General features: G+C 40.1%; 1 protein-coding gene, 2 long non-coding RNA genes and 1 pseudogene across 37 annotated transcripts; 2 read left to right on the top strand and 2 right to left on the bottom strand.

Annotated features, from left to right (window-relative positions):
- Nucleotides 1-426,411: 426,411 nt before the first annotated feature.
- Nucleotides 426,412-1,120,769, bottom strand: LOC147369714 (uncharacterized). 30 transcript variants are annotated; one of them, XR_015167777.1, is made up of 8 exons: nucleotides 850,122-850,459; nucleotides 790,434-790,583; nucleotides 686,489-686,628; nucleotides 671,573-671,651; nucleotides 578,062-578,297; nucleotides 574,287-574,350; nucleotides 484,460-484,592; nucleotides 426,412-426,804 (listed from the first exon to the last, which is right to left on the bottom strand). It is a non-coding gene; the product is annotated as an uncharacterized LOC147369714 (long non-coding RNA). The 30 variants fall into 30 exon arrangements; XR_015167778.1 differs by lacking the exons at nucleotides 426,412-426,804; nucleotides 484,460-484,592 and adding exons at nucleotides 564,507-565,571; nucleotides 571,459-571,546; XR_015167776.1 differs by lacking the exon at nucleotides 574,287-574,350 and having other exon boundaries at nucleotides 850,122-850,458.
- On the bottom strand, nucleotides 527,996-528,345 carry LOC147369716 (small ribosomal subunit protein uS3 pseudogene; annotated as a pseudogene).
- NMUR2 (neuromedin U receptor 2) lies at nucleotides 733,769-751,040 on the top strand. Of its 5 annotated transcripts, XM_086412543.1 has the most exons (4): nucleotides 733,776-734,640; nucleotides 743,277-743,361; nucleotides 745,817-745,942; nucleotides 749,632-751,040. In XM_086412543.1, exons 1-4 carry the CDS (start codon nucleotides 733,924-733,926, stop codon nucleotides 749,925-749,927), a joined length of 1,224 nt encoding a protein of 407 aa, XP_086268669.1. In that variant the 5' UTR covers nucleotides 733,776-733,923; the 3' UTR covers nucleotides 749,928-751,040. The 5 variants fall into 5 exon arrangements, with proteins under 5 accessions (XP_086268668.1, XP_086268669.1, XP_086268667.1 ...); XM_086412541.1 differs by lacking the exon at nucleotides 745,817-745,942 and having other exon boundaries at nucleotides 733,789-734,640; XM_086412542.1 differs by lacking the exons at nucleotides 743,277-743,361; nucleotides 745,817-745,942; nucleotides 749,632-751,040 and adding an exon at nucleotides 742,189-743,115 and having other exon boundaries at nucleotides 733,769-734,640.
- Nucleotides 1,120,770-1,133,961: 13,192 nt separating the features above from the next.
- LOC147369713 (uncharacterized) lies at nucleotides 1,133,962-1,142,712 on the top strand. 2 transcript variants are annotated; one of them, XR_015168564.1, is made up of 2 exons: nucleotides 1,133,962-1,134,164; nucleotides 1,142,392-1,142,712. It is a non-coding gene; the product is annotated as an uncharacterized LOC147369713 (long non-coding RNA). The 2 variants fall into 2 exon arrangements; XR_015168565.1 differs by having other exon boundaries at nucleotides 1,133,968-1,134,081.
- The last annotated feature ends 10,721 nt before the right edge of the window (nucleotides 1,142,713-1,153,433 follow it).

Here is a 1,153,433-nt window from a genome sequence, read left to right as displayed (position 1 = left end):
TCATTGTTCTCTTTGTCTCCTTAGGAAATTGCTTTTGAATACTTGGCTAACTTTTTTTATTTTCTCAATTCGTGCCTTCTTATGGCTGCCTGATAAAAATCTAATTTCCTTCATCTGTTATATTTTAGATCTAGCTTCCTTTACCTGCTGTATAATATATTCATAACTTGAGTCTTTAAAGCACAGTGCCAGATTTGAATATGGCAAGAAAATGGGAAGGTCTAGAGTGGCTGGCAATGTCTCCCACCCTCAAGTCTAAATTAAACATTCTTTAAGTCATGGGATGTCACAAATAGCCCAGAAAGGGAAAACCATAGCTGTTATTCTGTTAATTACAAGACATTGGTTATGATGATGATGGAAGGAAACTGAAGTTTGGAGGAAATTTTTAAAAAAGACATAATGTATTGGCTAGTGACTTGTGTATGATTCCTCATGAATGTCCTTTGATTTAAGGAAGCCTTGGTGACTAGATGTTTTCTTCTATTCATGTTAATAAAGTCTCCTGAGATCCTCCATCTTCATCGTATAACATTGATTCCATTACCTAGAAGAGAGGGTGTTGGTGCAGGCACTTGATATAGATTCATGAAATAATTGATTATTTAAATGTCATCTATAGATGTCAGCTATTAGAATCCTGGGTTGCAGAGGAAGAAAACTATCCTTTTAGGTTCTTGTGTCTGGTCAAAGAATTAAGTTGACATGAGACTGATTTATAGGAAAAAGTCAAATTTAATTTCGTATGCATGGGAACCCCACTTACATGAGATCAGATCAGTCACTCAGTTGTGTCCGACTCTTTGCGACCCCATGAATCGCAGCGCTCCAGGCTTCCCTGTCCATCACCAACTCCAGGAGTTCACTCAGACTCACGTCCATCGAGTCAGTGATGCCATCCAGCCATCTCATCCTCTGTCGTCCCCTTCTCCTCCTACCCACAATCCCTCCCAGCATCAGAGTCTTTTCCAATGAGTCAACTCTTCGCATGAGGTGGCCAAAGTACTGGAGTTTCAGCTTTAGCATCATTCCTTCCAAAGAAATCCTAGGGCTGATCTCCTTCAGAATGGACTGGTTGGATCTCCTTGCAGTCCAAGGGACTCTCAAGAGTCTTCTCCAACACCACAGTTCAAAAGCATCAATTCTTTGGTGCTCAGCCTTCTTCACAGTCCAACTCTCACATCCATACATGACCACAGGAAAAACCATAGCCTTGACTAGATGGACCTTTGTTGGCAAAGTAATGTCTCTGCTTTTGAATATGCTATCTAGGTTGGTCCTAACTTTCCTTCCAAGGAGTAAGCGTCTTTTAATTTCATGGCTGCAGTCACCATCTGCAGTGATTTTGGAGCCCAGAAAAATAAAGTCTGACACTGTTTCCACTGTTTCCCCATCTATTTCCCATGAAGTGATGGGACTGGATGCCATGATCTTTGTTTTCTGAATGTTGAGCTTTAAGCCAACTTTTTCACTCTCCACTTTCACCTTCGTCAAGAGGCTTTTTAGTTTCTCTTCACTTTCTGCCATAAAGGGTGGTGTCATCTACATGTCTGAGGTTATTGATATTTCTCCCGGCAATCTTGATTCCAGCTTGTGTTTCTTCCAGTCCAGCGTTTCTCATGATGTACTCTGCATATAAGTTAAAGAAGCAGGGCGACAATATACAGCCTTGATGTACTCCTTTTCCTATTTGGAACCAGTCTGTTGTTCCATGTCCAGTTCTAACTGTTGCTTCCTGACCTGCATACAAATTTCTCAAGAGGCAGATCAGGTGGTCTGGTATTCCCATCTCTTTCAGAATTTTCCACAGTTTAGTGTGATCCACACAAAGAGAGGGCCCCCCAAAATATGAGAGATTCAGGTACAGAAATGTAAAATGAAGTATATACAGTTGAACCTGCAAAATGTGGGAATTGGGGCACCAATCCCCAAACAGTTGAAAACTGGCATGTCATTTTACAGATTGGCCTCTACATTTGTGGTTCCACATTCCTGGAACACAATTTTTTGAACAACTGTAGATCATGCAGTACTGCGGTGTGTGTCTATTGAAAAAAAAAATGCCTGTATAAATGGACCCACAGAGTTCAAACCTGTGGGTTTTACACAATTTAGTAAGAGTCACCTGTACACCATCCTGAGCTAGGGAATGAGATAGGGCCCTGAGGCTTCCAAGAATAAGAGGGTTATTCACAGCAGAAGAAAAGACGTTTGTTGTGCCATACTGATGGGCCAACATCTAAATTTTACCTCTGGTCATAACTCTTTTTCTGGGGAAGATAACCCAATTTAAATTTTTCTCAGTAGTTAAGAGAAGCCATGGTTTGTCTCGAGCCCACATGGTCTCCCTTGCCATTAGCTCAAAAAAATCCGCATGCCAGAGTAGTATTGGGATGACCAAAAAGTTTACTGGGGCTTTTCTGTAACATCTTGTGGAAAAACCCAAATGAACTTTTTGGTCAACCCAGTACATCTTAGGGAGGCCTTTTTGAACAACTTCACTGGGTTTTATGTATGGAGAGTCTGTTCCCTGTCTTTCTCTGTTTCAGCACAAGTAGAAAAATGCCACATGCTAGTTTGAGGAGGAATAGCTGAAGTGTATGTGGAACAGAGGCTACAGCTAGTCAAGACGCAAGGCAAGCAATTAATATGAGCTGGCAGGCTTCCTATTTTACCCAGTGAGGATGTTTGCAGCCTGCTATGTTTAGCCCTTTTTCTAGTTAACACTTTGTGCTCCTGTGGGAAAGAAGACATTGCCTACACGGCACCCTTCTGCCTTCTGTCTTATATTCTGATTCTATGGGAATTATTTTAAAATTCTGTAAATTGCAGATATCTTGTAGGCATGTGGATTCTGTCTGGTCTGGAAGAGGTTCAGTTCAGTTGCGTCTAACTCTTTGAGACCCCGTGGACTGCAGCACGCCAGGCCTCCCTGTCCATCACCAACTCCCAGAGTTTACTCAAATTCAAGTCCATTGAGTCGGTGATGCCATCCATCCAGAATAAAATCTTTAACACATGTTAATTTTTATACCTTTAGGGGAACCATGATTTTTACCTTTCCCTGATTTTTTCTTTTAAACGATAGATTTACCCTTTAAACGATAGATTGACTCTGTAGAGTTGGGAGGTCATGTTCTAGAGTTCATCAAAATCAACCTGATACTTCAATCTGAATATCAGTCCTGTTGATAGAATAAGAAATTAGGTTTTATTAACCCAACCCCCCCCAACACACTATTTAGATATGGCCAGTTGCCTCTCTCTCACTGAAAATCTCCCTTTTTGCCTCAATCTACTTGGATATGCACAGTTTCTTTCTTGGAAATAATGAAGTGACAAGTTTTCTATAAATAGGAGAGAAATCATGAATATTGCCCCATTGTTTTGACAGTTCAAAGGACTTTAGTGCTTAAAATGATGGTTGGGAGATGTAGGTTTGATGATAGAACAGTTTGTTCCCTGGGATTACTCACTTGAATTGTTTTCTTTCTGCAGCATGGATGAAACCACCAGCTACAGATTAATAAATTCATCAGCCTAGGTGTTTGGCATAAAGGGAAGCCATAGGAAGTGATACAAAATAAATAATTTAAATCTAATGTTCTTCTGATTGACAGCTATTGTTCCCGAGAATATGACAGGATCAGTTACACCCATGAAAATCAAACATCTTTCTAGCCTCTTGCTTTGCAAGTGCAAAGCTCTCCTTCACTGCAGAAGCACACCTAAAGAAATAGATCTTTTTGGCAGGACCATTATCCTTCTTGATGAGATATGAACATATTAGAGTTGATTCTCATGTGAAATTACTGATGGTGTTAGACTGAAAGATAAAATAAAGAATTCAGTTCAGACTAACAAGATGTGAAATCAGATATGAGAGATGGATGGATATACACCTTAAACCTTATTTTTAAAACATAAAGATCACAAACACCTGGGAGATGTTTTGTGTTCAGGTAGAAAGTAAAAGTGCAATATGTTTAGAAGTATCTGGAGGCCTGATTGCATTTATTTTTGGAAGGATGAGGTGCTGGTAATACAAACACTGGTACATCCCCAGAGTTTCAAAGCAAGCTTAAGGTGGTTTCACTTAGGAAGCATGTCCCACTTCTTGAAATATTCTTGCCTTGATAATAAATAGTAACCTGGAGAGAATCTTGTACTGAAATGTGAATGCCTTTGTAAATACATTTTTTTTTAATATTTAGTTTGAATTTCATACCTGGGCTGAAAATAAAGTTTTTATCCTGTTGGGTCAGAATGCAAGTAGAGACTTCAATAGTGCTGTTATTTTAAGCACTGTCTTCCTTTTCCAGCTCTTAAATTCTAAAATTACTTTTTGAAAACTGTGTTATTATGAATATTGTTGGTTTGTGTAATGGATGGATCCTTGCATCAAGGTCTAGAGATGCACTTGCAAGGCTATGTATTCATCCCATGAGCTTAGGAAGGTTTGAATAAAGACAGATAGGAACATACTTGCCTGTTAATTTTATTCTCCTAACAAGGAGGGTTGACAGTGAACGGGTAAGAATAGTCCTGGCAAACTAAGCTCCCTTCTTATCCATTACTTTGATGGATTTATCAATCACCTTATGTGAGTTTATTTATTTATTTTTTTAAAGCCGCTAGGTCAAGTCCAGCTATTTTGTGACCCCACGGACTGTAGCCCGCCAGGCTCCTCAGTCCATGGAATTCTCCAGGCAAGAATACTTGAGTGGTAGCCATTTCCTACTCCAGGGGATCTTCCCAACCCAGGGATTCAACTCACATCTCCTGCATTGGTAGGCAAATGCTTTACCATTCAGCCACCTGGGAAACCCTATGTGATAAATACTGACGGAAAAAAAACTGGAGATTCATTGGTGAATATTGAGACTCAGATCTTATTTTCATAGCTTAAGCTTAACAAGTCAGATTTTAAAGGAATAACCTACAAATAAATCACTAAGTATTAAGTCACTAAATATTTACCTCTCTTCACATCAACACCAGTGCCGGCATTGAAAAAGTTCTTTCTCCTGATTGTTTCAAAGTCCTCTGTAGAAAGTTATTTTTCCCCATATTTTCAATTGAATGAGCCTGATATTAGCTGGAATGACTTTTATAATGTTCCCCTCCATTTCTCTTTGCCAACAGAACCACCAGCAATTAATGATGAGAATAAAGGGACAGTCATTAGGGAACGGGAGGTAGAACAGCAAACAGGACCTGGAGAGGAACTAATGTTGAGGGGAAAATTGTATAAAAAGGATGATAATCTGCAGTGTTGTTGTTCTTGACTTTGCTATTGTAAAGAAATAGGGAACTGACCTCTCGTAAGGCCGTCATGATGAATGATAGCAAAATCGATAATGATTATATCAGTATCTCAAAGTGTTAGTGTTACCAATGAAAGAAAGAGAAGCATTTCTAGTAAAAAGAATTACAGTCACCTTTGGTGGCTCAGAGGTTACAGCGTCTCCCTCCAATGCGGGAGACCTGGGTTCAATACCTGGGTCGGGAAGATCCCCTGGAGAAGGAAATGGTAACCCACTCCAGTATTCTTGCCTGAAGAATCCCATGGACAGAGGAGCCTGGTGGGCTACAGTCCACAGGGTCGCAAAGAGTTGGACATGACTGAGCGATTTCACTTCACTTCACTTCACTTTAGGATAGATACAGAAATTTGAGCAAATGAATATTAACTTTGCTCTCTGCCAATCTTGGAGTTCTGCAGCACTAACATGAGCTTGATTTCCAAAGAGAAACTCACAAGATGATTCTTTGTGGGCTGCTGCTCCTGGTTTTCGTTTGTTTGTTCATTTGTTTCTGACCAATCCTCTTGATGGCTAAGTGAAATGGAAATTCCCTAAATCAGGAACACTGGTCTTCATCCTTTTGGAAGGCCCATTGGCAAGCTAATGTTAAGTGTTCTTATACAGGTGTAATTCTGGAATGAGTTTTCACCTCAAATGCCACCATATAAATCAGTCTTAATGCCCCATTAAAACAAATGAACATGTGCTAATGATACCAACTCATGCCTTTTTCCTGAAAGACAATTGGGGCTGGGGATACAGAGCTCTTCTGTGTCCAGTAGAATGTGTCCATGGAGACGGAATTGCTTACTTTCATGGACAAGCTAATCAAACACAGCTCAAACAGAAATCCAAATAAATCTCTTAATCAGTGACTCATTCCAGCACATTTCAGCCCCTGCAATCAACCAGGTAATTGCTTCACCTGGCACTGCCTCGTGGGCACTGGAAAGTGGTCTGCTGTGCTCTACAGAGCTTGGATTTCAGAGAAAACTGTTTTGCCTCATTGCCAAGAAATTTAACCCGCACTATAGGTTTCTATGAATTTTTTTTTTTCTTTCAGGTTTGGGTTCAGCCTTAGGAGCTAGAGGTTACCCCAGTTTTTCAGAGGAGATATGAGAGAAGTAATTTTATCACACAGCCAGTATGTATCACAACCAGAATTCAAGCCAATTCTGGTTTACAGTGAAGTGTGCATTTTCTTTTTTTTTTTTTAATTTTATTTTATTTTTAAACTTTACATAATTGTATTAGTTTTGCCAAATATCAAAATGAATCCACCACAGGTATACATGTGTTCCCCATCCTGAACCCTCCTCCCTCCCCATACCATCCCTCTGGGTCGTCCCAGTGCACTAGCTCCAAGCATCCAGTATCGTGCATCAAAGCTGGACTGGCAACTCGTTTCTTACATGATATTTTACATGTTTCAATGTGATTCTCCCAAATCTTCCCACCCTCTCCCTCTCCCACAGAGTCCATAATACTGTTCTATACATCAGTGTCTCTTTTGCTGTCTCGTACACCGGGTTATTGTTACCATCTTTCTAAATTCCATATATATGCATTAGTATACTGTATTGATGTTTTTCCTTCTGGCTTACTTCACTCTGTATAATAGGCTCCAGTTTCATCCACCTCATTAGAACTGATTCAAATGTATTCTTTTTAATGGCTGAGTAATACTCCATTGTGTATATGTACCACAGCTTTCTTATCCATTCATCTGCTGATGGACATCTAGGTTGCTTCCATGTCCTGGCTATTATAAAGCGAAGTGTGCATTTTCAACCCATAATCCTATTGTCTGTGCTCATCGCTCAGAACAGAGCCTAGATGAACGGGCTTGTTGTGTGACTTCATAATCTTTGGTTAGGAGGAAACTCCAAAACCTGAAATCTATTCCTTGGCAAATATTTATAATTACTTGTTTCTATAACTTGTTTATAGAGATTGAGAATGTAAACTGCTTGTCATGAGACTGTCCTAGCATATTAAAATGAAAGTGAAGTTGCTCAGCCGTGTCTGACTCTTTGCAGCCCCATGGACTGTAGCCTACCAGGATCCTCAGTCCATGGAATTTTCCAGGCAAGAGTACTGGAGTGGGGTGCCATTTCCTTCTCCAGGGGATCTTCCCAACCTAGGGATCAAACCCAGGTCTGCTGCATTGCAGGCAGTCACTTTACCATCTGAGCCACCAGGGAAGCCCTACCCCATCAGGATTTCCACTTTGTTTTGGTCATTTCTCTATGCTTTTTTCTCTTTTCTGTATTTTTTCCCCACTCCCCCAGCATCTACTCTGTGGTCAGTGTTCCTTTTTTATGTTAAATTTTCCTTATTTTTTTCTCCTCTGATCTGGCAGGATAATGGACTTCTAAATAAAAGCAAGTTAAACGATGCTTGCATTTGTTTGCACATTTTACTCTTCCCTTGTTGTGAGGAAATTTAATCATCTATTGAACAATAAAGTTTATTAAGTTTGTGAAGTCTGAGGGGTATTTGGAGACCTGATGTTTGAAGGGAACAACCTTAAACAGAAGAGCAAACACTAGACATGTCTTACAAAGAAACTGAAAACACCTGATAAATACCTGCCATGTGGGGCCTTGTGGTGGGTGGTCTTAGAAATTGCAAAAGGCAGTGAACCTTTGCCCTTTTAGATAAAGTTTCATCCTTCTGTTGTATGTGTGTCCACATGGCTGCATCCTGTGCTTTCCCCTTCATGACATTTCTCATAGTTGCAAAGACTCATTGGATTATCTTCTTGTAATAGACTATGAATCTATGAAGATGAGCTCCAGTCTGTCAGCTGCTATGCTTTGAGCAGTGTCAGGTATAGAATTGAACTTCATAATGTTTTAATTAATTTCATCGCCATCTTAGTAGATTTCAGTGATTACTTGAACACTTACTTTGTCAAGGTTTGGGGCTCAGTGTTATGAGTTAGGAAGAAGCATAGCCAATCTTTTATTGAACTCACTAGTGGGAAAAGAATCAAGGGGACATATTTATGACATTTATTAAAGTGATAGTAGCTGACGTAGGGTGTTGAATGCTGTTGTTGATTAAGAGTCAGTTGTGTCTGATTCTTTGTGACTCCATGAATTTTAGCCCACCAGGCTCCTCTGTCCATGGGATTTTCCCGGCAAGAATACTGGTGTGGGTTGCCATTTCCTCCTCTAGGGGATCTTCCTGACCCAGATTCTTTACCACTGAGCCACCTTAGGTAATTATTAATGATGATGTAGTCACCCTTGATTGAAAATTTACCTTGTCAAGTATGTTACACATGTTATCTTATGACAATTACATAGACTGCGCCAGGCTGAAGTCATCTTAGGTTTCAAATTAATGATGACTGAAACTGCTTGATTAGCTTTTATGCAGAGTACATCTTGAGAAATGCTGGGCTGGATGAAGCACAAGCTGGAATCAAGATTGCCGGGAGAAATATCAATAACCTCAGATATGTAGATGACACCACCCTTATGGCAGAAAGTGAAGAAAAACTAAAGAGCCTATTGATGAAAGTGAAAGAGGAGAGTGAAAAAGTTGGCTTAAAACTCAACATTCAGAAAACTAAGATCATGGCATCCAGTCCCATCACTTCATGGCAAAAACACGGAGAAACAGTGGAAACAGTGACTTTATCTTTTTGGACTCCAAAATCACTACAAATGGTGACTGGAGCCATGAGATTAAAAGAAACTTGCTCCTTGGAAGAAACGTTATGACCAACGTGGACAGCATATTCAAAAGCAGAGACACTGCTTTGCTGAAAAGGGTCCATCTAGTCAAAGCAATGGTTTTTCCAGTAGTCATGTGTGGATGTCAGAGTTGGACTATAAAGAAAGCTGAGCACCAAAGAATTGATGCTTTTGGACTTTGGTGTTGGAGAAGACTCTTGAGAGTCCCTTGGACTGCAAGGAGATCCAACCAGTCCATACTAAAGGTAATCAGTCCTGAATATTGGTTGGAAGTACTGATGTTGAAGCTGAAACTCCAAGACTTTGGCTACCTGATGTGAACTGACTCCTTGGAAAAGACCCTGATGCTGGGAAAGATTGAAGGCAGGAGGAGAAGGGGATGACAGAGGATGAGATGGTTGGATGGCATCACCAACTTGATGGGCATGAGTTTGAGTAAACTCCAGGGGTTGGCAATGGACAGGGAAGCCTGGTGTGCTGCAGTCCATGGGGTCGCAAAGAGTCGGACGCAGCTGAACTGAACTGAAACTGCTCTCAGGCACATAATCATTTGGCATAATCAAGTGGCAGATCTGGGATCTAAACCTAAATTATCTGACTTTAAAGATGGAACACTCGCTCCCAAAGTATGATGCTTTATGTAACAATCTCCATACCTCTGTAAGAAGAGACAACAAACACAGATTTGAGAGTTGAACTCCAGGAAGTCTTCTGGAGAAGGTGATGCCTTGGAGAGATTTTCAAGGAATTAGGATCCAGCCAGGTGATTTTGAAATGCACATGCAAATCAGAATAAAATATACATTTCAAGAAGCATGGGTAGTAGAGGCTAGATAAAAGGCCATGTCCCAAAAGAACGTATTTACTAGGGGATGGAATTTATTTTATAAGTATAGGAGTTTAAGATGTGACCAAAGCAAGGGGGTTTGAGGTAAGCTTTTTAGACAGGAGAAGTGGAAACTTTATTCACTTAAAATTGTGATAAATCTATCAGGTGAATGTTATATGCTTCCATAAAAAGCAAGGCTTCTATTCTGTGGAAACAGACAACTAATAAGTGAGTAAATGAGATAATTAAGGACTGCGATACTCTCTCTGATGGGCGGGAGCAAGATAAAAGTGATGTTGAAAAGCTACTTTTTGTTGGGAAAGTTGAGAGTGCCCCTCAGAAGAACTGCTATTTGAGGCAATATCTGAAAAATGGGGACAGAATTAACCACACTGTCAAGGCATTGAGGCCAGTGAGTGTTAAGAGGAAAGCTTTAAAAAGTACAAAATAGTGTGAGGTACTGAAAGGCAGCCAGAGGGGTGGTGTGAAGGTAGTTTAGCTAGCGATTCATATGAAATCAGAGATGTGTAAGCCATAGCAAGAAGGTGAGAATCTGAACAATTTACTAAACTTCATAACTTGGTCTGATTTACTTTCTTAAGTGATCATTTTTTTTTTTTGCTTGAATAAAGAATATTATTGTCAATTCTAGTGACAATAAACATACTGGGGTTAGATACACAGGGGGAAAACTGTAGAGAACACATTCTGAGGCTGACATGGGAACTTGATGAAGTCATCAGGGACCTAGGCTCCTGCTTTTTTGCTCCACTGTCTTTAGACCTGGTGTGCATACTCACCCATACACAGTGGGCGCTAGAACTCCAGCATCCTTTCCATCATCCACATAGTGGGGAGACAGGGGAGGGGGTGATAGCTGTTGGACTGGTCCTGGTTCCATTTCCTGCAACTTTGGTTCATTGACTTCCAAATATTAATAATTAGCTCCTGCTAACCGCAGGAGAGATCAGGAAATAGAGCTTTTTAAGCTGATTGTAGTGCTATTCATAAGAAAACCGAATTTCTGTTACTACACAAGGGTGCTTACTGGGAAGGCAAGCGCAGCTTCCACCACAAATGTAGTGTGGGCAGTGGATTGGAGATGACAAAGTATAAATGAGAGGGACCATCGAAATCTAGAAGATTGAAGTTTTTGGCTCAAGCTACAAGGGAGAGTTGGGGTGATGATGGAGTAATAAGTTAGAGATGAAGAAAAGGGTGAGCTTGAGAGCTATTTTAAAGTTGGAACAGACAGGGTTTACTGAGATTTCCCTCTCCATTATTCATGGAGTCAAGGCTTTGAGAACAATTTTTTTTTTTTTTAACATGTTTCTTTCTGTTAAAAAGTAAGAAAGGAAAAAGACATGGAAAGTTACTGGACAGGGTAGGGATAAATGTAAAATTTATATTTTGGTTTGAAGATAACACACACTATAAATATAGGCCACTAGATAACCAAGTTACTTACAGACCTAAGAATTTCTTCTGTGAGAGGGTCCTCAGGAGAATAAAGGAAACTCTTTCAATATTTTCTTCAAAAACTGAGATTCACACCACGCTGGGTTTTATGCATTGGACAGCTTCCCAATGTACATAAATTCTGTAAATACTTTGATAGCAGACTCACCAGAGTCAAAAAAGAAAAGGGGGAAAAATGCAATGCTTTGCAAATTTGGGAAGAGTGAGCATTTTAGCTGCTTTCAATCTATTTGATTAAATGTAATATAAGATTTCCTTATGTCAGGTACAACCCAGCGCATACTAAACAATGTTGTCACGAAGCAGAGAAAATCAGGTTAAGCCAACTTATGAGTCTGGGTAGATTGACAGGCCTTCATATTGGAATTCAAATATTTAGAAGCAATAAAGCATATGCTTCCAGATCATGATGACTGTGAAGGGGCTTACAATGTAGTGAACTGAAATATTAGCCAAGAAATTAATGCGCACACAGTACAGCATAATTTGTTTTCAGCACAACACTTGTCAAATTTCCACCTGGGGACGTACAAGGATAAAATAGTCTTTTTCAAAAATGAAGATTGCACACAAATACTTACTAGATTTATGTTAACTTAAGGCAGATGATTTCCACAAGGTCCTAGACATAATTACGTAGTAGTCGAAGGGTGCTGGGTGTGTGTTTCAGGAGACGAGTTTCAGCCTTGGCTTCACTCCTTCTAGGCTTTGTGACCTGAGGTCATGTAAACTGTCTGATCCTCAGTTTTCTGTCGTGAAAGTGTAAGTGAGTTTTTATTACTGGTCTGAATAACTTTAAGCTTACCATGGATATTTTGACAATGTGGGACAACAATGAGTTATTGATGGTATTGAGAAGTCACAGGATAAAATAAGAGAAACATCCTCTGAAATAACTAATTTTTCCACCTCCCTTACTAGTAAGTTGTTTTGCCTTTCAGTTGGCTGATAAGAATAAAAATGATAATCTAGTCTCTTGATGGGTGAATGCAGCCTACAGGCAAACTCACATGTGTATATACACACATGTATACATGTGTGCATGTGGTCACTTCAGTTGTGTCCGACTCTGTGACCCCATGGACTGTAGCCTGCCAGGCTCCTCTGTCCATGGGATTCTCCAGGTAAGAATACGGGAGTGGGTTGCCATGCCCTCCTCCAGGGGATCTTCCTGACCCAAGGATCAAGCCTGCATCTCTTAAGTCTCCTGCATTGGCAGGCAGGTTCTTTACTAGTGCTACCTGAGAAGCCCTCATGTATACATACATACATACAAATATATACACACCATCTCTACCAACTGAGCCCTGCTTTTACTTACAGGCATGTACCTACACACACACATGCTTCTCCCTATGTGGTATTGTTTTGTAATGATTTTTCACAATTGAATTAATTGCCAACTAATTTCATATACATATATGGACTCCTGGCTTCATAAAATTAAAAAAAAAAAATCACATTTTCCTAAATGACATCTCTAAGCAGAGTTTGTATACCATTTTGGGGGGGGGAACAGACTTTCCAGTTTACTATAGTTGCTAAGAACCACTGTGCGTTTAACTTTTCCAATTGATCCCTGAAGATATTTGAGTTTTCTGCCCTTGAATTAGAGTATGATTTGACAAAAGGTAAGTTGTAACCACTTGAATCTTCTCTCTTGATAATGATATCTGGCACAGCTAGTCACTTTTGAAATAGGTGAAACTTCTACAGGGTGGGCCATTTAAGAGTACAAGATTGAGTCCAACCATTTTACTTAAGAAAAACATAATTTGCTTATAATAATGAAAGAGAATTTGAAATGGTCAAGAAAGACAATTCACTATTGAAAGAGTGTCATCTCTGTACTGTTTTGTACCAAGGGAACTAGTTGTCAAACTTCTTGAAACAGGCATAGATTTGCCTTGGGCCATCTGTGAGCTGCTGCCTCCTTCCCCTTGCTGAGATAAAAGACAGGATCTTCTAAAGCTAACACATCCATAGTTTTTACTAGTGACCTTGACCAACTGAGCCTTGCTATTAAGCTTTGACTTAAAGTCAACCAGACAGCGTCTCTTCCAATGTAGTGAATTAATATTAGTAACTAAGCACACACACACAAGGAATTAAATATATAAGCAGCATAACATATAATCTAATTTCAGCTAGACCTGAGTTTACATAGCACCTTTGTTTTGGAATATTTAGTATCATTCAAAGCAGTAGTTCTCAACTGGAGGCAATTTTAGATCCCTGGGAAATAGTTGGCATTGTCTGAAGATATTTTTGATTGTGAGAACTCCATTTAATTTGTAGATACCAAGGTGCTGCTGAACACTCTATAATGCATAGGAAAGCCCCCTGTTAAAAAGATTTACCAAACATAAAATGCCAGTAGTGCTGAGGTTGAGAAACCCTTTTTAAAGAATATACCCTTTGCAGCTTTCTAATATTTAAGAGAAATTTATACCAGGGTATTTAATACAAGTTTCCATTTCTTGTTGATGTTCAGTTACTCAGTCGTGTCCGGCTCTTTGAGACTCCATGGACTGTAACATGCCAGGCTTCCCAGTCCTTCACCAACTCCTGGAGCTTGCTCAAACTCTGTCCGTTGAGTCAGTGATACCATCCAACCATTTTGGTCTCTGTCGTCCCCTTCTCCTTCCACCTTCAATCTTTCCCAGCATCAGGGTCTTTCTAATGAGTCAGTTCTTTGCATCAGGTGGCCAAAGTCACCAGATGAATAGTCAGGATTGATTTCTTTCAGGATTAACTGGTTTGATTTCTTTGCAGTTCTAGGGACTCTCGAGAGTCTTCTCCAACACCACAGTTCAAAAGCATCAGTTCTTCAGTGTTCAGCTTTCTTTATGGTCCAACTTTCACATCCATACATGACTGCTGGAAAAACTGTATCTTTGACTATATGGACCTTTGTTGGCAAAAAAATAACTCTGCAGAAATACAATTTGTGTACTGAACACCATTTCCAAGTCACAAATTCTTTAATAATAATTGAAGTTAATTTTGTTATGCTAATCTAGCTAAACTGAAACAAAACTTCCAGGAGTTTCCTTTCGTACCTAGTTGTGGATTAGCATGGACCGCAGGACATTTTGAATGAGATTTGGAAGTCAGAACTGTAACTATCTTACCTTTTTAGACTGAGCTGTTGCAGGTTGGCACGGAATAGCAGGTGAGCCTGTAGCAACTAAAATTACTTTTTCTTTCAGCTTTTTTGACTTCTGAGCAAGATGGGTATTGCTCCATATGTTTTACTCTCTTGGGTCTGTTTGTGTGTGTGTGTGTATGGATGAAACAGCTAAGTCTCTATGTTTAACTTTTTGAGGAGCTGCCAAACTTTTCCAAAGTGCCTATTTTGAGCTTCTCTACATCCTTACCAGCACTTATCTGTCCAACTGATAATTGCCATTCTGGTGGGTATGAATTGGTATCTCACTGTTGTTTTCATTTCCATTTTCCTGGTAACTAATGGTGTTTAGCATCTTTTCAAGTGCTTACTGACCGTGTATCTTCTTTGGAGGATTGTCTATCCAGACCCTTGGTCACTTTTTTGTCTTTACTTCTGAGTTGTAATGGTTCTTTATATATTCTGGATATAAGGCCCTTATCAGGTTGTTTTACTTTCAGGTAGTATTGTTTTACTTTCTTAATGGTGCCTGTTAAAGCACAAAAGTTTACAGTTTTGGTAATGTCAGGTTTATCTCTTTTTTCTTTCACTGCTTTTTCTGTCATATCTAAGAAACCATGGCTTAATCCAAGATCTTGAAGATTTAGACCTATGTTTTCTTCTAAGCATTTTATAGTTGTAGCTATAAAATAGTAGGCCTTTGATCCATTCTGAGTTACTTTTCATAAATGGTGTGAAGTTGGCGCAACTTCAGTCTATTGTATGTGGATATCCAGTTGCCCCAGAACCATTCGTTAAAAAGACTGCCCTTTCCCTCATTGAGTTGTTTTGGCATCCTTATTAAGAATCAAATGACTGAGTTGGGAGATTTATGTCTAGACTATCAGTTCTATTCCATTGATTTATATGGCTATCCTTATGCCAGTTTCAGACTTTTCTTGATTACTCTAGCTTTGTAGTAAGTTTTGTGATTGGAAATTGTGAATCCTCCAACTTCTTTTTCAAGATCATTTTGGATATCTGTGTCCCTTGAATTTCCATATGAATTCTAAAATAAGTTTGTTACTTTCTGCCAAAAATGAATGTTGTTTTAAGACACTAAGCTTTGGGATAATTTGTTACACAGCAGTAGATAACGACCACACAGCCAATCTAGGGTTTTTAGGTACAGTCTGTTGTAAAGGAGACACTCAGCTAGATAGAAACTGTATCTGCAACATGTGAGGGCAGAAGATGTGGTGGGAATGAGAGGCTTCTGCTCTTCTGCCTCCTGTTTTACATCTGTCTCTCTTAAAAATTTCTGTAAAAACTTCTGTAGCTATTGAACACATAGCAAGATGTAAGTGAATTATGGACTTTTGTTTATTATACATTTAAATAGGGGGTCAGAGGGCTTGAACAGGGATGTTCTTGAGCATAGCTGGTGATATATTGAAATGTTTTACAGGTCAATGAGGGCTCAGAAAGTGATCACTCTATTTTACAGCCTTGTCGGTTTCCAGACATGTTCTAATGAAAAAATTTGCTTAATCTTTCTGAGAAGACAGAATATTCATGTTAAAAATTCAGGCTCTGGAGTCAGATCTAGAAATTGAATTGAATCCTGTTGACAATATTTATCACATATCTGATTTAGGCTATCTCTATCACCTCTCTAAATCTCAACTTCCTTTTCTATAAAAAAGAGAAACCTTAGAATACCAACTTCAGAGATACTTATGACGATTAAGCCAGATTGGATTCATAAGCACGTAGTAGATGCCTGGTCCATAAATAGTGATTAGGCCTATTAGTGGGATTCCCAGGTGGTGCAGTGGTAAAGAATCCACCTGCTGATACAGGAGACAAGGGTTCAATCCCTGGGTTGGGAGTATCCCCTGGAGAAGGAAATGGCAACCCACTCCAGTATTCTTGCCTGGGAAATTCCACAGACAGAGGAGTCTAGGGGGCTACAGTCCATGGGGTCACAAAGAATTAGACGTGATTGAGCACACACACTCATCATGTACCTATTAATAACAGCTTATGCACCCAAACAGAGTTAAGCCCACTTTATAAACAAACACTGAGATGCAGTTAAATGATCTTGTGAAAGAAGAAAATTGGGAAATGATTTACCCAAAGAGGCCTCTAACCAGGTGACTCCACTTAGAATACAGCTGCTATCTGATACCGTATTCTGGGAGCACAAAAGTCTTATCTAGGCTCTGTTTCCAACTGTATTGTACATTGAGAAAGTCACTTCCCATTCTCTAGAAATCCTTTTACACTGATAGTATAAAGTCATGGCATTAAGCAACCATGTCTTAAAGCCCTTTCTAGATCTCGAATGCTGCAATAAAACCTGTGTTAGGACCTGGGGCCGGGCAGGGGGTGGGGGTGGTGGTTGGTGCAGAGGAGAGAACTAGCAGTGTTGGAAGATGTTGCCTACTGAAGATCCATGAGAAGTGAAAATCAAGTGGCTTGTGAATCCTAATGGAAGTCAGTTTGTTTCTGCACACACATTGATTGTATAAAACAAGGCATGCTGTGATGTTATTTAATTACTTGCCACACTATAGAGCAAGTATCATTTTAATATGAAAAGATGAGCTGACTAAATGAAGCATTGACCATGTAGCTTTTCCATGACATGGGAGAAAGATTGACAGATAACACTGCTTAAGAGACGCAGAATCAGGATTCTACCATCCTTGACTTTTACCACTCAACATGTCTGTCATTCTGTGTGTATTTTTTGTTTTGCCTACGTTGCACGTAGTGTCTTAGTTTCCCTGCCAGGGATCAAACCTGTGCCCCCTATACAGGAAGCATGGAGTTTTAACCACTGGATTGCCAGGGAAGTTCCTATCCTTCCATATTGATATGCAGAACATCACTGCTTATTCATGAGGCCAGGTACATACACAACAAATCAAAAGTCTGGAAATGAGGTCGAGGATCTGGAAGCATTTTAGTTCCTGAAAAAAGTGCGACAGGTTTCTTGGTTGTAGACTCAAACTGATGTTAGGGGAAAAAAGAAATACATGAATTCAGTTTCTTTAAAAAAAAAAAAAAAAGGCCAGAAAGTACTTTACTTGAGGCACAGCTGTAAGCAGGGGTTGCAGTAATGTGAATTGCATCATCAGGTCCTTCCCTCCACCCCAAAGTCTTGGAGTTCTGCTTCCCTTGTTAGCATCCTCCTACAGCAGGCTATCTCCATGTAATGCACTTGCCTCAGCTGAGTACTGTGCTGGTCACTGAACCAATTTCTGTGCCTCTGATTCTCCAATCCTGGCCTCAGTCTTCCCTGAAGCTGAGGGACAGGGTGAACCTACTCTTCCTCCCTCCAACAACTGAAAAATGGCACAGTTTGAAAGTGGAGAAGATGGGTTCTATTAGCAGGAGACATGAATGCTCAGCTATTAAAAATAAAGGTTCACTGTTGAGGTTGTATGTGGAGCATTTTTTATTTATTTATTTTTTCTTTTTTCCTTCTAGTTTGGCTTCCCTGTTAAGTTCACTTTCATAAGCTTTTGCCCACAAGGTGAAATTACTTATAGAAGGTTGCACAGGGTGGGTGAGATGAGAAATAACTTATCTCTAACTTCTAATCTAAGGGTCATTTTACCATCATATATTGTTACCTCCAATGAGACAACTAGAAAAGTTGTGTTTTTTTTTTTTTTTTTTTTTGAAGGAATGCTGATAATTGAGAAAATGTGTAGAGAAAAGTGATGGGGATCATTAGAGACCCAGAAAACATACTGTGCAAGGAATAATAAACTAATTGGAGGTATTTGCTTAGAACAAGGGGAGATTAGATGACCTGGGGAAAATGGAAGTGGGGGGAGATAAAAGATAGTTGAGGGTTACTGTTGGAAGAACGCCATAGAGCAGGGGTCCCCAACCTCTGGGACCTAATGCCTGATGATCTGAGGTGAATCTGATGTAACAATGATCGAAGCAAACCGCACAAGAAATGTAATGAGCTTGAATCATCCTAAAATCATGCCTACCCGACACCCCCATGCCCTCCAGTCAGTGGAAAATTTGTTTTCCATGAAACCAGTGCCTGGTGCTAAAATGGCTCAGGACCACTGACATAGAGCATCATGATTTTCAATGTATAAAATATGCAGAAAGACATTTTATTGTTAAAAAAAAATTATTTCTAATATGCAGCCTGAAGCCACAGAATGGATTTTCTCAAGGACAGGAGGATGTTCAGTCTGGAGAGATTTCAAGAAAGCCTAGTTGAACATTTATCAGGAATTCTACAGAACAGCATTGTCTGAAAGACACACAGTGAAGCCACATATGGTAATTGACATATTCTCAGTTCAGTTCGGAGAAGGCAATGGCAACCCACTCCAGTACTCTTGCCTGGAGAATCCCATAGATGGAGAAGCCTGGTAAGCTACAGTCCATGGGGTTGCAAAGAGTCGGACACTGCTGAGCGACTTCACTTTCACTTTTCACTTTCATGCATTGGAGAAGGAAATGGCAACCCACTCCAGTATTCTTGCCTGGAGAATCCCAGGGACAGAGGAGCCTGTTGGGCTGCTGTCTATGGGGTCACACAGAGTCGGACATGACTGACGTGACTTAGCAGCAGCAGCAGTTCAGTTCAGTTGCTCGGTCGTGTCCGACTCTTTGCAGCCCCATGAACTGCAGCATGCTAGGCTTCCCTGTCCATCCTAACTCCCAGAGCTTGCTCAGACTCATGTCCATTGAGTTGATGATGCCAACCAACCATCTCATCCTCTATCATCCCCTTCTACTCCCGCCTCCAATCTTTCCCAGCATCAGGGTCTTTTCCAAGGAGTCAGTTCTTCACATCAGATAGCCAAAGTATTGGAGCCTCAGCATCAGTCCTTCCAATGAATATTCAGCACTGATTTCCTTTAGGATGGACTGGTTAGATCTCCTTGCAGTCCGATGAGTTCTCAAGAGTCTTCTCCAACACCACAGTTCAAAAGCATCAGTTCTTCGGTGCTCAGCTTTCTTTATGGTCCAACTCTTACATGACTACTGGAAAAACCATAGCTCAGAGTAGATAGACATTTGTTGACAAAGTAATGTCTCTGCTTTTTAATATGCTGTCTAGTTTGGTCATAGCTTTTCTTCTAAGGAGCAAGCATGTTTTAATTTCATGGCTGCAGTCACCATCTGCAGTGATTTTGGAGCTCATAAAAATAAAGTCAGTCACTATTTCCATTGTTTCTCCATTTATTTGCCATGAAGTGATGGGATGGGATGCCATGATCTTAGTTTTCTGAATGTTGAGTTTTAAGCCAACTTTTTCACCCTCCTCTTTCACTTTCATCAAGAGGCTCTTTAGTTTTTCTTCACTTTCTGCCATAAGGGTGGTGTCATCTGCATACCTGAGGTTATTGATATTTCTCCTGGCAGTCTTGATTCCAGCTCGTGCTTCATCCAGCCTGGCATTTTGGATGATGTACTCTGCATATAAGTTAAATAAGCAAGGTGACAGTATACAGCCTTGACGTACTCCTTTTCCTATTTGGAATTAGTCTGTTGTTCCATGTCCAGTTCTAACTGTTGCTTCTTGACCTGCATACAGATTTTTGTGGAGGCAGGAAAGGTGCTCTGGTATTCCCATCTCTCAAAGAATTTTCCAGTTTGTGATCCACACAGTCAAAGGCTTTGGCATAATTGAAGCAAAAGCAGAGGGTTTTCTGGAATTCTCTTGCTTTTTTGATGATCCAGCGGACATTGGCAATTTGATCTCTGGTTCCTCTGCCTTTTCTAAATCCAGCCTGAACATCTGAAAGTTCACAGTTCATATACTGTTGAAGTCTGACTTGGAGATTTTTGAGCCTTAGTTTGCTAATATGTCAGATGAGTACAATTGTGCAGTAGTTTGAACATTCTTTAGCATTGTCTTGCTTTGGAACTGGAATAAAAACTGACCTTTCCAGTCCTGTGGCCACTGCTGAGTTTTCCAAATTTGCTGGTATATGGAGTGCAACACTTTGACAACATCATCTTTTAGGATTTGAAATAGCTCTAACTAGAATCCCATCACCTCCACTAGCTTTGTTCATAGTGATCTCCTTAAGGCCCACTTGACTTTACATTCCAGGATGTCTGGCTCTAGGTGAGTGATCACACCATTGTGGTTATCTGGGTCATGATCTTTTTTGTATAGTTCTTCTATGTATTCTTGCTACCTCTTCCTAATATCTTCTGCTTCTGTTAGGTCCATACCATTTCTGTCCTTTACTGCGCCCATCTTTGCATGAAATGTTCCCTTTGTATCTCTTATATTCTTGAAGAGATCTCTAGTCTTTCCCATTCTATTGTTTTCTGCTATTTCTTTGCACTGATCACCGAGGAAGGCTTTCTTATCTGTCCTTGCTATTCTTTGAAACTGCATTCCAATGGTTATATCTTTCCTTTTCTAGTGGCCACATATTCTAGACATATTCTCATGGCCACATTAAAAAAAATCAAACAGATAAAATTAATTTTAGTGATGTACTTAACCCCATACAGTCAGTCCTCTGAAACTCTGTGTTCAACATCCACATATTGAGCTAACCTCAGATCTTGAGCTGTGTTGAGCCACAATTGGTTGAATCTATGGATTTGGAATCTGTCAATATGGACAGCCAACTGGAGATTTGAGCCTGAGCAGATTTTGGCTTTCTGTACTGTTTTTGGTATCCCTCCATAGATAATGAGGGAGCGCTGTGTACCAGAAATGCTACCATATCTATTGTTAATCATTATTTTCAAAAGTTTTAATGATATCTTACCTTTTTATTTATAACAAATCTTCAAAATCCAGTGTGCTTTTTACACTTAGAACACATCTCATCTGGGATTAGCTGCATATCAAGTGTTGAACAGCCATATGTGACTGCAGCTATGAACGCCAATGGGGAGGGTATTTATAACTTGTAAGTTTTTCAACTCAGAATTTCTGAGTCTGTGGGAGGAATAGCTGCCATCCAATCATTTCCTTCTTGGAAACCTTCAACAGCTTTCTAGCACCTGCAGAAAAAGAAGTGTAAACTGAGTTGTATATTCATGGTGTACTCAATGGTAAGGTTTTGGAGGTCAGGGACTATTTCTTTCATGTTCATCTTTGTTCCCAAGGACTAAACAGTTCTGGTCTTTTAGAAAGTAGTGATTTTTTTTTTTTTTTTTTGGATGGATGGATGATTTGGAGTTAATCTTGCTCTGCATTTTATCTCCTGATTCTCTCTTGGTGGTGTTGATGGTTTAGTGGTTTGGTCATGTCTGACTCATTGTGACCCTATGAACTGTAGCCCACCAGGCTCCTCTGTCCATGGGATTTTCCAGACAAGAATACTGGAGTGGGTTGCCAGTTCCTTCTCTAGGGATCTTTGGACCCAGGGATCGAACCCACATCTCCTGTTTGGCAAGAAGATTCTTTACCACTGAGCCACCTGGAAAGCTGATTCTCTCTTGAATTAACCCTACATTCTACCCAAATGTAGCTCCAGTTAATTACACTCTTACTAATGAGAGCTGTTCTATTAACATTTTTCTTTGAAAGGGCAGGAGCTGTCAACCTCTTTCGATTGGCAAACTTTGACACATTGGTGAGACTCAAATTTCATTTAGAATAGGGGCTCCAGTACCTCTGAGGTGTTGGGTGGACCAGAGCATTCTGACTATAAATGTTCTACTTTCAGCTCTTACTTTTACCCAGAGTGCTGACAGTCTAGGTCCAGTATGAGGGGACTTCTCAATTCACCATGAAATGAAGCAGCCGTGTAGACCTGATGGTCTCTCTCCTTCTCTTTCAGTTGTGCATGGGTGAGAACCTTTGGTCGCGTGGAAAAGCGAGTTGAATTCACATCTTGGGAATTGAGATGCTACTTTAACTTCAACACTTTGAAATGTATGACCTTGAATGTGGCTCTAAACCTCTGTGCACCTCAGTACTCTATTTTTAAATTGACTGTAATAATAGTTGCTCCAATTAAAATAAGGGATATGACCAACTTATGCTGTGATGTCAGTCAATTACTGGTTAAATGCCACATACAGTCACATTGCTTAGATTCAAATCTCTACTTCAATCCTTCTCTCTCTCTCTTTTTTTTTTTAACCTGAATGACTTAAAAAAGTTATTCAACCTCTAAGCCTGTTTCCTTTGTTTTTTAAATTGAGAATCATAAATTTGTTGCAAGAATTCACTATGATATTGTGTGAAAAAGCATTTATAAATGCTATTAAACATTTGCTTTTCTGTTGCTATTGGTGTAATGGAAAGAACATGACTGATGTGACTTATGGCCAGTTCTTCTAGGCTATGAGCCTTCCTTTCATTTTAGAAAAGAAGGAAGTCTTAACATTCATGCTGTTCTTACAAGGTTGTTGGATAAGGAAAAAAAAATGTGCTATATGTGAGAGGATTTTGTGAAGCACAAAGTGCCATACTGCATGTGTTACAACAGCAAGGCAAACGTGTTTGTGATGTCTAAGCTGGACTGTGTTCATACGAGGCTGCCAGCTCCAGGGAAACAAGGCCTTTCTGTTTCTTCTCCATACTTTATGCCCTAGGACCAAGCACTGTGCCTGATACACTATCGGTGCTGGTTGAATAAGCACAGGGCCTGATTGCCCATTTGGCAACAGAAGTAGAAATTTCTCTCCCTACAAGGAAAACATTCAGGGTCTCCTGTTATTCTTTTCTCTGAAAGCACAATGGCACCATTGCAAGAGCTACCAAAATAGAAAATGAAATCATTTGAGTCAAACACTTTCTCTGTGATTAGAGACTTCGTTTCCAGTGAGCTGACATCCTATTGAAACTTTGTAGAGGGAACTATTTTAGAAGCCAGGTGGCATTATGCAGTCTGTGTTTGCTTATCTTTTCATTTCCTCTCTTTTTCAGTGTTTAAAGCAATTTGCATAACAATAGATTCTTTGTTTTCCTAAAGTTCAGGTTTCTGAGTTGGGCCCCACCTGAACTCAAATTCTGGAATGGTGATATCATAGTCATCAGGGTGGAAATGCCTTGGTGACTGAGAAGATTGGGGCCAGTCTGGTTCAGAGACTGTCTTGTTGCCAATACTGTTGGTAATTCATTTTGGTTTTCATTTTTTCTAATGGTCTCTGAGGGCCTGGATCTCTGTGGCACTGGCTTTCCAATGGGTATTTGGAATAAAGAAGGAATGGATGTAAAACAAATGCATATGAGAACAAAGATATACATAACAAAACTCATAAAGTAGGGTAAAGTAGTTTTGAGGGTTGGGTAGGGGAGTACAGGCTAGTTTTCATTTTCCAAATGATGCCTGCTTTTTCTAAGTAGTGGAAAATGATATGGCAAGCTAGTAACACAGGTCATGGTTGTAACTGGCAGTTTCTTCAGGGGTCATCTCATTACCTCAATCCTTAGGGCATTTCCTTAAGCACATTCCTGAATGAAGTTAATTGTACTAGTCCGCAAAAATTATTCGAGTTCTACAATTCCACAATATCTGAGACCCTGTGCTGTGGTTTGGGGATACCACAGTGAACTAGAGACAGGGTTCCAGTATATCTAGAGCTCACTGTCCAGTGATAGTAACCATATCTTTGTATGGCTATGTATTCAGAGATTTTCACAATCATGTGATAGAAAGGAAAAGTGCAAGATGTGACAGCAAAGAGGAAAGTATGGATCTGAATTACATCATGAGACCCAGAAAGACTTTTCTGAAGGTCAGAGTTGCCTGAAGTCAAGTGAAGAATGGAGGGCAGAATCTTCTATGGAGGGGAGATGGGACTGTGTGCCATTCCTGGGATGATATGTGGCCTGAGTGGGAAGAGCTGGACCTACACGGCTCTGCAGGCCGGAGTCAGGGTGAAGCTGTAGAACAGATAGGGGCTGGATGGTGCCAAGTCTTACAGGCCGTGGTGAAAAGTGCGAGTTTCATCCCGAGTACAGTGGGAATCCACAGCAGAGTATTAGGGGAGGGTGAGTGGGTAACATTCAAAGAGCACATCAGGTTGGTCCACCCCTCATAGTGAGGTTCCTTCCTCACAGAGAAGCTCAGCCCCTTCTTAAGCAGCTTTTCCATTATTAGAAAGCTGAATTGAACACCATACACATTATATATTCACTTTATACTCTTCTCTCCCTTGTGTTGCAGAACGACAGACATCTTTTTTTGAAGCCTCTTCTATCAGTTGGGTCAGGGTAGCATGATAGACGGAGCCCACCTTTGAAGACAGACAGACAGACATAGGCTCTGTTGCATTTTACCTGGGTCTCTTGAAGCAAGAACCTTCACCTTTCTGAGTCTCAAGTTTCCTCATGGGTAATATAAGTTCTTGTCAAGATTGATACAACAGTGTGTCAAAGGCACCTGGCATACATATCAGAGACTCAGTAAATCTTGGCTGCTATGATTAGATTTGACCTGCAGGCTCACAGAAATCATCTCACACATCAGCCTCTTGGCAGGTATCCTGCCAAGTGTCTGTCCGGTTAAACAGAATTATAAACCCCCAGGAATTCTGGGATGCCTGAGGTGTGGGTTGGCCCCTTTCCCCAGGCCCCGCCCCTCCAGCTCATTTGCATTGCCGCCCCCTTCTCCCTCCCTAAGGTGAACTTGGAATCTCCAGGAGTCTCTTCTCTTTCCTCTTTGGATGTGGTCTCTCTTTATTTTTCCTTTTCTTAAATAGTCTGTCTGTCCCTCTTCCTCCCTCATTGCCTTCTTTCCCTCTGTTTTTCCTTCCTCTGCTTTTTCTCTCTCAGCTTCCTTATGCAGGGCAAATTCTGGCCCTCTAGCTGACATTCCTGCTTACCTGTTGCTCAGCTGTACACAGTGGGGGTGAAGAGGTACATGATTCCCACATCAAATCCTCTCTGCAATCCTTAAATGCATTTTTCCTTTGCTTTGATTCATACCATATCATACAATGGCTTCTCTAAAACCAAAACAGATTTATTTTTCCCACTTGTTTCACAACAGGTGACATAGATTTGTGTTTCCTTGGAGAAAATAAACTTTATTCCTATAAATGCACAAAGCAGAATTCATTTAGTTACTTGTTTCTGCTTCTCTTTTGGGCTGAAATATAAATATTCCCCTAATTTTTTTTATTCTTTCCAAAACACTGTGCTGGATGCTATCCATCCAGACATTGGTAAGATACAGTTTTTTAAGGAGTTTGCATTTTAATGGAGAGAGACATCAAATGTATAACCACCAAAATGATGTCATTAGAATTGTGGGAATTGTTAGGAAGAAAACATAGCAAATATAACCTCATTTTGGCAGGTAAAGTAGTTTCCACTGTGAAAATGATGCCTATGGTTTAACATAAATTAAGAATGAGTATGAGATAGGAAGCTTAAAGAAATGACACTTTTAATGGCCCAAAGTAGGCAAGACTTCAGCTTGTAGGAATAAGAAAAAAAAATGCAACTGTTTCTAGATTTGGAATATAGTCATTCAGGGAGAAGGTTTGGGAAAGAGAGGCTTGGACCATAGTTCAGTGAGACTTCTATAAAGCTGGTGATGCCAATAGTACATTGATGAAGAGCTAGCCACCAAGGGAATTCTGAGATGACAAGTGTATATTCACAGGAGAAATGGTTAGTTTGGCATCAAAGCTTCTACTATCCTTCCTGTCAGCCACAGAAACACAATTAGGAAAGACTGTTGAGCGTAGAATGTGACAACTTATGTTCCTCAAGCTCTGATACTATTTCTTTGGTACCCAAAGAATAAAGTGCCCAAAAGCCAATGAAAGAAAAATAATGTGTATTTTAAAATAAAGGGATACACTACATGAGCAGCTGGAGAGAAAGTTTGGGTTTCTATGGAAACCTCTCCTAAAATGTCTCCTTTAGGCAACAGAGCCAACTTCCCAAATGCCAGCGAGAAGCAGAATATGGGCTGAGGCAGTGCTTATTGGACTGTCACACTGAGTGAAGCTCTGGTGGTTGGAAGGAGAGGACTTTGAAATGAGCCAAAGGGCTCCTCATCCAAGTTTCTCCCCTGGAGATGACAGGAAGGTTGGGGATGACAGCTCTGGATGTGACATCAGGTATTTTCTTGCGAGGTGCTGAGGCAAGGATGACCTAGATGACATCACATTACAAACAAAAATAAAAGGAAACAGAAAACTGATGTGCAGTTTAGCCATGAGGAAATGATGGTGAAATAAGAGGCACAGGATCTGAGCCCTCCCCTGCTTACAGCCCTATGACATACAGAGCCCACCCACCCCTCCAACATCATTTGGGGTAATTCTCCCCCAAACTCAGCTTCTTCATCCTCCCTGTTGTTCTTCAAAGACCCAGGGCGCATTCCTTCTTCTCTGTTTTTGCTTGGTTCCCTTTGCCTGTGTTCCCATTCAGATCTGTGTGTAGCTGGCTTCTCATGTGCCAGACCTTGTGGCTTCAAAAGCTCTCCTTCCCCCTCTATCAAATGTAGGTCCAGGGAATTCCCTCGTGGTCCAGAGGTTAAGACATCACCTTCCAGGATGTGAGTTTCATCCCTGGTCAGGGAGCCAAGATCCCACATGCCTTGGGGCCAGAAAACCAAAGAATACAACAAAATCAATTTTGTAACATTCAATAAAGATTTGAAAAATGGACAGAGGAGGAGCTAAGATGGTGGAGGAATAGGACAGGGAGGACACTTTCTCCCCCACAAATTCATCAAAAGAACATTTAAACGCCAAGTAAATTCCACAAAACAACTTCTGATTGCTGGCAGAGGACATCAGGCACCCAGAAAAGCAACCCATTGTCTTCAAAAGGAGGTAGGAAAAAATATAAAAGACAAAAAAAAGAGACAAAAGAGGGAGGGATGGAGCTCCGTCCCGGGAAGGGAGTCTCAAAAAGAGAGAACTTTCCAAACACCAGGAAACCTTCTCACTGCTGAATCTGTGCCAAGCCTTGGAAGCACAGAGGGCAACATAACAGGGAGGAAAAATAAACAAACAATTAAAACCCGCAGATTACGAGCCCTACGGTAACTCCCCCAGTGGAGAAGCAACGCAGATGCCTGCACACGCCACTAGCAAGCAGGGGCTGGGCAGGGAGACGTAGCACAGGCTGCATCACTTAGAGTAAGGATCTGGCCTGAATACCCCGAGCGCTATCTGAGAGAAATAATTTGGGCTAGCAAACCAGACTGTGGGATATCTACCACGCAAAAAGCCAGCCCTAACTTAAGACACCTCCAGGCCCGTGCACAGAACAAAGGACTGAACAGAGATAGCCAGCTGCAGACCATCCCCCTCCGGTGACAGACAGCCAGAGCTGAAAGGGGGCAATCGCAGCCCCAGAGAGACATTATCTACAAAACTGTAAGCAGGCTTCTTTGCTAACTAAAACTTCTTGGAGATCTGGACTGTAAACATCCGTCTGAGAAGGTGCGCTGGTTGTACACCTAGATAACTGAGCAGCGGGGAGGCGATAAGTCGCAGCAACCGCGCTCACCAAACACCTCATCACCTGAGCTGCTCGGACCTGGGAAGGGCACAAAACGCAGGCCCAACCAAGTCTGTGCCTCTGAGGACTACCCAAGTGCCTGAACCTGAGCAGCTTAGACCTGGGAAGTGCAAGCAGCCCTGGCGGAGCAATCTAGAGCCTGAGCAGTGTGGGCAGGGAGGCTACACGAGGCATGAGCAGGGGCAGGCCCAGTGTGGCTGAGGCACTGCGAGCACATGCCAGTGTTATTTGTTTGCAGCGTCCCTCCCTCCCCACAGCTCGACTGAACAAGTGAGCCTTAAAAAAAAAAAAAAAAGTCCACCGTCGTTCTCTTTGTGTCAGGGTGGATCAGACACTGAAGAGACCAGCAAACGAAAGAAGCTATAACAGAGGGAACCACCTTGGAAGCTACAGGCAATAGATTAAAACCCTGTGGTTAGTACCAACTACATAGGAAGGGGCCTATAGTTCTTGAGAAATATAAATCGGATCAAGGAACTAGCCGAAAATGAACTGACCCCACAATACCCACAACAAAACCAGAGAAAGTCCTAGATATATTTTTACTATTTTTAGAATCATTCTTTCTTTTTTTTAATTCTTAGAAAATTTTTAGTCCTCTATTACTCCTTTAATTTTCACTTTTATAACCTACTCAGATCAGATCAGTCGCTCAGTCGTATCTGACTCTTTGCAATCCCATGAATCACAGCACACCAGGCCTCGTTGTCCATCACCAACTCCTGGAGATCACTCAGACTCACGTCCATCGAGTCAATGATGCCATCCAGCCATCTCATCCTCTGTCATCCCCTTCTCCTCCTGCCCCCAATCCCTCCCAGCATCAGACTCTTTTCCAATGAGTCAACTCGTCGCATGAGGTGGCCAAAGTACTGGAGTTTCAGCTTCAGCATCATTCCTTCCAAAGAAATCCCAGGGCTGATCTCCTTCAGAATGGACTGGTTGGATCTCCTTGCAGTCCAAGGGCCTCTCAAGAGTCTTCTCCAACACCACAGTTCAAAAGCATCAATTCTTCGGTGCTCAGCCTTCTTCACAGTCCAACTCTCACATCCATACATGACCACAGGAAAAACCATAGCCTTGACTAGATGGACCTTTGTTGGCAAAGTAATGTCTCTGCTTTTGAATATGCTATCTAGGTTGGTCCTAACTTTCCTTCCAAGGAGTAAGTGTCTTTTAATTTCATGGCTGCAGTCACCATCTGCAGTGATTTTGGAGCCCAGAAAAGTAAAGTCTGACACTGTTTCCCCATCTATTTCCCATGAAGGAGTGGGACCGGATGCCATGATCTTCCTTTTCTGAATGTTGAGCTTTTTTTTTTTTTTTTTTTTTTTAAATTTTATTTTATTTTTAAACTTTACATAATTGTATTTGTTTTGCCAATTATCAAAATGAATCCATCACAGGTATACATGTGCTCCCCATCCTGAACCCTCCTCCCTCCTCCCTCCCCACACCATCCCTCTGGGTCGTCCCAGTGCACTAGCCCCAAGCATCCAGTATTGTGCATTGAACCTGGACGGGCATCTCATTTCATACATGATATTTTACATGTTTCAATGCCATTCTCCCAAATCTTCCCACCCTCTCCCTCTCCCACAGAGTCCATAAGACTGTTCCATACATCAGTGTCTCTTTTGCTGTCTCGTACACAGGGTTATTGTTATCATCTTTCTAAATTCCATATATATGCGTTAGTATACTGTATTGGTGTTTTTCCTTCTGGCTTACTTCACTCTGTATAACAGGCTCCAGTTTCATCCACCTCATTAGAACTGATTCAAATGTATTCTTTTTAATGGCTGAGTAATACTCCATTGCATATATGTACCACAGCTTTCTTATCCATTCATCTGCTGACGGACATCTAGGTTGCTTCCATGTCCTGGCTATTATAAACAGTACTGCAATGAACACTGGGGTACACGTGTCTCTTTCCCTTCTGGTTTCCTCAGTGTGTATGCCCAGCAGTGGGATTGCTGGATCATAAGGCAGTTCTATTTCCAGTTTTTTAAGGAATCTCCACACTGTTCTCCATAGTGGCTGTACTAGTTTGCATTCCCACCAACAGTGTAAGAGGGTTCCCTTTTCTCCACACCCTCTCCAACATTTATTATTTGTAGACTTTTGGATCGCAGCCATTCTGACTGGTGTGAAATGGTACCTCATAGTGGTCTTGATTTGCATTTCTCTGATAATGAGTGATGTTGAGCATCTTTTCATGTGTTTGTTAGCCATCTGTATGTCTTCTTTGGAGAAATGTCTATTTAGTTCTTTGGCCCATTTTTTGATTGGGTCATTTATTTTTCTGGAGTTGAGCTGTAGGAGTTGAATGTTGAGCTTTAAGCCAACTTTTTCACTCTCCACTTCCACTTTCATCAAGAGGCTTTTTAGTTCCTCTTCACTTTCTGCCATAAGGGTGGTGTCATCTACAAATCTGAGGTTATTGATATTTCTCCCGGCAATCTTGATTCCAGCTTGTGTTTCTTCCAGTCCAGCGTTTCTCATGATGTACTCTGCATATAAGTTAAATAAACAGGTGACAATATACAGCCTTGATGTACTCCTTTTCCTATTTGGAACCAGTCTGTTGTTCCATGTCCAGTTCTAACTGTTGCTTCCTGACCTGCATAAAAATTTCTCAAGAGGCAGATCAGGTGGTCTGGTATTCCCATCTCTTTCAGAATTTTCCACAGTTTATTGTGATCCACACAGTCAAAGGCTTTAGCATAGTCAATAAAGCAGAAATAGATGTTTTTCTGGAACTCTCTTGCTTTTTCCATGATCCAGCGGATGTTGGCAATTTGATCTCTGGTTCCTCTGCCTTTTCTAAAACCAGCTTGAACATCAGGAAGTTCACGGTTCACATATTGCTGAAGCCTGGCTTGGAGAATTTTGAGCATTACTTTACTAGCATGTGAGATGAGTGCAATTGTGTGGTAGTTTGAACATTCTTTGGCATTGCCTTTCTTTGGGATTGGAATGAAAACTGACCTTTTCTAGTCCTGTGGCCACTGCTGAGTTTTCCAAATTTGCTGGCATGTTGAGCGCAGCACTTTCACAGCAGCATGTTTCAGGATTTGGAATAGCTCAACTGGAATTCCATCACCTCCCCTAGCTTTGTTCGTAATGATGCTTTCTAAGGCCCCCTTGACTTCACATTCCAGGATGTCTGACTGTAGGTCAGTGATCACACCATCATGAATATCTGGGTCGTGAAGCTCTTTTTTCTACAATTCTTCTGTGTATTCTTGCCATCTCTTGTTAATATCTTCTGCTTCTGTTAGGTCCATAACATTTCTGTCCTTTATCGAGCTCATCTTTTCATGAAATGTTCCTTTGGTATCTCTGATTTTCTTGAAGAGATCCCTAGTCTTTCCCATTCTGTTGTTTTCCTCTATTTCTTTGCATTGATTGCTGAAGAAGGCTTTCTTATCTCTTCTTGCTCTTCTTTGGAACTCTGAATTCAGGTGTTTATATCTTTCCTTTTCTCCTTTGCTTTTCACTTCTCTTACTTTGCAAAAAAAATAAAAGACCCTATTTTTTTTAAAAAAGCAAACTTCAAAAAAAAAAAATAAAAAGCAAACTTCATATATATATTTTTTATAATTTTTGTGACCTTTTTTTTTTTTTCTTCTTTTCTTTAACATTGTATTTTTGAAATTCCAAACTCTACCCTAGATTTTTAATTTTAGCTCTTTGGTATTTGTTGTCAATTTTTCACCTATATATTTTTTTAATAATTTTTGTGACTTTTTTTTTCTCTTTCTTTCTCTTCTTCTTTTATATAACATTGTATATCTGAAATTCCAAACTCTACTCTAAATTTTTAATTTATGCTTTTTGGTATTTGTTATCAATTTTGTACCTATATTTTCTTTATAATTTTTGCAACTTTGTTTTTGTTATTGTTTTTTATTTTTCTTCTTCTTTTCTTTAAAATTGTATTTTTGAAATTCCAAACTCTACTCTAGGTTTTTAACTTTTGCTTTTTGGTATGTGTTTTCAATTACGTACCTATATTTTCTTTATAATTTTTTTGACTTTTTTTTTCTTTTTCTCTCTTTCTTTTCCTTCTTCTCTTCTTTAACATTGTATTTTTGAAATTCCAAACTCTACTCTAGGTTTTTAACTTTTGCTTTTATGTATTTGTTACCAATTTTGTACCTTTTAGAACCCAATCTTCAGTACCCATTTTTAACTAGAGAGTGAGATTATTGGCTTGACTGCTCTCTCCCCCTTTGGACCCTCCTTTTTCTCCACCAGGTCGCCTGTGTCTCCTCCCTAACCCCTCTCTACTCTACCCAACTCTGTGAATTTCTGTGTGTTCCAGACGGTGGAGAACACTTAGGGAACTGATTACTGACTGGATCTGTCTCCCTCCTTTTCATTCCCCCTTTTATCCTCCTGGCCACCTCTGTCCCTTCCTCCTCCTTCTTTTCTCTGTATAACTCCGTGAACATCTCTGAGCAGTCCAGTTGTGGAGTGCACATAAGGAAGTGATTACTGGCTAGCCCGCTCTCTCCTCTATTTATTCCACCTCAACTCATTCGGGTCACCTCTAACTCCCTCCTCCCTCTTCTCTTCTCCATGTAATGCTGTGAACCTCTCTGGGTGAGCCTCACGGTGGAGAAACTTTTCATCTTTAACCTAGATGTTTTATCAGTGGTGCTGTATAGAAGGAGAAGTTTTGAAACTACTGTAAAAATAAGACCGATAACTGGAAGCAGGAGGCTTAAATCCAAACTCTGACTCCAGGGAACTCCTGACTCCAGGGAACATTAATTGACAGGAGCTCATCAAATGCCTCCATACCTACACTGAAACCAAGCACCACACAAGGGCCAACAAGCTCCAAGGCAAGACATACCAAGCAAATTCTCCAGCAATACAGGAACACAGCCCTGAGCTCCAAGATACAGGCTGCCCAAAGTTACCCCCAAACCATAGACATCTCATAACTCATTACTGGACATGTCATTGCACTCCAGAGAGAAGAAATCCAGCCCCACCCACCAGAACACCGACACAAGCTTCCCTAACCAAGAAACCTTGACAAGCCACCTGTACAAACCCCCACACAGCAAAGAAACGCCACAATAAAGAGAACTCCACAAACTGCCAGAATACAGAAAGGACACCCCAAACTCAGCAATTTAAACAAGATGAAGAGACAGAGGAATACCCATCAGGTAAAGGAACAGGATAAATGCCCACCAAACCAAACAAAAGAGGAAGAGATAGGGAATCTACCTGATAAAGAATTCCGAATAATGATAGTGAAATTGATCCAAAATCTTGAAATCAAAATGGAATCACAGATAAATAGCCTGGAGACAAGGATTGAGAACATGCAAGAAAGGTTTAACAAGGACCTAGAAGAAATAAAAAAGAGTCAATATGTAATAAATAATGCAATAAATGAGATCAAAAACACTCTGGAGGCAACAAATAGCAGAATAACAGAGGCAGAAAATAGGATTAGTGAATTAGAAGATAGAATGGTAGAAATAAATGAATCAGAGAGGAAAAAAGAAAAACGAATTAAAAGAAATGAGGACAATCTCAGAGACCTCCAGGACAATATTAAATGCTATAACATTCGAATCACAGGGGTCCCAGAAGAAGAAAACAAAAAGTAAGACCATGAATATAGTTGAAAACTTCCCTAAAATGGGGAAGGAAATAATCACTCAAGTCCAAGAAACCCAGAGAGTCCCAAACAGGATAAACCTAAGACGAAACACCCCAAGACACATATTAATCAAATTAACAAAGATCAAACACAAAGAACAAATATTAAAAGCAGCAAGGGAAAAACAACAAATAACACACAAGGGAATTCCCATAAGGATAACAGCTGATCTTTCAATAGAAACTCTTCAAGCCAGGAGGGAATGGCAAGACACACTTAAAGTGATGAAAGAAAATAACCTACAGCCCAGATTATTGTACCCATCAAGGAGCTCATTCAAATATGAAGGAGAAATCAAAAACTTTACAGACAAGCAAAAGCTAAGAGAACTCAGCAACACCAAACCAGCTCTCCAACAAATACTAAAAGATATTCTCTAGACAGGAAACACAAAAACGGTGTATAAATTTGAACCCAAAACAATAAAGTAAATGGCAACGGGATCATGCTTATCAATAATTACCTTAAACGTAAATGGGTTGAATGCCCCAACCAAAAGACAAAGACTGGCTGAATGGATACAAAAACAAGACCCCTACATATGCTGTCTACTCACCTCAAAATGGGACACATACAGACTGAAAGTGAAGGGCTGGAAAAAGATTTTCCATGCAAATAGGGCCAAAAGAAAGCAGGAGTAGCAATACTCATATCAGATAAAATAGACTTTAAAACAAAGGCTGTGAAAAGAGACAAAGACGGTCACTACATAATGATCAAAGGATCAATCCAAGAAGAAGATATAACAATTATAAATATATATGCACCCAACACGGGAGCACCGCAGTATGTAAGACAAATGCTAACAAGTATGAAAGAGAAATTAACAATAACACAATAATAGTGGGAGACTTTAATACCCCACTCACACCTATGGATAGATCAACTAAACAGAAATTTAACAAGGAAACACAAACTTTAAACTATACAATAGACCAGTTAGACCTAATTGATATCTATAGGACATTTCATCCCAAAACAAAGAATTTCACCTTTTTCTCAAGCGCACATGGAACCTTCTCCAGGATAGATCACATCCTAGGCCATAAATCTAGCTTTAGTAAATTCAAAAAAATTGAAATCATTCCAAGCATCTTTTCTGACCACAATGCAGTAAGATTAGATCTCAATTACAAGAGAAAAACTATTAAAAATTCCAACATATGGAGGCTGAACAACAGGCTGCTGAATAACCAACAAATCACAGAAGAAATCAAAAAAGAAATCAAAATTTGCATAGAAAGAAATGAAAATGAAAACACAACAACCCAAAGCCTGTGGGACACTGTAAAAGCAGTTCTAAGGGGAAAGTTCATAGCAATACAGGCATACCCCAAGAAACAAGAAAAAAGTGAAATAAATAACCTAACTCTATACTTGAAGCAACTAGAAAAGGAAGAAATGAAGAACCCCAGGGTTAGTAGAAGGAAAGAAATGTTAAAAATTAGGGCAGAAATAAATGCAAAAAAAAAAAAAAAAACCCACAAAAGAGACCATGGCAAAAATCAACAAAGCCAAAAGCTGGTTCTTTGAAAGGATAAATAAAATTGACAAACCATTAGCCAGACTCATCAAGAAACAAAGGGAGAAAAATCAAATCAATAAAATTAGAGATGAAAATGGAAAGATCACAACAGACAACACAGAAATACAAAGGATCATAAGAGACTACTATCAGCAATTACATGCCAATAAAATGGACAACGTGGAAGAAATGGACAAATTCTTAGAAAAGTACAACTTTCCAAAACTGGACCAGGAAGAAATAGAAAATCTTAACAGACCCATCACAAGCATGGAAATTGAAACTGTACTCAAAAATCTTCCAGCAAACAAAAGCCTAAGTCCAGACAGCTTTACAGGTGAATTCTACCAAAAATTTAGAGAAGAGCTAACACCTATCCTGCTCAAACTCTTCCAGAAAATTGCAGAGGAAGGTAAACTTCCAAACTCGTTCTATGAGGCCACCATCACCCTAATACCAAAACCTGACAAAGATGCCACAAAAAAAGAAAACTACAGGCCAATATCACTGATGAACATAGATGCAAAAATCCTTAACAAAATTCTAGAAATCAGAATCCAACAACACATTAAAAAGATCATACACCATAACCAAGTGGGCTTTATCCCAGGGATGCAAGGATTCTTCAATATCCACAAATCAACCAATGTAATATACCACATTAACAAATTGAAAAATAAAAACTGTATGATTATCTCAATAGATGCAGAGAAAGCCTTTGACAAAATTCAACATCCATTTATGATAAAAACTCTCCAGAAAGCAGGAATAGAAGGAACATACCTCAACATAATAAAAGCTATATATGACAAACCCACAGCAAACATTATCCTCAATGGTGAAAAATTGAAAGCATTTCCTCTAAAGTCAGGAACAAGACAAGGGTGCCCACTTTCACCATTACTATTCAACATAGTTTTGGAAGTTTTGGCCACAGCAATCAGAGCAGAAAAAGAAATAAAAGGAATCCAAATTGGAAAAGAAGTAAAACTCTCACTATTTGCAGATGATATGATCCTCTACATAGAAAACCCTAAAGACTCCACCAGAAAATTACTAGAACTAATCAATGATTATAGTAAAGTTGCAGGATATAAAATCAACACACAGAAATCCCTTGCATTCCTATATACTAATAATGAGAAAACAAAGAGAAATTAAGGAAACAATTCCATTCCCCATTGCAATGGAAAGAATAAAATACTTAGGAATATATCTACCTAAGGAAACTAAAGACCTATATATGGAAAACTATGAAACACTGGTGAAAGAAATCAAAGAGGACACTAATAGATGGAGAAATACACAATGTTCATGGATTGGAAGAATCAGTATAGTGAAAATGAGTATACTACCCAAAGCAATCTATAGATTCAATGCAATCCCTATCAAGCTACCAATGGTATTCTTCACAGAGCTAGAACAAATAATTTCACAATTTGTATGGAAATATAAAAAACCTTGAATAGCCAAAGCTATCTTGAGAAAGAAGAATGGAACTGGAAGAATCAACCTGCCTGACTTCAGGTTCTACTACAAAGCCACAGTCATCAAGACAGTATGGTACTGGCACAAAGACAGAAATATAGATCAATGGAACAAAATAGAAAGCCCAGAGATAAATCTACGCACATATGGACACCTTACCTTTGACAAAGGAGGCAAGAATATACAACGGATTAAAGACAATCTCTTTAACAAGTGGTGCTGGGAAAACTGGTCAACCACTTGTAAAAGAATGAAACTAGAGCACTTTCTAACACCATACACAAAAATAAACTCAAAATGGATTAAAGATCTAAACATAAGACCAGAAACTATAAAACTCCTAGAGGAGAACATAGGCAAAACACTCTCTGACATACATCACAGCAGAATCCTCTATGACCCACCTCCCAGAATATTGGAAATAAAAGCAAAAATAAACAAATGGGACCTAATTAAACTTAAAAGCTTCTGCACAACAAAGGAAACTATAAGCAAGGTGAAAAGACAGCCTTCAGAATGGGAGAAAATAATGAAGCAACTGACAAACAACTAATCTCAGAAATATATAAGCAACTCCTACAGCTCAATTCCAGAAAAATGACCCAATCAAAACAATGGGCCAAAGAACTAAAACATTTCTCCAAAGAAGACATACAGATGGCTAACAAACACATGAAAAGATGGTCAACATCACTCATTATCAGAGAAATGCAAATCAAAACCACTATGAGGTACCATATCACGCCAGTCAGAATGGCTGCAATCCAAAAGTCTACAAGCAATAAATGCTGGAGAGGGTGTGGAGAAAAGGGAACCCTCTTACACTGTTGGTGGGAATGCAAACTAGTACAGCCACTATGGAGAACAGTATGGAGATTCCTTAAAAAACTGGAAATAGAACTGCCTTATGATCCAGCAATCCCACTGCTGGGCATGCACACTGAGGAAACCAGAAGGGAAAGAGACACGTGTACCCCAATGTTCATCGCAGCACTGTTTATAATAGCCAGGACATGGAAGCAACCTAGATGTCCGTCAGCAGATGAATGGATAAGAAAGCTGTGGTACATATACACAATGGAGTATTACTCAGCCACTAAAAAGAATACATTTGAATTGGTTCTAATGAGGTGGATGAAACTGGAGCCTATTATACAGAGTGAAGTAAGCCAGAAAGAAAAACACCAATACAGTATACTAACACATATATATGGAATTTAGAAAGATGGTAACAATAACTCTGTATACGAGACAGCTAAAGAGACACTGATGTATAGAACAGTCTTTTGGACTCTGTGGGAGAGGGAGAGGGTGGGAAGATTTGGGAGAACGGCATTGAAATATGTATAATATCATATATGAAATGAGTCTCCAGTCCAGGTTCGATACACGATACTGGATGCTTGGGGCTGGTACACTGGGACGACCCAGAGGGATGGTATGGGGAGGCAGGAGGGAGGAGGGTTCAGGATGGGGAACACATGTAAACCTGTGGTGGATTCATTTCGATATATGGCAAAACCAATACAATATTGTAAAGTTAAAAAATAAAATTGAAAAATGGTCCATGTCAAAATAATTCTTAAAAAAGTAGGTACATATATTTGCTACCTCAGGGGATATTGGTCACATGATTTCTTGTTGTTATTCAGTCACTCACTGTGTCTGACTGTCTGCCTCCCCATGAACTTCAGCATGCCAGATTTCCCTGTCCTTCACTATTTCCCAGAGTTTGTTCAAACTCATGTCCATTGAGTCGATGATGCCATCCAACCATCTCATTCTCTGTCATCCCCTTCTCCTCCTGCCCTCACTCTTTCCCAGCATCAGGGTCTTTGCCAGTGAGTCAGTTCTTCACATCAGGTGGCCAAAGTATTGCAGTTTCCGCTTTAGCATCAGTTCTTCCAATGAATATCAGGACTGATTTCCTTTAGGATTGACTGGTTTGATCTCCTTGCAGTCCAAGGGACTCTCAAGAGTCTTCTCCAACACTACAAATCAAAAGAATCAATTCTATGGTGCTCAGCTTTCTTTATGATCCAACTCTCACATCCATACCTGACTACTGGAAAGGTCATAGCTTTGACTAGATGGACATTTGTGGGCAAAGTGATGTCTCTGCTTTATAATTTGCTATCTAGTTTGTCATAGCTTTTTGCAAGGAGCAAGCATCTTTTAATTTCATGGCTGTAGTCACCATCTGCAGTGATTTTGAGTCCAAGAAAATAAAGTCTGTCATTGTTCCCCCCCCACCCCATCTATTTGCCATGAAGGGGCTCCCCTTGTGCCTCAGCTGGTAAAGAATCTGCCTGCAGTGCAGGTGACTTGGGTTCAATCCCTGGGTTGGGAAGATCCCCTGGAGAAGGGAAAGGCTATCCCCTCCAGTATTCTGGCCTAGAGAATTCCATGGACTGCATAGTCCATGGGGTCAAAAAGAGTTGGACACAACTGCTCAAGTTTCACTTGCTTTAAAGTGATGGGATCAGATGCCATAATCTTTGTTTTTTGAATGCTGAGATTTAAGCCAACTGTTTCACTCTCTTTCACCTTCATCAAGAGGCTCTCTAGTTCTTTACTTTCTGCCATAAGGGTGGCGTCATCTGCATATCTGAGGTTATTGATACTTCTCCCGGCAATCTTGATTCCAGCTTGTGCTTCATCCAGCATGGCATTTTGCATGATGTACTCTGCATATAAGTTAAATAAGCAGGGTGACAATATACAGCCTTGATGTACTCCTTTCCCAATTCGAAACCAGTCCTTTGTTCCATGTCCAGTTCTAACTGTTGCTTCTTGACCTGCATACAGGTTTCTCAGGAGACAGGTAAGGTAGTCTGGCATTCTCATCTCTTGAAGAATTTTCTGCAGTTTGTTGTGATCCACACAAGTCAAAGGCTTTGGCATAATCAATAAAGCAGAAGTAGATGTTTTTATGAAATTCTTACCCCACCCTACTTTTTTTTAATCCAGTGGATGTTGGCAATTTGATCTCTGGTTCTTCTGCCTTTTGTCAATCCTGCTTGAACATCTGGAAGTTCTCAGTTCACATACCATTGAAGCCTAGCTAGAAGGATTTTGAACATTATCTTACAAGCATGTAAAACGAGTGAAACTGTGTGGTAGTTTGAACATTTTTTGGCATTGCCTTTCTTTGGGATTGGTATGAAAATTGATCTTTTCCAGTCCTGTGGCCACTGCTGAGTTTTCCAAATTTGCTGTCACAGTGAGTGCAGCACTTTAAAAACATCATCTTTTAGGATCTGAAATAACTCAGCTAGATTTCCATCACCTCCACTAGCTTTGTTGGTAGTAGTTCTTCCTAAGGCCCACTTGACTTCACACTGCATTGTGTCTGGCTCTAGGAGAATAACAATGCCATCGTGGTTATCTGGGTCATTAAGACCTTTTTTGTGCAGTTCTGTGTATTCTTGCCACCTCTGCTTAGTCTCTTCAGCTTCTTTCAGGTCCATACTGTTTCTGTCCTTTATTGTGTCCCTCTTTGTATGAAATAGTTCCTTGGTATCTCTGTCTTTCTTGAACACATCTCTAGTATTTCCCATTCTATTGTTTTCCTCTGTTTCTTTGCATTGTTCACTTAAAAAGTCTTTCTTATCTCACCTTGCTATTCTTTGAAACTCTGCATTCAGGTGGGTATATCTTTCCCTGTCTCCCATGTCTTTCTCTTCTCTTCCTTTCTCAGCTATTTGATTATTTCATTTATACCATTTGCTAGGAGCTTCTTTTTAATTTTTGTTTTATTATTTAATGTTTTATTTCAGTTCATTGTTGATCAGCAGCTTCTCCTCAGAATGTAAGATCCGCAAGGGCAAAGAAAGCCAGTCTCCTTGAGAGTGCCAGGTCTGAGAAAAACTTCCAGCAGGGAAAAGATACTTTAAAAAATACTGAATGAATGATTGGTATCCTCAGGAAGTGTGTGATGTGGTAACTGTGATGATGGTGAGGAGGCACACACATGATAGGAGATACTGTCACACAGCTCTGGGTGATCAAGGGTTAATGAATCTCGATGTCATGAGGGAAAAATGTCTGTGTAAAACCACCTCTTAAGTAAGCCTTAGGATTGCAATCTTCTAGTAAAGAAACAAGATCAGAGAAGCTAAGCTTGTCAAGTTGGAATTTGAGCTATATCTGGTTGGTCTAGATTTTATTTCCAGGGAAACAACTTTTTGTAGACTGAGAATTTTTGGGTTTAAGACTTGAGTTTTTTGAGACAGGAAGGATTTGGGTGGAGAACAGATAACATGCTAGAACTGAGTGGTGATGGAGGGGGAGAATAGTCCATGGGGGATTCCTGTAGGGGTTAGAGGCAAGAAGATATGTAGGGTTGGCTGAGAGAGACAACCAAGTGCTCAGCATGTGGGTTGAATCCCCAGGTATCCATGCATCTCCAGGCTCAGGAATTGGATGCTCCCATGGTTCCAGAGTGTAATTGGCATCAGACGTGGTGGAAGGAGATGAGGTTGAGTGGGCTGATTTGGACTGGATGATGCAGGATCCTTGAACTCCAACGTATGGAGTTTACATTTAATACAAAATATTTCTAATATGTTTACAGATTTTTCACTCATATTAGCCTACCCTACATTATATTTGTCTGAAATGCTTGTTTATTTGCAGAGAGTTCACCTACACCCAACTGTTTTCACATACTCAGGTATTATTATACCCATTTGAAAAAAGAGGCAACTGAAACTTGAAAGATTGATGCCTGACTAAAGTCACATGCAGTGCTGGTTCTAGAGCCCAATATTCTCACTCTTGGTGCTGTATTATTTTCCATAGGTGAATAGTTCTTGATGTTGGGAAGTTTTTTTTATAGTTTTCTGAAATATTAGCTTGTACAGTTTTCTTTCTTATAGGTAAAAGTTAAATATGAAAACCATGAATTCTTTACATGAAACAAATGTAGACATCAGCATTAATTCTTCAAAGCATGAGTAAAACAGAAAGTGTTAACCATTTTGTTCCCCCACAATCATTTATACTCTATTGACTTCAGTGCTTTTGTGAAAATATTATTAGAACAAAAATAATTTATTGTGTTTTCTATAAATGATGCTCAGCATCAGTTTTCCTTTTTTCATAAGTTAATGAGTCATGTCTTCCAGTGCATATTTTTATAATACTGGCAAGTCACTTAATCTCTGATCCACTATTCCTACTTAATTCTCTTTCCTTTGTTACTTCATTCCTATCAGTGGTATTAATAATGCCTTTCAGTCTGCCTTTGAAATTTGCTGTGGGTTCCAATGACAGAGTGGATGTGAAAATACCATGTAAACGAGAAAGCATTGTATAGCATTCTATATAATCTTTTATCACTGTGCTATACTGTGCTTAGGTGCTCAGTCATGTCTGACCCTTTGCACCCCCATGGACTGTAGCCTGCCAGGCACTATTTCATGTCATATTGTTTGTCTTTTCCTAGACGTGTTCCCCAGTGCATTTAGTTTCAGGTTCCTTTCTTGTCCTTTGATCATAATTGAATTTGTCACTGCCTCCCTTAAGTGCTAGTTTTATGAGTTATATTTTTTTACAGTGTATAGAAGGAAATCACAGATGTCCATCCCATTGGGTTCTGAGTGACTGTCAGCACAGCATGAAATCCAGAAAGACATGAGGCGATAGTCACAAATGGGCAGTTCATAGTACCTATGAGGGCGTAGAAATGTGTTTCATCGAATTTAAAAATAAACAAACATGTAAAATAGACAGCTAGTGGTAACATGCTAAATAGCACAGGGAGCTTAGCTCAGTGCTCTGTGATGACCTAGAGGGATGGGACAGGGACATGGTGGGAGGTCCAAGAGGGAGAGGATATATAGTTGATTCACATTGTTGTACAGCAGAAACGAACGTGGAATTGTAAAGCAATTATACTTCTATTTAAAAAAAAATCAATGCACAAGCCTTGAACTAACTTTAAAAGCCAGAAAAATGCATATAAGCATTTATGTTTCTGACTTCTCTGGGAAGCTTGTAATATCTGATAATGTTTATTTCTGATTGTTTTTATTCTTAATAGTTGGGACATAGCACTTTAGAATGGGATATGAGTTCCTCAGTCTGGTAGATTCACCACCACTTGCAATTGTCTGCCTGAAACCAAGACCTGTTGTCAATTTCCATGTATTATCCAAAGACCTGCTGTCTTTCCTACTGTGAAGAAATCTCTCTCAAAAGTATGAAAATGAAAAATAAATGAAGACTGCCCTGTTTCCAAAAAGTGAGGCAGAATACTTGTTTGTAGAAATGAAAACTATGCCTGTGTGTTTAAGATTCCAGCAAAGCATCTCATTTTCCTCACACCTGGCCTACTTCATTCATTTGCATTACTTGTCTGCCTCCTGGAGGTATTTGAGTTTACCTCCCCCTGCCTCCACCCCATACTGTTTCAGCTTTGCTCAGCCTTTCCTTGGGGGTAAGGGGTGTGTCTCATCTACTACTTTTATTCTTGCAGCCCAGGAAGGTTACCCTTTTACCTGAATCATGCCTCTGTATTTCCTTATTGGGGGGAGGGTGCCCGTGGGGAGAAGCGGGGGGATGTCTCTTTCCATTTCTAGCTCTGGGGCACTTATTCCACATCACTGCATCCTTACCTCTGACAGCTAAGCTTCAGGGCTCTGTCCTTTCTGAAGACTGACAGAAGAACTTTGTCCCTCCCCTTCCTTCATCTCTGACTGTCCCAGAATTCTTCTGTGCCCAGGGAACCTCATCTGTCTGGAATCCAGGTCTGTGGATGCCTGCTTTTGACTTTCAGTAGTTCAGATCATCTGTTTCTATGTTTTGTAGGAGTTGAGCAGTGGGCAAAGTATAGTAGGACAAAACAAAAAAATGTAACTTTCTAGAGAACTTTATAATTTAAAACACTTCAAGAGAGAATTCAAGATGATAGATATATCCTAACAATGAGAAATTGAGTGGTGTGTATGCAACTTCCTTTCTTGCCTTTTTACTTTCTAAGTTAACCACATAACACACATTACTTTGGCTATCGGAAAATGAAATTGATGGGGAAAAAAAATGAAAAGCATTCTGCATGATCTAATTTGAACTTTAGTTGAAAAGATTAGGCTAGTACCTAAGGAATAAAACATGAATCACAGGGACTTCCCTGCTGGTCCAGTGATTAAGAATCCACTCTCCAATGTAGAGGACATGGGTTCAATCTCTGGTCCAGAAAGATCCCACATTCCATGGGGCAACTAAGCCTGTGCACCACAACTGCTGAAGCCTGTGTGCTCTAGAGCCTATGTTCCACAACAAGAGAAGCCTGAGCTTCTACCTCAACTAGAAAGTAGCCCTCACTTGCTGCAACTGGAGAAAGCCTATGCATCGCAACAAAGACAAAGCATAACCAAAAATAAATAAATCTTAAAACAGCAACAACATGAAGCACAGTCGAGGCATTTCCTCCCCCTGATTCTTTATCAGACCATAACCCATTGGTCAGAATCCTGGTTCTGTAAATTGCAATATTTTGTTTTGAGCTTTTGCACTTTAGATCAAGAATATTGTCTTAAAATTGAAGCAGTAAGATGTGGATTCTTGTTTATTTATTTGTTTATTTTTCTGTAAGGTAGAAGCGTACAGTTCAGGAGCCAGGCAGATGAGGTGAGTGAAGAAGGTAGGGTGTGAAAGAAAAGGGTGCCGGGAACTGTGAGGAGCTGGGCAGTGAGTGCTCTGTCCTTGGAGAGGAGGGCCAGCCTGGCTCTGGTAGGTCATTACCAGTAGGAGTGCAGGGCTAGTCTAACCTTATTTCATGACTTTGAAGCTGAACATCCAGTCTAGAAATAAGAGATGTCCTAATTATTATTTGTTGCCTTTGCAAACAGCATTCTGTGTCCTCTGGTACAGCTGCAAAGGGATATTTCACTGCCAGCGATGCAACTTTGTAAGTCATCGAACTTTTCCAGGCCTCGTTTCCCACCTTTTGGGGAGGCAGAAGATAATACCTGCCTGGAAAAATTAACATGGGGGTTGTCAACAAGGATACTATGTTGAAGTAACTACTTAGTGGACAATTCTTCTGTTGGGGTTAGCTAGAAGACTAAAGCAAGAAGCAACCTCAGGGTTCATAAGTTGCAAACAGTGAAAGATAGCTGTCATTAAACAGAAAAGGAATTCAGTAAGTAGATAAGAATCTCCAGGAAGATAGGAGAAGTAGATTCAGAGACTGTGGACCCAGTAACATCTAAAATCATGCAACAGGATCGGCCAAGATACTACAATCTTTTGGCACCAGATACCTCACCATGTATTTTTTCTTTTCTTTTTAAAAATTAATTTATTTTAATTGGAGGATACTTACTTTACAATATCGTAATGGTTTTTGTCATACATCAACATGAATCAGCCACAGATATACATGTGCCCCCCACCCCATCATGAACCCGCCTCCCCACTGTGTATTGATGAAAGCAGCAATCTTGCATAACACACCCACAAACATGGAAACTGCTCATCATGTTTGGCTGCCATCACAGAAAAGCCCAGTGTTCCCATCACTCACATGTAGTTCAACACTCAGTGCTGATAGGTGTGGTTGGCAGAGCCCAGGAGCCATGCCCACACCCTAGACCCCAAAAGGCTCAATTTTATCCCCTATGGAAGCACGTAGATTGGGTTTTGTGAAACACTGGATTCCCTAATACAAGAAGGAGGTTTAGATACTCAAGGCCAACCAAGGAACCATATCCCCTAGAGTTCCTATTCTCCAGGAATTTATAGTCAAATTGGAAATACATAATCATGTTTAATCTATGACTGGTTTCTATTAGTAGACATTTAGCTGTCTCACTACTCTGAATTTACCTAGAAAGATTACCCAGTGGAGGGGCTGTTGCTGAATTTTCTTTTGGGACACCCAGCTGCTTCCCAGCACCTGTGTCTCCAGAAGCCTGTATCTTCCCATTATTGCTGGCCTTTCTTCAGCTGGAAGTACTGAGCAGATTGGGATGCTGTGATCATCTCTAAGAATAGAAAGCTAAAAATACCTTGGGGAGAGGGCCGGCTCCTTCCGGGTTGAACAGGGCCAGCCAATCTGCAATCCATCTTCTCTGTCTACCTTCATTTCCACACCTTTGTCTTTTCCCAGAGCTTTGGGAGTGATGACAGTGTTTTGCAAATTTGCCCTCGGACTCTTCTGGCCTATGGATCTTACTCTGAGATTCTGTGCCTCTGTGAAAAGATGGGACTGAACTCTAGGTGATCTCGAAGCTTCCCTCTTACCCATTGCAGAAATCCCATTAGAACATCTCAATAATCCATATGAGACTTTAAACTGTGGAAGACAGGGACATCATCTTTGATTATTACACTTTATCCCTAGTGATTAATACCATGCATGGCTTATGATTGGCACTCAAATATTTGTGGAATGAATGATCATGCATTACTCAGTTTTTTGTTTTTGTTTTTTTAAATCACTTGGAAATGAAGGAAACTCAAGACCCAAGTAAAGTGAAGTGAGAGGGGGGTGTCTTAAGTAGAACATGTAACTGTGAAATCCCAGGGTACCTTTAGGCATGGGTGGATCCAGAAACTCTCTGTTCTTTCCTCATACTGAGTCTGCTCTACAGGGATACATTCTTTCAAGGCAGACCTTTCCTCTAACTTTGCCAACAGCTCTGGGAGAAAATGGTTTTACCCCTATTAACTTCGTGAAAATAACCCAAGATGGAATCTATTAATAAATGGACAGCTAGATTGCAGGCTGATCCAGAGAGACTTTGGAGATGGGTTATTGATTGGTTTGGTCTGTGTCATGGATTCACCCTCGGAGTCCAGGAGAGTCTAATCAAATTCTGTGGGTTGAGCAGGAAGTAATTGGAGTATCCTAAAGGAAAACTGAGGTGGTATTACCAGTAGACAGGACAATAGCTACTAGATGGAGTGACTTGAGTAGTGTCCCCCAAGAGACCAAGAGATATGTCTACCTGGCACCTGTGGATTTGACTTTATTTGGAAAAAGCATCTTCATATATGTAGTTAAGGATCTCAAAATGAATCATCTGGGATTTGTGTGGGCCCCTAAACCCAGCAATTGGTATCCTTGGAAGAGAAAGAAGATGAATGGAATAAACAATGTAAACATGGAAGTACATACTGGAGTGATGCATGGGTAAGCCAAGAAATCCTACGGATGGCCAGCATTCACTGAAGCTAGGAGACAGGCATGGGGACAGTTTCTTACCCAGGACCTCCAGAAGGAACCAGCCCCAAGGACACCTGGATTTTTACATTTCTGGCCTCCAAATTTCCACTCTTTGAAGCTAGCAGTTGACGATAATTGGTAAAGCACATACATGGGGGAAACAAAAACAAGTGATGTTTAGTACAGTCAGCAAGTATAGGCTACTCTGGTCTGCAGTGTTCCCTGAAAGTCAGGTGACCACAAGAGATTCGGTGGCGATTTGTACTGACTTCAGCCAGTGTTTACTTCACTCTCACTCCAGTCCATTAGGAACCCAGCTGTGCTGTCAGCCTCTAGGATAGACCTCCTTTAACAGAAGATGTGAAATTTAAGCTATGCATTGCACCACTAGAAAAAAGATAACAGATCCACAGGACTGTGATGTGTGTGTGGCAGACGGCCCAGACCTAATGTCTGTGAGAGTGAGGAGGCTGCATGTGTCCTTGTTTGCCACATGGAGTTTCCCACTCATCCACTTCTGAGACTTAAAATGTAAAACCTTCTCCTCTGAATAACTTAGACAGCAGGTTCTACTGTGTTGCTCCAGAGATGCTGTGCTCCAACTCTTGTAACATAGCATCTTCTGGTGCTTATGTTCATGGGAGAGAGGGACAGATACTCAGAGACAAACACACTGACCCACATCATATACACAGTGAGACAGGGAGGAGAGAGACCAGACACCAGGGTATAACCTGGTGTGAGCGTTTGGTGGTGGGGAGATGTTTTTCTTTCTTTTTTTTTCTCGGACTCGATTTTCCATTTCCTGAGAATAGGGCACATCTAATCTCTATACTGATTCTTCCAAGTGCATTATTTTTCCAGTTCATTAGCTGCATTTGTTTCCCTTTTTTTTTGTTTTTGTTTTTGTTTTTTGTGGGCCACAAGCAACCCTAACGGAAGCAGCATCCTGGCATGATTTGTCAGAGGCTGACTGCCACTGTGCAGACCAGAGACCCCGTGAGAGCAGGGCCTCAGTGTGCCATGTGGGGCTGTCGGGTTAGGGAAAAGGCACTCAGGGGATGCTGGTCTTCGGTTTATGTGTTTTTAGAGGGTCAGGTGAGAGGATGTACTAAAAGACGGATTTAAAAAATCAAGTGAGTATCAGTCACACTCCTACCTTAAGGTCAACACAAGTGACTTTTCATTAGGCAGGTTAAAATGTTCAGTTTGTTTTAGATTCTCTAAAAGGAAGGGAAGGAAGGAGAGAGGCAAGGGGAAGGAGGGCAAAGGAAGAAGGAGAACAAAGAATATCTTTTTTTTTTTGGTTAAAATGGAAACAACTACAAGTTGACTAACCTGCTTTTTAGTGAAATTTAAATCTCAATGCCCTGACTGCATGTTATGTGAATTTGCACCAAAGACATCCATCAAGAACTTAATTACTTAAAGAATGTCCTTTATGGGTCTAGTTCCATCAGAGTTAAGAACTCAGAACAGATAGATACCTTAAATCTGTCAAGCAAAGGACAATTTAGTTGAAAAGTAAACAGTTATTTAAGTTTATATATATTTTAATTTTTTTTATTTTGGTAAAAATCACATAATATAGGTGATTCTATTTTAACCATATTTAACTGTATAGCTCAGTGGCACTAAGTACATTCACATTGTCAAACTCTCACCATCATCCATATCCCAGATTTTTCACTTTTCTAAACTGAAACTCGGTCTCGAAACACTAAGTCCCCATTCCCTATCCCCCCTTGGCTCCTGGCATTATATAAATATAATCAAACAGTATTTGTTTGCACCTAATGTATATTGGTAAACCTAATGAATATTAGCAAACACCCTCTTCCAACAACATAAGAGAAAACTCTACACATGGACATCACCAGATGGTCAACTCAAAAATCAGATTGATTATATTCTTTGCAGCCAAAGATGGAGAAGCTCTATACAGTCAGCCAAAAAAAGACCGGGAGCTGACTGTGGCTCAGATCATGAACTCCTTATTGCCAAATTCAGACTTAAATTGAAGAAAGTGGGGAACACCACGAGGCCATTCAGGTATGACCTAAGTCAAATCCCTTATGATTATACAGTGGAAGTGAAAAATAGATTTAAGGGACTCGATCTGATAGAGTGCCTGATGAACTATGGACGGAAGTTCATGACATTGTACAGGAGGCAGGGATCAAGACCATCTCCAAGAAAAAGAAATGCAAAAAAGCAAAATGGTTGTCTGAGGAGGCCTTACAAATAGCTTTGAAAAGAAGGGAAGTGAAAAGCAAAGGAGAAAAGGAAAGATATAAGCATCTGAATGCAGAGTTGCATAGAATAGCAAGGAGAGATAAGAAAACCTTCCTCAGTGATCAGTGCAAAGAAATAGAAGAAAACAAAAGAATGGGAAAGATGAGAGATCTCTTCAAGAAAATTAGAGATACCAAGGGAACATTTCATGCATAGATGGGCTCAATAAATGACAGAAATGGTATGGACCTAACAGAAGCAGAAGATATTAAGAGGTGGCAAGAATACACAGAAGAGCTATACAAAAAAGATCCTCATGACACAGATAATCACAACAGTGTGATTACTGACCTAGAGCCACACATCCTGGAATGTGAAGTCAAGTGGGCCTTAGGAAGCGTCACTATGAACAAAGCTAGTGGAGGTGATGGGATTCCAGTTGAGCTCTTTCAAATCCTAAAAGATGATGCTGTGAAAGTGCTGCACTCAATATGCCAGCAAATTTGGAAAACTCAGCAGTGGCCACAGGACTGGAAAATCAGTTTTCATTCCAATCCCAAAGAGAGGCAATGCCAAAGAATGCTCAAACTACTGCACAATTGCACTCATCTCACATGCTAGTAAAGTAATGCTCTAAATTCTCCAAGCCAGGCTTCAGCAATATGTCAACCGTGAACTTCCTGATGTTCAAGCTGGTATTAGAAAAGGCAGAGGTACCAGAGATCAAATTGCCAATATCTGCTGGATCATCAAAAAAGCAAGAGAGTTCCAGAGAAACACTATTTCTGCTTTATTGACTATGCCAAAGCCTTTGACTGTGTGGATCACAATAACCTGTGGAAAATTCTGAAAAAGATGGGAATACCACACCACCTGGCCTGCCTCTTGAGAAACCTATATGCAGGTCGGAAAGCAACAGGTAGAACTGGACATGGAACAACAGACTGGTTCCAAATAGGAAAAGGAGTACGTCAAGGCTGTATATTGTCACCCTGCTTATTTAACTTATATGCAGAGTACATCATGAGAAATACCGGGCTGGAGGAAGCACAAGCTGGAATCAAGATTGCCGGGAGAAATACCAATAACCTCAGATATGCAGATGACACCATTCTTATGGCAGAAAGTGAAGAACTAAAGAGCCTTTTGATGAAAGTGAAAGAGGAGAGTGAAAAAGTTTGCTTAAAGCTCAACATTCAGAAAATGAAGATCATGGCATCCGGTCCCATCACTTCATGGGAAATAGATGGGGAAACAGTGTCAGACTTTATTTTTGGGGGCTCCAAAATCACTGCAGATGGTGACTGCAGCCATGAAATTAAAAGACACTTACTCCTTGGAAGGAAAGTTATGACCAACCTAGATAGCATATTCAAAAGCAGAGACATTACTTTGCCAAGAAAGGTCCGTCTAGTCAAGGCTATGGTTTTTCCAGTGGCCATGTATGGATGTGAGAGTTGGATTATAAGGAAAGCTGAGCACTGAAGAATTGAGGCTTTTGAACTGTGGTGTTAAAGAAGATTCTTGAGAGTCCCTTGGACTGCAAAGAGATCCAACCAGTCCATCCTAAAGGTGATCAGTCCTGGGTGTTCATTGGAAGTACTGATGCTGAAGCTGAAACTCCAATACTTTGGCCACCTGATGCAAACAGTGACTCATTGGAAAAGACCCTGATGCTGGGAAAAATTGAGGGCAGTAGGAGAAGGGGATGACAGAGGATGAGATGTTTGGATGGCATCACTGACTCAATGGACATGAGTTTGCGTAAGCTCTGGGAGTTGGTGATGGACAGGGCAGCCTGGCTTGCTGCAGTTCTTGGGGTTCGAAAGAGTCAGACATGACTGAGCCACTGAACTGAACTGAGTGTATATTGGAATGCATTTTTAATGTTAATATATATCCTACAAACAGATTTTACTTTCTCCCCCCCAACCTGGTTCTATACAATAGGTTCTCATTAGTTATCTATTTTATACATGTGTGTGCGTGTGTCAATCTTGATCTCCCTTTTTTTCCCACCACCACTTTCCTGCTTGTCATCCATATGTTTTTTCTCTCCATCTCTGTGTCTATTTCTGCTTTGCAAATCGATTCATCTATAGCATTTTTTCTATACTCCGTATGTTTACATGCAATAGTTCTCTTTCTGCCTTATTTCGCATCATATGACAGTCTCTGGGTCTATCCACATCTCTGTAAATGGCACAATTTTATTCCTTTTTATGTCTGAGTAGTATTCCTTTGTATATATGTACCACATCTTCTTCATACGTTTTTGGACATTTAGGTTGCTTCCATTTCCTGACTACTGTAAATTGTGCTGCTATGAACGTTGGATGCATATCTTTTGAAGTTATGGTTTCCTCTGGATTAAGTTTATACTTTTAAATATAACTGCTTTGCCCTGATTTGGAATAGGGTGTTGAGTAGGAGCCTCAGGCACAGACCAAAGGAATAGTATACTCACCACAGGTCCTCAGTTTCCAGTGGTCATTCTAAGGTGGAATTCTTTACAAAGCCCTTTTGTTGATTTCTGTTTATCCTTGTCTCCATTCTTCATTTGCTTTTCTTCTACCTTCTCCTCTTACCTTCAACAAAAAGGGCTTCCTCTTATTTATTTATATATTTTAAATATTGGGTTACTTTTAATGGATAAAAGCTAAATACTTGGGTGGACTTTGAGAAGGAAAGATGTTTCTGGGTACCATCAAGTCTTAATTAGTGGGTTGCTTTGTTTGGGGCTTTTCTGTTCTATTTTAAAACAACTTTGATCTTTTAAGTACCATCCTACCTAGGATTAGCTGTTTATCAAGTACTTGTAAGTAGAGCTCTCTGTAGCTTCGATTTAATGAAGACATAAAGTTGTTTCTAAAGAGAGTTCCCTATTTGGCCATAGGTGCTAATGCCTGGTGACTCATGTGTGACAGAGGTTCCTGGATATGTTTTCCTAGAACACAGGAGGCATGGAGTGGCTGGGTGACCTCACACAAGTCTCTGAGCTGGGCTGGGCTCCTTTGATTTTCTGCCAGTTGATGGCTAAGATCACTTAGGGCTCAGAAATTCTTCATTCTGTGACTTGAGTTATACTGATAATTAAAAATAATAGGTCAAATTTTTTGAGCACTAGCCTTCCCAGGTGGTACTAGTGGTAAACAATCTTCTGCAAATGTCAGAGACATAAGAGATGTGGGTTTGATCCCTGGGTCAGGAAGATTCCTTGGAGAAGGAAATGGCAACCCATTCCAGTATCCTTGCCTGGAGAATCCCATGAACAGAAGGGCCTGGTGGGCTATAGTCCATGGAGTCCCAAGGAATCAGAAATGACTGAAGGGGGTTAGCATGCAGCTCCATTCTAATCCTTGTGCAAAGCTTCTGACAGCCCCTATTCCACGCGATCTTGGAATCACAGATCATGGAACCACACCAGCCTAGTAATAAATAAGGTACTGTTAATATGCCCATTTTACATGTGAGAAGACTGAGGCTTAGGTTAATGGACAGGCCCTCCTTACTTGGACCTACTTACATGTTCTTCACAGCTGCACTCTATTGTAGATTTCATTCTAGCTTCTGTTCAACTCATCAAATAGGGTTTAAATTAATGAGATTTTACTGAACTAGGGAACATTTCTTGCTTAATGTCTTCCCATCCATCCTGCTAATTGGTCTGATAATTTTAGGCTCAGAGGCTTTCATCCTGCTCGACTTGGAAGGATGAGGGATGGAATAAAGGGCACAGTACCTGCAATGCTTGCTTTGACCTTCCACATCAGGGCCTTTACTCAGTTAAATTCCTCTGTATTATACAGGAATGAACACCAACCCCGTAAGACTCTGTGACTCACAAGATCATACTCTTGTTCCAAATCCTGATGGGCCCAGATTTAGTCTTGCCAATGCATTTGTTAATGACCAAACAAACTGACATCCCATTTCTGTCTCCTGTTCAGGACTCCTGAGCAACCACACTTCTATCTACTTACTGTGCTTTTCTTTTTGTGCAAAATAAAGGGGAGAATACATTATCAGTGCAGGTGATCCATTACTGATTTTGTCAGGAAAAAAGAGATACCCTGCAAGTTACCCTATTTAGACAGCAATCTTGGTCTTCAGCCTTCCTTGCTCTCAGTTGCTACTTTATTTCTCTCACTCTAAGCATCTCTCTTTGGAGAAGGAAATGGCAACCCACTCCAGTGTTCTTGCCTGGAGAATCCCAGGGATGGGGGAGCCTGGTGGGCTGCTGTCTATGGGGTCACACAGAGTCAGACATGACTGAAGTGACTTAGCAGCAGCAGCAGCAGCAAGCGTCTCTCTCTCTGCTTCCTGGATTCCTCCCACTGGGTTTTAGGTACTGGCATCCTCTGCTAACATTCTGGAGAGAGCACCTTTTTATTTATTTATTATTTTTTTTAATACTTGTGGCCTCTAGAGAAATGCTTTGCATTGGAGGTGTGTGGGAGCTTGTTCTGGGTATGTGAAGGACAATCAGTAGCCTCCCAGGGCTTCAGGAAAATGAGTAGGGGTTCCTTATAGGGTTCTTTGCTGCATGGAGTTCTCTGGGGAGTTTTTTTTTTTTTTTTTTTAAAGAGTTCCTATGATGTGTTCTTAGATTTTTGTTTTTAAACAGAGAAAGGAAGAAAGAACCCTTATGGAGTCTTGCAGCATGAATGCAGGACCTATTTCTGTTACTTTGAGTGTCACCCAAGCTCTGATACCCCTGAGGTTTTCCTTGACCCTTTTGTGAAACCTCAGTACATGGGCAAACCTTGGCAATTGTCTCTTTTTCATTAGTTTCTCATGATCTGTTCAGTTTCACATTGCCTGTGCAACCCCCAAAGCACTTTGGGATCTATAGCATAGAAGTCAACAATTAAATAAAAAAAAGACACTCATTCACTCACTGAGTGACCCAAAGGTAGTCAGGCACTATCCAGATGCTGTAACCACAACGTTTCCTTTAATTCTGACAGTTGCTCTAATAGGTGGTAGTGGTCTTGTCTTCATTGCACATACGGGGGCAAGAAGCTTAGAGAAACTGGTCACACTAGGAGTAATGGAAGAAACAGCAGCAGAATGTGTATCTCTGGAATTTCCCATACCGTGTCTGCACCAATCTGAAGCTAAATGATCTCTTTGAGACTTCGTGTAGAAAATCCTTGGGTAAGGAGACAACATGGGTTGGAGCCTTATCTCCTCAGGGTAGGAGTGAATACTTGTTTGTGACTCAGAGAAATTGGTGTGTCATGCACTTTGTCAATATCTAATGAGGATGAATATTGGCATACCCTAATAGCCAGCTATTGTACATATATATTCAGGGTTATATTCTAGGAAAACTAGTATTCTGTGCCAAATAAGAAATATCTGAGAACATCTATTGCATCATTGTTGCCATGGTAAAAACTGGAAACAGATGTCCACTAATCAGTGAATGGGTTAATGAATTCTGGTAACTTTTTATGACAATAGGATAGGTTTACAGTGATAATAATATAGTACATTTACAATAAACTTATACTAGCCATTTACAATAAATGACTTTACATCAGTATGTCAGTAGAGACAAAACTAAAATCCACTGCATTTCAAAAGCCAATGGTGAAAATGTGACCCGTATGAAAATGTTAAAAATGTACAAAATGTTATGTTGATTATGTAAATAAATATTATGAACATATGTAATAAACATAAGAAGGTGAATGGGAGAGTTATGCACTTATTTCAAAGTAGTGGTTTCCTGCAAGGGTGGAAGAGAATGAGGTGGAGGCTAGTAGAGGGTGAAGAGGTTCCAGTGTATTCATGACACTTTTTTTTTTTTCCGGTAGAAATTCTGAAAAAAATGTGGGGGAATGTTTGATTATTAAATTCCAGGCAATATGAGCACACAGGTGCTGCTGACATTTTTCGTTACTTCACTGTCAGGGTGATGCAGACCAGTGACTCGGAGTTGAGGTGCTCACTGCCAAGTAGGGTTGAGGGTGTTTCATGGCAACATCTCCTGTTCTTTCACTTAAAATTATACTCTGAGGAAGTGTACTGCTAGAGAATTCCTAAGAGAGGAGCCTTTTAGTTATGTACATACATATTTATATATGTGGGTGTGTATTAATGTGTGTATGTACATGTGTATGTATACATGTGCATGCAATATTTCTTTCTTTTCTTTGACATAAATAAGGAAGAATTTGGTTTATTCAAGGTTTATGAAGATCTTAATGCAAGGAAACCGTGTCTCACTAACAAGTCTGTAAGTGATGATTTCCTGTTCATTTCCTATCCACTGAGACTTATTCAAGTAATAATCCCTACAACAGGGTGAAAAAATGAGGCAATAAATGCATAATGTGCTTGATTAAATGAAATCAGCCAGGCCATTCACGGAGCATGAAGCACAGAACTGGAGAGGGTAGGATGATGGCTTGAGGAGATGAGATATTTTTCTTGGCTGTGGTTCGGGTGTGCTGGGTCAATGTCTGCATTCCTCAGAGCCCAGCTCAGCAGAAGATGGGCTCTGATGAGTCTCTGCTGTGGAGACCTCATGGGCTTTGGGTTCATACAACCATGTGTCTCACTGGCTTTATTTGTTGCCATTTAGTCTTCCAGGAGGTCCTGTGGACTGCAAGCAAGGGATTAGGGTTCTTATTCACAGATCTGGAATGGTTTCAGGCTGTGATAATGGTCTTTGTCTTTTTAGGTCTCAGATGCTCAATTTTCAGAAAAGTCATTTTTTAAAGAAATCATTAAAGCTGAGAAAGATTGTGGCACTGTACTTTGTCTCATTGTCTGTTTTTTGTATGTACTTAAGATTGCCAGGAGAAATATCAATAACCTCAGATATGCAGATGACACCACCCTTATGGCAGAAAGTGAAGAGGAACTAAAAAGCCTCTTGATGAAAGTGAAAGAGAAGAGTGAAAAAGTTGGCTTAAAGCTCAACATTCAGAAAACAAAGATCATGGCATCTGGTCCCATCACTTCATGGGAAATAGATGGGGAAACAGTGGAAACAGTGTCAGACTTTATTTTTCTGGGCTCCAAAATCACTGCAGATGGTGATTGTGGCCATGGAATTAAAAGACACTTTCTCCTTGGAAGGAAAGTTATGACCAACCTAGATAGCATATTGAAAAGCAGAGACATTACTTTGCCAACAAAGGTTTGCCTAGTCAAGGCTATGGTTTTTCCAGTGGTCATGTATGCATATGAGAGTTGGACTACAAAGAAAGCTGAGCACCGAAGAATTGATGCTTTTGAACTGTGGTGTTGGAGAAGACTCTTGAGAGTCCCTTGGACTGCAAGGAGATCCAACCAGTCCATTCTGAAGGAGATCAGCCCTGGGTGTTCATTGGAAGGACTGACACTAAAGCTGAAACTCCAATACTTTGGCCACCTCATGGGAAGAGTTGACTCATTGGAAAAGACTCTGATGCTGGGAGGGATTGGGGGCAGGAGGAGAAGGTGATGATGGAGGATGAGATGGCTGGGTGGCATCACCGACTCGATGGACAAGAGTTTGAGTAACTCCGGGAGTTGGTGATGGACAGGGAGGCCTGGTGTGCTGCAATTCATGTGGTCACAAAGAGTTGGACACGAATGAGCTACTGAACTGAGGACCTTGGTTTAATAATGTACTGTGGTTAATATTTCCATCGGTCCCCATCCCCAAACTTTAAAGGGGATTTGGGTTAATTCATGGGAAGGGAATAATGGAGAAACCAGAAGATGGGGTGTATACCAGGCAAGAGGGAGATTGATTTAAGATACATACAGGCTGACAGAGAGGACCTCCAGCTGAAAGTAACATCAAGTGGTTTGGGACATCAGCTTATAAGTGTCGAAGTGAGGGATAGAGTAGAGTGTGGCACTCTTCAGAAGCTTTCTGTAAGTTACATTGCAGCATTGTTACATCACTCAGTTCTGTCCAACTCTTTGTGACTCCATGGACTTCATCACGCCAGGTTCCCTGTCCTAACTATTTCCCAGAGTTTGCACAAACTCATGTCCATGGAGTCAATGATGCCATCCAACTATCTTATCCTCTGTCACTCCCTTCTCCTGCTGTCACTCTTTCCCAGTATCAGAGTTTTTTTCCAATGGTTTGGCTCTTTGCACCAGGTGGCCAAAGTATTGGAGCTTCAGCTTCAGCATCAGTCCTTCCAATGAATATTCAGGGTTGATTTACTTTAGGATTGACTGGTTTGATCTCCTTGCAGTCCAAGGGACTCTCAAGAATATTCTCCAGCACCACAGTTTGAAAGCATTAATTCTTCACTGCTCAGCCTTGTTTATGGTCCAACTGTCACATCCATACTTGACTACTGCAAAATCATTTTACATTGTAGAACTCATTGAATAGTCCTTGTGAGGCTTGGGTTAATATTGGAAAGTTTATATCTTTGGCTGTACAAATATGCATGTTTAAAGGCAGTTCTGACCTTCTAAGGACTTACTGAATCCCTGGGATTTATGCAGGTTACATAGGCTAAATTTTCCCCAAGGGAAGCCTAATGTAGGTCCTTCTAGATCTAAATGGATTTAAATGTTAAATATCTTTTCCTTCCTTTACCTTTTTTTGTGATTAGGTGGTAAGAAATTCAACTTTGTCATCTAGAGGGAAAGAGCATTAGTGACAGAAATGTTGAAGATAAGGCTGATCTGTGACTTAAACATTGACAAAGAGAATTATGGGGTCAATGTATTCAGATAAGTCAGAGCCAAAAAAAAAAAAAAGCAAGATTTTTTGATAAAAGTTTTTAATGATTGGTTTTGAGAATCCCTGGGTTGGAAATATCCCCAGAGAAGGGATTGGCTACCCACTACAATATGCTTGGGTAGAGAATTCCACGAACAGAGGAGCCAGGAGGGGTCACAAAGAATGGACATGACTGAGCAACTAACACTTAACACTTCAGGGGATTTTTGTATAAAGACTGTGTTTTATGAACACATTGATTTCTCAGATATTTTTGGTTTGGTTTTTGGTTGTTTACGTAGAAAGATACGGAGACAGGAATCAAGATCATCCCCCCCAAAAAATAATGCAAAAAAGCAAAATGGCTGTCTGAGGAGGCCTTATAAATAGCTGTGAAAATAAGAGAAGTGAAAAGCAAAGGAGAAAAAGAGATATACTCATTTGAATACAGAGTTCCAAAGATTGGCAAGGAGAGATAAGAAAGCTTCCTCAGCGATCAATGAAAATAAATAGAGGAAAACATAGAATGGGAAAGACGAGAGATCTCTTCAAGAAAATCAGAGATACCACGGGAACATTTCATGCAAAGATAGGCTCGATAAAGGACAGAAATGGTAGGGACCTAACAGAAGCAGAAGATATTAAGAAGAGATGGCAAGAATACACAACAGAGCTATACAAAAAAGAGCTTCATGACACAGATAATCACCATGGTGTGATCACTCATCTAGAGCCAGACATCCTGGAATGTGAAGTCAAATGGGCCTTAGGAAGCATCATTATGAACAAAGCTAGTGGAGGTGATGGAATTCCAGTTGCGCTATTTTAAATCCTGAAAGATGATGCTGTGAAAGTGCTGCACTCAATATGCCAGCAAATTTGGAAAATGCAGCAGTGGCCACAGGACTGGAAAAGGTCAGTTTTCATTTCAATCCCAAAGAAAGGCAATGCCAAAGAATGCTCAAACTGCCACACAATTGCACTCATCTCACATGCTAGTAAAGTAATGCTCAAAATTCTCCAAGCCAGGCTTCAGCAATACATGAACAGTGAACTTCCAGATGTTCAAGCTGGTTTTAGAAAAGGCAGAGGAACCAGAGATCAAATTGCCGACATCTGCTGGATCATGGAAAAAGCAAGAGAGTTCCAGAAAAACATCTATTTCTGCTTTATTGACTATGCCAAAGCCTTTGACTGTGTGGATCACAATAAACTGTGGAAAATTCTGAAAGAGATGGGAATACCAGACCACTTGACCTGCCTCTTGAGACACCTGTATGCAGGTCAAGAAGCAACAGTTAGAACTGGACATAGAACAACAGACTGTTTCAATATAGGAAAGGAGTACGTCAAGGCTGTGTATTGTCACCCTGCTTATTTAACTTATATGCAGAGTACATCATGAGAAACGCTGGGCTGGAGGAAGCACAAGCTGGAATCAAAATTGCCAGGAGAAATATCAACCTCAGGATGACATCACCCTTATGGCAGAAAGAGAAGAACTAAAGAGCCTCTTGATGAAAGTGAAAGAGGAGAATCAAAAAGTTGGCTTAAAGCTCAACATTCAGAAAACTAAGATCATAGCATCCAGTCCCATCACTTCATGGGAAATAGATTAGGAAACAGGGGAAACAGTGTCAGACTTTATTTTTGGGGGCTCCAAAATCACTGCAGATGGTGACTGCAGCCATGAAATTAAAAGACGCTTATTCCTCGGAAGGAAAGTTATGACCAACCTAGACACCATATAAAAAGCAGAGACATTTTTTGCCAACAAAGATCTGTCTAGTCAAGGCTATGGTTTTTCCAGTAGTCATGTATGTATGTGAGAGTTGGACTGTGAAGAAACCTGAGTGCCGAAGAATTGATGCTTTTGAACTGTGGTGTTGGAGAAGACTCTTGAGAGTCCCTTGGACTGCAAGGAGATCCAACCAGTCCATTCTAAAGGAGATCAGTCCTGGATGTTCATTGGAAGGACTGATGTTGAAGCTGAAACTCCAGTACTTTGGCCATCTGATGTGAAGAGCTGACTCATTGGAAAAGACCCTGATGCTGGGAAAGATTGAGGGCAGGAAGAGAAGGGGATGGCACAGGATGAGATGGTTGGTTGGCATCACCGTCTCAGTGGACATTGTTTGGGTGGACTCCAGGACTTGGTGATGGCAGGGAGGCCTGGTGTGCTCTTGTTCATGGGGTTGCAGAGTCGGATATGACTGAATGACTGAAATGAACTAGAAAGATAAACATGATATGATATTTAAAAGCTTAGGCTTTTGATATGACAAACCTGTACTTGCTCCTTAACTTCACCATTTTACTTACTTGCTCTTGGTCTAGAGGACATTCCTTAAATTCTGAGCTTTATCTTCTCATCTCTAAAATGTGAGTCATAATTTAATGCGTATCTCATAGGATCATATGAGAACATATGTGATAAAAGCAATCTGCTTAAGACAGAATATATAAACATTCCTTACGGTTGCTAGTTTTTATTATTTTCTATTTAAAATGTATTGTGTGTGTGTAAGGGATAAAGAGAGTTGAGTTTTTTGAAAATCTGATTCCTTTCTCTACCCAACTAAGGAAAAGTGGTATTTTTCTACATGACTTGTGGCTCAAATGTGTATGGCTATGGAAATAAATGGATAATCGTTATTTGGTAAACATTAATTTTGAGCCTATGTTCTGAGCACTATGTTCAGGAGTTGAGAATCAGTGAAGAACAATATATAGTTCTTTTGTGAAAGACTAAGTTCCAGTGACAGAGACCAGATCTGTGATAGGAAATTCAAACACAATGTGGTGAGCTAGAAGCAAAGTAATTTGTAAGATTATTTTTAAGAACTAAATCAGATAATAAATGTGAGATGCTTTAGAGTACTGGAGAGATCACTTTTTTTTTTTTTTGCATCCGTGTACATCCAACACCTAGCACATGACCTGATACATAGTAGGTATATAATTAATATGTGCCAATTGAATAATGAGTACTGACATAGAGCATATACAAGTGCTGCCATCATATGTATTACTGCCTAGGGACTGTAAGTATGACATTAGTTAGGGGAATCAGCAAAGAAGGAGATAATATTTAATCTAAGACCCAAGGAGGGCAGGTTGGGATTAGTTAAGCAAAAGACAGGATTTTCTCAGCAGTGAGAGTGGCAGGTGTAAATATATCAGGATGAGAGAGAGCTGGGCATGTCGATGGAACTGCAAATGCTTTACTCCCCATGGCCAAAGCACAGTGGAAGGTGGGGATGGCTCAATGGTGGCACTGAGGAGGAGAGAGGGATTGTCAAGGCTGTTTGACCAGTCAAGAAATGTGGACTTGAATCTGGAGACCAGGGGACCACTGAGGGTTACAAGGCTGAAGTGACCTTTTAGGTGTCCAGATAATGCTGCCTTCAGTGCTCAGAAAACCCTAGTGATGGGCTACCTTGAAGAGAAAGAGTGGTTTAGGAATACAGGAGAGAGGCAGTGAGAGGCCTCATTAATTGCTAGGAGAGCAGAAAGGAGTTCAGATAAAGGATTGATAAAATCCGAAAGTTAGAAAAGAGTATCAGAAAAGGAAGACATGGTGCATATACACAGTGGAATATTAATCATTCCTGTTGAAAGTGAAAGAAGAGAGTGAAAAAGCTGGCTTAAAAGCCAACATTCAAAAAACAAATATCATGGCATCCAGTGCCATCACTTCATGGCAAATAGATGGGGAAACAATGGGAACAGTATAGAGTTTATTTTGGGGGGCTCCAAAATCACTGTAGATGGTGACTGCAGCCATGAATTTAATAAGACACTTGCTCCTTGGAAGAAAAGCTATGGCATACCCAAACTGCATATTAAAAAGCAGAGACATTACTTGGCCAATAAAGGACTGTCTAGTCAAAGCTATGGTTTTTCCAGTAGTCATGTATGGATGTGAGAATTGGACTATAAAGAAAGCAGAGCGCTGAAAAATTGATGCATTTTTTTTCTTTATTTTTTAAAAATTATTTTTTAATTGAAGGATAATTGCTTTATAGAATTTTGTTGTTTTCTATCAAACCTCAACATGAATCAACCATTGGTATACATATATATGCCCCCCGCTCTTTAAACCTCCCTCCCATCTCCCTCCCCATCTCACCCTTCTAGGTTGATTCAGAGCCCCTGTTTGAATTTTCTGAGCCATATAGCAAATTCCCATTTGCTATATGGCTATCTATTTTACATATGGTAATGTAAGTTTCCATGTTAGTCTTTCCATACATCTCACCCTCTCTTCCCCTCTCCCCATGTCCATCAGTCTATTCTCTATTTCTGTTTCTCCATTGCTGCCCTGTAAATAAATTCTTCAGTGCCATTTTTTCTAGATTCCATATATATGCATTAGAATACGATATTTATCTTTCTGACTTACTTCACTCTATATAATAGTCTCTAGGTTCATCCACCTCAGAACTGACTCAAATGCATTCTTTTTTATGGCTGATACATATCCATTGTGTATATGTACCACCACTTCTTTATCCATTCATCTGTCGATGCACATCTAGGTTGCTTCCATGTTCTAGCTATTGTAAATAGTGCTGCAGTGAACAATGAGATACATGTGTCTTTTTCAATTTTGGTTTCCTCAGGGTATATGCCTAGGAGTGTGACTGCTGGGTCATATGATGGTTTTATTCCTAGTTTTTAAAGAAATCTCCATACGGTCTCCCATAGTGGCTGTATCAATTTACATTCCCACCGACAGTTTAAGAGCATTTCTTTTTCTCCACACCCTCTCCAGCATTTGTTTGTAGACTTTTTGACGATGGCCATTCTGATCAGTGTGAGGTGATATCTCATTGTAGTTTTGATTTGCATTTCTCTTATAATGAGCAATATTGAGCACCTTTTGGTGTGTTTGTTAGCCATCTGTATTTCTTTGGAGAAATGTCTGTTTAGGTCTTTTCCCCACTTTTTGATTGGGTCGTTTGTTTTTCTGGTATTGAACTGTATGAGCTGCTTGTACATTTTGGAAATTAATCCTTTATCAGTTTTTTCATTTGCTATTATTTTCTCCCATTCTGAGGATTGTCTTTTCACCTTGCTTATAGTTTCCTTTGCTGTGCAAATGCTTTTAAGTTTAATCAGGTCCCACTTGTTTAGTTTTTATTTCCGATATTCTAGGAGGTGGGTCATGGAGGATCTTGCTTTGATTTATGTCATCAAGTGTTTTGCCTATGTTTTCCTCTTAAGAGTTTTATAGTTTCTGGTCTTACATGTAGGTCTTTAATCCATTTTGAGATTATCTTTGGATGTGGTATTAGGAAGTGTTCTGATTCCATTCTTTTACATATAGTTGCCCAGTTTTCCCAGCACCGTTATTGAAGAGGCTGTATTTGCCCATTGTAAATTCTTGCCTCCTTTGTCAAAATAAGGTACCCATAGGTGCATGCATGGGTTTATTTCTGGGCTTCCTATCTTGTTCCATTGGTCTGTATTTCTGTTTTTGTGCCAGTACCATATGGTCTTGATGACTGTAGCTTTGTAGTATAATCTGAAGTCAGGAAGGTTGATTCCTCCAGCTCCATTCTCCTTTTTCAAGACTGCTTTGGCTATTCAAAGTCTATAGTGTTTCCATATGACTTGTGAAATTTTTTGTTCTAGTTCTGTGAAAAATGCCATTGGTAATTTGATAGGGATCACATTGAATCTGTAGATTGCATTTTGTAGTGCAGTCATTTTCACAATATTGATTCTTCCTACCCAGGAACATGGAATATCTCTCTATCTGTTTATGTTGTCTTTCATTTCTTTCATTATTGTCTTATAATTTTCTATGTACATTTCTTTTGTCTCTGTACATTAGTTTATTCCTAGATATTTTATTCTTTTTGTTGCATTGGTGAATTGGATTGATTCCTTAATTTCTCTTTCTGGTTTTTCATTGTTAGTATATAGGAATGCAAGTGATTTTTTGTGTATGGATTTTATATCCTGCAACTTTGCTAAATTCACTGATTAGCTCTAGTAATTTTCTGATAGTATCTTTAGGGTTTTCTGTGTATAGTATCATGTCATCTACAAACAGTGAGAGCTTTACTTCTTCTTTTCCAATGTTTTCTTTTTATTTCTTTTTCTTCTTAGATTGCTATAGCTAGGACTTCCAAAACTATGTTGAATAATAGTGGTGAAAGGGGACATTCTTGTCTTGTTCCTGATTAGGTGAAATGTTTTCAATTTTTCACCATTGAGAATAATGTTTGCTATAGGCTTATCATATATAGCCTTTACTATGTTGAGGTACACTCCTTCTATGCCCATTCTTTGAAGAGTTTTAATCATAAATGGGTGCTGAATTTTGTCAAAGACTTTTTTCTGCATCTATTGAGATTAATGTATGGTTTTTATCTTTCAATTTGTTAATATGGTGTATCACATTGATTGATTTCTGTATATTGAAGAATCCTTGCATCCCTGGAATAAACCCAACTTGATCATGGTGTATGAGCTTTTTGATGTGTTGCTGAATTCTGTTTGCTAAAATTTTGTTGAGGATTTTTGCATCTATGTTCTTCAGTGATATTGATCTGTAGTTTTCTTTTTTGTGTGTTGTCTTTGTCTGGTTTTGATACCAGGGTGATGGTAGCCTCATAGAATGAGTTTGAAAGTGTTCCTTCCTCTGCAATTTTTTGAAAGAGTTTTTGAAGGATAGGCATTAGTTTTTCTTTAAATGTTTGATAGAATTCTCCTGTGAAGCCATCTGGTCCTTGGCTTTTGTTTTTTGGGAGATTTTTGACCACAGCTTCGATTTCAGTGCTTATAATTGTGTTGTTCGTAATTTCTATTCCTTTCGGTTTCAGTCTTAGGAGATTAAACTTTTCTAAGAATCTGTCCATTTCTTCCAGGTTATCCATTTTATTGCCATATAGTTGTTCATAATAGTCTCCTATAATCCTTTGTATTTCTGCATTGTCTGTTGTAACCTCTCCTTTTTCATTTCTAATTTTGTTGATTTGATTCTTCTCTCTCTTTTTTGTGGTGAGTCTGGCTAAGGGTTTTTCAATTTTGTTTATCTTCTCAAAGAACAAGCTTTTAGTTTTATTAATCATTACTATTGTTTATTTCATTTTATTTTCATTTATTTCTTTCCTTCTACTAATTTTGAGATTTTTTGATTCTTCTTTTTCCAGTTGTTTTAGGTATAAAGTTAGGTTGTCCATTCGATGTTTTTCTTGTCTCTTGAGGTAGGATTGTGTTGCTATAAACTTCCCTCTTAGAACTGCTTTTGATGCATCCCATAGGTTTTGAGTTGTCATGTTTTCATTGTCATTTGTTTCTAGAAAACTTTTGATTTCCTATTTGATTTCTTCAGTAATCAGTTCAGTCAATTCAGTCGCTCAGTCATGTCCAACTCCCTGCAACCCCATGAACCACAGCACGCCAGCCCCCCCGTCCATCACCAACTCCCAGAGTCCACCCAAACCCACATCCATCAAGTTGATGATGCCATCCAACCATCTCATCCTCCGTCGTCCCCTTCTCCTCCTGCCCTCAATCTTTCCCAGCATCAGGGTCTTTGCAAATGAGTCAACTCTTCACATCAGATGGCCAAAGTATTGGAGTTTCAACATCAGCCCTTCCAATGAACACCCCAGGACTGATCTCCTTTAGGATGTACCGGTTGGATCTCCTTGCAGCCCAAGGGACTCTCAAGAGTCTTCTCCAACGCCACAGTTCAAAAGCATCAATTCTTCGGTGCTCAGCTTTCTTTGTAGTCCAACTCTCATGTCCATACATGACTACTGGAAAAACCACAGCCTTGACTAGGCGGACCTTTGTTGGCAAAGTAATGTCTCTGCTTTTCAATATGCTATCTAGGTTGGTCATAACTTTCCTTCCAAGGAGTAAGAGTCTTTTAATTTCATGGCTGCAATCACCATCTGTGGTGATTTTGGAGCCCCCCAAAATAAAGTCAGCCACTGTTTCCCCATCTATTTGCCATGAAGTGATGGGACTTGATGCCATGATCTTAGTTTCCTGAATATTGACCTTTAAATTAACTTTTTCACTTTCCTCTTTTACTTTCATCAAGAGGCTCTTTAGTTCTTCACTTTCTTCCATAAGGGTGGTGTCATCTGCATATTTGACCTAGATATTTACAATTGTCATGTCTTCCTCTTGGATTGATCCCTGATCATTATGTAGTGTCCTTCCTTATCTCATGTAATATTCTTTATTTTAATGCTGCTAAAGATGAAACTCCAATACTTTGGCCACCTCATGCAAAGAGTTGACTCATTGGAAAAGACCCTGATGCTGGGAGGGATTGGGGGCAGGAGGAAAAGGGGACAACAGAGGATGAGATGGCTGGATGGCATCACCGACTCGACGGACGTCAGTTTGAGTGAACTCCGGGAGTTGGTGATGGACAGGGAGGCCTGGCGTGCTGCAATTCATGGGGTCACAAAGAGTCGGACACAACTGAGTGACTGAACTAAACTAAGGCCTATTTTGTCTGATATGAGAATTGCTACTCCAGCTTTCTTTTGCTTCCCATTTGCATGGAAAATATTTTTCCATCCTCTCACTTTCAGTCTATATGTGTTTTGAGGTCTGAAGTAGATTTCTTATATACAGCATATATATGTGTCTTGTTTTTGTATCCATTTAGCCAGTCTGTGTCTTTTGGTTGGAGCATTTAATCCATTTACATTTAAAGTAATTATTGATATATATGTTCCTATCACCATTTTCTTAATTGTTTTGGGTTGATTTTTTAGATCATTTTCTTCTCTTGTATTTTTTGATTATATATGTCCCTTTAACATTTGTTGTAAAGCTGATTTGGTGGCACTGAATTCTCTTAACTTTTGCTTGTCTGAAAAGCTTTTTATTTCTCCATCAATTTTGAATGATGGGTACAGTAATCTCGGTTGTAGATTTTTCCCTTTCAGTACTTTAAATATATCCTTCCATCCCCTCCTGGCCTGCTGAGTTTCTGCTGAAAGATCAGCTGTTAAACATATGGGGGTTTCCCTTGTATGTTACTTGCTGCTTTTCCATTGCTGCTTTTAATATTCTTTCTTTGTGTTCAGTCTTTGTTAGTTTGATTAGTATGTGTCTTGGTCTCTTTCTCCTTGGGTTTATCCTGTGTGGGACTCTCTGTGCCTCTTGAACTTTATTGACTCTTTCCATGTTGGGGAAATTTTCAACTGTAATCTCTTCAAAAATTTTCTCATACCCTTTCTTTTTCTCTTCTTCTGGGACCTGTATAATTCTAATGCTGATGCATTTGATATTGTCCCAGAGGTCTCTGAGACTATCCTCAGTTCTTATCATTCTTTTTACTTTATTCTGCTCTTCAGAAATTATTTCCACCATTTTATCTTCCAGCTCACTGATTCATTCTTCTGCTTCAGATATTCTGCTATTGATACCTTATAGAGTATTTTTAATTTCAGTAATTGTGTTGTTTGTCTCTTTATGTTTATTCTTTAATTCTTCTAGGTCTTTGTTAATTGATTCTTGCATTTTCCCCGTTCTGTTTTCAAGGTTTTTGATCATCTTTACTATCATTATTCTGAATTCTTTTTCAGGTAGTTTGCCTATTTCCTCTTCATTTATTTGGACTTCTGTGTTTCTAGTTTGTTCCTTCATTTGTGTAGTATTTCTCTGCCTTTTCATTATTTATTTTAAACTTACTATATTTGAGGTCTCCTTTTCCCAGGCTTCAGGGTTGAATTCTTTCTTCCTTTTGGTTTCTGCCATCCTAAGTTTGGCCTGGTGGTTTGTGTAATGGGGAGATTTGTGCTGAGGTTTGTTTGTTTTTCCTCTGATGGGCAAGGTTAAGTGAGGTGATAATCCTGTTTGCTGATGACTGGGTTTGTATTTTGTTTTGCTTGTTGTTTAGATGAGGTATCCTTCACAGGCTGCTACTGGTGGTTAGGTGGTTCCAGGCCTTGTATTCAAGTGGTTTTCCTCTGTGTGCATTCTCATTATTCAATATCCCTAGAGTTAGTTCTCTGGTAGTCAGTGCTCCCACTCCAAAGGCTCAGGGCTTGATCTCGAGCTTTGTGTGGTTCTATATATTCTTTTCCACTGATCAAGTACTCCTGTCTGCTCTCAGCTGGTGTTCTACATGCACTTCTGTGTCTGAAGACACATGTATTCCTGATGTATCTGTGCAGAGAGATGTACTCCATGTCCACCTACTCCTCCAACATCTTGTTCTCTGAATTGATGTTTTGAACTGTGGTGTTGGAGGAGACTCTTGAGAGTCCCTTGGACTGCAAGGAGATCAGACTAGTCAATCCTAAAGGAAATCAGTCTTGAATATTCACTAGAAGGACTGGTACTGAAGCTGAAACTCAAATACTTTGGCCACCTGATGTGAAGAACTGACTTATTTGAAAAGACCCTGATGCTGGGAAAGATTGAAGGCAGGAGGAAAAGGGGATGACAGAGGATGAGATGGTTGAATGGCATCACCAACTCAATGCACATGAGTTTCAGCAAGCTCTGGGAGCTGGTGAAGGACAGGGAAGCCTGGTGTGCACAGGTCATGGGATCACAAAGAGTTAGCCACGACCAAGCAACTAACTGTACTGAAAAGCAATGAAATTGGGTCATTTTCCAGAGATGTGGATGGGCCTATACACTGTTATACAGAGTGAAGTAAGGCAGAGGAAATAAAATATTGTATGTTAACACATACATGCAGAATATAGAAAAATGATACCAATGAACCTATTTTTAGGGGGCAGGATTTGAGATACAGACATAAATGTATGGACATGGTCGGAGGGAAGGGGATGGGACAAATTGGGATATTGGGATTGACATGTATACACTACCATGTGTGCAGTAGATAGCTAGTGGGAAGCTGCTGTATAGCACAGGGAGCTCAGATCTGGTGCTCTGTGGTGACCTGTTGGGATGTGAATGGGGGTGGGTGGGAGGGAGGTCCAAAAGGAAGTGGGTAGTTACACACACAGACACATACACGAGTATGCATGCATGCTTCCCTGATAGCTCAGTTGGTAAAGAATCCGCCTGCAATGCAGGAGACCCTGATTCAGTTCCTGGGTTGGGAAGATCTGCTGGAGAAGGGATAGACTACCCACTCCAGTATAGTTGGGCTTCCCTTGTGGCTCAGCTGGTAAAGAATCCACCTGCAGTGCGGGAGACCTGGGTTTGATCCCTGGATTGCAAAGATTCCCTGGAGAAGGGAAATGCTACCCACTCCAGTATTCTGGCCTGGAGAATTCCATGGGCTGTACAGTCCATGGGGTCACAAAGAGTCAGACATAATTGAATGACTTTGACTTTCACACACACACGCATTTCTGATTCACCTTGTACAGCAGAAACTAACACAATATTGGAAACCAACTATACTCCAGCTTAAAAAAAAATTTTTTTTAAAGAGTAAAGGCAAGATGTTTGAGGATCAGTAGAAGTTGTCTAGGTACAAATAATTTTCATGGAAGAAAGAAATCCGATATTTTTCTAATACCTACAAAATAACTTTTTGCTCTGGGTTTCTCGTGGCCACTATTCTTTTTGGCACTACAGACATCATTAACTGGAGGAATGCAGCACATGTGAGAGTTGTAACTTTATTAAGCTCTTTTATCAGGTTCAGTAACACTCTCTCTCATTTTTTTTTTTTTTAACCACTGGATTGAGTCACTCTATCAACATCAAAAACAAAACAGTCTTAGTCACTCTTGTATCTTTGAGTGATCCACTTGCAGCCTATAGACTGGCATCAAAATAGCAGTGGATTTAGACTGTCTTGTCTGTACTCTCCCCAGAATCCAAGGCAAGTAGCATCATCAGCTTCTTTATTTCTTTTTTCATTGATGTTTATGGCAATTTTGATAGTTATTATCAAAATATGTATTAAAGAAGTAAAATTTAACATGATGAAAACACAAGCTTAGCTTCATTTCCCCCCTAATATTAGTCATTTCTTGGAAATGAGAAGGAAATAGAGAAAACCGGCATTAACGCCTTAGGATGCTAATCACTTCAAATCCTAGCCTATGTAAGATTGTACCATGATTCCCACTTGCCTAGATCTTCTCCCCTGAAAGGAATAAGTCAAATATCACAGGAACACTAGGTTTGTCACACCCTCTGAGATCTTGGAAAAGTGAGGTGCTCTGTGAGAGCAAGGTATTATTAGAAGGAAAAGTTCTCACAAACAAAGTACATTCTCACTTGCTTTATAAGCCTGTCAAAGTGAAGAATGTCAGAAAATGTCTTTATAACCCAGTATAACCCAAAGCAGGACTTCTCCCAACCCTTTTTTCCCCCTATCTTGCCTCTTTTCCTTCTCTACCTCTACTCTAGTTAAGACTATCATATATGTTGGTTAATAGTCCTTAACATGTTGAATTTTCCAGATGCATCCTCTTGATGTTATTTTGCTCAAGTGATATAGAACCTAACAGCATAAGGAGACTCCAGCCAGCATGGCCTGAGGATGGCTTTCTTGAGAAGGAAAAAAGTTGGGCAGGCAATCTGTGCTGTGTGTTAAACTGGACATGGTAGTTTCTGCCTTCTCAGAATCTCTTTCCTTGATAAATAATACATTCCTCTCCCCACTTTTAAGACACCCTTGCTCATATGCAGACTGACTTCCATACCAAATTCCAAGAATTGAATGGATGGGAGTCCTGGCCAGTGGCCCTGTTAAATTCTGGTCTTGGCGATAGGTCTGGGCATTTGGCCTGAGTCAGACCAATCAGATAAGCTACTGGAACTTCAGTTTGAAATATTCAGAAAGAAAAGCCAGCTTTGTCCAATGGTTACTGATCTGTGATGATGTGAGCCTGGTTCTGCTGGTGACTATCTTTGTCTTCATTTGGTAGGAAGCCTACTTGAGAATAAAGCCTTCACAGTGGACAAAGTGGAATTGAGATGGAAAGTACTGACAGTATTTGATTTTCTTGGCCCAGGAAGGGCTGAAATCTATTTTAACTATTGAGCTTGTTTGTGGCCCATTAGGATTACCCTGGCTTCTCCCTGTATCTAGATCTGCCAAATCCAACTTCCATGGCCAAATGTCTTCTCATTACATGTTTAAATCAGATCAATTGAGGGAGGACTCCTATTGTTTTTGCTCATCTTTTTGAGCCATAGGTTGCTGTCCAGGCCTTTGGTTGGCTGCCATTGGGCTTGGTGTCAAACTCTGAACATGGAACTCAGCAATGTGTATTTTAACAAATACAGGTGATTGTGATGCATGTAACAATTTGAGAATACCTGCTGTAATATAAAATTTGATCACATAATCTTTTATTGAGCCTTTCCTGTCCCAAGTTACTTTTCAATTTTATTTCACTTTTCTACATAGTATACTCTTTATTCCAGGATTAACTGTTTTTATTTTTCATTGTCTTATTGGCGTGTATTTTTAAATAATAGTTTAAAGTAACAGAAAACCTAAGTAACATTGGCTGGAGCAGAAAGAATTTCTTGGCTCAAGCAAAGCAATCGGGAAGTTCAGGGAGTAACTCTGGTTGGTTTTAGACTTGGCTGGATCCAGGTGTTCAAATCACCAGAGATTGCTCTAATTTTTTCCATGTTGGTTTTCTCCTCAGGCCAGTTCTCATTGGGATTACAGTTCTTGGCATCTCCAGGCTTATTCCCTAAAAAAGCCTAGCAATCTCTGCAGAAAAGGGTGCTATTCTTTGCTAATAGTTCAGAATTGACCTCCTTTTTGAACTGAATCAAGTAGCTAATAGGGAGTATGTTGAGTTTTATTTTTATTTTTTAACTTTTATTTTATATTGAAGTATAGCTGATTAACATTGTTTCAGGTGAATAGCAAAGGGACTTAGCCATACATATATCTATTCTCCCCCAAACTCCCCTCCCATCCAGGTTACCATATAACATTGAGCAGAGTTCCCTGTGCTATACAGTAGGTTCTTATTGGTTATCCATCTTAAATACAACAGTGTGTACATGTTGATCCCAAACTCCCTAACTGTCCCTTCCCTCCAGGGAGGACGTCCAATTTTGATGAGCCACACCAAAACCAGATGCCATTCCTAACATCCTGAGCATAGTATCACCTGAGGGTGAGTGAGGGGGTAGCTCCCCAAAGGAAAATTGGGGCTCTGTACCAGAATAAAAACAATGACTATGTAGGCAAAAAATAGATCCCCACTGTCATCAATGATCATTTTAGATTTGAAACATTGTGCATTTCTTCCTACCTGAATTGAATGATCTCAGATTATCTACCTTTTAAAAGTACACTTTTCCTTTAAAAACCCTATTACTTTCTACCTCCTGCCATGAACATTCTCTGATGCTTGATGTCTATATAGTGTGCCAAATATACTTGTGTGCCATCCACGTGACCCTGCATGTATGTCTGTGTAGTCATCCCCTCCAATCTATGAGCAACCCAATGGTAGGATAACTTCTACAAATGATGTCATTAACTCTTGAATTTTCATCTGCATTGAGTGAAGGAATGTGTGTGTGACAGTGAATGCATGACATCAGGAACAAATGAATGAGCAGAGAAGTCAAATGAATAATAAGTAGGTACATAAGTCTAGTATGATATATGGATTTTGTGAGTAAAGTCTGTCCTGGCTTGAATTCCAGTTCTGAGATTTCTTCCAGTGCTGAATCATGCATTGTGAGCATTTACCACTGAAGTGAAAGTTTCTCAAGTCATGTCTGACTCTTTGTGACCCCATGGACTAGAGTCCAAGGAATTCTCTAGGCCAGAAAACTGGAGTGGATACCCTTTCCCTTCTCCAGGGGACTTTGCCAACCCAGGGATTGAACCCAGGTCTCCTGAATTGCAGGCAGATTCTTTACCAGCTGAGCCACAAGGGAAGCCCAAGAATACTGGAGTGGGTAGCCTGTCTCTTCTCGAGCGGGTCTTCCTGACCCAGGAATTGAACTGGGGTCTCTTGTATTTCAGGAAGATTCTTTACCAACTGAGCTATCAGAGAACTACTTCTCTTCTCACTTAGCTTCAGCAGTAATAGTTCTTAAGCCTATAGGTAAGGGAGTCTTGAATTATCTGGTAAAATATACAAGACAGACTTCTCAACACCAGGATAAAATTAGAGGGATAAAAATTAGAGATAGAAGGAATTTGAAGTTTATTACAATTGAAGTCTTATTTCCTAAACTTTACATAAGATACTTGGGTTCAAAAAAAAAAAAAAAAAAAAGATACTTGGGTTCAGATATTAACATATTCCCTTTTCAAAATCTTCTCAAACCAGTGAGTCAATAATTGAACCCAATACCCCTTGTACTTCCCACACAATCAAATGTACCATATACCATTTGTTTATTTCCACCAGGATATAAAGCCATGAAGGTCAGAATTTTTGTTCTGACTTGCCTCCTCTACTGTGGAAGAAACCAATTTTTCATTTATTTACAAACTGATTTAAATACTCATAATTATTAAATGTGCCTGTTCTTTGAACTTCCTGGTTTAATATCTCCCTGGTTCTTTATTAGTAATGAGTTAAATAAAACCCTTAATATATGGTCATGTCATATCTGTGTGAAAGTCCTGATTTTGCAGCTTTTTAAAAATTATCCTTTAAAAGTATATTGTTGTATCTAAAGACTCAGAATAGTACTTGTCACATCAGATCAGATCAGATCAGATCAGTCGCTCAGTCGTGTCTGACTCTTTGTGACCCCAGGAATCACAGCACACCAGGCCTCCCTGTCCATCACTAACTCCCGGAGTTCACTCAGACTCACGTCCATCGAGTCAGTGATGCCATCCAGCCATCTCATCCTCTGTCGTCCCCTTCTCCTCCTGCCCCCAATCCCTCCCAGCATCAGAGTCTTCTCCAATGAGTCAACTCTTTCCATGAGGTGGCCAAAGTATTGGAGTTTCAGCTTTAGTATCAGTCCTTCCAATGAACACCCAGGGCTGATCTCCTTCACAATGGACTGGTTGGATCTCCTTGCAGTCCAAGGGACTCTCAAGAGTCTTCTCCAACATCATAGTTCAAAAGCATCAATTCTTCAGCACTCAGCCTTCTTCGCAGTCCAACTCTCACATCCATACATGACCACTGGAAAAACCATAGCCTTGACTAGACGAACCTTTGTTGGCAAAGTAATGTCTCTGCTTTTGAATATGCTATCTAGGTTGGTCATAACTTTCCTTCCAAGGAGTAAGCGTCTTTTAATTTCATGGTGGCAGTCACCATCTGTAGTGATTTTGGAGCCCAGAAAAATAAAGTCTGACACTGTTTCCCCATCTATTTCCCATGAAGTGGTGGGACCAGATAACATGATCTTCGTTTTCTGAATGTTGAGCTTTAAGCCAACTTTTTCACTCTCCACTTTCACTTTCATCAAGAGGCTTTGTAGTTCCTCTTCACTTTCTGCCATAAGGGTGGTGTCATCTGCATATCTGAGGTTATTGATATTTCTCCCGATAATCTTGATTCCAGCTTGTGTTTCTTAGGCACTAAATAAGTATTTGTAAAAATATGAGAAGTTTTAGTGAGCACCATTGGCTAGAAGTGCACATCAGTCCCAGGTAGTTTTAGGGCTGAATTGAGTCACATTGTCAAGTTCAGCAGATATTCTTCTGATAGTACTCTTCAAAAGCTCTTTTCCTACTTTCCATTGTTACCTTGCATCAGTGTCAAGGAAGAAAACTACCTTCTTGATCAATGATTCAAACCCCCCATTTAATTGCATGTAAACTTTATACCAAGATGTCAATAACTGTTTAAGAAATAATGTGTTAGCCCTTTAGAATTTTTATATTATTCACAAAAATGAGATAAAATATATTAATTTTTAAATATTCAGTACCTATCACCTTCCCCCACTCCCCTCACCTCCCCATTTCGAGCTGCTGATAAAAGGCAGAATTATTTCTGGACTTGGCCAGCCACTGCTAGAGAATGTGTTAGTTTCAGGTGTATAGCAAAATGGTTCAGTTATACACTGAATATATTTCAGTGTACACACAATAGATACACAATGGATATCTATTCTTTTTCAAATTATTTTCCCACTTAGGTTTCTACAGAGTATTGGCCAGGTTCCTATTTTAGATAAATATCCATATATATATATATAATCTCAAGACACTTGAGTGGTAGGTGGTATCAGCCCCATTTTTAGATAAAGGAAATAATATTGAGAAGTAAATTATTTTTCCAAGGTGATGCCACTAGTACTTAAATCTTGAAATCACTTTCCAGTTGTTAAATGGATGTCCAAGGATGTTTTACAGTTGTCTAAGTCTAACTCAATGAGACTAAGCCATGCCCGTGGGGCAACCCAAGACGTGCGGGTCATGGTGGAGACATCTGACAGAATGTGGTCCACTGGAGAAGGGAATGGCAAACCACTTCAGTATTCTTGCCTTGAGAACCCCATGAACAGTATGAAAAGGCAAAATGATAGGATACTGAAAGAGAAACTCCCCAGGTCAGTAGGCGCCCAATATGCTACTGGAGATCAGTGGAGAAATAACTCCAGAAAGAATGAAGGGATGGAGCCAAAGCAAAAACAATACCCAGCTGTGGATGTGACTGGTGATAGAACCAAGGTCCGATGCTGTAAAGAGCAATATTGCATAGGAACCTGGAATGTCAGGTCCATGAATCAAGGCAAATTGGAAGTAGTGAAACAAGAGATGGCAAGAGTGAATGTCGACATTCTAGGAATCAGCGAACTGAAATGAACTAGAATGGGTGAATTTAACTCAGATGAGCATTATATCTACTACTGCGGGTAGGAATCCCTCAGAAGAAATGGAGTAGCCATCATGGTCAACAAAAGAGTCCAAAATGCAGTACTTGGATGCAATCTCAAAAACGACAGAATGATCTCTGTTCATTTCCAAGGTAAACCATTCCATATCACAGTAATCCAAGTCTATGCCCCAACCAGTAATGCTAAAGAAGCTGAAGTTGAACCGTTCTATGAAGACCTACAAGACCTGCTAGAACTAACACCCCCAAAAGATGTCCTTTTCATTATAGGGGACTGGAATGCAAAAGTAGGAAGTCAAGAAACACCTGGAGTAACAGGCAGATTTGGCCTTGGAGTACAGAATGAAGCAGGGCAAAGGCTAATAGAGTTTTGCCAAGAAAATGCACTGGTCATAACAAACACCTCTTCCAACATCACAAGAGAAGACTCTATACACGGACATCAACAGATGGTGAACAATGAAATCAGATTGATTATATTCTTTGCAGCCAAAGATGGAGAAGCTCTATACAGTCAGCAAAAACAAGACCAGGAGCTGACTGTGGCTCAGACCATGAACTCCTTATTGCCAAATTCAGACTTAAATTGAAGAAAGTAGGGAAAACCACTAGACCATTCAGGTATGACCTAAATCAAATCCCTTATGATTATACAGTGGAAGTGAGAAATAGATTTAAGGGCCTAGATCTGATAGATAGAGTGCCTGATGAACTATGGAATGAGGTTTGTGACATTGTACAGGAGACAGGGATCAAGACCATTCCCATAGAAAAGAAATGCAAAAAAGCAAAATGGCTGTCTGGGGAGGCCTTACAAATAGCTGTGAAAAGAAAAGAAGTGAAAAGCAAAGGAGAAAATGAAAGATATAAACATCTGAATCCAGAGTTCCAAAGAATAGCAAGAAGAGATAAGAAAGCCTTCTTCAGCGATCAATGCAAAGAAATAGAGGAAAACAACAGAATGGGAAAGACTAGGGATCTCTTCAAGAAAATCAGAGATACCAAAGGAACATTTCATGCAAAGATGAGCTCAATAAAGGACAGAAATGGTATGGCCCTAACAGAAGCAGAAGATATTAAGAAGAGATGGCAAGAATACACAGAACTGTACAAAAAAGAGCTTCACAACCCAGATAATCACGATGGTGTGATCACTGACCTAGAGCCAGACATCCTGGAATGTGAAGTCAAGTGGGCCTTAGAAAGCATCACTACGAACAAAGCTAGTGGAGGTGATGGAATTCCAGTTGAGCTATTCCAAGTCCTGAAAGATGATGTTGTGAAAGTGCTGCACTCAATACACCAGCAAATTTGGAAAACTCAGCAGTGGCCACAGGACTGGAAAAGGTCAGTTTTCATTCCAATTCCAAAGAAAGGCAATACCAAAGAATGCTCAAACTACCGCACAATTGCACTCATCTCACATGCTAGTAAAGTAATGCTCAAAATTCTCCAAACCAGGCTTCAGCAATATGTGAACCGTGAACTTCCTGATGTTCAAGCTGGTTTTAGAAAAGGCAGAGGAACCAGAGATCAAATTGCCAACATCCTCTGGATCATCGAAAAAGCAAGAGAGTTCCAGAAAAACATCTATTTCTGCTTTATTGACTATGCCAAAGCCTTTGACTGTGTGGATCACAATAAACTGTGGAAAATTCTGAAAGAGATGGGAATACCAGACCACCTGACCTGCCTCTTGAGAAATTTGTACGCAGGTCAGGAAGCAACAGTTAGAACTGAACATGGAACAACAGACTGGTTCCAAATAGGAAAAGGAGTTCGTCAAGGCTTTATAGTGTCACCCTGTTTGTTTAATTTATATGCAGGGTACATCATGAGAAAAGCTGGACTGGAAGAAACACAAGCTGGAATCAAGATTGGTAGGAGAAATATCAATAACCTCAGATATGCAGATGACACCACCCTTATGGCAGAAAGTGAAGAGGAACTACAAAGCCTCTTGATGAAAGTGAAAGTGGAGAGTGAAAAAGTTGGTTTAAAGCTCAACATTCAGAAAACGAAGATCATGGCATCTGGTCCCACCACTTCATGGGAGATAGATGGGGAAACAGTGGAAACAGTATCAGACTTTATTTTTCTGGGCTCCAATATCACTGCAGATGGTGACTGCAGCCATGAAATTAAAAGATGCTTACTCCTTGGAAGGAAAGTTATGACCAACCTAGATAGCATATTCAAAAGCAGAGACATCACTTTGCCAACAAAGGTCTGTCTAGTCAAGGCTATGGTTTTTCCAGTGGTCATGTATGGATGTGAGAGTTGGACTGTGAAGAAGGCTGAGCACCAAAGAATTGATCCTTTTGAACTGTGGTTTTGGAGAAGACTCTTGAGAGTCCCTTGGACTGCAAGGAGATCCAACCAGTCCATTCTGAAGGAGATCAGCCCTGGGTGTTCTTTGGAAGGAATGATGCTAAAGCTGAAACTGCAGTACTTTGGCCACCTCATGGAAAGAGTTGACTCATTGGAGAAGACTCTGATGCTGGGAGGGATTGGGGGCAGGAGGAGAAGGGGACGACAGAGGATGAGATGGCTGGATGGCATCACTGACTCGATGGATGTGAGTCTGAGTGAACTCCAGGAGTTAGTGATGGACAGGGAGGCCTGGCATGCTGCGATTCATGGGGTTGCAAAGGGTCAGACAAGACTGAGCGACTGATCTGATCTGATCTAATCTGAAAGTACTTTGGAAATCTTGACACTTCTTTTCAGTATGGTGCTTTTGAAAAATGAAATTGAAGAATGTAATTTTGATCAAAGGCACACTTTGATAGTATAAACTTGGCAGAAATTGAGAAAATTTGAGAGTTTAACTAAAGGACTAAAAAATTATATAGTTATTTAAACATGAATTTCAAAGAGCTGTCTTAAGGCAATGTAGTAACATTTTCCTTCATTTTTGAGCATGCTGATAAATCTATGTATTCTCAAACTTACCACCTTTGTATGACCCTAAAATTCCATCCTGATGGAGATGTCTCTTGCCTGTTTCATTGCATTTGAAAGAGTGTTCTACACATAGTCATCCCATTCTTAGTTCTGCCTAACTAAATGTTCATAAATACTTCTGCTTCCAGAAAAATAGAAGTTTCTCTCTTCCTCCCATATGTAAATTAAAAATCCCTGACATAAAATACATAAAACAAACATAAGACTCTAAGAAGTGGGGGGAAGAAAGCAGACCAGCTCCATAGTTTCATTAACAAATTATAATGGAGCAATGAGACATTCCATAGGCAAAGCAAACAACAACAAAACCCCAAAACACATTGCCCTAAGTGTCACACCTTACAGAAATATTAATTCAAGATGGGTCATGAACTCAATTGTAGTATATAAAACTATAACGCTTTACTTTAAAAAGAGAGAAAATCTTTGGGATCTAGGACTCCCTAAACAACTTCTCAGACTTAACATCAACAATGCAACCCATAAAAATGAAAAAGTGGCACATGGGACTTCATTGAAATGAAAACTTGCTCTTTGAGAGACTCTAGTAACAGGATAAAAAGGAACAACAAATGGGGATAAAATATTTGCAAATCATACATCCAACAAGCCACTAGTCTCTAGAATATATAAAGAGCTCTTGAAGTGTGAATATAAAAGCAAACAATTAGAAAACAGGAAAAATATATGAAAGACTTTTCATTGAAGAGAGTATGCAGATTGCAGATAAGTCCATGAAAAGATATTTAAAATTATTAGCCATTAGGAAAGTGCAGAATAAAACTAATATATTGTCACACACTTAGCATAATGGCTAAGATTAAAAAAAAGAGTAAGAACAACACCAAATGGTGACAAAAATGTGAAGTAACTGGATCACTCATACGTTGTTGATAGGAATATAAAATAGTACAGCTACTCTGGAGAAGAGATTGGCAGTGTTTGTCTTTTTTTTCAACTAATCAAGGTGCCATGTGATCCAGAAATTATACTCTGAAGCATTATCCCAGAGAAATAAATGTAAGTTCATATGAAAACCTGTACACAAATGTTTATAACAGCTTTATTTGTAATTACTCCAAACTGGAAACAATCCAAATTCAGTGGGGGGATAGTTAAACATACTCTGGTATATATGTACCAAGGACTACTGCTCAGCAAGAAAAATAAACCAGCAAAGCATACAACAACGTAGGTAAATCAACAGAGATTTATTCTGAGTGAAAAAAGTCAATCTCAAAAGGTCATCAACTAGGTGTTTCTGTTTATACATTAATAATCTTTAAAGGACAAAATTTTAGAAAGAGATTATTGGTTGATACTGGTTTAGGAGGAGTAAGTGTGGGAGAGACGTGGTGTGTCTATAAAAGTATAACAAGTGATCTTGTGATGATGGAAATATTTTGTGTCTTGATTATATCAACATAAGTATCTTGAGAGACTGTGCTACATTTTTGTAAGATGGTACCTTTGGGGAGAACTACGTAAAAAATACATAGGATCCCTTCATAGTATTTCTTAAAATGCTTGTGAATTAACAATTACCTTAAAGTTTCATTAAAAATCTTAAAAACAACCAAAATATTCTAATGAACAGTATAAACAAAGGTTTCAAAAATCGTCAAAATGAATCACATAAAGCTCTAAGCGTAGTACTTGGCATGTAGTAAACTCTGGGTAAGTACTTTTTCCAATAATTTTGTTTGTTTTTTACTATGCCGAGTCTTTGTTGCTATGCAGGCTTTTCTCTAGTTTTGGAGAACGGGGACTGTGGTCTAGTTGTGGTGCACAGGCTCCTCATTGCAGTGGCTTTTCTTGTCGCAGAGCGTTGACTCTCCGGCGGCCAGGCTTCAATAGTTGCAGCACATGGGCTCTAGAGCCAATCAGCCACAACTACTGAACCCTTGTGCCACAACTATTGAAACCCACACACCCTAGAGCCCATGCTCTGCAATAAGAGAAGTCACTGCAATGAGACGTTTCCATGTTTCCTGCACCGGCAGGTGGATTCTTTATCACTGAGCCTCCAGGGAAGCCGTGAATAAGTACTTTTTTTTTTTTTTTTTAATGGAAGTACAGTTGATTTACAATGTTATGTTAATTTCTGCTGCATAGCAAAGTGATTCAGTTATATACAAAATATACATTTATAAATATACATACATATATTTATACATTTATAAATATATATAAATCGATATATACAATTGAATCACTTTGCTATACAGCAGAAATTAACACAAGATTGTAAATGTTTACATACATATGTGTGTACATTTTTTTTTAAGATTTATTTTAGTTTTGGCTGTGCTGGGCCTTCGTGGCTTTGCCCAAGCGTTTCTCTCACTGTGGCAAGTGGAGGCTACTCCTCGTTACAGTGTGCAGGCTTCTCACTGCAGTGGCTTCCGGTTGCAGAGCGCGGACCCTAGGCGTGTGGGCTTCAGTAGTTGCGGTGTGGGCTCAGTAGTTGTGGCTTCCCGGCTCTAGAGTGGTGGCTCAGCACTTGTGGCACAAGGGTTTGGCACTCCACAGCATGTGGAATCATCCCAGGTCCCGGGATCAAACTCACGCCCCTTGCATTGTAAGGCAGATTCTTAACCACTGGACCACCAGGGAAACCCTACATATTCTTTCTTGATATTCTTTTCCATTGTGGTTTATCACAGAATATTGATAATTATTTTAATGGTGATAATGATTCTGTTGTAGGAAGATAACACTGGTAGTGATGAAATAGGTATGAGGAATGAAGCTTGAAGATAGGTGCAAAGACTGTGAGGACCCTCCTTATCTGTCTAGGCTCCCAAGAAAGTTAAATAATACCATCCATGAACCTCTGGTTCAAAGTTAGCAGAGAGAGTTTTGCATTCTTCTCATGCTTTATTTACCCTGTGTATCATCTGGGTTCCCAAGGGGCCATTTGATATGTTAGAGTGCAGATTTAACAGGAGTGAAGTCAATTGCATCTTTAAAAAAATCTATAGACTTACAACCTTTGCAATCCTGAAAGTATCATAATGACAGCTTATAGGTTAAGTGGATTTAGATGTAGAGGGAGGTTTTCCTTTGTCAGCGAATTAAGTTGAAACAGATTGATGCTTCTGGAATGCATTAGGACAACACTACCATGATTCCACAGTGAGACATTTTCTTGGGGCAAAATACCTGATCGTGTTTTTCAGCAGGGGTGCTGTTAACCTTCCTGAGGGACCCTTTGAACCTTGCAGGGCTGTATGAAGCATTGAGCTGTTTGGAGTCCTGGCTGTGTTCATTAAATGTCACAGTCCCCCCTTAGCCCTTGTGATGACCAAATATCACCCTCTCCACTACCACCATCACCCACAACATAAAGGGGTACATTTCCAAAGGTTCATACATAATGGCAGGTAGGTGCACACCTGATGAGACCCATTTGAAGAAGCTATATGTTAGAGGAAAGGCTGCTGCTGCTGCTAAGTCGCTTCAGTCGTGTCCGACTCTGTGTGACCCCATAGACGGCAGCCCACCAGACTACCCCGTCCCTGGGATTCTCCAGGCAAGAACACTGGAGTGGGTTGCCATTTCCTTCTCCAATGCATGAAAGTGAAAAGTGAAAGTGAAGTCGCACAGTCATGTCCGACTCTTCGTGACCCCATGGACTGCAGCCCATCAGGCTCCTCCATCCGTGGGATTTTCCAGGCAAGGGTACTGGAGTGGGGTGCCATCGCCTTCTCTTGGGAAAAGGCTAGTTAGATGCTAATCCAGCCTGTCTACAGCTAATTTAGCAATTAAGAGTTGGAACTTAGCAGTCTGATCTTGAATAAGAAAGTTACCCCTTCTGATGCCTCAGTCTCTTCTGTAAAATGGATAAAAAATTGGTGATATTTAGTACAAATTTATAAAGTTCTTGCCATGTGAGGAGTAATAGTTGTATATCTGAAGAGTTCTCTGAGAATTGGCTCTTTGGCATCTTGTCTGGTACAAGAAAAGTGCACAATAAAAAGCACTACTGCATTTAATCAAGCTTAAGTTGCTACAAAAACTTCTGCTTCATTGACTATGCTTAAAGCCTTTGGCCATGTGGATCACAACAAACTGCAGAAAATTCTTAGAGATGGCTTACCTGTCTCTTGAGAAACCTGTATGCTGATCAAGAAGCAACAGTTGGGGGATACTTTATGTGACCCCTCAAACTTAGATCGCCCCTGGACTTTCAAATGCTAACATCCCCAATGCTGTAATATGATTACTGTATAAAAATAAATCCCTTTAAAATAGAAGACAGAACAGTTGAAACTAGACATAGAACAACTGACTGGTTCAAAATTGGGAAAGAAGTATAGCAAAGATGTATGTTGTCACCCTGCTTATTTAACTTGTATGCAGGGTACACCATGCGAAATGCTGGGCTGAGTGAATCACAAGCTGGAATCAAGATTGCTGGGGAAAATATCAACAACCTCAGATATGTAGGTAATACCACTTTAATGGCAGAAAGTGAAACAGAACTAAAGAGCCTCTTGATGAGTGTTGAGAGAGTGAAAAAGTTGATTTAAAACTAAACATTAAAAAGACTTAAGATTGTGGTATCCAGTCCCATTACCTCATGGCAAATAGTTGGGGGAAAAATGAGACAGTGACAGATTTTATTTTCTTGGACTCCAAATGGTGGCTCCAACCTTGAAATTAAAAGACTCTTAAAAAAAAAAAAAAATACAAGACTCTTGCTCCTTGGAAGAGAAGTTATGACACATCTAGACAGCGTATCCAAAAGCAGAGACATCACTTTGCTGACAAAGGTCCATGTAGTCAAAGCTATGGTTTTTTCCAGTAGTCATGTGCAGATGTGAGAGTTGGACCATAAAGAAGGCTAAGCACTGAAGAATTGATGCTTTTGAACTGTGGTGCTAGAGAAGACTCTTGAGAGTTCCTGGGACTGCAGGGAGATTAAACCAGTCAATCCTAAGGGAAATTGGCCCTTCCAATGAATATTCAGGACTGATGCTGAAACTGAAGCTTCACCAGTCAATCCTAAGGGAAATTGGCCCTTCCAATGAATATTCAGGACTGATGCTGAAACTGAAGCTTCACCAGTCAATCCTAAGGGAAATTGGCCCTTCCAATGAATATTCAGGACTGATGCTGAAACTGAAGCTCCATACTTTGGCCATCTAATGCGAAGAGCTAACTCATTGGAAAAGACCCTGATGCTAGGAAAGACTAAAGGCAAAAGGAGAAGGAGATCACAGAGGATGCGATGGTTATATAAGCATCACTGACTCAGTAGACATGATTTGAGCAAACTCTGGGAGATAGCGAAGGACAGGGCAGCCTGGTGTGTTGTAGTCCACGGGGTTGCAAAGAGTCGGACACAACTTAGTGACTGAGCAACAACAACAATAAGATGTCATGGATTATAAAATTCACCATCACTTTTAAACTAAGGAGGAAGAAAAAGCTGCCAATTAAATGGTGACACACTGCTCTCTCATCATTTAGAATACCTGTGTATTTATACCATGATATAAATATATACTTTAGATTTATTTGGAGACTTTTTAATCCTTTATTACTGTTGTGCCTATTTAAAAAAAAAAAAATGAACAAATAAGCTGTTCCTAAAACTTTGTTCAGAATTGAACTCTGACATACTTTTAACTGGATCATCAGTAGTGTTTTACAATCTGTCAGCTAAGCCAGGCTGGAGTTGAACCAATTTTTTTGCAATACAAAATCCTCCTCTAGGTCATCCAGAGCACTTACAAAGGAGCATTTTTAGAGCCTGCACCTGAATAAAAGCCGGGCTCTGAAGGTGGTTTTGCAGCATAGTAGACCAAGCCTACTTGTAGTGGCTACTTAAGGAACATTTGGAAACAACTGACTTACCTCTACCATCTCCACACATCATTTGCCTCCTCTATTGCCTTCAGGATTTTCTCTAAGCTACTGACACTCATTCTGCAGGTGTTTTGTTTTGTTTTACATATTTCTTGTTGTTTTTTAATTATTTTTAAATTTTATATTGGAATATCTCTCTTCTTTTTAAGCATTTTATTTTTTATCGAGGTATAGCAGATTAGCAATGTTGTGATAGTTTCAGGTGGACAGTGAAGGGCCACACATATACATGTATCCATTCTCCCCAAACCTCCCGTATTTCATTTATAATGTTGTGTTAGTTTTAGGTGTGCAACACAGTGATATATCCGGAGCTTCCCTGATGGCTCAAATGGTAAAGATTCCGCCTGCCAATGCAGGAGATTTGATCTCTGGGTTAGGAAGATCCCCTGGAGAAGGGAATGGCTACCTGCTCTAGTATTCTTGCCTGGAGAATTCCATAGACAGAGAAGCCTGGCAGGCTATGGTCTGTGGTGTCGCAAAGAGTAAGACATGACTGAGCAACTAACACTTTCACTTTTCATACATAGAGCCTTTCTTTTTCAGATTTTTTTCCCCCATACAGGTTGTTAGAGTATTCAGTAGAGTTCCTTGTGATCTAGAATATGTCCTTCTTGATTATCCATTTTATATACTAGTGTATATTTGTTAATCCACACAATTTATCCTGATTTATTCCTAATTTACCCCTCCTAATTTATCCCTCTCTCCCCACTTTCCCCCTTGGCTAACCATAAGTTTGGTTTTTTCTGCATTTTTGATGCTTAAGCTTTTGATGTTTCCAGGTGCCCAGGCAGTGGTACCTTCAATATAACTCAAGTCCAGCACTTGGCTGACAGTTTATAGAATACTGTGAATTGCAGAGGGTATCCTCATTTCAGAGAAGTGAAAAGATTAAAAGGTAGAAAATTTTACTTCTGAGAAGATGAAAGCTGTTAATCAAAATATGCGTAGTTTTAGTGAAAGAAAAAGTGCGTGTGGACTACTTATGTATATGAAGTAAATCTTATCCTGAACCCTCTATCAAGTGACAATTTGTCATATGATTCCTTGTGACTCAAAGGATGCTCTATGGACTGGGATATGGGAACGTGTCAGAAATGCAGAATCTCAGTCTCTGGCACACACTTGTTAAAATGCAGATTCTCATTTAGTAAGATCTCCAAGTGACTGTTATGTCCGTTAAAGTTTCAGAAACACTTCTGCTTTTTTTTGGACTGTTGTTATAGAGCCAATGTATTTCTTGGCTGCTTTGCTTAAAATGGGACTTCCTTGCATATGCAGTAACACACCCCACCCCCCTCTCCCCTTGCACCCTCTCCTTTTCTGCTAATTCAGGTCACAGGTAAGAAACTTATTTGGAACATCCTCTTGTGTTGGTTTCAAAACTGAGATGTTATCACATTTATCCTCTTCACCTTTCTCATCACACTTATAGGAGCAAACAGGCGGTATTGCTTTAGTGAAAATTCACCCACAAGTTATAGCCTTTTCTAGAAGGCACCAGGCTAGCAGGGGAGACTAAAATCTTACTAATAAAAATCCACATGCGTTGAGACTGGCCCTTTTTCTTACTGGCATTTCTCAAATCTGTTTGACACATAAACCCTAATGATGCTGGGATTATAAACTATCTTTTCCTGGCGTGGCTTTTTGAAACTCACTGATCGAGTTGGCTTCAAACCAGAGGCTGGGAAAGAGCAGCTCAGAAGAGGATCAGAGGAAAGCCTAGCGGCACTGTTCTGGAAGCAGTGTATGTCTTGACCTTTCAAACACCTTCTGTTTGGAAACTCACTATCTGCCCTGAAAACAGGCCCTGGCCTCTACCTGTACTCCTCTTGCTGTCTCAAGGCCAGTTTGCAGCTATATTAACAGAATTGGAAGACTCAGAATTTATTTTTGCAAATATAAAGTGTCAGCTGGTGGTCCACTTAAAAAGTAAATAAATAAATAAATAAAAGAAGCTTCACTCTGTGGTGCTGCTACAGGCTAAGTGTAAGGACATTCTGGGTTAGAGACTGGTCCAGAAAGGGCCATTCTTAAGACTCCCTAAACCTGGGTTTCTTCCTCTGATGTGGGTCGTAGTAGGCGGCCTCGAGGAGGATAGACCACTTGGAGATGGAGGGGATGCTGAAACCACAGGGAAAAGAGGTACCACGTGACCACAGGCCCTGCCTTAGCGTCCCTTGAGGCCAAAGACAAACAGGAAGGAGGAGGTGTTGGGCGGAGACAGGGCTTATTTTGTAATACTCTTTCAGTTTCTCCTAGCTGATTCTAAGGATTACAGCTGCCAGATAGTACAGGGCAAAATCAGCAGAGGATTTGCCGCTTCCAAACATAGATCTATGCAGTGGGAAACCACCAGGTACTGTAGAAACTGAGTTCCAGAGAGAGAATTGACTTGGCCAAGGTTACCCCACATCTTAATAGTGGACTACATAAATATATATATATATATATATTTAAAAAAAAACAACTCTTATTCAGTGCTAAGTACTGTTTTAAACATTTGCTGTACATGTATTATTTGATGCAACTCTTTTAGTACCCTGGAGAAGGGAATGGCAATCCACTTCAGTATTCTTGCTTGGAGAATTCTGTGGACAGAGGAGCCTGGTGGGCTACAGTCTATGGGATGGCTAAGAGTCAGACACGACTGAGCAACTAACACACACACAAACACACACACACACACAAACACAAACAACATTATTATTAATATTCTCCTCTTATAAGGAAATTTGGCACAGAGAAGTTAAGTAAATTTCCTAAGTCACATAGCTGACATATTGCTGGTATTCAATCCCAGGTCTTGTGGGCTAACTATATCCTTTGTACTGTGCTAAATTTCTTATGTGAATTATTATTTTAAAAGCCCTATTATTATCATTCTGCAAACTGTGGCTTAGAGAGTTTCTATAACTCCACTTCATGGTAGAATCTGACCTTGAACACTGACAGCCTGACTTCTGTGCTCATTCTTTTAACCACACTGTTTTGGAATCCAAGTCCCTAGACTCTTCACCAGTGCTAACTGCTCTCTAGCTTGCCATGGAACTGGGTGATTGGATGGGATCAATGGAAACAGGAAAACTGATCCAAGAGATACTATTACTAGAGCTCAAATAGGGCTTAAAGTAGAGGTAATTTTTGTTTTGTTTTCCTCCCTTCTACATGCTTTAGTTATAAGTTTAAGGGTTCTATCAGCATCTCTGGTTATGTTTTATAATAACATTTTATGGAATAACTGCTATTGTACTAGATGCAGTACTAAATGTTCTATGATAGCTATTATCTCTATTTTATAAATACAAAAATATCTAATATTTATCTACTGAACTCTACTTTTTAACTCTTTATCTGATAAAATCATTTGCACCTGAATTTCAAGCTCCCAAACTTAGTTAAGATTTGAACATAGATTCTGCCACTTACTGGCAAGTATAGTCTTGAAAATGTATTTAACTTCTCTAATATTCAGTATCTTATTATATATGAAGTCATTTACAATAGTAGTCACCGATAGGATAATTGAGATAACTGAAAGAGATGCTGCAATGTAAGCATTTAAGTGATGCCTAGTATACAGTAAGTCCTTCATAAATGATAGCCCACTATGCTTGACCTTCAGAGGAAGGTGGAATCTTATGACTTGTCTATTTTGATCTTCTCATATTCTAGATCTCTGGGTAAGGAAGAGGCTCATTCAAGGTCACAAAGCAGCTAGCAGTGCTGGACTCAAGGCTGTACGTAGTTTATCTTATGCAAAGTAGAAATTGTGATATTAACACAATAAATAATATTCTCCTTTGTAATGTTATGTATATATGTATCAACATGTAAGTAGGAGGACTGATCTAGATAGAGTGTTGTTTAGCAGTTGCTTTAAATTGTAGCCAAGAAAAGTGAAGGATTTTCTTGCTTCTAGATAAGACTGATTCTCGTCTTTAATGATAAATGAAGATTAGCTATTAGGAAGGAATAAAACCAGAAAGAAGTCATGATCTTAGAAGGCCAAAAACATTTTAGATGCACTGTTTGACAAGCCATAATGTCCCTGAAGGGCTGTTGAGAATTTTGCTGTGATGTCATTAACACTTTCAGAAGCCAATGCTTATAATACTTAGGTTTGAATGAGACTTAGTACTAAATACTTTATCACAGTTTTTCTACTCATGATTCTAGTTGAGATACTGGATTAGATCATCAGTTACCGTATATTTGAATTTAAGAAGTAATATTTTAAAAACAAGTAAAGGAAATCTCTGACATGGATTCGCCAAACATTTTTCCCCCTCAACTAGAAGTTTAAATGACAAGAACAAAACATACCACAACCAATCACTATGATTTTTTATAATAAGAGGAATATTTTAACTTTCCAAGTGTAGGAAATACATGAACTCAGGATGAAGGGTACTGATTAAAAGGGAATATAATTTTTGTAAAAAAAAGAAGTCATTATTTTTCTAGTTTTATTCCAGGTGATGAAAACTTAGGGATGGACTAGCACTGTCCCTGAACTATTTTAGAAATTGTTAGACCAGAATCTCGGGAGTCTCAAAGCCCCTCCCCCTTCCCTAGGTACATAGAACCATAACCTGCTGAAGGCTTTCCTAAGGCACATACTCCTCCCTCTGTGGAGGCCCTACCATGTGTGCCTCCTGGTTTCTCTAATCTATCCATATGCTATGGATTCTTGGTCATTATGAACTCCGATTACTGCTGGTATATGTCACATCTCCTGAGCAGCGTGTTGTTGTAGGAAAACAAAACTCCCTAAATGAATCTGTTGATCATCTAATCCAGGGGTTATGAGTGAAAGTCTATTGCAGTGGAGCCCATGATTTTCACACCCATAGAATTTACCTGGTGCATTGGTTTGATGCTCTACACAAGAATAGAGTGGTGGTTCAGTTCAGTTCAGTCGCTCAGTCATGTCCGACTCTTTGCAACCCCAGGAATTGCAGCACGCCAGGCCTCCCTGTCCATCACAAACTCCTGGAGTTCACTCAGACTCACGTCCATCAAGTCAGTGATGCCATCCAGCCATCTCATCCTCTGTCGTCCCCTTCTCCTCCTGCTCCCAATCCCTCCCAGCATCAGAGTCTTCTCCAATGACTCAGGTCTTCGCATGAGGTGGCCAAAGTACTGGAGTTTCAGCTTCAACATCATTCTCTCCAAAGAAATCCCAGGGCTAATCTCCTTCAGAATAGACTGGTTGGATCTCCTTGCAGTCCAAGGGACTCTCAAGAGTCTTCTCCAACACCACAGTTCAAAAGCATCAATTCTTCGGCACTCAGCCTTCTTCACAGTCCAACTCTCACATCCCTACATGACCACGGAAAAAACCATAGCCTTGACTAGACGGACCTTTGTTGGTAAAGTAATGTCTCTGCTTTTGAATGCTATTTAGGTTGGTCATAACTTTCCTTCCAAGGAGTAAGCATCTTTTAATTTCATGGCTGCAGTCACCATCTGCAGTGATTTTGGAGCCCAAAATAATAAAGTCTGACACTGTTTCCACTGTTTCCCCATCTATTTCCCATGAAGTGATGGAACCGGATGCCATGATCTTCCTTTTCTGAATGTTGAGCTTTAAGCCAACTTTTTCACTCTCCACTTTCACTTTGATCAAGAGACTTTTTAGTTCCTCTTCACCTTCTGCCATAAGGGTGGTGTCATCTGCATATCTGAGGTTATTGATATTTCTCCTGGCAATCTTGATTCCAGCTTGTGCTTCTTCCAGTCCAGCATTTCTCATGATGTACTCTGCATATAAGTTAAATAAACAGGCTGACAATATACAGCCTTGCCGTACTCCTTTTCCTATTTGGAACCAGTCTGTTGTTCCATGTCCAGTTCTAACTGTTGCTTCCTGACCTGCATACAGATTTCTCAAGAGGCAGGCCAGGTGGTCTGGTATTCCCATCTCTTTCAGAATTGTCCATAGTTTATTGTGATCCACACAGTCAAAGGCTTTGGCATGGTCAATAAAGCAGAAATAGATGTTTTTCTGGAACTCTCTTGCTTTTTCCATGATCCAGCAGATGTTGGCAATTTGATCTCTGGTTCCTCTGTCTTTTCTAAAACCAGCTTGAACATCAGGAAGTTCACGGTTCATGTATTGCTGAAGCCTGGTTTGGAGAATTTTGAGCATTACTTTACTAGCATGTGAAATGAGTGCAATTGTGCGGTAGTTTGAACATTCTTTGGTATTGCCTTTCTTTGGAATTGGAATGAAAACTGACCTTTTCCGGTCCTGTGGCCACTGCTGAGTTTTCCAAATGTGCTGGCATATTGAGTGCAGCACTTTCACAACATCATCTTTCAGGATTTAAAATAGTTCAACTGGAATTCCATCACTTCCACTAGCTTTGTTCATAGTGATGCTTTCTAAGGCCCTCTTGACTTCACATTCCAGGATGTCTGGCTCTAGGTCAGTGATTACACCATCGTGATTATCTGGGTCGTGAAGATCTTTTTTGTGCAGTTCTTCTGTGTATTCTTGCCACCTCTTCTTAATGTCTTCTGCTTCTGTTAGGTCCATACCATTTCTGTCCTTTATCGAGCCCATCTTTGCATGAAATGTTCCCTTGGTATCTCTAATTTTCTTGAAGAGATCTCTAGTCTTTCCCATTCTGTTGTTTCCCTCTATTTCTTTGCATTGATCGCTGATGAAGGCTTTCTTATCTCTTCTTGCTATTCTTTGGAACTCTGCATTCAGATACTTATATCTTTCCTTTTCTCCTTTGCTTTTCGCTTCTCTCCTTTTCACAGCTATTTGTAAGGCCTCCCCAGACAGCCATTTTGCTTTTTTGCATTTCTTTTCCATAGGGATGGTCTTGATCCCTGTCTCCTGTACAATGTCTCGAACTTCATTCCATAGTTCATCAGGCACTCTATCTATCTGACAGAATGTGGTCCACTGGAGAAGGGAATTGCCAACCACATCAGTATTCTTGCCTTGAGAACCCCATGAACAGTATGAAAAGGCAAAATGATAGGATACTGAAAGAGAAACTCCCCAGGTCAGTAGGTGCCCAATATGCTACTGGAGATCAGTGGAGAAATAACTCCAGAAAGAATGAAGGGATGGAGCGAAAGCAAAAAGAATACCAGCTGTGGATGTGACTGGTGATAGAAGCAAGGTCCGATGCTGTAAAGAGCAATATGCATAGGAACCTGGAATTTCAGGTCAGTGAATCAAGGCAAATTGGAAGCAGTCAAACAAGAGATGGCAAGAGTGAATGTTGACATTCTAGGAATCAGCGAACTCAAATGGATTGGAAAAAGAGTCCGAAATGCAGTACTTGGATGCAATCTCAAAAATGACAGAATGATCTCTGTTCGTTTCCAAGGCAAACCATTCAATATCACATAATCCAAGTCTATGCCCCAACCAGTAATGCTGAAGAAGCTGAAGTTGAACGGATCTATGAAGACCTACAAGACCTTTTAGAACTAACACCCATAAAGGATGTCCTTTTCATTATAGGGGACTGGAATGCAAAAGTAGGAAGTCAAGAAACACCTGGAGTAACCGGCAAATTTGGCCTTGGAGTACAGAATGAAGCAGGGCAAAGACTAATAGAGTTTTGCCAAGAAAATGCACTCGTCATAGCAAACACCCTCTTTCAACAACACAAGAGAAGACTCTACACATGGACATCACCAGATGGTCAACACCAAAATCAGATTGATTATATTCTTTACAGCCAAAGATGGAGAAGCTCTATACAGTCAACAAAAACAAGACCAGGAGCTTACTGTGGCTCAGATCATGAACTCCTTATTACCAAATTCAGACTTAAATTGAAGAAAGTAGGGAAAACCACTAGACCATTCAGGTATGACCTAAATCAAATCCCTTATAATCATAAGGGATTATATCAAATCAAATCCCTTATGATTATACAGTGGAAGTGAGAAATAGATTTAAGGGCCTAGATCTGATAGAGTGGTGGTATGGAAGAAAAAAACAATGAAATTACCCAGTACTACCTTCCTTCCAGTGTACACGTTCCTTCTATCTTCAGGGACTAGACAGAATTTAAAAAAAAATCCACCCTTCAGATTTAGGCTAGATGGATTGACCAGTTACCTGTGTCAGGAGCTATGCTGGGCTTCCTCTGCACTCTCTCTCTCACACACTTGGATCTGCTCTGGCCATCTCCTCCTCCTAGGTGAGGCAAGTGAGGCTCTGACAGGCTCAGTGCCTGTGTCACACAGTCAGTATCCACAGACAGATGCTCTTAGCCTTCATTTTTCTTGTGGGGATGTTCATGGTTTGTAACCCAGGGGCCACCTTTAATATCTCACTCTTGTTTGTACTAAGCGTCTGTTTTTCCTATTAAAGTAACATTTCTTTCTGTCTCTGCCAGTCTTCCATCACCAGCACCGAGCACCTGGGTAGCAAACAGAGTATCATAATACAGTAGTCCCTGCTGTCGGCTCTGGAACAGCCTTGGGCAGTTTCCCTCTCTGCATTCTCGTTTGCTGTCTACAAAATGAACACCATGACAGTACCTACATCATGGAGTTCTTGTTAGGCCAAATGGGTATAAACACTGTCGACACATAAAGATGCATCCTATGAGATCCGTGAGTTTCAGTTTTATTTGGGGACGTCCTGACAGCTTCTCTGATAGTTCTGAGGAACTGCTCCAAAAAGGTAATGGAATAGGTCAGTACAGATGTGATTTTGATGAAGGGCACATGTGCAGCCAAGCACATATCTGGTTAGAAGCTTGCTGCCAGTCACTAGGAACAGATACCTCCGTTAATGATTTCAGTGCTTTTCTAAGTATGGGAAGAGGAAAGAATCCAAGAACAAAAAAAGATTTCTCCTGAAAATAACAACTATCTGAAGGCTTGTTCTGCCAGTTTTTCCAGAGCACAAAGTGCTTCATTCCTTGTTTCCTCCTTGACCTCCTTTTGGGATGTGTTGACGTTCCATGGCTGTAGTGACTAGTGACTGAATTCTTATACAACCACTTGTTGTTCAGTTGCTAAGATGTGTCTGACTCTTTGCAACCCTGTGAACTGCAGCACACCAGGCTTCCCTGTCCTTCACCATTTCCCGGAGTTTGCTCAAACTTATGTCCATTCATTTGGTGATACCATCCAACCATATCATCCTCTGTCTCTCCCTTCTTCATTGGGCAAGTGACATTTTTTAAGTTGGTATTACTTAGCCCAAATCTTGACATGTCTTATCCACCATTGCTATTAGCTCTTAGTGTTATATAAATAGAATTTTAAAATATCAATTGTAGATATTTAAATCAACACTGCATATTGCACAAAATTTCTTCAAAAAGTTTGGTAAATTGTGCTGTACTAGCCTGTCTGTCTTAAAACATCTGGTTGCTGTTGCTTTTCTCTCTCTATTTTCCTTATCACACAGTGATTTAGTAGCTGAAATCAGAAAGATGTCATAGTTTTCCTAAGGCATGGCTCTTTCAAAGTTGCTTGGGACAAGAGCAAAGAGGAAAAGTGAGTCTGGTGTGGTGAAGAAAACCTCAAAGCTGTGTACTTAGCCCCTGGCCAGTGCCTTGAGGGTAGAAAGCACTCAGTCTTTAATTGAATGAACGTTTCAAAACATTATGCACACATGAGGATGTTTTAGATCAGTGGATTGTAATTGGGCCTCAGTGTATGTGACGGCAGGCTTTCGTTAGAACATATTTAATCATTAAAACTCTGGGATGATGGGACTTCTCTGGCAGTCTGTGGTTTGGTTAGCATGCATCCAGTGCAGAGTGTGTGGGTTCAATCCCTGGTCGGGGAACTGAGATCCCACGTGCTGTGCAATGTGGCCAAAACAAACAAAGCGAAGCTCTTGAATGAGTGGCTAAAGGCAGACAGAGTGAGATACAGGGGTATTAGTCACAAAGAAAGAGTAGTAGATGCTCGTGCTATGCATTGCTTTGTATACATCTTTATTTTATTTTATTTTTTTATGGGAAACAGTACAAACTTGTAGAAATCAAATGTTACAGAACATATTTTGGGGGAAGAAATTTTTTCCTACCCTTCTAGGTCCTTCTGACTGGTTTAGAAATTACATTTGAATTAACATGAGATTGATTAACAGAGAAAACCAAAACTTAATAATATGTATACATCAGAGAATCCCAGAAAAACTGAGTAACTCACCAGAATGCCTGAAACTCTCACTTTAAGTACTATCTTTAGCTTAAGATAAAGGAAGCTGTTTGTTGAGAGTAAAGGTTTGGCACTTCAGAGGGAAGGCAAGCAATTTACCTGGAGATGGAAAAGCAAATTTTGGTGAATAAATGTTTGATGGACCATGCAGGGTCAATAGGACAAAAGTAGAATCTGATCCCTGGGCCTGATCCTCACCCCCACCCCTATTCCCCCTGCCACATCACACCTACCTGTATTCACTGCAGATATCTCTGGTGATAGAGAGACTATAGCAGAAATAGAATATCAAAATTCTTCAGGCAGTTAAAGGGAAGTAAACTTTTTCCCTGAGTCTTTATAAATGTATTTATTTGGCTGCATTGGGTCTTACTTGTGGCATGTGGTTTCTAGCTCCCTAATCAGGAATCAAACCCAGGCCTTCTGAATTGGAAGCACAGAGTCTTAGCCAGTGCTCCACCAGGCAAGTCCCTCTTCTGAGCCTTGACTGCTTTCAGCTCAAAATAATCAGCGTGCCAGAGAGACATTTTGAGGTGGCAAGTTTTGTTCCCCTGTAATATATGACGATCAGTGCATTTTCTTGGCAAAACTCGATTAGTCTTTGCCCTGCTTCATTCTGTACTCCAAGGCCAAATTTGCCTGTTACTCCAGGTGTTTCTTGACTTCCTACTTTTGCATTCCAGTCCCCTATAATGAAAGGACATCTTTTTTGGATGTTAGTTCTAAAAGGTCTTGTAGGTCTTCATAGAACCATTCAACTTCAGCTTCTTCAGCGTTACTGGTTGGGGCATAGACTTGGATTACTCCTTGGAAGGAAAGTTATGTCCAACCTAGATAATACTGAAGAGCAGAGACATTACTTTGCCAACAAAGGTCCGTCTAGTCAAGGCTATGGTTTTTCCTGTGGTCATGTATGGATGTGAGAGTTGGACTGTGAAGAAGGCTGAGCGCCAAAGAATTGATCCTTTTGAACTGTGGTGTTAGATAAGACTCTTGAGAGTCCCTTGGACTGCAAGGAGATCCAACCAGTCTATTCTGAAGGAGATCAGCCCTGGGATTTCTTTGGAAGGAATGATGCTAAAGCTGAAACTCCAGTACTTTGGCCACCTCATGCGAAGAGTTGACTCATTGGAAAAGACTCTGATGCTGGGAGGGATTGGGGGCAGGAGGAGAAGGGGACGACAGAGGATGAGATGGCTGGATGGCATCACTTACTCAATGGACGTGAGTCTGAGTGAACTCTGGGAGTTGGTGATGGACAGGGAGGCCTGGCATGCTGCGACTCATGGGGTCGCAAAAAGTCAGACACGACCGAGCGACTGAACTGAATGTATGATGAATATGTACTTGTCTAAGTCATTTTCATTGCTTGACCCTTTAATAACATGTAAGATCTTTTTTTTAAATTTTATTTTATTTTTAAACTTTATAATATTGTATTAGTTTTGCCAAATATCGAAATGAATCCGCCACAGGTATACATGTGTTCCCCATCCTGAACCCTCCTCCCTCCCCATACCATCCCTCTGGGCCGTCCCAGTGCACCAGCCCCAAGCATCCAGTATTGTGCATCGAACCTGGACTGGCAATTCATTTCATACATGATATTATACATGTTTCTTTAATACTATTTTTGCTTTTCCACAGCCTCCAAAATAGATCTGGGCCCAGAGTGGTAGCTTAGTATATGAATAGAGGGAAATTATCACTGAAAGATCATCTCTTCCTCCAAGTGGGAGACTTTGTATCAATTGTTAAATAGTTTGCTTAGGAGTGGAACAGAAACCCTGCTCTGAGGTACCCTGACTCATTTGTGATTGTGGCTCCAAATTCTTTGAGCCTCTTTTGTACCACTTGTAAAATGGGGATAATAATATCTACTCTATAGAGCTGATATGAAGACCAAATGGGATGTGAAGATTTTTTGAAGCCCCTAGCGCAATGCCAGACACATAAAATCAAAGTACTTCAGAGCAGCTGGTGAAAGACATGCTTACCCATCATCCGCCAGATTTATTCTTTTCCTGTCCTTCTGAACCTGTAACCATGACCAGTGAGATTTAATGAGGTCTTAGCTCATCTTTTGTACAGTAGAGATGTTAATACTTAATACATCACAAATCTTGTAGAAATTCTCTAGATAAAATGAAAGAACATTCAGCAGAGAAAAGTTAATTTGGAAATAATTTAGAATTTTAGGCCAACTCATAATCACTGGCAGGTGACGTTCATTCTGTATCAGCTTAAAAAAACACTCAGAATTCTTTACTCAGCTTTTAATACGTATCTTGACTACCTTCCAGCTGTCCATTAGGTAGAAATTAATGTAATTTAAATGAAAAAGTTAAGTAACGGATAAAGACAGCAAACAGGTCCCTGGAATTCAATTCTTTGGCAACAAATTTGGGTTCAGTTTGAATTTAGAAGATGTTTGGAAGAAGAGATTCATGGACTGTATGAAATTGACAATGACTCCATTGAATGAATGAAGGAGTAAAAGGAATGTCTTCGCCCTTGATCTCATTGACATGTGAAGTCTCTTCTAAATCTGAGAACCAAAGACTTCACAAGTCTTAGTTTCTTTGCTTTTAGTTTAATGAAAAAAATACAAAAATCAAGAGATGAAATAAAGAACATGTAATTGCCTTTTCCGCCTTGCACCTGACAAAGCCACAGGAAGCAGAAGAAGTAGATTCACTGCAGGGAAAATTGCCCTCACTTTTCTCTGCTAATGCACATTAGTCCCCCACAGAGGAACTCTGATTTTTCCAGTGGTATACATTTGCGCAGCTGGGTTCATATTTTGCTCTCAAGTGCAATAGTGCTTAAACCAAAGCTAATGCAATAAAGCTGGAACTGACATGAGGTTCCTGGGAACATCATTCCTGTGTTCTTGGCAGTTACCTCTAGGACCCTCAACCTGTTACCAGGGAGACACAGAGGAACACTGTGTCCACAGCTTATGAAAGGATGTTTTGCATCTGAAGATAGGGCTCTTGAATGTATCTCTCGTCTTAAGACATTCCTAAAGCCAGCCCAGCCTGTGAGTTTAAAATTGCTTTTTCTTGAGCAAGTTGGGATTGTGTTTTCAGTTACTTGCAACCAAAGTGTTTGATAAATGTGCCAACTCTGTGTTGGATCATGGCTGAGGCTTTGGAAATTCTATGGAAATCAACCACTGTTGCCTGTCCTTATATGGTATACATAATTTAGAGAAACAGACACATTAATTGGGGAAGCACCAATTTAGTAGATACTTCTAAAACATCTACTCAAAAAAATATAATAGTTCAATGAAAATTTATAATGGGCTGAAAAAGAACAGTAGAAAAGGCTTTCCTGAGAAAGTAATTCTTAAACCTGCAGAATCACTAGAAATGAAGTAGGTGAGCAGAAAAGGCAAAGGCATTTCAAAGAGAGGAAATGGCATAGATGAAAACATGGCATAAATGCCCTGTGATAGGAGGAACAAGGCGTGGTCAGGAATGGGAAAAGGTCTGTACAGCAAGCTTTGAGAACAAGAAGCAGATTGGTTTGGGTAATGGTGGCTGGAGAGTTGAGTAGGGAGATTGTACAAGGCCTCGAAGGCTATTTTAAGGAGTTTTGTCTTTTATTATAAGAATCATGAAAAGCTGTGTAGTCCATGGTCTTATATTGTAAATTCAAGGCTCCTAGAGGAAAACTAGGTTTTTCCAAGGTTGGATGTCCCTCATTCAGCAAAGTTCAGCCCCCAACACAAGCCTCTCACTCTCAGGTGACCTACAGAAAGAACTGTGGATAGTCGCTAGTATTTGCAACATGCCTTTGGGGCAAAGACCTTGAATGGACTTGAGAAATCACAAAGTTTGCTTTGGATATACAGTCAACATAAAACAGATTATACCTGTCAAAATTTGTATATGAACTTAAAATTATACATATGTATCTACCAACAGTTTTACTTCACACATGCTGCTGCTAAGTCGCTTCAGTCGTGTCCGACTCTGTGCGACCCCAGAGACGGCAGCCCACCAGGCTCCCCTGTCCCTGGGATTCTCCAGGCAAGAACACTGGAGTGGGTTGCCATTTCCTGATGGTTATTGTTAAAAAAATAAACAAACTAAAGTGCTGATAAAGATGCAGACAAATTAGAACTCCTGTGCATTGCTACTGGGAATGGAAAATATTGCAGCTATGGTGAAAAACAATATGGCGGCTCCTCAAAATTAAACATAGAAATACCATATGATCCAGTAATTCCACTTTTAGGCATATACCCCCAAAAACTGAAATCAGGGATTTGAACACATACACACTAATGTGTATGGAAGCACTAGTCACTATAGCCAAAAAGTGGGAACAACCCAAAGTTCACCAACAGATGAATGGATAAACAGAATGAAGTCTGTACATGCAGTAGAGTATTTAGCCTTATAAAGAAACAAAATTCTGACCAGTGCTACAACATGGATGAACCTTGAAAATATTATGTTTTGTGGAATGAGGCACCTTAAAAAGACAAATATTGTATGATTTCACTTATGAGATAACTAGACTAGTCAAATTCATAGGAAGTAGAGTAATGGTTCCCAGGGGCTGAATGAAGGGATAAAGTTACTGTTTTTGTTTTAATTGGAGCATAATTGCCATGTTGTATTAGTTTCTTCTGCACAACAAAGTGAATAAGCAATATCTATACATATATTCCCTCCCTCTTGGACCTCTCCTACCACCCCTCATCCCACTCCTCTAAGTCATCACAGAGCGCTGAACTGAGCTCTGTGTGCTATACAGCACGTTCCCACTAGCTACCTATTTTACACATAGCAGTGTACCTATCAGAGAAGGCAATGGCAACCCACTGCAGTACTCTTGCCTGGAAAATCCCATGGATGGAGGAGCCTGGTAGGCTGCAGTCCATGGGGTCGCAAAGAGTCGGACACGGCTGAAGTGACTTAGCAGCAGCAGCAGTGTATGTATGCCAATACTATTCAGATTGTCCACACTTCCCTACACACCACTGAGTCCACATGTCCTTTCTCTATGTCTGCGTCTATATTACTGCTGTGGAAATAGGTTCATCTGGATCATTTTTCTAAATTCCACATGTGTGTGTTAATTTGTGATATTTGTTTTTCTCTTTCTGACTTCATTCTGTATGACAGACTCTAGGTTCATCTACCTTTCTACAGATAAGCTAATTTTGTTCCTTTTAATGGCTGAGTACTATTCCGTTGCAAATTTATTGTTTAATGGATAGAGTTTCTCTGTGGGGCGATGACAAAATTCTAGATATGGATAGTGGTGATGGTTTCACAAAAATGGGAATGTATTTAAGGCCACTTAAAATAGTTAATATCTAAACTTTATATTTTACTGCAACAAAAAATCTTAAAAAGATATATAATGTTACTTATCTCTTTATATTCATACTGTAAGTACATTTATGTTGTAAGTAAAATAAGAATGCATTACTTGATAAAACTATAAAGAAAAATTACACACATTTCCTCCTGTTAGTTTACTCACATAAAGGATGTCCTTTCTCTAATACAGAAGGCAATACTACTAAAAGATTTTTTCTTAATAAAAAGAGATGGCTGGAAGGAATAAAAGCAGTCATGAACTTTTATTATTGTGTGTTTACTCCACCACAAGAAGATGCTCTGCCTAAGGAGTGCTTTTTATAGTTCTTTTATATATTTGTTTGTTAGAGTCCATAAATAAATAGAGCATGTAGTTTTAGATTTCTGTAACACTGAGATTATCACTTCAGAACTAACTTAAAACTCAGTGTTTTTTTTTTGTTTTTTTTTTTTTTATCACTTACCCTCTCCCGAGGTCAGAAGTCTGGTTCAGTTTAGCTTATTTAGATAGTTACATACAGTTTTAGAGTAAGTCTTTTCCTAGAGTGCTTTACACTGGAGTTCCCCAATCTTGTTTTCCTGTCCTTGATGTTCAGGTTCCTGGAAGGAAATAGACCAAAGAGAATAGCGAGGTGCACACTTGATATTTCTGGGAAGAGTATCTCCGTTGAGCTCATGTGCCCTGTAAGATGACCAGATATGCGAATAGTCCTTCAAATTCTATAAGTTAATGATTGTGTTTCCCATGTACTATCTTCCTTAGGAAGTATCTCTTGTCTGTTCAAGTGTTTCTGAGAGGACCTGTGTTCTAAGCCTCATCAGAGCGGTAGCCCTGGTGGAGGTTCCCTTGAGATCTTGGCTCTTGGGAGTAAACACCATACTCCAAACTACTTAGATAAATGAAGAAATAGAGGACTGTTGTTATCTCCTTAATTTTAGTCATTATATTTTACTTAACATTACCTTCAGCCTTTGTGAAAACCTCTGTTAATCCTGCTTATTTCTTACTTAAGCTCGATCTTCTCATTTTCCTGCTGAAATCCCTTCTGCGTCAGCCCATTGTTCTTAGGAAAACATTAAAAATTCCTAATATAGTCTCTCAGAGAAGGCAATGGCACCCCAATGCAGTACTCTTGCCTGGAAAATCCCATGGACGGAGGAGCCTGGTAGGCTGCAGTCCATGGGGTCGCTCGGAGTCGGACAGGACTGAGTGACTTCACTTTCACTTTTCGCTTTCATGCATTGGAGAAGGAAATGGCAACCCACTCCAGTGTTCTTGCCTGGAGAATCCCAGGGACAGGGGAGCCTGGTGGGCTGCCATCTATGGGGTCACCCAGAGTTGGACACGACTGAAGCGACTTAGCAGCAGCAGCAATATATTCTCTAGGGAAAAACTTTGGGGTAATGGAAAAGGGAATCCAAGGTTTTTTTTGTTTTGTTTTGTTTTTTAATCTTCCTCTTTACTCCTCCTACCCAACTTGATGTGCTTGGCTTTTTTCAGCCTTCATTAGTCTTCCTAAATGTAGCACGTTAAGAGGTTCAAAATATACATTTTGAATCATCATAAAAATACACTTAGCTGTGCACTTTTACAGTCTAATTTTTCCCTTTGTGGGGTATTCCACCTCTGTAACTTAATTCTCTGTCTGGAGATTTTTACACCTGGGAAAAATAGAATGTCTAAGCAAGTACATTGCATTCTTCCCCCCCTCCTCTTTCCCTAAATAATAGTTAAATCCATTACTGTCTCTGGGGATACCATCTGATAATAATCATCTATGGTAATGAAAAGGTTATGTAAACCTTCCAGTGGAAGCCATATCACTTAAAAATTTTGAATCAAGTACTCATTTGTTTTTAGGGAGCCTGTTGTTCAGCCCTTTGCTAGATTCAGCAGTGAGATGGAGCTTCCAAAACTGTTCTTGCTTTTAAGTAATAACCTTTGCTGTTACATAAAGACAGTGCTATCACAGCTTTGAATATAGTTTAACAAGGACTTTTATGTACATTATCCCTCTAATCCATTCAATAATTCTTTCAAGGCTGTTTAAGAATCAACACTTCAGTTTTACAGTTGACAAACTTGCATCTTAGAGAATTAAGTGGCTTACTCCCAGATTCACTACTGGTAAGAATAGAGGTGGGAACACAGACAGAGCTCTTCTGACTTCTAGTCTACTGTGACTTTGGGATGTAGTATTTCAAGCAGTGTTTCTACTGATTGTAAAAGTGACATCTTTTTTTGTAGAAAATAGTAAAATATGTAAAGGATAAAATTAGAAGTGCTTTCATTCCCACCATCCAGTGAGCCACTGTAAACATCTTAGTGTTTTTCCTTCCAAAGTCATCTACATGGATGTGTGTGAGCAGTTTTGTGTATGTATGCATGTGAATCCTCAGGAAATTTGACTCATGTTGTATTGTAACTGAATGAGAACAGGTGCACAGCAATGATGATGAGACTACCTCAGTGTGTGTCATATAAACTGGATCTGGTTTTCTTCTCTTTCTACCCGGTAAGAAGAACAGTACTGATTAGGGCCAGAGAAAGTGTTTGTCCCAGTTCAATCTGTTTTTGCTCTCTTCCAAGAGAGAAAATGTTCCTGGGAATCTAACACCACCAAGTTGTTAAGATGCTGTCATCTGGGTGAGATGTATGTCCAGCTCTGGCTATGCCTCTCTCCAAGAGTGTGTCTGAGTCCTTTTCTAATAGAAAATGACAACCTCAATGACAAAATAAGGAGGCCATAGGCAGGCTTGGATGTAAAATCTTTCGGGATGTAATTACCAGGGATTTCATTCTTAGACTAATGTAAGAACCTGACTTTGTACTGAAGCCATTGGAAACAAACTAGAAAATAGCAGATTGTATCATTGTTGCTTGGTGATGGTCCAGAGGGGACTGATTTTTCCTATTGGGTGGGGTTAATTCTAGATTCCAATGGAAAATTAGCCGGATTATTATATCTGTGAGAATGACTCTAGCATTTGATAAATTAGATCGTGGAATCAAAATGTCTGGGAATGGATACAAGTCCTACTGGAACCTAGTAGTGATGCTCTATGTAGGTTACTGAACCTTCATTAGCAGGCCTATACAACGTAAATAAATTATTCCCTACAGTATTACTTTATTGTGACGTTTAAGAAAGATGATGTGTCTAGAACAGGGCCTGTTATATACAAAGCCCCACATAAGAGGTAGTTGTAATGGAGGTAATTTTTCAGCTCCATTGGTTGAAAAGCTGTCTCTTAGGGGAGAAGTAGTCTCTTGGCACTAGATGTTAGGCCTTTGTGCCATGGAGTATTGAAGCATCTCAGCTCTCCAAGTAGAGGAGTTTAAGTTTCTCTTTTCTTATTTATCCCTCCGTGACCCCAAAGTGAAAACACCAATACAGTATACTAATGCATATATGTGGAATTTAGAAAGATGGTAATAATAACCCTGTATACGAGACAGCAAAAGAGACACTGATGTATGGAACAGTCTTTTGGACTCGGTGGGAGAGGAAGAGAGTGGGATGATTTGGGAGAATGGCATTGGAACATGTGTAATATCATGTATGAGACGAGTTGCCAGTCCAGGTTCGATGCACAATACTGGATGTTTGGGGCTGGCGCACTGGGACGACCCAGCGGGATGGTATGGGGAGGGAGGAGGGAGGAGGGTTCAGGATGGGGAACACATGTATACCTGTGGCAGATTCATTTTGATATATGGCAAAACCAATACAGTATTGTAAAGTTAAAAAAAAAATAAAAATAAAAAATAAATTAAAAAAAAAAAGAAAAGTGACTCTGAATGGTCATGCTAAGAGTGTGTATCTTGGTACTTGAAAATAGCTCCCCAAATCCCCTCCTCCATTCTCCGCCCCCATTCTTAAGGGCAGCATTATGCATCTGTATGACTGTGTAATCAGCTCTTCTTTTTTAAACTGAAAAATAGTTGCTTTACAAGGTTGTATTAGTTTCCGCTGTCCAATGTGGTAAATCAGCTATATGTATACCTCTATTCCCTCACTCTTGAACCTCCCTCCCTCACACCCACACCATGCCATCCATGTAGGCCATCACAGAGCACTGGGCTGAGCTCCCTGAGCTACACAGCAAGTTCCCACTAGCTATGTATTTACACATGGCAGTGTAATATGTCAGTCTAAATCTTTCAGTGATAAGCCTCTTATCCTTCTTTATCAGAGGGCAGACAGATTGAAAACCACAGTCACAGAAAACTAACCAATCTGATCACATGGACCACAGCCTTGTCTAAGTCAACGAAACTATGAGCCATGCCATGTAGGGCCACCCAAGATGGATGGATTATGGTGGAGAGTTCTGAAAAAACAAGGTCCACTGCAGAAGGAAATGGCAAACAACTTCAATATGCTTGCTTTGAGCACCCCATGAACAGTATGAAAAGGCAAAAATATAGGACACTGAAAGATGAACTCCTCAGGTAAGTAGGTGTCCACTATGCTACTGAGATCAGTGGAGAAATAACTCCAGAAAGAATGAAGAGAAAAGAGATGGAACCAAAGCAAAAACACCACCCAGTTGTAGAGGTGACTGGAGACAGAAGTAAAGTCCAATGCTGTAAAGAGCAATATGGCATAGAAATCTGAAGTGTGAGGTCCATGAATCAAGGCAAAATGGAAGTGTTCAAAGAGGAGATGGCAAGAGTGAACGTCAACATTTTAGGAGTCAGTGAGCTAAAATGGACTGGAATGGGTGAATTTAATTCAGATGACCATTATATCTACTACTATGGGCAGGAATACTAAGGAATCTTCCCTTAGAAGAAATGGAATAGCCATAATAGTCAACAAAAGAGTCCTAAATGGAGTACTTGGATGCGATCTCAAAAATGACAGCATGATCTCTGTCCATTTCCAAGGCAAACCATTCAGTATCACAGTAATCCAAGTCTATGCCCTGACCAGTAATGCTGAAGAAGCTGAAGTTGAACGGTTCTATGAAGACCTACAAGACCTGCTAGAATTAACACCCAAAAAAGATGTCCTTTTCATTATAGGGGACTGGAAGGCAAAAGTAGGAAGTCAAGAAACACCTGGAGTAACAGGCAAATTTGGCCTTGGAGTACAGAATGAAGCAGGGCAAAGGCTAATAGCATTTTGCCAAGAGAACACACTGGTCAGAGCAGACACCGTCTTCCAACATCACAAGAGAAGACTCTACACATGGACATCTCCAGATGGTCAAAACCAAAATCAGATTGATTATATTCTTTGCAGCCAAAGATGGAGAAGCTCTATACAGTCAGCAAAAACAAGACTGGGAGCTGACTGTGGCTCAGATCATGGACTTCTTATTGCCAAATTCAGACTGAAATTGAAGAAAGTAGGGAAAACCACTAGACCATTCAGGTATGACCTAAATCAAATCCTTTATGATTATACAGTGGAAGTGAGAAATAGATTCAAGGGATTAGATCTGATAGACAGAGTGCCTGAAGAACTATGAATGGAGGTTCATGACATTGTATAGGAGGCAGTGATCAAGACCATCCCCAGGAAAAAGAAATCCAAAAAGGCAAAATGGTTGTCTGAAGAGGTCTTACAAATAGCTGTGAAAAGAAGAGAAGCAAAAGGCAAAGGACAAAGGGAAAGATATACCCATCTGAATGCAGAGTTCCAAAGAATAGCAAGGAGAGATAAGAAAGCCTTCCTCAGTGATCAATGCAAAGAAATAGAGGAAAACAGTAGAATGGGAAAGACTAGAGATCTCTTGAAGAAAATTAGAGATACAGAGGGAACATTTCATGCAACGGTGGGCACAATAAAGGACAGAAGTGGTATGGACCTAACAGAAGAAGAAGATATTAAGAAGAGGTGGTAAGAATACACAGAAGAACTATATGAAAAAGATCTTCATGACCCAGATAACCACGATGCTGTGATCACTCACCTAGAGCCAGACACCCTGGAATGTGAAGTCAAGTGGGCGTTAGGAAGCAACATTGCAAGCAAAGCTAGTGGAGGTGATGGAATTCCAGTTGTGCTCTTTCAAATCCTAAGAGATGATGCTGTGAAAGTGCTACACTCAATATGCCAGCAACTTTGGAAAACTCAGCACTGGCTGCAGGACTAGAAAATGTCAGTTTTCATTCCAATCGCAAAGAAACACAATGCCAAAGAATGTTCAAACTACCGCACAATTGCACTCATCTCACACTCTAGTAGAGTAATGCTCAAAATTCTCCAAGCCAGGCTTCAGCAGTACATGAACCGTGAATTTCCAGATGTTCAAGCTGGATTTAGAAAAGGCAGAGGAACCAAAGATCAAATTGCCAACATCCACTGGATCATCAAAAAAGTGAGAGAGTTCCTGAAAAACATCTACTTCTGTTTTATTGACTATGCCAAAGTCTTTGACTGTGTGGATCACAACAAACTGTGGAAAATTCTGGAAGAGATGGGAATGCCAGACCACCTGACCTTCCTCTTGAGAAATTTGTATGCAGGTCAAGAAGCAACAGTTTGAACTGGACATGAAACAACAGACTGGTTCCAAATAGGAAAAGGAGTATGTCAAGGCTGTATATTGTCTCCTGCTTATTTAACTTATATGCAGAGTACATCATGAGAAACGCTGGGCTGGATGAAACACAAGCTGGAATTCAAGATTGCTGGGGGGAATATCAATAACCTCAGATATGCAGATGACACCACCCTTATGGCAGAAAGTGAAGAGGAACTCAAAAGCCTCTTGATGAAAGTGAAAGAGGAGAGTGAAAAAGTTGGCTTAAAGCTCAACATTCAGAAAACTAATATCATGGTATCTGGTCATATCACTTCATGGCAAATAGATGAGGAAACAGTGGAAACAGTGACAGACTTTATTTTTTGGAGCTCCCAAATCACTCCAGATGGTGATTCCAGTCATGAAGTTAAAAGATGCTTGCTCCTTGGAAGGAAAGTTATGACCAACCTGGACAGCATATTAAAAAGCAGGGCATTACTTTGCCAACTAAGTTCTCTCTAGTCAAAGCTATGGTTTTTCCAGTGGTCATGTATGGATGTGAGAGTTGGACTGTGAAGAAAGCTGAGTGCTGAAGAATGGATGCTTTTGAACTGTGGTGTTGGAGAAGACTCTTGAGAGTCGCTTGGACAGCAAGGAGATCCAACCAGTCCATCCTAAAGGAAATCAGTCATGAGTATTCACTGGACGGACTGATGCTGAAGCTGAAACTCTAGTTCTTTGGCCACCTCCAGTTCAGTAAGTCAGTGAAGAACTGACTTATTTGGAAAGTCCCTGATCCTGGGAAAGATTGAAGGCAGGAGGAGAAGGGGATGACAGAGGATGAGATGGTTGGATGGAATCACCGACTCAATGGACACGAGTTTGAGTAATCTCCAGGAGCTGGTGATGGACAGGGAGTCTTGGCATGGTGCAGTTCATGGGGTCTCAAAGAGTTGTACACAGCTGAGTGACTGAACTGAATCTCTCATTTTGTCCCACCCACCCCCCTACACCACTTCTGCATGTCCGTTTTCTATATCTGCATCTCTATTCCTTTCCTGCAAATAGATTCATCTTTACCATCTTTCTGTATTCCACATATGAATTCTTGAAGAGCCACTCATTCATAGTCACACCAGGACACTGTTTACTTTCTTCACTGCATTGATGTGTTACTGATTTTCAAAAGCAATGGTAGTAAAATTCTATGGTACCTTGGCACATTATTCAAGAATGGCTTCAAACCATCCTGTAAGTTGTCGTATTCCTCATTCGTGCACACTTGCAATGTATTTTCTTTAACATGCCAGTTTCACTTAGAGATGCCTTTCATAAAGCAGTAAAATTATTAGTTTTATTAAATCGAGACCTTTGAGTACACATCTTTTTAATATTCTATGTGATGGAATGGCAAGTATATGTAAAACACCGTGATGGTTGATGAGAGAAACTCATATTGCTGTTTGAACTACAAGCCAGACTAGCAAGTTTTTTCATGGAACTCCGTTTAAGTTTAAAATGAATGAAGCTATAGTCATGCAAACTTTGGTTTTTGATGGAAATTTTCTCCAAAGTGATCAAAGTGAGCTTGTCACTTCAAAGAAAACAACTCAATAGTATTTGTTGCCAGTAATATAAATTTTTGAAGCAAAATTTAGAATTTGAGGAAGCTCCTAACTCTACAGTGAGCCTAACGGTTTCTTTTAATTCAGATTGTTCTGAGATTGATGGTGATATAAACAAAGGTGTTCTTTTGATATTTTATAATCAAGTGTGTCAACATTGAGAAGATTTGCATTAGTCAGATAAATAATATTTTCTGGATATATGATGTTACAAAATCATGAGTGGGTAAAAGGTCCATTCAAAACACAAGATGACTGGTAGATTTTAATGTAATAAAGTATCAAATTTCATTAATATGATTAAATATTTCACATTATAATAAGCCTTAAAAATATACCACTTATTAAATTTTAGTATAGTATCAAAGAGTAACCATAATTACCTTGAAAAGTCTATTAAAATATTCTTCCTTTTTACAACTGCATATACTATATGTGAGATGAGATTTTATTCATGTATTTCAAAATAGCATATCAAAACAAATATAAAAATGCAGCTATTTTTATTATACCAACTATTAAAGAGATTTGCAAAATAAATGTAAAACAGTGCCACACTCACTTGTTTCTTATTTTGAAAATAATTTCTATATTAGTATATAATTGAGAATAATTTTAAATAAATTAATGCATAAATTTTTATGTTTATCTGTTTTAATTCCTTTTTCTTGTTCAGTCACTAAGTCGTGTCTGACTCTTTGAGTCCCCATGATCTGCAGCATGCCAGGCTTCCCTGTCTTTCACCATCTCCTGGAGTTTGCTCAAACTCATGTCCATCGAGTCAGTGATGCCATCCAACCATCTCATCCTCTGTCATCGCCTTCTCCTCCTGTCTTTAATCTTTCCCAGCATCGGGGTCTTTTCCAGTGAGTTTGCTCTTTGCATCAGGTGGCCAAAGTACTGGAGCTTCAGCATCAGTCTTTCCAATGAACACTCAGGGTTAATTTCCTTTAGGATTAACTGGTTTTAATTCCTAATGTGGACATATTGGTAGATAACAACCCATATATTAAAAAACTATTTGGAGTCCACAGTAATTTTTTAAGAGAATAAAGTGATTCTAAAAGTTCAAAAATTACTGGTGTAATCAAAGACACTTGCCTAGTTAAGAGAATTCATAAGAGGAGTTATTTTTCTTAAATGCATACTGGAAAGAGAATCAAAGAATAGAGGAGGAAGGAGAGAGGTGGGGGAGAGAAAGAGAAGTGTCAAATTTGTAGTTTTTTTGTTTGTTTGCTGCCTCTTATTCCAAATATGATATTCTAGAATTCTCAGGAATGTCTCATTTTTATGCATGATGCTATGAAGAAAAGAGACAGACTTCAGAGTAGGAAAGAGGATTTGTATGTGTTTGGAGGGGAGGGGTGGAGATTGGATGATGATGGGGAAAACCACATCATTTTCTCGATCATAAATTTTCATTTTTTAAAGAGGTTTAGTGTGAACGGTTTATAATTGTCTGCCACAGCTTCAGAAAATTCTTTAGACCAATGAGACTGTTAATCTAAGAAGAAAGCCCCCAAAGCAAGATGATCCTCTGAATACCTTTGGGCAGATTAGAAAAGAAAAGTTGAACATCTGGACTGAAGCTTAAAACAGTCTTGTAAATGTTTATAAGCTTGGACTTAATGAAGCTCTTAGTTCACCAAATAATTTAACAACTTGCTGAGTTTTCCCCTGGAAAAAGATACTTCTGAATATAACCCTTTCTGTTTAAAACAAAACAAAACAAAACTTTATATAGGAGTTTAGCCAATTAACAATGTCCTGATAGTTTTAGGTGGATAGCAAAGGGACTCAGTTATACATATGCATGTATCCATACCCCCGAAATTCCCCTCCCATCCAGGCTGCCACATAACATTGAGCAGAGTTCCCTGTGCTGTACATTAGGCCCATGTTAGTTATCTAGTTTAAATACAGCAGTGTGTCTATTTGTCGATCTCAAATTCCATTAACTATCCCTTCCTCTGGTAACCATGAGTTCTTCTATAAGTCTGGTGTCTGTTACTCTTTTGTGAATAAGTTCATTTGTGGCAGTTCTTTTTAGATAAATAAAATCCTTTCTGGTTGAATTGGTTGTTAGCATATAAAAGGACCCCGAACTGGAATGATGACTTTCTGTGTACCCATTCTTTATGTTTTGTATTCTGAACACATTTTTGCATTCAGCATCTTTTTTCTTAAATTGAATATAGTTGATGTACAATATTGTGTTAGTTTTAGATATACACAGCAAGGTGATTTGGTTACACATATGAAAGTGAAAGTGTTAGTTACTCAGTTGTGTCTGCCTTCTGTGACCCCATGAACTGTAGCTGCCAGGCTCCTCTATTCATGGAATTCTCCAGGCAAGAATACTGGAGTGAGTTACCATTTCTTTCTCCAGGGGATCTTCCCAATCCAGGGATCAAACCTGGGTCTCCTGCATTGCAGGCAGATTCTTGACCATCTGAGCCACCAGGGAAGCCCTGGTAAATATCTATATTATTTTTTTCAGTTCTTTTCCAAGTCATTGCAAAATATTTCACCTTCACATTTGTAAAACAACTCAAGAAATATGCCTCATGTACTGTTTTCTAGGGAGGTCAGAGGGTGCTGAAGTGGAGGATGTAGGGGAGGGGTCTGTCTGGGGAAGGCCTCATAGGGAACTACTTAGTTACATATCTATTTCCCTTTGTGTGTATCCAGGAGGATAGGATGTCTGTGTGTAAATGGCACAATGTGGATACTGGCACTCTTGCTTGGGAAACTTCTGTAGTTTTCTTTATTCTGTGTGTGTGTGTGTGTATTTAAAGGAAGTTTGATTCACTCATCTGCCCTTCCTAAGAGGTAATATTTTAAATCCTTACTGTCCAGTGGTTCCTTTACACATGTTCCCTCACTGAATCCCCACAGCCACCCTGTGACCTGGGTTCTATGACTCTCCTCATTTTCCATTTTATTCAAAGCCACACAGCTAGTTGAGTCACAGAATTAGGATTCAAACTTACATCTGTTTTACTCTAGAGCCTATTTTATTTTCAGATTTATTATACTCATGGAGCAAAATAATTCTACAATCAGCCCCCAGATTTATTACCTCTTTTAATGAATGTCTCTGTCTATACCACCTAAATAAATAATCATATTAGAAAATGCAGGGCAAAAGATGCAGCTTTCATAGGGAGGGGAAAAGGACCAGGCTCTTGCACATGCTCCTATTTTTTTTTTCTCCTTGGGCTGCCTGGTGCTAAATGGTTTTTAAATAGCAACTGAACCACCCACAGAGAGACCTTGATTTACAAATTTTTTTTCTGTACATCAGTGCTGTTACTCTTTGCCTGGTTTTGGAGGTTCGGTCGAGTTTGTGCTTAAAATAATGGATGGATACAACTTGTAAGCACAACGCAAGTGACTAAATTTGAAAAAGAAAAATGTGTTTATATACATATTTTCCTTTCAGTCTGTTTCTGTGGAGATTAAAAATATCTGGCACCTGAAGCTGCAGTTGTAGAAGAGAGAAATATTTTAAAATACTTAGAATCACAGAATGTTATAGCTGGAAGAGATCATGTCTGGTAGTTGGTGACAGAGAACACAGAGCCCATTCTATCTAAGATCACGTATCAAGGGAGTGGTTGTGGTGTGGGTTGTGAATCATAGTTTATTCACCAAGGGGAGAGGGGTGGCTTACCTTCTAAGCCTAATTTTCTTACATTTGTAAAAGGTAGGCAGTGAGAGTGCTTACCCCAGAGGGTGGTTCTTACACGCCTCATACACAGATTGCTTATCACTAGGCCTGACCTACATGGGCTCAAGAAATGCCAGCTGTCCTCCTTTTTCTGCTGCTTTCATTCTTCTATATTATCACTAAAACTTTAGTGACTTTTTTTTTTTAAGACTTCTGTGTTTCAAATACTCTTTTCCTTTGATGCTAGAGATTTGTCATTTTTATCTGGAAAGTAAATGGTCATTGTTCTTTCTTTGTAGATTTCAATAGATGTCATTGCCCCCTTCATTTTCAAACAAAACCTAGTTCTGGTATCTTCACAATTTAGACCATTCTTCACTCCTGACATTCCCCTCTGGAGTGTTTCCTAGAGGTCAGTCAGTGAACCCAATGTTTACATACACATAATTATTTCATTCACCTTATGCAAAACAGCTAAAGTCAACATTACCTTGACTTTTTGGTTGAATAAGTTAATTGAGAGAGGTTATGCAACTTATCCCAAGTTATAGCTTGTAAGAGACGGAGCCAAGATTTGAAACCTGGGCTATTTTAAGTCCAAGCGTAGTATCTTACCTGCTGTGCCATGAAGCCAACTGGAACCAAGAACACTTAACCTTCTGTTGTACAAAACTGTCATGGAACTAGTTACTTGATCACAGCATTGTTTCCAACCCTTCCATGATTCAGGGTTAAGCTTCAGAGCCAGTGGAGAAGACCAGACCCACCATGGCTACTGTCCATCACTTTCATCTGAATATGTATGTCTATTAGAACTCTAGAAAAGCCTGTATTCATGTGAGTTTTAATTCCTAAACAAACCCCTGGATCATTTCTTCTACATTCGGCCTCTTGTATGGAGATCTCGCTGGACAGCAGCTGCCCCCTTGATGGCAGAGTCGAATGTGAGATCCACCTTTCGAGTTGTATAAGTCTCAAGTTCTCATACTTCCAATGAATAGGAGTTCTCTTATCTATGGCGGGGTGGGGGTGGTGGTCATACTTTTCTGTGTGAATATATTAAGTACTCTTTCGTGAGGTAGTTCATCCCTTTGGGCAGTTCTAATTACTGTTCATTTTTACCAGAACACTATCGTATTCCTTAGCAATTCATTCCATTTATACTGATGATGAATTTCACGAGACTTAATATTTTACTTTTTTTTTTTACATCTTCCTTCTGAAGTATTATCTACCTACAACAAGGGCATCATGTTTGCCTCTTCAAATTTTACCCATCATTTAGATTTCATTTCAGAAGCTGTCTCAGGCACAAAATCTTCCTGATCTTTTTATCTGACTCTATCCTTCAAACCCTACCCCACCAGAGACAGACAAAAAACTAGACAAGACTACACCTGAACTTCCACAGAGTTTTAGGTTTTCCTCTCCTGTGACATTTAACACTGTATACCTTGTTTCTCCACACTTGTTCCATCCTCTAGTCTGTGCTTTAGCAATGTAGAGATTATTGTATAATTAGGATGTTTTGAATCTGTAAGAAACAGAATACCCAACTAAACTTGACTTACACAGTGACATATTTGTTATCTCATTTAACGGAAGTTCTAAATTAACAGAGTTCTAGAATTTCTTAATTCAACCTCTCCACAGTTCTGGGACTGCAGATTTTGTTCTATGAATTTCTTCATTTGTCCCTCATGGACTCAAGGTGGCTGCCACAGCAGCAAATACCACCTCCCTAGGGGTGAAGGGAGGAAAAGAGGAAGGAAGCAGGTCCATTGCCTCCGTAAACCTGGGAAACATTATTCCCAGTCATTCATCTGGGAAGAAGAGATTTCCCAAGAGTTCTCCATTGGGATTTCTCTATGTCTCATTAGCCAGAACTGCATCACAAGCCTGCCCTCAAACCAATGACCAGCAAAGGGGAATGAATGGATTATCACTATTGGCTAAGATCAGTCTAAATTTAGATCAGTCAAAATCTATCCCCTGGGGCTGAGGAAGGGGCCTGTCTTTGATGAACCCATTGCCATCTGTCTGCTGAATAAAACTGGAGTTCTATTAGCAATCACAGAGGAAATGGCTCTATTTAAATACACTGAATCTATGTTCTATAGATGAAATATTTGCCACAGCTTTGACTTAGCTATCTTTGCATTTCTCAAAATTGCTGCTCAGATCTCAATGAATGCTATTGGATGTAATTGTTTCATTAATTTATTTTATTCCACAAATATTCATTTAAAGATTTACTATATAATGAGACTGTCCTAGGGATTATATATACAATGGTATATAAAATCTGATGGGGTCCCTGCCATTAATATCAAAATTAAAGCTATACTTACAATGTACCAGGGACTTCCCAGGTGGAACTAGTGGTAAAGAACTCACCAACCAATGCAGGAGATGTAAGAGATGTGGGTTCAGTCCCTGGGTTGGAAGGATCCCCTGGAGTAGGGCATGGCAACCCACTCCAGTTTCTTGCCTGGAGAATCCCATGGACTGAGGAGCCTGCCTGGCTACAGTCCATGGAGTCACAAAGAGTCAAACACAACTGAAATGGCTTAGCACACATGGTGCTAAAACTTTATGCATTATTTCAATGAATCCTCAAACAACTCTACAGGATAAGTTCTATTAAAAATCACCATGTTTTTCTGACGAGAACTCTGTGACCCAATGCAGTTAAGAATCTTGACAAAGGTGACAAAGATGAGTCAAGACAAGTTTTGCATAAATCCTTTTTACATGTGTGTGTACATGTATGTCATAGATAGACCTATCTTGCTGGTTGGAGTAGTGAGCTCTTGGATTTTAGTTTGATTTACAAGGATATCTTTTTATGTTCTCATAAATTCTGTAAGAGCCCCTTGTATCTTACAGGGGTTTGAAGGAAGAACCTACAGAGTGTTTTTGATGATGCTCCTCACCTTATTTTGTGACTTCACTTTCTGAAGAGAAAGCTCTGGCTTTTGAGGAATCCACTTGTAGACTGGGCAAGTAATTTCAGTCATCATTTTACTCTTGGTTTGAACTACCTTCTGTTTTCATCAGTACCACGAAATAAACCTCATGGCTTAGTGCTAATTAAACACAATATAGACACCAGACCTATTTTATTCCCCCTGTATAATATCTTAGAAATTAAGCTACCCATGCTAAAAAGTGGGATTATTTCACATAGAAATGGGGATTTCCACTCAGTAATGAAAAGCAAACTGATAGCACTGAGTGTGCATGTTGGCAAGGGTGTGCAACAGGGCAACTGTTGGCAGGAAATGAGTAGCTGCTGCCTATCTTGGATGGGGCCAAGACACCAGTGTGCCACCATAGCAAACATTTTACAGCCCATTGCTTTACTCGTTTTAGGTGTCTGCTGTATTAGTCAGCATCTGCTATAGCCAGCAGCTCCAAAACTTTAGTAACAACATCAAAAATTGAGTGCAACAACAAGCATTGCTTGCCCAGGTTGTGTGAGACCTGGGGCTCAGCCGGAGCTCTGGCAAGCAGGGGGAGGATCTGTGGATGTGCCGCCTATAGGTAGGGTCACCAAAGGTCTTATGCTCAGAGGGTCCTGGATTTGATTGAAGCTTCTGTCGTCATGCTCTTTCAATTCATGAGGGGCCCTAGATTGCCATTTTTCACCAGGTCCTGAAAGCCATGGAGCCAGTTCTGGTGTCAGGACCATGTTGTCTTATGTAGGTCTCAGACTGGAGGAGCAGCCACTTCCAGGGCATGCTGTTCTTATGGCAGAGGCTTAAGGTCATGGGGTTAGACTCACCACAGCATGCCTCTTTTTAAAAGTATTTTATTGAAGTATAGTTGGTTTACAATGTGCTAATTTCTGCCATATAGCAAAGTAACTCAGTTAAACATGCCTATATTCTTTTCCATACAGTTGATCACAGAATACTGAGTATAGTTGGTTCTGTGTGCTGTACAGTAGGACCTTGCTGTTTATCCATCCCATGGATGGTAGTTTGCACCTTCGACTCCCAAACTCCCGATCCTTCCCTCCCCACCCTACCAAGCAACCACAAATTTGTTCTCTGTGCCTTTGAGTCTGTTTCTGTTTCACAGATACATTCACTTGTGTCATATTTCAGATTTCACATGTAAAAGTGAAGTCGCTCAGTCGTGTTCGACTCTTTGCGACCCCAAGGCAGTGGCAACCCACTCCAGTACTCTTGCCTGGAAAATCCCATGGACGGATGAGCCTGGTAGGCTGCAGTCCATGGGGTCCCTAAGAGTCGGACACAACTGAGCGACTTCACTTTCACTTTTCACTTTCATGCACTGGAGAAGGAAATGGCAACCCACTCCAGTGTTCTTGCCTGCAGAATCCCAGGGATGGGGGAGCCTGGTGGGCTGCCGTCTATGGGGTGGCACAGAGTCGGACACGACTAGAGCGACTTAGCAGCAGCAGCAGCAGCAGCAGCAGACTGTAGCCTACCAGGCTCCTCTGTCCATGGGATTTTCCAGGCAATAGTACTGGAGTGGATTGCCATTTCCTTCTCCAGGGGATCTTCCCAACACAGGGCTCGAACCCAGGGCTCCCACATTGTAGACGGACGCTTTACCATCTGAGCCACCAGGGAAGTCCTTTCACATGTAAGTGTTATCCTGTTTTCACTTTCTGACTTACTTTGCTTAGTGTGGTATTCTCTAGGTCCATCCATGGACTTCATGTTGCTGCAAATGGCAGCATTTTATTCTTTTTAATGGCTGAGTAATATTTCACTGTGTATATATACCACATTTTCTTTATCCATTCATCTGCTGATAGATATTTAGGTTGTTACCATGTCTTGGCTATTGTGAATAGTGCTGCTTTGAACGTAGGGGTGCATGTATTTCTTTTTGGACTATAGTTTTTTCTGGGTATATGCCTAGGAGCGGGATTGCTGGATCCTATGGTAGCTCTATTTTTAGGTTTTTGAGGAACCTCCATACTGTTCTCCATAGTGGCTGCACCAATTTACGTTCCCACCAACAATGTAAGTGGGCTATTTTTTCTCTGCACCTTCTCCAACATGTATTATTTGTAGATTTTTGAATGATGGTCCTTCTGACTGGTGCAAGAAGCCTCTATGAGGAACTGGTACATGGCAACTTTCCTTGAGTCAGGCACATTGTCTTGTAACCTAGCCCACAGATATAGTTGTGAGGAAGAATACTTCAGTCAAGAACGCATCTATCCTGCCATGGAATTTGTCACACTTGAAGCAGTGACAAATTCCATTCCTACACACCTGATATCCTGTCTTGAGCTGATGATCAAGGCTTAGTTGGATAGAGTGCCCAGTTGGTAATGTCATGGGATTTATAAGGTAATATCAAATGGCAGGTAATCAGTTTACCTCGAGCTGATAGTCAAGCCTTTAAAAGGTGTAAAACCAATTATGTTGGCTATAGTTTTTCTCACAAGTTATTCCTTGTTCAAATTAAAGACCAATTTGAGGCTTATTCAAAATGTGCCATGAGTCATTTTACTGTGTTTTAGTGCTAATTTGTCTTCATCATGGGTGTAGTTTTTTCCACTTGGTTTTTCAAGCAAAGATGATAAAATTAAATAAATTGACAGTCTATTTAGCTTTAATATCAAGATCTTTTGTGGAATATTAGTGCTCCCTAATTAATTGAGTTTTCAATTCTCTGATGACTTATAGAATCTTCAGTCATGATGTATAACCCATCTGCAATGTCAGGACCTAATTTTAGGCTTCATTATCATGATTGAGCTGAGAATCATGGCTTTATGAATCTTTATAAAAAGAACATATAGATGCTTTTAAAATTCTGTCCCTGTTACATAAAAATTCTTTTTGACAATCCCCAGAAATTCCTTTGTTAACAGAGAAATCTGTAGTTCACACAGAAGACAGATTTCTGAATCTGAACTGAGGTTGCAGGGCTGTCAGTCACTACGCTCAGACTTGGGGGCTGTGGTTCAGGCTGTGCATCTGAAGTGGGAGTCCTCTGATCACAGGATAGAGTGGTACTGAGGGAGCTGTGGTCTCGAGGAAGGCAGTGCAATAGGGCTAGGTCTGTTGGATTGAAACGTTGGTTGGGAATTTGTACTGAACTATATGACAGTTTCAATATTCAGTTCCTAAAATGTTGCAAGGAGGCAATCTTACCACAAAATCTTAAGTAATTATGAAAACCCTGACCACTTTGTTGGTGTCAGACCATCAGGTTTTTCAAAGATTCCATCCATCCATTCTCTCATGTGCTAATTACAACATTCAGGTGCCCAAGGTAGTCCCATATTGCTATATTTCTATTGTACATACAAGGAAATGATAATCCAGGGGTCAGTCTGCAACGGGAAGAAAGAAGGGAGATTTCCTAAATGCTGGCCATTGCTGTGGTTCTGCTAGGATCTAAGTTAATATATCCAGTAGAAATGAGTTCCCTCCCCAATTTATCCATGTACAGCTAGCCAGACATGCAGGTTTCAGATTTGGAAAGAACTGGGTTTGGCTCCCAACCTCCTTACTAGCTGAGAGACCTCAGGTAAGTTATACAGACTACCTCAGATTCCTCAAATGCATGTGTTATTATCTTGATTACTTGAAATATAGCATGAAAAATATTGAGCATGGTTACTGGGACACATTAGTCATGGAGGTCTTGGAATAAACTTCCTGTAAAACTTTGATCAGAAAAATAAAAGAGAAACTAGAGACCAAAACATCACCTTATGTGATGATAGAGGGCAGGTTGGAGAATATAGCTTTAAGTTTAATTGCCAAATAGACTTGCTAATAAGCAAGCTCAGAATTAGTCCCCAGTCATGGCAGTTCTTTCCCGAGATAGGCCCCCTTCACAAAAGAGCCTCTTGTAGCACAGGTGACATGGATGAGCAGAGGAGGAGCTGTGTTCTCCAAAAAGGCAAAGGTATAGATGATGAAACATTCTTAGTTTCTCTAAACAAACTTGTCAATCAGAAAATCCTCTCTATTACATGAGGGACAAAGTGAATAAAAGAGTGGAGACTGGCTATTTAAGCTGCTGTCATAAGAAATGAATATTAAGAGTGCAGAAATACTCAGCACTAACAATTTTTAAATAAATCTTACCTATTAGTGTTATTGGAGTTAAAGTAGGAGATTTAAAAGTATACTCAAGTGTCCATGACTAGAATGTTTCCAAAGTTACACGAAGCCCCCAGTCCTCATTTGGGTTAATCCCACAATAATATTGCTTTTAGATGGGGCTGAAAACAATTTGTTATCAGAAGAAGGTTACATGAACAAGCTAATCTGTGCCCATGACTTAGCTCTATCAAAATTCTATATTCCTTTAGAAGTAGAAGCTATGCCTTGCTGCTGCTGCTGCTAAGTCGCTTCAGTCATGTCCGACTCTGTGCGACCCCATAGACAGCAGCCCACCAGGCTCCCCCGTCCCTGGGATTCTACAGGCAAGAACACTGGAGTGGGTTGCCATTTCCTTCTCCAATGCATGAAAGTGAAAAGTGAAAGTGAAGTCACTCAGTCGTGTCTGACTCTTAGCAACCCCATGGGCTGCAGCCTACCAGGCTCCTCCATCCATGGGATTTTCCAGGCAAGAGTACTGGAGTGGGGTGCCATTGCATTCTCCAAAGCTATGCCTTATGTATGTTTATCTTTCCCACAGTGCCTTGCAGACCATTCACCACTAATAATTACATTGATTGCTCATCTAGCTTGCAAAGCACTTTTGTGTTGATGATCTCATTTGGTCTTTTCACCAGTCCTGAGAGGGAGGGCGGGAGGAATGGGAAAGGTTACTCACTTCATTTCACATTTGAGGATGTTGAGACCCAGAGCAGCCCCACAAGCTGTGTGACCTGTCCAGCTTATGAAGCAGAATGCCAACGTTTGATTCTCCAAATGGAACATGGGTCACTGACTCTTAACACAGTGTGCTTTCCATTAATATTTTATTACTTTATCTGAATGGTATTGATTTCTTTGGAAATAGTTGACCTAGCATGTATGGTCCTAGGAATTCCAGCAGCATTCAAAAGACAAGGTAAACTTCTCAGACTGGGAGGGTTTGGAGACTTGATTTACTTAGGGTTTTTGATGAAAACTCTGTGTTGTTCATCTGTTCAAATGAATAGCACCAAATTTGGAGGTGAAAATGATTGTCATAAAGGGAGAAGGCATTATAGAGTCAGTAACATCTCTTCTAGGTCTGCTACCTGAGTTATTGTCTCCCAGAGATCCAAAAGCCATTAAAAAGGCCATTTTAGCAGTAAGAACAAATTAAGTTATGTTTTGTCTTGAGCATCATTCATTAAAACCATATCACTGTGTCACTAGCCCCAGTCATACCCCACAGCACAATGGAAAAAGACTATGGTAGGCAGAATAATAACCATCTCCAATGTCCACATTCTAATGCTTGGAGCATAGGACTTCATTACCTTGCATAGCAAATGGACTTTGACGCTGTGATTAAGTTAAGAATCTTGAAATGGGGAAATTATCTTGGGTTATCTATGGGGCCCAATAAGATAACAGTTGTGTAAATGGAAGGAGACAGGAGAGTCAAAGAAGAGTATTATAAATAAAGTACAGGTTGGAATGATACAGTTCATGGTGGGGGCCCATGAGCCAAGGAATTAGGCTACCTTTAGAAGGCAGAGGAGAAGGCAATGGCACCCCACTCCAGTACTCTTGCCTGGAAAATCCCATGGACAGAGGAGCCTGGTAGGCTGCAGCCCATGGGGTTGCTAAGAGTCAGACACGACTGAAGCGACTTAGCAGCAGCAGTAGAAGGCAGAAGAAGCAAGAGATTTCTTCCCTCAAGTCAACAGAAGAAAGAAAAGAATTGCAGCACTTCATCACCTTTATTTTAGCCTTGAGAGACACGTTTTGAAGATCTGACCTCTAGAACTGTGAGGTAATACATTTGTTTTTATGCCACTAAATGTTCAGTAATTTTTTACAGCAGCAAGAAAAAATAATGTAAACCACATAAAGTTTAAATTTTGGTTCCTGAGTTTAGTTGCCTCATACTTCAGGCAAGTTATAACTAAGCAGCAATTAACAGTATTTGCATCACTGTAATGATGATAGTGCTTTCTTCATCAAATTGTTGTTACTAGTTGAGATAATACATGAAAGACACTTGCACCCTGTGTCTCACATATTAGGACACTGGTTAATAATTAATACAATGTCATTAAATATTCCTTTGTGTTTTTTACTTTAATATTTCATCAGCTGCAAAATCATAGAAATTAACTTCTAAATCTAAGAATGGCAACAGGTCTATGTATACCAGAGTTGAGCTCAGGAAAAAAAATTAGCCTGTTGTATTTCTTCTATGGGGTGTCCCTTGTGGCTCAGTGGTAAAGAATCCACCTGCAATGTGGGAGATCCAGGTTTGATCCCTGGGCTGGGAAGATCCCCTGGAGAAGGGAATGGCAACCCACTCCAGTATTATTACCTGGGACAGGTAATAATATTACATGGACAGAGGAGCCTGGTGAGCTACAGTCCATGGGGTTTCAAAGAGTTGGACACGACTTAGGACTAAACAACAATTTATCCTATACACAAGAAAATAAGAAATCAGATCTAATTCACCTTAGGAATGGGAAATGGATTATATAGAGGGTTATCTTAGAGGTTGCTTAAGAGAATGTTGAGAGGGGCTCAGAAATATAGTCAGTACTAACTACCGACTTGTAGCAAGTTGCTTCAAGTTTTCCAACAGAGTCTAGATTTTGAGGAAAATCTAAACTATGAATTTACATAAAGACAATATTAAAAAAAAAAAAAAAAGATGACCTTTAGTTGGAACACTGCCCCCTTCACTCTTGAAACTAGTGGCAGTTCCTGTTCATCCATCAGGCTCGGCTTCTTACCCTTCTTGGTGGAAAGTTTCCTATCCCCCACCCTCCCACCCTCCTGCCATTCTCAAGACACAGCCACAGCACGGCTGTGTAACTGTGCATTCTGCTTTTCTGTCTTTCTCTTTGACATTAAGTTCCTTGAAAGAAAGGACGGTGCCCTTCTTGTTCACTCATCTCTGGGCACATGCCTCACTAAGTACGTATTTGAGGAAAGGAAGGATGCTCCTTTGAGTCCTATCCTGGCTATTATGAGCCTTGTAAACTTGCCAATCTTCTAAGCCTCCATTTCTAAATGTGTCAACTACAGTGTTTTTCCCATCAGTCTTGTAGGGGCATAGCGGGGTCTAAGGAAAGTAACTCGAATCCAAGAGCGCATGGTGGGTTATGTAAGTGACACATCTCTGCTTCAGATCCACACAATGCTCCAGTTTCACCCAGTGTGCACACATGGGTGCCTTCCATCTGAGCATGGTATTAAGCCTTGAATGTAGTGTGCACAGAACAGACTGTCTTTGTTCTAACAAAGTATAAAGGTCTAGTGGCTAGTTCAACAAGAGCACAGGAAAGATTGCCTTCTTTATCTGAGTAAAAGGATCTTTTTTTCATTTTCCAAGAAAATTCAAAGAACTCGTGTTAGCCTATGTAAGGAATAAGGAAGTGAAAGAACGTTTTTACCCTGTGCTGTACTCAGTCACTTCAGTCGTATCTGACTCTTTGCAACCCTATGGACTGTAGCCCACAAGGCTCTGTCCATGGGATTCTCCAGGCAAGAATACTGGAGTGGGTTGCCATGCCCTCCTCCAGAGGATCTTTCTGATCCAGGGATCAAACCTGGGCCTCCTGCATTTCAGGTGGATTCTTTACCTCTGAGCCACCAGGGAAACCCATTTTTACTCTACAGAAGGCCAAGTCTAACAGGGAGTAAATATATATGTAGACAGCTCAGAGATAAGGCAGCCCATGGCTTCATCTCTAATATCAATCCCACCAGGGTCATGAAGGATGACAAAACAGTGGTGCCTCACTTTTTGGAAGAAAGTAGAATCTGAGTCGAGTTGAGTTGTTGTTCAGTCTCACAGTCATGTCTGACTCTTTGTGACCCCATGGACTTCCAGGCTTCCCTGTCCATCACCAACTCCCAGAGCTTGTTTAAACTCATGTCCATCGAGTCAGTGAATACCATCCAACCATCTCATCCTCTGTCATCCCCTTCTCCTCCTGCCCTCAATCTTTCCCAGCATCAGGGTCTGTTCTAATGAATTGATCTTAATCAATTGAATGTTTGTATATGCAGAGTAGATCATAATCTATGTAATTACTTGTATGGAGGGTGAAAAGGAGGGATTGATTACTAAGAAAACAGAAAAGCCTGATGTGACATGATGTAGAGTGTTTTAATTAGATAGCAGGGGAAGGACGATGGAAGATAAAACTGTAAAGTATATTGGGACCCATGATTTAGACCTTCTCCAAATAGCTGTTGAGATAAGGCTTGATTCTGATGATAGAGAATCATTACCAATTTGTGAACAGAGTATTGCCACAGAACAACAACAAAAAAAATAGGGAATAGAGGGGGAATCATAATTTGTTGCTTCCTACTTCTGCCTGTTAGTGCCTTGAATTATGGTCCTATCACCATCTTCCCATATGATTAGAGAGAGGAAAAAAAAACATTTTATGGATTCCACCCTTTACCCCCACATTGAGATTTGTATCCCTGGGTAAGCCATATACATATTTTTTTCTTTTGTTGATGGTAGACTGTTATGTTGACTGTATGACGTAACATAGTTGTGATATTTCTCCCTACTTTATTTCCCTTTCTTCCTTCATGAGCTGTAATTGACATACAGTAAGCCAAACATAATTTAAAGTATACCATTTTGATACATGTATATACCTGCAATGTGTGCCTGCTCAGTTGTATCTGATTCTTTTACGACCCCATGGACTGTAGCCCACCAGGCTTCTCTGTCCATGGGATTCTCCAGTCAAGAATATTGGAATGGGTTACCATTTTCTTCTCCAGGGGATCTTCCCAGCCCAGGGATCAAACTTACATCTCCTGTGTCTCCTGCATTGGCAGGCAGATTCTTTACCACTGAGCCACTTGGGAAGCCCATATACCCACAAAACCTTCATCAAAATCAAAATAGTTAATACAACCATTTTCTCAAAGTTTGCTCCTGATTCTTTGTAATCTCTCCCTCCGTTCCTTCATGATTTCCTAACACTGGGCAACTGGTGAACTGCCTGGTGTCACTATAGATAGGTTTGCATTTTCTAGAATCTTACATAAATGGAATAACACAGTATTTTTTTTTTTTTTTGCCTGATTTCTTTCACTCAACATTGTCTTGAGGATCATATGTTCTATTGCACATATTAGATTCTTCCTTTTTATTGCTCAGTGGTATTCCATGGCATGAATATGCTACAGTTTGTTTATGCATTCACCTTCTGATATGGGTGTTTGGGCTGTTTCCAGTTTTGTGACTTTTAAAAACAAGCTGTTATGAACATTGCTGTGTAAGTCTTTGTGTGGTCATAGGCTTTATTTTCCCTCGGTTTTTTCATTTCTTTGTCTTCATTCCTTTTCCCTGAAGACTGAGAGTCCCCGAAGGAGTAGCCCCAGGTAGTGGGTAAACAGCAAAAGGACACACAGAGTATTGGATTCTGTTTCTGTGAATTTTCTTTCATGAGCAACTGAGTGTGGTAGGAAGACACCGTCAGGAGCTTGCTTGGAGGTTTGGGGAATTCTAAATAATGAAACATAAAGTAATGATTCATAAAGGTTGAAAATGTGTGCACCTAAAAAATGAAAATGAGGAAGAACTTCCTACATGCTTGAACTATTTAAGAGTGGGATTGGGGTTTTACTAGAGCAGATGAACTTCAAGCTAGGAATGGCATGCAACAGGAACCTGGGCAAACACTCATGGGGGATATATTTATCTTTAGTTCATTTCAGTCCATAAGTGTATATTGAATGTGTATTGTTTGCCAGACACTGGGGCTATGATGACAGATAAATCATGACACGCTCACAACCTAGCAGGGGAGACTGGCAAGTGAGCTGGCGATTGCAATATAGTATAATAAGCATTTGTAATCAAGCATTTGCAGAGAGTGCCAGGGGAGCATCTTATCGGAAACATCTGGGCCATTGAGGGGGGTGGAGCAGTTAGCAGAGGACTCCAGGAAGAGGGCCTGCTGCTCTCAGTTAGGGAACGCTGGACAAGAGAGGGAGAGGGATGGCGAACCGAGGAGAGATAGATGTTGCAGACAAGGAGAGCAGTGTGTGCAAAGATGGGAGGCCGGAAAAAGATGACATTGTTGGGAAAAGTAGGTTCTGAGTGCTGGGCACATGACATGAGGTGAGAATTTCTGATGAATGCCAATCCCATGTTGTTTACTTTCCATTTTTCTCCCTTTACTGTATCATACATAGATTTTTATATGCCCTTTAAGCATGAAGAGCTGGTGTGGCAAGCTGTGGAGTTTGGCAGTCAGGATCCATAGTAAGGGCTTTCAGTGGATCCAGACACAGATTGGCTTTAGAAAAATAAAGTCAGCAGGATGTCAAACATACCTGCATGGGGAAAGACCTCACACAGCATGGTAATATGGGAACCTGAACTAAGATGAGGATAGAAGAATAGAGAAAAGTAACAGTTTTGAGAGGTTTCTAACTTTAGGAAGGTGTCTGATAACCTCACACCAAATCTTTTACCTAGATACAGGGGTCCCCAACCTCAGGGATTTAATTCCTGTTGATCTGAGGTGGAGCTGATGTAACAATAATAGAAATAAAGTGCACAATGAGTTGTAATGTTGAATCATTCCTAAACCATCACTCCAACCCCAGTCAATGGAAAAAAATATCCTCTACAAAACTGGTTCCTGATGCCAAAAAGATTGGGGACCACTGAGTCCTAGAGAGTCAATGAATCTATCAGAGTTTGCTGCAAGAAATACCCAAATGATAAATAGTCTCCCCCACCACACATACTAGCATAGAGGGACCATGACCAACCATGACCACCAGGGCATTTATAGATTGCAGTAGCCAGACCTGCGATTTCTAGTTGGAAGTGTTTCTTTCCTGAATCCCAAACTCGAGGAACATTGGTGGAGGTTGCCTCGCTGGGGACATTTTTGATGAATGCCAATCCCCTGTTTACTTTCCATTTTTCTCCCTTTAATGTTTCGTACATAGATTTTTATGTGCCCCTATTTCATCTGCGTAACTCTTTTGTTGCCATGGAAATCAGCTTCAATTTTCTCCCATTCTGGCAATTGTGTTTTTATAGTCTCCTGCTTTCAAAAAGATAAGCTGTCTTATATTTATTTCTTGTGGATGCCATAAGTTGACCTCGCTCGAGACACAGCCAACCTTTACTTCAAGAGTATACTGCAGTTATTTATTGTAGCTGATGTCATTTTGATTTCTGCCTGTGAGATTGGTTTCCAATAAAATTTCTTCTTGCTTTTGCATACCTCTTCTATCCAGGGGCTAGAGCTTGGCAAGTCTGTAAGATTAAATTCTAGGTGCACTCAGGCTCAGGACACTGAGATCGAGCTACAAACTCTCTATGAAAGATGAGGGAAACCAGTTTGGATCAAAAGAGGAAGTTGCAAGCAGTGAGTTCTATTCTCAGCTCATCTGCTAATTGGCTCTTTCAACTTAGTCTCACCACTTCTATCTGTATCTGCATTTCCCCATCTCTAAAACCAGGAGGATTGAGGAGATTAGATCTAGTCATGAAGTGAAGCAGTGTGTGAAAAAGATTAAAGTGCAACAACTTGGTTAAAGTAGGGAGAAAATAATTATCTTGATTTGATAGATTTCTGACCATTTTTATCTTTTGGATTCAAGAGGATTTTCTGTAACTATGAAAAGCCTGCGGTTATGAGAGTTGTTTCTATTGTCTGATGTCTGGTTGTCATAGTCACAGCTTGAAATTAATTGTAATTAGCTCATTTCTCCTGGGGTTTTCTGATTTGGTGTATCCTGAGTTAAAGTCTGTGTGCGGTCACAGAACCCACCAATCCTACATGTATCTTGAGTTCAAACTACAGAGCACGCAACTGTATCAGGTTGGCCTATTTTTCACTGTTCAGGTGTTTTATTAGATATTGTAATGAAATATGAAACTTCTATGGAAATCTAAGATTTTGTAGGGCATGGTTACAGTAAGAATAATTCATTCAGTAAACACAGATTGAATGTGAGAGGCACGAACCATGTTAAACACTGATGATAAAGCTGCAAATGAAGAGGATCCCATCCTCAAGGAAGCTACAGTTGAGTAGGTGTATCAAGCATGTGGAAGACCAATGTTTACAGTGTGTTGAGTGCCTATCTCATAGAGGGAGGCACACCCGCCTTGTCATCTAGGCACAGAGCTGGTGGTGGAGGTGGTGGCTGCAATGGCTGTATAAAGCTTCTCCTAAGAGATGAATGCTGAACTGAATCAATGTGAACCCAATAGGAAGGGGTGGAGTGGTAGTAGTAATATTAGTTGCTTAGTTGTGTCCAGCGCTTTGTGACCCCCATGGACCGCAGCCCACCAGGCTCCTCTGTCCATGGAAATTCTCCAGGAAAGAATACTGGAGTGGGCAACCATACCCTTCTCCAGGGTATCTTCCTGTTCCAGGGATCAAACCCAGGGTTTCTGCGTTGGAAGGCAGATTCTTTACCATCTGAGCCAGCAGACCCTAGGGCAGTGCAGGGAGGGAAAAAGTAAGGGAGTAAGAGGAGAATAGGATGCAGAGGCTGATGAGGGCCAAATATTGAAATGTCTTGTCTATGGCTTTGTATACAGACAGTGATGCTCGGTGTTTATCACTGAAACAGTGGGGAAATGTATGGGTCAGAATCCTAAAGTATCTATTTAACAGAAACCATCTCAAAGTGACTAAATAATGTTAATTTTGTTACAATATAGAAGTATCTTAAAGAATCTAAGAGGGGATACAACGGGTCATCAAAAAGAGACTGAAAATACACAGATGTCAAGAGCCTTTAGTATCCCCTCTCTGCCTCTCATGGCTTCTAGGCTTCTCTCTGCTTGTCTTCCCCATCCTTCTTTCTTAAACAATTGCCTTGCCTTGTTACTTAGAGCCCACGGTAGATATCGATAACTCCTACATATGAAACTTATGATTCTGGCTCCATGGATACCAGTGTATAAACTTTCAAGTGCATACAAGTTCACATTTACAAGAGACAATCAGGTTGGCTTAGATGGTGTCAAGCATCTACCTCTGGTCAGATAAGCTATAGCTGAAGTTTAGTCCCAACATGACTTTTAGAGAAACCACTCTGTCTCTATGGATTAGAGAGAGGAATGGGATGAGATGGAATTATTATCAAAGAATTAAAACTATGGTTTTGACATTGAAAGGGGCTTAACAGCCTTTGAAGGGTAAATGAGTGTAATCATAAGATTTTTTAAAAAAATTCTGAATGTGGTCTGTATTCATGTTAACAGGTGCTACCAACAGAGAATACAAAAATACAAAAAAAAAAAAAAAGAAAAATCCCCCTGACATTCCCCCCTTCTCATTTTTGTTCAATGACCTAGTCATTCAGTAAATACCGAAAAGCATATAATATACATAAGACAGCAGGCTGGGCACAGAACATAACTGAGAGAAGACAGATATATTCCCTGCCTTGACAAAGCTTATAGTCTAAAGTTATTTTTTAAAATATTATTTTTGTGCATCTTTCTAAAAATATTGCATGAGTTTATAGGAAATGTGTATATAGATATAATTTTAGTCTACAGATCATTTCATCTGCATTATGTATAATATACATTATATATGTGTATATATATGTGTGTGTGTATATATATATACACACACACATATATATATATATAAAATTTCTGGCCTATTTAAATTTAAAGTACAAATCTGGGAGATAATCTTCTATCAGCATGTGCAGAACTTCTTCCCTCCTTACAGCACAGGACCCAATCAGATAGATATTCTGGCTGTCTTGGACCATCTCCACCCTAAGGGTGCTATTAATATGAAATGTGGCCCTTATTCTCCATCTAGCAATGGCACCCCACTCCAGCAGTCTTGCCTGGAAAATCCCGTGGACGGAGGAGCCTGGTAGGCCGCAGTCCATGGGGTCACTGAGGGTTGGACACGACTGAGCGACTTCATTTTCACTTTTAACTTTCATGCACTGGAGAAGGAAATGGCAACCCACTCCAGTGTTATTGCCTGGAGAATCCCAGGGACGGGGGAGCCTGGTGGGCTGCCGTCTATGGGGTCGCACAGAGTCAGACACGACTGAAGCGACTTAGCAGCAGTAGCAGTAGCAGCAGCCCTTGAAAAGGGCTGCCTTTTTACCCTCCACCTACCAAGTCTCAGTGGTGGGGTCTGTTCATCTCTTACACAGACCCCACAAGAAATAACTCTCAGCTCAGTGATGCTCTGTATTCCTACAGGATACTTGGAAACTTGTTCTTTTTTCTGTGCTGTGGTAGTTAGGTTCTACATAGTTGCCAGGAACACTGACTTCATGATAAAACCATTACCCCTAAGGGGAATAAAGATTTAATTCCCTACAGGCTCTGGTCACAGCATTTTCATCAACTGATCAATATAGAAGCTTGTTTGATGTGTGCTTCTGTTCAGAGACCTCATGTTTAATGTATATCGTTAATTGATCAGCATTGAATTCACAATCCACAGTGATGTAACTCATGGCAGTACAGAGCTTACCTTACGCACTTGCTTCCTCCATGAGGCACACCACAGCTCTCTTGTGCTTAGGAACACTAGACATACTTTAGCACTCTGCTCAGGGAGACTCTTTTAAACAGTGATAGCAGCAAATAGAAGCACAAAAATGTGGAAAACATAGGATTCAATAGACTGTGAAAGGACTCTTGTTTCTAGGATGAGAACTGACACAGGAAGGCAGAGTGTCCTTTTGTTCGACGTCACCTGGGGACATGCTTGCTCTCTGGTTCAGATTTTCAGTGCTCTATGCCTGTCTGCAAATGACTGCAAAAGCACCACGAGCATGGAGAGCAGCATGTGGGAGCAGAAGCGGTTATACTCTGAGACCAGGAGTACTAAAGAGCCTGGAAGATGAAGAGTCTTCCATCTCCAGAATCATTCTGTTTATTCTTCTGAGGCCACTCTTTTTGGACCCCACCCAGCTTGGAAGTCTCCTTTGGATTCTAAATTAAAAGCTAATCACGAACTGATTTACAAAAAGCTGGTCACAACTTTTGTAAAATCATTTCTTTGGAATTTCTGTGCCAAGAAGGGGTTTAGTTGGGTATTTAGTATTAAATATTTAGTTTATGTATGAAAGAATTTATAGGTTATTTCCAGCTTTAAGCTATTGAGAATAATTTTTCATTACACATTCCTTTTTATATTTAGCATCTTTGTAAGAAGAGAGTCATAGGAAAATCACCAGCACTGTAATCTCTGGACAGAAGAATATGTGCATTTAAATTTTTGATAAATACTGTATAATTGTCCTGTGTGTGTTGTGCCAAAATTTCTTATATTGAGATAAAAATACATAAAATGCAAAAAATGGACCAGCATTACCTATGGGTATTGTACTCTAGTGGTAAAGAATCTGCTTACCAATGCAGGAGATGTAAGAGAAGTGGGTTCGATCCTTGGGTCAGGAAGATCCTCTGGAGGAGGGCATGACAAGCCACTCCAGTATTCTTACCTGGAGAATCCCATGGACAGAGGAGCCTGGCAGGCTACAGTCCATAGTATCGCAAAGAGTTGGACACAACTGAAGTGACTAGCACACACATACACACAATATGTAGCGCACACACACTCAGCAGTAGTATATACCAAGTATCTCATAAGTTTGTCAGTTGTGAGCATTACAATATTTTAAGGTATCTTATCAATTAGATAGGTAGAAAATGTTCAGTTCAGTTCAGTGGCTCAGTCAAGTCTGACTCTTTGTGACCCCATGAATTGCAGCACACCAGGCCTCCCTGTCCATCACCAACCCCTGGAGTTCACTCAGACTCACGTCCATTGAGTCAGTGATGCCATCCAGCCATCTCATCCTCTGTCGTCCCCTTCTCCTCCTGCCCCCAATTCCTCCCAGCATCAGAGTCTTTTCCAATGAGTCAACTCTTCGCACGAGGTGGCCAAAGTACTGGAGTTTCAGCTTTAGCATCATTCCTTCCAAAGAACACCCAGGGCTGATCTCCTTCAGAATGGACTGGTTGGATCTCCTTGCAGCCAGGGGCTCTCAAGAGTCTTCTCCAAAACCACAGTTCAAAAGCATCAATTCTTCGGCACTCAGCTTTCTTCACAGTCCAACTCTCACATCCATATATGACCACAGGAAAAACCATAGCCTTGAGTAGACAGACCTTTGTTGGCAAAGTAATGTCTCTGCTTTTGAATATGCGGTCTAGGTTGGTCATAAGTTTCCTACCAAGGAGTAAGTGTCTTTTAACTTCATGGCTGCAGTCGCCATCTGCAGTGATTTTGAAGCCCAGAAAAATAAAGTCAGCCACTGTTTCCACTGTTTCCCCATCTATTTCCCATGAAGTGATGGGACCGGATGCCATGATCTTCATTTTCTGAATGTTGAGCTTTAAGCCAACCTTTTCACTCTCCTCTTTCACTTTCATCAGGAGGCTTTTTAGTTCCTCTTCACTTTCTGCCATGAGGGTGGTGTCATCTGCATATCTGAGGTTATTGATATTTCTCCTGGCAATCTTGATTCCAGCTTGTTCTTCTTCCAGCCCAGCGTTTCTCATGATGTACTCTGCATATAAGGTAAATAAGCAGGGTGACAGTATACAGCCTTAACATACTCCTTTTCCTATTTGAAACCAGTCTGTTGTTCCATGTCCAGTTCTAACTGATGCTTCCTGACCTGTATACAGATTTCTCAAGAGGAAGGTCAGGTGGTGTGGTATTCCCATCTCTTTCAGAATTTTCCACAGTTTATTGTGGTCCACACAGTCAAAGGCTTTGGCATAATCAATAAAGCAGAAATAGATGTTTTTCTGGAACTCTCTTGCTTTTTCCATGATCCAGCAAATGTTGGCAATTTGATCTCTGGTTCCTCTGCCTTTTCTAAAACCAGCTTGAACATCTGGAAGACCATTCAGGTATGACCTAAATCAGATCCCTTATAATCATACAGTGGAAGTGAGAAATAGATTTAAGGGCCTAGTCTGACAGATATAGTGCCTGATAAACTATGGACTGAGGTTCGTGACATTGTACAGGAGACAGGGATCAAGACCATCCCCATGGAAAAGAAATGCAAAAAAGCAAAATGGCTGTCTGGGGAGGCCTTACAAATAGCTGTGAAGAGCAGAGAAGTGAAAAACAAAGGAGAAAAGGAAAGATATAAGCATGTGAATGCAGAATTCCAAAGAATAGCAAAAAGAGATAAGAAAGCCTTCCTCAGCGATCAGTGCAAAGAAATAGAGGAAAAGAACAGAATGGGAAAGACTAGAGATCTCTTCAAGAAAATCAGAGATACCAAAGGAACATTTCATGCAAAGATGGGCTCAATAAAGGACAGAAATAGTATGGACCTAACAGAAGCAGAAGATATTAAGAAGAGGTGGCAAGAATACACAGAAGAACTGTACAAAAAAGATCTTCATGACCAAGATAATCACGATGGTGTGATCACTGAACTAGAGCCAGACATCCTGGAATGTGAAGTCAAGTGGGCCTTAGAAAGCATCACTACGAACAAAGCTAGTGGAGGTGATGGAATTCCACTTCAGCTATTTCAAATCCTGAAAGATGATGCTGTGAAAGTGCTGCACTCAATATGCCAGCAAATTTGGGAAATTCAGCAGTGGCCACAGGACTGGAAAAGGTCAGATCCCAAGGAAAATGTTAAACGTTTTTAAAATTTTCTTTTCTTTAAATACACTTGAGGCTGAGCATCTTGTGCTATTTGGCTTTCTCTAAATTGCCTTCGCATGTTTTCCAATTTGCCCAATTGTTTCATTGATTTCAAAGAGCCTTTTTAAAATTTTTGCATTAAAGAAATTATTCCTTTATTTCCTCGTTTACGACATGAGCTATGATATGAACACCTGGGGGAATGACAGCAACACAAGATAATGAGTGTAGGTGCCAATTGAGAGGTAGTGATAAAAAGAAAAATCGGGGACATTCCAGAGAAATTGGAGCACAGGGTAAGAATCTGAAAATGATTTTGCTACATCTGTGGTCTGAATTTGTGTGGCCTGTCCTCTGGCAGATTAGCAGCCTTATCGCCATTCTGTTCCAACACTGTCTTGCTCACTCATGTGGCCCATGGAGGTCCTGCCAGCTGGTGAACTTAGAAGCAGTACAGAGGTTAAGAACAAGAGCATCACTAAACTCCACACCACCACTGCTGGCTTCCATGGATACAGGTCAGACCATTGGGAGTGTGTTCACATCTTCCCCATTTTGCTGCAGATCAGGGCGATGAGTTGTATTATTGGTGCTACAGTTCAAAACTCTCATTGGACTGAATAGAGTTAGATCATGCTGGAATCAGCTGAGATGGGAGAGGAGAAACTGTACCAGAGGTGGAGGAGGGGGAGAATCACCTAGAGGTGGAAAATGGCAAATGTACATGGAAATATCCCATGACTTGAAGAATAGCAGTGTAAAAGTTATAAGCATGAAATAAATCTGTAAAGTGGTAGATTGTGGGACCTTCTCTTACCAGCCTACATATTTGATAGCAAGAACGAGCTACTAAGGCTTGGGCAGGGCTGTGGAAGTCCCTGCTTTGAGAAAGAGTAGAAGGTGGTGGTTTCTGGATTCTAGAAGGTGGTGAATCTGTCTCCAGGATTCAGCTCCAGTGGCTGAATTTTGTAGACTGTGTCATTTTATGCAGTTTATTTAGTCTCTGAAAGTTGGTTTCATCCTGTATAAAATGGGGAAAAAACAATATGAACATCATAAGATTACTATGAGAATTATAGAAGTACTACATTAAAAAAGTGCCTAGTTCACATCCTAGAAAAGAGTAAGCTCTAAGTATTAGCAGTTATTGATGACTACTGCAAATAATTAACACTTTTTTTAGAAGGAAAATGTACTTCTATGTTGAGAATCTATATTTTAACATATTCTTTTACCACATGGCATTTAATTTTTTTTTTTTTTGCAGATTTCTAAAATTGTACTACTTGCTAACATAGCCTGCAGCCTCAAGTATAATAAATGAACACCACTTAAAATATTTTAAAAAATCTAAACAACAGCCCCCAAATATACAACAAGCAGAAGCATTTTATACATAACAATGAAGAATAAAAATAGCCTTTCTGGCCAAGCTGATATATAGGTAGGTTGACTTTTTGCTTTGTTGCTGAAGTTTAGAAAGGGAGTGTGTGCTAAGTCACTTCAATCATGTCTGATTCTTTGCAACACCATGGACTGTAGCCTGCCAGGCTCCCCTGTCCATGAAATTTTTCCAGGCAAGAATACTGGAGTGGGTTGCCATGTCCTCCTCCAGGGTATCTTCCCCACCCAGGGTTCAAACCTGAGTCGCCTACATTAAAGGCAGATTCTTTACCACTAGCACCACCCGAGAAGCCCAGAAAAGAAGTGAATGCAATCAACTGTGGCTACAGCACTATAGACAGCAAATAGTCTTTCTCCAAAATACTCTTCTACTTCCTTCACCAAGGGGAGAGCCAGCCCCTGTAAATATGACTCAAATATTGTGACAAAAAAAGTACGAACAAGGTAAATCTCTGCCTTTATGAATTTATAGTGCAGTTAGGTATAAGAGATGCTGTAGTTAGGTTAAAGACACAAAATTTGAAGTTTCAAAAAAATGAAATTGAATCCAGGATCCATCCCTTATTAAATGACACCTTGTACACCCTACTCCCTCTGAGCATTTTCTCATTTGTAAAATAGAGATGATAAAACTATTCATAGAACAGTTCAGTTCAGTTCAGTCACTCAGTTGTGTCCGACTCTTTGTGACCCCATGAATCACAGCACGCCAGGGCATCCTGTCCGTCACCAACTCCGGGAGTTCACTCAGACTCACGTCCATCGAGTCAGTGATGCCATCCAGCCATCTCATCCTCTGTCATCCCCTTCTCCTCCTGCCCCCAATCCCTCCCAGCATCAGAGTCTTTTCCAATGAGTCAACTCTTCGCATGAGGTGGCCAAAGTACTGGAGTTTCAGCTTCAGCATCATTCCTTCCAAAGAAATCCCAGGGCTGATCTCCTTCAGAAAATATACAAGCAACTCCTACAGCTCAATTCCAGAAAAATAAATGGCCCAATCAAAAAATGGGCCAAAGAACTAAATAGACATTTCTCCAAAGAAGACATACAGATGGCTAACAAACACATGAAAAGATGCTCAACATCACTCATTATCAGAGAAATGCAAACCAAAACCACTATGAGGTACCATTTTACACCAGTCAGAATGGCTGCGATCCAAAAGTCTACAAGCAATAAATGCTGGAGAGGGTGTGGAGAAAAGGGAACCCTCTTACACTGTTGGTGGGAATGCAAACTAGTACAGCCACTATGGAGAACAGTGTGGAGATTCCTTGAAAAACTGGAAATAGAACTGCCTTATGATCCAGCAATCCCACTGCTGGGCATACACACTGAGGAAACCAGAATTGAAAGAGACATGTGTACCCCAATGTTCATTGCAGCACTGTTTATAATAGCCAGGACATGGAAGCAACCTAGATGTCCATCAGCAGATGAATGGATAAGAAAGCTGTGGTACATATACACAATGGAGTATTACTCAGCCACTAAAAAGAATACATTTGAATTGGTTCTAATGAGGTGGATGAAACTGGAGCCTATTATACAGAGTGAAGTAAGCCAGAAAGAAAAACACCAATACAGTATACTAACACATACATATGGAATTTAGAAAGATGGTAACAATAACCCTGTATACGAGACAGCAAAAGAGACACTGATGTATAGAACAGTCTTTTGGACTCTGTGGGAGAGGGAGGGGGTGGGATGATTTGGGAGAATGGCATTGAAATATGTATAATATCATATATGAAATGAGTCGCCAGTCCAGGTTCGATACACAATACTGGATGCTTGGGGCTGGTGCACTGGGACAACCCAGAGGGATGGTATGGGGAGGGAGGAGGGAGGAGGGTTCAGGATGGGGAACATATGTATACCTGTGGCAGATTCAGTTTGATATATGGCAAAACCAATACAATATTGTAAATTAAAAAAAAAGAATGGACTGGTTGGATCTCCTTGCAGTCCAAGCGACTCTCAAGAGTCTTCTCCAACACCACAGTTCAAAAGCATCAATTCTTCAGCACTCAGCTTTCTTCACAGTCCAACTCTCACATCCATATATGACCACAGGAAAAACCATAGCCTTGACTAGACGGACCTTTGTTGGCAAAGTAATGTCTCTGCTTTTGAATATGCTATCTAGGTTGGTCATAACTTTCCTACCAAGGAGTAAGCGTCTTTTAATTTCATGGCTGCAGTCACCATCTGCAGTGATTTTGGAGCCCAAGAAAATAAAGTCTAACACCGTTTCCCCATCTATTTCCCATGAAGTGATGGGACCGGATGCCATGATCTTCGTTTTCTGAATGTTGAGCTTTAAGCTAACTTTTTCACTCTCCACTTTCACTTTCATCAAGAGGCTTTTGAGTTCCTCTTCACTTTCTGCCATAAGGGTGGTGTCATCTGCATATCTGAGGTTATTGATATTTCTCCCAGCAATCTTGATTCCAGCTTGTGTTTCTTTCAGCCCAGCATTTCTCATGATGTACTCTGCATATAAGTTAAATAAGCAGGGTGACAATATACAGCCTTGATGAACTCCTTTTCCTATTTGGAACCAGTCTGTTGTTCCATGTCCAGTTCTAACTGATGCTTCCTGACCTGCATACAGATTTCTCAAGAGGCAGGTCAGGTGGTGTGGTATTCCCATCTCTTTCAGAATTTTCCACAGTTTATTGTGATCCACACAGTCAAAGGCTTTGGCATAGTCAATAAAGCAGAAATAGATGTTTTTCTGGAACTCTCTTGATTTTTCCATGATCCAGCAGATGTTGGCAATTTGATCTCTGGTTCTTCTGCCTTTTCTAAAACCAGCTTGGACATCGGGAAGTTCACGGTTCACATATTGCTGAAGTCTGGCTTGGAGAATTCTGAGCATTACTTTACTAGCAAGTGAGATGAGTGCAGTTGTGTGGTAGTTTGAGCATTCTTTGACGTTGCCTTTCTAAATGCACAGCAGACTTCGTGTGCCCCGTATAAATGGAGTATTTTAGAGTGCTATATACAGGGTGGAAGGAATGCTCCGTGAAATTAGAACACACATTGCCTGTTCTTGCAATTCAATAATTCCATCACATTTTCTTTCCTTGGCCCTTGTTGCTTCAATAATACAAGATTGGATTGAATCAATGGCTATTACACTTTAGCATGTTTAGCAAGTTTGTTAAAACATGGATCTCTGGGCTCTACTATAGAGTTTCTGAATCGGTAACCTATGAATTTCCATTTCTAATAAGTTTTAATAAGTTCCCAGGGTATGCTGTTGCTGTTGGTCTGGGGGCTTTTCTGATAATCACTGGACTGCATTATTTGTTCTTTTTTTCCGGTAAGAAGAGACTTTTTTCATGTCAAGAAATCCAAGGTCCTAATCCTGTCTCTGTTGTCACAGTGACTGTACTTAGTGTCCTTTGATTGAATAACCCTACAATAACCAAAAAAAAAAAAAAGAACCACACTGAACTGAATGAGTTTTTATTAATTTCAGCCCAGTCCACATGCTTGTTAAAAAGAGTAGCTAATGTCTTTGAATTTGTATAATCAGCTTCTTGCGGATTGTTGCATTTTTGAAATGTCAGATACCACATGAGAATACTTTAACAATTAATTGCAAAGCAAATTTTCAAGTCTTACAAAAGATGCAGGATTTTTTAAAGTTTAGGGACGTGACAGTGGAATATGATGCAAATTCATTGCCGAATAAGATGCTAACAGTGAATCAATTGAGGAAGATCAAATCATTAAGGATGATAAAACAAGAAGGACATAAATGATGATTATTGAAGGTAAAGCAGAGTCCTCAAATAAACTGATAAGGCTCACAAATATGATGGCCAAAAACAACCTGCTTAACTATAATGTTGCAAACATAAAATGAAAGATGTTGTTCTTGTGCTGCCATATGCTTTTGCTGTAAAAAACAACAACAAAAAACCACTATTCTCATCCCCAAAACTTTGATTCATGCCTTTGTTATTCTAAACATCAGTGCTTGGCTATAAAAACCTAAATCCTGTTAAATATATGCAATGGTAATTCTCAAGAAAAGTCTCAAATGTATTGTTGTTTGTAATTTGCTATGAAACTTTAGTTTCCACTTTAATGGAGCCACTTTTAAGTATCCTTTACTCTGAGAGTGGACTTTTTTTTTTTTTTTACAGATAGCTAAGTTAGTCAATGAATGAATGATGGATAAGCCTTAAAAGAATATAGAAGAATGAGGAGAGAAATCAAACCAAGTTAGGTAGTAAAGGAAAAATATGTCAGTAGAAAGTTAACTAGTCCTTAATGAATACGTTTCAAGAGAAGGAGGTAAAACATAGCATGGATGCTTCATAAGGAATTTGACCTTGGAAAGTATCCCACCACAAAATTTTGATGCAGTGGCAACATCACTGGTTTTAGTGTGAATGCATTTCAGACAACTGAAAAGTTTTCATCTGTAGCAAATTGAATTAAGTGACTATGTTTCCTCAAATGTTGGACTGCCAAAGGATAGCCAAGTGACTGAATTGTCCAGTCCACTGAGACAAGGAGGTGACTCAGTCAAAACTCATTGTTCTTAGCTATGTGAATGTCCATGAGTTGGTCACAATCAGATGGCTCAATTAGCACCTTTATGATCTGATCAGAAAGTTGAGCGAAGAGACCCTTTGGATCTTCCTCAGAAACACCCTTGGTACCCTTTGCTATTACCTTGCTTACAGTCAATCAGGTGACAAGGTGACTTGGTGGCACTTGTCTTGGTGGCAAAGTGAATCTTTAACTGAGGCTCTCTGGGAGGAAGGCCACATGTTACTTCTTCTGCCATGGAGACAGGATTGGGACTACCTACCCTGACTCTGCTAATGCTTCTATTAATATACCCAAAGCTTGGCTTGGCAGTTTTCATGGTGAACGATGGGTAAGCTTCCACCAATTAGACAGAATCTTATTTCTTACTTTATCTGTTGGCATGACAGGTGACATGAAAAAAGGACTATTCTATACATCAGTGTCTCTTTTGCTGTCTCATACACAGGGTTATTGTTACCATCTTTCTAAATTCCATATGGACTCTGTGGGAGAGGGAGAGGGAGAGGGTGGGGAGATTTGGGAGAATGGCATTGAAACATGTATAATATCATGTATGAAGCGAGTCGCCAGTCCAGGTTCGATGCACGATACTGGATGCTTGGGGCTGGTGCACTGGGACAACCCAGAGGGAGGGTATGGGGAGGGAGGAGGGAGGAGGGTTCAGGATGGGGAGCACGGGTATACCTGTGGTGGATTCATTTTGATGTTTGGCAAAACTAATACAATATTGTAAAGTTTAAAAATAAAATAAAATTAAAAAAAGAAAAAAATAATAAAATATAAATACAGAGGTTAAAACTGAAAAAAAAAAATAAAAAAGGACTATTCTTAGACTTGAATGCATTTTAGAAACCTAAACAAGTGCTTGCATATATTTGGAGTACTTAATTAAGATCTGCAAATTCTATACAGTCAGCAAAAACAAGACCAGGAGCTGACTGTGGTTCAGATCCTGAACTCCTTATTGCCAAATTCAGACTTAAAGAAAATAGGGAAAACCACTAGACCATTCAGGTATGACCTAAATCAAATCCCTTACAATTATACAGTGGAAGTGACAAATAGATTCAAGGAATTAGATCTGATAGACACAGTGCCTGAAGAACTATGGATGGAGGTACATGACATTGTACCGGAGACATTGATCAAGACCATCCCCAAGAAAAAGAAATGCAAAAAGGCAGAATGGTTGTCTGAGGAGGGCTGACAAATAGCTGTGAAAAGAAGAGGAAGCTAAAGGCAAAGGAGAAAAGGAAAAATATACCCATTTGAATGCAGAGTTCCAAAGAATAGCAAGGAGAGATAAGAAAGCCTTCCTCAGTGATCAATGCTAAGAAATAGAGGAAAACAATAGAATGGAAAAGACTAGAGATCTCTTCAAGAAAATTAGAGATACCAAGGGAACATTTCATGCAAAGATGAGCACAATAAAGGACAGAAATGGTATGGACCTAACAGAAGCAGAAGATGGGGTGGTAAGAGTACACAGAAGAACTATACAAGAAAAAAAAAAGATCTTCATGACTCAATAACCATGATGGTGTGATCACTCACCTAGAGCCAAACATCCTGGAATGAGAAGTCAAGTGGGCCTTAGGAAGCATCACTACAAACAAAGCTGTGGAGCTGATAGAATTCCAGTTGAGCTCTTTCAAATCCTAAAAGATGATGCTGTGAAAGTGCTGCACTCAATATGCCAGCAAATTTGGAAAACTCAGCAGTGGCCACAGGACTGGAAAAGGTCAGTTTTCATTCTAATCCCAACAGAGAATATTCAAACTACCACACAGTTCCACTCATCTCACATGCTAGCAAAATAATGCTCAAAATTCTCCAAGCCAAGCTTCAACAGTATGTGAACTGTGAACTTCCAGATGTTCAAGCTGGTTTTAGAAAAGGCAGAGGAACCAGAAATCAAATTGCCAACATCCACTGGATCATTGAAAAAGCAAGAGAGTTCCAGAAAGAATCTACTTCTGCTTTATTGCTTACACCAAAGCCTTTGACTGTGTGGAGCATGATAAAGTGTGGAAAATTCTGAAAGAGATGGGAATACCAGACCACCTGACCTGCCTCTTGAGAAATCTGTATGCAGGTCAAGAAGCAACAGTTAGAACTGGACACGGAACAACAGACTGGTACCAAATAGGGAAAGCAATACGTCAAGGCTGTATATTGTCACCCTGCTTATTTAACTTATATATAGAGTACATGATGTGAATTGCTGGGCTGGATGAAGCACAAGCTGGAATCAAGATTGCTGGGAGAAATATCAATAACCTCAGATACACAGATGATGCCACCCTTATGGCAGAAAGCAAAGAAGAACTAAAGAGCCTCTTGATGAAAGTGAAAGAGGAGAGTGAAAAAGTTGGCTTAAAACCAAAAATTCAGAAAACTAAAATCCTGGCCTCTGGTCCCATCACTTCATGTCATATAGATAGGGAAACATTGGAAACAGTGACAGACTTTATTTTCTTGGGCTCCAAAATCACTGAAGATGGTAACTGTATCCATGAAATTAAAAGATGCTTGCCCCTTGGAAGGAAAGTTATGACCAACCTAGACAGCATATTAAAAAGCAGAGACATTACTTTGCCAACAAAGGTCCGTCTATTCAAACCTATGTTTTTTCCAGTAGTCATGTATGGATGTGAGAGTTGGACTATAATGAAAGCTGAGTGCCGAAGAATTGATGCTTTTGAACTATGGTGTTGGTGAAGACTCTTGAGAGTCCCTTGGACAGCAAAGAGATCAAGCCAGTCAATCCTAAAGGAAATCAGTCCTGAATATTCATTGGAAGGACTGATGCTGAAGCTGAAGCCCCAATACTTTGGCTACCTGATGTGATGAACCAACACATTGGAAAAGACCTTGATGCTGGAAAAATTAAAGGTGGGAGGAGAAGGGGACAACAGAAGATGAAATGGTTGGATGGCATCACTGATGGGATTGACATGAGTTTGAATAGGCTCTGGAAGTTGGTGATGGACAGGGAAGCCTGGTGTGTTGCAGTCCATGGGGTCACAAAGAGTCGGACATGACTGAGCAACTGAACTTAACTGAGAAGTTTCAAAGAATGCAGATTTACATGAACATTTGTAAGAACCCCTGATAAACCTGGAAAAGATGCTAAAGAAATGTCCAGTATGAATCACATAGATAAGAGATCAAAATAGAGGGTCATGATTATTACAGACAAAGGGTTTTGATGGGTGAGAGGCATTTAAAACATCCCAGGACTAATTGAATAAAAATACTAGGTGCAAATAGTCTAGCAGCCTTAATCAAAATATAAAAGCCTAGTATAGAAAATCGTGAGTTACCATGAGAGTGTTATTAATGTCACTGGAGATGTTAGGGAAAAATTCACACACCCAATACATAACAGTGTTTTATGAATGCATAAACTCTGCCTGAATAGGGGATGTTTTGCCTGGTGTACCTACTTACTGCTATTCCAGGATCACAAACTCCAAAACTTCCTGGGTTCAGACAGTTAACCAGGTTGATGCCTATAGACATTTGTGGACTGGAGTGAACCACAGCGCACACAACTCGTAACACTGGGAAGCCAGTGGAGAGCTCCCACGGGTTTCATATAGTATCAGTAATCCAGTTGGTTAGGTCTTCTTGTTTTTAGGGGAGTCAGGATATTTACATTAAAATTATTATTTAATAATTTTAGCATGAAATAAAAGCAAGAACCAACATTGTGTAGTAAGAAAATACTCTCTCTAGACAATAAAACTGAGGCTCAGAAAGAAGGGGTTCGCTCAAAATGACCTGGTCAACCAGGGTTGGCAGAGCCAGGCTTAGAATGCGGCATCCTAAAGCTCTAAGTTGCTTCTTATGACAGAATCTGTGTTCAGGTCTTTGTGCTTTCCCATCAAAAAAGAGGAGAGATGTTTAGGTACCAGATTGGGCCATTTAAAAGCCTACAGGTTCAAGAGTAGTTGATAGCAAACTGGTAGTAGTGAAAATATTAGTCTCTCAGTTGTTTCTGACTCTTGGCAATCCCATTGACTATAGTAAGCTGGTAGCTAGCATTATATACACACAACTTTCAGCCCAAGGAAAAGTTGACTCAGTCTCCTCTTAAAATGTCTTTAAAGAAGGGGTGCCACTCTTGTTGCCTGAACTTTTCAAGAATCAGAATGTCTCAGAGGTTGCTTGTCAAGGCAAAGGGCCTCATTTTCTGTACTGTAAAAGGGCACAGAGAGGTTCAGGGCAAAACATTTGAGAACTCTCCTAAAAGGGATGGGGGAGAATGATCCTCTGAGGCACTGACTGAGTTATGAAAGGCATCTCAGTGGAAGAAAGCAGCAGCCAGCAAGAAACACTTAAAGCCTTGATGATCCTGAATCCCAGACACTGTCTGAGAGATGAAACTGCTCTCACTGCTTGTTATCAGTGGGTTCTTCATGTCAGAGATTTCGAGAGGCATGGATAAACCTGCTGGGAAGTGACCAATTCCAGGGAAAGTTTCTAATTCTTCTGAGTGCTTTGTTCTTCTTATTCCATAAACCACCAACTCCTAAACTGTGTAATTTCCCTATTGTCCAATCGTGGAAAAATAACATGGGGAAATACAAAGATTTTCTGAATGTGGATTCACAGATGGAAGGTCCAGGAGAGGAAATTATACTTAAGAAATCTGGGTTCTGGTCTTACATCTGTCCCTGCCAGGTTGTGTGACCTTGAAGATTTCACTCCATGTCTTTGGATCTGAATGGTCTCAAAGAGAGGAGGAGTTCAGAATAGGTCAAACAAATGTCTGATTCATTTTAAATAAAGAACAATGCCTCTGCATATATGATTGTGGAGTGCTTCATGTCAGTTGCCAGGTATTTATGAGACAGCTCTCCTTGAACCAAAGAACCAGTTATCCATGGTGCCATTTGGGGCATCAGTTGGGGTGAACAGCCTGGCCAGAGAAGACTTTTCTACACATCACCCTCATCCTTTAGAAAGGACAATCTTTTGCTTGTTTCTGGATTTTGTGTATGTCTTCCCTACCACTGGCCCCAGCACTCAAAATCACTGACTTTCTGGGAACCTCAGAGACCGTGTTAACTGTTGCCAAGTGGAGGATGAACATCTTAGATGTAGCCCTGCTGGCAGTTCTTGAGCCCTTCCATTCATGGAACACCCAGGACCTTTTGAGGGGCTTCCCTGGTGGCTCAGACGGTAAAGCATCTGTCTGCAATGCAGGAGACCTGGGTTCGATCTCTGGATTGGGAAGATCCTCTGGAGAAGGAAATGCAGCCCACTCCAGTACTCTTGCCTGGAAAATCCCATGGACGGAGGAGCCTCGTAGGCTACAGTCCATGGGGTGGCAAAGAGTCGGACGCAGCTGAGCAACGTCACTTCCAGGTGGCTCAGTGGGTAAGGAATCCACTTACAATGCAGGAGACAGGAAACATAAATTTAATCCCTAGCTGGGGAAGATCCCCTGGAGGAGGGCATGGCAACCCACTCCAGTATTGTTGCCTGGAGAAACCCAAGGACAGGGGAGCCTGGTGGGCTATGGTTTATAGGGTCACAAAGAGTTGGACGTGTCTGAAGCACCTGAGTGTGCACACCTGCAGAAACTTTTGGAGGTAGGCCCCTCTGTCATTGTTCACTTGAAGAGATGAGAGACCAAGTTCACCACTTCACAGACCTGGTGCCAAATCCCTCCTTTACTAGGTGGTTGATTCTAAGGGAAGACTGAACCATAAACAGGTGCTTCAAATTCTAATATGAATCCCAAACACGTTCTTTTGCGAAAACAGACATTTTTAGGAAAACGTTTTTTTTAAGTGAGGAGGGGGCTGTTTTTTTTCTTCCAAGTAAGCCGCAAGAATGGTTACAGAGAATTGCCTTGAATAAGCAGAGTTTATTTTCCCCTGGGGACATGTATTGCTTCTCTTCTAGTTATTGTCATTGCTGCATGGATCTTAATTACTGTTTTCCATAGATGGAAAGTTGCATTTGTGCCGTGTGTTGTGCTCAATGGTTTAAATGTTTTTTCTTCCTTATTCTTTGCCGAATATGAGCAACACACAATCTGAAATGATCTGTCTTGTCACCTCTACATTGTCAGGGCCTGGAGGACAGGCTGTCCTCTTACTTGTTCAGCGGGGTGGTGGTACATGTTGCCCTGTCTGTCTGACATTCTCCATTCTATTCTTTGCTACGTCTGTTCATTGTTAAGATCTAAGCTTAAATGTCATTCATTTTGAAAGTTGTTCCCTGACTTCCTAATCCACATTAAACTCTCACTTAACAGACTTCGAGAATGAGTTTATAGCTACCTAGGGAGAAGGAGTAGTTAGGGAGTTTGGGATTGATGTGTATATACTACTGTACTTAAAATAGATAATCAATAAGGACCTACTGTATAGAACAGGGAGTCCTGCTCAATACTAGGTAACAATCTAAATGGAAAAAAAATTGAAAAAGAATAGATGCATGTATATGTATAACTGAATCACTTTGTTGTGCTCCTGAAACTAACATAACATTGTTAATCAACTATACTGTGATATAAAATAAAAAGTTAAATATAAATTATCCCTTTATAGTCTCTAGACCATCTCTTACTGTGTCACACCTAACTAGTTATCCTATATTTACTCTTACCAAAAGCTTCTCTTTCCTTGTACTTTAGTTCCATTAGGGAAAGGGCAGAGCTTTTACTATTTATCATTGTGTTCCTTTTAATTATCACTGTGCCTGCTACAGAGAAGATGCCCCATAAATATTGGCTAAAATTGGTGAAAAAAAAATCCACAAGATAGATTATATTAACCCTATGGTCTTAAGGGTGAAATTGTGCTTGTGTGTGCTTCTTTGCTCAGTAGTGTTCAACTCTTTGAGACCCCATGGACTGTAGCCCGCCAGTCTCCTCTGTCCATGGAGATTCTCCAGGCAAGAATACTGGAGTGGGTTGCCATGCCCTCCTCCAGGGGATCTTCCCAACCCTGGGATTGAACCCAGTCTCCTTCATTGCAGATGGATTCTTTACCGTCTGAGCCACCAGGGAAGCCCCAACTAAATTACTTAACGTCACATAAAAAATTACAGGACTCATTTAAAAATTTATAGTATTCAACTAGCTATAACCATATGTTGATTGTCAATTCTGGCTAGGTGTCTAAATATTCCATCTTTCAGTCATGCCACCATCCTCCCAGGTAGATTTAATTATTCTTACTTAAGTGAAACATTTGAGGCACATGAGGACCCAGTGACTTACCTAAATTCATAAAGCTGTTGAGTATTGGAATCTGGAGTTGAATTTGACATCAGAGCCCACATTCTCTCTACTATGCCATGCTGCCTAGCATGTTGCCCTGTGTGAGCTTATGCACACATATACATAGTACAACACGTGTGTTGGATGTAAACTCCAAAGGCTAAATTTCCAATCTGTAAACTGGCCAGCCTACAGCTCAGCAGCAAGTGTCTTCTCTCTCCATAAACCTAATCAGGGGAGTGAAATCACACAGAAGAGTCTCTCTGCCAATATGTTTCTGTCCCAAATGCTATTGCTCAGCCATATGGCTTTTTAAAAGTCACTTGCAAATATAAGGTGAGGCTTGAGAACAATAATTAAAAGTCATAGATCACAGGTTAATTAATCCCCAGCTTCACTTAGCACCTGGGCACCAAAATATCCAACACCATGAATGACCTGCAAATCACAGGCCAAATAAACAGACATTAACTGGCTTCTTCGACTGGGTAGTCATCCTGACAACCTGCAGTATATACAGTGAAGTCTAGTGCATCAGAGTCATTTTAATTAAAAAAATTTTTTTTTTAAATTTTCAAAGAGCTGTGTGAGCTTGGCCAGGCAGGTATTAGCATCTTTTCTGGATTTGTTTTCATCAGGTGACATTTAATGACCCATTAATAAATGCCCAGAATCTTTGCTAAGTACTTTATCTTCTCTTAGGTCATTTCGTCCTCACAGAAGCTCTGAAAGCTAGGGAATATTATTATTCCTGTTTACAGCTGAATGAGCTGAGGTTTCGAGGATTCAGTGCCTTGCACAGAGTCATCTGGCTGATTGTGGTTAGAACAGACTCATTGCCACATCACTTGTATTAGCATCATTTTCTTCTTTTATCAACAAGTGCTTTCTGTTACCAAGGACTCTTGTGAATGCTTGGCACAAATAGTTCTGGTCCCTGTGGACCATGTAATCCCATGAAATGCGTAATAGCATCATTCCTATTTCACTAAGTGAAATAATTGTAACTAAAAAGGATCTTATAACTTGTCCATGGCCATAAAGCTGGTGAGTGGCAGAGCAGGACTTGAACTCAGCAAGCAGTGTTTTTATTTCTGCAGTTCTGGACTAACTGCAGCCCTGGACTAACTCAGACTTCTGATCCTTAGTCTACTGTCCCTGGTGATGCATCATTTTGTCTTTAGTATATGCAGGATCTGAGAATCTTTTCTCCTTGCTAAAGTTTCCCAATATGCATGTAGGAGTCCATGTGATGGAGTAGGTAGAAGACTTACATTTAGTAAGTTTCCAGAGGTCATAATGTTGTGTCTATGGGACTTCCAGTGATTGCTGGCTGGGAATGACCATTAACAAACAAGCTTCCCCTGTATCTTCCCAGAACTGAACAGACCTGTGGATGTGCAAGAGCAGGTGGTCCAGCAAAAGTAGTGCCATATGGTGATTAATTAGGACCATGGGTCAGAGTCAGCAGAGACCTGAGGTTTGGCTGAAGCTCTGCTAAAGGTTAGGAAAGAAGTCACACTTCATACATTAGGTTTGGTGTGGGCTGTCGGAAAGTGGGGTACTCCAGATTTGAACTCACCTGTGGCATCTTGGTAAAAGAAAGAGAATGGAACTTGGAATTATGAGACACATGGTTTTCAGATTTAATCTATTTAAAGTTTTTCATTCCTTTGTCTATAAAGTGAAGAAGACCTTCTTAGGTATATTATGTGAAAACCCCTCTGAGACATACAATTCATTCATTCACATTCAAGCAGGATGGAATGGGTGCCAAGCACACGCCTTTAGATACACTCTAAGTTTTGGAGAAAGATCGAGGTGGTTGTCACTGGACTTCTGTGCTACTCATAGGCTTTCCAGTAGTACCCACCTCCACAAATGTGCTTGAGGGCCCAACAGTGTTACTTATTTAAATGTGCTTTGCATTCACTAAATCAGGACTTGGGAAGCTTCTTCTGTAAAGGGTCAGATGGTAAATATTTTGTGTGTTGTGGGCTAGATGATGAGTCTCTGTCTAAACCATTCATTCAGCTCTATCATTATTGAGTAAAAACAGTCATACACACGCAAATGGAAATGAATTTAAGTTCCTCTGATGCCTTGTTGGAAAAGACTCTGATGCTGGGAGGGATTGGGGGCAGGAGGAGAAGGGGAAGACAGAGGATGAGATGGCTGGATGGCATCACTTACTCGATGGACATGAGTCTCGGTGAACTCCGGGACTTGGTGACGGACAGGGAGGCCTGGCGTGCTGAGATTCATGGGGTCGCGAAGAGTCGGACACTACTAAGCGACTGATCTGATCTGATCTGATCTGATGCCTTGTTTAAAGGGTTGTGTGAGTGTCCAGTGCTAGGGTGAGTGTGTGTGTGTGTGTGTGTGTGTGTGTGTGTTCATTACAGATTTTTTAGCTGGGGTATAGTTGCTGTACCATGTTGTGTTAGTTTCTGCTGTACAACCAAGTGAATCAGCTATATGTATAACATATCTCCACCCTCTTGGACCTCCCTTCCACCCCCCATCCCACCCCCAAGAGCACCAGGCTGAGCTCTAGGGTAATCAGAGAGCACAGAGGTAATCAGAGAGCACCGAGCTGAGCTCCCTGTGCTACACAGCGGTTCCTACTAGCTGTCTGTTTTACACGTGGTAGTGTGTATATGTCAGTCCCAGTCTCCCAAGTCATCCTATTCCCCTCCCCCACCCCATGTCCACAGATCAATTCTCTATGTCTGCATGTCTATTCCTGTCCTGCAAATAGGTTCATCTGTACTATTTTTCTAGATTCCACATATGTGTGTTAAAATACAATACTTGTTTCTATCTTCTGACTTTATCTGCTTTTGTGTGAAAATCACTGAAGATGGTGATTGCAGCCATGAAATTAAAAGATGCTTGCTCCTTGGAAGAAAAGTTATGACCAACCATTGCAGTTCATTAAAAAGCACAGGCATTACTTTTCCAACAAAGGTCTGTCTAGTCAAAGCTATGGTTTCTCCAATAGTCATTATGGATGTGAGAGTTGGACTACAAAGAAAGCTGAGTAGTGAAGAATTGATGCTTTTGAACTGTGGTGTTGAAGACTCTTGAGACTCCCTTGGACTGTAAGGAAATCCAACCAGTCCATCCTAAAGGAAATCGGTCCTGAATGTTCATTGGAAGGGCTGGTGTTGAAGCTGAAACTCCAGTACTTTGACCACCTGATGCGAAGAACTGACTCATTGGAAAAGACCCTGATGCTGGAAAAGATTGAAGGCAGGAGGAGAAGGGGACAACAGACGATGAGATGGATGGATGGCATTACTGACTCAATGGACATGAGTTTGGGTAAACTTCAGGAGTTGGTGATGGACAGGGAGGCCTGGTATGTTGCAGTCCATGGGGTCGCAAAGAGTCGGACATGATTGAGTGGCTGAACTGATGCTAAGTATCACTCAGTCTCAACATTCAGCTGATACCCTTCTTTCCCCAGAACTTCCTGTTCTCTCCATCCCAAATACCACCGTTCCCCAAGATCAGATACTTAATAGAGCAGCTCTTCTCCTTTTCTTCATAAATCTCACTGATAGGAAAATAGTGAGAGCACCTGGTTACTTGCTTTATTGTTGTACTTGGCAAAGAGTAAGATCTTACGTGATGTTGAGTGTTAGCATCTTCTTCCAACTCATTTGCTCCTTCTAGAATATAAGCTGCATGAAAGCTGGAACTGTATCTGTCTTTTTCGCAGCATCTAACAATTCCTTACACCATGCACATATTAAATATTGGCCGAGGGAATGGACACACTGAGTGCCTTGTGTGTGCCAGCCATGACACTAGAGCATTTTACATGTCTTTTCTTATCAAGTACTTATAATACTGACCTGGAGTAGACCCTGCTGTTAGCAGATGGGGAAACTGAAAAACAGGTAGGGGAGGTATTGCCCAAAGTCATACTGCTGAGCCAGACTCAAAGGCCGTTCCATCTGGATCCTAGATTCCATGTTCTTTTACTATTTGCAGTGTTTCTTTCTTGGTTGAAAATACCCGCTGTCTCATTTGCTTCCAGATACGTTTTGTGTACCCTAATGGTGGGTAAGATTTTGTGTACCCTAATGGTGGCCCCTGAAGGAGGGGCCATGTCTCATTTCATTTTATGGTGTACATACACCCTAGCATTATTCTTAGAACAGAATGGAAGATTAATATCATTATTTTGCATGTGACTTGACTGGCACTGAAGGAATTCCCTGTGTGTTTTAGTGCTGTCTGGGATTTGATCTTTCTCCAGGTGGAGTTGCTTGCAGTTTTATTATAACACTATTTTCTGCATCCTCGGGGACCAAATGCACTCTGTATACCCTAAATGCAAAGACTTGACATCTCTAAATAGTAGAGTTATTACAGGTGGTGCCTCAAGGGCTTACAAGAAGCAGCGAGGCTTCCCATTTAATTAACAGAGCAGGAACGAACTGGGGCCCGGCTGGTAAAGAGAGGTAGAAGAGATTTTACAGCGCATTACTGGGGTAAGGCAAATGTGTTTTTATGCTTGTGGTGCTTCTGACAGAGAGACAGCATGGACATTTGGTGCTTTACCCTGAAGGTCACTGGATCTGCTCCCACTGTCCAAGGTGCTCTGTTGAATTTATGGTGAGGAGGAGAACAGTGTGAACCTAAGCTAAGGTACTGGATGTTTCCCCTCCACCTGCCATTAAGCATCTGTCCCAGACTTGGGAGGTGATATGTCACCTTCCTGGTTAGGGATTTTCTTAACCTGGGTTAGGCTATATTCAGACATGAGCTTAGGCCTCCAACAAATCTCTCAAAGTGCTGCTCCATCTTTTGCCAAGACCCTGTTAAACTAGGAGAAAGATGACTCATGTTTTTTAAGTGTGTCATTACAAACAATAAATGCTTATATATCATAGCAACTCACTGCTTTAGCCTTGGAAACAAAATTTATCTGCTTTTATTTAATAGCTATTTTTGTTACCTACTATGTCTAAGACTTAGCATTTAGTTCTAGGTGTTAAAACATTCTCCTCCTCCTTATCATCATCATCATCATCACCATGATTTTACAAAAGCAACTAATATTTTTTAGCATTTGCTGTGGCCTGGATGCTGTCTCAGAGAAGAGAATGTATTATCTCCTATCATTTTCATATTACAATTTGAAGATTTCATTTTTCTGTTTTGGGAAACTAAAACACAGATACATAATTCCTGGCTTTAAAAAGCCGCCCAACAGCTGGAGCCTGGGCACCTATTGTCAAAGTCAAAGCAAAGGCTGATGAATCATATAAAAGGTTAAACTGAATACCTATGTGAAGATGAAAGAGTCACAGCAGATAGGTCACCTCTCCTCCCCCGCACACGATAGACATTGCTAATTAATCATGACACTCTTTCCTACTGGTCTCAAATATGGCCTGAAAATTTCTTTCCACAAAGCTTTCCAGATATCCATGCCAGCTGATCAGTTTTTATCTAATGTGACTACTTGTCATCTATGACCAATGAGCTTAAGAAATGAGAGAACCTTTAATGGGGACATAAAAAAATCTCAGTGGTCATTTGAAACGCATTCATTCAAGAAGTAATAATTGAGGAATTATTCTAGGCTGCCTTAGGATGATGGTAATGCCTAAAATAAGGAGCTGCTGCTCTTGAGAAGGGGGAGTAGATCATAACTTTTAAAATATATATGGATGTTGTTATATCTGATAATATGTTCTATTAAGAAAAACAATGCAGAATAATTTTTTAATTTTTAAAATTTAATTTTTTAATTTAATTTTTATTTTATATTAAAAAGTATACTTTTGATTTACAATGTTGTATTAGTTTTAGGTATATTAGCAAAGTAATTCAAATTTATATAGTGATTCAAATATATATATACACATATGTATATATGGTTTGTGGAAACACATTCTCCGGCCATATTTAGGACTAGTAGGAAAGAGTGTTATTAATTAGCTATATATAAATATATAAAACCTATATATAGGTATTATATATATAGCCTATATATAGGTAATATATATATTACCTGTGGAATGTAAATATATATTTATATTTCCATTCTTTTTCAGATTCTTTTCTCATATAGATTACTTCAGGATATTGAGTAGAGTTCCTTCTGAAATCTGGTTAAAGTGAGGAGGGGAGTGTGAATACCTACGATAGCATTTCAGACAGAGAAATCTGGCTGACTATAGAAGAGCAAGAACAGACAGGGTGATCCTTTTAAAAGAAGCCATACTGTGTTTTTCTCCATGTGTGAACTCTCCACTGTCTTCCATTACACTGGAAAACATCCAGTGTCCTAACCTGTATTACAGGTCCAAGCAGGTCTGGCTCCTGGCTGCCTCTCTGAACTCTTCCTCCACCCGCTTCATTTGTCTGCAACTATCCTGTCTTCCTGTTTTCTAATTAGTGTTTTCTAATACTTTTGCCTCATGGGCTTTGTAGTTTTTGGATGCTATCAGGTCTTTCTTGGGCTTCCCTAGTGGCTCAGTGGTAAAGAATCCACCTGCCAATGTAGGAGACATAGGTTCAATCCTGAAGAAAGAAATGGTGACCCACTTCAGTATTTTCACCTGGGAAATCCCATAGACAGAGAAGCCTGGCAGGCCACAGTCCATGGGGTCTGCAATGGAGTCAGATACGACTTAGTGGCCAAACAGCAAGGTCTCTCTTATCTTTGAGTCATTTCAGGCAGAGGCAGATCTGTAACTCATCTTCTGGTTCTAAATCTCCAAGTTTTTGTAAAGAGATGCACATACAAAGTTCACTACCAGGTGTTCTGAGCTAAGAAACATCAAAGTCTCAAGTCTTGGTAAGTATGACCCCTCCTCCTTGGCTCTGCCCCCTACAGTTGTGGTGGCCAGTTAGAATCAATAGGATGAGTGAGTGACTTAGCCCTGTACAGTAGGCTAATTCCATGCATCAAATTCTGGTGACTCTTAAAGACAAAAAATAATTTAAGAGCTGTCTCAATCCCCACATGTCCCTGTGAAAAGATTTAAAGATTGTAACTTGCAGATGTCTCCTAAAGTTGTAGTTCCATCCATAGAAGTCAACTTGTGGAAAGCTATACTAATTGACTCATCTGTTTACCTCTGTGACCAGCAACTTTCTTTAGTGAGTTAGTAAACTGGAATTTGGAGGGACATCTGTGGTAGCCAGCCTCCGAGATGGTCCCCAATGATTGCCATTTCCTGGGGTTTGTGCCCTTGCATAGTCCTGTTACACACCAAATCAAGGCTGATATCTAAAGAATACCTTGGACAGTCTGGGGCAGCATGTGATTTCTGAATCCAGTGTTACAAGATAATGGAGCTTCTACTTTGAGCTCTTGGGTCACTCGCTCTGCAGGAAGCCAGCAACCATATTGTAAAAGGATATTCAAGTAGCCTTGTGGAGGGGCCTGCATAGACAGGCACTGAGGTTTTCCAAATGGCCAGCACCAATCTGGCAGCCATGTGAGTCAGCCACTTTGGAAGCAGATCCTCCAGCCCAGTGAAGCCTTCAGATGACTGCTGTCTTGGCTGACATCTGACTGTAGCCCATGAGATACCCAAGCCATAATTGTCTGGTCAAACCATTCTTGAATTCTTGACTTATAAACATTTTGAGTTAAATGATTCTTGTTTTGTACATACTATGTTTTGGGGGGAATTGTCATGTATAGCAGTAGGTAACTAAAACTGGTGGCTCAGACGGTAAAGCGTCTGCCTACAATGCGGGAGACCTGGGTTCGATCCCTGGGTCGGGAAGATCCCCTGCAGTAGGAAATGGCAACCCACTCCAGTATTCTTGCCTGGAAAATCCCATGGACGGAGGAGCTTGGTTGGCTACTGTCCATGGGGTCGCAAAGAGTCGGACACAACTGAGCAACTTCACTATCACTACTATCTAATGCTTTAGGGTTATACCCTTCTGTTCTTTGAATTAAGTCCAGACTTGTTGCCATGACTCACAAGGCCCTGATGATCTGACTCCTGACTGCCTCTTTAGACCCATCTTTTGAGAAACGTTGGTATGGACAATAGGATTATGTATAGAATCCTAGCCTTGGGGTGATCAGAGTAGCTTTCCTCAATAGGGTGGCCAATTGTCCTTGTTGGCCTGGGACTGAGAGGCATTCTGGGAAGTAAGAGTTTCAGTGTTGATACTGGGCAAGTCCTAGGAAATCCAAAATAAGTTGGTCATGCTGTTCCCAGAGGATATCAGAAAGGGTCAGGATCCTCAAGGATGAACAAAGAAATAAAGCAGGACTTTTTATGTTAGCATAAGTTTAGCATCCTTATTAAAGGGGGCAAAGTAGGAAGGAGTAAGTGAAGGAAAAATTTCTCTTATGTTCAGTATGGCTTCCCAGTGGCACTAGTGGTAAAGAACCCATCTGCCAATGCAGTAGGCATAAGAGATGTAGGTTTGATCCCTGCATTGGGAAGATCCCCTGGAGAAGGAAATGGCAACCCACTCCAGTATTCTTGCCTGGAGAATCCAATGGACAGAGAAGCCTGACAAGCTACAGTCCATAGGGCTGCAGAGTCAGACACAACTGAAGCAATTTAGCATACACACATGTTCAATTCTGTATTATCAGCACTTAAAAAGAGACATTGCTTAGAATGACTTCTCCAGTCCAAACCCATATTCCTATTCTTTCTTCATTACCTTGAAGCTACTGCTATATTCCTTCTGTTCCTTTAACACACCAGGTTCTTTGTATAATTCATGGCTTTTGCCCTTGCTATTCCATTTGCCTGGAATATTCTTTATCCAGATTTTCATGTAGTTGTCTTATCTCTAATATCTCTCTTTTCACTAAGAGAAAAACATCCCTACATGCCCTGCCTCAGTCTACATTGCATTGTTCCATTTTATTATCCTCAAAGTACGTATAATGATCAGAAATTATCTCATGAGTGCATGTGTTATTTTTCATGCTTGGTGAGAACATGGGCCTTTTATGTTTGTTTTTCACTAAATCTCTTGGCTGATAGCTGTGCTGTCAAATAGAAGATGCACTGTTAATCTTTGTTGAATGAATAATAAATGAATGCATTAAGGCAAAGTGTGGCCAAATAATGGGCCTCATCTTATTATTCTCAGATTTAAGATCCTTCAGGGTCTTCCTATTGCTATAGGGAGGAAAGGCCAGCTCCATAACATAGTCTGAAGTATTTATTATCCAGATTCTAAGTACCCTTTTTAGCTTTAACTCTTGCCTGTCCATCTTTGATTCTGGGCTTCAGGCATATTGACATTGTTAGGTATATTTGGTTTTTTTCAGACAAGGTTCCTACTTCGTACCAGCTAACTCACACCCATCCTTTGGGTCCTTAAAAGAAAAAAAAATTCTGAAAAATTCTTTCCTGACCTCACCTGACTCTGTTCCAAAAAGCAGTACTTCCTATGGGCCTACAAAGCACCTGTTATTATTCCTGTTGTAATACTTTTAACACTGTCAGTTACCGATTCACTTTTTCCCGTGCTGGACTGTATGCTTCATGAGAGCAGAGAACCCTGGGACTTAGTCACAACTATAGTTGTTGTCATTCAGTCACAGTCATGTCCAACCCTTTGCAACCCCATGGATTGAAGCATACCAGGCTCCCCTGTCCTTCACTGTCTCCCAGAGTTTGCTCAGATTCATGTCCATTGAGTCAGTTATGCCATCCAACCATTTCATCCTCTGTTGCCCCCTCTCCTCCTGCCCTCAGTCTTTCCCAGCATCAGGGTCTTTTCCAATGAGTCAGTTCTTTGCACCAGGTGGCCTAAGTATTGGAGCTACAGCATCAGTCTTTCCAATGAATATTCAGGGTTGATTTCCTTTAGGATTGACTGGTTTGATCTCCTTGCTGTCCAAGGGACTCTCAAGAGTCTTCTGAAGCATCAGAATTCAAAAGCGTCAATTCTTTAGCTCTCAGCCTTCTCTATGGTCCAACTCTCACATCCATTCATGACTACTGGAAAAACCATAGCTTTGACTTTACGGACCTTTGTCAGCGAAATGACTACAGAAGAGTTGACAAAAAAGTTAGTAAATTACTCTCAGCAAGTCTTAGGCCTAAAGTACAAAAGCTTGAAGAAAGTGTAAAGGATGAAAAAATATGTAAGAATGCTGAATTCTCACCATGATATGGTTCTCCAGAAGCATTGGTAGAGTACCTAGGAGTCACGTCTTTGACCCCAGCTAGCTAAGCAAGTCCTCTCTAGCTTAACAAATGCTTTTCAGTGTAATCACACCACCAGAATATTGGAGCCCCACCCTCAAGTCTACTGTGATGTGTTACCTCTTTTAGCTCGTTGCCTTGGGGAAATAGGCAATGTTTATCTATTGCCAGTGCAAAGCTGAGCAGATGGTAAATGTCTTGTGATCTGCCAACAAGAGTTAAGAAGAATAACTAGAATTCCTTTACTTGAGACAAACTCTAGCCAGGGATTTAACTGAGAGTTGGCAAAGATAAGGTGTTAGCTTATGATTGATTTCTCAGTTCCAAGAAGGGTGTCTGTTTGGTGGCCCTTGAAATTATCATGGATTATACAGAAATCCTTCATTAGAATTCCTATAGCATCTCCCCATCCCCCGAATACCAACCATCCTTTTCTGTGATCCATCATTTGATTTTCTTTCCTGTCTTTTTGCCTTGGCTTCTCCACTATGGAAATTTCAGTTGATCTTGCAAAGGCTCCTTTAACAAGGAGGAGTCATAGAGACACAGAATCACAGAATAAACTTTCCTTTTGTTCTGTGATTTCCAAAGGGCAACTGGTTCATGAAGTTGTATCAGGTTGGCTTTTTGAGAACCACCGGTGGAACTCTGAAAAATATGGATGTCCGGGTCTCATCCTTAGAAATCCTAATTCAGTAGTTCTGGAGCTCTGCTCTCACTTGTGCTTGTTTGTTTATTTTGGCCATCAGAAGAGATAATTTAGTTGCATGACTCCAAAACTAAAATAAATCTAAATATGAAATGCATTTCACAGGGAAAATTTCTTTACTCTCCCTTTTTATTTTTTTTTCCTTCTACCTGATTTCTACAAATCAAAGGTGAAGATATCTATAATTTTTAGTTTTAAATGATATCTGTTTATTGATATGCAGGTTACTTTAAACATTTTCTAGAATAAACACTGTAATCACTTTAGTTCTATGGTTGCTATTACTTTATTGTGATTATGACAGTCCTCAGGCCTATATTCTAATAAAAACCTGGAGCTATTACTCTGTATTGATGGAATCCAGATCCAAAAAAATAACATGGAGAATAAAACCAATAGGAGATAATTTTCAATGGACACTCCACAGTCACCTGTGTTTTTAAACCTTTTTGAGGAAACATTGAATTAGGGCCTATTTAACAATTTGATTTTGTATCTGACCCCAAAATATCCTGATGGTGCTTGAATAACCCCGGTTCAAAAAAACGAAGTATTTCAAAGAAGGTTCTTGCCAACTGACCTCTACTCTTGCAAACTGACCTGACCTAATGAGTCATTTGTAATTATATGATGATTCTGGTTAATATGGGTAGCCTCCATGATTTAGGAGTAGATGCACATTTTTAAATGTACTCCTTCATGAGTTTACAACCGATTTATATGCTATAAAAATGTAATTCACAAACTAATATCTACCACAAATATAAGCAAGTAGGCAGACAAGTCCTGGCCATATGAGAAGTTAAATATAAGTGGACAAGTTTACTTAAATTGTGGAAGCCTCTAACTGGAGCAAAGTGACACAATATTCTGCATTAATATCTAAACTAACAAACTTATGAATCCTAATCCTAGGCACCATTCTGAAGGATGTCTCTAGGCTTGCCACATTCTTATACCTTTTCATATAACAGTGTTTATAATATTTCTTAAGCTAATTAAGCAAACATTTGATTTTGGTTAGAGAGAAAGGTAGCTAAATCTTGTGTAAGCCTGTGTTTGTAGAATGAACATTTTCTATCAAAGTAGGGAAAATACTAAAAGAAAAAAAAATGGAAAAATGCTAGCTATCTATTCTCAAGTTGTATACTGAAACTAAATCATACATGCATATATAAAACCATACCAAAATATGTTAAATTATAGTCACAATAAGAGCTGGAGACTGTGGGGAAATAATATATTAAGTCTTTGATGACAAAAATGTTGGAGAACATAATAAGAAGAACATGCCAAACATTTACACTTGTACAGAGAAGGTGAGAAAATCAGAGCAATTGCTTCTACATAGCTTGGCCAAAATTTGCTATCCTTTGAAATAGATAAATTTCGCTTTTTGATACATTGTTTGTAAGTAATAAGCTCGAGAATGCCTTTACTTTTCTTGCCTTAACTTTTCTCATTTGGAATAAAAGAAATTGGACATTTCTCACATGGAAATAAAAGAGATTGAACATTTAAAATAGTTTTTCATTTGCACTTAATATTTTATAAATCATGAGCATTTTCTCATTTTTTTGCATTTTCTCATTCTTTATAAATGCATGTCCACACATGCAGAAATTAACTCATTAACATAGAGGATAAATTTCCAAATCAATTGATAAAATATGCCTAAAGTGACAGAGTAAGTAAATTGGATACATGTAATACAATCTGTTGAATAAGGTGAATTTGATCAAATTCAGAACAATGATACTTTTAAATTAATTTCACTTAGTTAAGATAATTTAAAAAAAGCCCAATAAGTTGAATGCAACATTAGTTTTATTATTTATATTCATTTTAAGAAGTCTGTTTTCTAACTCAAAAAATGAGGTATATGTATGTTTTTGTGTTTGTTGTATTTTTAGTAGTAGAATCCAAAGGTTTCTAGTCTCAAACTAAGTTGATACCCATCCTGGAATTTTGGAATGTCTACACTAATTGTAAATAGTTTTATTCATACATATGAATTGTTGACAAGGATGTGGGTCCTGCATGGGAGAGTAATATTGAATTGGTGATAAACAATATGGGATTGTGGTTATGTCAAAAACTTATTCTATGGTATTCTCACGACCACACTCAAACTTTGACACCAGATGGCTGGGTCTTTTTCTCATACCAAGCAATTCTCTGTGACACCATCCATGCCCTACAATTCAATTCAATTCTGACACTAACCAGCTAAGGACTCAGTCCCATGAGACTGCCCCTCACTTCAAATGCCAATCTCAAGTAGGTTACCATACAATTTCTGTCCAACTTGACTACAAACTGGAAATTCTCATGACCCCCATCATAGTTGTCTTTTTATTGTGTCCTCATGTGGCAGAAAGGCAAGGGAGGTCTCTGGGAGCCCTTTCCCATTTGTAGGAGAACAATTCATGAAGGCTCTAGTCATATTTGGAATTACTCCCGAGGGGTCCTACCCCCAAATAGAACATGAACTGAGAGGACACAAACATTCAGTATATACCATTCTGCCCCTGATGCCCCGATTCACATCCTTCTCTCATGAAAAGTACATTCATTTCATCCTTGTGCCCCTGTCAACTAAAAAATATATAATTAAGTAATACATGCAACCTAAAAGTTGAGAGTTACTTTTATTTGGTGGAAATTTTTAGGGCTTAAGCCTGGGAGGCAGCATCTCAAGGAAACCGGAGAGAACTGCTCTAAGAAGATGAGGGAAGGATCCAGGTTACACAAAAGTTTTGCAAAAATGAACAGGTAGTCTGAACATCAAAAGATTATTGTTATTTAAATCTAATATCCTAAGTTAAGGTATTTGGCAGTTTTCTATATATGTGCTCAGTTGCTTCAGTTGTGTCTGACTCATTGTGACCCTATGGACTGTATCCTGCCAGGCTGCTCTGTCCATGGGATTCTCCAGGCAAGAATACTGGAGTGGGTTGTCATGCCCTTCTCTAGAGGATCTTCCCAACCCAGGGATCGACCCTGCATCTCATATGCCTCCTACATTGGCAGGCAGGTTCTTTACCACTGGCACCATCTGGGAAGCCCTTTGTATAGGAAGAAGTAAGAGTCTGTGGTAACTGAAACCATTCCTTTGATTTGCACCTCAGATATCTGGAGCCAGTTTCCTGTGTTTTTGACATGCTAAACTTCCTCAGAGCTCACCATAGAGCATGGCTACAGTTGGATGGCTGCTAGATGGCAGATACTCTTTCTTTCCTGAGTTCCTTCAGGGCTCACCATGTGTGGTGGGGCTGCAACTGCTGGTGAATGTGACATGCTTGTTTACTGATATGGCAGGAAATATTTCCTTCCTCACTCCCAAAGTCTTACCTCAATCCAGTATCCACTTTAAAGTCTAAGTCCAGCATCACATGTAAGTATCATTTAAATCAGATATGAGTGAGACTTTGATTTATTCTGAGGAAAATTTCTTCTCTACCTGTGAACCTGTTAGAGCAAATAAATTACATATTTTCAAACTATAATGATGGGACAAGTACGGGATAGGCATTCTATTTCCCAAAGGGAAATAGACTAAAGAAGGAGGGAGTGACTGGTCCCAAGGACATTGAAAACCCAATGGTGCAAATTTCATGAGCCCTTAAGGCTTGAGAATAATCTTTGCCTTGGCGTTCTTCTTTCCAAGCCCAGTGGGGTATAACCATGACCCCCATGATTTTCTGGGACTGCCCCACAGCAGTGACTTTCTGCTTGGGTCCTGTCTTGTCTCCACTGTGGTTCTCTGCTAGGGCCCCACCCCTGCAGCTCTTCCAGGCTGGGTTCCACGATCCATGGCTCTTCTGTGTGGCCTCACCTCATAGCTCCAGTAGACACAGCGCATGCTGCAAACTTCTGTGAGGGCCTTACCCCTGATGCACTAGGCAGGGGAATCCTGAAACTTCTCTGCCCTAGTCCCTTGCACTCTGATCCTGTGGTGAGAGTGTGGGGTTCCCTGAATCACCTTCAGTGTCATTCTTCCATTGTCTTGAAGAATAGCATCTGACCTCTGTCAAGGTGGCTGATATACACTAATACACTAATATATATACATATAAGATATTATTTATATATAATTATATATATTTTATAATTTCATATTATTTATAAATTTATAAAATTATTTTTAATTTTATATTATTATATGATATCTATTATATATATATATATAAGGTATATATATAATTTTATTTATTTATTGGCCGTGCTAGGTCTTTGTTGCCGTCTGGGCTTTTCTCCAGTTGTGAGGAGGGTGTCTACTCTCTGGTTGTAGTACATGAGTTCTCATTGCACTTGCAGAACAACTCCCGTGGAGCACAGGCTCTAGGGCACATAGACTTCAGTAGTTGCTGAGCGAGGGTCCAGTAGTTGTGCTCCTGGGCTCTAGAGCACAGGCTCGGTGGTTGTGGTGCATGGGCTCAGTCTCTCCATGGCATGTGGGATCTTCCCAGACCAGGGATACAACCTGTGTCTCCTGCATTGGCAAATACTTGGGCTCCCCTGTGGCTCAACTGGTAAAGAATCTGCCTGCCATGAGACCTGGGTTCAGTCCCTGGACTGCGAAGATCCCCTGGAGAAGGGAAAGGCTACCCACTCCAGTATTCTGGCCTGGAGAATTCCATGGACTGTACAGTCCATGGGATCGCAAAGAGTCGGTACACGACTCAGTGACTTTCACTTTCCTTTCAACATTATTGCTTAAAAACTTCCTCAGCTAAATATCGAGTTTCATCACTTGCAGGGTCTACCTTCCATGAAGCACTAGAACACAAACACAGTTCAGCCGATTGATTTGACGTGTTTTAACAAGGACTGCCTGGCTTTCAGTTTCCAATAACATTTTCTTCATTTCAGCCTGAGATTTTACCAAAATGGCCTTTATTATCCATATTTCCATAAATATTCTGTCCAGGGTTACTTAGGTATTCTCTAAGAAGATAGAGGCTTTCTATGAGCTCTTCTCTTTTCCTTCTGAGCTCTTATCAGATCAGATCAGTTGCTAAGTCCTGTCCGACTCTTTGAGACCCCATGAGTTACAGCACGCCATCACCAACTCCCGCAGTTCACTGAGACTCAAGTCCATCGAGTCAGTGATGCCATCCAGCCATCTCATCCTCTGTCGTCCCCTTCTCCTCCTACCCACAATCCCTGCCAGCATCAGAGTCTTTTTCCAATGAGTCAACTCTTCGCATGAGGTGGCCAAAGTACTGGAGTTTCAGCTTCAGCATCATTCCTTCCAAAGAAATCCCAAGGCTGATCTCATTCAGAATGGACTGTTGGATCTCCTTGCAGTCCAAGGGACTCTCAACAGTCTTCTTCAACACCACAGTTCAAAAGCATCAATTCTTCAGTGCTCAGCCTTCTTCACAGTCCAACTCTCACATCCATACATGACTACAGGAAAAACCATAGCCTTGACTAGACAAACCTTTGTTGGCAAAGTAATGTCTCTGCTTTTGAATATGCTATCTAGGTTGGTCGTAACTTTCCTTCCAAGGAGTAAGCATCTTTTAATTTCATAGCTGCAGTCACCATCTGTAATGCTTTTGGAGCCCAGAAAAATAAAGTCTGACACTGTTTCCACTGTTTCCCCATCTATTTCCCATGAAGTGATGGGACTGGATGCCATGATCTTTGTTTTCTGAATGTTGAGCTTTAAGCCAACTTTTTCCACTCTCCACTTTCACTTTCATCAAGAGGCTTTTTAGTTCCTCTTCACCTTCTGCCATAAGGGTGGTGTCATCTGCATATCTGAGGTTATTGATATTTCTCCTGGCAATCTTGATTCCAGCTTGTGTTTCTTCCAGTCCAGCATCTCTCATGATGTACTCTGCATATAAGTTAAATAAGCAGGGTGACAATATACAGCCTTGATGTACTCCTTTTCCTATTTGGAACCAGTCTGTTGTTCCATGTCCAGTTCTAACTGTTGCTTCCTGACCTGCATACAGATTTCTCAAGAGGCAGATCAGGTGGTCTGGTATTCCCATCTCTTTCAGAATTTTCCACAGTTTATTGTGATCCACATGTTAAAGGCTTTGGCATAGTCAATAAAGCAGAAATAGATGTTTTTCTGGAACTCTCTTGCTTTTTGGATGATCCAGCAGATGTTGGCAATTTGATCTCTGGTTCCTCTGCCTTTTCTAAAACCAGCTTGAACATCAGGAAGTTCACAGTTCACATATTACTGAAGCCTGGCTTGGAGAATTTTGAGCATTACTTTACTAGCGTGTGAGATGAGTGCAATTGTGCGGTAGTTTGAGCATTCTTTGGCATTGCCTTTCTTTGGGATTGGAATGAAAACTGACCTTTTCCAGTCCTGTGGCCACTGCTGAGTTTTCCAAATTTGCTGGCATATTGAGTGCAGCACTTTCACAGCATCATCTTTCAGGATTGGAATTTCTCAACTGGAATTACCAGAATCACCTTTAAAGATTCTTTCATAGCCATGAAGGCTTTTTCTAGCATGCACCTCGAAACTCTATCAGCCTCTATTTCTTAACTAGTTCCAAAGCCACTTTTATTACCTTTTTAGGTATTTGTTACAGCAGCCGGCTCTTGATATCAGTTTAAGTATTAATCAAGATTCCCTAGAGACAGATCCAAAAGGATACACACACACACACACACACACACACACACACATGAAGAGATTTATTCTAAGAAATTGACTCACACAATTATGAAAGCTGAAAAAGTCCCATGAACTTCCATCTGTCAGCTGGAGACCCAAGAAGCCTGCTGGAGAAGTTCAGTCTAAGTCTGAAAGCCTAAGAACTGGGGATGTTGAAGATTAGGTTCCAGTTTGGATCTGAAGGTTTAAGAACCAGGACTGTAGAGGGGCAGATCAATATCCTAGCTCAAGCATTCAAGCAGGAATGGCTGAATCCTTTGTCTTCAGCCTCTTTGTTCCCTTCTGGATTGGATAATGATCACCCACTTTGAGGAGGGCAAACCACTTTATGGCAGTTCTCTGATTGAAATGTTCAGGTCATCTAGAAACACCCTCACTCACACAGAAATAATGTGTAACCAAATATCTGAGCACGTGTGGTCCAGTTAAATTGACACATAAAATTAATCGTCACATGGATGACTTTCTCTCTCCTATAACAGCAGTGATACTCATTCATATTTTTGACATGTGATCTCAGGATGGCCAAGGTTATTGGATAAAGCCATATAACTAACTAAATCACACAAGACAGAGAATGGGCAGATCTTTCTTAAGTATCTCAGAGAAAAGAACAAAATTTAAGGTAGAATGTAATGGATAAAACAACCGTATGAAATCTAGAGTTTTGTCGCAGTGGGGAGACAGATTTAAGCTCAATTTATTGATGATGATATTAGTAAAATCTACGCTAGAAAACATGCTAATTTTTTTACATAAGAAACCTCATGTAAACTTCACAAGGACCTGTGAGTTGTGACAACTGTTGATAATTTATAATTGAGGAACTTGAAATATAAAAACGTTAGTCATTTAAAAGTTTACAGCTAATAAGGGGCAGAGTCAGCATTTAAAATCCGATCAGTATGAATTCATGGCCTATGTCTCACATTCTCTTGTCTCTTTCCTGTAATCTTGAATTTCTTGGGCAAATCCCTTTTCCTTTTCTAAACCACTTTTACTTATCATGAAGAGATATGCTTTTTACAGCATTTAATCATTTACCTTTCAGGAAAATATAAGAAATGTGACTGTAAATATTTAGAGTATAATCCTATCGCCTTAAAAAATATTCTTTCAAGTGTTGGGCTTAATAAGATGTTGCTATATTATATAGGCCGAGGTCAATTTATGAATTAGTCATTTGTTCCAACCAGAATTTTTAGGATATCTGCAAGACTGTGGCACAGAATGAGTATGAGATAAATATCTTCTCAGTGAATGAACTCAGTTCAGTGATGCTGTTATTTCATGCTCATAAAGGCAGGAGTCCTGAGTTAGTCAGGAGTCCTGATTTAGTCTGAAAAAAGACTTGAAGGTGAAGGTGAAGGTGAAATCGCTTAGTGGTGTCCGACTCTTTGCAACCCCGTGGACTGTAGCCTACCAGGCTTCTCCGTCCATGGGATTCTCCAGGCAAGAACACTGGAGTGGGTTACCATTTCCTTCTTCAGGGATCTTCCGGACCCAGGGATCAAACCCAGGTCTCCTGCATTGGAGGCAGATGCTTTAACCTCTGAGCCACCAGGGAAGGTCCCAACTTAAACTATTTTACAAAAAGTAGAAATGTATTGGCTTAAATCAGTGAAAAATCACATAGTCAATAGCTTCAGGTACAAACAGATTTCAGTTCAGTTCAGTTCAGTCCCTCAGTCATGTCCGACTCTTTGTGACCCCATGAATCGCAGGACACCAGACCTCCATGTCCATCACCAACTCCCGGAGTTCACTCAGACTCATGTCCATTGAGTCAGTGATGCCATCCAGCCATTTCATCCTCTGTCGTCCCTTTCTCCTCCTGCCCCCAATCCCTCCCAGCATCAGAGTCTTTTCCAATGAGTCAACTCTTCGCATGAGGTGGCCAAAGTACTGGAGTTTCAGCTTTAGTATCATTCCTTCCAAAGAAATCCCAGGTCTGATCTTCGGAATGGACTGGTTGGATCTCCTTGCAGTCCAAGGGACTCTCAAGAGTCTTCTCCAACACCACAGTTCAAAAGGATCAATTCTTTGGTGCTCAGCCTTCTTCACAGTCCAATTCTCACATCCATACATGACCACAGGAAAAACCATAGCCTTGACTAGACAAACCTTTGTTGGCAAAGTAATGTCTCTGCTTTTGAATATGCTGTCTAGGTTGGTCATAACTTTCCTTCCAAGGAGTAAGCATCTTTTAATTTCATGGCTGCAGTCACCATATGCAGTGATTTTGGAGCCCAGAAAAATAAAGTCTGACACTATTTCCACTGTTTCCCCATCTATTTCCCATGAAGTGATGGAACTGGATGCCATGATCTTTGTTTTCTGAATGTTGAGCTTTAAGCCAACTTTTTCACTCTCCACTTTCACTTTCATCAAGAGGCTTTGTAGTTCCTCTTCACCTTCTGCCATAACGGTGGTGTCATCTGCATATCTGAGGTTATTGATATTTCTCCCGGCAATCTTGATTCCAGCTTGTGTTTCTTCCAGTCCAGCATTTCTCATGATGTACTCTGCATATAAGTTAAATAAGCAGGGTGACAATATACAGCCTTGACGTACTCCTTTTCCTATTTGAAACCAGTCTGTTGTTCCATGTCCAGTTCTAACTGTTGCTTCCTGACCTGCATACAGATTTCTCAAGAGGCAGATCTGGTGGTCTGGTATTCTCATCTCTTTCAGAATTTTCCACAGTTTATTGTGATCCACACAGTCAAAGGCTTTGGCATAGTCAATAAAGCAGAAATAGATGTTTTTCTGGAACTCTCTTGCTTTTTGGATGATCCAGCGGATGCTGGCAATTTGATCTCTGGTTCCTCTGCCTTTTCTAAAACCAGCTTGAACATCAGAATGTTCACTGTTCACGTATTGCTGAAGCCTGGCTTGGAGAATTTTGAGCATTACTTTACTAGCGTGTGAGATGAGTGCAATTGTGCGGTAGTTTGAGCATTCTTTGGCATTGCCTTTCTTCGAGATTGGAATGAAAACTGACCTTTTCCAGTCCTGTGGCCACTGCTGAGTTTTCCAAATTTGCTGGCATATTGAGTGAAGCACTTTCACAACATCATCTTTCAGGATTTGAAATAGCTCAACTGGAATTCCATCACCTCCAGTAGCTTTGTTTGTAGTGATGCTTTCTAAGGCCCACTTGACTTCACATTCCAGGATGTCTGACTCTAGATGAGTGATAACACCATCCTGATTATCTGGGTCGTGAAGATCTTTTTTGTACAGTTCTTCTGTGTATTCTTGCCACCTCTTCTTAATATCTTATGCTTCTGTTATGTCCATACCATTTCTGTCCTTTATCGAGCCCATCTTTGCATGAAATGTTCCCTTAGTATCTCTAATTTTCTTGAAGAGGTCTCTAGTCTTTCCCATTCTGTTGTTTTCCTCTATTTCTTTGCATTGGTCGCTGAGGAAGGCTTTCTTATTTCTTCTTGCTATTCTTTGGAACTATACAAACAGATTTAGGGTGGGTGTTTTTGGTAATCCATTTCTGTCCTTCTCTCTGCTTATCTTTCTTCTGTGTTGTCTTCTTAGTCATGCAAAATTTCATAGCATGACTTTTCCAATAGATCCCGGAGAATCTCAGAATTGATGTCAATTTTATTGAGCATTAGTCCAGTTATGAACCTTTCAATGAAACAAGGAAATCCAGTGCCCTGTGTGGACTGGTTGTGTGTATCCTCCACTCCTGGAGCTAAGAGAGTCAGTCCCTTTTGAACACCTTAGATTCAGAGTAAGGGAAGAATGGTTTTTCCAAGGAAAATTATAAAGTTACTGCCAATTAAAGGGAATTGGGGGATACACAGCCAAGGATAAAACATTGACCTCTGCACTAAGTCATATCTTCTCTGGTATAAGGAGCTCTAGTTTTTCAAATATTCTTCAAATGGCAGGATTCAGGGTCCTCCTAATAATGTGGCTATCCTCCCCTGATAACTTCTAGAGGATTTATCCTCTAGAAAATGGTAGGCAAGAACTGAGTAATGTGTAGATGAAGTAAGAAATCGCTGAAGGGCGTTTTCTCAGGGTGTGGATTGGGTGGTGAGATTCATTGTTTGGGAGACAAAAGGGAGAGTGCTTCTTTCTGGTTTTAAACTGAGTGTGTGAATATGAGAAGGTAGGGAGATGAAGTTTTTAGAAATCTGGGACTGGAGATGCCATAATTGTTTAACTATATATCATTTACAATGTGTCAGGTGGTGTTTCTTTGTTGTTGTTTTTGATTTTTATGTTTAACTTTGTATTTGTTTTCATGTATAGCCAATTAACAATGTTGTTGATAGTTTCCGGTAGATGGCAATGGGACTCAGCCACACATACACATGTATCCATTCTCCCCCACACTCCCCTCTCATCCAGGCTGCCACATAACATTGAGTAGAGTTCCCTGTGCTATACAGTAGGACCTTGTTATCCATTTAAAATATAGTAGAGTGTACATGTCAATCCCAAACTCCCTAGCTATCTCTTTCCCTCACTCGCCCCCTGAAAACCATATATTTGTTCTCTAAGACTGCTTGTTTTTCATAAATAAGTTTATTTGTATCATTTCTTTTTGGATTCTGCATGTAAGGATGTCATGATATTTCTCTTCTGTCTGATTTACTTAACTCAGTATAACAATCTCTGGGTCCATCCATCCAGTGCTTCAAATGTCATTATTTCATTATTTTTAATGGCTGAGTGACATTCCATTGTATATATGTACCACATCTTCTTTATCCATTCCTCTGCCAATGGACATTTAGGTTGCTTCCATGTCTTGGCTATTGCAAACAGTGCTGCAATGAACATTGGGGGTGCATGTATCCTTTCAGATCATGTTACTCTCTGGGTATATGCTCAGGAGTGGGATTGCAGGCTTACATAGCTCCATTCTTAGTTTTTAAAGGAACCTCCATACTGTTCTCCAGAGTGGCTGTCCCAGTTTACATCCCCACCAACTGTTAGGAGGGATTCCTTCTCTCCACACACTCTCCATCATTTATTGTTTGTAGATTTTTAAACGATAGCCATTTTTACTGACAGGCAGTGTTTTAAAATATAAACGTTGGGATTTCCCAGATGGTCCAGTGGTTAATATCACACTTCCTTTGCAGGGGGCACAGGTTTTATCCCTTCTTAGTGTTCTAGAATTCCACATGCTGTGCAGTGTGGCTGAAAAATAAAATAAAATATAAATGTTAACTCATATAATCTTGAGAATCACATAGTTTGATTACCCCCACTTTCCAAGAGTGGAAACTGAGGTTAGACAAGTTAAATAACTTGCTAAAACCCACTCAAATACTAAGTGGTAGAGTCAGAGCTAGAACCTGGAGAGTTTGTGCTTTTAATCATTTCTGTATATTTGGGGGTAAAAAGAACCAGTAGACAATTGAAAGTAGAATCAAGAAAATCTATAAAATAGAACAAAAATATAAAGAGTTAGAAAATTAGAGAACAAATAAAATGAAAGAATTATTACAAGATGACCACCACTGCACAAATGAAGAGGAAGAAATGTTAAAGGGTTAGTACAGAGAAAAAGATTCATTCACCTGAAGAAGGTGTTTCTACATTGAACAGACCAAACCATCACATCTTTACCATGAAATTTAAAACCAATAAGATAAAAATAGCTCATAAGTGTATGAAGATGTGAAAGGAATAGGGAAATAAGGAACAGATATCAGAATAACACTAGATATTAGATAAAACTAGAATAGAATTTAAAAAATTTTGAGGACAGATTAGTTTCAACCTAGATTTCCTTACCAAGCTAAATTACCAGTCAACTGTTAAGATATATATATACACTTTCTAATTTCCCTGGAAGAAACAATATGCTGTTGACATAAGAGCAATGCCAGGGTTAGGGATGCTGAACCTCCAAGCAGTAGAAAATCCTCATATAACTTTATAGAGGGCCCTCTCTAGCCATGATTCTGCATCCATGAATCATGTAGTACCATATTATGTTTTTGTGGAGACAATCCTCATATTGTGCACTTGTGTACCTCAAACCCCTGTTGAAGAGTCAACTGTACTTTTTATTTACATTAATCCTTATGAAGGTATTTTGTAGATGTGGTTCACATTATAATCAAGATGATTATCTATCCTTGATAATGTGTTGAGTCTCATTCATTAAGTTGAAAAGTTTCTAAGAGCAAAATAGAGGTTTACCTGAAGAAGAAATTCTGATTGTGGAGTGCAGATTCAGCTCCTTCCCTAGAGTTTAGAGATTATGGACTTGACAGCCCCTGCAACTGGGTAAACTAATTCCCTGAAATAAATCTCCATGTACAAGCCTGTGTTTATCTGCATAATATGCACATTGAAGGTGTTATGCTGCTGGCTAAGAAGACAGATTGATACTGAAGCTCCAATACTTTGGCCACTTGATGAGAGGAGCTGACTCATTAGAAAAGACCCTGATTCTGGGGAAGATTGAAGGCAGGAGGAGCAGGGGATGACAGAGGATGAGATGGTTGGATGGTATCACTGACTCAATGGACATGAGTTTGAGCAAGCTCCAGAAGATGGTGAAGGACAGGGAAGCCTGGCATGTTGCAGTCCATGTGGTCACAAAGAGTCAGGCACAACTGAGTGACTGAACAACAAAGAAAATGGAGGAAGGGGCAAGTAGCCAAGGAATGCATTTAGCCTCTTAAAGCTGGAAAACTCACAGAAATGGATTCTCCCCTTCCAGAAGAATTGCAACTCTTAGTTTTAGTCCAGTGAGAATCATTTTTGACTTCTGAATTCCAGAACTGTAAGATAAGAAGTCTGTTTTAAGCCACTAAGTTTATGCTTGTCAGTGCATCTATTGTGCATTATCTGCTGTGCACCTTAAAACCATCCCTGCCATCAAGTCAGGCTTTATACATGAGAGACCTGAAATTCAGAGGCATATTGTAACTTAGGCCAGACCAGAGAGTAACCATCACAGCTAGGACTTGGACCTAGTTCTTAAAATTTACAAGTTCAGTGTTCCCTCTTTGTCTAGCATATATTCTCATGGTATATCTGAAAGTTGACTCCATGGACTAGTTGGATCTCCTTGCAGTCCAAGACATTTCTACCTGTTATGAGTTAATAACAAAAAGAAAGAGAAAGAGAGAAAGAATTTAGGAAAACAAAAGTATTTGGTTTTCTAGTTGATGTTTGCTTTGTTGGTGAGTAAACCATCTGTCTGAATGCCTTGTTAGGTAGCACTGAGTGATTAATTGTATAGCTCATCTCTGTGAACCAAGATGATGACTTCTCCAAGATGTGCCAGGCTGTAAACACCAGTAACTGATCAATGCTGCTTTAATGAAGTACTGAGACTCATTTTTTATACAAAGCCTTTTAATGATCCTTTCTAACACTTCAGTTCAGTTCATTTCAGTTCAGTTGCTCAGTCGTGTCCGACTCTTTGCGACCCCATGAATCGCAGCACGCCAGGCCTCCCTGTCCATCACCAACTCCCACAGTTCACTGAGACTCACGTCCATCGAGTCAGTGATGCCATCCAGCCATCTCATCCTCTGTCATCCCCTTCTCCTTCTGCCCCCAATCCCTCCCAGCATCAGAGTCTTTTCCAATGAGTCAACTCTTCCCATGAGGTGGCCAAAGTACTGGAGTTTCAGCTTTAGCATCAGTCCTTCCAAAGAAATCCCAGGGCTGATCTCCTTCAGAATGGACTGGTTGGATCTCCTTGCAGTCCAAGGGACTCTCAAGAGTCTTCTCCAATACCACAGTTCAAAAGCATCAATTCTTCGGCGCTCAGCTTTCTTCACAGTCCAATTCTCACATCCATACAGGACCAATGGAAAAACCATAGCCTTGACTAGGTGGACCTTCATTGGCAAAGTAATGTCTCTGCTTTTGAATATGCTGTCTAGGTTGGTCATAACTTTCCTTCCAAAGAGTAAGAGTCTTTTAATTTCATGGCCGCAATCACCATCTGCAGTGATTTTTGACCCCAAAAAAATAAAGTCTGACACTGTTTCCCCATCTATTTCCCATGAAGTGATGGGACCAGATGCCATGATCTTTGTTCTCTGAATGTTGAGCTTTAAGCCAACTTTTTCACTCTCCTCTTTCACTTTCATCAAGAGGCTCTTTAGTTCCTCTTCACTTTCTGCCATAAGGGTGGTGTCATCTGCATATCTGAGGTTATTGATATTTCTCCTGGCAATCTTGATTCCAGTTTGTGCTTCTTCCAGTCCAGCGTTTCTCATAATGTACCCTGCATAGAAGTTAAATAAGCAAGGTGACAGTATACAGCCTTGACGTACTCCTTTTCCTATTTGGAACCAGTCTGTTGTTCCATGTCCAGTTCTAACTGTTGCTTCCTGACCTGCATATAGGTTTCTCAAGAGGCAGTTCAGGTCGTCTGGTATTCTCATCTCTTTCAGAATTTTCCAGTTTATTGTGATCCACATGTCAAAGGCTTTGGCATAGTCAATAAAGCAGAAATAGATGTTTTTCTGGAACTCTCTTGCTTTTTGGATGATCCAGCAGATGTTGGCAATTTGATCTCTGGTTCCTCTGCCTTTTCTAAAAGCAGCTTGAACATCAGGAAGTTCACAGTTCACATATTGCTGAAGCCTGACAAACCACTAATCATCGAAAAGCCATTTCAAATTCCTCAGCCACGGAGAGGATTGTATTTGCCTCTTCTCCCATTTTACCCCATGCAGACTTTCTTCTGAACGCTGTAGTTGTTTCTTTTCTTTTTTTTTTGGAATAGTGCTTTCTTTTCCCACTTTTCCATGACATTTACCCAAATTATATTTTTTCTTTTTTACAGTTTGCATAATTTTGATTAATCATAAATAGCACAATTTCGGAAATTATAATTAAGGCAAAGCAAGATGTGTAACTTTTAAATTGTAGTTTTAAGGTATACATTTTCAATTGATCCTGCATTTAAATGCCTAGTTTTTCAAACCCAAAGTAATTCTCCTTATAGAATGCTGTTTTAAATGGAGTGTATAGGAAAGCAGTGGGAGTGTAAACTGTTGCAGACTTTCACTTTGTTTTTCCTGTTGTAAATTCTTACCTTTTGTAAAACTTATCATCATGGAAAATTTCAAACATATAGAGAAGCATATCATATAATATTCAACTAAACTCCCATGTACCTATCATCCAGCTTGAACAATTATTAACTTGGAGCTAATCTTGTTTAATTTATTTCAATTCATTTATACAAATTGGATTATTTTGAAGCAGAGTTCTAGTTTCAAAATGTTGTTTGGACAAGGGTTTGGAGGTGAGGGGTGAGCTGTCATCTATTCATCAAGGGGAACCATTTGTATCAAAGCAATATTTTGATGACTTTTTTTCACAATTTAATTTCTGAGAATTAAATGCTTCTGGAGTTCTTCATTTCTAAAGTATACTGTCTTATTAATTAATTTGGCAAATTGAATTCTCAATGTGTGTCAGAAAGAATACTAGACTTTGGTGATACAGTGATGACTAAGAAGAAAACATTAGTGCTCAAAACATTATGATCTCATAGGGTGAGTAAGTAGATTAATGAGTGATGAGAATAATGATATGCTTATGTGAGATTGTAAAACAGAAACATCTAATGCAGTCTTGCAGGGTCTGGACATCTAAAGAGGGACCGGAAGTAAACAACATTGAGAGGTAAGGAGAGTAGGGGTGGGGCATAGTTGACATCTACTGAGAGGGAGAATCTATCTGCAGGTCTGTGAGTAGGGATATGTGTCTTTCTCCCATGGGTACAGGTTTGAATATGAAGGGAGAGTTGTAAGAGGTAAGACTGGAGAGGTAAGCAAGGAGTTTGGTTTTTATCTAAGAGGATTTTATTTGGGAAGCTGACAAGATGTATCAGAAAAAGTGTTACTTCAGTCTAGTAGTGAGAGGAATTGATCTGAGAGGTTAACCACTAATTTAAAGACATCAGAAAAATAGTCATCCCCATGCCTGGGTCTCTAGTCTTCTGACTTGAGTTCCAAGATGTTGCATATTATTCTGTTCTTTGATTTGTGATTTTTATTTAAAATTTTGGTCAGTGAAATCAGCCAGTAATTCCCCTTAGTTGCAATCATCTAGCCTTGATTATTAACCCATAGTATAAGACAGAAAGCTAAAGAGTAAGACTCCTGAGTACAGTTTCCTCAGTAGTAATCATTGTGCTGCTGCTGCTGCTAAGTCATGTCAGTCATGTCCGACTCTGTGCGACCTCATAGACGGCAGCCCACCAGGCTCCTCTGTCCCTGGGATTCTCTAGGCAAGAACACTGGAGTGGGTTGCCATTTCCTTCTCCAATGCATGAAAGTGAAAAGTGAAAGTGAAGTCCCTCAGTTGTGTCTGACTCTTAGTGATCCCATGGACTATAGCCTACCAGGCTCCTCCCTCCACGGGATTCTCCAGGCCTAAGTACTGGAGTGGGTTGCCATTGCCTTCTCCAAGTAATCATTGTAGAGATATTCAAACCATTGATTATCTGCTGGTTAGTCTAGTCTCTCTTGTCCCTTAGTCTTTATTCCTGCTGTCTGACTTCCTGACATTAAAAACATATGTGACTAAACCCACAGATCTGTGCCCAGTGAAGTTTTGCTGGGGGAAGAAGGTTAGGTGGAAATAAATGACTTATGGGCATAGGGAAGGCAACCAACTCTTTGAATCTGGGGACTTCGGGGACCTTGCCAACTGGAATACTAGGTTTGAGCAAATCAGAAGAAGGGGTAGTATTGGTTGCTGGAACAGCTGGAGAGCAGGGGTTAGTAAACTTCAATTGATGGATCAAATTCATATTATTGCTTACCTTTGTCAATAAAGTTTTATTGGAACACTGCCATGTTTATTTATATATCTCCTGTGGCTACCACTATACTACAATGGCAGAGTTGAGTAGTTGCAAGAGAGGGAATATGACCTGCAAAGCTTTAAGTATTTACTTTGTGACATTTTACAGAGCTAGATGGCCAGCTTGTCCTACAGAGGGAGAGTCAGTGAGGGTGGATCTTGGACTTGATTGTTCTCTGAAATCCAAAGAGTCATGAGGCTAGGGTCTTTAGGGGGCTCACAGAGGTGGATCTGGGGCCTTCATTTATTTCTATGAGGCTGAGAGGTCCCTTGGATCCTATAAGACTTTGCTTCTGGTAGGATGCTTGAGGAGGCTGCTTTTCAAGTCACTGAACCCCAGAGGGGCTTTCACTTGAGACTACCTAATATAAGCTCAGTGGTGGTACAAGGGCACTTGTACCATCTGGAGGCTGGTGAATTTCCACTCCTGTGTCGTGTTTGTTTTATGACATTAGAGCAATGAACAGCACTTTCACTTCCAGCTGTGAGGCATCTGGCTCGGATCCCTCCTCTCCTCTTAGCTACAGTGTTCTTGATGATCCCACTATGTGTTCTGAACCAGATTGGCATATATCTTCCCCTTTGCAGTGTCCTTTAGGCTTTGCCCAATCCATCTTCTGCTGACTCAGCAGGCCTGCCCACTGGAAGCCTTCCTACCCTTGGGGAAACAGCAGAGTTTCTGTTTTGACTACAAAGACTCACAGAGCTATACACAAACTGGATTTTGTTAATTCACTTATAATTATGCCTCTTTTCAGCATCAACCTTGTGTATAGATAGGGGCCTGTGTGAAACACCACTTGAATCACTGAAAAATCTTCCCTGATCCAAAATATTTTATCCACTGACCTTGCTGTGGCACTTGAGCTATTCCAGTTTGGATGAAGAAAGCTGAACACTTATTGCAATAATGGTTCCCTGTGCAGAGTAACTCACCCAGTCACCAGCTGCCCCTAAAGCTAAATAGGAAGGAGTTGAATGCAGTCACTAAAGGAGAAATCTAAATCTCCAAGTAAATGGAAAAAGTCAGATTTGGAAAGGGCGAGGAATCTAGGTGATACTGGGACAGACAGGCCCACTGGCACATTCAGAAGGAAATACCTAGATACTGCATATCAGGGAGATAAGACATCAAATTGGAGCAAAGGGCATGAAAGGTGCTATAACATAGAAATGATAGAGTAGTAGAGTTGGAAAAGACCAACTTGTTGACAGATGAGACCACTGAAGGACAGGGAGGGTCTAAGACTTCCCTGAGGCACTGCAGAAAGTCATTGGCAGAGAATCTAGTGTTGCTGACACCTGCCTCTGTGCTCTTTCTTAGCCTTTCCCAAAGTGTGCTCTGGAAAATTCTACATCTGCAAAAAATAACCATATTTTACCTGGAGAAAAAAATATAGTGATTAAATAAATTTAATAAGCATGGTTAGAAAGAGGCCTATCAGGGCAAAGTACTCCTCTACAGTCGTGGGACTTGAGCTCCAACCATTTAGACAATAGATATTTAATGAGAACCTATTATGAAAGGATATACTTAAAATAAATACTGTGCTGATGGCTAGAGGTTAATCATGAACAAGAAAGAGAGATGATTTTTGGTTTCATCATTTGCCAGCCTATTCCACTACTGAAAGGTATTAATAGATATTGATCAAATATTCATACAGGCACATAATGTTGTGTTTGCATGTTGAGTAGGGCCCTGCAGAGAGGCAGTTAAGTTCTCCAGGAGCATATGTCAAAGGGTTCTGATGATGCAGTGGTTCAGGGATAACTGCAAGTTTCTTCAGCTGGTCAATGAAGGATAAGTATGAGCTAACTAGGAGAGGGACAGCATGGACAGGGAAAGCCTGGGGCGTTAGAGTCAAGGCCCACCCATAGCCAGAGGAGGGGGCGGGTGGACTGGGACCCTAGTCTTCATTCTCTGAACACAACAGGTGTTGTATATTTCTCCCACTGGGTCTTACAAATATTGTTATTCTCTATGTTGTGAAACAATTGGGAAGTACAACATCAAGGTGACAAAAGGTGGAATTTGGTGAGTTAGGACAATAGTGAGAAATGAGCATGGAAGATCAAGGAGGAGCCCTAAAATTTGGACTTTAATCCTAAAGGCAGTTGTTCCACCACTAACTCCCAAGTCCCATACTCTTTACAGACTTCAGTATATTCTTCCAAAATTGGACAAGATCATTTTGCTTGCTTTATGAATTTATTTTTTTAACTCAAGCAAAGGTAGTTGGCTCTGGAGAAAACTGTACCAGACTGGTCCTAAAGGGGTTCTGAGTCACTTACTGTCTTTGCCTAAGATGATGTAGAGACTGAGTAGTCTGCATGATGATAGTGAGTTGTGATTTCTCATAATTCATTATTGCTGCTACCCACCCACCTGCTGCCCGGGGTCAGGAGCCTAAGATCCTCATGGCTTTCTATTTTAAACATGGCAGCCTCCCTCTTCACAGAGTTACATCTTCTGTGGGAGGAAGGGAGGTGGCAAAACCCAGCCCAACTGGTGGGCAGGGAGCTCGAGCTCCGTCTAGCACTAACACTTCCCTCAGGTACTTTTAAGCCATTATTGACAAACACACATTCCCACAAAAAATGAACAAACAAAGCAAAAGCCCTCTTTCCAGAGTTGGCATTTCTCCCCAGACTCCAAGCATGTGTGACGGTTGTCTCACTACCCCCATTAGCCCTCTGCGACTGTGCGGCATTCCTATTTCACACATCATATGTAGGCAACTGAAGTTGGGTACTTAGGGATGCGATGCTAGAGTTCTTAACAAAACATGTGCTGTAACCAGGAACTTTCTGGGCTGAAGCTATAAATGTAAATGGACTGAAAGAATCTGCCTTCTAGGAACTCCTGAGAACTGAGAGATGCCTGCTTAATGAACAGAGGGTTTATCCCTGAACTGGCCTAGACAGAGAACCTCAAATGAAGCGAATGGACAGGGGAGAAGTGGCAGCCCTTGAGCTCTGTGGTAGAGACACAGGCTTCAAGCCCCAATTCTGTTATTTCCTGGTTTTGTGCCTTGAGTGAGTTATGTTCTGTGTATCCCAGTTTTTTCATCCTTTAAATGCAGATTTTAATAAAGTTGCAATATAAATTAAATGGAGCAATGTATGAAAGCATTTAGCATAGTGTCAGGCATGTAGTAAACATTTCAAAAGTTTATATAAACACTTTATACAAAAGCATTTGTATAAATAATAAAATATACAATAACTACCTCATAGTCTTAAGTGTGTATTCTATTTATTCCTTTTAAAAAACAGTTTTAAAATTTTTATATAATTTTTCAAAAGTTACACTCAATTTACAATTGCCTGTACACCTTGTGATATAAAATGTATCCCTGTAGCCTGTCTTAGGCCCAGCAGTTTGTACCTCTCACTCCCCCACCCCTATATTTCCCCTCTCCTGCTCCTTACTGGTAACCACCAGTTTGTTCTCTACATCTATGAGTCTACTTCTGTCTTATTACATTTACTACTTTGTTTTATTTTTTTAGATTCCTCATAAAAGCAATAACACAATATTTGATAAGTCTGTCTGACTTATTTCACTTAGCATAATACTCTCTTAGGTCCATCCTTATTGCTGAAAATGGCAAAATTTCATTCTTTTTTATGGCTGAGTAGTATTCCATTGTGTGTGTGTGTGTGTGTGTGTGTGTGTGTGTGTGTGTGTATACCACACCGTCACTACCCATTCATATATTGATGGACACTTAGGTTGCTTTCTTGCCTTGGCAATTGTAAATAATGCAGCTATGAAAACTAGGGTGTATGTATACTTTCAAATTGGTGTTTTTGTGGGTTTTTTTTTTCAGATATATATCTAGGAATGGAATCAGTAGGTCATATTGGAAAAGGAAATGGCAACCCACTCCAGTATTCTTGCCTGGGAAATCCCATGGATAGAGGAACCTGGTGAGCTGCAGTCTCTGGAACTGCAAAGAGTCGGACATGACTGAGCATGCACGCATATGTGGTGGTTCTATTTTCAGATTTTTTGAGAAGCTGCCATACTGTTTTCCACAGTGGCTGCTATTTCTTTTTTTCTTTCCTTCTTTCTTCCTTCCTTTCTTTGTACTGTTACTTTTAGAGAACCAAATTTTTCTTCTTGCAAGTACTTCTTTAAAAGATCCATCTGTGTCTCCTTTTTAGGCTTGATTGACATCAGGGTCTCTGTTGCCAAGACTCCTGTTCAGTGTCATGGGAAACTGTTAACAGGAAGACACCTTCTAGGACTGAGTCGTCCACATGTTCCTTATGAATTCTTTCATCTGTGCAGCACATGAACATTTATCAAATGCCAGTGGTTCATGAGACCAACTTAACAAAGAGCAGAAAAAGCTGATGAGTAGTAGTTAGAACCAAATGGAGAGGATCAGGTTTAAATCTCTTAAAGGGCATTGGACACCCTCAGGCAGCAGATGCTTCCCACAGACTTCCTGGACCTGTTCTGGCCACAGTTTCTGTGAGTTTTGTATGAATTATTCTTTAGCCCCAGAGGACTGTTATTCCTGCCCTCAGGTTGTGTGGCCATTGGCCCAGCCAAACTGCCTATCTGTGTACCTGTCTTGTCATCACTGCCTTAGACCCTGAGACCTCATATGTAGCCTTGACCCTGAATGCTTCTGAGGCACAATTCTGGTTGCTTTCGGTCCACAGGTACCGGGTATTCCCTGATGGCCACACATCCTGTGTGCTGATTCTTTGCTGCCTCATTAGTCTGTCATTAATTCTTGATTCTTTCTCTCCATGTCATCCATGTGACCCAGCAATAGACAGGACATGCTAAGGAGGATCAGTGGCTCTTCCTTTGGTGGCCATATAAAAGGGAAAGTAGAGGGACTTCCCAGATGTTCCAGTGTTTATGAATCCACTTCAAATGGAGGAGATGTGGGTTAGATCCCCGGTTGGGGAACTAAGATCCCATGTCCAATGGGGCAACTAAGCCCAGGCGCCACAGCTACCGAGCCTGTGTGCTCTGGAGCCCATGCACCACAAGTGAATCTGCATCGCAATGAAAGACCCCACATGACTCAACAAAGATCTCATGTGCTGCATCTAAGACCCAACACAGCCAAGTAAATAAATAAATAAATATATATATATATATATATATATATATATTGCACTCTAGGAGAAATTGGTATTTATCACTCAAGGGGCTTTAGAAGTAACCTTCTATGGCAGGATGTTCTTCATGATTTAATCTTCCTGCATAATTTTTATCAATTGCCTTCTCTACCCCACCATCTCATTCATCCAAGAACTCTTGTTGCTTACTTACCCTCTAGGAAACTGTTCTATATGCTGGGAATACAGTGAAGGGTAAGCAGGTGGTCCTGCCTTTATGGACTTAAAATCGAGAGAGAGAGAGAGAGAGAGAAATCACAAGAGTTTATAAAACTACATGTCTGATGAGGGTAATTGAAGGTGTTAGGCGAGCACTTACACAGCACAGAAATGAGAGGTGAGTAAATGTTGTCTAGGCAAGAAGGGATTATGGGGATCTGTGTGTATGTGAGAAGAAAAAATACAGATGCCAAATCATACTTGTAAGTTTGATCTTTGTTGTTAGGGTAACAGCGATCTCTTGAAGATTATTGAGCAGGAGAATGCTATGATAAGAGAGACATTTTACAATTATCAGTCTGAATGCAATGAATAAAAGGGCACGAGCCTTGAGGAGGGAGCATCGTTGTGGAAGCTCCTAGAGCACTCATAGGATTTGCAGTGGAAGCCAGGGACTTGGTGGTTGATTGGATGTGAGGGTAAGGGTGGGTAGCAGGAGGAAGAGTGAAGAATCACAGTTGACTTCTGTGTTTCTGGGTTGATTAACTGGGTGAATGATAATGCTTTTCTAATAAGACAGGGATCCTGAAGAAGAAACAAGTTATTAAAATGTTAATAGGGGATAGTTTCCTTTTAGAATGAATGATCCAGCTGGGTATATTGTAACAATTCATGGGTCTAAATCTAGAAATACCTCCTGGTCTTTCAGCAGCAGATCTTGTTCTTTGGGTAGAGAAGGTAGCAACCTCAACCCAGAGCCACTCTAATCTTACAGCTGTGGTCAAGGGCAAATGTGAGTACCAAGGCCTTCAAGGTCAATTAACTGGATAGTTTGGGCTACATTTATATGGTTATATGCTGACATTAATTTCCATAACAGTTTAGTGTCTTTGTGGTCCAACCTTCCTCATTTCCTAATTGGTAAGTTGATGCTTATAACAAGCAACCTTCCACCCCAACTTTGAGTTTGGGAATATGTTTTCTTCATCATTTTATTAAGTATAGGGTCATATCAATCAAAAGACAGGTACAAACATTTGTTAAACATGTATCGAATGTGGAGAAGAGATGAGGCTCTGAAGTGTTAGGAAAAATGAAACTGAAATTCAGGAAAATAGTTTTGTATTCTGACTGCTATTTATTTGCTCTGTGATGGAAGGGTGACTCTCCTGGTCTCACTTTCGCTATCTGTAAATGAAGGAAGCTGGACCCAAATATGGCTTTTGTCATTAATATTTCATAACGTGCTTATGTTACACAGTGCAGATTGAGAAGGCAGTGTATTTAGATTTCCATGTCTGTCTCTATCTGAGGCTTACAGCTGTCATTCATAGGCATTGTTTATTAGCATATTCATTCATTATCCTATAAACTTCTGGCTCCTGGAGGTAATACATTTTTTAATTGCTTTTTAAAATAGTAAAGTCATTTTAGGTTATAGAAAGAGTATATTTCTCAAGTAAAAGGAAGAGATAAATCCCAGTTACTCCATGAAATATGTCTTTCTTTCCCCCTAATTTGTTTTCTTCAAATAAACAAACATATATACCTAATATGTATCATGAACTATTTTAGGCATAAAAATGTTATGATTAAAACATGGCTCTTCTCTTCAGAAATTGCAGTTTGCTGATGACAGAAAAAAATTAACCAATAATTATAATACAGCATAAATGTTCTGGCAGATATATAAATTACAGTGCTGTGGAAAACATGGGCTATTCATCCATCCATCTGTCTATCTAACAAGTATTTGAGTGACTGCCATATCTTATTATACAAAGCCTGATCCAATTGCTATCAAAATAGACAAAGTTCCTCCCTTAACAGAACTTAAAGTCTTGTAGAAGAAGAGAGAAAAAGAATCAATAACAAACATAAAGACTTTCAGATAGTTAGAAATACTGTATGGAGAAATTCAAAATAGGGAATGGGGAATGGTGGTGAGGACAGTAATTTTCTATAGAGTGGTCAGAAAGTTGTGTTGATAAGACATTTGATCAGCAAGCTAAGGTAAGTGGGGGAATGAGACAAAATCTAGAGGAACAGTGGTTCAGATAGAAGGAATGGCAGGTACACAGACCCTGTGACAAGTGTGTGCTTGACTTGTTTGAGGAATAGTGGGGAGGCCAGTCTGGGTAAAATGAGTCTGAACAACTCAAAGAGTGACTTATCCATTGACTGAGTGAAGGAAGACTGCAGGAGGAGCAGTTGTGTCCGGAAAGGGGCATCTGGGGTTTGATTTTGGACATATTAAATTTGCAATGTCTCTTAAGCATCTAAGAAGGATGACATGGGGACAGATAGACTCTTGGTTCTGGAGTTCACATGGTATGTCCAGGCTACAGATGTTGATGTGGATGTTATCATCATTTAAATGCACTTAAAATTTAAATATTTAATATGGTTGGAAGATATCTCTCTCAGGGAATAACTGTCAGTAGACATCTAGGTGAAGCAAAACAGCCAGCAAAGGAAAACTGAGAGAGTTTGGTCAGAAAATGTAGGAGGAAAATTGATACTGGTGACCTAAAAGTTAAGAAAGAGAAAGGGTTTCAAGAAGGTGGAAACAATCAGTTGTGCCAATGCTTCTGATAGTTCAACAACTGACGCACAGGGAAGAGAATTGCCGAGGACCAGTGGGAGATAGACTGGAGGGATTCAAGGCTAAAGGCTGGAAGGGTGAGAGAAAGGTGGCCTAAGACACGTAAGTAGTGTGGTGGAGCAAAAATGAGGAAGCCAATGAGATGGACTGACTGGACTGGATACTGAAGGAGTGGTTTATAGCACTCCTTCATAGGAAAATAGGAAAAGGGGGCTGATTTCTAGAATTCAGATCTGAATCACTGGAGGAATTAAATTGTGATGGTATGCACTAACAGTGGGAACACTGGAGGAGGGGGCATGTTTAGGGAGAGGAAGATGGTAAGTGTTTTGGGCAAATTGATTTTGAAATTCATAAGCTACCAAAGTGAATATTGGGAAATTGCCTGTGAAGTTGAAGCATGGGGGACAGCTCTAAGGTATTTCATCTGTGGTTTGTGTTTTCATATTTTTACTGATGTAAAGGCAAGTGAGTACATGTTCAGAGAAAAGCAGCAGGAGAATACATGATCTAGAAACCTTATTAAAAGGAGGAAAATGTGGAGAAGCTGGTTGTCAGCCATCCTGGATTCTAAGCTGAGCAGGTTATGGGCCAGTTGTATGAGTTTTGGCAACAATCTGGTCAGAGTTCTCTACTCTGTAAAATATATCCAATAACAACTACAAGGTAACTTGACAATCCAGGCTGCTAGTAAAGGGAGAGAGCATTCAAATTTATTCCACGTGTTTATATCATTATAGCTACTTCTGCCATTACTACTACTACTATTATACCTACAAGAATTAATTTATTACTAATGAAATCTCCTCGTCTCCATCATAATGAGGACAACCAGTTTTTTAAAGATTACATTTATAAAAGGGACCCCTTCTACTTTCTGCCATTAAAATAGACTTTTTTCTCTGTCAAACTCTCATTAGTTTCTGATTTAAACTCAAGGGAGGCTATTATTTCCATGTATCTGGGAAACTAAGTCCATGCCCATCAACTAGACTCAATCATTTGGGGAAAGAAACAAGACAGTTTTAAGATTGCTTTAATAAGAACCCACTAGGATAAATTTCCATTTGCCTGTATCTGTCTTTGTCGTATATAACACCTTTTCAACTTCTGCTTTTGACAAACACCTGATTTCAGGTTACTTAACTTGGCTAACAGCATTGCCTCCCTGATGTGTGCTGTCTTGCTGTGGCTGGGATAGAGGAGGCAGGTGGTTGTGCCTTTCAGCACTTAGCGACCTGTCCTTACATCACCGTCACTTGTCATCCTACCAGGGCCAGCCTGGCCTGTACATCCTTAGCAGCTACTAAGAGTACTAAGCATGACTGCCCTGCAGGGAAAATGAAGGCTGGGCCAGTCCTCTTGTAGTGATGGTGTGGGTCTCATTCATTGATTGGTTTCACTCATTTGTTCAATGGACAAAGGTAATCGGACACCAACAATGAGGATGAGGATAATGATCACTAGCATTTAGCACCCATGCCAGGCACTGTACTGAGGTTTAAATATGTTTTATCCACTAAAGTTCCTAAGAATAATAGATGTCGAGCACATATCTTTTCTTTTAGCTGAAAAAAATAAGAATTTAGAAAATCAAGTCATTTTCTCAGGTTCCTCCTGAGGTTGGTTAGAGCTGAATCATACATTAAGGTCTTTAATTTTTTTCTTTGTTTTTCTTTATTTTTATTTTTTACAAAAGCAGTAAATGTGGATGTAGAAAATATAGAGCTGGGGACACCCAATAACCTTTTAGGAGAATCTAAAAGATCAATACAATTTTCATTATAATACTAAGACATTATTTGCTTTTGACACTCTTGATATTTCACAAGTGTACAGTGGAGTTTCCCAGAGGTTACATGATATACAATACAAATTACATACAGAAACATATGTAAGAATCCAGCTGTGTTTTATTAAGCCAGATGTCAGAGATTTGTTTCCAGTATTCTTTCTTGCCTGGAGAATTCCATGGACAGAGGAGCCTGGTGAGCTCCTTTGTCCATGTGATTACAAAGAGTCGGACATGACTGAGCATTAACACAGAGTTTTGTTTTTTTTTAACATGAAACAATGCCACTCTTCTCACTAACTTTATTTTGGAATAAATAAAAATATTTTATGATAATAAATAAACATTTTCATAAAATATGTTATTTATGTTAACATGAAATGGATTTGTTGTTATTTGAAATGAAATAGACATCTTTTACAATTCCAGTTTTATGGAGAAATCAACAATCCTGGCTTCAGACTATATTACAAAGCTACAGTCATCAAAACAGTATAGTACTGGCACAAAGACAGAAATATAGATCAATGGAACAAAATAGAAAGTCCAGAGATAAATCCACACATCTATGGACACCTTATCTTTGACAAAGGAGGCAAAATATATAATAGAGAATAGACAGTCTCTTCAACAAGTGGTGCTGGGAAAACTGGTCAACTACATGTAAAGGAATGAAACTAGAACACTTCCTAACACCATATACAAAAATAAACTCAAAATGGATTAAAGACCTAAATGTGAAACCAGAAACTATAAAATTCTTAAAGAAAAACATAGGCAAAACACTTTCCAACATAAATAACAGCAAGATCCTCTATGACCCACCTCCCAAAGTAATGGAAATAAAAATAAAAAAGTGGGACCTAATTCAATTTAAAAACTTTTGCACAATAAAGGAACTATAAGCAAGGTGAAAAGACAGCCTTCAGAATGGGAGAAAATAACAGCAAATGAAACAACCGACAAAGAATTAATCTCAAAAATATACAAGCAACACACGCAGCTCAATACCAGAAAAATGAACAATCCAATCAAAAAGTGGGCAGAAGACCTAAACAGACATTTCTCCAAAGAAGACATATAGATGGCTAATAAACACATGAAAAGATGCTCAACATCACTTATTAGAGAAATACAAATCAATACCACAATGAGGTATCGTCTCACACCAGTCAGAATGGCCATCATCGAAAAGTCTATAAACAATAAATGCTGGAGAGGGTGTGGAGAAAAGGGAACCCTCTTACACTGTTGGTGGAAATGCAAACTGGTACAGCCACTATGGAGAACAGTGTGGAGATGTCTTGAAAAACTGGGAATAGAACTGCCACACCATCCAGCAATCCTACTGCTGAGCATATGGGCTGAGGAAACCAGAATTTAGAGAGACACATGTAACCCCAATGTTCATTGCAACACTATTTATAATAGCTAAGACATGAGAGCAACCAAATATCCATTGCCAGATGAATGGATAAAGAAGTTATGGTACATATACACAAAGGAATATTACTCAGTTATAACCAAAAAATGCATTTGAGTCAGTTCTAAAGATGTGGATGAACCTAGAGCCTGTTATACAGAGTGGTGTAAGTCAGAGAATGAAAAATATTATATATTAATGCACATATATGGAATTTAGAAAGATGGTACCAATGATCATACGTGCGGGGCAGCACAGAAGACACAGACTTATAGGACAGACTTTTGGACTCAGTGAAAGGTGAGGGTGGGATAGCATTGAAAGAATAGCATTAAAACATGTACATTACTGTATGTAAAATAGACGACCAATGCAAGTTTGATGCATGAAGCAGGGCACACAAAGCCAGTGCTCTGGGACAACCCAGAAGGATAGGGTAGGGAGGGAGGTGGGAGGGGGTTCAGGATGGGGTACACATGTATACCTGGGACTGATTCATGTTGATGTATGGCAAAACACATCACAATGTTGTGAAGTAATCATCCTGCAATTAAATTTTTTAAATCCCCCCCCCAAAAGAAAATATAGAGCTAAAATAAGTAAATAAAACACATCTTTGCTATGGAGAAATCACCATTATGTTTTCTTAGGCTAGGTATCCATCCATATCATTACATCTTACATGCACATATGTAGAGATTTCCAACTGCTTCTAAAAAACTGACCCCTGTGCTTTGACACCTCTGTATGAAAAAGTTCATCTTAGTCATTGAATTCCACCCACTTACTACCTTACAGACAGGAGAGTGCTGTCTGAGGCAAAATCCTACAAATGGAGAACTTACCAAATGAACTTGTTGTTTTCAACTTGTTGTCTTCAACTTCTTCCTGCTCGTGTTTGCACTCTTGTGCTTTTATTTTGGAGAAGGCAATGGCACCCCGCTCCAGTACTCTTGCCTGGAAAATCCCATGGATGGAGGAGCCTGGTGGGCTGCAGTCCATGGGGTCGCTAAGAGTCAGACACGACTGAGGGACTTCACTTTCACTTTTCACTTTCATGCATTGGAGAAGGAAATGGCAACCCACTCCAGTGTTCTTGCCTGGAGAATCCCAGGGACCGGGGAGCCTGGTGGGCTGCCATCTATGGGGTCACACAGAATCAGACATGACTGAAGCAACTTAGCAGCAGCAGCAGCTTTTATTTTACTTTTAAAGTGTTTATTTGAATTGGGGTATAGTCAATTAACAATGTTGTGTTAGTTTCAGGCAACACACTCTAGTGTTTTTAAATAGTCAAGGGGTACATATTGTCCTGTGTTTAAAGATTATTATTCACAGGAGGGCTAATCCAGTACACACTTTTCTGCCCTTGCTGGCACCAAAACTACCTCATGTTGCTTTAGTTTGTGTTTCTCTTGGGACTGAAGTTGAGTGTCTGTTTCATAGAGTCATGGTCTTTATTTTATGCGGATTCTCTGTTCATGTACTTTGCCTATTTTTTTTCTACTGTGTTTTTTGTCTTTCTCTTATTTTCTGATTGTTCTTTTTTATTTGGGGAGAGTAACTTTTTGTCTATGATATGAATTACAAATATTTTCCCACTTATTTTCAGATATTATTTCATATATTTGAAATTTTTTGTTGTGATAGTTATTTTAGTTACCTTTAAAAACTTATCTTTTATATTATTGATTCTGTGTTTTGAATCTTTGTTACAAAAATCTCATCCATTCTGATTTTAAAGGAGTATAGTCCATGTTTTCTTCATACAGATTCCCCTTTCCTCCCTTACACTGTGGTCTTTAATCCATTTGAACTTTTCCTTGGTATATGATGTGAAGTAAGGATCCAAGCTTGTCATTTTTCTAAAAGGTATGCATCTAAGAAGTATCATTTAAAAATACATCCTAGGCCCACTCATTAGAATGCCTCCTTTTTAGCCTATCCTAAACTTTCATGTATTTGAGGGGTAATTCTAGATTTCTTACTCTCTTCTATGGATATTTCTATCCATTTATGCACCAATATAATCCTAACTAAAGTAGCTTAATAGTGGGTTTTAATATAAGACTAATAAGACTGTCCCCACTTATTTCTTATTCTTGCTTGTCATACCAAGTCTTTCTGCCACAAAATTTCATACTTTTGTCTAGTGTGTTATACTGGCCAGTACTGTGTCTGTTCATATACCACATCATTAGAGAAAATTGCAAACCTGTTTGTGCTGGTCTTTGTGTTAGAGAGCCCTATCTTCAGTGAGCTTGAGTAGAATCCTAGTAGGTTTTTTTTTTTAATTTTATTTATTTGGAGGCTAATTACTTTATAATATTGTGGTGGTTTCTGCCATCACTGACATGAATCAATCATGAGTATATATGTGTCCACTAGCCTGAACCCCCCTCCCACATCGCTCTGCATCCCATCCCTCTAGGTTGTCCCAGTGCACCGGCTTTGAGTGCTATGTTTCATGCATCAAACTTGGACTGGTCATCTATTTTACATATGATGTATGTATCAATGCTATTGTCTCAAATGATCCTACCCTCTCCTTCTCCCACAGAGTCCAAAAGTCTGTTCTTTATATCTGCGTCTCTTTTGCTGTCTAGTATATAGAGACGTTACCATCTTTCCAAATTCTATATATATGCATTAACATACTGTATTGGTGTTTTTCTTTCTGATTTAATTAACTCTGTATAATAGGCTCCAGTTTCATCCACCTCATTAGAACTGAATCAAATGTGTTATTTTTCATAGCTGAGTAATGTTCTACTGTGTATATGTACCACAGCTGTCTTATACATTTGTCTGCCGATAGACATCTAGGTTGCTTCCATGTCCTAGCTATTGTAAACAGTGCTACAATGAACACTGGGTAAACATGTTTCTTTCAATTCTGATTTCCTCAGTGTGTATGCCCAGCAGTGGGATTGCTGGGTCCTATGGCAGTTGTATTTCCAGTTCTTAAAGGAATCTCCACACTGTTCTTCATAGTGACTGTACTAGTTTGCAGTCCCACCAACAGAGTGAGAGGGTTCACTTTTCTCCACACCCTTTCCAGCATTTATTGTTTGTAGACTTTTTGATAGTAGCATTCTGACCAATGTGAAATGGTACCTCATTGTGGTTTGATTTGCTTTTCTCTGATAATGAGTGATGTTCAGCATCTTTTCATGTGTTTGCTAGCCATCTGTATGTCTTCTTTGGAAAAATGTCTGTTTAGTTCTTTGGCCCATTTTTTGATTGGGTTGTTTATTTTTCTGATATTGAGCTGCAGGAGCTGCTTGTATATTTTTGAGATTAGTTGTTTGTCAGTTGCTTCATTTGCTATTATTTTCTCCCACTCTGAAGGCTGTCTTTTCATCTTGCTCATAGTTTCCTTTGTTGTGCAAAAGCTTTTAAGTTTAATTAGGTCCCATTTCTTGCTGTGATTTATGTCAGAGAGTGTTTTGCCTATGTTTTCCTCTAGCAGTTTTATAGTTTCTGGTCTTAAATTTAGATCTTTAATCCATTTTGAGTTTATTTTTCTGTATGGTGTTAGAAAGCATTCTAGTTTCATTCTTTTACAGGTGGTTAACCAGTTTTCCCAGCAGCACTTGTTAAAGAGATTGTCTTTTCTCCATTGTATATGCTTGCCTCCTTTGTCAAAGATAAGGTGTCCATGGGTGCATGGATTTATCTCTGGGCTTTCTATTTTGTTCCATTGATCTATATTTCTGTCTTTGTGCCAGTACCATACTGTCTTGATGACTGTAGCTTTGTAGTACAGTCTGAAATAAGGCAGATTGATTCCTCCAGTTCCATTCTTCTCTTCTCAAGATTGCTTTGGCTATTTGAAGTTTTTTGTATTTCCATACAAATTGTGAAATTATTTGTTCTAGTTCTGTGAAAAATACCATTGGTAGCTTGATAGGGATTGTATTGAATCTATAGATTGCTTTGGGTAGTATACTTATTTTCCCTATGTTGTTTCTTCTGATCCATGAACATGGTATATTTCTCCATCTATTTGTGTCATCTTTGATTTCTTTCATCAGTGTTTTATAGTTTTCTATATATAGGTCTTTTGTTTCTTTAGGTATATTTATTCCTAAGTATTTTATTCTTTGCATCACAATGGTGAATGGGATTGTTTCCGTAATTTCTCTTTCTGTTTTCTCATTGTTACTGTATAGGAATGCAAGGGATTTCTGTGTATTAATTTTGTATCCTGCAACTTTACTATATTCATTGATTAGCTCTAGTAATTTTCTGGTGGAGTGTTTAGGGTTTTCTGTGTAGAGGATCATGTCATCTGCAAACAGAGTTTTGTTTCTTCTTTTCCAATCTGGATTCTTTTTATTTCTTTTTCTTCTCTGATTGCTGTGGCTAAAACGTCCAAAACTATGTTGAATAGTAGTGGTGAGAGTGGGCGTCCTTGTCTTATTCCTGACTTTAGGGGCAATGCTTTCAATTTTTCACCATTTAGGGTAATGTTTGCTGTGGGTTTATCATATATGGCTTTTACTATATTGAGGTATGTTCCTTCTTTGCCTGATTTTTGGAGAGTTTTATCATAAATAGATGTTGAATTTTGTCAAAGGCTTTCTCTGCATCTATTGAGATAATCATATGGTTTTTATCTTTCAAATTGTTAATGTGGTGTATCTCATTGCTTGATCTGTGAATATTGAAGAATCCTTGCATCCCTTGGATAAAGCCCACTTGGTCATGATGTATGATCTTTTCAATATGTTGTTGGATTTAGTTTGCTAGAATTTTGTTAAGGATTTTTGCATCTATGTTCATCAGTGATATTGGCCTGTGGTTTTCTTTTTTGTGTGTCATCGTTGCCTGGTTTTGGTATTAGGGTGATGGTGGCCTCATAGAATGAGTTTGGGAGTTTACCTTCCTTGGCAACTTTCTGGAAGAGTTTGAGTAGGATAGGTATTAGCTCTTCTGTAAATTTTTGGTAGAATTTAGCTGTGAAGCCATCTGGTCCTGAGCTTTTTTTGTTGTTGGAAAATTTTTGATTACAGTTTCTATTTCTGTGCTTGTGATGGGTCTGTTAAGATTTTCTGTTTCTTCCTGGTTCAGTTTTGGAAGCTTATACTTTTATAAGAATTTATCCATTTCTTCCAAGTTGTCTACTTTATTGGCATATAGTTGCTGATAGTAATGTTTTATGATCCTTTGTATTTCTGTGTTGTCTGTTATGATTTCTCCATTTTCATTTCTAATTTTATTGATTTTATTCTTCTCCCTTTTTTTCTTGATAAGTCTGGCTAATAGTTTGTCTATTTTATTTATCTTCTCAAAGAAACAGCTTTTAGTTTTGTTGATCTTTGCCATAGTCTCATTTGTTTCTTTTTCATTTATTTCTGCCCTAATTTTTATGATTTCTTTCCTTCTACTAACCCTGGGGTTCTTCATTTCTTCTTTTTCTACATGTTTATTTATTTGATTTTTCTCTTGTGTCTTGAGGTAAGCTTGTAATGCTATGAACCTTTCCCTTAGCACTGCTTTTACTGAATCCCATAGGTTTTGGGTTGTCATGTTTTCCTTTTCATTTGTTTCTATGTATATTTTGATTTCCTTTTTTTATTTCTTTCATGATTTGTTGGTTATTCAGAAGCAACTGGAACACACATGGGATACAGTGTTGTGAGTACTAATCTATGCATCTGTTTTTGAAAATCCCATGGGTAATTTCTGAAGAGCCATCAGATTTTAGAATAAATAGATTCTTAGGAGAAACAACAACCCAAGGCCTCAATCTGGTCATTTCCTTATTTCCTGTCATATCATAAATATGATATGTAGTTCAAAACTGGAAGGGATCACAAAGACCCAAATTCAGTCTGCTTATTTAACTTATGTGGAAATAGGTCTAGCTATAATGTAATCTACTTAAAATTCAGTGTCTTTTTTTGGCCAGGAAATGAACATGTATTTCAGTTTTGTTTTTCTTCTTCATTACGCCATGCTGAGACCTCATTGAACAACACAGTATCTCATGCCTGAAAGGTGTGAAATTAATTTAATTCATATGTAAAAATTGCTAAAGCATTCATTAGGCCAGGGTTGCTTTCATTCAATATTTTGAACACGACTTCTAAATTTATTCATTATCTATTTGTTCATACATTTATTCATTTACTGATTAAACACATTTCCTGAGAGTTGTGCATCTTGGTTGATGAGATGAAATAGCAAACATTGAATATGTATTCATGTATTTTTAAATTAACTGTATATGTAAGATACATGTACAAGAGATATTAACAAACAACCTATAATTTGGATAGAATACAATACAAATGATTCAAGGAATGTTGCAAAGCATTTAGATGCCACCTGAGTAGAATAAAGAGATGTCAGTGTGGGCCGGGAGTTGTTAGAGAATGTGCTGAGGAGGAGGTGATTGTTTTGTTTGGTTAGATATTGGGGAAATGTGAAATGTATTTGATACCAGAAAATACAGATACATGTGCGTATAGCAATTGAGTCTCCCTGGTGGCTCAGCAGGAAATAATCCACCTGCCAATGCAGGAGACCTGGGTTTAATCTCTGGGTCAGGAAGATCCCCTGGAGAAGGAAATGGCAACCCACTCCAGTATTCTTGCCTAGAAAATCCCATGGACAGAGGAGCCTGGTGGGCTACAGTCCATGGGGTCTGAAAGAATTGGACACGACTTAGAGACTAAACAATAACAAGCCTAGCAATTATGAGAAGCAATGAGAGACTTTTTATCTTTGCCTGACCTTTAGCAGAGCATTTTTTCCCTCCTTCTAGCTATGTACCTCTGTTTTACAACATTTGTCTTTTCAAACAATAGGAATGATTTGAATGAAAGCAATCAATAAATATACTACACAAATAGAAAATCCTCCCCAAAGAGCTAACTTCATTGAGGCATGTAGTGTTTGATAAAAACTGAATTTTCCAGATTACTGAAGATTACCCTCTACAAGTCAAAATTGTTTATTTTTTAAATATATTTTACCCATTTTGTATATAAATACAGAATAGTTTTTCGACCATCTTAACTTTTTATAAAAATTTATGATACACTTTCTGAACTCCTCCTCAAGACTAGAGTTATCATAAGGAATGTGTTCTTTCTCTCTGCACAATTGAATAGCTCTGTTTGTCATTTAACTAAAATTTTTGTCAATGGCAATACATGTGAATTTATTTTGTCTTTTTAGTTTCCTTATTTCCTGTCTCATGGTGTCTTGTTATGTATTCCTGTATTTCGGGTATCTATTTTGCACAGTCTAGTTTCCCTTCTGAAAGTAACTTATGTTCATTACTTATAAAAGAATAAATGAGAAATGAATTTGGGGAGGGCTTGCAGTGTAAGGAAAGGAGCTGGACTGGGAGTTCAGGGAACTGGGTTTTATTAATGGCTTTGCCGACAGCCAGCCTGATAACCTTAGGAAAGTTGCTTTCTTTCATTCCTGGGTTTCTCAGTTGAAAAGGCAGCATGATGATGTGGATATGATGATGTATTGGACAGGAACCTAGGGGCTTAGTGAAAGCTCTTTGTCATTCCTTTCCTCCCCCCGATACTTTAACTCAACTATCCTAGCTTCTCCTCTGTATCTCAGATATTTTCATAGAAAATGTTCCATAACCTTTTTTTTTTTCATTGTGAATGACACTGAATTAGAGTTGTAATGGCTGTGTTTTATTCATATATTAAATATCTCTGTGCTCCCAAATTTATCCTAGGCTTTTTATACATATCACCTCTAATGTTCACACATTCTTAAAAGATGGTGGAACACTATTATCCTCACTTCACATTTAAAAAATGAGCCTTGGGTGTTTAAGAAACTTTCCAAAGAATAGATAGCCGATAAAAGTATAGGAATATGATTCTAGCTCTGTCTGACAAGACTCAAGAACTGGTGAAAGTTTCATATTGTCTCGTGGTATGATACCCTTCACTTCCACATGACAACCGTGGCCAGACATTGTATAGTTGCATCTAAACCAATTGCAAGAAAAACCTCAGAGTGAAGTGCTTTTCTGTTAGGAAACTGTGTTACAATGTGAATTAGTGACATTTATCCTTGCTTCTCTTGACCATTGTGCTCCCCTTTTTTTTCTGGCTCATGATCATGTTCTGAATATAGCTTCACCCTTAGAGCTTTTAAATGGCATCATATTTACCATTTAAAACACTTAAAGATGCATCAATTGACTGTACAGGAGAACATGGACAAAAGAGAAATACAGGTTTGAAGGAGGAGCAATCCCAAGGTATATTCCTAAAACAATATGAGTACTAAATTTGGAAAATATCATTTTTCAATTTGGAGAACAGATCTTCTATGTATTTGGTAAATTTCCACCCCAAAGTGAACTTCAGTGTCTTCTGTGCTTTAACTTCCCTTTGCCAAGGTCACAGGAGAAAGCTGTCTCTGTTGGCAGGAATAAAGAAATTAAATAATAAACTGAAACCAGAGAATGGCAAACACATAAGTCCACGCACACATGCGCACACACACACACACACGCCTTTGTCTCCGAATAGCAGTAATTACTAGTTCCCTGCACCTCTTATTCTTTCTACTCTAAGCTGTCAAACTTCTCACCTACCTTTAAAAAAATATTAACAAAGGTTAATGTTCTTGCTTTTTCAATGAAAAAGCTCCAATTTAAGAGAGCAACCAAGAAACGCCCAAAGATTTTTCCCCAGTTGCCCGGTTTTCATCCTAAAGCTACATTTTCCCCCCTCCTTGTCAGCAGATAGTGTGAGGGCAGAGCTTGACCTTCAGTATTTAATAGAGTACCTCACTGCTCTTTCCTAGGTTTTTGAACTCTGATTTCCGTAGCCAAGGCTGAGTGTGGTCTCTGTCCTGAGGTTTCTTGACTTCTCAGAGGGAAAATATACCCTTGAACAAGCCATATCCCCTTTCTTCTGGTTTGTGTTTCAGGGAGACATGACTTGGAATCCCTGAACATCTTTTACAATTCTCTGAAGCTCCTGTCCTCTATAAAACATTTTTTTTTTTCTTTAGGAGTGCATGAAAGCTGAAAGTAAAGTATAGTGTGACCAAACACTATGCACTTTATCTTACTCAAGTAGGTAGAGTTAACCTTAGGCAGAGTTAACCTAGCAAGTACTATGGAATAATTATCACAGGATTTAAGGGAGTACAGATTTATTTCAAATTCATCATTAATCTTTACTTCTATTTGTATGTTCTTGAGAAAATCTTCTTTTCTTTTTTAAATTTTTAAAATTTTGACCACACTGAGTCTTTGTTGTGGCACACAGGCTTTTCTCTAGTCGCAACGCACAGGTTTCTCTTGTTATTGCACACGGGCTCTAGAGCACACAAGCTCTCTAGCTGCAGTGTGCAGGCTCAGTTTCCCCAAAGCACGTGGGGTCTTAGTTCCCCAGCCAGGGATTGAACCTGCATCCTCTACATCAGAAGGTAGATTCTTAATCCCTAGAACACCAGGGAAATCTTTTAAGACTTTTCTTACAGAACAGTTTACCTGAGATATAATTTGTATGCCATAAATTTACCTTTTAAAAGTATGTCATTCATTGGCCTTTAAAAACCTCAGAGATATGCTTCTGTCACCACCACCTATTTCCAGACTGTTTGCATCATCTCAAAAAAAAAAAAAAAAAAAAACCAAAAAAAAAAACCGCTACTCATTTGTAGCCACTCCCTATTCTCTCTCCTTTACCTCCACCCCTGGTAACTCCTAATCTATGATTCGTCTATTCTGGACACTTCATATAAATGGAATCATAATCTATGGCTTTTTGGGTTTACATTTTTTCACTTAGCATAATATCTGCAAGGTTCCTCTACTTTGTAATGTATTAGTGCATCATTTCTTCATATAACAGAATATTTCCCTCAATACCATATTTTGTTTATCTCTTCATCCGCTGATGGAAATTGAGGTTGTTTCCACTTTTGGCCGTTATGTATGGCACCCCACTCCAGTATTTTGCCTGGAAAATCCCATGGACAGAGAGCCTGGCAGGCTGCAGTCCATGGGGTCACTAGAGTCGGACATGATTGAGCGACTTCACTTTCACTTTTCACTTTCCTGCATTGGAGAAGGAAACGGCAACCCACTCCAGTGTTCTTGCCTGGAGAGTCCCAGGGACGGGGGAGCCTGGTGGGCTGCTGTCTATGGGGTCGCACAGAGTCGGACACGACTGAAGCGACTTAGCAGCAGCAACAGCATAATGCTAGTATGAATGTACATGTACAACTTTTCATGTGGATATGTTTTCAATTCTCTTTATTATGAACCTAGAAATGGAATTGCTGAGTCATATGGAGAGATTTGACAGAATGTGGTCAACTGGAGAAGGGAATGGCAAACCATTTCAGTATTCTTGCCTTGAGAACCCCAAGAACAGTATGAAAAGGCAAAATGATAAGATACTGAAAGAGAAACTCCCCAGGTCAGTAGGTTCCCAATATGCTATTGGAGATCAGTGGAGAAATAACTCCAGAAAGAATGAAGGGATGGAGCCAAAGCAAAAAGAATACCAGCTGTGGATGTGACTGGTGATAGAAGCAAGGTCGAATGCTGTAAAGAGCAATATTGCATAGGAACCTGGAATGTCAGGTCCATGAATCAAGGCAAATTGGAAGTGGTCAAACAAGAGATGGCAAGAGTGAACGTCGACATTCTAGGAATCAGCGAACTGAAATGGACTGGGTGAATTTAACTCAGATGACCATTATATCTACTACTGCGGGCAGGAATCCCTCAGAAGAAATGGAGTGGCCATCATGGTCAACAAAAGAGTCTGAAATGCAGTACTTGGACGAATTTCAAAAACGACAGAATGATCTCTGTTTGTTTCCAAGGCAAACCATTCCATATCTCAGTAATCCAAGTCTATGCCGAAGAAGCTGAAGTTGAACGGTTCCATGAAGACCTACAAGACCTTTTAGAACTAAAACCCAAAAAAGATGTCCTTTTCATTATAGGGGACTGGAATGCAAAAGCAGGAAGTCAAGAAACACCTGGAGTAACAGGCAAATTTGGCCTTGGAATACGGAATGAAGCAGGGCAAAGACTAATGAGTTTTGCCAAGAAAATGCACTGGTCATAACAAACACCCTCTTGCAACAACACAAGAGAAGACTCTATACATGGACATCACCAGATGGTCAACACCGAAATCAGATGGATGATATTCTTTGCAGCCAAAGGTGGAGAAGCTCTATACAGTCAGCAAAAACAAGACCAGGAGCTGACTGTGGCTCAGACGATGAACTCCTTATTGCCAAATTCAGACTGAAATTGAAGAAAGTAGGGAAAACCACTAGACCATTCAGGTATGACCTAAATCAAATCCCTTATGATTATACAGTGGAAGTGAGAAATAGATTTAAGGGCCTAGATCTGATAGATAGAGTGCCTGATGAACTATGGAATGAGGTTCGTGACAAAAAAAGCAAAATGGCTGTCTGGGGAGGCCTTACAAATACCTGTGAAAAGAAGAGAAGTGAAAAGCAAAGAAGAAAAGGAAAGATATAAACATCTGAATGCAGAGTTCCAAAGAATAGCAAGAAGAGATAAGAAAGCCTTCCTCAGCGATCAATGCAAAGAAATAGAGGAAAACAACAGAATGGGAAAGACTAGGGATCTCTTCAAGAAAATCAGAGATACCAAAGGAATATTTCATGCAAAGATGAGCTCGATAAAGGACAGAAATGGTATGGACCTAACAGAAGCAGAAGATATTAAGAAGAGATGGCAAGAATACACAGAAGAACTGTACAAAAAAGATCTTCACGACCCAGATAATCACAATGGTGTGATCACTGGCCTAGAGCCAGACATCCTGGAATGTGAAGTCAAGGGGGCCTTAAAGCATCACTACGAACAAAGCTAGTGGAGGTGATGGAATTCCAGTTGAGCTATTCCAAATCCTGAAAGATGATGTTGTAAAAGTGTTGCACTCAATATGCCAGCAAATTTGGGAAACTCAGCAGTGGCCACAGGACTGGAAAAGGTCAGTTTTCATTCCAATCCCAAAGAAAGGCAATGCCAAAGAATGCTCAAACGACCCCACAATTGCACTCATCTCACACGCTAGTAAAGTAATGCTCAAAATTCTCCAAGCCAGGCTTCAGCAACATGTGAATCGTGAACTTCCAGATGTTCAAGCTGGTTTTAGAAAAGGCAGAGGAACCAGAGATCAAATTGCCGACATCTGCTGGATCATGGAAAAAGCAAGAGAGTTCCAGAAAAACATCTATTTCTGCTTTATTGACTATGCCAAAGCCTTTGACTGTGTGGATCACAATAAACTGGAAAATTCTGAAAGAGATGAGAATACCAGACCACCTGACCTGCGTCTTGAGAAATTTGTATGCAGGTCAGGAAACAACAGTTAGAACTGGACATGAAACAACAGACTGGTTCCAAATAGGAAAAGGAGTTCGTCAAGGCTGTATATTGTCACCCTGTTTATTTAACTTATATGCAGAGTACATCATGAGAAACGCTGGACTGGAAGAAACACAAACTGGAATCAGGATTGCTGGGAGAAATATCAATAACCTCAGATATGCAGATAACCCCACCCTTATGGCAGAAAGTGAAGAGGAACTCAAAAGCCTCTTGATGAAAGTGAAAGAGGAGAGTGAAAAAGTTGGCTTAAAGCTCAACATTCAGAAAAATGAAGATCATGGCATCCGGCCCCATCACTTCATGGGAAATAGATGGGGAAACAGTGGAAACAGTGTCAGACTTTATCTTTCTGGGCTGCAAAATCATTACAGATGGTGATTGCAGCCATGAAATTAAAAGACGCTTACTCCTTGGAAGGAAAGTTATGACCAACCTAGATAGCATATTCAAAAGCAGAGCCATTACTTTGCCAACAAAGGTTTGTCTAGTCAAGGCTATGGTTTTTCCTGTGGTCATGTATGGATGTGAGAGTTGGACTGTGAAGAAGGCTGAGCACCAAAGAATTGATGCTTTTGAACTGTGGTGTTGGAGAAGACTCTTGAGAGTCCCTTGGACTGCAAGGAGATCCAACCAGTCCATTGTGAAGGAGATCAGCCCTGGGATTTCTTTGGAAGGAATGATGCTGAAGCTGAAACTCCAGTACTTTGGCCACCTCATGCGAAGAGTTGACTCATTGGAAAAGACTCTGATGCTGGGAGGGACTGGGGGCAGGAGGAGAAGGGGATGACAGAGGATGAGATGCCTGGATGGCATCACCGACTCGATGGACGTGGGTTTGTGTAAACTCCTGGAGTTGGTGATGGGCAGGGAGGCCTGGCCTGCTGCGATTCATGGGGTCACAAAGAGTGGGACACGACTGAGCAAATGAACTGAACTGAACTGAACACAAAGTATGCACTGAGTGAGGTCAAACAAAGATAACCCTTGAAAATAGAACTTTTCATTTTAGTAGCTGACAGAAAAGTCAAGTAGTGACAATTCTTTTGAGGATACACTTTTTAGGAAACTCCACATCCATTCTAGTGCCTCTTGTGGTTTCTATGCTGCTTTTATTCCTAACCTCTATACTTCCAAGTTGGTTTTTCAGGCTACCATGGTACTGAGAAGACAGAAATGGGATAAGGGCAAGTTAAATTGCCACAAAGCTTGCTGTCTAACAAGATACTTGAATAAACACTCCAGATTGTTGCAAGCCTTTAGTTAATTTCCCAAGTTCTTAAATACTGATTTTTGACAGTTTTTACTCATGTCTTCCCTACTTTTATGGAGGAACAGGTTTTACAGAGGTCTTCATTCTACCATTATGAAAGTCACTTCTTTAGGAAAGTCTTCTGAATTCATTGAGACTTATGATCTCCTCCACCCATTTCTCAAGCCTGCTTATACATGGAAAACTTTTTAAAATCCTGTTGTTTCAACTTTATCTCTAGAATTCAAGTTTAATTGATCTGCTATAGGGCTATTCATTTTTTTAGTAATTTCAATGTGCATATAGAATGGAGAACAGCTAGTCCGTTTCTGATACAGATACAAAAGCTCAGAATAAACAAGAGAAAGAAAGTTTCCCTAAATCATATGGCCCAGTGGTGGCAGAGCCAGGACCTGAGCCTGAGTTTTCCTGTCTCCTTGCTGAAGATTTTTCATTAAAACTGTCTCACATCATGTCATTTCCCTGAAATGATCTTTCTCTCTGCCTTGTCCCCACATTCATGCAGACATGTGTGACGTGATTGATGCCCCCAGACCTTCAGTTCAGTCGCTCAGTCATGTCCGACTCTTTGGGACACCATGAATCGCAGCACGCCAGGCCTCCCTGTCCATCACGAACTCCTGGAGTTTACTCAAACTCATGTTCATCGAGTCAGTGATTCCATCCAGCCATCTCATCCTCTGTCATCCCCTTCTCCTCCTGCCTCCAATCCCTCCCAGCAATAGAGCCTTTTCCAATGAGTCAACTCTTCGCATAAGGTGGCCAAAGTATTGGAGTTTCAGCATTAGCATCAGTCCTTCCAATGAACACCCAGGGCTGATCTCCTTTAGAATGGACTGGTTGGATCTCCTTGCAGTCCAAAGGACTCTCAAGAGTCTTCTCCAACACCACAGTTCAAATGCATCAATTCTTTGGCGCTCAGCTTTCTTCACAGTCCAACTCACATCCATACATGACCACTGGAAAAACCATAGCCTTGACTAGATGGACCTTTGTTGGCAAAGTAATGTCTGATTTTGAATACGTTGTCTAGGTTGGTCATAACTTTCCTTGCAAGGCCTCAGCAGAGCTCAATTCTAGCAGAGGGGAGAGAGAAGCCTCTTAAAATATATCTGAGTCAGCTGAGGCTGTCAAAGTAGAGATTCTTGCTGGCTAAACCTCAACACTCAGTTTTAACTTTATCCCCTCAAGTCTTTGCCAAGTTCTTCTCTCCTCCCTAAGAAGTAGTTTGACAGGCACAGTCTCTTTAAATCCTGTTCTTTGTCTTAGCCACTATGCTAGCTTAGCTGATTATCTCTAGATATCCATGAATAATTTTAAAAACTCTTTGATTTTATTGTGTTTTCCATACATATTTTACTTTTATGAACTTGGACTCTCCTAAACCAGTCTGTGGCTCTGTCCAACTGCTGAAGTGTCTTGTACTCCGAACCGCTGTAGTCCATACTGTGTGCTTCTCAGTTATGGAAGAAAAAAAGAAGCCTCTTTTACTGCCATTTAAAATACTCTCTTCTTCATGGGTAAAACAAATGGTGGTCTTAGACAAGAGGAGGAGAACCCTGTGCTGTTTATTGGGTAGTCTGTAGAAGTTAGTTTTGCTTGCTTGTGGAGTGGAAAAGGGAACAGATGAGACTCAAGAAAGATCTTGTTATCTTCTTTCAGCTCCTAGACTTATGATGAATCTTTCCTTCTGAAAGCCTTGTTTCTGCCTTGAGATGGGAGTGGCTATGAAGCAACATGGGGATGGCAAGTTGGTAGTGAATGGCAAAGGAAGAAAGACATAACATTCATAGTCATGTCAAGCATTTATTAATTTTTTCAAGCAAAATATTTCAGAAAGACTGTTATGGATAACAGATCACAGAGATATGGATAACAGATCACAGAGATGTACAAATCAATAGGTAGTGTCAGATGAGGGGAAGATAGAATGTGAATCTAAGTCATGGGGTAAAAGTAGAGCAGAAGACTGCCAGTTGGAAGACCCAGATTCATCTACTGTGTGAACTTCCAGTCCCAGAGAAGTAACTGCATTCACTAGTTTCTTATCTTTAGAGTGAGGAACAACTTTAGACTAACTCTCAATTCCTCCCTGGCTAGATAACCAGTGATTTGGGATATAATATATACTCTCAAAACACTTCTGATAGATCTCATGTCCTCAGTTGCATCCAGTGATGGACAAGTGATGACCTTGGGTGGGTCATGATGAGAAGGCGACTGAGATTTGGCACTCTGTATACATTTTCTTATTAAATACTCATATCCTGAAAACAAAGTGGTATTATCCCATTTTCTAGGTGGAAAAACAAACAAACAAACAATCAGGCTCAGAAAGATTTAGGCAGGTACAAATTACCCTGAGGATACCAAAAATTAGTGAAAGAAAATGTAGTAATGCAAGTTTCTCTCAGGAGGTATCAGAATGAAACAAAATAAATGAAAAATCATTCTGGATATACCAGCAATACTTAATGATGTCTTCAGAGCAATTGTATGTATACTCAAAGCATGCATTAACAAAAAATAATGGGAATACAATAATGAGGAGAAGGAGAAAAAGTGGAACAACCAACTTACTGAATATGTATTTCTTGCCAGGCGTTATGTATAAGTCCTCCAGTGGACCAAGTCCTTTAATCTCTAATTCACAAGAATTCTATAAAGTTGGTTCTATTATGGACCCCATTTTCAGGTGAAAAACAAACAGGTTTAAAGTGCCAGGAAGTGAATGGTTCAGCTTATACAACAGATTGACAATAGAGCTGAATCAACACCAAAGAGTCTGACTCTGAAAAGTGTACACTTTGCCACTGTACTATATAAAAGCCAGAATGCTTTTATTAGCAGGAAGAATCAAGTAAGGGTTCATGAAGGAGATGGTATTTGAGATGTTGCTAAAGATGAATAGGATTTTGTTTGGAGAAAATGAGCCAGGACTGCCCATTAAAGGAGAGGCATGAGCTAAAATACAGAAGATAGTAATTTCAGATGAAGGTACAGTGGTCTTCATAGGAGGAACAAATGTGTGCGTGAGAAAGTAATAGGGATAAAAGGCTAAAAAATAATTTGAACCTTGATATTAACTATTTCTTGAATGACAGTTTAAAGCCTTTGATCATTTTCCTACAGGAATTGGAAAATGAGCAAATGATCATGATGAAATCCATATCCATATCTGTGTTTAGAGAAGACTCTGACTTCAAGGTGATAAATTCTGACCAGCCTCTACTTGTGTTCCCAACCTCAGTGGGGCTTCTGGATAGTCTGTAACCCATCTGTGAAAAATCTAAATACTGGCCATATTCTCCACTTTGAATGGACACCTGTGGTTCTGACCTCCACTTGCTATCAGAGCCTGCATAAAAGTGTGTTTCTCCAACATGATCATTAATTCATCCATAGGTTTACCCGGCTATTGACTCACTGACTTGTTCATTTCTACAGTGATTCAGTCACCAACATTTAATGGACAACCAGTCTATGTTAGGTACTGTGCTATGTATTGGAATTCAAAATTGAATGAAATACAACTTCTGCTCTAAGCTGTCTCATTGTACCAGAGTGGAGATAAACATTTCAGCAAACAATTGCAATATAAATGATAAGCACAATCAGAGAGATGTGTAAAGAGAACACACTAGGCAAGACCAGTAAACTTTGAGTCATATCAAAGGATATGCTATTGAGAAGGTTCTTTAAGAAAAATAATGGAAATGAAACAAGAAAAGAGCATGGTTAGAATACTTTAACTAAGATTTGAGTGGTATGAGGAAAGGGGCAAAAAGAAAGTCATCCCAAGCAACAGAATTAACATTTTTATACCTGGAGTATTAACATGTTTTAGACTGCCTTATAGTTTATTCTTCTACATAACAGAATTTTAAAGAGTTCTTAGGTAAGACTAAATAATGTATTAGACACTAGGTTCAAACAGATGTGATTCTGCACTCATGAGATTTAAGTGAAGTGTGACCTTAATTGTCATTGCTTAACAATATAATTTCACATGGTGGTTTAATGACAGGACAGGATTGTGGAGCTATGAGTGAGATTCCTGAGACTGGGTATAAATGTCTGTTCATGGATCAGAGTGAAGGGTGGAGGGTGAGTACCATTTGGGGTAGAATGAAAAACTAGGGGCAGATCACAGAGGGTTTTTTACCCCAGGAATAGAAATGTGCACTTTATCCTTAATGGGTGAGAAATTATAAATGAAATATAAAGCCAGGAAGAGACATGCTTAGTTATGTATATTTGAGGTACTTTATAACAGTTTAAAATACTCGTTTGAGGTAGGTAAGACTAAAGGCAACAAGAGTAATAAGCAGATTCTTCTTAAATTTCTAATGAGAGATGGAATAGCCTAATGCTGTGACTGTGAGGAGGGACAGAAGATTAAAGAAGAATTAGTGATGTTAGAGATGTAAAAGCAACAGGACTTGCTGATCAGTTGGTTATGGTTTTATTTCTCATGGAGTAGCTGGGAACCTACTTTCATTAAAAATCCCACCCTAGAGACAGAGTCCAACTCCCAGAAGCAGAGTTCGGCACGTTTAAGTCACTCTCCTCCCACTCCCACCTGCTGATGCTGATGTACGTAGTGTTCAGTACCCTCCAATGTCAGGGATGGGGCGGACACACCGAGGACGGCCTGTGGTTTCTGACAGATTTTGGAAGAAAGCAGGATGATTGGTTCGCAGACTCTAATGTGCTCACGAATCCGCCGAGATATTTGTTATAATGCAGATCCCCAGGCTGTCCTGTGAGAGACTGTTTTCCCCTGGACTAGATGTGGGTCTTGGGAATCTCATTCCCCAGGTTATCACAGGTAATACTACAGCAAGAGGAATCATTTAAAGAGAACTCATGGCTGGACCACTGACCTAGCTCACCTCACCATTTCGCCCCCTCTCCCTGCTTCCAGTCATCTCAAACTCCTTACTAATGTAAATACTAAGAAATGAAACCAAAGTAGAAGCATTGTCCCTCAAGGTTTTTTTGTTTGTTTGTTGTTTCCTCTCTCACTGGAGTCTAAGCCTGTTGAGTGCAGGTCTTTCTCTGTTTCATCCTAAATATAACACAATGCTCTGCACACAATAGGCTTGTAACATGTTTCCCAAAATTCCAACATGGAGAAAATTCCAATAGGAAAAGCAAAGCCCCATATGAGAGAAGTTTTAAATTCAGTACCCATGAATAAAGTAGCAATAGAACTTTAGAGAATGCCATTCATGAATGTAACATTTCCTCTATAAATGGCTGTGTTCTGGTCCCCACTCCCCAACCCCATACAAACTAAAATTAATGCTGCCTAAAACTGACATCAAGTACCACTGTGAAGGTAGCTTGAGCTGCTAGCATGTTTTTGGAGTCTTCAAAATTGTCCCTGTAATTATTCATATAAAATACCTGCTTGGCATGAGGTACTGCACCAACTTAAATTTACACATTATGGCAAGTCTTGCAAAGTAGACATTATGGCTGCCTGTCAGTTATAAAAGCCCTGACTTAATATTGTCCTCATGAGGTTGAATATCATTTTTTAAAACAGCTTTCATTGGAAGTTGCATCTATCTTTTCATTTTATCTCCTCTCCCTGCAAGAAAATATTATATAATCACATGTAACTTACTTGATGGCTGGATCAAAAAATATTTATGATGTGATACATCACTTCCATTTCCTTTTCCTGCTGCTTCTGGAAGCTGCAGAATCTGTTGTTCAATTAACTAAAGGTCAGAGAGCTGTCAGCCTTTTCTCACTGTTCCCTGTCAGTTCAGTGAGAGTGAGAAGAGCAAAAGCCCCCAGGATGGGTGAGGACTACTGGAAGTAGTCTCCCGTGAGCTGTGTGTGGCCATCTCTCTACACAGACGTCCAATCCCTGTGACACCAAGCCTCCGGGCATGTAGGAATCACACTTTTTCATTAAAGTTTGAAAAGAACCAAAGATGAGTAGATAAAATAGTCAGGATGTCAAAGCTGTCACATTTATTCACAAAAGTAGCAGCAACTAGAGTTGAGCTTCCCTGATGGCTCAGTGGTAAAGCATCCACTTACCAATGCAGGAGATGCAGTTTCAATCCCGGGGTCAGGGATATCCCCTGGAGTAGGAAATGGCAACCCACTCCAGTATTTTTGCCTTGAAGATCCCATGTACAGAGTAGCCTGGCAGCCTATACAGTCCATGGGGTCACAAAAGAGTTAGACACGACTTAGTAACTAAAACAAACTAAGGTTAGCTTAGAGACCAAATGCCCCCACTGAGAAAATCCAGATTCCAAGATTCAGTTTCCATCTCTGTGACCTTGATGAGACAGTCTCGCCTGCTTCAGATCAGGGTATTCTGAATTAATCTTCAAAACTTCATTTATTTGCTTGTTCATTTATTCATTCATCTTTCTGTTTTTCTATCAGTCAGGTGGGGCTTAATGTTCTTTAAAGGGGATCATCTGCCTTTGTTCATTCCAGTTAACTGAGAAAGTAGGCATCTACATTTTTTTGGTAAAGAGTCACATAGTAAATATTTAAGTCTATGTAACCATATGCTTCCCATTGTAGCTATTCCAATCTTTCCTATGCAAACCAGCTGTGGGCAATATATAAACAAATGAACATGACTTTTCTTTATAAAATCTTTATTTTCAGAAGCAGGTGGTGACCTACATGCTCTAGTTTTCTGTTTCCTGAACTAGGACCATCCTAGAGTTGATGCAAACATCCAGTATTTCAGAAAATCCTGGATAAAGTTGGCATGAGTGGCTTGATAGCCACAGGGTGTGAAATGAAGACAAAAGAAACTACTAAATATGGGTAGGGTTGCATTTTAGCACTGAAGCTGCCTTCAAGGATAATTCTTCACTTCTCTCTACTCCTATATCTTAACCTAGGTTTCTTCTCCTGGACTTAGAGACTAATGAGGGCCTCTTCAATGAATGGTCAAGATGAGAGATATTTAAACCCTAGTTGTAGGGTGAGCAGCAGAGTAATAATTCAGTGAAAGCCAACAAATAACGTGTGATCACTGAGATACAAATCACAACGACTAAAGGCTTTACTTACAGCCGACGTGCACAAGATAAAATTGATGTGTCTTTCTCAGGAAAAGAGCCTGTCTCTGTTGAAAGCACAGATCATGAGAAATGCTTTTCAGTAAGCATGGGAGCTAGAGAAAATGTAAGAATACAAATTGGCCCTGGAACTACGCTCTTGTTTTTCAGTTCAATAGAAAAGTGAAATAAGCAAAAGCTATTTCGTAATCATAGCACTCATTCATTTGAAAACGGTCTTGATAATGATCAAAGAAATCCTTCCTGCATTACTAAGAAGCTGTCCATGGGATGTGACTTGAGTGAGTTTCTGGCAACTGTCCAATGAATCTATCCATCACCAAGATCCTGCTTTCTAGATATGATTGTTCTCTGTTTCATGGATGATATGTGGCTAAAACTAGTCCAGATCAGAAAAGCAGACACAGATTGCCCAATTTGTATATGGATCAATACACAGAAATTGGTTGAACATTATCTTCTGTTTTATAAGGAACACAGCATTATTAGGCTAAGCATTACCAAGCATCAGAACACCCACAGCAGGTATTTCATAGTTGTCAGATGAAAGATCTGGATGCTAGCTTCCTACCAAAATGGAGGAAGAAGAGTTGACTTTTGCAGGTGGTCAGGAAAACTCAGAGGACAAAGTAAAAACTTGATGTATGAAAGGTAAGGGTTCTCTTCAAGACATAAAGACAGAATATGGGATGAAGAGTGAAGCGAAAGTGACGTTGCTCAGTCATGTCTGATTCTTTGCCACCCCATGGACTGTAGTTTTCTAGGTTCCTCCGTGTATGGGATTTTCCAGGCAAGAATACTGGAGTGGGCTGCCATTTCCTTCTCCAGGGGATCTTCCTGACCCAGGGACCGAACCCGGGTCTCCTGCATTGCAGACAGACGCTTTACCATCTGAGCCACCAGGGAAGACCAGCATATGGGGTATGGAAAAGAGAAAAGCATATTGAAAGTACACAAAATAGACAGGTAAATGAAGGAGCCAATGAGTGAGTCTGGAAAACAGGTTAGGTTACATTGGAAAGGACTTCAAGTTACACCATGGAAGGCTAGTAATTCTGTACCTGCAGTGACAAAATAGGGAATATAAATAAGTGGAATGAACAAAGAGCAGAGGGAGGGAGAGAAGGAGAGAGCAAGAGGAAGCAGGCAGGAAGGAAAGCAGGTCACCAAGGCCCCTGCTAACGGGCAGCTGGCTTTCAGTTCAAGGATATTTTGTGTCCCAGGGGTGTGAGTTCAATGTCGTCCATCACATAACTTTTCAGGTTGAGTGGAGGATCTAGGACTTTATGTGAAATATTCTGCATATTAGACTAACCAACTAAACACTTTTAAAGTGCGTGTGAAGCAAAATAACAGCAATAACAAACCCCCAAACATGTAAGGGCATAATCTGCTGGTGACGTTTGTAGCCTCTGGGCTGGCCAGAAAGCCCTGGGGAGCACCTGTTGCTGATAAGGAGTCTGGAAAGGATGGCATTTATGAGGGACTGAGAGGGAGAAGCTTGAGAGCTCCTATGAGACTGTCAGAGTCGTCCAGGTGGGGACAGTTAGATGGACTTGACTGTGGTTGTGGAAAGTGAGAGGGAATGAAGATGGTAAATGGGACATGGTGTGTGGCTGCAGAGGGAGGTCCAGTAAGATGGAATCTTTCTGGGAAAGCCAAGAGATAGGCTGTGCTCCGTTTCTCCACAAATAGCCCTGCCTGTGTTTTGTCCTGCGTGGGACACACCCTCAGTGGACCTTTCGCTGATCTGATAATGTTTGAATTGCTGTGCTATTATTAATTGACTTTCCCAATTCAACACTTCCATCCCCCTCCTCCCCAGGTAAACTTGAATGCAGGTCTAACTGAAGGCTATAATCTTTAAAATTGCTAAATAGGGACTTATCTTACAGGCATATTTTGATGTTTTTTTCCTCTTTCATTTCAAGTTGAAGAAGATCAAGGGCTTGCAACTAAATGATTTTAGAGATAAATGATCATAGGAAAATGTAGTACTTTTGAAGAAGAATATTCTGTTTTCTCTTCTTGTGGCAATGCTCTTCTCTTTGAAAAAACTTCTCCTAACCACTGCAGCACATCATAACCCTTTATTTATATATTTTGGACCTTTTAAAACTTTCCAGGGTATAGTTCATTTTCACAATGTAGAGGTTTACTTTCTTCTCTGGTTTAAGGATTGTATACTTACTAAAATAATGTTTTCCAAAAAATACAAAACAGAAATTTAAACATCGCCACTGCTATATGTTCGTTTTAAATGGTATTTTTTATATATTGTTCCAAAACCTGCAGTTTCTCATTTAATAATAAATGTGTATATGATAAGTGAAAGCTGCTCAGTCATGTTCAACTCTATGACCCTGCCAGGCTACTCTGTCCATGGAATTCTCCAGACCAGAATACTGGAGTGGGTAGCCATTTCCTTCTTCAGGGGATCTTCCCAACCTAGGGATGGAACCCTGTCTCCCACATGGCAGGTGGATTCTTTACTGTCTAAGCCACCAGGGAAGCCAAATACATATATACATTTCAATAAATATGAAATTGCATTGGCATTTTTAATAGCTGTATTCTACTAGATATATCTGTGTGTATATCTACATAAATGTGATAATATATCATTGCCTTTTCAGTGGCTATTTAGATTGTTTCCAAATTTTCAAAAGTCTTATCAGTGAAGTAGACATCCTTTATGCTCATTTTTATGTGATTATCCAGTAATTCCCTTAAGATACATAATTAAAATAGTTGTATCAAAAGTAAAAATTTTTAAGGATATTTGTCTGGTTTTCCTTATAAGTGTTGTCACATTTACTTCCAGTAACAAATGGAAGTGTGGCCCTTTCCCGTTTCTATAAAATGTATTGTTTGTTTCTCTCATTTTGGGATTTAGATGCTTAGTGAGTTTATTGACATTTAAAGACCTTGAAAATATTTGTGTTCCCTGTTAAAATATGAAGACTTAAGATGCTTTTTCAATTTATGACAGCCATTTCTAACATGGCTCTATCACTTTCATTTCTTCATTTGTTTTCAGTGGCCTTCTGGCCTTATTTCACCTTGCATCAGTTCAGTTCAGTTCAGTCACTCAGCCGTGTCCGACTGTTTGCAACCCCATGCATTGCAGCATGCCAGGCCTCCCTGTCCATCACCAACTCCTGGAGTTCACTGAGACTCATGTTCATGGAGTCAGTGATGCCATCCAGCCATCTCATCCTCTGTCATCCCCTTCTCCTCCTGCCCCCAATCCCTCCCAGCATCAGAGTCTTTTCCAATGAGTCAACTCTTTGCATGAGGTGGCCAAAGTATTGGAGTTTTAGCTTTAGCATCATTCCTTCTAAAGAACACCCAGGACTGGTCTCCTTTAGAATGGACTGGTTGGATCTCCTTGCAGCCCAAGGGACTCTCAAGAGTCTTCTCCAACACCACAGTTCAAAAGCATCAATTCTTTGGCGCTCAGCTTTCTTCACAGTCCAACTTTCACATCCATACATGACCACTGGAAAAACCATAGCCTTGACTAGACAGACCTTTGTTGGCAAAGTAATGTCTCTTCTTTTTAATGTGCTATCTAGATTGGTCATAACTTTTCTTCCAAGGAGCAAGCCTCATTTAATTTCATGGCTGCAATCACCATCTGCAGTGATTTTGCAGCCCAGAAAGATAAAGTCTGCCACTGTTTCCACTGTTTCCCCATCTATTTGCCATGAAGTGGTGGGACCAGATGCCCTGATCTTCATTTTCTGAATGTTGAGCTTTAAGCAAACTTTTTCACTCTCCTCTTTCACTTTCATCAAGAGGCTCTTTAGTTCCTCTTTACTTTCTGCCATAAGGTTGATGTCATCTGCATATCTGAGGTTATTGATATTTCTCCCGGCAATCTTGATTCCAGCTTGTGCTTCTTCCAGCCCAGAGTTTCTCATGATGTACTCTGCATATAAGTTAAATAAGCAGGGTGACAATATACAGCCTTGACATACTCCTTTTCCTATTTGGAACCAGTCTGTTGTTCCATGTCCAGTTTTAACTGTTGCTTTCTGACCTGCATATAGGTTTCTCAAGAGGCAGATCAGGTGGTCTGGTATTCCCATCTCTTTCAGAATTTTCCACAGTTTATTGTGATCCACACAGTCAAAGGCTTTGGCATAGTCAATAAAGCAGAAATAGATGTTTTTCTGGAACTCTTTTCCTTTTTTGATGATCCAGAGCATGTTCGTAATTTGATTTCTGGTTCCTCTGCCTCTTCTAAAACGAGCTTGAACATCTGGAAGTTCACGGTTCACAGATTGCTGGAGCCTGGCTTGGAGAATTTTGAGCATTACTTTACTAGTGTGTGAGATGAGTGCAATTGTGCAGTAGTTTGAGCATTCTTTGGTATTGCCTTTCTTCACCTTGCATACCCCTCCCCCAAATAAGGAATCATGAGATCAAAAAATAAATTATTAATATGCTTTTTCATCTCCAAAGCAGCAAACATTTATTAATAGCCTATTCTGTGTTAATTTTTCATTCCTGCTGGGGAAAAAAGCCCCTGTAAACCCTACTAGTGACATATATGTTAAATATACAAATGCAGCCAAGGTTTAGAGATACACTGTCCAATAAAACAGCCAATTGTTACATGGATCTAGTGAGTATTTGAATAATGGCTAGTCTGAATTGAGATATGCTGTAAGTATGAAATACACATTGATTTTGTAGGCTTAGGGAAAAAATCCTACAAATAATTCTATATTGATTGCATTTTGAACTGATAGTATTGTGGATATGTTGAACTCAATATAATAGGCTAATTCATTTCACCTGTCTCTAACACTGTTTTTTTTTTTTTTTTAGTGTAGCTACTAGAAAAATTGTAATAACGTGGCTTGCATGTGTGATTCACATTTCGTTATCTCTCTCTCTCTTTTTTTTTTTTTTGGCCATGCTGGGTCTTCATTGCTACCAGGCTTTTCTCTAGTTGTGGAGAGTGGTGGCTACTCTCTAGCTGCGGTGCAAGCTTGTTGCAGTGGCTTCTCTTGTTGCAAAGAACAGACTCAAGAGCACTTAGACTTCAGAAGCTGTGGCATGTGAGCTCATTAGTTGCAGATCCCAGGCTCTGGAGCACAAGCTCAGCTGTTGTGGCACACAGGCTTAGTTGTTCCGGGACATGTGGGATCTTCCTGGGCCAGGAATCAAACCTGTGTCTCATGCATTGGCAGGCAGATTCTTTACCACTGAGCCACCAGGGAAGCCCTCTCTAATTTTTTTTTTTTTAATTTCATTTTATTGGTTAACTTTTTTCATTTTTATTTTATTTTAGAGTACAGTTGATTAGCAATGTTATGTCAATTTCAGTTGTACAACAAAGTGACTCAGTTATACATACACATGTATCTAGTCTTTTTCAAATTCTTTTCCCATTTAGATTGTCACAGAATACTAAGCAGGGTTCCCTGTGCTATATTGTAGGTCCTTGTTGGTTATGTTTTAAATATAGCAGTGTGTACATGTCAGTCCCAAACTCCTGATCTATCCACCCACCCCTTGACCGTTGGTAACTGTAAGTTCATTCTTTAAGTTTGCGTTTCTGCTTCTGTTTTGTAAATAAGTTAATTTGTACCATTTTTTTAAAGATTCTGCATATAAGTGATATCATATGATATTTGTCTTTCTCTGACTTACTTTACTTAGTATGATAATATTTCTATCTAATGGTGCTGCTGTAGACATTTTTGCAGTATAAATAAATATTAAGACCAAAAAAGGCCAGGCCTGAATATACTACCAGATGGTCTTCAGGTCAGAATTTCATCATTCTTTTGCAATAAGAAAGAAAGCAAAGCCCTCCAATACCATTGTCATACTGGCTAATGTTTGCCTTGTCTTTCATCTGAGGGAGCTTTGATGAAAGGAAACAGCTTCAACCAGAATAGTTTATAGCTGCTTTGGAAAGAAGCTTATATTGAAAAGGAAGAGATAAATTGAAATAGTTCTGACTTTGAACAACTGCTCATGTCACCACAAAGCCAAGGCCACTGTGTGATCTGTCAGCTGGCTGCAGAAAGAGGGCAAATCACTTGTCTCCTCAAAATGTTGGGTATAGCAAAATCCTGAAGGCGGCACAGAACTGATGAAAGCTCAGCCTGCGCTGTGAGGAGGGATCTTTATCTGGCTCGCTGATCCTTCTGTCTGTGGGAGTGGAGGAAAGAGAATGGCTCCTCACACAGTGTCCCGATGATCTTCCCAATAATGATGTTTCTTTAGGGGCCATGTGGCCTCCCTCCCATTAAAATGGACGCTTGCAGCACTTTGCAGTTGGCTTTCTCATTTTGTACATGAGGTACATGACTAGTGAAGTAAATGACCCAGACCCTAGAATGGAAGTGTCTGTTGAAGTAGAAGTCAAATTCAAGTTTTCACATTTATGATGCAAAGCTCCTTTTGTAGCAGTTTCAACTGCCTATAATAGTTCTTTTAAGAGGGATATATCTTAGCTTTTTCTCCACAAAGGTTTCAATTCTCATTTCTCCTTGAATGAGCTTCATCAGTTGGCTCTGGACAAAGCCTGTTCTATACTGGATATTTTGAATACAAGTTCTCTTTATTATCTAACTTCTTTCCTCTATCCTCCTAACATTTGGCTTTATTGTTTGTTTTTCATTTTTTGTTGTTATATTTGCTGTTTTTTTCTGTTATTGTACAGACAGATTTGTGTGTAAAATATTGTTATTTTTATTGTGTTTTTCTGTTATTATTGTTATTTTATTTATTCATTTTTTTCCTGTGTTAATGTATGCCTTTGGATTGGCAGGAATATAGTTTGAACTCATCAAAATCAGATTGGGTCTCAAACCCCTAACCCTGCAAATGAACACAACTTCTTCATTCATCCATCTGTTGATAGACATCTAGATTGCTTCCATGTCCTAGCTATTGCAATAGTGCTTCAGTGAACATTGGGATACATGTGTCTTTTTCAGTTACAATTTTCTCAGGGTATAGTGGGATTGCTGGGTCATATGGTCATATAGATTTTATCCCTAGTTTTTTAAGGAATCTCCATACAGTTCTCCATAATGACTATACCAGATTACATTCCCATCAACAACACAAGAGGGTTTCCTTTTCTCCATAGCCTCTCCAGCATTTATCATTTGCAGATTTTTTTGATAATGGCCATTCTGACTGGTGATAGCTGATTGTATTTTTGATGTGCATTTTTCTAATAGTGAGCGATGTTGAGCATCTTTTCATGTGTTGTTAGCCATCTGTATGTCTTCTTTGGAGAAATGTCTGTTTAGGTCTTCTGAGATGCAGGCATAGGCTTGTGGACACAGTCTTGGTAGGAGAAGGGAGGGATGAATTGAAAGAGTAACACTGAAACATATACATCACCATATGTAAAATAGATAGCCAGTGGAAATTTGCTATATGATGCAGGGAGCTCAATCCTGGTGCTCTGTGACAACCTATAGGAGTGGGATGCGGTGGGAAGTGGGAGGAAGGACATATGTATGTATTGAGGACGTATGTATGTAAGGGGATATATGTATGCCTATGGCTGATTCATGTTGATATATTGCAGAAACTAACACAATATTGTAAAGCAATTATCCTCCAGTTAAAAATAAATAAAAAATAAAACAAAACAAAATCCTACCCTTAACTTTCATCTTTGCATATTAAAAGAAGATACTTAGATATCACATATCCAGATCGTACGAAATGTGTGTAGTATGTGGCTGTCCCTAGGTGTTGAAGGATATGAAAAAGGCATTTGTCTCGCATATCTTGTATAGAAATACTGCATTTGGAAAAAAAAAATTAATATCCTACTAAAATGAAAGGACCAGGGAGCAAGCTACTATATTATCTATAAGTTATTTTGTGTAGCTTCTTTCATTCTTGCATTTAATGAATTTCTTCATTTTTCTACCCATCCACAACCTACCAAATACAGATGTCTTTTGCCTGTGTATTGGGTTGACCAAAAAGTTCATTCAGGTTTTACTTCGTACAGAAAAACCTGAATGAAATTTTGGCCAACCCAATATGTTACATTTGCTATTCTAGGAGAGAGAGTCCTAAGACAAGACCCCACTGTCCAGGATCTTATGGTAAAGTTGTGATTCTCATATTAAGAGTATCAGGATGTTGAGAAAAGATGGTGAATGTTGAACTCTAGGAACCTGGGTTGGGTAGGGGATTGTCCTCTAGAAAAGGCCTTGGGCATCCATGGAGTGGTATGTGGCCTGTTGATAAATGATGAAAAAATGATGAAAAAATGATGAATAAAAGATGAGAGGACAGCAGAGATCGTTCATAGATAGGGGATGATAAACTTGATTGGCTTCCTAATTTTGTTAATGGTGGTCCATAAAAGAAGAGTTATACATTTAAACTGTACAACTCCAAGGGATTCATCAGACTCTGTGTCTTTGGACTTTAAAGAGAAGACATTTACCATGGTCTAGCAGTCTGGGGAAAATTTGTCTTTCTTGATAAGAGAAATTTTGAGAAAGAGAAATGATTTTATTCTCTCCAATGTTCATTTTCTTTGAAACTAGAAACATAGGCTTAGCAAGCCTGGGATTAGGGAAACAAAGTCCCTTCATCTCTCAGTAAATAGCCATTTCCTGTAACAAGTATGATTCCTTCCCCAGATGCTTGGAATTTGCAAGCCTTGTGATTCTATTTCTAGAATTGTTTATAATGGGCCTCTCTTTCCTCATTTCCTCACCCTTTCTTTTTCCTGCATTCTGAATATACTGTTACTACTCTCTAGCTCTATTCTCAATCTCAAAGATAGCCAAGGTCATGGCAGAGAAAAATAGGGCTGAATGTTAAGATTTGGCTGAATAAAATCTTTTGGAAACTGGAATTCATTATTTGGAAAACATATAATGTGTACTTGTTTAGGAGTAACGAAGAATATTACAGAAGAGTAAGTAAGTGTTTCTACCATGTAGTCACACATGCTTGTCAGCTAGAAATAGCTTCATAAACACCTGCACTTCCCAAGTGGTGCTAGTGGTGAAGAATCCACCTGCCAAAGCCAGAGATACAAGAGATGGGGGTTTGATCCCTGGGTTGGGAAGATCCCCTGGAGAAGGAAATGGCAACCCACTCGAGGATTCTTGCCTGAAAAGCTCCATGGACAGAGAAGCCTGGTAGGCTACAGTCCATGGGGTCAAAGAGTCAGACATGACTGAGCAAGTGAGTACACGCACATTAAACTATTGCTTGAGGTTTGGAAGTCATGCCATCTTAGATGTGATTCTTGAGTAGTGTGACTGAATCAGTAGCTTACCCATCTTGGCCCATTTCTCCATTTGTAAACTCAATGATTAGCCCAGTTTAGTATTGGTGACCTCTTATCTGTTGAGATAATAATATGACGTAATATATATCTCTTGAGCCCTTAATATGAAACAGCAGCTGTGCTAAAGACAGAAGTGAATTCTCTGTTTTAATTCTTACAGGCTGTTCTACAGCTTGTTAGGTTAGGTAATAATGCTGCCCTCATTTTACAGAAAAGGAAACTGTGATTTAAATATGAGCCCAAAATTAAAGGGGCTAGTACTTGCACTAAGGTTGTTGAACTCTGGAGCTGAACTCTAGGCAGCTGATAGCTTCCTATATCATCTGTTGCTTGATTGAATATTAAAGATGGAATAAGATTCATGACTAGATAGTAATCTCAAAGTTAAAAAAAAAGTTTGCTATATTTTTCAATTTGAGGTTCTACAATATGAACTTAAAGAAAACTAAAAGAAAAAAAATGTACTTGGAGTTTGGGGGGATATTTGTACAGAAAAGGAAGAAGAATGCCAAGCTTTCAGGTTGAGCCAAGAGAGACATGTGTCAGAAGTGAACTGAGTGAATGAGTCTGGGTTGGCTTTTAAGCAAGTCTCTGGATAGATGAGATTGAATAGATAATAACATTGGCTTATGGACAGCATCAAATATCATGCTTAGTAAACAGCAATAAATTCACTCATTCAAAAGATATTGACAGAAATGAAACATAGATACTTTCATGAGTGCCTAACCTAATACAGAATGAGTGTTCCTTTTGGGTTCAAATCTTGGCTCTGCCGTTTGCTCGTTCTTTGGCTTGAGTTAGTGATTTAACATCTCTGGACTTTAGTTTTTCATCTGTGGAATGGAAATAATGATGCACCTTACATAATTTGATGAGAATTCAAAGTTGTATCTGAGATACCTCCAAAATCGTGTACTCAATGGAGCAAAGGATATACTCAATCTATAGCACTGCTTTTATTTCCTGAATTAAAGAATAATACATGCAAAGTATCTGATACAAGGTCTAGCCCTTTGTAAGCCCAGAATAAATGTGCACTCTTTCTGCTGCTACTTCTAGTGTAAGACAGATAAGCAGCTTCAAATTGTAATCTAGTAGAGAGAAAAGCCAAATACAATTCATTAAAATGCAATGTAATCGTTATGGAGATGTTACAAGGTACACTGTAAATATGAGTGAAGAGACACCAAGGTTGGCCAAGAAAATGTGGATGATCCGTGAAAGCTTTACAGAGTAAACCACATTTAGGGAAAGCATCTTAAAAATAAAGAGGAATTAGAGTAGATGAAGAAGTAGGTGAAGGGTATTTTGACAGGAAACCCAAGCAGGAAGATGTTAGAGATCACGGAGCACTACCTGAAAGCAAGTAGAAAGTGAATTGCTGAGACATGATGTGAGAAGGGGGAATGGCAGGAAATGGGGATGAAGAAGTAGGCAACAACCAGATAAGGCTGGACTTTATACACTGTGTAAGTCATTTAAGATTCCACATGGAACACAATAGGAGAACAGCATCTGACTGACATGGTCATGATCGTGAAAAGGAGACTTTTCATGATCGTGTAAAGGAGTCTGCAAATGTCAGACTGTCCAAAGGGAGGGAGCTGCTTTTTGCATTTTTAAAAATGCTAACTGAAGCTGTGAGTCCTCTCCAAATCGAGGTGTTAGACTCCAGACTGTGGTGGGGAATTAATGGTATCAATCTTCACTTGGAATTCTGTCCTCTCACAATTGGAGGATGACCATCTTTAGCTTGCATCAAAGGAAGCAAAGTTACATGGGAACAGTATGTCAGATTGGTGGTGAAAATGACAGCTTGACACAAAAAGTATTGATTCTAACTGTAAGCAAGATACTTTTAAAAGGTCAGACCTGGGAGTCACAAAACATACTATTCACCTTGTCAAAAAAGAGGTTGATGTACATTAAAATTTTATGATGAAATGAAACAAGCATGGACTTTGGAGCTCTTTCTCCTGGGTGGATCTGTCCCTCTCTACCTGCCCACTTGCCTGTCTACTTGTCTTCCTTCCAAAATATTTATTGAACACTTGCTGTGTAACCTTAGACAAATTACTTTACCCCTCTGAGACTTATTCCTCACTTGCAAATTGGAAATTAGCTCCCCAAAGGCTGAGCTGTAAAGAACCTACCTGCAATGCAGGAGACGCAGGTTCAATCCCTGGGTCAGGAAGATCCCCTGGAGAAGGAAATGGCTACCCACTCCAGCTGCTTTCCTGGACAATACCAAGGACGGAGGTGCCTGGCAGGCTACAGTCCATGGGATCACAAAGAGTCAGACATAACTGAGTGACAGATCACACACAAAAAAACAAACAATGCCTCCTTCAAAACTGAGAATCAATAAGGCAATGCATTTGTTCTTTTAACAATTTTTGTTGGAGTATAGTTGCCTTACAGGGTTACATTAGTTTCTGCTGTACAGTGAAGTGAATCAGCTATATGTATACATATTGTTATTGTTGTTCAGTCACTAAGTTGTGTCGGATTCCCTGCAACCCCTGGGCTACAGCACGTCAGATTTCCCTGTCCTTCACTATCTCCCAGAGTTTGCTCAAACTTCTGTCCACTGAGTTGGTGATGCCATCCAACCATCTCATCCTCTGTCACCCCCTTCTCCACCTGCCTTCAATCATTCCCAGCATCAGGGTCTTTTCTAATGAGTTGGCTGTTGGCATCAGGTGGCCAGAGTATTGGAGCTTCAGCATCAGTTCTTCCAATGAATATTCAGGGTTGATTTCCTTTAGAATTGACTGGTGTGATCTCCTTGCTGTCCAAAGGACTCTCAAGAGTCTTTTCCAGCAACCACAGTTAGCAATAAATATATATATATATATATATCCACTCTCTTTTGGACTTCCTTCCCTTTTAGGTCACCACAGAGCATTGAGTAGAGCTCCCTATGCTATTAGAAAATATTCACTCCAGGTCTAATCACATGGTAGATGCTCAGCAAGCACTTCTCCTTTGTACTCACTGTTCCATAGATATTCACTCAGTACCGTTTGTGTTCCAGGCATGATTGTGAACACTGGCCAGGAACAGAACAGGCAGACTCTCCTGAAGCTTTCAGTGGAGAAACAGGAAATAAATGAGTTAAAAAAAAAAAAAAAGCAATTTCTGATAGTGTTAAATGTGACAGTTAAAACCGTGATGTAAAAGGCAGCATGCACTGGAGAGAATGCTAATTTTGTAGGGTCGTAAGTTGTATTCTCCTGGAGGAATGGTATTTTGAAGCTGAAACATGAATAAAAATTGGAGCCTAATGTGCCCAGTTCTGGGAACATGCTTTCCAGGCAGAGGGATGTCTAAATTGGTTGGTGCTGAAGTACAAACTTGGGGCATCAGTGAAGCAGAGCAGAGGCCAGAACCTGACCCATGAGGGGGAAAGTAACCTTAGCAAGTTTGGGGATAGTAGTCAGCAGCCACTGTAAACCAGCAATCCTCACTAGCAGAGTAAGGTGCTGCTGTCAGAGATGATACAGTTAGACCAGCATCCTCTAAAGCAGCCTTCTTCCTGTACTTGAATCCCTCCTACACGACCTTGCCAAGTGCATTTAAGAGGGGCTTGAACATCTGGACTAGACAGATAATTTTCCTATTTCCTTTAAGCCAGCAGTTTTCAAAAGCACAAACTCAGACCTTCAATCTTTCTTTAATCTCTCAGTTTGTGGCATATGTCACTTTTGAAGATACACATTTTATGATAAAATCATAGCACTTACAAGGTTATGGTAGAGATAAGTGCACACAGTAGAGGTAATACTATAGAAGAATTACAGAAGCTCTGTGAGAATGCAGAAGATAGGCAAATCTACATGTGTGGTCTGAGAAGGCTTCACAGAGGAAGTTTTAAGTCCAATGTTGCTGGTCTCCAAAGGTGGAAGGTGTAGTCTTCTTCCCTCGTTTTTTAATTTTGTTGTTGTTCTTTGTAAATATGTCCAGATTTTTACCAACCTAAATAATTCTAGATTTCTTCTAATTCATTTCTTTCTGCTTTTATTTAGAATTGCCTTTAACATAGAGAGGTTTTTTTTTATTTGTCCCAGTTCAGGATGAGGTGTTCCCACATCTTAGATGTGACCGTTCTGGTTTATATTTTCTTTTATAACCTCCAGTAAGCTGATATGATTTACTTTACAGTGAAAAATGTCAGTTCCCAAACACTTTCAATAATTAAACATTATCTAAAATTATAGCTTTGTCAGAACCCAGAAGGCTCTAGCATCTTTTCCAGTTGCCACTCCAAAATTACATGATCACCCTCATTACAAGCGAAGACACATAAGAGAAGATGTTTTCTCATTTTGCAAAGGACAAGCAACATTTTCCTCTTTTTCTCCTTCATATATTTATTATGCACTAATTAGATGTCAAGCTTGGCAGTAAGGATTCTGGCTTAGAACATACAGTTTGATGGGGAGAGGGAATGGAGCAAAGGTTATAGAATTGGGAAGAACAGTGTGGTCATTTCTGGGTTCTTGAAGAAACTTCTGAGAAGGCGATATACAAGGCTTTTTTTCTGAATAGAGAAGCCATTTCCTGGAAGGAGATATGTAAGTAGATCCTGGGTCCCAATATCCAAAGAAAGGATGTTTATTTATTTATTTATTTAAATTCAACTGTAGATTGAGTGGTCACAACTATTTGTGCTGGAGAAAGAGGCCGGGAATAATCACATACCCAGAGGTATATGCATTTTTTTTTCAGACAATCATTACCATAATTCTAAGTCTTTAGTTCAGTAGCTCAGTCATGTCCGACTCTTTGCAACCCCATGAACTGCAGCACCCCAAGCCTCCCTGTCCATCACCAACTCCTGGAGTTCACCCAAACTCACGTCCATAGAGTCAGTGATGCCATCCAGCCATCTCATCCTCTGTTGTCCCCTTCTCCTCCTGCCCCCAATCCCTCCCAACATCAGAGTCTTTTCCAATGAGTCAACTCTTCACATGAGGTGGCCAAAGTATTGGAGTGTCAGCTTCAGCATCAGTCCCTCCAAAGAACACCCAAGACTGATCTCCTCTAGAATGGACTGCTTGGATCTCCTTGCAGTCCAAGGGACTCTCAAGAGTCTTATCCAACACCACAGTTCAAAAGCATCAATTCTTCAGTGCTCAGCTTTCTTCACAGTCCAACTCTCACATCCATACATGACCACTAGAAAAACCATAGCCTTGACTAGATGGACCTTTGTTGGCAAAATAATGTCTCTGCTTTTGAATATGCTATCTAGGTTGGTCATAACTTTCCTTCCAAGGAGTAAGCGTCTTTTAATTTCATGGCTGCAGTCACCATCTGCAGTGATTTTGGAGCCCAAATACTGATACAGGTCATATTTATAGTTCGCCTTCCTCCAAACCATTTGATACCTGAAGAAAAATAGACTCATGAAATCTAGCCAACTTTTGTAGTGATCTGTGGGTAGGTGATTTGCTGGTTAGTCTCCAGCACACTCAGAATGGAGAGGCATAGGTGAATTATTCTTCTTATCTGTAGCTGCAATAATATTTTGTTGAATGTAGCTTATTTTCTCTGATAACAGTAAAAGCTCATTGAACAAAATTTGGGAAATTGAGCATAAATAATAGGAGACAGATGAGCTATAACTTTAGATCTCAAGGAAAATTCACTTTATCATTTGTATCTTGCTTCTATTGCATGCATGTTTGTGCTAAGGGCAGCTTGCTCTCCATAAACTTTTAATAATGTGAGGTACCTAAATGGCCTAGCATAAAAATGAGCCATACTGCTTTTTTTTTTTTTTTTTTAAGCTTTTAATTTTATACTGAAGTGTAGGTGATTAACAATGTTGTGATACTTTCAGGTGAACAGCAAGGGACTCGACCACACACACACACACACACACACACACACGTGTATATTGCTGTATCCATTAACCCCCAAGCCCCTCTCCCATCTAGGTTGCCATGTAACATTGAGCAGGGTTCCCCTGATCCTTGTTGGTTATCCATTTCATACTGATTTAAATGGCAGGGATATGTCCAGTGTTCACTGTGATTGTTTCTCTTTCCGTTCTCATTGGGTTGCTATGATAGAAGCAGTATATTGGAGAGGTTCTGACTCAATTCTGGAGCCAGAATATCTGGGTTTGAGCCCAAGGCCACAACAGCTGTGTGACCTTGATTAAGTTTCCTAATATCTTAGTGCCTTGGTTTCTTCATCTGCAAACTGGAGATAAAAGGAGTACTGAGTAGCGGCTAAGTACTTTGTTGAATGATTTAATATGTAGAGACCAGAAGAATTCCTGGCACATACAGAGTGTGGAATAATGTAAGCTGTTAACCACAGGGGGACACAAACTCTAATGCTTATAAAGGGATCAAGCGGATGATGTAATAAAGTCAGGTGTAAAAAAATGCAGCTCTTTTGGTCTTTCATTTTCTAGCAGTGTATTCAAAATAAAAGGATAGAGGACACATCTCAAACATGAAGGGGAAAAAAAGCCCCTTGAAAGCATAATAAATGCAGATAAGTCTTATTTATTGTTGGAAAACAGTAATAAATAATCAGGACCATAGACAGAGGACTTGGAAGCTAGGTGTACTAAGATCCACACAACTTCTGCCAAGAGAAGCTGGAACACTAGATTAATATGTGAAATTTCCCAGTGTTTAAATGCTAGCACCCAATGCACACTTGAAAGAAAAAAAGTGTGTGTGTGTAACCTAAACAACTTATGCCCTCAAGCTACATTTGACCCTGAAGTTGGCAGTTTAAGAACTCTGAACTTCGACTTAGTAGTATATTTTGAGTTCTAGCCAAAGAGATCTGTCTCTGATTCCTGGACTCCTTCTATGACAGCTGGCTGTAGTGTCACACATTTATTGACCACTTTAACTCTTGGATTGAAAGGACCAAAAGATGTGACCCACACTGGTACTCTGCCCATTGCTAGCACTGGTATATATGGATCCGGGGGCTGCAATAAGGAATGATCAGTCAGAGAAAATAGCACTGTCTCTAGTTCCTGTCCCTGTCCCTTGGCCACACAATAACTATTTTGTCTTAGCTGGGAATCCCAGCCTCTGCCTAAATCACTGTCTACTTACTGGCTGATGATGGAGGCTTTCCAAATCTTCCATCTGACTTTGGAAATGTCATTGTGCTACTCATTCTGTTTAATTGCTCCCTCCTGTGGAAACACTGTGATGTCCCTGCTGCTCCTTCGAGTGGAGAATAACAGGTCTTTAGGTTTTTCTTGGCCCTTTCTTGCTGAGGAAGGAGATGATAAATGCTCGGTGCTGAGGGGGCTGCTTTCTGAACCACCCTGAGGCGACAATTGCTTATTCAGACTTAAGAAAAGGAGGCAGGCATGCAGGGAGTAGCTTTTGAATAAAACAGTTTATGATCAGGGAAGGCAAAGGAGAAAGGCAGACTTGACTTGACCTCTGGGGACGTCCTCTCACCATGACAAAGAGCAGACTGAAAGGAGAAGGACTGCAGGGGACCAGAGCAGCAGCATTTAGAACCAGCCAAAGGGCTGCCTCGAAGCAGTCTGGTTGGCTTTACGATAACTGTCTCTAACAGCTGGTCAAATAGAATGAAATAGGGAAACTCTGACAACCCTGTTGCTCTCCAAATCTCAGACTCTCCTCCACCCCCAGCCCCAACAAACTTCCAATTATATTTGTAGAGAGAAATCTTACATTGTCATTTCTTTAACTAGTCTTATCTAGTGAGACTCCATTCTTTTTATTTCTGTCTTATCTAATCCCACGACCCTCTACCTACGCTCTAGTCTTCTCACTTGCTGTACACTGTCTTTGCCTTTGCACATTGACTTTTCTGTCTGGAATACCCATCTCTCATCTCAACCTACAGAAATCCTGGGCTCGCTTCAAACTTTGTCTCTACCAATAAATCTGTCTGGATTTCTCCCAGTGTGACAGAAATCATGAGCCTCTAGGAAGGAAAAGACATTCTTCGTTTTTCTTCCCACCCATTCTTCCATCCTGCATCCTAGTCCCAGGAAAATATATAATTATCTGATGGGCCAAATTCTAATACTTTTATGAAGTGACTTAGCAGCAGCAGCAGCAGCAGCAGCAGCAGAATCGTTTTACTTCTAAAGCTATGTGTCAAGATGTTTCTCTCTCTCTCTACACTGTGTTTTGTTCTTATAGTGAGAGGACTGATTGCAATTAGGGACTGGCCTCCTAGAAATGACACAACCAGCTTTCCAGGAAACCCTTCTCTTTTGTCTTGAATCTTTGCTTTCCTACACTGATATTGTGGAACTGAGGTAGTAATGAGATAGGAATCTGAGTTCTTGTCCATGGAGCTGAAGAATGGAATCCACAAACAAACACTCATGGTAGCAAGTGAAGAGGATTTATTAAAGAGAGGAAAGTACAAAGCTCTCAGCATAGACACTGAGAGGGAGTAGAGAGTCCCCCCCAAGGTGGGACTTAGAACAGTTTTTATACCCTTCCTTAAATCACATTATTTCTTACCAACCAATTTAAAGGTCAAGATACTTAACATCTTTATGGCTTCTCTAGATCCTTGGATTAAGTCACCACCCTTTCTCATGCCCTCTGGCCATTTTACCATGGACCAAATGTATGGGCTTAAGATTAATGATTACCAGTTTTTGTTTTTCCCTCAAGCACATGGATGGAGAAGGCAATGGCACCCTACTCCAGTACTCTTGCCTGGAAAATCCCATGGATGGAGGAGCCTGGTAGGCTGCAGTCCATGGGGTAACTAAGAGCCGGACATGACTGAGCGACTTCACTTTCACTTTTCACTTTCATGCATTGGAGAAGGAAATGGCAACCCACTCCGGTGTTCTTGCCTGCTGGAGAATCCCAGGGACGGGGAGCCTGGTGGGCTGCTGGCAGATGGGGTCGCACAGAATCGGACACAACTGAATCGACTTAGCAGCAGCAGCAGCAAGCACATGGAACAGAATTTAATTACTGCCCTTCCTTGGATCTGAGTGCTGATAATTTATCAGACCAAAGACACATTCCAGGAATTCAGGACAATGGAGTGGGATGTTTACTGAAAACACAACTGATGTCTCAGAGTTCTACACTGCCTGCCTAGTAATTTCTACCTCAGTAAGGAATCCAGGGTACAATTTGGGAGTAGTGGGAGATTCTTAAGCCTTCATATTAGTGTATATGTTCTAGCTCCTTTCATCAGAGCTTCCTTGCACTATGGTTAGGTTTACAAGTTCACTAAATGGGAAAAAGAATATTTGCTTTAAATTTACTGATATTCTTATCTCCTTTGGGGACTCTTTAGGCATGGTTTCAAACCCACTCCCTTTTCAAGAGGCAGGAAATTGGCCTGAAGAGAAAGTGTTTGAAGCTAGACTCCCTGGATTCAAATCCAAGTTCTGTCACTGAACAGATGTGTGATTTTAAGACAGTTATCTAACTTCTGTGCTTCAGTTTCCTCATCTGTATTATGAGGGTGGTTATAGTGTTAGCCTCTTAGGATAGTCTGGGAAATCAATTAAAATATTATCTTCAAAATGCTAAGAGCAGCTCCCTGGAGCATAGTAAATTATCAAATATTAGTCTTCATCCTCATCACCATTTGTACGCCTAAGTGTTGTTGTTTGGTCACCAAGTCATGTCCAACTCTTTGTGATCCCTTGGGCTGCAGCATGCAAGGTTCCTCTGTCCTCTACTATCTCTTGGAGTTTGCTCAAACTCATGTCCATTGAGTCAGTGAGGCTATCTAACCCTCTCATCTTCTGTTGTCCCCTTCTCCTGCCCTTAGCTTTCCTAGCATCAGGGTCTTTTCCAATGAATCAGCTCTTCACATCAGGTGGCCAAAGTATTGGAGCTTCAGCATCAGTCCTTCCAGTGAAAATTCAGGGTTGATTTCCTTTAGGATTAACTGGTTTGCTCTCCTTGCAGTCCAAGGGACTCTCAAGAGTCTTCTCCAACACTATAGTCAGAAGGTATAAATTCTTTGGTGCTCAGCCATCTTTATGGTTCAACTCTCACATCCATACATGACTACTGGAAAAACCATAGCTTTTACTATATGGACCTTGTGGGCAAAGTGATGCCTCTGCCTTTTAATATGCTGTCTATGTTTGTCATAGCTTTCCTTCCAAGGAGCAAGTGTCTTTTAATTTTTGGTTGCAGTCACCATCCACAATAATTTTGGAGCCCAAGAAAATAAAATATGTCACTCTTTCCACTTTTTCCCTTTGTATTTGCCATGAAGTGATGGGACCAAATGCCATGATCTTCATTTTTTGAATGTTGAGTTTTAAGCCAACTTTTTCACTCTCCTCTTTCACTTTCATCAAGAGGTTCTTTAGTTCCTCTTCACTTTCTGCCATTAGAGTGGTATCATCTGTAAATCTGAGGTTGTTTATATTTCTCCTGGCAATCTTGATTCCAGCTTGTGATTCATCCAGCCCAGCTTAATTCCATAACAGTCCTCAACAGTTTTCCCGGTCATATTATAGTTTGTATCTTATGCATTTGTCTCTCCACATTTTCAGCTGTGTATGAAAGCTGTTTACTTAGTCACAAAAGGGGTCTGAAGTTTACTTTATAAGAAGAGCAGCAACAGAACCACCTGCTGATGAAAATGTGCCATGTAAAATGTCATCACAAATTTTAGAACTGAATTGAACTTTAGAGATTATTGAGTCCAAATTCTTCTTTTTAAAGATAAGAAATCTAAGGCCCAGAATGTAGAAGAAACCCCTGAACCTCCCAATCTGCAGAAGGCTCATCCGTGCAGCCCAGTTGTCAGAGCATATCATTGGGCACCTTTGTCTCTGCAGTGCAACTGTGGGGAGCGTACAAACCCTTCAGTGCTCCAGAGTCTCACTGGGGGCTTTAAAAATTAAGGGTGGTGTTTATCTTTGCATCCAAGATAAGAAATAGTGTGTTTAAATGTCTCTCCAGATGGCTGTATTTCCAGTTTAATAGGCACATTGCTCTCATATGTTAATTAGACACGAAGTTATTGTTTGAAAGGATACCTCATAAGGTTTTATAAGTAAGTTTAGAGGCCAGTGCTCTGTGACTCCCTACTGAGTAATTAGTTTCACCTGTTTATGATGAGCATTACCAGCAGGATTAACATAATCATGTATATAGTGTAACAAGTATAGCAACACATACTGATCTTTCTACACTTCTCCTAGTCTATGCCTTTACCTGCATTCATTCCCAATTTACTTGTAAACTATGTGATTTCTTTCAGCATTTGGACAGTTGCCAAACACTTTTTAAAGACTTTAAATTGATAACTAATTGATATGTGAAAGGATGACCTTAAATTTTTTCCCCACTATTCATTAAACACCGGCAATTTTCTTGTAAGTTTCACGGGCTCTTTCCAAGTGCCCTGTAACCAGTAACAGTGTCTTTGTAATTTATAGATCATTGTTTGCTAATCAGGGCTTATCTCACAATCAGTAATTAAAAAACCAGTGAAGGTCCTTTCAGAAATCTGCAGACATCAATCTAATATGGAACATCTCACCAAGGGTAATAAAGTAGCTATGCACAGGAGATATTAAACATCGATGAAAACTCTAAACAACAACAACAAAAAACAATTTTAAGTCATTGGAGAAATAATCCTCCTTGTATTCAACAGTCTATCCAGCTACCAAAAGACAGATTGTGCTTGTACACTGTCTATGTATAAATATTATCCTAATCTTACTATAAGATAGAATCCTATGTCCCAAGGTGTTTATTGTACGGTGAGAAAGATAAGGCATCTCCTGAAAGAACGTTGCTTCAAGGTATAAAGTGGAAAGAAACCTCAGGAAGTTCATACAAAGGGCATTTATATTAGAATACAGGAGATACACACAGGATAAGGGTTAGAGACACAGGCTTTGGGAGGCAAAGAGATAAGGAATCAATCATGCCTGACAGTATGCCAGTTTTGGGATAACCAAGTTGTTTAAATCATCACAACGTCAATTCCTTCACTTTAAAAATAAAACTGGCAAAGTAATGAAACTGCCCATGTCTGGTGTTTTATGCACTGAGAGTCTTAGAGAGGTGGTGTTTATATTAGTACTTGAAGAATGAAAATATTTGGATAGGTGATGATGAGTGAGGTATAATGTGTCCAAGGAGAAGAAACTAAAGCGGATACCAGACAACCATGGCATTGAAAGGTGAAGAGTGTTGTTTGTCAAGGGAATATTTAAAGATAAAACTAAAAAGGTTAGGGCCAGGTAATAGAGTGATGTATCAAGAGATTCTGTGTAACAAAGTAATTTCCATATCATTGCATGGATGGAGCCAAAAATTACCATGCTTTTGTCATGGTTAAGAATGTGAGCTCAGTAGATAGTCTGTGTGGCTTTTTATCTTAACTTTACTCTTTGTTATCTGGGTGATTTCAGAAAGTTAGCTTAACTTCTCTGCTTAGTGCCTCATTCATAAAATAGAGCTTATACTAGTAAATATGCTTTCTATGGTCACTCTTATTATTGTGTTTGTCTCAAAAATGAGTCTTTTCGATAGGATGGAAAAAAAAAAATCTTCTCTGTACAGAAATAATTTGTAGCTCCCTTATCCTTCTATCATCTACTTCTAGGAATAATGAGCTAGATTCTCCAAACTGTTTTGCTCACATTGCCCAAAAATCTGCTAATAACACTGGACCAAATAAATATTTTAATTCACCCTAAAAAAAAAAAAAAAAAAACTATAGAGCTAAAAGATAATGGGGCATTACCATGCCAAGGGAAAGGCTGTAGAAAAGATAACCCTGGGCATACAATAAGGAAGTATGGCCCTTCCCCATGACATATGGTTCAAACTGGAACTCTCCCACCCTATCTGGATATGGGTAGTGAAAATGTGTACAACATGTGCTGGGGACTGTCAAAAAGTATTAGAAACATGAATGTAGGTGAATCTCCTTAGATGACAAACTTTACTCCCATTGGAATGCGTAAACCCTATCCCATATATACTACTTGGGTACTGTTCTTAAATATTCAGTTCAGCTTGTCGCTCAGTCATGTCTGATTCTTTGCAACACCTTGGACTGAAGCATGTCAGGGTTCCATGTCCATCGTCATATCCATCCCGGAGATTGCTCAGTGTCATGTCCATTGAGTCAGTGATGCAACCCAACTATCTCATCCTTTGTTGTCCCCTTCTCTTCTTGCCTTCAATCTTTCCCAGGATCAGGGTCTTTTTCAATGAGTCAGTTCTTCACATCAGGTGGCCAAAGTATTGGAACTTCAGTGTCAGTCCTCCCAATGAATATTAAGGATTGATTTCCTTTAGGTTTGACTAGTTTGATCTCTTTGCTGTCTAAGGGACTCTCAAGAGTCTTCTCCAACACCACAGTTCAAAAGCGTCAATTCTTCAGCACTCAGCTTTCTTTATGGTCCAAATCTCACATCCATACATGACTACTGGAAAAACCATAACTTTGACTAGACGGAAATTTGTCAGCAAAGTAATGTCTCTGGCTTTTAATATGCTGTCTAGGTTGGTCATAGCTTTTCTTCCAAGGAGCAAGTGTCTTTTAATTTCATGACTGCCGTCACCATCTGCAGTGATTTTGGAACCCAAGAAAGTAAAGTCTGATCCTGTTTCTGTTGTTTCCCCATGTATTTGCCATGAAGTGATGGGACCAGATGCCATGATCTTAGTTTTCTGAATGTTGAGCTTTGAGCCAACTTTTTCACTCTCCTGTTTCACTTTCATCAAGAAGCTCTTTAGTTTCTCTTCACTTTCTGCCATAAGGGTGGTGTCATCTGCATATCTGAGGTTATTGATATTTCTCCCAGCAATCTTGATTTCACCTTGTACTTCATCCAGTCTGGCATTTCACATGATGTACTCTGCAATTAAGCAGGGTGACAAGATACAGCCTTGACATACCCCTTTCCCCATTTGGAACCAGTCTGTTGTTCCTTGCTTGGCTTTAACTTCTTGACCTGCATACAGATTTTCTCAGGATGCAGGTCAAGTGGTCTGGTATTCCCATCTCTTTGAGAATTTTCCATAGTATATTGTGACCCACACAGTCAAAGGTTTGGTGTAGTTAATAAAGCAGAAGTAGAAGTTTTTATGGAACTCTCTTACTTTTTTTAATGATCCAATGGACATTGGCAATTTGATCTCTGGTTCCTCTGCCTTTTCTAAATCCAGCTTGGACATCTGGAATTTCATGGTTCACATACTGTTAAAGCCTGGCTTGGAGAATTTTGAGCATTCTTTGCTAGTGTGTGAGATGAGTCCAACTGTGCAATGGTTTGAACATTCTTTGGCATTGCCATTCTTTGGGATTGGAATGAAAACTGACTATTTCCAGTCCTGTGGCCACTGCTGAGTTTTCCAAATTTACTGTTATATTGAGTGCAGCACTTTCAAAGCATCGTATTTTAGGACTTGAAATAACTCAGCTGGAATTCCATCACCTCCACTAGCTTTGTTTGTAGTGATGCTTCCTAAGGCCCACTTGACTTCTTATTCTAGGATGTCTGGCTCTAGGTGAGTGATCACACCATCATGGTTATCTGAGTTATGCAGATCTTTTATTTTGCATAGTTCTTCTGTGTACTCTTGGCACCTCTTCTTAATATCTTCTGCTTCTGTTAGGTCCATACCATTTTTGTCCTTTATTGTGCCCACCTTTGCATGAAATGTTCACTTGGTTTCTCTAATTTTCTTGAAGAGATCTCTAGTCTTTCTCAATCTGTTGTTTTCCTCTATTTCTTTATATCGATCACTGAGGAAGGCTTTCTTATCTCTCCTTGCTATTTTTGGAACTCTGCATTCAAATGGGTATATCTTTCCTTTTGTCCTTTGCCTTTAGCTTCTCTTCTTTTCCCAGCCATTTGTAAGGCCTCCTCAGACAACCATTTTGCCTTTTTGCATTTCTTTTTCTTGGGGGTGGTCTTGATCACTGCCTCCTATACAGTGTCATGAACCTCTGTCCATAGTTCTTCAGGCACTCTATCAGATCTAATCCCTTGAATCTATTTCTCACTTCCACTGTATTATCATAAAGAATTTTATTTAGGTCATACTGAGTGATCTAGTGGTTTCCCATACTTTCTTAAATTTAAGTCTGTATTTTTCAATAAGAATATATATATTTTTTTGCGATTACTTGCGAAACTACCGAAAATGAGAAGGGCTCACTTTTTGTTTGTTAATGCTGTATGCTTCTTAACCGGCCTTAGAGTTAAGGGTTAGGGCTAGAATCTGTTTTACCTACTCAGAAAATATACATTCTATGACGACTGATACAAACACTGTGCAAGACATTTTTACATTTCTTAGCCTATTGTTGATCACTGTATTTTGTAGGTAGTATTGTCATCTTTATAAATGAGGAAACAAGGATGTAGAGAGGTTAAAGATCTTGTCCGTATTTGCTCTGCCAGTGGATGGCAGATGAGGAATATGAACTCAGAGCCTGTGGTTTTTCTAGGATACCCAATTGCTCTACTAGAAATTTCATTTTCAGTCTGTAGGAACTAGATGTATTAAAAGCCCTTTTTAAAAATTTCAAAGCTTTTGGATTCTTTCTTATATGTAGGATAGGTTTTTTTGTTTTTGACAAGTGTAGTTGATTAACAGTGTTTCAAGTGTACAGCATAGTCATTCATTATCTTTACAGATTATACTCCATTTAAATTTACTACAAAATAATGGGTGCATTTTCCTGTGCTGTACAATATACTCTTGTCGTTTATCTATTTTAGTAGATAGTATTTTTTATCTTTTAGTTCCCTACCTGGGGAAGGAGCATGTTTTCTTTTCCTATGTTCAGAGATATCTTATCTGCAGCCATGTCCTTGAATTTACTTACCTAGGAGTGCGCAAGCCTAGAATTGGACAAAAGTATAAGAGATGGGTTTAGAGATTCACTTGTATTTTACAAGGTGAAAATAAGTGGGAGAAAGAGTGGTGAGATGGTAAAAAGTGACTGTACAAATTCTTCAAAAATGTTAACAAATGGAAAACTCAAAGTAATGGAATTATTGGTCCATGCACAGTCAGGTCTGAAAGGACCCCAAGAAACAGAGGATTCAGCCCCCAGTGTAAAATCATGAGGAGTAGAAAGGGCCATTTCCCGAGTGAAGGAGCAAAGCATGCTTGCTGGAGACTCGGTTCTCTCCCAACTTGCAGGACTGGCCACACATGGGGAAGTTTAGGGTGAAGGCTGCTTTGGGGCAGACAGTGTTTAGTGCTTTTGCTCCCAGAGACACACAAATTTGCTTTGGTGATATTTCAGGTGACTTAGAGACACATTTTGTAGTTCCAAATTTGAAACTAAGAGTAAACTCTTTAAATAACTGAGGGGGCTCTCACGGGGAATACAGCATTCTCTAGGTAAGAATTTTTTAAAAATAAATCTTAATGACACTTCTTGCCACTCCAGAGCCAGTGGAAGGAAAAGGAGGACATTGAACTCAGGGGAGAATAAGGATCATGTTCTTACCTCCCCAGACAGGGTGATGTGTCCAATGAACCAATGATGGGAAGAAGTAGGCGTCATTCCACAAAAGTCAGGTCTCCTATGTTTCTGGGTCACCTGTCCACTTGTGGCAAAGACAGCAGTTCTGGCCACAAGTTCTATTCATTGTTTTGGCACAGACTTAAGTGTATGTACCCCCCTGCATCAGGGTGTCACATGTGTACTCAGTGACTCAGTCACGTCTTAACTCTTTACAGCCCCATGAACTGTACCCCAACAGGCTTCTCTGTCCATGGAACTTTTGAGGCAAGAATACTGGAGTGGGTTACCATTTCCTCCTCCAGGGAATCTTTCTGATCCAGGGATCAAACCTGCATCTGCTGCGTCTTCTGCATTGGTAGGCACCTGGGAAGTCTCATCAGGATGTTCAGTTCAGTTCAGTTGCTCAGTTGTGTCTGACTCTTTGTGACCCCATGAGCCGCAGCATGCCAGGCCTCCCTGTCCGTCACCAACTCCCAGAGCCCACCCAAACCCATGTCCATCAAGTCGATGATGCCATCGAACTGTCTCATCCTCTGTCGTCCCCTTCTCCTCCTGCCCTCAATCTTTCCCAGCATCAGGGTCTTTTCCAGTGAGTCAGCTCTCTGCATCAGGTGGCCAAAGTATTGGAGTTTCAGCTTCAACATCAGTCCTTCCAATGAACACCCAGGACTGATCTCCTTTAGGATGGACTGGTTGGATCTCCTTGCAGTCCAAGGGACTCTCAAGAGTCTTCTCCAACACCAGAGTTCAAAGACATCAATTCTTCGGCACTCAGCTTTCTTTATAGTCCAACCCTCACATTCATACATGACCACTGGAAAAACCATAGCCTTGACTAGATGGACCTTTGTTGGCAAAATAATGTCTCTGCTTTTGAATATGCTGTCTAGGTTGGTCATAATTTTCCTTCCAAGGAGTAAGTGTCTTTTAATTTCATGGCTGCAGTCACCATCTGCAGTGATTTTGGAACCCAGAAAAATAAAGTCAGCCATTGTTTTCACTGTTTCCCTATCTATCTGCCATGAAGTGATGGGACCAGACGCCATGATCTTAGTTTTCTGAATGTTGATCAGGATGTTAGAGAGCCAAAATGCTTTCTCTCATGAGGCTGAAAGGTACACCCACAGCTCTTAACAGAAGAAGTCAGGCACTATAGACCTCATATATACAAGTTCCCTGCACCTCTCCTCAAGCATTAAAAACCAAGCCTACTCTTAGAGTCACATGAAATTTGTACCTAAAGTCAAACTGTCCTATGAAATATCTTGCATAATTCAAGGACTAGAGGACTATTCTCTGGTCCAGGGCAGGAAGCCTCTTTACAAAACAGCACTTATTTGGAGGGGCTGGGTACCTTACATGAGAGAGATCCTCCCATTTTCCCACCACTGTAGCCAAAAGGGAGAATTTGAAAGATGACACTTGCTGAATGGTTACTGTGTGCCAAGTGCTATGTTGATTATTTTACATAAGCTACCTGTGAAGCTCAAAACATTTGAGGAAAAACTATTATTCTAAACTCCCAGAGGAGTTAAGGAAATCACCTAAGTGTATAAATAGTTAATATTTAGGTGCTAGAAATGAGGTTTAATAGAGGTCTATCTTTTAATTTTTTTTTCTGTTTTTTTCCACTGTACCTATTTCCAATAGGAAGTTATTCAGAGTAATGGTGTTGTTGATCCTGTCCTGTTAAGACAAGAAAAGATAACATTTATCTAGAGAGATACAGTCTTCCTTTGAGTAGAAAATGATACTAGTCGTTAAGTGGTGATTACTTAGAATATTAAATCACTGTTCATTTCTAAAATATATTAGGTATTAACATATTCTTCCTCCATTCATGAAGTATTTCAGCATAATACACTGAACTGCTTTGTGCACTTATGGCTTCAAACTGACTATATTGTTAAGTTCATATGAAGTTTCATTTTTTTCTTCATTCGTGTATTAAGACATCTCAGCAGACAGAATTCAAAGACTATAGCTATCTTTCCATGTATATTTGTTGCCTAATTTCTGCCTAATGAGCTTTTTGAGAATAAAGAAAGCTAGAAAAATGAAAGCAACTCTATTTGTCTTTTTTTTTTTTGATAGCTAATGCACTTAAGAATGTGTTTTTCTTGAGAAATTGTTTGGCTCTGTATGCTTATTTTTATTTTTACTTTTGTTGCCATTATTATTCAAAGCACCTCCTGCTTCTCTACAAGAAGATAAAAGTATTTCACATTCTTAAAGTGCCTCATAATATCCCCAGGGAATAACAAGGCATAATTACCCCCATTTTTCAGCTAAAGAGGCATGGAGCTGTGGACTAGTTTTCCTGGGTCAAATGATTGATTTCATTGAAAATCTAGGATCTGGGGGTCCTTCTGAGTTCCACTATTAAGTTTTGGGATTGAGGGAAATCTAACTTTTATCCTTGTGTGTGCTTTCGACTGTTCAAAACCCATGGACAGATATGGGGAGATCTATTAGCTATGTTATGGGCTTCTCTGGTGGCTCAGTGGTGAAGAACCTGCTTGCAATACAGGAGACAAAAGAGACACAGGTTTGATCTCTGGGTTGGGAAGATCCTCTGGAGGAGGGCAATGCAAATGACTCCATTATTCTTGCATGGAGATTCCCATGGACAGAGGAGCCTGGCGGGCTACAGTCCATAGGATCGCAGAGTCAAACATGACTAAAGTGACTGAGCATACATTATCTATGTTATACATCTCATTCTCTTTTCCCACACTTGTGTTAAATTATATCAGAGGAAGCGCAGAATAATAATCTTTCCCGAATATCAAGAAACTTTTCAAAATATGCATGTTTTCCACCCCTTCCTGGCCCCCAACCTAACTATAACATACTACCCAGTACTGAGTCTCTAGAATCTACATTTTTACAAAAGCATTTACAATGGCTCTGGGACTCAGCAAGGAAGGTTTGGGAAGTGTTAAGTTGTCCCTGGTTTATCTGATACATGAAGACTCTTCTGAATCTCTAGTTTCAGTGATCATTGTGAAGGTATGACTTGGATTTGAATGCTAATTCTGCCCCTTGCTAACTAGTTAATCTTAGATAAATTACTTTACATCTCTGAATTTCATGTGGGTTTACAAGTTTAAATGGTTAGATATATAAAGATAATGTACCTAGGAACAAAAACAACTAAACAGAATAAGGATGCAGTTAACTTCTGCTAGTTGAAATAGTGTGGGGGTAATAGAAGTAACATTGGCCCTCTGACAGACTATTCCATTTGTACCTATTTATTAGATGATCTTACTTATGAAATTAAAAGATACTTGCTCCTTGGAAGAAAACCTATGACCAACCTAGACAGCATATTAAAAAGCAGAGACATTACTTTGCCAACAAAGGTCCATCTAGTCAAGGCTATGATTTTTCCAGTAGTTGTGTATGGATGTGAGAATTGGACTGTGAAGACGGCCGAGTGCCGAAGAATTGATGCTTTTGAACTGTGGTGTTGGAGAAGACTCTTGAGAGTCCCTTGGACTGCAAGGAGATCCAACCAGTCCATCTTAAAGGAGATCAGTCCTGAGTGTTCATTGGAAGGATTGATGTTGAAGCTGAAACTCCAAGACTTTGGCCACCTGATGCGAAGAGCTGACTCATTGGAAAAGACCCTGATGTTGAAGATAGGAGGAGAAGGGGATGACAGAGGATGAGATGGCTGGATGGCATCACCAACTCAATGGAGATGAGTTTGAGTAAACTCTCAGAGTTGGTGATGGACAGGGAGGCCTGGCATGCTGCAGTCCATGGGGTCACAAAGAGTTGAACATGGCTGAGCAACTGAACTGAACTCAACTCAGATCGAGGGGATGTTTTATGTTACTTCAGTTTCTGGCAATCATTGTTAGGCATACTTTCTTAATGGCAAACAACTTGTATTTCTTATTCCCCATGAGAGGCCTACTCAACTATTTGCTAAAATCTCTTCTACCCTCATCCATTTCTTTTCTCTAGATCTGTTCCTTCAACAGCAGCACATAAGAAATGATCCTGGTCCTGGTGTGCAGTTTGAGAACTGTAGAATATCCCTGACTGATCTCTACTAAGGAACCCCTCTGACCCGTAGTGGACCAGTATTTCCATACCATTGTAAAACCAGAGCTGAAGACAGTGTGTCTACTACGTCAATGCTTCGCCAATTTGAATATGCTTATGAGTCACCTGGGGATCTGGTTAGGATAAGGACACTGATTCAAGAGGTCTGGAATGAGGCCCAATATTGTGCATGTCTTACCCCTCCCCAGGTGATGATCATGCTGCTGGTCCCTGGGCTTCACCTTGAGGAAAGATGCACTACACCACTAAGTGTTCTTTATGCATAGCTTTATGTGGTAAAATCTTTCTTTACTCATACAGAAAATAAAATAGTCTGTGCATATGAATTTATATAATGTCTACTGACAGAAAATGGCATCCCTACAACTCAGTCACTGTTTCCTTTTGGAAAAAAACTTGACAAAAATTGCTGTCCACCTGTTAGGTCCTCTGTGCTGGTTCCTACAACCATCTATCATGTCAGATATTTTTATTTAAATTTATTTATATTTAAATGAAGTATAATTGCTTTACAATATTGTGTTGGTTTCTGCCACACATCAACATGAATTGACCATAGGTATACATATGTCCCCTCCCTCTTGAACCTCCCTCCCACCTCTCACCCCATCCCACCCCTCTAGGTTGTCACCAGCTGAGCCATCAGGGAAGCACAAGAATACTGGAGTGGGTAGCCTATCCATTCCCTCACAGATCGTCCCGACCCAGGAATTGAACCAGGTCTCCTGCATTGCAGGCGGATTCTTTACCAGCTGAGCTACCAGAGAGGCACATTTAGGTTGTCACAGAGCACCAAATTTGAGCTCCCTGCATCATAAAGCAAGTTTCCACTGCATGCTAGGTAGTTTTAGATGAGCATTCTCTCCATTAATGCTCTCTCTTGAAAGTTTCTGTGTTAGGTCATGTTTAATTCTCCTTAGCAATAAGACTTTTACTCTTTCAGGATTAACAGTGGCAACCTGTGTGTTTGTGTGTGTGTGTGTGTGTGTGTGTGTGTGTGTGTGTTGAGGGAATCGGGTGGGACCTAATTTTGACATCCAAGATGTGCTGTTACCCTGGCTACTTGTGTTCTGTTACAGTGAAAGGACCAGCTAAACAACCTGGAGCTGATGCCACAGTTGACAAAAACAGCCCCCTTCGACTTCACATGGTGTTAGTTAGGCTGGGGATCAGTGTAAGAAGTGGACAATGTGGGAGTTTTGTTTCAATCCAAGAATTTGGGCAGGGAGGGTAATGGAGATATTTTTCTATTACCTGTCTTTCCTTGTTTACTTTAAAACTATTTTAAGATGAGATTAAAACGTATAGAAAAATTTAAGCTACATGGGGGGAAAAAAAAAGAAAGGGAGAAAAGTTCCATATGCCAACCAGAGCCATATACTGTTGAATTTTTTCATTCCAGAACTTTGTGTTCAGTGTATCTATGTGTAGTTTACCAAAAAACAAAACACAAAAATGAGTACAGTAAGGCATATAAAATTGACAGGTGTGTATCCCCGAAGAGTTGAACATGTTCCCAGTCCCATGTTCCATATTTCAGACTGTATATATTTTGGCTTATGGCAACCCACTCCAGTGTTCTTGCCTGGAGAATCCCAGGGACGGCAGACCCTGGTGGGCTGCCCTCTGTGGGGTTGCACAGAGTCGGACACGACTGAAGTGACTTAGCAATATGGTTTTAAAGCTTAAAAGTATCCTGTAAACATTCCCCTGTTCTATGTTCTACAGCATCATTAATAATGGTAATATTAATGCATCAGTGTATATTTTGCGTATTGTTCAGTAGTATCCAGCTCTTTGCAACCCCATGGACTCCTCTGTCCATGGGAATTCTCCAGGTAAGAATACTGCAGTGGGTAGCCGTTCCATTCTCCAGGAGATCTTCCCTACTCAGGGATCGAACCTAGGTCTCCCACATTGCAGGCAAATTCTTTACAGTCTGAGCCATCAGGGAAGCCCCAGTTCTCTATTATTGGAGGGTTTGTTTCCATTTTGTTTCTAGTTTTTTTCACTATTTTAAGTTTTGCTCAAAAAATAGTACTCCAAAACTTTGACCACCTGATGCGAAGAACTGACTTATTTGAAAAGACCTTGATGCTGGGAAAGATTGAAGGTGGGAGGACGAGGGGATGACAGAGGATGAGATGGTTGGATGGCATCACCAACTTAACGGATATGAGTTTGAGTAAACTCAGGAGTCAGAGAAGGCAATAGCACCCCACTCCAGTACTCTTGCCTGGAAAATCCCATGGATGGAGGAGCCTGGTGGGCTGCAGTCCATGGGGTCTGGAAGAGTCAGACACGACTGAGCGACTTCGCTTTCACTTTTCACTTTCGCGTATTGGAGAAGGAAATGGCAACCCACTCCAGTATTCTTGCCTGGAGAATCCCAGGGATGGGGGAGCCTGGTGGGCTGCCGTCAATGGGGTCGCACAGAGTCAGACATGACTGAAGCAACTTAGCAGCAGCAGCAGCAGCAGCAAACTCAGGAGTTGGTGATGGACAGGGAGGCCTGATGTGATGCGGTCCATGGGGTCACAAAGAGTTGGACACGACTGGGTAACCGAACTGAACTAAGCGTTGTTCAGTAAATGTCCTTACAAAAAACTGCTTGTGTATTGTATATACTCATAATGATTTTTTAAAATCCCCTCAATTGGATTAATGAGTTAAATATTTACACATATTTTAGATACTTTTGATGCATTTTTAAATGCCAACATCTGGATATGAGCATGCACCTTTCACTGTATCTCTGCCAGCTCACAATCTTAATGTATTTTAATCCTTTCTAGTTTGATAGATGAAAATGGTATTTTATTATTTGCTTTATGTTATTAAGGTGAATGATGTTTGTACTGTTAGCATGTTTTATCTTTTGTAAACTGTATACAATATAATCTTCTTTGGTATATTTTACTAGTTTGGCTGTCTTATTTCCAGGTTAGAAGAATCTCTAATTTATAATGTTGCCTTTTCCTGTCACTGATATTGCAAATATCCCACATTTTCAGTTACTTTTTAACACTCTTCAAGATAGATTTCTTTTATTCTGTTATTTTAAATGCCTGTGTAGCCTTTTTTTTTTTTTTTTTTTTACTCTTTTCATTTGTGGTTTGTGCATTCAATGTTTAAAAATGTCTCATGCTCTCTAATTATTTGGGGGGGAAAATCCCTAGCTTTTCTTTGCCTAGTTCTTTTTAGCAATTATTTATTCAGTTAATCCAAGATTATTTTAGGATGTTACATGAAACAAAAGTCCAGCTCTCCTTTCCTCTGAGCACAATTTATTGAACAATCCATCCTTTAATTGGAAATTTTAAACTCACATTTATCCTAAACTGAATTTTGTTATATGTGTGTGCATTTCATATTTCACTTCTTTTTTATTCATCAGAATGCCTATTCTGTAGCCATTACCAGTAATAACTAAATATATTATACATATTTTGAATGGTTGGAAATATGCTACTCAGTGTTGTTTATCTTCTAAAGTTTTCTTCACTCTTTCTCATTTACTTCTTTGCTACTCATTTTGTTCAGTTATGAATAAAGCATAATTTGCCAGCTCACAATCTTGATGTATTGATTGAGAATTGATTGAGAATCAATGAGAATTACACAGAATTTTAAAATAGGGGAAAATGAAGATACATAAAATTGTGAAATTTTCTCCGAAAATGGCACTTATTTTCAGTTCTACAAATCATCTTTTATGCCACTAACTGAAGATTTATTTTGAATGGATCCTACACATTTTTAGTTAAATTTAGTGAAATGAATATTCTGTCTTTGATTGCTGTATGAATAAGATTGTTAAAAATCACATTTCTGACTGGTTTTTGTAGGATTCTAGGCATTGTTCCTTTTTTTTTTTTTTTTTATAGTGATAGATTATCTTACCAAACTCTAGAGATTTAATAAATTATTCCGTTTCCCCTTAGGCTCATTATATGAATCATCTTATCCCCAGTACGTCAGCAGTTAATGAAATTTTGGCATTGACTTTTTTAATAAATTTCATATTTGTATTCATTTATCTTATGTGATTTTTACCCTATCTTAACGTCTAGAATTTCCAGAATCTAGTGAGGATAGCATTGTTTTCTTTTTTCAGGTTTTAGTTGGAAAGCCAGTGTAGGTTTACCTTGAGTACAGTGTTGACAAGTAATTTTACATACACTTTTCCCATGTTAATTTAGTGACATTCTTTTTTATAAATTGGTGGGAGGTTGTTTTTTTTTTTTTTTTCAGCTCTAATGTCTGTTGAATTCTGTCAGTTGAATCCTGGCCTCATTTGAGATAATGCTATTTCTCCTTTGTTCTGTTTATCAATAAATTACACTGATAGGTTTCCTTGTATTGCACCATTATTGTCTGCCTAAATAGTACCTTTTTGTTCATGATATGTTATGCTTTTTAAATGACTTTAACTCAGATCCATTTTTTATTAGAGGTATACACATATACACATCTTTGTTAGGTTTTATTTTCAGAATTATGTTAGCTTGGTGAGAATAGTCAGGAAGATTCCCTACTTGTTAAAGCCTTTGAGCAGGTTGTGGGAGGTAACATATCTTGGGCCCAGTTTCATCCCCTCCCCATAAAGAATACAAATATGTTATTAGCTGTCTGTATACTCCTTATTTTTAGAGCCATCTAAAAAGTTTGTACCTCTGAAACAGCCCTTATGAAATGGTGGGAATACTTAATGTTTTATCCCTAATTTGTTTTTCATTTGAACCATGGCTGCTTTCCAGTTGTTCAGAAATTTCTCTCTTCTCTTATCTTTCCAAATGAGTTTTTTTTTTTAATTTTATTTTATTTTTAAACTTTACAATATTGTATTAGTTTTGCTAAATATCGAAATGAATCCGCCACAGGTATACATGTGTTAGACGTAGCTACTTGATTTTAACTCTCTTACACTGTATGCTTCTGAAGTCCAACCTTTTAAACTCAGGTTTAAAAACTAAACCAACAAACACTGCAAAAAAAACTGGGTGGGCAGTGGTTGAGCAAGAGAATTTGGACATAGTCAAAAATTCCTTCTTTACATTCACTACAATAGCTGCAAATTAGCTGGGGTAACCTGTCTCTAACCTAGGAGTGGTCTTTGGGGGGAGATTCAACTACTGTGCTCATATTCTTTGGGTAAAATAAACACAAATATGCCAAATGGGTGCTTCCTAAATACATTACTAGAATGAAAATATGTTGTTTGTTAATTATTTTTTTCCTTTGATCCCTTTATAATTTAGAAAATATAGATAAGTGGATGTTCATTAGAGATTCATTTTATCAGCCAGCACGTCAATTGTCCGTTTTTGGGCCAGCTTGTCCATTTTTGAGTTTAGTGTTTTCTGTATCTTTTCTTTCAAAATATTTCCCTTTTTCTGTAGCAGAAGCAGCTCCTTTCCTCAGTACCATTCCTAGTTTGAATTTCTCCCCTCATTGTATTCTTTTGGTCATGTGAGTGGGAAAGCAGAATAAAAAGAAAGATGTGCATAAAGATAAAACTGTGTCCTCACTTCCCAAAATTTCCTCATAGGTACGTGTTGCCCTTTGACTTCACCCTGAGGACACTTGTCCGAGGAAATCAACAAGAAAAGTTTTCCCATGTAGATTTCATGTGAATCTAAGGGTAGGCTTCTCTTGTGGTAGAAACTTGGGGAAAAGTTGGTTGTAGGAGTTTAGGGAGCAAAGAGCTAGCTCAGACCTTTGTGTGAGAGGGTTTTCAGCATCAGTGACCCCATGGCATATGTAGATGGGGGGTAACTATCAACAATAGGACACATGGTCCCCCAGTTATGTATGTGAGAGTCAGACATTCTTCGCATGGGCACCTGAAGCACAAATATTTTACTACCTTTATATGCTTTATAAAGACTCATCTCTTGATTCCTTGTAAATTTAAGAATCAATTTATTCTTGACAGTGCCCACCTAGGGAGTGAGGCCTGAAAAACTAGGGTTATATTTCACATAGATAGCTAGGAAAATGCCTGCCATTTTGTAAACAAGGAAACTGAAGTCCACTAAGGTAGGCACTGTCACCAAGCTAGTCAATGATATGACACAGGACCAGAAACCCAGGTCCTTAGACAACTAGTGTGTGGTCTTTTCCATGCTACCTTTTTTTTTTTTTTTTTAAAGTCATTTCAGGATTTTGGTGCCACATCTTTACAGGGAAATTTCACAGAGGCCATTTCTATTTCTGACCCAGATTGTAAAACCCAAACCTGAAGCAATTCACTCTTTATAAACTGAAGTGTTTTCCCTTAGATTCTTCAGAGGAGTTAGCCAAAGGAAAATTCAATAATGCACCTAGAAAATTGAATACTACTGTACTATTCTATAGGCAGTTCATTCTCTGACCCCAGCTGGAGCTCACTGCATACCCTGACACCAGGGGATTAATTGGCCATGTAATTGTTATTCTTGCTAGTAACTGCACAAGCTGTTCTTATTCATATAAGCACCTAATCCTTTTCCAAATTCTTTTTGCTTCAATTTGCCTCAATAATATCCTGCAGTAGTGGATAATTGCACATTGTGTGAAGAAGGATTTCCTTTGATCGTCTCTAAATTTAGGCCCTGCTAATTTCATTTGCTGTCCCCTTCTGGGTAGGCAACAGGACCAGGTAGCAAGGAACACCCGATTAGATGCCCTGTGGCATATCATTTAGATTCCGCTGTCGTATCAAGTAGCACTTAGTTCTCTCCATCTCCCTGCTGAAGAGACTGACTCTTTTTGTCCCTGCCTGAAATATTTCCCTCTTACACTTCCCCAGCCATTCTAATTATTTCTTCTGCAATCTGATAGACCTGGCAGCATTGCTCAGGTTCAAAGGAAGAATAAATGGAGATAAAATCATTGATTTCAAGTGTCTGGAGGGATATCACAAGGATAAAGGATGAGACTTAGCCTGAAGAGTTTAAGATTCTGAAATAACAATTATATAAGTTGTTGAAAAATGGACTTTAGCTGAATGAGAAGTGGGGGTTATATATTTAATAGAGTTATCCAGCTAGGAAATGGTTACCTCAGAACAAGCTTTCCTATGGGAGACTTTGAAGCTGGTAAACGGTGAGCTAAGGATCTGTTGATTCTAGGGCACTTAACTTCTTTCTGTCCTTCTAACTTCCTCTATGTAAATGGATATGAGCACCTATTTGGAAACACTTGTATAACCATTGATTATCATCATAATTATTCATCTCAGTGAAGGTCAAGAGCCAAGAGAGCAGGATTTGAGATATGTGTCGAAGACAAAGTCAGAAGTACTTTGAATTGTTTTGAGGATGAAAGAGATTTCAGGCACAACTTTCTTGCTTTTAAGGATCTCACATTTGTGGAGAAAAAAACATATATGAAATATAAGATATTTTGCATGCATATTTTTATTTGTATATTTTTCCCTGCAAATACTTTTGTGGACAGAAAGATACATGCAAGAAATGTATGTTGATATTTGGCAAAACTAATACAATTATGTAAAGTTTAAAAATAAAATTAAAAAAAAAAAGAAATGTATGTATAAAGTATCACTTTGCATGTGTTGAATGTTACAATAACTTTAATAAAGGTGAAGGGAGGAAAGGGGCTTTCCAGGTGGCTCAGTGGTAAAGAACCCACCTGCCAATGCAGGAGATGTGGGTTTGATCCCTAGATCTAGGAATCAGGTTTGATTCCTAGATCCCTGGAAAAGGAAATGGCCACCCAATCCAATATTCTTGCCTGGGAAATCCCATGGACAGAGGAGCCTGGCTGGTTACAATCCATGAGGTTGCAAAATAGTCAGACATGACTTAGTGACTAAACAGCAAAGTAGGAAAGGTCAAGGAATGCTCCACAGAGGTAGAGATGGAGCTGTGTTGTAACCTGGAAGAAGCACTAGAAGCAGGGCAAAGGCATGCTGAGCCAAGGATGGTGATGATAATGATGGCATGAATGATGACATTTGTTGACTATTGTATCTGAGGATCTGTGCAAAGGAAGTTTATGTAGGATCTGATAGACCTTTCTTTTTCATATGAAGGAACTGAGTTTCAGAAAGATTAAGTAATGTCTCCACAGCTGCATATCCAGTAATTGATGGAGGAAGGGATTCCAACCCACAGCCACTGTCTTTAATAATTTTGGAAAACTACTTGAGATAGATAAATTAAGAGAGATTCTTAGAATCTCTTCCATGTGAGTACATGGAAGGCTAAGTTTGCATTGATAAATTTTGCAGAGAAAGGGTTCTAGGATAGAGCAGCAGAGATGGAAAAGAGGAAGGCATAAAGGAAGCTGATGATGCTGGGAAAACTGTAACCAAAGGGAGCCCCAAAATGGACATTGAGATGAGGGGTCACACAACATTCAATTATATGCTAAAATAAAAAGAGGAATGGCCAAGAAGGATGAGGCTATGGCAAAGAAAATTCCCAAAAGAAACTTGTGTGACATCAAGTTAGCTTCAGGGTCAAAATAGGATTCATGCTAATGAAAATAAACAAGTATAAATTCATGAACATGATTTCAGAGATCTCTTAGTTCAAGCTACTACATCCTGCTTTCCTCATTAAACAGAATGTGATGAGGCAGCCAGGAGCAGGCTAAAATAAAGGACACTGTGTGATATGGTTGCAGAGAATTGAGAATATCCAGGAATGGGTAATGAAACCCCTCAGAGCCTCAGTTAAGCTAGAAATGAAAGCTATACAGTTAGAACCTAGGCAAATAGTTCAATGTTTTAAGTGACCTCTGTTTTGTGCTTACCTGGACATTTATCTTTGCCTTGATTGTTGGGAGAATATCATAACCTCAGATATGCAGATGACACCACCCTTAGGGCAGAAGGGAAGAGGAACTAAAGAGCCTCTTGTTGAAGGTAAAAAAGAGGAGTGAAAAAACTGGCTTAAAACTCAACATTCAAAAAATGAAGATCATGGCATCCTGTCCCATCACTTCATGGCAAGTAGATGGGGGAACAATGGAAACAGTGACAGACTTTATTTTCTTGGGCTCCAAAATCACTGTAGATGGTGACTGCAGCCATGAAATTAAAAGACACCTGCTCCTTGGAAGAAAAGCTATGACAATCCTAGACAGTGTATTAAAAAACAGAGACATTACTTTACCAACAAAGGTCCATTTAGTCAAACCTATGGTTTTTCTAGTAGTCATATGTGGATGTGAGAGTTGGACCATAAAGAAGGCTGAGCACTAAAGAATTGATACTTTTGAACTGTGGTGTTAGAGAAGACTCTTGAGAGTCTCTTGGACTGCAAAGAGGTCAAACCAGTCAATCCTAAAGGAAATCAACTCAGTATTTATTAGAAGGACTGATGTTGAAGCCTCAATACTCTGGCCACCTGATGCAAAGAACTGACTCATTAGAAATGGATGCTGGGAAAGATTGAGGACAGGAGAAGGCGATGACAGGGAACAAAATGGTTGGATGACATCACCGGCTCAATGGACACAAGTCTGAGCTCCGGGAGTTGGTATTGACAGGGAAGCCCAGCATGCTGCAGTCCAGGGGGCCGCAAAGACTCCGACATGACTGAGCAACTGAACAACAACCTCATCTTGAACATGAAGCAACATCGCTGCCCAAATCCCATCTCTGTGTAACCTCTCACCAAAAAGACTTCCATGGATTGGCTTCCAGCTTCCATGAATCATACTTTAGATTTTCAAGTGAAAAATAATCTGGTTGTCATTGATTCCACAGTATACTCTAGTGTTCTTTTTAAGATCTGAGAGCACAGAACACAGGGATAGACATGTCTGTAATAGGTAGTATCCTAGAGGAGAAGCTATTTTAACAAAGTTACACAACCCAGGCTTCAAGATTTGCTCAGGATCCATTGCATCATTCTGAGGTGCCCCCAAGGAATTCTCTTAACAATGCTGCAATGGCTAGAGTTAAACAAGCTACAATAGGAAAGAAAGCAAGTGGTAATAATTTGAGATGACATTGTGGCACTTTTATTTGACGGTGAATTTAAAATTACTTTACAAAAGTAACAGGGAAACACTCCCTGCCACTCACATCCTTTCCATCAGTGGCTTAGCAAGCCAACTAATATATAAGATCCCTTCCAGGGCAGGGGGAAAACAAAAGTTCAGTGATTCTAGCATAGGCAATAAATATCAACAGTTGTGACCTCAGGGGGGCAGCTGATACCCAGAAAAGGGAAGAAATTAGTCCATAGTACAGAGTATATCAGTGGCTAAGCTAGATCTAGAACATTGGTATCTTAATTTCCAGTCTGAGACTAGAATCTAGCTTTCTGCAGATTGGTGTTATCTCATATGTCAAGTCCAGTTGGCCACTGTAGTAGTCTGGATTGTTTTTGCAGAAGGATTCCAACACCAATTCTTAACAGAAAAGAGCTCTGTGATTAATTTGTAATGTCTGTATCAATGTGGGAAAAGGGGATGATGGGCTGTGTGTTTACCATCATACATTTGTTTGGTCCTCTTTTCCTCCCTGCCTCATTGTGGCTGGGCTACTCCTCACAAAAGCAATAAACTACATTTCATATGCAGTGTTTTGTTTTGTTTTTTGTTTTTTCTATACATGATGGTATCTTTTACTAGCATTCTGATTTCTAATCTGTTCTGTCTGAACAGGAGGGGATGATTAGAGTTAAATTTATTTTAGCTAAAGTGATAATGTGGAAAACTTGTTCAGTTGTTTCCAATAAACATCCATCTTCTAATTTATTTGCCTTGAAAGGAAATCAGAATTTTTAAGATACACTGAAACCACTAATGGTAATAATCACTTATGTTTATAGTACTTTAAATTATAAATAATTCTTTTTATTTTTTTCCATTTTTATGTTTAAAGAAATGATATAAATCAGCAGGCCTAAGAGGAAAATATTTTTGTGTGTTCTGTACTATAATAGGTCCCTCTATAAAATACACTTAAACTCAAGCAAGTGACATTAAACAGAATCATATCATATAACATTATTGCCACTTGTTTTATTTCTTATAGCTATTCTACCCTGTTTTCACTATAGACCATTGGATCATTATTAGATAGAATTCCTAAAAGCATTGCACTGTAGTGCAAGGGACATTGAACCACAGAAATAGTAGCCTGGGTTTTGTGTCAGATTGTGTGAAATAGAAAGTGTTAGTTGCCCAGTCATGTTGGACTCTTTGAAACCCCATGGACTGTAGCCCACTGGGCTCCTCTGCCCATGGGATTCTACAGGCAGGAATACTAGAGTGGGTTGCCATTCCCTCCTCTAGGGGATCTTCCCAACCTAAGGATAAAATTCGGGTCTCCTGCATTGCAGGCAGATTCTTTACCATCTGAGGCACAAGGGAAGCCCTGGTGTGACTTTATTAAAATATCACCAACTTGGATACCTCTTATTGTACACATATTTGACCTTATGTTTTTACAGGAGGATATACTTGGAAAGTATTTGATTCCTGAACATTAGGCCATATTCAAAATCACTTCCTCTCCCTGAGGAGTCTGTGTGCAGTGACAGAAAATATTTCTGGTCTCTTAAAATAGCTCTAATCTATTGGCTATGGTTTGAGCATTCTTTGGCATTGCCTTTCTTTGGGATTGGAATGAAAACTGACCTTTTCCAGTCCTGTGGCCACTGCTGAGTTTTCCAAATTTGCTGGCATATTGAGTGCAGCACTTTCACAGCATCATCTTCCAGGATTTGAAATAGCTCAACTGGAATTCCATTACCTCCACTAGTTTTGTTCAGAGTGATGCTTTTTAAGGCCCACTTGACTTCACATTCCAGGACTCATTGGAAAAGACTCTGATGCTGGGAGGGATTGGGGGCAGGAGGAGAAGGGGATGACAGAGGATGAGATGGCTGGATGGCATCACTGACTCGATGGATGTGAGTCTGAGTGAACTCTGGGAGTTGGTGATGGACAGGGAGGCCTGGCATGCTGCAATTCATGGGGTCGCAAAGAGTCGGACATGACTGAGGGACTGAACTGAACTGAACTGATTGGCTATTGTTGTGCTTGGATTACAAAGATATGGAGAATACATATAACATTAGCCAAATGAATGTCAGGGAACTCTAAACAATACATGGCAGAGAGGTAAGCTGAGCTGTTTGCTTAATAAAATTTTAAATATAGCCCCCCTTACCATATTCTTAGTTCTTTTTCCCAGAATGTGATTCTTCCATGTTCAGATGGGTCCAAACCATAGCAATTAATAAGTCTACAAGTTAAGACTACCACTCTACCTACTCCTACTCATCATGAGAATGATCTTTCCCAGGAATTCTTTTTTTAGTCTCTAGAATTCTCATCTAATCATACTCAAAGATCTATTCTCAGTGAACAGTCTCACAGACATTCCAAAGGTAGATGTGCTCACACCCCTCATACCTGGCTGGCTGTGCTTCCCCTCTTTCAGAACCTGATACCTCTGCTGAGTGATGTATGAGATGTGCAGCTGGGTGCTTGGGGAAACACTATGACACTTGGATTACAAATCGGGAGACCCATGATCCTATGCTATTTCCATTTTCAGTTCTGTGTGCCCTGGGAAAACACACCTCATTTCCTAATGAAGAGCAGAGAGGAGTCACCATCCTCCTCCTCAACAGCAGAAGGTCAGAGTGGTGACTGCTCAAGGCTTCCCAGCTTCGGGGATAGCCCCCAGACCCAGTAATCTTTCTACCACATTTTTGCTGCTGCCATAGTCCCATCCTCTGAGTTCTGAAGTCAGTTCTGTAGAAAGAAACAGGAAAATGGTTTAGTTAGAAAATGGGAGCCTTCAGAAGCCATTTGTTTGCAGCTTCTTCCTATCTCCCATCTAGTTAACCCATCTGTCCATTGAGCCCTTCATCCCGATGTGCTTTGACTTTAAATACACAGACATAGTATCCTTGGGAATATAGAGATTCAAGAAAGTCAATCACTTGGAAAATTATCAAATCGCTTCCTCCTCCCTTTCATGCTGAGAACTCTAAGGAGCACACCCTTTTAAGCTCATTTTAATGCCCAGAGAATTCAGAGCCCCTAATTCTGGCTGTTTATCTTTTTCATTATTGTTGAAACCCTTAGTTTTCACTTATAGACTAAGAATTCAGTGGCAAGTACCTAAGAGTTAAACTAGTCAGATCACCTCAGTGTACATAGAAGGAACTTGAGACCTATAGGTGAGATTTCCTAAGGTTAGATAATATATTAGTAATGCAACTTGGACTAGAACCCGGGTCCCTGGAGGAGTGTTCCTACAAGGTAGCTGGTCAACCTCATTCAACAAATATTTTTCAAAATTTGGTGGGCTTTTCTCTAGATGCCTATTATTATCTTGGAAAACATCCTAATGTTAAAAGACATTCTGAGATGTTAATGGCATAAAACAGTCATTTTCTTATGTTTATTGATTACACACATCAGGAATCAGAACATGCACCACCAGAACAGCTCTGCTTTGCTCTGTGATTTTATAATTTCCAGGGCTTTTCCTGGGATGATTTAAATGAGAACTGAATCACCTGACGCTGAAGGATATACTTGCAAGATAGACTCTTTACTCACATACCTGAATCTTGGGTTGGGATAGCTAAAGAAAGGGATCGGCTTAGATAATTTACCAACACACCCATGAGTGGCCCCTCCAGCATGGTAGTTCATAAGTAATGGACTTCTTATGTGGCAGCACAAGGATCTGTGTGTATGAACATTCCCAGCAAACAAGGCAGAAGCTGCATGTCCTTTCATGACTTACTCTCGAAAGTCACAAAGCATCTGTTCCACTGTATCTTATTTATTAAAGCTTTCCCAGATTTAAGAGCCAGGAACATAGATCTTACCTCTCAGTGGAAAGAGTATCAGAGAATTTACAGCCAGGTTCTAAACCTGCCATAGCCAGTTGTCTTCTATAATAAGTCAGTGTCTTAGGTAGACATAACTACTAAGATTCCTCTCTTAATGGAGCTGATCTCTTTAAGAAATGGACAGACCAAAATAAGCAAATAAAATCATATAAATAAGAAAATAATTAGATTTGGACACATGCAGTAAAAGAAATACATGGGATGCTGTGATCAGTGTTTAATACAACAGGGTAGAATCATGGGCTGAAACATGAAGGGATCAAGAATTGTTTCTTGAAAGAGATAATATATAAACAAAAACTTGGAGGATGATAAAGAGCTAGCCATGTAAAGCCATGGAAAAAGCATTCCAGGGGGAGAAGAGAGTGTAAAGGCCCTAGGGAAGGAATGAATTTAAGCAAACCAGTGATGAGGCCGGACGCTGAAATAGAACAAATGTTGGGAAAAGAAAAGAGGTTGCAGCGGTGGGTTGCAGGTCATGAAAAGAATCTGTGTGTCCTGATTTATTTTAAAAAATACAACTTTTATCTCAAGTGTGATGGGAAGCCATGAAAAGGTTTTGAAATTATTTTAGTGATATGGATGAGAACAACTGGATTGGGTTATTGTTGGTGGTGGGAGACCATCTACGTGCATGTGGTAATGTCCCAGGAACAAACTGCAGGATACTTGTGATGAAATGGATTTTAAGAAAAGTAGATAGAATGCAGGATATGTTGGAGGCAAAGAGACACACGTTTCTAATAGATTTGAAGTGAGAAATTTTTTTTAAAAGCCAAAGGTAATTTCTAGATTTTGGGCTTGACCAATTGGGCTGATATTGCTGCCACTTGCTAAGACGGTTTCATCTTCCATGTTAGCTCCAATCAGTCATGTATGCCTCCTCAAACATTGTGTTCACGTGCGTGCTTTTGAATGCAAGTAACAAAATCTTTGCTTCAAATCTCTTTAAACTAGAGTGTGTTTATTATGTCTATAACTGAAAGTTCAGAAGTGGATAAGTCTTAATAATGTTACTGTGGACCCAGTTTTTTCCATGTCTCCATTCTGTATTCCTCAGTATTCATTTTATTATAATGCTAATACCTTTATGGGAGCAATGTGATGTCTTCTGATATTTGTAACCATGTGGTGGTTTGTTCACTTTCTGTAGAAAAGAGAGAGACAGCTACATAAACCGACTGACATTGAAGCCAGTCAACCAAGCATAGTCAGTGATGTTCCATTTGTACTAAATGAGGTCATCTCTGAACCCTGTAAGTCATCCAGAAAAGACCACAGGCTGCTAGCTTGGACCAATCAAAATCTGTATGTGGATTAGATGGTAAGGTCATCTTTCCTTGAATCATATTTGAAAAATTTAGCAACCTGAATGTATGCAGAGTTCTAAAAAGAATAAACAAAGGAGAAAGGAATGTTGAGTGCCTATTAAAAACTGTTGAAGACTCTGACCATGCCATAGCTGGACTTAGAGGAGAAAACTGACTTTGTCCAAAGAAATTACTTTGTTGTATAAATTTCAGATATTTAAATTGGACAGAAGCATGTCTCTCATGCTTCTGATGAGGGACATTTTGTTGATAGCTAAACAGTTTCTAAGCATCATCTCTCATGAATTATGGCCCATCCCATTCTCCTTCCAAGAAACCTGGTGCAGAGGAAAGTGATGGTTGTAATACATTTTTGTGGGCCAAACAAGCAGGCACTCTCAGAAAGAGGAACTCTGATAGAAAGAGGTAACCGTCACCTTATACTTACCTTTTAACTTCTGAAACTCCATGGTGCTACTTCTTTTTAAGTTAACTATGAAGCAATTTCTACTATTTCATACAAGTAAACTGCCTTATAGAAGAATATGAAGAGTAAAAAGATTTTATGGTTTATAATAGGCAAGTTTAGAGTAAAAAATCAAGGTTCTTGAGTATTATTAGTGTGACCATATAATTTACTGTCCAAATTGGGACAATTCTGAGGATGTTGACAATTGCTTGGAGACATCAGCATGAGCCAGGACCATCTTGGGCAAATGGAGACTCGTTTGCTCTAAAGTATGTATGGTTGAGATTATTTTATGGCTGCAGGAGATAAGTGACTTAGAGTTAGTTTAATATACCATAGGAATATTAGTCAATTATTGCTTCTTGAGTCTATGTTTAGAGAGTTTTTTTCCTGTGTCATAACAATTATATTATTTACTGTTTTTTACCCTAGCAAATTTTCATAGTTTGCATTTATATCCATGGATATAAATATGGATAAACATATATCCATAGTTTTTAAAAGATGAAACTGTCATATTTTGAATTGTGGTTCCAACAAAATAGTTTCCACTATAGACTATCAGTTCAGTGCAGTTCAGTCACTCAGTCACGTCCGACTCTTTAGGGCCCCATGAACTATAGCATACCAGGCTTCCCTGTCTGTAAGCAACTACTGGAGCTTACTCAAACTCATGTCTAATGAGTCGGTGATACCTTCCAACCATCTCATCCTCTGTCGTCCCTTTCTCCTCCTGCCTTCAATTTTTCCCACCATCAGAGTCTTTTCCAGTGAGTCAGTTCTTCACATCAGGTGGCCATAGTATTGGAGTTTCAGCTTCAGCATCAGTCCTTCCAATGAATATTCAGGACTGATTTCCTTTAGGACAGACTGATTTGATCTCCTTACTGTCCAAGGGATACTCAAGAGTCTTCTCCAACAACACAGTTCAAAAGCATCAATTCTTTGGTGCTCAGCTTTCTTTACAGTCCAACTCTCACATCCACACACGACTACTAGAAAAACCATAGCTTTGTCTAGATGGCCCTTTGTAGGCAAAGTAATGTCTCTGCTTTTTAATATGCTGTCTAGGTTGGTCATAGCTTTTCTTCCAAGGGGCAAGTGTCTTTTAATTTCATGACTGCAGTCACCATCTGCAGTGATTTTGGAGCCCAACAAAATAAAGTCTGTCATTGTGTCCCCTTCTATTTGCCATGAAGTGATGGGACCAGATGCCATGATCTTAGTTTTTTGAATGTTGAGTTTTAAGCCAGCGTTTTCACTCTCCTCTTTCAGTTTCATCAAGAGGCTCTTTAGTTCCTGTTTGCTTTCTGTCTTAAGGATGATGTCATCTGCATATCTGAGGTTATTGATATTTCTCCATGCAATCGTGATTCCAGCTTGTGCTTCATCCAGTTTAGCATTTCACATGGTGTACTCTGCATATAAGTTAAAAAAGCAAGGTGACAATATACAGCCTTGACATACTCCTATTGATTTTACTGAATTATTATTTTTAAAATGAAAAAATATAGGGAATAGGCATTAAGTATACTCAGTCTTGTTTTCCCTTGCACATTATTTTGCATTGTACTTAAAGTACATCTTCAAAATATATAGTGTGAACTGATGTAAAATTACACACGAAGACACACCATATGTAGTTCGATTTTGATAATTTTGTTTCCGCAGTGCTACTTGGATAGCCCTCTCCTCTGCTTTCCCCTAGGCCCTAAGTCTGAGGTTATTCTTATGGGAACTTGGATTATTACTTCGAGTGCTGAAATCATTTTCTTATAATCAAGGAATTCCAGTCATGGTTAAGAACCCCAGCTTGGGAGTCACACCTGAACTTGACCCATATCTCAGCTACTGTGAACTAGAGCCATGCTTACTTGTCTGCACCTCAGTTTTCTCTTCAAAGCCTCAATACCTTCATCTTTCATTTCACCTTAGGGCTGTGTGCAGTAAAATAAAATATTTATAAGGCATTTTGCAGTGTACTTGGAACATAGCAAGTAATCAGAAACAGTAGTTTGAAGAAGGGGATGGCAATAAAGAATCAATGTGGGAGACTCAAGGACATATAAAAAATTCAAAGACAAAGTTTGGTGACACTTGATAGTCAACTAGGTCTTTCAGACATCTGAGAGGATAGCTCTGGTTATTTATTAAAGGGGATGATTCATTTTTCATAATGCTATTTTACTTAATTATATAATTAAAACACTATTGATTATAAGACACTTATTTCAATACAATATTTTAAGAGAAAATAGCTATAGCTGCTGCTACTGCTAAGTTGCTTCAGTCGTGTCCAACTCTGTGCGACCCCAGAGATGGCAGCCCACCAGGCTCCTCTGTCCCTGGGATTCTCCAGGCAAGAATACTGGAGTGGGTTGCCATTTCCTTCTCCAATGCATGAAAGTGAAAGTGAAGTCACTCAGTCGTGTCCGACTCCTAGGGACCCCATGGAATGCAGCCTACCAGGCTCCTCCGTCCATGGGATTTTCTAGGCAAGAGTACTGGAGTGGGTTGCAAATAGCTATAAGTATCACATTAAATGTATGCATCAATTTTAAGACTCATCCTAATTTCAGAAATAGTTTTAAAAAATTACAAAAACTATTACCATAGAATTGAGAAAATAGGGGATTTATAGAGTGTAAGAGAAACGTTAAGCATTTACCTTTATTATATCCATAATATTTGAGAACCACTGTGATTCTCCTCATATGTCTAATGTCTGACACTCTTGGTTACCAAGAGAAACTTGTCTCTTTATTTGGAGTTGCATGTTGATAGAATTTGGAAAAAATTGATTACATAATTGCTTTGGGCCAAACAATGTTCTGATAAGCCTACTTTTATTATCTCATTTAATTTGGCACCAGTGCAGTGATAAGTAATTACCAATGCCCCTGCGTACAAGAAGAACCAGAATTGGCCAGCATCCTTGGACTAGATGGTGGCAGGAGTCAGTTTGGAATCCAGACTTGTATGACTAAAAAGCCTCTACTCCTGTTTTACTAAATCAGCTCTCTGCATAATTTGCCTGCCTTAGTATCTAACAAATACATCACCACTTTCAGCCTGGGTAGTAGGAAGAAGTGGCAGAGCTCAAAGAAGCCAATCACTAAGTCTCAGGGCTCTCCACCGCAATTCCTCTTCTAGATCCCTCTGACAGCCATAATTAAATGGACTCTGCGGAGTGGGGGAAACCAGCAGGGGTGATTTCTTCACTGCTGGCATGCTCTGGTTAAAGATATTGCCCACATTTAGGGTTTCAGGAGAAGAGCATCCCCGGAAAAAGAGTCAGAGGGAAGGATAATGGGAGTACGGGAAGGGGAAAAAAAACAGTTTGATTATAGTGGATGCTGCTAATTTTGGAGTTGTGACAATATGCTAATTTTTTTCTTCTTCTAACTAGGTTTGTAAAGTTTGTGTTCAGTTCAGTCGCTCAGTCGTGTCTGACTCTTTGCGACCCCATGAACCACAGCACGCCAGGCCTCCCTGTTTATCACCAGTTCCCAACTTGCCTCTTGATGAAAGTGAAAGAGGAGAGTGAAAAAGTTGGCTTAAAACTCAACTTTCAGAAAACTAAAACCATGTTATCTGGTCCCATCACTTCATGGCAAATAGGTGGAGAAGTAGTGGAAACAGTGACAGACTTTATTTTGGGGGGCTCCAAAATCACTGCAGATGATGACTGCAGTCATGAAATTAAAAGACACTTGCTCCTTGGAAGAGAAGCTATGACCAATCTATACAGCTTATTAAAAAGCAGAGACATTACTTTGCCTACAAAGGTCCATCTAATCCAAGCTATGGTTTTTCCAGTAGTCATGTCTGGAGGTGAGAGTTGGACTATAAAGAAAGCTGAGCACTAAAGAATTGATTCTTCTGAACTATGGCATTGGAGAAGACTCTTGAGAGTCCCTTGGACTGCAAGGAGATCCAACCAGTCCATCCTAAAGTAAATCAGTCCTGAATATTAATTGGAAGGACTGATGCTGAAGCTGAAACTCCAATACTTTGGCCACCTGATGTGAAGAACTGACTCATTGGAAGAGACCTTGATACTGGGAAAGATTGAAGGCGGGAAGGGAAGGGGATGACAGAGGATGAGATGGTTGGATGGCATCACCAACTCAATGGACATGAACTTGAGTAAACTCCGAGAGTTGGCGATGGACAGGGAGGCCTGGTGTACTGCAGTCCATGGGGTTGCAGAGAGTCGGACATGACTGAGTGACTGAACTGAACTGAAAGATACAAAACATGTCTGTGTTGCGATCCTGACTTCCTCAAATTATCTGAGTCATTCTACCAGCTTTGGGTACATTGATGGCAATTTGCTGAATTTTCTAATTAGTAGTTGATGAATGTATTAAGTTTGTTAATTGAATTCTGCTTGCATAAAATCCTTTTCAGCAATTAGTATTTTGGAAAAAAGCAATGGATTTTTCATCCTGGTACTGAAAATCAATTTTGAACAATTGGAGAAAGAAATATATAATATACATAGTGTAGCACAGACTTTAACCTAAAAAGATTTCTTCGGCTGCTTGCACAATTATTATCTTAAAAACAAAATGCATCTTTCATGAACACATTCACTACTCTTCACCTCTGACTTCTTCCCCCTAAAAACATGGTAGGGTCTCTTATGAGCTGGAAGATGATTTTAGGAAAACTAGTTCTGTTTTTAGTGATGGAACTTTTCAAACAAAAGAGAAACAAAATTCAAACATATAAAATAGAGAAAAGTGGGACTCCTTTCATTGGCAGGGTGAGTAGAGGACACAGAATCCAGCCCCCCAGACCCTTTTCAACCCCATAGGCCCTTTTGGCAGAGTATTTGAGCCTCCTGATCCTAACCAACCCCTCAATACACGAAAAAGGAATTGCTATTCATGTGGTGACTTACTCAAGATCACACACTGAGATAATGACAAAGTCAAAGCTTCTTCCTGGTTATCTGACCCCCAAATCAGTGCCACGAGATAGAACTCTTGCCATATTGCTGAATTTTAGTGTTCTTACATTATACACTATCTTTATACAGAAGATCAGTGAGGTTTCGCCTCTCTCTTTTCTCCTGTTGTTTATTTTGTAACCTATTTAAATAATTTAAGACTCAAAAGCATTTGCAATTGTATTAGTTCTAACAATATTTTTGTTAAATTATTTGTTTATATATATGTATTTTCTGTATTACAGTTTCCTTTAGGGTAAAGCCTCAGTGTCCAGGATATCTTTTTAATAAGCATGTCTTAACATAATGAATATGTAACAATAACCTGGAGCATATATTTATAGAAACTTTTTTATTAAAAAAAAAAAAAACAAGACACACAAAAATCAGGCATATAGAATGCTTCCACTTCAACATCCTGGTACCAATTTTTTGTGACATTTGAACATCACAAACACTTACATTTGAACACCAGAAGCACTTATTGACTGGAGTTCTAATTGGAAATATTTTTATGACTGTTCTTCCTAGGTAGCTTTTTCTGTTGATATATCTCATGTTCTAAATTAATCTGTGCACATTTCTTCTTGACTTATCATATTGTGCTATCATATGTGTTCTGTCATGTTATTACTAGAGACACAAAAATTATTTAGCAACTGGTAAACAACCCAGACCCTGACCAAGCAGAATGGATACTAGCTATTAACAACAAAAAGCCGTCACAGCCCTCTCTGCGCTGTCTGCAGAGTATTTATGTCATGCACTCCAAATGGAGCAAGGAGCAGGCTCCCGTGGGAATCTTCTTTCCTGTCCTCACCAGCCTCCCCCTTGCTCAGCAAGTCTGTCCATCTTCTACTCTCAATCTGCTCTACTAGACATTAATGAAGCTAGTTATCTTCCCGAAGGGTCTGTGCAAACATGAAAGGATGTGATAGTACATAAAATTTCACTTTCCAAATACACATCACACTTCTGTGCCTTTTTTCAGCAAATGTTAATTAAATGCCATAAACCATAAGGTATCTTCTTCTCCATTACCTTCTTTTCTGCTTCTGTGTCTCCAGATCTCTCAGTTTCCCTCCCGTCCTTCCCCATGGGCAGCCATCAGCCCAGTCCTCCTCCCAAATCTTCCTCCCAAGCTCTCTGTATCCTTGTTTTCTTTTCCAGAATGATTCTAGTCAGCCACCGGCCAGCCATATCCATCATTAATATATGGTTCAATATGAGGATGTTTGCAGAAAGATGATGTGAGCTCGCTGAACAAATGCTGCTCAGTTGTTAGGGCTTAGTCTCCTTAGAAACAGGAAGACGAAAAATAACTATTTGTGTCAGAAGATAACAGTTTTTAAGATAACAATTTCTATTATCATCTATATAGTGAAGTGCATATAATGGATGCTCTGATAATATATATTGAAAGAAAAATCATGGAAATAAGTTAATTCAGCAATCTTCTTTTCTCATTTTTAAAGTATCTACTAAAATATGTACGATGTTGGATGCTGATACTAAATGGAAGGCATTTATTCAACCATCAATGCACCAATTTTTGACAGCTTCCTTTTTTGATGTGAGAGAATGGGGATCTGAAGGACAATAACAAGAAACCCTTGCTTTTCAGTGGAGGAAACAGACAGTGGGGGTAGTGTGGCCAGAATTATGGCAGAGGAATGCACAGTCCATTCTATGGGAGAGGCATTCAAGGCAAGTGAGGTGAGCTGGAGACCACCAGAAAAGGATCCGCAGAACACAGGATACCTTCCAGGGCTTTGAAAGGAGGAGTAGGAATTACTCAGGTGAAAGGGGTCCACACATTCCAGATAGTTGAAGCAGGTCTTGTATAAACCACAAAGAGCATGGTGACTTCAGGGCACAGCGCAGGCTCAGTAGAGGATAACTGGAGGTGTGATTTAGGGGGTCTGGGAAAGCAGAGGGTACAGAGGTAGGCACCTTCTGTTTTCTTTTGTTTGCCTGATTTTAATCACTGTATTTTGATAAAATTTCAAACCTAGGGAAACATCGTCAGAAGAGTACAAAGTACTCTTTTTAAAATTGGAGTATAATTGTTACACAATGTTGTGTTAGTTTCTGCTATACAACACAGTGGATTAGCTGTAGATATTTGTGTATGTGTATATATATATATATATACACACATACACATACATACATATACACGTACATATATATATATATATACACACACACACACACACACACATATATCCCCTCTCTCTTGAGCCTCCCTCCCCACCCACCCTCTAAGTTACCACAGAGCAAAGTACTCTTATTTCCATTGTGTCCTATGACCTTCCACGTCTCCCTCTCCCCTCCCCATCTGTGTCTCTCTGTAATTGTGTTTTAGCTAAAAGTTGCTGATATGTTGCCTTTTGGGGCTTCCCAGTTGGCTCTAGTGGTAAAGAATTCACCTGCCAATGCAGGAGTCTTGGGAGACGCAGGTTCAGTCCCTGGGTTGGGAAGATCCCCGAAGGAGGAAATGGCAACCCACTCCAGCGTTCTTATTGGGAGAATCTCATGGACAGAGGAGCCTGGAGGGCTACAGTCCATGGGGTCACAAAGAGTCAGACATGACTGAATTGACTTAGCATAGCACACAGTATACAAAACGTGTTGTCCTTTTGATATTTCACACACTGAAGTGTGTATTCCTAAGAACACGAATATTCTCTTACATATGACCACAATACAGTTCTTAAACTTACATATTTTAGCATAGATGTAATGCTGATATTTCTTGATACTCATACTTTGCCACTGACCCAATACCGTTCTTTATAGGTGGGGGAACTCATAGGTGGGGGAGGGAGATGCCCCCTCCCCTCAATTCAATACCCAGTCCAGGAACAGTCATTGCATCTGCTGTCAGATATCTTTAGTCTCCTTTAATTTAGGACAGTTTCTCTGTTTTTCTTGACATTTTTGGAGAGTACATACTAGTTATTTTGCAGAATGTCTCACACTTTGGGTTCCTCTGACTTTTTCTTATGATTAGATTTAAATGTTACATTTTTTGGCAGGAATTTTGCAAAAGTGATACTGTGTCCTTCTCAGAACATCACATCCAGAGGCACAAGATGTCCTTTTATTGGTGACCTTAACTGTGATCACTTTGTTGTGATGATGTCAGTCAGGTCCAACCATTATAAAGTTACTATTTTTATCTATTGTACAAAATAGGTTAAAATTTGTAAATTTCTTAAAAAAATACAATAGGTAAAGATTCTATAAGTAGTGTATGGGAGATACTTTGAGGCTGTCAATATTAAGTTCTCACAAGACTTTCACCCACTGATCTTAGAATCTCTGGATTTTTTTTGTCTGAGTCACTTATTAGTGTGGTGGTTGAAAATACTGATCTAACTCCATTGTCCAGATTTATTGGCATTCTATTGTTGAGAGGTTTTCCCTCTTCTTCTTTTATTTGTTTATCATCAGTGTGTAATCCTGGGTTCTTAATTTAAGCAATGGGTTATTATTTAGTGCTGCCATTTATTTATTTATTTTGTTAAAAAAAAAATGTCATTTATTTTGAGGCTGAAATTGGCCAGGGGGAATCCCTTCAGGTTGTCTCCTGTGAACTTTTAGCACGCCTTCATCATTTTCCTATAGTATTTTTTCTTTCTGGCACTAGATATTCTGAGCTCAATTTATCTTTCCCCTGCCCCAGACCCTGAATCGGTTATTTTGATTCTTCTCTTTGAGCAGGGCTTTTTGCAGGTCTGAAGTTTAGACTATGGGACACTCTGTAGGTTGGCAACATCCAAGGCTTTCGGGTGGTCAAGTGACATGTTTGTGTTTGTTTTTGAAATCAATGATCTTAGCTCCAGAGTAAGAATGGATTGGAGACAGTACAATTCTCCAGACCAAACTCAGATAAACCAGTGACTCTAAGCTTTGCTGCCAGTTAGTTAAACCCTAACCCTAACCCTTTGACAAATCTTCATGCTTAACAGGACTCCATGACTTATTAATCAGAATCTCTAAGAATGAAACAGAGATATAGGTACTTTAAAAAAAATTCAGATAATTCTCATATGTAACCAAGACTGAGCATCAGTGTGTTAGGGGCCCTTGCAATATCCAGGGATAAGATGATAATGGTCTCTGAAGTAATAGCTGTGGATTACTGCGAACGACCTTTGTGTCAAATCTTTGGGTTTAGAACTTATTTCCATTTTCTTGCTTGTTTCTGTGCCATCTTGAGTTCCAGGTTCTTTCCTTAAAGGACATACTTTATTTTGCCTTTTTTACAAAATTTTTATAAAAATCAAATAAAACCGTAGATGAGAGGAGTGTCTGTTTACATGCAAATGCTTTAACTGTAAAGTTGTATTATTATAATTATTTCATTGATTGAATAAGTAAACTAGATTAATAAATAAAGCCTTTTTCATCCTTTACCAGATCCTTAATTTTGCTGTCAGATTCTTTTATTCTTTCAACCAGTATTAATTATGCATAGGTACCAAACACTGAGACTACTGTAATAACGAGGAGCAACAAGATTCTAAGGTTCGTGTTTCTTACAGTCTCACTGAGTGAGGTAGACATTAATTCAGTGGAAATAAATGCAAATATACAATGTGATAAGTCCTGAAAAAAAGAGGATTGCAGTGCTAAAAGCAAATGTAGATAAAGGAAATTTAATTGGGAATAATTCAGAATGAGTTATTTGAAGGAACGAGAGATGCAGATTAACCTAAATGTCAAAAGGATATTAAAAATTAACAATGCAGGCAGGTGTGTATGTCTGTAAAGGACACCATACCTCTTGGTTTGCTTAGGGAAATCTTGGTTTATACCATCTGACATAGCATTTAACTAGAGTTTTTTCTCTTTTGTTCTCCCTGCCTTCAGTAAGGTACAATCAAAGTGCAATAAACAGTACATGTTTACTGTATGAAATTTGATGCATGTGTACACTTGTGAAACTATCACCCCAAACAAGATAATGGGTATGTCCATCTTCCCAGAAGTTTTCTTGAGCACTTTTGCAACCTGGCCCTTCCTTACCCACCACCAAGTCTCACTCTGTCCCAGGGGAACCATTGATCTACCTTCTGTCACTATATGTCTGTCTGCATTTTCAGCAGATTTATATGATAGAATCATCAAGTATATACTCTTGTTGGTATGTGAGATGAGGGTCTGGCTTCTTTCACTGAGTGTAATTATTTGAGATTCATCCATGTTGCATGTGCCAGTCATCTCTTTTTTTTTTTTTTAATTGCTAAGTAGTGCTCTTTCGTATGGATATACTACAATGGTTTTACCCTTTCTACAGATGAACGTGTGAGTCATTTCCAGTTTGGGGCTATAACAAAAAAGCTGTTAATGAACATTGGTGTACAAGTAAATATTTGGGTAAATATTTGCATTTCTCTTGAATAAATACATAGGAGTGGAGGAGTTGTGTTATGGTAGAATATGTTCAAGAAAGTCCCAAACTTTACTCTTTTCCAAAGAATCTAATCTGTCATGTATGAGACTTCCCGTTCCTCCTTATCTCTGGGAGCATTTGATATGATCAGTTTTTTTAAATTGTAGCCATTCTAATGGGTGTGCAGTGCTATCTTACATTATTAATTTACATTTTCTTAATGACATGATGGTAAGCATCTTTTCATATGGTTATTTGCCATCTTTATCTCTTCTTTGAAGTGTTTGTTCAAATTTTGACCAATATTTCTAAGTCAAGTTATTTATATAAAACAAAGATATTAAAACAAAACAAAGGTTTTTTGTTGTTCTATTTTACTTTACTTTTAGAGATCATTCTTGCAAAATTATTTTCTCTCAGGCTGTGGATTGCCTTTACTTTTTCTTCACCATTTTATGAGGAGCATAGGTTTAAATTTTGATGAAATTTAATTGATTTCTTTTATCATTTATTCTGTTTGTGTCTTGTTTAAAAATATTTTCCACACTCTGTGTCACAGAGTTCTTCTCGTATTCTTTTCTATTCTAGAAGGCTTATAGTCTTAGCACTTACTTTTAGGTCAATTTTGAGTTGATTTTTTATGTATGGTATGATGTGGATTGAGGTGTTTTTTTTGTTTTGTTTTGCATATGACCATCCAGTTGTTGAGACAACATTTATTGATAGCTTGCCCTTTCTCTATTGGGTTGCCTTGGCACCTTTGTTGAAAAATCAATTAAAAATGTATGTGTGGGTCTATTTCTGAACTCAACAGTCAATAATTGTTTCATGAAGACTTTCTCCAAAACAAAGATTTAATGCTTCTGACTGCAGAGGTACATTTGCAGAGCACCCTGTGAAAAGTCACTTTTCATATGAGATAACAGTCTCATATTTACATGTGCATCTGTGTATCCTGGGAGCCTTGTTAAAACAAAGACAGCTGAGATCTACCTCCAGAGTTTTTGCTTCAAGAAGGTTTGGGTTGGGGGTCAAAGAATTTGAATTTTTTAACAAATGTCTAATCAAAAATCAAATTAATACTCTTCTACGTTTAATTTTGCTCATTTGTATTTCTCAGTTTTCTATGAATGCACAGGAAATGAAACAATAACTGATAATACATGGCTTCAGTTTAGCAGAAAAAGGACTTTGCAAGTTGCTAATGATGCCTATTTTCCATTGTTACCATCAAATGCTTCTATTATAAAATTAATTCATTCCAGTCATGAATCACTGTTAACCATTTCATGGAATCAATGTAAAACTTTGGAAACTTCATCTGTCAGTGGTGAAATATGACATTATTTTGATTGTTAATATAAATTCAATTTAAAATTTCATCATTGAAAATAATTTTTATGGTGGTAAAAAGAATGCACAATTTGCTGTGATGTAATATTATATTCATTCTAAATTAAGTGTTCTTACTAAATTAAATTTATGAAGCTGAAATGTACTTGGCACTATTTGTTAGACATCCATATTTATAACTGCCTCCAAGCAACACAAGAGGGTTTTTTTTGTTATTGTTTTTAACCAATCAAAGTAGACACAGCAGTTGTCAAAATTTACAACCATTTTTATGCAGGAAAAATTAGGATAATTAAAGCACGACATTTGTTTAACAAAGATAGGATTGAATGTATTTTTTTTTTAATCTTCATTGTGGTGATACTCACTTTTTCTCTTTGTTGCCCAAATTCAGTTGATTTTCAGAAATGTTTAAGTTTTTATTAAAGTCATCTAATGGAGTCTATTGTATTACTGATTTTTGTAAATGAACCCTCTACATTTTTTTTTGTTTGTTTTCATAAGAATTTGCAGACATTCTTTATTCAGATATTAGAACAGTGGAGTACAAAGTACATCCACCTTTTTTTTTTTCAACCTCTTAAGGTGTATTTGTTTGTTTTCTGGCCTGAGTTTTATATTAATTACCTGAGTATTAATTACTTTGGGAAAATATTTGTAATTTTGACATGAGTTTCCAATATTCATATTAATTAGAGCTACCACATAATTCCAACCTTGAATTAATTTTTTTTTTTGGGGGGGGGTCTGTTTGTTTTCAAGAGCTTTTTTTGGAAATAATTTCACTGTGGTATGATTTACTTACCTTAAAATTCACTCCCTCTGTTGTACATTTTTATTTATTTTGATAAGCTTCTTTAATCTTATAACTACCACCACAATCAAGGTATATGATGGTTCTATCAAAGTCTCCTTATGTCCTCTATACTCAGTCGCCTTCCTGCTGCTGCTAAGTCGCTTCAGTCATGTCCGACTCTGTGCGACCCCATAGATGGCAGCCCACCAGGCTCCCCCATCCCTGGGATTCTCCAGGCAAGAACACTGGAGTGGGTTGCCATTTCCTTCTCCAATGCATGAAAGTGAAAAGTGAAAGTGAAGTCGCTCAGTCGTGTCTGACTCTTAGTGACCCATGGACTGCAGCCTACTAGGCTCCTCTGTCCATGGGATTTTCCAGGCAAGAGTACTGGAGTGGGGTACCATTGCCTTCTCCAAGTCCCCTTCCTACTCTCACTCTATTCCTATATTTTTTCCCTTTTCCAGACTGGAATGTAAATTGAACCATACAGCAGTCATCCTATGAGTTTGGACTCTCTCACTCTGTAGTGCAGTACTTCATGGTTTGGATGCACCAGAGTTCTTTTACCCATTAACAATTTGGAGGACACTTGGACTATATTCTGCTTTTGGCAATTATGGGCATAGTTGCTATAAACATTCACATACACATTTTTGTGTGAACATAACTTCTTATTTCTCTTGGGTAAATACCTAGGAGAGGAATTACTGGATGATTTAGTGAGTGTATGTTTTTCTAACTGTATAAGAAACTACCATACCATTTTCTAAAATGGCTGCCACTGCTGTAACAAAGCTTGCAAACTAAACAATAGTAAAAATCTTTTCCTATAAAATGAGGAGGAGCCAGTCACATTAAATCATGAGAGTGCAAATGCGATGCTGAATTTTAAACTTGAAATTCTACAATTGGGGTATTATCTTGATGTATAAGGAAAACCTTTTGATGAAGCTCATATTCTGAATGGATAGATTTTTGCTCCCTACTGAAGTAGAATGAAATTGAAATGATATATGATTGTGCTTTATCAACTTAAAAATATCAAATCAATCATAGAGGTAAGTTACTTGGAAGAATTTTTTTCCCATAAAAATATTTAATGAAGAAATGAACTCTTAAGTCAAAGCTAAAAAAGTATGAAAACATTTGTATACAAGAGACTTTTCCATTTAGCAGAATGGACATCTAATAAGCATATGCCATATCTAGAGAAGTTTAATAATTTAAAAAATTTTTGTAGAAAAAAGTTACTTTTAAGTTGTCAAATTTTTCAAATTTATTAAACACAAAATGCAACTTTGAAGAAACTTCCAAGTAATTTTAAAGAAAAAGTGGTAATAATAACAAACCATACTATTGGGGAAAACATACATTCCTCAGAAAAAAAAAAAAACAATATATTTGATAAAAGACAAATATGGCTGGGAAACTGACTAAAGTACTCGGTTATCTTTTTCTGATCATTTTATTTTTAATATTTGAGCAATCAATATAAAGTTTTATAAAATTTACATGCAAATATATGTTGCTTTTATATTTTAAGAAATACTTCTTTTATTTTTGAGGATAGTTTAGGAATAGGACAGTAAATATAAAACAATAAAAAATATAAAATAGAAATAAAACCACTTTAAGAGTGCATAATCATTTCAGTGGGGCTTCCCTGGTGGCACAGATGATAAAGAATCTGCTTGCAATGTCAGATACCTGGATTCAGTCCCTGGGTTGGGAAGATACCCTGGCGAAGGAAATTGCTACCGACTCCAGTACTCTGGCCTGGAAAATCCCATGGATGGAGGAGCCTGGTAGGCTACAGTCCATGGAGTCACTAAGAGTCGGACATGACTGAGCAACTTCACATTCACTTTTCACTTTCATGCGTTGGAGAAGGAAATGGCAACCCACTCCAGTATTCTTGCCTGGAGAATCCCAGGGATGGGGGAGCCTGGTGGGCTGCCATCTATGGGGTCGCACAGAGTCAGACAGGACTGAAGTGACTTAGTAGCAGCAGCAGCCAGTACTCTTGCCTGGAGAATTTCATGAATAGAGGAGCCTGGCAGGCAGCAGTCCATGTGGTCACAAAGAGTTGGATATGACTGAGCAACTAACACTTTCACTTTTCTTTGTGCTATCAAAACTGTTCTGTCTTGAAGCATAATTTCTATTGTCATCCAGCTTGAAGAAATAGTAGTTTTGACTAAATGATCAGTATGTTAATATTAGTGCAATTTTGTGTGCCCAATGCACAGCGAGCTAAACAATCTGAAACATCAGAATTTGGAGCAAAGAAAGATTTATTGCAGGGCCATGCAAAGAGATGGGTGGCTCATGCTTTAAAAAACCCCTGAATTCCTGGAAAGGTTTCTGCAAAGCATTTTTAAAAACAAGTAAGGAAGGAGGATGGCAGCGTGTGTGTTCAGCTCATGGGCAATCCTCTGATTGGCTGATGGTGAGGTAACAGGGTGGTGTCACAGGGGTTAACATTATGAGTCCTTGGGTTCCAGGAGCCCTAGGGCTATGTATTTATGGTCATCAAATTGTTAAAGTCTTCCATTGATTGGGTGGGTGGGGGGTGGTTTAACATCTATAAAACAACTTGGGAAATGTGCCTCAGATGCAGAGGATATGGGGGAGGACCTGTCCCAGGAAGGCCCCCTGGAGTCCTGCTCAGTTACACTAAGAGACAAGAACTTAGGATATTTGTAAATTGAAAAGAAGGCTTCCCCGGTGGCAGGCACAGTGCTTAAAGAAGCCACCTGCCAATGCAGGAGACTTCATCCCTGGGTTGGGAAGATCTCCTGAAGTAGGAAGTGGCAAACCACTGCGGTATTCCTGCCTGGAGAATCCCATGGACAGAGAAGCCTGGCAGGCTACAGTCCATGGGGTCACAGAGAGACACGACTAGAACACAAATTGAAAAGAAGGCTGGTGAAGACTTTCTGTGCTACAAGATTTCAGATCAGCCGCATTATTGACTCTCTTTTTCCTGATAGATAGAAATGACAGTCTTATAGCCAAGGATGTGCTTTCTAGTAAGTGAGAATCTGCAAAGACCTGCCACTTGTACAAGATCCAGCCACTCATTTAGAATAAATACAGGCTGCTATTTAATAACTGAATTAGCATTCATCTGGCTGTGCTTCAGCTTCAAACTGGGTGTAATTGGACCCTATTGTATTATTCTTTCTTACTCTCTTTCAGTTAACAGATGCTAATTTTGTTGGAGACTAAAGAGAACAACAACAAAAACAAAGATAAAAATTCTTCCTTGAGGTGCTTCCTCTGAGGACAGTTTAGGAACATTGAACTGTCATCTTGCCTGATGACTTCTTTAAAAATTGCCTCTGCCTAAGAGAAGATTCTCAGGGTAGATGCCCACTTGCTGAGAAGGTATTAAAAGGGACCTCAGTGATCAAACATGGAAGCTCTTTCTTTTATTTTTATGGCAGCCATGCAATATTGCTGCAGGAAGGGGGACCCCTTTCAGGGCCTGAGAGTTGTCTCTTGTGTAATGTTCATAAATAGTCTGAGGAGACACACAAACTAACAAAGCAAGAGACTTTATTGGGAAGGGGTGCCTGGATGGAGAGCAGCACGGTAAGGGAACCCAGCAGAACTCAGCCAAGATGGATTCCAGAAAAGTTCTGGGAGGTTGGTAGGACATATGGGCTGGTGTCTTCTCTCTCCTTTGACCTTTCCCAAATTCTCTGTTTGGTAGTAGCTTGTTTCACGTTCCTTTACCAGAAGCGTCTGTTGTTAAGATAACTCAAGCAAGTGATTACTCTGGTGCCTGGTCATGGCAGATGGATTCAGTCAGTTTCCCCAACAATATCATGAAAAAAAAGTGTATGTATATATAGACATAAATATACATTTGACATATATGTATATGAGCAAAAGTATTAGTTACTCAGTCATGTCGAACTCTTTGCAACCCCATGGACTGTGTAGCCCACCAAGCTCCTCTGTCTATGGAATTCTCCAGGCAAGAATACTGTAGGTGGTTGCCATTTGCTTTTCCAGGGGATTTTCCCAACCCAGGAACTGAAGACAGATCTTTCACATTGCAGGCAGTTTCTTTACAGTCTGAGCCACCAGGGAAGTCCATATATATATATATATGAAGTCTTCCTGGTAGCCTAGCAAGGTTCCATTAAGAATCATTAAAGTTTAGTGCTCTTCTTCCTCCTCAGCTACTTAGACTATCACTTATATTGTTGACTGAGCTCTAAATATATATGTTTTTAACCAGGGACTCTACACATTCATTGACAACATTGAAAAATCTCTTTCATTCCCTCCACACATCAGCTTCTTGCTTTTTCCAGTAACATCCTCGATGAGCTGGCTGTAGTTTTCAATTGCTGCACTTCTATTAGGTTAGACTTCTTTGGGTTATTTTGTGCTTTCATGATAAACAATCTTATACCCTTATGACTATTTTGATTCTCATGATTTCTTATCACCAAATTCTATCCCTCTACACACATCCCAAAGGCTAGTAGTGGATTAAGTAGGTAAACCAAGGGATTTTCTTCATTTAGAGAAACTGTGGTACAATTAAAAATTAGTGCTGCACCTGAAGGTACATCTTCAAGTAATTTAAACCTGACTGGGTTTTGATGGCTAGTAGGTTGGAGTACTGGAGAAGGCAATGGCACCCCACTCCAGTACTTTTGCCTGGAAAATCCCATGGATGGAGGAGCCTGGTAGGCTGCAGTCCATGGGGTCGCTAGGAGTCGGATACGACTGAGCGACTTCACTTTCACTTTTCACTTTCATTCACTGGAGAAGGAAATGGCAACCCACTCCAGTGTTCTTGCCTGGAGAATCCCAGGGACGGGGGAGCCTGGTGGGCTGCCATCTCTGGGGTCACACAGAGTTGGACACGACTGAAGTGACTTAGCAGCAGCAGCAGCAGGTTGGAGTACTCTTGATTGGCCATGGAGGATCAAAGGGAATTGGCATTAGTTCATTTATTAATTTGAATTACATGAAACACTTTAATTGTGCTGTTCTAGGAACTAAGGAAAAGGTAAAATATATTGCTCAGGTGCTCAGTCCAGCTTGGGAAGTAAGCCATGACATAGAAAAGTGAAAGTGAAAGTTGCTCAGTCATGTCTGACTTTTTGCAACTCCATGGACTGTATAGTCCCTAGAATTCTCCAGGCCAGAATACTGGAGTCGGTAACCTTTCCCTTCTCCAGGGGATCTTCCCAACCCAGGGATCGAACCCAGGTCTCCCACATTGCAGGCAGATTCTTTACCAGCTGAGCCACAGGGGAAGCCCAGGAATATTGGAGTGGGTAGCCTATCCCTTCTCCAGTGGATCTTCCTGACCCAGGAATCAACATAGAAATCAGTTCAGTGACTATATTAGGCAGCATATGTTTAAGCATCTAAAAACTTTGCTAATAGTATGTTACAAGGACTCATAGAAAGGTTAATGTCAGTGCAGGAGACTTCAAAGAAAGCTTTGTAGATGAACACAGGATTAGGCAACATATTAAAAAGCAGACAGCATGTTAAAAAAAAAAAGAGACATTACTTTGCTGACAAAAGGTCTGTCTATTCAAAGCTATGGTTTTTCTAGTAGTCGTGTATGGATGTGAGAATTGGACTGTAATGAAAGCTGAGAGCCAAAGAATGGATGCTTCTGAACTGTGGTGTTGGAGAAGACTCTTGAGAGTCCCTTGGACTGCAAGGATATTCAGTCAGTCAATCCTAAAGGAAATCAGTCCTGAATATTCATTGCAAGTACTGATGCTGAGGCTGAAACTCCAATACTTTGGCTACCTGATGAGAATTGACTCATTGGAAAAGACCCCGATGCTGGGAAATATTGAAGGCAGGAGGAGAAAGGGATGACAGAGGATGAGATGGTTGGATGGCATCACCAACTTGATGGACATGAGTTTGAGTAAGTTCCGGGAGTTGGTGATGGACAGGGAAGCCTGGCATGGTGCAGTCCGTGGGGTCGCAAAGAGTTGAACACAACTGAGCAACTGAAATGAATAGAAGTAGGATGGATTTTGAAGATGAGTAGTGTTTGAAAAACTAAAGGGAGAAAGAGGTAAGACACTTAAGGTCATAATTCAAGATTTTCAAATGTTCATCCAAACATAGTATTTACCTCTTCAGGTCAGTGTGGTCTACTCTGTTCTAGAGACAAAGACTGTTCCCCATGATTGTAGTAGGGAGGATGAGGTCAATATAGTACTACATTTATTGTTAGTTAACAGTGAAAAATACATATCTTAGGGACTTCCTCAGAGTTTGTAAACTTCTTCAGAGCAGGCACCATCTATTTCCCACCCACCTCCACACCTTCTGCCTTCATGACATATGCAACATATTCAACACAGTGCTTTGTCTAAAATGTTTGGTAAATATGTATCTTCATGAATACTTGAGCACCTTGACTCTGATAGAATTTTCCTTGGTTCATAGAATTTCATTTGAATTAGATTACATTTAGATTAGAAATATAGGCAGAATGAAGGTGAAATTCCTGGCTAAATCTCAGCCATTGACAAACTCACAGATTGCTTATCAAATCCACCTCTTCTATTGGGGGTTGAGGGGGAAATCCCTGATTATGATTATCTCTTTCTTCCAAATTCAATGCGCCTGCAATCCAATGCACTTGCTATCTAATTTAATTGACAGTTGATCATACGCTGTTGAGTGAAATTTGATATAATCAAAACAGAAGGGATGTAAAGGTCTGAAGACCTGAGATTCATTCCTGTCTCTTTCTGACTTTGTGAAAGTCTCCTGTATTCTGTGGAACCCATGCATAAATTTTAACATCTTGCTGATTTTACCACTGTTTATGATTATTTTTTCAAGGGTTTGGAAGCATATACTTCCTGCTTTGAAAGGGTTTCCTTGCAACTTCTTTATGTCTTGCCCTAGATGTTTATGAGACATTTAGCAGCTGTTCCCATTCCATGAAAAATGAAGTGAGTAGGTTTGACAGCTGTTTCCATGTTGTTTGGGGATACATGAGCCTACACTATTCTGTGTAAATGGAATGTATTAATCATTCTCCATTCAAGTGTTTACATTTTATAGGCAGCTTCAGAACTGAAAAAGAAAAAAGTTCAACTTGTGCACAGACACCTAAAGATAATTTAATGTTAATTCCAACAATTGTTCATAATAGCAAATACAGTGATTTTTAGATGTCCTTTATTAAACTATTTTATGGATTAGACAAGCTTAAAGTTTAGGTTTGAAATCTCAGTGTGTAAGAAACTTTGGGCAGGGGATGGGCAGAGAGTGGGTGAAGAAGATGGAATGGGTGAGGAGGAGGGATAGTATTATACACAAATATCTATGTGCCTATGTGAAGAAACAGACATCTGACTCCAAATTAAAGGATAGGAGAAATGGGTGTAACATAGGAGACAAATTTTAACTAAACATAGGACCTTTCCAAAGTCAGCCCAGGGATGGAGCTCACACTAGGACCTTTCTAAAGTCAGCCCAAGGATGCAGCTCACGTATGGCTATAAATTCTCAGTCTCTTGGGGCATTTGGGTGTATGACAACATTGAGAACTACTTGATTTGGATATCTTTCAGTTTCAAGCGAAAAATAGCAACAACAACAAAAAATCAAAACTCCAGTCTATTTCAAGGAAAGAGAGAATTTATTATTTCAGGTGGCTAAATAGTATAATCCCAGCAGAATCCAGGGGTTCAATTAATGTCATGGGACCTAGTGTCTATCTCAGAGAAGGCAATGGCACCCCACTCCAGTATTCTTGCCTGGAAAATCCCATGGACGGAGGAGCCTGGTAGGCTGCAGTCCATGGGGTCACTAGGAGTCAGACAGGACTGAGCAGCTTCACTTTGACTTTTCACTTTCATGCATTGGAGAAGGAAATGGCAACCCATTCCAGTGTTCTTGCCTGGAGAATCCCAGGGACGGGGGAGCCTGGTGGGCTGCCGTCTCTGGGGTGGCACAGAGTCGGACATGACTGAAGCGACTTAGCAGCAGCAGTGTCTGTCTATGTCCTGACTCTGCTCTCTGCTATGATGGATCGATATGTCTTCATCGGTCAGGTCAGCTCCATTGCTCCAGGCAAGTCCTGGCCCCTCATATAGGCAAGATGGCTTCTAGAAGAGTCAGATTTACATGCTATGGATCAGTTCTGAGTTTGATGAAAATAAAAAATCCTCTCTGTCTAGTGCTCATGTTGGTCTCAGCACTGGCTCAGGGTTGGTGTGAGTTCCCAGACCTTCATCGTGGCTTCATCATAGCCCAGGTCTGGATAAGAATTGTTTCTCTTACCCAGAGTTATCTTTACTGCTATCTTGGCAGACAGTATCCAGTGTGTGAAGTGTATTCTATGAAGCAAAATCAAGTCTCTAGCGGCATGAGAGGAAATGAAAGGTCAGTAGCAAAAGTGACAAGTTTCCATCAGAGCACTGGAGCCTTGAGAAGTGATGAGATCAGATCAACCATTTTTAGTAAATTTATAGCAGTGACTTAATATTCAGTTCAGTTCAGTTGCTCAGTCACGTCCAACTCTTTGCCACCCCATGGACTGCAGCACGCCAGACTTCCCTCTCCATCACCTACTCCCAGAGCCTGTTCAAACTCATGTCCATCACGTCAGTGATCCATCCAACCATCTCATGCTCTCTTGTCCACTTCTCTTTTGCCTTCAGTCTTTCCCAGCATCAGGGTCTTTTCCAGTGAGTCAGTTCTTCACATCAGGTGGCCCAAGTATTGGAGTTTCAGTTTCAGCAATGCATTATTTCATGAAATATCTCTGTGTGTGTGTGTGTGTGTGTGTATGTAAAACATAAAGAATGCTCTTCTGGTTGAAGCAGGATGAATGCCTAATTAAACAAGATGAGTGACAAATTAAACAGTGACTTCAGCCCTATTTATATCCCCCTCTGAAATCTGCTGAGCGGGATAAATAGTAAGACCCCATAGAATCTTGAGTCTGTGATCATAGTATCAATTTGGTCCTTCTGTCTGATGGAATCTTACTGTGCTTAATCAATATTTGTTGGGTTGAATTTTAGTAAGATGAATTTAGCGAGGGGGGATACCAATGTGCCCTTCGTGTATCATTTGCATTTTCCAAGGCACTTTTGCTTATGTGGTCATTTGTTTTTAATGACATCCTTGTAAGCTAGGTTATTTTCATTTTTCAAATCTTTATTTTGATATACTTATATGAACACTAAGGAGGAATAATATAATGAACCACTTTGAACTCACTAGCTCACATTTTTCAAGTTTTAATATTACATCTACTCCAGTTCTCTTTCTCCATTTTTATGAATAAAATTTTACAGTTAAAATTTCCTATATTCTACCTACATTCATTTCCCTCCCTCTCTGTCCAGAAAAAAACATTATCATGAATTTGAGTGTTTACAATCTCCATGAATATTTTATTATTTTTCTGCTACCTATTTGATTATCCAAAAATATGAATACATATATTTTGCATTTAATGTAAATAATATTAACCATATGTATCTTTTTTTTTTTTTTTTTTAGCTAAATGATTTTGAAACGTGTACTGATACATATTGGAGTTGGAAATGGCAACCCAGTCTAGAACTCTTGCCTGGAAATTTTCATGCAAAAAAAGTCCATGGGTTCACAAAGAAGTGGACATGACTGAATGACTCAGCATGCGCACACCAATACATATAGATATAGCTTGTTTTTACTGTTGGAAGGAGTTAAAATGATCAGTTTAATCCAAATGATATAATTGTTAACTCAGTAGTATGGTTAGGTGGTTTTTTTCCCTATGTTTTTTGTTTGTTTGTTTTTCAATGAACATTGATCATGAATCAAGGGATTTGACAAGCATCAGAAACCATCACACTGCGCAAAGCTAGATTTAATCTACAGAACACAGACCCATGGCCGTATCTCCATAGTAATTGTTCCTGCTCTGGGATCTCTGTTTAAGATCCAGGAATTCCATGAACATCCTGAAGCAGATTGTGGAAACTTAATGTTTGTATTAGAATTTCTCAGAGAAGGATCTGCTTTTATCTTTGGAATCTCAGAGAGTACTATAACCTGCAAAATTTAAGAACACTGCCTTAGATGTTTTATAAAACATTTACAAGTGATCTCCAACTTATAGAATTAAAACCGACTTCTAGCAGGTAGAATAGGGGTACTTTGTAGTCCCTTTCTCAGCAGTCTACAGAAATGGCATTCATTATTTTTTATTCCCTCTATGTCTCAAAAAGCAGGGGGTGAAGTTTAGCAAATGAATAATCATGGCAAAACTGGATCAATCTATTCATTTCATATACTTCCATATCACAAGACTTGTGGAACCAAAAGCCAGCCTGACATTTTGTTGTTTTGTGGTCAGCATGTTATGATAACATATCATTGTTTCTAAACCCACTGAGCTCAACACAGTAAGAACCAACTCAGCACACTCATTGAGAACTTAGAGGAAACTGTGCTTCTCAGCACATGGAAACTAAGGTGAAGAAAGAACCTTCTTGCCCATTCTGCCCAAACTTCTGACCAGAGAAGCTTGAATTTTAGAGAATATCCTAAATATTAGATCCATGTCTGTGTCTCAGGCTAGAGACCCTTCAACCCATGGGTCCAGGTTGAACAAATGATACAGTTGGGTTTCTTTTCAGCTACCTTATAAATTTCTTATTCTCTGCTAAGCTTGGAGAACTGCTCTAAACCTTATCATCCTATATTTGATACCCTACGTTTAACACCCTATATTTTTCTTAACCTCCCTATCCCTTTCTTCTCAACCACTACAGAAGTCAATACCAAAAAACAGTAACAGCAAGTGTAACAGTATCCAGTGGTTACTGAGTGCTGGCTCTAAGTCAGATACCATGCTAAGCACTTGATTCATGATTCATTTGCCAGTTCATTTATCTATTCAAGTAATATTTGATGTATGCATACCATGCTATCTGCCAGGGATAATCAATGCTGAACATAGACACTTTTCCTTGATGTCATGAAGCTTACAGTCTAATGGGGAGGTAGATATGAACCAAAAATCAGCTAACGAATGTGAACTTGCAGTTGTGATCAGAACTACAAAGGAGAATTGTATAATTGTACAAGAACAGGTAATGAAGGAACTTGAACTGGCTAGGAAGGAAAAGGAATGGATTTCCTCAATAAATGATTATGGCTTTGACATAAGAAGGATCAGTAAGAGTTAACTAGGCAAAGGAGATGGAATGGAACTCTAAATAGAACAAACCTCATGTGTAAATGTTCTAGATGATGAGAAGGAATATGCTGGATTCTAGGCAAGATTTCATTTTACTGTTGAATTTAGGCTAAGTGAATTTAAGTTGGGAAGTAGCAGGACCAAATCAAATTTATGTCTAGCCTCAAAAGGTGTACACTTAAAACCATATCCCTCCTTTGCCTCACGAAAGGAGCCACAGACCCAGATGATTCACAGAGGAATTCTAACAAAGATAGAAAGATCACATAGTCTCAGTACTTATTTTAGATAATAAAAAAAGAACAATTCTCAAATTTTTTTCTTTTTTATGAGACATCTCATGGCCAATCTCATTTCTTTTGTATGTGTGATTTTTAATCAAATCCTGTCATGTCATTTCATTCATAAATATACCAGAGTATATCTCTAAAAATATTCTTTAAAGATATAACTCCTATAATATTATGTCTAAGTAGATACAAATATTAATAACAATGATTAAAGTATTCAAGTCTTCTCAATTGTCTCAGAAGCTCTGTGTCCCTGTGTCTCTCTTATTTTCTGCTTTTCACTAATGGTTCCAAAAATAAAACTTAGGTCTGTAAGTTTTTAATTGATTGACAAGTCTTTTAAGTTCCTTAATCTTTAGGTTCTCTTTCCATCTCTTACCATTTTCTTCTAATATATTTGTTGAAGAAACAATCTTAAAAAGAAAAAAGTTTTTTTTATATAGTTTCTCATATTCTTGATTCTCATTATTTCGTATTTTTCTCTCAAAATTTTCTGCAATTTGGGAATTACATCAGTAGCTTTTTTTTGCATGAGAATCTTCATAAGTGGAATATACACAATAGCTATTTTATTTGTTGAATGCATCAATGGTTGAACTGCAAATGGTTGGCTGGAAACTTCCATTCATGTTTCCCAAGTTACTTGTCACATAAAATAAGTAGGATAAATACTTGACTCAGTTCCTCTGTTACCAGCTTTCAAACTGATAAACTCTGTCTTCTGTCATATGCTAACATTGACCAATATGTTTTTCTCACATGCTGTTACTTGGTTTTATTATGAACTAATACATTTATTAAATGTTTATAAAATTATTAGATATATTTTAAGTCACTGCAATAATTTTTCTTGTTGAACAAAGCCCTGTAACATTCCTAGCTGAGCCTACTCAAACTGGCTTCTGAGTCTCTTTGACATGATATTGTTTTGGTGCAGTCACTAAGGCATGTCCTACTCTTTGCAACCCCGTGGACTGCAGCATGCCAGGTTTCCCTGTCTATCACCGTCTCTGGAATTTGCTCAAACTCATGTCAGTTGAGTCAGTGGTTCCATCCAACCATCTCATCCTCTGTCATGCCCTTCTCCTCCTGCCTTCCATCTTTCCCAGCATCAGAGTCTTTTTCAATGAATCAACTCTTCTCATCAAGTGGCCAAAGTATTGGAGCTTTAGCATCAGTCCTTCCAATGAATATTCAGGGTGATTTCCTTTAGGATTGACTTTTTTTTAAATTTATTTTAATTGGAGGCTAATTATTTTACAACAATGTGGTGGTTTTTGCCATACATTCACATGAATCAGCCATGGGTGTGACTGCTTTGATCTCCTTGCTATCCAAGAGACTCTAAATCTAGCTTGTACATCTGGAAGTTGTTGGTTCACATACTATTGAACCCTAGCTTAAAGGATTTTGAGCATTACCTTGCTAACATGTGAAATGAGTATACTGACATGATACTAGTAGTAATTGATAATCAATTGATAACTTCTTTGATGCCTGATATGACAGAATTCTAGGGTTCTCTTATTATCTATCTCAAACTTTAAATCATTTTAAAGGCAAGAACACTGGAGTGGGTTGCCATTTCCTTCTCCAATGCATGAAACTGAAAAGTGAAAGTGAAGTCGCTCAGTCGTGTCCAACTCTTCGCAACCCCGTGGACTACAGCCAACCAGGCTCCTCCGTTCATGGGATTTTCCAGGCAAGAGTACTGCAGTGGGGTTAAGGTATCATTTATAGTCCTTCTCAGTGGACAGGTAGGAAAGAAGCAGTGAAAAAAATAAATAAAAGAATGGATTTCCTCAATAAATGATTATGGCTTTGACATAAGAAGGATCAGTAAGAGTTAACTAGGCAAAGGAGATGGAATGGAACTCTAAATAGAACAAACCTCATGTGTAAATGTTCTAGATGATGAGAAGGAATATGCTGGATTCTAGGCAAGATTTCATTTTACTGTTGAATTTAGGCTAAGTGAATTTAAGTTGGGAAGTAGCAGGACCAAATCAAATTTATGTCTAGCCTCAAAAGGTGTACACTTAAAACCATATCCCTCCTTTGCCTCATGAAAGGAGCCACAGACCCAGATGATTCACAGAGGAATTCTAACAAAGATAGAAAGATCACATTTAGCTTGTACCTCTGGAAGTTGTTGGTTCACATACTATTGAACCCTAGCTTAAAGGATTTTGAGCATTACCTTGCTAACATGTGAAATGAGTATACTGACATGATACTGACATGATACTAGTAGTAATTGATAACTTCTTTGATGCCTGATATGACAGAATTCTAGGGTTCTCTTATTATCTATCTCAAACTTTAAATCATTCTTCCTTTAAAATCCCTGGTGCCTTTAAGTTAGGAAGTTACATTTGGAGGTAAAATGTGTATACTCAGAGTATTCACTGCTACCAGGTTGCTGCTGCTGCTGCTAAGTTGCTTCAGTCTTGTCCGACTCTGTGTGACCCCATAGATGGCAGCCCACCAGGCTCCCCCATCCTTGGGATTCTCTAGGCAAGAACACTGGAGTGGGTTGCCATTTCCTTCTCCAATGCATGAAACTGAAAAGTGAAAGTGAAGTCGCTCAGTCGTGTCCGACTCTTCGCAACCCCGTGGACTACAGCCAACCAGGCTCCTCCGTTTATGGGATTTTCCAGGCAAGAGTACTGCAGTGGGGTTAAGGTATCATTTATAGTCCTTCTCAGTGGACAGGTAGGAAAGAAGCAGTGAAAAACAGTACCACTTGTATTGGTCAGGATTCTTTTGATTACCGGAAACAAAACTTAGTTTCCATGTTTATGAAAAATACTTTAAAAAAAAAAGAAAAAAAAAATCTCTATTTCAGATCAATCAGATCAGTCGCTCAGTCATGTCCGACTCTGCCACCCCATGAACCGCAGCACACCAGGCCTCCCTGTCCATCACCAACTCCCAGAGTTCACTGGGACTCACGTCCATTGAGTCAGCGATGCCATTCAGCCATCTCATCCTCTGTCATCCCCTTCTCCTCCTGCCCCCAGTCCCTCCCAACATCAGAGTCTTTTCCAATGAGTCAACTCTTCGCATGAGGTGGCCAAAGTACTGGAGTTTCAGCTTTAGCATCATTCCTTCCAAAGAAATACCAGGGCTGATCTCCTTCAGAATAGACTGGTTGGATCTCCTTGGAGTCCAAGGGACTCTCAAGAGCCTTCTCCAACACCACAGTTCAAAAGCATCAATTCTTCGGTGCTCAGCCTTCTTCACAGTCCAGCTCTCACATCCATACACGACCACAGGAAAAACCATAGCCTTGACTAGACGAAACTTTGTTGGCAAAGTAATGGCTCTGCTTTTGAATATGCTATCTAGGTTGGTCATAACTTTCCTTCCAAGGAGTAAGCGTCTTTTAATTTCATGGCTGCAGTCACCATCTGTAGTAATTTTGGAGCCCAGAAAAATAAAATCTGACACTGTTTCCACTGTTTCTCCATCTATTCCCCATGAAGTGATGGGACCGGATGCCATGATCTTCATTTTCTGAATGTTGAGCTTTAAGCCAACTTTTTCACTCTCCACTTTCACCTTCATCAAGAGGGTTTTGAGTTCCTCTTCACTTTCTGCCATAAGGGTGGTGTCATCTGCGTATCTGAGGTTATTGATATTTCTCCCGGCAGTCTTGATTCCAGTTTGTGTTTCTTCCAGTCCAGTGTTTCTCATGATGTACTCTGCATATACGTTAAATAAACAGGGTGACAATATACAGCCTTGACGAACTCCTTTTCCTATTTGGAACCAGTCTGTTGTTCCATGTCCAGTTCTAACTGTTGCTTCCTGACCTGCATACAAATTTCTCAAGAGGCAGATCAGGTGGTCTGGTATTCCCATCTCTTTCAGAATTTTCCTCAGTTTATTGTGATATTGTTATATTAGAGGCACAAAACAAAACCTGAGCAAAACTGACTCAGTCATTTGATTTTTGGACTTCCTTCTGTTTTTGAATTCACTTTTAGATTGGGTTCTTTTCATGTCATAGCCAAGTGAGGATTTTCTGACTCATACAGACCATTGTTCAAATTCTGGCTTTATACCTGAAGACTTGTTTATCTCTAGAAAATTCATATAATCCCTTTGCCTCAGTTTCCTTATCCATAAAATGAGGATTCTACTTTAGGAATCTTGTGAAGATTAAATGAGATAGTGCATGTAAAGTACCTAGTGCTATGTCTGGCACATACTAAGATTCCAATTGCTGTTGGGTTTTGCTATGGATATTGTTTTTTTATGTGTCTCTGATTAAAATTGGTGCAAACCATATATTTTTTTTTGTTCTCCTTTCTTTGTCATGTTCTTCCTTGAAAATTGCAGAGACTTTGTGCCCTATAATTTTTCGTTCAGTTCTACTCGTCAACCAAAACTTAGCTAAAGATAGCTCTCTAAACTTAGACTTCTTAAAAGAGAAAAGGGGGAAAGATGTTTGAGCCTTTCTTTAATCTGAGCTAGCTTGGTTCTATATTTCAAATTCCCAGCACCAAGCCAGGAATCAGACCCGTGTGGTTCCTCTTTCCTCCTGGAGGTAGGCGCTATGTGGATTTCAAGGTAAATGATGCAGTAATATGGGAAACATGGTGGTTCTCTGAGCCCCTGATCCCTGCGTTAGCCAGTTCATGATTTAGGTGATCTTGGGAAATTTGCTTCCCTTCTCTGTGCCCAAGTGTCTCTGTGAAATTAGGTCACTCAAAGAGATCTGAATTTGCTTCCAGTTTTTGAAGTGTGTGGTTCTATTATATCAACTCTCTCCTTGATGTATTTCATGTAATCGGTTTTGTGACTTCTGTAATGCATGCTTCTCTTGCTCAATGTTTGGTATCCTTCCTTTTCTAAATGCTAAACCTTACAGAGTCTTTAGGTTTTCCTTTTTCCATCTTGGCTTCCAATAAGCCTGGAGTTAATTTTCATATAAAATTGTAGTAACTCTAGTTAGAGTTTTTTTCATACAATAATACCCTTCTCCATGTCTTAACTGTGTGGATTTTATTCTTTTGACATGCCTCTCAGTTCAAGTAATATCTGTCTTATTTTATACCATCTTAACCACATTGTTGCTATTATGAGACCCTTTATGGATTATAAATATTATTTCTGTGTCCAAATTGTTTCATGACTATTTAGGAGGAAATAATCCCACTCCAACCTATCCTATTATGAGATAAAAGAGAGTGATATAAAAATTAAGGGAATTGACAATTTTTATAAATATAAAATTAAGGAAATTATGTAGTTCATGCTGAAGGCCTGTTTCCTCAGCTATACACAGAGGACTAGTTCCTTATTGGATTTAAACCATGACTCAGATGGTAAAGAACCTGCCTGCCAATACAGGGTTATATCGCTGGGTTATATACGCGGGTTATATCGCTGGGTTGGGAAGGTTCCCTAGAGAAGGAAGTGGCAACACACTCAGTATTCTTGCCTGGAGAATTCCACAGACAGAGAAGCCTGGTGAGCTACAGTCCATGGGGACATAAAGAGTCGAAAACAACTGAGCGACGGACCCTTTCAAGGAGATTATAGTTTTTGGATATAGTTTTCAGTTACTACTATAAAGGAGTTAAACATAACTCCAAAGGGATAATGATTAATTGTTAAATTAGTATGTGTCTTTGAGTTAAAAACATTATCTAAAATCCAGTATTTTAGTCTTATACAAAGATTCTAGGAATGAAACTGCTGTCCCCTGAGTGGTGATCAAAATGTTCTTCTCCTCAGAGTAAGAAGCTGTTGTTTAGTCACTGAGTTGTGTCTGACTCTTGTGACCCCATGGACTGTAGTCCATCAGGCTCCTCTGTCCATGGAATTTCCCAGACAAGAATGCTGGAGTGGGTTGCCATTTCCTTCTCCAGGGAATCTTCCCAGACCAGGGACCAAACTCTCATCTCCTGCATTGGCAGGTGGGTTCTTTACCACTGAGTCACAGGGAAGCCCAGGAAGTTGTTTCACTATGTGAAGCAAATTATAGGACTCCGTTTCTATAGCTTTCTTGGAAACACTGACAAGTACTTTGCCAGGTGGTATGATAAGGTACTAATTGACTTTTCAAATGTTCTCATGGATTCTAGGATGGACAAAGAGCCCAATCCTTGGTAAAAAGAAAAAGCACATAAAAACTAACAATGTTATTTCCTCAGCCTAGTTCTATTGATCAATTCTGTTAGTAACTTAAGCTTAAACGACCTTTAGCTATATTGTTGGTTCTAGAACAAATAGGAAATGGTAAAGATCAAGAGTTTTTATTATGTATTTAAATTCTGAACTTGTAAACACTGAATTAGAGTATTGCTAATTTTTTTTTAATTCTTATTTTTTATTTGACTGCACAAAGTCATAGTGGGATCTTTGGTCTTCACTGCAGTATGTGGGATCTTTAGTTGTAGCATGCAGGATCCTTTGTTGTGGCTTGTGAGATCTAGTTCCCTCACCCAGGACCCCAGACGCCCTGCATTGGGAGTGCAGTCTTAGCAACTGGATCACCAGGAAGTCCTCTAAATTAGAGTATTAATTGCTGTTGTGATAATGGCAGTGGACAATGGTTGATGAATGGGACGGATGACATTGTTGGCCCTGTCGCACTTAGGATTTATAAGATCACACCTGTATTCCACTTCTAGGGATAAGAAGAACGTTGCTGAATTCTAATGAATAGGGAGCTACAAGACCAAGCAGAGATGACTATGAAGCCAGAATGAAGGAAATGGGGATATTTAATGAGATGTTTAGTTTTGGGAACATATCTTTAATGTCATGTACAGTGTACCTTTTATGACGGTTCAGACAGTAGAATAAGAGCTAGTGGTTGACGCTCCAGAGGAACTGACTTCAGTTCAATACAAAAAATTACAGAGAAATAATTTGGATATTAGATTGCCTTGGGTTTGAGTTCCAGCTTGGCCATTTACTGTGTTACACTTTAATATCACTTCACTGCCCTGAGCCTCAGTAATCTCACCGTGAAGTGGAGGTGGTATTAGACTTTAACCTCACAGGACATTTATACAGATTAAAATGAGATATTACACGCGGATAAATAAAACACTGTCCAACACACAGCGCATGCATCCTCGGTCGTGTCTGACTCTGTGACTCCATGGCTATAGCCCTCCAGGCTCCTCTGTCCATTACATCTCCCAGGCGAGAACACTGGAGCAGACTGCCATTTCCTACTCCAGAGATCTTCCCAACTGAGGGATCAAAACTGCATCTCTTGTGTCTCCTGCATTGGTAGGCAGATTCTTTACCATTGTGACACCTGGGGGGTACATACTTATAATTGTTACTATAATTGTGGCTGGTAATCTTGTTAATATTACTAGTGGTTAGGTCTAAAATATAATGAAGTTTGCATGCTTCAAGGGGAGGCAACAAGGTAGTTGTCATTGGGTATTATTTTTAAAATGTGGGGAACAAAATGTTTGGAGATGATTTGACATGAGATGGACATGTCCATGACCCATTCATTCTCGAAGTGCCTTTCTGGCATCATACTGTGGGTATCCATGGTACATTTTCACTGATGCCAGGTTTTCCTGGGTTCTTCTATCCTAGGTCCCCTATCCCTATGATCTACTTAGGCATCTGCTGGACCAGATTTAGCAGTCTCCCTACCATATAATTATCTGTAACTGCTTGAGCACTTACATGCCTTAATTTTTCATAAACCACTTTATGCTTTAATACCAATGGCTAATCATAGAGCCTTTGATTATAATCTCTCCAACATCAGTCTTTCTTTCTTGTTTACAACTGATTGGCCAGAGTTTATAATAGTAGCAGACACTGAATACATGATGGCTAAATGAATGGATGCATGCTTGAATGCATGAATAAATGAAGAAAGATGCAAGTAAACTGGTAGAATTTCATATGTATATGAGCAGTCATTATGTTTAATATTCCATTCAATGTCTAAATATTTATATTTGATACTTCTTCCAGGTGGCTATTTGGCCTCTACTTGAGAACCTTCTACAGTAGGGAATTCATCACCTCTTTAGGCGTCTCATTTTTCCTTTGGACAAGTTTATTAGCATAGGCTTGCAGTGTTTCACCATATATTGAACCAAATTGCATCACTCAGCTAATAAATGAATATATTGCCTCTCCTAGTAGTATTTGAATTTTAACAGGAGATTCCTAGAAGCACATTCTTTAAATAAAATAATTTAATTTTGAGGACAGAATTTTAGATACCAGGGCTTGCAAAAAGAAACTATGCTAATTTGCTTGTTCACAAATACGAGATCTATTGTTGTATAGTTGTGGGGGATATAGGATGACAGATGTTTGCAGTATTTCCATGTTACAATAAGAAATGGATTTTGCACATCAGTAGGTATGTGGGAGATGAAATGTAAACTATTATAGAACTAAATACATAGTAGTCATGCTTCATGAATATATAAACAGTTGTATAAACTTTCTTAAATCTAAAAGAAAAATATAACTCATAATTTTCATAAATGCTATAGAAGTGCTTTGTATTTTTTTTTTAACTCAACAGATCTTTTAACTTAGAGAACCATGAGAGTCACTGTATTTGAGTCAAACATTTAAAAAAATGGTTTATTCTGAGGAGCAATTAAGACTTAAATGTCATTATTTGATGTCTCCCGAGAAAGCATTTGTTTGCCATCCTCTGACTGAGCAGCAAAATTGGCCACATCTGGAGACAAAACAAAGACAATGCTATATCATATCTAATTTTCAGAGGGAACATCTGCTTCTTGAGGGGGAAAAAAAATAAGACAACCAAAGATAAACCGAAGAAGCATAGTAAATATGTGAGGGTGAGTAATAAACAAGTTATACCATGGAGAGATGTTGGATTAATTTGTGTCCCACTTAACAGTGTGTCTCTGTAGTATGATGATGCCTCTTGACGGGGCAGAGACTTCTAGAAAGAAAGATATCTCAGGACAAAGCTCTAGGTAGACTGATAGACATGTGATCAGACTATAATGATCCTGTTCCTCTGACAGCTGCCAGAAAGAGTTACTCAGAGGGGTAAGCTCCAGAAGCCAGGTTTATATGATGTGATCCTATCTCCCTCTCATGGCCATAACTGAAAGGACCTGTGTAGACACTTGGCTTGAAGTTGATCAGTCTTTGTCAGGTATTTGGCACTTGGTTTGAGATACCTCTCACTCTGACCTGTTTGCTTGAATAGAGGAAATGTTAATCTTAGAGCTTTGAGGAAGCTGTGTTTGTCCAAGTGCTGGAGAGGAGAGAGTAGATGAAAGATGGAAGTAAATCACTGCCATAGTTCTGAATGGATTTCCAGGCTCTGGTTCTGGACCTTTCATTATCCTTGGCTTCTAAGATATTACCCAATAACTCTAGCATATTTGTCTTAATTGGTTGAAATATTTGAAGTCAGTTTCTGTAAATCGGAAGATAAGGAGACCACCTTAAAAGGTGTACAAATTGATGCCATTATCTTGGTTTCTCAGTGGTCAGTGACTAAGTTTTTTAGAATATTCAAGCCAGGGAGACTTTCTTTAGTACTTCCTCTGTACTAGATGATGAAGAAACATAGAGAAATTATAAATTACTATATTATCCTCTTCTTTTTCTCTTTTTAAAAGAAATTTCACTGAAGCATATTTGATTTACAACATTGTGTCAATTTCTGCCATACAGCGAAGTGACTCAGTTATACGTATATAGATTATTTTTCATATTCCTTTCCATTGCAGTTTATCACAGGATGCTGAATACAGTTTCCTGTTTTGTACACTAAATCCTTGTTGTTTACCCATCCTATGCATACTAGTTTGCCTCTGCTAATCCCAAACTCCCAATGCTTCCCTCTGCCCTCCTACCTTGGCAACCACAAGTCTACTCTCCGTCTGTGAGTCTGTTTCTATTTCATAGATGTGTTTATTTGTGTTGTATTTTAGATTCCACATGCAAGTGATATCACGCGGTATTTGTCTTTCTTTTCTGATATACTTAGTATGATAATCTTTAGGTCCATCCGTGTTGCTGAAAATGACATTATTTCACTCTTCTTATTCTCCTTTCACTGCTTGATATGTCAATATCATATCCATACTAGGCTTTTCTAGGGAAAGTGAAACTCCGTGGAAATAGATGTTCATATTTCTTTAAGGTTAAAAACAAGCCTGAAAGGCCATTATACTTCCAGTGTTCTCATTTTAGCATTGACTAAAAGGTAATGTTCCTCTTAATAAATGACCACCTCCATCTCCTAAGATGGGAGCAGTGATTACTCTTTTAATTAGATGGCAACTTCTCCTCAGCTTAAGAGGAGTGAGTTGTATTAATTTTACATTATTAGTAAAATTAATAATTCATTGATTAATTTTCCATTTCTCTCTGGAATGGGAGGAGGGGGATATGAGATTTCCTCAGCTGGGAAAGCCTGAGAGACTTGAATTTATCAGGAAGTCTCCTTGTAGGACCACAGGGTTACAGACACTGAAATGAATCAGTGGGTTGGAGTAAAAGAATAGATTTCATGGAGACTATTCACCATTACTTCATAACGGGCTTTCCTTTTTTGTTTTTTCTTTTTAAATTAATTTTAATTGGAATACAGTTGCTTTACAATGTGTTGTTAGTTTTGACTGTAGCAAAATGGATCAGCCATACATACAGATATATCCCCTCTGATTTCCTTCTTATCCGGGTCACCACAGGACATTAAGTAGAGTTCTTGTGCTATACAGCATGTTCTCCTTAGTTATCTATTTTATATGTAGTATCAATAGTATATATGTGTCTCTCCCATACCCCCACACCCTCTTTCTTTCACATATGTGTGTATGGTTATTTACCTCCAGTACTTTCAAATCGAAATTCCATGTTTATTAAATATTCAGTTAGTAAATAAGACCTTGAAGTGTCTGTTAATTTTGGAAATTAAGATCCAGTCAGTAATTTAGAATACTGTACCCTCCAAAATTAACCTTCAAAAGTGAAGAAGAAATAGACTTTCTCAGACAAATAGAAACTGAGGAAATGTGTTGCCAGTAGAACTGCCTTATAAGAAATGTTTAAAAAATTGAGAAAGAAAATGATACACATCAGAAACACAAATCTATATAAGAAAGGACATCAAAATATGAATACGTAAAAATAAAATACAAGATTTTAATTTTTTATTCCTAATTGATATGGTATAATGATTTGTTAAAAATAATAATAGCAACAATGTATGCTTAGGCTTATGTATCAGTGAAATGAATGATGATAATGATACAGTGGACAAGAGGAGGGAATTAGAAATGCTGTGTTGTTGTAAGTTGCACTGCTCAGGAAGTGGATAGTGTTACTTGAAAATGGATTTGAATTAGTTGGAAATACATATTGTAAACTCTAGGTCAATGTCTTAAAAATGTTAGAGATAGATAGGAAAATAAATAAAACTAATTTTCTAAGAAGAGAAAATGGATCATCTAAAATGCTCAGAATGACACAAATCATTAAAAGTGTGGGAGGTAAAAAAAAATGTAACAAAGGATAGGTTAATACTTTTTTTTAAAAGTAATCAGTATGGTAGATATTAATATAACTAGCAAAGGAGAAGCCTCAACAAGATGGTAGGGTGGGTGCAATAGCATTTAAAATCAAATCTCAGACCTGCCAGAGATGCTCAGAGGGTGCTAACAAAATTGTGTGCACACCAAGACTCACAAGAGACTGAGCCAGACCTGCCTTTGAGTGTTTGAGTGTCTCCTGCGGAGGCAAGGGCCAGCAGTGACCTGCCTCAGGGACAGGGGCTCTGGCTGCAGCACGCCTGGGAGGCCCGGTATGCAACATAAGTGCCGTTGGAGGAGGTTGCCATTAGTTCCACAATAGAGCCACCAAGCAGATGAGCTACACACTGGAGAACAATTATACCAAAGAAGTTCTTGTACTACTACAGAGTTTCTAGGGCTAACAACAGATTTCCCAGTCTGGGTATCTGGCAAAGAGGCTGAGAACCCTCAGGGAATTTGTTTGAAGGCCAGTGGAATATGATTACAGAACTTCCAGAGGACTGGGAAAAAGACTCTTGGAGTGTGCACCTTGTGCTCACCAGGACCCGGCAGAAAGGAGCAGTGACCCCGCGAGAGACTGTGCCAGATTTGCCTCTGAGTGTCAGAGGGTCTCCAGCGGAGGCATGGGTCAACAGTGGCCTGCCGTGGGATAAGAGGCACTAACTACAACAGTCCTAGAAGCTGTGGCATGCTATAATTAGTCCTTTTGAAGGCAGTCACCATTACTGCCATTGCCCCTACCATACTTTGGCCTCAGACTAAACTTCAGGTAGGGAACACAGCCCAACCCATCAACAGAAAATTGGATTGAAGATTTACTCTGCATGGCCTTGCCCACCAGAACAAGACTCAGTCATACAGATGATAGATGAAATGAAAATCAGACAGAATGAAAATCACCATCACAGGAAACTAATCAGACTAATCATATGGATGACAGCCTAGTAAAACTCAATGAAACTATGAACAGTGCTGTGTAGGGCCACCCAAGACAACTGGGTCATGGTGGAGAGTTCTGACAAAATGCAGCCCATTGGAGAAGGGAATGGCAGACACTTCATCATTCTTGCTTTGAGAACCCCATGAACAGTATGAAAAGGCAAAAGATGTGACACTGAAAGAAGAACTCTCCAGGTTGGTAGGTGCCCAAGATGCTACTGAAGAACAGTGGAGAAATAGCTCCACAAGGAATGAAGAGGCTGAGCCAAAGCAGAAACAATGCCTAGTTGAGGATGTGACTGGTGATGGAAATAAAGTCACTGTTAGAACAAAATGTCATAGGAACCTGGAATGTTAGGTCCTTGAATTGAGGTAAATTGGAAGTGGTCAAATAGGAGATAGCAAGAGTGAACATCAACATTTTAGGAATCAGTGAACTAAAATAGACCAGAATGGGTGAATTTAATTCAGATGACCATTATATATATCCTACTATGGGCAAGAAACCTTAGAAGTGGAGTGGTCCTCAGAGTCCACAAGAGGGTCTGAAATGCAGTACTTGAATGCAATCTCAAAAATGACAGAGTGATCTCTGTTTGTTTCCAAGGGAAACCATTCAAACCACAGTAATTCAAGTCTATGCCTCAACCACTAATGCCAAAGAAGCTGAAGTTGACAGTTCTATGAAGACCTACAAGACCTTCTAGAACTAACACCAAAAATAGATGTCCTTTTCATCATAGGGACTGAAATGCAAAAGTAGGAAGTCAAGAGATACCTCGAGTAACAGGCAGTTTGGCCTTGGAGAACAAAATGAAGCAGGGAAAAGGCTAACAGGGTTTTTCCAAGAGAATGCACTGGTCATAGCACACACCCTTTCCAACAAACACAAGAGAAGACTCTACACCAGGACATCACCAGATGGTCAATACTGAAATCAGCTTGATTATATTCTTTGCAGCCAAAGATGGAGAAGCTCTAGACAGTCAGCAAAAACATGGACTCTGTGGGAGAGGGAGAGGGTGGGAAGATTTGGGAGAATGGCATTGAAACATGTAAAATATCATGTAAGAAACGAGTTGCCAGTCCAGGTTCGATGCACGATACTGGATGCTTGGGGCTAGTGCACTGGGACGACCCTGAGGGATGGTATGGGGAGGGAGGAGGGAAGAGGGTTCAGGATAGGGAACACATGTATACCTGTGGTGGATTCATTTTGATATTTGGCAAAACTAATACAATTATGTAAAGTTTAAAAATAAAATAAAATTTAAAAAAAAGAAAAAAAAAAGAAATGTACAAAGAAACTGAAATTAAAAAAAAAACAAAACAAAAGTCTGGTAGCTGACTGTGGCTCAGATCATGAACTCCTTATTGCAAAATTCAGAGTCAAATGGAAGAAAGTTGGGAAAACCATTAGGCCATTCAGATATGACCTAAATCAAATCTCTTATGATTATACAGTGGAAGTGAGAAATAGATTCAAGGGATTAGATCTGATACACAGAGTTCCTGAAGAACTATGAACAGAGGTTCATGACATTGTACAGGGGGCAGTGATCAAAACCATCCCAAGAAAAAGAAATGCAAAAAGACAAATGGTTGTCTGAGAAGGTCTTACAAATAGTTGAGAAAAGAAGAAAAGATAAAGGCAAAAAAGAAAAGGAAAGATATACCCATCTGAATGCAGAGTTCCAAAGAATAGCAAGGAGAGATAAGAAAGTGTTCCTAAGTGAACAATGCAAAGAAATAAAGGAAAACAATAGAATGGGAAATACTAGAGATCTCTTCAAGAAAATTAGAGATACCAAGGGAACATCTCATGCAAAGATGATTGCAATAAAGGCCAGAAACAGTATGGACCTAACAGAAGCAAAAGATATTAAGAAGAGGTGGCAGGAATACACAGAACTATATAAAAAAGATCTTGATGACTCAAATAACCACAGTGGTGTGATCACACACCTAGAACCAGACATCCTGGAATGCAAAGTCAAGTGGGCCTTAGGAAGCATCACTATGAACAAAGCTAGTGGAGGTGATGGAATTCCAGTTGGGTTATTTCAAATCCTAAAAGATGATGCTGTGAAAGTGCTGCACTCCCTATGCCAGCAAATTTGGAAAACTCAGCAGTGGCCACAGAACTGGAAAAGGTCAGTTTTCATTCTAGTCCCAAACAAGGGCAGTGCTAAACAATGCCCAAACTACCATACAATTGCACTCATTTGACATGCTAGCAAAGTAATGCTCGAAATTGTCCAAGCCAGGCTTCAACAGTATGTGAACCAAGAACTTCCAGGTGTTCAAGTTGGATTTAGTAAAGGCAGAGGAACCAGAGATGAAAATTTCAACATCCATTGCATCATAGAAAAAGTAAGAGCATTCCAGATAAACATCTACTTCTTCTTGATTGATTACACTAAAGCCTTTGACTATGTGGATTGCTACAAACTGTGGAAAATTCTTAAAGAGATGGGAATATCAGACCATCTTACCTGCCTCCTCAGAAATCTGTATGCAGGTCAAGAAGCAACAGTTAGAAGCAGAGATGGAACAATGGAGTGGTTCTAAATGGGGAAAGGAATACATCAAGGCTTATATTGTCACCCTGCTTATTTAACTTATATGCAGAGTACATCATGAGAAATTCAGGGCTGGATGAAGCACAAGCTGGAATCAAGATGGCAGGGAGAAATAACCTCAGATATGCAGATGATACCACTCTCACTGCAGAAAGCAAAGAGCAACTAAAGAGCCTCTTGATGAAAGTGAAAGAAGAGAGTGAAAAAGCTGGCTTAAAATTCAACATTCAAAAACAAAGATCATGGCTTCTGATTCCATCATTTCATGGCAAATAGATGGGGAAACAATGAAAACAGTGACAGATTTTGTTTTCTTGGGTTCTAAAATCACTGCAGATGGTGACTGCAGCCATGAAATTAAAAGACGCTTGCTCCTTGGAAGAAAAGCTATGACAACCCTAGACAGTGTATTAAAAAGCAGAGACATTATTTTATCAACAAAGGTCCATATATTCAAAGCTGTGATTTTTCCTTTAGTCATCTATGGATGTGTGAGAATTGGACTGTAAATAAGGCTGAGTGCCGAAGAATTGGTGCTTTTGAACTGTGGTGTTGGAGGAGACTCTTGAAAGTCCCTTGGACTGCAAGGAGATCAAACCAGTCCATCCTAAAAGTAATCAACCCTGACTGTTCTTTTGAAGGATTTTGCTGAAGCTCCAATACTTTGGCCACTTGATGCAAAGAGCTGACTCATTGGAAAGTCCCCAATCCTGGGAAAGATTGAAGGCAGGAGGAGAAGGGGACAAAGGAGGATGAGATGGTTGGATGCCATCACAGACTCACTGGACATGAGTTTGAGTAAGCCTCGGAAGACGGTGAAAGACAGGGAAGCCTGGCGTGCTGCAGTCCACAGGGTCACAAAGAGTTGGTCATGACTGAGTGACTGAACAACAATAATAATCACTTTAAACATCAGTAGTGTAAGAACAGCAGTTTAAATAATTGAAATTTTGAGAATTAATCAAAAACACAGCTATATGCTGTCTACAAGAAACCCACTTTGAATACATAGAAATGTATAGAATAAAAGTGTGTGGATGGAGAAAAAAATATATCAGGGTAACACTAATCAAAGAAAAGTAGGAGTGTATAATTTTCAGATGGAGCAGATTTCAGAGCAAGAAAAATTAACAGGCATAGAGAAAGGCTTTGCAAAATGAAGGAGTCTATACTTCAAAGAAGACATAACAATCTTTACTGTGTGAAAAAAGAATATAAAATATGCAAGGCAAAAACTGTTAGAACTGCAAGTAGTAATGGATGAATCCACTATTATAGTTGGAGACTTTACCATCTCTTTATCAGAAATGGACCAATATACCAGACAGAAAATCAGTAAGGACATATTTGAACTCAACAGCACCATCAACCAACTGGATATAATTAATATTTATTGACTACTTCACCCAGCCACAGCAGAATATATGCTCTTCTCACAGTCACAAGGACTATTTACCAAGAGAGACAACAATCTGACCCATAAAACACAGTCCAAAGAAACCGAAAAAAAGACAAATTATAAAATGTCTGTTCTTGAGGGAAAATTATATTTTAAACTACAAATCAATAACAAAAGAAAATTGGAAAATCTTCCAAATACTTGGTGATTAAAAACACACTTTTAATAACACATAAATCAAAGCAGAAATTTCATGAGGGATTTTAAAATATTTTGAACTTAATAAAAATGAAAATACAGCTTATCAAAATTTGTAGGAATCTGTGAAAGTAGTGCTTAGAGGAAATTTATAGCATTAAATACACATACTTGAAAAAGAGAAAGATCTGAAATCAGTCATATAAATTTCCACCTTCAAGAAATAAAAAGCAATCCAAAATTAGCAGGAGAAAGGAAATAATAAAAAGTAATACAAAAATCAATGAAATTCAAGACAGAAAATCAATAGGAAAAATCAATAAAACTTAAAGATGGTTTCCAGAAAAGACAAATAAAATGTATTAACCTTTAGCCAGGCTAAGTAAGGAAAAAGAGAAGACAGAATTACTAGTATCAGGAATGAAAGAGTGGCCATCACTACAGATCCCATAGAAAGTAAAAGGATAATATAGGAGTATTCTGAATGCCTTGTGCTCACATATTTGATATCCTAGATTAAATGGATGAATTCCCTGGAAAACACAATCTACCAAAACTCACATAAGAAGAAATATACAAAAAGTACTCTCTGTACTTTCCACTCAACTTTTCTATGAACTTAAAAACAATTCTGAAAATAGTTTCTTTAAAAAAAGAAAAAAAAATCCTGGACCCCAACAGGCAGGAAAAAAAATCAAAGTAGAAATTAACTTTTGTAGTTAGTATATTTTTAAAGGAATGCTTTTATAAATGTTAGGAATGAGCAAAATAAAACCATTTATATTGTTTTGATCATTATTATTTAACTCCATGTGAACAAGGGCAAAATATATCTTCCCCAATACTTCCTCCATCTCTCACACTGAAGTCTTCTCAGTTATTTCTGGAATTCACTGTCTTAAGGCAAGCTCTAAGTCATAGTAGGTAAGAGCACAACTTTAGAGTTCAGCTATTCACCATATGACCATGGACAAATAATAAAAACTCCGAGAACCCCTGTGTTTTCCTAAATACAATGAGGGGAATTATAGAACTTCGCTGCTAGGATTGCTATAAGCATTCAAGGAGACAATGCATGCCAAATTCTTATGCAGGGCTTGGTACATGTGAGTGTTCAACACTTGATCATTTCTATTCTAATCCTTTGTTCTTAGTCAGCCTATTACATTAACCCTTTCATCCTGCCCTGCTTGGAATACTTAACCCAAAGTCATACGGTCATGTCTTGTTGCTACAGGCAAGATTTTAACTGATGGTCCCTCAAATTCATGAAGTAGTTACTCACTACAGATATTGTTCTCAATCTCTCTTGAGCAAGATTCACTCTCATTAATCCACCAAAAAATATTCTTATTAAGTTCACCAATGACCACCTTCACATTGATAAATTTGTTGTTAATTCTCTGTCTTCATCTTACTTGACCTATTAGTTGTACTGAACATAGCAAATAATAATTTTTGATCGCCTTTTTCTTTAACCTTTTTTTTGTACTGGAGAATAGACAGTTAACAATGTTGTGATACTTTCAGGTTCATGGTGAAGGGGTTCAGCCATATGTGTACATGTATTCATTCTCTCCCAAACTCCCCTCCCATCCAGGCTGCCACATAACATTGAACAGAATTACCTGTGCTATACAGTAGGTCCTTGTTGGTTATCCATTTTAAATATAGCAGTGTGTACATGTTGATCCCAAACTCCCTAACTGTCTCTTCCTGATGTCCTTACCCACTGGCAACTAAAAGTTAATTTTCTTAAGTCTGTGAATCTATTACTATGTTGTAAATAAGATCATTTGTATCATTTCTTTTTAGATTCTGCACATAGGGGATGTCTTAGGATATTTATTATTCTCTGTCTGACTTACTTCACTTAGTATGACAATTTCTAGGTTCATCATCTTGCTGCAAATGGCTTTATTTCATTCTTTTTAATGGCTAAGTAATATTCCATTATATATATACATCATATCTTCTTTATCCATTCCTCTATTAATGGAAATTAGGTTCCTTCCATGTCTTGGCTATTGTAAACAGTGCTGAAATGTCCCCCTCTCTTTTTGTTGTAATGTGTATGTTTCCCATCAGGAAGTCTCCTGTCATCAAAATGTATCCAAAGTCACACCAGTTGTCATTATCTATACTGTTAGTGCCTCTTATCCTTCTCCATCAGAGGACAGACATACTGAAAACCACAATCACAGAAAACTAGCCAATCTGATCACATGGACCACAGCCTTGTCTAACTCAATGAAACTATTAGCCATGCCATACGGGGCCACCCAAGAAGGACGGGTCATGGTGGGAGTTCTGACAAAATGTGGTCCACTGGAGAAGGAAATGGCAAACCACTTCAGTATTCTTGCCTTGAGAACCCAGTGAAGATTATAAAAAGGCAAAAAGATAGGACACTGAAAGATGAACTCCCCAGGTTGGTAGGTGCCCAATATACTACTGGAGATCAGTGGAGAAATAACTGCAAAAAGAATAAAGAGACGGAGCCAAAGCAAAAACAGCACCCAGTTGTGGAGGTGACTGGTGATGGAAGTAAAGTCTGATGCTGTAAAGAGCAATATTGCATAGGAACCTGGAATGTCAGGTCCATGAATCAAGGCAAATTGAAAGTGGTCAAACAGGAGATGACAAGAGTAAACATCGACATTTTAGGAATCAGCGAACTAAAATGGATTGGAATGGGTGAATTTAACTCAGACGACCATTATATCTACTACTGTGGGCAGGAATCCCTCAGAAGAAATGGAATAGCCATCATGGTCAACAAAAGAGTCCTAAATGCAGTACTTGGATGCAATCTCAAAAATGACAGCATGATCTCTGTCTGTTTCCAAGGCGAATCATTCAATATCATGGTAATCCAAGTCTATGCCCCAACCAGTAACACTAAAGAAGCTGAAGCTGAATGGTTCTATGAAGACCTACAAGACCTTTTAGAACTAACACCCAAAAAAGATATCCTCTTCATTATAGGGGACTGGAATGCAAAAGTAGGGAGTCAAGAGACACCTGGAATAACAGGGATATTTGGCCCTGGAGTACAGAATGAAGCAGGGGAAAGGCTAATAGAGTTTTGCCAAGAGAACACACTGGTCATAGCAAACACCCTCTTCCAACAACATAAGAGAAGACTCTATATGGACATCACCAGATGGTCAATACTGAAATAAGATTGATTATATTCTTTGCAGCCAAAGATGGAGAAGCTCTATATAGTCAGCAAAAACAAGACTGGGAGCTAACTATGACTCAGATTATGAATTCCTTATTGCCAAATTTAGACTTGAAGAAAGTGGGGAAAACCACTAGACCATTCAGGTATGACCTAAATCAAATCTCTTATGATTATACAGTGGCAGTGAGAAACAGATTCAACAGATTAGATCTGGTAGACAGAGTGCCTGAAGAACTATGTACAGAGATTTGTGACATTGTACAGGAGGCAGGGATCAAGAACATCCCCAAGAAAAAGAAATGCAAAATGCCAAAAAGGTTGTCTGAGGAGGCCTTAAAAATAACTGTGAAAAGAAGAAAAGTGAAAGGCAAAGTAGAAAAGGAAAGATATACCCATTTGAATGCAGAGTTCCAAAGAATAGCAAGGAGAGATAAGAAAGCCTTTTTCAGTGATCAGTGCAAAGAAATAGTGGAAAACAATAGAATGGGAAAGACTAGAGATCTCTTCAAGAAAATTAGAGCTATCAAGGGAACATTTCATGGAAAGATGGGCACAATAAAGGATAGAAATGGTATGGACTTAACAGAAGCAGGAGATATTAAGAAGAGGTGGCAAGAATACACAGAAGAACTATACAAAAAAGATCTTCATGACTCAGATAATCACAATGGTGTGATTACTCACCTAGAACCAGACATCCTGGAATGCGAAGTCAAGTGGGCCTTAGGAAGCACCGCTAGGGACAAAGCTAGGTGGAGGTGATGGAGTTCCAGTTGTGCTCTTTCAAATCCTAAGAGATGATGCTGTGAAAGTGCTGCATTCACTATGTCAGCAAATTTGGAAAACTCAGCAGTGGCTGAGAAAAGGTCATAGGACTGGAAAAGGTCAGTTTTCATTCCAATCCCAAAGAAAGGCAATGCCAAAGAATGCTCAAACTACCACACAATTGTACTCATTTGACATGATAGCAAAGTAATGCTCAAAATTCTGCAAGTCAGGCTTCAACAGTACGTGAACCATGAACTTCCAGAAGTTCATGCTGGATTAAGCAAAATCAGTGATCCAATTGCCAATATCCATTGGATCATCAAAAAAGCAAGAGAGTTCCAGAAAAACATCTACTTCTGCTTTATTGGCTATGCCAATGCCTTTGACTGTGTGGATCACAAAAAGCTATGGAACATTCTTCAAGAGATGGGAATAACAGACCACCTTACCTGCCTCTTGAGAAATCTGTTTGCAGTTCAGGAAGCAACAGTTAGAACTGGACATGGAACAACAGACTGGTTCCAAATCGGGAAAGGAGTATGTCAAAGCTGTATATTGTCACCCTGCTTATTTAACTTATATGCAGAGTACATCAATTGAAACACTGGGCTGGATGAAGCACAAGCTGGATCAGGATTCTCAGAGAAATATCAATAACCTCGGATATGCAGATGACACCACCCTTGTGGCAGAAAGTGAAGAAGAACTAAAGAGCCTCTTGATGAAATGAAAGAGAAGAGTGAAAAAGTTGGCTTAAAGCTCAACATTCAGAAAGCTAAGATTATGGCATCTGGTCCCATCACTTCCTGGGAAATTGATGGGAAAACAATGGAAACAGTGTCAGAGTTTATTTTCTTGGGCTCCAAAATCACTGCAGATGGTGACTGCAGCCATGAAATTAAAAGAGGCTTGCTCCTTGGAACAAAAGTTATGGCCAACATAGACAGCATATTCAAAAGCAGAGACATTACTTTGCCCACAAAGTTCCATCTAGTCAAAGCTATGGTTTTTCCAGTAGTCATGTATGGATGTGAGAGTTGGACTATAAAAATGCTGAGTTCCAAAGAATTGATGCTTTTGAATAGTGGTGTTGGAGAAGACTCTTGAGAGTCCCTTGGACAGCAAGGAGATCCAACCAGTCCATCCTAAAGGACATCGGTCCTGAATATCCACTGGAAAGAGTGATACTAAAGCTGAAACTCCAATACTTTGGCCACCTGATGTGAAGAACTGACTCATTTGAAAAGATTCTGATGCTGGGAAAAATTGGAGGCAGGAGGAGAAGGGAATGACAGAGGATGAGATGGTTGGATGGCATACTGACTCAATGGGCATGAGTTAAAGTAAGTTCCGGGAGTTGGTAATTGACAGGGAAGCCTGACGTGCTGCAGTCCATGTGGTCACAGAGATTTGGACATGACCGAGCAACTGAACTGAACTGAAGTAGTGTCCTAGTGTGAGCCACTTACATCTCTGCAGTAGCCTCCTGATTAATCCTAGCTGCAATTACAGTTAATATACCATGAACTGTTTATATTCTGCTAAAATGTGATTGAGTGAGTTTCTTTCTCTTCCTATCCCCTAATTTGTTTCCATTTGCAGTCTGATACTAACATCTCTTACAGTGATCTCAAAAGAAGAGTTTCCTTTGCTCCCACATTTCAGGACAATTTTGTACGTGAGATACTTTTTCCTTTCCCAGACCCGCCAGTCATGAACCTGTAATGCACAGTGTCTGAGATGCTTATTGACACTCATTACTTGTCCACACTCTCCATCTTCCTTTACTACTCAATCCATCCTCTTATTCACCCCCTCCCCTCACCTTCTGATGATCTACACTCCCCTATTGTCTGTAAAGTAGTGCTCTTTATTTTTATTCAGGCTTTGCTATAAAAACTGAGAAGCTAGCAGTCTTCATTTACATATGTCATAGCCATGCCCATGGCATTCTGTGTAATAGACATGTATATAGCTGCCAAACTACAGAAGAGAAGAAGCACAGAAAGTGGGAAGGATAAATGATGCATTGTACAGTTGATCAAAATGTGTTAGCATCACATTTTTTAAATGGAGTTTTTCTGTATTGTGTCTTAGGAAGCTTTGCATAAATTTTCTTGTGAAATAGAAAAGAAGCTATAGTGATAAATGATGACATCCAAGGGGTACAAGTTAGTTAAGTAGCAGAGCACTTTGGAAGGTGGAGTGAGAAAACACTCTTTTATGAGCTAACGTGATTCTTGTGCTCAAGAGGAAATTACAAGAAGGCACGGGATCTACCTTCTTTGTTCAGAAGCCCAGGAACATATGCACAGTTTATACTTGATCCCTTCAGCCATGTGAAGATGTCTTGAAGAGAAATAAGTTGTTTCCAAGTTTCCAGAGAAACAGCACACTTCGCTTTCTGATTAGCTTTTCTAGGGAACTGCTCAATTTCAAATTCAGCAGACTTTTATTACGGGCAAAGCTGTGTACAAAGCACAGTAGAAAATATTTTAACAAAAATTTTTATAACAAGCCTGTGAAGCAGGTGTTCAGTCATCTAATCTTCTTACCTCTGTCCTCTCTTTCCATCATCTATAGTTCACCTCTTATGTACCACGTCCCTAACGCCAAGAATCATAAGGCATTGTCCTTGCCCTCAGGTTCACAGTGTGAGATTGGTTACATCAGCTGAGTATGTATTCTAGTCTATGGATGATTTGAAGAATGTTTAAGTGTCCCTTTGTTTATATGTGGCTTTCTCATTATCCCTAATTGAGATCTACATGTTCTGTTAAAAGTAATTCCATTGTATGTCCTATATATCACCACCCCACTACCTTGTCTCAGGTTACTCTAGATGGGATACACATTTTCTTCTACATTAATCAAGTGTTTCTGAGCCTTCAAGGCTAAGTTTCCATAAAACACTGTTAGTTCCCCTAGCCTCAAATATCACTCCTCTTCTGTTTATCCCCCAGCATCTGTGTTGGCATCTAATTATACGTCTCATTCTACTTTGCCTCAGCTGATAACAGTTGTGATGTCTTGCTTTTCCACTGGATCAGAAAGGTCCTTGAGGGCACTGGGAAACCGTGGTTCTCTTTACTTTCCTTAGGATGGTCAACACTGGACTATCCCTGAATATATGTTTATTGAGCTAAAACACACACACACACACACACACAGGAATGGGAGAATATCCTAGCTCTTCTAAGTTCAGGCTTATTGTTGTTGTTTAGTTGCTAAGTCATGCCTGATTCTTTGCAATCAGGCTATTCCCATGTAAATAATCTATGGGTGTTTATTATTATTATTATTATTAATAAAGTACTTTCTTCAATGGTTTAGCCTTGAGGTCCATTTTCTAATTAGCCACGGTGTAACTAATGTCTATAAAACTGACATTGGTCAGTTACAAGTGTTGCAAAGATAAATTTAGTTAGAAAAACACTGCATAAACATTAGGAGATCTGCATTCTACTTTAAGCTCTGACAATAATGTGCTTTGTCACCTGAGTGAGTTCCTTCCTATTTCTGAGCCATAGCTGCCTTAAGTATAAAAAGAAAATAATAATCTGTGCAGTACTTTTTCTATAGTTCTACTAAAGTACCTTCTAAATCAGTGCTTCCCAATTCTGGTTTCCCATCAGAGTGTCTAAGGAGTTTTATTTTAAAAAACAAAATGAATAACAACGAAAGTAAAACCCAGATGCCTAGGTTCTTTGTCCAGAGATTCTGATTTCAGCATGTTTGAAGTGGGGGCTGGGACTCATGTGCACCAGAGCACTATCATTTAAAAAGCACCCCAGGTTGTTGTAGTATACAAACAAATTTGGAAACACTTGTCACAAATGAAGAGGGAGCAAATATATACTGCAATAATTGTAGGGGGATGGGCTTCCCAGGTGGCTTAGTGGTTAAGAATCTGCCTTCCAATGCAGGAGATACGTGTTCAATTCCTGGGTGTGGAGGATCCCTGGGGAAGGAAATGGCAACCCACTCCAGTATTCTTGCCTGGGAAATCTCATGGACAGTGGAGCCTGGCAGGCTACAGTCCATGGGGTGACAAAAGAATCAGACACGACTGAGGGACTGATCACACACAGAAGTATAGGGAGATAGTCTGAAGCAGTACAAAATCTCAATTTCTTTGAAGTGTCACAATATGTCTTAAGAGTAGTTTGCAACTGTTTTATTGTTTAAAATATATGCTTGTTTTACTCTAAAATGTATGTTTTCATTTACTCACAATTGAATACAATTGCTTTTCTAAAATGGTGTGCAGTTGCTTTATGGCTTTGCAGATCCTCTGGTGCACCACTGAAATACATACACTCCAGGTTCAGAAGCACAGGGTTTAATCGTCTTCTGAGCTCATTTCCAGTTCATACAGCTATTGAGAAATATTTAGAGCTGGATACATATCGTCCAGCTTTAAATGTGCTGTTTCCACCCTCTGGATCTTGCATACAAAATGACATGAACATTGTCCTCGCCTACACAGTGAAATGAGGCTTTGAGAAATTCTTTTAATGAGATCTAATTAACTCAGAGATGCTGGCAGATGAAATAATGTTGATTTTTATTACATTAGGTATCATTCTTTAAAAAGCTAAGTCTATAAAAAGCATTGGCAGCTATGATGGAATCAAGAAGTGTCTTCACAGTTTCTCCCCAGTTCGTTCTGAACCTCTCTGGAAGAATGTCTTGCCTTTATAGATGTATTCTCAAAGTTTTTTAATATAGAAATTACTGCATAGACTAATAAAGATAAAACCAAAAAGGAGAAAGAGGAGAAAATAAGATTTAATAAAACATGTTAGGTTCACTGACATAATATTCAAGAAAAAGAAAAGTACATAGATTCTAAAAAGCATTGCATGCAACATTGCATACAAGAGGCTTGGAAAGGAGAAAAAAGTCATATGAGGACTGTCTCTTGAAAAACATAAAATATTGTAAGATTTAAAAATTAATTTTGACTCTTTGGATTGTATTTCCATTTAAGCTATTTAGGGGCATAGACTAATTTTTAAAGCATTTCACAACCTTACAAATTTCAGGGTATTAAAATGAAAATAATGTAATTCAAAGCTAGTGAGACACAATCTGAGTGTGCAAGGGAATTCACAATGTTAACTCTAGGGAGTTTACAACTATGAAGATAAATTCTAGTTCTCTGTGTAAAATATTGTTCTTTTTCCTGCTTGAGTCACAGGCCCTGATTCAGTGAGATGGGCAGTTTGTATGAAATCAGCACACTATTTCAGTCAAGCAAGCAGGTGTTCTTGAAAGTAGGTTATCACACCAGCTCTCCTGAGGTGGCAACTGCCTACTGTCATTGAAGGTTTAATGGCAGCTGTATATGATAGACTTGTCAAAACAAACAAACAGAAAGCAGAGCAAAGAAATGACATCTGGGCCACCTATGGTTGCCAATCATGAACTCTGCCGTGTGTTTCCTTAAAGAATACTTGCCTCTAGTAATTCCATATTCTTATCTGCCCTAGACATGTTTTATTTTTATACTCTTTTGAAGATTCACAATGAATGCCAAAATGCAATAAATTTATAATAGAAAAATGAGCAGGGACTAAGGAAATAATGTATTATGATTTAAAAAAAAATAGTATTATGAAGTAGAGTAAAACATCAATTCCCAGAGAGAAATCACTGAGTTTCATATCAAACAATAGACTACTGACTCATGTTGAGGAAACTAGCTTCTGCCCTATTATTATGATATGCTGATGATTTTTCTCTTATACCAGTCACCCCAAGTCTGTAGTCTTATGATACTCAAAATATCCACGTTTAAATTGAAAATAAGTTATTATGGCAAGAAATGGGAAGATCTAAAACTGAATGATGAAAGGTAACATTGAATGCCAGCACCAAGATAAAAGAAATGTTAGAATCATTTGACAAAGACTTGAAAGCAACCATCTTGAAAAATGAAAGACAAACAATTATGAACATCCTTAGAACAAGTAAAAAGAAAGTTTCAGCAAAAAAATAAAAAATAAAAAGTAGAACTAAATGGAAAGTTTTAACCATAAAAATACAGTAACCAAATCAAACTTAATGGGTGAATAAATAGCAAATACAGAAGACAGAGAAAAGAATCAGGAAGCTTGATACTAATGATACAGTGTGAAGCACAGAGAGAAAGTAGACTAGGAAAAAAAAAATGAAGAGAGCTTCAGGACATGTGAGAAGAAAAGATAGAACATTCTTATTACTGAAGTCTTAGGAGGAGAGGATGAAAAAAGCATGGCTAATAAAGTAATTAAAGCTTCTAAAATTGGGCAAAAGATTAAACACAGATTCAAGGATATTAGCAAATAGTATAAACTTCAAAAAATACACTTCAAGACTCACTATACACAAACTTGTGAAAACTAGAGACAAAGGAAAAATCACGGGAAGAAGGGAATTAAGAGGAAGGACAGCTTAACTATTGAGATACACTCCAAATGACAGCAGATTTCTCCCCAGAAACCATAGATGCCAGGAGGGATTAGCACCACATTTTCAAGTTACTGAAAGAAATGTCAACTCAAAATTCTAAAGCCAACAAAAATGTCCTTTCTCCAAAAAAAAAAAAAAAAGAGAGAGAGATTCTCAGATGAAATAAAACAAACAATTTATTCCAGCAAATTTACCTTAAAAGAATGGCAAAAAAAAAAAAAAAAAAAAAGAAAGTTGTCTGAACAGAAAGGACACAATAAAAGAAGGATTCTTGGAACATTAGAAAGGAAGAACAGGTAAGCCAAAAATAAGGATAAATATAGTAAGTGTCTTTCTCAAGTTTTCTTCATTGTTTAAAGGGGCTTCCCTTATGGCTCAGCACTAAGGAATCTGCTTGTAATGCAGGAAATGTGGGTTTGATTCCTGGATCAGGAAAATTCCCTGGAGGAGGAAATAGCAACCCACTCCAGTATTCTTGCCTGACAAATTCCATGGACAGAGAAGCCTGGCAGGCTACAGTCCATGGGACCACAAAGAATCAGACAGGACTGAGCAGCTGAGCACACACACACATGCCAAAATTAAGACCCAAAGGCAATGGCAACCCACTCCAGTACTCTTGCCTGGAAAATCCCATGGACGGAGGAGCCTGGAGGGCTGCAGTCCATGGGGTCGCTGAGGGTCGGACACGACTGAGCGACTTCACTTTGAATTTTCACTTTCATGCATTGGAGAAGGCAATGGCAACCCACTCCAGTGTTCTTGCCTGGAGAATCCCAGGGACGGGGGAGCCTGGTGGGCTGCCATCTATGGGGTCAGACAGAGTTGGACATGATTGAAGTGACTTAGCAGTAGCACAGCCAAATAAATAGACAAATATTAAAAAGAAGAAGAAGAAGAGGATTGCAATACAAGATTGAGGCACTCCAGGAGTGCAGAGGAGAAAATACATAGCTCTACTGGCCAAAGTCCATGAGCACCTACTTACTATGTGCTCGGCTCTGTGAGTGAGTCGTCTTCTGAGTCTTCATTGTTTGGCAATAGAAGCAAAAGTTTTAGTACTCTTTCATGTGATTCTAAATGTGTTTGAAAATATAAATAAGACAACTATACTTTTTTAAATGCTATGAGCTGAATTGTACTCCCCCAGATTCAGATGTTGAAACCTTCCCCTAATGTGATGATATTTGGAGATGGGACTTCTGGGAGATAGTTAAGCTTAGATGAGGTCGTGAGGGTAGTGCCCTCGTGATGAAATTAGTACCCTTATGTAATAAGAAGAGACTGCAAACTGCGTACTTTCTCTCTCTTCCTGTCTCCTTGTTCCCCTCTCTTACTCCTTCCCCACACCATGAGAGAAAATAGTGTGAAGATGGCCTTCTGCAAGTCAGAAACAGAATGCTGACCAGAACCAGATCATGCTGGCATCCTCATCTTGGACTTCCAGCCTCAAGAATTGTGAGGAATGAATTTCTGTTGTCTATGTCCTAAGTCTGTGGCATTTTTGCTACAGTGGCCTGAACTAAGCCACAAATGGAAGAAGAAAAAAAGGACATAAAAGTAGGAAAAATTTGTATCTTTCATTTAAACTATTAACAGATGACCTTGTAGCCTATTAAGTTGTATATATACAGAGAACCCACTATAAAAGTTATACAAAAGTATACTACAAAGCACTGGAGATTATCAATCAAACTGGAATTCTAAAACTATTCAATCCATCTACAGAAAAACAGAAGGAAAAAACAAAGAAATAAAAAAGGGAGAGCAAACAGAAGTCAAAAAATACAATGGCAGACTTAAGCCCTATTACATCAATAATTGCATTAAATTAAAATGGTCTAAACATACCTATTTGAAGACATAGATGGACAGAATGAAAAAATATCAACATGCTGTCTATAAGAAAATCACTTTGTAGAGTAATTAGCCTCCAATTAAAATAAATAAATTTAAATTAAAAATAAATTATTTAATTAAAAAAAATAAAATCACTTCAAGTATGATATAGGCAGAGACAGTAAAATGTCTCATTCAAGTAGTCATCAAAAGAAAGAAGGAGTGCCTATATTGATATCTGATGAGGCAGATTTCCCCACAGAGAACATTACCAAGAGTAGAATGGACTATTAAGAACCTATGGAACTCTAAATATCAAAACTGCAAATTACACAAAGCCAAACAGTTTATAACTGCAAGGACAGATAGACAAATCCACTCTTACAGAACAAACTTATGGCTACCAGGGGATGAAGTAGGGGAGGAATAAATTGGGAGATTGGGATTGATATATACACACTGCTATGTATAAAATAGATAACTAATAAAGACCTGCTACTACATAGAACAGGGAACTCTATTCAGTACTCTGTAATGGCCTATAAGGGAAAAGAATCTGAAAGAGTAGACATGTATGTATATAACTGATTTGTTTTGTGGTACACCTGAAACTAACACAACATTATGAATCAACTATACTCCAATAAAAATTACAACAACACACACACACACAATCGAATCTGCACTTACAGCTGAAAACTTTAACATACATGTGTCAACAACCAATGAAACAACTAGACAGAAAATCACGAAGGATACAGAAGAATCTACTAAGCCCATCCACTGACAAAATCTAGTCAATATCTAAAGAAGGCTCCACCCAACACAAGTAAAATATACATTCTTTTCAAGTGCCCAGAGAACATATTGCAAGACAGACCATATACTGAGCATGAAACAAACCTCAACAAATTTAAATGAACTGAAATAACTACAAAAGAATCAAATTAGAAATCATTAACTGAAAGGTAACTGCAGTGTCTTCAAAGACTTGGAAACTAAATCGAGTATGTCTAAACAACTCGAAAAAGAAGTTTCAAGAGAAAAAATTTTAGCTAAAGCACAGCTGAGAGGAGCAGCTAAAACACTACATACATACATAAGAAACTAGGAAAACTCTCACATCAATAATCCAAGGTCCAACCACAGAAACTCAGAAGAAGAATAGCAAGTTAAAGGCAAAGCAAGCAGACAGATGGAAATAATAAATAGAAGAACAATAACAAATGAAATGAAAAACAAAGCACTTACCTCATAATATTCATTCAAAAATAGTAATTATCATCATTATTCAATGGTTTTCAAACTCTTTTGACCATATTTTTCTTAGAACATTTTTGAGTGTACTCAAATATATGAATATTTACTGTTTATAGATTATGTATAGATATTAGTCTACACCTATCTGCACATGCTAAGCATACACAAAATTTTAAATAGGACGAGATAAAATTAATTATAGTATCCTCATTGTTTGCCAGTGAATTGTCTTGGATACCTTAATTGGGGATCACTAGTTGAATATCATCGTCAAGGATAAGGACTCTCCTTTCTTTAAATTTAGCTGAAGTAGCATCATTTCCAGGAGGCTTCTGCTAATCCTATGAGTCCTCATGAAAACTTCCTTTCTCCAAAATCATATGTTAATTTTGACTGTGCCTTTGATTTTATGCATATACTATCTTAACTGTCATAGTTCAATTCAGTTCAGTCGCTCAGTCATGTCTGACTCTTTGCAACCCCATGTACTGCAGCAGGCTAGGCCTCGCTGTCCATCGCCAACTCCCTGAGTTTACTCAAACTCACGTCCATTGAGTCAGTGATGCCATCCAACCATCTCATCCTCTGTTGTCCCCTTCTTCTCCCACCTTCAATCTTTCCCAGCATCAGGGTCTTTTCCATTGAGTCAGTTCTTCGCATCAGGTGGCCTAAGTATTGGAGTTTCAGCTTTAGTATCAGTCCTTCCAATGAATATTCAGGACTGATTTCCTTTAGGATAGACTGGCTGGATCTCCTTGCAGTCCAAGGGACTCTCAAGAATCTTCTCCAATACAACAGTTCAAAAGCATCAATTCTTCGGCGCTCAGCTTTCTTTATAGTCCAACTCTCTCATCCAAACATGACTACTGGAAAAACCATAGCTTTGACTAGATGGACCTTTGTTGGCAAAGTAATGTCTCTACTTTTTAATATACTATCTAGGTTTGTCATAACTTTTCTTTCAAGGAGCAAGTGTCTTTCAATTTCATGGCTGCAGTCACCATCTGCAGTGATTTTGGAGCCCCCCAAAAAAGTTTGTCACTGTTTCCACTGTTTCCCCATCTATTTGCCATGAAGTGATAAGACCAGATGCCATGATCTTAGTTTTCTAAATGTTGAGTTTTGAGTCAACTTTTTCACTCTCTTTCATTCTCATCAAGAGGCTCTTTAGTTCTTCTTTGCTTTCTGCCATCAGGGTGGTGTCATCTGCGTATATGAGGTTATTGATATTTCTCCCAGCAAGCTTTATTCCAGCTTGTGCTTCATCCAGCCTGGCATTTCACGTGATGTACTCTGCATATGAGTTAAATAAGCAGGGTGACAACATACAGCCTTGATATACTCCTTTCCCCATTTGGAACCAGTCTGTTCCATGTCCAGTTCTAACTGTTGCTTCCTGACCTGCATACAGATTTCTCAAGAGGCAGGTTAGGTGGTCTGGGATTCCCATCTCTTGAAGAATTTTCCAGTTTGTTATAATCATTTGCCTAATAAATTTCCTGATATAAATATGATACTTAAAAACACATATAAAAATCTGAGGGATTGAGCACTTGACAAAAAATATGGGAAGGAAAATGTCCAACATTCTCACAAAGATACATAAAATATTAAAAATCTAGAGGTTGATGGAACAAGAACTGTGTAATCATTTTTTCCATATATATATTGAAGGATCATAACCTGGCTGCCCAAAGACCAGGCTACGCAGACATGTGGTATGTTTGGCACAGTGCTTTGGATTATGTTTCTTTTTCTGCTTTTATACTGGGCATGCACTCTCCCTTTCAGCCATCATTCCATTATTCCCAACTTTTAATACCTGAGTGCTTCCAGTATTTTTACTCATAGGTCACCTGATGTTAACTTTGACAACTCTCTGAGAGTGTTTATACTTTATAGACCAGCACACTAAAGTACAAAAGAATCAAAAGATCTGAGTTTCTGGCTCATGTGCCACTTGCTAGCTATGTCATCTTGAGAAAATCATGTTACTTTCTAAAGCACAATTCCTTCAACTATGGAATAGAGATGGCAATTCCTGCCCAGTGTGTCTCATGGGGCAAATGAGAAGCCTGGTTAAAAACTATAAAACTGTTGAATAAATATTACAGTTATTGTCATATGACCTTGGTTCCCTTCCTACTGTGAAATATTTTGTTCCTATCATTTCTGGGAAATCGTGGGTAATTACAACTTCATTTCCTAACAAAGTCATCAATCCCATAGCTATAAATATGCTACTTAGAGTTATGAGGATAAAAATGTTAGAAATCCTTGGCTGGTTTTCTGATAGAATTATAATTATAATACATGAAAAGAATGCATTGGGTGTTAAATGTTGACATCTCAGGAAATTGTGTGATACAGTTTGATAAGAGCCTGCCTGTAAGATTAATTGTAAATTGGCTTGGATATGAACACTGTCATCAGAATTGAACATTGTCAAAAAAACGTAATGACAAGGATGACAATGGGTAGCATCACAGGCTTCAAGAAGGTCAGGGTGTCTACAAGAGGGGTTTCTGGGATCAGAGTTCAGTGAAATCTCATTACCATCTTCATTAACTACTCCAGAAAAGGGCTGCATGTTTTCCTAGAGAAATTTGCACAGGATTCTTAGTTGGCAGGGGCTGTAAACAGAGATGCAAAATTATCACAAGAAATCAGACAGATTACAGTGGAATTTTAGGCACGCATAAAAACCCAATTCTTCTGGGGACATAGACGTTTGAGATCATGATCTCTGAAGTGCTTTCCTCAACTCTGTCTACTGAATTAAAGCTGTACTCTTTTGAAAATCTAGAGACCCCTCTTTCCTGAGGTTTCCTCGATCCCTTCAAAGAGAACTACTCCTCTGTCTTGTGAAATTCTACAGCTTCTCCTATCTTATGCTACTTATTTGGGCTTATAAATATGAAACCAAGTTTTACCCCATCTAAGTCATAAATACTTTGAGAGAGAGGATCACTGTATTAATTCTTAATGAATATCATGGTAATCAGCATGATGGCACATTCACATAACTTTAGAATTTGAATCTGCTTTTCTTCCCTATCTCCACTGACCTGTTTCCAACCCTTTATGTCTTTCTCAGAATATGTGGCATCGCCTCCTAATTGTTCTCCCTCTGTTTAATCACTTCTACACTCTTTGACTCTGCCCTTTAATCCATCTTTTATAAGCAGCCATGAGAATCTTCCTGATGTTCTTTCTTAGTCATGCACTTCCTCTTTTCTGAAGCTTTTTTGGCTCCCACTTGCTACTGGATTATGCATAAACACCTTAGCCTGAATCCTGAGACTCATTGATCTGTTCCCAGCTTGTTTTCCCTACCTAGTTTCTTACTATTTATCTCAACAAGTGGCTTCTGCCAACTTTCTGCTTACCCAAACCACCCCTCCCTATTGGCCTGCCTCCTTCCTTTTGATTACTTTTGATTACACTTGCTTCACCTCCTATTTGCATTCCCCAATTCTCCTACTGAAACATTTACCCTACTTTTCTGCTTTCCTATTACCTTTTGTTTGTTTTGAGATAACTGCACAAACTTGCCTTTGATCCTAATACTTCCCTCTCTCATCCCAACCTCCTACATCCAATCCAAACCTCCTATCATGACTAAGTACCTCTGAATTTATCCCCTGGTAATCACTCTAATGGGCTTCCCTGGTGGCACAGACAGTACAAAATCTGCTTGGAATGCAGGAGACCTAGGTTTGATCCCTGGGTCAGGAAGATCCCCTGGAGAAGGAAATGGCAACCCAAACCAGTATTCTTGCCTGGAGAATTGTATGGACAGAGAAGACTGGTGGGATACAGTCCATAGGGTCAAAAGAGTCAGACACAACTGAAGGATTAACACTTTCAATCACTCTAAAAGTCAGTTTCTCAAACCTCTATTGCTAACAGCACAGCAGATTATCTCCTGGACTTTACTATGCATTCCTAGCTGGTCTCCCCCTAGCTTCTTGCTTGCTCTGCAGTACAGTCTAGTAAAGTTACTCCTATCCTATGCTCAAAATCCCACAAGTGTTTGCTGTTGTTTGTCCTTGTCATTTAGTTGCTTAGTTGTGTCTGACTATTTGAGGCCACATGGACTGTAGTCTGCCAGGCTCTTCTGTCCATGGGATTCTCCAGGCAAGAATACTTGAGTGGGTTGTCATTTTTTTTCTCCAGGGCATTTTTCTGACCCAGGGATTGAACCTACATCTCTTAGTATCTGCATTGCAGGTGGATTTTTTACCACTGAGCCATTGGTGAAATGCTCCTAGTGTTCTGGTTACTATAAAATCAGAATACATGCCATAGCCCATCAAAGCCCTATAAGTTTGGCCACTCTCTCCACAGTTTGATTCCATGCTAGCCTATCCAAAGGACAGACTAATTCTCAGTATCCTAACCACTCTGTCCTTCCAGATTCTCAAATAGACCATGCTTCTTTGTCCCTGAAAACACTTGACCACACCATGTCCTCTGTATGAAATATTCTTCCTTTTTCCATCTTCTTAACTTGAGATCTTTCCCCAGAGTCTTAAATGAAACATAATTCTTCCAGAAGAAGCTTTATTGATGCCTCAGTGATGCCCTGTTATGTGTTGTCATAGTACCCTGTGCTCCTTCACTGTAAGCCATTCTGTATGTAATGTGATCCTGATGCACATGATTATTTGAATAATGTCTTTCTCCCCTGCTAAGGCTGTATCTCTCTATGAGGGCAATGCATTTTGGCATTTTGTACATAATTATATTCTCATCTCTTGGCATGGTGGATTCATATTTTCATACATTCATATATTAAAATGGTGAAAGACCGAAAACGATTAGCTTAAAGCTAATAAGCTTTTTTCCTATCTGTACCTTATTATATTGTCATGCAATTTAAATGCAAAATGTTAGTAAAGTCTTCAGCAAAGTATCTGCAACATAATAAGTATTTTTTAATGATGTTTTAATTATAGTCATGTTTGACACTTACCACCCAGTTTCTTGGATATAGACCATATCTCCCTTTTTAAAGTCTAATTTTGTGTATTCCTTGTGATGCTTTCATCAGAGAAAGCCACAAACAATATGCATATATATGTATGCATATATACATACAAACACATATATATATAGCATATACATGCATATATGCTTAGTGACTCAGTCGTGTCCAACTCTGTGAGCCTTTACATTGTAGCCTGCCAGGCTTCTTTGTCCATGGACTTTTCCAGGTAAGAATACTGGAGTGGGGCTACCATTTCCTCCTCAAGGGGATCTTCCCAACCCAGGGATCAAGCCTGCATCTCCTGCATTGCATGTGGACTCTTGACTGCTGAGCCATCAGGGAAGCACATATGCATATATAGTGCATACATATATAATGTATATGTGTGTGCATGTGTGCTCACCTGTGTCCCATTCTTTGTGACCCCATGGATTATAGCCTGCCAGACTCTGCTGTCCATTGAATTTTCCAGGCAAGAATACTGTAGTGAGTTGCCATGCCCTCTTTTAAGGGATCTTCCCAACCCAGGGATTGGACCCACCTCTCCTGAGTCTCTTGCATTAGCAGGTGGTTTCTTTACTGCTGTGCCTCCTGAGAAGCCCATATATATACATGTGTGTATAAACATATACAACATTAACATATACACATATGTCTGTGTGTGTGTATACACACACACACACACACATACACATATTTATATAACATCTTTACAGGTAAGCCTCTTACAGATTCTCTCATCCTTATCACCATGTCTCTACCATTTCTCCATCTCACCTGCCACAGTGAATTTCTAAGCATATAGTAGATACAGGTTTGTAAGTTTCTCTTAGAGCTAAAGGAAAGCAGGATTGCATCTTGGAATAAAGTGGTTCTCAAGGTACACACAGTTCAACAAGACTATCATGTGATTAGGCATGATAACATGCCTGAAAACACTCATGTGTCAAGAATGGTCGAGATGCAATTCCAACCAATGAGAAACAATAGCACCTTTCTCTGAGATTTGTAGGAACACATTCTTGTTTTCCCTGTGGTGTGAAACCAATAGGCCATGTAGTTGTTATTCAGTTGCTCAGTCATGTCTGACCCTTTGTGACCCCATGCACTGTAGCTCACCAGGCCTCCTCGTCCCTCACCATCTTCCAGAGTTTGCCCAAGTTCATGTTCATTGCATTGGTAATGCCATCCGGCCATCTTATCCTTTGACACCTCTTCTCCTTCTGCCTTGATCTTTCCCAGCATCAGAGACTTTTCCAATGAGTTATCTGTTCTGATCAGATGACCAAAATCAGATCAGATGAGCTTCAGCTTCAGCATCAGTCCTTCCAGTGACTGATATTCAGGGTTGATCTCCCTTAAGATTAATTGGTTTGATCTCCTTGCTTTCCAAGGAACTTTCAGGAGTCTTATCCAGCACCACAGTTTGAAGGCATCACTTCTCTGGCATTCTACCTTCTTTACAGTCCAACTGTCACAACCATACATGACCATTGGGAAGACCATAGCCTTGACTATATGGACATTTGTCAACAGAGTAATGTCTCTACTTTTCAACACATTGTCTATATTTGCTATCGCTTTCCTGCCAAGAAGCAATTGTCTTCTGATTTCATGGCTTCAGTCAACATCCACAGTGATTTTGGAGCCCAGGAAAAGGAAATCTGTCATTACTTCCACCTTTTCCCCTTCTATTGGCCATGCAGTAGTAGGGCCAGATGCCATGATCTTAGTTTTTTTTTTTTTTTTAATATTTAGTCTCAAGCTAACTCTTTTCACTCTCCTCTTTCACCCTCATCAAGAGACTCTTTAGTTCCTCTTCACTTTCTGCCATTCAGGTAGTAGTATTGCATATTTGAGGTTGATGTTTTCCCCACCTATCTTGATTCCAATTTGTAACTCATCCAGCCTGGCATTTCTCATAATGTGCTCAGTGTATAGATTAAGCAAATATGATGACAGCAGACAGCCCTGTCATAGACCTTTCTTGATCTTGAACCAATCAATTGTTCCTTTCAGGGTTCTAACTGTTGCTTCTTGACCTGCATACAGGTTTCTCAGGAGACAGGTAAGATGGTCTGGTATTCCCATCTCTCTAAGAGTTTTCCAGTTTGCCATAATCCATGCAGTCAAAGACTTTAGCATAGTCCATGAAACAGAGATAGATATAAACAGAGATAGATAGATAGACCACAGGGTCTGTTTATAGGGTCTAGAGTTCATGGAGAAGAACAAAAGTTTGAAACAAATAGACCTGGAACTTGGTGATATTTTCTTGAAACAAGCTATTTTTAAAATTTTATTTATTTTTAATTGAAGGATAATTGATTTACAGAATTTTGTTGTTTTCTGTCAAGCATCAACATGAATCAGCCATAGGTATACCTATGTCCTCTTCTCTTGAACCTCCCTCCCATCTCCCTCCCCAAGCAAGCTATTCTTAAAGCTAGATTTCCCTTAGAAATGCTAAGGGAAATATACATAAGCTACAATAAATGTCCTTTTAAAATATAAGCCAGTTAGAATTGAGTTTTCTGTCAGTTTCAATCAAAATAATCAAGAGTGATTCATGGCTTGTGATTCATGGCTTCAAAGATGAAGATTAAGCCAAATCTTAAAGATAGCCAGGTCTATTACAAAAGACCCAGGCAAAGGGAATAACAGGTCCGAGACATGAAGACTGGAATAACATCATGGGCTTAGGGAACTGCAAATATGGGTCGATTCTTGTTTCAGGGTAAAAAAAAAGAGATTGCTTAGTTTGTGAGCATGCCTCGTTCCTGAGAGGCACTTCCCACCATAGTTTCTGCCATGGTCTCTGCTCATAGTCACCTAAACAAATGTTAAATTAATAAGAAAATTAATGGACATATGAAAAATGCACAGAAATCCCCAGAGGAAAGAGAAATGTTAGGGACAAGGAGGGGGGAAAAACTAATTTCTTCCCATGCTGCATTTAAAGATTGGAGAGAAAGACAGACTTTAAAAGCTATCTACTGGCTACTGTACAAATATTAGTGTCATAAAGCATGCAAATTAAAATCCTGCTGAAGACAGATAAAATTGCATTAGCCATTCAGTGTTTATTCTGAGACTAATAATAATTCTAGCTCAAAGAATGGTTATTAATTGGTACCCCGATGCTGTCAGGCCACTTGTCCTCATATATCCAGGAGCCCTACTTGAATGTCAGGGACATGTAAGCTGTCTGGAGACCACCCATCACCAATTGTATTGTTTTGTTTATCCTTAAAATCATTGCATTATGATGTAGATCAGACAGGAAGTCTAATCATAGTAAAGAAAAGGAAACTGAGACTTACTGCTGTCAAGTCACTCACCCATGATCACTCCTTAAGGAAGTATCAAGCTGAAATTAAACCCCAGATTGTCTGTTTCTAGTGGTTTTTTCCTACTACAAGAAATGATAAAAATGTTTATTTCTGATGTTTTTCTTAAGTTGACTGGATCAGTTAGATCCATTCATTGCAGTATCTTTTGATAAGGAAAGGAATATTGAGTGCCTAAGAGATAGAGGGAAGATAGGTGGTGATGGAAAACAGAGAGGAGCAACAAAGAGGATCAGGGGAATACAGTGAAAGAATCAAATGGTACAGCCTGATGTTGGTCTGAGGTACCAGATAACATACTGCTGCTGCTGCTAAGTCGCTTCAGTCATGTCCGACTCTGCGACCCCATAGACGGCAGCCCACCAGGCTCCCCCGTCCCTGGGATTCTCCAGGCAAGAACACTGGAGTGGGTTGCCATTTCCTTCTCCAATGCATGAAAGTGAAAAGTGAAAGTGAAGTCGCTCAGTCGTGTCCAACTCTTCGCGACCCCACGAACTGCAGCCTACCAGGCTCCTCCGTCCATGGGATTTTTCCAGGCAAGAGTACCAGAGTGGCTTGCCATTGCCTTCTCCGAGATAACATACTGCCACTAAGTCGTGTGCAACTCTGTGTGACCCCCTAGATGGCAGCCCACTAGGCTCTCCCAACCCTAGGATTCTCCAGGCAAGGACACTGGAGTGGGTTGCCATTTCCTTCTCCAATGCATGAAAGTGAAAAATGAAAGAGAAGTCTCTCAGTCGTGTCCAACTCTTAGCGACCCCATGGACTGTAGCCCACCAGGCTCCTCCGTCCATGGGATTTTCCAGGCAAGAGTACTGGAGTGGGGTGCCATTGCCTTCTCCAGAGATAACATTAGTAGGACAGGAGTTGCGTTGTAGATTGCTTCAAATATAGAAGCGATTGCTGTACAACTCATTTACTTTTATCTAAAAGTACACCCCTCTTTCTCCTCCATACCACTCAATATGTAATTTTTTTTTTAATTTTTAGAGAATCATAGCTTGATGCGCCATTTCAAGAAATAATGCAGAAGGCTTCTACTTATTATTTACTCAGATCAGAGATCAGATTAGTCGCTCAGTCATGTCCGACTCTTTGCCACCCCATGAATCGCAGCACACCAGGCCTCCCTGTCCATCACCAACTCCCGGAGTTCACTCAGACTCAAGTCCATCGAGTCAGTGATGCCATTCAGCCATCTCATCCTCTGTCGTCCCCTTCTCCTCCTGCCCCCAATCCCTCCCAGCATCAGAGTCTTTTCCAATGAGTCAACTCTTCCCATGAGGTGGCCAAAGTACTGGAGTTTCAGCTTCAGCATCATTCCTTCCAAAGAAATCCCAGGCCTGATCTCCTTCAGAATGGACTGGTTGGATCTCCTTGCAGTCCAAGGGACTCTCAAGAGTCTTCTCCAACACCACAGTTCAAAAGCATCAATTCTTCGGCGCTCAGCCTTCTTCACAGTCCAACTCTCACATCCATACATGACCACAGGAAAAACCATAGCCTTGACTAGACAAACCTTTGTTGGCAAAGTAATGGCTCTGCTTTTGAATATGCTATCTAGGTTGGTCATAACTTTCCTTCCAAGGAGAAAGTGTCTTTTAATTTCATGGCTGCAGTCACCATCTGTAGTGATTTTGGAGCCCAGAAAAATAAAGTCTGACACTGTTTCCACTGTTTGCCCATCTATTTCCCATGAAGTGGTGGGACTGGATGCCATGATCTTTGTTTTCTGAATGTTGAGCTTTAAGCCAACTTTTTCACTCTCCACTTTCACTTTCATCAAGAGGCTTTTTAGTTCCTCTTCACTTTCTGCCATAAGGGTGGTGTCATCTGCATATCTGAGGTGATTGATATTTCTCCCAGCAATCTTGATTCCAGCTTGTGTTTCTTCCAGTCCAGCATTTCTCATGATGTACTCTGCATATAAGTTAAATAAGCAGGGTGACAATATTCAGCCTTGACGTACTCCTTTTCCTATTTGGAACCAGTCTGTTGTTCCATGTCCAGTTCTAACTGTTGCTTCCTGACCTGCGTACAAATTTCTCAAGAGGCAGATCAGGTGGTCGGTATTCCCATCTCTTGAAGAATTTTCCACAGTTTCTTGTGATCCACACAGTCAGAGGCTTTGGCATAGTCAGTTTACCACAATATATCATTTTGGAAACTATAGGACAATGTTACCACCTGGGATGATGACAGTGATACAGTCAAGATACAGAAAAAGTCCACCACTTCAAAAGTGGTGCAGCTCTTTTTTTAATAGCAGTATAATTGCTTTACAATGTTGTGTTACTCTTGCGGTATAGCACAGCGAATCAGCTCTGCATATACATATATCCCCTCTCTTTGGGGCCTCCTTCCCACCCCCTAGAGTGGTGGAATATACCAGTTTTGTTTTTTTTTTAATAATTCACATGTTGAAGGGCATATAGATTGTTTTGGATGGAATAGTTTGGGGAAATTATGAATAAAGGTGCTATAAACATTCATGTACAGGTTAGGTGTGAACATAAATTTTCATTTCTCTGGGACAAAGCTCAGGATTATAATTTTGGGGTCCCATCATATTCATGTTTTATATTTTTTTAAGAAACCGCCAAATTGTTTTCCTGAGTGGCTGTATCATTTTACATTTCCCAGTAATATGATCAAGTGATCAAAAATTTCTGGCTCCTTTCAAACATTTGGAGGTTTTGTTTCATTTTTCTTTTCTTTTTTTTTTGTTGTAGCTATTCTTCTAGGTGTGTAATGATATCTCACTGTGGTTTTGACCTGCACTTCCCAAAGGCTAATGGTATGAACCATTTTTCATGTGCTTGTCATCTGTTTATCCTTTTTTGTGAAATACTTATTCATGTCTTTTGCCTATTTTCTAATTTGAACATTTGATTTTTCAGTATTACATTTTGATAATTTTTTTATATTTTGTAGATACTAGTCATTTGTCAGATACATGTTTTATAAATGTATTCTCCCACACTGTAACTTGTCTTTTCATCTCTCAACACAGTCTCTCATAGAGCAAGTTTTTTAGTGTAAATGGAGTTCAGTTTCTTTCTTTTATGGCTTATGCTTTTAATGTCAAGACTAAAGACTCTTTGCCTAGAACTAGATTCTAAAGATTTTATCTTACTTTTCTATAAAATATATATACATTTTCAAAGTCATATTTAAATCTATGATTTGTTTTGAGTTAATTTTTATAAGAAGTGATATTTAGAGTTTTTTACTTGTTTGTTTTGGCTACTGATGTCCAATGATTCCAGCATCTTTTGTTAAAAAGGGTCTCTTACCTCTGTCAAATTGCTTTTGTATGTTTATCCAAATATTTGTGTGCATCTATTTCTGAGTTCTCTCTTTTGTTCCATTGATCTATATGGCTATACCTTGGCCACTATATTAGTCTTGATTACTAAAAGGCTATATTTTAAAGCTAGAAATCAAGTAGAAATTTTTCCTGTATTATTTTTTTTAATGGTAGTACCTATTAAAGTTCCTTTGCATTCCATATATTATTAATATATAGTTCCTTTGCCTTGCCGGGAAAATCCCATGGACGGAGGAGCCTGGTAGGCTGCAGTCCACGGGGTCGCTAAGAGTCGGAAGCGACTGAGCGACTTCACTTTCACTTTTCACTTTCATGTATTGGAGAAGGAAATGGCAACTCACTTCAGTGTTCTTGCCTGGAGAATCCCAGGGATGGGGGAGCCTGGTGGGCTGCCGTCTATGGGGTCGCAGAGTTGGACATGACTGAAGTGACTTAGCAGCAGCAGCAGCAGTTCCTTTGCGGTACATTTATGTAAAAAAAAAAAATCTTTCTGCAATTTTTTTTTTCAGGGTATAAACCATGTTTTTATTTTTAAAAAACTTCAGCATTACGGATGAATTCAACTTCCTTTAAAACCAGTCACTTTCCTGTTAATGACAAAACAACAGGCAAAAGAGCAGACACGTCACTCTTCAGAGAAGCTGTGCAGTTTACAGAATTTAGACAGACCTGCTCTCTTGTCAGCCAGTGAACAAAATAAAGTTGCTTTGGTAAATTCCATCAAGAAAAAAATATCTTTCCCCCAAAGCACACCAATAAATATTTATATTAAAATCCACAGAGTTATTTTAATTAGATACAACAGAAGAAAAATTCATTTTTACATTAATGTTTGTAGATAAGAAAAGTATTATTCACTTGCGTAATCCAACCCCACTCTGGCTTCCATTCGGTTGTGAGGAATGAGGGGTATGAGGGGCCGTTCTGCCAGCTGTGCATCACGTGTGACCCCAAGGGGATCACAGGCACTTAGCATCATAGCACACCGGCACAGGCTCCCCGAGCTGGAGGCTGTCCCACCTGCCCCCCACCCCGAGCACTCTGTCCAGAACCTCAAACACACAAGTCCCTTCCCTGCACCTCATCACAGGATTAGTCCAAGATGAGCCCGAAGCTCCTGCTTCAGACAGCTCATCTCAGTCACAGCAAGTGTCTCTAGGGAGAAGGACTCCAGTCAATGAGCTGAACTGTTTACCTGAGGAAACACGGTTTTCAACTCTGCTATTAACCACTTCAAGGTTCTAACACAAACAGGATTTTGTGCAATTTTAATGGCAATTATGTTAAATCTATATATCAATGTGAGGAGAATTGATGTCCTTACTGTACTGAGTGTTCTAATCCATGAACACAGTATGTCTATTCAGGTATGCTGATTTTTTCCATGAGCAGATTTTAATTTTCAGCATACAACTCTTATAAATATTTTGTTAGATATACATTTAAGTATATATATCACTACTCAATGGACAAGAATTTGAGCAGACTCCAGGAGACAGTGTAGGGCAGAGGAGCCTGAAGTGCTACAGCGCATGGGGTTACAAAGAATTGGACATGACTTAGCTACTGAAAACAACAGAAATACATTTAAGTATTTGAGTCCTTATAAATCATTATCTTCTTAATTTTTATGTCCACATTCTCACTTGCTTTATATAGAAGTGGAGTGGATTTTAGTATGTTTATTTTATATCTTCTGAACTTGCTGAACCCCTGTATGTGATTTTTATTTTTGGGAGGGTGGATACTCTGGAATTTTATTTTTAGGCAATCATGTCATCTGCAAATATGTATAATTTTATTTCTTCCTTTCTGATCTGTATGCCCTTTATTTCCTTTCCTTGGTGGTGGTGGTAGGTAAAACTTTAGCACTATGTTGAATTAGGGGAAAACAACATTCTTGCCTGTTTTTGATCTTAGGGAAAAGCATTCAGTCTTTTACCACTAAGTGCTTTGTTATAAGTTTTTTTTAATAGATGTTCTTTATCAACTTGAGGAAATTCCTCTTTATCCCTATGTTTCTGAGATCATTTTTAAATATCTTGAATTGATACTGAATTTTGTCAAATGCTTTCTCTGTATTTATTGATAGGATCATGTATTTTTCACCCCTAATCCATTAACATGGTGAGATACATTGAGAGTTTTTTTTAATTATGTAAGTTTCTGATGTACAGCATTATAATTCAACATCTGCATATGTTACAAAGTGCTCACCAATGCAAGTCTAGTCGCCATTCATCACTATGCATTGATCTCCTTCACCCATTTTACGTACCCCCCCTTTTCCTCTGGTACCCACTAATTTATTCTCTGTATTTAACTTCCACACATGAGTGAAATTTGTCTTTTTCTGTCTTACTTATTTTACTTAGAATGATAGTTTCAATCTTCACATAGGGTATTGAAAATGCAGGACTTCTAGTATTTTTTTTAACTACAGAAAGTTTATTGGTACATATCTTTGCATACTTTTTCCTATGTATATATTTTTAATTTTTAAGAACAAACCTGTGATAATATTCTACATATTATTTTGGTTAAACAGATGATAGTTATCCACTCAATGGAATATCCTGGCCATTTGTGCACTTTGTTAAATATGCAACATTATTTTTCAGTTCAGTCGCTCAGTTGTGTCCAACTCTTTGTGACCTCATGGACTGCGATGATCAACCACAAATTGATATTTACCTGTTTTTGTGGAGGCTCTATTCATCCAATTTTCAGGTCCCTTTCTGAGAGAATTACTCTATATTTAGTTATAGATTTGTTATGTCTGTGGGAGGAAGTAAGTTCGGGGTCTTCCTACATGACCACCAAGAGACTTCTGAATGTCGAAGCGACCTTGCATCTCTGGAACAAATTCTACTTTATAATTCTTTTTATATATTATTTATTTTGCTAATATTTTGTTAAGGATTTTTGTGGTCATATTCATAAAAGATAGTGGTCTGTAGTTTCTTTCTTTATACTGTCTTTGATTTGGTATCACCTTGATGCTATCTTCATAAATGAATCAGAAAGTATTTCTTCCTCTTCTGCATTCCAGAAGAGATTATGTAGAATTGGTGTTACTGCTTTTTAATAATTTGATACAATTTTTCAGTGAAACCTCCTGGGCTTGGAGATTTTACTTTGATGGGAGTTTTTAAATTATAAGCCTCATTTCCTTAATAGTTAAAAGGCTAGCCTTAATATTTCATATTGAGTAGATTATGGTAGCTTCCAGGAATTGGTCCATTTCATCTGTTTTCCAAGTTATGTGTGTAAAATTGATCATAGTATTCCTTTATTATCTCTTTTATGTCTCAGGGTTTGTGATAATAACCCTTGTCATTACTGATAATAGTAATTTACATCTTTTCCCTTTTTGTGCTTGTCAGTCTTGCTAGAGGTTTGTGAATTTTATTGATCTTTTCAAAGAGCCACTTGTTTATCTCATTGATTTTTCTCTGTATTTTTGTTTACATTTTTATCTTTTTCAGCTCTTACATTTATTGATGTGATAATTTTATTCTTTTCTAATGTATGTATTTTGGGGATCCCCTTGTAGCTCAGCTGGTAAAGAATCAACTTGAAATGCAGGAGACCCCAGTTTGGTTCCTGGTTTGGGGAAGATCTGCTGGAGAAGGGTTAGGCCACCCACTCCAGTATTTTGGGGCTTCCCTGGTGGTTCAGGTGGTAAAGAATGCACCTGCAATGTGGGAGATCTGGTTCAATCCCTGGCTTGGGATGATCCTCTGGAGAAGGGAATGACTGCCCACTCCAGTATCCTGAGAATTCCATGGACAGAGGAACCTGAGCTATAGTCCATGGTTGCAAAGAGTCAGATACGACTGAGTGACTTTCACTCTCACTTTCAACGTATATTAGTACTCTAAGTTTTTCTCATAGCAATGTGTTAGCTGTGCCACATGATTTTTATATAGTGTGTGTTTCTTTGTTTATTTACAACTATTTTTAAGTAGTTTAAGATTCATAACAAAATTAAAGAGAAGGTAGAGATTTCCTAAATACCCCTTGCCTCTGTATAGATATAAGCCTTTGTCTTTATCAACATCCCCACCTAAGTGGTACATTTATTAAAATTGATTGAGCCTCCATTGACACATCATAATCACCCAAAATCCATAGTTTGTATTACAATTCATTCTAGGTGTTCTACATTCTATGTGTTTTGATAAACATATAATGACAATTGTCCATCATTTTACTATCATATTCAATAGTTTTGCTGTCCTAAATATCCTCTGTGCTCTGCTTATTCATCCTGCCCTCCCCCTTAACCCTTGGGAATCACTGGTTCTTTTATTGTGTCCATGGTTTGCCTTTTCTGGTATGTCATATTACTTAAAATTATTTTATAGTATGTAACCTTTTCAGGTTGGGTTCCTTCCCTCAGTAATAGCCATTTAAGATTCTTCCATGTCTTTTCCAGCTGTAATCCCTTATTTCTTTTTGGTGCTACATAGTATTCCATTGTCTGGATGTACCACTGCTTATCTGTTTATTCACCTACTGAAGGTACTTTGCTTTAAAGTTCTGGCAGTTATAAATATAAAGCTGCTGTAAACATGTGTGTGTACATTTTTGTGTGGACACAAGTTTTCAACACCTTTGTGTAAATACAAAGGAGCATGATTACTGGGTCAGGAGGTAAGAGAATGTTTAGTTGTTTTGTAGTTGTTGTCCAGTCACCAAGTCGTGTCTAGCTCTTTGCAACCCCGTGGACTGCCACACGTCAGGCCTCTCTGTCCCTCACCATCTCCCAGAGTTTGCCCAAGTTCATGTCCATTGATTTGGTGGTGCCATCCATTCATCTCAGTGTCTGTTGCCCTCTTCTCCTTCTGCTTTCAATCTTTCCCAGCATCAGGGTCTTTTCCAGTGAGTCGCCTGTTTGCATCAGGTGGCCAAATACTGGAGCTTAATCATATAAGAAACCACAAAACTGTCTTCCAAAGTGGCTGCACCATTTTGTATTCCTGCCATCAGTGAGCGAGAGTTCCTGCTGTTCCACATCCTAACCAGCATTTGATGGATTCAGTGTTTTGGATTTTGACCATTCTAATAATTGTTAATTTGCATTTTTCTCATGACACATGATGTGCAGCATTTTTTCATAGGTCTGTCATTTGTATGCCATCTTCTTTGATATGTCATATTTTTATTGTCACTTATTTCAGTACATTTTTTCCATTACTCTTGAGCCTTCCTCTTTGATCCATGGATTATTTGGAAGAATATTGTTTAGTTTGGGCATAATTAGAGATGTCTCTGTTATCTTTTTGTTATTGATTTATGATTTGATTCCATTGTAGTCAGACAAAGCACTATAATTTCAATTCTTACCAGGATTTGGATGACAAGAATGTTAAATCTTTTTTTTTTTCCATAAACATACAAATACCTGAGGCTCTTTATTTTTTGTTCATTTTCTCTTTGTTCATATTGGGTAATTTCTATTCTTTCTTTTCCCTACATTTTCTTTTGAGCTTATTCATTGACTTTTTTTGGAGGGGGGTAGCTACTATATTTGAAGATGTATACTTTCTATTTATTTCTTCTTTATACCCATTTCTTTTTTGAGACTTTTTCTATTTTGTTTCAAATATGTTCTTAATTACTTGGTGATGCATTTTTATGATAGTTGCTATAAAACCTTTTTCAGAAAAGCCTAGCCTCTCTTTCAACTCAATGCTGGCATCTATTAATTGTTTCTTTCATTCGGTTTGAGGTCTTTGTGGTGCTTCCTTCATATGTTGAGTGATTTTTAATTAAAACCTAGATATATGGGATACTGTTATTCTGGATCATATTTATACCTTGTGTTTTTACTGGCACTTTCTGACTTCATCTGGCAATGCAAGTGTAGGAGGGTTTTACCTTGTTATGGCCAGTTAGGAGCAGAAGTCCAGGGTTCCCACTTGGCCTCCATTTACACTTTAGGGTAAGGAGTTCCTCATGACTGAACATTGTTGGGACTTAATGTTTCCCATTAGGCTTCCTCTGGAATCTCCCCTGCTACAAGAAGAGCCTGCCGTACTTCTCTGTGGCCCCCACTGACACGAAGGAGGAGCAGTGGCCTTATTACCACTGGTGGTGTGAGGACCTGATTCTTCGTTAGGTCTCTTGTTATACCACTCAGAGGGGAGAAGAGTAATGCCCGTTTTGTTTCCCTTTGGTAGCTATTTTTGTGTCTTTTGTTGTTCTTATGCCCATTGGCCCTTCCCAGTTACTGGCTTCTGCAGCACCCAGGCTGGGGTATATGAGGCAAGAAGAAAAACAAGGGAATTCGTTGTTCAGGTCTTCTTTAGGCTGCCATCTCCACCTCACCTTTCAGAATTTCTTATATTTGTTTGATATAAGAAGTTTCATTTGTAGTTAGCAGGAAAAATAGGGAAATGTTTGTTCTTTTCTCCTACCATCAGAAGACTATTGTCCTTTTAATGGCAGGTATGTACTTAGAAGCAGGTCTAATGTTAAAATGGTTTACACATGTAGACCTTTTAATATGTCTGTAGAACCTGAGGATTCAGAGAAATCAACCAAGGATCAGAGAAGGAAAAGTTGATCAAGTTTTCAGTGACTGGCAAGTAATCATATGTAGCTGTGAAGTAGTAGGTATGTGGTAATGCCAAAGGAGAGTGGCTAGAGATAAGGACTTTGAAGAATTTGGAATTCTTTTCCATGGGCAGTCATAGAAGCCTATTTCTTAGAGAAGAACAAAGCTCAAGGGCACTTTCAAAGTTCCCTTCTTCCATCCCCAGTAACATCGTCATCTGAGCCAATGAGCTAGAGGCAGGTCCAAATTTCCTGGAGGTGGAGGTGGGGACAGAAATATAACACTGAATGAATTACACAGGTCATTGAAACACTTAGCATGGCAACTGGAATATAGTTGTACATGGTCAAAATGAAGACTGGCTTGTGTATTGAACAAAAAATGCCAACTGTGATTTACACAAAAGCTAGTAACACATCCTGCTGATTACCATGTTTACCTGAAATATCTACAGTTTATTTCAAAATAATAAATTACGCAATTAGGCTTCTGTCAGTATAGATACAAACACTACAGAAAAACTGATTATGGCTTTGTATTCCCTTGGTGCATTTGTCAAATCAATTATGCTGTATTTTCAATATAACAAACTGCTAGAGAGATTGCATGTGATTTTTTTCTTCCTCATTTTTGTATTGTAATTCAACAGGCAAAAAGCACTGTTACTGAGAGTAAGAAACATTTTTTTTTTTCAAGTTTGCTTTTACTCTCCTGTCTTTCAGGACTGTGTGTTGTCAGCCACTTTCTGCTAGCTTGGAGCAAATGTGTGGACATTCTGTTTTGGAGACAAGCTGTTGATGGAGTCAAAGAACTTAGGACGAAGGTATATCTTCTAAGTATTGTATTTTAATGACTATTTAATTTTTCCAGTGAATCATTTTTCAGTATCTGTTACATTATTTATCACTGGGTCTTTGTTGCTGCAAATGATCTTTCTCTAGTTGTGGTGAGCAGGGACTACTCTTTGTTGAGGTGCTCAGACTTCTCCTTGTGGCGGCTTCTCTCACTGCGGCGCACAGGCTCAGTGGACGTGGCATTGGGCTTAGTTGCCACGGCAGGTAGGATCTTCCCAGACCAGGGGTCGAATTCATGTCCCCTGCACTGACAGGTGGATTCTTAACCACTGGACCACCAGGGAAGGCCCCAGTGAATCATTTTTAGATGAAATTTTATCTTAACCTCAGTGCAGAAAAAAAAGAATGGCAAGGAAGTTCTTTGGTTGAAGCATTATGGGTGTGTCTAGATCTCTCTGCCTGCCTCTGACCCCTTCTTCTTCTAAGATAACCCCAGAGATACATCTTGAGATACTTAGACATCAGATCAGATCAGATCAGTCGCTCAGTCATGTCCGACCCTTTGCGACCCCATGAATTGCAGCACACCAGGCCTCCCTGTCCATCACCAACTCCCGGAGTTCACTCAGACTCAACGTCCATCGAGTCAGTGATGCCATCCAGCCATCTCATCCTCTGTCGTCCCCTTCTCCTCCTGCCCCCAATCCCTCCCAGCATCAGAGTCTTTTCCAATGAGTCAACTCTTCCCATGAGGTGACCAAAGCATGAGTTTCAGCTTTAGCATCATTCCTTCCAAAGAAATCCCAGGGCTGATCTCCTTCAGAATGGACTGGTTGGATCTCCTTGCAGTCCAAGGGACTCTCAAGAGTCTTCTCCAACACCACAGTTCAAAAGCATCAATTCTTCGGTGCTCAGCCTTCTTCACAGTCCAACTCTCACATCCATACATGACCACAGGAAAAACCATAGCCTTGACTAGACGAACCTTTGTTGGCAAAGTAATGGCTCTGCTTTTGAATATGCTATCTAGGTTGGTCATAACTTTCCTTCCAAGGAGAAAGTGTCTTTTAATTTCATGGCTGCAGTCACCATCTGTAGTGATTTTGGAGCCCAGAAAAATAAAGTCTGACACTGTTTCCACTGTTTGCCCATCTATTTCCCATGAAGTGGTGGGACCGGATGCCATGACATAGTTTGAAATATTAGAGTTTCTATATGACCTGTTTTCATCCTTTGATTTTAGCAATGGGAAAGTCCATTCATTCATTTATTCCACAAATATTTATTGAGTACCCGCAGCATCAAGCACAATGTTTAGAATTGAGAATACAATATTAAATGAAATATAGGATGAAATACACAGACTACTGACTCTCAGTCTGCATCCTTCCCTAGTATACTGTGCCCCCTTTTACCCATACATGTATCAGGCTGCTCTTATTCCTCAGTGTTTGCCCTTTTCTTCTCCCGTACAAGTGGGCAGTAACCTCATATTCTCTGCCTTCCTGTTAAGTCCCCCAAATAAAATATATATACCATACACCTTCTAAACATACTTAATTCCTCCAAAATATGATTGAAAGTAGGCAGGAGCTTCTGGCAGAGCACCACTAGAGTCATGTGTATAAAAGCCATGATCATGTTCCTTATGTAATTGTAGTGGTGAGCCTTTCTTTTCTGAGACCAATATTGATGAAATTTCTGCTATTCTAGCCTGTTCTTATTCTAGATGTTTTCTTCTTTGAAAGAAAAATTGTGTAGCCCACAAACTGTAGTTCTTGTCTCATTTATCTAGTTTGGAGAGGCAATAGAACTAGCTTGTCAGATTTAGGGAAAAATACAGAATATCCAGTTAAACTTTTATTTTAATTGACATGTAATTGATGTATAGCCTTATATTAGGTTTAGGTGGACAGCATAATTATTCAGTATTTGCATACATTGCAAAATGACCACCACAATAAGACTAATTAATATTTATCACTATATATAGTTACAAGTGTTTTTCTTGTGGTGAGAACTTGTAAGATCTATTCTCTTAGCCACTTTCAAATGTGCAATACAGTATTATTAGTTACCATGCTTTATGTTACATCTCTGTAATGCATTCTATGACTGGTTAAAATTTAAATTTGAATTACAGATAAACAACAAATACATTTTAATATATGCAGATGCCAAAAATTGCATGGCACATGCTTGTACTAAAAAGAAAAATTTAAATACTATTTTTAGTATAAACGTGACCCCAAGTACTGCATGGGTTATACTTATACTAAAATATTATTTGTTGTTAATCTGAAATTTATACTTAACTGAATGTCATGTATGTGTTTTCTCTCCATATATGTGTGGAAATATATACATATGTATATATACACACACATATACTTGTATATATATGCATATACTAGATATAGTATATACATACTAGACATGTCATGTGTGTGTTCTGCTTCATAGAGCAATCTTGCTATAAGTACAGAAGGGAAAAATTATTACTCTGCTAATAGCATTTCAGGATTATTGAGCAGGGGAAAGCAGAACTATAGAAATGGGAGCTGTTATGCAGTTAGTTTTCCTGACCCATTGGAGGGGAAAAAAAAAAATCTGTGCTTAATTTAAAAGTTATTTTCATTGCTTATAGAATACCACACATACAATTTCAGTCTGTCAAATCCCTTTTCAAGGATCTGTAAAGCTTAAATGAATTTTGTCAGCCATGTTCCCATATTGAGAAAATCAAGACATATGCTTCTGATTCATTTACACTGAATCAATCAAATTAATCTTTTTTTCTTTCCCAACTCATAAATGTGCGCAAGGTTTTCAGTAAATATTTTATTTTGATGTTCTAGAGTTGGCTGCTGTTAACTGAGATACTGGTGATAATTCCTCCACCTCCTTCTTTTCCGTAGTTTAATTACTGATCACACAGGAGGTGGAATTATAAAGCAGCAGTTCTCTGTGCTGGATTGTTTCCATCTGGAAAATTGAATGAATGCTAATGGCATCAGTCTTTTGGAAAATAAGAATTTCAAGAACACCAGCAATCAAGTTTGTGTCTGAGACTGCTAGAAGGAGGATATCTAACACGTTCAGTTCCCTAATAACTTATACTGATTTATAGCAAAGAGAGCTGAAGCTTTTGCTGTTTAGTTTTGTGCCTGTAGAAAAAAGCAGAGTCATCTGAGGTTTAAGTGTGGTAAGGAGCACTTCATCTGTCCGTTTGTCTATTTTAAATAACCCCAAACACCAAAAAGAAAAAGAACTTCATTTCATTGTGGTAGATTCAAACCAAGGTTATAAAAGCCCCAGAATAATGACTAGTAAACTCTGTGAAAAGATTCTGTTAACTGCTTGACAATGACCTGCAAGACAGGAACTATAATTACCTTTGTTTTCTTGAAAATATCAAAATGACAACTGAATAGAAAAATTTCCTATAATTCACATGGATGCATATTCTCAGAATATGATATAAAGTTGACCAAAAAGTGAAACCTTAGAGGTAGACCATCCCATTTACCCACTTAATCTTATACCAGAGGATAAGACTTTGTGGCTGAGTTCAAGGTTGCTGTTGATTCATGACTGAATGATTATTTTGTGGTTCAATTTAGTCTTAAAGGATACTGGAGGCTTATAGGATTAACACCATACCTAATTTACTTTAGTGATGTGGTATTGGGAATCTTAAGGGGTAAAGTTAAAAAAGGTAGGCTGTACTTAGGAATAGCCAGTCTTTCCTTTACTAAACCCTCAAAGGCTGTTTTTTGTTGATTTCCCCAAATAATTAAGCTACCCTGCATTTTAGTTATGTAGGCACAGGGATTCTACCTGCTAGACTATGAGCAGAATTAGGACATCTCTCTACAGAGTCTGATTCAACTTTGTTTCCCTTTAATCCTTTGTGCAGTATGTTTACTGTATTAAGTTCTCAGTAAATATTATCCTTAATCCATGTTTAAGGATTGGGGATCTTTCTACAGGCATGGATAAAAAGCAGGGTTGGCTGGCTTTGGATGTCCAGTTTATAGTTAGGCCTAGCAGGCCCATCTGTAGCCAGAGCTAATAAATCTATTATGGTTTTTAACATGAACAACACTGAAGGCTATAGAGCTTATCAGACCTACCCAGGGAGCTGGGGTTTGGTATCAGAAGACCTGAGTATTTGCCTTACCTCCACTATGTGCTCTAAGTCCTCTCTGTGAAATGTTAGGGAAATTCCTAAATTTCTGGAATTTAATCTCTTTTGTGGCACTCAGTTACCCTGTTTCCCCTTAGAGTTTCTGCAAAATACAGCCGAGAGGATCTTGCACTTCTCAGAATCTGTCCTGTAGAGAAACTCAGGAATGTGCCAAGATTGACTGACAAGGAAGTTAAACAAGTGTTAGCCCGCCCGTGTTCAAGACTTGTGATTATTAATGGTGCAGATCTATATATTGATAAGGAGAATCTCTATGATGTATTTTTTATTTAAAAAGAAAATTTAAAAAAATTGTTGTAGCTTATAGTCTTATTTAAATAAAATAGAGATAAAATGTTCATAAGTAGATGAATGTTTAGATTGAGAACTGTAGGGTACCCACCAGGTGTGGCTGGCTTTGGAGTGGAGGAGAAATGAAATGGATGAAAAGAATAGCTGATATTGATGAAGCTCTTATATGTACCAGGCACTGTTCTAAATTGTACAGTCATAAAGTGATCCCTATCATAACTCTTTTACAGAGGTCCTACTGTTATTGCCATTTAACAGAGATGAGGTAAAGAGAATTGAAATAACATGTCTGGAGTTAGAACAGAAAATTATCCTAAGAGGTGAAAACAGGGTACGAGTTCATTTAGTCGGACTACGTAGAGTCTTACCTAAGTCACTGCATCATACAGGGTAAACTGGGCATTCACTTCAGAAATACTTTTTTTCAATTTTGTATGCTTCTGTGCGGTTTGAATATCTTCATCAAACACATATTACTTAATAACTCTAATATAATGCATTTGCAAAATGAAATCCTATATGTGAAAGCACTGTTTTATAGCCTGTCACTTGCTGTACTTACAGAAATTCAAAGCTCTAAGAGAGGCTCATTATATTTAAAAAAAAAAAAGTTGGCTCTCACATCAATACCTCTTTACTCTGTCTTTGCTAGGATAAGGGAAGTCAGAAATAAGTCAGTTGCATCCCCAGTTCTACTTGCATTTTCTTCATAATGTGGCTCATGATTGCTTTGCAGATGCACTCTGATTATCAAATTGTGCCTCCTTCTAAACCCACTCGTGTCAATTGCACATCAGACAATAACTAGCAAGTGGTGTCAGCGCCCCATCGTCAGAGCTACTGTCTGCCACAAAGCATCTGGGCCAAGAATAAGAATGACAAGTGTATACATTTCCAGCTTTGCAATCAACATGGAAATTAGTCAGCTTATAGATGCTGAGTGGTCTTATAGAGAGGGCCCCAGCTGCAGACAAAATGCCAAACTGATGCTGATAAACAGAGCAGAGACATTCAGCAGCTTTTCTTTTCAGCTGCTTGAAGTTTGAAAGCGTTGGCAGTAGGGCGGGGCTGGCAGGAGTTACTGAATTATTTCAGAACTGGAGGGGATCTTCAAGGAGGATTGTTCTGTGAGGATCCTGAGGCTCAGGAAGGGACTAATGGGAGGTCACGTGGCCAAGTAGGAAAGGGGGGAGGTGAGGTGTGAGTCCAGCATAAGGGTGCAGCGCTTGGCATTTTCTTTTTTTTTTTGCATCATTGAATTCATAGATTTATTCATTCATTCATGCATGAATGTATTTGGGCACTTAATTATTAAATAAGTATCTTTTGAATGCTGGGGATTCATTCTCCTAATTGTAGTTAGAGCTAGAGTCATCTTTTAAAATTCTTACATCTCTACTCCCTAAAACATTCCAGTAGCCTCACATTGCTCTTCAAATATAATCCCAATGCTATTACTAAGACCTGTGAAGCCAAATAGGATGTGTTCCTTGCTTGCCTCTGTTAACTCATCTTGGACCACTTTCATCCCTCATCATCTCCATCACTACTCTTGGGGAAGAAAAATAACTTTCCCTCTCCCCTTCTAAGTTCTTGTTGCTGTTCATTCACTCAGTTGTATCTGACTCTTTGCAGCCCCATGGACTGCAGCACCCTAGGCTTCCCTGTCCTTCACCATCTCCTGGAGGTTGCTCAAACTCCTGTACATTGAGTCAGTGATGCCATCCAACCATCTCCTGCTCTGTCGTCCCCTTCTCCTCCTGCCTTCAGTATTTCCCATCAGGGTGTTTTGTAATGAATCATCTCTTTGCATCAGGTGGTCAAAGTATTTCAGCTTTAGCATCAGTCCTTTCAATGAATATTCAGGGTTGATTTCCTTTAGAATTGACTGGTGTGATTTTCTTGCAGTCCATGTTACTCTCCAGAGTCTTCTCCAACACCACAGTTCAAAAGCATCAGTTCTCCAGTACTCAGCCTTCTTTATGGCCCAACTCTCACATTCATACCTGACTACTGGAAAAACCACAGCTTTGACTATAGGGATCTTTGTTGGAAAAGTAATGTCTCTGCTTTTTAATACACTTTCTAGGTTTGTCATAGCTTTTCTTCCAAGGCAAAAGCTGCAGTCACCATCTGCAGTGATTTTAGAGCCCAAGAAAATAAAGTCTTGTCACTGTTTCTATTGTTTCCCCATGTATTTGCATGAAGTGATGGAACTGGATGCCATGACTTTGCTTTTTGAATGTTGAGTTTTAAGCCAGCTTTTTCATTCTCCTCTTTCACCTTCATCAAGAGGCTCTTTAGTTCCTCTTCACTTTCTGCCATAAGAGTGATGTCATCTGCATATCTGAGGTTATTGATACTTCCCCCTCAGCAATCTTGAATCCATCTTGTGCTTAATCCAGCCCGGCATTTCACATGATGTACTCTGCCTATAAGTTAAATAAGCAGGGTGACAATATACAGTCTTGCCGTACTCCTTTTCCTATTTGGAACCAGTCTGTTGTTCCATGTCCAGTTCTAACTGTTGCTTCCTGACCTGCATATAGATTTGTCAAGAGGCAGGTCAGGTGGTCTGGTATTCCCATCTCTTTCAGAATTTTCCACAGTTTACTGTGATCCACACAGTCAAAGGCTTTGGCATAGTCAATAAAGCAGAAATAGATGTTTTTCTGGAACTCTCTTGCTTTTTTGATGATCCAGCAGATGTTGGCAATTTGATCCCTGGTTCCTCTGCCTTTTCTAAAATCAGCTTGAACGTCTGGAAGTTCACGGTTCACATATTGCTGAAGCCTGGCTTGGAGAACTTTGAGCATTACTTTACTAGCAAGTGAGATGAGTGCACTTGTGTGGTAGTTTGAACATTCTTTGGCATTGCTCTTCTTTGTGTTGTGTCCTTGGGCTATGTCATTCTTCAAAAGTTGTGCCCTGCCCTTTTCTCTCCTGTTACAGAAGTTTTCGTTACAGAAGTTTTTGATTCATATACTGTTGAAGCATAGCTTGGAGAATTTTCAGCATTACTTTGCTAACATGAGAAATGAGTGCAATTGTATGGTAGTTTGAATATTCTTTGGCATTGCTCTTCTTTGAGATTGAAATGAAAACTGACCATTTCCAGTCCTGTGGCCACTGCTGCATTTTCCAAATTTGCTGACATATTGAGTGCAGCACTTTCAGAGAATCATCTTTTAGGATTTGAAATAGCTCAGCTGGAATAGCAATGATGAAAAGGATAACTTTCTAGGTTCTTGATTGAGAATTAAAAGACCCAGCCATAATCCATAAAGGCTCATGGTAGAAGATACTAGCAAGAGAAAAAAACAAGCTACTTGGGAAACTGAGTGACTCCCTGAAGTGGTCCATGTGTTACTGTTAGTTGCTCAGTCATGTGATTCTTTGTGACCACATGGGCTGTATTCCTTTCTCCAGGGGATCTTCCTGACTCAGGGATTGAACTGAAGTGTCCTGCATTGCAGGCATATTCTTTACCATCTGAGCCACAAGGGAAACCAGAAGTGGTCCAAGCCACCACATTAAATACCATCTCCAGTTAAAGACAACAGACGTTGGGGGATGGGAAGACACTTGTGGGGGTTTTCAGACAAAGCATAGTAAACAAGGGTGTGGTGTTATGCAGAATTTCAGTCTCTGTCTTCTCTGTTGATAAGAGATGAGTTTATAAAGTTTAGTCCTCTCCTTTCTGGTACAGAGAGGGAGACATCCTTACATATGGAGATTTCCTTACAAATGTAAATATCTCTTACAAATGGGTAACTAACTTCTGCTTGATTGTCAGAGCTTCACCTACATCTGCTATTCGTTATAAAATAATTAGCCTAAAATAATCTTATGCCAGTAAGGTATATTTGTTGTTGCTGTTGTTGTTTGTTCCCGGGTCTTGTCTGACTCTTTGCAACTCCATGGACTGCAGCATGCCAGGCCTCCCTGTCCCTCACCAACTCCCGAAGTATGCCCAAATTCATGTCCATTGCAAGATGATACCATCAAGCCATCTCATCCTTTGTCATCCACCCTCTTCTCCTTCTGCCCTCAATCTTTCCCAGCATCAGGGACTTTTCCAATGAGTCAACTGTTCACATCAGATGACTACAATACTGGAGTTTCAGCTTCAGCATCAGTCTTTCCAATGAGAAGTCAGGGTTGATTTCCTTTAAGATTAACTAGTTTGATCTCCTTGCTGTTCAAAGGGCTTTCATGAGTCTTCTTTAGCACTACGGTTTGAAGGCATCCATTCTTTGGTGCTCTGACTTCTTTACAGTCCAGCTCTCAAAATTGTACGTGACCACTTGCAAGACCATACCCTTGACTATAGGGACCTTTGTCAGCAGAGTAATGTCTCTACTTTCCAATACACTGTCTAGACTTGTCATAGCCTTCCTGCCAAGAAGCAATCATCTTTCTGATTTCATGGTTGCAGTTACCATCACAGTGATCTTAGAACCCAAGAGGAATCTGTCACTACTTTCACCTTTCCCCCCTCTATTTGCCATAAAGTAGGTCAGGAAGTAAGTTAGAACTGGACATGGAACAACAGACTGGTTCCAAGTAGGAAAAGGAGTATGTCAAGGCTGTATATTGTCACTGCAGAGTACATCATGAGAAATGCTGGGCTGAAAGAAGCATAGGCTGGAGTCAAGATTGCTGGAAGAAATATCAATAACCTCAGATAGGCAGATGATACCACCCTGATGGCAGAAAGAGAAGAGGAAATAAAAAGCCCCTTGATGAAAGTGAAAGAGGAGAGGGAAAAAGTTGGCTTAAAGCTCAACATTCAGAAAACAAAGATCATGGCATCTGGTCCCATCACTTCATGGGAAATAGATGGGGAAACAGTGGAAACAGTTGGTGACTTTATCTTTTGGGGCTCCAAAATCACTGCAGATGGTGATTGCAGCCATGAGATTAAAAGATGCTTACTCCTTGGAAGGAAAGTTATGACCAACCTAGATAGCATATTCAAAAGCAGAGACATTACTTTGCCAACAAAGTTCACTCTAGTCCAGGCTGTGGTTTTACCAGTGGTCATGTATGGATGTGAGATTCGGACTGTGAAGAAAGCTGAGCACTGAAGAATTGATGCTTTTGAACTGTGGTGTTGGAGAAGACTCTTGAGAGTCCTTTGGACTGCCAGGAGATCCAATCAGTCCATCTTAAAGGAGATCAGTCCTGGGTGTTCATTGGAAGGAATGATGTTGAAGCTGAAGCTCCAATACTTTGGCCACCTCATGCGAAGAGTTGACTCATTGGAAAAGACCCTGATGCTGGGAGGGATTGGGAGCAGAAGGAGAAGGGGGTGACAGAGGATGAGATGGCTGGATGGCATCACTGACTCGATGGACATGAATTTGAGTTAACTCCGGGAGTTGGTGATGGACAGGGAGGCCTGGCATGCTGCCATTCATGGGGTCGCAAAGCGTCGGATGTGACTGAGTGACTGAACTGAACTGAATGAGTCCAGATGCCATGATATTAGTTTGGTTTTTTTTTTTTTTTTTAGTATTTAGTTTTAAGCTGGCTTTTGCTCTCTCCTCCTCCACCCTCATCAAGAGGTTCTTTAGGTCCCCTTCACTTTCTGCCTTTAGATTGGTATCATCCACTTATTTGAGGTTGTTAAAGTTTCTCCTGCCTATCTTGATTCCAGCTTATAACTCATCCAGCCTGGCATTTCTCATGATGTGTTCAACATATAGGTTAAAGAAACAAGGTGACTTGGGTATACTTGGGGAGGGAGGTGACAAATTCTGCTCCCTGTCACCAACATACAGCCACATGTCAGGTGTTCTGCCCTTAGGTCATACTAAGCCCTACCTACCAAGCCTCAGGTCTTTGTATTTTCTGTTTCCTCTGCCTAAAATATTCTTTCTGGGTCTTACATGGCTGGCTTCTCATGTTTTAGCCTAAGTATAAAAGCTAACTTCCCAGAGAGGTCTGCCTTCAGCATCCTATCTAAATTACCCTACCATTGATTTTGGGTGGCCTCACCTGCAACAGCTGAAAATAAGATTTTGGTACCTGGCCAGAGATTGAGGTCAGGTCACTGCAGGGAGGGCACCAAATCCTAGCCACTAGACCACCAGTGGCCAGTGACAAGGCCCTAGTTTATCAGCTGTGTAGAAATGAATTTCCACATAGAGACAGAAAGTAGTGAAACAAAGTGTTTATTAAGAGGAAAAGGAGAACAGGATATGTGGATAGACACAGGAGGGGTGAGAGGCACAACTTTGTGGTAGTTTGAATCACTTTTATGGGGCATTCCTTTTGGGTTTCCTTTCACCAGTCATCTGCTTTGCCAGGTTCAGGCTCTGTCTTTGGTATATCTCAGGGTCTCCCATGTGTGTGTGCACATCCCTTAGCTAAGATGGATTCTAGCAAAGACGTCTATGGGCAGGTTGACTGCACTTACTATGAGGTGACACCCTCTCTCTTTTGACCTCCAAAGAGCCCTTCTGTTCATGTATAGTTGGGAAGGTCTACTTTGCTTGAAGAATGAGGAATATGTGGTCTTTTATCTATTATCTGGGCAAGGCTCAGCTCCTCTCTTACTCCTGCTATTCTAGAGTATCTGTCCACAGGGGAAGATCTCTGGCTACCTAGCCTGGGGCCCATCCATCTCTTGCCTCACCAGAATTCATATTCTGGCCCCTGCTTCTCTCTCGGTGCTTCCCTGCTGTATGTGTGTATCTTTATCTGTCGCTCTTCTTGTATATGGTCATAATCCTGGTTGTGCCTGACCGAGAGCAAGTGTTAGAAGTATTTATGAAGGGGGTAGGTTATCCACTAGAGCTGAGATGCTCTGTCCTAGGTGTCAGGGCTGCCATGGTGAACAAAAAAGATCCCTGGCTTGTGGCACTGATAATCTTAAGAAGGTTGAAAATAGAAAACAAACAAATATTAAAACATTACAATCTGTTGATCTGTATGGCAACCTTACTAAACCTAACCCCCCCACACACTTTAAAAAAAATATTTGTAATATTCTCCTTTCATATCCGCATACAGAGTTTATAGTTAATGTAACCAACTTGGATGGATACTTTTATAAAATCAAAGTAATGCTATAAATAAAATATGAAAGAGAAATGAGAGAAAACCAATTTATAGTAAACTGATATTATTCAGCACCCAGATACCATTATACTAGAACACACATCTACTTATAAGGACTGTGTTTGCATTTGAGAGAAGCAAGACAATATCTAAATGAGTATAATCAACACTTTTCTTACAGCTACTGTTTTGAAATTGGGGCTTATACACACAGACGCACACATTTAGAATCACAATGACTGTCACAGCTACAAATGCAAACTGACACAAGTGTGTTGTAGCAGCAAGCCAAATACTGGGGACAGCAATACTGTTGATCACATGGCTTACCAAAGTGGTGAATGATGCTTGGCAAAGTTGTGGACAAAATAAAATATACTCATCCCATGACTTACCTTGAAGTTATAGGCCTAGAAAATTCATTTTAAAAAGCCATGCCAAAGTACAATTTTTTGCATAGGTAAAATGGAATTAGGTTCTAGGCATAAGTGAATTATAAACTGGTTTTTTTTTTTTTTTTTTTTTTTTACTTCCATAGGAACGTGTCAACGTGTTAGAATATTCAAGAATTTGGGTGGAAAGGACAATTATTCTTATGGGATCTTATACAGTATAATTTGTAAAGTTTCTGATTTAGGGGAGGAAAAACCTTCCTATATTCTATTAATTAGATTGGTCTATTAATTACATTGACCTAAGACATTAGCAGGAGGAAAACAGATTTGATTGTATATGTATGGGGTCCCTATAAGAATATGAGACCCAAGGTCAAATCAGGCAGTTGGGATGTATAGACCATCCTGAGCTAAGGAAAGTGATAAAAACTTGAAGTTCAGAGGGTAGGAGGGTAATTCAAAGGATAGTAAGAGCAGACCCTTGGTAATTAGATATTTGCCCTGCTGTATAGAGAGGTCACTCAAGTAAAAGTTATCTCTAGGAATAGCTTTCTCTTTGAGCCAGGATCACCATCTAAATTCTTTTAGGTAGTTAAGGGAGAGGTAAAAACTTTTAGTTGGCTGTGTCTTGATTGTCTTAAGCTGAAAATGAGCTTCAGTTCAGTTCAGTCATTTAGTTGTATCTGACTCTTTGTGACCCTATGAACCACAGCACACCAGGCCCTCCCTGTCCATCACCAACTCCCAGAGTTTACCCAAACTCATGTCCGCTGAGTCAGTGATGCCATCCATCTCATGCCAACATCTCATGCCACCATCTCATCCTCTGTCATCCCCTTCTCCTCCTGCCCTCAATCTTTCCCAGCATCAGGGTCTTTTCCAATGAGTCAGCTCATTGCATCAGGTGGCCAAAGTATTGAAGTTTCAGGTTCAACATCAGTCCTTCCAATGAACACCCAGAACTGATCTCCTTTAGAATGGACTGGTTGGATCTCCTGGCAGTCCAAGGGACTCTCAAGAGTCTTCTCCAACACCACAGTTCAAAGACATCAATTCTTCTGCACTCAATTTTCTTTATAGTCCAACTCTCACATCCATACATGACTACTGGAAAAACCATAGCCTTGACTAGATGGACCTTTGTTGACAAAGTAATGTCTCTGCTTTTTAATATACTGTCTAGGTTGGTCATAACTTTCCTTCCAAGAAGTAAGTGTCTTTTAATTTCATGGCTGCAATCACCATCTGCAGTGATTTTGGAGCCCCCCAAAATAAAGTCAGCCACTGTTTCTACTGTTTCCCCATCTATTTGCCATGAAGTGATGGGACTGGATGCCATGATCTTCATTTTCTGAATGTTGAGTTTTAAACCAACTTTTTCCCTCTCCTCTTTCACTTTCATCAAGAGGCTCTTTAGTTCTTCTTCACTTTCTGCCGTAAGGGTGGTGTCATCTGCATATCTGAGGTGATTGATATTTCTCCCGGCAATCTTGATTCTAGCTTGTGCTTCTTCCAGCCCAGCGTTTCTCATGATGTACTCTGCATATAAGTTAAATAAACAGGATTGACATATTTGGGGTCACATCTTCTTCCTTTCACTGAACTTATCCAGTAAATACTAGTAGTACCAATCAGCTATTGTGACAATGAAAAGTGCTCTCTTGTGGGTGACCCTACCCTTGCTGAGAACCACTGATTAAATTAAGCAGACTTATGTATTGATATTCTACAAGATGCTAATTAGGTTGTTTAAAAAATCATATTTCTAAAATGATGACCTGACAATGTGAATAATAATGCCAAGGCATTTGGAGAACAGAATCAAAATCACACTGAGTACTTTAGATGGATCACAACATGTGACCTGTGGACACTCATTCCCATTTCAGCTTCCACCACTGTGTGATATTGGGAAACAGAACTTAGCTCCCAGATTTGAAGAAATATCCTTCTCTAATGGAAAATCTGAAAATCAAAATAAAACACAGGTACTTAAAGCATGTTTATGCCATCCAAACATTAGAAGTACATAGAAGACTGGGAAATACAGATATGATGTTATCTGAAGGTGAAATATTTTTGGTAAATATAAACTATTGCCCAAACTTTAATATGTATGCATAAGGGAACCAAAAATAATGTGGAAAATTCAAATCCACAAAATCAGCCTATGATTTGAATCTATTTTGAATTAATGAGTAAATATTTATTAAATACATAGCATGTACATTTCTGTACATTACTCATTTTTATAATTTTTATCTTTTCAAATCAAACTTTCCAGCAGAAGCCAAGCTTTTCCATTCTCTTAGAATCTACATTGTGCCAAGCATAATACTTGACACAGAATGAATATGTATCATTGTCTTAAGAGAAGGGGTTCTCAGAGTGCACTAAAATCACCTGGAAGGTGGAGTTTGTGATTCAATAGTGTGGGGTGGTGTCTGAGAATTTACAGTGCTAACAAGTTCCCAGGTAATGCTGATACTGATGATTTAGGAAACACATCTGGAGGATCATTGGCTTAAAGCATAATATTGTTGTGAAGAGTCAGGCTTTAGAACCAGATAGGCATAGTTTTGTGGAGAAGGCAATGGCACCCCACTCCAGTACTCTTGCCTGGAAAATCCCATGGACGGAGGAGTCTGGTAGGCTGCAGTCCATGGGGTCGCTAAGAGTCAGACATGACTGAGCGACTTCACTTTCACTTTTCACTTTTCACTTTCATGCATTGGAGGAGGACATGGCAACCCACTCCAGTGCTCTTGCCTGGAGAATCCCAGGGACAGGGGAGCCTGGTGGGCTGCTGTCTCTGGGGTTGCACAGAGTCAGACACGACTGAAGTGACTTAGCAGCAGCAGCAGCAGCACTACCTGTAGCTGTATCTTCTTGGATTACCTCCTGATCTTTTAGAGATCAGGTAATGAGATTATGTAATGAGATTATGAAGATAATAATCCCTATTTCATCAGTTGTGAGGATAAAATTAAATAGTAAATAGAAGGCATTGTGTAACTACCACACAGTACGTGCTCAGCAGACATTAGTTATTTTTATGAAAGTTTCTCCTTTTCTTAAAGGCATGGGGTCACTTGCATAAGATATTAATTTGAAATGTATATGATAAATATTATAATAGGGATTTTAGGAAATGTTTCAACTTTGTGTTTAATGATTTTCCTCTGGGTCTATCTGAAACAGGGAGGTCATTCAGAGGATTTTGATGTGGCAGGAAAAAAAAAAAAAAAACAAGCCAGTCAAGTACCCATTCAAGTTGGTAATTAAAACATTGTCGAAGCATCGGCTGTATTTATATGGAAACAGCTCAATTTGCCTACAGCAGAAAGTAGCTGTCTGGGAAGAAATGTAATATTCAAACAGCCTGTAATCAAAACAGCTACCCCACACCTGGGAAGAGCATCTTAGTAATTTTTTTGAGTAGGACAAGGGTGGAAATTAAATGCTTTTCTTTGCAGCAGCAGTATAACACTAATTGTAAAAAGACATTTTTTTTTTTTTTTTCCTGCAATGTGATGATTCCTTTGATTGTCACTGAGCACAGGAAGTAGCAAGGTTTGAGAGTTTAGCTTGTGTCCTCATGAAGGAAAAGGGATCGGGCACTTCAGAGAATAGCCTATACTGTTTGAATATGATGCTCTCAGTGAATTATCCATGCAGCCCTGGGTGAACCATCTGAATTATAATCTCCTGGGGCTGGAGAAGAACTTAATGATGATCTGGTCTCCCCCTGCTCCATTTGAAGTTTGAATTTCTTCTAACAATTCCTTTCCAAGCTGTGAGATGTATTCTTCAATACCTCTGGTAGCATGGGACACAACTCCAAAGGCAGTGTGCTCTGACCTTGATCAGCATTTACTGTAAGAACTGTCTTCTTTACATGGAGCTGAAAGCCCATCCTTTTTTCACTTATATGAAATCAGTGACCTGGGCTCACCTAAGTCTGCTTTTGTCTTGGCAAATATTTCCATGTCCAAGGGACCAATAAGAAATAATAATTCTAAGAATTCAGATATAGGAAAACTTATGGGTTTAATCCTATAATAAATTACTCAGCATTAATAATAATGAAAAAAAAATCCACAGTTGTTCAGAGCTCAGATGTGAGCCAGGCATGACTTAAGGCTTCTGTCCCACCTAGGTCTTCACTTTCATCTGACTTTTCCATTTAAGGTTCCACTGGGCTCTGAGATGTGGACTATGGCACTCACAGAGACATCCACATTAGATAGATACAGTCATCTGTTTGTTTACCAAAGAAATACTTATCCCTGAGCATAGTCTGTCTCTCAAGCTTCTTCATTGTTCAGTAGGATTGCAGCAACTTGACTATGGATGGCTGGCATGAGCAAAGAGAGCCTCCAGCCTCAGTTTGTTGCAGTATATTTGTGGATTCTATTCTGGCTCACTGGAGTGCATAAATATATACCAAATTAGTATTACAGGTAAGAAATGCTGCCAGGAGAAAGAAGAAATAGATTACCATGGACTGGAACCACCTAAAGAAATGTGCCTTGAACTTGTTTGGATAGAAAGGAGTAAAATATTCCAGGCAAGAGGAGGAACAGATGTAAAAATAGAGAGAAAGGAATAGACACGTTGTATTTGGGGACACAGATGAAATCAACAGACACTTGTCCCATAAAAAAAGAACAAGGAGAGGTTTAATAAATATAAGTGTTGCCAAAGTCGAATCAGGAAGTCCAGAAAGATTCATGTGTAGTTCTTGTATCTGAATACTAGTAACTGAGAACTAGAAATAAAACATAAGAGGTGCTTCTATTTTTGCCAATGACTTTCAGCCAAGAGACAAGCTTAGATCAGATGAGTTGATTTGGCCAAATCATGAGCCCACATATTCAAGTTCACATTTGTAAATGTAGAAAATAGTTTATTCTTCACAAAGGAAATGAATGTAGTTTCATAGCTGTTTTGACAGTGTCACTGTAATGCATGCATGTGTGCACGCTCAGTTGTGTCTGATTCTTTGTGACTCTGTGGACTGTAGCCTTTCAGGCTCCTCTCTCCATGGGATTTTCCATGCAAGAATACTGGAGTGGGTTGCCATTTCCTTCTCCAGGGGATCTTTCTGACCCAGGGATCAAACCCATATCTCCTGCGTTGGCAGACAGATTCTTTACCACTGAGTCACTTGGAGATCCCCATCACTCTGACAGTACCCTTTAAAATCATCGTGCAGATACATGAAACCAAACTGGAATTTTTGAAAAATCTCTTGTACACCACTGAAGTTGAATTGCAAGACAGAAAGCAAGTTTGCAATATTCCAAGAGCCTGTATTCTCAATTGGGACAGTATTGACATCAAGGAGGTAAAAGTTGATCCTTAAAAGGTAGGGCAAAATAATATACTCCTTATGCATGAAGTGCAGATATATACAGTATATAAACTGATATGCAACATATGTGTGACATTAAAATTTCATAGGGCAGCAGTTAGGTTAAAAAAAAAAATCCCAAATCAGTGTAAAAGGCTCCTTGAAGGAGTAATAATGGAAAAAAAGGTTGTCTAATAGTGCTTTAATGGAAGAACAATTGGTCAAGAAGAACAAGATCCAGGCTGGAAAGTTTAGAAACCTTATTTTTGTTAGTAAATACAGTGGAGACTCAGCTTTCAAGAGCATTGTCATCATTTATCACAATCATAGAAACTGATAAAGGCTCCAGAATACTTACAGTGTTTCTCATTGTAAATGGATAAAGGGTGACATGAGTTTAAATATCTATGTAGCTGGCTTAACATCACAACCTAAACACCTGGAGTAACAGGCAACTTTGGCCTTGGAATGCGGAATGAAGCCGGGCAAAGACTAATACAGTTTTGCCAAGAAAATGCACTGGTCATAACAAGCACCCTCTTCCAACAACACAAGAGAAGACTCTATATATGGACATCACCAGATGGTCAACACTGAAATCAGATTGATTATATTCTTTGCAGCCAAAGATGGAGAAGCTCTATAGAGTCAGCAAAAACAAGACCAGGAACTGACTGTGGCTCAGACCATGAACTCCTTATTGCCAAATTCAGACTGAAATTGAAGAAAGTAGGGAAAATCACTAAACCATTCAGGTATGACCTAAATCAAATCTCTTATGATTATACAGTGGAAGTGAGAAATAGATTTAAGGGCCTAGATCTGATAGATAGAGTGCCTGATGAACTATGGAATGAGGTTCATGACATTGTACAGGAGACAGGGATCAAGACCATCTCCATGGAAAAGAAATGCAAAAAAGCAAAATGGCGTCTGGGGAGGCCTTACAAATATCTGTGAAAAGAAAAGAAGCAAAAAGCAAAGGAGAAAAGGAAAGATATAAACATCTGAATGCAGAGTTCCAAAGAACAGCAAGAAGAGATAAGAAAGCCTTCTTCAGCGATCAATGCAAAGAAATAGAGGAAAACAACAGAATGGGAAAGACTAGAGATCTCTTCAAGAAAATCAGAGATACCAAAGGAACATTTCATGAAAAGATAGTCTCAATAAAGGACAGAAATGGTATGGACCTAAGAGAAGCAGAAGATATTAAGAAGAGATGGCAAGAACACACAGAAGAACTGTACAAAAAAGATCTTCATGACCCAGATAATCATGATGGTGTGATCACTGACCTAGAGCCAGACATCCTGGAATGTGAAGTCAAGGGGGCCTTAGAAAGCATCACTATGAACAAAGTTAGTGGAGGTGATAGAATTCCAGTTGAACTATTCCAAATCCTGAAAGATGATGCTGTGAAAGTGCTGCACTCAATATGCCAGCAAATTTGGGAAACTCAGCAGTGGCCACAGGATTGGAAAAGGTCAGTTTTCATTCCAATCCCAAAGAAAGGCAATGCCAAACAATGCTCAAACTACCGCACAATTGCACTCATCTCACACACTAGTAAAGTAATGCTCAAAATTCTCCAAGCCAGGCTTCAGCAATATGTGAACCGTGAACTTCCTGATGTTCAAGCTGGTTTTAGAAAAGGCAGAGGTACCAGAGATCAAATTGCCAACATCCGCTGGATCATAGAAAAAGCAAGAGAGTTCCAGAAAAACATCCATTTCTGCTTTAATGACTATGCCAAAGCCTTTGACTGTGTGGATCACAGTAAACTGTGGAAAATTCTGAAAGAGATGGGAATACCAGACCACCTGATCTGCCTCTTGAGAAATTTGTATGCAGGTCAAGAAGCAACAGTTAGAACTGGACATGGAACAACAGACTGGTTCCAAATAGGAAAAGGAGTTCGTCAAGGCTATATATTGTCACCCTGTTTATTTAACTTATATGCAGAGTACATCATGAGAAACACTGGACTGGAAGAAACACAAGCTGGAATCAAGATTGCCAGGAGAAATATCAATAACCTCAGACATGCAGATGACCCCACCCTTATGGCAGAAAGTGAAGAGGAACTAAAAAGCCTCTTGATGAATGTGAAAGTGGAGAGTGAAAAAGTTGGCTTAAAGCTCAACATTCAGAAAACGAAGATCATGGCATCTGGTCCCATCATTTCATGGGAAATAGATGGGGAAACAGTGGAAACAGTGTCAGACTTTATTTTTTTGGGCTCCAAAATCACTACAGATGGTGACTGCAGCCATGAAATTAAAAGACACTTACTTCTTGAAAGGAAAGTTATGACCAACCTAGATAGCATATTCAAAAGCAGAGACATCACTTTGCCAACAAAGGTTCGTCTAGTCAAGGCTATGGTTTTTCCTGTGGTCATGTATGGATGTGAGAGTTGGACTGTGAGGAAGGCTGAGCACCGAAGAATTGATGCTTTTGAACTGTGGTGTTGGAGAAGACTCTTGAGAGTCCCTTGGACTGCAAGGAGATCCAACCAGTCCATTGTGAAGGAGATCAGCCCTGGGATTTCTTTGGAAGGAATGATGCTAAAGCTGAAACTCTAGTACTTTGGCCACCTCATGTGAAGAATTGACTCTTTGGAAAAGACTCTGATTCTGAGAGGGATTGAGGGCAAGAAGAAAAGGGGACGACAGAGGATGAGATGGCTAAATGGCATCACTGACTCGATGGACGTGAGTCTCAGTGAACTCCGGGAGTTGGTGATGAACAGGGAGGCCTAGCGTGCTGCGATTCATAGGGTCGCAAAGAGTTGGACACGACTGAGTGACTGATCTGATCTGATCTGATGTGAGAAACCAAATACTCACACACATACACACACACGCAATCAAGACTTCAGTTCAACAGCATGAACCAGATAAGGAATTTACATATTTGATTTCAAATGTGTGATAGCAGAATTTAGCAGACCCTTCACAGCTAATTTCCTTTTTAGGAATAAACCTGCCATGGGAACTGGGAGCTCCCACGAGTGAGTCAGAGACCTGATTTCCTTGGATGGCTGTTGCTACTTTTTGCTACCGGCAGACCGTTTTCTTATGCTTTTATACCTGACTGCTCAGGTTAGTTATTTCTTATTTAAATTGTAGTATCATATCTGGTTGTCTGTATTGTTTAAGGTGACTTTACATACCTCTAATCTCATCAGTTTCTGTTGCTGAACTCTGAGCAGGCAGTAGTGTGCATATCTGGGTTGGAACAGCTTTTCACACTGCTCCTATACAAATCTTGCTATGCGGACATCACTTCAGAACCTGCCTGAATAGTATGGTTCAGGGAGCTTTTTGTTCTCAAGTATGACCTAGGCACTAAAAACAGATTACAGGGCTCCATCCACACCCACTGTGAAAGTATTTCTGAAGGTAGGCCTGAGGAATTTGCATTTTTATAAGTGCAAGGCGAGTGCAGAGAAAAAGAGAGTGAGCCTGGCAGTCAGGCAAGAAAAGGAAATTTATTAGAGGGAGAAGAGAGGGTGACTGGCTCTTAAGGAGAACCAGTGTTCTCCCTTATGACAGAGTCATTCTTATACCTCACCAATGAAAAAATTCTCTGCAGCAATGGTCACGTAGCCAGAGGTCTGGAATCTGGTGGTCTTGCAGGTCTGAAAAGATAAGCGCCAGTGAGATAACAGGATGCCATTTGGGCAATTTGGTCAGTCTCACAGATCACTGTGATTTTATTTTTCATTTACAAGGTCGACATAACAAACTGTCTTATCAATGAGACCCCACATGGGCCCTATCAATAAGTACTCTGTATGATTGATTCTGACGTCTCTGGAAGCTTGAGCAACACTGTTCTGGTTGCTCTGAGATATCTCTGTGGCAAGATTGTCCTGTTGTGGGAAGGGTGACAAGACCTTCTTTCCTAGGTCAATGTCAAACCGGTGACTCTGGTATGAGCTGCCTTTCTATATTTAGTATAAATACTTGGGTATGTCAGTCTTAACCCTCAAGCACCACTGGTAAGTTTATAGGATAAAATTTGCTGTCACAAATTTTATCATCACATTTTATCCCAAAGCATATAAATGTCCCTAAGTGAATTTATTCTTCACTTCGATGGAACAGTCCTCTTTCAACTCTCTAATTTCTTAGAAGAATTATTTGGAATTATGGAAAGATTTCTGGGACAGAATCTGAAATTTGGAGTTAAAGCCTAGCCCTGTAATAATCATGTCTTTTCTCGGTAAGTGACTAGCTTAGCATCTTTGGGCTGTAGTCATCTAATTGGCTAAAACAGGATCAAAGATTTCCTAGGTATTTAACAAGATATGTGGAAAATCAAAGAAGGGAATGATTGTTATGGCACCATGAAAAAAATGTAAAAGAATACATAAGAATTTAAGGTATCATTATTGAAAACTTATTCCAAAATGCAGACATGCTTGTGATGGCTATAATTATTTTTTTCCTATATTATGTTAAGATAATGGTGATGGGTTTGAGGAATGTTGAGTTGAAGACAATTTCAAGGAAACGAGATTAAATTTATAAATAATCACTGAAAATGAACATATGTTCATGAACGTGAAATTACACCTCCAGAATTTCCCAGGAACCAAGAGTGACATTTAAGCAATTGAAAACATCAGTGGAACAAATCAACTCACAGAGCACAAATTTATGTCAAGAATGAAATAGAGGTGCGGTGTTGCAGCTGAAAAAAAGAGAGACTTTCAAGAACATTAATAACATGTCTATCACATGGCCTTCTTTACCCAAGAGAAAAAATCCTTTCCCTATAAATCCACCCTAGAGACAATGTCCTTCTTACTCTTTCTAAAGCACAGCTCTGCTTGTGCCAAAAGTTTCTTTAAAGTCTGTGGTGTTTCCTATTTCTGCTCTAAGCTCAGCTCTTTGGTATAAGATTGAAGACTTTCCCAAATATAAGCCTATCCTGCATTTCCAAACTCATTCTCTCACTACGTCCCTTCACTCATTATAGTTGGAACCAACATCATGCTTTGTATTTCTCAGACTAATCTGTATTTTTCATATCTCTACCCTCTTTCTAGAGCTCCACCTTCTCTTTCTCATGCACACACATCTAATATCTGCCAGTCTATCAAGACCAAGTTAAAATATCCCTGCTCTCAGTTATAAATTAAAATCCCACATTAAACTGGTTTAATTTATACCATAAAAGTGAAAAGATCAGACATTGCATTCACTTAAAGTATAACTTCTAGCTGCTAAAAGGATATCGTCAGTAAATCGGTATGTTCCTACCTCTTAGCTCTGATTTCTTTTGTACTGAACAGATTTTTCATCAAGATCTCCTAATAACTCCAAGTTCTACTACTTTACCAGCTCTACTCAAGTGAGAAAATCTGTAAAATTTATTTATTGTTATCGTGTCCAAAAAATGTTCTGGGTAGGGTCCTCGTGGCTGCCATTGGATCATGTGTCCATCTCTAAGGTGACTGCCATGGCTGGGGAATGTGGTACTCTCATTGACAAAGTCATATGCTGAACCTGGTCCTGAGGGTGAGGTTATGTCCATCTATACAATAGGGACTAAGAGTAATGGAGGATGAATCCTGGGAGCAAAATATGAATTCTACTAACAGAATAAAGGGGAATGGATGCTGGGATGGCACAGACATGATATTTTACTTCAACTATGTCTTCTAGATGGAAGTAGCATCTTATTCTATTAAAATCCCCATAACACTTTACAGCTTTCTATCTTGCATTCCAGTTATTTGTGCATCCATATAATTTTCCCGTTAAACTTTTGAAGATCCTGGAGATGAAGTGGAAGCTCCGAATCATCATTTTCTTCCTGACACTGCTTTGCAGGATGCTTTGCTCTTCTTTGTTTTCTTGGAACACTGTGGAATTACAGACAAGGCACTTAACCTCCTTGGACCCCTTTCTTGAAAAAGAGTCATTGTAATCATTTCTAAGCTCCTTTCTAGCGTCACAATTCTTTGATTCTACTATATAATCAAATAGTGATTGAGTGAATGACTGAGTATAACACAGGGAAAATGCAAATACTGTCATACCTTAGATTTGTTTAGATATGCTTCAGGAATGTCAATTATGGACTGAATTAAAAACCCAAATCCAGGAACCCAGCATGTTCAGTATAAAAAATGATCTGACAGAGTTTTTTGCTCACCCCCTGCTCTGGTTTTTTACACATGTAATGTATAGGATTAAGAATTGTTTTCCTGTTTGTTACATTCCCAAAGGTAGATGTGAAGGCTCAGTGTTCCATGGAAGGGAAGTGAATGAGAGTTTGTTTTGTTAGCTGATGTGAGAATTACTGGGTTACTAAGCCCAAGAACCTGAGTAAAAATAAAGATGCAAGAGGTAAATAACTGAAAGTGAATAGATTCTATAATACTTAAGTTAGTATAATATAATAACCTTAAAGTCCTTGCTAAGTGTGAAGCAGTATACTGATTATATATTTTGTATTATCTGATTTTTACAACGATCCTATGAACTAGGTCTGGTATTTGCATTATAAAAAAGGAAAAATAAGAATTAAGTTTCAGACTAAACATCTTCTAAGAACTGACTCAGCAGCAGAGATGTTAACCCCAAGTGGCTCTCTTCTGAATCCAGAACCCAAACGTTCACATCAGCATATCCTACTGTGTTAAGGGTCATCCTGCATCAAGATGTAATTTTGTACTCAGTGTAATTTTGTTAAACGATGAACTAACCACAGCAGATAACTTAAGGTGTTTTCGTCATCAGCCTTCCTATGGCTTTCTTAAAAGAAGCAAATTTGTAGGCTTCTCTGTGATAACAGCAAAATGTATGGAATGTGGCATGAATGATTAGGGTCCAACTTGAAACCAGAGCTCACCTCTGTCCCCTGTTCTCATATCTGTCCCTCTGATGAGATTTCTCGAACCAGTAGTAGTGTCCCGGTATTTTCCACATCTGCTCTTAAGTGTGTGAAAGATATAGGGCAAGTCCATTGCTAAGCACTTTTTCTTATGACCCTTGTAGCCAAATGGGTAGCCAAGCTGTCTTGTGAATGTCCAGACACGTCAGATGCTATATCTGACTTCTTAGCTTTCCAATCATCTATTCCGCGTGGCCCCCAAAGCTGTGTTTCTTTAAAGCAGAGAACATAGAAAGAAGTCCTTGATCTTTTTCTAATTATAATTCCACAGAAAGTGGTAGACAAAATAAACATAATGGAACAAAGCATGTCATCATGTAGATTCCCCTTATGTTTGCCCCAAATTCATTGATGCTGAGTCTTATTAGAGATGACAGGAGAAAAACCTGAAGAGTCAGTTTCTGTTTGAAGATGCCAACCTCCTCAGCAGGCCTGGTCAACTCAGCTGTCACTTCATTAGCCAGGAATTGGACAGTCTTTATGAAGTGATTCTTAATTCATTAGTGCTAAGTGACACAATTGATTTACAAGTATTAATGATTTGACACTTTTATCACAAGGTCACTGGAGAGGGGCATTGCATGGAGAATGTCTAAGTTCTCCAGAGCTCAGTAGCCAGTTTTTTTTAATGAGCATTTAACTCCAGTTGGTTGCCTTATTTTCTTGATTGTAGGGTACCATCATTTTAATAATAGCTTTCCAAGGAAAACTCTATTGTTTGAAATGGGATTGATATATTCAGTGTACAGTAAAGGTAATGTAGATGATATACATATTTATTATTTTGCATAGTATATATTATTTTCTAGATACTGTATTACATATTATCTAGAGCTCTGTAGGTAAGTGGAAAGATGTTATCCTAGTTTAAATTTAAAAATAAACAAGGGGGAAGGCGCCAAGATGGCGGAGGAGTAGGATGGGGAAAACACTTTCTCCCCCACAAATTCATCAAAAGAGCATTTAAACGTCGAGTAAATTCCACAAAACAACTTCTGAATGCCGGCAAAGGACATCAGGCACCCAGAAAAGCAACCCAACTCCTCGAAAGGAGGTAGGAAAAAATATTAAAGACAATAAAAGAGACAAAAGAGGGAGGGACGGAGTTCCGTCCCGGGAAGGGAGTCTTAAAAAGAGAGAAGTTTCCAAACACCAGGAAACTTTCTCACTGCCGAATCCGTGCCGAGCTTTGGAAGCACAGAGGACAACATAACAGGGAGAAAAAATAAATAAACAATTAAAACTCGCAGATTGCGAGCCCTACGGTAACTCCTCCAGCGGAGAAGCAGCGCAGACGCCTGCATCCGCCATTAGCAAGCGGGGGTTGGGCAGGGAGGCGCAGCGCGGGCTGCATCGCTGAGAGTAAGAATCTGGCCTGAATACCTTGAGCACTATCTGAGCGAAATAATTTGGGCTAGCAAACCAGACTGTGGGATATCTACCATGCGAAAAGCCAGCCCTAAACTAAGACACCGCCAGCCCGCGCACGGAACAAAGGACTAAACAGAGGTAGCCGGCTGCAAACCTTCCCCCTCCGGTGACAGGCAGCCAGAGCCGGAAGTGGGCAATCGCAGCCCCAGAGAGACATTATCTATAAAACTGGCTTCTTTGCTAACTAAAACTTATTGGGGGTCTGGACGGTTAACATCTGCCTGAGAAGGTGCGCCGGTTTTACACCCAGATAACCAAGTGGCAGGGAGGCGATAAGTCGCAGCATTGGCGCTCGCCAAACACCTCATCACCTGAGCTGCTCGGACCTGGGAAGAGCACAAAACGCAGCCCCAACTGAGTCTGCGCCTCTGAGGACTACCTGAGTGCCTGAACCTGAGCGGCTTGGACCTGGGAGGTGCATGCAACCCAGGGCCAGCCTCGGATTGTTCCCGGCGGAACAACCTAGAGCCTGAGCAGTGTGGGCAGGGAGGCTACACGCGCCGTGAGCGGGGGCAGACCCAGTGTGGCTGAGGCACTGCGAGCGCACGCCAGTGTCATTTGTTTGCAGCATCCCTCCCTCCCTCCCCATAGCGCGACTGAACAAAGAGAAGAAATACAGCTCCACCCACCAGAACACCGACACAAGCTTCCCTAACCAGGAAACCTTGACAAGCCACCTCTACATACCCACACACAGCGAGGAAACGCCACAATAAAGAGAACTCCACAAACTGCCAGAATACAGAAAGGACTCCCAAACTCAGCAATTTAAACAAGATGAAGAGACAGAGGAATACCCAGCAGATAAAGGAACAGGATAAATGCCCACCAAACCAAACAAAAGAGGAAGAGATAGGGAATCTACCTGATAAAGAATTCCAAATAATGATAGTGAAATTGATCCAAAATCTTGAAATTAAAATGGAATCACAGATAAATAGCCTGGAGACAAGGATTGAGAAGATGCAAGAAAAGTTTAACAAGGACCTAGAAGAAATAAAAAAGAGTCAATATATAATGAATAATGCAATAAATGGAATTAAAAACACTCTGGAGGCAACAAATAGTAGAATAACAGAGGCAGAAGATAGGATTAGTGAATTAGAAGATAGAATGGTAGAAATAAATGAATCAGAGAGGATAAAAGAAAAACGAATTAAAAGAAATGAGGACAATCTCAGAGACCTCCAGGACAATATTAAACGCTACAACATTCGAATCATAGGGGTTCCAGAAGAAGAAGACAAAAAGAAAGACCATGAGAAAATACTTGAGGAGATAATAGTTGAAAACTTCCCTAAAATGGGGAAGGAAATAATCACCCAAGTCCAAGAAACCCAGAGAGTCCCAAACAGGATAAACCCAAGGAGAAACACCCCAAGACACATATTAATCAAATTAACAAAGATCAAACACAAAGAACAAATATTAAAAGCAGCAAGGGAAAAACAACAAATAACACACAAGGGAATTCCCATAAGGATAACAGCTGATCTTTCAATAGAAACTCTTCAAGCCAGGAGGGAATGGCAAGACATACTTAAAATGATGAAAGAAAATAACCTACAGCCCAGATTATTGTACCCAGCAAGGATTTCATTCAAGTATGAAGGAGAAATCAAAAGCTTTTCAGACAAGCAAAAGCTGAGAGAATTTTGCACCACCAAACCAGCTCTCCAACAAATACTAAAGGATATTCTCTAGACAGGAAACACAAAAACGGTGTATAAACTCAAATCCAGAACAATAAAGTAAATGGCAACGGGATCATACTTATTAGTAATTACCTTAAACGTAAATGGGTTGAATGCCCCAACCAAAAGACAAAGACTGGCTGAATGGATACAAAAACAAGACCCCTACATATGTTGTCTACAAGAGACCCACCTCAAAACAGGGGACACATACAGACTGAAAGTGAAGGGCTGGAAAAAGATTTTCCATGCAAATTGGGACCAAAAGAAAGCAGGAGTCACAATACTCGTATCAGATAAATTAGACTTTAAAACAAAGGCTGTGAAAAGAGACAAAGAAGGTCACTACATAATGATCAAAGGATCAATCCAAGTAGAAGATATAACAATTATAAATATATATCCACCCAACATGGGAGCACCGCAGTATGTAAGACAAATCCTAACAAGTATGAAAGGAGAAATTAACAATAACACAATAATAGTGGGAGACTTTAATACCCCACTCACACTTATGGATAGATCAACTAAACAGAAAATTAACAAGGAAAAAAAAAAAACAACATGTATCTATAAAGCTCACTAAAGCAAAGCACAGTAAAATGAGGTACGGCAATAAAAAAAAAAAAAAATCACCACTGAAATCCCATATTGAGCAGGTGATATGCAGGGCAATTTCACATACTTTGTCTTATTTAATCCTAATGGTAGCCCTGTGATAGACATAAAAAAAAAAAAATGAAAATAAGAGAGGAGAAACTCTATGGGTACCATTTCCCGAACTTGTACTTTCAGCTTGAGGACCCAGTGTGGGAGGAATAGGGCATGGAATTGTTGCAAAGAACCCTTAAATCCTTAGACATGTTGTGCATTTTCTGAGAATGGAAATAAGCATGGTTTTCCACTTCTAGACATACTATTGGATTTATTGTTGATGCAACCAATAAAGTGTGAGCTCATCTAAAAAAAAAAATCCCTTATTAGATATATGATTTATAATATTTGTGCCTAAAATATGTAGATACCATCCATGGTCAATCCTAAAATAGTCTGCTTTTCTTAGCTTCATAATGTCAACAATTTAGGATAAGCAGTACATTAGGTTCTAATATAAAGCTAGTCACAAAATGTTTCTGTGGTTACGGTCAAACAATAACCATAGTTGTGGTTTGAGCAAACTGAAGTAATCTTTTTTGGACAATAATGATTTGCTGAATGGATGAATGAAATGAATGAAGCAAGACAAAAAAAAAAAAAAAAAAGAGAACTGGAAGAACAAAAAAAAAAATAAATAAATAAACAAGAAGTAGATTTAGATCATTTTATGTGAGTTGTGTGAGTATTCTTGCCTGGAGAATCCCAGGGATGGGGAAGCCTGGTAGGCAACAGTCCATGGGGTCACAGAGGTGGACATAACTGAAGCGACTTAGTACGCATGCACGTGTGTGCGTACCTGTTCACATATATGATATTTATGTTTCCTTTCCACTGTTATCAGTAGGATGTTGGCAGTGTGTATGTGCATGCTCAGTCATGTCCACCTCTTTGGATGCCCTGGACCTTTATCCACGGAATTTTTCAGTCAAGAATACTGGAATGGGTTGCCATTTCCTTCTCCAGGGGATCTTTGGAACCCAGGGATCGAACCTGGGTCTCCTGCATAGCAGGCAGTTTATTTACCACTGTGCTGTCTGGGAAGCTATGGTGCTAACAGAAAGCCACCCACTAAAGATACTTCTGAGTTGACAGGAAATATTCTGAGTACCTCCAGATCAAGCCTAGGTGGCCTAGGTTTAATGTCAGCCTTTCAACAAGATATAATGGTATTTGTGATTGTAATGAAGAGAATACTATGTCCAAATAATGACACCATGCTGTCTTAAAAATAAATGAGCTATCCCAAGCAAGATTAATCTGCATTTCTATAAAAGTGGAGAGAAGAGGAGTAAAGTTTGATGACATCTCTGAAACATATCCAGAAAGAAGATTCTATACCCCACCCAGAAGTTTCTAGTATCTGTGTCACAGTATTTATAGATTTACTCATCATTCCTTTGGCAAATGACAGAGTAGTATATTTTGTGATATACACTGTGTTGAGCTTTAAAAATATGACTGTAAACAAACAAAAAAAATTTTTTATACCTTTCCCAAACAGACAAAAGGGAAGGTAATAAATAATGAATGTAAATTAAGTCATGGATTACAGACTATGAAAAGTACAAAGAAAGAAATGAACAGAGGTATGCCAGGTGCATCAAGTTCAGTTTAGTCCAGTCTCTCAGTAATGTCCAACTCTTTGTGACCCCATGGATTGCAGCACGCCAGCCTTCCCTGTCCATCACCAACTCCCAGAGCTTATTCAAACTCATGTCCATTGAGTCAGTGATGCCATCCAACCATCTCATCCTCTGCCATCCCTTCTCCTCCTGCCTTCAATCTTTTCCAGCATCAGGGTCTTTCCCAATGAGTCAGATTTTGCATCAGGTGGCCAAATTATTGGAGTTTCAGATTCAGCATCAGACCTTCCAATGAATATTCAGGACTGATATCTTTAAGATGGACTGGTTGGATCTCCTTGCAGTCCAAGGGACTCTCCAGAGTCTTCTCCAACACCACAGTTCAAAAGCATCAATTCTTCGGTCCTCAGCTTTCTTTATGGTCCAAATCTCACATCCATACATGACTACTGGAAAAACCATAGCTTTGACTATTTGGACCTTTGTTGACAAAGTAATGTCCCTGCTTTTTAATGTGCTGTCTAGGTTGGTCATAGCTTTTCTTCCAGGAGCAAGTGTCTTTTAATTTCATGGCTGTAGTCATGATCTGCAGTGATTTTGGAGCCCAAAAATTAGTCTCTCACTGTTTCCATTGTTTCTCCATTTATTGCCATGAAGTGATGGGACTGGATGCCATGATCTTAGTTTTCTGAATGTTGAGTTTGAAGCCGACTTTTTCACTCTCCTCTTTCACTTTCATCAAGAGGTTCTTTAGTTCTTCACTTTGTGCCATAAGGGTGGTGTCATCTGCATATCTGAGGTTATTGATATTTCTCCCAGAAATCTTGATTCTAGCTTATGCTTCATCCAGTAGAGCATTTTGCATAATGTACTCTGCATGTAAGTTAAATAGGCAAGGTGACAATATACAGCCTTGATGTACTCCTCTCTCAGTTTGGAACCAGTGTGTTCTTCCATGTCCAGTTCTAACTGTTGCTTCTTGACCTGCATACAGATTTCTCAGGAGGCAGATCAGGTGCTCTGGTATTCCCATCTCTTGAAGAATTTTCCACAGTTTGTTGTGATCCACACCATCAAATGCTTTGGCATAGTCAATAAAGCGGAAAAGGAAAAGTCGATGTTTTTCTGGAACTCTCTTGCTTTTTCAGTGATCCAGCGGATGTTGACAATTTGATCTCTGGTCCCTCTGCCTTTTTTAAATCCAGCTTGAACATCTGGAAGTTCACGATTCATGTATTGTTGAAACCTGGCTTTGATAATGTTGAGCATTACTTTGCTAGCATGTGAGATGAGTGCAATTGTGTGGCAGTTTGAACATTCTTTGGCATTGCCTTTCTTAGGGATTGAAATGAAAACTGATCTTTTCCAGTCCTGAGGCCACTGCTGAGTTTTCCAAATTGGCTGGCATATTGAGTGCAGCACTTTCACAGCATCATCTTTCAGGATTTGAAATAGCTCCACTGGAATTCCATCACCTCCACTAGCTTTGTTCGTAGTGATGCTTCCTAATGCCCAGTTTGACTTCACATTCAAGGATGTCTGGCTCTAGGTGACTGAACACATCATCATGGTTATCTGAGTCATGAAAATCTTTATGTATAGTCCTTCTGTGTATTCTTGCCACCTCTTCTTAATATCTTCTGCTTCTGTTAGGTCCATACCATTTCTATCATTTATTGAGCCCATCTTTGCATGAAATGTTGTCTTGGTATCTAATTTTCTTGAAGAAATCTCTAGTCTTTCCCATTCTATTGTTTTCTTCTATTTCTTGGCCTTGATCCCTGAGGAAGGCTTTCTTATCTCTCTTTGCTATTCTTTGGAATTCTACATTCAAATGGATATATTTTTCCTTTTCTCCTTTGCCTTTCACTTCTGTTCTTTTATCAGCCATTTGTAAGGCCTCCTCATGCAACCATTTTATCTTTTTACATTTCTTTATCTTGGGGATGGTCTTGATCACTGCCTCCTGTAAGATGTCATGAACCTCCATCCATAGTTCTCCATGTACTCTGTTTATCCAATCTAATCCCTTGAATCTATTTCTCACTTCCACTGTATAATTATAAGGGATTTGATTTAGGTCATACATGAATGGTCCAGTGGTTTTCCCTACTTTCTTCAATTTAAGTCTGAATTTGGCAATTAGGAGTTCATGATCTGAGCCATAGTCAGCTCCCAGTCTTGTTTTCACTGACTATATAGAGCTTCTTCATGTTTGGCTTCAAAGAATACGATCAGTCTGATTTAGGCATTGACCATCTGGTGGTGTTCGTGTGTAAATTCTTCTCTTTCAACAGGAAGAGGGTGTTTGCTATGTCCAGTGCATTCTCTTGGCAAAACTCTGTTAGCCTTTGACCTGCTTTGTTTTGTACTCCAAGGCCAAATTCGCCTGTTACTCCAGGTATTTCTTGACTTCCTACTTTTGCATTCCAGTCCCCTATAATGAAAAACTGGGACTAAATTCCAGGGAGCTGGTCATAAATAGAATGTGGGGAAAAACATTCTAGAAAAAGGGGAAAAAGAGTTAAAGACCCTAAATAAAAATCTCATAATAAGCAAATGTAGCCAGAGGACAGAGCAGGAAGGAGAGTGTAATGAAAGGAACTTGGGTACATAGGTTGGGTCACACAGTGCTGTGTAGAGTTCTGCATGAAGTTTTCTTATTAATCTAGTTCAAATATCCTGTTCAATGCCTGTATTGCTTCTCTCTCTCTCTCTCTCTCTCTCTTTCTCTCTCTCTTTTGTTTCATGTGGCTGGATCCTCTGGTACATGTTAAGGAGAAGAAATAGAGATTACTCTTATCTTTTTTTATTAATTTTCAGGATTGCATCTAAAATATAGTCACTAAATATATTTGCTCTAGTTTTCTCATGGATATCCTTTGTCAGGCTAAGAAAATCGTCTTCTGTTTTTAAATGAGAATGATTTTCTTCATAAAAAATGTTTGACTCTTGAATGCTTGATCTGACTCTGATAAGATGATCATGTTTTGATTTCTGTATCTATTAAAGTGGTATATTTTATAGACTTTATTATTTTAAATAATCTTACAATCTTGACAAAGCCTATTTATTCTACATATCTCTATCTATATATTTATTGTATTTATTATAATATGCTGCTAAATTCAGCCAGCATTTATTTTCTTTAGTCTTTTTGATCTGTGTGCTTAGGAGAGAGTGGTTTGTGATTATCCTTTTCTTATTTAGAATTAAGGTTGTATGCACCTCATACAATGAGTTGAGTAGTTCGCCTCCTTTTCTATGTTCTGACATGTTTTTAAAATTTGACATAATAACTGTATGGATTTGGGGTCTCCTGTGAAGGGACACTTTTACTTGCATTCAGTTTTTCAATATCCATTGGTTCATACTGGTTTGGGTTATTCATAGTTTTCTAGAAAACAATCCTGTTTTCTTTTCAAAATGATTGACATAAAATTATTCATTAATAATGATTAAAGATTCTTCTCTGAATTGCGGTATGCTGGTAAATTGTATCCCCCAAAGTAACTTTAGTCTGTAGCATTTGTCAATGTCCATGGTGTAAATACTTTGCCACAGTAGATTTCAAGCCATCAGCACGGCATCAGTGAACATGGGCCTGGCCCATTATCAGCTCTCTAGTGTCTTCTACCTTCTGCATACCAGTAACTTATACTTTTTTCTTTTCTCCTTTCTGATTTTATTTATTTGTGCTCTTTCTCTGCTCCCTCCCCCAGCCACACCAATTTGTAAATTAGTCTTGTTAGAGAATTTTGTATTTTATTAGACTATCTTAAAAGAATGCATTTCCAGTTTTGTAAAGTCCCTCTTTTGTTCCTTTGTTTTCTCTCTTATAAATTTTCACAATCTTTAATGTCACCTTCCTGTTCTTAGGGTTGGTCTTTACTTTAAAAAAAAAATTTAAAACTAGAAATTTAAAAGCACTTATTTTCTATTTGTTTAGTAACAAATGAACTTAAACATATAGATTTATAAATACTTTTTAGCTGCATGACACAAATTTTCATTTAGTATTCTCATATGTTAATCCTACAGATACAGTGATCTATAAAATGTCTTACTTCAGGTGTCTAAAATGTATTCCTTTGCTTTTTGATAAGGACGGCTTCCCTTTCATGAATAATTCCTAACTACCTGTAGGTCAAAGAAGATTAGATGATAGCACTTTGAAATCTGAAACCAAATGTGTGACTTTGCTCCAGTTTATGCATGCCTGAATGAGTGTATTGTCTTTAAAATCATTTCTACCTTATGAAATATTTAATTCCAGTGTTTGTAATACAGATATGTGTTTACTATTTGTTTTGGTAGAAAGCATTTTAAAACATCCCTGAGGCACACCTCCCCAACACAACCACTGTATTAATACATATCTCAACAAACACAACTCCTTAAAAAGTTAAATGTAATTATCAACAACTGTAGAACAGTGTCGTCAAATAAATTACTCCATAATGTCTCTCTTCCACAGTATTCCATGTAGCAGTCTTTTAGTTTTTAAACACTGATCTCTTAGAACTTTGCTAACAAAGCATACATATTGCTACTCATTGTTTATATAACTGAACTTAAAAAAAAATTTACTAAAGACAATGAAAGCAGTGCAAATGATGCATTACATTATCATTGCCACCAACTAAAAAACCAGGAATGCAAATGCAAAGATGATTGATAGCTCTCATTTCTTGCTGCTCAAAATTCAAATTCAACTCGGTAAGAAGCAATAGGGAGTTACATTCAATTCCTTTAAATCATTGTAATTCTTGTACTCTTAAGAGAATATCTTAGAGTATTACTTTAGCAGATGTAGAGATAAATGTATAGATTTACAGACATATATGCCTATTTTTCTGTGAGTATGGTTTCAGTGTGTCTGTCCTCTGATGCCCTCTTGCAACACCTACCGTCTTACTTGGGTTTCTCTTACCTTGGGCGTGGGGTATCTCTTCACGGCTGCTCCAGCAAAGCGCAGCCAATGCTCCTTACCTTGGACGAGGGGTATCTACCTCCTCACCACCACCCTTCCTGACCTTCAACTTGGTATAGCTTCTCTAGGCCCTCCTGTGCCCATGCAGAGTGGGGTTGCTCCTCCCTCCCACCGCCCCTGGCCTCGGGCTTAAGGGCGTGGGGTATCTCCTCTAGGTCACCCCCGCTGATCTCGGACATTTATTTAACTGTTTATTGACCCTGTTTAACTTATATGCAGAGTACATCATGAGAAACGCTGGACTAGAAGAAACACAAACTGGAATCAAGGTTGCCAGGAGAAATATCAATAACCTCAGATATGCAGATGACACCACCCTTATGGCAGAAAGTGAAGAGGAACTAAAAAGCCTCTTGATGAAAGTGAAAGAGGAGAGTGAAAAAGTTGGCTTAAAGCTCAACATTCAGAAAACGAAGACAATGGCATCCGGTCCCATCACTTCATGGGAAATAGATGGGGGAACAGTGGAAACAGTGTCAGACTTTGTTTTTCTGGGCTCCAAAATCACTGCAGATGGTGACTGCAGCCATGAAATTAAAAGACGCTTACTCCTTGGAAGGAAAGTTATGACCAACCTAGATAGCATATTCAAAACAGAGACATCACTTTGCCAACAAAGGTTCGTCTAGTCAAGGCTATGGTTTTTCCTGTGGTCATGTATGGATGTGAGAGTTGGACTGTGAAGAAGGCTGAGCGCCGAAGAATTAATGCTTTTGAACTGTGGTGTTGGAGAAGACTCTTGAGAGTCCCTTGGACTGCAAGGAGATCCAACCAGTCCATTGTGAAGGAGATCAGCCCTGGGATTTCTTTGGAAGGAATGATGCTAAAGCTGAAACTCCAGTACTTTGGCCACCTCATGCGAAGAGTTGACTCATTGGAAAAGACTCTGATGCTGGGAGGGATTGGGGGCAAGAGGAGAAGGGGACGACAGAGGATGAGATGGCTGGATGGCATCACTGACTCGATGGACATGAGTCTGAGTGAACTCCGGGAGTTGGTGATGGACAGGGAGGCCTGGCATGCCGCAGTTCATGGGGTGGCAAAGAGTTGGACATGACTGAGCGACTGATATGATCTGATGCCTATTTTTATTCATTTTAGATTCTTAGTCTTGCTAATTTTTTCTTCTCCTTCATCTGTCAATTTCTCATAAAGGTATTTTAAAATATCCCAGTACAATTGTGGGTTTGTCAATTCCCTTTTATGCTGTTGGATTTTACTTCACATACTTAAAGCCAGGATGATGTGAACATTCAGAGTTCACAGGTTTTATATCTGCTCAGTGAATTATTCTTTTTATTACCATGTAGTGTTCCTCTTTATTCCTGTTAATGACATCTGCCCTGTATTGTAAGTTATTCCCATTTTTAATATTGCTATCCAGCTCTTTTTTATTTCAACTTCATTTCAGGAGTGTTGCAGATGTTTTTCTTATAAATAGGTCATTGCTATATATTGCTATCTTTCTGTAATATGGTAATATTTGTCTTCTAATCAGTGAGTTCAATTTCATTATATTCACTACAATTATTGATGTATTTGGACTTATTTCTACTACATGGTTACCATCTTTTTTCTGTGTTTCTTATCCTCTCCTCTGCCTTTTGTTATATTGACAAAAAATTTAATCTTTAAATATATAAAAACTCTATAGCTATTCAGGATTTCTATTCTTTTCCAAGCCAAGAAAGAACCCATGGCATATTTTAACTAACCATTTTACCTTGTTACTTTTGTTTTACTAAACAAATAAAAATAGTTGTCATATTAATTTGATTATTAACACAACCTAACAATAAAGAAAACAAATCCTGAAATCTCAGTGGCATGACAAAACACACTTTAAAAAGTTTCTTTTCATGCAAAGTCCACATTAAGCAGACTTGGAAACCCTCTTAGCTTCTACTTTGCAAGAGGTCACAGTGACCTATTAGGCTTACAATTAGAAGTTTAGAATTAGTGCCTCTTCCATGATGTCAGGATGGTGTCAGATCCAAAGCTAGTGCACCGCTTGGCCTTGTTCCCAAGACTGAGTCCACATCTGTGTTCCTTGCCTCCTGGGCCCTTAGATCTGACAAAGCTTTCCCAGTTAAAGATTGACAACCTTTATCGGAATATTGTGGGAAAATGATCTTCCAGAATTAGACATTTTTTATTCCAGACTCTGGCTAGAAGCTGTGAACCTTCCTCTAGGTCACTAACTTTAAAGTGTTCCCACTGCCTGCTCTACTCCCTGACCCAGGGGACCTTTCCCTTCTGCCTTGGCCATGTGTATTCTGAATCTGGTCCACTGAGCCAAAAGAGGATTATAATCATAAACTTACCACTACACAGATATCCAATTGCTTCTTTTATACCTACCTCTCATTTCATTTCTTTCATTCTATGGTTGTGATTCATTTTAGTATGTTAATAAAAGTGACTTACCTACATTTTGAACGTCATAAATATACACTAGTATACATTTTGAAGTCTATTACAAATCATCCCCTAAGATTAATTCTATGTGTTCCTTCTTGCAGAGACATTTTAGCTACTATTACTTTCACTCAAAAGATGAACTACATCCACCATCATCTGTGATGGGCCCAGAGCAGTTCATGGCTTTGGTTCTTCTCTTGCTTTGTTCAAATCCATTTCTCTTTATCTTGTTTGGGGACCCTGCTGTGTATTTGTTCATTTGTGTTTTGCATATCATTGTGATAAATGTGAACCATGAACTTCCTGATGTTCAAGCTAGTTTTAGAAAAGGCAGAGGAACCAGAGATCAAATTGCCAACATCTGCTGGATCATAGAAAAAGCAAGAGAGTTCCAGAAAAACATCTGTTTCTGCTTTATTGACTATGCCAAAGCCTTTGACTGTATGGATCACAAGAAACTGTGGAAAAAACTGAAAGAGATGGGAATACCAGACCACCTGATCTGCCTCTTGAGAAATTTGTATGCAGGTCAGGAAGCAACAGTTAGAACTGGACATGGAACAACAGACTGGTTCCAAATAGGAAAAGGAGTTCGTCAAGGCTGTATATTGTCACCCTGTTTATTTAACTTATATGCAGAGTACATCATGAGAAATGCTGGACGGGAAGAAACACAAACTGGAATCAAGATTGCCGGGAGAAATATCAATAACCTCAGATATGCAGATGACACCACCCTTATGGCAGAAAATGAAGAGGAACTCAAAAGCCTCTTGATGAAAGTGAAAGTGGAGAGTGAAAAAGTTGGTTTAAAGCTCAACATTCAGAAAACGAAGATCATGGCATCCGGTCCCATCACTTCATGGGAAATAGATGGGGAAACAGTGGAAACAGTGTCAGATTTTATTTTTCTGGGCTCCAAAATCACTGCAGATGGTGACTGCAGCCATGAAATTAAAAGACACTTACTCCTTGGAAGGAAAGTTATGACCAACCTAGATAGCATATTCAAAAGCAGAGATATTACTTTGCCAACAAAGGTTCGTCTAGTCAAGGCTATGGTTTTTCCTGTGGTCACATCCATACTGTGGTCATGTATGGATGTGAGAGTTGGACTGTGAAGAAGGCTGAGTGCTGAAGAATTGATGCTTTTGAACTGTGGTGTTGGAGAAGACTCTTGAGAGTCCCTTGGACTGCAAGGAGATCCAACCAGTCCATTGTGAAGGAGATCAGCCCTGGGATTTCTTTGGAAGGAATGATGCTAAAGCTGAAACTCCAGTACTTTGGCCACCTCATGCGACGAGTTGACTCATTGGAAAAGACTCTGATGCTGGGAGGGATTGGGGGCAGGAGGAGAAGGGGACGACAGAGGATGAGATGGCTGGATGGCATCACTGACTCGATGGACGTGAGTCTCAGTGAATTCCGGGAGTTGGTGATGGACAGGGAGGCCTGGCGTGCTGCGGTTCATGGGGTTGCAAAGAGTTGGACACGACTGAGTGACTGATCTGATCTGATCTGTGATGTATTTAGAGTGGAGTGAGCAAATCAAAGCATGAAATTACTGTTACCTAGATCAGAATTATCATTTCAATGTATTTCATTATTCTAAGGAAATGGGAGATTGAATTTAAACAATGGAGTTTTCCCCAGTATGTTTGATTTACTTTTTATTATTTATTTTTGAATTTAAAATAGCATTTGTTTTTTTTTAAATGTTTAGCATATGGCCACATGGATTAAAATAAACTGTTGTGATGTATTTCTCTCAACCTTGTTACTCCTACGTGCTCTGTCATAGATCCATAAATGCACACTACAGCATGTTTTTAGACCCTGTGAACAACACATAATAACATGATCTGCTTCAGTTCAGGTGGGAGGACTGTTATGAACCCCTTTGACTTCAGTGAAGAATAGAGAAAACCTTAGTTTGAGAGCTCTTAAAAACTTTCCTATTACTTGAAGAGCTTTTCAAGGATGGGAGCTGTGGACGTAAGTCTCAAATATATTTGCCTCCTTTTCTGTTACTGCAGACAAGATAAAAAATGGTCTGCACTCTGCTCACAAGAGAGTCAATGCTGAAATGATTCATTTCTGCTTCATGTGAACTAAAAAATACAGGAAACAGCACTAAAAAAAACCACAAAGGCTTAAGCTGTCTATTGATCATGTTGTCAACAAACAGTTGTTGAGTCACCAGTATGTTCTGGGTATTGTCCTTTGTTGTTCAGTCACTCGGTCTTGTCTGACTCTTTGCAACCTCATAAACTGCATCACAACAGGATCCTCTGTCCTCCACTGTCTCCCAGAATTTGCTCAGATTCATGTCCATTGAGTTGGTAATGATATCTAACCATCTCATCCTCTGTTTTCTTTTGCCTTCAGTCTTTCCAAGCCTCATAGTCTTTCCCAGTGAGTCAACTCCTTCCATCAGATGGCCAATTTATTAGAATTTCAGCATCATCCTTCCAATGAATATTCAGGGTTGATTTCCTTTAGGAGGCATTTTTCAAGGTATTGGCAATATAAACGTACACAAAACATAGTTTAAAAAATCCCTGCCTATATAGATATAGAAACAAGTAATATATGTAAAATGTTGGACAGATGATATACACTATATTATAAAAAAAGCAGGGAAGTCATGTTTAAAATTGTCATTTTAAACTGAGTGGTAATTGAGGAGGTGATACTGCTACACAACGTAAGGGCATGTGAGCAAGTCACATGGACCGTGTGAGGGACAGCTTTGGGGCAGGGGCTACTGAAGCAGCTAAATAGGTGTGAGAGTACTCAGAGAAGTGATCAGAGAGCACTTAAAAGTAGGATTTCTGGATTATATGGGAGCTATTGTTAATCTTTTGAGGAACCTCTCTATACTATTTTATTTAGAGGCTGTATCAATTCACATTCCCACCAACAGTGCACAAGAGTTCCCTTTTCTCCATGTCCTCACAAACATTTTTAATCTCTTGTCTTTTTGAAAACAGCCATATTCTAACAGGAATGTGGTGGTATCTCATTGTGGTTTTGATTTGCATTTCCCTGATGATTAGTGCTGTTGAATATCTTTTAATGTACTTATTAGCTATTTGTGGGTCAACTTCAGAAAAACGTGACCAAGTCCTTTGCCCAGTTTTTCACACTGCTCCTTCATTAATTTATTTATTTAACACTTCTGAGTTGTATGAGTTGCTTATATATTTTGGATATTGATCCCTTTTCAGTTACATGATATGCAAATATTTTCTTCCATTCTCTATTGATTATTTCTTTTCCTGTGTATTTAGTTTGATGTAATTCCACTTATTTTTTCTTTTATTGCTAAATGCTTTTCATGTCATATCCAAAAAATTGTTGCCAAAATCTATGTCAAGAAGCTTTTATCCCTATGTTTTCTTCTAAGAGGTTTATGGTTTCAAGTCTTATATATATGTCTTTCATTCACTTTAAGTTAATTTATGTAAGTGATATAAGATAGGGATCCAATTTAATTTTTCTGCATGAATTTATCTAGGTTTCTCAACATCATTTTTTAAAGAGACTTTGCTTTCAACATTGAGTATTCTTGGCTCCATTTTCAAATATTAGTTGATCATATATGTGGGAGTTTATTTCAGGGATCTTGATTCTCTCTCATTGGTATATATGTCTTTTAATGCTAGCCTCACACAGCTTTAATTACTGTAGCTTTGAAATATAGTTTGAAATCAGGAAGTGTGATCCCTCTAGCCTTGTTCTTCTTCCTCAGAATTGCTTTAGCTATTTGGAATCTTCTATGGGTCCATACGGAGAAGGCAATGGCACCCCACTCCAGTATTCTTGCCTGGAAAATCCCATGGATGGAGAAGCCTGGTAGGCTGCAGTCCATGGGGTCGCTAAGAGTCGGACATGACTGAGCAACTTCACTTTCACTTTTCACTTTCATGAATTGGAGAAGGAAATGGCAACCCACTCCAGTGTTCTTGCCTGGATAATCCCAGGGATTGGGGAGCCTGGTGGGCTGCCATCTATGGGGTCGCACAGAGTTGGACATGACTGAAGTGACTTAGCAGTATGGGTCCATATAAATTTTAAGGTTGTTTTTTTGTGTGTGTGTGTGAAATATGTCATTGGAATTATGACAGGAATTGAATTAAATCTATAGGTGACTTTGGATGGTATAGACATTTTAACAATATTAACTTTTCTGAACCATGAACATGAGATTTTTTTTTATTTATTTGTGTCTTCTTTATTTTTATTCATCAGTGTATAGATCTTTCACTTCCTTGGTTTAATTTATTCTTATGTATTTTATTATTTTGATGCTATTATAAATAGGATTGTTTCCATACATCTTATTATCAGAATATAGAAGTACAACTGATTTTTATATATTTATATTGTATCCTGAAACTTTACTGAGTTTATTTGTTCTAACAATTTTTTGCTAATATTTTCTATATAAAAGATGTCATCAGCAAACAGCAGTTTTACCTCTTCCTTTCCAATTTGGATAACTTTTATGTCTTTTCCTTGCCTAATTACATTGCTAGGACTTTCTGAACTATATTAAATAGAATTGGTGGGGGTACACATACTTGTTTTGTTCCTGGCCTTGAAGCCAAAGCTTTTAAACTTTAATTATTGAGTATAATATTAACTGTGGATTTGCCATGTATGACCTTGATTATATGAGGTATGAGCCAGGCTTCAGCAATATGTGAACCGTGAACTTCCTGATGTTCAAGCTGGTTTTAGAAAAGGCAGAGGAACCAGAGATCAAATTGCCAACATCTGCTGGATCATGGAAAAAGCAACAGAGTTCCAGAAAAACATATATTTCTGCTTTATTGACTATGCCAAAGCCTTTGACTGTGTGCATCACAATAAACTGTGGAAAATTCTGAAAGAGATGAGAATACCAGACCACCTGATCTGCCTCTTGAGAAATTTGTATGCAGGTCAGGAAGCAACAGTTAGAACTGGACATGGAACAACAGACTGGTTCCAAATAGGAAAAGGAGTTAGTTCGTCAAGGCTGTATATTGTCATCCTGTTTATTTAACTTATATGCAGAGCTCATCATGAGAAATGCTGGACTGGAAGAAACACAAGCTGGAATCAAGATTGCCGGGAGAAATATCAATAACCTCAGATATGCAGATGACACCACCCTTATGGCAGAAAGTGAAGAGGAACTAAAAAGCCTCTTGATGAAAGTGAAAGTGGAGAGTGAAAAAGTTGGCTTAAAGCTCAACATTCAGAAAACGAAGATCATGACATCCGGTCCCATCACTTCATGGGAAATAGATGGGGAAACAGTGGAAACAGTGTCAGACTTTATTTTTCTGAGCTCCAAAATCACTACAGATGGTGACTGCAGCCATGAAATTAAAAGACACTTACTCCTTGGAAGGAAAGTTATGACCAACCTAGATAGCATATTCAAAAGCAGAGACATTACTTTGCCAACAAAGGTTCGTCTAGTCAAGGCTATGGTTTTTCCTGTGGTCATGTATGGATGTGAGAGTTGGACTGTGAAGAAGGCTGAGCGCTGAAGAATTGATGCTTTTGAACTGTGGTGTTGAAGAAGACTCTTGAGAGTCCCTTGGACTGCAAGGAGATCCAACCAGTCCATTGTGAAGGAGATCAGCCCTGGGATTTCTTTGGAAGGAATGATGCTAAAGCTGAAACTCCAGTACTTTGGCCACCTCATGCGAAGAGTTGACTCATTGGAAAAGACCCTGATGCTGGGAGGGATTGGTGGCAAGAGTAAAAGGGGACGACATAGAATGAGATGGGTGGATGGCATCACTGACTCGATGGACGTGAGTCTGAGTGAACTCCGGGAGTTGGTGATGGACAGGTAGGCCTGGCGTGCTGTGATTCATGGGGTCACAAAGAGCCAGACACGACTGAGCGACTGATCTGATCTGATCTGATAGTGTCTTCTTTTTCATTTATAATTTCATAATAATTTATAGTTTTTTAAAATATAAATTTATTTATTTTAATTGGAGGCTAATTAGTTTACAATATTGTATTGATTTTGCCATACATCAACATGAATCCACCACGGGTATACACATGTTCCCCATCCTGAACCCTCCTCCCACCTCCCTCCCCATACCATCTCTCTGGGTCATCCCAGTGCACCAGGCCTGAGCATCCCGTATCATGCATCAAACCTAGACAGGTGATTCATTTCACAAATGATATTATACATGTTTCAATGCCATTCTCTCAAATCATCCCACACTCTCCCTGTACCACAGAGTCCAAAAGACTGTTCTATATACTTGTGTCTCTTTTGCTGTCTCGCATACAGGGTTATCATTACCATCTTTCTAAATTCCATATATATGCGTTAGTATACTGTATTGGTGTTTTTCTTTGTGGCTTACTTCACTCTGTATAATAGGCTCCAGTTTCATCCACCTCATTAGAACTGATTCAAATGTATTATTTTTAATGGCTGAGTAATACTCCATTGTGTATATGTACCATAGCTTTCTTATCCATTCATCTGCTGATGGACATCTAGGTTGCTTCCATGTCCTGGCTATTATCATAATGCATAATGATTTATAGTTTTAACATTCTAAAAATTGTATCTTATTTTTGTTTGTTTGTTCTATTGTTTTCCTGTTTTCTATTTCATTTATTTCTGCTATGCTCTTTATTTCCTTCCTTCTGCTAACTTTAGGATTCACTTTGTTGTTCTTTTTATAGTACTTTAATGTGTAAAGTTAGGCTGTTTGAGATTTTCTTTTTTAACATAGGCATTATTAATATAAATTTCCCTCTTAGCAATAATTTTGCTCTATTCAATGTGTTTTGGTATGTTGTGTTTCCATTTTTATTTGTTTCAAAATATTTTATTTCCCTTTTTAGTTTTTCATGGACCAATTAGAGGTTTAGAAGTGTGTAGTTTAATTTCCACAGTTTGTGAATATTCCAGTTTTTCTTCTATGACTGATTTAAGTTTTATACCATTGTGGTCAGAAATATTTTGTAAAATATTGATTTCAATATTTTTAAAAAATTATTATAGTTCTGAAGAATGTTCTCTGTGCACTTGAGAAGACTGCATTCTACTGTTGTTGGACAGAATGTTCTGTGTATTTCTGTTATGTCCATTGGGATTAAAGTATATTTCAAAAGAAATGTTTTCTTATCCATTTTCGGTATGGATGATATAAATGGGGTATTGAAGTCTTTAACTCATAGTGAGTGTTGACTTATACTCCCTTCAGATCTGTTAGTATTTGCTTACAATATTTAGGTATTCCAATGTGTGTTCTGTTCAGTTCAGTCACTCACTCGTGTCAGACTCTTTGCAACCCCATGGACTGCAGCATGCCAGGCCTCCCTCTCCATCACCAAATCTCAGAGTTTACTCAAACACATGTCCATTGAGTCGGTGATGCCATCCAACCCTCTCATCCTCTTTCGTCCCCTTCTCCTCCTGCTGTTAAATTTTCCCAGCATCAGGGTCTTTTCAAATGAGTCAGTTCTTTGCATTAGGTGACCAAAGTATTGTAGTTACAGCTTCAACATCAGTCCTTCCAATGAATATTCAGGACTGCTTTCCCTTAGGATGGACTGGTTGGATCTCCTTGAAGTCCAAGGGACTCTCAAACGTCTTCTCCAACACCACAGTTCAGAAGTATCAATTCTTCTGCACTCAGCTTTCTTTATAGTCCAACTCTCACATCCATACATGACTACTGGAAAAACCATAGCTTTGACTAGACAGACATTTGTGGGCAAAGTAATGTCTCTGCTTTTTAATATGCCATCTAGTTGGTCATAACTTTTCTTCCAAGGAGTAAGTGTCTTTTAATTTCATGGCTAGAATTGTCATCTGCAGTGATTTTGGTGCCCAAGACAATAAAGTCTGTAACTGTTTCCACTGTTCCCCATTCTATTTCTTCTGTGTCATGAAGTGATGGGATCAGATGTCATGATCTTAGTTTTCTGAATGTTGAGTTTTAAGCCAACTTTTTCACTCTCCACTTTCACTTTAATCAGTAGGATCTTTAGTTCTTCTTTGCTTTCTGTCATAAGTGTGGTGTCATCTGAATATCTAAGGTTATTAATATTTCTCCCAGCAATCTTAATTCCAGCTTCTGCTTCTTCCAGCCCAGTGTTTCTAATGATGTACTCTGCATATAAGTTAAATAAACAGGGTGACAATATACAGCCCTGATGTACTCCTTTCCCTATTTGGAACCAGTCTGTTGTTCCATGTCAGTTCTAACTGTTGCTTCTTGACCTGCATACAGTTTTCTCAAGAGGTATGTGGCCTGGTATTCCCATCTGTTTCAGAATTTTCCACAGTTTGTGGTGATCCACACAGTCAAAGGCTTTGGCATAGTCAATAAAGCAGAAATAGATGTTTTTCTGGAACTCTCTTGCTTTATCAATAATCCAATGCATGTTGGCAATTTGATCTCTGGTTCCTCTGCCTTTCCTAAATTCAGCTTGAACATCTGGAAGTTCACAGTTCACTATTGCTGAAGACTGGCTGGAGAATTTTTGAGCATTACTTTACTAAGGTGTGAGATGAGTGCAACTGTGTGGTAGTTTGAACATTCTTTGGAATTGCCTTTCTTTGAGATTGGAATGAACTGACCATTTCCAGTCCTGTGGCCACTGCTGAGTTTTCCAAATTTGCTGGCATATTGAGTGTAGCACTTTCACAGCATCATCTTTTAGGATTTGAAAGAGCTCAACTGGAATTACATCACCTCCATTAGCTTTGTTCATAGTGATGGTTCCTAAGTACCTCTTGACTTCTCATTCCAGGATGTCTGGCTCTAGGTGAGTGATCACACCATTGTGATTATCTGGGTCATGAAGATCTTTTTTGTGTAGTTCTTCTGTGTATTCTTGCCATCTCTTCTTAATATCTTCTGCTTCTGTTAGATCCATACCATATCTGTCATTTATTGAGCCCATCATTGCTTGAAATGTTCCCTTTGTATGTCTAATTTTCTTGAAGAGATCTCTAGTCTTTCCTATTCTATTATTTTTCTTTATTTCTTTGCACTGATCACTGAGGAAGGCTTTCTTATCTCTCCTTGCTATTCTTTGGAACTCTGCATTCAAATGGGTATATCTTTCCTTTTCTTCTTTGCTTTTTGCTTCTCTTCTTTTCACAGCTATTTGTAAGGCCTCCCCAGACAGCCATTTTTATTTTTTGCATTTCTTTTTCTTGGGGATGGTCTTGATCTTTGTCTCCTGTACAATGTCATGAACCTCTATCCATAGTTCATCAGGCACTCTGTCTATCAGATCTAATCCCTTGAATCTATTTGTCACTTTCACTGTATAGTTGTAAGGGATTTGATTGAGGTCATACCTGAATGGTCTAGTGGTTTTCCCTACTTTCTTCAATTTAAGTCTGAATTTGGCAAAAAGGAGTTCATAATCTGAGCCACAGTCAGCTCCCAGCTTTGTTTTTGCTGACTGTATAGAGCTTCTCTATCTTTGGCTTCAAAGAATATAATCAATCTAATTTCAGTATTGACCATCTGGTGATGTCCATGAGTAGAGTCCTCTCTTGTATTGTTGGAAGAGGGTATTTGCTATGACCAGTGCATTCTCTTGGCAAATGTCTATTATCTTTGCCCTGCTTCATTCTGTACTCCAAGGCCAAATTTGCCCGTTACTCCAGGTGTTTCTTCACTTCCTACTTTTGCATTCCAGTCCCCTATAATGGAAAGGACATCTTTTAGTTCTAGAAGATCTTGTAGATCTTCATAAAACCGTTCAACTTCAGCTTCTTCAGCATTACTGGTTGGGGCATAGGCTTCGATGACCATGATATTGAATGTTTTGCCTTGGAAACGAACAGAGATTATTCTGTCATTTTTGAGATTGCATGCAAGTACTGCATTTCGGACTCTTGTTGACTATGATGGCTACTCCATTTTTCTAAGGGCTTCTTTTCTACAGTAGTAGATATAATGGTCATCTGAGTTAAATTCACCCATTCCAGTCCATTTTAGTTTGCTGATTCCTAAAATGTCTATGTTCACTCTTGCCATCTCCTGTTGACCACTTTCAATTTGCCTTGATTCGTGGTCCTAGCATTCCAGGTTCCTATGCAATATTGCTCTTTACAGCATCAGACTTTACTTCCATCACCAGTCACATCCACAACCGGGTGTTGTTTTTGCTTTGGCTCCATCTCTTCATCCTCTCTGGAGTTATTTCTCCACTGATCTCCAGTAGCATGTTGGGCACCTACTGACCTGGGGAGTTCATCTTTCAGTGTCCTACTTTTTGCATTTTCATACTATTCATGGAGTTCTCAAGAAAGGAATAGTGAAGTGGTTTGCCATTCCCTTCTCCAGCGGACCACATATTTGTCAGAACTCTCCACCATGACTCATCCTTCTTGGGTGGCTCTACATGGCATGGCTCATAGTTTCATTGAGTTAGACAAGGCTGTGGTCCATGTGATCAGATTGGCTAGTTTTCTGTGATTGTGGTTTTCAGTCTGTCTACCCTCTGACGGAGAAGGATAAGAGGCTTATGGAAGCTTCCTGATGGGAGAGACTGACTGGGGGTGGGGGTGGGGGTTGGGGGGGAACTGGGTCTTGTTTTAATGGGCGGGGCCATGCCCAGTAAATCTTTAATCCAATATTCTGTTGACGGGTGGAGCTGTGTTCCCTCCCTGCTATTTACCTGTAGCCATACTATAGTGCTAATGAAGATAATGGCAACCTCCTTCAAAAGATCCCATGCATGTACTTCTACCACTGCCCCCAACCCTGCAGCAGGCCACCACCCACCCATGCCTCTGCTGGAGACTCCTGGACACTCCCAGGCAAGTCTGGGTCAGTCTTTCGTGCAGTCACTGCTCCTTTCTCTTGGGTTCTGGTGCACATAAGGTTCTGTTTTTGCCCTGCAAGAGACTGTTTCCCCAGTCCTGTGAAGTTCTGGCAGTGCTATGGTGGGGTTAATGATGACTTCCTCCAAGAGGGTTTATGCCATACCCAAGTCTGCTTTACCCAGAGCCCCTGCCCCTGTGGCAGGCCACTGCTGACCCATACCTCCACAGAAGATGCTCAAACACAGTTCTGTCTCAGTCTCTGTAGGGTCCCTGGTTCCTGGTGCACACAAGGTTTGTTTGAGCCCTCTGAGTGTCTCCAGCAGGATTGGGGTTTGATTCTAAACATGAATTCGCCCCCCCCCCCCCCCCACCTTGCTGGGGCTTCTCCTTTGCTCTTGGGCATGGGGTATCTCCTCACAGCCGCTCCAGTGCCTACGATCTTGCTGGGCTTTCTCTGACCTTGATTGTGGTGTATCTCCTCATAGCTGCTCCAGCACCACATATGTAAGTTTAAAATTGTTATATCCTCCTGATGATTTGATCCTTTTATCAATATATAACAACCATCTTGTCCCTTATTATGGTTTTTGACTTAAAGTTTATTTTGTCTGATATAAACATAGCTATTTCTTCTTTCTTTCAGTTTCCATTTGTATGGAATATCTTTTTCTCTGCCTTCACTTTTGAGTTTGTGTGTTCCTGAAACTGCATAGTCTCTTATAGACTGCATATAGTTGGGTCTTTTGTTTCTTTGAATTCATTCATCCACTCTTGTGTCTTTCAATTAGAGGGTTGGATACATTTATATTTAAAGTAACTGTTGACTGATAAAGACTTACTATTGCCATCTTGGGCTTCCTTGGTGGCTCAGAGGTTAAAGTGTCTGCATGCAATGCGGGAGACCTGGGTTTAATCCCTGGGTAGGGAAGATCCCCTGGAGAAGGAAATGGCAACCCACTCCAGCATTCTTGCCTGGAGAATCCCATGGGCGGATGAGCCTGGTGGGCTACGGTCCATGGGGTCGCAAAGAGTTGGACATGACTGAGAGACTTCACTTTCACTTTATTGCCATCTTATTTAGGTCTTTTTGGCTCTTTTGTCATGCTTTTTTTTTTTCTTTCTTTCTTCCCTTCTTCCTGCCCACCTTTGTGAATAGATGATTTTCTATAATAGTATACTTTCTCTTCTTTTTATTTTGTATGTATCAACTACTGGTTTTTGTTTTGTAGTTACTTTGAGGCTTTCTGAAATATCGTATCAATGTAATGGTCTATTTTAAACTGCTAATGCTCCACTGTCCTTTACGTATTTTGAAAACTGGGAGGTGAATGCAAAGACTTGGTTAGACTCAGGTTTGACCTCTTATGAATGATGAATGATTTTTTTTGTGGTACTAAGTTCTTTCATCTGGAGATACCTAACATCTAGTTTTTGTTCTTTGTGATGTTAACACCTATTTCTGCTTAAAACCAGCATACATTATTTCATTGGAGGTTGTAAAATATAATATCTTAATACTGTTTTGTGATCTACTTGGAGAAAAATTTTATGACAGAATATTTCCCCTCATCCCCTGTTTGGTTGCAAATAATAGAATCCATATAGGAAAGACAAGATGCATGCATATTTCTTTTCTTTTATAAATCTATATTTCAAAACAAAATGTCACCTGTCAGTCTCAGAGTGAATATTACCATTACAGACAGTCCCTGACTTTTGCTGGTTTCACTTAGGATTTTTTGAGTTTACGATGGTGCAAAAGAGATGCAGTTTCAGTAGAAATCACATTTTGAGTTTTGAATTTGATCTCTTCCTGGGCTCTCAGTATGAGGTACTATTCTCTTTCATGGTGCTAGGCAGTAACAGTGAGCCACAGCTCTCAGCCAGCCATGCAGTTACAACCTGAATACTTAGACCCATTCTGTACTCAGACAGTTATTTTTTTTTTTCACTTTTAGTACAGAATTCAATAAATTGCATGAGATATTCAAGAACTGTATAATAAAATAGGCTTCTTATTATATGATTTTACCCAAGAGTAGGCTAATGTAAGTATTCTAAGAATACTTAAGGTTCAGTTCAGTTCAGTTCAATTGCTCAGTCATGTCTGACTCTGTGACCCCATGAATCGCAGCATGCCAGGCCTCCCTGTCCATCACCAATCCCCGGAGTTCACTCAGACTCACGTCCATTGAGTCAGTGATGCCATCCAGCCATCTCATCCTCTGTTGTCCCCTTCTCCTCCTGCCCCCAATCCCTCCCAGCATCAGAATCTTTTCCAATGAGTCAACTCTTCACATGAGGTGGCCAAAGTATTGGAGTTTCATCTTCAACATCAGTCCTTCCAATGAACACCCAGGACTGATCTCCTTTAGAATGGACTGGTTGGATCTCCTTGCAGTCCAAGGGTCTCTCAAGAGTCTTCTCCAACACCACAGTTCAAAAGCATCAATTCTTCGGCGCTCAGCTTTCTTCACAGTCCAACTCTCATCCATACAAAATTCTCAAAGCCAGGCTTTGGCAATACATGAACCGTGAACTTCCAGATGTTCAAGAATACTTAAGATAGGTGTGGTTAAATGTATTAACTGCATTTTTTATTTATATTTTCAGTTTGTGATGAATTTATTGGGATATAATGATAACATAAGTTAAGGAAGATTTGTATAAAATTGTGAACACAACATTTTTGAAAGTCTGCAAAAAAATGTCTAATTTTCTAGGAAATATAACTTGCCCAAACAGGTCTTGTGAAGATAGATGGTGTTAAGCAGATACTTTTCCACTGGGGATGATAGTGAGAAATAACAGTGAAATTCCCATAGAAAACAAAATAAAGTAAAACATTAGCACAAATGATTTTATATAATTTTAATAACCATTTGGATAACACTAAAACCTGAACTATTTCTGACCATAATAAATATAAATGCTTTTAATGAGCAAAGTTTATCATTGATAATAAAGCCTGATTTTTTTCAAGTTCACAAGATACTATAAACCCCTTGCTTAAAATATTGATGCAAAATCATAAATAAAAAGAATATCAAGCAAAATTTAATTAGAAATCATATATCATGACCTGGTGAGGTTTATTTTAGGAATGCAGGAATAATGTGATGTTAGGAAACCCTGACCTTTAATCCATCATTGTAAGAGAAATAAAAGTAAAATTATATGATCATCACCATAGATGCTAAAAACATATTTTTACAAAATTTAATATCAAGTTCTGATAGTTGAAGCTTATCAGAAGAAGATATTAGTTTCCTTATCATGATAAAAATGTATACATTACATTCTCAAAGTCACCATGTATACACAATTTATATCTCAAAAAAGTTTAAAGATAGCATCTGAATTTATGATTTTGTCATACACACACACAGAAAAAACAAGGAACATATTTAGCAAGACACATATAAGACTACTGTAGTGTAAACTATAAAATGCTGTTGAGTGAAATAAAAGAATATCTAAATAAATGGAGAGTTATTTGATGTTCATGAATTAAAAGTTTCAGTGTTTTTTAAAGTGTTAAGTCTCCCTAGAATGACCTACAGCAAGCTTTCTTAATCTCAGTACTCTTGACATTTTGAACTAAATAATTTTTTATTGCCAGGAGAGTGGCTTTGATGTTCTGTGAGTTGTTGGATATTTAGCAATATACATGACCTCTACTTACTGATACTTCCCCCAGTTATGACAATAAAAACTGTCCTTAGGCATTGTCAAATGTCCCCGGGGGAAGGAAATCACCCCAGCTGAAAAACACTATCTCTAAGTCAATGTAATTTCAAACATAATCCCAGCAGGACTTCTGTAGAAGTTAACATAATTTAGAAATTTGTGTGGATAAGCAAAGCACCTAAGCTACCAAAGCACTCCCCCATCCAGCCCCTCTCAATAATACTAGTTAACACCCGTCACCATACGTGGTGCACTTCCCTGGTGATTCAGAAAGTCCTGCAGTGCAGAGACCTGTGTTTGATCCCTGGGTCAAGAAGACCCCCTGGAAGAAGGGAATGGCTACTCCCTCCATGTGACAATATACAGCCTTGATGTACTCCTTTTCCTATTTGGAACCATATAGGTTATTGCAGAATATTGAGTAAAATTTCCTGTGCTATACAGTAGGTCCTTATTAATTATCAATTTTATATATAGTACTGTGGATATGTTAATCCAAATCTCCTAATTTATCACTTCCCCTCATGTTTCCCCTTTTGTAACCTTAAGTTTCATTTTGAGATCTGTGAGTCTGTTTCTGATTTGTTAATAAGTCCATTTGTATCATTTTTATTAGATTCCACATATAAATGATATCATATGATGTTTATCTTTCTCTGTCTGACTTACATCACTTAGCTGTAGTCTCTAGGTCAATCCTTGTTGCTCCAAATGGCATTATTTCATCATTTTTTTTTTACAGCTGAGTAATATTCCATTATGTGTGTGTATATATATATATATATATAAAACATCTTCTGTATCCATTTGTCTGTTGATAGACCTTTGTGCTGTGTGCTCAGTCATGTCCAACTCTTTGTGATCCCATGGACCATAGCCCACCAGGCTCCCCTGTCCGTGGAATTCTCCAGGCAAGAATACTGGGGTAGGTTTCCATTTCCTTCTCCAGTTGATAGACCTTTAGGTTGCTTCCATGTCTTGTCTACAGTAAATAGTCCTGCATTGAACATTGGGGTGCGTGTATCATTTCAAATTTTTTTTCCAGATATATACCCAGGAGTGGCATTGCTAGATCATATGGACATTTAGTTTTTAAGGAACTTCCATACTGTTGTCTACATTCCCACCAACAGTGTAACAGTGGTCCCTTTTCTCCACACCCTCTCCAGTATTTATTGTTTGTGGATTTTTTAATGATGGCCATTCTGACCAGTGTGAGGAAATATCTCATTGTACTTTTGATTTGCATTTCTCTAATAATTAGTGATGTTGCGGATCTTTCCGTGTGCTTTTTGGCCATCTGTATGTCTTCTGTGGAGAAATGTCTATTTAGATCTTCTGCCCTTTCTTTGATTGGGTTGTGTTTTTTGTTGTTGTTTGTTTTTGGTTTTTGATGTTGAGCTGCATGAGCTGTTTGTATATTTTGAGATTAATCCCTTGTTGTTCACTTCATTTGTGAATATTTTCTCCCATTCTTTGGGTTGTCTTTTCATTTTGTTCATGGTTTCCTTTGCTGTGCAAAAGTTTCTAAGTTTACTTAGGTCCCATTTGTTTTTGTTTTATTTTCATTACTCTAGGAGGAAGATCAAAAAAGACATGCTGCAATTTATGTCAGAGAGTGTTCTGCCTACTTTTTCCTCTGAGTTTTATACTGTCCAGTCTTATAGTTAGGTCTTTAATCCATTTTGAGTTTACTTTTATGTATAGTGTTAAGGAATCTTCTAATTTCATTCTTTTACATATAGCTGTCAAATTGTCCCAGGACCAATTATTGAAGAGTGTGTCCTTTCTCCAACATATTTTCTTGCCTCCTTTATCTTAGATAAGTTGACTATAGGTGCTGGAGGAACCAGACTCCTTGACTTCAGACTGTATACTCCAAGGCTATAATAATCAAAACAGTATTATATTGACACAAAAATAGAAATATAAATTATTGGAATAGGACAGAAAGTCCTGAAATATGTCTTTTTTATTGTATATAAAATTTTGACTTTATGTACTCTCTTAGTGGTGAAAATTTAAATCACTGGATGTCTGATATTACCTATTTTATTGAACTTTTTTAATTTCTGAGATTTGATTAAAATAATTTGTGAAGGTGAAGGTGAAGTCGCTCAGTCGTGTCTGACTCTTTGCGACCCTGTGGACTGTAGCCTACCAGGCTACTCCATCCATGGGATTCTCCAGGCAAGAATACTGGAGTGGGTTACCATTTCCTTCTCCAGGGGAACTTCCCAACCCAGGGATCGAACTCGGGTCTCCCACATTGGAGGCAGACACTTTAACCTCTGAGCCACCAGGGAAGCCCTTTTACATGCATTATAAATGGTGTCTGTCATCAAGTAGAATGTTAAGTACTTTAAATATTTTATCTCAAAGCAACTCCAAGTGACATAATAACCCTTAGTTAGCAGAGGATATAATAGAAGTTTAGAAAAATTAACTGAATTATTTCAACTCAAACTACTAGTAAGAAGTGAAACTAGAATTTATTCAAAGGAGTTTTATTGCCAAACTGAAACTGAAATTCTTGTTTGTTATGCTATGCTGCAGCAGTTTTTATTGACCTAATTGTGGGTTGTGAGCTCCATGAAGGCAGGAACCATATTGTACGTGCTCCATTTATAAACTATACTCACCTTCAAGGAGCCAGTACTAAATAAAGATATATTAAGTTCATAAATGAGCTAACAAGCCCACTCTTGGCAAAATGCATTTAATCAATAAGATATTAACTTTCAGAGGTGCTTTGGCATCATTTAGAGGAGGAGTAAGTCTGTATCCTTTGATGATGATTTATGTAGTAAAACTTGGCAGGTAGGAGTTATTTGGAGGAACAAGGATCAAGTATTTCAAGAGCTTCTAATGTCTTTCCACATACACAGTCACCACCTATGCTCAGGCAGTTACCTTTTCTTCCTCTAGGTAAGAGTTATGTATACATGAAGTTGTGTGTCCATTAACAGTTAACCATCTGATATAACTTGAAATTCACTGTGGACACCTAAAGTAAGACAACACTGAGATACGACTATCATGAAGCTTAAAATCCAGGAAATTTTTTGGAATTTTCATAAGAAAACCTATTCAGAGTTCTTCTGTACCTGATAGACATTCTGTACATTGTATTTAGACATAAAATGCATGATTAAAACAATAACCAGATTATATATTTATTTTTTAAAGTGTAGACAAAAGGGGCAAGCCTACCACTGTAGTTTAGTTAAACTTATTATTAATCAGTAGTTATCAGTGGCTCACACAATGTTGCATTTGATTTAATTAGTGGTGATACAAATAGAGTAGGTAATTTATATTTTTAAGAAATTTATAATGTATCTGAGTGAAGAAGTCATATTACCATTGCCTAAATTGTGACTATCTTATTGGGGAGCATCTTAGGATTCAATACTTCAATACCATCTGTTCCTGCTGATGTGACCCCTGAGTTGTGGTAGACCTAGGTTTCAATTACTGACTGCTTCAGGGACCTTGTGTTTCTCTACCATTTCTTTCTTCCTAGCATGTATCATATTCTCATTTTGCTCCAGAATCTCTCTGTATTTCACCTTATAATATTGCTTTCTAAATAGCACAATTTCAGGAATCAGAAAAATAAGCATAGCCTCACCATTCACTGGTGTGACCTTAAATGTTAGATAACTTTTTTAGAACCAATTTTCTAAAATTAGAGTAATAACAAACATGTTATAGAATAATATATGAGGTAATGAAAGAAAGAATTCTACTTTGGGTTATGATGGAACAGCTTAAAAGCTTAACCTTCCTGCTAAGAACAATTACATAAATTAAGGGAAATAAGAAGAAACAGCATATGAAGACACTGAAGAGCAACACAAGGCACCCAGGACTGAGAGGCCCAGTTTTCAGAGAAAGTATAGCTCTGCAAAGAAATGTGTTCAGTACTGTGTGTGACTTCCCCTCAATGAGTTTGCCTCTTCCTAAATCGCACAAAACAACAGTATGAAAATCAAGGGAAAAGGAGAAACTGGGAAGGCAAGTTGAGATGTCAGCCCAATAAGTGGAATTCAGATTTCCCAAGAAGAGGGGCTGTGTAGAGACTCCGGCTTTCAGTTGAAGACTCTGAAGAACTAAGCCATAGGTTACATCAAAATAGAGCAGGGCTTTACAAGAGTAAAGCTCAGCCATGAAAAATTGCCATTCCTGGTTGAATTCAGGTGCTTGCACCTCTAGTCTAACTTCCTGTCAAGAACAAAACTAATTCATGTCTGGAAATAGATTCCCCCATCCTGCATCTCTCTCATTTTCAATATGAAATGTCTGGCATTCAATAAAACGTTGCCAGGTTCACAATGAAACAAAGGAATATCTTCAGGGGAAACAAAAATAAACTCAGAAGTGTGAAAATACAGGAGGAGACGAAGAACACAAGAAAGAGCAAATATAGAAAAACACTAAATGAATACTGGAAACTTAAAACAACAATAATAATGTGTTTTGGAGTTTTAAATATGTAAATTTTAAATATGATAGGCATACCACAAAAGGTATGAAGGGCTAAATGGTATATGAGTTTTTAAGGTATTTTGTCTGGAAAGTGGAAAAACATGAATTTATGATAAATGCTAATAAGTTAATAATGCATAGTAGCATATTTAGAGTAATTTAAAATACTTTATAATGTGTAACAAGTGACAAAATGAAAATGGAAAAATCAGTGAGTAAAACAATAATAGATTAATTTTCAAATGGCAAGAAAAGTAACATGAGATAGTTGACTTAAATAGAAAATAGTGAGTAGAATGATTTATTTAAGCCCAAATATTTAAGTGGTCATATGCATCTCAATGGACTGAATATTCCATTTAAAATATTAAGTTTGTCAGGTCAGAGTTAAATCATGCAATGCTACTTACAAGAGACACAGTTTAAATAACAGGAACACAGATAAAAATGCAATACATTAGAAAGTATACTGTGTAAATCCTAAATAAATGAGAACTAATATCAAACAATGTAAAATTTAAAAAAAGAATTACCAGAGCTTAAGTGGAAAATGACAATCTATATACATACGCCCACAAAATTAACATAACTCCAAAGTACAGAATGAGCAAAAGAACCAGGCAAAAGGAAAGAGGAACTAGTCAGATCAATTATCATTATTAAAGATTTTTAATATATCTCAATAGTAGACCAAAAGCAGTAATAATAGCAAAGCTTTTTACAACACATCTCACAAAATCGATCACACGCACATAAACAGCACTGAAACATGTTTTAAGTCTACATGGAATATTTATCAGTATTTACCAACTGATGTCATTTAATCAATATAAAACAAATATCAAGTTTTAAATCATACAGAATAGTTTTCTTTTTTAAGCTAGGCAGAATTATACAAAAATTAGCAAAACCAAAAATTTTAAATTAACTTTAAAATCCTTAAATATTTAGAAATTAATCAGAACACATCTGAATAACTGAAACTTCCAAAAAGAAATAAAAATAGAAATTAGGAATTATTTTTAAATACTTTGTGATAACAGTACACATCAAATCTTATGGGATGTGGTTTAAAAAGCCCTTAACAGAAAATTAGAGTCTTAAATGCATAAATTAGAAAAGAACACCTCAGCATATGAAAAAAGATCTCACACAATAATCCAATGGGATTTATACCTGGAATGCAAGATTAGTTCAACATATGAAAATCAATCAAAGCGATATATCACATTAATAAAGGAAAAGATATTTTACGTGATCATTTCAAAAGATTTATACAAAATATTTGCTAAAATTCAATTCCCTTTCATGATTTAAAAAAAAAAAAAACTCAACGATTGTGGGGGAAAATGGAATTTCTTTGACTCAAAAATGGACTTCTATGAAAAATCCATGCTATCATCAGACTTAAGTGTGAATATCTGAAAGCTTTCCTTCTGGAATCAGAAACAGGACACAGATGTTTATTCTCACTGCTTCTATTCAGCTGGGAACTGGAGGTTCTAACCACATCAGTTAGCAAGGGGATAAAAGGTGATTCAGACTGAAAAAGAAGAAGTAAAAATCACTATTTGCAAATAACATCATTTCATTCATAGAGAACCCCAGAAGAATCCACAAAAAACTATTCGTGCTAATAAATGATTCAGAAAAGATTCAGATACAGATCAATAGACAAAAAGTAGTTATATTCTTATGGAAATAATGAATCTGGAACTTGCATTAAAATATATAAAGAACTCTTACAAGTCAATAATAAAAAGACAGTAGCCCAGAAATGATCAAAGTCATTTCTTTAGAGAAGATATATAAATGGCCAATCAACACACACAAAAAAACTGAAAGGCAAAAGTATCAAACTAGAAGAAATAAAACTATTTGTTCAGACAACATAATAGCGTACATACAAAATCAAAATGAACCTACAGATAAATTATAAGAATAAGTTCAGTTAGCAATATTCAAGATACAAGGTAAATAAAGCTTTCAAGTTTTTTTAAAGGGCTGCAATTTATAATTGCATTAAAAAATCAAGTGCTGTGCTCAGTCACATTCAACCCTTTGCGACCTATGGACTATAGCCAGCCATAATCCTCTGTCCATGGCATTCTCCAGGCAAGAATACTGGAGTGGGTTGCCATGCCCTCCTCCAGAGGATCTTCCCAACCCAGGAAACCAAGTACCTAAGAACAAATTTAACAAAAGTTGTGAATAGCCTTTGCACAGAGAATACAAAACATTACCGAGGTGAGAAAACGGCTTCCTTCCCCAAATATGGGAGGTATCGTGCACATGCAGTGGAAAAATTGATGTAACAACGTCAGCTTTTCCTTAATGAATTATCATTTCACTGCAATCTGAAGCAGTATCAGTTTGTCAAGATCAATAAGCTGATTTGAAAATGTATATGAAAAGACAAAGAGCTGAGACAGTCTTTAAGAAAAATTAAATTGGAGGCCCTAATTGCTGATACACTTTTTATAAAACACAGCAATTGACCCCAATGTATTAACAAAAATGTACAAAGAGACTATCAGAACAGAAAAATTAAAAACATTGGTGAACTTATAACAAAGAAAGCAGTTTACTGCAGTGGGAGAAAGACTAAACTGAATACTTTAATAGACAGGAAAATGCCTCCCCAAATATGTTCATATCCTAATATCCAGAATTTGTGACTAGGTTATTATGCATGGCAAAGAGGAATTAATGTTTTGGATGAGATCAGCTTGCTAGTCAGCTGATCTTAAAATAGGGAGATTATCCCAAATTTTACGGACGGACTCAAAGTAATTGTGGTGGTCATTTAGTCACTGAGTTGTGTCCAACTCTTGCGATCCCATGGACTGTAGCCAGCTAGGCTCCTCTGTCCATGGGATTTCCCAGACAAGAATACTGGAGTGGGTTGCCATTTCCTTTTCCAGGGGATCTTCCGGACTCAGAAATCAAAACCGGGTCTTCTGCATTGCAGGCAGATTCTTTACTGACTGAACTACGGGGGAAGCCCCCAGAGTAATTGAAACAGTTCTTAAAAGTAGGAGGAGGAGGAAGAGGAGGTCAGAGTCAGAGTATGATTCAGCTACAAAAGAATTTGTTTCATTATTGCTGGCTTTGAAAAGGGAAGAAGTGGGTGAACCAAGGAATGTGAATGACCTCTAGAGATGAAAAAGGCAAGAAAATGGATTTTCCCCTAGAGTGTCCAGAAGGAAATACCACCCTGCAATCACTTGATTTTAGCTGGGTGAGACTCATGTCAGTCTTCCGACCTAGGTAATTACAAGATAATAAGCTGCATTGTTCTAAGCCATCAAGCTTGTGGTAATGTATTAAAGTAGCAATATAAAAGTAACACAAGTTCTAGTATGGAAAAGTTCCAGAAATTTGCCTACCTAAATGAGAAAAGGTAGATGAATGGAGATAAAGAAATAGAAAAGGAAGGAAGAACGCTTCCAAAGGAAATACAGCAAAACATCTTCATAACGTTGGTGTATACAAAATTTCTTAAACAGGGAAGAACTACACAAAGCATAGATAGTAGCCAATGGTTCTACTTCTAACGTAATGAAGCATTACATAAAATAAACATGTAATAGGAATTCTACTTTCTTAATGATAATAGATACCAAGAGCAAAATGAAATGCAAGCTATGATGTAAAAAAAAAAAAAAATTCCCTGGGCTCTATAAATCATCATGTAACAGACAGACAACTCAATACAAAAATCAGAGACTTGGGCAGACACTTCATCAGAGAGGCCACATTTGTCCAGCAATAAAATGAACATATGGCAACTGCATACAAAGTCACAGATGACTGTCACACACAAGATGGAAAAGCAGCCAGGCACCAGAGAGTGCGTACTGTGTGCTTGCATTTATATCGTGTTCAGAAGCAAGTCTAATTACCCCATGGTTTTAGAAGTCAGGACAGTGCTTACCCAGGGCACAGGGCTGTGACTGGAAGGGTGACTGAGGAAGGCTTCTTGGAGTAAATGTCTGCTTGTTTCTCTAGACGCTTGTTCCACACCAGGTGTGTTCAAAGTATAAAAATGTGTCAAGGTGAACACTTACAATTTGTGCATTTAATAATACGTATATTATCCTTTGATAGAAAATTTGACCATAAACAAGAGCAAACAAACCAACAGAAATACTAGTCCTTAGTATAAGGAAAACACTTACCTGTCTCTTATTAATCCCTTGATAGGTGGTGGCTATTAAATTACTTTTTTTGACCTTTTTTTCCTCCTACTTTTTGCTAATATATTGGGGGGAGGGGAAACCCTCTCTCATTTTGCTACTCCACATTCATCCAGACATGAAAAAAACTAGTGTTATGCATAATTAGGAATGTATGCTGTAAGGTTCTAAAATGCGTTTAAGTGTTTAGATATCCCCTTCAGAATCTCTATAAAAGGTATCTCTTTCCTGCACTTCCTCTAATCAAATTCATTTTTCTTCAAGTATCAGTAATCAGTATTTAAAAAAAATATTCTGATTATATTTCATTGTATTTTCTTCCAACTTAGTGCCTACTTGTGTAACAGTGTTTTCTACAATTTTACTGTATAGATAAGTTACTATACTATACATATATACACAGTCACACATGCACACACATGCCTTTAATACATATATTATTATGTAAACATGTATATATACTGTGTGTGTATAGTATTCCTAATACAGTTCAGATTAGATATGTTTTTATCAGAACGTACCTTCTAAAATTGTAGTATTGAAAAATATATTCTGTTTTAAAGTATAGACTATAAAATGATCTTTATGAACTTATGAACATAACCATATATCTAAAAAAAAAAGCAAGTTCTAGAAGGCACATACAAATGTGGTTGATTGTTCTCAGTTATTTACTATGTATACTATTTTACTATATATCCATAATTTTTCTTTAAAAATTGTTCCATGAAGGACCAGGGCAAGTCTTATTCTTTATGTTTTACATATGTGGGAAGTGAGGCTCACTAAAGTTACCTGATTGTCTCAAGTTAAATTAGCTTCAGATTCAAGGAAAAAACAAAAACCAGAAAGCCCAGGTCTTCTTTTTCTAATTAAATCTATTCTTTTTGTCTCCTGGACTCCAGTCTCCTCCCTCTCCCACTCAACTTCAACCAGCTCCTCTCTACTCTTTTGGGCACATCTTGTACTCAGAATAAGGAAGGCTCATGTGGGTGCTAAGACTATATAGAGAAGTTGATAACAATACAGGGAATCTTAAGAATATAAGCTCTGGAGTACAGTTAGGGTCTGGATTGGTGTTGAGCAGAGAGAAGAGCCATGTTGACAGGGAAACGGTACCACCAAACAGGTGATTAGCAGCTGGTGACGAGCAAACTGAACTTAGAATGGACTGACAGTGTTGAGATGGGAAGAGAGAGGTGAAGTTAGAAACAATTACAAATAATTCAACCTGCACTGCAGTATTTCTACCCAGAGAATCAGAATTAATGAAACACTCAGCAGTCTGTTGGACTTTAAAGTCTTTACAGGTTTTTGTTTCCTGTTTAGCTCAATTAGGAATAAAGGAGAAGGAAGTCTCCCCAGATGGGAATTTGCCTCATAGAGCAAACTCTTGAGCATATTTCAAATGATAGATGTTTATCTTGACCCATTCAAATCTCTTTAGTGCAGTCTGCCTTAGTAAATATATTTTCATGTATTTTAAAAACAGTATTGGAATATAGTTGCTTTAATTTTTTAAATTCTTCTGTACAGCAAAGTGAATCAGACATATGTATACACATATCCCCTCTTTTTTGAATCTCCTTCTCATTTAGGTCACCCCAAAACACTGAGTTCCCTGTGCTATACAGTAGAGTCTCATTAATTACCTATTTTATAATAGTAGTGTGGATCCCAGTCTCCCGATTCATCCCACACCCCATTCCGCCCTTGAGGTACAGACATTTGTTCTCGATTTCTGTGTCTCTGTTTTTGCTTTGCAAATAGCTTTATCTGTACCGTTTTTCTAGATTCCACATATATGCATTAATATATAATATTTGTTTTTCTCTTTCTGATTTAAGTCACTCTGTATGACAGTTTCTAGGTCCATCCATGTCTCTTGCAAATATATTTTTAAAACTTTCATTCAAAAGAGTTTCATGATTAAAAGACTATTCTATGTAGAGAGAGGGAAGCATACAAAAATTGTTCTTTACAGGGCAGGATGGGAGAGGAAAATACAAGAAAAATACCCTTACTTTGTTACAGTTCTTTTTTTTTTTTTTTTTTAGTCATTCTGGTATTCCCTTTCTTCTACTTCTGAATTTGAACTTACACTCAATCCTGTCATTTTCCATCCTGAATATACTGTGACTCCAGTTTTGTTCCAGTTATCACTTTGACTATATTTCTATTGGTCCAGGGTTTGCTTTCTTACCACTCTCCAATCTGTTGAAATAGTTGATAGATTACTTCCCTTTTAGATTGGCAAAGATCCAAAAATCAGACATTTTTTTCTTCAAAAAAAAAAAAAGAAAAAGAAAATAAAACCAATTTATGTTATATATTGTTAGAATGCAAACTGTTACATTACCTATGGAGAACTTAGTGGCAATATCTAGGAACACCTCTTATACATGTTTTTAGCCTCTATTATTCTATCCTTGGAGAAGGCGATGGCACCCCACTCCAGTACTCTTGCCTGGAAAATCCCATGGATGGAGGAGCCTGGTAGGCTGCAGTCCATGGGGTTGCGAAGAGTCGGACACGACTGAGCGACTTCGCATTCTATCCTTAAGTTATTCAAGCCAAAAAGATGAAAAAATATATACATCAGGCTGTGAATTGTAGTACTATACAATTGCAAGACTGGAAACCACCCATGTGTCCATCTGTACAGGACTTATTAAATAAACAGTGATTCATTCACCTTGAGGATACTGTAAAAAGGATGACATATCTCTGTGTACTACCATACCATGATCATTACCACTTATCCAAGGGAAGAGGGAGATACAAATGCACACTTGCTGATAAATTTTCCAAACGTGTAGGTGAGGACTTGATAAAACGCCTCTGGTTGAGTTGTTGAAGCTAGGTGATAGATACATTAGAAGTTCACGATGGTGAACTTGGTATTTTCTCTTTTCACTATGGTATTTTCTCTTTTTTCATATGTATTAATTTCCTGTAATACTTAAAAAGACAGAAAAGGAAACCCTGACTGAATTGGCCTTACTATCTTGCAGCCTACTTCACTTTGGACCCTTGCATTCATGCTTGAGCCACCTTATCCACTCTTAACTTTTATATCCTTTCTAAGCACCTCTCCTAAGCAAGTCTTGTTTGTGCTATTTCCTGTGTATGGGATATTTTTCCTTAGGCCTTTGTATCTCCTTAACTCCTATTCCACCCTTAAGACTCCAGCACAGTTTTTCACTTCCTCAAGGATACCTCTGATTTCTCTGATTTCATCAGATCTCCATGCTGTAGGCTGTTGAGGTACCAGCTACCACTTCTTTCTAGCAATCATCACACTTGTGATTTTACACTCATTTACATGATAATTTTTTTTTTTTTCCGGTCAGCCCCCAAAGAGTCTTGGGCACCTAAGGATATAGGCCACATCTATTTTGTTTAACATAATACCCCAGTATTTGTCTCAGTATATAGTACTCTTGTTAAAGAAAAATAATTGCATGGGTCATTTTTTTTTTTTTTTAATTTCAAGACAGATTTTATTCAGTACTGCTGCAGTAGGAGGGGCTTCCCTGGTGGCTTAGTGGTAAAGTATCTGCCTGCAATGCAGGGGACTTGTGTTTGACCCCTGGGCCAGGAAGATCCCTTGGAAAAGGAAATGGCAACCCCACTCCAGTATTCTTGCCTGAGAAATCCCATGGGCAGAGGAACCTGGTGGGCTACAGTCAATGGGGTTGCAGTCAGACACGACTGAGGGACTTAAACACAGCACACTGCAGGAGGAGAGAGAGCCTTCAGGTGACAGCTTTGTAGAGGGACAAGTGAAGTTACATGGAGGAAGAATGAGCAAGGCTTAAGAAGAGAAAGGAAATTAGAAAAATTGCAAAAAGCAGGTGTAGGATCGTTCAGCTTGGGATGATTCTGTGTCAGCTAACCAGTGCTTACTGAGATTAGGCTGCTGTTCTCCTTCAGAGGTGGGAAGACAGGATTCCTGTCTGTACTGATGATTACATTTCAAGGGGATGGCTCTCAGGTTCTTGAGAAAGACATTCCTGGGTTAAAGAAGATGCAACACATCTCAGAGACAGAGAAAAGAATTTACAATTTCCAAAGTAAATGCTCCAGGGAAAGGGGCCTGTAGTCGGGGTTTCAGTTGGAACGAACAGCAAATTGTTTTTGAACCTTCTCAGGTAGACGTTGGAGAAAGCTGAGGTAATCATCATAAGAATGTGGCCTTGAGCTGATAGAGGTGTTGGTAGTACCTGTTGCCTTTTAATGTGAGGGTGGGAGAAATCATTTTTGCTGTGGGTTGCAGTTCTTACAGGTGTAGACTGAAGACTAGTTGAGCAGAGGGCTTAGAGGAGCTTGCCTAGACTTTGGTCAAGGAGAGAGTCTTGGTCACTCTATAAACACTTGCTGAATGTTTTACTATATTGGTAAGAAACAAATGTACAGGAAATAAGAAGCCAGAGTTGTTTACATTGGGGATAAAAAGAGCTCAACTTTTAATGAGTGTAGAAGAGAAAAAAAGTGCCTATTCTATAATAGGTGGAAAAAATTGGAGCAAGGTTTTCTGATTTTATCCATTGATATAAAAATTTTAAAAAAGTCCTATGTTACGAGATCTATTTCCAGTACTAACGATAGACATGATTGTAAGTAGAGAAGATAAAGTGAGATGTAGTTCTCTGTGTCCGTCTCTGCTTTAGGCTTTAAAACAAAAAGAATATATTTTTGTAATATGACTATAAACTTCTGTGAAGTTACCAAAACTGAATTCACAGATGGCTATAATTTTCTATAGGTTGAAGTGACCTCTAAGCGACCTCCAAGTTGAAAGTGCTGGCTGGATTCTGCTTTATAGTTCTCACAGGCAGAAGAAACTGATACGTGGTCAACAAGCCCTGAGTCATTTACCTCAGTGTTTTTTTTTTTTCTCTCTCTCTTTTCTGGAAGGCTCCGCAATTTGCCTTTATTATTGCAGCATAAGGAATGTGATGTGGCCTTCTGAAAAATTCATAATTCAGAGCACAGAATGTAGCTAATTACAGAAATAATGAATACATGCAGCTTCCTATCTCTTTAATTATTTTATGTTTCCTTCTTTTGCAAAACACAAGCCAGTTGCCTGCTGAGATGCAATTCCTCATTCACAGAGGAAACCAAATTGTAAGCTACAGCTAGTTGGGATCAGTAAATCTTCCTAGGCTAATTCTTGGAAAGGATAAGTCTTAGTCACTCAGCTGTGTCCGACTCTTTGTGACCTCATGGACTGTGGCCGTCCAGGCTACTCTCTCCATGGGATTCTCCAGGTAAGAATAGAGAAGTGGGTTGTGATTCCCTTCTCCAAGCAATCTTCCTGACCCAAGGATCAAACCCAGGTCTCTTGCCTTGCAGGCAGATCCTTTACCATCTGAGCCACCAGGGAAACCCCTTGGAAAGGAATCATGCTGTAAAAATTAAGGTATATGTGTTTTCTTTGGGGGAAGAGGGTTACTTTTATTCTTTTACTTTAAAAGGAGATCCAACCAGTCCATCCTAAGGGAAGTCTGTCCTGAATATTCATTGGAAGGACTGATATTGAAGCTGAAACTCCAATACTTTGGCCACCTGATACAAAGAACTGACTCACTTGAAAAGACCCTGATGCTGGGAAAGATTGAAGGCGGGAGGAGAAGGGGACAACAGAGTATGAGATGGTTGGGTGGCATCACTGGCTCAATGGACATGAGTTTGAATAAACTCTGGGAACTGGTGATGGACAGGGAGGCCTGGCGTGCTGCAGTCTAGGGGTCGCAAAGAATCAGACAGGACAAAGCAACTGAACTGAAAGATCAGCTTCACTATGGACTGGTCCCGTGGAGCAAGCTGTAGAAACTTGGAAATTCTTAAAGAAACATAAAAATATAAAAACTGAATATTCTGTTGTATATATAGGCTACATTTTCTTAATCTAATTATCCATCAATGGACACTTAGATTCTTTCCATATCTTATCTTGTGTAAAGAATACTGCAGGGATCATGCAGGTGCATATATAATTTTGAGGCAGTGTTTTTCCTTTCTTCAGATAAGTTCCCAGAAGTGGAATTGCTAGATCACATATTAGTTCTCATTTAACTTATTACAAGCCCCCATGAATTTATATTATTATCAACAATACACAAGAATTCCCTTTTATCTACATTCTCACCAACACTTACTATCACTTGTCTTTTTGATAACAGCTATTCTAACAGGTATGAGGTGATATCTTATTGTGGTTTTTATTTACATTTACCTGACGTGCTGCAACTTATGGAGTCACAAAGAGTCAGACACGACTGAGCGACTGAACTGAACTGACTGATGATCAGTGATGCTAAGTATCTCTTCCTATGTCTGTTGGCCACCTGTATGTCTTCTTCAGAAAAATCAATATTTAGATCCTCTTCTCATTTAAAAAATTTTTATTTATGTATTTTATTTTTTGGCTGTGTTGGGTCTTCATTGCTGTGCGGGCTTTTCTCTAGTTGCAATGAATGGGGCTCCTCTCTAGCTGAGGTACGCAGGCTTCTCATTGTGGTGGCTTCTCTGGCTACAGAGTATGGCCTCCAGGGTGCGAGGGCTTCAGTAGCTGCGGCGTGAGGACTCTGGAGTTGTGGCATGAGGACGCAGTAGTTTCTGTGCCCGGGCTCTAGAGCACAGGCTCAATACTTGTGGCACATGGGCTTAGTTGTTTCATGGCATGTGGGATCTTCCCAGACTACGGATTGAACCCCTTTCTCCTGCCCTGGCAGGCAGGTTCCTTACCACTAAGCTACAAGGGAAGCCCCTCTTCCCTTGATTTTAATTGGATTGTTTAGTTTTTATTTAATTGTAAGAGTTCTTTCTTTATTCAGGGTATAAACCTCTTATCTGATATATGGTTTGCAAATATCTTCTCCCATTCAGTAGGCTGGCTTTTTATTTTGTTGATGGTTTTTAGATTGATATAATCAAACTTCTGATTAGTTATATTATCCTGCAAACTGTGCAGAAGCTCTTTAGTTTGATATAATCCCATTTGTTTATTTTGGCTTTTGTTGCCATTGCCTTTGGATTCTGGTCAGAAAAAAAAAAAAAAAAAAACTCTATAAGACTAAGAATACACAGATGAATACAAGAATACACAGAAGAACTGTACAAAAAAGATTTTCACAACCCAGATAATCATGATGGTGTGATCACTCACCTAGAGCCAGACATCCTAGAATATGAAGTCAAATGGGCCTTAGGAAGCATCACTACAAACAAAGCTAAGGAGGTGATGGAATTCCAATTGAACTATTTCAACTCCTAACAGATAATGCTGTGAAAGTGCTGTACTCAATATGCCAGCAAATTTGGAAAACTCAGCAGTGGCCACAGGACTGGAAAAGGTCAGTTTTCATTCCAATTCCAAAGAAAGGCAATGCCAAAGAATGTTCAAACTACCGCACAATTGCACTCATCTCACACGCTAGTAAAGCAATGTTCAAAATTCTCCAAGCCAGGCTTCAATAATATGTAAACCATGAACTTCCAGATGTTCAAGCTGGTTTTAGAAAAGGCAGAGGAACCAGAGATCAAATTTCCAACATCCATTGCATCATCAAAAAAGCAAAAGAGTTCCAGAAAAACATCTATTTCTGCTTTATTGACTATGCCAAAGCCTTTGATTCTGTGGATAAAAGTACACTGTGGAAAATTCTGGAAGAGATGGGAATACCAGACCACCTGACCTGCCTCTTGAGAAACCTATATGCAGGTCAGGAAGCAACAGTTAGAACAGGACATGGAACAACAGACTGGTTCCAAATAGGAAAGGGAGTATGTCAAGGCTGTATATTGTCATCCTGCTTATTTAACTTATATGTGGAGTACATCATGAGAAAAGTTGGGCTGGAAAAAGCAGAAGCTGGAATCAAAATTGCCAGGAGAAATATCAACAATCTCAGATATGCAGATGACACCACCCTTATGACAGAAAGTGAAGAAGAACTAAAGAGCCTCTTGATGAAAGTGAAAGAGGAGAGTGACAAAGATGGCTTAAAACTGAACATTCAGAAAACTAAGATCATGGCCTCCGGTCCCATCACTTCATGGGAAATAGATGGAACCAGTGGAAACAGTGTCAGACATTATTTTTGGGGGCTCCAAAATCACTGCAGATGGTGACTACAGTCATGAAATTAAAAGATGCTTACTCCTTGGAAAAAAAGTTATGACCAACCTAGACAGCATATTCAAAAGCAGAGACATAACTTTGTCAACAAAGGTCTGTCTTGTCAAGGCTATGGTTTTTCCAGTAGTCATGTATGAATGTGAGAGTTGGACTGTAAAGAAAGCTAAGCGCCAAAGAATTGATGCTTTTGAACCGTGGTATTGGATAAGACTCTTGAGAGTCCCTTAGACTGCAAGAAGATCCAACCAGTCCATCCTAAAGGAGATCAGTCCTGGGTGTTCATTGGAAGGATTGATGCTAAAGCTGAAACTGTAATATTTTGGCCACCTGATATGAAGAACTGACACATTGGAGAAGACCCTGATGCCAGGAAAGATTGAAGGCGGAAGGAGAAGGGATGACAGAGGATGAGATGGTTGGATGGCATCACCGATCAATGTACATGAATTTGAGTAAACTCTGGGATTTGGTGATAGACAGGAAAGCCTGGCATGCTGCAGTCCATTGGGTCACAGAGTCAGACACGACTTAGCGACTGAACTGAACTGATAAGACTAATGTCAAGGAGGTTTCCACCAGTTTTTTATGTAAGAGTTGTATAGTTTCTGCTCTTACATTCAAAATTTTAATCCATTTTCAGTTAATTTTTGTGTATGATGTAAAATAGATTTCCAGTTTCATTATTCTGTGCATGACTGTCAAGATTTTCCAACATCATTTATTGAAGAGATTGTTATGTACCCTTGTATACACTTGCCTCTTCTGTTGCAGATTAATTGACCATAAATGCATGGGTTTGTTTCTGGATTCTTGGTTCAGTTCCACTAATCTATGTATCTCTTTTTATGCCAAAACCATGCTGTTTTAATTACTATAGCTTTGTAGTAATCGGAATCAGGGTTCATGATGCCTTCAACTTTGTTTTTATTTTTCATAGTTTTACTTCTTCTTTTTCTAGATTGCTTTGACTATTCAGGATTTTTTGTGTTTCCATATAGATTTTAGGACTCTTCTAGTTCTTTGAAAAATGCCATTGGAACTTTGATATGGATTGCACAGAATCTGTAGATTGCTTTTGGTATAGTGGACATTTTAACTGTATTCATTCTTGGAATCCATGAGCATTAGATATCTTTGTATTTACTTTCATCTTTTTGATTTCTTTTCATTAGTATCTTACAATTTTTAGTATATAGTTCTTTTACCTCCTTGGTTAAATTCATTTCTTGGTGTCTTTCAAATGTAAGTGGTATTGTTTTCTTAATCTCTCTGATATTTTGTTGTTAGTGTATAAAAATGGAAATGATTTTGTATATTTAATTTATACCCTGAAAATTTACTGAATTCATTTATTCTAACAGATTTTTATGTAGTCTTTAGGATTTTCTATATATAAAAGCATCACATCCACAGGTGATAGTTTTACTTCTTCCTTTCCAACTTGAACGCATTTTAGTTATTTTTCTTGATTAACTGCTGTGGCTAGGATTTCCAATACTTTGATGAATAAAAGTAGCAAGAATGAACATCCTTGTCTTCTTCCTGATCTTTAAAGTTTTTAGATTTTCACCGTTGAGAATGACACTAGCTCTGGGCTTGTCATATATGACCTTTATAATGTTAAGGTATACTTCCTCTATACCTATTTTGTTGAGAGGCTTTATTCTCAATGAATATTGAATTTGGTCAAAATGATATTTCTGTATTTATTGAAATGATAATATTTTTGTCAAGGTGAATCATCAGATTGACTTTTAGATGTTAAACCATCTTTGCATCCTGGAATAAATTCTACTTGATCAAGGTATATGATCCTTTTAATGTATTATTTAATTTGGTTTGCTAATAAGTTGTTGATAATTTTTGTGTCTGTGTTCATCAGGGATATTGGCCTGTAATTTTCTTCTCTTTGTAGGATCCTTGTCTGGTTTTGTGATCAGGTAATGCTGGCCTCATAAATGAGTTTAAAAGTGTTCCTCCCTGTTCTATTTTCTGAAGAGTTGAAAAGGACTGGTATTAATTCTTTTTGAATGTTTTGATATAATTCATTAGTGAAGCTGTTTGGCCTGGACTTTTGTTTGTTGGGAGGTTTTTGATTGCTGATTCAGTATCCTTACTAGCAATCAGTCTGTTCAGCTTTTCTGTTTCTTCATGATTCAGTATTGGTAGATATCATGTTTCTAGGAATTTATCTATTTCTGCTAGTTTGTCCAATTTGTTGGCATTTAATTGTTCTTAATAGTCTCTTATTATTGTTTGTATTTGTGTGGAATTAGTTGTAATGTCTCCTCTTTCATTTCTGATTATATTTGAGTTCTTTTTTTTTGTTGTTGTTGACACTAGGTAAAGTTTTGTTAATTTTGTTTACCTCTTTAAAGATCTAATTTTTAGATTCATTGATTTTCTGTTGTCTTTTTCTTCTCTATTTCATTTATTTATTATAATTTATTTTTTATTCACTCTGATTTATGTTATTTCCTTTCTTCTACTAACTTTGGGTTTCATTTGCTCTTGTTTTTCTAGTTATTTGAAGCGTGAAGTTAGGTTGTTTATCTGAGAATGTCCTTGTTTAGGAAGTCATACTCTTAGATGATGGCTTGTTAATAGCAAATATAAACAGTCTTGTGTGACTGTAAGTGTAAATCCTGCTAACCATCAAAGCCAGGTAATCTAGAAGTATCCCCTGGGCATCAGTTGTAAAAATCAGGGGGCCAGATGACTGTGCAAGATTGTTTCCAGGAAATACCAGCAATTGGAGTGAGGGAGAAGGAGAATGTAAACATGCAAGCAACCATCCTCCCTGCCCAGAGTTTATCTCAGTAGGCTCCTGAATGTGCCAGACCAGAAGCCTTCGCCTCAGGTTAGAGCTCCAGGACAAGCCAGCAGACACCCTTCACAAGAAACCTGGAGCTATATTTCAGTCTGTTCTCTGTGCAGTGTCTTGGGATCTCTAACTGGTGAAGAATTGTCTCTCTTATTATTACCATCCCCAGGGACCCAGGAATGAAAGCCCATTAGCCACCAGAGCCAGTACATTATGAAGTGTCCCCTGGGTGACAATCACAAAAACTGGGGCACTAGATATGATAATTGCAGCACCAAATGTGTAAAAGCTCCCCTCCAGAAGATACTGGCTCTCTGGAATACAGCAGATATATATAGAGCGATTATTTAGTCGCTCAGCCATGTCTGACTCTTGCGACCCCATGGACATAGCCCACCAGGCTCTTTTGTCCATAGTATTTTCCAGGCAAGAACACTGGAGTGGACTGCCATTTCTGTCTCCAGGGAATCTTCCTGACCCAGGGATCAAACCCATGTCTCCTGCATCCCCAGGTTCTTTACCACTAGTGCCACCTTGGAGGCCCAGGAGTACAGCAGGTGGAGTGTGCAAAGAGCATCCACACTCGGAGTTTCTGAAAAGGATTACAGTGAGCTCTTAGAAGCTATGAAGATAAGTTAATAGGACTCTTTTGAGGAAAGATTGTACCACTGGGACTGTTGCCTCTTGCTTTGCCCTGGGAGTAGTAGCTGCTCAAGAATTCTCTCTATTGGTTATGGTCCTGTGGAATACACAGGCATAACCCTCACTGGCTACCAGAGCCAGGCAATATACAAGTGTCCTATGGGTGGCAGGCAGCCACAAAACTCAGGGTGACAGAAAAGGGTACAAGCCTCTTTCTAGGAGATCCTGGGAAGCTGGAATGAAGTAGAAGGAGAACACAAAGATGGTACCCACTAGCCTTCATTCCCAGAGCATACTTCAGCCAGTACCCAGATGTATGTTAGGTTAGATGTCTGCCTCTCAGGCAACACTTTAAACAAATAACACTCTTTTGCATGAATGGTCCAAACAGGGTTTTATCAGAGAGGAGGTGGCCTCACCTTGAGGCCTGTAGCCCATGGGAGGCTTTGTTCAATCTCTTCCTCATCTTGTGCTTAGAACAAGAAGATTTATTTTTTGTCCATAAAGAACAATATGTGAGTCTCTGCCAATTTCCTTGTGTCTGCATTTTCAGTTCAGTCAGTTCAGTTCAGTCGCGTCTGATTCTTTGCGACCCCATGAATCGCAGCACACCAGGCCTCCCTGTCCATCACCAACTCCCGGAGTTCACCCAGACTCACATCCATCGAGTCAGTAATGCCATCCAGCCATCTCATCCTCTGTTGTCCCCTTCTCCTCTTGCCCCCAATCCCTCCCAGCATCAGAGTCTTTTCCAATGAGTCAACTCTTTGCATGAGGTGGCCAAAGTACTGGAGTTTCAGCTTTAGCATCAGTCCTTCCAAAGAAATCCCAGGGCTGATCTCCTTCAGAATGGACTGGTTGGATCTCCTTGCAGTCCAAGGGACTCTCAAGAGTCTTCTCCAACACCACAGTTCAAAAGCATCAATTCTTCAGTGCTCAGCCTTCTTCACAGTCCAACTCTCACATCCATACATGACCACAGGAAAAACCATTAGGGGCTTCTAAATTCTAATAATAGTCCAATCAGCCTTGGCAATTAGCCAGAAATATTGGCTAAACTATACTCATCCACTTGAATGGTGGGTCTGTCTTCTTCTATGCTCTTAGGAAAGCCAGTGCCTACATCTCCTTGTAGGTGCCTGTCTCTCCCTGTATTTCAAAATAGCTGGTTGCCCTGAGACCTCAGTTTCTGAAGGATTCAGGGAAATTTATTCTTTCAGAAATTATGCCATTTTTTTCCTTAATGTTCAAGTGAAAGCAACACCTTCTAGCTTTTGACATCTTGAGTAGAACCCAGAAATCCACTTTAACTTCTTAAGCATATGTTTAGAGTTTTTCCTCAGTAATATAATCCTAGTCTAAAATATTATTAATCCATTAATTATGATTGATTATATCTGATTTAAAACTACTAGAAGATTTTCTTACTTTACCTGTGTCTGATTTTGAGGTCTCTAAAAGCAATTGATCTCATTTTAATCTTCACTGAATATTGTATTTAAAAAGACCTTTGCTAAAATTGTATCTGTTGCTTATCACATGTTCAAATTTTGACAAATAACAGAGTTCTCAATCTCCTAGAGAAATTGTCTCATCAGCTGCTATTCCCTCCTCTGATCATAATGTCCCTCCAACATTTTAATATATTCTGGTTTAATTCCCATCTCAAAAATCCTTACTGATCTCTAGTTTCCTCAAGACCTTAAAAATATGAGAATTCTGAAATTTAATTAGTGGTGGCTAATCACTAAATTGCTAGGTGGCATTGAGCTCTGGTCCTTTGTATCTCAGCAGAGAAAAAATTCAGTGAGAGGCAAAGTGATAGATAAGAAGTGATTCATTAGAATTGGATGCTTGTGAGGCTTACAAGTTGGTGGGCAAGAGGGTGCCATGCCCCAAGACTTAGTGGGCTACAATTTTATAGTCAAAAGAAAAGTGGGGAGGGGGAAAGATCCGTTTTCTTTCTCATTCTTGAATAGACATCAAGCTTCTATCCTCTAGGTTGAGGGGGTGGGTAGTTTTCTTGTCCCTACATGATCAAGCTAGGACTGTCATGGCACTATGGAAAAATTATTTCAGGTGTCAGTACAGTGAGTGTCTTTCAGTTTGAAATGTTACATTTCCATAATTTTTTTTTAACTGTGTGCAGAGAGCATGTCCTAGGGGTCATTAACTTACTGAGCTCACTGGGCAGGGTGTGGGTCTCATGTCACCATATTTTTTTATTGTTTAGGGGCATGTCTCATGCTTCTGTTGCATGATTTTGCTGCTAAGCACATCTGCTTGGTTTTGTGGTTAAGCAAACCTGCTTTCTTGAGTAATTATTAACATACAGGATTGCCTATACTTTTTTCTTTACTTACACTCCCCTAGTGGGATTAACTATTTAATCACTTATTTTGCCTCTTTACTCTGTCCCTATCCGAACCAAAGCTGCTTCATGAAAACTAGAAATTCACAGGAAGTAAGTACATTGATAAGCCCTTCCATGATAAACATCTATCTCAAGAAATATCGATTGTACACAATGTGTTCTGCTTGGCCTGTTCTGTTTCCAATAGTTAGGAAGATGTTGGGAAGGGAAATTTCTAAAGATGTATATTGTTTACTGCATACATCCTTGGCATTTTATGGTAGCATTTGACAAGTGCCCCCTAACACAAAATTGATTTAGATCCTGAAGAAAAGTCGTTTTAACCAAAATCTTTATCCAAGATCTTAATCCACCTGTATTCAAATAAACCATTGCCAAGGTTTAAATAATTCTAAAGTGGTACATTTTTTAAGAATTAGCATGTATTAGTTAGCTACTGCCACCAGGCACTCTTCTAAGAATAGTATATGTATAATTTTATTTAATTTTTTTCAATATAATGAGATAATATTTATCTCCATTTTGCAAATGAACAAATTGAGGCTTTGAGAAGACAAGAAATATTCCTAGGTTCCCAAAGCTAGTGAGTAGAGAAGCCAAGTCTATTTGTCTCTACATGCTGCTCAACTATACGTTATGCTGTGCCTATAATGGCATTTCTACATTTTAATACCTGGAACAGCATGGTATTGAAAGGAAGAGCACTGTATTGAGGTTCCTCCTTTTTTGAGCTCCAAAGCTGTATAAAACTAGCTGTGGATTCCTGATCAAACCATCCCCGTCTCCCACCCTCAGTGACTTAGTCTGATTGTGAGAGATTGAATTAGGTGATCTTTCAGACTCTTCTAATTCAGGAATTTGCCCAGAAGGCAGGAAGGAAACTGAATAACCTAATTCCTACTAAGCTATGAATGACCATCTTGTGACCCTTCAGAGGCATTTGCATTTTCAAAGAGGAAGTAAAAGATGTCAGGCAACTAGGATTTTTGCCATCCCTTATTTCACCTATAGTGCCTTTCCAGTTTTCCTCAATCTTTACCACCCTTTCTTTTTCATTTCCTTCTGTTTATTGTTCAGCTAAAGATTCTATTAGCCATATGCTGAAATCCAGGAGAGATATAAGATCATTTTAAAATATAAGATTCCAAAACACCAAAATTGAAAACAAGCCCAGTGAAGGAGTAGGGGAAAAGACCCTTCTGTGAGTCCATAGAAAGAGACGTATTTGAGTAAACGTATGTATCACTATTAGTTGGGGTTACCCATTTCTTAGCACCTGTTTTCATCCCAATGTCCAAATGACACTAGAAATGGTCAGTGCTGTACTTCTCCATAGTACGCAGTCAATACAGTAGAACTTACTATTTTTCAGCATCATTACAAACAGGCTGAAAAACCTGGATGGGACAGTTGAAGAGTTGTGAATACCTCTTTTCTCTCTTAGACAACGAAAAAAGTACTCTTATTGTGGTGCATACCTAAGTCACTGATCTTTCACAAACAGTATTCTAGGGTAAATTTACCTGCTCCAATTGTCTCTTAACTAAATCTCAGGTTTAGCAGAGTCATTTCTATAATAAGTCAAAGAGAAATAATATAGAATATTTAAGTTCTTCGGCTTGAGCAAGAGACATACCTAGATTTGAAATTGCAATGTCCTTTACACCTCTGTAAAAGAATGGAAGCAGGATGGTGTTAAAAAAAAAAAAAAATTAACTGAATAAATTTTAAACACCTTACTGGCTGTATTCAGCAATTCATGAATTGGGCAGTATCCAATCTAGCAGATAATAAAATGGAGCTCTGAGGAGCTGTTCCAAATAGCAGACTTTTATAGGGAGAAGGGAGCAGGAATAAGGAAGTTATATACTAAGCAAAAAATGCAGATTGGTTGTTCCAAGGTCACTCTCCTTTCTGTGTTTGCAGGGGTCTACCAGGAAGATTACTAACTAATGCCGATCAGGTGATTCCCGATGGACTGGTTTAAGATTGCATTTTTGAAGGAGATGAAACTCTAAGTCTCAGTTTGGTGATGTGGGGTTTGGCATAAATGATTCCCTGTCGGGCGTGTTGCCTTGTTTCCTACCAACGCATAATAAATGACAATGCCACTTCGTACTGATTGTGAGGGTCAAGTAGAATATTGCATTTAAAGCAGTCTCTGTTGAACAACAAGAATTATTTGGTATTTTAAAGTTGGTTTTGGTAATATCTAAAGATGTTCAACCTTTTTTTACTCGCTATATAATAATTTCAGAATTTTTTTTTTTTTTTAATTATTGGAATGTAATTACTTTACAATGTCTTGTTAGTTTCTGCTGTACAGCAAAGTGAATCAGCTATATGTATACATATATTCCCTCTTTTCTGAATTTCCTTCCCATTTAGGTCACCATAGAGCACTGAGTAGAGTTCCCTAAGTTATACAGTAGGTTCTCACTAGTTATCTTAGAGCTTGGTGGACTAACTAATTTAAATGCTTCCCCTTAAAGATCAAAAGAGACACGTGATATTTCTTTGACGTCACAAATTGAATGGTGGTTCCTAGACTATATTTTACTTAACCTCTTCCTGGACCAATGCTCGCTCTTCCTTTGTCACCTTCTAGTAATGGAAAAGTTTGTATTCAAAAATACTGTTTTATGGCTATGGAACAGTTAAACTTATTAATCCTGGAAATAGAGCTGAGTTCAAATATCCCACCCCACTCCCCTAACCGTACGACCATATGGAGGTTATTTTATCTCTCTTTGCCTCAGTCTTTGCACATGTAAAATAATAAAGACCAATAAGGCAATATCTCTAGCCAACTTTCACAAGCTCTGAAGTGAGTAAGACAGTAAACACTTATTATGATGTGTGATCTGAGTGATAGAGGATAGTCTGGCTGCTAAGAGATCAGGTCCATGACAGGTTGAAGAACATCACCCTGAGAGCAAAGAAAGTAACTGCTGACAGTTGGGATTGAAAGGCTGTCTTCACCCCTTATGGCCTGTGTAACCTTGGGCAAGGTGCTCAAACTTTCTATCCCTCAGTATCCTCATCTTTGAAATGGAAATTACAAGGATATCTACCCCATAGAATTGACATGAGGATGGAATAAGTCAAAGCATTTAAAACTGAGGCTGCCACTTAGTTATAACAGCTGTCATTAATTGGATTTTATTAAATTCTGTGCCATTTTATTTATTAAATAAAAGAGCCTATGCTACTTTTCCAAAGTATATGCAAAATTTCTGACTTGAAACTCTTATCAAAGCCTCAAAATTCTATAGCCTACTGCCCACTGACATTTCTGTTTTTATATCTTGCATTACGGTTTGGATGCCTTAAATTGGTCTTGTTTTACTTTTAAACTCTGTGTTTCTTCTATAGATTTCTCTGCTTCAATCACTGGTAACTCCACCTACCCAGGTACCCAAGCCAGAAATATGGGGACCGTCCTAGACTTTTCCTTCTTTCTCACCATCACTCCCCACTTGTGAACAGTCACTGGATTCTGCCACTTTTCCCTCCTAATATCATATTCATCTATCCATACTCCAAGGAGTGAGTCCTACAAGGGCAGGAATTAAAGGTCAGTTCAGTCACTCAGTCGTGTCCAACTCTTTGTGACCCATGGATGACAGCACGCCAGGCTTCCCTGTCCATCACCAACTCCAGGAGACTACTCAAACTCATGTCCATTGAGGCAGTGATGCCATCCATGCATCTCATCCTCTGTCATTTCCTTCTCCTCCTGCATTCAATCTTTCCCAGCATCAGGGTCTTTTCCAATGAGTCAGTTCTTTACATCAGGTGGCCAAAGTATTGGAGTTTCAGCTTCAGTGCTTCCAATGAATATTCAGGATTGATCTCCTTTAGGATGGACTGGTTGGATCTCCTTGTAGTCCAAGGAACTCTCAAAAGTCTTCTCCAACACCACAGTTCAAACCATCAATTCTTCAGTGCTCAGCTTTCTTTATAGTCCAACTCTCACATCCATACATGACTACTGGAAAAACCATAGTCTTGATTAGATGGACCTTTGTTGGCAAAGTAATGTGTCTTCTTTTGAATATGCTATCTAGGTTGGTCATAACTTTCCTTCCAAGGAGTAAGTGTCTTTTAATTTCATGGCTGCAGTCAGCATCTGCAGTGATTTTGGAGCCCAGAAAAATAAAGTCAGCCACTGTTTCCCCATCTATTTGCCATGAAGTGATGGGACCGGATGCCATGATCTTCGTTTTCTGAATGTTGAGCTTTAAGACAACTTTCACTTTCCTCTTTCACTTTCAAGAGGCTCTTTAGTTCTTCTTCACTTTCTGTCATAAGGGTGGTGTCATCTGCATATCTGAGATTATTGATATTTCTCCAGCAATCTTAATTCCAGCTTGTGCTTCATCCAGCCGAGCGTTTCTCATCGTGTACTCTGCATATAAGTTAAATAAACAAGGGTGACAATATACAGCCTTGATGTACTCCTTTTCCTATTTGGAACCAGTCTGTTGTTTCATGTCCAGTTCTAACTGTTGCTTCCTGACCTGCATACAAATTTCTCAAGAGACAGGTCAGGTGGTCTGGCATTCCCATATCTTTCAGAATTATCCACAATTTATTGTTATCTACATAGTCAAGGGCTTTGGCATAGTCAATAAAGCAGAAATAGATGTTTTTCTGGAATTCTCTTGCTTTTTGGATGATGCAATGGACGTTGGCAATTTGACCTCTGGTTCCTCTGCCTTTTCTAAAACCAACTTAAACATCTGGAAGTTCATGGTTCACGTATTGCTGAAGCCTGGCTTGGAGAATTTTAAGCATTACTTTGATAGCATGTGAGATGAGTGCAATTGTGTGGTGGTTTGAGCATTCTTTGGCATTGCCTTTCTTTGGGATTGGAATGAAAACTGTCCTTTTCCAGTCCTGTGGCCCCGGCTGACTTTTCCAAATTTGCTTGCATATTGAGTGCAGCACTTTCATAGCATCATCTTTAGGATTTGAAATAACCCAACTGGAATTCCATCACCTCCACTAGCTTTGTTCATAGTGATGCTTCCTAAGGCTCCCTTAACTTCACATTCCAGGATGTCTGGCTCTAGGTGAGTGATCATACCATTGCGATTATCTGGACCATGAAGATCTTTTTTGTACAGTTCTTCTGTGTATTGTTGCTACCTCTTCTTAATATCTTCTGCTTCTGGTAGGTCCATACTATTTCTGTCCTTTATTGTGTCCATCTTTGCATGAAATGTTCTCTTGGTATCTAATTTTATTGAAGAGAGTTCTAGTCTTTCCCATTCTATTGTTTCTTCTGTTTCTCTGGATTGCTCACTGAGGAAGGCTTTCTTATCTCTCCTTTCTATTCTTTGGAACTCAGCATTCAAATGGGTGTATCTTTCCTTTTCTCCTTTGCTTTTTGCTTCCTTTCATTCACAGCTATTTGTAAGGCCTTCTCAGACAACCTGGAGAAGGAAATGGCAACCCACTCCAGTATTCTTGCCTGGAGAATCCCATGGATGGAGGAGCCTGAGCAGCTACAGTCCACGGGGTCGCAAAGAGTCGGACATGACTGAGAGACTTCACTCACTCACTCAGACAACCATTTTGCCTTTTTGCATTTCCTTTACTTCGGGATGATCTTGACCACTGCCTACTGTACAATGTCAGGAACCTCTGTCCACAGGCACTCTGTCTTTCAGATCTAATCCCTGAATCTACTTGTCACTTTCACAGTATAATCGTAAGGGATTTGATTTAGGTCATACCTGAATGGTCTAGTGGTTTTCTCTACTTTCTTCAATTTAAGTCTGAATTTGGCAATAAGGAGTTCATAATCTGAGCCACAGTCAGCTCCTGGTCTTGTTTTTGCTGACTGTATAGAGCTTCTCCATCTTTGGCTGCAAAGAATATAATCAATCTGATTTTGGTATTGACCATCTGATGATGTCCATGAGTTGAGTCTTCTCTTGTGTTTTGGAAGAGGGTGTTTGCTATGACCAGTGTGTTCTCTTGGCAAAAGTCTATTATCTTTGCCTTGCTTCATTCTGTACTCCAAGGCCAAATTTGCCTGTTACTCCAGGTGTTTCCTGACTTCCTACTTTTGCATTCCAGTCCCCTATAATGAAAAGGTCATCTTTTTTGGGTGTTAGTTCTAAAAGGTCTTGTAGATCTTCATAGAACCATTCAACTTCAGCTTCTTCAGCATTATTGGTCAGGGCATAGATTTGGATTACTGTGATATTGAATGGTTTGCCTTGGAAATGAGCAGAGATCATCCTGTCATTTTTGAGATTGCATCCAAGTACTCCTTTTCAGACTCTTTTGTTGACTATGATGGCTACTCCATTTCTTCTAAGGGATTCCTGCCCACAGTAGTAGATATAATGGTCATCTGAGTTAAATTCACCCATTCCAATACATTTTAGTTTGCTGATTCCTAAAATGTTGATCTTCACTCTTGCCATCTCCTGTTTGATCACTTCCAGTTTGCCTTGATTCATGAACCTAACATTCCAGGTTCCTATGCAATATTGCTCTTTACAGCATTGGACTTTACTTCCAACACCAGTTCCATCCACAACTGGGTGTTGTTTTTGCTTTGGCTCTATCTCTTGATTCTTTCTGGAGTTATTTCTCCACTGATCTCCAGTAGCATTTTGGGCATCTACTGACCTGAAGAGTTCATCTTTTTGTGTCCTATCTTTTTGTCTTTTCATGCTGTTCGTGGGGTTCTCGTGGAAAGAATATTGAAGTGGTTTGCCATTCCCTTCTCCAGTGATCCTTGTTTTTTCAGAATTCTCCACTATGACCAATCTGTACGTAGCCCTACATGGCATGGCTCATAGTTTCATTGAGTTAGACAAGGCTGTGGTCTATGTGATCAGATTGGCTAGTTTTCTGTGATTGTGGTTTTCAGTCTGTCTACCCTCTGATGGAGAAGGATAAGAGGCTTATGGAAGCTTCCCGTTGGGAGAGACTGACTGAGGGGGAAAGTGAGTCTTGTTCTGATGGGCAGGGCCATACTCAGTAAATCTTTAATCCAGTTCTCTTTATGGGCAGTCCTGTATTCCCTCCCTGTTTTTTGACCTGAGGCCACACTATTGTGGAGGTAATGAAGATAACTGCAGCATCCTTCAAAATATTCAGTGTTTGCACTGGTACGTGTGTAGTGCCCCCAACCCTGCAGTAGGCCACTCACGCCTCCACTGAAGACTCCTGGACACTCATGGGCTAGTGTGGGTCAGTCTCTTGTGGGGTCACTGCTCCTTTCTCCTGGGTCCTGCTGCACATAAAGTATTGTTTGTACCCTCCAAGAGTCTGTTTCCCCAGACCTGTGTAAGTTCTGGTGGCTCTATGATGGGATTAATGGCGACTTCCTCCAAGAGGGCTCATGCCATACCCAGGTCTACTGCACCCAGAGCCCCTGCCCCTGCATCAGTCCACTGCTGACCTGTACGTCTGCAGGAGACACTCAAACACAGTTCTCTCTCAGTCTCTGTGGGGTCTTTGAGTCCTGGTGCACACAAGGTTTGTTTGAGCCCTCTTTGAGCATCTCTGGCAGGTATGGTGTTTGATTCTAAATGCGATTTTGCCCCTCCTACCATCTTGCTGGGGCTTCTCCTTTTCCCTTGGATGTGGAGTATCTCCTCAGTTACAGTTTTATAGTTGTTTCATGTATACTCTTAGAGCTGGAGATAATGAGCCAGCCAGTAGAACTTATGATTAAATGGATGAGACGGTTATTTCACAAGTAACTGGAGGTATTTCTCACTTAATTTTAAGTCATTAGTGCTAAGGAGGAAAAGTATAGAAAGCAACGTGAGTGTATCAAAATGGCATGACATACGTGTGAGAAACCTGAGGCCCTGAATAGGTCCAAGGGATTTACTTTCAGAGTCTGGAGCCAACCGAATGTCTTCTGACCCTTTGAACTGGAGACTTTTACCCCAATCCCTTTTGTCTTATCCAAACAAAAGCACATCCCTGTCCACAGAGGAGCCTGGCAACAGGAGGTCTCCTCAAAGAATGTGTTCTCATCAAGGCAGCAAAGCCTCAGTTCAGTTCCTATCTTCAAAACCAGAGCAAGAGTTAACAGGGTAGTGATGGCATTTAGTGTCTGTAGGATTACTAAGCCCTGTTGATTGGACCTCCTTAATGCCTCTGGAATCCATCAATTTCTCTCCTTTCTCATTGCCTCTGATCTAATTCAAGGTAGCATTCCTAGGTGGAGCAGTGGTAAAGAACCTCATGTAGGAGACATGTGTTTGATCCCTGGTTCGGGAAGATTCCCTGGAGGATGCACTGACAAACCACCACAGTATTCTTGCCTGGACAAGCCCATGGACAGAGGGCCCTGGAGGGCTGTAGTCATGGGGTTGCACAAGTATAGGACACAGCTGAGCACACACATACACAGCATTTCTTATTACCAAATTATTGCCACAGTCACCTCCTCACTGCCCAATATCCTCTCTAGAGATCCCAATCCCTTCAATCTGTTTTAAATTTTTTAAAAATAAATATTTAACTATGCTCCTCCATAGGCTAAATTTCTTCAGTGGCTTATGAGCAAACCTGAAATCCTAAACAATACTGACATGCCCCTGCATCTGAAATCTTACCTTTCTCCATTGCTCTTCTTTTTCTCTACAAAGATTGTCTCCTTCCACTCACTTGGGATCTTCATGGCTCTTACTCCTACCTGGGAAACTCTCACCCAAGCCCCCTGACTTTAAGCCTCATCTTGCACAAAAGACCTTTGAATTCTTCCCTAACCATCACCACACATGCACACATATCAATGATTCCCAACGTCAGTGTGCAAAAGAAAGACCTAAGTAGTTTGTTAAAAATGTAGCTTCCCAGGGCCCATATCAGAGTACCTCAGGTGTTAATCCAAGCATTTCACATTTTTACTAACAAATATCCTGGGGATTTCTGACCAGATAGCTCTCAGACCACACTTAGAGAAGCCCTGAGTGATGCTAACTTCTTTTACTAAATGATGTTAGAGTACCTTTGTTATAGGCTCCATGAAAGTCCTTCATTATTCATTTCAGGTCTGTGGTCCTTGCTAATGTGTGTGCACTGCTACGGCAGAAACCTGTGTTGTTTAGCCACAATCCATAGCAGAGTGGATGCTTCATAAATGTTTGTTGAATTGATGATAATCCCTTACTTTTGTAAACCACAGTAATTTATGAAGAACAATACATGTAAACCAGGAAACAGGTGCTGTGAGAAGAGGCGGGGTATCCCACTGTATAAGCACCAGGCTTGAAATCTTGGGAAGGCCCTGACTTCTGAAAGGTGGCTAATCTGCTTGTTAAAGCTCATTGATTTTAGCTGCTTCCACTCGGGCCTCTTTCTTCTCCTCCTCCATGTACTCTGGTGACACTCAAGCCTTAATTGAACAGTGAAGTTCCTGTCACCTTCCAGTGACTCTGCTGATGAGTTGTCAAAATAGAAAACACCAGGGACAATATGCTGCTGCCAGAAAAAAGTCTCCTGGTGAATCAAACATTCCACTGCAGCTCTATGCTCTAAGAGGTCAGTCTTTGGGGATGAAGGGTAGTTGATGAGGAAATTGAATTATCATTCCCACGGGCTTCTTTCCATTTCCACAGAAGCATTTAGCTAGGAAAGGACTGACTGATCCATAAAATCTCAAACCTGCCTCATGTGACTAAGAGGCAGCAATGATCCCAGGTCACATTATCAACACGATGTGTAGAAAGTGTAACAGGCTCAACATACTCGAGTTAACAATCCTGAATGAACCAAAGCACCTGGGCACGTTGTTGTTTAGTGACTAAGTCACATCCAACTCTTTTAGAGACCCCATGGACTGTAGCCCACCAGGCTCCTCTGTCCGTGGAATTCTCCAGGCAAAAGTGCTGGAGTGGGTTGCCCTTTCTTTCTCCAGGGAATCTTCCTGACCCAGGGAACAAACCCGAGTCTCCTGAATTGGCATGTAGATTCTTTACCACTGAGCCACCAGGGAAGCCCAAGGTACTTGGTAGTAGTTTGTTAATGAAGAGTTAGGACTATCAAAAAATGAAAGTTCTAAGACGCACCCTTGTAGATTGTGAACCAGGATATCTTGGGTTGGCCTTCTTAGTTCCATTTACAAAAGTACCTCTCCTAATTATCCTAGTGCAAGTGGTCCTCAGACTACACCTTGAAAACTAGTCTTTAGACTTAGATGAGTTAGATGTATTTTCTGAACCTCAGTTTCTTCAAGTGCAAAACAGAGCTGGAAACTCTAGCTGACTTACTTCATAGGTCTGTTTGAGGGGATTGTGAATTTTGTGACAATTCTAAAGTGCTATAAACATATAGAGATTTTTGTTACTAGCTTTGTTGATGGCAGTGTTGTTATTATTTCTAGGAAATGTATGAATTGCAATAGAGGCTTTCTAAATGTAACTATGTAACCCAAAGGAATACCTAAAAACTGAAATTTAAAGGTTAAATGAATTAATGAGGTATAGGCCATATCTGTCTTGATTTAGGATCTATCTCCAGAGCTTGACACGGAATAAATGCTCAAAAAAAAAAAAAAAAAAAAGCTGTTGAAATTAGTAAAGGATGTGCTGGCTCTTTGATAGCTAGTATTTGTTGCTGTTCAGTTGCTAAGTCATGTCCAGCTCTTTGCAACCCAATATTTTTCACCATACCAGGCTTCCCTGTCCTTCACCATCTTCCAGAGTTTTCTCAAACTCATGTTCATTGAATCAATGATGCCATCCAACCATCTCATCCTCTGTTGTCCCCTTCTCCTCCTGCCCTCAATCTTTCCCAGCATCAGGATCTTTTCCAACTAACTCCCCCAACTGCCTCCTGAGGTTTGCTCACTTTAGCTTCCTTCACCAGCCCTGGATATGCAAAGCATCAGGGACCCACAGGAACACTGATTTTATTGACTTAAGATCCCTCCTTCCTGAGCACCAACTTCCTGCTTAGCACTGTCCTAGGCCTAGACTGACAATCCTGTCACTTGTGGATTTGTTTTCTGGATAGACATCACAGGAGAGATCCACATTTTGGGGATGGAAGAGAATTTACTTGAAAAGCACCTCCTTGTAAATGCCTTGCTCCTTCAAAGGAAGGGATGAGGGGATCCCTATCTATGTGGCAGGAATAACCTTCCCGGATCCTCTAAGAATATCAGCCTCCCTTTCCCCCACACCATCCTTTCATGCTTACCTATATTCTGGCATGTCTATTAGTCCTTAGCATAGACAGAATTTCTGAACCCCCCTTGTGTTCAATAAAAGGCAGTGTGCTAGGTAGAAAACAGAAAGAGCAGGTGGGTGGTTCCAGTCTGCAGGGGCAGTGCTGGGAGACCTGCCAACTGCAGCAAGGGTGGCTAAATCGCCATGGCAACAAGCGAGTTGATCACTTAGGCACCATAACCCACTCCATAGACACAGCCGTCACGGACAAAAGGAACACACATCCCTCCTGAGGGCTTTCATATTAATGCAGGGGCTGCCTTCTCTACAAGGTGCCTAAATTTCTGGTCTATTTTAGAGTTTTGTTATTCTCTTTCAGGCTTCTTTGAAATCTCAAGGAAGCAATTAAACTGCACATAATGCTTTTGTAAGAAAGAACAATCTTTTCCTTTTAAGCTCTATAGCACTATTTGTATTTGTTTATTTGATAACTATTTACTGAATATGAAATTAGAGAGATATTCTATCCTCAAGTCCTTTTAGTCTAGAAGGAAAATAAAGACATAAGCAGAAATTCCTATAATTAAAAAAAAAAAAGAGTAGGCCCTGGAAAAGGTTCTTCAGGTGCTTTGCATTCACGGGTTAAATATTCATGATTTTGATGATTCAAAAGTTATTGCAGTGACCCATGGCATGATAGAATTTTAGATGATTGAAATCTGTGTGGGGCAAGACTGGTATTTAAGAACAAATCACATCATTGGTAAATGAACTAAGCTGTCTTCCTCGTATCTCTGTAGTGTGGCTTGGTTGATTTCTCTTCATTGGCATCTGCACAGCAACTATTAGTAAGCATCTGGAGTGTTGATAAAGATTTTATTTTTAAATGTCTGACTTTTTCCGGAAAGTGATATGGTGGTATTCTTGAAGATATTATTTGGTTTTCTTGAAGATATAAACACAGACTGAAGTGTTAAGTCTCTTCAGTCATGTCTGACTCTTGGTGACCCTATGAACCGTAGCCCGCCAGGCTCCTCTGTCCATGGAATTTTCCAGGCAAGATTACTGGAGTGGGTTGCCATGCCCTCCTCCAGGAGACCTTCCCTACCCAGGGATTGAACCTTCCTCTCTTATGTCTCCTGCATTGGCAGGCAGTTTCTTTACCACAAACACTACCAGGGAAGTCTCTTTCAAATATTAAGGATTTATTTTAGTGATAAAGGATATTAGAAATTTAAAAAAGAAAGGTCATTTGGTAGAGAAGATGGATATTTTGAGAGGAACTTTAAGAAGTGGCAATGAAATCAGCTTTGAATGGAAAGAGTTTTCCTATTTTGAGGGAAGGTATAGAAATCTGCACAGATTAAATCAACAATGAAATACCACTAACACATCTGGGCTTCCCTGGTGGCTCATATGGTAAAGAATCTGCCTGCAATGCAGGAGACCTGGGTTCAATCCCTGGGTTGGAAAGATCCCCTGGAGAAGGGAAAGGCTATCCATTATAGTATTCTGGCCTGGAGAATTCCATGGACTGTATAGCCCATGGGGTCACAAAGAGCCAGACATGACTGAGGGACTTTCACACTTCAACACATCTATGAAAATGACTTTAAATTGTCAATAACAAATGCTCACAAGAATGTGGAACCATAGGAACTCTCATTGATTGATGGTATGAATCCAAAATGGTCCAGCTACTTGGAAAGACACTTTGTCAGTTTCTTCCAAAGATAAATATAGTCAAAATCTTAGGTATCTTGTTTAAAGCAGTTTATTAATCATTAGTAATAAATGGAAGCACCCAAGATGCCCTTTAATAGGTGAATGGATAAACCATGATACAGCCATACAATGGAATGTTATTTAGTGATAAAAAGAGATGAGCTGTTAAGCTAACAAAAAGACAAGGAAGAACCTTAAATGCATATTGCTAAGTAAAGAAACCATATGAAAAGGGTACATACTACATGATTCAAATGATATGACTTTCTGGAAAAGGTGAAACTATAGAGATAATGAAAGATCAGTGGTTGCCAGGATGTCAGGGGAATGGGACAGGGCAGAATAGATGAAACACATGGTTTTCTTTTAGGGTAGTAAAAATATTCTATATGATACCATAATAGATACCATGTAGATGCATGATATTATGCATTTGTCAAAATCCATTGAAGTTTATAGCATAAAAATTATGAAGTGTAATGTATTGATAGATAAATCATTTAGGAGGTGGAGTGATCCCAGAAGGTTGTAGACTTTGACAAGAGAATCTGACTGTACTATGGATCTATGAAAACAACTTTACTGAAGAGGGTGGTGCAAAAAGGTGCTGACCTAAGTAACCTAGCAGATGAGTCAGAAAGTCTAAAGACAAAAGGAACTACATGCAATGACGATTCTCTAGTTGGTAAAATTGTATCTCATAGAGATAGAGGTTAACAATTATGATATTATACGTGTAAACTGGAACCAAATGACTAACTGGATGGCGGATGGTGGGAGCCAGGTCCCTCACTGTAGGTGTAGGAGTATGGATAAGGAGAGAAAGCTAGAATGATTCATCTGGTGATGGATTAAAGTTGGAGACATAAATCTGAACTCATAATGACTGTTGTAAAGGCATATACGATTTCATACAGAACCAGTGGTCTGTGTGTTTACAGGTTAGTAAACACACACGTAGTTCCTTGTTCTATCACCTAAGAAGACCTAGAAACAATGACACCTCAGTAAGTGTGTACATTGACACCCAGATCTTGATTTCAAATACCATTTTCCAGTAAAATAGACCAGGGCAGAAAATATACGAGATAAGCTGGGAGCACTTTTCAGTGCCAAAAAGAAAGTGCTTAAAAACTACAGACCCATGTTGTTGTGGGTATGTCAGAGGGACACAGAAGCTAACTGAGAGAGTTTCCAATGGACAAAGCAGAATTAATTTGACAAAAAAAATAAGGTATTAGATTTTAATCCACAGTATAAAGTAAATATCAATGTATCTATGCTGATACACACACACACACACACACAGGTGAATAAATATACTGGGGAAAAGGGACACATCACCCATGCAGAAGAATTCCAAATAATTTATGTAGATAATCCACTTTCAAGGAGCAGAATAACTCTTTACTCAAGTGTCAGCTGTGCATAATGACTTCCTTCTAAAGAACACAGTATGTGAAGGGTGAAAAGATGTAATTTTATAATAGAGAAACTTGACAACACCTCATGTTGATAGTACAGTTTTGATATGATGCAAGTGGCACTTGATCCCTGGTCTTGTTCACCAAAACCCCTCGTAACTCCAATCTAACAATATAGAGAAAAAATAACAGTCAAATTACAGTAGAGAACATTCTATAAAGCATGACCAATACTCTTCAAAACTGTCAAAAGACATCACAAGCAAGGAAACTCTGAGAAACCGTCATGCCAAGAGAACTTAAAGAAACATAACACCTACATGTGTTTCCCAAAAGAAAAGGGACATTACATAAAAGCTTTCTTCAGAAGTCTGAATAAAGAATGGAATTTAATTGATAATAATTTATCAATACCAGTTTAATAGTTATAACAAATATACCAACTAAAGTTAGATGTTAACAATGGAGAAATTGTGTGTGGGATATATAATAACTTCCTGTCAGTTCAGTTCAGTCGCTCAGTCATGTCCGACTCTTTGCGACCCCACGAATTGCAGCACGCCAGGCCTCCCTGTCCATCACCAACTCCCGGAGTTCACTGAGACTCACGTCCAGTGAGTCAGTGATGCCATCCAGCCATCTCATCCTCTGTCATCCCCTTCTCCTCCTGCCCCCAATCCCTCCCAGCATCAGAGTCTTTTCCAAGGAGTCAACTCTTCGCGTGAGGTGGCCAAAGTACTGGAGTTTCAGCTTTAGCATCATTCCTTCCAAAGAAATCCCAGGGCTGATCTCCTTCAGAATGGACTGGTTGGATCTCCTTGCTACCTTCTTATTTTCTTTTTCTGTAAATCTGAAATGGTTCTTAAAAATGTCTGTGTTTTTTGAAACTTAGAGGGCAGAATTGTTGGGGGAATAGTAACTAGTTGGGTTGGAAGAGGGACTGAACAGTACTGCAGTGGGAAATCAGGCAGGGATCACACAATGGAAGGCATCGCTGTCTACTGTGATAGACAGTAGAGGTTGGCTACATCAAAACCCTTTCACAATCCACTTTATTGCTCACTTTCACCTTAAAGACTGGGGAGAAAAAAAAACTCTCCTGCATTAAGAAATGAATAAATGGCACGTTTTAATGAAGTCTCAAGATATCTGGAAAGCTCTTACTATCCAGAGAAATAGGGTAGATGTTTTTATTACTACCACTGCCATCTTCTCTGTCTTGAGTATATTCATGCTACCCAGTTCTACAGCCACCATCCCATGACCATGCAGCTCCAAACCATTATGGTAAAAAGAGTAAGGATGAAGATAGAGATTATGTCTTTGATACATCTTTTAGCACCTATTAGGTCAAGACTGCTTACCCCCAGGCTTCTTACTGTAAAACCTAATTGAGTGTCTTTATTACTTAAACCACTGCTGATCATGTATGTTGTTAGTTGAATATGAAAGTATTCCTAACAGAGTGACTTTGGAGTCCAGGATAGAGAGACGGGACTTCATTTGCCAGGCAGTGGGGAGCTCATCTTAGCATTTCATTCATTCATCTTCTAAAATAATTAAGCCATTTAGGTTTTCCAGTTCAGCCAAAGTATTAACATTTCCTATACGTCAGGCACAATTCTAGGTTTTATGGATACCCTTTTCTCATCAAGATTACATAGTTTGGTGGAGGGGGGCAGATAAATCAACCATTTTAGTGGTTCTTAAATGCTGAGAAAAGAAATAAATCAGGGGAAAAAGAGATGAGTGTATTCTAGATCGATGGGTCAGGGGCATTCTCATTGATAAGTCCACATTTAATAAGAAACCTAAATGAAGTGAAAGGGAACACCATGTGTGTGCCTAGGGAGAAAACAGTCCAGACACAGGGAAGAACAGGGTAAGTGCTTGAATCATTACCGCACTTGAGGAACAGCCAAGGGGCAGTGGAGTGGGGTGAGAATGAAAGGAGAGGCCAGGAGGTAGGATATAACGTCAGACCGAGAATGGGGCTGTCATAGATGGCCTTACAGGCCGTGGTGGACTTTGGCTCAGCATAAGGTGAGCATGGAGTCACTGGGGAATACGTAGGGAGAAAATGATGGCATGGAAATGATGTTTTAACAAAAAAGAGACAAAAGGATGTTGGTTAGGGTTACTGACAGTGAAATAATATGGAGAAAAGGTAATGGTCATTTCATCAAGAGTGATAAATGAAAAGCAGTCAGATTCTAAAAAATTGCTTCTGTGTATATTCCCTCTTGTAAACTAAACTGCAAGACCAGAGGGAACAGGGAACATATTTTAAACTTCTTTCCTGATATCTTCTCTTGTCCTAACACATTGTGTATAGCAGGATAAAGAAATACACTCTTGAAATGAACACAATTTCTTGAAGGGTAAAAACAGAGAGTGAGAAGGAAGTGCAGGTTGGCTTGAAGCACAGTCAGGGTACCAGATGTAGGCATTGCTAACCCTTTTCTTCCTTTGAGCCCATCTGGCCAACCACTGAGAAGTAGCCCCTTCTTCTCAGAGCCCAGCGCAGACACAGCTGAGCCTCAGCATGTTCCACAAATCTGTTCCTACAAGAGGTGGGTGTCATCTCTAAGGCTATGTGGAAGAATCCTGGAGAAATCTTGTTTGAGAAGTGTCAGCAGACATATTATCCCAGTGCTTAGGGATTCACAAATTGCTTGAAAATGCAGCTGAGAAAACCTATGATCAATTTCCTTATAAGTGCTATTCATGAGGGCTATTTGGGGACAATCAACATATTATTCTGCAAGGCTTCCTTCTCAGGCACGACTCCAATTTTGTTTGATGAGAGTTTTTCTGAAGGCTCTTGCAACATGATCTCATATTATATAGATAATCAGCAGAACCTGCTCACCCCTTAATGCAAGCAACCGAGACCAAGAGCCAGACCGGCAGAGATAAAATCACAGCTTTACTACATAGCCCATTAACTGGGTAGGGACTGCATCCTGAGGTCATAAATAGTTATTAGCCAGTTAATGATAGCTGTAGTCAAATCGTTACATTTACATCTGATGAACAGGGATGAGGCCTTTTATAGTTTTTCAGCACTAGACCATTTACTATAGGGTTTTAATATTCCAGGCAGTAGAATTTCTAAAATTAAAAAGCCCAGTCCTTCCACTGATCTTGAAGAAACACAGTAAATGAATATAAGAATTATGTAAATATTCTTAGACTATTCCACCTGATATTAATTCCTATCATCTTTGTGTTCCTAAAGTTCTTATATCTCATTGGAGGGGAATTGAGGCTGGAACCAAGTCTCCTGTCCACGTTGTGTGACTCTGCTTGGGTCATTTAACATTTAACTCTGCTTCAGATCATCTCACCTGTGATACGAGGTTAGACTAGCTCATCTCCAAGCTCTTTCTTACAGAAAATCCATGTTATGACACTGAGACTTTGTTCCAAATGGCAAGAACACACTGAGTCTTGGTATGTTCTCTTGTGCTATTTTTAAAAGCCAATATTTTATCTTGTCCTATTTCCCTAAGTGGTTCCTGAAATTGAGAAATTTAAAATATTGGTTAAATCTAGCAAGAACCCTTCTCCAGCAGTAGATGCAAATTAATCCACAATATATTGTTTGTGGTTGATTTTACACCCAAAGATATGTAGTTTGAGCTTGTTTTCTACTTTTTTTAACTAAGGTTTTATGCTTTAATTGGAGCTATTTGGATAAGGGAAGAATATTTGCTCTGGCAGGCTCTCTGATAAGTACAGAAAACAAAATGTGATCCATTGGTATCACTGAAAGGTGAGCAGATTCAGAAGTCTTCAGTTTAGAATTTCTGAAAACAGCTCTAAGAATTGAAGGTTAAACATTATGTTAACTGTGATTGTGCAACTTCTCTTCCCTCATCAATAGTTACCATTAGTCCAAATTTGAAGTTATGTGCATAGGCTGAATGCTTGGATATATGAGAGATGTGTAGTTAGGGGATGAAGTTTTACATGTATATCACAGCTAACAAGCATTTATTAAGGTTCATTATCACTTACTGTGCATCCAGGCCCCAGTAAGTTACAGATGGCTTAAGATACAATAGGAAGAGGATGACAATGTGATCATTGTCCTCAAGGATTTCCAGATTCATTTAAGACTATAAGACTAAATACAGAATAATGGAAGTGTGTATAACCAATATTTGTTTGTTGAGTTCTGACACAAACTGCTATTGATGTTTTTCTGAACAGATAGAAGAAGTAGGGAAGGCTTCCTTGATCTTAGGGGACCTTGAAGGAGGCTGGAGACTTGGAACGGTGATGACGAAGGGAAAGAAAGGGCATCCGCAGGTAGAGAAGCCTCCTCCCCAGACATCTCATTACAAAAAATGAGAAATGTCTCATTACAAAAAAAAAAGTTATAAATAATGTAATTTCCTCAACTTTCTTCTTGCTCTGCTTTCCAGAATGAAAAGAAATATAACTGGACTGATAGTGCCAGTTTGCATGGCCGACTCAAGTTTGCCACCACGACTGTCACGTGTTCCTTCTTCCAGCATCCCACCCTGCCCCCTCCCCCCAAAATACCAACCGAGACAGTTCCAGGAACTGTGAGCATTCATCTTTCCCTTTATCTCCATCCCAAACTGCTTCTCTTCTCTTCCTACTTAGCCTTCTCCCACCTTGCACTCCAGCTTGCCAGACCAAAAGGACCTCTCAACCAGTAGACACAATAGGATTCCACTGCACAGCACCCAAAGCAAAGGGACACACAAACACAATCATCCTGTGTTCTTTCCTCCTAAGATTCCAGCTGCCCTTTGAAGTTGGTAACATTATTACATAGACTAACTGTGGGGATGGGGGTGGGGGGTGGGTGTGGAGGAAGGGATAAGATAATAAAAACCGTATTCTTCTTGAATATAGAAAGAATCCTATATTCTTACTAACATTTATTGACAGTTAACTGAAGTGGAATTATAACCGTATTTCCATGGTTACCCCTTACCATATCTCTAATGTTTTAAGGAGCTACCTCTTTAGAGATTGCTGAGACTGTGTAGGTGAGACCCTACCATAGTTATGTAATATTTAGGGACAGAAACAAAACACCACGTGTGTGGATCAAACTAATTTTCCTGAGGGTAAGGCAGTTTTATTTGAATAGAGAAGGACAGGTTAGCATCATGTTTTAAAATTGCAATAGCCTGAAGACAGGGAAATAGAGGAGCTACACTCTTTCTAAGCCTCACTGTGCTGAAAGGGACAAGTGGGTACCCATCTCACAGAGTGTCTGTAATGATAATGTAGGAACAGGTTGCGCACAGCACCTGAGAGAGAGTATTTCACTGAGTGTTAGCTTCTGCCTTTGGTGAAGGTAGTAGGTGTGAGCATCGTGCAGGGAAATGCAAAGAACACAGGGTTTGGAGTCACAGAATCCCACTTTGAATCTCGGCCTTGTCCATTACTGCATGGGATTGGACGAATAACTATCTGTGTGAACACAATTTTGAAAAACTAGAAAGTGGGTATTAGAAGATCTCCTTTTGGTTTTACCTCATAGACTTTTTTTAGGACCTCAGATGAAATAAGACACACGAATGTGTGAAGTAAAGTGTGAAGTACTCTAAAATTGAACTTGTTTTGTTCTCAGCCATACATCCAACCAAGCTGGGGCCCACACAGCCTTGGCTGCTTCTCATGAACGTTTCCTATGCCTTCTTTCTGGAAGGATGCCACTGCCCAGGGCCCCAGAAACTTCTCCGTGAAATGAGTGATTAAAAGGGCCCCGTGATTTGCTTGGCCGGCTGCATGCAGGATTGTATTTGGAAGGCATGGAAATCTAATCAGATTTTCTGACTCGTGAGACTGAGCAGCTCCAAATGCAATTTTTCGGAGTACCTCTCTTGAGCAGTTTATGGGCCAGTGGTGAGATGGTGTCAGCCTGGAGTCAGGAGCAGGTGGGGGTGGTCACGTGAAGCAGAGGAGGGAGCAATCAATAAAAAACTCAGGGAAGCAGAGGCCTCGTGGTGGCCTGCTGACTGCTTTTATAGTTTCCTGGGCTCTGTGACACTAATCTCTGAAAAGGGACTCATTTTGGAAGAATGGTCAGCCACCTACCCAATTAGTAAGATAAAGAGAATGGAATTTAAATCCTCGCTACACAGTAAGGGGATTCAAAATGCAATATACATTTCAGCAGGTAATCGAATTCATTCCAAAGCCCGGCGCTTCTTGCCACTTTAGTGAGTGGAGAGCCCATTACCATCTCCAAAAAGAAGGAAAGGGGTTGACACGTGTAAATTGCTTTGTCGGTTGACTGATTTGCAGATCAACTGCTCCAGAGTGATAGCAGGTTTCCCTCCATATTAGTCTATGTGTCGAAATAAATTTCCTAAGCGTGGCCTGAGCCCCCTGGATATTTTCAAGTCAGTGACTGCTGTCAGGTTCAAATTTATAGCGCAGGAGAGACGACCTTCAAAGCCTACGTTTTCTGTTTCTACACTTTCTGGGTTTTAAGAATAAAAGTCTCCTTCAGAGGTGTTGTTTTATCTGGGCTGGAATGGCAAGACCGCTCATTTGACAACAAATCCATCTATATAACACTGGAAGTAGCTGTGCCCATTCTGTTCTGATACATCCCTCTTTTAAAATCATGTAATTTAGAGGTTGAGAGTTCTACTGAGGTATTGAGGAAACACTGTCGATTGGTCAGAAAAGAAGAAAGTCAAATAGTGTGGGAAGCCTTTGACTCCAACCAACCCCTGGCCCCTGTGGTAATCACAGTCACTGAGCATTCATTGGTTCAATGCACTGGGGCTGTGCACAAGGTTTTCTGTAAAAGAAAGGAAAATGTTTTGATATTGATGCGGATGGTGATCTTTGATAGTTCTTCTTTGTCAGTAGTAGCTGCTGTGTGTCCTGCTCAATCATAGCAGCACCATGGCAGAGTGAAAAGAACACTGCCTAGGGAGTCAGAAGACTAGGCACTGGTCCTGTTCCTGCCCATGGTTAACATGTGACTTCAGTAAAGTCATCTGCACCACAATCTCTACCCAAGATTTGGGCCTACCTTTTGGCTGTAGTACTAAAAACATCTTTGGGGCTTCCCTGGTGGTCCAGTGGTTAAGACATTGTGCTTCCAATGCAGGGAGCATGGGTTCGATCCCTGGGGGAAAACTAAGATCCTACATTGTGTGTGGCCAAAAAAATAAAGACCTTTCTTTCCCTAGACTCCCTGCCCAGTATCAGTACATCCCTTATTCCTTTATGGCAGCATCAGTTGCTGTGAACTGATTTATGCCCTTTCTTCCTCTCCTCTGACTCATATATCCATCCATTAACAAATTTCCTTATTATCTAGAATGTACAAAGTGACATACTAACCAACATGTGGACAGAGCTCTCATTTAGACATCAATCTTGTCCTCAAGGAACTTACAGACATCATTTTGTTGTTCAGTTGCTCAGTCATGTCTGACTCTTTGTGACCCCATGGAATGCAGCACGCCAGGCTTCCCTGTCCTTCACCATCTCGCAGAGTTTGCTCAAACTCATGTTATTGAGTCGGTGATGCCATCCAACTATCTCATGCTCTGTCGTCCCCTTCTCCTGCCTTCAATCTTTCCAGCATCAGGGTCTTTTCTAAGCTTTGGCTCTTCACATAGGGTGGCCAAAGTATTAGAGCTTCAGCTTCAGTATCAGTCCTTCCAATGAATATTCAGGATTGATTTCTTTAGGATTGACTGCTTTGATCTCCTGTCTGTACAAGGGACCCTCAAGAGTTTTCTCTAGGACCACAGTTTGAAGGCATCAATTCTTCGGTGCTCAGCTTTTCTCATTGTCCAGCTCCCACATCTGTAAACGACTACTGTAGAACCATCAGTTCAGTTCAGTCGCTCAGTCATGTCCGACTCTTTGCAACCCCGTGAATTGCAGCACGCCAGGCCTCCCTGTCCATCACCAACTCCCGGAGTTCACTCAGACTCACGTCCATCGAGTCAGTGATGCCATCCAGCCATCTCATCCTCTGTCGTCCCCTTCTCCTCCTGCCCCCAATCCCTCCCAGCATCAGAGTCTTTTCCAATGAGTCAACTCTTCGCATGAGGTGGCCAAAATACTGGAGTTTCAGCTTTAGCATCATTCCTTCCAAAGAAATCCCAGGGCTGATCTCCTTCAGGATGGACTGGTTGGATCTCCTTGCAGTCCAAGGGACTCTCAAAAGTCTTCTCCAACACCACAGTTCAAAAGCATCAATTCTTCAGCGCTCAGCCTTCTTCACAGTCCAACTCTCACATCCATACATGACCACAGGAAAAACCATAGCCTTGACTAGATGGACCTTTGTTGGCAAAGTAATGGCTCTGCTTTTGAACATGCTATCTAGGTTGGTCATAACTTTCCTTCCAAGGAGTAAGCGTCTTTTAATTTCATGGCTGCAGTCACCATCTGCAGTGATTTTGGAGCCCCCCAAAATAAAGTCTGACACCATTTCCACTGTTTTCCCATCTATTCCCCATGAAGTGATGGGACTGGATGCCATGATCTTCGTTTTCTGAATGTTGAGCTTTAAGCCATCTTTTCCACTTTCCACTTTCACTTTCATCAAGAACCATAGCTTTGATTATACGGACCTTTATTGGCAAAGTAATGTCTCTGCTTTTTAATATGCTGTCTAGATTTGTCATAGCTTTTCTTCGAAGGAGCAAGCCTACAAATTACATTCTGCTCTTTCTTGTAGCTATAAATGCCTGTATTTAAAAGACTAAGCCTGTATTGAAGAGAATATAACTCTTTTCTATAGTTTTAAATACCTGTATAAGAGAAGTTCAGATGTAGTATCATTAGCACACAGAGAAGCTAAAAAACAGAATTCCAAGAGGCAATATCAGGGGTAACTTCTGGGAGGACGTTGCAATTGCCATCAGGCTAAGGTATGAACAGTTATTATTAGAAACCTTATAAATGAGCTGATATACCATGAATTGCTGGATGAGTCCATTGTCTTTTCTTACTCGCTCTACCAGGGTGGCAGCTGAGGAAAGAAGCACAGATCACAGATGTGAAAAAAGGCTCATCAGAACCTTAATAGATGAAGCCAAAGAAGATGCAGATGCTGGGAAAGCATTCACTATCGTACACAGTTTTACTCGCACAGTTTCATCCTTTCTAGTTGCATAGGGTTATCCTCACAGACCATCAGTGGGGACAGCCTCCAGACCACTGAGTTATTATTATAAATCAGACATATGTTATTTTTTTCCATATGGTACTTTAAAAGGGACAGAATGAGGGTAGGAGCTGGAAAAATTGAATGAGTAAATATGGACAGTGAGGCATCCTAGAAGAGAAATTATCATAAACTTTCAAAAGTAGGAAAAAAGGAATTTTCAAAGCTGTACCCTTACTATAATGGTAAAAGTTTACTGAATGAATTTCAAGACACAGGGGGGGGAAAGCCTCTTACGACTTTAACAGAGGAATCACATTGAGCCTTTAAACCAATTTGTATAGAATAGCCATCTTGGAAATATCTAGTTTTCCAACCCATAAATTTGGTATGTCTCTCCATTTACCTAGATCTTTTTTAACTATGGAGAAGGAAATGGCAACCCACTCCAGCTGGAGAATCCCATGGACGGAGGAGCCTGGTGGGCTACAGTCTACGGGGTCGCAAAGAGTCAGACACAACTGAGCGACTTCACTCACTCACTCATTCTTTAACTATGGTTGACAACTTTTTGTAATTTTTTTAAAAATCACTTTATATTGTAGTTGATTAACAAAGCTGTGTTACAAAAAAATGATTCAGTTACTTTTTAAATCATTTTATATTGTAGTTGATTAACACAGATGTGTTACAACAAAGTGATTCAGTTACACATACACATGTATCTATTCTTTTCCCAATTCTTTTCCCATTTAGGTTATTAAACAGTATTGAGCACAGTTCTCTGTGCAATACACTAGGTCTTGTTGGTTATTTTAAATATACCAGTGTGTGTAAGTCAGTCCCAAACTCCCAATCTATCTCTCCCCTGAACACTTTCAACCTGGGAACTGTAAATTCATTTTCTAAGTCTGTGAGTCTGTTTCTCTTTTGTAAATAAGTTCAATTGTATCATTTTGTTTAGATTCCACATATAAATGATATTATGTGATATCTGCCTTTTTTCTGTCTGTCTTCACTGGGTGTGATAATCTCTACATCCATTCATGTAGCTGCAAATGGCATTACTTCATTCTTGTTTGTGGCTGAGTAATATTCCATTGTGTATGTATATGACTTTTTTATTAATTTATCTGTTGATGGACACTTAGTTCGCTTCTGTGTGCTAGCTATTATAAATACCACTGCAATGAACACTGTGATGCATGTGTTCTTTAGAACTATGTTTCTCTCTCTGATTATATGCCCAGGAGTGGGATTCCTGGATCATATTATAGTTCTATTTTTAGTTTTTAAAGGAATCTCCATACTGTTTTCCATAGTGGCTGCACCAATTTACATTTCCACCAATCGTAGGGGATACCCTTTTCTCCACACCCTCTCCAGCATTTACTGTCTGTAGACTTTTTGATTATGGCCATTCTGACTGCTGTGAGGTGATATCTCATTGTAGTTTTGATTGGCATTTCTCTAATAATTGCAGTGTTGAGCATCTTTTCTTGGTCACTTGTATGTCTTCTTTGGAGAAATGTCTACTTAACTCTTCTCATTTTTTAAATTTTGTTTGTTTTTTTGTGTGTTTGATATTCAGCCTGAAGAACTGTTTGTAAATTTTGGAGATTAATCAGTTGTCAGTCACATCATTTTCAAATATTTTCTCCCATTCTGGGGTTGTATTTTTGTTTTGTTTCTGGGTTTCTTTGCTTTGCAAAAAGTTTATGAGTTTAATTGGGTCTCATTTGTATTTTTTGTTTGTTTCCAGTACTCAAAAAGACAGAGCAAAAAAGATATTGCTGTGAATTATGTTGAAGAGAGTTGAGCTTGTTTTCCACAGAGTTTTACAGTATCCAGTTTTATATTCAGGTCTCTAATCCATTTTGAGTTCACTTTTGTGTATGCGGTTAAATAATATTTTAATTTCATTTTTTTACATGCAGATATCAAGTTTTCCCAGGACCATTTATTAAAGACTATCTTTTCTCCATTAAAAAAAATTGTTCTAGTGAAAAAAATTGTTCTATGAAAGAAAAATGCAATTAGTAATCTGATAGGGATTCCAATGAACCTGTAGATTGCCTTGGGTAGTATATTCATTTTGACTATATTGATTCTTCTGATCCAAGAACATGGTATATCTTTCCATCTGTTTCTTCCACCTTCATTTCTTTCATCAATATTTTTTAGTTTTTGGAATACAGGTCTTTTGGCTCTTTAGGTAGGTTTATTCCTAGGTGTTTTATTCTTTTTGATGTAATGGTAAATGAAATTGTTTATCTTTCTGATCTTTTGTTGTTAATGTATAGAAATGTTCATTTTCTGTGTATTGATTTTGTATCCTGCAACTTTATCAAACTCATTGATGAGCTCTAGTGTTTTTTTAATAGCATCTTTAGGATGTTCTATGTATAATATCATGTCATTTGCAAACAGGAACAATTTTACTTGTTTTCCGATCTGGATTCCTTTTCCTTATTTTTCTTTTCTAATTGCCATGGGTAGGCCTTCCAAAAACTATGTTGAATAAAAGTGGAGAGAGTGGACATCCTTGTCTTAGAGGATTTTTGATCTTAGAGGAAATGCTTTCAGCTTTACACTGTTGAGTATTATGTTAGCAGTAGGTTTGTCATATATGGCCCTTATTATGTTGACGTAGGGAGAAGGCAATGGCAACCCACTCCAGTACTCTTGTCTGGGAAAATCCCATGGACGGAGGAGCCTGGTAGGGTGCAGTCCATGGGGTCGCTAAGAATCGGACATGACTGAATGACTTCACTTTCACTTTTCACTTTCATGCATTGGAGAAGGAAATGGCAACCCACTCCAGTGTTCTTGCCTGGAGAATCCCAGGGATGGGGGAGCCTGGTGGGCTGCCATGTATGGGGTCTCACAGGATCAGACACGACTGAAGCGACTTAGCAGCAGCAGCATGTTGAGTTAGCTTCCGTGTATGCCAACTTTCTGGAGAGTTAATGGATGCTGATTTTTGTTAAAAATTTTTATGCATCTATTGAGATGTCATATGGTTTTTATTCTTCAATTTATTGATGTGGTGTATCACACTGATTGATTTGCAGATATTAAAAAAATTCCTTGTATCCCTGGGATAAATCCCACTTGATCATGGTGTATGATCATTTAAAAATATTGTTGGATTTGGATTGCTAGTATTTTGTTGAGAATTTTTGCGTCTATATTCATCAGTGATACTGGCTTGTAATTTTCTCTTTTTGTGCTGTCTAGTTTTGGAATCAGGATGGTGGAGGCCTCACAGAATAACTTTGGGGAGTGTTCCTTCCTTTGAAATTTTTTGGAAAATTTTCAGAAGGATAGGTATTCTCTAAATATTTAATAGAATTTGCCTGTGAAACCATCTGGTCTTGGAGTTTTGCTTTTGGGAGTTTTTAAATCACCATTTCAATTTCAGTACTTATAATTGGTTTATTCATATTTTTTATTTCTTGTGGGTCCAGTCTTAGAAGTTTATACATTTCTAAGAATTTGTCTGTTTCTTCTAGATTGTCTATATTTTGGGGCATAGAGTTACTTGTAGTAGTCTCTTATGATATTTTGCATTTCTGTGGTGTCTGTTGTAACTTCTTTTTCATTTCTAATTTTATTGATTTGAGCCCTCTCCCTCTTTTTCTTGATGAGTCTGATTTAAAGTTTATCAATTTTGTTTATTTTTTCCAAGAATGAGTTTTTAGTTTCATTGGTCTTTTCCAATGTTTTTTTCATCTCTATATTTCACTTATTTCTGCTCTTATCTTTATGATTTCTAACTTTGGGTTTTGTTTGTTTTTCTCTAGTTGTTTTGGTGTAAGATTACGTTGTTTGAGATTTTTCTTTTCCCTGAGATAACACTGTATCACTATAAACTTCCCTGTTAGAACTGCTTCTGTTGAGTCCCACAGGTTTTGGATCATTGTGCTTTGGTTTTCATTTGTCTCTAGGTATTTTTTTTTTCCTTTTGATTTTCTTCAGTGATCCATTGGTTGTTTGCTAGCGTATTGTTTAGCCTCCACATATTTGTGTTTTTCACAGTTTTTTTTTCCTTATTATTTATTTATTTAAGTTGAGAATTGTTTTATTCAGCAGACTTTTTGAGGGCTCAAGCCCAGGAGACAGCCTCTCAGATAGCTCTGAGGTACTGTTCTGAAGGATATACAAGAATTTTGCAACAAAAGCAGGTAGTCAGAACATCAAAAGCTTACTATTAGAGAAAACTAAGCATCTCACATGAATGAATTTAGCTTTTTTCTTGTAGCGGAAGAAACAAAACAAGAATCTGGGCTTAATGAAATCATTCCTTTGCTATGCACCTTAGCTATCCAATGCCAGTATCTTGTTCTTTTCCATCCTGAATCCCCTCAGGATGCACCACTGGGAGTGTCTGCAGTGGCTGAAGGCTTGGCAATAGTCCACCCATTGGTCTCCATACTGGAGTCCCTCAGGGCTCACCAGCCAGGCCACAGTACTGGCTGATGGCTAGACAGCTGCAGCATCCTTTCTTGACAGGGCAGCACATTTTTCATTCTCAGCTGTAAAGGACATTGAGCCTCAGTTTTCTCCAAGCCAGCTTCCTCCAGGTGGTTCCTCTGCCCATCAAGAGGGTCAGTGGGCCTGTGGCCCTGGGTCTGGAAAAGTAAAAAGCAATCAAGTTTTGAGAAAATAATATATAGGAGATTCTTCATGACCTTGAGGTGAGCAGGTAGCAAAGAATTCTTAAACAGGACTCAAACAGGACTAATCATAATAAAAAATACATTGAACTTAATTAATATTTGGCTACAGGCTTTTAAAAATTATCTTTCTGTTTATAAAAAAATGAAAATTGCTCTTTAAAAAGGACATTGAAAATCAGATGGTAATGGTGTATTTTCTATCACGGCACACCCCACTTATACTCCTCTACCCTCTCTAATTCCCCATTGATTGCCCAGAAAAAAATTTTTCTACAACAACCATACTTGTCATTGACAGGTTAACTGGTTTGGTGATATTTTATAAGCAAAAGAATATTCACATTTATAAAAATAATTAGATTACACTTTCCTTGATGCCATGGAGTAGCTCAGACTTATCCCGGTAATTAATCTGACTTGATCATCAGTAACAGTCATACAGACTTAATCTGCAAGACTCCAGAGAGAAATAAGGCTCAATGAGAAATCAGAGTGAGTAGCACTAGAGTCTTAGAAGGGCCTGGAATCTAACGTAAAAGAGCTCCCAAACCAATCAGTGTCATGTATGGTCATAGTTTAGAAGAGGTAAGGTAACTGGGAATAGAAGCAGCAGGATGAAACCTACTGGTAGAAAATCACATTTTCTCATAGTGTATAAAAAACAAGTGGGATCACACAGTCACAAGACCAAGAATTAGGGAAGGGCATTTAAGGGCAGAGGAAACAGCACATCATGTGGCATGAATATTCCATCATGGAATACTCAATGTCCTGCATTATGAGGCAGAAAACAGTGTGAGTGATGATTTGAAAGTAATCAATGGTAATAGGAGAGATTAAAGGAGCAAATTGAATTGCTGGCTTAGAAAGGGTTTTGTAAAAACGTACTACTGTATTCAGATGTCTTTCTGTAGGTAAAGCTTTTTGAGTAGGCAATTAACACTTCTAATTTTCAGAATTTGATAACTCCAAAAATGCAAATAAAATATAAAATAAGTGGATACTGAATTTGGAGACTTTCTTTAATTGGAAAAAAGTACATGCTCATTGTAAATAATCAAACAAGATGTTGATGTATTAAGAAAAGAGGAACACGTGTACACCCGTGGTGGAGCCATGTTGATGTATGGCAAAACCAATACAATTTTGTAATTAGCCTCCAATTAAAATAAATAAATTTATATTAAAAAAAAAGAAAGAAAAGGGGATATTACCCACCATTCTCCCCTAACCCCAAGCAGTTCTTCTTGGATGTGTTGCTAATCACTCAATCATGTCCTACTCTTTGTGACCCCATGGACTGTAGCCTACCAGGCTCCTCTGTCTTCTGGCATTCTCCAGGCAAGAATACTGGAGTGGGTTGACATGCCCTTCTCTAGGGGGTATTCCCAACCCAGGGACAGGACCCTGGTCTCCCACATTGTAGGCGACTTCTTTACCATCTGAGACACCTAACCTGTGTTAATAGTTTGGTATTTATCATGTTATACTTTTATCTACAATCAAAACATAGAAAAACATATGCATGTGTACACATACAATTTTATAAAAATAGGATAATGCTATAGGCATTGCCCCTGAATTTTTTTTCTAAATTCAAAAGTCATTACTTTATAGTAATTATAAAGAGTGATAATGTAAAAAAACAAAAAAATTACCATATGTGCCTGGTCCTCTTTTAACAATTTTATTGGCAGTATTTCATTTAACCCTCATTATAATGATGTGGTACTATTATTTTCTATATTTAAAAATAAGAAAGTTGAAACTCAGGTTAAAGAACTCTCCTAAGGTCAGATCACCCAGCTGTGTTAAGACCAATGTCAATGAGTGTATTGCATCTATTTTATTCTAAGAGTTTTATAATTTCCAGTCTTACATTTAGGTCTTTAATCCACTTTGAGTTTATTTTTGTATGAGGAGTGAGAAAAGGTTCTAGTTTCACTCTTTTACATGTAGCTGACCATATTTCCCAATAGCACTTATTGAAGACCCTGTCTTTTCCCTATTGTATATTCATGCTCCCTTTGTAGTAGAGTAATTGGCCAAATGTGGGATTCTTTCTGGGTTCTGTTCTGTTCCATTGATCTGTGTGTGTCTCTTTGTGCCATTTCATACTGTTATGATTACTGTAGTTCTGTAGTATAGTCTGAAGTCAGGGAGTGTAATACCTCTATCTCTGATCTTTTTTCTCAAGATTGCTTTGATTATTCCGGGTCTTTTGTGGTCCTACACAAATGTTAATATTATTTGTTCTAATTCTGTTAAAAATGTCATGAGTATTTTAATAGGGACTGCATTAAATCTATAGATAGTAAGGATAGTTTTTTAGCTTTTTTAATTTTTTAATCAGTGGAAAATTGCTTTACAATTTTGTGTTGGTTTCTGCAGTAAAACTATGTGAATTAGTTGTAATTACGTGTGTGTGTGTGTGTGTGTGTATCCCCTCTCTCCCTCATGTCCCGGGATATTTTAACAATATTAATTCTTCCAATCCATGAAAACAGAATATCTTTCTATTTATTTGTGTCATCTTCAATTTATTTTAGCAGTGTCTTACAGTTTTTGAGTATTCCTACATATACTCTTTTTTATTTGCTTATAATCAAATACTTTTAATTTGATTATAAATGAAATTGTTTTCTTTCTGATATTTCATTATTACTGTATAGAAAAGTAACAGATTTCTATATATTGTATCCTGAAACTTAGCTGAGTTTATTTATTCTAAAATTTTTTTGGTGGAGAACTTAGGGTTTTCTAAATATATTATAGCATCATGTCATCTGCAAAGAGTGACATTTTACTTCTTCCCTTCCAATTTGTGTTTTATTTCTTTTACTTCCCTAGTTGCTGTGACTAGGACTTATAATATTATGTTAAATAGAAGTGATGGTAATGGTCATCTTTGTTTTATTGCTGAATTTAGAGGAAAGGCTGGAAAGCCTTTCACCATTGAGTATGATGTTAGCTGTGGGTTTGTTTTAAAAGGATTTAATATATTGAGATATGTTCCCTCTATATGCACTTTGGTGAGAATTTTTAGCATGGATGGATGTTGAATTTTGTCAAATGCTTTTCCTCATACATTGAGGAAATTATGTGTTTTTATCTTTCCTTTTGTTAATGTAGTGTATTGCATTGATTGATTTTGCATATGTTTAAACATCCTTGTGGACCTGGAATAAATCCCACTTGATCGTGGTATAGGATCCTATTTATGCATTGTGGAATTCTGTTTGCTAATATTTTGCTGAGGATTTTTTTGTCTGTGTTCATCCAGGATTATTGTTGTTCAGTCCCCTCAGTTATCTCCAACTTTTGTGACCCCATGGCCTGAAGGACACCAAGCTTCTCTGTCCTTCACCAACTCCCAGAATTTGCTAAACTCATGTCCATTGAGTCAGTGATCCATGCAACCATCTCATCCTCTGTCGTCTCCTTCTCCTCCTGCCTTCAGTCTTTCCCAGCATTAGGGTCTTTTCCAATGAGTTGGATCTTTGCATCAGGTGGCCAAAGTAATGGAGCTCCAGCTTCACCATCAGTCTTCCAATGAATATTCAGGGTTGATTTCTTTTAGGATTGACTGGTTTGATCTCCCTGCTGTCCAAAGGACTCTTAAGTGTCTTCTCCAGCATTACCATTCGAAGGCATCAATTGGGGCTCAGCCTTTTTTATGGTCCAACTCTCACATCCATACATGACTAATGGAAAAATCATAGCTTTGACTATAGAGGCCTTTGTCAGCAAAATAATGTCTTGGTTTTTAATATGCTGTCTAGGTTGGTCATAGCTTTTCTTCCAAAGAGCAAGCGTCTTTTAATTTCATGGCTGCAGTCACCATCTTCAGATGGTGAAAATGAAGAACATAAAGTCTGTCACTGTTTCCATTGTTATCCCATCTGTTTCTCATGAAGTAATGGGACTGGATACCATGATCTTGACTTTTTGAATGTTGAGTTTCATGCTAGCTCTTTCACTCTTCTGTTTTACCTTCATCAAGAGACTCTAGTTCCTCTTCAATGTCTGCCATTAGGGTACTGTCATTTGCATATCTGAGGTTATTGATATTTCTCTCAGCATCTTGACTTCAGCTTGTGCTTCATGCAGCCTGGCATTTCACATGATGCACTCTGCATATAAGTCAAATAAGCAGGGTAACAATATACAGCCTTGACTTACTCCTTTCCCCATTTGGAACCAGTCTGTTGTTTCATGTCCAGTTCTAACTGTTGCTTCTTGACCTGCATACAAAATTTCTCAGGAGGTAGGTAAGGTGGTCTGGTATGCCCATTTCTTACAGAATTTTCCACATTCTCTTGTGATCCACACAGTCAAAGGCTTTAGCATAGTCAGTAAAGCAGATGTTTTTCTAGAATTCTCTTGCTTGTTCTATGATCCCATGGATGTTGGAAATTTGATCGCTGGTTCCTCTGCCTCTTCTAAATCCAGCTTGTACATCTGAAAGTTCTTGGTTGACATACTATTGAAACCTAGCTTGAAGGATTTTGAGCATGACCTTGCTAGTGTATGAAATGAGTGCAATGATGTGGCAGTTTGAACATTCTTTGGCATTGCCTTTCTTTGGGATTGGAATGAAAACACCTTTTCCAGTCCTGTGGCCACTGCTGAGTTTTCCAAGTTTGCTGGCATATTGAGTGTGGCACTTTCACAGCATCATCTTTTAGGAGTTGAAATAGCTCAACTGGAATTCCATCACCTCCACTAGTTCTGTTCATAGTGATGCTTCCTAAGGTTCACTTGACTTTGCACTCCAGGAAGTCTGAGTGATCACACCATCATGGTTATCTGGTCATGATGATCATTTGTGTACAGTTCTTCTGTGTATTCTTGCCACCTCTTCTTAATATCGTTTGCTTCTGTTAGGTCCATACCATTCTGTCCTTTATTGTGCCAATCTTTGCATGAAATATTCCCTTGGTATCTATAATTTTCTTGAAGAGATCTCTAGGCTTTCCTATTCTTTTGTTTTCCTCTATTTTTTTTGCATTGTTCTTTTAAAAGGTTTTCTTGTATCTCCTGGCTATTCTTTGGAACTCTGAATTCAAATGGGTATATTTTTCCTTTTCTTCTTTGCCTTTTGCTTGTCTTCTTTTCTCAACTATTTGTAAGGCCTCATCAGAGAACCATTTTGCCTTTTTGCATTTCTTTTTCTTGGGGATGTTCTTGATCACTGCCTCCTGTACAATTTTATGAACCTCTGTCCATAGTTCTTCAGGCACTCTGTCTATCATATCTAATCCCTTGAATCTATTTGTCACTTCCACTGTATAATCACAAGGGATTTAATTTAGGCCATACCTGAATGGCCTAGTGGTTTTCAATACTTTCTTCACGTACAAGTTAATTTTGAAATAAGTAGTTTATAATCAGAGAAGGCAATGGCAACCCACTCCAGTGTTCTTGCCTGGAGAATCCCAGGGATGGGGGAGCCTGGTGGGCTGCTGTCTATGGGGTAGCACAGAGTCGGACACAACTGAAGTGACTTAGCAGCAGCAGCAGCAGCAGCAATTTATAATCTGAGCCACAGTCAGCTCTCAGTCTTGTTTGCTGACTATATAGAGTTTCATCTTCGGCTACAAAGAATATAATCAATCTGATTGTGTTATTGACCAGCTGATAATGTCCATGTATAGAGTCATCTCTAGTGTTGTTGGAAGAGGGTGTTCTTTTGGCAAAACTGTTGGCATATTGACCTATTATTTTCTTTGTAGTGTGTTGGTCTGGTTTTGATATTAGGATAATAATGCTGGGTTTGTAGAATGAGTTTGGACTTATTTCCTCCTCTTCAATTTCTTGGAATGGTTCATGAAGAATAGGTATTGACTCTTTAAATGTTTGCTAGAATTCCATTGTGAAGCCATCTGATCCTGAACTTTCATTTGTTGTGATTTTTTTTATTACTGATTCAATTGAAATACTACTAATTAGTCTATTGACATTTTCTATTTCTTTATGATTCAGTCTTAGAAAACTATGTTTCTAGGATTTATCTATTTCTTCTGGGCTGTCCAACGTGTTGGTGTGTAACTGCTCATAGTTCTTTGTTATGATTGCTAATATATTTGTTATATTGGATATAACTTTAACTGTTTAATTTATATTTTTGTTTGAGACTTCTCTCTTTTTCGCTTAATGAGTCTAGCTAAAGGTCTGTCAATTTTGTTTATCTTTTCCAAGACCAGCTGTTATTTCTATTGACCTTTTACCTTTTTTTTTTCTTTTGGGAGGGGAAAAACGGCATCTTATATTTTATTTCCTCTATAATTTTTATTATTTCCTTCCTTCTGTTGACTTTGGGCTTTGTTTGATCTCCTTTTTCTCTTAATTCCTTTAAATGGAAAGGTGGGTTATTGAGATTTGTCTTGTTTCTTGAGGTAGCCCTTTGTCACTATAAACTTATGTCTTAGAACTACTTTGCTGAGTTCTATGGATTTGGGGAAATTTTGTTTCTATTTTCATTTGTCTCAGGGTATCTGATTTCCTCTTTATTTTTTCAGTGACCCATTTTTTTTTTAGTGGCATGTTGTTTTAGTCTCCACATGCTTTGGGTTCCTTCCCTATTTTTCTTCCTGTAATTGGTTTCTAGTTTCATATCATTATGGTCAACAAAGATGTTTAATATAATTTCAATCTTCTTAAATTTATTAAGACTTGATTTCTGGCCTAGCATGTGCTCTATCCTGGAGAAAATTCTATGTGCACTTGAAAAGAATGTATGTTCTACTGATTTGGGGTGTATTGTATATATATCTATTAAGTCTATCGGGTTGCATATGTTTTTGAAGGCCACTGTTTCCTTATTGATTTTCTGTCTGGATGATCTATCCATTGATGTAAAAGTCCTGTACTACTAATGTGTTACTGTCAATTTCTCCCATTATGTAAGTTCACATTTGCTTTACATTTAGGCTCTTATATCAGGCATATAGGTTCACGAAAGTAATACCTTCTTCGTGGACCAACTTCTTTCATTTCAGTTCAGTCGCTCAGTCATGTCTGACTCTTTGCGACCCCATGAATCACAGCACACCAGGCCTCCCTGTCCATCACCAATTCCCAGAGTTCACTGAGACTCATGTCCATTGAGTCAGGGATGCCATCCAGCCATCTCATCCTCTGTTGTCCCCTTCTCCTCCTGCCCCCAAGCCCTCCCAGCATCAGAGTCTTCTCCAAGGAGTCAACTCTTCGCATGAGGTGGCCAAAGTACTGGAGTTTCAACTTTAGCATCATTCCTTCCAAAGAACACCCAGGGCTGATCTCCTTCAGAATGGACTGGTTGGATCTCCTTGCAGTCCAAGGGACTCTCAAGAGTCTTCTCCAACACCACAGTTCAAAAGCATCAATTCTTCAGCACTCAGCCTTCTTCACAGTCCAACTCTCACATCCATACATGACCACTGGAAAAACCATAGCCTTGACTAGATGGATGTTTGTTGGCAAAGTAATGTCTCTGCTTTTCAATATGCTGTCTAGGTTGGTCATAACTTTCCTTCCAAGGAGTCAGCGTCTTTTAATTTCATGGCTGCAATCACTTTGGAGCCCAAAAAAATAAAGTCTGACACTGTTTCCACTGTTTCCCCATCTATTTCCCACGAAGTGATGGGACCAGATGCCATGATCTTTGTTTTCTGAATATTGAGCTTTAAGCCAACTTTTTCACTGTCCACTTTCACTTTCATCAAGAGTCTTTTTAGTTCCTCTTCACTTTCTGCCATAAGGGTGGTGTCATCTGCATATCTGAGGTTATTGATATTTCTCCCGGCAATCTTGATTGCAGCTTGTGCTTCCTCCAGCCCAGCGTTTCTCATGATGTACTCTGCATATAAATTAAATAAGCAGGGTGACAATATACAGCCTTGACATACTCCTTTTCCTATTTGGAACTAGTCTGTTGTTCCATGTCCAGTTCTCACTGTTGCTTCCTGACCTGCATATAGTTTTCTCAAGAGGCAGGACAGGTGGTCTGGTATTCCCATCTCTTGAAGAATTTTCCACAGTTTATTGTGATCCACACAGTCAAAGGCTTTGGCATAGTCAATAAAGCAGAAATAGATGCCTTTCTGGAACTCTCTTGCTTTTTCCATGATCCAGCAGATGTTGGCAATTTGATCTCTGGTTCCTCTTCCTTTTCTAAAACCAGCTTGAACATCTGGAAGTTCATGGTTCACATATTGCTGAAGCCTGGCTTGGAGAATTTTGAGCATTACTTTACTAGCGTGTGAGATGCGTGCAATCGTGCGGTAGTTTGAGCATTCTTTGGCATTGCCTTTCTGTGGGATTGGAATGAAAACTGACCTTTTCCAGTCCTGTGGCCACTGCTGAGTTTTCCAAATTTGCTGGCATATTGAGTGAAGCACTTTCACAACATCATCTTTCAGGATTTGAAATAGCTCAACTGGAATTCCATCACCTCCACTAGCTTTATTCATAGTGATGCTTTCTAAGGTCCACTTGACTTCACATTCCAGGATGTCTGGCTCTAGGTGAGTGATCACACCATCGTGATTATCTTGGTTGTGAAGATCTTTTTTGTACAGTTCTTCTGTGTATTCCTGCCACCTCTTCTTAATATCTTCTGCTTCTGTTAGGTCCATACCATTTGTATCCTTTATTGAGCCCATATTTGCATGAAATGTTCCCTTGGTATCTCTAATTTTCTTGAAGAGATCTCCTTTATCATTATATAAAATCTTCTTTGTCTTTTGTTATAGGCTTTGTTTTAAAGTCTGTTTTGTCTGACATAAATATTCGTACTTCAGGTTTCTTTTTATTTCCATTTACGTGGAATATCTTTTTACATCTCTTCATTTTCATTCTGTGTGTCTTTAGCTGTAAAGTGAGCCTTTACAGACAATATACAACTGGGTGTTACTTTTTATCCATTCATGCACCCTCTACTTTTTGATTGGAGCATTTATTCCACTGACATTTAAAGTGATTGTTCATAGGTATGTGATTTTGCTATTTTGTTACTTATTTTCCCACTTTTTTTTTTTTTTTTGTGGTTCTTCTCTGTTCTTTCAGCCTCTTCCCTATAGATTGATGATTTTCTTTAGATTTGTATTTGGGTTCCTCTCTGTGTTTGTTGTGTGTGTGTCTGTGTGCATCTAGTGTAGGTTTTTGAATGGTAGTGACAAAAAGGTTTATATATATATCAACCGGTTACTATCTGCTTGCTTTAAATAAGGTCAAACACATTCTAAAAGCACTACATCTTTACCGTGTTTTATGTTTTAGCATTATATTTTACATCTTTACAGCTATCCTTTAAGTGTTTACTGGAGTTATATTTGATTTTACAATTTTTTGTGTTTAACCCTTACAATAGCTTAACTTCCTTTACTGTATATTTACCTTTACCAGTGAGATAACTGTCTTTCATATATTTTCTTACAGCCTCTTATAGCCTTTTCCTTTTTGCTTCAAGAAGACCTTTTCCATTTCCTGTAAGGCCTAAAAGTGGTGATGAACTCTTTTTGCTTGTCTGGGAAACTCTTTATCTTTCAATTGTGATTGAAAACCATGCTGAGCAGAGTATCTCGGTTGCAGATTTTTTCCTTTCATCCCTTTAAATATATCATGCCACTCCCGTCTGGCCCACAAAGTTTCTGCTGAAAAATCAGCCAATAGTCTTATGTTGGTTCCCTTGTATGTGGCTCTTTGCTCTTTCTTGACACCTTTAAAATTCTCTCTTTAACTTTTGCCCTTTCAATTATGCTATGTCTTGGTGTGGGTCTCTTTAGTTAACCTTGTTTCAGACTCTCTATGCTTCCTGAACCAGGATATCTGTTTCCTCCTTCAGGCTAGGGAAGTTTTCAGCCGTAATTTCATCAAATACATTTCCTGCCCCTTTCTTCTTCTGTGAGCCCTATGATACAGATGTTAGTATGATTGATGTTGTCCCCAGAGTCCCCTACACTATCTTTTTTCTCCCTCTTCTATTTGGGTGATTTCTGCTATTTTGTTTTTCCAGTTGTTCACGCATTCTTCTGCGTCATGTAATCCGCTGTGAAGTCCTTCTAGTATACTTTTCATTTTAATTCTTTTAGTCTTCTGCTCTGATTGCTTATTGTTTCAAGGTAAGTTTCCTAGTTCTTTAAGCTCTCATTGTGTGGTTCTATTCATTTCCTGAGTTCACTGTATATTTTTATGCCTATTGAACTCTTTATTAGGTAAATTCAGTTTGGTTGCTCAGTTGTGTCTGACTCTTTGCGACCCCATGGACTGCAGCACACCAGGCCTCCCTGTCCATCACCAATTAAGTACATTATTTATCTCTAATTCATTAGGTTTTATCTCTCATTTTATGATGGTTTTCCTCTGGAAGCTATTCCTCTGCTTCTCATGTTGTTGGACTTTCTCTGTCTGTATGATACCTCTGTCTGTAAGGTAAAACTGTTACCTATCCTGATCCTGAAGACGTGTCCTCGTATGGGAGCGTGCCTATGCAATCTCGTGAACCTAGTGGTTTTTAGTGGGAAAGCTGTACCTGAAGTGAGCATGGGCTGTATTTCATTGCTGGGGGTGTGCTGATGACTGCCAACTTGGTAGGGGTGGTGCATGGCTGAGATCAGAGGAGCTAGCACAGGAGCCTGGTGTGAACCAGGGGTGTTTGATGGTGGTCACTGCCTGTTGGGGGCTGGGGTCAGGGCCCGAGGGGCTGGAATAGGGGCTGTGAGGGAGTCTAGCTTCTTCATAGGGTGGTGGAGGGGAGGGTCTCAGACTTGACTGAGGATGGGGCTGGAGATAAGCCATCCTTGTTTCTCCTCTATGTAGTGATGTCTCTGCCTTGATTAGGGGTGGGATTGGGACCTAAGGTATGAGAAGAGCAGTTCCCAGCAAGTTATGTTTCTCCTCAGTATGTGTGGTGCCCTTGGTTAGATCCTTGGGTTGGGAAGATCCCCTGGAAGAGGGCACAGCCACCCACTTGAGTATTCTTGCCTGGAGAATCCCATGGATAGAGGAGCCTGGCAGATTACAGTCCACGGGATCGCAAAGAGTTAGACATGACTAAGCAGCTAACACTTTCACTTTTCAGCGCCTGTGGTGGCAGCCTCTACCTTGGTCAGGAGCAGTGCCAGAGCAGGAGGGGCTGAAGCAGGACTGAGCCTGGTGCACACTGCAGGGTGTGCTGGGGGCTTCTGGAAGGACCACCAGGACAGTCAGGCAGTTTTCAGTCTGCTCCCTTTGTTCCAGGACTGGAAGCAACAAGTGTGTGTGTGCTCTCTTAGGAGCAAAGTCTTGGTTTCCTACATCCCTTTGGTAAGCCCCAGGGAGGCTCCTTCCCAGGGCTGGGATGCCCAATATGGGGCTTGAACCTCTTGCCTTTTAGGGAGGATATGAGAGTCTATGGTAACTCTCTCCTCTTCTAGGTCCCCCACCAGGGTTTTTTTTTCCTAGATCACTTCTCTCCTCCTGCCATACTCTATATGGTTCTTTCTTTACAATCTTGGTTGTGGGAGAGCTGTTCTGCTAGTCATCAGGTTGTTCTCAGAGAAAGCTGCTCTACAAGTAGTTGTAGTTTCGTTGTGTTCATGATGGGGAGGAGTTGTGTTGGTAAGCTCTGGATCCCCTATTCCACCACCTTGATCCTGCCTCAGTTTCAAGTCATCTCCTCTCCTATTGAGATAGGGGAAGAAATTTGGAAAGTGCTTGGCTGTCTTTCTTGATCTGTTGTCTTGAGATCTGCATGTGTGCATATATACGTACACATATGTACATTGCACATGTGCTACTCCTCCTGTGTAGGCTTTGGCTTTAACTCAAGCACGTTAGTGCTGTTGAAACAGCCTGCAGTGTTGGTGCTACTTGGCATGTGACTGGGTAGTAAAGAATCTGCCTGCAATGCAGGAGACCTGGGTTCCATCCCTGGGTCAGGAAGATCCCCTGCAGAAGGGAATGGCAACCCACTCCAGTATTCTTGCCTAGAGAATCCCCATGGACAGAGAAGCCTGGTGGGCTACAGTCCATGGGGTGTATGAAGGGGTTAGAAATTGCACTTTGTAGCCAGAACCTAGGGCTCCTTCTCCTATCCAACTTTATCAGGATTCTGCCAATATTCAGGGTCTAGTCTTGTATCTGTTTTTCCCCCCACTGGTCCTGAACTTGATGTGGCAGGGGACCATCAGTTATTGAACAAAACCAGAGTGGCATACTGAATTTGATGCTCATTCAGTGCAGGAGATGTCCAATTAACCTTCCAGCACAGGTGAAAGCTGTTGGCCCATGAGGAGTAAGAACTATTCAGAAGAAATGCATGAATAGAGAAAGCATGTAAAGAGACATAATAGAGGGTCTAAAATTCCTGATTAAAGTGTTTTGAATATACTTTCTGAGCTACTAGAAGACAGAAAAGCTCTAAACCAATGCATATTTTGAAATGCATATGCATTTATTGATGTATTATTATGCTAAACTGACAGCTACTGAAATTTGTAGGTAATATAGCAATGGTTGATTGTTGTCATCTCTCTCCTGTACCATGGGCCTTTTCTTGGGGCTCAAGGAAAGATATCTTGCTGTGGCATTTAGGGACGTGAAAGAGAGGGCATTGGTGCAGGAATCTGAAAATAAATTGCTGTGATCCTACAGCTGTATTAAACTATCTTAAGCAATATTCCCATTGGACCCATGGATAAAATACTGGCTTTAAACAGTGCCTCATGACTAGGTCCATGACTCTAAATTATGTCTGGGTTTAGCCACTTGTTACAGAGGTTAAGATGGATGCCTAGGAATACACCATGCCATCTGAAGCTCTCCAGAAAGTGGACAGAGATGAAACATGTTGATGGAGGGCTATACTTAAGACTGATACATTAAAAATGGATTAGCTGGAGAGGTAGCGATTCTTGGTAGAACTTGGCCTGTGTTGATTCCCTTGTTGCCCTTGGAAAAAGAGAGACTCCCCAAGCTGTGGTGCAGAAATGATGAAGTTGAGCTAAGCTAGAAATATTAATATCATTCCTAGGCCCATCTCTGTAAATGGTAAATCAAGAGCTTGTGATATAAAATATATATATATATAAAATACATCTTCTCACCAAGAATGAGGGTTTTAAAATTACATGATTTCTGTGAACACTTAGAGTCAGGACTCTGTGCTTGGGTTAAATGAAAGGGTTTCTTATCAAACCAATAGTGCTTAAAAAAAATCTTTGTTCTATTACAGGCTTACTTTTCTATGAGACTCACTGAGCCTTTTATTTAATCCCCCAAAATATTACATTTTTTCAAACACTTAAGTATTCTTAATTTGCTTAAATGTGTTAACAGTATTGTGCTTACTTAGAAGATATTTTAATTATGCTGGACAACTTAGGAGTAAAGAGTTATAATGAGTGCAGCTTTCAGTATTTTAGGGTAAAAAATGTTGATTTTATTTGTAATGTAAACATATATTTATCTCATTGAATTTTGGCTTCCTAAAGCCTTTAAGATTAAGATTCTTAAAATACCTTCAAGGCTTTGTAGAATCTGGACCGACCCTAATTTGTCATTTTTCTCTCGTGCCAATCTCTCCTTTGACTAGAAAACTTTAGCCATTTGCAATCCACAATATATTATACATATACCATACCTTTTACCGCCTCAGAGTCTTTGAAAATGCAGTTCCTTTTTAGCCTACATCAAACTTTTCTATTCTTCCTCACAGTTCTTCTGTTACTTGTAGAGTACTGCTAGTACTCTAACTTGTAGAGTACTACTCAGCTTTTGCTTAGCTGTGTGTGTGCTCAGTTGTGTCTGACTCTTTGTGACCCCATGGCCGGGCTCCTCTGTCTGTGGGATCTTCCTGACCCAGGGGTTGAACCCACATCTCCTGCACTGGCCATCAGATTCTTCTCCACTGAGCCACCTGGGAAGCCTTTGCTTGGTTATGCCTCAATAACAAACATCCCCCCACCTCACATCACAGTGGCTAACAACAAGGATGGTTATATTCTCAGTCTTTCTTTGACTCTCATATCAGCCTGTTAAGAACCCTAGGAAATGTATTTGCTTCACTGGGATTTCACCTTCATCCATAAAACAGGTTATGGTATCCATCCTTCCCCTGTCATAGACCTTTCCACTGTACTAGGTGATAATCCAAAGCCCTTAAGTGCAGCCTGTGTGTCCTGAACACAGCCTCAAACTCTGACCTTATTGTGAATCCCTTTCCTTCTTCCTCACTGTGCTCCCTGGACAAGTGTCTCCTTCTGGCTGTTGGGAAGCAGACTACCGCTCATTCAGTGTCAAGCAATGTTCCCTGTCTTAGAAGGGTTTGACCCCTCTTGCACAACTGTCTTCTACTCTCCAGTTCTCAGCTAAAATATCTGTACTCAGAGAAGTCTTCAGAGTATTGTAACTTAAAAGGAAGAGCTTCATTGCTGGTTTATTTTTTTAATTCTGCCATACAACATGAATTGGCCTAAGTATAGATATATCCCCTCCCTCTTGAGTCTCCCAGCTACCCACCCGCCATCTCACCCATCTAGGTTGTTCCAGAGCAACAGGCTGAGCTCTCTGTTATATGGCAGCTTCCCACTAGCTATTTTACACTCGGTAGTGAATATACGTCAGTGCTACAATCTCCTTCCTCTCTGTGCCCACAAGTCTCCTCTCTGTGTCTGCATCTTTATTCCTGCCCTGCAAACAGGCACATCATTTTACCATTTTTCTAGATTGCATATATATGCCTTAATACCGATATTTGTTTTTCTCTTTTTGACTTAACTCTGTATAACAGGCTCTTGTTACTCATTATTTTCTTTCATAGGCCAGGGGAATAAGTGGGGTGGTTAACAATGTAGGCTCTAGAGTCAGATGCTTGGGTTTGAATCTCAGCTCTGATACTTATCTTCCACATCTTTAAAAGGGGCATGAAAACAACTTCAGGAAATGGTGAAGAACAGGGAAGCCTGGCTTGTTGCAGTCCACAGGGTCACAAAGAGTGATACATGACATAGCACCTGAATAACAACAAATTAATTATACTTACTCTGATTTTAAATAATTTATCACAACATTTTAAATTATCATAGCTATGTATGTATACTTCTTCAGCAACTGGCCTATCAAGTTGAAAGAAATCTTAAAATCTTAAACGATCACTCCCACAATTCTAATTGTTTTTCTCTGTTATTGGTACCTAGACCTTGTTTGAACAATTCCTTGGCAGAATTCACTATATCATAAAGCAACCTTCAATGTCTGTAGATTTGTATTCTTGTAAATTCTACCACTTAACTCTTCCTTCTAGAACAGACCACCACAATCTATTCTCTTTTCTACCTCATAACTGCAGCTTTCCTGGCAGCTCAGGGAGCACCATTTCCAGTGCCAACAACCCAGGTCCCTACATCACCACTCTTTCAGTCAACTTTCCAATCTGGAGCCTCTTCTCCATGCCATATGAGTTTGTCAACATTTGTTTTATGGAGCTCAGTGTTGAATATTCCAAAGCATTAAATCTATGATTTAGAGCTAATGTGAAAGGGTGAGGAAGTCCTATGCAAAAATAAAGGTTTAGTAGAGACCGCTGATAACATGTTTGGAGTGTAAACACTAAATATATGCTCTCAGCTGATAAGACTCTCCCAGATTCCTCCTTCTCATCTCTATACTCTCCTCCCTTCAGAACATTTCAAGAAATCATTTGGTCAATCATAACTTCCTTAGTACCAGTGATATGCCAGGCTCAGAGTACAGGAGTGTGGATGCTCTGTGCACATGGGGAGATTAGAGTCATGGACATTTCCAGTCTAGACAGGAGAGGATTCATAAATGAACTGATAGTGAAGTTTTAGGCTTTTATAGGTATTGGACTTAATAAAATGACTGGTTGTGTCAACACCTTGAAGCATTTTGCAGTAATTATTGAGTACCTACTGTGTGTCTGCCACTGTAGATACCAAAGTGCAATAAACAAGAAGGCAAGGAGATAGAGCAATCACAAGTCAACAGAAAGGGTAAAGATGTGAAATCATGTGGACTATCCTTCAGGTGTTCCTGAGGCTACTAGAGTGGGGGCAAGTCATGGGCTTTGTAGAGGGGAAAGAACAGGACTATCAAAAGTGTAGACTTTAGAACCTTAAAATGAGAGGAACTGTTTATCAAGTTCCTTGTCCATCTCAGCATTCAGAAAGTTGAAAATCTGCTTATTTTGGAAGTGAAGAATGCATCCTGTCTTAGTCAAAATCTCTGGGGACAGACTTTAGACTTTTTGTGACTTAATTACAGCCATTTTTCCTCCTTTCTAATTGCAATATCTCTTGCCTCATTGAGGAGAAAATGGACTTATTTTGTCTGACAATCAGATAGACAATCTGATCAGCACCCTGCCCCGCCAAGTGATTTTCCCATTTCAATTGCAAAACTTCCTGGACCAGTTAGAAGCAGCAACATTATTTGGTCTGCAGCTCAGCTAGAAAGGCTGCTTCAGTAGAAATGCTTCTGACTTCATTCACTAAGATACTTGGTTCTGTTATTAACACTGGTCCAGAAAGGTTACTGGTAGTGAGAAAGATTCCTTTCTACCTTGGGCATAGAGATTCTACTGCCAGAGAAGAGACAGTGATGATGGAAAAGCTCAAAGCCATCAGTGCCCTGGAGAGATTTATGGAACAAGCAGAACAAGGATGCTTGTGCCATTGGGTTATATAAAATATGCAATTTTAATTCACTAAGCAGTTTATCTTTTTCACACAGCTTAGTTTGCTGGGATAATTACCTTCCTGAGCAGTGCGTGTCATGTACAAGGCAAAGCGTGTGCAAAATACACAAATCTGTGTGTGCCATTGGAAAATAACGGCAGAGAGAGGAGTATTAAATTTTAGAAAAACATGCTGTAGGACAGTTAATCCAGGAAATCTGCTGAAAATTGTGCTGTTGTTGTTGTGAAACTAAGCTTAACTTTATCTTATCACAACGATGGGTAATTAAGCCCTGTGCTCAGTATTTTTCAAGCCCCCCAAAGGTTAAATAATTTACCCCAAACAGGCATTCAGTGACGACCTGTGGAGGCTGAGTTTGACCCCAGGAAATGTGCCCCAGAGCCCGGGTCATCTTCCCTGAAAGAAGCTCTCTCTACTCCCTCCAGTGACCAGCACCTCCACTGGTGGACTAGGCCCCATGCCCTCTTGCCTTGTGGGACACAGCTCCTGCCTTCTCCTCCACTCCCTCCTGGGACATGTGTTTTCCCATCAGCATATCCAAATGTTGCAGTTTATTTCCTCCTAAGGAACTTCTGTTGATCTCATTTTTCCTTCCAGTTACCACCTCATAGCTATGCTCTCCTTGATAACAAAACTTCATAAAGACTTTATATTTAGTCTCCATTTCTGATTTTCTCCTGAACCCATTCTACTTAGGCTTTTGCTGCTGCTAAGTTGCCTCAGTTGTTTCTGACTTTTTGCAACCTGTAGACCATAGCCCTCCAGGCTTCTCTGTCCATGGACTTCCCCAGACAAAAATACTGAAGTGGTTTGCCATGCCCTCCTCCTCCAGGTGATCTTTCCAACCCAGGGATCGAACCTGCATCTCCTACTTTGGCAAGCAGGTTCTTTACCACTAGCGCCACCTGAGAAGCCCTACTTAGGCTTTTATCTCCATACTTCTGACACTGGGCAGCTTTAATGGCCACCTGTCCATTGTAGCATGTGATATTGATTACTCTCTCTTAAAGCATTTTCTATGTTTGGCTTCCAAAAATACACTCTCCTCATTTCCTTCTGTCTTTGCCCTCCACTCCTTCACATATCCCTTCTTGGTTTCATCTCCATAAAGTTTTCACAGTGAAGTAGAAGTAGTATAGAGCTGTAGGACTTCTCTTTTCTACGTTCACTCTCTTGTGCCATGACTCTAGGACTTTATTTCCATCATGACACCCTTCCAATACCCATATTCTTACTTAATGTCATTTGAATGTCTAATAGCCATCTCAAACTCAACATATCTTAAATGTACCTCGGGACTTTCCCCCAACACATGATTCATGGCCAAATAAGAGCCATCTAATTATCCATACCTCTGCTGATAAAAACTCCTCCTTTCGAATTGCTCAAGCCAAAATCATGAGGTCCTCTTTGACTCCTCTGTTTCTCTCCCACTCTACATCTAATCTTTCAAGAAATCCTATTTGCCCCATCTTCAATATCTATCCACTCTTAGCACTACTCACCACCTACATGGATACCACCCTAATCCTCCTCTAACAAATTTATTTAAAATGGAACACCCCCACACATACTTATATTCATGCATAATCTTTTTCTCTTCCCTGCATTATCATTCCCATACTATTTTTGTCCTTTCACATACTACATAATTTATTTACCCATTTTTTTTTACTGTGTGCACCCCTCAACTCAATACCAGTTCCTGGAAAGTAATGGTTTTGTCTGTTTTCTTCATGGCTGTATCCAAGAGCTTAGGGGAGTGCTAGAAACATTGCTCGGAGAAGGCAATGGCACCCCACTCCAGTAATCTTGCCTGGAAAATGCCACGGACGGAGGAGCCTGGTGGGCTGCAGTCCATGGGGTCGCTAAGAGTCGGGCATGACTGAGCGACTTCACTTTCACTTTTCACTTTCATGCATTGGAGAAAGAAATGGCAACCCACTCCAGTGTTCTTGCCTGGAGAATCCCAGGGATGCGGGAGCCTGGTGGGCTACCGTCTCCGGGGTTGCACAGAGTCAGACACGACTAAAGCAACTTAGCAGCAGCAGAAACATTGCTAAGTGACTGTTTGTTGAACTAATCTGTCCTAATACTGCAAACCTAGAGAATGGTGGAAATGACATCCATCACAGCCACAGGCCCATCTTCCAAAAGGGTTGGCGTGCTGCCTGGATTAGTACCGGGAACGCTACCTGTAACTCCATCAGTGTAACGTCTACATTTACTTGTGGGATGCAGTGGAGCATAGGTGTTATGTGTGCAGTCCTGAAGCCAGAACTCTTGGGTATGGATTCCACCTTGGGTACTTATTAGCATTTTGAGTAAGTTCCTAAAATTTATCGTGCCTCATTTTTTTTTTCACATCTGTAAAATTAAGGTAATAATATCATTTGCCCCAGAGGGTTGTTGTAAGGATCCATTAAAACACATAAAGTGCTTAGGCCAGCACCCTATAAAGTCATTTAATAATAACAGTAATAACAAGGATAAAGCTAACAGTCCCATTTCTGTTTATCAAGAGAGATCAAAGATGTTGATCAAAGAATACAAAACTTTTAATTACAAGATGAATAAATTCGGGGGATCTAATGCACAGCATGGTGACTACACTTAATGACTGTATTGTATCCTTCAAAGTTGATGGTGAGATGAGAGTTTTAATATTCTCACCATGAGAACAACAAAGTAGCAATTATTTGAGGTAAAGGACAAGGTAACTAACCTCACTGTGGTAAATATTTCACTATATATATAAACATGTATAAATATGTGTGTATATATAATCACATTGTAAACCTTAAATTTACACAATGTGACATGATATGCCAAGTATATCTCAATAAAGCCAGGGAAAATAGAGAGCAAAGAAACACTATGGAAGATTCTATATTTCCAAAGAAAGCAAAATGCAAATGGTAGCCCATAAGAAATACATCTTAACCTTTTTTGAGCACTTACTCAGTAGTAGGTACTGTTCTAAGTACTTTGTATGTTTTAACTCACTTAATCCTCACAAGAAACCTATGATGTATGTACTAATCTTAAAGATGTGGAAAATGAGGGCAGAGAAACAAATAAATCTACTGAAGATGGATTCTCATAGCTGCCATAATAGAAGAAAATGTTTCATTTGATGTTTCTAAGGTAAAAAAGGATACTTGCTGCCTAGGGAATTTATTACTGATTACAGCAGGACAGGTCACAAATGGAAAAACTTCAATGGTGGGCTCTCAGATGTATCTCCCCAATTTTTCAAGCACAGTAGTTCTCAATGTATGGTCATAACACTAATATCCAGAAGCAGTTGTAAGTTAGGTCCTGAATAGTCTTCCCTCTAGCAAAGTACCAAAATTGGAAAATGATTTAAACAATAGAGCAGATACAAGTTTATCACTGCAATTATGCCACTCTTACTATGATATCATTTCTAAACAGAGAGAGAAAGAGATGGAGTTAGAGCTAGGATGTTGAGAATCACCCTGAATGGACATTACCTATGCCACAGCAACATTTAGTGGGGAACGATCACTGGTATGTAATTAATAGGTCAATTACTGTAGCACTTACAAGGTTTCTGAGGCCATATCAAGGTGCGATTGTGCCCATGGGAAACCGTCACTCATTGGAACACCACGTGTTGTGTATGCTGTAGCAGAAAAGGGTTGATACCGTCTAGGCCAGATGGTGAGGGTTAGTACTTATAAGAAATTGTTTAGTTAAGATTCCTCTCTGTACTTTAGAAGACTGATAATTAGTTGAAGACCTCTGGTCTTACATGCAAAGACTATACAAAAAGAGGTACTGATTGCAAGGCCAGTACAGCTCATAAAGGGGCAGGGGTCAGTAAAGATTTCTTCATCAAACCTTATGCTGAAGCCAGACACAGGAATGGGAATTGATGGGCAAAGGGAGGCTAGGTGCCTCCATCAGGGAAAGATGTTATTCTCTCATTAAGAGGTACTTCAACTAGTTCCTGCCTTCAGGAAGAGTAAAGCCTAAACCCTAGCTCTCTTCATACTCCTAGAAAACCCCATCACTCTCCACCCCTCATGTGCATCATCCTGTGACTACTGTCACCACAAGAAACCCAGGACTCCTTGGGAACCCATTTTCCTCCAGGCGCTAACACCTACATGTCTCTGTATATAGATCACTGTTACCCCAGTTCCTCTCCTCCCCCCTATCCTGCAACCATCTTACTGTGACCAATGGGCTCCTTCCACAAACTCTCCATACTTTCTGTCTTCAATCTTGTCTTCAAGAACCTTCAGCCTTGGCAGGCAGATTCTTTACCACTGAGCCACCACGGAAGCCCCTTTGTGTCACTACTGCTGCTAAGTCACTTCAGTCGTGCCCAACTCTATGCGACCCCATAGACAGCAGCCCACCAGGCTCCCCTGTCCCTGGGATTCTCCAGGCAAGAACACTGGAGTGGGTTGCCATTTCCTTCTCCAATGCATGAAAGTGAAAAGTGAAAGTGAAGTCGCTCAGTCGTGTCCGACTCTTAGCGACCCCATAGACAGCAGCCTACCAGGCTCCCCTGTCCCTGGGATTCTCCAGGCAAGAGTACTGGAGTGGGTCGCCAGTGCCTTCTTTGTGTCACTAGAAACCATTAAAATAGCTGTTATCAAACTGGAGAGGGGCAGGATAAGAAAACCTTGCTACAATTCTACTCCCTTTCTCTTTCTTTAATTCAGTGTAAATATAAATCCCCAAAGCCTTCAGTATTTATTAAAATATCTAAAACAAACAAAAATGTTCATCTCCTTATTCTCATAGAAACCTGGCTCTTTCATGAGGTCAGTGCTACTCTGATGCCTTATAGATTCTTCCCCCACATCTTTACCAGAGGCCTGGGGTGTCACTTCCTTGCTTTTCACTGCTACTTCCAACTGTTTTTTTTTTTTTTTTTTTTTGAAAACTCCCACTAGAGTCTCACATTATTTGGCTCAAATATATATTACCTCCTCCTCAATGCAGTTGTCAGATGAATCTGTGTATCTATCCCTCATTTCTTAAAAACTTTGGTTCAATGTCTTTCCCTATTTGACCTTTCTCCTAAATTCAATTTTAGTGAATTTAAAAAAGTAACCATAGGGAATTTTTTAAATCCCTGGAGTTTCAATTCCCAGATGTTTCCTTTTTCAGTATTTTTCACTTTCCCTAGACCTCATGAGTAGCAATAACCACAAGTCCTCCATAATCTCATTTTCAAACTAATTTACAAGCTACCATCTTCTCTCTCTCCTGTTTATTCTGTTTTGTAATCTGACTTCTTCATTCTATGGTGCATGCAGTGAACTAAAGTCTCTGATCTTAGTAAAGGAGATTCTACTTATTATCTTTGAAAGCACACCTAACTTCACTAGTGCCAAAGAGGAGGAACATGAGAAGTAGAAGACTAAAGACAGCAAAGATGGCAGAGTAAGCATGTTCGACAATCTATCTTCTCTTCCATAAAAACAAGAAGAACACTGGTATAAATTGTCAGAATAGATGTTTTCATTATTTTGCAAATTAACTAAAAGCTTATAGAAACCCTAAGAATACTTAAGAACATAGGTAAGAACAGTGAGCATATGGCATTTACACTTGTCCCGTTTGTTTGCTCTCCCCAGCACTACAATAGCCTTGAAAATCAAAGGCCTGGCAACCACTCGAGCGAGCAGAATGAGACTGGAGCATGTTCAAAACCACATTATCAGAGAATCTGCCTGGTGATTTTCTGGACAAGCCTACTAGCAAGGCTATCTTTATTGACCTAACATGGAGCTCAACATCTGAGGCCCTAGAAAACAGGTGAGCTAAATAATAGGCTAATTAAAATGCTTTAAAGGAAATCAGAGGAATGAGATGTCCAAAGAGGGCTTTGAAAAATGATGACATATTCCACCATATCTAGGAAGCCATGCACACAAGTCTGTGCTCATGGTTAATATACATGCTTAGGATACACTTGAGAAGACCCTACGTGCTTTTCTTGGGCTTACTTTGAGTTTCTGCAGAAGTAGAAGGGTAAGTTGGGGTCGTTAACTGCCTGGCAGAATGCTGACTTCAATATCCCAATTTATGTAATGGATAAAACTAGAGTATCAAGTAGAAAATAGAAAATTTGAAAACAGTATAAACTAAATATAACAGACACCTATAGAATATTCTAGCCAACAACACTTTGAATAAGTATTCTTCTCAAGAACAGACCCTATATTAAACCGCAAAACAATTTTCAATAAATTTTAAATGACTGAAACCATAAAAAGTATGTTTTCCAAGCACAATAGAATGAAATTGGGAATCAATAACAGAAGCAAATTTGGTACATTTATAAATATGAATAAATAAAGCAACACACTAATAACCAATGAGCCAAGGAAGAAATCACAAGGGAAATTTGAAAACACTTCAAGATGAATGTAAACAAACTAACAACATACAAAACTTAAAGATGCAACTAAAGTAATACTTACAAAGAAATTTGTAGCTCTAAGTGACTCAATTAAAAAAGAAAGACGTTTCTCTGAGAAAAAAATAGATATACAAATGACCAATAAACTGCAAAAAATGTTCATAATCATCAAGGAAATTCAAAGCAAAATGACAATGAGATATAACTTCACAACCACTAGGATGGATACAATATTTGAAAAGTATTGGGAAGACTATGGAGAAATTAGAACATCATACATTGCTAGTGAGAAAGTAAAATGATAAAGCTACTTTGTAGAACATTTTGCAAGTTCCTCAGTGCAAATGAAAACAAAAGTCCATACAAAATCTATTACCTAAATGTTAATAGAAACAGTAATAAATGGTAAAAAGAATACGGTATATTGATATGATGGACTGTTATTCAGCCACATAAAATATTGAAGTGTTGCCCCATACTACCACATAGATGAATCTTGGAAAATTCTAAGTAAATGAAGCCAGAATTATAAGCCCATTCATTTTATTATTTCATTTTAAACAAATGTGTCAAATAAGCAAATCCACAGGGACAGAAAGTAGATTAGTGGCTTCTAGGAGCAGGTGGAATGGGGAATGAACACTGAGTTTGGAAGTTTCTTTTGGGGTGATAAAAACATTCTAGAATTAGATAATGGTGTTATATGTACAACTGTACTATAAAAGCCATTGGATTGTATATTTTCAAGGGGTAAACTTTATGTCAAAGTAAAACTTAGGGCAGAAATATACATATTAATCCTGACTGGGAAAATTATAAAAGACTTCATGAGTAGTGCGCAGCATCTGCATTGGAGCAAGATCATGAATGCTCTGCAAATAGGGAAACACTGTCCCGAGAAGAGAGGGAAGGCAGCATGACTGAGAAATTAATGCTATTCTCTTTGATTACAAGATAATATTCTGGAATGACATTAGAGTATTATATGTGGCTAGATTTGAGAGTAGCAACACTAGACCTCTATGTATATAGCAGATCGGCTCTTATGACCTCTGGCTAAAATCAAATCATGGAAGATGTAAAGTGTGCTCCTTAAGGATCTCTAATTCTGCTTTTATTACTCTTGATTCTGCACATCTCAGATTGTCCCACTGGGAGTTTTCCAGGCTAAACAATAAAGGAATCCAAATCAAGATTTCTCTCAAAATCATAGAATGCAGGTCATCTCCTGCTCTACATAATTGTGGGGTTAAGTCTATATTTCACATTTCAGAATAGCTTTTTGGGGCTGAGTGTAGGTGACTCTGGTCCAAGCCACATTCCCAAGAACTAGAAAGAAATCCAGAGTTAACAGAAGAGCACATTTCCCCAAAGAGAATTCAAGTTGTTTGGTTTATAGTTTAGAGAAACAAAATATTTTTCTCCCTATAACAAGTTTTTTAGCTCCACTGGCTGCTTAAAAGCAGAGGGTTTGCCTGTGACTATGGAAAGAGAGAGATTAGGGTAAGAGAAATAAGGAACCCAAGGTATATGGGGTTTTGCTTTTAGCTTTTACATATAATGGTAAATAATATACACATATGAATGTTATATTGGAGTAGGAAAATAGCAACCCACTCCAGTATTCTTGCCTGGAAAATTCCATGGACAGAGGAGCCCGGTGGGCTATAGTCCACAGGGCCTAAAGGGTCAGACACAACTGAGGCACAGAGCACATAAAGGTTATATATAAAGATTAATAAAAAAGAATACCCATATAAATCCAAAGAATAGAAATAAGTCAAGAAATAAAACCTGTATTTGTGGTCATACCACGGCAACTCAAAGAGGAAAAGGATAATCTTTTCAACAAATGGTGCTGGAACAACTGGATATATCCATACACAGACAATGAACAAAAACCCTTAATTCACACTACATGCAGAACTTAACTTGAGATGCATCATAAGCCTAAATGTGAGAGCTACAAATGCATAACTTCTAAAAGAAAGTAGAAATCCCTTGTGATGTTATATTAGGCAAAGGTTTCTTAGATGTGACACCAAAAGCATAGCCTTAAAAGGAAAAAAAAAAGGTCAATCTTATTCAAATTTACATCTTTGGCTCTTTAAAATAGACCATTAAGTAAAGGAAAAGAAAAACTACAGAGTAGAAGAATAACCACAGACTATTTACCAATTGTGTGTGTGTGTGCATGTGTGATGAGTCATGTTTGACTCTTTGTGACGCCATGAACAGCAGCACAGCAGACTCTTCTGTCCATGGAATTTTCTTAAAAGCTTTTGCACACTAAAGGAAACTACAAACAAGGTGAAGAAAACCCTTAGGATGGGAGAAAATAATAGCAAATGAAACAACTGATAACGGATTAACCTCCAAACTATACAAGCAACTCAATACCAGAAAAACAGACAACCCAATCAAAACGTAGGCAGAAGATCTAAACAGACATTTCTCTAAGAAGACATACAGACAGTAAATACATAAAAAGATGCTCAACGTTGCTTATTATTAGAGAAGTGCAAGTCAAAACTACATTGAGGTATCACCCTACACAAGTCAGAATGGCCATCATCAAAAATCTACAAACCAGAAATGCCAGAGAGGGTGTGGAGAAAAGGGAACCCTCCTACACTGTTGGGGGGAACGTAAATTGATAAAGCCACTACAGAGTACAGTATGGAGATTCCTTAAAAAAAAAAACTAGGCATAAAACTACCTTATGACCCAACAATCCCACCACTGGGCACATACTCTGAGGAAACCATAACTGAAAAAGACACATGCACCCCCGTGTTCATTGCAGCACTATTTACAATAGTGAGGACAGGGAGGGAACCTAGATGTCCATCAACAGACGAACGGATAAAGCAGCTGTGGTACATACATACAGTGGAATCTCACTCAGCTACAATGCATTTGAGTCGGTCCTAATGAGGTGGATGAACCTGGAGCCTGTTATACAGAATGAAGTAAGTCAGAAAGAGAAAAAAAAATCGTACACTAATGAAAATATATGGAATCTAGAAAGATGGTACCAATGAACCTATTGGCAGGGCAGCAATGGAGACGCAGACATAAATAACAAACTTGTGAACACAGTGGAGGAAGGAAAGGGTGGGGCAACTTGAGAGAGTAGCACAGAAACATATACATCACCATATGTATACTTAGATAGCCAGTGGGAATTTGCTGTATGACACAGGGTGCTCAGATCCAGTGCTTTATGACAGCCTGGAGGGGTGGGAGGGGATAGAAGGGAGCTTCAAGAGGGAGGGGACATATGTATACTTATGGCTGATTCATGCTGATGTATGGCATGTACATCATATTTGTATAATACTGTCAAGCAATTATCCTCCAATTAAAAATAAACAAACTAAAAGAAGACTGGGTTGTCATTCCCTATTCCCAGGGATCTTTCCAACCCAGGGATCAAACTGGTGTCTCTTGTGTTTCCTGCATTGGCAGGCAGATTCTTTACCACTGGTAGCACCTGGGAAACCCAATTACAAATCTAATAAATGACTACTGTCCAGAATATTTAAAGAATTCTTACAACTGAAAGATAATTTTTTAATAGCTATATTTTTATTTGAGAACCTTTAGTAATAAGAACTGTATAATTTCAACTGTGGTGCTGGAGAAGACTTGTAAGTGTCCCTTGGATAGCAAGGACATCAAACCAGTTAATTCTAAAGGAAATGAACCCTGAATATTCACTGGAAGGACTTATGCTGAAGCTGAAGCTCCAATACATTGGCCACCTGATGCGAAGAGCTGATTCATTTGAAAAGACCCTGATGCAGGGAAAGATTGAGGGCAGGAGGAGAAGGGGTCGACAGAGGATGAGATGGTTGGATGGCATCATTGACTCAATGGACATGAGTTTGAACAAAACTCCAGGAGATAGTGAAGAACAGGGAAGCCTGGTGTGCCACAGTTCATGAGGTCACAAAGAGTTGGACACAACTGAGCAAATAACAAAAATGTATTAAGACAAAATAAATCTTACCAGCTCATCCTCCAAACCTTAGGTTTTTTCATGTGCCAGAGAGAGAGAGAATCAATTTTGAGTAGATTTCATTTCTAAGAAAATCTAGGCTTTTCCTACATTATTAAGACATATATTTTGCATTTGTTAAGGGTACCTATTCAGAATTTTCCTCCTCTTGGAATACTGTTAATACGGGTATCTTTTCCACCATGACATTTTAGAAATCTCAGTCCTGTACAGCATGTTACAATGTTCTCATCCTCCATAACCTCAGTGAACATAGGGCCAGGGGTAGAGGCAGTCACTGGGGATGATAAAAAGAAATCCAGACTGTTTTGCCATGGTGAGTCCCAGCTAGGTGCTGTCTGTGGGTCTGGACATGTCACACAATTCCCATAGTGCTGGATTTACCCCCAAAACTGGAAGTCCCAGATCTAACTTTACCTAAGTCATCAGTGTTGTGAAGGTCAAATGAGATGAATAAAGCTTTTCAAGATGCTTTCCCATGTATTCAGTGTCATCCAAGGCCACGTCTTGGTGTTATTAACAGCAGCAAGTACATAAGTTAGAAAATTTAACTTGCTTTCAGTTGCGCAGCTTTTAAAATTGAGGTTATAATGAGTTCCTTGAAAAGTGCCTTATCTGCAAATATTACGTTTCTCCATTTAGTATAGAAATGGGTTCTCTAATGATCTGCATACCAAGCTTGAATTTGAGATGATCCCAATGGCAGTATAATTCTGTAGAAGGAGACTGGCTGTAAATGTGGGAGTCTTCAACATCATTTCCACCCCCACCACACCTAAGATGGACAACATGTAGCATGGCCATTGATGACACTCCCCAGGCTGAGGGGGCAGTTATGGACAGAGGATGGGAAGAGCATTTTCCTATAGAACTTGACTAGAAGCTTTGGGGGTTAAGAAGTTACTGGTTTGAGGCCCAGGTCCTGCTCATGGAAGATTATGACATGCCTTTATAGGGTATACAGTCCTCTCTGAGAATGAAAAAAGTAATAGATGGATGGAAACAGCTAACACTTCTCAACTACTATAAACAATACATTGCACTAAGCACTCTCCTTTTATTTACTCCTAATTAGTCTTCTACATAGAAAGTAAAGAGATTTTTGGAGTAAAGTAAATTAGATTATGTCATACCAGTGCTTATAAAATCCTTTCATGGATCGCCTTTCCATATAAAGCAAAATCTTCCTAAATCTTGCCCTGTCTGCAAGATCAGATCTTGTGTGGTCTGCCTCTGCCTGTCTTTCTGACCTAGCATGTGCCCCTCTTTCGATGGCTCATTCACTCCAGCCACAATGGCTCATGCATGCGTACATCCTAAGTCACTTCAGTTGTGTCTGATCCTTTTGGACCCCATGGACTGTAGACTGCCAGGCTCCTCTGTCCATGGGATTTTCCAAGCAAGAATACTGGAGTGGGTTGCTATTTCCTACTCCAGGGAATCTTCCTGATCCAGGAATTGAACAGGCGTCTCTTACGTCTCCTGCATTGACAGGCAGGCTCTCTACCACTAGCACCATCTGAGAAGTCCCTACCATGGCTCACAGCTTTTGCCTTTGCTCTTTCTTTTCCCAGGAGAGTCCTCACTCTTGATGATCATGGAGTGGGCTCCTTTAGCTTCCAGCTCAATAACATCTCTACAGAGAGGCCTTTCCTGACCTTCCCCTCTTGAAATAGACTCAAAGGGATTAATTCACCTGACACACAGAAGTGAAGCAATAATTTGCCTCTAAGACCTTCCAAAGCAGGGGTCAAAAAAAGCTATTGCTGAAAGAAGGAGAGTAGAGATTTATCTTTTTATCTTAAGAAAACAATTAAAACAAAATCTCTTATATTCCAAGTTGAAACAAAAATTCTTCTTGCCTGTGGGTTGGGTTTCTTTTTCTTTTTAGTCCAGAAAGAACTAAAATCAATAGAATTAAATAAGGCCACATTTCAGAATGACAGAGAAGGAGAAAGTTATAAAGGAGATGAAAGTGAAGGAAATTTCAGATCTTCTATCTCCCTTTAGGATAGCTTCATTATTTCTCCTCATCAAAGTAATTGTTGGTCTAATGCCAGATCTTTCCATCAGATAGGCCCAACAAGACACTGGAAACTGAATAAACACACTGCCTAATGACAAGTGATAGAGGCAAAAGGTGAAATTTCTATTTAGAAATAGCTATTCCTTGTTGAAATTTCCCAAGGGCAAAGGGTCACCCAGTTGAGATAATTGCTAATTAAGATTCGACAGTCCAGGCAAGAAGCCAGACCAGTACCCCAATGTCACAATGGGTCAGCCATTGATTAGATTTCTGGCTCTTGATTAAATGTCACCAAATGATTAACTGGTTAATCCTCAGGCCTTTCTGGAAGAGACCCTAGTTCAGCATACTAAGCTATAGCCCAGTAATTCTTGTTCAGTTCTTCTCTTGGGCTTAGAATTATTTTGAAAAAAATGTATGAATCACTCTATTCTTCCCAGTAGCCTTGTTCAGCTTCTCTTTCACTTTGTAATGACTAATAAGTGTGCTCCCTTCTTCTCTAAAGGTACGGCTTGGTTGATTTAATATTCTCCTCTGTATCCTTACCTATCTGTACAACCATCAAGTAAGAATGCCTAGGACCAAGAAAGCATAATGCAAATTGTAAGTGCTTATATATTGACTAATTTGGGAGGCAGTAAGCAAAATCCAGGAGATAGTGGAAGACAGATAAGCCTGGCATGCTAGAGTCCATGGGGTCACAAAAAGTCAGACATGACTTAGCGTCTAAACAACAACAAAGTCTAACTGCCTGGGTTCACACTCAGCTCCAATGTCACCATGGTGAAGGTACTTCTCTAAATTTCAGGCTTGTTTCTATAGCAGGAGGAAAATAATACTGTTTATCTCAAACAGTTATTGAAAATTAAATAATATTATGTAAAAAGCAGTTAAAAATATACTGAATTATTTATAAACATTTATAGAATGAGGCTAATAAAGAACTAGCAGAAATATCAGACTGCAAACATAGACCTCTTACCTATCGGGCTTTCCCAGGGGAGTGACTAGGAATATCCCTGTTCCCCTCTTAGAGTTCAAAGAAAGCGCAGGTAAATCCTGCTAGCTCATAATAGAGTAAATCTAATAATAAATCCCATTATTGTCTTGGAAAATGTGATTTTTTATCAAATGATGAGAGCATTATATCAACGGCTAATTATTATTATTATTATTTTTTTTAATGTTACAGGCACTATGCTGAGCACTTTATACCTGTGAGATCATGTAATCCTCCTAAGACCCAGTGAAGTCAGTATTAAGCATGGAAGAGTCAGCAGGCAAATTCAGAGACCACTGCCACGTGACTCCAGAGTGAGGCACTGTAAGCCCTCCCTTGCATGCTCTGAATTCCCATCTAGTCGGTTCCTGTTCTTGTTCACTGAATGTCATCTTGAATCTTTTCAAAAACATCACTCCAGCAATTTGATCCATTCTCTAACACATCATCAAGAAATGTATTCCCTCACTATTTGATTTTTTCCATCAAATCATATTGGATTGGCTAAAAAGTCATTTGGGTTTTCCATAAGATAACCCAAATGACTTTTTAGCCAACTCACTACATATGCCATTGTCTTTCCCATCGTATGAACCAAAATGACAACAAAACAACTTTATCCTACTTTCTTCTCTAGCTGCCTCCCCACTGCTCTGCTTCTCTTCCCAGCATAGCTCCTGAAAGGATTTCTGTAACACTCGTTCTTTCCAAAGTCCCTCTTCCAGTATTTTCTTGAACCAACTCCCATTTGACTTTCACCTACTCTCTATTAAGATTGGGCTTCCCAGGTGGCATAGTGGTAAAGAATCCTCTTGCTGATTCAGGAGATATGAGCTATTAAGATCACCATTGCTCTATACATGTTGCTAAATCCTTCCTTTCTCATGTTTATTGACCTATCAGTATTGTGTATAAGATCAGCTCCTCTTTGATACATTTACTCACTTTGTTTCCAGGATACAATTCTGTCCTGGTTTTGGTAGTCAAGGCTATGGTTTTTTCCAGTGGGCATGTATGGATGTGAGAGTTGGACTGTGAAGAAAGCTGAGCACTGAAGAATTGATGCTTTTGAACTGTGGTGTTGGAGAAGACTCTTGAGAGTCCCTTGGACTGCAAGGAGATCCAATCAGTCCATCCTGAAGGAGATCAGCCCTGGGATTTCTTTGGAAGGAATGATGCTGAAGCTGAAACTCCAGTACTTTGGCCACCTCATGTGAAGAGTTGACTCATTGGAAAAGACTCTGATGCTGGGAGGGATTGGGGGCAGGAGGAGAAGGGGACAACAGAGGATGAGATGGCTGGATGGCATCACTGACTCGATGGATGTGAGTCTGGGTGAACTCTGGGAGTTGGTGATGGACAGGGAGGCCTGGCGTGCTGCGATTCATGGGGTCACAAAGAGTCGGACACGACTGAGCGACTGAATTGAACTGAAATTTCCTTCTTAACCCCTGTGCCACTTCCTCCTTTTCTCTCCAACCTCAAGATGTTGGAGCAATACACGCCTCCATCCTTCGTCCTCTTTTCTTCTCTGTCTGTACACATTCCCCTGTTCAGTCAGTTCAGTCGCTCAGTCGTGTCCGACTCTTTGCGACCCCATGAATCGCAGCACGCCAGGCCTCCCTGTCCATCACCAACTCCCGGAGTTCACTCAGACTCATGTCCATCGAGTCGGTGATGCCATCCAGCCATCTCATCCTCTGTCGTCCCCTTCTCCTCCTGCTTCCAATCCCTCTCAGCATCAGAGTCTTTTCCAATGAGTCAACTCTTCGCATGAGGTGGCCAAAGTATTGGAGTTTCAGCTTCAACATCAGTCCTTCCAATGAACACCCAGGACTGATCTCCTTTAGAATGGACTGTTTGGATCTCCTTGCAGTCCAAGGGACTCTCAAGAGTCTTCTCCAACACCATAGTTCAAAAGCATCAATTCTTCAGTGCTCAGCTTTCTTCACAGTCCAACTCTCACATCCATACATGACCACTGGGAAAACCATAGCCTTGACTAGACGGATCTTTGTTAGCAAAGTAACGTCTCTGCTTTTTAATATGTTGCCCAGGTTGGTCATAACTTTCCTTCCAAGGAGTGTCTTTTAATTTCATGGCTGCAATCACCATCTGCAGTGATTTAATTTCATCTCTTTGTAGTATGTAAATACAACCTAAATGTTGATGACTACTAAAAGTGTAGTGTCTGCTGTCTAGAACTCTCTCCAAACTGTAAACTCGTTTAAATAACCGTAGGCTTCCCAGGTGACACAGTGGTAAAGAATCTGTCTGCCAGTGCAAGAGACCCCAGGGATGCAGGTTTGATCCCTGGATCAGGAAGATCCCCTGGAGTAGGACATGACAACCCAGTATTATTGCCTGGAAAATTCCATGAACAGAGGAGTCTGGTGGGTTGCAGTCCATGGGGAAGCAAAGAGTCTGACATGACTGAGCACGTGAACACACATACACACACAGCTCTTAAAATGTGCAAATCATCTTGCATTGTTTCTTCTTTTCTTTTAGAATACTTTACAGTCTTTACTTGTGCACCCCACATTGGTGGCATACAAGACAGGGCAGATTTCTTACACAACCGATACATTATGCTATAAATGTCTATATAGAAATTCTCTATAGTTTCCAAGCTTGTGTGGAGATCATTAATGAAGCAATAAGCTAAGGAAATCCTGGCCTAGTGAAGAGAGAACCTGTGATTTCAACAAGGACACAGGGGTTTGATTAAGGTACTATTAAAATTCAAGTATCTATTTGTACCATAAGTTTTATACCACCATGCTTTTTTTGTTGTTGTTGTTAGCCCTTTTATATCAATGGCTCCTTGATATCTATTGTGGATGTTGAAAGATTGGAAAGAACGCTTCACAGAAACAAATCTTTACTATTCACAGCAAATGTCCTATCTACTGGAATATTTCTGTCATCCTTGCATTATAATTGTGCCATACTGCTTTAATGAGTATTTCATTAATTTAATAGTTCTTAATGTTTCTCTTCTTTCCAAGAAGATAATGATAACCTCCATCCCAAAACTTCGGTTTATGAAATTAGAGTAGCCTCAATTTACTCATATATAAAGTGGTGATATAAACTCTGAATTTCAATGGGAAGAATAAAGACTGATTCAAAAAAATATGGTATTAGTTACTAAAGTGTTATAAACATATAAAAAGCAATTTGTTTAATTTTGATATGTATGAAATCCCATTTTTCACAGGGAACAATGTCCAACATGTAGCCTAAATTCAGAATGGTATTTGTAGGATTTTAACTATAAATGGGCAATTAGGCTGCCTAATTTCATAGCACAGCTAAAACCTAGGCTCTTAAATCTCAATTTACATCAAGAGTATTCATTTCCTGAAAACAATCTCTTTACTTAACGTAGTGTATAGTTCTTCCACAATTAAAGAGATGGTTCTATTTCCTTCTTATAGCTTCATTAAATCTCCCCTTAAAGTTTTAAGAAACAGAAAATGAGAATTGTCTTGTCTACAAAGATTGAAGATAAATTTCTCATGCTTCTTAGAACACATTCGCTTTCTCTTTCTCCTGTAAGTTCATGTGCCTTGAAAACCGAGGTCTAAGAATGACTGTCAAGACAACTGCTATAGTTATTTTAACCTCTTGATGATGAAGGTTTGCAGTATTATATTAAAGTTATTTTGTAGAAGTTGGTAACCAGTTTCTTTTTAGGCATGAGAGCAAAGAAAAAGCCAAATGGACAGACACAAACTACTAATGGAATGTGGAGATTATGAGAAAATGCAAAGTATTTACTTGAGAGGTTATAGATTTGGCTTCTCTGGGAATTACAACCTACCCTCATTAATATACAATTTGGACCTTTTCTTGAATACTTACTGGGGGCCTGGCCTTGCACTCAGAACTTCTTATATAACTTTTATAATCTTCTCAACAATCATTTTGGTAGTAGGGTAGGTTTTAGTGTTATGCCCAATTTACATAATAGCTAAGGGAGTTTAAGTATGTGGCCCAAGCTAACAAATTTCAAATGGTTTTCACAGTGCAAAAGTATTCTCCATTGAGATAATCAAGTACTGTTCTGGCTGGGATTCAAAACACATGAAAATTATCTCTGGACAAACTAACAGAAAGAAACATGTATCTTCAATATAAGGTGCAAACAAGTGTATGCCTAGAAGACAAGAAGTTGTGACCTGGCAGGACTGGAATGAAATTTGAAGAAAATGTGGCATGCAGTTGATACTGTGATAACTGTGAGATGTAGGATTCCGATTAAGCGAGTGTGCAGTTTTTTCAGTGCCATCCTCTAAGGAGGACACTATTGCCGAGTCAATGTTTTAAGAGAAAACTTGCCAAGAGAGAAAAAGATTCTTAAAGCTAGGTCTCATGGAGAATATTTCAACAACCTCAGGTATTTAACTGGGAAGAAAAGATTCTAATGCTTATGGTATCGAATGAAGAGACCGCCTTGCTGAGAAAAGATTCATCATGTACCTTGTGAGAGCAAGAATTGAATTTCTGGAAGTGGCAAGAAGTCAGAGATGTCTTTCTTACACTGAATTTAAATAGAACAGTTTGAGCTATCCAAGTCCAGATGAGAATAAACACTTTTGAATGGTAACAGGATTCCTACTCTGAGGTATGGAAGCAGAAACAGGAGGGCTAGTGTAGGGAAAAGTCAAGCAGTGGGTTTGAAATAGACGAGATTACGCTTAAAGCTCTCCTAAGAGAATATTCACAATCTTTGATACAGTTTCTTCTGATTCTGATTGTGATAACAGAGTCTTTAAGAATTATCTAGTTTTCTAGGATTCTTATGGCAAAGGTGGAAAGTCAGTCATTAGTTGAGCAGCCTGTGGGTATTATACATGTTGTTCTCAATTTAAGGTCAACAACTTCATTGCTTTTCTTATTCACTGTTTCTCTCAGAATGCCAAGGACACTGCATCAATTTCTAAGTTATTTCTCAAAATAAATTTACTAAGCTTTTCCTTTCCAAATAAAATTATATTTTGTTAGCTATAGATATAAGAAGGGTCACAACTAACTTCTATAGGATTTTTCATGACTAGGTTTTGATGTAACTTGACTACAGTTTCTGCAACAAGGTTAAACTCAACAATCCTAAGCCTTTCACAAATGATAACTTTTCCAACCTTTGAGACTTAAACCATTGTGTTCTTCATTATATAGTCATGGAAACTGTGGCTTCAAGAAGTTAAATATCTCATCCAATGTCTCACAGTCAGTCAGGTGGCACAATTGTGTGCCCATCTCAGATCTGAGTGACTTGACTTTCTAACCAGGCTAGAAGCAGGGGTCACCAAGCTTGGAACCCACATGTCTGCCAGTTGACAATGACTACACCACAGCAGAAGGCATGTAACTATTTGCATTAACTTGGCAAAAACTCAGGAACCAGGAAAATAAATAACAACAAAAGTACTGCCTGTTCCTTTGAAAAATAACTGTCTCAGAAAGTATCGGAGAAGGCAATGGCACCCCACTCCAGTACTCTTACATGGAAAATCCCATGGACGGAGGAGCCTGGTAGGCTGCAGTCCATGGGGTCGCTAAGAGTTGGACACGACTGAGTGACTTCACTTTCACTCCTCACTTTCATGAACTGGAGAAGGAAATGGCAACCCACTCCAGTGTTCTTGCCTGGAGAATCCCAGGGACGGGGGAGCCTGGTGGGCTGCCATCTATGGGGTCGCACAGTCGGACACAACTGAGGCGACTTAGCAGCAGCAGAAAGTATGGCCAGATGGCCTCAGTGCCTTAGAGTTTAGCTTCAAGGAAAGCATTGGTGTGATGGATATTCCCTTTGTAGAGGACTGTGAAGCACACATCTACCCATACAACTAATCTTAGAGGGGTTTGGGGGATGGTATGTGTGTTCAGTTGTCTGACTCTTTGCTACCCCATGGAATGTAGCCCACCAGGCTCCTCTACCCATGGAATTTTCCAGGCAAGAATACTGGCATGGGGTGCCATTCCCTTCTCCAGGGGATCCTCCCAACCCAGGAATCAAACTCACATCTCTTGGTCTCCCGCCAATGCAGGAGTGGTTCTTTACCACTAGCACCAGCTGGAGGTGCTATGAAACAGAAGCCTCCTCCAGAGCTCCCCTGGGTGGGTCAGCCTGCTCCCCCAGCCACAGGCTTTCAGCAAGGTTTGCACTGACCTCACTCACAGTGGGAATGACAACCTTGTCCACAGCGATCCAGGAAACCATCCTCCACTCTTGGGTCACAGCTTTGTACTTATGAGCATGTTAATATATTGATTTACCCTATTCCTTTACTATCAGAGTAGGTCACATATCTGGGTGATTTCTTACTCTCATCACACCATCTTATTTCTTTCCTGATTATTATTCTAATGAAAAATTGTTTCCACTTCAATAATGCCCCTCCCACACCTTCCCTTTTCAGCTGTCCCTCTCACAGGGCAGGCTTCCATTTTCTCTAACTTTCCTTATAACTTCACAGTTCAATCACACTTATTCCTTCCTATGGAATTTTGGAAGATCTGTATTTACAGAGTGCTTCCTCACCCCAGACCAGTGGAAACATTTTGTTTTTCAGAACAAGTCTGAACAAGCTAAAGGGTTAAAAAGGAAATTATGATTTAACTTAAAAAAAGAGTCACACCAATGAGAAAATAAACTGTATATGTTTTGTTTTCTTTTTGAAATCCCAGAGTTGAGACAGAAATATCAGACAACTGTAACCTACCTCTCTTGTGTATACAATTGTATATTCATACCGCCTGAGGTCATTTTCATACTATGGGGTCAGAAAGAAAATACTGAGTCGTATGGGGGTTAGGTGTGAACAGTGGTGGGCAGGCAAGTACTTCTGTCCCTAAGTCCCCTTGGTTGGAGAGATGGCAACAAAAACAAAGAAAGATGACAGTTTCTGCACTCTGACAGACCTGGGCTATATTATTAATATCCACTCAAGATTTATTTGCACCATTGCCTTACTCACATCATCTCATTTCATTCTCAGAACAGTAAGGTCACTACTATGGCTACTGATTTTGAGGACAAGGAAGCTGAGACACAACCAGCTGAATGGACTTACCCAAAGTGTTAGGGGAAGCCCAAACCACCTACCCTGACCAGGCACCAAAGTAACCATTGGCGTGAGTTAATTTAAAACAGGAGGTTCTAGTAAGGAACACGGAACTAAGAAGCCACCACCCACCGGAAAAGTTTGAGAAAAGTCAAAAGGAACCACCACATGTCCGACCACCACTGAGAATCCTTCTTGCTGGCATCCATCCTTGCTGAGCAATGTGTGTGCCACCAGGAAGGACCCTGAGTCAGAGTGATTGGCCAAAGACAATGCGGAAACTAATCCCATCACCATAAAACCCGAGACTGGGAGCCACCAGGCAGAACAGTTCTCCTGGATTCCCTTACCCTACTGTTCTCCACCTGGGGTAGGGGGGTCTTTCCCAATAGTCTCTTGCTTTGTCAGCATGTGTCATTTCCGAGTATTAGACAAGAGTCCACTCTCAGGCCCCAGAAGGAGTCTCTCTTCCTGCAGTAAAAGTCTATTAACCACAAAGTTTTTCCTGTACATATATTATTGCCAGTTTCTAAATGATGAAGTCTGAGGGAAATTTGACTTACTTTTTTGATTACTGTCAGATAACATATGTAAGGTTATGTATTGTTCATGAAAAAAGAAAGCCCAAACCAAAATACTAAGTCCTACTAATCCTCTCAAAAAAAAAAAAAGAGACTGACACAAGATCTCTAGCATTGTGATGGCTGAAATTCCTGATGTATACAATTATTCATCTAGAATCACTCACTAACAGGCAAACACAATAATAGCCATTAATAGCCATTTTAGAATGTCAGAGCAGGGATAAACGATGTTGAGTGGGAAGGGGAAACTGTTGAGACTTCAGACAAGTCTGCCCAGACTTGGGCTCTTTGTAGTATCCTGCAAGACTAGGGTCGAGGATGAGGCCTTGGTTACCTAGACAGCAAAGGCGAATTGGAAAGGAGTAAAGAGATGAAGACAAGGGATAGACCTAGTTCAAAGAAGAGAACTCGTAACAGGCCTGTTACAGGCCTGGATTTGGATCCCAAATCCTTCCCAGCCTCCTTTAAGTCACTGAGCTGAGTTCTCTTATTTGCATAAGAGAACTAAATAGTATTGTCTCTCTCTGAGTTGTCCTGGGGATCAGATGAACATAAATAGGACACTGATTTACAAACTTTAAAGTACTAAGAAGTTACAAATGGGGGGCCAAGGACCAGTCAGGTTGATGGATGTTTTAAGTTTGGCCTGAAAGATTGGTCCTTCACAAAAGAGAAAAAGATGATGATAGTGATAAAGGAGAATAACTTTAGGCCAGGGAATGGACTCCTTTGTTGACCACTGGCTCCACCAGTCCTGGACATCTTATATTTTTGCTACCTGACTCTCCTTTCCTTTTTGCTAAATACTAATCATACTTTATGATCAAGATGGCATACAATGAATTTTACTTGTGTCACCAGTTAATTCAACCTTCTGTAAGATATAATGGAGCAAGTGAAAGTGATAGTCACTAAATTGTGTCCAACTTTTTGTGACCCCATGGACTGTAGCCAACCAGGCTCCTCTGTCCATGGATTCTCCAGCAAGAATACTGGAGTGGGTTGACATTTCCTTCTCCAGAGGATCTTCCCAACCCAGGGATCAAACCCAGGTCTCCTGCATTGCAGGCAGATTCTTTACCTCTTGAGCCACCAGGGAAGCCCAAGTTGGAGCAAAGGTCTACACTATATGATTAAGAGGTGACAATTTGGGTAAGAGCATCTCCAAGAAATACTTTCAATGCAGAGGACAAAGAGCAGCAGAACAAAGAGCATGATTTTATGAGATCTCTCCTGACACTCTAGATCAGCTACCACTCTCCTAGTTCTTCAATTGATGTTGTTGAGGTTGGGAAGGAAGGTGGGGATATGATGATACCACTAACATACCCCTTTTTCACAGGTAGTCTTAGCGCCCAGGAATTTATAAATTTAACGGATGCTATATAGCGTATTAAAAAGCAGAGACATTACTTTGCCAACAGAGGTCTGTCTAGTCAAAGCTATGGTTTTTCCAGTAGTCATATATGGATGTGAAAGTTGGACCATAAAGAAAGCTGAACACCGAAGAATTGGTGCTTTTGAACTGTGGTGTTGGAGAAGACTCTTGAGAGTCCCTTGGACTGTAAGGAGATCCAACCAGTCCATCCTAAAGGAAATCAGTCCTGAATATTCGTTGGAAGGACTGATGCTGAAGCTGAAGCTCCAGTTGTTTGGCCACCAGATGCAAAGAACTGACTCATTGGAAAAGACCCTGATTCTGGGAAAGATCGAAGGCAGGAGGAAAAGGGGATGACAGAGGATGAGATGGTTGGATGACATCACCAACTCAATGGATATGAGTTTAAGCAAGCTCTGGGTGTTGGTGATGGACAGGGAAGCCTGGTGTGCTGCAGGCCATATGGTCACAAAGAGAGGACTGAGCGACTGAACTAAAATGAACTGACACCAGCCAGAGTAACAGGAAAATACAAAAGCACAAAAGATATGAGAGGAAAATGCATTTTGGCATCCAAAAGGGCCAATCGTTAAGCAGCAGTAAGAATTTAAAAGCCCATCTCTGAAAGGTCTCAAACAAGGGCCTCTGGAGTGTTCTGGCAGGCTGGTGAAGAGGACAACTTCAGGAATTGCAATTCACGTAGCAACTGCCCATTCACGCTGAAAATAAATCTACACTGGTCGCTATTTATCCAGCAGTTATCTTTGATTGCTAAATGAATCTGCAGTACCTTGTGTTTGTTCCCCAATTCTTTGATGTCTAGTGTCAACCAGGCATTTAATAACTGTCAACCAAGATACTGTATTTGAGAGAATATATTCAGTGAAAGATTAAATTAGTCACTGTAGCCAGACCACCAACTGTGCAGGAAAGTATTCCGTGCTAGAAAATAACATTGTGGCATGAGGATAAAAAGAATTTCAAATGAGACACTTAGGATTTTCCACCCCAAAATGCAAGGTGTGAGTGTTTATCCTCAAGCTAGGATGTGTGTGGCTTAGCCTGGTTTCAAATGCTCCCCTGGCCCAGCCATTGTCTATAAGGCCTTTGAGGCTCATTTCTGCCCAGAAGTTTTCCCTGATTATCCCTACCACATGCAACATTCTCTCATCTCAACTTCTCAAGTCAAAACATTCAGGCCAAAAGGAACAGAAACAACACTGAACTTACAGTCAGAACACTGGAGCTTGAAAAATAACTCCCTTCTTCTCAGCCACGTGACCTGGTCTTTCCTGGACCTCAGATCCCTCATCAATAGAATGTAATGTTATGTAAGCGTATGTACTATTAGAGCTTTAACATGTAAAACATGGCCTTGTAACAGTTGTCCTATTGTTTCAGTATGTGCCCTTTGTTAAACTTGATTAGCCCCTTAGCAACAGTTCCGAACCTTTTTGGCCACCAGGGACCGGTCTGGTGGGAAGCAATTTTTCCATGGACCTGGAAGGGGGGATGGTTTCAGGATGATTCCAGCACACTACATATATTATGTACTTTATTTGTATTATTTTTCTATGAGTTCCACCTCAGATCATCAGGCATTAGATTCCAGAGGCCTTAGAGGACTATTAGAAGGAGTAGACTTAATATAATGAAATACTATAGCCAACATGTTGTATATATATGTTAGCAGTTCATTCATCTCTGACTCTTTGTGACTCTGTGGACTGTTGGGCATTTCTGTTGATGGGGTTTACCAGGCAAGAATACAATTTACCAGGGAAGGTAGCCATTCCCTTCAGAGGAGCTTCCTGACCCATGGATCAAACCAGGGTCTTCTGCATTGCAGGTGGGTTCTTTACTGTCTGAGCCACCAGGGAAGCCCTCAAAACATGTTGGATGTGTTCAACTTCACAGAAGAAGAGGACAGATGCTAGTCATGCAGGGAAAAATGCAAATAGGAGAGTGGTGGTTGTTATGGGTTAAATAAGAACAACGGTAGTGACAGGTCTTAACTCTGCCCCATGGCAAAAACTGTCTTTAGTCATGCCATCTTCTCACTCCCAGACTGAGATCACCCAAAAATTAATCACGCAAACCTGAAAAGTCAGGGAGCTAAGGGTGAACCAACAGTGGGATAAGTCATCTTCCCTCTGTAGGTCCCATGACACTTTAAGACATATATCTGTCATCAAATGTGGCTTCAGTTCAGTTCAGTCACTCAGTCGTGTCCGACTCTTTGCAACCCCATGAACCGCAGCACGCCAGGCCTCCCTGTCCATCACCAACTCCCGGAGTTTACCCAAACTCATGTCCATCGAGTCACTGATGCCATCCAACCATCTCATCCTCTATTTTCCCTTTCTCCTCCTGCCTTCAATCTTTCCCAGCATCGGAGTCTTTTCTAATGAGTCAGCTCTTCACATGGGGTGGCCAAAGTATTGGAGTTTCAGCTTCAGCATCAGTCCTTCCAATGAATATTCAGGACTGATTTCCTTTAGGATGGACTGGTTGGATCTCCTTGCAGTCCAAGGGACTCTCAAGAGTCTTCTCCAACACCACAGTTCAAAAGCATCAATTCATTGGCACTCAGCTTTCTTTATAGTCCAACTCTCACACCCATACATGACTACTGGAAAAACCATAGCCTTGACTAGATGGACCTTTGTTGACAAAGTAATGTCTCTGCTTTTTAATATGCTGTCTAGGTTGGTTATAACTTTCCTTCCAAGGAGTAAGCGTCTTTTAATCTCATGGCTGCAATCACCACCTGCAGTGATTTTGGAGCCAAAAAAAATAAATAAATAAATAAATAAAGTCAGCCACTGTTTTCACTATTTCCCCATCTATTTGCCATGAAGTGATGGGACTGGATGCCATGATCTTCATCTTCTGAATGTTGAGTTTTAGGCCAACTTTTTCACTCTCCTCTCTCACTTTCTTCAAGAGGCTCTTTACTTCTTCTTCACTTTCTGCCACAAGGGTGGTGTAATCTGCATATTTGAGGTTATTGATATTTCTCCCGGCAATCTTGATTCCAGCTTGTGCTTCTTCCAGCTCAGCGTTTCTCATGATGTACTCTGCATATAAGTTAAATAAGTTGGGTGACAAAATATATCCTTGACGAATTCCTTTTCCTATTTGGAACCAGTCTGTTGTTCCATGTCCAGTTCTATCTGTTGCTTCGTGACCTGCATACAGGTTTCTCAAGAGGCAGGTCAGGCGGTCTGGTATTCCCATCTCTTTCAGAATTTTCCACAGTTTCTTGTGATCCACACAGTCAAAAGCTTTGGCGTAGTCAATAAAGCAGAAATAGATGTTTTTCTGGAACTCTCTTGCTTTTTCAATGATGTGGCTTAGTGCAAACATAAATATCAAGAGCTACTCCAAAAAGCCGCAGGCTATACACATTCAAAGAGTCACACCTTAGCTAATAGTAAGGGCCTTTCAATGTAATTTGATTCTCTACTTGAAGGAAATATAGCATTCTCAGAAACATGGTTGCTATACAATAGATAAAGCTAATATTTGCTTTCATTATTGTTTTTCTTTATTTTTTGATTCATTCACTGTCTTTTTTCATTGATTATATTAAAAATAGCCATTGGAGGTTCAAGAGGGAGAGGACATATGTATACCTATGGCTTATTTATGTTGATATATGGCAGAAACCAACACAATATTGTAAAGCAATTATCCTATTAAAAATTTAAAAATTTTTTAAAAACTAAAAATTCATATGGAGAGATATTCCATGTTCCTGGGTCTAAAGAATCAACATTGTGAAAATCCCTATACTATCAAATGCAACCTACAGATTCAGTGTGATCATTATCAAATTACCAATGGCATTTTTCACAGAACTAGAACAAAAAAAAAACATAAAAAACTCTGAATAGCCAAAGCAATCTTGAGAAAGAAAAATGAAGCTGAAGGAATCAAACTTCCTGACTTCAGACTATATTACAAAGCTACAGTCGGCAAGACAGTATGGTACTGGCACAAAAACAGACATATAGAGCAATGGAACAAGTTAGAGAATCTAGAGAATAAACCCACACACCTATGGGCACCTTATTTTTAACAAAGGAGGCAAGAATAGACAATGGGGCAAAGACAGTATCCAATAAGGCACAAAAACAGACATATAGAGCAATGGAACAAGTTAGAGAATCTAGAGAATAAACCCACACACCTATGGGCACCTTATTTTTAACAAAGGAGGCAAGAATAGACAATGGGGCAAAGACAGTATCCAACAAGTATCCCAAAGCTGCTGGGAAAATTGACAGCTATGTGTAAAAGAATGAAATTAGAACACCTTCTAAGAGTATGTGTGCTAAGTCACTTCAATCATGTCCAACTCTTTGCATCCCTATGGTCTGTAGCCTAGCAGGCTCCTCTATCTATGGAATTCTCCAGGCAAGAATACTGGAGTCAGTTGCCTTTTCCTTCTCCAGGGGATCTTTCCTATTCAGGGAATTGAACCCATATCTCTTACATCTCCTGCATTGGCAGACAGGTTCTGTACCACTGGCACCACCTGGGAAGCCTCAAAGATAAACACAGAATGGATTAAAGACCTAAATGTAAGACCAGACCAGAAACTATACAACTCTTAGAAGAAAACATAGGCAGAACACTCTATGACATAAATCACAGCAAGCTCCTCTATGACTCATCTCCTAGAGTAATGGAAATAAAAATAAACAAGTGGGACCTAATTAAACCTAAAAGCTTTTGCACACTGAAGGAAACTATAAACAACATAAAAAGAGAACCCTTAGAATGGGAGAAAACAATAGCAAATGAAACAACTGACAAAGGATTAACCTCAAAAATATATAAACAGCTAATGCAACTCAATACTAGAAAAACAAACAGCCCAACCAAAAAATGGGCAAAAGACCTAAACAGACATTTCTCCAAAGAAGACATACAGATGTCTTCTAACAAACACATGAAAAGATGCTCAATGTTGCTCATTATTAGAGAAATGCAAATCAAAACTACAATGACATATCACCTAACACTGGTCAGAATGGCCTCATCAAAAATCTACAAACAAATAATGTTGGAAACGGTGTGGAGATAAAGGAACCCTCTTGCACTTTTGGGGGGAATGTAAATTGATACAGCCAGTATGGAAGATGGTAGGAGGATTCCTTAAAATCTAGGAATAAGACCACCATATGACCCAGCAATCCCACAACTAGGAATATACCCTGAGGAAACCAAAACTGAAACAGACACACATACCCCAATGTTCACTGCAGCACTATTTGCAATAATTAGCACACTGAAGCAACCTAGATGCCCACTGACAGATGAATGGATAAAGAAGTTGTGGTACATATGTACAATGGAATATTACTCAGCCATTAAAAGGAATGCATTTGAGTCAGTTCTAATGAGGTGGATGAACCTAAAGCCTATTATACAGAATGAAGTAAGTCAGAAAGAGAAAAACAAATATCATATATTAATGCCTATATATGGAATCTAGAAAGGTGATACTGATGAACCTATTTGCAGGGTAGCAATAGAGATACAGATGTAAGAGAACAGACTTATGGACATGGTGGGGGAGAACAGAGAGGATAGGATGTAAGAAAGAATAACATGGAAACATATATAACCATATGTAAAACAGATAGCCAGTGGAAATTTGCTGTGTGACTCAGAGAACTCAAACTAGGCTTCTAACAACCTTGAGGGGTGGGATGGGGAGAAAGTGGAGGGAGGTTCAAGAGAGAGGGGACATGGGTATATCTATGGCTGATGCATGTTGATGTTTGGCAGAAACCAACACAATATTCTAGAGCTCAGTTCAGTTCAGTCGCTCAGTTGTGTCCGACTCTTTGCCACCCCATGAATCACAGCACGCCAGGCCTCCCTGTCCATCACCAACTCCCAGAGTTCACCCAGACTCACGTCCATCGAGTCAGTGATGCCATCCAGCCATCTCATCCTCTGTTGTCCCCTTCTCCTCCTGCCCCCAATCGCTCCCAGCATCAGAGTCTTTTCCAATGAGTCAACTCTTCACACGAGGTGGCCAAAGTATTGGAGTTTCAGCTTTAGCATCATTCCTTCCAAAGAAATCCCAGGGCTGATCTCCTTCAGAATGGACTGGTTGGATCTCCTTGCAGTCCAAGGGACTCTCAAGAGTCTTCTCCAACACCACAGTTCAAAAGCATCAATTCTTTGGCACTCAGCTTTCTTCACAGTCCAATGCTCACATCCATACATGACCACAGGAAAAACCATAGCCTTGACTAGATGGACCTTTGTTGGCAAAGTAATGTCTCTGCTTTTCAATATGCTATCTAGATTGGACATAACTTCCCTTCCAAGGAGTAAGCGTCTTTTAATTTCATGGCTGCAATCACCATCTGCAGTGATTTTGGAGCCAAAAAAAAATAAAGTCTGACACTGTTTCCACTGTTTCCCCATCTATTTCCCATGAAGTGATGGGACCGGATGCCATGATCTTAATTTTCTGAATGTTGATCTTTAAGCCAACTTTTTCACTCTCCTCTTTCACTTTCATCAAGAGGCTTTTGAGTTCCTCTTCACTTTCTGCCATAAGGGTGGTGGTGTCATCTGCATATCTGAGGTTATTGATATTTCTCCTGGCAATCTTGATTCCAGCTTGTGTTTCTTCCAGCCCAGCGTTTCTCATGATGTACTCTGCATATAAGTTAAATAGGTAGGGTGACAATATACAGCCTTGATGTACTCCTTTTCCTATTTGGAACCAGTCTGTTGTTCCATGTCCAGTTCTAACTGTTGCTTCCTGACCTGCATACAGGTTTCTCAAGAGGCAGGTAAGGTGGTCTGGTATTCCCATCTCTTTCAGAATTTTCCACAGTTTATTGTGATCCACACAGTCAAAAGCTTTGGCATAGTCAATAAAGCAGAAATAGATGTTTTTCTGGAACTCTCTTGCTTTTTCCATGATCCAGCGGATGTTGGCAATTTGATCTCTGGTTCCTCTGCCTTTTCTAAAAGGAGCTTGAACATCAGGAAATTCACAGTTCACATATTGCTAAAGCCTGGCTTGGAGAATTTTGAGCATTACTTTACTAGCATGTGAGATGAGTGCAATTGTGAAAAAAAGAGAAGCGAAAAGGAAAGATATAAGCATCTGAATGTAGAGTTCCAAAGAATAGCAAGAAGAGATAAGAAAGCCTTCCTCAGTGATCAATGCAAAGAAATAGAGGAAAACAACAGAATGGCAAAGACTAGAGATCTCTTCAAGAAAATTAGAGATACCAAGGGAACATTTCATGCAAAGATGGGCTCGATAAAGGACAGAAATGGTATGGACCTAACAGAAGCAGAAGATATCAAGAAGAGGTAGCAAGAATACACAGAAGAACTGTACAAAAAAGATCTTCACAACCCAGATAATCACTATGGTGTGATCACTGACCTAGAGCCAGACACCCTGGAATGTGAAGTCAAGTGGGCCTTAGAAAGCATCACTACGAACAAACCTAGTGGAAGTGATGGAATTCCAGTTGAGCTATTTCAAATCCTGAAGATGATGCTGTGAAAGTGCTGCACTCAATATGCCAGCAAATTTGGAAAACTCAGCAGTGGCCACAGGACGGAAAAGGTCAGTTTTCATTCCAATCCCAAAGAAAGGCAATGCCAAAGAATGCTCTAACTACCGCACAATTGTAGAGGTACTATTCTTTAATTAAAAATAAATAAATTTATTTCTAAAACATATGTAAAAATTGCAAAATACCCATTAACCTGCTTAGTTGTCAAATGTTGTACAAATATTTTATATAGCAGTATCTTAATCTTCTTCACCAACCCTGTTTTAGGTAAGAAAATGGAAACAGAGAATGAAGTGCCAGGTTTGAAGAATTAATACTGGCTAAAGTCAGAACTTGCATTCAATTCTGTGTGATTCCACTGGCAGAATTTTTATAACCTGAGATATCTTGTCTCTGACATTGCTCTTTCCTCTCCTAGGAACATGTTGCTGTTATTGCTATTTAGTCACTAAGTCCTGTCTGACTCTTGTGACCTCATGTAGCCTGCCAGGCTCCTCTGATATCTTCTCCCAAAAGGGGGAGACCAAGCTGAGTGGCTGTGGCCAATCTCTGGGCTTTTCTTTTCAGCATCTGAGGGCACCTCTGGATTATTTACAATCTCCAATTCATTCAGTCATACTCTTGGTTTTCCTTTCTCTGTGGAAACCAGATAGAAACATCTTAAGCCCCAGTGATTAACCTGACTTGTAGTCACTTCCTCAGCCTAGTGTCCATCTATTTTATTTGACTCATTTATTAGTAAGTTTAAACTCACTGGGAAATTTTTCAAAACCACTAAGATCTTATTATTAACAGGTCACATGAGCAGATTTGAACAGACAGGAAGGACATAATATCATGAATTCTAGTTACATAGCTGTCTCCAAGCCTGTATTTCATAATTATGGGATGAAATATGGTCCCTCTGAGTTGATAAGGTATTTTCTAAGTGAGATAGGAAAATAATCATAGGAAAACAATAATTTTCCAGGGGATCTTCTCAATTCAGGGATCAAACCGAGGTCTCCTGCATTGCATATAGACTCCACCAGCTGAGCTACCAGCGAAGCCCCTGGTAAAGTTTTAATTTATAAAGCTAAAAACAGTTAAAATTTAGCTTTAACAGTCTAGTCTGCTAAAGAAAGCGAATATTTTGACTATGCACCCAAATATTTTTTAGACTGTTAAGATGACAAAACATTTTATAAATTCTCTCCTTCCCACTGGTAAATTGCTTCTTAAATAAGAACACTGAACACAGTATTCTGAGAGATATTGCTGTTCAGTTCAATTCAGTTCAGTCGCTCAGTCGTATCCGACTCTTTGTGACTCCATGGACTGCAGTACACCAGGCTTCCCTGTCCATCACCAACTCCTGAAGCTTACTCAAACTCATGTCCATTGAGTGATGCCGTCCAATCATCTCATTCTCTGTTGTCCCCTTCTCCTCCCACCTTTAATCTTTCCCAGCATCAGCGTTTTTTCTAGTAAGTCAGTTCTTCACATCAGATAACAAAAGTATTGGAGTTTCAGCTTCAGCATCAGTCCTTCCAATGAATATTCACGACTGATCTCCTTTAGGATCAACTGATTGGATCTCCTTGCAGTCCAAGGGACTCTCAACAATCTTCTCAAACACCACAGTTCAAAAGCATCAATCCTTCAGTGCTCAGCTTTCCTTATAGTCCAACTCTCACACTCATACATGACTACTGGAAAAACCATAGCTTTGACTAGATGGACCTTTGTTGGTAAAGTAATATCTCTGATTTTTAATATATTCTCTAGGTTGATCATAGCTTTCCTTCCAAGGAGCAAGTGTCTTAATTTCATGGGTGCAGTCACCAACTGCAGTGATTTTGGAGCCTCCCAAAATAAAGTCATTCACTGTTTACATTGTTCCCCCGTCTATTTGCCATGAAGTGATTGGGCCGGATGCCATGATCTTAGTTTTCCTAGTGTTGAGTTTTAAGCCAACTTTTTCACTTTCCTCTTTTACTTTCTTCAAGAGGCTCTTTAGTTCTTCGCTTTCTGCCATAAGGGTGGTATCATCTGCATATCTGAGGTTATTGATATTTCTCCTGGCAATCTTGATTCCAGCTTGTGCTTAATCCAGTCCAGCATTTCTCATGATGTTCTCTGCATATAAGTTAAATAAGCAGGGTGACATATGCAGCCTTGATGTACTCTTTCCCCGATTTGGAACCAGCCTGTTGTTCCATGTCCAGTTCTAACTGTTGCTTCCTGACCTGCATACACATTTCTCGGGAGGCAGGTCAGGTGGTCTGGTATTCCCATCTCTTGAAGAATTTTCCACAGTTTGTTGTGATCCACACAGTCAAAGGCTTTGGCATAGTCAATAAAGCAGAAACAGATGTTTTTCTGGAACTCTCATGTTTTTATGATGATCCAATGGATGTTGGCAACTTCAATTCTGGTTCCTCTGCCTTTTCTAAGTCCATTTGCTGTTCAGACAATGTAAATTTTTTTTAAATGATAACAAATAATAAAAATTGGATAAACATTAATGAAAGAAATATGTTAAATACCTGACCTTGGTTGAAGACGGGGGAACTTTTTCCTTATTAAACTCTACTCCTCCCTACTGCTTGACATTTTGTCCCTACCCTTTTAATTCTTGTGGTCTCTGAGCTTCTGTAATTGGCATCTCAGATTTACTATTTGCTTAAGAGTCTGGGATCTCCAGCATACAAATTTGTGGCATGTCTGAAATGCTCAGTTTGGCTGCTTCAAAGAGCCATCTGGATTGAGTCAGCTGTGATGCATCTGGGTAGATTGGGTATAGGCCAGATTTAAACAAAAAAAAAAAAAAAAATAGACTGGATGGAGTTACCTTTCAAGAGTCTGGTTATTCTTGCTTTAAATACTTGGCCATAGAATCATAAATTAGAAAGTAGCTTCAATGAGTGGAAACTCTTTCAAAGAATCACCTAGTCTAATCTTGCCTTTCTATTTTGGAAACTTTTCCTCACATTTAAACAAACTTTTTCTTGCTACAGTTAACAAAGAAGCCACATTGTTTGGTTTAACTTAGCACTGACTGGGAAGTCTTCCATGCCATCCCACAAAGTTATGAAAACTATCACAATGAAACCATAAATCACATAGATGATATGAGTTTAGACTACCTGGGGGTTTCAGATAACTGACAGCTGTCTTGGCTAAAAAAATTTAAAACTTTCATCAGTGATTATTCACACTGAGGATGAGATGGTTAGATAACCTCACCAACTCAGTGGACATGAATTTGAGCAAACTCAAGGAGATAGTGAAGGACAAGGGAGCCTAGCATGCTGCAGTCCATGGGGTCACAAAGAATCAGACACAACTTAGTGATTGAATAACAACAACAATAACATCACTGACAATCTGCCTCCAAAATGTCTGGTTTTACTTTCTAGACATAGTAAGTTTTACTCCTTTTTCTGTTCTTTAATGGTGTCTTTTTTATGCATGGTAAGTTGTTAGGTTTCATTTCTATGGATCATCTCAAGTGTTGACACTGACTTTCTAAAATGGAGAGGCTTAAGAGGCAACCGTTATTCCACAGAACCTCCTGTGCTATATAATTTATATTCTACTTTATCACCCCAGGTGATTTTTCAAGACATGCTGCCATTCATTTGTCCTCTGCTTCACAAGCCTTGATCTGAATAGAACACTAGGGAATGAAGGTAGCTCATCCAAGAATATTGGGGTCGTAGAATGGCTCACCTCCTTAGGGATGACCTATCACAAGGTATCTAGTCACTTCTTAACCTCCCTCTGAGACAGGTGCCCAAGCCAGACTTTTTTTTTTTTTTTTTTTTGCATCTCAGAAAAAATCATTACTTTCCATCCATGTCTCAACTCAAACACCTAGGAGTCATTCTTGACTAATTTTTTTCCTCTTCTAGAATAGTCCATCTGTAAGTCTTAACTACCACTACCCCAAAATTATTTCTCTGATTTAATCAACTTCTCACCAATTCCACTGTAATCAGCCTTGAGAGTGATTATTCTCTCAAGTGTAACAACTTCCCACCTGGACTCCCAATTTTCACTCTTTTTCTCTTTGCCATCCATTATTTTTATGCAAATTAGAACACCACAACCTTAATCTTACACTCAGGGATTACCACCAAGGTTAACACCTTGGTGTATGTCTTTATGGATCTTTTTTTCCACATGTATCTGTGTCTGTATGTGTTGTTTTTTTAACCAAAGTGAGAACAAAGTGTCTCTACTGTTTCATAACTTGTTCCTTGGTTGATAGTGTTGCATCTGCATTTCAGTAATCTTTAAGGATTGGGAACACGTGTACACCCGTGGCGGATTCATGTTGATGTATGGCAAAACCAATACAATATTGTAAAGTAATTAGCCTCCAATGAAAATAAATAAATTTAAATTAAAAAAAAATTTTTTAATAAAAAATAAAAAATACTGTTAAAAAAAAAAATCTCTCCAATGATCTTGAAATGTCTTGAGACACATTTTCCCTCTGTTCCAGGATCATAATTTCATCATACTCTTAATCTAGCATAGTCCCTTTTTTCTATTTCTGATTTATTGAAAAGATGGGGCCAATTTTCTTAAATTTTCTTCACAAAGAAGTCTGACTTTCGTTCCTATATATGTAAATCAGATCAGATTCTCTTTTTTAAGCATATGAATGACTTCTCACTTGCATGTGACAAAATAAAATCCAAGCTCCTACTATGGTCCTCTAGGCCTTAAGATATGGCCTCTGCCCAACCTCGCCGACTTGATCTTCTTATCACTGCTTCTCTCTTGCTCACCAAGTATGAGTTATCAAGGCCTAATCGCAGATCCTCCGGAATACCAAGCTTTTATTACCTCAGCACCTCTGTTCTTATCCTCCTGTCTCTGATTTTCTTATACCCTTCTGGTCTAAGTTCAGATATCACTGTTTCTCAGAGGTTTCACCCACTTCCCATATAAAGCATTTACCATCAACTGAAAAAATCATTTTATCTACCTGATACAGTTTATCTCCTGTCATTGTAAACTCGATAACAGACATTTTGCTAGGATATGACCACTGTATGTATCTTTGGCGTCTATGGCAGTAACTGGCACCTAGTAGACACTCAATAAAATCTATTTGGTGAATAAACAGAAAGCTCCAAGACTCTTAAGAAAAAAATATAAAAAGATGAGATGGAGTAAATCCAAAGACCATTTAGGTCAATCTTTCTTGTTATTGGTGAGAAAGTGGAAGCCCAGAGCCAGGGTGGTGGAGGGTGGGCGCAGGAAGGACACACGACCTATAGCATCTGGATCTGGAGCTCTTTTCCTAAACTGCCTGGAGTAGGGCTCTCTAGTGCTTGGGAAGGCAGTCTTGGGCATGTGCCTGCTCTTTCAGTGCCAACTCCAACCTGTCACAATTGCACATCAGGGCTTGAAATGCCTAGTGATGACCTAGACCCTCACAGATGCCAGGTTTCCCAGCTTCTACTAGAGGACTTTTCCATTCCAACATCCTGCCCAGGAGCTTTGAGTTTTGTTTTTTCTCTCAAAAAATAATATTGCCCAGTTTTACTCTGTGACAGTGACCTAAGTACCTACATGGATCAGCTCACCAGTCTCTATTTAATCGTTTACAATATATCAGGGCCCCTGCTAAGTGATTCCTTTGCATTATTCTACTTAAAGTTTGTAGAATCTCTTTTTTTAACTTTTTGTTTTATATTACGGTCTAGTTGATGAACAAGGCTGTGTTGGTTTCATGTGTATAGCAAAGAGATTCAGTTATAATGTATATTTATTCTTTTTTAGATTCTTTCCTCATATAAGTAATCACAGAATATTGAGTAGAGTCCCCTGCTCTATACACTAGATCCTTGTTGATTATCCATTTGATCATGTCTTATTTTTAATAGGAGGATAATCGCTTTGCAGTATTCTGTTGGTTTTTGTTGTTGGTTTGTACAACAATGTGAATCAACTATCAGATCAGATCAGATCAGACGCTCAGTTGTGTCTGACTCTTTGCGACCCCATGAATCACAGCACACCAGGCCTCCCTGTCCATCACCAACTCCCAGAGTTCAGTCAGACTCACGTCCATCGAGTCAGTGATGCCATCCAGCCATCTCATCCTCTGTCGTCCCCGTCTCCTCCTGCCCCCAAGCCCTCCCAGCATCAGAGTCTTTTTCAAGGAGTCAACTCTTCGTATGAGGTGGCGAAAGTATTGGAGTTTCAGCTTTAGCATCATTCCTTCCAAAGAAATCCCAGGGCTGATCTCCTTTAGAATGGACTGGTTGGATCTCCTTGCAGTCTAAAGGACTCTCAAGAGTCTTCTCCAATACCACAGTTCAAAAGCATCAATTCTTCTGCGCTCAGCTTTCTTCACAGTCCAACTCTCACATCCATACATGACCACAGGAAAAACCATAGCCTTGACTAGATGGACCTTTGTTGGCAAAGTAATGTCTCTGCTTTTGAATATGCTATCTAGGTTGGTCATAACTTTCCTTCCAAGGAGTAAGCATCTTTAATTTCATGGCTGCAGTCACCATCTGCAGTGACTTTGGAGCTCAGAAAAATAAAGTCTGACACTGTTTCCACTGTTTCCCCATCTATTTCCCATGAAGTGGTGGGACCGGATGCCATGATTTTCGTTTTCTGAATGTTGAGCTTTAAGCCAACTTTTTCACTCTCCACTTTCACTTTCATCAAGAGGCTTTTGAGTTCCTCTTCACACTCTGCCATAAGGGTGGTGTCATCTGCGTATCTGAGGTTATTGATATTTCTCCTGGCAATCTTGATTCCAATTTGTGTTTCTTCCAGTCCAGCGCTTCTCATGATGAACTCTGCATATAAGTTAAATAAACAGGGTGACAATATACAGCCTTGATGAACTCCTTTTCCTATTTGGAACCAGTCTGTTGTTCCATGTCCAGTTCTAACTGTTGTTTCCTGACCTGCATACAAATTTCTCAAGAGGCAGATCAGGTGGTCTGGTATTCCCATCTCTTTCAGAATTTTCCACAGTTTACTGTGATCCACACAGTCAAAGGCTTTGGCATAGTCAATAAAGCAGAAATAGATGCTTTTCTGGAACTCTCTTGTGTTTTCCATGATCCAGCGGATGTTGGCAATTTGATCTCTGGTTCCTCTGCCTTTTCTAAAACCAGCTTGAACATCAGGAAGTTCACGGTTCACATATTGCTGAAGCCCGGTTTGGAGAATTTTGAGCATTACTTTACTAGCGTGTGAGCTGAGTGCAATTGTGTGGTAGTATAAGCATTCTTTGGCATTGCCTTTCTTTGGGATTGGAATGAAAACTGACCTTTTCCAGTCCTGTGGCCACTGCTGAGTTTTCCAAATTTGCTGGCATATTGAGTGCAGCACTTTCACAGCATCATCTTTCAGGATTTGGAATAGCTCAACTGGAATTCCATTACCTCCACTAGCTTTGTTCGTAGTGATGCTTTCTAAGGCCCACTTGACTTCACATTCCAGGATGTCTGGCTCTAGGTCAGTGATCACACCATCGTGATTATCTGGGTCATGAAGATCTTTTTCGTACAGTTCTTCTGTGTATTCTTGCCATCTCTTCTTAATATCTTCTGCTTCTTTTAGGTCCATATCATTTCTGTCCTTTATCGAGCTCATCTTTGCATGAAATGTTCCTTTGGTATCTCTGATTTTCTTGAAGAAATCCCTAGTCTTTCCCATTCTGTTGTTTTCCTTTATTTCTTTGCATTGATCACTGAGGAAGGCTTTCTTATCTCTTCTTGCTATTCTTTGGAACTCTGCATTCAGATGTTTATATCTTTCCTTTTGTCCTTTGCTTTTCACTTCTCTTCTTTTCACAGCTATTTGTAAGGCCCCCCCAGACAGCCATTTTGCTTTTTTGCATTTCTTTTCCATGGAGTTGGTCTTGATCCCTGTCTCCTGTACAATGTCACAAACCTCATTCCATAGTTCATCAGGCACTCTATCTGTCAGATCTAAGCCCTTAAATGTATTTCTCATTTCCACTGTATAATCATAAGGGATTTGATTTAGGTCATACCTGAATGGTCTAGTGGTTTTCCCTACTTTCTTCAATTTCAGTCTGAATTTGGCAATAAGGAGTTCATGGTCTGAGCCACAGTCAGCTCCTGGTCTTGTTTTTGCTGACTGTATAGAGCTTCTCCATCTTTGGCTGCAAAGAATATAATCAATCTGATTTCGGTGTTGACCATCTGATCATGTCCATGTGTAGAGTCTTCTCTTGTGTTGCTGAAAGAGGGTGTTTTTTATGACCAGTGCATTTTCTTGGCAAAACTCGATGAGTCTTTGCCCTCCTTCATTCCGTATTTCAAGGCCAAATCTGCCTGTTACTCCAGGTGTTTCTTGACTTCCTAATTTTGCATTCCAGTCCCCTATAATGAAAAGGACATCTTTTTTGGGTGTTAGTTCTAAAAGGGCTTGTAGGTCTTCATAGAACCGTTCAACTTCAGCTTCTTCAGCATTACTGGTTGGGGCATAGACTTGAATTACTGTGATATTGAATGGTTTGCCTTGGAAATGAACAGAGATCATTCTGTCATTTTTGAGATTACATCCAAGTACTGCATTTCAGACTCTTTTGTTGACCATGATGGCCACTCCATTTCTTCTGAGGGATTCCTGCCCACAGTAGTGGATATAATGTTCATCTGAGTTAAATTCATCCATTCCAGTCCATTTCAGTTCGCTGATTCCTAGAATGTTGACATTCACTCTTGCCGTTTCTTGTTTGACCACTTCTAATTTGCCTTGATTCATGGACCTGACATTCCAGGTTCCTATCAATATTGCTCTTTACAGCATTGGGCCTTGCTTCTATCACCAGTCACATCCAAAGCTGGGTATTGTTTTTGCTTTGGCTCCATCCCTTCATTTTTTCTGGAGTTATTTCTCCACTGATCTCCAGTAGCATATTGGGCACCTACTGACCTGGGGAGTTTCTCTTTCAGTATCCTATCATTTTGCCTTTTCATACTGTTCATGGGGTTCTCAAGGCAAGAATACTAAAGTGGTTTGCCATTCCCTTCTCCAGTGGACCACATTCTGTCAAATCTCTCCACCATGACCCGCCCGTCTTGGGTATACATATATCCCTTCCCCCGTGAGCCTCCCCTCCCACCACCTCCCACCTCTAGGTCACCACAGAGCACCAAGCTGAGCTCCCTGTGCTATACAGCTGCTTTCCATTAGCATCTGTTTTACACATGGCAATGTATATATGCCAATGTGTAGCATCTCTCAGAGGTGAATACTGTTCTTGTCCCCACTGTACTGGTGAATAAGGTGTGCATGAAAGAACTTAGGTAACATGTCCAAAGTTAACAACTAAAATAAGAGAAGTCCTGCTTCAAATGTCTATCTGTAATCTGCAAATCTTACCATCCAGTGCCTTCTCTCTGTAATGACTCAACCCTCAAGCACCTACACATGCCAACCCCAGCCCAGTTCTCAACCCTGGGTGCCTTTCATAGCAAATCTCACTAGAAGTTGCCTCATTCCTTTGTGTTCAAATAAGCTGTCAGGTATAAGCTGAGAGTCAGTGAATGTTTACCTGATATGTCAGACTTCCTAAGTGGCTCAGGAGTAGTTTATGCCTTAACTCCCCCAAAAGTACTCAATCTTGCATCTTTCAAATGTGCTGGCAGCCTAGTGAGGAACATATTTGATGAGAAAGGAACTATAAGAGCTTGGCTATATGAAAGATAACTTACCCTGTACCTCCATTTTGGCATATTCTGCCCTATGTAAATATTTAGTGCTGTTTAGGAGTGGGAAATAGTCATTTAACTTAGAACCTTCAGCTTAAAAAATTACAAAGTGCATTTACTCTGGGGTGTTTAGTAATATAGCCTTTTGTATCCACCCTTTCATGCAAATACAGTATATAAGAGATCTGAATCTCATGTCTCCGATTGAAAGAGGTACATGCACATTTGGTGGCTGCAGTGGTAGAAATGAGAACTTAGTGATACCTGGCTCCTTGGCTTTCTGATTGGGTCACACAGCCTGAAGCAGGGGAAAGTCGCCAACCCAAGGTCACACAGTTCTCCAATAATCGTAGAGTTACTTGTGAGCATTGGCAACTAACATGTCCAGTGCTAAAATGCACAATTTAGTTCAATGTGTGGACCTCATTTGTACCAGGGTAGTAGGCAGTGCTTTTTCTTTTCCTGCCTCAGCTGACTCTGAATAAGGAATCCCTTCTCCCTATTTTCCAGGCCCACCTCCCTGGAGTCCCTCGTGGTGCAAACTGTTTGCTGCCTTCAGACTGGGTTGCTTAGCAACCAAGCTCGGCAGGCTTCCTAATAGACAAAGGTTTTTCCTTCCAGTCCAACTGCTGTACTAATGCTCATTGTTGACAAGGGAACAGTTCCCTGCTGAGCATACTCTGTAATCTGGAGGCAGATTTGGGGGCTTATTGCCAGGAGCCGTGGACATCTCCCCTAAACAGGGAGGAGGAACAGAAGTTTGAGGACCAAATCATAATGAATGGACTGTTTCCTGTGTTGATAGATGATTACGCAGGCATTTCAACTTGGTCACTTACCAGAGATTGTATCACAGGAGACATTTGGTTACAGTGGTATCCAAATTCATAGAATAATTCACATTGCCATCTTCTTGTCCTATTCAACCCGCAAAGAAATCATCTATTTCCAAGTACACAGCCACAACATTTGACATTATTTCATAGGCATGAACTAAGCTATCAGATTGAAGCTCCATTAAACTAGAAAGGCTTGAATCCATGGAGTGCTTTCAAATCCATCTCACAGGATCTTAAAATTGGGTCATTCTCAAGGTAGGCAGAACATGGAAAAGCATTCCCACTTAGTAGAAGATGAGGTGACTCACCCAAAAGTAGACAGGGAAAAGGAGGCAAAGCTTCTTCAAAACCAGCTCCTTAGAGTCCTCTGGCTCCAGGTGCACGTTCAACTCTGGGACAGATACATCTTCATTGGAAAATGGCTTGATATTTGTGGTTCACCTGCAGAGAAAGGAGGGCAGAGGGTTAGTTTGTAAATTACTAAATAAGCTTGGAGAAATGTAACTACTTATTCTGGGTTACTCAGTAAAGCTGTGACCCTCTCACCTTTCTGAATCAAGGCAATCAGCCATTAAACTCTATACTACTTATGTCTCCATGGCTTTATTATGAGACAGCTACGGCAAAATCAATACGATATTGTAAAGTAATTAGCCTCCAATTAAAATAAATAAATTTATATAAAAAAAGAAACATATGCAAGCAACTAAACTTTAAGTATAGATGAATGACAAATTGCAGTTAATACATCCTACCATTGAATGTGGCAAGACTTCATAATCATTTTTCCCCCCCTAGGACAAAGCAAGATAATAAACTTAATGAGAATAGGCATTATGTTTCTTTCCCTTTCCTTGGGTCTCGTATAATGTCTGCAAAGAGCCTGTGTATCATAAATATTAATAGAAGTAAAGAATAAAAAGATGGTCAAGGTCAAGCCCAAGTTCAAAGATAAGTTCAAGGCCAAGGTCAAAGTCAAGGGCAAGTCCAAGGCCCGTAACTAATCTAGTGCCGGACATATACAGGTATATTGAATATATTTATTACTTTCCAGATGCTTAGTAGCATTCCACTCCTGTTTTCATTGCCTTATCTGTGAGGAGTTTCTCCCTTTTTCCTTTATTTTAATAACTATATCTTTTCCTCAGACTTGTATACATATTTAGATACCGCACAAACGAACTCTTTGTCTTCAACCACAAGAAATACAGGAGTAGAGTACAGCATATAGAAATATGAATTTTATATAGATAAGAAAATATGTACGATTCCAAAACTAATGGTCATGTCTGTTCAGAGATACAATGATACAGGAAGACAGTAGCAGAAAGTAGACACAAAGTGAGCAGAACCATACCAATTACTCAGAATGCCTCTAGAGTGGAATCTGCCAAACACGTACTTTCCTGGTTAATAGTAATTAAATTTACAGATTTTTTTTTTTTAAAGAATTCATATGTTATTTATTTCAGTCTTACAATGAGCCCAGTGGTAACTATTAGCCCGAGATCACAAATGACAAAACTAAGGCCTCGAGAGACTCAGTTACTTATTGTTTAAGACTACATAAGCAGGAACTGATTTTCAGATCTTCCAACTGAAAATTCCATAGCCTTTTCAGTATACTATATAACATCTGATCAGCCAAAAATTAACTTAGACCACTTTTTTTTGGGGGGGGGGTCCAGAAATTTTTGTTTTAATGATTGCTCCAGGTGATTTTGGTACATCCTAAAATTAGAGAAGCACTGCTGTCATATACCAACTTTCTCTGTATTCTCTTTTTATTTTTGATTAGAAGATAATTGCTTTTCAATGTTGTGTTAGTTTCTGATGTACAACAAATGAGTCCGCTATAAGTAGACATATATCCCCTCCCTCTTGAGCCTCCTCCCATCCCATCCCTACATAACCTAGACCACTTATTTAGAAGTCTTGTTAAAATCATTCTAAAGCATTTTCATACACTTGACTCAAGAGGCAAGTATAATCCCAATTATATACAAATTCTAGAAAATGCAAGCTAATTCATAATGACAGAGAGTAGTAGTAGTTACCTGGTGATGGGGAACAGAGGGCTGGATTACAAAGGGACAGAAGGAAACTTTTGGAAATGATGGGTATGTTCATTATCTTAATTGTTTAGCTTAAAACCATTTAGAAAATGGTTTTCTAGATGTAATATATGTCAAAGCTCATCAAATTCCCCACCTTAAATATGTATATATTACTGTATATCAATTATATTTACATAAAGTTGCAAAAGACAAAAGAATGAAAAGAAAAATGAGAAAAAAAAAGAAAAATGAGAAAGCACTCTATTAGCCAATATACCAAAAATAGCTTATATCTCAATAGTACTCATATTATCCAATTAGACTAAATAACACTACTTTAGATTCAAAACCAGGAAGAATTTTCTGGCATTTTCTTGCATTTTAGTATCACTAAAACCTTGGAATATTGTCCAGAGAAAACATAAAAGATCTTCCCTGTGAAACAAGACTGGCTACCCAACTGTAAGGCCAGTTCAGTTCAGTCGCTCAGTCATGTCCGACTCTTTGTGACCTCATGAATCACAGCACGCCAGGCCTCCCTGTCCATCACCAACTCCCGGAGTTCACTCAGACTCATGTCCATCGAGTCGGTGATGCCATTCAACCATCTCATCCTCTGTCGTCCCCTTCTCCTCCTGCCCCCAATCCCTCCCAGCATCAGGGTCTTTTCAAACGAGTCAACTCTTCATATGAGGTGACCAAAGTATTAGAGTTTCAGCTTCAGCATCAGTCCTTCCAATGAACACCCAGGACTGATCTCCTTTAGGATGGACTGGTTGGATCTCCTTGCAGTCCAAGGGACACTCAAGAGTCTTCTCCAACACCACAGTTCAAAAGCATCAATTCTTCTGCACTCAGCCTTCTTCACAGTCCAACTCTCATATCCATACATGATGACTGGAAAAACCATAGCCTTGACTAGACGAACCTTTGTTGGCAAAATAATATCTCTGCTTTTCAATATGCTATCTAGGTTGGTCATAACTTTCCTTCCAAGGAGTAAGCATCTGCCTTACATAAGTTAGATTGGGAAGAAGAAGAAAAGTCAGTCAAGCCAGAAATGCCCTTCTAGCCCTCAGTATTTTAATTCTTCTTCTATTCAATATTATTCCATCCTTCACCACAATGATCATTAAAGATATTTTGCTTAGCTAGGTCTTTTAAAGGCAAGTTCATCATACAGCATAATAATCAAGAATGTAAAATTTGGACCCAAGTTTGCCCAGGTAAAAGGCCTTTCCTCCTAGTGGCTGTTTAGATCCTTAGGCCTCTTTGAACCAGTTTCCCTATACACAAAATGGGAATTATCATAGCACTTATGTCAGAATGCAGCCATAGACATTTAATGAGGCAATGCTTAGTAAAGCTTTTGACTCAGATCTGACATATAGGACTCAATAAAGTTAGTCATTAATTTAAAAGATCATAGTAAGTACTATAACTTTAGTTTTATATCTGATTTTTTTCTTCAAAGAGCCCATATTCTTTGAACAAGGTCCCAAGATATCCCACACTTTTCAATCAACTGGTGGAACGAGTGCCTAGTGCATTTCCAAGAGACATGTGTTCAAACAGCATTTAACCAAGGTGAATACCTTTCTAGGTCCAGAGAGAAATTCTAGAGAAGCAGCATTCTAGACCTTTTCCATGTAGGACTGTGCTGTTGGTATCCCACTATTTCCTTTTACTTCCCACCTTCACCACCAGAAGGAGGAATAATTCAGTACACATGGTTCTTGCCCCTTCCTGTGATAGATGGGAACATACCATGTGTTTCCCTCACATGCTAGATTTTTCTGATGCCATCTGTTCTCCTAAGTCTACAGCACACAGTTTGCCTTGCTGTCACAACTCTATTGGAAAATGTCGAGAAGACGTGATGAATGATTCTAAGGAATGTTGTTTACCTACCAACCATCTCAGTGCTGAGTCCTGGGCTGGAGCTTGGTAGCAGTCCAGGACCTTACAGTACTGGGATTCTCTGTGCAGCCCTATCTTGCATGTCACAGAGGTTGAATGATAGAGACAGGGCTGATTCCAAACGTTTTTAACTCAGTCAGGACACACTGCTACAGATCCCAGGTTAACTCTCAACTACTGAGGTGTTAGTTTCCACTGGGAACTATGGTAGTCACCATCTACACATAATATAATCCTCACAAAACCCCAACAAGGAAGATACCCTAATCGTCTACATGTGTAACTGAGAAACTAGAGACTTAAATAGATGAGTTGCTCTTCTCCTGGTCACACTGCTAGTAATGGCAGAGTTGGGATATGAACCCAAGCTGTCTGTCTCCAGATTCTCTGTCCTTGCCTACAATGCCTCCAACAAGAGCAGTACACTACGGAGCAACTGCCTTGCAATCTCCAGTCCAACCTTTAAGAAGATTTTTTTGTCCCCTGGAGTTATAGTTCCATTTTTCAATATTACTTTCTTTCCTAAACTAGAAGGAAGTTCATTAAGGGCAGAGACCATGAACTACTTATATTTATACATCCAGCCATACAAATACACACCTCTCACACCACCTTTGATCACTTTGTTGGTTGTTGTTCAGTTGTTAAGTCGTGTCTGACTTTGCGACTCCATGGACTGGAGCACACCGAGTTTCACTGTCCTCCACTATCTCCCAGAGCTTGCTCAAACTCATGTCCATTGACTCAGTGATGCCATCTAGCCATCTCATCCTCTGCCATCCCCTTCTCTTCCTGTCCTAAGTCTTTCCCAGCATCATGCACAGTAGGTGCTCAGCAAATATCAGTGATGGATAGCACCTCAAATGTGATCACCTATTACAAGCATAATCAAGTAATTTATCATCCAAATCAGGGTATGTTTGAGAGGGAAATGGGTCCTACTAAAAATTATGCTGGGAAAATAGCTATCAAGATCATCCAAGAAAAACTGGACCAGGTGGTTACCCTAATTATAACCCCTCTCCTACTGTATCTATTCAACATTATAAGTTTCCTCTGAGATAAAACTAACAGACAGCCATCGAAACAGTTAAACTGAAACATGGAAAAATGGAGCCATCTATTCCAAACACAAACCCAAAAACAGAGACTATCAAAAAGACAACCTGGATGTCACCCTGATTCTGTTTTCCCTTTTATAAATGTGTTTATGATTTCTTTTTCCCTCTCCTCAGCAGATGCTACCTGATTTGTGCTCTGGCTAATGTCACTCACGTCAACAGCATTGCCAAATGCAATGAGGTGTGACTGACACCAGGAAAGATGATGAGCAAGGAGAATGGCAGCTGGCTGCGTTTCCTTCTTGTAGAATTTTAATGAATCAAGGAGCATCCTGATAGAGTACATCTGTACATGCTAGAAGCTAAGCTGAATGCTCTCGTCCCCAACTCTGAGATCTGAGAAACCCAAAGCGGGCTCCACCCTCATGATAGGGCTAGATGGGTCCTGAATAGAGGATGAGGACTGAGGAATATAAGAAACAGCTAAAGGAGAAAACTGCAGCTATGGGGAAAACTGCAGAGAGGTGGGAAAGAAACGTGAGTTCTCTCTCACTCTGTCCTCCCCATTAGTTTTGTGACTTAGGCTAATTATTTGTCTATTGGGACTCTATTTTTTAATAATAAACAAATGTGAAAGCTATCTTAAGTAAAGACAATAAAATAAGTTGTTTATTTCAAGGATGCGCAGGCATTTCATGGAAGTCGAAGGGAGAAACACACAGTCTCAGGAGTACTGGGTAAAGGAGCTACAACGGCACTTTATGCCTAGGAGGAACACTGCTTTCCTTTCCTTATTGCTTCCTTCTGTGAATCTGCTGCTTTCTCACCCCAGTCAATCATTTTTTTGCTACCTAGTATGCCTGGTGGAATAACCCAAGTTTGAATGGTATAGGTCCAGCCACAAGGAATGACTGATTCTCAATTCTTATTTCTATGCTCGATTCCCAAAGATCTGAGCAGCCTAGCTAGTGCCAGGTGTCTTCCCCAGACCCCCAGAGCATTAATAGAGTATACATCAATTCTAGATACCATGCCTGGGGCCTAGTTCTATGGCCCAATAGAAGGTAGATCCATCCCTGTCACAAGGGGACTGTTTGTGAGCTGAGACAACATTTTCAAAGGTATCCCATTAGCTTATATAACTTTACTCCCTGAATATTCAAATCTGACTTTTCTATCCTCATGAGGTTTTTAAGTCTTAAATGATACCGTGTCTAGGGGGAAAATGTGGAAATCAAATGACATTCCATCTGTCAGGTACCAGCTTTAACCTTAAATCACCCCATGAGTCAGATGTAAAGCAGTCATACTTAAACCTATATCCTCTAGATCCCCAAGTTGTAGCCTTCCTTCCACAGATACCTGGAGGTCAATATCATTGCCAGAAAAAAAGAAAAAGCTTTCCTAGTGTGAACGTTATAGGTCTTAGAGTTCACTGACAAGCCAGAACATTCTCCCTTTTCTAGGTTTGTAATTAATTCCCCTATTTGCATTATGTAAATAGTGCTTTGTATAATTTCATATCCATAATTGTTATCATCAATAAATTCAGTTGTCATTTCTCTAACTGAACTCTGTGATGCTTAATTATTAGAACTGTAAATAGAACATAAGGGGTGCAGAAAGCATGAATATTTAGTGATACTGACAGATTTTGTTCATGACCTGCCACAATTATTAATATTACTATTAATTTTTCCAGGGTAGGTTGTCAACATCAGTACAGAGTATGAAGCAAAGAAAACTCCTTTACCCAGAACTTAATAGTCCTAGGAATACTACTAAAAAGGAAAGGATACACATCTCACAGAAGCCCTGAGAAAATAATCAATTGATTAACAGACCTCTACTAAGGCCTGTGATGGATAATGACTCAATAATGTCAGGGGGCAGGAAAGGGCTGGAAGGTAAAATAATATTCTGTAATATTCTCCACATGTCTGATCTAAACACTCCCTCCTCCCCAATCCTCCACATAAATGATTTTGTGAAAAGAGCACCAAGTTCTAATCTGATTCTGTAAATTACTGGCCTGGAATTCCTCACCATTAAAAGGGGTATAATTCAAATATCCAATCTGCCTAGCTGGAACTAGCAGAAAGGAACTGCTTTGTCAAGGAGCAGCAGAGAAATGCTGAAATTCAAGATTTGAGGCATGTTTTTCTCAAGAAAGCCTAAAGTGATATACGCCCTGGGTAAACATGAGCTATCTTGCATAGAACTGTTGAGAAACCAAGCAGATCCAGCCTGTGAGTCCCTCTGCAGGTATACACAAAGAGGCTCTAAGAGAATGAGGGTACAGTACAGATCACCAAGTGGCGGTAATCACCCAAGAGGGCAAAACTTACAGAGATGAGTGAGGGAAAGTGATAGAGAGGAGCTAGAAAAAGGAGAGGGAAAGGGAGAAAAAAATATGGGATTATACTGACCAGGCTATTTAAAGAAAACATCAACTAGAGGAGTGACTGTTTTTTATAGTCTCAAGGGTGCACATGTGCAAACACAGAGACAGAGACACACATGGTTAAGTGTTCCCTCCGCCCACAGACACTACATATGCACACAGTATCTTTTTAGTCCTCAGTATGTACAACTTGTGTGTCCGTCCATTGATGTTTAGTCACTAAGTCATGTCCGACTCTTTTGCAACCCCGTGGCTCAGGGGTTTCCTAGGCAAGAATACTGGAGTTTGTTGCCATTTTCTTCTCCCCGGGATCTTCCTGACCAGGGATTCAAACCACGCCTCCTGCATTGGCAGATAAATTCTTCACCATCTGAGCCACTAGGGAAGACTTCATTTGTCCATGCACACATATAAATGCACACCTACAAATCACACCCCCCCCACACACACACACACTTTCCACCCTGCTTATATTCACAAGAGTAGCAGCAGCACCTCAGCAACAGATGCAGAAATGGAGCGCATAAATGCTTTAAAGACAGGCAGACAGTCATAGGGACAGAGGTTGCCATTGTCAATCAGAAAAACAGAGACCTATCCAAATGCCAACAGAAAGATCAGCATGACTGATACCTGCTTCCTTGAGCAAATGGTGAGTTTTCTGTACTTCTGTAAACAGAATTGAAGAGGGAAGAAATTCAGGTTAATGGCTAAGTGCTATCATTAGCCAGATCACTGCCCATTTTGGAAAGGATATTTTAGTGACATGTTTACCAAAGGGTCTAATTCAAATACTAACTAAAATAGAAAATTATAAAAAATATAAATTATTCTCCATCTTGATTCATCTCCTCAAAGGTACAGAAGAATCAAGTATGACACAAACACACACTTGAACATCTGTAATTATCAAATATCACTCCTAATGCCCATTATCCAGCTGTGAGTTATCAAATAAGTTTTTAACTACTATATCTGAAGGTCATATTGCATGGGATGGAATGAGCTGAAGGAATGGGCTGTTGAGTTCACTTGAAAGCTACCATTTATTAAGAACTAACTGTGTGGACACTGCTCCAGCATCTTCACATTATCTCACTTAATCTTTTCAACAACTCTATGAAGTAGGTACTATTATAATCTCCATATTGTGGATGAGGAAACTGAGACAGATAAATCATGCTGAGGAAATATGTATAATATCATAAATAATATGCTGAAAAAGAGGCAGAGCTTGAACTTGAACTCAGGTGGTCTAGCTCTAGAGTGTTAGGCTAAAATGAGGATATTTCATCCCCATGTCAACTATCAACTATCAGTAACCATCTGTGATGCTATATGGAGAGCTGTTTCTGACTGTATTCAAACCCGACAAGGAGTGCTACAGTCAATGGGGGAAGTGTACTACCCACAGGAAGATGGGAGAGATGTGCATAGTGAGTATTTACAACACAGACCTGAGATCCAAAGACTGAACAACCACCAACCACAAACGCAACCTTGCCCAAATATGACAGATAATAGTAAAATAATCAAAGATAAGGTCACAGGTTTAGCAATGTTGCTATGGGTTTGAACACTGGTGAGGACCTCTTAGGACAATGCTGGATGGCTCAAATAGCTTAATATACTAAGATCTTAGATCATTATCCTCTAGTTCAAAACATGATTTCACAATTCCAATCTTTGTTTTTTTAAACTCCATCCATCTCCATGTTTATTACTAAAAGTAACAGAATACACTCAACAATAAAACTCCTCTGTGTGCTTCAAACTAGTATGGACTGAAATGCATGTCTAAAAGTCAGGTAACAGTTAAAGAAAGTGAATTTCCATACTCAGAACAATTCCATGCAGAAGACAAAGGAAAGGACAGTTGAAATTCTCACACTTAAACAACATCCGAAAGGTTTGGCAGTTTGACTAGCTCTAAAAAAAAACAACAACAACGATATTTATTCCTGAACATTGATATGGGTAAGGGGAGTGCTCTGTGTCAATTTAATCCTTACAGCAACTTCCAAAAGCCCTGCTAGAACACTTATCCTAGGTCATCCAGCCATTCTGATCAGATGAGAACTATTGCTCCAAATAGCTAAAACTAGCTCATTTTTTTCTATGGCCTCAAGATTGCCATTTGAGGCAATTGGACAAATAAAGCATGTCTCAATTTCTCTTATAACCAAGGGTCTATAGACGTGATGGGCAGGAAAGAGAGCTGTGGACTATGACTGCAGGACGGCCTGGCATTCAGCCTGCCTTCATTTGAATCACACTCTCAAGTGACAGAATTAACCAGCCATGGAGATTGAGTTCACTGAACAGGAAAAATGAGGCTGCCAAGAAAAAAAAAAAGCTAATGCAATCTAAGGCTGTGTTAAATAGAACAACAGCCATTTATTTATTCTCTCCCCTCCTCCAAGAAAGATTTAAAGGGGCAATAAACAATAGTGTCCTGAAACAAGTAAATGAAAATCTCATTCCATTTCTGGTTTTCAGGCAACACATTGCAGACAGTCCTAAATTCCAAGAAATACTTCACAGGGTCTTTGGAGAAACTAGAGTTCATTTATTTAGAGTGTCCAGGATGCAGATGGGCAAAAAATCATGGCACGTAGCAAATGACTGACCATCAAAGAACCTGAGGATATTTACTATAACGAAAAGACCTTGAAAACAGTTACCTTGTTTACCTAATACTTAAAATTCACTTCAGTCACTCAGTCATGCCCGACTCTTTGCGACCCCATGAACTGCAGCACGCCAGGCTTCCCTGTCCATCACCAACTCCCAGAGCTTGCTCAAACTCATGTCCTTCGAGTCAGTGATGCCATTCAATTATCTCATCCTCTGAAATCCCCTTCTCCTCCTGCCTTCAATCTTTCCCAGCATCAGGGTCTTTTCCAATGAGTCCGTTCTTCACATCAGGTAGCCAAAGTATTGGAGTTTCAGCTTCACATTCACTCCTTCTAATGAATATTCAGGACTGATTTCCTTTATGATGGACTAGTTGGACCTTCTTGCAGTCCAAGGCACTTTCAAGAGTCTTCTCCAACGCCACAGTTCAAAAGCATCAATTCTTCAGTGCTCAGCTTTCTTTATAGTCCATCTCTCACATCCATACATGACTACTGGAAAAACCATAGCTTTGACTAGATGGACCTTTGTTGACAAAGTAATGTCTCTGCTTTTTAATATGCTATCTCTGTTGCTCATAGCTTTCCTTCCAAGGAGTAAGCATCTTTTAACTTCATGGCTACAGTCACCATTTGCAGTGATTTTGGAGCCCAAAAACATAAAGTTGCTCACTGTTTGCATTGTTTCCCCATCTATTTGCCATGAAGTGATGGGACCAGATGCCACATCTCAGCTTTCTGAATGTTGAGTTTTAAGCCAACTTTTTCACTCTCCTCTTTCACTTTCATCAAGAGGCTCTTTAGTTCTTCTTTGCTTTCTGCCATAAGGGTGGTGCCATCTGCATATCTGAGGTTATTGATATTTCTCCCAGCAATCTTGATTCCAGTTTGTGCTTCATCCAACCCATCATTTTGCACAATGTATTCTGCATGTAAGTTAAGTAAGTAGGGTGACAAGATACAGCCTTGATGTACTCCTTTGCCGATTTGGAACCAATCTTTTTTTGCATGGACAGTTCTAACTGTTGCTTCTTGACCTGCATACAGATGTCTCAGGAGATAGATAAGGTGGTCTGGTATTCCCATTTCTTTCATAATTTTCCAGTTTGTTGTAATCCACACAGAATAAGGCTTTGGGCTAGTCAGTAAAGCAGAAGTAGATGTTTTTATATGGAACTCTATTGCTTTTTCAATGATCTAATGGATGTTGGCAATTTGATCTCTGGTTCCTCTGCCTTTTCTAAATCCAGCTTGAACATCTCGAAGTTCATGGTTCATGTACTGTTGAAGCCTGGCTCGGAGAATTTTGATCATTACTTAGCTAGCATGTGAGATGAGTGCAATTGTGCAGTAGTTTGAGCATTCTTTGGCACTGGAATGAAAACTGACCTTTTCCAGTCCTGTGACCACTGCTGAGTTTTCCAAATTTACTGGCATATTGAGTGCAGCACCTTAACAGTATCATCTTTTTGGATTTGAAATAGCTCAACTGGAATTCCTTCACCTCCACTAGCTTTGATTGTAGTGATACTTTCTAAGGCCCACTTGACTTCCTATTCCAGGATGTCTGGCTCTAGGTGAGTGATCACACCATTGTGGTTATCTGGGTTGTATAACCCAGATATAGTTTTTTTGTATAGTTCTTCTTTGTATTTTTGCCACCTCTTCTTAATATCTTCTGTTTTGTTAGGTCCATACTGTTTCTGTCCTTTATTATGCCCATCTTTGCATGAAATGTTCCCTTGGTATCTCTAATTTTCTTGAAGCGATCTCTATTATTTCCCATTCTATTGTTTTCCTGTATTTCTTTGCATTAATCACTGAGGAAAGTTTTCTTATCCCTCCTTGCTATTCCTTGGAACCCTGCATTAAAATGGGTCTATCTTTCCTTTTCTCCTTTGCTTTCTGTCATATTGAAGAGTGCTTAGATTTTTAGAATATGGTTTCAGAGAACAGAATACAACTGATAGGTGGAAATACCAAAACCTATCCAAAAATTATAAACACAGCCTATGAAATAGTGAGAGTTACTAACATCTCAGGTATTGAAGAAGAGGCACGGTTATAAATCTCTCGACAAATGCTTCATGTCAGGTGGGAAGGAAGGACTTTTTAAAAAGTCATGATTTAACCAACTCATAGGTATGTACATTGAAAGATATCTTTTCCTCTTTACTAGGCACTGGTGTGAAAGATTTGGCATAGTTTCTGTGCTAAGCACAAGAAGTAAGGCGCTAGGAAGAATGAAGGAATTTCTATGAAAAGGCATAGAATTTTTCAATCAAAATTAAGTAGAAGTGAAATATGTCACATTACTGAATAGACCAAGATGGCTGGAGTGAGATTATCACTGACTTCAATCATCATAGGATTTACTCTTTTAGTTTTCCCCATATAAGAGCAAAAAATGTCCCCTCTTTACAGACTTCTGAGCTGTAGATTATACCATCAGCCAGTCAAGAAGACTGGACAATAGCAAATCATTTATCACTGGTGGGGAGCATTAGCCCAGCTTCTTTGAACTAAAAGGGGCTTCACGAGCAATCCTGGGATCCCATTCTTTTCTCTCTTTAAAAATGTGACTAAGTCATCATCCTTATAAGAATCAGCCCCCCTGACCAAGCTATTCGTAATGCAGTTGGTGACCTCATCACCTCTACCCTAGTTGAATACCTTATTATACGTGGAAAGAAAAGAATGAAGCTGTTTTTTCATCGCAATTTCCAGATTAAAAAGGAATATCTCTGCATTTTCAGAAGGTTTTATATCAGATTTCCTTTTCCTTACTTTGCTGATACAGCAGTACACACAATAGCTATGAGGGGCAAATTTCTAGCCAACTTTCTGCACTGAGCAATGGAGGATGAGAGATTGTGTTCAGAATTTCCAGTATCCCAGTTCTGTCTTTCCAGATGACTAAGATCATGGCTTTCATTCACGTACAAGGACAATAAAAATAACAGTAATTAAAAAAGAAAAAAAACAGATTTTAGGTTACTTATAAAGATATGCTAAGATAGTTTACCCATATGTACAAATGTGTTTGATAATTTGTTATGTAAGGGGGTGTTATGAAAATGAAACCTTTTTGGTTTGATCTGTTTTTCTCAAATAAAAAACAACTAGCAACATTTTACATCATTTACAAAGTTTGATACTTTTTTCTCCATGAATGCAACTAATTTTTATAAGTAAATGCTGGGTTTTATGAGCTTCCCCAGTGGCTCAAGGGTAAAGAATCCATCTGCAAAGCAGGAGACACAGAGACCAGGGTTTGATTTCTGGGTCAGGAAGATCTCCTGAAGAAGGAAATGGCAACCCAGTCTAGTATTCGTGCCTGGAAAATTCCATGGACAGAGGAACTTGGTGGGCTGAAGTCCATGGTATCACAAAGAGTCTGACACGACTGAGCAACTAAACAACAACGATAGTAGGTGAATATGTTTAGACTGAAGACCATAAATAAGATCATAAATTAAGAAGTCTAATATTTTAAAGGCCCAGAGAGATAATGCAGATATCTGAAAAGGATGGATATGAGGCAACAGAAAGCAGTGTTGATGTCCAGTTAGAAATTCTGTGCTCTAAGCATACTATAGTTCAATAATATAAATAGCAACAACATTTTAAAAATGTGCCTTCACAAAATAATTGAATGTTCACAGCTTAGACTCCCATTTGAGCTGCAAAGGTCTTTTTCTTTTTTTTTAAACCAGAGGTCTTTAAAGATCACCTGATCTAGGTGTTTTCAACTCTGACACCACATTCAAACCCCTGGATCTAAAAAACACTAATGTCTGGCTCCCATACCAGATCAACTGGATGAGCATCTCTGAGGGTGGGAAACAAGCATCAGTGTGATTCGAAAATCTCACCCAGTAATTCTTAATATACAGCAAGGCATGAGAAACAAAATGAGAAAACTAAAGCTGAAAAAAGTAAAGGGATTTGTTCAAGATCATATTAGCACTTTGTAGGGAGCGAGCCTTTCCTTAATCATCAATGATTAAGTTCCAATAGAGAAGATGCCCAAAAGCAAATGCATAGGGGAGGTAATAAAAGGAGAATGTACAAAAGTTGTCAAGACTCTTATTTGATTGTAGCAAATATTTGGCTTTTTGGAAATTTAGTTGCATTGATGATGCAATGCATTTTCTCAGTGCCAATAATGTGCCCAAAATCACTAAACACTTGATGTATAGTTATAAGTTTTAACAATTCATTAAAGAGATGAAGACAGTAATGCACAGAAAGATAAATTATATTGCCAAGTATATAAAGCTAAGAAATATAGGATACATTTACACCTGCCTCTGAGAGAAAGTTTACATGAAACAAAATGTACAGATTTCAGCATACCATTACATGTGTTTGGCAAATAGATACATACACCCATGTAACCAAACCTACAATCAAGATATTAAATATTCCCATTACCTTAAAAATTCCCCCATATCCACTTCTACTCACTCCACATCCCACAAGCAACTATGATTCCAATTTCTATCATTATGGACTAGAACGTTGATAAATGAAATTATATAGTGTGTTCTCATTTGTTTCTGTTTTTACATTTTTTTATGTAAAAAATGGTTTGTTTGTTTGTTTGTTTTAAGGGCTTCCCTGGTGGCTCAGAGGTTAAAGCATCTGCCTGGAATGTGGGAGACCAGGGTTCGATCCCTGGATCGGGAAGATCCCGTGGAGAAGGCAATGGCACCACACTCCAGTACTCTTGCCTGGAGAATCCCATGGAGGGAGGAGCCTGGTAGGCTACAGTCCATGGGGTCGGAAAGAGTCGGACACGACTGAGCGACTTCACTTTCACTTTCACCTACATTTTTAAAAGATTTTCTTTATTTTTATTTTTGGTTGCTCTGGTCTTTGTTGCTGCACTCGGGCTTTCTCTATTTGCAGTACACGTGTTTCTCATTGCAATGACTTCTCTTGTCATGGAGCACGGGCTCTAGAGCATGGCACAGTAGTTGCAGTGCATGCGCGTAGTCGCCCCGCGGAATATGGGATCTTCCTGGACCAGGGAATGAACCCGTGTGCCCTGTATTAACTGGCAGAATCTTTACCATTGGACCACGAGGGAAATCCCCTCATTTGTTTCTTACTGGTTTGTTCAACATCATTTTTTTTTATATGCATCTATATTATTCCTTGTATCAGTAGTGAGTTGCCTTTATGTAGCGGAGGAGTATTCTATGAATAAACCACAATTTGTTCACCAATTGTCTTGTTGATAATCATTTGTCTGTTTTTAACTAATGATTTTTGCCTGATTATTAATAAAGCTGCTATAAATGTGTTTAACTTTAGGAGAAACTACCAAACTATTTTCTAAAGTGCATGTCTTGTTACATACCTACTTCCCAGAGCAATACATGAGTTGTACGACTTCACACTGTCAACAGCATTTGTTGATGCAACAAGTAAGTGGTATTACATTATGGTTTTAATTTGCATTTCTCTGGTAACTAATGATATCAAGTTCTTTTTCATGTTCATATTCACCATTCATACATCTTTTCTGGTGAAGTGTTCGATCTTTTGCCTCATTGTATAAAAATTGCTTGTGATTTTATTATTGGCTTTTTCCTTATTTATTCTGGATCAAGTTTATTGTAAAATACATACTGTAAACATTCTCTCCCATATTGTAGCTAAACTTTTAATTTTCTTTTGCTGCGTAGAGGTAGTGTTTGGTGACATTCAAGGTATCTTTTTTCTGTAGCTTTTTCTTTCACTCCAAGAAACCTCTGCCTGTTCAAAGATCATAAATATATGCTTCCATGTTTATTTCAAAAAAGTTTTAATGTTTTAGTTTTTACAATTAGGTCTATAATTTATCTAAATTAATTTTGTGGATGATGTAAAGTTGAGATTCGTATTTCCATATGTTTATCCCATTATTCCAACACCATTTGTTTAAAAAGATTTTTTTTTCCTGAACTGCCTTGAAGTTTCTATGCAACTTATTATATGTGTACCATTCTAGTGCTGAACTCTACTTTGCCTCAACCTATGTATCTTTATATAACACAATACTGTCTTGATTACTGTGGCTTATATCAAGTAATACAATTCACCTGATTTGTTATTATTCAATACAATTTCAAATATTGTATATTCTCTACATTTTCATATAAATTTCAGAATAAGGTTTTCACACAAAAAATTTGTGGAAAATGTTTTGCTTGAGATTGAGAAGGGAAAGTCACTCAGTTGTCTCCTTCGCAACCCCAGGGACTGTAGCCTGCCAGGTTCCACTGTTCATGGGATTCTCCAGGCCAGAATACTGGAGTGGGTAGCCATTCTCTTCTCCAGGGATCTTCCCAACCCAGGGATTGAACCCAGGTCTCCCACATTGCAGGCAGATTCTTTACCATCTGAGCCATCAGGGAAGCCGAAGAATATTGGAGTGGGTAGCCTATCCCTTCTCCAGCAGATCTTCCCCACCCAGGAACTGAACCAGGATCTTCTGCATTGCTGGCAGATTCTTTACCTGCTGAGCTACCAGGGAAGCCCCTGCTTGAGATTATGTTTAATCAAAACAACATTGAATCTTTTAGTTCATGATATCTCCACCAATTTAGGTCTTCTTTAAATCTTTTAGGAATATTTTAGAATTTTTAGTAGAGAAATCTCATGCATCTTTTTGCTAAATTTATCCCTAGATTTTTTGGGGTATCTTTTATGCTATTGTGCATGGTATATTTAAAGTTTATGTTCCAAATGTGTGCTGCTAGTATATATTGACAGTATATTAACCACTACCTACTGAGTAACTATAATGTGCCACAGACTATACTAAACATGCTCCACACTAAAATCTTTACAGAAATCTCTTTAAGAGACAAGTGAACTCATTTGTAGAGATGTGGATGGACCTAGAGACCATCATACAGAGTGAAGTAAGACTGAAAGAGAGAAACAAATACCATATATAAAAAATGGCATAGTTGAACTTATTTGCAAAACAGAAATAAAGACACTGATGTAGAAAACAAACATGGACACCAAGGGGGAAAGGGGGAGGAACGGGGTGATTTGGGAGACTGTGACTGACTTATATACACTATTGATACTATGCATAAAACATAACTGATGAGAACTTAGTGTGTAGCTGAGAGAACTCTACCCATTGTTCTATGATGACCTAAATGGAAAGGAAGTTCAAAAATAGAGGGAATATGTATACATACAACTAATTCACTTTGATTATAGTAGAAACTAACACAACATTATAAAGCAACTATACTCCAATAAAAATTAATTTTTAAAACAGGGACAAGCAAACTAAGACAGAGATAAATTTAATTTTATATAGCTAAGCCTACAAAGCAATAAAGTTCCAAAGGTGAATTAGAACTTAATGTTAAAATCTATGTTCAAACCACTGCGCTTTGCTTATGTTATAATATGGGGGACCTTGAATACCGTGTCTTTGGGGATATAATCCTACCATTCATTGGGTTTCCACAGTAGATTCTTAAACAAGGAAATAACATTTTGAAAGAGCTGTTCTAAGAATCCTATACATATTGAGGTGGGAAGAATGAAATAGATGGGGTGATGAGAGACAGACTACATTTGTCCAACATCCCACACTCTGCCACCTCCAATTTGACTTCATTTCCGTAAGCTTGCCAAGACTGAAATTCCATGCCACATCTTTGGAAAATGGGGGCCTCCAGGTGGCTCAAATGGTAAAGAATCCATCCGCGAATGCACAAGATGCAGGTTCAATCCATGGGGATCCCCTGGAGGAGGAAAAGGCAACCCACCCCAGTATTCTTGCCAAGAAAATGTCATGAACAGAGGAGCCTGGCGGGCTACAGTCTATGGGGTTGCAAGAGTTGGACATGACTGAGTGTGTATGCAGGCACACGCACATGCATGCACATGCGCACACGCACACACACACTTTGGAAAATAGTCTGCATGCATGCTGTCTCTTCAGTCATGTCTGACTGTTTGCAACCCCATGGACTGTAGCCCTCTAGGCTCCTCTGTTCATGAGGTTTTCCCGGCAAGATTACTGGAGTGGGTTGCCATTTCCTTCTCCAAGGGATCTTCCCCAACTAAGGATGGAACCCATGTCTCCTGTGCCTCCTGCCTTACAGGAGGATTCTTTACTGCTGACTTAGGGGAGAGGCCTGAAAATAGCCTTCAAATGATTGAATATAGAGTTAACAACTCTACAACTAGTTATGTACCCAAGAAAAATGAAAACATGCCCTCACAAAAACATTTATGCACTAAAAAGAATGAATATCAGATCAGATCAGATCAGTCGCTCAGTCATGTCCGACTCTTTGCGACCCCGTGAATCACAGCACGCCAAGCATCCCTGTCCATCACCAACTCCCGGAGTTCACTCAGACTCACGTCCATCGAGTCAGTGATGCCATCCAGCCATCTCATCCTCTGTCGTCCCCTTCTCCTCCTGCCCCCAATCCCTCCCAGCATCAGAGTCTTTTCCAATGAGTCAACTCTTCGCATGACGTGGCCAAAGTACTGGACTTTCAGCTTTAGCATCATTCCTTCCAAAGAAATCCCAGGGCTGATCTCCTTCACAATGGACTGGTTGGATCTCCTTGCAGTCCAAGCGACTCTCAAGAGTCTTCTCCAACATCACGGTTCAAAAGCATCAATTCTTCAGCGCTCAGCCTTCTTCACAGTCCAACTCTCACATCCATACATGACCACAGGAAAAAACATAGCCTTGACTAGACGAACCTTTGTTGGCAAAGTAATGTCTCTGCTTTTGAACATGCTATCTAGGTTGGTCATAACTTTCCTTCCAAGGAGTAAGTGTCTTTTAATTTCATGGCTACAGTCACCATCTGCAGTGATTTTGGAGCCCAGAAAAATAAAGTCTGACACTGTTTCCACTGTTTCCCCATCTATTTCCCATGAAGTGGTGGGACCGGATGCCATGATCTTCGTCTTCTGAATGTTGAGCTTTAAGCCAACTTTTTCACTCTCCACTTTCACTTTCATCAAGAGGCTTTTGAGTTCCTCTTCACTTTCTGCCATAACAGTGGTGTCATCTGCATATCTGAGGTTTTTGATATTTCTCCCGGCAATTTTGATTCCAGTTTGTGTTTCTTTTAGTCCAGTGTTTCTCATGATGTACTCTGCATATAAGTTAAATAAACGGGGTGACAATATACAGCCTTGACGAACTCCTTTTCCTATTTGGAACCAGTCTGTTGTTCCACGTCCATACATGTATAACTGAATCATTTTGCTGAATATCTGAACCTAACAGAAATCAACTACACACTAATGCTGCTGCTGCTGCTGCTAAGTCACTTCAGTCGTGTCCGACTCTGTGCTACCCCATAGACGGCAGCCCACCAGGCTTCCCCGTCCCTGGGATTCTCCAGGCAAGAACACTGGAATGGGTTGCCATTTCTTTCTCCAATGCATGAAAGTGAAAAGTGAAAGTGAAGTCACTAAGTCGTATCCAACTCTAGCGACCCCATGGACTGCAGCCTACCAGGCTCCTCCGTCCTTGGGATTTTTCAGGCAAAAGTACTGGAGTGGGTTGTCATTGCCTTCTCTGACACACCAATAAAATAATGTAAATGTTTACAGCAGTATTATTCATAGGAACCAAAAGGTATAAACAACACAAATGTAATCAACTAATGAATAGATAAGCAAAATGTGATATATACAAATAATGGAATATTTTGACCGTAAAAAGGAATAGAGTACTGATATATACTAGAACATGAATGGACCCTGAAAACATTATGAGAAATGAAAGAAGTCAATCACTAATGACTATGTATTATATTACTTTATTCTTATAAAATGTCCAGAATATAAAAGTAAATCACTGATTGGTTAGGGCTGGTAGGGGACAAATCTGGGGGAGAAGAGAATATCTAACTGGTATGGGGTTTCATTCTGAGATGATGAAAATGTTCTAAAATTAAACATCTGAAATATATTGCATATATTTGTAAAAATACTAAAAAATATTGAACTTCATTATTTAAATGCATGAACTGTACAGTATGTGAATTATATCTCAGTAGAGCTATTAAAAAATAAAAGAGCAATATTCCTATTCTTTTTTATAGCACAATGCTGGACACCTACTAAGTACAAATCAATATTTGTTGGAAATATTAAAGAAAGAATAAATCCATTAGAAATAGGCCTCTCTCTTGTGTTCAGGTAAGCAGTTACAATAAGGGATAAATGTGTTAAAAATTTGAGGAAAGTATAATGCCATTCCCCTTACTTATACATGTACATAATAAATCACCTTGAACACTATTTACTATTCTAGGTTTCAATGGACTAAATACTTTTCATATTTAGATCTTTCTGGAGTATTGTTGCCATCCATTATTACTGGCATTTTCAGCACTGCCTTGTGGCATGACCTTTGATAGGTCTCTCTACTTTTCCTAGTTTGTTTCCATTAGAATTATTTAAAGCAGCCTGAGAAGCTGACTGATGCTAAGAGCCAGGGAATCTGAAAAGGATATAGCTGGAAACTACAACAGAGCTATAAGAATGACTAAACACAAGAAGAACTCTTTGTATCCCTTGGCATTTTTGCCTCCATAATTTTGAACAAGAAATAAAATTTTTTGACTATGTCAGTAGGGAGCATTGCAATCTACACCACAAATATAGGTCATTCTTACTTCTCAGAGAGAATAAAACAGCATTGTCACTGAAGCTGCTTTGTTTTGTTTTTTACTTTTTTCTTTTAAGTCCTGTTAAGCATTAAACTTTACAATAGAAAGGGAACTTAGAGAGTCTTCTGTCCAATGCTTTCCAAACTTTAATGTGAACCATCAGAGGATTTTGAGAAAATGCAGAATCTGATACAATAGGTCTGAAGACAAGTAATCCCAGGCAATGTGAGTGCTGCTCTTTCATGGACCAGACTTAGAGTAGCAAAGTTCAGTTCCAATCTCTTCATGTTATGCATTTTTAAAAAATGAAGAGGTACAGAAGAAAAGGACACTTACTCAAGGTCACAAAGTTTTGCAGTAAAAAGATCAAGCCAGACATGGAGTCTCTAAAATACCAACTCAGAATTGTACCTATTACGTAGCTTCTATCAGAAACCCAAAACACATTCTTCCTTCATTCCCATGTCATTAAATCTTGGTCCTGAGATTATTACATTTAACAAGCAAAAATCTCTGTGTGAGTTTGTTCTCTGCCCTACCAAATACTTAAGAACATTGGAACATGAGAAAACAAAATCAAACCTGTTTTTGGCCATCAAGGACCAACTGTTTTCCTCATCAACGGCCATTCTAACATCCCAGCTTAAGCTGAGCCTCTGTTTTGCCTCTGGCCATTATCAGAAAGCGATTAGAAATACAGATATAGTTTAGCTTAAGCAAACAATGCTTATGGCACATCTACTGAGAAAAAAAGATCTATAAAATCTTTTAATAGAGTAACTCCCTAAAGTTTGAGTGTTCTCTGATTTCTTATCCTACCAGTATGGATTAATGAGAAAGGATTTTATAACTCAAATATATATGGAGTTAATTGTATATAGTAGTATTTACATGTGTGTGTTGGTACATGCATAGAATACCTCTGAAAGATTATCCAAAGCTAATAAGATAAATTACATCACTATTTAATAAACAGGAATGCAGAATTATTAGTAGGAAAAAGCAGCAGAGTCTTAATTTTCCCACTATCTTTTTTTTGTCTTATCTTTATTTATTATATATATAAGTTTAATTTTTTAAGCCAGGAATGTTTTAGTAATGTAAATAAAAGATAGCATAGAAGATTGTAGTTTCTTAAAATGATCACAGTAATATTTTTAGTTCCACATGTGCCTCCAAAACCTTGCAACTCCACATTGAAAGTTGTAGTTGGGACTTGCCCGGGAGCGGAGCTTAAGAATCTGCCTTGCAAGGCAGAGGACTCAGGTTCAATCCCTGGTTGAGCAACTAATATCCCACATGCACAGAGCAACTCAGCCCACACTCTGTAGCGTGCACATGACATAACTACTCAGCCCTCGCCCTCCGGAGCCCACATGCCACAACCAGAGAACACGTGAAGATACCACAGTGAAGACCCCACGTGCCACGACTAACACCTGATGCAACCAAATACATAATAATAAGTATTTAAAATTTTTTAAAATTGTAGTTTATTTTCATTCGCCTCAAACTTGGGAAGGCTTGTGACTTTTAACCAACCAAATGAGTGAAGCAATACTTTATTTTCTGGGGCTGGGTCTTTAAAAGAAATACAGCTTTCACGTGAGTCCCCTTTTTTGGGGGTGGGGGATGTTTGCTTTGAAAAACCAACCACCATGCTGTGAAGAGGTCCATATTCACCCACATGAAAAGATCACACGGAGAGAGATCCATGTGGAAAGAAGTCAAAACCTCAATCAACAGCCTTGATCTACCACCATACTGAATCAACATGCCTTCAGATGACTCCAGTCCTCAGAATGAATCATCTAGCTTAAACTCAGACATCACGGAGGAAAGACACAACATCCCCTATACACCCTGTCTAAACTCCTAACTCAGAGAATCCACGAACACAACAGATGATTATCCTATATCCTAAACTGCATAGCAATTTGTTGTGCAGCACCAGATAATGGAAACAGATTTTTATACCTGGAAGTAGGGAAATGCCATTACAAAAATACCTAAAACCAGTGGGTGACTTGGAGGTGGGCAGAGACTGGTGAAACATTGAGGAGGTTATTTCTCAAAACTGCAAGGGTCTTATAAAGTCCGTCAGGAAACCTTGATGGCTCTTCAGAAGACTGAAAGTGAGGGGTCAAAGGCATGGAAGAAAAGTGTCACTAGAAGCTGAAAGAAAGGCCCATGTTCATTTATCCAGAGCATTCAATCCATTTTCCAGATTCCATATTATCACAGGAGATAGTGTTCCTAAACTTTCCATCACCACATCACAAGTGTTTTCTTTCTTTCAGCTTCCAGGAACACTTCCAGAGTCAGCCATTGGTTGTGTGTGTGAATTCTATGAGTTAGGAATTTAGACAGACTGTAGGGGAGCTGGTTTCCTTTGCTGTGCAAAAACTTTTACATTTAATTAGCTCCCATCTTTAATGTTTACTCTTATTTTGATTACTCTGGGAAATGGATTCTCCCACAAATTGCTGTGATTTATGTAAAAGAGTGTTCTGCCTATGGTTTCCTCTAGGATTTTTATAGTTTCTGGTCTTACATTTAGGTATTTAATCTATTTTGAGTTTATTTTTGTATATAGTGTTAAGGAGTATTCTAATTTCATTCTTTTGCATGTAGCTATCCAGTAGCTTTCTTTTGCATGTAGCTTTCCCAGCACCACTTATTGAAGAGACTGTCTTTCCTCCACTGTGTATTCTTGCCTTCCTTGCTGTGGCTTAATTTACCACAAGTGTGCAGCTTTATTTCTGGGATCTCTATCTTGTTTCATTAATCTACGTGTCTGTTTTTCTGCTAGTACCACACGATTTTAACTACTGTAACTTTGCAGGATAGTCTGAAGCCAGGGAGCACGATTCCTCCAGCTGTTCTTTCTCAAGATTGTTTGGGTTCTTCAGTGTCCTTTGTGTTTCCATACAAATTTTAAAATTATTTGTTCTAGTTTTGTGAAAAATGCCATGGTGTTTTGATAGAGACTGCATTGAATCTATAGACTGTCTTGGCTAGTATGGTTATTTAACAATACTAATTCTTCCAATCCAAGAACATGGTTGTGTTGACTTCAGTTTCTTTCATCAGTGTCTTATAGTTTTCAGAGTACAGTATTTTACCTCAAGTTGGTTTAACCCTACATATTTTATTCTTTTTCATGCAATGGTAAATGGGACTGATTCCATAATTTCTCTTTCAGATCTTTTGTTAGTGTTTAGAAATGCAACAGATTTCTGTATGTTAATTTTCTATCCTACAATTTTACCAAATTCATGGATGAGTTCTGGTACTCTCTGGTAGTATCTTTAGGGCTTTTTATGTATCATATCATGTAATTTGCAAACAGTGACAGTTTTACTTCAATCTTAACTAATGCAACTGTAAGGCTTTGGTCAGGAAAATTCCACATAAATGACAGACGATGGTTTAGAATCCTATACTCAGATCTTCAGATCTCTCGAGCACCTTATAATTCATCCAAGTAAGCCCCCCAGCCCCACCCTGCCATTTGACCACTGAGGAAAATTAACCTTTGTCTCAAGCCACATAACTACTTAACATCAAAGGACCACAGAGTCATTTCCCATTTCAAAGTTATTTTTTCTTTAAGTCTGGCAAATTCATTACTTCCAAATAGCTATGCAGAACTAAAAGACAGATTTAGGAAAACATATCATCAAAGGAGAACAGGATGTCTTCATCATGTCCCAAACCTTTGAAACTAGAATCTCCAAGGTCAGTTTCTTCCAACTCTGTCTCCTGAGTTATTGCTTGCAAGACAATGTGACACGGAGATCTTTAGGAGATAATACTGATTGGTGTCTAGATTTCTTGCTGTATATAAGTGGAAAGATTAGGGATTTTCTTAATTTTCAGTTACAGAGACAGGATTACCCCATAATCTTACCTTCATTTAGTTAAAATTTGAAAGTGAAAATGAAAGTCGCTCAGTCATGCCCGATTCTTTGTGACCCCATGGGCTATACAGTCCATGGAATTCTCTAGGCCAGACAGTGGAGTGGGAAAACTTTGCCTTCTCCAGGGGATCTTCCCAACCCAGGGATCAAACCCAGGTCTCCTGCATTTCAGGCAGATTCTTTCCCAGCTGAGCCACTGGCAAAGCCCAAGAATACTAGAGTGGGTAGCTTATCCCTTCTCCAGCAGATCTTCCTGACCCAGGAATAGAACTGGGGTCTCCTGCATTGCAGGCAGATTCTTTACCAACTGAGCTATCAGGGAAGCCCCAAGTCAAAATTTATTGATTACTAAATGCCATATATTAGGCTAAGTGTTTTACCATCATCTGTTTAAATCACCTAACAATGATATGGTAGAAGCAATCAGAAACATCTCCAGTTAATAGATGAGAAAAATGTAGAATGTACATCATTTGCCTCAAATCAGTCAGCTAATTAGTTGCAGATCTGGATTTTAAACCCAAATACACCTGAATCGAAAGTCTGTGACATAGGTTATAAAAAGAATCATTTCGGTTAGGCGTGGAAGTATAGATTCTTTGACCCGGTGGGGTTACTCCCAGGCTCTCCTTCCTGTGAGTTTTGGTTTCTGTGATAAGAGATACATCTAATTAAAGGAGGTCTCTCTTAATAAAAGAGAAGTGCTTTTTGTAAAGAACACTTATTTCTACTGACCATTACTTTCCTGTCTCCCTTATTTCCTCCAAAATGTCTTCATCACTGTTGCACTTAATTTTCATCTCAGGGTCTCAGGTTTCATCATATTTCCTCCAGTGAAACCTCTTGTGTGTTCTCCTTCATTTGCTAAGCTGAGGAGTGGGGTGGGGAGAAAGTCAGCTAGTCTTCATTGGACCAGCTGGTCTGCAGAAGCAGGAACATTAGCGCCAAGATGCAGGGCCAAAGCCTGCCGCATTCCATTTGTTTTCTTTCAAAGGCCACTGCACTGGCTGTAGACAGATGTCTGACAGGCTGTATCTGAGGACGTTTATTCCACGCCTACCCACAGATGGCTTTACCAACTTCCACAGCATAAGTTCGATTTCTTTCCAAGCTTCAACTTATAACTAGGGCATCACAAAGTTATAGCTGAAGAGATTATCCTTATGACTTATATGTGAATACCTCACATTTGAATACCCATGTGCTTGACAATGTAGAAAACACTCAACAATACCTCATTTAATCCTCATGCCAAGCTTATAAAGTAACCATTATCACTACTCCCATTCTACTAATGAATTAGCTAAGAATTAGAAGACCAAAGTCACTTGCCCAAGGTCACACAGCTAGTAAGGAACGAAGTTGCCTTTTAAATCCAAGTAGAGTTTCACTTCATAGTCTATATTCTTTCCTGTTCCATAAAAGCTAATAGAGATGATGATAGTGGTGGTGATGGTATTACTGTTGTTAAGGATAAAAGTATCAGCAACAACAAAAGACAACTGTGGTCCCTGCATTATGCCAAGTGCTTTACATGTACTGCTTCATTTAATGGTCACAATTCTTCATGTGGCATGGTATTAATATCTACTACTTACCTGAAGAATCTGAGCTAATTTAGAGAGGCTAGTAACATGCTCAGGGCTACAAACCAGTGACAGCACCCAAAGGGGCCCATTCTGTCTAACCCTAGCTCAAGCTCTTACCAATTATGACCACTGCCATCTTATTTCAAAGCTGGGGAAACTGAAGCTCAGAAAGGGAAAGTTCCAGGTCCCCTATTTCTAGAACATGGTAGCCTACCAGTCTAGCTGTGACATTCCTCCAGCTGGGATTACCAGCTCCCAGGAAAGGGCTATCTACTTAGCACCACATATGGGAAAACTCAACCAGTCTTCATTTTCAGGGGTAGAGGAGTATTGTGAGAAACAATGAGGGATAGAGTGATTTGGGAGCCAGAAAGTAAGATGTGAGCCGTGCATTAGGCTGCTTCACTTTGACCAAGATACTTAAGTTGTCTGAGTCCCCTCCTTTTCCACAAAGGAGCTTATTATATGATTGGGAAGTTCTGCCATTAGGGACTATTCCAAGATGTCGTATAGGCAAGAGCTAAGTGAGTTTGTGAAAATATTAAGTGCTATCATTTGAGACTAAATAGATCACTATGGGTCAAAGTAATAAAAGTGTGTTAATTGAGAAGGTGGCACCCAAGGTTGATCTGAAACATATGAGAATAATGACTACGTTATTATTTTTTTTTTACTATGTTCTTACTACACATCAGATCCTGACATAAGTAATTTATATGTATGATTTCAGTTTATCCTTATGAAACTTTTTATGTTTACTGTTATTGTGCTTCCTATTCTAGAAGTGTAGAAACTGAAGCTCAAACAGGTGCAAAGTTAAAGAACTAGCAGGGGACACAATTGAGATTCAGGCTCAGGGGTCTAGCCTCAATCACTACATCACACTGCCTTTCTGGGTTGGTTAGACAGACAATTGTGGGGACAGCTTCAGTGAAAGCAAGAAGCATCCAGGGAGTTACATTCCGTGCAGCAACTATGCATGCATTCCACAATATGGAATTTGCATTTCAGATCCTAAAGTGGTAACCTGGTCATGCCCTGTGCTTTCAGGCAGGGCAAACATCACCACCACTGTGTACTTCAGAAGAGTTGAAGGATACTCCCGTGGTCAGGCACCTAAGTTATCACCCCTTCCACATCAGTGTTTCTTCCTTAGTCTCTTGCCATGAAGCACTGTTTAAATTCATGGGCATCCAGGTTTCAGGTAATAATTTCTCTGTCTGCCTTACATGTATTGGTTTTATAGACCACAGATTACAAAGAAGGGTGCCGAGACGTACTAAATTTCCTTCAGAGACAGAAAACTTTATGTAAACACAAGATATGTGGAAATCTAGAATAAAAGGCCTTAGACAAGATCATAAACAGCTGGCCAAATGTAAACTGAATTAATGGGCTTTTCTTCTCAACAGAGTATTAAAGCTAGAAGAAGCCTTACAAGTCAGGTTATGCAAACCTGCCGTGTTACCGACAGGGAAACTGAGGGGCAAAGTCTACTATGATGTGCATGAGGGTCCATGGATTGCTGATGTTCAACCTAGGCCAGAACCGAGTTTCTAGATCTGCAATTTGTCGCCCTTTTTTTTTGCCATCCAGTCCTCTCCCTCACATTTCATCACTGTCAGGTCTAACCCACCACTTCTCATTCTAATCACTTGCCAGTTTCTCTGAAGCCATGGCCCCAGGATCCATTGCTCCTTCAGTATCTGTCCCTCAGTAAGGCATTCTCTCTGCTAGCCTTTCCACCCTCTGCATGCTTTGTTCCCTCAGAGGGAGGCACTGGAAAGTTCTCACTAACTGAGAGGATGCTGATGGGACCCTTGCAGGTGCAAACGTGCCCATCCCACTGGGCAGGCCCTGGCTATGCCAAGCAGAAAGGGCCTTCCCTCTGATAGGAAGCCCAAGAGAATTCCGAATCAGGACAACTGTCAGTGTGGAGAGGGAATAGCCTGCTGTGAGCAGAAAAGATTTCTCTGTATAAAAACCCACATGACTGCACAAAATGGCAGCTGAGAGGACCTGGAGTGAATGATGGTGGAGATTCATTTACATTTTAAATGAAAACAACATTTTCCTGGGGCATTGCTCCCTCCTAATGATCTAATCTATAAAATACATCATCCCTTTTTCTACTAGAAAAATCATTTTTCTTAAAGTCAATAAACAAATATATTTCTGCTGCCCAAAGCTGTTACTATCTGTATATCTTTTAAGCACAAAATCAAAACTTTGCCTTTAACAAATGCTGATCTAAGCCATAGAGACATTTTCACATGAGTTAATAGATGGAATGACTCCTGAGATTCTCTTTATTTAAAACGCAAAGAATTCTCAATGGGGACAGGTTCCTCAGCCAGACTTCCAATCTCCCTTTTCCTTACAGAGGGAGAAAAAGAAATATTGCTTGGCAATAATGGCTTCACAGATGCTTAGGTGATTCCCGAGGTAATTCCACAGAGAGAAAAATTCATGCCTTTCAGGCACCCAGGTCACAGGAACTGAGTGTGTGCTTTACCACAAAGAGCATTTGTCATTCAATAAAATTACATTTTTGAAACAGAATCAACAGAGGATTCCAAGAGTCATGGAAGAGAACTCTGGCAGGGGAGAGAGTGATGAATTTTCTTAGCACTGGCTTCTCTAATACATGTTTATGGGGCCTGGGTGTAACTAAGATTTGCCAGCGTTATCTAGTAGAAAAAGACAAAAACTGGAACTAAAGACTGACTATGACCCCTCCAACTCCCATAACCACATCAAGGCACATACATGTTCCCATCACCCCACGAAAAACAGTTGTTTCATGGGAGGCTCTGGTTCCCAGCTACATTTCTTCCTTTATTCTACTCGAGCAGTTGTTTCTGCTTTTTTAAGAATCTTGGGACCCAGGGTACACTGCCCCAAAATACACCTTAATGAAATATTGATTATTTTGAATTAAAGTTACTTAAGAAAGAACTGATGCAAAAGAAATACTTTGACCTTCCTCTCAGCCTCATTGAATGCAGGAAATTTACCTCCCATATGAAAGGTAACCTTCCTGTGTCTGAAGGTAGAAAGACATCCTCATCTCCAGAGATAAGGTACTGGGCCCAGAAGCCTATATAGATAAACCTTGTCATTTCCTGAATTTACTATCCAGTTATATAATATTATAACACATATAAATGGGCTTCCCTGGTGGCTCAGAGGGTTAAGAGTCTGCCTGCAATGTGGGAGACCCAGGTTCAATCCCTGGGTCAGGAAGATCCCCTGGAGAAGGAAAAGGCAACCCACTCCAGTATCCCCATGGACAGAGGAGAATCCCCCTGGACAGAGGAGCCTGGTGGGCTATAGTCCATAGGGTCCCAAGGAGTTGGATATATAAATGTAAGATATATTCCCTCCCCTGCCTCTTGCTAGGCAGGCATTCCACTTTGAAAACCTCTGACCTAAATCAGCACTGAGTGACCCCTGCCTGTACACTTTGCCTCACGATTTCTCCACCTGGAATCAACCTGGAACCAGACAATAACCACAGAGAGAGCAACTATCAAGTTCAAGTGAGGAGCGGCTAGTGTGAGAGATCTCAGACCTTGAAGGCCCTGTGCTTATGAAAACTCAACTCTTCAACTATTGTTCTGGGGTTCTACCACTACAAGTTCTACCACCTCCATAACACTTTTCTGATTATTTGGATCTGAAATACTCTTTTTACTCCATCAAAGTCTATTGTCAATTTCTTGGGGACCAGGCATTTTGCTAAAGGCTTTTCATCTATTTATATAACTCCAACACTCTAAGAATGAAGAAGCTTAATTCCCTTTTTCCCAGATTATAAAAACAAAGTTGGTTGAAATATCACAGCTAAGTGAGAGGTAGACCTAGGGCATTCAAACACTGGTTTCACATGAAATTATGTCAACTACACCGGGCTTCCCTGTGGCTTAGCTGATAAAGAATCCAACTGCAATGCAGAAGACCTAAGTTCGATCCCTGGGCTGGGAAGATCCCCTGGAGAAGGGAAGGGCTACCCATTCCAGGATTCTAGCCTGGAAAATTCCATGGACTGTATAGTTCATGGAGTCACAAAGAATTGGACATGACTCAGAGACTTTCACTTTCACACTGCCTTTGGGCTTCCGATGGTTCAGATGGTAAAGAATCTGCCTGTAATGCAGGAGACCATGATTTGATCCCTGGGTCAGGAAGATCCCCTGCAGAAGGGAATAGCTATCCACTCCAGCATTCTTACCTGGAGAATTCCATGGACAGAGGGGCCTGGCAAGCTACAGTCCATGGGATCACAAAGAGTTGGACACGACTGAACAATTAACACTTTCACTTCTCATTTTCACACTGTCTTTACAATAATACATATCACCTGTGCCATTAATTTGACATTTCACACATATGTCTTTTTCAAAAATAATAATTAGCTTGACTTTAGGCTCCTTCAGTAAGCCATTTGTGAGAGCACCTGCTTTGAAGTTATCTCTCTCAGCATTGAAATCCCTCCATGAACTTGCATTGAGAAAATGCTATGTGCTAGGAATAGTCCATGAGTTATCTCACTTGTCTTGGTCATTTTTCAGCATTTGTAACTATATCCATTTTAAAAATGAAAAACATATATCAGATTTGTTAAGGAAAAAAAAAAAAACTGCTAAACTAAATCAGTAATTTTGTAAGGGATAGAGTCAGAAATTGAGCTGTGCTTAATTCCCAAATCCCATTACTGTATATTTTCACACATCCCTCATCATAGGTAAGTCCTTCACTGCACATTTCACTGATGGGCTGCTACCTGTACATGTCATATGTTCTTGTTATATATAGCTAATGCCTCTCACAGTACCATTTACCATGGTAACTACTCAGCACATAATTTTTTTTTTAATTCTTCAGATGGACTGCTTTTGAACAGGAATACTTGCTGTTGGATGCAAAAGAATGTGCTGGACTTCATTTCATATAAATGAATCTGACAATATGTTAACTGTGTGTGACTTTTTTCACTCAGCATATTGCTTTCAAGGTTCATCTATGTAACATACAAGGTTCATGTATGTTCATCTAAGCATATGTATGTATACACTAGCACTTCATTCCTTATCATAGGAGAATAATATTTTACATTTCACTGCATAGATATACCACATTCTGTTTACCCATTCATCAATTGATAGACATTTGTGTTGTTTCGTTTTCTGGCTATTATGAAAAATGTGGCTATGAACAATTGCATAGAAGTTTTTGTGTGGACATACATTTTCATTTTTCTTTGGTATATATCTAGGGAGAAAGGAAAAGAAAAAATATTTTAGAAAAATAATGGCTAAAAACTCTCCAAATTTGAGGATGCAAACAAAAGAAGAACAAAAAGCATTTCACTTGCCATCCAGGTCTACAAAGATTAAGACACTACAGTCACTGCCCAATAGGGCACCTTTGCCTTTAGAAAGAAGAAATTAAAGACAATAACACAATGCTCTGTGCTTTGGACAGTTAGGCCCCGTAGATAGTTAGGAACATTTCAGGAATAATTTTAATGAACCCAGGTTCTTGCTAACTAACACTTCTTAACTAACATCTTCCCATACATAGAAAAGCACTTTAATCATTAATTTGAGATAGCAGTTCTTTGTGACAAGCAGTAATCCTTACCAAGATGTATGCTTGACTACATGTATTCCCTAGATGAAGAAAAAATCATACATAAGCTATCCTGTTCCCCTACCTCTTTGGAGCAGAGCTATCTGAGAAGCTCTTTTAGGCTATAGTCCTCGGTAAAGCCATAAATGAAACAACTTGAAACTGATAGTTTGGGCATTTTCCTTTCAGTTGACAATGAAAAACAGTAACCTACACATCCAACTGTATCAATTAACTCCAATTAAGATAACTCAAAGTGTTCTATATGTAGACACATCATGTTCAAACTATACAAAGTCAAAGAGAAAACCTGGAAAGCTGCAAGAGAAAAAGTATTCTTCACATTCAAAGAGTCCTCAGAAACATTAAGAGTATACTTTACATCAGAAAACATGGGGGCTGGAATGCAATGGTATAACACAGTCAAAATGCTGAAAGAAAGGGTATCAATAAAGAATTCTATATCCAGCAAAACCTAGGCAAATCTGCAAAGACAAAAAGAAGATTAATGAATGCCAGGGACTGAGAGGTGTGGAGGGAATTGCTAATAAGTACAAGGTTTTCTTGATGGGGTGATGAAACACATTCTAAAATTAGATAGTAGTACTGGTTACACAATTATGTGGATATACTAAAATCCAATGACTTGTGTACTTTAAAAGGTACATAATTCTATGATATGTCAATTATATATCAATAAAGTTGTTTAAAAACAAAAACAGGATTCAGTTCAGTTCAGTTGCTCAGTCGAGTCCAACTCTTTGCGACCCCATGAATCGCAGCATGCCAGGCCTCCTGGTCCATCACCAACTCCCGGAGTTCAGTCAGACTCACGTCCATCGAGTCAGTGATGCCATCCAGCCATCTCATCCTCTGTCATCCCCTTCTCCTCCTACCCCCAATCCCTCCCAGCATCAGAGTCTTTTCCAAGGAGTCAACTCTTCGCATGAGGTGGCCAAAGTACTGGAGTTTCAGCTTTAGCATCATTCCTTCCAAAGAAATCCCAGGGCTGATCTCCTTCAGAATGGACTGGTTGAATCTCCTTGCAGTCCAAGGGACTCTCAAGAGTCTTCTGCAACACCACAGTTCAAAAGCATCATTTCTTTGGTGCTCAGCCTTCTTCACAGTCCAACTCTCACATCCGTACATGACCACTGGAAAAACCGTAGCCTTGACTAGACGGACCTTTGCTGGCAAAGTAATGTCTCTGCTTTTCAATATGCAATCTAGGTTGGTCATAACTTTCCTTCCAAGGAGTAAGTGTCTTTTAATTTCATGGCTACAGTCACCATCTGTAGTGATTTTGGAGCCCCAAAAAATAAAGTCTGACACTGTTTCCACTGTTTCCCCATCTATTTCCCATGAAGTGGTGGGACCAGATGCCATGATCTTCGTTTTCTGAATGTTGAGCTTTAAGCCAAATTTTTCACTCTCCACTTTCACTTTCATCAAGAGGCTTTTGAGTTCCTCTTCACTTTCTGCCATAAGGTGGTGTCATCTGCATATCTGAGGTTATTGATATTTCTCCCGGCAATCTTGATTCTAGCTTGTTTTTCTTCCAGTCCAGCGTTTCTCATGATGTACTCTGCGTATAAGTTAAATAGGCAGGGTGACAATATACAGCCTTGACATACTCCTTTTCCTATTTAGACCCAGTCTATTGTTCCATGTCCAATTCTAACTGTTGCTTCCTGACCTGCATATAGGTTTCTCAAGAGGCAGATCAGGTGGTCTGGTATTCCCATCTCTTTCAGAATTTTCCACAGTTTATTGTGATCCACACAGTCAAAGGCTTTGGCATAGTCAATAAAGCAGAAATAGATGCTTTTCTGGAACTCTCTTCCTTTTTCCATGATCCAGCGGATGTTGGCAATTTGATCTCTGGTTCCTCTGCCTTTTCTAAATCCAGCTTGAACATCAGGAAGTTCACGGTTCACGTATTGCTTGGATAATTTTGAGCATTACTTTACTAGTGTGTGAGATGAGTGCAATTATGCGGTAGTTTGAGCATTGTTTGGCATTGCCTTTCTTTGGGATTGGAATGAAAACTGACCTTTTCCAGTCCTGTGGCCACTGCTGAGTTTTCCAAACTTGCTGGCATATTGAGTGCAGCATTTTCACAGCATCATCTTTCAGGATTTGGAATAGCTCAACTGGAATTCCATCACCTCCACTAGCTTTGTTCGTAGTGATGCTTTCTAAGGCCCACTTGACTTCACATTCCAGGATGTCTGGCTCTAGGTCAGTGATCACACCATCATGATTATCTGGGTCATGAAAATCTTTTTTGTACAGTTTTCTGTGTATTCTTGCCACGTCTTCTTAATATCTTCTGCTTCTGTTAGGTCCATACCATTTCTGTCCTTTATCGAGGCCATCTTTGCATGAAATGTTCCCTTGGTATCTCTAATTTTCTTGAAGAGATCTCTAGTCCTTCCCATTCTGTTGTTTTCCTCTATTTCTTTGCATTGATCGCTGAGGAAGGCTTTCTTATCTCTTCTTGTTATTCTTTGGAACTCTGCATTCAGATGCTTATATCTTTCCTTTTCTCCTTTGCTTTTCACTGTATCAGGAATAGTCATCACTATTACTATTTTTCATTATTTTTCTTATTTCTATTTTTAAAACCATGGATCTTTCCGGTTATTGTGTGCAGAATGGGTTGCTTGAAGGCAACTGGGTAAAAAATAACTCTAGTACATTGATGAGGTGACTGTGAAGACTAAGGGAAGAGGCAGGATTCAGGATACATTTTGAGGTAGAGCACATCTTGTGTGAAAGAAAGAACTATTCTTGGATAGGATGTCTGAGTGACTGGATGCATGCAATAACCCTTAGTAAACAAACCTCCTCAGTAAATACAGTTGCTTTCAAAGGGACTTTTTGAGCATAGAGACTATTTTCTTTTCTTGCCTTGAAGACAACATTTCTTTAAGCAGATAGGTCTAAAGATTTTCCTGTGGCAAGTCTCAAGGACATCCACAATGATGAAATACAACCTGAAGGAAAGGATCCAGTTTGGACTCATGATCCAAAGAATGGGTGGTTTGCTTCTTGGTTCAGCAAATATTGATTGATTATACCTTGAAATTCAACTAAAGTGTCAAGGTGAGTAAGTTCTTGATTCATGCTGCAATAAGCAAGGAAACATTAAGCCCTCAATTGGTAAGGAGGAGCTGCCAAAAAGCATGGAATTCTAGGCCATTTCCTGTCACTCATTAATCTCAGGCATGGTATTGAAAACCCTCAGTGATTTCCATGCAGAGCTCTAATTTAGCTAAAGTGGGCTGGTCAGGGAATAATTAAGACCACAGAGGTCTTATCCTCAGCTATAATAATTCTCAGGGGAAAATGCCTGAATTGGACTATTATGGAGAGTTAATTAATTCTGAAAATTATATATTGAAAAAGCCCCCTACCAAATTAGGCATTAAAAATAAAGTCATTCTATATTGGGACTCTTGAAGATAATATTAACATTTAATAAGTGCTAGTAACATTCTAAGAGTGCACAAACTACTTTAAATGCATTGTTTCATTTACTCTCTATAATTCCATGTGGTAGATACCATTATTGCCCATATTTTCAGAGACCTAACTTTATACCTATTAAGTACTAGAGCTGGGATTGAAATTCAGAGTAGGCACAAGACACATTGTTAAAGATAATCACTGTTTTCCTTTAGCCTAATGTGAAGATACTCAAGATGATGACATGCTGAGCCCCTTCATGTCTTTTGACCAACTTTAATCATCCCTTCAACTGGTATTTGTTGTTGTTTAGTTGCTAAGTTATGTCCAACTCTTTTGAAACCCCATGGACAGACAGGCTCCTCTGTCTACGGGATTTCCCATGCAAGAATACTGGAGTGTATTGCCATTTCCTTCTCCAGGGGATGTTACTGACCCAGGGATCGAACCGAAGCCTCCTGCATTGGCAGGTGGATTCTTTATCACTGAGCCACCAAGGAAGAATCAGACTGGTATTTATTAATAGCTTAATATGTGTCAGGTATCTCATCAATTAAGAAACATGAACATGGTGTCCAACAAAATGTCAAGCAATGAAAATTTTTTTAAAAATATATGCTTAGCTCTCTGTTAGACATTTTAAATGCAAAGGTCATATAGGATGTCGCAGTAAAATATTTTTGAAACTAGAGAAGTAACCAACCAGTCTTACAGAATACAATCCAAGGCAGCATTTAATTATATGCTCTACTGTGTGATCTATAAAATGTACACTGTGAGCATTAAGAAAATAAAACTAGTTATGAATGAATTGCATACGCCTTCAAAGATTGGTATGATTATAAAGCTCTGTATTTTAGTAAATGCCTTGACTGGCAGTGAAGGAATTTGATAGAGAGGAGGAATCATTTTTTACATTAAGAACAATTATATGGTCTATAGGACTCATATAAGAATCTCAAAAACTGTTTCTGTCTCCCTTTGAATTGCAAAATTATGGAATAGTAAGGTAAATCATAAGATGGCAAACAACCTTGAAATATGAGAAAAGAAGGATATAAAGAACCTATCTCTAAAGGCATGCATGACTATCCCAAAAACTAGCAGTAGAGAAGAAAAAAAAAAAAGAGCAGTAGAGAAAACATTCTCACTCACTTGCGTTTACTAATAGGGACATTATAATAATGAAGCACTTTTGAATTGTCTGTAATTAGAAGCTGGACATTTTGTTGTCTTAAAGTTATGGTAAGAAATATCAGTGCACTCAGGGAGCTCAGCTGGGTGCTCTGTGATGACCTAGGAGGGTGGGATCAGGAGGTGGGAGACAGGCTCAAGAGGGAGGGGATATATGTCACGCATAGCTGACTTACTTTGAAAAAAAATAAAATAAAAATTTTTGCAAGGAAAAAAATCAGTGTAGTGAAAATCCAGTCATCTGGATCCATAATGGTTTGCTCTAACTTTAATATTATCCTATTATACCTATGATATGTTAGTCCAATGTGATAGCATCCTTACACATATATGCATTATATTCCATGTCCCCTCTTAATAACATCCCACATTACTCATTGTCCCCTCTAGATAAAACCCAGTCAACTATTTGAAGTCTGCCCTATATTTCCACTCTCCTTGCTAGATTGCTCTCTTCTGTGAACTCATGTGACATGTTTTGCTTAAGCTTTATGATATAATAGCTTTATTATTCCCTTGAACTAATCTGATTTTCCATGCAGAAAAAAAGAAGCAAGTCTGTATCTTATACCTCTCAGGAATTTCTGGTGTAGCCCAGTAAAAATGTGGACACAGGATAGATGGGCAATGATAGGACAGATAATTTATGTTCCAACTAACTGGCTACCCTATTCAATTGAATTCTTACAACCACAGATATATAGTTGCTGAGGAAATAAAAATTGAGATATTGAGGTGATATGCTAGAAGTCTCACAAGTATCAAATAGCGTGAGTTCTGCTTCCCCCAATCCAAGCCTGATGTGATAGGTTGGTTACGTGATTGGCTAGTACTCTTCTATTTCCTCTTCATGGAATAAATCTATTAGCAATTATTTGTTGTTTTTAATTTCTTTCTTCCATAATAAGTCTGTAAACACCATAGGGGTAAGACTCTGGTTAACATGAGTGCTTTCTCGAGTCTCCATATAGAGACACAAACTAACTATGTGTGGAAGAAAGGGAAGAGGCTAGACAGAAGTGGGGTTGTTGAGAAACACCAGACTAGAACCAGAGTCAAAACCTGGGTTTTGGACTTGCCTGGTGTTCCAAGCATTGGTTAAAGATCCAACTTCCAATGCAGGGGATATGAGTTTGATCTCTGCTTCTGGAAGATTCCACATGCCTTGGGGCAACTAAGCCTGGGTACCACAACTACTGAAGCCCATGAGCCACAACACTGAGGCCTGTGCACTCTAGGGCTCATGTGAAGTGAAGCGAAGTGAAGTCGCTCAGTCGTGTCCGACTCTTTGCGACCCCATGGACTGTAGCCTACTACACTCTTCTGTCCATGGGATTTTCCAGGCAAGAGTACTGGAGTGGATTGCCATTTCCTTCTCCATTTAAGGCCCATACTCCACGACAGAGTAGCCCCAGCTCGCCATAACTAGAGAAAGCAGATGCAGTAATGAAGACCCAGTGAGGTGATAATTAATTAAATTTTGAAAAAACACCTGGTTTTTAATTTCTTCTCCACCTGACCTGCCTCTTAAGAAACCTATATGCAGGTCAGGAAGCAACAGTTAGAACTGGACATGGAACAACAGACTGGTTCCAAACAGGAAAAGGAGTACGTCAAGGCTGTATATTGTCACCCTACTTATTTAACTTATATGCAGAGTACATCATGAGAAATGCTGGACTGGAAGAAGCACAAGCAGGAATCAAGATTGCCGGGAGAAATATCAATAACCTCAGATATGCAGATGACACCACCCTTATGGCAGAAATTGAAGGGGAACTAAAAAGCCTCTTGATTAAAGTGAAAGAGGAGAGTGAAAAAGTTGGCTTAAAGCTCAACATTCAGAAAACGAAGATCATGGCATCTGGTCCCATCACTTCATGGGAAATAGATGGGGAAACAGTGGAAACAGTGTCAGACTTTATTTTTTTGGGTTCCAAAATCACTGCAGATGGTGATTGCAGCCATGAAATTAAAAGACACTTACTCCTTGGAAGGAAAGTTATGACCAATCTAGACAGCATATTAAAAAGCAGAGATATTACTTTGTCAACAAAAGTCCATCTAGTCAAGGCTACGGTTTTTCCAGTGGTCATGTATGGATGTGAGAGTTGGACTATAAAGAAAGCTGAGCACCGAAGAATTGATGCTTTTGAACTGTGGTGTTGGAGAAGACTCTTGAGAGTCCCTTAGACTGCAAGGAGTTCCAACCCATCCATCCTAAAGGAGATCAGTCCTGGCTGTTCATTGGAAGGACTAATGTTGAAGTTGAAACTCCAATACTTTGGCCACCTGATGCAAAGATCTGACTCATTTGAAAAGATCCTGATGCTGGGAAAGATTGAGGGTGGGAGGAGAAGGGGATGACAGAAAATGAGATGGTTGGATGGCATCACTGACTCAATGGACATGGGTTTGGGTGGACTCTGGGAGTTGGTGATGGACAGGGAGGCCTGGCGTGCTGTGGTTCATAGGGTCGCAAAGAGTCAGACACAAGTGAGCGACTGAACTGAACTGAACTATCTGACATGCATTTAGGAATATTCAATTAGACTCATTCTTGGGCAGTGGGAAAGAACAATAAGTGAAAAGATGAGAGAGAGAACAGGAGAGTGTGATTCCACACACCATTCCCCTCAGTGGGGACTTAAAGTGACCTTTCCTCAGAAGGTCCCCTCCTCACCTGACTGCACCTTCCCTCCTGAGTGAGCATATTATACAGTTGTATGTGATTCATCTTTAAAGACATACTGCACTTTCTTCCATATAGCACAACCCTGAAAATACTTCGTATTCATGCAAATAAAGAGATTCTCTCGCTGGAAGTGACACTGGAAAATAAGCATCTCTTCTCTCTGGAGGAAAAACTGGAAGAAGTCCTGGTTGGACTTCTCAGGTTTTGTGCCACCTGCATAGGTATTTTCAAGGGTGGTTTTAACGAGACTACTTTTGCTTCACATACTGACTTGAGAGCCTAACTCTTCTCTGAGATGAGACCTGGCTGCCTTGTTAGTCTTCACTGATCCACTAGTTCTACTAAACTTTCCTTTTACATAACACCTTGAAATTATATAATTCTAGGACAGAATCTTCTTCTATTGCCTTTGTCTTCTCTGACTCACAAAATATTTGTGCATCTAAACAGAAGTCACCTTTCATTTAGAACACCTGTAACATACTGGAGGCTAAGCAGTTCAAATCTGACCCACAAATAAAAGCCTTTTGCACACCTTAGAGAACTGCACAAAGTGTTCTGTAGAATCAGTAGGACCACAATGCACTCAGTATTTAGCTGGCCGTGGAGAAAGGGTACTCACCTTAGAAAGCAGAGATTCTCTCCTACTGAAGCTATAAGGTTAAGTAATTGCTATATGGGAAAGGATTTGCTTTCCTCAGAAATTGAGACCTAGTTTTCAAACCCAACCCTTCTGTGACCTTGGAACATTTACTACCTGACCCCCATCTTTGAATTCAATGTCCTCATCAAATTAGAGAAAAGTCAAAGCAAGTAATATATATAGTTGTCTCCATTCTTGGCAAGGTGACTCTACTCTATCTACCTCAAGTGAGTATATTAAAGTCAAACAATGTGTCAATATCAAGACAAGCTTACAGGCCATTTAAGACTCTCCCATAGGGAAATTATGGTATCACCACTATCTGTAACTATGGTCCTGGGATGAAAAGGAAGTAATATAGAAGAGAAAAAGCCAATTTGTGTCCATCATGTATTTCAAATCTAAGTAAAATTACCAAAATAACTCCTGGGGCTAATTTTAACTATATAGTGCAAAATAAATGTCCATTGTGTTGGCTTTGGGGGTATGTCCAGGTTAACTAACAATATATTTCACAATCCCAGATACCCCAAGTTCCACTGTTAGAAGGCAAATCCTATTGGCAGGACAACCCCTTAAGCCTATGTTTCTTACTTAAAGGCTGGACACGAAAGTCACACTTCACTTATCTACTAATTCACCAAGGTTGCCTCCCACACTTGGGTCTCTAGATTTGATAGATGAATGCTTCATATGGCTCTGCTAAAGAGACTACCCACTCTGCCAAATGTCTGTGATCTAAAACCTCACAGAAAAGAAAGCCTCTTCATTCTACTTGCTGAGAAACACTTCAGTCCTGGAAATTTAAGAAGTATAAGAATTCAGCCAAGACCCTAGAGCACAGCCACAGTTGGATGGAGAGCAGGAGAATATTTCTCCCTTAGTTATTATGACTTTAAAGGAATCAATAAAAACAAAGGCATGCATGAGATTGCACCCAACTCAGAGGAAAGAGAGTTGGAGCAAGACATTGGGAATCATGGCCAACACAGGCAAAGGGTGATAGCCTTTCATGTGAATATACCCCCATCAATCCACACACAACAGGTAGGCTTAATCTACCAACTCCTTCCCATGGTAATCCCTCATGATGGATCAGTTCTCATTCTCTCATTTACATTTGGGCTGTGGCATAGCATCAAAAAAAAAAAAAAAAGCAATTACTTGTGTATAGGCACAAAACTAGTTTTAGTGGTAAAAAATGGAATAGAATTCTCTCTCTCCCGTATGCAACTTTGTCGGTAGCTATGTGTGTGATGGGGTCTTAAATTATCCTGATTTCCCCCATAAACAATTTTTTTTCCAGAAACATGCCAAGTTGTGAGCAATGACAAGAGTTATAGGAGTCATTCATTTCATTCTCAGGACAAAGAAAGAGGTACCTAAATTAAAAACAAACAAACAAACCCTTAGAATTATCTAGTCTTTTCCACCAGGAACAGATATCCATGCTGATTTATGTCAGTTCCCTTCCCACACCCATGTCTCCCATTTATAATTGCTAAATAAGCCAGGTTCATGATGTTTCTCCATTTGGGTCCCCTGTTTGAATTTATTTATAAATACTCATTCCTCCAAATGTTCTAGTTGAATACACAAAATATTCACTTCAGCACAGAGTGTATAAATTCAGGGCCAGAGGAGGTGTGAGGCATATTGCATAAAGGCACTAATTCACGATCAGCTTGTAGAGGTATGGATAGAGCTCAGCGATATGCTTGCCATGGAACCTTGAGGACCTTAGTTTTTCCTCTTTGAATATGTTCCCTGATCATCAAATTGGGGGAAACTAGATTTCTCATGTTCCTCTCATGGATAAGTGGAAAACCATACGAAATCACAGATAGACTTTTTAAAAAACTTTTCATGATCCTCACTTTGAGAATAAAGGGGAAAAGCTATAATATCAGGCAAGTGCTTAAAGAAATTACAAGGAAATCCGGGGCCCAGTGAAATGGACTGTAGTTCCAATATTTCCATCAGCTTGCTCACACGTCTACCCCGGAAACTCTCCATAAAATCAGAGGCTGAATGGTCTTTTATGTCTCCCTCAGTTCTATTTCTGGGTTATTGAATCTCTGCACCATTATTAAGAATACTGTCATTGTAGCTTGAATTTAAATATACTTATATCAGTACTTCGGAGAAGGCGATGGCACCCCACTCCAGTACTCTTGCCTGGAAAATCCCATGGACGGAGGAGCCTGGTGGGCTGCAGTCCATGGGGTTGCGAAGAGTCGGACACGACTGAGTGACTTCACTTTCACTTTCCACTTTCATGCATTGGAGAAGGAAATGGCAACCCACTCCAGTGTTCTTGCCTGGAGAATCCCAGGGACGGGCGGGGGCCTCGTGGGCTGCCGTCTCTACTGGGGTCGCACAGAGTAGGACACAACTGAAGCGACTTAGCAGCAGCAGCAGCATATCAGTACTTGAATTGGGCCGTTGGCTCCCTTCAGAGCCAGAATTCAGCCACTGTAGCTGTTACTGTTTAGTCACTAAGTCATGTCCGACTCATTGCAACCCCCTGGACTGTAGCCTGCTGGGGTCCTCTGTCCATGGGATTTCCCAGGCATGAATACAGGAGTAGGTTGCCATTTTCTTCTCTAGGGGATCTTCCCAACCCAGGAATTGAAGCTGGGTCCCCTGCAGTGCAGGCAGATTTTTTACCACTGAGTCACCTGGGGAACCCAAAATTTGGTATATATAACAACTTTGTTTGGTATATATAACAACATTGTTTTATATATAAAAACAATGCGGGACCCTAAATTGGATCTCAGAACAACAAAAAGATAATTAATGAAAAGAAATGGTGAAATATGAATAAAGTTCATGGTTGGTAGGAATAATGGTCCAATCATATGATTTTTGGATAGGTATACTGTATTATTTTTTTTTTTTTTGCTTTTTAATTTAAATTTATTTATTTATTTTATTTATTTATTTTTTAATTTTATTTTTAAACTTTACAATATTGTATTAGTTTTGCCAAATATCGAAATGAATCCACCACAGGTATACCCGCGTTCCCCATCCTGAACCCTCCTCCCTCCTCCCTCCCCTACCCTCCCTCTGAGTCATCCCAGTGCACCAGCCCCACGGTACTGGATGCTTGGGAATTTATTTATTTTAATTAGAGGCTAATTATTTTACAATATTGTATTGGTTTTGCCATACATCAACATGAATCTGCCACGGGTGTACATGTGTTCCCAATCCTGAACCCCCCTCCCACCTCCCTCCCCATACCATCCCTCTAGACTTTTATTTATTTATTTTGTTGTTGTTGTTGACATGTATGGTTTTTATTTTTTTTATTTTTTCTTCCAGTTTTATTGAGATATAATTGACATATAGCACTGTGTAAGTTTAAGGTATAATGATCTGACTTATATCATGAAATGATTATGACAATAAGTTTACTGAACATTCATCATCTCATATAGATATAAAATTAAACAAATAGAAAAAAATTATTGTCTTGTGATGAGAACTCTTAAGAGTTCTCATCACAAGGTATACTGTTTTATTAAGTAAAATGTTAACATTAAAAGCTGGATGAAATACTCATGAGAACTTTCTGTACTATCTTTGGAACTCTTCTATAAGTCTAACATTATTTCAAAATAAAAAGTAAAAACACTGTATTTCATAGGAGTCACCTCAGGTACATGTTGAAAATGCAAAATTCTCCAATTTCAGGGCATGAAAATAGTAGTCCTAGAGCAGGGTCCAAGAATCTGCATTCTAATTGGCACACAAGGAGATTCTAATGCAAATTTCTCAGGGATCACACTTGGAGAAACTCTGGTCTGAAACAAATACTGCTTCAGAGTAAAATAAGTGATGATTAGAGGTGAGTAAATGGAAAATACAACCTGAGACTCTTGTGTGAGATCTTGATTTTTTTTCATTTTTTGAACAGATTTTACTAAAGGTCTTTATAGACCAACATGCTGGGGTGGAGCAGGCAACTCTGGCTTCCTATCTTTCTGGTCTGAGACAGAGGTGGTTGGCAGTGTCTCAACTCTGGGTCCACAATGCTCACACGGTCAGGCAGGGCCTTCTTTAAGGCCAGTCTTACCAGTTAGGTCCCAGGACAGCATGATCTCCACTTGATGCCCAATGTACCCTGTCTTAGCATGACATGGTACATGATGACATCAACACAGCAGTTAACAGGGTCCCCATTGTGGATCATTAGGCCATCCACAGTCTTCATGGATTTAGCCCTCTGTCCACAGAATTTCCCAGACACCGTGACCTCAGAGTCTCTGGCCCCACTCTCCATGACGAACAGAGCACACCATAGCAGGCCCTCCAGATAGCACGTTTGTAATGCAGAGGCTTTGCCTGGGCAGCGGCACACAAACCTCTTGTGGCTGCCATTGTAGGATACCTCCACCAGCTTATGTATAAATTTTGGAAAGTTATTAATCTGCTGGGCCTCAGATTCCTCATTTATAAAAGGTGAACCTATGGAATTCTAATGATCATCCCTGTATAGTACATAAAAGGAAAGGACAAGGGTTTCTGCAGCATCACTCCCATGCATGCAAGAGTCTGATCCTGCAGTGAGTTAAACACAGTCACAAAGCAGACACAACCATGTTGAAAATACACAGTCACTGTGATAATGCCAGCAGCAAGGGACGTTAGGTTTTGCATTTGCTTTTGAATTTGCTTTATTGAATCGAGAAGCAGACACTGTAGTTGTGATAGCATGCCCTTTTGCTTTGTGAAACAGAAATTCTCTCTGCCATCTGTGAAGACTCTGGGGAAAGGAAGTGAGGTCTCTGGCTCCAGGCCTTTCATTAGAGAACTGTTTTGTACCAGATGAGGCCACAGACTCAGAACTACCATGTCTCTGCAGAGACCCTGCCTTGGATATGAAGAAAGATGGATTTCAGTCAGCTCAGAGCAACTGAATTTAGAAGTGGCAATGACTAGAATCTTGGGATTGCCTCTGGCTTCTTGCTAGAGTGGCTATCTCTGCTAAGTATGTGTGCACATACACTTTAGCATGTGTGCAAACCTTTCAAGTCAGAGGGAATACGATATTTATCTGAACAAAAATTCCTATAGGGCAGGAAATATGCCAACCTCATCTCATTCCAATTCTGTTGACCTGACTCAACAGTTTAGAGGGGGCTCAAGTGGTAAAGAATCTGCTTGCAATGCAGGAGAACAGGGTTCAGTCCCTGGGATGGGAAGATTCCCTGGAGGAGGAAATGCAACCCCCTCCAGTATTCTTGCCTGGAAAATCCCATGGACAGAGGAGGCTGGTGGGCACAGTCCATGGGATTTCAAAGAGTCAGACACAACTGAGCGACTAACACACACATAACACACATGAATTAAATCTAAGTTTTGTTTTCCCATACAGAAAGGAGATCAAAAGAACATATGACACTAAAATCTTCTGAGTACAAATATGCTATGTGTTATTAAAGAACATGATTGTATAGCATACTTAACTTCATGTACCTTTTGTTTTTTTCATTTCTGAAAAAAGCTAATAACACCTACAAAATTTTGTTTGAATCTTGACAAAAATTCTATGAATTTTAATTTATGTTAAATTACCCATATATGTATATATATGAAAAAGGAAAGTGAGCTTAAACATCTAAATTTCTCAGTTTAGACATTAATCATAGTTAAGTGCAAGAGCTGACATTTGAATCCAGATTCAACAACTTGAAAACTCACACATCCATTAGGATGACTCCAGGCAAACAACTGTTAACTCCAGTCTCTTCATGAAAGCCAAAATGAATTTATGTCTCTAAAGCATAAAAAGAAGATAACATTGGATAGGGGAGGACCGTTTATCTTTTACATATCTGTCCGTGGGTTTTTCAGTGTGATGATTTGTGATTAAGGCAATGGCACCCCACTCCAGTACTCTTGCCTGGAAAATCCCATGGACGGAGGAGCCTGGTAGGCTGCAGTCCATGGGGTCACTAAGAGTCGGACACGACTGAGCGACTTCACTTTCACTTTCATGCATTGGAGAAGGAAATGGCAACCCACTCCAGTGTTCTTGCCTGGAGAATCCCAGGGATAGGGGAGCCTGGTGGGAGGCCGTCTATGGGGTCACAGAGTGTCGGACACGACCGAAGCAACTTAGCAGCAGCAGTAGCAGCATGGATTCCTATGAATGAAATGTATTTGCTGAGTAGAAACAGTTCCTATGACATCTGGAAATCAAGCTCTACCTCAAGGTAAAGTACAATGAACTGAAAAGATTTCTATTTATTCCAGATATATTGGTCTTCTGGATTAGGAATTAGAGATGATAAAGTAGGAAGAACTGAGCAATTTAACAAAGTGCAGGACAGGGGTATAACTGAATCAGGAGTTTGGTTTTCCTTTAGGTTTGCTCTGTTTTATTCTGTGTATATCAAAAAAAGAGCATGTTATTTGTTTTGCCAGGACCACTGCTTATTATTGTGCAGGTTTTCTGTCTCCCAACACTAGAGGGCACGTTCCTAATCCCTCTGTGTGTGTGTGTGTGTGTGTCAGTCACTCGGTCATGTCTGACTCTTTGAGACCCCATGGCCTGTAACCCACCAGGCTTCTCTGTCCATGGAATTCTCCAGGCAAGAATACTGGAGTGGGTAGCCATCCCTTCTCCAGGAATCTTCCCAACCCAGGGATTAAACCCGGGCCCCCACCTGCATTGCAGACAAAGTCTTTACTGGTTGAGCCACCAGGGAAGCACCAATCCCTGTATTTATGTGCTGAGGTACTACTGTAATTTTCAAGCAGATGGCAATAAAATAACTTGAGAAAGTCTACATTGAAAATACTTGCTCAAGTTGACTTTCTTGACATCTGCTCTCAAATTAGTATACTACCATACTATTATTTGTGATGCTACATTTTTAAATGTAGACACTTCTGGATTTTAAGCTATATTACAAAGCTGTAGTAATCAAAACAATATGGTTCTGGCATAAAAACAGACAAATAGGTCATTGGGTCAGAACAGAGAGCCCAGACATAAATCCATGCATATATGGTCAGTTCATTTTGGACAGTGGTGCCAAGAACATCCAATAAGAAAGGGATAGTTTTTTTCAATAAAATGCTGTTGAGAAACTTGATAGTCACATGCAAAGAAACAAAACTGGACACTTACTTTATACTACTCACAAAACTTAACCCAAAATGGATCAAAGACTTAAATGTAAGACCTAGAACCATAAAAATTCTAGAAGAAAACAGAAAACAAACAAACAAAAACAAGTTTCCTTGGCAATGATTTCTTGGATAAGACACCAAAAGCATAGGCAACTATTAAAATAAGTGAATGAGAGTGTATCAAACTAAAGTTTCTGCAGAGCAAAGTAAACAATTAATCAAAAGACAACCTACAGAAGGGGATATGATACTTGCAAAACATACATTTAAAAGGTTTTAATGGCCAAAATATATAAAGAACTCATACAACTCAATAGCAACAACAAACAAAAAATGGGCAAAGGACCCAAACAGACATTTTTCCAAAGGCATTCAAATGGGCAATAGATATATAAAAAGGGGTTCAGCATCACAAATCATCAGTGAAATGTAACTCAAAAGCATCATTAGATATCACTTCATACCTGTTAAGATATAAAGTGAAAATGAAAGTGTTAGTCATTCAGCTGGGTCTGACTCTTTGTGACCCAAAAGGATGTAGCCCACCAGGCTCCTCTGTCCATGGGATTCTCCAGGCAAGAATACTGGGGTGGGTTGCCATTCCCTTCTCCAAGGGATCGTCCTGACCCAGGGATCAAACCCAGGTCTCCCACACTGCAGGAAGATTCTTTACCATCTAAGCCACCAGGGAAGCCAGCTATTTATCAAACAGACAAGACATAACAAATATTGGTGAGGATGTGGGGAAAAGAGGATCTTACATACTGTTGGTGGTAATGTAAATTGGTACAGCCATTTTGGAAAACAGTATGGCTACTCCTCAAAAACTTAAAGAACTACCATATTATCCATCAGTCTTGTTCCTCAGTATATATTGGGGTTCCCTCATAGCTCAGTCAGTAAATAATCTGCCTGCAATGCAGGAGACCCAGGTTTGATTCCTGGGTCAGGAAGATCCCCTCGAGAAGGAAATGGCAATCCACCTAGAGAATTCTTGCCTGGAGAATGCCATGGACAAAGGAGCCTCACAGGCTACAGTCCATGGGTTCATAAGAGTTGGACATGACTTAGCAACTAAGCCACCACCATATATCTAAAGGAATCGAAATCAGTATCTTGGAGAGATATCTGCACACCCATGTTCACTGCAGCATTATTCCTAACAGCTAAGATACTAAAGCAACCTAAATGTCCACTAAAAGATGAATAGATAAGAAAGATGTGAGATATATGTATACAGACAGTCCCCAACTTATAATGGTTCAGCTTGTATTTTTCAGTTTTATAATGCCATGAAAGTAATATGCATTCACTGGAAACATACTCCAGATTTTGAATTTTAACCTTTTCCTGGGCTAGTAATATGCTGTAGGGTGCCTCTAGTGGTGGAGAACCCACCTGCTGATGCAGGAGACTTGAAAAGAAGTAGGTTCGATTCCTGGGTTGGGAAGATCCCCTGGAGGAAGGCACGTAGCCCACTCTGGTATTCTTGCCTGGAGAATCCCTTAGACAGAGGAGACTACTGTCCATGGGACTGCAAAGAGTCAGACATGACTGAAGCTACTTGGCATGCACGCATTCTTGTGATACTGGGCAGTGGCAGCGAGCCAGCCATGGGATGAGGAGGGTAAACACCCTCCTCGTATTTACAGTGGTTTTGTACTCTCACAACCATTCTGTTTTTCACTTTCATTATAGTGTTCAATAAACTACATAAGATATTCAACACTTTACTGTAGAAGAGACATTGTGTTAGGTGATTTTGCCCAGCTGTAGACTAATGTAAGTGTTCTGAGCACAGTTAATGTAGGCTAGGTTAAGCTGTGATGTTTGATAGGTTAGTTGTAACAAACATATTTTGACTTAAGATACTTTCAACTGATGATGGGTTTATCAGAATATAAACCGACTTTAAGTGGAGGGACACCTGCATATAATACATGATTTCTCTCTGTATATATATCCTATATCTTTCTGTATATATATCCTATATCTTATGTCTTATATTGCATATATCATATATATGTAGTAGAATATTATTCAGCCATAAAAACAGAAATTTTGTCATTTGCAACAATATGGATGGACCTGGCATACATTATGCTAAGTAAAATAAGCCACTCAAAGAAAGGCAAATACCTTATAATATCACTTACATGTGGAATCGAAAAGTATCACATACATGTGGAAACTGTAAAAAAAAAAAAAAAAAAAAGAGAGAGAAAGAAAAGAAAAAAAAAAGTCAATTTCATAGAAACAGAAAATACCTTTGTGGTTGCCAAGGACTGAAGTAGAGGAAGAAATGTAGGGATGCAGATCAAAGGGTACAAACCTTAAATTATAAGAATAATTTCTGAGTACCTAATATACAGCATCTTGAATATAATTAATATAGCAGTTTATAATGAAAGTTGCTAAAAGTAGATTTTAAGCATTTTTAACACATACACACACAGAGTTAACTATGTGAGGTGATGAATTTATTAATTATCTTGATCTTGGTGATTATTCCACAATGTATATAAAATCATCACACTGTATACTTTGAATATGTACAATTATATTTGTCAATCATTGTTCACTAAAGATGGAAAATGTTTACCATCAGACACAGGTATTCTGTTTTACCTTAAAATCACAAAGAGAGGAAAAGGAAAGAATCATCTGAAGGCTGTTGGAAGTCACAGCATAAAATCCAACATTGTTGTAAGTAAGATAGTCAGGAAAAAAAAAAAAAAAAAAATCCAGCGATAGCAGGGAAATGATTATGTGCTCAGCACACTTCTTGCTTTCTCCCCCTGTCTTCCATCTCACTTGAGTTCCACACACATTTATTTTTTTTAATTTAATTTTATTTTTAAACTTTACATAATTGTATTAGTTTTGCCAAATATCAAAATGAATCCACCACAGGTATACATGTGTTCCCCATCCTGAACCCTCCACCCTCCTCCCTTCCCATACCATCCCTCTGGGTCGTCCCAGTGCACTAGCCCCAAGCATCCAGTATCGTGCATCGAACCTGGACTGGCATCTCGTTTCATACATGATATTTTACATGTTTCAATGCCATTCTCCCAAATCTTCCCACCCACTCCCTCTCCCACACATTTAGAAAGCTCATAATTTTGGATCAGTTCTACAGTGCTCTCTCTGCTTCTCAGATCAAGTAATCCAACATCACTGGAGAAATTAAATTTACTGGAGAATTCCTCAGTGTTTCCCTCCAGAAACTGCTTTCTCTTTATATCATGCTTCCTTTTTAACCTTTTATTTATGTGTATTCAACCAGTTTGATCAACTTCACCTGCCTGAAACATAGCTTACCTAAATTCACATTCTCCCCCATGCAAATTGTTTTTTTTTTTTTCCTATAAATATTCTAGATGTCATATGGTGGTACCACGAAGTTGTAAATCTAAGATTCATCCCTTACTCTCATCATTCTCTCATCTTTATACAGCATAATTATTCTTCTAATCAGTCATTAGAAATCATAATGATTTTGTCTTCTAAATGTTTCTTGAATCTGATTTTTGTACCTCTAATGTCTTTCATGGCTACTCTATTTTTTATATCAATCCTCTTTTGAATAGCCTCCTAATAATGTGATTATCTCTTGTGTTGTTTTTTTTTTTTTTTTTCCTCCCCTAACCATTCTTCTACATGGTCCCAGAGGTATTTTTATAAAATGAAAACCTGAACACATTGAAGCTTTGCCTAACATGCTTTGCTGGATACCAAGTGACCAACTTTTCCAACTTCATCTCTCCCTTGAGCGCCACACCTGCTTAAAACAACTCATTCTTGGCCTTTTCTTTAAAGCTTCAAAAAAATCCGAATCTATGGGTAATTCTTTACACATAGCTCCATAACTCTGCTCATGTTATCCTCTTTTAATGAAATGTACTTTAACTCTGCCCTTTTCTCTATGATAATTCTTCACCTAACTTTACTTTCACTTCAGAACTTATCTCAGCCATTACCTTTTCCAGGAAGACTTCTGTAAGCAGCACTGTTACCAGACTAAGTTAGTGGCTGTGAAAGAGACTTTACTGCCTGAAAAGTCAAAAACATTAAGTACATGGCCCTTTCAAGAAAGTCTGTCAACCTCTATCTTGGAGGAAAATAATTATTTCACTCATTTTTTTCATCCCATCACATTATCAAGAGATTTTCATACTGCAGGAGTCTGATATTTGTCTAATAAATTCTATCAAATTAATAAAGGTGGTTCTGAAGTTACTTGATCTATCCATTAATTATTCAGTTCAGTCGCTCAGTCATGTCCAACTCTTTGTGACCCCATGGACTGTAACACACCAGGTTTTTCTGTCAATCACCAACTCCCTGAGCCTACTCAAACTCATGTCCATCATGTTGGTGATGCCAGCCAATTGTCTCATCCTCTGATCCCCTTCTCCTCCTGCCTTCAATCTTTCCCAGCATCAGGGTCTTTTCCAATGAGTCGGTTCTTCTCATCAGGTGGCCAAAGTTTTGGAGTTTCAGCTTCAGAATCAGTTCTTCCAATGAATATTCAGGACTGATTTCCTTTAGGATGGACTGGTTGGATCTCCTTGCCATCCAAGGGACTCTCAAGAGTCTCCTCCAACACCACAGTTCAAAAGCATCAATTCTTCAGCACTCAGCTTTCTTTATAGTCCAACTCTCATAACCATAAAGGACTACTGGCAAAAACCATAGCTTTGACTAGACGGACCTTTGTTGATAAAGTAATGTCTCTGCTTTTTAATATGATGTCTAGGTTGGTCATAGCTTGATTTACCAATGAAAATTGTGTAATAGTCAAATCATGATGTTAAAAAATTTAATGTAACTCTAATGACAGAAGGGCCCTCTGTAAGTATTTTAGCAGTTTCTCCTTAGGAAATCAATTTTAGACATTATTTTTAGTGACATTAAGTATCTTCTAACAATTGGTTATGTAGGTCCTTTCTTTAATTCCCTCTCTCTTTCCCTTCCTCCCTCACTCTCTTTCCTAGAAGAGGATTTAACTTAGGTGCAGGTCTTGTTCTTGATTTCCTGGTAAAGAGATGAATGCACAATGACTATTTCATTTTATTCATAACTGTATTCAAAACATCTGGATTTCCCCTAGACTGGCTTAATGGAAATGATTCAGAGGGGAAGTTAATTGATTTTATGTAATAACTGATTCAACAAGTAGTTTCTGAGTAACAGCGAATAACATAGACATCCTCCTAAGCATTGCTGGTTACACAACTCTTAGGAGGCAAGAAACTGTATCCTATTATCATATCTTGACTGTATCCAACTCTTACAGGCAAGAAACTGTACCCTATTATCATAAAGACTCTCTACCAGTGATGAAACTGATTCATACATACAAGCCCAGGAGGTTTCAAAAATATACCACATGCCCCTCAGCAAACAAAAGATCATATGGCTGTTAGGAGTCTCTGGTTCTTCATAAGAAAGTAATCACACACTACTCTATCTCTCCTACTAAATGTGGCTAAAAAATCTGGGCAAAATGCATGCAGCAGTTATTTCTTAACTGGTGGCTCTGCCGGTAAAGAACCTGCCTGCCAAAGCAGTAGACACAAAAGACATGGCTTCAATCCCTGGGTCAGGAAGATCCCCTGGATAATGAAATGGAAATCCACTCCAGTATTCTTGCCTGGAAAATTCCATGGACAGAGGAGCCTGGTGGGCTATAGCCCATGTGGGTGCAAAGAGTCAGACACAACTGAGGGCACACGCACGCAATGAGGTATAATTGATATGCAAAAACACTGCACATATTTAATCCCATAATTAAATGAGTTTGCATATAAGCATACACCTATGAAACCATTTCCACAATCAAGGTAATGGACATATCCATTACCCCTAAAGTTTGTGTCCCCTCTTCTTTTTTGGAACACTTCACATGAGATCTACCCTTTTAACAAAATTTAAGTGGACAGCACAGTATTGCTAATTATGTACAGCAGGTCTCTAGAACTTACTCATCTTGAATAACTGAAATTTTACATCAACTGAACATCTCTTCACTTACCTCCCTTCTCAACCCTTGGTGAGCAGTTTTCTTTGTTTCATGCAGTGGTTACTGAAGATTCTAACCAGTCAATAGTGGCAGACAGACTGAGGAAGGAGAGTACAATTTCCAGTACCACCCAACTGGAAGTAAAACTGCCACACTCATTTTCTTCCTACATCATCTCCATATCTAAATTCAACATGGCTCAAAATTGGGAAGTGGGAACTAATTGGATCAAGACAGATCCCAGAGAAGACCTCTAGGAGTGACTTAAGGAGTGGGAAAGGAGAGTAGAAATCTACTGTTTTTTCAATTCTCTGTTCTCTTTTGTCCTGGCCCCCCAACAATCTCACAGCAATTGGCAGCAGGGACAATAAGAGGAGCCACAGGACCCAAAACTCCAAGGGAAGACTATTGTCCTCTCTGGTTAAAGGAACTGTGGTCCTAAGAGCGAGTGATTGTTTTCCCCTCTATCCTTCCACTGCCTGGCCCTAAACTGATGCTTTTGCCAGAATTGCATGGTAGAATAGAAGAACTAGTCTCAGCTTTCTGGCCAGATTGAGAAGAAAACCCCAGGAAAACAAAAAGTACTGGGGAGGTTGTAGAGAGGAAAAATCTCAGAAAGAGACTTCATAATATGGGTGTTTATGAACTGCTAGACTTAACCTAGATTGAACATGTATGGATCTGACTCTAGACAGCAAAGACTTTGAGAACTAAATTAGAGTGGGACAAATGCCCTGCTAGGAAGCTGCTATAAAGCACAGGAAGCTCGGCTCAGTGCTCTGTGATGATCTAGAGGTGAGGGGGATGAGGGGGTGGGATGGGAGGGAGGTCCAAGGGGGAGGGAATATATGTGTACCTATGGCTGATTTACTTCATTGTACAGCAGAAACCAACCCAACATTGTAAAGCAATTACCTTCCAATAAAAATAAATTCCCCACTAGGTGGCACACATGAAGGACAGGTCCAAGTAACACTGCAGAGGCTTTGACCACAGAACTGACACTGAGATTCAGTTCAGTTGCTCAGTCATGTCCAACTCTTTGCAACCCCATGAACCACAGCACGACAGGCCTCCCTGTCCATCACCAACTCCCAGAGTTCACTCAAACTCATGTCTACTGAGTCAGTGATGCCATCCAACCATCTCAGCCTCTGTTGTCCCCTTTTCCTCCTGCCTTCAATCTTTCCCAGCATCAGGGTATTTTCCAATGAGTTGGTTTTTTGCATCAGGTGGCCAAAATATTGGCGCTTCAGCTTCAGTCCTTCCAATGAATATTTACAATTGATTTCCTTAGGATGGACTGGTTGGATCTCCTTGCAGTCCAAGGGACTCTCAAGAGTCTTCTCCAACACCACAGTTCAAAAGCATCAATTCTTTAGCACTCAGCTTTCTTGATAGTCCATCTCTCACATCCATACATGACCACTGGAAAAACCACAGCCTTGACTAGATGGACCTTTGTTGGTAATGTCTCTGCTTTTTTAATATGCGGTCTAGGTTGGTCATAACTTTTCTTCCAAGGAGCAAGCGTCTTTTAATTTCATGGCTGCAATCACTATCTGCAGTGATTTTGGAGCCCCCAAAAATAAAGTCTGACACTGTTTCCCCATCTATTTCCCATGAATTGATGGCACTGAGATGACTGTCTGTACATAACTGCTCAAGGTTTGTGGCCTAAACCCAAGCAGACTGAATACATGCTACAACAAAAGTGATGAAATTCTTTGAAGGGTTTAAATAAGAACTAGACTCATAAAATAAAATTTAAGAAGTCTAGAATACTAGCCAAAATCACATGGCATTTAAATAATCAGGGGAACCTCACTTCATGTGGAAAAAGACAATTAAGAAATACCAATTCCAGATGACCCAGATATTGCAATTGTCTGACAGACTTTAAAGTAACTCCAAGTAATTGTGAACACTCTTGAAATGACTGGAATGTTTAAAAGTTTAAGAAAAGAAATAGAAGATGTAAAGGAGAACAAAATAGAAATGAAAAACAGAATAAAGTATCATTAAATTCACCAAATGGCAAATAGCAGAATGAAGATGACAGATGGAATAGTTTTAAAATGTAAAGCTCAATAAAAATGATCTAATGTAAAAAATAGAGGAAAATGGGGAAAAGTTAAGAGAGCCTCAGTTACTTGTGGAACAATGCCAAAGAGTCAAATATTCATGTCAAAAAAACAGAATAAGATAAAAAAAGGTACAGCATAATAAAAATATTTGGAGACATAATGACCGAAAAGTTCCTAAATTTGAGGGAAAACTTATAAAACTACAAATTCAATAATTTCAGAATATACAAAACAGGATAAACATGAAGAAATCCATGCCAGGACAAATCACAATCAAACACTACAAACTAAACACAAAGAAAAATACGGAAAGCGGAGTAAAATTATACATTACTTATAGATGAACAAAAGTTCAAATAACTGCATGTTTCTCATTAGAAACCACAGAGCCAAGAAGAAAATAGAACAATGTATTTCAAGTGCTAAAATAAAATGACTTCAAAACCAGAATTCTGTATTCAGAAAAAAATATCCTCCATGAATAGAAAACAAAGAGATTCTCAGATGAAACAAAATTTTTAATAAACCATTGCTCTAAAATAATTGCTAGAGGAAGCCCTTCAAGGGACATGATATAAGGAAAGCTGGAATATCAGGCATGAATAGAGAGCAACAGAAGTGGTAAATATATGATTAATACATGATATTACTCTTCTATTGGTTTTTCATCTGTGTCCTCAGCCACTTATTTTTTATCAAAATATAGTTGATGTACAGTATTAGTTTCAGGTGTACAATGTAGTTTTTGACAATCAAATACACTGTGAAAAGATTGCCACAGTAAGTCTAATAGACATCTGTTAGCATACAAAAGTATTGTTGACTGCGTTCCTTATGCTATATCACACCCCTGTGACTTATTTATTTTATAACTGAAAACATGTACCGCCATCTCTTCACCTCTTTTGCCAACCCTACCCCACTCCTCTGGCGACCACTAGTTTGGTCTGTGTATCTGTGAGTTTGTTTCCATTTTGCTTTGTTTGCTTTGTTTTCTTTTTCAGATTCCACATGTAATTGAAATCATACAATATTTGTCTTTCTCTGTCTGATTTATTTCACTTAGCATAATACCCCCTAGGTCAGCAATTCTACTTTCAGGTGTTTTTCCAAAGAAAACAAAAACATTAGTTTAAAAGTATATATATACTCACCCTATATTCATTGTAATATTATTTATGTCAAGAGATGGATGGACAAAGATGAGAGATACTTATATATAACTCAGGCATAAAAAAGAATGAAATCTTACCATTCGCAACAATATGTATGGACCCAGAGGGTACTTTTAAATAATATGTTGAACTGCTGAACATTAAAATTATGGTTTAAAGAGGTTTTCAATGGTTGTATATATAATACATAAGAAAACTGCAACATAAAGGGAGTGGGAAAAACAAATCTATATGGTTTTAATATTTTACTTTAAGTGGTAAAATACTGATTCTACAAGGAAGCTAGTTATTTTCTTATAATCCCAAGTGAATTCACTACCAAAGGTATAGAATAAGGTAAAGTTTAAAAACACAGTAGATAGGGTATTTTTTTTAAATATTCCAATAACACCAGAGAAAACAAATAAACCATAAAAAGAGATAATAGAACACAAATAATAAAATAAAAGTCCTAAATCCAAACATGGCGATAATGTTAAATTTAAATGGCCTAACCAAAGAAATTGAAAATCAAAGATTTTCAGAATGTATATAAGTGATCCAGCTATATCTCTGAGAAAAATCACTTCTAATGTTATGATATAATTAGGTTAAAAGCCAAAAGGATAAAAAAGAAATATATCATACACATATTAACCAAAATAGGGTTACATTAATGTAAGACAAATGAGACATAAGAGCAAAAAAAAGTAACAAGGAAAAAAAAGAACAATAATGATAACAGGATCAAGACATCCACAAAGAATAAAAATAAACTTAATTGCATGTACATCTAATAATAGAGCTTAAAATGAAGCAAAAATTGATGGTATAGAGTCAAACCCACAATTATAGGTGGAGACTTCAACAGTCCTTTCTCAGTAATGGATAAAACAGGTAATAAATCAGTAAAAATATAGTAATAGAATAATGGTACAATATCATCAACCAATTGGATCTAATTGACAAGTTTAGAACACTGATCCAACAACAGTAGAATACATATTTTTTCCAAGTGCACATCGGATATTCAACAAGATACATCATATCTCCATTTATAAAACAAACTTTAGCAAATTTTAAATAAGTGAAATCACTCACAGCAATTTATATGCCCATAATAAAAGTAAACTAGGACTAAGTTACAGAAGGACAGTAATAAAATCTTCAAATACTTGAAAATTAAACAAAACAGTTTTAAATAATCCACAGATTCAACAAGGAGTCTCCAAGAAAATTAGAAAATATTGTGATTTTAACAAAAATGAGAATACTACATTCCAATATTTGTGGAATTCAGCTAAAGTACTGCGAGCAGCTAAATGTATAGCATTAATGTTTCCATTAGAAAAGGAAAATGATCTCAAGTAAGTAATCCAAACTTTCATCTTAAGAAACTAGAAAAATAACAGCAAACATAAGGAAGGAAATGATGAAGGTAAGGGAAGTCAATAAAATATAAAGCACATGAAACAGAGAAAAATCAATGACACCAAAAGCTAGTTCTTCAGAAAGGTCTTTAAACTTTGTAAACCTCTGATGAAACTGGAAAAGAGAGAGAGAGACGCAAACTACCATAGTAGGAATGAAAGAGGGGATTCCTGTACAGATTCTGCAAACATTAAAATAAGCATATATTATAAAAAATTCCATGCACATAAGTTTAACAGCTTGAACAAAATTGGCAACTTGCTAAAAAATACAAATACAAGAGAAATGAAATGGATAACATGAATAGTTATATAATCATTAAAGAAATTGAATTCATACTTAAAAATCTTTAGAAAAAAATTCCCAAGCCCAAATGGTTTCTCTGGTAAATTCTACCAGATATTAAAAGAAGAAATAACATCAATTCTACCAAATATATTTAGAAAACTTAAAATAAGGAAACAATTTCTCTATTCCTTGTATAAGATCTGTTACCCAAATACCAAAATCCAGCAATGTCCCTATTAAAGAGAACATTTTTTACCAAATGTTAGCAAATATAATTCAGCACTCTCTGTAAAGAATGATACAACACAACAAAGTGTGGCTTATCACAGGAATGCATGGTTGGTTCAATATTTGAGAATCAATCTATTTAACCCAGTATATTAAGAATCTAAAGAATAAAAACTAAAGGATAATATAAATGGACACAGAAAAAGCTTTTAAACAAAACAACATCTTTTATGATAACACTATTAATATAAACAAAGTAGGAATGGATGGGAACTTCCTCGACTGAAAGAGGGTATATCTTTATAAAGACTGCAACTTCCAGTCTTATATTTAAGTCTAATTTATTTTTGTATATGGTGTCAAGAGCCTAAATGTAAGACTGAAAACCATAAAATTCATAGAGGAAACCACAGGCAGAACACTCTTTGACAGAAGTAGCAATATTCTTATTTAAATCTGTCTCCTAAAACAAAGGAAATAAAACAAACAAACAAAAATAAGCAAATGGAACCTTATTACACTTAAAAGTGTTTGCCCAGTAAAGAAAACCATTGACAAATGAAAAGACAACCTACTGAAAGGGAGAAACATTTGTAAATGTTGTGACCGAAATAGAGTTAATATCCAACATACTTAAATAGCTCATACAACTCAACATCAAAAAAAAAAAAAATCAAAAAATGGGCAGAAGAACTAAATAGACATTTTCCCGAACAAAAAGGAGATGACCAACAGGCACACGAAAAGCTGTTCAACATCACGAAGCATCAGGGAAAAGCAAATCAAAACCACAACAAGAAAACTTCACACTTGTCAGAATGGCTATTATCAAAAAGAACACAGATAAAAAATGTTGGTGAAGATGTGAAGAAAAGGAAACCCTCATACACTGTTGGTGCAACTGTAAATTGGTATAGCCACTGTGGAAAACAGTATGGCGGTTTCTCAAAAAGAACTTGGAACTACCAGATGACCCAGCAATTCCATTCCTGGGTATAAATCAGATAAAAAACAAAACCACTAATTCGAAAAGATACATGCACCTTAATGTTCAAAGCAACTTTATTTATAATAGCCGAGACACAGAAACAACCTGTGTGCATCAACAGATGGATGAATAAGAAAGATGTGGCATACAGATACAATGGCATACTACTCAGCATAAAAAGGAATGAATTTTCGCCACTTGCAGCAACATGATGGACTTAGAGCTTATTAAGCTAAGCAAAAGAAAATCAGAGAAAGACAAATACTGTATGGCATCACTTACACATGAAATCCAAAGAATACAAAAAACTAGAATCTAGAAAATAACAAAAAAGCAGCAGACTCAGATATAAAGAACAAACTAGAGGAAAGAGGTAAGTGACAATATAAGGGTAGGGGTTAAGAAGTGTATAATTAGCTATAAAAATATACTGTACAACAAGGGGAATATAATCAGTATAAGAATTACAAGCAGAGTATAACAATTAAAAGCTGTGAATCACTATATTGTACACCTATAACTTATATATTGTACAGTGACTATACTTCAATTTAAAAAAAAAAAGATTATGGTTAACATCATAGTCATATGATGTTGTGATGCTTCACTTTCATAAAAGTGAAAGACAGAATGCTTTCCCCCTAAGACTGTGAACATGGCATGGCTATGTACTCTCACCTCTTATTCAACACCATACTGGACGTCTTGGCCAGGAAAGTAAGCCTAAAACAAGAAATATTAAGTGACACAGACTGAGAAGGAAAATGATGGGAGAAAATCCCAAAAGCCACAACAACTTCTTAGAACTAATCACTAATTTTACATTGATCATAGAATACAATGTTAACACACAAAACTCAATTGTATTTCTATATATTCACAATGAAAAACTGGAAACAGAATTTTTTTTAATGTGTAAGAGTTCCAAAATAATGAAATACATAACTATAAATCTAACAAAATGTTAATAGTGTCTGTATACTGAACACTACAAATGTTGATAACATAAAAACACTTGGATAAAATGGAGTGACATAGGATATTCATAAATTGAAAGACTTATTCTATTGATGATGCTTTTCAACTGTGGTGTTGGAGAAGAATCTTGAGAGTTCCTTGGACGGCAAGGAGATCCAACCAGTCCACCCTAAAGGAAATCAGTCCTGAATATTCATTGGAAGATCTAATGCTGAAGCTGAAACTCCAATACTTTGGCCACCTCATGCGAAGAACTGACTCATTGGAAAAGACCCTGATGCTGGGAAAGATTGAGGGCAGGAGGAGAAGGGGAAGATAGAGGATGAGATGGCTGGATGGCATCACTGATGCGATGGACATGAGTTTGAGTAGGCTCTGGGAGTTGGTGATGGGCAGGGAAACCTGGCGTTCTGCAGTCCATGGGGTGTCAATGAGTTGGACACAACTGAGCAACTGAATTGAACTGAACTGTAGTAGAGTCAGACACGACTGAAGTGACTTAGCAGCAGTAGCAGCAGCAGTTCATAGCACTCGGGGCTTCCCAGGTGGCTCTAGTGGTAAAGAACCTGCACACCAATGCAGGAGATGCAAGAGACACGAGTTACTACATGAAGATGAAGGAGCTAGGAAAAAGGTTTGAAAAAAAATTTTAAGGAAAAAGTGACATATTTTGCAGAAGTTGGACTGTTGAGAAATCAAGCACCAAACTTGGAGAGTTGGAAAACTCGGGTTTTTTATGCCAGCAGGCCCAGAGGTGTTAACACTCCAAGCTCTGAGCCCTGAACAAAGGGGTTACAAAGTTTTACAGACTGTGAATGACATCAGACTATAGTGGGCAATGCTAACTGTTAATAGGCTGGTTTAAACTAGGGATAACAGAGGTTAGGACAAGGCAGGAGAATGTCTGACCTTTATACAGACAAGCATGGTTAAGCAGGATTAGAGCGGCTGGGCAATTGAAAAAGCAGGGCAAGGGTGAGTGAGATAAGCTTTAGTTTCTAACATTGTTGCAAGTCTCCATTTTCTTGAGACTACGTGATTTAGGTGATCCAGGCTTTGCAAGGAGCAAGCTGAGTTACAGAAGCAGAACAAGCAAGAAGTTAATGTAAATTTTAACTTTTCCTCTTCAATATCACTAAATACTGAGAAACATAATTTTAGTGAGGAGAGATGGAAGGAAAAAATCTAAACATCTCCCTGTCTGAAAGTAGAAAATAACCTGCCTCATTTGAGTAAAGTCCAGTTTGCTTAAATAGATAATTTGGAGATGGGGCAAACACTTTAGCTTAGGGACTGATCATAAACTTCAAATCCCAGGCAGAGGAGTTTGTTCCTAATTAATATCCTATGTAGCATCAGATCAGATCAGTCACTCAGTCGTGTCCGACTCTTTGCGACCCCATGAATCGCAGCACGCCAGGCCTCCCTATCCATCACCAACTCCCGGAGTTCCCTCAGACTCACGTCCATCAAGTCAGTGATGCCATTCAACCATCTCATCCTCTGTCGTCCCCTTCTCCTCCTGCCCCCAATCCCTCCCAGCATCATAGTCTTTTCCAATGAGTCAACTCTTCGCATGACGTGGCCAAAGTACTGGACTTTCAGCTTTAGCATCATTCCTTCCAAAGAAATCCCAGGGCTGATCTCCTTCACAATGGACTGGTTGGATCTCCTTGCAGTCCAAGGGACTCTCAAGAGTCTTCTCCAACACCACAGTTCAAAAGCATCAATTCTTCAGTGCTCAGCCTTCTTCACAGTCCACCTCTCACATCCATACATGACCACAGGAAAAACCATAGCCTTGACTAGACGAACCTTTGTTGGCAAAGTAATGTCTCTGCTTTTGAATATGCTATCTAGGTTGGTCATAACTTTCCTTCCAAGGAGTAAGCGTCTTTTAATTTCATGGCTGCAGTCACCATCTGTAGTGATTTTGGAGCCCAGAAAAATAAAGTCTGACACTGTTTCCCCATCTATTTCCCATGAAGTGATGGGACCGGATGCCATGATCTTCGTTTTCTGAATGTTGAGTTTAAGCCAACTTTTTCACTCTCCACTTTCACTTTCATCAAGAGGCTTTTGAGTTCCTCTTCACTTTCTGCCATAACAGTGGTGTCATCTGCATATCTGAGGTTATTGATATTTCTCCCGGCAATCTTGATTCCAGCTTGTGTTTCTTCCAGTCCAGCGTTTCTCATGATGTACTCTGCATATAAGTTAAATAAGCAGGGTGACAATATACAGCCTTGACATACTCCTTTTCCTATTTGGAACCAGTCTGTTGTTCCATGTCCAGTTCTAACTGTTGCTTCCTGACCTGCATACAAATTTCTCAAGAGGCAAATCAGGTGTTCTGGTATTCCCATCTCTTTCAGAATTTTCCACAGTTTCTTGTGATCCACACAGTCAAAGGCTTTGGCATAGTCAATAAAGCAGAAATAGATGTTTTTCTGGAACTCTCTTGCTTTTTCCATGATCCAGCGGATGTTGGCAATTTGATCTCTGGTTCCTCTGCCTTTTCTAAAACCAGCTTGAACATCAGGAAGTTTACGGTTCACATATTGCTGAAGCCTGGCTTGGATAATTTTGAGCATTACTTTACTAGCGTGTGAGATGAGTGCAATAGTGCGGTAGTTTGAGCATTCTTTGGCATTGCCTTTCTTTGGGATTGGAATGAAAACTGACCTTTTCCAGTCCTGTGGCCACTGCTGAGTTTTCCAAATTTCCTGTGTAGCATACCTGACAATAAAATAATCTCATATCCTGTCATTTGGCCTTATCGTGCACGCTAAGTCACTCAGTCGTGTCTGACTCTTTGTGACCCCATGGACTGTAGCCCACCAGACTCCTCTGTCCATGGGATTCTCCAAGCAAGAATACTGGAGTGGGTTGCCATTCTCTTCTCCAGAGGATCTTCCCAAACCAGGGATTGAACCTGGGTCTCCTGCATTGCAGGCAGATTCTTTAACCTATAAGCTACAGGGACTTATCAGTTGGATCCTATTTGAAAAAAAAAAAAAAAACAAAGGAATTTGCATCACTAAAGCCAACACTCAGAGTTAGAAGATGGATTCCATACTCTATCACCGATTTACCATATGAATAACATTGGCAAATTAACCTCAGCACCTGCTTTTTTCCATGCATAACATACAAGGAATTATGCCAACATTTCCTATTTTGTGAAGCTTAATGACAAATGAATCTGATGAAAATGTAAAATGGATTTTTAAAGAATAGTGTGAAGCATTTTCTCTAAGTGTGGTCCTTGAGTCAGCAACTTTAGGACAACCTGGTAACTTATTAGAAATGCAAATTCTTACACCCCACCCCAGACTGACTGAATCAGAAATGCTGGTGCATGCTCAAGCTTAAGAACCACTGACATAAGACATTATACAAATATACTCAAGTGCTATGAAACTCAAACTATGCATACCTTAGTCCATGCTGAACACCACAATCTCAGGAAGGGAAAATGTCTTATTTGAAACCAGAAAATCAGATATTTTTCATTGGCATTTTGCTTCTCACAACTCATGAAGCTATCAAAAGCTGATTTTCCTAGAGGAATAATTACTTTCAGAAATATTCAGCACTCTGTATCAGAAGGTGCAGGAGTGATTTCTTTGAGGGAAGGAAAATAGATAGGGAAGTTTTCTTCACTGGTTTGTATTTTGATAAAGCAATTTTGCTTGAGAGAATTGATGTCAGCACACTGACCCTCAGTCACAATAAATCTGTGTCAGTTTACTCAATGAATTATCTCTCTAATGTCAACATTTCCCCCTATACCCAAGTGCTCTTAAATATTATAAATTCCTGCTGCAAAAAAGATAAACAATAAAGACTTACTAGTCGGAGGACAGAGCATAAATGACAAGGAGATAGTGAGGACACTTCTCTCCCTCAGTGCAAAATAATAAACAATACATTTCTATGTAATATATTTCAACACAAGATATGATCAGAATAAATAATTGAAATACACTGCCTAGTGCTTCACTCAATTGAACAATTAGGAAACAGTGACACTGTTAATGTTTTTTAATCTGTATGCTTTCTTTCATTATGTATAATCTATGCAAGGTTATACATAACAAAGTGCTTAGACAAAAACCTGTGCTTGTTGTAAGACTTTGCAGTATCAGGTGGCATTCCTTGGCTTCATCCTTGGGTACTTCATACCCAAATCCCTGTCAAATTAAGCCCCTCTCTTCTCTTTTACAATTGAGATAGAAGATTATCAGTTAGGTAAAATGATGTGTGGCCATGACTCATTACTAGGAACTTAAACGTGACCTTCTTGTCAAAGATTCTTTCAAATGCCATCTTCTACATCTAGTCTTTCATTTGCATGATATATGATCTCTTTGGGCTACATTTCTATTATACTTTCTGCAGCTCTGGGTAAAGGGTTTAACTTATTTCACCTTGTAATGAAGTGTATTGGGTATAGGACACCAGTTACACCATACATCATTTTACATTCTGATATCAGGGATTGTGCATTTTTGCTCTTTAACTCCAACATCACTTAGCACTGTGCCTGGAATATTTCTAAATCTGCCCCAAATGAGAAACTGCTAAAAGTGGACTTTAATTCATTGAATTAAAATAAGCACGCATACGTGACCATCTATTCTTGTCCCAGCATAAGCACTAAACGCAGTCACCTCCACTGTAATAGACGCCTACGCACACATGTCTATGAAGTAAACATCCTTGTGCCCTACAGATTCTAGTATTCTTTATCCTGTGGATTTTACTATGAAAAAAGGCAGACACTGGATAGGAAAAAGGCTGCCTGGGTTGGGAGACTAGAGAGGAGGCAAAGCACAAAAGTTTTCCCACACTATAAACATCGATTCATTTCTAAAATACTTTTCCTTCCTTAAAAGTGTATTTACTAGAAGTTGTTGTCAGGCTGTGATTAAATACATTGATCACCAACTCCTCCCTGTTAACAAGACTAGCAATCAGTCCTTGTAGAGGAGGTCTGATTGCCCCCATTGTGAAGGCCTAAATATTCCAGATGGCTTTGCACAGATTCTTGGGTTTTGTCCAGTCCCATGGACAGCTCCACTTATTCATCCACAATAGCCTGTGTACAAGTGCTCCCCAGAAGTGTTATTATGCATCTTTTGTCTAGCAGTTGTCACAACCCTGAGTATATATTTTTCTCCTCCACTGAGAGAGACAGTGGCATTTTAAGATGCAGCGTCCAACATTTCATGTGCATTAGACTTCTCTCTGAGCCATCACCAAGCTTTACAGCAAGTTTTTTGATAAAGTACATAAAGTGATGACAAAAAAGTAATTTCTGCCAAATCTGAAAAGAATCTTAAAACTGCCATCTTTTTTCTTGTTTTTGTTTAGTGACTGAGAGTTTTATGAGTCATTATTGCTTTTTTTTTTTTTTTTTAAGTATCATCGCCAATATTAGGGTATCATTGCAGAGGAAAAGAAAGAAAAACATCTCAAACTATCATTGGCAAGGCATGAGATTTTAGATGAGGAAAGAACTGTTAGAGTTTTACTGAAAGTAAGTGTTTTGCTGATGACTGATTTGTTTCAATAGGAGGAAAAGTAATCCCAGAAACCATAGTTACACATAGAATGTTGGCATCCCGTTGTCAGATGACAAAGGCTTATACCCCAGTCACTCCCAAGAAACTCAGACTCTGTGAGGTCAATGAGACTCTGTCCCCTCTAGTGTCTCTAGTTTTTGATGGGAATCAGTTTCCCTGCTGGTTTCGACAAATCAATTTTTTCAAGTATACTTGCAAGACAATCCATTTGTATTGTACTTCTCAAAGTGTTAATAAAGAATCTTGATAAACCCTCAAATAGCTTCCTATAATCCAATCTAACGCTGCTCACACTGGAAATAATAGCAAGGATTTCCTCTGGTAACTAACCAATGGCCATATTTGCAGACACTCCAGGAGTTAAGATGGATTAGAAGATCTGTTAGTCATTCTAACGTTGTGAGCATCAATTAATATCATATGACACATAGCTGTACATAGTGGCCCTTACCTAGTCAATCTGTTCGTAAATGTGATTAAAAGACTGTGTGCTTTAACCCTGATGCTATTACTAGTGCAACATGTAACAATGAATAAATGATGCCTTCTCCCTACAAAAATTTCCTCTTTAAAATGACAGGTTTAAACAAGATGAGCTCAAGAGTTCTAGAATTCTGTGAAATAGCACAGTTTCTTGTCACATCATTTTAGGCCTCTAATCCTCAGTCTCTTCACTTATGAAGATAATAAAATATGTCTTCTCTACTTCACAGATCAAAGGCAGATTATTAACAGAGCATTCTAGAATTATTTAAGCTAGACAACTCTGTTATGTTTTCTTTTGGCAGAGTTACATGTTATCAAGAGCCAATACTTCATAGCCAAGAAGTATAGGTACTCTTGAGCAGCATCATTATGTATAAGCTGTCTTAGTTTAAGGAATTTGATTATAACCTCTCTTGGTATAAATTCCCTCAGTTGTAAAATAAAAAGGACAAGAAAAAAAAAAAGAGAGAGAGAAGGAAGAGGAGAAGAAAGAAGGTGCTATTAAAATCATTAAATGAGAAATCTATCCCAAACACTCAAGCATGGTAATAATTATTATGTCTACAAATGATATCATCTGCCTGGCAGAGTTAAATCAAGAAAACAGGCTACAACAACTAAAACAATAAGAGCAGAAACTGCTTTGGCTACATTGAGCCATTTCCCATGAACTGGAAACCGTGCAACGTGCTTTCTATGTCTTGTGTCCTCCGTTTCCTTACGCGTGCCCCTCTGACTCCACTTCATTTTACTAATGCCCAGTCTGAAAAATTAGCTCATTTCAGCATTCTTTTGTGAATAACATCCTATGATTAGAGAACAGTCTCATACGTCCTCTCTCATTTGATTCTAGAGGCAATCGAGGGGTTATTTATCTAAGTAATTTTTATTCCCGTTTTGCAGAGGCAGAATATTCAGAAAGACCGCAGAGTCCAACCACATCTCCCGGTTTCAAGTCTGGTCTTCCTGTCGTCCTACCTCACTGTCTCCTGCTGCAAAGACTCTCCGGGTGAGCAAGGGGCATAGGTCTAATTGCTGATAGGCACTGAAATGGAATGGTGCCCCACCGAGGAGGAAATCTGAGTACATGGAGAGCTCGTTTTCTGGCCAAGGAGTTGTTTTATTCATCAAATGCCAGAGGGTTGAATTTTTATGTAAGCTTAGGATTGGGATGGCTGGCCAGAAGAAGGCAAATGAAAACTGCATGAAGTCTGCAGCAGGCTGGGGGTGGGTGGCAGGAGTCTCCCTGCTGACTTGGCCTTTGCTGCACAAAAGAGTAAGCTGAACCTCAACAAGCCTTATGTGCCTCTTAGCAAATCTCATTTGACAAAAATCTAAGTCTTCCATATGAAGGGAAATTCACAAGGCTGTAAAAGCTAGACAAGCTGATCATTCAAATTTTTTTTTTTTTTTTTTTTAAGAAGGAAATACGAGAAGTAGCAGCTCTCCTTTTTGCTCATTGTTCTTGGAGATATATTTAACGTCCTCTTGTATCTGGACTTTTTCTAGGAACTTGAAAGCCAATATAAGATACACCATATCTTTATGCTCAAATAATTAAATACAATAAGGACCAATGCTGGGCTATGAAGAATAGAAAGAGATAGGCCCAGCTTCAAGGAACTCACATCTAATCAGAAAATAGACACTAATAGCAAACTACAATACCACAAGTACTACTGTGCTAGTAACAATACTACCAGAGACAGACTCTTAAGTATTATCACAGAACTGATTAAGTACCATAAGAGGGAAAAGGTGGGAAGCCTTCACAAAGGAGATGAGAATTTAGGGAGATCAGTGATAATATTTGAATATCAGTATTTCCAGAAAAAATAAGACCCAGAAATGCTGAGGCATTCAAGGGAGGCTGAACAGTGGAGGCAGTCCTCCCACTCTAGAAATATCTTTTGTCTTTAAAATAACATCTTCATGGAAGCTAATGGAAGCAGTGGAGTGGGAAGAAAGTGACTACTGCTAATGTGATACAGCAAAAGCAGAACAGGAAAGCGTTTAAGAGCTGGCACTGGCAATCGACTGCTCCCAACTTCAAATATCAGCATTGCCATTTTTGAGGCTTGCTTAACTCAAGGCAAGTCTCCAAACCTCTGTTGCCTCAACTGCAAGAGAAGGTAACACAACTAACCTAGAGTTGATGTGGACATATTAGTAAGCTTGTTATTAATATGTAAAGTGTAAAAGTGTATAGTATTTAACGGAAGAGAAAGAAGACAGAGCCCTGACTGATGCCCAGGAATTGTGCCAGGAAATAGTGGATGATTAGGTTTATGGGAATAAAAAAGTGGGAAAGAAAAATAGAAATAACTCTATTGGAGTTGAATGGTTTTACTTGATATCCAGGCTTTCGGGATAAATAATGCACAGGTTGTGCATTATTACAGCCAAAGGCCAAGTAGAGAAGAACCGGAATCAGAGGGAAGCATCATCCTCTGCCTATTTTGAGCTCTTCAATGGATGGTTTTGCCTTTGGAACAAAAATGGGCAACGTCCAGAGGCATTTGCCTAAGGAGGCATGGATTTTGAACTGTCCTTTGCCACCTGGAGAAGTAAACTATATCGGGATGCTCTACAGAAGAAGCCCTGCAGATAAGGAAAATATGAAAGACTCAAGAAAGATGAAGATTTCAGTAAATCAAAACTTTATTATTCCTCATGCTCTTACCAATTCTTGAAAAGCTTGGGATTCTCTTGACTCCTAACTTTCTCTCTTAATGACCCCTGCTCCACCTGCTCTACTTTTAAAAGGTGTCCAGAATCTGATCCTAAAGCTGTCCCTTTAGTCCAAGCCACCATCATCTCTCACTGGACTGTGACAATGGTTTCTGAACCAGCCTCCATTTTCTATTCTTTTCCCCCCTACAATCTCTTTTCCATGTAATAGCCAGAGAGATGGTTCAAAATCCTATCAAATGATGTCATTCCTTTGCTCAGATTCCCTCAAAGTCCTCCCATTCACTCAGAGTTGTTTTTTTTTTGTTTTTTTTTTTTTTTTTTAAGGTTGCCTGTATGGTGGTTTAGTTGCTAGGTCATGTCTGACTCTTGCAACCCGTAGTCTATAGTCCGCCATGATCCTCTGTCCATGGGATTCTCCAGGCATCAATACTGGAGCGAGTTGCCATTTCCTTCTCCAGGGGCTCTTCCTGACCCAAGGATTGAACTTGGGTCTCCTGAACTGCAGACAGCTTCTTTCCCATCTGAGCCACAAGGGAAGCCCTAAATTCTCTCTTTTCTGTTCCGCCTTGTACTGCTATTCTGGCTTCTTCACTCTTCCACAAACATGCCAAGCACCCACATCAAGACTCTTATACCTCTTTCTCTCCCTGGGTTGCTCTCCTCCTAAGTAATATCCTGAGTTACTAGCTCACCTTATTCATGCTATAATAAAATAGTAAGGTATTAAGATTAACATGTCCCAAATGAATAATTCTGAAAGAGTAACCAGTCCCTACTATCACTCTCTTCCCATCTTGCTATTTATTCCACAGCATTTATCACCCTTTGATAGATTAAGTATATTATTCTCAATTACCTGTTTCCCCCTACCAGACTGAAGGACTAACACTGTGGTTTGTTCTCTGCTATATCTTCAATGTCTATTATATATACTTAGTACAGTTTTGTTGAATAAATCAGCTTCAGGAAATGAAATGTAATAGACTCACCAACCATGTAATACAAAAATCCATTTTAAGATATTGCTGTTCGTTGACTTAATGCTAAAATGAGATGCTAAAAACCTGAAATGTTTATTAATGCACACATCAATGTGGAATGAAATCTACAACATTAAACACATCCTAAGTTATTGGATTTTACAAACTCTATGTTGCTTTTTATTAAAGGTAGAAGATGAATTGCAAACACCAAGTTGAAATGAAAAAAAAAAGAAAAGAGAAGAAACTGAGCCCTGCTACTTTAAACAGCTACTTCATAAATGAAAAAAAAAAAATTTTTTTTTTCTCCTCATTAAAAGAAATGGTCAAAATTTAATATAGAGTTACGTTGGAGCTACTACTACTACTGCTACGTCACTTCAGTCGTGTCCGACTCTATTCAACCCCATAGACAGCAGCCCACCAGACTCCCCCATCCCTGGGATTCTCCAAGCAAGAACACTGGAGTGGGTTGCCATTTCCTTCTCCAACGCATGAAAGTGAAAAGTGAAAGTGAAGTCGCTCAGTCATGTCCAACCCTCAGCGACCCCATGGACTGCAGCCTTACAGGCTCCTCCGTCCATGGGATTTGCCAGGCAAGAGTACTGGAGTGGGGTGCCATTGCCTTCTCTGATGGAGAAGCATACTCATTCATCTCTCTTCATTCAGTACAGTCACTCAGTCATGTCTGTCTCTCTATGACCCATGGACTGCAGCATGCCAGGCCTCCCTGTCCATCACCAACTCCCAAAATTTGCTCAAACTCATGTCCATTGAGTCGATGATGCCATCCAACCATCTCATCCTCTGTCATCCCCTTCTTCTCCTGCTTTCAATCTTTCCCAGCATCAGGGTCTTTTCCAAGGAGTCAGTTCTTCACATCAGGTGGCCAAAGTATTAGAGTTTCAGCTTCAACATCAGTCCTTCCAATGAACACCCAGGACTGATCTCCTTTAGGATGGACTGGTTGGATCTCCTTTCAGTCCAAGGGACTCTCAAGAGTCTTCTCCAACACCACAGTTCAAAAGCATCAATTTTTCAGCACTCAGCTTTTTTTATGGTCGAACTCTCACAACCATACATGACTACTGGAAAAACCATAGCTTTGACTAGACGGACCTTTGTCAGCAAAGTAATATCTCTGTTTTTTAATATGCTGTTTAGGTTGGTCATAACTTTCCTTCCAAGGAGTAAGCGTCTTTTAATTTCATGGCTGCAGTCACCATCTGCAGTGATTTTGGAGCCCAAGAAAATAAAATCTCTTACTGTTTCCATTGTTTCCCCATCTATTTGCCATGAAGTGATGGGACCAGATGCCATGATCTTAGTTTTTTGAACATTGAGTTCTAAGCCAGCTTTTTCACTCTACTCTTTTACTTTCGTCAAGAGGCTCTTTAGTACCTCTTAGCTTTCTGCCATAAGGGTTGTGTCATATGCATATCTGAGGTTATTGATATTTCTCCCAGCAATCTTGATTCCAGCTCGTACTTCATCCAGTCTGGCATTTCACATGATGCACTCTGCATATAAGTTAAATAAGCAGGGTGACCATATGCAGCCTTGACGTATTCCTTTCCCAATTTGGAACCATTCCACTGTTCCATGTCAGGTTCAAACTGTTGCTTTTAGACCTGCATACAGATTTCTCAGGAGGCGGGTAAGGTGGTATGGTATTCCCATCTTTTGAAGAATTTTCCACAGTTTGTCATGATCCGCACAGTCAAAGGCTTTAGCATAATCAATGAAGCAGATGTTTTTCTGGAATTCTCTTGCTTTTCTATGATGCAGCAGATGTTGGCCATTTGAGCTATGGCTCCTCTGCCTTTTCTAAATCCAACTTGACATCTGGCAGTTCTCAGCTCATGTACTATTGAAGCCTAGCTTAGAGAATTTTGAGCATTACTTTACTAGCATGTGAGGTGAGTCAATTGTGCGGTAGTTTGAACATTCTTTGGCATTGCCTTTCTTTGGGACTGGGATGAAAACTGACCTTTTCCAGTCCTGTAGCCACAGTTGAGTTTTCCAAATTTGTTGGCATATTGGGTGCAACAATTTCACATCATCATTCTTTAGGATTTGAAATAGCTCAGCTGGAATCCCATCACCTCCACTAGCTTTGTTCTTAGCAATGCTTCTTAAGACCCACTTGACTTCACCCTGTGTTCTTTATTTGTAATTTATTTAACAAACATGTTAGTCTTATGAAAGCCCTGAAGATTTTGGAAGTGTAAAGTGGCACACAACCAAACTCTTTTAAAATGGTTTCAGATTTAATTTATCATGTGATTGGGGGAGGGGCTGTGATTGAACTCATGTTTCTATATATATTAATGTTTTGACTAAAAGCAACATAGATATTTTTAGATTTTTAAAAATGTGCCAAAAGAAAAATATTAAGGAAACAATAGTAGACGTATTACTTGGATGTGGCAAAAAGTGAAGGTTGTTTGTGAATTACTCAAGTTTGGAAAATGCTGACACACAGCCTTTCACTTTAGCCTTGCCGAAATTCTGTGAAGAAGAGACCATTAATCCCATCTCTCCTTTCAGATAAAATATTAATACTCAGAGAGATAAAGCAAATGACTCAAGGCCTCAGAGCTAAGGAACTACAGAACTGAAACTAAAACCAAGTCTCCCTGACCACACAGTTAGTATCCTTTCCCGTAATCTACCAGAATCAGAGACCTCTTCCATCTCAAAACCAACAGTGGCTGTCAAAGACTAGACCAGGACTGTAAACTGGTAACCCATTATCTGCATCTGGCCCACAGAGGGGTTCTGTTTACCCTACCTGGTATTTTTGATAAATGTGAACTCAAAGGAGATATTTTTTTACAAATCAAGAAATTTCCTATTAAAAAGTATGTATCCTTCTGGCTTCATTTGAAAACTCCAGACAGACAACAAAAGGTTGTCCAAGTCAAAAGTCAACCAGAGTTGAGTCCCGTGGATGTGCACATACTCTATAGAGAGAAGCAGAATCCCCAGCAGCACAGTTTTTGTCTCTGGCTGTCTGTTATTACAGGCATTTTTGAGCACTGAGACCACTGGATTATAGACAAATTATTTTATAATCAATGGGGTTCTAGGTTCTTCTCCTGAAAGTTGAACAGAGACACTGGATGAAATTCAAACAAGCTCAATAACAGGACCACACATGTTTAGCTCAGGACCTGAGGCAGAATCAGTACTAAATAATCACGAGAGTACTGCTTTCCAGTCTATTTTTATCCCCCTGCTATATTAAAAGGGATGTTCTAGGATGTTACAGTATTTCTCAAAGAGTGGTCCATTGATCACTTCCTTCACACTGATCTGGAATGCTTATTTAAAATGAGCATTTTCTAGGTCCCAGGTTGAGATATGTTTGGTTAGATCTTACAAAAGAATAGGGCCTCGTCTCTGGACCATCAATGGAATCCAGTCACTTCCAGTTGGAACTGTGCTTCAAGGGCAACATGAATCGTGTCCTGAAATTACACAATATGCCAGCCCTAAGTCCCAGGACTGTTTTCCAGGATGCCAGAAAAACACTGGAACAAAAGTAAAAACATTTTCAGAAAAGTAAGAAAACTGTGGAAACACACAGATTTCCATGGAGACAGGGCAAAGTCAAATGGAGACAGGTCAGGTAAGTCAAACTAAGTAGTCTCCAGCAGCCACAGATAGCAATTTATCATATACACTAGCAACTGTAAGCAAAGTCTTGGTCCATCAGTCTAATGATCTCATCACAAGGTTAATTCTTCACATCACTTCAAAATCCTGCCTGTGAAAGTCAATTCCCCAAACACCTCTGTCACATAAGTAGAATTATTCTCTATTTGGAAAGAATGGAAATAATTCCAAGGTGACTAAATGTCAATTTCAGAATGGACAGTCAATCCTTCACCAACAAGGGAGGGGGCTCCTCCTCCACCATACCTCAAAAGCCCACGAATGGGCCATGGCAGAGCCGGGATGAAGCATTTTGGGATCAGCTGCTAGAAGAGCTGCTGCAAGACCATGAAATTAGACATACATTAAAGGTCCTTCATATCCCTGAGATTCTAGCCTTCCGTTTTCTATCTGAAAAATAATAGAAGTCATAACTCCTAGGATTGGGTGCTGCCAATGTGCTGGCCATGGAATAAATCCCGAACCGGCCTTTCATATACAGATGGAATTCACCCCCAGTAAGACTAGAGGACTAACAAAATGGGTAAGGCCCGTTACTTACTACCTTTCTGTCACATGGCTTTATATCAGTGTCAGCCCTATAGAAGCAGTGAACTTGCTTCTTACCATAGCTATTTAAATATTAAACAATAACAGCCACACGATTTGTTTGCAGTACAGGGAGTTAGAAAGCAATCTTGTTCCGCACTTGTAAGCACCATGAAGACATCTCAGAGGAATACGACCACACAAAGACTGTCAGATAGCATTATGCACAAATTCAGCTTCTGGCTTGAGTGAACATGCACTGCCCCCTTGTGGTCACAAGAGGCCACAAGTGACTGTCCACACAGGACGCAACACCCAGGAAGCCTTGGAAATGGGGTTCAAAGTTGCACATTTGGCATGATTGATGGTGCTGATTTATGAAGACATGTTTTCCCTGCTTAGGTGGCAATTGCAGGAACTTGCTGCAGTGAATTTGTCTGATGACATAAAAATCCCCAAAACATACACAGCTCCTTTTAGACACGGAACAATCTTCTATGATACTAAATCTTTCATTGACTTATCAGTATTTACTCAATAAATATTTATTGCCTACTAAGAGTAAAGAATTTTTATGGATATTGAGAATATCTATGGGAAAAAATAGTCTCTCCTCTCACCATGCTCACTGTTTTGTGCATACTGTGAATATATATATATATAGATAGATAATAATCATGACCTTGAGTTTTCTGAATACAAAGTGCATCAGGTTCACACTGAATCCTCCTCCCCCAGATGTAGAAAAGAAGACAAGAAGAAATGGTCTTGCCCTACGCCATTCTGCCATTCTAAATCATAGACTGTGTTGGAAGGGTTTCAAAAGACCACTCAGTAAATCCTTTCATTTGCAGTGGTAGCAAGACAGAGTTGTGATCAAGACTACAGAGTTTAGGTTCCAATGTCAAGGACTCACATTCTGGATCTACAACGTGTGCAAGTCATGGTAAATCTTTCTGAATCGCCATACCCTATGGAGATATTTAACAGATACCATAAAGTTCAAAATGAACCTATTTTAAAGCAGAAATAGAGACACAGACATAGAGAACAAACATATGGACACCAAAGAGGGAAGAGGGGGTATGAACTGGGAGACTGGGAATGACATAAACACACTACCTTATATAAAACAGATAACCAGTGAAAACCTACTATATAGCACCAGGAGCTCTACTCAATGCTCTGTGGTGACCTAAATGGGAAGGAAATCCAAAACGGAGGGGATTGTATGTAAACATATGGCTGATTCACTTTGCTGTACAGCAGAAACACAACAATGTAAAGCAACTATACACCAATAAAAATTTTTTAAAAAGAAGAAGATCAAGAAGTAAAGCGCCCAGCCAAGCACCTGACAGGGGTGTTTTAGGGAGGTGAAGCGGGTAACCCTTCAGAGGCGGCAGCAGAGAGCTGTTCCATAAATGATTCCTCCTATACCCTTGCTTTTCGTTTTTATCTAGAGGGGGAAAAATGTGATTTCCACACAGTTGCAGAACAAACAGAACTGTGACTTTCATTTCACATTGTACTTTTATGTTTTTTTTGAAAGGTTCAGATGCGCATGGTCACATCTTACCCTCCTCTCACATATCATGGGAGTGTGTCTAGATGTCGTGCCAGCTTGTTATGAGAGCATGTGAGAATGCTGACGCTGCCCTTAAGGTGACTTACTCAGAACTGGATTCAATAAGTGTTTAAAAAGTCATTCATGCTTTAATAATATTATAAACAATAATTATTTTGTTATTAATAATTGTGTGTGTGTGTGTGTACTCACTCACATCCGACTCTTTGCGATCCCATGGACTGTAGCTCAAAAGGCTCCTCTGTCCATGGGATTTTCCAGGCAAGAATATTGGAATGGATTGACATTTCTTTCTCTGGGGGATCTTCCCAACTCAGGGATCGACTCGCGTCTCCTGCGTCTCCTGTATGGCCAGGTGGATTATTTACCACTAGCACCACGTGGGAAGCCCTTATTAATAATTAGTAAGATTTTGATTATTATTACTACTACTACTTTAAACAGATCTAAAGTGGCCCTTAGGCAACGAAGAATAGACCTAAAATCTATGAGCTTAATTCAAAGCACGTTAGGCTTGCATCCTTTTGGACATTGTCCCTGAGAAACTGATGGCTCATGGAGTCAGGACACAAAATAGAAGTAAAACTGCCAAGTCATCATGAATAGCAAGATCAAGACCACCACAGCTGTGCAGATTCATACTCCTCCTTAGCCTTTAAGGTGGGTGCTTCCATGGTGATATATCATACTATGATGATACAAGCAAAGAACTTCTCATCCATGATTGGCCCCTATGGTTTTTCAGAAATCAAATAATATGTTCAAGGTGGGTGGGAAACAGCATGCTGGTTTGGGTAAGAAATGCAACCTGGATGGAAAGAAAGCACTTGGAGAAAAGAAGGGTATATTTAAGCTGAATTCATCTCATTTTTTGTGCCTTTACAAGTAGTCTACATCAGGAAAGAGTTATCCAGCTAATGTAAAGAGATGTAGGGCCATAATCATCTTTAAATAGGAGAAGGGGATAATGGAAGAGCCTAATTACTAACCTACAATTCTTACTGGGATTCAGTTAAGTTTTGGTTTTAGCCCCATTTTGAGATTTAACCAGCCAGTGACGTGGAAAAGTCCCTTTTTCTCTATAGCCCCCCTGGGATGATTAATCTCTCCCACCTTTATTTCCAAAGTTGTTCAGCTTTATCTTTTTTTGATGACTGAAACAAATGTCTAGGAATCTAGAACCTAGGGGAACCACAGATATTCAATCCCACATTGGAGGGAACCATGAAGGAGGTAATATAGGGCCCTTGACCTTGGGTTTTGGAATCTCTCTTCACTGCTCTCAAGAATCTGGCCCCAGGGCCAAAGCAGAGCCCACCATTACTGCTAGAAAGACGCTGTTGAAGGAAAGGGACAATTGGACAAGAGAGAACAGTGTGTAAAAACTTACTCCCACATTTAAATACATTGCTTAGGAAGCTGGCATCCTCTACATTTCTGGGTTCTGGGTCTCTAAATCTAGTTCATGGCTTAATCTAAAGAGAGCCTTTTTTCAGGTCCTATGAACAGAAGTCTGTTCCTCCAAAATTTATCTATTAAAGCCTCAGTATGGCTATATTGGGAGATATGGCTTTTAGGAGGTAATTAAAGTTCAATGAGGTCATAAGAGTGAGGTCCTAATACAAATTTTTAAAATTAGAGCTTTCTAAGAAGAGAAAGAGAGAAATCTCCATACCCACATGCACACACAGAGAAAAGGTCTGTACAGACATATGGAAAAGGCAGTCAAGACCTTGAACTTGGACTTCCAAGCCTCTAGAACTATGAAAAGTAAATGTCTGTTGCTTAAGCCACCCAGCCTGTGGTGTTTTGCCATGGTGGCCAAGATGATAAAGATATCAGGTTCATCTCATACACTTGGATGGTGTTTTGACTACTCTAAGCACGTTCACTTTTATTTTATGCTCTCATGGATACTGGGCAATAGGAAAGTTGGGAGTCCTTGACTCTGAAATGTGGAGACATACAAAGAGATGTCAAGGGACTTACTCGAGTTGTGGAGCAGGTGGGAATCATTGGACCTTGAAGCTAGCTCCACACCCAGCTCTCCTTCCCAGAAGCAGATGCTCCTGTGTTGAGAATCAGCCTCCTTAAACAGTGAGCGTTCTCTCCTAACAAAGGGCTGTGGTGACATGGTGCTAGCTTCACACTGGTCACCTTTCACCCTACAGCATGTTTCTAATTAGTACGAGAGGGAGGAGGGAAAAGAAATGACACTTTGAAGCTGGGCAAAGGGAGGGAGGGAGAGAGAAGGATTAATTGCTTCCCAACTGTCAGGACGGTAATTAAATTCAGGTTGTTGACTCCAACCTTGCTTAGATTATGTGAAATAAATCTACGAACGTGTCCACATTTCTGTTGCCTTTTGCTCCTGTGCAGAAGGCAGGGTGGCTTGAACAACCTGTAACAGAGAGAGTGCCTTGTCCTTGGCCAGCCACCAGGCCATGCAGCCTCTGGTTGCTGAGCAAGGTTAAGGCTTTCTAACTTAACTTTCAGTGCTCTTTATCAAAGAGAACCACTCAAACTGTATATGCATATAGGATTACCTTTGGAGGGAATTAAACCTATGTATTTTGGAAGTAGTTTTATAAAAAGAGACCCATCTGCTATTCACAAGCTCGGGGAGTTTAAATCATTCCAAAGGGAAGGTGGGTTTTTTGATCACTGATGTTGATCTGCAGGTCTGGAATCCTAGGCTCTTGGACTAGGAATCCTGGGTCCTGACATTCAGTCTCTCTGACTTTGAGTACAATGCATATTTTACCTCTGGACCTCTGGACCTCAGGTTAAATCCCAATCCAATTCAATTCCTTCTGGAAGGATGAGAAGATTAGACTGATTCCCTCCCAGGGCTAATAGTCCTTGATTCTAAGATATGATCTTCCCACTTTCCATGAAAATATGTTCATGTCTAAATATTCTAGGCTTCTTCCCTAATAAAATCGTAGCTGCTAAGTAGCCAGAACTTTTCTCTGGCCTACAGATACCCAGGAAAAGGGAATATTAGCCATGTAAGTAGAACATACCATGTACATCCTCAGCTGCTAAGTCCTGTCCAACTCTTTGTGACTCCATGGTCTACAGTCCACCAGGTTCCTCTGTCCATGGGATTTCCCAGGCAAGAATGCTGGAGTGGGTTGCCATTTTCTTCTCCAGGGAATCTTTCCAACCCAGGAATCAAACCTGTGTTTCCACCAGGGAAGCCCACATGTTGTGAACTTTAATGACCGCAGATCTTACCTGTACCTGCTCTCTGATGCCAGGAATTGTTTGGTGAGAAAAGTCTTAGTGCCCTTGGAGTCAAAGTATTAAAACCCCCAGGAGAGGGAACTCAAAGGCCATTGGCAGATTCTTTACTTTGCCAAGTGAAGATACTGAGAAATATCTTGTCATTTCTGGACATCTAGGATTGGAGGTGTCAGGAGGACCTGCTGCAAGGGGACAAGAAACAGGTGAGGTGTGCACTATTTTGTCCAACACCAAGCTTGTCTATCAAGCTTTGCTACCAAGATAAAATTGCATTTTTTTTTTTTTTTTTTTTGTCTGTAAGAGAAAGAGGAAGCACACAGAGAAACTAACCTCATTGGAAGACTTATGACAATGATGATTCCTACCAGAACTATTACAAACATCTAAGGAGATAAGAATGCAAAATACTTTCAATGGTTCTATTTCAATGGAAAGACAGTGTTAGACATTTGTAAGGATGAACCGAAAAATTACTAACAAAGTGTACAGAGGACTGGATATGGGTCAGGGACCCTGATTAATGCTTTCCCTTCATTACCTCACTTAAACCCCCATCAGCCTTGTAATGTAAACACTATCTCCTCCCCACCATCAGCATTTTTCAGATGGAAGTTCAGGGACATTAAGTCATTTATTCAAGGAAAGCACTGCTGATAAATTGTGAGGCCGGTATTCAAGTAAGCTTTTCTGATTTCAGAAACTTCCTTGTTAATTAACTAAACCCTATAATGTGAGAATGTTCCCCATCACTGGACAGGCCCAAGAGATTGGAGAAACAAGTATCATGAACCCTGAGTGTTTCATTTCTCTTTAAGGTTGGAGCCAATGTATAGAGACTTCTAAGGCTATTCTTACAGCAGGCAGATTCTACAGACACAGCCAGTGGTTTAAATGCCAGCTGAACTTTACTTCCAGAGCATTCCTTAACATCCGAGGTGTTAAACAGTCAAAGATGAGCTGATTTCTCCAAGAAGACTGTCTTTCTCCCAGCAAGAATGTACCTTCTATCTCCTTGGTTGGAAACTGAATAAGAAACCCTTGGTGTTTCAGAATGTGCATTTGCTCTTCCTTGTCCTATTACCTGAGCTTCCCTGATAGCTCAGTGGGTAAAGAATCCACCTCCATCTGCCATGGTTCTTTACCTTGCAGGAGACACATATTTGATCCCTGGGTTGGGAAGATCCCCTGGAGAATGAAATGGCAACCCACTTCATTATTCTTGCCTGAAAAATCCCATGGACAGAGGAGCTGATGGCCTCCAGCCCAAAGGGTCACAAAGAGTTGGACACGACGAAGCACTCAAGCATGCACATGTCTGCTCACAGTCAGATGCTCTTTATTTGGTGCGCTCCACCGTGGCTTATGGTTATCAATCCCCATGCCCTCTCATTAACCCAATTTTCTCTCCCACGACCTGTAACAAAACCATGACTAATATCACTTCCTTGGCTCTGTGCTATGGGCCCTGAATATCTGCCTTTAGTTAATGAGAACAAAAGGTAATTAAACCACCCAGGTACCATTACTTCCGTGTAAAAGGCTATTGTTAATATTTTTAGAAGCTCTAAGATTAATCTTTATAGAATAGGAAATGTGCCTTTGGATGGAATGAGAACATCCACATCCCCCTAGCTTCTGCTCATGGCCTGACTTTAATAAGCAGTCATCCACCCAGTATCTACTGTGTGTGCAGGCCTGTGCTTAAATTAATAAACTGTAAAAATTACAGAGAGGACTCATTATTTCCCTCATATGGATGGGAAATAAACTATTATTCATAAGTGAATTCTCCTTAATTAAAATGTATTCCTTAGACTTCCCAACTTTTTTTTCAAAGTAGCCCCTTTTTTTCCTATAAAATTTCTTTAATGAGTTAAATATTTCTTTATCTACTGGAACAGAGTATATATGTAATTAGATAAGCTACTTGTAACTTAAGAGTCAGGCACAACAGTTAGTAAGCGATGCTAGGACACATGAATGCTCCTAGGGATCCGACAGGCTTTTGCCTTCATGTTAAATGTCCCATAGACTGCTATGATTTTGGAAATCTTGAGCCTTTTATGTGTTTTCTACCACCATCCACCTACACACACATACAGTCACACCAACACAAATATTGTTTAGCTGATCAACTGTTTGAGTCTCTGTCATTAACCATGCATTCTAAATTATACTTCGTATCATTTAAGTTCTGAGAACTAGGTATGGTAGTTTATCTGCAACTGTGGCAGACAACAATTCCTCCCATTGATAGGCAGATCTGTTTGAATCTGAGTCAACCCTATTCTGCTTTGATGAACACAATTCTCCAGAGGTGATGATATGCTGGTTCGGACTCCAGGTCTGACAGTTTCTCTTTCACTCTAGGAAGCCAATCTCCATGCTGTAAAGAAATTCAGAACAGACGACCAAATGACAAGAGGCCAAGAGAAGAGTGAGGCCTACACAGTGGGAGGCCTTCCAGGGCACTGCAGCCACATTACGTGAGCTCAGCTGACATGAAACAGATCCGCCCAGCTGGGCTCAGGAAACCTCAGATTTATGAAAATAACTGTTCTTGATTTAAGTCACTTAGTTTTGGGTGGTAAGAAATATTTTGAATTCATATATGTTGAGAATGAAGCAGCTCTGTGTATACATTTGGGCCACACTATACATTAAATGTATTATATTTAGTAATAGACTCTGATACCTATTTAAAGAGTGAGAAAGCAAATTTTCTTATCTTTCTAGCTATGATTATAAAGGTGATGGTAGTAGATGAATGAAGAACTATTAAAAAGTGGAGGGAAGTCTTTTCTCAAAAGGTATCTAAGGAAAAGATGCAAAGGTGAGGCTGAATGTAGTGCGAGGCAAAACTGGAAGAGGAGCCTTGTAGCGACATCAAAACATCCATGTTAGGAACCAAAACGAAGGGTTGAAAGGGGTGCGTGAGAAGATGTAAATAACAAAGGAGCATAGGAGGATTTACAAGGTAGCTGAGAACTTTCTCTGTTAGTGAAAGTGGATCAGCTGTGTTTGACCCCTTACGATCCCATGCAATAGTCCATGGAATTCTCCAGGCCAGAATACTGGAGTGAGTAGCTGTTCCCTTCTCCAGGGGATCTTCCCAACTCAGGGATCAAACCCAGGTTTCCTACATTGCAGGTAGATTCTTTACCAGCTGAGCCACCAGGTGTGTTTTTTAAACAATAGAATGTCACCTCTAACCATGAGGTGAATTATACACCTCATGTATAATAGCTGTTACATCCTTAGCTGGGACTAACTGGAAGTTTATAATTGTGCTGAAAGGGTTTTATAAACTCTCAAAAAGCTCACAAATAAGCTGGAAAGAGTATAAAGTAAGTTACATTCCATTAATTCATTCAACCAATATTTATTGAGTACCTCTTCCAGATGATAGGAATACATCATTGAAACGTGCAGCCAAAGAGCCCTGTGTTTTTGAAGATTGCATTCTAGCTGGGGGAGAGAGAGACTAAGCCTAACAAGTAGGTGAATTTTAGAAGAGCTATGGAAAGAAACAGAACAGTGATAGATCAAAAGAGCTGTGGGGAAGTGATGATTTAAAATGGGGTGATAAAGACAGACCTCACTGAGAAAGGGGCATGTGAGCACAAACAGGAGGAGGAGAAGGAGGGAACCATGTGGAAGTTTGGTAGGAGAGTGCAGTGTGTCTAGCCAAGAAAAACAGCTCTTGAAGAGGTCATAAAGCGGGAGCAGGCCTGGCCTGAGTGAGGAGCACAGAGGACAGTGTGGCCAGAGTGGGATGGATGAGAGGCGGCAGCAGGGAGACAAAGCGGCAGGGTAGCAGGGGACACACCCTGTTCTTGAGACCATCCTAAGCACTTTGGCTTTTCCTCAGTAAAAGCAGCAGCCTTCAGAGGCTTGAACAGAGGATGGGTAGAACTACTTTTCCAAAACATCATTCAAGCTACCATGCAGTAGCTTGAATGTAGTCACAGAAGAACAAGGGCTAAATCAGTGAACCTATTTAAGAGGTTGTTTACTTGATCTAGTGGAGAATCAATAGTCTCTTAGGTCAGGATGTACACACACACATACACACAGACCCAAGAATGATTAGAATTTTGAAAGACTTGGGGAAGAACTAGTCATGGGGTCATAAATATGAAGTTTCTTACCCTGAGACTTCTGGACCTTGGACAGATACTTGCAAGGTGAGATTCTAGGGGACTCAAGAGCCCTGCTCACCCCAACAGCCTTGTCCTTCTTCGGATGCTTCCTGAAACTTCAGGAAAAAGTTCCTTCTTCCTTAGGATCTTCTTCTTTTTCTTTAGGATTCAATTCCAATTTAGATGTGAATTACCCAGAGGACCTGAACACTACAGATCTTTGTCACTCACACATACATTTGAATGAAGAAACTGAGAAAACTGCTGCTAGATAAAGGGGTCAGGACTTGCTCTGCACATATTCTAAGAGAAACACTTCCTATACAATTGCCATTGGCACATGTTGGGTCACAGAGAAGACTCTTCATTTTGGTCAGAAATGAAAGGGAGGTGAAAGGCAGGGCCTGAGAGAGGGAAAGCACTCTGTTGTGCAGTGCACACTGGAATCACAGAACAGTGACAGCAGATGTGTGGTGTGTGCATGTGTGTACAGAAAGGGATCAAGGGTGTGCAAACAAGTTGATGTGGCAGAAAGCACATGAGTGGGGCTAAAATGCCAGAGGATGTTCTCAAGACAAGTAGTAGAGGCAGATAAGCCAGACTGAGAGATGAGAAAGAGGTTGTCAGGATGAGAGTCTCTAAACTGAGCTCTAAAGAATGAGCAGACATTTAATAGGAGGGAGTGGAGATGGGAAGGAATGTAACACTCTGAGCAAGGGCAAAGGCCTTGAGGTGAAAAAGGGAGATTCGGCTGTTTCAAAGAAATAGAAGAGGTCATTTGCAGAGACGTGGATGGACCTAAAGATTGTCATACGGAGTGAAGTAAATGAAAAAGAGAAAAATAAATATCGTATGTGAATGCATATATGTGGAATCTAGAAAAATGGTATATGATCTTATTTGCAAAGCAGAAACAGAGACACAGACATAGAGAAAAATGTGACAGATGGACACAAAGAGGGCAAGGGGAGGGGTGGGATGAACTGGAAGATTGGGATTGACACATATACACCATTGATAATATGTATAAAATAGACAACTAATGCAACCTACTGTATAGTACAGGGAACTCTATATTCAGTGCTCTGCGGTGAACGAAATGGGAAGGAAATCCAAAGAGGAGGAGATATACATATACACGTAGCTGATTCACTTTGCTATACAGCAGAAACTAACACAACACTGTAAAGCAATTATATTCCAATTAAAAAAGAAAAAGAAAAGGTCACTGTGCCATGATGGAGCTGGGTCTGGGGATTGGGCAAGAGAAGTAGTGGGAGAAACATGGTCAAAGACTTAAAAGTTAGGGGCAAAGGCAATGGGGGCAATTGAAAAGCTTTCTCTAAGGGACAGTCAGGACTAGATTTATGGTTTATATGACTTTGTCCGTTGCTGTGAGCAGACAGTCCTCTACAGGTATTGACCTGCTGTCATCCAGGAAAAAGATGATGGTGGTCTACAGAGTGAAGACCCCCCAAAGTTAAGATATTTAGAAGTACTTAAGAATGTACTCACTCACTACATATGGCAGAGAAGTGGGAGAGGGAACTAGAGATGGTGGCCAAATTTCTTTCTGTAATAAATACATACCCTTTATCAAACTTCACTCAACTCATATTTTTAAAATGACATTTCAGATTTTAAAGATTAAGCAGTATATAGTGGAAAGAGCACAACACACAGAGTTAGGAAACCTGGATTCTATTCTCAATTCTGCCATAGGCTGTGTAACCTTACCCTGCTACATGAGCTAGGAAATACATTGATCTTTGAAAAATAGAAGGCTTCCGCTTGGCAATGGGAGCCAGGCTGCTGCTGCAGAGGAACCATCTCTCTCTCCCTGACATTCTGGCAGAGGGCCATATAATACACTGATTCCGTTTGGCAGCAGCAAAGTAGTTAATGAAAACTCCTCTTTCAAGATGTGACATGTTCCGCGTGAGCTGTCAGAAGGAAAGTTTACATAATGAAGAGTACTGGCATGGATCAAAGCCATCTGGAACAGCCCAATTTCCCTTGGGGCATCTTGTGACTGGGGAGTCCTTCTGAGGAAAAAGCAGGGATGAATTCTGGTTCTGTCAATGGCTAACCAAAGGGATTAGCTCATAGGACTCAAAAAGTTGAGATCAGAGGTTTGATTTTTAGGGGATCAGTGAATGTAATGTTTCCTGGTATGTTATTTTTTAGATAGAGGACACAGAATGCATTCATTGTAATTCCAGCAATAAACAGCCCACTGTTTCAAGTTTCTGTCTCTTCCATGGTTCAGGTAACACAAGTACAGAGGTGGCACTCCATTGCTCAAGTCCTCACGAGTGGTTCTGGGTGGGCATGAGACACATGTGAGTCCAAACAGAGAACAATCTCTTTTCTGAAAATTCCACGGTCAAGGTGCTCCCCTCTCCAACCATCCTCTGCCCTCTCCTCACTCTAGATCTGCATCTGGAAAGATATTCTAAGAACCTACTGACACTTCTCCAATGACACTGACAGGTGAAGCTCATGCAGCCAGTGGTAGAATTGAGACTAGAATCCAGATTTCCTGACTGGCACATCTGCGTCCTTTCCTCTGTGTGTTACTTCATCTTTAAAATATGGAAGGGTCTTTTGTAGACATGAGTTGAGTAAGTACATGAGAAAGAGGGCTTATGTCATGATGGAACCAATCAAGGGAACAGGAGAGGAGTGACAGGTCATGACTTCATTATTTGAGCCCTGAAGCCAGCCCTCTCTGGACTTAGCAATAAGAGTCGATAAACTCATGTTGATCTTTAGTCCATGATGTGTTACAGTTTGGTTGGTTTTAATACAAAGATTTCTGACTGACACATAGACTCTTTCTCTAAGTCCAAAGACTTTTCTCAAACTAATCCATGATTTTACTAGCACATGACACTGAATGTTAAATGTGGTGCTGTAATAGGCAAGTTGAAAAAGTTAAAGACATTGTTAAATGTTAAAACAGAGGTAGAGGAGAATCCATACTATTCTTGTCTCCATCAAGAAGAGGGGCAAATGGTACAACAGCCTGTATTCTGACTTCAAGATTTGTCCACATTTCATTCACGCTCCCAAGGCACAAAATATGTGGCCTCAGGGTTCCTGTAAGTAAGGGACAGGTAATGCCCCATTCCATAACTTCTCATGGGGCTGCTAGGGGTGTGAAATTATATCATATTTGTGAAAGAATTCAGGTAGGTCTAAAGCCTGATACAATGATGGCTCAAAAGATGTGCTCTTATTTATATGCTTTTAGTATCACGATGAGTTACGAAAACAACCTGCCAATGTAGAGTACATGAGTATGTGTGATGCTGTAATAGGCAAGTTGAAAAAGTTAAAGACATTCAAGGGAATGTTAGCCATGAGATTAAAAATCAGCACATCTATAATGCACGCTGCTATTTTAATGAAAAGTTCTATTTTTACAGAACAAAGCATATAATGACATTTTACATTTTTTTTTCCTTTATCAGTTAGAGGTGATTCCCTGGGCTCCAGAACCTAAACTAATGTACCATGATTGTACAGAGAAAAAAATGTGTATGAACATTGCCCCCAGAGGAATCTACATTCTATAATGCAAGTTCCTGACAATTTTTAAAATCAATGAAGCTGACAGAAGTGACAGCTGAAAAACACAGCTATTTGCCAGCACCCCCTACCATGGACATTTCATCTGCATAATGACTGCATCTGCCTTCATAAATCACTTATCTCTAAAGCCTGAATATCTATACACTCAGAAAAGAAAATCCAAACTAAGGACTGACAGCTTTAAAAACAGTCAGGTTATTTTTCAGTCAATTTCTTATCCTTTTCTTTATCTCCCTCATGTTTCCTCCCAAAAGCTTTCAGGAAGTGTTCCCCGACCTCATCAGCTAGCTTCTTTCTAGCACTATTAAAACAGAATAGTTTTCATCCTATTTTTAGTCATTTATAATTGTTTACTCTTTTTCACTTTCCTGCATTGGAGAAGGAAATGGCAGCCCACTCCAGTGTTCTTGCCTGGAGAATCCCAGGGACAGGGGAGCCTGGTGGCTGCCATCTATGGGGTCACAAAGAGTCAGACACAACTGAAGTGACTTAGCAGCAGCAGCAACTCTTATTAAAATAACATTTGGGACTTGCCTGGTGGTCCAGTGGTTATGACTCCCCACTTCCAGGGCAGGGGGGCATGGGTTCGATCCACAGTCAGGGAGTTAATATTCCCTCATGCCTTGTAGCCAAAAAAGCAAAATATAAGGGAAAAAAAAAAAAAAAGCAATACTGTAACAAATGAAATAAAGACTTAAAATTTTTTTCTTAAATAGTATTTAGTTTATTATATGTCTTGCAAGTATGGACCTTGCCTAACTGTTTCAAGAGAAGAAATATTTTCCTAGTGAATCACCTAGTAGAGACGGCAGATGATCAAATGTGATGGGGTGATACTGTGAGGTGCTCTGGCAATTTAATTCTATTAAAAGGCATGCATTAGGAAGTGACCACTGGACTGGAAAACAAAGACCAGGCACGCCTCAGGAGACAGCATGGTACACTTGATGGAACTGACATAGACACTGCCTGATTTCTGCATGACACGGCTCTTGCATCCCCCCAACCCCCAGCCTCCACTTATCCACATTATTCTCACTTAGAAAGCTCCAGCCACTCTTCTTCAGTCCCTTCCACATGCCAAGCAATTCCTTTCTTTATGGACTTTTTCTCTTCTCTATTCCCTAAGAACCTTTCTCTAACTGCTCTTTCCTGTCCTTCAGGTCTCAACTTAAAGGTGGTGATGAGTTTTATCACAGCATCCTTTAAATACATCCTCTCCCATTTTTTTTTTTTTTTTCACTTAGGATCTCATGTATTTCTTTCACAGCATCCAAAATAATTCCCTATTTAAAATGTATTATTTGTTTATTTAAAGATATTTCTTAGTTGTTTATCACTTCTCCTAGAACTATGCTGTGCAACTCAAAAGCCACACTAATTTAAAGGAATTAAAAGTGTTGTTTGTTCAGTTGGTAAGTCATGTCCTATCTTCATGACTACATGGGCTACAGCATGCCAGACTCCTCTATCCTCCACTACTCCCAGAGTTTGCTCAGATTCATGTCCATTGAGTTGGTAATGCTATCTAGCCATCTCATTCTCTGCTGTCCCCTTCTCCTTTTGACTTCAATGTTTCCTAGCATAAATTAAAAACCCAGTTTCTTAGTCATGCTAGTCATGCTTCAATGCTCAGTAGCCACAAGTAGCTGGTGACACCCCAATAGGAAGCAGATATAGGACAACAGAAAATTATGATATGGTTCTACAGTATAAGCTCTTTAAGACCGAGTTCACCATCCATCTTGCTTGCTGTGTCCTCTAGAGCCCATCACAATGCTTAGAATGTGGTAGGCACTCTAATATTTGTTGAATACTTGTATGAATTAAAGAAATAGAAGGATTATCCAATAATTACTAGTAAAGACGATCTTAAATTAAGACTAAGAACCAGAATAGATAGTTGGGGCAGATTATTTGGAAATGATTCAAGCCCCGCCTTAGACAGTGTTTGTCATAAAATGCGTCATATGTAATTACTGTTGATTTATGCCCTCCCCGCTCTAGAATATAAGCTCCCTCGGAGCAGGGACTTTTCCTTGTTTGCTGCTGTATTTTCAACACCCTGGACAGAGCTTCTCTATGGGAAAAAAAACACAGACCATTTAGTTCCTTTTCACAGAGAGAAATGAAATGACAATTTTTAGAGAAGATTGCATGTATTCCCCAAATATCCCACTTGTATCACTGGTCTTCATAACACCTGCCCAGTTTTGTCAATTCTTTTTGTTTTTAATCCACAGTTCTTCCCTGCTCTAGGTAGATGCTTTAAACCTCCCTGGAAGCAGATGCGGGACTCCCCAACCGAGTCCCACTGCCTTTCTCCATTCCACAGTGTGACCCGCATCTTCAGAGAGTGCCTTGTGCTCAGCCCTCCTCTTTCCATCTGCGTCCATACTGGGGTATCCACTTCAATTAGCAATTTGTTAGCAATTCTAACAAATAGCTGTCACCGTCCATCTAAGCATGATGGCTGCCAATAGGTTTGAGTGTTCCTTCTCCAAGGTGATATGAATCCTGAGCAGGATTGCTTGGAGTTGAATTAATTCTGAATCTTATTGATCTCTCAAGGGCCCAGCTTAGAACTCTTCTTCATGAAGCCTTCCCTTCCTTCCGGAATTTTGCCTTTAGTCTAAGCACATTTGAAGGAAATCATTCCTTTGGGTAGCCAAAACCTGCCCAAGTACAGCAAGCACTCTATAGCCCCTCTCCAACAAAGTAATTTCTTTATCCTCTCACCTCGCATGGCAATTTATCTATTCCTCTCCGATGACACATATTACTATCTATCTTGTATTGTAATGATTTATGTCCAGGTCTTATCTCTATCAGGCAGCAATTCATCTTTATATATCATCCAGCCTTACACAGAACAGCATTCAATAAGTGATTTTCACATGAATGAGATGGAGTGCCTAGTGCTGGGTCCATGGTTTGGATTTGAAATTCTTATCTAATAATTTTGTGTGAAATGTTTGCAAGATATAGAGAAGAAAGCAAGTCTTTTTACCTTAGAAATAGACAATATCAACAGCAACATAGAAAAATTACATGGAATACACAAGTTCTAATATGCTATGATTTTTAAATTACCAAAAGCTCCACTCTAGTCTAAAATTTCACTCATACTGACATATCATTATAAAGGCAATATCTAGGGAAGGAGGAGAAGCCATGTCCTGAGAAAGTGGCATGTTTTCATCGTTTGATAATAGGTTAGAATGAAGATATTGTAGAGACTGTGAGGAAAACAAGCATGATAGCCAAGAAAACAGGAGCATGGCAAGGCAGACAGAAAAGCAGTCAAAGGCAGATAGATGTTTTTTCAGATAATTACTCTATCCCCAGATGATGGCACCGACCCTGTCATCGCTCCAATGCTCCTTCAGTGTTATGATCCACTTCCGGTTAAAGTACCTCAAATTCCTGCATCGGAGACATATACATCTGAGTTATAACTTTTTATTTCTAAGAGACTCTCATAAATTGTAAAATCCTTTTCAATGGTTAACATACTGAGATTAATAGATGAATAAAGGAAAAAAGCTGTCCACTAAGAAATAAAGTTGAATAACTGGCTCTGTCACCTTTCTGGGGAGCCCTGGTGGCTTCTCCTCAGTTGCCTGGTATGCAAACTGAGTGCTATATGCACACACACACAGACACATGGACAGGCACACATTTATTTTATATAGCTACATTCAATATAAAATGTGTAATATATACAAATGAAGGCTACAAAAGACTGTTCTTTTCATAGAAAATTAAAATGATTAGGCAACATATAAAAACCAACTGATTTATATTTTCTATTTTACATATGGGGAATTTGTGACCCAAAGCACAGATATCTTTTCCTAGAAAATGGTTTTTTCATTTCCTTTTCTTCTAGTGTAATTTTCCTCTGAGGAATACATCACTTTCACAATTCCAGATTTTGAGACTCAAGAGAAATCATATTTGTTCTCAACTCTCAGACTGGGGCTATCCAAGAACAGGGGGAGCATTCACAACATTTAACATCTGGATGGCATAAATATCAGCTGCAGACAACTGTAACTGCCCAGGCAAGAACTGAGCAGCATCTTCTGTGCTCGGGAGTAAACACATTAGCCTGCTCCATTCCCGCTGGTATAGTGACAGGTGACTGGCTTAGGAATGGTCAGGCCTTTCTAAAGAGACAAGAGACAAGTCAGGCCAAAGAGTGGAGTGAAGGCCTTGTGGGACTTATCGAAGAAAGACATTCTCTCCCTCTTTGGAGATTCTTAAATGATCAGAGACAACTAATCATAAAGTGCTTGAGACTCGGAGAAAAGCACCAATACAGAAGGAAGAAGAGCTAAAGAGATGGAGAAATATATTTCCTAATAATACTGCTTGTACTCCAGCCAGAATAGACCTGGCACATTTTCAGTATGTGAGCCAACACCCCCCTCTTTTTTGCTGAGACCAGTTTAACTTGTTCTTGCAGACAAATAAGACCTGAATAATACCCAGGATTACCTAGGAAATGTAACAGGGCCAAGATTCAAATCTATGTCTCTTAAGTTTAAATTTTCTTTTCATTACATCAGAGGTTCTCATTAGGGGAGTGGGAGAAGATGTTAGGTGGAGGAACTTTAAAAAATGTACATTTGTTCTTAACACTTCCCTGCCCCCAAGGAAACCAGAAGAAAGAAAGAATGGGAGTGGGGGTAGCAGAAACATGGAGGTGAAAATATAAGCATATATATTTTGAGAAAGGCCCTCCGGTGATTGACAGATCCTTAGTTCTATAACAGCTCTACAATCTCAGGTTGCTTTGTTGCACTGAGTGCCAAGGGCTCAATTATAGTACAGAAGTCAAACTTTGATTTAAAGCACTGCCTTAAGCCTTATGAATCAAATAGCTGGTTTCTGAGTTAGTAACAATGAGCAATGTACAAGGAAATGACCTTCCTAAAAGGAAACGATTGACTTCTCTGGGCACCTGAAATAAAATTAATTTTTAGAATTGTAGGAAATAAGTGCCCAACAGTCATGCTTTTGAAGCAGGAAATTCACCAATGACTACTGGAGGGCTGCTTTGTCTCCTCACAAGCAGAAATGACAAGATCCTCAAAGACATAGAACAAACAAAAGTACCGGGTTTGTCAGCTCCTGTACAAATTTCATGTTCTGGGGAATGTTTACATAATTTTGCTTGAATTGCAATAATGCAGGCTATCTTGTTAATAGTTTTCAGACATAATAAAGGAAGTGATAAATTCTCTTTGAGTATTACCTAGAAAAGAAAACAGGGTTTCGAATACAGACTGAAAGGCTGAGGCAGAGCTTCAGGCCAATTCTGAATATTTCACAGTGCCTGTTGGGGACGCAAAATTGAGACCTGTGAAGCCCCGTCTGGATGCAGTAGGAAAGAGGTCATGAGGGATGACTGATGTCCATCACAGCCATAGAAAGGGAAGGCAGAGTTTGAGTGCAATTTACTTATCCTCTCTGATTTAAATCATCCACAACTAATAAAGGCCTGCAGTTGTATTTTTCAACTTGTGCAATCTCTTGTAGATACACTCTAATAAATAATCTCATTGGCATCTGGCCATTATTTTTGAGCTAAATAGCAATTAATTGACGTATTTCGAGAAATAACCCTAAAGCTGTGTTGTCTGTGTCTGCCAACTGCATCTCTACTGCCCTTTCCAGGGAAACTTCTCTTTCACTATTTCCTACTATCTCGTATAAGTGAAAAGGATGGATGGCAACTGGTAACTTTCACTCTTAGGGAGAAACACATTTGGGGAAAAGCTGTTACATCAGTTAAAACTGTAGGTACCGATTCCGTTTCTTCTAAGTACTGGTTGTGCATCTTTGTGTTCATCGGTTGACCTTTCTGAGCTTTGGGTTCTTCATCTGTACCACAGATGAAGATGTGGTATGCTATGCTGATGACCACTGGAATAATGTATATGAAAGTGATTTGGATATTGAGAAGTGCCATGTAATATACAAGTGCTATGAATAGGAGCTATTACTAAGTGAAAATATTCTGGAGAGCTCACTCTGTAACATCAAGAGATCTTCCGCAATTACAGGCCCCTAAAGCTCTACTGATTTCAATTATGGTTAAGTAAACTCAATCCTAAGTTGGTGATGGACAGGGAGGCCTGGCATGCTGCGATTCATGGGGTCACAAAGAGTCGGACACGACTGAGCGACTGATCTGATCTGATCTGAAACTCAATCCTCGGAGAAGGCAATGGCACCCCACTCCAGTACTCTTGCCTGCAAAATCCCATGGACAGAGGTGCCTGGTGGGCTGCAGTCCATGGGGTCACTAAGAGTCAGACTAGACTCAGCGACTTCACTTTCACTTTTCACTTTCATGCATTGGAGAAGGAAATGGCAACCCACTCCAGTGTTCTTGCCTGGAGAATCCCAAGGACAGGGGAGCCTCGTGGGCTGCCATCTATGGGGTCGCACAGAGTCAGACATGACTAAAGCGACTTAGCAGCAGCAGCAGCAAACTCAGTCCTACCACACAGGGTGATAACCCTGGGAAGCAAATATTATGCTGACTCACCTGATGCCTTCAGCCTTGTCACCCTGTTGAGCATTAATCCAGTCTCCCTCCAGGCTAGTTAGAGCTCTCTTTATGAGCTCCACTTCTGTCTGCCTCCATCCCCTAATAGATTAGAACCTATTCATGTTATAAATTCCTACCCCATTAATCTGATATTCTCCTCACTCCTTCCCAGCTTTCCACTGTTGCCTCAATCTTTGGCCTATAAACACAGGTTCCAAACTCCTCAAACCTCTAACTGTGCTCCTCTTCCACTGAATTATCTGAGCAAATTCAGCAGCCTCTATCTTAGCATCTAAACCAATATTTTTGTCATCATCACTTCATGATCTTTGCATTTCTATTCCTAAATACTTATGTCCTAACTTTGTATTCTCTTTTTCTCACTCATATCTTTTTCTAAGTCTTTTAAAGTATAAAAATAAGAGGTACTTCACAAGCATTATTTCATTTAATTCTCTTAACAAACCTGTGAGATTTGTAGATGAGAAAATGAATACACATAAAGACAAATAAAACTGTCCAAGGTTACAGAGATAATATGAGATGCAGACAAAATTTAAATCTAGGTCTACCTAACTCAGAAGTCATACTCCTTCCAGAGTATCAGGCTGTTTTCCAAATCCTCATCCATCTTGCAGTTATCTCCATCCTGTTCTTCAGATGATGATTGTGCCAGAAAGGTTTCTAATGCCATCTGTTCATGATCCAAGAAAGATATACCATTGTTGCAAACACCATCTAAATACCAGTCAGCATTACTAAAGTTGACCGTCGGCCTCTATATCTCTCTGTGTATAGTATCTGTGGACTTTGAAAAACAATAAGGAGAAAATTATGGGGTCAGTATCACTGGTCATATAATTAGGACGAATAAGACTCTTGCTGGGAAAACCCCATGGACAGAGGAGCCTGCCAGGCTACAGTCCATAGGGTCACAAGGAGTTGGATACAACTAAGTGACTGAACGTACACACGAGACAACATTAAATGCTTCTGTTTTAAAGCTGGAAATGAAGATGCAGGTCAAACCCTTGTGTTTCTCATGGGTTATGTCAGGGGCTTAGAATAGACACTCAATTTGTTCCAAAACTCTGGGCTCCTGGGAAACTACCAGTTTTAAAATTAGAGAAATCAGTTTATTTTTCCAACCCCATCATTTGAGAGAGTGAAATTCAGATCAGAAAGGTCAAGTGGTTTACTTACAATCACTGCAGCTAACACTACTCAAAGTGTCAGACTTGTAATAGAATATAAATCAGCATATATGGCTTCCTGCATCAAGAAAGTTTTGCTACCCCCTGAAAAAAAATCATTTGAACCATATAGTACGCTGAGTGATGTTACTGACTGATATCTGTGCAGGCTCATTATGTAATGCAGTCTAGCACTAAGAAGTTTGTAAACTTGCAGTCCCTTATTTTACTAGCATTGACTGCAGCTAAATTGTTTACACAGGATTGGCAATTCATATCCAGATACCAAACTTAATGCTCTTTCAATTCAACTAGCATTTCCTACTAGGCACTCCATTAAGCAGTGTTCCTAAAAGGCATTTGGTAATAGGTAATACTTTCAATAAGTTTGAAAACCATCCTTCAAGCCCATTTCTTTTTTACACTCCTGAATTTTGGTGGTTTTACTATGTCCATATTCTCCATGACATTCAGGACAAAAGAAACTATATATAATTCTCCAAAACTCATTGCTCAAACACTCATTAGAATAATTGATCCACATTTTGGATTAAATGCTACACTCCCCAGGAAGGTTTCTGCTCTACTCTTTCACTCCTGTTTATGAATAAAAGGCTGAATAGCAGAAACCTCTATAACACAGCCAGAGTTCATACAGTTCCAGGGTCAAGATAAAAATGCTGGCAACAGACAAAGCAAGCAAGCACAAACAGCTCATTTCTCCTTTGGGTAGGCTAGAATCACTTCTTGTTGAGTGAGCTGAGAGTCTGTCTACTCTATGACAAGCACTTTGTTAGAAGACAAAAGCCAAAACACCTTGTTACAGGCCTTAAAAGGCTGTCAACGGCAACTACAGAATCTCTATACACAGGAACATTAGGGGAGCAGTTAGGATGAATGCGGGTTTGGGAAGAGTTCAGTGACTTACCCTGAATTTGAGTTTGCATAAAAAAATCATTGTGAGCTGGTATAATTTGTTGAAGGGTAAATTTGGTGGAGTTGAAAGAAATTTAAAGATGACATCTCCTGAGCAACACCTCAGTTCCATCATTAGAAACAGGTCTTTTGATGGAAGAGACAGATGACAAAACATTATAATAGGAAGAGGAGCTCTCTAAACAAGGAAAAGCATATTGAGCTCAGGGAGACCAGAAAAGGGAGTGACTCTGGGGACATTTTTATCTACATCCATAATAGAAAAAAAAATACTTTGAATTACTGTCATACTGACATATGGGGGGAAAAAATAACATGGTATTCTCACTTATGCCCTAGTGAAGGAGACATTGTGTAACAGACTTTTGGAATAATAATTTAAAAAAAAAAACAATGTTCCAGATGGATGCTTTCTGTTCTTATTATCAAAACCTCACTATCAGAACTGGGAACAGAAAATGTAGGTTCTCATACTGTCACCCTTCAACCAAAATGACCTTGAACAAATCCTTTAATATCTATGTGACTCAGCTTATTCATCCATAATTTGGGAAACTTAAAGTACTCAGCTCAAAAATTTCATAATACTCTGAATATTATTTAATAATACTGAGGTAATTTCATAATACTCTTCAATGCCTCTGAGATATTCAGACAGTGATTAAATGATCAGGCTCTTTGCCACTTACTGTTTGTATGACTTTGAAGAAATTAATTAGTCTCTCTTGGTCTTATTTCTCTAATTAATAAAATAGAGATGATAATAGTAATGATAATGCCTATCCCATATGTTTGGAGAAGATTAAATGAAATAAAGTATTTAAACTGGTTAACTGAGTTGCTAAGCACCTGGTTATAGCTCAATACACAGCAGAAATTACCAGCCACACTACTAGTTTTTTTTTTTTTTTTATTGAAGGATGATTGCTTTACAGAATTTTGTTGCTTTCTGTCAAACCTCAACATGAATCAGCGATAGGTATACATATATCCCCTCCCTTTTGAACCTCCCTTCCATCTCCCTTCCCATCCCACCCCTCTAGATTGATACAGAGCCCCTGTTTGAGTTTCCTGAGCCATGCAGCAAATTCCCGTTGGCTATTTATTTTACATATGGTAATGCCTGTTTTTCCATTGCCGCCCTGTAAACAGATTATTCAGTACCATTTTTCTAGATTCCGTATATATGTATTAGAATACCATACTTGTCTTTCTCTTTCTGACTTACTTCACTCTGTATAATAAGTTCAGGTTCATCCAACTCATCAGAACTGACGCAAATGTGTTCCTTTTTATGGCTGAGTAATATTCCGTTGTGTATATGTACCACAACTTCTTGATCCATTCATCTGTTGATGGACATCTAGGTTGCTTCCATGTTCTAGCTATTGTAAAAGGTTCTGCAATAAACAATGGGATACATGTGTCTTTTTCAATTTTAGTTTCCTCAGGGTATATGCCTAATAGTGGGATTGCTGGGTCATATGGTGGTTTTATTCCTAGTTTTTTAAGGGATCCCCATGCTGTCTTCCATAGTGGCTGCATCAATTTACATTCCCACCAACAGTGCAACATTCCCTTTTCTCTACACCCTCTCCAGCATTTATTGCTTGTAGACTTTTTGATGATGGCCATTGTCTGACCAGTGTGGGGTGATGCCTCATTGCAGTTTTGATTTGCATTTCTCTAATAACGAGTGATGCTGAGCATCTTTTCATGTGTTTGTTAGCCATCTGTATGCCTTCTTTGGAGAAATGTCTGTTTAGGTCTTTTTCCCACTTTTTGATTGGGTTGTTTATTTTTCTGGCATTAAGTTATATGAGCTGCTTGTATATTTCACAAATTGATCCTTTGTCAGTTGCTTCATCTGTTGTTATTTTCTGCCATTCTGAGAGTTGTCTTTTCACCTTGCTATAGTTTCCTTTTCTGTAAAAAAGCTTTTAAGTTTAATCAGGTCCCACTTGTTTACTTTTGTTTTTATTTCCATTGCTCTAGGAGGTGGGTCAGAGAGGATCTTGCTTTGATTTATGTCATCGCGGGTTCTGCCTATGTTTTTCTCTAAGAGTTTTATAGTTTCTGATCTTACATTTAGGTCTGTAATCCATTTTGAGTTTATCTTTGTGTATGGTGTTAGGAAGTGTTCTAATTTCATTCTTTTCCATGTAGTTGTCCAGTTTTCCCAGCACCACTTATTGAAAAGGCTGTCTTTGCCCCACTGTGTATTCTTGCACCTTTGTTAAAAATAAGGTACCTGTAGGTGCATGGGTTTATTTCTGGGTTTTCTATCTTGTTCCTTTGGTCTATATTACTGTTTTTGTGCCAGTACCATACTGTCTTGATGACTGTAGCTTTGTAATATAATCTGATGTCAGGAAGGTTGTTTCTTCCAGCTCCAGTCTTCTTAGGACTACTTTGGCTATTCAGGGTCTTTTGTGTTTCCATATGAACTGTGAAATATTTTGTTTTAGTTCTGTGAAAAATGCCATTGGTAATTTGATAGGAATTGCACTGAATCTGTAGATTGCATTTAGTAGTATAGTCATTTTCACAATATTGATTCTTCCTACCCAGCAACATGGAATAACTCTCTATATGTTTATGTCATCTTTGATTTCTTTCATTAGTTTCTTATAATTTTCTGTGCACAGTTATCTTGTCTTCTTAGGTAAGTTTATTCATAAATATTTAATTCTTTTTGTTGCAATGGTGAATGGGATTGATTCCCTAATTTCTCTGATTTTTCATTGTTAGTATATGGAAATGCAAGTCATTTCTGTGTATTGATTTATATCCTGCAACTTTGTTAAATTCACTGATTAGCTCTAGTAATTTTCTGATACTATTTTTAGTGTCATCTATGTACAGTATCATGTCATCTGCAAACACTGACAGCTTTACTTCTTTTCTGATCTGGATTCCTTTCTTTTTCTTCGGATAGCTGTAGCTAGGACTTCCAGAACTATATTGAATAATAGTGGTGAAAGTGGACACCCTTGTCTGGTTCCTGATCTTATGGAAAATGCTTTCAGTTTGCACCATTAAGAATAATGTTTGCTGTAGGCTTATCATATATGGCCTTTACTATGTTGAGGTAGGTTCCCTCTATGCCCATATTTTAAAGAGTTTTAATCATAAATTTTGTCAAAGGCTTTTTCTGCATCTATTGAGATGATAATATGGTTTTTATCTTTCAATTTGTTAATATAGTGTATCACATTGATTGATTTGCATATATTGAAGAATCCCTGCATTCCTGGAATAAAACCAACTTGATCATGATGTATGAGTTCTTTGATGTGCTGCTGAATTGTACTTGCTAAAATTTTGTTGAGGATTTTTGCATCTATGTTCATCAGTGATATTGGCCTGTAGTTTTCTTTTTTTTGTTTTGTCTTTGCCTGGTTTTAGTATCAGGGTGATGGTGGCCTCATAGAATGAGTTTCGAAGTTTTCCTTCCTCTGCAATTTTTTGAAAGAGTTTTAGAAGGATGGGCATTAGCTCTTCTCTAAATGTTTGACAGAATTCTCCTGTGAAGCCATCTGGTCCTGGGCTTTTGTTTTGGGGGATATTTTTGATCACAGCTTCAATTTCAGTGCTTTTAATTGGGTTGTTCATAATTTCTATTTCTTCCTGGTTCAGTCTTGAAGATTGAACTTTTCTAAAAATCTGTCCATATCTTCCAGGTTATCCATTTTATTGCCATATAGTTGTTCCTGGCCAAATAGATGGGGAAACAGTGGAAACAGTGCTGACTTTATTTTTCTGGGCTCCAAAATCAGTGCAGATGGTGACTGCAGCCATGAAATTAAAAGACGCTTACACCATGGAAGGAAAGTTATGACCAACCTAGACAGCATATGGCAACCCACTCCAGTGTTCTTGCCTGGAGAATCCCAGGGACGGGGGAGCCTGGTGGGCTGCCATCTATGGGGTTGCACAGAGTTGGACACGACTGAAGTGACTTAGCAGCAGCAGCAACAACAGTTCAGTTCAGTCGCTCAGTTGTGTCTGACTCTTTGTGACCCCATGAATTGCAGCACGCCAGGCCTCCCTGTCCATTACCAACTCCTGGAATTCACTCAAACTCACGTCCATCGAGTCCGTGATGCCATCCAGCCATCTCATCCCCTGTCATCCCCTTCTCCTCCTGCCCCCAGTCCCTCCCAGCATCAGAGTCTTTTCCAATGAGTCAACTCTTCTCATGAGGTGGGCAAAGTATTGGAGTTTCAGCTTTAGCATCATTCCTTCCAAAGAATACTCAGGGCTGATCTCCTTTACAATGGACTGGTTGGATCTCCTTGCAGTCCAAGGGACTCTCAAGAGTCTTCTCCAACACCACAGTTCAAAAGCATCAATTCTTCGGCACTCAGCTTTCTTCACAGTCCAACTCTCACATCCATACATGACCACTGGAAAAACCATAGCTTTGACTAGATAGACCTTTGCTGGCAAAGTAATATCTCTGCTTTTGAATATGCTATCTAGGTTGGTCATAACTTTCCTTCCAAGGAGTAAGCGTCTTTTAATTTCATGGCTGCAGTCACCATCTGCAGTGATTTTGGAGCCCCAAAAAACAAAGTCTGACACTGTTTCCACTGTTTCCCCATCTATTTCCCATGAAGCGATGGGACTGGATGCCATGATCCGTTTTCTGAATGTTGAGTTTAAGCCAACTTTTTCACTCTCCACTTTCACTTTCATCAAGAGGCTTTTGAGTTCCTCTTCACTTTCTGCCATAAGGGTGGTGTCATCTGCATATCTGAGGTTATTGATATTTCTCCCAGCAATCTTGATTCCAGCTTGTGCTTCTTCCAGCCCAGCATTTCTCGTGATGTACTCTGCATATAAGTTAAATAAGCAGGGTGACAATATACAGCCTTGACATACTCCTTTTCCTATATGGAACCAGTCTGTTGTTCCACCTCCAGTTCTAACTGTTGCTTCCTGATCTGCATATAGGTTTCTTAAGAGGCTGGTCAGGTGGTCTGGTATTCCCATTTCTTTCAGAATTTTCAGTTTATTGTGATCCACACAGGCTATGGCATAGTCAAAGGCTATGGCATAGTCAATAAAGCAGAAATAGATGTTTTTCTGGAACTCTCTTGCTTTTTCCATGATCCAGCAGATGCTGGCAATTTGATTTCTGGTTCCTCTGCCTTTTCTAAAACCAGCTTGAACATCTGGAAGTTCATGGTTCACATATTGCTGAAGCCTGGCTTGGAGAATTTTGAGCATTACTTTACTAGAGTGTGAGATGAGTGCAATTGTGTGGTAGTTTGAGCATTCTTTGGCATTGTCTTTCATTGGTATTGGAATGAAAATCCCTACTTTCTTCGATTTAAGTCTGAATTTGACAATAAGGAGTTCATGATCTGAGCCACAGTCAGCTCCTGGTCTTGTTTTTGCTGACTGTATAGAGCTTCTCCATCTTTGGCTGCAAAGAATATAATCCATCTGATTTCGGTGCTGACCATCTGGTGATGTCCATGTATAGTCTTCTCTTGTGTTGTTGGAAGAGGGTGTTTGCTATGACCAGTGTGTTCTCTTGGCAAAACTCTATTAGCCTTTGCCCTGCTTCATTCCATATTCCAAGGCCAAATTTTCCTGTTACCCCAGGTATTTCTTGACTTCCTACTTTTGCATTCCAATCCCTTATAATGAAAAGGACATCTTTTTTGGGTGTTAGTTCTAAAAGGTCTTGGAGGTCTTCATAGAACCATTCAACTTCAGCTTCTTCAGCAGACAGCATATTAAAAAGCAGAGACATTATTTTGACAACAAAGGTCCGTCTAGTCAAGGCTATGGTTTTTCCAGTAGTCATGTATGGATGTGAGAGTTGGACTATAAAGAAAGCTGAGTGCGAAAGAATTCATGGTTTTGAACTGTGGTGTTGGAGAAGACTCTTGAGAATCCCTTGGACTGCAAGGAGATCCAATGAGTCCATCCTAAAGGAGATCAGTCCTGGGTGTTCATTGGAAGGACTGATGTTGAACCTGAAACTCCAATACTTTGGTCACCTGATGCAAAGAACTGACTCATTTGAACATGCCCTGATGCTGGGAAAGATTGAGGCAGAAGGAGAAAGAGACAACAGAGGATGAGATGGTTGGATGGCATTATCGACTCAATGGACATGGATTTGGGCGGACTCCGGGAGTTGGTGATGGACAGGGAGGCCTGGCGTGCTGCGGTTCCTGATGTCACAAAGAGTTGGACATGACTGAGCGACTGAACTGAACTGTTCCTAACAGTCTCTTATAATCCTTTGTATATCTCTTATAATCCTTTGTATACTGCACTGTCTGTTGTTACCTCTCCTTTTTCATTTCTAATTTTGTTGATTCAATTCTTCTCTTTTTTTTTTTCTTGATGAGTCTGGCTAAAGTCTGTCAATTTTGTTTATCTTCTCAAAGAACAAGCTTTTAGCTTTATTAATCTTTACTATTGTTTCTCTCACTTCATTTTAATTTATTTCTGCTTGGATCTTTATGATTTCTTTCCTTCTACTAAGTTTGGTTTTTCTTTGTTCTTCTTTTTCCATTTGTTTTACGTATAAAGTTAGGTTGTATACTCGTTTTTCTTATTTCTTGAGGTTAGACTGTATTTCTGTAAACTTCCCTCTTAGAACTGCTTTTGCTACATCCCATGGGTTTTGAGTTGTTGTGTTTTCATTGTCACATGTTTCTAGAAAATTTTTTGATTTTCCTTTTGATTTCTCAGTAACCTGTTGGTTATTTAGAAACGTGTTGTTTACTTGCCATGTGTGTGTGTTTCTTACAGCTTTTTTCTTGTAATTGATATCTAGTTTCATAGTGTTGCGGTCAGAGAAGATGCTTGATATGATTTCAATTTTCTTAAATTTACTGAGATTTGATTTGTGACCCAAGATGTGGTCTATCCTGGAGAATGTTCCACGTGCACTTGAGAAGAAGGAGTATTCTTCTGCATTTGGATGGAATGTCCTGATGATATCAATGAGATCCAGCTCATCTAATGTATCATTTAAGACTTGTGTTTCCTTATTAATTTTCTGTTTTGATGATCTGTCCATCAGCCTGAGTAGGTGTTAAAGTCTCCCACTATCATTGTGTTACTGTCAATTTCTTCTTTTATGTCTGTTAGTGTCTCTCTTATGTATTGAGGTGCCCCTATGTTGGATGCATAGATATTTACAATTGTTACATCTTCCTCTTGGATTGATCCCTTGATCATTACATAGTGTTCTTCCTTATCTCTTGTAATCTTCTATAGTATAAGGTCTATTTGTCTGATATAAGGATTGCTACTCCAGCTTTCTTTTGCTTCCCATTTGCATGGAAAATATTTTTCCATCCTCTTGCTTTCAGTCTATATGTGTCTTTAGGTCTGAAGTGGGTTTCTTGTAGACAGCATATATATGGGTCTTGTGTTTGTATCCATTCAGCCTGTCATGTCTTTTGGTTGGAGCATTTAATCCATTTACATTTAAAGTAATTATTGATATATAAGTTTCTATTGTCATTTTCTTATGACAATGGGTTTGGGGTTGATTTTGTAGATCTTTTTTCTTCTCTTGTATTTCTTGACTATATAAGTCCCTTTAGCATTTGTTGTAAAACTGGTTTGGTGGTACTGAATTCTCTTAACTTTTGCTTCTCTGAAAAGCTTTTTATTTTTCCATCAATTTTGAATGAGATCCTTGCCAGGTACTGTAATCTTGGTTGTAGATTTTTCCCTTTCAATACTTTAAATATATCCTGCCATTCCCTTCTTGCCTACAGAGTTTCTGCTGAAAGATCAGCTATTAAGCATATGGGGTTTCCCTTGTATGTTACTTGTTGTTGCTTTTAATATTCCTTGTGTTTAGTTTTTGTTAGCTTGATTAGTATGTGTCTCGGCATGTTTCTCCTTGGGTTTATCCTGTATGAGACTTTGTGCCTTTTGGACTTGATTGACTATTACCTTTTCCATATTGGGGAAATTTTCAACTACAATCTCTTCAAAAATTTTCTCATACCCTTTTTTTTTCCCTCTCTTCTTTTTCTGGGACCCCTATAATTCGAAAGTTGGTACATTTGATATTCTCCAAGAGGTCTCTGAGACTATCCTCAGTTCTTTTCATTCTTTTTACTTTACACTGCTCTTAAGAAGTTATTTCCACCATTTTACCTTCCAGCTCACTGATTCATTTTTCTGCTTCAGATATTCTGCTATTGATTCCTTCTAGAGTATTTTTTGGAGAAGGCAATGGCAATCCACTCCAGTACTCTTGCCTGGAGAATCCCATGGATGGAGGAGCCTGGTAGGCTTCAGTCCATGGGGTCGCTAGGAGTTGAACACGACTGAGCGACTTCACTTTCACTTTTCACTTTCATGCATTGGAGGAGGAGATGGCAACCCACTCCAGTGTTCTTGCCTGGAGAATCCCAGGGACAGGGGAGCCTGGTGGGCTGCCGTCTCTGGGGTCGCACAGAGTCGGACACGACTGAAGCGACTTAGCAGCAGCAGCAGAGTATTTTTAATTTCTGTAATTGTTTGTCTCTGTATGTTTATTTGTTAATTCTTCTAGGTCTTTTTTAATTGATTCTTGCATTTTCTCCATTTTGTTTTCAAGGTTTTTAATCACCTTTATTATCATTATTTTGAATTCTTTTTCAGGTAGTTTGCTTATTTCCTCCTCGTTCATTTGGACTTCTGTGTTTCCAGTTTGGTCCTTTATTTGTGTAGTATTTCTCTGCCTTTTCATTATTATTTTTTTTTATTGTGCTTGAGGTCTTCTTTTCCCAGGCTTCAAGTTTGAATTCTTTCTTCCTTTTGGTTTCTGCCCTACTAAGGTTGGTCCGGTGATTTGTGTAAGTTTCTTATAGGGTGAGATTTCTGCTGAGTTTTTGTTTTTCCTCTGATGGGCAAGGCTGAGTGAGGTAGTGATCCTGTCTGCTGATGATTGGGTTTGTATTTTTGTTTTGTTTGTTGTTTAGATGAGGCATCCTGCACAGGGTGCTACTGGTGGTTGGGTGACGCCAAGTCTTGCAGTCAAGTGATTTCCCTTGTGTGAGTTCTCACTATTTGATACTCCCTAGGGTTAGTTCTCTGGTAGTCTAAGGTCTTGGAGTCAATGCGCCCACCCAAAGGCTCAGGGCTTGATCTCTATTTAGGAACAAAGATTCCACAAGTGGTTTTTTATGGCATTAAGTGAGATTAAAACAAATATCCAAAAGTGAGAAACCAAAGATGAACCCCAAATGGCAGTTGCAAAATCAAGCAAATAATAATTAAAATAATGAATATACATATATACCTATACACCCATGAGCAAAGTGAAAACAGTCCAACAAAAATAAAGTACAGTAGATTGACCCAGTGTACAAAGGAAATTAAAAGTTATATTTACCAGTTAAGAACAAAACTAACTAATATACAAACTGGAAAACAAAACTAAAGCAAGGTGCCAAGTTGGGAATAAAGCAATGAAAAGAAAAAAAAAACTAACAAATATGTTGAGGAAAGAAAAGAAAAATAGATATGCAAAGTTAAATAGAGGTAGATGAAGAAGATTTATATAAAGATTAACTGCAAGGAGAAAAGAACAGTAGGAAAGGCAATCAAAGGAATAAATGTAGAAAAAAGTAATAGTTTCTTTTAAAAATTAAAACTTAGAATTATAAAAAAGAGAAAGAAAAAAAACAAACAGAAGAAGAAAGAAAACAGGGGTGGGGAAAGGAAAACTCCATAGAACTGCAAAAGCCCAACGTAGAGGCAAAGGTTTATAGCAACAATAAAAAAATGTGACTGAATATATACATATACATATACACCCATAAGCAAAATCAAAACAGTCCAACAAAAATATAGTACAATAGATTGGTCCAGCAAACAAACGAAACCAAAAATTATATCTATTAGAAGAAAACTAAAGCACAAACTGGAAAACAAAACTAAAGCAAGGTGCCAATTGGGAAATAAAGCAATAAAAATAATAAAATGTTATTAATAACAAAATGTTGAGAGGAAAAGAAAGAATAGATATGCAAAGTTAAATAGAGGTAGATAAAGATCTATATACATTAAAGAGTAACTGCAAGAGGAAAAGAAGAGTAGGAAAGGCAAACAAAGGAATAAATGTACAAAATATATAATTGGTTTAAAAAATTAAAATTATAAAAAAGAGAAAAGAAAAAAAAAATGGAAGAAGAAAGAAAAAAAAAAGGAAAACTCCACAGCACTGCAAAATCCCAACATAAAGGCAAAGGTTTATAACAACAATAAAAAATGTGGCTGGAAAAAAAAAGGCTCAAATGCTGAATTAGATTTCATAGTGCCAATAAAATTGACAACTACAGCAGAGGGGGAAGAAAAGAAGAAAAAAAATAAAAGAAAAAACTCCAAAAGAATCTACAGAACAAGTCAAAACATAAGAATAATAAAGGTTTTTCTTGAGTCACTGCTATCAAAGTCCTTTCGCTCGCTGGGAGTCACAGTTCACCTCACCTCCCTAGGATCCCCTCCAACACTGTGCTGATCTCTGGACCTGCTGTGGGAGCAGCTCAGATTCTAATCCAGTCCTGCTCCTCTGTATTCTTGCCTCCAATGTCCACAGCTATCAGAATTAGTGAATTTTCTTTTGTGGGAGCTTTCAATAACATTTTATATATTCCATAGACTCAGAATCTGCATAATTGATTGTGTGGACTTAATCTGCAGCTTGTACAGCTGGTAGGAAGGTTTTGGGTCTTCTTCCTTAGTCACACTGCCCCTTGGTTTCAACTGTGGTTTTATTTCTACCTCTACACGTGGGTCGTCCACTGGGGGTTGCTCCTGAAGCTGCCCTAGTGAACTTGGGTTTGCCCCTGTGAGGGCCAGGTGTGGAGGTGCTGCAGCTGCTTGGTTTGCAGGGGTTCTGGCAGCACCAGGTACTCAGGGGAGTTGGCAGCTAGGGCAGCAGGAAATATAGTGCTCTAGAACGGTATGGCAACCAGTATTGGCCAATACGCTCCAGTATTCTTGCTTGGAGAACCACCCCTCCCCCCCCCACACCCTCCGACAAAGAAGCCTGACAGGCCACAGTCTACAGGGTCACAAAGAGTCGGACAGGACTGAAACGACCCTGTACGCACAGATGCAAGACTTTTTTGCCTGTGGCAGCTCTGCCCCAGTGAGAGTTGAGTGTGAAGGTGGTGAAGCTGGTTTGCTTGCAGGGACCTGGCGGTGCCAAGTGTGCAGGGACACAGACTGCCTCCGGTGCAAGAGTTATGGCCCTATCAGAGTCTTTTTTCGAGCCTCTTGTAGCTGGTGATCAGAAGGCCTCTTTGGCCAGTCTTTCTCTGTAGCTCCGCCCATTCAGGCACTTAGAGGGCTCCCTTGCCTGGGGTCCTTCTCTGCTGTTCGGCGCATCAGGCACATAGATGGGGCCCTCTGACTGGGTTCCTACTCTGTAGATTGGTGGGTCAGGCACTTAAAGGGGCACCCTGGGTGGGGTCCTACTCTGTAGACTGGCCATCAGTCACTTAAAAGAGCACCCTAGGTGGGGTCCTACTCTGTAGTTCAGTGAGTGAGGCATTTGATGGGTCAACCTTTCTATTGTTCAGCTGCTGATGCTGGAGTGTAGGGAGAGTGAGGCTATGGACTCAGCAGCATTGCCTTGCTTCCATGGCTGCCTGGCTTTCCTCCATAGGCATTTTCCATCACAATCTCCTCCCTCACCTCCTCTCAATCCATCTCCCCAGCAGCCTTCGCCCTGGGATTGCTCCACACTCTGCAAGCTCTAGCTCCCAGCTGTTGTGCCTTCCAGGGGAGCCTTGTTCCTGTCCGGGGCATGTATGGCTGTGGCAAGGACTGTCTGATTCTCATTCCATTTAGGCTGCCACAGATCAGCTGTTTTACTCTCAGCCTTAAATGTTTCTCCTCTGACTCAGACAGTTGCCCGGATGTGGGGATCGGACCCCTGCTTCAGTGCCTCCACCCGCCGAGGGCAGGTCCAGTCCTACTAACACTCCTGTTTTCCCCTTAGTCCCTGCGTCCTACCGAGTTTTGTGTGGTTCTATACATTCTTTTCTGCTGGTCAGGTCTTTCTGTCAGCTCTCAGCTGGTGTTCTGCATGCACTTCTGTGTCTGAAGATGTATTCCTGATGTATCCGTGGAGAGAAATGTGCTCCATGTCCACCTCCTCCTCCACCATCTTGTTCTCTCTGTTTTTATTTATTTATTTTTTAACATTTTTCAGTGTTCATCATACTGTCTGGCATACAGTTTCCAGTGAACAGCTGCTGAGCAGGGCATGTCCCAGGTCTATATTCAGCCATTAACCTTATTTTGATTTCTTGAGCCTAGTTCTATACAGAAAATTTATTTGTTCAACAAATACTTGATGTATTACTTATTAAGTGCCAATGCATACTCCTCTGGGCACTTGAAAAATATTAGCATATTTAATCTTTCCACAACCTTAGGAATTAGATGTGATAATATCTTCTCACTTTATAATTGAGGAAACTGAGGCACAACAAGGATAACCAGCATGCCCCAAAACATGGGTCCCCAGCCTCTGGGATGTAATACTTGATGATCTGAGGTGGAGATGAAGTCATAACAATAACAGAGATAAAGTGCACAATACATGTAACGCACTTGAAATATCCCCAAACCAGCCCCAATCCTGTTGGTGGAAAAATTGTCTTCCACAAAATCAGTCCCTGGTGCCAGAAAGGTTGGGGGCCCTGCCCTAAAGCATGTGTCAACAGTTAGCTCCTGCTAGGGCTAGGCTTCGGACCCAGGGAGCCTGGCTCTGGAGTCCACACTCTTAACTACCATGCTACATTTCCAGTCTTATATTTGACCTCTGTGACTCACCCTTTCTAGATAGTTCACTGTCCTCCTCGCATCCCCCAAACAGTCCAAGCTGATTGGCTCAATCATAGCACTATGCTTCCAACCCCACCTCCCACCCCCTGCCAACTTCTTCCTAACCCATCGAGTGGCATCTCCCATTCCTACACTCTATTTACCTGAATCTAAGATGCCGTTCAAGATTTACAGTCCTCCCCACCCCCACGAAGAAGTCAGTTTTCCTTCTGCTCACTCTAATTTCTCCTCAGTCCATTCCACTTGCAAGTAAGGACGATAACTTGTCTTCTTTCCTCCTATCCCACTAAACTGTAATTACTGAGAGAGTAGGACCCAAAGGATTCTTTTGCATTTGTTTCTCGGGAATGACTCTCTTAATGCCTTAAGACAGCCCCAGAAAATTCCTCATGATTTGAAGCATTAGGATGCAAGGCACATACTCCGTCTCATTTTTCTTCCTCTGAGCGTATTTGGAAACAATGGATAAGGCAGTCTCATTTGACAAAAGCTAGTCTAGAGTGACATCTGGTGGTCATTTATCAAAAGATCACACATGCTCACTGTTCCTTATATGTCACAACTGTGCTACCCATCAGGACAGCAGGAAGAATCCGGTGAGACCAGGTAAACAGAAAGCCCTCTATACTCAATCATAAAAGCACAGGGCACCTTCCCTCAAGATGGGAGACCTAGGGTGCTAAGGCCCAGATTTAGAGAAAGAAGGTAAAGTCTCATATTTCAGTCCTGTCTATTCACCCCTACAGAACAGGCAAGCTTCTTCCGCTCTCTGGGCCTCAGTTGCTTCTGTTTTTTTCCCAATTGGGATTGAACTCTAAGTACTTTTCTCTCTTAGGGCTTCCCTGGTGGTTCAATGATAAGGAACCTGCTTGCCAATGCAGCAGACATAGGTTTGACCCCTGGGTCAGGAAGACCCCCTGGAGAAGGAAATGGCAACCCACTACAGTATTCTTGCCTGGGAAACCCCATGGACAGAGGAGCCTGGCAGGCTACAGTCCATGGGGTCACAAAACAGTTGGATAACACTTAACAACTAAACAATAATAACAACACTTTTCTCTCTACAAAATAAGAGTATTGCCTATAAATAAAAACATAAAATCCTCCTAAATTCCCAGGACCAAGGAAAGCTGGTAGTTACAATCTCCTATTTAAATACAACTTTGCTTTAAAAAAAAATCATTAGAGTATGCTGCTGCTGCTAAGTCGCTGTCCAACTCTGCGCAACCCCATAGACGGCAGCCCACCAGGCTCCCCCGTCCCTGGGATTCTCCAGGCAAGAACCCTGGAGTGGGTTGCCATTTCCTTCTCCAATGCAGGAAAGTGAAAAGTGAAAGTGAAGTCGCTCAGTCTTGTCCAACTCTTAGCGACCCCATGGACTGTGGCCCACCAGGCTCCTCTGTCCATGGGAGTTTCCAGGCAAGAGTACTAGAGTGGGGTGCCATTGCCTTCTCCAATTGGAGTATAGTGACTTTATAATGTTGTGTTAGTTTCTGCTGTATAGCAAGGTGAATCAACCATACATGTACTTATACCCGCTTTGTTGTGGATTTCCTCCCCACTTAGGTCACCACAGCGCACCTAGTAGAGTTCCCAGCGCTGTGCAGTAGGTCCTCATTCATTCTCCGTTTTGTGCATAGTAGTGTATATGTGTCAATCCCAGTCTCCCAATTCATCCCACCTCTCCTTTCCCCCTTTGCTGTTCATATGTTTGTTCTCTGTGTCTGTAAATACCATTTCTCTTAACACTAGTCCTTAAAAAAAGAAAAAATGAACCAAAAGAAAGAAGCTAAAGGTATGCTCATAAAAGTAGTAAGAAGAGTACCACTCATACCCTTAAAAGTATAGGGGTCAACACAAGCTGTGCTAAGTATTTTTCTTTGTGTTGCCTCACGCTGCTGGATACAGACAGAGTGCTTAGAACACATCACCAGCAGGCAGTAAGTCACAACCTACGTATTTTTTTCCCGCAGAAGCCACTGAGAAAGGGGGAGGGACCTCACAAAAGCCCCCACATTGAGACACACATCATAGGCATCAACATTGGATTAAGAACTCTGCCTGCCCTCACTTGACTGTGCTTCCCCTTCCCCACAGCCCTTCTGCCTCCATACAGGAGCGAGAAGCAGCCTTGTAAGTGAACGACCTGGAATGGAAAGACAGAGGAGCAGGTGGCAAAGCTAACCCACTGTTTCCCAACTTTTCTGCTGGAGGCACCACCCAAGAATGAATCAAGCTTAAACTGGAGGAGGGGTCAAGTCTGAAACTGGAAGGAACACTGATGCTCTGATGTTAGAATGAACGGATTTTTTTTTTTTTTTTAGCCTGGAAAATGAGACTATTTATTATTATTTTTGAAAGTGACAGAAAAACTATAAAACATACCCAATGTATTGTCAGGGACATCAAAAAGAGATCTGACATGATACAGAGGGACAGCGATGGAGAAAAAGATCAAAGTGGTTTTCTGTTTGAGAAGGACTTATCCTATCCAGTTCACTCACTAACCCATATTCACTCTCTGGACTCAGTAGAACAGCCCATTTTGAAAGACAACTAAGCAAAAGCAAGAACCCACCACAAAACCTCTGAAAGAATGGAAGAGGCATGAAATGCAAGAAAACAGCATGCTCCAGCTGCTTGTCTCTGTCAAGGAAATTAAATAAAACATAAAGGCTCTGAAACAGGAAATAAATCTATAACACACAGTGAAAAGAAAGCTAGCAGAGTAAAGGAATGCAGATACTACGTGAACTCTCTAAAACGACAGGGAGTTATCCACAGCAGATTTGGCATTCATGAAAAATAATGAGTTGGTGACACGAGGGCAGGCTTGAGAAAAACCACATAATGCTGAAGTGAAAAAAAAACTAAGGTGGTAAGAGAAAATCTAATATATATTTTGTGAAAGATCATAGAGGGCTATTATATTAAAATTGCTCTCCCTGAAGAGGAGAAAAAAATAGTTGCAACAGAAAAAAATTATTCAAATATACTGGGGGGAAAAGTAATTTAAAAGATGAGTTTATCTGAAGGTCTAATGAGTTTCCTATTTTCCAGGAAATTTTAATAAATGCTATCACAAGTATATTCTGATTGAGTTATATTTTAAAATTAAAAGTATCCTACAAGAATAGGGGACAGAAGGAGTGGCTATTTAAATAGGAAATATATATATATATATATAATAGGCCCTGACTTCTCAGTCTACATGCAAGCAGTTAAGAGCTATGTCAACATAGTTTGGAAAGGGAACTATATATTTAAAGAATAGCCCATCCAACAAATTTTTCAATATATATTTTTATATATTGTATATATACATTCATATGTATTTCTATACACACACACACACATATATACACATTCAGATTTATGTGTTTACCCTGAACTGGTCTCCTGAATTCCAAACTCATTCAAGTTTTATCCTGTATCTCCCCATGATCATCTGATAGATGTTTCAAAAGTATAATTTCTAAAACCAAACTTCCAATCTTCTCCTGAAAACTAGGTTCCAGTTTTTCATTTAGGTAAATGAAAAATGCATTTTCTAGTTACTCAAACAAAAAGACAAAAATAGTGGAGTTATCTTATATTTCACACACACACACACACCCTTCTCTCTCTCTCTGAGTGTTTGAAAATTACACTGGATCTACTTTGAAAGCACAGCCCAAAGCAAACATTTCTTACTACCTCCACTGCTATCGCCAATTCCACGGCACTAGCATTTCTCACTGGAATTATTAGAATAGCTTCCGACTGTCTCTCTGCTTTTATCCTTGCCCCCATACTGTCCATGCTTAGGGTGATCCCATGTTTCCTCATCTAACCTACGACACTGTGAATGTGAAAGAGGCCAGGACAACAGGCATAAACTAAGACTGTCCTGCACAAGCCAGTGTGTGTGGTCACCCTATCTAAACACTGCAGCCAATATGTCTTTTTAAAACAAAAGTCACTCTCTGTGAGTCCCCTGCTCAGAGATTTCTCAGCTCACTTGCTGTAGAAGCCACAGTGCTTCCAGTGTCCCAGAAAGCTTCCCATGATCCAGCTCCCTGAGGCTTCTCATTGCCTCCCTGCCTCCACATTGCCTCCTTTTCTCCTTCCCCATTTGTTCCAACCCCAAGTTCCTGCTTTTTCTAGAAATTGCCAGGCACATTCCTGCATCAGAGCCTCTGTCTTGGGGTTCCTACCTGGAACACTTTTTCCTCCTGCATTTCAGCTGTATATATTACTTTCTCAATCCCTTCCACTTTTTGCTCAGATATCACCTTCTCAGCAGAACATCCTGACAATCCTATTTAAAAATGGTAACCTCCTATGTTATTTCTTTCTCTATTTTGCTTCACTCAGTATGACAATCTCTAGGTCCATCCATGCTGCTGCAAATGGCATTATTTCATTCTTTTTATGGCCGAGTAATATTCCTTTGTATATATGTACCACATCTTCTTTATCCATTCCTCTGTTGATGGGTATATAGGGGTTACCATATCTTGGCTGTTGTAAATAGTGTTGCTATGAACATTGGGATACATTCTTTTGGACCATGTTTTTCTCTAGAAACATGCCTATGAGTGGGACTGTAGGATCACATGATTTTTTTAGTTTTTATTTTTTAAGGAACCTCCATACTGTTCTCTATAGTGGCTGTACCAATTTATATTCTCACCAACTGTGCAGGTGAGTTCTTTTGGAAGTAATGACATAAATATGAAAAGAATTTTAAAAAGAATAGATTATAACCGAATCACTTTGCTGTATATTCAGAACAATCACAACATTGTTAATTAACTATACTTCAAAATAAAAATTTTTTAAAAACATGGTAAACTCCTACCCCAGTCCCCCCATGTCTCTCCCCTTGCTCATTTTTATAGCACTCATAACCTACATATATCCTACATAATTTGTTTATCATGCTTTTTGTCTTCTCCCATCACTGTCCCATTAGTTCCATAACAGCAAAATTTTATATGTTTTTGTTCTTTCTCTGGTCTAATACTCATGATATGGAAGAACGTGGAAATAAACAAACGCTATTTACTCTGAGCTTGCTAAGCCAAGTGTCTTGGCCACCATCACTGAGTATTCACGGAGACTTAAAGGCGGGGAGAGGACTGGGGAGGCTTTATAGTGCCAAGAAAGAAGATCTGAGATGTGCCCTGATTGGAAGCTGTCAGCCTGGAGAAGCTAAAGTAGTCTAACTATTGATAGAAGTAGGCATCCACGTGATCAGTTAGGGATTTCTTTGGAAGGAATGATGCTAAAGCTGAAACTTCAGTACTTTGGCCACCTCATTCGAAGAGTTGACTCATTGGAAAAGACTCTGACGCTGGGAGGGATTGGGGGCAGGAGGAGAAGGGGACGACAGAGGATGAGATGGCTGGATGGCATCACGGACTCGATGGACGTGAGTCTGAGTGAACTCCGGGAGTTGGTGATGGACAGGGAGGCCTGGCGGGCTGCGATTCATGGGGTCGCAAAGAGTCGGACACGACTGAGCGACTGATCTGATCTGATCTGATTCAGCCTTCTGTGTGGATTCTAAGTTGGAAGAGGGACAAATACTAAGGATATTATGAGTTACTAATCAAATCCTTAGCATTTGGGGCCAGTTGTTACACAAATTTTTCTTTGCCTTTCTGGAGATAGCAGAACATGGCTTCCTATAAGTCTGACTCATAGCAGCCTGGCTTCTGGGCTGGTTAATGGAGACAGGAAGGCTGATTTCCTGGAGAGATTGCTGTAGATGGTGGGTCAGAGTTCTGTTTTTGTATATGGTCAGGTCATTGCCCATTCGTGCATTCAGTCTGTCAAGCACCTAGCATAGGATAGGTGCTCAATTAATATTTGCTGAGTAAATGAATATCACCTTATTTCTATACAATTTCAAAATTTGTAAAACAAAATAATGCTTAAAAAGAGAAACATACATGATAGAAATATGACTAAACACAGTGATAATTATATATTATCTGAAATAAGGATAAACCAAAATATAATGAAGTTCTGATACTAAAGCAGTCAACATGCTATTTGTATCATAGATGTGATGATAAAAGAGAATTTCTTTATAATGATAAATATTCCAATCTACAAAAAAACTAAGCTGCCGTCAATCAATTGTCTAGCACTGAAAGATATAGTACTGACATACATAAAGCAACCTCTGGAGACACTGAAGGAAAATTTACAAAAAATCGTTGGAAACTACTTATCTCATAAAACTTGACATTTCAAGTGAATAAAAGTAAATTATTATTAAGGGAATTTTAACAATATAGTAAACAAGATGAAATACACTCCTTAAAGTATCAATATAGCATTTTTAAAAATTGACTGCCTAATATGGCACATGGAAAAACTTTTTTAAAAAGCTATAAAGCAGGAAAAGTACCAACTTTATTTTTTAATCTTTGCAATAAAAACGGATATAAATAATAAAAAGCAAAAGCCAAATAGGAAAAGCAGCAGCAGGAACACTGGAAGTTTATAAAATGTAACTGAACAACTTAGAAATGCAAATCTCTCTCCTAACAGCTCTTACATCACAAAAGAAATAAAACTTCAAGTATAGACTTTGCATCTAGCAATGTGGTGCACTGGATTTTTTAACAAGATCTGGATAAATTATAACCAACATGTTTGTTAGTTCATTGCTAAGCATTCAAGAAAATAAAGGGATGTAAACAGCAACAGCTTGCTGAAATCAGAGTCCTAAACTAATATAAGAGCCATGGCTGCCCTCAAAGCTAATGGAAAAAGACAATGGGAAACTCTAAACCCTTACATAGTTTGATGGTAAATTCTTGGCTTGGCTTCTTAGCCTGGAGAGGCTTTTCAAATCCTTGTGAAAAATCTAATTCCTTGTAAAAATCTAAGATTCCTTGTGAAAAGTTATAGCAGAGTGTATATGGTCAGTGACTATTTCTGCTGCTCTTAAGTAAACAAACAGGCCAAAGTTAATGAGACTAGACTAATTCTGCAACAAGTTAGTCTTAGTATGATTATCTTTGATAAAAATGAAGATGATCCCTAGAGAAAGAAACGGCAACTCATTCCAGTATTCTTGCCTGGGAAATCCCATGGACAGAGGAGCCTGGTGAGTTACAGTCCATGGGGTTGCAGGGTCGGACATGACTGAGCATGCATACAGGCCCTTGTAAAGTTCTGGAGTTGAACTTAGACTTCCCCATTAAGCCAAGAACCACAAAGCAGTGTTACATGCTGAAAGAGTCTGCCTACCAGCAAAGGGAAAGTTCTAGGAATCCTGGCTGCAATATCTCCACGTTCAAAATCCTTTGAGAATATTAACTCCTAGCCTGCTCTCACCTGGGTCTAGAGTTAAAGCAGATAGCATCCGCCTGGCCAGGAAAAGCCCAAGCCAAGAAAATAAAGGAGTCCCTGCTCCGCAGCACCTCCTGGTGTCTAACAGAAGCAAATACAAGTACGACATGAACCCAGACCCTATCTTAGGGTCTGTGATATTCTGTGATCAAGTTCAATGCTAAATGTGCTCATTAAAATATAAAACAAAAAAATATAGAAACCATAAATGAGAGTCAGCAGATTTTGACCCCAGAGGATTTCAAATATTGGAATTATCAATAGACAGAATATATAAATCTCAATATAATAATTTTTGAGAGCTATGAGATGAAATAAAAGTGAATAAGAAAATGCAAATTTAAGAAAAAGATTTTATGAGTAGAGTGGCAAAAGGATGCCATAGGAGCCCACGCAGGCATCTTGACAGAAGGGACACTGTTCCTTTTAGGTCAGAGGGTGGGATCACAGGTGTTTGGTTATTATTATGTATCATAACACACATCCAATATTTGTTTCAAATACTGCATGAAATGCAACTTGAATACTTAAAAATTACTTTAAGAATATTTGTGCATATTTTGTTTCTTCCTGAAACCTCATAAAATATTTCAAATATTTTTAAAGGTGTAAATCAAGCCACAAGAACAAAAAGAACAGGAGAGGTAAAACAGGTATACAGAGGAGGGTGGATGCTTCCTGGAGTTCTCTAGTCTCCCACACCAGCCCCTCCAGCCCAGCAGTGCTTCTCCATCTGGCTGCTTCCAACTCCACTTTCATCTTCTACTCCCAGAAACATACCCCACAGCCTTTTAATGCTGGCTTCCCCTTATCCTGCCAGACTACACTCTTGCACAGCATCTTTTTAAAGAATAACTCTGTGCCTTGACATCTATCATGGGTTTTGTATTTAGACTGATGGATTCATGGCTTTGTGTCCTCTGAAGGGACTTCAATTAGATCTAGACTACTTGCTCTTTCCCAGGCACAACTCAAGCACCAGGGCCTATTTCCTCCGGCAAACAAATCAATCCCCTTTCTTATTCCACAAACTCAGGCAAATGCTTCTTCCCTTCATCCATTTTGGCAAAGTCCTAGAGGTTTATCCTTTGGGAGGGTAAACAGAAGGTTCCTAAACACTAGGCACAGTTCAAAGCAGCGATACCACAACATAACAGGAGGATTAAGCACCATGTCCATCAAAATATGAAAAATCACAAGACATGGCACCTCTAGGTACAATGCAATGTGAGTGGGTTGCCATTTTCTTCTCCAGGGGATCTTCCTGACCCAGAGATCAAACCCGGGTCTCTCACACTGCGGGCAAATTCTTTACTATCTGAGCTATCCAGGAAGTCAACTGCAGAGCACTAAATCAAAAAGAAGGATTTAAAAATTAGAAAGGAGAGATGGCTTTTCTGTTAAAAAGAACAATTCAACTACAGTAGGCTTCTTAACAGCAAAAATTGAAGCCGAGAGTACATGTCAATCTAGAAATATGCACCTGATAAAACTATCTAAAAATAATGTTTTCAGCAAATACTTCTGAGAGCTTGCCATCAGCAGAACCTTAAGAAATTCCCAAAGAGTAGTCCCAATTCAAGTCCCCAATTTCATGATTGTGAAAAATTACAAGAGGACCTAGATAGAAGTTCTGAAGTTTTTCTAAAGGGAGAAAACAAAGTTGATAAATGTCAACATATAAACTTTGTATTAAAATAATATCAGTTGTCAGCTTCAGAAAACGATAAACACTAGAAAAACTGCATTAAATTGGGTGTGGTCAGAGATAAAATACTCTAAGTCCCTTGCAATTTGAGTAGAAAAGATTAATAAGCTAGCTAACCTCAGATTTTTAATTATGTATTACTGAGACATTGAAATAAATAGAAACCATGGGGATTTATCATAAAGTTGTAATTTCCTCCTTTTTCCTGCTCAATGGGTAACCTTTCTCTATCTCTGAAGGAAAATTCTTCTGGTCACCAAGACTTTTCTTGTCACTCTTAGATAACAAAAAGCCAGGCAATCCTTAAAACATAACAGTATATCATATATATATAATTTGTCTCAGTTCAATAACCAGCAGTTTCCAGTCACATGTAGTGGTGAACACCTTAATCTTTACATCAAAGTGGGTTTCCTTCCCCCTTCCTGATTCAACTCTAGATTGACTGCACTTTGGTTGTGAATGACAGGGTACTATGTTCTTCTCTTTCCTCTGTGGATCCTTCTTCTTTTCCAGACTGCCAATAGTTACTACTGAATAGTTATTGCCAATAGTTACTATGACTGTTGAGTTCCAGCATCCTCTGCCCCTTCTTGGTGTCAGAAAACTAACAGTCTGGCCTACTCTGTCAGGTAGAACATTACGAGCATCTCCTCTGGGAATCTGATGACTGTAAGAGGAAAAACCTTAAGATATTCACATTTTGGGGATACCCCCATGAAAACACTTCCTCCAGATTACCCTCAGTAAAACCCTCTTTGGAGGAACACCAATCTCACACCCAAAATTCCCCTCAATTTCAGGTGCCCTCGTCTTAAACAAGAAAAAAACAACAAGGAGCACAAACATCTTAGAAAATCATTTTTAGAAGCCCCCAATATAGAATTCAACCAACAGAAAGCCAAGAAATAAGAAGTAGCTTAAATAAAATGATAATGGTATCCACCCCCCGCCCCAGACTTCCAGCACATTAAAAGCAGATTTTTCATCGATGAAACATGAATAGTACATGAAAAGGGGTATGTTTCTGAAAACCAGAGTTCTTACATATTAAAAAAGATCAGCAGAAATTTCAGCCTCACCATAGGAATAGAAAATAAGTAAAGGGAAACTAGAAAATAGAGCAATAGAAATAGAAAATAGAGACAGGGAGAGAGCTCAGAAAGCATTGACATGCATACACTGCTATATTTAAAACAGATAACCAACAAGGACCTACCTATAACACAAGGAACTCTGATCGATATTATATAACAATCAAAATGGGAACAAAATCTGAAAAAGAATAGACACTTGTATAACTGAGTCACTATACTGTACACCTGAAACTAACAGGACATTGCTAATCAACCATGCTCCAGTACAAAATGAAAATTAAATGGATAAATAAAACCACTTTGGCAAAATTTACTTCTCAGATCCACAGATCAGTTCCTCTCCATCTTGAGCACCTTTTAAATGATCATGACATCCATCTAGTTGCTCAAATATTTATTCCTGATTCTCTATTTTCCCACTTCTAATCCATCAGAAAGTCCTACCAACTCCATCTGCAAAATTTATTTTGCCTTTGTCTCCTCTTCCATCTCCCTACTGCTGTCCTAATCCTAGCCCATCTCCACTCACCCAGATTGCAGCATCAGCCTCTCAACTGGTCTTGCTCCCCTCTTGGTCTTCTCCAACTAAGGCACCTTTTAGAATATAAGATTATGTCATCCCTCTGATTACAACCCTTCAATTACTTTCTGCTACTCTTAAGATAGGGCTTCCCTGGTGGCTCAGACGGTAAAGCGTCTGCCTGCAATGTGGGAGACCCTGGTTCGATCCCTGGATCAGGAGGATCCCCTGGAGAAGGCAATGGCAATCCACTCCAGCACTCTTGTCTGGAAAATCCCATAGATGGAGGAGCCTGATAGGCTACAGTCCATGGGGTCGCAAAGAGTCGGACACGACTGAGTGACTTCACTTTCACTTCACTCTTAAGATAAAACTCAACCCCATTATAAAAACTGCAATGAGTTCAAGGGATTTTGTAGCTGATGATGGGGAGAAGTGACCACAAGATGGAGCAGCACAACAAACTTTATTTGGGTGATGCTTGGCAGACAGTGGCTTCCCTTCTGGCTCAGACAGTAAAGAATCTGCCTGCAAAGCAGGAGACCTGGGTTTGATCCCTAGGGAATGCAACCTGCTCTAGTATTCTTGCCTGGAGAATTCCATGGACAGAGGAGCCTGGTGGGCTACAGGACTGAGCGACTAACACGTTTACTTTCTGACAGTTTGAATGGGGGGAAGGGATGGGGGTAAGTCCCTCAAAGTATGAGACCATTCCAGTGGCCACCACATGGAGGAACACCAAACAGAGGGGAAGAAGACAAGATATTCTTGGGGGAGGGGACAGAAGGGGCTCACAGGTCTAGGTGATCTTGCTCAGCAGCTCAGAGGGGTCTGGGTCAGAACACTCCAAAGAACAGCAGAGGCTGAAGGTCTTGTATAGCTCAGGAGGTTATCATGCTTATGACCAGCTGATGTTGGGTGTAGTCAACAGCGTGTGCAAAGTATGCAAGCTCTACATGGGAGTTTGGCTATATGATCCAAAGTCCCCATGTAACCTTGGTCTTCTGTAAACCTTCAAGGTATATTTAAGTGTTGATTTTTCAGTTGATTGTTCCTTTCTTGTGTTTGTTCATTCACTCATTAGGCATCTGCTTAGTAATAAGCATTTTTCTCAAGCAGGAAACACTGGTGTGAACAAGGCAGATACAGTACTTCCCTTTTAAGTTCGTATAGTCCAGTAGGCAATGAAGGTAACTATTCATCCTATACTAGGTGCTGGGACCAGTGTACTACAGGATATCATGGCAACGTACAGAAGGGTCACCTACAGCAAGGCCAGAAGTCAGGGCTGCTTTTCAATGATAGTGAATCTCAGCTGAAACCCATGCCAGACACAGGGTGTAGGGGTGTTGCTGGGATGGGGGTTACAAAGGGGTCGATTCCAGAAGAGCCTGTACAGAAGCCTGGTCAAAGAATACATATAAAGAAATGGATAGAAGGTAAAAATTAACAGGGAGTGGTGTGGCCTGGTCTGGAAGGCAAGTGGTGGTTGGAATAGCAAATGCCTCTTAAACCCCATTAAAGAAATGAGAATTCTAGGTACTCAACCCAAGTGCACCGTGAAAAGCCACTGGAGGGGTGTCAGCAGGAGAATCGCATGGGATGGATTACTCATCCACGGTGTGAAAAATGGATGGGAAGGAGCCGTGCTAGAGGCTAGAAGACATGTTAGGAAGCTGTTGTAGCTATTCTCAAGGACAAAGACGATGTCCTGCGTTAGGGGTTCAGCATGGGGAACATGTGTACACCGGTGGCAGATTCATGTTGATGTATGGCAAAACCAATACAATATTGTAAAGTAATTAGCCTCCAATTAAAACAAATACATTTACATTAAAAAAAAAAAGGATGGTGAGAAGAAATGCTCTGAACAAACTCAGGAGAATTTTGTAGAGATTCAGTAGAGCTTCAGATTGATTCAAAGGAGCTTGGGGAGTTCTATCAATAGGACTCTGTAGACTTGAGTGGTGAGGGAGAAACAAGTCCAGGATGGTAAGCCTTCCACAGCTGCCCTTCTCACTGAGCTGACTCCTCGACACTATTGCAACCCACAGATCACCTTCACCCCAACGCTAGCAACAGAGCTACCCACAGAGGGCAGTCTTAAGCCCCACCTCACATGCAAATCAGGAAAGAGGTATGATCTGTTAGGCATGTATTATATCATCCCCGTATGTTAACATACATTCTCAAGTGTTGGGATTCTATACGTTCAGGTGTTTTCATATTAGACAACTATCAGAACCAAACACTGAACACCCCAATTAAATATAATCAACACATTTTAGAACTTGGCTGAACCTCAGAGGCAACATGGTTTGATATTAACTGATTCCCAGGAACAGTATGTAAACCACAGAACAAGGTCTGCAACTCAGGTTCCTAAATCTGTCCATCCCAATTGCTTCACTCTATCTAGCAGAATTCAAGGGATCATAAGGCTTCAAAAACTGACTAATGGGTTTAAATCCAAACTCCTGTAATTACTAGCTTTGTGATTTAGTGAAAGTTATCAAAAACTTGATGTCTATTTACTCAAATTAAAATGAGAACTATAATACCTACCTCAAAGGATGGCTATGAAATTTAAATGAGATCATATGTAAAATTAATTAACACAGTGACTAGAACAGTAACTGCAATACATCAAGGTTAGCACCTACCATCACTGTAGTTGCTAATACTAACATCATCTTTTATTACTACTTTAATTACTCTTCATTAGTAATTACTCTATGGCTCAATTAACTCTATCTCTTATAGAGATAGTTCAATTAATTCACTTATGCTTTCTACTTCCTCTTTAAGTCCAAATGAGTTCAAACAGATACTGGTATTCTGGATGAGCTCTATAATTCAAACTTTTTTTTTTCTGTTGCTCTGAATTTATCCTCTTCTATGATATTCTTTCTGTTATCTATTCATATCTTCTTCATATTTGAAAACTCATGTCAGTTCATAGTGTTTTAGTGACAATTTCCCTGTGACCTCACCCTCTGGGTTTCCTTCTCCTTCCATTTATAATTTACAATTCAATATTGAGTCATTGCATCTTGCATTTTTTTTCCTGAGGACAACAGCCGTGTTTTATTCTTTAATATTCTCTCTCTTCTTCTCCCTCTTCCCCTCCCATCCCTTTTCCATCCCTTCTTCCCTCCCTCCCTCCCTCTCTCTCTCTCTCTCACACACACATACACACACACACACTAGAAAATCTCCGTATATTTATGGCAATCTGCAATCACTTTGGTAAATAAATGCAGATATTCAGGATATTAACTTGCTGACTAATCTTTGCTAATTTATTTTCTCTACTATGCCTCTCCTAGTTACGGACCCCACTGTAGTCTAAATATGTGGTCCACATCCAAAACATTGAAATGTTTTTCTTATTTAGGACAACTGAATAAGATTTCAATTTAGTTATTTTTAATCAATCTTTTCTGTGGTTGCTCTATCAAAACACATTTTCCTTACCTCCACTAGATGGCACCCACATCAGTCCATTAATCTTGGAAAACCAAAAAATAAATAAATAAATAAGGCAATAAAAAGGACTGATGTAGAAATGGCAGTATCCCACAACCAATTAGATGAGACACATACATATGACATAGAGGAAGTAGTAAGAGGATGTGTGTATGGAATTTAATACAATAAAAATTGCTCCAAGTTTTTTTTTTTTTTTCCCACAAAACTAGACACACTCATTCTGTACAATCCAGCAATTGTACTCCTCAGTTTTTACCCAAATGAGTTGGAAATTTATGTCTACACAAAAACCAGCACATGGGTGATTACAGTAGCTTAACTCACAATTGACAAAATTTGGAAGCCCCCATGATATTTTTCAGTAGGTGATGGATAAACAAACTATGAGACATTCAGACAATGAACACGATTAATAAAAAAGTAATCAAGCCATAACAAGACATGGGATAAAGTTAAACACACATTACTAAAAGAAAAGCATCTTAAGAGTTGTATATTGTATGATTCCAACTATATGACACTCTGGAAAAGACAAAGATATGGAGACAGCAAAGGGTCAGTGGTTACCAAGTTTTGCAGGGAGAACGGATGAATATGGCAGAGCACAGAGCATATTAGGGCACTGGAACTATTCTGTGTGATACTGTGAAGTTGGATACGTGTCACTTTCATCTGTCAAAACCTATGGATTAGGTAACTCCACTGAACCCTAATGTAAACTGTGGACTTTGAGTGATAATCACATCATAGACTGTAACAAATCTACCAGGGGAGATTATGCATGTGTTTAGGAAAGTATATACAGGTACCTTCTCTTCAGTTTTGCTGTGAACCTAAAATTTCCTGTAAAAAATTAAGTCTATTAAAAAGAAAATGCTCTAAGACATTGATTCTTTGTATCCATCTTTCCTCTAGTGCGGTTCATCCAAATAGATTGATCACATCAGGACTTCTCTTGGTCACTCATTTCACCCATTAGGAAATCCCACAGCCCCTGTCTCCAACCATATACTCAGAATCTGATCAGTTTTCACTCAATCCACTCCCCTCATCTTGGTCTAAGCCACTGTCATCTCTCAACTGCATTATTGAAAGTGAAGTCACTCAGTCGTGTCCAACTCTTTGCGACCCCATGGACTGTAGCCTACCAGGTTCCTCTGTCCATGGGATTTTCCAGGCAATAGTACTGGAGTGGATTGCCATTTACAGCCTTAAACTAGTCCCCTTGCTTCCACTCTCTTGTTTCAGTCCATTCACAAAACAGGAGTCAGGATGAGTACTGTGTGAGCAGAAAATAGACCATGTTACTCTCCATGTTAACCCTGCCCCACTGGCTCCAAACTAATTAAATAAAATCCAAACTCTTTACTGCATGGCTCACAAGTCCCATACTGTCTTGTAACTGCCTCCCTCTTTAAAGAGGTTCATTTCAATGGTTCCTCTAGGCCTACTGGCCTCCTCCTATGATCAATTTATTTCTACTTCAGGGTCTTTGCACTTACTCTTTTGCTCATTGCATATATTCACACGACTAATCCTTTCTAATGATTCAGGTCTTAGCCAATTTGACCTCTCCACAGAGGTCTCATCTTTATACGCTAGGCAAGGTGCCCTACGGGGCTTTTCTACTGGCTCAATGGTAAGGAATCCGACCACAAGGCAGGAACCACAGGAAACTGGGTTTTGATCCCTGGGTCTGGACGATCCCCTGGAGGAGAGCATGACAACCCACTCCAGTATTCTTCCCTGGAGAATCCCACAGACAGAAGAGCCTGGTGGGCTACTGTCCATGAAGTTGCAAAGAGTCAGACGCGACTGAAGCGACTTAGGATGCACGCACGCAAGGTGCCCCATCCAACAGTTCTCCATCTTATCGCTTTGTTCATTTTCTTTATAAATTAATGACCACCTGACATTGTACTTCATATGTCAATCATCTGAATCTCCACAGTAGAACGTCACATCCATCCACGTGATGGACAGACTATAAGGGGGCGGTAGTAAGCCCCACTTTCTGTACTAATTCTTGTGTAATCCCCTCCCCTTGAATGTGAGTTGCACATATTCCTATTAGAATATAGCAAAGTTGGTTTGATGTCAACTTGGGGATGATGTCGCAGTGGGCGGTTGCAACGGCACACAAGCACGGCTGAGAGGCATTACCCCATGTCCAAGGTCAGGGGCAGCAGCCAAGAGGAGCAACCCCATGTCCAAGGAGCAGTGGCTGTGCAGGTGCAGGAGGGCCTAGAGGAACTACTCCATGTTCAAGGTCAGGAGGGGCTGCGGTGAAGAGATACCCCTCATCCAAGGTAAGGAGCAGTGGCTGTGCTTTGCTGGAGCAGCCCTTAAGAGATACCCCAAGTCCAAGGTAAGAGAAACCCAAGTAAGATGGTAGGTGTGGTGAGAGGGCATCAGAGGGCAGACACACTGAAACCATAATCACAGAAAACTAGTCAGTCTAATCACACGGACCACAGCCTTGTCTAACTCAATGAAACTAAGCCATGCCATGTGGGACCACTCAAGATGGGCAGGCATGGTGGAGAGGTCTGACAGAACGTGGTCCACTGGAGAAGGGAATGGCAAAACACTTCAGTATTCTTGCCTTGAGAATCTCATGAACAGTATAAAAAGGCAAAATCATAGGACACTGAAAGAGGAACTCCCCAGCTCAGTAGGTGCCCAATATGCTACTGGAGATCAGTGGAGAAATAACTCCAGAAAGAATGAAGGGATGGAGCCAAAGCAAAAACAATACCCAGCTGTGGATGTGACTGGTGACTGAAATAAAGTCGATGCTGTAAAGAGCAATATTGGATAGGAACATGGAATGTTAGCTCCATGAATCAAGGCAAATTGGAAAACGTCAAACAAGAGATAGCAAGAGTGAATGTCGACATTCTAGGAACCAGTGAACTAAAATGGACTGGAATGGGTGAATTTAAATCAGATGACCGTTATACCTACTACTGCAGGCAGAAATCCCTTAGAAGATATGGAATAGCCATCATGGTCAACAAAAGAGTCTGAAATGCAGTACTTGGATGCAATCTCAAAAACGACAGAATGATCTCTGTTCATTTCCAAGGCAAACTATTCAATATCACAGTAATCCAAGTCTATGCCCCAACCAGTAACGCTGAAGATGAAGCCGAATGGTTCTATGAAGACCTCCAAGACCTTTTAGAACTAACACCCAAAAAAGATGTCCTTTTCATTATAGGGGACTGGAATGCAAAAGTAGGAAGTCAAGAAACACCTGGAGTAACAGGCAAATTTGGCCTTGGAATACAGAATGAAGCAGGGCAAAGGCTAATAGACTTTTGCCAAGATAACGCACTGGTCATAGCAAACACCCTCTTCCAACAACACAAGAGAAGACTCTACACATGGACATCACCAGATGGTCAACACCGAAATCAGATGGATTATATTCTTTGCAGCCAAAGATGAAGAAGCTCTATACAGTCAGCAAAAACAAGACCAGGAGCTGACTGTGGCTCAGACCATGAACTCCTTATTGCCAAATTCAGACTTAAATTGAAGAAAGTAGGGAAAACCACTAGACCATTCAGGTATGACCTAAATAAAATCCTTTATGATTATACAGTGGAAGTGAGAAATAGATTTAAGGGCCTAGATCTGATAGATAGAGTGCCTGATGAACTATGGAATGAGGTTCGTGACATTGTACAGGAGACAGGGATCAAGACCATCCCCATGGAAAAGAAATACAAAAAAGCAAAATGGCTGTCTGAGGAGGCCTTACAAATAGCTGTGAAAAGAAGAGAAGTGAAAAGCAAAGCAGAAAAGGGAAGACATAAGCATCTGAATAAAGAGTTCCAAAGAATAGCAAGAAGAGATAAGAGAGCCTTCCTCAGTGATCAATGCAAAGAAATAGAGGAAAACAACAGAATGGGAAAGACTAGGGATCTCTTCAAGAAATTTAGAGATACCAAGGGAACATTTCATGCAAAGATGGGCTCGATAAAGGATAGAAATGGTATGGACCTAACAGAAGCAGAAGATATTAAGAAGAGGTGGCAAGAATACACAGAAGAACTGTACAAAAAAGATCTTCACGACCCAGATAATCACGATGGTGTGATCACTGACCTAGAGCCAGACATCCTGGAATGTGAAGTTAAGTGGGCCTTAGAAAGCATCACTACAAACAAAGCTAGTGGAGGTGATGGAATTCCAGTTGAGCTCTTTCAAATCCTGAAAGATGATGCTGTGAAAGTGCTGCATTCAACATGCCAGCAAATGTGGGAAACTCAGCAGTGGCCACAGGACTGGAAAAGGTCAGTTTTCATTCCAATTCCAAAGAAAGGCAATGCCAAAGAATGCTCAAACTACCGCACAATTGCACTCAGCTCACACGCTAGTAAAGTAATGCTCAAAATTCTCCAAGCCAGGCTTCAGCAATACATGAACCAAGAACTTCCAGATGTTCAAGCTGGTTTTAGAAAAAGCAGAGGAACCAGAGATCAAACTGCCAGCATCCGCTGGATCATCAAAAAAGCAAGAGAGTTCCAGAAAAACATCTATTTTTGCTTTATTGACTATGCCAAAGCCTTTGACTGTGTGGATCACAATAAACTGTGGAAAATTCTGAAAGAGATGGGAATACCAGAGCACCTGACCTGCCTCTTGAGAAACCTATATGCAGGTCTGGAAGCAACAGTTAGAACTGGACATGGAACAGACTGGTTCCAAATAGGAAAAGGACTACGTCAAGGTTGTATATTGTCACCCTGCTTATTTAACTTATATGCAGAGTACATCATGAGAAACTCTGGGCTAGAAGAAGCATAAGCTGGAATCAAGATTGCCCGAAGAAATATCAATAACCTCAGATATGCAGATGACACCACCCTTATGGCAGAAAGCAAAGAGGAATTGAAAAGCCTCTTGATGAAAGTGAAACAGGAGAGTTTAAAAGTTGGCTTAAAGCTCAACATTCAGAAAACAAAGATCATGGCATCTGGTCCCATCACTTCATGGCATATAGATGGGGAAACAGTGGAAACAGTGTCAGACTTTATTTTGGGGGGCTCCAAAATCACTGCAGATGGTGATTGCAGCCATGAAATTAAAAGATGCTTACTCCTTGGAAGGAAAGTTATGACCAACCTAGATAGCATATTGAAAAGCAGAGACATTACTTTGCCAACAAAGGTCCGTCTAGTCAAGGCTATAGTTTTTCGAGTGGTCATGTATGGATGTGAGAGTTGGACTGTGAAGAAAGCTGAGCGCCGAAGAATTGATGCTTTTGAACTGTGGTGTTGGAGAAGACTCTTGAGAGTCCCTTGGACTGCAAGGAGATACAACCAGTCCATTCTGAAGGAGATCAGCCCTGGGTGTTCTTTGGAAGGACTGATGCTAAAGCTGAAACTCCAGTACTTTGGCCACTTCATGAGAAGAGTTGACTCCTTGGAAAAGACTCTGATGCTGGGAGGGATTAGGGGCAGGAGGAAAATGGACGACAGAGGATGAGATGGCTGGATGGCATCACCGACTCAATGGACGTGAGTTTGAGTGAACTCTGGGAGTTGGTGATGGACAGGGAGGCCTTGTGTACTGCGATTCATGGGGTCACAAAGAGTTGGACATGACTGAGCGACTGAACTGAACTGAACTGGGGATGACATGTTATATTGTACCTTACCCTCTTTTCCCTGCGAGTTGGAAGAAGTTGCCATGTGTTAAGATGCCTCCTGGAGAGCACCACATGGCAAGGAACTGAGGGTGGACTCTGGCCAATGGCCAGGGAGAGACTGAGGCCTGAGGGCTGATAGCCTGTGAGTAACTGAACCTGGCCAACAACGCAGAGGCTTAGAAGATTGCTTCCCTAGTTGAGTTTTCAGATGAGGTATATTTTCAATATTTAGAGACGTGATGAATATTGAGAAGTTTGGTGCTGTAAAGGCCTGTATGTTACAGGGAAATGAGCCTAATCCTGAGGGTCCTCAGACTTCCCTGGTATTCTCTGAGGAAACAATAATTAAAATAGATTGAGGGATGATTTAATCAGAGGGTTAATGGGACAAAGTTCACAAAGTCAGCTCCATTTTTTCTTGACATCTTATACTCATACCAGGGTTTTGAAAATATTTGCATACTGCTTCATCTAGTACTCTGATCTCAGTTTCTAAATATCATACTCTGTTTCTTTTCATGCTAATTCCAGGTTGGCGGAGGCAGAGTACAAGATGAGCCTGGGACAGCCTGTGCCAGGAAGTAAGGTGGTGATCAAGTACCTGCAAGAACAAAAGAGCCAGCTTCAAGGAGCTCTCATTGACCCAACGTGCAACATCTTGAGTTTCAGTAAAAGGGAAATGGTGGCAATGGGTTAAAATACTTTGGATTTTAAAAAATCCAAGTCCATAGTCACACCCAAGAGAGAGAAGGGGAAAACAGTTCTTTTGAAAAGAATGTGAAATAATGTATAAAAAATAAGAAAATTACCATTTTCCACTTCCACTGTAATAATGATGCTACAGTTCATCTATAGAGGCTTAAAACTTTGATGTCAAAATATATCTGAAAACTGAATGTTTACACAGGCTCAAAGTATCAACCCACACATATTTAATATAACCAGAAGAATGTGACTTTACAACAGAAATACCTAGGAATTTCCAACTTAAATGATCAAACTTAGTAGCACCAATAGTTATAATCTACCTCCTGAAATCTTCAAAAAGTCAACATTATGTAAAACAAAATGTTAGTTTGAGGGGGTGTCATGTTAAATTATAAGAAACCACAGGGATATAACAAACAAATGTAATACACTAACTTGGTTAGATCCTTATGGACTCTGTGGGAGAGGGAGAGGGTGGGGAGATTTGGAAGAATAGCATTGAAATATGTATAATATCATGTATGAAACGAGTCGCCAGTCCAGGTCCGATGCACAATACTGGATGCTTGGGGCTGGTGCACTGGGACGACCCAGAGGGAGGGTATGGGGAGGGAGGAGGGAGGAGGGTTCAGGATGGGGAAAACAGGTATACCTGTGGTGGATTCATTTTGATATTTGGCAAAACTAATACAATATTGTAAAGTTTAAAAATAAAATAAAATTACAAAAAAAAAATCTCAAGAGGACTCTGAGCTAAAGACCCTTCATTCAAGAGAGAAAAAAAGAAACCAACTTCATATTATTAATACACAGCCTAGAGGGAGCACAGCCATGACTCAAAATAGGGATACACTCGCCCTCTGTATCTTAAATATGACATGTGATGATGCTCTTTTTGTCATTTCTCTCCCCTGGCTGAATGGACGTAGGATGAAAGTCAACAAAATCAAAACACAGCGCCATAAAATATATTCAGATGCGTATACTTAGCGAATCCCTCAACAGCAGGTACAGACAAACACTTCTGACCTCTCAGGGAGCTACTGGGACGTTTCAATACCATGCCATAAGTAGTGCTTTCATGGTATGCACAGAGGTGTTTCCAAAATATCTGCGAGAACTTCTCACTTATCACATCTATCTTGTTTTGTAACTATGACTTAATAGTCTCTGATGGGGAGAACTTATACAACTTGCTGCTGCTGCTGCTAGGTCACGTCAGTCATGTCCGACTCTGTGCGACCCCATAGACGGCAGCCCACCAGGCTCCCCCGTCCCTGGGATTCTCCAGGCAAGAACACTGGAGTGGGTTGCCATTTCTTTCTCCAATGCATGAAAGTGAAAAGTGAAAGTGAAGTCGCTCAGTCCTGTCCGACTCAGCGACCCCATGGACTGCAGCCTACCAGGCTCCTCCATCCATGGGATTTTCCAGGCAAGAGTACTGGAGTGGGGTGCCATTGCCTTCTCCAACTTGAGATGGATACAAAAGTCTGAGCACTGGATATGAAATGAAGAAGCCTGGTGACCCTAAATGAGTTGCTGTCCTTCCCTGGGCTGTAAAAGCAGGAGATTCAAGATGTTAATGTCAAGATGTCAATTCAAGATGTCCTATGCTTCTGAACCCCTAAAATGCCCCTTAATCTCAGACTTTCTTTTGTGTTAACATCCTATACACATGAACCCCTAAAATCCCGCTTGGTCTTCTGATTTTTCCAACTCACAATTCAGCCTGAGTATTGTTCTCAGTTTATATTTTTCCGTTGTATATCTAAATAATGTATTCATTCGTGTTACTTATCACTTTAGATAATTTTCACTCAAACACTGCTAGTGTATTTTGAGCTGAAGTTGACTCAGAATCCACTAGATGGCGATCTTATCCATTTTTCTTCCAAGACATAAAAACTTCGATTCCTCTTGTCAACATTCCCTGAACTTGTGCCATGCATCAAACGCAGAGGGCTAAGACCCTGCCTTCATGAGCGTCACAATGCAATAACGTCTCTGAGGGCTCAGTGCCATCCACTTTATTTTTTTTTAATCAATAATCAGTACTTAAATTCTCTCTTTATGTTCAAGTTATGGCACTATCTTCCCAATTACAGTTAGACATTTAAATAAATATTGCCATTGAGAAAGAAAAAAACCAGTAGGGAAATCTAAGTACTTCTAGAGCTTCCTTATCCCATCCACAGGTCTTTAATTTTGATTTGTAATGATTTGCTTATGAACTCTAAAGAGAATGCCAAGTTTGCTTCCTTTAGGGCCCTTACCATGGAGGGCAGGGTCAGGTTAGAAGGACACTGAACTTTGGAAGAGGTTAGGCTTAAAGCCTCTGACACTGGACTAAACAGAGGCCTATCTCACTGCTGTGCACTGATTGAGACTCTGAGTAACTTTAACTTTTACAAACCACAGCATCCATCTCCATAAAATGGAGATAATTAGATATCTACTTACAGGATTTTCTGAGAATTGAATACGATAATGAAAGTAAAGCTCTTAGACTAGTCCCTGGGGGAAAAGCGCTCAATAAACCATAGCTACTCTGTTGTTACTACTGTTATCAGTGGGTTTTTTTTTTTTTAATAGTAAGTTTAATAATTATAATCATTCTTGCTGCTAATTATAGTATTGCTACTATGATTTACCTAGTAAGTATTGACAGTATTATGATGATCATTAATTGTTTGATCTAACAACCTTATGAGATAAATATATCAATCACACCTAAGGATTAGCTCTGGTAAGTTTAGTAACTGGACCTAGTCCACAGCTTCAGGAAGTAGGGCCAGAAGACCAGTAAAGGTTCTCTGCCCATAGAGCTGGGACTTTAACATATACAGACTACAATCAAGTATACACAATCAAGTGATGGGTATAGCCCTCTCTTGCAGGGAAGACAAATAATGGACCTCTGTTTTATATTCCTACAGGGTGTTAGTGGCTTGCCAAGGACACACAAAGGGCTAAGTGCCTGCCTAAGAACTAGAAATCAAGTCCCTTCATGCTTAACCCAGTGTCATTTATCTTATACCAGCATTGCTTCAAGTGCGCATCAACTAGCTGGATGTGACTATGGAACCTTTTGGACAAACATCACCTTGCATGCGTGGTGTCCTACGGAACAGCTATGAAATGATTCCCTATGTGGATACTCTTCAAGCAATACTGAACTTCTGCCAGTGTAACTGGTACGCTGGCCATCAGAGTTCTGGGGTGATTATTTCTGGCAGTGTACATCCCTGGTGGACATTGACATAAACAGAAACAGGATAACTATTTCATTATGTCCGGCCTCTTTGGACACAGCCTAGGACATAAGACAGCAAGCGATGTGAAAAACATTGATGGAAAGCAGATGTCAGGAGGGCAAAGCCAGTGACAACAGTGTGTTGGCCTAAGGGTGGAGAACTAGTATTGACTATTTTAAAATTTGCTTCAAAGGTACTGAATCATCAAATCACAAATGCTAAGACTAGGAAATCTGTTCCACTTATTCTTCTCCCACAGAAGATGTGTTCTTACAGCAAGCCAGAAAGATTCCACAGTCAACATGTTCTTAAAAATGAGGAATCAGATTTGTCAAGTTGTGTGAATATCAAAAAAAATTTCTGAGTACACTGCTACAATCAGAAGTACACATAGATCTAAATTTCTTGCTTAGAATTTTAAGTCTTTGGTGAAAATAGTCAACATTGCACAGCTCCTTTACTATGCACTTACTTCAATGTATATACTCGTCTCATCTTCCCCTTTCAGCTTTTCCACTGCCTTCTGTCCTTTGTGTAATCTTCATATAAACAGTGACTGCCTGTCCCCTAGTCTTTGCTGTGTGTCATGTTCAAGCAACAGCAATCAGAAGCAATTACAACAATCACAGTCTCACTGGTGTCCCTCAATAACACACAAGGAACTCTAATTCACAGTCCATAGAAATATTGTTTCAAATCATCTTTTCCTTGTTGTCATTTCACACCTGCTCTGAAGCCTCTTTTCTGCGCCAATTCACTCTCAACCTCACTAAAACTCTTGGCATCGTTAACCTGCTTCATGACTCCATTCTTCTACCCTTCATCTTTGCAGTCCTAATCTACTAGTCTCTCCTACCCCTCATGATGTTTTCTCCCTCAAACCCTCCAATCCATGCTTTATCCTCTCCTGCTTCTCATGGCATATCTACCTCCTTTCCCAAGATGAGTTACCATGATCTGAGGAAAAGCCCACACACTGAGCGACCCAAGACAAAATTCTCTTATATGGAGAAAGATTGTTTAATCCATTTTCTTCTAAGACTACCAATATGAGGTAATAAGGAAAGGTGGAGAGACCCCAGTAGACTTGGCTTAGCAGCCCTTATCTCTCTTTAAACTGAAAGTGTTAACACCAGTTTCAAAATGCTTTTCCAAATTACCTTCTCTAAACTGAGTACAGTACTTGTCCATCAATCTTTCTCCTGACCTTTCTCACTCTCATCCTCTCTTCTACCTCCACACTTCATGGCTGTTTAACCCCCCTCGCTCTACCAGCCTCCTGATGTTTTTCCTCTCTTCTGCCTATTTCTCAGGCTTGCTGGTGGTTCTCAAAGGCATGGATAAGAATGTTCAAGGTCATGAGAAGTGAAAAATGATTACCCATTTCTCAAAATGAGAAAGGAAGAAGAAAAGCAAGGAAGGAAGAAGAGAAGGAAGGGAAGAAGGGAGGAAGGGATGAAGAGAGAAGGAAGATGGATCCTTTGGTAAATAGAGATAACTAAGTCTTCAATATGCAGAAACGTGGCTTGTATTTTCCTGTTTTCAGAAAATGTTCTGAACAACGAGAGAGTGATTTCTCAGTACTCAATCTTTTTTTGGCAAAGAAATGTAGCCCTTGAGATGTGAAGCAAATGGCTTGCGAGACATTGTCTGGGTATCAGCATTCACTCCAGGCTGCCCTGTGCAGTTGCCTAATAACCACTGAGTGAGTGTACCAGCTGTACTCTAAATCCAGCTGGTCTCTGGCCCACCTTCCCAGTACTACAACTCTTCTCCTAGAAGAATCAGATCTTGGGCCAGCAGCAATTCTGATCCAGCTAGTAACTGTCTTCTTTCCAAATGAAGATGGTAAAAATGCTCAGATAGTATGAAGAGAGGAAGTCATGACCAGCTGAGGAATACAGAGGGTAGGCTGAAGCAATACCACCAAACTATCATTAAACTGAGTTGGAATCTTCACACAAAGCAACTGGCCTTTGAGGAGTTATATAAAAACAGCTTTACACACACACACACAAGCAACTTGATAAAAGAAAGAGACGTTAGTGATCAGTTGGTGTGACCTCTTATTTGACTGACAAGGAAATTGAGGTTCCAACAGGAAAAGTAATATGACCTCTCCTAGCACACAGCACAAAGGCACTGAGAGCAGTAGAGCATGCTGCTACTGCTGCTAAGTCACTTCAGTCGTGTCCGACTCTGTGCGACCCCATAGACGGCAGCCCACCAGGCTCCCCCGTCCCTGGGATTCTCCAGGCAAGAGTACTGGAGTGGGTTGCCATTGCCTTCTCCGAGCAGTAGAGCATAATGGTCTCTTATTCTGGTTCTCTCTCCACTGTATCACTTTGTTAAAAATCACGTCCCTCAGTTCACAAGTGAGTGTTCTGTGAGAAGGTGAAAAAGAAAAAAGCAACAGGGTTTCTTGATCAAAGGATCTTAGGAAGTATGGGAAGGACAACATTAATGTTTTTCTTTACTGCTACAATGGCACCCCACTCCAGTACTCTTGCCTGAAAAATCCCATGGACGGAGGAGCCTGGTAGGCTACAGTCCGTGGGGTCACTAAGAGTTGGACACGACTGAGCGACTTCACTTTCACTTTTCACTTTCATGCATTGGAGAAGGAAATGGCAACCCGCTCCAGTGTTCTTGCCTGGAGAATCCCAGGGACGGTGGAGCCTGATGGGCTGCCGTCTACGGGGTTGCTCAGAGTTGGACACAACTGAAGCGACTTAGCAGCAGTAGCAGCAGCAGACTCAGAATTTTCAGAATTTATGTACTGTGAATCTCTAAATGGGAATATTAATTATTGGGTTCGTTCCCTATACTTCTTGGGCCACAGAGCAATCCTATCTGCATCCTTTTTTTTTTAAAGTAACATCCTCTTAAACCAGTAGTCCAGGAAGTAAGCTAGATTTACAACACATGTATTCTCTTTTGATGCAAGTGGCACAATGACCAGCCATTCCATCCTTGTATACAGCAAGAGTTGGTATGCACCCAAGCACTTCATAGGATCTGCTTTGAAGCAGTGGTTAGTGTGGTGCCTACAGGTACATTATGTGATCTCTGCATCTCCATGGAAACCTCCTTTCTCCAAGACCACTTTCTCTTGACTGATCTTTTTTCTGTAATCTCACTGGTTTCCCTTCTATTTTTCCCCCCTCTGAGATATGTTCTCTATTCATTAACCATCACAGGATTTTAAAAATCTACAGCAGAGCAAGTTACCCACCTTGAAATAATTTCCCATTATGGCTTCCCAAGATCTTCACCAGGAGTATGAGGCTCAATGATCAAGTTCTTGCTTTTTTCCTGGCATCATCTAATACCAACTTTCCTTTTGTTTGCAATGCCACAATCAACTTGTCCCTTTCTTCTCTTCCTTGAACATGAGGAGCCTCTTCTAAGCTGAAGGACCTCTGCTCTTGCTGGTGTCTTTCTATATCCTTTGTCCCTGAGTCATCAACTGGCTGATTAGTTCTTTCCCTTTAGGTCTCTTCCGATGTCAGCTTCCTAGAATATTTTCCTAATCTGATCTGTGCTGCATACCCCTAGTTTACTTTCTTCAAAGTGCATTACTGAAATTACTTTTGTTAACTGTTTACCATCTGTCTCCTCTACAAGGGTTTCAATTGTGTCATTTATTCCTAAAACGTCAGTTCCTAGGATAATTTCTGGCACACAGTAGGTATTCCACAGATACTTGTTAAATAAATGAATGAATACAATGACAACTCTTTCCCTTCTGGGGTTCTCAGCATATGGGCACCCTTCCAAAACAGAACATAGCTTATTATGTTTATATGTAGCAAAATATGTACATTAATATATATGAATATTTTAACAATTATTAGGTATTTTATGTGTGAAAAGCTAAGCAAGGTTTTGCTATCATCTGAAATATTTTTCTTTCAAGAATGATTATTATTTTAAGAACATCTCAGTTCAAAAGTTATCAGAAGGTGTTATTTTGTAAACAATAGACCAAGAAAGGCATGATTCACAGTGCCCTGTCCTGCAGCCCAGGTTACCAAGGTCTCCATCCACACATGCCACTCACTCTGCATGATCTGAGGCAAGTCGCTTCTTTGCTCTGAGGCTCAACCTCCTCATTTGCAAAATGCAAGAGTGGATGAAATGATAGTCAAGCCCCTTTGAAGCCTTTGCATTCTGATTGCTAAAGTCAGAGGTTTGATTATAATATTCAATCTTCTTTAACTCTCAGCAATGTACTCTCTTTTGGGGGGCTCTTAGGAAGAAAATTCTTTTCATTACATATGCAACATAAATCAAGAAATCCCTACATTAAAATGGAGAAGTAACAGAATGTGTAACAGCTTTTTTTCATTAATTCTAATAATCACTAAGCACCTAGAACCAGGCACTGTTCTGTCCCGTTAGAGCTTTCATTGTTCTAGTTGATGAGACAGAGAGTAAACATTATACAGAAGTAAAATATGCAGTAAATAGATGATGGTGAGTACTAAGGACACAAAATAGAGCGCAGAAAGTAAATAAAAAGTGTTTTGAATGGATTAAATTTTTACATAAAAAGGCCAAAGAAGACGTCACTGAGATGGTGATGGCTGAGGAAAGACCTGAAGGGATAGAAAGTGAGCCATGCAGACATCCAGGGAAAGAACACTTGAGACAGAGGAAAAGGCAAGGATAAACACCTGGGGTCAGGAACCTCCCTGGTACATACAATGAACAGAGAACCATGTAGAGATGAAATCCTGAGGTTGAGGGGTCTTCCTTGAGGAGGCATTCTAGTCTAAAACCAAGGGGCTGTAAACTGGTACAGCCATTGTGGAGAATAGTACGGAGGTTCCTTAAAAAAATAAAAATAGAGTTACCATATGACCCAAACATCCCACTACGGGGCATATATCTTGAGGAAATCGTAACTCAAAAAGACATATACCCCAGTGCTTTTTGAAGCACGATTTACAATAGCCAAGACATGGAAGCAACCTCAATGTCCAACGATAAATGAATTGGTGGGGAAGATGTAGTACATGTGCACAGTGGAATGTTGCTCAGCCATAAAAAGGAAGTTAAGTCAGTTGAAGTGATGTGGATGAATCTGGAGCCTGTTATACAAAGTGGAGTGAGTCAGAGAAAAACAAATATCATATATTAATGCATATAGGTGAAATCTGGAAAAGAAGTACTGATGAACCTATTTGCAGGGCAAGAATAAAGGCATGGACGCAGAAAACAGCTTTGGGGGTAGGGGTGAATTGAGAGAGTAGCTCTGTCATATACACACCCATGTGTAAAGGAGAGGAAAGCTGCTATATAGCACAGGGAACTCAGCTCAGAGCTCTGTGATGACCTGGACAGGAGGGATGGGAGAGTGTGAGGAAAGCTCAAGACAGAGAGGATATGTGTACACACATGGCTGATTCACATGTTGTACAGCAGAGACTAAACGCAACGTTGTAAAGCAATCATATTCCAGTAAAAAAAGGAAAAAATCAATAGGCATTTTACGTAGGTTCATTCCACACACATCACTTGTGGAATAACATTGACTAAATTAACATTAAAATACTATCCTGCTCAACAGGTTAAGAACCATTTTTATAGTTATAGCAGCATTCTGAATCAGCCGTTCTGTAAAACAGGCAAAAAAAAAAAAAAAAAAAAAAAGAATGCAGTGAATATCTGGTAATAAAGGAATGAAATTAGGAGTGGCCTCCTCACCATCATTCTGGTGATTGTGTAGGCAATCACCGTTCTCAGCAGGCAAATATGTGCTTCCTATATCCATACTTTAGGTTCTGTGGTTCTAGAGGTGCTGATTCTCAGAAGGGAGCAATTCTAGCAGCAGACATAGTATGAGAGCCACTGAATTTAAAGCAAAGATGCCACTTACTTACTTTAAGGTTCCGTGTCAATAGGCCAGTATCCACAGACAAAAAGTTTTCATACTGTCAGGAACAATTAATCCTAATGGTCATAAGTGAAAGTGAAGTCGCTCAGTCGTGTCCGACTCCTAGCGACCCCATGGACTGCAGCCTACCAGGCTCCCCCATCCCTGGGATTCTCCAGGCAAGAACACTGGAGTGGGTTGCCATTTCCTTCTCTAATGCGTGAAAGTGAAAAGTGAAAGTGAAGTCGCTCAGTCATGTCTGACTCTTGGCGACCACATGGACTGCAGCCTACCAGGCTCCCCCGTCCATGGGATTTTCCAGGCAAGAGTACAGACCATTAAAGAGTATTAAAAAGAAGAGACATCACTTTGGCAACAAAGGTCCATATATTCAAAGTTATGGGTTTTCCAGTAGTCATGTATGGATGTTAGAGTTAGACCATACAGAAGGCTGAATGCCAAAAAATTGATCCTTTTGAACTGTGTGTGGTGTTGGCAGACTCTTGAGAGTGCCTTGGACTGCAAGGAGATCAAACCAGTTAATTTGAAAGGAAAGTCCTGAATATTCACTGGAAGGACTGAGGCTGAAGCTGAAGTTTCAATACTTGGGCCACTTGATGCAAAGAGCCATGTCATTGGAAAAGACACTGACTTCTGGGAAAGATTGAAGGCAGAAGGGGATGACAGAGGATGAGATGGTTGGATGGCATCACCGACTCGATGGACATGAGTTTAAACAAACTCCAGGAGATGGTGAAGGACAGGGAAGCCTGGTGTGCTGCAGTCCATGGGGTCACAGAGAGTCGGACACAACTGAGCAACAGAATAACAACATGAGGGGACAGGGAGGCTGTCACTTAAGAAGCAGGAGGGGAGTTATCTTACACTCAGATATCTAGTGGGGCATCTCTTGGTAGTCTCGTGTTCAATTTCAACTCTAAATGGCAAAGTATGGGAAAGAGCAGTCACAGCCTGATAAGGGCTTAATAACCAGGGGACTCAGACCTCTTAGGGATGAGGGTCTGGATCATCCCACACCTGAGAAGTACTGGCTGAGAGAGAATTGTCTAGAATGGGCTGTAGAGAAAGGAGATGATAAGAACCAGTCACAACCTCAGGACCAAAAGCAATAGCTCTGGAGTTCATCCCACTAATCCTCCTCTTGAAAATTTCCCTAGGAAACGAACCTCAAACCCTAGAGAAAGATATGGTTGGATGGAATGAACATGTGAGAAGCAAGTGGTTATAAGCAATGCAAGAACTGGACTCCATAAGACACTGCAATGCTCTGCCTGGACAACTTTTCTGGGCTGGCACACGAAGACCCCAGACTGTCCAAGGCATCAGCTAGGGGTTTACTCTGTCCTTCCTCCCTGGAGAACTGTCTTCAGTTGGCATGACTGATCTCATCCAAGAAATTATGCACACACCCCCTTCTAAGGGTAGCCCACAGCTGGTAGCTACCTTACACGTGGTACAAAAGGCTTCCCCTTTGCTTTAAAGTGGAACACCTCTACAGGGCAGCTTACACTTCAGAGATTCCCCACATCTCTGAAGAGCAGAGATCAGATTTTACCTGAGACTACAGTCTCACTCTCCTGCTTCACCTTTCCTTAACCTGCTACACTCCCTCCCTTGTAAGTTTGCCCCTGAATCCCTGTCTGGAGCTCTGTTTCTACAAAAACTCATCCTGAGACACTAGTAGTATGAACAGTTGGGGGCGGTGGTTCTCGTTTATGAAATCAGGGAACCAGGAGTCCCAGGATAGTACAACAGCTCCCAAGTCATCAGTGACTCAGGCTCTTTCTGTCTTTCTCTCCCTGCATCCTTAGCTTGTGGCTACTGTCATCACATCCAAGTTGCAGGCAAAAGAGAAGAAATGATACCAACATAATAGTATATCCTATCATGCTTAGTCCTGCCTCAAGGCTCTCAGGCAGGAACTATTCAGTGACTTTTGTTCATGACTAGTGGCCCTACCCGTGTCTGTAAGAGACACTGGAAAAGGCAGAAGTTTGGCTGGGCACATTAACACACCCAGGAACAAAGAAGAAAAGGCAGAGATTGTAGCAGTCTCTGCTACAAGGCCTGACTGTGACAGTGGGTCTTAAAAAGGGGATTCAAACCTTCTAAAACAGGAGCCTCTCATAGAGCACTTCATTAGATGTAGTTCAAAACTGAACAAGAAGTATGTGAAGAGGAGTAGATATACCTGATAGGAGTAAAGTAGTGACAGTACACATGCTATTCAGGGCAGTCTGGGGCCTATTCTCGTGTTCATATATTCAAATTCTTGGGCTTCCCTTGTGGCTCAGCTGGTAAAGAATCTGCCTGCAATGTGGGAGACCTGGGTTCGATCCCTGGGTTGGGAAGACCACACTGGAGAAGGGAAAGGCTACCCACTCCAGTATTCTGGCCTTGAGAATTCCATGGACTATACAGTCCATGGGGTCGCAAAGAGTGGGACATGAGTAAGAAACTTTCACTTTCACTTTTAGGGGATAAAGAATGGGCAGACATTTTTTTCTCTCTCTCTAGTCACACACTGTAATCTGCGAGTAGAAGTCACTGTATTAAGGTTTAACAAAAATGCTCAGGGCTCCTGAGAGCTTACAGTTCATTTATCATGCAATTTCTAAATGCTTAGATTCATCTATGGTACAACCAATTATCATAGCAGTGAAATCTCTGGAAGAATTATCAGAATCAGTTTGTATCATCCAAAATCACTCAATGGGGGGAAATAATCACATTAAATTTCTGCTGAATATTACAAAGCAACAGTGTTAACTCTAAATTGTTTCTCCTCCCAAAAGGTATATTAAACCACAAGTAAACTAATTGCTGAAGAGCCTTAACATATAAAAAAGTTTTTCCAACTTTTTTTTTTGGCCACACCACATGGCATGTGGGATCTTAGTTCCCCAACCAGGGATCGAACTTGTATCCCCTGCTTTGGAAGCGTGGAGTCTTAACCACTGGACCACCAGGGAAATCCTTAAAAGTGTTTTTCTGAAAAACTTCACTTTTTCAAAATAAGAAACATGCAATCAACTTGGAACTTATTGCATTTAAAGAAAGCATATCATTAAAACAGTAGGGATAAATACAGTAAGAAAATAACTTTAAATTTCAAATGAAACAAAGTAAATGAGGGACAGGATCCAGTCAGTAAGAATAAGCAATGTAAAGGCAATATAGTACTAAAATCAGTGCTTAATTAGATATAGGAAGAAGAAAAACTGATTCTATCTCATAACAGTTTCCCAGCTATATCTCAGTACTGAAGTTAACTTTAGAAAGTATGATTTCAACAATTAAAAATAATAAAGATGATTTTAACAATTAGAAATAATAAAGATGTAAATCAGGTTTATTAAAAGTTAAAATTATTTGTTTAATGGTACATAAAAGGCTTCAGAAAATTCAAGTTTGACAAAAAATGGAAGTATAATCAAAGAAAGTGCACTTAAAGCTATTTGCCAGCAATTAAAAAGTAGCCTACTATTACTATACTGCTTTTTATTAGATGATTTTTCAATAACAAAAAGAGTATAGTCACAAAAACAATTCTCTTTCAAAAGTAGCACAATAAATTTTTAAATAAAAGCAACCCCAAACGTTGGCCCTTTGCATTTCCATCTGTCTGCCATTTCTGGAATTTGGAAATGTTCTGTCTCCTATAATTCCACTTCACTAGGTCCTAATAATGTCTTCACTCCAAAGAGATCACTTAAAGAATAATCACATTGACTATGTTTCCATTGTAAAATCTTTTAATTCAACAAGTCAAATCACTTTTATAATTAAATCACAGTATTTTTGTGAAACAAAAGGAATATAAATTATATTACTTTTAGAACTAAAAGTAGAGGTCAGCTTCCCAGGTGGCGCTAGTGGTAAAGAAGACAAGGGTTGGATCCCTGAGTCGGGAAGATTCCCCCAGAGAAGGCAACTCACTCCAGTATTCTTGCCTGGAGAATCTCATGGACAGCTGGCAGGCTATATAGTTCATAGGGTTGCACGGAGTCAGATATGACTGAAGTGACTGCATGCATGCAGAGGTCAGATAAATCAGAGAACTAAAACTTCCTGGTTCATATTTCCATGCTCTGACCAACTAGATACGTTGTGTTTTCTTTTCGTTTTTATCTTCACTTTACTCTAGGTGCAAGAACCTGCAAATGGTCCTCCAGGGTCTATTTTTCCTTTCCTCCTTTTAGTAATAGAACATCCCAAATTTTCACCAAGAACGTGGTTGTCCAGATTGAGGTGGCATTTTCTCATCTCCCTGACAGCTAGGTGTAGCCACCTAAATAATGCTGGAAGTGATATGCTAAACCTCCAACCATGCTCTTAGAGATGGAGCTGTTTCCCTGCATGCCCTTTGTTCCCCACACTGCTGGCTGGGAAATGGGGATTGTAGAAATGCTGGAAGCCTGTCCTGAAGATCATAGAGCACTGCCACTAGCCTCAGACCTGTCACCTCTGAACATCTACATGCTGCAGAAGGAAACTTACATATTATCTAAGCCACTGTATTGGATGATCTCTTTTTCCATCTCCAGTCAATAAGGAGCCCCACTTTAAGGCTCATTTAAAATGAAATGAGTTCACAACTGAGCACAGCAAGGTAACTAGAAATCATGTCCCAAGAGAGACTACTTGAAAGATGTAGAAATATATAACTTTAGGAAGAGAGGGAAAAGAAATACCAGAGGGATATCCCTTCATATTCTTTAAAGATCATCATGTGAGAAAATTATCACCCTTGTAGCCACATATATCAAGGTAATAAAGTTACCCTGCAGAAGCCCAGTAGGAACAAATTTCAGCCTTGTTAAAGGATGAGCTTTCTTGTAATCACAGTAAAAGCCGAACAGAATACCCTGAATACTAATGAGCCCCCTGTCATGGGAGGTATGCAAGGAAAACGATGTGAGAGAACATACAATATAGAATACAGTAAGGATTCTAACTGAACCAAATCCTAATTCTTGCTGTGGTATTATCCACTGTTGTTTCTTAATATTTATGAGCCAAGTCTTCATTTATAAAACGGGGTTAATGTTAATATTTATCTAATAGGGTTATAAATAACAAAAGAGAAACTACATGTGACTGTCCAGTGAAGATGCTAGAATGTATATATGAAATATATAACCTATTTGGTGGAGTGAAGAATGGTCATGATAAACAGCCTTGCAATTCTGTGATTCTGAAATATTTATTTCCCTTTCAGCAGTGTATAAGCATGTTGCTTAATGAAAAAGCTTGGCTAACAAACAAAGTTAGCAAATCTTGTCTCCCTGTGTGAGCACCAGATGTTTCATGGATAATTAAATTGAGTGGCCCTCGCTCACAGCCACCTCCCATTCCACACCATAGTAAAGCCCAGAATACTGAAGCATCATTGTTGGATGGGAGCATTGCAACTCCTGAATGGCCTGGAAGTTCTCCCAGCAAAGTTTTCCTATTTAGACTCCTATTTGGTCCAAAACTTTTAGAGAATAAGGGGTATCTGTGAGATAAATGGTACATGTGACACAGAGGGAATAACTAATACTTGGGAGTTAAGACAAGTGAGCTCTGGTCTAATGACTGACACTTACTGAATTTGAGATCTTGAACACGTTGGCACCTCTTTAGAATTTGTATACATGTCTAAAAGACAAAGGATTTAGGGAAGGTACTCTAAGGGTCCTTCCAGGTCAGAATCCTAGTATTTTAATTCAAAGAAGTAAAACAATCCTATCCTTAGAAGCCTGGATCACTCCCACAAGTTCAAAAGCTACTGAAGCCCAGGGCATAGAATCTAGGATAATATCCTGAGGAGTCCAGAATGTCCTTTGATTCTATAAAAATTTTTATAAGTCATTAGAATTAAGACATAGCCTCTCAACATACACCACCATTCCTCTTAGTACAGTCAGTTTGTAGATACATTTTCTATCTAGTCAACCACCGTTTGTGAAATTTTTATGCTAGTTTACAGAGCTGGAGTTTTACACAAGCCAATTTAGACACATTTTTGCCTTGGGAATCAAGACAATTATAACTGTAATACTTTTTAAATAATCAACATCATTGTTATAATTATTTACCAACAAAAAGGGACACTTTCAAAGTAGAAGAGTTTTATAGCCAGGATATTATTAAATGCGAATCCCCGAAAGATAATTTCATAGAAGAGCCAACAATGTGTTCTATTAAAAATAACAATCTGTTAGCAAATTCTTCACATAAATAATTGACATTATGCAAACTGATTTGGCTTTGCTGTTTCTAAAATCTCTTTGCAAAACTTTAGAACTTATTTTATGTCACTGAAAATATTGACAAGGTCTACTTTTTAAATTTTTTCCAAAATACAAGTAATGGTATATATTATTTTTAATTCCTGTAAAATTGTATTTGTACTGATAGCTTCCATTATTAAGACTGATTCATTTAGTGAAAATACAGAAAAAATTTCTTATCATATAGATTTATGCATGCTGCTCAACATGACAGTCTTTAGTCAGTTGTAACCACTGAACACTTGACATGTGGCTAGTAAGACCAAGGAAATGAATTTTTATTTATCTATTTTTGTTTGGTTGGGTTTTACATTTTTTAACTGGATACAGTTGATTTATAATATATTAGTTTCAGGTGCACGTCATAGTGACTGTATTTTTAAAGCTTCTGTTCAATTACAAGTTATTACCAAGATGTGTGCTCAGTCACTCAGTCTTATCTGACTCTGCGACCCCATGGACCATAGCCCACCAGGCTCCTCTGTCCAAGGAATCTTCCAGGCAAGAATAATGGAGTGGGTAGCCATTTCCTCCTCCAGAGGATCTTTCTGACCCAGGGAGTGAACCCACATCTCCTGTGTCTCCTGTGTTGACAGGCGAATTCTCTACAACGGCACCACCTGGGAGTCCCTATTACAAGATAATTACAATTCCCAGGGCTATACGTTATATCTTTGTTGCTTATTTTATACATAGTAGGTTATATTTTTAATTAAAAAATTTTTATTATTTTTAAATTTTATTTTATTTAACTTTACAATATTGTATTGGTTTTGCCATATATCAAAATGAATCTGCCACAGGTATACATGTGTTCCCCATCCTGAACCCTCCTCCCTCCTCCCTCCCTATACCATCCCTGGGGGTCGTCCCAGTGCACCAGCCCCAAGCATCCAGTATCATGCATCGAACCTAGACTGGTGACTCGTTTCATATATGATATTATACATATTTCAATGCCATTCTCCCAAATCATCCCACCCTCTCCCTCTCCCACAGAGTCCAAAAGACTGTTCTATACATCAGTGTCTCTTTTGCTGTCTCGTACACAGGGTTATTGTTAGCATCTTTATAAATTCCATATATATGCGTTAGTATACTATATTAGTGTTTTTCTTTCTGGCTTACTTCACTCTGTATAATAGGCTCCAGTTTCATCCACCTCATTAGAACTGATTCAAATGTATTCATTTTAATGGCTGAGTAATACTCCATTGTGTATATGTACCACAGCTTTCTTATCCATTCGTCTGCTGATGGACATCTAGGTTGCTTCCATGTCCTGGCTATTATAAACAGTGCTGCAATGAACACTGGGGTACACGTGTCTCTTTCCCTTCTGGTTTGCTCAGTGTGTATGCCCAGCAGTGGGATTGCTGGATCATAAGGCAGTTCTATTTCCAGTTTTTTAAGGAATCTCCACACTGTTCTCCATAGTGGCTGTACTAGTTTGCATTCCCACCAACAGTGTAAGAGGATTCCCTTTTCTCCACACCCTCTCCAGCATTTATTGCTTGTAGACTTTACAAGGTTACTTTCCCTTTGGACTTATTTCAAAATATTAGTTATATATCCTATATACCCTCCTTGTAGCCTATCTTACACCCATTCTTCTATCCCTATGTTGTCCCTCCCCACCCTCACTGGTAACCACTAGCCTGTTCTCTGTATCTGTGGGCCTGTATTTTTGTTATATTAACTACTTTGTTGTATTTTTTTTAGATTACACATATAAGTGATATCATATAGTATATGTCTTTCTCTGATTTATTTCACTTTATAATGCCCTCAAGTCTGTCCTCCATGTTGCTATAAATGGCAAATTTTCATTCTTTTTTATGGCTGAGTAGTATCCCATTGTCTGTGTACACTACATCTTCTTTATCCATTTATCTGTTGGTGAACAGTTAGGTTGCTTCCCGATCTTGGCAATTGTATATAACACTGCTATGAACATTGAGGTGCTTGTATCCTTTTGAATTAGTGTTTTGGTTTTTTTTTTTCAGATATATACCCAGGAGTGGAATTACTGGGTCATATGGTAGTTCTATTTTCAGTTTTTTGAGAAATCTCCATACTGTTTTCCACAGTGGCTGCACCAGTTTATGTTCCCACAAACGTGTACAATTTCATATTACTGATATAAATTTATAAAACAAGGTAATATAAATACTTTTACATTTAAAATAGTTATGAATCCAGTAATATTACATTCCTCTTTAGCTGGTATAAATTTAGCATCTATCTGAAAGAGGAAGAGTGAAAAAGCTGACTTAAAATTCAACATTCAAAAAACTAAGATCATGGCATCCGGTCCCATCACTCCATGGCAAATAGATGGAGAAACAATGGAAACAGTGACAGACTTTATTTTCTTGGGCTCCAAAATCACTGCAGATGCTGACTGAAAGCCATGAAATAAAAAGATGCTTGCTCCTTGGAAGAAAAGTTATCACCAACATAGCATATTAAAAAACAGAGACATTACTTTGCCAACAAAGGTCCATCTAGCCAAAGCTATGGTTTTTCCAGTAGTCATGTATGGATGTGAGAGTTGGAACGTAAAGAAAGCTGAGTGCCAAACAACTGATGCTTTTGAACTGTGGTGTTGGAGAAGACTCTTGAGAGTCTCTTGGACTGCAAGGAGATCAAACCAGTCAATCATAAAAGAAATCAGTCCTGAATATTCATCGGAAGGACTGATGCTGAAGCTGAAGCTTCAAAACTTTGGCCACCTGATGTGAAGAACTGACTCACTGGAAAAGACCCTCATGCTGGGAAAGATTGAAGGTAAGAGGAGAAGGGGACAAGAGAGGATGAGATGGTTGGATGGCATCACCAACTTGATGGATATGAGTCTGAGCAAGCTCTGGGAGTTGGTGAGGGACAGGGAAGCCTAGCGTGCTGCAGTCCATGGGGTCGCAAGGAGCTGAACACAACTGAGCAACTGAACTGAACTGAAAGCATGTTCTTCAAACTAAAGGAAAATGATGATAGATTGTGATTCTATAAACTAATTTAGAGCATAGTCAGTCATAAATATATGGGTAAATATCTAGAGGGCATTATGCTAAGTAAAATATGTCAGAGAAAGACAAACACTGAATAATATAATTTACATGTTGAATCTAAAAATTGCACAAACTAGTGCATATAACAGAAAAGAAATAGACTCACAAAAAACAAACTAGTGGTTACCAGAGAGGAGAGTGGGGAGGGGCGCATAGGGGTAAGGGATTGAGAGGTACACGTATGATGTATAAGATAAGCTACAAGGATATATTTTACAACAAACAAGATATAGCCGATATTTTATAATTACATAAATGAAGTATAACCTTTAAAAATTGCAAATCATTATATTGTAACTTGTGTAATGTTGTACATCAACTGTATGTCAATAAAATAAAAATACAGGAAAAAATGCAAATTATAATCTCTAAAACAATCAACAAAACAGAGTTAAAAAGCCAATAAACTAAACTACTAAAACTATCTGATTAACCTAAAATATGGAATAAAAGAAGATATGGGGAAACCATAAGTAAATAAACAATCCAGCCAATCTGAATAAAAACAAATAGCAAAATGATAGACTTAAACCTAACAGATTAATAACTACATTAAACAAAAATGGACTGAATACTTCAATGAAAAGTGAAAGATGACTGGACTGAAAATAAAAAACAAGAACTATATCCTTTCTAAAAATACTGCTATTTAAATTTAAAGATAATCTAAAAGTAAAAGAATGAAAGATGATTTATCATACATATAATAAACATAATGAAACTGGAGTGACATATTAATAGTAAAGTAGAATTTAAGGCAAGGAGTATTTTAAGAGATAATAAAAATCAGTTCATAATGACAAAATTGGTAATTTCTTAGGAAGACAACAATTAGAAATTTATGTGCCTATCAAGAGATCTTTGAAAAACATCAAGCAAAATTGAAAGACATAAAGGGAGAGACAGACAAATCCACAGTACTCATTAACATCTTTAACATTCCTCTCTGAGCAACTTACAGAAGATCCAGAAAATAAAATCAGTAAGAACATAGAAAATCAGAGCATTATTAACTACCTTGACCTAGATAACATTTACAGAGCACTACACTCAGCAAAGAGCAATTACAAGAAGACACATATTCTTCAAGTGTACATAGGATGTTCAAAAAAGAGACAATGTGCTGAGCCATTAAAAAAAAATTCTCAAAATGTTTTAAAAGCTTGCTGTATTAGGGTCTGTATTCTTTGACACACTGGAATCAAACAGAAATCAATAAAAAATATTTGACAAAAAACAACAAAATCCTGTAAGGCAATTATCCTTCAATTAAAAAATAAATATAGTTTAAAAAATCTATAAAACCCTATGTATTTGGAAATTAAACAGTACACATAGAAGCAATGCATGGATCAAAGTTACAGAGATTTTAAAAAGTATTTCAAACTGAGTGACAGTGAAAACACAACGCATAGAAATGTGCTGCATACAACTAAAAGAGTAGCCAGTGAGAAATGTGTAGACTTAAGTGCTTATTTTAGAAGGGGAGATGCATGTTTTAATCAACAATCTGCTTCCATCCTAAAAACCTAGGCAAATTAAATTCAACATAAGTAGAAGAAAGGAAATTCTACAGAAAAGAGCTGAAATAAATGAGATGAAAAACAAGTAGTAGATAAGATTAAAATCCAAGGCAGTTTCTTTGAAAAGATTAAAAAAGATCAACCCCTTATACAAAATTATATGGAAAAAACAGGGAGAAAGCACAATTATCAACATCAGGAATGAAAGAAGGAACATCAGGGCAAATCTTACAGCTATTAGAAAAGATGATAAGACTACTGTGTTATGTGAAAAAAAAATATCAAAGTGCAAAAAAGAAGCTACAGGTTGCCTTTAGGTAAGTAAGAAGGGGGAAAAAAAAAACTTGTAGAAATCTCATTTGCACAAGAAGAAACATAGAAATGATAAACTAGAAATGGAAGAGATGATTACCTGTGGTGCAGGTACAGGGTTGGAGGAGTGACACACAGTACTGACTATTAAAATATATTTTTAGTGTACATAAAATATAAATAAAATCGACAAGGATTGGGGAAATAAAATGGAATAGAAACACAAACAAATGAACATAATTAATTCAAATGAATAACATAATCCCAGTGAAGAAGAAAACTGAACTGTTCCAAGTTAACTACTGAATACCTTACTTTTGCTCTCTACCCTCAAGCTAAAAACAAAAACAGTAACCACAGGGTAGACTCTAGACAGTAGATGTGTTTTTCAGTTTTAGCAAAACTAAATTGACCAAATTAAGCACTGCAAATTCAAATAGTAGTTAGAAATACTAAAATTACATGTACTCTAGGACTAAAGAAATAATATATTTTGGATAATTAGAATTAAGTTTCTCAATGTCAGAGAAAAGAATGATAAATTTGGAAAAGGGGAGTGAAGAACTCTATAACATTGGAAATATCAGTATGAAGTCACAGTTCTAGATACAGGTGTGTATGCCTTTTGATGTACATACCCACAACTATCTACGGAGTTTTTATCTAAGTCTACTTAGGGAACTTATAAGCATCAACACCCAGTAACTTGTCATGTCCAGATCATAGTTTTTAAATATGGCCCTCAATGAAAGGACCTATGGTTCTTTAGAGAAAGGCTGACTCCAGGACTGGGGCAGACCAAGTGAAATATGAACCTGGAGCTTTCCACTAGTAAGAAAGTGCTCAAAGAATGACTGTGTATGTGTGCTGAGCTGCTTCAGTCACGTCCGGCTTTTTGTGACCCCATGGACTGGAGCCTGCCAGGTTCTTCTGTCCATGGGATTCTCCAGGCAAGAATACTCCAGGATGATTAGTATAGATCAAAGGACACAGAAACTAGTTGAAAGTGAGTCCTCCTGGCAAACTCTAGGAAAATCTGAGAAAAAATAATATCAATAGATCTTGTCCAACAAATAAGAATCCAAGAGACAATAAATGAGAAAATTAGATGGGAGATACACACACACACACACAAAAAATCTTTCTACACTACAATGCCAACTAAAATGTAGAAAGGAATGATGAGATTTAAAAGTCATGATTTATGAATCACCACAGTAATAACTGTCTCAGGCTAGAACCATTGATTGATGCTAAAACTAATAGGTGAGTGCTTAACGAGAAACAGATTATTTTCATCGTCTCAAAGTATTAATACTTTCTAATTACAAGGGGTAAAGTAGCAACTTTAAGGTGGAGAAAACTTGTAGACACTGACAAACTCAAGTGATGAAAGTTGACAACACCATAAACAATTCCAATAGATATAATATGCCTACTGATTTGATTTGCTGGAAAGGATACAACATCATTTCTGAGATATTTCTGACAGAAACTTACAACTCAAATATAGTAACAAGAAGATTACTTTTCCAAAGACAGAAATTAAAGGACATTCTACAAAAGTGTCAAGGTTATGAGAGACAAAGACTTAGAAACTAGCAGACTAAAGGAGGCTAAAGAGACAACACTCAAATGAAACGTGTGGACCGGAACTTGGAACAGAAAACTTTTGCTTTTGTTGATTTTTTTTTTCTTTTCCCTATGAAGGCTATTTAATTAAGCAATTGGTAAAATTTAAATAAAGTCTGTATATCAGGTAATAGTATTGTACCAGTGTTAATTTCCTGATTTTGAAAATCAGGAAATTATAATTATAAAACAGAATATCTTTGTTTTTAGGAAAGACACACTGATGTGTTTAGTGGGTAAAGGATAATCATATCTGTAATTTACTCAGTACTCTGTACTGAGTCCAGAGATTTATATTTATTACATTATATAATATTTGTATACATTTAATAGATACACATGTATAAAAGGAAGCAAAAGAGAAAACAAAGCATATGTATTAAATGTTAACATTTGAGGAATTTGATTAAAGAGTACATTGTTTGTATTATTTTTGTGACTGTTTAACTCTGGAATCAAGCCCACAATATCTCTGAGGTATGACTGCATATGCTTGAAATGATGTCTTTTTTTCCTGCAAACTCTAATGTATTAGAGAAGAGATCCTCAAAAGAACAGGAATGGCTATTACAAGCAGTATGTAATAACGACATAAAGGTCACTGAATACATGGATCCTCAGCTATTTTGCATTGAGTTACCCCAGGCAATGCTCCCCCACCTTCTCCCCTTTCTCCAATCCAGACCTCCATTCCTGGAAGGAAATACTGGCAGATAGAACCCAAACAGATGCTATTTCACTCACCTAATATAAACGACAGTGCTATGCAGTGGTTTGATATGATTTCAAACGCATTTGTTTATAACAAACATGATGATGTTTTTAAGAGTGAAATTGTTTTCAAGAATGAATTTATCATTTTGATATAGTAAAAGGGAAATTGTGCATTAGGATGTCAACGTATCTCTGTTATCTGATAAGTCCTCTAGCTCAGGTGCAGAGGGGTCCTGCTGGGGAATTATCAAACAACTATTAAAAAGCAACTATGGAGAGGGAACATTTAGACTATAAACACCCACATTTGTGATGACTATTCAGAGTGGCTTGTTTGGACAAGGCCAAAAAAGATCTTCATAATCCAGATAATCATGATGGTGTAATCACTGACCTAGAGCCAGACATCCTGGAATGTGAAGTCAAGTGGGCCTTAGAAAGCATCACTATGAACAAAGCTCATGATGGTGATGGAATTCCAGTTGAGCTATTTCAAATCCTGAAAGATGATGCTGTGAAAGTGCTGCACTCAATATGCCAGCAAATGTGGAAAACTCAGCAGTGGCCACAGGACTGGAAAAGGTCAGTTTTCATTCTAAACCCAAAGAAAGGCAATGACAAAGAATGCTCAAACTACCACACAATTGCACCCAGCTCACATGCTAGTAAAGTAATGCTCAAAATTCTCCAAGCCAGGCTTCAGCAATATGTGAACCATGAACTTCCTGATGTTCAAGCTGGTTTTAGAAAAGGCAGAGGAACCAGAGATCAAATTGCCAACATTCTCTGGATCATAGAAAAAGTAAGAGAGTTCCAGAAAAACATCTATTTCCGCTTTATTGACTATGCCAAAGCCTTTGACTGTGTGGATCACAAGAAACTGTGGAAAATTCTGAAAGAGATGGGAATACCAGACCACCTGACCTGATCTTGAGAAACCTATATGCAGGTCAGGAAGCAACAATTAGAACTGGACATGGAACAACAGACTGGTTCCAAATAGGAAAAGGAGTATGTCAAGGCTGTACATTGTCACCCTGTTTATTTAACTTATATGCAGAGTACATCATGAGAAATGCTGGACTGAAAGAAGCACAAGCTGGAATCAAGATTGCCGGGAGAAATATCAATAACCTCAGATATGCAGATGACACCACCCTTATGGCAGAAAGTGAAGAGGAACTAAAAAGCCTCTTGATGAAAGTGAAAGTGGAGAGTAAAAAAGTCAGCTTAAAGCTCAACATTCAGAAAATGAAGATCATGGCATCCAGTCCCATCACGTCATGGGAAATAGATGGGGAAACAGTGTCAGACTTTATTTTGGGGGGCTCCAAAATCACTGCAGATGGTGATTGCCGCCATGAAATTAAAAGACACTTACTCTTTGGAAGGAAAGTTATGTCCAACCTAAATAGCATATTCAAAAGCAGAGACATCACTTTGCCAACAAAGGTCCATCTAGTCAAGGCTATGGTTTTTCCTGTGGTCATGTATGGATGTGAGAGTTGGACTGTGAAGAAAGCTGAGCGCTGAAGAATTGATGCTTTTGAACTGTGGTGTTGGAGAAGACTCTTGAGAGTCCCTTGGACTGCAAGGAGATCCAACCAGTCCATTCTGAAGGAGATCAGCCCTGGGATTTCTTTGGAACGAATGATGCTAAAGCTGAAACTCCAGTACTTTGGCCACCTCATGTGAAGAGTTGACTCATTTGAAAAGACCCTGATGCTGGGATGCTGGGGACCAGCCCCGGCTCATCCAGGGTATTCGAAGGAGAGACGGCGTAGGCGAAGATCAGGAAACAACTGCTTAATTAAACGTTAATTAAGGATATAAAGAGTAATAGAATGAGGATAGCTCAGTGAGGAAATTCAGTGGAGAAAAGAGGCTGAAATAAGGATAGCTCAGTGAGGAAATTCACTGTAGAAAAAAGGCTGAATAATTCAGCCAGAAGGTAAGAGAAAGAACGACATGGTGAGACCAAGTTTCAGTGAACAAGGCCCGCACTTTATTTTCCAAAGTAGTTTTTATACCTTAAGTTATGCATAGAGGATAATGGGGGAAGGGGTAGAGTCATGCAGCAAGCCAGGCTTTCTTCCTGCAGACTTATCATATGCAAAAGCTTAGGTGATTTGCATCATCTTCTGGCCCGGAGGCCTGTTAACATTTTAAGACCTTTTCTTCAGAAAACTTATTTTTCTCTAAAGGTGATTGGTCAGGAGCCACCCTCCAAAAGCATTAGATAAAGTTGCATTCCTACAGAGCAAAGGTGTGGTGGGCTATAACAAGAAAAAGAATTAACTCAAGGGTCCCAGGTTACAAACATTAAAGCTACTACTTACACCAATTCTATTAATCAATACACTGCCAGGGACACAGCAGGTAAGGGATATGGAAACTTAGCAGCAAACATTGGCCCAACAAGTGAAAATCCCTTCACCAATACAATTTCTAATCAATCTTTTAACTACTCAAAAGAATCTGTGTTTAGACAGTTTAGAATATCTCCTGCCTCTCACAGTTGGGCGGCTCTGAACAATCACATGTGGCCGGAAAAACCTATTCAGGCAGGCTAGAGGATTTCCAAAGGAGTTTGTAGGTTAAACACTGTCACACCCAGGAATTATTAACTAGAACTGTAAGCTAACTCTTTTTTCAGAGAGAGGTAGTGGGGGACAGCCCCCCGTAAAGTCAGAGGTGTAGGTGAAAGCACAAAGCAGAAAGTAGGCAGACTCTGGTTTTGGGGGTAGATGGGGGACTCCTGAGGCTCGATCCCGCCTTTGCGTATGCCAAGCCTCCTTCCTCATGACCTTTGTCATGGGTGGAGTTCCTCACGCTGGCTCCCGGCAGTGCTAGAATTCCAGTTGAGCTATTCCAGATCCTGAAAGATGATGCTGTGGAAAGTGCTGCACTCAATATGCAATATGCAATATGCCCTCAATATGCAATATGCCGGCTCCCGGCACTGGGAGGGATTGGGAGCAGGAGGAGAAGGGGACAACAGAGGATGAGATGGCTGGATGGCATCACTGACTCGATGGACGTGAGTCTGAGTGAACTCCGGGAGTTGGTGATGGACAGGGAGGCCTGGCATGCTGCGATTCATGGGGTCGCAAAGAGTCAGACACGACTGAGCGACTGAACTGAACTGAACCTTTGGCTGATCTAAATACCTCTCCAAAGACCTTGAGGCATTAGCTCCTGCCATGATAAAGGCTCTTCTTTTACTGGCATTGGTGAAAGCCTGTGTAGCAGCCCTGTGAAGACAATCATCTTGCCTGTCAACACCACCACATCATTCCCTAGCAACATGTTCTAGCAACTTGAAGGTTTTACTTTTGTTTGGCCAACAGATGGTTAAAACATTTATCTCTGAGAACCAACTCCATAAAGATAGTCCTCAAAGTACATTTGGACTTTATCTCCTCATCTCCCCTCTGGGGAACAATAATGTAATTAATCTATGTTTGTTTGGAGTATGTTATTTATTTGTTGGCTTGTTAAGCCATTATTCTGTAGCTACTAGCTGGTGAAATTCTTTAAGCCCCATAGTAAATCTGTGTTTAAAACGTTGGCAAAGACGGTCTCACTCTCTGAGCCTCATTTGCCACCCTCAAATCAGAGAGATGATAAATATAAGAAAAAGGGGAAAAAATGTAATTTGGGAATAAATAAAGGAACCACAATGTTTTAGTGGAAATGAGACATTTGAGTCATTTTTATAAAAGAATTTCTTTCACTTTTGGTGGGATAATCAACCAGGATGGCATTTACGAAGAGGCAATTTGGCAACCTTAAACAAAATGACGTTGAGAATTTCTTTTTCTCAGCAACTTCACTTCTAGGAAGCCATTCTGTAGAAACAGGAAATGTTTTGCATCTGTAAACTCCATCAGCATGCCTGCTTCTGCACAGCCTAAGGATAATCAGATTAGGCATGAAAGGCTGGACCCAGCAGCTCCACTACATCAACCAAGCTCAATACTCTAATTACATAAAATCAGACAAAAATAAATCTGCCAGATTACTATTAATTTTAATGGCATCATTCCTGTTGCTTTTAGTGGCATCTTAGCATCTTGGATCATCTTCTCAGATGATGATCTGAGAAGGCCTGTACCTTCATGAGAGCCTGGGTTCTTAAGACCATTTCTTTCTCCTACTGTAATCAGTGTGTGTATAGATTTTCTAATAGAACAGTATAAAAAGTTAGTGTTAGGGACATTTCTGTAGTTCAATATACTAAGAAATATAGGTTGCAGTGATGAGAATATAGCAAACATTGTGGGGATTTACAGTATCTTTGAGGAAATCCTCAAAAAAATATGCAGAGTCTCTTTAAATCTAGCAAATATCAGAGCTCTTAAACACTATAGAATATGGCCTCACTCACGTGGATGTCACAATACACATAGAGAAGTTATCTTTCAGAGTCTAGACCTATGTTACAGCCCTCTCCTATATCCCCCTCCTGCTTTTCCTAATTCCTCATCTTTCACATAACAAACCCACAATTTTCTAAATAATTTTTCTGGGGCCACTCTTTTTCCTCTCAGCTTAAGATGCCTGCTTTCCCTTGATACAAAAGAAATACTTCTAATGCACCATAAAAAATGGTTACAGCTAACTCAGATTCTAGAAAGAAAATTATCAGCTATCAGAGAAGGCAATGGCACCCCACTCCAGTACTCTTGCCTGGAAAATCCATGGACAGAGGAGCCTGGTGGGCTGCAGTCCATGGGGTCGCTAAGAGTCAGACACGACTGACCAACTTCACTTTCACTTTTTTCTTTCATGCATTGGAGAAGGAAATGGCAACCCGCTCCGGTATTCTTGCCTGGAGAATCCCAGGGATGGCGGAGCCTAGTGGGCTGCCGTCTATGGGGTCACACAGAGTCGGACACAATTGAAGTGACTTAGCATAGCATAGCATAGAATATTAAGCATATTAAACTTTCTGAGTCTTCGTATTGGTAAAATGGATAACTGAGGTATCTACCTCGTATATGAATCTGAGGATTAAATAAAGTCATCCACCCTTAATAGGCCTGCAGGAAGAACTGATTCTTTCTGTCATTTTTAGTAGTAATATATTAATAGCTTCACTTGGAGAAGGTTCCCGACTCTCTTTCTTGACTACCTTCTGATTTACTCAACCTGTAGAATAACTAAAAAGGAGAGGACTATAAACAATCCATATTCGTTTCTTCTTTCTTCTCCTCCCCCCATCCCCATAATATCTAAACAAATAAATTGCTTAAACATATTTTATTTCAGAAGTTGTGGAAGGGAAATTTCCTAAGCAGGTTCAGCACTGTTGGTAGAGAATGAATAGAAGGAGTTAAGGTTCATGCTAATGCCATGTTCATTTCAGACATCTAAAGACAGGCTTCAAGTCTGTAGATGGGAGGGTCACTTGTTTACCTCTTCAACATCCAGCTACTCTTTAACTAGGCACAAGCTGGGAAGCCATGAGACCCTATATAATCTCTCCAAACTACACCCCAAACTACCTGAGAAGTTGCTCCTTCTTTGCACAAACTGCTCACAAAAATTTAAACAAGGCAGAGTTGTATTCCAAGTTTCATAAGCACAACATTTATACTTTTAAATATGCTCAATATTCAGAAATATTTTATATGAGAAATACATACTCTTCCAAGAATGATTTTCTTTGACAGACTCCAAAGGTCCAATGTAGATATTGTGTGTTTAATATTCATAGAATATAGTATACTAAGTTAAATCCTTAATGTCCTGTAAAATGCATTCATTTTTTTTTTCCTACAATTGAGTTCAATTGAATTTTTCCTCAATTCCTACTACAACTGAGGTAGTCCTCTGCTTATCTTCCTCCTAACTTTGAATTTAATCCCCATCTGTTCAGAAATGTTTGACTTGTAGAGTTATGAACCAATAACCATTTAAACCAATAACCAATGACCCCATAAAAGACTGACCCAGACATGCCTGTGAGTGTCCAAGAATCTCAGGTGGAGGCGTGGGCTGGCGGTGGCCTGCTGCAGGGTGGGGGCACTGAGTGCAGCAGTGCATGCATGGGGCCTTTTGAAGGGAGTCACCATTATCTTCATTACCTCCACCATAGTTTGGAGGTACAAACAACAGGGAGGGACCACAGTCCTGCCCATCAACAGAAAACTGGATTAAAGACTTACTGAGCATGGCCCACCCATCAGAAGATTCAGGTTCCCCCTAGTCAGTCTCTCCAAACAGGAAGCTTCCATAAGCCTCTTATCCTTATCCACCAGAGGGCAGACAGAATGAGAACCACAATCACAGAAAACTAATCAAACCAATCACATGGACCACAGCCTTGTCTAACTCAATAAAACTATGAGCCATGCCATGTAGGGCCACCCAAGATGGACGGGTCAGGGTGGAAAGTTCTGACAAAATGTGGTCCACTGAAGAAGGGAATGGCAAACCACTTCACTATTCTTGCCTTGAGAACCCCATGAACAATATGAAAAGGCAAAAAGATATGACACTGAAATATGAACTCACCAGGTCAGTGGGTGCCCAATATGCTACTGGAGAAGAATGGAGAAAGAATGAAGAGACAGAGCAAAACTGAAAACAACGTCCAGTTGTGGATGTGACTGGTGATGGAAGTAGAGTCCAGTGCTGTAAAGAACAATACTGCATAGGAATCTGGAACGTTAGGTCCATGAATCAAGGTAACTTAGAAGTGGTCAAACAGGAGATGGCAAGAGTGAACGTCGACATTTTAGGAGTCAGTGAACTAAATGGACTGGAAAGGGCAAATTTAATTCAGATGACCATTATATCTACTACTGTGGGCAAGAATCCCTTAGGAGAAATGGAGTAGCCATCATAGTCAACAAAAGAGTCCAAAATGCAGTACTTGGGTGTAATCTCAAAAATGACAGAATGATCTCTCTTCGTTTCCAGGGCAAGCCATTCAATATCACAGTAATCCAAGTCAATGCCCCAACCAGTAACGCTGGAGAAGCTGAATTTGAACAGTTCTATGAAGACCTACAAGACCTTATAGAACTAACACCCAAAGAAGATGTCCTTCCATCACAGGGGACTGGAATGCAAAAGAAGGAGGTCAAGAGATACCTGGAGTAATGGGCAAATTTGGCCTTGGGTACAGAATGAAGCATGACAGAGGCTAACAGAGTTTTTTCAAGAGAACACTTTGGTCATAGCAAAAACCCTCTTCCAACTACACAAGAAAAGACTCTACACATGGACATCACCCAATGGTCAATACTGAAATCAGATTGATTATAATCTTTCAGCCAAAAATGGAGAAGCTCTATACAGTCAGCAAAAATACAACCAGGAGCTGACTGTGGATCACATCATGAACACCTAATTGCCAAATTCAGAATTAAATTGAAGAAAGTAGGGAAAACCACTAGACCATTCAGGTATGACCTAAATCAAATCCCTTACTACTATATAGTGGAAGTGACAAATAGATTCACAGGATTAGATCTGATAGACAGAGTGCCTGAAGAACTAAGGATGGAGATTTATAACACCGTACAGGAGGCAGTGATTAAGACTATCCCCAAGAAAAACAAATGCAAAAAGGCAAAATGGTTGTCTGAGGAGGCCTTACAAATAGCTGAGAAAAGAGAAGTGAAAGGCAAGGAGAAAAGGAAAGATATACCCATTCAAACACAGAGTTTCAAAGAATAGCAAGGAGAGATAAGAAAGCCTTCCTCAGAGATCAATGCAAAGAAATAGAGGAAAACAATAGAACGGGAAAGACTAGAGATCTTCTCAAGAAAATTGGAGATACCAAGGGAACATTTCATGCAAAGATGGTCACAATAAAGGCCAGAAACGTTATTTACCTAACAGAAGTAGAAGATATTAAGAAGAGGTGGCAAGAATACACAGAAGAACAGTACAAAAAAGATCTTAATGACCTGATAACCACAATGGTATGATCAGTCTCCTAGAGCCAGACATCCTAAAGTGCAAAGTCAAGTGTTCCTTAGGAAGTATCACTAAAAACAAAGCTAGTGGAGGTGAGGGAACTCCAGCAGAGCTATTTCAAATCCTAAAAGATAATGCTGTGAAAGTGCTGCACTCAATATGACAGTAAATTTGAAAACTCAGCAGTGGCCACAGGACTGGAAAAGGTCTCTTTTCATTCCAATCCCAAAGAAAGGCAATACCAAAGAATGTTCAAACTACTGTATAATTGCACTCATCTCACACGTTAGCAAAGTAATGCTCAAAATTCTCCAAGCCAGACTTCAACAGCATGTGAACTGTGAAATTCCAGATGTTCCAGCTGGATTTAGAAAAGGCAGAGGAACCAGAGATCAAATCGCCAACATCCGTTGGATCATCGAAAAAGCAAGAGAATACCAGGAAAACATTTCTTTCTGCTTTATTGATTATGCCAAAGCCTTTGATTGTGCAGATCACAACAAACTATGGAAAATTCTTCAAGAAATAGGAATACCAGATCACTTTACCTGCCTCCTGAGAAATCTGTTTGCAGGTCAAGAAGCACAGTTAAAACCCGACATGGAACAATGGACTGGTTCTAAATTGGGAAAGGAGTGTGTAAAGGCTGTATCTTGTCATCCTGCTTATTTAACTTATATGCAGAGTACATACATCATGTAAAATGCTGGGCTGGATGACACACAAGCTGGAATCAATTTCTGGTGAGAAATATTAATAAAGTCAGATACGTAGAAAGCGTAGAAGAACTCAAGAGCCTCTTGATGAAAGTGAAAGAGGAGAGTGAAAAATCTGGCTTAAAACTCAACATTCAGAAAACTAAGATCATGGCATCTGGTCTCATTGCTGCTGCTGCTGCTGCTAACTCGTGTCAGTCGTGTCTGACTCTGTGCGACCCCATAGACGGCAGCCTACCAGGCTCCTCCATCCCTGGGATTCTTCAGGCAAGAATACTGGAGTGGGTTGCCATTTCCTTCTCCAGTGCATGAAAGTGAAAAGTGAAGTCACTCAGGCATGTCTGACTCTTCGCAACCCCATGGACTGTAGCCCACCAGGTTCCTCTGTCCATGGGATTTTCCAGGCAAGAGTACTGGAGTGAGTTCCTATTGCCTTCTCTTTCCAGTCTCATTACTTCATGGCAAATAGATAGGGAAACAATGGAAATAGTGAGAGGCTTTAATTTTTGAGGCTCCAAAATTACTGCAGATGATGACTGCAGCCATGAAATTAAGACACTTGCCTCTTTGAAGAAAAACTATGATCAACCTAGACAGCATATTAAAAAACAGAGACATTACTTTGCCATCAAAGGTCCATCTAGTGAAAGCCAATATTCATGTATGGATGTGAGAGTTGGACTATAAAGAAAGCTGAGTGCAGAAGAATTGATGATGCTTTTGAACTGTGGTGTTGGAGAAGACTCTTGAGAGTCCCCTGGACTGTAAGGAGATCCAACCATCCCATCCTAAAGGAAATCAGTCCTGAATATTCATTGGAAGGACTGATGCTAAAGCTGTAGCTGCAATACTTTGGCCACCTGATGCTTAGAACTTACTCCTTAGAAAAGACCCTGATGCTGGGAAAGATTGAAGGGAAGAGGAGAAGGGGATGACAGAGGAAAAGATGGTCGGATGGCATCACCGACTCAATGGACATGAGTTTGAGCAAGCTCTGGGAGTTTTTGATGTACAGGGAAGCCTGGTGTGCTATAGTCCATGGGGTCACAAAGAGTCGGACATAACTGAGAAACTGAAATGAACTGAACCATTTAAACAGCCAGTCTAGCAGTCTCCCATCTAGGGGAAGGGTCCTGAGTTTGGGGTGCAGAATGGAAAGTGGGCTCTGGAGTTACAAGTAGAAACCCTGCTTCTACTTCCTGATGCTTTTCTCAACTTGTAGGAGTAACTTATAGTAGTAGGCCTTTTATGGACTGTAAGTAGGTGAAGTCGCTCAGTCGTGTCCAACTCTTTGCAATCCCATGGACTGTAGCCTACCACGCTCTTCTGTCCATGGGATTTTCCAGGCAATAGTACTGGAGTGGATTGCCATTTCCTTGGCCTATACAACATGGATAAAACCTGCATCAATGTTATCAGGTTGTTTTGGGGACTAAATGAGAAAGCAAATGTCAATCACTTAGCACCATGCTTAGTTTACAATAAAGACTCAATTTATTGTCATGTTCAGCAACTATCTCCTGGAAATAGCCTGAAATATGATTTAAGAGATATTTATTTTTACCTAGGTTTACTGAGAAACCTGTATGCAGGTCAGGAAGCAACATTTAGAACTGGACATGGAACAACAGACTGGTTCCAAATAGGAAAAGGAGTACATCAAGGCTGTATAGTGTCACTCTGCTTATTTAACTTATATGCAGAGTACATCATGAGAAATGCTGGACTGGAAGAAGCACAAGCTGGAATCAAGATTGCTGGGAGAAATATCAATAACCAGATATGCAGATGACACCACCCTTATGGCAAAAAGTGAAGAGGAACTCAAAAGCCTCTTGATGAAAGTGAAAGTGGAGAGTGGAAAAGTTGGCTTAAAGCTCAACATTCAGAAAACTAAGATCATGGCATCTGGTCCCATCACTTTACGGGAAATACATGGGGAAACAGTGGAAACAGTGTCAGACTTTATCTTTTTGGGCTCCAAAATCACTGCAGATGGTGATTGCAGCCATGAAATTAAAAGACGCTTACTCCTTGGAAGGAAACTTATGACCAACCTAGATAGCATATTCAAAAGCAGAGACATTACTTTGCCAACAAAGGTCCGTCTAGTCAAGGCTATGGTTTTTCCAGTGGTCATGTATGGATGCGAGAGTTGGACTGTGAAGAAGGCTGAGTGCCGAAGAATTGATGCTTTTGAACTGTGGTGTTGAAGACTCTTGAGAGTCCCTTGGACTGCAAGGAGATCCAACCAGTCCAATCTAAAGGAGATCAGCCCTCGGTGTTCTTTGGAAGGAATGATGCTAAAGCTGAAACTCTGTACTTTGGTCACCTCATGCAAAAAGTTGACTCATTGGAAAAGACTCTGATGCTGGGAGGGATTGGGGGCAGGAGAAGAAGGGCACGACAGAGGATGAGATGGCTGGATGGCATCACCGACTCAACAGACATGAGTTTGAGTGAACTCTGGGAGATGGTGATGGACAGGGAGGCCTTGTGTACTGCGATTCATGGGGTCACAAAGAGTCAGACACGACTGAGCAATTGAACTGAACTGAGGTTTATCAATGACCACCTTTTTGGTTAGCTACTTTCCTTTCCTAGTTTTCAGTTTCCTCAGCTGTACATGTGAATGGATAGATCAATATTTTTTTTAGAATTTTTTAATTGAAGTATCTTTAACTACAATAAGCCAATGTTCCTGGGTTATTTTAGCTCTAAAATTCTTTTAGAATCTTTTCTTACTTATTCAGAGTCAATAAGGTGAATATCAGTAATCCTTTTATTCTTTTGACACAGTGATTATAACAAACACTTTCAAAGACTCAGAAAAGCACACCGGAAAGACTGTCATGTGCTTCTCAGTAATGTATCTGTGACAGCTGCAAATAACAGGAGATTATGATACAGTGCTATTCATACTCTAATAAGGGAAATTCAAGGTGCTGGTGGAGAGAGAGTGTAGAAAGAGTTCACAGTGATCCCCAAGCAGAAGTAACATCCAAACTGAGAACTGGTATGTAGCAATTACTCTCAAAACACAGGGATAACCTCAGTGTATTTAAAATATGAGTTTTAAAGAGAATGTATTTGGGGGGTGGGCAACAACTTTTTACTTTTTAAAAAATGTTTGTATTGTTAGTATACTATATCACTGATCTCCAGACAAGCAATTTTTTTTTTTTTTTTTTTTAGGCTAGGTGGAAAGATAGGGAAAAGCAATTGGACATTTATCACAAGGGTTTTTCTTTTTAGGTAAAAATTGTATATCACAGAACCATACTTAATTTTCTTGAAAAAAATATTCCTTACACATATTCTTTAATATTTCATAACACTGCCTAGTGGAATTATTAGGAACTTAATGTCTAAGTTAATACAAGAAAAAACACCTGATAAAAATTCTATCACATTAGGTAGAATTTTGTTTTTAAAGAGCATAGATGAGAAACATCTACTTGGCCTGTAAGAGAAGTAATTTTCACCAAAAATAGGGCAAGTAAGAATAGAAAGAAAGCCATGTAATTGATAGTAACAAGACAAAGCCAGCCTTGACTGCAAAGTGTACATCATACATTTAGGTTTGGAAAAAATAGTTACTTTAGGGACATTTGTGCTTTTTTTTTTTTTCCAGCTTTAATTTGACTCAATTAACAGACTACCTACATTTCAGGTATTTCCTGCTAGATGAATTAGTGGGTTATAATTTTTGAAATAAGTATCCAGCATTTCTTCACTCACCTAAAAGAAAATGAGAATGTGGTTTGTTGAACTACTACATACTTGGCTTAAAAAAATCCCACAAAATTAGTAAAATAAGATATATTGTAGCTATAAATTTCATGTTTACTTAGAACATACAGGACATTTTTAAAAGGAATAAAAATAAATCATTACAAGTTAATTATCTTGAAGATTTATGTAACTCTAGCTCTATCATGTAATTATTTTTAAGGGAACAGAGTTCAAGACACACTGCTGCTGCTGCTTCTAAGTCTCTTCAGTCGTGTCTGACGCTGTGCAACCCCATAGACCACAGCCCACCAGGCTCCCCCGTCCCTGGGATTCTCCAGGTAAGAACACTGGAGTGGGTTGTCATTTCCTTCTCCAGTGCATGAAAGTGAAAAGTGAAAGTAAAGTCGCTCAGTCCTGTCCAACTCTTAGCGACCCCGTGGACTGCAGCCTACCGGGCTCCTCCATCCATGGGATTTTCCAGGCAAGGGTACTGGAGTGGGATGCCTTTGCCTTCTCCTCAAGACACACTATTCTTTTTTAATTGGGATCAAAAATCTTTCAGAACTTCCTTTCAGAACAGACTTGGGACAACTGTAGGTAAATGATACATGCTCAATGAATATCTTTCTTTTTCTACAGCATTAAAGTTGTCTTGGCACCAAAACCTTAGATTTGAGGTTGAAACTTAATCAGTGTTTCTGAAACCCTCAGGTCAAGTAACTAATGTATAGTCGATCCCAGGCTGCTCAAGTGCCCATTCTTAGAGTGCTCACCAGAAGCCAGAGCAAAAACACTGTAGGCAGACGTAGGAGCCTCAACTGCCCGAGATTCTATCAGATAAAACACCACTGAGAGAAGAACATAATTTAAAAAGTATTAAATACACAGGAAACTCTCCATCATTAATGAGAATTAAACATAATAGGATGATTAAAACCCCCAAGAACTTTGGATAACAAGAAATCTAAAGAGACTATACAATAACTCTAAGACAATTAAAAACATCAACCATTAAGAAATCAAAAAGAACAAAAAATTGAGAGAAATAGAACTTAAAATACTAAGTAATGGAAGACCTAAAGACAAGTAATAAAGTTACTGAAATTTAACAATTTTCTAACTACCAGGTCAGCAAGAATTAGAAAAGCTGCCAATAACAAGTGTTGGTAAGGATGTGGAAGAATGCAGAATGGAAATCATTGGAAATCATTCCTATAATTCCTATAATTCCAGTTAGAAATGCAAATTGGTACAACCACATGAAGCAAACTGCTATTACTCTAGGAAATGGAAGATATTCACATTCATTTATCCTCTACCCAATTCTGAAATTCTCTTCCTAATCAAATATCCTAGGGAAATTTTTGCCCTTCTGCAATAAAATTTGTACAAGAATTTCTGTAGAAGTATCAACCACAAGGAAATTGAAAAATTGTGGTGTATTTACATAATACAATGCTATAAAATAGAAAAAAAGGAATAAATAGATATCAACATAAATGGATATCAGGAAAAAACACTTTAGAGGAAAAAGTCAAGTTGAAAACCAAAGTATGACTCCATCTTTATAAAAAGTCAAAAATGTGTAAGACTAGATACTATGTTATTTAGATAGTAATAATTATGCATTTTAAAAGGAAAAGGATGCTAAATTAAGAGATCAAACTTTGCCTGATTTCAAAATAAACAAACAAAAAATTTTATTTCAAGTAAGAAACAAGTTTATTAAGGTGTACTTAAATAGATCTAATTTCCATTTTTTCTTTATCTGTACCCATTGTCTCCTTTAGCTGATCTATTTTTTGTGGGTGGGGTAATTTCTAGTTTATTCTTCTGATATTTTACCTTATACACAAAAAGCAGCATACTATATCTTATATTTTATTTATCTACTGTAACAATCAGGGTTCTCCAAAGGAAAAGAACCAATAGGATACATAAAATTCACAGGCTAGAAATTCAGGAAAGAGCTGATGTTACAGTCTTGAGTCTGAAACCTGTAGAGCAGGCCAGCAGGCTAGAAACTCAGGCAAGAATTCTGTTACAGTCTAGAGGCAGAATTCCTTCTCTGAGAAACCTGGATTGTGCTCCAGTGGCCTTCAGCTGATTGGTTGAGGCTCACCTACCTTGTGGATGCTAACTTGCTTTCCTGAAGGCCAACTACCCTGAGAGCTCAATTGGAAAAGATCCGCCTGCAATGCCGGAGACCTGGGTTCAATCCCTGGGTTGGGAAGATCCCCTGGAGAAGAGAAACGCTACTCACTCCAGTATTCTGGCCTGGAGAATTCCATGGACTGTGTAGTCCATGGGGTCGCAAAGAGTTAGACATGACAGAGTGACTTTCACTTTCACTAAGGCCAACTGATTGTAAACATTAATCATATCTAGAAAACGCCTCCACAGCAACATCTAGATTAGTATTTGACCGAACAAGTGAGCACCACAGCCTAGCCAAGATATCATATAAAGTTAACCATCTCATCTACTTGCCTTCCTTTTGTTCTTACTTTTCCATTTGACCATCTAGCCTAGAGATGTCTCTATATATGTGGTCAAGTATAATATGTCAAATATTTTCCTTCATTTTTTTAAACGGCAGCTTAACACTCTATTGTATAGATACATTTATTTAACCAGATGATTCCATTGTTTTATAAATATGGCACAATAAAAAATCCTGCACATACATTGCTTCATATTTGTTCCAGCATATTTTAGGAATAGATTCCTAAAAGGCATATACATGCATAATTTTCTTTCATGTCATCAAATTTCCCCTCCATTGGGGTCAGATCTATTAGCACTCTGCCCAGCAACATTGAAGAAAGCCTGTTTTGCCATAATCTCATCAAAAACAAATTTTTTTTAAAAATTTATAAAATGTATATTTTTTTCTCAGTTGGATAAGAATGGAATCTCAGTGGAATAAGAAAAATCTCCTTCTACAAAAGGGTGGGAAACTCTTACCTCCCAGGCCAGAGCCACCTTCCACTAAGGGGATGTCAGGAAACTCATCTGAAGTCCTAAATCAGCACCATTGAATGAGGGGTAGGAAACTTGCTCTCAAACAAGACTCCCTGATGCAAGACAGAATTTGGCAGCCCAGAGGGAGGAACAGGAATACTGAGAAAATCTCATCCCTGAGGCTAAATAAAGTACACAGAACCTAAGACAGAGGCTGGAAATGAGTAAGAACATCTCTTGCCCATCAAAAGGCTTACAGTGAATAATGATCAGTGTCAGGATTTTCTAAGGATCAGATCAGCTTCCCTGGAATAACATGGATCTCCAAACAAGAAATCAGAAGCTGATGGCAATGGTGCTCGCTTACTAGGGGGACAACGGCAAATGGCCAATGCAGACTGAACTCTTAAGTGAACTTCTTCAATTGCAAGAAGAAAACAGGTTTGGCATTTCCTTTTAAAGGAGGCAACTCTTTAAGTAGAGAGTCCTATACCTATTTGGTAGCTTGTATTTTTACAGGTCCTTCACTAGAGGCCCAGTGAAGGGTGAGGATGAAGTGGGAAAGGGGAACAGGTGAAGGTATTCAGGATCTAACTTGGCAGGTAAGATCTACCCTGTTGATTTGGTGGAAGAACAAAGCTTTTTAACAAATGGCAGTCTTAGGCTATCTTCTCACTATTTTGCTCTTCTAGCAGTTAAATTGTGCTCTAACAACTGGTTATCACTGCACTGCTCAAGTTATGTGTCTTCAGTTATGTGTCTTAAATATTGAGAAGCAAGACCATTAGACATGTTTGAGGGAAGAGTCTATTCTTCTGTTACCATTTTAGTGACATTTTCATCATTACTTAGGAGCTATCATAACCTGTCAGCAGGTTCACGCTCAGTCCCTAGTGGCAGTCACCCTCCACCAGTGAGTCATCAAGTTGGGACAGTGAGCTCCCTACATGACCATGGTGAGCTGAACTTTGTGAATGTTCTTTGGCCATGACCCGGAGAAGGCAATGGCACCCCACTCCAGTACTCTTGCCTGCAAAATCCCATGGATGGAGGAGCCTGGTGGGCTGCAGTCCAAGGGGTCACTGAGAGGCGGACACGACTGAGCAACTCACTTTCACTTTTCACTTTAATGCATTGGAGAAGGAAACGGCAATCCACTCCAGTGTTCTTGCCTGGAGAATCCCAGGGACGGCGGAGCCTGGTGGGCTGCCATCTACGGGGTCGCACAGAGTCGGACATGACTGAAGTGACTTAGCAGTAGCAGCAGCAGAGACATACAGGATAATCTGGCCCTTGAGTAAAATTAGGGAGAGGGAAGGTGCCTCAAAACTTAACAGATGGAATGGTAGGTCTCAGAGTTGAATTCGGTTTGATACAGAGAAATGAATTGATGTGGTATTTCTTTTACTAAGTTATGTGGAATGAAATTTATACTCATTACACATAAATGAATTTCAACTATATATTAGGGAATAATTCATCTAATACCAAAAATAAAAGTTCCCAATTTTCTCCAAGCCGCATTTTTAAAAGAATTTTATTCTTTAAATATATGTTTGATTTCAGCAGAAAAGGTTTAAGCACAAGAGGACAATTTGTTTCACATATGTCATGACAATTACATCTCCGACCTGGCCAAGCAGCTGTTCCACTTAGAGTCGTGGAAGGACTAAATTATCTTTCAAAGTTCCCTGAAATACAAATACTGACATTTTTGCAAATATATTTCAGTGTAATGTTTTTGTACCAAATGCTGGAGGTAGACAGAATTGATAGAATCCTTTTCAGTAGACATTATTCCACCAATGCTTTCTATTTAAGAGGTCCACTGGAGACTGTGATAGTTACAGCAGTTTAAGGAGTGTTGGCAAGAGGGAGAAATCCAATAACCTAACTGCCATGAGAAATTAATCTAAATGTTAATACTTCCAAATCCCAGACTCCTCTGGGTGTGGGTTTGAAAGAATGGTAGCAAGGCAGAATGTTATTGGGGGAATTGCCAGAGGGACAGCACCAGAGGAAACATTGTACAATCTCTTTCATGATAAGGTGGAATCCAATTAGAACCTGGCCACACAGGTAATGTTTTTCAAGTAAATCAATGCATGATCTTTCCAGATGTCTATATCCAGACTCCAACTGAAGGTAAGGAGGATTTTAGTCTAAGTGCTGCTAGAAATGGAATGTTCCTTAGCTGAGTGTCTCTAAATAAGAGAGTATGTTCATCTGTAGGCACTAATTAGGAACCAATGACCTATTAAACCCTGCTACAGTCACTGCAGCTAAGTTACTTCAGTCGTGTCTGACTCTGTGCGACCCCATAGATGGCAGCCCACCAGGCTCCCCCGTCCCTGGGATTCTCCAGGCAAGAACACTGGAGTGGGTTGCCATTTCCTTCTCCAGTGCATGCAAGTGGAAAGTGAAAGTGAAGTCGCTCAGTCACATCTGACTCTTAGCGACCCCATGGACTGCAGCCCACCAGGCTCTTCTGTCCATGGGATTTTCCAGGCAAGAGTACTGGAGTGGGGTGCCATTGCCTAGAAAGTTGTAATTCATCACACATGGAGTATTTTTGGACACATTGCCATTTACAAGTCAGTTTCTCTCTCTCTCTTACACACACTTAAACAGACACATACACACACACCAAAATTCTATATTTGTACTTCAAGAAATTTATAGTTTAGATTGTGGATGAGAGAGTGAAAACAGATGCTGAATATTCCTTAAACAACTAAAAACACACAACTCTAATTTTATAGTTTAAACAACATAAAGTTAAACACTTACTGTTCCAGGAATTGTGTTGATGACAAATTAAATGGATTTAAAATATATGGAAACAGGTGCTCTGTACAGTGCTAGGAGGCAAGGAGGGTGCAATGATTGGCTAAAAAAATAATAGACATCCTTGTTCTCCTGAAATCCACACTTGTTTGGTACCAAATACTGGAGGCAGACAGAACTGATACAATTGGTAAAATAGCTATTAATCCAACATAACCCTATCAGGTGTCACTCCCATCTGCCATTACAGGAGACATAAGAGACATGGGATCGATCCCTGGGCTTGGATGATCCCCTGGAAGACGGCATGGCAACCCACTCCAGTATTCTTGCCTGGAGAATTCCATGGGCAGAAGAACCTTGCAGGCTACAGTCCACAGGGTCACAAAGAATTGGACTTTACTGAAATTACTTAGCACACACATTTCTCATCAACTCACTTTCTTCCCCTCTTTTCAACTTTATGAGAAGCATCCTGCTATGATTCTCTTTTGAATTTTGTTGATCTTGGTCACTGTGGATATCAAAGCCTCCCTTCTGCACCCAAGGAGCTGTGGGAGAAGATTACTCCATCCTTCTTAAGGGTAAAATATGTGACTCAGGCATAAACTGATTAGGATATTCTCATCTCTGATTAATCAAAATTGGATCAATAAGAGGTGAGGCATGGGTTTGCTGAAAGTTTAAGCTTCCTTGTTCTAGGAAAATGTCTTAAAGAGACATTTATTACACTGTATCTGGATTAAGAAGCTTGTTGCTCCAGGAACTGTTGGCAGTCTTATTCTGACCATAGAAAAAAAGCTGGTATGGAATAGGGCTAAGGCAAGAGATGAAATGATATAGACAGATCTTTGATGGTATCATTGAAATGCTGAATCCAACTAGCTCTGAAATTCACTTAATCTCTAGATTTACCAGTTATTTGAGCCAATAAATCTCCTTTATTGTTCAAGTCAATTTGAACTAAGCTTTTTCTTATTTGTAGCTGTAATGTATCCTAAATGATATTGATCATCCCATTAAACAGGGCAATTTGGCAATGTTCAGAAGCCTCAAAAATGGATGTACCCTCTGAGCCAGCAGTTCCTAAGGAAATAGTTGAAAAGCTATGAAGATTTATAAGCACAAGACTCTTTGCAATACTCTTTAGAATAGTCGAATACTTAGAATGACTTAAATTTCTAATGTACAGCTAATCAAGTAAACTGGACTGTCACGATACTACTGAATACCAAGCAGCCACAGAACTTGATGAAGATAATGACACATACTTGGCAATAAAAACTGCACATCATATAGAAAAATAGAAATACAATGAGAGCATGTTTTATTAATTCATTTTCTTTTCAAAAACACAGTATAATAATGGTGCTCATGCCTTTCTGAGTTCTAAGTATTGAGAGCTTTGCACACATTATTGCAGTGCTTTCCAGTCCTGGCTGCATCACAGTCATCTAGAGAAGAGTTTAGAAAAAACAGGACAAGCCAGGGCAATGCAATGAAGTCAGTACTCTGAGGAAGTGGGGTGATCAGAATTTTTCAAGGATTTTGGGTGATTCTTATGCACAGTCAAGACTGAGAATCATATTTCTCTTCCTTGGGACAACATTCCTAGTATTATTTGCATAGTAGTTGTATTCCTCGTACAGTTGAGGAAATCTTAGAAAGGTTAAGTAACTAGGTTCCTGTAACATGGAAGAAATCAAACTCTACTCAGGGTTATCTAATTAGAAAATGACAATCTTGGTGATGATATCAAAATGTCTTTTAGTGAATGAGGGTGATTATGTGAGGAATTTGGGTGCCACAAAAAAAGACCAGAAGACACACAGAAGTGTTGTGTCTCTAGGAGGTGAGATTATCAATCACTTAGACTTTCTTTCTTATAGACTGAAATGTCATTTTTAATACTCAGGATGCCTTTGTATTATAAATATATACATATACAGGTACATGTGATAGCTTATGGTGAACGATGCCGGATTTGTCATCTCCGAAGAAGAAGATTTAGCTTCAGGACCAGGGACAAGCCTTGATCACTCAAGAGCTTTTGTGAAGCAGAATTTTTATTAAAGTAAGAAAAGGGACAAAGAAAGCTTCTGACATAGACAGCAGAAAGGGGATGGAGAATGCCCCCCTTGCTAGTGTTATCAAGGCCTTATATACTTTTTTTCAGACCCACTCCCGCAACATACATCTTAAATTAACAAGATTAGAATGAACAATAGAAAGATCTTACCAGACCCACTCCTATAATATACATTTTAAGATGACAGGATTGGTCAGAAGGTTCTTGTTAAGGAGAAACATGTCCTCAAGCAAGATACATTGTTATATTAACTAAGACAAAGCAATATAGAAAAGAACATTTGTCCTTTTCTCCTTGAGAGCCCCAGACAGCTTTCTCCTTCTTGAGGGCTCCGGACTCTTTTCTTCTCACCAGGAATCCTGGACTTCTTATCAACCTAACTAGGAATGGACTCTCTCATATGTATGTATGCATATACATGTAAACGTGTGTATACATACACCTATGTATAGGGCTTCCCTGGTGGCTCAGATGGTAAAGAATCTGCCTGCAATGCAGGAGACCTGGGTTTGATCCCTGGGTCAAGAAGATCCCCTGGAGAAGGGAATGGCTACTTAGGATTCTCGCCTGGAGAATCTCGTGGACAGAGGAGCCTGTAGGCTACAGTCCATGGGGTCACAAAGAGTTGGATATGACTGAGTGACTAACACTTTCTTTTCCTCATATACTTACATATATGCCATGTCAGGGTCACTGCTGTGTCACCATAATTTCACTGCTCTTCCAAACCTCTGCTCCATGTTACTAGCTCATCCCTAGCACTGCTGTCTAGAAATAGCACCCCCTCTTCTAGGAGAATCATGCTGCTGCTGCTGCTGCTAAGTCACTTCAGTCATGTCCGACTCTGTGTGACCCCATAGACGGCAGCCCACTAGGCTCCCCCGTCCCTGGGATTCTCCAGGCAAGAACACTGGAGTGGGTTGCCACTTCCTTCTCCAAAGCATGAAAGTGAAAAGTGAAAGTGAAGTCGTTCAGTCGTGTCCGACACTCAGCAACCCTATGGACTGCAGCCTTCCAGGCTCCCCCATCCATGGGATTCTCCAGGGAGGAGTACTGGAGTGGGGTGCCATTGCCTTCTCCGAAGAGAATCATCCTGTGTCTGAATATCAAATTGCCCCCTATCCTCAGTTTTTCAAATTCTCATTTTGAGTTGCAAGGTAACATTTCCATCTGTATTGAAAATAGCCATCAAAACAATAAATAAATAAACAAGAAGCATAATTATTAGAGAAATGCAAATCAAAACTACACTGAGGATATATGTATATATATATACACACACACATATGTATGTATGTAAACTTACATCTGATTCATGACATTATATGGCAAAAACCAACACAACTGTGTAAAGCAATTACTCTCCAATTTAAAAAAGGGATGGGGAACACATGTATACCTGTGGCGGATTCATTTTGATATTTGGTAAAACTAATACAATTATGTAAAGTTTAAAAATAAAATAAAATTAAAAAAAAACAAAAAACAAAAAAAGAAAAAAGATTCTACTAAATTGGAAAAATAAATAAAAATAAAAATAAAAAAGCTACCAGGACATCAAGTTTTCTTTCCAAATCCATGTGAATGTATATACAAGGCAGTCCATCTCTTCCATTTATAAGCAGATCAAAGTCATAAAAATTGCTAAGCTCCACAGTCCTTGACAGTAGGGACTGGGTTTGATTTGTAACATATGATACAAAACAACCAGTTGTACCATAAAAACAATATAGTACAAAACAAAACCACTAGCTCATATATTCTATCACTCATAAACTATCAAACAATCATGTAGTACCAGCTCCGCCAGGGTGTGGATGACTCTGAAAGCCCTTCAGGGCATGTGCTGGCCTATAGTGTCAGAAGAAGATGTCCTGTTATTCAATGACTCTTGCAACATGGATTTCCTGTAAGTGGTTATGTGTTTTGTGATGATGATTTCCTCTGGAAAAGGAAGTAATTTTGTGACTTTGAGGCATGGAAGCAAACAAAACAGAAGTTAAAGGAATATAAGATGAGATGAAGACAAGATAATTACCTTATTTACACGTAGATAATTCTTTAAGACAACTTAGTATTAAAGATCGAAGATCAATATGATAAGAAATTGAAAATTTTTATAAAAAGTGTAAAATGCTCTCCTGTACCCATTTTTTTCCCTTTTGAAGATAGCTGGCCAAATATTTTATTTGTGAGCTGTGAGGGTCTTTTCCTCTTTCTAGAAAAAGACTTCAGAATGATTCTGGCAGTCTACCTCTGTCACTGAAAAAGACAACTCAGTTTACTTACTGACAGATTATGAATATAAACTGATACCTTCTGTTTGAGAAAATTTATAGACATACATGAATCTATTAAGTTGTTATCCAAGAAATGAATTTTGGGTTTTGAGGAGGACTAAAATGCCTCCTGAAAAGCCTGTATGCAGGTCAACAAGCACCAGTTAGAACTGGACATGGAACAACAGACTAGTTCCAAATTGGGAAAAGAGTACATCAAGGCTGTATATTGTTACCCTACTTATCTAACTTATATGTAGAATACATCATTAGAAATGCTGGACTGGATGAAGCACAATCTGGAATCAAGATTGCTGGGAGAAATATCAATAACCTCAGATATGCAGATGACACCACCCTTATGGCAGAAAGTGAAGAGGAACTAAACAGTCTCTTAATGAAGGTGAAAGAGGAGAGTGAAAAAGCTGACAAATATCAACATTCAAACAAAAAATATCATGGCATCTGCTCCTATAACTTCATGGCAAGTAGATGGGGAAACAATGGAAACAGAGACTATGTTTTGGGGCTCCAAATTCACTGCAGATGGTGACTGCAGCCATGAAATTAACAGACGCTTGCTTCTTGGAAGAAAAGCTATGACAAACCTAGACAGTATATTAAAAAGAAGAGACATTACTTTGCCGATAAAGATCCATCTAGTCAAAGCTACAGTTTTTCCAATAGTCATGTATGGATGTGAGAGTTCGACCATAAAGAAAGCTGAGCACTGAAGAATTGACACGTTCCAACTGTGGTGTTGGTGAAGATTCTTGAGTCCCTTGGACTGCAAGGAGATCAAACTAGTCAATCCTAAAGGAAATCAACTCTGAATATTCATTGGAAGGACTGATGCTGAAGCTGAAGCTCCAATATTTTGGTCACCTGATGCAAAGAGCCAACTCATTAGAAAAAAACCCCAATAAAGGAAAGATTGAAGGCAGGAGGAGAAAGGGATGACAGAAGATGAGACGGTAGGATGGCATCACTGACTCAATGGACTTGAGTTTGAGCAAGTTCCAGGAGATGGAGGAGGACAGGGAAGCCTGGTGTGCTGCAGTCCATGGGGTTGCAAAGAGTTGGACATGACTGAGCAACTAAAGAACAAACAAAAATAGGGCTGGTAATTTTTGTCTTATTTCTTCCTATAGCTTTTGATGTTTTACCATAATTGCATATTCAATTCAGTTCAGTCACTCAGTCATGTCCTACTCTTTGTAACCGCATGGACTGAAGTATGCCAGGCCTCCCTGTCCATCACCAACTCCCAGAGTTTACTCAAACTCATGTCCATTGAGTCGATGATGCCATCCAACCATCTCATCCTCTGTTGTCACCTTCTCCTCCTGCCTTCAATCTTTCCCAGCATCAGCATCTTTTCAAATGAGTCAGTTCTTCTCATCAGATGGCCAAAGTATTGGAGTTTCAGCTTCAACATCAGTCCTTCTAATGAATATTGAGGACTGATTTCCTTTAGGATTGACTGGTTGGATCTCCTTGTAGTCCAAGGGCCTCTCAGGAGTCTTCTCCAATACCACAGTTCAAAAGCATCAGTTCTTTGGTGCTCAGCTTTCTTTATAATCCAATTCTCACATCCATACATGACTACTGGAAAAACCATAGCTTTGACCAGATGGAACTTCATTGGCAAAATAATGTCTCTGCTTTTTAATATGCTGTCTAGATTAGTCATAACTTTTCTTCAATGGAGCAAGCGTCTTTTACTTTCATGGCTGCAGTCACCATCTGAATATTACTTTGTTAAAAAAACTTTAGCATCTCTCAAAAAATAAAAAAAAACACTGAGGTATTACCTCTCAATAGTCAGAATGGCCATCATTAGAAAGTCCACAAATAACAAATGCTCAGGAGGGTGTGGAGAAAAGGGAATCCTTCTATACTGTTAGTGGGAATGTAATCTTGTGTAACCTCTATGGAAAATAGTATAGAGGTTCCTCAAAAAACTAAAAATAGAGTTTCTATATTGATCTAGCAGTCCCACTCCTGGGCATAAACCCAGAGAAAATTATAATTTGAAAAGATATACATACACTTATGTTCACTGCAGCACTATATACAATAACCAAGACAGGGAAACAGCCTAAATGTTGATCAACAGAGGAATGGATAAGGGAGATATGGTACATACATACAATGGAATAGTACTCAGCCATAAAAATAATGGAATAATGCCATTTGTAGCAACATGGATAGACCTAGAGATTATCATATCAAGGGAAGTAAGTCAGACAGAAAAAGACAAATACCATATAACATGACTTATATGTGGCATCTAAATATGACACAAGTGAACCTATCTGTGAAAGAGCATCATGCACACAGAACAGACTGGCAGTTGCCGAAGGGGAGACGGGTTTGGGGAAGGGATGGGTTGAGATTTGGGGACTAGCTGATGCAAGCTAGTACACACAGGATCTATAAACAACAAGGTCCTACTATACAGAACAGCGATCTATATTCAATATCCTGTGATAAACCATAATTGAAAATATAAGGACGTAGCTGAATTACTTTGCTGTACACTTGAAATTAACCTACTAGTGTAAATCAATTATACTTCAAAAAAAAAAGAATTTTAAGAATTCTAAGGCTTACCAAAGAACTAAGGTTGCTAACAACAACAACAAATCACACGTGAATCAGAAGCTAGCTCTAAGTTCAAACACATCTATTTGAAAATTAATAGTATGATCAAATAAACTCTTTTGGCATCATTTAAAACAACTGAAGAGTTGTTTCACTGAACATTTTACAAAGTTGACAGTAAAATTCTGTTCTATGTTAATATAGCTTCAGACAAGATTTCCCCCTCTGATTTTATCCTAGCTTGCTAAAGAAATACAGAATGTACGTTCTCAGGGAGATAAACACATTGTTCAAAACAAAAATGCGCTATTTTCAATTTTCTGACAGAACAATTTTCAAGGTGCTTGTTCTGATAATCAGTATTACCAGATATATTTCCCTTAAAAATTTTCCCATGTAGGATTAAGAGGTACAAACTATCATGTATAAAATAAGCTATAAGGGTATGTTGTGCAGCACAGATAGCCAATATTTTATAATAACTATAAATGGAGCATAACCATTAAAACTGTGAATCACTATAATATACACCTCTGACATATTTTACATCATCAGTATTTCAATAAAAATATTTTTCCAGGACTTCCCTGGTGGTCCAGGGTTAAGGGACTCTGCACATCTAACGCAGGGGTGCAGGTTTGATCCCTGGTCAGGGAACTAAGATCTCAGAAGCCATGCAGGATGGCCATTTCTACAAAACTTCTACAAGAAAGCAAAGAATAGTACCCTTATGCCCTTGACAAAAGCAGTGATTTCTCTAAGAAGACCAATGACATTAGCCATAAAATATACAATATGGAAAAAAATAAGCGTGCCTCCATTCCAACAAAAATTTAAAAATAATAATTTCCCCATGTATATTATTCAAGAAATCCAGCCAGGTGGATCTCTAAGCCCCATTGCTGTCCCTCCATAGGAGCTGCTCACCTGAATGAACTCTCCTGGCAGCTTGCCCTTCAGAAGGAACACGGCCTTCAGGAAGGAACACAGCTTTGTGATACCCATGCCAGACTTCTGACTTCCAGTACTGTAAGATAATAACCCTGTGTTGTTTTTAAGTCACTATGGTTGTGGTAATTTATTATAGCAGAAATGAATTATAGCAGAGATGGGATTGTCATTGCCAGTGACACTGACAATACAGTGTCACTCTCCTGTATTGAGGACAGTGGGCTCCTGCCCACTAGGCTTCAGGCTGCCCTGCTTCAATAGAGCAGGTCCATCTTCTATGTAACAGTTCTTTTGAAGAAAAGTTATGTGAGTAAAAACGTTTGAAATCAACTCATTGGAACCAATTCCTTTATTTATCAGATGAGGAAAAGGTAGCTCACAGACTGTCAAAGCTCATGGAGTACAGTCTCTTCCATGATCAAGAACTTGAGTCTAGGACTCCAACCCTCAGTCCAGGACAGTGAGTACATTCATTTCCATTGCTGCTGTATCAAATTACAACCACCTTAATAGCTTAAAAACAACACATGGTTATTATCTTACAGTACTTGAGGTCAAAATTCTGACATGGGTATCACAAGGCTGTGTTCCTTTCTGGAGGCTCTAGGGGAGAATGTCTTCGTGCTTTTTGCAGCCTCTAGAGGCTGCCTACATCCCTTGGCTTGTGGCTTCTTCCTCTATCTTCATTTAAAGTTGCTAATATTGGGTTGAGTTCTGTTCATGCAGCTATCCCTCTGGTTCTCTCTTCCATAGTCTTACCTACCTATGAACACAGCCAAGAAAAGTTTTATACTTTTAAAAGCTCATGTGATTACATGGGTCAGAATGGCCATTATCAAAAAATCTGCAAACAATAAATACTGGAGAGGATGTGGAGAAAAGGGAACCCCCTTGCACAATTGATGGGAATGTAAGTTGATACAGCCACCAAGGAGAACACTATGAAATTTCCTTTAAAAACTAGGAATAAAACTACCACATGACTCACAATCCCACTACTGGGAATATACCCTGAGACAACTACAATTCTAAAAGATATATGCACCCCAATATTCATTGCAGCACTATTTACAATAGCCAGGACATGGAAGCAACCTAAATGTCCACTGACAGAAGAAAGGATAAAGAAGTTGTGGTACATATATGCAATGGAATATTATGCAGCCATTAAAACGGATTTAAGTCAGTTCTAGTGAGGTGGATGAACTTAGCACCTGTTATACAGAGTGAAGTAAGTAACAAAGAGAAAAACAAATATCATATATTAATGCATATATATATATATATATATATAGAATCTAGAAAAATAGTACCTATTTGCAAGGCAGCAATAGAGATGTAGACATAAAGAATAGATTTGTGGACACAGCAGGGGAAGGAGAGGGTGGGATGAATTGAGAGGGTAGCACTGAAACATATACATTACCATATGTAAAGTAGATAGCCAGTGGTAACTTGCTGTATGATGCAGGGAGCTCAACCCAGTGCCCTGTGACAGCCTAGACGGGTGGGATGGGGTGGGAGGAGTGAGGGAGGTTCAGGAGGGAGGGGACCTATGTATACCTATGGCTGATTCATGCTGATGTGCGGCAGAAACCAACACAACACTGTAAAGCAATTATCCTCCAATTCAAAATACACAAATTAAAAAAAAAAAAAAAAACTCATGTGATTACATTAGACTCATCTAGATAATCCAGAATAATCTTCCTGTCTCAAGATCCTTAATTTAATCACATCAGCACAATCCTTTTTGCCTTGGAAAGAAATAGTCACGGGTACTGGAAATTAAGATGTTAACGTTTGGGGGGAGCCATTATTCTGCCTACCACCATGACTATTAATACTGTTGTCTGTCCTAGCAGGACTGACAGAGACAGCATACTCATTAATATTAATTCCAACTTGCCAAGGCCATGATTACCAAGCATAGACATGTACACTGCTAGAGAAGTCCATAAGGAGAGGGACAGAGATGAGAGAGGGAAATCATTTTTCAAAGGTTTTGGGCATTGGTTTTACTTTGTTTTGTTTTTAAAATCACAGATGCCCTCTATTTCATGCATGGTATAAACTCTTAGCACAGTGATTATATTAATACTAACATTTCTTTTTGTATATTCTCATAGAGTTTAAATTCTATGAAAGAGACATTTTACTGGTATGGGGTATATAAGAAGCAAGAAAGGAAGATTAGGAGCATTTTTCTTAAAAAATATATATATCACATAGATTTTAATGTAAGGACTTAGTAAGTTAGAATTCAGGTTGTACATTATCACATATAATTTATTTCAGACCCATCTCTTGCAAAATGGTGAATGTCACTGCCAAGAAAACACATGTCCTTAAGAGGCTGAGTAACATGAGGAAATTTTTTGAAAACAAACTGGTAACTCAAATTCCTGAGGGCAAAACTGTCAAGTCTCTTGGTCAAATAGTCCTTTTGTATTAGCAAGTTGCTGGAGGCAATGTCACAGCCTTGAATCAAGGGGTCTGGTAATTCCTAACAGGAGGTGAAAAATCCCCCAGGAGCTCTGGAATCTCTGCTCTCTATATGCCCTCCACACAGATCTCGGCTGTGCTGATCACATTGACAGAGATGTGACACTTACCGTCAAAGCCACCCTTCCTTTTCCTACCTTCAAATCTCTAGCTCTTTCACTCTCTCTGTATCCTCCTTTTAGAGGTTATACAGTATCCGTCAATCACAGAAAACGATGTCATTCCCTTCTTCAGTCAAACACAAGGGGGTTTAGAGAATACGAGATTATGCTTTAAACACTAACATACATTCTTGACATCTCTGGAGAACCCCAGAGGACAGTCATTTAACAAACATACACTGAGAACCTATTTCGCTAATTTCTGGGCAATGGGTTTTAATCTGGGTTATACCATGGAATCACCAGGCAAAATCTTTTAAGAAGCATATTGATGCCTGTAGTTCTACCTCTGAGAGTCTGATATAATTGGTTCATTAAAAATGCAAACCCTATGGCTGCTTACACACCCTTTACTGCCTCATGAAATTATCTTCTAGAGGAGAGAGGTGGGTTCCATAAACAGTTATGTTAATAAACATCTCAGGTCAGTGGTAGTGGTTCTCAGAATATACTTTGAGTACCAAAGTGATGGATGACAAAGAATTTTAGGGCAGCAGAGAAAGGCTGAACTAGAAGGTATGCTCATTTGAGACATGGTATGTTTTAGTGATAATTACATCTGGTCCCATCACTTCATGGGAAATAGACGGGGAAACAGTGGAAACACTGTCAGACTTTATTTTTACGTACTTCGGCTGAGCGCCGAAGAATTGATGCTTTTGAACTGTGGTGTTGGAGAAGACTCTTGAGAGTCCCTTGGACTGCAAGGAGATCCAACAAGTCCATTCTAAAGGACATCAGCCCTGGGATTTCTTTGGAAGGAATGATGCTAAAGCTGAAACTCCAGTACTTTGGCCACCTCATGTGAAGAGTTGACTCATTGGAAAAGACTCTGATGCCAGGAGGGGTTGGGGGCAGGAGGAGAAGGGGATGACAGAGGATGAGATGGCTGGATGGCATCACTGACTTGATGGACGTGAGTTTGAGTGAACTCCGGGAGTTGGTGATGGACAGGGAGTCCTGGCGTGCTGCGATTCATGGGGTTGCAAAGAGTCGGACTTGACTGAGTGACTGATCTGACTGAACTGAACTGACAGTGTAAAAACAAAGACAGAAACATAAAGCCTAGACTCGACAGAATGAACTAAAAGTAAACGATTTTCTCATGAACAGCAGCAAAGAAACAGCAAGTCTGGAATCCAAATCCAGAAATTCTAACTTCTATGCTGTTTCTTTCCTTACTATCTTCACCATTTTATGATTTATAAATATGTCATAAAATCTTCAGAATGGTAAGATTTCACCCAAATGAAAGCAGCCCTAAATGTTGATAGTATGTAAAATAGATAGCTAGTGGGAAGCTACTATATAAAACAAGGAGCTCAGCTTGGTGCTTTGTGATGACCTAGAAGGTAGATAGCATATTAAAAAGCAGAGACATTACTTTGCAGCAAAGGTCCATCTAGTCAAAGCTATGGTTTTTCCAGTAGTCATGTATGGATGTGAGAGTTGGACTATAAAGAAAGCTGAGCGCCAAAGAATTGGTGCTTCTGAATTGTCGTGTTGGAGAAGACTCTTGAGAGTCCCTGGACTGCAAGGAGAACCAACCAGTCCATTCTAAAGGAAATCAGTCCTGAATGTTCATTGGAAGGACTGATGTTGAAGCTGAAACTCCAATACTTTGGCCACCTGATGCGAAGAGCTGACTCATTGGAAAAGACCCTGATGCTGGGAAAATTGAAGGCAGGAGAAGGGGACGACAGAAGATGAGATGGTTGGATGGCATCACTGATTCAATGGACGCAAATTTGAGTAAACTCCAGGAGTTGGTGATAGACAGGGAGGTCTGGTGTGCTGCAGTCCATGGGGTCGCAAAGAGTCGGACACGACTGAGCTACTGGACTGAACTGAAAAGGGTGGGATGGGATGGAATGGGGGAAGGTGGGAGGGAGGTTCAAAAGGGAGGGGATTTATACCTGTAGCTGATTTCCCTCTTTGTACGGAAGAGACAAACACAACATTGTACAACAGTTATACTCTAATTAAAAAAAAAAAAAGTTGATAACTTGCTCCCTGCCTAGAAGACAGCAATTCCAAAATGAGATCAATAACTTCATGCTTTACCATCACTTAATAAAGATCATTTTCTAAGCCATGCCCTTTCCAGGCTGGTTTGCTCCTTGTAGATCCTGAAGCTGAAATTTGAACGTTTCTCTCATTAGAAATCACTGAACCTGCAGTCTGTCTGCATGTTGTACTTCTTCATGCACAGATATAGAGAAAATAACTAACAAGTTACCTAGTTGGGGCTTTCTGTAAGAGTTCTGATGAAAAAGTATGTATGTTGTTTTAAAGCATTTAATCCACAGATCCCCATGTGGGTATTTAAAGCATGACAGGAATTGCTATTTGAAGCAAACTTGAAAGAGCAAAAATTCAAAGAAAAGTTGACTCTGATCTTTCAACTTGATTCAATCTCAGCTTAACCCTTAAGTTAATTCCCCAGGCTAAATAGAACCAGGCTAATTTTAACTTCAGAGTCTGAATTCTTTAATACAGTATACTGTCTCTAGCCTTCCTTTTATTCCTGGGCACAATTTCTGAGAGACAAACTGCTTGTTCCTGGTACATCGTAAGAACAGAAAAGATCATGACCTTTGCTCTCATCTTCATTTGTGAAACCTCAAGCTATATTACTTATTTGCTGTATCTAACATACATGAAAAAGAAATTCAGTTGCAAAGAAAGCTTCACTGACTTTGCATCCGATCTTTATAAATGACCTTTCAGTCTTATTATGCTATTTCCTCTCTTCCTTAAGGAAGGAAAAGGAATGCACTTGACTAAGGAATGACCTACCTATCAGTTCAACGTTCCCTGGCTTAACTTAGCAGTTATTAATGAGGAGAGGCTCTTTCACATGTCTTTGACTTGGTCACTTAATGAGAATTCAGTTCAATAAATCTTTCCAAGGCTTGAGGACCGTTCCACCATTATCTCCCCCAAACCTGCATCTAGGTTCTTAAGAGGATTTATCTTTTTGCTCCTATTAACACAACACATTCACACATACACACACACACACAAACAGTATTTATATCTAAAGATATATGTACATAATGTACAAGTCAAACAGTCCCATAAACAAGAATAAAAATGTAGACGCCTTCTGCTTGGCTCTGCCACAAGCCAGGGAGAAGAGGTATTGTAAATTGCCTCATCAAACTAGGGTGAAGAGACTCTGTGGAAGTTTTCTTGAAGAGGTATATTTGCTAATAAAGGTGTGATTCCCACAGGAGGGAACAAACAAACAAAAAAAAACTTCTGAAAAGAGTCTGGTCAATATCTGGTAACCTGGCCTCTAAGGTTTCCCCCAGAGCACTGCAACCACCCACCTGCCCTTCTAATCCCACTTCTGCAAACAACTTCTGCTGAATAGCCAACATGCCTGCACCTCCTGGGGTGGTGGTTTGAAGGTAGTGAAACTGACAGCAACTTCGTCTTTGCATTTATTCTTTAACTTCACTCTCCCTCTCAAACACAGTTGAGAGAGAGCAAGACCTCTTCTCCTCTGTCCTATAACCAAAGAGTGGGAGAAAGTCTATTCTTTTTCCCTTTCCCTCCCAAGAATAGAAACAGGAGAGTGAACACGAGTAACGTGAATTTGCATCAGTTATGCCCATTTGTTGGTCATAGTGTGGTCCTCCTTGGAACAAAGATACAACAATTTCTCTCCAACTTTCAGATATTCATAGGAACACATAGATTTGTGAGAATATTTCCAATTCATATTTCCTTATTCATTCAGGTCAGTCTTTCCACTTTTATCAGCTCACAATATCATTTTCTCAATCATCCTCTGTGTGGGTGGATGAATTATTACCTCCTCAGCATCCAGCCTCAGGATACCCCCCTTGTCACATCCTTCCTCCTCAGACACTGTTTAACTCTTCCTTGCCTGTTTCATTTTCAGCCACTTCAGCCTCTTTGTCTTTTCACAACTGCTGGCCCCTGTCCCAGGTCCCCATCTCTGTTTGTCTCTCCCCAGGTCTCCCTCAAACATTTTCTGAAGCTTTGGTCCCCCATGCCCTCTGGCTATGCCACACAGATGGCCGGGTCTTCTGCCAACACAAAAGAGAAATCTATTGGCTTCAATTGTTTATTGGTTCAAAAAGTGAAAATAATTTCCCACAGAGACGGCAAGAACCTGACTCCCTTCACATCATGAAGCTGGATGAGCCTCTCTCCTCTGAATCTGAACACATGGTACCTTTTCCCTCAGAAATCCCAGGCCAGGTGATTCTTGCCCTCTGAGATAGAAGGGAAAGGCGCAGGGCACAGCTGCTAGATAAATGCAGAAAGGGAACAGAGCTCAGAATGCAATAAAAACTGGCCGCAACCAGCTGAAATCAATGAGGACAGTGTGGTCACTGACCTTTAGCTCATTATGCCTTCATTATAATACTAAAAAATCACTGTCCCTTAACACCGTGACATTTTCAGGGCAGAACCAAAATAGGCCAAAAAGTAGGCAGTGGCCCACTTCCTAAGAATCTCTACCTTCCCCAAAACAGCAGGAATACAGCCATTTCTTCAAAGAAGACATACAGATGGCCAAAAAACACACGCAAAGAAGCTCAACATCGCTCATTGTTAGAGAAATGCAAATCAAAACTACAATGAGGTATCACCTCACACCAATCAGAATGGTCATCATCAAAAAATCTACAAACAATGAATGCTGGAGAGGATGTGGAGAAAAGTACCTCTTATACTACTGGTGGGAAAGTAAATCGATACAGCCATTATAGAGAACAGTATGGAGATTCTTTCTTAAAAAACAAAAACAAAAACCTAGGAATAAAACTACCATATGACCCAGCAATCCCACTACTGGGTATATACCCTGAGAAAACCATAATTCAAAGACACATGTACCCCAGTGTTCACTGTAGCACTGTTTTCAGTAGCTAAGACATGGACAAAACCTAGATATTCTTTGAGAGATGAATGGATAAAGAAGTTGTGGTACATATATACAATGAAATATTACTAAGCCATAAAAAGCAATGAATTTGAGTCAGCTGTAGTACGCTGGATGAACCCAGAACCTGTTATACAGAGATAAGTCAGTCAGAGAAAAATATCTTATATTAACACAACTATATGGAATCTAGAAAAATAGTACTGATGAACCAAATTGTAGGAAAAGAATGGAGACCCAGACATAGAGAACAGACTTGTGGGCACAGCAAGGGAAGAGGAGGGTGGGACAAATTGAGAAAGTAGCATTGACATATATATACTATCAAATATCAAATAGCTAGCTAGTGGAAGCTGCCATGTAACACAGGGAGCCCAGCCTGGTGCTCTGTGATGACTTAGAGGGGTGGGATAGAAGCAGCGGGGGAGGCTCAAGAGGGAGAGGGGATATACACACACACACACATACATACATACATGAGAGGGCTGACTTGTGTTGTTTTACCACAGAAACCAACATATTGTAAAGCAATTATCCTCCAATTAAATTTTTTAAGTAAAAACTAAAGGATAACTCACTTCACTCAACTTTTTTCTTTTAAGAACTACCAATAAAAGGTCTGTCATCTTCCATTTCATTTATTCAACTTCAATAAATACGTTTGAACTAAAAAAAAAAAAAATAGCAGGAATATTCCTCCCACTCATCAGCGTATGAAATTACTCAGCCTATAAAAAAACCAACAACCCCAAGCCCCAGGGCTGCCTCTCACTCTCTGAGATAGTGGGCATTCTGCCTATGGAGTAGCATCTCTTTAAACTCGCTTTTGCTTTCCTTTGACTCATTGTTGCATTCTTTCCTTCAGAAAGCCAAGGACTCTCACTTGGCAGTTGGTCCCAGGGACTTGAGAATGACTGTTTCCCTTTCCTGCAGCACCTCTATCACAGTCAAAACACATGGGCCTCATAAGTTCAAGTGTTTGCAATACACAAGGGAACTAGGCAAGACACCTCCAAAGTGGAGAAATCAGAACAGTCATAGAGTTGGATACCACATAAGTCTTGTTCCCATTTTCATAGGTTTCTACTAGTGACTGAAAAGCAGCCATTGGAACTTACTGCATCTATGATGCCCCAGTTACGCCCTCCCTCTCCCTCAGTCCCCTGTGGACTGTAAGTCTCAGCCCGAGTCCAAGCTTCAGTGGAGTGCAGAGTCCTCCTGCCAGTGGAACCCTGGAGTAATAGACCAGGTTCTGTCTGAATGTCCTAGAGATATAGCTAGTTTTCAAAACTCACCTTTCAGGCATATACCTCTAGGGAAAGAGGGTACCATTAAAGACGCAAAATAAAAGCCCTTGGATCATTCATGCTTGCCTTCTCTTCCCAGTCTCCCCAAACTGACACCAGACATCCCTCATCAATGAGAACTTCACCGCGTGCCAGCACAAGGCAAGACCACTCCAACTCCTGCAAGGCTCTTGACTTTTCAAACAGGAGTGGAAGACCCAATAAACCCTAGGGAGACCCTCAAGTGCCAGAAACCCATAGAAATAGGCCCAAGCTAATGCTAAGCTCTAGATACCTGTTCCCCTGAGTCTAGATTCACCCGTGCTGCCTGGGACCCTGGAACAAAGCTGACAGGAGTCCAAGGATGTCAGACTCAGACATACCCCCGAAAGCCTCACTCTCTCAGTGAAGGCCAAAGGAGGCACTGCCTGCAGTCAGCTCTGCCCTCCTTGGTAGTAGTGGCCTTGTGCTCTAGACCTGACTAGCTCTCCAAATCTGAAGGACACACAGATATAAGCATTTTGAAGACTTCCCTGGTAGTCAAGTGGTTAAGAATCCACCTGCCAATGCAGGGGACATGCATTTGATCCCTGGTCTGGGAAGATTCCACGTGCTGCAGAGCAGCTAAGCCCTTGCACAACTACTGATCCTGTGCCCTAGAGCCTGTGCTTCACAACAGAAGAAATCACTACCATGAGAAGCCCACGCACCGCAACTAGAGAAAGTCTGCAAACAGCAAGAAAGACCCCCATGCAGCCATAAATAAACAAATAATTTTGAAAAGATATAAGCATTTCAAAAATTCTGTCAGCTACAAAGTTTTCTCACTGAAAATTCATTCTGCTCCCAGAAACATTCAGTCTTTCCTTCGCCCGCCTGCCCAAAGTTGGGGAGGCTATCTTGGCAAAATCTGTCTATCAGCAAGCCCAGAACAGAACTGACCAACACTTACCCATAAACCAGGAGAAGAGACGCTGACCTCCCGGTCAGAGACCTGATCCTGTCCTCTTGGTGGACATCTCGCAGCCTCTCTGTAAAGGGAGAAGCATGCTGTGAGTTTCCTATAAGTTACAGCAGGTGTGAGGAGGTTGGAAGATTGCTTCAGAGAAACACGTGCGCACAGAGGGGACCAACAGGAGATTGTAGGGATGGTTTTCAAAGCCCTACTGTGTACAAAATCACCTGGAAATGGTAAACATGTATGGTTCTGGGCTTCAGTCACAAAGATTCTGTTCAATGATAAACACCTTGGCTACGCCTAGTGCATATACATTGCCAGCACCAAAGAGACGGGTCTAGAATGATGATAACCCAAGAGGACAGACCTTTCTACTTTATGGGAGCTTTCTGTTTCCAGGGAAAGAGTGGCTTTGGCCTCTGGCTGAGTCCATGATAATAACAATAAAAAAGTTACCTTTTACACAGTGCTTACTCTCTGCCAGGTACTATGTGGGGTGCTCTATATGTATTATTTAGTTATCCTTCACTAAGAGATGGTAATGTCATCCCCATTTTATAAAAGAGGGCAAGATTGGCTGCTATGTGCCTGAGGCTACACAGCTGTAAGTAATTAACACTAAGCAGAACTCTTATTTTTCCAACTCAAATCCCTGATCTCTATTAACAGTGATTCTCGTATCCTGGTAATGTCCCTCTGTGCCACTGAAAATACTGAGACATGTCATGACCAGCCCGCTGCAGGAAGCCACTTCCCATAAACTCTGTGCTTATCTGTGCTCTTAGAGAGTTTCTGAGCCTTTGGTGTAGCTGCCTGGGATCACGGCCTCTGGAGTAAGCTGTAGAGAACAAAAGTAGCACTTACTTACTCAGCCCTCACTCTGTTAGTGAGATTCTAAGAGCTCTACATGAGTAACTCATTTTTTCTTGACTACAGCCCTACCAACATCAGTATGTATCAGCCCTGGGATTTCTTTGGAAGGAATGATGCTAAAGCTGAAACTCCAGTACTTTGGCCACCTCATGCGAAGAGTTGACTCATTGGAAAAGACTCTGATGCTGGAAGGGATTGGGGGCAGGAGGAGAAGGGGATGACAGAGGATGAGATGGCTGGATGGCATCACTGACTCGATGGACGTGAGTCTGAGTGAACTCTGGGAGTTGGTGATGGACAGGGAGGCCTGGGATGCTGCGATTTATGGGGTCGCAAAGAGTCAGACACAACTGAGCGACTGATCTGATCTGATCTGATCTGAAGATCTAAAGAAATTTAAAAGTTATGAGAGACTGATTATACACTTGGACAAGGCAGGACCATATATAAAAATAGAACTCTGATGCATAACATGCAGCAACCTGCCCAGGAAACCAATGCCCTTATCTATAGTAAACAGCCCAGGGAGCCAGTCTGCTGTAAGTCAGACTTGTAAGAGGTCTAATTACTATCTTTAGTAACAATCCAAGACGCTACATGATAACTTACATAATAATCAGGTGAACTTCACTAACTAAAGGTTTGGATCCAGTACTCTTTTCATTCTGATTCCAGAGCCTATTTTTGTTTCACCCCTATGTAACTTCCCCACTGCTCATGTATCTCACACACACACACACACGCACACATACATATAGATACCCGCCCCCACACACACTGATACTCTGTGCTAGGCACAATAGAATAGCCAGATAAAAAGAACCATGATTCTTACTCTCTATAAAGCTAATTTATAAGGGCACCAAGTATGATTTGCAAAGAGCCTTTTTAAGGTGGGGGTGAGGAAAAAAGACTAAGAGAAAAGTAGCCAGCTCCTCGGTAATAATGTATCAACCACCAGAGTTTTTCTTTTTACTGCTGTATCCCTACTGCCTGTAATAGTGCCTGACACATAGTAGGAACTCAATAAATGTTTGCAAAATGGATGCATGAATGAATTGGACCGTTCAGTGCTATGGATTTTCCCCATTTTCTTCATGTATTTGGATGACCTCGACATAAAAGTCCCAGAACTACCACAACACAGATATAATGCAAGAGTCAAAACTTAACCTTTATTTTCTATTTTGTTGATGACATTTCTGAACATTTTGTTCCTGAATTAACACAGCACTTGACAAAATGTCTCTGACGTCCTTGTAGTATTTGAACTGAGATCTGGAATTTGATCCTTGAGATTCTAGGAGAGGTACTTGAGAAGTTTCTACGTAAAAAAGTTAGCAGGTAAACTATTACCAATTTGTCCTTAAGAAGCTAAGAAATCTTGCCAAAGAAAAGCATCCCTAATCGGAATAATTCGACTAAAACACCACGGCACACACCTTGCCTAAGGCCTGTGCTCTGTACAGTGAGCATTGAAAAGAGGGATGAGAAGTGGCTCATGCCACTGATGACTCTGGTATAGCAGGAGATGAGGAAATGATGGAAAGACCCGATGCCCACTTAACAGTCTTCACAGATGCTCACAGTCTTAGCCATCTTTGAAGATAAAATTGAATTACTATCACTTTGGAATTAATCTCTCCTTTTTTGCCACTTGATTGATCTCTTACATTGATCTCTATCTTACATTAAATTCATTTTTTAGTATATGTCATGTGCCAGGTCTGACTGTGACACCTTATAATTCTACAGTTATTTTATGGAAGGAAGAAAGGAAAAAAAAGTAATTCCAGCCCCCAATTTCATTCTCTTTTTAGTCTTGGAAAAAACTGTCTGAGGCAGGAAGAAGTGATATAACCATAGCCAGTTTACAGATAAGGATATTAAGAGTGGAAAAGTTTGGGTTTCGACAGGCTGAGATTTGAATTCCAGCTCTGCTGTTCACTAAACATGTGACTCTGAATGCTCATTTTATTACTCTGAGCCTCAGCTTCCCGAAAATGGGAGATAATGTCATGTCTTACGTATAGTTGTGAAGACCAAGCATAATAAAGAGCTCAGCACAAAGTGATTGACAATGAGTTAATAAACCATAGCAATAAATCAGTAAAGAAAGTGTGTTACATGACTAATTAAAAGGCATATTTTGAACCCAAATCTCAACTCCAAGTCCAGAACTCTTTTGGATATACCCTACACTGACTATTTTACATAATAACCTTCTTCATGACAGAAAATTCACTTAAGGCATCTTTGTACCTATAGGAGGGTTTGGCACAGTAATTTTCAATTAATAAGGGTTCAAAATTATTAAAGAGAAATAATTATTTTACTGAATTGCCAGACATCTTTAGTCACTTTTTTAATGTTCCAGAGTACCTCATATATACTATCAAAGTATGTATTATAGTGTTTGGCTGTGAGCAACAGAAAGCAAGACAACAGTAGCTTAATGCATAGAATATTATTTATCCCATGAAAGAATGGACTCAGGGGGCCCAGGGCTTGTACCAGAGCACAATGCTGTCAGGGAATCAGGCTCTATCTTCTCGCTCTCCTTTTTGTTTCCATTATCTCAACATGGCTACTGAACCTTGAACTAACATGTACATCTCCAGGTCCATAATCCAGGCAGAGAGAAAAGCAAAGAAAGACATGTAAATAACCAAAGGACAAGAACTGCTTTACTGGCCACTCTTAGCTGCAAGGGAGGCATAGATCATACATAGACATAGATAAAGAATTTGGATATAGACAGAGGTATACAAGCCTCTAGTGTTGTAAATCAGACGAAAAAGAGGAATCAGGATGGGGGGATCAGATAGGTGTAGAGAGAGCCAAAATATATTATCTGCCTCAGGAATATCTGATAAATTTATTTTATACTAAGTTACATCAAATATCAAATTATTACATTCATCTTTTAAGATGATTTTAGATGTGGCTTAAAATTCCTACTTTTCAGGATAGTGAAAACTTAAACATCAATCATATTTTTGAGTCTCTCCCCAGAATCATAAATGTTGAAATGTTGGGTAGGAATGTGCATATATGCTCAGTTGTTCAATCACGTCCAACTCTTTGTGACCTCCATGGACTGTAGCCCGCTAGGCTCCTCTATCCATGAGATTTCCTAGATGAGAATACTGGAGTGGGTTACCATTTCCTACTCCAGTGGATCTTCTTGACCCAGGGATCAAATCTGAGTCTCCTGTGTTTCCTGCATTGGTAGGCTGGGAAGTCCCTAAGGGTAGACATATTTGGTATCACAAAAAAAGAGGAAAAGTCTCAAGTCTTCCATCCACTATGGCTTCCACTAAATTGTTCATTGATATATTCAACAGCACAAATAAATATTAAAGGCATTTTGATAAGTGAAAAAAGGCAAACCCCAAAAATTGCATATTGCATGATTTCAACTTATAAGACATTTCAGGAAACACAAGACTATAAGAAAGGAAAACAGATCAGTGGCTGCTAAAAAATGGTGGAGGCAGAAATGGGTGAGTACAAAGGATAACTGAGACAGGGAGGGATTGGATAGGTCTACAGTGAGCTAACATACAGTATCTGTCTCAGGAAGATTTGATATGTTTCTTTTACATTAGGTTGCATGAAATATTAAATTACTAGAGTCTTCAGAGGAAATTTTATGGAATTGTTCTATATGCTACTGTAGTGTTGGACATATGACACCATACTCCATGCATTTTTCAAAATTCATAGAATTTTACATCACAAAGAATAAACATTGATGTATGTAAGTTATAAAATAAAAATAAGTAACTAGAATGTCAAGAGATTCCCAAGATAAAGTACAGACTAAAAATGTTAGTCTAACTACGTATTATAAATATATAACATAACTGTAATATAAGAGGAAGGGAGAAATAGAGATGACCTAAGTCACTCTGAAAGTGTATTTAGACTGAAAACTATAAGGGCAAAGAAAAAAATTATGCATAGAGAGTGCATTCTAGTTGTCAAAGCTGTTTATCATGGGGACACATGAAACTTTTTTATATGTATACTGGGGTTGAAAAAATAAATAAATGGATGGTAAGTGCCAGAATTCTCATTACTGGAAAGAAAACTTACTGCATGAATAGAAGACTGAATAACCTTGTTGTACATCAATATACATTTATGTGTAGCTAAATATGCACATACAGTTGGATGGATAGAGAAATAGTTGTAGATAAGTGCCTGGGTTAGTATATGTACATATACCACCGAGCTCTACCAAGCAATGTCACTCTAGAAGCAACCATTATTCCCAAGGCCCAGATCTTGGTTTCAAAATACCATCCTCCAATAAAATAAACCAAGCTTCCTTGAATAAATGACTGATTGTAGGGCCATGGCAAGGAGATTAAGAGCTAAGCCTGACACATTTGGTAGTATCCGGAAGTTAAAATGCTCAAGAAATAAAACAATGACACCTTGAAGGGACATAAGAACTAAACTAATGGAACTCTCAGTGACCAAACCTGGAAAACAGGAAATACCAATAACAGCATACTGGATCATAACACAAAGTATAAACTAAATATGCATAGTATCTTGGCCAGTTGGGGCTGTGACAACAAATACCACATACTGGGTGGTTTATATACAACAGTAATTTATTTCTCACACTTCTGGAGGCCAGAAGTCTAAGACCATCAGCACTGTCGTGTTCTTTAGGTTAGGGATTATGGGCACTCTTTGTACCCTCTTTGCAACTTTTTAGTAAATCTAAAGTCATTCCAAATCAAATATTCTTTTAAAAGTTTACATTCTTACTTAATATTTACATTAAATTGTAGTTACATTTGATTTAATAAAATAATTTTACTTCAAATCCTCGAATGTCAGGATGGAAAAATATTTTTAAATTGTCACATTTGAGTACCTCAGTGGAATCATTTATTCACTGAGGTGGTGGTAAGTGAGAAGGGACTTACATACGACCAACAATATAGAGAAAAGAGATGTCTGGTCTTCAGTTCTTTACGGCTGCCATTACATTGCTTACTGACCATGACCATCTGATCTATCTGAAGATGGGCCAGTGTTTAATGTAGGTGCATCTTGTCATGTTCACTGAACACCTCCCATCCCCACCCAAAGTACATCCTCAACAGAGAGCCTATCTCCTCTCTGGGTGCTTGGAGGAAAGATACAATGGTACAGTTTAGACATACATGGTTTCATTGCCCTATTGACTCATTTTAGGAGGAGCTAAACCTCTTTTCTTTGGGACAGGCCAGTTTTACTCTGTGTCTGCAACTTTCATTTGCAGTCCTGAAAAACAAGTGTTTTGTTTTTACTAAATCCTTGACAACTGAGATCCATATGTACACACTGTTAGATACAAAATGGATAACCAAAAAGGACCTACTGTATAGCACAGGGAACTCTGCTCAACATTATGTGGCAGCCTGGATGGGAGGGGCATTTTGGGGGGAATGGGCAAGAGACACAAGAAACATGTTCGATCCCTGGGTTGGGAAAGACTCCCTGGAGTAGGAAACGGCAACCCACTCCAGTATTCTGTAAAAGTCCATGGACAGTTCAGGACAGTCCATGAAAAGTCCATGGACAGAGGAGCCTGGCAGGCTACAGTCCATGGGGTCAGAGTCGAACACAACTGAGAAACACGCACACATCACATCTGTGTGATAACAACAGAAGCAGTACAAACAATAAAAATATCCTGATGGTTTATTGTGCTGTTGCTATATGCCAGACATATGTATAGCCGAGTCGCTCTGCTTTGCACCTGAAACCATCACAGCATTGTTGCTCAGCTATACTTTAAATTAAAAGTTTTTTAAAAAAATCCTAGACAAAATGTCAGGCTCAAAGGCTCCTACGCATGTGGGAAGAAGTTGTGCTCCCCCACCCACCATAGACACACAGATATTTTTGGTCTCTTACAGCTGGAAAAGACCACGTTAAAACAATGCTTCAATAAGCTGATGTGGCCCTCCTTTATTAATTCATTCTACGACTTCACACATCAGTATATACTTGTCTATCTCAACCCCACACTGTGATTTCCTTGAGTTTAGAACTGTTTCATAGTTTTCCTCCTGAACCCAGAAGAGAGTACGGTGTCTGACACCTAGTATAAGTCATCAGTAAAAATGTGTCAAATGGATAAACGTGACTTTAATAAGCCCACGACCTCAGTCTCTCCACTTAGGCTTGATCAACAGAGTCACATGTTAGAAACACTTGGCAAGTTCTGGAGTTCAATGATCATCACTGAGCTGAAACCCAGCTGGATTTCTGCACAGATAGGGTACCAAGACACTGAGGTCCCACTTCTGAATTCCCCACTAGTACTGTCTTCATAATGCCAGTGATGCTGACTAGATCAGGATCCCAGAGGCAAACTTTTTTTGGTATAAATGGCCATCATCCTCATGCCCAGCACTATGCCAACATTCTTGCCAAGAAATATTTATTGGTTATTACATAAGATTCACTCTGCTAACCCATGCCAAGAATTCTCTCTGGAAACCTCACAGTGCCAACTCAGGGTTGCCTGCAGGAACCTGTCTTTCATCTGATAAAAACAATCAGTGCTAAGGCTGAGGTTTTTCATTAGGGTGGAGATGGAGTACGAGTTAAAAAAAAAGAAAAAGTTGCTAGAGTCTGCTAATCTCTCTGCAGCCAGCAGCTAAGATTTTCAAATTGAACATGGACTTTAATGTAATTTAGTATATTTGCTCAGTGTGCCATTTTACCCCTGGGTTAACATGGGAAAATGAGGAAAGAACTAATTGCACCATTATCACTTTAACATAATGGGCCCGTGCCCCAGAGCAGCCGCTGTTCTTATTAGATGGTGTCACCAGGGGGACGTACTATTTCCTCTTTCCTTAGGTTCAACTTCTTTTGTTCAGTAACTGTGTTTACAGGACACCCTTGTCTGGTTTTGCCACTCCAGGTCTGGTGGCATTGCCACACCCTCACTATACCTTTCTTGCTCCCATAAACTCAATTTCAGGCTTTTATCTCTGATACAGCTACTCTGTTTTTGAAGGTACTGCATCTCTGGAAATCATTAATAAACTGTGGCAAACAGAATACTTGAACAGATGCCGAGTCCTACTCCTATCTCTTACCCACTGCTTGTTCTTGGGCAAGTTAATTCCCTTGAACCTCAGTTTCTTCATCTGTAAAATGGGGATTATAATAGAAGCGATCTCTGATGGCTGCAAGGAATAAATGAAGAAAGTGAATGGCTTAGCCCTGTGTCTAGTATGCACTAAATGCATCACTGTTACATAGTATGCTTTTTAATTTAAAAATATGATTAATTTAAATTATCTGTTTAAAACACATTCTATATACCATCCAAAATTATTGAAAGCAATGGCAAAGGATAATAAAAGGTAATGGCAAAAACATGAAGAAAAGGTGCCTTGGCAGCATTCTCTAAGTAAGGCAATAAAATGAGAAGTAGCAAAAAATAGAGGTAATGTTTGTAGTTCTCTTTTTAATTTATACTACAGCAGATTACTCTTTAATTGTCTATGATTTGTGGGCGGGGGGGATAGATGCAGTTACAAAGACAATAAATAAGAACAACAACAAGCTCTGATTTAATAAAATAACTGTTAGGGTGGTATATGAGCTTTTAATTATTTCCTCAAATAATGTACTGAAAGCTATAAAATATGTAAATTATGGATGAAGGACCAGAGATTTGGGGTTAAAAAGGGGTTATACCTTTAAGTCTCAGCTCTGCCTTTCACCAACTGTACAAATTGAGGCAAGAACCTCAATTTTTCTGAGTCTTTTTCAATGTATGACACAGATATGATGCTGTTTCGTTTATCGTACCCTCAATTGGGTGGTGGTGAAGACTCTTGAAAGTCCCTTGGGCTGTAAGGAGATCAAACCAGTCAATCCTAAAGGAAATCAACCCTGAATATTCATTGGAAAGACTGGTGCTGAACCTGAAGCTCCAATACTTTGGCCACCTGATGCGAAGAGCCAACACTTCAGAAAAGACTCTGATGCTGGGAAAGAATGAAGGCAAAAGGAGAAGGGGCAGCAGAGGATCAGATGGTTAGATAGCACCACTGACTCAATGGACATGAATTTGAGCAAACTCTGGGAGATGGTCAAGGACAGGGGAGCAGCCTGGCATGCCACAGTCCGTGGGGTCACGAAGAATCAGACACAATTCAGCCACTGAATAACAACAACAACAAATATTTTGAAAATAAAAATTAAAAAATGAAGTTAGAAATGCCTCAAACATTTAATTGCCCCCCCATACACATGCATACACATACATACACAAACCCTGCACATGAATGTTTACAGTAGCTTCATTTATAATCTCTACCAAAGGAGATTATGGAGGCCACCAAAATGTCCTTTATAAGTGAATGGATAAACTGGAACCAATCTTGTTTGCTAATGTCATTCTCCAGTAAAAGGATTCAGAGTTCACTGAAGAAAAGACAAACTCTATAACTGAGGCGGGAAATACGTAAGAGGAATGTGTGGCATCAAGGAGGATGGAAGGAAGGGAGGGAAGAAGGGACAGAAGAAAGAGAAGAAACCCATGGTGACTGGGTATGCCAAAGGAACACAACCATCAACCAATGACCAAAGCTAAAACAGCCTGAGTAATGAAATACTATAGTATTGGAGAGTAACTGAAATGAGAAAGTAAATATTCACGAGTTCATACTGATACAAATAAGTGACTGGATAAACAGATGGGAAAAAGAGACAAATCTCCCATGTAGAAAAATTTCAAATGCTTTATATAAATACTCAAAGAGGTGAAAGATACCTCCCTATACCTTAAGTGTGGGTGTGTATAGTGACATCTTTCCAATGAGGTGGGGATAAACAACTTTATAAAGTGCAGAAATCTGACAAACAGTGCCTCAGCCAGGTCATTGAGGGCAACATCAACAGTCATGAATCATACTCACAGTCTGCAGTCTGAAAGTGATGTGATAAAAGTGTAGTTTTATGGCTGTGATCTTCTAAAAAACCCATGATCGTAGTCTAATCTTGAGAAAAGCAACAGACAAATTCCAAAAGAGAGACACCATATAATATACCTGGCCAGTACTGCTCAGAATTCTCAAGGTTATAAAAAAAATAGTCTGAGAAATGTTCACAACTTTACAACCAAGAGCTTAACAAATGACAACAGCTATACATAATGTGACATTCTGGATGGATGAGCATCCAAAGGACATTATTGTCATTGCTATTTAGTTGCAAAGTCATGTCCAACTCCTTGGGACCTTATAGATTGCAGCCTGCCGGGCTCCTCTGTCCATGAATTTCCCAGGTAAGTATACTGGAATGGGTTGCCATTTCTCTTCTCCAGGGGATCTCCCTGGCTCAGAGATCAAAACCACATCTCCTGCACTGGCAGACAGATTCTTTATCGCTGATCCACAAATAAATTATAAACTTCAGTTAATAATATCAGTTATAGCAATTCATTAATATAACAAATTTACCATACTAATATAAGATGTTAATTGTAGGGGAAGCTGTGTGCAGAGGAATACAGGATCCCTCTGGATAATCTTCTCAGTTTTCCTATAAATCAAAAACTTCCAAAAAAGTTTATTTAAAATCAAAATAAAACCAATAACAATCTAATGTGCTGCACAGTTGTAATAACTTATTACTTCATATGACTCCTGCAACCACCCCAGTGGCAGCAGGGGAGTTCTTAATACCCTGTTTAACTGATGAGAAGCTTAGAATGAAAAAAGAGGAATTTGCCCAGAGCACTACAGCTATGAAGTTCTGAATGCAGGTGTCCTGCTCAGCCTTTCTTATCCCTTCCTTAATTCCACACTCTTTCCATTCTACCAAATACTAAGGCTCATGAGCAAAGACATTCAGGTCATCACCACTGTATCCTCATCATCTAGATCAGAGGTTGGCCCATGACAGCCACTTAATAGGTAATTCATGATAGAGTAAATGATCACTTCTCTGAGATATAAACTCATTAAGGGTTTAATCCCCAGACCTGACCCACACCCTCAGGGCATACTACTTGTGTCCTTTGGGCATCTGCCATTACTGTAATTACAAAGGTTTGTTCATGTAGTTCAGTTCATTCAGTCACTCAGTCGTGTCCGACTGTTTGTGACCCCATGAATCACAGCACACCAGGCCTCCCTGTCCATCACCAACTCCCGGAGTTCACTCAGACTCACGTCCATCGAGTCAGTGATGCCATCCAGCCATCTCATCCTTTGGCGTCCCCTTCTCCTCCTGCCCCCAATCCCTCCCAGCATCAGAGTCTTTTCCAATGAGTCAACTCTTCACATGAGGTGGCCAAAGTATTGGAGTTTCAGCTTTAGCATCAGTCCTTCCAAAGAACACCCAGGGCTGATCTCCTTCAGAATGGACTGGTTGGATCTCCTTGCAGTCCAAGGGACTCTCAAGAGTCTTCTCCAACACCACAGTTCAAAAGCATCAATTCTTTGGCACTCAGCTTTCTTCACAGTCCAACGCTCACATCTATACATGACCACAGGAAAAACCATAGCCTTGATTAGATGAACCTTTGTTGGCAAAGTAATGTCTCTGCTATTCAGTATGCTGTCTAGGTTGGTGATAACTTTCCTTCCAAGGTGTAAGCGTCTTTTAATTTCATGGCTGCAATCACCATCTGCAGTGATTTTGGAGCCCAAAAAAATAAAGTCTGACACTGTTTCCACTGTTTCCCCATCTATTTCCCATGAAGTGATGGGACCAGATGCCATGATCTTAGTTTTCTGAATGTTGAGCTTTAAGCCAACTTTTTCACTCTCCTCTTTCACTTTCATCAAGAGGCTTTTTAGTTCCTCTTCACCTTCTGCCATAAGGGTGGTGTCATCTGCATACCTGAGGTTATTGATATTTCTCCCAGCAATCTTGATTTCAGCTTGTGCTTCTTCCAGCCCAGCGTTTCTCATGATGTACTCTGCATATAAGTTAAATAAGCAGGGTGACAATATACAGCCTTGACGTACTCCTTTTCCTATTTGGAACCAGTCTGTTGTTCCATGTCCAGTTCTAACTGTTGCTTCCTGACCTGCATACAGGTTTCTCAAGAGGCAGGTCAGGTGGTCTGGTATTCCCATCACTTTCAGTATTTTCCACAGTTTATTGTTATCCACACAGTCAAAGGCTTTGGCATAGTCAATAATTGTTCATGTAAGCATGTCCTTAAGAGTTGGCAAATCCTGTCAATAGAGTATTAAGTGACCAATGTTCAATTACATTTGTTAAAAATCACAAAGAATCTCTTGTGTACATGAAAGAAAGCCTTGTATCAGGAAAAGGGGTATAGACAACCCAAAGTCCTCTCTGGACAAATGAAATGAGAATCAAAGAGTACTTTGTGCAGATAGTTTGTGCAAGAGAAGAAGAAAAGACCTAAAATTCCAAATTTGGCAAATGTGAAGAGAGATGGGGGGAAGAGGGGTTGTTAAATAAAACCTCAGACCCAAAGAGAATTTGTAACGATTAAAGATTTTCTAATAGTAATCAGACTGACCAATCTGAAACTGTACTCCCTGATTTGATCTCAAGAAGAGAAAAATCAAAGATATAAAATCTTTGGATTAAGTCAGTATGGTATGCTTTTCTCAATTCTGTCAGTTGTCACGGTCAAAACTTAACTTCTTCCATCCCCTTCTCAGACTGAAGAAGGAAAGGGAAGAAGAGGTGATGAAGGCTGAGGCACATGTAGGATCCACCTGAGAAAAACTCAGAAGACAGGCACCCGCTATCTTCTATGTCAAACAGGACTACATGTTTGCAGAAAATATGGCTGTAGAAAGTACTTTCTCTCTCAGACCATCTCACTCAGCAGCTCAAAATGCTCCAGCAGCTTCGCATCATACTTAACATAAAACCCAATTTTATTAACATCACCTGTAAGATCCTACATGATTTGATCCCGCTTTCCTTTCTAACCCTCTGTCCTAATGTTCCTTTCCTCACTCTCCACATTTCAGCTTGCTGTCCTTTTCCCTCTTTCTTGAACATGCCAAGCATATCCCTGCCTTATAACGTTTGCACTTGACGTTCTGTTTTCCTAAAATGCTCTTCCTCTAGATGTCACCTCAACCATCTTCTCTTCCAACAGGCATTGCCTGACACACACTGAAATGAGCAGTTCCTCCCCTGAATTAGTTGAAGTCCTCTGAGAAGCAGGCACCAAGTGATATTAGACATGTAAGAGACATATTGGGAGACAACGCCTGTGAGGGAGTTGGGGGTGGGGGCATCACTGTGATGTAAGTTTGACCCCTGTGAAGAGAGAGAAAAGGAAGAGGGTTTGGGTAAGAAGCATCTTAAACTATGCTACAGTCCTAATGACATTTCCGCAAGGCTGATATCCAGTCCTCAAGTCACAGTCACCATTGGAAGAGTCCTTCATCCCACAGCAATGAGCCAGCATTAGAACTCCATCCTCCCACATGCTGAGTGACTGGTGGGGAGCAGCCCTTGATAAGGGCAACTTCAGCATGAACGTGGCCATGGATTCTGGGTGCAACGAACGAGGCCATCAGTCAGTGATATTCTTCACAGTAAGAGATTTTTCATGGTCACCACACCCCCCACTGGACCTATGCTCCATCACATCCATTTGTTTGTTTCCTCATAGCATATTTGACAGGATCTTATTAATTTAATATCCCCTCTCTTTCTCATTATCACTGAAAAGCATATGAAAGTTTTATTTGTCTTGTTCACCACTGTATCCTAGCATCCAACACTTCCTGGCATACAGTAGGTGTTCAAAAAAAGCGTTAAACAAATTTTTAGGTCCTTGACAAGGGGAAAAGGAAAGATGGGCTATTTCGTGTTTCTTCTCTTCACTGGTACACTCTAACAGATAGTGCGTGGGTGCGTGTTAAGCCACTTCAGTCGTGTCCGACTCTGTGACTCTATGGACTAGAGCCCACCAGGCTTCTCTGTCCATGGGGATTCTCCAAGCAAGAATATGGGTTGCCATGCCCTCCTCCTGGGGATCTTCCCAACCCAGGGATCGAACACAAATTGTATTCTGCTATAAAACTGTTCAACTTCATATAGGTTAGAAAAGAAATCTGTTAACTGTAAGTTTCTCTCTCGCCCTTCACACTTAACTAGATTGTCCATTATAACTACTATTTTCCCTGATTTTTACTATGTTTTCCTACATGGAGATATTCTATTTAATCTACAATCAAATGAGAAAAGTTATAATAATATAGTTATACAGTATTTTATATTCTTAGTTTATAAAGCACATCCATATACATTATCTCATTGAATTCTCTCAACAATCCTATAGGGCACTTATTATTATTATCCTTACATTCTAGAGGAGGAAACTGAACTTAAACAAAACAGAAGCAAAGTGGACACATTAGGAATCCTATGCTAATGTGCTCAATAGAAAAGAAGAGAGAGTACATTTAGTCTACATGGAATTCTTTAATTATTCCTCCAGAGGTCCAGCCTGAGTCAATGCAGCAATTCTGTGTAAGATCAGAAAATGAATTTTGAAGCAAAATCTGTTATCTGACCTACTTCTATTTCAAGTATTTTGCTTTCCTGACTCCAGTTTTTGAACACAAAAACTGATTACACAATGGTAATTTTCTGGGTGTCCACATTTCTGTGCTAAGAGACTCCTACTCAGACCTCTAAATGGCATGTTGGCTACCTAGCAAACTCTAGGCATCGGCACCTCATGACAAGATTCGGGAAAGTCCTCCTTCATCCCTCTTTGTGACGTTATTTCTCTTTCACAGACTATGGACTTATTTTAGGAGTCAAGAAAAATAAACCTATTTGGCCAGCAATCTGGTCCTTCTGCTTGCCCACTTGTCTCTATATTTTCTTTAACAATAAACTCAATTGAAAATAAAATTAATATCACCCATCTTTATAAAACTGCTTATGATGTTAGCATATTTACATGTTACATATAAACATATACTATTTCTTGTATATGATTCATATATTGCTTGACGGGATCATTATTTATTGATGACTTACTGTGTGAATATCCCTGTGAAAGATGTCGAGACATCTTGCCTGCGTAGGAAAGTTAAGCTATGATCTCCTTTAAGAGCTTCATGGAAAGGCTGGGACATGAACTGGACCATGAAACAGAAATCAGGAGGAAAGCTTCAAACCTAAAAAAACAGGCAAGAAATTCTAGGATAAGAAAAGGAATAGCTCCAAAGCACTTGTATTTCTATCATGGTATCTGTGTTTCCTACAGATGGCAATTCTGATGGAGTTCATCTTTTTTCACTGTTTTTACCTGAGGATTTTCCAGATGCTCCAAAGATATATATGTATAACAGGCAGAATATCACAGCCTCAGGATCAGCTTTATCTGTGTGCATGTGTCCTCTCAAAAAGGTGGGCATGTCAAGTGCAGGCCCACCTACATGTGGAACACATGCTGTTGTGACCTACTCCAAGTTGCATGCTAGTCATGGCTCACAGATCCCAGCTCTTATACTTAGCCTCCTTAGATGTCTTCACATTCAACTGTCCCTGGAATCTATTGGAATGGGCCTTATAGATGAACCAATCTGCCGCTCCAGACCTCACTCTCCTGGCAACAAGAAGACTGTTGAAAGCATCTTGTCACTTTCCTTTTTTTTTTTTTTTAACATTGATTCAATTTCAGTTTACATCCCAATAAAGTCTCATAATGAAAGTTAAAGTTTCTTAGGAGTTTCTTTTTTTTTTTTTTTACAGCCTGTTTATGCATCATTATCAAAATAACATAATGAAGAGAGCTCAGATGTGTTCAAATTTAATTTGACAAATGAGAAAACAGACAGGAAATGACTGAAAATGACACATCCAAGTTTACACAGTAATTTTTTGCAAACCTAGGTCTCCTCATTCCTACTCAGTCCCTTCACTAGCAATCAAATAACAAGCTTTTGCATACATGTGATCCATGGTGTGGGATATTACAGATTTTCTAAGTATTTAACCCTGAAATTAAGTCAGGGGATTTGCAACATACTAAAAATATCTAAATTGTTGAGTTCTGCATGCAATTAGCTTTAGGTATTTTAGTTGTGTTCTAGGAAATACCACTTCAGAAATATTGATCTAGTTCAACCTCCTCCCATTTCATTGGTGAGAAAGCTGAGGCCCAAGATGTTATGATGTCTTTATAAAGAAATATACAGAGAAGTAGAGTCAGAACTAAAAAATAGGTCTCTTCATAACTACCTTTCTTTTATACTCCACCTAAAAGTATCTTTAAAGGCAGCATGGGAGGGGAGGGTGGTTCTATCAAGACACACTGAAGAGTTAATAATAGAGACCCTGGGTAAAGTGATTGGGAAATTGGAATCTCAATCTAAGCAAGGCTTTAGAACACATATATTTGTATTTGTTTATAAGCATGGCACAGTCTAGTTTTCCAGACTCTTCTTCAGAAACTGCAGTATCATTCTGCATCCTATTTTTACAGGTATGCAGTCAAAATTGAAAATAAATTCCAAAGAAGCTCTAAGGGGAAGACTGCAGTAATTTCAGCCTAGATGAGTTGAAAAAAATCACCTCTGAGCTAGACCATAAGTCCCAGCTATTTTGTAGCTTTCTCTGTTCTATTCTTCAGTTTGTTGAAAATAATAATAATGATAATTTCCTTAGTGAAAATACATTTTTTAAAAAGTTCAGAATGCAAAAGTAGATCTTAAGCATTTCCATTGGGATAGTATTATCCAAGGGCTTGAAACCCCATGTGGTTGGCTATCTCTTGAGCTTTAGATAGTCTGTCTGGGAGTACTCTGGGTTTTCATGCAGCACAGAATTCAGGCTGGTCTTGATGTCAGTAGTTCCCTGAAGAGGAAGGCAGCATTAGACCAGGTGATGGTGGCTCCCACCAGGTACTCTTGCTCTCTGGCCTCATGTGACACACAGCCCACCTCAGCCAAGGCAACAGTCTCTTGCTGGGGGCAAGGAAATGATTTAGCCTGGGTTCTTCTCCCCCATGATGATGTACAAAGAGATACAAGAAAAATTACCTAACTAAACAACAATTGGGAGGCTTCCTAGGTGGTGCTAGTGGTAAAGAACCGGCCTGCCAATGCAGGAAACATAAAAGACTCAAGTTCAATCCCTGGGTCAAGAAGATCCCCTAGACGAGAGCAAGGCAACCTGCTGCAGTATTCTTGCCTCTTAGAGAATCCCATGGACAGAGGAACCTGGTGGGCTACAGTCTACATACAGTTGCAAAGAATCAGACACAACTGAGGGACAAACACTTTTATTTTTCAGACAATAACTGAGGGATTAATAGAAATCTGGTCAAGAGATGATAAAGGTATAGATTTCACCTTCACTCTCTGTGTGTGATCATATGAGATATTTTAAATATTGTAAACAGGTCTTACATTTATATGAAACACTAAGCTCAGCTTCATTTTCTTTTTTCCAGCTGCAGAGATTTTTTTCTTTGTTCAGCAATGTGTCTCAGTCTTCCTGCCTGAATCTCCATCCTGTTAGTACACACACTCAACAACATGACAGAATTTTCTTTAAAAGGTTGGTGAGTCAAGCCTTCAGTAGACTGCAAAATTTCCGGTCAGGTGGATATTCACCTTCATCAATGTATCCTTAGACAATTTAGATGGTGACCCTGTAGGGGTGCTTCTGGAGAGAGATTTTGGGGCCAAGAGAGGCAACGACCAGGACCATTCTGGTGGAAAAATAAATGTTCTTAAAATTGCATTTATACAATGCCCTATACCATATAAAGCACTTTTCCAAAACATTCAGTGGTTCTTAAACCTACATGCACATAAGAATCACTTGGATAAAATGCAACTCTGGAAGCCAGAGCTTCTGAATCAAAAGTATGTAATCAAAACCGTGCAATTCTATTAAATACCTGCAAGAAACTGATGCAGGTGGTCTGTAGACCAAATTTAGAAAAAGTCTGACCTATTATTATACATAAGTCTGACAATGGCTATATCAGCTAATTATCACTTTTCAGATAATTTTAGAGACCTTAGAGATAAAGAAATTAATCATCAGGCAGACTTAAATACTTATTCAAGATGTTACATGTAATGGGACAGCTAGATCTCAATGTATATAATAATAATGTCTGATCCCAAATCCAAAGGCATTCACATTAAAATGCTGGATTTATTGTGCATAAATAAAAATGTGAGTATGAAAGAAAACACTGCCATATTAAAGAAAGGAACGTTGTGCATGGATGGGCCTGAGAAGGGAAAGAGAGAAAACATTTGTGACAACGAAGGACAAAATGGAGGTTCTTCCTTAACACCAGGAAGTCAGATGGTCCCTCCCCAGCCTTAGTTCAAGGGTCATGCATGCTGCCCTGGTCTCTGGGCCCCTGGCTGTGACCTGGTCTAGAAGCATTAGACCTGCTCACTGCTATAAGAATATAAACCAATCTTGTATGAGAAGCAAGTGAGGATATTTATTTCATTTTTAACTCTGTATCTTCTCTTTCTATTGTTGCCTTCTCAAACCCTGAGTTCCTTTCCTACTTCATACAGGATCCTGACTCTGAACAAGAGGGAGATGATCTTTTTTTTCCAGTAATTATTTGAACCATTCACAAACTGAAGTTGGCCTCTGAATTCTGATATTATATGTAATCTCTATCCCTAATTTGATGTACAATCATGAGTAAGTTATTTAACCTGCCTGGGCTTTGCAGAGTACAGTGATCAAACTAGATTTCCTCAAAGAGCCCTTCCTACTCTGAAATTCTGAGATTCAGATTCTTTACAGGCTCAGACAATTCAGGAGACACAGGTTCAATCCTGGGTCAGGAAGATCCCCTGGAGAAGGAAATTAAAACCCACTCCAGTATTCTTGACTGGAGAATCCCATGGACAGAGGAATCTGGCAGGCTAAGTCCATGAAGTTGCAAGAGTCGGCCATGACTTAGCAGCTAAACCACCGTGGTGAGCACTGAAAACGTGTAAGGTTCTACGCTAGGCATGGAGGACAAGAATCAGACATGGACCCTCAGCAAGGTGCTGCACAGCTCACCAAGCAGGATGCCATAAGTATGAGATTTAGTAGATTACAGGGAGAAAATTTAAGATGACAGGGGATTCATGAGAGAAAGAGGAAATACAAAGCTGGGAGATAAGGTGTCTCTATCATTTCTTGCCTATTTAGATGCTGCCTTCATAGAGGTGGTTCTCTAGAGAGATTTTTGGACCAAGAGAGGCAAAGACCAGGACCATTTGGGTGCAAAAATAAATGTTTTTTAAATTGCACTTATATAATGCCTTACACTGTATAAAGCACATTTTCTAAATCATTTGTGTGTGCTTAGTTCCTCAGTCATGTATGACTCCTTGTGACCCTTTGGATTAGAGCCTGCCAGGCTCCTCTGTCCATGGGATTCTCCAGGCAAGAATACTGGAGTGGGTAACATTTCCTCCTTCAAGGAATCTTCCCGACCCAGGGATTGAACCTGCATTTCCTGTGTCTCCTGCATTATAGGCAGATTCTTTACCCACTGAGCCATTGGGTAAGCTCTAAATCATTTAGTAGTTCTTAAACCTAAATGCACTTGAGAATCACTTGGATAAAATCCAACTCTGAGAGCCAGAGATTCTGAATCGAAAGGTCTAGAGCAGAGCCCAGGAATACGCATAATTAATAGAAGGCAATGGCACCCCACTCCAGTACTTTTGCCTGGAAAATCCCATGGATGGAGGAGCCTGGAAGGCAGCAGTCCGTAGGGTCGCTGAGAGTCGGACACGACTGAGTGACTTCACTTTCACTTTCCACTTTCATGCATCGGAGAAGGAAATGGCAACTCACTCCGGTGTTCTTGCCTGGAGAATCCCAGGGACGGGGAAGCCTGGTGGGCTGCCGCCTATGGGGTCACACAGAGTCGGACACGACTAAAGTGACTTAGCAATAGCAATAGCAATATAACAGCACCTACTCTTAACTCTTCCAATCCATTTGCCACCTTGCATCCTGAGTCGTCTTCTCAAAATGCACAACTATTCACAATACCCACATAAAACCCTTTAAAGTCTTCACCTTGAACCTACAACTTAAATTCCTTACTATGACCTAAAAGTGCACATGCTTATTTTGTTCTCTCTTGTATCCACCCCTAGGGCCTAACACAGGATAGATAAGTATTTCTTGAATAAATAAATAAATGAGTGAATGAATGAGTAAACTGCATAAAGGCACATGGGCTGGCCCTTAAAGGGAAGGAGAGCTGCATGGGGGAAAGTCTGGAAAGATAGATGGGCAAAGTTTCAGGGGTGACACAGGGGAAAAGGAGAGGGATTCAGTCCCTGTGTAAGACAAGGCACTGGCAGATGAGGTCTGAATGCATAGAAAAATCCTCCTTATTCAACCATGACTAGACACTTGAGATGCAGAGTGGGAGCCTGCAAACACAGGGAAGGTTTGTCCTCTTTTCAAGAGAACTAAAATTCTCAGAGCTCTTGGTACGACTGGCACCAAAACAGTACTGACTAGTTTAGTCATTGGTGCTGATGGGCAATTCTGCTGCTTTCAGAGCCAAGGGACTTGTAGGGAAGACCCAGGAATCAACCTTGTTATCTTGCAGACAGTTTTCACATCAGAAACTCATTTCCCCTCATTAGATTCCATGCCATACTCCTTTCTTTACCTATTTATTCCTTTTATTTTGTCAATCTGACCACTTAGAGCTGGCACAAGCCTAGTTTTAGGGCTCACTGGAGCCTGAGAATGGATAATCCGTGCTTCATGTTCACTATGCTTCTCTTATCTGATAAGATCTCCTAAGAAAAGTGGGGCAAACCAATTCAGAGCGGTCACAAACCTGTCTTAGCCGGAGAGATACACCTTGTATTGAGCACAGGGCTGAGTCTCTGCATGCTTTGTCCAGAGACAGTTATAGCTGGGCTGTTGAGGGTGTGGGCTGCAGATCCAGATACTGTTGTTTCTCTCCTGGTCTCTTCTCACCAGCTAGGTGACACAGGTATGACAGGGATAATACTAACATCTGCTTCATAGGTGGGATTAAATGAGTTAATATATGTAAGTCCTCAGAATAATTCTTGGCTCATAAGAAAGTGTTAGTTGCTCAGTCATGTTCAACTCTTTGTGATCCCATGGACTGTAGCCTAGTAGGCTTCTCTGTCCATGGGATTCTCCAGGCATGAATACTGGAATGGGTAGTCATTTCTTTTTCCAGGGGATCTTCCTGATCTTAATGCAGGTCACCTGCATTACAGGCAGATTCTTTTACCATCTGAGCCACGAGGAACCCTAGTGGCTCTTAAGAAGTATCACATAATTATCTGATGCTGCTGGTGGTACTAACAGGGGTGATATTGCTGCTGATACTATTACTACTACTTCTCAGTTAATCCTTTCAAAAATAATTATGAAGTATGAATTGAAATTATTTAGGAAATTGAGAATTGGAGAGTTTAACTGACTAGCCCAAGGTCACACAATTAGCAAGGGGTGGAGCTCCATAAAACTGAAGTCATTCTGTCCCTGAAGTCCATGCCTACACCACGGCCAAAGTTTTCATTATCTCAAATGCTGGGACAAGTGGAACCAGAACTGCAAAAGGAAGCAGGAGCTGAAAAGATGAATGAAGGAATAAACAAAAGAACGATGCCACGGATGCAGTCCTACTGTGCAACTTCGGGTGAACTGTTTAGCCTCAGTTTCTAGAAACTGCGAAATCAGGTCAAGTGCAGTTTAGACATAAAACATGGCAGTAAGCACACATCTGAACCATCACTCCGAACCACCTTACACTTAGAAAAATAATGTACAGAGCGATCACACAGCTAAATTCTTTTATTACTGCTTGTTACTTTAACTGAGCAGGACCCCCATGGGGTCTTTCCAGGGAGTGGCAGGTAGATACTTCCCACATATCCTCTACTTTAGCTCCTCTCTGAAGTACCTAGATAACAGTGTCTGAGGCACATTTCCTGAGTTGTTTTACAGATGTGAAAACCCCCCACCAAGTGGAAGATGTTAACTATTTGATGGCCATGAGTACATAGCCCCCAGGTCTCCAGGAGCCTAAGGATTGATAATGTTAATTCCTGTGATACTCTTGTTACCTCACCATCAACAAATCAGAGAATGGTTCACAAGCTGATCACACATCCTGCGATCCTTCTCCCTCATGCATGCTTAGTCACTCAGTCGTGTCCGACTCTTTGTGACCCACAGACTGTAGCCCACCAGGCTCCTCTGTTCATGGGATTCTCCAGGTCAGAATACTAGAGTGGGTTGCTATTTCCTCCTCCAGGGGATCTTCTGAACCCAGGGATAAAATCCGAGTCTCTTGCATTGGTGGGCGGATTCTTCACCACCGAGCCACCTGGGAACCCCTGCCCTCATCGCCTTGGCCTTTAAAAAGCTTTATTGAAATCCTTTGAGGAGTTTGGGATTTTTTTTAGCAGGAACCACCAATTTTCCTTTCATGACCCTGCAACAAACCTTTCTCTGCTCCAAACTCCAACATGGAGGTTTGTTTGGCCTCACTGTGTGTCGGGCACACAAACCTGTGTTCCGTAACACCATAAGAAGTAAAAGTTGAAATGAGGATGAGAAACTCCACTAGACTCTAAAGGCCATCAGGTGAAGGATTGAATCACTCTTGTTCAAAATACAGTAATTGGTATTCAAGAGGTTATCCATAAAAGTTTTGAATTAAATGAATAAGCACAGTGCCCAAGAAGCACATATGAACAAGACCAATAATTTCTTGCCCTTAACAGATCTTTTCCTGGGAGGAAATGTGAACGTTCAACATATCATTATGTAATTGTTGGCGTGGATGTTGTGGCTGCAAAAAGAAAAAAAAACAGGAGAAACTGACCTTGTCTAAGGTGTGAGAGAAAAGTCTTTTCAGGAAAGTGACGTGAGACCTAAAACCAGAAGAGTGAGTAGGAGGAACCAGGTCAGTGGATGGCACCAAGACTGGGAGGCAGGGTACGTGATTTGTGATTGTTTCTTCCTAAAAGATGTACAATTACATTTTACAATTCTACAGAACAACTAGAACATTTGTTCTTCATTTATCAACAAAAAAGAACAAAACCAACAAAATTCAAACTTGAGACAAGAGAGGAGCTCTGAAGCAGGGAGCCAGTCTGAAGGCTGTAGTGAATTCATGGTCACAGAGGTGATACAGCAGAGATGGGGGAGAAAATGAACAACTCCTGTTGTTATAGAGTGGGTGCTTTCAATAGAGGAGAGTTGAAGGCTACAGTCTCCAAATTCTTTCCCAACCCTTGTTGTTTTAGTTCAGTTGCTAAGTTATGTATGACTCTTTGCAACCCTATGGATTGCAGCGTGCCAGGTTTCCCTGTCTTTCACTGTCTCCCAGAGTTTGCTCAAACTCATGTCCATTGAGTCAGTGATGTCATTCAACCATCTCATCCTCTGTCACCCCCTTCTCCTCTTGCCCTCAATCTTTCCTAGCATCAGGGTCTTTTCCAATGAGTTGGCTCATGCATCAGGTGGCCAAAGAATTGGAGTTCAGCTTCAGCACCAGTCATTCCAATGAATAGTCAGGGTTGATCTCCTTTAGGATTGACTGGTTTGATCTCCTTGCTGTCCAAGGGACTCTTAAGAATCTTCTCCAATACCACAGTTCAAAAGCAACAATTTTTCAATGTTCAGCCTTCTTTATGGTCCAACTCGCACATCCACACATGACTACTGGAAAAACCATAGCTTTGACTATACAGACCTTTATTGGCAAAGTGATGTCTCTGCTTTTTAATATGTTGTCTAGGTTTCCAAGCCCTGAGCCTCTGTAATTCTAATTGGAATCAGGGTTGCCTTGTCTCCCAGCAGCAATCCCAGCATGAGGGCAAAGCCAAACAAGGAAAGGCAAATTAATCTCCATAACCAGCCCTCTTCAGCCCTGGGAAGTTGGCTTTCAAGTTTTTTTTTTCTCTCTTTTTAATTGGCCAGTCCTCCCACACAACTGTGTTCTTCATGCTGTTCTGGTCCTTCCTCTCATGGAGAAAATGACAGAAAAGACAAATGAACCCATATTTATGTAATAATGACTCTATCCTAATTCTTTCTGGCCTATCTATTGGTGACAGAATGGCAGAATGGTTAAGAGTCTAAGTCTAGAATCAGAGAAGTCTGGATCGAATCACAGCCCCACCAGTTATAAACTGCATGATTTTCACATGTCTCTGAACTTTGTACTTCCATATGTGACATGGGAATAATTACTGTATATATTCTCTGTGTGCATATCCTTCATGGTTTTCATGAGGAATAAATGAGATAATGGGCTGGCATAGTATAATCCCTCAACCCAATCAACATTTATTATCAATAATAACAAGAAGTGAGTGAAGTAGCTCAGTTGTGTCTGACTCTTTGCAACCCCATGGACTGTAGCCTACCAAGCTCCTCCATCCATGGAATTTTCCAGGCAAGAGTACTGGAGTGGGTTGCCATTTCCATTTTCAGGGGATCTTCCTGACCCAAGAATCAAACCCGGGTCTCCTGCATTGCAGACAGACGCTTTACCATCTGAGCCACCAGGATCTCACTAAAAAGATAATGCTTTCTTGAAGGATATTACATTATAATGCTGACATTGGTTCAGTTCAGTTCAGTTGCTCAGCCATGTCCAACTCTTTGTGACCCCATGGACTGCAGCACGCCAGGCCTCCCTGTCCATGCTGACATTATTGGCACTGAAATAAGGGAAGTAGCGGTATTCTTGGAGTCAGGCAATCAATGGCTATTGATTCATAAAGCAAAACTTAGTATGACAATAGTTTCTAGTATAAAATTTATTATTAATGCATTGACAGTCTGAGAGGGGTTAAGCAATTTGCCCTAAGACACTCATAGTGTAATGGAGCTTTCATTAGAACATGGGTAATTCTGATGCCAGAGCCCAGGCAAGTATGCAGTTTCAATTAGTTCTAGCTAAGCCAGCTGTAAAACAAAGGCACTGACTTTAAAAACAGAAAAGGCAATATACCATGGGGTGATGTGTGGAGTTAGACCTGCTGGGTTCAAATTCTAACTTTTCCATCTACTAGCTTGCTGAGCTATCTTTTTCAATTTCCTTAACCTTGTTAAGCCTTGGTTTCCTCATCTACAAAATATGGGACACAATAACAGTACTTGCCAGTTTCATTTTCATGAGTATCAAATAACATTCTTAACTGAATGCTGAGCCCATGATGATATGTGATGATATGTGAAAACTAGTAAACTTGAAGAGGCAGATAAACCTTAAAAATCATCCCTAGTTCCTGGATTTATAAGGAGATAAAGTAAAAGGACCAAGAAGTAAAGAGAAACCCTTGCTCAAAGTTATCTAGATCATTAGAAGGTACTGCAGTAACTCCCAGTCCAGGGCTCCTTAGTGGCAGGAATTGAATCTGACTCATCCTGCATCTCTCAGGTGCCTAGTGCTCCAGGGATGCAGGAGAGGAAATGATGGAAAGGATGAAAGTATGGAGTAAAGGAGGGAGAATCAAAGGCCGGAAGAGAGGCTACCCAGAGGAGTCCATGGTCTACTTTGAGCAATTCTGATCATATTGAACTTCCAGCTCTTGTTCTCACCTCAACGTTAATGATTTTCTATAAAAGCACTCTTCTCAAGGCTTCAGCCAGGTCCTTCCCAACTCTTACTTCTGTCAGCGCTGATTCAATCTCTCATCAGAAGCTTGGGTGGGGGGATGGGGGATATTCTGATGCAAGGGGCACTAGCTGGGATCTGGCAAGTAGTGAAGTCTACCATTGCAAGTATCGGGTTGGCAAAAAGATCTGAACCAGGATCTGAAGATGGGTAAGAACCAAATTGTTCTGAACAGGCATGGTCTCTTTGAGATGCTGACACTGGCAAATGCACCACTAGGCGCTTGCTCTGCTGCTCCTAACTTCTGATTCTGCCACCATCCAAACTGTACTTGCATCTCTGCTTTACTCTATCAAAATTTCCCAGTCAGCAGGAGCACTAAGCTAGCAATCTGAAATCCTATGCCCATACTCAGGGAGCAGGGAACAGTCCTAGCACCTTTAGGAAGAAATATGTCCTACTTTCCACCAACAACCCCTAAAGAAGAATTCTCCCATAACATGAAGAAGGCTGAGTGGCCAAAAATAATAAACATATTTGTAACACAGTAATTGACTTGACTATACCTCTGAGCAGATTGTGAGCCTCATGAGAGCAGGCTCATGATCAAATCCTAATCTAAATTCTGTGCCTAAATCCTAATCCAAAAGCTACCCAAGGACTTTCATTAAAAAATCCACAAACAATAAAGGCTGGAGAGGAAAAAGAGAGAAGGGTAATAAATTCTTACTGTTTGTGGGAACTTAACTTGGTATAGCCACTATGGAAGCAACAGTTAGAACTGGACACGGAACAACAGACTGGTTGCAAATAGGAAAAGGAGTTCGTCAAGGGTGTATATTGTCACCCTGTTTATTTAACTTATATGCAGAGTAATCATGAGAAACGCTGGACTGGAAGAAACACAAACTGGAATCAAGATTGCCGGGAGAAATATCAATAACCTCAGATGTGCAGATGACACCACCCTTATGGCAGAAAGTGAAGAGGAACTAAAAGCCTGTTGATGAAAGTGAAAGTGGAGAGTGAAAAAGTTGGCTTAAAGCGCAACATTCAGAAAACGAAGATCATGGCATCCGGTCCCACCACTTCATGGGAAATAGATGGGGAAACAGTGAAAACAGTGTCAGACTTTATTTTTCTGGGCTCCAAAATCACTACAGATGGTGACTGCAGCCATGAAATTAAAAGACGCTTACTCCTTGGAAAAAAAGTTATGACCAACCTAGATAGCATATTCAAAAGCAGAGACATTACTTTGCCAACAAAGGTTTGTCTAGTCAAGGCTATGGTTTTTCCTGTGGTCATGTATGGATATGAGAGTTGGACTGTGAAGAAGGCTGAGCGCCGAAGAATTGATGCTTTTGAACTGTGGTGTTGAAGAAGACTCTTGAGAGTCCCTTAGACTGCAAGGAGATCCAACCAGTCCATTCTGAAGGAGATCAGCCCTGGGATTTTTTTGGAAGGAATGATGCTAAAGCTGAAACTCCAGTACTTTGGCCACCTCATGCGAAGAGTTGACTCATTGGAAAAGACTCTGATGCTGGGAGGGATTGGGGGCAGGAGGAGAAGGGGACGACAGAGGATGAGATGGCTGGATGGCATCACTGACTCGATGGACGTGAGTCTGAGTGAACTCCGGGAGTTGGTGATGGACAGGGAGGCCTGGCATGCTGCGATTCATGGGGTCGCAAAGAGTCAGACACGACTGAGTGACTGATCTTATCTGATCTGATCTGAGCCACTATGGAAAACAGTATGGAGGTTCCTGAAAAAACTAAAAATAGAGCTGGTAAATAATCCGCCACAATGCAGGAGACCTGGGTTCAATCCCTGGGTTGGGAAGATCCCCTGGAGAAGGGAAAGGCTACCCACTCCAGTATTCTGGCCTGGAGAAGTCCATGGACTTTATAGCCCATGTGGTCACAAAGAGTCAGACATGACTGAGTGACTTTCACTTTCAGAGCTACCATATGACCCTGCGATCCCACTCCTGGGCCTACATCCAGAGAAAAGCATGGTTCAAAAGAACACATACACCCCAAACACTGCAGCACTGTTTACAATAGTCAAGACATGGAAGCCACCCAAATATCCATCAAAAGAGGAGTGGATAAAGAAGACATGGTGCATATACACAACGGAATATTGCTAAGACATTAAAAAGAATGAAATAATGCCATTTACAGTATCATAGATGGACCTAGGAAATGGCAACCCACTCCAGGGTTCTTGCCTGGAGAATCCCAGGGACGGTGGAGCCTGGTGGGCTGCCGTCTATGGGGTTGCACAGAGTCAGACACAACTGAAGCGACTTAGCAGCAGCAGCAGCAGATGGACCTAGAGATTGTCATACTGAGTGAAGTAAGTCAGAGAAGGAGAAATATCATATGGCATCCCTTATATGTGGAATCTAAAAAGAAATGATACAAATGAACTTATTTACAAAACAGATACAGTCTTACAGGCCTAGAGAAGGAATTTATGGTTTCCAGGGGGAAGGATGGATGGAAGGGATAGGTAGGGAGTTTGTGATCTACATACAAACTGTTATATTTAAAATGAATAACCAACAAAGTCCTACTGTATAGCACAGGGAACTCTGCTCAATGTTATGTGGCAGCCTGGATGTGAAGGGAGTTTGGGGGAGAATGTATACATATTATATGTGTGGTTGAGTTCCTTTGCTGCCCAACTGAATTACCATAATATTGTTAATCAGCTATACTCCAACATACAATAAAAAGTTAAAAACAAAATAAAATTTAAAATATGAAAAAAACCAGTATCCAATTAATTAATGAACAAAAGAAATGTTTTGGGAGTGGTCTCTAGAAAGGGGTATATTTGTCAGGATAAGAAAGAAGTAGGGCTTACACACAGGGGCAATACCATGACCAGAGGGGCAGAAAGGCAGGAACTCACAGGCGAAGGGAGGAAAAAAATGGTCTCAGTGAGCCGAAGGTTCAGTAATAGATGAGGCTAATCCATAAGACAGAGTCAAATTAAGGAGAGTCTTCCAGCCTTAGAAGCATTGGAAAGGCAGTGGAGGCAGCAGCCACCATATGTTCTTTTCTGTTAACAGCTTTTTAATGGTATCATTGACCACTATGCTTAATGTTTAAATTTTGATAAGTTTAACAAATGTATACACCTGTAAAACTATCACTATAATCAATCAAGATAAGGAACAGATTTATCCTCCTAAAAATGTCCCCATACCCCTCTCTAATTCCTCTGTCCTGCCTTTTCTTATTGGCTTCTTACCCCATTCCCAGGCAACACTGACGTGCTTTTGGTCACTGCAGCTTGCACTTTATAGAATTTTATATGAATGGAATACACAGTAAGGGCCTTTTTTTTCCTGGCTTCTTTTACTCAGCACAATTATGTTGAGATGCATCTGTCTTGCTGTATGCATCAGTATATTAAATTCCTTTTACTGTTGAGTAGTATTACATTGTATGGATATACTACAATATGTTTATCCATTCAACTACTGATGGGAATTTGGCTTTTTCCCAAGGTTTGCATATTATAACTGAACATATGAACGTTTGTATATGAAGCACTATTTGGACATACATTTTAATTCTCTTGGGTATATACCTAGGAGAAGGAAGGTTGGGTCACGTGGTAATGGTATCTCTAGCTTTTTAAGAAAGTGCCAGACTCTTTTCTAAAGTGGCTTTACAATGTGTATTCCTGTCAGAAGTGTATGGCAACTCCAGTTGCTCCACATCTTTGCCAACACTTACTATAGTCATTAGTACTGTTAATTGGTATTACAATTTTAGCCATTCTGAGAGGTATAAAGTGGTACCTCTACATATAAGTTATGCAGAATACATATAACTTATATGCAGAGTACATCATATGAAATGCTGGACTGGATGAACCACAAGCTGGAATCAAGATTGCCGGGAGAAATATCAATAACCTCAGATATGCAGATGACACCACCCTTATGGCAGAAAGCAAAGAAGAACTAAAGAGCCTCTTGATGAAAGTGAAAGAGGAGAGTGAAAAAGCTGGCTTAAAAATCAACATTCAAAAAGCTAAGATCAAGACATCCAGTCCCATCACTTCAGGGCAAATAGTCAGGGAAACAGTGAAAACAGTGAGAAATTTTATTTTGGGGGGGGCGGGGAGCTCCAAAAACACTGCAGATGGTGATTGCAGCCATGAAATTAAAAGACACTTGCTCCTTGGAAGAAATGTTATGACCAACCTAGATAGCATATTGAAAAGCAGAGACATTACTTTGCCAACAAAAGTCTGTCTAGTCAAGGCTATGATTTTTGCAGTAGTCATGTGTGGATGTGAGAGTTGGACTATAAGGAAAGCTGAGCACTGAAGACTTGATGCTTTTGAACTGTGGTGTTGGAGAAGACTCTTGAGAGGCCATTAGACAGCAAGGAGATCAAACCAGTCAATCCTAAGGAAATCAGTCCTGAATATTCACTGGAAGGACTGATGCTAAAGCTGAAACTCCAATACTTTGGCCACCTGATGAGAAGAACTGACTCACTGGAAAAGACCCTGATGCTGGGAAAGATTGAAGGTGGGATGAGAAGGGGACGACACAGGATGAGATGGTTGGATGGCATCACCAACTCAATGAATGTGAGTTTGAGTAAACTCCAGGAGTTGGTGATGGATAGGGAGGCCTGGTGTGCTACAGTCCATGGTGTCTCAAAGAGTTGGACATGACTGAATGACTGAACTAAACTGAAACTGATACTTCATTATGGTTTTGATTTGCATTTCCTTAATGAATAATAATGTCAAGCATCTTTTTCGTATGCCTCTTTTCCATCTGTACACCTTATAAAGTCTTTTTAAATCTTTTGCCCATCTTAATTGGGTGGTTTTTGTTTTGTTTTGTTTTGTTTTTAACCACTGAATTTATACACTTTTTAATAAATACTGGGATCAAGCCCTATATCCAGGTTTTTTTTTTTTTTTTTCTTAATAGTAGTTGTAGTAATAGTACAAGAACTAACAGTAACCAAGAACTAACATTTATTTAGGACTAATGCTGTGTTACTTAATTCAAACACATTGTCTCAACATTTCCAACAATCCTTTAAGGAAGATAATACAACTATTCCAGTCCTGCAGGTGAGAATCCCCAGGCTTGCAGAGATTAGGTAATGTTCACGATCTCACTACTAATAAGAGGTGGAACCAGAACTTGAACTCCAAAATCCTTGCTTTTTATCTCATCTCCAGAGACATAGGAAAACCAATCCTTGCTTAAGCAAGCTCTCCAAGGGGGAAAAAAAGAGAAAAAAACAATATACTTCTATCATGAGAGAATAAACTGTTTGTAAAAATATTTTCCCATATACCTAGGAAGTCTTTTCCTAAAATATCTAGTAGGTCTTTAAAGAACTTTGGACCTGAGTGCCCATAATCCATTTTGGAACAGAGAGTTCTGTTCCAGAACTAAACGGGTAAGGTTAATCATAGCTTGGCTGTGCTTAGCCTTGTTCCCTAGCTGAGGACACCTGCATGAATCAATCATCAGTCAGCAGCAGTGTTGATGAAAGGTATAATCTCAAGAGGAAGATGACATAAGAAACTGTGATGAGGGCACTTTAAAATTTAGGGAACAAAAAATGACATCTTAATTCTTCCTGGTAAAAGTGACTTAACTGTCCTTAGAAACAACTTTCACAGACTTTTGAAATTACCTTCGTTTGCACTCAGTGTCCCTGGGGTAGATGTTCATATATCTACCCTCCTTTAATTCAACAACAACTATTTCATGCCCATTTTTCTGCTAGCACTGTAAAAAGACACAATAAATAATAAGAATTATGAAACATAATATTCAGAATAATAGAACTCCCGAAGTTCTATTAAAAATATTTAAACACTGGTACAGCAATGTGCACTGATTTATCAGACCAGTGACTACCAGAATGCCATGCTGATACGTACCAGAGAAACACAAGCCTTGCAGGAAGCATTATCATATTATTATATTGTTTTACAGGTCACAAGACTTTTTTATATCAAGCATCTCATTTGAATTTCATAAAAGGCAGTTAGGCATGATTATCCCCACTTCACATATAAAAATGATCAGAAGGGTAAATGATTTTTTCCACTGCTTTTTTTAGAGCTAGTAAATGGTATGGATGGGAATTGTCAGGTGTTATGACTCAATGATCCACAAATGTTCTACTATTCCCCACAGTCTCTGGCTCTAAGGAATCATCCTGTTGGAATAATACACATACACCTATGAAACAAAGAAAATACACTGAGTGGAGCAAACGTATATTAAACACAAGTGCTTTGGGCTCAGAGAAGGAACAAGCAGGACTGAAGGTTAAAAACTGACCTTCCAAAAATGGTGGGAACTATCAAATAGTTCTGTGAGGATGTTCAGAGCTCCAAACATCCTTGATCAAATGCACCTCTGACATCCCCTCCCAACCTGATGCTCCCAGACTAGTCCAAGCCTCAGAGCCTCACTCCTCAAAGTGCAGTCCTCAAGCCAGCAGCCTCAGCATCAGCTTGCCTCACGTCTGAAAAGCAGAATCTAAACCCCTGTCTCCTCTTCTCCCTAAGACCTACTCAGTCTGAATTTTCACAATATCCCAAGGAGACTTGTAGGTGCCTTGAAGTTTGAGAAGTATTACTCTGGATCAACAATCATTACTCAGATAAGCTATGGATCTCCTCTAATATGATTTCACAGCCATTATTAACCATCACCACCATCCATTTGAGCTTTTCCTCTCAGTTCTCTAGAACTTATGGTTTATCCCAGAAAACTCCCTGATTCTTCCAACTTCTTTTTAGCTTCTCCATCACATAATGATGTGTGTGCTCCTTGTGAAACCAGGTTCCTTCCTGTGGAACTCCTGTCCCCTGTAGGGCTCTCAGATGAAAGGTGTTTTTCCTTCCACATTGCACAGAGCCTGAAGGTGAGACTGGGCACTCTCCATGTTCCTCCCAATCATTTATAGTCAATTATTTCCTCCTTCTTTCTTTAAAAACCCACAATTTTTAAAGCATGGGCCATCAAGCTCTACCAGCCATCTTTCTGCTTTGTTTCAGTCACAAGCATCCCACCTTAGCTTCCTTAGTCAATGAAGACCTAACCTCAATGTATGTCTTACTCTGCACCCTTTCTATACTACTCTCTCACAGCCTCTTCACCTCCTCCACTCTATGACTACATCTTATAGTCTTGATCTTTTCCATATAAATGTCAATGTCACTATTCAACTCCTGAGCTTCTCCACCCTTTACTATCTCACCTCCAGTTTTATCCTTCATCTCTATGGCCACCCAATACCATGGCCATAGTTTGTTGTTGTTACTAATAACTGCATTGCTTGTGAAATATTTTTTCAAACATCTACTCTTATTTTTGCAACTATGTAAATTTTTACCCTCCCTTCTTCTCCTTCACAAATCATTGACCTACATCAGGACCTCTAGCCCACGGGACCCACCACTTTTCATTGTCCGTTACCTATCTCATTTCCCCAGTTCCTTCCTTATTTTTCTCCAATTCAATGATCAGTCTCTACAACCACTCCTTTTATATCTTCCCCAAATCCCTGTCTTCTCTCTCCTCTTTTACCATAGTTTGGCAAAACCTCAAGTTTAGTTTAACTCAATCCTCCCCCTAGTTTGCAACAATATTCAAGCAGCAGAAAGGGGCTGGAGAAAAACTCGCTAACAGTCTAACTTGTCTCTCAGTAAATGTATGACCAATACACTAAAGTGGGCTTCTAGTACCACCCAGCAATTTCACTCTATGTCTGTAACTAACCCACTCTTTCAACCTCTGAGATGCATGTTCACATGTTCTCATCTCTTCTGAAATCTTCAGCACTCTCTCCTTTTCCTCTCTCTCAGCTTTTGACATTTTATTTCAGTGAGAAAACCAAAGAAAACAAAAGAGAACCACTGTGTCTTTCTACCACCTAGCTCCTCAAGCCACCTCCCTCTTCTCTCATAAACTCTGTTTTCACACCTGTATAAAGCCAAATCCTCTATGTGTGTACTGGATCACAGACCCAAGAGTTTGCCCTTGTGACCCACATTTCTTTCTCTTCAGAATCAATTTTCTCCTAAATATGGGCTCATTCCCAAGAGCACACAAATAGACTATGCTTTAATCTATATTTTGAAAGATCCCTTCATTGGCCGCATGTCTCTCTCTAGCTATTACATTTCTCTACTCATCTTAGGGGAAAATTCTATGAAATATTAGTATCCTTTCACTCCCTCATATCCTATGCTCTTTTTAACCCACTTTGGACAGGTTTTCCTTCCACCATCACACAGAAGCTACTATAATCAGAATCACTAACAAATCCCATCTTGCCAAACCCAGGGCTAGTTCACAACTCCAGTCTGTGCTCTGCACTCCTTCCCCCGCTTTCTGGTACCTCTTGTGCCTCGGGCATCTTGGTGGACCCTGGTGTGACCTCAATAACAACTGATTCTCAACAAACCTGAATGAAGTATTAATATTTCCAATTTAGCACACTCCTTATCCTAGAGAAAAGCAAATTTAATAACAGGCTTTTATTAAAAACAAAAACAGATAATAAAAAAGCAGCATGCTCCAAGGAATGTATCATGTAATGATATTTCAGGTATTATTACAGAAAGCTTTGTCATTTCTTCACTTTGGAGACAAAGCATTTCATGTAATCTCTCCAGGCCTCCATTTATCCATTAGTAAAATGAAAATGTTAGAACAATTCTAAGATAGTTGAAGTGTAAGAGAGAAATTCTAAGCATCCCTGAAAATGAAATGTATCATTGGTCAGTGGCTAAAGTCAGAACCAATTATGTGTGAAGATTAAAGAACTGGTCATATTACTGGTGTGAGGAGGGGGTGTCCTAATTCTTTGTCAAATATGAAAAATACAAGAGCCACCAATCTAGATTTATATCAGGGCCCTGGAAATTATGGTCCAATCACAGAACTTATGGAAATATGTTCCCTCCTCACTTCTCAGAGCATGAAATTTATTTAATAGGAAAAAAGAGCTCTCATTTTACAGTTAGAGAGAAGGTGTATGATGCAGAGATCCAGGCCCATAGGAGGAGAGAGAAGGAGAGACATCTCAGGAAGGATGAAGAGTGGGAAGGTCTGAGTTTCCAAAAAATGCTACCTACTTCATAGTTTACTGAATACTCGCTTTCTGACTTCTATATTGTAACTGAGAAAGCATAGCTATCTTTCACCAGTGCTCAAGAGTTCTTAAATATTTTAGGGAAAAAAAGTCAATTAATTGTTTATCTTCTTACAATGGCAAATATGCCTTATTCTATTCACTTTAGCATGGTTAAGTCATTATCGCAAGTCTTGTCAAATTCAAATCCAGGCTCCTGGTTCCACGGCTTCACCTCTTCAACAAGACCATACCTTCTTTATTTTGCCACTGGATGCAGGGTAGGTAATGACTACTGAAACTTGAATCTATGTCAAACATTTCCACTACTTCCAAAACTGGCTCTAAATGAGGACCTCCCTGCCAGGGCTGAGATGTGTGTAATCTGGGATGAAATGGGAAATTTGGAGGAATCTTGCTGGGAAAATTCTGGCAGACCTACAAAAAGAACAGATGGAGAACAACGTGAGGACATAATACTGTTCCCTTCTGTTTGGCCACCACTCTTGGCTCCCAGTGTACTCTTGAAAAGACCCATCATGCTTCATGGACAGAGAATATTTTGTTTACTGGCAAGACATTCTGAAGCTTGATTTCCCCTCAGGGATTATAAATTTTATGGTGTGAATAATAACTGATTAATGGCAATTCTATTTTAACCAATATACCTGGACATGATTCCATATGACCACTGCTATTTTAAAAGTAATTGCCTTTTGAGGCTGTCCAGATGAACTGATGGATGGGAAGCCAACAATCTAGGTTATATTTTAAAAATGTTCCAGGTGGAAAAAGATCTCTTTGGCTCCTTTGGTCCAATCTTCTCATTATAACCACGGGAGAAATTAAAGTGCCAAAGTAGGCACCTAACTTATCCAATATCATATTGTAAGCAGAAGCCTTTCTAAGTCTAGAATTCAGATTTCCAGCTTTCCAGTCTTGTGTTCTCATGACTACAACTTTTCTTTTAGTAAATTCTGTAAGCCAAACTGAACACATAGCTCAAGCAAGCAAAGGAAAATATAAAACAAAAACAAAGAAGTAGTAGGTCTGAGAGACTAGGAAGTGACAGCCACAGAATGGAAGAGGCACATTTCCTCTCCTATTTGTAGTTGAGAGAGTGCCTAGGAGAGGTGCTGTTAGAGCATGTTTTCATCTATAATGAACCAAAAACTCCGAGAGTGATGTATCCATTCACTCATTTGTCATGTAGCAAATTTTATCGAGTGCTTGCTAGGTGCCAGTCATTGTGCCAGATGTTGGAAACACAGCCATAAGTGGAATACAGTTCCGACTTTCATGAAGCTTACTTTCCAAAGGAGTAGACAGACCGAAGAAGATAAAGCAAGTAAACACAATAGAAAAAAGTGATTATTACAAAAGAAATACAAATTGAGATGGCAGCAAAGATAAGAAATCAAAGGTTATAACAGGAAAATAATATGGTACACTTGATTCAGGGAAAATCTCTGAGCAAGGGATATTTAAGCTGAGAACTGAAGTAGGATAAAGAGGCAGTTTTGCAGGTCTCCAAGGGAAGGAACATTAGGGGCTGAAATAGATGCATAGGCAAGACCTGGAGGCAGGAAAGGAAGGTGGGTTGGAAGAACTAAAAGAAGTCTTTTTTTGCTGAGATGCATTGGGAAAGAATGAGAAAGGAGAAAGATGAGGGAGAAGTGGAGAGAGGCCAAATGGTGTGAGATCTTGTAGAACAAGTTGACAGTGTTGGGATTTATTCTAACAGCAAAGGGAAGCTAATGAAGGATTTCAAGTTGGGGAAAGATGTGATTCATTTTGCAATTTATGAAGATGACTTCTTCAAGATCAGATGGGCTACATTAAACTCCAGCCAGAAAAAAACAAATATCGTATATTAACACATATGTGGAATGAAATTTAGGAAATCGAATATAGGAAAAATGTATAGATGATCTTATTTACAAAGCAGAAATAGAGAACTCAGATATAGAAAACAAATGTATGAATACCAAGGGGGAAAGAAGGGGTGGGGTGAATTGGGAGACTGGGATTGACATATATACACTGTTGATACTATGTATAAAATAGATAGCTAATGAGAACCTACTGTATTGCACTGGGAACTCTAGTCAGTGCTCTGTGGTGACAAAGAGGGGACATATGTATACATATAGCTGATTCACTTTGCTGTACAGTAGAAATGAATGCAACATTGTAGAGCAACTCTACTCCAATAAAAATTAATTTAAAAAACAAATATATCAATTCCAAATAAATATATAAAACCCAGCCAGGACTAAAACTCTGGCGCCCCAACTCTGCCTGGTGATGAACATGTCAGTTTTCCCTCCAGTGTCCACCTCTCGTTGTTGGTGTCAACATTAAGTGAACTGATGGATACGAAATCCCTTTGAAGAAGCAATCTGAGCCAAATGGCTCCCAAGAGCGAAGAGGCCCCTTGTACCTTTCTTCACACAGCGCCAGTACACACGGGGTGCTGAGTATGAGCTGGAGACGGTGATAACCCTAATCCAGTTCTCTTGCATGTCCTCATCTTTTCCTCACAACAAGCCTGACACGATATGCAATTCTGAGCCTGATTCATATATGAGGGAACTGAGGCTGAGAGAGGTTAAAGATCCTTGACATCTATCCCAAATCTCAATTAATTATATTCATTACTATGTCTCTTCTCAAACAGAAAGTTCTTAAGATCATCAGCTTTTGACAGTGGTAAAAAGGCAATACAAAGTCCCAAATTAACCTTACTATTAATAAAATAGATATACATTTCTACCAAGGTTCACCAATGTCTCCAAGAGACCCACATGTTTTGGTCTAAACTATAATTGTCACAGTAATACTCTGATATCATCCAATGATGTGAGGTCACCAAGTAGCAGTGGAGCCCTAGAAGGAACAGACAGAAATATATCAAAGGATGCCTAAGCTAATGGGCTTGGAGACGAAGAAACCAGAGATAAAAGAGTCTTGTTGTCAGATTGACTGAGACATATATTGAGAAGCCTGCTTTGAGCAATGATACTGCTCATCTCCTCAAGGTTTCCAGTCCATTAGTAATAACTTCCAAGTGAGCCAGGCTCTATTAGGAGGCTAGGTCAGTGGCTTTAAATGCCTAAATCAATCTTAATGTTGAAAGAGTATCTGGATTTATTTTTACCCCAATCAACTTTCTTCCCAACAAGGAAGAAAAGATTTGTTCCCTGAAAGCCTTTTGTTAAAGAAGAATTTAGTGGAAGAGCATATCAGAAAGAGAGAGAAGGGGGAAAAAAAATGCTTTCCATTCTAAATTAATCAATCTGCCTCTTGGTTACTGAGTATCTTAAACGGTACCCATCTCTCCCCACCTCTAGCCCTTGTTTCCCCATCTACAAGTCAAAAATTCAGCTTAGGTTATATTTAACGGTTCTACTGTTCTAAAGGTCCTTGATCTTTATTTAAACTCCCAAATTAACTACTCTCAATAAGTCCTGAATCTCAGCTATTTAGAGTCAGTAAAGTGCTTATAAGAAGCCATCCACGTACTCCTGGTTCCATTTGTTAACAGTGGTGAATCCTTGTGATACTTGAAGCATAGGAGAACAGTCTATGCCCATGCATAGAGAAGAGGGAAAGACTGTCCATTCTTCAAGGTACTGGGCTATGTCTTTGCTAATCTTCAAATTTTCATGAAATAGCTATGTGAGGACCCGTATCCATCCCATTAGCTGCCAATGGCTCCTCTCCAGTAACTCAAATATCCCTTTATTGAAGAAGCTCATACATAAGGAAGAAAGGAGATGGATTTACAACACTTTACTGATCCATTGCCTCTAACTTGGGATAAGTTCATGATGGTCTGTATTCAGGCCTATATTCCAGGATCACCATGGCAACACTTCCCATCAGTAAAAATGAGATGGTAATGAAGACAGCTGCTGTATAATAACTGCGCATAAACAAGGGCAGAGCTTCTAGAGGGTAAAGGGGAAGGAATACATACTTGTATTCTAAGGTTTATCAGAAGGGTGTTTCCCTGGAAGAGGTAAATTGATTATATGCAGTTCTTATGTCAAGATTTGGAGTTGAATGCTACATTTCTATTCCCGATTTGTGGCATTCTCATCAGGCTTGCCCCCTGTGGTCTGCTATAAATTGCACCTTGATTATCCAGATATTTGTTTCCCACTCGTATTATAAATGGGCCAGTATAGGGGAACTCATTTGGTGGTATATGGAGCATTATTTCTTTTCAGGGTCCAAGTCTATCTTTTCCTCACTTGCAGTAAATAAAAAGCAATCAAAGAGCTGAAAATCTTCTGAGAGTGCAGAAGGGAGTATCAACTGGGGAAACCCAAGAGTCTTACTTCGTCTTTCTATCTCCCTCATGTAGCACAAAGCCTTGCACTTGGTCGGCACTGGCTAGTGTTTACCAGATGCATGGATAGACAGGCAGATGGATATTAGGTTTCCCCTGCTGATATTCCTATTACACTGTTCTCTGCCTGCCCCAAAAAGTGTTGTCTAGTTTCTCTGGTCCTGACACCTCTAACTGGGTAATTTGCTGCATGCTGCAGCACCTCCAAGAATGGGATATATCTTAGCCACTGCTGCTGCTGCTAAGTCACTTCAGTCGTGTCCAACTCTGTGCAACCCCATAGATGGCAGCCCACCAGGCTCCCCCGTTCCTGGGATTCTCCAGGCAAGAACACTGGAGTGGGTTGCCATTTCCTTCCCCAGTGCATGAAAGTGAAAAGTGAAAGTGAAGTCACTCAGTCCTGTCTGACTCGTAGCAACCCCATGGACTGAAGCCTACCAGGCTCCTCCATCAATGGGATTTTCCAGGCGAGAGTACTGTAGTAGGATGCCTAGGTTAATATAATCAGAATCTTGGCCAAAAATAACAGCTCTGCAATGCCTCATATTAATCTTGCTGCCTTTCTGCTTGAACTGCAGAAACGGCCACTCCATCACTCTCATAATCAGTTCAGTTCAGTTGCAGTCACTCAGTTGTGTCAAACTCTTTGCAACCCCATGGATTGCAACACACCAGGCTTTCCGGTACATCACCAACTCCCAGAGCTTGTGCAAACTCATGTCTGTTGAGTCGGTGATGCCATCCAACCGCCTCATCCTCTGTTGTCCCCTTCTCCTCCCACCTTCAATCTTTCTCAGCATCAGGGCCTTTTCCAATGAGTCAGTTCTTCACATCAGGTGGCCAAAGGATTGGAGTTTCAGCTTCAGCATTAGTCTTTCCAATGAAAAATCAGGGTAGATTTCCCTTAGGATTGACTGGTTCGATCTCCTTGCAGGCCAAGGGACCCTCAAGAGTCTTCTCCAACACCAGTTCAAAAGTATCTATTCTCTGGTGCTCTGCCTTCTTTATGGTCCTATTCTCACATCCATACATGACTACTGGAAAAATCATAGATTTGACTAGATGAACCTTTTTTGGCAAAGTAGTGTCTCTGCTTTTTATTATGCTGTCTAGGCTGCCCATAGCTTTTCTTCCAAAGAGCAAGTGTCTTTTAATTTCAGGGTTGCAGTCACCATCTCAGTGATTTTGGAGCCCAGGAAAATAAAGTCTCTCACTATTTCCATTGTTTCCCCATCTATTTGCCATGAAGTGATGAGACCGGATGTCATAATCTTTGTTTTTTGAATATTGAGCTTTAAGCCAGCTTTTTCACTCTCCTCTTTCACTTTCATCAAGAGGGTCTTCAGTTCCTCTTCACTTTCTGCCATAAGGGTGGTGTCATCTGCATATCTGAGGTTATTGATATTTCTCCCAGCAATTTTGATTCCATCTTGTACATCATCCATTTTGGCATTTCACATGATGAACTCTGCATGTAAGTTAAATAAGCAGGGTGACAATATACAGCCTTGATGTACTCCTTTCCCAATTTGAAACCAGTCCACTGTCCTATGTGTGGTTTTAACTGGTGCTTCTTGACCTGCATACAGATTTCTTAGGAGGCAGGTAAGGTGGACTTCCACAGTTTGTTGTGATCCACACAGCAAAGGCTTTAGTGCAGTCAATAAGGCAGAAGTAGATGTTTTTCTGGAACTCTCTTGCTTTTTCTATGATCCAACATATGTTGGCAATTTGATCTCTGGTTCCTCTGCCTTTTCTAAAACCAGCTTGAACATCTGGAAGTTCTTGGTTCACGTACTGTTAAAGCCTAGCTTGGAGAATTTTGAGCATTACTTCACTGGCATGTGAGATGAATGAGTGCAACTACGTGGTAGTTTGAGCATTCTTTGGCATTGCCTTTCGTCGGGATTGGAATGAAAACTGACCTTTTCCAGTCCTGTGGCCACTGCTGAGTTTTCCAAATTTGGTGGCATATTGAGTGCAGCACTTTAATAACATCATCTTTTAGAACTGGAAATAGCTCAGCTATAATTCCATCATCTCCACTAGCTTTTTGTCCCAAGAAAAGGAAATGCAAAAAGGCAAAATGGTTGTCTAAGGAGGCCTTACAAATAGCTGAGAAAAGAAAAGAAGCTAGAAGCAAAGGAGAAAAGGAAAGATATACCAATCTGAAAGCAGAGTTCTAAAGAATAGCAAGGAGAGATAAGAAAGCCTTCCTCCATGATCAATGCAAAGAAATAGAGGAAAACAATAGACTGGGAAAGGCTAGAGATCTCTTCAAGAAAATTAGAGATATCAAGGGAACATTTCATGCAAAGACAGTCACAATAAAGGATAGAAATGGTATGGACCTAACAGAAGCAGAAGATATTAAGAAAAGGTGGCAAGAATACACAGAAGAACTATACAAAAAACCAGATAGCCACAATGGTGTGATCACTCACCTAGAGTCAGACATCCTGGAGTCCAAAGTCAGGTGGGCCTTAGGAAGCATCACTATGAACAAAGCTAGTGGAGATGATGGAATTCCAGATGAGCTATTCTCATACTGGGTACAACACACTACTCCATACCAGAAGCCTTACACCAGTTGCCTGTTGGCAATTCAACTTGCTGCTGTCTTCTTCCAGCATGTTCTGCCTGCCAGACAAGGGTCTTTCAGAGCACCATGGAACTTTCCAGTTCCTTCCAGTGGATGTGACCACATTCAGTCATCTCAAACGGCTCGTCAGAAGTCTTGTTGGAGACAGGAAGAGTTTCCCTGTCTGCTGATCTGCTTTATCCAAGGCCTGCTATGCATGGACCTGCTTGGAGTGTTTCTGTTAGATACTCTTGCCATGAAGAGCCAGTAGGACAATTCAAAAGCCACTGCTTCTCAGCTGAAAAGCTAAAACCTGGATTTTCAAGACAATCTCTTTAACAAGTGGTGCTGGGAAAACTGGTCAACCACTTGTAAAAGAATGAAACTAGAACATTTTCTAACACCATACACAAAAATAAACTCAAAATGGATTAAAGATCTAAACATAAGACCAGAAACTATAAAACTCTTAGAGGAGAACATAGGCAAAACACTCTCTGACATACATCACAGCAGGATCCTCTATGACCCATCTACCAGAATATTGGAAATAAAAGTAAAAATAAACAAATGGGATCTAATTAAAATTAAAAGCTTCTGCACAACAAAAGAAACTATAAGCAAGGTGAAAAGGCAGCCTTCAGAATGGGAGAAAATAATAGCAAATGAAGCAACTGACAAACAACTAATGCCAAAAATATACAAGCAACTCCTACAGCTCAACTCCAGAAAAATAAACGACCCAATCAAAAAATGGGCCAAAGAACTAAATAGACATTTCTCCAAAGACATACAGATGGCTAACAAACACATGAAAAGATGCTCAACATCACTCATTATCAGAGAAATGCAAATCAAAACCACAATGAGGTACCATTTCATGCCAGTCAGAATGGCTGGTATCCAAAAGTCTACAACCAATAAATGCTGGAGAGGATGTGGAGAAAAGGGGACCCTCTTACACTGTTGGTGGGAATGCAAACTAGTACAGCCACTATGGAGAACAGTGTGGAGATTCCTTTAAAAACTGTAAATAGAACTGCCTTATTACCCAGCAATCCCTCTTCTAGGCATACACACCGAGGAAACCAGAATCAAAAGAGACACATATACCCCAATGTTCATCGCAGCACTGTTTATAATAGCCAGGACATGGAAGCAACCTAGATGTCCATCAGCAGATGAATGGATAAGAAAGCTGTGGTACATATACAAAATGGAGCATTACTCAGCCATTAAAAAGAATACATTTGAATCAGTTCTAATGAGGTGGATGAAACTGGAGCCTATTATACAGAGTGAAGTAAGCCAGAAAGAAAAACACCAATACAGTATACTAATGCATATATATGGAATTTAGAAAGATGGTAATGACAACCCTGTATGCAAGACAGCAAAAGAGACACTGATGTATAGAACAGTCTTTTGGACTCTGTGGGAGAGGGAGGTGGGGGATGACTTGGGAGAGTGGCATTAAAACATGTATAATATCATATAAGAAATGAATCGCCAGTCCAGGTTTGATGCAGGATACAGGAAACTTGGGGCTGGTGCATTGGGATGACCCAGAGGGATGGTATGGGGAGGGGGGTTCAGGATGGGAACACGTGTACACCCATGGTGGATGCATGTTGATGTATGGCAAAACCAATACAGTATTGTAAAGTAAAAATAATAATAATAATAATAATAATTTAAAAAAAAATTCCTACCAGACAGCCCTGGGTTCTCATCTCAGTTCTGCTATAGCCTGAAGTAACCAAGTCTCTGAGAATCAGTTTCCCTATCTGCAAATGAGATAATAGTAATGGGACTATCCTGAAGAACAAATAATATGTAAAATGCTTAGGAATGACTGACGCTCTGGCAAGGAACAAAAGCCCTGCTGAGAATCACGAGATCACATACACCATCCTGTCTCCTCACTCGCTGCTGTTAGAATTACTGTCCCAGGCATGCATTTCATTCCTCAAAGACTCCAGTACCTGGTTTAGAGTGTCTCTTCACAAATCCCACCGTCATGTTGGTGCTTCACCTCCACATGTATAAATCCATATGACACTCTGCCCATTCAGTTTCATGACCATCTCATCTGTAGTGGCCCCCTCAACTCCATCTGAGCCAATCCATCTTGCACCATACTCTAGATTTTTCCTTTAACCATAATTATTCTATCTCTAAAACGACATATCTATGAATCCCACTCAAACCATATCCCCTATTCTTCCAGTTTGCCTCTTCAGCTATCCCCAAGGCAACTACCAGTTCATGAATTCATCACTCCTCTTTAAATTTCTATTATTTTAGTCTCCATGATCAATTATTTAAAATACACTTAATGATACTCAAACTCCATTGTTTCTCTGTTTTTTTTTTTTTTAATTTACACTTTTCAGGCAAATCTCTATCCTATTTGTGAAACTTTACCTACTGTATTTATGACTATAATCCAACAATCAAGCATGATTGGTTAAAATCATAGAATAGAAAAGAGTAGTTTAGTAACATATCCATACTTGAAAGAAAAACAAGTCTTCTTGTGGAGCCAATAAGCCTCCATCACTCACCACCCTGTCACTAACAAGTAGGTTCCTCAATAGGAGACAGTTTCCCCTCTCACTCGCTACTATATCCTGGGGACAGAGCAATATCTGGCTCAACAGATGTGTGCTGACAGATGGACTGACCGGTCTAACGTGGACCTTCATAACCCAGCAACCTTACAGCTTTTACTGATTAACTCAGTTTCCTACTTGCTGATAAGCCTCTACTGTCCCCAAATTTCCACCTGACCTCTGACTTTTTGCCACCCATTTCCCTCTCCCAGTCACCTCTTTGATGCCTCAGTAGAAGTCATTTCTTTGTGCTTCACAAAGAAACTAGAAGCCCTCAGACACAGGCTGGAGTCACTCAAGTTTCTGCTACAAAATCTAGAAATCATCTTTCCTTCTGTCACGATAGAGGAGCTGTCTTTTCCTCTTTGTTAGGGTCAATTCTCCTAACTCTGGAGGTGTATGCCCCCTTTCCCACCTACTAACGAATCTTACACACATATAGTGTTCTTTTGCTCTTTTTAAGTTCTCTCTCTTCTGTCTTTCATCCATTTTTCTCTCTCTTTCAAAGGGATTCTTTCTGCTTTTAAAAAAATCTCTTTTATTAAAAATAGTAGTAATCCCATAACCCAAAATTTACTCTCTAGTCTCAATCTCATCTCTCTTCTTCCCCTTCACAGCCAAACTTCTCAAAATAATTTCTACAATCGCTGCCTATTCAAAAGTCCTCATTTCCTTACTTACCTCTGTCTCCTCAGATCAGTGCAATCCACATTCCCCACGATTACAATTATACACCTTTTGTAGAGTCAAGAATGATTATCTTGACTTCTTAGAGAATCTCTTAGGCTCCTTCTATCTTGAAATTAAATGTTGGAATTCCTCAGGGATCCGATCTAGATCCCCTCTCATTTGTACTCTTTCCACAGGCAACCTCACCCACACCAAGAACTTTAATTGTCCTCTACCAACAAATCTTCACACACTTACATGTACAGTCAAGATCTTCTTTGTGAGTTCTAGTTATGTATATCCAACCACTCCTGGATTTTTACGAATAGCTGTAATCAAAATGTATCAAAGCCAACATGTCTAAAATAAAACATAATCCCCCCTAAGTTCAGGCTTATTTCCACCTTTTTTATTAATGTGAATTTACCTATATTTTGGCTGGTATGATTGACTAGATCATCATCCATTCAATTACACAAGACCAAACCTAGGAATCATAGTGATCACTCTCTTCTCCTTCTCTCTATATCCAAATCACCAAATTTGTCTGTTTTACTCCTTAAATTTCTTCCAAATCTAATTCTTTTTTTTTAATTTTATTTTTAACTTTACAATATTGTATTGGTTTTGCCATATATCAACATGAATCTGTCACCCCATTGATCGTTAGGGTTGATTCGGCTGATCTGGCTGGCTAGGCGGGTGTCCCCTTCCTCCCTCACCGCTCCATGTGCATCCCTCCGGAATCTGTGCACTCGGTCGAAGAGGACGACCATCCCCCATAGAGGAGGACCGGTCTTCGGTCCAAGGGTATACGAATAGCTGCGCTCCCGGCTAGAACCTCCAAACAAATCTAATTCTCTTTATCTCTGTCCCACAAATCTAGTGTAAGCCCTCCTCATTCATCTCATTTACTCCTACAATTATCTCCTGATATACTCTACATTGACTCCTAATCCCTCAAACTATTCATACAGTAACTGGAGGTATTATTTTAAAATGTAAACTTGGTCATGTCATTCCTATGCTTCTGATCCAATAGATTTTTATTATCTTAGGCTAAACACCAGAATACTTAAAATTATCCATTAAGTCCCACATGACTGCACCACACTCCCCAGGATGCTTTCATTTGTTCTCTGTATTTCAAGCACATGATCTTTCATTCCGTTCCTCAAATAAATCATGCTTCTGCTAGACATGGACCCTTTCCATATATTCATCTCTGTGTAAATTTTTATCCCTGAGCTCCCTTCACCTGGTTAATTTCTACACATCCTCTGATATCCTTATCTCCTCAGAAACTTCTTTGCCCTGCCAGGTAAGACCAAGTCTCCATATTACGTTCTAAGACTAATGAATTTCTCTTTCACCATAGTTACTCCAAATACAATCACACATCATCTTATGTGTTTATCTCACTAAATGATTGTCTTGCAACTAGATTCTAAGCATCATGGGGGCAGAATTATATTCAGCATAGTGTTTGATAAATAGCTTAAATATTAATACTGAACAAATTACTCAATAAATTGTAGTGGTGGTTGTGATAATAGTAATTATAAGGATGGTATTATAACACTCTTTCTATGGAGACAAACAAATCTAGGGAAAGAGAATACTCTGAATTCAAGCTTAGCCATATTCTCTTACGTGGCACACTGTTCTCATTTTCCTGGGTCCTAAATACACCCATGGCTTAATCTGGCAGATCAAAGAGGAAACAGTGAGATGACCATATAAAGACGTGACTTTCACAGGTTAGGTGATGGACCTCTGTTGTTATTGCCTGTCTGGTTCTCTCCTCCCATCTTCTAGTGGGGAACTGGACCTCTTCTGTAATTCATAGCATTAGGCAAGAAACCTAAGCCAAGTCAATCTCTTTATTCCTTTGGAGAATGTCATTCTTAAGCAGAGATCCTAAGGGAGAGAATATAGTTGGAATCAGGTATCAAACAAACAACAGTGTCCCAAAGACGCTGCTCATAAGCATCTACTGCCTGACTCTTCAGCGTTAACCTGGTTCCTCTCCTGCTCAAGGCTAGGTTGTTTAATCCCACGAATTACCCTTAATTCTGTGAATTGCAGAGTAGGCTACACCTAAACAAGTTGTGTTTGTTTGTTTGCTTCTACAGAATCATTGGTGCTCTCCATCAAAGAAAACTACCTGATGAGATGAAATTATATAGAACAGATTTTCTCATATCAAAAATACATATCCTCTTCAAGTTTTCATACAACATTTATACAAATGAATCATAGATTAGAACTAAAGAAAAATTGCAGTAATTTCAAAAGGCAGAAGTTGAATCAATATTTTAACATAAAAGATTTAAAAAATTCAATCATGTAAAAAAAATCACAGACTTATAAATTGCCTTCAACTGAAATGTGATTGAGGACAAAAATCAATATTATATTTATGCATTCTACTTCAAACCATTTATTGGATGGTTGGCCTGCTTGGTACCAGTATAATGACCACTGATCAAGTCTTTTTATTAGTAGATCAAACTCCTTGAACTGTTAGTGCAGGAAAATAGCATTTATTGAATACTTGCTGTGACCAACATAGACAGCATATTTAAAAGCAGAGACATTACTTTGCCAACAAAGGCCCATCTAGTCAAAGCTATGTTTTTTCTAGTAGTCATGTATGGATGTGAGAGTTGGACTATAAAGAAAGCTGAGCACTGAAGAACTGATGCTTTTCAACTGTGGTGTTGGAAAAGACTCTTGAGAGTCCCTTGGACTGCAAGGGGATCCAACCTGTCCATTCTAAAGGAAATCAGTCCTGAATATTCATTGGAAGGACTGATGCTGAAGCTCCAATATTTTGGCCACCTGATGTGAAGAACTGACTCATGTGAAAAGACCCTGATGCTGTGAAAGATTGAAGGCGGGAGGAGAAGGGGATGACACAGGATGGGATGGTTGGATGGCATCACCAACTCTATGGACGTGAGTTTGAGTAGGCTCTAGGAGTTGGTGACGGACAGGGAAGCCTAGTGTGCTGCAGTCCATGGGGTCTCAAAGAGTTGGACATGACTGAGCGACTGAACTGAACTGCTGTACACCAAATACTATGCTTAATTATTTATACCCATTTTGCATTTAATCCTCACAACAATGCTAATGAGTCAGGAATTGTTAATCCCACTTTGGTCTTAACTGGTATCTCAGTGGTAAAGAATCTACCTGTCAAGCAGGAGATGTGGGTTTGATCCTTGAATTGGGAAGATTCCCTGGAAAAGGAAATGGCAACCTACTCCAGTATTCTTGCCTGGGAAATCCCATGGACAGAGGATACTGGTGGGCTACAGTTCATGGGATCACAAAAGAGTTGGACATGACTTAGCAAATGATCACACATGCAATCCCATTTTACTGATATGAAATTGATGTTTAGATAGGGTACATAACTTGCCCAATGTAATATAGATTCAAGCAGCAAAGTTAAATCTAGGTCTGCCTAACCACAGAACCCTGGTTCTTCTTACTATACTACTGACAAGTTCAGTATCATCAATGAAAAAGCAAAACCTATGAAAGAAACGTGAGACCAGAAGACCAGAAAGAAACTTGGAGAAAACCTGATCATCACAAGTAAGACTCTAGTGTCACACAAGCTGAAAGCTTCCTGTCCTTCCAACTTTCTTCCCTCCTCCTTCCTTCCTTCAAGAATGTATCCATCCATTTAACCAGGCTTGATTGAGTGCTCTTTGTGCTTTCATGTGGCAATGCTGTCCTAGCCATGGAAGTGGAATAATGAGTAAGAAAGAGTGCCCTGCCATTATTAATCTTAATGTATTTATTGGGAAGACTGACAGCTTCTTTATTACTGATGTGTGTGTCTGTATGTGTATTAGTGGCTCAGTCGTGTCCAACTCTTTGTGACCCCATGGACTGTAGCCCGCCAGGCTCCTCTGTCCATGAAATTCTCCAGGCAAGAATACTGGAGTGGGTTGCCATTTCCTTCTCCAGGGGATCTTCCCAACCCAGGGATCAAACCCAGGTCTCCTGCATGGCAGGAAGATGCTTTACCATCTGAGCTACTAGGGAAGCCCTGTAGTTGACAAGTAATAAACTGCAAAAATATCTTGGGAGCTACAAAGTATTTTCCCAAAGTATTGTGAGAACTACAAAAGCTTTGTGAATAGGTGATATAAGAATAATCCATATTTTTCTGCATAAGGACATGGAAGTACACATATATATAATAACTTGGCCAAGGACCCATTACGCTAAACATCCCTGAGATGGTGGAACTGGGGTTATATACAGGTCTTCAAGTCACTGGGATTAGGACTGCTAATCAACATTAAACATTCAAACAACTAAGATTATGGCATCCAGTCCCATCACATCATGGCAAATAGATAGGGAAACAATGGAAACAGTGATAGACTTTATTTTCTTGGGTTCCACAATCACTGCGGATGGTGACTGCAGCAACGAAATAAAAAGATGCTTGCTGCTTGGAAGAAAAGCTATAACAAACCTAGACAGTGTATTAAAAAGTAGAGATGTCACTTTGCCAACAGAGGTCCATATAGTCAAAGATATAGTTTTCCAGTAGTCATGTATGGAAGTGAGAATTGGACCATAAAGAAGGCTGAGTGACAAAGAATTGATGTTTTGAATTCTAGAGCCAGAGAAGACTCTTGTGAGTCCCTTGGACTGCAAGGAAATAAAACCAGTCAGTCCTAAAGGAAATCAGTGCTGAATATTCACTGGAAGGACTGATGCTGAAGCTGAAGCTCCAATACTTTGGTCATCTGATGGGAAAAATCAACTCATTAGAAAAGACCCTGATGCTTGGAAAGAGTGAGACCAAGAGGACAAGGGGGCAACAGAGGATGAGATGGTTAGATGTGATCACTGACTCCATGTACATGAGTTTGAGTGGACTCTGGGAGATAGTGAAGGACAGCAAAGCCTGGTGTGCTGCATTTCTTAGGGTTGCAAAGAGTTGGACATGACTTAGCCACTGAATATCAACAACTTAACTCTTCCCCATTTTCTTCTCTGGTCTAGATCAAGACTTTTTATTGAAATGAATGGCAAACCTCAGCTGGAGAGCCTGAGGGCAAACTAAGGAAGAGTATGTTATGCTGAAAAGTTCTGGCATTCTTAGTTTACATTCCTTTCCATTTCAACTGCTGTTCATAGTGCTCTTCACAGCCTGCTCCATTAAGCCTGGGAAAGACTCCTTCTGTGGTATTACAATCCCCTCTCTCCTAGGTTTTGGTATTTGGCCCTAAGGACAGACACCAGACTAATTTAAAAAGCAGGTTAACCTGTGAATTGTGTGTATGTTAGAGGTGGAGAGGGAAAGAGATGGAGGAGCAGAGAGATAGCAAGCTAGGGAGAGAACAAACTTGGTTAGAAGTTGAAGTACAAAGAAACTATCAGTTTAAATTTTAACCTGGGCAAGCGACTCCCCCTTTCTGCCCTTGAGTTCTTTCTGCATAAAATAAAGCTATGGAAAACAACAACACTATAAATCAGATAATCCCCAAGTGTCTTTCACCCTGAGAATCAACTGTTGAATATTCACTCTGTAAGAAGCAACCCACTTCTTCCTGTATCACCACAGGCACTGCTAATAACTTGGTACGAAAATGCATGGAGAAATTAGAAAAACCCAACAAGCCCTGCCAGCTCAATGGGAGCTCCTCCACCATCCTCATGCCATGCCCAAGATCCTCCTCCAGAGATCATGCCTAAGTTCACAGGATCATTCCAATTAAAAAAGAACTGTCAAAGTTATTTAGTCCGGTGTTCCTCACACTTTAATATGCTCTTGGGAGTCCTGCTGAAATGCACTCTCTGATTGAGGAAGTCTGAGCTGGAACCCAAATTCTGCAAGTCTAATAAGCTCCCATGTGACACTCACACTGCTGGTCTGTGGAGGGCACTCTGAAAAGTAAAAAACTCATTCATCCTTGTCTGATTTATAGTCTTTTCCAGCACTTCTGAGAGGTCTCTAGGCTCCCTTGAATGTCTTCTCTGCTAGGAAAGTCCCTGCCTCTCAGACAGCTTCCTTTATTTGTATTCAGAGAACCATTAGAAATCTCTTCCTTATTTAACTTACTACATACCTGCTTGTAGCATCATTATTTGGGTCAAAGAAGCACCACGGGAGATGTTTATGTTCCACATGACAATCTTCCAAAGTGCTCTTTCCTCTAGCACCAATCCTCCTGGGGGCTTTGTACTGTCACTTTGATGGTTTCTAATCTCCTTACTACTTTGGTTGCCCTCATCTGACTCCTCAAAATTCTAACTATTTACTGGAATGTTGCCTTTTAGTCTGTTTCTATGGTGTTATCAAAAGTCTTCTTTGCTATGTATTACTTATGTTGGGCAAGTTGTGTGAAAAGGTGTTTCAAAGGAAAAAATAGAGACCATTAAACATGAAAAGATAGTCAAATTTAAACTAAAAATTAAATAATACTGTACCCCTAAAAGGAAACTTTGCTGATGTTTAGTGTTGGCAAGGTTTGGGGGGGGGGGGTGGGGATGGGGTGGGGCATATGGACTTCCAGTCTCCTCAGTAGGACTATAACTCTGAAGAGCTTTGGGGAAGGATGAAAATGTGAAAGTTAACTTTTTTTTTAGTCTCTCTAACACCAGGCTTTACAAAGAAGGCACAAAAGGAAGTTACAAAGAAGTATATTTCAGGTCAATTACTTTTAATTCTATCTTTTTGACCCAGGAATCTTACTTATCCAGTTATTGCAAATGTTTTCATCCTACTCAGCTCTTCATCCTGCATTTGGCAATATGACTATTATTACTATGACAACTTCTTCTACAACAAACATGAATAACAACTAATACTTACTTAGCATTTACCATGTGCCGGTACCCATGTCAACTCACAATAACCTTGAAGTAGATAGTATTATGGTTTGAATTTCTACAGAGGTGTAAACAGTGACTCAGAAAGGTTAAGGATTTTAAGGTCACACAGACAGGAAGAGGTGGCCACTTAGTCCTGTTGACATTCTTCTCTATTTATATCTCCTCCCATCATCTCCACTGCCGTGATCTAAGTCCAAGTGAATGTAATCTCTTACTTGTATTACAAGAAACAAGAAAAGCCTGTATCCCCTCATATTCCTCATCTCCATCCATTTCCCTACTACAGTCAAAAGAGATCTTTCTGTAGATTGTGTCATTCTCCTGCTTAAAACTGCCACTGGCTCCTTCAGTAGAAAACTGAAATAAAATCAAAGAAAGTCCTTGGCACAGTCTACACTTGTCCCTGCATGGTCCCATCTCACAGCATGACTCCCCTGATTCAAAGGCCCCTCACCCCCTCCTCCTGTACTAGACTGCTCCCCTCCCACCACAGCATATTTGCACATGCTCTTTGCTTGCTGTGGCATGCTCTTCTCCCAACTCCCACCCTCAACACTTCCTTCTAGTTGCTTTTCATCTCTCAGGTCTTAGATCTAGATCACATCTTATAGTTTTCTTAATAAAGCACCTCTCTTATGCAACCCATTCAAGCTAGTTTTAGAAAAGGCAGAGGAACCAGAGATCAAATTGCTAACATCTGATGGATCATCAAAAAAGCAAGAGAGTTCCAGAAAAAACACCTATTTCTGCTTTATTGACTATGGCAAAGCCTTTGACTGTGTGGATCACAATAAACTGTGGAACATTCTTCAAGAGATGGGAATACCAGACCACCTGATCTGCCTCTTGAGAAACCTGTATGCAGGTCAGGAAGCAACAGTTAGAACTGGACATGGAACAACAGACTGGTTCCAAATAGGAAAAGGAGTACATCAAGGCTGTACATTGTCACCTGCTTATTTAACTTATATGCAGAGTACATCATGAGAAACGCTGGGCTGGAGGAAGCACAAGCTGGAATCAAGATTGCCAGGAGAAATATCAATAACCTCTGATTAGCAGATGACACCAACCTTATAGCAGAAAGTGAAGAAGAACTAAAGAGACTCTTGATGAAAGTGAAAGAGGAGAGTGAAAAAGTTGGCTTAAAGCTCAACATTCAGAAAACTAAGACAATGGCATCCGGTCCCATCACTTCATGGCAAATAGATGGGGAGAAACAGTGGAAACAGTGGCTGACTTTATTTTTCTGGGCTCCAAAATCACTGCAGATGGTGACTGCAGCCATGAAATTAAAAGAGGCTTACTCCTTGGAAGGAAAGTTATGACCAACCTAGACAGCATATTGAAAAGCAGAGACATTACTTTGTCAGCAAAGGTCCATCTAGTCGGCTCAGTTCAGTTACTCAGTCGTGTCCGTCTCTATGCGACCCCATGAACCGCAACACGCCAGTCCTCCCTGTCCATCACCAACTCCCGGAGTCCACCCAAACCCACGTCTATTGACTCAGTAATGCCATCCAACCATCTCATCCTCTGTCTTCCCCTTCTCCTCCTGCCCTCAATCCTTTCCAGCATCAGGGGCTTTTCCAATGAGTCAGTTCTTCACATCAGGTAGCCAAAGTACTGGAGCTTCAGCTTCAGCATCAGTCCTTCCAATGAACACCCAGGACTGATCTCCTTTAGGATGGACTGGTTGGATCTCCTTGCAGTCCAAGGGACTCTCAAGAGTCTTCTCCAACACCACAGTTCAAAAGCATCAATTCTTCTGTGCTCAGCTTTCTTTATAGTCCAACTCTCACATTCATACACGACCACTGGAAAAACCATAGCCTTGACTAGATGGACATTTGTTGACAAAGTAATGTCTCTGCTTTTTAATATGTTGTCTGGGTTGGTCATAACTTTCCTTCCAAGGAGTAAGCGTCTTTTAATTTCATGGCTGTAATCACTGTCTAGTCAAGGCTATGGTTTATCCAATGGTCATGCATAGATGTGAGAGTTGGACTATAAAGAAAGCTGAGTGATGAAGAATTGATGCTTTTGAACTGTGGCGTTGGAGAAGACTCTTGAGAGTCCCTTGGACTGCAAGGAGATCCAACCAGTCCATCCTAAAGGAGATCAGTCCTGGGTATTCATTGGTAGGACTGATGTTGAAGCTGAAACTCCAATACTTTGGCCACCTGATGTGAAGAGCTGACTCATTTGAAAAGACCCTGATGCTTGGAAAGATTGAGGGCAGGAGGAGAAGGGGATGACAGGATGAAATGGTTGGATGGCATCACCGACTCAATGGACATGGGTTTGGGTGGACTCCGGGAGTTGGTGATGGACAGGGAGGCCTGGTGTGCTGCGATTCATGGGGTCGCAAAGAGTCAGACATGTTGAGAGAGTGAACTGAACTGAATTTATGCAACCCTGCAATAATTTTACACTATGTATGAGATTACTTGATTAATCTGTCTCTTCAACTAGATCACCAAAAAACCCTGCATACTTTTATTCAAAATACTTCCCACAGTGACAAGGACACTGAATGATGTTATCTACAAGTGCATGCTTGCATGTTCAATAGTGTCCAACTCTTTGCAACCCTATGGACTGTGTAGCCTGCCTGATTCCTCTGTCCATGGGATTCTCCAGCCAAAAAAACTGGACTGGGTTGTCATTTCCTTTTCTAGGGGATTTTCCTGACCCAGGGATCAAACCCATGTCTTCTGCATCTCCTGCATTGGCAGGTGGATTATTTACCACTGATCCAACTGGGAAGCCATATCTATAAGTAGCCCTGTTATACAAAGAGCACTAATATGGAAAATTGCCATTTTCTTTAATTTGTGGGCCAATTTGTAACAGAAAATCTAGATATGCTCCTACGTGAAAGTTTGACAGGTTCTAATAACTTGAGTGCTTAAAATTTAATGTTTTAACTTAAAACAGAGGTCCTTTAAAATGTGAATCCCCGAACTGAGTACATGTCAGCTATGGACTGACCTCCATGTGAATATGTTGGGTCCATAGTAATACTCTGTTTGAAAGTAGATATCCCAGAAATACATGGCTCAGTAGTTCACATGAGAATAAAATAGCATTTGTAGCATGATAATTCTGACTCATGAATAAGGCAAAAGCAATGGGTTAGGTCCTGTTCAGGTCCTGGCACTAATGATAATTTTAACTATGTGACTTCATGAGGCATTTAACCTCTCTAAATCCTGGATTTTCTTGCCTGTAAAGTGGAAATAATAAAATTACTTCTTCATTGGGTTGTCTCAAGGATTGTATTAGAGGATTCAAGGAAAGCTCTTAGCTCAGTTCCTGGCACCTAGTTAACATTCTATCATGGAAGCTGGCACTGCTGCTGATGCTACCACTGCTCCCAAGAAGGAGGATGAGGCTGAGGAGAAGGATATTTTCCCTCAAAAATATGAGAAACTTAAAGAAATAATATGATTTTAGCAATTTCAGGGCAGGACATTTAGCCAGTAGGGCTTTTCTCTACTTGTGAATCATACCACATAGTCTGAGGTTGACTTCCATTGAGCCCCCTTCTGATCTGCAGAGAAAACTATTCCAGGTGACACCTTCATAAAGAGATAATTACTAAACTCTCCATTTATTAGTGGTTTAAACACCCTTAGTCATTTTCTCTTTCCAATTAATATAAGTCATTGAGACTGAAGCTGAAACTAACTTTATGTCCATCAGATAGTTTAGAAAGAAATCAACAGCTACCATGATTCTCTTCCTGGATACATAGCATCTCCTGCCACAGAAGCTCTCACTGACGTTGTGGGAAATTATGAATCCAGAGAAGACTTTATGAAAATTAGGGTAAATCAAGGTCCGCTTCTTCTTTCCGTCCAATAAACCTACCAAAGTGCAGATCCACTGGGCTTTGTAAACAAAAGACAAGATTAGTCACCAAAGGTAAAAGGACTACCATATTTGCAAAATGCCATCAGTATTATAGAATATTAGGGCTTTAGGAGTCTTAGCCTTGGGATAAGGAAACTCACACCTCGAAAAATTTAGTAACTTATTTACAGATAACTGAAGACAGAGTCAAGACCATGATGAAAACATTCAGACATCTAGAAGTAATTATGAAATGGACTACAATGATTATATAAGGCAGCATAGATATGGTAAAAAAAAAATGAGATGTCAGGTCACCAGGTGGAATCTCAAACTCATTTCTTGACTAAGTGAGTATTTATTGAGTGATTAGTCTATCCAAAGCGTTATGCTAAATACTAGTAATACTATCATTAGTAAGACTGGGTCCTGCACTTTGATATATGGTTGAATATAACACTGTAAACCTGGTGTTTTCTATAAAGAGCCTGTTACATACTGAGTTTTGTGCACTCCAAAATCCACATGTTGTCTAATGAGGTGGATGAAACAGGAGACTATTATACAGAGTGAAGTAAGTCAGAACGAAAAACACCAATACAGTATATTAATGCATATATATGGAATTTAGAAAGATGGTAACGATGACCTTATATGCGAGACAGCAAAAGAGACACAGATGCATAGAACAGTCTTTTGGACTCTGTGGGAGAAGGTGAGGGTGGGATGATTTGAGAGAATAGCATTGAAACATGTATATTATCATATATGAAACAGATTGCCAGTCCAGGTTCAACGCATGAGACAAGGTGCTTGGAGCTGGTGCACTGGGATGACCCTGAGGGACGGGATGAGGAGGGAGGTGGGAGGGGGATTCAGGGTGGGGAACACATGTACACCCACGGCTGATTCATGTCAATGTATGGCAAAACCCACTACAATATTGTAAAGTAATTAGCCTCCAATTAAAATAAATAAATTTCAAAAAAAATCTGAAAAATAAAAACAAAAAACAAAGTCCACATGTTGAATTCCTAACCCCAGTAACCTCTCAGTGTCATCTTATTTAAAGATGAGGCCTTATAGAGGTAATCAACTTAAAATAAGGTCAACATGGTAGGCCCTAATTCAATATGACTGGTGTCCTTATAAAAGGGGGACATTTTGAGACAGAATAGGACACAGGGAAAACACCATGTGACCATCAAGACAGAGCCTAGGGTGATGTGTCTACAAGCCAATGAATGCTGAAAATTGCTAGCAAACCATCAGAAGAAGGAAAAGGCATGGGACAGATTCATTGTCACAACCCTCAGTAGGAGCCTACCCTGCCAATACCTTGATCTTGGACCTCAAGCCTCCAGAACTGGAAAACAATAAATTTTTGTTGCTGAAGTCACACAATCTGTGGTTCTCTGATACGGCAGCCCTAGAAAATTAATGTACAACCCAATAGAAATTATTTGAGGTTTGGTGAACCACTCAGTCTTTTCAACTCTGTCTTTTGTCACACAAAAGCAGCCATAGACAAAGCATAAACAAACAAATGTGGCATTCTAACAATACTTTATTTACCAAAACATGTGACAGGATGTATTTGGTCTCTGGACTGTTTTTCTGACCCTGCTATCAAGTGTTAAAGTGAAGGCATATAAAAGGTAAGAGTAGCACACAAGAAGGACACCTCACCCAGCCTGGAAATACAGGTGATGTCTTCTCATAAAATGTTCTGTATGATGCAGACATGCTAACAGAGTGAAGGGAGATGAAGGAGGAGGGAAGATGACCTCAAGGAGAAGGAACAACATACACAGAGGTCTGACGATCTTTGTGGGGGAACTGCCAGCAACATACTGTGGCAAGAGCATGTTTGTAAAGGAGACTTAGGAACTAAAGTAACAGAAGAGAAGGAAACAGATCGTGAATCACTTTATGAGTCATATTAAGGCAATGGAGACCCTAGAAGGATTTGAAGTAGAAGAGATATATGGTCATATTTGTATTTCAGAAACATTATTCTAGCTACAAGACAAGATAGGACAGGAGATGGAGCAAAGTAGAAGTGAGGGACCAGCTAGAAATCCAGTGGAGAGATGATGGTGGCCTGGAAGAGGGCAGAGGTAGTGAGAATGGAGAATGGTGGATGATATATATATATATATATATATATATATATATATATATATATACACACATACATACACACACATATACGTGTGTGGGGGTGTGTGTGTATATATATATTCACATGCATATATATTTGAGATAGAAAGGTATAATGGACAGGGAAGATTTGCACACAAATCAGATGATAGTGCGTAAACGAGAAGGTGGAGTGAGTATAATACACACCTCTCTAGCTTGGACAACTAAGCACATGGTAATTCACTCACTGAACAGAGAATATAGGAGAAGCACTTTTTAAAGGTGGAAGATGATGCATAAACTTGGTTTTAGACATGTTAGCTTTGAGGCGCACCTTAGATACCAAGAGGAGATACTGAGTAAGCAATAGCACCTGTGCAGCACAATATGACTGTTCTCAGGAATCTTAAAGGTAAACTAATACTAACTGACATAACCTGATAAAATATTAACAGATGGCCAATCAGCCTCAGTTGAGGGACTTTAGTGACATGGTTGATCCATTGCCACTGTAATCTACTCCAAATGCTCAAAATCTTCCTCCTTATATTGACAAGCTATTGCTCTCAGTTCTCCCCCAGGAAGTGAATTAGGATAAATCAAATTCTTCTTCCATTACAAATGTACATTTTTAAATAGTTGAAGGCAGGAATAATGTCTAAGCCAGGCTTCCTCTTTCCTAGAACAGTAACTCCAAATTCCTCTACCATTTCAGTTGTCCTCAGTAAACAATGTCAACTTATTAAGTCCCTCTTTAAAAGCAGGAGTCAAAACTAGAGCCAATAATCTTGGTCTGGCCTAATTAGTGTGTAACAGAATTGATGATAACCTTCCTTGTTTTACACACTACATTTTTGTCAATGTTATCCAAGGTCATGAGCATTTCCTGACCCATGAGGATGCCAAAGTTAAAAAATGGGAATGTTATGCCTCTTTCTAAACCAAGCTTCTGTTCTCACTCCAGAGTCTCTGAGAAATGTGTTCAAACTGCTCACATCTATAACAGAAAAACTTTCTTATGAGATGGTGACAATTTTCCTAATTACTCCTTCATCAAGTATGATTGCTTCATAGACAATCTAGTTTCTACAACACCTCTTTATTTATAATCCATTTGCTGAGTACATTCTCAATATCCAGAGCACTACTAGATGTTAAAGGATGAAGAAAAGTCCCCAGAAAGATGGGACTGAGAAGCTACACCCTCATATCTGGTCTTCCTAATAGTCTTAGCACTGTGTTTTGAATGGTAGACTTTTCCATATTATCCTGGATGAAGAGAGTATCTATAAAGCTTTTTCTCCCCAGCCCATCAATGCATAGCCCAAAAAAGAAATCAACTTTTGTTGTTTAAAGTTACTGAGAGTTTGTGTGGTTTGTTACTGCAGCATAATGTAGTCCAATTTATTAACTCAAAACTGGATGTGGAAGAAGAGCACTGCTGTAACAAAAACTCCAAAATACATGGCATTAAATAAAAACTACAGTGAACTACCAAAGAACAAATGCTAGAAAAGGTGTGGAAAAAATGGAACCTTCCTATACTGTTGGTGGGAATCTAGGTTGGTACACTCCCTGTGGAAAATAGTATGGAGGTTCCTCAGAAAACTAAAAATAGAGTTACCATGTGATGCAGCAATCCTGCTCCTGGGCATATATCTGACCAAAATAATAATTCAAAAATATGCGTGCACCCTTAAGTTCATAGCAACACTATTCACAGTAGTGAAGACATAGAAACAACCTAAATGTCCATCAACATAAAGCAGATTTGGTCCATGTATATAATGGAATACTACTCAGCCATAAAAAAGAATGAAATAATGCCATCTGCAGCAGCATGGATGCAACTAGAGATTATCATACTAAGTGAAGTAAATCAGAAAGAGAAAAACAAATACCATACGATACCACTAAAATGTGGACACGAATGAACCTATCTATGAAACAGAAACAGAATCATGGACACAGAGAACAGACTAGTGATTGCCAAGGGGGAGGAAGTTTGTGGAGGGAGGGGGTGGGAGTTTGGGGTTAGCAAATGTAAGCTTTTATATACAGAATGGATAAACAACAAGGTCCTCCTGTATAATACAGAACTATATTCAATATCCTATGATGAACCATAATATTTTAAAAAGAATATATATATATATATATATATGTATATATATATAAATAACTGAGTCACTGTGCTGAACAGCAGAATTAACACAACATTGCAAATCAACTATATTTCAATAAAAACAATTTAATGCATTGCATTAGTTTAAGGATGAGATGGTGGCAATGAGAAAGATGTTATTAGAGGCTGGAAGAATCCACAGGGGAGGCTGATAAGTTGTCCTTTAATTTATAGGTCTCTGGAACGAAAGGAGCCACATACAGATCTGATGGAGAGAAAACCATGTGTGTACATGTCCACAATAGTACCTAGGAAGAATAAGTGCTCAATAAATATTAGCTATTGTATTTTATTGAAAGCTTTACATAGATGCCACTTGTACCCCCACATCATATCCCCTTGCCCGCCTGATTTCTACTCCTATTCAGACACAACTGTAAGTCTAGGAACTCTGAGTGGTACATGGTTTTCTATCCATCAGATCTGCATGTGTCTCCTCCTATTCCAGATACCTGTAAACTAAATAACAAATTATCAGCACCCCCCCGCCATGGGTCCTTCCAGCCTCTAATAGCATCTTTGTCACTGCCCACTATCATCCCTAGACGAATGCCATGTATTTTATTTTGGCCCACAGCTACAGAGAGTAGCCCTGTGCTTGTTCAGATTTACCTCTGTTGATAGAGGTACACAGTGAATTCATTCTGCATTTCTATTTTCTTACCGGTAATATGGAAGCCTATTCAATCCATAGGCAAAAACAGTCCAGAGACATAAGGGAATGATTGCCCCCAGTAGCAACCCTTGGAGAAGGCAATGGCACCCCACTCCAGTACTCTTGCTTGGAAAATCCCATGGACAGAGGAGCCTGATAGGCTGCAGTCTATGGGTTCGTGAAGAGTCATTCACGACTATGCGACTTCACTTCCACTTTTCACTTTCATGCATTGGAGAAGGAAATGGCAACCCACTCCAGTGTTCTTGCCTGGAGAATCCCAGGGACGGTGGAGACTGATGGGCTGCTGTCTATGGGGTCGCACAGAGTCGGACACGACTGAAGCGACTTAGCAGCAGGAGCAACCCTCCTGCTCAAAACTGTCCAAAGATTTCTCTGTGGCTTGAACAAGATCCAAAGTCCCTGCAGTTTAAATAAGATCCAAACTTATTATCAGATCCTCAAAAAATGTATATAATATTGTCCCTTCCAGTCATTTTGATCTCAACTCTCATATTCTCCTGTCCACTCATTAAGTTCCAGCTGCACTGGCCTTCTTGATGTTTTTGAAACACATCAAGCTTGTTACTGCCTGAAGACCTTTGTACTTGCTATTACTTTTTCTGGGAATACACTTCCCTTAACTCTTTTATGATTGACATTTCATCAGTCAGAACTCAGCCCAAATGATATCTGAGATAAGTCTTCTTTGACCATTCTTTATCAAAAAAAAAAAAAAGAATGCCTGTAGCCTTATGTTAGTATGGTCCCTTTTCTTCACAGCACATATTATGATCTTCAACTCTATTAATTCACTCATTAGTTTGTTTGGACATTTTCAGAAATCACTACCAGAAGAAAAGTTCACATAGGCAGAGACTTCATCTTGTTTGTTCACTGATTTTTCTTCAAAGCCTAGAACACTCCTTGGTATGCAGTAAATCCTCAAGAAGTATTTATTGAATATAATAACACAACTCTCCAGTTTACAGATAAGAAAATGTGGATCTGAGAGTTTGAGTTACTTTCCCAAAGTTTTACAGAATTTCTTACAGGTGTGCCTGATTCTAAATCCTACTGCCTTTTGCTTCAACAAGTTAACTGTCAAAAGTGAAGTGTCAGACAGCAGGCAGGGCTAGGTGATGAGCCGGTATTGGATTCTATCACGGAGGCAATCAAAGCCAAAAAGACATACTGATCACACTTTCCCCCAAGAGCCCTGAATTTTCAATGGAACAAGATACTTGAGAAATCTACTGATCTCCCATTTTTGTTATGCTGTACAGGTGACGAGGATCAACGGAGATTTGTACTTTTCTACGCACAACCTTGCAACCTCAATTTGTATTTCCACCCAGATTCCCACAACTTTACAGAATGTACTGCTCTGAGTGCCCACACCTTACCTAATTTAGTGCCACCGTTTGTGACAGTTCTGCTTTCCCAGCTCCTTCCAATTCAGAAAACCATCTCTCCTCTCCTGCTCCCTGCTCAGGAAACTAGCACGCCCCACCCAGCTATCCTCTTACTGAACGTCTGACAAGTACATTGGCCCACAGTCCGCGAAGGGGCGGGGCTTCTGTCTCGGGGGCTCTTCAAAAGGGATCCGAGGTCTGAGCAGTTTCTATCCCTCTCCAGGCCTCCTTCCCCAAGCCTGTGCTTTCCTGCCTGCTTTCTTTTTCCTTTCTGGCTCAGCTTGGGACAGAGGCTCATTCCAGAGGAGCCTCAGGTCTTGCATTTTAATAGCAGTGATGGAAAAACATGAGAATGTTTCCTGGATGTACCAACAGGAACTGAAAGATCCCTTCAAGAAATACCTGAACAACACAGATGACTACCTAGCTTTGCTCTGCGGGCCTCGTCGCAGCCACCTCTTCCTCCCGGTGACTGCGGTGTATGCTCTGATTTTTGTGGTGGGGGTCGTTGGCAATCTCCTGGTGTGCTTGGTGATTCTTCGGCACCAGACGATGAAGACCCCCACCAATTACTACCTCTTCAGCTTGGCTGTCTCCGACCTCCTAGTCTTGCTTCTCGGGATGCCCCTGGAAGTCTATGAGATGTGGCGCAACTACCCCTTCCTGTTTGGGCCGGTGGGCTGCTACTTCAAGACGGCCCTCTTCGAGACCGTGTGCTTCGCCTCCATCCTCAGCGTCACCACCGTCAGCGTGGAGCGCTACGTAGCCGTCCTCCACCCGTTCCGCGCCAAACTAAAGAGCAACCGGGGCAGGGCCCTTCGCATCCTTGGCATCGTCTGGGGCCTCTCTGTTCTCTTTTCTCTGCCCAACACCAGCATCCATGGCATCAAACTCCACTACTTTCCCAATGGGTCCATCATCCCCGGCTCTGCCACCTGTACAGTCATCAAGCCCATGTGGATCTATAATTTCATTATCCAGGTCACCTCCCTCCTCTTCTACATCCTCCCCATGACAGTCATCAGTGTCCTCTACTACCTCATGGGGCTCAAGGTGAGTATCCAAGCTGGCTGCAACCCTTAGGGCGGCGTTCCTTCTCTTTTCTCTAACTCAAAGTTCTGAGAAACACTTAGAACTGGAGAAATTCAGAACTGGAAGGGACCTTAGAGAAAAACAGGGTGAACTCAGAGGGGAAACTCAGAAGTTAACAGGCTGGCTTTCAGTTGGACAGACAGTAACCACAGCTATAAACCACTTCCTTTAACTCACCTTTCATCATTCTTCCCTCTGTAACTGTGGTTCTCAAACCTAGGTATTCCTACAAATCACCTTGAAACTTTACCATGAGAACTGATGTGTGAGTCACTTCCTACAGAGAAGTCTGATTCAGTAGGTCTGGGATAGAGCTTCATTTTAAATAGCACAAGACAGCCACCCCTGGAGAGACTGTTTCATATCCTGTGGTCTCTTTCCTGCCCTCACCTGTTTTGCCTGCATTGAAATTTTCCTCTGCACCAACTTGGTCTGAATATAAAATAAACTATCCCTGTGTAGTTTATACTCCAAGACAGATATACAGTTTTAAAGTCAGACACTTCCTTGTGGTGGTTGCTTTGATCCTTTCGTGGAAATATCAGATTAAAATGCAAAAATATGGCCTGAGTGAAATCAACTGGACAAGTGGAGTTTGAAGGACAAAGAGGTAAACAGAGTGCCTAAAACAGATTAGAAGACAGTGTGAATAAGATATAGTTGGAATTAATAGAATATTATTACTTAGTTTGTAACATTTTATAATTAGAGTTTACCTTCATGTGCTCATGGTGATAAACTTCTTTCTTTCTTTTTTTCTGGATCTAAATTATCTGAAACTGTCGTTTTGTTTTTAATGAAAGGAGAAGTGAGTCTACATGATTCCTTTCCTGGTATATTCTGCATCAAAAATCACAGAGAGGAAAGCTAAACATGAGAGTTTTATACCCATTTAGGGAGGTAGTTATGTAGGAAATAGTCATGAGACCATTTAGACTCCCACGTATGAAGCTCACATATAAGATGCCTTCAGGTAATGTCTCACAATTCTCTCTTGGAATTAGTTTCTATATTTATAAAATGAGAAGTTTACATCAGATCTTATGTATTAGCACTCCTGATCACTCTAACAGTCTGTGGTTCCTTAAGAAAAGGAAAAGGGAATCTTTGAGTGGGAGCAATGTGAGTTATAAATGAAAGGAAAACAAAACAGGCATCACATTCACATTCTATGTTGTAAGATGGCTCTGGTACCATGTATTATGTGATAATTAATATACTCCCATCTCAGTGCATCTCTGAGAAAGTTGTGTGTCAAAAATGAGTGTCCCACAGGCGGTCCTTTCGAATAAATACTGTGCCTAAAGTGAATGGTAAAGTCTAAGGAGGAAGAACAGATTTTAAGTACATAGGAATAAATCTAATCATGCAGAGAACTGTGCCAGTTTCCTCCTGGTGGACTGGCCCCTGTAATTCCAGAGACATGTGTCAAACCAGACTAGCTCACAGTCACCATATCTTTAGCAAGCCCTGTGCATCCACTGTGGGGAAAAGTCTTCTGCATGATTCCATGAGCTCTATGAGAAATATCCACCCCAAATGTACCAATACAATCTCTACTAACAGTGAACAATCACTGCTACTGCTAAGTCACTTCAGTCGTGTCTGACTCTGCGCGACCCCATAGACGGCAGCCCACCAGGCTTCCCCGTCCCTGGGATTCTCCAGGCAAGAGTACTGGAGTGGGGTGCCGTTGCCTTCTCCGGTGAACAATCACTTGTCTCAGGTAAATTTGGGGGAACTATCTAACTCTGAATAGGAAACATGTTTCCCTTTCCAAACAGTTACTTTAAGTGTCACTTTGTTGTGTCGTCATGAATCTACTGCTCCCTGGTTATCAGGAGCTAGGTGATAGATAACAGCTAAGAAACCACCCTAGTTTGCTCTGTGTATGCAGTGCAACTTATAGCATCCTATTCTCAGGAAGGGTGAGGTGTTACCCAGAGGACATTGGAAAGGAACTATCTGCTCAGAATGTCTCTTCTATAGGAATTTAAAGACTTCTAGACTGGGAGTCAAAAGTAAACCCTAATCTGTGGCATTGATCTCAAGACCTTTGCACCTTTTGCTGTATTTTTGCCAGAAACGTCCCTACCACCCACCATCACAATCCTTTTTGCCTTTCTAACTCTCACTTATCCTTTAAGTCATACTTTACTCACACTTACTCCAGGAAGTTCTCCCTAATTCCCTAACTGCTTGATTCCCCTGTAGGTGCTCATGATTCCTAGTGATTTCCCATCATTGCATTCATCACAATTTATAATTCTATACTTGTGGGTTCCTTAACTTCTTCCTCTCCAACTAGACTGTAAGCTCAGTGAATGAATGAATGAGCCATTTCCTTTATTGTTGGACTTCAGCTTCTCTACCTTCAAAATAGGAGACATGGAAATATTATCTCAGAGGGCCTTTTTGATCTGAAAGATTTTAAAGAGATTTGATCAACTCTGATGAGTACTGATTCTCATGGCAAGTCTAAAGATATGATTGAGTCTGGACAAATGCCTTCAAAAGGCAGAAAACCAAGACTGATGAAATCCCAGGAGCAAGAAAGAAGGAAGGGAGCTATATGTGTGCTCAAAATTGACCACTCAGAGATTCTTCATCATTCCAGGACTCAAGTCTCCAATGAGCTGCTCTTTATGGTTCTAACATGATGGAGATGGAAAATAGTCAATCCCAGGGCAAGTCCCTTCCCATCTCCTCCATGCAGCATTAATGCTTTAACTAGAGAGGATGTATTATGAATAGTAACAGAATTCAGCCAGGGCAAACAGGACTGAACTGATTTTTTTTTTTTAACTTTACATAATTGTATTAGTTTTGCCAAATATCAAAATGAATCTGCCACAGGTATACATGTGTTCCCCATCTTGAACCCTCTTCCCTCCTCCCTCCCCATACCATCCCTCTGGGTCGTCCCAGTGCTCTAGCCCCAAGCATCCAGTATCGTGCATCGAACCTGGACTGGCAACTCGTTTCATACATGATATTTTACATGTTTCAATGCCATTCTCCCAAATCTCCCCACCCTCTCCCTCTCCCACAGAGTCCATAAGACTGTTCTATACATCAGTGTCTTTTGCTGTCTCATACACAGGGTTATTGTTACCATCTTTCTAAATTCCATATATATGCGTTAGAATACTGTATTGGTGTTTTTCTTTCTGGCTTACTTCACTCAGTATAATAGGCTCCAGTTTCATCCACCTCATTAGAACTGATTCAAATGTATTCTTTTTAATAGCTGAGTAATACTCCATTGTGTATATGTACCACAGCTTTCTTATCCATTCATCTGCTGATGGACATCTAGGTTGCTTCCATGTCCTGGCTATTATAAACAGTGCTGCGATGAACATTGGGGTACATGTGTCTCTTTCCCTTCTGGTTTCCTCAGTGTGTATGCCCAGCAGTGGGATTGCTAGATCATAAGGCAGTTCTATTTCCAGTTTTTTAAGGAATCTCCACACTGTTCTCCATAGTGGCTGTACTAGTTTGCATTCCCACCAACAGTGTAAGAGGGTTCCCTTTTCTCCACACCCTCTCCAGCATTTATTATTTGTAGACTTTTGGATTGCAGCCATTCTGACTGGTGTGAGATGGTACTTCATTGTGGTTTTGATTTGCATTTCTCTGATAATGAGTGATGTTGAGCATCTTTTCATGTATTTGTTAGCCATCTGTATGTCTTCTTTGGAGAAATGTCTATTTAGTTCTTTGGCCCATTTTTTGATTGGGTCATTTATTTTTCTGGAGTTGAGCTGTAGGAGTTGCTTGTATATTTAACCTTAAAAGCTTCTGCACATCAAAGGAAACTATTGGCAAGGTGAAAAGACAGCCTTCAGAATGGGAGAAAATAATAGCAAATGAAGCAACTGACAAACAACTAATCTCAAAAATATACAAGCAACTCCTGATTTTTTTTTTAATAAACAGATTTTGTTCAGATGGTGGAGATACTTACACAAAAGCTATAATTATAACTTGGTATTCTAAAGTTGGACTTCCCTGGTGGCTCAGATGGTAAAGTATCTGCCTACAATGAGGGAGACCTGGCTTCAATCCCTGGGTTGGGAAGATCTCCTGGAGAAGGAAATGGCAACCCACTCCAGTACTCTTGCCTGGAAAATCCCATGGACGGAAGAGCCTGGTAGGCTACAGTCCATGGGGTCGCAAAGAGTCGGACATGACTGAGCGACTTCACTTTCACTATTCTAAAGTTATACAAATGAACTCACAAACTATATAAATGAATCACTGGTAAAATGATTTTAATCAGCATAAACAGTTGATCGGGATTATCTGATTGATAATCAACCCCATGTCTCCCTTCACCTTTTGTCATACATAGCTAAAAGGAGTGGAGCAGCAAGACTTCTGAACTTCCTACAGAGTGATGACAATTTTCCTCTCCTCTTTTTGTAACCTCACTTTTAAAATAAATGTTTGGGGTTGGGTGGGAATAATCAATAGGTAAATATATACTTTGTTAAACATCTGAAGGGAAATGAAATTAGTCAACAAGAAATAATGCAGCATTTAATATTGGCTAAACAAATTGTTTGGATTCTATTCTGCTATGTTAACCCCTTTAAATTCTGTTGAAACCACGTGTAACATGTATAAATAGTCTGTTTCTTATTCTTCTTCTAGTTGAATAGTTGTGTCACTGTAGCCTAAGAAAGCCAAAATGTAAGTAATGATTAATACAGCCATGCATTTTCTTTTCAGTGCAAACTACACTCAAAAAGAAGCCTGTTCCTAAAAGGATTGTGCGAGCCATTTGCCAGCTGTTTGATTTAAGGAAACTGTTCCCTGGAGTAGAAAAATTTCTAATGAGAACTGTTGAATGCACCCAGAGAAGTGGCTAATAGGTCTTAATAATCTTTCATTGTTCTTGATTATAGACTGGAATCAAATAATGGAATAACTATCTTGTAATAAGGACAAATGTTTTAAATGGTATGAAATAATCAGAAACTTTAGTAGATTTAATTGAAGGTGAGTTAGAAAGATTAGTTTGATTTATTGCTCTAACCTTAAACACAAGTCTTTCTCTTCTCAGTGTATCTGGATCCTTATTTGTGTCAACACAAGTACAGCATGTGGGTGAGTGGTACCATGAGAAGAATCTCTAGAAGGGACTCCATAATACAGATGAGTGGGCCCACAGCTATAAATAAATATTTCATGAAAAATTTATTATGCCTTTTGAGTAAACTCAGGACAATAATCAGATTCACAATATATGATTTTTTTTTTTTCTTTTGGCCACACCACATGGCTTGCAGGATCTCAGATCCCTGACCCTGGCCACAGCAGTGAAAGCCCAAGAATCCTAACCACAAGGCCACTAGGGAACTCCCAGAATCACAATATATAATTTACTGAGTATCATTTGCCAGCCAGTGAGTTAAGAAGTCTACCTGCATTGTTTTCTTTTACTCTTATATTCCTAGGAAGCCCTTATTCTTATATAAATAACATCTTATCATCTTTAGTTCCTTCTCATTTATTCCTAATAATTTCACAATATTTCCCCCTATTTCTTTCCAAGATCTAGATGACTGCAAAAGGTCAAATCTGATGGAACCTTAGTCCCCTAATTTCTGAAGACACAGGAATATGTAGAGAACACCAATATATTCAAGATGGCCAGGTTTATTAATCGTCCATGCAGATACTTCAGGGCAGTGCAGCGTGGAGAGCTACCTGACTTTGAGGAGCATATCTGTCTTTAGGATATTGATTTGTTGAACTTTGGAGGCAACTTTTAATGTTCCTTTCTTCCAAGTCTTATTTAATTTTAAATACCTTCTCTAAAATATTTTGTAAAAACAGCATCTAGCCCAGGAAGGTCACTGATTCTTATAGAAGTCTAAGTCTGTTCCATTGTTCCACAGACCACACTAATTTTTTTTAGCTGGAACTGAAATATGTCTCCTTATAACTCAATCAATTGATCCTAATATACACAGGTTATAAAACAGGTTGAATTTTCCTCGCACTGATGGCCTCCTCAGTTTGTCAGGACTTTCCACACAGCGAAGAGGCAACTCCAACTCAATCTGATTAAATACAAGATGGAACATAGACCTGAAACATCTAGAGGGAGAGCTGGCTCTTGGGGAAGATTAATCTAGTAAGACACACAGTGACAGCAAGGATCTAGCTTTATTTCTGTTTCTTTGCTCTTCTGTCTGTGGTGTTGGTTTCAACCTCGAAATCTGCATAGCAGCCCATTGGTGGCTCCAAGTACATTCCTCATGGTGAGGAGGAAAAAAAACAAACAAGCAAACAACTCTCCCTGGCAGTTCCAATAAAAGAGTAAGAAAGTATCTGAAATCTCATTGGTCTCAATCATCCAACCACTCTGACTGAAGGATGACAGCTAAATTATACAGGGACTAAACATAGTTCTGGGATTTTCCTGGTGGCTCAGTGGTAAAGAACCTGTTTACCAATGCAGGAGACATGGGTTTTATCCCTGGAGAAATGGTCACCCAATTCAGTATTCTTGCTGGGAAATCCCATGGACAGAGGAGCCTGGCAGGCTACAGTCTATGGGGTTGCAAAAGGGTCTAACATGACTGAGCAACTAAACAACAACAACAAAAACAAATCTGTATCTGGAGATGGGATCATTCAGATTCCTATTAATGACTATGAACTGGAGAATGAATAAATTCCCTAAAGGAAAATCAGGGCACTATTTTTAAGAGAAGGGAGAATAAGCACTATATTATCTTCTAGATATTTGATAGTAGTTTATTATGAGTCCTTAAAGCTTCTTTTATCTGGCTGAACATCCCCACAAACTTGAAATACATAAAGAGGAAAAAAAATTCACAACTAGACGAATGATGTAGATCTTCAGTGCTATTGAATTTCAGAGGAAGAAGGTGATAATGGTCTACAGTTGCCATAAAAGCCTCCAAGGAGTAGGTGGCACTTAACTGGGTGAGAGAGGCTGTATGTACAGGAAATGTTAATATTTGAAATTATCAGATGCTACTTTACAGATCACCATATCTGCCAGTAAGGAGAAATTATTTTAACATCTAAATTCAGAAACATATGAACCTTTATGGATAGTATTTGTAAAATAGAGTTTTCCAAATTGTGCTTCTCAAGATGGTACCAGGTATTCCACTGAAAAGGGTTGGGAAGGGTATTTTTTAGTCTAAGAAACATTATCCCCTGAGAGGATAGGAGATGTGGGATGTGGAAGGTGGAGGTGGAGGAAAGATGATACACTGTCTCCCATGAAGATGAGTTATACTCATTAGCATTTGAGGCTCAAAGAAGATCCATAATAAAGACTATAAAGATCATGAAGCAGAAATAATACTTGTTTCTGTTTTCTACTGCCTATCCATCTCATAGATGTCTAATAATTATATAATAAATGAATGAATCAATGGAAAAGCCTAACTTTTTAACTTTAGGAAATTTTTTCCCATGGAATGTCTATTAATAAACTACAAAACAATGGTTTTACAGAATGCTGCTGCGTCGCTTCAGTCGTGTCCAACTCTGTGCGACCCCATAGACGGCAGCCCACCAGGCTCCCCCGTCCCTGGGATTCTCCAGGCAAGAACACTGGAGTGGGTTGCCATTTCCTTCTCCAATGCATGAAAGTGAAACGTGAAAGTGAAGTCGCTCAGTCGTGTCCGACTCTAGCGACCCCATGGACTGCAGCCTACCAGGCTCCTCCATCCATGGGATTTTCCAGGCAAAAGTACTGGAGTGGGGTGCCATTGCCTTCTCCGTTTACAGAATAGCATAGGTTAAATGAAAGTGAAAGTGTTAGTCACTCAGTCGTGCCCGGCTCTTACAAATCCCATGGACTGTAGTCCACCAGGCTTCTCTGTCCTTAGAATTTTCTAGGTAAGAATACTGGAGTGCATTGCCATTCTCTTCTCCAGGGGATCTTCCCGACCCAGGGATTAAACCCAGGTCACCTGCACTGCAAGCAGATTCTTTACCATCTGAGCCACCAGAGAAGCCCATAGGACAAATGGTTGCCTGTAACTTGGCCCCATCTATACAGATGAGTTAGGTGACCTGAGTCCAGTTCCACCTCCAACTTACTGTTAAACATTTAGCTAATTCTTACATTTCTCTGAGGCTTCCCTGGTAGCTCAGCTGGTAAAGAATCCACCTGCAATGCAGAAGACTCCAATTCGATTCCTCGGTCAGGAATATCCTCTAGAGAAGGAAGGGATAGGCTGCTCACTCCAGTATTCTTGGGCTGCCCTGGTGGCTCAGACAGTAAAGAATGCACCTGCAATGCGGGAGACCTGGGTTCCATCCCTGGATGGGAAGATCCCCTGGAGAAGGAATAGGCTACCCACTCCAGTATTTTGGCCTGGAGAATTCCATGGACAGAGAAGCCTGGCAGGCTACAGTCCATGGTGTTGTAAAGAGTCAGACATGACTGACTGACTTTCACTTTCACTTTACATTTGTCTTAGGTTTTCTTTTTTTTTTTTTTAACTTGTAAAATGAGTGTTAGACTCACACTTCTTAGATCTTAATGGGAGGAAAAACTATTTCCCTTTCTTTATCTCTTTGCATTTCCCTTGCAGCTGAAGAAAGACCAACACCTTGAGGCAGATAAAGTGACTGCAAATATTCAAAGACCATCCAGAAAATCAGTCACTAAAATGCTGTGTGAGTCCTCTATCTTGTAATTGTTTGTTTGTTAAAGGAAAGCAGTTATATTTGGTATGATTAAGTGTTGCTGGTATCAGATCAAAATTGTCTTCAAGCACAATATCATGTCCTGTTCTTCCATGGCTTACTCAAGCATCTGCTGCTGCTGCTGCTGCTAAGTCGCTTCAGTCGTGTCCGACTCTGTGCGACCCCATAGACGGCAGCCCACCAGGCTCCACCATCCCTGGGATTCTCCAGGCAAGAACACTGGAGTGGGTTGCCATTTCCTTCTCCAATGCATGAAAGTGAAAAGTGAAAGTGAAGTCGCTCAGTCATGTCCGACTCTTAGCGACCCCATGGACTGCAGCCTATCAGGCTCCTCCGTCCATGGGATTTTCCAAGCAAAAGTACTGGAGTGGGGTGCCATTGCCTTCTCTGACTCAAGCATCTAGGGCCTGCCTATTTTGTTCTGTTTTAAAGACCTCAGAACAACACACTAAACTGCATCCATTATAATACACTCTGTTCAGTTTTTGGAAATCATATCCACTCTCAGAGCCTTCAAATATCTCTTTTCCCTTTTAAAATGAGGAGGTGGTTCTTAACCTATTTTTTATTATGAGTTTCTTTAAAAGTATTATGGAAATAGTGAATTTTCCACTCAGAAAACACATAAATGAGCATCCATCAAATGTTTGATAGTCCATTTCAGAGGATCACAAAACCCTCTGATACCAAGCTTGGTCTTCATGAAATCTTTTATTTCCAGAATAAGAACAGCTGGTTAAGAATATTCTAAGCAGTCATTCCTCCTATGACATTGCATGATTTTATATAAACAGTACACTCTTTTATATAGATAAGATTTTAAAACAAAATCTAAGCACTGATCCACACTCGAATGTTATAAAAATACAAGATCCAGCACTAGTCTAACAAGATACTGATCAATTAGAGAAAGGAGGTTTGTGATACACTTTCCAACTCAAAATGTGAGGTTTAGAAGAAAAAAAAAATCTTCCAGGGTAATATGCATATGAAACATTCATTGCAACTATGTGATATATATGAACAACAACAAAACCTGTGAGGTCAATAAAATATGTCTTTTCAGCTCTACTAATCATCTTCTTGGAAATTTTTTACCACCTGTTAGCACCTGATCTTCTCTACCAAGCAATCTAGTCCCTTCAGTATTTCTCTCCCTTCCTTTATGAACATAATCTTTCACTAAGAGACTTGAAGTGTACTCACATTAAAGTTACAATGATAAAATACACTGTGAACCCTTTGCCTTTTGCAAGCAGAGGGTTTAATTTTAACAGGAATTTAAATTTTTAATTAGAGGAAATTATAGACAGTAGTAAACAGATTAGGGACATTTTATTCAAGGGTAAATTCAGAAGAATCTCCCAAACAGTCCTGAAACCACATAAAGCAGGCAGATCACTTACTCTGAGTATGTTTAGTGCCAATGGGAGACATATGTACTGTTTACTATGAAACACATCAAACGTGCTCATGAGTTCAGAGAACTGTAAAGTGAACACCAAAGTACCCATCATCCAGCTTTAAAAGTTATCAATGCATAGCTAATCTTGCTTCCTCTACTTGTCTATCTCTCCGTTAGCCCCTACAAGATTATTTTGAAGTAGATCTCAAAAGAAAAGGAAGGAAAAGTATTTTACAACTCCAGGAGAGAAGAAAAAACATACATATTTATATTCATGCGGATTAAATGCCCTATAGAGAAACTCTGGTAGCACCAATCTCTGGGGAACTGAAAATAAGAAACTAGAAGGTGCAACTTCCTGTGAATCTGTAATGATTTAAAAATAAAAAGTAAAAACAAACATAAAGCAACTGGAAGGAATTCTGTGCCCTAGTAATTTATAATAGACACATCCCCATTCCAATCCAGAGATGCTTATAGTATGTTTATGGTTGTTCAATCTTTCTCTTTTCCCTGACTTCTTGCAGAATTTTAAATGATTAAAATAATAAAAGCTTCTATTTTTTCTAGAATAACAATATAAATTCATACTGCACTTCATAGTTTATTAATCTATAACTTCAAAGAACACGGACTTGCTTGAGCGCAATCATTTTACTTATATATCCAGTTTGTGTGGTTACAACAGTCTACTGGCAATAATTTATATTCCACAGTAGAATGTTTTCTGGACTTTGAATACATTCAATACTATTTTAATACCTTAAAGGAAACTTACATTATACAAGAAATCTTGTACAATCATTTGGGAAACTGATTCTCAATACAGAACTTCTACACAGAATATAATTCATTCTTATGTTTACATATTCTGTGTAGAAGTTCTGTAGGATCTAGTGACCTTTAGGAAGTATAACTTAACAAAGATGAAGGGCAAATGCTAGCAGGAACTCAGAAGGAGTTGTATACCTCTTCTTGCTTTGACTGCCTTCTACTCTCCCCTTCATCCTCCTTTTCCAGTTGTCTTGGTCTTAGTGTTTGCTATCTGCTGGGCCCCATTCCACACTGATCGGCTCTTCTTCAGCTTTGTGGAGGAGTGGACCGAACCCCTGGCTGCTGTGTTCAATCTCATCCATGTGGTGTCAGGTAAAATTGTAGATCCTTTGGGTGCATCACAAGTGTTCAGGTAGCTGCAGCTTTTTCATCTTGCTTAGAGCAAGTAGGTTCTATCTGTATATGCCAATTTATCATAGAGATTTGCCACGCATATATGTATATATATATATAATGAAGACATTTGATTTTTATTGTATTTAAATATTAAATATTTACATATTATTAGGTATTAAATATTGATTAAATAGGTTACTGGCTCAAAAGAAATATACCATATTACTACATTAGACACTATTTTATGAAAACCCTCAACTCTAAATATGATGTCACAGCAGGAAAATGGTCTAAGGAATGATTCCTTTGGTTTTTCTGCCAATGGCCATGGGATTTATTTGGTTCTTATTTATTAAACATCCGTGTCCCTGAAACCCACTATTGTCTTCAGCAAGTGTTAATCCTCCTGAAAGCCAGCCAAAGGGCATTCATGGGGCATCATGTTCTGCTTTTAGGCCACTTTAATGCTGCTCATTAAGGACATCATAGACTATGTTGGAGAGTGATGGAAAGGTTGCTGAATCAGAGGGCCTGGATTTGCATCTCAGTACCTTTAATATTCTTAGCTATAAGCAAAACATGGATTCCTTCTTTCCCAAGTTTCCTCAGCTATAATATGGCAATAATGCCTGTTCTATACACACCACAGGCTGATGCACACTAAGTCACTTCAGTCATGTCCGACTCTTTGTGACCCCATGGACTGTAGCCTTTCAGGCTCCTCTGTCCATGGAATTTTCCAGATAAGAAAGCTGGAGTGGGTTGCCATTTCCTACTCCAGGTTATCTTCCCAATCTAGGGATCGAACTGCATGTCTTACATTTCCTGCCTTGACAGGTGGGTTCTTAACCACTAGCGCCACCTGGAAAGCCCACAGGCTGATGGTGAGAAGCAAATAAAATAATAGCTATTAAAGAATTTTTAAACTATAGTATATCTTTCTATGACTATCACAAATTTGTAAAGTAAACATTATCATCAACATTTTATTGTTAAAGAAACAGTTCTACAAAGAAGAAATTACTTGTCCAAAGGTAATGGGCAAATAGTAAAAATTAAGATTCAGGCTTGAGTCACCTAACTTCAAGTTCAGGGTTCCTTCCTCTTGAATGGAGCAAAGGATGGCCCCCACGTCTTTCGTTCTCAGTTAGTGTAACTGTTAGCCTTAAGTGCAGACCACTTTTATCCCTCTACCTCTGCTAGTCACTGGCTGGTTCTACAAGCTCTTTATCAAAGACAAAGACGTCATTATGGAGGAAGGATAAGAGCAATTTGTAAAAATTAAAGTTCAGATGTGCATAGAGCAATAACATTCATATGTATACTTAATACCATATATATTATCTGTTTTCTACCACCATGTTTTTTTTTTACTCAGCAGGGCTTGTGTAAAGCTTATACCTGGACATTAGGACCTTCCTCTGTGTTAAACTATTTATTATTCTGGACAATATCTCAAAAATGTTTATAGCTCTGATCTTTGTGGTTTGTCTGAGAAGTGGAAGTGTTTAAATAATATACACACTACTATATATATATAATAGATAACTAATAAAGACCTACTGTGTACCATAAGGATTCTATTAAATACTCTGTATAGGTGTATATGGGAATAGAATTTTTTAAAAAGGATATATGTATATGCATAATTGATTCACTTTGCTGTATACCTGAAACCAACACAACATTGTAAATCAACTATACTTCAATAAAAAAAGTGTTTTAAATAACAAAAATTATTCTTTAAAAAAATTGGAAAATACCAAGATCACATGAAGCTTCACTAGTTGATTACACTTCTCCAGAGGCATCAAGAAAACTATTTTAAGATTCCCAAGTTGTGTCATTTACAACACAATAACATTTTCCTATTAAGACATAATTTTTCCCTCCCCAACCCTACCAACCAGATGATATCTAAACCTCTTAAATGCTATGCTCAAAACACCCCCAACTTGCCTTCCGACCCTCAGATTATAGTATTTTCAATTCATAAGCCATATACTTTCCAAGTTGGTGAATTAGGGGTTTCTGCACATCCTGCATTATTCTTGCACAATAAGTGTTCCCGTCTCAGTACACTGGTGCATGCTGTGCCTTCTACCTCTCTTCCACTCCTCTCTTGAGACCCCCTCCTCTCTTCTCCAGTGTCTCCTACCCATTTCATGGTCTGGTTAGAGTCCAGTCACCCCCATTATTATGGAGATGATTTGTCATGATCATTAGTGTTCTTGTGCTTAATGTGAATTTCCATAACATGACTGTTAGTATCACATATTTTGCTCTTGTCTTAACAGATATTGTTAGGTATCATCCTCTTGTTAATTACTGAAATCAGGCATAAATCTTATCTCTGTAATACTGTTCTAGATCCTTGGAGAACAAAGTCTAAATCCACTACCTTCCAGTGGGCCTCAAAGTCACATAATAAAAGTTCAATCAGTATTTCTTTATTGAACAAATTAACAGTGTACAGAAATGCACCCCCCACCCCTACAGGTCCACAGACATTCCTTCCTGGGTTTCCTAGATAGCTCAGTGGTAAACAATTTCCTGTAATGCAGGAAACCTGGGTTAGATCTCTGGGTCAGGAAGATCCTATGGAGGAGGGCCTGGCAACCCACTCCAGTATTTTTGCCTGGGAAATCCCATGGACAGGGGAGACTGGCGGGCTGTAGTCCATACGGTCGCAGAAGAGTCAGACAGGGCTTTGCGACTAAACGACATTTCTCTGTGCCCAATTGTGTCCACAGGCAAATGGCTCTGTATGTGTCTTGAACTATGTAAATGAGAATGACAATGAACGTGTTGAGGATAGCATCTATCATTTGTATCTTCTGTGGATAGTACCTCAACTTTATCCTCACAATAATCCGGGGAGGTGGGTTAAAATGGTGTTATCATCTCCATTTTACAAAGAACAAGAAATTGAAGTGCCAGTTCTGTCCAGGGTCACAGAATAAGCAAGGGCCAAGATCAGAAACTTAAGTCCTCTGATTCTTCAGGCTCCATGGGCCTTGAGGAAATAAAATAGGATATGGTAACAAATGAAAAGTGTGTATCAACCAAGAAAATGGCAATGTGTAAGGCATTTGGTGGAGAAAACAAATGGAAAACAATACAAGAATTCATTAAGGTTGGAAATAAGGTGGGAAGAGACATCAAGGGGAAGGAATTGGCAGGAAAAGGACACTGGGGAATGCTTCTTTGAAGAGCTATTTGGCATCATAAGGAGTCTTAACAGAGATTATGCCTTGACTGATTTACTATTCCTCCATTACTTGCAGTTTCAAATGATAGACTGAAGCATAAGATAAAAACATCTCTTTCTTCTGATACTTAAGCATCTCTCATTAATGCTATGGGAACATGTTCTTTAATTAAACAAGTGGGGATCAAAGGAAGTTGCTGAACATCTCAGAGAGATCCCATTCCAGCTTAAATTTTTCCGAGACTCTTTAATCTTTCTAGGTTTGGTTCCTAAAGTACACAGATGGTAGTTCTGTTCAGAGCATTTTGTATTCTCAATTAGTCTTGTATGTACTATCACTTCCAAAAGAGGCAATCAAAGGGATGTGAGGCCTTTATTAAATATTTATGCTTCTCCGTGTGGTGCTTCCCCCTCAGTTTTTCCTCAGCCTGTCTCTTAATCCTCTGCATTCCAGGTGTCTTCTTCTACCTGAGCTCAGCGGTCAACCCCATTATCTACAACCTGCTCTCTCACCGCTTCCAAGCAGCATTCCGGACTGTGATCCCCCCTTCCTGCCAACAGCAGCACTCCCATAACCACTCACCGGGGCCGTCTATGCAGCGGAACATCTTCCTGACAGAGTGCCACCTTGTGGAGCTGACTGAGGACGTAGCTCCCCAGTTCCCTCGTCAGCTGTCCGTCCTCAGCTCACAGCTCCCCACAGCCCTCTGTACTGGACAGGCGCCAAGAAAGGAGCTCGCAAAGAGCTGACATCCCTGTGGTTCTGTATTCTGGAGGGGTGGGGGGATGTCCCATAATTTACGCCTTCTTATATGATATGAAGGAGGTAAAATGACTCTTGGAACTTACATATCCAATTCTAGTTTTTTCCCCAACAAATGTGAAAATTGCTACTTAAATCTTGATTTAAAACCCAGAACCTCTTGATTTTTAGTTAGCATTCCACTGTCTTAACTGCTTCATGCCCTTCACTAGTTCATGCAAAGAGCATGACTAACACGTCATAGCACCTATACATTGAGTCATTCTCACAATTGGGAATGATTTGTCTTGCTATTCACACTCTGAGTCAGGCTGGCATTCTTACAACCAGTGGTCCCTATGAGCCACAGAGGGAGACATGGAAATGCTGTTAATGTAATTTGAGGGGCCCATGCCAGCTCTTCCACAGCAATCTGTCTACCCTGCTTCATACTGTTCAATTACAATGTGATTCCTTGCAGTCCTGAAGCCTTTGAGTTAAAGAGTCCTGATAACATAAGAATGCTCTTCAGAATTATTATTATTCCCACCATTCTATTAATGATCCGCAAGTCATTATCAGTCATTCCTCACCAGGGATGAAATCAGATACAAGTTCTACTTGGAGAAGAATGGGAAGAAAGAGAATATGGTGGAAGGTCCAAAGAGTCAACCTACACTACTTATTTGTTTTCATCATTTGGTCTAGACCTGGATTTCTATTAACTTGTGTCATAAATCGATGTATGTCTACTGTCTAATAAAAAGGACAAGTCAACTGATTACTACTGGTCTCAAACTCACGACTTTTCCTACTCAATCCTTCATTGTCTCTATAGCCCTCATCACTCCTACAGTGGCCGCCATTGCATCGTCACAACTACTACACACTTCTACTCAAGTTCAATTACTTGCTCTTATGAAGTCACACCCCAGTTTCCCCAGCTGCATATGTTTGCTTACAGAATGCTCTCTATACCTCCAATCTTCATCAGATGTGATCCTACCCATTCTTCAATATCTAGCTCATTGTGTTACCTCTTCCATAAAGCCTTGCTTGATTTATTCAAATAAGAGTATAATCTGACTTTTCTATCAGTTTATGTATCTTAAGCGTTTCCTTCAGCCTGCTTTGTATTTCCATGATTTATATTCTTGCTTTGCTAGAATGTAGATTTGTCAAAGACATGAAGTATCCTGTGTTCCTTTTTGCTGTTACTGGAGTCCTGACAATATATCAGTCACAATAAATACATAGTAAATAAGTTGACCTCACATTCCGACATACTGAGCCAAAAAATCGCTCCACAGGAAACCATGTTAAAGAGCTGAAAGACCAAGATTCTGTTTCTGACAGGGACATCTGACCTTCAGTTGGCCATTTAATCAGCTGTGATTATAATGGCATGCCTGCTGTGTCTGCAGTGTGAGAAGACTCTTCTCTGCCCCAGGCCTTACTGAGGCTGAAACAAGCAAGCTCCAGCTTTCAGTCTGAATTTTCCCCAAGTTGAACAGACCATTCTACTAATAAATGAGGATATTGGTCTCTGACATTATTTTCTAACTGAACAGTCATCTTCAAAGTAATTCAATATATTTTTTAAATCTCTTAGCTAATTACAAGCCAACTTTAATGAATCTGAATTCTTAGTGATGCTTTATGTTGGTGAGCAAAAATTCTCTGGACATTTAAGGATTAAGTTGAAAAGACTCAACAAAAGAAAAACCTCAAGAACCGGACAATTGCGTTTCTTTCTTGACTTTTGAAGGTCTAATACAATTACTGTCTTTAACATCAACTCCAAAAGAAACAATACTAAAACTGAAGCTAGTAATCTGGTTGTTTGATTAAAACTTTAGTCTCTTTTTTAAAATCCTCATTTTCCTTTCTTCTCTTAAAGATGTAAAAATCAAAAAATGATTATTAATTCTTTCATTCAACAAATTTTCAGAACCCATTAGGTAATGGGCATTGTGGCATCACCTCACCTTTAAATTATTTATCTAGTAGAAGAAATGATTTTTTTTTGAAAATCATTACACAGTTGTTTAAATCTAATTGTGAAGTGTGCCACAAAATCCAAATATAAGCACTGTGGGACTATATATAAAAAAACAGTGTTTGATCAAGTCAGAGAGCAATAGGTTTAACTAAACATAACACTAAAAAAGGAGGGAAAAGTGTTAAGGCTTTGTCTATAGAGACATACATACATATGCACATATATACATACAGGAAGCTTATATTTCCTATAATATAAGGAATATTTCCTTCAATAAAAGTTGAAGTCCTAGAGTTACCTTATATAATAGTTGACACAAAATTAGTAGAATAAAGGGAGAAACTAAAACTTAAATTGTTCAGTGTTACTCAGTAGTGCACCTCATCATCTCTTGAGTTCCTTGTGATTCCTGAATTTTAGGATAATGATAGAAGAGGCCAGATAGTAAACACAATTAACAAAGTATTGGCAATTCAACTCTACTTCAATGACACAGTGATTTTTGAGCTCTCTAGTGATTTACAAACTTAGTGAACAGAAACAAAGATATTCAGAATGTTGCTTGCCAAATTAGTTTGGCCCAAAGAGATAGCAGTGATTATTAATCTGAGACCCATGGAAAAGTTTCAGGAGATACAAGAATCCCTTGAAATCACAGTCATAATTCTTACAGTGTACTTGTTTTTCTTGTAGAGAAAATTTATAGTTTTGATTTGCTCTTCAAAGTAGTCTATGACTTAAATGATTATAATCACTGTTCTAAAGGGTCCTTAACAGTCTTACATAAAGCTTCTCTCTTAATGGATGAGTTGCAGTTGAAAGAAGGTACTGCAGGATAATTAACAAGTATCATTATTCCAACATAATTGTCCAGTATGTAAGAATTAGCTGTTTGTGTGCTGGCTTGAACTTGCTTACAGAAGTTTATTATTACCTGTTTAGAATTTTGAGAGGAAGCTGTCAAAGGATGGGTAGCTTGACATTAGCCACAGTGGAAATATTTATGCCATAGAAACTGCCCAACACTGCCCATCAAAGACCTGGCTTATCAGCACACCATTATCAATATGCTGACAATCCTCCATCTTGCTACAATATATGTGATTTGTTTGTAGAATAGATCCCCAATAGCACTGCTATAATTATAGACTAATTAAAGTTGCAGTTAACTCATTGAAAAAAAAAGTCAATGGACCAGATTTTGACCAAAGAGGTAAGAGATAAAAATAAGCTAAAGCATACTAATTATGACATGAAAGACTCATCAGCATTTTATAATTAACCTAGAGTGGAAGAATTACCCTTGGATGATATCCATTAAAATTAATGCAGAAAAAGCAACAGATCACATTTTCTTCCCTATACATCTGTTTTTAAATATCCCACAGGATTCATTGCAAAAAGATGCAAAATTTATACATTCTCTCTCCTTGGCTTGAGACCTCATTTTTTAAATATGTGGAAAGTGCAAGCCAAGCAAAGGTTCAGTTCATCTAAAAAATCTATTTCCTCTCTTTTTATCCTTTTAAATCATTAAACCATATTTAGACTCTACATTAGATATGCATATGTTATACTTTGGAAATATTTTCCAGGTTATGTCAATGTTTGAAAGTTTTAACTAACCTATCCTAGAAATTGTTGCATATAGCCAAATTACACATGAGAAATATACACACTGAAAAAATATACATATGAATTTAGTAGGCTAAAATGTTTAGACTAAGCTGGTTAAAATAAAATAAAAAGCCCATTCTAAAAGAAAAGCACTTCATTCATTTCAAATACATGAAATTACTTGTATATTAAGAACCCCATGTTAATGCATAGATAAGAACATACTGTTAGTAAAAAAGAAATTTTTGAAACTAGATCTTAATGGAGCTTGGGTAAATATTGCTTATTTGAATATTATAGTAACACATAGCATATCATAATTTCATATTTCCCTTTATAAACACTGAAAAGTTTAATACTGACCCTAACTTGATAGCAATTCTTTAACAATAGAAACTGAAGTAAGTTTTACTTCATAACATTCATCTGTACTCTAGCTCAGTAAGTTCTCACAGCTTCACTAAGAGGGAGGTATTGTATTTCGCCTTTACAGTTGACAAAATCTGACTTAGCCTCACTACACTCAGGGAAATAGACAAGCAAGCACAAAGTGTGAGTGAGACATACCATGGTAAGTATTTACGTCTCACTCATACACCTACAGGTTGTAGCTGGGCTGGCTCCACTCCTACTGAGGCAGAGCACTGATGAAGACCCAGGGCCACCTAAAGTACCTGCTTCCTGTGGCCAGCAAGTCACATGGTCAACCCCAAAGTCGGGGGACCCAGCAGTACACGTCAATCTCTACGAGGCCCTGGCCCCACCAAGGGCGGGAGGTATAATAGCACTGCCACAGGGAGTGAAATGAGGGATCAAGGACACGCATCCAGTAAGCAGTACAGTGAGTTTGAACCCAGAACTATCTGACTCCAGTATCTGCAGTTCCCCACATCACTACACTGATTCCAAGTGAGACTCTTACTTCATCAAAAAGCCTCTCAGTTTAATATCATCCCCAAATATCACCTCTCCATTGACTTTCCATTAGATCATTAATACAGACAGGACAGCAGACACAGAATTCAAGTGCATGGACACAAGAGTCTGATGCCTGTGTTCAAGTTCTGGCTGTAAGATGATCAGTCGTGTGACCTTGGGCATGTTACCTAATCTCCCTGTGGCTCAGTTTCCCTGTCTATAAAATGGACATAATGACAGTATCTATATCTGAGTGATGACATAAGGATTAAATAAGTTAACACATGATTTGTAACGTTCTTAGGACATTGCCTGACACCTAGGAAGTGCTATAATAAGTGTGGGAAAATGACACATAGGAATGGGAACCTTTGTTTCATAAAGATATATTTTTTAACACCATTTTGTTTACAGTTTTTAGGAACTATAAACTCTTTGACAGCATTCAAATGTAAGGTGATTTGAACAAGTGCTACACCAAGAACTGTGTCAGGCGTTTTTGTTTTTCTTTTGTAGCCATTTCCTACCACATAAACAAGCTGCCCAAGATGCTATCACCAACTGCTAAGGTTTCATGAATAATGAAGGCACAAATATGTATTAAAGACTGTTTCTCTATTATGTAAAAGATTAATCAATATTTTGATATGGCAGTCAGCAGAACTACAAGGTATCAGGCTGCTAAGGAACAGCCATGCATATTAATTGCTTCTGAAGCCCTTCAGTCTGTCTTCACCTAGGGAATTAAATGTCTGATTTTTGGCTTTCCAAATGAGAAGACAGGGCTAAGGCTCCAATTAATGTGGTCACTCTAGTATAAACACCAAGCTCGGAGATGAAGTACCAAGGAGAAAAGCCACTGGGGTATTAACTGGTACACTATTTCCAGTACATGTAGAAAAGGATATTTAGCTGCATCCCCAAAACTCAGCATCAAATCTATATCATATGTGGCTATTTTATTGGACACTTACTAGGAGGCAGATCCTGGGCCATGTGCTTGACATCTTCATCAAGCAAATCTTAAAATAATCCCCATTTGACAGATGGGATAACTAAGGCTTGACAAGCATAACTGAGCTGCGATTCATACAAACAAATAAATGAAAGGGCCAGGAGCCAAAGGCAAGAAGTAGGACTAGAAATTTATTCGCTGCTGTGCATCTATATTCTATTCAGTGCCCCACCCCAGCAAATACTAAATACATGTCAAGTAGCAGACACTGAGCTCAATCTAAAGAGACAGAGAACCAGGGACTTCCCTGGTGATTCAGTGGCTAAGATTCCATGCTCCCAATACAGGAGGACCACGCTCAACCCCTGATCAGGGAACTAGATCTCTCATGCCACAGCTGAGAATTTACATGTCACAACTAAAGATCCCACATGCCGTAACTGAGACCTGAGACAAGTCAAATAAATAATAAATATTTTAAAAATAAAAACACAGAATGAATAACAAATAAGTCCTTATCCTTAACCTACTGAATCTATGGTTATTCAAATTTACTGATTGAAAGGAAATTTATATTCATTTTTTTCATTTGTATTCTTAACTCTTGACTTCTTACTTTTGCATTCCAGTCCCCTATAATGAAAAGGACATATTTTTGGGGTGTTAGTTCTAAAAGGTCTTGTAGGTCTTCATAGAACCATTCAACTTCAGCTTCTTCAGTGTTACTGATTGGGCACATAGCTTGGATCACTGTGATATTGAATGGTTTGCCTTGGAAACGAACAGAGATCATTCTGTAGTTTTTGAGATTGCATCCAAGTACTGCATTTTGGACTCTTGTTGACCATGATGGCTACTCCATTTCTTCTAAGGGATCCCTGCCCACAGTAGTAGATATAATGGTCATCTGAGTTAAATTCACCCATTCCAGTCCATTTTAGTTCACTGATTCCTAGAATGTCGATGTTCACTCTTGCCATCTCCACTTCCAATTTGAAGTTTGACCACTTCCAATTTGCCTTGATTCATGGACCTAACATTCCAGGTTCCTATGCAATATTGCTCTTTAAAGCATCCAAAATCACTGCAGATGGTGACTGCAGCCATGAAATTAAAAGACACTCCTTGGAAGGAAAGTTATGACCAACCCAGACAACATATTAAAAAGCAGAGACATTACTTTGCCAACAAAGGTACATCTAGTCAAGGCTATGGTTTTTCCAGTGGTCATGTATGGATGTGAGAGTTGGACTGTGAAGAAAGCTGAGCACCGAAGAATTGATGCTTTTGAACTGTGGTGTTGGAGAAGACTCTTGAGAGTCCCTTGGACTGCAAGGAGATCCAACCAGTCCATTCTGAAGGAGATCAGTCTTGGGTGTTCATTGAAAGGACTGATGCTAAAGCTGAAACTCCAATACTTTGGCCACCTCATGTGAAGAGTTGAGTCATTGGAAAAGACTCTGATGCTGGGAGGGATTGGGGGCAGGAGGAGAAGGGGACAACAGAGGATGAGATGGTGGGATGGCACCACCGACTCGATGGACATGAGTTTGAGTAAACTCCGGGAGTTGGTGATGGACAGGGAGGCCTGGCATGCTGTGATTCATGGGGTCGCAAAGAGTCGGACACGACTGAGAGACTGAACTGAACTGAATTCTTAACTCTGACCTTGACTGAATGGAGACAAGTAACCTGTTTTAAACTTCTATATAACTTATGAAATTCATAGAGATTTAGAGAATGGAGTCTTCAAGATCATCTAACCCAACATTTCTTCCATACATCCATAATAGTTATTGATACTTTTCCAGCTACTGTACTAAGAGCTTTATATTTACCATCTGATGTAATCTTCCCCAGATCCTGAGAGATGAGCATTATTATAATCCTCATTCCACAGAAGAAAGATACATTTAAACACAGAGGTTATGGAACTCGCCCAAGGTCACATAGCTAATAATTGTTGAAGATGAAGTTTAACTCACTGCTAAGTATAGATCTCTAGCTCTGAGTTACAAATCTATACAACACACCTAAAGCACAAAACAGAAAAGTGCTTTGTCCGAGGTAAAACAGTGAGTGTTAAGGCCTGTATCAGGACTGATTTCCTCCCTCTCTTGTTCATAGCTCCTCTTATATCTCACTATGTCTGAATGAATGACAAGAAGCGAGAGCCTGGATAGTTCAGAAGATAAAGTATATCTTTAAAAAAAGCATATTCTTCAATCTATAATATTGGTCTTTGGACCTCATGAAAGAAAATTTCATCAATGTGTTTATGTCTATTTGATTAGCTATAAAATTAGTTTCTATTCCCTACACACAGACCAATTCTTGACAGAAGGTTGCAGCTTTAAAACATGCCTAGGTAACTTTTACATGGTTCACATTAAGAGTTTAAAAAACCTAAATCATACTTTGACTCAAATTGAAAAAATGTCTGAAAATCTAGGTTTAATCTGTCTACTGAAAATTTTATTTACTGGAGCTGTCATTGCACTGTGGTGTTAAATGAAATAAAAATTGCACCAGACACATTAAAAATAGCAAGGAAGACTTTTTCAAGACTATTTTTATAAGTAATAGAGGCTATTACAATGGAGAGAAGAGATCAACTTATATATAAGAGGACCACATGGGGATTTATGGGCATAGGCCTGGGTGAGGAAGTGGATATAAAATTACCAAGAGAAACATGGTTAGTCATCAAGGGTGGGGAAGGGAAGAGCAACTTGATTAGATAAAGGATATAAATAGGAAGGGACTTCCCTGGTGGCTCAGATGGTAACGCATCTGCCTACAATGCAGGAGACCCGGGTTCAATCCCTGGGTTAGGAAGACCTCCTGAAGAAGGAAATGGCAACCCAATCTAGTATTCTTGCCTGGAAAATCCCATAGACAGAGGAGCCTGGTAGGCTACAATCCATGGGGTCACAAAGAGTCAGACACAACTGAGGAACTTTACTATAAATAGGAAAAGAGCCTGATTGGCTATCAGTGATAACAAAGATGATCTATAAACTGACTTAGCAGGATTCTTTGCTACAACTAGACTCAGACAAAGATGGGGATATATGTATACCTATGGCTGATTCATGTTGAGGTTTGACAGAAAACAACAAAATTCTATAAAGCAATTATCCTTCAATTAAAAAAAAAAAAAAAAGATGGGGACCAAAGAGAGGCCTTGGCAAAAAGAGGGCTCCAAGGAGGCTGACGGAAGTCTGACCAAAGAGAATATCCTTGCCAATGGCTTTCAGGAGTTGAGAATGGTAACAGGAGGACCCTGTGGTGGACAAAGAAATGTTCCAAGTGCTACATAGTGCTGGGCCCTGGAATATGATGCTTAGAAAAGTTGTGACTTGACTAAAATTCTTCCATCCATCTTAAGAGAGAGAGACAGAGACAGAAAGAGATTAATCATGAGGAACTGGTTCATGTGATTATGAAGACAGAGAAAAGCCAGGATCTTAAGCAAGCTGGAGACCCAATCCCAGAGAACTGGTAGTGTAGTCACAGAGTCTACATCTGAAAGCCTGAGAATCAGGAAAGGCCGGTCCATCATATAACTTCCAGCCCGAGGACAGGAGAAGGCCGGTAGCCCAGCTTAATCAGCCAAGCAGGCAAAGTTCCCTCTAACTCAGCCTTTTTGTCCTATTCAGGTCTTTAGTTCACTGGATGAGGTCCACTTGCATTAGAGAGGGCAATTTGCTTTACTCATTCTTCTAATTCAAATGAATTCAAATGTTAACCTCATTCAGATACACCCTTATAGGAACACCCAGAAAACAGTCTGACCAAATGTTTAGACCCCACCCCATGATCCTGTCAAGCTGACACATAAAATTCACCATCACAGATGTGTACTTTCACACAATCACTTCTGTGGAGCCTGGAAATTATTCTCCAGTAGTTTCATTTTTTTCTGTGGAATAAGTATTTTTCATGGTTAATATGAATAGTCTTACCTCCATCCCACTCCCTGACAGTGTCACTGAAAACAGCCTCTCATCTCTAAGCCTTGAATTTCTGCCTCCAAAGATCCTTTTTCTTTTAAACTACAAATACTTGTTAAGTTAGTAACTCTTGTGTATTTATTAATTTATAGATTTTTTTCTTAATGGAAAATATCAAAATATTGCAGAAAGTGACTCAAAATAATGCAGAAATTAACTCTTGTGTATTTGTTAATGTATAGGTTTTTTTTTTTTTTTCTTTTCTTAGTGGAGGAAAATCAAAATATTGCAGAAAAGGAAATCATTTTTGTTGCTAGATTAAGTACAGCTCTGCCTAGATCTGTGCTCCTCACAGTCCGGAGACATTTTGATTGTCACAAATTTCTGATATCAAGTGAGACTAGGGATCTGCTTATCACCCTACAAGGTCCAAAGCAACCTCCGCCATCCAACAACCATAAAGAATTATCAGCCTCAAATGTCAACAATGCTGAGGCTGAGAAATTCTTGTCTAAAGGAAAGAGAGTTGAACAGAACAAAACAGAACCTTTCTTGTTGGAAAACAATATCCAAACTAGAAGGGATCTTATCAATCAAGAATGCAATCCCAAACTCCTAATTTGAGATTAACATATACACACAACTATATATAAAATAGATAATCCACAAAGACTTACTTCATAGCACAGGGAACTCTACTCAATATTCTGGGATAACCTATATGAAAAAAGAATCCGAAAAATAATGGATATGCACATATGTATAACTGAATCAGTTTGTTGTATACCTGAAACTAACATAACATTGTAAATCAACTATACTCTAATATAAAATAAAAATTAAATTCTAAAAAAGAGTATAATCATATTGCCTCTCTTTGTTGATAAGGAAACCAAGATTCAGGACTTAAACCTGGGGTTATACAGCTGGTCAGCACAGAGGAAAGGCCAGAACCCATGTTGACTGACACCAGGGCAAGACAGGTTCTGGTTATTCCACCCATAAAGTGGAAATCTGATTAAGTGCTGAACACTGTTTTAGCAATAACTCAAAAGAGAAATAACTTAAAATTACATAACTGTGAACTCTGTCTAGTGTTAGGCAGCCTATAAAATGGCCCCCTGCAATGATCCCTGTCCCCTGGAACTCATGTCTTTTGTAATTCCTTCCCCTTAAGTCTGGGCGAGATGATACTAATTTGCTTCTAATGAACAGCATATGATAGAATGTCACTTTTAAGATTAAATTACAGAAAAGACTGGCTTCTCTCCTGGCATGCCCTCCTTTTCCCTCTCTCTTAGCCAGCTTTCTCCAGAGGACCCAGCTTCCAGTGAGCTTGAAATCAGATTGTCTCCCAGTCAAGCCCTGAAAAGACAGCAGGCCTGTGGACACCTTGATAGTAGAAATTCTGAGCCAGGCTTATCTAGCTAAATTGCACCCAAGCTCCTAACCCACAGAAACTGTGCAATAATAAAGGTTCATTATTTTAAGCCACCGAGTTTCATAGTAATTTGTTATATTATTACGGTAAAAAAAATAGTAAAAATTCTGAAACAGTTTAAGAGGAGAATAATTCAAGTGTTGGCTGATCTTTACAACTCAGGAATTTTCAAACCATCTTGGGACTATCTTAGTGAACTGAATATAATAAAATTACCATTTAGAGTTAACACAAATATCATTCAGCTTCTGGGCATATCTGTTGCTGATAAAAGAGTTTTAATCTGTATGTTGTTTTTAAATCTCTGGGCATTACAGGGGGGTAAAAAGGAAATGAAATCGGTGTTTGCCTGTAATTCCTATTGTGTTTGTTTATGCACTAGAAGAAACCGTCACTTCTAAAATAAAAGAAATAACACAACAACGCGTTAGTGCTATTTCACTTACATCTAATGTATTTGCAGAGAAAATACTGAAAACTCCCTGGAGATACTGAAAAATACTTTACTACCCCCAAGTGGACATACGAGTTATTTTTACAGAAATAAAGTGCAAAAGTGGCATTGTCTTTGGAAAACAACAACAAATGGTATGCAATGCTTCTACATCAGACTCAGAATCTCAGAGTTGGTTGGGACTATAAAACTTAGAACTTTAAAATTTAGAATCCTAGAATAAGTGAGATATTTGAATTCCCTCTACAATATATCTCATGCTTGAACTTTTTTTTCGTTATGTAAGCGTGCTGCCTACCCAGGCAGCTCATTCTCTTTGCAGACAGCTCCATATAGTTATTCTAGTAAGTCTTCATTTTCCTTGTGAACTGTCTGCAATCCATGCAAGACCGCTAATGTAGCCTATACTATTCTTAATGCTCTTAGTGATTTCCAGAAAAGGAGATGCTACAACTCTCCAGAGAGCATATACAAATAAGGCAGAGAACTAGATTTTAACATTTCTGGGGACTTCACCTAAAAACCCATTCAAATATTATTTCCTTTGTGAGAAAGACTCAACTGTCCCTAACATACAAAGAATTCCTGCAAAAAATTAATAAACAGAAATCTTAATTAAATAGAATTGGGATACCAGAAAGGGGAGTTCCCAGGCCCTCCAGTGACAGTAGAACCCTTCAAGAAGAAGAAAAATTCCTCTCCCTTCCTGACAAGGATTCAGCCAATGAAAAGCCATGGACTTTCTGTTAACTACAGCCCTCCCAACTTCCTTTTCCCTCTATAAAGGCTTTCTCCTTCCTTTGTTATATGAGGCTCACATGCATCTCACCATGGTTGCAGATCCTGAATTGCAATTCCCTGCTAATCCTGGATAAACCCATTTTGGCTAGAGAAATACCTGGTAATCTATTTATTCTAGGTCAACATTTTGATGTTGACCTAGAAGGGTCAAGAGGGACAAGAGAAGACCACCCCCTCCTCCCCTAAAAAGGCTCCACAGCTGGTGAGCAAACAGGTCTGGTACCCAAAATTGAACCCACTGAACTCATTGTTTTTCTTGCTGATCCCTGGAGTTTAAATGTGTATCTTTTTCCTGGATCCAAGCTCACACCCTCTTTGCTTTTGAAGCAAAGAGGGATCTGTTTTAAGATTTCCTCTTTCTGGTTAAGGTTTTCTTCTGTATGCAAGTAGTCATTTGACACTCCAGTCTGATTTTGAGATCAGACTTTCAGGTGAAGCTGGCTGAAACGCCAGCAGCTCATTCCTTCAGGAACAAAAGCTGCTTCACTGAATCTGTGCCAATTCAGCCATTGGCCCATTCCTTTAAAATAGGGGCTATCGAAGACTAAGCTGCCTGCTTAGAATTGGCAGGTGTTAGGCTTGCAGGCTGTATGAGTTGCAAGCTGTCTACACTGAGCTGTGTGAGCTACTTGAAAACTGCTCTTTTACTCTAGAGAAAAATGTCCAAGAAATGGGATGCCAGTTATCTGAATATCTTGAAGGTGCCTCCCCCCACCCCCACCCCACAGGGACTCTGGCAGATTTTGTGTTTAAAAACTGTGTTCCTGCCTCATGTGCATTTTTAACTAAATGCACCAACCTGACCAAAGGTAATTTACAGTATCAATGGTCATTATGGGAAACTTTTGAAATCCTCAAACATAATTTTCTTAAAACTAAACTGGATTAGAATAGCTCAAAAATGTCCAAATTAGATGGAAAGCCTATTTCAACTGGTATCTTGAGGTTTTCTGACCTTTTCAGGAGTCTAAACTCTCCCCTCTGCAAAATAAGATTTTAAAGTAATGGAGACAAATCACTGAAGAAAGAAAAACTGGCTCCTGAAGCCTCAGTCTAGTCTTCCTCGGCTCCTTTGTCTCAGTCTTGCCTCTGGCGCCATCTTGTTTCTCTCCCTTAGTTCCTCAAGATTAGACTCCACCTCTGGCACAATCATTTCCATTCCTTTCTATGCCACCATCCCTGAAGAAGGGAAAGACTATCCACTCCAGTATTCTGGCCTGGAGAATTCCATGGACTGTATAGTCCATGGGGTTGCAAACAATCAGACACCACTGAGCGACTTTCACTTCACTACCACCTATGACCCTTCGATGCCCTCAGTTCCCCCATACCAATTCTCCTGCTAAACTTACCCTTTCCTCTGAAACTCTCCCTACTCCCTTTTTCTCTGAACATCTCAGAACTTCTCCCTTTAAAATTAAGCTTTAAACACCTAATCTCTTATATTCTCTGGACTAAAGCTGATATGTCAGCCATAGTCAAAGTCTTTCCCAAAGTAACCAAAGATCCTCACAGATTAGCTAAGGAATGTTATACAGTCATTCAAATTTATCAATCTGGTTTCTCTGACTTGTATCAGCTAGCTCACATGCTTGTCAGTGAAGGCAAGCCCAGCACTGGATGAAAACTCCTGACTGGGAAAATCCTAAAAGGTCTCTAGAATTACAACTGGGAAATCAGCTCCCTAACTTATTATATGATTAGACAAGGTAACTTCATTGAGCAGTTCTTAGGGCTTTACAAAAGCTGGAACTTTGCATGCAAAAACATGATGAATCTATTCACGACTATTACAATTGACTTCAGATTATTTTTAAATAAAATTCTAGTTTTCATTCAGATGTTAATTCCAACCAGGTACTTTTAACTCTTTATTAATGGACTGAACTGGAACTCTTCTAATAAAAAGGACCAGGATGGAATAAAAAATTAAGTCCACTCCAGATTCAGTTGAGTCATCTCAAAGGAAGGCAGCCAAAATTCTTCAACTTCAGCAAATAAAAACTCATAGACAAAAGCAAAACCATCTAGTTTCTGCTACTATTGCAAATGCAGAACATTGGAAACAATATTCTTACAGATTTAAGCACTTCAGGTGGCTTCAGCCCTCCAAAGCCCTCCCAGTTCTCAGTGATGGGGCTCCAAAGAGCTACAGGGGCTTGTCCCATTCCTTCCTCTTAACCAGCTTGAAAAACCTTTTCGCAGACTGGGGAAGAATATCTTCCAGTCCTAATTGGCACCAGAACCACACTCTTGATGCTCAACTCCACTAACATAAAACAGCCTCTGCTCAGAGCAAATTGTTCAGATACTGGCATCTTTAACAGACCTCAAGAGGTTTCAGTCTCTGAACCTAATTCCTTTGTTTAGGCCCTTTGAGATAGATGAGCGCTTTTGTCCTTAGTTCTTCTATGCCTATCTATCCATTTTATTATTCAAGACTTCTTAGAGAAACATGCCAGAATTTCTTATTCACAAAAGGGGGAAATAATTCTAGAAATTGACAGTAATGATCAAAGTAACAAACCAGGGAATTTAATGACCCTTTTTTTTTTTTTTTGTCCCATCTCTGATGGCACTAGAGCTGATTCTGGAAACATCAATCATTTGTCCCTGTTGAATCAGCTACTACCTTCCTTATAAGCAAAAGCTCCAAGTGAGTGAAAATTCACAGTGCACCTCGCATCAAGATTCAAATAGATCTCTCAAAACCTCTACCCAGAATTAATCAGTACCTTATAAGTAAAGAAGTCCTTCAAGGCACAGAGCCCATAACGGAATATTACAAGGCACAAGGCCTCGTTTAGTCCCTGTACTAGTCCCTGTGGCACTCCCATTTTGCTGGTAAGAAGACCTAAGGGCTGAGGGTGGAGATTTGCCAGGAATCCCCACCCAATAAACAACCCTGTTAGCCCTCACACCCTGTTGTTCCTAACCCTTATACATTACTGATATCCACTTCTACTGGAAGCAAATTCCTTAACAGTAATTGATATATGCAGTGCATTCTTTAGTATTCTGGTTGATGAAGCTAGTCAGTATTTTTTGGCCTTCACTGGGGAAGAACAATCCACCTGGACAGTAACACTCCATTGTTTTACTGCTGCTGCTGCTGCTAAGTCGATTCAGTTGTGTCCGACTCTGTGTGACCCCATAGATGGCAGGCCACCAGGCTCCCCTGTCCCCGGGATTCTCCAGGTAAGAACACTGGAGTGGGTTGCCATTTCCTTCTCCAATGCATGAAAGTGAAAAGTGAAAGGGAAGTCGCTCAGTCGGGTCTGACCCTCAGCAACCCCATGGACTGCAGCCTACCAGGCTCCTCCATCCATGGGATTCTCCAGGCAAGAGTACTGGAGTGGGGTGCCATTGCCTTCTCCAAAAGATTCCTTATTTCTCACAAAGCCTGGAGGCTGATCCATCTGGATGATATAAGGTTCCCTAGAGGTTCAACTTTGTTGCAGTATGTGGATAATTTGCTTCTTTGCTCTCCTTCTCAAACCTCTTCACAGGGAGACAGTATCCACTGGCTAAAGCTTTTAACCTTGAAGAAACAAGGTCACCAAAGAAAAACTGTATTTGTCCAAATCCAGGATTGATATTTAGAGAATTTGATATCAGAACTATATCTGCAAATAGATCCAGATATATTTCATAGTGTCCCATGTTTCCAAAACCCAAAACTAAGGACCAACCATGACAATTTCTTAGGCCAGTTGGTTATTGCCTAAACTAGATTCCAGATTTCTCTATTATGATCAAATATCTGTATGCTTTAGAAAACAATAACAACCCCAACCCAATTTCATGGGAAGAACAGAACAATATAGCTTTTAAGCTCTCAAAGGAGAGTTTGATGAACCTACCTGCCCTTGTCATCTCAATTATCAGACTCTTTTTCCTTTTTATGAATAGAAAGGAAGGCATTTCCCTTGGGGTACTCACCCAAAAACATGAGGACCACCATCAGTTCAGAAGATATTATAACCAGCAACTGAATCCTGTGGCATGGGGATGTCCCACTTGCCTGAAAGCTAGAACAGCCACTGTTTTTTTTTTTCCTTAATACCACCAAGAAATTTTCTGTGTCGTCTCCTTTAACCAATTTTAGACCTCATACAGTAGAAGCTCTCCTGAATTCTTGTAACACTCAACATTTCTCATTCAGCCACCTCACCTCCTATGAAGTCCTTTTGTTAACTGCCTGTCACATATCTCTTTTATACTGTAATAACTACTCTTCTGTCCTCCATCACCAAGCAAGTCCCTTATGACTACTTAATACTAACTTACCACCTTCTGACTCCTCACTATGATCTACAGGAAACTCCCCTGGGTAACGCTGACTTCTCATGATTCAATGGTAGTTCTTATTTAAGAGATGACAATGGTGAATATTGTGCTGAGTATGCTATTGAAACTCATTTTGATGTTGTTGAGGCAGCATCATTACCTATGGTTACTTCAGCCCAACAAGCTGAATTATACACTCTTACACACACAATTCGGAGAAGGTAATGGCACCCCACTCCAGTACTCTTGCCTGGAAAATCCCATGGACGGAGGAGCCTGATAGGCTGCAGTTCATGGGGTCGCTAAGAGTCGGGCATGACAGAGCGACTTCACTTTCACTTTTCACTTTCATGCATTGGAGAAGGCAATGGCAACCCACTCCAGTATTCTTGCCTGGAGAATCCCAGGGACAGGGGAGCCTGGTGGGCTGCCATCTATGGGGTCGCACAGAGTCGGACATGACTGAAGTGACTTAGCATACACACACAATTGTAATGTGGTCAAGGGCAAAACTGCCAATATTTAACTGATAGAAGATGCTTTCAGAGTATCTTGTAATTTTGGACTGTTGCAGAAGCAACATGACTTCCTTATTTCCAGCAGAAATAAAATTTAAAATGGCCCCTATGTTCAGGAATTATTGGATGAAATAATTTTACCTGCCACTTTTGCTGTTATTAAATTCCAGGACAATCTAAACTTGACTCTCTGGAAGCTAAAGGAAATCATGTTGCTGATATTTCTGCAAGAAATTCTGTCCTTAAAGAGATCAAGAGCAGTCAAATCGCTGCCATGATCTAAAAGGATATTTCCTCAAATGATAATTTAGAAAACATGGCAAGAGAAACTCACAACTGGCCTCAGAAAAAGAAAAATAAGACTGGAAACTCAACAAACATCAGTTTGATAAAAAGAGAAAGCTCTGTCTTGGAACAAAAAACACCCCAGTCCTACTAAAAACTCTAAAATCCGTACTCCTCTCCATTGTATGTGGGTTAAACTACCAGTCTACTGACAAAGTGACAGCTTTCGTGAATCAACATTGGTTGCTGAAGCATGAACAAGGCTACAAAAAGTACCTATCTCACTTATCCTGCTTGTCCCAAATACAACACAGAGAAACTGATTTGAACTGCTGCTGGACATTTAAAATTGCCTAATGGACCATGGAGAAGGACCATGGAGAAGGAAATAGCAACCCACTCCAGTGTTCTTGGCTGGAGAATCTCAGGGATGGCAAAGCCTGGTGGGCTGCGGTCTATGGGGTTGCACAGTCGGACACAACTGAAGCGACTTAGCAGTAGCAGCAATGGACAATTTGAGATCTGGCAAATGGGTTTCATACAAATTCTTCCATCTGATGAACACAAATAAGTTTCAGTCATAGATTGTATGTTTTCTCACTGAACTGAACCTTCCCTTACAGATGGGCCACTGCCTCTTACAGGCTAAAATCCTTTTGGAGAAGACTGTCCCTATCTTTGGGAATTCCTGTCAAACTTCACAGTGACCAAGGAACCCATTTTACAGGTCAGGTAATTCAATAAGAGTGTGCAGTTGGACCGGCTTTACACTTTCACTGTGCTTATCACTCTCAATTGTCTGATTTAGTTGAATGCATCAAAGGTATTATTACGACTTAATGTACAAAATTTGTACAGACCCTCCAAATACCTTAGCCAAAAACATTGCCCTTGGTCCCTCTAAGTCTCAGATTCACCCTGTTTAGAATTTATAACCCCTCACTCTTTGAAATAGTCACAGGATGCCCTATGCACTTGCCTCCTTTTTGTTTTGACCCATGGTGATAAAAGGAAAGATGGAGACTCCAATATGCAAAAGGCCAATTGTTTCTATTAAAAATAACCCTATTTTGGAAGAAAAATCTTTTCACAGTGTAGTCTTAGGAGACAAAGACCTGAAGCATCACACTTTGCAACTTGAGGATTCCATCTATTGGATAAGATACCTCCAGAATAAGTCTCTTCAGCCTTGCTAGAAACGCCCCTGCAACCAAATTCCAAGGAATACACTGTTGGATTCACACCTAGAGAAGGCACCAAACCCTCCTGGGCCTGCACATTATCTTGTGACCTGACCATAAACATGAGAATATGACTATTCACAAAGATGTTAATTTTGGCATTACTGATTAAAGCAAATGTGTGTGGAGGGGGTGGGGGGGAGATTTCCCAGAATTGAAGCAGACATCTCATGAGATGGTTTTCCCAAGATATCCAGACAAGGCTTGTTGGAATTTACTGCCAAACCTTTGATGATAATGTAATGGCTTCCGATGCCCTCCAATGTCTATGATATCAAGTGCCTGAGAGTTCTCCCTTGTTACTCATATGTGACCTCATTAAGTTTCCAATCTGCACATTCCTGCCAACACTACACCAAGGAAAGTTTCTTCCTAGCATTGAGGGACCAAAAAACCCCCAAAAACACTAAAACTAACAACTCTACTCTTGAACCACGATGCTTTCAAAGAAAGATCTTGATCAATTGGGGAAGAATGCAAAATAAAATTAATTTATAAACCTTAATTATTGAATAAGGAAAAATAAAGGACAGAAATGGTATGGACCTAATAGAAGCAGAAGATATTAAAGAAGAGGTAGCAAGAATACACAGAAGAGCTATACAAAAAATATCTTTATGATCAAGATAACCACGATGGTGTGATCACTCACCTAGAGCCAGACATCCTGGAATGCAAAGTCAAGTGGGTCTTAGGAAGTATCACTATGAACAAAGCTAGTGGAGGTGATGGAATTCCAGTTGAGCTATTTCAAATCCTAAAATATGATGCTGTGAAAGTGCTGCACTCAATGTCAGCAAATTTGGAACACTCAGCACTGGCTACAGGACTGGAAAGGTCAGTTTTCATTCCAATCCCAAAGAAAGTAAATGCCAAAGAACGTTCAAACTACTGCACAATTGCACTCATCTCACATGCTAGCAAAGTAATGCTTAAAATTCTCAAAGTCAGGCTTCAACAGTATGTGAACTGTGAATTTTCAGATGTTCAAGCTGGATTTTAAAAGGCAGAGGAACCAGAGATCAAATTGTCAATATCTTTTGGATCATCAAAAAAGTAAAAGAATTCCAGAAAAGCACCTACTTCTGTTTTACTGACTACGCCAAAGCCTTTGACTGTGTAGATCACAACAAACTGGAAAATTCTAGAGATGGGAATACCAGACCACTTTACCTGGCTCCTGAGAAATCTGTATGCAGATCAAGAAGCAACAGTTAGAACTGGACATGAACAACAGACTGGTTTCAAATTGGGAAATGAGTATGTCAAGGTTGTGTATATTGTCACCCTGCTTATTTAAATTATATGCAGAGTACATCATGTGAAATGCTGGGCTGGAGGAAGCACAAGCTGGAATCAAGATTGCCAGGAGAAATATCGATAACCTCAGATATGCAAATGACACCACCCTTGTGGCAGAAAGCGAAGAACTAAAGAGCCTCTTGATGAAAGTGAAAGAAGAGAGTGAAAAAGTTGGCTTAAAGCTCAACATTCAGAAGACTAAGATCATGGCATCCAGTCCCATTACTTCATGGCAAATAGATGGGGAAACAGTGGTAACAGTGAGAGACTTTATTTTTTGGGGCTCCAAAATCAGTGCAGATGGTGACTGCAGCCTGAAATTAAAAGAGTTGCTCCTTGGAAGACAAGCTATGACTAACCTAGACAGCATATTAAAAGGCAGAGACATTACTTTGCCAACAAAGGTCCACCTAGTCAAAGCTATGGTTTTTCCAGTAGTCATGTACGGATGTAAGACTTGGACTATAAAGAAAGCTGAGCACCGAAGAATTGATGCTTTTGAACTGTGGTGTTGGAGAAGACTCTTGAGAGTCCCTTGGACTGCAAGGAGATCCAACCAGTCCATCCTAAAAGAAATCAGTCCTGTATATTCACTGGAAGGACTGATGCTAAAGCTGAAACTCCAATATTTTGGCCACCTGATGTGAAGAATTGACTCATTGGAAAAGACCCTGATGCTGGGAAGGACTGAGGCAGGAGGAGAAGGGGATGACAGAGGATGAGATAGTTGGATGGCATCACCAACTCGATGGACATGAGTTTGAGCAAGCTCCAGGTTGGTTATAGACAGGGAAGCCTGATGTGCTGCAGTCCATGGGGTCGCAAAGAGTCTGACAGGACTGAGTGACTGAACTGAACTGAACTGAACAACAGACCTTGAAGACCAGAAGGGAAAGCTCTCATGCCCTGTAAGAAAGCAAAGGCCAGGGAGAGAAGAAAGACTCCTTTACTGGCAAGGACTGGAAGCCGTGAACTTTTTAAATATATAGCCCTGTCAACTTGCTTTTCTCCCTTTCTTTCCTTGTTTCCCTTGCTTCATGGGGACTTATATGTGGCTCACCACAATTGTAAACCTCAATTTTTGATTCTCTACTGATCTTGAATAAACTTATCTTGGCTGCAAAAATACCTGGCATCTAACTTTCCATTCATTCCCTTCCACTTCCTTTATCCACAGCCTGACATGAAACAGTAATATTCCAGGATTTAAATCAGGGGAAGGATAGGAAGTCTCTTGTGTGGTCTTAAATTATAAATTGTGTGTTTTACTATGGCTTTTTACAGGAGAGCCCTGTATTGGAGTTTTGGACGCTTGAGCAGCTACTGATTAAGTGGCAGTTTGTTCTCATTTCAGTTTTCCTTAGAGATACTGCTTGTCAAGGGAATTTATGGAAAGAAGAGGCATCTTTCAGCCAAGAATTTGGGCATTTTTAGGAATCAGAACCATAATACCGTCCTATTAATAATAATCCTAAAACTTCATTCTTAAACCTGCAAAGCACACTTTATCCCCCTTTTAGGGACTCACGGTCATAGTGGTATTTTAAGGCTCTGTGAAGTCCTGCAGCAAAAGATTTGTTTAACCTTATTTACCTTGGAGTTTTCATGCCTGTGTGTTCACTGTATCCCACTGTGGTAATGTCACTGACAGCACATTTTGGGAAACAGGAGTATAGACTTGTGGGTCAGCAAACTTCTTCTATAAAGGGTCATGTAGTAAGTATCAGGTTTGTACAGCCATCCACTCTCTTTCATAACTACTTAGTACTGTGGTTGTAGCATAAAAGGAATCACTGACAACATGTAAATCAATTAGTATAGCTGTGATTCAAAAAATCTTTATTTACAGAAAACAGGTAATAAGCCAGATTTGGTCTATGGGTTATGGTTTGCTGATCCTAGTATAGACTAAAAATAAGCAATCTTTTTTTTTTTTTTTTTTTTTTTGGCATTTTCTCCTAGGTTCACAACCTAATGCTATTTTCTGAGGTCTTATTTCTTTGATGGGGAAAAATATTGGAAGAAAAAGAAAAAAATTGATTCATCATTTTGAGCTAAACCAATTAGAGTTAGTTTTTGCTTTGAATTTTACTGTTTTGATTTTTCTGTTGTTCTCTTTTTTAATCTGCAATTAAGAGTTCTGGCCAGGACAACTTGCTTTCTGGAAAGGGAAATTCAAAAGCGCTGGGAAGAAACCCAAAACAGGGGAAAAAAGTATCATGGCCAAGAAAAAAATGAGAACAAGCGGGAGAGATCCTAAAAGAGACAAGAGAGCCTTTGCCCAGGACAGAGCTGCAGTTTCCCCCTTTATGTTTTCCTCTAGAACCTTTGCCACTAGCAAGGTGGCCTGGCTGGTCCTCAGAGTCCATTTCATCCCTGATCCACAGGCAGTCTTTCTCCTCCCTGGGGACAGTGAGAGGTGAAAGGAGTAAACAGAGAAGACAGTCTTGTGTCAGTAAGTATTATTGTAGGAATTAAGCAGTCTCAAGGGTCCACTTAAGATTAAACACCCAATAATTATAAATAAATCCATTCCCCTTCCTTGACTGTGTTTTTTTGAAATTTTGATCCTCTAAACAAGCATTTTTGTGCACACTATATACTTTCCCTCCATTTATTTGCTTCTCTTTTATAGCAAAATTCCATCAGAGTATATTCTTCGTCTCTACTTTATCAGCTTCCACCTTTTCTTGAAATCACTATAATAAGGCTTTTTTTCTCCACTACTCCAAGGAAACCACATTTATTAAGCCCACCAGTGACTCCAGGGGTCAGTTACCAAGGCTCTTTTTGCTCATCTTTGCCACAGAATTCGTTGAATTCATCTTCCTCACTATTGAATTCTTTCTTCACTTGGCTCCGTGGACACTACACTCACCCTCTGTCCACTTCTCAAACATTTCTTCACTACCACTTTAATCCAAGCCCTCCTCCCTTACCTTATCAAAAAACTTCTTAGCTACTTTTCTCGATCCCACTTTTGTTTCCCATATACAGGAGATGGAGTGATAGTTGATTTCATGCTTTAATAAGTCTCAATCTGCCCAAAATCTACTAAGGACATGCCAACACACTTAGAACAAAAGCCAAAACTATGTCATGGCCTAGAGAGGCCACAGAATGCATAGAATGGATCCTGCTGGAGAATTTTGAATAAATGTGGTCCAATGCTGTAAAGAGCAATATTGCATAGGAACCTGGAATGTCAGGCCCATGAATCAAGGAAAATTGGAAGTAGTCAAACAGGAGATGGCAAGAGTGAATGTTGACATTCTAGGAATCAGCAAACTAAAATAGACTGGAATGGGTGAATTTAACTCAATGACCATTTTATCTACTACTGTGGGCAGGAATCCCTTAGAAGAAATGGAGTAACCATCATAGTCAACAAATGAGTCCGAAATGCAGTACTTGGATGCAATCTCAAAAAAGACAGAATGATTTCTGTTCGTTTCCAAGGCAAACCATTCAATATTGCAGTAATCCAAGTCTATGCCCCGACCAGTAATGCTGAAGAAGCTGAAGTTGAACGGTTCTATGAAGACCTACAAGACCTTTTAGAACTAACACCCCAAAAAAGATGTCCTTTTCATTATAGAGGACTGGAACGCAAAGTAAGAAGTCTAGAAACATCTGGAGTAACAGGCAAATTTGGCCTTGGAATACGGAATGAAGTAGGGCAAAGGCTAATAGAGTTTTGCCAAGAGAATGCACTGGTCATAGCAAACACCCTCTTCCAACAACACAAGAGAAGACTCTACACATGGACATCACCAGATGGTCAACACCGAAATCAGATGATTATATTCTTTGCAGCAAAAGATGGAGAAGCTCTATACAGTCAGCAAAAACAAGACTGAAAGCCAACTGTGGCTCAGATCTTGAATTCCTCATTGCCAAATTCAGACTTAAGTTGAAAAAAGTAGGGAAAACCACTAGACCATTCAGGTATGACCTAAATCAAATCCTTTACAATTATACAGTGGACATGAGAAATAGATTTAAGGGACTAGATCTGATAGACAGAGTGCCTGATGAATTATGGACGGAGGTTTGTGACATTGTACAGGAGACAGGGATCAAGACCATCCCCAAGAAAAAGATGAACATTAGAGAATATACAGCATTTTTCTTGAAAGAAGAGTAAGAAGGAATAGCATTAAAAATGCTATGAAAGCAGGAAAGGATGTCCATTCATTCATTTAATGAATATTTATTGATTTTTCTATTATGAGTTTGCTAAACGTTGTTCTAAATGCTGGGTTTTGGGAATGACTAAAACAGAGAAGAATACAAATTACAGCCTCAAAAAGTTTGTTCAAGTGGGAAGAGTTAGTCAAATAGGAAAATGAACACAGAAATATACCCAACAATTTCAGATCATGAAATAAGCAGGGTCATAAAACATTAGAAGATGGGATAAACAGCTCGAAAGGATTGTGCAAGAGATAGAGAAACTACTTGGGACAGACTTTTCACAGAAGTTCTCTCAGGGAAGTCCTGTGAGCTAAAAGGTGAGAAGGACCCAGCTCTGCACATAGATAAAGGAAAATCATATCAAGTCAAGGAAATTGCAAGGACCCAGGCAAAGAAGTTATTAGTATGCTTGCTGACGAATTCTGGTTCTCCACCTCCCAGACACATGCAGAATTACATTTCCTTTTTCTGGTATTAGATGGGGTCTCATGGTTAACTCCAGCCTCTAAACTGTGAACAGAAGTAATCTGTATAACTTAATTGCTGATGTGAGATCTGCCAGAGTTATGTTTTCCTTCTAGACTAGCAACTAACAACTGTTGGTAGGAATCCTGGCCACTTCATCATCCTAGGTCCTCAAGTAACTTCAATAAGTAGAGTCCTTATTCAATAAGGAGTCCTTATTCAATAAGGAGTTCAATAAGTATCAGTCCTTCTGCTGATGTGTAGTGAAGAGATAATATTAGTTAGTTCATATTTTGTGTGGGCAAATGTGTTCATTTCTCTTGGGTAGATAAATCTAGGAGAGGAATTTCTTGGTCATATCATAATTCAATATTTAAAATAGTTGGCAAACAGTTTTCCAAAGCAGGTGTACCATTTTATATCTCTAACATCAAAGAATGAGGGTTCCCATTTCTCTGCATCCTCACTGGCACTTGTTATTGTCTGTCTTTTTAATCATATTTATAGCCATTCCCCACTCCAGTGCTCTTGCCTGGAAAATCCCATGGACGGAGGAACCTGGTAAGCTGTAGTCCATGGGGTCCCTAGGGTCGGACACGACTGAGTGACTTCACTTTGACTTTTCACTTTCATGCATTGGAGAAGGAAATGGCAACCCACTCCAGTGTTCTTGCCTGGAGAATCCCAGGGACAGGGGAGCCTGTTGGGCTGCTGTCTCTGGGGTCGCACAGAGTCGGACACAACTGAAGTGACTTAGCAGCATAGCCATTCCAATGTGTATGAAATGGTATGCTGTGGTTTGGACTTAATGATTTCCTTAATGATTAAAGAACAGCTGATTTAATTGACACAAGGCAAGGAATTATACAAGGAAATTACTGAAGAAGCTCTTTCAAAAGTCCAATAATAAATGACGGTCAAGGTGTTAACAGTAAGCGGGCTGTGAACACTGAACCCCCAGGGCACAAACACTGTGCTGAGGGAACTGACTTAACTATAGACTGTTTTCCACCTGCATAGGTCATGTCCCTAAAGGTGACTCCAGCCCAGTGCTGAGTCTTTGCTCAAGAAAATGCAACACTGCCAAGCTGCAAAATGTGCATTGTTCCAACTCTTACTGCCAAACCATTTTCGGTAATTCTCTACTTATTCCTCTCTGTAATTTTCCATTTTCCTACAGTCCCTAATTCCTGTTTGTCCCCCCATTTCTGTCTCCCATAGCCCATTTGTGATCTCTCTTTCTGTTTTCCCTTTAAAAATCTCAGTTATCTTTGTCTTAGTTGGAGTTGAGTTCAGTTTATACTAGAGTCTCTATCCCTTAACACATCAGTCTGAATAAAATCTGTCTGGCCACGTTTAACAAGTTTTTGGAGCTGCTGCTGTTTAACCAGGTAAAGAAAACATATTTCAGAACTAGAATGAAACATTGTGATGAAGGATTATAAATAGGAAGTGAAAGTAAGGAACAAATCAAGGTTGACTCCTGGGATTTCAGCCTGAAGAGTCTCTGAGTGGGTTCTTAGATAGATGAAGGAGTCATTTAATGATACAAAATTGTCTTGGTGGAAGTGGGAAGCATGGAAGAAGAGGGAGAAAAAATTTTAATTCTCTTTTGAAAATGATAATTTGACATGCCTATCATATATTCAGTTATAAATAGTAAAGAGATGGATATATAAATCTGGAACACAGGAAAGAATACAGGATGCAGATTCACATTTGGGAGCCATTTTCATCCATTTGGTATTTAAAGCCATGAGGTAGATGAGATCACTGTGGGAAAATGTGCAGACTGAGAACTGATCTGGGACCAATTAGTGGAGAACTCAAACAATTAAAGGCAGGATTGTGAAGGAAAAACTTGGGGGTGGGGAAGAAAGGAGGACATAAAAAGGCAAGTAAAACATTATGCGAGGATGGGATCCTAGATACCAAGATGAAGGTTTTAAGAAGTAAAGTGTGGTCAACAGTAAATAATGAGTAAGAAGTTTGAAGGTGAGTTCATTAGTTTTGGCAATATGATGATCATGGATAGGAAAGGCTTTAAAGAAGTAATGATAGTGAAAGCTAGACTGAAGCAGATTAAAGAAATAGTGAAAGATAAGGACAAGGATCCAGTGAGTGTAGACGGATTCTTCAAGATTTACTGTGAAGGAGAATAGAGAAATCTGATGGTAGTAGAAGTAGCATTCAGATCACGAGAAGGTAGACTGTGAGCAACTGCAGTATATTTATATGCAGTGGGAACGATTTGGATAAAAGGCAACAATTGTGATGCAGGAGGTGGGGAAACTACAGAAACAAACATAAGGATGCTGTAAGGGCCGGGGTAGACAGCACAGCGGGAGACTGGCCCTTGATAGAAGCAGAGAAAGAATGACATAGAAAATATGGGTCTAAATAAGGACAGGTTCTCATTTGATAATGTAAATACAAGAGATCCCTCTGTTTCTATTTTTAAGCAAAGTTACCAGATAAGAGTGAGGGCATGGAAGTGGTAAGACATCAGAAAGAGTGAAGTGTAGAAGAGTTGTCCGAGAGGAAGCAAAGCAATAAATCCAGACAGTGTGAGTGCTTATTTGGGGTTTGTAAGTTTAAACTGCAGTGGATTAGTCGTAATACTGTATGTGTCTTTTCCACTGAGGTGCAGATGTTAATCTGTTTAGGTGTAGATACAGATGGCTCAGTGGTAAAGAATTTGCCTGCCAATGCAGGAGACCCAGGTTCGATCCCTGGGTCAGAAAGATCTGCTGGAGAAGGAAATGGCAACCCACTCCAATATTCTTGCATGGGAAATCCCATGGACAGAGGACTCTGGTGGGTTGTAGTCCACAGGGCCGCAAATGAGTCAGACACAACTTAGCGACTGAACACCACCACCACAACAGACAAGGTAAGTAATAAGATTCAATCTGCTGCCTTAGATTTAACAAGGCAAACACATCATGGGGTTAGAAAGGCAAGATTATGGAGGGGTTTTATAAGAGAATTATTTCTATGGTGGACAAGAGAGCCTGAACTGAAATAGAGGCAAATAGAGATAAGAGGGGAATAGTCAGTGGTGCAAATGGGTGAGGTCAATGCATTGGAGACCTAGCTGGGGTCAAAATATTGTTGGGAGGGCTAAATGATTAATCAAGTCAGAAGCACAGAGGTAGGTGATCAGAGAGAAAGATACTTAAAGATTTCAAGGTGACAGTGAATGATATAAAGGTTTAGGATGAGGTGGGGCAGAAGATAAGAATAATACTGGAGATGAAGGTGACCAGTGGACCATCTTTTTAGACACTGAAGTCATTGGATACTCTGACAAGCACATGGTTTTTGTGAATGATTCACTTCATATTTAGCCTACAATGGTTCATTATTAAAGGTCAAAGACACAGATTACAGATATTATTAAAATCTGCAGTAAGTTGTCCCAAGCGTTATTGAAGTCTACAGGAACGGTGCACCATGGAACTGTTACTGCACAACTTGGGTAGCTGCAGCACAGTACTGCGGACATGTTGAGCCTGACCGATGGTCTAGCCCAGTTGTTCTTAACTGGGGAGTCATCTGGAGATGATCTGCTCCATTTCTCCCCCAGGGATAATTGGCAATATCTGGAGACACTTCAGATTGTTGTAACTTCAGGGGATGCTGATGGCGTGTGTGTTAGTTGCTCAGTTGTGTCGTGTCTGACTCTGCAAACTCATATATAGCCCACAGGCTCCTCTGTCCATAGAACGCTCCAGGCAAGGATACTGGAAAGGGTTGCCATTCCCTTCCCCAAGGTATCTTCCCAACCCAGGGATAGAACCTGGGTCTCCCGCATTACAGGCAGATTCCTTAACATCTGAGCCACCAGGGAACATCCTTTAACGGATAGGATGGTTCTCTACGATAAAGAATTATATGGCTCAAAATGTCAATAGTGCCAAAGTTGAGAAACACCAATCTAGTCCTAGAAGCTTTTTTGGGGGAGGGGGGCATTTCCTCTATTTTCCTCCTATGAGCAAACAAATACATTGTGTGTGTGGGTGCATGTGTACAGGCGTGCACATACTTAGTCACTCAGTCATGTCCAACTCTTTGCAACTCCAAGGACTGTAGTGCACCAGGCTCCTTTGTCCAAAGGATTTCCCAGGCAAGAATACTGGAGTGGGATTCCATTTCCTGCTCCAGGGGTCTCCATTGCTCAAATATAAAAAACTATGGTGATTTCTGTGTAACAGCATGGGGTTCATGTAGACTCCTAACAAGTGGTCCTTGTCCTAATCTCTCCTCCTTTTCCCACTGATGCTTCTTATGTAACTTATTCTCATTCCTGGCTGGAGATAGAGAAAGCATTTGTAATCACTAAGTCATTCAATTAATTACCTGATGCATAAAATTAAGGTAATTAAAAAGGAAGAATTAGGTCAATCCTTTTCAATTGGCCACACTCTAGTTATCCTATAAGCTATTAGTCTAATTGTGGAGGCTCCCTGGACTCTGAGAAACGCCCCAGAGGTACTTCTTGCCTACTCACAGACACTCCGAACTTGCCAAAATGCTTGTAATGGGAGTTCTCTGTTAAGTATACAATACCTGGGGGGGCAAGTTCTGAGTAAAGTGCTACTTGCCCTAAGGCCTTTACTTGATGTTTTGCAACACAATAGGTATTTATTTCAGAAACCAGTCCCTCTTCTCAGCTCTGCCACCAACTTGCTATGTACCACGGAGAGGTCACTTTCCCTTGCTGGATTTAATTCTTTGCCTAAAACTTGCAGGGGAGGGACAAATGAGGTTCTGTCCAAAATTAGAGTTTTAAGAATCTCAGATTCACTTTGATAGGTACCAATATACTTAATGGGGCTTCCCAGGTGGCATTAGTGGTAAAGAACCTGTTTGCCAATGCAGGAGACATAAGAGATGCAGGTTCGATCTCTGGGTCAGGAAGATCCCCTGCAGGAAGGCATGGCAACCCACTCCAGTAATCTTGCCTGGAAAATCCCATGGACAGAAGAGCCTGGAGAGCGACAGCCCATGGGGTCACAAAGAGTCGGACATGACTGAAGCAGCTCAGCATAGCACAGCACACACAATAGACTTAACAGTGAGCCTGAAAGATCTGATATGGTCCTCTGAGACATACTCTCCAGTGATGGGAAGACAGCTACTAAACACATAACAATGAAAGGTGATGAGTGCATACAGGAGACGGCCAGAATACTGTCAGGGCCTCACATTCAAAGTGTGGTTCTGGGACCCCCTTTATTTATTGGCCTTACTTATAAGGCAAAACCCAGGTTCCTACTCCAGACTTAGTGAATCAGAATCTGCACTGTATCAAGATCCCCCAAATGACTCATGCAAGCTTTAAAGTTTGAGCAGCACTGGTCTAGTGATCAGGAGGATGTTTACACATTTTCAACAAGTGGGTGGTGGTGGGAATAAAGCTGGAAAGATTGGCTAGGGCCAGGTTAAGCAGCTTGGGCTTTCCATGTTGAAATGTGAAGGCAGAATAAAATATTTAAGTGGGGGAAACAGAATCAGAGTTGAGATTTAGGAAGATGCAATTGTCCATATGTAGGAAAGGTTGCATGAATTAGAAAAAGGGAGACAGTTACTAGGTTATTACAACAATGCAGGTAATGGTATCACAAAGATAAAGTAATGAATAAAACCTGATGTACTTTTATATTTCATATAAACCACAAGGTTATCCTATGATTTTAGAGTTTGTTTTCAGCTTCTGAGACACTGAAATTCAGAAAGGGATTTTAAGTCTCTTTCCAAAGTGCTAAGGGTAAAAATTTTAAATTATAGCAATATGTAAAATAATATATACATTTCATGCGTGCTGTCATGCTAAGTCACTTCAGTCATGTCAGACTGTTTGCAATCCTATGAACCATAGCCTGCCAGGCTCCTTTGTCCATGGGATTCTCCAGTCAAGAATATTGGAGTGGGTTGTCATGCCCTCCTCCAGGAGATCTTCCAAATTCAGGGATCAAACCTGTATCTCCTATGTCTCCAGCATTGGCAGGCAGGTTCTTTACCATTAGCACCACCTGGGAAGCCCCTATACATTTCATATATATAAGTAAAATCAATCAGTCTTGTATAGACATTTTATTATCCATGGGTTTCTCTCCATTGCCAAAAATGATCAAGTTTTAAAAAATAAGGAAATAAACCCATGTATTGGGAAACATGAATAAATAAAATAAAAACATACAGGTAAGACACTTCCCTTTTCTGGAGCTCTATCATCAGCCAGTTGTGACAGTTAGGTTAGTCTACTAGAGCTATTAAACTCTGACATCCTAGAATTCAACCATTTGATGGTATCCATTCACTCGATAAAATTTACTGAGAACCTATCAAATAGGTCTTGGTATTAGTGCCAATGTCAGGGGCAAGCATGGGGAAGGGAAGACAGTCCCACATCAACAAGCAATTCTCGGCACCCCAACTGGGTGCCCTACAATTCCACTCAACTGTGACACTCTCTGCCTAGACACAGGTTTCGATGGTGGCACAGAGTAAAAGAATCCGCCTGCAATGCAGGAGATGCAGGTTTGATCCCTAGGTTAGGAAGATCCCCTGAAGAAGGAAATGGCAACCCATTCCAGTATTCTTACCTGGGAAATTCCACAGACAGAGGAGCCTGGAGGGCTACAGTCCATGGGGTCGCAAAAGAGTTGGACCAACTTGGAGATTAAACAACAAAATAACTACCCAGACAGCATCAGATTCCACCAGTTAAGGTCAACCCTACCACCATCACACTTAAAACATCAGCCATAAGCCTAAGTTGTTACCTGTACTTCCGAACAATTGGTTATAAATCACAGATTCCCAAGACCCCTTCCTCTGATTTAATGGACTTCCTACAGCAGCTCACAGAACTCAGAGAAATAGTTTACTTACTAGATTGCAGGATTGTTATAAAACGACATAACTCAGGAACAACCAGACAGAAGAGAGGTGTAGGGAAGGGCAGGTAAGGTGTAGGGGAAGGACAGGCAGCTTCAAAGCCTTCTCCAGGAGTGTCACTAGCCATCTTCCCAGCACCTCCAAAAATACACACAACCTAAAAAGGGAAAGTTCTATTTTGTTCAGTGGTAATTTTTAGGACTTTCAGCCCAGAACACAGCATCTCAAATAACCCTGGGAGAACTGCTCCAATAAGGCGAGGGGAGGAGCCAGGTTATATAGAAGTTTCACAACAAAGGGAAAGTAGCCTGAATATCAAGAAATTATTGCAAATTAAAGGAAACCAGTTATCCCAAGTTAAGGAATTTAGCGCTTTTCTGTATATGGGAATTTGCAAGAGTCTGGTCTCACTGAAATCATTCCTTTCATATGCACCTCACTATCTAGGGCCAGTATCCTGTGTATTAACAAGAGGTAGCAAGAATACACAAAGAACTATACAAAAAGATCTTCATAACCCAGACAACCATGATGGTGTGATCACTCACCTAGAGCCAGACATCCTGGAATGCAAAATCAAGTGAGCCCTAGGAAGCATCACTATGAACAAAGCTAGTGGAGGTGATGGAATTCCAGTTGAGCTATTTTAAATCCTAAAAGATGATGCTGTGAAAGTACTGCACTCAATGTGCCAGCAAATTTGGAAATCTCAGCAGTGGCCACAGGACTGGAAAAGGTCAGTTTTCATTCCAATCCCAAAGAATGGCAATGCCAAAGAATGCTTAAACTACTGCACAATTGCACTTATCTCACACACTAGTAAAGTAATGCTCAAAATTCTCCAAGCCAGGCTTCAGCAATACTTGAACCATGAACTTCCAGATGTTCAAGCTGGTTTTAGAAAAGGCAGAGGAACCAGAGATTAAATCGCCAACATCCATTGGATCATAGAAAAAGCAATATAATTCCAAAAGAACATCTATTTCTGCTTCATTGACTACTCTAAAGGATCACAACAAACTGTGGAAAATTCTGAAAGAGATGGGAAGACCAGAACAACTTACCTACCTCCTGGGAAACCTATATGCAGGTCAAGAAGCAACAGTTGGAACTGCACATGAAACAACAGACTGGTTACAGTTTGGGAAAGGAGTCTGTCAAGGCTGTATATCGTCACCTTGCTTATTTAACTTATATGCAGAACATGTCATGTGAAATGCCAGATTGGATGAGGCACAAGCTGGAATCAAGATTGTAGGGAGAAATATCAATAACCATCATTATGGCAGAAAGGGAAGAGGAAATAAAAAGCCTCTTGATAAAGGTGAAAGAAGAAAGTGAAAAAGCTGGCTTAAAACTCAACATTCAAAAAACTAAGATCATGGCATCCAGTCTCATCACTTCATGGGGGAGTAGATGGGGAAACAATGGAAACAGCAACAGACTTTATTTTCTTGGGCTTAAAAATTACTGCAGATAATAACTGCAGCCATGAAATTAAAAGTTACTTGGTCCTTGAAAGAAAAGTTATGACAAACCTAGACAGCATATTAAAAAGTAGAGACATTACTTTACTTCCAAAGGTCCATATAGTCAAAGCTATGGTCTTTCCAGTAGTCATGTATGAATGTGAGAGTTGAACCATAATGAAAGCTGAGCACCAAAGAATTGGTGCTTTTGAACTGTAGTGTTGAAGAAGACTCTTGTGAGTCCCTTGGACTGCAAGGAGATCCAACCAGTCCATCCTAAAGGAAATCAATCCTGAGTATTCATTGGAAGGACTGATGCTGAAACTGAAGCTCCAATACTTTGGCCACCTGATGCAAAGAAATGACTCATTGGAAAAGATCCTGATACTGGGAAAGATTGAAGGCAGGAGGAGAAGGGGACGACAAAGGATGGGATGGTTGGATGGTATCACTGACTCAACAGACGTGTTTGAGTAGGCTCCAGGAGTTGGTGATGGACAGGGAAGCCTGCCTTGCTGCAGTCCATCAGGTCGTAAAGAGTCGAACATGGCTGAGGGTCTGAACTGAACTGGACTGATCCTGTGTTCTCACATCCTGAACCTCCTTAGAGCTCTATGTAGGGAGTGGCTGCAGCCTCATGGCTGCCAGATCACCAGGTATTCTGTGCTCCTTCCTGAGTGCCTTGGAGGGCTGGAATCACTGATGACTGTAACACCCTTGTCTATTGATATGGCAGGAAATACACCATTTCTCATCATCAACCCAAAAGCTTTCCAAACCCTGTCTTTGATGGTTCATTTCAGACATATGAATGATCAGCCGTTAAAGTCTCTAGCTCCACCCAACCCTTTAATCACAAAGTTGGTTCTTCTGGCAACCAGTGCCTCATCCTTAGGTTAAGGAAGGGTTTTCAACAAGTCACCTCATTAACATAACAAAATATGCCTTCATTTTGTTGCAGTGAAAAGGAAAAAAGAAGAATACGTTTTTCTCTTTCCCTTTCCTGAGAACAAAGACAGGAAAGTGAGCATACCTGAACATTCCTTTTTTTTTTTTTTTTTAACTGTTAACTACTCCTAACTGTATGTCTGTAACTAAATTTGCTTTTATACCCCCTAACCCTGCAGGAGCTACAATTCACATTTTTGTCCTTTGACTCTATTCTAAACATATCCTGTATCTGGCGTTAACCCTTACAAACACATGCCTCCTCTAGTTACATAGCAGAAAGAAGTCCACAAAGTGATCCAACTGCCAGACTCAATTTCTAGGTCAATGATGACAGTCTATGACTGTCTTTGAAACATACAAGAGGGAAGAAATGAAGATCTTATCACCGCTGTTCCTCATCACCAACTCCTGACCGTAAGCCCCTGCCTTGTACAAGCCCCTAGACTCCTCATGGATTTGGGGGGACACAGTTGTTGAGGCATGAGCCTACTGTGTTCCCCTCTCTGCCAGCTGCGAATTAGAGCCAGCTTTTTATTTCCTCCAAACTCTGTCTCCGTATTTTTCATTCAGCTTTGGTGGGCAGAGAAGGCCAAGATTTTGGCTAGCGACAGGCACTGTTAACCTGATTATATAACTAAAGCTACAAGTCCACCGAGAGAACCAACCACTGGTACTGTTTGCCCAAGTTGCCCCAACTTGAATAAAAAGACCTAAATCAACAGAGCTGAGGTATTAAGAGAGGCACACATTTCTGTAAAACAACACTTATTCTGGGGCTCTTGAAGATGACTTCAATGACCCTTCAGAAGTGCTTGAATAAACTGAGAGAGTTTCAGGAAAGCAGACTTTAACTGAGGGGCTAATAATGTTATTTAATTGCTCAGTCATGTCGGACTCTTTTGTGACCCCATGGACTATAGTCTGCTAGGCAAATCTGTCCATGGGATTCTCCAGACAAGAATACTGGAATAGGTTGCCATTTCTTTCTCTAGGGGATCTTCCTGATTCAGGGATTGAAGCCACATCTTCTACTTGCCATTGGAAGGTCTGTTACTAAAACTGAAGCTACAATATTTTGGCCACCTGATGCAAAGAGCCAACTCATTGGAAAAGACCCTGATGTTGGCAAAGATTGAAGCCAAAAGGAGAAGAGGGTAGCAGAAGATGAGATGTTTAGATAGCATCACTGACTCAATGGATATGAATTTACACATTATCTGGGAGATAGTGAAGGACAGGGAAGCCTGGAGTGCTTGTAGTCCATGGAGTTCCAAAGAGTCAGACACGACTTTGAAATTGAACAACAACATTAATAAGCTGTACAATTTTACATCAAAATATGGATAAAATTATTATATACAATACATTATCACATTTACTCACTCATTATTATTTGAGAATAAGTTGAATAAAAAGCCATTCATCTACCATGAATCAATGAAATCTTTCACAATATCTACATTGTGATTCTCTGAGCTTTTATAGTAACTGTAAAACTATCTAAAAGTGGAGATACATGTCATGTATAAAAATGATCAAAATATATTTATAGCCTCAGAATAAATAGATTTCTACCCCAGGCCTTGATCCTAATAAAATCACCACCCTAGCCAAAACAACTCCTCCTCTGTGACCTTCAGTGCTTTGTTTTGCTAAAAGAAAGGAATTCTCTCTGGGGTTATATAACACAGGTCTTCCCTGGTGGCTCAATGTAAAGAATCTGCCTGCAGTGTGAGAGACCTGGGTTTGAGCCCTGGGTTGGGAAAATCCCCTGGAGGAGGTCATGGCAACCCATTCCAGTATTCTTGCCTGGAGAATCCCCATGGGCAGAGGAGCCTGGTTGGCTACAGTCCATGGGGTCAAAAGAGCTGGACATGACTGAGTGACTAAGCACAACACAGGTTCAGGAAAAAAAAGAATATTGAAGTCAACTACCGCACAATTACACTCATCTCACACGCTAGTAAAGTAATGCTCAAAATTCTCCAAGCCAGGCTTCAGCAGTACGTGAACCATGAACTTCCAAATGTTCCAGTTGGTTTTAGAAAAGGCAAAGGAACCAGAGATCAAATTGCCAACATTCGCTGGATCATCAAAAAAGCAAGAGAGTTCCAGAAAAACATCTATTTCTGCTTTATTGACTATGCCAAAGCCTTTGACTGTGTGGATCACAATAAACTGGAAAATTCTGAAAGAGATGGGAATACCAGACCACCTGACTGGCCTCTTGAGAAACCTGTATGCAGGTCAGGAAGCAACAGTTAGAATTGGGAAAAGGAGTACGTCAAGGCTGTATACTGTCACCATGCTTATTTAACTTATATGCAGAGTACATCAGGAGAAATGCTGGGCTGGAAGAAGCACAAGCTGGAATCAAGAATGACGGGAGAAATATCAAAAACCTCAGATATGCAGATGACACCACCCTTATTACAGAAAGTGAAGAGGAACTAAAATGCCTCTTGATGAAAGAGGAGAGTGAAAAGTTGGCTTGAAATTCAACAATCAGAAAACTAAGATCATGGCATCTGGTCCCATCACTTCATGGGAAATAGATGGGGAAACAGTGGAAACAGTGTTAGACTTTATTTTGGGGGGCTCCAAAATCACTGCAGATGGTGATTGCAGCCATGAAATTAAAAGACCCTTACTCCTTTGAAGGAAAGTTATGAGCAACCTAGATAGTATATTGAAAAGCAGAGATATTACTTTGCCAACAAAGGTCCATCTAGTCAAGGCTATGGTTTTTCCAGTAGTCATATATGGATGTGAGAGTTGGACTGTGAAGAAAGCTGAGCACCAAAGAATTGATGATTTTGAACTGTGGTGTTGGAGAAGACTCTTGAGAGTCCCTCATTGGAAGGACTGATGTTAAAGTTGAAACTCCAATACTTTGGCCACCTGATGCGAAGAGCTGACTCATTTGAAAAGACCCTGATGCTTGGAAAGATTGAGGGCAGGAGGAGAAGGGGATGACAGAGGATGAGATGGCTGGATGGCATCACCGACTCGATGGACATGGGTTTGGGTGAACTCCGGGAGTTGGTGATGGACAGGGAGGCCTGGTGTGCTACAGTTCATGGGGTCACAAAGAGTTGGACATGACTGAGCCACTGAACTAAACTGAACTGAAGTCTGAAAAATGCGGCAAAGTATGTATTCTCCCTTAATATTCATAATTGACATTAGTATACTAATGGTTCTAAGCTGCTTGCTGTTTAGTCTCTAAGTTGTACCTAACTCTTTGCGACCCCATGGACTGTAGCCCACCAGGCTCAGCCGTCAATGGAATTTTCCAGGCAAAAATACTGGAGAGGGTTGCCATTTCCTTCTCCACTGGTTCTTAGAAGTGCTTTAATTAAAAATATGTATTATGCAATTTTTTTTGTAGATGTCAACAAACTAATTCTAAAGTTTGTACAGAAAGTCAGTAGACCTAGAATAGCCAATGAATACTGAAGAACATTTTCAAGACACACTACCCAATTTCAAGGCTTATTACCAACTACAGTATACCAATGGTGTGCTTTTAGTGAAAGAACAGAAACACAGGTCAGTGGAATAAAATGGTGCTCAGAAATAAACCAGGACAAATACTGTCAAATGGTTTTGGACAAAGGCAATTAAATGGATAAAGGGTAGTATTTTCAACAAACAATGATTGGAAACCTATATGCAAACAATGAAACTACACACAGACCTTATACTTTAAACTCAAAATGGGTCATAAAAAGGCAAAACTAAAATTTCTAGAAGAAAAATATAGAGGACTTTGAAGTTGGTAAAGAAACTGCCTGCAATGCAGGAGACCCTGGTTTGATTCCTGGGTCAGGAAGATCCCCTGGAGAAGGGAACGGCTACCCACTCCAGTATTCTTGGGCTTCCTTGGTGATTCAGGCCATAAAATATCCACCTGCAATGAGGGAGACCGGGTTCAATCCCTGCCTTGGAAAGATGTCCTGGAGAAGGGAACAGCTACCCACTCCAGTATTCTGGAGAATTCCATGGACAGAGGAGCCTGGCAGGCTACAGTCCACGGGGTCGTAAAGAGTCAGATACGACTGAATGACTTTCACTTTTACTTTTAAAATATAACACCATGATTGTTATTATAAAAGAGAAAAATTATTAGGTTGGGCTTTTAAAATTATAAACTTTGATCCTGTGAAAGCCACTGGTAAGACAAACCACAAACTAAGAGAATATAATTGTAAAACCTATCTAGAAAAGGACTTGATTTGAAATATACACATACAAAATTTTAATCAAGGATAATAAACAACCTACTTTAAAATGTGCAAAAGATATGATAAGACATTTCACCAGAGAAGATACAAGATGGCAAGAAAAACTATTTAACATCAATTGTTATTTTTAAAAATGCAAATGAAAATGAGATACTACTGTGTACCTATTCAAATGGCTAACGTAAAAATAAAAAAAAAAAACAAATAATACCAATTGCTAGCAAGGACGTGGAGCAACAGAAACTCTCATCCATTGCTAGTGAGAATGCAAAATGGTACAGCTACTTCAGAAGACAGTATAGAGTTTCTTATAATATGAAACACAGTCTTACCACACAATCAAGCAACCACACTGCTAGGTACACACAACTGATTAGGAAACTCATGTCCATACAAAAACTTGCCCACAATGTTTACAGAATCTATGCTAATAACCTTCAAAAACTGGAAGCAACCAAAATATCTTTCACTAGCTGAAGGGGTAAACCAACTGTGGTATGTTCAAACAATGGAATACTACTCAGAGACTAGAAAAGAATAAGCTATCAAACCATGTAAAGACAAGGATGAATCTCAAACGCATTTTGCTAAGTGGAAGAAGCCAATCTGAGAAAATTACATACTGTATGACTTCATGTATACCATGTGTATAAGAGAATGAACATAACAGGCCTGAGACTGCTATCCTTAGAAAGGTCTGTTTGTAAGCTGCTCCTTGCCTGGTATTTCAAGTAGATTTCAGGAAGATTCCCACCATTGCAAGTATTTATAAGAGTAGATCCTTGTGATGAAAATGCTTGTACAAACAATGTGGTGGATGCTAAACATCTTTTCTTCTAGGAGCCTGGAATTTTGGTATATGCTAGACAGACTGCCTGTAGGACCAGCCTCTGATGAAAATCCTTGATACCGAGTCTCTAATGAGTTTCCCCAGTAGACAACACTTATCATGCTGTATGTAACTCAGGGCTGGAAGAATTAAGCACATCCACGTGATTCCACTGGGAGAGAACTCTTAGAAACTTGCGCCTGGTTGCATCTTGACTTGGCCGTATGTGCCTTTTCCCTGTGCTGGTTCTTGCTTTGCATTCACTGTAGTAAATCTTAGCTGTGAGTATCACATGCTGACTCCTGTAAGTTCTCCTAGCAAATCATCAAACCTGGGGATGTCTTGAAGACCCCATATATATTACTTTCTGGAAGGACAAATGCATAGAATCAGTAAACTGATAACTTGTTTCCAGGAGTTGAACAGGGGCATTAAAGCACAGTGGATTTTTCAGGGCAGTGAAACTATTCTGTGTGGTACTGTAATGGTGGATATATGATATTATACATTTGTCAAAACCTATAAAACTTTATAGCACAAAGAATGAACCTAACACACAAACTTTAAAACAAAATAATGATTTAGAAAATCAGAGAATCTCAGGATGAAATACAGATGATGGAGGAATTTAACTGTAGTGCAAATGTATGAAGCACCCTTACTTGTAGGAATGGAATAAACCCAACTTTGAAAATTGTGGAGCCTGTAAGATTAAAGGCAAAGGGAACCACACATAAGCACTGTACTCTAGTGATAAAACCTTTCCCCCCATGAGGGTACAGAGCAACTCTAAAACAATTAAGCATGCATCCTGGATTGGGACAATTCAGATTGATTAACAGATGGTGGGAGGCAGGTTTTTCATTGCTGAAACCAGAAATTACACATAAGCAAGGGGAGTAGGTTATAATGATCCATGTGGAAATGGATTAGAGACACCAAGACAAACCCTTATTTAGCTTAATATAGATACAGATAGTTAAAAACTGTGTGTGTGTGTATATATATATACACACACACATACACACACACACAAGTTAATATATTGTATTGCTCTGTCATCTGAGACTGCCTAGAAGTTGTGGCACCCAAGCTACAAAAAGCACATCAAGCACCCAGGTCTTGGTTCCAATGTCACACACACACACACACACACACACACACACACAGAACCAACTAAGCCCTCTTTGTAAAAATGGCTGAGTCTACTGATTCTAGAACTGGGACAGAAAATGTGTAAGATGTGCCTGAAACATCCCATAGTGCCAGAGAGTAAGGAAGTCTAATTTATTCATAAATAAATATCCACAATGATGAAGTTATGTAAGAAGAACACAGGAAACAACTTAAAAAGCTCCCAATGGCCAAAGATGAAATAATCTGAGCCACAAAATAAAATCACATTGAATTACAGTAATAATTATTATTATAATACCTGGATTTATGGTATAAACCTTCTAAATGGCCACACGCAAGCTACTGCTTCCCAGGAGTAAAAGAATAAAAGTCTGGTTTTGGTTGGTTCACAGTATCCTTGAAGATTCCTCTACAACTCCTGCTCTGCTCTTCCAGGCTCAGGTTTGCCCTCTAGGACACAGCTGAAGCATGACTGGATTCCACTGCTAAAACAGAATCTGGTTTGAAAGAGCAATTTCTGTTCAGGTCCTTACCTGGCAGATGAGCTGCAACTGACTGACCTTCCATTTGGGTCCAACTTTATGTTGCCTTCTACTTGGTGCGATGTGAGTTCAAGCCACGGCTCTCCTTACAAAGTGTGAGCTTGGAAGCCTCATTTAACCCAAGCGTCAGCATCTTCACCTCTGAAAAAGAGATCATTCAGTTACCAAGTTCTTCTCATGAAAATGTCATCACAGTCAAATGAGAAAGTGAACACTGGCAATAAACACCATGAACCACAGACCTTTACCGACCTGTGAAAGTGAACATTACCTACCCTTGTACACATCACTTACAAGCCTTTGCTAACAATGTCATCCTTATAAGGATCACAACCAACTCTCATTGGGGAAACTCATCCATCATGCACGGCTTATCTCAAACACTATTACTTTTTCAAGCCTTCCCCAATTTCCAAGTCAATATTTCCATAGTTCTCAGTCCAGTAAATCTCTTATATATAAACCTTCAAGTTGTGAACTTTCAAAGATAGGAACATACATTTGGTTCCAGCAAGGCACCAGAACCTGTGCCATCAACATCAGGCATGAGTGAAACTGCAGCTTACCCTCAGTCTCCTACTGCTGACGGTCCTTCTGCTCTGCCATCTCCACTACCTCTCTCCCCTCCAGTCAGTGTCTTTCTTGCCTGTTCGCCCTATGCCAGTCCCTGTAGGCCCGCTGTTGCACTGTACTACTACTGTATTTTTCAAGGCACTGTACTACAAGATTAAAAATGTTTTCTTGTTTGTTTTTATGTGTTATTTGAGTGAAAAATATTATATACCTATTACAGTACAGTACTATATAGCTGAATGTGTTAGTAGGGTACCTAAGCTAATTTTGTAAGACTTATAAACAAATTGGATTTACCAATGCACTTTCAGAACAGAATTTGTTTATACATAGGGGCCTTACTGTACAATTTTATACTGCTAATCATCCCTTCCCTTATATTTCATTTTCTGTCCTGAGTGGTCATCTCATTCAAGATGTATCTAAATGGCATTCTTAGTTTCTCTTCCATCACTTACTGCACACATTCAGCAATAATTAATCCTGTTTTTCTGACCTTCTTGGTATTTCATGCCCCTCTCCCCATCGCCCCTACTATTGCCTACATCTCTGTTGCCTGTCACTTGGATAACTGAAATAGCAATCTTTTTTTTTTTCTTAGGAGTAAAATTTTAATTGAGAATAAAATAATGTGTACATAGGAATAAGAATCTTAAAAAAACTACCAGAAATAATGAGTTTACAAGGTTGTAGGATACAAATACAAGAATCTTAAAAAAACTACCAGAAATAATGAGTTTACAAGGTTGTAGGATACAAAGTGACATGTATATTTGTATAACACAGCCGCACTATCTTTTGATGGTCTAGCCTCATTTCTCTCTACTCTAATCTAGTCATACAGAATTCTCTAAAATTTTCTAAATGCATTAAATTTTTTCATGGTTCATCCTTTCTACTGCCTAAATTCTCCCACCCACATGCTGCCACAGCTGACCCACACCCGTCATCTGAATATCCTTATCCTCTTCTTTAAGATTTTATTCAGGCATCATCTTCTCCATAAAAATTGCTTTGACCTCCTTCGATGTCCAACTATGTTTTATAGTGCTCTGGACATAATGCATAAAAGGAAACCAGAATATATAATTCCAAAATTTGACCCCTTAACATAATATGGTCATAAGCTGGAGGCAATCAACAAGCAGTAAACACAGAAAAAAAATCTTTCTTTTCTGTCTATGGACAGAATATAAATACGTCTCTTTCTAGAGGCAGACTTTTATCAGCCCAGAGGAATCTACAAACTAACCTTGTTAAACTAACACTCATCATGACCTAGTCTTAGTTGGACTATCCCTAGGTCAAACCCCTTTGTCTTATCAATTCTTCACAAATTTATTCTTTCTTTGTCTCAAAGTTATAGCTTTACACTTGATCACTTTTTAGAATCTTCAGTCTCTTGTGAAGACTCTCATATACATGTTAAAATTCAGTTTGTATACTTTTCTCCTGTCAATCTGTCTTTAATAACTTAATTTTCAGACATAGCCAGGTTCCCTAAGAGGGTAATAGAAAGCTTTTTCCCCAATTACAATGCAAAAACTAAGTGAATTTCCTATATACTTACTATTATTTTATCTGTCTCCCCATTGCTTCCCTGGTGGCTCAGCTGATACAGAATCCACCTGCAATGTGGGAGATGTGAGTTTAATCCCTGGGTTGGGAAGATCCCCTGGAGAAGGGAATGGCTACCCACTCCAGTATGCTGGCCTGGAGAATTCCATGGACTGTATAGTCCATGGAGTCGCAAAGAGTCGGACATGACTGAGCAACTTTCACTTTCACTGTCCCCATTGGACTGTGAGTTCCTTATCAGATAAAGAAATACATGAATGAGATCTGTACCATATTCCACTCCTTACCATAAACCAGGGTGGGTTTTGTTAGGAGAGACTGCTCTGAAACTATTACTTTCCTTCTGAAGTACCTGGGCCCATGGCCTAGTTTCTGGGTAATTAGCCTAGTTTATTACAGATTATGGGGCTTCCCAGGTGGCTCAAGTGGTAAAGAATCCCCCTGCCAATTCGGGAGATGCAAGAGACTCGGATTCAATCCCTGGGTCAGGAAGATCCCCTGGAGGAGGAAATGGCAACCCACTCCAGTACTCTTGCCTGGGAAATCCCATGGACAGAGGAGCCTGGTGGGCTACAGTCCACGGGGCCGCAAAGAGTCAGACATGACCGAGCAACTGAGCACACACATTATAGACTATAAACTAGTCTTCCCCTGGTTGTTGGAGACCTGGAACAGATTAATTTAAGATGCCAACATTTTACTCAAGGACTTTATGGTCTAAATCCAGTTGGAGGGATGATAAAATAATTTAATTCAGTGAAACAATTAGCTTCAGTCACTAATTAGGTGTTTTCAAATCAAACTGTTATTTCTGCCAAATATAAAACTGTCCAATTTCACAGAATCAAATTCTTGACCAGTTGGTCCAATGCCTCCACACTGTTCTCAAGAAGTCAAATGACGTCCTCTCATGCATGGACTGAGTAGATGGAAAACTACCCAGTGTGTGATGATGGGCAAGGAAAGGCCTAGGAGGGAGGTCCCTCCAAAACTCCACCCAGGAAAATCTCTTCCCTTTAGAGAATTTTTGATACCAACTTTGCTAACTCATTCCTTTTGCTACAGCAAATCAAATTCCTGCAATTGATTCAGAACACAGATGCCGTGTAGTGGTTTGGTACGATGTCAAGTCTACTTGTTTCTGACAAAAATGAAGTTATTTTTCAGAGTGAAGTTATTTCTAAGAATGAAGCTGTTTTGATATAAAGGTGAAACTGTGTGTCAGGATGTCATCATCCAAATCTGTGGCTGCCAGTAACCACTTAGGAGCTCAGCTGGACACTTATCGACAAGAACATGAAGAAGCAACTGTGGTGGGGATGTTTAGACTATAAATCCTCAGAGTTGAAAAGGACTGTAGAATAGTGTTCCATCTGGGCAAGGTGACCCTTTGCTGATCTCTAATGACCCTGAGGCATTAGCTCCTTCCATGGTAAAGGTGATTCTTTTACTAGCAGTCATGAAAGCTGTGCCAAGGCCCCTAGGAGATCATCTAGCCTGTCAACAGTGATGCCACTGTTCCCTAGCAACGAGCTCTAACAACAGGTGAGTTTTGCTTTTGTGCTGACAGCTGGATACCAGTTCTCAGTTGACTAAACCACCTCCCCTGAGAACCAACTGGTTGGTTTTGCACACCTCAACTGAATTTTGACTTTATTGCTTTCATCTCCCCTTGCCTGGAACTGGAGTGTAATTAATCTATCTTTGGCTCAAAATGTTATTTCTTGATGGCTTAAGAGCCATTATCCTACCTGTTACTTGCTTGTGAAATTACTGTAATTCCCACAGTGAACCTGTATTAAATAAAATTGGCAAGGACAATCTTTGTTTGTGAGCATCAACTGCCTCAAACAAAGCAAGGGGTCAGAAAACTTTTTCTTAAAGAGCTTGGTAATAAATAACTTGTTTTGTGGGCCAGAAACAAAACTGAGGCTATTAAACAAGTACTAATATAGCCATTTAAAATGTAATAGATCAGTTAAAAATGTATAAAATCCATCCACAGTTTGCAAGTTGTATGGCTGGATTTGGCCTGTGGGCTGTAGTTTGCCAACCCATGTGCTAGAGTGTTGTCTGTTCTCCCCATGATAGCTCTTGGGATATCTGAAGATAGCACTCATGCAAGCACACCCCCAAACACTGCCCAAACCCAATTCCCAGACATTGCGATGGCTTCTTTATCCCTTCCCTTTCAAGGTCTCCAGACCTCTCACCCATAGTATGAGTTATAATGAGTTACTTATCCTGGCACTCTGGCCCTTGTTTGTGTCACGTAAATTTTTGCCAGGAGCACTTATTCAGAATCCATATTTCTATTTAGCACATCCTTCTGTTTTCCCCTCTTAGCTCTGCTTCACATAGTAAGGTCCTACTCATCATTTAAATCTCAGTGTAAAATTCCTCAAAGCAGTCTCCTCTTATCACCATATTCCCAAATCATATACTCCTTCCCCACCTTCCCTATGTTGCGTGTTCAGTCATGTCCAACTCTTTGCAATGTTATGGACTGTAACCTGCCAGTCTCCTCTGTCCATGGATTCTCCAGGCAAGCATACTGGAGTGGGTTGCCCTTTCCTCCTCCAGGGGATCATCCCAACCCAGGATCAACCCACATCTCCTGTGTCTCCTGAGTTGGGAGGCTATTCTTTACTACTGCACCACCTGGGAAAGCCTATATTTCAGTGCCTTTGTTTTCTTCATAGCATGTATCCTGATTTGTAATTATTTTCTTAATTTGCCTTTTTGTTTGGAGGATTTTTGTGTTTGTTTCCTCTCCCAACAAGAGGAAGTATAAATGTAAGACATCTAGGTTAAATTCTAGTTCTACCCTTGATGGAGTAGATGATATCAGATTTAATCTGTCCTATAAAACTGAACAAAACGGATACAAAATTGTTTTCATGTGTTGGACAGTTACTAATGCAGGGTAATCAGAAGAGAATCACTTGGGAGAAAAGCTTCCCACTCACACCAGCTTTCTTCTTGAGGGCATTTTCCAAATGGTGACACAGAGAAATAGTTTTGCTGGGTTGAGGAAAAAGATCAGAGTTCATTGCTGCTGAGATTACTGGGATTGGAGGTGCAGAGAAAGCAGAGGGCAGCAGAGAAGGAACCTCAAAGACCTACGTAAAAATTCCCCTCTTGTGTCTGGGGAAGTGACTATGAGCAATAATGATGAGGACAAACTGTTTTTTGTAGACATAAAATGTATTGAAGTTTATCCACTTCTTGATATTTATCCAAAATAACTGAAAGCAGGATCTGGAAGAGATATGTATATACCCATATTCAATGCAGCGTGATGCATAAAAGCCAAGAGGTGGAAGCAAGGCAAATGTTGTCAATAGACGACTGAATAAGAAAACATGGTCTATACACACAATGAAATGTTATTTGGCCTTAAAAGGGAAAGAAATTCTGATATACACTGCTACATGGATGAATCTTGAGAACATTAAGCTATGTGAAATAAGCTAGTACAGAAAAATAAATACTGTATGATTCCACTTAGATCTAATATAGTCAAACTTAATAGAGATCCAAGGATTGTAGCTACCAGGGGCTGAGGGAGTTGGTCTATCAGGACAGTTTAGGTTTTTCAAGATAAAAATATTCTAGAGATTCAGTAAACATAGCTAACACCACTGAATTATACATTTAACTATTTAGATAGCAAATGTTTTATTTTCTGTGGCATCTACCACAATTAAAAACAAGAAGATAAAAATTTTTAAAAATCATTGCATTTACAAATTGTATACACACATCTCACCTCACTAACCCTTTTAACAATCAATGCAGAGGAGGTGAAATGAGGAAAGGAAGGTTCATAAAAGTTTTAACGGGCAATGGAAGACATATTTGCAGTCAATAGAAAGGCCATAGGGCCTCCAAGGTGGTACTAGTGGTAAAGAATCCATCTGCCAATGAAGGAAACACAAGAGACATAAGTTTGATCCCTGGGTTGGGAAGATCCCCTGGAGGAGGGAATGGCAATCCACTCCAGTATTCTTGCCTGATAATCAACACAGAGGAGCCTGGTAGGCTACAGACCATGGGGTTGCAAAAAGTTGGACATTACTAAGTGACTCAAAAGGGCTAGAACTTTTTAGAAGGTGATGAGATTAAAATAACTTATTTATAAATAGATCATATATATATATAACTATAATGATTTTGACTAACATTTATTGCCCATCCCCTCTACGCAGATACCATGCTAAGCCCTTTCCATCAAAGACTTCTTTTCAACAGCACATCTGCTCTAAGAGTATTATTAATAACCATGTTCCACCCTCATGGCCAGAGCCTCCCCCTCTGATGTTTCTTCATGGTAACCTGAGTTCATATTTTATTTGTGCTTCCTTGGAACTGAGACTGTCAGTAACCGGAATCATTAACACCATTTCTTTAGTTTATTTGTCTGGATGGGAGAAGTAAATCTGTTTCCTAGCAACTCTGTCCCCTGCTCCCTCAATTTCCCCTCCTCATTATCTTCCCCATGATCAACTACAAATTAGCCAAATTATGGGCAGGTTTTAGACTTCCCAGAAACAGAAGGGGCACTTGCAAACATTTGTTCTCTTGGCATAAAGTGGCTCTGAGGACCCATGCTTGCTGAGGACAAGGCAGGAGAATGGAAATGGCCATTCATCTTAATGTGCCTGTGAATTTCGGAGCCAGGCCTCCCAGGATAGTCACTTAAATGCAATCTTTTGACCATTTCATGTAGAAACTAATGTTAACCCCAAAAGGAGTCATCATTTTGGTTAAAAGGGGATCCCTATGACAGTAATTGCCAATATGGTAATTTTACTCTGAGCTCTAATGTGAAATCTCGAAATGACTCCCCACCCCCAATGCTACACTTAATATCCTGAGAATCAGACAACTATTCCAACTGACCTGGCACATACTCTTGTGGAAACATGAAAAAATGACCCCTACTCAAAATGTAGAATGCTATTAGGGACTCAGGTAGCCCAGATCCTCTTCAAGCTCAGGCCTTTCCAATCATTAATAATCTATATGGGGACAATTTTTCCCAAAAGTAGTCCTTTCTGGAGTTATTTCCTAAGATGTTCCAACTAAGATAATTTCAGAACTGCTTCAGGAACCACGGTTAATCCTGGGTGATATGGACTGTTAGTTTACTTTCGTTTGTTTATTCAGCCCATATTTTTAAGCACCTACCATGTACCAGAAACTGTTCTAAATGCTGGGGATGTGGTAGAAAACAAGCCAAAATCCCTGCACTAGGTTTTATGAATGGGTCTCTTCTTTAAGACCCATAAGAGCAAGAGTATACTTCCCTGCCTACGTGAAGTAAGGGCTTGATGTAGCCAATGAAATATGAGCTATACTGATGTGTGTCAGTTTAGGGTGCAAGCTTTAAAAACCAAGATATTCTTGCCATGTTCTCCCTTCCCTCTGCCTCAGCAACTAGCCTAGGTCCTGGAGTTAGAAAACTTCATAGGAGAACCCTCAGGAGACCCAGTATAGATATACAACATCAGCAAAAAACAAACCTTTGTCACTGTATGTAACTGAAAAATATTGCATTAAAATAAAATTTTTGTGATTGATAGAGCCCATTTGCTAGGGACACATGTATTCAGCATTCAATCTCTTAAGATATCTACCTGAGTTCTCCTAGCCTGATCATATGGCATGAAAGCTACCAGTCACCCAAGACAAACCCTGTTTCCCTGATATAAAAGAATGTTGGCCTGTATTTCTTTAAAGGCAGCAAAAAGATAAAAAGAAAGGAATCCTAGACTAGAAGTACGCAAATCTAGGCTCCTGCTGCTGTAGGCTACCTCAGAATCTACTGTGTGCAGGCGACTGAGGGCCTCATAAGTCTGAGGTCTCTGAACTTGACCCAACATTAGATTCACCATTTGATCTTGTCAAAACAATTCTCTCAGCAGATCACTAGATCTGGGCAGGTGCCCTGAGATTAACCTCCCCAGGTGATTCTGATGCATCATGTAGCTTTTACTGTCATTGCTCTGAGTCATAAGCCTGCTCATAACACATGTAATGGTGGCCTACCCACATGAGACAACCTCTATGTTGCTTCCTGATTGGCATACCTACTCGCATTCCATTCTAAGCCTAAGCTTACTGAACTGGAACCTTGATCACACACATGCCAGTATCTTTCTTCTGGTAACTGAGACCTGTCACCCAAACTACCAGCCACTGGTTTGAGTCCTGCTTAATGCAGATGACAGAGGACAGACACATGACACCTCTGTGATTAAAGAAAGTGTGACACCACTGGTTAAAAAAGAAGCCCTGCTGGAACTCTATTCAATGTTATATGGTAGCCTGGATGGGAGTAGATCTTGGGGGAGAAAGGATATACGTACATCTATGGCTAAATCACTTTTCTGTCCACCTGAAACAATCACAACATTGTTAATCGGCTATACCCTGATACAAAATAAAAAGGCTTTTGTTTTTTTAAAAGAAGAAGCTCTACTGAGATTCACTGTGGGGTGTAATGTTAGGAGACCAGCAAAAGACCACATTCTCTTCTCAGAGAATTCCCTCCCAACCTCTGTTGTTCAGTTCGGTCACTCAGTCATGTCCGACTGTTTGCAACCCCATGGACTGCAGCATGCCAGGCTTCCCTGTCCATCACCAACTCCCAGAGCTTACTCCAACTCATGTCCATCGAGCTGGTGATGCCATCCAACCTTCTCATCCTCTGTCGTCCCCTTCTTCTCCTGCTTTCAATCTTTCCTAGCATCAGGGTCTTTACCAATGATTCAGTTCTTCACGTCAGGTGGCCAAAGTACTGGAGCTTCAGCTTCAGCATCAGTCCTTCCAGGGAATATTCAGGACTGATTTCCTTTAGGATTGACTGGTTGGATCTCCTTGCAATCCAAGGGATTCTCAAGAGTCTTCTCCAACACCACAGTTCAAAAGCTTCAATTCTTCGGTGCTCAGCTTCCTTTATAGTCCAACTCTCACATCCATACATGACTACCAGAAAAATCATAGCTTTGACTGGACAGACATTTGTTGGCAAAGTAATGTCTCTGCTTTTTAATATGCCATCTAGGTTGGTCACAGCTTTTCTCCCAAGGAGTAAGTGTCTTTTAATTTCATGGCTTCAGTCACCATCTGCAGTGATTTTGGAGCCCCCCAAAATAAGGGCACCCCACTCCAGTACTCTTGCCTGGAAAATCCCATGGACGGAGGAGCCTGGTAGGCTGCAGTCCATGGGTCGCAAAGAGTCGGACATGACTGAGTGACTTCACTTTCACTTTTCACTGTCATGCATTGGAAAAGGAAATGGCAACCCACTCCAGTGTTCTTGCCTGGAGAATCCCAGGGACAGCGGAGCCTGATGGGCTGCCGTCTATGGGGTTGCAAAGAGTCGGACACGACTGAAGTGACTTAGCAGCAAAATAAAGTCTGACACTGTTTCCACTGTTTCCCCATCTATTTGCCATGAAGTGATGGGACCGGATGCCATGATCTTTGTTTTCTGAATGTTGAGCTTTAAGCCTACTTTTACACTCTCCTCTTTCACTTTCATAAAAAAGGCTCTTTAGTTCTTCACTTTCTGTAATAAGGGTGGTGTCATCTGCATATCTGAGGTTATTGATATTTCTCCCGGCAATCTTGATTCCAGCTTGTGCTTTATCCAGCCCAGTATTTCACATGATGTGCTCTGCATATAAGTTAAATAAGCAGGGTGACAATATACTGCCTTGACATACTCCTTTTCCTATTTGGAACCAGTCTGTTGTTCCATGTCCAGCTGTAACTGTTGCTCCTTTACCTGCCTACAGATTTCTCAGGAGGCAGGTGAGGTGGTCTGGTATTCCCATCTCTTTCAGAATTTTCCACAGTTTGTTGTGATCCACACAGTCAAAGGCTTTGGCGTAGTCAATAAAGCAGAACTAGATGTTTTTCTGGAACTCTCTTGCTTTTACAATGATCAGATGTTGGCAATTGAGCCAGACATCCTGGAATGTGAAGTCAAGTGGGCCTTAGGAAGCATCACTACAAAGCTAGTGGAGGTGATGGAATTCCAATTGAGCTATTTCAAACCCTAAAAGATGATGCTGTTAATGTGTTGCACTCAATATGCCAGCAAATTTGGAAAACTCAGCACTGGCCACAGGACTGGAAAGGGTCAGTTCTCATCCCAATCCCAAAGAAAGGCAATGCCAAAGAATGTTAAAACTACCTCACAATTGCACACATCTCACACTAACAAAGTAATGCTGAAAATTCTCCAAGCCAGTCTTCAACAGTACATGAACTGTGAACTTCCAGATGTTCAAGCTGGATTTAGAAAAGGCAGAGGAACCAGAAATCAAATTGTCAACATCCACTGGATCATGGAAAAAAACCTCTGTTGAGGAGTAAATAAAAGTAGCTGTGTTTTACCATGTGATCCACTACAAGTCATAGACAATTGTACAACCTAACACACACAAAAAAGGCAACACAAGGGAAGCCAAGCCACTAAATGGCTAGCAAATCATGAGTGTTCTTCCTTGAGAATTTGAGTAAAGAAAAGAACAAAATAACTCTATAATCAGACACAAGTATATGTTTAAACTAAAAGGTCATGTGGAGACATGGAGTAATAATGGGGTGGTCATTTTCAGCCACATTCTTACTGACAAGTTGTCTTAGAAAGCTGTATTATAGAGAGAAACCAATCCACATTTTTAAATGCAACCAGAGAGAGAAAAATGAACAGAAGAGGAAACTCAATCATTAGGACCTTTTCTAAGGTCCTAATGTACCTAAGCTAAGCATGTACCTTTCTGAAGCAAAGTACAGTTGACTCTTGAACAACCGGAGATGGAGGCACACAGTTGAAAATCTATGTATAACTTTACAGTCAGCCTTTTGTACCTGTTGTTCTGTATCCACAGATTCAACTTACAGAGGACAGTGTAGCACTGTTCTATGCATTTAGTAAAAAAACATGAATATAAAACAATCCATATAGTTCACAGTTGTGTTGTCCAAGGATCAAAGTATATAGTTATGTTTCATTTTTATGAAATGCCCATGTCAGCTTTCAAAACTCTCCTTTACTCACGCCAGCCTGAATGGGAACAGTTATTCACAAATAAAAAGATTTGCCTATGCTGAATTCCCTTCAAGTGGTGAACACTGGTCTTACTCTGGCCCAAAGCTGTTTCCTGGGTATGACAAAATAGACTATTTCCCACACTTATTTCCCACCATGTTTTCCCACCAGCCTGGCCACTAAAGTCCTAGAATTACTCTCCGCTGAGTCAATCTTAATTATGTAAATATCTTTCCAGCTTTCTGGATCCATAATTGACAAATAAAATTGCAATATGTTTAAAGTATACAACATGATGATTTGATATGTGTAAACATTATGAAAGGATTCATACTATCTAGCTAATTAACATATCCATCACCTCGCATATTTTTTGATGAGAACGCATGCTCTACTCTGTTAGCAAAATTCAGTTATACAATACAGGGTTTTTCCCTAATGTTTTCTTATAAATTTTTATGTGCCTTGATTTAAGAAAATTTATTTAAATGTTATTTATTTAAGCACTGCAACTTGTAATAATTGATGAGGGTAAATTTGCTTTTCTAAATCAACTCTTCACATTTAGAGCACTCTCCTTTCACAAATAGGCATATATTTCAAATATTAAAAATGGCCCAGAAAAATTTAGAGGGAGAGGAAGAAAAGACAACAGTTCTAACTGAAGAATATCTTAGTGACCCATGAATATCAGTAGGAAAGCAGGATTTTATTTGCATAGATTGCCAGGACATGCCGCTTATTAGTGACAGGCAAGCCACAGTGCCTATGAGTCATCTCCAGAGACTCTGGAATGAGTTTATCTGACTTAAACCTCATTCAAACACACTCAAGACAATCCCCAGAAAATGATATCACAGCATTATTGTTTCCAGGAATCAAGTCTTACTGCAAGCTGGTTACATTTGTCTCCTCTTTGCACAACACAGATATCATAACGCTAAGAGCCCTCCCTGGCTGCCTCCACATCTTCACATCTTTTTTTTTTTTTTTTCTTTCAGTTTTGTTTAGATGTAACTGAAATAAAGCCCTATATAAGTTTACGGTATACAGTATAATGATTTGACTTCATACCGTGATGAAGTAACTACCACTATAAGGTTAGTTAACACCATCATCTCTGAGCTTACACTTCTTACTCTCCCTCAGCTATATCTCTCCTCCCCACCTCCGCTATCCTCTCAGTTCAGTTCAGTTCAGTTCAGTCGCTCAGTTGTGTCCGACTCCTTTCGACCCCATGAATCGCAGCACGCCAGGCCTCCCTGTCCATCACCAACTCCCGGAGTTCACTCAAACTCGTCCATCAAGTCGGTGATGCCATCCAGCCATCTCATCCTCTGTTGTCCCCTTCTCCTCCTGCCCCCAGTTACTCCCAGGATGAGGGTCTTTTCCAAAGAGTCAACTCTTCGCATGAGGTGGCCAAAGTACTGGAGCTTCAGCTTTAGCATCATTCCTTCCAAAGAACATCCAGGGCTGATCTCCTTTAGAATGGACTGGTTGGATCTCCTTGCAGTCCAGGGGATTCTCAAGAGTCTTGTCCAATACCACAGTTCAAAAGCATCAATTCTTAGGCGCTTGGCTTTCCACTGCTGCTGCTGCTGCTAAGTCACTTCAGTCCTGTCCGACTCTGTGCAATCCCAGGGATGGCAGCCCACCAGGCTCCCCTGTCCCTGGGATTCTCCAGGCAAGAACACTGGAGTGGGTTGCCATTTCCTTCTCCAATGCATGAAAGTGAAAAGTGAAAGTGAAGTCGCTCAGTCGTGTCCGACTCTTAGCAACCTCATGGACTGCAGCCTACCAGGCTCCTCTGTCCGTGGGATTTTCCAGGCAAGAGTACTGGAGTGGGGTGCCATTGCCTTCTCCGAGCTTTCCTCTAGCTTTCCTCTAGCAACCACCTATTTGTTCTCTGTATCTATGAGTCTGTTTTTCTTTAGTTATGTTTGCTTGTTTTGCTGTTTAGATTTCACATATAAGTGAATCATTTTAATGTACCAATTCCTTCTTTTTACTGAAATGCAACTGGTAGGACCCAAGAGACTCACTGTGAAAAGAAAAATGAATTCTCTACCAGATTCACCAGTGTTTGCTGAGCAAAACTCTCCTCATTACTTCTTTCTTTTTTAGAATTAGAAAGAAAAAAACATGAATTTATTGGAAGACTGGTGTTAACAGTACATTTAGTTACTCATCTATAGGAATTCATAATGGATGTTCAATATAATTAACATATTATTAGTGATTATATTTGTTAAATTTCTACATGAGAATTCTAGAAAAAAAATTTAAAAATATTTATTATAGCATAGTGGTTAAGAATGAGTCAGTTGCCTGGGTTTAAACCAGGGCTAAATCACATACCAGTTGTTGTTATTCACAGACATGACATCAACCTTCCAAGGTTTAGTTTCCTTGCCTTTAAAATGGGAATAAAAATAGAAATAACCTCGCAAGATCATTGTATAAGTTAAATGATATAACTCATGTGTGATGATTAATTTTGTATGTCACCATGACTGGACAATGGTGGTCGTTGGGGTGATACACTATCACCCCAAACCCAGATAAACTATCTGGGTTTATCAAATGTTATTCTGGGTATGTGTTTTAGAATGTTTTTGGATGAGATTAATAATTGAATCAATGGACTGAGTAAAGCAGATTGCTTGATCAGCTGAAAGCCTCATCCTTCAGAAGACTGACACTCCTCCAAATAAGAGGGAATTCTTATCCAAAAAAAAAAAAACTTATGTATATTTGTTGTTGATTCTGTTTCTCTAGAGAATCCTAACTAGTACAATACATAAAGCATTTAGCACAATGTCAGATTCATAGTAAGCAAGTGATGAAAGTATAGCTATTATTATAAATAACAGGCTATACTGGGCAATGGAGAAGGCAACCACTGAGATGACTCAAACATTTGCCTTCAGGAAACTCACAGATTAATAGGAAAGACAGAGTGTGCTTACTACTGAAGATTACACTCTTGCTTAAAATCTTTTAATGGCAATTTATAAGCTACAGGATAAAATGGTCAACTCCTGAGGATGGATTACAAGCCCCTTCATTATCTAGTCCTGGCAACACCTTTGCTTGCCCTCTGTGTTGATGTGGTCTCTTTCATCACACACTGAATTCCCTCTTGCTCCCTCTGCCTCTGATGATGCATCCTCTCTGTGCTCCTGAAGGACTATTCATCTGTCAAACTGCATCTCCTTTCGCATTAGTTGTTCCTCCCTATATACTCCCTTTAGCAATATTCCTTCTGCTTTAAAGCATACTCTACAGTACACCACCACTGTGGATTTGCAGATTCTGTAGAGGTCCCAGCATGAGTCTAAATCACAACCCCATCTGGGATGCTGACATATTGAAGAATTCCCGAAGAGCAACCTGAGGACACAGGTTAGTGTAAAGGGCCCAGTACTCTCTGGGGAGAGCCAGACCTCACAGAAGATGGAGTCTGACACACCTGCTTGGCCCGTGAACAAAGTCTCAGGCCTGGACAGGGGGGTGCTTGTAAGTAAGTAAATATCAGAAACTGGTGCTCATCTTGTTTCTCTTTTGGTAAAAATATTAATTTCATTTGTATTTTCTCAGCCCAGACTTCCTTCTTTTAATTTCCTAGAACACAGGACAGAATAAATTTGTATGGCCAATTCAGCCCATGAAAAGTTTAAATTTATCTTCTTGAAACCAGGGTGTGGATGGTTACCTCATAGTTAGAAGCCTACGTTGTGGATCCATTCACCCTCTAAAGCAGAAAAACCCCTACACCCTGGGTGTATTTAATGTAATATGAAAAAAATTTCCATCTAAAATGAAACTGGAGGATATAAAATGGAGACTCTTACTTGCCCTCAGAAGAATGGAATTTAACCAAGTGATTGATTTGCCACAAATGCTTGATTTACAGAAGATGAACAATTATCTCCTGACTTATATCTCTTTCCATCATCAAGCCAGCAAACTTCCTGCCTGGACTATAGCTGGACTTCAACCTCTTTTCACTCTTTGCCCATAAACACAGCTCATCCCAAACCCTCAACAGACTCACTTATAGCTTACTAGTCCATGTGTTTCCCAAATGGCAATTCCTCTACTATTTCCAAATAACCTCGATTCCTGGTAATCTGAGTTTGTCTCAGTTTACCCCTTATTTAAGTTGACACTGGGCCTTCCCTGATAGCTCAATCGGTAAAAAAAAAAAAAAAAATCCACCTGCACTGCAGGATACCCCGGTTCAACTGCTGGGGCAGGAAGATCCACTGGAGAAGGGATAGGCTACCCACTCCAGTATTCTTGGGCTTCCCTTGCAGCTCAGCTGGTAAAGAATCTGCCTGTAATGCGGGAGACCTGGGTTCAATCCATGGACTGTGTAGTCCATGGAGTAGCAAAGAGTCAGACACGACTGAGCACCTTTCCCTTTCAAGTTGACACTAACATGTAGGCAAGGATGGAGAACATGACACAATAAGAGGGACAGAGCATCCTCTCCATCAGTAAAGCAAAACAACATGTCCCACTTTTGGGATGTAGCAAAAGCCACGCCTGATGCTTTGCTGTCCCCAGTCTCTTCCCACAGCTTCCCAACCCCCATGGCTGAGGCCATTTGGTCCACTCTGTAGGTTCAGACACACTCAAGAGACAAGAGCCAAATTCTTATCAGAAACATAGTCCTTGTGCTGCATTGTGCTTAGTCACTGTGGTGTCCAACTCTTTGAGACCCCATGGACTGTAGCCCATCAAGCTCCTGTGTCCATGGGGAATCTCCAGGCAAGAATACTAGAGTAGGTTGCCATGCCCTCAGGGAATCTTTCTAACCTACAGATCTAACCTAAGTCTCCTGAATTACTGGTGGATTGTTTACCAACTGAGCCACCAGGGAAGCCCAAGAATACTGGAGTGGGTAGCCTATCCCTTCTCCAGGGGATCTTCCCAACCCAGGAATTGAACCGGGGTCTCCTGCATTGCAGGTAGATTCTTTACCAGCTGAGCTACCAGGGAAGCCCACATAATCCTTAAAAACATTCATTCTTATTTTAACTCACTACAAGTTCAATGTAAAAAATCATGGAAATTAACAGACAAGCTCAAAAAATAGTTATCTCTAATTTAATCACTCAGAACAACAGTGATATGTATTTTGTATAAATCCTTCCAGTGTTATATATATACCCTTACACACAGTTTTATTATATCAAAATATTGTTGACTTGCTGTTTTCACTAACTACATAACTTGGATATTCTCTCATATCATTAAACAATCTTCCTCCTTATTTTGATGGTTTTAAAACACTTTATTGAATGGAAGTATTATAATACAGTTAACCAATCTCCTTTTTGTTGGGTGGCAAGTTCTTTCCACTTTTTTGTTATTCCAAATAAGCACACAATTAATGTTCTTGAGTCATAATGAGTCATAATCCTTCTAAGCCTTAGGTATTTCCTGATTAAATACTTGGAGGTGGAACTTCTGGATCAAAAGTCATGCACATTCTTAAGAATTTTGGAGCGGATTTGTGAATAGTCTCATAGCAGGGTACCTGAGGCAGAGTATATTCCTCTGACAGTACATGAAACTGATTCAGAAGGAATTAAGGAGTCAATGGCACCCCACTCCAGTACTCTTGCTTGGAAAATCCCATGGACAGAGGAGCCTGGTAGGCTGAAGTCCATGGGGTTACTAAGAGTCAGTCACAACTGAGCGACTTCACTTTCACTTTTCACTTTCATGCATTGGAGAAGGAAATGGCAACCCACTCCAGTGTTCTTGCCTGGAGAACCCCAGGGATGGGGAAGCCTGGTGGGCTGCCATCTATGGGGTCACACAGAGTCAGAAATGACTGAAGTGACTTAGCAGCAGCAGCAGCAAGCTAATAGAGAGGGGGCTTTCCTGGTGGCTGAGTGGTAAAGAATCTGCCTGCCAATGTAGAGGACATGGGTTTGATCCCTGGGTAGGGAAGATCCCCTGGAGAGGGAAATGGCAACTCACTCCAGTATTTTTGCCTGGGAAATCCCACGGACAGAGGAGCCTGGTGGGCTACAGTTTATGGGAGCCAAAGAGTCTTACAGGAATGAGTGACTAAACAACAACAAAGCTAATAGAGAGATAAAACAGCAGCCAGCTAGCCAGTCACATGTATGACAAATATTTATTGACTGGATGCCCTACACATGTTGAAGGAACAGAGTAGTAAGAAGGACAGACAACCCCTGCCCTCCCTGTACTCACAATCCAGCAGTGAAATAGACCAACAATGAAAAAATTTATTCCTTTTGCCTCAATACTGCTTCCACTCTGACAGTATGTCTCATTTTAAATGCAAGGTTCCTGCTTTATTGCTGGGACAAGCGTGCTGGAGAGTGGGTCTCTTTTTTCCTACATCAGGAGCCATGTCTTGCTCTCATGAGTTCTCTTGGAGATGCTACAGGATCCCAGACCAGCCGCCAACCCCAATGAGAACACTCCCGCCCCTGTCTATGCAAATTGCCTGTGCCAGACTCCAACTGCACAGCACTCCTTTTCTGGGAAAGTAATAAAAATCATGGCCACTTTGGGCTTTACTCACTCTGTTCCAGGCCCTATGCTGCTGCTGTTCCTGCTAAGTCACTTCGCGTCCGACTCTGTGTGACCCCATAGATGGCAGCCCACCAGGCTCCGCCGTCCCTGGATTCGCCAGGCAAGAACACTGGAGTGGGTTGCCATTTCCTTCTCCAATGCATGAAAGTGAAAAGTGAAAGTGAAGTCGCTCAGTTGTGTCTGACTCTTAGGGATCCCATGGACTGCAGTCTACCAGGCACCTCCGTCCATGGGATTTTCCAGGCAAGAGTACTGGAGTGGAGTGCCATTGCCTTCTCCGTCCAGGCCCTATAAGAGGCATTTAATATAAATTATTTCATCTAAACAACAATGCTATGAGAGTTACTATTGCTATTTCATTTTATGAACTAGGAACAGGAGATTCAGAGAGTTTTTAACTTGCCTATTATGAGACAACAGAGCTGGGATCCAGACTGAAATCTCTCTTACCTGCATTTCTCGGCACTGTTTACCCAGGTCTCTATCTATGCCCTTCCTTCAATGCCTTGTCCTGCCAGGTGAGACATTCCCTGATCATCTATTTCTAGGTCCATCTCCAAATGCCTATCATACCCAATGGCAGCTGTGGCCTGGCACTCTTCAAACTCTACTCTAAAAATGTATCAGACTTCCCTGGGAAAATGCAGTGATCTCCACTGCTAACAATTCCCAAGTATGGACCAAAGATGACCTGCTGCAGAAACAAGGGAGTACCTTGTTTAAATGAATAAGCAAAATGCTACATGTGCATACAAATGAAATATTACTCAGCCATGAAAAGGAATATGATACTAGGACATGATACAACATGGACGAACCTCAAAGCACTATACAAAGTGAAATATGCCAGATGCAACAAGATAAATACTGGATGATTTCCTCTATATGAAATACCTAGATCAGCTAGATCCACAGAGACAGAAAGTAAACTGATGATTGCCAAAGGCTGGGGAGGACTGTGGACTGGGAGTGAGTGCCTAATGGATGTGGGATCTCCCTGGGGGTGATAAAAATGTTTTAGAACTACATAGAGGTAATAGTTGCACAAAATCATGAGTGTACTAAATGGCACCAGATTATTCACCTTAGGGTAGTTAAATTTATGCCATCTGACATTTACTTCAATTTAAAAAGAAGGAGGGACGTGACAACCTGCTAAATCTAAATATTTGGGCCCAGAAATGTCCTTTTATACAAGCTCCCATGTGATACTGGTGCACATTGTCATTTGGAAAACATTCCTAAAAATCTACCTGCATGGCTACATAGGACAATCTTCCCAAAGAAGCCAAAAATAAAGTTTTTTTCAAAGCTTGGTTTTAAGACAATGAATCCTCAAGCAAAAGCTAACCAGCACAAAAAGCTCTAAAGTGAGGGGGCATCAGTGATCTGCCTGATGCCATCATTTCCAGTTAGCAAGGAATTCAAAGCATTTACCCAGACCATGTACGTATGTCTGGCCCAGTCCCTGAAGTGGGTAAAATGAGGACATAAAGCAGGGTTTAAGGAAGGAAGGGTGACACATGTGAAGAAGGAGAGTCGTGAAGCCACAGCAATGGGATCTTGGCTAATCAACCTGACCAGGCAAAGTAATGGCATCGCTCCTACATAATCCTGAATGAAAGCAAATGGAATCAATGAGCTGAAAAGCATGGATTCAATAAAGCTATTAAGTCAAGGCAAATCCTTTTGAGGCAAAGTAATTCCTCTGCGGCTGTCTCCTGTTGCTCCCAAGATGCAATACTCTCCTGGCAAGGGATTTGGGAGGCACTGCTCCCAACAAAGGGTTTGTCATCATTTGTCTCCTGCCACCCAATATATCCCAATGGAAGGGGTCTTCTTGGCTTTGGCTGTCTTCCATCAGTACATTGTTCTTGCTTTTGCCCCTAAGGCAATTGCTATTTGTTTCAAGGGAAACCACTTAATCTCACCTGCTAACACCTAACAAGGGGCCAGGCCTCTTGACAGTTAATACTGCTGTTGGCACCCTTCTCAAGGAAATATATTGTTACCATGTGTTCCTTTGCTCATGAACACAGCAAGGAGACTTACTGTGTGATTGGTGTTGCCTTAAGGATATCTAATGTATTTGTCTTAATAGAGCCTGCAATGACCCTATGAGATAGTGAGTGTCAATTCCTAGGCAGATTGATAAGAAGTCCAGGGGTCCCCAAGGAGAGAGGGGTCTGGAGTTCTCGAGGAGGAGGAAAGGACAAACTTTTTTGTCCCTCTACATTCCTTAGGATTATGTAACAATAATGTATCCTGCTTGAGGACAGTCTCTGGAAAAAAACCTTCTGGCTAATCCTGTTATCTTAAGGTGTAAATTATGGGAATAGGTCTAGTGAGGTCTTTACAACCTCCAGACATTCTTTTGATTCACTGTAATAACTAATTAGAGAGTATATAACTCCATGGCTGACACTAGCAAGGGGGTACTCTTTCTACCCCTTTATGATGCCTATGTCAGAAGCTTTCTCTATCTCCTTTATACTTTAATAAAACTTTATTACACAAAAGCTCTGAGTGATCAAGCCTCATCTCTGGCCCCGGATTAAATCTTCTCCTCTGGAGGCCAAGAATCCCGGCGTCTTTGCATGGTTCAGCAACAACCTTTCAATAGGCACTACTGTGTCCACTGAGTGGATGAGGGAACCAAGTCTTGAATGGCTTAGTAGCTGTTCAGTGTCTCAAGTCCCCAAAACCTACCTCAGGACTACCATGTTACACAGTCTCCATATACTTCTTCAAAGGAAACCCTCCAAGATTCCAGGACATGACAGTTCCACCCCACCTACCACCCACCAGAGTCAGAGAGGATGTCTGAGAGCATGAGACACACAAGGAGGCGTGAACATCCTCCCAAATACAAAATCTATGTTCTGAGGGACACCCACCAACAGACGTCCCCAGTTCCCTGCTCTCTCACCGGCAGAAATTCTCATTAGCACTGACCAGGCAGGAGAGAGGAGGGAGATATTTCAGATGAGCAGGTACTAAGGGTGAGTAACCTAGACTGGCTGCAAGGAGAACACTCATGCAATACAGAGAGGGTAAACTCAAGCTATGCTTTGGAGTTGGGCAAGCTGGGACCTAATTCCCAGTTCTGCCTTTCATTTATATGACCTCTGGCAGTTTTGGCCTTGCGGAGAATCCACATTCCCAACTGTAAATTGAAGATGTGCACCTCACTGGGCAGCTAGGGAGAGTGAAGGGGTTTCCACCAGAGTATCTAGCGTGTGCCTGCCTCAGAATGAATTCTTAAGTGCTAGCTGCCAGTATCATTCCCAAGACCAGACCACTGCCAGGCCAACACAACATAACACCATACCACACACACACACACACACAGCCTTAGGCCTGTCTGGCAAATTTAGAGTCTGATCTCAAAGAGACCTGACTGTTCTTTCCCACTAACCTGTGTGCCCCTGGCTATTTAAACTCTCTGACCTGAGTTTACTCAGCAGGTAAACAGGCATAACACTATTGTACACCTTCTAGGTTTGTGGTCTAGAATATTAAAACGAAAAAGATTTTAGTGATTTAGTGATAGCCTGGTTCCATATTTTATAGGTGAAGATCACCCATTGTAATGCCCTCTTTGCCCAGAATTTTGGACTCCACTCTTTTTCTGCCCCAGCATGGCAAAATATGTTGATTGGGAATTAATGTGGTGTTTTAAAACTGTGCAGGGCACAAGGCCAGAGCAGAGCGCAGCAGCCAAGACTCCCTGCTCAAGGCACTTGGAGTCTCTAGCCACTAGGGGCCGCTGGTAAGCCATAGAAAACTGAAAGGATGCCTACCTGGTAGGTTTTCAAAACCGGTTTCTTATTTAAAGGCCTGTATGGACTAGCACCCCACTCCAGTACTCTTGTCTGAAAAATCCTATAGACAGAGGAGGCTGGTGAGCTACAGTCCAAAGGGCCACAAAGAGTCAGACATGACTGAGCAACTGAGCACGCACACACACACACATGGACTATCAGAAATCCAGCTCAAAGTCCTTGCTTTATTTTCTAGACAGGAGTTAACCCATTTCCCCTTGATGTGGAAGGAAAATAAGATGGGCTGTAGCCTGCTCCCACCTAGTCTCTGAGCCACAAGGCTGGAAGAAGAGAAAACATCTCTGTGACAACACTGTGAAGATACCCTACCTGCCAGAATTTCCCCAATGCCTAGTGACTGAGGGGCTTCCCAGATGGCACAGTGGTAAAGAACCTGCTTGCCAATGCGGGAGATGCAGGTTTGATCCCTGAGTCAGGAAGACCCCTGGAGAAGGAAATGGCAACACACATCAGTGTTCTTGCCTGGAGAATCCCACGTGGACAGAGGAGCCTGGTGGGCTACAGTCTGTGGGGTTGCAAAGAGTCAGATGTGACTAACCATGCACACACCAAGTGACTGAGATCCCTTTAAGTCTTACAACCACTGTAAATTTCCAAGGCCCACAGATAACTGTAGATATTCAGGGAAGGGGGCATGTGTCAGGATACTAGTAAATGCTGTTACACAGGGGAAAAAAAAAATCCATGCACAGAGAAAATTGTGTAAACCTAGAGTTCCCAGATACAGGTTTGAATTCTAGCTTAGCCAGATATTAGCTGTGAAGACTTGGGTGTTACTTAATATCTCTGAACTTCAGTTTCCTTTGAAACCCTGACTTCGCCAGCTTTATATGTGGGCTGAATTGAATGAGGTAACATATAGAACGTTTCAGCCATGTCAAAAGACTAATTTGCATCAGCTGTTATTCCTCTTCGGTCAGATTAAAGTAAGCTGCACTTAGGGTGTGGAGAGCAAGCATGCTGGCAGGAATTAGGGGTTTAAGAAGAGGAATGGGGTGACCAGAAAAGTTTAAAAGTCAGGAGGAAACCAAACTACATGTCTCTCAGTTCACTGGCATCCAGATGAAGCAAGTCAAGAAGCTTCAAGATGTGTGTTCACATATTCAGAAATCTTTTCCTGTTGTGTTTGTAGGGTGCATCATGCAAAGTGCATGAAAAATGAGCAGTGGTATAACTATAGCTCAACTGTATATCCTCAAAGCTAGAAAACATGTAGAGTCCCCTGAAGCAGGACACTTGGGGCAAAATGAGACTGGAAAAGATATCCATTGTCAGAGGATCAGGAAAAATGACGGACAAGGCAATGGCAACCCGCTCCAGGACTCTTGCCTGGAAAATTCCATGGACGGTGGAGCCTGGTAAGCTGCAGTCTGTGGGGTCTCGAAGAGTTGGACATGACTGAATGACTTCACTTTCACTTTTCACTTTCATGCATTGGAGAAGGAAATGGCAACCCACTCCAGTGTTCTTGCCTGGAGAATCCCAGGAACGGCAGAGCCTGGTGGGCTGCCATCTATGGGGTCGCACAGAGTCAGACACAACTGAAGTGACTTACCAGCAGCAGCAGCAGGAAGAATATAGGAGACTCTAAGACTGCCCAGTTTTGAATCCCACACTGATAAGTGCAAAGTGAATCGGAGCACATCCATAGGAAAAAGAGTGGTTTTGGTGGGGAACACAAACCGTCCCCAGAGATGAGCTGAAGAAATGTGGGGTGATCCTCCAGAAAAAGAGAAACAAGAAACAAATTGCATTTCTGCTTTATTGACTATGCCAAAGCCTTTGACTGAATGGATCACAATAAACCGTGGAAAATTCTGAAAGAGATGGGAATACCAGACCACCTGACCTGCCTCTTGAGAAACCTATATGCAGGTCAGGAAGCAACAGTTAGAACTGGACATGGAACAACAGACTGGTTCCAAATAGGAAAAGGACTACGTCAAGGCTGTATATTGTCACCCTGCTTATTTAACTTCCATGCAGAGTATATCATGAGAAACACTGGGCTGGAAGAAGCACAAGCTGGAATCAAGATTGCCGGGAGAAATATCAATAACCTCAGATATGCAGATGACACCACCCTTATGGCAGAAAGTGAAGAGGAACTAAAAAGCCTCTTGATGAAAGTGAAAGTGGAGAGTGAAAAAGTTGGCTTAAAGCTCAACATTCAGAAAACTAAGATCATGGCATCTGGTCCCATCACTTCATGGGAAACAGATGGGGAAACAGTGGAAACAGTGTTAGACTATTTTGGGGGGCTCCAAAATCAAAGCAGATGCTGACTGCAGCCATGAAATTAAAAGACGCTTACTCCTTGGAAGGAAAGTTATGACCAACCTAGATAGTGTATTCAAAAGCAGAGACATTACTTTGCCAACAAAGGTCTGTCTAGTCAAGGCTATGGTTTTTCCAGTAGTCATGTATGGATGTGAGAGTTGGACTGTGAAGAAAGCTGAGAGCTGAAGAATTGATGCTTTTGAACTGTGGTGTTGCAGAAGACTCTTGAGAGTCCCTTGGACTGCAAGGAGATCCAACCAGTCCATTCTAAAGGAGATCAGTCCTGGGTGTTCTTTGGAAGGAATGATGCTAAAGCTGAAACTCCAATACTTTGGCCACCTCATGCGAAGAGTTGACTCATTGGAAAAGACTCTGATGCTGGGAGGGATTGGGGGCAGGAGGAAAATGGGACAACAGATAATGAGATGGCTGGATGGCATCACTGACTCGATGGACGTGAGTTTGTGTGAACTCCGGGAGTTGGTGATGGACAGGGAGGCCTGGTGTGCTGCAATTCATGGGGTCGCAAAGAGTCAGACATGACTGAGCGACTGAACTGAACTGAACTGAATGTTTGGGGAGCTCAAAGACTGCAGTCAGCTGATTTATGACATGAACCCAAGAAAATAAACTTAGGATAAATGAGCTCTGGAGAGTCCACAAGTCCCCTAATATTAACTTCACAGTGAGTGTGTGTGTATGCATGTGCTGTACAAATTGTGCATCTTTTAGGGGGGAAAGATCTGCAGTTTTCATCAGATTCTCACAACCTCAAATAAGAATCCCTGATATAAATAATAACAGCTAATATTTATCAGGCAATTACTAAATACCAAGCACCAGGCCAAACTCTTTATGTGTCTTTGAATCCTCACAAGAACCCTCAAGAGGCAGGATAACCAACTATGAATGCAAGCTTTGCAGCCAGCCTGCCTTTGTTTATATCCCTATTCTACCAGTTGCTGGCTACCTAATCTTGGACAACTTACTTTCTCAGTTTCCCAGTCTGTAAAATGGGGATAACAATAACAACTTCAAAAGGTGTTTATAAGAATCAAGTTAGTTAGTACATATAAGGCTCTTAGAACAATACGTGACTGACAATACACGTTATAACTGTTAGTTATTCTGTGGTATGCTGGTTAAATTTTTTTAAAACCAGTTCTTGAATCCAATAAATAAAGCTGTGATTGCAGTAGTATTTGACAATTTTTGTGTATAAGTACTCCCATCTTGACCAATTTCAAGTTTTTCATGAAACGATACAAGCCAGCTCCAGCACATTATGATATTAAAGTTCTCTCTCTCCCTCTACATCTTTCTCTCCTTCTCTCTCTCTCTCTCTCTCTCTCACTGATTGGAGATAGCTAACAGATAGCTTCCTAATTCCCCGAAGGTGTGGAGTTTATGAAGAATTGGGAGAAGAAAAGTTCATGTTCTGTTGCAGGCAACAAGTTAGATAAAGGGAGTTCAAGGGAAGCTGGCAAGAGAATAGAATCCATTTGGGTCAAGGATTGTTTCCGCAATTGGTGCACATTGATCTTCCTTGCTGTGAGGAACAAATCCACAGCTACCATGTATCGAGGTTCATTAAATGAAAGGTGCTTTCCCTTCAGTGTTTCACTTGTTCATCACAACAGCCCCTGATGTTGGTAGTCCTTGGCCCACGTTCACAGAGGATGGAAAGGGGGCCCTTTGTTGTTGTTGTTCAGTGGCTAAGTCATGTCCAACTCTAAGACATTGAGAAATCTACCCAAAGGTGTGCAGCAGGAGGGTAAGAGCTGAGAGCGGAGCCCAGGCCTACGAGATGCTAAAGTCCTCACTTTGCCCACTTTCCTGTGCTGCTGCTCAGGAAAGAGCACTTGCTAAGGGTGGAAAGAGACATTCGTGAAGCTCCCTGGGTAAATTCTAAAGATGGAGGCTCAACTTTCACCATCTTTCCATTGGCCCACTTTGGAAAGCCCCTTTGCAGATGAATTTTTCAAGCTCCTCCCTGAACAGAAGGCTCCCTCAGCCACCCACATCTCCAGGACATTCCTTCTGCTGTTGTTGCTGTGGGGTTACTCTCTCATGGTGGTTCTCTGGAACTATTCCTGGCCCTTATCCATGAGGGTTCTGCCTAAAGAGTAAGTTCAAGTACCCAACCTGAGGCCATTTTGGGAAACAGCAGCCATGGAGTCAAAGTCACATGACCTACAAAGACATCCAAAATGCTAGGCCTCCATCACCCCTGACAGATATTTTTATTCCTCTAAAGAGGCAATACAGGATATGATCAGGATGACAGCTTCAGGAATTTGAGTCTTCAGTTCCAATCATGGCCATGTCATTTGATAATGATGTGACTTTGGGTGGTTGATTACTTTATCTCTTTGTGCCTCAGTTTCCTCATTTGTAAAATAGAGATGAGCATTTCAAAGCACTGTTGTAGGGATTCCATAAGATAATATTGAAAAGTGTTTTAAAGGGGGCTTAAAGTTATATTGTGAACATATTCATACACTCAATAAATATTAACTATTAGAGCTTGTCCATAGATCCATCTGCTGAACACAATTTAGGAAAACTTATTGGCCCCACCTCTCCCATCCTGGAACTCTGGTTCTAAGACTCCTTGACTTGCTTTAATTATCCCAAACAGTGGTTCACAATCCTTTGAAAAGTTGCTTATGTATCCCTTTCCAGTGTAATACACATATGCAAATTTTACACATATTTTCTGAAGAATACCCTGACCTCCCAAAGCCCATCTTCAGCCACGTCCACCAGGTTAAAACTGTCTGCCTTTCATTTAAATTTGTCCATCCTTAATTTGGCTCTCAGCTCCTTGCTTCTACTTGCTCCTTTTCTATCCCCCACTGTTTTCTCTGATCCTTTTTACATGTAAGGGTTTTGCAGCCTCTCCTTCTTGCCTGTCTCCAATCCCTTATTAATATAGCTATGATATCCAAAGAAATCAGGTTGATTATATCCTTTGCAACCAAAGATTAAGAAGCTCTATACAGTCAGTAAAAACAAGACTGAGAGTTGACTGTGGCTCAGATCATGAATTCCTTATTGTAAAATTCAGACTTAGATTGAAGAAAGTAGGGAAAACCACTAGACCATTCAGATATAACCTAAATCAAATCCCTTACGATTATACAGTGGAAAGTGACAAACAGATTCAAGGGATTAGATTTGACAGACAGAGTGCCTGAAGAACTGTAGATGGAGGTTCATGACATTTTATAGGAGGCAGTGACCAAGCCATCTCCAAGAAGAAGAAATGCAAAAAGGCAAAATAGTTGTCTGAGGAGGCCTTAAAAATAGCTGAGAAAAGAAGAGAAGTGAAAGGCAAAGGAGAAAAGGAAAGATACTCACATTTGAATGCAGAGTTCCAAAGAATAGCAAGGGGAGATAAGAAAGCCTTCCTCAGTGATCAATACAAAGAAATAGAGGAAAACAATAGAATGGGAAAGACTGGAGACCTCTTCAAGAAAATTAGAGATACCAAGGGAACATTTCATGCCAAATGAGCACAATAAAGGACAGAAATGGTATGGACCTAACAGAAGCAGAAGATATTAAGAAGAGGTGGCAGGAATACATAGAAAAACTATACAAAAAAGATCTTAATGACCCAGATAACCATGATGGTGTGATCACTCACCTAGAGCCAGACATCCTGGAATGTGAAGTCAGGTAGGCCTTAGGAAGCACCACTACAAACAAACCTAGTGGAGGCGATGGAATTCCAGTTGAACTATTTCAAATCCTAAAAGATGATGCTGTGAAAGTGCTGTACTCAATCTGCCAGCAAATTTGGAAAACTTCAGCAGTGGTCACAGGGCTGGAAAAGTCAGTTTTCATTCAGTCCCAAAGAAAGGCAATGCCAAAGAATGTTCAAACTACCACACAATTGCACTCATCTCACACTAGCAACAACCATAACCACTGAGAATCAAAAAAAATTTGGTCCATACTTTCAAGCATATGTTGACAGGGCTAGAGGAAATTATCATACTGTACACAGAAGATCCTGCATTATCTTCCCCTTAACACCTACTGTTCGTTAGACTCTAGTGTATATGCCACCATACCCAATTTTGTCATTTTTGAAAACATCTCTCAGCCTATAATAACACTTTCAGTATTATAATGCAAGTTGAACAATCTTGATACTTTAGCAACTTGTCTTCCATGAAAGCTGAGTCCAAAATAGATGTCTTCCAAAGGCAACACTTCACTGGGATCTAGACTGAAATTCAGCAGGTCCCAGAGATAGTACACTCTCCCTAGAAATAGACAGCATGTTTAATGAGTAGAAAGGTCATATTCTTTTTCACATTACACAGACCTGTATGTATCATCATGTGAGTGACCATCAGCAAATCCCTCTGAGGCTTGCCTTCAGTTCAGTTCAGTTCAGTTCAGTTCAGTCGCTCAGTCATGTCCCACTCTTTGCAACCCCATGAATCACAGCACACCAGGCCTCCCTGTCCATCACCAACTCCCGGAGTTCACTCAAACTCACATCCATCGAGTCCGTGTTGCCATCCAGCCATCTCAACTTCTGTCACCCCCTTCTCGTCCTACCCCCAATCCCTCCCAGCATCAGAGTCTTTTCCAATGAGTCAGCTCTTCACATGAGGTGGCCAAAGTACTGGAGTATCAGCTTTAGCATCAGTCCTTCCAATGAACACCCAGGACTGATCTCCTTTAGAATGGACTGGTTGGATCCCCTTGCAGTCCAAGGGACTCTCAAGAGTCTTCTCCAACACCACAGTCCAAAAGCATCAATTCTTCGGTGCTCAGCTTTCTTCACAGTCCAACTCTCACATCCGTACATGACCAATGGAAAAACCATAGCCTTGACTAGGCGGACCTTTGTTGGCAAAGTAATGTCTCTGCTTTTCAATATGCTATCTAGGTTGGTCATAACTTTCCTTCCAAGGAGTAAGCGTCTTTTAATTTCATGGCTGCAATCACCATCTGCAGTGATTTTGGAGCCCAAAACAATAAAGCCAGCCACTGTTTCCACTGTTTCCCCATCTATTTCCCATGAAGTGATGGGACCAGATGCCATGATCTTAGTTTTCTGAATGTTGAGCTTTAAGCCAACTTTTTCACTCTCCTCTTTCACTTTCATCAAGAGGCCTTTTAGTTCCTCTTCACTTTCTGCCATGAGGGTGGTGTCATCTGCACTCCTTGCCTTATTCATCTGTAAAATGGAAGTAGGAAAGGGAGCGAGGGTGGTGGTGAGCACTGGATAAGAAAGCCTGCATTTATCAGTCAGCAGTCGTCCATCAATTTAATACCTACTTATGAAGAACTTGCTAAGAGCTGGTTGGCCATTATGGTGAGTCTGAGAAAGTGACTTTGAGCAAGATAGACTGTCTCTCTCAAGTTGCTCCCATTCCTTTTTGGAAAACAGATCTTGCCAACTCTGTGCTAGAAGAATGAACAGGATGCTCTAGAAACCTAGAGAAGGGTCACATAAAAATGATTAGCATATAGCCTGCGCTGAGCAAACGCGACTTTGTTTCCTTTCTCAGCTGACAGACTCTCCAGTAACCAAATGAATGATCTTTTTACAGATGATGCCCCAGAAGAGAAGTTCCTGGTATTGCCTGTCTTCTCAGACACAAACGGCCTCTATCTCCCATCATCCACCCAAAGTGCAAGCAGGGGAGAAATCCCCAAAGCTTCATTAGGCAGAGGACAGAGAGCCATTTAGACCCAGTGAGTGAGCCCAAGTGCTCACTGCATTCGTTATTGCACTGACTGTTCTCATCTTGTGGCCAGGAGAGCAATAAGAGAGAAAGCAGCCAGGAAAATGAATCAGGATCCAGAGAATTTTAATAAAATGTTATTAGAACTCAGTGCAAACTGTGGGAAGGAGAGGTGGTGCAGCCTCTGGAGCACCTGCTTCTGTTTTAATTGGATGACTCAGGTCTAGCCGGTCCAAAAACATGCCCCACTGATGGCTAAGCTTGGCTTGTAGGTGGGGCTCATTTCGCCTGCAGTGGAATAGCATTTCTTAGTTCTTCTTCAGGCCCTACCCTGCCCAAAACCTGTCCCATTTTTATTAGTAACCCCTGCCCTCCATTCCAGAGGCCCCCACTTATAGTGGATCCATGGCCCTTTCTGGGGCAGTCAAGTACCCAGTATTAGTTGAAACATGTAAAATATCATGTATGAAACGAGATGCCAGTCCAGATTCAACGCACGATACTGGATGCTTGGGGCTAGTGCACTGGGATGACCCAGAGGGATGGTATGGGGAGGGAGGAGGGAGGAAGGTTCAGGATGGGGAGCACATGTATACCTGTGATGAATTCATTTTGATATTTGGCAAAACTAATACAATTATGTAAAGTTTAAAAATTAAATTAAATTAAAAAATAAATTAAAAAAAAAAAAAGAAGTCAAAGAACCTGGCTTTTTTTTTTTTAATTAAAGGTTAACTGTTTTACAATATTTTGTAGGTATCTACTGGGGAACAATGTGAATCATTAAAGAACTCATCTCTTGGTCCTGGCATCTGCTTCTAACTCACCACAGAACCGTGATCAAATTTACCTCCTCACTAAGACTCAGTTTTCTCATCTGTAAAGGGGGGGCATTGGATAAACCTTCTGTTGTCTTCCCACAGTTCTTTGATTCTAAGATGTATATATACATACCCTGTGACTTGCAATAAAAGGGTTTTAGTAACAGTTGTACCTCTAGCTGATATTAGAGGATAGAATGACCTTGCTTTATTCTTTTCTGCTCCTAGTGAAAACTCAGACTTGAATAAAGTTGGATTCTTTGCCTACTTGATATGAACTAGATTTCTTTTTCTATCTTCCTATTCATCCTTCCACTATATTCAGTAATTTTAACACTTCAGCCTTTCCTTACTTGTGTTGCTGGGCCAGTTCCTTTCATGCCCTGGAGTGCTTTCTTCTTTAAAAGGCTGGCTTATCTATTGGGTTGCCCCCAAATTATTTGGGTTTTTCATGACATCTTATCAAAAAACCCAAAGGAACTTTTCAGCCAACCCAATATTATCTTCCTTAACCTTCTCAATATTTCCCATCTTATTTATAAGGAAACTGAGCCTGAGAAAATTTAACTGAATTGCTAACATTATGCATCAATTAAGTTATAGTCTAAACTGAGACTCCATCTTCCAACCACTGCTCTTTCCACTGTATTAGCTTACTCTGCTTAAACAACTCTGACAACCTTCCAAAACTAACATTCTGATAATCTAGGAGAGTGACAGCATGATATTAATTCAAAAATTACTAATGAATACAGACTTAAAAATAATTGAGAAATTGATGAAAGAATAGGAAGGCCAAAGGCTAGATAAGGAAAGAAAAGAAAGAATAATTTTTTGGCATCACCAAAGAAAATGATACCAACTATAATGAAGGTGGATCAGCTTCTTAGCACTAGGAAAAGATATTGCAAACACAGCTTTGAGATTAAATTTTTTAGAAAGAGCCATGTAAGGATTTTTTCCCTCTTCTTTTAGTTTTTTATTTGCTCTTTTATTAATATTCTGTATTTCATAGTTACGGAAAAAACAGTCTACAGCATAGTGAAAATAAATTGTTAAGGTCAGCATTTTCTCTTCACAGCTGGGTCCCAGGCTGATAATGTTTTTCTCTCATAAAACCATAATCCCATAAAATTTAAGGTTATTAAGTTGCAGGTGAATAATTCATGAGGCAATTATGAAACATTTATGATGGAATATTATGAGCTTCCACATAAAAGAAAACATTTGGGGTCGCCGAACTGACAAACTTTGGTCGCTATGCTTAGATCTCTCTTGAGAGATGTACATGGGCATTCTCTGCCCACGTAGGGTTCAGAGATGGGCTAACATCCCTCCAAGAGGTGTCTGGAACATATCCCAACAACACAGATGGCTGGTGTCACAATCCACTGCAGGAAACCTAAGTACTGGCTGAGCCCAATAGTAATACTACAAGGAACAAAACTTTGTGGAGAGCATGCTCTGTGCAAGGCCCCATGAAGATTACTTCATGTGTATTATGTCTGTAAGTCTCATCATGACCTTCTGAAATTAATATGACCCCTATCATCCCCACTACACAGACCAGGAAACTGAGACTCAGCAAGTTTAATAACTTGCCAAAGTCTTTTATAAAACAAGAGGCAGAGCCAGGATCCTGAACCACGCAGTCTAGCCCTTGAATCTCCACTCTTAAAAAACGTAACTCTGTTAAGACTTTCAGGCAAGGTATAATGTCTAGAGAAAGACAAATTGTGACATCATTAATGTATCATTTTCACATAGCGTGTCCTGTTCTTCAAAGAACTCCCATATGCATTTGTCTATCCTCACAAGGCTTTGTAACATTATTGTTGGATATTGTTGGACAGGGTTTTTTTTTTATTTTTAATTTGTTTATTTTTTAATTGAAGGATAATTGCTTTACAGAATTGTGTTGGTTTCTGCTAAATATCAACATGAATCAGCCATAGGTATACATATGTTGGATAGCTATTATTGTCTCCATTTTTCAGATTAATAAACTGAGGTCCAGAAAGGTTAGATGACCTGGTCAAGGTTACATAGCAAGTCAGTGGGTATATCACAATTAGAACTTCAAGGTTTAATCATAATGACTCCTGAGTCAGGAAGATCCCCTGGAGGAGGGCATGGCAATCCACTCCAGTATTCTTGCCAGGGAGAATCCCCATGGACAGAGGAGTTTGGCGGGCTACAGTCTATAGCATCACAAAGAATCAGACACAACTGTAATGCTTGATTCTTTAGGTCACCCCAAGGTCCTTGTTAAACAAGGACATCAGGGAGGAGAATTTCAACTCAAGGCGGAAATGACAGAGAAGTCCAACTGCACCCTAAGTCAGCAACTTCTGCCTGCCAATCAGTAATGTCAGACTAGTACTTCACTCAAATCAGAGTTCCACATTGAAAGACCAAAGATGAGAGTTCGGTAAACAACTATCACAAAAGACTATAATATCACTTGAGTATCAATATTCTGCAAATAATATTCAGTTGCCAATATTCTTTAAGCAAAATTTGATTACTCATTCTCTTCAGACAGCATGCTATTACCAACTTGCTGGCACAGATACTCATTTTTCTGCTTGTTTTCTGCCTAGATGTGAGAACAATCAGCGTCTCCAGACAGGACTGCATCCCCACAAATAGTGGTTAAGCCACAAGATGCTGCTGTGTAAGCCAAGAAGGATGAACAGGTTGAGTGGAGGAGACTCAACAAAGGAGAGTTTTAGGGTAGAAATCTGCCCAACACATCTTAAACTACATTCATCTTACCTAGATGGTGCACAATAAATATATTTTTAAGTAAAACAAAAGAATCTGCTTTCTTTCACATTTTTCAAGGTTAAGAAAATATTTGTAATGTTCACATCTAAAATATTTTTATTTAAAATGGATAACCAACAAGGAATTACTGTATAGCACAGGGAACTCTGCTCAGTGTTATGGGGCAGCTTGGATAGGAGGGGAGCTTGGAGGAGAATGGATACATGTATATGTATGGCTGAGTCCTTTTGCTGTCCACCTGAAACTATCACAACATTGTTAATCGGCTATACTCTAATACAAAATAAAAAGTTTAAAAAATATTATTTTGATTTGACATGACAGGAGTTGGGGTTATAAGAGAGGTTAGACCACCTCCACCTCCCTCACGGTCACTGTCAGGTACCAACCACTAAGACAGGACCAGGAAAAGGACACCCCAAAAATGAAGCCAGGCGGTCAGCCAGTCCCAAAATTTCCCATGAAGGTTCCCAGCTCTGTACTTTTCCACCAGCCTCCAAGCCCATGTGGAGACATCGCAATTCCCGACACACACAGACAGCAGGAGGTAGCATATAGATCCCAAGCAGGTGAGATTGCATCAGAGAGCTTGAGCAGTAAAGCTCTGGTTACACATAGACACCTGCAGCAGGAAGCGCAAGGGTCTGATTACCCAGCCAGCATTTCTGAAGGATTAAGGGGACTCTCTCATGGGGATAGCAGAATTTTAATTGAAATTCAAGTTGCTATACTTGCATCTCTAGAGAGATCCTGGGCCTTCAGGTTTCCCAAATGGTGAGCTGCCATCACTCTAAGAATCCAGCTCATCTTAACAGTTATGAGCACAAGGGTATTGCAAGCATACCGTCTTCTTTTATATCCCGCAACCCCCCTATACCTAACTGGGGATCCAGAGAGTGGAATCTCACATGAGCGTAGAAGTTACAGCACACCCTACTCATTTGCTTCTGATTTTCAATTACGTTGGCATAATGTACTTAAAATCTGTCTTTTATTTGGAAAGATAAACACAGCAGTTTGGTAATTTCATTGCTGTGTCAATTTGCAAAGAAAATTCTATTTAAACTCAGTGACTGGCCCACTGCCACCATCCCAGCCAGAGGCAAGCTGTCTAAAGGGACAAGAGAGGTGCCAGCTGAGTCTCTTGGGGGAATGACACAGCTGACAGGAAATCTCCCTTCATCCCCTAGTTGTCCCCTGAGATGTGCCAGGGGGTTTCTCAGTGTCCAAAGCCCATACTTAGAAAGAAAGATTGATATTTTTTTTCTTATTTTTTTTTCCAGCTGGTTTGCATGTAACTAACAATATCACTCAGAGAAGGCACTGGCGACCCACTCCAGTACTCTTGCCTGGAAAATCCCATGGACGGAGGAGCCTGGTAGGCTTCAGTCCATGGGGTCGCTAAGAGTCGGACACGACTGAGAGACTTCACTTTTACTTTTCACTTTCATGCATTGGAGAAGGAAATGGCAACCCACTCCAGTGTTCTTGCCTGGAGAATCCCAGGGACAGCGGAGCCTGGTGGGCTGCTGTCTATGGGGTCGCACAGAGTCGGACATGACTGACGCGACTTAGCAGCAGCAGCAGCAGCAATATCACTTAGATATCTATGATGCATCCGGCAGTAAGCTAAGCATTTTTTACACACTCTGATGCTCATGACCATCCTTTGAAAGAGCTATTGTTATCCTTCATGGAATGGGTGAGAAAACAAAACTTAGAAAAATGGCACGAACTGATTCTCACATTGTATAGTCCCAATGCAGTTCCAGGTTGTCTGTCCACAGCTCACATATTTAATTACTAGTGTCAACTGACTTTTACTCCATTTATCTGGACCACCTCTAGCCTACATGGAAAAAGTACACACTCAGCATAAGCATGTTAAAGAAATGAATAACCGGATGGCCTTGCACTTACTCCTGAAGTTGGCCGTATGTGTTGTACTGGTTAAGCCTTAATCCAGACCACATGCTGACTCAAATCTCAGCTTCAGACTGACCCTACAAGTCTGGTTATGATACACAACCCTGTGATTCCAGGCAGAGGGTGACTCTTCACCGCCATATATGCATCCTAGCCTGTGACCCTGCCAGGTGATCTTCTTTAGACTCCCCAAACTCAAGCTTGTCAGAGCTTGAATTTGCCAGAATGAGAAGCTTGTTTCCCCAGTAAGCCTTCTCCAGTTGACAGAGGAACGGTTGCCTTGTTCCCCAGGGCACTTAGGGTGGACAGTGACTCAGTCTGCAGCCGGGGCTATGTTTTAGGCCATAGCTAGAATCAGAGACCACTCTGGCTGGAGTCAGAGGATCACCCTGAGAGAACAGAAATTCTCTAGATTATAAGGACCTCAAACTCCTAGGTGTTATTTTGCTTTGTATAGGATAAAATAGAACACAGGGAATCAGGGTTGTCATTGGTTCAGTTGCAAGAAGTTATGGTAGAAGCAGCACCAATGAGGAGATAAGAAATCTGAGTTCCTATCCTGCATGGGCCACTGGCTCGCTTGGGTGGGTCCCTACTCCTTCTCTGCAATAGTACCTCTGTGGGCAGCCACAGGGTCCCCAACTGTAAAATCAATGGGTTGGATCACAGCAGTGGTTCTTACCCTTGGTCTATATTGGAGTTGCCTGGGGAGCTTTACGAAACAACACTGGTAGCCTGACCCCAACCCTAGAGATCGTGACATTTGTGTGGGGTAAGCCCTCCAGCACTGGGAGTTTTAAGATATCACCAAAGAATTCTAATGTGCAACAGTCAAGTGTGAAGACCACTGGGCTAGGGAGTGGGGGTGGGGGAGCTTTTTCAGCCCCAGTATGCCATAATTTTACAATGTAAGACAGTAGTTCTCAAAATTTCACATGCATAAGGAACATCTGGGAAGCCTATTTTAAAAATTTACATTTCTCACTATATATCACTTTTATGTGTACTCTAAAATATGACACAAAAGAACATACCTACAAAACAGAAACAGACTCACAGGTATGGAGAGCAGACTTGTGGTTGCTAAGGTGGGGAGGTAGAGGAGGGAAGGACTGAGCATCTGGGATTAGCAAATGGAAACTAGTATATACAGGGTGAATAAACAATAGAGTCTACTGTAGAGCACATGGAACTATATTCAGTTTCCTGTAATAAAGCATTATGGAAAGGAATATCAAAAAGGAAAAAAAACACTGTTAAAAATCAACCATTAAAACTGAACTATGACAAGAAGCTCTTAATCTGAACAATTTTCACTACAGTAAATTTCTTAAATTCATTTTAGCATGTATTTATATTTGAAATATGGATTCCCTTTGTAATTAAGCCCCATTACAACCAAGTCGAATAAAGATGATCTAAATAATGAAAAAAAAATACATTTCTGGGGCCCATCTGTAGAGATTCCAATTCTGTAGATAGGAGCTGGACCCCAGGAAGCTGCATTTCAAAGCACCCCAGTTCTTAGGAATACACTGTGAGACACATTAGTCTCAACATTAGCTCACAGGCAGGACTTCATTTCTCATTATCATTGTAATCATCAAACAGGCTTTCAGACCCAAAGTGCGCAGCTAGGAAGGATAATGGTTAAGGCAGAACTGCCCAACCACCAGAATCAGGCTCATCGTTTGGCCTATCAGAGGCCTGACAGATGGCAGGAGGAGGGCCCCTTGGTTTTCAGGAGGAATAACGTGGTGCTGCAGTATGCCACTGCAGAGGCAGAGACAGCCTAAGATTGATGGTCCACGATGCTGCGGAAACCTACCATCACCTGAGCATCTTGTGACATCAGCAGCAATGCCACTGGTCATTATCAAATCACCCAGGGTGCCCAAGATTGATTTACAGCTCTGGAAATGACACCTACCATCACTAGGTGCACAGGCAGAAAACAAGTTCCAAAAGCTGACTGTAATTTAGCATTCATTTGCATTTTTAAATTAGTTAGGCTGTGGACCGTTGCAAAGCAATGACAGAGAATTTTTATAATAATTAGCCTTGTGGGATGGGGTGGTGGGGTGGGGCGAGGGAGGCAGAGAATAGCTCTGCCTCACCATTTCACTAGAAGGAAAAACACCGTTCAGCATCTCAGGGCACCAGAGCTGATAACGATTTCCTGGTCCCCACTGACCTTGTGGACCAAGACAGGCTCTCCAAATTCTCAGCTGAACATGCAGGTCTGTATCTGTCCCCCTTTGCTGGGGCTAACCCCCCACTCGCCACTGCTTCTCTTCCTAAGTAGCCCAACTAGCATTTCCTTCTGTTGGCTGGATGCCACCACATTCCCTTTTGTTCTCTTTCTTTGTGGCTGAATTCTGCTCCATTCTGTACAAATACTCACTCAATATGTGTCAACAGCATGATGTGTCTGCTAAAAATAACTGACATTGAGAGAGAGCTTCCCAATTTGCAAACAACATTTCCATCCATTATTTTGAATGAGTTTCCCACCATTCTCTGGGAGGGGGAGTAACCAGGGTAGCAGTCATGGTCCCATATTTTACAGACAAGAAAACCGAGGCTTGTGGGGGGAGATAGAGTGACTTGCCCAACATCACACAGCTATTAAATGGCTTTGCCAAGACTGGAATGGGATCTTTGAACTTCAAAATCTATACCAGGTTGTTTCCATCTCGAGATGCATTAGAAGGGGTACAGAGTCCAGGATGAAGAAGGGCAAAGTTCTGCCCTCTGCACAGCTCAGATCATTCAAACGCAGCAAGGGGTGCCCTCTCTGAACACCAGGCTTGGAGAGTTTTGAGAAGAAAATTGCTACCTGGAAAAGCAAAGGAGATTTTTTAATGCTGTCATGCAAGGGATGACAGAAACTAGGAACACTGAATCTAGAGAACACTCAGAAGGCTGATAGAAGCTATCTTCAACCAACTGAAAGGGATTCATAGGAAAGAAAGGGCATTTGTTCTGCATGGCTACAAAGGAATTTTAAGGAGGCAAATTTCAACCTGTTATGAGAAAATCAGTTGCATGATGGTTAAGGGCTCTGCAATCAAACTGCCTAGGTTCAAATCCCAGCTCCACTACTTCCACATAGGTGATTTGGGCCAAATTTGTCACTTCTATTCTGCAGTCTACTTATTTGTACAAAAGAAGCACTGATGACTACTTTATAGGATTGTTGGTACCATCAAACGAACTAATGCAAACAAAGCCATCAACGCTTAAAAAGTATTCACTAGGTAATAGTTACGGTTATAACTTTGTTGTGCATACCAACAAAAGAGTTTTACACTTACTTAACCCAGAAAATCTGACAAGTAGATTTTGGTCATTCATCTATACTTGAAGAATAGTTGTAAAATAGAGTAAGGGAAGAGGAAGCAACAAATAATTCTGCTTAGTCCCAAGGAAGCCTTGCATACAATCACCAACCCACTGATTCCTTTCAGTAAGGTGGTTTATAGAGACCAAATCAATGAAATAAGTCATGTTGGTTTGAGAGACAGATGCCCCACACTGAGGAGAAACTGGCTGCACACTTTGACCTCATTTATACAATGTTGTTTTGGTCTTAGCTATTGTAATAAAATAAGGAAAGAAAAAGCAGAGCAATAGCAAAAATACATGGGCAAAATTTTTCAAAATCTACAGATGAACTATTTCAATTAAGTGTTATCACTAGATACAATGTCAATCTATAAAAATCAGTTGGATTTTCATTTATTTGCAACATAGGAACTTACAAAAATAAAATTTTTTAAAGTATTTATCACTTGTAATATCATTCAGTTCAGTTCAGTCACTCAGTTGTGTCCAACTCTTTGTGACCCCATGAATCGCAGCACATCAGGCCTCCCTGTCCATCACCAACTCCCGGAGTTCACCCAGACTCACGTCCATCGAGTCAGTGATGCCATCCAGCCATCTCATCCTCTGTCGTCCCCTTCTCCTCCTGCCCCCAATCCCTCCCAGCATCAGAGTCTTTTCCAATGAGTCAACCCTTCGCATGAGGTGGCCAAAGTACTGGAGTTTCAGCTTTAGCATTGTTCCTTCCAAAGAAATCCCAGGGCTGATCTCCTTCAGAATGGACTGGTTGGATCTCCTTGCAGTCCAAGGGACTCTCAAGAGTCTTCTCCAACACCACAGTCCAAAAGCATCAATTCTTCGGTGCTCAGCCTTCTTCACAGTCCAACTCTCACATCCATACATGACCACAGGAAAAACCATAGCCTTGACTAGACGAGCCTTAGTTGGCAAAGTAATGTCTCTGCTTTTTAATATGCTATCTAGGTTGGTCATAACTTTCCTTCCAAGGAGTAAGCATCTTTTAATTTCATGGCTGCAGTCACCATCTGCAGTGATTTTGGAGCCTAAAACAATAAAGTTTGACACTGTTTCCACTGTTTCCCCATCTATTTGCCATGAAGTGATGGGACCAGATGCCATGATCTTCGCTTTCTGAATGTTGAGCTTTAAGCCAACTTTTTTACTCTCCACTTTCACTTTCATCAAGAGGATTTTTAGTTCCTCTTCACTTTCTGCCATAAGGGTGCTGTCATCTGCATATCTGAGGTTATTGAGATTTCTCCCGGCAATCTTGATTCCAGCTTATCCTTCTTCCAGCCCAGTGTTTTTCATGATGTACTCTGCATATAAGTTAAATAGGCAGGGTGACAATATACAGCCTTGACATACTCCTTTTCCTATTTGGAACCAGTCTGTTGTTCCATGTCCAGTTCTAACTGTTGCTTCCTGACCTGCATATAGATTTCTCAAAAGGCAGGTCAGGTAGCCTTGTATTCCCATCTCTTTCAGAATTTTCCACAGTTTATTGTGATCCACACAGTCAAAGGCTTTGGCATAGTCAATAAAGCAGAAGTAGATGTTTTTCCAGAACTCTCTTGCTTTTTCCATGATCCAGCAGATGTTGGCAATTTGATCTCTGGTTCCCCTGCCTTTTCTAAAACCAGCTTGAACATCAGGAAGTTCATGGTTCACGTATTGCTGAAACCTGGCTTGGAGAATTTTAAGCATTACTTTACTTTACATTACTTTACTAGTGTGTGAGATGAGTTTTAATATCATTAAAACCCACCAAATTCCTAGGAATAAATTTTATAAAATATATATAAACTTCTACACTAAAAACTACAGAAAATTTTTAAGAAAAACTGAAGAAGATCTAAGTAAAGATTAGACAAATTAGACACATTCAGTTCAGTTCAGTCTCTCAGTCATGTCTGACTCTTTTTGACCCCAGGAATCACAGCACACCAGGCCTCCCTGTCCATCACCAACTCCCAGAGTTCACTCGAACTCAAGTTCATCAAGTTGGTGATGCCATCCATCCATCTCATTCTCTGTCGTCCTCTTTTCTTCCTGCCCCCAATCCCTCCCAGCATCAGAGTCTTTTCCAATGAGTCAACTCTTCGCATGAAGTGGCCAAAGTACTGGAGCTTCAGCTTTAGCATCATTCCTTCCAAAGAAATCCCAGGGCTGATCTCCTTCAGAATGGACTGGTTGGATCTCCTTGCAGTCCAAGGGACTCTCAAGAGTCTTCTCCAACACCACAGTTCAAAAGCATCAGTTCTTCGGCACATTAGCATATTGCAAATCTATCAGTTCTCCCCATTTTGATCTACAAATTCAAAATCTCATCAGATTTTATATTGCCAATCGACTATTTCTAAAATTATTATGGGAATTTCAAGTGCCAACAACAGCCAAGGAAACCTTAAAGAATAAAAACAAAGCTGCAGACATATGCTACAATATTTCAAGACCTATTATAATGCTGCTGAATATACATATGCACACACACACACATATGTACACATATAATTTTTTTCCTTTATCTCTTATTTTTAGTATATAGGGTTATGCATTCTTTTGTTACATTTATTTCTAGAAATTTGATGGATTTTGATACTATCATAAATAATGTACTCTTGTAATACATATATAAATAGTGATGTCCTTGCAGTTTTTATGCAAGAAAATAGCAAAGTAATACACGACAATGGTGACACTACAGTTTAGTGGGTAAAGAATATTTTAATAAAAAAATAGATCTACTGAATATCCATATGAAGAAAAATAAATCTTGATCCTTACTGATACCTACTATACACATATATACACACACACAATCATTGCCAGGTAGATTTAAAATCTACGGTAAGAAAAAAGAAATAATAAAGCTTATAGAAGAAAATCTATAAAAACATCTTTGTAATTTTGAAAATGGCAAAAATTTATTAAACATGATTCACAAAGTACCATAAGGAAAAAAGATGAATTGTAATGTATTAGGTTTAGAAACCTCTGTTCATCAAACAAAATTCTTAAGAAGAAAGGCAATCCAGAGAGTCAGAGACAAAGTTCACAAGACATAAACCCGACAAAATGGTCACACTTGGAACATAAAAAACTTCTACAAAAGAACAGATAATCCCACGGGGGGCGGGGATGGGGGGGGGCGGTGGGGGGAGACTTAAGCACATCACAGAAGAGGGAATCTAAATATCCAATAAATTTATGAAATGGTGCCCTACCTTTGAGTCATTAAGGAAATACAAATTTAAATCGCAATGAGCTTTCCCCATATACCCACCAGAATTTCTCCAAACAAAAAAGAAAAACAATAAACACCATCAGTAAAAATCCAAGTGTTGACAAGGAGCCTTAGCATCAGTTGGAATTCTCAATTAGCCCTGATAGGCCTATATATTAATATAAATACCTGGGGATGATTAGGTAGCCTGTAACCTATGACTCAATTACATACTTAGGCATTAACTCAACAGAAATGCATATATGTGTTAACCAAAAAACATGTAACACGATGTTCATAGCAACACTCTTCATAAAAGCCGCAAAGTACAAACCACAAATGTCTATCAACAGTAGAATTAATAAATCATGTAAAACATGCAAAATGGAAATCAGCAATGAGAATAAACAAACTACCACTACAGGCAATGACATGGTTGAATTTCACGAATGTAAGTTGAGGGAAAGTAGCTGACTCATTGGAAAAGACCCTATTGGCAGAGATTGAGGGCAGGAGGAGAAGAGGGCGGCAGAGCCGAGATGGTTGGATTGGCATCCTTGGCTCAATGAACATGAGTCTGAGCAAACTCTGAGAGATAGTAAAGGACAGTGAAGCCTTGTGTGTTGCAGTCCTTGGGGTTGCAAAGAGTAGGACACGACTGAGTGACTGAACAACATCCACAACAAAGTCAGACAAATTAAAGATCAAAAAGAGATAAAACTGACCTATAACTATTAGAAATCAGGATAGAAAAGAGAATGAGCAGGGCTTCTGGGGCACTGACAATTAATGTTCTGTTTCTTATTTTAGTGTCAGTTATCAGCATATGTCTTAATATAAGATATTAAGAAGAGGCGGCAAGAATACACAGAAGAACTGTACAAAAAAGATCTTCATGACCCAGATAATCATGATGGTGTGATCACTCACACTCACCTAGAGCCAGACATCCTGGAATGTGAAGTCAAGTGGGCCTTAAGAAGCATCACTATGAACAAAGCTCGTGGAGGTGATGGAATTCCAGTTAAGCTATTTCAAATCCTGAAAGATGACGCTGTGAAAGTGCTGCACTCAATATGCCAGCAAATTTGGAAAACTCAGCAGTGGCCACAGGACTGGAAAAGGTCAGTTTTCATTTCAATCCCAAAGAAAGGCAATGCCAAAGAATGCTCAAACTACCGCACAATTGCACTCATCTCACATTAGTAAAGTAATGCTCAAAATTCTCCAGGCCAGGCTTCAGTAATACATGAACCATGAACTTCCAGATGTTCAAGCTGGTTTTAGAAAAGGCAGGGGAACCAGAGATCAAATTGCCAACATCTGCTGGATCATGGAAAAAGCAAGAGAGTTCTGGAAAAACATCTACTTCTGCTTTATTGACTATGCCAAAGCCTTTGACTGTGTGGATCACAATAAACTGTGGAAAATTCTGAAAGAGATGGGAATACAAGGCTACCTGACCTGCCTCTTGAGAAACCTGTATGCAGGTCAAGAGGCAACAGTTAGAACTGGACATGGAACAACAGACTGGTTCCAAATAGGAAAAGGAGTACATCAAGGCTGTATATTGTCACCCTGCCTATTTAACTTATATGCAGAGTACATCATGAAAAACACTGGGCTGGAAGAAGGATAAGCTGGAATCAAGATTTCCGGAAGAAATATCAGTAACCTCAGATATGCAGAGACACCATCCTTATGGAAGAAAGTAAAGAAGAACTGAAGAGCCTCTTGATGAAAGTGAAAAAGGAGAGTGAAAAAGTTGCCTTAAAGTTCAACATTCATAAAACTAAGATCATGGCATCCAGTCCCATCACTTCATGGCAAATAGATGAGGAAACAGTGGAAACAGTGGCTGACTTTATTTTTCTGGGCTCCAAAATCACTGCAAATGGTGACTTCAGCCATGAAATTAAAAGACGCTTACTCCTTGGAAGGAAAGTTATGATCAACCTAGACAGCATATTAAAAAGCAGAGACATTACTTTGTCAACAAAGGTCTGTCTAGTCAAGGCTATGGTTTTTCCAGTGGTCATGTATGGATGTGAGAGTTGGACTATAAAGAAGGCTGAGTACAGAAAATTGATGCTTTTGAACTGTGGTGTTGGAGAAGACTCTTGAGAGTCCCTTGGACTGCAAGGAGATCCAACCAGTCCATTCTAAAGGAGATCAGTCCTGGGTGTTCATTGGAAGAACTGATGTTGAAGCTGAAACTTTAATATTTTGGCTACCTGATACGAAGAGCTGACTTATTTGAAAAGAGCATAATGCTGGGAAAGACTGAGAGCATGAGGAGAAGGGGACAATAGAGGATAAGATGGTTGGATGGCATCACCGACTCAGTGGACATGAGTTTGGGTAAACTCTGGGAGTTGGTGATGGACAGGGAGGCCTGGCATGCTGCGATTCATGGGGTCACAAAGAGTTGGACATGCCTGAGTGACTGAACTGAACTGATAACCATATGTCAATATTTTAAAAATTCATCAAGCTATATACTTAGAATACTGGTATTTTGCTATACACATGTAATAATTCCATAAAAATCTCAAAAACAATTACAAAACATGAAGTAAGGGATAACTTTTTGGCTGGATCACAAGGTACTTGAAGGGGAATAGAGATAAATAAAACAAGAAGAATTAGTTAGGTCCACATTGGTATAGCATCTTTTAATTTCATGGCTGTAGACACCACCCACAATGATTTGGAGGCCAAGAAAAATAGGTCTTTCATTGTTTCCAAGGTAAATTGGAAGTGGTCAAACAGGAGATGGCAAGAGTGAACACAGACATATTAGGAACCAGTGAACTAAAATGGACAGGAGTGGGTGAATTTAATTCAGATTACCATCATATCTACTATTGTGGGCAAGAATTCCTCAGAAGGATTGGAGTAGTCCTCATAGTCAACAAGAGTCTGAAATACAGAACTTGGGTGCTATCTCAAAAACGACAGAATGATCTTGGTTTGTTTCCAAGACAAAGCATTCAACATCACAGTAACCCAAGGCTATGCACTCACCCAGTAGTGCTGAAGAAGCTGAAGTTGAATGGTTCTATGAACCTATAAGATTTTCTAGAACTAACAGAAAAAAAAAAAACACAAACTGATGTTCTTTTCATCATGGGGGATTGGAATGCAAAAGTAGGAAGTCAAGAGATACCTGGAGTAATAGGCAAGTTTGGCATTAGAGCACAAAATGAAGCAGGGCAAAAGCTAACAGAGCTTTGCCAAGAGAACACACTGGTCATAACAAACACTCTCTTCCAACAACACAAGAGATGACTCTACACATGGACATCACCCAGATGGTCAATACTAAAATCAGACTGATTATATTCTTTGCAGTCAATGATGGAGAAGCTCTATACAGTCACAAAAACAAAACTGGGAGCTGACTGTGGCTCAAATCATTCCTTATTGCCAAATTCAGACTTAAATTGAAGAAAGTATGAAAAATCACTAACCATTCAGGTATGACCTAAATCAAATCCCTTATGATTATACAGTGGAAGTGACAAATAGACTCAAGGGATTAGATTTGATAGATGGAGTGCCTGAAGAACTATGGACAGAGGTTCATAACGCTGCCCTGGAGGTGGTGATCACACCATCCTCAAGAAAAAGAAATGCAAAAAGGCAAAATGGTTGTCTGAGGAGGATTACAAATAGCTGTGAAAAGAAGAGTAGTGAAAGGCAAAGGAGAAAAGGAAAGATATACACACCTGAATGCAGAGTTCCAAAGAACAGCAAGATGAGATAAGAAAGCCTTCCTCAGTAATCAGTGCAAAGAAATAAAACAAAAGAATACAATGGGAAATCCTAGAGATCTCTTCAAGAAAATTAGAGATACCACGGGAAATTTTCATGCAAAGACAGGAACAATAAAGGACAGAAATGACATGGACCTAACAGAAGGAGAAGATTAAGAGGAGGTGGCAAGAATACACAGAAGAGCTATACAAAAAAGATCTTCATGATCCAGATAATTACAATTGTGTGATCACTCACCTAGAGCCAAACATCCTGGAGAGTGAAGTTAAGTGGGCTTAGGAAGCATCACAATGAACAAGGCTAGTGGGAGTGATGGAATTCTAGCTGAGCTATTTCAAATCCTAAAAGATGATGCTGTTGAAATGCTGCATTCAATATGCTAGTAAATTTGGAAAACTCAACAGTGGCCACAAGACTGAAAAAGATCAATTTTCATCCCAATCCCAAAGAAAGGCAATGCCAAAGAATGTTCAAACTACCGCACACTTGCACTCATTTCACATGCTAGCAAGGTCGTGTTCAAAATCCTTCAAGCTAGGCTTCAACAGTATGTGAACCAAGAACTTCCAGATGTACAAGCTGGATTTGGAAAAGGCAGAGGAACCAGAGATCAAATTGCCAACATCCTTTGGATCAAAAGAAAGCAAGAGAATTCCAGAAGAACACCTACTTCTGCTTTATTGATGTAACTAAAGCCTTTGACTGTGTGGATCCCACCAAACTGTGGAAAATTCTGAAAGAGATGGGAATACCAGACCACTTGACCTGCCTCTTGAGAAAACTGTATGCAGGTCAGGAAGCAACATGGGACATGGAACAACAGACTGGTTCAAAATTGGGAAAGGAGTATGTCAAAGCTGTATGTTGTCATGCTGCTTATTTAACTTATATGCAGAATACATAATGTGAAATGTCAAACTTGCTGAAACACAAGCTGGAATCAAGATTGCTGGGAGAAATATCAATAACCTCAGATATGCAGATGACACCACACTTATGCAGAAAGCAAAGAGGAATTAAAGAGCCTCTTGATGAAGATGAAAGAGGAGAGTGAAAAAGCTGGCTTAAAATTACCATTCAAAAAATGAAGATCATGGCATCTGGTTCCATCATTTCATGGCAAATAGAGGGGGAAACAATGAAACATTGAGAGACTTTATTTTATTGGGCTCCAAAATCACTGTGTGTGCAGTCATGAAATTTAAAGATGTTTCCTTCTTGGAAGAAAAGTTATGACAAACCTAGACAGCATATTAAAAAGCAGAGACATCACCTTGCTGTCAAAGGTCCAGATAGTTTGGGTTTTTCTAGCTATGGTTTTTCTAGTAGTCATGTACAAATATGAGACCATAAAGAAGACTGAGTGCTGAAGAGCTGATGCTTTCAAACTGCGGTGTTGAAAAAGACTCTTGAGAGTCCCCTGGACTGCAAGGAGATCCAACCAGTCCATCCTAAAGGAAATCAGTCCTGGGTGTTCATTGGAAGGACTGATGCTGAAGCTCCAATACTTTGCCCTCTTGATGTGAATAGGTGAATCATTAGAAAATACCGTGAAGCTGGAAAAGATTGATGGTGGGAGGAGAATGGAATGACAGAGGACAAGATGGTTAGATGGCATCACTGACTTAATGGACCTGAGTTTGAGTAAGCTCTGGGAGACAGTGAAGGACAGGGAAGCGTGGCCTGCTGCAGTCCAGGGGATCACAAAGAGTAGGACACGACTGAGCGACTGAACAACAACAAATATGAGCAAAGACCTCAACTGCCAGGTATAGACATCTGAACATCTTTCTCTAGACCAGGATGCAGGAAACTCTTTAGTAAAGGGCTAAATGGTAAATATTTTAGGTTTTATGACAGAAGCCATAAGCTCTCTGTCACAAGCACCCAACTCTAACACTGCAGTGTGAAAGCAGCTGTAGATAACATGAAAATAGATGATCATAACAATTCTAATAAAACTTTATTTACAAAAACAGAAGGAGGGCCAGGTTGCCCATGGCTGTTCAGGATAGTGATATCCATGGAATATTTTCGAGCATTTAGTGATGTGAATAAGAGTGGTGATTCAGGAAAATCATTCTGACACCAAAGATAGAGTTATCAGGGATACCACAGCATTCATCCAAAAAGACAAAACTGGGGTAGAAGACTAGGAACACAGGGAGATTCAATAGCTTTTTTCCATTTGATCTTTCGGGAGTCTCCACAGCTGCTATCTCCCTCCCAAAGATGAAATGAGGTGAAAGGTATGAACCTCACCACCACCTCCTCCCCATCACCCCATCCCCAGACATACGTGACATGATTATGTGGTTGGTCAGAGTCTAGAAGATGAATTAGGCTTTTTATTCTAAAGGTGGTGTTCTCAGAGAGACATACACAGGCTTAATAACACTTCCTGTGGGATCTCTGTCCAACCATCCCCACATCTCAGGATGTTTTCCCTTCCCTTGCATTGTAGCCAGGCCTTAGCCTCATCTAGCCTGAAACGGAGAAGGCAATGGCAACCCACTCCAGTACTCTTGCCTGGAAAATCCCATGGACGGAGGAGCCTGGTAGGCTGTAGTCCATGGAGTCACGAAGAGTCGGACACTTACTGAGCAACTTCACTTTCACTTTCACGCATTGGAGAAGGAAATGGCAACCCACTCCAGTGTTCTTGCCTGGAGAATCCCAGGGAAGGCGGAGCCTAGTGGGCTGCCATCTGTGGGGTCACACAGAGTTGGACACGACTGAAGTGACTTAGCAGCAGCAGCAGCAGCCTGAAACAGCTTAAGGGGACAATGGATGAGAATGCCATCTTTCCATCTCTCTCTCTCTTTCTCTCTCTCTCTCTGCTATCAGCAGATGTACATTTCCATAGCGCCATACTGGGAGGGATCTAAATTTGGGAGAAAACTATGTCATTCAGACTTTACTTGCCCCTTGGACTGCCTCTGGTCTCAAGAAGAGAAAGTTAACACCTGATCCAGGCCATCCTTACTTTGAGCTAATAACAGAGTTATTTTTGCATACATCTCTTTGAGGAAGCTCATAAGAAGAATAGGTGGACCAAGGCAGGATTTGTGTACTCCTGGATCCTCTGGTCACATATAATCATAGTCACCCCCTTGCATGGCCCTGCAGTACCCCCATCATCTAACACTCTACTCTCCAAGCAAGCCCGTTCTCCAGGCAAACAGAAGAGGAATTACCTGACTGAAATCTCTAGACAGTGGAGAAAATAGATTAGGAAAATGCATTCTTCTGGTTTTTTCTTTCCTCTCCGCTGGAGTCCTTCCAGTCCCCTTTCTTCTCCCCCATCCCCACCTCAACCCCCAGCTTGCACCACAGAAGGAATGAGCCTGAGAGCGAAAGACCAAGCAGAGAACCAGCCTCTCCCGGCCTCTGAGCTTAATTAAAATTCTCACAGCTCCTGAAAATGATGAAGGAAAGGCCTGTGGTTTCCCGTCCTGAGCCATTTTCCTGCCGGCACTTCCTCTCCACCCCTCCTTCCTCCAGGCAGAGATATTCTCCTTGTTAATCATTCGACCTGCATCAGAAAACATTACCTCCAAGACCACAAAATAGCAGCCTCATTATTGGAACCACAGCCCGCGGTCAGATGGATTTCCCCAAAGGCCCCCAAACCTTTCCCATTTTATTACCATGTCACTCCTCATTTTAACACATATTAATCACAAAGATACATTTTTCTTGGGCTATGGATTTAAGTAGCCCTTTCTAAGCACTCGGTAAAGGTTGGTTCAGGGGCGGAGGAAAAAAAGGAATGATTAAATTTGCAAAGTCGAAGTGCTATCCCAATCTGTAGATGCCTAGAGCAGGAATGTTTGGTTTGTCACAGACTTCAAAACTGTGTTAGGGACTGAGTCCTTTTATGGGTGGGAAGCTGTAAAGCATACTAAGTAAAGATCTGAGGTTTACATCATCCTGGCTTAAACCATGGCTTCACTGCTTACTAGCAAATGATCTCCCTTTTCTGACCCTCAGTTTCCTCACCTGTGTAATGGGAATGGTGGTGGTGGCTTAGTTGCTGAGTCATGTCTACTCTTTGCGACCCCATGGGCTGTAGTCTGCCAGGCTTCTATGTACATGGGGTTCTCCAGGCACCAATACTGGAGTGGGTTGCTATTTCTTTCTCCAAGGGATCTTTCCAACCCACGGATCAAACCTGGGTCTCCTGCATATTGCATGTGGATTCTTTACCAACAGAGCCACCAGGGAAGCCATGTAATGGGAATACTTCTTTCCAAGGTGACTGCAGGCTTAAATAACACCTATCCAGGGCCCAGGCCACAGGAAGTGCTCAGTATACTAAAGCCAGCGTTTTTCTTCTTTTCTCTTGGTTCAAGGAGCCATGCTAAGAACTTCATCTCACTTTATAAGAGGCCCACTCTGGCTGCTTTTTTCCTCACGCTTTCCTGAGACTTAAAAAGAGGGACTAGAGCTGTCCTTACACTGTTCAGTTTCAGCATTCTCTGCCATCTATAAGGGAAAAAGCAAATAGTCTCCTCTCTTTTAGTGTTTAATGAACTTCTGTCTCTGCTTTTTCTGTTTCAGAAATGGAACCCTTCCATCTTTCTAGGATAGAGAAGATAAATTATTGAGTAGGGTCAGAATGTCTGTGACAAAGAAGATTAAGGTGAGTACCTCTCTCATGCAAAGACAATCTTTTGATGGGTCTTGAAGTCTGCTGCTTGTGTAGTGGTCTGGGCTGTTTGGATCCAACCTCAGTCTCCCACACCAGCTCCCCATCCCCTCTTCTGAACCAATAGCCTGCAATACCAGAGACCTGGTCAGGGGTGCAGGCATGGTCTATGACACAACGGAAAGCTCATTAGCTTTTTTGAGGATGAAAACTATTATTGTGGCCTTGCAGGGGCTGAACTTAATGTTTACAGCCTAAGTTCAGACAGCAAGAGGCAGAATAAATACAAGGCTCAGTGTCAGGGGATCCGAATTTGAAGCTGAGGTCTTCCCCCAAATGACTATGGGAAAATGACCAAGTCACACGTTACCTCCCAACCTCAGGTGTCTTTGATATTAAATGAAGACATTGTGCTGGATGCCCCGAGGCCCACAATGACCCAAAATTAGTAAGTGTAGACATATTAGAAGGGGAGATCCCCATCCATGTAGGGACAACTTTGTCATATATTCTTAGCCAGGGATACCCACTGCTCTAACTCAAGCATAGAAAAGGGAAGCTAAATAGATCAGCACTGAATGATGCTCAGAATTGAAAAAGGATAAATGAATATCATAAATGTCAGAGCTTGGACTTCCCAGGGGGCCCAGTGGTCAAGAATCTGCCTGTCAATGCAGGGCACATGGGTTCGATTCCTGGTTGGGGAAGATTCCACACACCGTGGGGGAACTAAGCCCATGCATGGGAACTACTAAAAGCCATGCACCCTAGAACCCATGCTCCACAATCAGAGAAGCCACCGCAATGAAAAGCCCGTGCACCGCAACTAGAGAGTAGCCCCCATGCAGCAACAAAGACCCAGCACAGCATAAATAAATAAACAAAGGGCTTTGTGAAGCCAGGGAAGAAGGAGGGTCTGGGGTTTTCTATGGAAGCAGTTTGTGGTCTTTTTTCTCCTGCAGCTTTAGAAAGCCTCTGCCCCAGGTTCTTGCCTTTCTTACACGCTTCCACTGAGATCCAAGTTCTGAGGAAGGAGAATAGCATTGGTCTTAGGCCACCTGTCCTCTCTGTGGTAGGGAAGCAGAGGGTCCTGTGATTGGCAACATGCCAAAGTCACACAGTGGGAAAGGAGGGTAGTTCTCCTGAGATGGACAAAAGGCAGTCCACACGCATCGGGCTGGAGAAATTCACCTCCCACCAAGGAGGCCTGGCCGGTTGGGTTTTGTTTGCCAATTCAGGAAAAAGGGAAAGGATTAGGGTTTGTCCTCTTAAGCCTGAAATAGTGAGGTCATGGCTATGTGGCCCAGATTTTCCTGGGTGGTTTTTCTAAGTCCAGCATCTACTCTGAGCCAGGTCCTCTACTTTTGAACTTCTGAAAGACAGGAATTATTAACCCCTTATCTACCGATGGAAACCAGGCCTCAGAGAGACTAGGTGAGGTTTTCCATGCCACAGAGCAAGTAAGAAGAAAAGTTAGGATTTGAACCCACATCTGTTTGGCTACAAAGCCTGACTCTTTTCATGGCACTGCGTACTAACAGAGTAAGGAGCAGGCATTCTTTCTAGGCTCCAATGTGGGCTAGTAGTCTGAGGGCTTGCATGAGACTTTTTGCTTTGGTCTTTCCCAAGTAGCAGCATTCCCTACACAGAGAAAAGTTGGGAAACCAAGAAGGAACCTCAAGGAGGCATAGGAGTGATGAGACTTCACCCTTTATAAACACAGTTCATACCTCTGGTTACTTTTACTAAGCTTTGCAACTGCGTGAAAAAAAAGTGAAAATGTTAGCTGCTCAGCCATGTCCAACTCTTTGCTACCCAATGGACTGTAGCCCACCAGGCTCCTCTGTCCATGGGATTCTCCAGGTAAGAATATTGGAGTGGGTTGCCATTCCCTTCTCCAGGGGATCTTCCTGACCCAGGAATCAAACCTGGGTCTCCGGCAGGTGGATTCTTTACTGTCTGAGCTACAAGGGAAGCCCATAGTCCTTGATAAATAAGAAGGGAAAAGCAAATATGATTTTTAAACTTCAAATTTGGAGAGGGAGAGAAAATGCAGTCATCTTTCAATCTTCTCCAATGCTTCTACTTCTTAGAATTTATTTATGCTCCATAAAGGAACTGGGTTAAATAAGGGGGAATAAATATAAAACCTAGCTCAAAACAGCCAGAAGTTATGTCTCTCCTTTTGAGATGAGGTTTCTAGATCTGCTTCATCCCTATTAGATGAGGATGAATGACCTCAAGGTTCCCTTTTTCTCAAATAATGAATCTTCCACATGTGACTTTGAAATGAATCTGATTTGTCTTTCATTGATCTTAGCCCGAGAAAACACCACTGCAATGACAGGCCTCTCGTGCTTTTGCAACTAGGAGACTAAAGGATCCAAACTTCCTATTTCAGATAAGAAAACTTAAGACCAGAACATGAAGGTGCTTTCTCAAAGTAAACATCAGAAGGACAGGGCCATGTATTACTTACTATGAAAACACATCCTTTCTCTCCTCCAAAAAAATGCATGTCTATGTATTCCTTAGAGTCAAGATGATAGATAGATATTTTTCTGCCAACTCTGACCTACTGATGCAGTGACTACCACAATCATTGAGTAGTGAGAGTTTGGGAGGACATGTTCGGGATTTAGTTCATTGACTGCCAATGTCTGGTTGGTGACGGGAGTGACAGCGTATGTTCTGTATGTGTTGACTAATACAGCACAATTTTGATTCAAGACAGGTTAGACGAGAGTCTTGAATCTGTTGAGGGGAATAGGAGAAGAAACAACAGAAAAATACACTTGCTATGTAGTTGACTCTCAGCGGACAAGGCGTAGAGCTGATCCTCTTCCCTATAGTAATAACTTATCCTACTGTTCCACCTTCCAGTCCTTATCCTTTGAACCCCTGGGATTCTGGGGAACTTCTAAAGTCCTAAGAGAGGAGGCACTGTTTCGAGTCTTTCCCTTCTAGCTTGCCATTTACTAGCTCATACCTTAATTATCAAGCAGTATATTAATTATTGGGCTTCCCTGGTGGCTCAGTGGTAAAGAATCCATCTGCCAATGCGGTAGACACAGGTTCAATCCCTGGTCAGGAAGATCCCCCAGAGAAGGAAATGGCAAACCACTCCAGTATTCTTGCCTGGGGAATCTCACGCACAGAGGAGCCCAGCAGGCTATAGTCCATGGGGTCGCAAAGAGTGGGACGTGACTTAGCGACTGAACACATACACACGCACCCATCTTAGTTATCAGGAACACAGTGATTCTCAATCTTTGTGGCACATTACAGTTACCTGAGGAGCTTTTAGAAGCCTTAATGCCCAGCTCACATCTCAACTAAATCAATAGCTGGCGGTAAGGCCCAGGCATCAGTAATTTTAAAGGATCCTCAGGTTATTCTAATGTGCAAAGTTTGTGAATTAGGGAGCTAACGTCTAAGCAATCAAAAATAAAGAAAGTGACAGAAACACAGAAGTAACAAATGAGTGAATGTAACAGAATTAAAGTTCTGGCTTATAACTCTGTGGAGGTTCACCCAACTCTGACAAAGTCAGATGAAGGGCTCCCGTGTGAAGACCTCAAAAAAATCCCTTAAGACAAAGGAAAGGAAGTGGTATTTATAGCAGGAATTCACTAACATATGAGGAATAGTGAGTGAAAGTTGCTCAGTCATGTCCGACTCTTTGCAACCCCATGGACTACACTGTCCGTGGAATTCTCCAGGCCAGAATACTGGAGTGGGTAGCCTTTATCTTCTCCAAGGGATCTTCCCAACCCAGGGAGAGAACCCTGGTTTCCCTCATTGCAGACGGATTCTTTACCAGTTGAGCCACAAGGGACACCCTGTGAGGGGTAGAAGAGATTTCCAATACAAACAGGTTTATTTTATTTATTTATTTATTTTAATTGGAGGCTAATTACTTTACAATATTGTAAATTTTGTAGTGGTTTTTGCCATACATTGACATGAATCAGCCATGTGTGTACATGTGTTCCCCTCCCCAAAAAATAAAATAAAATAAACAGGTTTTCACTATTTTAGATAGATCCATGAGTGACAAGTAAGCATATTATTAGAATCATAGAATGTTTAGGTGGGGACAAGCACAAGCTATCATCTACTCCATACATAATATGGATGGAGAAACTGGGATCAGAACAAAAGTTACTTACAGCCGCTCAGTGCCTTAATGGCTGTTCCAGACCTTATGCAAGGTCCTCAAACGTCGGTTTCCCTGTTCTTCATCGTCTCTCTGCCCTTTTCTTTATGGTCCGACATGTTCAAAATGGAACTAGTTATTCCTCTACTCCCACCCCATTCACCCCCAGCTTCCAGGGGCCGTACACAAAATTATTGTGACCATGCCTCTCCACAGCCAACCTACATCAAGTCCTTTAGATTCTATCTCCAAAACAGATTATCAATCTCTCTGTATCTTGCTGTCTTGTCATCACTCCAATTCAAAGCCACTCAACTCTTGCTTGTTTCATGGTTACAGTGTCTTAATTGGGCCCCTGGCTTCCCTCTCTGGCCCATTCTTCATATAAGCAACTTAATTTACCTTCTTAAAATGCAAAACAGATCACACAGCTTTCAAAGGATTCCTATAGCTCTTAAAATTCAAAGTCCTTATTATAGCAGGCACTCTCTGAACAGCCTGGGCTCTGTCTCTCCTCAGTCTCAGCTCAGGCCACTCTTTGCTTCCTCATTAATCTGTGGCCACCCTGTTTTCTTTAGGTTCCTGTAGGGAAAGAGCAAATTAGCCAAGATGGCAGTGGTCAGGCTCTCTTGCCCCACACCCTCTCATGTCTTCAGTTCCTATGGCTCCTTGAGTTTTCTTTCAGCCTCTCAGCTCACACCTTGCCTCACTGAGTTCAGCGAATATTGTGCACAGTGAGGTACAGCAAGACAGTTCCTAACCCCTCTGAATCCTCTCCAGCCTTAGCACTCTATCCATGACATTTTCTTCTGGAAACTCAGCTCCCTTGACACCCCTGCTCCTCTCACTGGGTGTCAGCTCTCAATTTCAAAGTCTGTTCTCTGTCTTCCTTCTGATCACCCTCTCTGTCTGTTATGTCCCATCTTGGCTCTTTTTTTATTTCCTTTTGAACATTTGATACAAATTGTAATTATTTCATTTATGTACTGCTTTGCTTATTAAATTATTCTTCTCCTTCAGTAAAATGTAAACTTCATAAAGGAAGGAAAAAAAAAAAAAAAAAACCACATCTGGCTTGTTTATTGTTCCATTTATCCCTGGCACCTAGCAGAAAACCTGTTCATTAAAGAACCTATGAATAAATGAAAGAATAAACTAATTTTAAAAAGTGAACTATATTACTATGACTTAAGCTATCTTCCTGGAGGCTTTAAGGGCCAAGTCAGGACTAGAACTCAGGACTCCTAATGACAATACTAATGATCTCTACTCAGATTATGCCACCTAGTGAAGAGAATCAGCAGAGTGTAGGATAGTCGAACAGAATCTCTTAGCAACCTCAAGAAGACAAACTCCTTGCATGACAAAGTTCAGTATCTCTTTTTTATGAATGATGTTACAAACACATTCAGCAGCTCTGACTACAGCTGTGGTTGCAGAAAGCAGCAAGCCAGACATGGGCGTGTACTTGGCTCTCGTTCCAGTTCTGGCTCTGCCATTTCCAGTGTGACTTGGAGTCACCGATTTGGCCTGCCTGAGTCTCAGTGTCCCCATCTGTCAATTGCGAATAATAAGTCTTTTCTGAATGTTACTAGAATAAAAGTGAGGAACAAGGGAAAGAGAGTGGGAGGATCAGAAGGCATCACAGTCCTGTCAATACCCATTTAATATCGTTGCCGTTACAGTTAGCTCTATCATTTACAGAACATTCTGCTTCTCTAAATCCTTTCCTTTGTCCGCCCTCTTCTGCTAGCCTTAGCATTTCTTTTTTGTTTAACAATAATAATGAGGAACAAGAGAGGAATTAGGAGGGGAAAAAAAGGAGAAAGAGGAAGAGGAGGAGGAGTAGAACAAGAAGGGGAGAAGCATTTGCTGATCACCTTCTAGATGTCAGACTCCTTGGACAGCAATTCTAATCTTCACCAAGTTCTATTTGGAAAGTGCTATTATCATTCCTGTTTTACAGATTCCCAAGGCTCAGAGATAAGTCAAGTTCTCTCAAGCACAGTAAGTAAATAGCAACCTGGGATTCAGATACGGGCCTACGTGACTCCAAAGCCCAGGCTTATTCTGCCACACCACACTGTCTCCTTGGATTCAGGGAAGAAGTTCTGGGCAGGAGTCAAGAGTAAAAGCAAATCACACCTACACGCAGACTGTGGGAATGTTTATAGCTGCCGGCTGTTCATTACTGTATTTTACTACCAAAGCAGCTGTGAGAAATCAGTTTAGACACATAGATGGGCATGACAACCATACCTGTTTGCAAATGGTCCACAAACCTGGCCCACTTTTTTATGGAAACTTTTTAAAAAATTGTGGTAAAATGCAGATGACACAAACTTTACCATTGTAATCCTTTCAACCCACTCCAGTATTCTTGCCTGGAGAATCCCCATGGACAGAGGAGCCTGGCAGGTTACAGTCCATGGGGTCATAAAGAGTCAGACATGACTGAGCAACTAAGCCCACAGCACAACCCTTTTAAAAGGCACAATTCTGGTGCATTTTGTACACTCACAAAGTTGCACAACCATCACCACCACCTAGTTTGAGAGCATTTTCATCACCCTCAAAGGAGATACCATGGTAACCATTAAGCAATTACTCCCCAGGACACCCCTCAGCTGCTGGTAACCACTCATTAACTTTCTGTCTCTATGGGTTTAGGCAAACTCTTAGCTTTCTCTTGAATAACATACCTGGACAAGACCCTTGAAAGATGGTGGTTTCAGAAAACAGCAGCTCCCTTTCCGCTCAGGGCTCTGCCCCGTCATTTCCATTAGGTTCCCCAGGGAGCTACCTGCTCATTACCTAATAGAAGAGCATAGGACCTGGAGATCGAGCAGCTCCCTCCCCCAGGGGAGCAACTGCACCAGCAATTGAAGATGCCTAGGTGGTGGACGGAGAAGGCAATGGCACCCTACTCCAGTACTCTTGCCTGGAAAATCCCATGGACGGAGGAGCCTGGTGGGCTACAGTCCATGGGGTCGCTAAGAGTCGGACACAACTGAGCAACTTCACTTTCACTTTTCACTTTCATGCATTGGAGAAGGAAATGGCAACCCACTCCAGGATTCTTGCCTGGAGAATCCCAGGGACGGGGGAGCCTGTTGGGCTGCCGTCTATAGGGTCGCACAGAGTCGGACACGACTGATGCGACTTAGCAGCAGCAGCAGGTGATGGACAGGTAGGCCTAGTGTGCTGCAATTCATGGGGTCGCAAAGAGTCGGACACGACTGAGCTGAACTGAACTGAAGAACATTAATGATCATTAGAAGCTGTTCTGATCTCTGGGGACAAGCCAGCCTTTCTAGGAACAGAGATGGGCAGGACTGCAGGGCGATTCAGGAATAAGTGAAGAGTGTGGAGCTGGACGGGCTTGAATCTGAACCCTGGCTCCTCCACATATTAGCCGTATGACAATGATGAGGTCACTCTACATTCCAAGGCCTCTCTTTCCAAAGATGTAAAACTGAGAAAGTGAAACCTACCTTGTTGGGGTAGTGGGGAGGTTAAAAGGGATTGCAAGAGACACAATACACATCTACTCTTTCTTTACTCCTTGGACCCCTACTAACTCAGGTAGAAGTTGTATCTACTACACAGGATCTGAAATTTAAACCAAGCAAGAACCTATCTTTACCATGTGGAAAAATAAGTAGGCATTATATTACCTTTACTGAAATGAAAGACAGATCAACCTATTTCTACATATTTGATACAGTGGAGAAATCCATTATGGAAAACAAACCATGATCTAGTCACTGTGCCAGGTTTAGTTCAAAAGGTGATATGGTAGACACCATTCTGAGTTCTGAGGTTAAATGATTACTAAAACAAAATAGTGTAATCAGACAGCCTTGGCTTCAAATCCTAACTACACTAGCTACATGACATTGAACGAATAACTTGCAGGCTCAATTCACTCTTCCATAGATACAAGAATAGTACTAATGTCATAAGGTTATTTGAGGGTTAAATGAGATAATCTATACAAAGCATTTAGCATGGTATACCAAGTCAGCAGTCAATAAATGTTAGATATTAGAATCATAATTTTTAATAATAAAAAGCAAGCAAAATAACATAAAATGATGAGTTCTGTTGGACAAAAGCATTGGGAGCCCCCGAGAGAGTCCAGGATTGTTTTTGGGGGAAGTGACATCTTAAAGGATGTATATGAATTAACCAGATGGGAAGGGCAAGGTCCTTCTTTCTGTGGGGTGTATGTGTTTATTAATTTTTTTTTTAATTTATTTATTTTCAGTTCAGTTCAGTTGCTCAGTCATGTCCGACTCTTTGCGACCCCATGAATCACAGCACACCAGGCCTCCCTGTCCATCACCAACTCCTGGAGTTCACTCAAACTCACATCCATCGAGTCGGTGATGCCATCCAGCCATCTCATCCTCTGTCGTCCCCTTCTCCTCCTGCCCCCAATCCCTCCCAGCATCAGGGTCTTTTCCAATGAGTCAACTCTTGGCATGAGGTGGCCAAAGTATTGGAGTTTCAGCTTTAGTATCAGTCCTTCCAATGAATATCCAGTACTGATCTTTAGAATGGACTGGTTGATAATTGGAGGCTAATTACTTTACAATATTGTAGTGGTTTTTGCCATACATTGCATGAATCAGCCATGGGTGTACATGTGTTCCCCATTCTGAACCCCTCTCCCACCTCCCTCCGCATCCCATCCCTCAGAGTCATCCCAGTGCACCGGCCCTGAGTGCCCTGTCTTATGCATGAACCTGGACTGTCGATCTGTTTCACATTTCAATGCTAGGTCATTCTAAGAGGAGTGAATAGTGCAAGAAAAAGACAAGAAGGCGCAGAGCAGGGCACTCACTGTGTGACAGAAGCTGTGAGCAGCTTACTGGGAGGGAAGGAGGGAGGGAAAGAACCAGACAGACAGCACCACAACTTCAACTTGGTTTATACCCTGAGGGCAGTAAGGAACCGCTGAAAGGTTTTCAGCACAGTAATCAGAGGCTTGGCTCTGCCTTTGAGAGGCATCCCTCTGGCAGTTGCGAGCAGGATAAATTTCAGCAAAAGAATTCGGGAAGCAGGGAGAGCTATAAGGAAGCTGTTGAAATAATTCAAACGAGAAGATAAGCAAACTGAACTAAGACAATAGTAGCAAAAACAAAGAGGATAATAAAATGTGGGGATTGACTGAATTCAGGTTGAAGCAGGGGTTGCCTAGAGGTTTCAAAGATTACAGAGGTGGAGGGGCTTTATTCTAACCGGACACGCTCGAGGCAGGCAAGGTCTCAGGAGGGTAAGGAGTTCCCTTTATTTATGCAACAAAGAGTGTGAAGGAATTGACTAACCTGTGAAGTGCCGCTCAGACGCCCCTCCGAGAATGGAGGTCTGGGCAGCTGTGTGCCCGCCTGCAGTGACTGACAGACAGGAGGGCTGCCTCAGGCCAACTGAGGACAGTGCTGAAGGGTCTTCTCCACGCAGAGCTACCCGCTGGGCCTCTGTCCTCTCACCCAACCTGCTGCCCTGCCTCTCCTCTCACAAGAGCGGCTCCTGAGAGCAACTCGAGTGAACTTCCGGCCCGCGCGTCTCCCCTGGAGTCAGCTTCCTGGGGAATGCAACCTGCCACAGGTGTGCCCCTTTCACTCCGCACAACAGCTCTGGGAAGAGTGGAAGATGAGGAGGAGGATCTCTGTGCAACAGGTGAGGACCTGTTACAAATTGAGCTTGAGAGCACGTAAGTGGTTAGAGTTGAATCAGATTGAGACACCTCAAGTGTGCTACTCTAGAAGTTTCTCTCCATGGTACTTCTCAGCAGGTTCTTGAGCCTGGCTGCACATGAGCATCATCTTTGGAGTTTTTACGTCAAATATCAGTCTGTATCTATTTACATTCCCACCAACAGTGCAAAAACGTTCCCTTTTCTCCACACCCTCTCCAGCATTTATTGTTTGTAGACTTTTTGATGATGGCCATTCTGACTGGTGTGGGGTGATATCTCATTGTAGTTTTGATTTGCATTTCTCTAATAGTGAGCGATGTTGAGCATCTTCTCATGTGTTTGTTAGCCATCTGTATGTCTTTTTTGGAGAAATGTCTGTTTAGGCCTTTTCCCTCTTTTTGATTGGGTAGTTTGTTGTTCTGGTATTGAGTTGTGTGAGCTGCTTGTATATTCTGGAAATTAATCCTCTGTCAGTTGTTTCATTTGCTATTATTTTCTCCCATTCTGAGGGTTGTCTTTTCACCTTGCTTATAGTTTCCTTTGCTGTGCAAAAGCTTTTAAGTTTAATCAGGTCCCACTTGTTTATTTTTATTTCCATTACTCTAGGAGGTGGGTCATAGAGGATCTTGCTTTGATTTATGTCATGAAGTGTCTTTCTATGTTTTCCTCCAAGAGTTTTTTAGTTTCTGATCTTACATTTAGCTCTTTAATCCATTTTAAGTTTATCTTTGTGTGTGGTGTTAGGAAGTGTTCTAATTTCATTCTTTTACATATAGCTGTCCAGTTTCTCAGCACCATTTATTGAAGAGGCTGTGTTTGTCCCGATGAATGGATAAAGAAATTGTGGTACATATACACAATGGAATATTACTCAGCCATAAAAAGGAACACATTTGAGTCAGTTCTAATGAGGTGGGTGAACCTAGAGCCTATTATACAGAATGAAGTAAGTCAGAAAGAGAAATTGTATTCTAACACATATATACGGAATCTAGAAAAATGGTCCTGAAGAATTGATTTACAGGGCAGCAGTGGAGAAGCAAACATAGAGAATAGACTTATGGACATGGGAAGAGGGGAGGAGAGGGTGAGATGTATGGAAAGAGTAACATGGAAACTTACATTACCATATGTAAAATAGATAGCCAATGGGAATTTGCTATATGGCTCAGGAAACTCAAACAGGGGCTCTGTATCAACCTAAATGGGTAGGATGGGGAGGGAGATGGGAGGGAGGTTCAAGAGCGAGGGGATATATGTATACCTATGGCTTATTCATGTTGAGGTTTGACAACAACAAAATTCTGTAAAGCAATTATCTTCCATTAAAAAATAAATAAATTTAAAATATATATATCTGTCTGGAACCCAGCACCAGAGATTCTGCTTTGGTGGGTCTGGAATGGGGTCCCTGTCAGTTATTAGAAATCTCCTTCCTGGCAAGTGACAGAGCCCAACTTACACCAGCCTTGGCAATAAGAAAGAGTGTGTTGGGGAATAATTTATAAGGATAGTGGGATATCTCAATAAGGGTAAGGATGAAATGCAGCTAAGCATCAGAAATAAGGAATTGAAGTCTCAGTGCTATCAGAAGTCATATTCTTTTCCTTTTCTCTTTTTTTTTCCTCATGTGCCTGCTTCAGTTCTATTCTGCTCCTTCGTTCAGGTATCATGGCATTCATGGCTGAAGACAAAAATTACCACTAGCAGCCCCCAAGATTTACATCAGTAAAGACACTCAAAGAGTCTAGATTCTCTTTCTCAAGACTATAAACTTCTCCATGAGATACTCTGATTAGCCCAAATTGGGGCAGGTGCCTACAAGCCCCTGAATCAATTAGTTTATGTCTTAAAGGTGAGGTCATAGTATAATATAATCTTTCTGCAGCGATTTTGATGATGACAAGGGGTAACTCTTTGCAAAGGGAAGTTAGACAGACAATTACAAAGCTGTTCACTGCATCTTCACCTCATGCCAGCCCTTGCCTTCCTTCTGTCTCTTTACCCCCATTTTCTAATCCTAGCATGGACATGATTTGAAATTGTTCCTGTTGGTGGTCTAACTTTTATGTGTTCTCAACTTTGAAAAGGCTAGAGAGGAGAGGAAGTCAATTGGGATCAAGAACATACAATCAGGGAAGCCTCTGAGATTAGAGATAGAAGAAAGGCTTACAGAGATCCTCCCCTCAAACCCTGCCATTTTTTAAATTTCATTTGGGGAAGCTGACATGCAAAGAGGTTCAAGATTTCTCAAGATCACATTTTATGAGATTGCAGGGTTGGACCTGGTACCCAGTTTTCCAACCTTTTAGTCTAGTGTTCTTTTCTTTACAATCAATAAATGTCTTGAAGCAATTACCAACTGAAAAGAATTCAAAAATTAAAATCAAACACCTCCAAGATAAAGTAAATCAATGGAATTTGATTTGTACAAATTTGAATTGTACACCATTTTTCTCAATATTTACTTATTCTATAAATCAAGGACAACCTACAACAATCACACTGTGTCTAATGCTCATACGGTTTCAAGATAGCTACCATGACAAGTAATTGTGAAACAAATTATTTTCATCCATGAATGGAAGCAATAGGGGATTTAGAATTTGTCAAGCAGACCCGTAATTAACAGATGGATTGCTTGAGGCTTTAAGAAGGATGATCAGAGGAGGATTGTGGGGGCACTACAGGCAAATAGAAAGCTCATTGAGGAGATGGGAGGCTGGGGTTCTGGTCCAACTCCACCCCTGGTTCTAAGCCAGATACTTCCCTTCTCTGGGTCCCAGTGGCCCTATATGTGAAAGGAGGAGTTTGAATGAGAAATGCATTTCCCCAACTATGGCTATGCCATCTTGGTGCCTCTTCAACATGGCATGACAGCTTGCTTCATCATAACTTATTTAATAATCTGGCTTTACCTCAACTCTGTTTGCTTAAATTTTAATAAGAAAACCTTATCACTGTTAAAAACCAGCATTACTTACATCAGTTGAGGATAACTATCTCAGCATATATGTAATTATTCAAATAAACAAAAATGTTCACCTGCATTCCATTAAAAAATTCCCTTGCTACTACCACTGGTATATGTACCCTGTGATGGGGACCCCTGGACCAAACAGTCTCTAGGGACTTCTTGCTCCAACTTGGGATGCCCCTTAGGAATGGTCAGAGGTCAAATGAGATAGAAGTCAAAGGACCTCACATATAAGAGAATTTTTGGACTTAAAACTCAACATTCAGAAAACTAAGATCATGGCATCTGGTCCCATCACTTCATGGAAAGTAAATGGGGAAATAACAGAAACAGTGAGAGACTTTATTTTGGGGGGCTCCAAAATCACTGCAGATGGTGACTGCAGCCATGAAATTAAAAGATGCTTTCTTCTGGAAGAAAAGCTATGACCAACTTAGACAGCATATTAAAAAGCAGAGACATTACTTTGCCAACAAAAGTCCATCTAGTCAAAACTATGGTTTTTCCAGTAGTCATGTATGGATGTGAGAGTTGAACTATAAAGAAGGCTGAGCGCTGAAGAATTGATGCTTTTGAACTGTGGTGTTGGGGAAGACTCTTGAGAGTCCCTTGGACTGCAAGGAGATTCAACCAGTCAATCCTCAAAGAAATCAGTCCTGAATATTCATTGGAAGGACTGATGCTGAAGCTAAAACTCCAATACTTTGTCCACCTGATGTAAAGAACTGACTCATTGGAAAAGACCCTGATGCTGGGAAAGATTGAAGGCGGGAGAAGAACAGGATGACAGAGGATGAGATGGTTGGATGGCATCACTGACTCGGTGGACATGAGTTTGAGTAGGCTCCTGGAGTTGGTGATGGGCAGGGAAGCCTGGCGTGCTGCAGTCCATGGGGTCGCAAAGAGTCGAATACAACTGAGTGAATGAACTGAACTTCCTGTTGCAGGACCTGGTTCTCTGCTGTTTACCTTTCCCATCACTGCCCTGGAAATGCAGCCCATGGACCTGGCCTGGGCTTACTTACTTATCTTTTCAAGGCAACTGAATCCAAACACTGCTGTCAGGTTGGCTTTAAGAAGGAATGACCTGATAACAATTTCCGGTTTTGTACTAGTTCAGGAAATTCTGGATTTTAGTAGAGGTCAGTGCCTTAACACACATCACATGCACACACACACACACACACACACACACACACACACCACATGTACACAAAGTTTCTAATTCCAGTGTTGGAACTTCAGGCAGCTCTAGCAAAGGATATGGAAGAACTATAGGCAGGACACTCCCCACTTTCACCTGTGTCTCAGTCTGTTGTCTGTCACATCCACCTCTCATGGTTCCCTCCCTCTCTCCCTCTTATCCTTCCTTCCTATTGTCACTTTTTCCTTGTCTACTGTTTTCTTTCTTTGTATTTCTTTCTCAGTCATTTTCCACCCTGCTCTATTTTCTCTTTATATTCTTCCATCTCATTTTTTTCTCTCTCAAATTTCTTCAACATCAACTTGGCAAATACTTATTCAGCATCCTCTCACTGACAGGCATTGGTGCCAATCCCCCTCAGTGCCTCTCCCTCACTTATTCCACCACCCATTCATCCACCTATGCAGTCTCATGCCATCCATCCATCCATCCATCCATCCATCCAGTATTTATTCAGAACCCACCTCTCAGCCTCTGCTTGCTTCTTTTCCATCAGCTTTCTGAACCCTATCTTGGCCCATCTTCTGACCCCACCAGTTGCTGGCTGATCAGGCACAGAAGCCCTCAGAGGGGCTAAGGCAAAGAACAAGACGGTTGACTCCAGCTAAATTTGTGGCGTCCTAGATTGGTCTGGAACTTTAAAATGTATCCAGAACTACCAAAAATGGACCACAGAACTAGACTCCCAGCACCAGCCTCGAGTTGCAGCTTGGGGATGGGAGGGCTGGTGTCTGTTGGATGGGCAATAGCACCATCCTGTCCCTTACCCAGGCAGTGGCAGGTGGACACTGCAGTTCCAAGTCCAGCCTCTGGCCCAGACCAGACATCCCACGTGGTCAGACGTCCCAGCCCTGAGTATCTCCAGACTTGGCAGAGGCTGAGAATGGACTTAATGTAGACTCCAGTGGTAGAATCACAAACTAGGAGAGCTGGCAGTATTCAGCTGTTTAAAAGTGAAAGTGTTAGTTACTCAGTTGTGTCCAACTCTGTGACCCCATGGACTGTATAGCCCACCAGGCTCCTCTGTCCATGGAATTCTCCAGGCAAGAATGCTGGAGTGGGTTGCCATTTCCTTCTCTACAGGATCTTCCTGACCCAGGAAGTGAACCCAGGTCAGTCTCCTGCATTGCAGGCAGATTCTTTACCATCTGAGCCACCAGAAGCCCACTCTGTTTATGGGTGAGAGAGATGAGAGCTACAGAAAGAGTGAGCTTTATAGACCCCCGTCCGCAGAGGAGTTAGTGGCAGAGGTGAACTAGAACCCAGACAATCTGACAACTAACCTCCCAACCCCGTCACTGAAGCTTTTTCACCTTTCTTCCTGCCTCTCTAAAAGCCACTTTGGATGAATTACATGCTGAGTGTTTGCACTTCCTACAAAGAGAGAGTCTAATGATGCTGCTCCATTTTCTCCACTGTCTGAACCGGATGCCTCTAAAGTCACTACATGCATGCTAAGTTGCTTCAGTCGTGTCCGACTCTTTGCGACCCCACGGACTGTAGCCTGCCAGGCTCCTCTGTCCATGGAATTCTCCAGGCAAGAATACTGGAGTGGGTTTCCATGTCCTCCTCCAGGCAAGTTTCCCAACCCAGGGATTGAACCTACGTCTCTTATGTCTCCTGTATCAGCAGGTGGGTTCTTTACCACTAGTGCCACCTGGGAAGCCCCAGCATGACGATAATGGGGGAAAAAAAAGATTTATCAAGTGTTTACCACATTAAGTCCTTTACATGCATTATCTCATTTAAATCTCACAGCATCCCTTGGATGTAGATATTAATGTGATCCCTAATTTATAGATGAAGAAAGAGGCCTGTAGAGAATTCATAAGGCCACATGGTTAGCAATTGTTAGGACCTAACAGAGCAGTTCACATTCTTTACAACAGACCAGACAAGATATCTCAAAAGTAGCGGTTTCAGAGAGAGCATATGTATATATATGAACGACAGAGTAGATAAGTACGGAATCAAGGGTGCTGAGATGCAAGAATCCTTGTTCCAGGTCCTGGGGCCCTGATGCTATAGAAAACGGTGGTATGAAAGCAAAACTTCACCCAGCAAGGGCCATTTCCAAGGCAGGAGGTGGATGGGGCAGGGGGAGGGTGCGAGAGGTGTGGGTGAAGGCTGGCACTTAAAGCCGGATGGATGGAGACAATTGGATATGCAGAAGGGCTCTGCAAGGGGCTAGAGCATATGAGGTTTGGTCCTGAGAAGACAACAGCCCAATAAGCAGAAGAAAGGCACAATGTCAGAGGAAGGATACAGAGCCTGAGAGACTTTGCCACCTGCGTTGGCCAATTGTGGGTTCTCTGATGAGGGGCTAGTGGGTTCTAGGAGGCTGAGGGAGGCTTAGGCTTGTGATGAGGCCTGAACATGTGGCCCTGGCTGTAAAACTGGGATACCAGAGTGTTGCACCAGAAGATCAAACATCTGAGTTCTAATCTGGGTGAAACTAGGCATGTATCCCCTTACCAAAACCCTCCAATGCCTCCACCCCCACCCCCACCCCCAGTGACCAACTCAAGGTCCCTAGGAAGGCATTCAGGGCATTTTAAGATCCAAGTTCGATGATTTCTTTGATTTTCCATTCCTCATTTTTTTAAATTCTCAGGCCATTTCTCCAGGCCATGCTTTTGCTTGTGCTATCTTCCCAACCCCTTCACCTAGATTACACCTCTTCAGCCTTAAATCTCAGGCATCGCCTCCTCCTGGAAGCCTTCCCTGATTACCACTCCTCCTTAGGCTAAACTGGGTTTTCTTCTCTTTCCTTTAATGTCCTCTGACTTATGGATGTCACTGTGCTAACCAAATAATACAATTTCTTATTCATGTTCCTGTGCTGATTTCCCCAGCTAATGGGTGTTCCTCCACGTCAGGTCAATGTCTGGATTATCTCTCCATGCCTAAGGCTTACTGAAAAAATGACTGCAGAAATAGCTTTGCTGTTATATGACATACCTGATACCCCATGGCTCAGTTTACCCACCTAAGGATAGGACTCCCTATTCTTCCTGTCTTATAGGACTACCAAGAGGACCAAATTAGGTGGTATGCATGAAATGCTCTGAGAGCTTTAAAGCCAGCAGGAGCGTAAGGGATTCTTATTATCTCATGCTCCCTTGGGCTGCCTGAGTGGCTCTACTATCTTCTACTGCCTTGTCAGTCTTCAGAGGAAGTTTTCCTCCAAAAGAAACCAATTCAAGTTTGCTCCAATAAACGATGATAAAGATCATACCAATACTCCTCCTCCTCCCTGCTCTATTTTCATGAAAACGGGCTACCCCAGAGGAAAGAAGTAAGTGGAAACGTGACTAGCATGTTCTCCCTAGTGATACCCCTGCATGCTGCGGCAAGATGGAGGACTTCCGGTGCAAAAGAGAGGGGCTGGGGGAGGCAGAAACCTCCTGAGAGCCCAGGGATTCAGGTCACAAGTAGTCAATGGGATGAATGCTGTTTTCCCATTGATATTTGAGACTTGTTTTTTGCCTGAAGAATAAGGGTTTGAGTGGACATACAGGATGCAGGGCACCTGGTTGGCAGGGATGGGCTTTGGTCAGACTCAGGATCTAACTAGCTGTGTGGTCCCCCAGGCAGGTCCCCTTTGGTCTCTGGTCCCCACAGGTCTTCATCTATGAAAGAGGACAACCGTGATATGACAACTGAAGTTGAATGAGAACCAATCATGTTCCAGGCTGCCTCAACTCTGTGCTTTGCACAGGTTTCTTCCTTGGACCCATCCCATTCTTTCCCAACATTCATTTCAGCTTCACAGAAGAGAGGGATGACGCTCAGAGTGGCTAAGTACCTTACCTGCAATCACAGAGCTGCTGAGTTGCCAGTAGGGGGGCCTGACTTCAAAGCCCTCACACCTACTGCATTTCCCAGTCTGAACAAACATCCTCATAAAAACCCATATAAGGGATTTTTAGGGGAAAGCTAAAATTCCACACAATCAGGGGGTATTATTATGAAAATACAGGTTATCCCCAGTGATGTATTAGCTTTCAGGAGATAACGATGCTTTTTACAAAGCTGAAAGGGAGAATGAGAGAAAGGGAGAGAAGGAACTAGATAAGACACTTGTGTTTAATCTGGGCTTTCTCCTGCCCAAGATAGTTATTATAACTTTATGGGAATGGATCAGGCATATTAAGCAGGCATCCATTTTTTTACCCAAGTGTTTTAGGCAGAAGAAGAGGTAAAAACAAGTGTTCTGTTAAGAAGCCCAGAGTGTCCAAATGCCATTGTTAGTTTGACCTTGGACATGATACAGTATATTAGCAACTAGATGCAGACTTGAAAAATGAACAGGCAGGGCTAGATCCCCAGCTTTGAGGCTTACATGACTATCACTATTCATCTTTCTTCATTGGGAGAAAAAAGTAATGGGACCTGGAAGTGACATTCCCAACCGTGACTTAGTATATGTGCCTGAAGCTGGCCTGGTGACAATTAGCCAGCCGGGCAGTCATCAGATACTTTAACTATAGCCAGAAGACTATGGCACGGGAGGGCATGGAAAGTTCTAGAGAGACTTCCAGGCTACGAATTGAGGCACAAGCCCCAGTTCTGTCCTGCTTCAAGGGGTCTGAGTGACTCACTCACCTTTCTCAAGCCTCAAGTTCTTTCTCATCTGTAAAAATACATCTCTACAATAGAGTCACCCTTGCCCACTTTGCAGAATTAACATGAAGGTCACTGATTCCCCAACTGTGATGTTAGGACCTATCTATAAGTCACTTCAGGGCTGTCCACCCTCCTCTGATGGTGCCTTGTGATGTACAGCTTTCCTTCATGTCCTTGTCTACATCACCTCCATGGGGAGACCCTTCTGGAACCACTATACCAGCTCAAGCCTCCATGTTAAACACACTCACTGAAGCATGGAATCTGCTTTCACAGCACTTTCTGGTGTTCATAATTAGACATTCTGGGATTATTTGATTAATGAGCCTCCACCTAGGAGACCATAAGCTTCTCAAAGGTGGGGACTATGCCAGTTTTGCTCATTGGTATATTTGCAGCACCAGCACAGCGAGTGGAAAGTTGTAGGTGCTGAATAGATGTTAGTTGATTGAATAAATGAATGAATCAAAGGAATGAAAGAAAGAAAGGATGGAGGGAGGGAAAGAATCAATCACCCAGGGAGCCAGTCTGGGACGTTCATTGAATGTCTTAACATCTCTCAGGTGTACCTTGTCACTTCGGGTAGTGGGGACAACCTCAGAAAGTGGGAAGATGGTATGGGATAAAAATTTCAGGTAAGTGAGACTTCAGAGATCCTAGAGGCCTCTGACCCCATCACAAGCTAAGTTAGAGCAGTCACTCTCTATCTCAGAAGTACTCTCTTCCGTCCCAGCACTGGTCACACTGTGTTTGGTAGGTTGCCATGTATACCTATTGTCCCTCTGGCTCACCACCAGTAACCCAGTGCCTGGTGTAGTACTGGCAGCTGATTGGGTTCTGAATGAATGTCAATCACGAGCCTCGGGCCAACAGGATCAGGGTTACAATCACAAGAGGAGATGGACAAGACACCTGATCTTAAGAAGCCATCAGTCCAGTGGGGAGCACAGTCAGGGCAGTGAACATGAAATACCTTGTTAAATACTGTGTGAATATAAACGATTACTGAGTTCTTTCTTGTGAACATAATAATATGCTGAAGTTTCTGATGCTAGAAAATTCTGGGGGGAAAAAGCTGAAAGTAGGGTGTTTTTAGAGACGAATTCTCTTCTAACAAATCATCTGTTCATTCAACAAATTCTTTCTGAGCACCTACTATGCGCCATGTAATGTGGTGGTGAGATGAGGTCAGTAAGTGGGACTGGTTGGATCCTAGCTATCAGGGAGCTAGGATTGCCCAGAAATAACAACGCTTTCCTCCTTTTTTCTCATCTTCAGTACCTTACTTGCCTGTAAACAAAGGGCCTGCTGTCATATACTGCAGGATTGCTATTCCAGGCTCATCAAAAGGAAAAAAAAAAAAAAAAGGCATTTACACTGAAGAAACTAGTCTGCCAGGCATCTATAAGCTGCTTATGGATTTACAAGAGTCATACATCAGCCTAAGTGCCTCAACTTGAATTATCCAGCTTCCCACCACTGTTTTCTCTGTGGTCCTCACCCCACACCCCTTTCATTTCTCCTGAGGCCTCCTACCCCCAGCTTCCCTGTGGTCTAATAGCATCTTCCTTTTCAATTTCCAAAATGAACAACCACCCCAGACACCACACAAGAAGGATCCAGGGAGGCCCAGAACAGGAGCATAAGCCAACCGTCTGTCCCCAAGTCATTTGGGAGGCAATTCAGACAGCTTGGAGGGAGGAAAATGATGCTTTGGCTTCTGGGGAAGCATAAAACAGTCTTTCAAGTTCCAAAGACAGCTATAACTGCCTCCAGTCAAAACTGGCTTGATGAAGACCCGCCCAATGATGGAGACTTCAAGGACAGCCCAACAATGTCCACACCCAAAGTGTCACCGTTCTCTGGACTGATTATCTGAATCATACAGATGCCATGATTCTTCAGGGAGGGGCACATAGTAAGCTTCTATCCAGCATTCAACCCAGCCTTCTGAGCACAAGGCAAGAGGAGGGCCGTGCTGGGGAACAGGGCACCGTGACAGCAGATGACAGCAACTCCCCTGGAGCCAGAAACAGGTACACGCGGAGCAGCTAAACACTTCCAACCTCAAAGAAAGGGAGCAAAAGGGCAGAGGCACTAATTTGTCGTGGCAGCTAGGTAGGTGATGGCTCTCTCAGACCTTCAGTTTCTCCAACTCCAGAATGAGGGGCACAGGGTGCCTGTCTGGCTCTGGTGTTCTCTGCAGACCTGCTTTTCACTTCCTGGATCTGTTGTCCTTGTTCCCCCAGAGAACACACCAAGCCAGCCAGTAATGTGCTGCGAGGCCTGGTGCAGCGTGATTTACTGCGAGGCAGCCTGCATGCCCAACGGTACCTTTGGAACAAGCTCGCCATCCACAATCTTGAGTGTCATCATTATTGGCCTCATGGGAGGAGTTTGTTTCTTCCCTGCCCTTCGATTCTCAGCACAAGGTGAGAGGCTCCTGCTTCTTTCCCTGAGCTATGCAAGATCTACATCTCAGAACACAGGGACAAATCCATTATAAGGGCTGGCTTTGGGCACAGGAGAAATGGCCAGCCCAGATACAGGATCAGTAGAGTATGGTTCCTTCATTCCAAAAATCTGCTTTGAGTTCCTACTATGTGGTCCCTACTGTGTGTCTCTCTCTGCCTCATCCCAATCCATTCTTTGTAAGGTCTCCCTCTGCCTGGAATGCTTTTACTGCCTCCCTTTTTAAACCTCTAAAATGTCTTTCATCATACAGGTTTCCCTACAGAGAGCATCTTCCCTGTGAAGTCCTCCCTAATATGCCCACCAAACTGCTCCTCCCTGTGCTTTAGTCTAGGACTTGCTGACACCTGCACTTTCTCTCCAGGTTAACCTTCTATGTTCTGTAATTAATGACTTGTACATCTCTCTTTCAACTATCAATCAAGTGGATAGATTGTATATCCACTGAGGTGAAGGAAGACATCATCTCTCTAACTGATTCCAACCAATGTCTTGTATCTTCATGGCCCTTTAGGTATGTTTCCTCAATCAGAGGAAGAAAAGTAAGAAAAATCTGAATGGCACACACTTCCTAATCCAGTGGCTGCTGTCAGCTAACAATTTTGAGTGGATTTTTGCCACGGCACACTGAGAATACTCTCTCCAGTCCTGCATCTTTTAATACCATCCTAGGCTGACAACTCCCAGAGTTGGTACTTCCACCTCTGACTTGTATGCTAAGCTACAGTACCCTCTCTTCTCTGAGATATTCAATATCCATCTCAATGCAATTCGTATGCCCCTAACAGAACTCGTAATTTTCACCTCCAAATGTTTTTATCCCAAGTCTTCCCCAGCTCAGTAAATGGTATTACTAGGCATCCAGTTGCTCAAACCTCACACGTAGAGGCCTCATTGACTTCTTACTTGGCCTCGTTTCCTGCAAGTCCCCTCAGCTCCACCTCCAGAGTGTTCCCTGGGTCTGTCCACTTCTCTCCATCTCCATTGCTAAGAACCCAGTCCAAGCCACCATTGTCTCTAACCTGGACAACCACCAACAGTCTCACTGACCACCCACTTCCACTCTGCTCCTGTACAATCTATCTACAGTCTAAGTGACCTTTTAAACACATGAACCATACAATCTCACTCCACTACTCAAAGCCCTCTGATGGATTCCCAAGGCCATCAGAACAGAATTGCCTTTGGGCCTGCTTATCTGATCAGCCTCGTGCCCTGAAAGCTCCCTCTAGTCAAGCACTCTGCTCATCAAGCTGACCAAGCTCATTCCTGCAGGATGCTCCCTCTGCCTGGAACAACGCAATTCTAGATCTTCAGACGGCTGTCTCCTCTTTATCAGGAAGACCTCCACTAAACTGTCACTTTCTTCCCTGACTGCTCAGTTTAAAATGTCTCCCCACACGCCATCCAACATTCTGTCATATTGCCTGGTTTTAATTTTCTTTAGCGCTTATGCTCACTGAAATTATCATCTTTCTTCACTTATTTGCCGTGATTCCCCTATCGTGGTTGTTCAGTTGCTAAGTCATGTCTGACTCTGGGACGCCATGCATTACAGCACATCAGGCTTCCCTGTCCTTCACTATCTCTCAGAGTTTGCTCAAACTCATGTCCATTGAGTTGATGATGCCATCCAAACATCTCATCCTCTGCCACCCCCTTCTCCTCCTGCCCTCAATTTTCCAGCATCAGGGTCTTTTCCAATAAGATTGTAAATTCTCTGAGATCATATAACTTGTCTATCTATCTTCACATCCTTTATCTTCACATCCTTAGGATCAAAAGCAGTATCTGGCCCATGTTGGGTATCACAATACCACAGTCAGCCAAATGAAATAAGAGGAGTGACTGGCTGAGAGGAGGAGTAGCCTCGAAGAACAGTGGGGACTCCTGATCCCAGCGTTACAATCGGTGACAAAGCCCAAGCTGGAAATGAAGACTGATGGGGCGTGTTGCTGCCTCCTCCTGTCAGCCAGTTTCCAAGTTTTGTTCTGAAATCTTCATGCTTAGACAAGGGAAAAACAAGGACTTAATTGATCTATAATATTTATGAGAAAACAGTGAAAGCAAATCCCTTACATAAGTGGTATATAAATCATTTCAGATGTGAGTAATGAAGCCAGGACTGGCCATTTATTTTAAATATTAGAGACTTGTAAAGCCTAGTTTAGTTGTATTTAAAATCCTTTCTAGAAAATAGAACAGGCTATCCTGGGAAGAAATGAGTTCCCTGGCATTGGAGGTATTCAAGCCAAGATTAGCCAGCCACGCGGCATGGATGTAAGAGAATATTAAGTCATGGGTGCTGGAGAATATTAAGTCATCAGACCAAGGTTGGACTGGACGTGCTCATTGGACAATTCAGAGGTTTGATTGCATCTTGCCAGTAGCACTAACAAAAATGCTGATGAAGATGCTAATGACACTGATGGTGAGGATGCTGAGACTGCAGTAGCTCATGGTGATGATGACCACATGACAGCTACTATTATCGGGCTCCATCTATGCTTGATTATTTGTTGTTGTTTAGTCGCTAAGTTGTGTCCGACTCTTCGAGACTCAATGGACTGTAGCCTACCAGGTTCCTCTGTCCATGGGATTTCCCAGGCAAGAATACTGGAGTGGGTTGCCATTTCCTTCTGCAGGGGATCTTCCTGACCCAGGGATGGAACCTGCATCTCCTGCATTGGCAGGTGAATTTTTTACCACCGAGCCACCCAGGAAGCCTACATGTGATTTCAAACACTTAAATGTCTTATATTAATTGTCTCAAATCCTCAAAATACACCTGAGAAGGAAGAATTATCCTCTTTATTTAGAAAATGAGGAAATGGAGACAAAAAGAACTTTAAACATTTATTCAAAGTCACCCAACTTTGTTGGGAAGTGGGAGGGCAGATATTTCAGTATAGCTCTCAGTGACATACCATAACTACACTGCTCAATTTTATGGGTATAACTGCAGAATATGGTATGTTCTTCTTTGTACTGGGACATAGTAAAGAAAAAGATAATTCTGCTGCTACTGCTGCTAAGTTGCTTCAGTCATGTCTGACTCTGTGCAACCCCATACACGGCAGCCTACCAGGCTCCCCCGTCCCTGGGATTCTCCAGGCAAGAGTACTGGAGTGGGGTGCCATTGCCTTCTCTGAAAGATAAGTCTAGCAGATATCTTAAATATAGGATATTCTGGCTACTCATGCATAAATTCATAGACGAATGACATACTGAGGTGAACTACAGCACCCAACCATAATTCAGAAAATATTGATTCCAATGTGAGACCTGTCACTGCCTTGCTGGGTGACCCAGGCACATTGCTTTTCCTTTCTGTACAACCTCAGTATAAAACAAAAAAAGGAAAAGAGATGATTCCTGAAGTTAGTTTCAGAAGTGTTCAGGTATTCAGGGAAACTAAATCCTATCTATCTATCAGTCAACATTTAGAAGTGAATCACAAGTAAATTATCTCCTTATTGTGCATTTAAGCCAAATGCAAATTCAAAAATCCCCGAGTACTCCTCAAAACAACACAGATCTCAAGGTATGGGTCAAATGAGGAAATGTAAGACATTTCTAAAGCAAAAGACTAGAAACTCCAGAGAGCATCTATTTCTTCTTTAAGAGTCCCAAGAGTAAAGGGAAAAAGATGACTCCTAAAATTGCTGGTCCATTATTTAACGCAGTATATACTCTGCATCTTAATCCAAATTAGAGTTCTTGTGCTCTACACTGAGGGGAGAAGGCATTCAGAGCATCACTGCAACATTCAGCAGGTAAATAAGCACATTTTACCCTCTTCCGCAGGTCTCATAAGAGAGCATTGCTTCCTTGAAGACTGCCATGAGCTATGAGGAATGTGTCTTAAATCAGAATAACGTCCTCTTATTAAAAGAACAAAAAGCTACCTTTCAAACAGAGTCACTGTGCTGGTTTTCTGATTAACTGTCTGCAAGCTGTGATTTCCCATGTGGATTCAAGCCATGAATCTGCTAGAGTTTTGCTTCAACCTGACTCTGATCTCCTTTGGGAAACACAGAAAAAGCATTTCCTAGTCTCTGCCACCTTCTAGTCATGTGACCTTGAGTGGGTTTCTGCACCTCTCCAAACTCACCTCACCTCCTTCAGGGGAATTTTACTGATAATGTAAATCAGCCAGTTTAAAGCAAATCCACTTAAAACAAGTTCTAAAACATTCTACTAAACAGTGGAAGAGATACCATTGGGACCTTAGTTTAAAAATAAAATCAAAATCTTTAAAAAGAAGTTATTTCTAACTTATATTTAGTGAATTGTAACTCCATGCTAATTCTCAGAAGCAACAAAGAATAAATCAAGTATGGAGGGCTGAGGGCACACTTAAAAAAAAAAAGCGCAAAGCAAGATGCAACCTTTTTTTAGGTTTGATGTTCACAGATAATCATTAACTGGTTTATGTTTTCAGAAATGTTTAAGAATTTTAAAAAATTCCCAAGAGTTTCTCATAGTCCTTTGATTAAACATTTTCTTTGAAAAAGTCTATTATGTTTAATCCTCAGTGATTCTCTCTTTTTCAATTGTTAATTCTAAAAACTCAGATCCTTGTTTGGTTATAATCCAAGCACTTTTCCAACATAACTTTCAGCAGATTCATTACCTTTACTATCACTGGTCATTTTACTTTACAACTGATTAACTACTTTAGCTTGTATTATTCGATGTCTGTTAATACCTATCACTTATCAGCAGACTTGCCAAAAATATTGATGTGATGGACGGGGAAACAATTGTTAAGCAGAGAAGAATGTTTCAGTCGGGCTAATTTTACAAAGGGGCAATTCATCAGTGAATATTTTCATGTGAAAATGAGTTTGGCTCCTCTGCACACCATGACATGGCCTTAGATGACAGCTCCCCCATACTCACCTGATCTCTCTCGCCTTTCTTAGGTCTTGCCTCAAATGTCACTTCAATAAAGTCTTTCATGAAAATCTTATTTTAAATGGCAGTCCAATTCCAAGCTCATACACATCCACTCCATTTACCCTTTTTCTGTTTTGGCTTCTTTGGAGCACTTACCAATAACTAACACACTGTATATTTACATCTTTATTTGTTTATTGTCTGTCCTCCTGTTCCCACTAGGATGAAAGTTCCATGAGAGCAGGGAATTTTGTCTGCTTTATTCATGGGCTTCCCAGGTGGCGTAGTAGTAAAGAGTCCACCTGCCAATGCAGATTCGATCCCTGGGTCAGAAAGATCCCTTGGAGTAGGAAATGGCAACCCATTCCAGTATTCTTGCCTGGAAAATCCCATGGACAGAGGAGCCTGGAGGGTTACAATCCATGGGGTCTCAAGGAGCTGTATACATGACTGAACACACACAAACATTTATTGCTTATCACCATTAGCAAGAACTGTGCTTGGAATCTAGCAGGAGCTTAAAAAAATGTGTTAAATGAATTATATTCAAATAAGAAAAATCTCCAGGATCTCAAAGATTAGAGAACATTGCTGATAGTACCAGTGTTGTGGGTGTCTTTTGTGCTAAGGAAGACAAATAGGTTCCATCACAAATTTGTTACTGGCTCTCTGGAGCCCTGTGTGGAAATGAATGATAAGACTGATTAGTGATAGCTGCCCTTGGGCATCAGAAGTACCCAGAGGAATGATGGCTAAGTATTCTGCCCTCCTACCTATATTGTTGCACAATCATCCTCCACTCCATGCGAGACTTTTCAGTAGTGTCTACCATTACACACACACATGCATCTAAGACAAAAGTGTAACACGGCTCACATTGTTTTTGAAGGTAACAGGCATTTTTCAGATCTCAACCAAGATAATTTCAACTTTATGCTCTATTTTAGCTGCCAGCTAATTACTAACTGCCAACCTGGTATATGAACTCCCGGAGTTGGTGATGGACAGGGAGGCCTGGAGTGCTGCGATTCATGGGGTCAAAAAGAGTCAGACACGACTGAGCAACTGATCTGATCTGATCTGAACCTGGTATAAGTAGTCATCTAGTAAAGTAGCATCCTTGGGAATCAGACTTTTGGTTATAAGAAACTTTAGAAATAATCTCATTCAAACTGATCATTTTATGGATAGAGAAACCAAGGCTTAAAAGATTAAGCATTTGTTCTCAAATCTTGCAGCTAAATTCATACAAATGAGAACTGTATATCTTTAGCATTTATAAACAAAACACAAATCAGAGACCCAAGGACATTTTTAACAAATTAAAAGGGAAGAAACAAAACAGCAAAAACAAGACCAGGAGCTGACTGTGGATCGGATCATGAACTCCTTATTGCCAAATTCAGACTGAAATTGAATAAAATGGACAAAACCACTAGACCATTCAGGTATGACCTAATAAAATCCCTTATGACTATACAGTGGAAGTGAGAAATAGATTTAAGGGACTATATCTGATAGACAGAGTACCTGATGAACTATGGATGGAGGTTTGTGACATTGTACAGGAGACTGGAATCAAGAGCATCCCCAAGAAAAAGAAATGCAAAAAAGCAAAATGGCTGTCTGAGGAGGCCTTACAAATAGCTGTGAAAAAAAGGGGAGTGAAAAGCAAAGGAGAAAATGAAAGATATACCCATTTGAATGCAGAGTTCCAAAGAATAGCAAGGAGAGATAAGAAAGCCTTCCTCACTGATCAATGCAAAGAAATACAGGAAAACAACAGAATGGGAAAGACTAGAGATCTCTTCAAGAAAATTAGAGATACCAAGGGTAAGGACAGAAATGGGGGACCTAACAGAAGCAGAAGATATTAAGAAGAGGTGGTAAGAATACACAGAAGAACTGTACAAAAAAGATCTTCAGGACCCAGATAATCATGATGATGTGATCACTCACCTAGAGCCAGACATCCTGGAATGTGAAGTCAAGTAGGCCTTAGGAAGCATCACTAGGACCTAGCTAATGGAGGTGATGGCATTCCAGTTGAGCTATTTCAAATCCTGAAAGACGATGCTGTGAAAGTGCTGCACTCAATATGCCAGCAAATTTGGAAAACTCAGCAGTGGCCACAGGACTGGAAGAAGTCAGTTTTCATTCCAGTCCCAAAGAAAGGCAATGCCAAAGAATGCTCGAACTACCACACAATTGCATTCATCTCACAGGCTAGTTAAGTAATGCTCAAAATTCTCCAAGCCAGGCTTCAGCAATATGTGAACTGTGAACTTCCAGATGTTCAAACAGGTTTTAGAAAAGGCAGAGGAACCAGAGATCAAATTGCCAACATCCGCTGGATCATGGAAAAAGCAAGAGGGTTCCAGAAAATCATCTATTTCTGCTTTATCGCCAATGCCAAAGCCTTTAACTGTGTGGATCACAATAAACTGGAAAATTCTGAAAGAGATGGGAATACAAGACCACCTGACCTGCCTCTTGAGAAACCTGTATGCAAGTCAGGAAGCAACAGTTAGAACTGGACATGAAACAACAGACTGGTTCCAAATAGGAAAAGGAGTACGTCAAGGCTGTATATTGTCACCCTGCTTATTTAACTTCTATGCAGAGTACATCATGAGAAACGCTGGGCTGGAAGAAGCACAAGCTGAAATCAAGATTGCTGGGAAAAATATCAATAACCTCAGATATGCAGATGACACCAGCCTTATGGCAGAAAGTGAAGAGGAACTCAAAAGCCTCTTGATGAAAGTGAAAGAGGAGACTGAAAAAGTTGGCTTAAAGCTCAACATTCAGAAAACGAAGATCATGGCATCCGGTCCCATCACTTCATGGGAATTAGATGGGGAAACAGTGGATACAGTGTCAGACTTTATTTTGGGGGGCTACAAAATCACTGCAGATGGTGATTGCAGCCATGAAATTAAAAGACACTTACTCCTTGGAAGGAAAGTTATGACCAACCTAGATAGCATATTCAAAAGCAGAGACATTACTTTGTCAACAAAGGTCCATCTAGTCAAGGTTATGGTTTTTCCAGTGGTCATGTACGGATGTGAGAGTTGGACTATAAACAAATCTGTGCACCGAAGAATTGATGCTTTTGAACTGTGGTGTTGGAGAAGACTCTTGAGAGTCCCTTGGACTGCAAGGAGGTCCAACCAGTCCATTCTGAAGGAGATCAGTCCTGGGTGTTCATTGGAAGGAGTGATGCTAAAGCTGAAACTCCAGTACTTTGGCCACCTCATGCGAAGAGTTGATTCATTGGAAAACACTCTGATGCTGGGAGGGCTTGGGGACAGGAGGAGAAGGGGACAACAGAGGATGAGATGGATGGATGGCAGAATCCACTTGATAGATATGAGTTTGGATGAACTCCAGGAATTGGTGATGTACCAGGAGGACTGGCGTGCTGCAATTCATGGGGTTGCAAAGAGTCGGACACGACTGAGTGACTGAACTGAACTGAACTTTTATTGAAGTATAGTTGATTTTCAATATTGTGCTAGTTTTAGGTGTACAGCAAATTCAGTTATGTTTATATATTATATATATATTTCAGATTATTTTCCATTATAGGTTATTATAAGATGTTGAATATAGTGCTGTATAGTAAATCCCTGTTGCTTATCTATTTTATGTATAGGAGTTTGTATCTGTTAACCTCATACTCCTAATCTATCCCTCCTGCCCCTGTCCCTTTCCTCTTTGGTAACCATACATTTGTTTTCTATGTCTTTGACTCCGTTTCTGTTCTGTATATAAATTTTTGGTACTTTTTTTTATATTCCACATGTAAATGATATATAATCTTTGTCTTGCTGTCTGACTTACTTCACTTAGTATGATATTCTCTATGACCTGAGCCCTGAGATGTGGTAGCCTCCTGGAAATGGGGAGGCAGTGATTGCTTAGTTCATTGCAAGAGAAAGCTCAAAGTATATGAGTGCCCTAATCAGCATCTGTCCAGACTTTTTATTTTCTTCTCTTCCCTTTTCAGTTCAGTTCAGTCGCTCAGTCATGTCCGACTCCTTGCGACCCCATGAATCACAGCACGCCAGGCCTCCCTGTCCATCACCAACTCCCGGAGTTCACTCAAACTCACGTCCATCGAGTTGGTGATGCCATCCAACCATCTCATCCTCTGTTGTCCCCTTCTCCTCCTGCTCCCAAGCCCTCCCAGCATCAGAGTCTTTTCCAATGAGTCAACTCTTCGCATGAGGTGGCCAAAGTATTGGAGTTTCAGCCTCAGCATCAGTCCTTCCAATGAACACCCAGGACTGATCTCCTTTAGAATGGACTGGTTGGATCTCCTTGCAGTCCAAGGGACTCACAAGAGTCTTCTGCAACACCACAGTTCAAAAGCATCAACTCTTCGGTGCTCAGCTTTCTTTGTATTCCAACTCTCACATCCATACATGACCACTGGAAAAACCATAGCCTTGACTAGACGGACTTTTGTTGGCAAAGTAATATCTCTGCTTTTGAATATGTTGTCTAGGTTGGTCATAACTTTCCTTCTAAGAAGTAACCGTCTTTTAATTTCATGGCTGCAGTCACCATCTGCAGTGATTTTGCAGCCCCCCAAATAAAGTCCGACACTGTTTCCCCATCTATATGCCGTGAAGTGATGGGACCAGATGCCATGATCTTCGTTTTCTGAATGTTGAGCTTTAAGCCAACTTTTTCAGTCTCCTCTTTCACTTTCATCAAGAGGCTTTTTAGTTCCCCTTCACTTTCTGCCATAAGCGTGGTGTCATCTGCATATCTGAGGTTATTGGTATTTCTCCCAGCAATCTTGATTCCAGCTTGTGCTTCTTCCAGCCCAGCATTTCTCATGATGTACTCTGCATAGAAGTTAAATAAGCAGGGTGACAATATACAGCCTTGACGTACTCCTTTTCCTATTTGGAACTAGTCTGTTGTCCCATGTCCAGTTTGAACTGTTGCTTCCTGACCTGCATACAGGTTTCTCAAGAGGCAGGTAAGGTGGTCTGGTATTCTCATCTCTTTCAGAATTTTCCACAGTTTATTGTGATCCACACAGTCAAAGGCTTTGGCATAGTCAATAAAGCAGAAATAGACGTTTTTCTGGAACTCACTTGCTTTTTCCATGATCCAGAGGATGTTGGCAATTTGATCTCTGGTTCCTCTGCCTTTTCTAAAACCAGCTTGAACATCTGGAAGTTCACGGTTCACTCTAATGTTCCATGCAGCACTATTTACAACAGCCAAGACATGGAAGTAACACAAATGTCTATTCACAGATCAATGGATAAAGAAAATGTGGTATATTTATATAATGGAATTTTACTGAGCCATAAAAAAAATGACGTCATACCATTTGCAGCAATATGGATGGACCTAGAGATGATCACCACAGTAAGTGAAGTAAGTCATAAAGAGAAAGACAAATATCATATGATATCACTTATATCTAGAATCTTAAAAAAAAAAACTGATATGAATGAACTTATATAAAAAAACAATGGTTACCAAAGAGGAAATGTGGAAGGAGGATTAAATTAGGAGTTTGGGATTAACATAAGCATACCCCATACCCATCTGTGCTCAGTCGCTCTAACTCTTTGTGACCCCATGGACTGTAGCCTGCCAGACTCCTGTCGATGTGATTTTCCAGGCAAGACCACTGGAATGGGTTGCCATTTCCTCCTCCAGGGGATCTTCCTTACCCAGGATCAAACCCATGTCTCTTGCATTGCCAAGCAGATTCTTTACTACTGAGCTTCCTGGGAAGCCCCAAATAAGCATATATAAAATAGATAACCAACAAGAACCTACTTACAGCACAGGTAACTCTACTCACTATTTTGTAATAACCTATCTTTGTCTGTGTTAGTCGCTTAGTTGTGTCCGACTCTTTGCAACCCCATGCACTGGGAGCCACCAGGCTCCTCTGTCCCTGAGATTCTCCAAGTAGGAATACTGGAGTGGATAGCCATTCCCTTCTCCAGAAGATCTTCCTGACCCAGGGATTGAACCAGGGCCTCCTGCATTGCAGGCTGATTCTTTACCATCTGAGCCACCAGGGAAGTCTGGTAGAGAAATCTGAAAAAATATATATACGTGTGAATATATAACTAAATAATATATATATAGATGAATAATATATATATTATATAGTAATGTATATATAACTGAATCACCTTACCATCTACCTGAAACTGATACAATATTATAAATCATTTATATTTCAATGTTAAAAATGAAATAAATAAATAAAGCCAAGAAAAAATCAAATAAATTGGGAATATCCTTAGAGAGGGAGATGGCTTCATTTAAAATGGAAATCCTGGGGAGGGAGGTGGGAGGGGAGTTCAGGATGGTGGGACACATGTACACGCATGGCTAAATCATGTCAATGTATGGCAAAAACCACCACAGTGTTGTAAAGTAATTAGCCTTCAATTAAAATAAATTAATTAATTTAAAAAAACAAAATGGAATTCCATTCCTCTGACCTGGAGTAGCCCTTCTCTCAGACAAATGGTTGTATTTCCTCTAGGCTCTCTCACAAAGCTCTTTCTCACCATGATCAGGGACACAGGGCACCCAAGACAGCGTTTCCAACTGTCAAGTCTCTATTCTCCTGAAAATACTCGCTAGAAAATTCCAACAAAGATTTCCTATATGAATAGGAAAGTTTATCAAAATTATAGAAGCCAGCCAGCAATTTCTTTTTATCTTCCTCATGCTGATATTATGTTTTAGTGTATCAAAACTCATAGAACTTTCACAAACTCATGGGAAATTTACAGAAGAGCCGGGGATAGGGGAGATTTGACAGTGAGATCATGCTTGCATTTGCCTCATTCCCTGCTTCTCTTCAAGCCTTCCCCAGGCAGGACTTCCAGCTCTGCCAAGCTAGGAAAGAGAGATATCTTGATTAGAAAAACCATCCTGGAGGCTGCCAAGCCCTGTATACACAGGAGAGCTTGCTCGGCAAATGAAGGGGTCACCCAAGAGTCCTAGATAAACAGACGCATGCTGAGGTTTCAGTGACCCAGAAAGTCCTGGAAAAAAATATATGATTTCACATAGGAATAAGAAAAGATATTTTCCACCTAAAACAGCTGATGGGTATTTTTCCCTTTCCAAATGGACAAAATAATACCTTGAGGTAGAGGGGGGAAATGGGACTCTTTTTTAATTCCCCAAGGAGAAATCCTTGGGAGAATTAAGAGCCAGCGAGAAGGATCAGCTGGAATCAGAGCCCTGCTGCAGCGACATCTGTGCCAAACAAGGACAGAACGTGGCCAAGTCTATTTTCAGTGGCACTCATGCCCCCTGCCGATGATGTCTGTGACCTAACAGGCTGTGTGCTTCATGAGGGCAAGGACAGTGCCCTGCCCGCCACAGTAACCCTGGTTCCTTCCAGAGGGCTGGCCCATCATAGGTACTCAGTAACTCCTTAGAGAATGAGTTCATAAGCCTTACCCCTTTTTCCTACCTTGTCTCATCCCTACCTTGTTCTAACCTTTAGACCATGATACCAAATGCTGGAGGACCTCCATGAGCTTATTAGTTTCCCAATATATTAATCTAACTTATATTAAGGACTGTATGCCAATACAGTGACAAAGGCTGTCTCTAATATGTCATTTAAGCCTCTCAATTTATTTATGAGCAAGGTACTAGTTTGTTTTAATCTCCCATTGTGCAGATGAAAAAACTGAGGCTCAGATGCTAAGGAACCTGCTTAAGGTCACAACACAGTTTAGATTCAAAACCAGGCCTGAATCTAAAGCCTGTGCCTTGATCCCAACTCCAAAGGACCTGCACAATGACTTGGATTATCTCTAATACAGTGTCTCTCAAGCTCTCCTATTGACACAAATCAAAAGGCAAATTCTGATTCAGAGGAACTGGGCTGAGCCTAAGTCCCAGCATTTCTACCAAGTTCCCAAATAGTCTGTAGACTCCTCTTTGGATATTCAGGCTGTCTGATGCATTTTTTCTTTTTGATGTCCACCATTTCTATTAAACAATAAGTTGTCTTTTTTTTTTTTTTTTTAACCTAAAAAATGTTTCATTTCACCATGTATTGGTGGCTAGTGATATATTAAGCAAAAGCTTTCTGGTATATTGCAAAGTCTCAGGGGTCTGCCTCAGAGCCTGGAGGGAACCTCAAAGGTTTGAGAGTAGAGATGTGACACATGATCTTATTTGCATTTTAGAAGGTATCTCTGGCTGCACTGTAGGGGAGAGTTTAGGGAGAGACAAGATTGGAAGTGGCAGAGCAGGGTGGAAGCTATGGCAGTGGTCCAGGCAAGAAATGATGGCTGCTTACAGAAGCTCACCTGCTTCCTCTCTTGTAGTTTTAATCCTGCCACTGCTGCTGCTGCTGCTGCTAAGTTGCTTCAGTCGTGTCCAACTCTGTGCAACCCCACAGACGGCAGCCCACCAGGCTCCCCCGTCCCTGGGATTCTCCAGGCAAGAACACTGGAGTGGGTTGACATTTCCTTCTCCAGTGCATGAAAGTGAAAAGTGAAAGTGAAGTCGCTTAGTCCTGTCCGACTCTTAGCGACCCCATGGACTGCAGCCCACCAGGCTCCTCCATCGATGGGATTTTCCAGGAGAGTACTGGAGTGGGGTGCCATTGCCTTCTCCGATCCTGCCACTAATGTGCAATAATTAGAATCATAGGAGCTCAGAGGGAACTAGTATTTAACCTAATTGCGTAGATGCAAACTATTATATATAGGATGGGTAAACAACAAGGCCTTACTGTATACCACAAGGAACCATGTTCAGTATCCTATGATAAACATAATGGTAAAGAATATGAAAAAGAATGTATAAATATAAAGCTGAATCACCTTGTTGTATAGTAGAAATGAACATAACGTTGTAAATCAAATATACTTCAATAAAATAAATTTAACCTAATTATCTAATTTTATAAAGACTGAGGTTAAGAAAGAAATTCTCAAAGTCATATACTTGATCTGCCATAGAATTTTTCAAAGCACTTTCTATAGGATATTAACAGGTGTTGGGAACAAAAAATAAAAAATGAAAAGAGATTCAAAGGTATTTAAGAAATATTTGATTAAATAGTTAAGCAGTTTTGTTTCCTACAGGACTTCTCAGAGCCTTTAATAAGCTAATGTTCCCTGTGGATCTTCTAGAGTGAGATAAACATATTTCTCAAATGATTAGAGAATTTTTTCAGACTTCTGCTTCAGAAAAATATTTGGGGAAACTGCTGTCTGGTGACCCTTCTTGGATCACATCATTTGGCTCCTCATCACTTGGACAAATCAGCTGCATCTTCCTGGTACAGACATGCCCTACCTTCTACCTCTCAGAAAACCTCCTCATAGCCCATATATTTGCCCAGGTAACTATTCTCTTTTAATTTCTATCACTTTCAGTTGTTGGTCAAGTATGTTTATTTGTTCAAGAAGTATGAATTAACTTGGTTTATCTGTACTATCTGATCCCCAAATAGGGAAAGTGAAAGTGTTAGTCATTCAGTCTTGTCCGACTCTTTGCGACCCCATGGACTGCAGCCCACCAGGTTCCTCTGTCCATGGGATTCTCCAGGCCAAAATACTGGAGGGGGTAGCCAGTCCCTTCTCCAAGAGATCTTCCAGATCCAGGGATTGAACCCGGGTCTCCCGCATTGCAGGCAGATTCTTTATCATCTTAGCCACTAGAGAAACCCTAAGAGGGAAAGTTACTTTCAGGTTAAGGAAGACAAAGTTTTAAGAATGAATGTAAACCCAGACACAGAGAACACGCCCGTGGTTGCTAAGTGAGGGAAGGTGGGGCAGTGAGGGAGGAATGGATTGGGAATCTGAGATTAGCAGATACAAACCATTGTATATATATATAACGGGTAAGCCTCAAAGTCATACTGTATACCACAGAGAACTGTATTCAATATCCTGAGGTAAATCATCATGGAAGGCATATAAAAACATATATATATAACTGAATCACTTTGCTGTACAGCAGAAATTAACAGCGTTGTAAATCAACTATACTTTGATTAAAAAAAGACTGAATGCTAACCATAGCTTTGTTAATATCTTTTTATATAATCATAAAAAGTATAACCCATTGAGGCTTAACTTTTTTTCTCATTCTTCAGATGATATGGCATAACCAGATTATCTCTGTAAAGATAAATTCTTTCATTCTGTAAAGTCAATGTCCTGGTTAAACTCTCTTTGATCTCTCTTAGCAAGGTCAGACATAATCTGACAGGTTGATGACTTTATTGAACTCAAGCTTCTGTATTGTATGCCCACGTTCTCCCCTTGGAGCTTCTGTTTACTGCCCCTGAGAGTTATTCTACCCTCATATCTATTAAAACACACCTTCTATCCATCCTTGTATCCAGACACAGAGATGGGAGTGGTCCTTCTGAGATTGCACTGCTGTCTTTTCATGGGTACCTGACTCACATCACTAAAATATGCTAGTGGCCCAGCAAAGATACCCCAGTTTCTTGCCCAGCTCTCTCCCAAGCACCAAGACCTTTTGATTACACTAAACAATTCCTCACTCCAAGCTTCTGTGGTAATCACCAAAGCTGCCACCCATCAGAGAGTGACACAAATTCCTATCAGGTCCACACTCTGTCATCGCCGGCCTCAGAGCTGCCGGCCCAGGCTGCTGTAGCCAATCCAGGCCACTTTGGTCATGACGGAACAGCCTCAGGGAAAATCGATGGCTCATTCAGCCTCGCTCCAGCTGCAAGCAAAACCTGCCAGAACTCATTCTCCTCCTCTCTTCCTTCCTTTCCCTCTTCCTTGTCCTGTCCCATCATCTTTCAGAGAGGCTTCCCAGGGGAGCACAGTGTCTCTTGTGGTTAGACTCTGTGTGCATATGGAAATATGACCTGAATAATTTATCACTCCCAATGTGTTCTTCTTCCCCTGAGTAAAGGGGTATGGGTCTATATCTGCATCAGGGGAGACAGAGAGGTTTTTATATATCAAATGTGTTTTGCACAAAAATATGCTTTTTGCCAGCTTCCCAGGTGGCACTAGTGTTAAAGAACCTGCAATGCAGAGATGTAAGAGACGTGGGTTCTATTCCTGGGTCAGGAAGATTCCCTGGAGGAGGGCATGGCAACCCACTGCAGTATTCTTGCCTGGAGAATCCCATGGACAGAGGAGAATGGAGGGCTACAGTCCATAGGTGGCAAAGAGTCAGACACGACTGAAGTGACTGAGCACACACGCACGCCATGTGGTAGTCACTGAACAAGCTATATGCTTTAACACTCCCTTGTCATTGCTCAGGTTAGTCCCTTGCCTAAGATGGACCTTCTGTCCTTTTATTTCCTACTGACATCCCACCTACCTATGGAAGACTTCTATTTGTCAGCCTTGGATAATAAAACTCCAACACATTTTCCCTTGGAGAAGCTACTCCTTCTTGGGATTAAGTTCATGTGGTTTGTGTGGGAATGACCCCACTCAGGCGCTGGGATAGATATATGATCCAGTCTTGGTCGGTCAAAGCCTATAGTCACCTGGCCACTGGGATAGGTTCAAGGATATGCCAGTGACTCCAGGAGGCCAATGGCAGCCCAGAACTTTTGCTAGAAATTTTGAGAAAGAGAGCCTTTCCACTGAGATGCTAGGAGGGCAGAATGTAAGCCTAGAGCTATGACAACTTTCTCTGCCACACTCCGGAGTGTGGAAGAAGCCAACGGAAAGGAAAACAGAGGCTGGAGAATAAGACATACTAGGGAAAATATCGTTTGAGATTCTGAATCCAGCTGTGCTTGAAATTAGCCCTATCCATTGACTTTTCAGATCTGGGAGCCAATAAATGATGATAATGATGATGGTAATAATGATGATGATGATAATGATGACTACAACAACTGCCCAAGTCAGCGATAGCTGGTAGAACGGATGCTGCAGGGTGCCACCCTCATCCCCTTCTAGGCTCGAGGCACTCATTCCATCAGTGAACAAATGCTGCCTGCTGATGGTCCAGCAATTCCCTTCAACTAAATCAAAGTGTCTCACTCAAGGTTATATTTCCTCCCCTGATGACTGATCACTGCAGAGGTACACAGGCCCAGACCCCTTATCTCAATTCCAGACAATTCTGAAAGACTGTCCCAGATCCAACCTCCCCACAGAATTGACTGAAGCTTTTGTTGCAACTGAACTCAGCTGAACTCCTTCTGCCTAATCCTGCTTCCCTCAGAGCATCAAGGGCACTACCCTCAAGAAGAGTCTCCAGGAAACTCATTTAGACATGGCCATTCCTACTCACATATCTCTAAGTCTTTTCCATGTCTGCCTGAGTCCTGATCTACCTGCACCCAACTAGCACTCACCATAAACTGAGAGTCACCACAAGAAGTAGCCACTTGAAATTCCTCACTGTGATCACTGTGAGGAGGTGTTCAGGATTATATTATGAATAGTTACCTGTCGCTGTGTAACAAAATACCCCCAAATTTTGTAGCATAAAACAACACACACATATTCTCTCATCAGCTTCTGAGGGTAGAAAACCTGGAAGCAGCTTAGCTGAGTGGCTCTGACTCAGGTGTCTCATAGGATTGTAGTTATCAGGCAGAGCTGTAGACACATGAAACCTAACTGAAGCTGAAGGATCTTCTTCCAAGACAACTCACTCACAAGGCTGTGGCAGGACCCCACCACAGGGCTGCTTGAGCATCCTCACAACGTGGCAGCTGGCTTTCCCTAGAGGGAGGGATCCTAGAGGGGGGAGAAAGAGATGGGGAAAGCCACAGTGCCTTTTATCTCCTAATGTCAGAAGTCTCCCAGTCAATAAGGGAAGAATTAGAACCAACCCTACCCACTTTCGGAGAAGCCAATGGCACTCCACTCCAGTACTCTTGCCTGGAAAATCCCGTGGACGGAGGAGCCTGGTAGGCTGCAGTCCATGGGGTCACTAAGAGTCGGACACGACTGAGCAACTTCACTTTCACTTTTCACTTTCTTGCATTGGAGAAGGAAATGGAAACCCACTCCAGTGTTCTTGCCTGGAGAATCCCAGGGACCGGGGAGCTGGTGGGCTGCCGTCTATGGGGTCACACAGAGTTGGATACGACTGAAGCGACTTAGCAGCTACCCACTTTGGAAGAGAGGAATCTCAAAAAACTTGTGGATGTATTTTAAAATCACCACAAGGAGGCCGCATGCTACTCTGCCCAGCTTCCTCTCTGAGCTATGGGAGAATCTTCTCCAATCCCCCTAGGAAAGATTATAACACTTTTCATTTTTCATTAGAAGCCTGTTTCTAACTTCTGTAAACTGTAAACTAAGTAACTGGTCTTATTTTACTCTTTGCCACTCAGAAACTCAAAACCAGATTTATAGCCCACCTCCATCATGGGTAAAATATTTCATAACATATATTTTATATGCTATCCTCATTTCTAAGCTTTGCTTTTCTCTTCCCTGCTTTTCCGTTTGCATCATTTTTCTTATTTAAATTTTACTCTACTTTGCTATATTCTATGCACGTTAATAAGCTGCCTTATATTCTTTTTTAGGACAAGTCTAGGTATAAATAAATAAGTATAAGCGTACAAATGTACACTTACATACCTAAAATAGGGCTTTGGATTTACTAGTATATATCCCTGGATTCTGAACAGTGAATCATTTAAACAAATCCAGGTCATTTTATCTGACAAATTCTGTGGTAGGAATAGCAACACTTAGTAACACTTGTAAGAATAACAACACTAATATTCATTGTATGTTAACAATGTACCAGGTACCATGTGCAAGAATTGCACCCATTTCTTGATTTGATCTTCATGATGTCCCTTTAAGGAAGGTACTATCATGATTCCCACTTTTCAGATAAGGCTTGGAGGAGTGAAGAAACTTCCCTGAGGTCATATTTCTAGCCAGTGGCAGAGCCAAGTTTCTAATGAAAGATCACTGGGTCTCAGAGTCAAAGCTATATGCTGCTTCTGCTTTCTTTTAGGGCAAATGGAAAATATGTTTTAACATATCATCAATGAGAAGACTGATGACCATGGAGGTGAATTTGAAGTCATCAGGTGCTCTGGTGCCCAGTGATGTGGCAAGATACTTGGGGTGTACAAAGGAAGGGGGAAAAGTACAACTGAAGATTTCATAGTCCAAGCAAGAACAGGTAAGTTACAAATGTTAAGTGATTTTAAAATAGAAATTATATGAGACAAAATGAATGGAGAAAACTCTATGATCTGAGGTTACAGAAAGCTTCCAGGAAAAGGTGAGGTTCAAGATAGACTAAAATTAGATAGATAAAGAGGGTACAGCTTGGAAAGAAACATACAAATTAAATTCTCCAGCATCATGTAAATAATGCCATAACCTTTAGTCCCTTAGGAACTACCTTTTAGATCAACCAGCTCACATGCCTGGTAGAGAGGAACACGCAACACACACACACATGCATATACACATAGGTTTCAAATGTGGAAAGGAAAAGTCAAAAGCAGCAAGAAACATATAGGTACTGAAACAGAAAATCAGAGATGATGCAACAGGAGCTCTCTCAAAAGAAGAAAATCATGAATATACAGGGCAGAGTAGCTCTAAACCACTCCCTTGTCCGTCCTGGTTTATAAGATGAATCAACAAGCATGGTTAAACTCTGGAGGAAGAGAACTACTCGTGAGGTCATAAGCCATGTACCCTAGTCTCAGCTTGGCCAAGAATGATGGGCTTCCTGAGGTCTGTTTGCCCATCTATAAAATGGGGATGGTATAAATCTTTTCTTTGTGAGATCAAATCAGATAATTTACAAGAAAATATTCTCCAGCCCATAACACAGAATAGTAATCCCCATAAAGAATCTGCCTGCAATGCAGGAGACCCGGGTTCGATTCCTGGGTCTAGAAGATCCTCTGGAGAAGGAAATGACAATCCACTCCAGTATTCTTGCCTGGAAAATTCCATGGACAGAGGCCCCTGGTGGGCTACATTCCATGGGGTTGCAAGAGTCAGACACGACTTAGCGACTAAACTACCACTATCTAGGACAAATCACTACTATATATAAAGCTAACACAGCTGTTAGAGACTGCCTGGTAAAAACATCTTCTTAATGTCTGAATGCCCACCATAAACTCTGTGACTTATGTGTGAACTTCTCCAGGGTCAGGGAGCTTCCTTCTACACAAGACAGGAGTTGTATGTGTATCCCATTTGGGAACATCTTAAACTGAATTAAAGACTTGACTCCTGATATTTTTCACTGGTCTTGGTTTTATCCTCTGGGATGCACGCAAAAAATGTATTTATTGTGACACATATTAGCTCTTCAATTATTTACAACAAATAATCAACCATTACTGCCCACATTTCAACCAAAATCCTAGGCTATTCTCCAAAACCCAGTTGCACTTCCTGAAAAGGTCTTTCAGGTAACATGATGCCAAGACCTCATACCAACCCTCTGTCAGACACTCTGCAGACCCTCAGCGTGGTGGAGAACAGTACTCTAAGCGTAGCTGAGCTTAGAGTATAGGGCTGACTCTAGGCCACGTAATCCTACATTCCACGCTTCTGGACCACCTCTGTTGATTGTAATTATACAGATACTTGACTATTTCAACATTCAACTAATATCCTTGAATAAATGAGCACACACCAAGAAGACACCAATTAAAATATATATTAAATAAGCCAAAGTAACTAGTGTTTATTGAGTACATATCATGCTCCCCCAGGATATGCTAGACAAGAAAGGCATTATTTATTTGTTACTTGTGTCTTTTCAACTCTGGGAGTTGGTGTTGGACAGGGAGGCCTGGAGTGCTGCGATTCATGGGGTCGCAGAGTCGGACACAACTGAGCGACTGATCTGATCTGATCTGTGTCTTTTCTATCTCCCCTGTCTGAATACATGCTTCATTAGAGGAAGGAGTTTGTCTTGTTTTTGTGTTCCCAAGTCAAAAAACAAATGCCTGAAAAATAGAAGGTACTTGACAAATAATTTATTAACAAATTAATTAATGAGATCCTGCCCTACAGATATGCTAAACAAAAAAGAAAAGGGGGGGAAAGGGGGAAATGCATATTAAACGAAGCCCTCTAGAGTACAGGGGTTCCTTGCTTACTTACCGCCCATCTTCACTCCACCTCAACCCAATGACACCATCATCAGTTTGGTCCAACACTGGGACTGAAGCTGTGCTGTGAATGCAGGTGGAAAGGGTCAGTGTTCATTAACAGTCAGCCTTTAGGTGCAGCTTGCCCTTTTCTACTGATGCACAACAGTTGGAATCTAGAGCAGTATTGTCCAGATGTCATTTTTCCACCATTGAAATCTCTGAAACTGAAAGTGTGAATCGCTCAGTTGTGTCTCACTCCTTTGCAACCCCATGGACTGTAGCTGCCAGGTTCCTGTGTCCATGCAATTCTCCAGGCAAGAAGACGGGAGTGGGTTGCCATTTCCTTCTCCAATGGATCTTCCCGACTCAGGGATCGAACCCAGGTCTTCTGCACTGAAGGCAGATTCTTTACCATCTGAGCCACCAGGGAATTAAAATCTCTAGAACTCCAATAATTGATGTGGCTTGAACTATAAATGTTAGAGTTTTTCAGGGAAAGAAGATCAATAGTATTGAAACTGGATGGTTTTAGAGAACTTGAAATGCTTGACCTAAGCTTTGGAGGAGGATAAAGGCAACTGAGTTGATGCAGAAGTATGAACAGAGGGACAGGAATCCTTCAACTGAAGGTGAGCTCAAGAGATGGAAAACTTGGAATGTTTTGCTAAGCTGTTCACATCTTATTCTACAGGCAATGGGGAGCTACTGAAGGATGCTGAGCCAGGGTGTAGCAGGATAACAACATCTTTATGGAAAGAAGAATTGTTAACTGGCCTTTGTGATGCCTTTAAAGATAGCAAATCCTGTAAAGAGTTTGTAACCTAAACTCTGCCCTTAATGTGCAGATTTATCCTGGATAAATGCTTTATTGGATGGGTTTGATTTGCCCTGCATATCAAAGGAGAAGCAATGAAGGTAGTTAGTGTGTCTCATTGCAAGTGCCAACTCCATACACTCAGCAGTGGATCTCTAAAGCACCATGTTTAGAAGTATTCTGAGATCTTATCAGGGCTTAAAAGAAAAGTGCTGCCTTCAGCTAGTAATGTCTGCCGCAGGTGCAGGAATGAGGGGTAGAGGGAGCCATGCCACATGTTTGACATTGATGGTAGATCTGATGGGAAAATTTAAATAGTTTTGCAAAACTATTCCATTGTCAACATCACTATCATTCTCTTCTTACTAGTTCCACCCACCCCCTACACCTGGTCATTCCTGGAATCTAGGATTAGAATTTTCACAGTTTTCTCTGTCATGAGAAAGTATCAATAGAAATGAGCCACAAAGAGTCTCCCAGTCTCACTTTCTATGCTTCTACCAGGGCCTCATTGGAAGCACCTCTCGGTGACCTCTTGCCCACTCTCCCAATCCACCCTCTACAGGACAGATCTGCCCGCAGAACAAGGTGAACAGAACCATTTCTTCCCATGCAAATGTCCCCTTCATGGGTAATGAGGCAAGCTGCAGCGGCTGGATGTGCTGTGTAAGGCTGAATGTCTCGAAATAGAATATGGCTCAGGTTTTCCATGGGGTACCTGCATCAGCGATTCTGTAAGTAAGTCACCAAGGGGAAGCAACTTTCTCTCGGGCATCTTTTGCCCCTAGCAAATCACAGCTGTGCAAAGAGGAAAAGTAGGGTAAAGAGATGAGGCCGTCGCTTGGGGTGGGGCAGGAGGAAGAAGGCAGTCAAGAAAAAAGAAGTAAGCAGAGCACCGTCCTCATCTCTCCCCACCCATTTTCACAATTTTTCTCTGCAGACTGAACTACACAAAGTGGGCTGCTATTTCTCTCTTCCAGGCTTTTGCACATGCTGTTTCTTCTTCCTGGAACGCTCCACATTTGCTTAACAGAACTGCTCATGTTCTCTCTTAAGATATTAACGGGGTGTCACCTCCTCCAGGAAGCCTTCTGAAACCTAAATAAATAAACCAATCCTGAATATTCATTGGAAGGACTGACACTGAAGTTGAAGTTCCAATGCTTTGGCCACCTGATACGAAGAGCCGACTTACTGGAAAAGACCCTGATGCTGGGAAAGATTGAGGGCAGAAGAAGAAGAGGGCAACAGAAGATGAGATGGTTGGATGGCATCATCGACTTAATGGACACTGAGTTTGAGAAAATTCCAGGAGATGGTAAAGGATAGGGAAGCCTGACCTGCTGCAGTCCATAGGGTCACAAAGAGTTGGACAGGACTTGGCGACTGAACAACCACCACCAATACTTTCCCTATCATAGCATTAATCACACCATACTCTAATTATCTTACTTATTTGTCCTTCACTAATAAAAACAATCAGCCAAAGCTGGCTTAGTGGTTAATATGAGTTAGGTACTGCACCAGGCTTATGACAGAGATTATTTCACTTAATAGCACAGTAATTCTATAAGGTGATATCTCCATTTTATAAATGGAAAAACAGGCTCAGAGAGGTTAAATACCTTGACCAAGGTAACAAAGATATTACATCCAGTAAGTGGCAGGGCCATATTTAGAATCCAGATCTGCCTACACGATCTTAACCACCATGCTACATCACATCCCCTTCCATGTGCCGGGCTTCAGCGGGCAAGGACTGGGTCCAAGTCACATGGTCTTCCAGCACTGGTGTGCCTGGCAAGTAGGTGATACTTAGTGTATATTGGTTGATTAAGTGAAAGTCTCATAGATTGAACCTTCGTGTCCTCTCAAAATTTATCTGTTGAAATCCTAACACTGAAGGTGATGGTATTAGGAGTGTGCGGCCTTTAGGGTGGTATCAGTGGCCTTGTAAAAGAGGCCCAAGAAATCTCCCTTGCCCACTCTTATCGCGTGAGTTTACAGTGAGAAGACAGTAGTCCGTCACCCAGAAGAGGGTCCTCACGAGGACGTGACCCTCTTAGCACTCTGATCTCAGACATCCACGCTCCAGAAGTGTGAGAAGTAAATGTCTGTTGTTTATGAGCCCCAGTCTGTGGAAGTTTGTTATAGCAGCTCAACCAGACTAAGATGGAATGAATAAATACAGCAATGAATGAATAGAATCATTACACATTAGAAATAAAAGATTCCATTGGGTCAACTCCAATTTAAAGAAATAAGGCTAATTGAAGGGAATTACTCTCATGAGAGCATATGTTTCTCAGGGTATTTGAGGGGAGAAAACAAACAGAATTCATTCTAATAGACAAGGGAAGCTCGAAGTCAGAACCAGAGTAGTGCTAAGGGTCAGACCCAAGAAGGAAGCCATGAATGGGAGACAAGGCAAGGAGTCAGGAGCTGTGGTGGCAAGGATTAGATAAGTATGCAAAGTGGGCTAGAAAGATAAAAAGAGAAAGGAAAGATAATAAATGAAGGGGGTAATTAGAAGTCTGTTATTGCCTACCATCATGGATAGATGCATAAAAGTATAAATTCCACAAAGATCCATGACTTGAACCAGAAACTGACCCCCACATCTACACCCTTGTCACTACCACATGCTACTTTCCTAAGGAATGTCTGGTCCTCACAGCATTTTTCTTTGTTCAATTATAAAAACACAGATTGTTTGGACTAGCCACTTTTTCCCCACAATTGTTCTCATGGTAGGAGTCTCAAGTATTCCAATCTAAGACACACATAAGTTAAGAAACAGGGTGAGGAATAATCTCTGCAAGTTCTGGGGTGGGTAAGTAGCAGTTCATTTATAAGTTGTCTTATTTACTACACTGGACAATTAAACTCCATTCCTGCAAAATCCATTTATTATCCACGGTTGCTCAAAACTTTAAAAATTCTATAAATGCCTATTTGGTGCCTTTCTGAGTGCCAGGCACTAAGGTGGAAGACACAGAGATGAATAACACAAGGTTAATTTCTACAAGCCCAGCAAAGAACTCTCTGTTCAATGCAGGAGTTTAAAATCAGAAGACCTGAGTTCAAGGCTTGGTCCCTGTCCAGGTCTTCTGGGCTCAAATAGTAACTACTTACTCAATCACTGTGATTTGGGACAAGTTAATAACCCCTCTATGTCCTAGTGCCTCATCTGTAAAATGTAAAATTGGCATCCTTACCTCATAAGGTTGTCAAGGGAATTAAGGGAATTAGCATATGGGGTAACATTTTGCAAAATTGTAAAGCCCTTGCTATTGCTATGCTAAGTCGCTTCAGTCGTGTCCAACTCTGCGCAACCCCATAGACGGAAGCCCACCAGGCTCCCCCGTCCCTGGGATTCTCCAGGCAAGAACACTGGCGTGGGTTGCCATTTCCTTCTCCAATGCATGAAAGTGAAAAGTGAAAGTGTAAAGCCCCAGGCATATTCAATTGTCATTACTAAAAATGTCTCTACCTTTATAAAGCACCATCCTATTTCACAGGTGGGTTTAGCCAAATGCCTGGGATAGATTTCAATCCCACAAACATAGATTTTTTTAACAAATAAAAGAAACCTTCGTTGAGTCCAATTGGTCTGAATTCATGTGTACAGAGGACCCATACTACACAAAACAGAAAAGTATCATCTAGCCTCATGCCAGCTGTGTCAGCTAAGTATTACTTTCTCTATTTTTAAACAGGTAAGGTAACTTGCTTGAGTTACACAACACATAAATAAAATGTATTTGTACACAGGTCAGTGAGTCTTACCTCTATGACATAGCCTTTTCTGAGCAAAAGTTATATTCTGTCTGTAAACGCTGCTCACCTCCAGCCCCTGAATCAGTGACCCCCTGACAGTCCTGCACACTGGAGCTCGATACTTCCTAACCCAATGATAACTTTTCTCTTCTCTTTGTGATTCCATTATTCTGCAAGAACCCACAAGGGACAAGCATATCAGCAGTGAAAGGAAAGGCATATATAAGCCAGTTTCTTTATCAGCCTCTCCCATGCTTGTGATTTCAGGCTGTGCAGGAGGAATGGGAGCTATGAGTAATGCTAATAGCATCATCCAAGGAGCAGCAGATAACAGCTCCCATGGTCCCAGGGAGGAACTGCCTTTGTGCTATCCTGGCTGTGAGATGAGATTCAGAGAAATCAGATGTGATGGGTTTAGAAATTCCACTAACTCGTGGCTGGACCACAGCTTCCCCAAAGAGGGACAGGAACAAAGAAGGAGTTCACCTGTATAAAGCCTGGGCAGACATTTGTACTTCCTTGCAAGGTAAGGAAGATAAACTATGCGCATGGTGACCCTGGCACTAACCATGGGAGGAGAGAAGTGTCAGGAGGAAGACACTGGTCATTGCTGATGGTCTTCCTTACAGCACACAGAGTGCTGAGCAGGTGGAATTTGATTGCTGGAGAAGTGATAGGGAGGCAGGTAATGAGGGGGAAATTAACATTTGGGTTAATTTCCATAATGAAGTGGGTTCTCTCAAGAGGAAGTGTGTTCTTGTCCCCAAAATGCTCAAGAAAAGTTAGGAAACCTCAGAAGGTATGTTACAGAGCATTATCCATGCATTTAATGCTGGTGAGGTGATCCAAAGACACCAAATTCTATTCCAAAACTAGGATTCTGAATGAGGGTAATACAATACAATATAGTGGTCAAGGTCATAGAATCAGAATTCCAGCTTTTCAACTTATTACTCTTATGACCCTAAACAAGTTACTTAACCTCTCTGGGCTTCAGTTTCTTCTATGAAATAGGGATTGCAATACTAGTGACTTTTAGAATTAAATTAGTTAGTGCAATGGTTCAAGGAGTAATTGCCTCATGGTAAGTACTGATGCTGATACTGATACTGACTTCACTTTCACTTTTCACTTTCATGCATTGGAGAAGGAAATGGCAACCCACTCCAGTGTTCTTGCCTGGAGAATCCCAGGGCGGGGGAGCCTGGTGGGCTGCCGTCTATGGGGTTGCACAGAGTCAGACACGACTGAAGTGACTTAGCAGCAAGTACTGATGCTGAAGCTGAAGCTGAACCTCCAATACTTTGCCCACCTAATGAGAATAACTGACTCATTGGAAAAGACCCTGATGCTGGGAAAGATTGAAGGCAGGGGAGAAGGGGATGACAGAAGATGAGATGGTTGGATGGCATCACCAACTTGATGGACATGAGTTTGAGAAAGCTCCAGGAGTTGGTGATGGACAGAGAAGCTTGGCGTACTGCAGTCCATGGGGTCACAAAGAGTCAGACATGACTGAGCGACTGAACTGAGGTACTCACAGCTAAGCACCAACCAGGTGCCAGATACTCTTCTGAACCACAGGAATGGACAATCATATACAAAAGAGATAGATGTGTTACTCTCACGGGTAAACACATATAATTTCAGATGCTGATAAGAACTATGGAGACAATTATACAATGTAACAAAATAGAGTATCCTTGAAGAAGGGGTGAGAGACATTAACTAGGGCAGGTGGAGAGGGTCTCTCTGAACTGAATTCTACTGAGGCAAGGGGAGCAGCCAGCCATGCTGACTGAGTTGGGGCATCCAGGCAGAGAGGATAACAAACCCAGAGAACTTGAGACAGGTCAAAGCTTGGGATGTCAAGGACCAAGAAAAAATGGCTGTGTGTCCTGGAGCAGAGTGAGTGAGGAGAGAGAAAACAAAGGGAAGATGAGATCAAAGATGTAAGGCCTTGCAGGCCATGGTGAGGAGTTTGGGATTTATTCTATGGCAAGTGGGAAGGCATTGAAGGTGGTAGGCAGGGTAAGATCCTGGACAACTTACATTTTAAAGAGATCATGCACTTGACTCCTAAAAACTTCCCACGCATAATCCTCCCCATCCTTTCCCCTTTTATGGAAGTCTCTGAGGCCCTAAAAGAGGTCAGAGTTACAGAGCAGAAGGTGTCTGGGTCTCCAGATAATCTCAGAGGTGTCCTCGAGCTGGCTGGGAACACTAATGTTGGCTTGTAATGGAGTAAATAAGCTTTATGTATGAAGCCAAAGAGGGAGAGAGAGTAGGAGGGAGGAAAAGAGGGGGTAAGCACATTCTGACCGCTCCCTGAAGAATGCAACTGTGAGGTCCAGGCATGAACATCAGTGGAAGCAGGGGACCGTCCATCTGTCCCCACCACAAGGCCTTGAATAGAACAGTTAATTTTAAGTAAATAAGTGGACTCAGTCAAGGACCAGCTAAACCGTCAAGTTCACCAGCTAACTGCACGAACCAGTAACTAACCATCTTCTCTGCAGGTGTTGGCCATAATGGAAAGTAGCAGAAAATAAAAGTAGCAGACCAGATTAGCCTGACACTGCATCTTCCAAGTGTCCTACTTTGAGAAGCCAGATTTAAAATACATTTTTTTCCTCCATTAGACCAGCCTGCCTTTTTGAGTCTTTTGTCAGATCAGTAACATTTGCTTCTATGGTAATAAACCACAGAAAGGATCAGGAACAGATAGCTGAGTTTTAGGTAATACCCAGGCAGTTGCTAACCCTATTCATCCTCTGCTAGGTACCACCACCCCAAAGAACTGCAGATCCATCATATGAACACAGATGTGAATGTTCACTCATTCATCAAAGCACAGACCAACACCTGCTTTGTACTGGGCACTGGCCTAAGATTGGGGTTGTGTGTGCATGCCAAGTGGTGTCTGACTCTTTGCAACCCCATGGACAGAAGCCCACCAGGCTTCTCCATCCACTGGGACTCTCCAGGCAAGAGTACTGGAGAGGGTTGCCATTCCTTCCTCCAGGGGTTCTTCCCCACCCAGGGACTGAGCCTGAATCTCACGTCTCCTGCATTGGCAGGTGGGATCTTTACCACTTGTGGTTTAGCCGCTAGGTCATGTCCAACTTTTTGCAACACCCATGGACTGTAGCCTGCCAAGCTTCCCTGTTCATGGGATTTTCCAGGCAAGAATACTGGAGTGGGTTGCCATTTCCTTCTCCAGGACTGGAGGTACAGTAATAACCAAACAGACAAAGTTCTTTTTTGTAACCGAGCAGGATCCAGTGGGGCCTTCCCAGAACAGACACCCCCTGCTCCACCCCCACCCCACATACTATGTCCTCTGTTTGTCTCTCATCTGTAGTAAAACTTCAGCCTCCTAGGCCTTCCCCAATTTCCAAAAGTAAATTTAATCAGAGAAGTAAGAAAATGCAGAAAGAAAAGGAAACAGTCAAGCAAGACAAAATAAAAACACTTTAACCATTAAATAAAGTCAAGGACCTTCAGTTCCTCCTCAAGGGCTATAGATGATATATATAGGAAAAGAATAAAAAACAAGTGGATATATATAATGTATTCACTTTGCTGTACAGCAGGAAGTAATACAACATTGTAAATCAACTGTACTCCAATACAATTTTTTAAAATTATGTCCTTCAAAAAAGATAAGGAATGAAATCCAATTTAGTCTTCATGTGTCATGTCTAATAAAACCATTTACATTAGCTAAAAAGAGCCAACAACTAAGAGCCATAGAAATGCATCATTTAATGTGCATTATCCACTTCATATACAGTATGTTTTGATATTAAAAAGAAGATATTTCTACTTAGCCAGAAATAAAGAATGAAATAATGCCATTTGCAGCAACATGGATGCAATTTGAAATTACCATACTAAGTGAAAGAAGTCAGAGAAAGACAAATACTATACGCTATCACTTATACGTGAAATCTAAAATGTGACACTAATGAATTTATCTATGAAACAGCAATGGGCTCACAGACATTGAGAATAGATTTAGGGTCACAGGGGGGACTTGGAGTTGGGAGTTTGGTTTTGAACATTCCTCTGGGACCTTCAAAGTGTGATACCAAGTAGATAACAGGCATTGACAACATACTGAAGGCAACTGAAGTTTTAGCCATTGTTGTGGACAATGTCCCCTGCAGAAAATTCACTGAAGTCCTAAGGCCAATGTGCTGGTCCTAGGAAGTGGAGCCTTGGGGATGGCTAAGTCATGAGGGTGAAGCCCTCATGAAAGGGACTGGGATCTTTGTAAAAGAAACACCCAAGGGCTTTCTCACCCCTTTCACTATGTAAGGACACAATGAGAAGAAGGCTACTTATGAACCAGGAAGTAAGCCTTCACCAGACATCAACTCTGGCAGCACCATGACCCTGGACATTCCAGCCACCAGAACTATAATAAATGTTTGCTGTGAAACTCATACAGTCTGCCTTTAGTTTGTTCTGAGAGCCTGGGAAACCCATCTTCCCTCCCTAGATCTGTTTTACCACCTGATCTGTCAACTTTCTCATTGCTCTAACACATCCTGACTCTGTCAGAACAGGGTCTGGGTAGGTTCCATCCAAAGCAAGGAGTCTGGAATAGAGCCATACAGAGTGCTGATCTGACTGAGGAACTGACCTTTAAATATCCCATTTTCTTATTGGTGCTTTGGATGGGAGTTCTCGGGGGAACTCTGAGGGTAATTGCTTTTGCCTCTGCCTTAGAAGGGGCTGGCTTTGATGCAATGCTGTTCTCATCTGCAGGTTTAATTTAGCTCTTTTGTCTGCATTAAACTTACAGGGAACTATCCTTTGTGTGGTACCAAACACATCACATGGCCAGCCATTTCTAGCTGAATTTAGACTTGCCCTTTCAGCTAAGGATCCTGAGTTGCTCTGAGGGCCAGGGCGGGCTAGCTGACATCTATCTCTGTCCCTCAAGATCCTCTCTTGGGGAATCTGGACCAGCCACTGGGTGTCAGCATTGCTTTGTCCAATTATAAGGGGGAGGGGCGGAGAAAGGGTATTTGTATGGTTTGGGAGTTGTTTATGCAGTAAGTGTGGGCTCTAAAGCAAGCACAACCACAGTTCACATTTTTACAGCATTTAGTATGAAACCAAGAGCTCTCCTCTATCTTCACTTCTGGACCCTCCCTACTCATTTCAGTCCCTTCATGTCACTCGCCTGGATTACTGCACAGTCTTGCTTTCCATTTTTGTGTGCCTCAAGTCTATCTTTTTTGTCTGGTTACAATCAGGACTACAGCAGGCTCAGTTGTAGGATAATGAGGACCCTGTCATTGGCGGCTTGCAAAACAAAAGTGGCAAAACCACCTTGCAGGAATTTTTGTAGAAAAGAAAAACATGTTATATATAATGTATTTTATATATATATAATGTGTTTTGTAATATATTTGTTTATAAAATTGTAACACATATATTATAAATAAATACATATATATGTCTTTTCCCAGCTTGAGAACCATCAGGGACCCCCTATTGTCCATAACAGGGAAAATTCTAAGCTGTCTAGTGTAGCAAACAGAGCTATCTATACTCTGGCTGCCCCCAATCCCCAGTCTCATCTCCTGTTTCAAACATCAGGCTTCAATAAGAATCAACTTTCCCAAGAATACTTCACATTCTTCATGCCTTTGCTCATTCTTCTTACAGGGAACCTCTATTCATTCTTCCAGAGCCTCCTTCAGGGAACTTGCTGGTTAACCTTCCCCAATGCCTACTCTCCAGCTTAAGATTAGTGCCTTTTCTTTAGGCACCTAAGGCATGTTAACTAAATATATTAATAGAATTTACCATAGTGAGTCAAAGTTTTCTGCTATGTGTCTCTCACGCAGTAGGTTATGAACTGTTTTAGGATAAGGTCTTTGAGTTTTTCATTTGCATCTCTGCCTCCTGCCACTGTGTCGAGCAGGCTATTGATACAATATATGTTCACTTAACTGAATTCAACTGAACCTATGTGGTTATTAAGCTTATTTATCTGAGTCTGCAGCACCTCTTTGGTAAATTCCTTGTTCAGAGTCCCAATTGTCATCTACCTGGTTCAGAGTTTTCCAAACTACCCAAAGCAATCTACAGATTTAATGTAATCCCTATCAAAATACCCAGGCCACTTTTCCTTTGTCTGATAATTTTTGCTACCATGTGGGCTACATTTTTTTAAAAAGACTTACTCTTTATATCCACTTATATTTGTCTCAATTTTGTTTTAAAAGAAAACTTTTTATTAGTACCATAAGTAAAAAAAAAAACAAAACAAACAAACAAAAAAAAACAACTTATAACACTCACACAAAACAACTGTTTAAAAAAATAATGATGAAGTATTTCCATTTCTTTGTATTATTTCAAATTCTTTCATCAATGTTTTATAGTTTTCAGAGTATATGTCTTTTACCTCCTTGGTTAAATTTATTCCTAGATATTTCATTCTTTTTGATGCAATTTAAAACAGGATTGTTTTCTTGCTTTATCTTCCTGATGATTATCAGTGTAAAGATAAGCAATAGATTTCTGTATCTTTTTTCCTGCAAAATTCCTAAATTCATTTGCTAATTCCAATAGTTTTCTGGTGGAGACTTTGGAGTTTTATATATATATCGCATTATGTCATCTGCAAATAGTGACAGTTTTAACACTTTCCTTCTAATTTGGATGCCTTTTGTGTCTTTTCCTTGTCTGACTACTGTAGCTAGAACTTTCAATACTAATTTAAATGGAAGTAGTGAGACAGGGCATCCTTGTCTTATTCCTGATTTTAGAGGAAAAGATTTCCGCTTTCCACTGTTGAGTATGTTAGCTATGGCTCTGGGATGCAAGAATTAAAATTGCTAAAATGCCCATACTACCCAAAGCAATCTACAGATTTAATGTAATCCATATCAAAATACCCAGGCCACTTTTCATAAAACTAGGATAAATAATCCTAAGATATAGAACCACAAAAGACCCTGAATTGCCAAACTATCTTGAGAAAAAAGAATAAAAGTGAAAATATCATACTCTCTGACTTTGGACTATACCACAAAGTCATAGTAATGGAAACAGCATGGTACTGGCACAAAAACAGACACACAGCTCAAACAAACAGAATATAGAACCCAGGAAAAAAACCTATGCACCTATGGTCAATTAGTCTACAGCAAAATGGGGCAAGAATATACAGTGGAGAAAAGACAGTCTCTTCAACAGGTGGTGCTGTGAAAGCTGAACAGCTACACATTGAAGAATGAAATTTGAACATTTCATCATACCATATACAAAAACAAATTCAAAATGGATTAAAGACTTAAATGTAAAACCTGAAACTTAAAACTCTAAGACACAGCCAGAACACTGTTTGATTTAAATCATAGCAGTATATTTTGAATCTGTCTCCTAAGACAAAAGAAATAAAAACAAAAATTAACAAATGGAACCTAATTAAACTTGAAAGCTTTTACACAGTAAGGGAAACCATTGACAAAATGAAAATAAAATTTACTGAATGGAAGAAAATATTTGCACATAATCACTGATAGAGGTTAATATTGAAAATATATAAATAACTCATACAACTCAATATAAAAAAATCCAGTTAAAACATGGGCAGAAGATCTGAACAGACTTTTATCAAAGACAAACAAATGGTCAACAGGCACATTAAAAGATGTTTGACATAGCTAGTCATCAGAGATGGTAAATCAAAACCATAATAAAATATCACCTCATACCTTTAATAACAGCTCTCATCACAAATAACAAATGTTGAGAAGGATGTGGAGAAAAGGGAACCCTTGTACACTGTTAGAAATTTACATTGGCTCAGCCACTATGGAAATTAGTAAGAAGTTTCCTCAAAAAACTGAGAATAGAACTCCCTTATGATCCAGCAATTCCACTCCTGGGTATATATACAAAGAAAATGAAAACACTAATTCAAAAAGATACAAGCCCCTCAATATTCACAGAACCATTATTTACAATAGCTAAGATACAGAAACAACCTAAATGTCCATCAACAGATGAATGGGTAAAGAATTTGTAGCATGCACACAATGGAATATTACTCATCCATAAAAAAGAATTAACTCCTGACATTTGCAACTATGTGGATGAATACTAAGCTTAGTGAAATAAGTCAGACACAGAAAAATATGTTATCACCTATATATGGAATCTAAAAAAAAAAACAAACAAATGTTTATCACAAAACAAAAATAGACTCATAGATATCAAAACAAACTAGTGGTTACCAGTAGAGAGTGAAAGTAGGGAGGGAAGACAGGAGCATGTGATTAAGACATACAGACTACTATGTATAATATAGATCAGCAACAACAATATATTGTATAGCATAGGAAACCACGGCAATATTTTATAATACCTTAGAGTATAATCTATAAAAATATTGAATCATTGTTGTACACCAGAAACCAATACAATATTATAAATTAGTTATACTTCAATTTTTTATAAAAGATTAATAAACTCTGAGGATCTAATGTATACTATGGTGAATATAACCCTGCAATGTATAATTAAAATTTACTAAGAGAGTAGAACTTAACATTCTCATCAGAAAAAGAAAAAAAAAAAGACAAATATATAAAGTGATGGGTGTGATAGTTAACTAAATAAGAATAATTCTTTCACAATGTATATATATCAAATCACCACGATGTTCCCTTTCAATGTCTCAGAATTTTATTTGTCAATTATGCCTCAAAAATTATGCCTTTTTAAAGCTGAAAAAAAGAAAAAAACAATGAAAAACATGCTACAAAATTCTTGCTAAACAATCTTGCCTGCTATGCTAGATATACTGAGACTACTGATTTTTTCATCTCCTCCTGTATCCATGTCCCTTTACCACATGGCTTTAAGTTCCTCTCACTAAACAGAGCCCATTTCTCCATTCCTTGCTTCTACATTCAGACATAGAACATGCTCTGGCCAAGAGTGTGTTAGCAAATTTGACATATACAGAGGCATGAAAGATCCCAGTCTTGTATGACTGGATCACTCTTCTGCAATGAGAATGCGCCCAGGCTAGTCTAGTGGAAGGATGTGAGAAATGCATGAAGTACAGCCCAGTTACCCCAGGAAAGAGTCATCTGAGAAGATAACTGCAAAACTTGAGAGTAAATCCAGTCCAAGACCAAAGACACCACTTGCTTTAATGGCTGTTCAGTTCAGTTCAGTCGCTCAGTCGTGTCTGACTCTTCGCAACCCCATGAATTGCAGCACACCAGGCCCCCCTGTCCATCACCAACTTCCGGAGTTCACTCAAACTCACGTCCATCAAGTCGGTGATGCCATCCAGCCATCTCATCCTCTGTCGTCCCCTTCTCCTCCTGCCCCCAATCCTTCCCAGCATCAGAGTCTTTTCCAATGAGTCAACTCTTCGCATGAGGTGGCCAAAGTACTGGAATTTCAGCTTTAGCATCATTCCTTCCAAAGAAATCCCAGGGCTGATCTCCTTCAGAATGGACTGGTTGGATCCCCTTGCAGTCCAAGCAACTCTCAAGAGTCTTCTCCAACACCACAGTTCAAAAGCATCAATTCTTCGGTGCTCAGCCTTCTTCACAGTCCAACTCTCACATCCATACATGACCACTGGAAAAACCATAGCCTTGACTAGACGGACCTTTGTTGGCAAAGTAATGTCTCTGCTTTTGAAAATGCTATCTAGGCTGGTCATAACTTTCCTTCCAAGGAGTAAGCATCTTTTAATTTCATGGCTGCAATCACCATCTGCAGTGATTTTGGAGCCCCTCAAAATAAAGTCTAACACTGTTTCCACCGTTTCCCCATCTATTTGCCATGAAGTGATGGGACCAGATGCCATGATCTTCGTTTTCTGAATGTTGAGCTTTAAGCCAACTTTTTCAGTCTCCTCTTTCACTTTCATCAAGAGGCTTTTTAGTTCCTCTTCACTTTCAGCCATAAGAGTGGTATCATCTGCATATCTGCAGTTATTGATATTTCTCCTGGCAATCTTGATTCCAGCTTGTGCTTCTTCCAGCCCAGCGTTTCTCATGATGTACTCTGCATATAAGTTAAATAAGTAACAATAACCCTGTATACGAGACAGCAAAAGAGGCACTGATGTATAGAACAGTCTTTTGGACTCTGTGGGAGAGGGAGAGGGTGGGATGATTTGGGAGAATGGCATTGAAATATGTATAATATCATATATGAAATGAGTTGCCAGTCCAGGTTCGATGCACGATACTGGAGGCTTGGGGCTGGAGCACTGGGACAACCCAGAGGGATGGTATGGGGAGGGAGGAGGGAGGAGGGTTCAGGATGGGGAACACATGTATACCTGTGGCAGATTCATTTTGATATATGACAAAACCAATACAATACTGTAAAGTTAAATAAAATAAAATTTAAAAAATAAAATAAAAATAATTTTGTTAAAAAAAAAGAATATTTCCATGTATTTATCTGATGTTTTCTCAAAGATATATTTTAGAAATCATGCTTTCTAAATAAATTTTACTTTGTAAAGCAAACAAAAAAAAAGTGACCTTTACCAAAAAAAAAAGTAGGGTGACAATATGCAGCCTTGACGTACTCCTTTTCCTATTTGGAACCAGTGGTTGTTCCACGTCCAGTTCTAACTGCTGCTTCCTGACATGCATACAGGTTTCTCAAGAGGCAGGTCAAGTGGTCTGGTATTCCCATCTCTTTCAGAATTTTCCACAGTTTATTGTGATCCACACAGTCAAAGGCTTTGGCATAGTCAATAAAGCAGAAATAGATGTTTTTCTGGAACTCTTTTGCTTTTTCCATGATCCAGCGGATGTTGGCAATTTGATCTCTGGTTCCTCTGCCTTTTCTAAATCCAGCTTGAACATCTGGAAGTTCACAGTTCAGGTATTGCTGAAGCCTGGCTTGGAGAATTTTGAGCATACTTTACTAGTGTGTGAGATGAGTGCAATTGTGTGGTAGTTTGAGCATTCTTTGGCATTGCCTTTTTTTGGGATTGGAATGAAAACTGACCTTTTCCAGTCCTGTGGCCACTGCTGAGTTTTCCCAATTTGCTGGCATATTGAGTGCAGCACTTTCACAGCATCATCTTTCAGGATTTGAAATAGCTCAACTGGAAGGCCATCACCTCCACTAGCTTTGTTCATAGTGATGCTTTCTAAGGCCCACTTAACTTCACATTCCAGGATGTCTGGCTCTAGGTGAGTGATCACACCATCATGATTATCTGGGTAGTGAAGATCTTTTTTGTACAGCTCTTCTGTGTATTCTTGCCACCTCTTCTTAATATCTTCTGCTTCTGTTAGGTCCATACCATTTCTGTCCTTTATAGAGCCCATCTTTGCATGAAATGTTCCCTTGGTATCTCTAATTTTCTTGAAGAGATCTCTAGTCTTTCCCATTCTGTTGTTTTCTTCTTTTTCTTTGCATTGATCACTGAGGAAGGCTTTCTTACCTCTCCTTGCTATTCTTTGGAACTCTGCATTCAGATGCTTATATCTTTCCTTTTCTCCTTTGCTTTTTGCTTCTCTTCTTTTCACAGCTATTTATAAGGCCTCCCCAGACAGCCATTTTGCTTTTTTGCATTTCTTTTCCATGGGGATGGTCTTGATCCGTCTCTGTTAATGGCTGACACTCAAGCTAAATAAAGGTTTATTGTCAGAAAACACAGAAGTTTGTTTTGTTTTAATTTTGTTGCATACATATTAAATGGCAATCGATAACTAATATACTTGTCTGAGCCTGAAGTATATTTTCTCTTTGTTCAATGAGTAGATTAGAAAGTTTTAGAGAAGTATTAAAATACTAGTGGGCTTCCCTGGTGGCTCAGATGGTAAAGAATCGGTCTGCAGTGCAGAAGACATGGGTTCAATCCCTGGGTTGGGAAATTCCCTGGAGAAGGAAATGGCAACCCCCTCATGTATTGTTGCCTGGGAAATCCCATGGACAGAGGAGTGTGGTGGGCTACAGTCCATGGGGTCACCAAAGAGTCGGACACGACTTAGCTTCTGAACAACAACAACAACAAAAATACAATCCCCCAACTGAGAATGTCTCCTTGAAGTAATCAGATGAATTGAAATAGAACTGAAAAGGGAAGAGCCCCACTATACACCTCAATGTAATTTGTCATAGTTTATATCTAAAATCATCTCTGTATTTTGCCACACTTCGAGATACACTGCCTTAGCTCCTGCCCCTTCTGCCTTTTTCTTATAGACAATAGATATATTGGATTAGGGCTTCCAAGACAGCACTAGGGTTAAAGAATTTGCCTGCCAATGCAGGAGACACAAGAGTTCAATCTCTGGGTTATGAAGATTCCCTGGAGTAGGAAATGGCAACTTTCCCCAGTATTCTTGCCTGGAAAATGGGGCTGTAGAGTCAGACATGACTGAGCTACTAAGAGTGCATGCACACACACACACACACACACACACACACACACACACACACACACAGAGTTGACCAAAAAGTTCATTTGGGTGATTCCACCATGGTCTTAGGCTCACAGCCTAAAAACTAAAGCCCAACCCTGAGTCAGATTCCAGGTGCTCCATCATCTGGTCCAGGCCCACCCCTCCAGACTTGCTCCCATTGCTTCCCTCTTTGCATAACCACTAGAACAACCCAACTTCTTCAATGTTTACTGAGCACCTCCTGCAGGTTCTCAGTCAAAGTCAGGCACCAAGCTAGGAGGTTGGAGGGAAAAGATGGTGCTTAAGATGCAGCCTTTACTTTGGGCTCTCTGGACAAAAATAAAGTATGTAAGCAACCATATAATTCTAATATGTGAAGAGTGAGTCTGAAAGCTACAGAATCCATAGATAGTATTGGAAATGGTTAGGGCAGGAGAAGACTGAATCCAAGAAGGATCCCCAGGGAAGAGGCTTCCCTTGGTTACAATGAAAGCTCTCCTGATTCTTCCATCACAACACAGAATAAGGGCTCATTTTTTTATGAACCCCCATAGCACTTTATAGCTCATCATATATTATTTATACTTAATTTATCTAATCTCTCAGACTGTCAACTGTTTAAGGGCAGTGATTATTAATCTTTGCATCAACCACTGTAGTAGCAGGTCATAAGGCAAATGGTGGGCACTAACACATGTTTGGCTGATGGACAGGTGAACAGATGGATGAATGGATGTATAAATGGAAGGTCATGAGAGAAACAAATCATAATTGAAGACAATCTTTTGGCTCTCTGTAATTCACTTTATGTAGGTGGCAGCCTAATCGTGTGGTTTCCAAAACTGGCAGCCCATAAAGTATACCTTGAGAGCTTTAAGAGGCTTCCCTGGTGGCTCAGATGGTAAAGCGTCTGCCTGCAATGCAGGAGACCCGGGTTCGATTCCTGAATTGGGAAGATCCCCTGGAGAAGGAAATGGCAATCCACTCCAGCACTCTTGCTTGGAAAATCCCATGGACACAGGAGCCTGATAGGCTACAGTCCATGGGGTCGCAGAGAGTCGGACATGACTGAGCGACTTCACTTTCCTTTGGGAGCTTTAAAACCTACATATTCCAGGGATCTGCTTCCTTAGAATATTCTGATTCAATGGATATGGGATTGACCCAATAATCCATATTTTAATGTCCCCAGAAAATTCTGGATTATCTAGTCCAACAACTGACCCTTGAGGATTATAAGTCTAACTTACCTGAGTGTCATATTGACTCCATAGTCCCAGGTGTTCTATTTTAGAGATGTTGAGTCTCTCTTTTCTTTGATGACTAAGCCCGTTCAGATATTCTGCATAAGGAAAATACTCCTATGACTTGGAAGTTTTCACAAAAGATGTGTATTTTATTACAATAGTAATAAAAAAAAATCACTGCCATGTATTAAGTACTTATCCAGTGTCAGGCCTTCTGCTAAATGATTTTATGAATATCTATTAATTCAATCCTATCCTTAATAGTTTCATTTTAACCATTTTATTGAGATATGATTGACACACAAAAAGTTGTATACATTTAATGTATTTGGAGATGTATAACACCTACAAAATCATCACGACAATCTATGCCATTCTATGCTAGTCTCCCGCATTGCAGGCAGACTCTATTGTGTGAGTCACAGGGAATCCATGCCATAAACATCTCACACCAAATGTTTCCTCCAGCCCTTTAAGTCATAAATAATTGCTTTTGTGAGAAAAAATACTTAACAAACGATCTACCCTCTTAGCAAAATATTAAGTGTACAGTCAATCAGTTCAGTCACTCAGTTGTGTCCGACTCTGTGACCCCATGAACTGCAGCACACCAGGCCTCCCTGTCCATCACCAATTCCCGGAGTTCACTCAGACTCACGTCCATCAAGTCGGTGATGCCATCCAGCCATCTCATCCTCTGTCGTCCCCTTCTCCTCCCGCCCCCAATCCCTCCCAGCATCAGAGTCTTTTCCAATGAGTCAACCCTTCGCATGAGGTGGCCAAAGTACTGGAGTTTCAGCTTTAGTATCAGTCCTTCCAAAGAACACCCAGGACTGATCTCCTTTAGAATGGACTGGTTGGATCTCCTTGCAGTCCAAGGGACTCTCAAGAGTCTTCTCCAACACCACAGTTCAAAAGCATCAGTTCTTCAGCACTCAGCTTTCTTCACAGTCCAACTCTCACATCCATACATGACCACTGGAAAAACCATAGCCTTGACTAGACGGACTTTTGTTGGCAAAGTAATGTCTCTGCTTTTGAATATGCTATCTAGGTTGGTCATAACTTTCCTTCCAAGGAGTAAGCATCTTTTAATTTCATGGCTGCAATCACCATCTGCAGTGATTTTGGAGCCCCCCAAAATAAAGTCTGATACTGTTTCCACTGTTTCTCCATCTATTTGCCATGAAGTGATGGGACCGGATGCCATGGTCTTAGTTTTCTGAATGGTGAGCTTTAAGCCAACTTTTTCACTCTTCTCTTTCACTTTCATCAAGAGGCTTTTTAGTTCCTCTTCACTTTCTGCCATAAGGGTGGTGTCATCTGCATATCTGAGATTATTGATATTTCTCCCAGCAATCTTGATTCCAGCTTGTGCTTCTTCCAGCCCAGTGTTTCTCATGATGTATTCTGCGTATAAGTTAAATAAGCAGGGTGACAATATACAGCCTTGACGTACTCATTTTCCTATTTGGAACCAGTCTGTTGCTCCATGTCCAGTTCTAACTGCTGCTTCCTGACCTGCATATAGGTTTCTCAAGAGGCATGTCAGGTGGTTTGGTATTCCCATCTCTTTCAGCATTTTCCACAGTTTATTGTGATCCACACAGTCAAAGGCTTTGGTATAGTCAATAAAGCAGAAATAGATGTTTTTCTGGAACTCTCTTCCTTTTTCCATGATCCAGCAGATGTTGACAATTTGATCTCTGGTTCCTCTGCCTTTTCTAAATCCAGCTTGAACTTCTGGACGTTCACAGTTCATGTTTTGCTGAAGCCTGGCTTGGAGAATTTTGAGCATACTTTACTAGCGTGTGAGATGAGCATAGTTTGAGCATTCTTTGGCATTGCTTTTATTTGGGATTGGAATGAAAACTGACCTTTTCCAGTCCTGTGGCCACTGCTGAGTTTTCCAGATTTGCTGGCATATTGAGTACAGCACTTTCATAGCATCATCTTTCAGGATTTGAAATAGCTCAGCTGAAATTCCATAACTTCCACTAGCTTTGTTCATAGTGATGCTTTCTAAGGCCCACTTGACTTCACATTCCAGGATGTCCGGCTCTAGGTGAGTGATCACACCATCGTGATTATCTTGGTCATGAAGATCATTTTTGTACAGTTCTTCTGTGTATTCTTGCCACCTCTTCTTAATATCTTCTGCTTCTGTTAGGTCCATACCATTTCTGCCCTTTATCCAGCCCATCTTTGCATGAAATGTTCCCTTGGTATCTCTAATTTTCTTGAAGAGATCTCTAGTCTTTCCCATTCTGTACAGTGTACAGTATGATACTGTTAACCATAGTAAGAGTGATGGCCTGAATCTGTGTCATCCCAAAATTCATATGTTGAAATCCTAACAACCAAAAGTGATGGCATTAGTAGGTGGTACTTTGGGGGAGGTAATTACATCATAGGACTGGAACCCTCATGAATGGGATTAGTGCTCTTATAAAATGGATACTACAGAGATCCCTTCATTCTTTCTGGAGTTATTTCTTCACTGATTTCCAGTAGCATATTGGGCACCTACTGACCTGGTGAGTTCATCTTTCAGTGTCCTATCTTTTTGCCTTTTCATACTGTTCATGGGGTTCTCAAGGCAAGAATACTGAAGTGGTTTGCCATTCCCTTCTCCAGTGGACCGCATTTTGTCAGAACTCTCACCCATGACCCACCCGTCTTGGGTGGCATGGCTCATAGTTTCATTGAGTTAGACAAGGCTGTGGTCCGTGTGATCGACTGGTTAGTTTCCTGTGATTGTGGGTTTCAGTCTGTTTGCCCTCTGATGGAGAAGGGTAAGTGGCTTATGGAAGCTTCCTGATGGGAGAGACTGACTGAGGGGGAAATTGGGCCTTGTTCTGATGGGCGGGGCCATGTTCAGTAAATCATTAATCCAATTTCTGTTGATGGGTGGGGCTGTGTTCCCTTGCTGTTATTGACCTGGGCCCAAACCTGGTGGCTCAGAAGTTAAAGCATCTGCCTCCAATGCAGGTGACCCAGGTTTGAACCCTGAATCAGGAAGATCCCCTGGAGAAGGAAATGGTAACCCACTCTAGTAGTCTTGCCTGGAGAATCCCATGGACAGAGAACCCTAGTAGGCTACAGTCTACGGGGTCGCAAAGTGTCGGACACGACTGAGTGACTTCACTGTCACTATCACTTAAACTATGGTGGAGGTAATGGAGATAATAGTGACCTCCTTCCAAAGGTCCCATGCATGTACACTCAGTGCCCCTAGCCCTCCAGCAGGCCACTGCCGACCCACGCTTCTGTCGGAGACTCCTGGACACCCATGGGCAAGTCCAGAGCAGTCTCCTGTGGGGTCACTGCTCCTTTCTCCTGGATCCTGGTACACACAAGGTTCTGTTTTTTCCTGCCAAGAGTTTGTTTCCCAGGCCTGTGTAAGTTCTGGCAGCTCTTTGGTGGGGTTAATGGCAATCTCCTCCAAGAGGGCTTATGCCATACCCAGGTCTGCTGTACCCAGAGCCCCTGCCCTTGTAACAGTCCATTGCTGACCCATACCTCCATAGGAGACACTCAAACACAGGTCTGTCTCAGTCTCTGTGGGGATCTCTGGGACCTGGTACACACAAGGTTTGTTTGAGACCTCTGAGCATTGCTGGCAGGTATGGGATTTGATTCTAAATGTGATTTCACCCCACTTACCATCTTGCTGGGGCTTTCCTTTATTCTTGGACATGGGGTATCTCCTCACACACAGCGGCTCCCATGCCACACATAGGTCCATGAATCAAGGCAAATTGTAAGTGATCAAATCGGAGATCGCAAGAGTGAACATTGACATTTTAGGAATCGGCCAACTAAAATGGACTGGAATGGGTGAATTTAACTCAGATGAGCATTATATCTACTACTGTAGGCAACAATCCCCTAGAGGAAATGGAGTAACCATCATAGTCAACAGAAGAGTCCGAAATGCAGTACTTGGATGCAATCTCAAAAATGACAGAATGATCTCTGTTCGTTTCCAAGGCAAACCATTCAATATCACAGTAATCCAAGTCTATGTCCCAACCAGAAATGCTGAAGAAGCTGAAGTTGAATGGTTCTATGAAGACCTACAAGACCTTTTAGAACTAACACCCCAAAAAAGATGTCCTTTTCATTATAGAGGACTGGAATGCAAAAGTAGGAAATCAAGAAACACTGGGAGTAACAGGCAAATATGGCCTTGGAATACAGAATGAAGCAGGGCAAGGGCTAATAGAATTTTGCCAAGAGAACGCACTGGTCATAGCAAACACCCTCTTCCAACAACACAAGAGAAGACTACACATGGACATCACCAGATGGTCAACACCGAAATCAGATGGATTATATTTTTTGCAGCCAAAGATGGAGAAGCTCTATAAAGTCAGCAAAAACAAGATCGGGAGCTGACTGTGGCTCAGATCATGAACTCCTTATTGCCAAATTCAGACTTAAGTTGAAGGAAGTAGGGAAAACCACTGATTACTATTAGAAAGTCTTTAATCTTTACAAATTCTCTTTGGGTCTGAGGTTTTATTTAACAACCTCCCTTCCCCCACCTCTCTTCACATTTGCCAAAGCTGAGATTTTAGGTCTTTTCTTCTTCTCTTACAGAAACTATCTGCACAAAGTATTCTTTGATTCTCATTTCATTTGTCCCGACAGGACTTTGGGTTGTCTATACCCCTTTTTCTGATACAAGGCTTTCTTTCATGTACACAAGAGATTATTCGTGATTTTTAAAAAATGTAATTGAACATTGAGCTGACTGTGGCTCAGATTATGAACTTCTTATTGCCAAATTCAGACTTAAATTGAAGAAAGTAGGGAAAACCCCTAGACCATTCAGATATGACCTAAATCAAATCCTTTAGGATTACACAGTGGAAGTGAGAAACAGATTGAAGGGATTAGATCTGATAGAGTGCCTGAAGAACTATGGACATAGGTTCGTAACATTGTACAGGAGGCAGGGATCAAGACCATTCCCAAGAAAGAAATGAAAAAAAGAAAATGGTTGTCTGAGGAGGCCTTACATTGAAGGCCATGAATAGAACATAAGTGAAAGGCAACAGAGAAAAGGACAGATATACCCATTTGAATGGAGAGTTCCAAAGAATAGCAAGGAGAGATAAGAAAGACTTCCTTAGTGATCAGTGCAAAGAAATGGAGAAAACAACAAAATGGGAAAGACTAGAGATCTCTTCAAGAAAATTAGGGATACTAAGGGAACATTTCATGCAAAGATGGGCTCAATAAAGGACAGAAATGGTATGGACCTGACAGAAACAGATATTAAGAAGAAATGGCAAGAATACACAGAAGAACTATACAAAATAGATCTTCATGACCCAGATAATCACAATGGTGATTACCAACATAGAGCCAGACATTCTGGAATACGAGGCCTTACAAAGCCTCACTATGAACAAAGCTAGTGGAGGTGATGGAATTCCAGTTGAGCTATTTCAAATCCTAAATGATGATGCTGTGAAAGTGCTGCACTCCATATGCCAGAAAATCTGGAAAACTCAGCAGTGGCCACAGGACTGGAAAAGGTCAGTTTTCATTCCTATCCCATAGAAAGATAATGCCAAAGAATGCTCAACCTACCACACAATTGCACTCATCTCACACGCTAGTAAAGTAATGCTCAAAATTCTCCAAGCCTGGCTTCAATGGTACATGCACCGTGAACTTCCAGATGTTCAAGCTGGTTTTAGAAAAGGCAGAGGAACCAGAGGTCAAATTGCCAACATCCAATGGATCATTGAAAAAGCAAGAGAATTCCAGAAAAAACATCTACTTCTGTTTTATTGAAAGCCAAAGCCTTTGATTGTGTGGATCACAACAAACTGTAGAAAATTCTTAAAGAGGTGGGAATACCAGACCATCTGACCTGCCTCCTGAGAAATCTGTATGCAGGTCAAGAAGCAACAGTTAGAACTGGACATTGAACAACAGATTGGTTACAGATCAGGAAAGGAATACATCAAGGCTGTATATTGTCACCCTGCTTATTTAACTTATATGCAAAGTTAAAAACATCATGAGAAATGCTGGACTAGATGAAGCACAAGTGGCAACCAAGATTGCCAGGAGATATATCAATAACCTCAGATATGTAGATGACACCACACTTTTGAAAGAAAGCAAAGAAGAACTGAAGAGCCTCTTGATAAAAGTGAAACAGGAGAGTAAAAAAGTTGGCTTAAAACTCAACATTCAGAAAGTAAGATCGTGTCATCTGGTCCCATCACTTCACAGCAAATAGATGGGGAAACAATGAAAACAGTGAGAGACTTTATTTTGGGGGACTCCAAAATCACTTCAGATGGTGACTGCAGCCATGAAATTAAAAGACAGTTGCTTCTTGGGAGAAAAGCTATGATCAACCTAGACAGCATATTAGAAAGCAGAGACATTACTTTGCCAACACAGGTCCATCTAGTAAAAGATATGGTTTTTCCAGTAGTCATGTATGGATGTGAGATGGACTATAAAGGAAGTTGAGTGCCGAAGAATTGATGCTTTAGAACTGGGGTGTTAGAGAAGACTCTTGAGAGTCCCTTGGACTGCATGGAGATCCAACCAGTCAATCATAAAGGAAATCAGTCCTGAGTATTCATTGGAAGAACTGATGCTGAAGCTGAAACTCCAATATTTTGGCCACCTGAGGAGAAGAACTGACTCATTTGAAAAGACCCTGATACTAGGAAAAATTGAAGGCTGGAGAAGGGGACAACAGAGGATGAGACAGTTGAATGACATCACCGACACGATGGACATGAGTTTGAGTAAGCTCTGAAAGCTGGTGATGGACAGGGAGGCCTGGTGTGCTGCAGTCCATGGGGTCACAAAGATTTGGACAAGATTTAGCGACTGAACTGAACTGAACAAACACATGAAAAGATGCTCAGCATTGCTCATTATTAGAGGAATGCAAATCAAAACTACAACGAAATATCACCTCACACTGTTCAGAATGGCCATCATCAAAAAGTTTACAAACAATAAATGATGGAGAGGGTGTAGAGAAAAGGGAACCCTCTTGCACTGTTGGTGAGAATGCAAATTGATACAGCTACTATGGAAGACAGTATGAAGATTCCTTAAAAACTAGGAATAAAACCACCATAGTATAAAGTGAAAGTCCCTCAGTTGTGTCCAAATCTTTGTGACCCCATAGAATTCTCCAGGCCAGAATACTGGAGTGCATATCCTTTCCTTTCTCCAGAGGATCTTCCCTACCCAGGTATTGAACCCAGGTCCCCCACATTGTAGGTGGATTCTTTACCAGCTGAGCCACAAGGGAAACTCAAGAATACTGGAGTGGGTAGCCTACCCTTCTACAGTGAATATTCCTGACCCAGGAATAGAACTGGGGTCTCCTGCATTGTAGGTGTATTCTTTATGACCCAGCAATCCACTTCTAGACATATACCCTGAGGAAACCAAAATTGAAAAAGACACATGTATCCCATTGTTCATTGCAGGACTATTAATAATACCTAGAACATGGAAGCAAGCTAGATGTCCATTGACAGATGAATGTATAAAAAATTGTGGTTTATATACACAATGGAATATTCAGTTCAGTTCAATTCAGTTGAGTCACTCAGTCGTGTCCAACTCTTTGTGACCCCATGAATCGCAGCACCCCAGGCCTCCTTGTCCAACACCAATTCCCAGAGTTCACTCAAACTCACATCCATCGAGTCGGTGATGCCATCCAGCCATCTCATCCTCTGTCATCCTCTTCTCCTCCTGCCCCCAATCCCTCCCAGCATCAGGGTTTTTTCCAATGAGTCAACATTTTGCATGAGGTGGCCAAAGTATTGGAGCTTCAGCTTCAACATCAGTCCTTCCAATGAACACCTAGGACTGATCTCCCTTAGGATGGACTGGTTGGATCTCCTTGCAGTCCAAGGGACTCTCAAGAGTCTTCTCCAACACCACAGTTCAAAAGCATCAATTCTTCGGCGCTCAGCCTTCTTCACAGTCCAACTCTCACATCCATACATGACCACTGGAAAAACCATAGCCTTGACTAGACGGACCTTTGTTGGCGAAGTAATGTCTCTGCTTTTGAATATGCTATCTAGGTTGGTCATAACTTTCCTTCCAAGGAGTAAGTGTCTTTTAATTTCATGGCTGCAATCACAATCTGCAGTGATTTTGGAGTCCCAAAAAATAAAGTCTGACACTGTTTCCACTGTTCCCCATCTATTTGCCATGAAGTGATGGGACCAGATGCCATGATCTTTGTTTTCTGAATGTTGAGTTTTAAGCCAACTTTTTCACTCTCCTCCTTCACTTTCATCAAAAGGCTTTTTAGTTCCTCTTACTTTCTGCCATAAGGGTGGTGTAATCTGCATATCTGAGATTATTGATATTTCTCCCGGCAATCTTGATTCCAGCTTGTGCTTCTTCCAGCCCAGCGTATCTCATGATGTACTCTGCATATAAGTTAAATGGAATGTTACTCAGCCATAAAAAGGAATGCATTTTAGTCAGTTCTAATCGGGTGGATGAACCTAGAGCCTACTATACAGAGTGAAGTATGTCAGAAAGAGAAAGATAAATATCTCATACTAAGCATATATACAGAATGTAGAAAGATGATATTGAAGAATTTATCTGCAGGGAAACAATGGAGAAACAGACATAGAGAGCAGACTATGGACATGGGGAGAGGGGAGGAGAGGGTGAAATGTATGGAGAGAGTAACATGGAAACTTACATTACCATATGTAAAATAGATAGCCAACAGGAATTTGCTGTATGTCTCAGGAAACTCAAACAGGGGCTCTGTATCAACCTAGAGGTGTGGGATGGGGAGGGAAATTGGATGGAGCTTCAAGAGTGAGGGGATATATGAATACCTATGGCTGATTCATGTTGAGGTTTGAAAGAAAACAAAATTCTGTAAAGCAATTATCCTTCAATTAAAAAATAAATTAAAAAAAAGAATTATACCAATAAGACACATGAAGGATTAACCGTTCTGTAGGTGTGTGATGGTTAATAATAAAGTAGCTAACATCAATTGAGCATATGTAACATATAGCAATAATCTCATTTAAGCTTCACAGGTAACCCAGAGAGATATATATTGAAAACTATTTTACTATCATCCCTGTCTTATATAAACATATATTATGGCACAAAAAAAACTAGATAACCTGCCCAAATCCCCAAAATTTTCTGTAGTAGAACAGGAATTTCAACCAAAATGTCTGACTCTGACATTCATGCTCTCACAATACCATATTGCCTCTACGGTGGTATGACCGTATAAGAACACTAGTAGGTTAGCATCCTTCACTTTGCAGTAATCTTCTTTTTATCAAAATCCTTTCACTTTATCCAGAGTGAAGTGTTCACAGTTAGAAATATAAGGGCCTTCATGTCTTGGTGCCCACCATATATTTTTGCTGAGCTTCCTGGATTCCAACTTAAATAACTGATGGTGCCCTGCAGTTCAGTTTTTTCACAAAGTTGCAGATGATGAGTTCCTGGTTAGCATGTCAGATGAAGGACAATATATTTTAATGCAAGTGCAACGAGCTGGAACGACAGTATTTTCTCCAAGAGCCTGAACTAGGTTAGCACGACCTCCGAGAGGGGCCAGAATCCTAACAGCAAAATTAGAATAGAAAGGCTTATGGAGATTTCTATGCTAATCAGCCAAGTTTTACTGGAACGATTATGTTTAGCACAATGGCCATTTGCCAGCTTCAGCCAGGGCACCACTTTTGGTCAGGTGACCAACTGAAAATAATGACTCAGAAAGTGCTGGGGAGGCCACAGTGAGGCAACAACATTCTAAACTGGTGGCAGAAGTGGGAGAAAGTGCTAGGACCCCAAAGAAAGAAGATTTTCTTATAGGAATTCCAGCACACACCTTGCCTCCAATGCAGTTTGTACTGAAGTAAAACTCCTGTTTTAGAGTTGATAGAAAGAATGGACCTCTGGGGCATGAAAACAGGGTGGGGGGAAGGAGAGAAAAACAAGAAAATGATTTTTCCGGTTAAGGACAGATTTCCCCTCCCACCTAATCTTTGCTTTTGGCACAAAGACTGTATTCTGCTGAAGTAAAGGGGAGATGCTATTTTATATGGCTTGGCCTAGCAAAACATATCATCATCCCTTACATTTGTTTTGTTTTGTTTTGGAATTTAGGGAATTGACAGAAGCTGAGCTGGTTGGACACAGACAAAACTAACAAAACAATCATACCAGACATTCTCTAGTCTACCTATTCATGAGTCTGTGAGAGTCAACAACAATCAAAGAAGGAAAGAAATGACTGAAGATGTTCCACGATGCCCCTTGGTATTTACAATGCCATCCAAACAGATTTCTAATGGTGTTCAAAAGATGCCTTGGCACTTTCCCAGAAATACTGAATCACAATCACAAGGGGAACCAGAGGAGAAATGATCTATATTTTTAAAGAAGCTGTTCAGGCGATTCTAATGCAGGACCAGGTCTGGGAATCTCTCATCTGGACCACACTTCCTCACATCATCACACGAAGGAAAAGCAGTGATGCTATTCTGGGTCCATCTTGCCCAGCATTAAGGCTCTAAGAGAGCTGTGATACAAAGAACACAGTTGTTCTGTTTCCCGACCTTGACCCCAAACAACATCACATCAATTAATATTCACCTAGCACTTAATATGTGCCAGGAACTTTTACATATATTATCTTGTTCTGACCAAAGGTTAATGTTGCTTAAATATTTAAAAGCTCAATATTTAGTTGGTTTACTTTCAGTCAGGAATGTTTAACAGCAATACCACTTTATGTAATTGGATCATACAGTTCTGCTCACATTTCAATTTGGATGAAGATGGAAAATGAATTTATTTCACTTATAAGTGAACTTACAGCTGTCTATAACTCTCATCTGACAGTAGAAAAATGAACTAAATCATCCTTCTGGCTTAAATCTTGTCTGTCCTTATTATCTAAATGGTCACTTTAAGTAGTATTAGTCTCTCTAGAATAATTTTTTTTTAATATTTCAAATAATCTCTCCCTGTTTCTCCAGCAAGAGGGATTCTGGGTATAAGGACAATGTGGAAAGAGAGAGTTCACGATTGTGGTTTACAATCATTCACATTGATATGTAGGTAGAAGGATAGTTCCTGCCCATTGTGGTCCAGAGATCACATCCCTTATCCAATTGATGTCCACTTGCCCCTCTGGCCTACATGGCAGAAAGGGAGGCTGGCTGGACATTGCTTCCCGTTTGTTCTTTTTCTTCATCTGGGGACCCCTGACTACTTGTCCTCACCCCACCTACTGTTAGCTGCTGAGACTTCTCTGAGGTTTGGCTGGAAATTCACTCTCCCCACCTGGTGAGTCTAACACTCAGTCTTCACTTCAGGGCCAGCTTGCCCCAACCACCATAATCCATGCTGGCAAGATTCCCAAATACACTCTCAAGTATTCTTGGGACCAACCCACACTACATGGGACTGGCAAGTCCATCTTGTGCCCTAGGCTGGTGAATATCAATGCTGCCCAAATTTCTCTAAAGAGCCTCCTGCTTCCTGTGCCAAAGTCAGCACAGGAATGAGAAAATCAGGACCACGTCTCTTCACTCTGCTCTTTCACTCCCTTCCCTCTCCTTTTGTCTTCTACATTTTAAGCCAGGAAGGGGCAGGCTCTTCCACTTTCAGGGGAAGACATCCCTCAAATAAAGCCTGCTCTTGACATATGCCAAACAAGCAGCTAAAGGCACTTAGTATTTAGAATAGTAGTAGACATACAGAATATGAGATATACATATATATGTATTGGTCTTTAGATTTAGGTCTTTATTTTGTGCCTCTTAACACATAAAGCTGACTACAAAGCTGATATTTGTTTACGTTTCTGAGTTGAATTATTTGAATTAGCTAAAGATTTTTCTTTTAATACTTTATTTTCTATAATAAAATTGCTGAAATGCAAAGCTAAATTTATTAACTTTTAAATTCTTCAGATAAATGTCTACGAAAGTATAAAAAATTATTTTATCACCAAAAATTGTCACTGTCCTCAAAACCACTTCTCATAAAAATTAACAGTCCTCACCATCTTCCTGAATATCTACAGTCACAAACAAAGCACAGTCTTAACCCTACCCCCCTTTAAGTACCACAGCACCTCTGAGAGGTTAGTTAAGTCAAGGACTAGTGTGCTCACTTTACTGGTGGCAAAACTGAATATTTCAAGTCAGGAGGCTGAACCATGTCATTGGGAAAGTTCTTAAGGGAAGCAGGGATGGAACTCAGAGCTCTTCCACTCCCAGATGAATATCTATGCCCCAGGCTTGTCAGTTACCAAACACTTTAAAGCCCATGATCTCACTTGACCCTCCTAGGGAATTCCTGAGCTTCTCAGAAAAGGGATCACAATTCCTATTTTGTAGGTGAAGACACCACAGCTGTGGGGGCTAAGAAACGGCAGAGCCTGGGCCAGAGCCTGAGTCTTTTGATCAAGAACCCTATGTTCCCCCATCTCCTCCTGGTACCCTAGCCACAGGACACAGTTATAACAAGGAGGGGATGTGGCATGGCACCTACAAGGTGAGTTCTGACCTCCTACACACCTTGTCTGGATCCCATCTCACCACATACTGGGTGTGTCCCTCAGCAAAGTTCCTGATCTCTCTGGGCCTCAGTTTCTCCATTTGTGAGACATACTAGTACTTTCCTCAAAAGGTTAAAAAGAGAATTAAACTACACAGTTTGTGCAGACACCCAGAACATTTTCAGGCAAATATTAAAGACTCGTCAATATGGTTGGGAGAAAGATTATTTCTCACTCATTGTATCTCCATGTGCAAGGACTTCTGCTAGACCAAAGTTCCTGGCTTCTCTTCCCGCTTCTGCTCACACTTACCAGGAGAGAGGGGATTTATTTGAGTGTGCATGTTGAAGGGTACTTTGGGGTCCACTCTTAGCGATGTACTAGGCTCAGCAAAGGAGGCCTGTGATTGGACATCCTCTCCTGGTCTGAGAATGCTCTGTTCTGGGATATAGTATTAGGACATCCATTGCTTCCTTATCTCTCAGTCAAATCCCCCAACCTGACTTTCATCAGTAATTTTTCTGATTCTTGCATCCATCTCAGAATTGGCTTAGACTTAGAGGAAAAGGTAGATACTACCTACTGATCCCCTCAAATCCCTACAAATATTATCTACTTCCATGCTTATCAGTATTACATAAAAATTGTTCCCAAGTAAAAGTGCCTGATATCTGTAGCCTCTTTGCCTTCCATCAGATGGCTGACATGGCTCTCAGGGAGTGGTTGCTAGACTCAGCAGCCACCAGCCACCCACAGCACCAAGATGCCAGAGATGAAGTGACTGTGGTCTCCAGCACTTCCCAACCTGAGATTTCAGGACAATGAGATTGAGGACAATGCTGACTCACAATATTTTCTCAGGGCCTTCTCTTGTGAGTGGCCCACTATGATTGGAACCAAAGTCCCACTAAATCTGTCACTTTCTCAACATTCTGCTAGGCAAGTTTCACCTTGGATGTCCCCAGAACTTTGTCAGAGCAGATGGGAAATTCTAGGAGGGTGACTAGATGGCCTGTCTATTTTGGGTCTCCAATTCTCCAGCAGCCTGGTGTCTGAGCTAAGAGAAATGTGACTTGTGTCAGAGTACAAGAGAGCGCCAGTGGCAAGGGCTTCCACGTGTCTATTTCTGGCTGTCCCCTGATGCTGTGTCATTGGAAGAACTGTGACATCACAGCCTCTGCCTTTTTACAAGGGCCTGACAATACAAGTGACTCAGAGAGAATGTCAACCGTGGCTGCCAGCCTGGCTCAGTACAGGGAGACTTAGGGAGTCATGCAGAGTGACTTGTGCCAGGGTTTCATAGGGGCACAAAGACAGACTATTAGGACTAGAAGTGACCTTAGTTTTCCTCTAATAAAGCCCATCTAAAGCCTGAGCCCCTGCTACCATATTACTGAGAAGTGGGCCTCTGGGTTCTGCTTGCATAACTCCAAGGACATTGATGAATTCATTATCTTCCGAGGCAATTGTATCAGGATGATTCAGGCCACAAGCAACAGCGTATTTAACCACACAAACTTTAATATCTCACTTAACAAAAAGTCTGGACGGAAGTGGCACCAGTGGCACTTCCTTGGTTGCTCAAGAAAGTCACCAAGTTCAAAGATTGTTTCCACCTTGTAGGAAATCAGTGATGGTTTTCCTCATTGGCTCAATGATCTTTCTCTCTTCTGATACTGTTAGAACAAGAAGAAAAATGGTGCACAGTAGAGGCTTTCTCCTCATCTATCTCTCCCTTTTAATAACTAGAAAAACTTTCCAGGGCCCCTAAGACTTCCTGAGTATCCCACTGGTCAGAATAGGATCACATGCCAATTCCTAAGCCAGTCATCGGCAGAAGTGCAGAGGACTGCCTGACCAATCGTGAATCATGCCTTGGAATTGGACCTACAGTCCTCTGGAACAAAGAATAGTTTTATAAGCAAAGAAAAGGGAAAATGTCTATCTGTAACAGTAGCCCAATCCCTGGTTGAACTATTTCAAAGTACTTTAAACTAAGTCAGAAACTTCCTAACAATGTATCTTCTCAACCATTAATTCTAGATCTACTCTGATGCCTCATACAAAATAAACACAATGTGTTTCCATACAGTGATTTAATATACATCTGAAAACTGTTCATTCTGGAAAAATCTCCAATTTTTTGAACCCTTTCCTGAGAGACAACATAATGCAGAACTCTGGAGTCAGACTGTCTGGGTTCAATGACCAGCTCTGTGACTCACTAGCTGGGTATACAGGGAATGTTACTTCAAGATCTTTGTATAAATTTCCTCATCTGAACAATGACTGTAAAAACAGTGCTTATTTCAGAAAGTTTCTGGTAAAGATTAAATAGTTAATATATGTAAAGTCCTTAGAACAGTGCCTGGCATATAGATGATACATTCAAGTGTCTATTATTGCATTATCAGTTTTAAATTTTTGGTTGATTCCTTCTGTCAGTAATTCTATTTGTCTGCATCTCCATCAAAGAATAGAAGCAGGAACTTAAATCTATATTTCTCAGTATACATCTTTATTTTCTATTTGTGGCTGCCTCAGGGAAAGTTAAATAACAATCATGATCTTTCATTCACTATTGCTAAATCATGTTTTCAACATGTATCTGTGTGTTTGATTTTTTTGAACTTGGATGAAAGCTTTACAATTTCATTCTTTCTCATCTCATGGAAACACAGCAGGACTGAAAGTATGCCTTTCAGGAAGGGGAAATGAAGAGTATTAAAAACCTTAAGTTTATCAAGCTAACTTTTTTGCCCATCCCTAGGACCACCCACTTCACCTTATCCACTTCAATCACTTGGATTTTGCCCATTACTGAGCCTGGTCTCTCAGCACCCTATCAACCCTGTGAGCCTAGGTCGGTGTTTAGAGGTTAAATTATGTACCCTCAAACTTCAACTGCTGAAGCTCTAACCCCAGAATTTCAGAATCTAAATATTTGGAGATAAGGTTTTTAAAGAAGTGATTAAGTGAAGCCAATAGCAGAGACCCTAATCCAATCTGTATGCAGCTCAAGAAGCAACAGTTAGAATTGGACATGGAACAACAGACTGGTTCCAAATTGGAAAAGGAGTACACTAAGGCTGTATGTTGTCACCCTGCTTATTTAACTTATATGCAGAGTACATCATGAGAAATGCTGGGCTGGAAGAAGCACAAGCTGGAATCAAGATTTCCGGGAGAAATATCAGTCACCTCAGATATGCAGATGACACCACCTTTATGGCAGAAAGTGAAGAACTAAAAAGCCTCTCGATGAAAGTGAAAGAGGAGAGTGAAAAACTTGGCTTAAAGCTCAACATTCAGAAAATGAAGATCATGGCATCTGGTCCCATCTCTTCATGGCAATTCGGTGGGGAAACAATGGAAACAGTGACAGACTTTATATTTTTGGGCTCCAAAATCACTGCCGATCATGACTGCAGCCATGAAATTAAAAGATGCTTGCTCCTTGGAAGAAAAGCTATGACCAGTCTAGACAGCATATTAAAAAGCAGAGACAGAGACATTACTTTGCCAACAAAGGTCTGTCTAGTCAAAGCTATGGTTTTTGCAGTAGTCATATATGGACGTGAGAGTTAGACTATAAAGAAAACTGAATGCCGAAGAATTGATGCTTTTGAACTGTGGTGTTAGAGAAGACTCTTGAAAGTCCCTTGGACTTCAAGGAGATCCAACTAGTTCATCCTAAAGGAAATCACTACTGAATATTCATTGGAAGGATTGATGCTGAATTTGAAACTCAACCTGATGCGAAGAACTGATTCGTTGGAAAAGACCCTGATGCTGGGAAAGATTGAAGGCAGGAGGAGAAAGGGATGACAGAGATGAAATGGTTGGATGGCATCACCAACTCAATGGACATGAGTTTGAGCAAGCTTTGGGCATTGGTGACGGACAGGGAAGCCTGGCGTGCTGCAGTCCATGGGGTCACAGAGAGTCAGACATGGCTGAGCGACTGAACTGAACTGAATCCAATCTTATTGGTATCCTTTAACCAGAGGAAATTTAGACATACAAAGAGACAAAAAGGGTGTACACACAAAGGAAAGACCATGTGAGGACACAGTGAGAAGACAGTCATCTTCAAGCCAAGGAAGGAGGCCTTAGAATGAAGTCAACTGTACTGACACCTTGATCTTGGACTTCTAGCCATCAAAACTACGAAAAATAAATTTCCAGTGTTTAAGCCTCCAGTCTGTGGTGTTTTATTATGGCAGCTCTAGAAAATTAATATATACTGCTTGAGCTGCTTTCTATTGCTTGCTATAAAAACACCCTGTATAAGATGTACCACTAACGCATTCTCCTCCACCTCCATCAGCACGACCATCACCTTCTCCATCTGTTTTGTCTACCGCTATTGAATCATCTTGGGTCACTCAATAGGCATTCTTTCTCCCTTCTGTACCTACTTTAACAATCAGGGTGACCTCATGGTCCACATCAGAGCAAGTGTGGTCCTCAGACAACACAAACCTGGGGAGAGGGTTGAAACTGTATATTCCTGGGCCCAACTGCAGATCAAGTGAAACAGAACATATTTAGCAAGTTTCCTAGGTGATTCTTATCCACCTTCTCAAATGTCTGTGACTAACAATTTGTTACTTTCATGGCTAGCTTTAAAAACCACAAATTGGAATAAAGAGAGAGGAACTCACTGTGGGGACTTGGAAAAGTCATTATTCTGTTCTAGATCTCCATTTGCTCTTCAATATTGCAAGGAAGGTGCAGCGTAAGTTGCCTTCTTGATCTATTACTTCTCTAACTGGAAGCAGAGTTAAGTCAGAAATAGGACCTGGTGTCAGGCTGATATTAACTAGTTTTCAAATCTCAGTTCTGAACTTCTGACGATACCCTCTGAGGTGAGGGCTAGTGCTGTCACATAGTTCAGAGAAGCAAGAACCAAAATCAGACAGAGGAATTCACTGGCTCATGATTCAGGCGAGAAGATGAAAACATAAAATTTTGCCAGTGAACCGACAATCCCTCACAAGCTATTTAAACACCTCTAAGAACTTTGGCTCCAGGAAGCCCGCCTAGACTAAATAATGCAGCAGGGTGGTCCTCCTGGTCTCAAGCTGGTGACCTAGGAGTGACCAGAGCAGAAGACTAGTGTCTCCAGGCCGTGTGGCTGCCTTTGGTCACAAACATCTGGGGAGGAGAGCAGAAGGAAGGGGAGAGGTATATCTTCAAAAGGAAATCAGTTGACTCCAGCAGCTGGGCAAACACTAGCTCTAATACTCGGGCAACCTGGAGTGGCAGAGTGAGCCAAGGTCTGGGAATCAGCCCTCCCTTACCTTTACGTGGAAAATTGCCCAAGGGTCTGTGGAATGAAGAGAGCAGTAAGGTAGAAAATAGGATAGGGTGGGATGCAGTATAGGGAAAAATAATCCTTGGGAACAACCAGACTCCTGTCAATCAGCTATGCCATCAGATACTGTCAACAGTTTTGAACCAATCCTTGGTCCTGTTCCAGTCCCCAACATACTATATAATTTTCAATCACTTTGTATTTGTCATCCTGAAAGCAAGGGGACCTTTTGCCTTTGCACACAAGATGAATGAAAAATGCATTCATGCCATCGTTAAAAATAAAATATGCTCCAAGATATAAAATATGGAGGGACAGCTTGCTCCAAGGGAAGACTACTATCCCAGAATCTTAAACAGACTTTATTCCTAGCAGGTTTATTAATTTATCATCAATATATTCATTTATTTGCTCATTTACTCAACAAATATTTATTAAGAACTCTCTGTGCACTAGGCATTGTGCAAAACACTGAGGATAGTATAGAGATCAAGACAAACCCAGTTCCTCCCACAAGGAGCTCCGAGTCTAGTGGAGGAGTAAGACAGTAAACTAAATATAAATACATAATTATGTTGCTTCCATTTTTATAAGTGCTATAAAGGAGACATATGAGTTGCTTTGGAAATGTTTGATAGTTGTACTTTCTCCATGCAGAGTCAGGCCAGCCTTCAGAGAGTTCTGAGCGGGTTCTGCGACTGTATTATGTGCATGGCAATTCTACTTGACAAGATCCTTCAGACTTCTCAGGCCTCAGTTTAACTGTCTGTAAAATGGTAAGGCTGTACTCATAAATTTCAGTGTTTGTTCATTACACCATGATTCTTGTATGTTTACTACACTGTAAGTCTTGCACCTGGGAGTACATATAAATACTGTGCGTAATATATATGTATGTGTGTATTTATATTATGTTATATAATGAATTTAAGAAAGCTGGCACAGCAAACAGGGTGTCCTTTCTCAATACAGAGACCACTGAGGAAGAGGAGACAGCCTTCTCCAGGGAACAATTTCTGCCCCTGGAACCTGATCACTGCAACTCCCATCATAACCATCTCTGGGTTGATGGCTTGCAAATTTTCTTCCCCCAGCCAAAAGAATATTTCATCAGCATGCAGGCAGGACTGACAGAATGGGGTTAGGATGTAGAGAAGAGTGACATGGTTTTTTTTGTCTGAGGCACTGCAGAGAAGGAGGTGGCCAAGAGCCAGTGATGGAGGCTCTCTGGGATGAGACAAACAGGCATGCTGTTGTGATGAGGGTACTGTGGTTCATCAGGAGTACAGGCGTTCAGAGCCTGTGCTGAATGAGGAAACTCAGTCTTGAGATCTTCCCTTGTGCTTAAATCTCTATTTAATTTTAGTCAAGTCATGGACTTTTTCTTGGCCTTAGATACCTCCTAAGCAATTAACCACTTCCTCTAACTAGCTTGATGATATTAACATGAGGATACAAGTTATGTGATCAATGTGTTAAATGGATAAACAGTTACTTAAGATAGCCATCCCTGCTTCTCATTAGCAAGAATATGGTTAAAATTCTTAGACAGGCTAAGTCTGTCACCTGTAGTGAAAGAGCCATGTGAATAGGGAAAAACAATTGCCTCTAAGGACTTCTACAACACACACATGCAGCTTGCAAAGTACTTTGTAGACTGTAAAGTGCCATGTACATGTAAGATATTACTATATTACAATAATTATTTCAAGTATCAGTATGATAATTATGAATATAATAATTATGAGAAGTTAACTATTCTTAACTGGAGTTGGATGCATAGATGAATGGTTGCATGGATGACCAGGCATTTCAAAAGTCATATACAAGTTTGTTTCCTACCACCTAACAGAGATTGCAAAAAGCTCTCTATGACTCTTATCACAGAGAAACCTAAGAGAAACTAGCTCTCTAAACTTACCCTACATGTTGGATTTTGATAATGTTATGTAAAATGCTGCATCATCCATCATTAAGTGAATGATGCAGAGCATCTTAATAAATATTAAGTCATCCGGTGCTCACAAGATAATGAGTTAGTTAAGAATGGTGTTATTACCCCTTTTGGCAAAAATGGAGACTGAGACAACAGACATTAAAGGCTTGACTATCCACAAGCTTTTAAAGAATGAAAAAAAAATCTAAGTTTTCTTTCATTGAAATCATGGATCCCTCAAAGGCAGCCTATGGGAGAAAACATGTGTAAATCATATACCAAAAAGGGGTTAATATCTAAAATATATAAAGAACTCTAACAACTCGAGACTGGAAGGAACCCAGTTAAAAATAATTACCCAAAATAACCCCAATTTTAAAAATGAACAAATGAAATTAATGGATGTTTCTTCAAGGAAAACACACAAATGGCCACCAGGCACATGAAAAGTGCTCAACATACTTAATCATCAGGAAAAGGCAAGTCAAAACACAGTGAGGTATCACCGCATGCTTGTTAGAATGACTATTACAAAAGAAAAGAAAGAACCGCTGTTGGTGAGGATATGGATAAACTGGAACCCTGGTACACTACTGGCAGGAATGTAAAATGGTTCAGCCTTTATGGAAAACAGTGTGGCTCTCCCTCGGGAAATGAAGAATAGAGCCACCATATGATCCAGCATTCTTACTTATGAAAATTTATCCAAAAGAACTGAAATCAGGGTCTTGGCTGATCGCCCACACTTACTGCAGCGTTACAACAACCAAAGGGTGGAAACAACCCAAATACTCACCAACAGATGAACGGAGAAAATGGGGTACATGCGTACAGTGGCATACTATTCAGCCATAAAAAGGGAGGGGATCCTGCCAGCTGCTGCAACATGCACAGACCTTGAGAACATTAAGCTGAGGGACATAATCCAGTCATAAGCACATATACTATGTGATTTCAATTATAGGAGATGTGTAACATAGTCAAGCTCATCAGAGCAGAAAGTAAAATGGTGGTTCCCAGGGGCTGGCAGAAAGGGGAGCTGGGGAGGTGCTCTTCATTGGGTATAAAATTTCAGTCACGCAGATGGAAAAGTCCTAGAAATCTTCTGTACAGCACTGTGATTGTAGTTAACAATAATGTACTATTCACTCTAAAATTTGTTAAGAGGGCGTATCACACATTATATGTTTTTATCACAATATTTTTAAAAGGGCTATCTGGACTGCCATTCAAACTTGGTATCAACACCCAGTTCATTATGTCTTGTGTTATAGAACAATGCCTATCTTGGCAAACAACAATGATAAAAATAACAACAGCAACAAACTATCTCTGTAAGCAGTCTAGAGCCATATACTGCGATTACTATACTCTCAGAAATAAAATCATAAAACATCAGCACCAGAAACAACTTAGAGATAAGCTAACTGACCTCCCACTTCACAAATGAGAAACCTGGGGACTAGCATTGGCAAAAGACTTGAATGAGACCCTATAACAAATTAATAAGCTAAATAATAAATGAGCTTCCATTCTGAGACCGGCATTTTGCTTTGAAAAGTCATTTGTAAACCTGATTACATATCAAAACCACTTGGGAACTTAAATATAAATGTCTGGGTCCTAGCAGAACTACTGAACACAGAATCTCTGGGGGCCAAAAATCTGTATTTTAAAAAGCTTCCATGGTGATTCTAAGGCAGGCAGTCTTCCAGCTGGCATCCACCATTTTGGTTAAACCAAACCATTGGTTTGTACCTAGTAAATTCTATCTAATTGAAATCAAAAGCCCAGTTGAAGTTCAGTGTAAATCACTCTTGATATGGTCTAGTTAAAAGTTGGGAAAGGATTAGCTCATGTGAATATCATTCCTTTCCTTTGAAAGTAACTAAATATTGACAGAGCTCCTCAATGCCTAAATACTCAATCTCTATAAAATATCTATGAATGCTTTCTTTGTGAAGGTTTTTCTCTACTTATACAGCCCAAAATTGGTGTTTCTTAAGTCAAGCTCCAAATGCCATTCTTTTAAGAATGAAAGAAAAATCATTTTCACTTCCATGTTTGCCTCTCTGAGTTAGGGTCATGAGCAGCTGACTAGCAACAAAACAAGGAGTTCTCAGAAGGGCTTGTTCTTCTCACTGCAGTGAAAAGGTGAGACCCAGAGGCTGTAGCACAGAGGTTGTTTCTAACACTATGAAAGACAAAAGGGGACACCAAAGCCTGTTAGTCTAAACTCAGTCATCAAAAATCCATGACGAAGAAAAATTTCCAGTTGTCTAATCTTTGTTCTATACTACATTCTATACACACCATTTCCTTCTGTCCCCTTAGTGTTGTCTTCATCGTGTCTTTTGTTTAGTGAGATGACCCATAGCCACATACTGATCACTAGGTGATGAAGATGTAATTCAGACACAGGTCCCTGTGAACACAAAGCTTGGGTTCTCTTAACCACTGTGGCATGGTGGGCGCAGGAGAGAAATTCCTTCATCTCGGGTAATGCTTCTGTCCCCAGAGAGCTAAGAGTTTAGTTACAGGCCAACATGAAAAGTGTCCTGCTTTCAGTTTATTTCAGTTCAGTTGCTCAGTCATGTCTAACTCTTTGGGACCCCATGAATTCCAGCACGCCAGGCCTCCCTGTCCATCACCAACTCCAGAAGTTCACCCAAACTCATGTGCATCAAGTTGGTGATGCCATCCAGCCATCTCATCCTCTGTCGTCCCCTTCTCCTCCTGTCCCCATACCTCCCAGCATCAGTCTTTTCCAATGAGTCAACTCTTCGCATCAGGTGGCCAAAGTACTGGAGTTTCAGCTTTAGCATCAGTCCTTCCAAAGAATACCCAGGTCTGATCTCCTTTAGAATGGACTAGTTGGATCTCCTTGCAGTCCAAGGGACTCTCAAGAGTCTTCTCCAACACCACAGTTCAAAAGCATCAATTCTTCGGCACTCAGCTTTCTTCACAGTCCAACTCTCACATCCATACATGACAACTGGAAAAACCATAGCCTTGACTAGACGGACCTTTGTTGGCAAAGGACCTTTTTTGTCCTGCTTTAAAGGTTGCTAATATATGAAAAACATGTATTTCACCACTTATATAATATTGGCCAAGTCACTGTTCTTCCCTGATTTTTAGTTTTCTTATATTTTGCATGGAATATTAGAAAAGCTGGCATCTGTCATTAAAATGTCTACAAATAATAAATGCTAAAGAGAGTGTGGAGGAAAGGGAACCCTCCTACACTATTGGTGGGAATGTAAACTGGTGTAGCCACTGTGGAGAACAGTATGGATGTTCATTAAAAATGAAAAATAGAACTACCATATGATCCCACTCCTGGCCATACATCCAGAGAAAACTAATTCAAAAAGGTACATGTACCCAAATGTTCACTGCAGCATTATTCACAATAGCCAAGACAAGGAAGCAATCTAACTATCCATCAACAAATGAACAGATAAAGAAGATGTGGTACATATACACAATGGAATATTACTTAGCCATAAAAAAGAATGAAGTAATGGCACTTGCAGCAACATGGATAGATCTAGATATTGTAATACTGAGTGAAATAAGTCAGAGAAAGACAAATATCATATGATATCACTTATATGTGGAATCTAAAAGAAAGAAAAGACTCAAATCAACTTATTTCCAAAATAGAGATTCACACACAGAAAACAAAATTATGGTTACCAAAGGCAGGCAAGGGATACATTAGGAGTCTGAGATTAACATATATGCACTACTATAAATAAAATATATAACTAACAAGGACATACTGCATAACACAGGAAACTACTAAATATTATGCAATAACCTCTAAGAGAAAAGAATCTGAAAAAATTATATGTATATGTATATAACTGAATCACTTAGCTATATATCTGACACATGTTACTATAAATCAACTATACTTCAACAAAAAAAATTTTTAAGCTGACATAAATATTATGGATCCAAGCTCTGATATCTAATAGCCTCAATTAAAATATGGTTGTGTACATCACTAAGTGCAGATCTTAATCCTTTCTGCAAAAGCCTTTATGGCCACAAGTGTTTTCAAACACTATTTGAGGTCTGGGGAGACAGAATTGGATAAATAATACACAAATATTATACAATATACCTCTATCCTGAGAAAGGTCTGGAGTAGTACTCAATAATTAAACACAGAAATATTTTTGCAGCAAAACATATTAATATTAACATTAAGAGAGATAAATAATTATAGTCTGATGTCAGGTCATGTCAGGCTTTATCACAAGATCAGTTTAAGTCACATCAGGTTTTGCTGACAAATAAGCTTTTTTAAAAATTAACTTTCCATTTCAAAGTATTTAACTGACTGAACCTGTAGCTATTAATCACAGAAAATTAACTAATTTGTTAATATTTCCATTTCCTCATTTATAAAATGGAAGTAATATATGTACATACTTTACAAGGTTTAAATGAATTAATGCAAGAAAATCCCTGAGAGTAATGCATGCTGCTACTGCCACTAAGTCACCTCAGTCATGTCTGACTCTGTGTGACCCCATAGATGGAAGCCCACCAGGCTCCCCCGTCCCTGGGATTCTCCAGGCAAGTACACTGGAGTGGGTTGCCATTTCCTTCTCCAATGCATGAAAGTAAAAAGTGAAAGTGAAGTCATTCAGACGTGTCTGACTCTTAGCGACCCCATGGACTGCAGCCCACTAGGCTCCTCCGTCCATGGGACTTCCCAGGCAAGAGTACTGGAGTGGGGTGCCACTGCCTTCTCTGGAGAGTAATGCATGGTTCATAGTAAATAATCATAAAATCATGAACTATTGTAATTTGACTCATTGGAAAAGACCCTGATGCTGGAAAAGATTGAGGGCAGGAGGAAAAGAAGGCAACAGAGGATGTGGTTGAATAGTATCACCAACTCAATGGACAAGAGTTTGAGCAAACTCTGGGAGATATTGAAGGACAGGGAAGATGGCCATATGGCAGGCAATCGGGTTGCAAAAGTCAGGCACAACTTAGGGACTGTACAATGTGCATTTCACTTCTGGTATCCCATGACTCTAAAGAATCAAACAATAGTTAAATAAAGTTTAAGTTCACAGTAGAAGAGACTTCATGATATATGATCTAATGGAGTCAGAGCTATAAGAATTCGACAAAATTAAATTGCTAAAATGGCTCATAATAAAAATTGAACACCTCAGGATGTAAAAAAGGGTTTCATAGAAGATTGAAATTTAAGGTAACCTTATAAGCAAGTAGAGTTTTGATAGATGAAAGGGAAGGGAATACATTAGTTAAGTGGAGGGAGGACAGGTTACAGAATCAAACAGACTTGGCTTTGAATATGGCTCTAGCAGCTTAAACAAACCATTTGACTCTCCTGAGTCTTATTCTCTCCTATTTAAAGAAATGAGGATAATAATGGCTATCTTTCATTATTATTGGGAAGCTTGGGAATTATGTATGTACAGCACACAGAACAATGGCTAGCAAGTCCTACATAACTGGCCATTAGAGGAAAACAGGTTTCAGGTTAACATAAGAAAGACCTTTCTGACAGTCAGGGCTTCTGAACACTGGAGTGATTTATCTTGTGAGACAAGAAGATTTTTATAACCAAGGCTGTTTGAGAACCAACGATCTCACTTATTAGAGAAGGGTTTGCTGTTTGAGGAAGTGACAAAGGCAAAGAAAGTGGGGACTACCCACTTTCACCCCTTCCCACGTTGAGACTATCATTAGAGATTATGATTGAGTGCATGTTGATGTCTTCCTTCTGAGATAAGGATTTTTAGACCCTGAGAGTCTGATTCAGGCAAGGTTGAGGGCAAAAGAGAGAAAGTTATATAGGTTGGGTGACCTCAACTATGGCTATCTTTGAATGCAAGATGAAGATCTGATTCCTAAAAGAAATGAGTGACATATTTTTAAGGGATCTTTTACTCTGCAGGTTTTCTATAACATAAATTCAAAGATGCTTCTTGCTTCCTACAGCAATGAAATTACAACTCTTTCATTCTATCTTTGCCCAGCTCCTCTTTCTCAATTTTCTCTTTCCCTCCACCTGCTCTATTCTTCTTCATTTCCATTCCCACTGATATTTTCCCTAACATACATATCAACATTACCATCATCCCAAAGTGGTTTGCCAGGGCTATAAGTTAGGAGAAGCAATATGGAAGCTTACCCTTCCCTGTGTATCTGAATGTCCTCTCAATTCCTTGGGGGGAAGGTACCAAGCTATTATTATCACCCCCACTGCCATACAGTACAGAGCATATTACTGGTGCCAAATAAATAATTCCCCTTGGCAAGTCAATAGAGCGAGAGCCTGACTAGCCTGCAGCCTGGCTGGGACACAGGTTACACTGAGATCAAGCTTTGGAAGAAACTATATATCAGAATAATAGCCTAAGCTGTCATGCAGGACTCGTGTCCTTTCAAGTGGATGGTTTTAAATAATTCAAAGTTCATGGAGGCTTTCCTGGGAATGAGTATCCTGTATCTCCTTTAACAAGTCAGACTTGGGTCTGCTAAGGTTAACAGGCTCACCAATATTTATATTTACAGTGAGAATATTCTTTACTTACTTAGCATTCATTATCTTCTGCTGATATAAAATTTGAGATAGTTTAAGAGTGGGAAGCCATTGTTTGAAATGTCTAATATTCATATTAATAAATACAACAGTAATGCTAGTATTTAATGAGCATACTTCACACCTGGACTTCCCTCGTAGCTCAGTTGATAAAGAATCTGCCTGCATTGCAGGAGACCTGGGTTCGATTCCTGGGTCAGGAATATCCCCTGGAGAAGGAAATGGCAACACACTCAAGTATTCTTGCCGGGAGAATTCCATGGACAGAGGAGCCCTGCAGACTACAGCCCATGAAGTCGCAAGAGTCAGACATGACTTAGGGACTAAATGACCACCACCACCACCACCATTTCACACCTATGTTAGAGGCATTGCATTAAACACTGAACATGTTTTGCCAGATGCAACTCTTACAACAATCCTACAAAATTGATATCATTGTGCTCATTGTACTATTGAGAAAACCAAGGCTCCAAAAGCTTGATAAAATTTCCTGGGGGTACATAGCTAGGACGTGTTAGAACAGAATCGTTCTGACTCTAGGTTAACTTAAGCTAAATTGCCTCCTTTATTAAACAAAATTTTATTTTAACATATTCAGAGGAAATGTTTAGGAAACCTTAGAGAAAATTATTTTTCAAACATTGTCACACAAATTAGAACCATGCACTTATATTTTTAACTATTTGCTAATTTTATATCATTCCCATCTGTTACTTTAATGAAATTAACTAAGGATATGCACCAGGAAACAATTACTTTGACTTGTTTTAGTAAGTAATAGAAAACTGCAAGTCACTGTATTTCTTAATTCGGGTTACTCTTCTCATTTAGTTTGAAATTGCTCTAAAACGCTTCAGAGAAGGGACAGTCCTGAAATTAGATATATGTTAGTGACTGCCTTAGCAAAGTCTTTCTTCACAGTTCATGGAATGCATCTCAATTTGAATTAGCCAACTCTAGATTCATGAGTCTCAACTGCTTCTTTCTTGGATGTTCCTGAACCCACCAGATGTAAATAAAAGTGATTTATTTCCAATTTTCCAAGCTTCTATGCAGCCAGTGATTGAGGACTATAAAATAGCTTCTTTTACACTAATGTAGTGTTGACACCAACTTGTTCTGTAATTTAGAAGGTAGTTACATCAATGATGAAATTGTAAATTAAACAGAAGGGCATTTTTTTCTTAGCATAAGTGTTGAAAAAGGGAGAGGGAATTAAGGTATCTAGTTTCTGTCTCATCTCAGATTTGCCACAAAATGGATAACTTCAGTCAAATCTTTTTCTTTCTCTAGGCCTTAATTTTCCTATATGAAGAGTTATGTGGTTGATACATGCTGTGTGAATGAATATTGGAAAGAAAGGACACATAATGAATAAATTTTTTGTGATGTATTTGTCTGGTTTTGGTATCAGGGCGATCTTGGCCTCATGTAATGAGTTTTTAAATGTTTCTTCCTTTGCAATTTATTGGAATAATTTCAGAAGAATAGGTGTTAACTCTTCTCTGAATGTTTGGTAGAATTCACCTGACTTTTGTTTTCTAGGCATTTTAAAATTACTTCTTCAATTCAATTACTGGTAATTTTCTGTCCTTGCAGCATTATTTACAACTGATAGGATACGGAAGTAATCTAAGTGTCTATCAATAGATGAATGGATAAAGAAGATGTAACACACACACATGATGGAATGCTACTCAGCCATTAAAAAGAATGACATTATGCCATTTACAACAACATGGATGAACTTGGAGGGCACTGTGCTAAGTGAAATAAGTCAGTCAGAGAACTACAAATACTCTATGATATCACTTATATGTAGTATCTAAAATACACAACCAACTAGTAAATAAAACAACAGAAAAGAAGCAGACTCACAGATATAGAGAACTAGTTGGTTACCAGCAGGGAAGGGGGGAGGGGAAACATAGGGGTGAGGGGTGGGGAGACGGAAGGCACAAACTATCAGGTATAAGATAGGCTCAGGACGTAATTGTGCGACATGGAGAATATAGCCAATAATTTGTAATAATTGCAAATGAAAAGTAACTTAAAAATCATAAAAAATTTTAATAAAATACAATTCTAAAAAGTAACAAAGAATAATCTTAGCTGATCTCCAATGTGCTACCAGCTCCAGTGTCTTAGGATGACCAAGTTTCTTCCTCTGTCTGAAGCCATTGCCTCAGGACCATAACGGTGGAAGAACCATGTTTGGGATTGAAAAAACTTGAAATGGCTTTATTAGCCTGTGCCTGATTTTTACTTGGAGAAAGGTCTACAATCCCATGGACTTCTATTCAGAGATCAAGAATTCTAATATCCTAAAATATCAGCTTTGACATGAACAGAGATCACATAGTCCAACTTCATCATAACATTAGCATCTACAAGGGAACTTTTGATGCTTTAAATCAAGGAAGAAATAGGCATTTCAAGCTTCCTTGCAGGGCCACAGCAGTCAGTAGGGTCTCTGTAGTCCCCATGAGATGATACACCTTACAATTCATCTTACTTCTATGCGGAAGGCCAAACTCTCATTCCTTTGTTAGAGCAAATGCCTAAGAAAGTTTCTTCAGCTTTGCCTTTGATCTGGCCTAGTTTAGGGGATGAATCAGCAGCTTTCCAAAGACTATGGAAAAGCAGCTCCAATTTAAATCTTCCTCCATCCATACCAGTCCCTGTTCAATAGTCCAGCTCCCTAAGCTGAGGAGATCTTGCAGAAAGTCTGACGAAACTTGCAGCTCAAATTTCTAGCCTTGATTACCTAGTCTCATCTCTCAATGAGCAGTCAATTTTAGTCAATTACAACTGCCCAAAAGCAAAACTGCTAGGAGAAACAGGCTTTAACAAGGTGAAAGATGACTTTCACAGAATCTCTACCTTGGTAAAATAAAGTTGCCACTGTTTATAAGCTTATAAATCACAAATGAACTTGGGATAGCTTACTTTAATATAAATATCATCTTGCTGCTCTGGTGCTATTAAAACTCAGTTATGAAGAGGCAAAGCAAGCAAAAAATACATATCAAATACAAACATAGGGCTTTTAAATCTTAAGTAGGAAAAGGATAATTTCCTTTAAGGTAATGTGCTACTACTTGTATTCATGCATTACTTGTACACATGCTTTAGTCATTCATTCAGCAATACATTCATAATGGACTGATTCCAAACTGGGAAAGGAGTACGTCACAGCTGTATATTGTCACCTGCTTATTTAACTTATATGCAGAATAAATCATGTTTAATGCTGGGCTGGATGAAACATAAGCTTGGAATCAAGATTGCAAGGGGAAATATCAACAACCTCAGATATGCAGATGACACCACCCTAATAGCAGAAAGTAAAGAGGAACTGAAGAGCCTCTTATGAAGGAGAAATAGGAGAAAGAAAAAGTTGGCTTAAAACACAACATTCAAAAAACTAAGATCATGGAATCTGGTCCCATTACTGCATGGCAAATAGATGGGGGAACAATTGAAACAATGACAGACTTTATTTTCTTGGGCTCCAAAATCACTCCCGATCGTGACTATAGCCGTGAAATTAAAAGACGCTTGCTCCTTGGAAGAAAATATGTGACCAACCTAGACGGCATGTTAAAAAGAAGAGACATTACTTTGCTGACAAAGGTCCATCTAGTCAAAGCTATGGTTTTTCCAGTGGTCATGTATGGATGTGAGAGTTGGACCATAAAGAAGGCTGAGCACTAAAGAATTGATGCTTTTGAACTGTGGTGTTGGAGAAGACTCTTGAGAGTCATTTGGACTGCGAGGAGGTCAAACCAGTCAATCCTAAAGAAAATCAGTCCTGAGTATTCATTGAAAGGACTGGTGTTGAAGCTCCAATGGCCACCTGATGCAAAGAACTGACTCATTGGAAAAGACCCTGATGCTGGGAAAGATTGGAGGCAGGAGGAGACGGGGACAACAGAGGATGAGATGGTTGGATGGCATCACCGACTCAATGGACATGAGTTTGAGCAAGCTGCGGGAATTGGTAATCAACAGGAAGCCTGGCGTGCTGCAGTCCATGGGGTCTCAAAGAGTCGGACACGACTGAGCAACTGAACTGAACTGAACTGAGGTTCTGACCTTGAGAAGCTTACAGTCTACAAAGAGATACATGAAGAAACATATTAAAATTTTTTGACAACAAATCATTTTTTTCCTTTACTTCAAACATCTCATTTTCCACTAAATCAGACATATACCTTGAATTCTTCCTCTTCTCTTCATCTCCACTACTAACACCCCAGTCCAAATCTCTATTATTTCTCATCTGGACTACTGAAATGCCTTCCAGCATGTCTCGCTGAGTCTGCTATAATTTCAGTCTTAGAATCCATTATTTCGGAGAAGGCAATGGCAACCCACTCCAGTACTCTTGCCTGGAGAATCCCAGGGACAGGGGAGCCTGGTGGACTGCCATCTATGGGGTCTCACAGAGTCGGACATGACTGAAGCGATTTAGCAGCAGCAGCAGGAATAAGCTACCAATCCTTTAAAAAAAATATTAAACATACCACTTTACTGCTTAAATTAATTGGATTTCCGATGCACTAAGAATCAACAGATTAAAATGTTCTGGAAAATTTCATCATCTCTCTCATCTTCTACCCTTCTATTTGCCCATAAGGTGCCAGCTACACTGACCTTTTGCTTTTTCATTGTCCTATATCATGCATGACTTATGCTTTTTGTCATTCCAGTTTAAGTTTAAAGGTATGCCTTCAGAGGTCGCCTTTCTTGACCATTTTGTTGTTCTTGCTGTTGCTCAGGCGCTCAGTCGTGTCCAACTCTTTGAGACCCCATGGATTGCACCATGCTAGGCTTCCCTGTCCTTCACCATCTCCCATAGTTTGATCAAACTCATGTCCATTGAGTCGGTGATGCCATCCAACCATCTCATCCTCTGTTGTCCCCGTCTCCTCCTGTCTTCAATCTTTCCCAGAATCAGGGTCTTTTCTAATGAGCTGGCTCTACATCAGGTAGCCAAAGTATTGGAGCTTCACCTTCAGCATCAGTCCTTCCAATGAATACTCAGGACTGATTTCCTTTAGGATTGACTGGTTTGACCTCCTTGCAGTCCAAATGACTCTCAAGAGTCTTCTCCAACACCACAGTTCAAAAGCATCAATTCTTTAGTGCTCAGCCTTCTTTATGGTCCAACTCTCACATCCATACATGACCACTGAAAAAACCATAGCTTTGACTAGATGGACCTTTGTCAGCGAAGTAACGTCTCTTCTTTTTAACATGCTGTCTAGGTTGGTCACATATTTTCTTCCAAGGAGCAAGCGTCTTTTAATTTCATGGCTATAGTCACGATCGGGAGTGATTTTGAAGCCCAAGAAAATAAAGTCTGTCATTGTTTCCATTGTTCCCCCATCTATTTGCCATGTAGTGATGGGACCCTTCATTCTTTCTGGAGTTATTTCTCCCCTGATCTCCAGTAACATATTGGGCACCTACCAACCTGAGGAGTTCCTCTTTCAGTATCCTTTCATTTTGCCTTTTCATACTGTTCATGGGGTTCTCAAGGCAAGAATATCAGTAGGTGCCCAATATGCTACTGGAGATCAAAGGAGAAATAACTCCAGAAAGAATGAAGGGATGGAGCCAAAGCAAAAACAATAGCCAGTTGTGGATGTGACTGGTGATAGAAGCAAGGTCTGATGCTGTAAAGAGCAATATTGCATAGGAACCTGGAATGTCAGGTCCATGAATCAAGGCAAATTGGAAGTGGTTAAACAGGAGATGGCAAGAGTGAACGTCGACATTCTAGGAATCAGTGAACTAAAATGGACTGGAATGGGTGAATTTAACTCAGGTGACCATTATATCTACTACTGCGGGCAGGAATCCCTTAGAAGAAATGGAATAGCCATCATGGTCAACAAAAGAGTCCAAAATGCAGTACTTGGATGCAATCTCAAAAACGACAGAATGATCTCTGTTCATTTCCAAGGCAAACCATTCAATACCACGGTAATCCAACTCTATGCCCCAACCAGTAATGCTGAAGAAGCTGAAGTTGAACGGTTCTATGAAGACCTACAAGACCTTTTAGAACTAACAGCCAAAAAAAGATGTCCTTTTCATTATAGGGGACTGGAATCAAAAGTAGGAAGTCAAGAAACACCTGGAGTAACAGGCAAATTTGGCCTTGGAATATGGAATGAAACAGGGCAAAGGCTAATAGAGTTTTGCCAAAAGAACGCACTGGTCATAGCAAACACCCTCTTCCAACAACACAAGAGAAGACTCTACACATGGACTTCACCAGATGGTCAACACTGAAATCATATTGATTATATTCTTTGCAGCCAAAGATGGAGAAGCTTTATACAGTCAGCAAAACAAGACAGGGAGTTGACTGTGGCTCAGATCATGAGCTCCTTATTGCCAAATTCAGACTTAAATTGAAGAAAGTAGGGAAAACCACTAGACCATTCAGGTATGACCTAAATCAAATCCTTTATGATTATATAGTGGAAGTGAGAAATAGATTTAAGGGCCTAGATCTGATAGTCAGAGTGCATGACGAACTATGGAATGAGGTTCGTGACATTGTACAGGAGACAGGGATCAAGACCATCCCTATGGAAAAGAAATGCAGAAAAGCAAAATGGCTGTCTGGGGGGCCTTACAAAGAGCTGTGAAAAGAAGAGAAGCGAAAAGCAAAGGAGAAAAGGAAAGATTTAAGCATCTGAATGCAGAGTTCCAAAGAATAGCAAGAAGAGATAAGAAAGCCTTCCTCAGCGATCAGTGCAAAGAAATAGAGGAAAACAACAAAATGGGGAAGACTAGAGATCTCTTGGAGAAGGCAGTGGCAACCCACTCCAGTGTTCTTGCCTGGAAAATCCCATGGACAGAGGAGCCTGGTAGGCTGCAGTCCATGCGTCGCTAGGAGTCGGACACGACTGAGCAACTTTACTTTCACTTTTCACTTTTCATGCATCGGAAAGGAAATGGCAACCCACTCCAGTATTCTTGCCTGGAGAATCCCAGGGATGGAGGAGCCCGGTGGGCTGCCGTCTATGAGGTCGCACGGAGTCGGACACAACTGAAGTGACACAGCAGCAGCAGATATCTCTTCAAGAAAATTAGAGATACCAAGGGAACATTTCATGCAAAGATGGGCTCGATAAAGGACAGAAATGGTATGGACCTAACAGAAGCAGAAGATATTAAGAAGAGGTGGCAAGAATACACAGAAGAACTGTACAAAAAAGATCTTAACAACCAAGATAATCATGATAGTGTGATCACTCACTTACAGCCAGCCATCCTAGAATGTGAAGTCAAGTGGGCCTTAGAAAGCATCACTACGAACTTAGCTAGTGGAGGTGATGGAATTCCAGTTGAGCTATGTCAAATCCTGAAAGATGATGCTGTGAAAGTGCTGCACTCAATATGCCAGCAAATTTGGAAAACTCAGCAGTGGCCACAGGACTGGAAAAGGTCAGTTTTCATTCCAATCCCAAAGAAAGGCAATGCCAAAGAATGCTTAAACTACCACACAATTGCACTCATCTCACATACTAGTAAAGTAATGCTCAAAATTCTCCAAGCCAGGCTTCAGCAATACGTGAACCGTGAACTTCCAGATGTTCAAGCTGGTTTTAGAAAAGGCAGAGGAACCAGAGATCAAATTGCCAACATCTGCTGGATCATGGAAAAAGCAAGAGAGTTCAAAAAAAACATTTATTTCTGCTTTATTGACTATGCCAAAGCCTTTGACTGTGTGTATCACAATAAACTGTGGCAAATTCTTCAAGAGATGGGAATACCAGACCACCTGACCTGCCTCTTGAGAAATTTGTATGCAGGTCAGGAAGCAACAGTTAGAACTGGACATGGAACAACAGACTGGTTCCATATAGGAAAAGGAGTACGTCAAGGCTGTATATTGTCACCTTGCTTATTTAATTTCTATGCAGAGTACATCATGAGAAACGCTGGGCTGGAAGAAGCACAAGCTGGAATCAAGATTGCTGGGAGAAATATCAATATCCTCAGATATGCAGATGACACCAGCCTTATGGCAGAAAGTGAAGGGGAACTAAAAAGCCTCTTGATGAAAGTGAAAGAGGAGAGTGAAAAAGTTGGCTTAAAGCTCAACATTCAGAAAACGAAGATCATGGCATCTGGTCCCATCACTTCATGGGAAATAGATGGGGAAACAGTAGAAACAGTGTCAGACTTTATTTTGGAGGCTCCAAAATTACTGCAGATGGTGATTGCAGCCATGAAATTAAAAGATGCTTTCTCCTTGGAAGGAAAGTTATGACCAACCTAGATAGCATATTCAAAAGCAGAGACATTACTTTGCCAACAAAGTTCACTCTAGTCAAGGCTATAGTTTTTCCAGTAGTCATGTATGGATGTGAGAGTTGGAATGTGAAGAAAGCTGAGAGCTGAAGAATTAATGCTTTTGAACTGTGGTGTTGGAGAAGACTCTTGAGAGTCCCTTGGACTGCCAGGATATCCAACCAGTCTACTGTAAAGGAGATCAGTCCTGGGTGTTCTTTGGAAGGAATGATGCTGAAGCTGAAACTCCAGTACTTTGGCCACCTCATGTGAGGAGTTGACTCATTGGAAAAGACTCTGATGCTGGGAGGGATTGGGGGCAAGAGGAGATGGGGAGGACAGAGGATGAGATGGCTGGATGGCATCACTGACTCGATGGACATGAGTTTGAATGAACTCCGGGAGTTGGTGATAGACAGGGATGCCTGGCGTGCTGCAATTCATGGGGTCGCAAAGAGTCGGACATGACTGAGCAACTGAACTGAACTGATGGGACCAGATGCCATGATCTCAGTTTTTTGAATGTTGAGTTTTTAGCGAGCTTTTTCACTCTCCTCTTTCACCTTCATCAAGAGGCTCTTCAGTTTCTCTTCACTTTCTGCCATAAGGGTGGTGTCCTCTGCATATCTGAGGTTATTGATATTTCTCCCTGCAATCTTGATTCCAGCTTGTGCTTCATCCAGCCTGGCATCTTGCATGATGTATTCTGCATATAAGTTAAATAAGTAGGGTGGCAATATAGGAGCCTTGACGTACTCCTTTCCCAGTTTTGAACCATAGTTCAAACCACAGGCACTCTCCATTTCATCACCCTGTCTCATTCTCTTTCATTTTCCTTTTATAAATTAACAATGATACAGATTCCTAATCACAATCACATATAACTTCTAGTAAATAAAATGTGACTAGTTGAGAGATTATGATAATATGTAAGAAAAGATAAAAGATTCTGTCCTCAAATTACTCCCTGTGTCATGTAAAGTTTATATTTTATTTGCATGTGAACAACTACGTGTTTGTGTTTAATCAAAAGAGGGAATATCTACACAAAATCAGTTTCCAATAAAATCCCTGCAAAGTACCCATCATTCTAGACAAATACATATGTCCCTGACCTCCAGTATCTGTATTATTCACATGTGTGTGAAAAAGTGTTAGTTACTCAGTGGTATCTGACTCTTTGTGACCCCATAGACTGTAGTCTGCTAGACTCCTCTGCCCCTGGGATTCTCCAGGCAAGAATACTGGAGTGGGTTTCCATGCCCCACTCCAGGAGATCTTCCTGATCCAGTTATTGAACTCAGGTCTCTTGAATGGCAGGCAGATTCCTTATCATCTGAGCCACTAGACAAGCCTTGTATTATTTATGACTGTAAGTCATAAAGAAATTTCTCTTCTAAGATGAAAAAAGAATTATATAGGGAGACCCATAAAACTGATTCTTACTTTTGCACAAAGCTTTTCAATTTATTATACAAAGCACTGACAAATTGAATACTTCCTTTTTCCCTCATGGAGGCTATTTTTTCCAGTTTACAAATGAGTAAACTGAAGTCTAAAGATTGAATAGCTTGTGCAAAGTATAAAGCAGATTTGTGACAAATCCGAGATCAAAATCTGAGTCTTTCAGCTCAAAGGAGAGATCAGAGTGTAGGGCCCTAAAATGTACGTTTTGATAATGAAATAGTAACAGGACCATGGAAGTTTAGGTGCTATAAGAAGCAATGGCACTGAATGTCCCATCTCCAGTGCAAGGCTAATGCTAGGGTTCACCACTCAACAGCACTGTGGAAGTTTAGGTGCTACAAGGAATTTCTATATATCTAAGCAGTAGCCTAGGTCAGGGAGGAAATTTGCCCAGATCTAGATAAAGAGCGTCTAGTAGTCATTTCCTTCCAAGGCATCTGGCCTCCAAGTTATTCCTTCTCCACTGGGATTAGTCCATTACTATATTCAGAGTAATTTTCCAGGTTACTAATCATTTGGGAGCAGTGCTGCTTCAGCAAGAACCCAGCAAGGTGACTGCTAAAAACTAGGAGAGGACAAAGAAACCTGGAGATGAGTAGGCAGACAGCCAGAGAGACAGCCAGAGTAACTCAAGACACAGCAGCAGAGTCAGAGAGACCCTGACAGAGGAGTCAGGGACTGACACTTAACTAGTACAGAGAGAAATGAGCACGTGGGTCCAAACCATGAAGTCTTCAACAAATGAAGTTAGAAGATCCCATTATTTAAAATTCCATTGAAAACTATCTGTGAAATCCATCCAGAAGGGGGTATACATATCATAGAATCTGGTTACTATTCTAAGTTGTAATCAGGTAGTATGTTCTGAGAGATTTTCTACTAAACTTTCTATTCTCAGCCCATAGTTAATGTGGGGGTATAGCACTCAATGGCAGTGAGCCTGAGATCAAGAATCTGACCCCTTTTGGACCAGTTTGCCTAGTGTCCCATTTTACATTCTCACCAGCAATGCATGAGAGCTCCAATTTTCCCATAGCCTCATCAACACTTGTGAGTTTCTAGTATTTTGTTTTGTTTCATAATAGCCATCCTAATGGGTATGATGGATGGCTATTATGAAACAAAACAAAATACTAGAAACTCACAAGTGTTGATGAGGCTATGGGAAAATTAGAGCTCTCATAAGAAGGCAATGGCACCCCACTCCAGTACTCTTGTCTGGAAAATCCCATGGACGGAGGAGCCTAGTAGGCTGCAGTCCATGAGGTTGCGAAGAGTCGGACACGACTGAGCGATTTCACTTTCACTTTTCACTTTCATGCATTGAAGAAGGAAATGGCAACCCATTCCAGTGTTCTTGGCTGGAGAATCCCAGAGATGGGGAAGCCTGGTGGGCTGCCGTCTATGGGGTCGCACAGGGTTTGACATGACTGAAGCGACTTAGCAGCAGCAGCAATGGGTATGATGTGCTCTCTCATTGTGGTTTTGGTTTTCATTTCCCTAATGATGTTGAACATCTTTTCCTATATTTATTGATCATTTCTATATTTTCTTCAAAGAAATACCTATTAAAATATGTTGCCAATTTTAAAATTAGGTTTTCCAATTAGTATTTATCCACAGAAGCTTTCATATCAGAAAGAAATACATCAACTATTAATACTAATAACTCATGCTAAAATGTTAAATGACTTACCTCTAACCAGGCTATCTATACTATTAAAGGACATGCATTTATCCAGTGGAATTTCTTTCATGGTGGAAGTTTCAGGCAGGCAACAAAGTCAGGGATAGTTTAGGGTTGTAAGGTCAGTTCTTACCCAGGTCTCCTGACTACCTGACAGGTAAAGAAAAGAAGAGCCCTTCTTGACAAGCATCAGTCAAAGGACTACCCACCAGTGGGAAAGCCCTAAACAAGGTAGGATGAATGAATGGCTCTCTTAGATCTGATTCTAACTGTGTGAACTTGGTCATTTCAGATGCTACATGGAGACCAGTGGTTAGTTGTTATAGACTGAATTGTGTCTTCCTCAAAATGGATATATTAACGTCTTAACCCCTAATACAGACTGAATAAACACAGGATGTGCCTACCACAAACATGCTGAGTTTTCCCCTGAAGTCACATGATTTTTTTCATTTTTTACCTTGAATTATTATAATGCCCAAGACTTTAGATTTATAGCAGAAGCTAGAGGGTTTAAAGCCAGACCCTGTACCACTTGCAGGCTGGGTAACTTCAAGAAAGTAAATTAATCTCTCCTAGCCTTATTTGCTCTTTAGGAAAGCAGTGGTTACAATAACTGGAATATATTAATAAAGAAAATATACAATATAATAATAGTAGAACTATTACTATAAGAAAAAATATAATAACTCAGAGTCAAGAGAAATTCTAATTTCAGTAATAATAGAGTAGCTTGTATTGCACTATCCAATTACCAATGAAGATAACGAACTGTGAATGAAAAGCTTTAAGACACTAAGAGTGATCAAAAGCAGGCAGAAATTGGAATGTACTCTACCCATGAAAGAAGGAAACAACATGGGGTAAGATCCATACTCATTTGGCTTTTTTCCTGAGGGCATTCTCTGGCCCATGTGCTATAGACTGGTTAATAGTCAAGCAGAATACTGCAGTCTTATTGGCTATAGATGTGTAAAGATTTCAGTGGTACCAGAATGGCTTAGAAATTGATGGAGAAAATCCAGCAAAGTGAAAACCTATGGAGGAAGAAACACCAAAACCTGTATATAAACACCTCTCAAATCTTTGGCCAACTCCAGAACAGGATTTGTGAAGAACTCAAGGAACCAAGCAGAAATCAACAGTGGAAGGCAATATGCCTACAGGGACATTCCAATTTCTGCTAACTTCAGAGGAGACAGCACTTGGAGGTTTAAACACACCATGTTAGGAAAGCTTGATAAAGGACTTGGGCTTTCCATTAACAGTCCAGGAAGACTATAACACAGGGGGTAAAGACAATTTCTCAGGATCAGAGGAGTCTCCCTAGGATTAGGAGCAAACCAGAAATACTCATACCCTAAAAATGTATAACATCAACCCCTCACATCTGAAGAAGAGTATATATAAAACTTTATAGATAGATATAACTGAATTACTGTTGCACATCTGAAACTAACACAACATTGTAAATCAATTATACTTTAAAAGTTTTTAAAATCCCTCACAAGTTTAACATGATCATTCATTCAGTAACTTAACTGCCTGGTAAAACAAATTCTGATAAAGGAAAAAATTTGAAATATAAAATCTACAATGTATCATCCACAATATCCAACTTTATCATATGTGAGAAGAAAGAGGAAAATGTGATCCATGGTCAAAGGAAAAGACAAGTAATAGAAATAGACCCCCAGAACACCTCTGATGTAATTATAAGATCAGGACTTTAACATTAGAAATATGTCCAGAAACTTAAAGAGAAAAAAATGGTATTAATGAACAATGAAAGGGGGTTATCAAAAGAAAAATTTACATTACAGAAAAGAACCAAGTGACAATTTTAGCACCGACAGAATTAGATATGAAATAATCATTTAATGGAATTAACAGCAGAATGGAGACTAAAGGAAAAAAGCTTAGTGAAGTTGAAAGGAGATCAATAGAAATTAGAAATTATCCAATTTTAAGAACAGAGAGAAAACAATTGGGAAAAATAAGAACAAGGTCTCAATGACCTGTGTGAAAACTTCTAGCAGTCTAACATGTAATTAGAACTCACAAGGAGATAAAAGAAAAATGAATAAAACATATTTGAAGAAATATTGGCTGAAAACTTCTCAAATACTATGAAAAAAAAAATCAAACCAGAGATGAAAAATTACTTCAAGCCCCAAAAAAGATCAATATAAAGAAAACTACACGTCAGAGGCCAACTGATAAAAGTGAAAAATAAAGAGAAAAATCTTAAATGTAACCAGACAACAAAGGAACATTACATAGAGGTGATAAAAAATATCATGAGGGCTGATTTTTCATCAGAGGTTAGGTGTACCAGAAGCCCAATGGAATGACATCTTTAAAGTTCTGAGGAAAGTAAAATTGTCAATCTATGAATTCATATCCAGTAAAAATATCTTTTAAAACTAAAGGTAGTTTTGTTTTTTTTCCCTAATTTTGATAAATAAATGAAATAAACATTGGGGGAATTAATAGCTAGTCGATCTACTCATGGAAGTGGCAAAGTAAGTTTTTGCAGAATGATGATAGATGACACTGAATAAAACCTTAGATTTCTATAAATATAGAACACCAAAAATGGTAAATATGTAAGAAAAAAGTAAAATCTGGATGTTTATCTTCTAATGTATTTAAAAGAGAGTTGATGAACTAAAGATTTAAATTTTAAATTTTATATCATAGTTTACTATGATATACCAAAAAATTCTTTGCAACTAAGCTAGGAAAATATATCTTAGATACAACATGAAAAACATGGTTTATACATTAAAAAATAAAAGATAAATTAGATTTCATTAAAATTCAAAACATCTGCCCACAAAAGACACTGTTAAGACAATGAAAAGATAAGCTATCGACTAGAGCAAATATTTGCAAAACACTTACCTGACAGAGGACTTGTATCCAGGAGATATAAACAGCCTTCAAGTCTCAATAAAAATGGACAAGCCATTTTCTTTAATTGGGCAAAAAAGATTTGAATAGTTTCAGCAAAGACATACGGATAGCAAATATGCACATGAATAGAGATTTAACATTATTAGCCATTAGGAAAATGTAAATTAAAACTACAATACTTTTCTAATACACATCTATTAGCATGACATTCTTACCTCAACATAAAAAAGAAAAAGAGTATTCTCAAAGACTACTAGTAGGAGCACAAAATGGTATGACAATCTTGCAGTAGAATTTGACGATTTTGTATAAAGCTAAGAATAACTTATTCCAGTATTCTTGCCTGGAGAATCCCATGGATGGAGAAGCCTGGTAGGCTACAGTCCACGAAGTCGCAAAGAGTCGGACATGACTGAGCGACTTCACTCACTTAAGAATAACTTTGCCAACAAATGTGCATCTAGTCCAGGCTATGGTTTTTCCAGTGGTCATGTATGGATGTGAAAGTTGGACTGTGAAGAAAGCTGAGCACTGAAGAATTGATGCTTTTGAATTGTGGTGTTGGAGAAGACTCTTGAGAGTCCCCTGGACTGCAAGGAGATCCAACCAGTCCATTCTAAAGGAGATCAGTCCTGGGTGTTCATTAGAAGGAATGATGCTAAAGCTGAAACTCCAGTACTTTGGCCACTTCATGCGAAGAGTTGACTCATTGGAAAAGACTCTGATGCTGGGAGGGACTGGGGGCAGGAGGAGAAGGGGACAACAGAGGATGAGATGGCTGGATGGCATCACTGACTCGATGGACGTGAGTTTGAGTGAACTCCGGGAGTTGGTGATGGACAGGGAGGCCTGGCGTACTGCGGTTCATGGGGTCGCAAAGAGTCGGACACAACTGAGCGACTGAACTGAACTGAACTGAAGAATACATGTATCATACACATATATTTACCATTTGACTCCAGCAATTCCTGTCTCAGATATTTATGAGAAATGAAAATGTACATAGACACAAAACCTCTACAAAAATCTTTATAACAGCTCTTCATTCACAATAAGAAAAACTCTAACAAATTGGACCTAATTAAACTTAAAAGATTCATACAGCAAAGGAATCCATAAACAAAACAAAAACACAACTCTCAGAATGAGAGAAAATAGTTGCAAATGAAGCAACTGACAAGGGACTATATCCCAAATGTACAAACAGCTCATGCAGTCCAATATAAAAAAAAAAAAAAAAAAACTTAATCAAAAAATGAGTGGGAGATCTAAATAGACATTTCTCCAAAGAAGTCATACAGATGGCCAAGAAATGCATGAAAAGATGCTTAACATCACTAATTATTAAGGCAATGCAAATCAAAACTACAATGAAGTATTACCTCACAGTAGTCAGAATGACCATTATCAAAAAATCTACAAGCAATAAATTGCATAGAGAGTGTGAAGAAAAAGGAACCCTCCTACACTGCCGGTAGGTATTGGTACAGCCACTATGGAGAACAGTGTAAATGTCCATCAACAGAGGAATGGATAAAGAAGGTGTAGCACATATATACAGTGGAATACTCAGCCATAAAAAGGAACAAAATATGCCACTTGCAGAAATGTGAATACACCTAGAAATTGTCATTCAGAGTGAAGTAAGTCAGAATGAGAAAAACAAATATTGTATAATATTGCTTATCTGTGGAATCTAAAAAAATGGTACAGATGAACTTATTTGCAATGCAAAAATAGAATTGCAGATGTAAAGAACAAACTTATGGTTGCCAAGAGGGGAAACAGGGGGGTAGGATGAATTGGGAGATTGGGATTGACATATACAATATACTAATAAACATAAAATAGGTAACATATGAGAACCTACTCCATAGCAAGGGATCCCCTAGTGGCTCACTGGTAAAGAATCCATGTACCAAGGCTGGTGACACAAGTTCAATCCCTGGGTTGGGAAGGTCCCCTGGAGAAGGAAATGACAACCCACTCCAGTGTTCTTGCCTGGGAAATCCATGGCCAGAGGAGCCTGGAGGAGTCCAGGAGTCCATGGGGTGGCAATAGAATTGGATACAACTAAACAACAACAATATAACCACTAGAAGGGCTAAAATTAAAAATACCAACAGCACCAAATATGGGCAAAGATGTTGACCAACTAGAACTTTCATGTATTGTTGAGTAGGAATGTAAAATGATCCAACCACTTTGGAAAATTATTTGTCAATTTCTTAAAAAGTTAATTATAGCCCTACCCCATGACCCAGCAGAAAGACATACAAAAGAATGTTTAACCTTATTCATAACACCTCAAAACTGGAAACAACTATCAACAGGTAAACAGTTTTAAGAAAATAGATGGCTAAATTCATACAATGAGATACTACTGGGGAATAAGACCCTAATAAAATCTACAATAATATGGATGAATCTCAAAAACAAGCTGACTTAAGGAAGGCAGTCTCAAATTCTAACACTAATTTCACATATATGCAGTCTTTGAATAGGCAAACAAAAATATAGTATTAGAGAGCAAAGCAGAGATTGCCTCTGAGGGGAATGGAGATTGATTGGTACAGGGCATATAGGAACTTACTAGGGTAGTGAAAATGTTTTCTCTCTGGCATACAGCCATTTATATACATGTATCCATTCTCTGGCAAACTCCCCTCCTATCAAAACTGCCACATAACATTGAGCAGAGTTCCCTGTACTATACAGTAGGTCCTTGCTGGTTATCCATTTTAAATGTAACAGTGAGATCAACAATGTACACACTGATATACCTCTCTGTATCTTGATTGGGATCATGGTTACCCAGAGATAGACAGATAAAAACATCAAATTGTACACATAAGATTTTGGGATTTCACTATATGAACCTTTTATTTATATAAAAATACAAAATAATATATGTATAACACCCAGCCTTGGACACAGTTAGAATTCAATGAATGCTAGCTACTTTATTGGGAGAAGGCAATGGTACCCCACTCCAGTACTGTTGCCTGGAAAATCCCATGGATGGAGGAACCTGGTAGGCTACAGTCCATGGAGTCGCTAAGAGTCGGACATGACTGAGCGACTTCACTTTCACTTTCCACTTTTATGCATTGGAGAAGGAAATGGCAACCCACTCCAGTGTTCTTGCCTGGAGACTCCCATGGAAGGAGAAGCCTGGTAGGCTGCAGTCCATGGGGTCGCACAGAGTTGGACACGACTGAAGCAACTTAGCAGCAGCAGCAGCAGCAAGGATGGCCACATGGTCTCTTGACATCTGCATTCACATCAGTGTCTAGCATAGCACTGACACTCCAAATGATATTTGCTGGATGAAAGAATGGATTCAATTCATGCAATTACATGTGAAGGGTTTCTATCTAAGCATCCCACTCAGGGCATGAATACTCACCCCTCTTAGACTTCTTATATGAAGTTATGTAATCTGGGTTGTACTTTCATCATAGCAAGGCAATCATAATTTCATGAAGTAAACTATTCCATTGTTGTTCAGCTTATGTTGAGCAAATAAAAATCCCTTATGCTAATATTTACCTTCAGATCTAGCAGGGGTGCTGTGCTGTGCTTAGTTGCTCAGTCGTGTCTGACTCTTTGCAACCCCATGGACTGTAGCGCTCCAGGCTCCTCTGTGGGATTCTCCAGGCAAGAATACTGGAGTGGGTGCCATGCCCTCCTCCAGGGGATCTTCCCAACCCAGAGAATGAACCCAGGTCTCCCACGTGGCAGGGAGATTCTTTACTGCCTGAGCCACCGGAGAAGCCCAAGAATACTGGACCTAGCAGGTGACCTCACTGCAATTACAGCCCGTCTTCCTCACAGAGGGGTGAAATTGGTCCCTGTGGACCAAGGAACAGGGCTAGGACTAGTGTGATGCAGGTAAGGTATGCGCCTTGGAGGGATCATTTAAGGAGGAATCCACAACTCAGTAATCAAGATAAGTAACATTTTAATACAATATCTTCAGAAATCAATCAAGCAAACTACACCCCACAGAACAAACCATACATAGCCCACCAGGGCAAACCTCAGAAAGCTTAATGAAGATTTTCTCTTAGGGCTGAACCAAAGGATTACATTTCAAGCTTCACCAAACCATAGCCCATTTTTTAAGAGGTATTATTGTTTGTTCTTTAACAACCCAGAAGCTAAAGCCTCCTACGAAAGAATAACAAATGAATCCACCTCCCAGGGTGCCCTGAAGGCTGCTTCGCCATCAAGCAAACTTGTAGTCAGTCTCTGAGCAATAAAGCAGCCTCAAGGACTATAGTTTACCTTTTTCAAAAGCGACAAGCAGACCTCCTGGAGCAAAGATGTACTTAACCGGCTGTGATCTTACTTGGCCATTGCAGGAGAGCAAGTGAGGAAAAGGGAGGTTAAAATCAAGGCTGCATTTGGTGCTTTACTGCTTTCTCCTGTCTTTTCATTTTTCTCTTCTTTACTGCACATTCTTTGAAAGCTCTTCTCTCCTCAGAGCTACTCTTCCTTTAGCACCTGCTAAGTGTTGGGTGCTGTGCTTGGTCTTTGTTATAGATATTTCTTAATCATCACAACAGCCTTTCATAGGAAGTATTATTAGTTATTTTTCTCTCTCTCCGACAGTCAGAGGTATGATGCATCTAGCCCAAGGTCACCCAGCTAACTTTGGTAGCAGGACTGGGAGTCAAATCTGCGTATTTCTGAGGTCTCTTCAACGTGCCCCACACAATGGCCTTGGACCTAGTTCTGTCGCAGGGAGGAGCCAGTTGTGGCTCCATACTGGAACTGTTTCTTCAGCTTGTTTTTCATCGCTTTTGTTATTATAATCATACAGGATGGCTTGCTCAGAAAACCCTGCCCCTCTGCCTACTGTTAAACTAAAGTGCCTTTGTTCAGGACCCTGTCCACCTGTGAATGGCAGGGAAGAAGAAATTAACATATCCTCTGCCGAAGCTTGCCATTCCAGGAGCTATTTAAGAGATTAATGGCCTGTTTACTGTGTTTCTCCATATTCCCCCATCTCTGTTCTATGAAAGAACCTGGCACCCAGACCTCATAAGATGGTTATTTTGAGACATTAGTCTGCCATCTTCTTGATCAGCTGGCTTTCCAAATAGTCATTTTTCTCACTTTAATACCTTGTCTGTTAGACTTACTGGTCTGTCACACAGTAGAGTAGAATAGAATGAGCTTGAACTTGGTAAGAGTTCCTGTGACAGTAATGATTCAACTTCATCTATTCACTGTCACTTGGATTTTTGTCACATCTGTGTACTATTACCATCATCTGTACTGTGATGTGCACAAGATTTTTTTCATAAATCAACTCATTTTTATTTAAATAAATTTTGAGAAGAACTTATTTTTAAAGAAATGCTAGGCCATTACATGAATTGAGAATTAATATGATTTGTCATATGTGCAAAATACAGACAATGAACACAAAACAGTATTACCAAATTCTGGCCAGGTGCTCTTGCCTACCACAAAGCACTCTCACCTTGCTCACATGCTGTGAGCCTGTGGCCTGCACACTCTGCTAAACAAGGGAAATTAGCAAGTACTTGAGAGGTGTTAAGGTCAGATTCGAAACCAGTAGAGAATTTCCCTTGAATGCAACCAAAAGAGTTTAAAGAGAATTAAAGAAAATTACCTTCTCAGAGCTTGAATCAATGTTACTTAATTGCATGTCTAGAAGTCACCAAAGTTCACTCTGAGTACCACCCAAGGCTGGTGTGCCTCACACTCTCAAAAATACTGCAGAATTATTTAGAAGATCATCTCAATGACCACAATGAAATGCCTTAGGGCAACAGGAAATTGGAATACGTATATTCTTGCTCAGTCTCTACCATAGGCCAGAAATAGGATCTGAGGCCAATTATATCAACTTTCTGAAAATCAGTTTCCCCACCCAAAAGGAAAGAGGCTTCCCAGGCAGCACTAGTGGTAAAGAACCTGCCTGCCAATGCAGGAGACATAAGAGACGGGTTTGATCCCTGGTTCCAGAAGATCCCCAGGAGGACAGCATGGCAACCTATTCCAGCATTCTTGCCTGGAGAATCCTATGGACAAAGAAGTCTGGTGGGCCACTGTCCTTGGGGTGGCAGAGTCAGGCATGTCTGAAGCAACTTAGCTTGCACACACGCACCCAAAACAAAAAGACGTATTCTTTCTATTTTATAATCTCCTGTCCAGATCTAAAATTCTCTCAATTTAGTTTCATCTTGCCTGTTTATATTATTTTCCCCAAATTCTGATATTTGAATTTTATTTTTGTGAATTCAAGCTCTGTTGTCCCTGTGTTTGACTTTCATATAAGACAAATATGTAACTTAACAATGGTTAAGAGTTGAAAACGTTAATGATTAGCAGTCTATCATACTGCTTTATATTATTACATAAGTAGAAAGTCTGTCAGTTTAAATTCACTGTTTGATTCAAGTGTAACACTAAAAAATAAACTTAACCAGGCAGATGAATTCTAGAACTGGTTCTGTGCCTTGCATGCTGTGGGTCCTTAGGCAAGTATCTTAACCTCTCTGACCCTGTGCCATATTCATCAGTCAGTTCAGTTCAGTCGCTCAGTCGTGTCCAGCTCTTTGTGACCCCATGAATCACAGCACGCCAGGCCTCCCTGTCCATCACCAACTCCCGGAGTTCACTCAAACTCACGTCCATCGAGCTGGTGATGCCATCCAGCCATCTCATCTTCTGTCGTCCCCTTCTTCTCCTGCCCTCAATCCCTCCCAGCATCAGAGTCTTTTCCAATAAGTCAACTCTTCGCATTAGGTGGCCAAAGTACTGGAGTTTCAGCTTTAGCATCATTCCTTCCAAAGAAATCCCAGGGCTGATCTCCTTTAGAATGGACTGGTTGGATCTCCTTACAGTGCAAGGGACTCTCAAGAGTCTTCTCCAACACCACAGTTCAAAAGCATCAGTTCTTCGGTGCTCAGCTTCCTTCACAGTCCAACTCTCACATTCATACATGACCACTGGAAAAACCATAGGCTTGAATAGGTGGACCTTTGTTGGCAAAGTAATGTCTCTGCTTTTGAATATGCTATCTAGGTTGGTCATAACTTTCCTTCCAAGGAGTAAGCGTCTTTTAATTTCATGGCTGCAGTCATATTCATAAACCTGGTTAAATAATTCTTATCCTCTCACATTTTATAGAATTGTTGTGAGAATAAGATGATATCACTGATGAGAAAACACTTGAAAAAAGCCAATCAAGTTTCATGTGTCACAGGGTTGTTCTTGGGTTGTCAAATGAGCTAAGAGGTATGAGGGCACTTTGATAGTCATATAAATTGTCAGTTGACCTTGTAGAAGTCAGTTAGTCTCTTCTGGCCTATTTTCTCATTTAAATAATAAGCCCACTTAGGTCCCTTTTATCACTAAAATGTGATGGTTCAGGGATTGATTTATTGTCATATGTGATTACTATTCCCCCACAACCTATCCATCAAGATCAGAGAAAAATAGATGATAAATGACCAGTTCCTAAAACAAAAAGAGCATAGGGTTAGAGAAGAAAATTCTGGGTTTATGCTTTATGCTTCAGCTTTGCCATGCCCCAGGTTTCTGGCTTTAGGCAAGTTACTTCCCCTTTCAGAGTCTCCACATCCTCATGAGTAAAAAGTTTGGTTAAATTAATGTAGAGCAGTCCTTTGCTATTTATCTCTCTCTAGTGTCTATGCTTCCTTTCTTGTAATGACTCCCCAGTACTCGCCTGGGGAGCCTACCCTACCTAGTCCTCATCTAGGAGATACATGGGGGCACTGACCTTATTCCCTGGAACTCCATGATCCCTGGAACAGATGATCAAGGCCTGGCCAAGGCTGGCTTCATGTCCCTGCCCCTAGTGATTGACTCAGGGATGAACACTCAGCCAAAATGGTCCAAGGAAACCATATCCCTGGCTGTGCTAAACTTCTAGGAAGGAGAAGCTTTCCTCCTAACAGGACTGCTAGCTACAGAGATGATTCAGACCCAGAGTCTTGCTTGTGGGTGACTATCTCCCACTTGGGTAGAGGCTTCCTGAGAATAAAAGCAACTCAGAGAAAAGCAAAGAGTGATGGAGATCCCTGAGGACACCATCTAGGCTCCTGGATCCAGCCCTGTCTGTGGACATATACTCAGAGTTACCTAAACCCACAAATTAACTTTTCAGCTAAAGCCAGCTCAAGCTGGGTTTTATGACATGCAACCAAAGAGTTCTGATGGATACAAAGAAGTCCCCAAATTTGTCATGTAGAGTCCCTGGGGTGCTCTAAGGGCCACTGAATCAAGCCCAAGGCAACTCAAACTAACTGGCAGAGATATTGGGCCCATGTGCCCTCATTTAAACAGAGAAACTTCTCCTCTATTGGTTTTATATACTGGGATGCATGTGGCATTTGCTTTGAGGACAGGCTCTAAGGATACTAGACCTCATGGTTTCCTTGAGATCTCTCTTTCTAGAGCCCAACCTAAGAAATGTTGAGGGGCAGATGTTCTTGATCTTAATCCCTCCTGGAGTAGGAGACAAAAAATTCACAGGCTTAAAAGTGAGGTGTGGGTGTTGACACTTGAGGAGCCTTCTCCATGTTAAGACTTCCCTGGTGGCTCAGACAGTAAAATGTCTGCCTATAATGCAGAAGGTCTGAGTTCGATCCCTGGGTTGAGAAGATCTTCTGGAGAAGGAAATGGCAACCCACTCCAGTACTCTTGCCTGGAAAATCCCATGGACAGAGAAGCATGGTAGGCTCCTACAATCCATGGGGTCGCAAAGAGTCAGACACGACTGAGGGACTTCACTCACTCACTCCACATTAAAAAAAAAAAAAAACAGTACAGTTCAACCCAGCTGGTTGCCACCATGTGAGTCCAAGAGTGCCAGACATTTTAATTTTTTAAAAAAAGTCAGATCCAAGGATTTTTAGGTGGAATCTTCTGATCTTGGTTTTAAGGAACTAATTTAACAGAATTTTAAATGACTTTTAAGCCAAGCAAGATATATCTGCCAATTAAATTCAAAATGTGAACAACCGTATCTCCTCCTGACTGCATCTAGAAACACTTTTTAGTGGATATCTGAGTTCTGTGACATCATATGCATGTACATATACGTGTTCTCCTGAGAAAGGGTTCAGAGTTTTCAATTGATTCTTCTAAGGATTTCCACAACCCAGAGAAGGTGGGTTAAGAGAAGACTGTCTCAGACATGTTACAACTGCATGTGTGTGTGCATGCATGAGTGTCAGCAAGTATGCATGTGTGAGTATTTTGATGGGACACTGCCTCTCCAATATTCCTTTCTTTCAAAGCTAAAAGGTCAATCCCTCCTCTTCTTTCCCTCACTCTCCCCCTATCAAGAAAGAACATTATATTACCATCAATATTTACTGTGCTCAGCCAGGAGAGAAAGGAACTGTTCATGGGCCATTAATCCAGCTTTAACCCAAGGCAGAATTTACTTCTGTCCAGGCTGGGACATGGCAGGTCACAGAGAAGCACACTTGTTCTTAGTGGGGCTGTTACAGAAATGGTGCATAGCAACCGGCTTGAGGGAATTGGTCCTACTTGCTCCTTTTCATCACGAGCAACAGACACCAGAGGAGACTCATTTGTCAGCTCACTCCTTTGCTCATTCATTGATTCATTTACACTGAGGATCTCTTACAGACAGAATCATGCTAGGCCCTGGATTGCAGAGATTCTGTCCCTATCCTTGAATTCACAGCTAAATTGCCATCCTCACTAGCATAGTATAGTGGTTAGTATCCCCATACTTTAGATGAATTGTTAGATTAAAAAGAAGTCATGGCTGAGATGTTTTTCATGAAAATCGTATAAAAATGAGTTTCATATACATGAAGAGATGCATACTATGAGACCCTAACTCACTAAAAAACAAAGCAATCTGCAGTTCACGTGGCAATTTCCCCTCCGTTAGCACAGGTAACTTAGTGGCAAAGAAAAAGACTTATACTTTACAGATGAATAAAACCAAACTCCATGTCAAGCCCTTATTTTCACTAAAAGGTTAAGGCTGGAGGAGGGCTCTTGTCCTGTCTCTCAAAGGCTATTTTCATTAAATGCTTCTTGTGTTTCTTAAGGGGAATTGGGGGTGCTATTGTTATTTTGGGCAAGACCTTTTTTGTTGTACAGAACAGGATTGTTCTGCACATCACAGGAGAAATGGCATCTTTGACCTCCTATCTACTAAATGTTTGCAGTGCCCCCTACTCCTCTGGGACCAACCAAATGACCACACCAATTTCAAATGTTCTGGGGGGGTAGGGCGGTGGGAGGCGCAACACTGCCTTAGTGAAAGATCCTATTAGAAACAGACTCACAGACTTAGAGAATGAACTTATGGTTACCAGTGGGGAAGGGTTGGGGGGAGGATAGATTGGGAATTTGGGACTGACATGTACCCACTGTTATATTTAAAACAGATAACCAAGAAGGATCTACTCTAAAGAACAAGGAATATTGCTCAATATTCTGTAATAACCTAAATGGGAAAAGAATTTGAAAAAGAATAGATGTATGTTTAACTGAGTCACTTTGCTGTCCACCTGAAACTAACATAACATTGTTACTCAACTGTACTCCAATGTAAAATAAAAATTAATAAGAAAGTAGACTGTTAGAGAAAGTTATAAGAATGGCCTATAGTCATTTTAAGATTTTCATTTAAAGGCCCCTGCCCATGGTAACAAAGTTACCCCCATCATACCCCATCTCACATCCTAATCTAATTCACTCTTGAAATACCCCTGGTGAGGCCTGTGTGCCAAGCACTACTCTAAGAGCTGAAGACATAGCAGTGAACAAGACAGACAAGATCCCTATAATCAAGACATTATAATCAAGTCAGGAAAGACAGGCAGGTTAAAATAAAGTGAACTAATAAATATATTCTTCCAGGTAGTGTGATGCATAAGGAGAAAAAACAAGGGAAGTATCTGGTCCTGTCACTTTATAGCAAATAGATCGGGAAACAGTAGAAACAGTGACAGACTTTATTTGGGGGGGGCCTCCAAAATCACTGCTGATGATGACCAAAGCCATGAAATTAAAAGATGCTTGCTCCTTGGAAGAAAAGTTATGACCAACCTAAACAGCTTATTAAAAAGCAGAGACATTCCCTTACTGACAAATGTCCATCTAGTCAAAGCTATGGTTTTTCCAGTAGTAATGTATGGATGTGAGAGTTAGACTATAAAGAAAACTGAGTGCCAAAAAGTTGATGCTTTTGAACTGTGCTGTTGGAGAATCTTCAGAGTCTCTTGGACTGCAAGGAGATCAAATCAGTCAGTCCTAAAGGAAATCAGTTCTGAATATTCACTGGAAGGACTGATGCTGAAGCTCCAATACTCTGGCCACCTGATGTAAAGTACCAGCTCATTGAAAAAGACCCTGATGCTGGGAAAGAGTGAAGGCAGGAGGAGAAGGGAATAATAGAGGATGAGATGGTTGGATGGCATCACCAACTCAATGGACAAGAGTTTGAACAAGCTTCGGGAGATGGTGAAGGACAGGGAAGCTTGGTGTGCTGCAGTCCATGGGGTCACAAAGAATCAGACATGACGGCGTGACAGAACAACAACAAAAAAGAGTGAGTTACCAGCTGGCAGGAAAGTTGGGGGATGGGGATAGGCAATTGTCATTGACACAGCTGTCCAGGGAGGCCTCTTGAGCAGTGACATCTGCATCAGGGATGCATGCAAAGAACTGGGACGAGAGGCCTAAGAGAGGAAAAAGCTGACACGAGAGACCTGAAGCAAGCGCGGCCTGGTATGTCTGGGGACAAGCAAGAGGACAATGTGACCAGAACAGGGTAAATGAGGCAGAAGAAAAGGAGAGGTGATTAATGCTGGCAGGAGCCCAGTCATGGAGGCCCTCGTGGTTTGCCAGGTACTAGTTCTTCTTTCTCCCTGGAATGCCCTTCCCTGGTTGTGTCATTTCCTCCAGAGCTTCCCTTGGTCTCCCTGGGTTACAACTAACCATTGATGGCTAAGGGAATTAGCTCTGGAGTCAAAGCACCCAGAGTCACTAGCTCTGCATCCTTGGGCAAGTTACCTAATTTCTCTGGGCTTTGGTTTCCCCCTCTTCAAAACTAGGGAAAATCTTGACACCCTCAGGTACTAGTGGGTTCAGTTCAGTTCAGTTCAGTCGCTCAGTCAAGTCCAACTCTGCGACCCCATGAATCGCAGCACGCCAGGCCTCCCTGTCCATCACCAACTCCCGGAGTTCACTCAGACTCACGTCCATCGAGTCAGTGATGCCATCCAGCCATCTCATCCTCTGCTGTCCCCTTCTCCTCCTGCCCCCAATCCCTCCCAGCATCAGAGTCTTTTTCAATGAGTCAGCTCTAGGATGAGAATTAAACAAGGTAATGTGAATGCCTTAGAATAGTGCCTACACATTGTAAGTGTTCAGGCAATGTTGCTGTAAAGCATCATATTATAGTCATGTATTTCTTCATTTGTCTCCCCAAATAAATTCTAATATCCCTTCAAGCCATGACATGGCTCATATATCTTACACACATGTCCTCCATAACTAATACTGTACCTGACACATAACAGATGCCCAGGAAGATTGTATAAGGAAGGGAGAGGAGGAAGGAAGGAAGGAAAAAGATTAGAAGGCAAGAGGAGGAAAGTTTTATACTCTTCCAGGTGTTTTGACGTCACTTTGCATCTTCAGAGAAACTCAGTGAGCCAGCAGAGAAAGAGCTGCTTGCCCCATTTCACAGATACGAAAGTTGAGTTCCAGAGACATGAATGACTCACTCTTCACAGTGTATGACTGAGTCCAGAGGGCTCTCACCATACAGTGACTTCATCAAAACATAAGATATCCTCAGTGGCAACAACAATAATCACTAGACTTCTATTTGTAAAGGGCTTTGTGTTTATGAAATACTTTTACATCAGTATTTATTGGAATTTTTACATGACAATGACGTGATCAAAGATGACACTTTCCACTTTCCAGAAGGGGAGATTGTGGTCCAGAAAGCTTACAGTTCCCACGTAGTTGGCATGAGTACTACAACTAAAGCCCAGTCCAGAACTCTCTCCATTCCAGCACGTTCTCCCAGGCCAAGGGACCAGAGACCCAGGCATATGTTCCTCAATTTGTTTGGACCCCTCTTCCTCAACTCTTTGGGCCTGTTTCCTCAGTACTCATAGTCCATACTCATCAAAACATAGGGAAAATATTCACTGCCTAACAAATATCTGGGTGATGTTCAAAAACAGTCAGAACCCTCTTCCTGTGCCAATTTCTATTTTAGGCACAGTCCGTGACTCACTGGCGACCTTGGGCGAAAAAGAGGTAACCTTTATTCCTATAACAAGTTTCTATTTCTCAGAACTGAGAGCTACGAGAAACACAGTTTCTGACAAGATTTCCCCACTTCCCAAACCCAGAATGGGCCCTCCAGAGATCATGGATCCAGCCCTCCATCATTTGACAGATTTTGACAAACCAGTTTCAGGCTGAAGTCACCAACCAGAAATATAACCTGGGACTGATGAGTATATTAAGATTTCAGTGGCTTTCCCAAGATCTCCTGGCTAATGAGGAGTTAGGGTGTGACCAGGATGAACCTCGTGATTGCCAATGCAATGCCAATGGCAAACTCACCTGACAGCATCTCTGCTGTCCAGAAGAGACAGTGTGCCCAGAAGAAAGTGTAGAGAATCTTCCGAGCTTCCAAATACTGAGCGATCACAAGCCACAGAGCCCAGGATTGGTCCAGTGGGAGCCAATGTCCAGGTGAAAAAGGATCAAATGGACTTCACTTGTCCCATTCTCAGTTCATGAAGAAACTGCCTCCAAATGAAATACTGTAGGTATGCAGAACGGTCAAGTAACATTTACTTAGTGTCTGTAAAATCAACTATGGTGTTGGGTGACAGGAAAATGGCTTAGAAAAGTAAATGCCTGCCCTATTGGCGCTTCAGTTCAGTTCAGTTCAGTTTAGTCACTGAGTCATGTCAAACTCTTTGCAACCCCGTGGACTGCACACACCAGGCCTCCATGTCCATCACAAACTCTCGGAGTTTATTCAAACTCATGTCCATTGAGTCAGTGATGCCATGCAACCATTTCATCCTCTGTTGTCCCCTTCTCCTCCTGCCTTCAATCTTTCCCAGCATCACAGTCTTCTCAAATGAGTCAGCTCAGTTTCAGTTTCAGCTTCAGCATCAGTCCTTCCAATAAATATTCAGGGTTGATCTCCTTTAGGATGGACTGGTTGGATCTCTTTGATGTCCAAGGGACTCTCAAGAGTCTTCTTCAATACCATAGTGCAAAAGCATCAATTCTTTGGTGTTCAGCTTTCTTTATACTCCAATTCTCACATCCATACATGACTACTGGGAAAATATTAGCTTTGACTAGATGGAATTTGGTTGGCAAATAATGTCTTTGCTTTTTAATATGCTGTCTAGGTTGGTCATAACTTTTCTTCCAAGGAGTAAGTGTCTTTTAATTTCATGGCTGTAGTCACCATCGACAGAGATTTTGGAGCCCCCCCAAAATAAAGTCTGTCACTGTTTCCACTGTTTTCCCATCTATTTGCCATGAAGTGATGGAACCAGAGGCCATGATCTTAGTTTTCTGAATGTTGAGTTTTAAGCCAATTTTTTCACTCTCCTCTTTCACTTTCATCAAAAGGCTCTTTATTTCTTCTTCACTTTCTGCCATAAGGGTGGTATCATCTGCATATCTGAGGTTATTGATATTTCTCCCCCCAATCTTGATTTCAGCTTGTGTTTCCTCCAGCCCAGTATTTTGAATAATGTACTCTGCATATAAGTTAAATAAGCAGAGTGACAATATACAGCCTTGATATACTTCTTTCCCAATTTGGATCCAGTCTATTGTTTCATGTCCAGCTCTAATTGTTGCTTCTTTACCTGCATACAGAATTCTCAGGAGGCAGGTCAGGTGGTCTAGTATTCCCATCTCTTGAAGAATTTTCCACAGTTTTTTGTGATCCACGCACTCAAAGACTTTGGCATAGTCAATAAAGCAGAGGTAGATGTTTTCCTGGAACTCTCTTGCTTCTTTCATGATCAAGCAGATATTGGCAATTTGATCTCTGGTTCCTCTGTCTTTTCTAAATTCAGCTTGAACATCTGGAAGTTTACTGGGCTTTGTCTAACTCAATGAAACTATGAGCAATGCCGTTTAAGACAGGTCATGGTGGAAAGTTCTGACAAAATATGGTCCACTGGAGAAGGGAATGGCAAACCACTTCAGTATCATTGCCTTGAGAACCCCATGAACAGTATGAAAAGGCAAAATGATAGGACACTGAAAGATGAACTCACCAGGTCGGTAGGTGCCCAACATGCTACTGGAGATCAGTGTAGGAAAAAACTCCAGAAAGAATGAGGAATGGAACAAAAGCAAAAACAACACCCAGTTGTGGATGTGGCTGGTGATGGAAGCAAGGTCCGATGCTGTAAAGAGCAATATTGCGAAGGAACCTAGAATGTTAGGTCCATGAATCAAGGCAAATTGGAAGTGGTCAAACAGGAGATAGCAAGAGTGAACATCGACCTTCTAGGAATCAGTAAACTAAAATGGACTGGAATGGGTGAATTTAACTCAGATGACCACTATATCTATTATTGTGGGCAAGAATCCCTTAGAAGAAATGGAGTGGCCATCATAGTCAACAAAAGAGTACAAAATGCAGTATTGGATGCAATCTCAAAAATGACAGAATGATCTCTCTTAATTTCCAAGGCAAACCATTCAATATCACAGTAGTCCAAGTCTATGCCCCAACAAGTAATGCTGAAGACGTTGAAGTTGAATGGTTCTATGAAGACCTACAAGACCTTCTATAACTAACACCCCCAAAATATGTCCTTTTCATTATAGGGAACTGTAATGCAAAAGTAGGAAGTCAAGAAACACCTGGAGTAACAGGAAAATTTGGCCTTGGAGTACAGAATGAAGCAGGTCAAAGGCTAATAGAGTTTTGCCAAGAGAAAGCACTGGTCATAGCAAACACCTTTTTCCAACAACACAAGAGAAGACTCTACATATGGACATCACCAGATGGTCAACACCGAAATCAGATTGAGTATATTCTTTGCAGCCAAAGATGGAGAAGCTCTATACAGTCAGCAAAAACAAGACCGGAAGCTGACTGTGGCTTAGAACATGAACTCCTTATTGCCAAATTCAGACTTAAATTGAAGAAAGTAGGGGAAATCACTACACCATTTAGGTATGACCTAAATCAAATCCCTTATGACTATACAGTGGAAGTGAGAAATAGATTCAAGGAATTAGATCTGATAGTCAGAGTGCCTGAAGAACTATGGACAGTGGTTCATGACATTCTACAGAAGACAGGGAACAAGACCATCCCCAAGAAAAAGAAATGCAAGGGTACTCTTTCTGCCCCCTTCTGATGCCTATGTCAGAAGCTTTTTCTATCTCCTTTATACTTCAATAAAACTTTATTACACAAAAGCTCTGAACGATCAAGCCTCGTCTCTGGCCCCGGATTGAATTCTTCTCCTCTGGGGGCCAAGAATCCCGGTGTATTCGCGTGATTCAACAACAACCTTTCATCCTGGGGGCTCGTCCGGGATCCTTCAGGACAAGGTAAGGATGCTTGGAGCTTTAGTTCTTTGTTCTCTTAGTGAACACGTTTTCTGCTGTGCTTTACTAACTCTACGGTGTGCTTTTGTGAATGAATGGCATGCCCTGTGTGAAGCAAGTAAGGGGCCCTGCTCTGCGGTTCCACGGTGATTTCATACGGCTTATGGCAGAAACCTGTCGGGGCGTTATACCGACCTGCCAACGCCAAAAGGCACCCAATGTCTCCTTCGGGAACCGACCAGAAATGGGCAAAGCGTGTGGACTGAACTCTCCTTTCTTGGTCAAACTTTTCGGTCTTTTTGACCATTTCATAACTCCTTGGGAATTAGAAGTACTAACCTAATCTATTGGATCATAGACTTTCAAGGGACTTGTGATCTATACTGTTATTGTGTACTGTGGCTTAGGTCCCAAACTTGAATTGGTAGTCAAGAAAGTGTCTAGCCTCGCTAGGAACCGAAAGTTCAGAAGCTAGATGGAGCTCTAGCTCCCAGAACATCTCTGAGGTTAAAGGTTACTCAGATTGAGACTGCAATGGGTTTTTTTCTTTGGTAATGCCGGCTCTTAGTGGATCAGAGGAGGCTGAAGATTAGATCTCAATTACAGGAGAAAAACGATTAAAAATTCCAACATATGGAGGCTGAACAACACGCTGCTGAATAACTAACAAATCACAGAAGAAATCAAAAAAGAAATAAAAATTTGCATAGAAATGAATGAAAATGAAAACACAACAACCCAAAACCTGTGGGACACGGTAAAAGCAGTCCTAAGGGGAAAGTTCATAGCAATACAGGCACACCTCAAGAAACAAGAAAAAAGTCAAATAAATAACCTAACTCTACACCTAAAGCAACTAGAAAAGGAAGAAATGAAGAACCCCAGGGTTAGTAGAAGGAAAGAAATCTTAAAAATTAGAGCATAAATAAATGCAAAAGAAACAAAAGAGACCATAGCAAAAATCAACAAAACCAAAAGCTGGTTCTTTGAAAGGATAAATAAAATTGACAAACCATTAGCCAGACTCATCAAGAAACAAAGGGAGAAAAATCAAATCAATAAAATTAGAAATGAAAATGGAGAGATCACAACAGACAACACAGAAATACAAGGATCATAAGAGACTACTATCAACAATTATATGCCAATAAAATGGACAACGTGGAAGAAATGGACAAATTCTTAGAAAAGTACAACTTTCCAAAACTCGACCAGGAAGAAATAGAAAATCTTAACAGACCCATCACAAGCACGGAAATTGAAACTGTAATCAAAAATCTTCCAGCAAACAAAAGCCCAGGTCCAGATGGCTTCACAGCTGAATTCTACCAAAAATTTAGAGAAGAGCTAACACCTATCCTGCTCAAACTCTTCCAGAAAATTGCAGAGGAAGGTAAACTTTCAAACTCATTCTATGAGGCCACCATCACCCTAATACCAAAACCTGACAAAGATCCCACAAAAAAAGAAAACTACAGGCCAATATCACTGATGAACATAGATGCAAAAATCCTCAACAAAATTCTAGCAATCAGAATCCAACAACACATTAAAAAGATCATACACCATGACCAAGTGAGCTTTATCCCAGGGATGCGCGGATTCTTCAATATCCACAAATCAATCAATGTAATACACCACATTAACAAATTGAAAAATAAAAACCATATGATTATCTCAATAGATGCAGAGAAAGCCTTTGACAAAATTCAACACCCATTTATGATAAAAACTCTCCAGAAAGCAGGAATAGAAGGAACATACCTCAACATAATAAAAGCTATATATGACAAACCCACAGCAAACATTATCCTCAATGGTGAAAAATTGAAAGCATTTCCTCTAAAGTCAGGAACAAGACAAGGGTGCCCACTTTCACCATTACTATTCAACATAGTTTTGGAAGTTTTGGCCACAGCAATCAGAGCAGAAAAAGAAATAAAAGGAATCCAAATTGGAAAAGAAGAAGTAAAACTCTCACTATTTGCAGATGACATGATCCTCTACATAGAAAACCCTAAAGACTCCACCAAAAAATTACTACAGCTAATCAATGACTATAGTAAAGTTGCAGGATATAAAATCAACACACAGAAATCCCTTGCATTCCTATACACTAATAATGAGAAAACAGAAAGAGAAATTAAGGAAACAATTCCATTCACCATTGCAACGGAAAGAATAAAATACTTAGGAATATATCTACCTAAAGAAACTAAAGACCTATATATAGAAAACTATAAAACACTGATGAAAGAAATCAAAGAGGACACTAATAGATGGAGAAATATACCATGTTCATGGATTGGAAGAATCAATATAGTGAAAATGAGTATACTACCCAAAGCAATTTATAGGTTCAATGCAATCCCTATCAAGCTACCAACGGTATTCTTCACAGAGCTAGAACAAATAATTTCACAATTTGTATGGAAATACAAAAAACCTCGAATAGCCAAAGCGATCTTGAGAAAGAAGAATGGAACTGGAGGAATCAACCTACCTGACTTCAGGCTCTACTACAAAGCCACAGTTATCAAGACAGTATGGTACTGGCACAAAGACAGAAATATAGATCAATGGAACAAAATAGAAAGCCCAGAGATAAATCCACGCACATATGGACAAAGGAGGCAAGAATATACAATGGATTAAAGACAATCTCTTTAACAAGTCGTGCTGGGAAAACTGGTCAACCACTTGTAAAAGAATGAAACTAGAACACTTTCTAACACCATACACAAAAATAAACTCAAAATGGATTAAAGATCTAAACATAAGACCAGAAACTATAAAACTCCTAGAGGAGAACATAGGCAAAACACTCTCTGACATACATCACAGCAGGATCCTCTATGACCCACCTCCCAGAATATCGGAAATAAAAGCAAAAATAAACAAATGGGACCTAATTAACCTTAAAAGCTTCTGCACATCAAAGGAAACTATCAGCAAGGTGAAAAGACAGCCTTCAGAATGGGAGAAAATAATAGCAAATGAAGCAACTGACAAACAACTAATCTCAAAAATATACAAGCAACTCCTACAGCTCAACTCCAGAAAAATAAATGACCCAATCAAAAAATGGGCCAAAGAACTAAATAGACATTTCTCCAAAGAAGACATACAGATGGCTAACAAACACATGAAAAGATGCTCAACATCACTCATTATCAGAGAAATGCAAATCAAGACCACTATGAGGTACCATTTCACACCAGTCAGAATGGCTGTGATCCAAAAGTCTACAAATAATAAATGTTGGAGAGGGTGTGGAGAAAAGGGAACCCTCTTACACTGTTGGTGGGAATGCAAACTAGTACAGCCACTATGGAGAACAGTGTGGAGATTCCTTAAAAAACTGGAAATAGAACTGCCTTATGATCCAGCAATCCCACTGCTGGGCATACACACTGAGGAAACCAGAAGGGAAAGAGACACGTGTACCCCAATGTTCATCACAGCACTGTTTATAATAGCCAGGACATGGAAGCAACCTAAATGTCCATCAGCAGATGAATGTATAAGAAAGCTGTGGTACATATATACAATGGAGTACTACTCAGCCATTAAAAAGAATTCATTTGAATCAGTTCTAATGAGGTGGATGAAACTGGAGCCTATTATACAGAGTGAAGTAAGCCAGAAGGAAAAACACCAATACAGTATACTAACGCATATATATGGAATTTAGAAAGATGGTAACAATAACCCTGTGTACGAGACAGCAAAAGAAACACTGATGTATGGAACAGTCTTATGGACTCTGTGGGAGAGGGAGAGGGTGGGATGATTTGGGAGAATGGCATTGAAACATGTAAAATATCATGTATGAAACGAGATGCCAGTCCAGGTTCAATGCACGATACTGGATGCTTGGGGCTAGCGCACTGGGACGACCTAGAGGGATGGTATGGGGAGGGAGGAGGGAGGAGGGTTCAGGATGGGGAGCACATGTATACCTGTGATGGATTCATTTTGATATTTGGCAAAACTAATACAATTATGTAAAGTTTAAAAATAAAATTAAATTAAAAAAAAAAAAGAAATGCAAAAAAGCAAAATGGTGGTCTGAAGAGGCCTTACAAAAGGCTGGGAGAATAAGAGAAGTGAAAAGCAACAGAGAAAAGGACAGATATATCCATCTGAATGCAGAGTTCCAAAGAATAGCAAAGAGAGATAAGAAAGCATTCTTTAGTGATCAATGCAAATAAATGAAGAAAATAACAGAATGGGAAAGACTAGAGATCTCTTCAAGAAAATTAGAGATACCAAGGGAACATTTCATGCAAAGATGGGCTCAATAAAGGACAGAAATGGTATAGACCTAACAGAAGCAGAAGATATTAAGAAGAGGTGGCAAGAATACACAGAAGAACTGTACAGAAACGATCTTCACAACCCAGAAAATCACGATGTTGTGATCACTCACCTAGAGCCAGACATCCCAGAATATGAAGTCAAGTGGACCTTAGGAAGTATCACTCCGAACAAAGCTAGTGGAGGTGATGGAATTCCAGTTGAGCTATTTCAAATCCTAAAAGATGATGCTGTGACAGTACTGCACTCAATATGCCAGCAAATTTGGAAAACTCAACAGTGGCCACAGGACTGGAAAAGGTCAGTTTTCACTCCAGTCCCTAAGAAAGGCAATGCCAAAGAATGCTCAAACTACCACACAATTGCACTCATCTCACATGCTAGTAAAGTAATGCTCAAAATTCTCTAAGCCAGGCTTCAGCAATATATGAACCATGAACTTCCAGATGTTCAAGCTGGTTTTAGGAAAGGCAGAGGAACCAGAGATCAAATTGCCAACATCTGCTGATATCAAAAAAGCAAAAGAGCTCCAGAAAAACATTTATTTCTGCTTTATTGACTATGCCAAAGCCTTTGACTGCGTGGATCACAATAAGTCTGGAAAATCTGAAAGAGATGGGAATACCAGACCACCTGAACTGTCTCTTGAGAAATCTGTATGCAGATCAGGAAGCAACAGTTAGAACTGGACATGGAACAACAGACTAGTTCCAAATAGGAAAAGGAGTATGTCAAGGCTGTATATTGTCACTGTGCTTATTTAACTTATATGCAGAGAACATTGTGAGAAACACTGGGCTGGAAGAAGCAAAAGCTGGAATCAAGACTGCCGGGAGAAATCAATAACCTCAGATATGCAGATGACACCACCCTCATGGCAGAAAGCAAAGAAAAACTAAAGAGCCTCTTGATGAAAATGAAAGAGGAGAGTAAAAATTTGGCTTAAAACTCAACATTCAGTATACTAAGATCATGGCCTTTGGTCCCATCACTTCATGGCAAATAGATGGGGAAGCAATGGAAACAGTGACAGACTTTATTTGGCGGGGGGCTCCAAAATCACTGCAGATGGTGACTGCAGCCATGAAATTAAAACGTGCTTACTCCTTGGAAGAGAAGTTATGACCAACCTAGACAGCATATTAAAAAGAAGAGACATAACTTTGCCAATAAAGGTTCGTGTAGTCAAGGCTATGATCTTTCCAGTAGTCATGTATGGATGTGAGAGTTGAACTATAAAGAAAGCTGAGCACCAAAGAATTGATGCTTTCAAACTGTGGTATTGGAGAAGACTCTTGAGAGTCATTTGGACAGCAAGGAGATACAACCATTCCATCCTCAGTTCAGTCACTCAGTCGTGTCCAACTCTTTGCGACCCCACAAATCACAGCACGCCAGGCCTCCCTGTCCATCACCAACTCCCGGAGTTCACCCAGACTCACATCCATTGAGTCAATGATGCCATCCAGCCATCTCATCCTCTGTCGTCCCCTTCTCCTCCTGCCCCCAATCCCTCCCAGCATCAGACTCTTTTCCAATGAGTCAACTCTTCACATGAGGTGGCCAAAGTACTGGGGTTTCAGCTTTAGCATCATTCCTTCCAAAGAAATCCCAGGGCTGATCTCCTTCAGAATGGACTGGTTGGATCTCCTTGCAGTCCAAGAAACTCTCAAAAGTCTTCTCCAACACCACAGTTCAAAAGCATCAATTCTTCGGTGCTCAGCCTTCTTCACAGTCCAACTCTCACATCCATACATGACCACAGGAAAAACCATAGCCTTGACTAGACGAACCTTTGTTGGCAAAGTAATGTCTCTGCTTTTTTTTTTTTTAATCATCATATATATATATATATATATATATATATATATTTATTAATGGTAAAATGAAGTTTATTTATTTTTTTATTATTTTTCTAAATTTATTTTATTTAACTTTACAATATTGTATTGGTTTTGCCATATATCAAAATGAATCTGCCACAGGTATACATGTGTTCCCCATCCTGAACCCTCCTCTCTCCTCCATCCCCATACCATCCCTCTGGGTCATCCCAGTGCACCAGCCCCAAGCATCCAGTATTGTGCATCGAACCTGGACTGGCGACTCGTTTCATATATGATATTATACATATAGGTTGGTCATAACTTTCCTTCCAAGGAGTAAGTGTCTTTTAATTTCATGGCTGCAGTCACCATCTGTAGTGATTTTGGAGCCCAGAAAAATAAAATCTGACACTGTTACCCCATCTATTTCCCATGAAGTGATGGGACCAGATGCCATGATCTTCGTTTTCTGAACGTTGAGCTTTAAGCCAACTTTTTCACTCTCCACTTTCAATTTCATCAAGAGGCTTTTGAGTTCCTCTTCACTCTCTGCCATAAGGGTGGTGTCATCTGCATATCTGAGGTTATTGATATTTCTCCTGGCAATCTTGATTCCAGCTTGTGTTTCTTCCAGTCCAGCGTTTCTCATGATGTACTCTGCATAGAAGTTAAATAAGCAGGGTGACAATATACAGCCTTGACGTACTCCCTTTCCTTTTTGGAACCAGTCTGTTGATCCATGTCCAGTTCTAACTGTTGCTTCCTGACCTGCATACAAATTTCTCAAGAGGCAGATCAGGTGGTCTGGTATTCCCATCTCTTGAAGAATTTGCCACAGTTTATTGTGATGCACACAGTCAAAGGCTTTGGCATAGTCAATAAAGCAGAAATAGATGTTTTTCTGGAACTCTCTTGCTTTTTCCATGATCCAGCGGATGTTGGCAATTTGATCTCTGGTTCCTCTGCCTTTTCTAAAACCAGCTTGAACATCTGGAAGTTCACTGTTCACGTATTGCTGAAGCCTGGCTTGGAGAATTTTGAGCATTACTTTACCAGTGTGTGAGATGAGTGCAATTGTGCGGTAGTTTGAGCATTCTTTGGCATTGCCTTTCTTTGGGATTGGAATGAAAACTGACCTTTTCCAGTCCTGTGGCCACTGCTGAGTTTTCCAAATTTGCTGGCATATTGAGTGCAGCACTTTCACAGCATCATCTTTCAGGATTTGAAATAGCTCAACTGGAAGGCCATCACCTCCACTACTTTGTTCATAGTGATGCTTTCTAAGGCCCACTTGACTTCACATTCCAGGATGTCTGGCTCTAGGTCAGTGATCACACCATCGTGATTATCTGTGTCGTGAAGATCTTTTTTGTACAGTTCTTCTGTGTATTCTTGCCATCTCTTCTTAATATCTTCTGCTTCTTTTAGGTCCATACCATTTCTGTCCTTTATCGAGCCCATCTTTGCATGAAATGTTCCCTTGGTATCTCTAATTTTCTTGAAGAGATCTCTAGTCTTTCCCATTCTGTTGTTTTCCTCTATTTCTTTGCATTGATCGCTAAAGAAGGCTTTCTTATCTCTTCTTGCTATTCTTTGGAACTCTGCATTCAGATGCTTATATCTTTCCTTTGCTCCTTTGCTTTTCGCTTCTCTTCTTTTCACAGCTATTTGTAAGGCCTCCCAGAAAGCCATTTTGCTTTTTTGCATTTCTTTTCCACGGGAATGGTCTTGATCCCTGTCTCCTGTACAATGTAACAAACCTCATTCCATAGTTCATCAGACACTCTATCTATCAGATCTAGGCCCTTAAATCTATTTCTCACTTCCACTGTATAATCATAAGGGATTTGATTTAGGTCATACCTGAATGATCTAGTGGTTTTCTCTACTTTCTTCAAATTAAGTCTGAATTTGGCAATAAGGAGTTCATGATCTGAGCCACAGTCAGCTCCTAGTCTTGAAGGAGATCAATTCTGAGTATTCATTGGAATGAATGGTGCTGAAGCTGAAACTCCAATACTTTGGCCACCTGATGCAAAGAACTGACTCATTTTAGAAGACTGTGTTGCTGGGAAAGATTGAAGGCTGGCGGAGATGGGGATGACAGAGGATGAGATTACTGGATGGCATCACCAACTCAATCGACATGAGTTTGAGCAAGCTCCAAGAGTTGGTGATGGACAGGGAAGCCTGGTGTGCTACAGTCAGTCATGGGGTGGCAAAGAGTCAGACACAACTGAGCAACTGAACTGAACTGAATACCAGAGAAATCAATGTTCAGTGCAATGGCTTGACCTATTACAAAACCTCATTCGCATTCAAACCAGTGTTGCAAGTCAAAATGTTCCACAATCCATAGGACAAAAAAATCAAATCAAATCTTTGTTGGTATTTTTGCTTTCATTTCCCATAGACATTTTACCTCTATTGGACTTTTAATGATAATTACAGAAGATCAGATTGAGAGATGATATTTTCATAGACCAATATTATACATATATACACATATAAGTACATACATATATATACCCATACATACATGCACACTCATATATACATACACATATATATGTGTGTTAAATTGATTCAGTCATGTCTGACTCTTTTGCAACCTATGGACTATATTCCCCCAGGCTCCTTTGTCCATGGAATTCTCCAGGCAGGAATACTGGAGTGGGTTGCCATGCCCTCCTTCAGGGGATCTTCCCAACCTCAGGATCGAATCCACGTCTCTTATGTCTCCTGAATCAGTAAGTGGGTTCTTTACCACTAGTACCACCTGGGTTATCTGAGGTCTCTGCCACTCTGACCCTTTTACCCTCTTGCCTCTGGGCAGGCCATCACTCAGACTGTTCAGGATGGGAGGTTAATTTTTTCAGCTTCACAAGAATCTGCAGAAAAGGAGCCCTGGAGAACCCTGTGGCTGACACATGTCGGAGTGTCACAATATTGATGAAGTTCCCTGAGAACACAGCGGCCGCCTGCCTCCAGAGCTGAATGTGTAATTGTGTAACAGGAGCCACTGCCGAGGCAGAGCTGTCAGTCTTCTTCCTCAGCTCTGAGCTCTCCTTTGACAGTGGAGGCTCCTTGCTAAGCAGGAAAATATTTAGTGAGCATTTACTCTCTTCCCAAGACTGAGCAAAGTTCTTTGTCATCAGTTTAATCATGCCTCCATCAAAAAAGATATATTAAAGCCCAACTCCCAGTTCCTCAGAACATGAGCTTATATGTAAATAGGATCTTTTCAGAGACAATCCAGTTATAATGAGTAATTAGAATGAGTCGAATCCAGTATCACCAGGGTCCTTATAAAAGGGAAATTCAGACACAGTGACAGACACACACATGGAGAGAAGATGACATACAGACACCCAGGGAGAAGACAGCTTTGTGACTAGGGTACAATATCTACAACCCAAGGAACATCAGAGATCACTGGCAACACTGGGAGTGAGAAGAAGCAACACAAGATCCCTGCCTAGGGCCATCAGAAAGATCATGGCTCTACCCACACTTTGATTCTGGATGTCCATACTCCAGAATTGTGAGACAATAAATTTCTCCTGTTTCAAGCTGCTCATTTGTGGTACTTTGTTACAACATCCCTAGGAAACTAATACATACTTTAAATCCAAGATCATATTACAATCTCCCAACAACCCTATGCGGTGGTACTACTATTATTGCCTACTTTGCTGGTAGGTAAAAGAGGGTAAGTAACTTCCCCCAGAAAATAGAGTCAGTGGGGGAGGAGAGCCACAATTGTACCTAGTCATCCTGACGTCTAACTGTTCTACTCTATTGTCCCCAGTAGAGTGGAAAGAACATGGAATAAGAGGACCTAAACCAGCACTGGATCTTCACTGCACGGTCCTGAGGAAGTCAAGTCACCCCTTGGGCTAAAAGAAATCATGCCGTGTGTTCTAACTAGGATGATGGCTATAAGAACTGACATAAATTAATAAAATAAAATCTACAGATGTGGATGGATCAAATGTTATAAGGGAGAGGGAGGATGAAAAGTCACACAGTTCTCTATTCTGACTAACCAGTAGATGATTACTGCCTACCACAAAAACCACACTGTCACCAGTATGACCACTTCTGCTCCTCTACACCGTGACTACAGCTGCACCTGCCCCTCTTCTACCAGTGCCTCAAACTTCTCATTTCCCTCCCCACAACTGATGGTTTATTATGTGTCAGGTAGAGTTGTTATTCCCACATATGGACAAAGAAACTGAGGCTTGGGGAGATTGAGATGAAAAACAGGTCACACAGCTGACAAAGGGAGGACTTCGAAAAGAAGGAATTCAAAATTACTCGATGCTCCTTTCATCAGACCCCCCGCTACTCCTCCCTAGGGCTGAGGTCAAGGAGAGGATGCCATTCACAAAGAGGAAGAATGCTGATCTGCTCAATTGCAGAACACTGTATGGTGCTCCTGGAGAAGGCGATGGCACCCCACTCCAGTACTCTTGCCTGGAAAATCCTATGGACGGAGGAGCCTGGTGGGCTGCAGTCCATGGGGTCACGAAGAGTTGGACACGACTGAGTGACTTCACTTTTACTTTTCACTTGCATGCATTGGAGAAGGAAATGGCAACCCACTCCAGTGTTTTTGCCTGGAGAATCCCAGGGACAGGGAAGCCTGGTGGGCTGCCGTCTATGGGGTCGCACAGAGTCGGACACGACTGAAGTGACTTAGCAGCAGCAACAGTATGATGCTCCAGTCTCAGTGAGGTATTGCCCACACACCAGTAAATGTAGTAAAATGAGCAATTCCATTGATGGGTGATGATGGGAGGCTAAGTTTAATTCTGAGATGCCAGTGGGCATCTACTGGGAAACTGAATAAAGAGCTCAAAAAGAATTCTAGACTGGAAACACAGATTTGGCCATGAGCATATAGATGGTGACTGATGTCATTCAGGAAGATGCTGTTTCTTAGAGACACTACATGTGATGAGAAGGCAAAAGCTGTAACAAGGTAATCCTGAGGAACATCTCCCTACCTTTCTGAGACTCATTTTTCTTGTCTGTATATTGAGGATTAAAAATAGCTCCCCTCTCACAAGGTGGTTCCTTGGATTGAGTGAGCTAATGCATGTAGACATCCAATAGTGCCTGGCTTATAAAATGTACTACAGAAGTAATACCAGTTAATTTTGTTATTATGCTACTGAGATGTCAGGGAATGAGCTAGGGGTAGAAGTTAATAAGAAGTGCAAGCATCCAGAGGAATCATTATCTGATGACCTCTGTTTTCTCTGCAAAGGAGATGGATAAGCAGTGAAGGCAAGGTGGTAAGATTGGAGGCTTGGAGATAGTGATAAAGACTGGTAAAAAAATTTCTGTCCAATGAGGCATTAGGGACAGGGAGAAGCATGTAAGCAAGTGAGACAGGAAACTGAAATAGGTGCCTCAATTTGTAGAACTAGAAAATCAGTAGAATATTCATTAGAAGGACTGATGATGAAGCTGAAGCTCCAATACTTTAATCACCTCATGTGAAGAGCTGACTCACTGGAAAAGACCCTGGTGCTGGGAAGGAATGAGGTCAGGAGGAGAAGGGGGTGACAGGATGAGATGTTGGATGGTACCATCAACTCAATGGACATGAGTTTGAGGAAACTTCAGGAGATAGTGAAGGACAAGGAAGCCTGGCATGCTGTAATTTATGGGGTCGCAAAGAATAAGACACGACTGAGCAACTGAACAACAGAAAATCAATGCTGTGGATTTTTCTCCAACATCCTCAGCAGCCCTGAGAAGGGGTGAGCCAGGCATATGGATTAGCACAGTTGACTGGTTAAATCACAAAGATATCTGAGAGCACAGATGTGTAAACAGATGTGGTGGGTTGCTCTGCAGTCTACATTTCTGAGCTAGACTTTAAATGCTTGAGTATGCTATACCAGTGTTTTGCCTTGGAACCCTGGGAGTAACTTCTTCCACTCCCAACTTGTACTTATCTCCACCCATCCTGATGCATTTCCTTGTTTCTTCTGCATCTGGCTGTGAAGGCCCAGAAAGTAGAATAGCACCTACATCACACTCTGCACACTGACAGTGTGTAGTACTTCTGGAAACACATATTGTATCAAAACATGAGCTCTGGTGCCAGGCTGCCCATGTATTTCTAGCTCCATCACTCACCATCTGTGGGATCTTGGTTGAATGATTTAAGATTGCTAAAGCTTCCATTTTCTCATCTATAGAATGAGGATCCTTCTTACTTAATAGAGAAGTTTTATGGTTTAGATAAAATGCTACAGAAAATGCTTAGCCCAGCATCTGGCCATAACGAAGATTTTAATAAACATTAGTAGTGTGCAATAAATACAATGATTTTAAACCAGCATGGAGCATGTTCATTTAGACTGTTGGATCCGATCAGTTCTAACCCAAAAGGGAATGCACTAATGCAAAGTGAATGGTGGAGTTGAGAGAAGACATGAAAAAAACATGAGGGCCACTACAAGCTGGAGGCAGGTCTCCCCACTGAGCACTGCCTGAGGAAAGGCTGTTGGCTGGGGCCTCTGAGCCCAGACATCTTCTCCAACATAATTGAGAAATATGTTCCTCATGCATTCCTAATTGGAGTAGAGCAGATGGCACAGGCATTTGTTTAATGAAATATGTCCATTCGATTAAGCTGGGCCATTGGGGATTTAGGACTTCAATGCAATCTCATTGCTATCCTTCCTCTTTGGAGACCAGGGAAGTTTCAGGGATTTTAACTAACTTGGATTCAAGGTTGGAAAGGGAACAGTGCTAGTGGAGGAGTCTAGAAACCCAGAGCTAATCTTCTGAGTTTCTGACTTGATCGACATTTTCATCTGTGGCAAAGAACCACTGCATGGAGTGACTCTTGTGTGAGCGCTGGGCATGGGTGAAGTACAGAATCAATTACCAACCAATCAGTGAACCAAACAAAATTAACTGATTGGGGTCCTCTACACAGGCTACAAGTTTCTTCCCATGGGCCCTGCTTATGCAGTTATCCCTCTGGTTAAGATACCTGTCCTGCCTATTTCCATCTGTACAAAACTCTGCTTTTGTGTGAGTGTGTGTGTGTGAGTGTATGTGTGCACATGAGCATAACCTCCACCATGAAGACTTCCCTACTTCTCATCAGAAAGACAATATAAAACCCCTCAATAATTTCACCTGAAGCTCTTTAATGCCATGTTACTTTCTACTCTGAATTATTTCTGTTCACCTCTAGACAAGACTTTCCTGGGATATGCTGTTCTCCTTCCTCAAAGGTGAAGGTCACATAGGTGGCTAACTCTTAACAGTCTTTGCTATGAAGCTCAATAGGCTCATGAAGAATGAAAAGACAAGGGATCTAAGGGGAGAAAACCCCAAACCCCTTCTCCCTGACTTTCTGTTTAACCTGTACCTCTACTTCCAACCAGGGTGGAACAATAGTTCATCTGATTTGAAACACTGTCATCCCTGGCCATCTGGGATACCACATCCTCCTTGCTTTCTTCCAGAGACACTTGCTGTTATTTCTGAGTCTCCTTTGGTCAATCTTCTTTCTCTTCCATGTTTCTAAACACTGCAGTACTCCAAGATTCAGTCATAAGATCTCTATCTCTCCATACTCCCATTCTTTATGTGATCTCATCCAGTATCATGACTTTATGGGGAACACATATATACCTGTGGTGGATTCATTTTGATATTTGGCAAAACTAACACAATTATGTAAAGTTTAAAAATAAAATAAAATTTAAAAAATAAAAATAAAATAAATAAATAAATACTACCTAATATTCTGAGACACCCAAATCTATAATTCCAGTCCTGACTATTCCCTCATAATCCAGACTTAAATATCTAACGACCTACTCTACATTCACATGAAGGCATTGCAGACAAATAATAAATGTTGGAGACAGTGTGGGGAATATGAAATCTTCTTACATTGTTAGTGGGAATGTAAATTGGTGCAGCCACTATGGAAAATAGTATGGAAGTTCCTTAGAAAACTAAAAATAGAGATACCACATGATCCATAAATCCCACTCCTGGGCATGTACCCAGGCAAAACTGTAACTCAAAAAGATACATGCACCCTATGTTCATAGCAGCACTATTCACGGTAGCCAAGACACAGAAACAACCTACATCCCATTGATAGATGAATGGATTAACATGGAATTAATGGATATACAAGGGTATACTACTCAACCATTAAAAAGAATGAAATAATGCCACCTGCAGCAACATGGGTAGACCAAGAAATTATCATACTAAGTGAAGTAAGTTAAAAAGAGAAAGACAAATGCCATATTCTATCACTTATATTCAGAATCTAAACTATGACACAAATCTATAAAACATATTTATAAAACAGAAACATACTCACAAAGAGAACAGACTTGTGGTTGCCAAGTGGGAAGAGCAATAGGGGAAGGAAGGATTGAGAGTTTGGAATTAGCATATGCAAACTATTATACATAGGATGGATAGTACAGGGAGCTATAATATATTCAATATCCTGTGATAAACCATAATAGAAAAGAACACGAAGATTATATATACACACATACACACGCCCACAACTGAGTCACTTTGCTATACAGCAGAAATTAAACACAATATTATAAACCAACTATATTCAATAAAAATTTAAAAAGAAGTTGTAGACATCTTGAATTTAACATGGCTAAAATAGAATCATGTATTTTGCTCCCCACCCCCCACATATTATGTCCATCCATTTCTTAGGTCAATAATTTGGAGCCACCCTTTATTCTTCTATCTTCATTCCCCTAGCTCTACCCATTAACAAATTTCATCCATTATATGTCCAAAATACACCCTGAATCCCACTATTCCTTGCTATCTCCACTGCTAACAAGCTGGCCCCAGTCATCATCATCTCTTACCTTGGAAATTTCAACCTCTCCACTGTCAGTCTCCTATACATTATCCTTCACATAGCAGCATAAATTAGTTCATATATCTCCCTCCTCCCATTAGAATCTTGGAGCTTTTTCTCACACATAACACAAAATTTAAAATCCCTTGAATGGCCATTTAAAGCCTAAAAGACCCATGTGCCTTTCTCTGACATCCCAACACTCTTGCAGGCATTTACTGCAGTTCCATGCTGGTCTTCTTTTATCACTTAAACACACTGGGCTCACCCTTAGAATAAACTTTTGCATTCACTGCTCTTCAACTAGGCACATTCTTCTCCCAGTTCTTGGCATGACTGCCACCTTTTCTACATTCAGGTTCAACATCATTTTTCCTTCAGTTCAGTTCAGTTCAGTTGCTCAGTCGTGTCCGACTCTTTGCAACCCCATGAATCTCAGCACACCAGGCCTCCCTGTCCATCACCATCTCCCGAAGTTCACTCAAACTCACATCCATCGAGTCGGTGATGCCATCCAGCCATCTCATCCTCTGTCGTCCCCTTCTCCTCCTGCCCCCAATCCCTCCCAGTATCAGAGTCTTTTCCAATGAGTCAACTCTTCGCATCATCTTTCCTTAGGAGAACCTTTTCTGAGCACTTCATATTATTTTCTGGTCTAATTGTTTCTTGATCGCCAACATTATAATCCCCTATTTTTCTCACAATTATCCATTAAGCTATTTCTTCTAAAAATACTTCTAAGTCTCCTCCTCCGCCCACATAGTGAATTTTTGTGTCCTTTATGGTTTTATCTTTGATCTCTTCTTGCTACACATTCTTTTCTGTCTAAGAAAACTTCATTCAGTAATTTGACTTAAATAATCTCATATAATCTACTGACCACCAAAATCTCTGTACCAACCTGGATGTATTCCTTTCCCTTGCTTTCTCTCTATCCATATATCAATAACCTCAGATATGCAGATGACACCACCCTTATGGCAGAAAGTGAAGAAGAACAAAAGAGCCTCTTGATGAAAATGAAAGAGGAGAGTGAAAAACTTGGCTTAAAGCTCAACATTCAGAAAACTAAGATCATGGCATCTGGTCCCATGACTTCATGGCAAATAGATGTGGAAACTGTGGCTGACTTTATTTTTCTGGGCTCCAAAATAACTGCAGATGGTGACTGCAGCCATAAAATTAAAAGATGCTTACTCCTTGGAGGAAAAGTTATGACCAATCTAGAGAGCATATTAAAAAGCAGAGACATTACTTTGCCAACAAAGGTCCATCTAATCAAGATTATGGTTTTTCCAGTGGTCATGTATGTATGTAAGAGTTGGACTATAAAGAAAGCTGAGCGCCAAAGAATTGATGCTTTTGAACTGTGATGTTGGACAAGACTCTTGAGAGTCCCTTGGACAGCAAGGAGATCCAACCAGTCCATCCTAAAGGAGATCAGTCCTGAGTGTTCATTGGAAGGACTGATGCTAAAGCTGAAACTCCGATACTTTGGCCACCTAATGTGAACAGCTGACTCGTTTGAAAAGGTCTTTGTAATACACCACATTAACAAATTGAAAAATAAAAGCCATATGATTATCTCAATAGATGCAGAGAAAGCCTTTGATAAAATTCAACATCCATTTATGATAAAAACTCTCCAGAAAGCAGGAATAGAAGGAACATACCTCAACATGATAAAAGCTATATATGACAAACCCACAGCAAACATTATCCTCAAAGGTGAAAAACTGAAAGCATTTCCCCTAAAGTCAGGAACAAGACAAGGGTGCCCACTTTCACCATTACTATTCAACATAATTTTGGAAGTTTTGGCCACAGCAATCAGAGCAGAAAAAGAAATAAAAGGAATCCAAATTGGAAAAGAAGAAGTAAAACTCTCATTGTTTGCAGATGACATGATCCTCTACATAGAAAACCCTAAAGACTCCACCAAAAAATTACTACAGCTAATCAATGACTATAGTAAAGTTGCAGGATATAAAATCAACACACAGAAATCCCTTGCATTCCTATACACTAATAATGAGAAAATTGAAAGAGAAATTAGGGAAACAATTCCATTCACCATTGCAACGGAAAGAATAAAAATACTTAGGAATATATCTACCTAAAGAAACTAAAGACCTATATATAGAAAACTATAAAACACTGATGAAAGAAATCAAAGAGGACACTAATAGATGGAGAAATATACCATGTTCATGGATCGGAAGAATCAATATAGTGAAAATGAGTATACTACCCAAAGCAATCTATAGATTCAATGCAATCCCTATCAAGCTACCAACGGTATTTTTCACAGAGCTAGAACAAATAATTTCACAATTTGTATGGAAATACAAAACACCTCGAATAGCTAAAGCAATCTTGAGAAAGAAGAATGGAACTGGAGGAATCAACCTGACTGACTTCAGGCTCTACTATAAAGCCACAGTCGTCAAGACAGTATGGTACTGGCACAAAGACAGAAATATAGATCAACGGAACAAAATAGAAAGCCCAGAGATAAATCCACGCACATATGGACACCTTATCTTTGACAAAGGAGGCAAGAATATGCAATGGATTAAAGACAATCTCTTTAACAAGTGGTGCTGGGAAAACTGGTCAGCCACTTGTAAAAGAATGAAACTAGAGCACTTTCTAACACCATACACAAAAATAAACTCAAAATGGATTAAAGATCTCAACATAAGACCAGAAACTATAAAAATCTTAGAGGAGAACATGGGTAAAACACTCTCCGACATGCATCACAGCAGGATCCTCTATGATGCACCTCCCAGAATATTGGAAATAAAAGCAAAAACAAACAAATGGGATCTAAATAAAATTAAAAGCTTCTGCACAGCAAAAGAAACTATAAGCAAGGTGAAAAGACAGCCTTCAGAATGGGAGAAAATAATAGCAAATGAAGCAACTGACAAACAACTAATCTCAAAAATATACAAGCAACTCCTGCAGCTCAACTCCAGAAAAATAAACGACCCAATCAAAAAATGGGCCAAAGAACTAAATGGACATTTCTCCAAAGAAGACATACAGATGACTAACAAACACATGAAAAGATGCTCAACATCACTCATTATCAGAGAAGTGCAAATCAAAACCACAATGAGGTACCATTTCACACCAGTCAGAATGGCTGTGATCCAAAAGTCTAACAAGTAATATATGCTGGAGAGGGTGTGGAGAAAAGGGAAGCCTCTTTCACTGTTGGTGGGAATGCAAACGAGTACAGCCACTATGGACAATAGTGTGGAGATTCCTTAAAAAACTGGAAATAGAACTGCCATATGACCCAGCAATCCCACTGCTGGGCATACACACCAAGGAAACCAGAATTGAAAGAGACACGTGTACCCCAATGTTCATTGCAGCACTGTTTATAATAGCCAGGACATGGAAGCAACCTAGATGTCCATCAGCAGATGAATGGATAAGAAAGCTGTGGTACATATACACAATGGAGTATTACTCAGCCATTAAAAAGAATACATTTGAATCAGTTCTAATGAGGTAGATGAAACTGGAGCCTATTATACAGAGTGAAGTAAGCCAGAAAGAAAAACACCAATACAGTATACTAACGCATATACATGGAATTTAGAAAGATGGTAATGACAACCCTGTATGCAAGACAGCAAAAGAGACACTGATGTATAGAACAGTCTTTTGGACTCTGTGGGAGAGGGAGGGGGGTATGATTTGGGAGAATGGCATTAAAACATGTATAATACCCTCTAAAAAAATTTAAAAAAAGAAAAGACCCTGATCCTGGGAAAGATTGAGGGCAGGAGGAGAAGGGAACAACAGAGGATGAGATGGTTGTATGGCATCACCGACTCAATGGACATGTGTATGGGTGGACTCTGGGAATTGGTGATGGACAGGAAGGCCTGGCGTGCTGCAGTTCATGGGGTCGCAAAGAGTCGGACATGACTGAGTGACTGAACTGAACTGATATATCCTTTAACTATCCTAAAAACTCCCCAATTTTAAAATGAACAACAAAATGCCAATTTACTACAATTTCCTTTTTCCAAGTTTCATCTACACCCAGCATTCACTCTCCTCATGAATAGTACTGTGAGCTATATAGTCAACCAAAGACAAACTAGAATCTTTGTTTACATCTTCACCAACATCCTTACTTCCTACATTTAATTTATCATGAAGTCCTTCTGATTCTACCTTATTTCTAAATTCGTCTACTTAGTTCAGATCCACTCACCAAGTTTATAGAATCAGCTGCATTGCTGGTCTCCTTACCTCTAGACGTTTTCTTCCTTAAACAAGTGTCCTCTCTACAGCAAGAGAGATCTTCCAAAGCACAAACTTATTCAAAGACATCCCTATGCCTTGAAACTTTTAATGACACCATATTGCCTTTAGAATAAATTCCAATTCCTCTTTATGATATAGAAAGCCATGGTGCTTAATTCCTGCTTATCTCTCCCTGCCACCCTGTCACTTCTGGTCACTTCCCCTCATGAGCTGAGCTCTAGAAGCTGAACCACTCTACATCTTACAGAATATAGACCATGCACACTCTCAATTCCCTTTAGCCATTTGTTCACATTGTTTCTGTCACTCAGTCCAATCTTCCTTAACTCCTTCTTCAGGTTTCTGCTTAGATATCACTTTTTCTAGAATTTCATCCTGTTTCTTTGAATTTGGTGTCTTTTAAGAGTTCCCATAGTACCTTGGCACTTTATCCCTACTATGGCACTGATTATGCTTACTTTAATTTGCCTCTCTTCAAACAGCTTTTTTGAGAGTATAGTTTACATGCCATAAAATTAACCTATTCTTAGTGAACAATTTAATTAATATTCATATATTACAGAGTTGTAGAACAATGCCCATGACCTCATTTTAGAATGTTTCCGTCACAAGTGTTGATAGCACATAAGCAACTTGAGGGTGCTGCCATGTTTTGTTGATCTTTACATACTCAGGGCATAGAGTAGTACTTGTCACCAAGTATTTGTTGAGCAATTTAAAAAAAATGAGAAGAAAAAATGAATGCCCAAATCATGACATATTCCACCCACCGGGGCTCCTCTGTCCATGGAATTATCCAGGCAAGAAGATTGGATTGGGTAGCCATTCACTTCTCCAGGGGATCTTCCCATTCCAGGGATTGAACACAGGCCTCCTGAATTGCAGGCAGATTCTTTACCATCTGACGCACCAGGGAAGGCCCTTTATCAGACATGAGACCTAATTTTGAAGCTTTCATTTTCATACACACTCTCCATCCTCTCCTTGACATTTCACCAACTTATTGCAGTCAATGATGAATTTACTATGGCTGAGAAAATAGGACTTTAAAATACCCAAGAGGCCAAGAAAGTCAGCACTGTGCATTTATGGGTGATTCAAGCATGTCTAGAAACTCACAGCTGCCCAAAATGAAGTTGGGTTTTTTCCCTCCAAACAATTGAGATTGTCTCCAGTAAAATGGGTTAATGTAAAATGTCTGCTTTGAGCTCTATTCTCTTTATTTATTTTTTTTTTCTGCCCTTCTAAAATCGTCAGGCTGAGAGTCCAGTAACCTAAGGCTTAGGCATAATTATGTCAACAGTTCACCTAATGACTTGAGATAAATCACTTCACATCTCTGAGCTTGAGTTGCCTTATAATATTCATCTCATCTCTTCCTATTCTGATTTAGTGAAGATGAAGTAAGCAGGAAGGTAAAATAGCACTTTAAAAGGTGAAAAGTACCATGTAAATGTGATAGATTTGAACTGGCTGCCATTTCCTCTGGTTTATTATCAATCACCTCATTTATTTAAAGATACTTCTATGATGACTGCAACTGTTAATACTATGACTACCCCAAACTGACGTACAAACATACATCTTTCATGCATAAATCTGATACACTCTGTTAAAGGAAGAGGGTTTCTAACCTTTCTGAAACTGTTCTCTTTTCTCAAATGATTCTAATGAATATGGTTATATTGGTTCCCAAACCATAGCAGATTAGAAATGGAAATGAAAAGGTCCCCAAGAACAAAACACATTGAGAACAGGAAGTGTGACAGCTGAAAACAGTAGAAAAAATAGCAACATTACAAAAGTAGATTTACTTTTATGTAACTCAAAAAAGTATAGCCAGGGTCCATTCACAGTAGAGACATGTAGTCTGGACTCAATGAGTCCTACAGAGCAAAAGGTCATGATGATGACTCTGAGTTACAAGAAGACTCCACTGTGCCTGAGAAAGATGGAAAGTGCAATTTTTAGTACAGATTAACTTCTACTCTTTCATTCTTTATACAGAGATGAAAACAAATTATACATAATTCTAAAATATTAAATTAATGAGTTTGGTAATACAATAAATTTGATTTTTCATGTTATACCCAAGACTGTTCACTTAGATGACTTTGGTATATTTTCTGACCCTTTGGGGAATGGATGAGAACATTCTTTATTCTTAGTTGAAAAACAACTCTTTTCTAGGGGACACTGAATTATTTAGAGAAAGGACAACCATGAAATTTACAGGGGATATGTGAATTGATCTAGGGACTCATTCCAGCACAGACAATTATATAGCTTCTTAGGATTTAATACAGTTTGTATTAAAATCATACATTTATGTTCGATTATCTCCTTTAGTCACATTCTTCCCCATTGAATCACAGGCTCTATATGGGCAAGGATTATATTTGTTTTGAACTCACCACTATAGCTCCAAAGCCTAGTCAAGGGCCCAGCATATACAAATTATTCACTGAACATGCGGTGCTGTTGTATAAATTAGTGGCCACCATGGCAAATAGATGGGGAAACAGTGGTTGATTTTATTTTTCCGGGCTCCAAAATCACTGCAGATGGTGATTGCAGCCATGAAATTGAAAGACGCTTACTCCATGGAAGGAAAGTTATGACCAACCTAGACAGCATATTAAAAAGCAGAGACATTACTTTGTTAACAAAGATCCATTTAATCAAGATTATGGTTTTTCCAGTGGTCATGTATGGATGTGAGAGTTGGACTATAAAGAAAGCTGAGCACCGAAGAATTGATGCTTTTGGACTGTGGTGTTGGAGAAGACTCTTGAGAGTCCCGTGGACTGCAAGGAGATCCATCCAGTCCATCCTAAAGGAGATCAATCCTGGGTGTTCATTGGAAGGACTTATGTTGAAGCTGAAACTCCAATACTTTGGCCACCTGATGTGAACAGCTGACTCATTTGAAAAGACCCTGATGCTGGGAAAGATTGAGGGCAGCAGGAGAAGGGGACGACAGAGGATGAGATGGTTGGATGGCATCACCGACTCGATGGATGTGGGTGGGTGGACTCTGGGAGTTGGTGATGGACAGGGAGGCCTGGTGTGCTGCAGTTCATGGGGTCGCAAAGAGTTGGACATGACTGAGCGACTGAACTGAACTGAATAGTGTAGAAAGAGTCATAGTCTTAATTTCATCACTGTCCAGTGAAGATACTCCCATGAGGTAGTAAATCCAAAAAAGTTAGTACTATATTTTATTTTTGGAGATAAGAGAACTGTGCTAAAGAGAAATAAAGTCATGTACCATGTGTTTTGTTCACTGAGAGATGGACCATGGATTCCTTCCCATGTTCTTCCTACTATTCCATGCTGCTAAGTCACTTCAGTCATGTCCAACTCTGTGCGACCCCATAGACAGCAGCCCACCAGGCTCCCCCATCCCTGGGATTCTCCAGGCAAGAACACTGGAGTGGGTTGCCATTTCCTTCTCCAATGCATGAAAGTGAAAAGTGAAAGTGAAGTCACTCAGTCGTATCCAACTCTTAGCGACCCCATGGACTGCAGCCCACCAGGCTCCTCCATCCATGGGATTTTCCAGGAGAGTACTGGAGTGGGGTGCCATTGCCTTCTTCATACTTGGAGAGAAATTGATGTGATACAGACCTGAAGATTTCAGTTAGGTTTTCTAAATTGTCCATAGGAAAGTTTTATTTATACATGTTCAAACAAAGAGACAAGATAATGCATTACTAAGAAAGGAGATAAGGTGAGATGGCAAGCAATTTCTTCCTAGAACCCTCTCTGCTTCTGGGTACTCAATCTACTAGCAAAATCGCTTATAAGACATTTTCTAAGTTCCTAAGTTCCTGGCTCAATTAAAACCTGATTATTTTGTCCCCAGGGTCTGAAGTGAGATATGAAATTAAGAGAATTGACTTTGTCAGGTTTCAAGTTTCTTCCCTTCTCAGACCCAAGAAATTAACTCCTCATCAGATTGACAAATAACCATGGCATTTGGCATTATCATTATTAATTTGTGCACCTCCATAACTGCCCTTCTTAAGGAGCCTGTGTTATTTGACCGCATGGTTAATAATGTTGATGTTTGCCCAAGACAGTGACTATTACATAGTAGATACTCATTTATTGAAGGAAGAACTATGGATGGACAGATGGATAATCATAATTATAATCACAACTGTGTTAATGTTATCAATATTCTTAGATTAATAATGTATGATACATCAGCCCCAGCAGCAGCAGCCACTGTTTAAAAGTAACTCAGTTCAGTTCAGTCACTCAGAGGTCTGACTCTTTGTGACCCCATGAATCACAGCACGCCAGGCCTCCCTGTCCATCACCAACTCCTGGAGTTCACCCAGACTCATGTCCATCGAGTCAATGATGCCATCCAGCCATCCATACATGACCACTGGAAACACCATAGCCTTGACTAGATGAACCTTTGTTGGCAAAGTAATGGCTCTGCTTTTGAATATGCTATCTAGTTGGTCATAACTTTCCTTCCAAGGAGTAAGTGTCTTTTAATTTCATGGCTGCAGTCACCATCTGCAGTGATTTTGGAGCCCCAAAAAATAAAGTCTGACACTGTTTCCACTGTTTCCCCATCTATTTCCCATGAAGTGATGGGACCGGATGCCATCACCTTCGTTTTCTGAATGTTGAGCTTTAAGCCAACTTTTCCACTCTCCTCTTTCACTTTCATCAAGAGGCTTTTGAGTTCCTCTTCACTTTCTGCCATAAGGGTGGTGTCATCTGCATATCTGAAGTTATTGATATTTCTCCCGGTGATCTTGATTCCAGCTTGTGTTTCTTCCAGTTCAGCATTTCTCATGATGTACTCTGCATATAAGTTAAATAAGCACGGTGACAATATACAGCCTTGACGTACTCCTTTTCCTATTTGGAATCAGTCTGTTGTTCCATGTCCAGTTCTAACTGTTGCTGCCTGACCTGCATACAAATTTCTCAAGAGGCAGGTCAGGTGGTCTGGTATTCCATCTCTTTCAGAATTTGCCACAGTTTATTGTGATGCACACAGTCAAAGGCTTTGGCATAGTCATTAAAGCAGAAATAGATGTTTTTCTGGAACTCTTGCTTTTTCCATGATCCAGCGGCTGTGGCAATTTGATCTCTGGTTCCTCTGCCTTTTCTAAAACCAGCTTGAACATCTGGAAGTTCACGATTCATATATTGCTGAAGCCTGGCTTAGAGAATTTTGAGCATTACTTTACTAGCATGTGAGATGAGTGCAATTGTGCGGTAGTTTGAGCATTCTTTGGCATTGCCTTTCTTTGGGATTGGAATGAAAACTGACCTTTTCCAGTCCTGTGGCCACTGCTGAGTTTTCCAAATTTGCTGGCATATGGAATGCAGCACTTTCACAGCATCATCTTTCAGGATTTGAAATAGCTCAACTGGAATTGCATCACCTCCACTAGCTTTGTTTGTAGTGATGCTTTCTAAGGCCCACTTGACATCACATTCCAGGATGCCTGGCTCTAGGTCAGTGATTACATCATCGTGATTATCTGGGTCATGAACATCTTTTTTGTACAGTTCTTCTGTGTATTCTTGCCATCTCTTCTTAATATCTTCTGCTTCTTTTAGGTCCATACCATTTCTGTCTTTTATCGAGCCCATCTTTGCATGAAATATTCCCTTGGGATCTCTAATTTTCTTGAAGAGATCTCTAGTCTTTCCCATTCTGTTGTTTTCCTCTATTTCTTTGCACTGATCGCTGAAGAAGGCTTTCTTATCTCTTCTTGCTATTCTTTGGAACTCTGCATTCAGATGCTTATATCTTTCCATTGCTCATTTGCTTTTCGCTTCTCTTCTTTTCACAGCTATTTGTAAGGCCTCCCCAGACAGCCATTTTGCTTTTTTGCATTTCTTTTCCACGGGGATGGTCTTGATCCCTGTCTCCTGTACAATGTCACGAACCTCATTCCATAGTTCATCAGGCACTCTATCTATCAGATCTAGGCCCTTAAATCTATTTCTCATTTCCACTGTATAATCATAAGGGATTTGATTTAGGTCATACCTGTATGGTCTAGTGGTTTTCCCTACTTTCTTCAATTTAAGTCTCAATTTGGCAATAAACTGTTCACAATCTGAGCCACAGTCAGCTCCTGGTCTTGTTTTTGCTGACTGTATAGAGCTTCTCCATCTTTGGCTACAAAGAATATAATCAATCTGATTTCGGTGTTGACCATCTGGTGATGTCCATGTGTAGAGTCTTCTCTTGTGTTGTTGGAAGAGGGTGTTTGTTATGACTAGTGTATTTTCTTGGCAAAACTCTATTAGCCTTTGCCCTGCTTCATTCCGTATTCCAAGGCCAAATTTGCCTGTTACTCCAGGTGTTTCTTGACCTCCTACTTTTGCATTCCAGTCCTCTATAATGAAAAGGACATCTTTTTTGGGTGTTAGTTCTAAAAGGTCTTGTAGGTCTTCATAGAATCATTCAACTTCAGCTTCTTCAGTGTTACTGGTTGGGGCATAGACTTGGATTACTGTGATATTGAATGCTTTGCCTTGGAAACGAACAGAGATCATTCTGTCGTTTTTGATATTGCATCCAAGTACTGCATTTCGGACTCTTTTGTTGACCATGATGGCTACTCCATTTCTTCTGAGGGATTCCTGCCCACAGTAGTAGATATAATGGTCATCTGAGTTAAATTCACCCATTCCAGTCCATTTCAGTTCACTGATTCCTCAAATGTCGACATTCACTCTTGCCATCTCTTGTTTGACCACTTCCAATTTTCCTTGATTCATGGACCTGACATTCCAGGTTTCTATGCAATATTGCTCCTTACAGCATCAGACCTTGCTTCTATCACCAGTTACATCCACAGCTGGGTATTCTTTTTGCTTTGGCTCCATCCCTTTATTCTTTCTGGAGTTATTTCTCCACTGATCTCCAGTAGCATATTGGGCACCTACTGACCTGAGGAGTTCCTCTTTCAGTATCCTATCATTTTGCCTTTTCGTAAGTAACTAGCCATATGAAATTAATATACATCCATATGCAAAAAAAAAACCCTCAATCCATACTTCCCATCTCATATAAAAATTTACTCATTTATTATAGAACCTAAATGTTAAACTTCGCACTATAAAACTGCTAAAAGAAAACATATGAGAAAACCTATGTAATTTCAGATAAAGCTAAGATTTCTTATACACAACACCTAAAGCAAGAAAAACTGATGAGTTGAGCAGCATCAAAATTCAAAACTTCTACTTTACAAGAGACACAGTTCAAAGAATGAAAAGATAAACCACAATTGAGAGAAAATACTAGCAAAACACATATCTGACAAAAGATTTGTGTTCAAAATAGAAAATTCTCAAACTTTGTTACTAAGGAAACAAATTGTTGTTGTTTAGTTGCTAACTCATGTCTGACTTTTGTGCAACTCCATCGACTGTAGCCCTTCAGGCTCCTGTGTCCATGGGATTTCCCAGGCAAGAATACTGGAGTGGTTTGCCATTTCCCTCTCCTACATTTATCACAGGACCCAGTGATCACACTCCCTAGCTACTTACCCAAAACAAATGACAAGTTATATTTATCTAAAACCTGTATTAATACACAAGTGTTTATAACATCTTTATTTATAATTGCTCCATACACACTGTAAACAATAGAAATGTCCTTCAAGTGGTGGTGGTGGTGGCTTGGTGGTTTAGTCGCCAAGTCATGTCCAACTCTTACAACCCCATGGACTGTAGCCTGCCAGGCTCCTCTCTCCATGGGAGTCTTCAGGCAAAAATAATGGAGTGGGTTGCCATTTCCTTCTCCAAGGGATCTCCCCAACTCAGGAATCAAAACCAGGTCTCCTGCATTTCAGGCAGATTCTTTACTGACTGAGCTATGAGGGAAGCCCCCGTTCAGCTGGTGAATAGATGAATATGGCATATCTGCACAAAGGAATACTATGCAACAATAAACAGAAAATAATCAATGATATAGGTATACCACAACATGGATGAATCTCATGAATTACGCAAAAGAAAGGAGGCAGTTTCAAAGCGTACATAATATGGGGTTCCAATTAAATGACATTCTGAAGAAGACACGATTGTAGGAACAGAAAACAGATTCATGTTTGCCAAGTCTAGGAGTAGGTGCAGAGGTTGAATAGAAATGGAGAAGTCAGGAATTTCTTGGAGTAATGGAGCTGTTTTGTGTCTTGATTGTGGTGGTAGTTACATGACTATATGACTTTGCCAAAAGTCCAAGAACTAAACACAGAAAAAAAAACTAAAAATTGTATCACATGTAGATTTCAAAAGTGAATATATATTGCATTCTAGAAAAAATCATAAAAATGTGTAGCTAGAAATCTCTCAAAATCTTTAAAAATAATAACTAACACCTGTTGAGTTCTTACCACATGACTTTGTGTGAAGTGTTTTTTGTACTTTGTCTCACTTAATCCTCACCAACCTTTTGAGGTATGATCTATGGTGATTCCCATTTGCAGATAAGTAAAAGCAAAGTCACAGAAGTTAAGTATCTTTGCTCTGATCTCAGTTTGCAGCCAAAGGCACGTGTTCCCAAAGGCTGTATTCTGATCCATTGCCCTGCACAGCATTCCACTGATAAGGGCAGGAAATAGGACTGGGATCCAGAGCCCAGTCTCAACCCTGTTTTGCTACCAACACATCATGTGAGCATAAATAAGTACTTAATCTTTCTGTGTTTTCTTATTTCAAAATCCAAGGCCCTGGAAAAATGATTTCTCAGTTTCTATTTAATCCTAGTTTACAAATCTACAAATATATTTTGGTCACTTGCTGCCTGAAAAGACCAACATTTCTCATTTATTCAGGCTCTTTACATGCCCTCTTGCTGCCCTGTTGGGGCCCTGACATCTGATATTCTACCATTAGCTCTTTATTTCATAAGATTAAAGCATAGTGCCTCCAGAATAGTACAATGCATATATTGGAGAGCTTGCAGTCTGGAAGCAGGTATAGGGGTTGGTCAAGTCACTCACAGTCTAGCAATTGACAGAGTGGGATGATTGACCAACAGTGATCCAGGATTTTGTGTTATATGTTAAGGCCCTTGTCATGAAGCGGTGTTATTTGGACTCATAGGCAAGAGTGTGAGCTCTGGAGACAGACAGAGTTAAGCCTCTCTCCATCCTCAATTTTCTCATTGACAAAATGGGGCAATAACAATAACAACAGATATTGCTATATAGGTCACTCTATGCCTATAAAAAAAGCAAAACACAGAGACACTACTTTGCCAACAAAGGTCCATATAGTCAAAGATGTTTTTTCCAACACTCATGTATGGATGTGAGAGCTGGACCATGAAGAAGGCTAAGTGCCAAAGAATTGATGGTTTTGAACTGTGGTGTTGGAGAAGACTCTTGAGAGTCCCTTGGACTGCAAGGAGATCAAACCAGTCAATCCTAAAGAAAACCAGTCCTAAATATTCATTGGAAGAATTGATGCTGAAGCTGAAGCTCCAATACTTTGGCCACCTCATGTGAAGAGCCGACTTATTAGAAAAGACCCTGATGCTGGGAAAGACTGAGGCCAGGAGGAGAAGGGGATGACAGAAGTCAAGATGGTTAGATGGTATCACCTACTCAATGGACAGGAATTTGAGCAAGCTCCTGGAGATGGTGAAGGACAGGGAAGCCTGGCATGCTGCAATCCATGGGGTCGCAAAGAGTCGGACACAACTGAGCAACTGAACAACAATGCCTAATATGCATATGAAGTACAGTAAAACAATGATTAATCTCACTCACAACTATTATGTTGTGATATTATATACCTGGACAAAACCAATATTCTTCTGGAATCAAAGAGGAAAAGAGGAAACAAATGCTCAGAGAGGATTAATAAGTTGCTCAAGGTCAAATATCTGGTAGAATTAAGAATACTCCACAGAACAGTGTAGCAATTGAAGGAGAGATTTGACGAAATGCTTTCTAATATCCGTGACATTCTGCATGTCTCTGACCTTGTAGAATGAGCTGCGTCCTTCGTGTTTTTTCAAGGCCCCCTCCCATCACCATCCATAACCAGAAGTTGGCAAGAACTACAAGCCCCTAGTGTGCTATGCCATGGTAGAAAGTTTCCTCCACAAGACTGATCTCCCCATCTTTCTTAAGGGTACAGATTGTTCCCACAGGAAATACGACTGCCCAGAAATGATGCTGTGCTTGGCACTATCTTCACTCTCATATTATCTTCTGTTCCTCACTGGAGTCATCTCTGGCACTCTCTGGAATTCCACTTATGTGACTTTTCATTTGCTTCCTCTAAGAATAGTTGTATAATCAACAATGTTTGAAGTCAATATATGACTCTACACCAGTGGCTCTGATCAGGGTTGATTTGTCCCCTGGGGGGACATCTGGTAACATTTGGAAATATTTTTAGTTGTCTCAGTAGGGAAGAGGGGACTCATAGCATCTAATAAGCAGAGGCTAAGGATGCTGCTGAATAACCTACAAGACATAGGATGGCTTCCAAGAAAGAAATACGTGGCCCCAATGACAAAAGTGCCAAGTCTGAGAAACCACTCTACAGTGATAAAAGCACTTACGTATCCATCTGCCCATTTGATTCTTATCACACCTTTGAGATGAAAGCCAGGTCAGTATTCACATTCATCCCCAAATATCTCTTTATAATAAGGAGGATATATACAGATGGGTAGTCCCACAGTTGGACTGAGAAAACTGAGACCCAAGGAAGTAAAGTGAGGCTGCCCTGCCCTTCTCCAGGTGCTCTTCCTGAGCCAGGGATCGAACGTGTGTCTCCTGCATTGCAGGTGGATTCTTTATCACTGAACCACCTGGGAAGCCCATATTCAATATTCCGTGACAAATCATAATAGAAAAAATATGAAAAAGAACATATATATATATGAGAGTCACTTTGCTATGCAGAAGAAATGAACACATTGTAAATCAATTATACTTCAATAAAATTAAAAAATAAAATGCGATAGTCAAGTTGCTCCTACTAATTTCAATCAATGTGAACTCCTCCCAACTGGGCATTGTAAGTCAGTGCCCCCCTTCTCCTTGAAGCAAACCCTGACTCCTCTGGCTAGAAATCAACCCTTGCCCTCAGAACATTTCTATCTCTTGTTGGCATGGTTCTCCTAGTCTTTTTTCTTCTCAGTGGCAGCTCCACATTTGAGTTAACTTTTATTCTTCTGGTGTCAGTACCTGGAACAGTACCTTGGGTGAGAGGAAAATGAATGTCAAGTGAAGAGCCCAGGGTTTCATGAGCTGCTTCCAGCTCCTGCCTTTATTTCTGCTGATCTCACCTGAACAGCTTCTGCCAAACACGTATCTTGGCTGGCTGTGCCAACCAGTGAAAAATGAATTAAGAAGGACAGCTAATGAGAAGATCAAACAACCCACAGAACTGAGTAACTTATACCTTCTAGAGAAGTTGCACTGCTCCAAGTATCCTAAATAAATCATGGACCTTCTAGGGATGGTCCTTTGCACTCTGTCCTGAAAATCAAAGCAAAATGTCAATATTCTTTCTTTAGATGAAAGCTCTGAACTGAAACTCCAGTAAAGAATCAGGCCTAGAATAAGGGATTATCTGACTTCAAGTGCTTACCTTGAAGAAAAGGCCCTAGGCCAGTCTTCCTGAAAACCTGTTCCCTGAAACCCCAAACCCAGGGTGTACTTTAGGAAATAAAAGACAGGTTCAAGTAAGCAGCAGGCAAACACCACACACTGTATTCTCCCTTAAGCATTCACAAAGCATATTCACAAGAGTCCCTGAAGAGGTTTTCAAAATCCCCTGCTGCTTAGAGACCTGCATAACATATTAATACTGAAGTTACATACTTTGGGAAACATGTCCACTGCCAGGTTTTGCCTCTGTCTTTCCTGACTCACCCTCTTGGGACTCTTTTCAAAAACAGGGTGCTATTTGGGAATCATATAAAGCCACTCTATGGATTACAAAGTGTAAAACTGATGTTCAGGACTGTTATTATGGCAGTCATGTCAATAACAGAGGTGTTAAATCAATACTCCAGAACTATTTAGTTAGCACCCATTAAGGGTTAGCAGTAGGAATGTTTGTTCAGCCGCTAAGTTGTGTCCGATTCTTTGTGACCTCAGGGACTGCCACATGCCAGGCTTCCCTGTCCTTCATTGTCTCCCTGAGTTTGCTCAAACTTGTGTCTATTGAGTCAGTGATGCCATCCAACCATTTCATCCTCTGCACCCTCTTCCCCTCCTCCCGTCAATCTTTCCCAGCATCAGAGTCTTTTCCAATGAGTTTTGTTATATAGGAATATAACAGCAAGCAATTAGGTCCCTACTCTCTGGTCTAATTCTTGGAATGGTATCATCTTCACATCTGTCATCCCCACTCCCTGTGCTGTGCTTAGTTGCCCACTCATGTCTGATTCTTTGTGAGCCCATGGACTGTACCCCTCCAGGCTCTTCTCTCCATGGGAATTCTCCAGTAAGAATACTGGAGTGGGTTGCCATGCCCTCCTCCAGGGGATCTTCCCAACCCAGGGATCAAACTCAGGTCTCCCACGTTGCAGGCAGATTCTTTACCATCTGAGCCACCAGGGAAGCCCAAGAATACTGGAGTGGGTAGCCTATCCCATCTCCAGAGGATCTTCCTGACCCAGGGGTCTCCTGCATTGCAGGTGGATTCTTTACCAGCTAAGCTACCATCCTATGTAGTTCAGGGAGCCTAGAAGATGATCTTTGTTGAGGAAAGAACAGAACTACTATTCTCCTTTAAGAGCAAAAAAGTCACCAGGAAGATGATTCTCCTCTGCTTTCTGAATTATAACCCAAGAGAAAGTTCAGTGGAAAGATAAGGTTAGCTCTACTGATATCCAGTGTCAACAAGACACAAGCTATGAGCACTTTTTCAGGGTCCTCTAATCTATAAAATATCATGAACACACAAACCTTGAGAGCCAAGTTATTTAAGCTGTTCTACTGTTTAAAAAAAAAAAACAGAACTACATGGGATGTTTCTGAAATTTGTCTTAGAGGCCTGATAAATGTGTGGAGGTTGAATCCATCATGTCTGCCTCTGGAGGAGTACTTAGGGAGAGTTGAGACAAACTCTTCACAGCCTGTATATGAAAAGAAACTGGCTCAAAATTATCAGTGGGAGCGTAACTTTCATATACTAGTAGTACAAGCTCTTTATAGAGAAATTTTCCAACATCCATCAAATTTTAAATGTATATTCCATTTGACCCAAAAGTCATTAACTCATTCCAGAAATATTTACTGTGTATTGTTGGAGCTGCTAGAGATACAATCCACAAACTAGTGAATATACAATATTTTAAGTGATGATAAGGAACAAGCAGGAAAACAAATCACGTTAGAAGGAATGGAGAGTGCCAAGGTGGGACAAAGATATTCTGGGAAAGCCTCTCTGGTTCAAGTGAAAAGTGAAGGGAATGATGGGTAAGCTATGTGGGTACCTTGGGAAAGAGTGTTCCAGGTACGGGGACACTATGTGCTCTGAGGTCAGAGAGCATTTGACAGTTTAAGAAACAGAAACAAGGCCAGCAAAGTGAGATAACTCAGAAAGGAAGCAGGATCCAAAGCCTGCAAAAGTCAAAAATCAGATTATCGCAGGCCTCCAGGCCAGAGTAAGGACCTTGATTTTGCTCTAAGAGATGTGTGAAGTCATGGGGACACTCTGAGCAGAGCAGGACAAAAAGTAAGGTTTTTAGACAATCACTGTGACTTCTTGTATAGGGAAGAGATGGTAGGGGAGCAATGCAGAATGAGAGAGACAAGATCAGAGGCCACTGCAATAAGTCAGGGAAGACAGGATGGTAGTCTGGACCACAGTGGTAGCCACAGAATGGGAAGAATTGATCACAAACAGGATTGGCGGCTAGTTTGGGATGTGAGTGAGAGAAAGAGAGGCAACAAGGATGAATACAACATTTTTGGCTTGAGACACTGGAAAGCTGCAATGCCATTTACTATAGTAGACTTTTTCTTCAAAAAAGAAACAGATTTCAGGAATGGATTCAGCATTTTATGAGTTCAGTTTTAGACTTGTTTACTTGGAAAAACAAAATGTAGACATCCAAACAGACAGTCAGTGGGCAAATGAATACATAGATCTGGCTTCAGGCAGGTGTCAGGATGGAAATATATATATTTGGGAGTTCTCACTGTATGGTATTTAAGGCCAAAAAATCATGCAATATCTTCTAGGGAGTAAGACTAGGTAGGACAGAAAAGAGGGCAACATCATAAGAATTTATTCTACCCATACATTCATGAACATGTGAAAAGTGACATATTTTTAAGAACATTCATAGGAGCATTATTATACAAAAGATTAAAATCAATAAAAATCCACTAATAAATAACTAGAGTAGTAATTATAGCAACTTTTCAATGGACTATTCTTCAGTAGTCTTTTTAAAAATAAAGCTAACATCATACTTAAAGCTAAGAAACTAAATGTTTTCCCCCTGAAATCAGGTACAATGCATGGAGGTCTACTCTTACCACTCTTATTCAATAAAGTACTAGATGTTATAACCACTGAAATAAGCCAGTAAAAGAAATAGAAGCCATACAGAGTTTAAAAAAAAAAGAAGAAATAAAATTATCCCTATTTGCAGGTGACCTGACTGTCTAATGTAGAAAATACAGGGACTCTATTCAAAATTAATTCTGGCATTTTTCAGCAATGAGTGGGTTGATCAAGCTTGCAGGATGCAAAAGCAAAGCACAAGAAATAAATACATTTCCTATACTAACAACAAACCTATGGAAATTGAAATTATAACACAGTAGGTGGCTCAGATGGTAAAGAATCCACCTGCCAATGCAGGAGACCCAGGTTCAATCCTTGGGGTGGGAAGATCCCCCGGAGAAGGGAATGGCTATCCCCCACTCCAGTATTCTTGCCTGGAGAATGCCATGGACAGAGGATCTTGGCAGGTTATAGTCTATGGGATCGCAAAGAGTCAGACATGACTGAGCAACTAACACCTTCACCTTCACCACTGGATTAATCATATCACAATGTTTATGTACATTAAATCATCACCTTTTACATCTTTTAAAAAATCATGTTGTACAACCTAAATAAATACAACTTTTATTTGTCAGTCATATCTCAATATAGCAAGAAAATAACATGCTACCATTTACAACCAATCCAAAAAAATGAAACATTTAGATATCAACATGTACAGATTATCTGTCTGCCGAAAATTACACAATGCTGATTAAATAAACCAAAAAAGATCTAAGTGAATGGAGAGCATAGTAAATATTCAATGTAATAAAGATGTTACTTCTTCCTAAATTGATCTACAGGTATAATGTCTTTATTAACAAAAGCCCAGCAAGTATTTTATATGCATAGACAGGCTTACTCTGAAATTCATGTGGAAAACCACAGTCCACAGGATAGCTAAAACATTCGTATATAGAAAAATAAAGTGGAAGAAATCAGTCTGCTTGATTTCATGGCTTATTATACATTACAATAATCAAGATGGTGAGGTTTTGGTGGATGGATAGACACAGATCAATGGCACAGAACAGAAAGCACACAAATAGGTTCACACAAGCATGTGCTATTGATTTTTGATGCAGGTACAAAAGTAATTCACTAGAAGGACAGCCTCTTCAAACCGGTGATGCTGGAGTAATTGGACACCAATTGGCATAAGAAATAAGCCTCAATCTCAGCCTGACGTATTATACAAAAACTAAGTTAAAATGCGTTATGGACTTCAATGTAGAACTATAAAACTTTAAAAGAAAACATGGCAGAAAATCTTCAGGATCTAGGGCTAGACAAAGTTTCAGACTTGACTCCAAAAGCATAATCCATTAAGGAAAATGCTAATAAATTAGATCTCATCAAAATTAAGAACTCTTGCTCTGTAAAAGTCGATGGAAAGAGAATAAAAACACAAGCTACAGACTGGAAGGAAATATTTGCCAGCCATATATCCAACAAAGGAATGGTATCTAAAATATATTTGAAAACTCAACAGTAAAAAATAAAACAGCACAATTAGAAAATTGGCAAAAGACAGAAACAGACATTTCAATAAAGAGGATGTATAGATGATAAAGGCACAAGAAAAGATGTCCACTATCATTAGTCATCATGGAAAAACAAATTAAAATCATAATGATACCAAATAGAAAGTCTACAGTAAAAAATAGTGACATCACCACATACTGCTATGGATGCGAGAAAATGGAAAACTCATAATTGCTGATGGGAATGTAAAATGGTACAGCTACTATGAAAAAATGTGACAGTTTCCTATAAAACTAAACACACAATTACCGTACAAACAATCATACCGTACAAAGCAATCATACACTTGTGCATTATAGAAAATTGAAAACTTATAAAAAAACTATGTAAATATTCATAACAACTTGAGTAATTGTAATAAAAATCTGAAAACAATGCAAATGTCCTTCAGCAAATGAATGATGAAACAAATTGTGATATATAAATACACACTCAATAATAAAAAGGAACAAGCTATAGATATAGAGAACTTGGGCAAATCTCCAGGGAATTATGTTCAATAAGAAAAAAAATCAAATCTAAAAGGTAACACAATGATATGAATGATTCCATTCATATAATATTTTTTGAATGACAAAAATTTTTTTAATGAACAGATTAGTGAGTGACAGGAGTTAGGGACCAGAAGAGGTAGGAGGAAGGTGGGTGTGAAGCGTGAAGAAAATGTTCAGTGTCTTGACTGGCCATGGATACAGAGAACTACACATGTGATGTAATTGCATAGAACTAAATACTCCTACATAATATTCACTTCTGAAATCTGTTCACCTAAACAGATCTTTAGGTCCATTCTCTGGTAGCACAGTCAGTAAAGTATCTGCCTGCAATGCAGGAGACCCAGGTTTAGTTCCTGGGTCAGGGAAGATTCTCTATAGAAAGAAATGGCAGCCTATTCCAGCATTCTTGCCTGGAGAATCCCATGGACAGAGGAGCCCGGCAGGTTACAGTCCATGGGGTCACAAAGAGTTGGACCAACTTAGGGACTAAACCACCATCAAATATCTTTATACTGGTCCCCTCTTTACTTGTTCAAAAATTCTTTCTGAACTTCAAGATCAAGGTCATCCCATCTGTTGTAGGAAACTTTTCTTCTATCCCAACTCTAAATCTCCCCCATCACTAATTTCTCGTAAGCCTTCACTGCTTAGACTCCTCAGTTGGACCTTAGCATAGCTGTCATTTTAGTTCTTTCTCCCTGTTTATGAATGTTTCTCTCTGATTTGATATTGGTAATGCTTTCTACACATTATTTCAAGTATTTTATAGCCTTAATCTATGCATCTATCTCATGAGCATGCATGGGTGTTTCATTGGCTTGTTGTGTCCAAATCTTTGCAACCCTGGGAACTGTAGCTTGCCAGGTTCCTCTGTCCATGGGATTCTCCAGACAAGAATACTGGAGTGGGTTGCCATTTCCTTTGCCAGGGGATCTTCCTGACCCAGGGATTGACCCGGATCTCCTACATTGCAGGTGGATTCTTTACCATCTGAGCTAGCAGGGAAGCCCTCATCTATCTTAGTGAAAGAAAGTGAAGTCGCTCAGTCGTGTCCGACTCTTTGCAACCCCATGGACTGTAGCCCCGCAGGCTCCTCTGTCCATGGGATTCTCCAGGCAAGAATACTGGAGTGGGTTGCCATTTCCTTCTCCAGCATCTATCTTAGGGCACAGTTAAAAAAAAATGTGTATTGGTGGATTGATTCTCTGTGTTTTTATTTCATTGTTCAGGCTTACCAATTTGCATTCAGAAACAACTTATTTTTATTTAAAATTAATTAATTTTGAGGTGGGGTATGGATAATATATTCCCATGGCTCAAAATCCAAAAAGTGAAATGCAAAAATGTGTCTCCCCTCCCACCCCTGGTCCTGTCCCATCCCACCCCACCTCCCCGGTTTCTCTCCCCAGAGGCAGTCACTGTTACCAGTCCCTGCATTGTCCTACCCACAGCTGGTCTGCTCCTTTCCCTTAAAATGGTAGGTTTCTCTTATGTACCATGTGTTTTCAGCTATTGTATCATAGATAAATTAAGTCAAATAAATATTTAATATCTTCCTTCTCAGTATAAATAGGACAGTCTCTCTCTTTTTTGTATTTTGTTTAAACAATTACTTTTAATCAGAAATGTTAATGAAATAATTATAGATTCTCATGCCATTGTAAGAAATAACAGATCTTGTGTACTATTTATATAATTTCTCTCAATATCAGCATTTTGCAAAACTGTTAGCATAGTATCACACCTAAAATGTTGACATTGCTACAACCTGCTGATCTTATTTAGATTTCCCTAGTTCCACTTATATTTATTTAGGTATGAGAGAGAATGTAGGAGTATTTAGTTCTATGCAATTACATCACATGTGTAGTTCTCTGTATCCATGACCTTCCATAAATTTGCTTATTTCATCCTCATCATCACCTTTTGATTTAAATATATTTAATCCTAATTTTGTAGAAAAGGAACTCTGGGACCATGGATATAAATAACATGACTCAGTTCACAAAGCTATCACATTACAGAGTCACAGTGGAAACCCCAACTGGTCTGTTTCTGCATCCAATGCTCTTTTTACATCACTGATGCCACATCTTGCTAAAGTTACCAATACATTACCTTGCTTTCCCCAAATCCTCCCTAATAAACTAATTTCAAAAAATAATAGTAAGTCTGACTTGGCATTTTAAGAATGATTATAAAGCTAGTAATTACTAATATTTCACTTATTTATTTAATATTTTCTACTTCTTTTGATCTTTATAGCCACAGTGCAGATGAAAGAAATAATGCTAATATGTTCTTCTGCTTATTAATCAGAACCAGCTTTGTCCTTGCAGACATGTAAATAGCAGAGCTAAAAGCATCCTAAGATATAAACAATCAAGTCCTTTCATAAATGAGAAAACAAAGACACAGAGAAGCAGAAGGGCTTCCTCAGGGTCCCACAGCTGATCAGTTAAAGATTTGGGACTGGCACTCATGTTCCCTGGTTCACAACTTTAGGAGATGAATTACTGATAGCAAGATGCAATAGTAACACAAAACAAATTCTAAAACATACTGACTCCATAGATGAGGCTGTTTAGGAAGACAGTAAAGGAAAGGATGGAAGAAGTAGTATTTAACAGTAACAGTTGGGCTTTACAGATCACAACAGACAAAAATCAATCTTCATTCACTATCTGAAACTGAATCAAATATCTCAAAGGGAAATGTATAAACACCATCTATGAAAACAAACTCCAAAAAAATCAATTGCATTTTATGCATTTGGATTCTGGGGAATATATTACTCCACTGAGATGGTGACTTTGATTTTGAGTTGGCTTTGAATAAGACTTTTAAAAGTGGCCATCAGTGAGAATAGAATATAAAATCATACACTCATATGAGACTCCTTTTAACCCAACCCCTTCGTTATGAAGATGAAACTACTACATGGAACAGAACAAGGATTTAAAACAGAACAAGAGATTCCCAAGTTGACCTTTTTTTCTTTTGAGATAAGGAGTAAAAGTCAGATTAGCTAATGCTTGGTCAATAAAAGCACAGACTTTAGAGGGAAACAAACTTATGTTCCAGTCCTGACTCCACTACCACTATCGGCCTGACTGTAGCAGTCACATCTATTGGCTAGCATGTGTCTATTGCTAATCCCCATTTCCTTGGCCTGCCTCCTGTATAAAGCCAGAGGAAAGCAAATACTCATTTCTCATCATTCCTTGTGTCTGTGTGTGTGCACGCACACTCAGCAGTGTCCACATAACTCTGGCCAAAAAGACATATGTAAAACCAGCCAGGGTCCTCAAAGATTTTTACTTTTCATAATTAAAAAAATGCACATGGCTAGTGCTACCCATCTCCTCTTGCTGCTTCCCTGAATACAGATTTGCTGCCTGAATCAAGTACTCTAGGTCATAACCATCAAGTGGCCAGGGGTATTCAAGCATAAAGAAGAAAAGCCAATACACTGAAGGCGGTGGGGGCATAGCAGAATGTTAGAAAGAACTTGAATCCTTAATGGCATCACTGAAGTGGAATAAGTAGCAACAGGATCACCAGAATTCTCATCTGAGGGGAAAAAAATACCCACATTTATGTAAAACAACATTCGTTGCAGCCAAAAGACAACTGATAGAGTTACCTTGGACAAGTTAACCTCTCGAAACCTCAGTTGCCGTATCTGTAAAATGAGGAACAACCATACTATCTCAACAGTTTACTGTCACATCATTAGTTCAGTGTATATTAACTGAGCATTTACTAGACAGTTCTAGGAGATGGGGATGTAGCGGTAATTAAAGGTTTCTTTGACTATAGAATAGACATTCTAATCTTAAAATTCACGCAATAAAAAATAAAGAAGTTAATTTTGAAGACTAAAGCTAGAAACACATGTGAAGGACCTGGCACAGTGCTTGGCACAGAGTAATGCTCAAAAAATAGCAGCTGCTACTATTATAATTCTTATTGGCCTTCAATAATTACTGATTAAATTCTTAGGAATTCCCCAAACCCACATATATAAGAGTTATTAGAAATACAGGGATCTCAAGCCATCCCATAAAGCTACCAGGAATCCTTGCACTCTGACCTGCTGGTTAATTTTTTCTTCTCAAGCTGGGAGCATTCTCTCGATCTTGAGGCACCAAGGTTCATATGCCTTTAGAACTTTCCAATACCAGGACTTGTTTTGAATGATCAGACCAAAAAGACTCACATAGTTGGAAAGGAAGAATGAAGTTGGAGATGAATGGGATTTGCTATGGGTGGATGGCCATGAGACATCTCACTGGGATAGGACAATATAATCCAAAATGCTTTTGCTTTTCAGATGTCATTTCATTTGAAAATTGATTTCTTGAGTAGGAATTGAAAGCCAATGGTAAAGAGTTAGGCTTGAAAGTACCATTGAGTGAATCCAGGCTCTAGTGCTAGATCCAAAAAATGATTTTCTGTGTGGTCCTGAGCAATCCTTCCTTTCTCTGGTCCCCAGTTTCCCCATCAGCACAGTAATGGAGCTGGACTAGACCACGTTAACTCTGACACCCTGTCATTCTACTTTTCTCAAATCATCTGCTCTGTTGAGATGCCCTCCTCCCAGCAGCACTGGAACAAGGGTGCCTCTCTCAGCAGATTTGCTAATGCCCAGCCACCAGGGGAGAAAAACTGCTGACGGATGCTCTGGCTGCCTCCGTGTTGTTAAACACCTACTTACAGCTCTAATCGGCTGGTTTTCACGCCCAGGAGATAGGGATTGATTGCTGACACCGACCTGGCAAGAAGACGATCCTGCAATCACCAGCCAAAGCAACTTAGGCATGCAGGCTGGGAATTTGGCAAGTGGTGCTGTGAAGGGGAGACATAGCAGGGAACACAAGAATGGGAGGTGGTTTTGCTTAGTGGTTAAGAGCATTGGTTGCAGAGTCAGGTGCTTCTAGCTTTCATTCCTATCTCTATCCCATTCTACCTGGGTGAAGTTGGACTTGTTACTCCACATGTTTCTCAATAGCAGCAGACTCTGCCCCACTGTCCCAGGGGGTGAACCTGGATGGGTCTATATGGCACCGTAGTCTTTTCTGCTTGCCTGTGATTGTTCAAGTGGCCGTGTGACCCAATCCTGGCCATTGAGACCTGAGATGATTTTTTTTTCTGGGTAATTCCTTGGTAAAATAAATAAATAAATAAGAGAGACATCTGCAAGATACTTCTTGGTCATTAAGGTTATAATGCTAAGTCACTCTGTGACCATAAAGCCTCTGTTGATAGAATGAGTATCACAGAGCAAAAACATGGAGGGAACCTGGGCCTGTGATGATGTCACTGAATCACCATATTCTTCACAACCCTAGAACTGCCCTATTCTCAGCCTGCTTGCTCTTGCTAGATGAGAAAAGAAATGCCTATTACTTATACTACTTTTAGTAGGTTTTCTGCTTATTGTATCCAAGAGTCTTCTGAGAGTAGCAGTCATAATAATTGCTGTTATCATTGCTAAAATTCTACTGTCCAGAGTAGTATGTGTGTGTGCTTAGCCAATCAGTCATGTCCGACTCTTTGTGACCCCATGGACTGCAGCCCACCAGGTTCCTCTGTCCATGGGGATTCTCCAAGCAAGAATACTGGAGTGTGTTGCCATGCCCTCCTCCAGGGAATCTTCCCAACCTAGGGATCGAACCCAGGTCTCCCACATTGCAGGTGGATTCTTTACTATCTGAGCCACCAGGGAAGCATACAAAGCAAAAATTCAGAGTTAGAAATCTGGGCTCAAATCTTAGTAACTCCACTCAGTATGCCATGTCTCCATTTCCTCACTTTTCATTTACAGGTATACCTCTGAAAATCATGAGGATTTGAAAAGTCCTAAGGAGCTACACAAACTTAAAGGAATATTTACTAATACCCACTCTACCATTGGTAGTCTCTGACGTGTAAGGAAAAGCACAGTAGCTGAGAGTCACCAGAACTGGTTCCTCACTGTGGCTCTGACACGGACTTCCTTAGTAACACTGGACAAGTCCCTTCCCTTCCCTGAACCTTAGTTTCTCCATAAAATTAGAGTCATGAGCTGGCTTAAATGTAGTGCCATTCTTGGAATTGATATTCTATAAATCAAAGTGATATTTTTTTTTCCCCTTGTGTAGCAGGAAGACATTGACCAAGGTAACAACAAATTTAGTGGGAAGAGCCATGAGAACCTCCTATGAGTGCTGTGTGCTGTGCTTAGAGCTTCTGCATTGCAGTCAGCTACCACACGTGCACAGTCCCTACCTAGGCAAGATTTCACTCTACTCTCAGCATTATGCTGCCTGCATAACTATCCTGTTGGAAAATTTCTCTGGCATCTCAACCCACAAAGAAAATATTTCCTGAAAGTTCCTAGTTTTTCCTCATGAAGAATGAGCTACTTAAAAAGCAAGGCCAATAAAAGCAATGCTTCTTAAAGTAAAATTATTTTGGCTTAATGCAGAAATCGTTTAAGAAAACAAACTAAAACTCCCATCCAAATCAAGCCAACAGCACTTCCAAAATACCTTATCTAGACACAACACCAGATGGAACAGAAGTAGATGCCGTTTTATTCATTTTCCTTACCTTGTGCCACTGCATGGAGACTGACAAGAGAGCCTTCCCATCTGTGCAGTGTGTGGACCTGTAAAAAGCCCTTTATGTGACTCTCCCAACAGTACTATAAGAAATGAAGGCAACGGAGGTGGCAATATAGCATAATAGTTAAGATCTATACTTTGGAATAAATGGTATCTGAAGCCAAAATCTAGCTCTGCTCAGTTCATTCTTTTTCCTTCTCTCTCAAAATGTATTATACACTTTCTATGCGCCAGGAACTCTTTTAGGCTTTAATATCACTCTCCAACATGCATACATATCCTCCTCTCCCAGTCACTCCCAGAACCTCATGCGTGTTCAGGTACTGGGTCCTTTTGGCCTCCTTCAGGTCAAAAGGATGAATTGTGTTCACTGACACTGGTCATTGCAATTCATCCCATTCCCCTTTGATTGTTATAAGTCTCCCAATAAGCATGTGTCCCAGGGGTCTCAAAGACCATGCAAACACTTGATGTTTTTCTAAAAGCACTAATGGCTAAAGCTTATTACAGCAGAAGGATATATAATAAGATCATCAAGGGGAAAAGACACAAGGCAGAATCTAGAGAAATCCATGGCCAGGCTTTGAGAAGCTATCTCCATCTGATGAGGTGACACATGAGTGTGCTTGTGCTTGCCAACAATAAAAATGTAGTGACAAGGGTGCCTACTCTCATCACTTTTATTCAACAGAGTAATGGAAGTCCTAGCTAGAGCATTTAGGCAAGTAAAAGAAACCAAAAGCCTCCAAATTGAAAAGGAAAACGAATAAAGACTTGAATGTAAAACCTGATACCTAAAACTCCTAGCAGAGAAGAGATTGCTAACTCCTTGACATCAGTCTTGGTGACGATTATTTTTGGATTGGACACTCAAAACAAAGGCAATGAAACCAAAAATAAACAAGTGGGACTATATCAGACTAAAAAGTGTCTGCACAGCAAAGGAAACTATCAACAAAATGCAAAGGCAACTCATTAAATGGGTGAAAGTATTTGCAAATAATATACAGGCATAGCTCAGTGATATGGTGTGTTCAGTTCCAGACTATGACAATAAAGCAAATACTATAATAAAGCAAGTCACATGAGTTTTTTGGTTTCCCAGGGCATATAAGTTTATGTTTAGTCCATAGTGAAGTCCATTAAATGTGCAATAATATTATACTTTAAGAAAATGATATACATGCATAATTTTAAAAATACATTAGTGGTAAAAAAAAAAATGCTAACCATAATCTGAGCCTTCAGCAAGCCATAGTATTAATAACAATATCAGAGCTCACTAATCATTGATCACCATGACAAAATAATATGTGTGTGTGTGTGTGTGTGCGTGTGTTAGTTGCTCAGTCATGTCTGACTCTTTGCGACCCCATGGACTGTAGCCCACCAGGCTCCTCTGTCAATGGAATTCTCCGGGCAAGGATACTGGAGTGAGCTGACATTTCCTCCTCCAAAATAATCATATAGAAATGTTTAAAATATTGCAAGAATTACCAAATATGACACAGACACACAAAGTGGGAAAACAACACCGATAGACTTGCTTGACAAAGGGTTACCACAAACCTTCCATTTGTAAGAAAAAACAAACATCTGTCAGTGTGATACAGCAAAGCACAATACAATGAGGTATGCCAATATCTGATAACAGGTTAATAACCAAAATATATAAAGAATTCAAGAGCAAAAATATTTTTAATTGGCAGAGGATCTAAAGAGACATTTTTCCAAAGATGGCAGATGGCCAACAAGTACTACAAAGACGCTCTAATCAGGGAAATGCAAATCAGAATCACAGTGAGGTATCACCTCACACCTGTCAGAATGGTTATTTTCAAAAAGTCAAGAAATAACTATTAGCAAGAACGTGGAGAACAGGGAACACTTGTACACTGTTGATGGGAATGTAAATTGCCATAGCTACTGTGGAAGACAGCATGGAGGTACCTCAAAAAATTAAAAGTAGAACTAACATGGGCTTCCCATGTGGCACTAGTGGTAAAGAAACAACCTGCCCATGCAGGAAAGGCAAGAGATGATGGTTTGATCCTTGGGTCCAGCAGATTTCCTGCAGGAGGGCATGGCAACCCACTCCAGTATTCTTGCCTGGAGAATCCCATAGACAGAGGAGCCTGGCAGGCCACAGTCCACGGGGTTGCACAGAGTTGGACACGACTAAAGCAACTTAGCACACACACATGCAGAACTACCATATTACCCAGCAATTCTAATCCTGGGTATTCAAAGAAAATGAAAACACTCAGAAAGATATCTGCACTCCCATATTCACTGCAACATTATTTGCAATTGCCAAGATTTGGAAGCATCCACCAACAGATGACTGGATAAAGAAAATTATATATATATATATATATATATATATATATATACACACACACACATATACACATATGTATACACACATGCACACATGCATATAATGGAATACTACTCATAAAAATATTCACAGAACTTATCAAAAGAATGAAAATTTGTAATTTGTAACAACATGGATGGACGTGGAGGGTATTATACTTACTAAAACTAATTCAGGCAGAGGAAAACAAACACTATAGCATCCCATTTACATGTAGAATTTTTTTAAAAATGACCCATCTCATAGATGCACAGAACAGATTGGTGGTTGCCAGAGGTTGGGGGTAGGAGACAGGCAAAATGGGTGAAGGAGATCAAAATGAACAAACTTCTGGTTATAAAATACATGCCATGGGGATGTAATGTATTCCATGATGATGATACTCAATAATACTGTATTGCATGTTGGAAAGTTACAAAAAGTAGATCTTACTAGACCAGACTCATTGTATTGATCATTTTGCAATATATACAAATATTGAATCATTATGTTATATACCTAAAATTAATATATTATATGCCATTATATTTTAATTTTAAAAATCAAAATAATGCAGTAACATGCACAATGTTTTTGCCTAGGGAAGCCCATTTGGACTTGGCATCGAAGTTTTTACTGGGGACTGGTCATATCAGCACACTCTGCTCAGCATATTACCAAAATTCCATACTCTCAGAAGAAAAACACATGTTCAGCATAAATTACATTGCTTCCTAGGTGGCACTAGTGGTAAAGAATCTCCTGCCAATGCAGGAGACACAGGAGATGAGGGTTCGATCCCTGGGTCAGGAGGATCCCCTGGAGGAGAGCATGGCAACACATTCCAGTATTCTTGCTGGAGAATCTCCAAAGACAGAGGAGCCTGATGGACTACAGTTCAAAGAGTCACAAAGAGTGGGACACAACTGAAATGACTTAACAGCACAAATAGTTGAAGAGCCATAAACTACCCTTGGGCTTCCCTGGTGGTTCAGAGTGTAAAGAGTTTGCCTGCAATGCAGGAGACCCAGGTACGATCCCTAGGTCAGGAAGATCCTCTGGAGAAGAGAATGGCAACCCACTCCAGTATTCTTACCTGGAAAATTCCATGGACAGAGGAGCCTGATGGGCTACAGTCCATAGGGTCACAAAGAGTTGAACATAACTGAGTGACTAACACAAACAACCCTTATCTGTTAGGGATTAGGTCAAATACTGAGTTCTCAGAGGCCAGCCAAGGGCCAACCTTGCAAGCAGGCTCTTCTAAAAGTAGCACCCTCTGTCTTGCTATGTTAACTCTCTTCTGCATAACATGTCAGTTCTGATCAATGAGACATCAAAAGAAGTCTGTTGGAGACTTTCTGTCCGGGAAACTAAGAGATCTACATAAGGAAAAAAAAAAAAAAAAAAAAGCCTTTTTGTCTATCATTTTTACTTTCTCCGTATTGGGATGTTGAATAAAGATAAAATACCCAGAGTTAAGGCATCAGTCTTGCAACAGCAAGGGCACAAACATGAAGATAAAAATACAACACTCTATGACCAAAAGAGGAGGAGGGGAGTGCCTGGGTTCTTGAAAGTAAGTGCCACAGAGCAACTGAACTAATACCATTAGCCACCTATCTCCACATTTTATATTTTGTAGGGGAAACAAGCCCCTGCAGGCTTAAGCCACAACTATTAAAATCCTGCTACTTGCAGCCAAATTCACTTCTAAATGATACAACGATCAAGCAAAAACAGCCACAGCTCTTTTTTTAAAAAATGAAGCTTTCAGACTAGTGGGGGTCGGGGGGACAGATAGCAAAATAGTTATACTACTGGATGTATAACTGCAAACTGAGACAAGTACTCTGAAAAAAAGGGTATTTAGTTACATTAGAGTCTATAAAATGGAAACTGACCTAGGCTAGTCACGAACGAGAAGGAAGTACCCATGGAAAATTTTGTTCAAGTTATTTATTTCCATACAACAAACTGTTCCCAATTTAATAGCTTAAAACAATCACTTTATTTAGGTCACAATTTCGTGAGTTAGATATTCTGGAAAGGCTTCATTGGGAATTCTCTCTTGGGTCTCTAATGAGGTTTCAGTCAGTTATCAACTGAGGCTGCAGTCTTCTGAAGGTTTGGCTGAGCTGGGTGTTTCGGACAGGTTACTCACAAGGCTAGCAGGTGATGCTGCTGTCAGTGGGGAGCTCAGCTGGCTGCTGACCAGAGCACCTCCAGCACAGACTCTAAGGGAAGCTGGAGTTCTTGTGAGGTGACTCAGGACTCCAAGTACCACTACTCCAAACAAAGTGGAAATTGCCTGGTATATTATGACCTAGCCTCATAGGTACATAATGTCACTTCCATCACACTCTTGGTCAAAGCAATTATAAACTGCTCAGACCCAAGAGTGAGGATATAGACCCTTCCTGTCAATGGGTATTGTCATTATTATCCAGTCGCTCTGTCATGTCCGACTCTGCAACCCCGTGGACTGCAGCATGCCAGCCTTCCTTGCCCTTCACTGTCTCCCAGAGCTTGCTCAAAATCATGTCCATTGAGTTGACGATGCCATCCAACCATCTCATCCTCTGTTGCCCCCTTCTCCTCCTGCCCTCAATCTTTCCCAGCATCAGGGTCTTTTGCAGTGAGTCAGCTCTTCACCTCAGGTGGCCAAAGTATTGGAGCTTGAGCTTCTGCATCAGTTCTTCCAATGAACATTCAGGGTTGATTAGCATGCCAGAGAAATGAAGGGCCTATTTAGATTAATTTTAGGCTTCCTTAGGAGATGAGAATTGAACTAACAACTGGAGAATGAATAGGTAGCATTAAGCAAACAGAAGAGGAAAGGAGACATAACATCTACAGAGAAGAGCCTGGTCCAAGAAAGAACAAGTTATAGAAGAAATCACAGTGTATTGGAGAATAAAGAGAGTGCAGCACAGAAAGTAAGATGTGGGGGATGGGATGGGGGAGTCATGGTCGGAAGAGAATTCATGCTGGATTTTATAGGCTATGGTAAGGATCTCAATCTTTATCCTAAAAGTCACTATTTGTGTGACCTTGAATAAGTCTCTAAAAACTAGTGTCACTCTCTGTTGGGGAGGTGAGATAGACATTTATCATTCATTCCTGCCTTATAAAACTGTCAAAAGATTTAGTGAGATGGTATCTTCACAGTAAGTGAAATTGAAAAGTGAAAGTCATTTGCTCAGTCATGCCCAACTCTTGCGATTCCATTGACCGTAGCCCACCAGGCTCCTCTGTCCAGGGGATTTCCCAAGCAAGAATACTGGAGTAGATAGCCATTCCCTTCTCCAGGGGATCTTCCCAACCCAGAGATCGAACCTGAGTCTCCTGCATTGCAGACAGATTCTTTACTGTTTGAGTGTTCGAAAAATAGCAGTTGTAGCTATTGTTGTGGTCATTTTTATTGTATTTTTATTCTATTACTAAACAGGGCATTTGCTTTGCAGTTAGGAAACTAAGACCCATAAGAATTTAAGGGGCTCAGAATATCCAAAAAACAAGTCATTGAGCAAAGATTGAAACCCAAGTCTCTTGGCCCCTCATTTAAGTGTTCTCCCTTCATCGCCACTTCAGCCAGGGCAGTATAGAGGCAGAAGTTCGGCCACACTTGGACACCCCCTATATTTCTAGATGCATCTGATAGAAGCAGGCATGGGTTTTAGGAATTTCAGTAATAAACTGAGGCCTATCACTGCTACTAACAAGCCAGGAAGGCTGGTCTGTGTGTAATTGATGCAGGAAGTGATGTAACGAAGGGCAAGTGCATTGACTCTGCCACCAGAGAGAACCCCGGCTCAACACTCTCTGGGTCTGCAGCCTCCAGCAAACACTGAGCTACACTGAGCTTCAGCGACTTCATCTCCAGAGTGGGAATGATATCCACCTAATTTTGAGTGATTTTGAGAATAAAAGAGAAAATGAATGTGAAACATTTGAAGCCTCAACAGTACCCCATTAATGTCTCTTTTCCCACTCAGAAGTCTAAACCTCAAAACACTGAAATAAGACCAGTTCTTTCCACAAGACCTTATCACCACTGACAATAATACTAAAGTGAATTGGACATTCATAAGTGTGGGTCCGTAAGTCTACTGAGTAGATTCCAGATATGGAGTCTTTGCCCAGAAACTCTCCCCTCAGATTCTAGCATATATTGCTCTTCTGTTCATTCAAGTTTCTACTCAGATAAGGAGGAGGTGAGGAAAGGCTTCATGAGCTAGGATTTCATAATAGGTGGGATTTGGCAACATAGAGATCAGAGTAGAGGACATGATACATCAAAAAAACAGCATGAATTAAAGCACAAATGCAGGAAAAATGGGGATCCTCTTTAGGACCATGGTAGACAGTTCCAAGACTATGGTAAGAGGCAATATGGGATGGTACAATGGGTATAGAACATACACAGGTGAACCCAGGAATGTCATTCTAAACATTAAGAAGTATTAATACAATAGGGCCTAAGGCCCTGACCCATTAATCCAACAATCCATCAATTGTGTGCACCTATGCTCTTTCTCAAGATTGCTGGGAGAAATATCAGTACTCTCAGATATGCAGATGACACCACCCTTATGGCAGAAAGCAAAGAAGAACTAAAGAGCCTCTTGATGAAAGTGAGAGAGGAGAATGAAAAAGTTGGCTTAAAACTCAACATTCAGAAAACTAAGACCATGGCATCCAGTCCCACCACTTCATGGCAAATAGATGCGGAAACAATGGAAACAGTGAGAGACTTAATTTTCTTGGGTTCCAAAATCACTTCAGATGGTGATTGCAGCCATGAAATTAAAAGACACTTGTTCCTTGGAAGAAAAGCTACGACCAACCTAGACAGCATATTAAAAAGCAAAGACATTATTTTGCCAACCAAGTTCCATCTAGTCAAAGCTATGGTTTTCTCAATAGTCATGTTTGGATGTGAGAATTGGACTATAAAGAAAGCTGAGTGCTGAAGAATTGATGCTTTTGAACTGTGGTGTTGGAAAAGACTCTTGAGAGTCCCTTGGACTGCAAGGATATCCAAGCAGTCCATCCTAAAGGAAATCAGTTCTGAATATTCATTGGAAGGACTGATGCTGAAACTGAAATTCCAATACTCTGGCCACCTGATGTGAAGAACTGACTCATTGGAAAAGATCCTGATGCTGGGAAAGATTAAAGGCAGGAGGAGAAGGGGACAACAGAGGATGAGATGGTTGGATGGCATCACCAACTTGATGGTCATGAGTTTGAGTAAGCTCCAGGAGTTGGGGATGGACAAGGAAGCCTGGTGTGCTGCAGTCCATAGGGTTGCACAGAGTCAGACACAACGGAATGACTGAACTGAACTGTGTTCTCTCTCTTTCACATACACACACTCACTATGGACCTCTTGCCCAGTTATTCTCTTATAAACCTAGAGGACCACTTGCCAGTCTGGAGTTAAGGTTTATAAGCCTGTCACTGATGGAAATCAGAGCTGGCAGACAAGTTATGAGAACATAATTTAGGGGATCGCAGGGGGAGACGCCCATTCATTGACTCAGCATCAAAGGAGTATGAGGAGAAGAAAGGGAGGGAGGGAGGGAGGAGAGAAGATAGGACAGAAGAAAGATGGGATAAAGGGGTAAGGGAAGGGGAGAGAAGGAGAGAGGAGAAAGAAACTGGAAGAAACTCTAAAATTCCCACTTTCCCTGGAGTAAGAAGAATGGCTGCCAAATCATTCTTCCTGATTCACCCTTGTGGGTAGATAGAGCAGAGAAAACCTTGTGAGCTAATAATAGTCTGGGACACATTACTTGCAGCCTACAATATGCCCCCATCTGGTTCTGGCTCAGCACCGAAAATTCCTCCAGTTAGGGATGCAGGCATCTTTAGGAGTCCAATGTTAAAATGCAAATAACTCTAGGAGGAATACAACATTAAGCTATTATCAACTATTAGCATTTCTACAGGGATTAGACTCACAGAATCAGAGGTTCTCAGGGCAGGAAGGGATTTTTAGAGATTAATTTATGAGTTAATTTACTAACACCTGGACCTTCAGAACCATATCCTCAGGAGAGAAAAGTACAGCCCACATCTGGTTCTGCCTCCTCTACCTCATTCGTTTCCTCCTCCACCCTAAGGCACACTCATTCATTCATTCATGAACTCTTTACTAAGTGCTGTTTTAGATACTAGTGATAGAGGGTAACCAATGCAGGCAAGGTCTTGGCATTCTAGTGGAGAAGTTTGACAGTTATAAAGAAACTCTAATTTTTTACGCTCACCCTTAGTCTCTGTGTTCACATTCCTGTGGTGAGTGCTAAACCCTAATCCGCACTGCTGTCTCCCTTTTTGGAAAGCCCGCTGCATTATTCAAATTCTCCCATAGTTTAGTTTTTAACAATGCTCTAATTTCTTGTTCTGCATTCTCACCCGGACTGTAAGCTCTTGGAAAGCAGAGATACTGTCATGCCTAGTTGTAGCCCTTACTAAGCCAAGCCTAAGACACAGCACACAGCAGGAATTCAGGGCCTGACAATCCCTACAGATCACAGGTATTTTTCCTCACCATTAAACTCCTGGCATTTAGTTGGTACTTTATAGACATTTTTTTCAATAAATAAATACTTGTTGACTGATACACAGAGAAGACATTCCAAGTGGGGTGTTCTGGGGAAATGGGCAAAGCAAACAAATGAACAGCATTTGGACACAAGACATTTGAAGCTGGCACCAGAACAAGGAAGAGTAGATACTAAAAGGAAACAGGAAGTAGGAGACAAACCCTGACCTTATCATTTTTTTTAAGATTTATTTATTTATTATTATGCTGGGTTTTCATTGCTGAGTGCAGGCTTTTTCTAGTTGCAATGAGTAGGGGTTACTCTCTAGTTACAGAGTATGGGCTTTTTGTTGCCGTGGCTTCTCTTGTCGTGGAACACTGACTCTAGGCACAGAGCTTCAGTAGTTGCAGTGCATGGGGTCAGTAGTTGCCACGCACAGGCTTAGTTGCTCCTGGCATGTGGAATCTTCCCAGACCAGAGATCGAATCCATGCTTCTTGCATTGGCAGAAAGATTCCTAACCACTAGACCACTAGGAAGGCTTCTGGACTTATCATTTCCTACTGTTTATTTTCCAGGTATGATATGGGCGAACTGTGCTTTCTAACTTGGTATTCAGTGATTGAGGACTGATTTTTCAACTGATCTGGCTTGTTGACTGATTTATTGCAACATTCAACATGTACTGCAAATCTGCTGAATGTGAGGCACTCTCTAAGACTCTTGGAGGATAAACTCTTGATAAGAACTAAACTCAGGTTCTGCATTTGAGCAGATTTTGTGAGACCACTGTATGATGATTCTGAAGGTCTCATCCCTGGGTGTCCAGAGAGCAGGCAGCAGATGAATATCTATAGCTGTGAATAGCAATGACCTTGAATGCTTTTCAAACTGGAAATATCCAATGCATGGGATAAGACAGAAGTGCTCTTAGTGAAGTGGTCACCTGGGGCTTCCTAGCCTCATTAGCACCTTGGCTGCCTGATTGATTCAATCACACCTCGTAAGCTCATTTATTCTATGACTGGATCTGAAATACCCTTTACTTGACAGGTTCTGGAAGTAGATAGCTTGGATTCCATTCCTGGCTCCTCTTCTACTTTTTGGTGAAATGAAATTGGGCAACTTACTGAATAACACTGTATTAGTTTCAGTTCAGTTCAGATGCTCAGTCATCTCTGACACTGCGCGACCCCATGCACTGCAGCACACCAGGCTTCCCCGTCCATCACCAACTCCCAGAGCTTGCTCAAACTCATGCCCATTGAGTCAGTGATGCCATCCAACCATCTCATCCTCTGTTGTCCCCTTCTCCTCCTGCCTTCAATCTTTCTTAGCATCAGGGTCTTTTCTAAAGAGTCTGTTCTTTGCATTAGGTGCCCAAAGTATTGGAGCGTCAGCATCAGTCCTTCCAATGAATATTCAGGACTGATTTCCTTTAGGATGAACTGCTTGGATCTCCTTGCAGTCCAAGAGACTCTCAAGAGTCTTCTCCAACACCACAGTTAAAAAGCATCAATTCTTTGGTGCTCAGCTTTCTTTATGGTCCAACTCTCACATCCATACATGACTACTGGAAAAACCATAGCTCTGACTAGATGGACCTTTGTTAGCAAAGTAGTGTCTCTGCTTTTTAATATGCTGTCTAGATTGGTCATAGCTTTTCTTCCAAGGAGCAAGTGTCTTTTAATTTCATGGCTGAAGTCAGCATCTGCAGTGATTTTGGAGCCCAAGAAAGTAAAATCTGCCATAGTTTCCATTGTTTCCCCATCTATTTGCCATGAAGTGATGGGACCAGATGCCATGATCTTTGTTTTTTGAATGTTGAGTTTTAAGCCAGCTTTTTCACTCTCAGTTTACTCATATATAAATTAGGGATAATAATAGTGCCAGTCTGTTTCCTACAGTAATTGAAACAAAAGCAAACAAAGAGATGGGACCTAATTAAACTTAAAAATAATTGCACAGCAAAAAAAAAAAACAAAACATAAACAAAATGAAAAGACAGTCTATGGAATGGGAGAAAATATTTGCGAATGATATGATCAACAAGGAATTGATTTGCAAAATGTACAAACAGCTCATATAACTCAACAACAACAAAACAAACAACTCAATGAAAAAAATGGGCAGAAGACCTAAATAGATACTTCTCCAAAAAGACTACAGACGGGTAGCAGGCACATGAAAAGATGCTCAACATTGCTAATTATTAGGGAAATGCAGATCAAAACTACAATGAGGTAGGTATCACCTCACACTGGTCAAAATAGTCATCATCAAAAACCCTACAAATAATAAGTGCTGGAGAGAGTGTTGGAGAAAAGGCAACCCTCCCATATTGTTGGTGGGAAGGTAAATTGGTGCAGCCACCATGGAAAACTGTATAAAGTTCCTTAAAAACTGTAAAACAAAGTTACCATATGATCCAGCAATCCCACTCCTAGGCACACATTCGTAGAAAACTCTAATTCGAAAAGATACTTGCACTCCAATGTTCTTAGTGGCATTATTTACAATAGCTAAGATATGAAAACAGCCTAAGTGTCCATCAACAGATCAATGGGTAAAGAAGATGTGGTACATGTATACAGTGAAATACTACTCAGCCATAAAAAGAATGAAGCAATGTCATCTGCAGCAACATGGATATACCTAGAGATTATCATACTAAGTGAAGTAAGTCAGACAGACAAAAACAAGTATCATATGATACCACTCATATGTGGAATCTTTTAAAAATGTAAAAGTGAACCCATTTACAAAACAGAAATGGACTCACAGACATAGAAAATGAACTTAACGGTTACCAAAGGGGAAAGGAGAGGAGGGATAAATTAGGAACTGGGGAGTAACATGTACACACTAATATATATAAACTAGATAATCAATTAAGGACCTACTGTATAGCACAGGGAATTATACTCAATATCTTGCAATAACGTATAATGAAAAATAATTTGAAAAGTATATATTTATATATGTATGTATAACTTAAAGAAAGAAAGAAAGTGAAGCTGCTCAGTCGTGTCCAACTCTCTGTGACTCCATGGAGTATAGCCTGCCAGGCTTCTCATCCATGGAATTTTCCAGGCAAGGGATAATGGAATGGGTTGCAATTTCCTTCTCTAGGGAATTTCCCTACCTGGGGATCGAACCCTGTTCTCCTCCACTTCAGGCAGACTCTTTACCATCTGAGCCAAGAGGGAAGCCCAATAATAATCTAAGAGACAAATGTATTTTGAAATACTCATTCACAGAACTAACCCCAAGAAGTAATGGGGGTAAGGTGGGGGGTAGGGAGAAAAGGAGTGACTTTAGACTTCAGGACTATTTAAGTAAACTGAAAACAAGAACAGAACTCTAAGCTTCATGAGGGAAGGGTTTGTCTGTTTTGTCCATTCCATGTATCCAGACATGCTCATAACTGGTAGCCATTTAATAAATATTTTTAGGATAAATGAAAGCTAAGAAATAAATGAATGTAGATTCTGACTGCAAGATGCACCCACCCTCATTATTTCTCTTTATTTCTATCTGCACTGTTGAAGAATAAGGACCATTTCTTAAATTCAGAGGCCTCTCCAACCTGACCCTATCTCTACCCATCTCATGAACACACCATACTCATTTCCTAACCTTATGCCTTTACTCACACCACTTACCTGATGTGAATCCCACCCATTTCACTTGGCTATACACCTGAAATGTAAATCAAGTCTACTTCAATTAAAACTAATCATAATAGTGGTGACAGCTGGGGATTATATTGAAAGCTAAACAAGTTGGTATATGAAAAACACAACTATTTCTGGCATATAGTATATACCTAATAACTCTTTGTTATATTTATAGTATGTGGTGGAACAGATACCTCTCTTCCCAGAATTCGTGTCTATTGAGGGAGAAAAGCAATTACAATGCAGTGAGAGAAGTGCTGGGTGGGGTAAAGTCAAGGCTGAAAAGAGAAGGCAGAGGAGGGGCCCTGAATCAGGAGGTCAGGGAGAATTGTTAGAAGAATGTGAAGACTGAAATGAGACATAAAGGAGCAACCCATCAAAGAGCTAAGGGAATAAAGTTCTAGGTGGACTTTATTTAAAATCACAGACATCAGAGCACGTGACCTGTGTGGGGAAGCTGAAATTTCAGTATGGTAAAGACTTCAGAAGAAGAGACAATAACAATAAAAACCTAGTAAAGCAGAAAGAAAAGTGGTAACTGCATTAGCAAAACCAAGAAAGCAGAATTCTAAGTGGCTGTGCAAGGGGAAAATAAAAGCAATCCAGTTTACACAGAAGAAACCTCAAAAATCTCCCAAAAGCACTTCTGGAAGGAGGCAAAGGCAGGGCTGAATAGAAGAGGGTGGGTTATAAGTATAATCAAAGTAGTTGAAACTGAAAAAGAAAATATTTGTAAGTACTGAAGCTGGGTGTTAGGAAGATGGGAGTTCATTACACTCGATTTTGGCTTATGTTTGAAATTTTCCATCTAAAAAGGGTAAAAAAAAAAAAAATAGCTCCCACATGTCCTCCAATCTGCATAGCTGGGAAACTGCACCTTACTGACCTTGACAGAAAATTGGAAGCTTATTCTGAAGAATAAAAAAAAGGGGGTCAGGAACTTTCCTGGTGGTAGAGTGGCTAAGACTCCACACTCCCAATGCAGGGGGCCTGGCTTAAATCCCTGGTCCGGGAACCAGATCCTGCCTGCCATAGTGAAGATCCAGCACAGTCAAATAAATACATAAATAGTTTTTAAAAGAATGAATAAAACCAATATCTCTGAATATTGGGCTTCCCTCATAGCTCAGTTGGTAAAGAATCCTCCTGTAAGGCAGTAGACCCCGGCTCTATTCCTGGGTCCAGAAGATCCGCTAGAGAAGGGATAGGCTACCCACTCCAGTATTCTTGGGCTTCCCTTGTGGCTCAGCTGGTAAAGAATCCGCCTGCAATGCGGGAGACCTGGGTTCGATCCCTGGGTTGAGAAGATCCCCTGGAGAAAGGAAAGGCTACCCACTCCAGTATTCTGGCCTTACAGTCCATGGGGTTGCAAAGAGTGGGACACGCCTGAACAATTTTCACTTTCACTGAATATGCAGGCATATTTAAAATGCAAGTATGCACACATACATAAGATTCCAACTAGTTTTTTGGTTTGCATTCCTACATATGTAAAGATAGCCAAAGATGATGAATTATCTCAAGAAAGCCTTTAAAATGAATGACAGATAACAAGATAGCAGACGAATAAGGGGGGAAATCGGCTTGCTAACACAGAGACTATTCAGGAAGATGAAAGCCTTAAAAAAAGAGAGACAACAAAAAGCTGCCGTTAACATCCTCAGAGACAGAAGGAAAGATATTGCATTCATAAAGCAAAAATATAATCTGTTGAAGGGGTAATTAGAAAGCATGACAGAACTCTTAGAAATTAAAAATGACAGGAGAAATGGAAAACTAAGCAAAGGATTGGAAGATGAAGCTGAAGACATCACCCAAACAGAAGGGGGAGAAAAGGAAATAAAAAGGAAAAGGCAATAAAAATAGAGAATCCCTCTATAAGATACATCTATGTGAGAAGAGCCCTGAGAAAAGAGTGGAGAGAAAATAATCAAAGAAATAAATTCAAATGAATTTCCCACAGCCAAAAAAACCTGAGTTTCCAGATTGAAATACTCACAAAAAGACCCACAGGGATAAAAAGCACTGCTAAGCCAAAACATAATAATGAAATTTTCACAATATTGAGAATAAAGAAAAGATCTAAGAGATTTCACAGAGAAAAGAAAAAATAGGTTACATATTAAAAATCAATAAGCAGATAGGCTTCAGGTTTATCAACATCTTCACTAGACGAGAAGAGAATGAAGTAAACGCCTTCAAAATCATAAGGGAAAGTAATTTCCAAACCGTATTTCTATACCAAACCAGAATGTCAATTAAATATAGAGACCAATGAGAGATATTTTCAGACATGCAAATTAATTTTTATCCTGTGCATTCTTTAGGAAGAAAACTACTGAGTGAGATGCTTCATCGAGATGAGAAAGAGGCAGAACAGGCATTCAAGACAAGAAAGAGAAGGAATGACTCAGGATGAAAAGAGAGACCCCAGAATTTGAGCAGATTCAGAGAATATTAAGACCAAATTAAAGCAAGTCAGAAATTTCCAAGAGTAATGTCTCTAAGAACATTGAATTGAGAGGAATTGAGAAGAATAAATAATGTGTATAATCAATGTAATGAGAGGAAACTGTGATAAGCATAGGCAGCAGGATATGCCACTTGGGATACATTCTGAAAAATGACATTTTAAAAAAGTAAACAAATCAAAAAGAGACTATCATTAACTCCACAAAAAAACAAAGTTAAAAAGAAAAGAAAAGTAATTGTCATTAAATGGCTCAGTAGTGAACAGTGTTTATGGAATATAAACATGGAAAATTCAGGCCACTAATTATGTAGTTAGTATATTAGGGGGAAGAATGGAAAATGTACTTGTATGCATTGGTGGGGGGAGGTGCTTTTGGATGAAAGGTAGCTTACCTTGCATTTTTCCATCAATTCAGTTCAGTCCCTCTGTTGTGTCCAACTCTCTGCGACCCCATGGACTGCAGCATGCCAGGCCACCCTGTCCATCACCAACTCCCAGAGCCTGCTCAAACTTATGTCCATTCAGTTGGTGATGCCATCCAACCTTCTCATCCTCTGTCAGCCTCTTCTCCTCCCACCTTCAATCTTTCCCAGCATCAGGGTCTTTTCTAAGGAGTCAGTTCTTCGCATCAGGTGGCCAAAGTATTGGAGTTTCAGCCTCAGCATCAGTTAATCCAATGAATATTCAGGACTGATTCCTTTTAGGATGGACTGGTTGGATCTCCTTGCAGTCCAAGGGATTCTCAAGAGTCTTCTCTAACACCACAATTCAAAAGCATCCTTTCCTCGGCACTCAGCTTTCTTTATAGTCTAACTCTCACATCCATACATGACTACTAGAAAAACCATAGCTTTGACTAGAGGGATCTTGGTTGGCAAAATAAGGTCTCTGCTTTTTAAAATGAGTCTAGGTTTGTCATAACTTTTCTTCCAGAGAACAAGCATCTTTAAATTTCATGGCTGCAGTCACCATCTGCAGTGATTTTGGATACCAATAAAATAAAGTCTCTCACTGTTTCCACTATTTCCCCATCTATTTGCCATGAAGTGATGGGACTGGATGCCATGGTCTTAGTTCTCTGAATGTTGAGTTTTAAGCCAACTGTTTCACTCTCCTCTTTCACTTTCATCAAGAGGCTCTTCAGTTCTTCTCTTTCTGCCATAAGGATGGTATCAACTGCATACCTGAGGTTACTGATATTTCTTCTGGCAATCTTGATTTCAGCTTGTGCTTCATCCAGCCCAGTATTTCTCATGATGTACTCTGCATATAAGTTAAATAAGCAGGGTGACAATATACAGCCTTGATGTATACTCTCCCAATTTGGAACCAGTCTGTTGTTCCATGTCCAGTTCTAACTGTTGCTTCTTAACCTGCATACGGGTTTTTCAAGAAGCAGATCAGGTGGTCTGCTAATCCTATCTCTTTAAAAATTTTCCACAGTGTCATGATCTACACAGTTAAAAGGCTTTGGTGTAGTCAAAGCAGAAGTAGATGTTTTTCTGGAACTCTCTTGCTTTTTGTATGATCCAACAGATGTTGGCAATTTGATCTCTGGTTCCTCTGCCTTTTCTAAATCCAGCTTGAACACCTGGAAGTTCACGGTTCATGTATTGTTGAAGCCTGGCGTGGAGAATTTTGAGCATCACTTTGCTAACATGTAAGATGAGTGCAGTTTTGCGGTAGTTTGAACATTCTTTGGCATTGCCTTTCTTTGGGTTAGAATAAAAACTGACCTTATCCAGTCCTGTAGCCATTGCTGGACTTTCCAAATTTGCTGGCATATTGAGTGCAGCACTTTTACAGCATCATCTTTTAGGATTTAAAATAGCTCAACTGGACTTCCATCACCTCCACTAGCTTTGTTCATAGTGATGCTTTCTAAGGCCCACTTGACTTTGCATTTCAGGATTTCTGGCTCTAGGTGAGTGATTAAACCATTGTGGTTATCTGGGTCATGAAATTTTTTTTTTGTATAGTCCTTCTGTGTATTCTTGCCACCTCTTCTTAATATCTTCTGCTTCTGTTAGGTTCCTACCATTTCTGTCCTTTATTGAGCCCATCTTTGCATGAAATGTTCCCTTGATATCTCTAATTTTCTAGAACAGATCTCTAGTCTTTCCCATTCTATTGTTTTGCTTTATTTCACTGATCACTGAGGATGGCTTTCTTGTTTCTCCTTGCTAATCTTTGGAACTCTGCATTCAAATGGATATATCTTTCCATTTCTCCTTTGCCTTTTGCATTTTTTTTCTTTTCTCAGCTATTTGTAAGACCTCCTCAGAGAACCATCTTGCCTTTTTGCATTTCTTTTTCTTAGGGATGGTCTTGATCACTGCCTCCTATACAATGTCATGAACCTCCGTCCATAGTTCATCAGGCACTCTGTCTATCAGATCTAATCCCTTGAATCTTTTTGATATTTCCACTGTATAGTCTTAAGGGATTTGATTTAGGTCATACCTGAGTGGTCTAGTGGTTTTCCCTACTTTCTTCAATTTAAGTCCGAATTTGGCAATAAGGAGTTCATAATCTGAGCCACAGTCAGCTCCTGGTCTTCTTTTTGCTGACTCTTTAGTGCTTCTCCATCTTTGGCTACAAAGAATATAATCAATTTGATTTTGGTTTTGACCACCTGCTGATGTCCATGTGTAGAGTCTTCTCTTATGTTGTTGGAAGGTGTTTGCTATGACCAGTGCGTTCTTTTGGCAAAACTCTATTAGCCTTTGTCCTGCTTCATTCCATATTCCCAAGGCCAAATTTGCCTGTTATTCCAGGTATCTCTTGATTTTCTACTTTTACATTCTAGTCCCCTATAATGAAAAGGACATTTTTGGGGGGTATTAGTTCTATAAGGTCTTGTAGGTCTTCATAGAACCATTCAGCTTCAGCTTTTTCAGCATTACTGGTTGGGGCATAGACTTAGATTACTGTGATACTGAATGGGTTGCCCTGGAAATTAACAGAGATCATTCTCATTTTTGAGATTGCATCCAAGTACTGCATTTCAGACTCTTTTGTTGACTATGATGGCTACTCTATTTCTTCTAAGGGATTCTTGCCCACAGTAGTAAATATAATGGTCATCTGAGTTAAATTCACCCATTCCAGTCCATTTTAGTTCACTGATTCCTAAAACATCAACGTTCACTCTTGTCATCTCCTGTTTAATTGTCATCTCACTTCCAATTTGCCTTGATTCATGGACCTAACATTCCAGGTTCCTATGCAATATTGCTCTTTACAGCATCAGATTTTACTTCCACTACTAGTCACAACTACAACTGGGTATTATTGTTGCTTTGGCTCTGTCTCTTCATTCTTTCTGGAGTTATTTCTCCACTGGTCTCCAACAGCATATTGGGCACCTACAGATCTGGGGAGCTTATCTTTCAGTGTCCTATCTTTTTGCCTTTTCATAGTGTTCATGGGGTTGTCAAGGCAAGAATATTTAATTGGTTTGCCATTCCCTTCTCCAGTGGACCACGTTTTGTCATTTTTCCATAGTGGGACATAAAAAACAAATGTCTAAACTAAAAAAAAAAAAAATCATGAGGAGACCCTATATGTATATTATTCAGAGATAAAAAAATTCTAATTATTTAAGATTATTGGGTAGGATGGTGTATTTTTTTCATAATAACTGAACAGAACCATTCATCTTGAAACTTTGAGAAATGCTGGACTGAAAGAAACACAAGCTGAAATCAAGATTGCTGGGAGAAATATCAATAACCTCAGATATGCAGATGACACCACCCTTATGGCAGAAAGTGAAGAGGAACTAAAGAGCCTCTTGATGAAGGTGAAAGTGGAGAGTGAAAAAGTTAGCTTAAAGCTCAACATTCAGAAAACTAAGATCATGGCATCCAGTCCCATCACGTCATGGGAAATAGATGGGGAAACAGTGGAAACAGTGTCAGACTTTATTTTTCTGGGCTCCAAAATCACTGCAGATGGTGACTGCAGCCATGAAATTAAAAGACGCTTACTCCTTGGAAGGAAAGTTATGACCAACCTAGATAGCATATTCAAAAGCAGAGACAATACTTTGCCAACAAAAGTTCATCTAGTCAAGGCTATGGTTTTTCCTGTGGTCATGTATGGATGTGAGAGTTGGACTGTGAAGAAGGCTGAGCACTGAAGAATTGATGCTTTTGAATTGTGGTGTTGGAGAAGACTCTTGAGAGTCCCTTGGACTGCAAGGAGACCCAACCAGTCCATTCTGAAGGAGATCAGCCCTGGGATTTCTTTGGAAGGAATGATGCTAAAGCTGAAACTCCAGTACTTTGGCCACCTCATGCGAAGAGTTGACTCATTGGAAAAGACTCTGATGCTGGGAGGGATTGGGGGCAAGAGGAGAAGAGGACGACAGAGGATGAGATGGCTGGATGGCATCACTGACTCGATGGACATGAGTCTCAGTGAACTCTGGGAGTTGGTGATGGACAGGGAGGCCTGATGTGCTGCGATTCATGGGGTCACAAAGAGTCGTACATGACTGAGCAACTGATCTGATCCGATCTGATATGATCTGATATTAAAACTAAAAGGGGAGCAGGAAAAATCACATTGTGGTCCACCAGCAGGTCACAAACAGCACTTCAATCATGAGAAATGTCCTAGTCTTATCCCTACCTCAGCTTTACAGATAATCCAGGTGAGACCTACAAGAGTGAAGAGACTTGCCCAGGATCAACCAGAGGTAGCAAGGACAGAAGGAAGTACCAGATCTTTGAACAGTTTTCAGACTTACAGAGGTTTTGCTCATAGCACTCTGCCAGTAAGCCATGTCTGCCCAAGGAATCCGTGCAGCATCTGGGCTTCAGTCATTTGGGACTGAGTTCTGTAGAGGCAAGCACCATGGAAGGTGACTTGACCACTGCTACTAGAAGCTTCCAGTCAGAAGACTAGTATCCATCTGCGTCAAACCCTTGTAAAATAGTCAAGTGCCCCAGGAACTTACTCTTAACAATTACCGCTTCCTTGCTGGCACTGCTCTCTCCCTTCTGTCCTCACGTTTTGGCTACTGTGGCCTCAGCTAACTGAGAAGTTAACACATGCGGATTTGCCTTGTCTTCCTACATTGTTAAATTTTTAAGATAAATAAATCTTTACTATTATACAAGTGAATAATTATGTTTTTATAACATTATATAGAAAAAATAAGAAAACAAACTAAACATAAATAGACATATATAACAGCTCAGAAGATAACAACACAAAAAAAATTCAAGTTGAAGGGAGAATTTAGAGGCATTAGAATTCTACATACCCTATTTTAAAATAGGATTCATAGGGTTGGCCCAAAAAATGATCAAAAGTTCAGAAATAGGCACTCACAAACTCTGTTGATTAAAATGTTAATCAAGGCAAACTTTGGAAGACAATAAAGCAATAGCTACCAATAATTAAAATCCACTTACCCTTTGACTCAGCAGTTTCTTTGCTAGGAATTTACCGAAAGGTATGCCAAGATATATGCACAAGGAAATTCACTGCAGCATTGTTTGTAAAGCAACAATAAAAGAACAAAATATAAACTGCCTCAATATCTATCAATATCACAGTGGTCAAACCATTAATTGTTGTATATTCCTACAATATAATAATAAGTATCCTCTAAAAAGAATGAGTTAGATCAATCTTGCTGACATGGGAAGATTTCCAAGATATACTGTTTAGTCTAAAACGCAAGGTTCAGCATAGTATATTTCCATGTGTTACACACACACATGCACACTGTTTTCCAAAGAGTTGTCATGTTTGAAGAGAGGAATCAGAGCCCAAGAAGAGAGATGAGGAGGAGTTCTGCTTGATTTCATACCTTTTACAAAGTTTAAATTCCAATCATATGCAAAAGTGAAAGTAAGTCACTCATATGCAAGTATACCTTTTTTAAAAATAATGAAGTCTAAAGATGGCATCACCGACTTGATGGACATGAGTTTGGGTGAACTCCGGGAGTTGGTGATGGACAGGGAGGCCTGATGTGCTGCAATTCATGGGGTCGCAAAGAGTTGGACACGACTGAGTGACTGAACTGAACTGAAAGATAGACAATTCATGAAAAGCAATAAATAAATTCTCATCCAGAGAAGGGAAATTATTTTCCTAACTTCAGTCAAATGAGAGCAGGAGTCTGAGAACTAAAATTAAAGGCTCTTGCCTGATGCACTGCTTTTCATAGTTTCCTCTCCCTGTCCCCTGATCTGGAAAATGGGAACATTCCTTCCTCCTCTATTTCCAAAGATGCCACAAAAAGATGCCTGGATCCTGAAAGTTGTGTTGTAGCTGCATGTTCAATAAATGAATGGGAATTAAGTAAGATCATGCAGGGGGAAAATAGAGGATTACAGCTTTGAAAGGGTTAATTAATGCCCTCTCCCCACCTGGGACTTGACTGACTGCCCTCTGAGTCCCCATCTGGGAAGAAAGTGACTGGCCCCGTGACTGCTCTGCCCGGCATGATGGATGAGAGGAACATGCAGGAAGCAGCCACCAAAGGCTTGGCATTGGCTCCTGTTGGCTTTCTGATCACATCGCGGCTGGCTGTCAAGTCCATGGCCCAGCGATTTATGGTGTCCCTGGGCAGGAGCAGCCTGTGCAACGTTGTTGATGCGGCAGCCCAGGGACAGAAGCCAAGCTCTCATTCTCCTTGAAGCTGGAGCCACTCTTCCTGTGGGCCAGGAGCTCCCTACGTCAGATCAGAAAGACTGCACCCTGATGCCTCCCCACAACACCACTCCCCCCCACCTCCACCACCACAATTTCTTACCAGGACTCTACAGCTGCCAGTACAGTGATTCTGTGGACAACCCAGGCTGGTGCAAGGCAGACAGCTTTGCCAGACCCTGCTTCCCAAATCACTGACAGCAATAAAAAGGCATTTACTATCTCTATCTTCACCTCAGACATATGCCTGACTAGTGCCACATCTCAGGAAGAGTTGAGCAGAGAGCTCCCCTATAATTCATTTAACCATCTCTAAGCAGAATGCTGCCGGCAGCAAGGGTGGTCAGGGTGGAATCCTGGCTAAGGGTGTGAGTTCTGGACTCTGAAAGACCTGTGTCTAAACCCTAGCTCTGCTGCTGTCAGCAGTGTGACCTTGGGCATGTTACTTAACCTCTCTGTGCTTCAATATTTTCAGCTGTAAAATGATGACCCTAATAATAATACCCAGCCCACAGGTTTGATATGAACAAAATGATTTATTCATTTGAACGGGACTTTGCCAACTATATTTAGGTAGGCTGTTCAGCAAAGAATGGATCCTGCCTACAGTGAAGGGAGAATTCGCATCCAGTTGGAGGAATCATAAAAGGGTTCCTGAAAGAGGAAGTCATTGGAGGCAGATGACCAGAGACGAAGGAAGGGCATTCCAGATAAAGAAACACTAAAGAGAGATGCACAGGGGAAGGAAAACAGGTAGAATCCTTAGGGAAGATGTGCAGTTCAGGAAGGCTGGAACATAGGAAAGTGTAGGGAAGGTGAAACTGATGGGAGATGAAGCTGAGAAGGGAAGCAGGCTGTGAGCATTCTGAATGTCAGGCTAAGGCAGTCGACAGGGAGCCATGGAATCTGTGTGAGTTGGGGCGAGGTGGGAGCAGAGCTGCCCCTGAAAGGAGGCATTTGGTAACATGTGTATTGGAATAGATAAGAGAAGGTACTCCAGAGGCTTCTATGAAAGCCAAGTTTATTCAGTGGAAGCACTTCTAAGATGTCCTCCTTCATGCACAAGCATGCATACTCAGTCGTGTCCGATTCCTTGCTCCTCTGTCTGTGGGATTTTCCAGGCAAGAATACTGGAGTGGGTTGCCAGTTCCACTCCAAGGGATCATCCCAATCCAGGGATCAAACCCACATCTCTTGCACTGGCAGGCTGATTCTTTACCACTGCTGCTGCTGCTGCTGCTAAGTCACTTCAGTCGTGTCCAACTCTGTACAACCCCATAGACGGCAGCCCACCAGGCTCCCCGTCCCTGGGATTTTCCAGGCAAGAACACTGGAGTGGGGTGCCATTGCCTTCTCCATCTTTACCACTGGAGTCTCCTTAATAATAAATGGGGCACCGTGGGCTAGAACTCTGTCTCTTCTTCCCAAAGTGACATGTATCACAGGAGCACGGTACTAAGGACCCTAGCTGCCAGTTTCAAGGGTCATTCAAGTCTCTTTTCCCTGGGCTCCATTTCCCCATCTAGTGAATAGTGAGTGTGAAATAGACAAAGTTGATTAGCCTTATATGATTTTTTGCTACATCCATGTACCCAGTTTACTACTTAACCTTTTTCTTCAGTGAACCTACTTGTTTTTTGTTTTCTGTTTATGCTAAAATATACTTGAAAAGGACTCTTTCTACTACTGCCATGAAGAGAAAAATGTCTATTTCCTCCTCCAAAGAAAAGGTAACTACCATAAAAGGTAAAGAAAAAAAATGCAAGAAAAACAAAGCATTGTGAAAATCTAGCTAGAGTTTCTTGCTCTCACTCTCTCTCTTTTTTTCTTTTTTTTTCTTTTTTGAAAAGAAACTGGCAATTTTTAATGAGGTGACATAGAGCAGGAGACTGAGACATTATCCCCTGAGCTAATGCAATGATTAAAGGAGGGTCAAAGAGCAAATTTCTTCTTCACAATTAAGTACAAGTTTGGGGATTGATCACAACTGTTAGTCGCTTAGTCGTGTCTGACTCTTTTTTTTTTTTTTTTCTCTAATTTTATTTTATTTTTAAACTTTACATAATTGTGACTATAACCAACTGGGCTCCTCTGTCCATGGGATTCTTCAGGCAAGAACACTGAAATGGGTAGCCATTCCCTTCTCCAGGGAATCTTCCCAACCCAATAATCGAACATGGGTCTCCTGCATCTTCACCATCTGAGCCACGAGGGAAGCCCCTTTTTTACAATGGATAGACTTTATTCAGCAGGATCCCACCTAAAAGCTTTTTTATAAATCAGACTTACACATTCACAATTTGACAAATACTGAACTCAATAATCTCTAAGAATCCTTCCATTTCATTTTTTATTCCTTTCACAAATATGGTTTGAGGATAATCATATATCAGGTGCTTTCCTAAGCTTGAAAGATCAACAAAATGAGTATGAACTGTTTCCTGCTTCTATCAAAGAGTTTACATCTGTGCATCTTCATCCCAGGTCAGCTGGGAACTTGTTTGGCATCACTGGACAGCTTTCTTACCCAGCCACACTCAGACCTCACTTTTTCTCTCTCTGAAACATTGAAGTTGAACCACACGATTGCTGTGGTTCTATATCTATCTGTTTATAACTCAGTAAAGCCAAGGTGGGAGGACTGGAGATTAGGACAGGGGTTAATGTAGAAACTAGGGCAAGGATGAATCTGATAACAACACAGTCAGGTTGATCTGGGTAAAGGCTGAAGGTAGGTACTAAGGTTGGCTGGCTTAAAATCATGAAAGCTGAGTAAACTGCTTTAGAAAACTGTCAGTATTTGCTAAATCCAAACATATGTACATACAATGATCCAACATTTCTGTTCCTTAGTGAAAATAAGTACTTAGGTCCATAAAAAGACATGTATAAGAATACCCATATCAAATTTTTTCATAATTTTTAAAAAGCTGGAGATAATCCAAATGATCTGCAGCAGGAAAGTAGATAAATAAAACATGCTAGATTGACACAATGTAATACTATACAGCAATGAAAAAGAATGGACTGATGACACACTTTACAACATTGATGACTGTCATGGATACTACGTGTAGCAAAAGAGGCTAGATATAAAAGAGTACATGCTATACAATTCTCTTTATGTGTTGCTAAAGAACTGACAAAGACAAATTTATCATAATAAAGTTTATAATAGTGATTGCCTACAGGTGAGAGGTTTCTGTTGATTGGAAAGGGGCATGAAGAAAGCTTCTGGGTTGCTATAAATGTGCTACACCTTGATCTGGATGGTGGTTACCCAGATGTAAACATATGTAAAGATCCATCAGGCTTTACACTTACAATTTATACATTTGAATATGTGCAAGTTGTATCTCAATAAAAATTAAGTAAAAAAATAATCAAGGATACCGAAGATTGATGAAGATGTTAGGCTGACCCAAAGATAGGAGCAAAAGAAAAGATTTCTCCAGAAAAAGTGTTGCTCTGATTTATCCCACTATGGAAAGCCACTTCATGCACTGCCATGGACACACTATCTTTAGGTAAATCAGGTGATATGATGGGGTCTTCACAGATACAAGGTGTTGGAAAGTGAACTAACAGAAATGGGTCCCAGTGGAAAGTAAGACCCTCAAAGCAGTGGGTGGTGGAGAGGAAACACAGTCAGGTCTCACAGATTAATAATAACAAATGGACTGTATTTTTGGGACTAACTATGTCCTCAAACCTCCATCAAACATACCACTCAAGTTCTAAACTTAAGCCTGGGGCAAAGAGGATGTGTGGCAGGTGGGAAATGTATAGGATCAAGTATATGGAGGTATTAGTCCAAATTTGATCCACCAATAATTTACAGTATGACCTTGGATATCTTACAACCTCCTCTTTAGCCTTGGTTTCTTCTCCTGTAAAGAATGGTAAGTAGATTACACTGCTGCACTTTAACTTTGGGGGATCATGAAGCATTTTGAGATTCTAATGAAAACCATGGATCCCCTCCCTAGAAAAATGCCCATACACACCAAGTTTTGCATATGATTTCAAGAGTCTTGTGGAATTCTTGAGGCCCATTTATGGGCTGCAAAATTAAGAGTCCGTAGATTACAGGCCTTTATAAACTCATTCTAAGGATGATCTTTCTATATTTTCTTTTTTACTTTACTGTTCAGACAGTAAAGAATCTGCCTGCGATGCAGCAGACATGGGTTTGATCCCTGGGTCAGGAAGAGCCCCTAGAGAAGGTAACGGCCACCCATTCCAGTATTGTTGCCTGCAGAATTCCATGGACAGAGGAGCCTGGTGGGCTACAGTCCATGCAGTAGCAAAGAGTTGGACATGACTGAGCAACTAACACTTTCACTTTCACTACCGACTCTCTTTATTCTCTCTTCACTTGCAACTTCGTGAGCTGCCAAGACTACTAGCTTCAGGCTGCCACTTCCAGATTAGGTTGGGGACCAGAGGGTATTGTGATGGACATACACAGGTGGTCCCAGCCAAGGACCCCCCCTGCCCATCAGTCTCATCCAAGTCTTAGGGGATGTGTGCTTGCTGGAAGCACAGAAAATCAATTAATAGCAAGGTAGCTGGAAACCACTTCTTCCAGTTGTAACTTTTCAGTAGTAATTAAAACAATCAGGACGGAAGGAAGAAACAGTTTTTGTTTTGTTTTGTTTTGTTTCCCTTTCCATCAGCCTATCCGTTTCCCACCATGTGGCTGGGAGAAGGGCCCAGAAGCTTGGGAGTCAGGACTTTTCTTATTGAATCTCATCACTTTGGGCCTGCATTTTGTCAAAAAACAAAAACAAAAACAAAAAAAAAAAAACACAGACAACAGATCTGAACTCTAAGCAATATCCAACATCATAAGAGTTAGATTTTTCTTGTCAGATTAGGCTACTAGATATCCACTAAGGAAATTTGGGGGTGGGTGGAAAGGAAAAATTACAGAGCAGGGATGGAAGAGGGGAAAAGCTGAGAGAGAGGAGGGGGCGTGATTTCCCTCCTCAGAGAATTAGCCAAACCAGTGTAACAGGCTTGGGAGACAGTTGAATGCCTATCCTCATTTGTGCAAGGGTTTCCCTAAAGACCCAAACAGGTCTTTCTCACATCTACACATCTGCTCCAAGTCATTTCCCATTATAATCCAATTCTGCTGACAAATTGCTGGATTTTTGGTTTCATATCCAAGAAATAGTAACTTTAAGAGAGAGAGAAAAAAAAAAGGCATCCCAAAATCCAAATCAGTAATTAATGGTGAGAAATGCAGGTAATCTGGATGCCAAGAGTCGGGGTGGAAAGGAGAATTATGTTATAGTAGGCTTATCTTGCCATTACACTGATACTCACCCATCCTCCTTGTCCATAGAAATCTACTTCGTAATTAGAGGATCATATATGTGAGGTTAGAACCTGCCTTCACTAGCTGTGCAATCTCAGTCATGTTAGTTTTATTTTATAAGCTTCAAGTTCCCTGTCTCTAAAATCAACAAAATACCAACTGCTCCTAAGGGCCATTGGAAAGAGTAAAGGTGAGTAGAGACTGGCCCAGTAGATGCCCAGGACGTGCGAGTTCCTCCTCTGCCCTCCCCTGTTTCCTGATGCGCTGGGCTCAGACAGCCCACTCTCCTGAGCACACAAGGAAGCTCAGAACACAGTCATGGAAAACACAGTTTGGGCTGTAATGGGAGGAGGGGATCACTCCGGACAAGACACTCTCAGAACAGGAGATGCTAGGCTGTGTTGCGAGCTCTCAGGATAGGCAGAACCTTTCATGACACTTAGATTATGTGTGTTCATGTCTCACATTCCAATTAAATCATAGGCTTTTGGCACAGAATTCATTGTTCTTTCATCCCCGAGGCTGACTGAACCATTCATTCATTCAGCATCTCACCATATTATATCTAAGCTGTATTGCAGAGACTCTGGTGCCAGACTACTGGGTGTGAATTCCCAGTCCACCTCTTTCTAGCTGAGTGACCTACAACAAATAATCTAATTTCACTGAGCCTCAGTCTTTGACCTATAAAATGAAGTCAAAATAGATCCTGTTTCAAAGAGTTGAGTTCTAGTTGAGGTCACAGATATGAAATGCTTAACCAAATAACACAGAACAAGCAATCTTTAATATAAGGTACAATCACTACATTGTTAGAACTGAGAACATAAAAGGAATAAGACTTGATCTCCGCTCCAAGGAAATAAGGGAGACAGAAAAGGAAAAAAAAAATTTTACCTGACACAAAGTAAATACCCAAATATAGGGTACAATGGGGTTCCCATAGAAGGGACCCTTAATCCAGACCTAGGAATAAAGAAAGGCTTTCAAAACCAAATGATATCTGAGGTTAAAAAACCTGAAGGATTAGTAAGAAGTACAGGGCCTAGAGACAGGAAGAAGGACATGGACACCTTGAGGAACTGACCTTCCGAGTGGAACAGAGAGTACGAGCAGAGACGTCAAGGAGCAAGAGAATAGGGAGGACACCAGGGACCAGATGTCAGCTCCGAACACCATGCCTTGATTTGTCCACACTGCAAACGGATCTGCCCATTTTATGAATGAGACAAATTAGAGAAGCTCGCAGCTTGCTGAACTAGAACAGAGCTGTGAATTCTCAATAGAGTTCCCATCCTATTACACCACCGACTTTTTGAAAGTGAACCTTTTAGAAGGAAAGCTATGGCAAACCAGGACAGTGTATTAAAAAGCGGAGGCATCACTTTGCTGATAAAGATATGTATTATCAAAGCTGTGTTTTTTCCCAGTAGTCATGTACAGATGTGAGGGCTGGACTATAAAGAAGGCCAAGTGCCAAAGAATTGATGCTTTCAAATTGTGGTGCTGGAGAAGACTCATGAGAGTCTTGCTATAGTTTTAAAGACTATCCTTGGAGATCCTAAAGGAAATCAACCCTGAATATTTACTGGAAGGATTCATGCTGAAGCTGAAGCTCCAATACTTTGGCTACCTGATGTGAAGAGCCGACTCATTGGAAAAACCCCTGATGTTAGGGAAGACCAAAGGTAAAAGGAGAAGGGGGTAGCAGAGGATCAGATGGTTAGATAGCATCACTGACTCAGTGAACATGAATTTCTGTAGCTAGTGGAGGACATGAGCTTTTGTTGATAGTGGAGGACAGAGGAGCTTGGCATGCTGCAGCCCGTGGGGTCACAAAGGGTCGGGACACAACAGTGACTAAACAACAACAAGAAATTTTAGAAAGCCTAAGATCTAGGTCCCTTGAGTTGTGTTAATAATCTCACCCTCACCAGGCTGAGCAACAAAGAACTGTGGGATGCAGGCACCTTTTCCCCTACCTCTGATGCATCACATTCTCCAAACTTAGACAGTGGGACTGAAACATTCGAGGAAATCATTCTTCCACTTGAAATGCCAGGACCAGACATTAAGACTGGACAGATGAGGGAAAAGAGAAAGGAACATCAAAGAGAAAACATCAAGAAACTATCACTGGAGTCCTTGTTCATTTTGTCTTGCAGGAGTCTCTGCCTCCTGAGGGAAAACAACAAATATAAACAAAACAAAAAAAACCACCTTTGGGGGGTGATCTGATAGCGCGAAAGCATTAGAGAGGGAGAAAAGAACATGAAAGGGGCCTTTGAAATGGTGCAATTTTGCTGAGCTAAGGGACAGGAAAAGACTGGAAAGAAAATAAATTAAGACTTGTGTTGGTTTCTAAGAATTTTAGCAATGGCCAGACGTTAGAACATTATGCTGAAGCAAAGGCAAATCTGAGAAGGAAGACTGAGGGTGATTTGACTTTGAAATGAGGGAGAAAGAAGAAGGATAGTCTTTAAATCTGTGGTGAAATGCGCAAATAGAATCAACAGCCTTTGTTCCCTGATGTGGACACCCATGTACCTCAAGGGAAGGCAATAGAATAAAGGCTCTTCAATGACATTTCAGATTTCAAAACTAGAAGGTTCTTCTTTGGAAAACTATAGCAAGACCCCTTTCAAAGACCTTTATGTGGGTGGAACAGACACTCCAGAGTACCCAGGCTATTGTGGGAATGAGAAGTATTGGTAGGTCAGGGACTGAGATTTTTTCAGAGAAGAGCATGTTATGTTGTAGATAAAAGAAGGGCATACTTCAGAGACAGCTCAGAGGTAGGACATCAAATAAAGGAGTGTATTTCAAGAAGAAAACCCAAACTCTCCTTTTTTTGACATGAAAGGGCAATCCTTGTCTCGGCTCTGTGCCTTGCCATTTCATCACACACTACCTAGGGTTCTCCAATAACCTTACATAATCTTCACTAGTAAACACTGGTTGAGGATTTCCATTATGTGAAAATTAACTCTACCTGACACTAGGTGGGATCCAGTGAAGCAGAGAGCAGAGTTCAACCCAAGAGAAGTTTCCATCTCATTTAAAGGCAAAAACACAGGTGGGAAAAGTAAATGACAAGACAGGAATATATATGAAGTCTCAATAACAGTAATAATCATAAAGGCAACTAGTTCTTTAGCAGTTCAGAGGGCAAACATTCCTGCTGGTATTATTGCCCCAGCAAGCCTGTATGCTCCACACAGAGAAGAGTCCTATTCCCTGCTTCTCTGTATACTGTGCATACACAGACCACCAGGCTGGGGGAAGAAAGAAGCTCACTACAGAGCTCTCGTCTTTAAACAGGAGTAATGTCAAGTGCAGTCCAAGCCTAGAGTGAGTCATGGATTTGCAGACTGGTTGTTGGAAGTGAGACAGCAAGCGTGGCTCATGGTGATAGGCCACTTACCCTGCAGATAGAATAGTGCTGTGGTTGAAATGTGGGAGCTGCCACTGAACAGCCTAAATTTGAAACTTGGTTGGTTGGTTGGTTTGTTAATGTATTAATATGCACCCTTGGATTACCTGCATAAGCTCTCTGCCTCACTTTCCAAAGTTTTCTCACTTTCAAAGAGGGGTAATAATGTGATCCACCAAAGTGGCTCCCTAATAGCTGTGCTATGGCCTGAATTTCTGTCTCCCTAAAATTTGTTTGTTGAGGCTTAATCCCCAATGTGACAGTATTAAGAGACAGGCCTTTGAGAGGCGATGAGGTCATGAGGCTGGAGCCCTCATGAACAGGACTGATGCCCTTACGGCAGAGGCCCTGGAGAGCTCCCTTGCCGTTCTGCCATGTGAGGACACAGCGAGAAGACAGCCATCTTTGAACCAGGAAGTGGGGCCTTACCATATCTGCTGGTACTTCCAAAACTAAGAAATAAATGTCTGTTGTTTTAAGCACTTAGCTTACAGTGCTTTTAATTATAGTAGCCCAAACAGACTGACAGCCTGCCTCCTAGAGTTCAAACCCTTGGAGCGTCTCCTGACGTGTTGGTCTGTGTGACCACAACACGGCAGATGTGATGGGATTCACTTCAGAGACTGGGGTGTGAGAGAACATGGCCTCCACCTTGGACGCTCTCTCATGTCCTCTCTCTCAGATCTTTGGATCTGGAAGAAGTCAACTGCCATTTTATGAGCCAATTAAGTGAGAAACTGCAGCCTCCTGTCCACAGTCAGTGAAGACTAAGACCACATGGGCATCTCAGAAGTAGATTCTCCAGCCCCAGCTGAGCCTCAAGATGACAACAGCCCCAAGCAACAGCCAAGCCCACAACCCTTTGAAAGACCCTCAGCCAGGACCACCCAGCTAAGCCCTCCTGATTTCCCAAACTTCAGAAACCGTGAGAGACTACAAAATCTAAGTTTGGGGATAGTTTATTACATAGTAGTATGTAACTAATATACCTATCTCATTAGGAAGTTGAGAAAAGTAGAGGAGATGATAGATGTGAAGCATTTAGTGCCTGGCACTTGTCAGTAAGTAGTTGCTAAGATTATGGGCAAGACACAATGGAAAGTATTTCATTTGCACAATGTCACTTACTTCTTACAATCCTACCAATTTTAGACAAATTCAAAATACTGTGATAAAAAGGTAAAAGCTCACTTTTTGCACAGAACTTAATGTCAGCCCTCACTCCTTCCATGTTGGCCAAATATTACACAGTTTTAAAGATTATGAATTGAAAGATTTATAGATGATGTTTATAGTATTTCTTAAAGCTTCAGCATGCCATTCTCCCAAAACTTCATGGGTTCAGCAGGCCCAAAGCTCTCTGAACCCTCTCATTGGGGTTTTTATGGAGGCTTCATTACAAGAGTACTCCAGTACTCTTGCCTGCAAAATCCCATGGATGGAGGAGCCTGGTAGGCTGCAGTCCATGGGGTTGCTAAGAGTCGGACACGACTGAGCAACTTCACTTTCACTTTTCACTTTCATGCATTGGAGAAGGAAATGGCAACCCACTCCAGTGTTCTTGCCTGGAGAATCCCAGGGATGGTGGAACCTGGTGGGCTGCCGTCTATGGGGTCGCACAGAGTTGGACATGACTGAAGCAACTTAGCAGCAGCAGCAGCAGCATTACATAGGTACAGCTGACTAAATCATTGCCTGCTGGTCATCGGTTCAATCTCCAGACCCTCTTCCCTCCCCAGAAATTGGGCAGCTGGAACTGAAATCTCCAACTCTCTAATCACATGGTTCACTCCAATCCTTAGATGGTGTCCTAAAGTCCATCCATTCACTTAACAAAAGATACCTATGTCTGCTCTCCTCCAAATTCCAAGAGTTTTAGGAACCCTGAGACAGAAATGGGATGAAGACCACATGTGTATTTCTTATTATAAATCACAGTATCACAGTCAGAAATCCTCCTCCTCTCTTCTGTCAGTTTTATGAGAAAATTGATTTTGAAATATGTGAGTTTTGAAGCATACGTGGCCCTCTGGAACGCAGCCCTCTAATATCATTATCTTCCACATTTTACCATTGAGGAGATCGAGGCCTGTACGAAACGTGGGGTAACTTGCTCAGTCACAGCGCTAAGTGGCAGCAGGTGGCATTTGACCCCAGGCACCTTGACTACAGTCAGGCTCTGAACCACTACACTACAGAGGAAAAAAAAGGGCTAGTTTTACAGCGTCCCCTGAGCTGCCTTGGGGTGAGTCCAAGATTAACATTTTTTAGCTATTGATCACAAAAAGTCATCACTTCCTCTCTTATTGGTGCATTTTAATTAGTATCAAAATTAATCAGCAACCTCAACATTGTCCTCTTCTGAACTTCAACCACAATACAAACTCTTGTACATATATAATGCACACCAGTGGTATTTAATTCGAATTTATATACCAGTACCCTTTCTTTATTTCTTAATTACACTATGCTTCCATTTACAGTTTTCTAGTCAAATACAATTTATATTCACAAACACACAGCCAGAGAAATAAGCAGTGGCACTTACGCCACTGTGAGGCATTTGCTGTAGCTTTCAAACGAACTGCAACTTCCCAAGCTGTTTGAAGCAAATTTTCCCGTTAGGTCAAAGACTTCTTCCTTCAAGGAATGGCTTACCCTTTGCATGTGAATCATGTGACTGGTGGAAAGAAGAGAGCAAGCCAGTATTTTATGTGTCAGACTATGTACCAAATGCGTCACAGGGTCACCTCACTGCATCTGCACAGCAAACCTTCAAGGTAAGCAGTTTGTCACACACACACACAAAGTGATAGAGTAAAATCCAAACCTGTTCAAGCTGACTTCAAATTCTAGCAGTAAAAACTCACCTCTGAATCTCCTCCCAGTCCAGTTGGCTCCTGGAAGCATTGCCTGTTTTTTTTGGGCTACAGCGCCAGCTTATATGTTAATGTTAAGAGTGCAAAATGGAGTATCTTCCCCATAAGAGCTGGGAGGCATGCTTCATCCCAGCTGAAACCAATGATCCAGAATCAACAGATGGGCCAGAATAGAGCTTCTCAAATTTAATGGACACAAAAATCACCTGTGACCTTGCTAACAAGCAGATTCTGATTCAGTAGGTCTAGAGTGGGGAGAAGGCAATGACCCACTCCAGTACTCTTGCCTGGAAAATCCCATGGATGGAGGAGCCTGGTGGGCTGCAGTCCAGGGGGTCAGGAAGAGCTGGACACAACTGAGCAACTTCACTTTCACTTTTCACTTTCATGAGTTGGAGAAGGAAATGGCAACCCACTCCAGTGTTCTTGCCTGGAGAATCCCAGGGACGGGGGAGCCTGGTGGGCTGCCGTCTATGGGGTCGCACAGAGTCGGACACGACTGAAGCAACTTAGCAGCAGCAGCAGCAGCAGAGTGGGGTCTGAGATTCCTAACCACCTATCAAGTGATGTTTATGCTACTGGTCTCTAGCCCACACTTTGAGTAAAAAAGCTTTAGGGAGCAGTATTAAGAACATAGTACCAATGGCATTCAGAATTAGTGAAGGAAGGTACTAGTGAAGGAAGGTTTTTTTAAAAAGTGCTCAATTGTATATGTAAAAAATATTGATCTTGATGATGAAAGTAACATTTATTCAAAGCTTATCATGCATCAGGCACTGTTCTAAGTGCTTAATATGTATCAAATCACTTAATTCTCTCAGCAATTCTTTTGAGATGACCACAACTATCATCCCAATTGACAGAAGAAAAAAACTGAGGAATAAAAAGGAAGGTACACATTATTTGAGTCTGAAAAAAAATATATATATATATAAAGAATATATATGTGTGTAATTGAATCACACTGCTGTATACCAGAAGTTAATACAACATTGTAAATCAACTATTAAAAAAAATTAAAAAACAATATCTAGATATGAACCCAGATAACCTATATCCAAAGATGGGCTTGACACCTGATCCCACAAAAAAAAAAAAAAAAAGAGACCTAACAATTTTAATGAACCACAAACTCAGGATGGGCTACCAGTGTGTGCCAGTGGCTAACAACACATACAACTTTGGCAACTGTGCTGGGCCTGATAATTTGAGAAAACAACAGCAGCAGAAACATATAGTGCACTCCTTACTATACCATATGAATTTATAGTAATTTAGTTAACTTGTTCCTTCTTTTGAAGCTGAATGTTTACAGAAAAGATACCAGCAGAAAAAATGGGTCCTGGTGACCTCTATTGTGTCTTCCAACCTAATATCCTATAAATGTGTGATGTCAAGACAAACGAGGCCAGAGGATCTCACGGGAGACCGCTGAGTCAAACTGCGCCAGGAGCACGCCTCAGGAAGCACGCCTTCCTTCCGGGAAGGGAGCTCAGCCAGGCTGTGCCTTCACCTCTGCCTGACACTGAGAGTCATGTCACTACGCTGCCATATCCAGCCTGACAGCCACAGCCTCCTTCCTCATAACGACGATACCCCCTGACCTCTCTGGAGGCTTCTCACTCCTCTTTGGCGAGTGTATTGCTAAGAACTTCACATTTCATGATTTGTGTATTCAGAGCATCTCACACTAAAAGCATGGGAAATGAGCATCTATTGCAGGTGAAAAATTAATCCCCCTAAACTTCACATATCACTGTTATTTAATGGAACAAATGGTTGGCCCTGGCTTTGCAACTGTGTGTGTGTGTGTGTGACTCATGTGGTTCAAAACAGGGGATTTAGTGTCAGATAGACCTGAGTTCGAATGTTGGCTTCTCTGCTTCATAAGTATGTAGCCACAAACAGATTACTGGCTTCTATGAACCTCTGTCAGAGAAGGCAATGGCACCCCACTCCAGTTCTCTTGCCTGGAAAATCCATGGGCAGAGGAGCCTGGTAGGCTGCAGTCCATGGGGTCGCGAAGAGTTGGACACAACTGAACAACTTCACTTTCACTTTTCACTTTCATGCATTGGAGAAGGAAATGGCAACCCACTCCAGTGTTCTCACCTGGAGAATTCCAGGGATGGGGGAGCCTGGTGAGCTGCCGTCTATGGGGTCGCACAGAGTCGGACACAACTGAAGCGACTTAGCAGCAGCAGCAGCAGCATGAACTTCTATCTACTCTTCTACAAAATGAGGCTATTGACACCAACAGCTCAAAATAATTAGGTGACAGAAGGTAATGAAGACACACTACATTCTGAACAATATTATTATTATTAATAACATCATCATCGTCAGAAGTGTGAATAGAATGTCATGTGTTCAAGAGAAAGGATCAAACAGCTGAGAGGAAACTAATAAATGAGGAGGTGAGGTCTATTTTCAAGCCCTACCAATGCCCTTCATCTTGTATTCAAACAGCAATCTCTCTGACACTCACTATTTCCTCTCCAGGTAAAAGGATATAGTAATTTTTGCCCTACTTAGTACTCTCATGAGAAAATAAAAAGATACTGAGGAGATCACCTGTTCAACATGTCACAGACTCTCAAGATCCAGGCAGCAAACCTTAGTGAAACAAGTGGGTGAGCAAATAGAAAATAGTCTATTGGGAGTGAAGGGCCAGGAAAACATTCATCACCTAAAGGTGGAAGGTTGCTACTCAACTCCATCTACTTAGTGCCAGCAGCTCTGATACCTAGTTTCTTAGGAAATCGCTGAAGTTTTAAGTGTTGACAACTAAGTCAAAATTTTATCAGCCAAACAAAGCCCATCTGTGGGCACCAATTTGGGATCTCTAATAAAATATGATTCGTTCTTTCCCTCTCTCTCAACACCTGAGAAAGCAGGAGCACAGAAAGGTCTAGCAATTTACCCAAACTCAACCTTAGCAGTGGTAACTGTTGGAATGAGTTTATGACATCATACATTTCTTTCCAATCTCAGCATCCTTTGTTACCCTCCACTGGACCACTCCAAGGTGTCTTATTGTTATTTTTAGTCATACATGCATGTGTTTTCTCCAAGCAAGCTGTGGGAAAGCCTTTCCCACATCTTGTTCTGCCTAACATCAGTCGCGTGTCTCTGCCTGCACAGATCGCACTTAACATGGGAACTGAAGGCTCAATTGTAACAGGCCCAGTGATTGATGAACCCAGAGTGACAGCAGATCTGTGTCCTGAAGGCAGGGCTGAAAAAGACCTAGCTATGAGTGAGGACCTTCTACTGATGCTCCTTTTCCAAAAAGCAAAATAAACAAATACCATTAGAATGTCTTACAAGTTACACAATAGTATTATTGGGTGAAAAACACTTTTAGGTAGGTATAACGAATTTTGTTGAGCACTGCTAGAGGCTGGGTGTGGGCCAATGATTGTACCTGATTCACTTAATCTCTGCAACAATCCTATCAGGTAAAAATGATTCCTAGTCCCATTTTTCAGATCAGGAAACTGAGACACAGGGGAGGTAAACCAGATTGCTCAGGATCACACTGTGAGAGCCACAGCCAGGACGCGAATGAGCCAGCCTGAGCCTGTGCCTATGCGATGCATAGCCTTCCTTGGATGACCTAATTTAATCTTCCCAGTGACCTTATGAGAAAGCTCTGTGGTCTCTATTTTGCAAGTGGGTAAACTAAGTCTAAGGGAGGGGAACGGTTTTACTCATGGTAATGCAGCCAGCAGGTGGTAGAATTAGGATGGCTGCCATTCTACTTGAAACCTTTGTAGGGAAGAAACATTGAGACCACGTTTCTTTCTTAGAAAGAAGTTGCTTTCTTAGTCATAAATCTTTTCTCATTGGACAGACTCATGCTGAAGCTGAAGCTCCAATACACTCCAAGAGCCACCTATTGCGAAGAGCTGACTCATTGGAAAAGATCCTGATGCTGGAAAAGATTGAGGGCCAAAGGAGAAGAGGGTGCCATAGGATGAAGTTGGATAGCATCACTGACTCATTGGACATGAATTTGAGTAAACTCAGGGAGATAGTGAAGGACAGAGAAGCCTGATGTACTGCAGTTCATAGGGTCACAAAGAGTCAGACATGACTTGATGAGTGAACAACACAGTATTTTCTCACCTGCCCTTTCTTGGACGCTGGCTCCAAAAGGCTTGCCCACGTCTCCAGGTAAGGCAATGAGTGCCTTGTCAGGGAGAAGAGGAGTCACAGTGGCCTACTGCTCACTATATCACTAGAACATAAGCTCCACATGGTAGGAACCATGTCTGTTTTCTCCTTCTTCTATGTCTAAAACCTGGCACAGATCATCATTAATATTTGCTGAATAAATGAATGGGATGAAGGCATGAATGAAGTGAATGTACAGTAGAACTGTTTGAATTCTGCAGTTATGTCTCAAATACATTCTAAAGATGCAAAAGAGAAGGAACCTTTGAAGCTTAAAATAAAACTTATTAGCAGAAAGCCAAAAGGTCAAAAGCAAAGTTTGGTTGAATAAATCTTTTCAATTCTAACAAAGCAATCATTAAAAAGAAAGGACAAGGGAGCAATCTGTTGGCAACTGGCACTCTACTCACTCAGGAACCCAAATAAAAAGATGTCAGAAGGAGACAAAAACAAAGAAACAAGGCAGGAGCGGCTCTGCAGGGTCTCTGGAGAGGTGAGCAGGGTCAACCGAGACTGAGGGAAGCCTCGCTCTGCAGCTCCATCTCTGCCTCAGCGCCTCCGCCATCCCTCTTCCCCTCCAAGTCTACCCCTTCCCCACAACAGTGGTTTATGAGTTCACTGAGCCACGAGAGAAAGAGCCCCTCTCCTTGTTACCCAGAGACATCCCGGGGCCAGCCAGGATCCCTCACTTAAGTTATAGCATCTGAAGGCTCACCTGCTTTCTTTTCACCATATTCTCATTTACCCTTGCAAGGCACCTGTGAACAGCCTGCCTAGGCACAATGACCCCCACACTGGACAGACTCAGGTACAGACACAGCAAATCGAGTGCAGTGGACCACACAGCCCCAGTGTTCAGCCAAGAAGCCTGACTCAAGTTCAGTGCTCCTCCTCTCCTTAGGCTGCCTCCTAAGACCTGGGACCTCCTGAAAGATGTGGTAGACTCACCAGGGTGCCCTTATTAGAAGGAAGCACATTCTCCTTATCTTCTGCCCCTTCTCAAAATGGGCACCATTCTTATACTGGAGCAAATCAGTCAAGGAGTAGCTAACTCATCCAAGCTTGGCAACTCTAATGTCCCATCTTATTGACCACAGGGATTGAATCATGAGATAGACATATGACCCAAGACAAGCCAATCCAAATCCTTCTCTGTAATTTTCTAGACCTAATTTGAAAGAAAATTTCTTTATAATAGATAGCATGGTAAATGTCCTAAATCCATTCAACACCAGATAATTTTTCTAGGCCAATAACAGTAATTTCATCCCTCTGATCAGTAATTGAGTCCATGTCTGCCATGTGACCCAGCTCCGGCCAATGGGAGGAAGAGTGTTAAGTATATGTCTAGGAAGCCACAGACTGTTGTTGGGTCTGCATGTGACACTGGGACCTCATCCAAACACCCTACAAATGGTTTAAAGATAAAGCCAACACTAAACTCCAGTACACTGTTGGTGGGGATGTAAACTGGTACCACCGCTGTGGGAAACAGTGTGGAGGGTCCTCAAAAAACTAAAAATAGAACTATCATATGATCCAGCAATTTCACTTCTAGACGTATATCTGGGAAAAAAAAAAAAAACAACACTAATTTGAAAAGACACATGCACTCTAGTGATATGGAAGCAACCTAAGTGTCCATGAACAGATCAATGGATAAAGACGTCACACACATACACACACACACACAATGGAATGTGCTTAGTCACTCAGTTGTGTCCTCCTCTGTCCGTAGAATTTTTCAGGCAAGAATACTGGAGTGGGTTGCCATTTCCTCCTCCAGGGGATCTTCCCAGCCCAGGTATGGAACCTACATCTCCTGTACTAGCAGGAAGATTCTTTACCACTGAGCCACCTAGAAGCCATACAATGGAATATTAGCCATTAAAAAAAATATTGCAATTTGTAACAACACAGATAGACTTGAAGGATATTAATGAAATAAGTCAGAAGGAGAAAGATAAATAATGTGTGATATAAGTAATGTGTGGAATCTAAAATATGCAACAAACTAGTGACTGTTAAAAAAAAAAATCACAGATATAGGGAACAAAACAGCAATTACCAGTAGGAAGAGGAAAGGGGAGAGAGGCAAAATAGGGGTATAGAAGTAAGAGAAACAAACTATTAGGTGTAAAATTAACTACCAGGATACCACACAGGGAATACAGTTGTTTTATAATAACTATAAATGGAGTACAAGATTTTACAAATTATTAATCACTATACCGTACAACTATAATTTTATTGTGTAACCATTATACTTCAATCTAAAGAAAAAAAAGATGAAGCCAACACTGAGGATAAAAACAGGAAATGGGAAGACCCAGGGTCCATGAGGACTCACCACACACTGACTGTGTGTTGACCAGAATACCTATTATGTGGCATAATAAATTCCCTTTTTATTTACATTAATTTGTGCCTGAATTTACTGTTACTTGAAGCCCAAAGCCTTCTTTGTGATACATGCTTCTTTTCTTTTGGCCACAGTGATGCTACAAATTGACTTTGGAGCTGCTGGCAGTCCTTACAGCATAACTGTGATCACAGCCCCTCATCACAGAAAACAGTGGATCTAAAGCAGGAACAAGGATGCCTAGAGCAGAAATAAGAAGCAGAAAGGAGAGAGGATCTGAGAACATTCAGGTTCCTGGTTGCTGTAATCCTGCTCTGTGGCTTGAGGGAACCTGGATCTTTCTGATTCCATGTCCCAAAACAAGTTCCATGTGAGGTCTCAGCCAGGGACAGGGCCTGAACTATGGGGGACAGTACCGTGGTTAAGGGCTGGGGAAGTCATTTCAAGTCCATCTTCTGCCACTGATATGCTGGGGGCTCTGGACTTTCACTGGATTTCTGAAACTATCTTTAAAATGAGGAGGCTGGGACAATATCTGTCATAACTCAAAAGTACATCCCAGCAGTTGCACTCTGATGAATTCATCCTCCAAATAAAGTCAACAACCGCTGAAAGATGTAGCACAAAGACATCCATTGCAGCCTTGTTGAAAGTAGAAGCCTATGTGGCCATCCAAGGGACTGCATAAATGTGCATCCAAGGGACCGACTAAATATGCAGAGTACATCATGAGAAACACTGGACTGGAAGAAACACAAGCTGGAATCAAGATTGCCTGGAGAAATATCAATAACCTCAGATATGCAGATGACACCACCCTTATGGCAGAAAGTGAAGAGGAACTAAAAAGCCTCTTGATGAAAGTGAAAGTGAAGAGTGAAAAAGTTGGCTTAAAGCTCAACATTCAGAAAACTAAGATCATGGCATCCAGTCCCATCACTTCATGGGAAATAGATGGGGAAACAGGGGAAACAGTGTCAGACTTTATTTTGGGGGGCTCCAAAATCACTGCAGATGGTGACTGCAGCCATGAAATTAAAAGACACTTACTCCTTGGAAGGAAAGTTATGACCAACCTAGATAGCATATTCAAAAGCAGAGACATTACTTTGCCAACAAAGGTCCGTCTAGTCAAGGCTATGGTTTTTCCTGTGGTCATGTATGGATGTGAGAGTTGGACTGTGAAGAAAGCTGAGCGCCGAAGAATTGATGCTTTTGAACTGTGGTGTTGGAGAAGACTCTTGAGAGTCCCTTGGATTGCAAGGAGATCCAACCAGTCCATTCTGAAGGAGATCAGCCCTGGGATTTCTTTGGAAGGAATGATGCTGAAGCTGAAACTCCAGTACTTTGGCCACCTCATGTGAAGAGCTGACTCATTGGAAAAGACTCTGATGCTGGGAGGGATTGGGGGCAGGAGGAGAAGGGGACGACAGAGGATGAGATGTCTGGATGGCATCACTGACTCAATGGACGTGAGTCTAAGTGAACTCCGGGAGTTGGTGATGGACAGGGAGGCCTGGCGTGCTGCGATTCATGGGGTCGCAAAGAGTCGGACACGACTGAGCAACTGAACTGAACTGAACTGAAATCTGGCCGTGGTCTGTTTGGGGATGGCTTGTGAGCTGTGAATAGTCTTCCTGTTTCGAAAACATTGTCAGAAGAAGAAGGAAGAGGAGGAGGAAATAGTACAGAGACCCTATGACCCACAGAGCCTAAAATACTGGCTCTTCACAGAATAAGTTTCTTGACCCATGAGCTATTGTATAATTTTCCTGTGAAAAAGCAGCCACTGAAAATGAAAAGAAAAAAAAAAAGATATCCGTATGCACTGACATGAAAAGAGATCTACTACATACTGCTAAATAAAAATGCAGGTATCTGAACAGCATGAGTAGTCTGATTGCATTTGTGTCAAAATATGGAAGGCAAGTTATCTATGAGGTGTATGCAAATAAAATTTCTGGAAAGATACACAAGAAAGCAAACGGTGGTTGCCTCTGGGGAAATGAGACTGAGATGTAGGTGATGAAAGAGAGAAAGCCTTTTACACGGTACTTTACATTCTTCTCCACCCTTTGATTTTTCCCGTGAGCACGTGTTAGAGCGCTAACCATAAAAATGAGCCGGTTGGACAATACGATCTCCTGGGGCACCTTCAGCTCTGAGTCTGTCTAGAATAATAAGTTACAATGTTGGTTACTATTCTTTTTTTTTTTTTTTTTTTGCCAGTGTGATTACTACTATGCAAGTCACATCCTGCACTTTGTTTTCATTTTCACAAAAACCTCCCGAGGGTATGACCTCCTTCTGCCAGATGAGGAGACTCAGGCTCAGACTAGAGCTGAGGATTCCAGGCCTCTGACTCTACTACCCAGCTCCAGAGGTGACACCATCCTCCTACTTGAGCCTGAGAGGCACAGTGAAGTTGACTGTGCCAGCAAGTAGAAGCAGCAGAAGATATGGGGTGAGATGTAAAGGAGGCCAGATATGCAATATGGCTGAATATTTCTTCCCTGGACCCACTGCAGGCTTCTATGGAACAGATGGCAAGGATGGGAGGTCGATTTTTTACAAGGAAGTGAGAAAAAAAAGTATTTTCTACTACCCTTCAAATCATATCATGAAAAGGGAAACCTACTCTGCTCGTGGGGGAAGCCGTGTGACCTTCGGTGAATCACAGTCCCTCTCTGAACCTGTGCTTTAGCTTTTAAAAAGAAGAGGTTGGCCCACATTGGGGCTTACAAACTCACGCTGACAGGGCCAGTCCAGTCAAGTTAATGGTCAAGGGACCTGTGGGGATGGTGGGGAACTCAAGAAGTCTTGCCCTATTTAGAGCAGGACAGAATCTATCTATTCCTTGCAGACTGGTGCCAAGGGTAAATGCAGACCAGTGTCACCAAATGGCCTGGTTTTCAAGAGGAGCTGGAATCCCTATTTTTATATCAAAAAACTCAACTTTAAAATCTTGCCATCTCATTCTAAATACTGAAAAAAATGCACTCTGGTGCCAAGCCAAAACCACCCTCAAGTAGCCTGCAGGGCTGCCAGTTTGCCAGCTCTAACCAAGAGGGCCACCAGGACTCATCCCATTGAGCCCTGGTGGGGGTACTGGGGACTGCACCACCCAAAAACCAAATTCCATTTCATATGCAACGTCCATCAGACTTCTCCCTGTTTCCTCTCAGCCACATATCTGCTCATTCCAGCAAATAAGAACTGGCAAAATCCAGGAAATAAAATACCAAGCAAAGGAAAGAGGTAGGGATCCAGTTAACTGGAGTCAGCAACAGGAGTGAGAAGGCAGAGGCAACCTCTGCTCAAGTGCCTGACTGCCACTTTCCTGGGGACAAGCCTGAAAGCAGTTTCAGGAAGGAGTCTTTCTCCTCTCTCTGTACACAAGCAGCCTCTTGCCCCCTTTCCTCCCCATCTGAGCATCCTCAGCATCTTTGCACCCACATCAGAGATTTCCATACAAGGGAACAGCCACTCAATCTGGAAGTGACAAGTGCCTGCCAGCAGCCAACCATGACGGCCCAGCTCGTTCCTCATTCTGACGTGGCTGCAAGTGACTCCAGCTTCCTTGGCGACAACCTCAAGGTTATTGGAATACTGAATTCCCCCTGGTAGCGGGTGTGTTCCTGTACATGTGACCACATGCACACATGACGGGGGCAGCCGTCATTCGGGCTCCTGATAGCCTTCACATCAGAGGAGCACGAGAAAGAAGTCTTTCAAGAGACATGGAAAATTGCCCTGCTCTGGAATCAGCCACATCTCCCCACCAGCTGCAGGAAACAGCCAAGCTCCCACCATTGGAAGCCACAGGATCAACCTGCCTTTCCAGTCTCATCCTCAACCCCACTGTTCTCTCAAGGAACCTCAGTCACACATATAATTTTCCTAAAACTCCACCAAGAATGTCCCTACATTGGGAGGAAGGCAGCCTTTCATGGTTCTTATTTAAAAAAAGAAACTAGGCTATCCCTTAGTACCTAAAATGGTAGTTCCCTTATAAAACCCCAGATAACCTCTTCCAACCAATACTACTGAGCAGTCACAGCAGAAGTAATGACAAGAATCATGGAGTACCTGCTATGTGCCAAACTCTGTACTGAGCGCTTTGCCTGCTTTACATTATTCAACCCGACAGCCACCCTATTGGATGAGGACACTGAGGCACCAAGAGGTCAGGTGCCTTGCCCAATGTCACACAGCTAACACAAGGCAAAGCAAGGATTCAAACCCAGAACCTCTATCTCCAGAACCTGAGCCCTCTGGATATACCGTCTTCCTCTGAAGTTCCCCATAACCCCTCACACACACCATGAGGTACAGAGCAGGAGACAGCACCTCAAGAAAAAGGGGAGGAGATGGAAGTCAGGCAGTCTCACCACTGATGTTCTGGGTCACTTTGGTTAGGTCACTCCACCTCCCTAAGTCTCTCTTTGACTCTTCTCTATAATTAAATTTCTCTAAAAGTAGTGCTTAAATTAGATGACCCACCTTGATGTAGTTTGGGATCCCATATACAAGTCATTTCACTGAATGTATTACAAAGATGCCAAAAGGAAAAAGAACTGCACATGGTGGAATTTAAAGCGATATGAGTGTCTCAGTGAACATAATGGACATAGGATAGAAAAGCAGTGAGATGTGCAAAAACCAAGACATCAGTTCAGTTCAGTTCAGTCAGTCATGTCTGACTCTTTGTGACCCCATGAATCGCAGCACGATTCCCTATCCATCACCAACTCCTGAAGTTCATTCAAACTCATGTCCATCGAGCCCGTAATGCCATCCAGCCATCTCATCCTCTGTCGTCCCCTTCTCCTCCTGCCCGCAATCTCTCCCAGCATCAGGGTCTTTTCCAATGAGTCAACTCTTCGCATGAGGTGGCCAAAGTACTGGAGTTTCAGCTTCAGCATCAGTCCTTCCAATGAACACCCAGGACTGATTTCCATTAGAATGGACTGGTTGGATCTCCTTACAGTCCAAGGGACTCTAAAGAGTCTTCTCCAACACCACAGTTCAAAAGCATCAATTCTTCAGCACTCAGCTTTCTTCACAGTCCCACTCTCACATCCATACATGACCACTGGAAAAACCATAGCCTTGACTAGACGGACCTTTGTTGGCAAAGTAATGTCTCTGTTTTTTAATATGCTATCTAAGTTGGTCATAACTTTTCTTCCAAGGAGTAAGCATCTTTTAATTTCATGGCTGCAATCACCATTTGCAGTGATTCTGGAGCCCCAAAAAATAAAGTCAGCCACTGTTTCCCCATCTATTTCCCATGAAGTGATGAAACCAAGACATAGAATGACCTAAAAATCAATTTATTGGGGGCAACTTGGTGGGCTCTGCTGTGACTGATGAGACCCTGAGAATTCTACTCGAAAGGTTCAACTCCAGATAGAGAGGCTCCTTGCCCCCTGGGTGAGCGCCCAGATAAGCATCACTGTAGATTCTCCAGTGTCCAGCAGAGGGCCCCCATGTCCACATACTTGGCTGCTTGGAGGGACTGTCAACTTGGCAATCGCTTCAGACAGCCCCCTGTGAGGTCCTCCTCTGTCTTGCTTTGTTTTCCCTGCTCCGTTTGCCAGCGGGAATTGGAACAACCAAGGCACGGGATAGGCAACTGAGAAACTTAACGTTTTTTCCTCTTTGCCTCTGGATTTCTAACCAACTCTCTTAAAAGACAAAGAGGCCGTTTAGCGGCCCCGTTGCTCTCTGCCATTTCTCTTCTTTGTTCCTGGGTTTCTCCAAGCCGGTCTGGGAGATAAGAGAAGTCGCCCAGTTTGCACTCTTGCTATGCCATCTCTGCCTGCTCTCAGGGGATCTCTGATTTAGCTGAGAAGAGTTTCTCTTAATCAAATCACAGGCCTCCTTAGAAATGGCCCGAGAGACCATCATCGCCCGCTGGGTGCTGAAATATGTTATCATTAGGCTCAACATGTGATTTAGTTAATTAAATGCCATGCTTTTGATGGCATTAATTAGACCTGCTGCCAACTCCTCAGAAAACAAAACCAAACAAAAATGAAAACATCACTCCTAACCCAGAGAGACTCCACGGAGCCAAAGTGAGGTCTTCCTAAACCCCTCTCTCCTCCCAGGACAAAATTAGTCCAAAAGGATCTTTAAACAGTTCATGGAGTCCCGTGATGTCATTTCTCCTTTGAGGGATGATGCTGCTAATGCCCTGGTATTTGAGAGCATTTAATGTTTTTATTAATAATGACACAATTGTTCTTTACATGAACGTACTGTTTCAGAAGTTATAACCTACTTTCACATTCATCCTCTCTTTAATGTTTCCAAATAACCTGCAGAGGTGGGTGGGGGTGAGGAAAGGGGCTCACTTGCTGGAGGTCAGTGTGCTGGACCTCAGACCCAGGCTTTTCTGTGGACCCACATCCTCCCAATCACAACACACTTTTGTGTATGTTTTTTCTCATGTGAAACATCTAACAAAAATCCAGGAAGGGAGAAACTGGACTAATTATCAGTGCTTCTGGACAAGTGATGAAAGAGAGGCCCCAAGAAGTCAAATGAGTTTGCTGAGGCGCCTGAGCTAGTTAGTGAGGTTTTAGTTACTGAGAGTAATCAGTGACAAAAGGAGGACCAGAGCCCCAGAGTCTTGGGATTCTAGTCCAGAGGCTTAAGAAACTGTCTAAGAGGGAACCCGGAGAGACCGTGCTCTTCCAACACAATTAGCAATAGTAATCTGAGCGCTGCACAATTGTTTAACCCCACCATATCTCAAGCATCCTGACATAGCATGTCTAAGTGCCCACAAAACTTTAAAACTAGGTATGGCTATCTAATCTATTCAACTGAGGGAATAAAACCTTAGAGAGTTGATCATACAGCTGGAAGAGTCGGGGGCGAGGATCTGTAACCAGGACTGCCTAAATCCAAAGCCCATGCCCAAAATGCCTTCAACAAGGCTATCACAGAGCAATGATGTATTGGATGTGAGTTCAGCATTATGGCACACGTATGGAGAGAAGAGAAACACTTTGGACATGGTTTCAGGCACAAAGGGTTTGCAGTTCACTAGAGAAAGTTAGCTAAACAGAAGGAAAAAGAAAGCGTATGGACAGCAGCATAGTAAACACAGAACTAAGGAAGAATCCTTGGGGTATCTTCTTGAGCCTTAACCTCAAGCATCAAAAGCGCTATGGACTCCTGAATACCTTTGATTTTTCATATTACCTATCATGTACAGTAGACTTATGCAATATGCATAATTAATATACATTAACTCATTGGCATGTGTTTGGCAGAGAAAGAGAAAGAATTTAAGTAGTTGAGAGCTGTCCCTGCCATTCCCCCCAGCAAGAGCGTGCCCCTCTGTGAGCATGAGGTGAGAGACATTAGCCTGCTGGTCCCTGAGGCAGTGTCTGTCCCTGTAGCCCTCTCTGAGCATGGGCATCTTAGCAAGATGACCGTGATTGTTTTGCTTAAAGACACAGTATTATTTTGGTATTAACGGTTTCTAAACACAAGGCAACCATTTCACTTGGGGCTCAATCAAAGAAATGGACATCTGTTCCAATGCTCAAGGACGAACTGCCTGTGCCCAATAAGGGAAGAAATGGAATTATTTTTGAACATTATAGACAATTTACAGTATTTTCTAGGGTCATTTTTATTATGTAAAATTTTCTACTTACGTGTTGATTTTAAAGCTTGACCACAGGGACTTCCCTGGTGGTCCAGTGGTTAAGACTGCACACTCCCAGTGCAGGGAGTTTGGGTTCATTCCCTGGTCAGGGAACTAGATCCCACATGCCACAGCTAAGACCCAGTGCATCCAAATAAAATAAATACATAAATATTTTTAAAAGTAATGGTGAAAAAAAAATGAAACTTGACCACACGTATGGTGTGACTCCACCGTCAATTGCAAGCATGTACTTGCCACTATACTGCTCACTGGAACATCTGAGCCCACTGGCATTGCTTTAAAAATAGCAGCCATGTGTGAGCAGGTAGCCAGAAACCCAGAGATACACAAGTCACAGTGCTGACCAAGGGTTAAAATGGACACACAGTCAGGTGTGTCTCCTGTCACTACCAAGGAAGTCACGAAATGTGAGGCAAGTCCAAGATTAGCCAGAGGGAGTCATCAAGGCCCAAGGGACACGCATAGGCAGCAAGATCCAGTGTAAAGATTATGGAATAAGGAATTGAAGGTCAATCTTACGCAAGTTACCTAATGTCTCTAAGCCTTGATTTCCTCAGCTATAATTTAAAAGAATGTACTAGTTCTCTCGAAAAAATCAACCTCCAAATCTTGACACCAGGAGTCAAAAAGTATACAGAGGCAAACCTCTGGGAGTCTGAACTACTAAGACTTTTGCAGAGAGGAGCCAGGGTCCAGAAGTGCAAGAGTCGAAATCAATGGGCTTGCCAATGGGTTACTACTTAATGGGTGACACTTTTGAGAATGTAAATGAGAAGAGTAATCCTCAAGCAAGCAAAAGGAGCATAAGCCAGAACCATCTCAGCAAACCAGTTCCCATGGCCTTTCCTTAGAAAAGACAGAAGTCTCAGAACATTGCAGAGCGCCCTGTGCCCTCCAGCTCTCCCTTTGCCTGGGTCTGTCTGGTCAGCACTGCCCCACTTAGCTGACTCCTCGTGTCTTGCCTTGGCTTGTGTCCCAGGGCAGAGGTCCACTTGGGGCCAGGATAAACGTTTTCAGAGGAGCCTAAGCCCTGAGCAGATGCATTTAGGTTAAATAAGAGAGACAGCCAGATTCAGCAACCTGGAGGCTAAGCCACCCAGAAGTGTAGCAAAATATAGAAGAAAAGGGTATATTCAACTGAGACCCAGGAAGTCTGAGTTATAAAGCCAGATATATCTTTGGATTTCTATACAATTTTGGGAAAAATCACTTAGCTTCTCTGAGCCTTGATTGTATCTCCCATAAAACCAAGGAGAAAGCTTGGTTCCTTTTGGCATTTTGAGCCCTAATATCATAGCATTTTATGTTCTTACAAAAATGGGAATATATCTTGGCATTTTGATGTTCCTGTGGGATTTCAGATTGTCCATTTTTCCTTCACAGTATAAACCATCCTACATCTCTAACCATATCCAATGGACTAGCTAGCTGTTGACATGGTGAATGTCCAGCCATTGTCATCGACTAGGAATGATGATGCCACAGGGTAGGCAATCACAGCAGTGTTGCTAACACTCTAATATTTCATATGTCTACCATGGTATTTGCTACCCTGTTTAGATGATCAAGGGTAAGATCACATTGCTGCTGCTGCTGCTAAGTCACTTCAGTCCCATAGATGGCAGCCCACCAGGCTCCACCGTCCCTGGAATTCTCCAGGCAAGAACACTGGAGTGGGTTGCCATTTCCTTCTCCAATGCATGAAAGTGAAAAGTGAAAAGTGAAAGTGAAGGCACTCAGTCGTGTCCGACTCTTCTCGACCCCATGGACTACAGCCTACCAGGCTCCTCCACCCATGGGATTTTCCAGGCAAGAGTACTGGAGTGGGGTGCCATTGCCTTCTCTGAAGATCACATTAGTATTACTCATCAATTCTGATAATATCATTGAGCACCAGGATCTAGCCATGCCTAAAGCCAACAATCCCCCAGATTTTCCAGTGTCATGACTCAGATACATCCTCTTTTTAATTTACAGGGGTTGAAAAGTTCCCTGTTTCCATTAATCCTACTGTATCCCATTTCTATCACTTGTAACTGAAAAAGATCTGAGAATATGCAATCTATCCAGAAAGTGAGATTGCTACATATAGCACATAATATAAAGCTTTAGATTTAGATGTCTCCATAGGTTTTTTTTTTCCTGTAGGTCAGGAGTCAGAAGGGGAAAACTGTAGAGTAAAGATCATGCCGATGTCAAGAATCTGCCAGACAAAGTTGCAGAACAATTTGTTGAAAAACCCTTTTGGCCAGTCGTGCTGAGCATTTTTAACAGTCTATAGTCTTCGCCTGAGAAATTTAGCTGCCTACAGGAAAGTCTGCGACTCTTGTGATGTCATAGCATTAATGAAATAGACAAACACTCCAACAAGATAAGCTGATAGGTTCTACATGATACATGACTGAGGAGAGGTAGCAGCCATTTATTGAAGACCTACTGTGTGCCAGGAAGGTCCTGTGCACTGATGTCATTCTCACAATAACCCTGGAGAGTGATACAGTCATCTCCCTTTTATTAACATCAATGTTAAAGTCAGAGAGGCTAAGGAAAATTTTTCTGAAATATCAATAGTCAGTAAGTAGCAGATTCTGTGTTCAGCGTTTAGCCTCTCAGGTTCAGGTCCACAGTTCTTTTCCCCATGCTAAGACAGCTTTCCTTCTGTAGAATGCAGGGGCCTCACTGAAAGCAAATGGCGCTAAAGGAGAATAAAAACAGCCCAGCCCTGAAGGTAGGTGGGCCAGGGGCTAAGGGAAAGCATCTATTTCCAAAGGGGCAGAGCCTGTGGCAAGGACAAGCATGGAAAAAGCTGTGTTCACATCATGTTGCAGTATAGTAGTGTTAGTCACTCAGCCATGGCCAACTCTTTGCGCCCCTATGGACTATAGCCCACCAGGCTCCTCTGTCCATGGGATCCTCCAGGCCAGAATACTAGAGTGGGTTTCCATTCCCTTCTCCAGAGGATATTCCAGACCCAGAGATCGAACCGGGATCCCCTGCATTGTAGGCAGATTCTTCACCTTATGAGCTAATCCTGTAAACGCTTTCCTGGAGCCATCATCATCCTTCTTCATTCTTCTTCCTCCATGGAACCCTCAAGATCAGGCTCAATGTCACAAAGCTAGTAAACATCAAAGGAAGGGTTAGAACCCAGGCCTGACTTGTTCCAGGAGCCCAGGCTCTTTAACAAGTACCTCGGGGGTTCCTAAATGACACCATTTACATGTCACACTCTGGATTTTTCTGGACCCCTATACTACCTGCATGGTTATTTACCTAGTATTTTAATTCAAAATGACAACATTTGCTGTGGAAATTTTTTTAAAAGAAGTTTAAATGGAAAAACTATATTGCTTGAAGTTCAATAGAAACTTCAAAATAAAGAACAAGATAAAGTTATTATATTTAAGAGGCATTGGTGCTGAAAGTGTTTCTGAGCCTAAGACTCAATCTTTATTTAGTTAAAGAAAAAGGTAGGAAGGAATTATTGAGGGTCTTAAATATATATTAGCACAAATATGAGTCTTTCTCCCTGACAAGATGAGATGGATTAAATGAGAATTGAAAAGAAAATAAGTCTCATAACACGTTTCTACATTATTGAAGACCCAGTTGGTGTACCACTTAAAACTATGGTGGAAGTACCAGCAGAGACACTCAGCCTGTAATTCAGGCCATGCTGCCTTGATGTATATCAAGTTCACACAAGCCTGCCACGTCCCCATCTCAGTGTCTTTGCTGAAGCTGTCCAGACCCACCATTTTTTCCTTTCTTCTAGTAAGTCCCACCTCTCTTTCATGAAGCCTTCCAGAAATGTCTAATTCTAAAGTTTGATTTTGCTTCTGGACCACATATCTAAAAAGTACATAAATAATTTTTCTGAGTGGTAACTTAACCACCTCTTTCATAGATTTCTTGCTTTGTTAAACTTGATATCCAAAGAGGCAAGGTGACTGTCCCATTCAATCCCACTGCCCTATCTACAAAGTAAACTGCAAATTCCAGCTCTGGCAGAAGCTGTGTGTATTTTAGTACTGGAAAATATCTTAATGATTATCTGATCCATCGTCTTACTCGGTAGATGGCAAAGCTCAGACTCGGGTTTTAAAGTGACTGGCTCAAGGTTAAATCCCCATATGATGATGGTGCGGGGCGGAAGTGGTTCTGAACTCAGAGTCTCTTGGTTGGTAGAGATCTTTCATTTTGCCATATGTTTTCTATATCATAAGGATGTAAGAACATTTAATGAATACAACTACAATTTGAAATACTCAAGAATAAACAGCTGTGTCTCTGGTTCAGTTGCTAAAAGATTCCAGTGGATACAGAATCTCCTCCTCCACTCCAAAAAAAACAAATTCCATGGAAAAATGTTCATCTTGCAAACCAGGCTTTGCTGGTTTTGTAGCAATTTGTAAATGAGGACTGATGGGGTAGAAGTGCTGGCCAGAGGGATCAGGGAAGAGTGATTCTGCCAGTGGTGACTTTGTACGAATAATAAATGTCTCCTTAGGAAAGGTTTTTGTTTTTTTTTAAATTGTTATTATTAAACCTCTCAAACACAACCATGTGAAGAGTGTCTGCCAAATCGTACCTACCTCTGCTGCTCAGATGACTCAGATAAGCTTTAGATAAATACACCCTGATCTGTGGCGTGGATCCAACAGGAGCTGGAACTTCCAACACTCTGAGGTTTCCCCAGCTCTAAGTAATTATCCCTGGAAATATTTATTGTTTATCTACCTTCAAATTTTAATGACAGACATTCCACTGCTCCCATTGTGATTCGGGGCATGGACAAAAGCTCCCCCAGACTCTCCCTAATAAACATAATACGGCACAAAGTAGTGCTGAAATTTTTATAAGTCTGCAGGGTCAGTTCCTCATGTTCACCCTGTTACCCTTTCCAGCTTTTTGTTCAGAGAGCAAGAAATGCTTCTTAATTTATTCTTTGAAAAAGGGTCTCATATCTGGGTTACAAGTTCTATGAATTACCTCTGTTTTAAGATCTACATCGTGGTCTTTTCTGGGAATGCAGTCCATTTTTCTTAGCAAGAGGCATGCCCACCTGCAGCACACACCCTCTGAATTCCTGGACTATTTCTGTGGTATTTCTCTATCTTTGATGGCCCAAATCAATGTCACCCTCTCCTTTCAAGGTCACCTTGAAGATGATGGCCTTGGAACAGGAATGGAGAAGATATCAGAGTCAAGAGATCTCTCTGGACCTCAGCTGCCTTATACGTAAAGGATGGGGTTTGAGCTAGACAAGACCCATGGTTTCTTGCCACTCCAACAGTCTGTGGATGAGCCTATGGCAAACATCCAATGGCTGTTACCATCAGAGAACCAGCTCACTGTTTCATCCACTGCAAAAGATGCTGATGGTCAGGAACATTGCACTTTGGGAGAATTATCACCTCTCCGCTGGGGACAGCAGGCGGTGAAGGACTGACCCTGAGTCAGGCAGTCTTCATCTCCATGGAAGACACAGCCCAAGGAAAGACCATATGTCTTTCTTTCTGCAAAACAATATGATGAAATCAGTCTCCTTCCCCCGCTCCTAAACAGACTGGGATGTCAGTGGATTTGTCCTGGGGCAGTTTTGTCAGCTGCTTTACTCTGCTCCCCAACAGGCAAGGAGGACAGTGTTCCAAGAACCTGGCTACCAGCGATGAGCAGGCTAGAGCTCAGTTACAGAGACCTGTGGAAAGTCACTCCTCCCACAACACTTGTCCACAATTAATGTCTACACCATTGGTTTTCATTTGTGAATTTATAGGTAGAATCAAAATAAATATGATAGTAAAGTTCTGGATTAGATTTTTTTTAATTTAATTTTATTTTATTTTACAATATTGTATTGGTTTTGCCATATATCAAAATGAATCTGCCACAGGTATACATGTGTTCCCATCCTGAACCCACCTCCCTTCTCCCTCCCCATACCATCCCTCTGGGTCGTCCCAGTGCACCAGCCCCAAGCATCTAGTATCGTGCATCGAACCTGGACTGGCATCTCGTTTCATATATGATATTTCACCTCCAGTATATAATTGTCAACTCCTTAAAGGCATAGAATGCCAAAATAAGGCACCCCACAAAATGAAACATTCCTAGCTTAAAATCAGATTCCTGGGCTTAGAATCAGAAGACAGAGATTTTGGTTCAAGCGCTCTTCCTTACTTGCCCTGCAGCTTTGAACAAAGCTCCCCACATCTCTGGACTCAATAAAATTCAACTAACAGTCCTTGATTGTCTAATCAAAAGACACTAATAAGCAAGACAAAGTTATGCAAAGAAGAGGACAATGTGACCTTGCCCTAAACTCAAGATAAGACAAACACTGGTGACTATAACACAAAATTCTAATGAGAAGAGTGTCATGAGAAAATTACAGTTTGGGGACTTCCCTGGCACTCCAGTGGTTAAAACTCCATGCATCCAGGGCAGGGAACATGGGACCTAAGACCCTACATGTTGTCTGGTGTGAGCAAAAAACAAAAACAGAACTACTATGGTTTTCACTCTCACTAATTTTTTTTTTTTAATGAAAGAAATTATCGTTTTAGTCAGGGTGCAGGGTGGAAAATGAGAGGAAGTTAACTTCTTGAGGAAGTTAGCATTTAAGCATGGATGAAAAAGAAAGAATTGTGAGAGTAGACCTGAAGAATAAAATGAATATTTCAGGCAAAAGAAATATGAACAAAGATACGAAGCAGAAAACGGCAGGTTGGGATTGCCATGGGTTGTTGGCATGGTCAGAGGATGCAGCACTAAAAGAGGAGGAAGAATGAAAGTTGAGGACCAGAGACAGACACGGAAACCCGACTTTAGAAAGTATTTATTTTGCCTACTGCTGCTGCTGCTAAGTCACTTCAGTCCTATCCGACTCTGTGCGACCCCATAGATGGCAGCCCACCAGGCTCCCCCGTCCCTGGGATTCTCCAGGCAAGAACACTGGAGTGGGTTGCCATTTCCTTCTCCAGTGCATGAAAGTGAAAAGTGAAAGTGAAGGCGCTCAATCATGTCCGACTCTTCGCGATCCCGTGGACTGCAGCCCACCAGGCTCCTCCATCTAAGGGGTTTATAATTCATTTCTGCAATGGGGAACCATTAGATGCTGAGGAGTGAAGGAGAGGCTTAATCAAAGCTGTGCTCTAGGGACTAGAGTCTGGCAACAGTGTAGAATAAGCACAAAGGGTGGAGCCAGACTAGAGGCAAGAAAGCAGTCAGGAGGCTACTGCACTCCCTAGCCCAGGGTGCTGTAACAAGGCACTGATTTAAGGCAGCACATAGCTCCCATGGTTGTAAGGAAAAAAGAAAACAAAGAAAATAGACGGGAGAGCATTTCAAGCTCTTTATTTGGATAAGAAACAGGACGTCAAGAACTGGGAAGAGTAGGAGATCTTGTAAAACAATAATTGAGTCTGCCACAACTTCATAGATGCTGACGGAACCCAGTTCAGAGACAAAAGACTTTGTTACTCAAAATACAGCAGACAGCTTAAGCTTCAAGTCTGCCTCAGCTTCCCTTGCCCCTCAAGTCTTATGGGACCCAGGTGAATGCAGCCAACACAGTGTGTTTGTGAGACAGCTGAGGAACCCCCAAACCTAGGAAACCTCCAATTTCATAACGCAGTATTAGCAGACATGCGCAATCTTTGCCCCCGAGTGAGATGTTATTTCATTTTCCTGGTCAAGAAAGAAATCTTTTCTCTGCCATCAAGGGAGATGCTGTCTGTATTTTCTAAGGCTGTTTGCTAAAAAACATCCTTGAAAAGATAGTTCTGAAGAAAGCTGTAGCTGTCTCTCACTCAAAAGATAGGCAGAAATACAAGAAACATGGAGAATATATGCTGACAGTCTTTCCTGATGGAAGTGAATGGTTCATGTCTCTGCATTTGACTGGAGAATTTCCATAGGAAAATAACCAGGCAGGTAGACTTTAGCAGGGCCACAAAAGTGCCAAATCAAAAGATGCTGTGTCTTCCATGGTTTACTGAAAATCCTCAACAAACAAAATTAATGCTATTGGCTTGTCAGTGGTGTTGTCAGTCTGCAAGAACAGGCACTTTACTACTCTTTAATACTGATCTCTTTAAGAACCATTTCTTCCATTGATGAAGATCAGAAGAGGGTTTACAAGTTCCCTGCCCCAGGGAACCATCCAGTGGGCAGGCTCTGTACCTCAAGGCTTCAAACTCAGCTTGATTGTTATTACTGTGCATATTTTTATCCTCCCATAAGGTTACAGTGCTGAAGAAGATAGTTTCACATTGCTATGTAAACATCATTTCTGCTTCCCAGGATGACAGAGAAGGGGGAAAATTCATAATAGCATTAGCATTTTCACTTACTGAGCACCTTTTACCTGAAACACCCAATTAATGCTTTGGCTGGGATGTATTCATTTATAATTCCATGACACCCCTGAGAGGTAAGGTAAGCATTATTAAATTCATCTAGCAGTTCCACAATGGGGATTATGAACCAATGCTAGGCCAAACAGGAAGGGTTCAGAGCATCACTAACAAAAGTTGGAGCACAAATATCAGGTTCCCCTCTCTGGTCTTTCATTCTCCTAATGAGGAAAATGCCAACAACTAAAAACTACAAGACTGTATCCTCTACTACATCTATTTTATTCATATCTAAGTCTTAAAGATCCAATTTGTTTTTCCTATTTGTTTTTCACTTTTCTCTCTGACTATCTTCATTTAAGTCAATCTGACCTACTCTTGAAACCACTAGTGGCGTCAATGCGACTTGTCAGCGTTCACTCCCACTGCCCTGTATTTCCACATCACATCCATCTCTGAAGACCAATGTCACTGCCTCACTGGAGTCTTCCAGGATCCCTCCACTAGCCTTTGATCTACACCTCTTTCATGATTTAGGCATAAAGACCTACAATGAAAAGTAGAAAGTGACATGCAGCAGCTCCTTCCAAGACTGAAACTTTTTTTAATTGGAGTATAGTTGATTTACAATATTGTGTTAGTTTCAGGTATACAGCAAAGTGAGTCACTTATACATATACATTTACCCACTCTTGTTTAGATTATTTCCCCATATAGGTCATTACAGAGCAGTGAGTGGAGTTCCCTGTGCTGTATAGTAGCTCCTTATTACCTATTTTTTATATTAGTGTGTATAAGTCAGTTCCGGTCTCCTAATTTATTCCTCCCTGACCTTATTTCCTGGTAACCTTAAGTTTGTTTCATATCTCTATTATTCTATTTTTGTTTTGTAGACTAGTTCATTTGTACCCTTTTTTTAGATTACACATATATTTTTGAAGGCATAGTTCATTTTCATTGATTGTCTATATGTCTTTTAGCACCTAGATCAGTGTCTGATTCTATATAGTTTCTCAATAAAGATTAATGGAATGAACGAACTAATTTACACTACAGGGGTGTGTGTTGCCTTTTCCTCTACTGTGCCTTCTGGTGAATAGCAACATAATATCAGATGCTTTATTCTGCTAAGATACTTAGCCTGACTATTCTTTACTTCCAGAACACTAGAACACATGAGTCATACATGTAGCTTTGGATGGTACCAAGATATATTCTTACCTTGAGAACCCCATAAGCAGTATGAAAAGGCAAAAAGATGACACTGAAAGATGAACTCCCCAGGTTGCTAGATGCCCAATATGCTACTGGAGAAGAGTGGAGAAATAACACCAGAAATAATGAAGAGGCTTCCAAAGCAGAAACAACACCCAGTTGTGGATATGTCTGGTGGTGAAAGTAAAGTCTAATGCTGTAAAGAACAATATTGCATAGGTACATGGAATGTTAGGTCCATAAATCAAGGTAAATTGAAAGTGATCAAACAGGAGATGGCAAGAGTGAACATCAACATTTTAGGAACCAGCGAACTAAAGTGGACAGGAATGGGTGAATTTAATTCAAATGACCATTTATATCTACTACTGTGGGCAAGAATCCCTTAGAAGAAATGAAGTAGCCATCATAGTCAACAAAAGAGTCCAAAATGCAGTACTTGGATGCAATCTCAAAAACGACAGAATGATCTCTGTTCAAGTCCAAGGCAAACCATTCGATATCACAGTAATCCAAGTCTGTGCCCCAATGACTAACGTTGAAGAAGCTGAAGTTGAATGGTTCTACAAAGACCTACAAGACCTTCTAGAATGAATACCAAAAAAAGCTGTCCTTTTCATTATAGGAGACTGGAATGCAAAAGTAGGAAGTCAAGAGATACCCAGAGTAACAAGCAAGTTTGGCCTTGGAGTACAAAATGAAGCAGGGCAAAGGCTAGCAGAGTTTTGCCAAGAGAACATACTGGTCATAGCAAACACCCTCTTCCAACAACAGAAGAAATGACTCTACACATGGACATCACCAGATGGTTAATACCAAAATCAGATTGATTATATTCTTTGCGGTCAATGATGGAGAAGCTCTATACAGTCAGCAAAAACAAGACCAGCAGCTGACTGTGGTTCACATCATGAGCTCCTTATTGCAAAATCTAGGCTTAAATTATAGAAAGTAGGTAAAACATTAGGCCATTCAGGTATGACCTAAATCAAGTCACTTAAGACTATACAGTGGAAGTGACAAATGGATTCAAGGGATTAGATCTGATAGACAGAGTGCCTGAAGAACTATGGACAGAGGTTCGTAACATTTACAGGAGGCAGTGACCAAGACTATCCCCAAGGAAAAGAAATGCAAAAAGGCAAAATGGCTGTCAGAGGAGGCCTTACAAATAGCTGAGAAAAGAGAAGCAAAAGTCAGAGGAGACAAGGAAAGATATAACCATCTGAATTCAGAGTTCCAAAGAATAGCAAGGAGAGATAAGAAAGCCTTCTTAAGTGACCAATGCAAAGAAATAGAGGAAAACAATAGAATGGGAAAGACTAGAGATCTCTTCAAGAAAATCAGAGATACCAAGGGATCATTTCATGCAAAGATGAGCACAATAAAGGACAGTTATGGTACGGACCTTACAGAAGCAGAAGATATTAAGAAGAGGTGGAAAGAATACACAGAAGAACTGTACAAAAAAAAAAGTCTTAATGACCCAGATAACCATGATGGTCTGATCACTCACCAAGAGCCAGACATCCTGGAGTGTGAAGTCATGTGAGCCTTAAGAAGCATCACTAGGAACAAAGCTAGTGGAGGTGATGGAATTCCAGCTGAGCTATTTCAAATCCTAAAAGATGATGCTGTGAAAGTGCTGCACTCAATATGCCAGCAAATTTGAAAACTCAGCAGTGACAACAGGACCGGAAAAGGTCAGTTTTCATTCCAATCCCAAAGAAAGGCAATGCCAAAGAATGCTCAAACTACCGCACAATTGCATTCATCTCACACGTGAGCAAAGTAATACTCAAAATCCTTCAAGATAGGCTTCAACAGTGTGTGAACTGAGAACTTCCAGATGTACAAGCAGGATTTAGAAAAGGCAGAGGAACCAGAGATCAAATTGGCAACATCCATTGGATCACAGAGAAAGCTAGAGAATTCCAGAAAAACATCTACTTCTGCTTCATTGACTATGCTAAAGCCTTTGTGTGGATCACAACAAACTATGGAAAATTCTTAAAGAGATGAGAATACTAGACCACCTTACCTGCCTCCTGAGAAACCTGTATGCAAGTCAAGAAGCAACCATTAGAATCAGACGTGGAACAATGGACTGGTTCCAAATTGGGAAAGGAGTACATCAATGCTGTATATTTTCACTCTGCTTATTTAACTTATATGCAGAGTATATCATGTGAAATGCCAGGCTAGATAAAGCACAACTTAAATCAAGATTGCAGAGGAGAAATATCAATAACCTCAGATATGCAGCTGACACCACCCTTATGGCAGAAAGAGAAAAGGAACAAAAAACCTCTTGATGAGAGTGAAAGAGGAGAGTAAAAAAGCTGGCTTAAAACTCAACAGTCAAAAAGCTAAGATCATGCCATCTGGTCCCATCACTTCATGGCAAATAGATGAATAAAAAATGGAAATAGTGACAGACTTTATTTTCCTGGGCTCCAAAATCACTGTGGATGGTGACTGCAGCCATGAAATTAAAAGATGCTTGCTCCTTGGAAAAATAGCTATGACAAACCTAGACAGCATATTTAAAAGCAGAGAGATCACTTCAGTGACAAAGGTCCATATAGTCATAGCTATGGTTTTCTCAGTAGTCATGTATGGATGTGAGAGTTGGACCATAAAGATGGCTGCATGCCAAAGAATTGATGCTTTCAAACTGTGGTGCTGGAGAAGACTCTTGAGAATCTCTTGGACAGCAAGGGAATCAAACCAGTCAATCCTAAAGGAAATCAGCCCTGAATATTCATTGGAAGAACTGATGCTGAAGCTGCAGCTCCAATACTTTGACCACCTGATGAGAAGAGTCATCTCATTGGAAAAGATCCTGATGCTGAGAAAGATTGAAGGCAGAATGAGAAGTAGACAACGGAGGACGAAACAGTTGGGTGGCATCATCGACTCAGTGGAAATGATTTTGAACAAACTCTGGGACATAGTGAAGGACAGGGAAGCCTGGAGTGCTGCAGTCCATGGGGTCGCAAAAATCAGACTTGACTTAGGACTGAATAACGAAAACAAAGTCAAAGATACTACAAGAAAACTAAAGGCTTACAAGTATACATATTAATAGAAAAAGGGAACTGTTGTACACTGTTGGTTGCAATTTAAATTGGTACAACATCTATAGAAAATAGTTTGGAAGTTCCTCAGAAAATTGAAAATAAAACTGCCATGTGATACAGCAACTCTACCTCTCTGTATATGTTTGAAGGAAACAAAATCAATATCTCATCTGATCTGCATCTTCATGATATCTGCATCCTCATGTTCATTGCAGCATTAGTCATAACAGTCCTAGGACATGGAAACAACCTGTCTATCAACAGAAAAATAAAGAAAATGAAATATATGCAAAGTATAGAATACTATGCAACCTTTAAAAAGAAAATAATTCAGCAATATATGACAATATGGATTAGTTAAATAAACCGGACAGAGTAAGATTAATATAAAGTGGACATATTAATATAATGTCCAGTTTATATAAAGATTAATTGCATTTATATGAAGTATCTAAAATAGCTAAATGTATGGAACCAAAGAATGAAATTGTGGGAATTCCCTGTCAGTTCAGTGGTTAGGACTCCATGCTTTTGCTGCTGAGGGCACAGATTTAATCTCTGGTCAGGGAACTGGAATCCTGCAAGCTATGTGGTGCAGTCAAAAAAAAAAAAAAAAGGAATGGTGGTTGTCAGGGTCTGGGGAGAGTTACTAGTCAACTAGCTTAAAGTTTCAGTCAAGCAAGAAGAATAAACCCTAGAGATCTGCCATACAAAACAGTACCTGGTGCTGAAGCTGAAGCTGCAATATTCTGGTCACCTGATGCGAAGAGCTGACTCATTAGAAAACACCCTGATGCTGAGAAAGATTGAGGGCAGGAGAAGAAGGGGGCAACAGAGGGTAAGATGGTTGGATGGCACCATCAACTCAATGGGCATGAGTTTGAACAAATTCTGGGAGATAGTGAGGGACAAAGAAGCCTGGCATGCAGCAGTCCATGGGGCTACAAAGAGTCAGACACAACTGAGTGACTGAAAAACAACAACTCAATAAAAACATATTGTACATTTTAAAGTTTGTTAAGAGAGTAAATCTTGTGTTATACATATAGATAGATGATAGATAGATAGAATGAACAAGTATCTCAGGGAAAGGCCAGAATGGGCAAGTGTATGAGATGGATGGGATAAATGCTATGTGGGAAGACAAAAACATCACACAAGGGGTAAAGGTCAATTGTAGAGAACCTTGCTTACAAGGTAAGGAGTTCGCAATACATCTGACAGATTAAAGTCATTGCGGGTTGAAGGACGACATTGAAATTACTTAAGCAGGAAGAGGGATAACCATATCTGAATATACATTAACAGTTCTGTGGTTATTAGGAGGGAGGAAAGAAGGGTACTTTGAAAAAAGGAGACCCTTAGGAAGCTTCTACCTAATTTAAATCTAAGCATGATGGGCCTGAATTACATTCAGAATAAGATAATAAATCACAAGCTATTAAGGAAGTAAGTACTAAGGAATTTAGTGAAAAACTGCATTGGGGAGATATATGGTGATGGACAGGGAAGCCTGGCATGCTGCGATTCATGGGGTAGCAAAGAGTCGGACATGACTGAGCGACTGATCTGATCTGATCGGATGGAATCAAGAATCTAAATGACTTCTGGATACAGTTTGGGTATCTGGGTAAATGATGATACCGTTCAGGGGAAAAGAAAGTGTGGGGGAAAGATGATGAGTTTGTTCTGAATGTTGCATCTGAGAGAGTTGTGAGATATCTAAGGGGAGCTGTCTAGCAGACAAACAGAAACTTGGGTGTGGCCATTAGCACAAGAGGTGTGCTTTTGAGTTTCATTTTCAGAGCCATGAAATTATAATTGATAGTTTCTCCCAAAGGCTTACAAAAGGTCACCCAGGGAGAGTGTTTAAAATTAGAAGAATAAAGGGATCAGAGTGGAGAGAGAAGAAAAAAGAAATTTATGAAGAGAGCAGGCGATGCCACTCCTTTCTCAGACATGGAGAAAATTAACCTCCAGTGCCCTACAGCATCCACTGCATGTAATGATATAACTTCTCTCCTGGATACCTAGGATGGTACTAATTACGTATGTGACCTCGGGAGAATTGAGTAAATAGTTCCTAAGGCCATATTCTGTACTCTGTCTCAGGTAAGGATCCCTATTTAAGAAAGACTTCTGGGGAGATAGGAGAAAAACCAGGAAACAGCAGTGCTACAGAAACCAAGGGAGATGGTCAATGGTAAATGCCACCAAGAGGCTGAGAAAGGAAAAGGCAGAAGTATCTATAGGACCTGGAAAGATGTTATTATCAGTTAAGAGGAACAGTTTAAATGTGTATGGAGAGAGAGGAGAGAGCATGATATTTGTAGAGGAGTAATTGGATTCTCACGAATGAGCTGTGATAAAAATGTTGAAAACCAGTGTCTACTTTTGAAGAAAATTGGCCTTGAAGGGGAGGAAACAAATCAAACTGTAGCTCATGGGGAATATAGGATTGATGATATTTATACACTAAAGAAAAATCACAAGTATTATGGAGGTAGCAATTCAGGATAAGACCACAAAGTGGATAACAGAAAGAATAAAGTTTATAAGAGAGTGATGATAATAAAGTTTATAAGTGATGATGGTACTGAAAGGCAGGCAAAGATATCACCCTTTCCCCAGAGAAAGAATTTCTCTTCTCTGAGATAAGGAGGAAGGAAGGAAGTTATATGGAATGAGATAAGCTTGTAGATATCAAGAAAGGCAAAATATGATTTGGAACATGTGGAAGGATAACTAAGCTGCATGGAGGATTCACCTGAGACTGGAAAACTCTAGAAACAGTTACTACATTATATTCTACATTGTCAACATTTGCTTGCATGGAGTTCATGCAATCATTAATACTCTCTCAGCCTATCCTTCTGGGATCAAAGACATGCATTTGCAGAAGAGCTGGCCAAATTTAAGGCAACTTTGCTCAGCTATGAAAGAAGTTGTTCCAAAATGACTTTTAATGAAGCCTAAACTTTCTAACTTAGCCTCATCAGCATAGTTCTCTATCTTCCTTACCTAATAAGCCTAGGATAAATGGTTCCTCTTCAGTTAGTATTCTCAAATGCACACTATTTGGGAATATTAGCCCTTCACCAGTCAGCCACACAAACCCTAAGGTATTGATGTATTATTTATATTGCTATCAAATGCAATAGGACCCTGAGTTCAGAAAATTCAGTACCTATTCAACTACATGCTTATCTCTCTCGTTATAACTTGACTCTCAAGCAGTCTTAAGATGAAGCTGATGTTCTAGGTCAAGGACTAAAACGGAGTGGGAAATATTTCTCCTACCTCTGATATTGGTCTGAAAATGTCTGTCCTTGAATTCATAGTGTTTAGCACACTGAGACTTAAATGGAGAAACTTGGTATTCAATCAACCAATATGTTGATTGAATCAACTCATTATTTGTCCACCACATGCCACATTCCACACCAGGAACTCAGCATGCACCCATATATCAAACAGACATGGACTCTCCTACTGTGAACGTTGCAGTCTAATGTGAAGAAAGTCCATCTTACTGATAATCAGTCACCAGTGAGGGGCCATCAAGACAAAGAGAGTGTCTCCACTGGGAAGTTGACGTGAATAAGAAAAATTATACCTGAACTGGGACTGGGAGCTAAAACTGATGGTCTAAAATTCCCTTACCACAGTTTCGTCAGTATAAGTCATGATTATTAGATGACCTCATGGCCACAAAGGATTTCTTCTTCCTTCCCATCTTTGTATCAAACTTAAGGAAGAAGTCTAAGCCATGGGTTTGAGTGATGTACTCTTACATACTTATCATGAGAATAGTATATAAGAAACCAAGAAACCTAGACTCCCGCTAATTTAAAAAAGACATAGAGACCAGTTTAATTCCCTTTTGGTGCTTGAATCTTCCATAATATTCTCACCAGGTAGTCATCCAGCCTCTGATTAAATAGTTCCTGTAACAGGGAACTCACTACTTTAGGATCACCTACCTTGATCTACTTTAAGATCACCTATCTTGAAAATCACTGCTTTATGTTTGAATGAAATTGTCTTTCTGTGGCTTCTGTCCCAATTAATCCCTAATCTTAAAGGACAGAGAAACTTTAGCTGTATGTGACAAGCTAACAGGACTTGTGAGTAGGTGATGTCATTTACAAAAATCACCAGCACCGTTCTTAATCCTGGGTTTACTTAACACATTTCCAGAAGAAGCAAAGACTGTTTATTCCCACAGCTACCACTGGGGGAGGAAGGAGCATGCCATGTGTATATGCGCTGAAGATCAGTCACCTACAAAGGGAAGTCTGGAAATCAGACCCAGTCCAAGAGAAACAAATGAGTGGTTCTCATCAGCCTGACAAGAAGCCGTACTTGATCTGTCTTGAGCCCAGCTCTTTCAATCTCTTCTCTCTCTTCCTCCCTATATTTAGTTCCTCATTCATCAGCCATTACATACTGATTGTCTGCCTCCTCCATACCAAGTAGCGTGGTAAGTGCTCAGGACAAGGTCCTTCACCTCTCTCTTCTGACCTGTGCAGACAGACAGATCTCCAGATCCAGGTTTGAAGAGGAAGAAGTAAAAGTTCCCTTTAGACCTTGGCCTCCTGTGTACTCTCACCGTCTGCTAGTGTCCCGAGCTGAGGTGAAACGATGCCTGTTCACTTACCACAGTCGGCTGTCGCCGTAACTCCCTTGGGAGCCATGAGGACTGAAGGATATGGTTAGAACACTGTGTAGACATCCCTGCATCCCCCAAGCAAACTCCAAGTGAGAATATTCCAAATCTGTGTTCCTTTTTAACCAAATGCCTTGTTACTGGAAGTCAGAGTAATGCCAAGGCTTTATTATTAGAAGATAGAATATTCAGAGTCCACTGCAATATCTCACACTCCAATTTTTCCTCAGCCCAGCCTCTTACAGGTTTGTATCTGGAGGGCAAACAAACACAGAATTCTCACTAAAAGCTCCATGAGCCCCTGGGAGACAAAGCAACACAAGAGGTGTGTTTTCCCCACTTTGCCCCCACATCCCCCACAGGGACAGCTCCTTGGATCCTTGCTACATTCACTGCACTGGTGGACGAATCTACTAACAAAGCAGAATTGACTAACAGAAGGAAGAATTGATCCCACAGTCCCGGGGTCTGACGGGGCACGGTGGGAGCAGTGACAGCACAGGGCTCCCTTGGAGGCCACAGGGGTCTGAGGAAACACCAGGGCTTGGCAGGAGGTGGCTCGTCTCCGGGCACTGGGGCAACTGGTGAAGCAACTAGCCACTGCCAGTGAATACAGCAGAGCATCAGCTATGAACATCGCAGAGCGTCCACAAGGGGGAGATGGCAGATGTCAGGTAGTGGCTGACCAGATTTATTTGCTAGCACATCTGGGACTCTCCCTGGGGGCCCTCTGAAATAGCTTGAAGGGCCTTGCTGGGAGCTAGAGACACTGCATTAGCAGGGGCGGATGAAAGGCATCGCAATATGGGCTGTTACCAAGAGCCCTTCATTCTGAAGAGATGGTGAAGGGGCTTGGGGAAACCAAGATGATAGATTCAACAGAATCATAGAATACAAGGGGGCAGGGACAGGAACACAGAGATCACCGAGGACGAACTATTTACTGTTTAGGTGGGCAAACTGAAACCCAGAAACACAGGACAGAAGCAAGATCACACAGCTGAGGATGTAGCAGGACAAGGACTAGGCTCTCATCCAGCACATGGCCCTTCCCTGTTCCTGTGCAGGCCCTTGTCTCTAATGAGACTAACCTGGACTGTCCTTGGTGCTAAGAATGCTGGGCCTGGTATCTGCAGATGCAGACTATACATGTGCAGATTGATGACTTCGCGAAGCTGACTGTCCATCTCTGCATCTGCATTTTTAGCAGAAGAAAAAGGGAGAGGCGGGAGAACAAACGTCAGGGTGATGCTGAGCTGGGCCAGGCTTGCTGAAACTGGAGCTTTCTTCATGCCCCATCAGGGCCTGCTCCCTGTCCTCCACCCATGGGGGTTCTAGCAGTACAGGAGGAGATGGGTCACACGGTTTTGTGTGCAATATGTGTAAAATGTGTCGTACTTCTTTTGGTTTCCACAGTTCATTTGAGATCTGTGTGTTTCTGATGGCTCCTAAAGTAAAGAATCTGCCTGCAATGCAAGATACCTGGGTTCAATTCCTGAGTCGGGAAGATCCCTTAGAGAAGGGAATGTCTGCCCATTCCAGGAGGCTTGCCTGGAGAATCCCATGGACAGAGGAGCCTGGTGGGTATGGTCCACGGGGTTGCAAAGAGCTGGACAGGACTGAGTGACTAAGCACAAGCACATGTTTCTGACAGACCAAGGAAGAAGGGAGGGAGATTCTGGGCAAAGGGACAAGCTCTGTAGTGAGAATGTCTGGGAAGCTGGCAGTAAAAAGGAAAGCGATAGGGAACTTCTCTGGTGGTTCAGTGGTTAAGACTTCACTTTCCAGTGCAGGGGGTGCAAGTTCGACCCCTGGTCTGGGAGCTAAGATCCCACACGCCCCTACAGACCAAAACACCAGAACATAAAACAAAAGAGGTGATGTTGTAACAAATTCAATAAAGAGTTTAAAAAAAAATCGGCAAGTGATAATGCTTTCCACAAACAGCCACTAGCAAGCCTGAGCCGCCACAATCCCAGTGCCTGCCATAGCCAGCTGGACATAAATTGCCTGTACAGCCAGCCTCCTGCATCCCTCAGCACCAAGCCACTGCAGATGCTTCTCCCCAGAGACTGTCGCCTGGCCCCAAGCCACAGCCTGACTACCTTCTTCCTCCTCACCATCAAGGGTAGGAAGCACCTGCTGAGATGAGAGGAAATGAGTTAAACTGCACTGGTCTGTCACCTCTACAGGGTTTCCCGGACAACACCCTGGATATGGTGACATCTGAATTCCCTACCTTTCATCTCCAGGAGTTATGTCCTTCCCCTTACTCCCAGGACCACCAGCATTATATACCCTTGCCAGGTCAGGGGCTCTGTTTCTCCAGTTTGCTCCCCAGCAGGCCTGCACCCCCTCACTCCCCTCCATAGCAGCCAAGAACCACTCACAATAGCAGGTTTCATTTGACACCTACAATAGGCCAGGCATGGCCTTGCTCAGGGCTTGACTTATACTGCCTTCTTTAACTCTCACAATAAATTCATGGCATAGACACTGTTGTTAAGATGCTTGCTTTGCAAAAAAATAAAATAAAATAAGGCTTATTGTCACACAGAAAGAGTGTGATCCAAAAATAAAGCTATTGGGTAGAGTCCATGTATTTAAGCACCTTGTTATTATATACTTAGCCTGCGTGTTCAGTCATATCTGACTCTTTGTAACTCCATGGACTGTAGCCCATCAGGCTCCTCTGTCCATGGGATGCTCCAGGCAGGAACACTGGAGTGGGTTGCCATGCCCTCCTCCAGGTCTATATTTTAACCAGGACCACCAAATTTGAGTTGGCAGCAATATACTGCCCTAAAGGGTTTTTCTAGCCTCTTGACTTCATCTGCTTAAATTATCTCAGCCCCTTAATTTAATTAAGGTGCTGGACCAGGACCCATTTCTTTCTGCAGAAACAATTATCCCACCTTTGTGGTAACCATACTAGTCTGTGCAACACTTGGTACTGCTCTTGTATATTTTCCCACTTGGTCCTCAAGTTGACCCTGTGCTGGAGACAAGGCAAGGATTAGCCTAATCTCATAGATGAGCAAAGGAGGGCTCAGCAAGGTGAAGGTGAACAGGGTCACAGAGCTCATAAGCTACACAGCCAAGACCAGAAGATTCCCTACCAGAGCTTTTCTACATCACATCCAGGTTACATTCAAGGACCTTGCCTAGGAATAAAACAAGCCAGTCACTCCACAGATGGATTTCAACCAAGCAACTGCTTGACAACAGCTAACAAAGGCCTTTCTATTTTTCTTTTTTCTCTCAAGTCCCGGGGAATCAATGAGGACACCAGTGGGGTGAATGTTGCTGTCCCATTTGCCCCAGCTTCCACCCAGGGAGGTGGAACAGACAGAGACGCAAGGGCTGCTCTACTGTAAACAGAGCCATTTACAAGATGTCCTTAGAGGGAGGGAAGAACCACAATGCCTCCATTTAAAAGGAGATGTAAACAGCTGTCTAGCCTTTTGAAAACACTCCCCGTTGGGATCAGAGATGGTAGGGAGAAAATGCAACAAAAGGAAAGAATATTTAAATGAACAGGAGGCAGCTGTTCTAGGACAGGACGCTAGGATGTCAGTTAAAAGACTTTCAGATCCCTCAGTGGCTTCCTTATGCCTAAAAAATAAAGCCCAGGTGTGATGGCTGGTTTCAAGACTCTCCCTTTCTCCATCATAAGCTGCCTTTCCAGTTTTTTTTCTCACTACTCACCTGCATGTTCTCTAGCCTCCAACCAAAATGAACTATTCCCTATGCATACTCTAAGCCAAGGGGTTCATATTCAGATGCCTAAAAGATCCAGCCAGAAAAGCGATGGAATAAAGTCAGCTGGGGAAAAACAATATACCAGTCATAGTTTTAATGACTACTGACTTTTAGAAAAACAGTAGAGTGATAAGGCCTGATGCGAAGGACTGATCTCTTACAAAAGACTCTGATACTGGGGAAAATTGAAGGCAGGAGGGGAAGGGGATGACAGAGGATGAGATGGTTGGATGGCATCACTGACTCCATGGACATGAGTTTGAACAATCTCCAGGAGTTGGCGATGGACAGGGAAGCCTGGCATGCTGCAGTCCATGGGGTTGCAAAGAGTCAGACATGACTGAGTGACTGAACTGAACTGAACTGATGAGGCCTGAGGCAAACTGGAACGTTTCTGACCTCACAGGGGTAGAAATTTCCTAGCTCCAATCAATCAAGGCCCAGCTGATGCCTAACTCTACACCTCAAGGAACAAAAAAACAAAGAACAAAGTAAGCCAAAAGTTAGCAGAAGGAAGGCAATTACATAGATCAAGAGGGTAAATAAATGAAAAACAGACTAAGAAGACAATAGGAAAGGTCAATGAATCTAAGAGCTGACTTTTTAAAAAAATAGACAAATCTTAATGGCTTCCCAGAAAGATGACTCAAATAAAACTAGAAAAAAGGAGATATTATAACTGATAGATAAAAATACAAAATCATAAGAGACTACCACACAAATATATGCCAACAAATTGGACAACAAAGAAAAAATAGATTAATTCCCATAAATATACAGTCTACCAAGACTGAACCATAAAGAAATACAAAATTTGAATAGATAAATTACAGTAGGAAGATCAGATCATGAATCAAAGACTCCAAAAAAAACAAAGCCTAGGGCCAGATGGCTTCAAGAGTAAATTTAATCAAATATTTAAAAAATAATTATCAATCCTTCTCCAACTCTTCTGAAAAAAATAGAAGAGGAGGCAGCACTTCCAAACACAATTTTCAAGGCCAGTATTACCATGATACCAAAACTAGACAAGGACACTATAAGAAAAGAAAATTATAGGTCAATATCCCCAATGAGGGCTTCCCTCGTGGTTCAGTGGAAAAGAATTTGCTTGCCAATGCAGAAGATGGTTTAATCCCTGGTATGGGAAGATCCTGTGGAAAAGGAAATAGTAACCCATTCCAATATTCTTGCCTGGAGAACCCCATGGACAGGGGAGCCTGGAGGGCTATAGTCCATGGGGTTGCAAAGAGTTGGACATAACTTAGTGACTGAATAACAATCCCCAATGAACATATATGTAAAAATCCTCAACAAACTATTAACAGACTGAATCCAATAGTACATTAAAAGGAGTACACAACATGATCAAGAAAGATTTATTCCAGTGACACAGGATGGTTCAACATTCAAAAATCAATAAATATGATATACCACCTCAACAAAAAAAAAGATAATTATACAATGATCATAATAGATACAGAAAAATCATTTGACAAAACTCAACATCCTTTCATAATAAAAACTCTAAACAAATTGGTTATAGAGTGAATGTACCTCAACACAATAAATGCCATATATGACAAGTCCACAGCTATTAATAATATCACACTCACAGTGAAAAGCTGAACACTTTTCTTCTTAGAAAAGAAGAGTGGAACCAGATGCCCACTTTTATTCAACAGTTTACTGGAAATGGTAGTCAGAGCAGTTAGTCAAGGAAAAGAAATAAAAAGCATCCAAATTGGAATGGAAAAAATAAAATTGTCTCTATTTGCAATTAACATGATATTACCTATAGAAGATATTAAAAATTCCACCAAAAAAAGTTGTAGCTAATAAACAATTTCAGTAAAATTGCAAGATACAAAATCAATATATAAAAATCAGTTGAATTTCTATATACTAATAACAAATCATCAAAAAGAGATGAGGAAAAAAAACCCACTTACAATAGTATCAAAAAGAATAAAATTTATAGGAATATATTTAACAAAGGAGGTTAGAGATCTGTACACTGAAAACTGTAAGACACTGATGAAAGAAAGTGAAGATGTAAATAAATGAAAATATATTTCATGCTCATTGATTAGAACTGATATCATTTAAATGTACATACTACTCAGAGTAATCTACAGATTTGGGATTACATCTACAGTGTAATCCCTATCAAAATCCCAATGACATTTTTCACATAAAGAGAAAAAGACAATCCTAAAATATGTATGTAACTATAAAAGACCCTGTGTAGTCAAAAAATCTTGAGAAAGGACAAAGTTGGAGGCATCACAATTCTTGATATCAAACTGTACTAAAAGCTGTAGTCATCAAAACAGTCAGAAACTGGTATAAAGATTGCTGGGAAAAATATCAACAACCTCAGATATGTAGAAGATATCACTCTAATGGCAGAAAGCAACGAGGAACTGGAGAGCCTCTTGATGATGGTGAAAGAGGAGAGTTAAAAAGTTGACTTAAAACTCAACATTCAAAAAACTAAGATCATGGCATCCAGTCCCACCACTTCATGGCAAATAGAAAGGAAAAATAGAAGCAGTGGCAGATTTTCTTTTCTTGCATTCCAAAATCACGGCAGATAGTGACTGCAGCCATGAAATGAGAAGACACTTGCTTCTTGGAAGGAAAGCTATTACAAACCTAGACAGCATATTAAAAAGCAAAGACATCACTTTGCTGACAAAGGACTGTATAGTCAAAGCTATGGTTTTCCCAGTGGTCATGTACAGATGTGAGAGTTGAACCATAAAAACGTCTGAGTGCCGAAGAATTGATGCTTTTGAGTTGTGGTGCTGGAGAAGACTTTCAAGAGTCCCTGGAACTGCAAGGAAATCAAACCAGTAAATCCTAAAGGAGATCAACCCTGAATATTCATTGGAAGGACAATGCTAAAGCTGAAGCTTCAATACTTTGACCACCTGATGCAAAGAGCCAACTCATTGGAAAAGACCCTAATACTGGGGAAAACTGAAGGCAAAAGAAGAAGAGGGCCCCAGGGTATGAAATGGTTAGATAGCATCATGGACTCAATGGACATGAACTTGAGCAAACTCTGGGAGATAGTGGAGGACAGGGAAGCCTGGTGTGCTGCAGTCCATGGGGTCACAAAGAGGCAGTGACCACTACTGACTAGTTCCCTAAGTAGTGACTGAACAACAACAATCAAAACAGCATAGTATTGGCATAAAAACAGGCACAGAGATTAATGGAACAAAATAGTCTCCCCAGAAATAAGCCTATATGGTCAATTAGTTTATGACAAAGGAGCTAAGAATATACAATAGGGAAAGGACAGTCTCCTTAATAATTGGTTTTGAGAAAACTAGATAACTTCATCCAAAAAAAACAAAAAACAGACCCCTATCTTACACCATACACAGAAATCACCTCAAAATGGATTAAAGACTTGACTGTAAGACTTGAATGAAACCATGAAACTCCTAGAAGAGAACAGAGAGGGTAAGTGCCTTGACATTGGCAATGGTAATATTTTTTGGATATGACTCCAAATCAAAGGCAACGAAAGCAAATGTAAACAAATGGGACTACAACAAACTACATCCAAAATATGTAAAGAACTCATACAACTCAATAGCAAAAAAAAGAAAATCTGATTTTAAAATGAGCAGAAACTGAATCGACATTTTTACAAAGAAGACATACAGACAGCCAAACAGCCAACAGGTACATAGAAAGGTGCTCTCTGTCACTAACCATCAGGAGAGTGTAAATCAAAGTCACAATGATGTATCACCTCACACCTGTTTGAATGGCTATTATCAAAAAGACAAAAGATAAGCAAGTGTTTGAGAGGAAGTAAAGAAAAGGGAACCCTTGCACACTGTTGGTGGGAATGTAAATTGGTATAGCCATTATGGAAAAATAGTGTGGAAGTTCCTCAAAAAATTAAAAATAGAGCTATCATATGATCTAGTAATCCTAGTTCTGGGTATAATCCAAAGGAAATGAAAACAGGATCTTGAAGAGATATATTTATTCCCACATTCAATGCAGCATTATTCACAGTAGCCAAGATATGGAAACAACCTACATGCCCATCAATAGATGAATGGATGAAGAAGACATGGTATATATGTATGTATGCATATACAAACACACAAACACATACAATGGAATGCTCTTAAGCGTTGAGAAAAGAGAACATCCTGCCAATTTTTGGCAATATAAATGGGCCTTGAGGGCATCATACTAAACTTAAGCCAGAGAAAAACAAATATTGTATGATTTCATTTATATGCAGAATCTAAAAAAGGCAAACTTATAGAAACAGAGACTAGAATGGTGGTTACCAAGACTGGGAGGAGGTAAAAGGGAGAGACTGGTCAAAGAGTACAAACTAGCAGTTATAAGATAAATAAGTTCTGGCGACCAAATATACCGACATAATGATTATGGTTAATAACACTCTATTATATACTTGAAAACTGCCAAGAGACTCAGCCTTAAATATGCTTACTCGAAAAAAGAAATGGCAATTATGTGCCATGATACAGGTATCAATTAATGCTATGGTGGTAATCATTTGCAAAATGATTACTATTTGCAAATATATCAAATCAACACATTGCACACCTCAAACTTGCACCTTATAACATGTCAATTATATTTCAATTAATCTGGAAAAAAAAATCATGGTCCAGGTTGAAGTCTGGCTCAGGGTTGCCAGAACTTCTAAATGAAGAGAATTCAGCAATGCATATATCTATATGAAATATCCTGATGGTCAAATGTAAGTAATAATAATTTTTCAAACATTGTATATATATGCTATATATAGACAAACAACATATTTCTGTAGGCCAAAGCTAGCCTGACAGTGGCTAGTTTTAAGCCTTTATTTTAACATTTTTACTCCTTTACTACTTCACACGTGCTATATAAAATAGTCTCTCCTTCTCCACTGCCTATTAAAAGCCTACCCATTCATAACCTGAGAAAGTAGTATGACACCAAGAAAAATGTCTCATTTTTTTAATGGCATTAAAAATAATAATATTAGAGAAGAACCCTCCTACACTGTTGGCAAGAATGTAAATCGTCATGGCCACTATGGAAAACAGTATGGATGTTCCTCAGAAAACCAAAAATATGCATACCATGTGATCCCACTCCTGTGCATATCTGGACAAAACTACAATTCAAAAAAAAAAAAAAAGATACACACATCCATATGTTCACACATCCATATGTTCACAGCAGTACTCTTCACAATAGCCAAGACATGGAAATAATCTTAGGGCTTATCAACAGATAAACGGATAAAGAAGATGTGGTACAATGGAATACTATTCAGCCATAAAAAAGAATGAAATAATGCCATTGGCGGCAGCAACATGGATGCAACTAGAGATTATCATACTAAGTGAAGTAAGTCAGAAAGAGACAAATACCACATTATGCCGCTTATATGTGGAATCTAAAATACGGCACAAATGAATCTATCGGCAAAACAGAAAAAGACTCACAGACATAGAAATCAGACTTGTGGTTAACACAGTGGCAGGGGGCGGGGGGCAGGAGGGAGGGACTACAAGTTTGAGGTTAGTAGATACGAACTGTTTCATGTAGGATGGATGGACAACAAAGGCCTACTTATACAGCTCAGGGAACTATATTCAAGACCCATAGATAAACCATATTGGAAAAGAATATAAAATATATATACACACACAAAACTGAGTCACTTTGCTGTACAGAAGACACTAAGATAACATTGTAAATCACCTATACTTCAATAAACAGATAAATGTTGAAAGTATGTTAGGGAAAAGTGGTATAAAACTTGCAAAACCAGGTCTAGTGAGTATGATAGGTCTAACACTCTCTCTCAGGCTAATATCACAAGAGATAAATTAGTCACTGGGGAGAAGGTGAGATGGCAGCCCCTATAATACAAACAGGCAGCAGGGCACCGTGTCAGGGCCTCTGTCACTTGCAAGAGTGGTACCCTAAGTAAATTACTTCACTCTCTGAGATCTGTTTCCCTCATCTGAAAAATGAGGGCTAATGGCGTCTACCTGCCTACCTCTAAAGTTACTGCAAGAATCAAATCAAAGGGAAAGTATATTAACATGCTTTCAGAACTGGAAGATGATACAAAAATGTAAGGAATTATTACTAATGTAATATTTTGACATTAATAAAAATTGAAAGAATAAAAACTTACAAATACAGTGCCTACTAACCATTTTCAGAACTTAGAAAATAAATTTTTTTAAAGGGCATGCCCCCTGGGGCCAGAAATTCTACTACTAAAAAATCAGCCTGAGGAAACAATGTGTGATTGCATTATTTAGCTGCAACTATGCTTTTTGTAGTATTGTTTGTACAGGCAACAAACAAGCCAAAAAAACAAACAGGAAACATTGCAGATGTTCAACCATAGAAGCTTGGCTAACATACTATTGGATCTCCAAGAGTCAAATACCCAGTAACCATTAAAAAGTCTAAGCTCACATGTTGTGACGTATAAAATATATTTTCCTGCTGTCTCAACATTCCCACAAACAGGCTATGAGTATGGTACCCAGACAAGCAAGCACGCCAGAGTGAGAAGGCTGCCTCCTGCCACGGGTCCCTTTATGTCCTCTCCTGACTGCAATCTGTGTCAGTCGCTCAGTCGTGTCTGACTCTTTGCTACCCATGGACTGTAGCCCACCAGGCTCCTCTGCCCATGGAATTCTCCAGGCAAGAAAACTGGAGTGGGTTGCCATTTCCTACTCCAGGGGATCTTCCCAACCCAGGGATTGAATCTGCGTTGAACAGTGTGGGTCTCCTGCATTGCAGGCAGATTCTTTTCTGTCTGAGCCACTAGGAAAGTCTGACTGTGATCCAGTGACATTCTAACACTCCTATGAAATCCCCTCATGTCTTTTGCTTATGTTCTCTACCCTGACCTCCAATAAGGCACTAGCCCACGGCTCCTTGCTCTCTCTCTCAGCTCCTCAGCTGCTTGGCGGAGCCCGCTTGCCCTGGCATTCCCTCATACATTAATTTCACTCTCACGGTACACCAGTGACTCTCCAGGACTTGTGAATAAAATCAACTTTGTTTTTCTACATTTCACTGTGTCCCTTCTTGTGGCCATCTCGTAAAAGAATACAAATGAAGACTTTCAATGGAATGAAAAAATATTTTAAAATATGTTTTGAAGCAAAAAGAAAAAAACTGGCTCTAGGGTAGCACAGTCCCATTTGTATAACTGTGTGTGTATACACTTGCATAATAAAATGTTCTAAAATTATGCAAATCCATGGTAACTAGTTAACTCAGCTGATGGCTTCACAAGGGAATTTTGATTTTTCTTCCTTTTGTTTACTGACTTTTTCTAAATTATCTACAGATCAAGTATAACTTTGCAGTGCAAAGGAAAATATCCAAAATGGTTAACTACCCAACTTCAAAACAATAAAATCTTACTTATCCTCCAAACAACATTTTAGGAACCACCTTCTTCCCAAGACTCTCAGAATTCCACCAGTTTGGATGGTACACCTCTGTCACTGAACCTCCATTTCACTAAGGATTTCTCCAAGGAAATGTTATTAGAATTACTTTTAGATTGTCTTATCCCTCCATTTAATCATCTTGGGGATAGGAACCATGCCTAGGAAAAACCCTTGTATATAATAGACCTTAAATTTTATAGAACTGATTAAAATGAAATTAACTCTTTTCAGAAAGACACACTCTGTCTTTGACTAAATAGATCAACATTATCATCACCATGCTAATAACCAGCATTTATTGTATACTTACTATATCCCAGACACATATTTGCTTTCAACAAAACAACACAATATGAAACTATCATTATTATGCCCATTTTTAGTTGAAGAAACTCAGTCTCAGAGAGGTCAAGTAACTTGCTAAGGGAGCAAAGTTTAATAAACAGTGGATCTGGGATTTGAACCTGTGCCTCTCTGGCTTTGCAGTCCTAAGTATTATGTGTGTGTGTATTAGTCGCTCAGTTGTGCCCGACTCTTTGTGACCCCCATGGACTGTAGCCTCTGTCCATGGAATTCTCCAGGCAAGAATACTGGAGTGGGTTGCCATTTCCTTCTCCAGGGGATCTTCCCAACCCAGGGATCAAACCCAGGTCTCCTGCATTGCAGGTAGATTCTTTACCATCTGAGCCACCAGGGAAGCCCTAAGTCTTAGACTCACATATTATCCTGCCTTAAACATGATGGGGAACCTAAAGTGGTCATCCCCATGTGGTCAGGTTACAAGCTAATAAAAATACAAGTGTTGAATTTTCCTTTATCACTGTCTTTGAAATACTTTTAATGAGACCACAAAATGTCTTCATTGGCCATTGAAGGACACACACCCATTATACTATCCCTATGAAAAGGAAATCATTTACTTAAATGCAGTGGGGTGTAGAGGCAAGTATATTGGCCTAGAAATCACTAAACCAGCGTTCAAGTCCTGCCTCATCTGCCAACTCACTGGGAAAGTTTGGCTACCAGTTCAACTCCATCCATGTGGGGAAAGGTTGGATTCAATGTTTCCTATGGTCCTTCTTTCTCCAGAACCTCCTGTCTCAGCTTCCTCTGTGTCCTCTCCAACCTATTCTCCATCTGGCAGCCAATCCAGATAAAGTTTCCTGCTCCAAATCCACCTACAGATCCCTATGAGCATCATCTGAATAAAGACAAAGATGCTTAAAAAGGCCTTTCCTCCCATCTCCCATCTCTTATCCTCTCACTCACTCCAACGAAGTCGCATCACCTCCTTCCAGTCCCTCAGGTGCAGCTCGGCTTTTGTCCCCATTATTTATCCTTCTTGGAAGCACCCCCTACATACAATCATCAAACCCAAAAAAGGGTTTGGTATACCAGGTGAACTCTACTTATCCATGAAACCTCCAGATAAAAATCCCTTCCTCAGACACCTTCCCAATTCCTCCAATCTGAAAAATTCTCTCTTAGGACCCTATATTTCTCTCCACAGTACATCATGGTTTACCACTGCCATGTTCCTTGAGAGATCATTTGCTTAAAGACTGTCCCACGCTCACAAGCTCCCTGGAGGGCGGGGTCTTATCCGCTTTGTCTACCAAGTAGCCCCAGCAAGTCCTTCCTGAATTATAGTAAGTGCTCAATGCCCAGTAAGCAGTTAATCGATTAACTACTAATTAACAGCTACATAATGATCACTGTGAGCTCCCAGAGCATATAGGTGGGAACATGTCAGAGAGAGGAAGTGGAATATAGGACTGGTCTAGCGGACACAGGCCCTCCCAGGTGGCTCAGTGGTAAAGAACCTGCCTATCAAGCAGGAGACACGGGTTCAATCCCCAGGTTTGGAAGATCCCCTGGAGGAATTAATGGCTACCCACTCCAGTATTCTTGCCTGGAGAATCCCATGAACAGAGGAGCCTGGCAGCTACAGTCCATGGGGTCGCAAGAGTCAGACACAACCTAGCAACCAAAGAGCAACAACTAGAGGACACAGTAGAGTGTCTTGGCAAGTAGAGTGTCTTGGCTTAAGTGTTGAGAAAAAAAAAAACAAGAGCAAGATACAGCCCCGTAAAGGTCCATGAGGTACATTAGCAAAGCTGGACTTGTGCCCATTAGAGTATCTTGGCTAGATATTGTGTGTGTGTGTGTGTGTGTGTGTGTGTGTGTGTGCGTGCGTGCACATGCATGGGAGTATGGGAGTATGGGAGTAGAGGGTGGACACAGCTCCTGGCACTGCACCCTCCCCAGACTGCCATCTGCACTGCTGGAATTTGGTTGGCGCTGGCAGGCTGAGCCTCACCATTGCATTTCAGCCCTGCAGTGCTGCACTGCCACCGCTGCAGTCTGCTGCACTGAGTCCTGGCAGGGTGAAGGCAACTCAATCCAACCGTCTCTCTGTTGTGCCAGTTTTCACCCGGAGATGGGACCCACCAAACAAAAGCTGCTTGTTCTCGCTGTCACTCCAGGCCTCCCGGTGGTAACAACACTATTTCAATGTTGCCAGCAGTGCTGGGGAGGCACAGATCCACCCTCTGGCAGTCTATCCCATGACCCCATGGGCAAGGCAGCTGCAAGGGAGAAGCCGTGACCTCAGTCCCTTACAATAACAGGAGACCAATGTAAAGTGAGGTGAACGGGGAGTATTTGCTTGAAATATTATTTTTACTTGAGAAACTATTTATTTTTCCATGCAATCTTCATTATTGCTGATCAAAGTTCTATGTGAATGTGAAAACTGAAAGGATTATCTCCATGAAAGTGCAAGTGATAGTCATTCAGTCAAGTCCAACTATTTGTGACCCCATGGACTATAGCCTGCCAGGCTCCTCTGTCCACGGGGATTCTCCAGGCAAGAATACTGTAGTAGGAGCAAGTTGCCACGCCATCTTCCAGGGGATCTTCCCCACCCAGAGATCCAACCTGCATCTCCTGTACTGCAGGCGGTTTCTTTACTGTCTGAGTGATCAGAGAAGCCCAGATATCTCCACATGACTTACCGATTGTTTGCCTACATTGAACCCTAGTTTGCATTTGACCATTTCTAAAGCACTGTTGGATTTTTCCCCTTTGAGCTTCACAGCAATCCCAGGAGGCCAGCAGACATTGTGTTAGTTTCTTGGGGCTGCAGTAACAAAAGACCACAAACTTGGTGCCTGAAAACACAAGAAATGTATTTCTCACAATTCTGGAGTCCTTCAGTCTGAAACCCCACAGGGCCATGTTCCCTTCAAGGACTCTAAGAACATGTCTATTCCTTGCCTCTTTCAGTTTCTGGTGAGAGCTGCTCAGTGCAGGGCTCCAATCACTGCCTCCATCTTCAGATCACCGCCTTCTGTGTGTTGAATCTCCCTTTGCCTTTCTCTTATACGGGCATTTGTGATTGCATGTAAGATCGCTTGATTAATCCAGCATAATCTCCTTTTCTCAGGATCCTTAATTACATCCACGAAGACCCGTTTTCCAAATAAGGTAACATTCATTCATAGGTTCTGAGGACTGGATGAGAATGTCCTCTAAGGGAGGGCCATTTTCCAGCCTCCCACAGACATGGATGATTATTGTCATTTTACAGTTAAGCAAACTAAGTGAGAAGACTGACTCATGGTCACACAGCTAGTCACAGAGACCACACTGAAATCAAATCTTGCACTAAAGTCAAGACACTTCAATTCTGTCATGTGGCATCCCGAAAGTCCCTCTGATAGAGAGAGAGAAAGAGAGAACGTCTCCCCAGCTCTCAAAGACAGCACAGTCTATGTGGGGCATTCTGAGATGTTCCAGATAAATTTAGTCAACTACTTGCCCAGGGCTACTTAACCATTTGGTGACTGAGCCACCACACAAACCAAGCCCTGGAAGCAAAGTGGTTAGAGGAACTTCTTGTTGTGTGACCATCTGGTTCTGTCCCAGGTAGCACTAGTGGTAAAGAACCCGCCTGCCAGTGCAGCAGACATAGGAGATGCAGGTTCGATCCCTGGGTCTGAAAGATCCCCTGGGGAAGGAAATGGCAACCCACTTCAGTATTCTTGCCTGGAGAATCTCATTGATGGAGGATCCTGGTGAACTACAGTCCATGGGATAGCAAAGAGTCAGTCACGAGTGAAGCAACTTAGCACACACCTGGTTCTGTCACTCTACAAGGATGACACCTGTCACCACCCTCCAACTGGTTTTCCTGGTCCCTTCAAAGAGAGTAGGATTAAACAATAAAGACTTTCTGGAAGCCATGAAACGGTAAGCCATAGAAAACAAACATAGTTACCAAAGTGGGGAGGGAGGAATAAATTAGGAGTTTGGGGGTAAAATATGCACATTACTATATATAAAATAGATAACCAACAAGGACCTACTGTACAGCACACAGAAAGTGAAAGTGTTAGTCGCTCATTTGTGTCTGACTCTTCGCAACCCCATGGACTGTAGCCCACCAGTCTCCTCTATCCATGGGATTCTCCAGGCAAGAATACTGGAGTGGGTTGCCATGCCCTTCTCCAGGGGATCTTTCCAACCCAGGGATCAAACTTGGGTCTTCCATATTGCAGGCAGATTCTTTACCATCTGAGCTATGAGGGAAGCCACTCTACTCACTATCTTGTAATAACTGATATTGGAAGAGAATGCTTTTTAAAAAGAATACATATTTATGCATATATATGTATAACTGACTCACTTTATTGTACAACAGAAACTGATGCAACATGGTAAACAAACTTTTCAATAATTTTTTTTTTTTTAAAGCAAACCAAACCCAAAAGGCACAGATATCTATGAAGCAGCATGGAGAAGATAGTACATGTTTGTTGGAGGCAGAAACATAAGGCCTGGGCAGGAAACAGGATCAGGCTGGCTGGACTAGAAGACTTCTGCTGGTGGTTCTGTAGGGGAAAATGTGTGTTTCAACAGAAAACGACATACTGTCCACAGCACGCCCTCCCGCCTTATCTGATCTGACTCTGGGAATTGTTTATACTCTATAAACTGTAGAGAACTGATAACAGTGCCGAATAATTCTTGCCTGTAGACATGCAAATGAAGTCTTTCCAGTGGGAGAACAACCCTCCCTACCCTGTTGGAAAAAAAAAACTAGTTCTGTCTCCATTTGCAAATTCATTTCAATATGTCTGATTTCTAAATGCTCCTGTTCTTTGGATTCTCCTTTGAACTGGTTATAATATCACAGTTGTTTCTTCACTCAAGGAGTTAAATAAAATCTGGCATATGCGTTTATCTCTGTACCTGTATAAGAATCATTTTTTTATTTCCAATTTTTTTTTTTTTTTAAGTTCAAAGGACAGAGTCCTGAATGGCCAGAGCTAGAAACTACCTTTAAGTTCATCTAGTTCAATTTGTTTTACTGAAGAGGAAACTGAGGCTCAGAGAGGGAGTAAGAATTGTCAGAGGACCTGGGGAGGGGTGGGGGTAGCAGAGCCTGGACTAGAACATGACACCAGATTCGTAGTCCCACATACCTGGCTTCCTCCCATAGCTAGCCTCTATTAAGTGCATGGCTCCAGCAAGATACTTACCTCAAAGGGCCTAACTTTCCAGATCAGTGTACCTACTCCATATCACTCACACCCCAGGTTGCCTTGAGGGCAAATGACAGAAAGAATCTCAATGACAAGTACTCAAAAAATGTCAGATAATAGGATTTTTCAGCTGTATATTTTCACCCTGCTTATTTAAGTTAAATGCAGAGTATATTATGCAAACTGCTGGGATGGATAAAGCATAAGCTGAAATCAAGATTGCCAGGAGAAACTTCAATAACCTCAGATTCACAGATGTCACCACCCTTATGGCAGAAAGCAAAGAGGAGCTAAGGAGTTTCTTGATGAAGGTGAAAAAGGAGAGTGAAAAAGTTGGGCTTAACACTCAACATTCAAAAAACTAAGACCATGGCATCCAGTCCCATAACTTCATGGCAAATAGATGGGGAAACAATGGAAACAGCAACAGACTTTATTTTCTTGGGCTCCAAAGTCACTGTGGATGGTGACTGCAGCCATGAAATTAAAAGCTGCTTGCTCCTTGGAAGAAAAGCTATGTTGAACCTACACAGTGTATTAAAAAGCAGAGACATTACTTTGCCAACAAAGGTCTGTCCAGTCAAAGCCATGTTTTTTCCAGTAGTCATGTATGGATGTGACAGTTGGACTATAAAGAAAGCTGAGTGCCGAAGAATTGATGGTTTTGAACTGTGGTGTTGGAGAAGACTCTTGAGGGTCCCTTGGACTGCAAGGAGATCCAACAAGTCAATCCTAAAGGAGATCAGTCCTGAATATTTATTGGAAGGACTCATGCTAAAGTTCCAATACTTTGGTCAACTGATGCAAAGAGCTGACTCATTAGAAAAGACCCTGATTCTGGGAAAGATTGAAGGCAGGAGAAGGGGATGAGAGAGGATGAGATAGTTGGATGGCATCACCAACTCAATGGACATGAGTTTGAGCAAGTTCCAGGAGTTGGTGATGGACAGGGAGGCCTGGTGTGTTGCAGTCCATGGGGTCTCAAACAGTCGGACACAACTGAGTGACTGAACAACAACAAAAGTCCTGAGATGGATAGGAGGGCAGAGAGGCTGTGGCTGAAGTCATTCAGTGAAATGACTGGATTTTACACTTGTCTTGCAGTAAATTATCATGTCATTATTCCATCGTGTCTATCTGTCTCTTCTCCTGTAGGGCAAATGTACTGAGGATAGGGATGCCCACCTTCTCTTGGATAAATCCTCTCTATATGTCTGGGCACTGCGTTAAGTGCTTTACATGCATCTTCTCATTTAATCCTCAGAAAACCTAAGGGGATAGGCAATATTATTTGGCTCCTATAGTGAAGATTGTGAGCTACCTGTTCAATATCCATTATCCCTTTCTTCCTTACTAAGTGTACTCCAATTTTATTCAGAGCTGCAAAGGACCCAGATAAAACATTCTATCTCTCAACACCTCTGGTAACTAGGGATGGTCACATAGCCAAGTTCTGGCCATGAAATGTAAGAATTTTGTGAGCTGGGTTTCGAGAAACATTCTTTAAAATGAAACTGACTTCTTTCCCTTCCATTGTGTGTGTTAGTCGCTCAATCGTGTCCGACTCTTTGTGACCCCATGGACTGGGGCCCGCCAGGCTCCTCCATCCATGGGATTTTCCAGGCAAGAATACTGGAGTGGGTTGCCATTCCCTTCTCCAGGGGATCTTCCTGACCCAGGGATCAAACCCCAGTTTCCCACATTGTAGGCAGACTCTTTACCATCTGAGCCACTATGTTTCCTCTATATTCCTACAAAAAAAAAAACTTTAATGTGATAATTGGAGCTGAAGCAGCAATGTCATGACCACACATTAAAAATGAAGAAAGTAGCCATGCACTAAGGAAGGTAAAGAAGAAAGGGAGAAGGATCCTGAGTCACTGTTAAATTATGCGAATGCCATACAAGCCCTGGTCTGCCTATTCACTGACCTTTTTAAGTGAGAAAAGTAAAACTCTAATTTGTTCAAGTCACCATTTGTGGGCTTTTCTTCTTCCTATCAGCTGAATGCAATTTCTAACTACCTCTTTATTTTCCAGTTGAGAAAACTTCACCTCAGAAGATTAAAAAGACTTCCCAAGGTCACATATTTAGTAAATGTGAGATCTGAGAGTGTTACCAGGCGTTCTTAACCATGTGGCTTCACTGCCTCCTTTGTAGGATACAGGTCCATGTTGGAGACTTTGAGCCCAATACATTTCCACTGGAGTGGAATTGATCTGAGCGATTGATCTGGCTACTGTAAGGCTGGCCAAAGTTCATCATCCTTCCCTCTTCTTGTCGCCTTCCATCTAAATCAGCATTCTTTGGGGCTCATAAACATTAAAGAGATTATCAGGATCTGGACTGGGAGAAAGGACTCAATTTCTCTATTTGTGCAAGGAATAGCTCACACTAAGTGCTCTCTGGAACCTGAATGTCATTGCAGGATATCAGCTCTGACACTCTGCAGTGTTTCTGTCATATCAGAGTATGGTTTCATAAGTCACCAGGCAGAGGAGTTTCTCTGAAGTCTCTGAGACCTACCTTGGCTTATCCAGTACATGAATCTCCTCTACAGCATCTCATGACTGATTGCCTGCTCTTTACTTATATTCTTCCAATTCTTTTAAATAATTTTTAATTCCAGCATAAATAATAGTACCTATTACCATTTGATAAGTTTATCAAATGAATAAACAACTGAACAATCTAATATAATACACCCAAATTTATTCAGGGACAACTCTAGGCAAAAGATATATTAGGTCCATGAAAAAATCATTGGAAAAGACCTTCATGCTGGGAAAGACTGAAGGGAAAAGGAGAAGGGAGCAGCAGAGGATGAGATGGTTAGATGGCAGCACCGATTGAATGGACATGAATTTCAGCAAACTCCAGGAGATAGTGGAGGACAGAGGAGCCTGGTATGCTGCAGTCTGTAGGATCACAAAGAGTGGATGTGACTTAGAGACTGAAGAACGACAACAACTAGGCAAAAGGAAGTTCTATATCATACAACTTTTAAACTCACATTTAAAAAAAATTGTATCAGTAGCAGCAATTACCACTTATCAAGTGATCATCAGATGTCAAGCACTATACTAACATCTTAACGTGCATTCTCTCATGGAGTTGAAATTTGCCTACCTATGGTTTCAACCCACTGGTCATAATTCCACCCTACGGAAGCCATCGAGAGGTCCTGCTTTGTGACTGGCACTCTGCTACGTACTTTACATAGCTTGTGTTATTTAATATCTTCAATAAATATATGAGGTAAATATCATCTCCATTCACTAATGAAAAAAGATCAGGAAGTTTAAATAACTAGCCCAAGAAGACAGTAATCAGTGTCTTGATTAAAACCAGGCTGTTAATATAAAGCTCATGTACGTAATCATAGTGCAATGCTGCATCCCAATGACGAGGAGGACTTAGCACTCACCACGAATGGAAGAATCCAACTAAATTGCAACTAAGGGATACAACAAGCCTCTGCTTTAAGACCTCTCAGGTAGCAAAGTGAGAACGGGAAAGGCAGTGAGAGTTGTTCACTTTGCAACCGTAGACAGAGCGCCTGAAGAGCTGGGAAAGAGGCTCGTAACACTGGACAGGAGGCAGTGACCAAAACCACCCCAAAGAAAAGGAAATGTAAGAAGGCAAAATGTTTGTCTGAGGAGGACTTACAAATAGCTGAGAAAAGAAGAGAAGTGAAAAGCAAAGGAGAAAAGGAAAAATATACCCATCTGAATGCAAAGTTACAGAGAATAGCAAGGAGAGATAAGAAAGCCTTCTTAAGTGAACAATGCAAAGAAAAAGAGGAAAACAATAGAATGGGAAAGACTAGAGATCTTCAAGAAAATTAGAGATACCAAGGGCTTCCCTTGTAGCTCAGTTGGTAAAGAATCCACCTACAGTGCAAGAGACCTGGGTTTGATTCCTGGGTTGGGAAGATCCCCTGGAGAAGGAAATGGCAACCCACTCCAGTATTCTTGCCTGGAGAATCCCATGGACTGTAGCCTTCCAGGCTCCTCTATCCATGGGGTCACAAGAGTAGGACACAACTTAGTGACTAAACCACCACCACCAGAAATACGAAGGGAACGTTTCATGCAAAGATGGGCACAATTAAGAACAGAAACAGCAAGGACCTAACAGAAATGGAAGAGATTAAGAAGAGGTGAGAAGAATACACAGAAGAACTTTACAAAAAGATATTAATGACTGGGATAACCATGATGGTGTGATCGCTTACCTAGAGCCAGATACCCTGGGGTGTGAAGTAAAGTGGGCCTTAGGAAGCATCAGGAGGAACAAAGCTAGTAGAGGTGATGGAATTCCAGTTGAGCTATTTCAGATCTTAAAGGATGATACTATTAAAGTGCTGTACTCAATATGCCAGCAAATTTGGAAAGCTCAGCAAATTTTGGAAAGCCCAGTAATGGCCATAGGACTGGACAACATCAGTTTTCATTCCAATCTCAAAGAAAGACAATGCCAAAGAATGCTCAAACTACTGCACAATTGCACTCATCTCACTCGCTAATAAAGTAATGCTCAAAATTCTCCAAACCAGGCTTCAACAGTACATGCACTGTGAACTTTCAGATGTTCAAGCTGGTTTTAGAAAAGGCAGAGGAACCAGATATCAAATTGCCAACATCTGTTGGATCATACAAAAAGCAAGAGAGTTCCAGAAAAACATCTATTTCTGTTTTATTGAAAGCCAAAGCCTTTGATTGTATAGATCACAACAAACTGGAAAATTCTTAAAGAGGTGTGCATACCAGACCACCTTACCTGCCTCCTGAGAAATCTGTATGCAGGTAAAGAAGCAACAGTTAGAACTGGACATGGAACAACAGACTGGTTCTGAATTGGGAAAGGAGTACATCAAAGCTGCATATTGTCACTGTGCTCATTCAGCTTATATGCAGAGTACATCATGAGAAATACTGGACCAGATGAAGAACAAGCTGAAATCAAGACTGTCAGGAGAAATATAAACAACTTCAGATATGGTGATGACATCACCCTTATGGCAGAAAGCAAAGAGAAACTAAAGAGCCTCTTGATGAAGGTGAAAGAGGAGAGTGAAAAAGCTGGCTTAAAATTCCAAATTCAAAAAACTAAGATCATGGCATCCAGTCCCATCACTTCATGGCAAATAGATGGGGAGACAACAGAAACAGTGACAGACTTTATTTTGGGGGGGTCTAAAATCACTGCAGATGGTGACTGCAGCCATGAAATTAAAAGATGCTTATTCCTTGGAAGAAAAGCTATGACCAACCTAGCTGCTGCTGCTGCTAAGTCGCTTCAGTCGTGTTCGACTCTGTGCGACCCCATAGACGGCAGCACACCAGGCTACCCCGTCCCTGGGATTCTCCAAGCAAGAACATTGGAGTGGGTTGTCATTTCCTTCTCCAATGCATGAAAGTGAAAAGTGAAAGTGAAGTCTCTCAGTCGTATCTGACTCTTAGCAACCCCATGGACTGCAGCCTACCAGGCTCCTCCATCCATGGGATTTTCCAGGCAAGAGTACTGAAGTGGGTTGCCACTGCCTTCTCCAGACCAACCTAGACAGCATATTCAAAAGCAGAAACATTACTTTGCCAACAAAGGTCTGTCTAGTCAAAACTATGGTTTTTCCAGTAGTCATGTATGGATGTGAGAGTTGGACTGTGAAGAAAGCTGAGCACTGAAGAATTGATGCTTTTGAACTGTGGTGTTGGAGAAGACTCTTGAGAGTCCCTGGGACTGCAAGGAGATCCAACCAGTCCATTCTGAAGGAGATCAATCTTGAATATTCATTGGAAGCACTGATGCTGAAGCTGAAACCAATGCTTTGGCTACCTGATGCCAAGAACTGACTCCTTAGAAAAGACTCTAATGCTGGGAAAGATTGAGGGCAGGAGGAGAAGGGAATGACAGAGGATGAGATGGTTGGATGGCATCATTGACTCTATGGACATGATTTTGAGCAAGCTCTGGGTGTTGGTGATGGGCAGGGAAGCCTGGCGTGCTGCAGCCCATGGGGTCTCAAAGAGTCAGACACAACTGAGCACCTGAACTGAACTGAACTGACTGGACAGTGAGGAGATTAGACCAGTCAATCCTAAAGGAAATCCACCCTGAATATTCATTGGAAGGACTGATGATAAAGCAGAAGCTCCAATACTTCGGCCACCTGATGTGAAGACTCTACTCATTGGAAAAGAAAGACCTTGATGCTGGGAAATACTGAGGGCAGGAGGAGAAGGGGGTGACAGAAGGTGAGGTAGTTGGATGGCATCACCAACTCAATGGACATGCATTTGAGCAAACTCCAGGAAATGATGAAGAACAGGGGAGCTTGGTGTGCTGAAGTCCATGGGGTTAGAGTGCAAAGAGTCAGACGTGACTTAGTGGCTGAACAACAAGCAGGCCTGTACTTGCTGTCTAAAGGCTCTAATTCACTCTTTGCCAGAGCAGCCCCACCTTTAGGACTCACCATCCTGTAGGAGGTGATGGCAAATAAGCCTTCCTGGAGCTGGACAAGAGAATCCTGCCACACTCGGTAAACATACCAAGCCCTGCAGTCCTAACAAGGCCCAGAGAGAGGAGCCTGGCTCTCCTTCTACCTTGAACATTGAAGGCAATCCACATTTGCATCTAAAAGGTCCTTTCCCTTCTCTGGGACTCTAGCTATACTTTCCTGTTACATAAGACCAGCAGGTCCTGGTGCCAGGACCCTTTACACTCCCTGAAATCCTTGAAGATCCCAAAGAGCTTGGTTTATGTAGGTTCTATCTATTTCACTGAATTAGAAATTCAGATTGGGAACTAAAAAAAAATTATTTATTGTAACACAACCCAACAATAAGCCCATGAACAAAAATAACATATTTTTAGGAAAAGTAACTGTGTTTCCCAAACTGCACACACACAAAACCACTGGGAAGCACAGGATTGTTTTGCTTTTTTGCAAAGCTCTTTAATGTCTGGTTTAATAGAAGATAGCTGGATTCTTATATATGCTTCTGTATTCAGTCTGTTGCAATACATAAGTCATATTGCCTCTAGAAAACTCAACTGTACATTCATGAGGGAATGAGTGAAAAAGGCAAATAATGAAAATAGTTTTGACTCCCCACGTCAAAGTGTCCCCAGACTCTACTCTGAGAATTTCTGCCCTAAGCCAATCACATAACACGCTGCACTTTCCTGCTGTGTGTGCCTTCTCCCTGAGCTTCTAGCCAGGCCTACATTTTTTTCTTTTTTAATTTATTTTTCTGAGGCATAGCTGATTTACAATGTTGTGCTAATTTCTGCTGTATAGTAAAGTGATTTAGTTAGATCCCATAATAGACATTCTTTTTCATATTCTTTTCCATTATGGTTTATCACAGGATATCAAATATGGATCCCCATGCTATACTGTAGGACCCTGTTGCTTATTCATTCTATATATAATAGTTTGCATCTGCTAATCGTGAATTCCTAGTCCATCCCTCTTGACAACCACAAGTCTGTTGTCTATGTCTGTGAGTCTGTTTCTGTTTCATTTGTGTCGTATTTTAGATTCCACATGTAAGTGATACCACGTGGTATGTTTTTCCCTTTGTGACTTCACCTAGGATAATAATCTTTAGAATCATCCTGTTCCTGAAAATTGCGTACTCTCATTCTTTTTTATGGCGGAGTAGCAGTCCATTGTGTGTTGCTGTTGTTCAGTCACCCAGTTGTGTCCGACTCTGCGACACCATGGACTGCAGCACGCCAGGCCTCTCTGTCCCTCACCATCTCCCAAAGTATGCCCAAGTTCACGTCCAATGAATGTGTGTGTGTATATATATACAAATACACACACACACCCCTCTTCTTCTTTATCCATTCATCTGTTGGTGGACATTTAAGTTCTTTGCATGTCTTGACTATTATACATAGTGCTGCTGTGAACAGAAGAGTGCATGCATCATTTTGAATTATAGTTTTCTCTGGAGATACATGGTCAAGCCCATCATGACTATTACCTTCTAAGACTCAGGCTTTGATTCTGCATTCCTCTACCCACAGGTTGGGAAAATTCTCCACCTTCTTTGAATCCTAAAAGTGCTTTGTTTCTACCTTTCGTGTGTTACATCGGTTGGTAGTTTGTGAGGGAGTCATCCAGCCACATTTTACACAACAATGTAAATCAATCACATTAAAAAAAAAAATCCCATCGCTCATAGGTTACACTTCTAACTCATTATCAGGCTCTCAAAGTCCTTCCTGATCTGGGTCTTCCTCAACTCTCCACCCCATTTCACAGCATTCTCCCCATCCTGCCTTTGCTCACCATGCTTCAGACCCAGTGGTCTCCTTTCTTGTTCCTAGGACCTGCCAGCCTCTCCCCCACCTCTGGAACGCTCTCCTGATACTCCTTACAAGGCTGACTCACTCTCAGGCTTCAACTCTCAATGCAAATGTACGTCTTCAAAGAGGAGCTCAATGATCACCCTGTTCAACATGGCCTCACCGAAACCTTCTCACTCATCACTCTGTTTCTTTCATGTGACTTCTGATGAGTCATAATTATTTATTTGTGAAGTTTTTGTATGTCTTCCTTATAACCTCCATGAGGCAGAAATTTTGTAGGGTGTTTTTCACCACTGTGTGACACTACATATGGCACAGCACTTGTAGGTACTCAATAAATATGAAATAGGTACTGAACAAATAAACTATTGGTCCAAGATTTGGTAAATGGTATAAGTGGGCTTCCCAGGTGGCACTAATAAAGAACCCGCCTGCCAATGCAGGTGACACATAAAAGACACGAGTTCGATCCCTGGGTCAGGAAGATCCCCCAAAGGAGGGCATGGCAACCCACTCAGTATTCTTGCCAGAGCATCCCAGAGAGAGAGGAGACTGTGGGCTAAGAATCAGACACGACTGAAGCGGCAGCGCGGACACACATGAGGTGAGCCCCCTTTCCTGCTGCAGTATCAGAAAAGGGAAGGACAGTGACCCCACTGAGGCCTGAGGGTGAAATATGCAATCTCATTGTCAGGATTCCACCTGGCAATTTCCACAGCTCATACTCAGTGATCTTTCTTGAGTGTAAACTAGTCCCTTATGCTCTCCTCCAGTCTTTCCCGGTTGATTCTCTTCAAGTATTAATGGCTATCACTATCTCCTCAGTCCACCCTCTCCTTAATTCTTTGCTGCTTCTCCACCTTTTCCTACTAGGAAAAAAAAAAAAAGTCTTTCTCCATGAGTGCTAATTGCTATAAGGACACATGCAGGAATTAGCAAAACTTGTAAGAATTCTGAAACCATACAGAGATTTTTAATTACGGTCCTTGGTTCATAACTTCTCACTCTCTTAAGAGGGAGCTTCATGGGGCTTCTGTCTGCCCTGAGAAATGGACTCACCAAACTTCTTTCCAAAACATCTTCACATCTTAGCCTGATAAGGTCATCCTTGTCTCAAATAGACACCCTGTATTTCAAGGGATTTTTGTACAGTGGCATCCCCAGTTCTCTGGGGTCTGCCATTCTCTCTTCCACTGCCTGTGGCTTCTGGCTGGTAGGCAAAGATGGCTCTTACAACTGGTTGAAGGCAACCACTGATGTATTAGCCACCAGCTAACATATCAAAATAATCATTTTCTGTGCCCTTTTTGGCCAGAATGCCAGTGTGTGCCCTCTCCCAGGCACTTCACAAATCCTTGCCAGTGAATTGATTGAATTGTAGAGAGCTATGCTCAGCTGGTCTTTACGGTTATAATATTTTCAAAGCTTGTAAACATGCTTGAGATTACAGTACAGTGGGTGATGTTATATGCATGCAGACTGGGAGAAACAGCTTCTAGCCATTTAAAATGTTTAGCACATCCTAAAGAAATTCCATTCCACTGCCTCTTACCATGAAAGTGCCAGCACGCTGGAAGGTGGGAGAGAATTATCTACCCATGTACACTGTCAGTATCCCATCTTGAACTTCTTTATTGTCATTGTTTGGCTGTGAGCTGTTTGGCAAGCTGTTTTGAAAGGCTCCAGGTTGTTAAATTCAAGAAACTCATGTAAGGAGCCGAGAGAAGAACAATCACAGCAACAATAAAACACAGGCTCATCCTGGCATGGTACGTTCCCTCTCCTGTTCCATCCCTCTCCCCTAGACATTACCCCCTGCCTCGAGCAAGCAGGAGACCTGCACTTCATTGATGGAACCCGGTATGCTATGCCTGCAAGGCCCGTATTGGTATTGCTCAAGGACTGTCTGGGCCAGGCCAAGAGAGCTGAACTAGATGCTTAAGGAGCAGAGAGACGGTGATCAGCCCACACGTGGGAAGAGGCAGCACATAAAGCTTTAGGGTTTTCAGGATCCTTCCACATTCATTGCATTAAGTGATTCTTATAGGAAACCAGCAAGGATATCTCTCCTTAAAAGGAGCAGGAAGCTGATTGAGAAAGGTTCAGTGATTTGCCTGAGATCACAGAGCAAACAGATACAAAGCACCAGTTCTCAAGCCTAAGGATGCTGACTTCTGATGCAAGCCTTTCACATTAATAATAATCAACCCTGTTTGCAACATATACGATAGCCAAAGGTTAATATACCTGTTAGACATAGATACCTGCCCAATGCCCGACCCTAAATTTCACCTTACAGAAGGAATCTCAGTTTTGTTAAGGCCACAACAACCCCAGTCATGGATGACAAATAATTGATTCAAGCCAGTGGTTCTCAAAACCGAGAGTATCAGAATTACCCAGAGACTTTGTTAAAACACAAATCTCTTATTGAACATATCCTTTGCAAATGTTTTCTCCCGTTCAGTGGATTTTCTTTTCATCTTGTTGATGGCTTCCTTTGCTGTGCAAAAGCTTTTAAGTTTAATTAGGTCCAATTCATTTATTTATTATTTTATTTGCCTCTGAGAAGACAAATCTAAAATAATATTAGTACTTAGCTCAGTCGTGTCCAACTCTTTGCAATCCCATGGACTGTAGCCTGCCAGGCTTCTCTGTCCATGGGATTCTCCAGGCAATGATATTGGAGTGGGTTGTCATGCCCTCCTCCCGGGGACCTTCCCGACCAATGGATCAGCCTCAGCGTCTCCTGCACTGTAGGCAGTTTCTTTACCACTGAGCCACTAGGGAGCCTACACAAAAATATTGCTATGACTTAAAGAGTACCTTGTCTATGTTCCCTTCTAGGAGTTTTATAATTTCCAGTTTTACATTTAGGCCTTTAATCCATTTTGAGTTTATTTTGTATATGGTGTGAGACAGGGTCTTAAAAGGGGTTAATATCCAAAATAGACAATCAGCTTATACAACTCAGTATCAGAAAAACAAACAACCCAAATTTAAAGTGGGCAGAAGACCTAATAGACATTTTTCCAAAGAAGATACACTGTTGGCTAACAAGCACATGAAAAAATGCTCAGCGTTGCGAACCATCAAAGTGAAAATAAAATATCATCTCACACTTTTAAGAATGGCTATCATGAAAGAGACCACAAATAACAGATATTGGGTTGGATGTGGAGAAATGGAAATCTCATTCACTGTTGGTGGGAATGTAAACTGGTACAGTTGCTATGGAAAACAGTATGGAGACTCCTCAAAATCCTAAACATAGGACTGCCATCTGACCCAGCAATTCCACTCCTGGGTATATATATCTGAAGGAAATGGAAACACTAACTCAAAAAGATGCAAGCATCATAATGTTCATTATACCACTATTTAAAACAGCCAAGACATGGAAGCAATCAAAATGTCCATCAACAGATGAATGGATAAAGAAGTTGTGGTAGAAATAAAACACACACACACAATGGACTGTTACTCAGTCACATAAAAGAGTGAAATTTTGCCATTTGCAACAACATAAGTACACCTAGAAGGCATTATGATTAGTGCAATAAGTCAGGCACAGAAAGACAAATCTTCTATGTTATCGCTTATATGTGGAAACTAAAAAATCAAACAGATGACTGAATATAACAAAATCGAAACAGACTCACAGATACAGAGAACAAAGTAGTGATTGATTACCAGTGGAAGGGGAATGAGGAGGGGCACAATAGGGGTTCAGACTACTATAAAAAATAAGCAACAAACTACTGTATAAAATAAATAAGCACAAGGTATATTGTCTATCACAGAGAAATACAGCCAGTATTGTATAATAACTTTAAATGGAGTACCATCTATAAAAATATTGAAACACTGTGTTGTACACCTGAAACTAATATGATGCTGTAAATCAACCATACTTCAATAACACACACACACACATCACTGTCCCTATTCTTGAGGGTTCTGATTCAATAGGTCTGGGGTGGGGCCTAAGAATGTGCATGCCTATCAAGCCCCCAAGTCATGATGATGCTATTGGTCTGAAGGGCTGTCTTAGAGAATCACTTGGACAATATAATCATGGCAGTCCTGACCTCCAGCTCCCTTGTAGCCATGTATGGTTGTGGATACAAGCAGTTCTGTCAGTAAGGTAGTAGGAGATGTTTGCTGGGAACTTCCAGGAACGTTGTGAACACTGAGCTTTCTTAACAAAAAGGAAGAGTATGGTTAGTGCCACCTTATCCCTTTTCCTGCTTTGGGCAGATAGTGATGCCTGGAACTGTAGCAAGCATCCTATGTCCATTAGGCAGCAAGACGGCACTGTGGGATTGCAGGGAGGAGAGGTTGCAAAAAGAAGAGTCTAGGTCACTCATGACATATGTGAACCCTGGACCAACTACCTCCGAATTTCCTTCTGTTTAGAAAGTTAGACAACCAAACATCTTATTGCTTAAACATCATTAGATTAAGAATCAGGTACATTGTTATTTATAACTAAAAGCAATCATGACCTATACAAAAAGTTTCTGCAAAACAATTTTTTAATCAGACAATGGAAATTGGTGCCTCCCAGTCTGCAAAGGGCTCTTCACATTCATCAGGACATTCAGTCAATCCCAGAGTAACCACGATGTTGGCATAAAACAATTTTCTGTTTTCTGGGAGGCATGCCTTACTTTAAAAGTTTACAGTCCACTGCCAAAAATAAACTACACTTTGAAAAACACTATGCCTGACGAGTTACAGTTCAGAGGGTCACAAAGAGTCAGACGCGACTGTAGCAACTTAGCACACATGCACACATGTGCTAGGAAACATGTTGTCTAAAATTAATACTGAATGAAAGATGTAGGCCAGAAGTGAGGAAAACCGCCTAGAGATGGAGGCTTAGTTTCAAACTTGTCGTTACAGACCTACCATGCCTGACACACAGCAATTGCCTCTAAAGACTGGATTCATTAAGCAAAACAAAACTTGGCCTTCTATACACGTGTTGCCAGATTTAAAAAGTGACCTATCACTAAGTATTCCAGAATGTGTCCCAGAGGGCAAAGGATCCATTAAACGCTTCTCCTAGAAGTATGAAACACGTGCTGATGTTGTAGTCCTTGAAGTCCTACAGCAGAAGAATCCATTGTGTCCCATTTAATGCAAACTTTCCCAAACTTACTCAGCCCACATTTTCCACCATGATATCTACTCCTCTTTCAAAACACTTTGAGGAATGCTGACTTAATAAAATAGTAATCAAAAACGACTCTGTCTATGGCTTGAGTAACACAGTAGAAAAACTATTAAATACAGCAGCTGATCTGTTGGGCTTCAAAACCCCATTTCTGTCATATACAGCCATGGGTTCTAAAATGTAATTTTTTCCCACATTTATCATTTTGGAAAGTCATCTCTTAGTATAACTGGCAGTATTTCTTTTTCTCAGTGTAAATAAAATAATGGTGACTCTTACAATCAATGCCACCATTAATTACTTATCAAACTGGTGAAGCACTGTATATGACTTTGAGCTAGTCACTCAACCAGGGTGAACCTGTTTCCTTGTTGGTAAAACTGGGATATTAAAGCCCTCATAGGGTGGATATGAAAATGAAATAGAGAAGGGAATGACTACCCACTCCAGTATTCTTGCTTGGAGAATTCCATGGACAGAGGAGCCTGGTGGGTCCACAGGGTCACAAAAAGTCAGACATGATTGATTGAGTGATTAACACGCCACAATGTAAGTGCTCAGTAAAATGCTAGTTATCCTGGTAAAAATTTTAGAAACTCTGAAAATGCTCCCTGTTCCCAAAGTCCCTTCCTCACCTATCGTTAATTCTTTCTTTAACAATGAATATTTTCCCCAAGAGATGTTAAAATGCAAATCCTTCGGGGAGAGGGAACCACAGGCTGGCAGTCATGCTCAAGAATAAAGACCAATGAAAGATCCTCTTTTGCAGGCAGAGTTTGACAGAGAGAGCGGAAGGAGGTCCCAAGGCACAAAGGTATGTGAAGGCAGGGAAAGAAACTGGGCCACATCTAGTGAGGGCTTATAAGAGCGGTAAGGGTGGAGGCATGTTCTGCACAGTTTTCCTCAGTGTTGAATCCAGACTTGTTTCCCCTGAGAGTCTCAGATTTCTCTTTGCTTGGAAACCAAGCATCCCCCAGAGGCATCAGCCCTTCAGAGGGCATCAGGTGTTCATGAATAGCCTCCCAAATGTGAGAAACCAGACACTGGGGAAGCTCCAGGAAGGGGGGCGGGTGGACGCAGAGACAAAAGATGGAGGTGACCAGAGGCCAGTTTTGTCTCTTCATTCTGCTGGATATTTAGGCTAAGAAGCCAGAAGCAGGGAATCATCTGAACACTGAAAATTCTTAAAACTTAAAAACTACTGTTGAAAACCCAACACCAAACTTTGAAGAACCCTCTTCTCTCTTTCCTTTGAACATTTAATTACAGGCCAGTATGTCCTTCATGAGGTTTTTCTGGTGGTGCAGTGGAACCTACCTGCAATGCAGGAGACACAGGTTCAATCCCTGGGTCAGGAAGATCCCCTGGAGAAGGAAATGGCAACCCACTTGAGTATTCTTGCTGGGGAAATCTCATGGACAGAGGAATCTGGTGGGCTACAGTCCATGAGGTCACAAAGAGTCAGACACGACTGAGCACACACACAGACCACACAGACATATATACATGCACACCTGCCCTTCGTCAGCAGCATCCTTTAAATAAATGGGGTCATCTTTCTGACGGAGCCCTTTTTCTTTTCCTAAGGAATCTTCAGAAAATACAACTAAGGAGGAGCAGAGAAGAAATATTTAAAGGATCAAGGACAAGTCTCGGAGGCACAAGAGCTCTAAGAGGGCCCAGCCATCTGCTGACTGACCTTGGACAAGTCACTTACCTTCACTGAGGTTCACCTGCAAGGCAAAGGCAATGTCTTTCACCTTGTCTACTGCATGAAGATGACATAAATATCTAATAATAAGGTGAAAGTGCTCAACAAAAAAATAAGTAACTGAAAGAGGCAAGACAAACTATTGAAGATTAAAATTTATATTTCCTTTGTCCTAATAATTCCATATTTTAGAATTCAAACCTATAAAAATTTAAGTATCTGTATGAAAGGAATTATGTATGCAGATGCTTATTACAGTTCAGTTGGTATAGGAAGGGATGGAGGAAAGGAAAAGGATAACAAATTTGAAAGTTATTTGAATGTTCCTCAATAGTGGACTGGCAACATAAATTTCTGGTATGTATCCATATGATGAAATATTATGAAAGTATTATTATTTGAATGAGATTTATATATCCTGACCTAGAGCATTTTCTCTGATACGTCTTTAAGTCAGAAAAGCAAATAATGTGTAGAGTTTGGTTTATCATCTTATTTTAAAAAATACAAGGGAAAAGAAAGTTATACAGTTGTAAGAGCATTAAAATAAAGTGTGGAAAAATACAGACCGCACTATTCGCATTGATTATCTGGGGAGGAGGGGATTAAAGAGGAAGATTACTAATGTTTCCTTCATGCACCTCTGAATTGTTTGATATGATAAAAATAAATATGCATAACTTTCATAATATGAAAAATCTAATAATGCTGAAGGAAGGGAGGGAGGGAACAGACAAGAGGGAGAAAAAGGGAGAAGAAAGGGGAAAAAAAGAGAGAGAGATCTACGATTTTTGATCAAAATAGATAGAAGTGCCCTACATGTTTACAGTTTCCAGGATCACGCCTGGTTCTTTATGGATATTAGGAATTTTAGGTATGGCATTGACCTAATAGATCATGACTCTGAATTACCTGTTTCTTCTCCCTTCAGAGTCTGCTAGGTTCCAGGAGATCAAGCAAGAAGACTATGTTGTTACAACTCAGGACGGATTTTATTTTCCAAAATGAATGTCTATGCTATTTCCCTTGCATCTTAAATATGAGATTCATTTGTCTACTGTCTTTACCTTTCTCTATATATGCAGGCTTGCCAGGTGGCTCAGGGGTAAAGAATCCACTTGTCAATGCAGGAGACTCAGGTCTAATCCCTGGGTCGGGAAGATCATCTGAAATAGGAAATGGCAACCCACCCAGAAAATTCCATGGACAAAGGTGCCTGGTGGGCTACAGTCCAGGGGGTCATAAAAAGTCATACACAACTGAGTGACTGAAGACTCACGCACACACGCACCAGAAACATGAGTTTCACATCTTCCTAGAGCTCTTAGGAGTTTTCCCCTAGAGGAGCAGACACAAGGAGAATCCTGTACTTCCACATCCTCGACAGCTGGACACCAGAGATGTGTGCACACCCTTGTTTCCTGGATACCACCCTGTCCTCAACTCAGCTCCCAGATTCCACTCCTGCAAAGTACAAACAGCTTAGTAGCTACCGCAAGTAACTGCTGAGATTTTACCAGTTGGAGATTTATATCATCAGCATAAAGTTTTGAAGGTCCTTGGAGGTATAATGATGCAGTAGAAAACACTCAGGACTTCAAACACTTTTTAAAATGATAAAACACTGTGCTGGTGAAAGTGCAGAGAGAGGGACACACGTCCTACTGGTTTGAGGATAAACAGCTACCATATCTCTGAAAAGCAACTTTGTAATATAGCTGAAGGATCTTAAAAATATTTATATATTTTAAAGAAATTTTCTTTCCTAAGGAACTAATCAAGAAATAGCAAAAATATTTATGTATATATGTATGTATCTCAAATGATTGTTATGGCAATTAATAAGCTAATTTATGAAAAGTGCTTAGAATAGTTACAGGTACCTAGAATGCCCTTTATAAGCATTAGGTAATAATAATAAATGTAGGTTCTTTGCCTTTTTTTTCTCCCTTACTTTTTTTTAATTTATTTTTTTATTGAAGGATAATTGCTTTACAGAATTTTGTTGTTTTCTGTCACACCTCAACATGAATCGGCCATAGGTATACACATATCCCCTCCCTTTTGAGCCTCCCTCCCATCTCCCACCCCATCCCACCCCTCTAGATTGATTCAGAGCCCCTGTTTGAGTTTCCTGAGCCATACATCAAATTTCCGTTGGCCATCTATTTTACATATGGTAATATAAGCTTCCATGTTACTCTTCCCATGCATCTCACCCTCTCCTCCCCTCTCCCCATGTCCATCAGTCTATTCTCTATGCCTGTTTCTCCACTGCTGCCCTGTAAACAAATTCTTCAGTACCATTTTTCCAGATTCCATATAAACACATTAGAATATGATATTTGTCTTTCTCTTTCTGATTCACTTCACTCTGTATAATAGGTTCTAAGTTCATCCACCTCATCAGAGCTGACTCAAATGTGTTCCTTTATATGGCTGGGTAATATTCCATTCTGTATATGTACCACAACTTCTTAATCCAGTCATCTGTCAATGTACATCTAGGTTGCTTCCATGTTCTACCTATTGTAAATAGTGCTGCTATGAAAAATGGGATACATGTGTCTTTTTCAATTTTGGTTTCCTCAGGGTATATGCCAAGGAGTGGGATTGCTGGGTCATATGATGGTTTTATTCCTAGCTATGTAAAGAATCTCCATATTATCTTCCATAGTGGCTATATCAATTTACATTTTCACCAACAGTGCAAGAATGTTCCCTTTTCTCCACACCCTCTCCAATATTTATTGTTTGTAGACTTTAAATGATGGCCATTCTGACTAATGTGAGGTTATATCTGATTGTGGTTTTGATTTGCTTTCTCTAATAATGAGTGTGGAGAGATCTGACAGAATGTGGTCCACTGGAGAAGGGAATGGCAAACCACTTCAGTATTCTTGCCTTGAGAACCCCATGAACAGTATGAAAAGGCAAAATGATAGGACACTGAAAGAGGAACGCCCCAGGTCAGTAGGTGCCCAATATGCTACTGGAGATCAGTGGAGAAATAACTCCAGAAAGAATGAAGGGATGGAGCCAAAGCAAAAACAATACCCAGCTGGGGATGTGACTGGTGATAGAAGCAAGGCCTGATGCTATAAAGAGCAATATTGCATAGGAACCTGGAATGTCAGGTGCATGAATCAAGGCAAATTGGAAGTGGTCAAACAAGAGATGGCAAGAGTAAATTTCGACATTCTAGGAATCAGTGAACTAAAATGGACTAGAATGGGTGAATTTAACTCAGATGACCATTATATCTACTACTGCAGGCAAGAATCCCTCAGAAGAAATGGAGTGGCCATCATGGTCAACAAAAGAGTCTGAAATGCAGTACTTGGATGCAATCTCAAAAATGACAGAATGATCTCTGTTCGTTTCCAAGGCAAAGCATTCAATATCACAGTAATTCAAGTCTATGCCCCAACCAGTAATGCTGAAGAAACTGAAGTTGAACGGTTCTATGAAGACCTACAAAACCTTTTAGAACTAACACCCAAAAAAGATGTCCTTTTCATTATAGGGGACTAGAATGCAAAAGTAGGAAGTCAAGAAACACCTGGAGTAACAGGCAAATTTGGCCTTGGAATACAGAATGAAGCAGGGCAAAGACTAATAGAGTTTTGCCAAGAAAATACACTGGTCATAACAAACACCCTCTTCCAACAACACAAGAGAAGACTCTACACATGGACATCACCAGATGGTCAACACCAAAATCAGATTGATTATATTCTTTGCAGCCAAAGATGGAGAAGCTCTATACAGTCAACAAAAACAAGACCAGGAACTGACTGTGGCTCAGATCATGAACTCCTTATTACCAAATTCAGACTTAAATTGAAGAAAGTAAGGAAAACCACTAGACCATTCAGGTATGACCTAAATCAAATCACTTATGATTATACAGTGGAAGTGAGAAATAGATTTAAGGGCCTAGATCTGATAGATAGAGTGCCTGATGAACTATGGAATGAGGTTCGTGACATTGTACAGGAGACACGGATCAAGGCCATCCCCATGGAAAAGAAATGCAAAAAAGCAAAATGGCTGTCTGGGGAGGCCTTACAAATAGCTGTGAAAAGAAAAGAAGCAAAAAGCAAAGGAGAAAAGGAAAGATATAAGCATCTGAATGCAGAGTTCCAAAGAATAGCAAGAAGAGATAAGAAAGCATTCCTCAGTGATCAATGCAAAGAAATAGAGGAAAACAACAGAATGGGAAAGACTAGAGATCTCTTCAAGAAAATTAGAGATACCAAGGGAACAGTTCATGCAAAGATGGGCTTGATAAAGGACAGAAATGGTATGGACCTAACAGAAGCAGAAGATATTAAGAAGAGGTGGCAAGAATACACAGAAGAACTATACAAAAAAGATGTTCACGACCCAGATAATCACAATGGTGTGATCACTGACCTAGAGACAGACATCCTGGAATGTGAAGTCAAGTGGGCCTTAGAAAGCATCACTATGAACAAAGCTAGTGGAGGTGATGGAATTCCAGTTGAACTCTTTCAAATCCTGAAAGATGATGCTGTGAAAGTGCTGCACTCAATATGCCAGCAAATTTGGAAAACTCAGCAGTGGCCACAGGACTGGAAAAGGTCAGTTTTCATTCCAATCCCAAAGAAAGGCAATGCCAAAGAATGCTCAAACTACTGCACAATTGCACTCCTCTCACATGCTAGTAAAGTAATGCTCAAAATTCTCCAAGCCAGGCTTCAGCAATACATCAACCGTGAACTTCCTGATGTTCAAGTTGGTTTTAGAAAAGGCAGAGGAACCAGAGATCAAATTGCCAACATCCGCTGGATCATGGAAAAAGCAAGAGAGTTCCAGAAAAATATCTATTTCTGCTTTATTGACTATGCCAAAGCCTTTGACTGTGTGGATCACAATAAACTGTGGAAAATTCTGAAAGAGAGGGGAATACCAGACCACCTGACCTGCCTCTCAAGAAATTTGTATGCAGGTCAGGAAGCAACAGTTAGGGACATGGAACAACAGACTGGTTCCAAATAGGAAAAGGAGTATGTCAAGGCTGTATATTGTCACCCTGCTTATTTAACTTATACGCAGAGTACATCATGAGAAACACTGGAGTGGAAGAAACACAAGCTGGAATCAAGATTGCCAGGAGAAATATCAATAACCTCAGATATGCAGATGACACCACCCTTCTGGCAGAAAGTGAAGAGGAACTAAAAAGCCTCTTGATGAAAGTGAAAGTGAGAGTGAAAAAGTTGGCTTAAAGCTCAACATTCAGAAAACTAAGATCATGGCATCCGGTCCCATCACTTCATGGGAAATAGATGGGGAAACAGTGGAAACAGTGTCAGACTTTATTTTGGGAGGCTCCAAAATCACTGCAGATGGTGACTGCAGCCATGAAATTAAAAGACACTTACTCCTTGGAAGGAAAGTTATGACCAACTAGATAGCATATTCAAAAGCAGAGACATTGCCAACAAAGGTTCGTCTAGTCAAGGCTATGCTTTTTCCTGTGGTCATGTATGGATGTGAGAGTTGGACTGTAAAGAAGGCTGAGCACCGAAGAATTGATGTTTTTGAACTGTGGTTTTGGAGAAGACTCTTGAGAGTCCCTTGGACTGCAAGGAGATCCAACCAGTCCATTCTGAAGGAGATCAGCCCTGGGATTTCTTTGGAAGGAATGATGCTAAAGCTGAAACTCCAGTACTTTGGCCACCTCATGCGAAGAGTTGACTCATTGGAAAAGACTGATGCTGGGAGGGATTGGGGGCAGGAGGAGAAGGGGACAACAGAGGATGAGATGGCTGGATGGCATCACCAACTTGATGCACATGAGTTTGGGTGAACTCTGGGAGTTGGTGATGGACAGGGAGGCCTGGAGTGCTGCGATTCATGGGGTTGCAAAGAGTCGGACACGACTGAGCGACTGAACTGAACTGAATAATGAGTGATGTTTAGCATCTTTTCATGTGTTTGTTAGCCATCTGTATGTCTTCTTTGGAGAAATGTCTGTTTAGGTCTTTTTCCCACTTTTTGATTGGGTTGTTTTTTTCCTGGCATTGAGTTGTATGAGCTGCTTGTATATTTTGGAAATTAATCCTTTTCAGTTGTTTCATTTGCTATTATTTTTTCCCATTCTGAGTGTTGTCTTTTCACCTTTGTCATAGTTTCCTTTGCTATGTAAAAGCTTTTAAGTTTAACCAGGTCCCACTTGTTTACTTTTTTTTTTTTTTTCATTACTCTAGGAGGTGGGTCATAGAGGATCTTGCTTTGATTTATGTCATTGAGGGTTCTGCCTATGTTTTCCTCTAAGAGTTTTATAGTTTCTGGTCTTATGTTTAGGTTTTTAATCCATTTTGAGTTTATATTTGTGTATGGTGTTAGGAAGTGTTCTATTTTATTCTTTTACATATAGCTGTCCAGTTTTCCCAGCACCATTTATTGAAGAAGCTGTCTTTAGCCCATTGTATATTCTTTCCTCCTTTTCAAAAAATAAGGTACCCATAGGTGCATGGGTTTATTTCTGGGCTTTCTATCTTGTTCCATTGGTCTATATTTCTGTTTTTGTGCCAGTATCATACTGACTTAATGACTGTAGCTTTGTAGTATAATCTGAAGTCAGGAAGGTTGATTTTTCCAGCTCCATTCTTCTTTCTCAGGACTGCTTTGGTTATTCTGGGTCATTTATGTTTCCATGTGAATTGTGAAAAGTTTTGCTCTAGTTCTGTGAAAAGTGCCATTGACAATTTGATAGGGATCACACTGAATCTGTACTTTGCATTTGGTAGTATAGTTATTTCCACAATATTGATTTTTCCTACCCAGGGACATAGAATATCTCTCCATCTGTTTATGTCATCTCTGATTTCTTTCATTAGTGTCTTATAATTTTCTGTGTACAGTTCTTTTGTCTACTTAGGTAAGTTTATTCCTAGATATTTAATTCTTTTTGTTGCAATGGTGAGTGAGATTGATTCCTTAATTTCTCTTTCTGATTTTTCATTGTTAGTATATAGAAATGCAAGTGACTTTTGTGTATTGATTTTGTATCCTGCAACTTTCCTAAATTCACTGATTAGCTCTAGTAATTAACTCTAGTAATACTATCTTTAGGGTTTCCTATGTACAGTATCATGTCATCTGCAAACAGTGAGAGCTTTACTTCTTCTTTTCTGATCTAGATTCCTATTATTTCTTTTTCTTCTCTGATTGCTGTAGCCAGGACTTCCAGAACTATGTTGAATATTAGTGGTGAAAGTGGACACCCTTATCTTGTTCCTGATCTTAGGGGCAATGCTTTCAGTTTTTCACCATTGAGAATAATGTTTGCTGTAGGCTTATCATATATGGGCCTTACTATGTTGAGGTAGATTCCTTCTATGCCTATTTTTTGAAGAGTTTTAATCATAAATGGGTGCTGAATTTTGTTAAAGGCTTTTTCTGCATCTATTGAGATGATCATATGGTTTTTATCTTTCAATTTGTTAATACAGTGCATAACATTGATTTGCATATATTGAAGAATCCTCGCATTCCTGGAATAAAGCCAACTTGATCATGGTGTATGAGCTTTTTGATGTGTTGCTGAATTCTGTTTGCTAAAATTTTGTTGAGGATTTTTGCATCTATGTTCATCAATGATATTGGCTTGCAGCTTTCTTTTTTGTGTGTTGTCTTTGTCTGGTTTTGGTATCAGGGTGATGGTGGCCTCGTAGAATGAACTTGGAAGTGTTCTTTCCTCTGCAATTTTTTGAAAGAGTTTTAGAAGGATAGGCATTAGCTCTTATCTAAATGTTTGACAGAATTCTCCTGTGAAACCATCTGGTCCTGGACTTTTGTTTTTTGGGAAATTTTTGATCACAGCTTCAATTTCAGTGCTTGTAATTGTGTTGTTCATAATTTCTATTTCTTCCTGGTTCAGTCTTGGAAGATTAAACTTTTCTAAGAATCTGTCCATTTCTTCCAGGTTATCAATTTTATTGCCATATAGTTGTTTATAATAGTCTCTTATAATCCTTTGTATTTCTGCATTGTCTGTTGTAACCTCTCCTTTTTCATTTCTAATTTTGTTCATTTGATTCTTCTCTTTATTTTTTTCTTGATGAGTCTGGCTAAAGGTGTGTCAATTTTATCTTCTCAAAGAACCAGCTTTTAGTTTTATTAATCTTTACTATTGCTTCTTTCATTTCTTTTTCATTTATTTCTGCTTGGATCTTTATGATTTCTTTCTTTCTACTAATTTTGGAGTTTCTTTGTTCTTCTTTTTCCATTTGTTTTATGTATAAAGTTAGGTTGTTTACTCGATGTTTTTCTTGTTTCTTGAGGTTTGATTGTATTGCTATAAACTTCCCTCTTAGAACTGCTTTTGCTCCATCCCATAGGTTTTGAATTGTCATGTTTTCATTGCCATTTGTTTCTAGAATTTTTTAAATTTCCCTTTTGATTTCTTCAGTAACTTGTTGGTTAATTAGAAACATGTTATTTAATCTCCATGTGTTTTTGTTTCTTACAGTTTTTTTTTCTTGTAATTGATATCTAGTCTCATAGCATGTGGTCGGAGAAGATGCTTGATATGATTTCAATTTTCTTAAATTTACTGAGGTTTGATTTGTGACCCAAGATGTGGTCTATCCTGGAGAATGTTCCATGTGCAATTGAGAAGAAGGTGTATTCTTCTGCATTTGGATGAAATGTCCTGACAATATCCATGAGATCCATCTCATCTAATGTATGATTTAAGACTTGTGTTTCCTTATTAATTTTCTGTTTTGATGATCTGTCCATTGGCATGAGTGGGTGTTAAAGTCTCCCACTATTATTGTTTACTGTCAATTTCTTCTTTTAGGTCTGTTAGCATCTCTCTTATGTATTGAGGTGCTCCTGTGTTGGATGCATGCTGCTGCTGCTGCTTCTACTAAGTCACTTCAGTCGTGTCCAACTCTGTGAGACCCCATGGACTGCAGCCTACCAGGCTTCTCCATCCATGGGATTCTCCAGGCAAGAACACTGGAGTGGGTTGCCATTTCGTTCTCCAATGCATGAAAGTAGAAAGTGAAAGTGAAGTCGCTCAGTCATGTCCGACTCTTAGCGACCCCATGGACTGCAGAGGTGCAGGCTCCTCCATCCATGGGATTTTCCAGGCAACAGTACTGGAGTGGGGTGCCATTGCATAGATATTTACAATTGTTACGTCTTCCTCTTGGATTGATTCCTTGATCATTATATAGTGTTCTTCCTTATCTCTTGTAATCTTCTATATTATAAGGTCTGTTTTGTCTGATATGAAGACTGCTACTCCAGCTTTCTTTTGCTTCCCATTTGTATGGAATATATTTTCCATCCTCTCACTTTCAGTCTATAAGTGTCTTTAGGTCTGAAGTGGGTTTCTTGTAGACAGCATATATATAGGTCTTATTTTTTAATTCATTCAGCCAGTCTGTGTCTTTTGATTTGAGCATTTAATCCACTTACATTTAAAGTAATTATTGATATAGTTATATTCCTATTGCCATTTTCTTAATTGTTTTGAGTAGATATTGTAGATCTTTTTTCTTATCTTATTTCTTGACTATATAAGTCCCTTTAGCATTTGTTGTAAAGCTGGTTTGGTGGTACTGAATTCTTAACTTTTGCTTGTCTGAAAAGCTTTTTATGTCTCCATAAATTTTGAATGACATCCTTGCCAGGTACTGTAATCTTAGTTGTAGATCTTTCCCTTTCAATACTTTAAATATATCCTGCCATTCCCTCCTGGCATGCAGAGTTTCTGCTGAAAGATCAGCTGAGATTTGTGCTGAGTTTTTGTTTGTTTGCTTGTTTTTCCTCTGATGAGTGAGGCTGAGAGAGGCAGTAACCCTATTTGCTGATGATAGGGTTTGTATTTTTGTTTTATTTGTTGTTTAGATGAGGCGTCCTGCACAGGGTGCTACTGGTGGTTGAGTGATGCCAGGTCTTGCATTCAGGTGACTTCCTTTGTGTGAGTTCTCACTGTTTGATACTCCCTAAGATTAGTTCTCTGGTAGTCTAAGGTCTTGGAGTCAGTGCTCCCACTCCAAAGGCTCAGGGCTTGATCTCATGGGAAGAAACTCACAATGTGCCATCAAGAAGAATTTGTGCATCTGAAGAGCTGTCTGGATTGGAAAACAGAGGTATTCCCTGTGTTCAGAGCTTCTTTGACAATCTTTTCAATCTCTGCCTCCTTTTCAAATCTTCTAAAATACCCTCATATTATATTTATAACTCAGAAAATATTTTAAAATATAGAAGTCAATCTTAAAGAAATAACATAAAATTATTATTTAAAATGCTTTATGCCCCAAGATGTTCATATTATCCTTTACAGTTGTGACAAACTGTAAATAACTTCCATGTACAACAATAAGAGATTGATTAAGTAAATGACGATGCCTCCTTACAACTGATCCCTGGGCAGAAATTAAAAATGATCAGTTCAGTTCAGTCACTCAGTCTTGTCTGACTCTTTGCAACACCATGGACTGCAACATAACAGGCTTTCCTGTCCATCACCAACACCCAGAGCTTGCTCAAACTCATGTCCGTCGAACTGATGATGCCATCCAACCATCTCATCCTCTGTCGTCCCCTTCTCCTGCCTTCAATTTTTCCCAGCATCACAGTCTTTTCCAATGAGTCAGTTCTGCACATCAGGTGGCCAAAGTATTGAAGTTTCAGCTTCAGCATCAGTCCTTCCAATGAATATTCAGGACTGATTTCCTTTAGGACTGACTGGTTTGATCTCCTTGCAGTCCAAGGGACTCTCAGGAGTCTTCTCCAACACCACAGTTCAGAACCATCAATTCTTTGGCACTCAGCTTTCTTTATAGTCCAACTCTCACATCCATACATGACCACTGGAAACACCATAGCTTTGACTAGATGTACTTTTGTCAGCAAAGTAATGTCTCTGCTTTTTAATATCCTGTCCAGGTTTGTCATAGCTTTCTTCCAAGCAATAAGCATCTCTTAATTTCATGGCTGCAGTGATTTTGGAGCCCAAGAAAATAGTCTGTCACTGTTTCCATTGTTTTCCCATCTATTTGCCATGAAGTGATGGCACTGGATGCCATGATCTTCGTTTTCTGAATGCTGAGTTTTAAACCAGCTTTTTCACTCTCCTCTTTCACTTTCATCAAAAGGCTCTTCAGCTCCCCTTCACTTTCTGCCATAAGGGTGGTGTCATCTGCATATCTGAAATGTGTATTAAAAATGATGATCCTGAGGAAATTTTAGTAACTTTTGGAAATGCTAATATTTCTAAGTTAGGAGATGGGAAAAGGGATATAAGATGACATACATATACTTTCAACTGCGGTCCAAAAAAAAAAAGTGCATGGGAGCATGGATAGCAGCCTGGAAGAAATTGTAACAAAATGTTAGCTAATACTTTCTTCCTACACCTAAATCTCACCCCCTTAAAGGGATACAGTAAATTTCAAGATATATAAACTTTCCGAGAATAACTGGATGAGAGTTTGCTAAGGCTCAGAATAGCTCTCTGCACTTGTGAACAGTGGAGGTAATGGTAATGATGGTGGCCTTTTCACCACAGTGTTGCGAAGTGATTGTCTTCCAATTAAAATAAATTAATTAAGAAAAAAAAAAAAACCAGTCTCCTTTTCATCCTGAGTATATTATGGCCTTAAGAGGTAAAGAGACTTGTGTGAGTCACTCGCCAAAATTCTACCAAAACAGACCCCAAACCTCCAAATTCCCCTGCTCTGGACCAGAATTTCGCCCTCCCCTGAGTATTTTTTTTTTTTTTTTGCTTTACCCTCTCCAGTCCCATTTTTCCTTTTGGAAACAGCTGAAAGTATCACTTTGATATTTAAAAATGCAAGTTACTGCCATGTGCCCAAAGTAATAAATGTTTTAGAGTTTCAATTAAATTAAATGTAGAAAAGCTGAATCCTTTTTCTGCATCTAATGATTCGCACAGACCTGTTACCCCACCATCCATTAATTCTAACAAGGTCGGCTCAGTACTGGAGACTCCTCGTGACTGTGTAATGAACCTGGACTGGGTGTGCCTTAAGCAGACCTGCAGAGAGACCTGAAGCCAAGGTCTCTGGAGTTTCTGTGCTATTTCTCTCATCCACCAAAACTCAGGCCTGCGTAGAGGGCAGTTCATACCCGCAAAGGCCAGAGGTGCTAGGGAAATGTGTCTGAGACTTACACATCTAGCTTAGAAGTCAGGAAGCTCCAGCGCTCATTTCTCCTGATGCTTGAGCACAATGGTCTTCCATAGTTTGTTTGCCAAGAGTTGTTTGTGTCTCCCAAGCTAGAATCTCTACTTCTTAAAGGACGACTCCCTAGTACTTATTGGCCATCTACTCTGTGTCAAGCACAGTGCTAGACACTATTATTACCACCGTCTTGCAGATGAGGAAAATCACTGTCAACCTCAGAGTGGTTAAGTAGCTTGCCTAAGGACACACAGTTATGATAATAAGTAGCAGGGATGGAATTTGAGCCCTGAATCCAAGCCCCATCGTCTTAACTACAAAGTTTTTCCTCTCTCTTCTGTTAACCATTCCAAATGGATTGGAGACAGCTCTGGACAGGGTCCATCTTGTTCCCTGTGGCATCTCCAGTGAATCTTATATGATGAAGATTAAATGAGATAATGGAAAAAAAGCCCCTTGACAGAGTGTAGAGATTATTGGTGCTAACACATAAGCAAACATGATTATAGTGCTGGGCACTTAGTAGTGCCCATTAATCTAAATAGATAATTAACTATTTAAAATGAAAGAACTTTACATCTTGACTTCAGAAAACACCTGTCTCAACCCTCTAATTGGTATGGAGAGGAAAATAATTTGGTTAGGAGGATGAAACTAATTAAAAACAGAAAAGGGGTTGAGTTCAAGTCTGTTCTGTCTTCCCTTCCCCAGTGGCTTTAAAAGCCAGCTGCCTGTAGTGCTGGGGCTTTGTAAGGCTTGGAGGGAGTCCCTACAGAATGAAGAAGATGATAAGGAGGGACTAAAGTCCTCCATAATATTGTCCCTCCAACCAGGGTTGTTCAGCCTTTATCCATTTTTAAACGAGGCTTCTGTACAGTACCTCATGGCTCAGATGATAAAGCATCTGCCTGCAAAGCAAGAGACTGGGGTTTGATCCTTTGATCAGGAAAATACCCTGGAGAAGGAAATAGGGAATTCCATGGACAGAGGAACCTGGCAGGCTACAGTCCATGGGGTCGCAAAGAGTTAGACACAGCTGAGCATCTAACACTTTTCCGTATAGTTCATGGGACAGAGGGTTCTACTGAATAAAAAAAAAAAAAAATTCAAAAAGTAGACTTTATATTTATTTCACCATTGGATCATACAGAACTATATAGAGAAATATCAGAGATTTTACACACCCCCCTCAAAACTGATAGATCAACAAGAACAAAAAATAAAGATATAGAAGCTGTTCTTAATGCAATGAATAACCTCAGTTCAGTTCAGTTCAGTCGCTCAATCATGTCCAACTCTTTGCGACCCCATGAATTGCAGCACGCCAGGCCTCCCTATCCATCACCAACTCCGGAGTTCACTCAGACTCACATCCATAGAGTCAGTGATGCCATCCATCTCATCCTCTGTTGTCCCCTTCTCCTCCTGCCCCTAATCCCTCCCAGCATCAGACTCTTTTCCAATGAGTCAACTCTTCACATGAGGTGGCCAAAGTACTGGAGTTTCAGCTTTAGCAACATTCCTTCCAAAGAAATCCCAGGGCTGATCTCCTTCAGAATGGACTGGTTGGATCTCCTTGCAGTCCAAGAGACTCTCAAGAGTCTTCTCCAATACCACAGTTCAAAAGCATCAATTCTTCGGTGCTCAGCTTTCTTCACAGTCCAACTCTCACATCCATACATTACCACAAGAAAAACCATAGCCTTGACTAGATGAACCTTTGTGGCAAAGTAATGTCTCTGCTTTTGAATATGCTATCTAGTTGGTCATAACTTTCCTTCCAAGGAGTAAGCGTCTTTTAATTTCATGGCTGCAGTCACCATCTGCAGTGATTTTGGAGCCCCCCAAAATAAAGTCTGACACTGTTTCCACTGTTTCCCCATCTATTTCCCATGAAGTGATTGGACCAGTTGCCATGATCTTAGTTTTCTGAATGTTGAGCTTTAAGCCAACTTTTTCACTCTTCACTTTCACTTTCATCAAGAGGCTTTTGAGTTCCTCTTCACTTTCTGCCATAAGGGTGGTATCATCTGCATTTCTGAGGTTATTGATATTTCTCCTGGCAATCTTGATTCCAGCTTGTGTTTCTTCCAGTCCAGCGTTTCTCATGATGTACTCTGCATATAAGTTAAATAAGCAAGGTGACAATATATAGCCTTGACGTACTCCTTTTCCTATTTGGAACCAGTCTATTGTTCTATGTCCAGTTCTAACTGTTGCTTCCTGACCTGCATACAGATTTCTCAAGAGGCAGGTCAGGTGGTCTGGTATTCCCCTCTCTTTCAGAATTTTCCACAGTTTATTGTGATCCACACAGTCAAAGGCTTTGGCATAGTCAATAAAGCAGAAATAGATGTTTTTCTGGAACTCTCTTGCTTTTTCCATGATCCAGCGGATGTTGGCAATTTGATCTCTGGTTCCTCTGCCTTTTCTAAAACCAGCTTGAACTTCAGGAAGTACACGGTTGACGTATTGCTGAAGCCTGGCTTGGAGAATTTTGAGCATTACTTTACTAGCATGTGAGAGGAGTGCAATTGTGCAGTAGTTTGAGCATTCTTTGGCATTGCGTTTCTTTGGGATTGTAATGAAAACTGACCTTTTCCAGTCCTGTGGCCACTGCTGAGTTTTCCAAATTTGCTGGCATATTGAGTGCAGCACTTTCACAGCATCATCTTTCAGGATTTGAAATAGCTCAACTGGAATTCCATCACCTCCACTAGCTTAGTGATGCTTTCTAAGGCCCACTTGACTTCACATTCCAGGATGTCTGTCTCTAGGTCAGTGATCACACCATCATGATTATCTGGGTCGTGAAGATCTTTTTTATACAGTTCTGTGTATTCTTGCCACCTCTTCTTGATATCTTCTGCTTCTGTTAGGTCCATACCATTTCTGTCCTTTATCGAGCCCATCTTTGCATGAAATGTTCCCTTGGTATCTCTAATTTTCTTTTTTTTACAGTTTTTTTTTTTTTTTTTTTTTATACAGTTCTGTGTATTCTTGCCACCTCTTCTTGATATCTTCTGCTTCTGTTAGGTCCATACCATTTCTGTCCTTTATCGAGCCCATCTTTGCATGAAATGTTCCCTTGGTATCTCTAATTTTCTTGAAGAGATCTCTAGTCTTTCCCATTCTGTTGTTTTCCTCTATTTCTTTGCATTGATTGCTGAGGAATGCTTTCTTATCTCTTCTTGCTATTCTTTGGAACTCTGCATTCAGATGCTTATATCTTTCCTTTTCTCCTTTGCTTTTTGCTTCTTTTCTTTTCACAGCTATTTGTAAGACCTCCCCAGACAGCCATTTTGCTTTTTTTCATTTCTTTTCCATGGGGATGGTCTTGATCCCTGTCTCCTGTACAATGTCACGAACCTCATTCCATAGTTCATCAGGCACTCTATCTATCAGATCTAGGCCCTTAAATCTATTTCTCACTTCCACTGTATAATCATAAGTGATTTGATTTAGGTCATACCTGAATGGTCTAGTGGTTTTCCTTACTTTCTTCAATTTAAGTCTGAATTTGGCAATAAGGAGTTCATGATCTGAGCCACAGTCAGCTCCTGGTCTTGTTTTTGTTGACTGTATAGAGCTTCTCCATCTTTGGCTGCAAAGAATATAATCAATCTGATTTCGGTGTTGACCATCTGGTGATGTCCATGTGTAGTCTTCTCTTGTGTTGTTGGAAGAGGGTGTTTGCTATGACCAGTGCATTTTCTTGGCAAAACTCTATTAGCCTTTGCCCTGCTTCATTCCGTATTCCAAGGCCAAATTTGCCTGTTACTCCAGATGTTTCTTGACTTCCTACTTTTGCATTCCAGTCCCCTATAATGAAAAGGACATCTCTAGACCTAATAAAATAAGTGAAATTTAGCACCCAACAAATGAAGAGCATCAGTGCTTTCAAGCACTTATGTAACTTTTACAAAAAAAAAAAAAAAGACACAAAGGAAGATTTCAATATCTCAAAGAATCAACTTTATTTAGAATATGCTCTTTGTAGAATAAAATTAACAATTTTTAAGTACAGCTTAAAAATTCAATGTGACTGCAAACAAAAATGAAAAAATTGCTATTGAATAATCCTTGAGTTAAAGAGAAATCCAAGAATGAAATTATAAAACACTTAGGGACTCCCTCATAGTTCAGTTGGTAAAGAATCTGCCTGCAATGCAGGAGACCCTGGTCTATCCCTGGGTTGGGAAGATTCCCTGGAGAAGGGAAAGGCTACCCTTTCCTCTCCAGTATTCTTGCCTGGAGAATTCCATGGACTGTATAGTCCATTGGGTTGCAGAGTCGGACATGACTGAGTGACTTTCACTTTCGCTTTCTAATCAAAGAACAGTGAAATCAATGCATATTGAAACTTGTAGAAAATGGCAAAGCAGTAGTAAAAGGAAAATTATAGCTTTAAGTGGGCTTCCCAGGTGACTCAGTGGGTAAGGAATCCGCCTACAATGCAGGAGACACAGGAGAAATGAGTTCTACTGGATCCCTGGGTAAAGACAATCCCTTAGAGAAGGGTACAGCAACCCACTCCAGTATTCTTGCCTGGAGAATCCCACGGATAGCGGAAACTGGTGGGCTGTAGGCCATAGGATCGCAAGGAGTTGGACATGACAAGCGACTAAGAACACATGCACACACGTAGCTTTAAATATAATTAACAGAAACAATGAAAAGCTGAAGTAGCAAGCTAAGTGTCCAACTTAAGAAAATAAAAGAGCATAAGATATACCAAAGGAAAGTAACACGAATTTTTAAAAATATAGAAACCAGTGAATAAAAAAAAAAATTTAATAACAAAAATGAAAAAATTCAAAATGGAGCTTGAAAATAGTAATAATGTGGGTAAACTGTAGAATGACTGATTTAAAAATTTGAAAGATACCATGCAAAGTTTTAAAACCACAGGTTGATATCAAATATAATTTTTTTAATTTTTAAATTCTTAACTATATGTGAATAAAACAAGACAATCTAAATCAAACATATAAATTTTTTAAACTATACATAATTACTGAAATTAGTACCAAAAAAGAAATATAAAACTCAAGTAATCTAATTATCCATTAAAGAAATTAAGAAGGTAATAAAAATACTTCTTTCTCTTCAAAAAAATCCTGAGGACTGGGTGACTTAATGGACAACTTCTAACAAACTTTTAAGGAAGAGATAGCAATCCCTCTCTTATACAAATTGTTGTTGTTGTTTTTTTTTAAACAAAAAAGAGAGAGAGAAAGATTTTCAATTAATTTTTAAGGCTTATAAAAACTTTACCAAAAGCTAGGAAAGAAAATTACAAGTAAAGAAAAATTATATGTCTATTCATTTAACCATATATATGAAAATTTTGAATAAAATGTTAGCTTTTAATTTTTTCCGGTCTATCATGACTAAGTATGATTTATTCAAGAAAAGTAAATATGGTTAAATAACAATAACAACAAAAAATCATCAATATCATTTTTCACTATCATGCACAAAATAAGAAAAAGTCACATTCTTATCTCAATAAAGGAAAAGGCATTATAAAATTCAATACCTATTTAACTATGAAAAACTGTCAGAAAACCAGGAGTTGAAAGAACTTTCCTTAAGTTGACAAAAGCTATATTCCATATAACTACATCTAATATTCAATTTAATGAAAACCCTTTAGATATATTTCCCTCAAATCTTCAAATCTTTTTAAAATCAAGAATGAGTTAAAAAAAAAAAAGAATAAGTTAAGGTTCCAACTATCACCAGTACCATTCATAATAATACGGGAAACCCTGCCCAATCAATAAGACAAGAAAGGTAAATGCATAATATTAGAAGGAAAGAGACAAAATTGTCATTATTAGTGCTGAAGAAGATTCTTGAGAGTTTCTTGAACATCACTGAGATCAAACCAGTCAATCCTAAAGTCAATCAATCCTGAATATTCATTGGAAGGACTGATGCTGAAGCTCCAATACTTTGGCCATCTGATGCAAAGAGCCAACTCACTGGCTCTGATAAGACTCTGATCAGGTCTGAAAAGACCCTGATGCTGTGAAAGATTGAAAGCAGAGGGAGAAGGGGATGACAGAGGATGAGATGGTTGGATGGCATCACTAATTCAATAGACAGGAGTTTGAGCAAACTCCAAGATATAGTGAAGGACAGGGAAGCCTCGTGTGCTACAGTTCATAGGGTGGCAAAGAGGTGGACACAACTGAGTGACTGAACAGCAACAATAATCATCTGTATTTTTAAAATGAACATAATCAAGACACAAAAAGAACTGATAATCAAATTTGTTAAAACAGCCAGATTGACAATAAATCTATAAAATGTAATAGCATGTGTCTACACCAGCAGTAACAATAGAAAAGAGAAACTTACTTTATAATAGCAACAAAAATGATAAAATAGCTCAGAACAATAAAGGAAGAATATATACCTTTGTTATTTTAAGATAAATTTAATGGCATAATAGAACTGAAGAAAGAGAGAGTTATGTTCATAGTTGCAATTACTTCACATTTGTAACTATGCTAATTTTCCCCTTATTTATCTATTAATTCTGTGCAACTCCAATTAAAATTTCAGGAGAATTTTTTAAGAAATTTGACAAATCATATCCTTCAAATGAGTCATCCTCCCTTTATAAAAACAAGCAAATTGGTTTTTGTTTCCTATAACAAAGGGTAAAAAAAATTCTAACATGAGTTATATTATTAAAATTGTCCAATAGGACATTATCTCAGGACATTTGCATGTGCTTATTCCCTCAATCTTCAACACAGCTGGATGATTTTCGGTTTTTAGGTCTTGAGTTAATTCTAGAGTCCTTTCCTAACCACCTCATGGAAAGGAGGTCACCTTTCTCACTATCCACTATCTTATTCAACTTCATTTTCATTCACGCCTTATACCAAGTTTATAACTACTTATCAGTCAACTTGTTTTTGTCTGCTTCCCCTATTAGAATGTAAGCAGCAAGAGAGTGGAGACTGAGTCTGTCTTCATCACCATTATCTACCCATGCCTGACACAGCGCCTGACACCTAGCAGGGTTTCCAATAAATATATACGAGTAAATGAACACATCACAACATATCCCTCAGCCTTTCTAGGGAAAAGTCAGGAAGGGAAGTCCACATTTACTCATCACCTCCTTCAGTTGAGACAAGCAACAGAGACAAAAGAGAAGAAAGAGGTGAGGAGAAATGTGGAACATGGTTCCAGGGGAATCTGCGGAGGTGGATGACGTGCCAACCCTGTACCTGCTTCTGAGAGGAACCCAGAATCATCAGGTAACCCAGAAGAGGTGGTCCCTGTCTTCAAAGAGCTTTTCATCCCATACAGAAACCTTTAGAGTAAGGAGCAGCCAGGGAAGAGGATAAAAGGCACAAGAATAGCAACTCCAAAATTATGCTTCATTTTCGCAGACACTATTAGCATCTTATGGCAAAATAATTTGTGAACCTAATAGAGAACACAGAGAAGCAAAGAACAGATGCATCTCGACCATACCAAGGGGGGAAAGCTGCAATTAAACCGACATCCCTTATCCAACAGCCTGCAGGCTCTACGGCTAGGCTCAGGGTTGGTGCTGAGTCTCTTTCTTCCTTGGTAACTTAGTCTCATTTTCCCCTTCTGATGTCTTACTGTAGTAATAGGTTTGTTATTACAGCTCTGAAGTCAGAGCAACACACCAGAGCAGGGGAAATGAGAGGGAGAAAAACAAAAAAAGCAGAACATGAACAAACGGCTCTTGCCTGAGAGCTCATGCTCCGTTAAGATTGGAAGGAAGGACCGTGTGCTCTTGCTACCATTTGCCTTTCTCCTCCTGGCACTCTCTGAAATGAGCTGCAGGGTAACAGAGGGGACTGTCTTTGGAGGGTGGATGCTCGTGGCCCTGAAAGAATTAAATTACATTCAACAGGCACATACTTACCTCCCCATTAGGTGAAGGAAGGAGGAGGGAGCTTACAAGTAGTAAATGTCCCTTCCCTGCAAGGCTCTGGGAACTGAGGAAACACTAGCAAAGAGGAAAGCCAATCCCCTCACCTCTCACTCACCTGCCATGGCTATTATACACTCTTGGGAGAGAGACAGATAAACAAACAAATAAGATAGATAAGCTGAAGAATTGATACTTTTGAACTGTGGTGCTGGAGAAGACTCTTGAGAGTCTCTTGGACAGCAAGGAGATCAAACTAGTCCATCCTAAAGGGAATCAACCCTGAATATTCATTGGAAGGACAGATGCTGAAGCTGAAGCTCCAATACACAGGTAGCCAAAGCTACCTGATGTGAAGAGCTGACTCATTGGAAAAGACCCTGATGCTGGGAAAGATTGAGGGCAGGAGGAGAAGGGGACAACAGAGGATGAGATAGTTGGATGGCATCACTGACTCAATGAACATGAGTTTGACCAAACTCAAGTAGCTAGGGAAGGACAGGAAAGCCTGGGAGGCTGCAGTTCATGGGATTACAAAAAGTTGGACACAACTAAGTGACTGAACAACAACAAGATAGATAAGACAAAAAATTAAAATACAAGATTGCAGGAACAGATGCAAGCAAATCTGGAATTCCATCCTGCCAAGCGGCTGTTTCACCTGGGAAACTGGGCTTGCAGGAAACGCTCTAGTCTGCAGAGCAGTAAGCAGGAGTCCAGAGAGTGACAGGACCCTAAGAACAGACAAGGCGGAGCTCCCTGAGGACGGAGGGGATCCTCACCTCAGCCGGCTGACACACCAGCCACAGGGCTGTGACTTTCAGTGAAAAACCATGGCTCCCCACCCACCACCGCACTCCCCCCACAACGCACAATCCCCGCCTCAGCTTTGTAGCCGTCCTCACGCACGGAAACTCTTATGTCTTTTAATTACATGAAAGAAACGTGCATCCTTTGTCCGGGTGTGTTAGTATCTCTTCATCAGTCACAGTTACCCTTGAGACAACCACACAAAGGTAATTTCAGAGAGTGACAGAAGTCTAAGGAGGAACAAAACCAAGGAATATGACATTGAGGGGCTGGGAAGGGGAAAACAATATTCTCTTGGATGTTCAGGCAAGGCCTCTCTGAGCAGAGGATGAACGCGGGCCCTCGGGGCCAAGATCAGACAGAGGGCACAGCAGAAGCCAGCTCCTGGAGGTAGGAGCGAGTCTGAGCACTTGAAGGGCAGACTGAAGGTCACGTGGCGAAACTGGTGCTTCTGGTGTGACCCTCCCAGACCAGTAGCATCAGCATCTGTGGGAACTGACGAGAAGGAAGCATTCCTGGGTCTCATGAAAGAGTCAGAAACTCCAAGGGTGCAGCCCAGCTATGTGTGTGTATGTGCGTGTTTAACAGGTCATCCAGGTGATGCCAGGGCACACGCAGTATGAGAGCCATGAGGCTGGAGGGTAGTGAGACAGGAGTGGACTTGCGGGAAGGGCTGAGCCAGCCTCCTTTAGAAGTGAATTCCCAGATCACGAAACAAGTCAGCCTGTTCATCTGAGTTTTTCATCATTATATCCTCAGCACTTACCATGTTGCCTACTACAGCGTAAATGCCCAATACTTGCTTATTGAACAAATAAATTAATATAAATATAAATAATGAGCCTCTAAATTTTTGATCCCATACCAGGTACTGGACAAAAATAGGTAAAATCACCAGTAGCTTGTGATCTACAAATGGGGAAAAAAGAGACAAATGCAAAGAAAAACTGAGAGCACTAGAATCAGATGCACTGATATTGGCAAGGAACGAGAGGTGAGATCTCCTAAAGCAAGGAGGGTCAGAAAAACAAAAAAGCAGACAGAGGAGCTCAATAAACACAAAGGTGTCAGCATTTACTTTTGGGGCGAACAATGTAGTTCATTAACCCCCAGGGAATGACTGTATTAATGGCATGGACCAACTATCATTCACTTCTTGTCTCCAAGTAAACCAGAAATGTTATATTGATTCAATCTATCTAAAAAAACACACAAAATAAAAGTCTCGACTTAAATGGAAAAATCCTCAGCTTTATGGAAAATTCCACTATCCAAAATGCTTCATTTCCAGAGGTATTTTAGATAGCCAAGATTTTTACTATATTGCTTTTTTTTTTTTTTTCACCAAAGCGCTCTCACAACCCAGAGTAGGGAATATTGGTGCTAACCAACTCTACCTGGAAGCCGGCCGGAGACCTCCACCTCGAAGAGCCTTCTGAGCCAATGCAAGTAGGGAAACCCAAGCCAGCCAAGACCCTCTAGCTGTCAGGACATCAGCAAGGGCATGAGTCACTCTGAGCCCAGACGCCAGCCTCTCTATTGAACCTCTCTGTAACAGAGTGGATTTTAATAGACTCTTCCTCCCCTCCTTCCTACCTCCTGTTCTGGCAGTTAGCAGATTCCTGAGATGAAAGCACCTCCCAGATTTTCTTCATGCACCTCTGTCTTCAGATCAGAGAGTGCCTGGCTCATGTCAGAGGACATGGGAGCCGGCAAGAAAAGCCTTACCTTCTTCTGATCATTTAACAGGCAGGAAGTCCTTGACTGTCTAATCCAAATCCTTCTGGCTGCATGAAGTCTGCTTCTCTCATTGAATTAGGAAGATCCCTCCGCTAAGGAGAAAAAAAAAAGTACTTCATTATGGATGTAGCTGTTCTCAACTGATTTTCCTTCTTCATCTACATTTCCAAATCTTGACTATTTGTCTTACTGGTTTTTTCTATCACTGTTCTCCTGTCAACAGTCTATGTTTCATAAGGACTCACTTCCTGTATAAGTGAAAATACCAGTGAAATAACCCTGAAAGTTACTTTTTTGGGTGTGTTTAGTGCATGCACGTGCACACACATACACACACACAATATGATATTAACAAATATACTTGGACTCTAAACATCAAAAGTGTCTACACGTGGACTGGGCCTCACAGAGAGCAAACCATTTCTGGAAGTAAGATCACTTCTGGTCAGCGGTCCAAGGAACAGACGGAGTATTGGACTAGATGTCCCCAAGGCTCCTTCCTTGCTGAATTGCTGTGATGCTCTGTGATGCAGCGAGATGCCAAACCTGATCGTGAACCTGGGCAATAGCTAAGAGGAGAAGAGGGAGTAGCACAGTTTTGTTGGCCTTATCTGGTACCCAAAGCTACACCAGGAGTATTCAGGGAGCCCGGCACTGGCAGTGCAGTGGTATCTGTGACGGCATCATCATCACCACTGCAAACATTCCTCCAGCACCTGCAGTGTGCCAGGCACTGCATGCATCATTTCAGCCCATCTTACAACAGACCTATCAGCTGCTGCTGCTGCTGCTGCTGCTGCTGCTACTCAGATGGGCCTATTATTAACCCCATGTTGCTAAAGAGAGGAATGAGGAGTGGAGAAGTTAGACTATCCAGCATCACAAAGCTGGTAACAGATCCAAGACTCAAACCTATGCTGTCTGACTCATCATACTGCCTCCCTCAAGGGTGGTAATGATCTCTTATATTTTGTTTTTTCATTAATTGTTACTGCAGTATAGTTGACGCAAAAGGAGAAGAGGGTAGCATAAGATGGGATGGCATCACCGACTCAATGGATATGAACTTGAGCAAACTCTGGAAGATAGTGAAGGACAGGGAAGCCTGGCATGCTGCAGTCCATAGGGTCACAAAGAGTCAGACACGACTTAGCGACTGAACAACAACCTAGTTGATTTACAATGTTCTGTTGGTTTCCGATGTACAGCAAAGTGAACCAATTATACATATACATATATCCACTCTTTTTTAAAGTCTTCTTCCATATACGTAATGACCTCTTGCAGTTTAAGCAGCTTTAGCGTTTTATATGCTAAGAAAAGAACATGATTTCTTTCCCTCTTTACAAGTCTGAGGCCAGGAAGCTATCCCTAAATGACACATGGAGGCAGGAGGTCAGGGAGGAGGGTGACTTGTCCACGGTCACTAGCAGTCAGAGGCAGAACCTCTTGGTACCCTGCCCACGTGTCCTGTCCCTGCCCCATACCATCTCACTCTTCAGGAACTCCTAGCCTAGTTGTGCTGTGCTTAGTCTCTCAGTCGTGTCCGACTCTTTGCGACCCCATGGACTGTAGCCCACCAGGCTCCTCTGTCCATGGAGATTCTCCAGGCAAGAATACTGGAGTGGGCTACCATGCCTTCCCCCAGGGTATCTTCCTGACCTAGGGATCAAACCCCAGATCTCCCACATTGCAGGCAGATTCTTTACCATGTAAGCCACCAGGTAAGCCCAAGAATACTAGAGTGGGTAGCCTATCCCTTCTCCAGGGGAATTTCCTGACCCAGGAATCAAACCAGGGTCTCCTGCATTGCAGGTGGATTCTTTACCATCTGAGCCACCAGGGAAGCCCCTTAGCCTAGTTACCTGTGCAGAAAAGTAGCACCTGTTAGTCCCTGCCTGCAAACTGGCCACTCAGTCCTGCACCCTGAGGTCCCAGATATATGCTTGACTCACAGCTGCCAACTCCCTAGGGAAAGAGAGGGCCAGAGAGAGCAGCAGATCAAGAAAGAAAGAGGACGCCAGGATGCAAAACTAGCAGACATCTCTGATGCATCCTTTCCTTCAGTTTCCTAAGCCTGCCAGTCCTCAAACCCCAGAGACAATAATGACACTTTTCCATCTTGCTGATGAGGTTTGAGTGGTTTCCTCCATGTCTGGCCTCCCCATCACACCTATCCTTTTCTCTCCTGACTATTATGACAACCTCTTGACTGATATCTTTTTTTCCCCTCTCTTGTGACTCTTGCCCTGTTCATATGGGATACAGGGCTATGCTTCTTGGATCACATGTAATCACTGCCTTCTCCTCCTCAAAGACTTTCAATAGCTCCCTGCTACTTACAAAGACAAACCCCAGCCTGCTCTTCAGACCCATCATGATTGACCATAAACCACATTTTCAGCTTTATTTTTACTACTTACATCTAAGTTCTAGTCACAGTACTCCAGAAAAGAACCCAGGAAAGTCTTTTGTACATGCGTCTCATGATGATTTCTCTGCTGGAACACTTTGCCTATTTAAAGCTGCACTCAGATGCCACCCACTATAAAAACTTCTCTGTCTCACCTTTCAGTGTCAATCCCTAGGCTACCCGCATCACCCATCAGTATTATACTCTTTATTCTAACTATGTTTGACAATATCTATCCCATGGTCTCTGGCCAGAGTAATAAACATACTATATCTATCCTGTGGTCTCTGGCCAGAGTAATAAACATACTATATCTATCCCGTGGTCTCTGGCCAGAGTAATAAACATACTCTTGCCATATGATCAAGCAATTGCACTCCTTGGTATTCACCTAAAGGAGTTGAAAAGTTATGTCCACACAAAATCTGCACACCCGTGTTTACAGCAGCTTTATTTATAATTGCCAAAAGTTGACAGCAGCCAAGATGCCCTTCAGTAGGGGATGAATAAATAGATTGTGGTACAGGCAGATAAAGGCTTCCCAGGTGGCTCAGCAGTAAAGAATCTGCCTGCCAATGCAGGAGATGCAGTTTCGATCCCTGGATCAGGAAGATCCCCTGGAGAAAGAAATGGCGACCCACTTCAGTATTCTTGTTTGGGAAATCCCGTGGACGGAGGAGCCTGATGGGCTACAGTCCATAGGATTGCAAAAGAGTTGGACACAACTTAGCGACTGAACAACAGCAGCCAGATAATGGGATATTATTCAGTGCTAAAAAGAGATGAGCTATCAAGCCATGAAAATACATGGAGGAAGTAAAAGAAGCCAGTATTAAAAGGCTGTATATTGTAGCCATATCCAACAATGTCCAACCAATGTCCAACTACATGACATTCTGGAAAAGGTAAAATTATGGAAAGAATAAAAAAATCAGTGGTTGGTAGGGGTCCATGAGGAGGCAGAGCACAGAGGATTTTTAGGAACGTGAAGCTGTTCTTTGTGATGTTTATAACAGTGGATATATGTCATCACACATTTGTCCAAAACTGCAAACTGGAGCCTGGTAGGCTGCAGTCCATAGGGTCACTAAGAGTCAGACATGACTGAGCGCCTTCACTTTCACTTTTCACTTTCACGCATTGGAGAAGGAAATGGCAACCCACTCCAGTATTCTTGCCTGGAGAATCCCAGGGACGGGGGAGCCTGGTGGGCTGCCGTCTGTGGGGTCGCACAGAGTCGGACACAACTGAAGCGACTTAGCAGCAGCGGCAGCAGAAAACTGCACGATACAAAGTGTGAACGCTAATATAAACTATGCACTTTGGGTGGTGGTGATGCGCAGGTCCATCAAGTGTAGCAGATGTCCCCCTCTGGTGGACAGTGTTGATGGTGGGAAAGGCTGTGACTGCATGTGTGTGGGGAGGGCAGATACAGGAATCTCTGAACCTCGCCTTAGTTTTGCTGTGAACCTAAAACTGCTCTAAAAAATAGTCTACTTTTTAAAAATGCCTGCCCACATATGATAAACCCCTTAAGAGAATGAGGCATGCCTTCTGCTCCTGTGTCCCCTTCATGCCCTAGCCCTCCCACCACCACAGCAGGTGCTAATAAATGTTTGTTGAATTGAATTAAATTGGCAGGTCACCTGTGGGGGAAAGAGCGAGAACTTGATCATTATCTGGATTCCAAGACGACAGGAAAGTTGAAGGACCAGTGACCTCTCTCTTCAGAGCTCAATTATCTGCATAAGAACAAATGTCTCTGATATCTAGCTATTAATTTGCTCACAGTTGTCTCGGTCTCCAAAGTTCACAGGTGTCCCTTTCAATTTCTCAGCCACATGGTTCATAGGAAATGAGATTCTCTCCTCATTCACCGCATCATGGTAGCCCTAGTACCAACTCCCTTCCCCATGCTCCCCCTCCAATCGCCTCACACATTCCTTCTCTTTTCTGTTTGCCACGATTAACCCCCTGGGCATCAAAATGCCTGTCACCACAACTTTCTCGGGGCCTGTTACGGGACCCATCATTTCCTGCTCAGCATCATAAATCGATAGCTGAGGACCGCAGGTTTTATTGGCAGCCTGAGTCAAAGGAATCTATTCTAATTAATCCTCCCCACAAAAATGATGGCCTTTAGCCATCTCACAGGTGGGAGCCAACAAACCTGGAGTGAAAGGAAAATAAAATGCTTGCCTGGCTTCCTACGAAATCAATACAGCCTCACTGAGTTCTGTTCTGGGTCGCAAAGAAGGGGCAGCAAGTGTGGTCGAGATCACTGGCAAGGTCCCTGACCATGAGTCTGACAGCTGGGGTGGCAGAAACTAGGGATGCCCGTCATACCACAGACCCCAGAGGATGAAGGCCCAGTGCCTTTAGAAGTCTTTAGCCCTTTGATACACATTCATTCATGATTAAAAGTGATTTACAAAACATAACCACTTCCATATGCTTGACATGACGATATCCTGGGACAAGTAGGAGATGGGCAAATCTGAGTCTGAATGAGCCAAGAGAAAATTCACATCATTCCTGATGTTATTCTGCAATAGGGCAGTTGGACAGTCCACTGTTCAGTGACCAGCACATTATATGATTTCAGGGATGGCTCAGGGAGTCCCTGATGGGGAGTGAGGCGGGCCACCTGGTGGGGCATGGCCGAGGAAGGCTCAGGAGAGCAGCGGGGCCTGTAGCCAGGGGGAATCAATGCTCTCCTTCCAGACAAAGCATGGCTCAGCAGAAAGACTGTGACCTGTGAGATGGAGCACAGGCCTGGCTTTAAGTCTGCTTCTTTCTACCTGCATGACCTTAAGCAAGTTACTTAGCTTTTCTGAGTTTTTTTCCTCATCTGGAAAATGGGATAAAGAGCGACAGTTCTTAGCTAACCGTCTTATAGTGAAACTGTCTTCATGGTGGAATGGTGTGTGAAACACAACGTGATATGCTTTTTCCCCTTCATCCTCCTAAGTCCGAGATCTGCCCTTTACCACTGAGTGGGTTAACAATTAGGTCCAGGCTCACTTTCTCTCACACACACACATGTTCCTCCACTCTACTATGTTACAGAATTCTCCACCATGAGTGGGAAGAAAATAGCTGAAGGAAAAATGAGAAATCTCAGGCACTAAAAACAGGCTTTGTCCCCCACCCAACCACCCCATCCTACTTCCCAATTTCTTTGGTGATTCTGGGAGGAGATAAACCCTTCCTAACAAACCCTATGCCATTCCGTGAGGAGAGAAACAAGAGGGCCCCTTGGGGTCAAGGACAGGGAGGCCCAGGTGATGGCCCAGTGCAGTGCCCCCTGCCAGGCAGCACTGGGGTGGACCAAAGCCTGGACTGGGACGGGGGCACCCTGTCACACTGTAGCCTCAACTTCAAGGGAAAGGGTGGAGAGGGGGAAGTCTGAGGTTTCCTGAGTTTATACCCATAGGACCTAAAGAACTGAAATGACAGAGTTCTTCTGGAATTGACAGGAATATATGTTCTGCCTTCTGCTGGAATGGAGCTCAAGAAGGAAAGCAGATCCAGTTTGGGGAGAATAAAGCAAGTTACACTTTGGTAACCTGAGTCCATGGTCAGTCAGTTCAGTCACTCAGTCGTGTCCAACTCTTTGCGACCCCACGAATCGCAGCACGCCAGGCCTAACCTCAGAGTCCATGGTATATACATTTATATATATTTATATACATATATGTGTATTAAAAGTAATAAAAATAATAACTGACATAATGTAGCAACTGTGTTTATTAGGTGCTTCTGTGCTCCAGGTCTGCTCTCACAGCTTTATACAGATTCTATCTTTTATCTCTCACTAATAGGCATACAAGTTCAGTATTACTGTCCTCTTTGGGAGATGGGCAAACTAAGCATAGACAGGTTAGATAACTTGACAACTAGCCCAAGGTTACAACACAAATGTGGAGGGTCCAAAACTAAAACCCAGGCCATCAGATGGCAGAGCCCATGTTCCCGATCACTTTTGCTCTCTTGCTTCTGCCTTGAGCATTCAACATCTTACAGCACATTTACTTACAACTTACCGAGTGCTGACTATGACTTAGGCGTTATGATGCAAGCTTTACTCTTATATTAATACTCTTTATAATAATTCCCAGAGAAATGTGCTATTATCACCTTTCTAAAGGTGAAGAAAGTGGGACTCTGGATCTGATTCTGTCTGGCTCCAACTGTATAGTTTCAACTCCTTCCTTACAACCTTCATGGAAACACAAATAAGAGGGCTTGGTTCACTGCCAGTTTTAGAGCAAGGCTGTCACATGAGTAGCTGCCAATATTTGAATCGTGATGGTAAGGAGGGGATATGGGTCCCTGACAGCCCCAAGTCCAAAGGTGAGGGCCAGAGGGAAGGGCTCTGTAAGAATTAGGGTCCAATCTCACCAAGAAAAGGCCTGGCAAAGACTAGATGGGTATCCAGTCAGGCGTAAAGATTCCCAAGGAAAGACTCAGTTCCTGGCAGGTGGGGTGAGTGCTGGTTTAAGACAGAATATTGTCTTCCGAGGCCACACATGGGGCTACAGCCTCCAAGACCTGCCTCAGAGACCAGTGGCAACGTGCACCCCAAGTTTCTAGCTACAGGGCAACCTTGACCATTCAGGGTGTAGTTATCCTGAGTCTGAAAGCAGAGGCCATCACTGAGCTTCAGTCTACAAATAGGGAAATCCAGAGACCGTAAGCAAAGAGCACAGTCACACGGCGGGTAAGTGGCAGAAAGAAGGAGCACAAACTTGGTGTGCTCCGACTGCAAATTCTGTGCTTTTCCTCACCACTGCATTTATCCCAAGCAGAGTAAACACCACTTGTGGCTTGACTCACAGGAGAGAAAGGGGAGCAAAGATACACTCTGACAATCTCCTGTTGTTCACGAGGCTCAGTCCTATATAATCAGCGACTATTTTCCATTGTCTAGGCTTGCCAGCCCCTCCTGGCCCAGAGCCAGCTGACATCAGACCCCAGACCTCTCCCCGGCAAGGGATTAGTTAAAGAAATAAAGTCCCATTTCACAAGCTGCTAAATCCTGTTTGAACAGCCTTGCCAGGGATTTCCTGGGCTTAATCACCTGCTAGCCATGGACAGTGGGGAAGATGCTGGTCTATGACTTTGTTTTTCCCTGTCCTCCCCTGGTGTGAGTCCACTCCCAAGAATACCCCTCAGGGTTTACACAAGAAGGCTCACTGCAGTAGGGCTCATAGTGGCAAAAAAAAAACAAAGAAAGTAAAATCTGTCAATAGGAGATAGATGACTAAAACACTATGCAACGGTTGAAATGAATGTACTAAAGTCTACAGTCTACCAATGTGAATAAACCTCAAAAATATACTCAGTGAAAAAAGTGAACGGCTAAAGAATATGTATAGTATGAATATTTCTATAAAGTTATAAAACATACAAAGCAATGCTGGACACTGTACCGGGACTCGAACATGTAGAAAAGTCAGAAGTCATGCCCGGAAATGGGTAACCACTCTATTTTTTCTTCAGAGAAGAAAAATGGGAAATAAGAATAACAAGGGGTTCTTGGAGTGGTTCAAATCTATTTGTAATTTTTTACTTCTTTTTTAAAAACCTGAAGAAGGCAAAATGTTAAAATCTGTTAGAGCTGGACTATGGGTACATGAGTGTTTATAACACATTATCATATTTACATTTGAAATCTATCATTACAAAAAGTTTTTTAATAATTGAACCTTTAAGTATTACAGTGTGTAATTAGAATCTAGTCTGAAAGCAATGGAAGTTTACATGCAGGGAGAGACATGATCAGTCAGCCTGATAGAGATAAGGAGGTGTAATCTTAGCATGGGGTTATGAGGACCTGATCTAGGGCAATAGCACAGTGAAAACAGAAAGAGCCCAGAAGTCAGAACCCGAATCTTCCATTACTGGACTCTGAAAGCATTGCCTAGACTAGTCCTTCTCATCTCCCAAACCTGCCTCTGAGACATCCACCCTCCTCTCTCCCGTCCCACCTTGCACTTCCGTCGGGGTTGCCAATCATGGTTTCCTTCCCCAGGATGGGCATAGGAGTCAGGCTGGTCAATTAACGACACCCCATCACCAAAGTCTATCCTGACGGGTTCAAGAATGGACAATGGCCCAAAGCTCAACCAATGAGAGCCAATTTTTTTTCCTGGGATACCTTCTTCACTGGGAATCGAATGGGATGCAGTAGAGCTTGAAAGAGACGGATACAGATCTCTCCATGGCTACAATTCCCGACCAAGAGAAAAGCTAGTCAGGGGTTGGACAGAATGAAGTCACGCCGGAGGGTAGAGCAGCGATGAGATTTCTAGGTCGTAATGAGCTCCCAGTTTCAGGTGCCATATTCTGGATACCGCTGCCCTGTGTGAGTGTGAGTGGCAGTGGCTCCCATAGCACCCTTTCTGAATCAGTTCTGCTGTCACTTCGGACACTGATCCTGGCTTCACAGCCTCCTGGTCTTCTTGTGCTTCAGAACACTCTGTGAGCTACCCAGCACCATTTAAGAATGCCCTTTACTGTCTAAATGAGCAAGTGTTGGTTTCTATTGTTTGCAACCAAGAACCCTGATGCTGATATGCATGTAACCACTGTTTTCCCAGGAGACCCCAGGAAGACAACATCTCAAAATGGCACCACATGTAAGGACTAAGCCAACTAGGGCTCAGAGTAATCAGGATCTCACTGTTTCCACGTTGGGCTCTTACTCTCTGAGAGCAAGAAGCCCTTTCCAAGAAATGATCTTAACACAGTCAACCCTTCACAGAACGTCTAGCACCCTGTCACCATTCCTGCAGGCAAAGTGTTAACATCCACAAAGCCCATGCATGCCCATCAAGGCATTTCATGCTCAGAGTCACCCCAGGCAGTGAGCAGTGCAGGCCGAAGACTATTAGTCTCATTTAATAGAGGAGGAAGCTGAGTTTCAGAGAAATGACATACTCAAGTCACACAGCAACTTAGCCATTGTGCCTGGAACAGAGTTCAGGCTCCTTAACATCAGCCTGACATATCAAAAAGGAAATAAAACTACAGAGCTAGGAAACACGATCAACTAACATTTCCACCATGCTGGCTATGTATCTGATGATATGCTAAGTGCTTTTCGCACATTAACTCACTTAATCCTGCTTCCCACCCTGTGAGGTTAGTACTAGTGTGGCTCCTATGCTACAGATGAAGGAATGGAGGCACAGAGAGGTTAAGGGACTTGTCCACAGTCACACAGCAAATAAGTAGCAAGAGCTAGGATTCAAACCATGAATCTGGTTCCAGAGTTTAGGCTCTTAATCACTACATTAAATAGAGAGTGAGGAGTGGTATTTCTGGGGTCTAGGTACCTTAGTCTCCCCTCCATGGAGTAAGGGGAAGTTCTAAAAGGCCTGGCTGTGAAGGTACCCAAAGCACGCCCCCAGCTTTAGGCAAATCTAAATACAGATATCTCACGCTAAAAGCCTGGAAGGGAAGTGTGCTAACAGAGCAGGTGCTGAATTGCAGAAAAGTTAAATATGGAACAGGAGCATGGGAGGCTGCAATAAGAGCAAGAAGGGTAAAAACCAATTTCAAAACAGAGCCCCAGGCAATGATTTGGAGAGAAAAACCAATATATGTGGTATCACATAATAACTATAGCAACGCCTTCCATTTACCTCACCCATTCCTTTCGAGGAGGCCAAAGAAGTTCACCAGTTATTACTATTCTTCCTTCTTGAGGCCTGGGACCAGCTGAGGATGGCTGAGGGCTCTCTCATTATGAGCAGGAGAAAGGGAAGCACTCAGAGGTCAATACAGAAATCACAGAGCAGTAAAGGAGCTTTCAGAGCCAAGTGTCTGGGCCTGAGAGTCGATAGGCAAAAGACAACGCATTGAAAATCAATTCAGCAAAGGACCGATTCACACTAAGCTGTCAGAAGAATCCCGAAGCTCACTCTAAGAGAATCGATCACTGCCAATTTACCTCCTGGGAATGGGCAGAAGGAGCAGATATAGGGGGACAAGCAGGAGCTGGGACAAGGGGCAGAGAATATGGAGCAGGAATGGGGAATAAGTGACAACTGAAAGACAGTGAAGTTCTCATCAGAGAAAGTCACAGGTAAAGCCCCGAGCAAGCCAAGATCAAGTATCCTCAGTGCGTCAATGAACTCTTCATCTGGCAAAGCGATCATTCAGCAAATTGGCTCTCATCCAACCGGTCTGGGGTCCTGTGGAGTTCCTTCTGTAGTACAGTGGGCAGCCAAGAATTGTGTCTCTAACCATCCCTTCTCTCTTCATCCCAATTTCACCTTAGACTATAGGTACCCAGTCCCCTCTCCCCACCAAACCAACTCTCCAGAAACAATCCAATTGGTGTCATCATCTCTTTCTAGCATTATTTCTTTTCCCTTTTTATTCATCTTAAACCCAGCAGGTTGGGGCTATCCACTCCTTCCCAAACAATCTGTACAGCCACCACCGTCTACACCTTTGCTTAAGGGGTTCCTTGGATTGGAAAGACCTCTCTTGGATAGCCGATCCATTTCAGTGTGCAAACTGAAAGTCGCTAAGGAATTAAGATGGTGGTGATGGCTGTACAACTTTGTAAAGATTCTAATAATGGTTGAACTGTACACTAAAACTGGGTTTTACCATATGCATATTATACCCCAATAAAGATTTTTTTAAAGTCACCCAAGGGGCATTATTAGAAATGCATTTTTCCATCTCCTATCCCTAGAAATTCTGATTCAGTAAAAGTATAAGAAGAAATCTTCTTTTTTTCTTTTGAATGATCAGCCCATGTGATTTCAATGCCTGGGGAACTCACCCTAAGAAGCACTAATTTGCATGGAGATTCTGATCACATACCACCTCCATCCTGAGGCCCTGCCAGACAGAAGTAAGCACTCCCTTCTCTAAACCTTATGGTAAGGTAAGACCCTAAATGAATCTAGTCTGCCTCGGAGTACAGCTTTCAGTAGACAGGCCTCTATCTTCTCCTAACATCTGGAAAGCCAGGAACGTGTCATCTCTCGACAGCCTTTGTTTATGTACACCTTGGTTCACTCCACAGATTAGGAGTCAGACTGCACATGTTGTTATGAACTATGAGAAGACAGTGGACAAGGATGCTTTGAGGGATCAACAGCTGGTTCAATGAAGGATGAGTGAAAGAGTGATAGACAGATGGACAGATGAACTGGATGGACGACTGAGTAATGGGTGATGAATAACTATGAATGATGGTGAGATTAATGAATGGGTGGCCGGAGAGACACATAAAAGGATGGAGTCATTTTACCCCAAAATGTGCATGTGAGTCCCACTGTTCCCAGTGTAAGACCAATGGGATCAGGGGAAACAATTCCATCACACACACCTAAGTACAGGGGCATCACTGAGCACGTGAGAGAGCACAGGACTGGGGATCAGGTCAAGTGCCTACTTTCTCCACTATCTCCAAAAGTGCCCTCATCCGAGTCATTTTCATTCTCTGAACCTCAACTATCTCACCTATAAATGGGCACTACTGCCCCTATTCTGCTGCCCCACTATGTAATTTTGAAGATCACACTATCTAACGAAGGCAAAAGCTATATGATGGCACTGTCTTATGAGAATTTCTAAGGGATAAAGCAAAACAAAAAAATTTTTTAAACATAGTCCAGTGACACTTGATAGTTCTACAGGTGGTCAAAAGAAGCAGCTTCATACAAGCCAAATTTTGTTGCACACTCAGAACTCCTCATACTGTGCTTCTAAAATGGAAGACCTACATTCCACTTGGGTGTAAATGTTTTAAAATAAAATAGGTTTGAGTCAGAAAGAATTGGTTTCAGTCAACAATCATTAGCTATGTGGTTTTGAACAAATTATTTTTTCCTAACCTCTAAAGTGAACATAATAACATGCACTTCACAGAACTAAGAAAATGAAGTAAATGATGCTTATGAAGCATCTAACACTGTGCCTTATACAAAGCCCAGAGAAAGTGTTCTGTCTGCTCTCTTGTCTCCTTCGATGGAAACTGGCGTCTTCATGAGCATGTCATTAATGAATAGGTAGAGGAAGCCCCCAGTTCTGCCATTGCATGTTTCTCCCTGATTTGCATGTTCAGCACTGTTTAGAGAGACTTTTAGTTCTCTCCACCTTTCCTGAGCCAGATTTCTCATTCCAAGGTTCTACTTGTATCCAAAACAGACAAAAGCAACAGATGCATGGATTGCTCACTTATCAAGCACTTGTTACACATTAAATTCACCAAAAGCCCACTAAGCATCTATTCTCATGTGTCCAGAGTGGTGCTGGGATCCAGGCTAGAGTCATTTTAGCACATGAGGCTTCACTGAGCAGCACTTCCTTTAAAACACAATCTCTAGAAGGCATCATAAGTTGAAAGCAAGAATCACCATCTCTACATGCCCCACTGGCTTACCCTTGTGGCTAAAGTTTCACAAGCCATGAAACTAGATTATGTAAATCTCTCCCAGGGGAAGGAAGAAATCTTAATTTTAATGATTCATTCAAATATACAAGCAGAAAGGCACTGGACTCGACTGGAAGTCTGGGATTCTGAGTTCTCATCTTGGACCAGTTGTTAATAGCCGAGTGACTTTGAACAAGTCCCTTCTCCTCTCTGGGCCTCAGGTTTCTCATCTACAAAATAGGAAGATTTAAAAAAAAAAGAAAAGCAGGAAAATACATGGGGCTCTGGATAGCATTAAGTTTTATACTGGAAAGATTAATGCCCCTCCCACCACTCCCAAATTCAAGTTTACTTGGAACCTGTGAATGTGACCTTATTTGGAAATGGGATTTTTGCAGATATCAAGTTAAGATCATCTTGATAACCAATCAAGATGAGCAGGGGCTCTAATCCAGTGGCTAATATCCTTATAAAATAGGCAGACACAAGGGGAAGAAGCCATGTGAAGAGACCGACACAGATCAGAAGATTCATCTGCAAGTCAAGGAACACCAAGGATGGCCAGAAACCAGCAGACGCTGGAGGGGCCAGGTAGGATTCTTCCCTAGGGGTTCAGAGAGAACATGGCTCTATAGACACTTTGGTTTTGAACTTCCAGTCTCTGGAACTGTGAGGTAAGTCAGAAAGAGAAAGACAAGTACTGTATATTAATGCATACATATGGAATTCAAAAAGATGATACTGATGATCTTACATGCAGGGCAGCAAAGGAGACACATATGTAAAGAGCAAACTTTTGGATTCAGTTGGAGAAGGCAAGGGTAGGAATGATTTGAGAGAACAGCCTGGGAAAATGTATATTACCATGTGTAAAACAGATGACCAGTGCAAGTTTGAGTCATGAAGCAGGGCACCCAAATCTGGTGCTCTTGACAACCCAGAGGGATGGGGTGGGAGGTAAGAGGGGGGGTTCAGGATGGGGGGCACATGTATACCTGTGGCTGATTAATGTTGATGTATGGTAAAAAAAAAAAAAAAAATCAGAAATAGTTCTATTGTTTTAAGCCATCTGGTTTGTGCTACTTTGTAATGGCAGCCTTAGGATACTAACATAAATCCCCTCAAACTGCATGTTAACTCCAACTTATTGGCAGCATCTGCTTGGAGGGGTGTCTTGAGGAGGTTTTGAGGCTGCATAGGATATAGGGATTAATTCATGATGTCTTTCCTACAGAGAGAAGGGAGTAGAGACCTGGGTTTTGCCATCTTTTAGCTAATTATTATGATATCTTTATGCTCATACAATATATGATTCTATAATTCTAAATCCATATACTCCTCCAGGAGTAAAAGCATTGTGAATGGGGGAAATGTGGGGAGAGAACTATGCCTTACCCGCAAACACTGCCTCCAGCTCCTCCTGGATAAGACCAGCCCCACTCTGCTCCGAATACAGCCTGGGAGTCTGTCGCCCTCTTAGCTTTGCCTTCACCGGATCTAATCTGAGATCAGATTGGCAAAGACGTGAATAGGTTTCCCAGCTGCCACTGCCTGAGGATTATGACCAGAAGTAAACTTGATTTACAGCAGTATCATGGTTGAGATAGGAAAAAAAAAAAAAAAAAGATCCTCAGTGGAGTGGAAGCCATGGAAGGACTGAGCTTCCCCTGGGAAGGATTCTGAGAAGCCAGTCTCCTGGAGCCTTTTAGGGGCACAGATCAGGACAGGGAAGCTCACCATTTCTATCCCTCCTCTGCCTGACTGTTCTGACACCCTGGGTAGAACACAGCTAGACAGCACCCAGGGTCCAAAAAGAAGGGTCTCAGTGATGGTGTTTTGCAGGCTAGGTTTGAGTCCAGTGGCCCCTTCACCCAGAGCAACCCAGGCTTTGGAATAGGGTCTTCCTCTACCTGCAGAGCCCAGTGTGCCAAGCACTCCACTCACCCACCTGCCCTAGGAAGCTGGAAGCTCATTAAGAAATGAAGCTGCAGGCTTGCAGAGAGCTCATGAGCACTGTCAAGGGTCACAGCCTCCCTGGTGCTGTCTCTGGCCCAGCACACAACCAGTATACATACACACCTGCTGCTGGCCCAGACAAGTGCTCTCAGCTCCCGGATCAGGGCAGGAACGAGGACCTTTCTTCCTGGGGAACTTAGGTGCCTCTGCATTCCCAGCAATGACACTTCCTGCCTCCAATGCACCAAACTGTGTCCAAACAAAGCTCTCTCCCCTGTTCTCTTTTGTCTGCCTGACAAAAACCCCTGCCAACAAATCTGCCTTGGTTTCAAGTCCTGCCCAATCCCAAATCCATCCTCGAGGGCACCTTCCTGAGCCACAGTCTCCTGAGCCCCAGCTCAGCACCCTCAATGCTCCCAGCTCCTCCTGCACCCCTCTCCACACTGAGCTCCCATAGCAGCCAGAACTGTCTTTGAAAAACTCAACTCTGATGTTGTCATGCTCCTAGTCAAAATCTGACTTCCAGGTAAAGATCAAAATCCTCCTGCCATGAACAATGAGACTGCCTCCCCCACATCATTCCATTGAAAATACTGAATCATATAAAACTGAATTGCCTGAAAAATGAATAAAAAGACATTAAAAATACAAGATTTAACAGACATAAAATTACTATCAGATTGCAATAAAAGCTCACTCTCCCCTCTGGGCCTGCCTCATCATAGAACTGTAAAGAGCAGTTTGGCAACCATCCTGGTGCACAGACCATGCTGAGTAGCACTGGGCATCTAGGTGCGGCCAGATCCAGCCTTCCCTCCCCCGACCCCTGACATCTCCAGCCTCATCCCACTACAGTTTCATCCCACTTCAGCCCTCACTCCCTCTACAGCCACTGTCCTCACCCACCTCTGGTGCCCGCCACTCACTTCCTTCTGCCTCGTGGCTTTTTAACACACTATTCCCTCCATCTGGAACTCTCTCCCTTCTCTTCATGTCTCATCCATTTAGTCGCTTCCAACTCATCCTTCAGGTTTTAGCTCACATTTATTTCTTCAGAAAAGCCTGCTCTGACCACCCATCCTACACACACACACACACACACAGACACACTCATTCCCCTTCCATCTCCCTGACCCCAGTCAGGTCAAGCTTCCCTCATCATTTGCTTGCATGGATTCCAGTCCTTCACACAATTACCTCAGTTTCTATTCATTCATTCATTAGAACAATCATTTGCTTGATACCTGTCTTTCCCTCTGCTCTACAAGCACCAAGAAGGGGGACCATCCCTCTTGGCTCTCGCTACACTCCCAGCAGTTAGCACAGGGCTTGGGCTCCCCAGGACCTTCAACAACAGCTCGGAAAAAGTAAACAGGACGTGACTGAGTGGCATCTGATCTGTCAGTGCCTCCTCCTCCATACAGTGCAGCTCCTTCAACTTGAAGACACCCATGTTCATCCCGAGGCCACATTTCTATAAACATCTCCCTTTAGTTGTGTGTGTGTGTGTGTGTGTGTGTGTGTGTGGCACTGCCCTGGATCCCACTGAGGTCAAGTTCCTTGGGCCTCCTCCCTGCCCATCAGCTCTTACTTCTGACGCTGCTCTCTTTACAGTCTTCACACTCTTGAAACAAACATTCACATTAATATTAATTCTGCATCCCAGGCAGCAAATCACTTAGATACGTGTTTTACTAAACGAGGTTCTGGCCACATCTCCCAATCACACATGCCTTCTCCAACAGGCACTTGTAGAGGGCACAACTGCAGGCAGTGTGATGAATCCTTAATGGCAGCATTCCAGGCCGGATGAGAGGGCCAGTCAAGGGAGCTTCTCTGTTTGCCTGGAGTTCTAAAACGGAGGCAAAGACCTAAACCTTAAGAGACACTGCTTCTAAGAACTCATCTTGCTTCAGCTAAAACAGCCATAGCTACAGGAATAAGAATTCAAACCAAGAGAACCACAATCTGGACAGCACCAGGAACTTGCTATAAGTCTCAGCTAAGGTCACCTCCCCTCCCTGCATCTTACTTTCCCACCAGTAAGATGAGATTGGTCTAATAGTCTCTAAACCCCCAACTGAGACATTTCACAAATCTGCAGGATGCTCACATTTTCACATACTAGAACTCAGCATCATCTCTAATCATTGTATTGATTTATTCAGTAGATACTTATTGAGCCTCTACTCAGATATATTAATATTCAGGACTGGGGCTTGACAGATAAAGACTGACACAATGCCTGTCCTTCTGGCCTCAGAGAGGAAGCAGATGCTAAGTAAATAATTAATTATTGCAGTTAAGGCTATAAGGGAAGCATGAGGGATTTCATGAGAGCCAACAGTGTGGAGTTCCATTAGCCTGTGGAGGATGAAGGACTGCTGTCAGAGGAGGCGACATTTGAGCCAAGACGCAGTTTTTACATGTGTATGAGGCCAGAGAGTTCCCAAACTATCTCATTTAACCACACGATACCTATAAGGTGAGAAAGGCTAGCATCAAAGAACTCTGTTTCTTGGCCCATGGGACCCTCTTGGCCTCATGCCCAGACCCAGCCCTGCCACATCACACCCCTCCCAGGGCAATGTAACTTCCCGTCACCACATCTGTCACAGGTTCCACTTTCACGTCTGTCTGCGCCCTCTTCCCTCTACCCTGGGGAAGCCCTACGATGGGAGAGACCATGTCTGTTTTGCACATCACCATGCTTCCAGCTGCACACAGTGCCCAGGGCCCAGTGCGTATCATGTGTTAAGAGCCTGGCTGGATGAGTGAATGAATCCTCACATCACAGAGGAGGAACCTGAAGTCAAGTGATGGGGAATGTTTTCCCCAGTTCCCAAGTTAGCATGTAATAAAGATGGGTCTCAAACCCAGCCTAAGTTTGGGAAGGGAGGTATACTCCAGGCCTCAATGTCCACCCTCCTTCATTCAGAACAGAATCCCTTTACCTGTTGTGTATTTTGACTTTCCAATCAAGAGTTCATTTGTTTAAAAAAAGGGTCTGCTATTCAGTGAGATTTAAACACTGTGGCCTTACCCCAAGCTGGTTCTCATGCAAAATCCATCACCCCCCACTCTATCTTAGATATCTTGGTACCCAAGTCAGGAGACACACACAGGCACTGCCCCCACAAATGAAGATTCAAGCCCATCTGCTCTGCTCGCAGTTAGTTCCCATCCGTGGTAAACCAGGAGTCCCAGAAACGCGCGAGTTGAGCCTGAGATGGGGATAGCAGAATAGTCTGTGGTCGCTGACATCCACTGCGTGGTTTGGGGCCTGGGGAATGAAGCTACAAGCTAACAGGGTGTGCTTCGTGAAAACATACACACACCAGAGGGATGCTTCGAGTGGGGAGCTGCTCCTGAGGACAGATGTCAGTCTTGGTTCTCAGCACAACCAGTGGACTGGTCTTTCCTGGCCACCTTCCATGAGCCCAGCCATGTGTTGATGGTGGGGGGTGGGGCTTGGGGGGTGGGATAAGGAACATCTAGAAAGCAAAAGGCTGCTGCCAGGCCTGGGAGCAACCCAGGCAGAGGCAGGTAACCCTGGAAGGGATCCAGGCACAGGGCACCAGGCAGAGTGAGAGTTTTCAGAAGCAAGTCTCTGGGGTGGTTGGGGGACTGGTTGCTGAGTCACACCACTCTGGGGGCTGGGCTGCTCTCAAGCCCACAGGGCTTAGTCCTGAAGACGGGGTGGAGCAGAGACCAAAGGGGAACTTTCAGGATTGAGGGCAGGGCTATTTTAATTATTGATGTATCCCTAATATCCGGCACTATACTTGGCTAATGTTTGTGGAATGACTGAAAGGTAAAGAGGAGGAAGCAGGCACGGGCCACCAACCCAGGAGGCAATCATTATAATGCCGTTGGCCATTATTAAGTGAGCATTTACTAAGTGCCGGCACAGGGCTAAGCACTTCACATCCAGCATAGTCCTGAAAGGAATACACTGCAATCTTCATCTGACAGCTGAGCAAATATGACACAGAGCAAAGTGAATAATCTGCATAAAAATAGTGGAGCTGGAATGTGACTTCAGCTCTACCTGATTGGAGCATCTGAGTTTTTAACTACAGTGATTTTTAGTCAAGTCACCTAAGAAGTTGCTCTAAAGGAATAGAGAACTTTTAGGGAGAGAGAGGGAAGAAAGGATATTTTTCCTAGGAGGAAGAAAAACACAGAGCTAGATATAAACTAGGAATGAATATAGGGAATGATCTCAGATTAAACAGCACCAAAAATAAATAAACAGAAACACACAGAAAATAAATAAACAGCACCATTTCCCCCAAAGAAGCCTTCCCCGATTCTCCTTCCTAAGTGAGGGGTCTCTTCTAACACATTTTAGCACTCCTTCCCTCTTTGCAGCACTTGTTACCATTTTGACTAGACAAGCGATGGTGAATGGAGCTATTTAAATGTCTGTCTCTTCGTGGAACATAGGTCTATGAGGGAAGGTGCTATGACTGGTAACTCACCAGTGCTTCACCCCAGTGTGTGACATGGTGCCTATCCCATAGTAAGAGCTCAAGAAGCATTTGTAATATGAGGGCGCGTGTGACATGGTGCCTATCCCATAGTAAGAGCTCAAGAAGCATTTGTAATATGAGTTCAGTAATGGTAGGCAATGGGGAAAATTCTCAGAGCACACAATAAGGAGAAATAGGAGCAAAGACAATGGAACAATGTCCCAAAGTCCCTTGAAGACCAAAGAAAAGAGCTTCATGTTGCAGCTGCTGGTCACAGGGAGCCACTGTAGCTTCTCATCTGCATAAGGAAGATAATTCTGCTTCAGATAAGAAATAAATCAGCTAAGGGACAATCTGATGCTTGAGCCCCAATATTATCAACATTCAAACCAGGCCCAGTGCTTGAAGTGACAAGGATCTTGTGAGGGTGGTGGCAGGAAAACCGTAGAAGAGATAAATCAGAGAAACATATGGATGCCAGTTCTACCCAGAACATTGTTCATCAAAAGTGAGTAAGCAGTTAGGGACATAAATCTGGGTCAGTAGAAAGGACAAGAGGAGATATGATTTTGCCCTGGCTCTAGAAATTCTACTTTCTCCCTTTATAGAAGAGAAGATTTCATTGAAACTCAGTTGATGCCAAACAAGGGTAGAAAATATATTTCATTTGTTTCTCAGTCCTATACATGACCAGCCAGGAGTAAAAAGAATGTCTTCTAAGGTCTTCACAAGGCTCTGAGTCATTTCCCAATGAATCATTTACTCATCCACATCTCTAAACCTCCAGCTCTAGATCATCGACTTTGGAGCAGAACTGCTCCCAGGGCAAGGCCCCTGCCTACCCTCCCCCTTCTTCTCTTGGACTGACTGCAAGAGGGAGCAGTAAGACCTCATGTTAGACTCTTAAGAGTCCTGCTTTTCATACAGAAGACCTGGTTTCACACACCAGCTGTGACACTTACTAGCAGGGAAGCACTGGTTATATGAACTAGAGATATATAAACTGCTGCTTAGAGGTCCATGAACCAGAACAATGGATCTGGATTCATGGTTCAGAAACATAAATCCTCCTTGAGGATTCTCACTCATAGGAATCCATAGGTAGTCACTGACTACCAGTGCCAGACACCATGCTGGTTACTAGGAACTGGTGATAAGTGAAATTGGTGAAGACTCTAGTCTGGGCAGACAGATATGAAACAAAAATCATACAATCAAATGTAAAATTGCAACTCTGCCAAGTGCTATGAAAGACAGATTTGGGATAACAGGGAAGCCTGTAAAAGGGATATTTGAACTTGTGACAGAGGTCAAAGAAGTTTTCAAACCGAGGACTAAATTAGGAAGGGATACAGTTTAGGTGAAAATAGGGTATAAAAGTACTCCAGGAAGGACAGTGTTGGACGAAGCACCCGTGAAAGAAACACAGTCAATTGGAAACAAGACCAGGTGATCAGTCAGTCTGAGCAGAGAAAACACAAGGGACAACATGATGGAAAATGTCCCCAAAAGACAGCCAGGGTGCAGATCATGACAGACCTTATAGCTGGGTCTCTGAGCATGTTTTACCTTAGGAAAAGTCAATGGGAAACCACAGAAGAGGTATTTGTGGGTGGGATGGCATGGGGAGGACATGGGATAACCGATGCTCAAAAAACTACTCTGGCTGGCCTGGAAGAGGCTAGAGAAGATGCAGAGCAGTCAACTGGAAGGTTTTTTAGGGGTCCAGACCAGAGATGATGGGATATTTCATCAGGATGGTGCTTGGGCATGGCAAGAAACAGATTCAATGTTTATGGAGGAAGCAGCATAGTAAGGGCTTTCTGATACAGTGGACTGGGGAGGGCACATCACAGACCCTGGGCTCCTGGGCTTCAAAACCAGACAGAGTCCGTTCACTGGGAAAGGCAAACCCAACAAAGATCAGGTTTGGGAGCAGATTACAAGCTCTGGGTTAGACATATTGAACTGGCAGTAAATTTGAAGCATCAAGGAAGAAATTTTAATCAGGTAGTTGTATATGCATATCTGGGGCTCAAAATATACATTTAGACATTATTAGTATAAAGTGAGTAATTGAATCTGAGGGCAATGACAAGATCATACAAGCAGTGAGAAGTAAGGGCCTGTGATTAGGTTTGAAGAACTTAACATTTCCCTGCTTAGTTCTCATGCTTCAAGGGCTCTGCTTTTTGAAATATTAAAGGCAGTGATGATGGTCAGCTGAACTTATTCAGACTTACTCTTTCCCAGGCACTTTACATAAATCAGATAATTTAACTTAATCTTTCTTATAACATAGAATGTATGCCCAAGTTTTTCTGTTTTCATTTTGCAGATGTGGGAATTGAAGCTTAGAAATATTTTCTTTGCCCAAAATCACATAGCTGGTACGTGATTGGTTTGAAGCCTAGATATATCTGATATAAAAAATATTCTTTATGATTTGTCCTTGCTTTACCCTCCACAGCTATGATGCAGAGGTACAGTTGGGACCAAACCTGAAGGCAATGAGTTTAGCCAATGGAAAGATCTTTGAGGGTAACAGTGAAAGATGCCAACTAAACTCCTACAGCTAATGGCCCAGCCCCACATGCTCCACCTCTGGTGAATGTCCGTGTCTCTGCAATGTCCTGCTTTCTCCCCACAGTAGTCCCCAGGCCAATATGAAGAATGGATGTAATGACTTCACCTCCATGTGGACAACTTACATTAAACCTCATGAGGATTCCTGTGATATGGCAGAACAAACTTTGATCTGAAAAGATTAAACGTTTACTTCTCTTTGGCACTGAACAAGTTACTTAATTCCTCCCTGACACTATTCTTTGAAAACAGGGAAAGCAATATGCTTACACCCTGGGTTATTTTGAGGATTAAATGATATTTGACAAAGTGCTCTGGAAACTGACAATGATGATGAAATCAAACTTACATGTGGGAAATCTTGCCTCTCGAATGGATGACTTTTGGCCCCTAAGATCTGTTTGAAGCACCAATCCAGATTAGTGAAAATGAAATGATTGGCAACAGTTGGTAAAGAATTGGATCTCGGATAAAAGCTTTTTTTTCTTTAACTGACATTAATTGATCTTAAAAGGGGAATGAGAAGGTGATCTAATAAATTATTTCTCCTGTCAGAAAAAAAAAATTAGGATGATGAATGTGAATCAGGCTTAGTCTTTTCAAAAAGATAAGAAGTGTGTCTTGGTGACCCCAGATAACCCCTCGTCATCAGCTTACTCTTGTTGCTACCCCTGTGCCTGTTACTGATAATTATTCCAGGAGTGGTCAGAAAAGTAACACTGGTAGCTAACATTTAATGATTAGTGATCATGTACCAACCATGTGGCTAAAGGCTTTACCTGTATTATTTCACTAAGTCCTTGTGGAATGAGAGGTATTGATCAAACAAAGAATCTATTGAATTGAAGGACAGGAAAGTATCAGAATTAGTCAATGAAGTCAGAGGATCAAAGGATCCTCAGATCACAAGTTATCAAAACTATGTGATAAAATAAAGGGGTGTTCTGACAGAAACTGCAGAATGTCTACATTTCAGGGACTCCAAAGAGAGATGGACAGAGTGGGAGTTGGATCAACTAGAGTTAATTTTTCACTAAATCCACACCACACATACTTTACTCTGAATGGCTGCTGATCTTGAATGAGTTACACAATATCGTTTCCAAGCTCTCATTCAATGTTACCAGAATAATGATACAAATATTATTAACACCAACAACAATCCCAGCTCACATTTACATTGAGTGCTTAGAATCTTCCAGGCAGTGTGTGAAGTGCTTTTATGCATTTGTTTCATTTCATCCTCTCAACAATCTAATGACATAGGCTTGTATGAATCTGTTCATTTTCCATGTAAAGAAACCTAGGTTCAGCAAAATTTAGTAATTTTGGTCAAGCTCATACACTGTGTAATTGACAGAGCTTAGCATGCAAGGCTACTTGGATCTAACATTTAAGATTTTAATCAAGGACATTCCTGTTGGTCCAGTGGTTAAGAATCCACCTGCCAATGCAGGGGACACAGGTTCGATACTTGATTCAGGAAAATCCCACATGCCACAGAGCAACTAAGTTCATGAGTCACAACTACTGAGTCCACATACCTGGAACCTGTGCTCCCCAACAAGAAACGCCACCACAGTGAGAAGCCCATGTACCTCAGTGAAAAGCAGCCCCTGCTTGCTGCAACTAGAGAAAGATGGCATGCTGCAATGAAGGCCCAGAGCAGCCAAAAATAAAAGATTTTAATCAGGACACCGATTCACATTCCTCATCCAGCCCAGAAGTCCTCATTCAGGAGCAGATGCTCCATCGTGAGCCCTACGTGTTGGATGCTTTAGAAGATGACATTCTGAGAGGTTCAGATGCAAATGCGTCAAGTAGGGACAGTTTGTCACAGAATGAGGAATGCTGTCCCCAGTCTTAGTTTTTGGGCTCAAAGTATCTCACAGGTGACTTATGTCACCTAGCCGTTATCTCCCAAAGAACCCTCAGTTCTCAGAAGGATTTTTAAATTCAAGAATTAGAAAACCTAGTGAAATCTAGGCCAAGATTATTCCCCATGGGAAACTAAACAAACTTCTTTATAGGGAAAAAGATAAAGGAGAGTTGATATGTGCAAATTCACCAAGGGAAGCAATAAGAAACTCCACATGCTATTCACAGGAATAAAACCACAAAGCCTGGATTCACAATCTTTCTCTAGATTCAGTGCTTTCAGCCTCAGTTTTCTTATCTAAATAGAGACCAGTCTGGACTGAAAGATTTCCAAGCTGCCTTCCAGCTCTTACAGTCTATGATACTGTGATAAAACGCTTTCTAAAGAAGCTGACAAAAAAAAAAAAAAAAAAAAAGGAACCTATTGAAAAAAAAAAAAAGAAGAAGCTGACAAGCATTTGGAGGATTTAAGAAATGCTGCCTTTGGAGGAGAGCTGAGTAAAATTGCCTCAGTACCATTCACCATGGCCTTCTGCCACACATCAAGAAAAGCTGAGTTACCCAGCTCTCAATTCCAAAGGTTCCTGCAACTGGCTTGATGTCCACAGGATCCCCCTACCTCTCCTGCAGGTTTAAAGCCGTGTGTAACATGAGAAACACTGCTTCTGTCTTCTGGAGTGTAGACTGTGTGCTTCCCCATTCTGACAACCTCTAAGGATACTGGTAGGTGGATGGAGACGTGAGGGTTGGACAGGTGAGATTCTTACACAGATTTCACAAGGAGTCCCACAGGTCGGTCATTTTTGCCTTCCCAGCATGGATGACATCTCCCAACAGCAGCAGCCCACTTTTCCTTTGGGAATCACTCACTTTCTGTCCATATAGTTCAGATGAGGGTGACCCCATTTACAAGCCAGACCTTGGCCCATCTACATACTCTCCCTTCTGGCCACTAAGGTTGTTTCAGGGATAAGCATGTAATCCAGGCCAGGTCAAAGAGGACAGTGCACCCAGACTGTGTCTATTAGAAAACAGGGGCTTCCTGCCTATTGGAGCTGCTAAGATACAAGCCTAGAAGTAGGGGGTGGCAGTTTTTCTACTCCTTCAGGAAACGTGCCTGAGAAAGATACCAACACAAAAGAAAGCAGATGCTGAACTCAGAGAAACTCAGATGACAGATAACAGTACATAACACCTAGATCGAACTATGCCTGAAGTCCCACTCCATCCCCTTGTCTTCTCATTATGTAGGCCAACAATTTTCCTTTTTGCTTTGACAAGCTCAAGTACATTCCTTTCACGTGTAAACCAAAAAGTTGAAAATACATATTTTAGCCAGAAAACAAGTCTTTATTAATTTCTGTTAACTAGGTGTTGTAGGTATAAGAGGAAGCAGTATATGTCATAGTCACTTTCCTTGAGTAATTGATGCTAGTGGCATTTTGAGATTCCTTTCAGTTCAGTTCAGTTCAGTCACTCAGTCATGTCTGACTCTTTGCGACCCTATGAATTGCAGCACGCCAGGCCTCCCTGTCCATCACCAACTCCCAGAGTTCACTGAGACTCACATCCATCGAGTCAGGGATGCCATCCAGACATCTCATCCTCTGTCGTCCCCTTCTCCTCCTGCCCCCAAGCTCTCCCAGCATCAGAGTCTTTTCCAATGAGTCAACTCTTCGCATGAGGTGGCCAAAGTACTGGAGTTTCAGCTTTAGCATCATTCCTTCCAAAGAAATCCCAGGGCTGATCTCCTTCAGAATGGACTGGTTGGATCTCCTTGCAGTCCAAGGGACTCACAAGAGTCTTCTCCAACACCACAGTTCAAAAGCACCAATTCTTCAGCGCTCAGCTTTCTTCACAGTCCAACTCTCACATTCGTACACGACCACTGGAAAAACCATAGCCTTGACTAGACAGACCTTTGTTGGCAAAGTAATGTCTCTGCTTTTCAATATGCTATCGAGGTTGGTTATAACTTTTCTTCCAAGGAGTAAGCGTCTTTTAATTTCATGGCTGCAGTCACCATCTGCAGTGATTTTGGAGCCTAGAAAAATACAGTCTGACACTGTTTCCACTGTTTTCCCATCTATTTCGCATGAAGTGATGGGACCAGATGCCATGATCTTTGTTTTCTGAATGTTGAGTTTTAAGCCAACTTTTTCACTCTCCTCTCTCACCTTCATCAAGAGGCTTTTTAGTTCCTCTTCACTTTCTGCCAGAAGGGTGGTGTCATCTGCATATCTGAGGTTATTGATATTTCTCCCAGCAATCTTGATTCCAGCTTGTGCTTCTTCCAGCCCAGTGTTTCCCATGATGTACTCTGCATCCTTTAGGTAGTGATATTTTATGATTATTGGTGAAGGGAGTGACTCATCCACTCCAGAGATAATCACACCATTCCTGGTCTTTTCTTCACTGACCTCTGGGCTTATCTCACCTAAGCCTTCCGTCTCTGCCCAAGGTCCCATGCCGTAGTCAACTCTCAGACTCAGAGAAGATCAGACTCTTTACCCAAACCATTCAACTAATAAACTGCCCATGCCAGACCTCAGGGATTGCCTTAATTTTCTTTCCCTTGCCCCTAAAGCTTAATTTATCTTGAAACTTTCCCATCTCTCCATTTCAATTGGACTGTCTTAGGCCAGGCCACCATCATTTCTTGCCTGGACCACTGTGACAGACTCCCTTCTTTCAATTCTGCTCCCCTTAAATTGTCTTATAGAAGGAACTTCCTAAAATGTGACTATCACTCCCTTAAACCTTCTGTGGTTTCCCAACTATACTTGAAATAAAGTCCAAACTCCCTTGCTCTCCCTAAAGACTACAGATGCTGTGATCTGCTTCCTCTCCACACTCATATCCCTTCAGTCTCCCCACCAGCTCCTCTGCTATTCGCCCTCCGTATCCCTTGATTTTCCTCCAATTTTTCAAACATACCAAGCTACTTCCAACCTCTTAGCCTTTGCATATTCTCTAATGTTCTCACTCCAGTCCTCACCTGGCTAGTTCCTTCTTTTTCTTTGAGACTCACATGTCATTTCCTCAAAAATAGCTTTGCCCCTCACCACCACCACCACCAAGTCAGTCTTATTCTCACAACCTTGGCCTTTTATTTCACCATCCTTATCACAGTTTCAAGTTATCATGGTTTTTTTAGATTTATATCATGTGTACTTATTTGTTTATAGTTAGGCAACCCAACTAAAATATAATCTCCATGAAAGTGAAGTCTTGATTAGTTTCATGCATTCTCAGCTTCAGGCGGGATGTCAGACTTTTGGAAGATGTACAGTAAATATGTGTTGGATGAATGGATGGATAGAAGTGGAAATGTTGGGGTTCTAACTTGGGTCTATTTAACCTAGGTTTCAGAAGAATAAATATCACCTGTGAGAAGATTCCCCAACTTATAGTCAGTAGTTATTTATTTTCTTAGCTGTGTTGCATGAGATACATCACCTCACCTACTTCTCTCTGTATAATGGGATGAACGTGGTGTACTATGAAGCTGAGTTAGGAACTTGGTGTCCTACAGCTGAAACATCCAGAGAGAAAATAAAAAGCTCCATGACGTATACCAGGCATTATAACTGATTACATGTAGACACAGGGAACACCCGGCCAGTTGCAATCCTCAACAAACTTTGACTGAAATTCAAACAGAATGGACTTTCTAACCTTTAGTTTTTAATAAAAAAAAATATTGAGGAAGGATGATGAATGTTAAGGCAATCACAGAAGAAGATATATTGCCTTCCATTGTTTTCTGCTCAGATCTATAGCTATTTCGGAGAGAGAGACTTGGTTACAAGGTAAATTTCATTTGTTTTGGATAAAGAACAATGTGACATTTTTGACAATGTACTGTAAAATATGCCACATTTTTTAAACAAAGTGAGATATTATAAAAATGACATATAAGATTTCAGGGGAAAGCAATGATTAGAAAAGAGCTCATAGTTCTTTCTGGACTACCTATAATATTTAGGAAAAAACAATCTCTGTACCCTTGCATGCATGTATAAGTTAAATAATGACAAGTGTAATTAAATAACTATTTTGTGGCTTATTTAACATCTTTCCCTCACTGGACTATAAGCTCCATGAAGGCAGGGACCATGTCTGTCTATGACTCCAGTACCTGGAAAAGATATAGCCAGGTGTCTATATAGCCAGCCTCGAGCAGAGACACAAAGCCTAGGAGAGAACAGCAACTCACACCCCTAACTTCCACCATACCAAATAAAAGACAGATGTCTGGAGTTAGACAATCTGGGCTCATATCCCATAATCGCTATTTACTAACACTATGACCTTCAGCACAACTTTAATTTCTTCATCAGTAAAGCGGGTTTAAATAGTAGTAGCTTCATCATAATTATGCTGTGATGATCCCATGCCTAGCATATAATAAGCACTCAATAAACGTTTGCAGGCACCATCCTTGCCACCCTCACCAGGTCATAGCTGCCTCTTCTTCTTCCCTCTCAGAGCCAAGTCTGAAACTTCCTCTAATTCATTCTTGGCTGCACAAGAGCTGCAGAAACCAGAGCATTCATGCCTCTGACATAAATCAAAGGCAGACGATCTCCTTTCACTGACTCCTCCCCATAAATCAGTGCAGCTCCCTGAACAGAGACAAATTTGGATTCCAAATGTGTTCTCTAGTCTCCCTCTACTTGGTGAAAGATGACTTCTCAAACCAGAATTAGAACTTTGAGAGATGACCCAGTGCAGCCCCCTAAATTTACAGTTAGGAAAACTAAGGCCCAAAGAGGAAAATGAGAAATTCCCAGTTAGGAACTGAGAATTGCCACTTGCAGGCTGAGACAAGACCAACACCCAGAAATTCTAACTCCCAATCCCAACCCAGTGCAGTTTTTACTTAGTGGTGTAACAAGGGCCAGTGGGAGCAATTGGTCCCAGATGTGGGCAGTAAGGACGTGCACTGCCCATAGAGAATTCAAAACAATAATTTTTAAAGTGACCAGAAATCAGTTCACATTTTATCATTGCCACTTGCTTCAAATTCTGAACAATGCCAGGTTCAAAATACACAACCTTCGCAAAAAAAAAAAAAAAAAATTAGTTTGTCTAAGTTATAAACAATTGCTGAGGTCACTGCCAACTTTTGAAAATACGTAAGTAATTTGAAACAGGTGGGCTCAGCCTCACACACTAATTTTAAGAGTAAATCTGTGACAATTCGAAATTATTTGAGCTCGCTTCAGCCACAGTCGCTGTCTCCAACCCTTATTGTTCTGGGTCGGCCAAAAGTTCATTGGGTTTTTCCAGAAGATATTAAAGAAAAACCCGAACAAACTTTTTGGCCAACCTAATACTATATATTTCAGTGTTTAAGCAGTAGATTTGAAAAAATTTAAAAAAAAAAAACAAACAGTCAATGAAAAGAAGGAAAAACAAAATTTCAGATCATTCAATTTTGTCATCCTATATAACTTGAATTTTTTCTGGAGTTTAAAACAGTGAAAATTAAAACTGTAACATTTTTGTTTGGCAAGTGAAAAGTAAAGTTGAGATATGAAATATTTTACCGACTTTGAGTAATACTATTAAAAATCAAACTCTTCTGTCTTGTGTGTCGATTGTTTTAAAACCAAAAATTGAATCAAGAAAACAGGGATTACTCCTGATCATTACATTGTTAGGGCTTCCCTGCTAGCTCACTTGATAAAGAACCCACCTGCAATGCAGGAGACCCTGGTTCAATTCCTGGGTCAGGATGATCCGCTGGAGAAGGGATAGGCTACCCACTCTAGTATTCTTGGGCTTCCCTTGTGGCTCAGCTGGTAAAGAATCCACTTGTAATGGGGGAGACTTGGGTTCAATCCCTGGGTTGGGACAATCCCCTGGGGAAGGGAAAGGCTACCCACTCCAGTATTCTGGCCTGGAGAATTCCATGGACTGTATAGTGCATAGGGTCACAAAGAGTTGGACAGGACTGAGTGACTTTTACTTTCACTACATTGTTACCACTGAAAGCAATTCTGTTGCCTAACAGAATTAAGTGATCTTCTCCAAAGATCAAATGTGCTCAGGATAGGATGGGGTTTTTATATGGTAAAGGTTGGGGATACTCTTCTTATCCACTCTTGATATTCCTTCCATTTGGAGCAGCCTTCACTACTGTATACCTTCATTATTGTAAAACCCCTTTCCTCGCTCCTTTTTCCCATCCTGATCCCCACCTCCGTCAGGAGGAGTGGTTTGTGTGACATGCAATTGGCAGGTAAGGTACAGGAAGCTCTGACTTTTCTCTCTTCCATGTTGAGAACCAAGTGACTTGCAAGGAGTTCATCCCATCCTCTAGATGGTGAATCATACAGGAGTGGGTTCCCCTAAGATGTGGGTGAGTGCTGGCCAGGAAGGGAGAATCACTCTGTAATTCTGACCATGAGCCACAGCCTCCAGTGCAAACTTTCCAATTATAAAGGTGATGTTTTGACCTCCCACCTGACTGACTCCTTCGTCTTACCTCATTACTGATGCAGAACAGGCAGGGAAAAGGATTGCTACTTATTGGACCCCCTGGGACACCTCAACAGTCATGACGGTGATAAAGATATAACAATAGCAATATTCTTAAGCTATCCTGTTTTGCAGTGAGATGAAACCAGTCAATCCTAAAGGAAATCAACCCTGAATATTCATTGGAAGGACTGATGCTGAAGTGAAGCTCCAGTACTTTGGCCACCTGATATGAAGAGCCAAATCATTAGAAAAGACCCTAATGCTGGGAAAGATTGAAGGCAGAAGGAGAAAGGGATGACCCTAGGATGAGATGGTTAGATAGCATCACTGACTCAGTGGACATGAATTTGAGCAAACTCTGGGAGACAGTGGAGGACAGAATAGCCTGGCGCACTACAGTCCGAGGGGTAGCAAAGAGTCTACGACTTAGGGAATGAAAAACAACAAAAACAACATCTTGTTTTGCATATTTGTTGTGACAGGTACGGTGATGAGTTTAAATGTATTGTCTTACTGAATCTTGCTGATACAACTGTGAGAGAGGTTCTATTGTTATCTCTACATCACAGATGTGAAAATGGAGATGTAGTGAGTATTAAATCTGCCCGTCATCACATAAGCAGCAAATGATGGCAGAGGACGTGAGCCTGGGTCGATGATGCAGGACCCAAACGCTTAACCACTATGCTCCTTTGCTTAATGGTGGGAGAGAATCCACTTAGGAGCCCCACTTATTAGATTTACACTCAGAGCTAATGCACTCATCCCAGGATTACTTGGGCCTCCAGCTCTCGAGGATGGAAAAATGGCTCCTGTTCTCTCACTTCTGTTCTGCCGACTTGTCCTTCCTCACCTCTCTCCAAGTGAGAAGTCCAGGAGATTTAATTTGGAGATGGGCTTTACACTGTGAACATGCAACACAGCAGCCTGGTCATGCCCAGCTCCGTGGCCCCAATTTTGCCAGTCATCTCATCTTGAAGTCTTGCCTTCCAACTTGGCTGGGCACTTTCCTGCCCCCAGACAGCCAGCGACCATGTCTTCAGGCTGAGAGGGGCAGGAAAGCACGCTTTGCTACAAGGTGACAAACTCAGCTCTTGCCAAGCCTCTTGGCAGGGCCAGCTACCACTTCTGTGGTGCAATTTCAGGAGCGCTGGGATATCCCAGTATATACCCAAACAGAGCTCTCCTCCCATCCCCCCAAGTGGCCTATCATGAGGCCTGAACTTGCACCATTCTATAAATGTATCCCTTTAACTTAAAACATCATTCCCCATTGAAAAGCAAAATATACATGGAAAGGAACACACTCAGCCTGAGTTTCTTCATGTAGAGTGGGGAGTATGCACAATACCCACTTCAAAGAGTATAATGTAAGAACCAAAAGGGATAATACATATATGTAGTAGACTTGTCGGAGTGCCTGGTATAAAACATACACTCAATATATATTATTAATAGCAGTTACCACATCACTATCACCACCACTAAATTTGGATGTGTTCATCTGTATGATTTCTTTGTTCACAGGTTTAGACATGGAGCCTAGGACTGATCCCAAGAGGCAGTCAGCATAACTGGAAATCAGGAAACTTGAATTCTGAGTTGAATTCAGAAACTTGAATTCAACGTCCCGAGTTGGCTGTTAACTCCTTGTGTTCTGGAAATATCATTGATATTCTCTGGGCCTTTTTAATTGTCTTCATTATTGTCATAATTATAAAAATGTCTGTTATTTTTATAGTATATTCAGATTTACAAGTATTCACTGGTATTCTCAATCTCATTCAAGTTTCCCAAAGAATCTAGAGTTATTAGTGGTGTGGAATTTGAGGCTCCGGGTATGTGTGATTTCCCCAAGGTCAGGGAGCTGGCTAGCAGAGCCAGTGTGACTTTCAGAAGATATCACCCAGTCTCTGGTTCAAGAGAGATTTGCCAGCATTAAAGTAAGAGAATTCTACAGACAAAAGACCACTCTGGTGTAGTCTAGTTTAGTGATGGCCAGTACCAAGACCACAGGACCCAATTCCCCTTCCCACACCTGCAGCAGAAACCACTAATTGATCAGGACAGGTCCAGTAATATTTCTCAACATGGTGCCCCGAGAAATTTTTAACTCTTAATTAAAGCTACATGTGAAACAAACTCATTGTTTTCACCCATCTATACCGGAGGTTGGCAAACTACAAGTCAGCTTGTAAGTTACTACCATCTCCCAGTCTGTGCTGCTCAGACTTTTAGCATGCCTATGAATCACTGTGGCACCCTTTTAAAATGTACATTCTCAGTCAGTAGGTCCAGAATGGGGCCCAAGATGCTACATTTCTGACAAGCTCTCGGAGTTGCCACTGCTGTCAGTCCAGGGACCACATTTGGGAAGATAAGTTCCCAGGTGATGTGACAGAGATGCCCCACCTGTGTGTGTGCAAGCCTCAGACTGTGGCCCATCTCTTAAGAACACCGATCCTATCCCAAGGCTTCCATCAATGCTACCAAACACTGCATTCCCTGGAACACAGGTGTGTTAGCGAGGGGAGCAAGAGATAACATACAGGGTGA

This window comes from Bos grunniens, chromosome 7, assembly GCF_055505025.1.
Source record: "Bos grunniens cultivar Pamir isolate PY7600 chromosome 7, Bosgru_T2T1.0, whole genome shotgun sequence".
In the NCBI taxonomy this organism is placed as follows: domain Eukaryota; kingdom Metazoa; phylum Chordata; class Mammalia; order Artiodactyla; family Bovidae; genus Bos; species Bos grunniens.
Note: the sequence above shows the minus strand (reverse complement) of the source record. Positions and strands in the feature narration are given on the sequence as shown.

Bases quoted from the DNA above. Each gene is read 5' to 3' on its own strand.
- NMUR2 (XM_086412543.1), top strand. From the start codon at position 733,924: ATGGAAAAACATGAGAATGTTTCCTGGATGTACCAACAGGAACTGAAA. The intron at 734,641-743,276 runs GTGAGTATCCAA...TTTCCCTTGCAG, and splicing joins ACTACCTCATGGGGCTCAAG to CTGAAGAAAGACCAACACCT. The intron at 743,362-745,816 runs GTGAGTCCTCTA...CTCCTTTTCCAG, and splicing joins ATCAGTCACTAAAATGCTGT to TTGTCTTGGTCTTAGTGTTT.